Raw genomic sequence first — 990,000 nt, forward strand, 5'->3', positions numbered from 1 at the left:
GAGACCTATTGGCAACACCAGTGCTTGTTTATAGATGGGGATAAAGTACAGCATGTGAATAGTTTTTGCTACCTGGGGGTAACTTTCACTAGTGATGGCAGCTGGGGGCAAGAACTAACGAATGTTCGAACTAAAATGAGCAAAAGTTCTTATGGCATTTTTAAATTCGCGTCTAAGCTGGGGGATAGGCGAATCAAGGATATGATGGAAATCTACAAGGCACGTAGTGTATCCATTGCCCTCTATGGGGCGGGCTCTGGGGTTACTGCAATATTGAACGTTTGCAGATAGAAGAAAATAACTTCCTTAAGAAATTATTGTGCCTCCCTAAATCTGCCCCAACAGAGTTGATTCACAAAGAGGTTGGGGTCTCTTACCTGAGCGAACTTGCTTTACTTAGGCCTCTGTTGCTTTACCGAGCCATTTGGCTCAAGGAAGAGACGGAGTTCAACCAACTTGTAATTAGGGACTGCCTTGGATTAGACAATTGTTTGCAGATACCATGGCTTAAATATGTTATAGATTGTTACAAAAGTATCTTTGGTATTAATTTGTTGCTAGATCACTGTCCCCCTAGAGGTCTCGCCAAACAGGACATGAACAACTCTTTTAAGTCTTACAGAGCCCATAAACGCTCAGCTGTGAGTAATTCTCTCGTTACTGTTAACGCTTATAATAAATATATTGTTACTGAGGGATTCCAGAATTACCTGAGCGTGGTAACTAGGCCTGCGCATAGATTTGTACTGACTAGACTAAGAGTTGGAACTGCTCATGTACTGGTGGCCTTCCCACATCCAAAAAGCATCCGGTTGGCCCCTGCCCCTGCAATGGGCATTCGAAACAAAGCACAATGCACTTTATGCTCATTTGCACCCTGTTCAAGAACGTTAGGATATCCTTTTTGAAACCAATATTTCTTAAGTATGGTGTTTTTAATGTGGAGGATGCAATGTGTTGTACAATTTGGACTGCCCTGACATATGTTTTTATACTGCCAGTTTTATTTGTAAATCCATGACTTTTAGGAAAAGTATGATCTTTTAATCATTGCTTGTATTTTTCTTCTGTTGCATGTTGTTGTGCTTTTATGGTCATTATTCTTTATGAACCGAATAAAGCTTCATGAACTGAACTGAGTGATGAAGTCAACCTACAAGTACATGTAGGTTTCTTGGATTTTGCTTTGAATTGTTTTCCGAGACAAAATCTCTAGAGACGTGTTCGACCTTCTGTAGGCACGAGCGTTCTATTCATCTTTTCTTTTATAATATCTTCAGTCATAGCATGGCCAGCTGTTGGAGTTCAGTTGCTTCTCAATTGAAAGACTTCAACTGACCTTAACCAGTGGATATTAACCTCTGTGTACACAGGCTTGATTTTGTGTGTTCAAATTCTTAACCATTTTTGGCAGCTAATAGTTCTCCATAAATTGATACCATCTACGTGTTTTCCAGGCGTGCCAGTGTTCTTCTATTTTCTCATGTTGTTGAGTGAATAAGCTGCGCTGACTTTGATTCTTTACAAGTTTAATTGCTCTTACATTTTCGTTATTTCCTTTATCTCAGGTGATAGTAATGGGAGACACTAACCGCCCACAGGATCTTGACACCGCTATCATGAGACGAACGCCATCGCAGTTCCATGTCAACCAGCCTGTAAGTAGTTCCTTATTCCAGCATTGGGCACATCGACGTCCTCTACTGGTTCTGGGGCTCTTCAAACTAGCCAGATTTTTATGAGAGAGATGTTTTCTATATAATGAAATATTAGAAATGGAAAAAACATAGCTTTTCCTCAGTTTTAGTTGTCATTGTGTCTTACTCTGAAGCTATGGTAACTGACTCCATAGTTCCCACCTGTTTATCCCTGTCTTTGTTTCATGTCCAATATGTTGCCACCCCTCATTTGCCATGGTCCTTTCAAGAGTCTTTGACCTTGTATCACAGGGTTCTGTTCGCATAGGGGTGCTCTCTTGGTGAGAAAAGTAATTTAATAAGCAAACTCTTCTTCCTAATGTACTGAATGTGAACGTAAAGGGCGCGTGATATGAAGCGCTAGAGCTGTATTCAAAGCGCTTCATTTCCAATCTATGTCTATGGTAAAGAAAATAATCATTCTAGAATTGCTCCTTATTACAACCTGCTAAATATCAGAATTCACAACAAAATAATTGATCTCCATTGATTCCTCCACCATTTGTGATGTTGGTTGAACCATGGAAGACATGGCTGGGAGGCCATATATATAGGAATCTCTGAAAATGCACATCTTTAGAGTGTCAGGAACTAAACAAATCTACATTAGAACAATGCTATACCGCCAAACCAGTGATGTGCCTAAACTTCAGTAGGTCATCTTGCTAATGGGAGATTTTAATGTTTCGTTTCGCACAGCAGAGTAGAGTATCAGGCCTGCTTGAGGATTTGAAATTGACGGCTTTCATCATTAATGGGCTCCTCACGTCAAAACAAAAAATGTAAAGGTGTAACCACAGTTGTGGCAGATCATGTGCCCACCTCGTTGGAACACTTAAACATTAAATACTGCACATGTTCTCTGACCCACTAAATGAGCCTCTTAAGGTTAGAAAGGTGACCTTGAAAAGGGTAAGACAGATATGTTTACACTTGTATATATAGTCTAAAGCAAACCACTAAAAGCGGCAAAAATCAAAGCTCGTCAGAGACAAAATCACAGAAAGGGCAATAAATGGACCACCCTAGGAGTGCATGGTGCACCACAGACCCCTTCTTGATGCCATTCCGGCTCAGGTAGCCAAGAGCTGCATCAACACCAGAGAAGCTGTCCTCCTCTCCTGATGCAAACATCAAGACCATTGATGCTGCTTGAACTCGCAGCATCCTGTGACAAGGAAGAACATTCATGTTTACTTGAAGAAGAGGTGGAAATCATGGCCATGGCTCTTGAGTGGGCAGAGTCCTTCTCCAGCATGAGATCGTCAGTAACATTTGTCAAATAAGTATCTTCCACAAGTGTGAAATTCCAGAACATCTTTTTAATAGAAAGTGATAGCTCTATAAAACTGCTTCATTTCTGGTTATCTAGGAGTACAACAAAGGTCTCTGAAAACCGAGGAGGCAGCTGAAAGCCCATAGATCAGCACTGCTTCTTCTTTCTATTAAAAGTAAATGAATGAAAGAAAACTGTTTTCATACACATAGTCTGACTGATTCAATATTTCACAACGATGACTCTCCACAGTGGTATTTAGTTCCTAAGTTTGTTCTCGCATTCTAGAAAAGGAGGTCGCATGACGCAAACTCGTTTGTTCCATTCTAGTGACTCTATTTTGGAGGATCCTCTATTGTTTTTTAATGTAATGGCAGAGAGCTGATAGTACAGGTCAGCAATTATATTGATCTCCATCATGGCTTGTCCGTGCCAACCTGAGATAAAGAAGACTGCTCTCTTCCAAATGAGCTCTAAGGAATGTAAGTTCGAGACCTGGATACAAATTGCATGAGCACCTCATGTTTTTGCAGACAAAACTGAGATCCTTGAAAGCTAGCTTTCGAACTGAGCTTCGGAAGCAATAATGTGACTGCATGAAAAATAGAGGTCGTTGTACAAGCCGGTGGCTGTCTGCGCAGGCAGCATTTCTGATGACCGGTGCCCACTGGGCATGCCTGTGCTTTGGGCACATCCACCCAAGAGTTCTGCAGTCTGATTCTTTTCTGGATTCGCATGCTGTGCATTATTCTGCCGTCTAGCGGTTGTGTCCGTCATACTCTTGTGATGCTGCAGCATATGTGTGCTGGGCATGGGACTGCAGACCTACTGCAGGGGGTCTGCCTTGCAGTGCAGCTGCTGCCCACTGTGTGTACCATTGCCAAGATGCTGAGGTGGCCGGAGCAGATGAGCCTGTGCCTGGAGGGGGACCCATCTACTATTTTAACCCCATCCTGGGCCACCACTCATTAGACATGCCTGTCATCAAGTTACCTTCTCTGTCTACAACAGCAATCCTGCCATTTCTGAGACTGTTAGTAAGAGAATCCATTTGAATAAAAACTGAGTAGGCCCATGACTTGAGAGCAATGGCTTCCTGTGTTAGATGTACTAAATTCCAATTCAAATTGGAGCAAATATATTGAACTCGTTCTTTTGTTGGGTCGCCAAGTGGGTTAGAGATATGGAGAGACTATTTCCACATGTGTACTAACAAAAAAAAACTCAACCCATGGAAGTAGAGCACGAAATGTGATACAGTTTGGTTTCACCTGATTATGATTGAGACACAGTGTGTAGAAATGACCGGTTCAAAAATGTATGTAACAGAGTTCTACCGGATTAAATGGCTTTTGCAAAACAGCTCACTCCCACAGGACTATCCTGGCACGAATGCTTCAACCAAAGAAGGTGCCGTATGACTGAAACCTTAAAATAACCATGATTTTTAGCAATTTTGAGAAAGTTACAAAATTATTTCAGGAACAAGTTTGCGCTGGCAACATATTCAAGCGATGCAGAGCCAGATGGGAAAAAGAGCCCTCCTGCGAAGTGTTGTTCTAATGCAATGGGAAGAACCTAACCAGGTGATAAAACCTTAGTCTGGAATGGCCATTCGAAGGACCTTCCCTGTGCAAAGCTGTGTGCGTGAAACGACTGCGGCGCTTACTAATAGGGAATCAATGTAGAGATCGGATCCTGAGGTCGAATCTGAAGGGAACCGAGAGGAAGCCCGCATCCCAGGCCGGCCTCTGTGCTCTGAACCACCAACAGACTTGACAAGAGGGACTCATTAGTGGCAACCGCTAGAGCATTCCCTTTGTCGAATCAACTAGTTCTAATGGCTTGAGTGAGGGGAACCCAAGGGAATACTTTTCCTATGAGGTGCTTATGCAGCGCTTTCTAAAACCATCTCACCTTTACCTGGAGTATCAAATCACGCACTTACTCATCAGTGGGGCCCATAACACTGCAAGTTTCTCACAAATCACCTAACCCTCCTCCATGGATCGGTGACATTCAAAGGAGAGCTGCTGTATCATGGCGGAGGATCTAAACCAAACTAAATATTTATATTATTTACACCTGCAGTTTAAATGAGTTTTATCATGGTTTTATTAACACAACATTTTATTCAGACACACCACCATAAGGGTCTATGGATCTGCTAGTAAGAAAAATAGGCGTAGGAAAATACAAGACCAGCTTAATTCTCGAATTTATCTATTTTTTATTAAAAGAAAACTTTAGCATGTCTGACATTTTATTGGCTTTATTTTATTTCTTTATTCAGAGTAACTCTTAAGAGGAAAAATACTTTATTTCAAATAGTCATTTCCATTTATTTTAAAAGATTCAGAAATATACATTATTATTGGGGGGCGTGGCTAGCAGCCGATCATGGTGGCTGCATAGTAAAGGGGCTCCGTGAGTGAGGCGGCCCGTTCCGAAGATCCGCACATTGATCCGACACATTAGATCCTCTGCAGGCAGATCCCGAGGTCCGGGACCGGGCAGCACCGACCGGTGCAACTCCAACAAGAAACCGAGGCCGGGAAGCGGAAGAGGTGACCAAGCTCCGACGGCGGCCTACATATAGGCTAGCAGCACCGACCTGCAGTGCCCTTCTCGGCCTGAGCGGAAGTGGAGGCGAGACGGGCGTAAAGAACCCGAAGCCCGCCCTGACGTCACTGGCATGGGTCAACACCGGAAAATTATGGTCCTCAATGTCGCAAACTGAAGGGCACGATCGGGACCCACAGCGCTCCGGAGCACCTAAATAACACAGCGGGACCTGCAGACGGTGGACTCAAATACAGTGCCCCAGTGCCATCACCATTGTTGCGAGACTGAGAGCCGGGGTGACGCGCTACTCATAACCCCTCCTGTGATCATACCACTTGCATACAGTTGTTCCCCCCCCCCACCCCTGGAAGACCGTCCGCGGCAGAGTGCCGCAGCGCGATACTCTGTCACCGCGCAAACGAGCAACTGGACCTACAGGCAGTAGGAGGGGGCCAGAGGACGTGATTGACCAACAGCACCAGCCGGATTGGGCCCGCTCCTCGCCACTAGATCACGGAGGGAGTGCCAGACAACCGGGAGACTGGCAGGTTGGTGGAGCAAACTTGAGGTGCGCCGTAGTGGGGGCTCATAGACGGCATCAGCAAGGGGAGCCCAGGCGGATTAGCAGAACTTTGACTCTGGGGCTGCTCGTATCACTCGGCCTCTACCTGCAGGCTAATAACCCCTGGACATAGACTATTCCGGAACTGCAGCGTTTGAAGGAGCGCTCTTCCCGCTGACAGACCCGCATCGTCTACTCATTGCGACATCGGGACGAGGCCACACCCGAGGGTCCTGGACACAGTAGCAACACATGATACAGAAGCGTTGCTACACCTACTTGAGTGGTGCCCTCGCACTGAGAAAATAACAGCGAATCGAATCTGAGCCGCTACACGACGTCACCACCGACTACCGACGTATTGATAAGACCTGTGATTATTTCAATTGAGGTGGGTCCAGCTACAGAGAGACCAGTAGAGTGGACGACATAGCGGGCAGAGGGCCGAAGACTAACACGACACGGGCGAGGCTGGACAAATACGCCTATGATAAGAGCAATCCGCCACCGGCAGAAGGACGCGTGTCCACTGGGAAAAATCCGGACGGGGACGGGGCAAAAAAAGTGACACTGGAAGACATAATGAAAGCACTGTCACATGTGCAGACCACAGTGGGGACGATCTCCACAGATGTTACTCTACTGAGAGCGGACTTTCACAAAATGACAGAACGGATCAAAGAGGTGGAGGTGGTAACGAAAGCCCTTGTGGAGGACACCTCGGAACTACAATTAGCAATGGAACGGATGGAGGCCGCGAATAAACAACTTAAAGAGAAGCTGGATGACCAGGAAGGGCACTCGAGAAGAAATAATGTAAGAATTCTGGGAGTTCTGGAGTCAGAAGGCAAACAAGCGATGGATCTATATGTTGAGGACCTGATCAAGACCAGACTGCAGCCCAAGGGATTATCACAATTGTTTTCAGTGGAAAGAGCGCACAGAGTTCCCGGAGGCAAGCCGAAACGGGAGCGGCACCGAGACCAGTACTGGCCAGACTCTTCAACTTTAGAGATAGGGATGCGATCCTTCAGATGGCAAGAATCTCACCACCGATAAAGATGCACAACTCCACGGTAGCCTTCTTTCCAGACTACACAGCTGAAGTGTCCCGTCGCAGAAAAACTTTCTTGGAAGTGAAAAAGGCCTTGCAATATTCGATGTTGTTCCCGGCACGACTAAGAGTAGTAGCCGATAACAAGACATGGTTTTTTGACACGCCGGAGGCAGTACAGGACTGGCTGGAGGGCTGGAGACAAGTGGGGGCGACTCTCCGCCCGAACAGGAATAATCGGAACCAGCGCGGAGAAGATTACGCCGGATCACAGGCATCGGGTCGGGACAATCCGGACCGCTCACCAGAGACAGGATCGCTGGACAGCGAACAAAGACCGGACTCTTGAATACCCAGTTCTCGCAAAAGTGACGGCTATCATTTACTATGGTGGTCGGGCTGTCATTGGACACTGGACTGGGAGACGCTGAAGAGGGCAGGAGGGGCCGCTACCTCCATGGGACCTTCTACCCCAGCAAGCAAGTACAATGGTTTGGGGATAGGGCAAGCACTCTGCTGTGTTTGGGGGGGGGGGGGCGGTTCTATGTCCTTTAAGCAGGGAGGTGGGGTGGGGAGGGGGGTTCAGTTATTGTTTTTAGGGTTCTACACGTTAAGGCAAGCTACAACAGAACATACACGCACACTACACAACTGGGAGGCAGAGACACCACACTGACAAGGGAGACAGTTGGCAGTTTTTGTAATTGCTCACCACTCGTTGGTGGTAAGGCTCATGGGAAAGCGCAGCAAGTACGAGGCAGACTTTTGGCTCGGGCGACATGACACACACTAGAGATCTGGCTTTATCGCACACACGAAGAGCATTGTTTACACGCTTCCTTGGGTTCTAATTGCACCTATTCGGTGCAGCACCTATTTACACCCCAGAGAATGGGATACCACTTACAGTCAAGCACTGCACATGGCGTCAAGCTCTTTACCCGATAGCCTAGGAGACATGACCCAGGAAGCATCGGTGCACCCCCTAAAAATTCTAACGTGGAACGTCAGAGGGCTGGAGGACAAGATATAGAGGGGATTGATATTACACGCTCTGAAGCGTCATGGCTCACAATTGGCACTCCTCCAGGAAACGCACCTCACAGGGTCGGCATGCAAAGCTTTAGATAGATGGGGATACAAGATGATAGCACACTCCGAATTTTCCTCTGGGTCCAGGGGAACCGGCATCCTAATCAGATGACATCGCCATTCATGGTCATGCAGACTAAAGTTGACGATCAGGGTCGATTCGCAGCAATACAGGGCCAATGGGAGGGCAGACTATTAAATATAGTATCAGTGTACATCCCCCCAGCGCTTCATTCGATAGCCATACCGGCACTTGGCGAATTCCTACTCACGTTACCAGAGGGGGATCTCATCTTAGGTGGGGATTTTAACACCACAATAGACGCAGCGTAAGACAGATATTCCGCACGAGCGCACACACCTGGGCCCTCACGATTTCAAGGATTCATAGAAGCCATGGGCCTCATAGACATATGGAGACACACACATCCAAATATGTCTCAATACACATATCACTCCATGGCACATAACAGTCTCTCCAGGATAGATTATTTTCTGTTATTGGGCATCAGCCTTCAAATGGTTAAAGAGGTGGATATAAAGCCGAGAGGCATTTCGGACCACTCCCCGGTTATGTTGACACTCACATGTCAAGAAAAGGCGCGTCGGCGCCTGTACCCCATTTATCCAGGTTACCTTAAGGTTCCTGCCATCAAGAAAGAACTCCGCACAACGACCAAACACTATTTTGAGGAGAACACTGAATCGGTGGATTCTGCTATAACATTATGGGAAGCATACAAAACGGTGCTTAGGGGGCCAGGCCATTGCATCCATCACAGGGCACAAGCGGCTGCAACAAAGGGAGCTGACTGAACTGGAACTGGCGCTTTCGGAAGCGGATAAAGCTTATACACTACATCCAACACAAGAGGCAGCACACATCCTGAAACTCCGCCAAGGACAGTACAAAAATCACCTAGAAAAGCAGACCTTGTCTAACATTACAATGACTAAACCTAAAATGTATGATATAGGAAACCAGGCAGGTAAAATGCTGGCGTGGCTAGACAAGAAAGGGGAGGGCACGAAGGGCATACAACAACTAAGATCACGGGAGGGATTTCTAAGCTCCTTTCCGGAAGAAATAGTGCAATTACTAGCTGAACACTTCAGAGAGGTATACACTCCAACTACCGCACTGACGGAGGAGGAGGTGCAAGGCGCACTTGAGCATCTCGAGTTGCCAACTCTGGCACCGGAGACTGCATTGGAACTGGACAGTGAGCTAACTCTTGAGGAATTGCTAGCCGCAATTAATGCGGTGAAATCGGGAAAGGCACTGGGACCCAATGGGATACCCCTAGAATGGTTTAAACAAATGCCAGAAACGTTGTGCCCACCCCTGTTAGCGATGTATAAAGAAAGTTTAGAGAAAGGCGAACATCCACTGGACCAACGTATCGCGACTATAGTGGCAATCCCCAAACCTGGGAAACCACCGGTAGAATGTACGTCAAACCGCCCGATCTCCTTATTAAACGCAGGGGCAAAAGTTCTAGCGAAATTATTAGCGAACAGAATGATGGTCCACCTACCACAATTAATACACCCGGACCAGTCCGGTTTTCTACCTCACAGACAGCGCTTAATTTGAGGCGTGTACAAGAGGTATTAGCAAGATAATATTTATTTTCTTGCTACCTTGAGGGGCAGTATTTGTCTTAGTGGATGGGAATAATAAAAGTAAAATGTGAAGTTAAAAAGTAATATAATGAGTTACGTATTATTTATTCCAGCAGTCTCCTTGATCATAGCCCCCACACACCCCAATACCCTGGAAGTGGAGCATTAATAAACCATTTATATTTCTGTTCACATTTTCAGCATGGTGAAGGCTGCCAGTTTACCCTAAATGTCCTGTTCGAGGCATGTGGGCTGCTGAATTCATATCTGTGCATAGATCGCCGCCTAGTGTTGGGTCCGGATGATTGCACATTGTTGTCCTGGAGAAGTCTTCGAAGTATCACTGGATAGGTGGCTCCTCCCCTGGACTACAGTGCGCATGGGCATCTTCTCCATCCTCAGATTGTTTTTTTCGGCCATTGGGTTCGGATGTTATAATCTTAGCTCAAGTTAGAAAACTTTTTTCTCGAAGCCAAAAGGCTTCCGCGAGCGTCGGTATTGTTTCGTTCGGTATCGACGACCTTTCTTTTAGGACATCGACTTCTGGAAGGCCTTTTTTTCCCTCTCGCATCGAGTTCTTCGACGATGGAGAGTCGAGGCCTTTTCAAACGGTGTCCGCTTTGTAATGCTAAATATGCACACAACGACGTACACCCCGTGTGCAATAAATGCTTGTCACCGGACCACGATGAAGACCAATGTATGGCCTGTGCCCGGTTCAGATCGAAGAAGACTCTTCAGACCCGACGCGCGGCTCGATTGGAATCGAGGAGGCCTGCGCCAGAACCAGATAATATCTTCGAGGCCGGAGACGATGACGTCGTCGAGATTCCCGACCAAGATGATCCGTCGGCGCTGGGATCCGAGGAGGGATCCGACTATGATGCCGATGGAGAACAGTATCTGGGGGACGAAGACTATGATGAAGGCGTCGACGAGGTAGGAGACGTCGACGCTCAGGCCCTTGGGGCCGAGGAAGATAGCTCCGAGGAGTTAGGCTCTGCCGTCGAAACGGGAGCCGATGGACATAATATAGATACGGCTCAGGTCGAGGGATCGCCACTCGGCCTTACCCAAGATCTACCTTCAAGTTCCACAGCCCCGCATCAAGGCCCGGCTTTGGACATTATAGTTGAGCCATCAGTTTCGAAACCAACTTTGGTCGATCTCGGTAAAACGAAACCGACGCCAGCACAGACGAAATCGAAACCGAAAGTGAAACTGGCTTTAGTCGGCGCCAAGGCCTCAAAGCCCTCGGGGTCGTCGAAACAGATGAGGGACTTCGATGCTGGAAGTTTCCAGAAGGCCCTCGACTCCGGTGTCGGGGCACCGAAGACCACGGTGAAGGCCGTCGAGTCGATGTTATCGGCGCCGAAGAGAGTCATTGCGCAGCTCGACTCGGAACGGAGCTCCGCTCCTCGATCAACGATGGGACAGGAGACTGACGTCGGTCCGCGATCGGATGCCGATGCGGCACATGAAGCGCATAAGGCTCTAGTCATGGCCATACATGTCGGCGAGTCCCTTCAGAGGATCAAAGACAAGGTTTCGTCGGCGGGACCGAAGACTGTTCCTAAAACTAAGTTGGCTTCTACTAAGGTCACGTCGGTGCCGATCAAATTCGGCCTCCCACCGCCTAAGCCACTAAAGATGTTCGAGCCGAAAAACAGCGCCGACTCTAACAAGCGACCTCCATTGACCCCGCAGCATGCCAAGGTCACCGAGGATCCAGACGAACAACAGTTCATCGACTTCGCTACGGGGAGACTGTCGATCCGCAAGAGGAAGATAGTCCCAGAGACGCCGATGGAGTCTTTCAGGATTTCTCTTAAGAAGAAGAGAGGTTCACCTGCATCGCCAGTGATGGTTGAACACGTCCAAGGTTATGGACACCTGCCTCAATCCTATTCCCCTACATATTCTGATGCAGGGGTTGGGGACGATAATTTTGACGGTGATGACGAAGTCATGGACACTGATTATGATGATCAAAGCCATCCATGGGTAGACCCTGCTGACTCAGGAAACCTAAGACATGACCCTGATACCACAGTGTATAATGTCAAGACATCACCCACTGAAGATACTACGGCCTTCAATGCCCTGATTGAAAGAGCTGCGTTGAATCATGATGTAGACCTACATAGTGATAATGTGGAGGTGGATTTCCTTGTGGACACATTCTCTACTTCTGAAAGAAGTGTAAAGACTCTGCCTATGCTCATGGGTGTTCTTAAGCACGCCAAAGACATTTTCAAAGACAATACTACAGCTAGGGTGATTAACCCAAGGATAGAGAAAAAATATAGGCCGGCTCCAGTCGACCCCACCTATATTAAAGGACAACTACCTTTGGACTCTATTGTAGTTGCAAATGCAAGAAAGAGGGCAAATTCGCAAACAACTGGAGATGCGCCTCCGCCTGATAAGGAATCCAAGATACTAGAGACATCTGGCAAGAGAGTGGCAGCACAGGCTGCAAACATTTGGCGCATTGCCAGCACTCAGGCGCTTCTGGCACGTTATGATAGGTCACACTATGACACTTTAGAGACATTATTACAACACCTCCCAGACCAATACAAGGAAGGAGCTGAGTTGTTAATTCAAGAAGGGAAGCTTATCTCCAACGCTTCCATCAAGTGTGCACTAGACACAGCCGACACGGCAGCTAGGGCTATAAGCACTAGCGACATGCTTCGACGACACGCATGGTTGAGGATTTCCGGCTTTAAGCCCGAAATACAGACTGCAATTCTTAATCAGCCAATTAACACTGATTTTTTGTTTGGCCCTGACGTGGATGCCACCCTTGAAAAAATAAAAAAGGACACGGAGACTGCGAAATCCATGGGAGCTCTGCAGTCGCAGCAGTTTCGGGGTGGTTCCTTTCATCGCTCCAATAGCAGAGGACCCTCCAGAGGCCAAAACACACAGCAGACGCAGTGTAGTAGGGGTGGTACACAGTCCACCTACAACAGAAATCCCAGAGGTGGATATAGAGGAAACAACGTCAAGGGCAGAGGAAGAGGAAATAATAGTTCCAGATCCTCTGCCAATACCAAACAGTGACGCCTGGTCACTGCCCCCGACCACCTAACACCTGTCGGGGGGAGACTACAACAGCTCCTGTCTGTATGGAAGTCCATCACCACAGACAGGTGGGTAAGAGATATTGTACAGTACGGTTATTGTCTGGAGCTTACAGCCACTCCACCCAACATTCACCAAGACACCGTCCTATGTCCGCAGAGCACTTGCAGTTATTGCAGCAAGAGGTCCTCAGTATGCTGCAAAAAGGAGCCATAGAGCTCGTGCCTCTAGCGGAGCAAGGATCAGGAGTGTACTCTCTGTACTTCCTGGTTTCCAAAAAAGGACGGGTCCCTCAGGCCCATACTTGACCTAAGACCCCTGAATCAATACATTCTGTCGGAGCATTTTCACATGCTCACTTTACAGCAAGTCCTACCGCTTTTAAGTCAGGGAGATTTCCTCGCAACCTTGGATCTCAAAGATGCGTACTTCCACATTCCCATGCACCCTTCCCACAGAAAGTATCTCAGGTTCACCATTCAGGGTCAACACTACCAATTCAAAGTTCTCCCCTTCGGAGTGACTACGGCACCCAGAGTATTCACCAAGGAGCTGGCGACAGTGGCGGCACACCTAAGGAGACAGCACATACACGTCTATCCTTATCTGGACGACTGGCTTGTTCAAGCAAAGACAGCCCAGCAGTGTTCCAGCCACATGTCCCACACCATTCACCTCCTTCACGATCTGGGATTCTCACTGAATTACCCAAAGTCACATCTGCAACCTGCCCACGTACGGCAGTACCTGGGCGCAACTATCGACACTCTGGCAGCCAAAGCTCAGCCAAATTCAGTGGGGATACGCAGCATGCAACTGCTGATTCAAAAATTCAGACCTCAACACTCGCTTCAGGCACGGGTGTTCATGCAGTTGATAGGCATGATGGCTTCCTGCATCTTCATAGTCCCGCACGCGAGACTACATATGCGTCCGCTTCAGGAGTGCTTGGCACGTCAGTGGAACCAGGCTCAAGGACAGTTGAAAGACCTAGTGTTGGTGAGCGGTCGGGCATACAACTCTCTGCATTGGTGGAATCCACAAAACCTGTGCAAGGGCCGACCGTTCCAGGAGCCTGTACCACAGATAATACTGACAACGGACGCGTCTCTCCAGGGATGGGGAGCTCATGTACTCCATTACACAGTGCAGGGACTATGGACGACACAGCAAAAGAAGATGCACATCAACCTTCTAGAGCTGATGGCGATCTTCATGGCAATGAAAGCTTTCAAAGTACATCTGTGCAACAAAGTCGTGTTGATCCGGACGGACAACATGACCGCCATGTACTACATACAGAAGCAGGGAGGAACACACTCTCCACAGTTGTCTCACTTGGCTCAGAGCATGTGGAAGTGGGCCATTCAGAGGAACATGTTCCTCATGGCGGAACACCTCCCAGGCAAGGACAACCAGATGGCGGACCTGCTCAGCAGGCACAGCCATCAGATGCACGAGTGGGAGATACATCCATCGGTACTCCAGCCGTACTTCCAACAGTGGGGTCATCCAGAGATAGACCTATTCGCCACAAGGGAAAACGCAAAAGGCCAACGCTTCGCCGCCAGGTTCCCACATCCGCAGTCACAGGGCAATGCGATATGGATGAACTGGTCAGGCAAGTTTGCGTACGCTTTTCCCCCAGCGCCTTTGATTCCGCTAGTGGCACGCAAACTGAGGCAACACTCGATGACACTCATCCTGGTTGCTCCGACGTGGGCACGCCAACCATGGTACACCACACTCGTAGAACTGTCCGTGGTACCGCATCAAAGACTGCGGCTAACATCCAGGCTTTTGACGCAGAGCCATGGCGAAATTCAGCACCCAGATCCGCAACAGCTCAACCTGGCGATCTGGCTCCTGAGGTCATAGAGTTTGGATACCTCAACTTACCTCCAGACTGTATGAATATCATAAAGGAGGCAAGAAGACCCATGACTAGAGCATGCTATGCGGCGAAATGGAAAAGGTTTGTCATTTACTGCAACAATAATGACATTAACCCCCTCAACGCGTCCATTCAAAACATTATTTGTTACCTGTTGCATCTCTACCGATGTAATCTGGCTTACAGTTCCATCCGCATACATTTATCCGCAATAGCAGCCTACCTGCAGAACAGGCAACACCTGTCTCTGTTCAGGGTACCCGCAATTAAAGCTTTTCTTGAGGGACTCAAAAGAGTCATTCCTCCAAGACTTCCACCTTCACCAGTCTGGAACCTCAATCTGGTTCTCACAAGACTCATGGGGCCGCCCTTTGAACCTCTGCATTCATGCGAGATTCAATTTTTAACCTGGAAAGTGGCTTTCCTGGTAGCCATTACCTCTCTTAGAGTTAGTGAACTTCAAGCACTAACCATTCAAGAGCCATTCATACAGGTTCATCCAAACAGAGTTGTTTTACGTACCAACCCCACCTTTATGCCTAAGGTGATTTCGCAGTTCCATATGAACCAAACCATAGAACTGCCAGTTTTTTACCCAAATCCAGAAAATGTTGCGGAGAGATGCCTACACACTCTAGATGTGAAAAGGGCCCTTTTGTATTATATAGACAGAACAAAGGAATTCAGAAAAACGAAACAACTGTTTGTTGCCTTTGCTCCACAGCATAAAGGCAATCCCATTTAAAAATAAGGAATAGCCAGATGGATCGTTAAGTGTATACAAATTTGTTATGAAAAGGCTAAACGCACCTTAACGATCCCTCCACGTGCACACTCCACACGCAAGTTAGGAGCATCCATGGCTTTTCTGGGGAACATTCCACTAGAGGAAATATGTAAAGCAGCCACATGGTCCACTACTCATACATTTACAACACACTACTGCGTAGATGTACACGCTAGACAGCAGGCAGCTGTAGGACAGGCTGTTCTAAAAACTCTTTTTCAGACTGCTGCAGCTGGCACGGGCAGCCGCCGCTAACAGGAGGAACTGCTATGCAATCTATGCACAGATATGAATTCAGCAGCCCACATGCCTTGAACCGAATATGCTACTTACCAGTATGCATCTGTTCTTGGCATATAGGGCTGCTGACATTCATATCGCCCGCCCTCCTCCCCGGCGCCTGCTGCAGCTGTAGCATTCAGAATTTTCTATTTAGCATGGACATCTCTCACTGTATTACACTCCATCTTTGCCACAATGGCTAAAAACAATCTGAGGATGGAGAGGATGCCCATGCACACTGTAGTCCAGGGGAGGAGCCACCTATCCAGTGATACTTCGAAGACTTCTCCAGGACAACAATGTGCAATCATCCGGACCCAACACTAGGCGGCGATCTATGCACAGATATGAATGGCAGCAGCCCTACATGCCAAGAACAGATGCACACTGGTAAGTAGCATATTCGATACTATCTATAAAATGTGCCTTATATTGTTCCTTTGCTTGCTTCTGTCTGCAGGATCTCCTTTTTTCCACTAGGACATTTTCCGTTTAATCAGTGGTAGGTGTTGTCTAGGGCTTTATTGCCATGAACAAACGTTCAGGATAAAACATTTTATGGTCAAATGTAATTCATTTCTGTTTTTGAAACTTTTATGAATCCTGTATTTGTCTTGAAATTGATAAAGATGCATTATATCTATTTTTTTGCAGTCCTTGCGACAGAGAGAGGCAATCTTGAAACTTATTTTGAGGAATGAGAATGTAAGTAAATCAAAATGTTGCTCTCTGCATATCTTTCTATGTAACTGCACTATAGCACCAAAAATGTTAGAGAGCGAAGCATAAATGGCATTGTTAAGTAATTCACAGAGTTGACCGTGGTGGGACTAACCATCTGTGAAACCCACTCCTTAGATAAGTGGTACCATTTAAAGGTTGTTGTTTGCAGGCCATACTCATTCTTCATCTGCACCATTTGAAAGTGGGTGAAGCACCAGTTTTTTACCGGGGAGCCTCAATTGACTTTTTAACTGTCAGCCCACCCGTCATGAGGTTATTCGTCAGTGTATGTCAGAAGATTCACCCTATTTATAGCAGTCCTTCCGTAGTCCTGTTTTTTTCTTGTTGGGAACTGTCCTGGAAAGTCTGGCAGTTCCAAACAGCAAATAGAAGTGTCTGCAGCATATTTGACGAAAACTCCATTACAGCAGGGCAATTGTTTTTTGCTGAAATAAATGTTTGTTTCTACAAAATAAAAATAAAATGCTGATCATCCTCCATGGAAGGCACCCAGCAGCATTTCAATTTTTCCGAAATGGCTTCTACCACAGTGGCAGAAGCACTTTAAACAAAATGATCCACCCTGTGTTGGTGGGCGTCTTGTAGTTTAGTTGTAGGTCTTCCTCCCCGAATGCAGAGGCATTGGCCTCCACCAGCCTGGCAGTGAAAATAATTGTTTATGAAGTAAGTATCATTTAGGAAACTGTCTCTTATGTGATATGTCAGTAATATGATATATCGTGTAATGAGTCTAGGAGTTCCCTTACTAGTGGACAGGGCTTGCTGTGCAATCCCAAAGCGCTCTTTTAGGGAGTACTGTGGCCGAGCAGCCTTAGTTTTAACACAGACATTTGCAAATACACACAATGATTAATAAATTACTTCACAAATCAAGGAGATCCACACCAATTTATAAAAATAGCATGTATCTTTATATATGTTTAAGCATCTGAGAAAAATCGTTCAAGTAAGCATTTTTTAAATATAAATTCTTTTCACTTTAAAAAGTGGACAATTTCAGAGTTCTACAATGTTATCCTATGGAACTAAGAACAAGGTCTGCAAACAGGTACAGTCCATCAACTTACAGGACCAATCTCCAGGAGTTAAGGTGAGTGGTGGCAGCACCAACTGTACACCACCAGCGGCAGATAAAGGGTACGCATCCGCATGGGAATCCCAATGCTTTTCAATGGTGATCGGTCTCTAAACAGAGGCTGCAGGCTCTAGCTAGGAAGCCAGTTGAACTGAACCAGCAAGTGGGCTCAGGTCTTGCAAAGCTCGGGGAAGGGACATCTTTGGTCCTCTAATCCAGGGGCGACTGGCGAGAAGTTGTCTTTCGGCGTCAGGTTTTCTCTTACCGATTTATTTGTTTTGTGGGGGAAGGAGGTGATAGAGGAGATGGGGAAGGGTTAGTACCAACATATTTCTTTCTAAGAGGAATGTGATAATTGTCCTCTGGCTCTGGTTTGCGTTTAAGTGGCAATTTGGTTTAAATATGTCCAGTTTTAGGGTTATGATCCATGGACTGACGTGGCTAGGCCCGACGGCCTTCCACGAATTTCCGATCGAAAATTGTTTTATAAACCGATATGATCTGCAAAGAATGGGATATGCGATCGAAAACAATACCATTTAGGGTAAGTGGATGCGCACCGAGGGGAACCCGAGGAACTGTTTCGAACCGGACCGCAACAATACACGTCCGAACCCGATGGCAGAAAAAAACTGTCTAACAATGGAGTCGATGTCCATGCGCACTATCACCGAAAGGAGGAGTCACCTTACCTCATGACTGGAAAGACTTCTTTGAAGAAAAATAACTTGAAAACATCCGGACCCAACACTAGATGGCAGGAGTATGCAAAGCATGCAAATCTGCAGCTCTACATGCCAAGAACAGATGCTTCCTGAGTAAGTAACATTTTCCTTCTCATTCCATAGGTGCCATTCTTGGAATGCTATTGAATAGTTTGCCCTTGCACGTCTTTGTTTTCTCTATTTCATTTATTCTTTGCCCCTGATAAAGCCTCGCAACATGAAGCATTAGTTCAACAAGTTCCCTCGATGTTGCCTAAGAACTCCTGCATCTAATTATATCTTTTGAGTAGGCGCTCAAATATAATCTGGTCTTTTTTGCAAAGTACTCTGACTGTCTGAAATATATTTGCCTTTGCAGACTTTCTCTCTTTATATCTGTCTCTGTAACTTTCCCATGGTCTACCCCAGATGGTTCACAATCCTCCCATGGCCAGTGGCCTTCTCTGTATTCAGAACTCTGGGTTACACGCGGCAGGAGAGGTTAGCAGTGAGACATTCCCAACCTAGAGTTCCAACTAAGCATGCTGATATATTTGCTTAACCGCATCGCTGCGGTGGCTTTTCCCGCTGTGTGCGGCATTTTAGTAAATACCGCGTTACATGTCGAGCTCAACTCGTCATCAGCACACGGCAGGTAACGCTGATGACGAGCTGAGCTCGTCTTCAGCATCAAAGGGGTTAAATATGCATCTTGGGCTGTTATTGACCCTCTTTGCCTTTTGTTCCAACTGTGAAAATATTGACAGGAAGGTTGTTTGCTTCTGCAAGTAAGCTGTTGGACGTTTATGTGCTGTGGGAACCACCCATAAACATGAAGTAGAAACATTTTGACTTTGTTAAACAATCTGCTTGTTGGAACTTGAAATGTTTACTTAGACTTAAACACTTTGCTCTTATTACCTCCCCTTTTCTTGTTCACGTCCCCTTCCTTCATCATCTCATTCCACAACTCGCATCTCAATAATATTTGTTTGGATTGGTAATTATTGACACAAACTAAGGAAGTTCCATTTAAAAAATAATAATGATGTACTAATTTGAAAAATATATTTATGATCTGGTATTCATTCAATTTTTTATTTTTTAGGTTCCCAGTAATTCATACCAGAACAATATTACCTAAATAAATGAGGCTTTTGCAGCCCGCCCTCATCAGACATGTGTCCAGATGAGATCCCAAGGATATTAGGGTTCACTGCCCAGATGTATGTGTTTATTTTGTTATATGCAGGAGAAGAACAGGTCATTAGATAGTCTTGTTTAGCTTGGTGATAGGGTAAACAATCAGCTGTTAGTGGGGTTCTTTGGAGCAAAGCAAGACCGAGTACTGCAGAAAAAGACTTTATCCGAATGGATGGTCCTCTGCATCTGCTACGAGTTAGCCAAGAAGCAGCCCTTTGATGAATTGAGGGCTCAATCCCCAGAGCCACTGCTGCTGCCACAATGCTGGCATGCCTGTCCTAATATTTATCAGGCATAAGTGCGCATGTTCACGAAACATTAGTGCCTTGACAGCCAGGTGGGATGTGAAGGTCATTTTGGCCATTTGGCCCTGCAGGGCTTTTTGGTCTGAGTCGTTCTGCAGGCCCCCCGCTAGGGTAGGTACTTCATTGGTCTCTATTCTAAAGGTAGGAATCTGCAATTGGATGTATCCATTGGAAGAGCAAGTTACTTAACCCTTTGTGATTCTCTTTCTGGTGAATACTCTATCCAACGGCAGATTCCGCACCACCCTTTCAACTGCCCCTTGTGTGGAACGGGCTCATTTCCCATCAAAAAAGGACCCAATTTAGAGATCTGCCCACTAGTATGAATAGCTGATTTTTTGGGCTCCACGTCAGAGGGCACAGACTTTGTCCAGAAAGAAACTGATGCCAGTGTGGTGCCTATATGCGGTTCCAGCCATCACTTCCCGAGCGGAGTCAACTAGGAACTGCACGACGCCACCTACTGGCCTGCAGGGAATATGCTGAAAAATCTCATGAATCCAGTTTGCCACCTGGAGATATTCTAAAGGTGAGGAATCTATGGTTAATTAGAGTATCCATTCAACAACACAACCTGACCCTAATCCGTGTAGGCAGTACTTTCTAACATCACCTGTCTACTGATGTGTGTGGATTTACTTAAATCTAACACTCACTATATTTCTTTCGACGGCGTGTGCCTTTTTTTGATATCTTCTAAAACCTGTGTGTGTCTCTACATGTGTCTGCATGGCTATCATCCAGGCAATCTACTACATGTCCATAGAAAAATGTGTGTAAGGAAGGAAGGAACCTCACGGGAGCAACCACCAGGGAACTGCTGACTGGTACTCGTCAGTTTGTTCCACTTATCATCATTGGCTCCTTCCAACCAGAAATGAAAAGAATTACAAAAATGATGTAAAAGGGAAATTAATAATAAACAACTCAAAAAGGTGTTTCTAGCTAGTTACATTCATGTGCACCTACCCCCCTGGGTACAAAAAAACGCTACTCGGTGTTATACCCTGTCTAAAAGTGGGTTTGATATCTGTAGCTATATGATATACTTTATTCTGTGCTGGGTATCTACTCCTATTAAAACCTACACTCTACAGTTGAGCTTCGTTTTAATCTATAAGAAGCCAACATGTTTTGTTGCCGATCTGTCTTGGTCGTCAACTTCTTCAGGGCTGGGGGTTTTCTTTGCCACACATTACTGGATACTTCCAGTGCTTAAATCTGCAGAAACATAGACACACAACAACAAAGATAAAAACATAGAGTGACACTGATGGGTTAATTGCCCATATTCCAAACGGTTGTTTAATATGCCAACTGTATCAAGGACATGCAGTGTTTACCTTCACAAGGGTACCTGCCGGCATACCTGTGGTTCCTCATATGCCAGTTTTATGTTAATCGCCCTTCGTGTGATGCGGTCGCTGTATGTCAACCTAAAAACATGTTGTATATTGGGTTAGTTTTTGTTCTAGTCCCAATTATTTGCGGTCTCCCCTAACTGACATGTCTACACTCAGCGCTTTGGATAATTGCCAAGTGTCACCAATTACCCGGGTGCCATTGTGCCCACACTGACTGGTTATGTAGCGCGTGAAGTTTTCCACACACGTATCATTTCCATGGCTTAACACTCATACCATCGCGGCATACGCAAGCCTGCCCCTGCATCGTTTCCACATTGGAGCCGCTAAGCTTGCATATTACGCGATCAACTCAAACAATGCCTCTTACCGTCATCTCAGTCGGTCTTCACTCGTATCGGGCTCGCGTTCCCGCTGCACTAGGCTGTATTCCCACTGGTTGGTCTAAAGCAGACGTTCCAGCGTGCCGCGTCATCACGAACGTCTGCGCGTCACGTGACCATATCCCTATTGGCGGCCATCTTAGAGTGGTTAAAGATCGCTAATACCACTGATATGCTGGCATAGTTATCAAGATACGTCTGTTATGGCTCGTTTAAATTAGTAATGTTTCTATGTAAATGACTTACTACATAAGCCATAGTCTCGTAGAATCGCACATTAACATGCAGGCGAAGTTTGCCTACAATTCAGATTCAGATTAGCTTTATTCGATTTTTAGTCATATAAAATCATAAAAGCAAACAATACTTGTTTCCCTCTATGCTGCACTAGTATTTGATTTTCCCCACATGTCAAGAGATTCCGGTGTGGTACTATAGCAATTATATATATTCTAAAACCCTTTGCTCGTAGGGAATAGTGTAGCTCAATGATTTCTCATCGCAGAGTTTCTGTAATGTTGCATTGCCCCTATCATGGCCATATAGACCTCCATGAGTGTCCATGTGTATTATGCCTGCACTCAAAGGTATGCTGGGCGTATGTATAGATTGTTTCTGGTTGATCAAAACAATTAACTCAGGAGAGCCCTCCTGGTATAACCTCATCACCGTGAGATTACCTTATTCCATTCAATAAGGCCATTCACGCCTCTTCTGTCCGCTTGTTCCTGGTAAATCCAACGCGCTTCTTTAGTTATCAGCCTGGTCTCAATGTTGGTAGGGACTCCCCGGATTTTTTCTAGGACTACCCATCGGATTTCACTGGGTTGATGCTTCAACTCCTTGTAATGCTCGACCAGTCTAGTCGTCAGTGCTCAAATGTTCTTGTATGCGGATCTTCACCTTTCTCGTTGTTAGGCCAATATAGTGTAGACCACATGGGTACGACAAGCGATAAATAACATTTGCCGTGTTGCAATTAGTTAGGCTGTTCAAATGCCAAGTCCTTCCATTCACAAGTTGGACACTCTTGGTTTTTTTGGTTAGCCCACACACGGAGCATCCTCCACACGGGTAGTGTCCAGCTAGTGTGTCTAAAGCTGGTGCCGTCTGTCTAGTCTGTGAGTGTACCAGTCTATCTTTCAAATTTTGAGATCTCTTGAATGTGAACCGTGGAGGAGGCATCTTGAAATTGCTAGTGCTTAGTAAATGGCAATGTTTTCTAAGGATCTGTCGGATCCTAGATGATAATGGGTCAAACGTGGTGACCACAGGTAAGCATTCTCCTCTGTCCTTAGTAGTTCTTTCGAGTAGGGCTTCCCTCGGTGTATTGAGTGCTCTCTTCCATGCTGACTTCACCATTATTTTGGGGTATCCACGGTTTTCCAGTTTCTTCACCAGATCACTGGCTACTTTCACGTATTTCTCTCTGGTACTGCAATTCCTCCGATAACGGAGGAATTGTCCTACCGGTAAATTATCCCGGAGCGCACGAGGGTGGAATGATTCATAATGAAGCAGAGAGTTCTTATCCGTAGGTTTCTTATGGACATGTGTGGTTAGTTGATGATTTTGGGCAACGATATCAAGGTCCAAATAGACTGCTGTGTCCCTGCTGTAGTGCCAGGTGAATTTAAGACACGGATCCAGATCGTTGAGCCATGTGAAAAACATTTGTAGCTCTGTTTCTGTGCCTTCCCATACACATAAAACATCGTCAATAAACCTTTTCCAGAGACAAATGTTTTTCTGGTAAGGATTTGATGGATGGTCGATGTAATGTGTTTCGAATTGTCCCACATAAGTAAAGCAAGACTGGGGGCAAATGTAGCCCCCATCGAAGTTCCAGATATCTGTAAGTACAGCTGTTCTTTGTACTGGAAGTAGTTGCGAGTGAGGGCAAGCTCAATACATTGGAGGACAAAGGATTGCGGTGTGTCATAGAACCATTCACTTGCCACCAGTGCCCGCGCTGCTGCCACCAGCGTGGCTTCCTGGGGTATGCTGGTATATAACGACTCGATGTCGATTGTTACCAGAAATTGTTGGTTGGGGTCATATTCCAGAGTTTCTAGTATGTTTAAGACATCAGTTGTGTCCTGCACATACGATGTTTGGGTGATGACACACTCTCGTAAGAAGAAGTCTGTGAATTGGGATAATGGTTCCAGTACTGACTGGATACCGGAAACTATAGGACGTCCCGGAGGTGGAGACTGGGCCTTATGGATCTTGGGCACAATGTAAAATGCCGGGGTCCTGGGTTTGGAATTAATTAGAAAATCAATTTTCTTCGCCGTGATCCATTTCTTTTCCTTGGCGTCTGTCACCAGTTCAGTGATCATGGTAAGAAGTTCAGCAGTTGGGTCATGCACTAATGGTTGGTAGATAGAGTATCCACCAGAAAGAGCGTTACTGAAGGTACGCAACTTGTTTATCTAGGCAGTGATTTTCAGGACAGAACAACTTCTGGACTCCTTACAGGGAGTCATTGTAAAAATTCCTCTAGGTGAATGCTTATTTCTTTGGGCATCGTTTTTCATATTCATTGTGTGAGGTTCTAAATTGTATTTTCAATTAAATGTACATCACAGTGCTTATGTTTGATTCTCCTTTTGGCTGTCCTTGAGGGAAAAAATTGAAAACTTTACCTCTGATAGTCATGGTTACCATGAGGGATTATTTACAGATATTAAATTGTGTTTTCTGGTGTCCTGTGCCTAGGCAGACATGGAGTTTATGAATTTGAAGAAAGTAACCATAATCATTATCATCTTCTTCATAACCAAGCATGTATTTAGAGTAAAAAGACTGAAAAAAAAAACTGTTTCATTAAAACAGAATTATACTTTTGTGTTGTCAATAATTGCTAATTCCTAATAACCAAGAAAAATTGTTCAGTTAAAACGGATTGTTTGAGGCATGCGTGTTGTAGATACACTCACTTTGCATACTCCTGCTATCTAGTGTTGAGTCTGAATGTTTGCAAGTTGTTTTTCATCGAAGAAGTCTTTTCCAGTTACGAGGTAAGGTGAATCCTCCATTGGGCGATAGTGCGCATGGGCATCGACTCCATTGTTAGATTTTTTTTTCCCCGCCATTGGGTTTGGACGTGTATTGCTGTGCTCCGATTCGAAACCGTCAATTGGGATTCCTTAGTTTCGCAATTCACTCTACCCTAGGGGGTATTGTTTTCGATCGCGTTACCGTATTCTGTGTGTCGAAGAACTTTGAAAACGTTCATTATCCATAAAAACTGACCGTGGCCTTCGTGCCTAGATCTTCTTCGGTTTCCACTCTAAGATCCTGCATCCCGTCTTCTGCCGATGGAACAGACGCCATTCCATTTCTGTCCTAGGTGCCATTCCTAAATACACACACACCGATCTTCATAAGGTATGTAACCTTTGTCTCTCCCCGGAGAATAACAAGGAAGACTGCGATGTGTGTTGGCTGTTTCATTCAAAAAAGACTCTCATAGACCGACGCAGAGACATGCAGCGACAGTCGATCGAAGAAACTCCTGATATCTTCGGCGAAGAGGGCGAGCAAGAAGAGATGGAGGCGACTTAAGAGGAAGAGGCCTTTTCCATTCAGGACTCTGATTTGGAATTGGAGATCGAACTCTAGTCCCACGACGTTCCATTTAGACAGGGTGCAGTGAGTAGCCCCTTTGCCCACAAAACCCACTCCAATCACGCCAAAGGCTTCTGGGCCACGACTGCCATCAGGCCATGGTAGGTACTGATACTCTGATTCAAACGCCCGCCTTCTAGCTCCGCACCAAAAGAGAAAGTCGAGCCTTCCGGTTCGGGCTCGAAGCAACATGACACCCCCTTAATGCTGCCACATTCGGCATCAAAAAATAGAAAGACAAATCCAGCTCTGCAACAAAAAGTTCAGCAACAAAAGACAAAGATGCTACTTTAAAGCCACCGGAGCGGATTCTGGAGAAAATGCAGCACTAGCTGGATCTCAAACAGAAGATAATCCACATTAACCCTAAAGCTGGACACATGGCCACTGCACCAGCGATACCACCTCCAAGAAGGAAGATCGACACTGAGCATAGAATACTACACCAGTGATACCACCTCCAAAAAGGAAGATAGACACTGAGCATAGAACACCTCTGAAGAAGAAAAATAGCCTCGTGATTAGTCCTATTAATATTCTACCAACCGCTTCATTCTCTCCACCACCATCAGACACATTACACCTACAGGATCTCCAGACACAAATCCCAAAATAGCTGATAATGAAGACCATGATGATCAGCTACCGGACACCTGGGATGACTATACCCTTGATCCACCAGGAGACACAGATCCTGATCTGTATCCAGCCAAACCTACCCCTCCTGATTATAATAACACATATCAAGAGGTCATTGCCAGAGCAGTCGCTTATCGTGGGGTCACTTAAAGAAGACCTGCAAGATTTCCTTTTTGAAACTTTAGGAAGTACACGCCGAATATCTCACTCTTGGCCATGTTAAAGGGCACGATGAGGCATGCAGACACCATCTTTAAAGATCCTGTTAGGTCACGTATCCTCACACCTACAGTAGATAAATACAAAACTCCTCCATCTGGCCCTGTATTTATTAAGGGTCAGTTGCCTTTGCATTCCTTGGTAGTTTCAAATGCACATAAAGGAGCCACTTCACAAAGCTCAGGAGAAGCACCTCCTCCTGATATCGATGCCTCTGGAAGGAGAGCAGCTGCTCCATCAGCCAATCATTGGAGAATAGCCAACACTCAAGGGCGGTTAGCTAGGTATGATAGGGCACATTGGGATGAAATGGAAGAAGGATTACAATATCCGACAGAAGAACACAAGAAAAAAAGACCAAGAAGAAGGCAAGCTTCTTTCTAATTCATTTATTTGCTGTGCTTTAGCTGCTGCAGATGCTGCAGCTAGAGCACCTTATACCAGCATTTTACTCAAGAGGCGTGCATGGCTCGGTATTTCTGGTTTTAAACCAGCGGTTCAATTGACTATTCTTAATGCACCATTCGACAAAGTACACCTTTTTGGACCTCCAATAGACCAATCGCTAGAAAAGATGAAAAAGGACACCGAATGATGAAATGAAGAGGTGCCCTTCAGTCTCTGTCAAATAGAGGTTCCTTTCATCGCTCCTTCTACAGTGGGGGCTCCAAAAATAATACCACAGAGGCCTTCACATCTTTATCCAAAACACAGGCACAGTCTCCTTCCTCTAGAGGATTTTATAAAGGTGGATACAGAGGTAACAACTTCAAAGGCAGAGGTAGAGGTACACCGTCACATACCCCACCCATTCAAAACACCAGTGACTTGATATCAGTGCCCCCGAACATTCATCGCCTGTCTAGGGAAGACTATATCAGTTTCTACCCATTTGGCAGTCAGTAACAACAGACAAATGGGTGTTGGATATTATCCAACATTGTTACTGCCTGGAACTCGCAAGCAAATCTCCCCCTCCCCCTCGTATTTACAAACTCTTTAGAACACAAACATCTACTCAAACAGGAAGTACAAGCTCTTCTGACAAAAAGAGCTATAGAACTCGTCCCATTACAACAACAAGCAACAGGAGTATATTCACTGTACTTCCTAATTCCCAAAAAGCCGGTTTGTTAAGACCAATATTGGATCTCAGATGCTCAATTTATACATATTGTCAGAACACTCCACATGGTCACTCTGCAATAAGTACTTACACTTTTGCTACAAGGCGACTTTATGTCAACGCTAGACCTAAAGGACGCATACTTTTATAGACCTATTCACCCAGTACACCACAAATACCTCAGATTTGTGATAGGGTAAAATCAGTATCAGTTCAGAGTGCTTCCGTTTTGAGTAACAACTGCACCCAGAGTGTTCACAAAGTGCTTATCAGTAGTAGCAGCACATCTGAGACGACAACACATACATGTCTTCCCATACTTAGACTATTGGCTTATAAAAGCCAACTCTCATCTCAAATGTGTGCATTGCACTCAGATTACCTTAAATCTTCTACATCAGTTGGGATTCATAGGCAATATACAAATATCGCATCTTCAACCCAATCGGACACACCCATATCTAGGAGCCATTCTAAACACTCACATGGCTCTAGCATATCCCAACGCAGCCAGGGTTCAGACTTTTCAAACGCTGTTCCAACAGTTTCAAGTCAACCAGTATCTCTCAGCCAGAACATTCATGCCGTTACTAGGGATGCGATGGCGCCATGCATCTCGATAGTGCCTCATGCACGGCTAAACATGCAGCCTCAAGTAGAATGCTTAGCACATCAGTTGAATCCAGCACACGTTCAGCGGACAGATCAACTGTTGGTAGACAGCCGCACTCATCGCTCTCTGCAGTGGTGGAAAACACAAAATGTATCAAAAGGCTACTAGACTCATCTCTCACAGGGTGAGGGGCACACTTACAACCGTTGACAGTTCAGGGTCTCTGGAACTGCAAACAGGAGAACTATCACGTCAACTACCTAGAGCTGCAAGCCGTTCAAATGGCGTTGAAAGCATTTCTACCTCACCTGGTAAATCATCTTGTCTTAATCAGAACGGACAATATGACAACAATGTATTTTATAGAAAACAGGGGGGCACACACTCTCTACAACTGTCACGCCACTCTCAGACCATTTGGCGTTGGGCAATTCATCACAAAATCTATGTACTAGCAGCGCACGTTCCAGGCACAGACAACATTTTTGCCGATCCTCTCAGCAGAAAGAAACAACGAATACACATATGGGAACTTCACCTACAAGTTCTCCTTATGTACTTTCATGAATAGGGATTTCCACAAATAGACCTCTTTGCCACAGCACAGAACTCAAAATGCCCAGACTTCGCCTCCAGGTTCCCACACCCTCTATCCAAAGGCAATGCCCTATGGATGAATTGGTCAGGGATATTTGCTTACGCTTTTCTGCCTCTCCCTCTCCTTCCATTTCTAGTTCAGAAGCTCAGGCAGATATCTCTCACACTGATTCTCGTAGCTCCCACATGGGCTCGTCAACCTTAGTTCACCACACTGTTCGAACAGTCAGTGGTTCCACATCAGAAGCTTCACCTAACATCAAATTTTCTCATACAGAACCGTGGAGAAATCGGACATCCAAATTCCGAAGACCTCAACCTTGCAATTTGGCTCCTGAAGTCATAGAGTTTGGTTATCTAAACCCACCACCAGACTGTATCACAATTCCTAAAGAAGACCTACCACTAGAGCATGTTATGCAGCAAAATGAAAAAGATTTGTCATATATTGTAATAATAATTCATTTGATCCGCTAGATGCATCTATACAAAACTTTATTTGTTATCTTTTGCATCTGGAAACGCTCCGGTTTAGCCTACACATCTAACGAACTACACCTTGTAGATGTAGCAGCAAATCTTCAGAACCGGCAACATTTATCTTTATTTAAAGAACCTGCGATCAAAGCTTTTATGGAAAGCCTTAAAAGAATAATAACACCCAGAGTACCACCGGCACCTGTCTGGAACCTTAACAATGTTCTTACAAGAGTTATGGGTCTTCCGTTAATTCAATTGTTCACTGCAATTTCTTTCATTGAAATTTGCCTTCTTAATAGCTATTACTTCACTAAGATGAGTTAGTAAGTTACAGGCATTAACCTTCGAAGAACCCTTCTTTCAACTGCATAAAGATAGGCTTGTTTTTCGTGCAAATTCAACATTTCTTCCAAAGGTCGTGTCTGCATTTCACATCAGCCAATCAGTTGAGTTACCTATATTCTTTTCCCAACCTGATTCCGTAGTAGAGAGAGCTCTATACACACTTGATGTCAAAAGAGCATTATTGTACTACATTGATAGGACAAAAGATTTTCGCAAAACGAAACAACTTTTTGTTGCTTTTGCTCCACCTCGCAAAGGGAAGCCCATCGGAAAATCTGGCATTTCGAGATGGATTGTCAAATGTATTCCAGCTTGCTATATTAAAGCTAAACAACTTTAACAGTACCTTCTATTGCACATTCTACTTGCAAAATAGGAGTTTCTATGGCCTTTTTAGGTAACATTCCCACAGCTGACATATGTAAGGAAGCTTCATGGTCTACACCACACACATTTACAAAACATTATTGTGTAGATGTGTTAGCTCATCAACAGGCTAATGTCGGACAGGCAGTGCTTAATGTGCTCTTTCAAACGAATGCAACACCCACTGGTTAGCCACCGCTTTTGGAGGGTACTGCTATGCAGTCTATGCAAAGCATGTGTATCTACAGCACATGACTCGAACGGATTATGTTACTTACCCGGGCAGTATCTGTTCTTGGCATGTAGAGCTGTAGATTCACATGCGCCCTCCTTCCTCCCCGGACACCTCGGGCTGTTGTAGTTATTATTATTCACATTATATACGCATGGACATCTCTATACTGCACTTACTTACTCCATTCTCACCCTCTTGTGGGAAAACAATCTTAACAATGGAGTTGATGGCCATGAGCACTATCCCCCAAAGGAGGAGTCACCTTACCTCATGGCTGGAAAAGACTTCTTCGAAGAAAAACAACTTGCAAACATCCGGACCCAACACTTGCTGGCAGGAGTATGTAAAGCGTGTGAATCTACAGCTCTACATGCCAGGAACAGATGCTTACAGGGTAAGTACCATAATCCTTACTGCAGTATCTAATTCATTGAAATTAAATGATGTACAAGAAAAATGTGTTAAAACAATTGGCGTCATAAATTTTACATAAACCTATAAATATGATCGAAGAAAGCAAAGTGCACGAGCTCCATAAAGTTTTGGTGACTGGGAAGATAAAAAAAAGATAGCCAAACATCCAAGTTCATAGGTTTTCTAGCAACGTCTCCATAACAACTGTTGTTGTAACCCTGCGTGGCTGCACGTACACTGCTCAGATTGACATGATAGCCAACTAAGTCCTACAGAAGAATTTTATGGACCAGATGCATGACGCCATAAACTGTTTGATCAAAGTAGGGTGGTTAAACAATCAATGTCATGAATTTATCTTGCAGTGCCTTTACACTGCATACATTATATAAAATACTGGTGTCCGCGTACACATCTTGTGATCTGCATGCCTACTGTCTGAATATGAGCAGTAACTAACTATTTGGTAGATGAATGATGTGAACAAAATATAAGAAAAGTATTAATGCCCATAAAGTAGAACAAAGATTGCCAGTAACTTTTCTATCCCTCAAAGCCCATGGAATTTAACCCCTTCCATGCTGGTGACGAACCCCAGCCGTCACGCTCCACGGTGCTCGTGTGCTGATGATGGCTGGGGTTCATCACGGCCCCGCCCTGTTCGGGCGGCGGCCGCACACGGGGGAAATCGCGGCCGCACGGAAGGGGTTAAAAGTTTTGATGACTTTGCATGATAGCACACAAAATGAATCAACGAGGGCCATTGAATCTCCCAAACTAAGAACGTGACCGCAGCCATGATACGATCTTGCATTATGAAGTCTTTACTAAGATTGTTTTCCTGCAGCAGGGTGAAACCCCTGTGATTAACATAGCAATGTATGCCCACAGCATTCGTGCAGACACAGATGTCAATCTTATTGGCTCTCATGCCTTTAATGGCACAACATAGGATGGAGCTAGTGATAAAAATCGGTGTTGTAGGGTGCTATCCTTGCATATGGTTCACTGGTCAGACCCACAGATAACGATGCCACGATACCACATGTCACCACGAACCATACCCACACAGTCGGTGCCTCCTGCGCCACCCTCATAGTGACCGACATATCACAAGTTCACCCCCTCACTGACACCGTTTGACAGACTTACATGAACGGGACGGCTCCCCCTGGGGTGGTGCACACGCTCTGGTGGGAGGCCACGTGGTACGCGCTACTGAGTGCACGGATAATGGCGGTCGACAGACAACAGACCCCGAACTGAGAAGTGCCGCAAAGTGACTATTTCTAAAACTGTATTTCTATGGTCCCATTTTGCAATGCTCGTCTACCTTTTTGATTACTGTCATATTGTTTATGTAATGCAACCTAAAACCCAATAAACAAATTTAAGCAAAAAAAAAATAAAAATAGGCTGGAGCTAATGTGCATTCTGGCTTCAGTCAACTACAACCTGCCCTCTTAAATCGAAACAAGCTACAAATCTGTCTTGGACAGCCTGCTTTTAATAGTTACACGAAAAGGATACCTACAGTTCCATGTGACCAAATGAAGGTGAAATGGCAGAAACGCAGTGTTTGTTTGTAAAAACCTAGACTGAAAAACACTCTTGCATGCAAAAATAGCAGCACAGAGAAATGTTGAATTTTTCTAAACTACTAAATCCACTTGTTTTATCTGCGTTTGATATAATATTCTGTCACTAGGGTGGTTTGTTTAGTTTTATTGTATTGCATGATTTATATAGCACTTACTGCCTCTAAGTGGGGCCCTGAAGCGCTTGCCTGCATGGGTAGCACACTACACCATGTAGGGTGTGTTTTTGGAAGGATACCGTCTTTGTTTTGATCCAGTGTGGGAAGTGTTTTTATGTCGTGTGTGGTGACCGACGGGGTGCGGTTATCGTGTTCTGGGACGCAGTGTATTGAATGATGAAGTATGCGAGACGTGCGTTTCTTTGGTTTTCGGTATGGTGGTGTCTTTCAACAGCTCTGCAAGTCCCTTTATGGTATTTCATATGATATAGTCTACTTAGCTGGCTACTGCACTGGGTTATCCAATCTGAGATCTTGTATATAGCTGTGGTCCTGCGCTGACATGGGTGGAAGGAGGAGAAGCGGAGAGATCTGTTGGGATGGGCATTTTTATTATCATCCCATCCCAGAGTGTCATTGTGAGATGTAAAGAAGCGGTCACATTGTATAGACCTTTAGGCCCTGCAGTGGTGGACTCTATTAAAGTGCTCCAAATTGTCTAGCAATGTGGGACCGGTCTCTTCCCGTTATTCCGTGTCTGTTCATTTAGCGATGTCTGTTTCTTTGTGATGGCACAGTGCTGTTGACGGACAACCTTCATAGCTGATATGTCTTGTGTGAATTTAAGAGATATAAGTTATAATTTGTTGCTGACCTCTTCATATTATGGTTTTAGTATTATTGTGGGCTGTAACAGTTACGCATGTGAGTACATAACGATATAATGACACAGCGAACCATGGGTCGGCCCTTCTTGGCTTACCTGCATTCAAAAGCAGTTTGCTGAGTTGTTTGCAATTTGTGGGTTGTAAGCAGAGGATTGCACAACAGGGTGCAACTGTTTTCTGGGCTCTGTTGCCAGGATGTGAGTGGTGTAATTATCTAGGAAATATCCATGCTTTCAACTGTCGTTCGAAGTGTATATGCTCCTGGGCGCTTCTAATTTTGGCTGGTAGTGAATTGCAGAGCTTGGCGGCTTGTACTGGGAAAGCAGGGCTTCCAGTGGATTTCTTATGGTAAGGTTGTTTAACCCCTTCCGCGCTAATGACAAAGCCAGCTCGTCATGGGCGTTACCTGCGCTACGCGGATGACGAGCTGGCTTTGTCACAAACCGCGCGTTTTTCAAAAATCAGCGCACAGCGGGAAAACCCGCGAGCGAGCATGCGGTTAAGTGATGCAAGCCTAGAGCGCAGTGGTCTGTTTGCTTTGCATGAGTTACATTTGGCTTGTAGGCCTAGCAGTCTTTTCCTTGGAAGGCTCTGTGGGCGATGCAGAATGCCTTGAACATTGCCCTTCTAGCTCTAGGTAGCCAGTGGACTGATTGCAGACCTGGAGTCATGGGTTCTCCCAGGTGAAGGCAGCGAAGAAGCCTTGCCGCAGCACTTTGGATCAGTGCGTGCCACAATGTGTGTAGGAATACAGTTATGTCTGGTAGATGTTTTAACAGTAACTTTTTAAGAATCCCTCTGTCTGTCTGTTTTTTTGTTGTCTTTTTCATTCTGTTGAGAGTCCCAAAAGAACGTATCTGATTATTACGAACTCTAGAAAGTTGTGATATAGTGAGACGATTGCAACAAAAGACGTATTCTGGAATTCCCCAAGGCTTCCTTACCCCAAACAGAGACAGATGTTCTAAGTATGGGCCTCTATGAAAGATAATCACGCTGGAGAGCTTGTGTAACAAGATAGGTAACATGTTGTTGGTAGTCATTTCCACAGTTTCCAGTGTAGATCACAACTTAAACCTGCTCACCATTTATTGTGGAAGCGCCGCGTGAGCCAGAAGGTATATTAACCCAAAACGTAAGCATGTCCTATAATGGAAGCAGAACCACCAGTAAAAGCCTTGCAAGCCAGAAAGTGCTAAAGTATAGTGGTGGTGTGGTGTGGCTCAATGGTTAGAGGCGGCAGACCCGGAAGCAGAGGTCGGCCCGGGACCAGGGTTCAATTCCCGACGCGGCAGGGTACGAAACCAATGTCAGCGGGCTCGATAAATCTCGCCTCGGTGCCTCTCTAACCATGGGTCCCACGCTGCAACTCTGGGCAATAGCTTGCTTAATCTCCACAACGGCCCCCTCGCTGCCGGGGATGCCTGGCTTCACCTTGGGATGCCCTATAGGGACCATCTCACAGGGAAAGCCAGGATGGGTTCCCCAGCGGTACACAGCGCCAAGAAACCCTGGGGTGAACGTGTGCTCTACAAATTCATACTAACATAACATAACATGTTAGTGCACAATATCAAATTACTGCTCTTCTGTGTGTCACAGCTGCCACTTACAAAGTGCTCTGAAAGGTGTAGATGAGCGTACAATACCTGCACTGCGTATGCATACACATGGTAGATGAACCCAATACCCTCGTGCGCTTGAGCCACTGTGATATGAAAAAAGGGCATGCTGAAAGATCGACAGATCTTGACCACTGGAGACCGCCAGACTGTTGTATCCACTTGTTCACCATGAGTTCTACAGCACGTCAAAAGGTGGCCATCGGCCATCCTAAGGTCTTTCATGTTTTTTGGTTTTAGTTTTGCCATAAACACAATGAGGAGCACAGGGGGAAAACAGGGCACAGGTCGCCCTCCACTCATAAAGTCAACAAGGACCTGGTCCATTTTAGGCAGTGTTTTATACTTTCTCAACAAGTGTAGAACACAAAGGTATTGTCCAGAATCCAATAGATTATTTCTGGAGCTTGGTTCCTTGAATTTAGGCGTTTTTATAGTTAATGCACATTAACTATAAACACACAACTAGCACAAGAAGGTGGGGGGAACATTAGGGTTCACACTGTTAGAGAATTTGTAACTCCAAGCAAATAATTGGGATGCAAAAGTGAATGTTTGTGACGAAAGGTGTTCCTGGGAGATTCCAAGGGATCTGTTTCTTGTATTAATTATATAACCACAAACCACATGCCAACATGTTTCATTGCCTTGTATACTTTAGGCAATTTCTTCAGGGCATTAATTTTCTTGCCATTGCATCAATGCTGGACACACCATTCTTCACGACTGTCAAGAGAACACAAATACATAGCTTCTTTACAAATTGCCCATAAAACCTGAAATCAATTAGACACCTCAACTGTACAGAAAAAAGCACAAGCCTTCTCATATGTACCCCTACGATGCCAAGGTGACTCCTACCGGCCGTAAGGATAGAGTTAAAACATAGGCACAACCCCTCCTGTGAGTCGTCCCAAGTCTCCTGACTGCAAAAGACATATGAAAATCATTTCCTTTAGGTACATACCTTCGAGGCATGAGAGTGTGTCGGCAATGCTACATGCCGCTGTCCCGCCAATGCCAAAAATCCATCGGGATTGCACTAAAAAGCCCCCTCTCCGTACCGATATTGAGAGACCCTTGCGTGTTTTCTCCGCCTGTTTGTCAGCGTTATGCTAGCGCTGTTCTTAAAACGCTGCCTCCATTCGAAATCCCGTTGGGGACGCGCCTACTCTCGCGAGCGGAGGCGTCTGCCATCTTAGATAGAGATTCTCCTCATTGCTGGCAATTGCCCATACCGGACGCGCCCGCTCTCGCGAGAGGGCGTGTCCATGATCCTAAAGCCTGCAATAATTCACTCAATAATGAATCTTTATCGAGCGCGCAATTCCTTAACAAAATGTGAAATGCAAGTGACAATGATGTTCACTTATATCAGGGTCTCATTATTTATTTATTGACGCTATCACAGCGCGCCCACATTTCAAACTCTGCATAGCTCTTAATATTTATTAAACGCGGGTGCAACTCATGCTCCTGTTATTATCTTAATGCTTATTTTCACCTATTGAGGAATTGCAAGGCCAAACCACACGGTGGCCTACAAGTGTATCGTGGCGGCCATCTTAGACTGTGTTTGGGTTCCCCCACCCCAGGGCCAGCTTGTTACCTATAAGAGGCAGGTTCTTGACACATATACAAGCTGGTATTCTGAAACCAAAAGTATAGTTTGTTGTCATAAATGTTATAATCCAGCTGATGTCCTTGGCGTCAGCAATCCGCTATTGTGGGGTCTTGCCCCAAATGTCCACAGGACGCATGGGGGAAAAACCAAAGAATGGATCCTGCGGGGGCTACCAAGGAAATAAGTATTGCATTTTACACCGTCACCAATACCAATAATGAAATGCCAGTTTGTGGTGTTGCAAAGGCATAGCAGATTTTTAACATAGAGTTCATACGGGTAATCATAGAAATATGTCATCATTAATGCACTTTGTTCCATTCCAAGAGTTCCTTTAATCCCAACTGTCTTCATTAAGTTGCCCTTCACATTTTTTTAAAATATGTCTCATGGGTACACACCCCTTGTTAGCCATAAGACTCTCTCGGGTTACTGCCCGGTCTTTTTTTCAGAAGCTTTACTTTTAAGGGCAAAGTCACATTTCTTCAGTATTTAGAATAGAGAATCCCTTGAGAGGTGTTTGAATCGGTCATTTCTGGGGTCCGATTTCCTTGCACTCTGCACAATGTCTGCACAGTTCTAGGGTGTGTAAACAATGTCATTGTGGGGGCGCTGTGGAAAGGCCATCGAGTAGATTGACTTTGCTGAGGCTGCCTACCAGGACGGCACACTTCATATTTGTAAGTCCAATGAAGCGCGTTTGCTGAAAGCCTCCGAGCACCATTGGAAACCATAGAGAGCAGCCATTGCACAAACACCGGAAGTGTTGGAGCCGCAGGCGCCTGAACCTGGCTCTGCCTGTTGGATACGTGTGTCTGTACAGCACACAGGAAGGGCTGCAAGGTTCCTGAAAGAAGCGGGAAGGGCGTGTGGCTTCAGACAGCAGCGACTAGTGAATGAGCCACTAAATGGTTGACTCTTTTGCGTATGGAATACGTACCTGTCGCTCCGCCACTATACAAACCCTGAGTGCAGCGGATCCACAATTCATCTGCAGATTCATTAAATTTGTCATGAAGTCGAAATGCAAAAGGGGTGTCAATGCACAAAACTGAAAACTAAGAATAGATCTTACTCCGTGTAGCCATGCAAGAAGTTGCATCTACCATTCTCCCCAGCCAGTCAATGGATACAGTGGATGAATTTGATTTTAACTCACCACCCCACAACTAGTTAACGGACAATGTATAAATAAATTGACTTGGCACTGGACACTTTTGACTCAATTTTCCTCTCTAATGTTGTTAAGTTCAATCAGGAATGTATACTGATTAGTTTTTAACCAATGTTTTTATTCTTTTGTAATGGTTTTTATTAACTATACAATAAAATCTCTTCTTCATTCTAAATGGTTGACTCTGTATGAAGTGGGCCATTTTAGGCGAAGTTTTTGTGAGCAGACCCATCCACTTCAAGAAAGGTGCTGAGCTGCTCGAGAGTCAGGCTGCCTTCTGCTGGAGAAGACTTTTGCCTGGAAACTCCAGAATGGGCCCCTCATTGAAGAAAAAGGGTGCAGCTCTGTTTCCCTGTCCTTAGGCGGATGATTGAAATGAATCATCTTGACTGTCACCCTCTAAATGTACCACACTTGTATTGCTGCCAAAGATTGACAGCTGGTCTGTGTAAACCATCAGTCTTACAGTCCAAAAGGGTCTCAAACCTAGAAGCAGGAATGTGAGCAGGGCCAACCATCGAGATGTGAGGCCGGACATCTATCCACGAATTGTAAAAAACACGGGAAGAGGTGAGCAAAGGAAACCGGGTCTTCTGAACCTTCTTGTGGTGGCTTCAAATGTATGGGAGACCTTAGGTGGTCAGACCCAGACGCGGCAACAGAATGGATTCTTTTGATTATGAAAAAAAGAAAAGTTTCACAATATCCTCCAGTAAGAGCAAAGGTCTGACTGCAGCGGCAGCGAGAGCTCGTGCGATGATGGAACCTGTAGGTAGGTGGCTCAGGGTTTGTGCTTTCCAAAGGTCTTTCCAGCCACTGAGTATAAACAGAAAGTAAATGAAGGTGAGAGGGACTCCAGCTCACATTATGTTCATAGGGAGGTATTAATGATCAGCATAGTACTAACCATGTACTCTCTGGAGTGGCGGGAACACAAAAGAAATTTATATCACTCGAGCAGTGGAAAAACCCAAAATAGTTCATGGAATTTATCCCGCTTTAGGAATGGCAGCTGGCTTGTTGCCAGAAATGTTTTAGGGGTTTTTAGATCTGCATTGTGGAAGGGCACTATCCCTTCTATAGCAGTGTGTGCGTATATAGGGCTGGGTTAATTAGCATACGTAAGCTGCGGCAGGGATTTCTGATGCTTCTACCCTCAGATTGCTTACCTTGTAAATACCCCCAGAGAGCCAGGATCCAATCAATTGCGATGCTTTTTTTTTTCTTTTAAAGTAACTGCTCCTGCACGATCCAACTCTGCGGCGACCCCATACTCACCCGGAGGTGATGGTGCAGTCCTACGCTAGGACTTCAGTTCCTTTTTTCCACGCCACTAATGAAGATCCGAACTCCACTCCCCACTTTGTATGTTTCCACAGATGCCAAAATTGCATTTTCAGATCGTGCACTAGGGAAATGCTTCTCGAAAATCTACAAGCTTCAGCCCGTTCTTCGACTGCAGGGAGCAAACGTCAGTCACAGATACATATAATGCTGGCCTATAGCGCTTCGAGTCTGCGCATAACTCAAAGTAGCGGGTCGAAAGTTCTCTGGCGCACTTTAAGACTTTGAGGGAGCATAAGGCGATGCTCTGCCATTTTAAACAAGAAGGGAGGTCGGTTGCTCTTCAAACAGTGACATGTTCCAAAGTGCTGGTCTGCTCTTGCTCCAGGTTCTGCTCGAAGTCTCCTTCCTCAGGTAAGTCTGAAATCTAGTTCCACAACAAGAACTACCACCAGAAGTGAAGGAAGCCCAAGGGAGATTCATCCCCATCCTGCTTTCTCTGTTCCAGCATGAATTGGCCTCGTCTGCACTCCAGAGCACCGATTCAGAGGCTGATTCCGCTGCACCCTGATATCCTGACAAACATCAACCACACCGCAAACAGATGCCTTTCCCATCCGTCTACTTGTCAGCACCAGCCACGCCTCCTCAGTACTGCCAGAGGACTCAGCGCTAAGCCAGACTCTAATGGCACCCAGACGGGATCTTATCCCAAGGCTAGTTTTTACTCAAATCTTGCCCTGCAGCATGTCAATGTCCCACTATGAAATGACCATCAAATGACAGAGGCGGCCAGCTCCGCTTCAGACTCCCCTGTGTTGGAGGAACACCAGCGTCTTCATCAGCACCGATATTATTGCAAACTGGAAGCCCTGTTTGGTTCAGATTCTGCTGCTGTTCAAGACTCCAACATGAATTGGATGATGATGAAGAGGCCAACTTGATCCCACTCACTGCAATGATGCTGGCTTTACCTAGATCTACAGAATGCTAGTGGCCTGGACATTACACCTGGAACAGAATTGGACTCCACTGAAGAGAAGGCCTCCTTCACTGTAGTCGTCCACAGAGCAGCAGACAAGTTGAATGCTCAACTACCTACCATTGTGTGAGAAGTTGGCCTGATGTGCAGTGCTCACTATTCTAGTGATCACTATATATCAGTCCAAACAACCCTTATTGATGATTGGTTGTAAGTCAACCTTATAGACCAGCTATCCTAGTAGCATGGATACGAGCAGTCTAAGGCTAAGACTCTAGAGGGCGTGTTAAGCCAGCTGTTTTACCATCACATTACCCCTTGAACACCCAGTGAAAGGACACCACACAAGTTGTTATGAAAATAAACAGTGTATTTATTTATAACAAGACTACCCTGGCTCTTTATGAGACAGGGAGCTAAGCACACAACAAAACTCTTACGAAAATACTTAAGTTAGCACGTTATACACAAATGCCCGAGGGGCACGAAAAACCATATACTTAAAAAGTGGAATGCGAATTACTAGCAGGTAAGTAACAGTTCTAATAGGCTTTGGAATCGCTAGGACTGGACTCTTGAATCGTTAGATTACTACTAGGAGGCCCAGGGGACTCGGGTGCAGAGTGTGCACTCTCACGCGGGATGCGGGACAAAGTCTATGGAAGCTAGTAAAGGCAAAGTTAGTGTTCACGGGCGAACCCGACCTGGTAGGGAGAAAACGACAGTGGATCCTGACCCTTGGATAGTGAGGCTATGCTGGGACACCGGAGTGCCGAAGTTACCTAGCCCAGGGGCTGCAGCTGCATAGGTCTGAAAAGACGTCGGGGATCTCGTTGCCGGACCAGGAGCCTGGAAGGAAGAAGTTGCTGGCAGGCGACCAGTGAAGGAAAGTTCGATGGATCCAAGCCTGGATCAAGGAAGAAGAAAACCTGAAAGCAGAGGGGACCAAGTTCTTGAATCACTAGCCAGTGATTAAGTGGGCACCAGGATGGCACCGGGCGAAGTCACCGCAGTCAGGTGAGTGGGCGCTGCTGGGCTCTGCAGTCTCTCGGACCAGGAGGCGTTGTCGGCGACCAGGATGGAGGTGCGAGCTGTCCCACGAAGGTTCTTGCTGTCGACGTCGCTGGACCCAGGATTGGGCAACAAGTCTTGGCAAATGCAAGGCCCACGCGGTGGACCTAAAATGGCGTCTTGGCCGGACCAGGAGGGTCCAGGGTACTTCTCCGATGGAGGGAAGCAAGGGCCAGTCTGGAGCAACCAGACCAGCAGCAGAAATGTCGTCGGGCGTCGTCAGGAAGGCCACAAGCCAGCGGGCTAGTAGCCAAACAACGCGGTGAGCAGTAAAAAGCAGAATGGCCCCACGCAGATCGTGGAGATGCTGGGGGGCTGCTCTTCGGTGCTGGAGCTGCTCAGGGTGGGGGCTTCTCGGACCCCAAAGCACTCACCAGGAATTCACTCGGCGGGCTTGTTGTTCAGAAGTCGTGCAGTCTTGAAGATGGCCGGTCCCTCGAGGTCTCGTCACACCCACGAATCTCAGCGTGACTGATGATGTAGGTAGAGGTCAGAGGTGCCAGGGAAGCCGGTTCTCGTCGAGCTGGGCAGTCGGATTCCGGAGGAAGGACTTGCAGCAGACCGCAGTGTTCTTAAGATGGTGCCTGCGGATGCAGGGTGACTACTCCTTAGTCACAAGGGAGAAATCTTAGGAAGAAGTCTTGAGTTCCTTTCGTGGAAAGTAGTTTCAGGATTCAAAGATGATCTGATTTGGAAGGGGGCCAGTCTCTACCTTTATCTGGGAAAAGGGGGCTGGCACGCGACTAAGTCCTGCCCTATGGGTGGGACCAGGAGGGGGGTGGTTACACCCACTTCCTTGGCGGGCTTTTCCCCAGCACAGGGTCTGGAGTGACCCTGGAACTGGTTCCAGCCAGCCTATGCACAGTGAGCACCGGGGTGCCACGTGCAGTCACCTTCCTCTAAAGCCCTGCCTACCTACAATACACAAAACCCTGTCTGGGACGGTGCTGGCACCGCCCCTGGCAGGAAACCCTTTGTCCTTATCTCCTGCTCTGGGAGGACTCCCAGCAGCAGGAGGGCAGACTTGTGTCTCGGTGGCAGCATCCATTTTGTGGATGCTAAGGCTCTGTCTGACTTTTAACCGGGTTATAGGTTACATGCATGTCGTGTCCCTCTAGAAGGGTGGAATGCTAACCCCGTCGCCAGAATTGGCGAGGGGTTAGTATTCCAATTCGTATGACACCTTACTCGACATGTTTTGATAAAGCGATACCAGAGTTGGCATTTAACCGCGAGGATTATAATGCACTTAAGAGTATATGGTATGCGATATCATGGAAACGGCTAAGGGATGGATCCCGAAAGCCGCAGACAGGCTCAGCTCATGCCAGAGCACCATCTCACACGATTCCAAGCACTCTGCCTTCAGGATTGTCAAGGCCTGCCATAGGAGTGACTGATAGGAGATCTGTGTGTCCATTTTAGGGTTAGATATAGGTATACTATATCTAAAGCAAAGGGTGAGTACACCACCTTGCCCCAGCTGTCAAGCAGCCAGTTGTGTCAGATTTGGATGGCCAGCCAGGGGTGGCATAATACATGCTGCAGCCCCTGGTAGGCCCTGGGTACACCTATGCCCTGGGTACCTAAGGTACACTGTACAGGGACTGATAAGGTGACTCAGTATCCAATTTAGATATGTACCTAAGGTACATGGAATCCATTTTACAGAGAGAGCAGTAGGCCTGGGGTCCTGAACAGCAGGGCCTCAGGTCAACTAAGTCAGAAAACCAGCAAACACCAGGCAAAAAGTTGGGGGCAACCATAGTCAGGGATCTACCTTCCTACATAACCCCCCCCCAAACGAAAGGAGATAAGGCTATCCTTGTCCAGGTAAGCCTATATTGCCTAAGTGGCCATATAAGGAAGTACCAGCACTGGCATGGTTACCCCCTATCTCATGGTCCACTAAGCAATCCCTCACCCTAAGGGTGTCTGAGGGTCTCCACCATAGGGAATCTCTACCTGTGGTGTGTTTTGGCAAAGTAAAAGGCTGGTGCTGAAATGGAGTACTGAAGTGAGGCTCCACTAATTTTGGGCTCAGCTTCCTCCAATCATGATCCACCATAGAGGCCTTTCTTTCCAAGACTGAGTTGTTTTGGGCTCTCAGGGTCAACCTCTGGCTACCTACAGCTGGAGGTTGGGTCCCTCTGTTTGGCTTACTGGAGGGACAGGTCAGGTCTGGGGCCCTCAGGTCCCAAGTTTGGCTGTGCCCAACAGTGTCCATCTGTGGGAGGTCCCTAACTAATTTTAAGGGGGATCCCTCAGGAGTGTTGTTTATTTTCACTTGGCTAGGACTACTAGCTTCAGTGCCCTTAATCTGCTGATTGGGGAATTCTTTTGGACAGGGGGCCCCTTGGGGTCCAACACTGGCCTCCCTGACCTCTACAGCCATGGGCTGACTGAGGCAGGGTAGAGAGGGGCAGGTTACCTGCTCCAGACTGGGTCCCACCTTGGAAGGGTCCACTGACATCAGGGGTTCTGCCAGGCTAGGCCTGACTACCTCTGTGGCAGTTTCTTCACAAGGGGTCAGATCAGTTCCCTGAGGAGGCTGATCCTTTCCTAAAGTCTGGTGGGAGGGAGATTTCTCTTCCTCCTCAATACTCTCTGTCTGAGTGGAGTGATCCATAGTTTCAGGCTTCACAACACTGTCATCTGTCTGAGTTTGAGCTGTGGCCATCACAACTCTCCCAACCTTTTCAGGAGGGGGCTCAGTTTGGGTGTGGGCTGTGACCATCACAGCCTTGACAACCTGTTCTGGGAAGGAAGTTGTCTGAGATTGGGTTGTGACTGGCACAACCCTCCTGACCTGTTCAGGGAGGATATCTTGGACTGGGGCTGTGGCTACCACTGCCCCACTACCCTTACCATGGATGTTCACCATTTTAGAATGGGTTTCTTGTTCTACTTCAGCCCAGGCTGAGAGCTCTAAATCATTCCCCAGTAGGCAATCTACAGGCAAGTTTGGTGACACTGCCACTCTCTTGTGGCCAGTGACACCTCCCCAGCTGAGATTGACCACTGCCATGGGATGATCTCTCTGTACTCCATCAATATTGGTCACCTGGTATGTGGCACCAGGTAAAAGTTGCCTTGAGGGGACTAGACTCTCAGTCACCATAGTGATGCTAGCCCCTGTATCTCTATAGGCCTCAACTTTTATACCATTGATGAGGGGCTCCTGTCTGTACTTGCCCAAAGTGTGGGGACAAGTTGTGAAGTTGGCAAACCCCATGCCAGTCTCACAGACAAGAGTATCTAAGTTTGGGGACCTGGTTAGGCCAGAGTCCCCAGGAACTCCCAAAGTAAATGCACCCAAATTCTTGGGGGCACTCCCACCACCTGGGGGATTACTACTAGTAGTAACAGGAGGTTTGGGAATGTTACTTGGGGGTATGTTTTCCTTATTGTTATTCTTTGGGCAACTGCTGTCAGTTTTTAAATGACCCACCTGTTTACAGGGATAACAATAAGGTTTCTTCTGGTTATTGGAAGGATTCTGGGACCCACCCCCCTCAGAGGATTTTTGGGGCCCTGATGTGGTTTGATCTGTAGATTTATTCCCACCCTTCTCTTGAGGCTTGGTTGATTCCTTTTTCTGGTCACCACCTTGGTTCTTGGGCCTAATCCTGGTTCTGACCCACTTGTCTGCCCTCTTACCCAATTCTTGTGGAGAGGTCAGATCAGAGTCTACCAGGTGCTGGTGTAATAACTGGTTCTGACAATTATTTAAGACTTGCTCTCTCATAATTAGATTATACAATCCCTTGAAATCAGTAACCTTACTACCCAGTAGCCAGCCTTCCAAAGCCTTAGTGGCACAATCAACAAAGTCAGACCAGTCCTGAGACTGAGTTTTCTGGGTGTCTCTGAACAGCAACCTGTACTGCTCAGTGGTTAAACCAAACCCATCAACCAGTGCATTTTTCAGGACCTGGTAATTGTTAGCATCCTCAACTCTAGTAGTGAGGAGCTTATCTCTACCTTTACCATCAAAGGAGAGCCACAGTATAGCTGCCCACTGACTCTGGGGAATGCCCTGCACAGTGCAGGCCCTCTCCAAAGCAGCCATCCATTTCTGGATGTCATCCCCTTGCTTAAAGGGGGGCACTATTTTAGTCAGGTGTTTAGTATCTAAACCCTTCTCTCTATCTCTTGGGAGATTGCTGCCACCAGTGGGAGCTAACCCACACATCTGCTGCTCTCTAGCAAAGGCAAGCTTCTCTTTGGCCAGGGCAAGTTCTTCCCTTTCAATCCTCAGTTTAGCTTGTCTCATCCTTGCTTCATGCTCTCTTCTCTGAGGGGAAGTCAATCTCCTCTGGGGAGAGTTCCTTCTCCCCTGAGAAGAGGCATTAGAGTGCAGAGATCTAATGGAGTCCCTAGAAAGAGATCTATCTCTCCTAACTCCAAGGTTAGGCCTCATTAGGGTCAGTACTGGGGGTCCCCCAGATCCTTGCCCAAGCAAGTCTAAGTTGGCCCTGGTTAGCCTTCTGACTACCTCAAGACCTTTGTCTACCTCATCCCCAGAGAGTTCCTCTTGATCCTCCTCCTCAACTGCTGTAGCAGTGTTGGGGAGGTCTGGATCCCCAGAGGTTCCCTCTAAGGCTGGCATGTTCTCATGTAACTAAGAAAGCTTTCTGGCATCATATGTCTCTAAGAGACCTATCAGAAAGGGAGTGGTGGGGTTAGACCCCTGCTTCAGTTTTCTGGAGACACAGATCTGTCTCATCTCCTGGAAACTGAGAGCTGCATATCTTGAAGTGACCTGTGGAGGGTCAACACTGACCAGGGGAGTCTCAGTAGAGTCCCCCTGAGTCGACATGCTTTTCTAGTGAGGTGTAAGTGGTGCACTTACCTACACTATATGTTTGCCTACTGATCCCTTGCTAGAGTTGTAGTTTAGGGTGTGCTAGGCCCTAGGAGCTACAACAGCTGGTTCAGTAGAACTCAGAGTATTCTAAGCTAAGTTATATGTACCTTTAGTACTTATGTGATCTTTCACAAGATATTCTTAGGGCATGTGTGGTAAAACAACAGCAAGCTCAAATCCCAACCGCTGCTCACCAATGTGAGAAGTTGGCCTGATGTGCAGTGTTCACTATTCTAGTGATCACTATATATCAGTCCAAACAACCCTTATTGATGATTGGTTGTAAGTCAACCTTATAGACCAGCTATCCTAGTAGCATGGATACGAGCAGTCTAAGGCTAAGACTCTAGAGGGCGTGTTAAGCCAGCTGTTTTACCATCACATTACCCCTTGAACACCCAGTGAAGGACACCACACAAGTTGTTATGAAAATAAACAGTGTATTTATTTATAACAAGACTACCCTGGCTCTTTATGAGACAGGGAGCTAAGCACACAACAAAACTCTTACGAAAATACTTAAGTTAGCACGTTATACACAAATGCCCGAGGGGCACGAAAAACCATATACTTAAAAAGTGGAATGCGAATTACTAGCAGGTAAGTAACAGTTCTAATAGGCTTTGGAATCGCTAGGACTGGACTAGGGAATCGTTAGATTACTACTAGGAGGCCCAGGGGACTCGGGTGCAGAGTGTGCACTCTCACGCGGGATGCGGGACAAAGTCTATGGAAGCTAGTAAAGGCAAAGTTAGTGTTCACGGGCGAACCCGACCTGGTAGGGAGAAAACGACAGTGGATCCTGACCCTTGGATAGTGAGGCTATGCTGGGACACCGGAGTGCCGAAGTTACCTAGCCCAGGGGCTGCAGCTGCATAGGTCTGAAAAGACGTCGGGGATCTCGTTGCCGGACCAGGAGCCTGGAAGGAAGAAGTTGCTGGCAGGCGACCAGTGAAGGAAAGTTCGATGGATCCAAGCCTGGATCAAGGAAGAAGAAAACCTGAAAGCAGAGGGGACCAAGTTCTTGAATCACTAGCCAGTGATTAAGTGGGCACCAGGATGGCACCGGGCGAAGTCACCGCAGTCAGGTGAGTGGGCGCTGCTGGGCTCTGCAGTCTCTCGGACCAGGAGGCGTTGTCGGCGACCAGGATGGAGGTGCGAGCTGTCCCACGAAGGTTCTTGCTGTCGACGTCGCTGGACCCAGGATTGGGCAACAAGTCTTGGCAAATGCAAGGCCCACGCGGTGGACCTAAAATGGCGTCTTGGCCGGACCAGGAGGGTCCAGTGTACTTCTCCGATGGAGGGAAGCAAGGGCCAGTCTGGAGCAACCAGACCAGCAGCAGAAATGTCGTCGGGCGTCGTCAGGAAGGCCACAAGCCAGCGGGCTAGTAGCCAAACAACGCGGTGAGCAGTAAAAAGCAGAAGGGCCCCACGCAGATCGTGGAGATGCTGGTGGGCTGCTCTTCGGTGCTGGAGCTGCTCAGGGTGGGGGCTTCTCGGACCCCAAAGCACTCACCAGGAATTCACTCGGCGGGCTTGTTGTTCAGAAGTCGTGCAGTCTTGAAGATGGCCGGTCCCTCGAGGTCTCGTCACACCCACGAATCTCAGCGTGACTGATGATGTAGGTAGAGGTCAGAGGTGCCAGGGAAGCCGGTTCTCGTCGAGCTGGGCAGTCGGATTCCGGAGGAAGGACTTGCAGCAGACCGCAGTGTTCTGTAGATGGTGCCTGCGGATGCAGGGTGACTACTCCTTAGTCACAAGGGAGAAATCTTAGGAAGAAGTCTTGAGTTCCTTTCGTGGAAAGTAGTTTCAGGATTCAAAGATGATCTGATTTGGAAGGGGGCCAGTCTCTACCTTTATCTGGGAAAAGGGGGCTGGCACGCGACTAAGTCCTGCCCTATGGGTGGGACTAGGAGGGGGGTGGTTACACCCACTTCCTTGGCGGGCTTTTCCCCAGTTAAACAACAACAAGATCCCTGTACCTGGGGTGATTGTTACATTACCAAGACATGAGTACACATCACTCAGGTTGTATTCTTTATTTACATACCGGGGTGGACTCCTGCTATCTATCGCAGTGAGGTATCACTCCTCTAATATCTCATAATCCCCATCCACTTTATGGTTCCAAACAGTTAATCAAATACTATTGTCTCAATTCACATAGTGTCCAGTGTGATGTTCAACAGATGTCTGCCATCTATACTGACAACACATCTAACCACACTCCACCACTTGTGCGCACACTTTGAAAGGAAAAAAGTGTGGTGGAAAGGAAGGCACCTCACGGGCGAACACCCTCGGGGATGTTGGCAGATGTTACCAACTCAATGCCCCTTTCTCATCATCGGTTGCCTTCCAATCCAGACAAAACAAACTAGAAATACCACATAAACTGAAATGTGTGTAAAGGTGCAACATAAAGAGTATAACAACATTAACTCATACAAGACAGAGTGACATAAAATCCCCAGCCACACCCACTCAATAACTTTATTCTTCGTATCAGTGTGAGCTGTAGAGTTAAAACAAAGGTTGGTAGCTTAGTGTCGCCTACCAGTACCTGATACCGACATGTTTCACTGCCCCATTGATTTCGGCAGATTCATCAGGGTATTTACACAATCGTACACTTGGAAACCGGGACTGTATCTCATCCCAGGAACCATAGGAGATACAGTCCCGGTTTCCAAGTGTACGATTGCTACTTCAATCGTTTTTAAACGAGTCAAAGTGTGATTCGGCCAGCCGGTATGAGCGGTCCATGCTGGTCAGGGTGTCCAGAAAGGATGTGCAAACAATTGGTGCAGTGACCGAGTGTGTAAATACCCTGATGAATCTGCCGAAATCAATGGGGCAGTGAAACATGTCGGTATCAGGTACTGGTAGGCGACACTAAGCTACCAACCTTTGTTTTAACTCTACAGCTCACACTGATACGAAGAATAAAGTTATTGAGTGGGTGTGGCTGGGGATTTTATGTCACTCTGTCTTGTATGAGTTAATGTTGTTATACTCTTTATGTTGCACCTTTACACACATTTCAGTTTATGTGGTATTTCTAGTTTGTTTTGTCTGGATTGGAAGGCAACCGATGATGAGAAAGGGGCATTGAGTTGGTAACATCTGCCAACATCCCCGAGGGTGTTCGCCCGTGAGGTGCCTTCCTTTCCACCACACTTTTTTCCTTTCAAAGTGTGCGCACAAGTGGTGGAGTGTGGTTAGATGTGTTGTCAGTATAGATGGCAGACATCTGTTGAACATCACACTGGACACTATGTGAATTGAGACAATAGTATTTGATTAACTGTTTGGAACCATAAAGTGGATGGGGATTATGAGATATTAGAGGAGTGATACCTCACTGCGATAGATAGCAGGAGTCCACCCCGGTATGTAAATAAAGAATACAACCTGAGTGATGTGTACTCATGTCTTGGTAATGTAACAATCACCCCAGGTACAGGGATCTTGTTGTTGTTTAACTGTTCAGAGTGGAGGGCGATCCCTGGTATACCTTTCCATATCCCTCTTGGCTCCTTGTGGCAGTGTGGGCTTTTCCCCAGCACAGGGTCTGGAGTGACCCTGGAACTGGTTCCAGCCAGCCTATGCACAGTGAGCACCGGGGTGCCACGTGCAGTCACCTTCCTCTAAAGCCCTGCCTACCTACAATACACAAAACCCTGTCTGGGACGGTGCTGGCACCGCCCCTGGCAGGAAACCCTTTGTCCTTATCTCCTGCTCTGGGAGGACTCCCAGCAGCAGGAGGGCAGACTTGTGTCTCGGTGGCAGCATCCATTTTGTGGATGCTAAGGCTCTGTCTGACTTTTAACCGGGTTATAGGTTACATGCATGTCGTGTCCCTCTAGAAGGGTGGAATGCTAACCCCGTCGCCAGAATTGGCGAGGGGTTAGTATTCCAATTCGTATGACACCTTACTCGACATGTTTTGATAAAGCGATACCAGAGTTGGCATTTAACCGCGAGGATTATAATGCACTTAAGAGTATATGGTATGCGATATCATGGAAACGGCTAAGGGATGGATCCCGAAAGCCGCAGACAGGCTCAGCTCATGCCAGAGCACCATCTCACACGATTCCAAGCACTCTGCCTTCAGGATTGTTAAGGCCTGCCATAGGAGTGACTGATAGGAGATCTGTGTGTCCATTTTAGGGTTAGATATAGGTATACTATATCTAAAGCAAAGGGTGAGTACACCACCTTGCCCCAGCTGTCAAGCAGCCAGTTGTGTCAGATTTGGATGGCCAGCCAGGGGTGGCATAATACATGCTGCAGCCCCTGGTAGGCCCTGGGTACACCTATGCCCTGGGTACCTAAGGTACACTGTACAGGGACTGATAAGGTGACTCAGTATCCAATTTAGATATGTACCTAAGGTACATGGAATCCATTTTACAGAGAGAGCAGTAGGCCTGGGGTCCTGAACAGCAGGGCCTCAGGTCAACTAAGTCAGAAAACCAGCAAACACCAGGCAAAAAGTTGGGGGCAACCATAGTCAGGGATCTACCTTCCTACACATTGGGACTAAAGCCAGCCTATTGACTGAGATTCAGAAGCCTGGACCTGCTAATCCAGAGCCCTAACTGCCCTTTAGTGGACCCTGACAGCCACCTTGATGACAACATGGACTAAGCTGTATTTGGGCCCCCCATTGGTTGACCTGTGGCTTGGTGTCATAGGCCTGCCCCTAGAAACCTCTCCTTTTTGAATCCGCACGCTACCTCTGAGAGTTTGGTCATCCAAGCTTCTGCAAGCAAGGTCAACCTCAAAGCATTCCAGCGGCACTGCTGGACGGGGAATCAAAACTCATCGATGCCTTTGGGAAGAAAGTATTTTCGAGAAGAGTCTTTCCTTCCACCAGCTGGTCCCTGAGGTCCTTGAATGGTGTCTATCTTCTGAGTCTGGAAGCTCGTGCTCTTTGGGACATGGCCAGTGAGGTCGTACTGGCCCTCCCTTGATTACTCAGGAACACCTTTGACCAGACAATCCAAGATTAGCAGGAGGCAGCAAAACATGTCAGACTGTTGGTGTTGGTCAGTTGTAACTAGTTTCTTGATTAGGCTTCATGCCTGGATGCATGCAGCAGGATTCTACCCATGATGTGCAGGCATCCCCTATAGATATGCCATTTGACGTTTTAAGGTGAGCTCTGCTCTGGAGCACTTTACGGAGATCATGGTTAGTCCCTGTTCATTAGGTTCACTTTACCTGGCCCATGAACTCCTCCTACAGTCCTGACAATTCATGGGAAGCTCTCAGGGTCTCGCGGACCAATAAAGGCAGCCCTCATGACCAGTGCGACCGCAAACGCAGCCTCCCTTTTCGTGGCTCAAGAGGACTCCGCATGTCAATGGATGCCATCAAAGGAAGCCATTTTCTTTTGCTCTTCACCTACTGTAGCTGTGGTCAAGCTGATTTGATTTACACTTCCATAGTGGAGAAGTGTGGCTCACCGATTAGAGGAGGCAGACCCGGACGCAGAGGTCAGACCCGGGACCAAGGTTCAATTCCCGACGTGGCAGGGTCTTGATCTCAAAATGTCCATGGATTCGATAATTCTCGCCTCGGCGCCTACTCGAATCATGGGTTCACACTCTGCAACTCTGGGCAATAGCTTGCTTAATCTCCACAACGGCCCCACCGCGATGAGATGCCTGGCTTTCACCTTGGGGATGCCCAGTTAGGGGTTATCTCGCTTGGAAAATCCAGGATGGGTTCCCAAAGCAAGCGCCTTGAGACCTTACGGTGAAAGGCGCTATATAAGAACGTATGATTTACTATAGTAATGGTAGGGGACAGTATCTGATTTTCCTTCCCAGGCTGGCATGCTGTTACTTCAGACCGTATTCCAACTATTTCAGTTCACACTTCAGTAAAGCAGAATTCCATTCTTGCACAGGAATTCTAGTCATTACTGGCCAAAGGGGCCATCGATAAGGTCTTTGAATGCTACGCACACAATTTCCTTGGGGGTATGGGGTGGGGGGGGCTGTGGAGAATCGAAAAAAGACAGCAACTTTAGGCCAGTTCTAAACCTCTAGCTCCTGAACTTATTCCTTTGGAAGGACCGGTTCAAGATGTTACCTTTAGCCCAGGATCTTTCTGCCTTGAATCTAGTGGACTGGTTGGTATCCTTCGACTTGCCGGGAGCGTATACAGATTTGGTGTTCTATCCTTTAGCCTCACCTCAGCCCTTTCAAGTAATGGTAGTGGTTGCAGTCAGGTCAGAATACACCTATTCCCTTACATCAACAATTTGCTGGTGAAGGTGGAGTTTTAGTAAGTGATGGACCACCTGCAGATGACTGTTGCCCCTCTCTCATCTCTGGGGTTCTCGATCAAAGAGCCTCGATTGCGCCTGTAATACTCAGAACATCGTCTTTATAGGTGCCATCCTGAAAACTGGTATTCTAAGCCTTTGCAACCCTGCCCAGAGAGTCCAGGACATTAGGAATATGATCCCAACGCTTTTTTTATACTCATTCCTGGGTTCCGGCGCGGACGGTTCTGAGGCTCCTTGGCCTATTAGCCTTGTTTATTGCTCTGATCCCAAGTGCTCTTTGGCACGTGTGGGTCTTGCAGGGTGAATTTTCGTCTGCCATGGGCTAATTTTCCAAGGTAGCATTCCAGATTAGTGAAGGATGCATGATCTCTGGGTTGGGTTAGTTATCTGTGAGCGGTGGAGGTCGGAGGGGTCTAGTCCCTCTTTGTGCCTTCCAGTTCTGGTGATGAAAGACTAACTGTAGGAAAGTGCCCCTTTTTGACATGGTCACCCCCACTTTTTACCTGGTAATTGATGTAATTTTGACAGAAGTGCACTGGGTTCCTGCCATCCAGGTCCCCAGAGCCAGAACTCTTTCCCTACAACTGTACAATTTCCCCCTCAATTGGTAATACCTTTAGCACCCTTGCAAGTATCTAGTAAATGGTACCCCAGGTGCATAGGGCATAAGTACTAAAGAGGGTCCCTAAGGGCTGCAGCAGGTATGGTGCCACCCTCAGGGACCACTCGCCACATTCATGCAAGCTGCCATTTCAGCCTGCATGTCATGGTGCAGACAAAAGTGAAGACTCTACATGGCACACCTTCTGTGTGCCACGCCCACAGATGCTGCATACGATGTATGCAAGTCACCCCTTCAGCAGGCCTTGCAGCCCATAGGCAGGGTGTAGTATATTACACGTGAGTACTTGCTCTGCATGAGCAGATACACCCCTTTGGTGTCCGTGTTTATTTCTTGGACATTGCCAGTGAACAGGGAAGCCATCTTGAGCATATGTGTACTGGGCACTGGTGATCACGAGCTCCCCAGCTACATGATGGCTTCACTGAAACCGGAGATGTTTGGTCTCAAACATCCTGCATTAACCACCCCACACTGATTCCAGTGATTGATTTATTAAAACATGCAGCCAGAGGGTACCTTAGAGATGCCCCCCTGAAAATCTACCAACATTTTCTGTTCTGGCTGACTTGTGCCACCACAGACAGGTTTCTGACCCCCTGCAGGTGAGAGCCCCGTTCTGAGCACAGAAACAACGCTTTCTCTCCCTAGAAGGATGGCTAAATAATAAGTATATCCAGGCAGAAGGCTTCAAAGGCCTCTCCCGTCTTTTATATGCCACCCAGGTGGCTACCTGATGTGAACACGAAAACTATTATTCCTCCATCTTTGTTTTTTGTGAATTTAGGTTCTCTGGGTCACGGTAGTGCCCACTTCCCACAGGCAGTGGTCATATAGGGGGTGTAGTCACCCTAAAGTGGTGTACTACCTGGCACTCGCCTTAACGTCCCATAATTGATTATTTAGGTAGCACCTTCGATGGCAGGAACTCAGATTTGACGGGCTCAGAAGAAGATGATAAAGAAGAGGCTCAAAAACGAGAGCTGAAGACTTGCTGTGGACTTTTGGCACCAAACCCTGCCTGCCAGCACCAGTTTTGACAATCGTGAAGAAAATGATTTGTCCTACAGCTGAGTCTTTACCAAAAATCCCGCTAGACTGCGAGCCCTTCACAAATTTCAAGCAATCTCCCTTGGAGTAAAGGATCTACTCACCTCCAGTCTGCAGGCAACAAAGCAGCAGAGTCCAGTTTACAGTGCTGCCCCAGTCGTAACGATGCAGCATCTGCATAGGAATAGGTCACCGTGCTCCAGGAGGTCAGACTCATCTCCCCCACCAAGTGAGAAGGCACCAGGATCAACCGGAGCCCCATTGCCCCAATACCCGAGGTACCGGACCCCTTGCAGAAACCAAAGCCTGTTTGAATCTAATCCGGACTCCAGCAACACGGAGGCCGAGCAACCTACATGGGTTGTCCTGCACTGCAGAGACCCACTTCCAGAGTTGTCCAGCTGTCCTGATTTTTGCTCCCTCAACCAGTGAGACCGTCAACCACAAGGCCCTGTGCCGCACCAAGCCAACCGACCTATCCCCTCTGCACCCAAGCACCCCAGCCTGGGTTGGTGAGAACAGACTGTGCTGCCATACCCCCAGGACCCTTGTGCGCCAAGCCCCCCCCCACGTTGGGAGCTCCCAGACTTGTCCCCAAGTCCCCCTCTGCAGCCTATTTTTCAGTGCCCCCCCCTTTGATGTATTGTGTAAGGCTACCAAACCGACCAGCACATCTGCACCCACACGCCTCAGTATGTAAACAAAGTGGTCCCAGAGAAAAGGAACAACTAAACATAATACAAAAGAATCTAAAAGACCATATTAGACAGTCACAGTGTTTATTAATCACAGTGTGACTAGTTGCAAGAAATCAGAACATTCAATGTACAATAAATATACGTGCCGGAAAAAGGAGGGGAGTGAGTGATGGAAGTGTGGTAGAACTTAGTGACAAATAGAAAAGTCAAAGAACCATATATACAATAAAAAATATATTTATAGAATATAAATATTCACAGGGGCTAATATATAATGCCCAACAAATGTATCAAATACACAAAGGAAAAATCAAGTATCACCATGCACCTATTAACACAAATCAATCAAGTATATGGGCTAGGGCTGGCTGTGTGTAGTAATGTCGACGTTTCGACCCCAAGGTGGGAGGAAATATCTGTACACTCTCAAAACGGGGTCTTCCTCAGGACAGAAAGAGGGGAGCAGGAAGGAAGGGGCACGGACCTAAGGACAAGATAAAACAGTGTAAGCTGGTAGTGCAGCATTACTCGTTTTTTCATAGTGCCATAATGTCTAAAATTCATACCGAGTGTAATGGTGGATATCAGGGCGCCTATCGTAGTTGGAAGTGCGTCCCTCATTCAACTTGGAGCAGAAAGAGTTAATCGTCTCTCCAGTTACAGCAGCTGAAAGTATAGTGATATATTACATTTTACTATTTGCTTCTAAAACTTAGTTGCAGCTAACAATGGTTAAATGGAAAGGGACTTACATAGTCTGTATCAATCATGCCATTATCACGTAGTGGATGGAGCATCGAAGAGGATTGCCACACGGGGAAACAAATCAGCCCTACAAGACAACCATTAAGGGGTCTCTATTCTCAATCTTCACTTCGACAATCAAGGACCTTCTGCTTGCCCCTTCTTCACATACCGGCAAGCCTCCTGGACTCCGTGTCACGTGATCACGTGTCCGTTAATGACTCGTCTATATCAAGCCACTAATGCCGCATCCCTCTGCCGCTTCCGACGATCCTCGAGTGTTACGTCCGTGAGGCACTCTCTCTGCTCTCTCACACTTTTTCTGCATGTTGTGAGGGGTGACCTGTGCATACATGGTTGTTTTTTGTGAACACGACATTTTGGCCTGTGGAATAGTGGTAAGAGACATACCTTGGGTACCAAGAAAGGATATTGGACCCCCATCCTCATGGCCAATAAAGTGATGTCCCAGGACTAGGTAGGGCTCTATTGTTGATAGTATTGTGAGCGGGGGGCTGTCCTACCGTCCTTCCTCCCCCTTCATCCCCATAGATTGATGATTGAATGGATAATACCTGGCACCATCAAGATACCAGTAACAACATTCCAGTTTCAATATTACCTAAAGCATATACCAGCGGGCCTGTATGAAAGGTTGGGTAAAGGGTACATTAAGTCGACCTGGAATTTACCTTACACACATTGATGTTGGAGTGGGGGGGGGGGAAGAGGTATTTCTTAGTGGTAACAATTGTAAATACTCACTAAGTGGTACACTTCTGTGTCAAGGAATTAATTTACATGGAGCCTGTGAGAGTTCTTCAAATGACCTTTCTTGCCACCTGCACGGCTCCCCAGCTTCCCAGATAGAACCTGTTTTCAGGCAGCTTTCCAATGGCAGTTACGTTATGCTCAATGACCGCAGCTGTTGTGGCATGTTGCCAGGAAGGGCGTATCTCGTGAGTGTTTCGTCCAGGGTCACTTGTTGTATGCAAGTATTGTATCTAAAAAGCAAGACAGACAAGGAGGCGGCAATATGGCCTTCACTGAACATCTCTTCTATACGAATTGATACTTTAAGCAGAATGAAAGCCATTTTCTTGCAAAAAACTGTGCCTTTGACCTCGTGTAGAGAAACGTATGATCTGCAAGTCACAAGGACTTCTGCAGAGATACATGCATTATTATCAACAAACTGCCACGTACATTTCGTAGAAATGTTAGTTCAAATCTTAAACATGTCTGATACCAGTGGCATCGCACATGTATTTAAGACAATTTTGTCGGGACTGTTAGCACTATTTGAAGCAGTCCCAAGCATTTTTCCAAATTTCGTGCGCTCTGTGTTCGGCGGCCTGCCACTAATTTTGGGACTTGTAGCAGGAATTATTTTTTTGTTCCTTCTGCTCCGATATGGCAAGTCCAGTCACCAGCGATACCCAGATTACCATGGAACAAGCGCTCCTGGCAATGCGGTACCGTGATAGGATTACACAGATACTCGGCTTGGCTCGTTTAAGAGATCTGAATACCACATGGTTTCTATCATTCAGACCAATCTGGCAAGATTGCATCTTACCTGTTCTACGATGCCTGCTCTGCGGAGAAGAATGCATGTTAGACATCTGTCTCACACTTCCATCAGCAGTACCGATGGATATCGATGCTTTGCTTGGTTCGGTAACGGCTCATGCAACGTGTTGTCCCCAGCGGCTACCAATTCTGATGACGGCATTCGTTGAGACCTCACAGACACAACATGCTGGTAGTGAGGTACGAGATTAAATCGGCACACAGGTACTACCTTCTGTGAACATTGCTAATGCGGACAACGCTGACGGCGATGCATCTCACATATGCACTATTGATAATTTTTCTGACATAGTCCAACTTTCACCTACTGTGGTAGACGAATTCTTTGCCAGCCTGCCTGATTTAATGTTTTCTCCTAACAACGAGAATAACTTTTGAAGCAAGCACACAGCGTTCTCTGAACTCTGAAATTCGACCTTCAATTTTTCAAAACAAAACTTTTTGAAATTTGGAATTGTATTTGATCAAAACGAAATTATTTTTTCTCACTTCCAAAAATATTGGATTTTTTTTTGGGCACAGAGTAATCTGCTTAAAGTAGAACTATTCTTAGAGAACAAGATTTCTTTTGAAAACACTGCCTAGAGACAATATTTGACCTGATCATCTAGCGCAAGCACTATATTATAAATCTGTGATAAAATGGTCTCGACCTTCTCTTCTGTATTAACACCTTCGCTGCTAAGGCAATTCCCGCTGGGTGCTGAAATTTCCAAGATCCCATTCTACATGACGAGTTGACCTTGTCATGAGCACAGCTCCAGTGTGCCTCATGACGAGTTCACCTTGTCATTAGCATGGAAAAGGTTAAGAGCCATTTTATAAATGTAATTTCATGATTCATTCAGTCAGCATTTCAAATGTCATTCTATATGCTTTGAATGATACCACTGCTTAGAAAACGTACAGTACAATACTCATTTTTCGTGTACAAACCATTTCAAATGCATTTCATGTATTTTTGGGGTGCGATTGTAAACACATGCTTAGATATGTTATAATGCTTAGTATTTAGTAAAGATGGACATTCTACGTGGAGTGGGTGTTGTAGACAAATCTAGGACTCTAGTTTAATTTTCCCGATTCATGCCCGAATATAGGTATAACTCTTCATATCCTTATATAGGAGTAAGAATCATAACCTTATTTAGACATAGCCAATGCCGTCCAAATACGGCATGGCTACTTCCACAAGTTCCTAGAATCCACAACGAGTTCTTGGAAAAACTAACCTTCAGCAGTCCGGGACTTCCCCCTGCTCAAGTATTCATTTGTCCAAGAACTCATGGAGTTTTCAAAGAACTGGGAGTTCTTAGCGACGTTATTATGTCCAACCTTACGCCAAACTCAGCACCTTCCAGGTATAAATATACCCACATCTGCCCTACCAAACACACAGTGGTTTGGAGCAGATCAACTAACTACTTGCCTGACGCCCTGCTGTAGCGAGTGCCGAAGGAAGCCGACCCTCCAGCTGACGCACTGAGAGAGACGCTGTCTTTTCTCCAGCCGAGAAATCCAGCTCCAGTGTTTCCCTGCTACCCTTGCAGGTTACTGGGAGATCGAGTCCTGAGAGAGAGATACAAGACCTCCTTCATTCTAGAAACCAAGGTACGGAGCTGATTAGACTCTTAGAGAAATCTTGGATAGATTCTTGGCAAAAAATACTGAACTCAAGCTACACCTCACTTCTTCCCTCGTACTAGACTTAGGTTAGGAACACCGGGGTAGGCGTATTTTAGACGCACCAGTTGAGTACTTTTAGTCATTTTTTATCGTTGTATGTATTTTATCCATTTTATGTATCTTATGGCTTAGAAACCATATCATGATTTTACAGTATTATTTCATAATACTCTTTTATCTGTTCGCACTTTACTTCATTGCAAGTATTGGGATTGTAGCAATTCACTTCTCTTGCATGAGAAAGAAGACTGCTCAATAAATAACCTTTTTATTGAAAACGCCCGTCTCACTATTTCTTTGCAAACACTGGTGAGACGAAGAATGCACGAATGACTGAGTGAAATAGCAATCTATTGTTTCCGCGACTCTAAAGATATTTATCTTGTACTTGGGGAACAAAGTTGTCATGTTTATGCGGTTGTCAGAAACTAATCCCTTCTTGTTTATTCGAGAAAGTTTCTAGTGACCTCTGAGCTAGCTGGCATTCACAATTAAGTCTAACATATTCAATAGAGACCTAGTCGACTTCAGTCCTACGTCTAAACTATAGTTTGTTATTCCAATGCGCAGAGCCTATTGAGAATCTAGGAACTACACTACAGTATGACAACCAAAGGATCTCCCTCTATCTGGACTATACCAACATAGTCCAGAAGCAACGCTCCTCGTACATGGAGGTGAAGAGGTAGCTACAAAAGACTAAGCTTAAGTACGCTCCCCTCTTCCCTGCCCGTCTGAAGATCATCCATGGCAGGAAGACACACTTCTTCCTGAGAGAGAGAGAGAGAGAGAACACAACCTCACACAACCTCACTGGGACGGTGGGTGGGTCCTCTTGGGATGTCTGTAGACAGCGAATGTAAATCAATTTTTTTGCAGTTTTGCCCCCGGGGACGGTGTACCGTTGAGCCAGCAGTACCCAGTAGGAATGACAAGATGACTAGATTAGTGCTAGGCCACTCCCTCAAAGGCGAATGCACTGGTGTTAGGGATATTTTGTTCCTTGTTCTAATATTGTGCCCATCATTGTTGCCCTGCTGCGCCGTATTTGTTCAGTTCTTACAATGGGAATTAAGGTGGGTAGTCTCGGGGCCGTGGCTAGCAGCCGGAGGGAATGGTCGCTGGTTAACGCGGCTCCCGGCCCTCGCCTGATTATCCGACTCAATTATCCACTAGCCGACTGGGGACTCCTCTGTAATCGGGAGGTCCCCATCACGAACTTCTAGTGCACGTCTGGAAACTGTGCTGGCCCGGCGGGAGACGCCTGAGGGAGAGCGTACCTGCCAAAGTGCGATCCCCGTCGCTCACAAGATGGCGCCCGCTTCGGAGCTCCGGCTCGGATGCTGGATGACCCTCGCTGCCTGAAAGGCGATCAGGCCCACGGACGTGAAGCTTGCCCCACTGCCATCAATTGGAGCTGAGCGGATGCCTTCCGCGGCTGCCGGAGACCCGCTGCATCGCCTGGGGACCCGGGTGAGACACACCGGAGGAACTGCAGTCCGCCGCCCACCCACCGGAGCAACATTAACGCAACACCCCGGCTTTTGGGCCTGAGCACTCCGGAGGCCCCGCAACTATATCCTTCCGCCCCTGACACTGAAGACGGCTCTTCCGCCTCAAACCCCCGAAAGTCACCCGCCGTATTGAGGGGTAAGTGGCCGGACTGAGAACTTGACATTGGCTGGCAGACTCCAGGCCTCGTAGAACTAGACCCTCGGCACACCACCTCAACTACGCAACGAGTCTCAGCTGAGACTCACATCCCACGACCGGGTCTTGTGCCTCTCTGCGAGACAGGAGCCCCGGTGGCGATTCTGACTGTATTGGCCCCTCTGTCTAGTGGTTTTGCCCCGGTGCTGGTAGCGACTGGTGACCTTGGCCTGTGGCGACCTGTGGGCCCGGTCCGCCCACGTTCCCCCATATCTACACGCACAGAAGAACCTGGGCTTTGACAACCCGAGCCCCGCACAGTGCATACCCAGGTGGAAATTGGAATCCCCGTACTCCCCTAACTCGTAGGCAGCTCACTACACTTGGACAAGCGCCCGCATCGAGGATCTCGCGTGGAGCTGGGGCAGAGGAGGCTGGTTGGGCGCTTAGCTCGAACTTTGGCAGGACCAAGTGGCAGGCCCAGGGGACTGTACAGCTCTCCCTCATGGACTCCTCTTGGTGATTCAGCTGGCAAGCCAAGTGAAAGACGGCCGCGGTCGGAGGTAGGGAAAGCTCCCCTCATTGCGAATTACAACACTCAGTGCCAACTGCTACAACGACCTAGGGCTAGAACTCCAGATGGCGTTAAATAAGGGGACCAAGCCATCAAACCAGCGGCAGAATAACAAACACTCCTGGGGCTCCAAAGTGGACAACAAGGATGCAACCTCATCCGGGGACCCGAAGCCTACGTCCCCCTCGCCAGGAGCGAAGTCCCTCATCCTAGAGGACGTCATGGAGGCGATTGCTGGGGTCCGGTCCTCCCTCGGAACCTGTATTGACTCAGTCAACGTAGAGGTAACCCTACTAAGAGCGGACCTTCGTAAAATGGACTCAGAGGGCAAAGAGGTCGAGGTCAAAACCGCAGCCCTCATAGAAGACACCTCTACCCTCCAGCAACAAGTCACCCAACTTCAAAAACATCAGAAACAAATGGGTGACCTACTGGACGACTATGAAGGGAGGGCGAGACGGAACAACATCCGCATCCTCAGAGTTCCGGAGCGGATGGAGGATTTGGCAGCAGACCTTTATGTCGAGGACCTAGTTACAAACACCTTCAGCCGAAACACCTCACCAGTTATTTCTCAATTGAACGGGCACACAGAGTCCCGGGAGTAAAACCGAAGGCGGGGGCCCCTCCCCACCCCATCATCGCCAGGGTCTTCAATTTTCGGGACCGGGACACCATCCTCCAAACGGCTCGCTCGGGACCGCCTTTACTCCCGGAGAACACCAGGATCACGATGTTCCCGGACTTTACAATGAAGGTACAGGCACGGCGACGCAGCTTCCTAGAAGTTAAGAAAGCCCTGTGAGATAAACACATAAAGTATTCTATGCTCTTTCCTGCAAAGCTACAGATAGAAGCGGACGGTAAGGCCTCGTTCTTCCTGTCACCGGACGAAGTATGGGACTGGCTAGAGGGCTGGCATCGGGTCGGGAGGTCGCCGAAGAATCGTGATTTCCCGGAAGACCGTCCAAGGGATGGCCAACTGCCAGGAAGCCAGGAACTGTTTACTGGAACCAACAACGACGAGGAATGAGGTCTCTTCACCACGCTGGGATCACTATGAGACACAGTTCAGACCTTGTTTATTTGGATTTACACCCTTTGTGCCGCTGCTGCTGTGGGGAGCCAGCGGCCACCTGACACAGGTCGCATCTCCCGATGGACTCTTCCTTCGATCCGGACCAGGCTGTAACGGCAGACTGAAAAGTATCTTTGTAATATGTGGATGTGCACTGAGGTATATTTTTGTGATGATCCTTACATATCAGTCTTAACACTGCTGGCATCAGGCGAGAGGCATCAATGGCTCACCAGGTACCCCTGCAATGGTTGGGAGGGCGACAGGCACTCTGCCTAGTTGGGGTGTGGATAGTTTCAAATCCGCGGGCAGGGAAGCAGGGAGGGGGGATGGGACGGGGGAGGGGGCACTAATACGCTTTGTTATTGTTTTGTTGGGTTTCTTTGGCATTCACAGCAGAGTCTTTCTTTGTCACAAGTTATTTATCCTATAGGGTCCGACCATGGAGTATCGACTCCTTCGGGTATCACCTACTCCCCGAGATGTCCAGGCGCCCCCTGACATTGCGCTCCTACTACTGTGGCCACTCTGCAACACACGTTGCCGTTCCCCGGGTGACCCATACAGACCCCACACTAACCACCACCATGCCACAGACCACCTCTAGGACCATCACGAACATGTCGTGGAACGTTAACGGCTTAGGACACAAAATAAAACAGAGTATAGTCCTTCAATACTTATGGCGACACTCCCCTGACATAGTATTATTGCAGGAGACGCACCTGGTGGGCAACACGTGTCAGGCACTCCAGAGAGGAGGGTACAGACTACTAATACACGCAGGGTTCACATCTGGCTCCCGTGGCACGGGTAATCTTGTTAAAAAGAGTCTAGCCCTGACCTACACAACGACATAGGCCGACCCCCTAGGCCGCTTTGCATTAGTTGAGGCTGCCTGGGAAGGGCGCCCCCTGAATCTTGCATCAGAATACCTCCCACCGACCCTAGGCCGAGACTCCCTTAAGGAGCTGGGCAACCGACTGCTAGGCCTCCCTACCGGCACACTTCTTGTAGGAGGGGACTTTAACACAACAATGAATGACGAGTTGGACCGACACCCTAGGCGCATTTTGCACAGGCATAGCTCTGACCTTTCAGACTTTGCACAGGCAATGGGGCTTGAAGATATATGGCGAACCTACTACCCCGACACGCCTTACTTTACGCACTATTCTAATGCACACAGTAGTATGTCCCATTTTGACTACTTTTTCATCCCTGCAAGTGACATGGATTTCTTCACACGGCCTAAGGGCCTCCCACGGGGTATTTCTGATCACTCTCCTATCCATCTGACGTACCACCGCCAATACACCTGAGGTCCCATCATAATTAATCCTTGGCTTCTCCAGATCCCAGACATTAAAGATAGCCTAATAGAACAAACCGACTTCTATTTCAAAGAGAATGTAGGTTCAGTGAGTTCCGCAGTCACAATCTGGGAGGCATACCTAGCGGTTATTAAGGGTGAGACACTAGCGCTGAAAATGGGATATATACAGAAACACAATGAACAGATCCACTAGGCTGAATCTGAACTTCTTAGTCTTGAAACATCACATAATGCAGCTCCTTCGACCGAGACGGCTCGCCGTCTCAGAGCCCAACAAATAGTTTATAAAGCTTTGGCACAGGAGAAAGCGCAGGAGATAGTGCAGGAAAGATGCTGGGGTGGCTAGAGCGGCGTGAACAGGGAACTAGGTGGGTTTCATCCATAGTGAGGCCGGACGGGTCCACAGTTATGGATCCACAGGCCATAGCAAAGGCATTCGCCGACCACCTGGAACTTGTCTACACCGCTTGTGAGAAGTTGGCCTGGTAGGGGATGTTTCCAATTCTGGAACCACCTACTACCTGACCAAACAATCCCCTTATGGTGTCTGGTTGTAAGTCAACCTTATTAGACAAGCTATCCTAGTGGTAGCATGGACTAAGCAGCCTAAAGGCTTAACTTAAGAGGTCGTGTTAAGCGAGCTGTTTTACCACATACAATCCTGTAATACCAAATGAAAGGACACCACACAAGTATATATTATAAAAATATATGTGTTTATTACTAAAAACAATCCCCAGTATTCTTTATGGATAAAGGGGCACAAGCGTTAAATCAAAAGCACTGTTTAAACATACAAAGTTGCACAATTATGGATGAGGGCAGGGGGCCACTCAAACCATATACTAAACAAGTGGTATAAGAGAGGCCACTCGAACAGTGGTTAGGCCTAGGGCCTAGGGAATCGCTGGGAGCAGTCAGGACAAGCAATGCTGAAGTCGGGAATGGCCCTCGGGATTCGGGAGATGTGCGGAAAGCGCACGCATGCACCAATGTTAACCAATGGTGCGTAAAAGTCAAATAGTTAAAGTTTAAGGACACTTCCGCTGAACCTAGAGGAACAAAACTTAACACACAGACCCTAGAGGTGTGCACCAGTGTGGGAACACCGGCGGAGCAAAGTTACCTCACCCACAGGAAGTGGGTGCACAGGGTCGAAGTGGCGTCGGGTTTTGACACGCAGGCTCTTGGTGCTTGAAGCTGAAAGGGCTGCAGGCAGGGTGAAGACGAAGTGTCCGGTGGAGTCCAAGGGTGGACTCAAGTTGTAGAGTACCTGAAAGCAGAGGGGACAGAGTCTGGGTCACTCAGCAGTGACCAGGGTGGAACCAGGACGGAACCAGGCAATGTCGGGCGCAATCAGGTGGTCGTCGAGGCGCTTCTCTTCGCTGTCACGTGGGCTCTGGGGCATCTGCGACGTCCAGGAGCAGGTCACGATCTGTCCCACGCAGGCTCTCACCGTCGGTGCAGTCGGTTTCCGGTTTGGAGCAAACAAGCCTTGGTAAGAGCAATCCACGCGGGATTGGAAGATGGCGTCTTACTCGGACCAGGAAGGTCAGAGTCGGGGCTCCCTTTCAGGGGAGCTGGTGTGGATCTGGAGCAACCAGAATCACGAGTCTTCTTTTGTAGTTCGTCGGCACAGGGACCACAAGCCAGCTGGCAAGTGACCGGGCCAACGCGTTGAGCCAAATCGTGCCAAAGGGCCCCACGCAGCACTCGTCGAGTGTGGAGGGCTGAACTTCGGCTCAGGAGTAGCTCAGGGTGGGGGCTTCTCAAACCCCGGTGTACAGCTTCGAGGGTCACTCGTGGGCTGCACGGTCAGCGTCTCGTGGTCACTTCAAGATGGCGTGCCCCACGCTTCCGGTCGCCTCCACGGGTCTCAGCTTTGCAGGGACTGTGGATCGGGCTGTTAGAAGCTGGGCAGGCTTGATCTCGTCGATCTCAGTCGCTCGAGTTCCGGCGGGAACTGCAACTAAGTAGACGTCGAGGGCTGGATGGTGCCTGCTGCTGCAGGGTGGTCACTCCTTGACCACAAGGGAGATTCTTCGGGCTTCCACGTTGAGATGGAGGGCGAAGGGTCCAGAATATCGTTTCAAATGTTTCTTCCAGGAAATCTGATGTGCATTGGCACTGCTCCCACTCTTATTCGAATCTGGTGGGCGTGATTACCTGCTAGGTCCCCTCCTATGGGTGGGACCCAGGAAGTGGGTGGATACACCCCCTTCCTTTGATCCAGGCCGCCCTGGCACGAGGGCTGGAGTGCCCCAGAACCGGTTTGGCCGGATTATGCAAGGGGCAGCCTTGTGCGCCCCAGGCAGTGTCTGGTTTCTTTCAAACCTCCCTGCTACAATACACTATCTCCTGTCTGGAGGGCGGTGACACCCTCCTGTGACAGGAAACCCTTTGTCCAGGACCCCCTTGACTGGGTTTCGGTCAGCTCCAGGGGTCCAGACATTTGTCTGTGGCAGAGGCATCCATTTTGTGGATCTTAAGGCCTTTGGAGAAATCAACCGCATTAAAGTGAAGTAACATGTCTTACCCCTCTAGAGGGGTGGAATGCCATCCCCGTCGCCAGAACTGGCGAGGGGATGGTATTCCAAAGCGTATGACACCTTACACGACATGTTTTGATAAAGCCAAACCAGAGTTGCTAAATAACCGCGAGGATTATAAGGCACTTAATAGTATATGGTATGGCATTATCCTGAAACAGCTTAGGGATTTGTTCCCGACGGCTGCAGACAGGCTCAGCTCATGCTAGAGCTCCATCTCACATAAAAACCAAGCACCCAGCCTCCAGGATTGGTGAGGCCTGTCTATAGGAGTGGCTCACAGGTTTACATGTGTCCAGATATAGGTTTAGACATAGGTATACTATATCTAAGCAAGGGGTGTGTACACCACCTTACCCCAGCTGAGTGATCAGCCAGTTGTGTCAATTTAAGAACCAGCCAGGGGTGGCAAAAGATATGCTGCAGCCCCTGGTAGGCCTTAGTGGCTCCTGTGCCCTGTGCACCTATAGTGCATTCTACAGGGGCTGACAAGGAGTCCATTTCCAATTGGTATGTACCTAGGGTACATGGAATCCATTTTACAGAGAGAGCAGATGGCCTGGGGCCCTGATTAGCAGGGAACCAGGTCAACTAAGTCAAAAAACCAGCTAAACACAGGCAAAAAATCTGGGGTAACCATAGTCAGGTAGCCACCTTCCTACATAACCCCCCCCCAAACGAAAGGAGATAAGGCTATCCTTGGCCAGGTAAGCCTATATTGCCTGAGTGGCCATATAAGGAAGTACCTGCACTAGCATGGGTACCCCCTGTCTCATGGTCCACTAAGCAGTCCCTCACCCTTTGGGTATTAGAGGGTCTCCACCATAGGGAATCACTACCTTGGGTGTGTTTATGCAAAGTTAAAGGCTGGTTTGGATATGGAGTATTGAAGTGAGGCTCTACTAAATTAGGGCTTAGCTTCCTCCAATTATCTTCCACCAGGGGTGCCTTTCTTTCTTTAACTGAGTTGCACTGTGCTCTCAGGGTCAACCTCTGGCTACCTAAAGCTGGAGGCTGGGTCCCTCTGTTTGGCTTGCTGGAGGGACAGTTCAGGTTTGGGCCCTTTGGGTCCCAGGTTTGGCTGTGCCCAACAGAATCCATCTGGGGGAGGTCCCTAACTGTTTTTAAGGGGGCTCCCTCAGGAGTTTTTAAAGTTTTCACCTTACTAGGGCTACTAGTTTTGGTGCACCTAATCTTTTGATGGGGGTGCTTTATTTGACAGGGGGCCCTCTGGGTCTCACTGTCCTTCTTGTCCTCTGCAGCCCTGGGCTGGCTAAGGCAAGGGAGAGAGGGGCAGGTTACCTGCTCCAGACTGGGTCCCACCTGAGAAGGGTCCACTGACATCAGAGGTTCTGTCAGGCTAGGCCCAACCACCTCTGGGGCAGTTCCTTCATCAGGGGTAAGATCAGTTCCCTGAGGAGGCTGATCCTGTCCTAAAGTCTGGTGAGGGGGAGATTTCTCTTCCTCCTCCATGCTCTCAGTTTGTGTGGAGTTATCCATCATTTCAGGTTTCACAACACACGTGTCAGTTTGAGTTTGGGCTGTGGCCATCACAGCCCCACCAACCTTTTCAGGAGGAGACTCAGTTTGGGTTTCTGCTGTTATCATAACAGCTTTGCTATTCTGTTCAGGAAGAGCTTTTGCTAAAGATGGGGCAGGGAGTATCTCCGCCCTACCAACCTTTTCAGGAAGGACATCTTGAATTGGGGCTGTAGCCATTACAGCCCCACTAACCTTTCCATTGGAATTTACCATTCTAGAATGGATTTCCTGTTCAACCCCAGCCCAGGCTGAGATTTCTAAATCATTACCCAGTAGACAGTCTACAGGCAAGTTTGGGGACACTGCCACTCTCTTTGGGCCAGTGACACCTCCCCAGCTGAGACTTACTACTGCCATGGGATGATTTGTTTGGATGCCATCAATGTTTATTACCTGGTATGTGGCACCAGGTAAAAGTTGCTTAGAGGGGACTATGCCATCAGCCACCATGGTGATGCTAGCCCCTGTGTCTCTAAAAGCTTCAACTCTTAAACCATTGATGATGGGTTCTTGTCTATACTTGCTCAAAGTATTTGGGCAAGCAGAGAAGTTGGCAAACCCCATGCCAGCCTCATAAACAAGATCATTGGGTGATGGGGACCTGGATAGGCCAGGGTCCACCTGATTTCCAAAAGTAAACCCACCCAGATTCCTGGGTGTGCTTCCACTTCCTGGGGGATTACTGCTGACAGTAACAGGAGGTGTTGAAGCTGGCTTTGGAGGTATATTTTCTTTATTGTTATTCTTGGGACAACAGCTGTCTGTTTTGTAATGCCCCACCTGTTTACAGGGATAACAATAGGGTTTTTTCTCAGTTGAAGAAGTGTCTTGGGACCCACCCCCATCCTTGGAGTTTTGGGGCCCTGGGGAAGTCTTTTCTTTACTTTTATCCCCACCCTTATCTTGAGGCTTGGTAGACTCCTTCTTCTGGTTACTGTCCTGATTCTTAGGCCTAATCCTGGTTCTGACCCATTTGTCTGCCTTCTTTCCCAATTCTTGGGGAGAGGTCAGATCAGAGTCTACCAGGTGCTGGTGTAAGAGCTGGTTCTGACAATTACTTAGGATCTGCTCCCTCATAATCAAATTATACAATCCTGTAAAGTCATGTACTTTGCTGCCATGTAGCCAACCCTCCAGAGCCTTAGTAGCACAATCTACAAAATCAGTCCAATCCTGAGTCTGTGTCTTCTGGGTATCTCTGAACTTCAACCTGTACTGTTCAGTGGTTAAGCCAAACCCATCTATCAGAACACTCTTCAGGACTTTGTAATTGTTTGCATCCTCATGTCTAACAGTGAGGAGCTTGTCTCTCCCTTTCTCTGAAAAGGAGTACCATAAGATTGCTGCCCACTGTTCCTCAGGAACCTGCTGTACCATGCAGGCTCTCTCAAGAGCAGTCATCCATTTGTGGATGTCATCCCCTTCTTTGAAGGGGGGCACAATCTTTGTCAGGTTTCTACTATCATAGGACCTGGGTTTCTCTTTAGGAATATTGCTGCCACCAGTGGCATCTAAGCCACACAATTTCTGCTCTCTTGCCAAGGCAAGTTTAGCTTGGGCCATGGTAAGTTTAGCTTGAGCCAAGGCTACCTCCTCCCTCTCTATTTGGAGTTCGACAGCCCTCATTCTGGCCCTATGCTCAGCTTTCTGAGAAGCAGTCATGCCTCTCTCTGATTCTTTGGAGGCACTAGAAATATGAGAGTCCCCTGAGGGAGATCTCACTCTTCTGTTGCCTGGGAGAATCACATGTTGGGTTCTGGGGAGGTGCTGGCCCTCTCCATTCCCCAGTAGGTCCAAGTTGGCCTGGCTAAGCCTACCAACTGGAACCTGGCTACCCTGATCCTGTACTCCTAAGTCCTCAACATCTGAGTCCTCATCCAAGTCATCATCATCCTCCTCTTCAAGGGGATCAACTGCAGGGGGGTTCCCTTCAGTTCCTGTATCTAGGGAAGCTGCTTTTGCCTTCTCTAAGTCATCCTGTTCTAGGATTTCTACCAGGATTAGGCAGGTGGGGCTTCTGCCCCTTTTTAACCCTCTTGCTTTGCACAAGGCAATCAAGTCTCTGCGGGTTAGTTTGTCATATCCAAAAGTTGCCTGGGTAGGGTCAACTGTCACAGGACTAGACCCTGAGGCCTTTCCTGTGTCAGACATGGTTACTAGTGAGGTGTAAGTGGTGCACTTACCTACACTAAGTGTTTTCCTACTGGACCTTGCTAGTGAGTTGTAGTCAGGGGTGTGCTACTCCCTTCAACCTACAACTACTAAGTTCAGTAGAACTTAATATGCTAAGCTTTTGATTTTATATGTACCTAGAGGTACTTGATGTGATCTTTCAATTTGATATAAAGATTGCAATGGTAAAACAACAGCAAGCTCAAATCCGCACCGCTGCTCACCAATGTGAGAAGTTGGCCTGGTAGGGGATGTTTCCAATTCTGGAACCACCTACTACCTGACCAAACAATCCCCTTATGGTGTCTGGTTGTAAGTCAACCTTATTAGACAAGCTATCCTAGTGGTAGCATGGACTAAGCAGCCTAAAGGCTTAACTTAAGAGGTCGTGTTAAGCGAGCTGTTTTACCACATACAATCCTGTAATACCAAATGAAAGGACACCACACAAGTATATATTATAAAAATATATGTGTTTATTACTAAAAACAATCCCCAGTATTCTTTATGGATAAAGGGGCACAAGCGTTAAATCAAAAGCACTGTTTAAACATACAAAGTTGCACAATTATGGATGAGGGCAGGGGGCCACTCAAACCATATACTAAACAAGTGGTATAAGAGAGGCCACTCGAACAGTGGTTAGGCCTAGGGCCTAGGGAATCGCTGGGAGCAGTCAGGACAAGCAATGCTGAAGTCGGGAATGGCCCTCGGGATTCGGGAGATGTGCGGAAAGCGCACGCATGCACCAATGTTAACCAATGGTGCGTAAAAGTCAAATAGTTAAAGTTTAAGGACACTTCCGCTGAACCTAGAGGAACAAAACTTAACACACAGACCCTAGAGGTGTGCACCAGTGTGGGAACACCGGCGGAGCAAAGTTACCTCACCCACAGGAAGTGGGTGCACAGGGTCGAAGTGGCGTCGGGTTTTGACACGCAGGCTCTTGGTGCTTGAAGCTGAAAGGGCTGCAGGCAGGGTGAAGACGAAGTGTCCGGTGGAGTCCAAGGGTGGACTCAAGTTGTAGAGTACCTGAAAGCAGAGGGGACAGAGTCTGGGTCACTCAGCAGTGACCAGGGTGGAACCAGGACGGAACCAGGCAATGTCGGGCGCAATCAGGTGGTCGTCGAGGCGCTTCTCTTCGCTGTCACGTGGGCTCTGGGGCATCTGCGACGTCCAGGAGCAGGTCACGATCTGTCCCACGCAGGCTCTCACCGTCGGTGCAGTCGGCTTCCGGTTTGGAGCAAACAAGCCTTGGTAAGAGCAATCCACGCGGGATTGGAAGATGGCGTCTTACTCGGACCAGGAAGGTCAGAGTCGGGGCTCCCTTTCAGGGGAGCTGGTGTGGATCTGGAGCAACCAGAATCACGAGTCTTCTTTTGTAGTTCGTCGGCACAGGGACCACAAGCCAGCTGGCAAGTGACCGGGCCAACGCGTTGAGCCAAATCGTGCCAAAGGGCCCCACGCAGCACTCGTCGAGTGTGGAGGGCTGAACTTCGGCTCAGGAGTAGCTCAGGGTGGGGGCTTCTCAAACCCCGGTGTACAGCTTCGAGGGTCACTCGTGGGCTGCACGGTCAGCGTCTCGTGGTCACTTCAAGATGGCGTGCCCCACGCTTCCGGTCGCCTCCACGGGTCTCAGCTTTGCAGGGACTGTGGATCGGGCTGTTAGAAGCTGGGCAGGCTTGATCTCGTCGATCTCAGTCGCTCGAGTTCCGGCGGGAACTGCAACTAAGTAGACGTCGAGGGCTGGATGGTGCCTGCTGCTGCAGGGTGGTCACTCCTTGACCACAAGGGAGATTCTTCGGGCTTCCACGTTGAGATGGAGGGCGAAGGGTCCAGAATATCGTTTCAAATGTTTCTTCCAGGAAATCTGATGTGCATTGGCACTGCTCCCACTCTTATTCGAATCTGGTGGGCGTGATTACCTGCTAGGTCCCCTCCTATGGGTGGGACCCAGGAAGTGGGTGGATACACCCCCTTCCTTTGATCCAGGCCGCCCTGGCACGAGGGCTGGAGTGCCCCAGAACCGGTTTGGCCGGATTATGCAAGGGGCAGCCTTGTGCGCCCCAGGCAGTGTCTGGTTTCTTTCAAACCTCCCTGCTACAATACACTATCTCCTGTCTGGAGGGCGGTGACACCCTCCTGTGACAGGAAACCCTTTGTCCAGGACCCCCTTGACTGGGTTTCGGTCAGCTCCAGGGGTCCAGACATTTGTCTGTGGCAGAGGCATCCATTTTGTGGATCTTAAGGCCTTTGGAGAAATCAACCGCATTAAAGTGAAGTAACATGTCTTACCCCTCTAGAGGGGTGGAATGCCATCCCCGTCGCCAGAACTGGCGAGGGGATGGTATTCCAAAGCGTATGACACCTTACACGACATGTTTTGATAAAGCCAAACCAGAGTTGCTAAATAACCGCGAGGATTATAAGGCACTTAATAGTATATGGTATGGCATTATCCTGAAACAGCTTAGGGATTTGTTCCCGACGGCTGCAGACAGGCTCAGCTCATGCTAGAGCTCCATCTCACATAAAAACCAAGCACCCAGCCTCCAGGATTGGTGAGGCCTGTCTATAGGAGTGGCTCACAGGTTTACATGTGTCCAGATATAGGTTTAGACATAGGTATACTATATCTAAGCAAGGGGTGTGTACACCACCTTACCCCAGCTGAGTGATCAGCCAGTTGTGTCAATTTAAGAACCAGCCAGGGGTGGCAAAAGATATGCTGCAGCCCCTGGTAGGCCTTAGTGGCTCCTGTGCCCTGTGCACCTATAGTGCATTCTACAGGGGCTGACAAGGAGTCCATTTCCAATTGGTATGTACCTAGGGTACATGGAATCCATTTTACAGAGAGAGCAGATGGCCTGGGGCCCTGATTAGCAGGGAACCAGGTCAACTAAGTCAAAAAACCAGCTAAACACAGGCAAAAAATCTGGGGTAACCATAGTCAGGTAGCCACCTTCCTACACCGCTAGAGCGCATTACACCTCGGAAGACTCCAGACAACTGTTGGAGGAAATGCGCCTACCCACCCTTTCAGAGACAGATAAACGAACTCTGGGCGCTGACATAACGGTGGACGAGCTCACTGTGACTATCTTTAGCGTTAATTCCGGCAAGGTCATGGGTCCAAATGGCGTCCCCATTGAGTTCCTGAAGTCTATGACTCCCGGTATTGTCCCCCATTTAAAGAATATGTTTGAAGAGGGTAGAGATAACGGGGTCCTGCCTCTCGCCCAAAGACTGGCCTCCATAGCGGTCATCCTCAAGCCGAATAAATCGCCTACAGATTGAGGGTCTTATAGACCAATCTCTCTTAATAGTGCGGAGGCCAAGATCCTGGCCATGCTCTTAGCTACTCGCCTACTCCTCGTGCTTCCTTCCCTAATTCACGACGATCAATCGGGCTTCCACACATGGCGTAATACGGCCCTTAATCTGCGAAGAGTCAACAACGTCCTGAGCCGGCAATCTATTATACAACAAGATGCCGTCATTCTGTCCCTTGACGTTACAATGGCGTTTGACTCGATCGAGTGGTCTTATCTCTTTGAGGTCCTTCGTAGATTTGGCTTCGGACCCAAATTTATTCAATGGGTGCAACTCCTGTACACTTATTTAATAGGCCAGGTGCGGGTCAACAACCATACATCTCTCCAATTCCGATTACACAGAGGGACCCATCAAGGTTGGCCCCTGTCACCATTATTGTTTGCCCTCACCTTGGAACCCTTGGTCCACTGGGTTCCTACAGACGTGTCCCATCAGGGGCCTCCAGTGGAACGACGAGATAACAGACAAGATATCTCTTCATGCCGATGACATCCTGGTGTACGTAGCCTCCCCCCGGTCCTCCATTAGCCTATTCCACGTCCTCACTAACTTCGGAAAATACTCTGGCTACTCGATCAATTGGTCTAAATAGGCACTATATATGCTGTACGGCCCTCCACCCAAGCTGCCCCGAGGATCTTGCATCACAGTGGTCCCTGATGGATTTAGATACCTGGGTGTCTTTATCACATCAGATCCAGTGATGTTCCATGATCGGAACCTACTGGGTCCTCTGCGGAGATTACACAGCGACGTGGCACACTGGCGTTCTCTCCCACTATCCCTTCCAGGCAGGGCTGCCCTATTTAAAATGCTGGCGCTCCCACGTTTCTTATACGCCCTTCAAAACTGTCCCTTTCCGATCCCTGACTCCTATTTTAGTGCTGTGGAGAGTGACTTACGTCAACTGTTGTTGGACAGGGGGCAGCCCGCATAGCCCTCCATAAACTCACCCAAAGCTGGTACGACGGAGGCATTGCCCTGCCTAACCTGCGCCTTTACTATTGGTCATCGCAACTAGTGGCTATTAATCATTGGATTCACGGCTCCCCCCTAAATCCGGCCTTCCTCCTTGACAGAAGTCAGACCGGGCGGGAGGGCTACCTGGGAGCCCTCTACAGCAAACCAACCAGGAAAAGATATGTCGGGCCCATGGCACACACGGTTGCAATATGGCATAGAGCCAACAAGAGTATGGGATGGTCGAACAAAATTACCACAGCGACTCCGCTATGGTCGTCGCAACAACTAGGCTCCCTCTGTTTCCTCCAGGGTTTCGATAAATGGGACACGATGGGGCTTTCCACTGTGGGCGACTTAGTGCATAGGGGTAAGCTATTGACATTCGAGGACCTACAAACCAAACATTCCCTGGCACCGACAGAACAGTTTCGATATCTTCAAATCAAACATGCCATCCTCACTGCCATCCCTGACCTCATACCTGAGAGCTCCCCCCTAGAAGATAGGCTGTTGTCGGAACCCCTCCCTGAGAAGGCCATCTCTTACACCTATCGTAAGCTCTGTAACAACCTCCCAGACTCTTTCCAACCCTTGCGAGATAAATGGGAGGCAGACCTGGGTCTCCTAGAAGAGGAGGAATGGCAGGCAGCCCTAATGTCTCCTAGGGAGACAGCAATCAACCATCGTTTCCGCCTAATTGAACTGAAGGTTATACATAGAGCCTATATGTCTGCCCTCACACTGGCCAGAATTGGAAGGCGCTCTGACTCGTTATGTCTCAGAGGGTGTGGCCTGCCAGGTACCTTTTATCATGTCCTGTGGGACTGCCCGAAGGTGCAGCAATTTTGGGAGGGAGTAATACGTAAAATGAGGAATTCCTTGGGTAAGCCAATCCCGTTCTCGCCAAAATAGAGTGTCCTTAATGTGTGGGGGGCTACGGACCTGAATGAATTGGAACTACAGTGGGCGGCATTGGCCTTACTACTGGCTAAGCGCTCCATTGCTATGAAGTGGGGCTCCCCAGAGAGGCCGTTGGTGGTGGGCTGGATGGCTGAGATGGACCGCTGCATGCTCGCCGAAAAAACAGTGTACAAAATTAGAGGTTGCCCTACGAAGTGGGATAAGAAATGGGGACACTGGAATAAATTCCGGGGTGAACTATGTGACTCTCCAACCCTTGAATTGGCAATGACCCGGGCAGGACCCACCTTGCAAAATGTGTGATAATGTATCATTCTGTTTGCTCTGTAATATGACTCTGCTGTATATCTCTACCTGTGACGGTTTTATTGACTGCTTTTTCTTTAATAAAATCTTATGTTAAAAAAAAAGGGGGGTAGTCTCCTGGTGGTTAGTATGTAGGGATCATGTCAAGGGCCTCCGGCCACTCCTGAGTTTGACTACGAATGAGTATGGCTGACACCGTAGGATCTTATAGGTTTACTACCTGGAATGTGCGTGGACTTGGGGCAATACAGAACCGACATCGGATACGTTCCTTGCTACTTAGTCACCACACGCAGGTCGCTTTCCTCCAGGAATCCCACCTCACAGCGTCGGAAGCTCTAAAGTCGAGGAAAAAATGGAGGGGTACTATTTACTCTACGACATACTCTGCCTTTTCCAGAGGGGCGACTATTTGGGTCAGACATGGTACACCATTTGAAGAGCTAGAGAGAAAGGTGGATGAGCAGGGCCGATTCATATTGGTGAAGGGCACCCTAGATGGTGCACTGATAGTAATAGGCTTTATCTATGCCCTTTTGATCAGGATAAATTCTTAACTTCGGTAGGCTTGGCGCTCGCAGATTGGGCGGGAATCCCCTGGGTCTTAGGTGGCGACAGGAACATGGTTCTGGACTTGGGCCGAGACAGATCACACCCTCCCCTACAAATGGCCGGAGTCTCCCGACTGAGGTGTTCCTGACATGGGCGGAAGGTTGGGGCCTGATAGATGTATGGCGTGCCCTACACCCGGAACTAAAGGAATATTCTTATTATTCACACTTACACTCGTTGCACACTAGGATTGACAGATTCATGTGTTCCAGTTCATTGGTCTCAAAGGTAGGGAACCCGGAGTATTTGGCCAAAACCTTTTCAGATCACAGACCTCTGTCGTTCAGTCTCCTCTGGGGCGAGTCCCAACCCCAGTTCCTACCTGGCGGTTAAACCCGCTCCTTCTGGAGGACGGCCCCTTCCGGGCGAACTTGTCTAATACACTGAGTAAATACTTTATAGAAAAATGTGACTCCCAACCTCCAATCAGGTCGTGTGGGATGCCATGAAAGTTGTAGTGCGGGGAGCGGCCATAGGCCAGCTGGTGGGAGCCAGACAGGAAATCCACCAAAAGCTTTGTGAAATAGAGGATCGGTTAAAGATACTTGAAAGGGAAGCGAGTGAGGATCTCTAGAAGAGAGGGGAGTTACAAAAAGGGAATATAGATCATGCCAATACATTGGAAACGTTGAGGGTCATAGACCACAAAGTATACCTACGCCGACAGCATACGGAGGCGGACAGATCGGGGGCTTTATTGGCCCGTCTAGTGCGAGACCAACCCGACCCTCCGGTGATAACCCAAATACGTACCCGGTCGGGTGACCTGGTTCGCGCACAATTTGACATCAACAGAGCATTTCATGACCATCTGAAAGTGTTGTACACCCCCTCGGGCCGAGAAGATCCGGACCGAGTGTCCGAGTTCCTACGCGTCCTTCCATTCTCGGCTTTGACGGTTGACGTCCGGCGGGAACTAGAAGGGCCCATCACACAGCGTGAAATACGGACTGCCATTAAATCCCTGAACCGCAACAAGACACCGGTTATGGACGGGCTCCCCGTGGAGTTTTACACGACCTACTCTGACACCCTGGTGCCTGTTCTGGAAAAAGTATACCGGACTGCGCTTGAGGAGGGACACTTACCTGAATCGACGATGCAGGCACTGGTTATCTCTATACCTAAACCTGGCAGAGATACCTTGGACATGACGAACTATAGACCCCTGTCTGCTCTCCACGGAGTATAAAATACTTAGCAAGGCAATAGCCTTAGGATTACAACCTGTCTTCCTACCCTTGTCCACCGTGACCAGTGTGGGTTTCTCCCTGGACGGAGCACCTCCATGAATACACGGAGGTTGCACGCACTCATGACGACCACACCGCGGGAATACCCCAGGGCTGGCTGTGTAGCGCTGGATCTTAGACAGGCATTTGACTCCTTGTCTTGGTCATTTATATTTGCAACCCTGAAGAGATTTGGGCTTCCGGATTCCTTCCTGGCATGGATCAGATTGCTTTACACAGTTCCTTCGGCTAGGGCACGCACAGGACGGCACGTCTCTGACAGCTACTCAGTACACCGAGGCACCCGGCAGGTCTGCCCCCTGTCCCCACTCTTTTTTGTCCTCGCCCTCGAGCTTCTAGCTATAGCCTTACGTGCCCCTGGAGAGCAGATGGGCATCCCGATTCGGGGAACACATAACTTGATATCGATCTACGCTGATGATATCTTATTGTACTTCAACGACCTAGAGGCGGATCACACTGCCATATACGATATCTTTAACCACTTTGAGGAGATTTCGGGTCTGGCTATTAACCCAGAAAAATCGCACAGCTTTTATTTCAGGGAAACACCAGGTCCTGTTTCCATTCCTTTTGGATCTTACCTGATCCTGGTGGCCCAAATCACATTTAATTGCCTGGGGATCCAAGTGTATAGGTCGCCGGAAGACCAAATTGATGGGAATATTAAACGAGCTATCACGCGTCTTCGCAATACTGTGGGCTTCTGGACTTCTTTGCCCATGTCCGTCATGGGCAGAATTACAGTATCTAAGATGGTTATGCTTCCCCGCATGCTGTATTTTTTGGTCAATCTCCCTGTAATTCTACCTCAACAAGTGTTTGATACACTCAATGCCCTCTTAATCTGCCTCATTTGGGGTGTCAGTAGGAGGCGATTAGCCTGCGTAAGCTGCAACTGGGGACCAGATCGGGGGACCTAGGAGCACCAGACTTCCGGGGCTATTATTATGCTAGTCAACTCCAATGGCTATCCTACTGGACGGCAGGTAGGAATCTCCACGAGATTGACTACACACCGGAGAGACTTGGACGGGGAGAGCTACACGCCCTGCTGCTCCAGAGGAGTCGAATTCCCACAGACTGTCACCCGCTTCTGCGCACGGCTCTGATGTGCTGGAGGAGAGCCGGGATAACAGGAGTGGGCGCCTTTTTTGGAGACTGTAACCTATTAGATCATGACACCTTCTTGCAGGCTATGAGCGCCCCCCCCCTGACTCTATCTGTTACACGCCACAGTCATGCATTACATTAGAACCATTTGGGTGCCACAACGACTCCAACCTGCGCAGAATGAACTGGTTCATTTATTATACTACATGGGAACAGGGGGACACTTAGTCCGTTGGCTGTACACAGGAGTCAGAACACACGCATCATCTCGATCATGACACTTAGGGACACCTGGGTTCAAAACAACGGCACAATGCTAACAGATAAGGAGTGGCAGATGATCCTGGAACACCCTAGGCGGGTTTCACGAAACGTTAAGTTCAGATTTATACAGGGGATGATCTTGCACAGAGCCTATTTGACCCCCAAAAGGCTACACAAAATGTTTCCGAACTCCCCCCCCACTGTTGCCCACGATGTGGAGAGGACGAGGCTGGGTTCCTCCATATGGTCTGGGCCTGCACACACATACAGGGGTATTGGTCGGAGGTATGCCAAGTGCTACGGACGGTCACTCATTTGCCAGTACCCGAAGAAGCACTGCCCTGCCTAGTGGGGTCTCGTAGGCGATCTAAGACACGGAAGGCCCAGCTGAAATTCCTTGATCTGGCACTCCTACTGCCAGTTAGAGCATTAACGATGAGGTGGAAATCCCCCAGACCACCGGGGACACCACTGTGGCAGATAGAAGTAGTGCAGTGGGGACGAGCAGAGGGGACAGCTCTCCGACGGGAGGAGGTGCGAGGTCAGAGGAAATATCCTAAATCACAAGACTAGGAGATTATGCTAATGACTCTGGAGGAAATGGACCTAGTCCCGGCAACTGGGGATGAAGCGTAGGGACAGTACACATTAAGGAGGTCACTCTGGCGAGATCTGTTAGTGCCCGTGAAAGCGCACAACTTATCAGGACTCATTACTTGACAGCGTACATATTAGATATATTTGGCTGGAGTTAGCTCAAGGAGGATTCCGTTACCACCAGGAGGAGGGAGGGTTAGAGTATGGGAGGGTTATTAGAGGAGGGGGAGGGATGTTGGATGTTTTATTTTGTTCTCTTCCTATCGTATTACAGGACACTGTAGCAGATATACTGCTGATCCGCACTAGAGCCGGAAATGAGTAATATGTCAGAGACATTCAGGGACGTTACCCTGAGATTAAGGGAAGACATGGTTGGGGAGAAAAACGGAAAAGATGGTTGTTGCATGCATATGTCGAAATGTAACTGCTTTCTTATGTTCTGCACAGCTATGAATAAAGTGTGTGAAAAAAAACAAAAAACATACTGAAGTGTCATCTCTGTATTGGTTTGTCAACAGAAAAGTCATTACTTGTTTATGTTTTGCTAATTCTTGGCTTTGTCTGTACCTTAGGTGAGTTCCTTTAAGGCTGCTGTTCTAGTATGGTGATGGAATGAAAGGTGCATTTGAATGCTGCAAAGTCACCTATATTCACCTCTCATTTTGCTGGACCATTAAACTAAGGCTTTGGGCCAGATAATATAAGCTTATCTCTATAGCTGGAATAGTACTCTCCTCAGTCCTGTCCTCTGCTCACCCCTTCCCCTCTGAACCTACAATTGCTCATTCCTGCTGTACACCCAGATGTACTTGTATCTGGTATTCTCATTTTTAGGTCTTGGCTAGCGTAGGCTGCGCACATGCGCAGTCTCGCTGGCGAGATTTAATGAGTTAGGGTAAGTTTCACTAGTGAGGTTAAGCCCCGCCCCTCTTTTCAATCAATCAATCCATCGTAACATCTGTAGAGCGCGCTACTCACCCAGGAGGGTCTCAAGCCGCTGGGAGGGAGTCATTGGCTGGCGTCACTGTTCATGCTAAACGGCGGCCAGCCATTGGAAAAGAGGTGTTAGTGACGTACTCTTTTCTCTTTTGAAGCCGTCCCACTTGGACTGGCTTCCTTGACTTACGTTTATGGTAAAAGCTTTTTTATCTTCTTTATGGGGCGAAACAGATGGGCCCCTAAAGAAGATACGAAAGCTTTAACCAGACACGTAAGTCAAGCCAAGCCCGTCCAAGTGGGAGGGCTCAAAAGCTGTGGTGACTGCCAGCGGGTGCCCACCACGTGCTTTTGCAGCCTCTGGTGTGCGTTTCTCGCAGCGGGTGCCTACCCTGCATATTGGCAGTGTTTAAATACCCCTAGCGGGTGCCTACCCTGCATATTGGCAGTGTTTACATACACCTTGCTAGGGACTTTGCCGCTCTTTTAAAACCCCTAGCGGGTGCCCACCCCACCAGGGACCTTGTGCCAGTTACAACGGGTACCCACCCCGCATCACCGCCGCGGCCCGAGACAGCTGAGCAGCGCCACCGCAACCCAGGAAATCCAGGAAGTCAGGCAACCTCGGGATAGACGTGGGCGGGCCTGCCGATGAACACGAGAGCCTCGCTGGCTCCATTTCCGCCCCCCTCCGCTCCCATGGCCGGAGGAGAGCTGCTTCAATTTATCCGGGTGTCTCCCATGGTGAAGGGAGAGGCCCGCATGTGTCCTGCTGCCTCGGAGTCTGCCAGAGTGACCGGTGGCCCACCAGAGAAGACCAGGAGGCGGGCTGACAAAGGCACACTGCCGGTGCCCTCCCCCCCGCTACAACGTTGTGACCGGAGGAGCCCTGGTGAAGGGGAGCTCCCATCCGCATTACGGGGGCCAGGAGCGGCCCCAAAGTAGAGGAGAGGAGAGGAGAGGGAGTCGGTGCGTCTAAGGCCCGGGTGAGTGTGGTTAAGAGGGAGCCTGCTTTTAGTGTGCGAGCCCTTGGGGCCCGCCCGCACATGGTTGGGTGCCCGCTTAGGGGCACATCGTCGGTGCTCGCAGCTGCCCCGCTTGTCAGAGGGCAGCTGCTCCAACGGCATCTGTCTTTAAGGCAATGGGGATACTGGTGTAAGCTTGAGGGCCCGCGTGAGTGGCATTGAGAGATGAGGGCTTTGGTCTTGAGCACACAGCAGAATGTACACTGTTATGCACCATGCATGCTTTGAGACGAAGGCATTAATACTGCACATTCACAATAATACTTGTCAGTCTTATTTATCTATGACGTCTCAATCCTAACATGATCCTATACTTTGTTCTTCCTATGACGACTAGATCATGGGTGTGTGTGTGTGTGGCTGGCTCTGTGTGTGGGGCTGGCTCTGTGTGTGTGTGTGGCTCTGTGTGTGGCTCTGTGTGTGTGTGGCTCTGTGTGTGTGTGTGGCTCTGTGTGTGTGTGTGGCTCTGTGTGTGTGTGGCTCTGTGTGTGTGTGGCTCTGTGTTTGTGTGGCTCTGTGTGCCTGTGTGTGGGTCTGTGTGCCTGTGTGTGGGTCTGTGTGCGTGTGTGTGGGTCTGTGTCCGTGTGTGTGGGTCTGTGTGTGGCTTTGTGTGTGTGTGGCTCTGTGTGTTGTGTGACTGTGTGTGTGTGTCTGTGTGTTGTGTGTGTGTGTCTCTGTGTGTGTGTGTGTCTTTGCGGCACTGTGTGTGTGTGTATGTGGCTCTGTGTGTGTGTGTGTGGCTATGTGTGTGTGTGTGTGTGGCTCTGTGTGTCTGTGGCTCTGTGTGTGTGGCTCTGTGTGTGTGTGTGCGCGCAAATACAATAGGTCTCGCATTTGCGAGAGATTAAGCTATTGGCATTGTAAATGACAATGCCATTTATTTATCTGTTTTCAAAACCAACCCATAAATAAAAAGTTTGTCATTTACAATGCCAATAGCTCTAACTTTTTCGAAGGCGAGACATATTGCATTGTAAATGCTTGTTTCATTCAGTGTGCAGTGTAAAGCTGGGAACAAGGCATAAAGTGCTATTGGCTCCTCCTGAATGAAGTTAACCTGCTAGGACCTATATTACCTTCACTCGATTCTCGCTTCTCACTCCTCGCTTGCTTCTCACTCTCTTACTTTCTTTTCACTCTTTTACAGGAATGCTGAGTTCCAACAACAGTGGAACAACATGTGTTTTGGTAGTTCCACTCGTGCAATCGTAAACATCTGTGTATATATCCTCTCAAGTTACCAAATGGAAGAACATTAAACATGACCCAGATGATTCTGGATCAGCGGGGAATCCACTTTTGCCATTTAGGGATTCATGTTAACATACACTTCAGTCTACTGTAGATTAACTACAAAGTCAAAAACCATTTGGTCGGTCTGTATGACAGTTGATCTACTAATAACATGCTACCAAAAAAAACCAAGCGAGGGCACTGATCCAAGAGTAAAGCTGTTCTTGATTAGACCGTAGTAACAACTGCAAACATGAAAACGTGTTACACAAGATTTCTTGCATCGTGAAGGCCATCAAGTGTATTTGCCAATCACTTCCAAAAATCCAATTAGTATAACTTAATAAGGATGGTCTCGTTTCTTAGTTTTCTTTTTTCCTATAGGACATTGACCTCTGGAGGGTATTATGCCAGTTTAACACATTGAACCAAAGATTAAGTATTTATCTTTTCAAGTAACAGCATTGTCCTTTGAATAACCCTAACTATCCGCTTTCGTGCCCCTGCGGTCCCAGCCACAACTACACACTGACCAAGTTAGCAGACGCCCTGGTCTGATTTAAAGTGAACCTGACACACAGCCATTACAGTAGCAAGCATAACCAAGAACACATTATGCTGGTGTAGAATGAGTTCTGGGGTGGAAGCCATTTTAACCGCATGCGCGCTAGCGGGTTTTCCCGCTGTGCGCTGAAATTTGAAAAAGCCGCGGTTCATGACAAAGCCAGCTCGTCATCCGCGTAGCGCAGGTAACGCGCATGACGAGCTGGCTTTGTCATTAGCGTCGAAGGGGTTAAGGCACATTAGCCATGCATTGGTTTCTGGAGGTTGTTTATCTCCATTTCCCTCATACCCAAACATAATTCTCGAGTTTTACATATTCCACTGGATTACTCCCCCATAACATCACTTTTGGTGCCTCTACTGTCACCCACCATTACAAACAATGGGGAGACCCAAAAACAATCCGTAGGATCTGGCTAGTATATATAAAGAGACACAGGTGGTCCTAGCGGAGAACAATAATTCTTCAAGAGAGACTTTTACTTTTTCTCGAAACTTTTTAAACCCAAGCAAAAACAAAAATACATGCCACTAGGAATAGATTTAAATTTTTCATTTGATATATTAGCAGTTTGTTTTTCAATTGGTACATTTAAGCATAAACGTAAAAAGCAAATAGAACAAATTGAACAGTTGCTCCAAGGTAAGTGCAAGGGGATAAGTGGTGGATACAGTGCTCGTCAATTAGATGGGGTTAGAAAGGGTAAGAATACAAAGAACAAATTAGAAACAATTATCTAAATTTCTCTAAGACTAGAACCTGTCTGAAAATTATTGACACATTTTATATAATCCACATTGAGTTATAGACTCCAAATTATTGTCTACACATAGGACCTAATTCCAGTACAGGTTAGTGTGGTAGAAATGTCTCCCCTGGTTTGGAGCCTGCGGGCCCTTCTCTCCGTTGCTATTTGCACTGAGTTCTGTACACGTTCTAGAGGTTGCTCCCATCTCCGTCCTGAAAAACACCCCTCTCTAAGGAACAATTGGCCTTCATCATAGACTCGGGTCGAAACGTCAACATTTCTACCACACTAACCTAGAGTGTGAAGTTCAGATTTTCACAGTGAAAGCTGTTCCTCCATTTCACGACAGACAAAGTGGCATTGCATACACATACACATTTATTTTATTTATTTATTTTAAAGGTTTTATATAGCGCTGGCTAAGTATCAGAGCGCTTTACATGAGTATCAGGTCATAGTTACAAGTTAAATCGCTTACAAAGGTTACACAGTTATAAGAGCATGGCAACATAGTGACTTGTAAGGTCGAGATAACCAATAAGCACAAATTTGTAAGGGGAAAAGCAAGCAAGGGGAGAGATTCAGGGGAGGGGGGAAGGAGCAGGGGAAGTAGAGAGATAATGAAGGCGGGAAAGAGGAGGGGAGGGTGAGAGACACCATATGGAAAGAGGAGGGGAAGGGCTATGGGGACACAAACCGGTAGACGAGTCAAAGCAACGTACAAAGTCCAGTCAGGTGTGATCCCAGGGGAAGTGGTATCACTTCCCTATCTCTATTGCAAGAGGCTCCCTAAGCACAGTGGACTCTCTCAGAAGGGTCACTGAGACTCCAAGGTTTACACACTGAATCCTTCCCCAAAAAGGGGAGAGGGAGTGCTTTGGCAAGGGGTGCAATACCATACCTCAGCTGTGAGTGGCTCCCTTGGCGCAGTGGACTCCCTCAGCGGGTTCGTTGAGACTCCAGAGTTTAAATATTGGATCTGTCCCCAACAAGGGGAGAAGGAGTGCTTAGTCAAAGGGCACAAAGGACAGGGGCTAGGCAGAGTAGCAGGCAATGGGAGAGATTCAGGGGAGAGGGGCTAGGAGCTAGGGAAGTAGACAAAGAGGGAAAGAGTACTAAATGGGAACACATTTAATTCATGAGTTATTATATAGCGCTGGCTAGACCCGACTGAATCAGAGCGCTTTACATGAGGTGTGGAGCAAGGAAGGGTAAAGGATAGGGTAATGAGGTAGGAGGATGATAGGACGTAGAGACGAGGGGATAATCTGCCCAAGGTCCGGCCGGGTAGGTGACGGCAGTGGGGTGGAGACCACAACCCATCTCCTCTGATAGAACCACCCTCAAACCCCTTCCGTCACAGTCTTTATGCGATTCCTTGAATACCTATTTCTTGGATAAAATCGCAAACATTAAAGCCAACATCCCTCCCCCTTCTCCATGTTTCGTTAATCCCTCCTGTCCCCCCCCCCTAGCGGCTCGGTTAGACTCACTCCCTCTCCTAACAGAAGAATCCTTCCTGTCCCTTCTTCCTTTGGTCAAATCAGGGTCCCCGCTTGACCCATGTCCCGCTCACATCCTCAGGCACATTTTCACGACCTGTGCACTACCCCCGCTCACCTTTCTTAACAGCTCCCTCTCTCAGGGCGTTGTTACCCCAACTCTCAAAACAGCATTAATCCTTCCCATTCTTAAGAAACCTGGCGCCGACCCCTCAGCTCCCCTCAATTATCGCCCCATCTCTTTACTCCCCTTCCTAGGGAAAGTACTGGAGCGACACGTGGAAAAGAACCGAGTATTAGCCCCTCGTCAGGCCGGTTTTCGCCCCTCTCACTCCACTGAGGCTGTTGTGTTGTCGGTCCTCGACAACCTCAGAGAAGGCTTGGACACCAACCTTCCCCAAGCCCTGGTCCTCCTCAACCTCTCCACCGCCTTTGACACGGTGGACCATTCCATCTTACTTTCCCGTGTCGGGGCGGCTGGGGTCGGCGGCTCGGCCTTGGTCTGGTTGTCCTCCTTTGTAAGCGATCGCACCCAAGCGGTGCGCCTGGGCGACTTCTCGGCCAAACCACGGAAGGTCCTTTGCGGGGTCCCTCAGGGCTCTTCTCTTTCCCCACTACTTTTCAATCTGTATATAGCCCCCCTCATATTTGCTCTGCAGAAAATGGAGGTTTCCGTATATAATTATGCGGGCGACCTCCAGCTCATCTTCTCCCTTTCACCATCTTCTGACTCTAAGTCCAACTTCCAATCCACCATGATATTCATCCGGGACTGGATGAATTACAACCACCTGAAACTAAATCCAGATAAAACCGAACTGGTCCTGACAGGTGGTTGTACCAGTCCTTGGTCACCCCTCTTTTGGCCCTCTTCCCTTGGTCCCCCCCCCCCCCCCACCCTCATCCTCCGTTAAAACCCTTGGTATCAAGCTCAACGATCAACTCACTTTGCACTCCCAGGTGAGCTCAGTGGTGTCCTCATCCTTTCTCTCACTCCGCACTATCCGCAAGGTCTCCCGCTTCTTCTCCTTCACTGCCCTAAAAATTATTGTATTAGCCTTGGTCGTCTCCCGCTTAGACTATGGAAATGCCCTATACTGTGGCATGCCTGCCTATAGCGTACGACGACTACAGCTGGTCCAGAACCAAGCCGCCCGCCTGGTTTTTAACTTAGCCAAATCACATCATGTCACCCCTCTTTTAAAATCATTGCATTGGCTCCCCATCCGTGAACGTTCCCAGTTCAAGATGGGCTGCATCACCTTCTAGGCCCAGCTAGGTTCCGCCCCCGCTTTTATCTCGTCGGAGATTAATGCCTACACCCCCGCTAGGGAACTGCGCTCTTCCTCTCAACACCTGTTGACAATTCCCCGTTTTCGTCGCAAAAAATGGCGAGGCTCCAAATTTTCCACGCTAGCTCCTACATTTTGGAATTCTCTTCCGGATCACCTCAGATCCTTAACCCAATATTCTCTCTTCAGAAGGGCACTAAAAACCTTCCTATTCCAACAAGCCTTCCCACAATAACTCCCCTCTATTCCCCCCCCCCTTCCCGCCCTCTGAGGTATCAGCAAACTGTAGCGCCATGAAACCGCCAGGTGTACGCGCGCTTTAGAAATAATTTAAAACTCAAACTCTTTAGCTATCTGGTAGCTCCACCGGGCATCAGCCAAATCGCTTCGTCTCCACAGTCTGGGGTAAGTTCTGCAGGTTCCAAGTCCTGATGTGTAAGCTGGTTAGGGGATAGGTTCAAGGTATGGTAAATGTCCAATTGTTGTCTCAGGGAATAAAAACGACATGTAGGGTACCACTATGGAAGCCATCTTGGGTTCAGGTAGGGGACTGTACTGTACACTGGTAGACATCCTAAGGTCAGGCAACAGGTAGTTAGTGTCAGTATCCAGGACATCGGCCGCCAGAGAATAATAGTCCCAGTCATGAAAGGAACACATGGTAAGGGGTGCCCAGCCTAGCATAGCTCCTGTGACCCCAAAGATGCAGTGACAGGACCAAGAAGAAGACGGCTCCAGAGGTACTGTCCAACATCCATTTCAGTAAAGAAGTTGTTTCTAAAACCCTTCAGATGCAGCAGAGGGTTGTGCATTCGCTTGGTGTGCAGCGGTGCATTTAGTTTTACTTGAACAGAATAAAATACTTCTGGCAAGCTGTTAGTGTCCTTATCAGATCCTCTGAAAGGCCTTCTGTCCAAGGAAGGGATGGGTGGCAGCAGGCATCACATTCTGCCATATGAAGCTTGAAGATCACTGATGCAGACAGTTACTGCACACTGTACGAGGAGTCTGGTAGTCTCACCCCAAGCTGCACCTGAAAAATCAGCACCACATCCCATACCAGAAGCGCTGCCAGCACTTGGCTTTACCAAATGTCTGAAGGTGAGGGCGGGCCTTCACTGGCATTATGCAGACCATTCACAACTTTGCCGCCAGAATCACTCTTATCCTCCCATGCGGCACTCGCATCGCACCACACATAAAGGAGCTCCACTGACTCACCATATACAAACGAGCACAATTCAGTCTTCTCATCCAAACTTTCAAGGCCCTACAAAACACTGGCCCTGCATACCTGAACAATTGCACCTGCTCTCACAAACCTTCCAGACACATCCACTCATCCAGACTCCCACTTGCACCAATCACAAGCATACAGAAAACTAGGTCTGGCGGTCAAGCCTTCTCAGACATCACTCTAAAGCACGGAATGACCTACTGCTACACATAAGAGCCTCATTCCTACCTCTTGAATTCCCCAAAAAGCTGAAAGCCTGGCTTTTAGAGTAGTCCCACTGGGCCCTAGGTGTGACTAAACTCATACGTGCTTAGAGCCAGGATACCCTCCTGAGTAGTGCGCTCTACAAATCTCCGAGCCAGGATACTCTCTCGGGTAGTGCACTCTACTAATCTGCATAGCATTACTATGTACACTCTGCACCAGTTCCACTGGTGATGGTTAGGGATACAATGGCAAACAGTTTATCATCATCTCTGGGTGGCACACTTGAGTATCTCAGGAAGTAGCCACTTCCAGTGTTGAGCCTGTGAGGGGGTTTGCAGAATGAAGCATGCATTTCAATGTCAGTAGAACACAGAACTATTTAACATGATCAGATGTTGGATACTTGCTTGGGAATAATAATAATACATATATGCCTGAATTACTGATATTTTATTAAGTATGATTTTCAGGCCGTGTTTATGTAAGGGCACGATCCAGATGCAGACAGTTAACTACATGATAAACACTTTTGAAAGTTCTTTAGTAATCATGCTAAAGTATAAATTAAACAAAAAGGATTGTGGACACAGCCCTGGTAAACCTCTTTTGACCCTGCTAAGAAATGCAATAGAATGAGCTTGATACCATATGAGGCCATGGCTGCATTATGTAAGTACAGCTCCTTAACTGTATTTACCAAGGTTTTCCCACAAGAAACATTTTTCATAACACTGATGATACTAGAGATTACTTCAGGCTATTAATGATCCTTATAAATTATTGAGGTCCACTTTTGTTATCAGAAGTACAAGCTGAATTCATATTCAATTACTTCAATCCCTTGTCTGAACTCTGCATCGATGTGTTGGATAGCTTATTTTCATTCGCCCAGGTTGAGTAACATTTCCCCATCTCCTTCAAGAAGTAAATAGAGTCAGTATGCCTCTGGATTTCTATTTTACCTGTGTTGTACTTTCCCTCCTATTTCATTTAGCATTGTAGCTTTATACTGTATTAGCGTGTCATATGTTCATTCCAGGTTTTGTCATGTAGAATGTTGATGGTTGTCTGGATGCTCTGTTACTGGGTTCTCTGTATTTTGAAATGATCCGGAGAGTGGTTGGAGCTGGATGTGTACCACTGGCTCTCCTGTCCGCTGTGTAGCTGTTTCCTAATAAACTTCAGCTGAACCCTCCTGGCGTCTACTGAGTTTGTCACTACAATTTTGTGGCGACGATTCTTGCTACACAGCCACACGCTGGACCCTGCGTGCACCTTTTCACTCGTTCGTGTGGTGAGAACAGAAGGTTGAAGGCTCTTAATCTAGCAATAAGACTGTTCTTTGTTAATCTAGTAGTAAGACTGTTCTTTGTTTAACTGTCTATCGGACTTGTCAGACTGCACACCGCTCTACCGTATTAATTACCAACTCTCCGTACGCCTCTTTCGAAGTCCCTATGGGTGTATAAATACTTTCATGGACTTACCATCTTCGCGTCTAAGCTCCTCAAGTGCGTTCTCATCTACAATTTGAAAGTTTCAAAGTGTTGTTGCGGACTCACAGTCTCGCGCAGGCTTAGACATTGGGCCTTTCCTCTCCGGCCTGGTCTAGTTAACGCACATGCACTCTCTTGCCTGATCTACCTGACGCTTGCCTCATCACGCATCACGCCACGTTGTCGACGCACGTCACAGTCATCATCACCTTAGCAACCAAACCAAGTGTTGCTTAGCGACGTTTCTAAACAAAGCATCGCTGCCTAGTCTCTGCTGATCGCAACGATTGGCTTGTTTTGGTTTCATGAAATCGCAAGGTTTGTGATCATCACTATGAACACAAAAGCGGATTACATGGCGGTGATCCGCAGACCAGTGCACCTTCAATAATAACCATTTCCAACTCCTGTGAATATTTTCTACAATTAATCTCATTACATTTCAAATCTTATGATCATGTCCACGAATAGAAAGGCGGATTGTGTGACGGTGATCGGCACACCAGTGCATTTTAATAACCATCTCCTATTTCTGTGGCTACTTTTACAATTAATTCTTTCTTCTGTGACGGATTCTTTCACGGTGATTCGCACACCTGGTTTATATTTCCTTTTGACAAGTTTCTTGCTACAGCAACTCAGTGACTTGCACACTTGTTATTTGTGAGCACATCTGCTGTGATTTTGCACACCTGTCACGTATTTCTTGGGAATTTCATTTTTCCGTCTATCTGTGGATGTTTGCTTGCTCTGTAATTCTGTATAGTCATGCAATCTGTAACTCCTCCACCCGCTTTTCTTGAATCTCCAGGAAAACCTCCTGTTCTATGGGAAATTTGGTCTGATGCCTTTTAAACATATCTGGGAGCTATTGGTGCTTCTAGGTTCAGTAACGAACGAAAGAAATATCTCCTCCATTCTCTGGAAAATCTTCAAGCACCTCCCTGAAATTGTTAATCTTCCCGAGGATGATGTTGATGACTACCAGGACACCATAACAAAACTTAAAACAAGGTTTGATAAACAACCCAGTTTGATGGTCCTGCGACACAAATTTTTCAAGAGGCAGCAAAATGAAAGCGAGGATGTTGACTCCTATATATATACCTTACGCAAACTGGCGTCTGTATGTCAATTCGAGACATTCACATACCAATTGATAAGGGATAAATTCGCGTGCCACTGTAAAGACAAACCGATCCGTCAGAAGCTTCTATCTTTAGCCAATCCTACTCTTGAGGAAACAATTAAAATAGCTAAAACCATTGAGACTTCTCGGGTGTCTTTGAAGGAACTGGAGAATAAACATGTTGATCCAGTCAATGTTGTCACTAGTAGCTCTAAGAGAAAACAATGCGACTTTCGGCAATCTTCAACTAGTAATTCGACACCCAGAAACTCTGTCCCAGGGAGAAGTGTCTCAGACTTCCACAGTATGAAACAAATGTGTTATTGGTGTGGAAATACTCCTCACCAAAAGGGAGTGAATTGTACTGGTGCCAATGTAGTATGTAGCTATTGTAAGAAAATAGTGCATTTTGCGAAGGTTTGCTTAAAAAATACAACAACCAGAAAAGGTCTGTTGCATGTGTATTGGAATCAGATCAAGAATCTGATTCTGAAATTATCTCAATAATTACTGAATCTAATGATCATGTCTCAAATGTTAGTAATCCAGCTGAATGCATTGACCCTATTGTCGAGATTTGTATAGGAGGTAAACCACTAAACTTGTTGGTTGACTCAGGTGCCAGAATCACTATGTTAACGCAAAAGTAGTTCTTTGAGACGTGGGGAGACAGATTGCTTCAACCTCCTGATCGCTCTCCCTTCTCATATGAAGGTCGGAAAATTGATCTTCTGGGGTACTTTGGGGACGAGTTAATTTTCAAAGATAGAAAAATTAGTGGGAAGATTTACGTTGCTGTCAAAGGATTAAACAGCCTGGGTTGGTACCATCAAGGATTATTTGGAATGATCCTCAAACCCTCCTCATCTGAACAAGTCCTTGTAGTCTCAGAAGATCAAGATTTTGGCAAGTGGAAAGAACGCTTTCCATCAGTTTTTTGTGGGGGACATGGAACTATACGTGGTTTCAGACATAGAAATGTTGTTAAAGATGGAGCTCTTCCAATTAAACATAAGTTAAGGGGTATACCTTTCAGTGTGAGAGACGATCTCGAGACCATACTCAAGTCCCTGTGCGATCAAGGGATTATCAAGCCAACAGAGTCCTCCCTTTGGCTTTCGCCCTTGGTTGTTGCACGCAAGAAATGCGGTAAGTTGTGTGTTTGCGTGGACTTGAGGTCGCTCAATAAGGAAATCTGGATCCACTCTCACCCACTACCTAAAATTGGTGATCTGTTTTCCAGTGTCAGGGGGTCACTCTACTTCTCAAAGCTTGATCTGGCCAGCGCATACTATCAAATAGAGCTGGACCCAGAGTCATGCCCACTCGCTGCATTTGTATCACCCATAGGTACTTTTCAATATAAACGAATGCCCTTCGGGCTTGCCTCTGCAGCTTCCGTTTTTCAACGGGTCATGCAAAACATGTTAGGTGGGATCAGCGGAGTTCTTGTGTTTCAAGACGACGTGCTCATTCACACTAAAGATATTCCATCACATAACTCTCTGTTAAAAAGGGTTCTGAAGATTTTTAAGGATCGTGGGGTGGTAGTCAAGTCAGAAAAGTGCAAATTCCTCTTTCATGAGATTGAGTACTTGGGTCAACTCATTTATGGAGAAGGAATTAGACCCAGACTAGGACTGTTAGATGCCATTACTTATGCCCCTGCTCCTTTGGACAAGACTGGAGTCAAGTCTTTACTTGGCCTCCAGGAATATTATTCAAAGTTTATTCCCAACTATGCCTCCCTAGTGCGACCAATTAGTTCTCTTCTCAGGAAAGGTGTTGTTTTTTCTTGGTCAGATCAATGTGCATCTGCTCTGAGTTGTGTTAAAGATATTGTCTCCAACAGTGGAGCCCTTAAACCTTATGATCCAGTTACCCTGCTGTATTACGGTTGATGCAAGTCAGGTAGGACCCTGGGGCGGTGTTGACCCAAGATGCCCGCAGTGGGGAGAATACGGTCGCTTTTGCCTCTAGAGTCCTGAGGAATGGGGAACTTTAGTACTCGGTTATAGAGAAGGAACGTTTGTCTTGTCTATGGGCCATTGAAAAGTTCCGTCCCTACGTCTGGGGAAGACGTTTCTTGTTGAGGACAGAACATAAATCCCTCATCAATATACTAGGTGCTGGCACCAGTAAATGCTGTTCTCCGAGAATTCTCCGCATGGTGTCTCGCCTTATTCAGTACCAGTTTGATGTTGTCTATGTCTCTGGGGTAGAAATGTCAGGGCGGATTTTTTGTCCCGGTTCCCCATGGATGATGGCGGAAGGGAGTCTGATGTCACAGATTGTGGGGATGAAGATTCTGATGATTTTTTTATTGCTTCAGTTGATTTACCTGAGCAAGGTCTGGGCACCGAAGTAAGTTGGGTGAAGGCTCTTACCAGTGATGAAGTTCTGCAACAAGTGAGTGAGTTTGTCAGATCGGGTGGCCCGGAGAACGTGTTCTCCCACAATATTTTTAACCTTTCTGGAAAGTTGAATCAGAAATTTCTCTGGAGGGTCGGGTTTTGTTACGAGCTGACCGACGCATTCCCCCACAGAGTCTTAGAAGAGATAATATCGCTAAGGCTCATGAGGGCCATTTGGGGTCAACTCTCACTAAGCGAAGAGTTTGTGACTGTTTTGGTGGCCCTCCATGGACATCGAAGTTAATGACATGGTTGACATGTGTTCTATCTGCCAGTCAGCATACAAAGGGTTGAAGGTAGCCACTCCACCACTTCTCCCTATTGAATGCCCTTCTGTAGCTTGGTCTAAGGTGGGATTAGACATCATAGAGATTTTACCTGGAGGCTGTAGTTTTGTTATAGTGCTCATTGTTGATTACGCATCTAAATGGCCTGAGTTAAGACTTGTGAAAGAAGTCTCCTCTACCAATGTTATTTCCTTCCTCAAGGATGTTTTTATGAGCGAGGGTTTCCTGAAACATTGGTGACAGATAATAGCACACAATTTACCAGTGCTGTTTTTGAATCCTTTTTACAGTCATGCAATGTCAAACATGTGAAGAGTTCTCTTTACCATCCCCAGTCCAATGGACTTGTGGAGCGGATGACCAGGGTCGTGGGGGACTGTAATTAGGTGGGCCAAGTCTTCTAATTGTGATATCTCCAACTCCATAAATAGTATGCTTTGGTTCTTCAGAACCACCCCCCACTCCACAACCAAAATTTCTTCATTCGAGTTATTAAGGGTAAGGAAGGCAAACACTAGTTTTAAGCCCGCATGGATGAACAAATGGATTAGGTCTGTTCCTGATGTTGACAGTCTTGAAAGTGAAAGTGGTAAGAGAGATTGTTTCTATCTCCCAACACAAACAAAGGTCTTGGTTTAATAACAGGAAGCTGGAAAAACTGTGCCTGTTGTTGTGGGAGACCTTGTACGTGTGAAATCTCCTATACATGTGAAGAAGGGTGAGAGCAAGTTTGGTCCACCCATTCTTGTCACAAGGGTGGGAAGGAATGTTGTACAGGTTGAAGGAGGTAGTTGGTGTAATGTTGGTAAAATTGTAAAAGTTAGAAATGTCGCTCCATCTACCTCAGCTTTACCTGCTTCTCGCGAGGCTGTTGGACCTTATCAAGTTTCTTTTAGGAGGAGCACAAGATCAAGAGTGGTTCCCAAAAGATACCGACTGTGAAGTGTTGCTGGTTACTGTTCACCTTATTTTATCTTTTACTGTTTTATTCGCTTTGTTTTATTTTTTTAATTATTTTTGTTTTATTGAGAAAAGAGGATATGTTGTACTTTCTTTCCTATTTCATGTAGCATTGCAGCTTTATACTGTATTAGCGTGTCATATGTTCATTCCAGGCTTTGTCATGTAGAATGTTGATGGTTGCCTGGATGCTCTGTTACTGGGTTCTCTGTATTTTGAAATGATCCTGAGAGCGGTTGGAGCTGGATGTGTACCACTGACTCTCCTGTCCGCTGTGTAGCTGTTTCCAAATAAACTTCAGCTGAGCCTTCCCGGCGTCTACGGAGTTTGTCGCTACAACCTGGAATAATCTAGAGCCTGACAATGTTTTTTGCAGTTTGCTAGTGGCAGTGACAGCATGGAAGATGGCAGCCAAACATTTTGCCTATATAATCTAATATGCTACTATATACATGGATAGTTGCACTGTACCTGACTTTATTTTTTACATCAAATCCCATTTGTTCCTGATACAGTTAATATGGTAAGAATATTGTCACATGTTTTCGCATTGCTGTGTTCTACAAACATGTTGGATCTAAGCCACCTTTACACTGGCAACAATCTTAGAAATGTGCCTTACGACACACATCAAGCGGGAACTTGCCTGAAGGAAGTCCCACACGCAAAGCAGAAGCCAGCAGGTCATTACACCACATTATTTGAAATGTTTCCTTGCAATTCATTCTTTATAGGCCGTTCTTAAGGTTGAGTCATTAATGACCTTGCATTTAACCGTGCCAGAAGTGTAGCTATGAAGCAAGATGCTTGCCTCCGCCCCCAATATTGTTTGCATCTTAGTTTCCATGTTATAAGTTGTTCACAGTGCTTCATAAAATCATGTGGTGCTCTTTAGATGCTTTCTGGGTTCCTGTTTGCACTTATTTTCAAGCTTTTGAGAGTAATGGCTACTGCCTCAGCAGAAGGTAATGTCAGATCTACATTTACTATCAAAGACTGTGCTCTTTTTTAGCTCAATGTGCATATAGTTTGATTTAGTAATGGAAGGAGTTGTGACCGAATTCGTGATTACCACTTTTGCTAATTTGTATTACCTTTAAACTCTGGATCCTATAGCAGGCTTTTATTTGATAAAAACGTAGTCCGTCCGTGACTTATAGGATCACTGGAATGTCTTTGGTGTGTTTTAAGGTAACTGCAGATCCTCGGTTATGAGTAAAGGCTGCAGCGTGAATCCTGGGACTCCTCGTCTGCGCTGGGGTCGTCCATACGTGAGCTCTAGATTTCAAATTCTTACTAGGAGGGCTCACTTCATATGTCACTTCCAGAAGGGCTCACCTGGCAGATCTTCATTTATAGCAGTTTCTCCACCAGGCCTAGTGTTCTCAAGTCAGAAGCTCTAAACTTGCTCAAGTTATAGAAGGTATTAAGGCAATGTCCCTAGTTGTTCTTTTTTTGCCAAGCCATTGATGGATCCATGGTTTACGCTGGACGGTCTCAAATCATTGGAGTTCATGCATTACTTAGACAGCAACACTGCAAGCGTGTCAACTTTCCCAGCCTCCTCGCCTCAGTGGAAAAGATGATTATACTATGTTCCTCTACACCGCTGTTATCACACCTTCTACATTCCCTTGCAACTAATACTGCCTCTTTCTTTTCTAGTCATTTTTCATTCCTTCTCTGTTTGTTGTTAATTTTGAAGAATTGTTCTTGAGCAGTCACCCCCAATAAGTTGACTTCTGTGCACCTACATTGAAGGGACAGGACAGTAGGCCAATACCCCAGGTTAAATCATCTGTTCTAGTGAATCTTTGGCCCTCTCAAGCAAACACAATATGTTGTGATGCAGTGAGCGCCGGTGGGGGTATCTTACTAATGTGCCCACCACCCCTAAGCGTTCCCTTGCTTCTTGTTACAGTATGGACATCACAAGTAGAAACCCCCTTCAATATTACATCATTCATGGTCCTGGAGGCAGATATAAAACTGTTTCTTTTTACACTTTACAAAATTGCCCATGTCTCCTTGGTCGCCACCGAATTTCAGAAAACTGGACCCCAGAAAGGCACTCTCGACTTCACCCCTCTCCGTTAGAACTATGTGCCTGTCGAGATGTGCAATCTTATACTGAACACACAAAGTGTTGGTGTCTGTTCATCTGCTCTATCAGTTGGAAACTCGTGTGTTTGGAGGGTTTTGACTCCTTTTTAGGCCTCACCTAGGCAGTGCGTGCGCTGTGTCCTCGAGCCATGCTGTATCCACTCTGTGGGCTTACATCCCATCGCTTTAGCTTTTTCTCCGCAGGTCCTTCCCAAAAGCTTTTTCTCTGCGGGTAATCTGTGGTTTTTGACACTCTTTCTTGTGTCTTGCTCCTTCCCACGGAGCAGTCTCCTGTTACTTGCATCCTTTCTCTTTTGTCTATTTCAGGTTGTGTATGTGCACATTTTTTTTCGTTTCTTTCAGCCCTTGTTTTGGGTTGGTTCCCTTTTGTTTCTGTAATGTTGATGCCCCAAGAGCTGTTTCGGTAAACAGCCCTGTAAATCTTGTCACATTTACTGTTTTCCGAGGGGGCCTATTCTGTCCACCCACCCCCCTCATCGCAGCATGCCCCCTAAGTCGTCGAACGCTTTTTCCGTCCCGGCCCCTCGTTAAAACTGCTTCCAATAGGGAGCTATAAGGGACATGTGAAACCAGCCATCATCACACAGAGGCACAATGCATTAACAATAATGATCTCAACCATATATGCAAACTTAAAACTTTAGAGCTATGTACTTCATGAGGAGCCACCTATCTCGTGATACTTCGAAGACTCTTCCAGGACAACGAGGTGCAATCATCCGGACCCAACACCAGGCGGCGATCTATGCACAGATATGAATGTCAGCAGCCCTAGATGCCAAGAACAGATGCATACTGGTAAGTAGCATATTCATTAGTGCAGAGTCTTTCAGCTACCCAGTGAGTTCCAAAAGTTCATGTTCAGGAGCAAGGAAAGCAGTTGTGCAAGCAGTCTTCTTCATCGTCTTCTCGTTGCGTCACATGGTTTAAGTTTGCTGACGGGTTGCGCAAAGATCCGGCCAGAGGTGATTAATGTACAGACAGTGTTTCACATTTTTACGTCAAACTGAATCAGCAATACTCCACAAACCTGCTACCACGTCTATCCTATGTTGTGAAGGCTCTGCCTTGGCAATATAAAGAGCTCTGCTCCCTTTCAATTAGCTTTATTTATAAATCCAACTTCTGTTTTGAATGGAGGCTAAAATAAGAACCTCTCTCCTACTGAAGGAACCAAACCTCTGTTTGCTGTGCTAAAATGATGTAACAAAAGCATGTACTACAGCTCGCTGAACGCATGCCAAACCAAGCTGATGTCATTTGCAATAATACTTTCCAATGCCATTGAGGCAGTGCAGGGGATTCATGCTTCAGCTGGCGAACGTCGACAAAAGAAATCTGCAAAGCCAATAGGTCTAATGAGACGGACAAAATATCCAACTTGCATCACTTAATCAGCAAAGCATTAACAACTATTTAATTGACACAATCTACACTTACTATCCACACAACTACGGTAGCATAGAGAAAACAAAAATAGAACCTCTCACAAAGGTGAGACCAACTGGCTTTGCCAATGCTTGTTTGTTTCCCTGCTTTTTCTGCTCTTCGTGGCTTTAACTTTGGAACACCTGCCAGTCTCCAGCTAGGAATATGGCAATAATCCAGCTGGTTAGCAATAGCCTGGTTAATTTATAATCTAGTGTACAATGGGATTTTCCTGTTGGAAGCTGAAAGTAGCTCTAATGTGGTACCGCGGTACCAGCATGCATCTCTGCTCTAATGTGGTACCGCGATACCAGCATGCATCTCTGCTCTAATGTGGTACCGCGGTACCAGCATGCATCTCTGCTCTAATGTGGTACCGCGATACCAGCATGCATCTCTGCTCTAATGTGGTACTGCGATAACCGCATGCGTCTCGTTCTAAAGTATAAATGTCACTTGCTATGTCGATTCCCCCCGTGTGCGGCCGCCGACGAACAGGGCAGGCCGTGACGAACCCCAGCCATCCTCAGCACACGAGCACTGTGGAGCGTGACGGCTGGGGTTCGTCACCAGCATGGAAGGGGTTAAGGGAACATGGTGCTCTCTGAAACACTCCTTTTAGTGAGTGGATACTTAGATGTCTCAGTGTGGGCGTACTTGCTGAGAGACTTTAGCAGAGCAAAGAGTTGGTATTAGATGAAATTTAGAGATTTGGACAATGACTTTTTTAAGTCCCCTGTAGTCTGCCCCTGTAAGGATGTGTTGGCAGAGCACAGGAAACTGAGATTCACACATGCCTTGAAGCAACTAGTCTTCCAATCAGTAGTATTAATCCTAGAATAACTGCACAGTTAGTAAAATATATGAACGTTTGTTTTAAAATCTTTTAATATTCTCTACTTTTCTTTATTCTGTTGATGGCCAGCTAGCATCCAATCAGAATGGCTCTCCTGAATGGAGTCTCTTGCTTTGGTGGGAGGCTGCCGCTCTAACTTAATTATTTAATAGCTTAAATTTCCTGCTACTGTCCCTAGTAGAGATTCCAGGAGGTTGTGCTTTTGGTTGTGTCGTTAACCGGTATGTATCTTTGGTTACCTGTGGGTTTACTAGACATGGCTTATTAATTGCTATCCGGATTTGTCGTATCCGCCTCAGTATCGGATCCTTGCTTCCAAATTCAACAGTTGTCTTGCAAATTAACACCTGTTTTCCAGAGAAGAAACTGCAAAATTAAAGAACGAAGAGTAGCCTTGTGTGCTTCGGTGATCAGTCCCCAGGATTGGGCATTCCTTGAGATTTCAAATTGTGCTTTTCTCTTGACAATTCAATAATGCAGGACTGATCAACTGTGGCTTTCCTCTCTTCCTATCAGTAATTGCATAGGGAATCATATATTCTTTTCCTGTTATATACCTGGCACAGTAAACTTTTTTTTCCTACATTTTGTTTTCCCATCCTTGCTTACTATGTTTCTTTTTCACACTCCCACAAAGTAAGCGTTTGTGAGACAATGTGGAATCCATCAAACGTATTTATGGCCATAGAGCAGCAGCAAACTGGTCACCAGAACAAATCATTTTATTAAGGAGAGCTCTGCTTTGGAGACAGGCTAATATTATAAATTGCCTACCTTACTTGTTTTTTTTTTTCTTGCATGGTGAACGTCTCTGACGTTTTGAGGATGACCATTTTGTAGCGATTATAAAGGTTAGTTAAGAATCATATCTATGTACACAGTTGGCCAAATATCAGTAATCCAACACAGACTATTGAGTATTGTCCTAATTAAAGCTGCTAAAAAATGCACTTCCCATATAAATACTAATATAATCAATATCTCCCAGAATGGTATCCTTCAGTGATATAGCTACAAAATACTACCAGTTTAATGAGCAGATCAAATTAAAACAGTATCCCGTTCCTCACAACAAATGTGGAGACCCAGTGTTTATTGGGAATGCCTGATTTGAGGCCTCACTGCTGTGGATGTACTTGTAAAGCGCACTGCGACTCCAAGGAGTATCCTGGCGCTGAAGACCGCTGGGGAACCCGTCCTGGCTTTCCCTGTGAGATGGTCCCTTTCTGGGTATCTCCAAGGTGAAACCAGGCATCCCCGGCGTCTGTGGGGGGCCGTTGTAGAGATGAGGCAAGCTTAATGCCCAGAGTTGCCGAGTGTGACCCCAGGTTAGAGTAGGCACCGAGGCGAGAATTATCGAGTCCGCTGACCCTGGTCCACGACCCTGCCGCGTCGGGAATTGAACCCTGGTCCCGGGCCGTCCTCTGCTTATGGGTCTGCCACCTCTAACCAGTGAGCCACACCACTCCTGCGACTCGGAGCCCAGTTCAAAAGCAATGAAAGCCCCTATGTACGCAATGTGCACAGTATTGTAAGACTATATACAGCTCTCTGCCACGGAACTTGCAGCCCAGCAACAATGTAGGTTGTTCACTTTATGAATTGATTGCACCTCTGTAAATTTTCTGTGACGAGCTTTCACTATGACAGTCCTGCTGTTCAAACAGCGTGTTAGATTTCTAATCATTAAAACTCATGCTATATAATAGATTCAAAGTCGGCAGAGATTTAATCGCGATCCATTTCAAGTAATAAACCCAGTGGTAGGTCTGTAAAACTGATGTTCAGTCCCTCGCTTCCCTTCAAAGGTCCCCTTCCATTAACCCTGTTAACCCCTTCCATGCTCATGACGAGCTCAGCTCGTCATGTAACGCGGAAAAACGAAAAAAGCCGCTTAGCGCGAAAATGACCGCAGCACGCATGCGGTTAATAAAACCGTGCATCTTCTCATAGGTCCAGCGGGCTGTCTTCTTGTAACATGTAAGCTGGCGAGTAGATTGAATTAAGGTGGGTATTTGGTTCTAAGGTGCCGATCAAAAAAATGGAGCATCAAAATGCGAAGCATTTGCTTACGACGTTAGTTCGTTGTAGGTTATGGTTGGTCCTTGATGCCACAGTTTTTGTTTTTTTAAACCTTTATTGGTTTTTAAAAACATGAAGGAAATGGTACAGTGTAGTATGATGAAAGCATTATACACACGTAAGTTGCAGCATAGCTTATAGGTTCAACGGGTAAGTACAGTAAAAGCTATGTGCTATACAACATATGCTTGTGTAGATTAAATGAAATGAATACGCACTTGTATAGCGCACGACTACCCGTAGGCATCTTGGCGCTTGTACGAATACCGCCGAGGAACCCTTCCTGGCCTTTCCCTGTGAGGAGCCCACTCCTGGGCACCCCCACGGTGAAGCCAGGCATCCTCAGCGTTGTTGGGGCCGTTGTGGAGATTAAGCAAGCTATTACCCAGAGGTGCAGAGTGGGACTCATGATTAGAATAGGCACCGAGGCGAGAATTATCATTTCCAAGGAAATTGAGCCCGAGACCCGCCAAAGCGGGAATTGAACCCTGGTCCCGGGCCGGACCTCTGCATCAGGGTCTGCCGCTCTAATCATTGAGCCACACTTCTCTAGATGTAGAAGGATTTGTCAAGTGTACACAACAATAGGGGAAATTTACAATCTCAGGTAGTTAGGGATAAGATAGGGTGGGTGTAGGGTTGTGGCAGGTTCCATATCAGCGAAGCCATCCGAGAAAAAGTTACAGTGGCTGTGTGGGCAGGACCCGTCAGAGGAGAGTAAGGGACACAACGCGTTATGAATGAGCGAAGATACATGGGGTTACAATAGGCAGTAACTGGTGTGGGTGAAGCGCAGTGGCCGCTACGGAGAGATATCATCGATTCTAGTTTGTTGCAGAATCTGCGAAAGAATGGTGGTCCAGTGAGGGGATATGGGTTGCTTACGGAGGCCCTCAGACCTCCATATCGGAGGGCATCTTGCTCCGCTGCGCCCCTCATGCAGACCGCACCATATCAGGCAGCCACAGAAGGACATGCCGGCGTGCACCAGTGCAGGATGAGGGTACGTTTGGCAAGGAGGAGCGCCAGGGAGGTGAAGCGAGTTTGCACCTTGTAAGGTATGTGCCATATAAAAATACCCAGCATACACACCTCCCATGTGTGGACATCAGTGAGCTCTGTGACTTGGCATAGTGTGACATGTGGAGAAGTGTGGCTCAATGGTTAGAGCGGCAGACCCTGATGCAGAGGTCTAGCCCGGGACCAGGGTTCAATTCCCCGCCTCGGTGGGTCTTGAGCTAAAAAATTCCACAGACCTGATAATTCTCGCCTCGGTGCCTATTCCAATCATGGAGTCCCACTCTGCAACTCTGGGCAATAGCTGCTTAATCTCCACAACGGCCTCCACCTTGGGGGTGCCCAGGAGTGGACACCTCACAAGGAAAGCCAGGATGGGTTCCACAGCGGTATTCGTACAAGCTCCTTGAGACCCTTGCGGTGAGTAGTGCGCTATACAAGTATCAATTTACATTTAACAATTTACATGTACTCTTTTACAAAAATGGTGTAAGGCTGGGCAGGACCATATCATGTGTCGCAACTCTGCACCTAGAGCTTGACAGCGTGGGCAATGTGCATCTGCTTGTGGAAAGAAACCGTTAATTTTGGCCGGGGTGAAGTAGACTCAATGCAGCGCGCAGAGTTGCAGGGTTTCAAAACATGAGTTACGGGATACCTTTTGCAGGAATTTTAGGGCAGTTTTCCACTCCTTATTGTGCAATGCATGCACAAACTCCTCCTCCTTTCATTTTTATTGTAAGGTGTCTCGGAGAAGCATTGTCAGTTTGTGAGTGGCTTTATACAGCCAAGTACTAAGGTGATGGCAAAGGGTCCATCATAAGGGTCATTTGCAACATATAGTGCGTTGTTGGTTCTGATTCGGCAGCGTTCCATAGGGTCCAACATGTGTGAGTGTGTTATCGATAAAGAAAGATTTGCTGTGGGGGTCGATCATAGTTTGCTACTAGCTGGTCAAACTTAACGAGCTGACCGTTAAGGAAAGAGGTTCACAGCTGTGAAAACGGAGTGCTCCATCCAGGGGACTAGGTTGCGGCGAGTGAAGGTCTTAGTAAATTTAGGGAGACCGACTGGGGTGATGTAGAAGCGTATACCCGGGTTGTCGGGGACATGTGATGTGTTCTAGTCATGCAAGCCCGAGCCACAGCCACCTGTTGTGGCGGGCACTGTTTTTGGAAGGAGGAGGCAGTGTATTGCCGGAGAGGGCAGGCCACTGCCTATGCCACCGGTTTCTCCCAACATACCTCCCAGCCATCCAGCGTGACATCCATTGTAGCTGTGCTGCCAGAAAATATGCTTCAAACGACGGGACGCCCAACCCTCCCTGGTCTGTTGGGAGCTGCAGTTCGCGAAGCGCCACTCTGCATCGTCCGTTGCCCCCGATAAGATCTCCCAGTAATGAGTTGAGCTCCCGGATGAATATGCAAGGTGGGATTATGGGAAGATTAGTAAAGTGGTTGAGCAGGCAGGGTAGGATCACCATTATCGTTAGCGCAATTTTACCTATTGGGGCTATGGGCAGAGAACGCCGGAATTACATTTGCGCCTGAAAGCCCAGTAGTGCCACCCGAAGTTCAAATCAAATATATCCGGTGGGGTGTGGTTGAGACAGATACCTAGATAGCAAGTAGCTACTGATTGCCAGCGAAGACGGGTAGTGCCTAAACATATTTATTGTGGCTGCTGGTCAGGGTGCAGTGGATGTATGACCAAGTTATCCCAGTTTAACCAAAGTCGTGGCCCAACTCCTAATTGGGGCAAGACCTGGAAGAGGTAGGGTCATGGCAGTGAATCTCATGCCTTCTCCAGGTCTAATACTAGGCATGCCACATGTGGGTAACGTCCCCTGACACGGTCCTGTATAGAAAACAGCCGGAAAACATTCTGAGAGGTGTTGTGTCCTGGGACTAATCCGTTGTGCTGTATGAGAATGAGATCGGGGAGCACCCAGGCATAACGATCTGCCAGTATTTCGCCCCAATTTTTATAATCTGCCCCTAGGATGGCAGTGGGTCGATATGATGATGGTTGGGATGGGTTTCTACCTGGCTTCAGAATGGAAAACGGAAGTGATTCCCGAAGAGAATGCGGGAGCTTGCCCATTGTCCATGCCACTTCAAACATCTCAGTCAATTTGGGTGCAAGGTGCAAAGAGAAAGTACTGTAGTATTCAAGTGGTAGGCCATCCAGTCCTGGGGTTTTATTGCAGGTTACGTCTCTGACAACCTGCACTACGTGTTCTGTTATTTTGGCATCAAAAGCGAGTGTAGTCCCAGTGGGAGTGCAGGGCCGAGTGATGTCCGTAAGAAAAGCCTGATAATAGTACTCAGATTTGTCAGATGGGGCCGGGTACAATATAGAGTAAAAGGTGTGAAAGAGTTGCAGAATGTCCTCTTGGGCATAGATGGATGTACCTGTGGGTAGGACCAATTCGGTTATGGGATGTGTGGGTTGGTGTCTTGTCATGCTAGCCAGCCCAAGAGCCGGCCGGGTTAGTCCTCTTCCCTAAGAAATTTAGCTGTGTGAACTGTGAAATTAAAACGACTGGGGCACTCCAAGAATTGTGTGTATGAAGTCTTCCCGATGGCTAGCTGTAGCTTCTTGGGGTCTTGGTCTGACGCCTTACTCAACTGTGCTAGGATGGTCGCTGCGTCTTTGATTTCACCATCTAGGGTTCTGCGCATACCCACCACCGGTCTTATGCAGCAGCCCTGCGTCACTGCTTTAAATGCGTCCCATTCCACCATCCTCGTGTAGGCTATGCCATGGTTCTCCATAAATTAATGGCGAATATGGTTTCCCTGTTCCTCCTGGAAGACTGCGTTTTCAAGGAAGTCGACGGGTAGGTATCAGTGGTTTAGGGGATGCCCGACAAAGATCTATGTAGTGCGTATCATGATCTGAAATCTCGCGGGCTAAATAATCTGAGGCGGTGCAAGAGAGGAGCTTATGAGGTCGAACATAGAAAGCGATCAAGGTGCACATAAAGCCTGTTGGGCACAGAATAAAACTAGTACATTTTATGGGTAGGGTTAAGTGCCCACCAAGTGTCCACCAAAGACCATTTCTGTACCCAACAGCTTAGTTGCGCTGTTTCTGCATGTGGGGAGAACACGAAAGGGGAGGATGAGACCTGTCTGGATGGATATCTAAAGCACAGTTATAATCTCCGCCAAGTATCCAGGGAGATGCCGTTTTATGGGCAAGGATAGAGGAGAGGGCATCCAAAAAGTTCCCTGACCAGAATTGGAAGCATAAATGCTACCAAGGAGCAGGGGGCGACTATCGAGGCGGCCCTACAGCAAAACATAACGGCCTCAAGTGTCAATCGTAGTGCCCAAAACCTAGTAAGGTACACCAGGACTGACCCAGATCAGGACTCCACGTGCTTCCTGCCTTTTGACATAAGAATATATGGCATATCTCTTGCAAGCAGTTTGCCTACCCCGCACATTCAGTGTCGGAAGACGAATTGTGTCATGTGAAGTCTGCATAATGAGTTAGTAATATAGGAAATTGCAAGGAGGGGGGATCTTCGCTCATTCATTTTGATTGTGAATCTACCAGCTTCGCATAGTTTGGATGAGTGCTGAGAATACACTGTGTTGTGGGTGGGGTGTAGGACTGGGACAGGATCTGGGATCAGCAGAATCTTGGTGAGTTTAGCAGGTGGGGCCTACTGTAACTAGAGTACGCCCAAACAGAATCAAGAAACATTCGGAAGAAGTGGGGGTGTCATGCAGTTACAGGGTATGGTGCCAAAAATGGGAGTGCCCTTGTTACAAAAGTATGTGGGCAAGCAGGGGGTCGCAGCAGCCGCCAGGGTGAAAAGGGGGAGGATCAGAGAATGCCTACAGTTGGAGCGTGGTGTTTTGGATAGTGTAGTGTCAGTATACATTTGGTACGCTGCAACAATCCCAGCATGACATAGAAGTAAACAACTCCACGACTGATGCAGACGAAATTGTCCGATGTCGAATCTCGAACTGACGCGGGGAGCTCTTTCGAGAGTCATCAGAGAGAAGCCTGTCATCATCAGTTGTAAAAAGGTGGGGGCTCTTTTTGTCATCAGTGGCAATGTTGTTAGGGGCAATGTCCATAGCAGCATGCAGGCCTGCTGCCCATCCGCGATGATCTATTCTACGTTTGGGGGTTCAGCTGTGGATGAACTCTAGGTACCTCGAATGTGGGATCAAGTATGCTTCTTTTGTCTTGATTTGGGTAAGGAGGAGGAAGTCCTTTTGAGTTCTGGCGCGGCAGGACCATATTTTTGCTCTGCCCAGTCCCATGCCTCCTTGAGATCGGTGAAAAGGGAGTAGTTTCATTTACAGTGATCTTGGGGGGGCTGGAAAGAGGAGTGAGTACTGGACCCCTTCCAGGCGCAGTCAACACTTAACCCCACAGAAGGATGATCTTCGTTGTTGGACCACTTTGAGGTAAACCGGGAACAGCATGATCACCTTGTCCTCCACCGTGAGCGGACACGCTTGGCGAGTCTCCCTGAGGATAGTGTCCTGGTCCTTGAAGTAAAGGAGCTTAGCTAACATAGGACTGGGTGAGGATCCTGAGAGACGGTTGCGTGAAGCTACACGATGCGCTCTCTCCTGCGTGAGTTCTGATGCTGGGGTGAAGGATTTGAACCAGGTCGCAAGGTATTGGATGGGGTAACGACCTTCAACCCCCTCCGGCAGGCCCCAGATGCACACATTGCTCCTACTTGATCTACCTGCAATGTCTTCAGCCCTGTCCTGTGATCTGGTCTTGTAGTTCAGATCATCACAATAGTTTAGGGTGGCCAAACAGTGATTGTTGCGAAGAAAACTGAGATCTGTGGTCAGAGCGTTGATGCGCATTTCCATAGTGACTCACCAGTGTTCTATGGCAGCTAGCACTTGGCCCAATTTAGTCAATGGTAAGTGCTGGGTGAGAAGAGTCGCCTGGGAGGGTGTCGGGGATGACATTTGGGCCAGGGGTCAAATGTTTGAGCCGTTCAGCCGTGGCCGATCGGAGCTGCTCATGCCGTGGGACGTCAGTGTAGGTTGCCGCCTCAGGGGCATGTAGGTGAGTGGGAGTCTGAGGTAGTCTGCAAGGTCAGGAGGATAATGTTGATCCATGGAGATGAAGGCAGGATAATTGTCCCCGGAGGTCAAGTCAGTGATTGTCAGGCCAGAATTGTGGGCTGGGGAGTCTCCAGGGACGGCCTAGGCCAGTAGGAGGTGCTGGAGGGAGGACGGTGCTGAACGGGCACTCAGCCTACAAAGCTACAGCGCCTCACCCGACATTTGTGGGGCCTCACTGGAGCTCTGCTTTACAGGTCGTCGTTATGGGCCCTGGCAGTGCATCTATCAGGGGGATTGCAACATGTCCACCCCTAGGTAGGCGCGCCGCGCAGGAGCAGGATATACCATTTAGCAGCATCCTCAGCCGAGGTCCAGACCCCGGACTAAAAAGCCCCACCGTAGATGGAGTCCGGCTGCCACCAGGCCCAGCCGTGCTGGGCGTGGAGGTAGTGGCAGACCCCCAGCTGGGGCACCCACCAGGAGCTGGGGAGGGGTATATTAAAGCCCCCAGCGGTTGCTACTGAGGTCCCCAGGCCAGGAGAATTGACTATATACGGGCTGGCGGACGAATCGATAGTAGTTCACGTCCGCCATCTTGCCTGGCTCGGCCACACCCCCCTCCATCCCACAACTTGACCACAAAAGTCAATTTATTACGCAACAGTTGTCCACCTTTTTTTTTTTGTACCCCCAGCAATCCAAACAAGGGGTTACATCTTCCAACCAAAAGGAATGACTGTTCTTGCACGCGCCTTTCCTTGTAATAGAAGTGCCCGGCCTTTACCGGACTGCTGTTGGCCATGTGCTTCAAGGCGGCTTCCAAGGTTCACTGTTGGCAGGGTTGAACATGTTCCACCAGTCCTGCTTCTCAAGGAAGAGGATACTACCGTACAATCTCTTTGAATCCAATGCGCATTGCCTGGAGGCACCCTCCAGATGCTCGGAATGTGTGGTTTTTCTCATCTTTTTCCTCACAGCTTCGAGGCAAGTCCACGACATATGCTGTATGGAGTTAACTTGCTAAGAGAATCTAAGCACAATACTGTTACCAAACCGCTGCAACTAAGAGTTACTGGGCTGAGGAGGAAAGAGTGCGTTGAAGGATACTGTATACCCCTTCCCTACCCCGCCCCCCTCAAAAAGAATTAAAAACTCGTGTGTCTCCAGCACCACCAAGAATAGGGACAAGGTGGAATCTTTTTTTCCATGTTGTGCTATTAAGTAATGCTTTTTTAAGGAATCTTTTATTATCACAGAGTGTAAGGAACTTGAGGAATTTTACTTTCTAATCTGTTGCTTTCAATGTGCTATGTTTGGCAAGCATGTTTTGCAATTTCGCAATAATTCCCAGAAAGTAAAAACACAATTTATTGTGCAATTTCTTAATAAAAACAGAAAGTTGAAGGACGTGCATTTATTTCTTGTCGCCACTTGCATGGAGCCAAATAACTGCTCGTTGTTCATCTTCTCTGAAACCAAAAGATTGTTCTGTGAAAAGAAATTGAAAATTAAATTGTGTCTGCATATGTTTTGCTGTTTTTTTTGCCTGCATTGTTGTTGTGTGTCCTAAAACTGAAGCCGTCTGCAGCCATTTAAGTGTTCTGTAGGAATGCTTTGCCATTTACCTCTTCACAGTGACAGTCACTCATTAGATCTGTGAAGTGAGGCATCCTGCTGAAGTGACCTATGAGACTGTTTCCACCATTGAGCGCTTACTTGGCGAACACTCACTCAGCGACTCGCCTGAGTGGCCACTGATTGAAAGGTGTTGATCTCCATGTTGAATACATGTAATATTCATTACACCATATTAAGAGCAGAATTTGACACAAGAACTGGCTGGAAATCAACTTTGCTGATTGTTGCTTTGTCCTGACACCTGTGAGTCCCCCATGTCTGTTGTTGTTTTCATTGCAGTGTGCACCGGTTACTGTTTTGGTCTTCAGGTATAAATTGGTGGAAACGGCATCTTTTCCGTCCTGGGTTCCTGAGTCCAAATCACCCCGCACGTGTGCGGGATTGTGGAGCATTTCTACAATATATATATCCTTTTGGTTAAGAAATTTAAATTGGGAAGGAGATTGGTTCAGTTTTTTTTTATTTGATGCTTCTGAGTGTCCATTGTGGCTCTATTAACCCCTTCGATGCTCATGACGGAACGGTTCCGTCATGAGCCGGTGGGCTCATTAGAACCTTCAGCACAGCGCAGGAATCAGACATTGGTATATTGGTACATTGAATATTTGACATTGCTCTAGTTAGTTAGAACGCCAGTGGCTTTCCCTTGAGTGTCCATTGTGGCTCTATTAACCCCTTCGATGCTCATGACGGAACGGTTCCGTCATGAGCCGGTGGGCTCATTAGAACCTTCAGCACAGCGCAGGAATGTGACATTGGTATATTGGTACATTGAATATTTGACATTGCTCTAGTTAGTTAGAAAGCCAGTGGCTTTCCCTTGAGTGTCCATTGTGGCTCTATTAACCCCTTCGATGCTCATGACGGAACGGTTCCGTCATGAGCCGGTGGGCTCATTAGAACCTTCAGCACAGCGCAGGAATCAGACATTGGTATATTGGTACATTGAATATTTGACATTGCTCCAGTTAGTTAGAACGCCAGTGGCTTTCCCTTGAGTGTCCATTGTGGCTCTATTCAATTCTGCATATGGGGGTATACTCTGTGGCATATTTACAAATTTGATGGGACTGCTGTCAATCATAGTTTTTTTTTAATTACTCAAAACAACTTTGCATTTTATTTGCTCCTGTTAGCAAGGCTTGACCTTTTTGTAAACCAGCCCTTTACAGGAGCCGCAGTTTAAATAATGTCACGCGTCTTACGTCTGGATGTGTGTTTTGACCGGTTTACTCTCATCAAGCAAATTAACACTGGTTCATTTATAAATAAATGTATATATTTTTGAAAAAGTTTTGTTGTGTTTACTAGCAAAGTGTACATTTTTAAATCTCATACATGGATCTTTTGTTCTACGATAGTTTTATCAATTTATAGCGTGTGTTGTCCTTTAAACAGGATCTTCTGTCATCAGACTGTCCATTCCCAAACTATTATACATATAAATGCCTTGAAGGGTTTTTATTTTATCTTGCTAATGAATAACCAGTAATCAGTATCTCCCTCACTTGATTTTTTTTCTCCCGAAAATGGTCATTGGTGCAGGATGTCAATGAAAAGCCGCCTCCACTGGACTCTGTGCTGTGAAACTCAGGGTTTAACCCCTCAAATGCTCGTGATGGAACCGTTCCGTCACGAGCCTCAGGTGGGCTGTGCTGGTGACGGAACGGTTCCGTCACGGCGCCGCCGCCGCGCCTGCGCGGCGCGTTCTATTGAGCGGGCGGGGCCGTGACGGAACCATTCCGTCACAAGCACAGCTCACCCGCGTACCGTGACAGAGCGGTTCCGTCACGAGCACCGGACCACCGTGCCGCCGCCCTGCCCCCTTAGCGCTGCGGCAGAATAGCCGCCGCAGCGAAGGGGTTAATATCACACTATCTGCCATCAAACCCCTTGGATGATAGCCATGAAAACTGACTGTCATTTTGAGGGATTTAATTCTGCTATTAAACGCATGCACTGTGCATAAGCCATGCTTGTGTAGGAGATGGAACACAGACCAAGACACAGGTTTGGAGAAGGTTTATCATGGTGATCTCTGGAGCATCCAAAGAGTCCACTGCCAAGGACTTGTGGTCTTTTACTTTCCAGCATTGTTTACTTCTTTGTATGGGCGTATACGATGTGAATATTCCCCTAAATCCGGTTGTGATTTCATAATGCATTTTTTGTTTCCGTGGAACCCTAATAGAAAACTGCTCACAGCATAGCATGTGTTCAGTGTGGATAGAAAAACATTTATTTTCTAAGATGTCTCTTAACTGCGTTTATCCTGATCATGGCACGCAAGAACGCGCTTTGCCAAGGCTTTTACTCCAACTCTAGGAAAACAAGCTTGAAGGTGATGTACTTTGAATAGGTGCAAGTCGGAAAAAAAATTGTAAAGTAGAATTCTGAAACCATGCCGCTTGCAAAAGCACCAGATCTTATTCCCCCTCAGATTGTAGAAAGTTGATACCAAGTCTGCCCTTGGCTGTGTTGACATGAATTCCTTGTTACTTGTTCTCTCTGCCATAGAGAGGGCCTTCAGCGGCGGACATCATGCGTGTCCCATCACATTGTTAGTTATATAACTGTACATCATGGGTCCTCCTGAGACGTTGGGTGCCCATACACTAGCTTTGCCATCAACCACTGAATTCATTGACGCTAATTGTGGTACCAGGAGCAATTATGTATTTATCGTCATTTCTTATTTGATGTCACATCCTTGGACGCTGGACACTTGGTACCATGCTGCACGTCGGCTTCCACTTTGAGGAAAACTTCAGTGGAGGAGATGGAGAGGGCAGCAGAAAGGTAAAGGAACTGATTTAGGAAAGGGCCCCTTTCTGACATGGTCACCCCCTCTTTTTGCCTGGCATTCCATGCAATTTTGACAGAAGTGCACTGGGGTACTGCTGTCCAAGTCTCCAGTGTTTGATCTCATTGCCTAAAACTGTACAATTGTTTTTACAATTGGCAATACCTTTTGCGCCCCCTGTAAGTCCCTAGTAAATGGTATCCCCAATACCCAGGGCAAAGAGGTTAAATGGTGTCTCTAAGAGCTACAGCTGGTATTTTTCCTCCCTAAGGGACCCCTCAGCAACCACATTCAAACCGCCATTGCAGGCTGCCTGAAATGTCACAGAAAAAAGTGAAGACCCGACCTGGCACACCTCATGTGTCGTGCCTGCAGACACTGCGTGCATTATAGGTAGGTCCCGCCTACACCTGGCCTTGGAGCCCGAAGGCAGGGTGCACTATACTGCATGTGTGGACATATCTGCATGAGCAGATATAACCCTGTGATGTCCACGTCGATTCTTGGAAATTACAAGTGAGCATGAGCAGATATAACCCTGTTTGAGTGTTTGTACCCTGCACACTCACTATCACTCTGCAGTCATTCTGCACTCACTCTCACTCTGCTCTCACTCTGCACTCACTCTGCTCTCACTCTGCTCTCACTCTGCTCTCACTCTGCACTCACTCTGCTCTCACTCTGCACTCACTCTGCACTCATTCTGCACTCACTCTGCACTCATTCTGCACTCACTCTCACTCTGCACTCACTCTCACTCTGCACTCACTCTGCACTCAGCACTCACTCTGCACTCTCTCTCACTCTGCACTCTCTCTCACTCTGCGCTCTCTCTCACTCTGCGCTCTCTCACTCTGCACTCTCTCACTCTGCACTCTCTCTCACTCTGCACTCTCTCACTCTGCACTCTCTCGCTCTGCACTCTCTCTCACTCTGCACTCTCTCTCACTCTGCACTCTCTCTCACTCTGCACTCACTCTGCAAGCACTCTGCACTCACTCTGCACTCACTCTCTGCACTCACTCTGCACTCTCTCACTCTGCACTCACTCTCATTCTGCACTCACTCTGCACTCTGCACTCTCTGCACTCTGCACTCATTCTGCACTCACTCTGCACTCTGCAATCATTCTGCACTCACTCTGCACTCATTCTGCACTCACTCTCACTCTGCACTCACTCTTCACTCACTCTCACTCTGCACTCACTGCACTCACTGCACTCACTGCACTCTCTCTCACTCTGCACTCACTCTCACTCTGCAATCATTCTGCACTCACTCTGCACTCTGCACTCACTCTGCACTCTCTCTCACTCTGCACTCTCTCTCACTCTGCACTCTCTCTCACTCTGCACTCTCTCTCACTCCGCACTCACTCTCATTCTGCACTCACTCTGCACTCACTCTGCACTCTGCACTCACTCTCATTCTGCACTCACTCTGCACTCACTCTGCAATCACTCTCACTCTGCAATCATTCTGCAATCATTCTGCACTCTGCACTCACTCTGCACTCACTCTGCACTCATTCTGCACTCACTCTGCACTCTCTCACTCTGCACTCTCTCTGCACTCTCTCTCACTCTGCACTCTCTCTCACTCTGCACTCTCTCTCACTCTGCACTCCCTCTGCACTCACTCTCATTTTGCACTCACTCTCACATCATTCTGCACTCACTCTGCACTCACTCTGCACTCACTCTGCACTCACTCTGCTCTCACTGTGCTCTCACTGTGCTCTCACTCTGCACTCACTCTGCACTCACTCTGCTCTCACTCTGCACTCACTCTGCTCTCACTCTGCACTCACTCTGCTGTGCACTCTCTCACTCTGCTCTGCACTCTCTCTCACTCTGCACTCTCTCTCACTCTGCACTCTCTCTCACTCTCTCACCCTGCACTCTCTCTCAATCTGCACTCTCCCTCATTCTGCACTCACTCTGCACTCACTTTGCACCCACTCTCACTCTGCACTCATTCTGCACTCACTCTGTTCTCACTCTGCAATCACTCTGCACTCACTCTCATTCTGCACTCACTCTGCACTCATTCTGCACTCACAATCTGCACTCACTCACACTCTGCTCTCACTCTCCCTCACTTGCAGAGCGTGTTATTCAGACTTCTTGGAGGACTATCACTAAATACCGAACCTTTGTTTAGAACTAGAATATTTACATATTCTGAAATCATTTGATTGTACTAGATGTGTACTTAAAGTCATGTAGGTAAAGCGGTGGTCCTTAACCTGTGGTCCGAATACCCCCAAGAGGTTCGCAAGGCCTACTCAGGGAGTCCATCATTGTTTAATAAAAATAAATATTAATACAATCAATACATTTAAAATTATTAAATTATATATAATTAAGAAGCACTTTTGAAAATGTTGTAAACTTGCTATATTTGTTTGTGAATTAAACAAAATATTTCAATATTTGAGCTTTTGTTTGGTTTATACTTGTTTTTGTATTTTTTGTGTATTGTTTTGCGGTTCAAATCATAGAAATTAATTAGGCCAGGTGTCCCTGGCTTCCAATAATGACTCCGTGGGAGTCCCCGGTTTTAAGTAATAAATAAGGAGGGGGGCCACAGAAGTCAAAAGGTTAAGCACCACTGAGGTAGAGCATTTGTACAATTCATTGTGCAATGATTGTTTTTTTTGTTGCATTTTGTCTTCTTTAAAATCATATAAAATATTTTCAGCTGAAAAAATACCATCTAATTGCAGGTAAATAACTTTACAGAAAAGCAAGTCAATAAAAATCATCTGAAAATAAACACGAGAGATCGCCTTTGAATCACATAAAAACTGCCGGCTCCTTAGCTCCAGAATAAAAGGCCGCGTTGAACTGGGTTGAAAAGTACAAGAGCCCGTTGGGCGTTGAAGTGGGTCAGATAGTTACAGCCCTCTGCCAAGGGCATTAATAATACTGAATGATAACTTACCTATACCAATCCTGGTAGGGCAAAGATCAGACATTCCTTTATCGATCTTCCCAGGGTCGATACAACCTTAAATGTTAATGTGGGGGATATTCCCAGCTGCTGTTCAAAGCGGTACTAAATGGCTTGGAGAGGTGTTATATGAACACCTCAGTTACTTTAAATAAACCGGTTCGCGTTAAGGATGCACGGTGTTATACAAAATGACCCCTGGCCCCAGGAGTGGAAGTTTCAGCCCCCACTCGGAGTAGGGCCAGTTCCCGAAGTAAACAATTCACTTTCTATTAACGTTTTCAATATAAGCTGGCAGGGTTCAAGGGTGGAGAACTTGGGGAATATTTGTGAAGTGAGCTCAGGAAACACACTTCTGTTCTATAAACGCTGACCCAGTCCGCCGTCCTTCCCCAAAAAATGTATTTCTGTGAAAAGCCGGGGCATGTGCCGATTCGGAGGGCGCCTAGAGTTCCGACGCGCAACACGAGGCGCTCGAGCCCCGACAAGCCGCGCCAGGGAGGGGCAGAGCCAGTGGGAAATATAAAATGTTGGTGTAGCACGGTTACAACGAATTTTTTACAACGCACTACCATTACATCGCAACTTTTACCACGCAAACCATTACAACGCAATGCGCTGGGGGGCGCTCTAGGATAGGGAATGTATTTAATATACTATCCAACACCTTCCCTGCTATCCACGGGGACTGGAGTTGGAATAGTAAATTAAATAATTCACTATCCAGCGCCCCAAAGCACTATGCGTTGTAATGGACTGCGTGGTAAAAACCGCGTTGTAAAGGCATGCGTGGTAAAAGCATGCGTTGTAGTGACACCAATCCTAAAATGTTTGGGCCCCTCCCTGCAGAATGTAACGAGAGGCCCCTGAACCCCCACTTCTCACAGATATTCATCGGCCTCGGGCTGAGGTGAGGCCTGCTGGGGGTCCCTTTAAGTGGCGAGGCGAGCCCCTGCACTTCAGGGCTCCTACATCTGCCCGAACCTGGACACAGAGAGCCTGTATTTCACCTCAGCCCGGAGCTTCGGGGACCGGCTCACTTAAAGCGCGGAGTCGAAGAGGCTGCACGTCCAGGCATAGGGGCCCGAGAGCAGAATCATGGGGTCTCTTGAGGGGAGGGGGCGCCCGGATTCAGCGTACACACCACAACTGTGGGAGCCTAGACTTCCGAGAAGGTAGTAAAGCGCCCTCCACCCGCAAAAACAAATGCAGATGCCCATCAATGGAGACGAACTGGCGAAAATCTCACAGTGCCCGGTGCCCCCTGTCCTTTCCCACACACACGAGTGATGAACGCGGATATTGCTTCCAACCCGGACACTCGATCAAGTCGATTACTTTTTAGATGGATGCAATTCATTCTGATCGAGGAGCCTTTGGAACAAAAACAACGAATCCTATAGTAACCGCGGCCGTGGCGGCCAAGCTTGCAGTGGTGCGCACACTCGCGCCACTGCGAGCATATGTTGAATTATCTGTCAAGCCGTGATAATTCAAAACATATTGCCTTCTGGTGCGCATAACAGACACCAATAGGCCATAGGCGGAGCTACGCGACCGCCTATGGCCTATTGCGTGTTCTGTTTCTAAAGCACACGCACGCAAAGGCCAATAGCAATGCACCTAGGAAAAAACACGCACGAGCAGCGTGGAATTCCTAGGTGCATTCTGAGAAGCCCTCAGAAAAGGACTCTGGGCTATTCAAAACAACTTCTCGACCCCAGAGACAGCACCCTATAAAACATGAAGCGGGGGTTCTGGTGTAGAGCTACACCAGGGGCCTCATTTATGAAAAGTGACGCATCGCTGCATGAAAACAGCGCTGCGTCACTTTTTACTGCACACTCCTTGCGACACCAATGATGTGTCATATTTACAGTATGACGCATCATGTCGCAAGGAGTTACAGATGCGTCAGTATTTCTGACGTATCTGTAAGCGCAAAAGTCACGCATTGCTGGAGTGTGACACAAAAGTGACGCAACTCCAGCAATGCGTCCGTTCACATGGGGAAAGCCCCTTGTGAAAGGGCTTGCGTCAGTCTTACGCCTGCTGTGAGGCAGGCGCAAGATTTTGACGCAACAGCGTCCTAAAAGTGACGCAGTGAAATCTCATAGATTTCACTGCGTCACTATTACGAGGCTTTATGCGGGGGAACGCCCCCTCTGCATACTTCATACCTGACGCATGTATAATGTGGCGCAGGGGTTTACAAAGTGACGCATCTACCTAGATGCGTCACTTTTTAAATATGGCGCAACAAGGCGCATGTTTTACGCCGCCGATGCGTCACAAAAAGTGACGCATCAGCAGTGCAAAACTGGCGCAAGGCCTCATCAATGAGACCCCAGAACCCCCGACGACGCCGGCTAACTAAAAATTGTCTGTTCTTTTCAATTGTGCAGGCCATAATTGATTGCGTTTTCATTCATTTTATGTGGAGTAGAAAGACTAGATTAGCTAGGTTTTTCTGTGATTATGTGTTTTTAATCAATGGAAGTTTAATAAATGCATTTTTTACTTTGAGCACATTTGTGTGTGTACAATTTTACATTGTTTCTGTGCATGGTTAAATTTATCGGTATCTAGTTGTTGCAACTCTCAAGGGAATCCTCTTACCCTAGGTGTGTTACCTCAATTCCCTTGACTTAGTTAAGGGGTACCTCTCATTTACATATATATGTCACCTCCAAATTAGCCAGACAGCTTCACCTTGTGGCAGCTGTCACAAGCGCTGGTTTTAAGCATTAAGTGCCGGTTGAGGGCATGTGTTATATCCTGGTGCACCCAGAGTTTTGGCGCTCTCTGAATGATCTCATCTATTTCCCCTAATCACATGCCTCGTTCCCCGCTTCAGGGATTTAGTTTCCCAGTTGGCAATTGCTTTTAAAATACTCTCTGCAGTACTCAGCCGCCCCAAGCTTGTACTTCACCCAATTTTTCCCTCTTTTTTGTCCGAAGCGAAAGAAAGGCGTCGGGGAGAGGGAAAGTTTTAGCAAGGAAGCATTCTATAGAGAAATAAGTGCTGGTGCTTAGCACCAGAAAGCACCTGCACAAATTAAGCACTTTTCTCCTGCAATACCTGGATGCTTTTGGGGGATCTGACTGGTCTTAAAATTAACCATGGTAAATCATTGGTATTCCCTTTGGGTGCTTTGCCTGCTCTGTCCTTGTGTTGGGGAAACTGACCAGTTTCGTTATCTGGGGATTATGATGGCGCACCCCACAAAAGTGAAATAATATACACAGGATCACAGAGGGACTGTGTGCGTCCATCCAGTTTTGGAATACCCTCCCCCTATTCCTGATGAGCAAAGTGGTCATGGGTAAGAAGGTGTCTTTGCCACGATGCCTGTATACTCTGCGTCATTCGTTTGAATCCCTTCCCTGGGTGGTCTTTCAGAGATTCCACGCTCTCCTTACTACTCTGATATGGACAGGTGGCAGAAGTCGGATAGCACAAGATTTTTTGTTTCAGCTCTCAGGAGGGCTGGATGTTTCTTACCTGGAACTGTACTTTTTGGCCTCAGCTTTGGAAAAATGGACAAGTAGCACCGGGTTCCGTGCATATTATTATAAAACAAACCATACGTTGAACACTTCTGATTATAAATTGAATTAAACAAAGAAATAGAAAAATATTCTTTTTATTAAATACTCTTTTTCTATAATTTCGCTTTTTTTTAATTATACATTTGTTTCTTATATCATTTGGCAATGAATCCCATTTATATCTTTTAGCAACAAAGGTCAATTGATCCTAATTACACAATGATTATTTTATCTTGTAAATTATTAACAATATAGAGATGAAGGGGTTACGATTGCGATGATCTTTGATGATGATACACAGAACCAATCAACGCGTTTCAGCTACTGCCTTCTTCAGGGGTTCTGTATAACTCTATAACAATTGCAGATCTTGAGGTTACTTGATCTTTTTTTCCCTTTCTTCCTTTTTTCCCCTCTGGATTACAATTCCATATGTATGACGATATCTCGTAGTGCTAATAAGGAGTGGTGTGGCTCACTGGTTAGAGGCGGCAGACCCGGGAGCAGAAGGCGGCAGACCCGGGACCAGGGTTCAATTCCCAACGCGGCAGGGTCGTGGACCAGGGTCAGCGGACTCGACAATTCTCGCCTCGGTGCCTACTCTAACCAGGGATCACACTCGGCAACTCTGGGCATTAAGCTTGCCTCATCTCTACAACAGCCCCCACAGACGCCGGGGATGCCTGGTTTCACCTTGGAGATACCCAGAAAGGGACCATCTCACAGGGAAAGCCAGGACGGGTTCCCCAGCGGTCTTCAGTGCTGGGACGCTCACGGGCAGCTGTGCGCTTTACGAGTCCAACACATTTACATTACATTTGCATTTAACCTGGGTTTAAAGTTTAGATGGTGTCGCGTGTCCGAATATATGGCGTGGACAGCCCGCTCACTCCCCTTGCTTTAAGTGGCTAGATACACGTTCTGCCGTATCTATATTGTTCTCTGGATTCAAGGTCGGGATCACGTGTCAAGCAGTGATTTGCGATAGATGGCCCATGTTGTTTGAGATAACACTCTTCTTGGAGGTCAGCTCCGGTTTTGCAGACCCCGTAATCCGGATAAACCTCATCTTGGCGCTGCACGTTTATTTGGCCTCAGCTCCAGCATGCTGTGCATTGGTTGTCATACAGATGGACTGGGAGAAATCGCTGTTTGCCGACGGGACACATAATTCCTGTCTTACACAATTACTGATGTCGGGGGCGAGAGGGCTGACGTGCCTTATTAGACATACAGCTTACCTTTGGGAAAGAACTGCTAGTGTGGCGTGGGTAGGGTCCTCTTTGCTAGAAAGCTTTCCTTCTTGGACCTCCTGGCAGACCGTACCTTTGCTGAATCGGCCAATGTCCAAGCTTGGAAGGGGAGCAGCTGTGAGGCACTGGGAGTTTATCACCTCTGGGGGGCGCAAGAGACCTTCATTCTGAGGCATGGGCTAGCATCGCAGTCATATTCAGAGAAACATGGCCCACATACCCTGCCGCCCTGCCCACATCGCTCTTTTTCGGGGAGTTTTTAGAACTGGAGGGGGCAGTCACTTGGCTTCTCATCTCTATAGAGCCATGGCAGCTGATTGAGCAAGGTTCATAAGGCTGACCTCCTGTTAAAGATACAGGGATACAAACTACATGAGGCCTTTTCTTGCAACTGCCCAGCTCACCAGTGGCACCTGCGCTGGACTCTCCTGTTAGACTCTGCCTGCCACCCTGTCAATATCTAAATGCCTCCCCTGAGCTCCTGGAGGGAGGGGAGGACTTCAGATATGCACTGCTGAGATGGATTGGGACTTACCAGACAAAGCCAGAATGTAAAACCTTTTGCCCAGGTCGAATCAGGTTGGTGTATGCGCCTGGCGCCCCATCAGTTTCGGCATCAATTGATACAAGTGGTTCTGTTCTCTTGCGACCGTGGACTGTCATTTGCACCTTGTGCTTCTTGGCACTAGTCCTACTTAAAACTTTAAAAATTCAAATCTCCAGTTCTGATTATTAGATTTTGGTCAGTTTGGTGTAATTTTATTTATTCATTTTTACTTTATTATTCTCATTTATTTTGAGATCTCTGTTGTTTTGCATTTCAACTTCATTGTTGTTTTAGCCTTGCATATATTCTTTACACATTGCTTCTAAGCTAGGCATGTCTGCTCCATACCATAGCTACCAGGGTCTTGAGCTCAGGTTTATTTAGGGGTTCACCCTGACAAGGACTGTGATTATTACTTGAGGTGGGTATTTACCCCACTTAACTAATAACCGAGGAGCATATTACCAAGCAATAGCGATAATTATCGCTATTGCTTGGTTAGAGACAAAAATTTACCGCTGAGCTGCAGCGATTTTTATCGCAAATAAACCTTGGTATTACCAAGGTTTATCGCGAATGCGATAAAAATCGCTGCAATGCATGAATATCGCTGAAAAGTCAGCGATATTCATGCATTACCGAGCTAATGCTCTTAGCCATGTTATCCACCTCCCATTGGATAACATGGCTAAGAACTGCTCAGGGCAGGTGTTAGTTTTTGGAGATATTCGCGCTTAGCGCGAATATCTCCAAAAGTTGGTAATAGGAGATAGCGATGTTAGCGACTGTTTCCAGTCGCTAACATCTTGGCACGCCCACTTTGCATGTCATTAGTGATAAATATCACTGACATGCAAAGCGGGGCCCAAGATGGTCGCTATCTCCTACTAGCTGTCGCTAACTGGTGTTAGCGACAGCTAGGTAATAGGGAGATAATTTTATCTCCGCTTTCTTGGCTTTTAAAGCCAAAAAAGCGGAGATAAACCCCGTTGATGATATGCCCCCCAGTTTCTTACACTTATTAGATGGTCAGGGATTTTTTTTTGTATAAAAAATCCAAATTGCTCAGGGTGTATAAATTGACAGTAGGGGAAGCAAGCAGTTTTCCAGAATTTTTGCTTCCATCTTATGAAGCAAGATAGATCTGTATATGAGGCATTTTTCTTTTGATTTCCTATTTTGTATATTAGAACAATAATGACAGGACCTGTATCTTTGCACATAGTAACTTCCTTCCTAGTAGCATTTAATAGTTATAAAACTCAACCGGCAAACCATTCAGACCTGGAACTTTCCTGCATTGTGGCTGATCTTCACCTGCCTCTATCACCTCAGCTATGAGTTCTTGTTCAAGCTGTACTTTCTGGTCTATTGTCCGAGGCGTTACACCTAGGGCCCGATTCACAGAATGAACTTAAGACTCAATCCTAAACTTACTACTATTTTGGTATTCACAGAATGCACTTACTACTTTTGGCATTCACAGAATGCACTTACTACTTTTGGCATTCACAGAATGAACTTACTACTTTTGGTATTCACAGAAGTTAGGATTTTGTCTTAAGTCTGTCTTAAGTTTGTCTTAAGTTTGTCTTAAGACAGACTTAAGACAAAATTCTAACTTCTGTGAATGCCAAAAGTAGTGAGTGCATTCTGTGAATACCAAAATAGTAGTAAGTTTAGGATTGAGTCTTAAGTTCATTCTGTGAATCGGGCCCCTATTGTCCACAGGAATCTTTCTAGGAGTGTGTGCAGGACCTATAGAAAGCTTCGTAGTAGATCTAAATACATTAGACGTTTCTTCATCTGTAGATCATTTTTGCCCTTGCTTATAAGTAATTGGGTCCACCTCTTCTATAGCCCCACCTCTCCTGCCAAGCCACGCTAGCCATGCCCCAGCCTGTTTTTCTGACTGCTAAATGTTCCTCTTAACCAACCAACAGAATGCCTTCACCAACCACAGGCCCGTAACTAGAAGCACGCCCTTTTGGAGGGGTTGGTATGGCCCAGTGTGACATCACTATAAAAAGGCAGTGCGCTGAAGGAAGGGGTTTCATGCGGAACCTAATCAATTACTATACGATGCCCTTTCAATGTATTTTTGGTTTCTGTCCATTAGAAGCGTTGAGATGTTTGAGAAACTTACCTATAAATGGCCAGGGAAAAGGAATGTTAAATGTTGCTTTTTAAAACAAAGAAACACAATTTGATATTAATACCACGTTTGTAGAATGTATATACTATTATCCAATTGGTTTCAGGGCTCTCTCCATGGGAATGTTGGGGAAATTAGCTGCCAAGTTATGCACCATAAATCACATTGGTGAAAATTGGATGTCGCATAATGAGTTTTGAATGGTCAAACGGTTCATTTTAGGGGCATCTGAACAGAAGCATCGAGGAAACCTGAAAGGTTTTGAATACAGTATTTAAGACAAAAGGTCACAAACCGAATACACAGACATGAACTCATTGAAATAGGCATGCCCCCCTGCCCGACTCAATGACAGACAGTGGTTCATGGGCAGAACCAGAGGAGGCCAGAATCATCCAGCCAGCATCATGACGCGTTGTCCGCGATAATGGGACGGGCCAAGGTAGACTGTGGCCTGGTTGATGATGTTGGTTCCCTCTCCGTCTCCAGTAAAGTGGAGTGGTGTGGCTCACTGGTTAGAGGTGGCAGACCCGGAAGCAGAGGACGGCCCGGGACCAGGGTTCAATTCCCGACGCGGCAGGGTCTTGGACCAGGGTCAACGGACTCGATAATTCTCGCCTCGGTGCCTACTCTAACCAGGGATCACACTCGGCAACACTGGGCATTAGCTTGCCTCATCTCTACAACGGCCCCCCACAGACGCCGGGGATGCCTGGTTTCACCTTGGAGATACCCAGTAGGGACCATCTCACAGGGAAAGCCAGGACGGGTTCCCCAGCGGTCTCCAGCGCCAGGACGCTTACGGGCAGCCGTGCGCTTTACAAGTCCCACACATTTACAAGTCCAACACATAAAGGATTAGGAACTAGCAAGGCAGCAGCTCTTATTTTATTCAGTGCCCTAGTTCCTGTATCCCTGGCAGGGAATGACAACCCTCCTAAGCTGTCCTTGGTTGTCAAGCTCTGAGGAATATTATCTTGAAGTCAACTGAAATTATTTGTGAGGGCATTCATCCGGTTTTCTTTCTTTTTCCAGTGAATGTTGATTGTTTTTATATATTCAATGATTCTTTCCTCTCCCTCGTGCTTGTCATGTATTGGTCCAACAACGCTCTCAAAGGCGGGAACGTCAGTTTCTGTATTCCATCTTAGGCTGGACGTACCTTTGTCAGTGAGACTCGAGGGGTGCGGATTTACAAAACCAGTGACCTTCAGGGGAGAGAGGAAAGCAAGGCTCGGGGTGGACCCACCTGAGGGCCCCCACCCCCAACTACCAAGCCAACAATGCATTTTTTTTGGGGGGGGGGGAGTCACACCCCAATTCCCCCACCCCACCAAAACTAACGTTCTCTCCCTCCCCCTAAGCTATGCCCTTGGCTAGATGTGTTCCATATAGTTTGTGGGCACATTTTATTTATTTATTTATAAAGTTTTATATAGCGCGAATACATACCTGTAAATGCAAACAAGGAAGCTTGCTGGACAGTTGTGCTGGTGAAATAGAGCTAGAAGCAGCAGGGCAGAGCGGGGGAGAATATGAAGGAAATATTGGGATCGTGGAGAAGGGGGGCTAGTGATGCCTTTCCCCCTCCTCTCCCACCTGTATCAGGCAAAGCCTTGAATCTAAACGGACTCTTTAGATAATGGAGTGCAGGAGGTCACCAGGGCTGGGGTCGCCTCCCCGAGACTCTCTCGGTCCTATGGACAAGCGGCGATCTTGTCTGAGGCTGAGGTGATGCTGCTACGGCGCCGGCGGCTGCTGGCCCTGGCGGCACCACAGGGGTTGGTGGACCCCCCTCTTCCCATCATGGGTCGAGGGTGGTGGGGAACCCCTCGTCCCTCCCCGGGCCCCTCTCGTCCGTCCAGGCAGGCGGCTACCTTGTCGGAGGTCGAGTCGGCCTTGGTGGCGCCACTGGGATCAGCGGGCCACTCTCGCCCTCCCATGGGTCGAGGTTGGCGGGGGGACACCTTGTTACTCCCCGGGCCCCTCTCGTCCCTCCACGCAGGCTGCTGCCACGTCACAGGTCGAGTCGGTGCCGTTCCAGCGCCGTCCCTTAGCCGCCTCAGCTCCGGCCTGGCCTCGGTCTCCGGCGCCATGTGGTGTGGAGGAGACCTGTCCGGTGTCTCCCTTGGCGCTAGCCGACAATGACGTCCTGCCTCAGGTTGCGGAGTCTACGGCACCAGACAGGCGTCGGGTCGTTGACTCGTCTTCGGACATCCCTCTTCCCCAGAGGTTGGGCCCCTGCTGGTGTCGTCCTCGCCGGAGACGGGCCACTGTGTTGTGGCCTTTTTCCCGGCATCCTCAAAGGATAGCTCTTCGCCGTTGCAGCAGCCGCGGTTTTTGCCGGAGGAGCCACAGGTCCCCTACTCCTCGGCCCATGTTCTCCTTTCCGTACCTGGCCTTTCCCCACTCCGATTGGCCTAGGAGACGGCTGCCTTAGCTTGCAGCCGTTGCCTACGGAGGAGCTGCTTTCTCCACCACGGGGCCCTACGGAGGCGGGTGTGGCCTTCGCTCGCGCTGTTTCCACGGCTGTGGGTATTTTGCGCATGGGTGATCTGGCTGCCCATTTCCCTGCGGATCATCTTCTGGAAGTTCTTCACCAGGGCTCTGGTGGGAGGGAGCTGCTGCTTCCCTTTGAGGGTTCGCTCCATTCTTCTCTAACGAAACTTTGGGGCGCCCCCCACGGGGGATCCGGTGCCCCAACATCTCCTGCACCAGCACCTTCCAGCACCGCGTGACCCGGTGTGTCTTTCTCTCCACCCCTCTGCCTCAAGCCCTCTTTTGCGGGAACGGCTGGTAGATCTTCTCGGCCATCCGGAGGTTCTTGACAGGGCTTAGGCCGTCTCCTCCTCCTCCTCCTCCTTCTTCTCCCCCTCAGTGACCTGTGAGGTGATCTGGTCTTTGGGTGCTGGTCTTTCATTGGGGTGGGTCTCCCCGGTTGGGTGATCTATGTGTTTCGTGGCCCTTTGAGTCCTCCTTGTTGGGACTGGTGTTCTGTTGGCTGCTGGCCGGCCCTTTGTGACTGTGTGTTTTTGCTTTGATTTTCTACACCATGCTGGCCCTGAGAACTGGGCCTTCTGTGTTCTCCTCTTTGGCTGCTTGAAGAGCCTTCTGCTGGGTTTTTCCGCGGGTCTTTTCTGTTGTCCTCTACTGTGGAAGTTTTTTCCTAAGTGGTTCCCATGTCTTGGGACGTGACATGCCCTATGTGGGGTAGTGGTGGCTGCTATAAAGCTTGTTCTGTGCTCGGGAGTTGTGGTCGCCTTGGACCTCTGCTCTCCACAGGGTTTGTGTACGTTGCAGGTGCAATTCCCTTATTGCTGGATTGGAATGCCTTGGTGGCGCCCCAGGGGTGTCCTTCTACGGGGTCGCTGCACTGTTCGCCAGGTCTGCCCTACTGTGCGGCCTGGCGCCGTAATTCTGGTTCTGCTTCTTTTTGGGTCGGGTGTGCAGACCCCTCTCTGAGGTGTGTCCGGGCCCTTCTTTGCCTTTCTGTTCCCTGTCCTGGGTCTATTGACTTCCAGCTGTGGTGGGATCACCTGCCCTCTTCACAGGGTGTGTTCCCGGTGGGAGGGATTGCCTTCTTTTTCCCTCATCTCCTTGGAGCCTCTCTGTTGCTCTTCTCCTATTCCTTGCCTTGAACTTGGATGGTGGTGCGGTTGCCTTGTAGGGCCGTGGGGCGCTTCGGCCTCCCCTTGCCTTACCCTTGTTTCCTCTGCTGAGTGAGGACGGGCTACCTCTTCTCTTGTTTCTTCTGCATCCCCTTTGGGTTTGGTGGTCTTCTGCTTGCGGGGGGTCCCCTTGCCTGGGGCTCCTCGTCCTGTCTTTGGGACTAGTTCCCTATGGGACCCTCTGTTATGACCAGGCTGGTGGGGTCCTCTTGAGGTTCCGTGAATTCTGAACCTGGGTTATAAAGGTCGTGGTTCTGTTACGATTTTGGTAACAGCGAACCGTAAACAGTGAGTTCGACAAGTATGAGTGTTTTCGTCATGTTACACCGATGGATTCACTGTATATTTGAAGATTTCGTTCTGAACCCTCGGGTTCCGTTTTGTGCATGGCAGCCATTTTGTGGTTGCCCTCACATAGGCCGATGACTGTGGCCGAACGAGTCTTTAGGACACGTACACCTTAGTTTGAGTTTGTGCTGACTTTTGCTTGACCTGAGTGAACTGACCCTGTTGCCTGAAGCCGACCTTGCCAAACCAGTTCTTGCCCTTTAGCTGATCAAGATTAAGAATCAGAGCACAGGACATCGTAAAGTTTTACTGCACACAAACATGCCTTATCCTACTTCTATCTGTTTCTGTTTCTTCTTTTATGGTCTATTTATGATGTGGGTTGTGGTCACTTTATTATGGGTTTGTCCGGCTTGTCTAAAGAAGAATGTAATGATTGATTATGGGCCGGACAACTGTAAAATGGGTTTGTCGTCATGCGATACTTTTGTTGTGGAAACATGTGATTGGTGAAACTGTAAATAAGGAATGTTTGCCTGAAGCACAATTTTTGGCATAAAAAGGGATGACTTGCTTTGTAAAGTTGAGCAGTCTCCTGAGAACCTACACCGTGTGGTACTTCTAGGACTTCTGTTACTGGCTGCAGCCAATAAAATCAATCTTTGACGTCACCAAGAAGTATCCCGTGTCTCTGTATTCTAAGACAGGCGAACCCGAAGACTTTGGGCGTGCCCCTGGCGCTGCTGGGTTCTAAACGTGGGGCGACTTCAGCGGTACCGGTCCAAGCCCAAAGATCGTGAGGAGCTTCGTGAGGAAATTCCAGAAGAGGGCCCCCACTCCGTCGACCCCTGCATGTCGCAAAAGTGGACTGAAGGTTTTTGCTGCGAGGCTTCCCGCTTTCCAGACGGCTACGAAGGACCGCTGCCCTGACTGTCTTGGACCCCCCTTTGTGAAGCTTTGTAAGGCGAGACGATAAACGGGTCTTCTGGTGGCGTGACAGACAATTCAGTTAAGTATAAGTGGGTCGCTCTCAGTCCTTAGTTCTCTGGTTCTTTGAGTCCTTTGTTATTTGGTTCTTGGTCCTTTGTTTGGTTCTTAGTTTTGCTTGGTCCTTAGTTTGGTTCTTAGTTTTGGTCCTTAGTTTTGATTTGAGAATTGCAATTCCCAAAGCCGAGGGTCTTGTATATTTACGAGTGTATCGATAGAGATAGCCCCATGAAGTTTGAAGCTCGATTAGTGAGCGAAGATGCCTAATCGTAGCAAATTTGGTACTTGGTTTGGTTGTTGTGGTTGCAACAGGGATTCCCGATTGGAGGATTCGTGCCCGATACCTCCGGTTGGAACTCCGACTTATGAGCTCTATTCTAAACACGACGTGGGCCCCATCACGTTTAATCACGTATGGGTCCGCTATATTAGGAAAGATGGTGTCTCACGATGGCCCCAACATGGTAGCTTTGATACAGAGATTTTAGACAATTTGGAAGCAAAATTATTTAGGAAGAAAGCCCGGTCGGCAATGTTTGACTCCTTTCGCCTTTGGCGTAAAGAAGCCAGACGAGAAATTAAACAAGCTAAAAGAGATAAAAGAGAAAAGGGTGTATTGATAATGCAAGCTGCTAGGCAGTTTAAAGAAAACGAAGAAGATCAAGCTATTGAGGTGTCCGATAGACAACATAACATGGCCATTGATAAATGTTATCCAGCTTTGCCACCTCTTCTTGAGAAGGCAACGAAGGACCTTGAGAAGGATCCTTTGATGTCACATTTGTTGAGATTACCACCCCCTTATGCACAGAATGCTACGGCACCTCCGCAACCTCTAGTTGCACAACCTCTTGCTCAACCGCCAACTCCTCTTCAGCTGGTTCTTGTATTGCGACTTATATAGCGCACGTATCACCCGAAGGTATCAAGGCGCTTGCTTAGGGAACCCGTCCTGGTATTCCCCTGTGAGATACCCCGGCAGGGTATCCACAAGGTGAAAGCCAGGCATCCCGCCGCGAGGGGCCATAGTGGAGATTAAGCAAGCTATTGCCCAGAGTCGCAGAGTGTGACCCCGTGAGTCGAGTAGGCACCGGAGCGAGAATTGTCGAGTCCGTGGAATTTTTGAGCCCGAGACCCGCCGAGGCGGGGAATCGAACCCTGGTCCACGGCCGATCTCAGGTTCCGGGTCTGCCGCCTCTAACCACTGAGCCACGCTTCTCCCTCCTACGACGCAGCCTCCTCTGGGGCCGCCGCCTTTGCTATCAGTTTTGCCTGGACCTACTTTGCCTTACTCTCCTTTACCTTTGACTTCTGCTACTTCGCCTCAAAATACTTTGTCTCCTGTCCTTATGACAGCTTCTCCTTCTGCTCGACAACGAATGACTGAAACTGTCACTGGTCTTTTGTTGCCTTTCTTTGGGTCATTGGGTATGACCCCTGTTTCTGCGCGTAAACAACTGCGTAGTCCGTTACCTGGCCCCGAAGAGCGGGCAGTGTTGGATCTTCTGGCTCGCAGATGGGTTTCGAATGTTTCAAGGTATAATTTAGAGTCAGTTATGGATGTTTTCCAGCAGTGGGAAGCACCCAAGCAAAGATATGTGTTTGATGAAGTGTGTACTTTCCTCCGTTAGGAATGGGAAGATAATGATTTGGGTTCAGTCCCAGTGAAGTTGTTAAATGTACAGTCCAAGTTTGCGAAAGGGACGATAGTGGGTCCCGGAATTGAGAAAGCAGTTGCGATGGTACTCGCGTTTAGGAGCGATTTTCCTTCTCAGTCGTTGTTTGAGCCTGATCCTTCTGTTAGGAGGAAAGTGAAGCAGTATCCTATGCGAGAAGTTCCTCCAGTATGGCGCGAAGCAGTAGCTGCTGGTGTGAATAATGTTCCTCCGGCTGTACCAGCACATTTTCAGAGAGTATGGGTACATGTTCCATGGAAAAGATCAGAGGTTTTGGCCCTTAAACAGGCTTTACCTGACCCCCGTAAGAATCCAGCTGGCTATTACAAGGAGTTGTCCCAGACAGTTGACGCATGTATAATGAATTTAGCTGACATAGATATGTTGTTGGGTAACGTGGTTCCTCAGCCTATATGGGCGAAGATTCGTCATGAGAATCATGCAGAGTTAGGTGATACATGGGCTAATATTGTTGCTGCGGATGCTAGACAAGATGGTGGAGCTAAGCCTGAGCCTTTGCTTGCAGACTTTCCTGGCAGAATCATAAATCTTATGAAAACGATGATGCCGGCGTTACGAGTGAATTGGGATAAGTTAGCAGCATGCAAGCAGAAGAAGGATGAAAGTGTGTCTGATTTCTTCACCAGGTTTGAAGAGACATTTATAGATCACAGTGGTCAGGACATGAGCACGGAAGGTGGCCAAAGATTGTTCGTAGATAAGTTTGTCTTTAATTTACTTCCTGAACTATGTAATAAGTTGAAAGATTCTGAGAGTTCATGGGCTGTTTTGTCGCCAGCTCAGATATTGGCGACTGCACAGTACTATGAGAATAGGGATAAGGATGAGAAAGATAGAGTAGAGAAAAAGACGAAAGATTTGAAGATGAAGGTTCTTCTACAGCAGGCGTATCCGCCTCGCTCGAATCAGCAAGAGTCACAGCAACGTCCACAGTTTCAGCAACCGCCACCGTTTCAGAGAATATCACAGAAGCCTGAGTATTTTGCTCCAAGGCCTCCGTTAGGTTTAAATCAGTGCGCGTATTGTAGAGAGGAAGGTCATTACAAGAATGAGTGCCCCATTTTGCGACAACGTATGAGTGGTATGTCGGCTCCCAGAGGTCGTGGTAGTTTTCAGCAAGTGTCTAGGGGTAGAGGACGTGGTGCGTTTCCTCAGAATGAACGTTCTTTTCCCCCGCAGAATTCAATGATCTATTTTGATCAGCAGAATGTACAGACTGGTAGATCTCCGCAATATTTTGCTGATGATTACTATGTCGAGAGTGAGAGTGCTTGTTATAATGATTGCTAGGACAGCCAAGGACAAAGAGAGGGAGTACTGTCAGTTCCAGTAGACCAGAATGGACCTTATGTTGCAGTAGTTACATCAGGTGTGGTAGAGCCTTTTCTCTTGGATACTGGTGCAGCAAAGAGTTCTATCATGCACTCTAAACTCCCTGGCGCACCTTTGTCTGCCTTAACGAATGTCTCGGTAGGATTATCTGGCGCCCCAGTTCATAACACAGTTTCTAGTCCCTTGTCTCTTTCGATAGGGCCTTGTGAGTTGGAAGCACCTCTCATTTTAACGACAGGTTGTGGTGAGAATTTTTTGGGTTTGGATTTATCGAAAAGGTTGAATGCAACATTGCATTGTTCTCCTTCAAGAGTACAGCTTACATTGGGTAAGAAAGTGATCTCTCGATGTATTTGTCTAAAGATCGGCTTCCACCGGAATTGTGTTCTCTCCCTGATAGTCTTTTGGCTACTGGTCCTAATGATGTGGGTCTTTTGGAGATTCCACCTTACGTTGTAACGCTTAAAGTGAATGCTAAATTGCCACGCATCCCCTAATATAGGATTTCTAGCGATGGTGAAAGAGCACTTTTAGCAATCATTTATGATTTATTTGGGAAAGGTGTGATTGAAGAAACGAGAGGTAATGTGTGTAACAGTCCCGTTTTGCCTGTCCTGAAGCGCCCTGACTCTTCTCAGCCACCTGTCTACAGGTTTGTGATCGACCTTCGAGAGGTTAATAAGATTGTTGTGCCACAGTTTCCTGTTGTTCCGGACATTACTGCTTTGTTGACTATGATTCCTGCTTCAGCTGCCTGGTTTTCGATTATAGATCTGAAGAATGCTTTCTTCAGCATTCCAATTGCCGAGGAGAGTAGAGATATTTTTGGCTTCTCTTTAGGAGGCCGAAGCTTCCGGTTCAAGCGTGCTCCTCAAGGCTATTGCGAAAGTCCTTCCATTTATAGCCAGGCTTTGAAAACTCAGCTTGATACTCTTGTGTTGCCTGCTGATACTGCTCTTATTCAGTATGTGGACGATTTATTAGTGGCTGCTGATGATGAGGAAACCTGTAAAGAAGCTACTCTTTCTTTGTTACGACATTTGTCTGACTTGCATCATAAAGTGTCACCTTCAAAGTTGCAGTATTGTCGCCAAGAGGTGACCTACTTAGGTCATCTCTTGTTGAAGGAGGGAAGAAGGTTGACCCCAGAACGAATTCAAGCGATTGCTCGAATGACTGTGCCAAATACGCAGAGAGAGGTACGTGCTTTTCTAGGTATCACGTCATATTGTAGACAGTGGATTCCGAACTTTTCTTTATTGGCAAAACCTCTGTTGGCATTGACTTGTAAGGATAGACCGAACCCTCTTCCTTGGTCTGACGATTGTCAGAAAAGTTTTTCTGAGTTGCGTGATGCGTTGTGTTCTGCTCCAGTGTTGTGTACTCCTGACTACAGTAAGCCTTTCACACTCTATGTCCATGAGAGAGAGGGTTGTGCATTGTCAGTTTTGACGCAACAATTCGGTGATGAGCAGCGTCCATGTGCGTATTTCTCGTCGACTTTAGATCCGGTAGCTAGAGCATTGCCAAGTTGCTTAAGAGCTACAGCGACAGCGGCTGTTTCTATCCGACAGTCTGCTGGATTGGGGATGGATAACACGTTGGTTGTGATGGTTCCACATGCAGTGGATACTTTGTTAAATAGAACTAAGACTCAGCACCTTACTAGTGCGAGATTGTCGGGCTATGAGTTGACGCTTTTGGCTAGTCATGTGCACATCAAGCGGTGTAATATATTGAATCCAGCGACATTGTTGCCGATTTAGGTGGATACAGATGGTCAGGAACAGCATGATTGTTTTCTTAGGACGGAAGAGGAAACGAAGGGTAGAGTCAATTTGAAAGATACTCCTCTTTCGAATCCTGATGGTACGCTATGGGTTGATGGGTCATGCTACAAGCTCCCAAATGGCGATACGACCGCGGCATATGCCGTGACGACATTATGTACAATCGTTGAAACTGCACGAGTGAGCTATAATTCTGCGCAAGCAGCAGAGTTGATTGCATTAACAAGAGCGTGTACTTTATCTGAGGGAAGAGAGTGAATGTGTATACCGATAGTCAGCATGCGTTTGGTGTAGCACACAGTTTGGGACGCTTGTGGAAAGAAAGAGGATTTCTCACATTGCAATGGGACTAAGATCTAACATGGGCAGTTGGTGAATGAGCTTCTTGAGTCACTTATTTTGCCGAAGCAAGTTGCGATTGTGAAGTGTAGCGCTCATCGGAAGGTTGCGGATGATGTTGGTCGTGGTAATGCGTTTGCGGATGAAGTTGAGAAAGAAACTGCGAGAAATGTGATGAGTCGAATGTACGTTGCAGGCCCTGCGAGATGGATTGGTGCAGCTGGAATGTGTGAAGACACGATTGAGAGTGTGAAATCAATCCAGGCTGAAGCTACTGAAAATGAAAAGAGTGTGTGGAGAGAAACTACGGGTAGATTGGATTCGACTGGTTGTTGGGTTGAGTTATCAGAACACCAAAGATGGATGTTGCCAGATGCATACGTGCTTGCGGTAGTTAGGATGGCACACGGGTTGTCTCACATTAGTGCGAAAGGAATTTGTAAGTTGTTGGCTCCAGTGTGGGAGAACGGTGGGATTCCCAAATGTGCGGAGAATGTGGTCAAGAATTGTATGGTGTGTTTGATGTATAATCCAGGTAAGGGAACTCCAACTCCAGCTGGTCACTTTGCGCCTCCGACGTATCCGTTCGAGGTTCTGCAATTGGATTTTATCCACATGGAAAGATGCAACAATTTGAAATACGTCCTTGTAGTTGTTTGTGCCTTTTCTAGATGGGTAGAGGCATACCCCCTAAAAGATAATACCGCCTCGTCCACAGCTAAAGTCTTGCTCAAAGAATATTTCCCTAGGTGTGGGTTGCCAAGGATGGTGTGGAGTGATAACGGAAGTGAGTTCGTGGGGAGGATCATGAAGAGAGTGTGTGAGGGTTTAGGCATAAAACAAAAGTTCCATGCTGCGAATCATCCCCAATCAGCTGGATTAGTTGAATGTTACAATGGCACTTTGAAGCTGAAGTTAGCCAAAATGCAGGCGAGTTCTGGTCTCCAATGGCCGATGCTTTGTCGTTGGCACTTTTGTCAACTAGAACTACAGTGCATTCCCGAATCGGACTTAGTCCTTATGAAATTGTTTTTGGTCGACCGGCAAATGTGTGGGGAGTGCCGAGACCAATAAAATTTAGTGATATTGACTATCCTGTGTTGGTGGACTATTTGTATGACCTGATGGCTAAATTGAGTGTCTTGCATCAACAGGTTCACGATAACCTGCCACCAGCTTCTGTGGATCCAGGTCACACCATCAATCCTGGTGACTGGGTTCTCGTGAACAATTTTCAACGGACCAAAAACGACCAGCCCCGCTGGACGGGCCCTCATCAGGTGTTGCTGTCTACTAGAACATCTGTAACGGTCTTTGGGAAGAAAAATTGGATCCACGGCGTACACTGTAAGAGGGTACCTTTACCTCTGCCATACGACCTGTGGATCCTTGAAGGTATTGCAGACACCGAGACTGAAAGGTTGCCAAGGTTCACACCGTTCAGCGACGCTGAGTTGGTATGGAGAGGGACTGAGAAAGAAGAAGATGATGTCTTACAAGCAGCTGTGCCTTAATCTTTGAGATTGGACACCACCGAGCCTGAACTGTTATTTCAAAACCAGACAGAGCTTGGTAAAAACCGTTATAATCTACGACCGAGAAATAATGGACTAATAAAGAACAAATAATCTATTTTTTTGATTTTAGAACTGCACTCTCTCAGCCAAAAAACTTTTTTGATCTTTTTTTTCCTTTTTCCAACTGCCATCCGGGTTCAGCTGTAGGGTCGCGGTGTAAAGACTTGGGATTGCAGCCGTGTACACACAAGGTCGACGGTTCTGGTTGGTCTTAGGGCGTTCCCTGGACTAACAGACGCACTCCTCAGCAGAAGAAAACCAACCGCCGCGAACAGCCCAGTTAGAGGATGGAGTTTTTTGAGATCGAGAGAGCTGCTGAGAAAATGAACTTTAAGATGAAACCATGTAGAATAATGAATAGCAAATATTTTCTGATTACATGTATTCTGATGTTTTTTAGCATGACGTTAACTTTGGTGGGTTGGATTGTTTTTTCTACTCAATTGACTTCTGTACCCATTTCCCAACGTACGACCTTTCCTACTACTACTTCTTTGCATTCTTTTCATATCTTACCCGAACACGAGCAGATTAGAGGTCAGAATTTGTACATAACACATTGGTACAGCTACTGCATCAACATCAGTTGGTAGTGAACATTACTAATTGTTGGGTGTGTGGTCTTATGCCACATACTACAGATAGAGTTGTTCCCTATCTGATCTTACCGTTTAGTCAGAATGGGTCGTTATCGGCTTTTCAGACGATGTTCATTTATGCCCTGAAAGTCTATCCTCTGCATTCCATGAGAGATAACTTGAGTAATCAAGCCTTGGTGAAGGGAGTTATGAATATGAGCAGGGATATCAATACGTACAGGACTATTCCCAAGGAAGAGTTATCGGCTTATGTTGGATGGAACACGACCGGATACAGTGTTAGTCTGAGTGAAAAGCAGAAACGAAAGAGGTCACCTCCGATTTGGGTCATACCCCACCGAGGTCATTTTTGTCTGCAAGGTAATGGCAAAAATCCGAAAGCTCAGCCGTTTTTGGCAGCTAAGGGCACGTATTTTGTTTGTTACAACAGAGCATATACATGGTTGCCCCCTGATTTTTCAGGAACGTGTTATGTTGGATACTTGTTGCCTCCTACGTATACTGCCGCTGCAGATTACCACAAGACAAGAGTTGTTAGAGGTGTCTTCGATCGGGAAGATACCGCTGGACAGGAAGTGGGAGACTTCTTTAAGGGTTTCTTACCGTTTTGGGGACCTATGGCTAACAGTAGAGGCTTACGGCAATTGAGGGGAGTGGTTGAATCCACCATAAACGAAACTGCTGCGGCCCTTAGTAATCTGACAGCTGAGCTTCAAGCGGATCGCCTTATGACGTTACAGAATCGTATGGTTTTAGACGTCATACTCGCAGATCGAGGTGGAGTATGTAAAGTCATCCAATCGAGTTGCTGCGTTTTTATCCCAGATAATGCTCCGACGGTATACAAGGCCATTTCCAAGTTACATAAGATTTCCGAGTCTATACATGGGGACGAAGGAGATTGGTCGTTAACTGGATGGTTTTGGGGACTGTTATCCGTTTGGGGATGGAAGCTTCTGATGATCATTGGTGCAGCTCTAGCGGTTCTTTTCTCATGTTGTCTTTGTGTACAGTGCGGTCCTGCCATATGTGGCCTTTGTGCTACTACGTGTGTCAGGAGACCGCCTGTCTCGAGAGATGCACAGAGAAACAAGATAATGCTTCAACAGCACCTTGATGATCTGATGAAAATTGACATCGACTCAGATATAGACTGAGTAATTGCCTATGTAAGGACAAAAAGAGGGTCTGAGGTTCAGTGAATTCTGAACCCGTGTTTTAAATGTCTTGGTTCCGTTACGATTTTGGTAACAAGGAACCGTAACTAATGAGTTCGACAAGTACGAGTGTTTTCGCCATGTTACACACAAGGATTCACAGTGTATTTCAAGATTCCGTTCCGAACCATAGTTTTCATCTTGTGTAAGGCAGCCATTTTGTGGTTGCCCTCACATAGGCCGATGACTGTGGCTGACTGGGTCTTTAAGATCCATGCCCTTTAGCTAGGGTTTGTACTGACTTCTACATTACCCGAAGTGAAGCCGACCTTGCTGAGCCAGTTCTTGCCCGTTAGTTGATCAAAACTAAAAGCAGAGCGCAGGACATCGTAAAGTTTTACTACACTCAAATATGCCTTATCCTACCTTCACCTGTTTCTGTTTCTCTCTTTTATGGTCTATTTATGATATGGGTCGTGGCCTTTTTATTATGGGTTCGTTCGGCCTGTCTAAAGAAGAATGTTGGGTTTGACCGATGATTGATCATGGGCCGGACAACTGAAAAGTGGGTTTTACCGTCATGTGATACTTTTGGTGTGGATACATGTGATTGGACAGTTCGTAAATATTAGGTGTTTGTCTGGAATGTGATTTTTGGCATAAAAAGGGATGACTTGCTTTGTAAGAGTGAGCAGTCTCCTGAGAACTCATACCGCGATGACTTCTAGGACTTCTGTTACTGGCTGCAGTCAATAAATTCGATCTTTGACGTCACCACGAAGAGTCCCGTGTCTCTGTATTCTAAGACAGGTGAACCCGAAGACTTTGGGCGTGCCCCTGGTGCCGCCGGGTTCTAAATAACCCGATTCTTCACCTTCTTCACTAATAAAGTCTCTAAAATTGATTAAATTGATCAATCCTTCCTACTAACTGCTAACCCTCCTTCCCCCTTAACCTGCCTCCCTTTAACCTCCCTTGACCACTCAGAAGCTCTTAACAAGGACAATCAGACCTACCTCCAGCTAAAAAACAATGCGCATTGGTCCAACTTTGAGCTAATGTCAGTAAGATAATTTCTAATCTAAAACCTTCCTCCCTCACTAGGGACCCCTCCCTTCTTCAATTATAAAATAACTCAACCACGCCATTTCCCCTTTCTGGACAAAAATCATCAACGCCTCTCTCACCTTAGGCTGTGCCCCTGACTCCCTTCAACTAGGACAAATCACACCCATTCTCAAGAATCCTGGGGCTGACCCTAATGATCTTAACAACCTCAGACCTATCTCTAACCTCCTATTCCTTGCAAAAACATTGGAGAAACGGGTTCTCCACCAACTCAATAAACACATTGATGAGTTCAACCTCATTGACGCCTTTCAATATGGTTCCAGAAAAGGCTGTAGCACGGAAACAGCTATGCTCAACGTCTCCGACTACATTCACAAGGCCCTAGACGAAGGTGATGCCTCCCTACTCATCCTTATTGACCTTTCTGCGGCATTCGACACAGTAAACCTACCAGCCCTTATGGGGACCCTGTCGAAATGTTCCGGCATAAATGGCACAGTTCTAAAAGGGTTCACCTCCTTCCTTCAACACCGCTCGCAACAAATTAAAATTAACTCCTGTCTCTCAAAGCCAACTAAAGTCACACTTGGGGTCCCGCAAGGCTGGATCCTCTCCCCGTCCCTCTTCAATCTCCTCATGGAGCCCCTCACAAGCATCTTGATAAAAGCCGGAGTGAACTACCACCTTTACACGGACGACACGCAAATCTATTTCAGGATCAAGTATCCCAGTGACATTCTACTCCTCAAAACCACCCTAACCGAGAGCCAAACTTGGTTCTATGTTAACCACTTAAAGCTCAACCCAGACAAAACGGAACTAATCCGATTCTCTCCTAAAAGTAACCATCGTCCAATCCAAGAGTGGCTCAAAAATCTGGGTGCCCTAAACTGCCCCCTCATTCTATCCGACTCAGTTAAGTCTCTAGGCATCACCCGTGACAATATAATAAGCTTTATTGTTTAGTTAATTAAAACCATAACAAAACCAAAAGTGAAAGAAAATTGTCCATTACAATAAAATCGATCAGAATCTTCATAATACATTTTACAACACAAAATCTAAAATGATGCTGGTAGGAGCTTTATCACGCTTGACAACTTATCAATGGAGGTTCACTTCAAAAACTCGGCAAAAAGTGCTCTTTTCTCTCCTCAAAAAATGTAAAACCTTTTCTACCCCACGATGACCTCAAGACAGTAGTCCAATCCCTTGTTCTCTCTAAGATCGACGACGGGAAAGCCATCCTTACAGGGACTCCAAAAGCTCACCTAGCCCCTCTAAGGGCAGTGCTGAACATGTCCGCTTGACTCGTATCTGGAGTTAAAAGATTTGAACACATCACTCCAGCTCTCAACTGCCTCAATTGGCTCCCCATGGATGGGAGATGTATTTACAAGCTGGCCGGCATCACACAAAAAACTCTTCACTCTCCTGCCGCCAACTACCTAAATAACAAACTGATAAGAGCAGGTCAACCCAGAACACTGAGAAGCTCCAACTCACTCCTTCTTATTCCTCCGAAACTGAAAAAGAAAACCACCCAATCCCGATCGTTCTCTGGCAACGCTCCCAGGATATGGAACGCTCTCCCTGGAGTCCTCAGATGTAACCCCTCCTTTTCCTGTTTCAAAAGGGACCTGAAACTCCATCTTCTAAACAAATACTTTCATGACCAACGGCAACTAACCTAGACTTCTATATCTGAGTTATCTCCTTTCTCTCTGGACATTCAAGGATAGTGGGTGACCGGACTATGTCATTCGCACCTTTTTCTTTTTATTGCTCTCTCCCCCTCCGCTGCACTGCATATTTATTTTCCATGCTGTAATTTTTTCTTGGTTTGCTTCCTTACTGCCGGCCTACTATGTAATGTAATGTCCTTTCTGCTGTTTTCTGTGTGTATGTAAAGCGCTCTGATACCTATGGGCCAAGCTAGCGCTATATAAAACTTTAAAAATATATATTTTTTAAATACAGTGTCCATCTCTGCTGCCATTTTTTTTTTGAGAGGGTTTAAATCTGTTCCGTCCCCCACTCACCCTCCCACCATGCACCCTCCCTTAACCCCTTCTTCCCTTTTGCTTCTCAGCACCCCCCTCCCCCGCCCCCCTCGTGAGCACACGGGGAGGGTGTTATCTTGGTTACACAGCAGTGTAGGGCAAGCGGTTTCACTTTATATTTAAAGAGCCTCACGTTAAGTCTCTTTTCCAGAGCCCCTCCCTTCCACCCCTCACAACATTCACCCACCACAAATTAAAGGAGGTAAAGTTTAGCTGCTATCTGCTCAGCCCGTATTTTAGGAATGGTCGCCTTTGCTCTCTATTACCACTATTTTTAGGTCTCGCTATTATATCCCGCAGGGATTAATAGCAAGTATATAGTAGGCGAAACAAACTCTTGACCAAGCGCGGATTACGTGCAGTTCATGTGATCCAGTCGTGTGAGACGCGCGTGCACGTCAACCCCATCAGCCTCGCACCAAACACCATCTGGCTCGTATCCGACTTCAGAGGAATCCGCTCTCAAGCCTCTCCCGCCATCAGACTTCAAAGAAAAGCGCTCCAGCTGCCCCGCCCCCTCCCCCAGCAATGCCGACAATGTTTACATTGTGTTACGCACGACTATCTGCTTTTAAACTTTCGATGCGCTTTCGTTTATATTTACTCATTATGACCACAAAAGGGCAGTTATAATACACGATACTCCACTGCAGGACTAATCTGGGCCAGTGAGAACCGCTTTAGTTACCCAGCCATACCTCCTGCAGAGCATGCTTTCCGGATTTTCATAACTTGCTTACAGGACCATGCACTTTTGGGAGTGCAACTTTGTCTGCAACCTGACATCAAGTCCATTATCACATTCAATCAACTACTCCAAGGTAAGTAGAATAATTGTGTTTAATTCTTTCAACTTTTACATTTGCATTCAGACGTTAATCTATGGCCACAGTGTTTTTCACTCTTTCTCTCCGTCTTCCCATGTGTACTTGTTCCTTTGTTCTCTCTATCTCTCCCTTTCCCTATCTCTCCCTCTGTGCTGGTTCCCGCTCCCATGGCAAACAAAGCTGTGCCATAAAATATAGTGCGCTTTCATTTCGTGGTGTGAGGAATCTGTATGCAGAACCCACGAGATAAACCAAGCACTCCATATAGGCGGTGATATACAAATATAAGAATAGTGGCACTACCATCAAATGCCTGATTTGTGATTTGAGCAATTGTAACAGGTCCTGCACCGGTACTGGCTTATTTAGTTACATGATATCATTATATTTGTTTGGCTCAACACCAGGGCTCATAAAAAGGAAGTGAGAATTACATTCACCTAAATGCACTTAAAAATAAGTACATGTATTATCTCGGTGACTACAGGATGTATTCACCTACTTAGTGTTTGTTAACAAAAAAAAATTTTGTCTATGGGGTTGGTCTATGCCAAGTACAGCGGACAGAGATTATCTTATAAAAATACAGTGAAACTGTAGTTGCATGTGTTTAGATCAGGCAGAAATATCTTCAAATGCCTAAAACAATGGATTAATAATCACTCTCATACATGGCCTATGGATGTTTGCCATAGTACAAACTCATATGACCATTTCACTGGCTGAGATGAATTCACATTGTGAGGGGTATTTTTTCTTTGTTTTATATGGAAAAATGACTTTGTTTCTCGAGCTCTCAAAGCATTTTTAGCAATAGAGGCATTCCAAATGCACCTCTGGTGCCAGGGGGGCTAGGGTGACAAGTCAACCAAATGTGAGACACACCTGTCTGGCAGTTTAGTGGAGCAGATTTATTCATGTCACTTGCTATTCTGCAGTACCTACCGTCATAATCCAGGTGAACCTTTGAAAGAGCAGCGGAGATGAAACAGCCTGGGAACATATCAGGGACGCACACATATAAAAATTCAGTGGGGCTTGGACATATACAATCGCACCCGACTTTCACCTTTGGCAGGTTAATTGGGGTTAGCAAGTCAGTTACATGTTAGCCATAGTTCTGACATGCTGGTAGCTTAGAGAAGGTCACATGTCAAATACACTTTTTAACAACAGGACATTTTTAGGCTATAAATGTTTCTACCCTCTGTGTATCTCTCTTCTCTGCTATCTTTAGTGCCTGAAAGCCTCCGCTTGCCGTTAATACCTACTGTCACTGCAGTCTCTATCTAGATTCTAAATGTCTTTACTACTAGTTTCTTATCACTGGACTGTCTTTGCTACCGCTCTATAATGCCTGACTCTCACTACTTCAGCATCTTTGCTCCCCTGTTTAACCTCTGACTGCTTCTTCAGTTAGCCTTTTGCTCTGTCTCACGTGCACAATTACAGCCCCGTGAAGCCGTAGTCCGTGTCTCTGCTGACCGTCTCTAGCCCTTACTATCTCTAGCCCCTGACTCACTGCTCTGCAGGTTTTAATGGAAACTGGTAGTCGTGGGATAGTAACCCTGCTTATTTATGTTGTGGCTTGTTTATTTTTTGGGCCAAAGCCTTGTAACCCTTGACATCCCTTTATGCCCCACAGTGCTACGGTCCCTATTTTTAGTTCTGTTCTATCCTCTAGTTTGTTTGCTTCCTCCACAGTTTGTTGACTGATGTTAAGAAGCAGTGCCCAGTCCCTGCTCCCCTATGCATCTTTTAACTCTGTGTGACCTTGAAGTGATAACGGTGATAAATTATCGGGCAAACAGGATCAGAAGGGTGTAGCCTGGGTCAGCTACCCCCCCCCCCGTGCTGGTCCTTGAGACTACCAGAAGCCACTGCAGAGCCCTCCTCCCCTCCTCCCCTTCTCCACACTCACGCGGACAAATGACTTACAACTTGCTTTCTCTTTATACAAACTCAATATCTGTGTTGCTTTATTTTTAGATGCTTTTAGTATTACTGTCACACACACAACCACTCACACAACCACACACACAACCACAACCACACACACAACCCCCCACAAACACAACCACACATACACACACAACCACACATACACACACAACCACACATACACACAACCACAACCACACATACACACAACCACAACCACACACATCCACAACCACACACACAACCACACACACACAACCACACACACAACCACAACCACACACACAACCACACACACAACCACATCCACACACACAACCACACACAACCCCACACACACAACCACACACCCCCACACAACCACACACCCGCACACACCCCCACACACAACCACACACACACCCCCAAACACAACCACACACACAACCACACACACAACCACACACACACAACCACACACACAACTGCACACACACAACCACACACACGCCCACAACCGCACACACACAACCACACATGCAATCCCACATGCAACCCCACACACATGCAACCCCACACAACCCCACACAACCAACCATAACCACACACAACCACAGCCACACACACACCCACAAACACACAACCACACACACTCAACCACACACACAACCACACACCACCACACACACACACCACCACACACACACAACCACACACACAGCCACACCATCAGTACACACTTTCACTGGCACAGACACCATCAGTCGTCAGTGCACAATTTCACTGGGCACAAACATCAACAGCCGTCAGTGCACGCTTCCACCAGGCACACACCACCAGACGTCAGTGCACGCTTTCACCAGGTACACACACTCACCACCAGCCTTCAGTGCACGCTTTCACCAGGCTCACACACACACCACCAGCCGTCAGTGCACACTTACACCAAGCACACACACACCACAAACCGTCAGTGCGTGCTCTCACCAGGCACACACACACCACCAGCTGTCAGTGCGTGCTTTCACCAGGCACACACACACCACCAGCCGTCAGTGCACGCTTTCACTAGCCACACACCACCAGACGTCAGTGCGCGCTTTCACCAGGCACACACACCACCAGCCGGCAGTGCACACTTCCACCAGACACACACACCACCAGCCATCAGTGCAAAGATCTATTGTTAACGCATCCACAATTAACTATTGTAGCACTCGCAGTATGGCACACTTTACTTTTAGAATGAGAAGTATCCACAGCAGCCTGTGGTATGGGAAGCACTATGCACTCGTTCACAATAACGTGATTGGTATTTTCGTGTTATTCATCCATATGTACAATTCAACATAAACATAAATTAAACAGCCTCTGTTTTATCAAAACTTCAAAGGTTCAAAACTGAATGTATTCACAGTCTTTTTGTTCAAACGTGAATCGTATTTCTTTTCTTCAGAGATGATTTTATTCTTCTTGTTCATCAATGAATGCGATAATATATTCTTCAAACAACTCTCCAAAAGTCAACAAATGATGTCATATCCCAATGCATTTCGGTATGCTCCGCGTTATTCTGTGCGTGATTCTCTCCTACCGCTTTCCCGGTAGGAGAGAATCACGCACAGAATAACGCGGAGCGATCAGAAACAGATTGAGATTACGATATCGACTTGGTTGAAATACAGCCTGAGTGCTAAAATAGCGTCGCAGTGATTCAAAGTTGGGGTCTTCGTGACCAAAGGAATAATACGGACCCCGATGGTGGTCACCCTTTTTTTGCTTGATCGGTTTAACAAAGTGCATTCCCCTGACGAAGGTGCATACCGAAATGCATTGGGATATGACATCATTTGTTGACTTTTGGAGAGTTGTTTGAAGAATATATTATCGCATTCATTGATGAACAAGAAGAATAAAATCATCTCTGAAGAAAAGAAATACGATTATTGTTTCATAAGTATTTACTTTGAATGGGTTAAGGCTTTCACGTTTGAACAAAAAGACTGTGAATACATTCAGTTTTGAACCTTTGAAGTTTTGATAAAACAGAGGCTGTTTAATTTATGATGTTTATGTTGAATTGTACATATGGATGAATAACACGAAAATACCAATCACGTTATTGTGAACGAGTGCATAGTGCTTCCCATACCACAGGCTGCTGTGGATACTTCTCATTTTTATCAACTTGACTAGGAGCTAGTCAAGATATGGGTCAGCACCAGATATAATTTGTTTAAAGAGTTAAAGAGTTAAATTGTTAAAAAATAGGAGTGCATATCGCTATACATTGCTGTAAATATTGTAACACTTTACTTTTAAACATATACATCTAAGGCGCAGCATGCCACCAGTGCTACAAAAATAAATACACATTTTCTTGGCCTATAATTTATAGACTTTTGTTGCAATTGGTGTTGCAGTATTTAGCAATGCCAATAGCTCAAGCTTAATTAATGCGAGACCTATTGCATTGCAAATGCTTGTTTGTTCTTGTTCTGTTTTAACCTCTCTCCATCGCCGACTTTCCCCTCCTCTTTCATTCTTTCTTCACTCCTCCTTCTCATACAATTCTTTCACCTTTGCCTCTCCAACCCTCTCTCACTGACACTTTATCTTCTCGCATTTCCTACCCAGGAGCCCCGGCTCCCTCCACCATCTTTTCTGCACCCCCTGCTCCGCTTTCCCTCTCCTAGTTCGCCCCCACCCCATCTCTTCCTCGTGTTTTTCTAAAACCTCATACATTTGCTGATGTGTGCGGCAATGGCTCTTTCTCATAATATGCACCCCCAATCCTGTCTGACTCAGCCCCCTCCCTTCCAGACACTCCCCTACTGATCATTCAATTAGGCAAAAAAGTCCATGTGATAGCTCCCGTCAGTCATATATATTGTAGGTGTGTTGCAAAGCGCCTGATGGACCAGAACAGTAGCTTCTGAGCACGGATATCTACACTTTTATTTCTGTTTTGCCTGTAAACAGTTGCATAGCAAGGAAAATTTCTCCCACTGCAAGTGTCCTAGTCCTAAAACAGGCCTGATTAGGGTGCAGTGGTCTCCTCACACGCCATCGCCCCGGTGCCACTGCACATGCTGCACAAGTGACCGCCCCAGTTTGTTCACTCTTCTGAATGGTTCTGTCGCTCTAGTGGGGTTTCGTGATCTGTGACTTGACAGGTCGTGGGTACAGGAGACCCTGCGGTGGGATGCCAGGCTTGGGTGTGGCTTAACAGTCACAACAGCGGCCGTGAGCAGCCAGAACTGCCTGTGACTCGACTGAGCAGTCATGATGGACAGGTGTGTGGGCACGCGCTTCATGTTGAACATGCACCTTTCACCAAATCATCACTGTCACAAAAAAGACACCTCCAATCAACATTCAGCCAGCTCTGGTAGCGGGACATTCCCTGGAGCGTTGGCACTGACCTCATCTCTGCAGTACTCACTTCACCCTTGAGTCTGATCATATATATCTTTAAGCTTCCCTGGTATTGCTCCCACACACCTCTCAGTCTGCCTGCAGCTGGGGAAATGACTTCCACTTTCATTTCTTCCGGAGGGAATGTTGACTTTTCCAACTACGTGTCAGTCACAAGAAAGAAGTGCTGTGTTCGACCGTCTGTGTTCAAAGTTGTTCAGAGCCAAATGCGAGGCCGAATCACACGCTCAGATCTTCTAAGGACTTATGACTCCCAGAGGCCAGGTAACTGTCACTTTCGTTGTGTGAAACATAATATAAAAAAACTACGGAAAAGGCGTCCCTAAAGTAAACTTGTCCCCATGCTTCATTTACAACGCCAATACTCTAACTCAAGCAAATTTGAGACATATTGCATTTCCAATGCTTGATTTAGGACTTGTGCCCTGCATGTGCCCCTATATTCTTTATTAGGTCTCGCCTGGGGAAAGCAGCGCATGCGCTGCTCCCGCCATGGAGAGCACCTTTTGGAATCAATTCTCCCAGTGGGCACATGCACGCGTCTGCATGGACAAAGATGGCTGTCTCGCCATCTGTCCAAAGCAGACAGCATGCGCATGTCCGCGCAGTCTGTGGACAGTCCGACGCCATCTTGCTCTAAATAGCAGGTTCACCACGCTGTCGAGCTCACCCCCGCCCCTCTCTACTGCAGCATTTCCTGACTGTAACGGTGGGAAGATAAAACAGATGTCAACGATCAACGAGAACACAAGCAACTAACTTGGCTTTCCTGTGCAAGCAACTCCACCACCATGAGCTAAAGAGACGTTACCCTTATGTATCCAAAGCGCACCACCTACAACTGGACTGCTTCCACAGCACTTCATTGCACCCTTCTGGCATGTGTAAGCGCTACAAAGGGTTAGTTTTGTTAAGCTTCACAGATGGTCACTGCCAGTCCGCTAGTTACAGAGGAAATCTTGTTGGAAATTTTTGTTTTAAATAAAGAAATTGTTATTCAATAAAATATTACTTGTATTTTTTTTTTAAAGCCTCACTTTGTTTACAGAAACATACCCGGAGAGGGAAGCCTACACGTGCCCGCCGGGGGTTCTGGCACCCTAGTCACCACAAATAGCAGCAGGGTTTCAAAATGTGCCCTCGGCGTGCCTAGCAGGTCCCGGCGCAGCCCTGTGCAGGGCTCGAAGGCAGGGGGTGCTGATTTTTTAAAATCTCACTTCGAGTGATAGGCCGTGGTTACCGGGAAAGAAGACAAAGAAAAGGAGATCAGATGGAAAGGCGAAAATGCACCTCGGGAAGAGTGAAAGAATAAAGTAGCAATGGAGAAAAGTAAATATTAAAGTAATAACAATAGTAATTATAATAATACTATTAATCATACTACTAACAACTAACAATAATAAAAACAAAAATGCTAATAATAATACATCAGAGAAAACGAGAGAAAGAATGTAAAAGAAGAAAGAAAAATGAAAACGGGAAGTAGAAAAGAACAATCATAGAAAGAAATATGAAATATAAACTAAAATAAAAACCCAGAAAAATAAAGAAACCAACGGAATCAAAGGAAAAAATAGAAATAATAAACTAACAAGCAAGACATAATTGAGAAGTGGAAGGGAACGAGAACGTGAGGAGGGAAGGAGAGTGAGAGATTGAGAAACATATTTATTTATGTTTTATTTATTTAATGCATTTTTATAAAGTGCTGACTTTACCCGAAGGTGTCAGAGCGCTGTACAATAGATCCAGTTACGTTACATGAGAGAAGTGTTACAGGAATGGAACAAAACAAAAGTAGCAGGACATTGAATCAAAACGACGCAGGCAAAAGGAACACAATCGCCAACACAGCAAGCACAGAATGTACGAACTAAAATATGAATATATATGACAAATTTACAAGGACTAAAGAGCTTCCTGGCGGGGTCTGAGAAGGAGGGAATTAGTTCTGAAAGTGTCTTTGGAATAGAAGAGATTTGAGGTCCGCTTTGAAGATCTGGATGGAGGGGATGGCACGGAGCGAAGGAGGAGGCGAGTTCTAGATTCTCACCGCATTACTTGAGAACGATTGTGCCAACAATTTTTCCCTTTTGAAGGAGGGGGATTCAAGAAGGAACTTTTCCATACTCCGAGACGGTCTTGAGCCTCCAGACAGTTTGAGTTTATTCGCCAGATAGCGAGGGGAGGAAGAGTGCAAAGCTTTGTGGGTGATGCACGCTGTTTTGTAGATATACAAACTTATATAAATATATAAACATAGATGAGAAGGGAGAGTATGCAAAAAAAGTAAACATATTCAGTACAAATAAACATAGCACAGCACTTAGTGAAGCAGGTATACTGCATTTATCTGAGTGAAGATATCACTGTACCGCTAGGGGTCTCAGCAAACAGATTCACAACGAAAGAGAAGAGGAAGCTGAAAACGCCTTCAAGATGATTGCAGAGTATGAAGTTAAGTTAGTTAGTTAAGTTAGAAAATTTGTATAGCGCACTACTCACCCAGAGGGTCTCAAGGCGCTTGAGGGAGGGGGGGGGTACGTTACTTATCGAATATCCAGGTTGTTTTTCTATTTATATTTAGTTGTTTTCTGAAGGAGAAGTGGTTCTGTGTAAGGCGGAGGTGGGACGGGAGAGAATTCCAGGTTTTGGCCGCTCAGTAGGAGAAGGATCTTCCCCCTATGGTGGATCTTTGGATGCGTGGGATCGTGGCGAGGGCTTGATTGGACGATCGTAGTTGGCGGGTGGGGGTGTAAAAGGTCAGGCGCGTGTTGAGGTATTCGGGTCCTAGGTCGTAAAGGGCTTTGTGTGCGTGGGTGAGGAGACGGAACATTATTCTCTTGTTGACGGGGAGCCAGTGGAGGTTTTTCAGGTGACCGGAAATGTGAGTTTGGCGGGGGATGTCTAGTATGAGTCTGGCTGAGGCGTTCTGGATACGTTGGAGTTTTTTCTGTAGTTTGGCTGTGGTTCCGGCGTACAGGGTGTTTCCGTAGTCCAGTCGGCTTGTGACTAGTGCATGGGTGACCGTCTTTCTTGTTTCGGTGGGGATCCAACGAAAGATTTTTTTGAGCATCCGTAGGATGTTGAAGCATGATGATGAGACGGCGTTGACTTGTCTGGTCATCGAGAGGGAGGAGTCCAGGATGAAGCCCAGGTTGCGTGCGTGGTCCGTTGGTTTGGGTGCGTTTCCCAGGGCCGGTGGCCACCAAGAGTCATCCCAGGCGGAGGGGGATGATCCTAAGATGAGGACTTTCGTTTTGTCCGAGTTCAGTTTTAAACGGCTGTTCTTCATCCACTCGGCTACTTCTTTCATCCCGTCGTGTAGGTTGGTTTTGGCAGAGTTTGGGTCTTTGGTGAGGGAGAGGATCAGCTCGGTGTCGTCTGCGTAGGAGATGATGTTGAAGTTGTGTTGGCGCGCGATGGATGCGAGGGGACTCATGTATACGTTGAAGAGGGTGGAACTGAGTGATGAACCTTGTGGAATGCCGCAGATTACTTCAGTGGCTTCCGATTTGAAGGGGGGGGGAGGTGGACTCTCTGGGTACTTCCGGCGAGGAACGAGATGATCCAGTCCAATGCTTTTCCTTGTATTCCGACGTTGCTGAGGCGTTGTATAAGGGTGCTGTGACAGACTGTGTCGAAGGCTGCGGAGAGGTCAAGTAGGATGAGGGCAACTGTTTCTCCGTTGTCCAGTAGAGTTTGAATGTCGTCAGTTGCTGCGATGAGGGCGGTCTCGGTGCTGTGTTTGGCTCGGAAGCCGGACTGTGATGGGTCGAGGGAGCCATTGGATTCGAAGAAGGTGGCGAGCTGACTGTTGAAGGTTTTCTAAATGACTTTGGCAGGGAAAGGGAGGAGCAAAATGGGGCGGTAGTTCTTAAGTTCAGTGGGGTCAGCTGTGGGTTTCTTCAGGAGGGCGCTGAGTTCAGCATGTTTCCAGCTTTCCGGGAAGGTAGCGGAGTTGAGGGAGCAGTTGATGACATCTCGGAGATGGGGTGCGATAATGGAGTCTGCCTTGTTGAAAATGTGGTGGGGGCATGGGTCGGTTGGCGATCCTGAGTGGATGGAGTTCATCAAGCGGATGGTGTCTTCAGTGGTGATTGGGTTCCAGGCGCAAAGGTTGTTGGTGGGGGGTTTATGTCCGGAGGTGGGTGGGGTGGATTGGTCACCAAAGCTGTTATGTATGTCAGCGATCTTGTTGTGGAAGAACGAGGCTAGAGAGTAGCAGAGGTCTTGAGAGGGAGTGATGTTGTTGGTGCCGGCAGTGGGGTTGGTAAACTCTTTGACGATGTTGAATAGTTCCTTGCTGTTGTGGGCGTTGTTGTCGAGTCGATCCTTGAATGCTGATTTCTTGGTGGTTCTGATCAGTTGGTGGTGTTTGCGGGTGGCGTTCTTGAAGGTGGTCAAGTTGTCAGAGGTTGGGTTTTTTCGCCATGCTTTCTCGAGGGTGCGACAGATCTTTTTGGATTTCTTAAGGTCGTCATTGAACCAGGGGGCTTTTTTGCTACCTTGCTTGATTTGATGGTTTTTCAAGGGTGCTAATTCGTCTGCTCTGTGAGTGATCCATTGTGTGAAGGTTGGTGGCTGCTTGGTTTGGGTCCGATGATTTTGCAGGAGGGTTTTGGTGAAGCGATGTGAAGAGTTGGTCGGAGGTAATTTTGTTCCTGTTTCTCCGTGGAATTGGTTGTGGGTAGTTGTGGGTCGTAGTCTTTTTGAAGTTGAAGTGAACGCAGCTGTGGTCCGACCAATGGAGAGCTGTGGTGTGATTGAAGGAGATGTGCTTGCTGGAGGTGAAGATTGGGTCGAGCGTGTGTCCGGCATAGTGGGTGGGGGTGTCTACAAGTTGTTTGAGTCCGAGATTGGCGAGGTTATCCAGAAGGGTGGTGGTGTTGCTGTCGTTGTTCTTTTCCAGGTGGAAGTTGAGGTCTCCCAGTAGAATGTAGTCCTCGGAGGGGAGGGTGGGTGGGCTGATGAAGTCAGTGATGTCTTCGCTGAATTGTGTGCGGGGGCCAGGTGGTCTGTAGATGAGGGTGCCTCTGAGTGTGGTCTTGGGGTTGATGTGAATCTGGAAGTGAAGGTGTTCGGCAGTTGCGAGGGTGTCGTCAGAGCTGGTCGTGATGCGGATGGTGTTCTTATGGACGATGGCGATGCCTCCACCTGTTTGGTTGAGGCGATCCTTTCGTAGGATCTTGTAGTCGTTTGGGATGGCTATGGCGATGTCGGGCGCTGATGAGGCGTTCATCCAGGTTTCTGTAAGAAAGGCAACGTCCGGCGATGTGGTGTCTAGTAGGTTCCAAAGTTCAGTAGCGTGTTTGTGAACCGAGCGGGTATTGAGCAGGATACATTGCAGGTGGTTAGTTACGGGGTTCTGTTTGTAGTTTGTGGATTTGGTGTGGATCCTGATGCTGTCGAACTTGCAGGAGTGGCAGGTGAAGGGTCCGTGGGTGTGTCCTGGGGCGGCTTGGTAGCAGTGTGGGAGACGGCCGGGGTTTAGTGCTGAGAGGGTGGTGGCGTCGTACGTTATGCGGGTGGGGTGGATTATGCGGGGGCCAGGGGGTTTGGCGTTGGGCGCGGTCCAGGTGCGGACGGGCGTAGATGGGCTTACCTTTGGTGCACCTTCAGCGCGCATGCGGCGCGCCCGCTGCGCGTATGTTGCTCTGACATGAGTGGATAGTGGGGGGGGGGGCGGGTGAGTGAGGAGCAGCTGGGAGGCGGGAGCGGGGTGGAGAGCCGGGCTGGGAGGCACAACAACAAACAACAAAATGGCAGCAGAATCAAAAGCGAAAGAGGATGAGATTGGGGCACAACCTTATTATTCGCTATTAAATGGGTAGTGGCAGCGGCACAATCGGGCACAAATAAATAAAGCAGGCAAAGCGAGCAATGCAGAGATGAATAATAATTGAGGAGCAGTCAAGCAGAAAGCGCTACGATATCGATATGATCAGGCACAATTAATTGCAGTAAGCAGTGCGCAATTGAAATCAATGGCAATGAGCAGTCTGGCAGTAAGCGCTACGATACCAATTAGTGAGCAGGGAGCAGCGTGAGGAGCGGCCGCTTCTGAGCAAGTCAGGACGGCCATGAACTGTTGGAGCTTTCGTAGGAGTGAAATGGATTCTAGTGTCACAAGATCTCTTAATTGGAAGTTGATTTAGCCAAGGCCATCTGATCTAGACAGTTAACCAACACGCATAAGACCAGCGCAGCTGCAGAGCAGGGCTGCCCATGGCACCTGTGCACTCATGAGTCCGAGCGCGCTCTCAGGACTGCACAAGCCTGCTGACTGTCCTATGCCCAGGCGTCCTGCCTTTTAATGTTCTTGGTCCTTACTCTGTAGTTTGTTTCAGCACGACACGTCCCCCTGTCCCTGGCAGCTGTTTCTTGGAGGGTGTTAAGTGTCAACCATGAGCCACTAGGACAAGTGATGGACCGTCTTGCACCTTGGGGTGTCCTTGCCACCAGACACCCCTGGAGTGCAGCTCCACGCCAGATGGTTGTTGCGTTGGACTTACTTCAGCTGCATTCGCTGCACATCCCAGGCTGTTCCCTCGTTCTGCTGTTATCCAAGTGCGAAATCAGCCACGGCAATCTTTACAACTGATTAAAGGAGCTATTTGCAAAGGTCCCAGAGGCGAGACCGATTGGCTCTGCCAGTGCTTGTTCAGTTTGTCCTGCTCGAGTCACGAGGACGTGCTTTCTTTACTTCAGCGGCTGTGAGCGCTTCCACTTTCGAAGCTGCCGGGATGTTGATACGTGGCCAGAAAGTGTGTGGGCATTCCTCGAAGGGCAGGTGGCACCCCTAAACGGACTGCGCTGGGATTGGGAAGCTTTGGCACTGGCTTGGCTTCAGGAAGAGTGATTGTACCCAGGGGGTGGCCCAGCACCCCTGCAATTAAAGCTGCGCTTTTCACCCCCACAGCAGAGGAAACGTGGCGGCATCTTCCTCCTCTGCTCCGGGTTCAAAGGCGGTGCATGGGGCCCGATGGAGTGAGAGAGGGGGCCCCTTGCTTTGAATGACATCCTACCCCCCCCCCTCTTACACTTGTAGTATATAGGACGCCCTTTGGCGGCGCAGGAAATGCCTCTCCCTCCCCTCTCGTCCCCTCCCCTCCCCCGCCTCTTCCAGATGTGGGCGCGGCTGTGGCTGCAGCTCCCGCTCTCTCAAGGCGCCTTGAGGCGGCTCTGCGGGGCTGTGTGGGCGCTGTCATCGAAGGATTCTTTGACGGACACCCCTCGTCCGTCCCTTGACCGCCGGTGAGTGACACCTTTCATTTTACAATCGCGGCCTTTGTTAAACTTAAACAAAAGTGCGCGGAGTTTCCTGACTCCGGACCCCCCCCCCCCCCCGCGTTTCATTAAGTTTGACAGCTGCCGTGACCCCCCCAGACCGGACCTCAGTCTCCGGGGAGAGTCTGAGGGGGGTCGCGGCATCTGTAAGAGTTAAAGAAGCGTGGGAGGGGAGAGGCCGGCGTTTCAAGCCCCCTCGCCCCCCGGCCTCTCTCCCCTCCAGACTCGGCCCCTCCCCGTCACCGCAGACACTTCCTCTGCCGGGGGCCGGTGATTTAAGGAACAACACTTTACAAAACACCATTGGAAAGAAGGTTCGGTGCCGCTTTTATTTGCATATTTCAGCGTCTGTGTTTTATTTTGGATTCTTAAATGTATAATCGGATGTTTATAAAATACTGTGGGCGCAGCTAAAGAGCCAGCAGTGACCGAGGGGCGCGTCCTATGACAGGCAGGTGCCTCCGGCCTCCGCCTCCTAAAACACCGCTTAGATTTAGGATTTTCATTCCAAGACTGTTTTATTGTCTTCAACAGCAACATCTCTGGAGCCGTCTTTATTCATTCCCTAACTAAACAAGCTTTATTTCACTTCCAGACTTGAAGTGACGTGTCTGTAGTTACACGCACTTTACTTATCTCTTCCCTTTTGGAATACACTCCAGGAAGCCCCCCCTACTCCCCCCCACTCTCAGTCTCCTTCTCTCCTCCCACATTGGAGTTTTACAAACGCCGCGGCTCCCCTTCAGACTATGTATCGGTGATCAGATCCGCCTAAAAACAGTGGACTCTCCGCTCACAGTGTTATGTTGCGTTGTGGGGTACGTGCATTGTAGTATCTCAGAGGGTCCCCCAATGATCACGGGACACTCGGTATCTTCTATCAGGTATCTTTTATTGTTTATCTCGTTACAGCCTCACAAGTATGCGTCCTTCCTCTGCCCCGCTCCCAGCGCTCTGCCCCTTGCCCTCTTGACCGGATGTGGTGTCCGGTGTCTGTCCCCAGAGTCTGCGACCCGTGGGTCCTAGTGCCCAGCTGTCTGGTCACGACATGCATGATATGTTAAACTCCTCGTGCTGTCGCCGCGGTTATCATCGGTCCTCTTACTTCCGTCACGGTCAGCGGGTCTTTCGAGAATGTGCTATCTGATTTCCTCTGTTGCCGTTGCCGCACTACCACTCTGTCACCTTCCTTCATTTTTGGTTTGGCAGCATGCCTCCTTTGATACGCGTAGACCTTCATTTTTGCCTTCGCTTCTCCATCTTTGATGGCTATGTCGCTTCTGTCTGCTTCTATCGGTGCTTCCATTTGTGGTAGCCTGGTCTTACTCGAGCGTCCTAGAACTAATTCAGCCGGGCAGCGGCCTGTGGAACTGTGAGGGCTGTTCCGGTAGTCCCTCAGTATTTGGCACAGTGCCTGTCCTATTGATATTTGTGTCAATTTTGCACTTTGAACGGCCTTCTTGATGATCCCCATAAATCGTTCTGCCATTCCGTTTGCTTGTGGCCACAGGGGCGTTATCTTCCGGTGTCGGATTCCAAGGTATTCCATACATTTTCGTAATTCCTCTCCTGAAAATAGTGGGCCATTGTCAGTCTTCAGTGTTTGCGGAGAGCCCCATGCGGCGAACACGTCATCCATTAATGGTAGCGTTGCATTTGCTGATGTTGATGCTACCTGTCTCACTATTGGGAACCGGAAGAATTCATCAATAATCATTAGTAGGTAGTTTCCTGTCTCTAGTGGTCCATAGAAATCTGCCGCCAATTCGGTCCACACTGCCTTTGGTAGTTCTGACATTTGAAGAGGCTCCGGTTTTGGTGGTAGTCCATCACCTGGCAGATGTGGCAGTGCGTGACAATCGCTTCAACCATGCTGTCTAGCCCCGGGAACCACACTTTTTCTCTCAGCATTTTCTTGGTTGCCACTATTCCTCTACGTGACTCGTGCGCCAGTTCAATTGTTTGCTTTCTCAGCGTGCGGGGCATCACTATCCTTGTGCCTCTCATCAGGATGCCATTCTCGGTCTCTGACAGTTCCTCATTTATTTTCTTAAATGCTAGCAGTTCATCCTTTGCCACCCCTTCCTCCAGAATACTGTTGTTGTTTATGTGCCTCCACCTATTGTAGTCTGGTTACCTTCTTGATGGCTTGCATGGTGAGGTCTCGTTTTGTCTCTTGTTCCAGCTCCGACATTGTTATTGAGGCTGGTGTGTTGTTCTTCAAGATGAAGTTTAGGTACTCCTCTGCCATTGTCGTGGCTTCTGCTTTGTGTGGCAATGGATGTCTGGACATGTAGTCAGCTGGGTTGTGTTCTTTGCCAGGCTTGTGTATTATTTTGAAGTTATAGTCCATTACCCTTATTCCCCACCTCTCTAATCTTTTTTTTTTTTTTTTTTTTTTTTTCCAAAACCTTTATTTGAGTAAGCAGAAAAAGGTACAAGGATGGGCCTACAACCGCACGGGCTGGCCGCTAATAAAGGCACAAGGCAGCAAAAGACATATACCCGTTGACAGGCACGAATCGAGCACACAGCCTTACTCCAACTAAACACAGAGCATTTCGAATTTTATTTTATAGAAAAGAACAACACACAACCAAGGCAAGTACATCGTAAGGAAGGTCATCCCAGAGGGTGGAGGGAAAGTACAGTAGCAGGAGAATGGAATCCGAGCCCTAGGGCTCCAGGAAAGTCGGGGGGGGGGGAGGGGAGAATTGGAAATACTAAGAAACCCTTATAAGGAAGGTTTCGGGAACGCTCACCTAGGGAGACAGATCAACCTCGGCCGTGCCCACAGGGGGGGGGGTACAAATGTCGCCACGGTACTCATTCCATTGACCCCAAATTTTCGTCCATGCCCTGGGCCTGCCCCTGGCCACATAAACCGTCTTCTCACGAAACATGGCCCAGTCCATGTTATCTTCCCATTTCGAAACCTCCGGTGGCCTAGAGGCACCCCAGAGTTGCGCCACATCCCTTTTCGCAACCATGTAACCCAGGGTGGCCCATCTGGTCTGGGCCACAGAGTAGTCAGTGGGTTCCCATACATTCAGGAGACATCGACGGGGTTCCGGCCGCAGAGGCACACCAGTCACAGCAGTCATCACCCCAAGCACATCAGACCAGTAAGCCGCCACAACCGGGCATTCCCAAAGAATATGCAAAAAAGTAGCACTCAACCCACAACCACGCTTACACAACCCATCCGAGGAAAATCCCATCATCACCAGACGCGGACCCGAAACATACACCCGATGAAGGATCTTAAGTTGGACCAAGCGGAGACGGGCAGGAATGGCCACCTCTTTAGGAGAAGAGAGTGCCGACTGCCAATCCTCATCATCCAGTTCCAAGCCATCGCCCACCCAAGCTTCCCGAAGCCGGACCAGTAAGTCCGCCCGATTATTGATCAATTTTTTATAAATCAGGGAAATGGTGCAATCAGGAAGATGTCCGTCAAGGACACGATCCTCAAGGGGGGAGGACTCAGGCGGGGTCTCGTCAGGAGTCAACACCGAGGTGAGGGCATGCCGGACCTGCAGATAACGAAAGAATTCCCGACCATTCAAACCATATTCCACTTGGAGGGATTGGAACGCTTTCACACCACCGCTAGCATACACATCACCCACCTTAAAAATCCCAATCATATCCCAGCGGTCGAAACCCTTGGAGGACCAGAGACTGCCCAGACGTTCCGAAGCATAAAGCGGCGTCGCCAGCGTCAGTCGGTCCTCCCAACCCAAACTCACAGTCGCGGCACGCCATACAGTCACTGCAGTCTTAGTCGGGCCCACAAGATGGCGCCCGGCCGAGCGAGAGTAAAGCACTCTATTAAAGTCACCCCCCGGAAGCTGGAGCTTATCCAACTCAAATGCGGGATTACGACCCGGTGAAAACATAGCGTGGTTAATGGCCGACAGCTGGGAAGCCCAATAATAACGTTTGATATCGGGGAGCGCCATGCCCCCGTCATACCAAGGGATGGTGAGTTTCGCAAGTGCAATACGCGGACGCCCATCCCAAATCAATTGCCTTTGAAGACTCTCGATCTCTCGGAAATAGGATTGGGGGATAGTGTCGAAGGAATTCTGAAGAGCGTAAAGGAATCGCGGCAAGGACATCCACCTCTCTAATCTTGGTGGTATCTTGGCGTTTGGGTTTCCATAGATTGTTATTAGAGCTTGGTGATCTGTTACTATCGTGAAAGGTTTCCCATATATGAACATGTGATAATGTTCGCAGGCCCACACAACTGCCAGGCTTTCTTTCTCCGGTTGAGAGTAAGCTCTCTCGATGTCTGACAGGCTCTTGCTCCCATAGGCTACTACACATCTTGGCGAGTCCTTTCCTGGTCTGTGTTGCGCCAATATTGCCCCCAATCCTACTGGGCTTGCGTCTACTGTTAGTTCTGTACACAGCAGTGGGTCAAAATATGCTAGATGATCCACAGCAGTCACTGCTTCTCTTATTTCTTCAAAGGCTTTGCCGCACTCTTTTGTCCATGCAAAAACCTGTCCTTGTTTCGTCAGTTCCCGCAGTGGTGAACTTACTGTCGCAAAGTCTTTGATATATCTTGCACAGTAACTGGCAAGACCAAGGAACGGCCAGACTTCAGCTACATCGCTTGGTGGCTTTGCTTTTTCCAATGTGTGTACCTTGCTGCGATCTGGCCTCATTCCCTTTTTTGAAAAAATATGTCCAAAGAACACAACTTCATCTCGCCGAAGTTCACACTTGTCTTCATTTGGTGTGAGGCCAGCCTGTTCTAGTTGGGAGCATACTTCCCGCAATGCCTTGTCGTGCTCTTCATCTGTCTTGCCAAATACTAGGATGTCGTCGCTGTAGTTTAGACTGTTTTTTACTGGCCTTATCACTTGTCTGATGGTTTCCTAAAATATTTCTGCTGCTGACGATATCCCAAAGCTTAGACGTTTGTAGCGGAACAGACCGAGGTGTGTCGAGAATGTTGTTATGTATCTCGATTGTGGATCCAGCTCTAGCTGGTGGTATCCCTTGCATAAATCTAGTTTCGAGAATCGTCTCGTTCCTGTCAGGCAGCTGATCATGTCATCAAGGTGCGGTCCAGGGTGTCTTTTTTCTTTCAATTGCCATGTTTGGTATCCTCATGTCAACACGATCCTAATCTTTGATGTATTTTTCTTTGGTACGGCCACTATTGGCGACATGTTAGGTAATTGAGAGGGACCCCTTCACACACCAGGGGAATAGGATACTCGTAAACAGTAAAAAATCAGAGAAATCCCTTGGCGGACAGAACTAAACCCTTAGCCCATGTATTAGCAAAGGTTTTCACATCAAATATAAGAACACATTTTTTTTGTTGTTGTTAAAAACAGGGGAAGTTTTTCACTTTTTATTTGTGTTAAAAACACATTAAATGTTATACTTCAACAGATTATAATTTCATAAAAACATATACAGTGCTCTCACCACCATATTCAACTAAAATGCATAAGTATACAATTAATACACAATAATATAAACATAAAAATTATCGTCATGTGCAGCAAATAAAATGAATTTGAAAGGAGAGGAAAAGAGGAGAGACAAACACAGACAGTACTTTTTGTCATAAGATTGCACATCTAACCAGACCAATTTAGAGCTATATCCTGGGCCTATTTGATTAATCTTGTCTGCAGGATAAGCTTAGTCCCGTGATTGTGCTGATATGGGTGTCGACGCGTTTCGATGGCTTTTAACAGTAATGTGCCATCTTTTTCAAGACTGTTTGATGGGTCTCTCTTAGAAAAAGGTACTGGTTGGTTACCAATTTGATCAAGTCCTGTGGACAAACATATTGCCATCAGTATCAAATAAGGAAGCCATGTTCAATTCATCCTATACATGGGATACCTGAGCATTGATAGGACATACTATCAGTAATTTGCATCTCATTCACATATTTTTTTAGGTTCAATAGCTGTCCATAATTCGCTGTCAAGGAGATCTATACAGAGTTTTGCTTCTCACATATTTCGTTCAATGCAAAACAAACATTAGTCATTTAACATATCTGTATATTGATAACGGTTTGTTCCTCCAGTTCTAATATATGGGCTAGTGGGCTATATCTAGTTGCTAGATCATCCCATGTTCTGGTCCCAATTGTCCCATATCAACATGTGCTCAGGGTGTTACTTCCTAGGTTTAATCGCAGTCTGTGGGCATTTCCCCAAATGTATGATTGGCATATATCCCCCAGGGTCTATACAGGCAAATTTGATAAATTGTTTACCCAGGGCGTTGGCCCTTCTGCCGGCTCTATGATGTCCTGTTTCAGTAGTGCTTCTATTTCTTCTTCCACCTGAGGTTGCAGGTGTATTGGTACTCGCCGGTGATGCTGAGCTACTGGTTTCTTTGTCGATATGTAGCGTAATTTGTCGCCCTTTTAGCTTTCCTAGTCCTTTCAGTAGCTTTGGATATTCTTTTAAGATGCTTCCCTTTTCTGACATGTTGTATGTCATCTCGATCAGGCCCATCACTTGTGCTGTGACATTACTCAGTAGGCATGGTGCTGGAATGTCTCCTCTCAGCGCGTGAATTTCTTCTCTTAGCGTTTGGTTCTTGTATGTTATGTTTTCTGTGATCTTCCCTAGGTTCGTTACTGGTTTCCTTGAACCCCAAGTGAACACTTCAACTCTTGATGGTTGTAGCGCCGGTTTTATTTCCATCGTTTCATATTCTGACGCACACATGATGTTGCATGTGGCGCCGCTGTCAAGCACGAACCGTGCCTTGTGTGGTCCGACATCTATTGTCACAGATTCTGTCTTTTTAATTGCCTTCTTATCCACCAGGCGAATGTTTTCCTCCATTGTGCCTTCATCTGTGGACATGAGGTATAGTCGTTGCACTTTCTCTTCTCTTCCTCGTCTCCTGACTCTACTGATGAACTCCTGTTTGCTGTTTCGATGTGCCTGACATGCCTGCTTGTCGCCATCCGCGGCCTTCCTGGTTTTCCTCTTTCATTCCTAAACTGTATTCCTTGGCACACACTGGTGAAGTGGTTGCTCCTGTTACATTTTCGGCAAGTTTGACCAAACGCCGGGCATGCGCCTTTATGTGGAAATTTTAAACCGCATCGGTAACACTGTGACTCTTGTTGTTTCCTTGTTGTATGTACGTTTTGTCCTTTCTTCCAGTTGCCGGCAAGGCTGTTGTCTGTCATGCGGTGTTCAATTCGCCTTTCCATTTGCTTTGATTGTAGTTTCGCTCTTGCTTCTGCTCTTGCTAGCGACAGGATGTTTTCTAGCGATGTTGGTTCCTTCAGTATTCGTGTGCGGAAATCGGTGTCACAACACCCTTCGATGATCCATGGATCATCGTTCGTGTTCATACTTGTCGAACTCGCAGTGCGTCACTAACTTCCTTAGTCGCGTTGCAAAGTCATCAAGCGACTCATCTGTGTGTTGGAAAGCTATGGTGAAGGTGTATCTTTCTAAATCGATGTTTCTTTGAGGGTCAAATTTCTCTGTCAGGCACTTGATGAGCTTTTTGTAGCTTGATGTCTCACTTGCTGGTAATGTTACTATTAGTTCATCCACGTCATCACCCACTAAGTTTAAAAACAGGCCCTGTTTCTTGGCTTCTACTACGTCGGTGGCCTCCATGTATCTTTCAAACCTTGCGATCCATCGTTCCCATCTTATTCCTACTTGTGGTTCTGATAAATTGAATGGTAGTGGTCTGCGATATTGGGCGCTTGTTCTTGGTTCTGCCATATTTGTATTTATGTCTTTTTCTTAGGTACTTTCTCGTTATGCTCTTTGTGGCACTTTTTCTTTTGGGGCTCTTTCTGGCACTTTGTCCCCTTTTTTTTGTTCTCCAGAGTTCTTTCTTTATTCTTTATTTTGTATTTTGCTTCCTTTGCCACCTTTTTCCTTTCTTTTGGGCTCTTTCTGGCCCTTTTACAAGCTTTTTCGCCTTTGCCTGACTTCAAAATGGCTGCCGGATTTTCTGTCTTCCTATTGGCTCCTTCGCCTGACCTCAAAATGGCCGCTGAGATTCTCGCGAGAGGTCGCGCCAATTTCGTTTCTTTCGTGCTCTTTCATACAGCGCTTACCGGGCATAGGTGATCTTGTTATTACAGCGGTCGGGGTGGGCTCCCGCATCGCTGCTCCTCTTCACTGCTCCCAGACAGCTTCACTTTCAGTTTGATGGACGCAATCCAGGGTGGGCTCCTGGTCTGATCTCAATGTGGGCGATCCGACACGCGCGGCTTCTGCAAAAACCTTCGTCGCCAGTTGTAGTATCTCACAGGGTCCCCCAATGATCTCGATATCTTCTATCGGGTATCTTTTATTGTTTATCTCATTACAGCCTCACAAGTATGCGTCCTTCCTCTGCCCCGCTCCCAGCGCTCTGCCCCATGCCCTCTTGACCGGATGTGGTGTCCGGTGTCTGTCCCCAGAGTCTGCGACCCGTGGGTCCTAGTGCCCAGCTGTCTGGTCACGACATGCATGATATGTTAAACTCCCTCGTGCTGTCTGTGCAGATGTGTGAGGTGTCCTGACTCCCTTGCCCTGTCTGTACAGATGTGTGAGGTGTCCTGACTCCCTCGCCCTGTCTGTGCAGTTGTGTGAGGTGTCCTGACTCCCTCGCGCTGTCTGTGCAGATGTGTGAGCTGTCATGACTCCCTCGCCCTGTCTGTGCAGATGTGAGGTGTATCGGCTCCCTCGCCCTATCTGTGCAGATGTGTGAGGTGTCCTGACTCCCTTGCTCTGTCTGTGCAGATGTGTGAGGTGTCCTGACTCCCTCGTCCTCTGTCCAGATGTGTTAGGTATCCTGACTCCCTCGCGCTGTCTGTGCAGATGTGGGGTGTCCTGACTCCCTCGCTCTGTTTGTGCAGATGTGTGAGGTGTCCCAGCTCCCTCGCCCTATCTGTGCAGATGTGTGAGGTGTTCTTACTCCCTTGTCCTTACTGTGCAGATGTGTGAGGTGTCCTGACTCCCTTGTCCTGTCTGTGCAGATGTGTGAGGTGTCCTGATTCCCTCGTCCTCTCTGTGCAGATGTGTGAGGTATCCTGACTCCCTCGCGCTGTCTGTGCAGATGTGAGGTGTCCTGACTCCCTCGCTCTGTTTGTGCAGATGTGTGAGGTGTCCCAGCTCCCTCGCCCTATCTGTGCTGATGTGTGAGGTGTCCTGACTCCCTTGTCCTGTCTGTGCAGATGTGTGAGGTGTCCTGACTCCCTTGCCCTCTCTGTGCTGATGTGTGAGGTGTCCTGACTCCCTTGTCCTGTCTGTGCAGATGTGGGGTGTCCTGCCGCCCTCGCACTGTCTGTGCAGATGTGAGGTGTCCCGGCTCCCTCGCCTTGTCTGTGCAGATGTGTGGTGTCCTGACTCCCTTGCCCTGGCTGTGCAGATGTGTGAGGTGTCCTGACTCCCTTGCCCTCTCTGTGCTGATGTGTGAGGTGTCCTGACTCCCTTGTCCTGTCTGTGCAGATGTGGGGTGTCCTGCCGCCCTCGCACTGTCTGTGCAGATGTGAGGTGTCCCGGCTCCCTCGCCTTGTCTGTGCAGATGTGTGGTGTCCTGACTCCCTCGCGCTGTCACTGCCCGCGTGCTGCTGTTTGGAGCTCAGCTGATAGGTGAGAGATGCTTTTATTTCTATTCCCCATGACAGAGCTAAAAGTCCTTCAAATAATTGGTAATCTTAAACCGTCCTCCCGCACAAAGACCCCTTACCCTCTAAGCATATCCCTGCCCTTAAGCACATCATTACCCCATACTGGACCATAATCATCAACAACTCTCTCTCCACTGGATGTGTCCCCACTTCCCTTCAACTCGGACAAATCTCTCACTTAATAAAGAACCGCAATGACCTAAATAATCTACGGCACATCACTAACCTCCCCCTTCTCTCAAAAGTCCTTGGAAAATGTGTCCTCCTACAACTAGACAAACACATCGAAAACTTCAACCTACTCAACCCTTTCAATCAGGCTTCAGGAAAAGCTGCAGCACCGAAACGGCAATGCTCAATGTTATCGATGACATCCACCACTCACTCGATAATGGCGAGACTTGCCTTCTTATCCTCCTTGATCTCTCTGCAGCATTCAATATAATCAACGATTCAGCCATCCTTAACATGCTTAGGACCTGTTTCGGCCTTAATGGTACTGCCTATAAATGGTTTGTCTCCTACCTACAACACTCAGCAAATCAAAATTCAAAACTGTCTTTCTAACCCAACTCCTGTCTCCCTTGGAGTTCCCCAAGGTTCTATTCTCTCTCCCTCCCTCTTTAAGCTCTTCATGGAACCCCTCACCCTCATTCTCAAACAAGCAGGCATCAACTACCACCCCTACGCCGACGACACCCAAATCTATTACAAGATCAAAAATCACGCTGACATTCACACCTGAACAACACCCTCACCAAGATCCAAACCTGGTTTAATTCCAATCATCTCAAACTTAATCCTAATAAAACCAAAATCATTCTCTTCTCCCCTAAAAATAACCCCCTCCCCGTTCAAGCCTAGATCTCTGACCTTAACGCACTCAACTGCTCACTCACCTTGTCCAACTCCATCAAATCTCTTGGTATTTCTATTGACAACACCCTAACCCTCAACGTCCACATCAAAAACACTGCTAAAGGAGCCCTCTGCAATCTCCGTCACCTCAAAATCAAACCGGTGACTTTAAACTTGTATTTCAGTCACTTGTTCTCTCACGTATTGATTATGGTAACACCATCCTCAACGGAATCCCCAAGTTCCACCTTGCTCCAATCAAAGCTGTGCTCAACCTTGCAGCCAGGCTCATCACAAACTGCAAACGTTTCGATCATATATCCCCGGCTCTCAAATCTCTAAAATGGCTTCCTATTGAAGGCACATCTGCCTACAAAACTGCCTGCATTACTCATAAAGCCCTCCACCAAAACACTCCGCAGTACCTCTCAAAGAAACTCCTCATTGCGGGTACCACTCGATCTCTGAGAAGCACCAACACTCTCCTCCTAATTCCACCTCTGCATAAAAAGAAAGCCACACAATCTCGCTCCTTCTCTGGTAATGCCCCTATCATCTGGAATGCCCTTCCAAAAAACCTGCACTGTAACGCCTCCCATTCCAGCTTCAAAAAAGACCTCAACATCCACCTCCTCAATCATTACTGGGGATACAAACCTGTGACCTGCCCCTGATCTCCAATCTCCATGTTATATTTGGCCAGTAAAACCTGTCCATTTACCTATCGGATTTGTATATCCCGCATGCTGTCTTCATTATTCCTTATCTACTTGTTTACCATGTTGGCCCAATTATTATTGGGGGTCCTAACCAGTGACCTGCACTTGACCCCAATCACCATGTTATATTTGTCTAGTTATATGTCCATTTCCCACCTAATGACTTGAAGTATTTTTCTCTTGCACCTATTTATCTATTATGCTTTGTATACTTAGCTTGTTGTTTCATTATCTTTTATCTACTTGTATGCCATGTTTATATTATCTTACTCATGTAAAGCGCTCTGATACCTCTGGGTCTTGCCAGCGCTATATAAAACTTTTTTAAATAAATAGTGTTGTCAAGGAAAGCTTTTACTATGTTTTGTTACTTTAAGGGGTCAATGCATTTATTGTTGGTAACAGAATAATGACACACTGTTTACATTAATCAAAAAGAACAAGGTGCTCCAAAATATTAATGCGCAGTGAAAGTGACTCTAGTGATAAAGCGAGTGCGCTAGTGCTCGATGCAGACATACAAACATGTGTCTGATTGGGATAATATGGTGTGGTACGTGACACTCACGCTGAGAGTGTCAAAACCTCAATCATGGTTAAAAATCAGTACACATCTATTGTTGTCGATGTTTCGACCCTTTGGCACAATAACTTATAGCAGGTCATCATCAGGACTAAAGTTAAAAAGGGAGACACCAGGGGCAAAGGTGCTGCAGAGACCCTCACCCATCGATGTGTCTGTCTTATGTACGTGGCAAGCATCTGCTAACTGGAAGGAAGGAGCCAGATACAGGGTATATGGACCCTCAGTCAGAGGTGTATCTGTCTTATGTACGCAGACAGGCATCTGGTAACCGTGAGCAAGGAGCCAGATATAGGGTATATGGACACTCAATCGAAGGTGTATCTGTCTTATGTACGGGACAAGCATCTGCTAACTGTAAGCAAGGAGCCAGATATAGGGTATATGGACACCCAGTCGGAGGTGTATCTGTCTTATGTATGGGGCAAGCATCTGCTAACTGTAAGCAAGGAGCCAGATATAGGGTATATGGACCCTCAGTCGGAGGTGTATCTGTCTTATGTACGGAGGCAGGCATCTGCTAACTGTAAGCATGGAGCCAGATACAGGGTATATGGACCCTCAGTCGGAGGTGTATCTGTCTTGTGTACGGGGCAGGCATCTGCTAACTGTAAGCATGTAGCCAGATACTGGGTATATGGACCCTCAGTCGGCGGTGTATCTGTCTTATGTACGGGACAATCATCTGCTAACTGTAAGCATGTAGCCAGATACAGGGTATATGGACCCTCAGTCGGAGGTGTATCTGTCTTATGTACGGGCCAGGCATCTGCTAACTGTAAGCAAGGAGCCAGATATAGGGTATATGGACCCTCAGTCATAGGTGTATCAATAAAGATACTTCAGAAAGCCTCAGAGGGTAGAGAGCAAATGTCGGGAAGGGTGCAGGAATCCAGAAAACAGATATGTGTATAACCAGGTCCCTCAGGAGAACCACAGCAGACTGGGGGAAGAAGCTACCGAGGATTACTGGCAGGGCTGGGATAGGCCTTCCAACACTGGGTATCCCTGTATCCTGAACCACTGTAAGGGTGGAGACAGGTCCGGCCTGCATGCTCTGTGCGGTTACTGACCAGTCCAATTAGTTTGGAATTGAGCCTGGTTACGCCTGTAGACATATGATTCATGCATGAAGAGGGGTGACGGAGTGAATACCTCTTATTACACATGTCCCGGGGAGTACCATGGCCACCGACCAGAATCCTACAAATCAGTACAGGGGCTCGTACTGTCATGAATCCAATCGGACCACCATAACTATGACTGTGTGACAGATCTCAGCTGAATTCACCTGAATGATGCATTTTTCTTGCAGGCACTGATGCTCATGCTGTATAATGGCTCATGGAAGCAGCCCAAAGACCGCCAGGGATGTGATCCATCGTTGTTTACTAGAACTGACTGAACAAGAGTTCAAGGAATTCAAAGTTCGGCTACGAGACTGCGCGGTTGAACCTGGACAGGTAAAGATCCCAAGATCACGACTCGAAAATGCGGATCACTTGGATACCGCGAACACTATGATCGAACATTACGGTGACCGAAGGGCCCTCGAGATAACACAACATGTACTAGAGAGAATTCCCAGAAAGGACCTTGTGGAAGAACTTGAACCTGCAGCACAGAGATGTGAGTACCCGGATGTTGTACTGTGGAGCTTGGAGCTGAGCGATGCATTCTTGTTCAACTTTGACTAATAAAATGTGAATTTGAGTTGCAGGGTTTGTAAAACTCTGTGCTCAGGGGGACTTTGGGTCTGTGGACTCACTGCAGTTCTTAGCAGCAGTTCTTTTATTTGTCCTATATGCAAATTAGAGCTGCAGAAAAAGACCCGAAAAGGACTGCTCACCTGTCATGATTGTGGTTGTGATATATTATGCACTGTTTTATTGTTTCATCTATTTGTGTACCCTCTGTTTGTAACTCCTCACCTATAGAGTGATGACCCTTTTGAAAAGGTTATGGGTCACCTCACAAGAGCACAACATTTCAATGGGAGGAGAAGATATATGGAGAGTGAAGAAGGGGGGTTGTTTTGTTGGTCACTAGGGTGACATTTTGCTGTTAATTAGCCATTGAGCCGGTTAGTAGCAAAGGATGTCATTATAGCAGAGATTATGTACTATTCGGCCAATGACTGGACAGTCAAAAAATACACACCACTGCTTACCTGAAACAGTACAGTATTCAGTAAAATATAAAGCATTTCTTTCATATCAGGGTTAATAGTTTTGTTAGTTTATCCCTCCTCATTGAAGGATAACAGCAAAGGCCTCGGAAGGGCCTACAAACATTTAAGCTGTTGTTTCTGCTGTTAGTAGATGCACCTTCCGCATGTTCATCCTTCTGGGCTACCTTCAGCCCACACGTGTTTCGCCCCTGTATGGCTCTTCACCTGAAGCTTCCTCAGGATGAGGTCCAGTCGTTAACGTGAAGTGAACAGAGTATCAGAAATAGAATCCATCTGTCTGTATGGATGTCTGTCAACAGACTGAGGTAGAAGGACACACCTTTCTTAATCCCAATTAACCAGAGAGTGGGAATCTACAGAGGAAGGACTATAACTTATCATGACAGGAATAACGTATGCAGACTGTACTGCAAGGTTGTTACTAATTGGAGAAGGTGTCTGGTGGCTCAGTGGACTAATGCGTCCACTGCAGGGGCCTGTATTCAACCTCATGGTCACAGGTTCAAAATCCCGGCTGGTTCACTCAGCCTCTTATCCATCTGAGGCCGATAAAATGAGTACCATTGAGTTGGGTAACAAAAAACATCTGGTATTCAGTGCCAAGATACCGAAGGGTAAACATGCGCTTTACAAATACACATGTTATGTTACATACAGTGCACCGGTGAGTAGGGTGAAATGAGGGGTGGAAACTGATGGACGTCTCTTTGTGAAGGTTTCGATGGGGCAGAAGCCCTCAGGCGACATGTATCTTGGGACCCCGGACACGTATGTCTAAAGGCATGCAGTGTTATAGGTCTTGCTGCATCAGCCCCTGTGGTGGATCAACCTGGCCATAATCCTTTGGAGGTTGTTCATGGTATAAAACTCCATTTACCCGGCTCTCTGCATCTCAAAGCCCGATACTTGCATGGAACAGATTGCTAGAGCGCCCGCCCAGGTGGGAAACAACCTTAAGAACACATTTTTGACAACGAGTAGCCTGAACAACGAATCCTAAACAACGACTTGGACCTTTCATACCTGTTCTATTGTATTACCCTCCATGGTGCAATTGTCCTGGATTCTGCGATTATCCTGTTTTTTTATATTGTTTACCCCTACTATGACTATTGTGTATTTATGTCCTTCCTTCCATCTCATTGTAAAGCGCACAGATATCCCTTGAGATCTTGTTCACACTATATAAAACTTTATTAATAAAAATAAATAAGTAACTAAATATAATAAATTAACTTCGACCTCCTTAACCACAACTTCATTTACAACGAACTACGGTTTTCAAAGGTAAGTTTAATTAACATATAATTATTTTTTTGACTAGTTTTGATTAGTATTGTTTAATATAATCAATTGTCACCGCGTGAGGAAGCGTGTTACATAGGGACGCGAGGCACAAGTTTTGTTTAATATAATTAATTGTTGCTGTGTGAGGAAGAGTGTCACCATGGACGCAAGGCACAAGTATTGTTTAATAAAATTAATTGATGGTGTGTGAGGAAGCGTGTTACATAGGGACGCGAGGCACAAGTTGTGTTTAATAAAATTAATTGACGACGTGTGAGGAAGCGTGTTACATAGGGACGAGAGGCACGAGTTTTGTTTAATATAATTAACTGGCGCCGTGTGAGGAAGCGTGTTACATAGGGACGCGAGGCACAGGTTTTGTTTAATATAATTAATTGTTCCTGTGTGAGGAAGCGTGTCACGATGGATGCAAGGCACAAGTTTTGTTTAATAAAATTAATTGACGACGTGTGAGGAAGCATGTTACATAGGGACGAGAGGCACGAGTTTTGTTTAATATAATTAACTGGCGCCGTGTGAGGAAGCATGTTACATAGGGACGCGAGGCACAAGTTTTGTTTAATATAATTGATTGTCACCATGTGAGGAAGCGTGTTACATAGGGACGCTAGGCACAAGTTTTGTTTAATATAATTGTCGCCGTGTGAGGAAGCATGTTACATAGGGACGCGAGGCACAAGTTTTGTTTAATATAAAATAATTGTCGCCGGGTGAGGAAGCATGTTACATAGAGACGCGAGGCACACGTTTTGTTTAATATAATTAACTAGCAGCCCGCCCCGACGTTGTCCGGGTATGAATTGCTGCCGGCCAGTAGTATATTGTTTTGGAGGATTTCGATTTGATAGCATTTCTTATCTGTGACAGGCCTGTGAAACGCTCCGATTCGCAGTGCACTGCTGATGCACTTAAGAGTGCGCGTTCAGTAGTGTGTGAACTCGAGTTTCACTACTTTATTTTTCCTTTCAATATTATATAGCTCGAACTCGACAACATGGCATGAGCACAATTTACGTTACAGAAGAACATATTCATTTGTGGTAGGCACGGGGAGACAAAGCGATTTGCCTGGAATCACAGGAGGTTGAGCTGATGCCGAGATTCGAACGTAGCTCCCCAGCTCTAAGGTTCACAATTCTAGAACTTGTGGCGGGAGGTGTGTCTAAAAGTGTATGTCGGTGCTGGCCATCAATGAGAGAGACCTGTGCATTTTTCAAATGGGTGGTGAAAAAATATGAGTATGTTGCTGGAGATGTGGGCCGCCGTGCCACCAATGTACTTACCGGGGGAGGGTAAACACCCATTATTCCGCAACTTTCTTTCCGCATACCATCACTCCGCATACTTTCATTACGAAAGTACCATGACTCCGCAATGCCATTATAACGCATGGCATTACATTTTATATGCTTTTACCACGCATACATTTACAACGAAATTCTTTGTAAATGCATGAATGGTAAAAGCATGTTTTTTTTTAAATGTTTGGATAAGGTAAGTATGGGTATAGGGGTATATGTTTTGGGGTACTGAGGTATATGTTTTGAGGTGTTTGGGTATTTTAAGGGTTCAGATATAGTTTTGGGTTATAGGGTACAGGGGTAGTTTTAGGGTTTAGAGATAGGTATGGGTTTTGGGGTACAGGGGTATTTTTAGGGTTCAGGGCTAGGTTTGGGTTTTGGGGTACAGGGGTATTTTTAGGGTTCAGGGCTAGGTTTGGGTTTTGGGGTACAGGGGTATTTTAGGGTTCAGGGGTAGGTTTGCGTTTTGGGGTACAGGGTAATTTTTAGGGATCAGGGCTAGGTTTGGGTTTTGGGGTACAGTGGTATTTTAAGGGTTCAGGGCTAGGTTTGGGGGTACAGGGGTATTTTAGGGTTCAGGGGTGGTTTTGGGGTACAGTGGTATTTTTAGGGTTCAGGGCTAGGTTTGGGTTTTGGGGTACAGGAGTATTTTTAGGGTTCAGGGCTAGGTTTGGGTTTTGAGGTACAGGGATATTTTTAGGGATTAGGGATAGGTTTGGGTTTTGGGGTACAGGCTATATTTATAGGGTTAAGATGGGTTAGTGTTTAAGGGTGTTGGGGTATTTTAAGGAGTATGGGTGGGTTATGATTATGGGGTGCAGGTGTATTTAAAGGGAGCAGGGTGGGAGTAGCACACGATATGAAGGGCGGAACGTACCACACCCCCCCCAGCGTTTGTCACATCCCCAGCACACGCCCACAGCACAACACAGACTCGCCCACAAGGGACTACTTTGCTGGCACTGTTCTTTTACCTTTTAAATGTATATGGTGGGCGTCTGCATAGCCTATGTCCTTCTGCTGCAACTGCCCTTTCCAACGCTGTATTGGGTGTTGTGATCGGTGCTGTGGTTCCTGAGATTACCCGCCTCAAAGGTTTGGGCTCTCTCTTTATTAGTATAGATTGTCGCCGTTTGAGGAAGTGTGTTACATAGGGACGCGAGGCATACGTTTTGTTTAATATAATTAATTGATCCTGTGTGAGGAAGCGTGTTACATAGGGGCGCGAGTCACAAGTTTTGCTTAGTAAAAGTAATTAATGCCGTGTGAGGAAGCGTGTTACCATGGACGAGAGACACAATATGACGCATCCATGTGCTTTACAATATGGATGAGCCCCGGAGTCTGTGTTAGTTAAACAAAGAGCTACTTGGCACTTGAAGCTATGTGAATTGTCTAAGGTGAGCGTTTTTTAAGCAGGAGATCTCCACTTTGTTTTTAAAATGTTGAGGTCTGCCCGGTACTTTGTAAAATCAGTGGTGAGTACATTTTAAAAATAGCACAAACATGCATCTGAACTGCTTACCTCAAGCCTTAGGAGCCGTGTAGGCGGCTGGATTCTTCTCTTTTCTTCTGTGTGATGTTCAGTTGTGAATGTTGTGACATTTCCTCCTGTTTTCAACTGACATGCGCAGAAAGCAGGTTGCTCACGGTATGTTCTGTTTTGAACATAGTGGTAGATTTGGGTTATATCTAAATTAGATATTTTTCGTGGTTCAGGAAGTCGTGGTTCAATACATTAGCGGTTTGCCTTTGAACGTTGTTTAGCCTTCGTGCTTTAGACACTCGTGATTTTCAAGGTAGTTGTTTGATCGTATAACCCCGCTCAGATATTAGAGCAGCAGTCATGACCGGATCGAACACTGGACCTGGTTAAGGCAGGGGATGGGGGTTAGGATGGGAGAGCAGAGAATTGATCCTTTGGCAACAGTAGAAGCCATCACTGCGGCTTTCTACATTGGTGAATCTAAACTCATAACTATGTCCACCTGCAGGTTGTAGTAGGTTGCCCCGTGGCTGAGTATTTTTTTTTCTTGGTTTGTCCTCATATAACCTCCATAATATTGTATAAGCATCCTCTCGGTACTAGCAGCCCAATTGCTTATATCTTGAGGTCTGACCTCAGCTGATGTACTATGGGACCAGGCCCACATTACACATCGTAGGCTGACCAAGAGGTGTATTCATTGGACAGACCTTACCAGCAATACCAGTTACTCTGAATCTAGTAATTTCCAAAATAGGCCAAGTTCATTCCTATTATTGTGGGAATTAACCATTTGATCCAACTCTTTAAAATATCTGACGGAATTCCACCATTCCCTCCAATATGGAGGGCCAGCCTGACTCTATTTTATTTTACATATTTCTCGTCTTGCTAAGAGTTAAATAAAACAAAAGTTTACGCTGTTCCCCCATACAGTCCGCCTCCCCCTCTAAGAGCTGTGCTTTGCCAAAAAACCATGCTTACCTCTTTTTTTACCCAGTACTTCTGACAAGGTCTCACCCACATTGTCCCAGTATTCCTTCAACACTCGGCAGGGGATAAACATATGGGTATTGTCCGCCTTGTGGGTACGACATCTTGTACATCTGGCATCTCCTCCTCCCCTCATTTTGGATTTCTTAAGTGGAGACCAATATATTCTATGAAGTGTAAAAGGTGGTTCTTTCTTAGTGCAGCAGATTTAATTTTATTTAAAGGGTATAATATATACAAAGATACTTGCCATAAGGTTTGCAGCTCTTCATCTGGCAAGCACGTCTCCCAGGACATGTAAGGGGGATCCAGCTTTCTGTCTGCTGCATCCAGGAGATAATTGTACTAGATGTAGGAGAGTAGGGTCTGCTTCCTGTGGTCACCCCCACTTTTTGCTGTGATTCTCTGGTTTTTCGACTGTAGTGTGGCTGTGGGCCTGCTAATCAGACCCACAGCCCAGCTGTTCTCTCTCTAAATGGATACCATGTACTTTAGGTACATACCTGATTTGGTATTGGGTCACCTCTGTGAGCCCCTGTATAGTGTACCATAGGTACCCAGGACATAGGTGCATCCAATGCCTACCAGGGGCCGAAGCATGTATTATGCCACCCCTGGCTGGCCATCCAAACTGACACCACAGGCTGATCACTCAGCTTGGGTAAGATGGTGTAATCACCCCTTGCTTAGATATAGTATACCTATATCTAACCCTATATATAGACACACAGACACCTATAAGTCAGTCACTCCTATGGTAGGCCTCGACAATCCTGGAGGCAGAGTGCTTGGTTTTATGTGAGAGGGTGCCCTAGCATGAGCTGAGCCCCTCTGAAGCTATCGAAACCATGTCCTTATAGCTGTTCTATGATATAGCCATACCATATACTCTTAAGTGCATTATAATCCTTGCGGTTAATGCTAACTTTGGTTTGGCTTTATCAAAACATGTCGTGTAAGGTGTAAAACACTTTGGAATACTACCCCCCCCGCCAATCCTGGCGGCGGGGGTAGCGTTCCACCCTTCTAGAGGGAGAAGACATGTAGTTACTGCTTTACCCGTTTAAAGTTGAACAGAGCCTCAGCATCACAAAATGGATGCTTCTGCCACATACACGAGTCTGACCTCCTGCAGCTGGAGGAAACTCCGGCAGGGGAAGCCTGGACAATAGGTTTCCTGTCGAGGGAGGTGCTAGCACCTCCCCAGACAGCCTGTAGTGTATTGGGGCAGGGTGGGTTGAATGGAAAGATGCTTTTCCAGACACTGCCTGGGGCACACAAGGTGCTCCATGCATAGCCCGGTTCAAACCAGTTGCTGGGGCACTCCAGCCCCGCTCTGGTGCGAAACTGGACAAAGGGAAAGGGGTGTAACCACCTCCTTCTCAGGGTCCACCCATAGGTGGGACCTAGTTGGTAATCCAGCCCGTAAAATCAGATAGGAGCTGTGTCTAGAGACATTAGATTATCCTGGACTGAAACTCTGAAATGAAATTCTTGGATCTTCGACGTTCTATACCGACTCAAAGACTGAAGACATCTCCCTTGTGGTCAAGGAGTGACCACCCTGTGCAAACAGGCACCACCAGTAACTTGCTGGTTTGCTTTGTCGATGCTCCTGCCGGAACCGGAAGACTCATTGACTCAGGATCTGGACTTCCAGACTTCTCCGACTCTGATCCACAGCAAAGCTGAGACCCGTGGCGGACACGAGAGACGTGGGACCGGACACCCTGGACTACCTGCACTTTGCTAACAGTGCAACTACCGAGGCACCCTCGCAGTTGTGCATTGGGGATTGCGAAGCCCCAGACCTGAGCGCCATTTGCACAGAAGCTCAGCCCTCCACACTCCACACTCCACGAGTGCCGCGCGGGGCCTGCCCTTGCATTTCAGCTCGATGCCTCTTCCTGGTTGCTAGCCCATTGGCTAGTCAGCCCTCCGAAGACTTCCTTTTGAAACTACACCGCTTTCCTGGTTGCTCCAGGCTTGCTTCAGCTTCCCTGCAAAGGAGAAGCTCCCCAGACCTTGCTGGTCTGAACTGAAGCCCATCGTCCCTTCCTGCGTGGATTGCATTTGCCAAGGCTTGTTGGGTCCAATCCGGATACCGACATCGCAATCAACTAGATCCTTCGAGGGACAGCTAAAATCCAGCTCCTGGTCATCGCCGACGCCTCCTGGTCCTCGTGGCTGCAGAGACAAGCTTCACCTTCTTCACCTGAAACACTCGACATCGCCTCGTTCCTTCCTGGTCACTGGCAAGTGACCCAGACTCTGTCCCCTCTGCTTTCAGGTTCTTCATATCTTCGCTTCGATCCACCCTTGGATCCACCCTGACACTTTTCTCCTGGTCGCCTGCAGCACTTCTTTGCAGCTCTCCATAGGAAACAGCGGCGAAACCCGACACGAAAAGACACCTATGCACCCGGCCTACCTGGGTGAGGTAACTCGAGTACTCCGGTGTCAACACCCACCTTTTTTGTTTCCATTATAACTCTATGGTAACTCGCGACTGTGTTCCCACACTGCACGCGTCTCCCGTGGGCCTCCTACTTCCTAACCTTTGGTTCTGTAGTGTAGCCCCAACGATTCCCTAGGCCCTAGGCCTATTCACTATTCCTGAAGTGGTCCTTATACCACTTACTTAGTATATGGTTCGTGAGGCCCCTAGGGCATAACTGTATTTGTGCAACTTATAGTATGCTTAAAGAGTAAATTGTGATGTATTTCAATCTCTGACCTCATAAAGAGTTCAGAGGGGTTGTGTTAGAAATAAATACATATATATTTGATATATACCTTGTGTGGTGTCCTTTCATTTGGTATTCAAGGGATTATATATGGTAAAACAGCTGGCTTCACATGCTCTCTGAAGTTTTAGCCTAAGACTGCGGGTCCATGCTATCACTAGGATAGCTGGTCTATAAGGTTGACTTTACAACCACCATCAATAAGGGTTGTTTAGACTGGTGCAAGGTGCCCACTAGAATAGTTGACATCATATGCCAGGCTAACTTCTCATATTGGTGTGCAGCGGATGGGATAAGAGCTTGCTGTTGTTTTACCAGATAATCCTAAAATATTAGTTGAAAGATCACATTAAGGTACCTGAAGGTACATATAAATCAAGTTCTTAAAATGCTTAAGTTCTACTGAACTTAGTTGTTGTAGAGGAAAGGGCTTCGCACACCCTGACTGCAACTCCTAGAGAGGTTCTAGTAGATAACACTTAGTGTAGGTAGGTGCACACACCACACCTCACTAGAAAATGTCCTTAAGAGGAGAGCCTAGTGTGTCTCTCCTCACAGAGGTTGTGCCTCCCAGGGCACCTTCTAACTATGACACATTTACTTTTAATGAACTTAGAAGTTTATGTTCACTCAGGGGACTCAGAGAAGGACAGAGTCCAACCTTGAGACACCTAATAGATCTGTTAGTGGAGTATGATGCAGAAAAGGCAGCAACCCCAGATCAGACAGATAGTGGGGGGGGGCATCCCTCATCAAAAGATTCCCATGATGGGATGACAATCCAGGGGGGTCTGGTGATGATGAGGATGATGATCAGGTCCAAGTTGGAGAACTGAACCAGGTCAACTTAAGGCTACATGGGGCTGGAGGGGAGAGAATCCAATCCAGACCCCCAATTAGGCTTAACACTGAGCACAGAAGGGGGAGATGACTTTCCAGTGAATCCAACCACTCTTGTGACTCAATAGGGTCAGATGCCTCAGCTCTAGGGAGAATTACTTCCCCTCAGAGAAGAGAGCATAAAGCTAGGATGAAGGAAGTGAATCTTAGGATTAAGAGGTAATAAATTGCCCTTGCCAAAGAGACCCTGGCTCTTGCAAGAGAGCAAAAGTTGAATGGGTTAGAACCCACCGGTGGCAGCAACATCCCTAGAGATAGGGAAAGGCCAAATGACCATAGAAACCTAAGTAAGATTGTCCCTCCCTACCAGAGTGGGGATGACATCCACAAGTGGATACCTGCTTTGGAGAGGGCCTGCAAAGTACAACAGGTACCCCAGAGTCAGTGGGCAGCAATCTTATGGCTCTCCTTTTCAGAAAAAGGTAGAGACAAGCTCCTCGCAGTTAGTGATAAGGATGCTAACAACTACACTGTCCTGAAGAGTGCTCTTATTGAAGGGTTTGGCCTAACCACTGAGCAGTACAGGTTGCTGTTCAGAGACACCCAGAAGACACAGACTCAGGACTGGACTGGCTTTGTAGATTGTGCCACTAAGGCGCTGAAAGGCTGGTTAGTGGGCAGTAAGGTCAAAGTCTATACAGGATTGTATAATTTGATTATGAGAGAACAAATTCTTAATAATTTTCAGAACCAGTTGTTGCACCAACACCTGATTGACTCTGATCTGACCTCTCTTCAAGAATTGGGAAAGAAGGCAGACAAATGGGTCAGAACCAGGTGAAGCAGAAGGTACAGAACCAAGGTGGTGATCAGAAGAAGCAAGACCAAAAGGGTGGGGAGAAAGCAAAAGACCAGAAGTCTGCACCAGGTCCCATAAAGCTTCTACTGAGGGGGGTTCCAAGAAACCCAAAAAGAAAGAAGGTCCAAAGAAACCGTGGTGTAATTTTTGTAAAAGTAATACTCACTGGACCAGTGATTGCACCAAGAAGGAGGCAGCTCCAGCCACCATTGCCCCTAAGGCAACTGTTCCCCCTAGTACAGCTAATAGTGGTGGTTCTGAACAGAAGGGTGTAGTAGGGTTAATCCTAGGAACGTAGATGGATTCTGGCCTAGTCAGAATACCAACTCAAGCTGTTCTTGTCTGTGATGTGGACATGGCTATGTCCTCTACTGTGAGTCACAGTAACTTGGGCAAGTACAGACAGACTCTTTTAATTAACAATAACATGTCTCAGGCCTACAGAGACACATGTGCCAGTGTCACCATGGTGACACCTAACTTTGTGGACCCTGAACAGATGATACTAGGTGAGAATTACCTAGTGATCAATGTAAGCAATGTCACTACCACCCATAATATGGCAATTGTTAATTTCTCCTGGTGAGGGGGTAACTGACCTCAAAAGAGTTGTTGTTAGTTCAGACCTCCCTGTAGAATGTCTGCTTGGCAATGACCTAGAAACTTCAGTCTGGTCTGAAGTGGAGTATAGGACCCATGCAGAAATGCTGGGAATATCAGCACATGTCCTAGCTGTGACCAGGTCACAGGCCAAAAAGTGCAACACTGAACAGGCCCTGGATCCTGAAATAATGGACCAGTTGCCTACCAAGAGAATGAGCAGCAGGGTTAAGGCAGTGCCTTCCCCCTTGCCTCAGGATGAGGATCAGCCTTCCAAGGAAGCTGACTATGAGACCCAAGAAAGAACTGTCCTAGAAGAGCTTGAGCCTGATCAGGTTGAGTTTCTTGGGACAGAGGGTCCTTCAAGGGCAGATCTGAGGCAGGCGCAGTTGGACTGCCCCTCTCTTGAACCGCTCAGACAGCAAGCTGCTGCTGAGGCTGCTGGGAATGCTACACGTACCCATAACGTGTATTTGGATGAAGGGCTCCTTTATTCAGAGGCTAAAGACCCCAAACCTGGTGCTTCCAGGAGGTTGGTCATACTTTTGGCATTCAGGGGCTTCCTTCTCACACTAGCCCATGATATACCCCTTGCAGGACATCGTGGCCAGAACAAAACTTGGAACAGACTTGTCCCTCACTTTCACTGGCCTCATATGTCGGAGGATACCAAGGAGTTTTTTCGTTCCTGTGTCACTTGCCAAGCCAGTAGCAAATCAGATGGCACCGCAAAGGCCCCCCTAATACCACTACCTATAGTGGGGGTTCCGTTTGAACATGTATGGATTGACATTGTTGGACCAATGGATCCCCAAACAGCATCTGGGCACAGGTTTATTCTGGTGGTAGTGGATCATGCCACTAGATTCCCAGAAGCTATTCCACTTAGGATCACAACAGCACCTGTAGCGGCAAGAGCCCTCCTGGGAGTTTTCTCAAGAGTGGGCTTTACTAAGGAGGTTGTCTCAGATAGAGGTGCAAACGTTATGTCTGGATACCTAACTGCTATGTGTCAAGAGTGTGGAGTGAACTACAAGTTCACGACACCCTATTATCCACAGTGCAATGGTCTAGTTGAAAGATTTAACAAGACCTTAAAGGGCATGATTAAGGGTCTCCCTGAAAAGCTTAGGCGGAGATGGGACATCCTGCTGCCCTGCCTTTTGTTTGCTTACAGACAGGTCCCACAGAAGGGGGTTGGCTACAGCCCCTTTGAGCTTCTGTTTGGGCACCCTGTAAGAGGACCCCTTTGTCTGGTGAAGGATGGATGGGAGTTACCTCTCAAACCTCCCAAACAAGACATTGTGGACTATGTACTTGGTCTCCGCTCCAGGATGGCCGAGTACATGAAAAAGGCATCCAAAAAACTTGAGGCTGGTTAGGAATTGCAAAAGGCCTGGCATGACCATAAGGCTATGCTGACTGTTTACCAGCCAGGACAGAAAGTGTGGGTGTTGGAGCCCGTGGCCCCAGCAGCCCTCCAAGACCAGTGAAGTAGACCCCACACTATTTGGTTGACCTTTGAACTCACAGGAGCCCCCTCAGGGTGCTTCATGTCAACAGATAGAAACCATATGTTGACAGGGCAGACATTATATAGCAGAGTACCCCTTCCTGGTACTTTTTGTTAAACAGCAATGCTACAATACAGCAGAATTGGAGAATGAATCCTAAATAACAAACAGAAATTCAAACTATATCCATTTCATAGATACTTAATATTAAACATGGTTTAAAAGTGCTTATGTTGGCTAAAAACAAAAGATATTCTTAAACCTTTCACATATATTAACATACATATATATCAAACAACAAGTAAGTAAAAGACATCTAAATTGATCATATTAAAACTAAAGCATATTATTAACATGAATCACGGTGTCTACTTAGTGAAAAAATGATATCGGTTGTCACCTGAAAATCCGCACTTCAGACCTTCTCCATCAATGAGACAAACCAAACAATGGGGCCAAGGAGTAGATCTGGAGGAAAAAGAGCGATAATCACGACTAGTTTCTTAAACCATTCACCACCACGAGACCAAAAGAGAAGGGAGAGGGCATACCTGAATTACGAATTTGTATGGTATACCGCTACTTGCAAAACCTCTACGGTAGGACGCCAAATGAAATCTGTAGCAGTGTGAAAAAGGGGATCGGTGTCAAGTAAATTGTAAATGTAAAAAGTTGCAACATGATTTAAGGTGATGCACAATCGCAGTAGTTTTAAATCATTGTGTGGCCAAAAAATCTGCCAAAGTCAGAGAGTTAAATGCGTGAATCTAGAAGAGAACAGACTCTGTGTGACACACGTTCTGGGACAGCAAAACCTCATCGTAGAATGCTACACTAATTGCAAACAGCCAAACACGAAAAGTCAAAAACAGCGCATTCATCGTTACTTACTGGATTTCGACTGGTTCAGCGTTTTGAAGTGTAACAGCCGGCACCGGGTAGAGTTTGTAAAATGTGTTGGTAAACGCGCGGCTTTTAAAGCTCAACTCCGGCGAGCTACTCAAAAAATGGACAAGGGACTAATTTCCTGACATGCCCTGAGTTCAAAATGAAAACATGTGGCAGATATCTTGGAGAGGGGAGAAATCCTAACTTCAAAGGTATCTACAATGGCTAATGGAGTCAGATGGAGGGACAATTTTGGCAAATAACGAGAGTGATGCACAAAATAACCTTTCTAAATACTCATAATATAAACGTGTTCATACATGTTTATAACTACATTATACCAAATCGATCGAGCACACAGCAGAAACTGCCATATTGAAAAATGTGTGTTCGTATAAAATATGGGAAGATATTAGATTCCTGAAGATAGCTTTTTTATTACAAATGCTATACCATTATTTAGGATCTGCTTCAAACAAATATGCTAAAATTGGGGTATAGACAGAAAAATTTCCTAAAACGAAAAATAAGGCAAATACAGCCAATGTGTAAAGCCAGATGGACACTGCACAGTAAAAGAATATGCAGTCTGAAATTATAATGCGGTTATCCCAGACAGAAGTGAAAGAAATTAGAGGTGACAAGCTAGTATCTTTAGTCATAAACAGCAGTAAGTTGGACTTATTACATACAGCTATGTCCATTATATACAAAGCATAGTTACACAGTTGGACTTATATTATTGACCCTTTAGGCAAGTTTATTTGAAAAGAAAAGAGAGGCCTATGTTAGGCATGCCAACGCATGCCATTCTGTGCTAGAGTTCAGCCCCCATTTGACTGACTCAGCTAGGCAGATCCAACGCTGTTCCTTGAGAGTTAGTAAATGATCAACGTTGGGTTGTCTAATTGTGGGTTTCACAACCTCCACTACCCACCAAACTAGGTCATTTTCACTGTGTTGTTTGATGGAATAATGGTCAACCAATGGGGCATTTTCAACCCGACAGCGAATCCTGGATTGATGTTGGAGGATTCGTTTTTTCATAGGCTGTGATGTTTTACCAAAATATCTGAGGCCACATGGGCACTCAATGCAGTACACAACATTTGTTGTATTACAGTTGGAGAAAGTTTTCAGAACAATGTTTTTGTAGTTCAAGGTGAATTGTTTGGTGTTCTTAGTGGTGTTGCAAGCTGTACAGTGATTACATTTATAGTGACCCACTAGTGGGCTCAGTTGGCTCATGCCATCCACTAGGTGAGTTTCCTTGTTCTTATAGGCATGTACCAGCCTATCTCTCAGGTTTCTCCCCCTCCTGAAGGCAAACAGGGGTTTGTCGACAAGTTCGGGGAGGTCTGAGAGCAAGGACCAGTGTTTGGAGATAGATTTTTTTATAGAGTTGCTAAATGTGCCAAATGTAGTCACACATACAAGTTTTGGATCATTAGTTCTGTCTTTAACTTGCAATAATGATTCACGGTCATTATACCATGCTCGTTTCAACGAGCGTTTTAACAGTCTATTAGGGTAACCACGAGCGAGCAATTTCATTTTGAGATTATTTGCTTCTCGGAAATAGTCAATTTGTCTGGAACAGTTTCTACGTAAGCGTAGAAACTGTCCAAACGGAAGACCACCCCGTAGCGCTTGTGGGTGACAGCTGTTGTACTTCAACAGAGTGTTTTTAGCAGTAGGTTTGGTAAATAACGTGGTGTACAAGGTTTTGTCTTCATTGACTTTGATTGAGATGTCAAGGAAGTCCATGCTGTATTTATTGTAGACCATGGTAAATTGCAAGTTATTGTTCCTCGAATTAATCCAATTGTAAAATTCATTGAGTTCTTCAAAGTTACCATGCCAGATAAAGAAAATATCGTCTATACAACGCAGCCAACATCGAAGATGGGCTGCGAAGGGATTATTAATATTATAGACGTATTTCTCTTCAAAGTTAGCGACATAGATATTGGCAATGTCTGGTGCAAAAATTGCGCCCATTAAGAGCAGACCCAGACCTCATCCAGTCCCTTCTGAGTTTATTATTGATTGCATTCGCATTCCATTATGCGAGAATTTCTTTATTTATGACAAAGCCTTCTTTCAACAACTGAAAGGCGTTGCCATGGGCGCAATTTTTGCACCAGACATTGCCAATATCTATGTCGCTGACTTTGAAGAGAAATACGTCTATAATATTAATAATCCCTTAGAAGCCCATCTTCGATGTTGGCTGCGTTATATAGACGATATTTTCTTTATCTGGCATGGTAACTTTGAAGAACTCAATGAATTTTACAATAGGATTAATTCGAGGAACAATAACTTGCAATTTACCATGGTCTACAATAAATACAGCATGGACTTCCTTGACATCTCAATCAATGATAGCCAGCAATATTTATTTTGATACACGTAATATTTTAATATTGATGAGATATTTTAATCTGTATAAATAATGTATGATCTACTGTCTTATACTCAGGGGGTATTTTCACCAGCAATGAATTGTTTGGTCCTGATGATGGTCTACATGACGGCAGCATCATAGACTGAAACGTCGACATCCTCATCATCTCCATCAACGCTGCTTTGGCACGAGCACACAACCATTGTTGATTTATAAAGCTGGTTGTTTGTCTTAACTGTCAGGAGTTGATGCTTAGTTCTGAACTGAAGTGTTTAAGTTGCTTTTACCTCTGTTCACAACTTTTTTGCTCAAATTCATTGGTTCATTTGTCTCCCTATATGTCTATCGGCAAATTGCATTATCAAAATCTATAAAATCTCTTATAAATACATCTTCATTTTTTCCGTGTATCTTTTCCTTCCAATGATTTATTCAATTGTGTGATATTTTGTTGATACACTGGAGTGCGATTATCTTAACACGTCTCCTAACTGAGTAGATCTGTGTAATGGAATCAAGGCCCTTGTAGCACCTTCTGACTTTAATTCCCCTGGTCGGTCGGCAGATGACACCATTCGAACGCTGGCTGGTGTCGAAGGACTCGGATAAGCACCTTATCTCAGACCTCTACAAGATGTTATCCCCCGAGGCCGACCCGGTTAAGACGGCGGGACTGAAACGCTGGGAATCGGAACTCGGAAGGACACTTTCGCCCAAAGAATGGGGTTTCTTACACTACAGAGCTGCACACTCCACTCGCAATGCTAGTGCCAGGGAATCGGCGGTGAAATTGGCCATCTACTGGCATCTCACCCCAGCAAGACTCAACCAGGGCAACCCTCTTCGAAGCGCGCTGTGTTGGAGGGGCTGGACAACAACTGAGCGATATTTTCCTTAAATTTCTAGATGACGAGTAAAAAACGAAGATAAGGTAGGGTCTTTATTTTTCAACACACCGATGTTTTGAAGGTCCCATTATAAAACCGGTGATCTCATTAGATATATGTTTGTTATTACAGCCACGAAAGAGAAAGACAAGCAGGTATGTCTTTTCACAGACATAAGTGCTTTCAGTTGACAGTTTCGAATTAATAAATAGGCACAGAATAAGCCTTTACTATTATTTTCTCACATAGCATAATAGTGATCTAAGCGACTACACAAGTATACCGACATCGATCAACAGTTGACTTCAGGTATGTCATTTACTAATTAAAAGAACGCCCCCATGCTCAATCAAACATTAGACACTCACACTGAGTACCCTTTATTTTGCAGAGTTTCCCCTGATGAAGGCACCAACCGGGTGCCGAAATGCATTGGGCCTATCGACAAATGTTTGAAAAGAAAATGTCATCCTTATAATTTCAAAGCAATAATGGTTCACATGTATTTGTATATATGTATGGAAATTGTTATGACTAATGAAAATAACAAATGTAAAAATGGTTTAAAAGTATAATTGAAAAGTTGAAAATAAATGTGAAAATAATTGAAAGTATAAAGTTTAAAGAGTGGTGACAAAAACAAAAGCAATTAAGGTGCGGTAGCACCAAGTGAACAGTGCATGATTAGGTGAGCTAAAACTCACCATAACTACAGTTCAATAACCAGGAGTGACTCTCCTGATTAATCACAGCACCATTGGATAATCTTAAAGGATTCGGATATACCTTGGAGTGCTCCCCACGACCCCAATAGTTAATAAAACAGATGGGCATTGCCATGCAAGCAGCGTCACAACACGTCCTGTCACTATGGTGATCGACCACCTTACCCACCCACACTGGCTGGCTACACAAATTGTGGTTCACATTAGGCATGGAACGTATCCAGGCCACGCTCACACACACTGCTGACTCATTCCAGAAAACCTGGCAACCGCTCCTGTCACTCCTGTCCAGAGAATTTCACGAAATCACGTGCCCGAAATATCTCCGCATTCTGCGGCTTACGGAACACCCACGAGACCCGACACGAACCTGTGCACCTTGATGCAAATCAACCTGTAAGTGCTATGATGGAGACTCTGGACATCTGGCATACTGGTCGGGGAGGGAGGGGGGTTGGCGTTGGGTCTTGGGATCTTCGTATTGTTTTGTTCGATCACCGCTCTTACATGGCACCTTTAAGGAACTGTAGGCAACGCTTCTCGATATGGGCATGATTTACCTGCATTTTTATCGATTCGTAGAGAAGACATGTATGTCTGTCTCGCTCACCATATATGCCTATTGTATATCTATTGCATTGCATTGCCTGTCTTCTTTGCTCTTAAACTTAATAAAAACACATTTGAAATTAAAAAACGAGGAAAGTTTCTCGCACCAGGCTGCCGAGGGTGGCACAGTTCGTTGCTCGGCACATATAGACACATATACACCTATAAGCCACTCCTATGGTAGGCCTCGACAATCCTGAAGGCAGAGTGCTTGGTTTTATGTGAGAGGGTGCCCTGGCATAAGCTGATCCCCTCTGCAGCTTTCGGAAGCATCTCCTTATAGCTTTTCTATGATATAGCCATACCATATACTCTTAAGTGCATTATAATCCTCGCGGTTAATGCTAACTTTGGTTTGGCTTTATCAAAACATGTTGTGTAAGGTGTCAAACCCTTTGGAATACTACCCCCACCAATTCTGGCGGCAGGGGTAGCATTCCACCCTTCTAGAGGGAAAAGACTTGTAGTTACTGGTTTACCCGGTTAAAGTTAAATAGAGCCTCAGCATCACAAAATGGATGCTGCTGCCACAGACACGAGTCTGAGCTCCTGTTGCTGGACGAAACTCCAGCAGGGGAGGCCTGGACAATAGGTTTCCTGTCCAGGGAGGTGCTGGCACCTCCCCAGACGGGTTTTGTGTATTGGGGCAGGGAGAGCTGCATTCAGTGAATGCTTCTAGACACTGCCTGGGGCATACAGCCACAGCTCTGGTGTTAAACTTGACAAAGGGAAAGGGGTGTAACCACCCCCTTCTCAGGTCCACCGATAGGAGGGACCTAGTCAGGTAATCCAGCCCCCATTCTTATTATAAGTATAGGAGCTGTGTCCCCAGGACTTTAAATTATTCTGGACGACTCTTTGAAAGACATATCTTTGCCCTTCGACATTCCATTCTGACTGGAAGACGGAAGACATCTCCCTTGTGGTCAGGGAGTGACCACCCTGTGCAAACAGGCACCAACACCAACTTTGCTGGTCTGCAGTTTCAAGGCTCCCGTCGGAACCCGAAGTCTCTGCGACACAAGAGCTGGACTTTCAAACTTCTCTGACCCCGACTCACATCCACAGCAAAGCTGAGACACATGGCGGACTCGAGAGACATGGGACCGGACATCGTGGTCATCCTGCATTTTGCTATCTTCACTCCTTTCTTGAAGCCTCAGTAAGTTGTGCATTGGGGTACAAGAAGCCCCAGCCCCAAGCACCATTTGCTCCAGAGCTCAGGCCCCCACCCTCTGCGAGTGTCCCGTGGGCCCCACCTTGGCATTTGAGCTTGACGCGTCTTCCCGGTTCCTTGCCCGTTGGCTTGTGAGCCCCCTGAAGACCTTCCTTTGAATTTAACTTGCTTTCCTGGTTTCTCTGGGCTTGCTCCAGCTTCCCTGAAAAGGAGAAGCGCCACAGACCTTGCTGGTCTGCAACAGAGCCAGTCTCAACATCCTGTGTGGGTTGCGGTTGCCAAGGCTTGTTGGGTCCAATCCGGATTACGACACCGCAGTCATGTTGATCCATCATGGCATAGCTAGAATCCAGCGCCGTCATCAGCCCACATGCCCTCACCTCTTCAGACTACATCCACCTAGGGGACCTGAACTTCCACCTGGAGAACAACAATGACAACAACGCTACCACCCTGCTCGAAAACCTCGCCAACCTCGCACTCAAGCAACTGGTGAACACCCCCACCCACCACACCAGCCACACGCTCAACCCCATCTTCTCAGCCACTTTGCTTTCAGCCACTCCACCGGACTACACTGGACCGACCACAGCTGCATCCACTTCACCTTTAAGAGACCACATCCCACCACTGCCTGCAACAGATCCCCCGTAGATGCTGGAGCAAAGTCACCACAGACCAGCTAACCACATCATTGAGCCAGAACCCACCAATCAACACTACTGACACCAATGACGCAGCCCGCAACCTCACACAGTGGATCATCAACTGCGCCGACACCCTTGCACCACTGAAGAACCCTCCCGGCAAGCCCGGCAACCGGAAAACAACATGGTTCACCGACTACCTCAAAGAATCGAAGAAATCCTGCCGAACCCTCGAGAAAACCTGGGGCCACGAACAGACGACAGAAAACATGACAGCCCTCAAGAACGCCACCCGCAAACACCACCAGCTGCACCGCACCACCAAAAATACATTGTTCAAAGAACGGCTGAACAACAACACACACAACAGCAAGGAACTTTTCAGCATCGTAAAAGAGCTCTCCAATCCCAGCGCCAACAGCAATGACATCACACCGTCGCAAGACCTCTGCAACTCCCTCGCCACGTTCTTTCACCGCAAGATCGCCGATATCCACGACAGCATCGGCGCCGCCCAGACTCCGCCCCCAGCCACCGAACCAACGCCCGCGACAACCACCCTCAACGCTTGGATTCCCATCAGAACCGAAGACACCGCCCATGCTATGAACACCATCCACTCCGGCTCTCCTTCCGACCCATGCCCTCATCACATGTTCAATAAAGCCGACACCATCATCGCTCCCCACCTACGGAACGTCATAAACAACTCCCTCGCGTCTGCCACCTTCCCAAAGAGCTGGAAGCACGCAGAGATCAACGCCGTACTGAAGAAACCCATACTGGACCCTAAAGACCTCAAAAACATCCGCCCCATCTCTCTTCTTCTATTCCCTGCAAAAGTTATCGAGAAGATCGTCAAACAGCTGACCACATTCCTTGAGGCCAATGGATACCGCGACCCATCCCTGTGCGGATTTTGAGCCAACCACAGCACCGAGACCACCCTCATCGCAGCCACCGATGACATCAGGACCCTACTTGACAATGGGGAAACAACCGCCCTCATCCTCCTAAACCTCTCAGCCGCCTTTGATACATTCAGCCTTCGTACCCTAATAACCTGCCTCCACAACGCCGGGATCCAAGGTAAAGCCCTGGACTGGATCACCTCGTTCCTCTCCGACGGAACCCAGAGAGTCCGCCTCCCTCCCTTCCGCTCTTTGGCCACTGAGATCATCGGTGGCGTACCCCAAGGCTCATCGCTCAGCCCAACCCTCTTCAATATCTACATGAGCTCCCTCGCCACCATCGCACTCAAACACAACCTCAACATCATCTCATACGCCAACGACACCCATCTGATACTCTCCCTCACCAAAGACCCAGCCACCGCCAAACTCAACCTCCAGGAAGGAATGAAAAACTTCACTGAATGGATGAAACTCAGCCGTCAGAAACTGAGCTCGGACAAGACAGAGGTCCTCATCCTCGGCCGATCCCCGTCCACTTGGGACGACTCCTAGTGGCCCACAGAACTGGGCACCGCAACGACACCCACTGACCACGCACGCAACCTGGGATTCATCCTGGACTCCTCTCTCACGATGACCAAGCAAGTCAATGCCATCTCATCATCATGCTTCAACACCCTGCGCAGGCTCCGTAAGATCTTCCGGTGGATCCCTATCGGAACCAGAAAGACGGTCACCCAGGCCCTCGTCACCAGCCGACTAGACTATGAGAACGCCCTATACGCAGGAACCACAGTCAAACTTCAGAAAAGACTCCAACGCATACAGAACGCATCTGCATGACTCATCCTTGATATCCCTCGCCACAGCCACATATCAGCCCACCTGAGAGACATGCACTGGCTCCCCGTCAACAAAAGGATCACGTTCAGGCTCCTCACCCACTCACACAAAGCGCTCCACGACATAGGTCCCGAATAACTCAACAACAGCCTCACGTTCTACACTCCAACACGCAAACTCCGCTCCGCCAGCCTCGCCCTCGCCACCGTACCACGGTCCACAGAACCACTGCCGGAGGAAGATCATTCTCCTACCTGGCGGCCAAGACATGGAACTCCCTCCCCGACCACCTACGACTGACCCAGGACTACCTCACATTCAAGAAACTCCTCAAGACCTGGCTCTTCGAACTGTAGCGGCACTCCCCCCTCCCCCAGCACCTTGAGACCCCTACGGGTGATTAGCGCACTCTACAAATGTATTCATTGATTGATTGATTAATTGGTCATTGTCAAGGCCTCTTGGACCTAATGGCTGAAGAGACAAACTCACCTTCTTCACCTTCAAGCACCCGACATCGCCTGGTTCCTTCCTGGTACCTTCCTGGTCACTGGCTAGTGACCCAAACTCCGTTCCCTCTGCTTTCAGGTTCTTCACATCTCCGATCCACCCTTGGATCCACCCTTACACCTTTCCTCTGGTCACCTGCAGCACTTCTTTGCAGCTCTCCATTGAAAACAATGACGAAACCCGACACGAAAAGACACCTATGCACCCTGCTTCCCTGGGTGAGATAACACGAGTACTCCAGTGCTCCCGTGGGTCTTGACTCTTGAAGTGTCCTAGTTTGAAAGGGTTCCATCCTAGTCCTTCCAGAAGTGTCCTTAAATTGTATATTTGTAACTTCTTCGTTTCCCATAGAAAGTCAGTGGGATCCTGCGGTTGTGTTTAGACCTTGCACGCGTCTCCCGTGGGCCTCCTACTTCTTAACCTTTGGTTGTTTAGTGTAGCCCCAGCGATTCCACAGGCCCCAGGCCTGCTTTCTAACTCTCACATGGTACTTATACCACTTTCTTAGAATATGGTTTGTGAGGCCCCTAGGGTATAACGTATACTGTGCAATTTATCGTATATTAATAGTGTGACTTGTATTCTATTTTTACCTCTGACCTCATAAAGAGTACAGAGGGGTTGTGCTTAGATCAAATGCATATATATATATTTGTTATATACCTTGTGTGGTGTCCTTTCATTTGATACTCAAGGGATTATATATATGGTAAAACAACTTGCTTAACTCGCCTACTGAAGTCTTAGCCTGAAGACTTCTGGTTCATGCTACCACTAGGATAGCTTTCTCTAAGGTTGACTTTACAACCACCATCAATAAGGGTCGATTAGACTGGCGCAGGGTGCCCACTAGAACTAGTGGACATCATATGCCAGGCTAACTTCTCACACTGAGGTTTTGTGCGTGGTCCGTTGGGGTGGGGGATTTCATAGGGCAGAGGGCCACTAGGAGTCGTACCATGCAGCAGGGAAGGAGCCAAGGATGAGAGCCTCTGTCTTTTCTGAGTTGAGTTTCAGGCAGCTGTTCTTCATTCAAGTGGTGACAGCTTTCCTCCCTTCTTGGAAGTTGTGTCTGTTGAGTTTGTTGGTGAGGGAGCGGAGCAGCTGGGTGTCAGCGGCATATGAGACGATATTGAGTCTGTGGTTGCAAGGGGGCCCATGTAGAAGTTGAAGAGGGTGGGGCTGAGGGAGGAGCCCTGGGGCACACCACAGTTGGACGGTGTTGAATTCAATGGAGTGGTCCTGATGCAAGGCATGTAGGAGGAGGAAGATGTTCAAGGATGCTGGCGTTGCAGAGTCTGGTGGCTCGGGTGCAGTGGGAGACCGTGTTGAATTCAATGGAGTGGTCCTGATGCAAGGCCTGTAGGAGGAGGAAGATGTTCAAGGATGCTGGCGTCGCAGTCTGGTGGCTCGGGTGCTGTGGGAGACGGTGTTGAATTCAATAGAGTGGTCCTGATGCAAGGCATGGAGGAGGAGGATGCTGCAGACACCGGCGTGTGGAGTCTGGTGGCTCGGGTGCAGTGGGAGACGGTGTTGAATTCAATAGAGTGGTCCTGATGCAAGGCATGTAGGAGGAGGAAGATGCAGACACCGGCGTGTGGAGTCTGGTGGCTCAGGTGCTGTGGGAGACAGTGTTGAATTCAATAGAGTGGTCCTGATGCAAGGCATGTAGGAGGAGGAAGATGTTCAAGGATGCTGGCGTCGCAGAGTCTGGTGGCTCAGGTGCTGTGGGAGACAGTGTTGAATTCAATAGAGTGGTCCTGATGCAAGGCCTCTAGGAGGAGGAAGATGTTCAAGGATGCTGGCGTCGCAGTCTGGTGGCTCGGGTGCTGTGGGAGACGGTGTTGAATTCAATAGAGTGGTCCTGATGCAAGGCATGTAGGAGGAGGATGCTGCAGACACCGGCGTGTGGAGTCTGGTGGCTCAGGTGCTGTGGGAGACAGTGTTGAATTCAATAGAGTGGTCCTGATGCAAGGCATGTAGGAGGAGGATGCTGCAGACACCGGCGTGTGGAGTCTGGTGGCTCGGGTGCAGTGGGAGACGGTGTTGAATTCAATGGAGTGGTCCTGATGCAAGGCATGTAGGAGGAGGAAGATGTTCAAGGATGCTGGCGTCGCAGTCTGGTGGCTCGGGTGCTGTGGGAGACGGTGTTGAATTCAATAGAGTGGTCCTGATGCAAGGCATGGAGGAGGAGGATGCTGCAGACACCGGCGTGTGGAGTCTGGTGGCTCGGGTGCAGTGGGAGACGGTGTTGAATTCAATAGAGTGGTCCTGATGCAAGGCATGTAGGAGAAGGAAGATGTTCAAGGATGCTGGCGTGTGGAGTCTGGTGGCTCAGGTGCAGTGGGAGACGGTGTTGAATTCAATAGAGTGGTCCTGATGCAAGGCATGTAGGAGGAGGAAGATGTTCAAGGATGCTGGCGTGTGGAGTCTGGTGGCTCGGGTGCAGTGGGAGACGGTGTTGAATTCAATAGAGTGGTCCTGATGCAAGGCATGTAGGAGGAGGAAGATGTTCAAGGATGCTGGAGTGTGGAGTCTGGTGGCTCGAGTCCAGTGGGAGACGGTGTTGAATTCAATGGAGTGGTCCTGATGCAATTCATGTAGGAGGAGGATGCTGCAGACAACGGCGTGTGGAGTCTGGTGGCTCGGGTGCAGTGGGAGACGGTGTTGAATTCAATGGAGTGGTCCTGATGCAAGGCATGTAGGAGAAGGAAGATGTTCAAGGATGCTGGCGTCGCAGAGTCTGGTGGCTCGGGTGCAGTGGGAGACAGTGTTGAATTCAATGGAGTGGTCCTGATGCAAGGCATGTAGGAGGAGGAAGATGTTCAAGGATGCTGGCGTCGCAGAGTCTGGTGGCTCGGGTGCAGTGGGAGACCGTGCTGAATTCAATGGAGTGGTCCTGATGCAAGGCCTGTAGGAGGAGGATGCTGCAGACACTGGCGTGTGGAGTCTGGTGGCTCGGGTGCAGTGGGAGACGGTGTTGAATTCAATGGAGTGGTCCTGATGCAAGGCATGTAGGAGGAGGATGCTGCAGACACCGGCGTGTGGAGTCTGGTGGCTCGGGTGCAGTGGGAGACCGTGCTGAATTCAATGGAGTGGTCCTGATGCAAGGCATGTAGGAGGAGGATGCTGCAGACACCGGCGTGTGGAGTCCGGTGGCTCGGGTGCAGTGGGAGACGGTGTTGAATTCAATGGAGTGGCCCCGATGCAAGGCATGTAGGAGGAGGATGCTGCAGACACCGGCGTGTGGAGTCTGGTGGCTCGGGTGCAGTGGGAGACGGTGTTGAATTCAATGGAGTGGCCCCGATGCAAGGCATGTAGGAGGAGGATGCTGCAGACACCGGCGTGTGGAGTCCGGTGGCTCGGGTGCAGTGGGAGACGGTGTTGAATTCAATGGAGTGGCCCCGATGCAAGGCATGTGGGAGGAGGATGCTGCAGACACCGGCGTGTGGAGTCTGGTGGCTCGGGTGCAGTGGGAGACGGTGTTGAATTCAATGGAGTGGTCCTGATGCAAGGCATGTAGGAGGAGGATGCTGCAGACACCGGCGTGTGGAGTCTGGTGGCTCGGGTGCAGTGGGAGACGGTGTTGAATTGAATGGAGTGGTCCTGATGCAAGGCATGTAGGAGGAGGAAGATGCTCAAGGATGCTGGCGTCGCAGAGTCTGGTGGCTCGGGTGCAGTGGGAGACGGTGTTGAATTCAATGGAGTGGTCCTGATGCAAGGCATGTATGAGAAGGAAGATGTTCAAGGATGCTGGCGTCGCAGAGTCTGGTGGCTCGGGTGTAGTGGGAGACGGTGTTGAATTCAATGGAGTAGTCCTGATGCAAGGCCTGTAGGAGGAGGATGCTGCAGACACCGGCGTGTGGAGTCTGGTGGCTCGGGTGCAGTGGGAGACCGTGTTGAATTCAATGGAGTGGTCCTGATGCAAGGCATGTAGGAGGAGGAAGATGTTCAAGGATGCTGGCGTCGCAGAGTCTGGTGGCTCGGGTGCAGTGGGAGACGGTGTTTAATTCAATGGAGTGGTCCTGATGCAAGGCATGTAGGAGGAGGAAGATGTTCAAGGATGCTGGCGTCGCAGAGTCTGGTGGCTCGAGTCCAGTGGGAGACGGTGTTGAATTCAATGGAGTGGTCCTGATGCAAGGCATGTAGGAGGAGGATGCTGCAGACAACGGCGTGTGGAGTCTGGTGGCTCGGGTGCAGTGGGAGACGGTGTTGAATTCAATGGAGTGGTCCTGATGCAATTCATGTAGGAGGAGGAAGATGTTCAAGGATGCTGGCGTCGCAGAGTCTGGTGGCTCGAGTCCAGTGGGAGACGGTGTTGAATTCAATGGAGTGGTCCTGATGCAATTCATGTAGGAGGAGGATGCTGCAGACAACGGCGTGTGGAGTCTGGTGGCTCGGGTGCAGTGGGAGACGGTGTTGAATTCAATGGAGTGGTCCTGATGCAAGGCATGTAGGAGAAGGAAGATGTTCAAGGATGCTGGCGTCGCAGAGTCTGGTGGCTCGGGTGTAGTGGGAGACAGTGTTGAATTCAATAGAGTGGTCCTGATGCAAGGCATGTAGGAGGAGGAAGATGTTCAAGGATGCTGGCGTCGCAGAGTCTGGTGGCTCGGGTGCTGTGGGAGACAGTGTTGAATTCAATAGAGTGGTCCTGATGCAAGGCATGTAGGAGGAGGATGCTGCAGACACCGGCGTGTGGAGTCTGGTGGCTCGGGTGCAGTGGGAGACGGTGTTGAATTCAATGGAGTGGTCCTGATGCAAGGCATGTAGGAGAAGGAAGATGTTCAAGGATGCTGGCGTCGCAGAGTCTGGTGGCTCGGGTGCTGTGGGAGACAGTGTTGAATTCAATAGAGTGGTCCTGATGCAAGGCATGTAGGAGGAGGATGCTGCAGACACCGGCGTGTGGAGTCTGGTGGCTCGGGTGCTGTGGGAGACGGTGTTGAATTCAATAGAGTGGTCCTGATGCAAGGCATGTAGGAGGAGGATGCTGCAGACACCGGCGTGTGGAGTCTGGTGGCTCGGGTGTAGTGGGAGACAGTGTTGAATTCAATAGAGTGGTCCTGATGCAAGGCCTGTAGGAGGAGGATGCTGCAGACACCGGCGTGTGGAGTCTGGTGGCTCGGGTGCAGTGGGAGACGGTGTTGAATTCAATGGAGTGGTCCTGATGCAAGGCATGTAGGAGAAGGAAGATGTTCAAGGATGCTGGCGTGTGGAGTCTGGTGGCTCGGGTGCAGTGGGAGACCGTGCTGAATTCAATGGAGTGGTCCTGATGCAAGGCATGTAGGAGGAGGAAGATGTTCAAGGATGCTGGCGTGTGGAGTCTGGTGGCTCGGGTGCAGTGGGAGACGGTGTTGAATTCAATGGAGTGGTCCTGATGCAAGGCATGTAGGAGGAGGAAGATGTTCAAGGATGCTGGCGTCGCAGAGTCTGGTGGCTCGGGTGCTGTGGGAGACAGTGTTGAATTCAATAGAGTGGTCCTGATGCAAGGCATGTAGGAGGAGGATGCTGCAGACACCGGCGTGTGGAGTCTGGTGGCTCGGGTGCTGTGGGAGACGGTGTTGAATTCAATAGAGTGGTCCTGATGCAAGGCATGTAGGAGGAGGATGCTGCAGACACCGGCGTGTGGAGTCTGGTGGCTCGGGTGCAGTGGGAGACGGTGTTGAATTCAATGGAGTGGTCCTGATGCAAGGCATGTAGGAGGAGGAAGATGTTCAAGGATGCTGGCGTGTGGAGTCTGGTGGCTCGGGTGCAGTGGGAGACGGTGTTGAATTCAATGGAGTGGTCCTGATGCAAGGCATGTAGGATGAGGAAGATGTTCAAGGATGCTGGAGTGTGGAGTCTGGTGGCTCGGGTGCAGTGGGAGACGGTGTTGAATTCAATGGAGTGGTCCTGATGCAAGGCATGTATGAGAAGGAAGATGTTCAAGGATGCTGGCGTTGCAGAGTCTGGTGGCTCGGGTGTAGTGTGAGACGGTGTTGAATTCAATGGAGTAGTCCTGATGCAAGGCCTGTAGGAGGAGGATGCTGCAGACACCGGCGTGTGGAGTCTGGTGGCTCGGGTGCAGTGGGAGACGGTGTTGAATTCAATGGAGTGGTCCTGATGCAAGGCATGTAGGAGGAGGATGCTGCAGACACCGGCGTGTGGAGTCTGGTGGCTCGGGTGCAGTGGGAGACGGTGTTGAATTCAATGGAGTGGTCCTGATGCAAGGCATGTAGGAGGAGGATGCCGCAGACACCGGCGTGTGAAGTCTGGTGGCTCGGGTGTAGTGGGAGACAGTGTTGAATTCAATAGAGTGGTCCTGATGCAAGGCATGTAGGAGGAGGAAGATGTTCAAGGATGCTGGCGTCGCAGAGTCTGGTGGCTCGAGTCCAGTGGGAGACGGTGTTGAATTCAATGGAGTGGTCCTGATGCAATTCATGTAGGAGGAGGATGCTGCAGACAACGGCGTGTGGAGTCTGGTGGCTCGGGTGCAGTGGGAGACAGTGTTGAATTCAATGGAGTGGTCCTGATGCAAGGCATGTAGGAGGAGGAAGATGTTCAAGGATGCTGGCGTTGCAGAGTCTGGTGGCTCGAGTCCAGTGGGAGACGGTGTTGAATTCAATGGAGTGGTCCTGATGCAATTCATGTAGGAGGAGGATGCTGCAGACAACGGCGTGTGGAGTCTGGTGGCTCGGGTGCAGTGGGAGACGGTGTTGAATTCAATGGAGTGGTCCTGATGCAAGGCATGTAGGAGAAGGAAGATGTTCAAGGATGCTGGCGTCGCAGAGTCTGGTGGCTCGGGTGTAGTGGGAGACAGTGTTGAATTCAATAGAGTGGTCCTGATGCAAGGCATGTAGGAGGAGGATGCTGCAGACACCGGCGTGTGGAGTCTGGTGGCTCGGGTGCTGTGGGAGACGGTGTTGAATTCAATAGAGTGGTCCTGATGCAAGGCATGTAGGAGGAGGATGCTGCAGACACCGGCGTGTGGAGTCTGGTGGCTCGGGTGCTGTGGGAGACGGTGTTGAATTCAATGGAGTGGTCCTGATGCAAGGCATGTAGGAGAAGGAAGATGTTCAAGGATGCTGGCGTCGCAGAGTCTGGTGGCTCGGGTGCTGTGGGAGACAGTGTTGAATTCAATAGAGTGGTCCTGATGCAAGGCATGTAGGAGGAGGATGCTGCAGACACCGGCGTGTGGAGTCTGGTGGCTCGGGTGCAGTGGGAGACGGTGTTGAATTCAATGGAGTGGTCCTGATGCAAGGCATGTAGGAGAAGGAAGATGTTCAAGGATGCTGGCGTCGCAGAGTCTGGTGGCTCGGGTGCTGTGGGAGACAGTGTTGAATTCAATAGAGTGGTCCTGATGCAAGGCATGTAGGAGGAGGATGCTGCAGACACCGGCGTGTGGAGTCTGGTGGCTCGGGTGTAGTGGGAGACAGTGTTGAATTCAATAGAGTGGTCCTGATGCAAGGCCTGTAGGAGGAGGATGCTGCAGACACCGGCGTGTGGAGTCTGGTGGCTCGGGTGCAGTGGGAGACGGTGTTGAATTCAATGGAGTGGTCCTGATGCAAGGCATGTAGGAGAAGGAAGATGTTCAAGGATGCTGGCGTGTGGAGTCTGGTGGCTCGGGTGCAGTGGGAGACCGTGCTGAATTCAATGGAGTGGTCCTGATGCAAGGCATGTAGGAGGAGGAAGATGTTCAAGGATGCTGGCGTGTGGAGTCTGGTGGCTCGGGTGCAGTGGGAGACGGTGTTGAATTCAATGGAGTGGTCCTGATGCAAGGCATGTAGGAGGAGGAAGATGTTCAAGGATGCTGGCGTCGCAGAGTCTGGTGGCTCGGGTGCTGTGGGAGACAGTGTTGAATTCAATAGAGTGGTCCTGATGCAAGGCATGTAGGAGGAGGATGCTGCAGACACCGGCGTGTGGAGTCTGGTGGCTTGGGTGCTGTGGGAGACGGTGTTGAATTCAATAGAGTGGTCCTGATGCAAGGCATGTAGGAGGAGGATGCTGCAGACACCGGCGTGTGGAGTCTGGTGGCTCGGGTGCAGTGGGAGACGGTGTTGAATTCAATGGAGTGGTCCTGATGCAAGGCATGTAGGAGGAGGAAGATGTTCAAGGATGCTGGCGTGTGGAGTCTGGTGGCTCGGGTGCAGTGGGAGACGGTGTTGAATTCAATGGAGTGGTCCTGATGCAAGGCATGTATGAGAAGGAAGATGTTCAAGGATGCTGGCGTTGCAGAGTCTGGTGGCTCGGGTGTAGTGTGAGACGGTGTTGAATTCAATGGAGTAGTCCTGATGCAAGGCCTGTAGGAGGAGGATGCTGCAGACACCGGCGTGTGGAGTCTGGTGGCTCGGGTGCAGTGGGAGACGGTGTTGAATTCAATGGAGTGGTCCTGATGCAAGGCATGTAGGAGGAGGATGCTGCAGACACCGGCGTGTGGAGTCTGGTGGCTCGGGTGCAGTGGGAGACGGTGTTGAATTCAATGGAGTGGTCCTGATGCAAGGCATGTAGGAGGAGGATGCCGCAGACACCGGCGTGTGAAGTCTGGTGGCTCGGGTGTAGTGGGAGACAGTGTTGAATTCAATAGAGTGGTCCTGATGCAAGGCATGTAGGAGGAGGAAGATGTTCAAGGATGCTGGCGTCGCAGAGTCTGGTGGCTCGAGTCCAGTGGGAGACGGTGTTGAATTCAATGGAGTGGTCCTGATGCAATTCATGTAGGAGGAGGATGCTGCAGACAACGGCGTGTGGAGTCTGGTGGCTCGGGTGCAGTGGGAGACAGTGTTGAATTCAATGGAGTGGTCCTGATGCAAGGCATGTAGGAGGAGGAAGATGTTCAAGGATGCTGGCGTTGCAGAGTCTGGTGGCTCGAGTCCAGTGGGAGACGGTGTTGAATTCAATGGAGTGGTCCTGATGCAATTCATGTAGGAGGAGGATGCTGCAGACAACGGCGTGTGGAGTCTGGTGGCTCGGGTGCAGTGGGAGACGGTGTTGAATTCAATGGAGTGGTCCTGATGCAAGGCATGTAGGAGAAGGAAGATGTTCAAGGATGCTGGCGTCGCAGAGTCTGGTGGCTCGGGTGTAGTGGGAGACAGTGTTGAATTCAATAGAGTGGTCCTGATGCAAGGCATGTAGGAGGAGGATGCTGCAGACACCGGCGTGTGGAGTCTGGTGGCTCGGGTGCTGTGGGAGACGGTGTTGAATTCAATAGAGTGGTCCTGATGCAAGGCATGTAGGAGGAGGATGCTGCAGACACCGGCGTGTGGAGTCTGGTGGCTCGGGTGCTGTGGGAGACGGTGTTGAATTCAATGGAGTGGTCCTGATGCAAGGCATGTAGGAGAAGGAAGATGTTCAAGGATGCTGGCGTCGCAGAGTCTGGTGGCTCGGGTGCTGTGGGAGACAGTGTTGAATTCAATAGAGTGGTCCTGATGCAAGGCATGTAGGAGGAGGATGCTGCAGACACCGGCGTGTGGAGTCTGGTGGCTCGGGTGCAGTGGGAGACGGTGTTGAATTCAATGGAGTGGTCCTGATGCAAGGCATGTAGGAGAAGGAAGATGTTCAAGGATGCTGGCGTCGCAGAGTCTGGTGGCTCGGGTGCTGTGGGAGACAGTGTTGAATTCAATAGAGTGGTCCTGATGCAAGGCATGTAGGAGGAGGATGCTGCAGACACCGGCGTGTGGAGTCTGGTGGCTCGGGTGCTGTGGGAGACGGTGTTGAATTCAATAGAGTGGTCCTGATGCAAGGCATGTAGGAGGAGGATGCTGCAGACACCGGCGTGTGGAGTCTGGTGGCTCGGGTGTAGTGGGAGACAGTGTTGAATTCAATAGAGTGGTCCTGATGCAAGGCCTGTAGGAGGAGGATGCTGCAGACACCGGCGTGTGGAGTCTGGTGGCTCGGGTGCAGTGGGAGACCGTGCTGAATTCAATGGAGTGGTCCTGATGCAAGGCATGTAGGAGCAGGAAGATGTTCAAGGATGCTGGCGTGTGGAGTCTGGTGGCTCGGGTGCAGTGGGAGACAGTGTTGAATTCAATGGAGTGGTCCTGATGCAAGGCATGTAGGAGGAGGAAGATGTTCAAGGATGCTGGAGTGTGGAGTCTGGTGGCTCGGGTGCAGTGGGAGACGGTGTTGAATTCAATGGAGTGGTCCTGATGCAAGGCATGTAGGAGGAGGAAGATGTTCAAGGATGCTGGCGTCGCAGAGTCTGGTGGCTCGGGTGCAGTGGGAGACAGTGTTGAATTCAATGGAGTGGTCCTGGTGCAAGGCCTGTAGGAGGAGGATGCTGCAGACACCGGCGTGTGGAGTCTGGTGGCTCGGGTGCAGTGGGAGACGGTGTTGAATTCAATGGCGTGGTCCTGATGCAAGGCCTGTAGGAGGAGGATGCTGCAGACACCGGCGTGTGGAGTCTGGTGGCTCGGGTGCAGTGGGAGACGGTGTTGAATTCAATGGAGTGGTCCTGATGCAAGGCATGTAGGAGGAGGATGCTGCAGACACCGGCGTGTGGAGTCTGGTGGCTCGGGTGCAGTGGGAGACAGTGTTGAATTCAATGGCGTGGTCCTGATGCAAGGCATGTCGGAGGAGGATGCTGCAGACACCGGCGTGTGGAGTCTGGTGGCTCGGGTGCAGTGGGAGACGGTGTTGAATTCAATGGAGTGGTCCTGATGCAAGGCATGTAGGAGGAGGATGCTGCAGACACCGGCGTGTGGAGTCTGGTGGCTCGGGTGCAGTGGGAGACCGTGTTGAATTCAATGGAGTGGTCCTGATGCAAGGCATGTTGGAGGAGGAAGATGTTCAAGGATGCTGCAGACACTGGCGTCGCAGAGTCTGGTGCCTCGGGCGCAGTGGGAGACAGTGTGGAATTCAATGGAGTGGTCCTGATGCAAGGCCTGTAGGAGGAGGAAGATGTTCAAGGATGCTGGCGTGTGGAGTCTGGTGGCTCGGGTGCAGTGGGAGACGGTGTTGAATTCAATAGAGTGGTCCTGATGCAAGGCATGTAGGAGGAGGAAGATGTTCAAGGATGCTGGCGTCGCAGAGTCTGGTGGCTCGGGTGTAGTGGGAGACAGTGTTGAATTCAATGGAGTGGTCCTGATGCAAGGCATGTAGGAGGAGAAAGATGTTCAAGGATGCTGGAGTGTGGAGTCTGGTGGCTCGGGTGCAGTGGGAGACGGTGTTGAATTCAATGAAGTGGTCCTGATGCAAGGCATGTATGAGAAGGAAGATGTTCAAGGATGCTGGCGTCGCAGAGTCTGGTGGCTCGGGTGTAGTGGGAGACAGTGTTGAATTCAATGGCGTGGTCCTGATGCAAGGCATGTCGGAGGAGGATGCTGCAGACACCGGCGTGTGGAGTCTGGTGGCTCGGGTGCAGTGGGAGACGGTGTTGAATTCAATGGCGTGGTCCTGATGCAAGGCATGTAGGAGGAGGATGCTGCAGACACCGGCGTGTGGAGTCTGGTGGCTCGGGTGCAGTGGGAGACAGTGTTGAATTCAATGGAGTGGTCCTGATGCAAGGCATGTAGGAGGAGGAAGATGTTCAAGGATGCTGGCGTGTGGAGTCTGGTGGCTCGGGTGCAGTGGGAGACGGTGTTGAATTCAATGGAGTGGTCCTGATGCAAGGCATGTATGAGAAGGAAGATGTTCAAGGATGCTGGCGTCGCAGAGTCTGGTGGCTCGGGTGTAGTGGGAGACAGTGTTGAATTCAATGGAGTGGTCCTGATGCAAGGCATGTAGGAGGAGGATGCTGCAGACACCGGCGTGTGGAGTCTGGTGGCTCGGGTGCAGTGGGAGACAGTGTTGAATTCAATGGCGTGGTCCTGATGCAAGGCCTGTAGGAGGAGGATGCTGCAGACACCGGCGTGTGGAGTCTGGTGGCTCGGGTGCAGTGGGAGACGGTGTTGAATTCAATGGAGTGGTCCTGATGCAAGGCATGTAGGAGGAGGATGCTGCAGACACCGGCGTGTGGAGTCTGGTGGCTCGGGTGCAGTGGGAGACCGTGCTGAATTCAATGGAGTGGTCCTGATGCAAGGCCTGTAGGAGGAGGATGCTGCAGACACCGGCGTGTGGAGTCTGGTGGCTCGGGTGCAGTGGGAGACGGTGTTGAATTCAATGGAGTGGTCCTGATGCAAGGCATGTAGGAGGAGGATGCTGCAGACACCGGCGTGTGGAGTCCGGTGGCTCGAGTGCAGTGGGAGACGGTGTTGAATTCAATGGAGTGGCCCCGATGCAAGGCATGTAGGAGGAGGATGCTGCAGACACCGGCGTGTGGAGTCTGGTGGCTCGGGTGCAGTGGGAGACGGTGTTGAATTCAATGGAGTGGCCCCGATGCAAGGCATGTAGGAGGAGGATGCTGCAGACACCGGCGTGTGGAGTCCGGTGGCTCGGGTGCAGTGGGAGACGGTGTTGAATTCAATGGAGTGGCCCCGATGCAAGGCATGTGGGAGGAGGATGCTGCAGACACCGGCGTGTGGAGTCTGGTGGCTCAGGTGCAGTGGGAGACGGTGTTGAATTCAATGGAGTGGTCCTGATGCAAGGCATGTAGGAGGAGGATGCTGCAGACACCGGCGTGTGGAGTCTGGTGGCTCGGGTGCAGTGGGAGACAGTATTGAATTCAACGGAGTGGTCCTGATGCAAGGCATGTAGGAGGAGGAAGATGCTCAAGGATGCTGGCGTCGCAGAGTCTGGTGGCTCGGGTGCAGTGGGAGACAGTGTTGAATTCAACGGAGTGGTCCTGATGCAAGGCATGTAGGAGAAGGAAGATGCTCAAGGATGCTGGAGTGTGGAGTCTGGTGGCTCGGGTGCAGTGGGAGACGGTGTTGAATTCAATGGAGTGGTCCTGATGCAAGGCATGTATGAGAAGGAAGATGTTCAAGGATGCTGGCGTCGCAGAGTCTGGTGGCTCGGGTGTAGTGGGAGACGGTGCTGAATTCAATGGAGTAGTCCTGATGCAAGGCCTGTAGGAGGAGGATGCTGCAGACACCGGCGTGTGGAGTCTGGTGGCTCGGGTGCAGTGGGAGACGGTGTTGAATTCAATGGAGTGGTCCTGATGCAAGGCATGTAGGAGGAGGAAGATGTTCAAGGATGCTGCAGTTGTTGGTCCGGTGACAAGGGGCCCTCAAGAGGTCGTTGTCCCTCAAAGTCCTGATGGAGCCCAGCCAAAAACCAGTAACAACTGGTCTCTAGTGGCAATTAAACCAGGATTCCCTTCTTCTGGCAATAACTTTCCATCTGGGAGGCCAAATTGTTCTCCAACAGGCTCCCGGGTCCAGCAGACTCAGCTGTAACTTTTGAGCACTGGGGCTCCGTTTCCAAGGCTGCACTTCAGAGGTGAGCAATGATCCAGTGCTCCGGGCTACCAACTCCCCAAGGAAGGTTTCTCCAGCTTTGGTGCTGCAACTAGAAGTCAGCTGTTAGACCTGACAGGCATTGGCTGGTCTTTCCCCAAACATTGTACCCTCACCCCTCCTATCAATGCTGATTTGTTTTGTGGGCCTTAGTACGATGCACTTTGACAAAATCTTGTTGCACTCTCCATTAAACATGTTATAATGGCTTATACCATATTGGCAAATTTAATTTACCAATAAGTCTCTAGTAAAATGGTATACCATGTACCCAGGATGGGTTAATTAAATGCTACTAGTGGGCCTGCAGGTGGTTGTGCCATCCAATTAAGTAATGCCTTAAAACATTTTGCAGGCCTGCCATTGCCGCCTGTTGGCAGCCTTTGGTTGCCTTGTCAACTTGGCAATTTAACCCCCTTGCCAAGCCTTAAAATCACCTTTTATTAGATATGTCACCACTAAGATATGCCCTATAGTAGCCCAGAGGGCAGGGTGCATTGTAATTAAGGATGGACATATACATTTAGGGGCATATTTACAAAGAACTGGTGTAGGGCAGCGCTGTAAGTAATTTCCTTTAGCTGCCTTATGCCAATTCGAAAGGAAAGAAATGCATCCCATCTACAAGATACCTTGCATTCCTGTCCTTTCAGCCAGCATAGGCACATGTATTGCAGCCTTGGCCCTAAAGCAAGCTCCCTTTGCAACATGATGAACGGGTGTTTGTGTTGTTGGCATGGTTGTCACAAGAGGTGTTTTCCTTTGTTTGTGTGCTACAGAATGCAGCATATGTGGAAAGAGGAAAAACAAGGAGAAATGTAAACACTTCTCCTCGTTACACCTGGTCTGGGTAGTTTTTAACGATACCCCAGATTTGTGCTATGTTACAAACCAGGGGTAGTGTCAAAATCCATGGGTGTTGGGTGGGAACACCCACAGCAGCACCCATGGCACACCTCCCTGCCGCAATATAATGCAACGCAGCGACTTGCGCTGCATGGCCATACACCCATCTATAACACCATGAAAAGCCACGCAGGGTGACCTTGCATGGCTTCATAGATATGGGTCTGTACTGAACTCTACAAGAGCCTTAAAAAACACTGGCACTCCTGTGGCACAAGGGGCTTGTAAATATGCTCCTTAGGTTTGACATGCCCTGGCAGTAAAAAACATAGGATAGGATTGGAGTTACCTTATTACATTTCCTACACTGTAATTTCCAATTGGTAGGAGGTCCACAGTACATATTTGGTGTCTACAAAATTGTAATGAAAAATCCTCTGTAGTAAAAAAGGCCTGATTTTTTTTATTACAATTTTGGAAATGCCATTCTCAGAAAGTTCACCACTTACTGCAGGGGTTGGGCCCTAACTTGTCAGCAAGACTCAAAATCCCAAAATGATGCCAATAGTGACAATGTATTTACAAATACTTGGTTTCTTTCATGACCACTCTATTCAATAACAGTGATGACAGTTTATTTTTCAATGATTACTCATATCACTTTGAAATTAATCATACAAAGAAACATAATACGCGCATTCATAAATAAACAATACATTGAACCCACTCTTCATACATTATCAAGAACATTGGAGACAAATATAAATTTACAAATAAGATAAAACAATACAAAAAATGAAAAAAATTAAAACACATCAGTCATTTCTGAATTAAAATTGCCCAAGCAGGAAATATTACTAACTTCACAACAGTAATAAAATTCATTTTGCACTCGTTCTTCAATGGGCATAGCCACCTAACAATGCTCTGCTACTGTAACCAGGAGTATTGTATCAACATGTTTCATTCTCTTCTACTCTGATTACAGTGTTACTTTGTAGTGCTTGTTGGTTGCACATATGTCGATACGTCTCAAGCCCATAAATATATTTTTGGAATTATCTCAGGACTCGGAACTGTTATGCACTACAAAGGAAAAACACCAAATCTATATCACTACACTGCAACTCATTGAGGTGGTCATAAAGGTTATATCTCCGTGCATTCTGTTACCAGAAGCTTTACCTCAGGTTCATATGATTTTTTTATAAATAATTGAAAGGCAAGGCACCCGGACCCCTCTGGTGAATATACCTAAAACATAAACATTGGCTATTGTCTTCTAACTTATTCTGATTAATACAATGTTATTTCCACAAATACTCAGATTGGATCACAAGGAGCCCCTACTCAAGCCATGGCCCCTGCTTCATGGCTATATCTCACTTGCTTCAGACAAAGCTCCATCTGAAATGGAAAAAAATTGATGTAAATAAAATAGGTGCGTGTAAGAACATCTGGCTCAGTGACAACCAAACAAGCGGTCTTCAAGTACTTGACCCAACCTCAGTATACCCGTTCAAAATCAGGTGAGTTTTAGCCGTCACTTCGAACAACTACGAAAGCCTCTCTTTAGACCTAGGTGTGTGCGTTCGATGTGACTAGCGAGCAACATACGAGTCAACAGGCAGCAGTCTCCACACACTTAACTCGACCTCATGATTCCGTTCTAATCCATGTTATGTAACCATCACTGCGACGAACTTCGGAGGAGCTCTCTATATAAAAGTACTTGATGTAACTGGCATGAAAAATCCAAAACCATCGTACAATGACACATGAAGCGTGTATGGAGCAAAACACTTACTTTAGTGTGTCACTTTCAGAAATTAAGCTGAGATCGATGTGTACTTATAATGCTTATTGTACTCGCTATACCTTTTTGGAAGCTTCGAACTCACAGGGCAGAATCTATTTCCTTTTGAAAACACTGCCTGATGCTCGTTCGTAGATGCTTCCTTCAGGGGATACCCCAAAAGAAATACTGGGTAATGTAGTTTGTCAATGCACCTCTGGGAGCGAAGAGGGATAGACGGCCAAAAGCGAGTCAAAGAAAGACAAGAAATGCATTTAAGGCTAAAATGTATGATAAGGGCTACTCTGGGTTTATGACACCTCGGTCATTTCATTAAGTCTATAAGTGACCATGTTCAAATGCAAAATAAGATAAGCTTCTTTTTGGGTTAATTTCATGTCTACATCCCCTGCTTAAGTTAGTTTTTTATCCATCCAGTGATTTACCAGTGGTTCTGACATCACCTTATGAGTATTCTTGACTTACGCTGCGTGATCCTTTGACGGATCGCCTGATTGGTTATGCTAATATATAGTTTTTCACAAGGGCATCCCACTGCATAAACTACATTTATATTTTTACAGTTTGTAAATTTTTTGTGCTTCCTTTTGATGTTTTTGTGCTGGAACAGTAAACTTTCAATGGTTTGATTACATCATACACTCGTGCAGCGCTTGAAATGTCCTTCCAATGGTACCACATTCCACAGTTGTTGCAAATTGTTTTCATTGATGCTTGTGGTGTGTGGCCTGGACCAATTGACTGCCTAAAGTTCACTCCTTCTGTAAAGGAAATAATTATGAATAATTTATCATATTTTTTGATCAAGTACAAAGTTTATCTGATAATACTTTTGAATTGACTTGTATTTGGACATTGTCGAGACGCACACCAAGCTTTCTGTCCTAAGTTTCTCTTTTTTCTCAGAGAGAGTCTCTCCTGCAGACCAGCAAGCTCATTTCATAGAATCCCTAACCATTTTTTTGTGTATACTCTTTCTTTGAGTTTTTCCTTCACTGCTTTGGCGTGGAAAATTATTCACTTTTTCCTGCATAGTTTCTCTTGACTCTAAGCAGTTGTCCGTAGAGCAAACTAACAAGGAGACTTGAGGGGTCAAGCTTGCCGCAGCAAAAGACGGCCACGTGAAAGATGAGCTCCGCGAGCCATTCACACTATGCATTAAATATCCTCACATCCTTAATCACGATCACCTCATGAACGAGGAAAAACACCAGAGTATGGTGAGGGCTGTTCTCCGATGCCACCATTGAGGCAGTAGACTGCACAGACCATGACAGCGGCCTCTGCTTCTGACGATCGCACTGAGCTGCAGCCCAGGTGGATTTCCTCAGCTGGCAGCAGGCTCTGCCTGATGCATACTGCGGACCCAACAGGAGGCCCCTGCCCTGTGGCACCACATTGTGTTCTGCAGACCCTGCCACTGGCAGCTACTCCCCATGGTGTCTCTCCCAGGCAAGAGCCCCTTTCTGAACATGCCTAGTGTCGCCAGTGAGCCGGACCTAACAGGCGATGGACCTACAACAGCGCACACTTCCCGTGCGGCCTGGTGTGCCGCTCCATCTCCTTCAGTAAGGTGAGGTGGTGAGCATGACCCGCTAAGCCCCGCAAGCTGGGCACTCGATCGAGCTGTGCTTCGACGACACAACTGCAGGCGGGGCCTGAACGGAGGGTTGCGTTCATGATCGTGGCCCTCGCAGCGATTGACCCCGCAGTGCAGCAGGCCTGATAGACTTCTGTAGCTAACCGTGAGTTCTACTTGAGGCGGATTGCTGACCCCACCGGAGCCTCTGAGCCACAGCGATTAGCTGCCTTCCTGTGAGGAACGACTTGCACCTGAGGAGCCTTGTTGTGACTCTGCTGCTGGTGGCTGCATTCCTCATTGCGTCTACCAGACCTGAGCCTCGCCTGATGGGCCTGAAGCCGACTGTGTGTCAGTCTCAGCTGTGAGGCTACGCAACACATTTCCCTTAAGGGTAGTCACAGCCTCATCCAATTTAAATTTCTTAACAGAATATATCATACCCCAGTCAGGTTACATAGCTGTGGTCTGCGTTAAACTGACAAATGCAAAAGATGCGGAGGAGGCAGCTGACTTCTTACACTTAGCATCGTTATGCCCCTTAATTGCTAACTTTTGGATACAAATATTTTCCAAGCTAAGTGAGATTACAGGAGAACATATTAGACCGGAGCCACTGCTAGTCTTACTGGTCTTCACCAAGCTGGTCCGGACAGATAATAGGCGCCTAATTGACATTAGCCTCCTGATAGCAAAATGAGTGGTGGCAATGCACTGGGTGCGTGGTCCCCCACCTACCCTGACTCAATGGTCTAGAGATATGCTGTTCTGCAATTCGCAAACTGAATCATACAGTGAATTTCTTCCCCCTAGGAGTCATCCTAAAAACTTCTGGAGCTTGTATAAAAGCTACTTAGAAGGCCAGAAATGAAGGAGCTTAATAGCTGGTACCCTAGATTGATTTGAAGTATATACAGATGTCTCCTATATTCTTTTACCAGTGTTAATGCAATGCCTTCCCAGTATGAAAAGTGATGCACATTCATGATCGATGTGACTGTTTTTCGTTGTAAGCTTCTTTTTTTGTCTTTTTGGATTGAAATGTATGTATTGTATCTCTCTTTTTTTATCATAAAAACCAATAAAGAAAAATAACAAAAACTGTTAAGGAGACTCCGATGACTGGTTTAATATAGTGCATTGTTTTGCTCCGTTGGTTTAGAAAACAGCATAGTTTGAAGCTGTCTATTATTTTCAACTAATGCAACAACCAAAAATGTAATAGTGGAGCTGTTGCTGGTTATACTGACCTTGATATCAGAAGACATGTGGTTTAATCACCCAAAAAACAGATTCAGAGTGTAATCTTGTCGATTCAACACACAAAAGATGTCATCCATGAACTTACCCATTTTTCAATATGATGAATAAAAGGATTGTTCTGATAAATACATTGTTCCTTGAGTTTGGCATAAACAATATGGCCAACTCTGGAGCAAAAGGGCAACCCATGGCTGTTCCTTTAATTTGAACAAAGTACTCATCACCAAACTTAACATATTTTTTTCTCAATGCAAATTGTGCACCTTCTAGAATAAAGCTAGTAGGAAGGTGATGTGGCCTTGGTCTTTCTTCCAAAAAGTATTCAATTGCTACCAGTCCATCGTCTTGCAATATTTGTGTGTAGAGGGATGTAACATCTAATGTAAACAATCTGAGTCAAGGGATTCAATTCCAAATGTTCAATCTTTTTTATGAAATCCATGGTATCCCTTAAATATGACAGCACTTGATGTACCAGGGGCTCAAAAATACTTTGATGCATTAAGCAATAGGTTCCAAAATGGAATCACAGCCTGAAACTATCAGGCACCCTGGCGAAGCAGCTGGGTCTTTATGCAATCTATCTATAGCTAAAGAACTGGAATTCTTGAATTCACCTTTTTCGAAAATGCATATTCAAGTCATCCAATATAACCTTCATCAAATGCTTGTTTGACAATCTCTTCAATTTCACTTTGGATCTCTTTTGTGGAGTCACCAGGAATTTTACAGTAGCATTCTTCATTGTGCGCTTGTCTGTCTCCTTCCTTTTTGGGTTTCGCCTGCCGAAGGCTGCGCTCTGCGCAGCTTTTCAGCGCAGGTGAAATCCTATGTCTACAATAAGCACTTCGGGAACGTCCCCCGGCTCTCATTGGCTAGCTCCATAAATGGAGGCTAGCCATTGAGTGCCGGATCTGTCCGTCAAGGCCGGACCAGATTCGGGGGCGTTCCCGAGATTTTTTCCCAGGGCGGAGTTACGCTTTTCCCCGTTCCCTCCCCTTTCACTGAAAGTGAATTCAGATGCGCTGTCCATTCCCGCCCCCTCCGTGTGCCTCCCCGCCCCTCCCTCGCTGTCCTGTGCACGTTTCCCGCCGTCCGTGTCCTCTCCCGCCCCCTCCCGCCGTCCGTGTCCTCTCCCGCCCCCCTCCCGCCGTCCGTGTCCTCTCCCGCCCCCCTCCTGCCGTTCGTGTCCTCTCCCGCCCCCCTCCCGCCGTTCGTGTCCTCTCCCGCCCTCCTCCCGCCGTCCGTGTCCTCCCCCGCCCCCTGTGTCTTCGTAGGTGCTTGTTTTCCCATAGCTGCCGCCGGAATCATGTTTGGAGAGAGAGACTTCGTGGGAGCTGCCGGACGTCCCTTCGCACTCGCATCTGCAGGGGCAGCCGCCTTAGGCTCAGCTTCTGTGTTCACCCGAGCCGAGGCGCGGGCTTTCAACGCTGCACCAGCCGCCTTTGTTTGGGGCTTCGGAGGCATGTTGTCGAGCGAGGTGCCTTGCTCGCAACAGGAATCACTTCCTCGGGTCTGTGGAGTTGTGGAGTTGTGTGGGTGTCGACCCAGGTGTGCGGAGATAGAAGCGAGGAGCCGCCCGCCACACCCAGAGCAGCTTAACGGTGAGTCCCAATCTCACGTAGTTCAATCGGCAGATAAGCGCCATAAAGTACAGAAAACTCTATTAGCAGGTTCTTTTGGCACACATATTATCCTTTAAAGTGCTCAGGGAAAGGAATATTGAAATTGAGCTAGGAGGATAGTCACGGACCAGAGGAGTCAAACACCAGCTTACACGGCTGACATCACGGCCGCCATCGATTGACGAACTTACTGTGGTTTCTTATGCACATTTTAGCTGAGTAGCCAGCATATCTTTGTTAATGCGAGTTAAATAGGACAAAATCAGCAAAAGGGGGTATTTTTCACTTTCAAATGTCAACTTAAAGTAGAAAATTTGTGAGAAACCACTTTAAATGTATTTTAGAGAAAGTGCGTGCGTGCGTGCGTGTGTGTGTGCGTGCATGTGCGTGTGGGTGTGGGTGTGTGTGTGCATGTGTGCATGGGTGTGTGTTTGTGTGTGTGTGCGTGTGCATGTGTGGATTCTCATTGACCAAGATATTGCACTGACAATGCTACTTCAGTCTCTTTTTAAATCACGTTATTACTTACTGTTTCTATTCATTCTTTGCTTTATTTTCCTACCCTCCACTCTCTTTTCCTTATTTCCTTTCTCTTTTCCCTCTCTCTGTGGATGCCGGCAGTTCCACATCATAGGCATTTATTATGCTTTGTATGCAAGGGAGTTCGCACTTGAGTAACTGTTCTGTGTCTGAATAAGTGTGCACTTCTGCCTGCCATTCCTGTGCTGCCCAAATTGTACGCATTCGGCTTTTTATAAACTATTTCTGTACAATCTTGAGCTGCTGCTATCACCACCTGCCTTTTACCTGTTTGTGCTGCCCTTATTTTGCATGTTAGTTAAGCTTACTGAAAACCTTCTCAGTATAGAGGAATCAAAATGATTGACATTGGCAATGCTTGGCAAGTCCCATAAACTTAAAAGTTTGTATGGGAGTTAAGAATTTAACAAGGGTGTTAAAAGCTAAGCCTGGGCAAAATTGAAATCCCTATGGCGAAATTCCTGAATTTTGCATTACGCGAAATAGGCAAAACTTCTCAATTTTGCATTATGCCATTTTGCGTCATTTTCACATACAGGAGACAATTGTGACCCAAAAATGTATCGCAGAGACATTTTCTTTCCTGGCCACTCTTTTGCTTTTGGTATGTTGCATAGCAGTTATGTAGGCGGTATGACTTGGTGTTAAAATAGCAAAAAAAAGTGGTTTGCCGTATCTTGCTTGACTAATAGTAATTTAGACCCCAGAGAGTTGTACTTATTAGACCTTGTTCATCCATTCATGCTCTCACCCACTAGTCCAGCAGCCCATCTATCCCCTCACTTTTCCATCTTTGCGCTCAGTCACTCACCCAGCACTCACTTGGCACGTGTTTAATCCCGGGGCCCTCAGGATTGCTGTTGGCAATCAAGCGAGTTGTAGTGTTTTCTGTATTTTGTTGCCAGTGGTAGTGTTTCCTCTATTTACGTGCAAGTGGTAGTGTTTTCTGTTCAGAGTCAAATGGTAGGGTTTTCGGTTTAGCCGCAATTGGCAGTATTTATTTTGTTTACGTTCTGGTGGTTGTGTGTTTTCTGTTTTACATTCTGGTGGTTGTGTGTTTTCTGTTTTACATTCTGGTGGTTGTGTGTTTTCTGTTCACAATCAAGTGGTGTGTGTTCTGGTTAAATACAAGCTGTAGTGTGTGCTCTGTTTACGTATAAGTGGAAGTGTGCTGTATTAGCGTGTATGTTTTCTATTTGCATGCAAGGGGGGTGGTGTATTTTCTGTTTAAATTGGAGCGTTGGTTTTTTTTTGTTTACTAGAATTGGTAGTGTCCTCCTCATATATTAGTAGTAGCGAGTTTTCTGTTTAGGTGGTAATGCAACTTTTTTTTTTGTTCATTTTTTTTTTATATCGGGAACTTGACCCAAAAGCATTAAAGCCCTTTATATCGTATCAGATTTTTTTTTTTAAACCTGGGGAGCCGGGATGAGCTGGAAACAACCCACACCTTCAGTGTGAGAGACATTGTGTATGAGAGACAGCAGTGTCTGTAAGAAAGACAGCAGTGTGTGTGAGAGAGACAGCAGTGGGTGTGTTCAAGGCAGAGTCAGCAGTGTGAGAGAGACAGCAGTGTGAGACCTTTTATTTATGTTTTGGTTTTTGAAACATAAATAAAACGAATTATTTGCAATGTCAATAGCATAAACTTGCTTAAATACGTGACCTATTGCATTGAAAATGCAATACAAATCGCATTTGCGAGAGATTAAGCTATTGCCATTGTAAATGACAATGCCATTTATTTATCTGTTTTCAAAACAAACACATAAATAAAAAGTTTGTAATTCACAATGCCGATAGCTCAAACTTTTCCAAAGGCGAAACCGTTGCATTGTAAATGCTTGTTATATTCTTCTGCTGCCCAAATTACAACTGTGCCACCTTTGTCTGCCTGCTTAATCACAATTGTTTCATCCACTTTTAACTGTGTCAATGCAATTCTCTGATCTTTCGTGATGTTGTTTTTAATGTATTCCTTTTTAGTTCTCAACTCATCAATAACTGATAAAACTGTTTGCTCAAAGGTGAGAATTTCTTTAGGAATCCGATTAGGATAGGGACAAAAGGGGGACTTATTTCTTAATTCAGAAGCTTCCTCAGGTTGTGAAAAATCCTGATTTATAAAGAAGGCCTTGCAGCGTATTTTACAACAAAATTCCCAAGCTTCAGTTTTTAACCTGACAAAGTTATGTTTCACAGGGATGAAAGACAGACCCTTCTTGAGAATAGTGTCTTCAATTTTTGTCAAAGCTCTGGTGGAAAGGTTGAAAAGGGGAGATCTCATTGGTTATAATTCATCCACGCAGTAGTTTTCTTAGGTGTTCGTCTTTATTCTTTATTCTGAGTGAATAAAGAACAAACACGAACACCTAGGAAAACTACTTTGTGGATGAATTAATGTTGAAAATTACATGACCGTGGCTCAGAAAATTGACTGTGTATCCAGTTATAAGTGTGTGGACTTTTGTTTACACTAATTGACAACATTGGGTGGGCATTGTATAGTTTCCTTTGAGCACTGTTTGATAACTTATAGTTTCTAATCACGTTTTCACATAACCATGTGCAGTCTATAGCCTACTACCCTCCTTTCACAAATTGGTTCTTGGAGAACTATTGACGAGTTGTCATTTCTCATGGCTGGTTCTGATATGTTTCTCGTTCTACCTCTTTTACGGCCTCTTCCTAAAAATGTCTGTTGTTGATTTCTTAACTGGATTTTGATTGGAAGGTCCTTCTCCAGAGTCTGAATCAACCGTGGAGGATGATGAAGTATCCAAAAAAGAAATTAATTTTCTTTTGGATCTTGTTTGGTACTCAAGTAAAAATCTTTGTGAGTCTGGGCGTGAATAAAACCTGTTTCGTAAGTAAGGGTAGACTGTTTCTACATTAAATACTTTTTTATCCGTCTCAAATTTTGTATTTTTGTGATAAATCATGAATTCTGCGATCTCTTTATCAATTTTTACCAACAATGCCTTGGCATCCAAATTTTTTGATTATCTTTTATTAGAAAGTAGGCATTTACTTGTCTAAGCCATCTATGTCTGCAGGCAGTCTCTGGGTCACATGGCTGGGTCAAGTTGTCAGTTAGACTTTGTTTATTCCTGCCAGACAGCCACACACATTAGAGAGCATAGATGTTACTGGATGGGCCATCAACTGGCAGGATAGGGGTGGACCTGGGTACAGCCCCACTTGCAACTGAATAGGCTCTGTCCTATCTGTACACAAAGGGCTGCATACCCCCTGTAGTTACTCTGGAACCAGAGCAATGGAGGCAGGAAACCTGTGCACTTTTAAGGGAATGTCTAAAAACTCCTCCCCACTTCAAAGAAGGACGCCAGGTATACAGATTGAACCCAGACACCAACATTTCAGTACACTGATGGATCTGTGGAAACTCTGCTAGGTTGAAGAACTGCTGTGCTGCTGAAAGAACTGCTGCCCTGTTGGACTGCTACCTTGCTGGATTGCTGCCCTTCTTCCTGAATCATGGGGATTTCAACCTGCTCCTGAACTAAGGATAAGGGGTGGGAGATAACTTTCACTCCTCCAGCTCCAGCTGAGTTTTGCAAACTCCAAGTAATAATGCAGAGTTCCAGCAAAACTCCACCAACCGCCCTGCGGCGGAGTTTTTTCCTGTTGCCGGTTCACCAGTGTTAAGTTGGTGAGCATGAGTGTGTATTGGCATGCCTTGGTGTGATTTGCAGGTGCTGGGATGGCACCTAGCAAACTTTTCTCAATGTGGTCTGTTGTGGGCCGTTCATAAAACGAAAGCTGCTGCTGGAGTAGAAAGTCGCCCTAAGCCACAGGAAAGAAGCAGCGCCCTCTGGCGCTAAACAAGTTCCTGGTGTTAGAAATCATTGCAGCGTGTCAATTTTGTCCACTCGTTGTATAACAGAATTCTGCAGAGTGAAACCATACTAGTGCCACTCACCCATTCAAAGGACTCCCAGAGTCGCTCCATGGGCCAGTCTGCTGGCCTCCTTTTCCGAACCACAGAGATAGAACAGGCTCCCTACCACCTGACCCAGCACCCATATCCAGCTGACTGTTTTTGTGCCAAGCTACCTGAGGGTTAAGCACAGGTTAAGTTGAGGTTATTATGACTTTACCCTAACGGAGAATTGTGGTTGCTGCTTGAGTAGGGCTTCACCCTCCTTCAACCAGTAACCCAATGTCTTGCAGCCAACTGGCTCTTGGAATCTCTTCTTCTGTGTGGGGCTCAGGGGCCACCTTTCTTCGAGCAGAGTACCACAGGCACAGTCCTCTCTCTGATAGCCCAAGGGCAGCCGGGGCAGACCATCTTCAGTGCAGGCTCTCTTTGCCAAGCCCAAGCAAGCAGTCCTTCTTCCGTCCTCTTCTCCACTACAGGCAAGATCTGAGGTCTGGGGGCCAGGTGTGCCTTGTTTATGCCCAGAAAGTGCCTTAAGGGGAAGGGTGACACCCAGCTATCTAAGAATGCTGTGTTCTGCCCCCTCACAATATGGCAGGTTCCCTCTCTTAGCTTTTGGTGTTGGTAGCCACCCCAGGGGTGTTGCTAACTGTGGCTATCCATGCACTGGAAAACTGGTCCGACCACTGTCCTCCCCTCCCTTTCCCTGACAACATTCTGTCTGGTGAAACTAAATGAGTAGCCCCTCTTGTGTGTGCAGACATCTGCCCTTCAAAGGTGGCTTCCCCTTTGAAGTTTATCTTTTGGGCTCACACCCTGTTGGATTTTTTGCCAAGAAGAGATAACACATCCTTCCCGGCAGTCCCTTGATGTCCCTTTCCGGGGTTCATTCACACCTCTCCCCCAAGGCTGTCTTGGAAGACAATCTTTGTGCGCAGTCAAAGGAGGGCACTCGAGAACCTTGGACGACAAAGTGGCAACTTATTAAAGCTGCAGTTTGAACCACTGGTGACATTAAATTTGATGTAACCACTAAATTGGATTTAATACACCGATTATTTTGATACCTTGAAGTACCAGTCTTAGTAGTCTAATTCAGAAGTTAGCCTGGCTGAAATGTCAGCATGTAACTCTGAACTCTCCAATAAAGTTAAACAAAATGAAAATAAATGTATAGAGCGCACTAGTACCCACACGCCCTTGATGCAGCAAAGAAGGAAAGCTCAGCCTACAACTAACTATAAATAGCCAGGGTTTCGCCACTTGCCTAAATTGCAAGTGGCTCTGTCATTTTAATATTTGGGGAACATCATAGTGCCCACACCGTCATCCGCTCCCCCTTGCATTTTATACACTTGCCCATATAATGATTACCAGGACACATTGTTATGGGTAAAGAACTGCTGCAGGTTTATTTTCATACAACAAAAAAGTATGACGTTTTAGTGGGTTATCTTACGGGCGATCCAGGGCCGGCAGCCCCTCGCTGCCCCGCCCGCCTTATGAGCCAGCCAGCACGGTGAGTCGACGCCCGGACAGTGCAGCCTTTGCTGATCCCCTTACGGATCACGTGATCATGTCTTATACTCACCGCCCCTTTCAGGGCGGAGCGTGGTATGGCACCCCCCGGTTGGTTAGGCCCCCCAACCGCCCGAAGGACTAACGGGGCGCCGTCGCGTTTTTCTGGAACCTCCCTGTGGCTCCAGGTCTTTGGCTCAGGCACCTTTACTGTGCCATGCAGAGGTACCCTTACTGTACCCGTCTGCCGCAGAGGTACCCTTACTGTACCAGTCTGCCTCCAGATCGCCCTGTAACTCCGCCTGCAATGCAAAAAGAAAACATTAGGACATCCAAATCAGCATGCCACCTGCCCCACTGCTGGGTACGAGGATAGGGTGGGTGCAGCGAGGCAGGCAGGCGCAGGGCGACCGGTACAGGGGCCGGACAGGAAGCCGCCGGGAGGGCAGACGACCGACAAAGAGGTCGCATACAGGGCGGCGGGGGCCTAAATACCCGGCCTGCCCCCTACGCGCCCTCCCCCGGATGCAAGACACTGGTGCACCTGGCCAGGGGAGGGGCTGGTGGACTGCCCGAGCCTCCCCCTCTACGAGGACTGAAGGAGGGGGGGCTCCAACTAATGGGCACTAAGGGGGCTGCCCTGCTGATGTCCCCCTGTGGGGGACGCGGGCAGTGGCATAGTTCCCACACTGTCATCCGCTCCCCCTTGCATTTTATACACTTGCCCATATAATGATTACCAGGACACATTGTTATGGGTAAAGAACTGCTGCAGGTTTATTATCCCTGACGGGTGACATCTCCATCACCATTTATAGGAACGGCACCATTCTTATCCAGGCGAAAGAGGAGAACCTAGAGTTCTTCGACTCTCTCTTCCCCACTCTTAGGATGGCTACGTCCCATTACCCACTCAAAACTCCCCCCGCCCAACCTTCCGGCTCCGCTCAAACCCTGATTCCCCAGAACTCACCACCCCAGCACCCTGCCACTACACTACCCAGTCCCTCCTCCAGCCAGCCGCTCCCGACAGCCCTAACCCCCCATACCTCACAACTCTCGCCCACCGTCCGTCACACCCAACGCCCCCCCACTGAGCCCCCCTCACCACCCCAGTGTCCTTCCACTACACTACCCAATCCCTCCTCCACCCAGCCGCTCCCGACAGCCCTAACACCCCATACCTCACTACTCTTGCCCCCTGTCCGCTACACCCAACATCCCCCCACTGAGCCCCCCTCGCTCCCCCTAAGGACCCTCAACTCACCCCTCCCCAGCCCCCGTAACTCCCCCTACTCTCAGTCCTACGCCCTCATTGAGCCGCGCCAGCGTTGCCTCCCGTCCCTATCCCTTCATCCTGTCGATATCTCGTCCGCACCAGTCCCAGCTCCCCCTTTCTCCCTAGCCCCGCCCCCCCATTGCTCCCAATCTCATCCCCAAAGGACCCCAATCCTCCTCCTCCCCAGCCCACAAAGTTCCACCAACTCCCAGACTCCCCCCCTTGTGATCCTAGACCATTCCCTAGCCCCAGAAGCACCACCCGCTCTCTGCCTCCCCCCTCAATGATCCCAGACCCCTCATCTACACCATCGCTCAATCCACCCCCACTAATACCCACTCCCCTTGTTCACCTGGTTCCCTCTAACGAAGTAAACACGCACCCCCGTTTGGACAGTAATCCATCCCACCCTCTAACCCTCCCTCAATTGATATATAGCCCTGACAACCCCAATACTCAACGTCCTAACCTGCCATCCCTCTCTCCTCTATCTCTCACTTCCCCCTCCTCTGAAGCTATCCCCCTCCCCCGTAGGGTCCACAACTCCCCACCCTCAACAGCCCTCCCACAACCAATCCCTAATACAGATCCTGCCTCCTCCCATCCTCTGATCCCCCCCACTGGAAACGCGCCCATTAGCTATTCACACCCAGGACCCAGTTCCACTGACCCTCCCCTCTCCCCTCACTCGAGCTAGCGCTCCGCCTCGACCTTGTTGAAGCACAGATCTCGACCCTGATCCTTGGACTGAAGGAAACCCTCTTTGCCCTTGGGAATCTCCAGCTACCCCCCCTCCCCCTCCGCCCCTCTCCACATCCCCCCGCCTCCCCCTAGGAATGACTTTCCCCGTGCCGTCCAGGCTCATACCCTCCCTGGTTCCCTGCCCCCTCTCACGAAAGTCCCGACGAAGTCACGAGCAGCCACTCCCAGCAGAAACTCTACCTCCCTCGCCCCGCTAGAAGTGAGCGCACTCGTCACTTCACACGAACTCCCCCCGAACCAGCCTGCCCTGGCCCCTCCCGTGACTTCGACCCTCTCCTCCTCGATCCAAGTCATCACCGGAATAGGTAGGGACCTGCCCACTCGTAGAACTGTCAGACCCCCTCTTTATCTGTCCCCCATTCCCAGAGCCATCCCTGACTATTTGAAAGCAAAAGAAGACCCCCCCCCACTTGAACTGCATGCTTATCAACAGCCGGTCCGCAGTCAAACATGCAACGGAAATTGCTGAATCCATCCTCACCCATGACCTGGATGTGGCCTTCCTTACTGAAACGTGGCTTAACTCCCTATCCCACCCCATTCTGGATATGCTGGTGCCTCCCGGCTTCTCAATTATCCGTAAAGACAGGCCCATTCACAAAGGCGGCGGCATAGCGATCATCTACAAAAGCAACCTCGCAATCTCGGAAGCTCCCTCCTACCTGCATAGCTCCTTCGAATGCCTGTCGGTCAACATCAAATCGCACGGGCATAGCTCTCGTCAGTGCCATCTCCTCTACCATCCCCCAGGCAATGCCAACGAATTTAAAGCTCAGTTATCGGATCTGATCACCCAATCCGCACTTAATGGCGACGACAATCTAATTATGGGCGACCTCAACTTAAGAAGGAACGACCACAAAAACCCGCTGATTCAATCTCTCAACACCATGCTACAAGACAACGATTTGGTCCAACATTGCTCAGAAGCAACACACTACAGAGGAGTGACCCTGGATGCCATCATTGCGAACAAAACTGCAGTCTCGATTGACCACATCATCCCGGTGGACTGGTCAGACCGCCACATCATTTTATTTCATATCATCCAGCCGGCCGTGTCACTCCCACCCACTCAAGCCCCCCCTAACTGGGTCAGGAACACCTCCAGAGTTCCCCTAGACAAGCTTGAGGAAGGACTAAACAAGCTCCTCCCGAACACGGTGGAGCCCCTCTCTACCTCGGAACTCACCTCGCTCTACCATTCCAATCTAGAGCTTGTCCTAGATCAGCTGGCACCTCTGAAATTAAAAAAACCCAGAAGCATCCCCTCCAGATCTTGGTTCTCTACTGACATTAATGAGGAAAGAAGACACCTTAGATCCGTGGAAAGAACTTGGAGAAACAACCCCTCTCCCTTGCATCGGGACCAATTGAAGGCAGCCCGAAAATTATACTATACTCACATCAAAAGTAAGAAGACTTCCTTCTTCAGTTCTGCATTAGACAATGCCAGAAACCGCCCCAAGGATCTCTTCGACATCATTAGAAACCAAACCTCCATTCCCAAGGCAGTCAACTTAACTGCCTCCAAAACTCAATGCGACAACTTCGCAAGCTTCTTCAATGAAAAAATCGCCAAAATCGATCGCTCCTTCAGCCAGAGCCCTGCAGTCATCCACTACCCCCCAGTAACCTCCTCTCTCCGCTGGTCTTCTTTCCAGCCGATCGAGGTTGAAATGATATGCAATCTTATCGACGCAGCGAAACCCTCCTCTCACTCTCTCGATCTACTTCCCGCGAGACTGACCAAGGACCTGAAGCTCACCCTAGCCCCAATCTGGGGCAAGATCATCAACAGCTCCTTAAGTGAGGGCCTCATCCCTGACTGCCTTAAACTAGGACGTCACCCCTCTGCTCAAAAAACCCGGCCTTGATCTCACAGACATGAACAACTTCAGACCAGTCTCGAATCTTCCGTTCCTAGCCAAAATTCTGGAAAAATGTGTGCTGTCACAATTAAACCAACACTTGGAGAACTCTAACCTACTGGATCCTCTCCAATCAGGGTTCAGAAAGGGCTGCAGTACGGAAACCGCTATTCTAAATGTCCTTGATGACCTGCACATGTCACTCGACTCCAACCAATGTAGCCTCCTCATTCTCCTTGACCTCTCGGCTGCATTTGACACGGTCGACCACTCCCTCCTTCTTAATGTCCTCCGAGAAAGAGCGGGCATCGAAAACACAGTCCTAAAATGGTTCGCCTCCTTTCTGAACAACCGCTCTCAAAGAATAAAGATCAACAGGTTCGAGTCAGACCCCCTCCCCATCAACAGAGGTGTTCCACAAGGATCAGTACTCTCCCCACAACTTTTCAACATCTACATGGAACCCCTCACCTCTCTCCTAAGGAAATCTAACATCCCCTTCCACCTGTACGCGGATGACACTCAACTCTACTTGGAAACCACCTCGATCGCTGACATTCACAGACTTAATGCCACACTCATGGAGGTCCAACACTGGCTCTCAGCCAACCACCTCAAACTAAACGAAGAAAAAACGGAAGTTCTCCTAATTTCGAACAAAGATGAAAACCCACAAATAATGGAATGGCTCGAAGCCTTAAATGCTCTCAATGTCTCTCTTACTCCAACGGACTCAGCAAAATCACTAGGAATCACTCTCGACCCCAAAACTGGACATGAAGAAGCACATCTCAAAAACAGCCAAAAGCGCGTTCATGAACTTGAAACTTCTCTACAAAATTAAACCCTTCCTCCCCCCCCCAAAGATCTGAAACATGCCACCCAGGCACTTGTGCTCTCAAGAATTGACTATGGCATTGCTGTACTGACTGGAACAACCAAATCACACCTGGGACCCCTCAACTCCACCCTCAACGCTGCCGCAAGAATGGTCACAGGAACAAAGAAATTTGACCACATCTCACCGGCGCTCAAAGAACTCAAATGGCTTCCGATTGACCAACGAGCCAACTTCCGCACAGCCTGCCTCACACATAAAGCCTTACATACAGGCAAACCAGAATACCTGGCCTCTAAACTCAAAAGGGCTGGACAATCCAGGAACCTCAGAAGCTCCAACACACTCCTGCTCATCCCGCTGAAATCACAGAAACGCAAGACCTCTAATAAATCCTTTGCGGGGAACGCTCCCAGGATTTGGAACTCCATCCCCCCACATATCAGAACGACCGCCTCCTTCCCACAATTCAAAACGCTACTCAAAGCCCTCTTCCTTGAACGCTCCGGTGCTTAGCGAGAAGCCCATCTCCCAACAGCAGAAATCTGATATCCCTTGCGGAACTCAAATCTATCCGATTTGCCCCCAATATCAGTCTCGTATTGCGTTATTATTGCTGTTGTTTTGCTGGTGTACAGGCTTTATTCCCCTCCTATCGTTTCCGATTTTTGTATTCTATGCTTATTACCTTGATTGCTCTTCTCTATTTGCTGTGAAGCGCTCTGATACCCCCCCGGGTCCAGCTAGCGCTATACAAAACTTCAATAAATAAATATGACGTTTTAGTGGGTTATCTTACGGGCGATCCAGGGCCGGCAGTCCCTCGCTGCCTCGCCCGCCTTATGAGCTAGCCGGCACGGTGGGTCGACGCCCGGACAGTGCAGCCTTCGCTGATCCCCTTACGGATCACGTGATCATGTCTTATACTCCCGCCCCTTTCAGGCCGGAGCGTGGTATGGCACACCCCCGGTTGGTCAGGCCCCCCAACCGCCCGAAGGACTAACGGGGCGCCGTCGCGGTTTTCCTGGAACCTCCCTGCGGCTCCAGGTCTTTGGCTCAGGCACCCTTACTGTGCCATGCAGAGGTACCCTTACTGTACCCGTCTGCCGCAGAGGTACCCTTACTGTACCAGTCTGCCTCCAGATCACCCTGTAACTCCGCCACAGCTCTGGAGGAGGCTGCCGTCGATGACAGAGCCCCCCCACCTCAGAGTTCCCCACTTACATCCTGCAGCTTCCAGTGCCTCCCGCTGGTCAAGGAGAAACATATCCATCCCGTCTTTGCCACATTGACCAGACACTTTCATTGTTACGTTCAAATTGTCCCTGGCGCCCCTAACAATGGTGTCACAACAGGAATGAAGTAATAGTGCAAGGTGTCCCATAAGACATTGCACATTTCGTGAAGCCAACCTACAGATGGTTGGACCCTGTTATCCACCTGTGACCCTGGATACTTAAACCAGTACTGGTGTCGAACTACCACATGGTGGGTCACATCTCTAGCTATAGCCCTTCCATGGTGGATTTGCCGGGGACCCATCTATGTCCCTGCCAAAGCTGTTTCACCCACTTCGGACCTATCAGCCCTAGGCCGTCCCTTAAAGACACCTCACCGCCTGCTATCTCCCACTGCTTTGTGATAGGGTTTTGGGCCAGCACCCCGTCTATGGTCCTAACCTTTATCCCCCTTACAGGCCCCATAGTGTAAGCGGCTGTCCCTGACCTGGCGAGGCGCATCAATGGCCATCTTCCACCTTGGGGACTATCCTGCCATTCTGGATCTGACGCAGGTGCTATTATCTGACTTGGGTTATCTTACGGGCGATGGGCTTGAGCATCCATTCCTTGGTGCATGCTTGCAACCATAATGTAATCACCTTAGTTGTGTAAGGCCCTGCCTGGCAGCAAGCTTAGCTAGGCCCCTGTTGAAATCACCTGCCTGTGCACGCCAACCAAACTATCTCCCTAGGCATCCTGCCCTTAGCTACAAGGCTTACCTCTCTAGGTATGTCACTAATTGCCCCCATCATGCGTTGAAGGCTCCTTTGAGATCTACTTGGCCTATCTCCCTTCCCGTACCCCGTGCAGAGTAACTGTTGTGTCCATCTCTTGACCAGTCACCCTATTAGGCATTCGTTGGATCCCAGGCGGCTGTTTGACAAGCACCCTGTTCAGATGTAAAAACCAGTTGGGCAACTTGGGACATTATTACTTTCTCACTATGCACTTACGGGCATGTAAATATCGCCTAAGATCTCCCCACCCTAACCTGAATAAACAGGGGCCGGACAGGAAGCCGCCGGGAGGGCAGACGACCTTCAAAGAGGTCGTATACAGGGCGGCGGGGCCTAAATACCCGGCCCGGCCCGGCCCCAACGCGCCCTCCCCCGGATGCATGACACTGGAGCACCTGGCCAGGGGCTGGTGGACTGCCCGAGCCTCCCCCTCTACGAGGACTGAAGGATGGGGGCTCCGACTAATGGGCACTAAGGGGGCTGGCCTGCTGATGTCCCCCTGTGGGGGACGCGGGCAGTGGCATTCCACAGCTTTGAGGAGGCACAGGTAATACGTCTACCACCCCAGGAGGAAAGTTTCACTCTGGGACCCCCACGCAGCCAACGATGAGCTGAGATTTCCAGTAGAAACACACCACTGGTCTTTAGATCTGATGCACTCTGGCCTAGCCGTGCACACAGCTTTATGAGATAGACATAGCGCTTTGAAGATGATCCGCTTTAGTGTTCTTAAGATATAGAAGCAGGAAGAAGTTACCTGACTTATTTGATGACAAAAGTAACTTTTTCATCCAAGCGCACTACCAGAGTCCTTGTTTTGTTAGTAGGGACAGGAAGAGTGCCGACTACCTGTAGGAGGCGTTGCTGCCAAACAGTAAAACCTCTGCTTTCTCAGCATTACATTTTAAAGAATTGCTTTCCATTCACCCTCCGGTTTCCAAGATATTTGTGAACCATCGGTTCTGATGAAGCGTTTAAAAAAAAATAACTTAAAACTTGACTAATTCGGGTCCCTGACTCCCTCTGCATCTCACTAATCTAACTCCGTGCACGGCGCCAGGATGCTCTCTTTTGTGAGATAGTTGTTGCTTTACAAATAACAAATAACATTCATCATATGAACTGGTTATAAACCAGCCCCATGGAGTAGCTCCTGAACTTCATTTGTTGATGTTGGGACTGTCCCACAGGAATCCACAGCGCCAATGAACACGCTGTAGTCTTTGAAGTGTCCCAAAGTGTGGTCTGTGTCCTCTCCAAAGAGGAGAATTTGTGATGCTTGCGCGTCACAGAAAATCCTCTGGATCCCAAGCTGGCACACCTCCGAAGAAGAATGCTTGTACCAACTCCCCTGGCAAGCTGTAAAGTATTTGTCCAACCTACATACACACACAAACACACGCACACACAAACACACGCACACGTACACGCACGCACACACACACACACACACACACAAGAAAAGCACCACAAAAATACTCCACACATAGACAGAAAAATAGATTATTTTTGTCTGAGTAAAATGAGATCACCTCAAAAATTCAATAAGTATAACCGGAGTTATGACTTTTCAAATATTCAAACAAAATATAGTGCTTAGGGTCATGGAGAGCCAACCAGGGACATCTGATAGTGCTAGACCGGGGCAAATCCGAAGTTCAGGCTGACCGTGATAGAGCGCAGGCCAGCTACAGGGCTCACGCAGGTCCTGCTGAAAAGGTACCTTGGATGGAGGAAGCGTCAACGTACCTGTCTGGAGTGTGATACTTATGAAGGTCCTCGGTACTTCTCCTTCACTGCTGGAAATAGAGACAATGATCTGAGTATCATCTGGAAGAGGTGTGGCGCCGCGGCCAGGGCGACTGACGCTGGAATCTGGGGATCAGGGCTCGCTGAGCCCCACATTGTTTAATGTTTATATGGCACCATTAGAGGATGTGGTGGCGCCACTGGGTATCAAAATCATCAGCTATGCTGATGATACTCAGCTGGTAGTGGCCCTCTCCCAATTGGGAGACCATTCGGACTGCCTGCACTCCTGCTTGTCAAAGGTCTATGCTTGGATGGGCAACTCAGCATTAAAATTGAATGGCTCCAAAACAGAGTTGATGTTATTGGGGCATTCGGGGCCTTCTTTGCCGCCAGGTAGCTGGCCGAGTTGCCTTGGTGACTCTCCAACTCCCAAAAAAGAGATCAAAAGCTTAGGCGTGTGGCTTGATCAAGATTTGTCTTTCAAGACCCATGCAAAGAAAACTGCTGGAGTCTGCTTTGCTTTGCTGCGATCAGCCCACAAGATACTACCTTTGCTCCCGGCGACCTCTAGGAAACTCCTCATCCAGGGGTTGATTGTTGCGAGGTTAGATTACAGCAACGCGCTTTTTGTGGGCGCGCCGGAGGCAACCCTCAACAAACTTCAGCTGGTGCAGAACGCAGCAGCAAGGCTGCTACAGAATGTGTCCAGGAGACAGTCAGCAGTACCAGCACTAAGAGCTTTGCATTGGCTCCCTGTGAGGGAGAGGATAAAATTTAAATCCCTTTGTACAGCCCATAAAATCCTGAGTGGGAGAGGTCCTCCCATCTTGGAGAACTTGGTGCTCCCCTATAAGGCTACTAGAGCACTACGCTCTGACCACAAATTCCTGGTGCAAGTGGCCAGAGTAAAAAGAGCCCGGACGGGCGGAAGAAGATTCTCTGTGAATGTGACTAAGTTATGGAATGCGTTCCCATGAATCTACGGACAGAAACCAGCATTATGCAATTTCGAAAGCTGCTTAAAACTCATTTATTCCCCGCCTAAGGTTGTTTTTTTCTCCCCTCTGCCTCTGAGTTATGTACGAGCGCTGGGATGCCCTAGGGTAACCACGCGCTATATAAGATTCCATAATAATAATAATAATAATAATCCCCGGCACCGGCGGCAGGTTAGCCCAGCACCATGTGACTCTGGGCAATAGCTTGCTTAATCTTCCCGACGGCCCCCAGCGCCTAGAGACCCTTACGGGTGATTGTGCGCTTTACAAATGTGGATATTATTATTATTATTATTATCTGCATAGGATACTACCGGAAAACCAAAAGACCCAATGAGCTTGGCCAACGGCGTGACACACACATTAAACAAGGCGGGCTGAGGGAAGATCCCTGCGGGACACCGCGCAGGAGAGAAGAGGTCTTACACGTAAAATCATTCAAGGCAACGGATTGTTCTCTGTCCAAAAGGAGCTTAAAAAGGCCAGTGCTGCTTCTTTAATCCTAGCTGCTTAAGACGGTGTAGTATGCGTTCTGTGCCTGCGCACAGCCTTTGTCATTCTCTTAGAAGGTTCACATTTGAAAGTTCAGTTACCCGACCATTCTTGTTGGAAGCTGCGGGAGATGTACCTTACATACACTGTAGTTCTCTTCCACTCACCTGTGTTCAAGTGATCACTACTAAATTGGCGATGATTTGTACATCCTCACCCTCGCGTTCACTCTCCTCCTGGGCATGTCTTCTCCCCGATGCATCAACACAAGCCTGGTTCGTCCGATTCCTCCTCCTGTGGACTTCTGGCACCTCTCAACCTTTAACTGCGGCTGCCCTAGTGTTCCAGTCATACTACAGAGTCCCTGGTTCTCCTAAACTGTGAAAAATCCTAACTGTAAGACTATATTATTGTTTATGTGAAAGTCCACTGGAGAGGAATCAATTGTGCATCTTGCACTAGTACTGTTCTTGCATTCTCGTCTTACTTAATGTTGCACCAATAACTGCATCTGTTGTGAACATAAGTTTGCATATAAATTGTTTTTATTTTTTTTGTCAGAACATATATACATACTGTTCTATAATTTCACAGTCACTGATTTACCTGATTCTCTGTTTTTGTGTATTTCCATAGTTACTTACAGGGTGGTTGCGAGGCATTGTCACTTTACCGTATTTATGGACAACTAGCAGCCCGTCCCGACGTTGTCCGGGTACAAAAAATGAATGTCTTAAATGGTTAGAATAGGCAAGGCAAAGTCTTTTTAAAAGTTCATGGCATAGTACTTTGATTGTTTGATGCGACTTGCCTGTGCGGCTGCTCAGAACCCCTCTTTCTGTTGCGCGGAAGGTGAGCGTGTGCTCGGCGGTTTGTTGTCCTTTCCACAGAATGCAAACTTGTGTGCCCGCTCCTGCCGACGCCCCTGACAAGTCCTGGCATGCACACTGAGGGCGTGTGTCTTAGTAGGTTCACGCACTCCCCAAAGACTTGCTTGGTGCACTTAGACGCCCCACATAGCGTCACTGCCAAACGCCACAACTCCAAGGACGCTATTCCCCCTCTCCGCAATGCTTCGGGCGTCTCTGAAGGCACACGCCCACAACACTGGTAAACAACACGCCCACTTCAAGGACGCTTTTCTCACACAGAACGCTTTTCGCAAGGATTGCAGCACACCCACGCCCACAACAGACTACTTTGTCCCAAAACGGTCTTTTTCACTTGTAATGTATATATTGGGCTGGTGTATAACCTATGTCCATCTGCTTATACTCACCTTTCCAATGCTGTATTGGGTGTTCTGATTGGCGCTGTAGTTCCGGAGCTTACCCGCCTCAAAGGTTTGGGCTCTCTCTTTATAATATTAGTATAGATATAGATATGCAGAGTGTGCAACTTCCACCCCCTTTTTTGCAGCTTCCAGGAGACCCACCGGTCAGGTGAAAAGTATGGTACAGAGCTTTCACTAAGTATTTAGGTGCAGTGGGAGGGACTAGTTTTAGTGCTGAATGGAAAAGATTTATTCTTGAACACAATTTGGGATTTGAGGATCAAGTTGTTCTCGAACACTTACCCCTGTTGGAATACAATGATGGTGAGGAAGCATTAGACGAATTTGAGGAGGCCATAGCCACATTCGAGAAACAATTTTATGTGGAAGGAAGTTTAGTGGTGGCTAGACATAAGTTTTTTTTACAAGGAAACAAGAATCTGATGAAAGTATTGTCTCATATGTTGCGGCACTACTCATCCTGGCATCAGAATGCGACTTTGAAAATTTCACTACCCAATTGTTACGAGGCCAAATAGTGGTACGATGCAGGGACAAAAAAGTTCAAGAAAAACTCCTTGCGTTAAAAAATCCATCATTACAGGAAACTATCAGCATAGTGAAAAGCATATCCCTTTCTCAAAAGCCGTCTAGGGAGTTAGTAAAGACCAACAAGGTGGATGTAGCAGTGTTTAAGGAACACAAAGAATGTGGGGAAAAAGCAAAGTAGTAAACATCCTGTCATGGTTAAAGCTGAAAGGAAAAATATTGCTCAATAAAAATCTGTGTGCAAAATGTGGATTTCCCTCTCATTTCCCTCATAGCCGTTTTTGTCCTGCCAGAAATGCAGCTTTATGCCAATGTGGCAATCAAAGACATTTTGCTAAGTTGAGTATCTCTAAAGAAAAATTAAACATTGTGTATGTGGACAATACATATTTTGCTGAACTCTATGAATGATTTGGTTCCAGTGGTTAAAGATGAATCGGATGCATGTGTAGACCCGTATGTGAATATCATTGCAGATGGTAAATTGTTGAGGCTATTGGTTGATTCAGGAGCGCGCATGACAATGATAACTGAAGACTTGTTTAGGCAAAATTGGAAAAATAAATCCCTTGAACCTCTGGATAGGAGTCCCGTTTCCTATGAGGCAAAAGAATAGAAGTGTTTTTTTTTTTACATAAGCCACCCACCCAGACACTCGCCCTCCCAAGCCAGGAATTTTCCATAAAATTAATTGCTTGTGGATCGAACCGCCTGAATATTCCTTCTTTTGTAGCATTCAGTATCCTTTAATTGAGCTAGTGCCTCATGTATGTACTCCATTTTTGGCCAGATGACTATGTTTCCACCTTTGTCCGAGTTTCTGATCACTATCTGATGATTATTGTGTAACTTGGAGATCAGTTGAAGATATTGCCACTTCTGACTACTGTATTTGTGTCGAGTTCTTTATAGATGATGACTAATTTTATTGATCTGTGCCACAACCTGCTCATTAAAAATGTCTACAGAATCGCGGGCATGATGGGGTTAAACCTAGATTTGGGCTTGAATGGCGTATTGGTTCTTGCAAATGTCTCCACAGTGGATGATGGGATTATGGTGGTGTGCCTTATAATCTCCTCTTTTGTGTAAGATTCACCATTATTTTTGTCCTACAAATCTTGATGGTCCTTAAGTAATGGCATGTCACTTGACATTAACTTCATGGTTTCTGAGACACTATTCTCGACCTGTCAAGAGCCCATGTTGTTGATAACCTTGCGTAGGAGATATTTTCGCCCCTTTAGTTCAATCAATCAATCAGAGTACTTGTAAAGCGTGCTACTCACCCGTGAGGGTCTCAAGGCGCTGAGGGGCGGGGTGTGACACCACTGCTCAAAGATCCAGGTCTTGAGGAGTATTCTGAAGGCGAGTAGGTCTTGGGTCTGCCGTAGGTGGGTAGGGAGGGTGTTCCAGGTCTTGGCGGCGAGGTAGGAGAAGGATCTGCCACCGGAGGTCGTTTGTTGGATGCGGGGGACAGCGGCGAGTGCGAGGCTGGCGGAGGGGAGCTGACGGGTGGGGGTGTATAAGCTGAGTCTGCTGTTCAGGTAGGCTGGTCCGGCGTTGTGGAGTGCTTTGTGTGCGTGGGTGAGGAGCTTTAAGGTGATCCTCTTGTCGACAGGGAGCCAGTGTAGGTCTCTCAGGTAGGAGGTGATGTGGCTGCAGCGGGGGACATTGATAATCAGTCGGGCGGAGGCATTTTGGATGCGTTGTAGTCGTCGTAGGTGTTTGGCTGGGATTCCTGCGTAGAGGGAGTTGCTGTAGTCCAGTCTGCTGCTGACGAGGGCCTGTGTCACTGTTCTTCTTGTTTCGGTCGGGATACACTTGTAGATCCTGCGGAGCATGCGGAGGGTGTTGTAGCAGGAGGAAACAGCGTTGACCTGCTTAGACATGGAGAGGGAAGAGTCGAGGATGAATCCTAGGTTGCGTGCATGGTCGGTGGGTGTCGGTGCTGTTCCCAGTGTGGTCGGCCAGAGTCATCCCAGGCTGAGGGGGTGGTCAGAGGATGAGGACCTCCGTCTTGTCCGAGTTCAGTTTCAGACGGCTGCTCCTCATCCAGTCGTCGATGGCCTTCATTCCCTCGTGGAGGTTTGTTTTGGCGGTGTGTGGGACCTTGGTGAGGGAGAGGATGAGCTGGGTGTCGTCGGTTTAGGAGATGATGTTGAGGTCATGATGGCGGGCCTCTTGTGCGAGGGGGGCCATGTAGACATTGAACAGCGTCGGGCTGATGGATGAGCCCTGGGGGACACCGCAGTTGATGTCGGTGGCTTCGGATGGGAAGGGTGGGAGTCGGATGCTCTGGGTTCTGCTGGAGAGGAAGGACGTGGTCCAGTCAAGGGCCTTTTCTTGGATTCCGTCTTCTAGGAGGCATGTCTTTAGAGTGCGATTGCAGACCTTGTCGAAGGCGGCTGACAGGTCCAGGAGGATGAGGGCTGATGTTACGCCGTTGTCTAGTTGGCGCCTGATGTTGTCTGTGGCGGCGATGAGGGCAGTCTCGGTGCTGTGGTTTTGTCTGAATCCGGACTGGGATGGGTCCAAGATGTTGTTGTCTTCGAGGTGGCGGGCCAATTGCATATTGACGATTTTCTCGATGACCTTCGCCGGGAACGGGAGCAGGGAGATGAGCCGGAAGTTCTTGAGGTCCTTGGGGTCCGCCTTGGGCTTCTTGAGGAGGCCTTTGATTTCGGCGTGCTTCCAGCTTTCCAGGAATGTCGCTGTTTCGAAGGAGATGTTGATGACCTTCCGTAGTTGAGGTGTGATGGCTGCGTCTGCTTTGTTGAATACGTGGTGTGGGCACGGGTCTGACGGAGATCCTGAGTGGATGAAGTTCATGACCTTGCGTGTCTCGTCATCGTTGACATAGGACCAGGAGGTCAGGCGGTTGGCGCTGGTGGCGTTCGCAGGAGAGGCAGAGTCTGGCGTAGTCAGGGCGGTCGTGGTGTTGAAGCTGTCGTGGATGTCAGCGATCTTGCGGTGGAAGATGATGGCCATTGAGTCGCACAGTTCTTGTGAGGGCGGGATGTCGTTGGCGTTGGCGCTTGGTTCTTTTACGATGCTGAAGAGCTCTTTGCTGTTGTGTGCGTTGTTAACCAGGCGGTCTTTGAAGGAGAATCTCATGGCTAATCTGATGAGGTGGTGATATCTGCGGGTGGCGTGCTTGTGAGCTGCGTGGTTGTCCGGTGTGCGTTCGTGGAGCCATTTCTTCTCCAGTTTCCGGCATGCACGTTTGGAGGTCTGGAGCTCGTCGGTGAACCAGGTGGCTCTCTTGCTGGCGTGGCTGCTGGAGAGTTTCTTGAGTGGGGTGAGGGTGTTGGCGCAGTCGCCGATCCAGTGTATGAGGTTGCGGGCTGCGGCGTCTGAGTTGGTGTGGTCGGTGGGTGGTTTCTGGGCAAGGGTGGTGATCAGCTGGTCTTCGGTGCCTTTGCTCCAGCAGCGGCAAGGCAGCTGTTGGGTGCGGTGATGCGTGGTTGGTTTCTTGAAGGTGAAATGGATGCAGCGGTGGTCGATCCAGTGGAGTTCGGTGGTGTGGTGGAAGGCTTCGTGGGTGCTTGTGTAGAAGATGGGGTCCAGCGTGTGGCCAGCGGCGTGGGTGGGTGTGGTGACGAGTTGTCTGAGTCTGAGGTTGGCGAGGTTGTCGGTCAGCGTGGCGGAGTTGGCGTCGTCATTGTTCTCGAGGTGGAAGTTCAGGTCCCCGAGGAGGATGTAGTCCATGAAGGCGAGTGCGTGGGTGCTGGCGAGGTCGGCGATGGAGTTGCTGAACTAAGCCCGGGGTCTGTAGACGAGTGTTCCTCTGAGGGTGGTGTTGGGGTCGGTGTGGATACAGAAGTGTAGGTATTTGGCGGTGCTGAGGGTGTCATCTGCGTGGGTGGCGACCTTGAGGGTGGACTTGTGGACGATGGCTATTCCTCCTCCGATTCCGTTGGTGCGATCCCTGCGGGTGATCTTGTAGCCGTCTAGGATGGCTATGGCGATGTCGGGCGCCGAGGAGTCGTTCCAGCAGGTCTCGGTTAGGAAGGCCACGTCTGGGACGTAGGTGTCGAGCAAATCCCAGAGCTCAACAGCGTGTTTGCGTGTGGAGCGGGTGTTGAGTATGCAGCGGAGGTGGTTGGGTCCAGTCCTTGGAGGTTTGATGGCTCTGTCTCAGGTGAAGCTGCAGGTGCGGCAGGAGAAGGGTCCGTAGGTCTGTTTCGGGGCGGCCTGGAAGCAGGTGTGGTTTCGACCGGCGTTGAGTGCGTGTAGGGTACTGGCGTCGTAGCGGAGTCTGGTGTTGCGGCGTTTGCGGGGTCCAGGGGTTCTGGCTCAGGGCACCGTCCAGGCTCAGACGGGCTTGACTTAGGCGCACCTTTGGTGCGCCAGCGGCACAGACGCGCAGCGTTCAGCATATATGGGGAGGTGGGAGGGTGGAGCAGCTGGGAGGCGGGAGGTGGGAGCAGTGAGTGGGCAGGGGGGCGGGGAAAAAGTGGGACAGAAGCAGAATGGGGCGCAAAGAGGGGGAAAACAGTGGCACAGAGGTCAGAAAACGGTGCACAACAGAGGGGAAAAAACGATTGGCACAGAAGCAAAAACGGGGCACACAGAGGGGGAAAAACAGTGGCACAGAGGTAAAAAACGTGGCACAACAGAGGGGAAAAACGAGTGGCACAGAAGCAAAAACGGGGCACACAGAAGGGGGAAAAACAGTGGCACAGAGGGCACAAATGGCGCACAGAAACGGGGGTAGAGCACACTTACCATCGGGTATTCGGCGGCGGCAGCAGGGGCACACAGACGGAGCTGCGTGGAGGGGGAGCGACCTACCAGGAGGGTCAGGGGTCCTGGCTCTGGGGATGAGGTTCTGCTGAGGCATATATATATTAATTACCTACTGTCGGTCGCTAGTAGGTAGTTATGGTTAGGACCTAGCTTCCATAGGAATTTTTTTGGGGGCTTGGCTATAACTTTGATATCGCTTGACCAATCTTCATGAAATGTTCCCCCCAAAAAGTGTCAAAGTAGGTTCTGATTGTCATGGAAAGTTTGGGGGTAATCGTTGCAGTGGGGACCGAGAACTAGGGGTACGTGAAGAGGGTTCGTTTTTAATGTTAATTACCATAGGAACGCGTTGTCGAAACTAAAGCTTGCGCCGCTAGACGGAATTACAACACAATTGGCAGAAAGATAGATGTTTTTAGGCAGATTGTGCTTTTTGTTATTTGGTGTAAATCTGTCCAGTAGTTTTTGAGAAATTTAAGCTGAAAATTATAGATATATCTCTGCCTGTGGATATTTTGCCCTGGTTTTGTGATTTATCGCGGAAGTGCGAACTAACAGGAATGCTCTGATTGGCTGGGCGCAACCTGAATTAAAAATTGCGGCCGCCATTTTATTGATCGGGAATGTTTTATATAAGGGGTCAGAGTGGAGGTACTCTGAGTCCATGTTTGAGAAATGGGGATGTTGGTGACACAAGTTATGTGTCAAAAATTGTTTTTTTTCATCACGTGCGATGTTCTTGATGAGGCTGTGATTGCCAGCACGGCCCCCGTGTACCATTGCATGGACATCACGACTATCGCACACATCACAAACATCAGAGAAAATATATAAAAATATATATATATTTGTATACATTCACTAGTCAATATCACACACTCGTGTATGCACTCACAAACACATTCTGACACTTATACACCTCTTCAGAAACCCACTCACACACTTATACATCCAGTCATAAACCAACTCAGATGCTCATGCACACACTCACATACCCATTCAGGTACTTACGCACCCACTTACAGACACACTCAGAGACTCATGCACTGACTTAGAGACCCACTCATAGACTCATGCATACAGTGTCATACACACTTAGAGACTTAAACCCACTCACAAACCCACCTGGGCACTCATGCACCCACTCAACCTGAGGCGAAGCTGTGTTCAATGCTCGCCAGGTTGGTGTTTTAAAAAATATCCTGTTGTTTTGCTCGAGAAATTGTGCACTTTTATGCTGTTTGTATAATTTGGAGGGGGTCTGCTGTGTTAAGGCACGGTGCACGCATTATGTACCTTATTGTCGGCACCCTGCGCTGCTCGTCACTCGGGGCCAGATCCAGGAAGCTGGGAGCCTGGTTGGCACGCCGCCATCTTGGGCGGTTAGCATTCCAGCCTTTGGGAGACATTTGGGGAGGCTATAAATGCTCACGCTGACGCGACCGGGTGCAGCGGGCGTGCCGCTGGCGCCGCTGGCGCCGAAGGAGCGTCAAAGGCCCAGGGCCTGTTCCCCTGGCCAAAAACCGATTGCTACACGAACCTATTCAAGAGACCAGCTCTTAACTTGGGGCCTCACGGGAGGAAGGGACTGCTGTCCTAAGCTTAATCCACTTGCTTTTCAGGAAGCAAAGGCTACTCGTTGTGCCAACTGTGGCTCATTGCTTTCCTGTCCACTTGCTAACTCTGATGGTGGCAGAACGCTGGGCCATAGGCCCACCCATGTTAACTACCCCCCCTCAACTGTGTTTTGCTCAATGCTAGGTCTCTTATTAAACATAGCTCTGAATGTGCTATGTTTTAGAAGAACATGACATCAAATTGGCCTGCATAACTGAGTCCTGGTCGGATGATGCTTCAGGGCCCGAGCTGGTTAAAGCCACGCCGCCAGGATATTTCTGTTTCACACAGGACAGACCCCATAAAAGAGGTGGAGGGTTGGAAGTAATTTACCATCACTCTTTAAAGCCCTCTTTTACTATTTATGTATTTATTTATTTATGTCATTTCTAAAGCGCGCTGCAACCCTACGGGCATCCTGGCGCTGTGAAAGTGCGACTAAGAACTGAGCATCATAGGGCAGAATGGGGGAATGAGCACATTGCTCTTGGGGCAGTTAGACTTTGGGGAAGACCAATGTCTTTACCTTTTTGCGGAAAAGCATCAGTTTGCTTGTTTTCCTAATTGCAATAGGGAGGCTATTCCAGAGATGGGCTGCCGCTATGCTAAAGGCTCTGCCACCGTGAGTAGCTTTCGTGATCCTAGGTATCCTAATGAGATTAGTGGATGTGGACCGAAGGGTCCGTGTGGGCTCATACCATTTGAATTTGTTTTGTAGAGGTTTGGGACCCAGACCATGTGCTGCCTTGAAGACAGTGCATAGAGATTTGAAAAGGATCCTCTGATGCACGGGCAGCCAGTGTAGCTCGGCCAGTGCTAGAGTGGTGGAGGATCGTCGTCCTCGAGAGAGTACCATTTTCTCTGCTGCCGCCTGGATGCTCTGAAGTCTGGAAATCAAATATGCAGGAGATTCCAGTAGCAGAGCGTTACAGTAATCCAGGCGGCTAAGAATAGTGCTCCTGACTACGGTAGCTCTAGTCTGTGCTGGAAGGAGAGGCAGCAGCTTTCGGAGGCCCCGCATTAGGCCGAAGCAACTGCTCACCTGTCTAGTACTGGTACCCCCACTGATAGAACTTGCACCTGGTTTGGCGCTCTTCTGGGGGAAAGTTGTACCTGGGCTTCCCCTGGCTCTCTCGCCTCCGAAGGGCTGGCCTCTCCCTAAAAAATTGGGGTTGTGGGACGAGGTGCTGTGGCCTGCGCCGGGGTTAGAATTGTCAGACTCCACAGATGAGTCCAAAATGTCACTGGTTGTCTGTTTCTAAAACAACCCAGGTACCAGCAGGGTTCCTTTGTTGTTCTAGAGTAGTTGAGGTAAAATAATCGTCCTGGAGGTACGGGAAGGTTCTCTCCTTATTGTAATTTTTTATATCTTTAGTAACCTTGGTCGATTTTTTATGGTGTTCATAACTTTGGAAATCAATATGGTTTGTTCTAGTTTCTCTAAGGCAGACTTCGCGTCTGCTAGGCTATCTAGTTCTAAAATTGCTTCCTCGAGTTCCAAGTTCTCCTCCAACTCTTTATTGCTGTGTTCTAGTGCTGTATCTATGCCTAGCACCATCCAATGATGGGAACATGTTGTGCCAATGTGTGATAAACCTGTCTTGAATCTTTTGTCTTGTAAAAAGATAGCTGGAATATTGCGTACGGGAAGCCGAACAGGAATAAAATCTGCTTTGAGGAACTCCGTTAGCATGCGCGCTTGGAGTTCCGTGCGTATATGCTTCTTTTTTAATCTTTCTAGAGCTGTAAGTTTCTCACTGGCCAAATCAGGTGGGGTAATGCTAGTGGGCCCAGGTGTGTTAAAAAGAGAGGGGCCGCTAAGCATCTTAGCAATGTATTCCTCAGTGTAAGTAGGAATGAGTGGTGTAGACGTTCTTTGTTAGTCTAGTACATGGGTAGCTAGGGGTAAAGCTAGTTTGTCTTCTGAGTGGTTAAGTATGCATACATAGTTTGAAACAATAATTAATATAACCACTTGTAAAAAGTGGAACCCTTGCATTACAGTCACTGCGCGTAACAAGAGGTAAGAAAAACAAGGGAACCCCGAAACATGAACCTGGGGTGGATTAATGTTTTTAGGAGAACAATGGTTCTAGTGTGGTCACAAAGGGTCCAAAAGGCAGGTAAAGCTTCCCCGAAGGAGACACTAAGATAGAATTTAAGAAGATATGTAATGTCTTAGGGAGCAATATGTAATTATATAAAGGGACATGAAAGTCTGTTAAAGGCTGCAATTTATTATGCAAAGAGGAACAATAGTATTCAGGTGCTCTCATCATAAAGTGACAATGTGCGAGATGTGACAAAGTGAGGGTGGATTAAAAACAAAGACATTGCTTTGACAACACTTGTGGAAACTCCTCAATAGTTTACAGAATGTAAGGAGTTCCTGTTGTAAGGTGTCGACAGCGTTTCGATCTCATAAAATCGAGATCGTCTTCAGGACATACATAGTGTGAGCAATCTGAATCTAAAGAGAGGGATAATGAATATGTATCAGCATAGTCCCTTAATTAGTCTATATATACATTCTAATTGACTATTTCATTAGTGAAAGAACGGTGCTCCCAGTGGTCCTGAAAATATTTATCGACTACGTCATCATGATCTGGGCTGGCGCTTGTAATGAATTAAAAGACTTCTGCACCTGGCTCAACAATATCCCGCCAAATTGACTGCCTAGATGTCACCATAAAAACCTGGGATGGCGGTCTCTACACCACATTATTCAGGAAACTGACTGAATGGAACACTCTCCTTCAGTATAACAGCTCACACCCCAGGGCACTCAGAGACGGATTGCCTTTTGGACAATTCCTACAAATTTGCAGGAACTGTAAATTTAAAGAGGATTTCTTCCAAGAGGCAGAAATACTCTGAAACAAATTTACCAACAGAGGGTACCCAGACGCCTAGTTAAATGGTCTATGAAAAGAGCCTGGGACTCACACCGTGAGCACGTACTATAGCAGAAAGAAAAAACCTCACTATCCCAAATTATGTGCGTCACCGCATACTGCCCTGTGAGCAACAAACTCACAAAAATGATTAAAAAATGCTGGAGAGTATGTGCGCCCCTAGACTTAGCAATAGGGTCCCCACTGTTCTCTTTAAAAAGAGGCCGCAACATTAGGGACCACCTAGTCAGGGCTCCCCAACCCACCCTTAAAGACAACTCTATCCACTCCTTCCTTAACCTCCCACGTCCACATGGTCATTACAAATGTAATCATTGCATGGCTTGTGACTCAAATGAAAAAAACAAAATGTTTGAATTTGGAGACTCCAAACATACCTCTAAAAGCATTTTCCTACTGCAACTCACAACATGTCATCTATTGTATCAAGTGCCCTTGCAAACTACAGTATATTGGTCAGACTAGCCAAAAGATGAAAGCCAGAATCGCTCAACACTGGAGTAGGATCCGATGCAAGATCCTTACAGCACCATTTGTGGAACATTTTCTTCAAAAAGGACTCCAAAATGGACTTCACTTGGCAGGTGATTGAAGCCTTCACCTGAACTGCAGAGTGGGACCCAACAATTGCTTCTCATCAAACTTGAATGCAAGTGGATTTTTAAATGCCGAACAATAGAGCTTGGACTTAACTCCTTGGAAGAATGGAACTCCATTCAGTAGACACTAAGGGCCAGATGTAGGTAGGCTTTTACCGGTCGGTAACGGCCGATTTCGGCCGTTACCGACCGGTAAATGGATTTTGAGATGTAGGGGGCATATTTTTACAGAATCGGTAAATTTACCGATGCGGTAAATTTACCGATTCTGTAAAATACCGAATCGGTATTTTTACCAATTCGGTACATCTGAGATGTAGGTGGGACTCTGTAGAACTTGGTAATTTTTGCTCCCAGGAATACTTACTAATTATAACAAGAACTTGGCACAGACTCTGAAAATATGAAAAATACATCTTTATTAAACACAATTGTGAGGCTACGTCACCCAATTGCCTTAGCAATTGAAGGAGGCAGTCTGCTGAATGGTCTGAGCACAGACCCTTTATACCATTTATTATGCCCTAGGCACACATTTTCTCTTTGAAGTACATTATTGTTGGTCATTCCCAGGACGTGCACACAGATGCAAACCCACTTTCAAGATAAGTCCAGACCATAAACAATGTCCACATAATGCATACATTCTCTAGCTGACAAGGCCGGATAAACCCAAAACAGTAAGATCACAGCCCATGTCATAAATAGCTCGTGGAGGCAGGAACAGGAACAGATGGAAGTAAGATAGGCAGGGTGTGTGTGCGATGAAAAGGTTTATGGCATGTTGTGCCTTGATGCTATCTTGCTCGGCCACTGGGAGAGGAACTGACCAAACAGGTTCGGCCTGGGGCAATGGTTCCAACTTGCCCAGGTCAGAGAAAAGTCAATCAAGGTGTACGTGGCTTTTGCAATCGAATTTAGCTGTATTATAGCCTATGTAAAGGGCAACTCACAAAATGGCTGCTGTACACAAAATGGAAGCCAAGGGTTCAGAACGAAAATGACGATTTCGAGGTGAAATTGTTACTGGAATATGACGAAAATGCTTGTACATAGTGTACTAGCCATTCTCGGTCTTTTGATATAAAAATCGTCATGCTACAACAAAGTTTATTACACGAGTCCAGAATTTTCAGTACCACAGACGCTCCTTTTGCCCTTACATAGGCAATAACCTATACTCACGCTAGTCTGAGTCCAGGTCTATATTTTATAAAAATCCTCAAGATGTTGCTGAAGCATAATCCTATTACTTAGCGACTCTCTCGGGACAGGTCTCCTTGCACATGCAGTAGCACGAAGGCCATATATGGCAGGACCAAATAGGGAATGCCTCTATCTGTAGTATGTGGTATAAGACCAATGCCCAACAATCAGTGATGTTCAACTACTAATTGGTGTTGATGCAGAAACTGTACAAAAGGAATTATCAGTAAACTCTGATCTCCTAACTATCCATGTTCAGGTAAAATCTGGACAGGATGCAAAGAAGTAGAAGTAGGAAGAGACATATGTTGGGAGGTGGGTACAGATGTGAATTGGGCAGCAAAAAAAAAAAACAATCCCGCCCAAAAAGACAATGCCATGTTTAAATAAACACTAGAAAACACGTCATTAAGAACATATAGACAAAGTAGTGACCGCTAGTACAAATGAATCATAATTTTCCACAACCCTAAGCAAAAAGTGAATCCTAAAATTATCTAGTACATGATGTCGGCTAACCAACTTAAATTAAATGGGGAGAAAACAGAGATCCTCCTCCTAGGGAACAGTAAAGATCTCTGGAGCGACCCCCACTGGCCGATGTCCTTGGGCAAGCTCCCGCCACCAGCCACTCAGGTCAGAAACCTTGGGGTCATCATAGATGACAGTCTATCCATGACACAGCAAGCCAACAAAGTGGCAGGCATATGCTTCACTGTCCTCAGATGGCTACGTAAAATTGTCTGGATGTTGCCACCTACCACCCAGAAGACCGTAGTCAATGCCTTAGTGACATCTAGGCTTGACTACAGTAACATCTTGTACCTGGGTGCAAACAAAGCAGTAATAAGACGCTTGCAACTGGTACAAAACGCTGCGGCCAGACTGCTTTGCAGAATCCCCAGATACGCCAGGATCACTAAACATCTTAGGGACCTGCACTGGCTCAGGGTTGAAAACCTGATTCGCTTTAAAGCCCTGAGCTACCTGTTTAAAATCAAAGCTGGGACTGCTCCCAAGTATCTTCAAGACCTTGCCAAGCCTTACCTTCCCAATCGCAATCTTCGTTCAGCTACATCAGCGAATTTTGCGGTACCTAGGTATAAACGGGCTAGAATGGGCGAGAGATCCTTTTCATACCTGGGTCCAACTCTTTGGAACACAATGCCCATTCATTTACGCAAAGAAGAAAATTACAGAAGCTTCAGGAAAAGCGTAAAAACTTGGCTGTTCGACAAATAATTGCCTTCTGATTTATTCTCTCTCTAGCTGTGTCCTGTGTTTTGCTAATTCGGCGCCGGGAAACCCTTTGTGGGTAGCGGTGCGCCTTATAAATGCTATAAAATAAATAAATAAATAAATAGGTCTTCCTATGCATTTCTGTAATTCATTATATGTTCAAGTGAAACAGTGGTGACCCTCATTAATGCTCTGAGGTGAAAAGGGGATACTCTTTCACAGAAAATGGACTTTATTCTGCTTTTACTAAACAGAATACTACTTTAAAATAATGCCAGCAGAACAATAAAATCATTCTCCTAATACGTAGTCTATACAATCACACGGAAACCTCTTGTGCAACCAACTATGCCCAACCAACTATGCCCAGAGTCTGTTCAAAAAGCCTCTCTGGCAGACTTCTATTGTCCATCAAATCCGCTTCCAGTGTCTTCTTCCGCGTTGGGCCTCTCGATTTCAGGCCTTTTCATGAGAAAAAGTACTGCTTAGTTGGAGTGCCCTCCTGGCAAACACCCACAGCTCACTTGAAAGTCTCAATGTCTCAAAACAATGCATCAGTGTCTCTTCTTTGTGGCAGACACTACAAATGATGTGCTCTTCATTCCCCGGAAGCTTGTTTCCTTCCCAGTATAAGAATTGGCTTGGTAGTTTGGTCTGCCCTGTTCCCATGATGCACTGGGCCAGGGTCAGACTAATTTGCATGTAGCCGGGTTCTGAGCTGGGATGGTGCAGTGAGCTAAAAAACGGTGATGGATCAAGCCCTGATCTTTGGACTGGGTAAGAGTGGTCTGCTTAATTCAGACACTCTGTTCATCACCACCCCCTTTTCTGAATCGTTTTTGTCCACCATAAGCGTGGAAGGGTATACTCAGATGTGAGTCCCTTGCTCATTGCACCATCATGATTCAAGCAAGCCGGGCCGAAGACGGCTGAAATGCCAGAAACCGGTCCCCGGAAGCTTGTTTCCTTCCCAGTATAAGAATTGGCTTGGTAGTTTGGTCTGCCCTGTTCCCATGATGCACTGGTCCAGGGTCAGACTAATTTGCATGTAGCCGCGTTCTGAGCTGGGATGGTGCAGTGAGCTAAAAAACGGTGATGGATCAAGCCCTGATCTTTGGACTGGGTAAGAGTGGTCTGCTTAATTCAGACACTCTGTTCATCACCACCCCCTTTTCTGAATCCTTCATTGATCATGGGCACAAAACATCTCGTGCAGATCCAAGCACTACTGAGAAACAACCTCTCAAGATCAGCAGCATTTTCAAACTCCAACACTCATTATTTAGTGTCAGAGGACGCTCAAGCTGCTCTCTCATGGGCACCAGAATGTAGTGCCTTTTTCCAAACGTGGATCCTTGGGTGCACTGCCTTTCCGCTGGAGCAAACGGAAAAGAGGTGCATGTGTGGGGCCAAAACTCGGGCCAAGGGCTCAAGGGACTGTACACTGTCAGAGGTTTTCCAGCACATAACAGGTACAAAGCTCAAACAAACAGAAACTCTCATTCTGTGGCAAACAAGGAACCAGCTCCTCTTTTCCTCTGCAACGCCTTCCGATGAAGCAAATGCTTTGCTTGGGAGGTACCATTGACGGCACGCTGATAATTGCTGTTCAGCCTCGCGACTTTCTGGTTGCAGAAATTGTAGAGCCAAGAAATCTGTCATTCATCTGTAGCGGTCACTGATGGGGAGTGGGCTTAGTCTCGATTACAGGTCTGCAGGGTATCACTCTTCCTTTGATTCTGGAAGATCCCGCAGAACCTAGTGATATAGGAAATGTAACACAATTGTTAGTTTCCTTCAAATCAAGCACAAAAACAGTGCATGGGTTTTAACAAGGGGACTGCAAGCAGGTGGCCTGCAATCTGCAAGGGAGTGGCCACACGCCATGGGACAATGTTAGTCTAGAATACACTGTCAGTTTCAAAAAGTAATTCAAACATAAAGGCAGTAGGCAAAACAGTGTCTCTAGGCTTTTCAATTGGGTTTTTGTGTGAGAGCATATCCTTCATCATCTAAGGGTAAATAACTACATGAAAATTATATCTAAATGGATGTCTTCACATATGGTGGCATTGTCTAATGGTGCAAATACATATTTTCCTCAATGATTAAGCCTAGGTATTCCTTAATTCCTTATCTAGAACATCTCAAATAGAGAAATGACATAATACAGATTATCAAGGACATGAAGAAAAGTCCCTTTAAAAATTGTGCATTAAGTGCACTATGCAATACAAAGGCTAATGATCAAATGTGCAGACAAAAGGACAAGAACTAGAGAGTCCCTGGTATTTGCATGATTAAAACACATCTGATCCCACCAAAAATTAAAGCAGCAGGAACAAAAGAGAACTGAAAAATTAAAAATAGACATTGAAAATTTGTCATGTTCAAAAGGTGAACTTAAGATATCTCCTATTGAGATGGAAAATGTGTCTTACTATAATATTGGGTCAGTTAACCAGCCTATCACTACCCCGACAGTCAGTCTGAAAAAAAACATTTTACATAACATGGGGGGGTCCCTGATACATCACTTTAGTCTAGAAGTGTGCACATAAACAATACACCCATAATAATAAATGGGCTGACTGGTGAAAGGAATATGGAAAAGGGAAATGGAACTAGGACACAACTAAAATCCCCAATAACTAAGCATGATGCGACATCGGTCAGGGGAGAAGCAACAAAAGAAAAATCTATAGGAAGAACAAGAGATTGCTTGGGTGCCTCAGGCATGTGACACAGCACCAATAGTACGGGGGATACAAAAAGACCAAAGTTACACAAATTTTAACTCTACCGCTGGCAACTACACCATATACGGTAATCCTAACTAATGTTCCTGCTCTCTCTTCCGGGAGAGAAAAAAATGAAACCTGGTTTCCTTTCAAGGGACAAAGCCATATGCTATTTGGGAAACAGAACATGATTAAGTAATGCAATATAGAAATTAGGCCACCTTGAGTCACAGATCTATAATTCCATCCTTAGGTCCAATCAAGGATACATAAATGTAGGGCTGCCTGTTCCTTTAAGGGAATGTGCAGTAAGTGACTAAGAGCAGATGACACACTTTGATTCTGTATATCTTTTTAGTTTTCTTCAATATCACTATAGCCAAATTTAGGCATGCACTGGTAAAAGTGCTGCCTGTGTTCCTCACAGTATGAAAACCATATCTGTGAAATTTATCATTATACCAAATCCATCCAACTGTTGTGCAACAATACGTATCGTCATACGGATCCCTTCGCGACACTGGGGAACTTGTAATAGTAACAACATAAAACAAAACATACACAAAATAATGCACATGTGTGGACAAGCAGTGACACACAGCAACATGGCACATGTACTTTATGCACTATAAACCTGCAGCCCAAAACCCAATATTTGGGCCTGTCTAAATTTGTCAGGTCTAAAATCCCTACCCTCCTTTTGACAGTAGATCACCATGCAGTGTGAGTCTGCTGTCAGATATAACTTTGAACCAACTAAAATATTTCACGACAGGGCCAAATACACAAACGAAAACATGAACATTTTTTTTTGTTAAGAAATTGCGCAAAAACACATCTTCTTTTCAATTAACCAAACTCACTTGTCTTGTCAGCCTTAAAACAATCCATGAATAATCTGCAAGCAGAAGCAGAAAAATACACAACACAAAAAAAAACACATTTTAACATATACAAAAATAAATTTTCATTACTTAACTGTTACTCTCTTGTAAGTTCACCTCGCAACATCAAGCCACCTTATTTTTACCATTCTAAAAGAAATGGTTACACTGACACTCCATATTAATTTGGGACCTATAATTTCAACTGAAAGAAATAATTCCTAATTAGAAAATCATTTTTTTCACATAGGCCTGTAGCCTGTAGCCTTCAAAATTTTGGAAAAGGGCTGTATCTTATTTTTTTATCTAAGACTTAATGCAACATTTCGGTTATTTTTTGTGTGAAATAAACGCAACTAGCAAACATTATTTTACTTAGCGTGGAGGCACAAATGTATCAGTTCTGCAGAGCATTTAACACGATGTTTTGGGACTTTTCAAAGAAACCCCTTTTTATTTTCCCTCTTAAATTAAGTTCTTTCATTTTATTGATGTTCTCACGGAGAAACCAGAAACCCTACCTTTAGAGGCCCGTTCAGAGAGGTCATTCTGCATTCCTCGGAGGCAAAGTCCTAATTAAAGGTCACAAATGTCAGCCTTCTCCATTATTTACAGGGAAACTAAAAGATAACATCTAAGCAGCGCGGCTCGAGCCAGCCTCTGCAATCCTCTCAGCCCTCAGCTTTTGCCAGACTGACGCTGTCAAAGCCAGAAGGCCTAACTAATTCCTAATTCAGTCTATTTTGAAAAATAATTTCTCTTTTTTAGGCGCTAAAATTATCTCTATTCCCAGATTATTAAACCACATTTATTGTGAATAATTCACAAAACCTAATGACCCACATACCAGTTTTTTTTGTTTTAGTAAATGCTTGTTGCAATCCTATGGTACACACTTCATCAGTCTTAAATGAACAAACTTTTCCGTAGGCCTAGCTGAAGCTAGAACCTTCAACCCTGATATTTAAAACAAGCCTTTGTACTGGCACATTAACCCACTGACTCATAAGAAGGCACAACCTGCAAATATATATATATCAAAACCTAAATGTATGCATTTACTTAAGCCTGAGACACTTTAAAAAGTACTCTAAATGAAAGCAAAATGCAGTTTAAACAGTGTTTTTACTCAAAATCGACTTTTATATTTTGGGCATTAAAAAACGAATATCCTACAATTTTCTTGCATAATATGCATTACTAGAATGTCTATTGCATAACCCATGAGTCAGGCATTTGAAAATAATAACTTATATTTTATAAAAATGAGCTTGCTTGCGCCTATGCCAAGGGAAAATTATACACACGAATGCCTGTCATTTTAGTGATGCAACATAACTTAAATCAAATTGTAATGCTAGGAGGTCATAGTATGAGTGTTAAGCTTGATAAATATTAAAAAACGATTTTTGTAGCACTTTTTTTAATAATTATTTTTCATAATTAATATTTTTTTTCTTCAAATAAAACCAATTATTCCTTTTTGTAATTGTTCTACATATAAGAGCCCGCTGCATCCCTTGTCTATCATTTAGATGCATTAACTCACAAACCTAAGCGCATATGCCTAACTTAAAACGTGTCACATTTCTGCGCCACATTTATTTAAAAGGACGGTTATGCAAAATTCCACCCATGTTTAATTGGAAAAGTGCTGGCTGAACGAACATTCCTATCAAATATACTGCAGCTGAGATGTTTGCCTGTGACCATCTAATACAGTGCATCTAAGGAAAATGCTGTAAATTTATTTATTTTTGCAAAAAAAAATAGACAATTTCGTTTTTTTTCTTTTGGGGCTTTATTTATATCTATTGAATGTTTTTCCTAATTTTATCCTTTAAGCGTGTAACGGCAGTTTTGTATATGTGCACAATTGCTCATTCTACAAACTAAAGAGCAACACATACCCATCTTAGCACATTACATGTTTCATTTCTGTATCTTTTACTCAAGTTTCTACTCAACATTAACCAATCAGCATTTTACTTAACAGACTAAAAACATCAAGAAAACCACAAACACATTGAGCTCATTGCAAACATAAAGATAAAGGATTTAAACAGGACACACAATACAGTGCTGTAGCAATTGTTTTAATAAATTGCCATTGCAATTCACATACTGAAGTTACACCAATGAGAAACCCACATAGACATTGAAACACACATTGAAACACACATTGAACCCACAAATCGACACTCAGGACGAAAATAAAGCCATTTGTAAATACTAGCTAAGTCATATTTACAAGAAACACGTCTCAATAGGGTTCGAAAAGACTGCAAAAAACACAGGGCACGAAGCCACAATACACTTAATTCACTAACTTTGGCTGGCAGAACACCAAAATCGTTCTGCATATATCTCATTCATAAAAAGCGTAGAACAAAGTATTCTTGTTTTGTATTATGTCATATTTTAATTCCCTGGGGATACAAAATCACCAAGGAAGAAATATGTTTGTATATCTAACCTATTTAGATATTCCCTTTAGGGGAAGCCGGCTAATCCAAACGTATACAAAGTTGGCCAACACAAATCTTCAAATTTGCTAAGATCAGGCATCTTATAGCTCACTAATCTAGCTTCAAACTTCAAGGGGCTATCTCTATCAATACACTCGCAAATGTACGAAACCCTCTGTCTTTGAATATTGCAATGTTCAAATAAACTAAGGACCAAATAACTAAGAACTAAGGACTGGGAGCGACCCACTTCACTAAAGCAGATGGAGAAAAGTCTCTTCATTATCTGCCTACACAAATTGCAATTCGCATATACAAACCTATCAAAGCTATGCCAAACAAATAGTTGTCCAAATTCTAACTGCCAAGTTCTAACTGCAAAAAAAACACTTACGCCAAAAAAAGGTTCCTCAGTCAGGAGTGACATCTTTTGGAGAGTTTAAGTCAGAAAAATCAAAAATATACTGGGCCGCAGAGCAGATACAAAGAATCCCCCAGAACCTCTGTGCACAGAGTACCTCTTTTAGTAGATTTCTGTCTTGCCTGCCCCAGTAGACTTCTGTCCTCTGACAGGATTACTCCTCCAGATAGTCACTTCTTGATGAGGCCCTCGTTGGTGCGCCATCTGTAGAACTTGGTAATTTTTGCTCTCAGGAATACTTACTAATTATAACAAGAACTTCGCACAGACTCTGAAAATATGAAAAATACATCTTTATTAAACACAATTGTGAGGCTACATCACCCAACTGCCTTAGCAATTGAATGAGGCAGTCTGCTGAATGGTCTGAGCACAGACCCTTTATACCATTTATTATGCCCTAGGCACACATTTTCTCTTTGAAGTACATTATTGTTGGTCATTCCCAGGACGTGCACACAGATGCAAACCCACTTTCAAGATAAGTCCAGGCCATAAACAATAATATATAACATAATGCATACATTCTCTAGCTGACAAGGCCGGATAAACCCAAAACAGTAAGATCACAGCCCATGTCATAAATAGCTTGTGGAGGCAGGAACAGGAACAGATGGAAGTAAGATAGGCAGGGTGTGTGTGCGATGAAAAGGTTTATGGCATGTTGTGCCTTGATGCTATCTTGCTCGGCCACTGGGAGAGGAACTGACCAAACAGGTTTGGCCTGGGGCAATGGTTCCAACTTGCCCAGGTCAGAGAAAAGTCAATCAAGGTGTACGTAGCCTTTGGAATCAAATTTAGCTGTATTATAGCCTATGTAAAGGGCAACTCACAAAATGGCTGCTGTACACAAAATGGAAGCCAAGGGTTCAGAACGAAAATGACGATTTCGAGGTGAAATTGTTACTGGAATATGACGAAAATGCTTGTACATAGTGTACTAGCCATTCTCGGTCTTATGATATAAAAATCGTCATGCTACGACAAAGTTTATTACACGAGTCCAGAATTTTCAGTACCACAACTCTTCAGAGTCCCAAAGGCCCTACAAATTCGGTATTTTACCACCCAATCCAATTGGGTGTTAAAATACAGAATTCAGGTGTGCATGCACATGTGTGCATGCACACCAATGCCATGTGACAGACAGACATGCCCTTAGGGGATGTCTGTGTGCCACATGGCGCACCTGTCAATTTTCGGGGTGCCAGAGGGTGTCAAAGTGACACCCCCTGCACCCTTGCAGAATTCGGTATTTACCGATTCAGTAATTACCGAATCGGTATTTCCCATTGATTCCTATGGGCTGTGAAGCCCATAGGGATCAATAGGAAATAGCGATTCGGTATTTACCGAATCGATAAATACCGAATATTACCGAATCGGTAATTGAACATCTGGATTTTCCTACATCTCCCCCCTTCATATTTACCGACTCTTAAATACTGAATCGGTAAAATTCGGTATTTAAGAGTCGGTAAATATGATTTACCTACATCTAGCCCTAGGTGCCCTCTTGACCGCGTGGCTCCCTCTTTGGTCTCAATACCTGTGTCTCTTCTGGATCAGTGGAGTGTTACTGTACATCTGCTTGGATATGACCACGTGGCCTCCCATGCTACGTAGGCGCAATGATGGTATTTAATTGCTATTTACTGCCATGTGTATGATTTCGTCTTTTTCAATTGTTTTTTTCAATTATTACTGTCTCCAATTGGTTGCAAATATCACATTTCATGCTGAGCTCAACTCTTGTAATGTTTTCCTAAAATCAACACACTAATGAATCGTGTTTCACTGTCCAGTCTCCAGCAATATCTAATTGACAAATCGGTGCATCCTTGTGGCCTCGGCTCCCACTTTGACGCTTCAGCTCAGCGTGTTCCTTTAACACATATGCTGCGCCTTATAAACAATGTAACTCTATAGAACAGTAACTTGCTGCCAGCAGCAGAACTTTCTGGCTGAATTAACTAACTCTGGTTCCCTCCATGGCTCCGACCCACCCACTTGTTGTAACTAATTAAACCCCCACCCTGAGGCTCCTCACACAGCTGACTCACTCCCCGCCCTGTAGGTTTCAGCTCGCTGAGCTGCCAGCACTCAGCGAGATTGCTGGAGAAGCAGGGCCCGCTCTGCTCTCCCTTTCCAGGAGCCGGATCTCGTCCCAGGGCCACTGGAGAAGCAGGGCCCGCTCTGCTCGCCCTTTCCAGGAGCCGGATCTCGTCCCAGGGCCACTGGAGAAGCAGGGCCCGCTCTGCTCGCCCTTTCCAGGAGCCGGATCTCGTCCCAGGGCCGCTGGAGAAGCAGGGCCCCCTCTGCTCGCCCTTTCCAGGAGCCGGATCTTGTCCCAGGGCCGCTGGAGAAGCAGGGCCCGCTCTGCTCGCCCTTTCCAGGAGCCGGATCTCGTCCCAGGGCCGCTGGAGAAGCAGGGCCCGCTCTGCTTGCCCTTTCCAGGAGCCGGATCTCGTCCCAAGGCCGCTGGAGAAGCAGGGCCTGCTCTGCTCGCCCTTTCCAGGAGCCGGATCTCGTCCCAGGGCCGCTGGAGAAGCAGGGCCCGCTCTGCTCGCCCTTTCCAGGAGCCGGATCTCGTCCCAAGGCCGCTGGAGAAGCAGGGCCCGCTCTGCTCGCCCTTTCCAGGAGCCGGATCTCGTCCCAGGACCGCTGGAGAAGCAGGGCCCGCTCTGCTCGCCCTTTCCAGGAGCCGGATCTCGTCCCCGGGCTGCTGGAGAAGCAGGGCCCGCTCTTTCCAGGAGCCAGATCTCGTCCCAGGGCTTCTGGAAAAGCAGGGCCCGCTCTGCTCGCCCTTTCCAGGAGCCGGATCTCGTCCCAGGGCCGCTGGAGAAGCAGGGCCCGCTCTGCTCGCCCTTTCCAGGAGCCGGATCTCGTCCCAGGGCCGCTGGAGAAGCAGGGCCCGCTCTGCTCGCCCTTTCCAGGAGCCGGATCTCGTCCCAGGGCCGCTGGAGAAGCAGGGCCCGCTCTGCTCTCCCTTTCCAGGAGCCGGATCTCGTCCCAGGGCCGCTGGAGAAGCAGGGCCCGCTCTGCTCGCCCTTTCCAGGAGCCGGATCTCGTCCCAGGGCCGCTGGAGAAGCAGGGCCTGCTCTTTCCAGGAGCCGGATCTCGTCCCAGGGCCGCTGGAGAAGCAGGGCCCGCTCTGCTCGCCCTTTCCAGGAGCCGGATCTCGTCCCAGGGCCGCTGGAGAAGCAGGGCCCACTCTTTCCAGGAGCCGGATCTCGTCCCAGGGCTGCTGGAGAAGCAGGGCCCACTCTGCCCGCCCTTTCCAGGAGCCGGATATCGTCCCAGGGCCACTGGAGAAGCAGGGCCCGCTCTGCTTGCCCTTTCCATGAGCCGGATCTCGTCCCAGGGCCGCTGGAGAAGCAGGGCCCGCTCTTTCCAGGAGCCGGATCTCGTCCCAGGGCTGCTGGAGAAGCATGGCCCGCTCTGCCCGCCCTTTCCAGGAGCCGGATCTCGTCCCAGGGCCGCTGGGTATTAAGTATGTGGTTGGCGTCCCCACACGGCTACTAGTTGCTCCATGCTCGTTCTTCCTGTTAATTGACCCAGCACCCTTCACTCTAGGTAACCGGCCATGCTTGTGATGTCCCTCGTCCTCCTGATTTCAACCTACCCGTAAGTGCCGGGCTGTTTTTCCTCTCCCAGCGTTCTTAATTACAACCCACGGCCCGCATGATGAAGCTGCGTGTTCATTTTAGATCCACGGCCCATTAATGGCCCGGTCGACCTGCCCTTGGGGCTCCACCCGATCTATTCCTTCAGCGGCATTAAGTGAGGGTATATATCTACCATCCCCAGGAGGCTTACCCCTCCCTCTCAGGTAGAACTCCCTTTGAATCTTCCCTCCCTCGCCACAGCTCACCTTTTAAAGGGCTCCAGCGCGTCATCAAGGAGCTAGCCGCTACTCCTACTACCCTGCCTACAATTATTAGAGTAAGTCAGTACGATATATCCCTTAATCCCCGCTCCTGCGCCGCTCAGGCCTCATTCAGTGCAGTCACTTCTTTTGCTTCCCCCTTGTGTACATAGTTCCAGTGGACGGTGTTATGAAGTAATACTACCGCCGCGCCCCCGGCTCCCACCCCAGAATTGCATCTCTTCAATCTCACCCCGGATTTGAATCTCTTCATCAATTTCCCGGCCCTGTCTGGTGTGAGTAAGTGATATTTCCTCCACTTGCTACTGAGTCTCAAATGCGAGTCCCTTGAGCAGGCTAATTCCTGTCTCTCACCAGGTGCGCCCTTCCCAATCTTTTCTCTGGATGATACAGACACCAGTTTTTAATGCTTAATTAGTTTATTTTTGCCCACACGTGAACTACAGATTGAATGTGTTAATATTTAACTTACCACTGGGAGCACCGTTCTTTCACTAATGAAATAGTCTACTAGAATGTATATATAGACTAATTAAAGGACTACGCTAATACATATTCATCCTCCCTCTCTATAGATTCAACTTCCTCACACCGGGCCCTATTCACAGAACTAACTTAAGACAAAATCCTGAACTTACTACTTTTGGTATTCACAGAAGGCATTTAGTAGTAGTAAAGGATTTTTTCTTAAGTTTGTCTTAACTTAAGACAGACTTAAGACAGACTTAAGACAGACTTAAGACAGACTTAGAACCGACTTAGAACCGACTTAAGACCGACTTAAGACCGACTTAAGGCAGACTTAAGGCAGACTTAAGGCAGACTTAAGGCAGACTTAAGGCAGACTTAAGGCAGACTTAAGGCAGACTTAAGACAGACTCATCAGGAGCGCCACAGCAATTACGGAGAATAGAGGACGATCGGGCGCTGGAAGCGGAAGACGAGAAACCGTCCATGCGGTCCGGGTAAGGTCGTGTAACACGACGAATTGCGAATTGATTGTTTGATTGTTTGAAAATACTAGTATTACTCATTTGATTGTTTCTGAGAGATTCTCTATTTGCAAACAAGCACAGAGTCGCAATACTCTGTTTAGTCTTTGCAGATAGTGAAGGGTAGGTAACGCAGGCTTTTGTCCCCATTGTAATCCGTCGTGCCTGCTTCCCTCTCCATTTGATTGATTGTTATCCAAGCATTTACTGTTTTGGAATTGGTTCTCTTTGGATCATTCTCTATTTGCAAACAAGCACAGAGTCGCAATACTCTGTTTAGTCTTTGCAGATAGTGAAGGATAGGTAACGCAGGCTTTTGCCCCCGTTGTAATCCGTCGTGCCTATTTTTATCCCTCATTTGATTGATTGTTTATCCGAACATTGATCGTTCGGAATTGGTTCTCTTTGGGTCATTCTCTATTCACAAATAAGCACAGAGTCGCAATACTCTGTTTAGTCTTTGCGGATAGTGAAGGATAGGTAGTGCAGACTTTTGTCCCCTTTGTAACCCGTCATGCCTATCTTCGCCCCGTTTGTTGGTAGTTGGTTCAGCCCGGACCGCTTATTAGAGGTGAACCATCCGGCTCCACTGGAGGGCACCCGACATGTTTACTAAATATGGACTAGTCGCCGTGGCTTATAGTAAGCTATGGCATAAATACACAAGAAAGGATCGGGAAAATCAGTGGCCACTGATAGGATCCTTTGATAACGATAAAATAAACGCGCTGGGAACAGCCCTTTATAACAATAAGACAACACCCACTATGCTCGATAGCTTCGGCATGTGGCGCAAAGAAACAGAACAGCGGAAAAAAAGAAATGAGGTCAGGTTAGAAAAGGAATTACGCAAAGCAGCTCACCTAGCCGCTAACAAATTAAAGGAAGAAATAAAAGAAAGAGAGGAAACCAAGCTAAAACAAGATTCCGAATCATCGGGCCAGTGTCCCGTCAGGACACCCTCTACACTTTACCCCGAGCTACCTTCGAAACAGCGAACGAACGATGATTAACTACTAGGTCCCCCGATCAACTACATGCCCCCTCCATATGCCCCTTCCCAACCCTTAGCGCAGCACCCGCAACCCCCAACGACAGGCGAGAGTAGTGCCGGAGCCTCGGTCCTCATGGCCTCTGCGCCGACCGAACCCCTCGCACTCAGCGCAGCGCGAGCAGCGACTTCAGATGATCCCGAAGCTGGGAGGAAAGACCCTGCGAGATCGAATAGATTAAATAAGGATGAACGAGCTGGGATCGATAAGATTGTAAAGACACTGGTGGTGCGAAAGGAAAGTGAGGATTATGTAACGGATATGGACAATACATATGCCAATAGCCACAGACGACACTTTGTCGTACGCCTTTGTTACCACACCCTTAATGCCTACGAAGACTGGTACCAAGGAAAAGGCCCTAAAAACCTAACGACTCTGTATAGGAAAGTTGATGTCGGAGATGGGGGTGAGTGTGATGTGACGAATCTCTTCACGCGTACGCTTGAAGTTTTCCGCCATCTCACGGAACTGAAACCAGAGACTAACACCACGACTCCTGCAGCGACTGAAGCCAGAGTAGAAAATATTGACACTATGATGCCCATAAAGGAGGCCGCTCCTTATTGGGTCCCCCCACGAGGACAGGGAACACACGACGATATTAACCACCAAGATGCGAGAGGGAGGGTCGTTTACAACTGGGTTTACTAACCATGGGATCGGCAAGACATCCTGACTTTCCGAAAGTCCTTGCCTGATCTGCGAAAGAACCCCACAGCCTTCTATACAGAATTAGCCACCGCTTTGGGTTCGACGATTATGACCCTAGCGGATATCGATTTGTTTTTCGGGTTATGTCTGCCAGCCGATGTGTGGAAGCAAATCCGGAAAGTCGACCACCTTGAGCTGTTCGGACATACCTGGATACAACTCGGTGATGTAGACAAACAGCGAGGGCCGGGACAGAAACCTTTGAAAGCCATTCTAGACCTACCAGATAAGATCGTGCAGAAATTAAAAACCCTAGTCCCAGAAAGGAAGGTGGACTGGTCGATAGTAACGGCCTGTCGCCAGAAACCCCAGGAAGACGTATCAGAATACTTCTCCCGGTTTGAAACGGTGTTCTCCGATTACAGCGGCCAGGACATGACCACTGCAACCGGACATCACTTGTTTGTCCAGAACTATGTGAAAGGCCTGACACCAGAAGTCTCGCAGAAACTACAGACTAGCGAGAGTAGTTGGGCGGCCTCCAAGCCTGCAGCTATCCTTCAGATGGCTCAATACTATGAGCGATAAAAGAACGAGAACGATCGAGCGACTGAGAAAAAGAAAAAGGACTTGAAAGAGAGGGTGATGATTGCTCAGTTGCAAGGGGTGACTATAGGAAGGGAACAGTATAGAGGGAACTACCAGTCGAATGCTCCTAGAAATCCACCCCCTAGAGACCGCACACCCGCACCCGGCGCTCCACGAACCGACCTCGATGAGAACCAGTGTGCGTTTTGCAAAGGATTTGGCCATTGGAAGTCTCAATGTCCAGCTCTGCAAGAAGCACTCAGAAATAAAGACACGAGAGACGTAGCGGGCGGGCCGAGAAATAGAGGACAGGGACGAGGGCACACAACCGACACCAACAATGACAGACCTGGCAGACCGAACACGTTTGACCGTCCCCGACAGAATCAGTACCAACAGTCTGACTTCGAGAATGCCCACGACTTTGCATAGGACTGCCAAGGGCAAGGAAGGGATCCAGTCGAGCTCTATGTTGACCAGCAAGGTCCTTATGTCACCGCTAAGGTCCTAGGTACGAAGTCTCCATTTCTGGTAGATACTGGTGCAACACATAGTGCGTTGTCTAAACGATTGATTCCCAGGGCACCCTTGTCTGGCTCACATGTGACATCAATAGGTTTTGATGGAACGCCCTCCACTAATCCCTTGTCCACACCGATCTCTTTTAACTTGGACAATAACACCACTGACACAATTTTTTTGCTCTCCTCCAACACCCCCGACGCCATTATGGGACTTGACTTGTTGAAACATTTTTGAGCTACTATTAGGTGTTAACAAGACGGAGTTCGAGTCATTTTGTACGACAACCCAACGCTGCTCAGATCTTGTCACACACAACGCATGTTTTCCATCACTGTCGCTGACTTGTCCTTACTCGACACCCTACCTCTGTACCTATGGGCAAAGACTGACTCGGACGTTGGACGCATGATGATAGACCCTGTACACATAACTGTTCCACAGGACGCAGTGCTCCCAAAACTCCCACAGTATCGGATATCGCCGGAAGGCGAGAAGGCATTGGTAAAAATCATCCAGTCCCTGGTAGACGCAGGAGTGGTAGAAGAAGTAGTTAGCAATGTTTGCAACAGCCCTATCCTACCCATTGTGAAGAAGCAGGGTGAGGGAGATGAAAAAGCGTACCGCTTCATCATCGACCTACGAGAAGTCAACAAAGTAGTCGTACCTCAGTACCCTGTAGTCTCTGACATCACCACCATTCTGACCCTGATTCCTTCCACTGCCACCACCTTCACGGTAATCGATCTCAAGAACGCATTTTTCTCCATCCCCATCCACTCAGACAGCCGCTACCTTTCGGCTTCACTTTAAAATCCCGCTCATATAGATTTGGTAGAGCACCCCAGGGCTACACTGAAAGTCCAAGCATCTACAGCCAGGCCCTCAAGAGACAGCTGGATGCAGTCCAGTTACCGGACGGAGTGGTGTTGATACAGTATGTCGATGATATCCTTTTGGCGGCCGACACCACTCCACTTGCAGTCACAGCCACCATCCAACTCCTGCACTTCCTCGCGGAAAACGGCCACAAGGTCTCCAAGAAGAAGTTGCAATTCTGCCAACCTCAAGTCACTTACCTAGGCCACCTCTTGTCCAAAGATGGGAGAAAACTCACACCCGATCGAATTCAGGCTATTCTTGAGACCCCTATCCCTAGAACCCCGAAGCAAGTCCGCTCTTTGGTAGGCCTCACCTCCTTCTGTCGACAATGGTTGCCAAATTTCAGCCTCATTGTGAAACCACTACTTTCCCTACAGGCTAAAGATGTCCCCTTCCCGCTCCCTTGGACCCCTGAATGCCAATCCTCCTTCAAGGAACTACGAGACGCCCTTTGTTCAGCACCAGTCCTAGGAACCCCTGATTATACAAAACCCTTCCCTCTCTACACCCACGAAAGGGAGGGATGCGCTTTGTCTGTCCTGACCCAAACCATCGGCCCCAAACAACGACCATGTGCCTATTTCTCTGCCACTCTTGACCCTGTAGCGAGAGCTGTGCCTGCCTGCCTTCGAGCGGTAGCTGCTGCTGCTGTCTCTATCCGACAAAGTGAGGGGATCGTACTCTCGAATTCCCTCACGGTACTAGTGCCCCATGCTGTTGACACCCTCCTAACTGACTGGGTACGAACTGACACTGCTCGCACCTCACGTCACGTTGAAATGATGCACCACACTGAACCCAGCCACCTTGTTGCCTCTGCCTGAGAATGATCCCGATGTGCCCCCTATACATGACTGCGTGACCCTCACGGACGAACAGACTAGGAGTAGAGTGGACCTTCGAGACATAGCTTTCCCAGATCCTGACGGAGAGCTATGGGTGGATGGCTCTTGCATCAAACTCACCGATGGCACCACCTCAGCTGCGTATGCAGTCACCACAGCCTGAACGGTAGTTGAGACCGCCCGCATCACACAGAAATCTGCACAGGCAGCAGAACTGATTGCCCTCACACGAGCTTGTATCCTAGCAGCAGGGACAACAGCAAACATTTACACGGACAGCCAGTATGCCTTCGGGGTGGTGCATCATTTCGGACTCCTTTGGAAGGAAAGGGGATTCCTGACCTCACAAGGCACCCCCATCCTACACGGAGATCTAGTCTCCGCTCTGACTGAAGCAGTTCTCCTTCCCAAACGACTTGCTGTGATCAAATGTCAGGCACACAAAAGGGTGACAGATATCGTCGGACAGGGGAATGCATTGGCGGACCTCACCGCCCGGACGACAGCAGAGAATAGGACGACAACACGCATATACGTGACCAGGTCACAAACAGAAAAATGGAAGGACGCTAGGGAGACCATTAGGGACATCCAGATAGCTAGTGCACCACACGAATTGACTGAATGGGCACGGGTGGGACTGAAGGACGATGAAGGCTGCTGGCGGAAAAAAGACACGAACAAATGGTTGCTACCCAATTCATACTTGATCCCTATACTGACCATGGCTCACTCCCCTGCACACATAGGAGCAGCCCCTATGGCTGAACTTGTCTCCCGAGTGTGGCATAATGACAAAATTACAGACTCAGCCAAACGCCTTGTCCAACAATGCCTAGTTTGTCTGCAACACAACCCTGGGAAAGGAACTGTCGTGCCCCGAGGAGGATTTGGGGTCCCCAACCACCCATTTGAAGTCTTACAGATGGACTATATTCAGTTAGAGATATGTCAAGGACTGAAGTATGTATTTGATGTTGTATGCGCTTTTAGCAAATGGGTGGAAGCCTACCCGACGCGTGACAACACTGCCATTGCCACTGCAAAAGTACTACTGAAAGAGTTCTTCCCTCGCTACGGCCTTTGCCGTATTTTATGGAGTGACAATGGCCCCCATTTCATAGCCGAGGTTATTCAGCTTATCCTGAAAGGATTGGGGGTACGACAGAAATTCCACGCAGTTTTTCACCCCCAATCTGCTGGACTGGTCGAGCGGCACAATGCCACATTAAAACTAAAGCTGGCGAAAATAGTGGCTACCACAGGACTAAAATGGCCAGACGCTCTTCCCCTGGCATTGCTGTCAATGCGTTCCACCCCCACCAAACACCACTTGACCCCTTACGAGGTCGTTTTCGGCCGGCCCATGAGTATCTGGTCTGCATCCAAACCGACATCTATTCACGACGTCCCGGACGTCCTAATGTCTGACTATCTGCATAACCTAACTAAAACACTGTCTGTTATTCATCATCAGGTGCTGCAGGCCATCCCCGATGCTTCCAGGGGCCCCGGACTTACCATCCAGCCTGGAGATTTCGTCCTAATTCGGAACTTCCAGCGGGAGAAGAGTCTGGAACCCCGCTGGACGGGCCCCTGGCAAGTCTTGATCACCACCCGAACAGCTCTTCGAGTGGAGGGGAAGCGAAATTGGCTGCAGGCACATCATTGCAAGAAAATCTCTCCGACCCTGACGTCGACCGAAGACGTGACCACCCAAGAAGAGCTCCTGAACAAATACCGACCATCCCTGAGCTGCTACCCTGAGACAGAGACACTCGAATTGGCGAAATTCCCTGATCCCACTGTGCCATCCAGAGAAGGATATAACCTGCGACGAAAGAAGGGAGCTTCGGCTAAGCAGACCACTGACTAAGTTACAATTCTCAGACTGGTGGCCTAACACTACTAAGGTTGCCAGGAGAGAAGCCCAACGAAGTTTGTGGTTCTGCCCACTACCGAGCACCTTGAAGATGATGGAAGCGCCCGATACGAAGATAATGGAAGCAACCGAACATCCGAATACCGACTACAGAAACCCGAAAACTGACAGGTTGCACAGCTCAAAGACTATTGCTCTTCTTATCGCTCTTCTCTTTTGCCTCCTCCTCCTCATGACCACCTTCTGGATCGTGGAAGAGAACGCACCGGCTCATAAGACATTTCTAACGACTGCACAGCCTACCACCATGAAAGAACACTACCTGGTCTCTCTTTCACCTCAAATCTAAGAAAGGCGTAAGGAGTTCTGGAACAACTCCTTCGTACAGTTGCTGCACCAACACAACCTTGCTGCCAATGCCACGAATTGTTGGATCTGTGGGTTGATACCACATGCCACCGGACATTCCATCCCCTTCATCCCTTCACCTTTCTCTGTTCATGGTTCCTGCCTCCTGCCTTGCTTGGCTGATCCTCTTGCAAGAGAGCTACAGAGACAGTGCCACTTCCAGCGGAACTATGTCACACTTTTATCATGGGGTCTGGTTGAACAAAACCGGAAGAACTGCTGCTCCCTTCTGCCCTCTATCCTCCAACGCTTCTGTTCACAGGGACATCCCCGCCAAAGAAAGGGTGGAGATGCAAGTATTCAACAATCCAGCCAGACCCACCTTCTCCTACCTCCGGAAACGAACGGCTGCCACCCTGACTGTGGCCCTATCTGTCGTCAATGTCTCGGGCCTTGTATGCATCACAGGCCATGGGACACAACTGGTGGGCCACAGCGCTTGCCGCATCACCAGAACTTTGGACTCGACCGACCCACCCTCTTTTGTCACCTCTCCAAACATGTACTTCGTCTGTGATACAAAAGCCTACACCTGGCTCCCAAAGGGCTGGGGAGGTACCTGCTACATTGCCTTCATCCTTCCTCCGACCTATGTGGCTCCGGCAAAAACGAGCAAAGGACATTGAGCAGGCCGACTCCACTGGAGCACAATTCTTGGATGCAATAAAGGGACTTGTTCCACTTTGGGGTCCGATGGCGAACAGTCGTGCCATTCGGCATTTGTCCCAGGCAGTCGAAACCACGATGAACATTACAGCTGGTATCCTCACAAACAATACAGCCGAGCTTCAGGCGGTCCGTCTGGTGGCTCTTCAAAATCGCCTTGTTCTAGATGTGGTTCTGGCGGACCGTGGAGGAGCATGCCGTATCATCGGGTCCAGCTGTTGTACCTACATACCACACAATTCACCCTCAGTCTACAAAGCCATTGAACACCTCCACAGACTCTCCTCAGAAGTTCATCAGGAACAAGACGGATGGTCACTTGGGAGTTGGTTCTGGAGTGCTGTAAAGGACTGGGGATGGAGGTTGTTCATGATCGTACTGATACCAATCGTCGTAATATGTGGACTCTGCCTGGGTATTCAATGCTTGCCGCCTCTGTGCTCACTGTTTGCTAACTGTATTTGCCCTAAGACTCCGAAATTCAAAGCTGAACGTATGAAAGCTTTGTATGATATCGAAATACGTAATATAATGGGGATAGACATAAATTGACAAGCTGGCTAGATATGTTGAAAAGGGAGGACTGTTAAAATCTGGATTGTGGCGTAAACATTATCGGCGCCATCTTGTCCGTTTCAGATCCATACGTGCGCGTAAGCAGCAACCATTTTGATTGCCATGGCCTCTCTGCCCATCCCGATAGCCAGCGTCTCTCTCTCCCCCTCACTCCCCGGCCTCGCAAGCATCCCCGACAGCCCCCGGTCTCTCCTGCTTGGGTCATAAACGCACCTCCAGCGCGACCCTGTCTCCGAGCCACATCCCGTGCTGAACACCCTCACTCTTTCATCTCATTCATAGAACAGGCCCTTTTGATAACCTCTTCCTCCCTGCCCGATTGTCCGGCCTGACCCCAGGCCATCACCTAGCTCAACAGATGCAGTTTATTGCCCCCTACAGTAGGACCTCGCCCCACATCAAAGGAGCGGGGATTAATCAATGCCTTCACACCCCTAGATTCGAACGATCGCCCACATTCCTGTTCCCAGCGGAATGTCCAGCTGCGCGATAGCCATCATGCTGAGATTTGGGTGGGGACCTCTACTGTAGATATGTGTGAGAACGGGCCTGAACTGGGGATTCCAAAGATGCCTTTTTGAACTTCAAAGCAATAACACGGATGTCATAAATGTAATAAAGCCATAAACCTGTGTATAAGAGGCCAGGCCTCAGAGATGCGGTTAGAGCACCTCGAGAAGATACCCTGTTGTCTGATTTGACGTGTTCTGCTCCGTCGGAATAAACTCCTGTTTCTTGCCTTCCTGTCGCCAGCGCCTGCCTCTTTGTTTGGTAATATCGGATGGTATGAGAGGCGGCTAACGCTGGGCAAACACTGAAGGTTCCTGGTCGACAGCGGCCCTACCTTTTCTCAACTTTACTACTGCTAAATGCCTTCTGTGAATACCAAAAGTACTAAGTTTAGGATTTTGTCTTAAGTTAGCTCTGTGAATTGGGCCCACTATGTATGTCCTGAAGAGGATCTCGATTTTATGAATCGAAACACCATCGACCCCTTACAACAGGAACTCCTTACATTCTGTACACTATAGAGGAGTTTCCACAAGTGTTGTCAAAGCGATGTCTTTGTTTTTAAACCACCCTCACTTTGTCACATCGCGCACATTGTCACTTTATTATGTGAGCACCTGAATACTATTGTTCCTCTTTGCATAATAAATTGCAGCCTTTAACTGACTTACATGTCCCTTTATATAATTACAAACTGCTCCCTAAGATATTACATATCTTCTTAAATTCTATCTTAGTGTCTTCTACGGGGACACTTTGTGTGCCTTTTGAACCCTTTGTGGCCACCCCAGAACCATTGTTCTCCGAAAAACAGTAATCCACCCCAGGTTCACATATCAGGGTTCCCTTGTTTTTCTTGCCTCCTGATAGTTTATCAGGTATGACTAATAGGTCATTGTGACGGGGTGGTGTAGGACAGATCCGAGACTAACCTGAATACGACCACTAAACATGCGAACAGTACCATCTCCCCTCTTTTCACACAGCAAGCTGAGAACTGGAGGCGTTCTGACCCAGCGGTGTTTTTGCCCGACCAGGAAGGCAAACACTGTTTCTTTAACTGGGCTGAGTTCGAGCAAAGCCCCACTCCCTGTCGTGACATGGAGGAGGATGACGCGGTAAATAGTAGAAGAGAAGACACACCAGTGTATTGTACACCCGGAGGAAACGAAGGCATGAGCGGAGGTGAGAGAGCAGAGGATAGCGTGGAGAGAAGGTGCAGAGAAGTATCGGCAGAGGAGGCGTCCCGACGAGCAGCGGAGCCAGGAGGCCCAGTGGCGGTGCGTCCGTTGGGGGCGTTGGGGCGTTGCTCCCCCGCCCGCACCCGCGGCTCCCTCTGCGTACTTCTCTGAACTGAAGTAAACTCTCAGTTTACTTAAGTTCAAATTGAAAGACGCCGAGGGACAATGCCTGTCAGTCAGCATGATGCAGCACCGCCCACCCCCTTCAGAGTCTGAAGGGGGTGGGCGGTCCTGTGTCATGTTGACTGACAGGCAATGTCAGGGGCAGGCAGCAGCACAGGTGCGCATGAGTGGGGACGGAGGGCACATTTTTCAGCCTTGCCCACTCATGCGCACTTGTGCCTGCTCGGTTGGCGCATGCCCATTAGAAGAGCGAAACCTTGCTCTCCTAATGGGTAGGCGGGCAGAAAGCAACCATGCCCTGTGTCAATCCTGGCGCTGCTCCAGCACCAGGATTGGCTGAGGACGGTTTCCGCTCCAGTGAAGGCGCCGAGGTACCAGAAGATGCGGCCCTGACCGGCGGTCTACCTTCTTTATTCTAATTCCCCGGTCCCCAAACCCCTGCCCCACCCTCCCACCCTCCCCGCGCGACCCCCCCACCAGTACAGACATCACAAACCATGTGCTTCAAAAAGGAGCCTATAGCCTACGTAGCAGAAAAATTTAGTCCCGGCGGGCGATGGAAGAAAGGGAACAGCAAAGCAAAGAAACTATTCCTAGCGAGAGACCTCTACAAGTTTTGTTTTTTTACGTTTGTTTGGCATTTTAAACAACGCTTACATAAATTAACATAGCTTCAGCATTACTAGGAGGCAGGAGGGGAGGAAGGGCAGTCGGAACATATTCAGCGCTTACCAGTTGACATAACAGGGAGAATTACATAAAGTTGAATACAGAAAGGTATACATTAACAGTACAATCATGGTCGGCAATCAGAAAGTCTCAATTATGACAGTCAGATTAGAGGTCCGGATGCATGTCCAACGTCCCGAATAATATTTCCAGAGTTATGAATTAGGGTTACTTTACAATACTGCCTCACATTATATGACACCTTCTGCAGTACAAACGGGTGTTCCCCAGTTCAGATCGACATGTTTCTAGGGTGGGGGTGGGGGCGTGTCACGTGATCTTAGATACATTAAAAACGGTTCGCAGATGTCTTTTGGATGAGCTTGCATAGGCATCAGCTTCCAATAGGTGGCCTATTGTTCTTTGCAATATGTGGCTTCTTGTAGCCACAGTGCAGCCCAAGGGCCGCTCTCCTCCCCCAATGTTTAGCTAGTTGGCGCTAAGCTAATGTGAAGAGCATTGCAAATAAGCGACGAGAAGTCAGTGGCAAATTTTTAACAAAGCCAAGGAGACTGACTAGCGGAGTTAAAGTAATCTGATGCCCAGTAATTCGCTGAAGTATAGAGATTATCTCGCGCCAGTAGTCTGCGTTTTAGGACATTCCCAGGCCAAATGTAGAAACGAGGCCTAAGGTGCTAAGCATTTTTAACATCGTGCCTCCTCCCTCAACCCCATGCGCTGCAGTTGTAGGGGTGTACAGTATAGTCTATGTAGAAATGTAGAGTGTATGAGGTGCAGTCTGTAGTTAGGTGATGAAGCAAACAGCGATTGTATGCATGCTTCTGTCCGTGTGCCTCCCAATGTTTTTATGGCTGATGACAACGAGGGGCAAATGTTAAGGCAAAAGCTTACAATATTCCATATACAATACACAACGTTTGTGTCCTTCATGCGCCAAAAAAAGGAAGAGTTTTACATATTTGTGATTTCCTTCTAACAGTATATACTTTTGTGTATTTATTCTGTTCACGTGTTTGCTTTTCTCAGATGGTGCAGAGAGATGTGTCTTTATGGGTATGCTGTGCTGTAATTTCACAGTGTGAATTTGATTCTGTGACTTGAATTCACGGTGCGTTGTTTATGCTGTTCTGCCATGATTTTACTGCTGATTGTTTCTGTACACGTTTGCAGCGCTTGCACACTGATATGGTATATTTTTGTGCTGTGGGGTCACAGTGAGCTATTACTGTTGGTTTCCTACATTATATGTCTGTGTCTGTAAAATCATGTTTCTGTAGGTTCACTCATACCTATGGAGTTTCTACATAAGGCTGGCCACGGGCAACAGTAGAAGTGTAGGGCATTCCTTGGCGCTTCTGGCAAAGATTGTCCTCTAGAGCTCATAAAAATTGGCAATTTCTTAAATGACAAATAATTCAATTGTATTGCTTTATTAACCTTCCTGCTTTCTCAAATTTGCTTAAAAATGCACTATTTGTCCAGTCTTTTTCAATTTGTTCTCCCCAGAGGCCCCGGAGGTTGTACGGGCTCACTTGCTACGCTCGCTTGCCGCCATGCGGGCTGGCAATAATTTGCCGCCCAACCACTTTCAAATGTCACCAACCGCCACTGCAGGAGGCCAACGTCAAGGCGCATCGCCCAGTTTCCCAGGTACGTTTACATATCGCAGACTGGTTAGGTAGAAAGGTTTTTAAACCATTCTGAAACACCTCTCGATCGGACCTGTCACTCCCTTCCCCGAGCACATTCGGCACTACGTTACAGCATTCTTTTGCTTTAGTAATTTGTGCACAACATAACATTTGTTTGATACTAAATGTATATTCGAAATCCTATATCACCACTTCGTTATATACAACGATGTAATCAGTATTATGACATCAATGCCGGATTCTTGAATTGTACTGGTAAGAGTCCGTCAACGCGTTTCGATGGATACAGCAGTTTTATACCATCTTTATCAAGACTTGTGAATATTCTGTCATGTCAAGGGGAGTCAATTGAAAGTTCACACCCCTTGTTAGCGTTGCTGTCTACCGTAATATAAGTAATTGATTAAAAGGAGGCTTTGGTAGATGGCAATAGGTCTTGGTTATTTGCGAATACCTCACGATTTTGTAAAAAGCTTAAAAACTAAAGTTGAAAACGTATAAACTGTCCCGTGTTCCAAAGTGGAAAAATACTGGTCATATGATCCACTTCGTTGTGGTCTGTACAAGGTATTCAATAGATACCAAGATCTCAAAGACGGCAGGAAGCTTAATAGCAATACCCGTAATGTACGTGGTAAAGCAAGCCGGGCTGGGGATTTCACTGAAGGCTGCTTACTCTGTAGTTCTCTTCAGTGTTGTCCGTAACTTGGACCCCCAGTTACGACCCCTAAATATGCGAACAGTACCATCTCCCCTCTTTTCACACAGCAAGCTGAGAACTGGAGGCGTTCTGACCCAGCAGTGTTTTTGCCCGACCAGGAAGGCTAACACTGTTTCTTTAACTGGGCTGAGTTCGAGCAAAGCCCCACCCCCGGTCGTAACGTGGAGGAGGATGACGGGGTAAATACCGGAAGAAAAGACACACCGGTGTGTTGTACACCTAGAGGAAACAAAGGCGTGAGCGGAGGTGAGAGAGCAGAGGATAGCGTGGAGAGAAGGTGCGGAGAAGTATCGGCAGAGGAGGCGTCCCGACGAGCAGCGGAGACAGGAGGCCAATGTCAAGGCGCATCGCCCAGCCACGCTTCAGGGGAAGCGTGGCTTTCCCAGGTACGTTTACGTATCGCAGACTGGGCGGATAGAAAGGTTTTTAAACCACGCTGAAACACCTCTCGATCGGACCTGTCACTCCCTTCCCTGAGCACATTCGGCACTACGTTACAGCATTCGTTTCCTTTAGTAATTTGTGCACCTGTGTGAATTCCTCACCCCCTTTTCCCTGGCACTGTTAATATATCGGGCACCTGACTGAAGCAATACTATTTTCTTTTCTTGGATGTAACGATGTCCGACCGGCGCCTAAATCCCCACAAGGACTCTGGAGAGGAGAAGAAGAGGACTGGATCTCTGGAAGGAATGTCTTTCCCCAGAAAAGGAGGACACTGAAACCCCTCTCCCATACTACAGAAGCGTTGTGCGCTGAAGGTGATTACTAAAACCAATAAAACCCAATTTACCTTCCTTTCGTGTCCCCTCGAGTCATTCCAGTCTGCCACAGTCATACTATATTTGAGTTCAGTCCCTCTATCTCCTGGACTAACATTTGGCTGCTTGCGAGCAGCCATTGCTGTCAATTATAAGTATGCGTCAATACTAAACATTTACACATTTGTGGCAAGGGGTGAAGCAACCCACCAAAGCAGATGGTGCCCATCATTGATGAGTACCTTTACTGTGTACGTAACATGTGCTGGATACAGCAAAAAATATTGTTTGTGGAGTGTGAATAAACACATCACATTTGAAAAAATCATTTTGGCTCATCAGCTTCATTTCTTACCTAAAACTAGTTTTGTGTGATCTCAGTCCTTCTCTGATGTCCAGCAGGTGCCCCGACTCCTGCTGCTGCCCTGCCAGGGGGAGGTGGGCAACAGTCATCCAAAGTGTCTGTGTCACTCACATCAATTGTGGTGCCTTTCCTCACAGCCATGTTATGGAGCATTGCGCAGCTTGCCACGATTTTACAGCATGTCTCAGGGCTGTATTGCAGTGCCCCTCCACTTTTATGTAGGCATCTGAACTGGCTCTTTAGTATTCCAAAGGTACGCTCTATGGCGCTGTGTGTAGATCTGCGTGCCCTGTTGTACCTCCTCTCCCTTGCATTTGCTGGATCCAGATACAGGGTCAGGATGGAGTCTGGCACTGCATAGGCACTATCACCTGCAGGGATACAAATCATAGGTAAGTCAATGTTCCCCACGTAAAAGATGTAGTGGATGTATGTATGTGTGCCATTGATTCACCTAGCAGGTATCCCTCTCCAAACTCTCCAGCACTCAGAAGTCTGTGTATCCCTCTATGTCTGAAGATGAAGGAGTCATGTGTGCTGCCAGGGTATTTTGATACAATGTTGTTGATAATGTGCTTAGCATTGCACACAATCTTTACATTCAGGGAATGGTAGCATTTGCGGTTCCTGAGCACATATTCTGTTGCTGCTGGGGGTGTGAGGGCCACATGGGTCCCATCTATGCAGCCAATCACATGGGGGAAACGTGCAATTTGGTAAAAGTCAAGTTTGGTTTGCTGTAATGCCTGTTGGGTGCTGGGGAAGAATACATGATGTGATAGCCTCTGTAGCATTCCATCCAAAAAGGCATGGAAAAAGCGAGATAGTGCACTCTGTGACACCCCGCCAACCTCTGCTATGACTCCTTGAAAACTCCCTGAGGCCAGGAGGTGCAGTGAGCACAGGACGTGCACATCGGTGGGAATTGTTTGTGTCCTGCATGTTGGATGTTCCAAAAAGGGTTTCAGCTCCTCAATCGGGTCCAAGAAGGTGTGTGGGTGCAGCCTGTACTTCTCATGGATGTCCTCTTCAGTCTGCTGGAACAGCGTGATGCGGAGCCTGAAAATACGTTCCTGTCTCAATCTCCTCTGTGCAAGGGCACTCCTTGCTATCACATATAGTGCTGCCATTGTGGAAGTGTGGGATGGATGGGCGGAAATAGAAACTAGGAGGCTTTAGTGGCTTGTCAATTGTGAGGTTTATTGAAGAAAATCATGATGGGGGTGACGATTTTGGATCCTTGGATAGGTGAAGAGCTGCCTTCTTCTTCCAGGTGGCTTGTGCGATCTTATCTCTGCCAACCCCAGGATGCTCGAAGAAAGGAAAAAGAGGACGGTAAGTACTCTTCTGAGGCTCTCTGAATTACATGGAGTAAACCTTCACCACACCCGGTGCAGAACTTTAGGGACTATAACGGTTCAATAAACGTCTGAGCTTCCTCTTGGAGGAGGCTCTAATGACCCGGTTATTCAAGGCCAGTGTGCAGGAAAAGGGTGGTGGGGACAGTTGAGCTTAGGGACTTGTGCAAAGAATGGTAGGCGACAGCAGTGTGGGGAGCGCTATTTACAGTGCCCTTTTCCCCTTCTCCCGCCTCCCTGTCTTTCCCCGCTATGCCCCGTGTACGGGGTCATTCACCGTCCAAGCCGAAACTCTCCGGAGTTATGGCGGCGGTTGCGCCCTCCTGGGGGGGAGTCGGTGTCCACCAGTCCTCCGACCACTGCTCCGAGTCTTCGACCTCCTCGGCGTTTTCCTACGTTTCGGCGTCTTCGTTCTCCCTTGTTGTGGCATCCCGGCTTGTTTCCGCTTCAGTCTTCTCCTCCTGCCGTACCTCCTCTCGACGACTTCCGGACCCTGTGACGACACGATGTTCTACGTTGGTATCCTCCCTTTCTCCTTGTCCAATGCGTTGTGATTGGTTCCCTCTGTAAGTCCCGCCTCCTCTTCCTGCTTCCTGAAACACAGAGGTTCCGGACCAAGCGCTATCTATGTTATGGCGGAATGGGTCCCTGTCCCATGTGATCCCCTCCGTAGGCGAAGGTAAGAGGTTCGGCACTGCGTCCCCTTGGCGTCCCTCCTGACAAAAAGTTTCAGTTGCATTGTGGGCTGCTTTTTATAACTTGCACCTGGTTACCACCTGCATGCACTTGGTGGTAATTGCGATTTCTTAAATTGAGATTTTCTCAAATTCGCAATTTACAATTTTGTTACATTTCATTAAGATTTCTTATTTTGCGAAACCTGTTTGCGACTTTCGTTAACAGAGAAAATTGCAAACTAGGAAATTGCAAGGATATTCGCAGATTTCATGTTTTCGCAACATAAGAAATCGCTAATTCTGTGATTTCTTATTTTGTAATGCGATTGTGCCTCATACATCTGAAATAGCAAATTTTTAATCGCAAACGTTGTTTTTTGCGAATCGCAGCGTTTGTGACTAAAATTCGGTTGATTCATATGCCCCAAACTGAGAACAATTATTCAAAGCAGAGAAGGGCTTTATTACAGACCCCTCTGCCTCGGCAGGTGATACAACAGGACGGTTTGAGGCAGCGTGATAAAAGGTTGGTCAGTAAGATTGGGGGGTGAGATTCAGATTTTCCAACCATCATATAATGTTAAAACACATTTTACGTCAAGCTGGGCTCATGAGAGGGGCTTTTAAGGGGCTGTGGAAAGGGAGAGGAATGAGGATTGGTAGGGGTCATAAGGAAGAGAAACACAATATTTTGTGATGAGGGCAGCGACTGCTCCTGCGTCCTGTATCATAAGAAGTGCGTTCATGTCTGCCACCAGAGCCCCCTCAGTCCATGCAACAAATGAAACATCACCTGCTCATCCTCAAAGTTGGAGCTTGTGTGCAGAAAGCTGATTAGTGGTTAATCATCCTCATTTTTTGCATTTTTAGCTATAAACCGTAACAAAAAAATCAGTTGAAAATTACCACGGATCTTGGGGTTGGCACTGGGCTTTATTAAAAGCAGGACTGCAATGGTTTGTTCCCAGTTGGGAAACTTTAACAGGGAGCCAGGACCGTCACAGCCATAAGGAAAACTTTAACAGGGAGTCGGGACCGTCACAGCCACAAGGAAAACTTTAACAGGGACCCGGGTTCGTCGTAGCCATAAGGAAATCTTAACAGGGAGCCAAGACTTTTGCAGCCATATGGAAAACTTTAACTGGGAGCAGGGACCGTCGCAGCCATATGGAAAACTTTAACTGGGAGCAGGGACCGTCGCAGCCATATGGAAAACTTTAACTGGGAGCAGGGACCGTTGCAGCCATATGGAAAACTTTAGCTGGGAGCAGGGACCGTTGCAGCCATATGGAAAACTTTAGCTGGGAGCAGGGACCGTCGCACCAATATGGAAAATTTAGCCGGGACAGTCGCAGCCATAAGAAAAACTTTACCTGGGAGCATGGACCGTTGCAGCCATATGGAAAACTTTAACTGGGAGCAAGGACCATTGCAGCCATGTGGAAAACTTTAACTGGGAGCAGGGACCTTCGAAGCCATATGGAAAACTTTAACTGGGAGCAGGGACCGTCGCAGCCATATGGAAAACTTTAACTGGGAGCAGGGACCGTTGCAGCCATATGGAAAACTTTAGCTGGGAGCAGGGACCGTTGCAGCCATATGGAAAACTTTAACTGGGAGCAGGGACTGTCGCACCAATATGGAAAATTTAGCCGGGACAGTCGCAGCCATAAGAAAAACTTTAACTGGGAGCATGGACTGTTGCAGCCATATGGAAAACTTTAACTGGGAGCATGGACCGTTGCGGCCATATGGAAACGTTAACTGGGAGCAGGGACCTTCGCAGCCATAAGGAAAACTTTAACAGGGAGCCGCGACCTTCCCAGCCATATGGAACACTTTAACAGGGATCCGGGACATTTGCAGTCATGTGGAACACTTTAACTGGGAGCCGGGACCTTCGCAGCCATATGGAAAACTTCAACTGGGAGCGGGGACCGTCGCAGCCATAAGGAAAACTTCAACTGGGAGCGGGGACCGTCGCAGCCATAAGGAAAACTTCAACCGGGAGCGGGGACCGTCACAGCCATAAGGAAAACTTTAACTGGGAGCCTGGATCTTTGCAGCCATAAGGAAAACTTTAACTGGGAGCAGGAACCGTTGCAGCCATAAGTAAAACTTTAACAGGGAGCCGGGACGTTCGCAGCCATATGGAAAACTTAAATGGAGAGCCGGGACCTTCGCAGCCATATGGAAAACTTTAACTGGGAGCAGGGACCATCTCAGCCATAAGGAAAACTTTAACTGGGAGCTGATGCCTCATGCATCCATGGTCCAGTTGTAAATAACAAATCACAATACACATCTAAAATGAGCTCATAAATTTCCGTCTTATATTTAGATATAGAGCTATCATTAAAAAGATCTGCATTAAAAACCAAGTAGTGTTTATAGGGCTTCCTACCCTTTTTTAGTAAAGTAGTTTTAGCCTCAAGGGAAAGGGCTGTGTGAGGTATAGTAACCGAAGAACTCACCTCTACTAGTTCAGAAGAAGAATAGCAGTTTCCATGACTAGAGAGGAAAGCTGGTTGGTAGTTGGCAACTTGTGGAAACTGCAGCCTTCTTGGTGGTGACATAATATTCTGAAAATCCTTTCTGCTATCCTTGATTTATTGAAGTTCCAAAGATAAGTGGTAGTCAGTTTATCAATGAAAGAAAGGAAGTTGCTCAACAGTCTGAATGGCAGCCTGCCAGCCGTGGAGCTGTTGACGGGAGTAATCTTAATTATCAAATCTTCCCCACAATTATATATATTTAGATGACCAAGAGTCCACAGCCTTTGGTGTTGGCAATGGTGTTTTGTTTGTTGCATCTAACAGATTCCTTTTTATCAAATTAAGTCAGCAAATATCTTTTTAGAGATTTATCTTAGTAGAGCTTACATCTTGGCATGTTTTCATCAAGGGGATGAATGGAAGCATGAATTTAACACCAGATATGGACACTTGAATATTTGGTAATGTCCTTTGGGTTAGGTAATGCTCCCGCAGCCTTTCAACATTTTGAGAATTATATATTCAGCTATTGATTAGACACATGCATTATTATCTACAGTGATCCTATTTATATATTTTCTTAGTTGTTATAAGAACATTGCTGACATGTCAAAGAGGCACTAAGACACTTAAGGAAACATTCACTCTTGTCAATGTAGAAAAATGTTTATTAGACATACCAGAGGGTGTCTTCCTGGTGTTTCAGATTTCAGAAGAAGGAATGCTGAATTTCTTGTCCGCGGGCCTGCTGCAGACAAACTCTGATACCCTTTGGGAAAGGCTCCCATGTGGTTTTCTCTGCCTACTCCTGAGGTGTTGTCTGACACCGGCTTCCTCAGATGTTTTGAAAGTTTGTCTCAGTTTCCTTACTCCTGTGGGGACACGGATACAAAAAGCATTTACCAACAGCTGACTGATCTTCTAATTTGATAAGATGAATTCATATAAATAATTTTCAATATAGTTTATCATCCTGCATTTACATTCTACAATTTTATTTCTTGATATAAACCTTTTTTATTCTTCAAAAGAAGTAAAGACTGCGAACAAATTTCTTCGTATATTATAGTCATTTTTGGAGTGAAGTAAATCCTGTTCTATGTTGCTCCTGAATGGTCCCTCCATTTTGTTTAGGTATTACTGGGCTTATTTTGGGATTAGCTGAATTAGAATATTGAGGAGTGAAAGTAATTATTGGTATTCAATAATACTTTCATTCATGGGATTACATTGCATGGATTGGGTTCCTGCCACTAAAATAAAAGTGGAAAATGGAAGGTCGTAGGTAAGAAAGACATATATCAGCAATTAAACCATTCTGAGTGATTCAAGCATAAGTGGTAAAGTCTTAGAACATCTGATCTACTTGTTTCCAGACACATGATGTACTAAGAATACTGAAGGAACCACTTGAGTCATGTTGTGACGCAGTTACCTTGAAGGGACCCCTGAACGCCATCTTGTATTTTCTCCACTTCCCCTTTCCCCTGGGCACTATTGTCACTTAGAGGATCTTTTTCAGTTCTCCGGTGATTGCGGGCACTAGATGGCTAGGGTTTTGGCTTTGAGAATTCGTGTCTCACTCCCAGAAGATTTAGCACCACCAATTCTTCCCAATGGTTGTGCTCAGTAATTACAATATCAACATGCATAAAATCAAACCTGTAGAGGAGACGCCAGTGCCGAGAACTGTCAAGTAGACCCATAGGTTGTTACGGGTTTATAAATATTTTCCGCAAGACTTTATAGAGATTGTGTGTCCCGTCTCTTGGCTAGGCTTGGGTCTCTACAAAGTGGCCAAAGAACTCTGCCACGCTGCACAGAGTTCCACAAGCAGTGAAGTGCATTGTATTATGCCGTTTACGCTAATTTTTAGCGCTGTGTGTTTGTTGTGCCCTCTAAAATCAGTGCAAACGGCACCATGTGCAGCACAAGAGGGCGTTGCTTCTTTCTGCTGCTTAAGTAGACAGGTTCCTCGAGCGGCTGCTTCCTCAACAAGAACGGAAGGTTTCTCAAAACGAGCAGTAGCGACCATCCGCGACCGTCTGCGTTGAGAAATCCTGCTGGGAGGTGGCCTGAAGTCAGATTTACCTTGCTTTCACACGACAATTTAACGTTGATAGTAACGGGTGAGAAAAAAACTCTATTCTACTATGCTCCACGGAGTTTTTCGGAACTCTGCGTGCTACGCGGAGCGCAGAGTGAGGAAAACTCCACCAGCAGAGTGGAATTTCACGCCCAGTCATTCTCTGGGCTGACACAAAAAGAAGTTCCCTTTCATTGGGATAAAGAACAAGAAGAATCATTTGAAACTGCTTCAGAAAGCACCTATGAATGCCCCTATCTTAAAGCATCCTGACAGTAGTCAGATGCGTCATCTTTTACTATTGAAGCTATTCTGTCCTAGGAAGACCCACAAGCAATGGGATTGATCCAGTTGCTTATTATTCCTGAACTCTTATATTATCGGAAGTTAACGACACCCTTTAGAACTGGGGGTCTCTAGTTGGCAGAGGTAGGTACCTTTGACCAAATAGGGATGCTTGCTTCTAAGTCAGGGAAAGAGGATGACACTACTGGATGCTCCCCTCCATTGGTAGCTTGGCATGACCAGGCAACCTTATCTCAGGGGCAGTGTGTTAAGCATGTGTGAACACATACAGTAATCCAGTGAAAACACTACAAATGGACACTACACAGGTTGACTAAAAATAAGTATGCTTCATATTTACTTAAAACAAGACCACAAACGACAAAAACCCACAATACTGTACTCAAAATAACCTTAAGGATGGTAGAAGTCACTTAGTTCAAGTTGATGATAAATGCGACACAGTTCTCACAAAATTACCTGGATGCGTAACACAAACAAACAAAAGGCTTGCACGGATGGAGATGATTCAGATCCTTAGTTCGGGGGAGACGATGCGCCGCGCCTCAATGTTTGCTCAGGGAAGGATATGTGTCTTGGTTCTTACCGGAGAGGAGGTGATGCGTTGATTCTCGTACTGCGTTCCGGTTGCAATGCAACAAGATGGCGCCTCGATGCGATGCGACAATCTGGTGCAAAGTGATAAGATTGCGCCCTTGATGCAATGATGTGAAGACGATGTGTGCATGCCCGGAGGCCGTGCGGCGAACAATGCGGCGAACAGGCCCTGCGACACGCTTCTCCGGTTAAGCGACGGCAACCTCTGCGGCGCCGAACGCTTGTCCGGTGATACATCAGGAAAAAGCTTTGATGAAGGCACGCTTCTCTGGTGATGCGGCAGAGACTACTGCGGCAGCAACACACTTCTCTGGCGATGCGACGGCAACAGCTGCCACTACGACACGCTTCTTCTCGTTGAGTCGCAGTTCCATATCCCAGCGACGCGCTGGCTTCTGCAGACAGAATTCCCAGCAAGGAAATTCAGAGGGGAGCTGGTGGTGAAGTCTTTTCTCCCTGAGACTTCAGCAGGGGGAAAGCACAAGTTCAAGCCCTTGGAGTAATATTCTGCAAGATGATGAAAGTTCTTTGAAAGTTCCTCCTCTCCTTGGCACTTGAAGACACCACTGTAGGCCAACCCAGCAACACAGCACACTGACATGGGAAGCGGTCCAACTCCTACAGCTTCCTTGGTTCTTCTCCTTGGCAGAGGTTTGTCTTGTTGTTCCAGAAGTGATCTAAAGCCTTAGGGTCTGGGTCCCCATATTTATACTACTAAATAATTTGTCCTCTGAAGGAAGAGGGGCCTGTACCTAGTCCAAACCAGTTCTGTGCAGTCCTGGAGCACTTTGTTTACAGGACCCCTTATTTGCTTTGACAGTGTGGGCCAGGGACATCAGACACACCACAGGAGGTAGAGGCAGCATTGAGGAAGGCAGGAACAGCTCTATTCAGACCCAGGTGCTACTCCTACCACCACTCTACATGCAGATAGGTCTATTCAGCCCTGTGCTGACTCACCCTGTCTCCTGGAATCCCCCAGCCCGTCACTCAAACTCCAGACACACAACACACAAGCTAGCTGAGACAGGCTGGATGGTTAGGTAAGAAAATACCTACTTACTAAAAGTGGTATTTTCTAACACGGAATGTTAAAACCAACTTCACTAAAAGATGTATTTTATCATTCTGAGCTCTGGCATACTAAACTGGAATTTCTACCATGTTGTTGGGTCAGTTAGGATTATAAGAGGTTATAATTAAACTGCCCATTCTGGCCTATGGGAACTGGTAGCCTTGCAATAGCCTTGCAATATAGAACACGAAAATGGCTGTAACTCACTATTAGGACATGCCACACACACCAGGGCATGTCCTACCTTATACTTGCAATGCCCCCTGCCCTTGGGCCTACCTTAGGCGTGTCTGATATGAAGAAAATGGAAGGTTTAGTGACTGGCAAGTGGGTGCACTTACCCAGTCAGCATGGCAGTACCAGACTGCACGCAGGCTCTGCAATGGCAGGCCTTAGACAAACTTTACAAGCTGCTTCTGTGGGTGGCACAACCAGTGCTGCAAGTCCACCAGCAGCATTTGGATGTACAAGCCCTGGGCACACGCAGTGCACTGTACTAGGGTCTGACAAGTAAATCAAATAAGCCAATCATGGAGTAACTAATCCATACTTCAATTTAACATAAGGAGCAGTTGCACTGTGGCACTGAATAGCAGGGGCACAGTGCCCAAAGCATATAAACCAGCAAAACATATTAAAAACAAAGGAGGCAATCAGCAAAAAAGAGAAGGGAGACTGACGCCAATGGTACCAGGTCTATCATACACAATCTATGACAGGGAGCTATGGGTGGTAAAAGAAGCCTTGTCTCATTTGGGGCATCATCTTGAAGGCGTTCAGTGCAGAATAAACATTTGGTGAAATTACCCATTATTAAGCTACTTTAAGCCCGTGACCCTTTTGATCCTCGACATGACGGTGGTCCTTGTTCGTTGTCAGGTTTGCCTTTGACATGAGTTATAGAATGTTATCAAGACTTACCTCAGACATATTGTTCTCTTGTATGTTTTATTTTGTATACAAAGTTGATAAAGTTGTGCGACTGATTTTGACTTTTCTTTTTTCAGTCCTCAATAATAAAGGTGAACAGCGTGTAGCAAATGTGGAAGGTAAGATAGATACATTATTTAGATTCAACCTTCTTGCATTCTTAAGGATGCCCTAAAAATAATTTAGACTATTTAATGATTGACTGATCTAAACCGTTCTGTTAGGTGCCTAGGTATTGTTATTTCCTGGTAAAGAAGATTCTATTCATCCAACTACCAGCTAAATGACCCACCTTTCACACTATTTACTGATTTAGACTTTTTTGTTTAAGTTATTTTAGGAGATATGTTTAGCCTACATCTGTAATGATTTGTTGAGATTTGATTGTTGAATATCTGTGGCTTTTAATGCTGTTTTATATTTTAGCTATATATAATGTCTGCTGACTTTTATGGTTTTATTTTCAGAAACCGAATAAAGAAATAGATGATGAATGTTTGGATTATTTCATTATGTAACAACAAATACTGAAATGTATGGTTGAAATTATTATAATTTATTTTTTTTAAACTGTCATTTTTAAATTAAAATGTTATAATTTGCTAATTATTTAGTTATGCACAATTTTATAAACACATTTTATAAACAGTAAATTATATTTATAACATTTTTTGACAAGTCTAGATAAGTTAGTTAAATTTACATTTATTTCCTATGGAACTTTATTTTAAGTCCGTGCCTCAATTGTTTTCTGTGAGAGGGTTTGAAGTACTAGTGGCTGGCAATGTATTGTGCTGGAGTTACATTAAGACGTGGGTGAAGGTCTCCCTATGGGAATGTACTGGGAAAAGTTTATCAAAGTTTAAATAATAAAACATAACAATATTTCATTTAAAATATTAATGTTAAATATTGTTACTTGATAAATGAAAGACAAAGTAGAAGAAAATGTTCCAGAATGTAACTTATATTTAAATTAAATATTGAAAATAATGTCAAAATAGTAATAACACACTTAATAAAAGTTTGTATTACATTATTATGTATTAAAATCAACTAAAAGGTGTATTTAGGATTTGTTTGTAATTATTTTAATTAATGTATTAAATATGACTCTAACTAAAATATGTGTACTACATTAATAGTTATTAATTAAGTTTTATATAATTTTTTGAGGTAAGAAGAGTGTGCAGTTCCTTAATCAGAGACAAGAACAAAATGTTATTCAGGTTCCAGCAGAAGGGCTGTGTTCCATTTGGAGCAAGAGCCCTCACACACCCGGATGGGTGTCATGCTTCAGCATTGGGCCAACTCCTTGTCCGGCCGACTCTGCAATTCCCCATTGGGCACACCCAGGGAGCCCTTTGCCGGAGATCTTTTTCTTAGCTGTTTGATGAAGTGAGGGTGTGTGGACTCGAGTGGTGTGAATAGAGTGGTGAAACAATTGGGGTAAAATCGGTTAAGAAATGCTCAGGGCTAGGCTATTTAATGATTGAGCACGCTCACCTAGTTAAAAAGATGTGGCGCAAATTAAGGATATAATGGTCCTCATAAGCTTCGTGGAAGAATTGTTCTAAAAGAGGATGAACATGTTTCTCGCCTCTGTATGCCAGCCAGTGATAATGTGGCAATTGTTCAGAACCGCAATAAAGAACCTAGTCTCCAGTTGACTAGTTCCGGTTAAAAGCCTTTCTTGGGAAAACCTGAACAAGAAACAACAGATTCCGGCCTACAAAATCCTTCTACATTCATTCCCAACTCCAGCATGATCCCCAATGACTTATTAACATTCAAACAAGCAGTTCTCAAGGAGGTCGAAAAGAGTTGCAGAACCACCACTTTTCATAATCTATCCAATAGAGAGTCAAAAGCCATTCAATCCCTATCAAAAGACACAACCATCACAATAAAGCAGGCTGATAAAGGGGGTGCCATTGTGATCAAGTCATCCATCAACTATTAAGGAGAATGCCTTTGCCAGCTATCAGATCAACAGTACTATACACCAATGGCCAAAGACCCAACCAACTGCCTTCAGACTCATATCACGAGTATTGTAGCTCAGATAAAAAACAAGAGTGGTTGTTTAAGAATGATGTGAGCTCCTAGTGAACAAAAACCAAAAAACACTTATTTTTAAATCCTTTCCAAAATTCATTAGGTAGTTCTGCCCCCTCCTGGCAGGCCCATCATATCTAGGGTAGGTTATTTATTAGAACCTCTATCTATGTTCTGCGACCACTTTCTAAAACCGCTGGTTCAAAGACACAAAGGTCATTCTGAACATACTAGAATTTACTAAGAGTGAAAGACCTCACATTGATCTTCTAGTCACTCTCAATGTGGAAGCTTTGTATACAAATATCCCCCAAGCCGCTATCCTAGAGGTGGTTGAAAATATCTTACATTCTACAGACTGGACCTCACCCACACCAATAAGCTTCATCATGGAGTGTGCATCCCCGGCCCTCACAGAAAACGCCTTTCAATATAAGGACACGTTTTTCATTAAACTCAGGGGACTTCGATGGGCAGTACCTTTGCCCCAAGTCTGGCCTCTTTATAAATGACCCATTTTGAAAAGGGTGGAAAAAGCGGTACAAAAGGGGGTGGTGATGGACGGAGCATCTGAACCAAGCAAACACTCACACCCAGTCAAAAGATCTGGGTTTAATCCATCACCGTTCTTTAGCCCACTCAATCAATCAATCAGGAGTTTGTTAAAGCGCGGCTACTCACCCGTAAGGGTCTCAAGGCGCTAGGGGTGGGTGGGTTGGGGGTGGTGCAGGTTCCATTCCATCAAGGAGGGGGTCTGTCGAAGAGCCAGGTTTTGAGGTTTCTTGCGAAGATGGGGAGCAATGTTGTCTGTCTGAGGTGGAGCGGAAGGGCGTTCCATGCTTTGGCCGCGAGGAAGGAGAAGGAGCGGCCTCCCGATCTGGTCTTTCTGGTGCGGGGGCCCACTCTGCCACCCCAGTTCAGACATTGCCATATGCAAATCAGTCTGACCCTGTGCTTCATGGGAACAGTCCAGCCCGAACTGCCAAGCCATGCCTTCCCTGGACCGGATTCAAGCTTCCTAGGATCGGTTTCTGGCATTACAGCCGTCTTCAGCCAGGCTTGCTTGAATCCAGTGGCAAAGTTCAAGTTCAAGTTCAAGAATTTATATAGCGCACTACTCACCCAGAGGGTCTCAAGGCGCTTGGGGAGGGGATTCATTATTTATCGAATAGCCAGGTTTTAATTTCTTTTCTGAAGGAGATGTGGTTCTGTGTAAGGCGGAGGTGAGGGGGGAGTGAGTTCCAGGTCTTGGCCGCCAAGTAGGAGAAGGATCTGCCTCCCATGGTGGATCTTTGGATACGCGGAACTGCGGCGAGGGCTTGATTGGCGGATCTTAGTTGGTGGGAGGGAGTGTAGAAGGACATTCGGGTGTTGAGGCATTCGGGTCCTAGTTTGTAGAGGGCCTTGTGAGCGTGAGTGAGGAGAGGGAACGTTATTCTCTTGTTGACGGGGAGCCAGTGAAGGTCTTTCAGGTGGCCGGTAATGTGATCTTGGTGAGGGATGTCCAAAATGAGCCTCGCTGATGCGTTTTGGATGCGTTGGAGTTTTTTCTGTAATTTGGCTGTAATTCCGGCGTAGAGGGTGTTTCCGTAGTCCAGTCGACTCGTGACCAGTGCTTGGGTGACGGTTTTTCTTGTTTCGGAGGGGATCCAGCAGAAGATTTCTTTAAGCATACGAAGTACGTTGAAGCAGGAGGATGAGACGGCGTTGACTTGCCTGGTCATCGAGATTGAGGAGTCTAGGATGAAGCCAAGGTTACGTGCGTGGTCTGTGGGTATGGGTTCAGTGCCCAGAGCCGAAGGCCACCATGAGTCGTCCCAGGCCGAGGGGGATGAACCTAGGATGAGCACCTCTGTTTTGTCTGAGTTAAGTTTTAGGCGACTGTTTTTCATCCATTCGGCTACTTCTTTCATGCCTTCGTGAAGATTGATTTTGGTGGTGATAGGGTTTTTGGTGAGGGAAAGGATCAGCTGGGTGTCGTCAGCGTAGGAGATGATGTTAAGGTTGTGTTGACGCGCGATGGATGCGAGTGGACTCATGTAAACATTGAAGAGGGTGGGACTGAGTGGTGATCCTTGTGGTAGACCGCAGATGACTTCGGTGGCATATGATTTGAATGGGGGAAGTCGGACTCTCTGAGTTCTTCCAGTTAGGAACGAGATGATCCAATCCAAGGCTTTTCCTTGTATGCCGATGTTGCTGAGGCGTTGAATGAGGGTGCTGTGACAGACTGTGTCGAAGGCGGCGGAGAGGTCGAGTAGAATGAGGGCTACTGTTTCTCCGTTGTCCAGTAGTGTTCGGATGTCGTCTGTAGCTGCGATGAGGGCGGTCTCGGTGCTGTGTTTGCCTCGAAAGCCGGACTGTGAGGGATCGAGGGAGTTGTTGGATTCAAGGAAGGCGGCGAGCTGGCTATTGACGGCTTTCTCAATGACTTTGGCAGGGAATAGGAGGAGGGATATGGGGCGGTAATTTTTATACCCTGCCAAACTTATGGCGAACAAAGCGGTACAAAAGGGGGTGGTGATGGACGGAGCATCTGAACCAATCAAACATTCACACCCAGTCAACAGATCTGGGTATGATCCATCACCGTTCTTTAGCCCACTCTGCCACCCCAGTTCAGACATGGCCATATGCAAATCAGTCTAAACCCTGTGCCTCATGGGAACAGTCCAGCCCCAACTGCCAAGCCATGCCTTCCCTGGACCGGATTCAAGCTTCCTAGGACCAGTTTCTGCCATTACAGCTGTCTTCAGCCAGGCTTGCTTGAATCCAGTGGCAAAGTGAGCAAGGGACTCACGTCTAAGCATACCCTGCCAAACCTATGGCGAACAAAGCTATGCAAAAGGGGGTGGTGATGGACGGACCATCTGAACCAATCAAACACTCGCACCCAGTCAACAGATCTGGGTTTGATCCATCACCGTCTTTAGCCCAATCTGCCACCCAAGTTCAGACATGGCCATATGCAAATCAGTCTGACACTGTGCCTCATGGGAACAGTCCAGCCCGAACTGCCAAGCCATGCCTTCCCTGGACCAGATTCAAGCTTCCTAGGACCGGTTTCTGGCATTACAGCTGTTTTCAGCCAGGCTTGCTTGAATCCAGTGGCAAAGTGAGCAAGGAACTCACGTCTGAGCATACCCTGCCAAACTTATGGCAAACAAAGCGGTACAAAACGGGGTGGTGATGGACGGAGCATCTGAACCAATCAAACACTCGCACCCAGTCAACAGATCTGGGTTTGATCCATCACCGTCTTTAGCCCAATCTGCCACCCCAGTTCAGACATGGCCATATGCAAATCAGTCTGACACTGTGCCTCATGGGAACAGTCCAGCCCGAACTGCCAAGCCATGCCTTCCCTGGACCGGATTCAAGCTTCCTAGGACCGGTTTCTGGCTATCAGCCGTCTTCAGCCCGGCTTGCTTGAATCCAGTGGCAAAGTGAGCAAGGGACTCAAGTCTGAGCATACCCTGCCACACTTATGGCGAACAAAGCAGTACAAAAGGGGGTGGCTTGGCATTTCGAGCTGGACTGTTCCCATGGTCAGACTGATTTGTATATGGCCATGTCTGAACTGAGGTGGCAGAGTGGGCTAAAGAACGGTGATGGATTAAACCCAGATCTGTTGACTGGGTGTGAGTGTTTGATTGGTTCAGATGCTCCGTCCATCACCACCCCCTTTTGTACCATTTTGAAAAGGAGCAAATACTATGCACCACCAATCCTTACTTCGAAAATACTCTGTCTTGGCATTGATACATCAATGACATTTTGATTTTTTGGAAAGGAGGTAAAGACATGTGTACCCTCTTTATCGAGTGGATTAATACACTGAACCAATTAATGCACTTTAACCCCTCGCATACTGGTGACGAACCCCAGCCGTCACGCTCTGCGGTGCTCGTGTGTGGATGACGGCTGGGGTTCATCACGGCCCCGCCCTGTTCGTTTGTTTACCGCACAGCGGCAGAAACGGGCCAGCAGCGAAGGGGTTAAAGCCAATATTTGAGAAACCTGACTACTTTTTTTGGCCCTGATGATCAAATTGACAGATGGTAGGCTATACAATAAGACTTAAAAAAAACCCTGATAGTGATAGCTTGCTCCTCTATGGAAGTCACCACCCTATGGCCCTTGTGGATAATTTACCCTACGGGCAGTTTCTGAGACTCGCTGTAACTGTAGTGAGACTAGAGATTACACAGAGCAAGTAAAAGAGCTAGCAGACCATTTGGAGAAATGTGATTACCCAGTAAAGTGCACAAAAACGTGCATAGAAAACAACAGGGAGGCGCTACTTGAACCACAAAGGAGACCCCAATCAGATATACTGGCCTGCGTCATGATTTTCACTCCAGAATCCAACACGGTGCAGAAAATTATCAGAAAACACTGGGCTATACCGCAAATAGGAAACGTCACTGTACCCCCTCCAAGGTGTGCGTTCAAAAGAACAGCAAACCTGAAAGACATACTTATCCATATAAGACCCCAAAAATTCACATCCACATAACAAAAACCAACGATATAACGAGCTCCCACAGATTGCCGCTCCAAGTTAGAAACTTGGAGCGGCAATCTGTGGGACCTCGTTATATCGTCACGGAGGATTACAAATGATATCCGTGTTCCTGAGAGGCTTCTAAATATAAAGATGACATAGGACTGACAGATATTCATAATAAGACGATTTATCGTTTTGAGAAATATTATCAGCACGTTTGCCCTCCATTGTATATCTGGGAAACTGTGAGATGTATCGGACATGGGGCACTACAAAGATATGATACGTGACAACAACCAGAATTAGGGGATAGACAGAGAGTCAGAACTGGTGATCCGGCTGGACTCCAGGATTGGATACGATACATGTATCACTCCATTCTTATGGAAAGTTGATGCACATTATTTGATTTAATTCCGTGGTCATTTTAAATTGGGAGCTGATATCAGGATAGGTCCTGAGGAAGGTGGCTCGAACATCTTTTACCTCACCGAAACTCGCGTCGACCTTGCGTGTAACCCTGTATTTTTTACTGTGGTTTCTTATTGTGGCAGCATTCTTCCTGACCATAATTTATACTCAATTGTGTACCGATATGGTGTGTCTGTGTTTTGTTTGAAAGTGTTTGAATGATTGTAGTATGGGTGTATTTATGACATTGTGAACCAGGGCTGTGTAGATTTTTGTCTTCAAAAATACTTACACTGTAATGCTTCTGTATATATTTGAGAAAAATATTTGCTATGAATTTGAATTATTATTTATGAATATGAGCTGTTCATGTAGAATGTGTTTTTGAAAAACGTTTTAAAAAAAGAGAAGAAAACAAATATATGTGTTTTTTTGATAAATAAAAAGAATAATGAGATACTGACAAATGTCACTGTTGTACTTTGCTGACAATCTAAAGGAATATAAACAATGTTGAAAGGAAAGTATATATAGGCTGTGAGGGAAACACTTTATATGGTTTAATCAGGCAACCGAGCAAGAGCAAGATCCCCAAGAGACACTAATGGCAGAATTAGAGGTGTTAAAGGCCCGGGTGGAAAATATAATTAAAACAAGAATTTCTAACAGGTGGGAGGTGAGCAAGCTTGCTCACTTTGAATATGGAGAGGGGGCTGGAAGGCTATTAGCTTGGAAAGCTAAAATAGACAGAGTCAGGAATCAAATTAAACAAATAGAGGATGAAGACTTGAACGTATTAATAAGCGAAGAAGAGGAGATGGGAGAGATGAACATAAGTTACTTACCTGTAAACTGTGGTTCTCCAGTATTGGTGTCTTTCATGATTTCACATGCTTGAATATTCCCCGTCGTCGAAGTGGGAGTCCCATGGTACATAAAATAGCAGTAATATATGCATATATAAGTAAAATTAAACATATACATATAATACAGCAAATATCCAGAAAACTCAAAAGTACCATAGAACAGAATAGGCCTATAGAAAGCCTTAGGGAGACACTCAACTTGGCAACATATCAGTGTCATTATGTTTTGGTCCAAATTCCAGTCAATCAGGCTGTAGCTCCCTCTAGAACCTTCTCCTCAGAAGCCCAAGACCTCAGATTTTCGTAGCACAGAGTAACCAAAAGTGCCTGAGGAGAAGAGAGCCTCTGAGGGGAGGATGGGAGGGTCGCATGTGAATCTATGAAAGACACAAGTACTGGAGAACCACAGTTTACAGGTAAGTAACTTATGTTCTTCTCTAGTATTAGGGGTGTCTTTCATAGATTCACATGCTTGAATAAGAGTAGAAAGCAGTGACCATCATATAAGTCATAAAGGTAACAGTAAGTTCAAGCATATAATAAACATATCATATTAAAGTGAAAAAACCTTTATGACTGGAGGCGGGTAGCAACAGAGGCTCACCTTTAATGGAAAAGATTCTGCAGCACCGCTTGTCCTACAGCTGCATCTGCGGCGTCTGTTGACTGCAGACAGTAGTGCTTCGTAAAAGTATGGCTGCTCGACCACGTAGTAGCTCTGCAAATGTGTCGCAGAGGTACCCCCGCAAAGAGGGCAGTAGAAGCTGACACAGCTCTAGTTGAATGAGCACGTACTGGAGCTGGAAGAGGCTTGCCAGCCCGTTGATGACAAAAGGTAATGGTGGAAGAAATCCACCTAGTAATAGTTTGTTTGGTAATGGGTTGTCCTTTGCAGATCGGGCCATAGGCCACGAACAGTTGATCAGATTTCCTGAAGGATGCAGTGCGCTGAATGTAAAACTTGAGACAACGTTTCATATCCAGGGAATGTAATGAACGTTCCGCAGGAGTTTGTGGATCAGGAAAGAAAGTTTTTAAAATGACTGGTTCATTGAGAAGAAAATCACTGAGAACTTTCGGAATAAATTTAGGATTAGTACGTAGTGTAAGAGCCTCTTTTGAGAACTTGAGAAAAGGAGGCTGAATTGTGATTGCCTGAATGTCACTGACACGCCTAGATGACGTCAAGGCGAGCAATAGGGCAACTTTCCACGTGAGGAATTTTAAGCTTGCTGAATGGATGGGTTCAAAAGGAAGTAAGAGGAGCTGAGACAAAACCAGGTTTAGGCGCCAAGCAGGCGGAGGACGCCGAATGGGTGGAAACATTTGGAAGAGGCCTTTGAAAAACTGTTGAATGATTCTAGACGAATACAGTGAGGTAGAACCATCATGACGGAAACGGGAGAGAGCCGCCAGAAATACCTTCAGAGTGGAGTGAGAAAGTCCTGACTTTGCAAGGGATAGGAAGAAAGGCAGGATCTGTTCTGGTTTGGCGGTCATTGGATCTAAAGCTTTGGTGTGGCACCAGACACAGAAATGCTTCCACTTCAACTGATAGGTTTTAATGGTGGAAGGAGCACGGGCGTGCGCTAACACCTCTCTACAGTCAGCGTCGATGGTCAGACGCGCAAATTCATGGTGTTCAGGTTCCAGGCATGGAGCTGGAGGTATGCTGGATCCGGATGGCAAATGTGCCCTTGCTGCATCGTAAGGAGGTGAGGCAGCGGACGAAGCGGAATTGGCTCGTTCTGGAAGAACAAGAGCAGGTCCGAGAACCATGGGCACCGTGGCCACTTGGGTGCGATCAGGATGATATGGCAGGGTTGAAGCCTCATCCAGTGCAACAAGCGCGGAATCAGCAGAAGCGGAGGGAAAGTGTAGCTGAATGCGTTCAACCAGCTGATCAAAAATGCATTTCCGCTCGACTCTCTGTGGGGATGAAGACTTGCAAAGTGTCGGCATTTCCTGTTGGTGATAGTGGCAAAAAGATCCATCTGCGGCTGGCCCCGCTGCCGGAAAATGAACTCGAGAGTCGGTTGACTGAGTTCCCACTCGTGGTTGTTGGAGAAAGACCTGCTGAGTGAATCCGCCAGAACATTGGAAACACCCGGCACATGGATGGCTGTGAGATGAATTTGATGATGAATCGTCCATTTCCATGTCTCCTGTGCTTGTTGGGAAAGCAAAAGGGACCTTGTGCCGCCCTGTTTGTTTAGGTAATGCATGCTGGTGGTGTTGTCTGTCCTCACCAGCAGAGATTGGCCTTGAACGATCCGTTGAAAAGACTTCAGGGCAAGGAAGATCGCCAGAAGCTCAAGGCGGTTTATATGCCAAGTGCGTTGGACCGCAGTCCATTTCCCTTGTACTGACAGACCTTCGAGATGCGCTCCCCAGCCCTCCAGGGATGCATCGGTGGTAAGCGTCAGAGTTGGAGCAGCGTCTTGGAAAGACCGACCTTTTGAAATGTTCGGAGGGTGAGCCCACCACTCCAGAGCCTCTTGAATTCGGGGCGTGAGAAGGATCCTGTTGTTGAATGATCCTGAAATCTGTTTCCACTGCTTGTCTAACTCCTCTTGGACGACCCTCATATGTAGTCTGCAGTGGGGAATCAACTGTATGGCAGAGGAAGCCATGCCGAGGAATGATTTCAACATCCGGACTGAAACGCACAGTTTTGACTGCAGGGATCGTACCATCTGGAGCATACAGTCTCGTCTTTCCTGGGAGACAAAAACCATTGCCAGCTGAGAATCTAGTGAGGCTCCTAGAAAATCTCGCCGCTGAGACGGGCGAAAGTGTGACTTCTGGCAATTGATGGAAAGACCCAAGTCCTGAAACGGGGAGATGCAAGACTGAGTATGCTGGATTGCCAGTTGGAGGTTCGGAGCCTTTATGAGACAATCGTCCAGGTATGGATAAAACTGTATGCCTTGTAGGCGCAGAAAAGCAGCTACCGGGGCCATGACCTTGGTAAAGACCCTCGGTGCTGAACGGAGGCCGAACGGCAGGACTCTTAATTGGAAGTGTAGGTGTCCGACTGTAAAACGAAGATATTTTCTATGCCTGGGATGGATCGGAACATGAAAATAAGCGTCCTGGAGGTCAATCGTGGAGAAGAACTCTCCAGGATTGAGGTAATGTAGAATCTGCAGCAGGGTCAACATTTGAAAAGTTTTGGACGTGATGAATTTGTTTAAAGCTCGTAGATCCAAAATTGGGCGCCATTCCCCCGATTTTTTTCTTGACTAGAAAAAAGTGGGAGTAAAATCCTTTGCCCTGCTGCCCTTGTGGTACTACCTTGATAGCCCCCTTCCTGATCATTAATTTGACTTGAGTTAAAAGGTCTTTGAAATGGGGAGGAGGTGGGCCAGTAGGAGGGCGAGGAAATTTTGTGAATTCCAAGGTGTGTCCCTTTGAAATCAGATCCAGGACCCACTGATCGGAAGCAATGTTGGACCAGTTCAAGATGTAATCTGAGATTCGACCTCCAATTTTTACAGTCGGTTGAGAAAAAGTGGTGGGACTGTCACTGTTTCTTTGCATTTGAACCACCTCTAGAGGTAGTTTTTCTTTGGTATGGTCTGGAGGAGGTCTGACGACTCTGGGACTGGTCCCAGATGGCTCATAGGAATAAATGGGGAATACCGAATATTTACCGAATTTTACCGATTCGGTAAAATTTACTGAATCATTAGCTACATATCATTTACCGATTCTAAAATACCGAATCGGTAACATTTGGTATTTTAGAATCGGTAAAATATATTTACCTCCATCTGGCCCTAAATCCTTTGTCCTCTGAAGGAAGAGGGGGCTGTACCTAGTCCAAACCAGTTATGTGCAGTCTTGGAGCACTTTGTTTACAGGACTCCTTCTTTGCTTTGACAGTGTGGGCCAGGGACATCAGACACACCACAGGAGGTGGAGCCAGTATTGTGGAAGGCAGGCACAGCCCTATTCAAGCCCAGGTGCTACTCCTCCCACCACTCTACATGCAGATAGGTCTATTTAGCCCAGTGCTGACTCACAACTGTCTCCTGGAATCCCCCGGCCCCTGTCACTCAAGGTACAGACACACAATACACAAGCTAGCAGAGGCAGGCTGGATGGTTAGGTAGGAAAATACCTACTTTCTAAAAGTGGTATTTTTGAAACACAGAATGTTAAAACCAACTTCACTAACAGATGCATTTTATCATTCTGCGCTCTGGCATACTAAACTGGAATTTCTACCATGTTTCCTGGGTCAGTTAGGATTATAAGAGGTTATAATCAAACTGTCCATTCTGGCCTATGGGGACTGGTAGCCTTGCAATAGCCTTGCAATAGTGAAAAACGAAAATGGCTCTAACTCACTATTAGGACATGCCACACACACCAGGTGATGTCCTGCTTTATACTTGCAATGCGCCCTGCCCTTGGGCCTACCTTAGGGGTGTCTGATATGAAGAAAATAGAAGGTTTAGTGACTGGCAAGTGGGTGCACTTACCCAGTCAGCATGGCAGTACCAGACTGCACGCAGGCTCTGCAATGGCAGGCCTTAGACACACTTTACAAGCCGCTTCTGTGGGTGGCACAACCAATGCTGCAAGTCCACCAGCAGCATTTGGATATACAAGCCCTGGGCACACGGAGTGCACTGTACTAGGGTCTGACAAGTAAATCAAATAAGCCAATCATGGAGTTACTAATCCATAATTCAATTTAACATAAGGAGCAGTTGCACTGCGGCACTGAATAGCAGGGGCACAGTGCCCAAAGCATATAAACCAGCAAAACATATTAAAAACAGAGGAGGCAATCAATAAAAAAGGGAAGGGAGACTCACGCCAATGGTACCAGGTCTATCACACACAATCTATGACAGGGAGCTATGGGTGGTAAAAGAAGCGTTGTCTCATTTGGGGCATCATCTTGAAGGAGCTCAGTGCAGAATAAACATTTGGTGAAATTACCCCATATTAAACTACTTTAAGCCCGTGACCTGTTTGATCCTCGACATGGCAGTGGTCCTTGTTCGTTATCAGGTTTGCCTTTGACATGAGTTATAGAATGTTATCAAGACTTACCTCAGACATATTGTTCTCTTGTATGTTTTATGTTGTATACAAAGTTGATAAAGTTGTGCGACTGATTTTGACTTTTCTTTTTTCAGTCTTCGATAATAAAGGTGAACAGTGTGTAGCAAATGTGGAAGGTAAGATCGATACATTATTTAAATTCAACCTTCTTGCATTCTTAAGGATGCCATAAACATAATTTAGACTATTTAATGATTGACTGATCTGAACCATCCTGTTAGGTGTCTAGGTATTGTTATCTGGTTTGCCTTTGACATGAGTTATCAGCTATCCTGGCTGAAGACGGGTGATAGCCAGAAACCGGGCCGAGGAGGCTTAATTCCAGTACAGGGAAGGCATGGCTTGGCAGTTTGGGCTGGACTGTTCCCATGAGGCACAGGGTCAAGACTGATTTGCATATGGCCATGTCTGAACCTGGGTGGTTTGTGAGCAAAATAACTATGGATTAAACCCAGATCTGTGACTGGGGTTGAATGTTTTGCCATTGTACAACATTCCGTCCATCATCTTTTTTGTTTTACTGAATAGCAGTGGCACAGTGCCCAAAGCATCTTAACCAGCAAAACATATTAAAAACAGAGGAGGCAATCAGTAAACAAGCATTTACAATGCAATGGTCTCGGCATTGTTAAAGTTCGAGCTATTGGCATTGCTCATGACATTATTTTTATATATGTTTTTGTTTTTAAAACATATAAATACATGACATTGTCATATACAATGCCAATAGCTAAATTCTCGCAATTGCGAGACCATTTGCATTTGCACCCACACACAGAGCCACACACACAAAGCAACCCACACACACATACAGAGCCACCCACACAGAGCCACCCACAGTCATTCACATAGAGCCCCACACACACACAGAGCCTCCCCCTCAACTTCTTCCTAGACAGTCTCACATCACATTTATACAGCTCAAGATACAGTGTAACATCTCATATATACATATGCATCTGTAGAGACAAACGTACATGTTATCCATAAATTATCCATATACAGACTAGCCTATCTCCCTCACAGCTCCAAAGTGCTTCACTTCTCCATAGACCGCATCAGAGTCAGTCGCACAGCTCATCTATTCAGCTCTACAGACACTCACATCTCATCTGCCTGCAGCTCTAAAACCACTCCCACAACACTTTTGTATAAGCTCTAGACAGTCTCACATCTCGGTTATAATCGGCTAAAGAGACAATCTCACATCACCTGTAAACAGCACTGGAAACCGTCCAACAATTATTCAATTTAGAGCTCTAGACAGTGACATCTCTGCATAGAAAGCGCTAGAGACATGATTGCATATAATCTGTATACATTTCTAGAAACAGTCTCACAAATATTTTACTTTGAGCTCCAGTCCATCTCACATCTCTTCTGTATACATCTCTAGAGGCAGTCACGCAATATTGCATCGACAGCTCTAAACAATAAACAATCTCATCTGCATACAGCTCTGGAAACAGTCGTATTCCATACAGAGCTCTAGACGGTCTGGCATCTCATCTAGCGACAGTTCCTAACAGTCACATCACATCTGTCTACATTGCTAAAGACAGTCATGTAATGTTGCATGCACAGCTCTAAAGAATCCTACATCTCATCTGCATACATCTCTAGAAACAGTCTTAGAAGTTTTCCATGCAGAGCTTGAGCCTGGACAGTCTGGCACATCTCATCTATAGACAGCTCCTGAGAGTTGCATCTCATCTGCACAGCTCTAAAGTCACAGATCCCCAGATATGCGTCACATATCGGGGCTCGTCCTGTCTCAATCTTGGCCCTGTTCCTTGCAGGACCAAGAGCCATCCAAAGATGCCTGTGTAGAACTGGACCGAGCAGGCCCCGGGGTGTGCGGTCCTTCGTCTTCCGCGGGGGATTCTAGCTTTGCATCCTTGGACTTGTAGTTTGCTCCCGCCCCTCACACTTGACATGGAAAATGTGTGATCTCTGGGAACGAAAGCGATGAGAGATGGGGAGAGTGACGGGGAGACACACAAAGAAGAATGGGGAGGAGAGCGAAGGCGGAGAGGATTGATGGACGGGGAGGGGAAGGAGCGAGGGGCAGAGCTGAACGAGAAAGGAGGAGGGAGCGGGGAAATGTTCGTATTATATTGAATTGAGCGGGGGGGACGGTGGAGGATGGAGATGAATGGGAGAGGAGCAGCTCGCTGAGGGACGAGAGAGGGTGGTGTAGGGGGAGGGAGGATGCAGACTTGACTGGGGAAAGGAAGGGGACATGGAGACGAGGGGCAGAGTGCTAGGGGATAAAGATACACAGGGGCGTATCTATCAATGGTGCAGTGGCACCGGAGACCACACGTGAACCCGGATTATTTCTGTATTTTAGTACCCAGCCAGCAGACAGCGCCCATTTTTCTAGCAAGCTCAGCAGCCCGTGGTGCCCTTGTTACCACCGCAGTTAGAAATGAGAGAAGGGCCGCGTTAGAGCATCTGGCATCGGCGCGGGAACAGAGACATGGACAGCGGGAGGGGGGCAGGATACACAACCACGCGGGACTGGGACGCGGGGTCTTCAGAGGGGACCGGGAGCGCAACACTACGTCCATCCCGGCAACAGAGACGTTAGCAATGACGAAAAACATCCCTGTAAAAAAAAAAAAAGTCAACGCCCAGAATGGCCCACCTCTGAATGACTGAAAAAAGAAGCGGGGCTTGAAAAAAGCAAGAAACGCCCACGAATCTGCTCAAGCCGGGGACAGAACTGAGTGACACACATCTCTTTAAATGGCTAGCCTTCATTTATGACTGAGACTGACGCCAATGGTATCAGGTCTATCATACACCATCCATGACAGGGAGCTATGGGTGGTAAAAGAAGCTTTGTCTCATTTGGGGCATCATCTTGAAGGCGTTCTGTGCAGAATAAACATTTGGTGAAATTACCCAATATTAAGCTACTTTAAGCCCGTGACCTGTTTGATCCTCGACATGGCCGTGGTCCTTGTTCGTTATCAGGTTTGCCTTTGACATGAGTTATAGAATGTTATCAAGACTTACCTCTGACATATTGTTCTCTTGTATGTTTTATGTTGTAAACAAAGTTGATAAAGTTGTGCGACTGATTGTGACTTTTCTTTTTTCAGTCTTCGATAATAAAGGTGAACAGCGTGTAGCAAATGTGGAAGGTAAGGTAGATACATTATTTAAAATCAACCTTCTTGCATTCTTAAGGATGCCCTAAAAATAATGTAGACTATTTAATGATTGACTGATCTAAACCATCCTGTTAGGTGCCTGGGTGTTGTTATTACCTGGTAAAGAAGATTCTCTTCACCCAACTACCAGCTAAATGACCCACCTTTCACACTATTTACTGATTTAGACTTTTTTGTTTAAGTTATTTTAGGAGATATGATTAGGCTACATCTGTAATGATTTTTTGAGATTTGATTGTTGAATATCTGTGGCTTTTAATACTGTTTTGTATTTTAGCTATATATAATGTCCGCTGACTTTTATGGTTTTATTTTCAGAAACCGAATAAAGAAATAGATGATGAATGTTTGAAATATTTCATTATGTAACAAAAAATACTTAAATGTATGGTTGAAATTATTATAATTTTTTTTTTTTAAACTGTCATTTTTAAATTAAAATGTTATAATCTGGATTCCGTGCCAATATTAGCACGGAAACAGCGCTGCCGGAAGTAACGAGGCAATTAAGGAGGTCCTGGACTTGGGGGGTAAGGCGATGTTGGTGATGTTGGACTTGTCGGCGGCCTTCGACACCGTCCCCCACAGCGGTCTCCTCTCAAGACTCAGTGAGGTCGGTCTGCGGGGGGCGGTGTTCAGCTGCTTTAAGTCTTTTCTAGGGGGCTGGCGTCAAACGGTCTGGGCCCCTCCGCTCTCTGCCGTGGTGCTGCCATTAGAGGTAGGAGTCCCTCAGGGCTCTATTTTGAGCCCTACCCTTTTCAACATATATATGGCCCCCTTGGCGGCACTGGCGGAGTCGTTTGGTGCCCAGATCGTGTCTTACGCTGGCGACACCCAGCTCTTTTTTACTTGCGGAAAGGGGTCTGACTTCAACGAGGATCAGAAGCTGCCTTGGGGCTGTGTTTGATTGGTTCCAGCGTAATAGCCTCAAGTGCAACTGTGATAAATCCGAGGTACTCTTCTTTGGCTGTCCTTCTGACCCTAGGTGGCAGTCCTGGTGGCCATCGGCCATGTTTCCTCCCTCGGCTGCTTCATCTATGGCCAAGAACCTTGGTGTAAAGATCAACAACAGCCTCTCTTTGAAGTCTCAGATTCTCGGCCTAGCAGGCAAATGCTTTGGCCTCCTCAAGATGCTTAGGAAATTTCTTTCTTTGCTTTCCCAGGTCCATAGAAAAATGACTGTGCAGGCACTTATAGGCTCTCGCTTGGACTATGCCAACGTGCTGTACCTTGGACTTTCAGAATATCTTTTAACACACTTGCAAATAGTCCAAAATTTGGCCGCCCGAGCCATCTTTGGCCTCCATTGGAGAACCAGAGCCTCTGATCTTTTGAAAACACTTCATTGGATCCCAATTCGGAAACAAATTATTTTCAAGGCGCTCAAACTTGCCTTCAAAGCCCTGCACGACATTGGCGCTAAATATATCAGAAGGCGGCTGGCTTTTTACCAGCCTTCCAGATCACTTCGGTCAGCTTCACTGGCCCTGGCATCTGTCCCTGGTATTAGGAAAGCGCGCATTGGAGGCCGTTCTTTCAGACGCCTGGTGCCACAGTTGTGGAACACCTTGCCAGTGTCTTTGAGAAGGAATGTTAATCTGCTAGCCTTTAGGAAAGATCTTAAATCTTGGCTGTTTGTTCAGTAGTTCTGTCATCCATTGCCTTCCCCTTTTCCGTTTTTCAGGTCTGAAGCGCCGGGACACTCCTCGGAGTAGCTGAGCGCTATATAAAACTCAGCCTAACATAACATAACATAACATAACATAACATAATTTGCTAATTATTTAGTTATGCACAATTTTATAAACACATTTTATAAACAGTAAATTAAATTCGTATAATTTTTTGACAAGTCTAGATAAGTCAGTTAAATTTGCATTTATTTCCTATGGAACTTTATTTTAAGTCCGTGCCTCAATTGTTTTCTAGGAGAGGGTTTGAAGTACTAGTGGCTGGCAATGTATTGTGCTAGAGTTACATTAAGACGCGGGTGAAGGTCTCCCTATGGGAATGTACTGGGAAAAGCTTATCAAAGTTTAAAACAATAAAACACAAAAAGTATTTCATTTAAAATATTAATGTTAAATATTGTTACTTGATAAATGAAAGACAAAGTAGAAGAAAATGTTCCAGAATGTTTAACTTATATTTAAATTAAATATTGAAAATAATGTAAAAATAGTAATAACACACCTAATACTTAAAGTTCGTATTACATTATTATGTATTAAAATCAACTAAAATGTGTATTTAGGATTTGTTTGTAATTATTTTAATTAATGTATTAAATATGACACTAACTAAAATATGTGTAATACATTAATAGTTATTAATTAAGTTTTATATAATTTTTTGAGGTAAGAAGAGTGTGCAGTTCCTTAAACAGAGACAACAACAAAATGTGATTCAGGTTCCAGCAGCAGGGCTGTGTTCCATTTGGAGCAAGAGCCCTCACACACCTGGATGAGTGTCATGCTTCATCATTGGGCTAGCTCCTCGTCGGACCGACTCTGCAGTTCCCCATTGGGCACACCCAGGGAGCCCTTTGCCGGAGATCTTTTTCTTAGCTGTTTGATGAAGTGAGGGTGTGTGGACTCGAGTGGTGTGAATAGAGTGGTGAAACAATTGGGGTAAAATAGGTTAAGAAATGCTCAGGGCTAGGCTATTTAATGATTGAGCACGCTCACCTAGTTAAAAAGATGTGGCGCAAATTAAGGATATAATGGTCCTCATAAGCTTCGTGGAAGAATTGTTCTAAAAGAGGATGAACATGTTTCTCGCCTCTGTATGCCAGCCAGTGATAATGTGGCAATTGTTCAGAACCGCAATAAAGAACCTACTCTCCAGTTGACTAGTTCCGGTTAAAAGCCTTTCTTGGGAAAACCTGAACAAGAAACAACAGATTCCGGCCTACAAAATCCTTCTACATTCATTCCCAACTCCAGCATGATCCCCAATGACTTATTAACATTCAAACAAGCAGTTCTCAAGGAGGTCGAAAAGAGTTGCAGAACCACCACTTTTCATAATCTATCCAATAGAGAGTCAAAAGCCATTCAATCCCTATCAAAAGACACAACCATCACAATAAAGCAGGCTGATAAAGGGGGTGCCATTGTGATCAAGTCATCCATCAACTATTAAGGAGAATGCCTTTGCCAGCTATCAGATCAACAGTACTATACACCAATTGCCAAAGACCCAACCAACTGCCTTCAGACTCATCTCACGAGTATTGTAGCTCAGATAAAAAACAAGAGTGGTTGTTTAAGAATGATGTGAGCTCCTAGTGAACAAAAACCAAAAAACCCTTATTTTTAAATCCTTACCAAAATTCATTAGGTAGTTCTGCCCCCTCCTGGCAGGCCCATCATATCTAGGGTAGGTTATTTATTAGAACCTCTATCTATGTTCTGCGACCACTTTCTAAAACCGCTGGTTCAAAGACACAAAGGTCATTCTGAACATACTAGAATTTACTAAGAGTGAAAGACCTCACATTGATCTTCTAGTCACTCTCAATGTGGAAGCTTTGTATACAAATATCCCCCAAGCCGCTATCCTAGAGGTGGTTGAAAATATCTTACATTCTACAGACTGGACCTCACCCACACCAATAAGCTTCATCATGGAGTGTGCATCCCCGGCCCTCACAGAAAACGCCTATCAATATAAGGACACGTTTTTCATTAAACTCAGGGGACTTCGATGGGCAGTACCTTTGCCCCAAGTCTGGCCTCTTTATAAATGACCCATTTTGAAAAGGGTGGAAAAAGCGGTACAAAAGGGGGTGGTGATGGACGGAGCATCTGAACCAATCAAACACTCACACCCAGTCAAAAGATCTGGGTTTAATCCATCACCGTTCTTTAGCCCACTCAATCAATCAATCAGGAGTTTGGTAAAGCGCGGCTACTCACCCGTAAGGGTCTCAAGGCGCTAGGGGTGGGGGGGTTGGGGGTGGTGTAGGTTCCATTCCATCAAGGAGGGGGTCTGTCGAAGAGCCAGGTTTTGAGGTTTCTTGCGAAGATGGGGAGCAATGTTGTCTGTCTGAGGTGGAGCGGAAGGGCGTTCCATGCTTTGGCCGCGAGGAAGGAGAAGGAGCGGCCTCCTGATCTGGTCTTTCTGGTGCGGGGGCCCACTCTGCCACCCCAGTTCAGACATTGCCATATGCAAATCAGTCTGACCCTCTGCTTCATGGGAACAGTCCAGCCCGAACTGCCAAGCCATGCCTTCCCTGGACCGGATTCAAGCTTCCTAGGATCGGTTTCTGGCATTACAGCCGTCTTCAGCCAGGCTTGCTTGAATCCAGTGGCAAAGTTCAAGTTCAAGTTCAAGAATTTATATAGCGCACTACTCACCCAGAGGGTCTCAAGGCGCTTGGGGAGGGGATTCATTATTTATCGAATAGCCAGGTTTTAAGTTCTTTTCTGAAGGAGATGTGGTTCTGTGTAAGGCGGAGGTGAGGGGGGAGTGAGTTCCAGGTCTTGGCCGCCAAGTAGGAGAAGGATCTGCCTCCCATGGTGGATCTTTGGATACGCGGAACTGCGGCGAGGGCTTGATTGGTGGATCTTAGTTGGTGGGAGGGAGTGTAGAAGGACATTCGGGTGTTGAGGCATTCGGGTCCTAGTTTGTACAGGGCCTTGTGAGCGTGGGTGAGGAGAGGGAACGTTATTCTCTTGTTGACGGGGAGCCAGTGAAGGTCTTTCAGGTGGCCGGTAATGTGATCTTGGCGAGGGATGTCCAAAATGAGCATCGCTGATGCGTTTTGGATACGTTGGAGTTTTTTCTGTAATTTGGCTGTGATTCCGGCGTAGAGGGTGTTTCCGTAGTCCAGTCGACTCGTGACCAGTGCGTGGGTGACGTTTTTTCTTGTTTCGGAGGGGATCCAGCGGAAGATTTCTTTAAGCATACGAAGTACGTTGAAGCAGGAGGATGAGACGGCGTTGACTTGTCTGGTCATCAAGATTGAGGAGTCTAGGATGAAGCCAAGGTTACGTGCGTGGTCTGTGGGTATGGGTTCAGTGCCCAGAGCCGAAGGCCACCATGAGTCGTCCCAGGCCGAGGGGGATGAACCTAGGATGAGCACCTCTGTTTTGTCTGAGTTAAGTTTTAGGCGACTGTTTTTCATCCATTCGGCTACTTCTTTCATGCCTTCGTGAAGATTGATTTTGGCGGTGATAGGGTTTTTGGTGAGGGAAAGGATCAGCTGGGGGTCGTCAGCGTAGGAGATGATGTTAAGGTTGTGTTGACGCGCGATGGATGCGAGTGGACTCATGTAAACATTGAAGAGGGTGGGACTGAGTGATGATCCTTGTGGTAGACCGCAGATGACTTCGGTGGCCTCTGATTTGAATGGGGGAAGTCGGACTCTCTGAGTTCTTCCAGTTAGGAACGAGATGATCCAATCCAAGGCTTTTCCTTGTATGCCGATGTTGCTGAGGCGTTGAATGAGGGTGCTGTGACAGACTGTGTCGAAGGCGGCGGAGAGGTCGAGTAGAATGAGGGCTACTGTTTCTCCGTTGTCCAGTAGTGTTCGGATGTCGTCTGTAGCTGCGATGAGGGCGGTCTCGGTGCTGTGTTTGCCTCGAAAGCCGGACTGTGAGGGATCGAGGGAGTTGTTGGATTCAAGGAAGGCGGCGAGCTGGCTATTGACGGCTTTCTCAATGACTTTGGCAGGGAATAGGAGGAGGGATATGGGGCGGTAGTTTTTATACCCTGCCAAACTTATGGCGAACAAAGCGGTACAAAAGGGGGTGGTGATGGACGGAGCATCTGAACCAATCAAACATTCACACCCAGTCAACATATCTGGGTTTGATCCATCACCGTCTTTAGCCCAATCTGCCACCCCAGTTCAGACATGGCCATATGCAAATCAGTCTGACACTGTGCCTCATGGGAACAGTCCAGCCCGAACTGCCAAGCCATGCCTTCCCTGGACCAGATTCAAGCTTCCTAGGACCGGTTTCTGGCATTACAGCTGTCTTCAGCCAGGCTTGCTTGAATCCAGGGGCAAAGTGAGCAAGGAACTCACGTCTGAGCATACCCTGCCAAACTTATGGCAAACAAAGCGGTACAAAACGGGGTGGTGATGGACGGAGCATCTGAACCAATCAAATACTCGCACCCAGTCAACAGATCTGGGTTTGATCCATCACCGTCTTTAGCCCAATCTGCCACCCCAGTTCAGACATGGCCATATGCAAATCAGTCTGACACTGTGCCTCATGGGAACAGTCCAGCCCGAACTGCCAAGCCATGCCTTCCCTGGACCGGATTCAAGCTTCCTAGGACCGGTTTCTGGCTATCAGCCGTCTTCAGCCCGGCTTGCTTGAATCCAGTGGCAAAGTGAGCAAGGGACTCAAGTCTGAGCATACCCTGCCACACTTATAGCGAACAAAGCGGTACAAAAGGGGGTGGCTTGGCAGTTCGAGCTGGACTGTTCCCATGGTCAGACTGATTTGTATATGGCCATGTCTGAACTGAGGTGGCAGAGTGGGCTAAAGAACGGTGATGGATTAAACCCAGATCTGTTGACTGGGTGTGAGTGTTTGATTGGTTCAGATGCTCCGTCCATCACCACCCCTTTTTGTACCATTTTGAAAAGGAGCACATACTATGCACCACCAATCCTTACTTTGAAAATACTCTGTCTTGGCATTGATACATCAATGACATTTTGATTTTTTGGAAAGGAGGTAAAGACATGTGTACCCTCTTTATCGAGTGGATTAATACACTGAACCAATTAATGCACTTTAACCCCTCGCATACTGGTGACGAACCCCAGCCGTCACGCTCCGCGGTGCTCGTGTGTGGATGACGGCTGGGGTTCATCACGGCCCCGCCCTGTTCGTTTGTTTACCGCACAGCGGCAGAAACGGGCCAGCAGCGAAGGGGTTAAAGCCAATATTTAAGAAACCTGACTACCTTTTTTGGCCCTGATGATCAAATTGACAGATGGTAGGCTATACACTAAGACTTAAAAAAAACCCTGATAGTGATAGCTTGCTCCTCTATGGAAGTCACCACCCTATGGCCCTTGTGGATAATTTACCCTACGGGCAGTTTCTGAGACTCGCTGTAACTGTAGTGAGACTAGAGATTACACAGAGCAAGTAAAAGAGCTAGCAGACCATTTGGAGAAATGTGATTACCCAGTAAAGTGCACAAAAACGTGCATAGAAAACAACAGGGAGGCGCTACTTGAACCACAAAGGAGACCCCAATCAGATATACTGGCCTGCGTCATGATTTTCACTCCAGAATCCAACACGGTGCAGAAAATTATCAGAAAACACTGGGCTATACCGCAAATAGGAAACGTCACTGTACCCCCTCCAAGGTGTGCGTTCAAAAGAACAGCGAACCTGAAAGACATACTTATCCATATAAGACCCCAAAAATTCACATCCACATAACAAAAACCAACGATATAACGAGGTCCCACAGATTGCCGCTCCAAGTTAGAAACTTGTAGCGGCAATCTGTGGGACCTCGTTATATCGTCACGGAGGATTACAAATGATATCCGTGTTCCTGAGAGGCTTCTAAATATAAAGATGACATAGGACTGACAGATATTCATAATAAGACGATTTATCGTTTTGAGAAATAATATCAGCACGTTTGCCCTCCATTGAATATCTGGGAAACTGTGAGATGTATCGGACATGGGGCACTACTAAGATATGATACGTGACAACAACCAGAATTAGGGGATAGACAGAGAGTCAGAACTGGTGATCCGGCTGGACTCCAGGATTGGATACGATACATGTATCACTCCATTCTTATGGAAAGTTGATGCACATTATTTGATTTAATTCCGTGGTCATTTTAAATTGGGAGCTGATATCAGGATAGGTCCTGAGGAAGGTGGCTCGAACATCTTTTACCTCACCGAAACTCGCGTCGACCTTGCGTGTAACCCTGTATTTTTTACTGTGGTTTCTTATTGTGGCAGCATTCTTCCTGACCATAATTTATACTCAATTGTGTACAGATATGGTGTGTCTGTGTTTTGTTTGAAAGTGTTTGAATGATTGTAGTATGGGTGTATTTATGACATTGTGAACCAGGGCTGTGTAGATTTTTGTCTTCAAAAATACTTACACTGTAATGCTTCTGTATATATTTGAGAAAAATATTTGCTATGAATTTGAATTATTATTTATGAATATGAGCTGTTCATGTAGAATGTGTTTTTGAAAAACGTTTTAAAAAAAGAGAAGAAAACAAATATATGTGTTTTTTTGATAAATAAAAAGAATAATGAGATACTGCCAAATGTCACTGTTGTACTTTGCTGACAATCTAAAGGAATATAAACAATGTTGAAAGGAAAGTATATATAGGCTGTGAGGGAAACACTTTATATGGTTTAATCAGGCAACCGAGCAAGAGCAAGATCCCCAAGAGACACTAATTGCAGAATTAGAGGAGTTAAAGGCCCGGGTGGAAAATATAATTAAAACAAGAATTTCTAACAGGTGGGAGGTGAGCAAGCTTGCTCACTTTGAATATGGAGAGGGGGCTGGAAGGCTATTAGCTTGGAAAGCTAAAATAGACAGAGTCAGGAATCAAATTAAACAAATAGAGGATGAAGACTCGAACGTATTAATAAGCGAAGAAGAGGAGATGGGAGAGATGAACATAAGTTACTTACCTGTAAACTGTGGTTCTCCAGTATTGGTGTCTTTCATGATTTCACATGCTTGAATATTCCCCGTCGTCGAAGTGGGAGTCCCATGGTACATAAAATAGCAGTAATATATGCATATATAAGTAAAATTAAACATATACATATAATACAGCAAATATCCAGAAAACTCAAAAGTACCATAGAACAGAATAGGCCCATAGAAAGCCTTAGGGAGAAACTCAACTTGGCAACATATCAGTGTCATTATGTTTTGGTCCAAATTCCAGTCAATCAGGCTGTAGCTCCCTCTAGAACCTTCTCCTCAGAAGCCCAAGACCTCAGATTTTCGTAGCACAGAGTAACCAAAAGTGCCTGAGGAGAAGAGAGCCTCTGAGGGGAGGAGGGTGGGTCGCATGTGAATCTATGAAAGACACAAATACTGGAGAACCACAGTTTACAGGTAAGTAACTTATGTTCTTCTCCAGTATTAGGGGTGTCTTTCATAGATTCACACGCTTGAATAAGAGTAGAAAGCAGTGACCATCATATAAGTCATAAAGGTAACAGTAAGTTCAAGCATATAATAAACATATCATATTAAAGTGAAAAAACCTTTATGACTGGAGGCGGGTAGCAACAGAGGCTCACCTTTAATGGAAAAGATTCTGCAGCACCGCTTGTCCTACAGCTGCATCTGCGGCGTCTGTTGACTGCAGACAGTAGTGCTTCGTAAAAGTATGGCTGCTCGACCACGTAGTAGCTCTGCAAATGTGTCGCAGAGGTACCCCCGCAAAGAGGGCAGTAGAAGCTGACACAGCTCTAGTTGAATGAGCACGTACTGCAGCTGGAAGAGGCTTGCCAGCCCGTTGATGACAAAAGGTAATGGTGGAAGAAATCCACCTAGTAATAGTTTGTTTGGTAATGGGTTGTCCTTTGCAGATCGGGCCATAGGCCACGAACAGTTGATCAGATTTCCTGAAGGATGCAGTGCGCTGAATGTAAAACTTGAGACAACGTTTCATATCCAGGGAATGTAATGAACGTTCCGCAGGAGTTTGTGGATCAGGAAAGAAAGTTTTTAAAATGACTGGTTCATTGAGATGAAAATCACTGAGAACTTTCGGAATAAATTTAGGATTAGTACGTAGTGTAAGAGCCTCTTTTGAGAACTTGAGAAAAGGAGGCTGAATTGTGATTGCCTGAATGTCACTGACACGCCTAGATGACATCAAGGCGAGCAATAGGGCAACTTTCCACGTGAGGAATTTTAAGCTTGCTGAATGGATGGGTTCAAAAGGAAGTAGGAGGAGCTGAGACAAAACCAGGTTTAGGCGCCAAGCAGGCGGAGGACGCCGAATGGGTGGAAACATTTGGAAGAGGCCTTTGAAAAACTGTTGAATGATTCTAGACGAATACAGTGAGGTAGAACCATCATGACGGAAACGGGAGAGAGCCGCCAGAAATACCTTCAGAGTGGAGTGAGAAAGTCCTGACTTTGCAAGGGATAGGAAGAAAGGCAGGATCTGTTCTGGTTTGGCGGTCATTGGATCTAAAGCTTTGGTGTGGCACCAGACACAGAAATGCTTCCACTTCAACTGATAGGTTTTAATGGTGGAAGGAGCACGGGCGTGCGCTAACACCTCTCTACAGTCAGCGTCGATGGTCAGACGCGCAAATTCATGGTGTTCAGGTTCCAGGCATGGAGCTGGAGGTATGCTGGATCCGGATGGCAAATGTGCCCTTGCTGCATCGTGAGGAGGTGAGGCAGCGGACGAAGCGGAATTGGCTCATTCTGGAAGAACAAGAGCAGGTCCGAGAACCATGGGCACCGTGGCCACTTGGGTGCGATCAGGATGATATGGCAGGGTTGAAGCCTCATCCAGTGCAACAAGCGCGGAATCAGCAGAAGCGGAGGGAAAGTGTAGCTGAATGCGTTCAACCAGCTGATCGAAAATGCATTTCCGCTCGACTCTCTGTGGGGATGAAGACTTGCAAAGTGTCGGCATTTCCTGTTGGTGATAGTCGCAAAAAGATCCATCTGCGGCTGGCCCCACTGGCGGAAAATGAACTCGAGAGTCGGTTGATTGAGTTCCCACTCGTGGTTGTTGGAGAAAGACCTGCTGAGTGAATCCGCCAGAACATTGGAAACACCCGGCACATGGATGGCTGTGAGAAGAATTTGATGACGAATCGTCCATTTCCATATCTCCTGTGCTTGTTGGGAAAGCAAAAGGGACCTTGTGCCGCCCTGTTTGTTTAGGTAATGCATGCTGGTGGTGTTGTCTGTCCTCACCAGCAGAGATTGGCCTTGAACGATCCGTTGAAAAGACTTCAGGGCAAGGAAGATCGCCAGAAGCTCTAGGCGGTTTATATGCCAAGTGCGTTGGACTGCAGTCCATTTCCCTTGTACTGACAGACCTTCGAGATGCGCTCCCCAGCCCTGTTTCCACTGCTTGTCTAACTCCTCTTGGACAACCATCATATGTAGTCTGCAGTGGGGAATCAACTGTATGGCAGAGGAAGCCATGCCGAGGAATGATTTCAACATCCGGACTGAAACGCACAGTTTTGACTGCAGGGATCGTACCATCTGGAGCATACGGTCTTGTCTTTCCTGGGAGACAAAAACCATTGCCAGCTGAGAATCTAGTGAGGCTCCTAGAAAATCTCGCCGCTGAGACGGGCGAAAGTGTGACTTCTGGCAATTGATGTAAAGACCCAAGTCCTGAAACGGGGAGATGCAAGACTGAGTATGCTGGATTGCCAGTTGGAGGTTCGGAGCCTTTATGAGACAATCGTCCAGGTATGGATAAAACTGTATGCCTTGTAGGCGCAGAAAAGCAGCTACCGGGGCCATGACCTTGGTAAAGACCCTCGGTGCTGAACGGAGGCCGAACGGCAGGACTGTAAAACGAAGATATTTTCTATGCCTGGGATGGATCGGAACATGAAAATAAGCGTCCTGGAGGTCAATCGTGGAGAAGAACTCTCCGGGATTGAGGTAATGTAGAATCTGCAGCAGGGTCAACATTTGAAAAGTTTTGGACGTGATGAATTTGTTTAAAGCTCGTAGATCCAAAATTGGGCGCCATTCCCCCGATTTTTTCTTGACTAGAAAAAAGCGGGAGTAAAATCCTTTGCCCTGCTGGCCTTGTGGTACTACCTTGATAGCCCCCTTCCTGATCATTAATTTGACTTGAGTCAAAAGGTCTTTGAAATGGGGAGGAGGTGGGCCAGTAGGAGGGCGAGGTGGAGGAAATTTTGTGAATTCCAAGGTGTGTCCCTTTGAAATCAGATCCAGGACCCACTGATCGGAAGTAATGTTGGACCAGTTCAAGATGTAATCTGAGATTCGACCTCCAATTTTTACAGTCGGTGGAGAAAAAGTGGTGGGACTGTCACTGTTTCTTTGCATTTGAACCACCTCTATAGGTAGTTTTTCTTTGGTATGGTCTGGAGGAGGTCTGACGACTCTGGGACTGGTAAGTTTGTCTTTGCCGGTTATCATTGTAGGAGCGATATTGGTTTGATCCACGAAAAGTGGAAAAGTTGCCTCCTCTACCACGTGCTCCTCGAAAAGGGCGTTTCTTATATTGGAGAGACCCCAACGCCTTGGCAGTATCAGTGTCTTTTTTTGATTGATTCGAGGACCTTGTCGACATGCTTTCCGAAAAGCGATTCCCCATCATAAGGAAGATCGAGGACTTTAGCTTGGACTTCAGGGCGAAATGCTGTTGATTTTAACCAGCCTTGACGCCGTAAAACAGCAGCTCCCGCCAACTGTCTAAACCCAGTAGAGGAGATATCAATGGCGCAGTCAATGATCTCCGAGGAGATTTTTTCACCCTCCAGAATGATGGTTTGTACCTCTGCGCGAATAGCATCCGGAAGTTGTGGAAGCAATGCTGCAATCTCGGACCACATTTGGCTTTCATACCGTCCAAGAATGGCCAAGGAATTAGCTGCCCTTACAGTGGTGGCTGCCATGGTAGTAAATCAGGCAGGGCATGCACCGGTGATCGTCACGGAACTGGTGCAGAGGCTTGTGTTTGCGGAGGAGGTTGCGGGACTGGAGAAACAGGCCGAGATGGAGGAAATCTGCGGTTATAATCATCCAACATGTGTTGCAGATTCCTTACCAAAGATAGTGGTATCTGTGTCGTTTGGTCTGACATAAGTGCTTCCGACCTATCTACTGGAAAAAGTTCTGTCCCATCTTCGACGTACTCATCCTCCTCCTCATCATAATCTTGGCACTTAATGTGCAGCTCGGATGGACTATTCGCTTGACCAAAGGCATTATCGTGCTCCGAATCATCATTGGAGTCCTCCTCCGCAGACTGAAATAACTTGTCAGGAAGTGTAGAACCACTCTTAATTGGACTCAGTTGAATCAGAGGTACGCGTCGCAGCGTAGAAGCAGTAACCACAGTGAAGGTTGTAGCTGTGGCTAAAGAATGGTGCAGCGTCGACGAGCCCGTCGACGTGGCGATGGAAGAGTCAACAGCCGGTTTAGGCATCTGCACTGTGTCCACAGGCAAGGATTCCATCGACAGAAGTGTCTTAGACTTCGTCGACAAAGATTCCTTCGCCGTCGACGGCGCCGTCGACGAGGCAATGGACTTGCTCGTCGACGAAGATGGTCTCGTCGACGAAGGGTGGACCGTCGACGAAGCCGTCGTCGATGGTAAGGCAGTCGTCGACGAGGAAGCTGTCGACGAAGCAGGTCACGTCGACTGGCGACGACCCGTCGACGATGAAGTAGTCTTGGTCGACTACAAGGAGTGCGTCGACGAAAGGCGCATCGACTGTTGAATCTTCGTCGACGAGGTGGATTTAGCAGCCGTCGACGAGATCTTCAAAACAGAGGTAATAGGCCTCATCTCATGTGATGTCGTCGACGAGGTGGACGTCGTCGACGTAGTCCTCGAGGACATAGAGCATGTCGTCGACGACGTGGAGACAGCATCCACGGATTTCGTCGTCGCCGATGTCGTCGACGGACGCATCGACAAATCCGTCGACGAGCCAGTGCCCATTTTAGAGGACGAAGGCATGGCTTTGGACAATGACGCCAGAGAACCAGGTCCCGTAGTCGCATGTGGAGGTAAATCCTGTGGGGGGACAACCTTAGAAACTTCAGCAAGTCTCTTTTTCTTCAGAAAAGGAGAAGGTATCTCAGTCTCCCACCCACGTTTCTGAGAGGTCTTTGAGTTGAAAGAAGAGACACTCTCATCCTCCGAGACCACAGCGTCCGTTGTCTTCAACTTCTGAAGCCACAGAAGGAGACGGGCCTCTCTGTCTCTTAAAGTTTTAGGAGGAAAAGTACGACAGTACTTACAGGTTTTCACTTCATGGTCCGGGTAGAGACAGTAAATACATTTACTGTGTGGATCTTCATGAAAGAGACGCAGTTTTCCACAGGATGGACAAGATCTGAACAAAGATTTCCTTGAAAAAGACATGTTGAGTAGAAAAAACAGCTAAGTAAGTTGAAAAACTGAGGAGAGCTCAGGGAGACTCCCTTCACACGACGTGCGGTAGAAAATCTGAGGTCTTGGGCTTCTGAGGAGAAGGTTCTAGAGGGAGCTACATCCTGATTGGCTGGAATTTGGACCAAAACATAATGACACTGATATGTTGCCAAGTTGAGTTTCTCCCTTGGGCTTTCTATGGGCTTATTCTGTTCTATGGTACTTTTGAGTTTTCTGGATATTTGCTGTATTATACGTATATGTTTACATATTTATATAATTATGATAATTTTACTTATATATGCATATATTACTGCTATTTTATGTACCGTGGGACTCCCACTTCGACGATGGGGAATATTCAAGCATGTGAATCTATGAAAGACACCCCTAATACTGGAGAACTTCCATGCTTATTTTAAAGGGCTATATAAAGATGAAAGTGACTCTGATCTAACATCTATCCAAGGCTGGCTAAATGCCATCGAACTACCTTCATTGAGCATAACACATCGGGAAAGCCTGGAGGTAGAAATATCGCACCAAGATGTAAGGAAGGCTCTTCTGGATTGTAAAAAGGGCAAAGCTACAGGGCCAGATGACCTCCCTGCGGAATTATACAAGGAATTGAGCGAGGCAGTAATCCCCGTTTTGATTGAGGTGTTTAACAAAATCTTGTTAGAAGGAGCTCAGCCTCCCGCTACTTGGGGGGAAGCAAATATTATCTTAATCCTTAAACCAGGTAAACCCTCTACAAAATGTAGTTCATATAGGCCAATATCCTTGTTAAACTCTGATTACAAGATTTTCTCCAAAATATTGGCAGATAGACTAGGGAGCATAGCAGGTGAGCTGTTGCATACTCACCAGAAGGGATTTATTAAGGGTAGGAACGTCTTTCATCCCACACACGATTTCATTGGCGCAATAGATATTGCATCCACTTTTTCTCTCCCCTTGGCAGCAATGACATTGGATGCAACCAAAGCTTTTGATAGGGTGGATTGGAAATTTCTTGGGGCAATTTTGGAAAAGTTGAAATTTGGGCCAAAATGTTGCCGCACCATCCGCCTTAGATATAGTGAGCCATCCGCCAGGCTGGTGTTAAATGGTAAAACCATCAGACCATTCAAAATTGAAAGGGGAACTAGACCGGACTACCCCCTCTCCCCTCTCCTTTTTGACCTTTATATGGAGCCGTTTGCTCAGTGCCTTAGGGCGGAGCCTGCTATTACACCATTTAAGAGCGGCTCATGGGAGAGGAAGGTAGCCCTGTATGCCGATGATATTCTCATTTTGGCGTCAGATCTGGATTCCTCCTTCCCCCGAGTGATTCAATTAGCTAGGGAGTTCTGCCGGGTCTCTGGCTATGAGGTTAATGAGAACAAAACCGAGATAATGACTTGAAATTTGCTAGTGTCCCGATACCAAACCAAAAAAGAGTTGTGCTATTTAGGCGTAAAGATTGTTCCAGAGATAGACCAAATACCAAAAGTTAATCATATTAATATTTTGAAGGAATCTCAAGTTCTTATGAAATCTTGGATACATCTACCACTGTCTATTTTGGGCAGAGTAAATCTTATAAAGATGTCTATCTTGCGGAAAATGACATTCCTGTTTAATACCATCCCTTTGAACTTCAAGAAAGCACTAATCGATAAATTTCAGAAATCCATTAAATTCATTTGTTTGGGCATCAAAAGCTGCTGGAATATCATGGAAGAAGCTAAGACGCAGGAGGGAAAAAGGAGGTCTGGCTCTTCCTGATATTCAATATTATGCTTGGGCCTTTCAGTTATCGTATTCTAGAATGCTGCTAAAATGCCCAGACTCTTCAGGGAGTGGCAAAATGTTTTTGGCCATGTTGGAACAACTGGGGCTTTCTCGAGAAGGCTTTATGTTTAAATATGGGGACAACATTTTTTTTAAGAATGTCAGACTGAAAGTCCTTAATGGTACGGCTCAAAACTGGGCCAGGAAAAAAAACTAATAGGTCTTGAATACTACTCAAGGCTTTCCCCCATGTGGGACAGCCAAGGAACCTCCAGTTGCCTAAAGGATCAGTTGGCAGCCCCTTTGAAAACATCGGGAGTAGCAGTATGGAGGGACGTTGCGGTAGATGGATCTCTTTTGCCATGGGCCACGTTAAATGACAAGCTGGAGGGTGGTATGTCTAGGTTTAAGTATCTGCAGCTACTAAGCTGGTCTCAGAATTCGAAGATCCCATTAGGCTGAGGGAACCCCCTGGAAGATCATCTGGTTAATAAACCAGTAAGGAAGAAAGAAATGTCCTTTTTCTATTGGGCTGTTGAAGATGCCATCGACGGCGAATTCAAGCTGGCCGAGCAGTTATGGGGGGAAAGCTATTCCGCATACCGATTGGGAGGACTTGTGGCAGACTTCTTACAATATCCTCTTTTCAGTAGTGAAGCCAGCTTGGTTGAGGAGGAACCACTATTTTACAACACATAGGGCTCACTTCTCCCCGGCGAGGCTCTCTAAAATGTCCAAAGGCCCACCGGCAAAGTGTAAAAAATTTAATCTGGAAAGCGATCCGGACATTCACATGTTCTTGGCCTGTCCATCTCTTGTGGAATTCTGGAGAGAAGTCGGGGATTCCTTAACATCAATTTTGAGCTATACAATACAAATTTCCCTCGAATCCATTATTTTTTGTATATGGAGCGATATCACCGGCCCAGATAGAGATTTTCTATTTTTTGCAATTCTTTAAGCTAGACGTGAAATATGTAAGAGATGGGCTCCCACACATTTGGAGTGGCTATCTTCTTTATATAAAATCTCTAAAACAGATTTGGCTCGATTAAAACATTCTAAGAAGGAAAACATTTAGAATAAGCTACTAAATTGGACTTCAGTCTGAGGGGCCCTCTTTTTTTTTTTTTTTAGTTTTTGTCCTATGATTAAGCCTCAAGGAAACTCTCAGACTGTGTCTAAGCTAAGGATGGCCATCGATACTAGTCTCGGTTTATCCCTGAAGAGAGTGCAATCAACTTCCCCCATAACAACGGGAGGGCAGCAACTAGAATGAAGTGGGTATGCTGCTGGTAGTTCTGAAGGGCGGAAACGACTTGTAGGGCCTACTTCTCCTTCTGGAGTAACAGGGGCAACCTATGGATTTCATGTTAACTGAGGTTGGAGGCGAATGAGGAAAAAAAAAAAAGAAAACAGAAAAGTTGATGCTGCATTTCGGTGAGTTGGTGATTGTTCACTTTCTTCAGGACAGTTTTCTAAACAACAAAAACATTTTATTATTATCAGTCTCATGTGTTGCTGACATCATCTTATTCGACCAACACAGACTACAAGGTTTTATGTCTGTAATTAACTCTTACAAGACATATGTATTTAATTTGATATTCTTACACAAAGCCACAGAGTGGCGATACTTTACTATACACAACAATCTAACTTCAAATGACACTTTAAGCACTACCCATGATCCTTTTAAATCAAAGAAAATAGAGACATTTTTTAAGACATACCTAAAAATTATGAAATTGCTAAGATGCAATTTCACTAGGCATTTGAAGAAGCAATATGCTAAGAATGAGGGGTTGAGAATGTCCCACCTATGAAAAACCTTTGGAGTAAAGAGAAACAAATCAATAATAACTCTTCTCATTGGTAACTCCAAAACATATATGTTCTTAAAAATACACCCACAATACTTCTACTTACCTTTGAATAAGAAACCAAATAATATTGGTTGTTTTTTCGTTGGTGCCACCGTTATATTATTGTTCCTCAATTGAGAACAAAGTCTGTAAGGGAAATATAAGGAGAGTATTACACCAAACTTGTTTTTGTGCAGATTACCCAAGTGTAATTACCATCATCAGCGGGTTTACCAGCAATAAATAAATTGACTGGTATATCAGTAGCAACAGCTGATGAGCGAGAGAAAAATAACATACTCACTTTGTGTCTTTTTAAAAAAATGCTCATTATTCGAGAGTGTTTTCATTTCAGCAACAACCACTCTGTAGTGAAGCAGACGCAGGCGCCAGGTAGGGAACTGCAAAGTTTATTTGATCCACTGAGCCATCCTTGGCAGAGCTCAGTCAACGTTTAAAGTTCAACTGACCAAAACCCTAATGCTTGGTACAGAACCCTCGCACAGTGAAGTTGCTTATCGAGCAATATTCTAAGTTCTTTAAATCAATTACTACTACATGGGTCTTTCCTTAAAATACAAAAACGAAGCAAAAGGAAACCAAACCTAGGAGAAAGAGTAAACAAAAAGAAGAAAAAAGCACAAGAAATATAACAACACAGTAAACATAATATGAGAAGAGGAAAGATACAAAGTAAATACAGCAGTACCTGTAAAGAAAAAAACATTAAAAGAAGGATGCATAAGTCCCTGTAATGGAAGAACACACCAGTCCCTGTAATGGAAATTGAGATTCCTCACCCTAGAACTGTGTCTCAATCCAAAGTGATTCAACTGAGAACGTCTCCTTTCATTATCCACACTGCAACCACCAAACCATTCATCAACAACACCGAATGTAACCAACCAACACTTGTTCCACCACTGGCCGTTCACAAGCTTCACAGAACCACCATTAACCTTCACAACCTTGGTAGAAGGCCCGAACTTAGAACAACCTTTCCTCACATGGACAGGTTTTTTCACACAAACAGAATCACCCACAGGCAACTCAATCTCTTGGACATTCTTCCTGTAATCAAAGTACCTATTCTGTTTCTCTTGGGTCAAGTTCACACAACTCCTCACACTGACATCAGACCACTGCCCACCTTTGACCCATTTACCCATCCAACTGGGACAAAAGCTGGTTGTAGCTCTGCGTCCTTGTAACAGCTCAAAATGCGAAACCCAAGTGGTCGAACCAGGGGTAGTGCAATAGAACTAAAGTATGGTCTTGACAGAGTTTGCTATCCCACAGTTATTAGCAAGAGCCTACGGTAGACATTCCCCCAACACCCTGTTCATAAGTCTACCAAACCATTGGTTTGAGAGTGATACAGTGAACTCTTGAGGTGTTTAATGCCATTGGTCTATAGAAATGAAACACTTCAACTTCACTGGCGACACATTATGTACCATTGTCTGTGACGAGAGTTTCAGAGAAAACCTCCTTCGGGAAAACACCTTTCAGGAATTCAACAACAGTCTTGGAGGTCACCTCTCTCGTGAATCTGACCTCAGGCCATCTAGAATAGTAGTCCATCATGACCAACGCAAACCTTAAAGACGCGTCAAGAGCCTCGAAGTGTCCTACTATATCAAGCCCTAACTTCACCCATGGTGCAGACAGCAGCTCAATGGGAGAAAGTGGAGGAGTGCGCAATTCAACAGATTTATCACAGCTAGAGCATATGACACACTCTTTGACCCTCTCATCCCCCTCCCTATCCATGGAAGGCCGCCAAAAGGACAGTCTGGCTCTTTTTGTTTTGTCATCGTGGCTCCCAATTGCCCCTCATGAGCACGCAAAATGATGCCAGCTCTCAAACTCACAGGAGAAACCAACTTGTCAGCTCTCATCAATAAACCATCCTCAATGGATAAAGCATCTGCCACCTCAACATACGTTTTGAATTCAAAACTAAGGTTCTTCTCCCTTGGCCAACCCATTTCCACATATCTCATGACTGTCATCATGGAAACGTCATTGTTAAGTACCTGGCACCACACATTGTCAGAAATCGCACACAACTGTGGGATATCAACAGCAGCCACAGTTAATTCTTCCTGGTCTTCTTCGCCCACAGCAGAAAAATGGTCAACAGTATCAGATGACCGTGATAGGTAGTCTGCACAGCCATTCTTGCTTCCAGGAATGTACTCAGGTAAAAAATCAAACTGCAACAATTTTGAGGACAGGCGAGCAATACTAGGGGTGAAACCTCTAACATTTTTCCCACTCAAAATGAAAATTAAAGGCTTGTGATCTGTTCGAAGGCAAAATTTCCTCCCCCAAATGAAATTGTGTAACTTCATCACAGTCCACCAACAAGCTAATAACTCTTTTTCGATGACAGAATATTTTTTCTCTGTCGACACAGAACTCTCAAGGCAAAACCATTGATCCTTACCTCACCACCTTTAGTTTGACTCAGCACAGCCCCCACCCCAAAATTGCTTGCATCGACAGTCAAAGCGCATTGAATTCAAGATCATAATGCTTTAACCCTTTGAGTGATGTGAACAGTTGATTGACCCAATTAAACACTTCTTGGCATTCAGCACTTGATTGAAACGCAACCCCCTTCATAAGCATCTGCGACAGAGGCCTCAACTTGGTGGCAAAATCTTGGACAAAATGCAAATAAAAGTGGAAAAGCCCTAAAAAGGACTTGAGGCTAGCCTTGTCAGAAGGGTCCTTTGACTTTGAAATAGAATCCACAAGACTCTACTTGGGAAGAATACCTTGGTCAGTAACCAAATGAGCCTAATACTTAACCTCCTTCGTCAAGAAAAGACGGTTGTTTCTTCGCAGCACCACACCATTTGAGAACTTTTTGAAGCGTGGCATCATGGGTAGCCCTATTAGGAAAAAATACTAAAACGTCATCTTGGAAAACAGACAATGATTCGATCCCCTTGAGCATGTTATTCATCAAACGCTGGAAGACGGATGCCGCTGACGCTAGGCTAAACGACTTACGGTCATATTGGTCAGTATCAAAAGGAGAAACGAAGGCAGTAAGATGTTTAGACTCAGGAGCCAACTCAACCTGGTGGTAAGGAGAGGCTAAGTCTAACTTTGATAAAACCTTGGCGTCCTTCTGCCCTTCTAAAAGTTTGTTGATGTTGTGAAGTGGACGGGAATCTACCCAAATCTCTTTGTTTACACAGCTGAGGTCAACACAGACCCTCAACTCTCTATTCTGTTTGCAGGCAACCACCAAAGGAGAAAACCACAAGGACGAGTCAACAGGTTCAATTATTCCCTTAATGCACAGAGCATTAAGGGGCAGATTTATGAGGCCCTTGCGCCACGTTTACGCCGCTGCTGCGTCACGCAAGGCGGCGTAAACGTGGCGCATCCCTACGAACGATTTACAACGTGACGCATCTAGGCAGATGCGTCACGTTGTAAAGCCCTGCGCCGCTTGTGGGCGTTCCGGCGCAGGGGGGGCGTTCCGGGGCAGGTGCGCCTCGCAAAAGTGGCTGAGTGAAATCTATGAGATTTCACTCAGTCACTTCTAGGCCAATGCTGCGTCAAAAGCCTGCGCCTGCTTGAAGCAGGCGTAAGGCTTGACGCAGCATTGTTAAGATGGGCACCCCGAGCCTTGCTGGAACTGCGTCGCGCTTGCGACACAACTCCAGCAATGCGCCACCTTTACGGCACAGATGCGTCACGCATCTGTGCCGTTTTTGCCCCATGGTGCGCCGCATCATAAATGCGGCGCACCATGGGTGGCGGAGCAGTGGCGCACTGTGGCGCATGTTAACTGGCGCATCCCTGAGGATGCGCCAGTTAACATAAATCTGCCCCAAAGTTCTTTCTCCAAATCTCCTCTTATGCTAAAAAGGACGTTTCTAAGCTTATGCTTAATGGTCCTTGCACCATCCTCCACAATGATTCTATGTTGGTAGTCCTTGACCTTCCCTAACTCACCTGAAAACAAGATCTAAATTATCCCTCACAATCAGCATTTGCTTTCTGGTCCCAGGTCTGAGTACCATAACAAATAATCCCTGGTGGAACCAACCCAACATTTTTAAACCTTTATGTGCTCCGTACACTTTACCAGCAATCTTCCTACCTCTAACCTCCATAATGTCTTCGATATACCCTGACAAATTGATTTCACGAGCTTCATAGGAGACCGCCTTACGATCAGGGGGTAAGAGTGTTCTACAATGCCAAGTTGTGTCATAAAGTTCTTGTGTGATCATGGAGATTCGAATACCAGAATCTACTAATAGTCTCACACTTGTATCTCCAACCAAAACTTCAGCATAAGGATCAACACATAGGTTTGGATTACCCATATGACCTCCTCATTCTGCACCACCACAACCATGTCCCTGATGTCTTTAGTGATGGATTCATCACCTTCATAAGATAGATTTTCATCAGAAACACATTTGACAACTGTTTGCCTCTGTCAGATTGACAAACTTTGGCAAAGTGACCCGGTCTACTACAAATTCTACAGGTCGCAAACTTAGCCGAGCACTTACCACCCTTCCTATATGCTTGGTACACACATCTGAAACAAATATTTTCTTAGGAAAAAAATGAATTTTGTTTATCAACATAACCAAAGCGTGACCTGTCAAAAGGTTTGCTGTCTTTAGTCTATTTAGTATCCATGACTTTGACAACAGAAACCAGCTTACTGTTCTCGTCTTCTAATTCCTTAGCTGACAATTGAGATGTTTCAATGCTCTTGGTCATTTTAATAGTGTCCTCCAACGTTGGATTTCCCATTGACAGTAGCTTCTGCTTGATTATCTTGTCAGTACAATGACATATGAATTGGTCTCTTACTGATTGGTCTGTAAAATGATCAAACTGGCACACAGAAATTAACCTTCTCAAAGAGGTTATATAAGTATGAACATCTTAATAAGCATTCTGAACTAGTCACAACAAAACCAAACTTGGTTGAACATCAAACCAGGTCTGAAGTCTTTTCACAGTATCTTGATACTCATCAAGAATGTCTGCTCCATCAAAAACAGGGGGAGACAAATGTTTCAAAATAGCCCTGCCTTTGAATCCTAACAAATGAAGCAGAAGGCATTTCCTTCTTTCAGCCCTGAAACGATTAGCACCAATTGCACCTAAATATGTCTCAAACCCATCAACCCATTGTTTCCACTTAATGGGAGGGTCACCTGGTGTTTCCGAAAATGCAGGTGGAGGTGCAACTGCTTGCATATTTCTTCACAACACCACCCAAAGTCTTGGGATAAAGCAGTGAGAAAATGTCTTTTATATAAGGCACGGAGGATAGAAGAAAAAAAAAAAGACTGATAAATATGGAATGTCACATGTTTGTTTTTAGTGGTAAGTTAATGCCCACACAGAGAACAAGCCGGTATCAGAAGAGGAACAAACAAACATCCTTCTCACAAAACAAAGATGTAGCAAAAATATGACTCTTTAACCCATTCCGTGCTGATGACGGAACCGCTCCGTCATCAGCTGCGGTGGTGCTGTGCTCATGACGGAGCGGTTCCGTCATGGCCCTGCCGCCGCGTCTCCGCGGCGCTGATTTCGCGCCTGCGCGGCGCGTTCTATTGAGCGAGCGGGGCCATGACGGAACTGCTCCGTCATGAGCACAGCTCAACCGCTTCTGGTGACGGAGCGGTTCCGTCACCAGCACGGCCCCGCCGCGCGGCCACCCCGCCCCCCTTAGCACTGCGGCGGAATAGCCGCCGCAGTGAAGGGGTTAAAAGACAATGTGCATAGTTAAAATTTGACACCCAGCAGCACAAACCGTACCGGAATAAGCTTTGGGCCTTAAGGTCAATGCACTTACAGTACCAGAAAAACAGCAGGGCTCCAACCAAACTCGTAATTCTCCTCATGAATAGCGCTACCACACACGACCTGTGAGGCACACCGTGAAGCAACTTTTCGGAGCAGATCAACAAAAACCCCCCAGAGATGAGCCTTTGTGAAGTAGACTCTCCTGCCACTGAACTCCTCCGTAGACTGGAACGTACCGCAACTCTGCGTTCCACTACTAGTTAGATACATGCTTTGTCAAGCCGTAGACACGTCATTGGAGAATTTCTTGAGCGCAGCATCCTCCTTGTGTTCCAAACTCAGAGGAAACGTGCTCCGTCAGCGCGCCTTAACGCCTTCCTGATTCTGTCGTCACCTTGTCGTGGTGAAACCCAGTGCCCTCCCTGCATTCCGGCCCACTCCTCTAAATCCACGCTCTACCCACTGTATGTCGACTCTTCTCAGCTTGCTTGAGAAGAACACTGCAACTCACCGGCACCCTGCACAAACTCTGGAAGGACCATCTATTGTCGAAGATCCACAGGAGCAGCAGAAATCATCCGAAAAGCAGGGAGACCACACTGGAAGGTCCATGTAGATGGCCCAGCATTCGTCACCACAAAACAATGTAGTGAGGGAGACGAAGGAGCCAGGTAAGGAATCGCAAAGTATATTTGGTCTGCTGAGCCATCTCAGGCAGAGCTCAGACAGCGTCCAAAGTTCAATTGACCAAAACCCTAACGCTCTGTAGGGAACCCCCACACAGTGAAGGTCCTAATAGAGCAACATTCTAAGTACTTTAAAGCAATAACTACTATACACTCCCACATCAATACATTGACCTGTATCGTACCCGCTTTATCACAAAGTTTTCTATTCCAAGATGGCACCTGAGATCGATGGTCTAGTGCACCTCCCTCAGTCGTGTTCCTGACGTGTTCACGATAGGGCACGTCTGAAACAACTCCCGCCTTCCGGTCTCGCTGACACCGAAGAGACACAGCTAGGGTAGGTCTCATGGAGGAAGCTATTACGCATCCAAGTAAGTCACTAACAGCATCAGTGTTACCTTTCCGTGGCCACTGTAAGACGCTTCCAATATTCAAAAAGCCGTGTGCTTTTCCTTCCCCACAGGGAGCTCAATCAGGTGCTTCATATGTCCGCTCCTCATGGTGTTTTTGTGATACCCTAATTGAGTAAGTTTCAGTTTATAATCAAAGTTAGCCTCAGTCTATGCTATTCCAGGATGTAGCTCATTGCACCACAAGATGCTTGTTGGTACGCTTTTATGCTATCTGCATCAGTAGGGGCATACAATCAAAGGAATTGGTAAATGCCTGAGGGTAGCATATTGTTTACTGTATTATGATGTTTGTGATAAGATTTGTCATTTTACGTTCCAGTAATTCTTTTACTCCAGGTTAAGGTACACCATTACTTTTTGACCTGTTGTGAGACTGATCACTACGTCATGATTTGGATCTAGTCAATTGTAGAGTAGGTTCTTTATTACGGTCCTGAAGAATCGCCACACGATTACTGACTGACATACAGAGGCGAGAAACACGCTGACCCCTTTTTTGCATAATAGCAACAAGAGGTTTGGCCCTATGCGGCTGATGGACCTTAGTGAACTAAGAAAAAAAGGGGGGTGTCCTAGCCGTCAGATTGAAATGCTGCTAAACCAAATTAACTGACTAGAGGCCATCAATTCAATTGATATAATATCAATCTTATGTCATAAAGGGGAAACCATAGAAGAGGGAGCTCCTAAAATTAATAGTGATATAATAAAAGGGTAAAGAGGTTGTGTGTCCTGTTTATGGCAAAAAGAGACATTTCTGAGGAAGAGAACCCTCACTCACCTAAAGGTGACATGCTTCATCATAGGGTTCCTTCTTCACACCTGGGCCGTAAGGTCACTGGTGTGGGCTACAACTCTTCCAAACTAGAAGTGGAGCGTAGGTGTTTTATAGTGGGGGACCAAAAATATGATGAGGGAAGGGCAGAGTCCAAAAAGAAATTTCAAAAGGTGTTCAAACTGTCTCCACGGGACCAAATATCTTTATTGTGCGGTGCCCTTGGACAGAAATAAAAACGAAGAGGACTAGGGGCCAGATGTAGGTGGCCACTTACCGGCCGGTAACGGCCGATTTCGGCCATTACCGACAGGTAAATGGGTTTTTGGGATGTAGGTGGCCAATTTTAACGATTCGGTAAATTTACCGAATCGGTAAATTTACCGAATCGGTAAAATACAGATTCGATATTTTTACCGATTCGGTAACTCCTAGATGTAGGTGGGACTCTTCTGAGTCCCAAAGGCCTTTCAAATTCTGTATTTTACCACCCAATCCAATTGGGTGGTAAAATACCGAATCCAGGTGTACATGCACATGTGTGCATGCACACCTATGCCATGTGACAGACAGACATGCCCTTAGGGCATGTCTGTGTGCCACATGGCACACATGCCTGTATTTGGGGTGCTAGAGGGTGTCAAAGTGACACCCCCTGCACACTTGCTGGAATCGGTATTTACCGAATCTGTAAATACCGATTCGGTAATGCCCATTGATTCCTATGGGCTTCAATGCCCATAGGAATCAATGGGCATTACCGAATCGGTATATACAGAATCGGTAAATACCGAATCTTAACGATTCGGTATTTATCGATTCTGTAATACCTACATCCCCCCCCTCTATTTTACCACTTCTTAAATACCGAATCAGTAAAATTCGGTATTTAAGAAGTGGTAAAATAAAATTACCTACATCTAGGCCTAGATGTTATCAACAAATATACCCCTGATTGAGGTCAGCATGTTTCTGCCCTTCAAAGACATCAGTCAGGGCATTCTTCAGGACCAAAAATAATTAAGTCACTCTGCATACCAATAATGAGACTAATATTAAACAAATGTGTATACTGGCTGTTGAGTATTTGTAGCCTGTATATATGACTGATGTGTAACACAGCATCTCATCTGGAAGATACAAACAAAAAACACATACACAAGAGGTTAGTGATCTGGCTATCAATCGTACACAAAGAGACAACATATGAAGGTCTGCAGGAAATAAAATGTTACCTGATCATTGGTATTATTATTTTTTTTTTTTTATACTTTATTCGATAAACTTTTATCATAAAAGTAGATACAATTTCATTATAAAATAATAAAGTTCATATTGATCATATTTCATAATACAGGAGGAATAAAAATATGTTAAAATACAAGGTCAATATATACATTTAAAGGGTCATAGGACATAAAGTGCAGTGATAATCTTTCCATAATCAGCCAGATTAATTAGTCTTAGTTTACTAGCTCGTTTTCGACTGGATAAGCTTTGAACGTATCTTCCAGGCTCTCCCCAAATACTTTGCTACTCCACAGATGACCATCATAGATGTTGTGTCCGTTGTCAAAATTCGGAGGGCCATCATACAGTGCCTCACTCCTAATTCCCTGCATACAGGTTTCAGCCATCTTTTCCTGACCCCCCTATAGGTGCTGCAAGCAAACAGAAAGTGTGCTAGGGACTCGGTGGGGTTTGCACATCCTGGACAAGTAGCTTGGTGGGACAAGGGAGGTTTCCAGCGTTTAGTAAATTAATTCAAGGGAAGTGTCCCGTACCTCAATTTTAGATAAAGAGTTCTGTCTCTAGGTATTTTAATGAAATCTAAAAAGGGTTCCAGCTTCCTCTCCGGTTTGTGCTCTAGGAACTGGTCAGTTAGAGTGCCCCAATTGGTGTCTTTTAGATCCTTATCTTGCACCCAGTTCCAGTAGATTTTCTTAACCGTTTCTTTCGGGGGGAAAACTGGGATAGCCACGCTTCACTCATCCCTAGATTGTTAACCAACTCCCTCAATGTATTCAGCCATACGATCTTCTTTTAACTATTCAATTTAATTAGCTCATCAAAGACTGCTGCATAGCTTGCCAACTCTGGGGTCCTTCTTAGACGCACCCAATATAGTAATGGGCGGGGGTAAACTATGTCTTTGATTGATCGTCGACCCATATCATGAAGAAGTGGTTTTAAGGGGGTAGAGAGTGGGAGGCCGACTAGATCTCTTAGAAACTTATTCTCAGCTTTAACTAGATCTGCAGTCTTGTCGAAACCCCATAATTCCGACCCATAGACTGCAGCGGCCAATTCCTTCCCATCATAGACGGCTAAAGCAGGGGCGATAGGTCTGCTGTAGGAGGCTCGGTGATCTCTTGAAATAGCCCCTGACACTCTTTTTAGATTTAAAAGCATTTTGGCCACATGGGTGTCCCGTTTCATTCTATGATTGACCCTTACTCCCAGGTAGTCAAAAGCATCCACCTCCTCTAGCCTAGTTCCATTGAGGGCAACATTGATCTTTCTGGGTTTTTTGGTCTGGGATAGTACCATCAATTTGGTTTTAGTTGTGTTGATGGTTAGACCATGTTCTTCACAGAACAAGTTAAACCTGTCGAAGTGTTTCTGAAGGCCAGAGGGAGTTTTGGACATCAGGAGGGTGTCGTCCACGAAGAGGAGGGTCGGTATCTTTTCGCCCGCCAGGGTTGGGGCATCGGCTGGGTCCTCTCTCAAATGGTCTGCCACCCCATTTACAAAGAGAGAGAACAGAGTTGGGGCCATCGCACAACCCTGACAGACCCCCCTGTTCACTGGTATCCTCCTGGTCAGTTCGCCCTGGCCTCCCCATCTGATTCTTGCGTAGGTGCCATCATGTAGTCTTTTTATCAACTCTAGGAGGTATCGTGGGAGACCCATGTTCTGAAGTACTTCCCATAGTTTGGCACGGGGCACAAGGTCGAAGACGGTTTTGAGATCTATAAAGGCCAGATATAATGAGCCTTTCCCGACGGGCACGGTTTTCCAGTATGTCGCAGCAAATCTGAAAACCTGGTCCATCGTGCCCACCTTCCGCCTGAACCCTGCTTGTAAGTGTGTTAGGATATTTCCCTCCTCTAACCAGGATACCATTCTAGAGATAAGGACCCTGCCAACCACTTTCTGAATTACATCAATCAGACTTATAGGTCTGTAGTTGGCAGGGTCCTCTTTGGCCCCCTTCTTGTATATTGTGACCACTTCTGCCCCTTTCCATGACTCGGGGACTGAGTGGCCTTGGACGAGAAGGTTCATCAAAAGAAGGATGAAATTAGCCCATAGAGTGGGATCATGTAGAAGTAAATTGCCTGGCAGGCCATCCGGGCCAGCAGCCTACCCAGGCGCTATATTTGTAATGGCCAATTGGACCTCTGTTAGTGTAAAAGGATCTACTGAGTTAATACATGCATGCTCTAGTTCTAATTCTGTTTCGGCATCTGGTGGTTGCTCTGAGTCAGCCTCGTAGCAATAGAGATGTAAAAAATGGGAATACCATTGCTGTTCGGTTATGTGATTTGGGACAGACTCTATTCCCCTTCTATTGAGTTTATTTATTAGGTCCCAAAATAGAGTAGAATCCTTTTCAGAAGCCGCCCTTTTGAGTTCCTGCCAGTGGTCTTCCTCCCATGCACGTTTTGCTAGTTCTATGGTTCTATTGTAATCTTTTCTGGCCATCCTTACTGCTATAGGATCTTTTTTTGTGAAGAGCCAGTGAGATGGCCTTTCTCTTTTCCCTGCAGTTGGCTGTAAACCATAAATTACCACTTTTAACTCATTTATTTTTGTGTCCTCTGGCAGCTTTAACCTTAAAATATGAACCTATATTTAGTATTAAATCCCCATAAATTCCACTGAGATCTAATTCAAATCCTTCATCCTGCACAGTAAAGAGCGTTGATAGTTCCGCGCTCTTTGATGTAACCAAGTCGCCTATACTGGTCAGGATATTCTCTTGGCAAGCCATCTTATCCCATTTTAACCTGCGGTTAGAGTTTGATGGAACTACTTCTTTGGTGAATAGTGGATCACTTATCTTCCTCTTGCAGTCCCATCTAATTTCCATGCAGAGGGGGGTATGGTCGCTGTTCGGCATCTGCTTAACCTCCATATCGACCACATTCCCCCATAATTTTGTGTCCAGGAGGATGTAATCAATACGCGAGGGGCCATTGAGTCTGTTAAAGGTCATGGCCCCATCTGGGTCCGAGGGTGTTCTACCATTTAGTGCACGTAAGTTGTATTCCAATGTTAGAGCATTAATTTGTAGTGCCCTTTCTGACCATCTCTTAATTGGTCTTAGAGTCAATACAGGAATAGAGTGTTTCAGATCTTGTTCATTAGACCCCAGTAGATCTTCCTCACTTAAGGGTTCATACGTGCAATTCAGGTCACCTCCCATAATTATGTTAGATCGAGGGGGGATACCTGTTAAGGCCAGTTCTAGTGATGCTATTGTGGCAGAGTTTTTAGACCCCGGGGATCGTCTAGCATATACATTGAACAGCTCTACTCTATTGCCATTCAAAGGTCCTTTAAAGGATAGATGTAGAATATCTTCAGAGTTGGTCTTGTGAACAGTGAAATCCCAGTTCAATGAAACCTTGTGTAGCAATTTGCGGGGTTTTTGCCCTATCGGTGTTATCCTTCTGGGATAATACTTCCAACTTTTTTTTTATAGAAAGCATGTCCCTCTCTAAATTCTCTAATTTCTTTAAAAGAGCTCTATTAGAGGTTGAACATTTTGGGCAACCCCCATAAGCAACAGCACTTGTCTCATTTGCCTTAGCACCCCTCTCAATTGTTTGAGCAATCACATCCAGGGCGTCTCCTGATTCCCCTTCTAGAACAGAAAATCTGTTAACACAGTTAATGACTATCTCCCCTGTATTCTCTTGTGTCTCATAAGCGGTGAATTCTGGGGTAGCACTGAGTAAATTAATCTCCTTAGACGCCTCTAACTGGGCCAACTTGGCAGGGCCTTCTAATGGATTGTGTACTTCGCAAATTGGAGGGATATATGTTTTTTTTTGTTAAATAGCTGGGATCACTTTCCCTCGCTGCTTTTTAATACTTCTGAAAGTGGGTCAGGGTTTTGCTCCTGGTGGGTACTAGAATTTCCTGTCAGAATCTCCTCAAAATCACTGACGATAGTTTCGATTCTTGTCAAAGTACAATTGGATCCAGGATGCATAACCTTTTTTGTTTTTTTCCCCTTCTTGGGATGGGACGACTGTACTCCACCTTCCATAGTTTTTCTCTTGCCCATTGCTTAATCTAATAGGTTACTAAAGACAGCCTCAGTCTGTTATTTACAGATAATTAGTCTCTGCAGGACAAGTCAACACAGGGACGCGTCTTTTGATTTACTTTTACTTTTAGTAGCCCCCTTTTCCCCACAGTACCTTTTAGTTCTTGGTGTGGAATCCTCAAAGTCCAGATGTTAAGGGGGTAGCCCTGCCTGCCTCTTCCGGTCTGGTGCCCTCCTGCAGCGTCACTGACTCTGCGCCCCCGCAAAGCCCTCTGGGAACTGTAGTCCCGGGTCCGCTGTTCACCTTGCGGTCGCGCTGGTAGGGTCAGCAATGCAGCCTCTGCGGCTCTGCAGCGGTGGCGTTTGGCCCAGGGACGGGAGGCTCTCTCTGTTCCCCCCGAGCTTCTTCCAGGTGAGATGGTGTTGACTGTTCCCTTCACGGCAGAATCAAGGCGTCATTGGTATTCAATTTTCAACCAAATGGGTACCCCACTTAAAACACAGCTGAAAGAAAGACACAGAAACATGGCAGAGGAAGGGAGGCAGAAAACCCATTCAATATTTAAGGCTGAATAGATACATCATGTCAGCTGATGTCAAGGCAAATAAAAATCCTAAATTCAAGAAAGGGGTGTGGGTTTTGCTTAAGGGCTCATTATCCTCTAATTTCACATGCGGTCTCTTTTCTACCTGATAAAGTCAATGTCGGCTTGATATATGCAACTCGATTCTTGTGGCTAAATAGGACTTAGTCTCAGTCTTCTATCTGAAGAGTTGGAGGAGTCTACGTTCCAGTGGTGAACTGAAAGAATTAGCTTTAGTTTGTAACAAGGAGGCTTGTCTGCCTCCCAATATGGGGATCACGAAAGATTAGGTTTAGGTTTAGGGATTTATTGAGCGCATGGCTACCCACAGGCATCCCAGCTCTAGAACAGGTGAAGGAGACTATCTTGTGTAAAAATTAGGGGAACAGCCATGTTTTAAGCTTTCTTTAAAGGACTGTTCATTTCTAATCAATCGCAGCTCTGGGTCCATACTGTTCCAGAGTTTGGGCACCAGGTGTGAGAGCGATCACTCACTCGACCTAGATCTCTTGATTCTAGTAGTGTTCATCCAAAAATTCAACCCTGATCTGAGACGTCGGGCGGGTGAATAGAGGGAGATCAGAGTTTGTAACATGGCAGGACCTCTGCTATACATGGCTCTGTGGCACAGGCAGAGGGACTTGAATTTAATCCTGGCCTGAACCGGAAGCCAATATAGCTCCCTCAAGGACTCTCTTACTGACTGGTGCCAGGGTATCCTGAGAAGCAGTCTAGCTGCTGCATTCTGTACTACTTGTAACCTATCAGTAACATATTTGGGGCAGCCAAGGTATAACGAGTTGCCATAGTTGAGTCTCAAATCTACCAAGGTTTGCAACATCATCCTTCTTGAGTTCTCTGGGAGTAAACTCAGAATTTCCCTAATCATCCGGAGTATCCCAAAACAGGTCCTCGCCAATTTTTTTGCTTGCGTCTCCACGGTTAAGTTCTGATCGAGCCACATCCCCAGATTTGTTACGGAAGTTTTAGGGTGGGGGGGGGGGCAGTTTACTGACATGGGGATCTATGAGCATGGGCTAAAGCTACTGCCCAAATCCTAAACTCGGATTTATCCTTATTCAGCTTGAGACTACAGTCGGCCATCCATGTTCCTATTTTTTCCAGGCAAGGGGTTAGTTACCTATGGTCTGAATTAAAGGTGTCTGCTATCGAAACCACTAGTTGGGTGCCATCGGCATATGACAAAATGGAGAGTCCAAGCTCCTGTACTATATGAACCAGTGGGCTCAGATAAATAATAAAAGGGTAGGGCTCAGGGAGAATCCCTGAATTACTCCCCAAGGAGCTGAGAAGGTGTCTGACAGAATGCCGGCCTCCATACACTGAAAGGATCTGTCGCTCAGGAACGAGGCCACCCATTGATTGGCTGTACCTCTAATCCCAATATCTTTAAGCCTGTTGACAAGGATTTTGTGGTCTATCATGTCGAAGGCTGCACTTAGATCTAATAGCACAATAGCCGCCGCTCTTCCCTGATCTAGTATGCGTTTAATTTTTCGGTGACAATAAGTAGTGCTGACTCCGTACTATGTTCCGGTCGGAATCCCATCTGGGTCTGGTGTAAGATGCCATTATCTCCCAGAAAATATGAGATAACATGTTCACGTATTTCTCCGCAATCTTTCCCAGAATGGGCTGCAGTGAGATCGGCCGGTCGATTGCCACAAAGGCTAGCTCCAGTTGGTGTTTTTTCAACAGCGGTTCTACAATGGCATGCTTCCAATCTTTGGGTACTACGCCTTTTTCGAGAGACAGAGTTGAAACTAGTAAGTTGGGTTAAGATGCAGTTCCCCCCTTGAGCGAGGGTGTGAGGTGGAGCCGGGTCTATAGGAGACCCTGATTTAATGTTCCGTAAAAAGGGAGCCAACCTGTTCTTCACTTAGTTTGGGATATCTAAACAGAGCCAGGGAAAGGGAGGTTACTAACTGCTCTGTGCTAATGGGGAGTTCAGGAGGGCTCATAGAAACTTTGGTTGCCACTGCCATCTGGCTTGTGTTTGGATGAGGGGAGTTGTAAATGTTTTCCACCTAACTCTTGAAAATCGTGGCTAACCCATTACATCTCTCTTTTGAACATTGAGAAAGGTGGGTGCCTGATTCAACTGTTGTCTGAGATTTTACATTCTTAAACAGCTCCTTTGAAGAATTAGAGGACTTTGATATTTTTTCTGAAAAAAATGCTGCTTTTCTAATGTTTTTGTGATATTGCTGAGTACCTACTTTATATGCTATTCTGAGCTCAGGGGCATACGTTTTCCTCCAACTCCTTTCTAGCTTTTTACAGCTTTTCTTTTGAGCGACCAACTGAGGGCTGAACCAGGAAGATCTGTTGGGATTTTTTGCCTTCATTGGACCTGGTTTCCTAAAGTTTAGATCCACGGATCGATTCATCCAGGTTAACCAATTTTTATGGGCTTCCTCTGTATCTCTTATATCTTTTGGAGAGGTCGCCTCAAGGTCTGTAAGCCAGGCTTCAGGGGCCAGCCTTGGTCATTTGCGTCTGAGCACTGAGCAGACATCTTCGGGTTTAGCTATAGGGAGGTTTCTCCCGTCGAGAGTCATTGCAAAACAAAGGGTCCAAAGTCTGGCCCTTTTCATGAGTGGCCTAATGCATCAATTGTGTTAGTTGTAAGGCATCAAGGTCAGCTAAGCATCTCTTGGTCGATGGATTGGTATGATTGTCCAGATGAACATTAAAGCCGCCTTTTCACTATAATCATGCTGGCCAAGATGTCCGGGATAGCCTCTAAGAAAGGTGCACACGTCCTGGGGGCCTATGATGAAGACTTCCTGAAAAGGAAGAGGTTGGGTGAGGGACAATCTAATGGCAACAGCCTCACAATTGACAATACTAAGGGGGTAATGACACAGGCCAGATGTGATTTGCAAATGATGCCAATGCCGCCTCCTGCTACACCCACTCTATTGAGTCGGTATATCTCAAAACCCTAGGGGGGGTACTTACAATCTCTGGGATGTGGCTTTCTCGAAGTCCAGTTTCAGTGAGGAATAGTACCTCCAGGTCTTTCTCCTCAATCAGTAAACTGATCTCGGTTGAATGTTTTGGAAGGGATCTACAGTTAATAAGCCCCATCTTCCAGTGTTTGTGTGGTCAATCCCCTTCCCTTTGCAGCTTCCTTGCTGCGCAAAGATCCCTGATGCAAAGCCGCAGATATGGCAGCTCAGGAGATCGTTAAGGAACTAATGAACATTTATAATTGGTATTTATCAAAGGGCATGTCACACCGTCACATACACCCAGTATGACACCGCTGATTCACAAGAATTGCGTTCAAGGCGTCATGCACAAACCTGAAGTCCAATATATCATAAAACAAAATAAATATCTATCCGTATCTAGTGAGGGCACTGCATTTAGAATGTCAGAATCCTAGACTCCTCCGTGTAGCAGTCCGACTTCCTCATGATTGGATGGGGTCCCGGCAAGAGAAACAAACACCGCCGAAGGAAATGACTGCAAGTGTCCCATGCGTAAGGCACCTAACAGGATCATGGCCTTAGACATGAGGTGGAAGTGTACACCAACTCACTGTATGGCACTGAACAAACTCAAGTCCCATCCACAGAGCTGATCCCCAGTGTTAAATATTGGGTTAATGATTGACTGGGGTGAAAACCCTGTGCAACCAACAACCACCATCCTAGTCAGGGCACCCCACAAGCAAATCCCAAATGAGCCTGTGCCCAGCCCCCTAGGAGCTTGACACAGAGCAGTCAGGCTTAACTCAGAGGCAATGTGTACATTACTTGTGCCACACTTCAAATAGTAAAACTGTGAAAATACCAAACAAAAAGTATCCCACACTTTTTTTTTTTTTAACCTTTATTGGTAGCAGATACGATTACAAGGATGGGCCTACAACCATCACGGCCGGCCGCTAGAAAAATCAAAACATTGCAAGCATTACGTATAGTGGCAACAGTTCAGAGCGTAGGATAATACCAAAACAGTACAGAAGTTGGAAGCGGACACGGCAGCTCGAGTCAGGATGAAAAAGGTTAATTTTTAAATAAAGAACTAAGAAGAAGTGTCGCACAATCACACCCAGTCTCGCGATAGTGTACGAATCAGGATATTAAGAACAGTGACAATACGGGGGGGGCATCAGGGGATAAAATACAAATGGCAGGAGAAGTAGAAACACAACCCCATCATGCAACGAGTCTAAACCCCGCCCTTCCACTCCAAACACCCCGCAAGGAACATGGGCAACGACGACACTAAAAGAGAAGAAAGACTAAAGGGCCATAGAAACAAATACTAATCTAACACCCAACCCGCAACCCCCCACCCTGCACACCCGCAGAAGGCCATGGCCTACCCCCCAGCCGCGTGCCTGTCGCCCTAATAGAACCCGAAATATGGAAAGATAGGAAAGGGAAGAAGAAAAATAAAATAAAATATAAGCGGAGGAGGGCCCCCATCGCGCCGCCCGGCCCCGCCCATTACCCCAACACTACAAAAATCCCAAGAAGGAAGCAATACCACAAGGAAGAATAGCAAATCCCGAGCATAAAAACAATGAAATATCAATTGAAGATACCCACTGCATCGTCTATCAGTAATAAAGCAGATAAGTCGAAAACCATCTCATCCCTGACCCTGTCTGGCAGTAATACCGCCCGAAGTCCTCTCAGTAGTCAATGTGAAGCACAGTCTTGAGGGTCCAACCAGAATGATTGGGCCCGGAAGGGGCGAAGCCATAAAAGAGCATAATAATCCAAATCCATCCAAATATAGATAGTGAAGATCAGGCAATAACAACGCTGGCCCCATGAACTTCCCAAAGCTGGCAAGGAATAGCAACATCCAGGAGAGGAAAGTCAAACAGTCCGGCCACCGCCGCTACACATCCAGGCCAGTCCAAGGAGGAAAGCAGCGCTCCATCCCCAGCCGCCAGCCGGAGATGTGTCCCAGGGATACAGCCATACAAGCAGTCAGGACGGGTCGCACGGGCACAGGATCCCAGTCTTCAAACGGCCCAGGGGGCACGCGAGGATCCAAGACCTCCTCCATGGAGGCAGTAGCAAGTTCATCGGCCGACCCCTGGAGTAGAACCGCGGCCTCTATAGACAGCGAAACAGCAATGGCGTCCAGCCTTGCACCTAGATCGTGGGCGTGACAGTCAATGGTTTCGTGCAAAACTGTTAAGGTAGCCAACACATCCCGGGGTGTGAACTCCGTAGCGCGTTGCAATCATCCCGGCTCCATCTCTGCAACAGCCGCTCGGCCTGGACGTGAGCCGCGAAGAAGGGCACCAGCCGCCATCTTAATTCAATCGGCGCCGTCCCTCCTCACATATTCAGGGACCAGGCCTCACTGCAAGGGCACCGCAAGATGCGTCCCCAGGTCAAACGAACTGTCGGGCAGGGTCCAGAAAGGAGAGCCACCAAAAGGCTAAGGGTCCCGCCGGACCCCGGGAGCCGCCCGCCTATGTCGGGGGCAATCTCTGGCTATGCCCGGGCAACAAAGCTGGGGAGGGGGCAGGAGTCAAGCACCCCCTCCGATCCCACGCCACCACACTGCCCCTCGGGGGCCTCCGTCAAGCGGCTCGAGGCTTCACCGCAGGCAGCGGTCCTTCATATCAGCGGCCCCAACCGGCAAGGCTCCCCTCCGCCATCAACGGTCGTTGGCGCTGCAGTTGCGGCCGGAGGCCCCGCCTAATCAACGCCCCGGTCTCACCATCGCGTGGGCCGCAAAGCAGTCGGGGAGAATTCCCAGGATCGGCGGCATGTAGGAGCTCCGGGAGCAAACGGTAGGTGCTCGATTTCTTTCCTTATTCAAAGTATGCCTCCGTGGGCCAGGATATGCGGCAGGATAAACGTGTGGGGAGAAAGGGCTCGCGGAGCCGAGCGACTATGCGGCCATTTCGGATGCCTGCTTGGCTCCTCCCCCAAGTATCCCACACTTGATTAGAAAAAATCCAATCAGTCGAACCGAAGTTATGAATTTTTAAAGACTAAACTGCAATTTAGTGCCTAAAAAGCATAAGGTCTGTGGCTATCTGCTTGATCTGGACCACCTCAAAACATAAGTTTAAGTTGACCGTGATGGAGCATGAGCCGGTTAGAGTCCCAGAATAGTCCAGCTGAAGTTTTGCCTTCTCAAGTTTTGTGCCAAGAGTCCCGTTTGTGTTGGAGGGGGTAGCAAGGAGCAAGGAGAATGTTGCGAGCAGTGAGCGGCGAGGCGCAATGAACAGGCCGGGCATTGTGGATGGGCGGGCTGGTGCTTTGTGATGCGGTCCTCCGCGAATGGTCAATGATGCTGTGCAAAGAGATCAGCTGGTGGTGGCCCGTGCTAACCGAGCAGTGAAGGAGCCTGTTCACAGTTGTGAAGGGCCCAATAGCTTAATTTTGAGAGCTCAGAGCCACACTAAGGGTCCAGGACCTGACAGGCACCTCTAGGTCTGAAAACAGGTCCAGGAGCTGTTGGGGAGCTTTTTAAGTCCCGGAGGCAGTGATCAGTAGGCCAGCATACAAGCCCTTTGAGTCACTCTGGGTCCAGTGTTCAAGATGGTGTTTCAGGCCCTGTCCTTTTTTGCCAGCAAAAGGGCAGCAGGCAGCAGATTAGCACAGCAGGGCAGCAACTCATCCAGAGCAGCAGTCCAGCAGAATGACAGTCATTGTAGCAGCATAGCAGTCCTTCTTCCAGGCAGAGTGTCCACAGGTCCAGAAGCGTCCTGAAAAGTTGGAAAGAAGCCCTATTTGTATACCCTGGTGGCATTATCTTAAAATGTGAGAAAAGATTCTGGAAAGTTTTTTTTAGACTGCATTGGATTTACTGACTCCCCTGCTTTGGTTCCAATCTGGCTGCAGTGGCAATACAGGGTGATAAGGCCCTTTGTGTGAAGGCAGAGCACAGGCTATTCAGTTGTAAGTGGGGCTGTACTCAGCTTCACACCCCATTCTGCCAGCAGATGATCCATCCAGACACACCTATCTTTCTATTGTGTCTATCTGGGAGAAATTCACAAAGTCTACCTTTCAGCTACACCAAGTCATGTGATCCAAGACAGGCTGCAGGCACAAAGGGCAAGAAAACACATACTTTCTAATAGTGGCATTTTCACAATTAGAATGAAAAATTCAACTTTACCATGAAAGAGGGTTTATCATTACTATTTAATTGGTACCAAACATGAGATATATATCTCATCTCAATTATGAATGACAGCTTACTAAATGTCATAGGGAATCCCCAATGTTATCATATGGGAGAGGTGGACCTCACAGTACTGAAAAATGAGCCAAGACGTGTAAAACTTAAATGTGCATATGCAATTTTTAAATTACAAAACACCCGACCCTATGGGCTATGTAGGGCCTACCTTAGGAGTGACTTATATGTAATAAAACAGGAGTTCAAGGCTTGCTAAGGGGATTTTAAGGTCAAGTTGACATGGCAGTGCAACACTGCATTTAGGCTGCAATGGCAGGCCTAGTACATGTTTTAGGGTGCTACTTAAAGTGGTTGGCTTAAGAAGTGCTACAGGCCCACTTGTAGCATTTAATGCACTGGCCCTGGGTATATGGTATACCACTCTACAAGTGATTTATGAGTACATTAAATCTGCCACTTAGGTTTATGCCAACCAAATCATGTTTAGGGGTGTAAGTACAAGCACATTAGCACTGGTTACCAGTAGTAAAGTACAAAGAAACCTAAGGCCAATAGAAGCAAAACAAAATCCAGCAAACATTGGAGGTGAGTAGGTACAATGTTTGAGTGAGGATCACCCTAAGGCCAACAGGGCTAACACCTGCTGTCAAGTCACCGTGGCACTCAGGAGAGTGGGAACTGGAGAGACACTCAGCTCCAGCCATGCTCACCAGGGAGCGTGGTTCAGTCAGGTGAGACTGAGAACCCGTCTGTGGGAATCGAGGATGCTGGCTAACAAGGGTGTGGCGGGCAGGAATTCTCCTTAATACCCGGTGTGGGATAAAAACATCCCCTTCTTTTTTAATTTAGTTAGGAGTGAGAGAAACTCCATGGTATGGGGGCCCAACAAAGTGGCTGGTTCATTTGTGTTTTACTAAAAAAGGGAGAGACGCTTGGCAAAAGAAGAGTGGGACTTCCCTTATGTTTATGTTTTTTTATGTTTACATTTCTGGTTTGGGGTGTAGTCCTAACAGGGAAAGGAAGACAGGTTGAGAGAATATACCCAGAGAACCATGTAAGTGACAGAAAAACAGGAAAAGACAGGATGAATAGAAGAAACGTGAAAGAAAAGCACAAGGAATTAGATCGGAAAGGCATAGAAGAGAAACTTTCCTGGCCTTGTTTCTTTTCCGAGGGTCTCCAGTCCCACGTAGGAGAGAATCCTAGAAATAAAGGAAGAAAAGGAAGCCTGAACAAGAACCTTACAAGATAAGAAGATGCAAGATATAAACATAAAACGTCTGCAGCATTCAGGACAAATATATTCTGACAAAATACCTATTACAGTTACCATGACTCCCCTCCAAAATGTTGGCTTTTGTATGATATATGTTGTAAATCACCCTGATAAATTTACAACCGGTTATTACTTTTCTTTTTTCAGACTCCATTAATAAAGGCAAACCATGTAGAGCAAATGTGGATGGTAAGATAAATACATTATTAAGTTCCACTTCCGTTGTATTCCTAAGGATACAAGGAAAAAGATTTTTTTTGTAAATGATTGACTGTCATAAACCATCTGTTAGGGGCCATGCCATTGTAATTACCTGGTAAAGAAGATTCTGTCACCCACCTGCCAGCTCAATGACCCACCTCTCGCACTATTTACCACCATCTGTTTATACATCGGGTGACCACCAGGTCTTGTGACCGCCTGTGCACGATTCTCCTCCTCCCACCTTATGATTCCAAGAATTAAAACTGAGAAAATGCAGGGCGGAAAACTATGGAGAGAGAACGGTGAGATGGACAGACTGGGTAGAACTGGTAGAGCAGGGTTAGGGTGAGCAGACAGAAGGGAAAGAGGCTAGAACTAGGCAGTTGAGAAGGGGAAGATTGGAGGTAAGAGGGCAACTGGGATAAGGAAGATATACTGCAATAAATTGGCCAGCCTACGAAAAATAGGTTCAGAGTCAGAGGAGAAATAGGTAGACTGGAGAAAAGTTAGCAAGGCTAAGTGGGCAGAATGGGGAGAAGGCTTGGGTTATTTACCAGTAATCTTCATGACTCTGATTCCTTATTCCTTGCCCCATTACTTACAAATTGTTGTTATCCCCTCTATCTAGGTTATTTGAGGATTGTATTGATCAAAAGCTTGGCCGGGAATTTATTCCTAAATTGAGCTCCATCTTTCCCAGGTCACATGATTTCTTTCTTCTCTTTTTCCCTATAACTCTGAATCTCTTTTGAATGCAGTAAGAGCAGTTACAATGTATTTTTCCGGATCTACTGGATTTAGAATGAATGTGTTCCTTTTTAGGTCGAAACCTAGCATAAGACTGCGCACATGCGCAGTCTGCTGGAGAGATTTAGTGTTATTGGGGAGATTCACTAGCGGTCTTTAAGCCCAGCCCCTCTTTTCCATTGGCTGGCATCACCATTCATGCTAAAGGGTGGCCAGCCATTGGAGAAAAGCTTCCAGTGATGTACACTTTACTATTTTAGAGCCGTCCCACTTGGACTGGCTCCCCTGACTTCCTGCTGGCGTAAAAGGTTTGTTATCTTCTTTATGGGTCCAAACAGATGGCCCCATAAAGATAATAAACCTTTTACGGCAGCAGGAAGTCCGGCCGAGCCCATCCAAGAGGGACGGCAGAAATAGAGAAATGTGTTAGTCATCGCGATTATACCAAAATGAAAGAAATAGATGTTTTTTCTATTTCTCGACTTTTGGTATAATCACGGCACCAGCGCTTACTTATAACATTTTAAAAGTAAAGCTTGGGTGCCGCGATTATACCAAAAGTAAAGAAATAGAAAAAACATCTATTTCTTTCATTTTAGTATAATCGCGGCACCCAAGCTTTACTTTTAAAATGTTCTAAGTAAAGCGCGGGTGTCGCGGTTGCCTGGCGAGCGCTTGTTCCCCATCCCATTTAGTAAACTGACTGTCACCTCCTGACACCCTGGTCATAGACTACTGATATGCCCACTTCCATGCATCTCCCAGACCTGACAACAACATGACTCATACTCAGCTACAATGCTGACACCATCGCCCAAGTGTCCTCTCCAGGCAGCTTACAAGCCGCTGTCGGGCTACAGTTGTTCTTTGTCTGCTGGCTGCTTTTGTCTTTCTTCAATACATAAACTTCCACACGCCTGTGCCAGTGTACGGCTTTTGGCAGTACCATACTGTCTGAGATTCACCTCAATCAAAAGCGAAAATATAAATCACAATCGGAAGAAGCTCAGTTCTAGAATACCGACCCAAACAGGACAGAAAAATCCCTTCCGGGTAACATCAAGTGACCTTTTCCGAGACAGAGTGGTCCGTTTCTTTCGGGTCGAGTGAGATGTCTTTTCCGGGGCCGGTCCCGATTTCAACCAATTGCAAGACTTATAGTGCGATACAGTCTTGAGCCCCCTCCTAGATTCGTAGCATGTCAACAGTATGTAACAAGATTCTTACTGCTGTCGTGTATTGAGCCGCTAAGAGCTGAAAGCGAGACAGCGGATTTTTAAAGATCCTCCGTCTGGAGGCGGGAGGTAAGTCCCAGGTCTTGGACTCTCCCGCCTCATTCGGGTGGGTTGGTTTGTGTGCATAATCTCGTCGATATTTAGAATGTTTAACATCTGTGGTGAGATGGACAGTAATCAAATAAAATGCTTTCTTTGGTTCCTATCAGTAAAATGTGTTTATCATTGTGTGATTGCGGTCCTGAAAATAGCCATCCAAAGTTTTGTTTATAGATTTACTAGATGTATGAACTTTATCACAATACATGTTTCCACCTTGTTTAACTCAGTAGAGCATTTTCTTTGCTATTCTGAATCTGTGTTATTCTTTTTTCTATATAAATTCAGAGAATTAAACCACCCAAATGAGGACTTTTAATGTAGCAGGCTTAAATGGGTTCACAGTCGTTCAAAATGTTATCATACACACCATTCCATTTTATTAATCTCCTTCGACTCTGTTCAGGCTGACGTCTTACATTTATATACAGCCGAAGAATAGCCTTCATTTTTGCCGGGCACTTTTGAGTTGCAGCGCTAGCCTTCATGGGCTTCAGCATATTGCCAACATCTTAGAACAGGAAAGTGGGAGATTTGAGAGAAAAAATGATCGGGATATGCATTTTCTCAATTGACTTCTATAGAAGCACATGCAATTTCGGTGGGAAGCAGTTAAAACGATGTTGGCTTTAAACAAGTAAGTCGCCTCCCGCTTGAATCCGGTCTGTTGGCATGAATGCATCAGTGAAACCTCAAACGTTGCGTCCATGCAGGGCCCTCTCGTCTCACTCTTCCCAGATTCCTCACCTGTAGACTGACCAGGATTGTTGAACCTCCCCTCCTTACACGTTAGTAGCATCTAATTCGTTGTTACCTCGCCTCTTAATCTTAGTCGAGACTGCACTGCATTCTTCTGCAGTCTCGTTCAGGCATAGTTACCCAAGTGGAGTATCACACGTTCGCCACCTCGGATTTCCTGGGTACAAATGGCTTTGGTCCATCAGTTTCCTGACTTCTGTCATCATCCTGTGCTTGATGTTTCTGGGGCACGCAGAAGAGAAACGTTCAAGTCCATGGCGTCACTAGGGTTGGTGTCACCCGGTGCGGGTAACTCATGGTGTCACCCCCTCACGACTTACCGCATGGACCTCCTCCGCTCCGAGTCCGGCAGTGGACACAGATGGCAAATATATATATGTTCATACAGTTTCTCTTTACTGCGGCATGTGATGAAATCACAGAACCATATTTTCATCTTGTGATTGACTGTCTCTTTTACTTTAAAATCTGGTTCCTCTCTTCTCTTTCTGGGCACTTGAAAGGCGCAGCATGAATGCTCTATTTTCTAATTGGTAACCCCATAACGCCGATTTTACCTCCAACAGACCAGAAACCCAAAGAGAAATGGCACAGCCAGTGTACCCAGAGAAGCAGGGCCCCAACTGAGGGAATGGGTGCACAGACATAATATCGACTCCAAAATATCGTTTGGACAGAATATCGAGTCTAAAATATCGTTTGGACAAAATATCGACAGGACAGAATATAGACAGCCAAAATATCGTTTTTAAGGTAAGTGAAGTAATATCGACTGTAAATAATATAGAAAGTGAAAATATGTAAGTATATCATATAGATAGTAAAAAAATTCGTTTTCATTTTTAGGGTTCAGGGTCAGTTTTGGGTTTTTGGGTAAAGGGGTATTTTTAGGGTTCAGGGTCAGTTTTGGGTTTTTGGGTAAAGGGGTGTTTTTAGGGTTCAGGGTCAGTTTTCAGTTTTTGGGTAAAGGGGTATTTTTAGGGTTCAGGGTCAGTTTTCAGTTTTTGGGTAAAGGGGTATTTTTAGGGTTCAGGGTCAGTTTTCAGTTTTTGGGTAAAGGGGTATTTTTAGGGTTCAGGGTCAGTTTTGGGTTTTTGGGTAAAGGGGTATTTTTAGGGTTCAGGGTCAGTTTTGGGTTTTTGGGTAAAGGGATATTTTTAGGGTTCTGGGTCAGTTTTCAGTTTTTGGGTATTATTTTATTATATTTTGTTACTATATATATATGTTTTAATAAATATGAAATAAAAAAATATTTATTTAACTTTCATTAATTATTTAATTATTATAAGTTAATTTAAGTAATTTTAAGTATATTTTAGTAATTAATTATTATTAATTAAATTTAACACTGTTTTTAGTAAATACGATATTTTTTACAACTATATTTTTGTAAACGATATTTTTAACTCGATATTTTTGTACTTACCTGTTTGTAGATAGAAACTCGATATTTTGACTGTCGATATTTTGTCAACGATATTTTTGATGGTCGATATTCTGTCCCTCGATATTATTTCAGTGATCCGAGGGAATGACCAAAATAACAAATTACAAGTCAGCAGAAACACAAATCCACAGCCAAAAGCACAGGGACATAAAAGCTGCCACTGCCAGGATGGACAATAAGGCAGCAGGACGAAGACCGGCCAGCAAAGCAGGCATATTTCAGCCAAAGCAGTTCACTTCATAGTATACGTGTGAAGTGAACTAACTGTGAAGCGAACCAGATGCAAGTGAAGTGACAAGTTTAAGGAAAGGCCTGGCCTGCTCCCTGCCTTGAGCAATGAATCATGCAGCCGGCCGTGTGCAACTGCAAGCACAATGCACCGCTCTGGTCAAGACTAGCCTAGGAGGCTGGAAGGGCGGGGCCGGACAGGGTCTTCTATTTATTTATGCGTTTTTATATAGCGCAAACTTTACCCAAAGGCGTCAGAGCGCTTCACAATAGGAACAGTAATGAAACATGAGGATAAAATTACAAGTGAACAAATTACAAAAGCAAACGTTAAGTTACAAGAGGCAAAAGTGACAATTGTGAGCACACAAAATACATGAGGTTGCAAATGGTGCATTACAGGAGGAAAAAGTGACGTGTGTGCAGGTTACAAGTGCTTAAAAGAAACTATGACTGAAGGCAGGTTTTGAAATTTCCAATCCCTGAATGTAAGAGCTTCACATCCACTGTCTGAATGCCAGATCATTATCTACATGATTTTAAACTAATAACAGTGTATAAAAACAATTTACTAATGCGTCTTCATTACTAAAGGAACACTTTTGTGAAAAATTTGAATAATGAAATACTGAGCAAAAAAAGCACGATTTCTAAACTTATACCTTGCAGTTAGCATGCAGTTCCTTAAAGATGGTTCATAATTCATTAAGGTATATTACAAGGATGGTAACCTGAGACCTATCTCACTCAAGAATGTCTGCAATGAAAGCAGTAACTCGCTGAGCTTCCTACGTAAAATACAAATCTGTGACCTGCATGGTGCATGCTTCACTTTGCAGCTGGGACATCACATTAACTCTTTATACTTTGTATGAGTCAGGCCGGCCTGTAACTAGACTGCACACAGATCTCGCCAGCAAGTGTATTCACCACCAAAGTTATCTTACAGCTACAATGCTTTGGAATTTGTTGGGTAAACAAAGATCTCTGCACCAGGTGTCTACAGTAGTCTAATCCCAATAAACTATTTTAAAGTGAAGTCTGCTCGAGAGAAAACAAAGTAGGTATAATACTGCAATATATGGTAGACAGTGACACTCAAGTGGCACAGTCGAGTGGCAGATTGAGTTACTTTTGCTATGCTAGTTGGCCGCGCCCCACTAACGGAAGCAGAGCGTGTGTCGACAGGTAGGCGTGGTAGGCGGCGGGCGAGCGAGCGAGCGAGCGTGTGAGCTGTTTGGAAGCGGAGAGCTGAGAGCCGGGGTCCCACGGGGCTGCGAAGGCCATGGCCGGGGTGATCTGCCCCATTATTGGCTTCTGGGTTCTGAGTGCTGAGGCCGGAGGTGGAGACAGAGCGGAGCGGAGTGGGCACTCACCGGTAAGTCGGCGCAGACGGCAACTGAGCAATTGTGTCTGAGTCTGAGCCTGCGTTGGGGGTGCGGGCTGAGAGGCGCTGCCTGCTGCTTCTTTTGTTGTTGCGGGACGCTCCCTCTCTTTCCCCCCTCCATATTGCATTCCGTTGTTGCCCGGGGCCGCACGTTGTGAGTCCCACCACCGCAAGTCATCTGACCCCTCCTGGCCTCACCTGTCCTCACCTGTTAACTCCGGTGTTGCTCTCGCTCTCACCGGCCCGCACCGGCTCGCTCTCCTCATTCTCCCTGCTGTCCCTGCTCGCCAGCCTGGTCGGCTGACCATCTTTTCCAGCTCTGGGGCTGCTCCCCCCACCTCCTCTCCCTGTGCCTGCCCAGACCCAGCCCAGCGGTGGCCAGCCCCGCTGCCCCCTCTGACCATTTGGTTGAGTGAGCCTGGTTGTGCTACCATAATTGTGCGGCCACTTGTTGACCCCCGGATAGGGAGTGACGGGAGTGGTGTGTGAGGGCTGCTGCGGGTCGGTGTTCTGGGCGGGTGGGTACAGTTGAGCAGGGGGGTGCCTTTTGATCTAGCACTGGCACACATTGGGGCGTGGGGGGTAAAGCTATGACACGCCACAGAAATTCCTAAGTTCTCTATCCTTAATGATAAGAGGAAGCCTGTTCGCCAACCAGTCTGCCAGCCAGCCTGCCAGCTTGCCAGCCAGCCAGCCAGCCATTCAGCCAGCCAACCAACCACCCAGCTACAGATCATCCGACAACCCCTTGTTCTTCCTTGGGGACAGGACAATTTAAAACTCTATCACCCCTGGCAGTGCTCCGTATTTGGAGTTCGCGTAGTACTAGTTCTATTTCTACCAGCTGGAACCATGAGATCAGGAAAAGTAGGAAAGTTTGCAGCTGTTCTCAAACGGAGTAAATATAAACTTTCCCGCCTGGACTTTTCTAACTCCCTCTAATATGGTCTCCCACAATCCCTGCTACATCGCCTCCAGGTGGTCCAGAACCAAGCGGCCCGCCTAATTCATAAAACCCCCAGATGGCAATCGGCCGAACCTCTACTCCACAGCCTGCACTGGATCCCAATAGGCCAAAGGTGCCTGCCTCACATTCAAAGCCCTCCAGTGCTCCGGCCCCGCGTTTCTCAAATCTCTAATTACTCCTCACCGTCCAACGCGCAAACTCCGATCAGCCCACCGTCATCTGCTAGTCACTCCTAAGGCTAAAACCAAGAAATTCGCCGCTTCTCCCACCTGGCTCCCGGGCTTTGGAATCTCCTTCCTCTCTGCATCAAATCCTGAACTTCAGAAAATCGCTTAAAACCCACCTCTTCCCTCCCCTTGGTTAAAACTCCGCTTCCTCCCTCACTCACTCTGTCCTAAAGCGCCAGGAAGCCTCCGGTGTCAGCGCGCTCTATAAATTGCACTTAAGATAAGCCTGTTCTGGGCAGTCAAAAACTGCCTAGAACCCCTCAAAACACAGCAAAAGCGGCAATACCTCCATTGACCAACGACAGTGACTTACACAAAGATAGTACTACGGACAGGTCAAAAGCTCTAAAACCCTTGAGTTTGCTGAATTATTTTAAAAAAGATCCAACAATGAGCAATTCGTCATTTCAGCGGCAGCCCCAGCCTTCGGAGGCAATGAGGGTCAGAGCCTCGGTTGAACCAGCTGAATTAAGTGCTTCCTTCCGGCAACTGATATCTTCCCAACCGTGGCCATCTGAAATCAAAAAGTCGGCCCAACCCTCAGGAGTCTATATCTTTGGATCATCACTCAGCGATCAGCCCATGGACCATGGGGGCGACGCAACTCTTAATCAAAACCTTAATGTCAATCCTCAAGTTCAGCCGCCACTGGGTCAGTTGCCCACATTTCCAACAGTGGACATAGAAGTATCAGGCCAATTGCAACCCCAGTTGGTGGGCCCACAGCCCGAATTAAGCCCCCCCTTTGATTCAACACAGCCGCCAGAAACCCAACTAACACTCACTAAACAAAATTTGGTGACGCTAATGGATCCCTTAAAGGTTTTTCCTCGTCAACTAACCTACGTGCAAATCCACGGGCAAAACAATAACGTATGTAGAAATAACAGTCAATTGCCTGACTCACCTAAAAACATAACTACTCTAAAGGAGCAGTTAGCTGCGCAAAGCTCCGAGGACATTTCATTTTCTTCACCCGGAGCAATTACGATTTCACCTCAAAAACAGCCAAAATCTCCTGACCCAAGTGAGCAGCTTTTAGCGGACTTATCACTCTTTTTTAAAAACACCCAAAACTCTCCCAATTCAACGCCCAATAAAAAACTTCACAGAGAAGAGCATACAGCAAGTAGTGTTTGGCCACAACTTCTTCAGACTTTTCAACAAACAGTCGCTGCTCTAAATTACCATTCGGAAAAGCTGGAGGTCCAGGTTGACCTTTTAAACACTCTAGCGCTATTTACGTCAGGGATTGACAGCAAACTTAATAAACTGAATAACTTAATATTAGGGGCGCAAGCATCCACAAAGTTCGTACAATCGGTTTGTTGTTGCTCCCCAATTATTGACTCTCTCTCTTCACTCCCAGAGCTTCTATCTAGCATCATAATGGAAGTTAAGTGTATGAAGGGAGTCAATCCATCTACAAAATCCAGCTTGCAATATCAAAATCAGTCTGCCCTGTCCCATCACCCCGCCAATTCTTGGCCCATCATAAACGAAGAAACAGAGTCATCAGATGGAACATCTCCCTGCACAATCCAACACAATGGGCAGGTGAATAGCGGGCAATCACAAATCTTGCAGATAAGCGCTGTTCAAACTAAACCGGCGATCGAAAACGGCGGGGCTCCGTGCGGGCGCATAGTTAGCCCGGACCATTCAGTCATAGGGCTGAAGGCTAGTTTAGCGCCTTTGAATGGGCCCATACTGGAAGAACCACCAGTCCTCCCTCCACTGTGCAGTAAGAGAGAACGTAAACTTCAGCGCAAAAACAGAAATAAAACTAGGGCAACCGCCAACACGGCTCACCGGACGTTTTTTCCTCTCTTTGAGAAAACGGCAAATAACAAGTCCTTAAGTGAGACGGGTGCCCCATCACCCTCGACGAATCCTCAAGAAGAAACATCAGGGTCCGACATCCAACAGTGCGTGACGAGTGTCCCTGACTCAAGCGAACCAATCATGGAAATAGTAACAGATGAGCCCAGCACAGCTATAGAAATCCTAAGGATGAAAACCAACGAAACTAACGAGGCTAATCCAATGAGGCCGATGATGAAACAAAGAAAAATTAATCCAGCGTCGGCCCTAACCCCGCTTGGAGTGGACAATGTTACACCAAGAATGACTTATAAAAAAACAATTTACAATAAACATGTAAACTCACCCAGTCTCACACAACAATCGCTGATGGGCTCCCATCGGCCAACGCAACAGAAGCACAAATCAGATGTAGGCCAGCTACCCAATGAAATAAACAAGTTTGAGCATGCGAATAAAAACGACACGCTACATCATCAGCTCCTACTGGTCCCAGAATACAAACAAAGGGCCGCCAAGATATCCTTAATAGATCAAACATACTAAAACTAATGGTGGGCATCCCGGGGCTTGAAGGGTTGGCCTCGGAGTACATTGAATCTATAGAGTTCCTCCCTCCCAGAGGCACCCAACCGTCTGAGGCAACCTTGGTGTCATTTAAGTCAGCCACCCTTACTCAACGCCAGGGTATCCAATCACGCTGCTATCAGGAGCAACTAAATCCAACAAGCCAGCCTTCATTAAAAAGTACGGGAGGCCGTTCTCTGTTTTAAAAAACGCCTCAGGGCCGGACACAGAACTTAAATGCCCTGAAACAGCGGCGAGAAACAATGAACCAGACCATGCCTGGGGATGGCTGCCAGTAGCACTGGCCACAAAAAGCAGAAACTGACCACCTGCCACAGGCCCATCAGCAAAAACATACAATTCAACAAAACCACTCCCTCCGTCAGGGATACAGCAGCACAGTGTGGCCAGTGGCAAGGGGGAGCCACTTTTCTCACTGTGCTCATGGAATATCTGTGGGCTACACCAAAAAATCCTAAACAAAGACACTATGTCTTTCCTGGGGGAACATGTGGCAGTCGCCCTGCAGGAAACCTGGGAGCTTGAGGGTCGCCCCATTGAAGGATTCATTGAATATCGGAAGCAGGCACTGAGGGACAGCCGCTTCGGCCACCCCAAAGGCGGGCTCTCCATATAAGTATCCAACAATCTAAAAGGGGAACTGAGCCAACTTAACTTGAAGGAAGACTGGCTATTGGGGGTTAAAATCAAACTGCGGAATAGACAGCGATTGCTCCTACTTATAAATGTGTATATCAATCCCAACACCCGCACAAAAAAGGACCACCTGGCCAGATTTTGCGAAACAATGAACGATATAGCCATAGAATACCCCAACTCGGACCGTATCATCACTGGGGATTTTAACACAAACCTTTTCCAGGGGAATATAGCAGACTCAGAAGGACCCAATTTGACCAGCATTATTGAGGATGTCCCCCAATCTAGACCCCCCAAGCAAATTTCCAACACACTAGGCGAGGTCACCGTGTTGAGGCTTTACAACGCAGGGTATCTGGTGGTGAATGGAAGATCAGCAAGCGACTCCCCCCCCCAAATTGGACCTGGTCAAATGGAAGAACAAAATCCTACCTGGATTTCGCTATCTGTAATTCGGAATTCCTGTCCAATCTGGCCAGTTTCTCCGTCCTGCCAAGACTAGAGAGCGACCACAGGCCATTGGTCGTTTCCTTTGCTATAAATTTAGTTCTCCATAAAAAGGCACCATCTACATACAAAGGAATATATTCCGACAACCTAAAATGCTGAAATGGAGTGAGGCTAACGGACAGTGCATCCTAAAAACCAGCAAGGATCTTATCACGTGTGCTCTAGACCAAATGGCCTCCCCAACAGCAACATGGTCGCAGTTATGCACACATTTGATCAGAATGTATCCAGCCCAACCAGGGCCCAAACCGCACCCCACCAGTAGGAGCAACAGCACTCCCCATGATAAAAACATTAAAAAGAATGAGAAATAACGCACTGAGGTTGCTTTTAAAATCTCCAGAGAACAGCAGCCTCCTCGACACATATCGTCATGCCCAAAAGGCATTTAGGAGGGCAGTCACCCAAGAGAGAAAGGACCAGGAATCTCGATTCTGTGTTAAACTAGTATGGGAAAGCAAACAACAAAATTCAAAGACATTCTGGTCTCTTATCAACAATATCGATCGAAATACAACATCCTTCGGATCAGCGAACATCCAGGAAGCAGACTGGATCTCGTACCTAACAGAGCATTTCCAGGCACAAGATAACCCTGACTGCCCTGGATTAACATGGCTCTCTGACACTGGCACGAATACAACATCGAATTCTCCACTTGATCAAATGCAGGGGCCTTCCTTATTCGCGGAACTGTCTGAAGAAAGATTAGTCAATGCACTGACTAAAGGGAGACAAGATGGAGCACCAGGCCCGAATGGCCTGCCACAGAGGCTATTCAAGTCCGACGTCCCTTTCTGGTCCAAAGTGCTATTAAGTCTTTTTAACTACACCCTGACCTACCAAACCATTCCGGATTCCTGGAGAGGTGCTATTATCCATCACATCTACAAAGCCGGACCACGAGGCAACCCGAACAACTACAGATTAATTGCCTTGTTGGACATAGAGGCAAAACATTTTGCAGGCCTCATTTTGGAGGATCTCAGACAATGGGCAAAGGATAAAAATCTGATTCCTTTTAATCAGACAGGGTTTGTTGCCAAGTCAGGAACAATGACAAACGTATTGGCAACCTCCACCATCATTGATAAACCCTCACAAATTCCAGGTCGGTCTTTTGCTGCTTTGTTGACTTCAAAGCAGCATTCGACAGGGTGCCCAGGGCAGCGCTGTGGCAAAAGCTGAAGCAGTGGGGAATCCCAGACAACATCTTGAATCCTATTATCCTGCTGTACTCCAACACATGGGTCCGAGTGAAGCTAGGGTCTGGCGCGCATCTCTCCCGGAAAATCTGGACCTCTCGTGGAGTCAAACAGGGATGCGTGCTGGCTCCCCTTCTCTCCAATCTATTCATTGCGGACCTATCAAGCACTCTAGAGGAAGTAATTAGTCATCCACCAAAAGTAGGAGGCACGGAATTATGCAATCTTCTATATGCCGACGACTTGGCACTGTTCAGTCTCACCAGAGTGGGGCTACAGAGACTTCTGGACGCCTTAATGCAATATACGGCCAACAACCAGTTAGAAATTAACATGAAAAAAACAATGGTTGTCCCGTTTGGCAAAAAACGCTACAACGGTGGAGGCTGGACAATAAACAAAGAAAGCATTTCAATCGGCCAATCGTACAAATACCTAGGGGTCCACTTGGACTCCAGGGGCAATTTCACCAAACAGAGCACTGTGATTGCAGCCAAGGCAACAGCGCTAATGATATCCCTGGCTAAGCTATCAAGGAGACTCTCAGGCCCCACAGTTCTGCCCTTACTGGAAGTGCTTAGAGCAAAGATCGGGCCCACACTTTCGTATGGCATAGAGATCTTTAAGGGAAAAATGAACAAATCCCTAAACAAACTGACAACCAAACTCTATAAGAAATTGCTTCACCTGCCAAGTTCCTCCTCGCCAGCACAGGTCAGACTAGAGCTGGGCTTAACTAACTATGAATCCTCCAATGTTGGCTCATATCTTAATCTGATCCACAAACTAAGGAAGGCAGAAGCTGGCACCTTGGAACTCTTGGTCTGGAATGAAATTAGTATGAGCAATCCGGGAGGAACATACGGCCGCCTCCTAAATAACTACATCCAACAAACGTCTGCTGCGGATCTCTGGGCCCTCAACCCAAGTCAGATTGCCTTCAAAAACACAATTAAAAAAGTTATAAGACTGAAATCCCTGACTATGGACAAAGCTCTCCTTGCGAAACGCAGCCATGCTTGGGCAGTAGCCAACTCCTATAAACGACTTTACCCGGCAAATTATCTTTCGATAACATTCTCCTACCATCTAAAGCGATGCCTGATCGCCCTAAGACTGGGAGACTGGCGCTTCCTACAAAATCTCTCTGTATGGCGGCAAAAAAGGGCTGATCAAACTTGTAGAGGGTGTGGGTCAGTAAGCGAAACTTTTTTGCATGTGCTTTGTATATGCCCCTTCTTCATTTCCCAACGCAGACGCCTACTCAGGCCGGAATGGAACTGGCTGGGAGTTCGGACTTGCAGACACGCCATTACTGCTGCTCTGTCCTTAAAAAACACTGTCTTAAACATAAAATTGGCCAAATTCGTTCAGTATGCCTACAGGCTTCTAGAAAAATTGGACTACTGTGCAGCATAATGTGTACCTAACCCCACCTGCATTGTCCGGGAGTGCTACTTCTAAATTGATACGTTGCAGTAAGCACTGATAAGAAAGCCACATTTTATTCTGTTTTTATTTTCTTCATTTTTAATCTCTTTTAAGCTGTAAGATTGTATTAATGTGTTGGAAGAATCTTTTAAAGATATGTTTTTTATATCTAAATAAAGAAAATTAATCACTAAGTCGGCGAGCTGGGTGGGAGCCTTCCTGGACCATAAGACCAACTTGCGAAACTGGGGCATCAGAGTTTATCCATACTCCATCCCTGGCTACCCTATCTCCTTGCTAACTCAATCGCCACCACTCCAACAAGCCGCGAGTACCAGACTGGCTGCTAATGTCAGACCATATTCGATCTTAACAAATGCATCAGGACCATTAGATCATTGTAAAACTCCACAAACAGAGGTCTCTGATGCTGACTTTAGTCAAGGCTGGGGGTGGCTTCCAGTGATTTTGTCAACTAAAAGTACAGAATGAATACCAGCGGCAAGGCTTTCGGTCACGATAAACAAACTTTTGGGCGTGCCAATCCGGTCAGCAGCTTTTCCAATTACAGACGAACACCAAGGGCATGCCACATCTCCTGGGTGACCCCGCTATCTCCAGGGATCTCAGACTGGTTGCGAGCTATGAGATTCACAGCTAAAATGGATACTTTGGGTCAGACAAAAGTTAAATGTAAATTTTGGACATTATTTTTGGCACACTTTGGGTGAAGAGTGTTTTTTAGTGTAAGGGGATAGGTGGATCTGTAAATAATTTAGTCCAATGATTAAGGTCTTGACCTATCTCGCCGGTGGTGTTTTCAACGTGACGGTGGAGTTCACCTATGCACCAACCTCTTACAAAGGGTGGCATATATAGAGAGGTGGTCGTGGGGTGGCACTACTAGTGTGGTTGTTAACGGTCTCGGTATATGAGATAAAAAACCCATGGGCGGTATCGTTTGCTTAGAAATGGGTGGCGTAAAGGCTAATGAGGACAAAAAAAACAACAAAAAAAACAAGGGCATGCCACATTCTCAATGTGCTCCTGGAACATCAGTGGGCTTCACCAAAAAATCGAGATCCAAGAAACCTTTTCTTTCCTATGTGAGCACACAGCAATAGCTCTGCAGGAAACCTGGGCAACCGACGGCCACTCTATTATTGGGTTTATTGAATTTTGGAATCCAGCCCTTAGGGATAGCCCCCATGGACATGCTAAAGGTGGCCTGTCAACTTACATATCCACCAATTTAAAAGGCACAGTTAAACAACTACCCATCAAAGAAGACTGGATATTAGGGGTTAAAATCAATCGGTGGCGAAATCTGCGTTCACTTTTTCTTTTAAATGTGTATATTAATCCAAGCTCTCGCACCAAAAAAGTCCATCTGGCCCGCCTAATAGAAATCATGAGCAATATAGCCGCTGAGCACCAAAATTCTGATTGTATCGCTACGGGGGACTTTAACATTAATCTATTCCAGGGAAAAACAGCGGATACTGAAGAGCCTTTCTTGTTCAACATCATTGAGGCCATAATCCAAACTAGACCGCTTAATCAAGTCCATAGCAACTGGGAGAGCTCTGCGTGTCGAGACTCTATAGTGCGGGTTACCTGGTAATGAATGGTAGGTCTGCAGGTGATACTCCACCAAATTGGTCCTGGTCAAACGGTAGCAAACATTCCCATCTGGACTATACCATCTGCAACGCTGACCTACTTTACTATCTAGACACCTTTAGCATTCTTCCACCTACCGAAAGTGACCACAGGCCCCAGGTTATCTCTCTCAATACAAGGCCAGGGACTCATAAATCAGCACCCCCAACCTGCCAGGGAATATACAGCGAAAATCTAAAGCGCCTGAAGTGGAGCATCGACACCGACCCTAAAATTCTACAGGTGTGCATGGATTTTATAAAAGGCGGTAACAATCTAGACGCCTCACCGATTGCTACATGGACGATGCTTTGCTCCCACCTGACCAGCTGTTTTCCAGCTAAAACGCAGGTTCATAGCCGAACCCAGTCTCGCTAGTTTACAGCATCCTTAAAAACAAAAACACTCAAAAAGGCAAGAAACAACGCGCTACGGCTACTCGTTAAATTCCCTGGGGACAGTGAAATCCTAAATACATATCACAGAACCCAAAAGGCTTTCAGGCTGGCGATTACCAAGGACAAGCGGACATACAAAAACCAATTCTGGTGCAAACTGGTGTGGGAGAGTAAGAGTAAAAACTCAAGGAAATTTTGGGCCCTAATTAATCATTCAAACCCGAGTTTTTCAAGCTTTGGAACTGCAAATATTCAAGAAGCAGAATGGGTAATATACCTTACGGATCACTTTAAGTCACAGTCCACCCAGATCCTGTAGGACACGGATCGCCAGGAGAAACGGGCACCGGTTCGGAATCAAAGGGAGTACTCTCATTGAGCCAACACACCTGTCTGACGAGGCTTACCAGGTGCCCGAAGACAGGGTCTTCACTGCAGTGACAAAGGCTAGACAAGACAGAGCACCCGGTCCCAACGGCCTCCCACAAAACCTGTTTAAATCGGACATAGCCTTCTGGTCTGGATTGTTAACAAATCTTTTTAACTATGCATTGAGAACTGCAACAATTCCAGACTTGTGGCGGAGTGCAATAATTCACCCAATTTATGAATCAGGTTCGCGTGCTGTCCCCAATAACTACAGACTCATAGCCCTTTTGGATACTGAGGCGAAACACTACAAAGGGCTCCTTTTGGAGGACTTGAGGCATTGGGAAAATGATCACAATCGGGTAACAATGAACCAAACTGGGTTCACTGCCAACTTGGGGACCATGACCAACCTATTAGTGGTGTCATCCATCGTCGACAAAGCCCTTATTACATCTAGGTTTGTGTTTTGTTGCTTTGTCGACTTCAAAGCCGCCTTCGATAGGGTCCCCAGGGAGGCCCTATGGGAAAAGCTGAGGAAGTGGGGAATCCCTGACAAATTATTGAATGCAATTATCCAACTGCACTCACGTACCTGGGTTCGAGTGAAGTTAGGGTCCGGCACGCATCTCTCGCGAAAAATTCTAACAACGAGAGGCGTTAAGCAGGGATGCGTGCTGGCCCCTCTCCTTTTCAACTTGTTTATAGCTGACCTATCTAGTACCCTGGATGATGTAAATAGCCACCCGCCAAAGGTAGGAGGTACGGCATTAAGTAATCTTCTATATGCCGACGATCTGGTTCTGTTTAGCCTCACCAGGGTGGGGTTGCAAAGGCTTCTTGACACACTGCTGCAATACACGACCAAGAACCAATTAGAAGTTAATATGAAGAAAACCCAGGTTGTCCCGTTTGGGAAGAAACGATATGCGGGTGGCGGATGGTCTTTTAATAACATTGGCCTCGACATAGGCAAGTCGTATAAATATCTGGGGGTCCACCTAGACTCCGGGGGCAACCTTATAAAGCAGTGTAATGAGATTGCGGTCAAAGCACCGACGCTTGCGGTGTCATTGACTAAGCTTTCGAAAAACCTTTCAGGCCCCACTCTGTCACCCCTTCTGAAAGTCATAAAAGCAAAAATTGGCCCTATCCTGTCGTATGGTATAGGGATATTCAAGGGCAAACTGAACATTGCTTTAAATGAGCACACAATTAAAATTTATAAAAAGGTTCTTCATTTGCCTTATTCTGCATCCCCTCCACAGATCAGACTAGAGCTGGGGTTATTGAATTATGATGCTTCCAGTATTGGGGTGTTTCTTAATCTCTGCCACAAATTAAGACAATCTAACCCAGGCACACTAGAGTCCCTAGTTTGGCAAGAAATGACTGAGAAAAACCCAGGAGGAACATTTGGCCGTCTTTTTAAGGATTATATCCAACAAATGTCAGCAGACGGCCTCTGGGCCCTCAATCCCAGTCAGCCTGTATTTAAGCTCGCAATCAAAAAATGTGTAAGAATGAGATCACTCATTACTAACAAAGCACTGTTTTCAAAACGAAGTCACTCGTGGGCAGTTATTAATTCCTACAATCGGCTAATCCCTGCCACTTACCTCTCCAGCCCTTATTCACTGTATTTAAAACGCAGTTTCATAACTATTAGAATGGGCGACTGGCGATTTTTGCTAAATTTACCCCCTGGCGTCGCACGGAGGAGGACAGAACTTGCAGAGGGTGCGGGGAAGTAGCATAAACGCTACTGCATGTGGTTTGCATTTGCCCCGCCTTCGACCTCCAACGTAGGCTTAAGCTGAGGGGGGAATGGAATCGGCTGGGTGTTCGGACCTGTAGGCAAGACATTATTGCGGCATTGAGCCCAGATTACACAGATCTAAACATAAGACTGACAAACCTGATCCAGTATGCATATCGCAATTTTAAACAAAAGCGGTCTGCCACTGCTTTACCCCTACCTGTTTTAAATTAATTCATGCATTTTAAAAATCTCAAACCATTAGGCAATTAGTGATAAGAATAGTTTAAATAATATCTTGCGAACATGGGTTGTTTTATGTATGTAATTACAGCTTACGGGAGCAGTTTTAAAAATGTTTGTAACTAGGAGACCGAGGAGATGATTATTTATATTCTCGCAGTCCAATTGACTGTTTGTACTGTTTTTACTATTTGTAAATAATATGAACCGGAAATTCTCTTTTAAAGATATTTGTTTATATCTAAATAAAGACTTTTTGATTTGATTTGATTTGATGTGACACTCAAGCACAACAACAAACGTTACATAGGCAATGGTGGCACTTGTGCAAGTATCTAAAGCAAACAAAATGTAGGAGGTTTCAAACAGTGTGTTACAACAAGAGAAAAGTGAGGTGTGCATCATCATGTTACAAAGGAGTACTAAACGCAGGTAGAAGGATAATACTGCAATGGCAGACACTCAAACACAAGAACAAACGTTACGTTCGTAGGCAATGGTGGCACTTGTGCAATGATTGATGACGTGCAATTATCAAAGCAAACAAAATGTCATTACCGCGCAGTCCCCAAGCCTTTCGTGACTGCCCAAGCCTAGGAAGGAAGCAAGCTTAGCCTGGTGCACCGTGCACCCGCCCGAAGAGGGCCGTGTTTTCGTTTGTGCCAGTGAAAAATCAAATGTACAGAATATGAGTTCATTTGTGTGCCACTGCACTGCCACATTAACTTACTTAGTTCATAAGTATTCATATCATATTATAAATAAATCAATAAATGATATTATTTCAAATTCTCAGTCTCACTGTCTCACCGTCCCAAATTTGAGGAGAGAGACCACCGACCACGACGGCGCTCGGCTCGTGAATCGCGATATCAGACAGAAGATGGTGGTGCAGATGATGTTGTCGTATTTTAATTCACCACTGCGCACCACGCACGCACTCTCCCTCGTCTCTCCGACCTCCAGGGCGGGCGCGTGACCGCGTTGTGACGCGTCAGCAGGTCAGTGCGCACAGCGCGCGGGGGCTGTCCCAGGGCCGTCATTGGTAGAGCTAAGATTGACGGCTCTGGGACCAAAGTGCTGGCATGGGGTAGTGGTACGCCGCGCGCATCCGCATCGCACAACCAGTGACGAACATCCATGGTGCGGTGCGTGCGTGGCGCGGTGGCGTGCGCTTGCACTAAAGGCTAAAAGCAGTGAGTGAGTCACTGTCAGTGCACTACTACACTACACTAGTGGCCAGGCACTCAGGCAGGCAGTTGAGCGCTAACTAACACTAACTAGACTAACTAGATTGGTCTCACCCCCCAGAGGGGGTGACACCCGGTGCGGTCCGCACCGTCCGCACCCCTCTAGTGACGCCACTGGTTCAAGTTTTCCAAAACACTTTGTGGTGTCAAACCAGCACCCACAGCCAGAGTTTTCGTTCAACTACCTCCTGGAATCTTGTAACACACACACACATTATTCACATTCTATATTCTCCTATCGTTTATGTCCCTGCATTCCTAAACCCTTCAATCACTTGAAAAACGCTTTGTGAACTCTCACAGAAGCCTGTATTTTTAACACCCCTCCACCTTTCCCTCTCGTTTGTTGCTCCCCTCTTATCAAGTCCACTTTTCTTCTCCTGGCACTTTTCTTCTCCTTGCACTTTTCTTCTCTTGGCACTTTTCTTCTCCTGGCACTTTTCTTCTCTCTTGCTTCACTCCTCTTCCATGGATACCTTTATTTTTCCTTTATACCATTCAGCCTGGAGATAGACTCCTATCTGTTTCTACCCTACATAACTCAAATGGTGAATGTCTTATTGTAGAATTTGAACTCGTCATGTAAGGTACCTACCTTTTCTTCAATTCTTCCTTCCCTAGTAATCCATTCACCCTTTCCATTTCAGAACATTCTTTGATCGTCTTGTTAAAGAGCTCAACAACATTCTTAGTTTCCAGGTGAAGTAAAGTACATATTAATCACCAATATGTAACCCCATACCAAAATCAGTTAGCATTTGTCTAAATGTACTTCTGCCATTCCTAACCTTGTGCCGAAAGTTACAATTCAAACAAACATTTGCAATGCAATAGGTCTTGCATTATTAAAAGTTTGAGCTATTGTGATTGCAAATAACAATGCAACGGCAATAGCTAAAACTTTCATTAATGCAAGGAGTGGGGGCTCCCACTGGTGACTGCAGAGGTGATAACCTGGGAGGTGGCCGGGCCAGGGCACTGAAACAGCGATGGTGACGGCGGTCGAGTAGGCCAGGAAGATCATGGATGCAGGAGTATCAGTGGCAGTGATCCTCCTGGACCTGAGCGCGGCCTTCGACACGGTCAACCACCAGATCCTGGCCCAGCGACTTAGTGATCTGGGGATCACAGGCATCGCCTTATCGTGGGTGAAATATTTTCTTCAGGACCGCTCGTTCCAGGTTATAGAGGACAATTATACATCTAAAGAGAACCCCATACGTTGCGGAGTGCCACAGGGCTCTTCGCTGAGCCCCACGCTCTTCAACGTATATATATCCCCCCTGGAAAAAATAGTCATCCCACACGGGATCAAACTCCTGACGTACGCAGATGACATGCAGCTGGTTGTCTCTCTCACTCAGCAGGAAAATCCCACCACCAATCTTCACTCGTGCTTGAGTGATATAGCCAGGTGGATGGACAGATCTCACTTGAAGCTTAATAGCGACAAGACGGAGATTCTGGTGATGGGGAATCAGGCCCTCTTTCACCCTGACTCTTTCTGGCCCCTTTCCATGGGCAAGCCCCCTACTCCCAAACCCGAGATTCAAAGCCTTGGTCTGTGGCTAGACCAAAATCTCACCATGCAAACCCAAGCAAGGAAAACGGCGGGAGTCTGCTTCGGTCTTATGCGCTCTACCCGGAAAATCCTACCCTTACTTCCCTTCCAATCAAGGAAACTTTTGATCCAGGGCCTCATTCAGTCGAGGTTGGATTACGGAAACGCACTGTACCTGGGCGCACCACGAAAAGTTATAGCTAAATTACAGGTAGTGCAGAACGCGGCTGCTAGGATTCTGACCAACACCAAGAGCCGCTGCTCGGCCAAACCAGCCATTAGAGCGCTGCACTGGCTACCCGTCATGGAAAGAGTGCACTTTAAGGCGCTCTGTTTAACACACAAAATCCTCAACGGAAAAGCCCCACCCATCCTTAAAGACCTGGTGACTCCATACACCACCTCCAGACCCCTTAGATCCTCCAATGCCCATCTCACACGGCCACCTAAGATCAAGAGAGCACGTTCAGGAGGTCGACGTTTCTCGTACAATGCCTCCAAGTTATGGAACTCCCTCCCCTTGGATCTCCGTGCACAACCCAACCTTTTGACATTTCGAAAGACCCTGAAGACTTGGCTGTTCCCGTGAGCCTCCCCCCAATTTCACCTGTACATGTTCAGCGCTGGGACGCTCACGGGCAGCTATGCGCTTTAGAAATCTGGTAACATTAACATTAACAGGTGGTGGAGCCTGTGAAGGAGATGGAAAAGGAGGAAGAATTGGAACAAGGGAGAACGATGCTCCGGTTACTTACCGGTAATCTTCATTACTCCGAGTATAGTCTTCCTCGCCACATGACTAACAAAGTGAGCTTCAGCTCCACACCAGAACCCTCCAAAGCAAAATAAGTCAGCCTCCCATCCCTTCTCAATATGGCCGACCCTATACACCCTTGACCTCTAGAAGAGGCGGTCCGGCCCAACCCTGCAGCCTGTTTTTTTAATTCTGCACCTATGATGTTTATTATTCATGTGGCAAGGAAGACTAACGAGGAGGTAATGCTGTGCCTATCCTTGTGCTTTAGGATTAGGAGCAGGAGACTGCTCCAATGGCAGCTGCTTTGAAAAAGTCCGTTTTTTATTTCTGAGACAAAATCTCCAGCCCGGAGCCGGGACCAGCGTCAGTTCTATAGCTGTTCGGAGCGGACTGTAACCCGAAAATGGTGAAGCCCCTTAGTCTGTGTGGTGGTGGGAAGACTGGTTGCCTGACCCGTTTGTTGGCGGCGCAATGCCTGTGTCTGAGCCCTTCTCCGAGGCTGGGCATGGGTGTCGACCATACTCCTGACCCCTTTGTTCAAGGCCCGGAGATTGTCAAGGTGAGGAGACTACTTGTTCCTCTTCCTACTGGTCACAGTCGGGGAACACACCGCCTCTAGGCAGGCTGGGTGGTGTCTGAATCGGTGGAACGCCCTTGGGTCCAGAGTCCTCACCTTCTTCAACGTCGAGCTGGGTCTCTACTCTGAAGAGGTGATTGGTGTGGTCATAGGCTTGCACCCCCATCTTCTGGTCGGCCCACCTTTGTTATCAGATAACAGGTGGTCTTTTTCGGGCACATGGTGAGGGAGGCGTGGCACATAGTATCGTCTTAGCCAGTTGTAGATGCAGAGATAGGACACTTACTGGTGATCAGACCACTGGTATCTACCGTGGTTCTGTGGGACAGTTTTAGAATGGAGTCCGTTCTATCACCCTGAGTCCATTCTTTGTGGAGAAGCAGTCGAAAGTGCAGGCACATGGCCCTGTAGAGGGCCTCAGGCCCTTGTGTCAGAAGTCAAGGTTTAAGTTAGTTTCCAGAGGTTGTTGCTGAGGAGAACGCAGACAAATGGAATCGAGTTTCACTGCGTCGGCACAACAGAAGCATGAAGAATGTGATGAACTTGCAGTCCTGGTAATCCATGTTTGAATCAGATGGAGGTGAAAAAAAATAACATGGAGTTGGTGCCTATGTCTACTGCCATTAGATTCTGTTCTAGCAGATGTGATCTGATCTTCCAACAAGGAATTCTTTGAGCAAGTGCCAGTCAAAGACCCACCCTGCTTAGAACCCGTGATCGAGGCGCTGCCATGTTTGAAGAGGACACCTCCACATAAAACATGCTCACGGCCAAGCTGAACAAAACGTTTGAGCCTCAAGTTGAGGTATTCACACCAAGTTATTGCACTCCCAGTCACAACAAGCATTGGAAATGCAATAGGTCTCGCGTTTGGGAGAGTTAAAGCTATTGATCTTGTAAATGGCAATGTCTTTTACCCATATGTTTTTGTTTGGAGTGGATGGATGCATGTGGTGCGGACTGGAGTGGAATTATGTGGGTTGAATTGGTTTTGTTATTTGTGGAATTGTGTGGTGTGGATTTGTGGGTTGGAATTATGTGGCATGGTATGCAGTGGAATTATGTAGATAGTAATTATGTGGCATTGAGCCTAATAGAATTAGATGGAGTGGGATTGTGCGTCATGAAGTGGAATTAAGTGGAATGGTATTTTGTGTGTGAAGTGATATGTAGTGGAATTTAATTATGTGGTGTGTTGAATTTTGTGACTTGATGTCAAATTCTGTGGTATGGATTGGATATATGTGGTGTGTTACTGTGTTTTTGAGTTGAAGGATGTGATTTGGTGTCCAGTTATGTGGTGCAAAATGTAATTGTGTGGAGTTGAATTGTGTGGCGTGAAACTGTGTGGCGTTGAATGGAATTATGTGGCATAGTCTGTAGTATCTATCTGGATTGTTGCTATGTGACAGTGGTTTTATGTGGGGTGTATTTATGTGTTATTTTCAAAGGTTTTATTGAGTTTCCTAACAAAGACTCATGGCACAATCTGCCCATAATCCCTCGCAGGGGAAATCTTGGCATAAATCAAGCGATTAAACTTAAAAGGAGGAACCCCAGAGCTCAGAACAATGTACCCCAGTCCCAATCTGCAGCTCAACTTAAAGGACACAGATTTTCAAAGTTATGGGTACTACAGCGAAAACCTGCTCAGTGGAGTTGGCAATAAGAGTTCACGTTAGCTCTGTCAACTTTTCTGCAAGAGTCATTGCCCTTCACGGGGCCCTCCTTGGGTATGGTCCAGATTGTACGAATACAGAGGAATGTTCCCTCAAGGCAAAAAAGAAGCCAAAGGTGTAAAGCGTACAAAGAGATAAATCATGTAAACAGAACAACCCCCCCATCCCCCTCAAAATCCCCCCTCCTTCCCCCCCTGGTGGTGGTGTGTTATATCCTGATCTAGTGTCACCAACGTGGAGTCGTCTCAGAGCTGGAAAAGATGTAGGGCCCGAACTGTAGGGGGACATACTGCAGACGGCAACCCCCGAGAGAGAACGGAAACCAGCGGTCCCCATCTAAATTAGAAATTCTTAAAGTCTTCCTGGAAAATGTCCGACATGCGTTCCAGACTAAGCAAACTCCAGAGGCGGGAATGCCATAGAGACATCGCCGGTGCCTCTCTCTTCTTCCACGCCGCCGCTATAGTGATCTTGGCTGCCCCTATGCACAGCCACATGATTCTCTTGTCCGCCTTAGTTTGATGTTCTAGCATAGGATCACGGACGCCCAGAAGTATCTCAGCCATGGCTGTTGGGACAGGGTACCCCAATAGGTCTTTCACCTGAGCCAAGATTTCCTCCCAAAACGGTCTAATGGATGGGCAATCCCACCAAATGTGTTGGAAGTCTCCAAGCAGTCCGCACCCTCGCCAGCACCTATCCGGCGCACCCGGGAAGATCCGGGCCAGCTTGTACGGGTACAAGCACCAGTCCATCATTGTTTTCAAGTGTGCCTCTCGTAGATCTGTGGATTGATTAAATGTAAAGATGTCGGACCACAAATGGGCCCATTCTTCATCTGAAATGTCCCGCTGGCCCAATCCCTCCCACAGAGTCATGTACCTCGGCCGGGGTGAGGGTGCTGTGGATAGCAGGAGTTTGTATAGTGAGGAAATTGTGCCCTTCATGGATGAAGATTTAACAAGTGAGGATTCAAACTTAGTGAGGGGTCGGGTAGCCCCCTCTCGGACCTGGGGACCAAGAGCCCAATGCAACAACTGGACGTGGTGGTATCGCTCCGAGTCCCCAACCCCGTAATCTCTTTTACAATTGTCAAACCCTTTGTCCGATTCTCATCAGGACCAGACAGAGAATCAGAAAGAGGAAACACAAATTTCCTTTATAATTGGCAAAACTTTTTTATAAAGGAGAACAAAGCGACCATCAACGTGCAGAGCTGCCTACCTGAGTGTTCAAGGCTTTTCAAAGCTGTTAATTCTCAAGAGAAAGGAGAGGTAGTCTGTAAACAAAGGTGGACCCAGGGTTAGTTGACAAATTACCCTTTCAGATTCTCTGTCTGGTCCTGATGAGAATCGGACAAAGGGTCCGGTTTGAAACGCGTCGACCTTGTTTGTTTGGGTTTCTGTCAAAATAATTGTATATATTAGTGTTCAAAAAACTGTTATATATTAAGTATTCAGAGAAACAGTTTTTCTTTCATGTTTTTTGAACAGTCTTTGGATTAAGTCATTGACTATTCTGTTTCCCATGTTGTCTATTGTGTTATATGTTTGGTATGTTGTAAGCTGAAAGGAGTGTAAGTATGACTGGAAGACGGATGTTTTTCAAGAGAGGGTGAATATATGTTTCAATTGTCTATTTTATGGAGTGTATGTCTTATCCCCAAATTTTTCTTTTTCGATTGTTCTTTATACATATATATATTGAAAGTTTTTCATTGTGGTTGTGTTGATAAAAAAAATTCTATAAAAGAAATAAATGTTGATGGATAAATTCCATTATATGGCTAATAATTGATTGTTTGTTAGCCTTAGAAACAAAAAGGTCTGTTCGGAATTGCACTCAGTATTGGCATCTTCTTTGTTGATTATAAGATAAAGCGTAGGATCATTGCCTTCACACACCTAAAGAAGTCCTTCTCCAGGTCTATGGGAAGCGCCTGGAATAAGTACAACAACTTAGGAAGAAGGGGGTAATCTTTATGGCGTGGATACGACCTAACCAGGATAGAAAGAGCGGCCTCACCTTGTCAGCTCTGCCTGAATGCGAGCGATAGTCGGGGGAAAATTGGCCGCGTATAGTTGTCCCTTCGTCGGAGTCAATTGCACACCCAAGTATTGTATGGAAGAGGGAGCCCATGCTAGAGGCATTAGCGATTGAAGGCAAAGGGCCTCCGTTTGTGAGAGAGTGAGTTTGAGTATATAAGATTTATCTAGATTAACCTTAAAGCCTGCCGCTTTTTCAAAGCGATCGAGCTCCTTCTGTAGGTGTGGGAGAGACACTGTCGGGTTGGATAGGGACAAGAGGACGTCGTCTGCAAAGAGGGAGTTCTTATGGGATTCTCCTGTGAAGGGGAGACCCTCAATCCCCGGGTGCTCCCTGATAGCTATGGCTAATGGTTCTATACTGAGGGCAAACAACAGAGGAGACAAGGGGCATTCCTGTCTAGTTCCCCTGGAGTGGGTAAAGGGAGCGGACTGAACGCCATTCACCGAGACCTTAGACCGTGGGTGCCTATAGTTGGCCTGAAGTATATTTATGAATTGAGGAGAAAAGCCAAACGCCGAGAGTGTGGCTAGGAGGAACTTCCAGTCGACGCGGTCAAACGCCTTTTCAGCGTCAAGCCCAACCAGGACTGCAGGAATCTTTAATTTGTTTGCCTTCTCAATTAAGTGGACAATGCGGCGGGTGTTGTCGTGGGTTTGGCGCCCCGCAAAAAAGCCAGATTGGTCTGGGTGGATAAGGAGCGGCATGAGACCATTCAGTCTCTTAGCCAGAATAGAGGAGTACAGCTTCGCGTCAATGTTTAAGAGGGCGATAGGCCTGTAGGAGGCACATTGTGTGGGATCCTTCCCTGACTTGAGATCACTGCTTCGGCCATGGAGTCAGTCGTGTCCCCATCCACGGCCATTTGGTTAAAAAGCCGAACTAAGTGGTGACTGATATAGGCTGCAAATGTTTTGTAAAAGATCGCTGTGTAACCGTCAGTGCCTGGTGCTTTGTGGGGTTTCAGCGCTTTGATAGCCGAGAGCACCTCGTCAAGTGTGATTGGAGCTATAAGCTCCTCATTCCATACAGGAAAAACCTGTGGGATGGGCAAATCCCTAAGAAAGTCCTGTTGTTTGTCAGTGTCAAACGCGTCCGCTGTATAGAGTATAGAGTCTTATAAAACTCCCCAAAGAGGTCCGCCTTGTCCTCGTCTCTATGAGTAACCACTCCCGATGAATCTTGAATACCCCCTATATACTCCCGCTCTCTTTTACCTTTCAGTTGCCTTGCAAAATGTTTTCCTACTTTATTGCCCTGAGTATAGGACAGACTACGTAGCTTGAGAAGAGTGAATTCAGCTCTATTGTTATAAATAGCTCGAAGTTTGCCCCTGATTGCCGTGAGTTTGCGTAATGTCTGTCTGGTGGGTGTAAGTTTGTGGGTTTGTTCAACAGCCACTACCTCCTCATCCAGGAGTTTCCTGTCTTTTTCCTGTTGTCTGCTCAGGACTGAGTTAAGCGCTATACACTTCCCCCGCAGCACGGCTTTGAAGGAGTCCCACGTGACATACTCAGAGGTGTCCTCAGGTCTATTAAGGGTGAAACATTCCTTGATAGTCTCCCGCAATTGGGCACACGATTCCTTATCCCTCGCCAAGGACGCCGGGAAGTACCACCGAGCAGGCGAGGGGGCATTGCCCAACCAGGAAAGACATACTGAGTAGAGACCGTGGTCTGACACTGATATGGGGAACATCTTGGCTTCCTGGAGATTGCCCTGTAGGGCCTGACTGGCAAAGATGTAGTCTAGCCTGGAATAGGAGTGGTGGACGTGGGAGAAGAAGAAATAATCCCGGGTGTGGGGATATAGAGCGTGCCATGTGTCCATAAGGCCCATGTCCTGAATATGCCTCTGCATGTCAATGGGGAAGGAGCCCAAGTCAGAGCGGTGAGTATGTGTGCTGTCAAGTTCTGGGTGCCAAACTAAATTGAAGTCCCCCATAAGAAACAAAGGACCCTCGGCATAGTCTGTCACTTTACCCAGGAGCGTATGCAGGAAACCTTTTTGCCCTCTGTTGGGGGCGTAAACTGCCACGAAGGTACATAGCTTCCCTTTTAGTCACCCCTTAACCATCACCCATCGTCCGTCTTTATCACTCTGGATGCCTAGGGGTTGGAACTGAGTGGTGGATCGAAAAAGAAGTGCCACCCCCCTATGCTTAGTAGAGGCGGAGGATTTATAAATGAGTGGGTATTGTTTGTGTTTTAGACGGAAGTCTTCAGATTGCAGTAAGTGTGTTTCCTGGAGTGCCACTATAACCAGATGATGGTCCAGGATGTACTTCCAGACCTTCTGATGCTTCTGAGGGGAGTTGAGCCCCTTAACGTTCCACTTACCTACTGTGATTGGCATTGTGGTGTAGAACCTGGGCGACCCTGTATTAACAGACTATCCAGCCCTTTACCCTCGTATATCGTGTCACTTCCCGATACGCTCCCCCATGGACGGCTGTTAGGCTCCGAGCGCGTTAGCATGTGTTAGAATTCTATCCTATGGCATGGCTTGGGTCGCTCTCTCTTTTCACCTCCCCCGGTCCCCCCCAGATGATTCCACTCAGAAGACTCTGCAATTAAGAACAAAACAGAACTACTACCACCATCCTCCCCCCAACCCTCCAAAAACTCAACAAAATAGAAACCCAAAACAACAATTGAAAACATTTGTTTTGTCGCTGCGCAAGGCAAGTCTGCCCGCGCAGACTGGTGGGGACTATAGGTCCTGGGACCCAGTCCGCTCAGCGCGTCAGCGTCATCCTAATAAGGGATCAGTGGAGCAAAAGTCGTTCAGAACGTGCCTCAATCATTGCGGAGCGCGACACCCGCCCCAGCATTTAGGTCCTTGGGTGGCATGGCGTGGACCAAACTAGAATCAAGGTGGGCTTGCTATCTCTTTAGCGAGAGGGAACTATTTGTAGTCACCACAGCTCCCCAAACAATAGAATATATCCTCACCCATCGTCGTCTTCAGCGGTTCTTCTTGTTTGTGTTCTGGGAACAGGTCAAGTTGGAGGCCGTACCTCCCGAAGGATTGCCCGATGCACCCGATGAGGGGTCGCTCTCCTCCGCTGGTAGACCCAGAAGGTGTAGACCCTCTCTCAAGGTGGTGAGATGGTGTCTCTTGTTGTGAAGTTCGAAGCTAAGGCCAAAAGGGTACGTCCAGCGATATTTAATCCCGTCTTCCTGAAGTTTGGCAGTAACAGGTCGCAGAGTTTGTCTGTGGGCTAGTGTAGATGGGGCAACATCCTGAAAAATGGCACAGGAGAACTTCTGGAAGGAAACTGAGTCCTTGGCCCTGGCCACTTGCAAGACCGCCTCCTTGACTTTATAAGAGTGAAATTTTGCCAGGATGTCCCGAGGCTTCCGTCGTTCACCCCTCGGGGGAGGGCCCACCCTGTGTACCCTGTCAAGCTTTATTTTTAGCACTGTGGGGCTTAAGATCTCCGCAAAGAGGCCTTCCATAAAAGCCTCCAGATCGGGCCCCTCTGCTCCCTCTTCCAGGTCTTTGACGCGGATGTTCTCCCGTCGAGCGCGGTTTTCCAGATCCTCGGCCTTCAGTTGCGTTAGCTGGAGTTGTTCCTTCAAAGAACGGACATCTTCCTGGCACTCACCAATCGCTTGCTTGTGTTCTTGGTGTTGCGATTCTAGGTCAAGAACTCTGGTGCCCACCGAGTCCACATCGCGTTGAAGAGAGGCCACGCATTACGAGATATCCGAACGTAGCTGGTCAACAGACGTTTTAATGTCCTGGCCTAGTTCATTACGCAACTCGGACTTGAAGTCCTTAAGCATGGACTGGAAATCCGCCTTGGATAGGGCCATGGTCATCTTCTCTGAGTTGCCTCGAAGAGCCGGTTGACCGTCCGCAGCAGCGAAGAAATCCGTTACTTTTCCAGTCCCTTTATTTGTGCCTTTCTTCAGAGGCATAAGTAAGTGGGCAGTCGTCCGGAGCTTGTCGGGGGAGCTCTTGATATCACCAGTGGAGAGCCAGGGACGGAAAGCAGCAAATTACAGTCCACCAGCAGTTATATAGGGCGTTCCGTTAGTCCCGCCACCTCAGTGTCGGCCCATGTGTCCTCACTCCCACTCAGGAGCTCGAGGAGGAGAACGCGCTAAGTGTAGAGCTGCCCGGTCACAGTAGCCTTGTCCCCCTCCAGATCTCTCACTTTGCAGGAGTCATCCGGTAATGCTGTGGCGCTGGCCTCTGCCACCCATTAGTGCTCCTGCCGTCTGTGGCTCATAGAGTGCCTCTCTCATGCTGCAAGATCCAGCCAGGCCATGCTCAGGACCGCCGGTGTACTGTGGAGCCCCACGAGGCTCGGCTTTGTCTCAAGGCATCCTCGCGGCTGCCATTTTAGAGTCAGGCATTCGGGTCTGCTGCCTCCGGAGTGTGCAGTAAACAGGGAGGAGTCGGCCGACCTTCAGGCCTCAACTCTCGGACCTCCAACTCCTCATCGGAACGGACGATCTCCTCAGGTGCCTAAGCCTGCGCCGATCGCGGCTCCCGGTGTTCGCGCTGATTCACGCGTCTGCCGCCATCTTGTATTCGGAGCCCTGCTCCGACTCGGGACACGGAGGAATGAGAGCGCCTGGGGCTTCGTGGTCCGCTCAAACTTCCACCGCCGTGTGCTGCATTGGTTCTGCCGTCTGAGGGCGAGTCGCAGTGTCCATTCACGCCTCAGGTCCCGCCGATAATGCTCGTCGTTCGCTGCGCGGACCGGGAGCCGAAGCAGTTCACGTCTGCTCAGCCATCTTGCCCGGCCCCGCCCCCCTTATTTGTTATTGAGAAGAGTGTCATTATGTGCAGTTGAATGATGTTGCGTGTAGTGGATGATGCGGTGTTATTTATTTCATGCTATAACCTCACTTTAGGTTAGGTGATGTCACACTGTTATTGAAGCCACCTTGTCATATATATTACCTGGTCACAGCCTCCAAGTTGAGGCCACCACTGGAATGAACACCTGGGACAAAACACTGACAGCTCTGCAGATTAATGTGCTTTTCATGTAACCTACCACTGAGCTTTGGAGTTCTGGACTTTTTGGTTCCGTCCAGAGGTGTCAGGGATAACACCCGAAGACCCCGGAGTTCCACCTGCCTTGGTGCACAAACGAACAGAAACACGGGCTTCTCGATGGTGGCGTCAAAGACCAAAGGTTTATTACTGCAGGGACACAGTAGTCACAGAAACTGCACATGGGCAGTATCCAGGAGCCTGTTCAATTTGTACAAAGAGGGTTGTTCCTTATATACTGAATATTGGGCTTCAGGCAAATTCTTTACATGTTAGCACATTCCAAAACCTTTGTATCTAAAACAATAAATATTTGCCGTTGCACAGGAATCGTCAACAATATCTGATGTCAAAACATTACGAACGAGGGGTTCCCACTATTCCATCATAATCCCATGTCAACTTTTCATTCAAGACCCGGACCGCCTCATCGTAAATTTCGTTACCTCCCCCTAATAAAGGCCCAGAAGGAAAGGAGCAGAGCCAGGTGCAGAAGATAGAACAGTAGGATAAGAGATGTTTGTGGGTCATAAATGGGCAAGGCTACTAGCTTCGGCCGCCTAATCATGATCAGGCCAACGGACACAAGAACCAGTATAGCAGGACTGGCCTCAGGCTGGGGAGGCAGCTCTTGCCGAGTCATGTTGCCACAGTGTTGTTGGTCTAAAGTGCACGTGTCACTAGCAAGGTGAATCGCCGGCTAAAGCCTACGTGTCCTTAAATGAAAGAGGTCATTGCGTGTCCATTGACTATGTGAGGGCAAGGAAAACAAAATGGCTTCCGTGTTCTAAGATGGATGCCATGGGTGGATCAGAAATGTAACAGGAGTGCTCTTGCTCATAGCATAGCGAAAACACCAGGATATACTAAATGGATCATTTGCGGTTCACTGATACCAAAATTATGTCTTTGCGACAATGTTACAAACACGGGTTCAAATCGTCACGGAACCTCAGACCCTCCTTTTGCCCTTACATAGGCAATTACTCAGTCTATGTCAGAGTCTAACTCTATGCTCATTAGGTCAGTGACATGTTGTTGCATCATCATCTTGTCTCGTACCTTCTCTCCAAATGCAGGTGGTTTTCTAAAACAGGTTGCAGCACAGAGACTACACAGAGCGGGACCACATTGGATAATAAGGCAGCACGAGAACAGAAATACTAGGATGACACCAATGACCATCAGAACCTTCCATCCCCACGCTGATACCAGAGTCCAAAACCACTCCATGAAGGACCAGTTTCCCTTGTCTACGTGTATAGAGTCGGAAATCTTGTGTAGCTTAGAGATCGCTTCATAGACGGTTGGAGCATTATTGGGAATAAAAACACAGCAGCTCGATTGGATCATTCTGCATACCCCACCTCGATCTGCAAGTATTACGTCTAGAACCATTCGGTTCTGCAACGTCATGAGACGATCCGCCTGAAGCTCAGCTGTTAAGTTACTAAGGGCACCTGCAGTTTCTGTAATAGTAGATTCAACTACCCGTGTTAGTTGACGTAGATTTCTACTATTGGCCATAGGCCCCCAAAACGGAAGGAAACCTTTGAAGAAGTCTCCAGCTTCCTGACCAGCGGTATCTTCCTTGCTGAAGACACCTCTTGGTACTCTGGTCTTATGATAATCTGAAGAAGCAGTGTATGTCGGAGGTAATAATCGAGCAATATAACATGAACCTGAGAAGTCAGCAGGCAGCCATGTATATGCTCTGTCTTGACAGATGAAGTAAGTACCCCTAGCAGTAAGGAAGGCAGGGGAGGAGTTAGACGGAAATACGTAAGTCTCAACGCACTCACTCCTCCCTAGCTGAGCTGTCAGATTTCTCCCATTTCCTTGCAAACAGACCTGACCTCGGTGAGGCACGACCCAAACTGAAGTGGAGCTTTTACGCTTGCTTTCTCCCAAACTAAGGCGATACTCTGTAGAGTTCCAACTCAAATACACCCGTAATTCATCTCTAGGGTATGATGGAGTATTATTGACGTCTTTAATCATGTCAATAATTCCCTGGACTAAAGCTTTGTTGGCTGAGTTGTATTTAGTGGACCGTGGTGGACGCGGAGGATAGGTCTCAAGGGCATATGAAAAAATGGTCTGAAAGGCCTGAAATGATCCATTATAGCTAAAAGGCAGGACTAGATAGGGAATGCCTTTATCCATAGTGTGAGGTATCAAGCCACACACCCAGCAGTCTGTAGTATTAACTACCAATTGGTGTTGATGCAAGAGCTGTACAAATGTATTGTTAATAAATTCTGAGCGTCGAGCTTGTTCGTGTTCAGGAAATGAGTGAAATGAATGCATAGAAGAAACAGTAGAAGAAACAGGATTAAGGGGAGGTACTGTAGTTACCGGCATAAAAATTAAATGCACACCAAAGATGATTCCACCCACCAACGTTATCAAAACAATTAAAAACGTAACTGCACATTGCATTAGAAAGCATTTGCTGTGAAGTATTCTGTACAGTCTATTTCTGCGCACATAAATTACATTTTTTCGTTGCAGCTCAGGAAGCTCCATCTTCTACAATCCGCTCGTGACCACTGATGATGTGTACGTAGATGAAAATGCCTCTATCAGCCCTGGGAGTTCCCAGAACTAACAGAAAGATCGACCTTGTGTCTGACCCCCGCAGATTTAACTAGGCACACAGCCACGACCCTATGGCTACCCAGACGGCAAGGCAAAATTTAAAACAACAAAATAATAGCAAACTTCCTGGCTGGAAACAATGTATCAGAAAATTCAAATGTGAAAATAGGCAGTTTCCTGCTTTATTTGTCCATTTTGCGAGGTCGCAAATTGTATCTCAGTTTTGCAGGAGCTGTCTGATCTGGAAACAATGTATTTTCAGCTGACGTTGCAATGTTCACGTTTGCAGATGGCAAATGTTCTTTTGGTGCAGATGGTAAATGTTCAGGGTTCAAAAGAGCAGTTTCAGGTGGAGAGTCAGAGTTTGATGTATCAGTGATCAGTTCTGCATCACTGAAGGGTATGAATCTGGGGACTTGTTCTGTTTCAGAGGTTCCGATTCCTTTCTTTACCCAGTTGTCGTAAGGAAATGGCAGAGGCACACCTTTGACATGTGTCGTATGGATCCAGTTCTTCCGTCCGGCCACACGAATAGCAGTTCTCGTTGCCAATAAGACTTGGAAAGGGCCAATGAATCTGGGCTGAAGATTTTTCGTTCTTGCAAAGTTTCTAATGACTACTTGGTCTCCAGGTTTCAGCTGATGACCTGGACTCTCCGGTGGCTTTGGCAATGCATCGAAAACCTGTTGGTGAATAAGGCTCAATTTAGCAGTCAAGTCGAAAAGGTAATCAATTAACATTGGGTATTCCAGCTGCTTAAATTCTTTCGGTCTAGGTACCCCCCAAACATTTGCAGGACGACCAAAAATTATTTCATATGGACTAAGCCCTACTCTAGAATGTACAGTTGCTCTTGTTGATAACAAAGCCAAAGGCAATGCGTCTGGCCAGGGCAAACCCGTGGACGCTTGTATCTTAGCAAGTTTCAGTTTAAGGGTGCCATTGTAACCCTCAACTAAACCCGCGGACTGGGGATGATTCGCACTATGAAACTTCTGTCTAATCCCTAGGCCGGCACACACACTCTGCATAACTTTCCCTACGAACTCACTTCCGTTATCTGACCATACAATCCGTGGCATTCCGAATCTGGGGAAGTATTCTTTAAGAAGGATTTTGGCAGTGGACAAAGCAGTATTGTCCTTTAGCGGGTATGCTTCGATCCATCTGGAGAAAGCACAAACTACCACTAAGACGTACTTTAGATTATTACAACGATCCATGTGAATGAAGTCCAGCTGGATCACTTCGAAGGGGCAGGAAGGAGGAGCGAAATGACCTGCAGGTGTGGGGATTCCCTTGCCAGGATTATGCATCAAGCATACCATACAATTTCTCACCACTCTCTCTGCACACTTACTAATCCCATCATTCTTCCAGACTGGAGCCAACATCTTACAAATCCCTTTAGAACTGATGTGTGCTGCTCCATGTGTCATTGTTACTACTGCAAGCACATACGCATCAGGCAACATCCAACGCTGTTGTTCTGACAAGTCAATCCAACACCCACTCGAGTCCATTTTACCCGTGCTCTCTTTCCATGCAAGTTTTTCCTCCTCAGTCGCCTCTTTCTGAATTTCTTTCACGCTTTCCACTGTGTCTTCACACATTCCAGACTCAGAAATCCATCTTGCAGACGTTGCAACATACATTCTACTCATCATATTTCTAGCTGTCTGTTTTGCAGTCTCATCGGCAAAAGCATTCCCACGACCAACATCATCCGTGATTGCTTTATGAGCACTGCATTTCACAATCGCAACTTCAGTCGGCAAGGTTAGAGATTCCAACAAGTCATTAACTAGCTGACCATGTTGGATCTTAGTCCCATGGGACGTAATGAAACCTCTCTCTTTCCACAAACGGCCAAAACTATGGGCCACGCCGAACGCGTACTGACTATCTGTGAACACATTCACTCTCTTTCCCTTAGCTAAAACACACGCTCTTGTTAGCGCGATCAATTCTGCAGCCTGGGCAGAATTCTGACTCACTCTCGCGGTTTCCACAATCGTGCTCAAGGTCGTTACTGCATAGGCAGCAGTCACGTCACCATTCTCCAATTTGAAGCAAGACCCATCAACATACAACGTGCCATCTGGATCTGATAACGGAGTGTCTTTTAAATCAATTCGTCCTTTTGTTTCTTCTTCAGTTCTGAAACAACAGTCATGTGGTTCGGAATCACTCGACTCTTGACTAGTCGGCAAGAATGTTGCTGGATTCAATACATTGCATCTTTTGATCTGAATATGACTCGCTAGCAGTGTCAGTTCGTAACCTGATAATCTAGCACTGGTAAGGTGCTGCGTCTTGGTTCGGTTCATGAGTGTATCCACAGCATGAGGAACCATAACCACTAGCATGTTGTTTATTACTAAACCAGCAGATTGTCGAATGGAGGCTGCAGCTGCGGCTGTAGCTCTCAAGCAACTAGGCAACGCTCTAGCTACCGGATCTAACGTTGATGAAAAATACGCACAAGGGCGTTGTTTATCACCAAATTTCTGTGTCAAAACACTCAGGGGCAGATTTATGAGGCAGATGCGCCACGTTTACGCCGCTGTTGCGTCACGCAAGGCGGCGTAAACGTGGCGCATCCCTACGAACGATTTACAACGTGACGCATCTAGGCAGATGCGTCACGTTGTAAAGCCCTGCGCCGCTTGTGGGCGTTCCGGCGCAGGGTGGGCGTTCCGGGGCAGGTGCGCCTCGCAAAAGTGGCTGAGTGAAATCTATAAGATTTCACTCAGTCACTTTCAGGCCAATGCTGCGTCAAAAGCCTGCGCCTGCTTGAAGCAGGCGTAGGTCTTGACGCAGCATTGTTCAGATGGGGCACCCCCGAGCCTTGCTGGAGCTGCGTCGCGCTTGCGACGCAACTCCGGCAATGCGTCACCTTTACGGCACAGATGCGTCACGCATCTGTGCCGTTTTTGCCCCATGGTGCACCGCATTATAAATGCGGCGCACCATGGGTGGCGGAGCTGTGGCGCACTGTGGCGCACATTAACTGGCGCGTCCCTGGGGATGCGCCAGTTAACATAAATCTGCCCCTCAATGCACAACCTTCTCTCTCATGGACATAGAGCGTGAAGGGCTTACTGTAATCGGGTGTACCCAATACAGGAGCTGAACACAGTGCATTTCGTAACTCGGAAAAACTCTGCTGACATTCAGCGGACCATGGCACTGGACTCGAAACATTTTTCCCAGTCAAAGCTACCAATGGTTTTGCCAAAAGAGAAAAATTTGGGATCCATTGCCTACAATATGAGGTAATGCCTAAAAAGGCACGTACTTCTCTCTGCGTGCTAGGAACATTCATCTGTGTAATTGCTTTTATTCTCTCTGGGGTCAACTTCCTTCCCTCCTTTGACAAGAGATGACCTAGGTAGGTCACCTCTTGGCAACAGTATTGCATTTTTGAAGGTGACACTTTGTGGTTCAAATTTGACAAATGATGCAATAAAGAAATTGTAGCTGTCTTGCAAGTTTCCTTGTCATCGGCAGCCACTAGAAGATCATCGACATATTGTACTAAAGCAGAACCAGGAGGAAGTACAAAGGAATCTAACTGGCTTTTTAATGCTTGGCTGTAGATGGATGGGCTTTCACAATAACCTTGTGGAGCGCGTTTAAACCTGAAACTTCGTCCTCCTAGAGAGAAACCGAAGATATCTCTGCTTTCCTCGGCTATTGGAATGCTGAAAAAGGCATTTTTCAGGTCGACAACCGAAAACCATGCTGCTGTAGCAGGAATCAACGTTAACAATGCAGTAATGTCTGGAACCACAGGAAACTGTGGAATCACAATTTTATTAACCTCTCTAAGATCAATTACAAACCTATATACTGGAGGTTTTGTTGGGTCAGTTCGTTTCAGAATAGGCAGTACAGGACTATTACAGACATTACCTCTAGTCTCTTCTACAACGTCTTTCTTGATTAGATCTTGTACTATCAGTAGGAGCGCACGCTCACCTTCACTAGAGATTCTGTATTGTGGAATTCGTGGAAATTTTACATTCGCTTTCAAAGTTACTACATATGGTGGGATTTCTAAAAGACCTACATCATTAGGACCAGTTGCCCAAAGAGTATTAGGGAGTGAACGCAGCTCTGGTGGGAGTGCATCCATCGACAAGTACATTGGAGAGATGATTCTTTTACCCAACGTAAGCTGTACTCCTTCTGGAGAACAGTACAATGTCGCATATAGGCGTTTTAACAAGTCTAAACCAAGCAGATTTTCATTACAACCTGTCGTCAAAATCAGGGGTGCTTTCAAGTGGCAGGGTCCAACAGAAATAGACAAAGGACCAGAAACAGGATTGTGAACAGGGGCGCCTGAAAAACCTACTGAAACGTTTGTTGAGCCAGACAAAGGTGCGCCAGGGAGTTTCGCATGTATGATAGAACTTTTTGCTGCACCAGTATCCAACAGAAACGGTTCGACTATTCCCGATGTTGCTACTGCGACATAAGGCCCACTCTGATCTACTGGAACTGATACTACTCCCTCTCTTTGTCCATGGCTGTCCTAGTACTCCCTTGGCTGAATTTCCTCACTAGCTTCATAGTAGTCTTCAACATGATACTGTGGAGACCTATTCTGTCGAGCAGATTGTCCATTTCGTTGGTCGAAATAATTAGAAGGGCGATCATTTGTCTGTGGTGGTATAGCACCTCTTCCTCGACCTCTAGAATTCTGTATATAACCACCACGACCTCTCTGAGCTGCTGCAGCATTATTTTGTGCCCGTACCGGACACTCAGTCTTATAATGGCCTTCCATTTTGCAATAAGCACACTGATTCCATTGGTATTGTGGCCTCTGAGAATTATAATCCGTTCTTTGATATGACCCTTGCTGTGTTTGAGAATTATTCGTGCGAGGCGGATATGCTTGTTGTAAAAGAACTTTAGTTTTTAAATCTTTCGTCTTTTTATCTGATTTTTCTTTCTCCTCTTTATCCCTATTTTCATAGTACTGGGCAGTTGCAAGTATTTGCGCAGTCGTAGAGACAGCCCACGCACTTTCAGAATTCTTTAATTTACCACTAAGTTCTGGCAACAGATTGTGCACAAATGTATCAACAAATAATCTCTGGCCTCCTTCTGTGCTCATATCCTGACCACTATGATCCACGAAAGTCTCCTCAAATCTTGTGAAAAAGTCAGAGACGCTTTCGTCTTTCTTCTGTTTACACGCGGACAATTTGTCCCAGTTAACGCGTAATGCTGGCATTAGGGTTTTCATTAAGTCGATTATTCTACCGGGCAAATTAGCAATTAAGGGTTCAGGTTTAGAACCACCTATTTGTTGACCATCCGCTGCAATTATAGCTGCCCAATCACCACCTAGGGCAACTGGATGATTCTCTTTACGAATTTTAGCCCAAATTGGTTGCGGTACTACATTACCAAATAGCAGATCTATGTCAGCAAGATTCAATACACAAGCGTCAACTGTTTGAGCCAACTCTTTGTAGTACCCTGCAGGATTTTTACGCGGATCTGGCAAGGCCTGTTTCACTGCTAATACTTCAGCTCGCTTCCATGGAATATGTATCCATACTCTCTGGAATTGTGCTGGAGCGGCTGCAATACCAAGGTTTGCATCAGCTTGTACAGCTTCACGCCAAATTGGTGGAACCTCTCTCATTGGGTATTGACGACTTTGTTTCGTACTACGTTTCCCTAACTCCCTCGATGAACGAAGGGATGGGTCATTCCTATAACTTAAAATCAGTTCCATCACTTCTTTTATATTTTGACCAACTATCATACCTGCAGCAAATTCTTTCTGAACATTAATTAATTCTTCTAGATTTGATTCAGGGTCATCCTCTTCCAATTCCTCACGTAGAAGGAAGCACATTTCATCAAACACATATCGTTGTGTCGGTTCATTCCATTGCATAAATGTATCTAGTACATCTTGTACATTATATCTTCCAACTTTCGAAACCCATCTAAGAGCAGTGGAATCTAATATTCCTCTTTCTTCAGTACTGGGAAGCTGACTACGTCTCTGCACAGAGTCAGAGGTAGGAGTCTTAATCAGAGTTTTATAGAAGGGAGATAGAATATTAGAGACAGAATCAGTGATTCTCCGACGAACAGAAAGTGGAGTCATAATATTAGCAGAAGCAGTAAATATAGTAGCAGTTGGAACAGATAGATCAGGAACAGTAGGAGTAGCGGGCAAAACAGCTTGTGAACTAGCAGGTGTGAGCGACACAGGCATAGGTAAAGAAGCCGGCAACCCTGGGAGAGGGGGTGCCGAAGGAACATTAATATTGACCATAGGAGGTACAGGAACCTGATTCAGAGGAGCAGGAACACCAGGTTGTCCAGCAACCGGTAATTGAACATTCGGTATAGGTGGAGCCGTAGCACCCTGTGCATACGGTGGGGGTGATCGTAACAAGTAAGACAACAGGGGATCCTTTTCAGGGTCCTCTACTATCTTAGCTGTACTCGATGGCAAAGCAGGATAGCACTTGTCTATCGCTAAATTATGCTCTCTATTGGCCACCTCCATTGCCTTCTCAGACTCGTTGAGTTGCAGCTGCTTAGCAGACTGTTCTAAAGTCAACTCTTGCTCTTTTTGTTCTTTCTTCAACTTTTTAATTTCTCTCTGTTTAGATTCTTTTCGCCAATAACGGAAAGAATCAAACATTGCCGGCCGGGCTTTCTTCTTGAATAATTTTGTTTCTAAATTATCAAGAACTTGAGGTTCAAAACTACCATGCAATGGCCAACTAAGGACACCATCTTTCTCTGTGTAGTGGATCCATACCTCGTTATAAGAGATAGGGCCCACACCAAATTTGCAATATAAATCATAAAGGGGAGTTCCAATCGGAGGAACCAAACACGAGTCCTCCAACTGGGAATCACTGTTGCAACTAAAACAAGACAACATACAATTTTTCCGACTTACCATTTTATAATCCGGAACACAAAACAGATAAACACAAACCAAAAGAAAAGGTGCGCACTCGAACCAAGAACTTAGGCCTACCAGAACAGACAAACGTATCGATACCCGAACTGAACTGAATGATTATCGTAACCAGAATAACCAGCGATAATCTTATGAAACCGAACCGAAAACAAGAACTAAAAGGATTATCGAAACAGAAACAACCCTCACGAAGTAATCAACTATCAACCACTTAATACTTAACTGAGGCACTGAAGACGTCACCAAGGAGAAACCCGTCACGTTTCGCCGTACTAAGGACTGCACCTCGGGTCCAAGACAGGGCGACGGTCAGGGCAACGAACCACTGCAGCCGTCTGAACGGGAACCCTCGTGGAAGAGAACGTCGGGCCACTTTTGCGATATGCCGGGATCGATGAAGTGGGGCGCCTCCCTCTGAAATCTCCACACGAAGCTTCTCGAACTCTTCAGGCTTTTGGACCGGTACCGAATGACGTCGCCCCACGTTGGGCGCCAATTGGAGTTCTGGACTTTTTGGTTCCGTCCAGAGGTGTCAGGGATAACACCCGAAGACCCCGGAGTTCCACCTGCCTTGGTGCACAAACAAACAGAAACACGGTCTTCTCGATGGTGGCGTCAAAGACCAAAGGTTTATTACTGCAGGGACACAGTAGTCACAGAAACTGCACATGGGCAGTATCCAGGAGCCTGTTCAATCTGTACAAAGAGGGTTGTTCCTTATATACTGAATATTGGGCTTCAGGCAAATTCTTTACATGTTAGCACATTCCAAAACCTTTGTATCTAAAACAATAAATATTTGGCGTTGCACAGGAATCGTCAACAATATCTGATGTCAAAACATTACGAACGAGGGGTTCCCACTATTCCATCATAATCCCATGTCAACTTTTCATTCAAGACCCGGACCGCCTCATCGTAAATTTCGTTACCTCCCCCTAATAAAGGCCCAGAAGGAAAGGAGCAGAGCCAGGTGCAGAAGATAGAACAGTAGGATAAGAGATGTTTGTGGGTCATAAATGGGCAAGGCTACTAGCTTCGGCCGCCTAATCATGATCAGGCCAACGGACACAAGAACCAGTATAGCAGGACTGGCCTCAGGCTGGGGAGGCAGCTCTTGCCGAGTCATGTTGCCACAGTGTTGTTGGTCTAAAGTGCACGTGTCACTAGCAAGGTGAATCGCCGGCTAAAGCCTACGTGTCCTTAAATGAAAGAGGTCATTGCGTGTCCATTGACTATGTGAGGGCAAGGAAAACAAAATGGCTTCCGTGTTCTAAGATGGATGCCATGGGTGGATCAGAAATGTGTTTGTAACAGGAGTGCTCTTGCTCATAGCATAGCGAAAACACCAGGATATACTAAATGGATCATTTGCGGTTCACTGATACCAAAATTATGTCTTTGCGACAATGTTACAAACACGGGTTCAAATCGTCACGGAACCTCAGCTTGTCAACGCTGTACACATAACTCTGCTAAATAGGGACACAAACCAGCGCAGAAAAAATGTACCCCTCATGCCTAATAAATAACCTCTACCCGTACTTCGGTCTCCGGAGAGTACCATTTAATTGTGAAGCACTTATTAGGTAAAGTTTTCCCATGTAACTTTTAAACTATAAAAAAACAAATAAACAAATCCTTTCCTACAGTCTATTTATGTGGCGTTTAACAGTGGCGTAGGAGTGCTTCAAAGTCCATCTATTTGTCGCAGGTAGTGGACACGAGGCTCAAGGAAATGTAGTGATCTGTCCAGTACCGCACATTTGAGTGAATTGAGTAAATGTGGTGCAGAGTAAAACAAGGTATTGTTACTGAAGACCTGGAGGCTAAACATGAGTTCAGTACGTACACAACTTGTGTGACCCTAGGCATATTGCTGTTTGTCTAGCAGCCGATCTAGGTGTATATGGGGTCCCAAACAGGTTACGTGACAGTATGGGTGGCGCGGTGTACATGCCCAGCCCTCCTGGAGTTAACACATTCATTAGTGCTTTATTAATCGAAGTTTAGGTGCAACTTTCAGGAATGCGCCAAAGGTGGGTGTGCGGCTTTCGCTGTGTGACGCACTTCTCTCTGTAGGACCACATGCATCAAAGTGGTCAAGAATAGACCACAGCACCCGTTTGATTCACGCCTCCATGCAATTGCCAGCTCTCCATGTGAGGAGGACAAAATACTCCAATTCTGATCTTTTTTTTTTGCAGATCAGGGAATTCTGGGACTTTCAGTGCTTGATTTGATTTCCCTGTACACAAATCACCAAGGCCATCAGATGCCTCTGTCTTAGAACAAGAGCAGGAACAGCATTAAACCCCAAAAATGTGTGCCGGTAATTAAAAAAACAAATGCAAAGCAGATAGAATGCCAAATACGGAGCAGAGCTAGAAACACAAGAATTTCCTCAAAAATAAGGCCTTTGATGACCGAAAACATGTAAGTAAGCTTGGGACATGAGCAGGAAACAAATTAAACATGACTAAGAGTCCCCCCCCCACCTCCCATGTCTCCATCCCTCTGGAGCACACCAGCCTCTTTTTTGGCGCCCAAAACACATTATCACTCTCTCTCTTAAAGCGATGTCAACCCAAGGATCTTTTGTGCCCAGTCAAAAATATGTTTTGAGCCCTCCTGTTAGAGCAACTATGAATTGTATTATTGATTTTCTGCCAATTCATTCATGCATGATGGCAAACAGTATTGACTTCAAGCTTACATGTTCAGAAAAGGTGTCATACAAAACCAACCAAAAGAATGCTTCTCACGGGCCCTTCAGAACGCATTAGGATGAGAGAAAGTCAAAGGTATAGGAAAGCAGAAGGGGGACGAAAGGGAACGGTAGAGAAATGGACAGAGGTAAGATGAACAGATCAGTTTCGGGGGCAGGGGGGTCTTGATAAGTTGCGGCACTGGGGAACAGCCCACTTTACCCATCCATGCCTTAACACAACTCTGACCTAAAGGGGGCGCTGTTTCGTCTTCTGAGCCTGTCCTGTGATCATGGGCGGCGCATACATTTTTCCAGGGGGGGGGGGGCAAAATTTTACTTCATCACCATCCTCCGACATGATTAAGCACAAGTATCACAAACACACAATGCGCCTCCTCTCAAGTTTTGCCCAACCAACTGAAACCGTGACCCCTAATACATAGCATAGCATTCCTCTATGTACCTATATTTCACAGAGCCCGAGATGTACTTAAACAAAAATAGGCATCTTCCCCAATTAAATTAACGATTTATCATACCGACACTTTGAGGATACCAAAAATAAGCAAAACATGCTGAAATCTGACTGCTATTTTAAGCAACATTTTGTATCTAAAAGGTGTAAACCAACTCCAAAAAGCAAGAACGTCAATGTCCATTGCTTAAATCCCTACAAAACATAAGGAGTATGGTTTTAAAAGACCATATTCATGAACATAAAGCTGCAGTACACATTTTATAAACTAATATAAGGAAAACAGTTGATAAGGATCACATTTTTTCTCTCCCTAGTTCTGCCACTCTTACACTGCTCTTGGCCCTAATACCTCCATGCTCTACTCTTTACCTCTCACCTTCCCACCTTTCCTCTCATAATTGCTTGCTGATTCTGCCCCTCTTACATTCACATCTCTCTTCCCTGCCCTAGTCTTCCCCTCTCAACTCTCCGCCCAGTCTTCATCTTCTCTGTTGGTTATGCCATCCTAAATACAGCTATGCCTTTTCCTTCTCCCCTTTCCTTTTATCTTCTCTTGCTGTTCCTGCCCCATTACATACATGTCTCCCCTTCCGCCTTCCCTCTCCTCTTGCTGATTCTGCCCTTCTCACATCAAACTCTACCTCCCTGATCTAATCTTCATCTCTACTCTCTCACCAAGCCTTTAGCGTTCTCTTGCTGGTTCTGCAAATCTTACATCCACCTTCTCCTCGTCTTTCCCTCTTCATCCAACCTCTTAATATCTCTTGATGGTTCTTCTCTCCTCCATCCACTTCTCTCTCCTGCCACTCTGCCTATGTGCTCTTGCTGGTTATGTCTCTCTTAAAGCCATGACTCCTATCCATGCACTACCTTCACGGCTCATCTCTCCCCCAGCCTTATAACTTTTTTCACTGGCTCTGCCCCATTTACATCTTCTCTACATGTTCGTCCTCCTGAACACTCTATTAGTTTCTCACTGATTTTGCCACTTACACCACCTATTTCCATTCATCCTCTACTCTTATTCTCGTCTCTTCCTCAAACCTTATTTTGTGGATTGTGCCCTTTAACATCAAACTCTCTGCTTATCCCAACTTTGTTGCTTCTCTTTCTCATTATGTCCCTCTTATATCCACCTTTCTCTTCCATGATGTATGCCTCGTCTCTCCCCCTGCCTCTTACCTTTCTCACTGATTCTGGCCTTCTGCATCCACCTCTCACCATTTCCTCTCTCTTCTCTGTGTAAGGTTTCTCGATTGTTCCACCTCTCTTAGATTTACATGTCCCATGCATGTACTGCCATTCACTTCTCATTTCTTCCTCCAGCCTCCTAGTGTTTTTTGCTGGTCTACCCCCTTTACACCCACCTCTTCTCTTATACCTCCCTGCCTCTTACCTTGTCTCACTGTTTCTGCCTCTCTTATATCCGCATCTCCCTTCCACACTCGACACTTCACTTTATCTCTACTACTGTCTCGTTCCTTTCTCAGTAATTCTGCCTCTATTACACTCACCTCTTACCTATTACTGAACCTTTCAACTCTCATCTCGTCACAGCCTCTAACGTTCTCTCACTGGTTCTACCTCTCTATATTCTACCTCACCCTGCCTCTCTCCCCCTGCCTCTTACCTGCTCTTGGTTGTCCTGCCCTCTTACATCCATCACTCACCATACCCTCTCCATGACTCTTAGGTTCTCCTGATGGCTCTGCTTCTCTTATATCTACCTCTCCTATCCAAGCACATCCTTTCACCTTTCATCTTTCTCTCCAGCCTCAACTTTGTTCACTGGTTCTGCCCCCTTTATGTCCACCTCTCCCTTCCATGCTCAACTCATGTTTTATTTCCTCTCAGCTCTACCCTCAATTTACTGTTTCTGTCCCTCAAGCTTCCACCTCTGCCCTACACACACTGCTATTTACCACTCTTCTCCTCGGCCTCTTACCTTGCTTCACCTCTTGACTCAATACAGGCCCCTGCAGCAAAGATGGTCCCACAACACTTCAGAAGGCCCCCAACCCATCACGGGGCTCCCATTCAGCCCAGGGCCAATGAATATCTGTGAGATGTGGGAGACTCAAGGGGCCCATTATCACATTATGCGGAGAGGGACCCCATCATTTTGGGTTACGCCACTGCTCTTGTTTTATTTACGATTCAGAAAAGGGGGTGGTGATGAACAGAGTGTCTGAATTAAGCAGACCACTCTTACCCAGTCCAAAGATCAGGGCTTGAACCATCACCGTTTTTTAGCTCACTGCACCATCCCAGCTCAGAACCTGGCTATATGCAAATTAGTCTGTCCCTGGCCCAGTGCATCATGGGAACAGGGCAGACCAAACTACCAAGCCAATTCTTTACTGGAAAGGAAACAAGCTTCCGCGGACCGGTTTCTGGCATTGCAGCCGTCGTCGGCCCGGCTTGCTTGAATCCTGATGGTGCAGTGAGCAAGGGACTCATGTCTGAGTATACCCTGCCACACCTATAGTGGCCAAAAACGATTCAGAAAAGGGGGTGGTGATGAACAGAGTGTCTGAATTAAGCAGACCACTCTTACCCAGTCAAAAGATCAGGGCTTGATCCATCACCGTTATTTAGCTCACTGCACCATCCCAGCTCAGAACCTGGCTATATGCAAATTAGTCTGTCCCTGGCCCAGTGCATCATGGGAACAGGGCAGACCAAACTACCAAGCCAATTCTTCACCAGAAAGGAGACAAGCTTCCAGGGACCGGTTTCTGGCATTTCAGCCGTGGGGTCACCCCTCCTTCCCTCCTACCAACTCAATGTTATCATCTCCACTATTCTTTTACCGACCCAATTTTTCATTATTCCTTTTTTTATGTAAATTACATCTGCGGCATCGCAAGCCCTTTGGCTGCGCCTTGCTGCAGAACTTTCAGAGCACAGGAATGAGACATATCTACAATGATATGTCGCATTCCTGTGCTCTCCCCTGGACTGGCGCAGAAACAGCTGCCATGCGCGGCGCAGGCACCCTTGTTGCAAGGATGCCTGCGACATGGGGAGATTGCTTTTGTGAAGGAAGGGGCCCCTTCCTGCACAAAAGCAATCACTGCAGGCATTTTCCTCTTTCAATGTGTGCTGTAGAATGCAGCACACATTGAAAGAGGAAAAGACAAGGAGAAATGAAAAAATGTCTCCTCTATTCTCTTGGCTACGTCACCCCTATGGTGGAGCAGCAAACTGATGCATTTCCAGGTTTATGATTTCTCGTAAATCTGGAAATGCCTCAGTGGACATGGGTGTTGCGTGGGAAGACCCACAGCAACCCCCATGTCCCGCCCCTAACACGCAAAGTGTTGCGTGAACAGGGGCAATATTTACAAGCACAGGTTAAGTCACGCAGGGTGACTTTACCTGTGCTTGCAAATATCCCTTAGCAGGCTGCGCCATCGATGCGTCATGCAACGTGATGCACCGGCGGCGCATGGGGCTTGTAAATGGATGTATGATGCTACATCGCAAACGTTTTCATCGCAAACATTCACATCGCCGTCTTTACATCGCACACACATTCACAACGCAGGCTGTCACAACGCAACCCATTACTTCTCTCCATTATTGAAATGCATACAAAACACAATCACTCTGCACACAAACACCCCGCATGCTTTAACATTGCATTTTTTTCCCGAAATAACACGCACCACCGAAATACCACCCCCAGCACGATCGCACCCCTTCGGAGGGCAGTGGCCCTGGTGCTGGTCGCGACCAGTGGAGAGCCCCTAAGGAACCCTTGCGCGGAACTACCAGGTCCCGGAGGAGGCCCCGCTAGCCAGCTTGCAAGAAGAGTGTGCAGCAAGGTGTTTTGGCCTGGGTCCGCTGTGGCGCAGGGCCCGGATCACACTCACGCCGGGCCAGCTCCAGGAGCTTCTACAGCTCATTTGTCAGTGCAGTACTCCCGGAGTGTCCTGGTTAATCTACACACCACACAGTGTCCCCCTCATTGGCTTGATTATTGGCATGGCGGCACTTCAGTGGTAGGGAGCCTTTTTATTCTGCTCTGTGGTGGGCTTCAACTGTGACCTTGAGATCAGTGTAGTTTACATCGGCGTCACTCAGCTGCCTCACTATCACCCAGTTGGAGTCTGCGACACATACACTTGCACCCAGGAGCGCTGGCTACTGACAACGAGTAGAGAAGTTGAACAATTGTCCCCTGGCTCACTTTAATGACAGGAAGGGTCATCTTCCCACATTCACAAGTATCACATTGTGGTTTCTCTTTTAAGACTAATATAAAACCAGCTACATGCCAGCAGTCTCGACAACATCAAGTAATACTTGATGGTTGCAACCAGCCTGAAGTTGCCATCCATTGCAGAAGCGGTACAAAAGGGGGTGGTAAAAAAGGGGGTGGTGATGGACGGAGCATCTGAACCAATCAAACACTCACACCCAGCCAAAAGATCTGGGTTTGATCCATCACCATTCTTTAGCCCACTCTGCCACCCCAGTTCAGACATGGCTATATGCATATCAGTCTGACCCTGTGCCTCATGGGAACAGTCTAGCCTGAACTGCCAAGCCATGCCTTCCCTGGACCGGAAACAAGCTTCCGAGGACCGGTTTCTGGCATTACAGCTGTCTTCAGCCCGGCTTGCTTGAATCCAGTGGCAAAGTGAGCAAGGGACTCACATCTGAGCATACCCTGCCACACTTATGGCAGCCAAAAGCGGTACAAAAGGGGGGGTGATGGACGGAGCATCTGAACCAATCAAACACTCACACCCAGTCAAAAGATCTGGGTTTGATCCATCACCGTTCTTTAGTCCACTCTGCCACCCCAGTTCAGACATGGCTATATGCAAATCAGTCTGATCCCGTGCCTCATGGGAACAGTCTAGCCCGAACTGCCAAGCCATGCCTTCCCTGGACCGGAAACAAGCTTCCGAGGACCGGTTTCTGGCATTACAGCCGTCTTCAGCCCGGCTTGCTTGAATCCAGTGGCAAAGTGAGCAAGGGACTCACGTCTGAGCATACCCTGCCACACTTATGGCGGCCAAAAGCGGTACAAAAGGGGGTGGTGATGGACGGAGCATCTGAACCAATCAAACACTCACACCCAGTCAAAAGATCTGGGTTTGATCCATCACCGTTCTTTAGCCCACTCTGCCACCCCAATTCAGACATGGCTATATGCAAATCAGTCTGACCCCGTGCCTCATGGGAACAGTCCAGCCCAAACTGCCAAGCCATGCCTTCCCTGGACCGGAAACAAGCTTTCGAGGACCGGTTTCTGGCATTACAGCCGTCTTCAGCCCGGCTTGCTTGAATCCAGTGGCAAAGTGAGCAAGGGACTCACGTCTGAGCATACCCTGCCACACTTATGGTGGCCAAAAGTGGTACAAAAGGGGGTGGTTATGGATGGATTGAAGAAGCACAAAAGAGCCAGCAGCGGTGGCAGGATTATCAACTCTTCATGTAAAATAACATTTTGCCCTTGGAGCGCTCCCCCAAACACTAATTTTACAATGCCAATTCCTTTCCTTTTCGTTTGATTTGAAGCCACGGTCTGGTTGTGGTCTGGAGCATCAGTTGTACCCTGCCTTATGGAAATACTGGGGTCAGTCAAGGCAAAACTACAGACCTCTGGTTTATGTAGAGGTCCAGAAACAATGGTACAGTATAGGAACTATTCTGGGCATTTCAGTAGCCAGAGAACATCTACCCCGCCCCTGAATCATAAATTGTTTTAGATTCCATCATAGCTTTGTTTCAGTGTAAATGTTCACCCACTTGCTATGCACTTGTGTTGTGTAAATGGTTTCTGACCAATGCATTTTGGGCCCTTCTGGCCCTTCTTCGGGGGCTGTATCTCAATCCTGTTGGTGCTTGTTCAATTGGAATCGCTGCGAAGTGCATTGCTTTGAACCCGATGCGAAACAAGAACCTCTCAACAGTTTCACAACACTAGCTGCTCCACTACCGAAAGAGTTTTCTGTAATAATAACAGATTAAATGATGTTATCTAGAGTGACTGTGTCCATGAGATTTTTTGTTAATCAAATGCACAGATAAGAGTTTTACAAGGAAAAAGTTTGTATTGTGTAATTAAGTTGTGTGATGTTTAAAACCGCGATGTTTAAATGGTAACATTGTTGTGCGATGCGATGGTTCAAACACTTGCGTAGTGTAAATGGTAAATTATCATGCGCGGTTGAAAAACGATGCGATGGCGATGTAACACTATGGCGATGCAATGTGATGCGATGTAACGGTTGTCGTGATGTAAAATGTGCTCTGTAATGCACCCGCGACGTTGTCTCATCGTTGTACTGGGTTTTCGCCCTTGTAGATCTGCCCCCAAGTGCTTATATTCAACTGATGTCACTATTTATTTTTAACTCTATTTCTCTATTTCTGTTTCTTTTGGATGCACATGCTTGTTTGAAAAAAAAACAAGAAAAGAGTTGCGAAAAATAGAAACGAATAGCCTCTCTCTCCATTTTCTGCTCTTCTCCTTTTCCCTTCATTGAAACTGTGCAGCGCCGATTGTGACACTAAGGTCACTCGATTTATTTTTGTTGTGAGCCCTGCAGGATGCTCTGCCTTTCATTAATTAAGGGCCACGGCTCTCTTCACACTTAAGGCCAGTTCAAGCATCTGCAATTATCATGCAGATGCAGCGATTAGGAGTAGAGAGAGTTGCTGATCAAGGCCACAAAACCATCCCTGCCCAGTCTGCCACAGCTGAAAGGAATCTGGGGGTCATATTACACTTTCAGCCCATGGCAGCATGGCCCAGGAGAGGGGGGCCCGCCTCGGGGCTTGCAGCTGCACCTCGACTGAACACCCCAAGGGAGGGCGCTGCCCACCGGATGGACTTGTGATCCAGGGGGGCAAGCGCCCCTCCTTGCCCCCCCCCTGCGGACGCCCATGCCTGTGATGGTGGTTGATTTCTGGGGCCTCTGCCAGTCAGGGGCACTCGAGGTCATGGCGGAAGTCCGTGCCAGTGTCTTCCGATGTGTCGCCTCTTTAAGGCCAGGCGCCACCTGGACTCCCTTCATCTTGTTCACGAGGGGAGATGACGGGGCAATTGGTGTTTCTCTAGTCCGGGTGCAAGTAGGCGGTTAGCAAAGCTTACATTTCTTCCCTCTCCTTCAAACCTTCTGCCTAGCGGCTGTCCCTAGATTGCACACTGTTCGCAAACCTCCCTGTCGCTGCTTTGCCGCAGGACTATGTCACATTGCACTAAATTCAAGACATACACCGTAGCGGATAGGCTCTTTCGGGGAGGGCGGCCGGTGTAGAGTTGGGGAGAGGGTGGGGGGTGGGGTGCGTGCTCAAGAGGTATGACAGCACGAGGGACCTCTTGTAACATTCACCTTAGACACGGGTGGGCGCCCTGGCTCGCACTGCATGGTAGTTATGGACTAGAAGGCACACAAGAGGCTGGAGCAGGAAGTGTAAAGAAGACTAGAAGGGCACAGCAGTTTTTTCGCTCACTGTGAATCTGCTTACATTGAGAGTGAAGTGATGTTTAGCTCCTTTGAAGCAGGCCTTTCACTCCCTTCCCTTCATCCACCCTCTGATGTACGATGCTCACTGCGCTTGCTACTGCACCGAATTTTGCCAAAATGTCGAGTTTTTTTTAATTCTTTCCCTATGCCTTGAACAAATCAAATGTTGAGATAGAGAGCACCTAGATAGCTCACTACACGTAAACCGCCTCTAGGCGCTGTTCGAGGGGCTGTACTACCAAACGGCTGCAATATGAAAATGCACAATGAAGCAACATGATTCACTGGGAAAGCAAATAGGATTCACATATGCACCGTCTCTGCAGTATAGTACAAATCTCACACACACAGCTTTCTATTTCTAAATGAGGTCTGCTGGCCAGGGCAGTATCTCACACAAATCTAAAGTGGTGGAAAGGAGGCGCATTGTCTTGTTACAAAGCACCCACATAATAAGTAAACAAATAAATGAAGACCTTGTTTGCACAACTGTCAGGCCTATCAGCAAATGCATCTCATGACTCCTGACCCAGCCTTGAATAATGCAAATACCCTAAAAAACGTTTTTGCCATTTTCCAAGAGGATGCTGAAAAGCAGCCATCGTTGTGTGTGGGCGGATGGCGGTGGACACCCCTCTCTCATCCTCAGCTTTTGCTATTGAATTTGTGCATCAAGGCTGAAGTAGTTAAAAAACTCGGAACTCAACTGGAAGTCACAGGTTAACTCACAGAGGGAGGGGAGTGAATGCCACTGAAGAACACGAGACGAGGCTGAAGCGGATAATTACATCCGCAGCCCTCCAGAACAAGGTCGCGTGGCAGCAGGGGGAGGAGGGGGGCTGCGCGATTCATTTGCGGGAGCGCGCGGCTGGCGCCGTGATAAGTGCTACCATATGGTGCCAGTCCCGTGCTCCCGTAAGTGGATCGCCACACGGGCATGCGTTGCCGTTGATGGCAATTGAACGCATGCACGTTCTTGGTGAAAAGCCAAAGCGATCGGAAAAGGGCTTTTTCAATGCCGCGCATGTGCGCTGCATAGGCGAGACCTAAAAAAGGGGTTCCTCGTAAGTACTAGGCTACTCCATTACTGACGGTTAAAGGCCATGTAGATCTGTTCATCAATGAATGGATAGGCTTCTAAAAAATTCCTTTTCTACCCAAAGGCAATATCATCACAGACCTCTGCTCTGTAAACTACAAAGGTATGTACCATTTAGTTCTCATTGATTATTAATAGGGCATAACAAAGCTATATCAACTCACTGCACCCACCTAGTAAACCGCCATGTTCAGATGAAATTCCGGAGTATGTGTAAAATCACAGCGAATAACCAAACAAGCATTAAAAATGCAATAGGTCTCACATTTTATTAAGTGAAAGCCCTTTGCTTTGCTATACAATACCATTAGCAAAGCAAATGGCTTTAACTTAATCAAAGGCGAGACCTATTGCATTTTCAATGGTTGTTTGTTATTTTCAGCAAGACCAACAGAGAGAAACACTTCTCTTTCCATGTTGTCTGTTGGATCAAGGAGGTAATCTCGTTTTCATACAGAAGAGCTCTGGTTCCTTTCAGGGATCTTCAGCCACGGGGGTGGCTCCTCTAGGGCTGGGGGTTGGGGCCCCTCCTCTGTTTGTGCTGCAGCGGTTCCTCTAGGGCTGGGGGGGTGGGGCCCCCCCTCTGTTTGTGCTGCAGCGGTTCCTCTAGGGCTGGGGGTGGGGCCCCCTCCTCTGTTTGTGCTGCAGCGGTTCCTCTAGGGCTGGGGGGGGGTGGGGCCCCCTCCACTGATGTTTGTGCTGAAGCGGCTCCTCTAGGGCTGGGGGGGTGGGGCCCCCCCTCTGTTTGTGCTGAAGCGGCTCCTCTAGGTCTAGGGGGGTGGGGCCCCCTCCTCTGTTTGTGCTGCAGCGGCTCCTCTAGGGCTGGGGGGTGGGGCCCCCCCCTCTGTTTGTGCTGCGGTGGCTCCTCTAGGGCTGGGGGGTGGGGCCCCGTCCTCTGTTTGTGCTGCAGCGGCTCCTCTAGGGCTGGGAGGGTGGGGCCCCCTCCTCCTCTGTTTGTGCTGCAGCGGCTCCTCTAGGGCTGGGGGGTGCCCCCGCCCCTCTGTTTGTGCTGCAGCGGCTCCTCTAGGGCTGGGGGGTGGGCCCCCCTCCTCTGTTTGTGCTGCAGCGGCTCCTCTAGGGCTGGGGGGGTGGGGCCCCCTCCTCTGTTTGTTCTGCAGCGGCTCCTCTAGGGCTGGGGGTGGGGCCCCCCCCTCTGTTTGTGCTGCAGCGGCTCCTCTAGGGCTGGGGGGTGGGGCCCCGTCCTCTGTTTGTGCTGCAGCGGCTCCTCTAGGGCTGGGGGGGTGGGGCCCCCTCCTCTGTTTGTGCTGCAGCGGCTCCTCTAGGGCTGGGGGGTGGGCCCCCCCCTCTGTTTGTGCTGCAGCGGCTCCTCTAGGGCTGGGGGGGTGGGGCCCCCTCCTCTGATGTTTGTGCTGCAGCAGCTCCTCTAGGGCTGGGGGGTGGGGCCCCGTCCTCTGTTTGTGCTGCAGCGGCTCCTCTAGGGCTGGGGGGGTGGGGCCCCCTCCTCTGTTTGTGCTGCAGCGGCTCCTCTAGGGCTGGGGGGTGGGCCCCCCCCCTCTGTTTGTGCTGCAGCGGCTCCTCTAGGGCTGGGGGGTGGGCCCCCCTCCTCTGTTTGTGCTGCAGCGGCTCCTCTAGGGCTGGGGGTGGGGCCCCCTCCTCTGTTTGTGCTGCAGCGGCTTCTCTAGGGCTGGGGGGGTGGGGCCCCCTCCTCCTCTGTTTGTGCTGCAGCGGCTCCTCTAGGGCTGGGGGGTGGGCCCCCCTCCTCTGTTTGTGCTGCAGGGGCTCCTCTAGGGCTGGGGGGGTGGGGCCCCCTCCTCTGTTTGTGCTGCAGCGGCTCCTCTAGGGCTGGGGGTGGGGCCCCCTCCTCTGTTTGTGCTGCAGCGGCTCCTCTAGGGCTGGTGGGTGCCCCCCCCCCTCTGTTTGTGCTGCAGCGGCTCCTCTAGGGCTGGGGTGGGGCCCCCTCCTCTGTTTGTGCTGCAGCGGCTCCTCTAGGGCTGGGGGGGTGGGGCCCCCTCCTCTGATGTTTGTGCTGCGGTGGCTCCTCTAGGGCTGGGGGGTGGGGCCCCGTCCTCTGTTTGTGCTGCAGCGGCTCCTCTAGGGCTGGGGGGGTGGGGCCCCCTCCTCTGTTTGTTCTGCAGCGGCTCCTCTAGGGCTGGGGGGTGCCCCCCCCTCTGTTTGTTCTGCAGCGGCTCCTCTAGGGCTGGGGGGGTGGGGCCCCCTCCTCTGTTTGTTCTGCAGCGGCTCCTCTAGGGCTGGGGGGTGGGCCCCCCCCCCCTCTGTTTGTTCTGCAGCGGCTCCTCTAGGGCTGGGGGGTGGGGCCCCCCCCTCTGTTTGTGCTGCAGCGGCTCCTCTAGGGCTGGGGGGTGGGGCCTCCTCCTCTGTTTGTGCTGCAGCGGCTCCTCTAGGGCTGGGGGGTGGGGCCTCCTCCTCTGTTTGTGCTGCAGCGGCTCCTCTAGGGCTGGGGGGTGGGGCCCCCTCCTCCTCTGATGTTTGTGCTGCAGCGGCTCCTCTAGGGCTGGGGGGTGGGGCCTCCTCCTCTGTTTGTGCTGCAGCGGCTCCTCTAGGGCTGGGGGGTGGGGCCCCCTCCTCCTCTGATGTTTGTGCTGCAGCGGCTCCTCTAGGGCGGGGGGGGTGGGGCCCCCTCCTCTGTTTGTGCTGCAGCGGCTCCTCTAGGGCTGGGGGTGGGGCCCCCCTCTGTTTGTGCTGCAGCGGCTCCTCTAGGGCTGGGGGGTGGGGCCCCCTCCTCCTCTGTTTGTGCTGCAGCGGCTCCTCTAGGGCTGGAGGGTGGGGCCCCCTCTGAAGTTTGTGCTGCAGCGGCTCCTCTAGGGCTGGGGCTGGGGCCCCCCCTCTGTTTGTGCTGCAGCGGCTCCTCTAGGGCTGGGGGTGGGACCCCTCCTCTGTGCTGCAGCGGCTCCACTAGGGCTGAGGGGGGTGGGGCCCCCTCTGAAGTTTGTGCTGCAGCGGCTCCTCTAGGGCTGGGGGTGGGACCCCTCCTCTGTTTGTGCTGCAGCGGCTTCTCTAGGGCTGGGGGTGGGGCCCCCTCCTCTGTGCTGCAGCGGCTCCTCTAGGGCTGGGGGTGGGGCCCCCCTCTGTTTGTGCTGCAGTGGCTCCTCTAGGGCTGGGGGGTAGGGCCCCCTCCTCCTCTGTTTGTGCTGCAGCGGCTCCTCTAGGGCTGGGGGCCCCCCTCTGTTTTTGCTGCAGCGGCTCCTCTAGGGCTGGGAGGTGGGGCCCCCCCCTCTGTTTGTGCTGCAGCGGCTCCTCTAGGGCTGGGGGGGTGGGGCCTCCTCCTCCTTTGTTTGTGCTGCAGCGGCTCCTCTAGGGCTGGGGGTGGGCCCCCCCCCTCTGTGCTGCAGCGGCTCCTCTAGGGCTGGGGGTGGGCCCCCCCTCTGTTTGTGCTGCAGTGGCTCCTCTAGGGCTGGGGGGTGGGGCCCCCTCCTCTGTGATGCAGCGGCTCCTCTAGGGCTGGGGGTGGGGCCCCCCTCCTCTGTTTGTGCTGCAGCGGCTCCTCTAGGGCTGGGGGCTGGGGCCTCCTCCTCTGTTTGTGCTGCAGCGGCTCCTCTAAGGCTGGGCCCCCCCCCTCCTCTGTTTGTGCTGCAGTGGCTCCTCCAGGGCTGGGGGGTGGCCCCCCCCCTCTGTTTGTGCTGCAGCGGCTCCTCTAGGGCTGGGGGGTGGGCCCCCTCCTCTGTTTGTGCTGCAGCGGCTCCTCTAGGGCTGGGCCCCCCCTCCTCTCTTTGGGCTGCAGCGGCTCCTCTAGGGCTGGGGGCCCCCCTCTGTTTGTGCCTCAGCGGCTCCTCTAGGGCTGGGGGGGTGGGGCCTCCTCCTCTGTTTGTGCTGCAGCGGCTCCTCTAGGGCTGGGGGGTGGGGCCCCCTCCTCTGTGCTGCAGCGGCTCCTCTAGGGCTGGGGGGTGGGGCCCCCTCCTCTGTTTGTGCTGCAGCGGCTCCTCTAGGGCTGGGGGGTGGGGCCCCCTCCTCTGTTTGTGCTGCAGCGGCTCCTCTAGGGCTGGGGGGTGGGCCCCCCCCTCTGTTTGTGCTGCAGCGGCTCCTCTAGGGCTGGGGGGGTGGGGCCTCCTCCTCCTTTGTTTGTGCTGCAGCGGCTCCTCTAGGGCTGGGGATGGGCCCCCCTCCTCTGTGCTGCAGCGGCTCCTCTAGGGCTGGGGGTGGGGCCCCTCCTCTATTTGTGCTGCAGCGGCTCCTCTAGGGCTGGGGGGTGGGGCCCCCTCCTCCTCTGTTTGTGCTGCAGCGGCTCCTCTAGGGCTGGGGGTGGGGCCCCCTCCTCTGTTTGTGCTGCAGCGGCTCCTCTAGGGCTGGGGGGGTGGGGCCCCCTCCTCTGATGTTTGTGCTGCAGCGGCTCCTCTAGGGCTGGGGGGTGGGGCCTCCTCCTCTGTTTGTGCTGCAGCGGCTCCTCTAGGGCTGGGGGGTGGGGCCCCCCCTCTGTTTGTGCTGCAGCGGCTCCTCTAGGGCTGGGGGGTGGGGCCCCCCTCTGTTTGTGCTGCAGCGGCTCCTCTAGGGCTGGGGGGGTGGGGCCCCCTCCTCTGATGTTTGTGCTGCAGCGGCTCCTCTAGGGCTGGGGGGTGGGGCCTCCTCCTCTGTTTGTGCTGCAGCGGCTCCTCTAGGGCTGGGGGGTGGGGCCCCCTCCTCTGTGCTGCAGCGGCTCCTCTAGGGCTGGGGGGTGGGGCCCCCTCCTCTGTTTGTGCTGCAGCGGCTCCTCTAGGGCTGGGGGGTGGGGCCCCCTCCTCTGTTTGTGCTGCAGCGGCTCCTCTAGGGCTGGGGGGTGGGCCCCCCCCTCTGTTTGTGCTGCAGCGGCTCCTCTAGGGCTGGGGGTGTGGGGCCTCCTCCTCCTTTGTTTGTGCTGCAGCGGCTCCTCTAGGGCTGGGGATGGGCCCCCCTCCTCTGTGCTGCAGCGGCTCCTCTAGGGCTGGGGGTGGGGCCCCTCCTCTATTTGTGCTGCAGCGGCTCCTCTAGGGCTGGGGGGTGGGGCCCCCTCCTCCTCTGTTTGTGCTGCAGCGGCTCCTCTAGGGCTGGGGGTGGGGCCCCCTCCTCTGTTTGTGCTGCAGCGGCTCCTCTAGGGCTGGGCCCCCCCTCTGTTTGTGCTGCAGCGGCTCCTCTAGGGCTGGGGGGTGGGGCCCCCCCCCTCTGTTTGTGCTGCAGCGGCTCCTCTAGGGCTGGGGGGTGGGGCCCCCCTCTGTTTGTGCTGCAGCGGCTCCTCTAGGGCTGGGGGCTGGGGCCTCCTCCTCTGTTTGTGCTGCAGCGGCTCCTCTAAGGCTGGGCCCCCCCTCCTCTGTTTGTGCTGCAGTGGCTCCTCCAGGGCTGGGGGGTGCCCCCCCCCTCTGTTTGTGCTGCAGCGGCTCCTCTAGGGCTGGGGGGTGGGCCCCCTCCTCTGTTTGTGCTGCAGCGGCTCCTCTAGGGCTGGGTCCCCCTTCCTCTCTTTGGGCTGCAGCGGCTCCTCTAGGGCTGGGGGCCCCCCTCTGTTTGTGCCTCAGCGGCTCCTCTAGGGCTGGGGGGGTGGGGCCCCCTCCTCTGTTTGTGCTGCAGCGGCTCCTCTAGGGCTGGGGGGTGGGGCCCCCTCCTCTGTTTGTGCTGCAGCGGCTCCTCTAGGGCTGGGGGGTGGGCCCCCCCCTCTGTTTGTGCTGCAGCGGCTCCTCTAGGGCTGGGGGGGTGGGGCCTCCTCCTCCTTTGTTTGTGCTGCAGCGGCTCCTCTAGGGCTGGGGATGGGCCCCCCTCCTCTGTGCTGCAGCGGCTCCTCTAGGGCTGGGGGTGGGGCCCCTCCTCTATTTGTGCTGCAGCGGCTCCTCTAGGGCTGGGGGGTGGGGCCCCCTCCTCCTCTGTTTGTGCTGCAGCGGCTCCTCTAGGGCTGGGGTGGGGCCCCCTCCTCTGTTTGTGCTGCAGCGGCTCCTCTAGGGCTGGGCCCCCCCTCTGTTTGTGCTGCAGCGGCTCCTCTAGGGCTGGGGGGTGGGCCCCCCCCCCTCTGTTTGTGCTGCAGCGGCTCCTCTAGGGCTGGGGGGTGGGGCCCCCCTCTGTTTGTGCTGCAGCGGCTCCTCTAGGGCTGGGGGCTGGGGCCTCCTCCTCTGTTTGTGCTGCAGCGGCTCCTCTAAGGCTGGGCCCCCCCTCCTCTGTTTGTGCTGCAGTGGCTCCTCCAGGGCTGGGGGGTGGCCCCCCCCCTCTGTTTGTGCTGCAGCGGCTCCTCTAGGGCTGGGGGGTGGGCCCCCTCCTCTGTTTGTGCTGCAGCGGCTCCTCTAGGGCTGGGTCCCCCCTCCTCTCTTTGGGCTGCAGCGGCTCCTCTAGGGCTGGGGGCCCCCCTCTGTTTGTGCCTCAGCGGCTCCTCTAGGGCTGGGGGGGTGGGGCCCCCTCCTCTGTTTGTGCTGCAGCGGCTCCTCTAGGGCTGGGGGGTGGGGCTCCCCCTCTGTTTGTGCTGCAGCGGCTCCTCTAGGGCTGGGGGGTGGGGCCCCCTCCTCTGTTTGTGCTGCAGCGGCTCCTCTAGGGCCGGGGGATGGGGCCCCCCCTCTGTTTGTGCAGCAGCGGCTCCTCTAGGGCTGGGGGGTGGGGCCCCCCTCTGTTTGTGCTGCAGCGGCTCCTCTAGGGCTGGGGGGGTGGGGCCCCCTCCTCTGATGTTTGTGCTGCAGCGGCTCCTCTAGGGCTGGGGGGTGGGGCCTCCTCCTCTGTTTGTGCAGCAGCGGCTCCTCTAGGGCTGGGGGGTGGGGCCCCCTCCTCTGTGCTGCAGCGGCTCCTCTAGGGCTGGGGGGTGGGGCCCCCTCCTCCTCTGTTTGTGCTGCAGCGGCTCCTCTAGGGCTGGGGGGTGGGGCCCCCTCCTCTGTTTGTGCTGCAGCGGCTCCTCTAGGGCTGGGGGGTGCCCCCCCCCCTCTGTTTGTGCTGCAGCGGCTCCTCTAGGGCTGGGGGGGTGGGGCCTCCTCCTTTGTTTGTGCTGCAGCGGCTCCTCTAGGGCTGGGGGTGGGCCCCCCTCCTCTGTGCTGCAGCGGCTCCTCTAGGGCTGGGAGTGGGGCCCCCCCTCTGTTTGTGCTGCAGCGGCTCCTCTAGGGCTGGGGGTGGGGCCCCTCCTCTGTTTGTGCTGCAGCGGCTCCTCTAGGGCTGGGGGTGGGGCCCCTCCTCTGTTTGTGCTGCAGCGGCTCCTCTAGGGCTGGGGGGTGGGGCCCCCTCCTCTGTTTGTGCTGCAGCGGCTCCTCTAGGGCTGGGGGGTGCCCCCCCCCTCTGTTTGTGCTGCAGCGGCTCCTCTAGGGCTGGGGGGGTGGGGCCTCCTCCTCCTTTGTTTGTGCTGCAGCGGCTCCTCTAGGGCTGGGGGGGTGGGGCCTCCTCCTCCTTTGTTTGTGCTGCAGCGGCTCCTCTAGGGCTGGGGGTGGGCCCCCCTCCTCTGTGCTGCAGCGGCTCCTCTAGGGCTGGGAGTGGGGCCCCCCCTCTGTTTGTGCTGCAGTGGCTCCTCTAGGGCTGGGGGGTGGGGCCCCCTCCTCTGTGATGCAGCGGCTCCTCTAGGGCTGGGGGTTGGTGCCCCCTCCTCCTCTGTTTGTGCTGCAGCGGCTCCTCTAGGGCTGGGGGTGGGGCCCCCTCCTCTGTTTGTGCTGCAGCGGCTCCTCTAGGGCTGGGGCCCCCCTCTGTTTGTGCTGCAGCGGCTCCTCTAGGGCTGGGGGGTGGGGCCCCCCCCTCTGTTTGTGCTGCAGTGGCTCCTCTAGGGCTGGGGGGTGGGGCCCCCCTCTGTTTGTGCTGCAGCGGCTCCTCTAGGGCTGGGGGCTGGGGCCTCCTCCTCTGTTTGTGCTGCAGCGGCTCCTCTAAGGCTGGGCCCCCCCCCCTCCTCTGTTTGTGCTGCAGTGGCTCCTCCAGGGCTGGGGGGTGGCCCCCCCCTCTGTTTGTGCTGCAGCGGCTGCTCTAGGGCTGGGGGGTGGGCCCCCTCCTCTGTTTGTGCTGCAGCGGCTCCTCTAGGGCTGGGCCCCCCCTCCTCTCTTTGGGCTGCAGCGGCTCCTCTAGGGCTGGGGGCCCCCTCTGTTTGTGCCTCAGCGGCTCCTCTAGGGCTGGGGGGGTGGGGCCCCCTCCTCTGTTTGTGCTGCAGCGGCTCCTCTAGGGCTGGGGGGTGGGGCCCCCTCCTCTGATGTTTGTGCTGCTACGGCTCCTCTAGGGCTGGGGGGTGGGGCCCCCTCCTCTGTGATGCAGCGGCTCCTCTAGGGCTGGTGGGTGGGGCCCCCTCCTCTGTGATGCAGCAGCTCCTCTAGGGCTGGGGGGTGGGGCCCCCTCCTCTGTGATGCAGCGGCTCCTCTAGGGCTGGGGGTGGGGCCCCCTCCTCTGTTTGTGCTGCAGCGGCTCTTCTAGGGCTGGGGGGTGGGGCCCCCTCCTCTGTTTGTGCTGCAGCGGCTCCTCTAGGGCTGGGGGGTGGGGCCCCGTCCTCTGTTAGTGCTGCAGCGGCTCCTCTAGGGCTGGGGGGGTGGGGCCCCCTCCTCTGATGTTTGTGCTGCAGCGGCTCCTCTAGGGCTGGGGGGTGGCCCCCCCCCCTCTGTTTGTGCTGCAGCGGCTCCTCTAGGGCTGGGGGGTGGGCCCCCCCTCTGTTTGTGCTGCAGCGGCTCCTCTAGGGCTGGGGGTGGCCCCCCCGTGGGCCCCCCCCCCTCTGTTTGTGCTGCAGCGGCTCCTCTAGGGCTGGGGGGTGGGGCCCCCTCCTCTGTTTGTGCTGCAGCGGCTCCTCTAGGGCTGGGGGGTGGGGCCCCCCCTCTGTTTGTGCTGCAGCGGCTCCTCTAGGGCTGGGGGGTGGGGCCTCCCTCTGTTTGTGCTGCAGCGGCTCCTCTAGGGCTGGGGGGGTGGGCCCCCTCCTCTGATGTTTGTGCTGCAGCGGCTCCTCTAGGGCTGGGGGGTGGGGCCTCCTCCTCTGTTTGTGCTGCAGCGGCTCCTCTAGGGCTGGGGGGTGGGGCCCCCTCCTCTGTGATGCAGCGGCTCCTCTAGGGCTGGTGGGTGGGGCCCCCTCCTCTGATGTTTGTGCTGCAACCGCTCCTCTAGGGCTGGGGGTGGGGCCCCCTCCTCTGATGTTTGTGCTGCTGCGGCTCCTCTAGGGCTGGGGCCCCCTCCTCTGTGATGCAGCGGCTCCTCTAGGGCTGGTGGGTGGGGCCCCCTCCTCTGTGATGCAGCTGCTCCTCTAGGGCTGGGGGGTGGGGCCCCCTCCTCTGTGATGCAGCGGCTCCTCTAGGGCTGGGGGTGGGGCCCCCTCCTCTGTTTGTGCTGCAGCGGCTCTTCTAGGGCTGGGGGTGGGGCCCCTCCTCTGTTTGTGCTGCAGCGGCTCCTCTAGGGATGGGGGTGGGGCCCCTCCTCTGTTTGTGCTGCTGCGGCTCCTCTAGGGCTGGTGGGTGGGGCCCCCTCCTCTGTGATGCAGCGGCTCCTCTAGGGCTGGTGGGTGGGGCCCCCTCCTCTGTGATGCAGCTGCTCCTCTAGGGCTGGGGGGGTGAGGCCCCCTCCTCTGTGATGCAGCGGCTCCTCTAGGGCTGGGGGTGGGGCCCCCTCCTCTGTTTGTGCTGCAGCGGCTCTTCTAGGGCTGGGGGGTGGGGCCCCCCCCTCTGTTTGTGCTGCAGGGGCTCTTCTAGGGCTGGGGGTGGGGCCCCTCCTCTGTTTGTGCTGCAGCGGCTCCTCTAGGGCTGGGGGTGGGGCCCCCTCCTCTGATGTTTGTGCTGCAGCGGCTCCTCTAGGGCTTGGGGGTGGGGCCCCCTCCTCTGATGTTTGTGCTGCAGCAGCCTGGCCTCTCATTCCACTGTTGTTGATGATCACACACAGAGCTTGTCTCAGGGGTCAGCATTGGATGTGGAGCTGCCATTCTTAAATCTAAACCTGGATAGAGCTGATATCCCCCTGCCTGGCAGATGCATGCATGTGTTCACTCATCAAAATTGTTGTTGCATGAATTCCCTGTTATGCGTCGGTATTCCTACAACTAGTAATGAGTGGACGAGGAGGTAATGCCTGGTTGCCCACGACCCTTCCTTGCTGTTTTAGCTTTGTTACACTGACATTGAATTAAGAGCCATTTTACAGAAGAAAAAGATAAACAATTCAGGTGTGTCACATGACCCAGAAATAGACTGTAAATGACGCTTATGCTTGAAGGAAGCAGACCAAACCGAGGAGCGGTGCGGACCACAGCTTCTGGTGCGGAATGAGGGGGAGGCACTGTTACCACCTTTTAGGAGTGATTACAGTGAACAGAAAACAGTGACTCTTTCCTTGTACCTACGAGTACTTCCCCTTTAACGTACACGTGGTAATGGAAGGAAGGGAGGTGGTATATAAGTCCCTCCCTTCTGCTGAGCTGGTGCTTGGCTTTGTAGCTAGTATCCCAGTTCCAGGCCTGTTCCCGTATCCCTTCCTTGCCTCCCAGTTTGCTTTCCCTTCTAATCCTGGTTGCTATCCTTTTTGAACCTCAAGAGTGTATTCCGCTTGGGTTCTGGCACCGGAATACACCGAGCCTTTCATTTGGTAATTATTCCCTCATTCCGCGGCAGGAGTGGCTCTAGGATGTCCCAATGCAACGGCTGTTGCCGTTTGGGAGGGAGGGGTGAGGGGGGGTGAAGCAGACCACTACAAGGAATATGTGGAAAAGGCCGCTTTTATTGGAACAGGTGCGCATCACAAATTAAATCAACCTTGGCAAAAAGCCTTCCAAAAGTAAACCTCACTAAATACGTAACATCCCTAACCCCACCCGCCCCTAAAAGTTCATGACCCCTCCCACGCCCATACAATACATTTCCACATTACAAAAACATAACATCACCATATCAACCATTATAACCTATAAATACAAGCCCTCTGTTAACCAACTCCCATGCCTGCCCCTTCACATCTGTCAATCCCCCAAAACGTGTAATCCAAACTAAAAATGACCAACCTATCCTTTCCCTGTCGATAACACAACTTGCCCATTAATCAACAAACCTCTGCCAAAACTGCCCAAAAACAACTAGACCCCGCCACCCAGAAAGGCGGGGGAGGAAACTACCCCCCTTTCTGCCCCCCCAGTAGGAAATGTTCTAAAAAACCTCACTGCCGAACATGTAGGCATCTGAACCAAACTCCCTGAACTCAGCCAGTAAAGAACCACTCCAAGCCTGGATAAATGCACACCATCAACCCGGAAGAATTCAACTGAGTAAAACGGATATCCCTGTGTGGCATTCTCCCGAAACCCAACTAACGGCAAAACCTAGAAATCTCTAAGTGCACCTCCTTCCGAGCCCTGTCAATCTCTGTGGGGTTCACCGCCCCGCCCCCTACACTGCGAGGCACTAATTCAGTCCATAGCACATGGCAACCAGACGATTGTTCCTTAAGTAAAGTCAAGTCCCTCTCCATAGACCACAGCAGAACCCCACCTATAACACCACAAAGATCGTTCTCACCCAAGTGTATCAATAAAATATCCGGACATATGCCTATCACCAACGTCTTATTCAACATGTAATGAGTTCTTTCCAAAGCATACCCCCTTTTCCCTTCCACACAATAGTAAAACATTTGGTCATTAAAACCCAACATTTTTCAAACAGAACTTTGGGCTGCCTGAACCTGGGCCCATTTGATGAACGAATGCCCCATTATCCAAACCGACACTTCTTAGACTGGGGCCCAGCCACAGAACCTGTAACGAGAAAAAGACAATGAATCTCAAAGCAAAGAGGATGACGCATGCGCCTCCCCCGCGTTGCCCGCACGTAACGCTGAAAACAATTCGACGTCCAATGCCCTAACCGCATGATTTCCCTTTGATACTAACCCTTAATATGCGCTGCAGTCGCTGCTCCAATCCTAAAAGAATAAGTTCCATATTACACCACTCCCAACCCAAACTTCTGCAAAGCCTTTGGCAACACCATGCGTAGTTGGTATGGTATTATTGGCGCCCCATTAATGTACTGAAAAAACGGATCGCACTCGAACCCCTCCGCAATGGCTTCCAGGACGAGCCAAACGCAATAGACACGTAACCTTAGGAGTCCTTCCTTCTAACCAAACCCCTTTCCTCATCCTTTTCAGATCAGTTTTAGAACCAAACAGCCAAATGTTCACACCTTTTTCTGAGAAAAACACATCTAGCCAAGAAATCCCCTTTTTGCTTGGATACCTAATAACTCCGAGACTCGAAAAGATGCCATCAGAGCAGCAAACAAACAAGCTTCACAGTCACCCCTGCAAACCAAGAGTAAAACGTCTAACAAATGAGTAAAATTCTGCCCCGTGAGGGGAGAACGAGACAAATGAAAACCTCCACGCTCCCTGGCCCAACCGTCAAGCATTCTCTTCCCGACCTCGCCAGCGGAAGGAGAATAGAGCCAAAAGAGTGTCCCCATAAAAGATACACCTGTTAGCTTCCCTGAAATGGTCACTCGAGACAGGCCTCTCTCTATCAGATCCAAAATGAACTGTACTACATCTTCCGAACGACACCAGACTTCAACTCGCCTACATGCCCCAGGCGCTCAAAAGTCCTTCCATGCCAAGGAATATGCATCTTGCGTAGACATAAACAAAGAACCTACCACCAGTTGTAATACCCCACGGCGCCTACATACCACAAGTGTTCCTGCATTGGGGTCGCTGTCCTGTCCACCTCCCTGGCCAGCCCACGGAATCTCCCCACTGTTCTGCACACCACCTGCCTCGCCAATAAAGGCCAAAATCGTCACTGCCCGCTGCATCCGAAAACATTTGCCCAACACACTGCACATCGTCCTCCCTGACCAAGGGCATACCATTAAATGAAGTAAGAAAAAAGGACCACATACGCAAATCCTCTTTCACTCCTGCTGGCAAGCAGACACGGTGGTGAGGCAAATGCTGACCAGCCAAAACTCTGCCCAATCTCCTACAGAAATACGTTCCTGCCCTGACCACCCTGCAAGCGAAGTTAGGATGTCCCAGCAACACCTGAATCTCCTTCAACTTCACCTTTTATTTTGACAGCATCCCACCCAGCAATTCTAGCATTTGCAATTTTTTTTTTTTTTTTTTTTTATTTTTATTTTATTTTAGGAACCAAGGGAACACCCATATCCTCCATGAGCTCATGGAAAGTGTCCAGCGCTGACTCGCACTCCGCGGAGCCCTGGGAACCAACAAGAAAAAATTATCCAAATAGTGTGTTACCAAGGTATGACCTGTTTGGTGCGTGAAATGCCACTGCAAAAAAGGTGCTGAAACTTTCAAATGAAGCACATGACATGGAGCAACCCATCGGTAATGCTTTGTCCACGTACCATTTACCCTTGAAATGGATACTCAGAAGATCCCAATCATCTGGATGGACTGGAAGCAACCGAAACGCAGACTTAATATCACCTTTTGCCATCTCTGCAGTTGCGCCCGCGGTCACCACCAGTGACAGGGCCACGTCAACTGAGGAATATGAAACCGAGGCAGCCTACTCATCAAATGAAATCATTCCCCGAAGACCCCCTTCAGACCACAACAAATGCTGAATTAGCCCGTACTGCCCTTGCCCTTTCTTGGGCACCACTCCAATAAGTGATATTATCAAGTTCTGGATCGGCCAATCATCAAAAAGGGCCTGCCATCCTTCCTCCATGCACTTCTTTGCTCAGTTTTCTCGCACCACCCTACTATGTTCGGGCGCTGACTTCCAGTTATCTGCCCACCTTCTCTGCCTTGGCCCCAGATAACCTAAATGAAATCCATATTGAAAAACCTTCAAAAAGCTACTGTCTCACTCCTACCTTCTCCTACCCTTGAAGTGCCTGTTCAAGCTTTGACAGCCCAACAGGCGTAGGAGCCATTTGCCCCAGATCCCTGCGCCCCTCTACCTCCCTGAACCCCTGGAAGCTGCTGTGGGGTGCCAGATATTCCTGTACCTGTCTGATTCCCTTGCTGACTACATTGCGATTTAGGCCCTCAACATTTAACCAGGGGATGTGGCTTACTACAGTTGGAGCATTCATGTCTGTACCTGCAATACTCCCTAGTGCATAATCCTTAATTGAAGTCCCAACATGTGCCCATTCCAGACTGTGTAGCCGCTCCGCTGCCCACCCCACACGGGTGGGCTTCCCCTGAAAATGGGCCAGTAAATTAAAGGCAATCCGCTAGCTGTAAAAATGATCTTGCCGCCTGCAGTCGCTCCTATATTATGCTGCCATAAGTCTGTATCTAACTCCCCCCACTTTGCTTCTGGGTCCCATGCCACCCGAGCCCTAAACTCCTCATCGTATTGAGCCCATGCCATAACCTCCTCCAGTAATCTGCGCTTTCCGCATCACATCCATATATGCAAAGATAGACACGCTGCGCTCCGGGAAGTTCTCACAACAAACACTCGCGTCTATTAAAAACGCTGCTGCCCAACTTTCAATAGTCAACGGCACCTTATGGCGTTTAGCCAATTCATACTCATCCTCCTTAGACCTTCCTTAGACCTGGCCTCTCTGTGCAAAGAGTTTCAATATCTCAACATATTCACCCTTCCATATACACACCTTGGTTGCCAACATTAAATGAGCACCCAATGGCTTAATTACCCCCCATGTAAGGCAGCCTTTAATTGTCAAACTTTTACTATCAAGTGGCTCATTAACCCCTTTGCTTTATCCGTAGTAGTCCCGCTCACCACCTTAGTGTCCAAGGCCACATTTAAATCCTCAGTGCCCACTCCTGTGTCCGTGACATATTTACCTTTCAGCAATCTACCCACCAACTCCCCCCCGACCCCCACCTCCCCAGTCCCCACAGACACCATTTTCCGTTGGGCCTGTGTATGAGCTTCCTCACCTGGCTCTAAAAAGGCTGGTCTAGCTGACTCCGACCGCCGTGATTCCACTTTTTCCCTTGTCCGAGGGGCCCTCACCAAGGAGCCGCGCTCTCGTCTGTTCCTTGGCTGCTGTGCCACTCCTGCAACCTGTAAAACACTATGAGAAGCGTGAGAGGGCCCTCCCCCCTCCATAACCTGCAAATCCCCCTCCTCAGGGCTGTCTTCATCATAAACAAGCAAACTCGGCTCCACCACCTGAAGCCCCTCATTATCAAATGCAACCTCACGGGTGCTACCAAAGCCCGCATCAACAATGCTGTCCTTCATGTACACTTGAAGTTACTTTGGCGAGGGAGCCGACTGTACCTGCAGGTACTCCCCCAAGCAATGACTCTGAAGCTCCATAGCCAACGGTAAGGTAGACCACCTATACCTGCTATTCGTTGGGGTCAGAGAGGTCACGCCGGACCTTCGTGCGCTGACCGCGACAGGGTCCTTCGGCGGTACGGAAAGTGCCGCGCAAGGCTCTGTTCTCCCTTCACCTCGGCGCAGCTGGGCCGAACCGTACCCTACCGAGTCTGCTGCGCCGTGCTGGTCTGAATCCTGAAACGAAAAAGTTTGGACTGATGTGCTGGGACCCCTAATAGAAAAACTGAAACCATCCTCTGCCAACTAGACATCACCGGGCCCGCTGACCGCCTTCTTACACGCCCTGACTGCACCGTCATGTCCGTAAGCGCCACAGGTAGATATGATCCCCCTTCATCAACATCACTCTGATCCAACCAAGATCCCAATGCCGCTGAATCCTGACCGAAACTCCTGCCCACACAAGCAATAACACTCTCCCCTTGCTGCCTCCCAACTGGCCCACTATCACAAGAAAAAATTCCCCTCAACCTGCCCTGCACCAACATCAGAAAAAAACCCTTCCTGAAACAACCCTCCCCCCTCCCCTTGAGCCCATTCACCATCTCCCCTGGAGCTTCCCCCCACTGAGTTCACTCCTCCCCTCAAAGAAGCCAGTGTAAAGAATAGCAAGGGACTGCCCATGTGCCCTACAACAACCAAATTCCCACCATCCTCCACCTCAAAATGCTGCTCAACGTCTATATAATCACCAGGAGAGGCAAATACCATATTAACCCACCACCCCTCGCGGGCCAATAGATGCATTCCCTGTCAAATTATCCAACAAACTAGAGCCACTGCCAACAGGAGCTGCGAGAAATTATTTCCAAGTTCTCCTCCCCTCCCCAGCTCAGTAACACCCACGCGCACGCTCGCGAGACCAGCGCTGCCTCCAGGAACCAACAAACTCCGCGCTGCACCCGCCAAAGAGGAACGCTTCCTGGTTCCCCGCCAGCCCCCACGCTTCACCATTACCGTAAATGCTGCGCCCGCCCCTTCACTCTGCACATGGGGCAGGGCCGCATCTAACACCGGCTGCTCATTCGGCAAACTCTGGGCGACGCCTCCCTGTCCCGCGCGCGAGGAACCGACAAACACCTCAGAGGCTTCCCCGATCCCACCACGGACTGCACACAGCGGGGCCGACTTCCGAGTACGGGAGCAGCCCTGCTCACTTACTGAAGATGAACAACGCCGCTTCGAGAAGGTGCACGCAGCCAACACAGCTGCGCCCCCCGCCGAGGCCCGTCGCAATGGGCGCGCTGACCCACGACGAGGTCCTTCCTCCCAGCCTCGCTCGACAAGCGAAGCGCTTTCAGGACCTTAAAATCTACCACAATTCAGGTAACAATTTATACGAATTAATACTTAGCTGACAACGAAAATAGCGCAACTATAAAAGCTACAGAAAAACGCACTAAATAATCCTCAAAAAATTCCTGCCTAAGCTCCCAGCCACCAGGTCACCAAACCTAAAATGTTGGCTGGGAGCAGGAGACCAAAGCATTTATGCTTGGGCTCCTTTTGGGCTACAAACTAGAAAAAGCCCAAACCCTAGAATGGCCGATGCTCCTGCCTCTAAACCCCCCCCCCCACAGCCCCTCCCTGCGGTCGGCTGCCCCCCCCCCCCCCCCCAAGCTCCCCTTATAGAACTTACACGGCTGAAGCCGCTACTGGTCATTAACGCAGCAGGAGCCGCCTTGTGGTTCAGTGAACGCGGCCCGCTCAGGACCCTGAAATCCCCAAGCCTTTTTTGTAGCAATTCAGTACTCGTTCCACGGCAGGAGCCGCTCCAGAACATACCACGGTAGCTGAAGTTGCCACTGACAGAATTATCGCGGCTGAAGCCGCTACTGGTCATTAACGCAGCAGGAGCCACCTTGCGGACATTTGGCGAACGCCGCCCAAGTAGTGGAAGAGTTTCTGCAAAACAGCAGTGCGTGAGTACGTTCAACCCTATTTGACGCCTTTAAACTTTTTACTCTCAAAGTAGAGACGACATATCTGAGAATCCCCATTCCAGGAAAACCTAAGGGGAGGTATATTCTTTTTGGGGACAAAGTTAGTTTGTTTTCAAAATTTCTTATATTAGCGCTTAAGACTGGGTGAGCTATACATCACCTTGGTGCGTGACTGTTTATCATTGACACAAAAGAAGCTTAGAGGAAACACATTCCTACGGCGGAGTCCGCAAGCTGGGGAGAAATAAGACACCCAGGCAGTTTCTCATGAGGCGCACGGCAGGAGCTGGCAGCACCGCCTCCAATGTTTCTTTTTTTTACTTAATCAATCTTGAGTTCGAAAGAAGTGCATAGAGGCGCACGGCAGGAGCCGGCAGCATCGCCTCCCGCGTTCCTGAGGTCCATCAGACGCAAAGCGGAGCTTCCACTTTGGGGATCCTGGGGCATATTATCAAGGGGGTTTATCTCCGCTTTTTTGGCTTTAAAAGCCAAGAAAGCGGAGATAAAATTATCTCCCTATTACCTAGCTGTCGCTACCACCAATTAGCGACAGCTAGTAGGAGATAGCGACCATCTTGGGCCCCACTTTGCATGTCAGTGATATTTATCACTAATGACATGCAAAGTGAGCGTGCCAAGATGTTAGCGACTGGAAACAGTCGCTAACATCGCTATCTCCCATTACCAACTTTTGGAGATATTCGCGCTAAGCGCGAATATCTCCAAAAGCTAACACCTGCCCTGAGCAGTTCTTAGCCATGTTATCCAATGGTAGGTGGATAACATGACTAAGAGCATTAGCTCGGTAGTGCATGAATATCGCTGACTTTTCAGCGATATTCATGCATTTTGGCCGATTTTTATCGCTTAGGAGATAAACCTTGATAATAGCAAGGTTCCTAAGCGATAAAAATCGCCGCAGCTCGGCGATAACAATATCCCCGCTAATATCGCTAGTTGTAGGTAATATGCCCCCCTGTGTGGGATTTTCCTGGGCAATGGTTTCCCCCTCATCCTAAGCTTTCCTTCTGTCCTTCAAGGGTAAGAGAAAGACGAGTGAGCTGCGTCTTACATAGAGCTGAATACTGTTCTTAGACGGCATTAACCACGGATATTGTGCATTAAGGAGGTTGGTTATCTTTTTGTTGTTTTCTCCATGCCCGACAGAATTGCACTCCCGAGAATCCCTGCACTATCTTGAATCCCATTCCTGCTTCCACATCCTACCTTCAATTACCCTTCCCTACTGAAGACACCTCTCTTCTTGGAGGTGTATTCTTCCCCTTCCCGTGGAGAGCAATCGCCCTATCAGTGTTTGACCTGTGTGGAGGATTGCTCTGTGGGGGAGACACTCATCGTTCCTGTGGTGCCTGGTATTCAGGTGAGTGAGGTCGGTACGGGCACTGTGGGTCTTGTAGGAACGAGCCAGGGAGCAGAGGAGCTGCAGTCTTCTGCTCATTGAATGAGAAGCAGACGTTAAAGGGGTTAACTTCTATTTTTAAACAGGACCGGGTGAACGAAGTCAACACAGTGCCGCCCCATCATTCTGCACCGGAAGTTGTGGTCCGCACCGCTCCTCGGTTGTATGGCTTGTGATAGGCAGATTTTCCCACGAATAATCAGGGCCCGTCCACGTCTATGAGACTCATTTACATTCAGATTCAGAAGCAAACTCCTGCTTGCAAACATCGGAATAAAATTAGTCCAGCTACTGTGCATCCTTCAAGTTAGTGCTTGCGTAATTTGCACTCAGAGGTGGGCGACCACTGAAAGCTTGAACCTGAGGCTGGCGCTGCTCGAGCTTCTGTATGAACCAGAGGCTGGCGCCGCTCGAGGTTCCGTTTGAACCTGAGGCTGGCGCCGCTCGAGCTTCTGTATGAACCAGAGGCTGGCGCCGCTCGAGGTTCCGTTTGAACCTGAGGCTGGCGCCGCTCGAGCTTCTGTATGAACCTGAGGCTGGCGCCGCTTGAGCTTCTGTATGAACCTGAGGCTGGCGCCGCTCGAGCTTCTGTATGAACCTGAGGCTGGCGCCGCTTGAGCTTCTGTATGAACCTGAGGCTGGCGCCGCTCGAGCTTCTGTATGAACCAGAGGCTGGCGCCGCTCGAGGTTCCGTTTGAACCTGAGGCTGGCGCCGCTCGAGCTTCTGTATGAACCTGAGGCTGGCGCCGCTCGAGCTTCTGTTTGAACCTGAGACTGGAGCCGCTCGAGCTTCTGTTTGAATCTGAGGCTGGCGCCGCTCGAGGTTCCGTTTGAACCTGAGGCTGGCGCCGCTCGAGCTTCTGTATGAACCAGAGGCTGGCGCCGCTCGAGGTTCCGTTTGAACCTGAGGCTGGCGCCGCTCGAGCTTCTGTATGAACCTGAGGCTGGCGCCGCTCGAGCTTCTGTATGAACCAGAGGCTGGCGCCGCTTGAGCTTCTGTATGAACCTGAGGCTGGCGCCGCTCGAGCTTCTGTATGAACCTGAGGCTGGCGTCGCTCGAGCTTCTGTATGAACCTGAGGCTGGCGCCGCTCGAGCTTCTGTTTGAACCTCAGACTGGCGCCGCTCGAGCTTCTGTTTGAACCTGAGACTGGAGCCGCTCGAGCTTCTGTTTGAATCTGAGGCTGGCGCCGCTCGAGGTTCTGTTTGAATCTGAGGCTGGCGCCGCTCGAGGTTCCGTTTGAACCTGAGGCTGGCGCCGCTCGAGCTTCTGTATGAACCAGAGGCTGGCGCCGCTCGAGGTTCCGTTTGAACCTGAGGCTGGCGCCGCTCGAGCTTCTGTATGAACCTGAGGCTGGCGCCGCTTGAGCTTCTGTATGAACCTGAGGCTGGCGCCGCTCGAGCTTCTGTATGAACCTGAGGCTGGCGTCGCTCGAGCTTCTGTATGAACCTGAGGCTGGCGCCGCTCGAGGTTCCGTTTGAACCTGAGGCTGGCGCCGCTCGAGCTTCTGTATGAACCAGAGGCTGGCGCCGCTCGAGGTTCCGTTTGAACCTGAGGCTGGCGCCGCTCGAGCTTCTGTATGAACCTGAGGCTGGCGCCGCTTGAGCTTCTGTATGAACCTGAGGCTGGCGCCGCTCGAGCTTCTGTATGAACCTGAGGCTGGCGCCGCTCGAGCTTCTGTATGAACCTGAGGCTGGCGTCGCTCGAGCTTCTGTATGAACCTGAGGCTGGCGCCGCTCGAGCTTCTGTTTGAACCTCAGACTGGCGCCGCTCGAGCTTCTGTTTGAACCTGAGACTGGAGCCGCTCGAGCTTCTGTTTGAATCTGAGGCTGGCGCCGCTCGAGGTTCTGTTTGAATCTGAGGCTGGCGCCGCTCGAGGTTCTGTTTGAATCTGAGGCTGGCGCCGCTCGAGGTTCTGTTGGAACCTGGAGTCCAGATTTGAATGTGGCTTCCGCCTGCACCATCGCTCATCTACCTTCATACACAAAGAGGTCAATCAAAGCACTAATATTTGAGTTACAAAGGAGACACAAATAAATATCTGTTTAGTGGCTGGTTTGTACAAAGTGAAACCAGAAAACCTGCATTAAACATGCATTCCCTGCTTGACAAAATTGAGTGATTGTAGGCAAAGACTTTTATTGCTCCTCCTTTTTCTTCACTATAGAAAATAAAAGAACCTTCCAAATCCCATGTTACAAATATAAGCTGAACAAAAATATACTGTGTTTGATATAAAAAGACTATAATGTTCCATTATCTACAAGAATCTCTGCCACATACAGGGTGCACGTGACAACTGTTTTGCTTTGTGGTTCACTGATGGCGCTTTCACCGGGGTGTTGGTGGGGGCAGAAAGGTTCTAACTTTATGCCTAAAAACTATCATGCACACAACAACACACATGCCAGTACTGACATTTAGTCACTCATCACGTGATACTAGATGATTTTATTTCTTTCTATTTAAGAGTTCAATTTCTAATAGAGTTCTGCTTTTTGAGGGTTTGAACGGTTTACACATGGACAACATATCAGATAATTTTTCAACCGGCCACACGCTTGTTTTGACTGATATTACATATATTTAACATCATCATTAGAACATTGGGCAAAACCTGGACATGACACAGACAACAAATTCAACATTACAAATGTATAAGCATCGAGTTCAGTGCTTCAAAAAGAGTGAACACATTGAAAAATAGAAAAATTATAGATAAATATATGAAACAAAAAGATAGAGCCCAAACAGGTTGAGAATGTTTTTACTGGTTCTTTAACAACCTTGATATGGGCAACGACCAGACATTGTACTATTCAGGGTACCCAACGGAAATGTTCCTTCACAAATATTTAAAAAAAGAGGGGGTTGGCCTGATAGTGTATTTTCACACACTTGTTTGGTCACATAGTGGTCAACACGTTTCAAACCCAAATATAAGTTAATAGGGTTCTCCTCAGGACCTAGAACTTATAGACAGCTCGTATCGAGATTAGCCGATCTCTGTCGTAAATTACTTCTAAGTCCGTCTTGGTAATTTAGTCCAGATATTGTGTGAGGAGAAGCGATTTTTGGGTTGTCTTTTCTGGGCGAAATGCCTGCTTTGTCTTTGGCAATTGGCTTGGTTGTTCCTCTAATTGTAGTGTGCCAAAGCGAAGGGAGCCGCTTGTATGTTGATCCTTTAAGGACTTTATTGGTGAGCTTTTTGAAAGGGTAGGCACATCTTTTCAATCTTGTGTTACACCTCTGTTTAACTGCGGCGCCCGGAACAGTTCGGTTGTCCTCCTCACTTTTTTTAATACGCATCTCTCAGTGCACTGCTTTAACCCCTTGACCACGGTGCTAGGTTTTTAATGAGTGGGCGGGGTTCAGACTTTCGGGGGGCGTCCTCCACACATGCCCACCGTGACACATGATGGCTCCCAGCCATCACGTGCACGAAAGGGGTTAAAGGACATATTAATGTCAAAGGTTCCACATGTGAAAGAAAGCCACTTTTCTGACTGTGATTTGACTTAATCATATTTTATCTGATGTATGTTTTATGGTTTACAGAGCAAACATTTTCATGGCTCAACTTGCACAGTGGCTCAAAAAGCCAAGCCAGAACCTTAGCTCAGCTGTGGCTCAGCTCGCCCTGTTAATTTGCTGACTCACCCACCTCTGTTTGAACCATATACAATACAGTATAAATGCATGCAGGCAAACTGCTTAGTTCCTGAGTTTGAGCATCTCCAAAATGTGTGTGGAGGGAGGCATGGGCAATTATCACATCATACGTATTTAGAGGTCTGAAACTCGCACACCCGTATACAGTGCATACCCGACTAACACTACTGTCCATGGTATCAGCATTTACCTGGTGTGCAATTTGCAAATCAAATATGGGCCACTTGTATTAAAGGCCATAAATGTCCAGGTTTCTTTGATTGCTACGTGCACAATAGCCTGCTGTTTCAGCCTCTCGGCCAATGGTAGTATTATCTCAGGACTGCAGGTCAAAATAATTGGGTCTGCTGGTGCTCATCTCACTTATTGACTTGATGGACTTATATTTACATCTTTGCACGAATGATGGCCAGAAATTGTTTCTCAAAAGATATCTATATGTCTCTCTGAGTGTGGAAAATGGGAACCCCACAGCTGATGGCTGCCCCACCTCTACTCCAAAATCTATCCACATAATTCTATAGCACACCATGCCACATAATTCCACAACACAAATCCACTCCACAACACAGCACACAAATCCAAACCACACAATTCCACAATTAACTAATCCAATTCAACCCTTAAAAATTCCACTACATACCACATACATACACGCCATAACACATAGTAAAATACATTGTCATTTACAATGCCAATAGCTCTAACTCTAAAAAATGAGAGACCTATTGCATTTCCAATGCTTGTTTATTTCTGAGCATTTATAGAGGCTTGTTAAATCAGAATGGGTGTTAAGTCCATCCTCCTTTTAAAGCGGGAGGAAGTTATTTTTAAAAAAGACAGTTCGATAAGCTTGGTAGGGATGACCTTGGGGAGGTCTCTCACCATAATACCAACTCGTAAGGAACAGGATGAGGAATGGATGAGGAGGTGATGTAAAGACTGCGGAGTGCAGATTGATGGTAATGAAGGGTGTATTGTGTCTGTTACTTACCGGTAATCTTCATTACTCCGAGTCATAGTCTTCCTCACCACAGTCCTTGCTGTCAAATTGTTATGTAGCGTTTTAGGACCCTAGTGTAATTTTCCCGATTCATGCCCATATATAGGTATAAATCACCCTATCCTTATATAGGCATAGAAATCATAACCATATTTAGGCTTAGCCTATGCAGTCCAAATATGGCATGGCTACTTCCACTAGTTCCGAAAATCCACAACGATTTCTTGGAAAAACCCACCTTCAGCAGTCAAGGACTTCCCCCTGCTTAAGTATTGATTCATCCAAGAACTCAAGGAGTTTTCAAAGAACTGAGCCTTTGATGACGTTATTATGTTCAACCTTACATCAATCTCGGCACCTTCAAGGTATAAATATGCCTACATTTGCCCAGACAAACACACAGTGGTTTGGAGCAGTTCGACTATCTACTTGTCCGATGCCGAAGGAAGCTGACCCTGCAGCTGACGCACTGAGAGAGACGCTGTCTTTTTTCCTGCTGAGAAATCCAGCTCCAGTGTTTCCAGGCTACCCTTGTGGGTTGCTGGAAGTTCGAGTCCTGAGAGGGAGATACAAGACCTCCTTCATTCTAAACCAAGGTACGGAGCTGATTAGACCTCTAGAGAGTTCTTGGATAGATCCTCGGCAGAGAAATACTAAACTTAAGCTACACCTCACTTACTTCTTCTCTTGTACTAGTCCTAGGTTAGGTACACCGGGGTAGGCGTATTTTAGAAGCACCAGTTGAGTACTTTTAGTCATTATTTATCACTGTATGTATTTTATCTGTTTTATGTTCTTTATGGCTTAGAAACCATCGTATCATGCTTTTACATTATTATTTTATAATACTCTTCATACTGTACGCATTGTACTTTATAACCAGTATTACGATTGTAGCAGTTCATTTCTTATGCTTGAGAAAGAAGACTGTTCAATGAATACCCTTTTATTGAAAACGCCTGTCTCTCTATTTCTCAGCACCTCTGGTGAAACAAAGCATGCACGATTGACTCAGTAAAATAGCTATCTATTGTTTCCGTGACTCTAGAGATTGATTTCTCATTCTTGGGAAACAAAGTTGTCATGTTTATGCGGTTGTCAGAAACTAATCCCTTCTTGTTTATTCGAGAAAGTTTCTAGTGACCTCTGAATTAGATGGCACTCACAATTAAGTTTAATATATTCGATAGAGACCTAGTCGACCTCAGTCCTACGTCTAAACTATAGTATATATTATTCCAATGCACAGAGCCTATTGGGAATATAGGAACTACACTACATGGCGCCCAACGTTTGGTAAGGCGATAATTTAACGCTAGATACTAGAGTAACTCAGTTGTGCTTTTCGCACAGACCCCTTTTTCCTGTAAAATAATTCAATAGACGTCTGAAGTGGGTAAAAGATTAATATCCACCACAACTGAGTAGGACGAAAAATCCTATGTTTTAGTTTTTGGTTTTGTTCAACGTTGAAGGATACAGTGTTCCAACATATTGTGCACCTAATCTTTGTTTCCTTGAAACTTGTTCTGCAAACTTTCGGTCAACAAAATGACGGAAAGTGACGACGAGAAGAATAGAGCAGCAGCAGCAGCTCAAGCAGTTTTAGACAACACAAGTCTCCAACAAAATGATGATGTTATAATCATCCCGGCAAATGTAAGAAAAACTATAACTAAAAAACGTATAGAAAATGGCCTATCACCCAGAGGTGGTAGAGTTATATTTGTCATAGAGGCAAATGAATAACGGCAGACAGAGGTATTCTATTCATGGATTACTTTTCCACAAGCAAATCCAATAACACACGAGTTCCACTACTACAAAGAAGAGGAACCGCCAGTGGAATACATTCCTTACGAGGACGTTGAAATTCCACTAACTTACCAAGAGCATCAGCTCTGGTTTAAAGGCGTCCTATAACATCAAAATTACATTACCAGGCTCGGTCCACTAGGTAGACCGGGAGTAACATGGCCGGTACTAGCCAGCTATATACCACATCCTGACATTGAAAGCATGACAGGTCTAGAACTGTTAGCAAAGCTAAAACAGTGAAATGAAGATAAATTCAAGGAAATTAAGGTTGATGCTTTATTCAATCGAAGAGCACAGTACAAGTAATCCAGCAAGATCAGCATCAGGGAATAACTGTCCTTTACAAAGGATGCACATCAACATGACATGTATAACATTCCACATTCAGTAATGACATAACTAGAATGTGTATGATTAAAGGAACAGTACAATAAGTAAGCAACACAACACATCCCCCTTTCTAATAATAAAATAAAAATAAAAGAAAACAAAGGAAAACATACATTAAGTGGATCAAAACGTTTCCAAATATATGCTATAAAAAAAAGAAACTACTACCTATTGTTTGTGATATAACCCTTAACTATTGTTTGTGATATAATCTTTAAGCCACAGAGGAACCACCCTCTTCCTTGAGGAATGGCGGAGTAAAGATGGATCCTCGCCAGCAACAACAGAACTTCCTTCCATAGGAATGACAACTGAATCTTCAGAGATATTGCTAGAAGACTCTAAACTATCATTCTCAGAAACAACCACATTAGAACTAGGAATCTCACTTGAACTAGGACAGCTAACAACTCCAGAACTGTCAATCAAATTATTATTACCACTAGAATTATCAACATCCAAATCTTCTGGTTTCCAAAGAGTGTTAGGAATATCAGGTCTAGAAAGACAACTCGGATTACACCTTGCAACCCTACTCAAATTCCAAACTTTTCCATTGCTAAGTTTAACAGAATTCTTTAAAACTTCCATCACTTGGAAGGGTTCAGAAAAAGTAGATTCACCTTTCTGCACCTTAAAAGGTTTTTTAATTCTAATCCAAACGCCAACATTTATCTTGACTTCCTTAGATCCATGTTTCAAATCATGATATTTTTTACTTTTGTCATGGACCTGTACCAACCGTGCCTTTACTAAGTCCTTAGAATAAGGTTCAACTTCACCTGAAAATAACCATCAACCTTAATTTCCTTGAATTTATCTTCATTTCACTGGCGACGGGATTCGAAGAGCAGAACCTACGTGGGATACTTACTTTAACCTGATTTTGATATTTTTTTCTGTTTTATCTTAAATGGACTGGAATGGACGTTAAAGAACTCTGATGACATTTATCTACCTTGGTAAATATACCATCTTTTTTATTGACTATTTACTCTTGGATTAACCTTAAGGTGCTTGAGCATATTTGAACCTTTTCATAGCGCTGTTCATTTTGAAATTGCAAGCGTTTTAAATATCGAGCTATATCAAGCTTATTCAAAGGATTTACATTAACTCTTGCGCTTTTGGATTTAACTTGGAATTCTAGTGGAATTGAAATTTTGGCGTGACTAATTAAATTTAAGAAAAGAAGCGCTTTACCGTTTTTGTTGCCATTAGCGCGTCACAGCTTGCACCACAGCTCGCTCCAAGGCTCGCACCATATTCAAAGGTACATACATTCACCTTTCTGATCCCATCCTCGTCGCCAGTGAAATGAAGATAAATTCAAGGAAATTAAGGTTGATGCTTTATTCAATCGAAGAGCACAGTACAAGTAATCCAGCAAGATCAGCATCAGGGAATAACTGTCCTTTACAAAGGATGCACATCAACATGACATGTATAACATTCCACATTCAGTAATGACATAACTAGAATCTGTATGATTAAAGGAACAGTACAATAAGTAAGCAACACAACAAACAGTTAATTAAAATACACAGACAATTGGTTCAATATGTCATGCAGACCTTAACAGTCCAACCAGCTGTAAGGATTCCACAGTACACCCCTCATCAGGGGAACACAAACAAAATAACACCACAGACTACACAATCAGTCAACGGTAAATTGCCCGCAAAGAGGGAACAAATTCCTTTTTGGTTAGCGCAAAAAATGACTCAAATAGAGGCAGTATTTCCTGATAGTACACCTCATGAGAAACACAGAATTCTGACAATCTTTTTACCAATAGGGATAGCACCACATGTGGAGGACTGTGACACTTGGGGTACAGTCTTTGCTTCAATCTACACAAAAACACATGGTGTTCCGTCTATGGCGGTAATACCAGACGTTCTAAGACAGATTCAAAATGAATACGGTCCAGAACCTGCTTTAAATCTTGGTATGAAATTACTAAAAGATTTCAAACAGGTCTCGGCTATACTATTGGCCAACATTAAAGGTGAAGCAGCATCAGTGGCAATCCACCAAAAGTTAAAAGAAACTGATATAGCAGAGCAACCATATGAGCCTGAAAGAATTATTGAAAAATCATATGAGGAACTAGGTGGAGATAGTTTCGGTGGGAAACCATTAAAACCCCAACTAACAGAAAATCCTGAAAAAGGTTTTATTAAAAATAATCTCACCACTCCTAAGAAGAGGTGGGAAAACACAAAACAAATGCTTCCTAGAGAGAAGCGCTCTCAGTCCAGAGGAAGATCTCCCCAAAGGGGAGGTAGGTCCCCCCAACGGGAGCCCTCTGAACAGAGGTATAACCTCAGAAATAGGGATAATTTGAGAAAACCTGATAGATATCAAGATACTGATTTATGTTCCTCTCGTACCTTTCAGACTTCCTCGCAGAAATCCGAGAGAAGAGGACAATCAGAGCAAAAAGAAGAATGCGTGAAGTCCAAAGATGAACAGCACGGTCCAAAAAATAAGAAAACTCAATTTACCAAGAAGAAGGGAGCAAGCATAAAGATCAGACATGCCGACGATCTTGAGGACACAACTCAAGAACGGGGAGTGGGCCCAGACAATGCTAGACAGCGCAGCAGAAGTGACCCTAGCTCGCAAGATCTTGAAGGATCATCTGGAGACAGTGGACGTGAATGGATGCATTCAAGTGGAAACTGCCGACACCAGGGTTAGTGTACCTCACAAGTTATATGAAGTAACACTCCGGATGGAGGGGAACATACATAGGAAAATAAAAGCACTCTTTTGGGAGAAGCTTTCAAAGGGTTATGACATTCTTCTAGCTGAACAAGACTGGCCACCTGAATTTGTAAGGGAGTGCCCACATGGCGAAGAGATAATTATGCCAGCCTTCTCAAATCACATTCCAATTCATAAAAAATACACCTATGCGAGAAAATGGGCTGTAGCCCAAGCTCCAGCATTATATAAAAATCACGCAGGATGGGATGAGGATTCTCCTCACCATAAAATCCAGTTACAAAATCAACCAACAATGCAAAGGCAATATCCTGTAATACAGGAATCTAAAAAACAGGTCAGGGAGATTTTAAATCAACTTGAATACCAAGGGGTGATTGAAACATGCATCTCATCAATGAACAATCCTTTGTTTCCTGTCTCCAAGCCAGAGAATACATATCATCTACTTTTGGACTACAGTCGCCTAAACTCTTGTTGCAAAACTTTTGCAGTACAAAATGCACACAGTGCAGCACTGATGAATAACATCATGACAAAAAATATAACACCACATTTGACATTTCAAATGGGTTTTTCTGTCAAAATATTGCACCAGAAAGCAGGTACTTGACCGCTTTCTCAATTATGGAGACATAGCGACAATTTTGCCGTCTCCCCTAGGGATTCAAGAATAGCCCAGGGTTATTTTCAGCAAGAGTAACAGAGTTACTACAAACATATGATGATGAGATATTATATTACGTCGATGACATCTATCTTACAGATGACGACTTGGATGTGCACTTGAAAACAGTGAACACCATAATACTTGGGTTCGCTTCTAAAGGGTACAAATTCAATGTTAAAAAATCACGAATTGCCCACCTCAACGTCCTATTCTTAGGATACGAGTTATCAACTGAAGGCAAAAGCCTGGAAGCCAACTTTCTAGAGAAATGTGCGCTGCTCCAACCTCCAAAGACGCTGAAAAACGTAGTCAATTCTAGGTTTCCAGAATTTTTGAAGAACTTATGTTCTGAATTACGCAGAAAGTGTTAAACCTCTCTACGAATTAATCAAACCTGATTTCAAACCAATTAATTGGACTCAAGAACACACAGAAATTTTGCGTTCTGTGCAAACAGACATGTTAGCAAACACACAATTACAAACACGCGACAACGTGCACAATCTTGTAATCCGAATCAACCCAGGGAGATGCGGATTCACATACCTAACCTTTAATGAAGGTGAAAAGGTACCAATAGCATACAAATCACACTTGTACACACAAGCAGAAATGAAATTCACTTCTACGGAAAAAATTCTGACAGCGGTTCAAACTGCAGTAGCAAAAGAGAGAGCTCTGGCGCAGGGTAAACGCATAATGATCGTTACACCTGTACCTGCCTTAGAGGCAGTGACGAAAGCAAGCATTCCAAATGTAAAAGCTTTACATCCGAGATGGATACAATGAGTTAACTCTCTTGCTGCAACAGACATTGAATACGTCTTTGACCCCTACTTGCAAATACAAGAATTTCTCCAATAAGAACAGGAATGTCCTCTGCCGACCGAGATTCTGCCTCTTGAACATTGTGGCTGTATAGTATATACAGACGGATCAGCACAGCCCGCGATTGGGGGTAAACAAGCCTATAGTGCTGTGTGCCCGATTGTTGAAGGTCGCTGGCGCGAAGGTAAATTTAGACCGAAATTCACTAAAACTCAATCACTCTGAGACTGTACAGCTCAGAGAGCTAAACTACAGGCTTTCAAGATGGCGCTTGAAAATACCGATCGCGAATTCCCCACACTCATAGTGTGCGATTCGTATTACTGCGTCCAGTCTTAAAATGAATATCTGCAGAACTGGGTTCAAAATGGGTTCAAAGACGCTAAAGGTGGCACAATTAAGCATAAAATGCTTTGGGAACAAGTAGTTCTTTTGCAGAAAGAACTACAAAAGACTCACGTGATTCATACACTGAGTCATCAGCGGGATGGCGTTCAGGTTGCGGGGAATTCATTGGCTGATGAAGCCGCGAAGGCAGCTGTGCCAATGGCTTCCGTGCTGCAATCACTCGTTCAAAAAGAGTAATTGACGATGAAACATTGCTAGCAGTAAAAGCCTCAATGAAAGGTAGCTATTGAGGTTCTGTGACGATTTTAACTCGTGTTTTTAACATTGTCGCAAATACGTAATTTTGGTATCAGTGAACCGCAAATGATCCATTTAGTATATCCTGGTGTTTTCGCTATGCTACGAGCAAGAGCACTCCTGTTACAAACACATTTCTGTTCTACCCATGGCATCCATCTTAGAACAAGGAAGCCATTTTGTATTCCTTGCCCTCACATAGTCAATGGACACGCAATGACCTCTTTCATTTAAGGACACGTAGGCTTTAGCCGGCGATTCACCTTGCTAGTGACACATGCACCTTAGGCAAGCAACGCTGTGGCAGCATGACTCAGCAAGAGCTGCCTCCCCAGCTTGAGGCCAGTCCTGCTATACTGGTTCTTGTGTCCGTTGGCCTGATCATGATTAGGCGGCCGAAGCTAGTAGCCTTGCCCATTTATGACCCACAAACATCTCTTATCCTACTGTTCTATCTTCTGCACCTGGCTCTGCTCCTTTCCTTCTGGGCCTTTATTAGGGGGAGGTAACGAAATTTACGATGAGGCGGTCCGGGTCTTGAATGAAAAGTTGACATGGGATTATGATGGAATAGTGGGAACCCCTCGTTCGTAATGTTTTGACATCAGATATTGTTGACGATTCCTGTGCAACGCCAAATATTTATTGTTTAAGATACAAAGGTTTCGGAATGTGCTAACATGTAAAGAATTTGCCTGAAGCCCAATATTCAGTATATAAGGAACAACCCTCTTTGTACAAATCGAACAGGCTCCTAGATACTGCCCATGTGTAGTTTCTGTGACTTCTGTATCCCTGCAGTAATAAACCTTTGGTCTTTGACGCCACCATCGAGAAGCCCGTGTTTCTGTTTGTTTGTGCACCGAGGCAGGTTGAACTCCGGGGTCTTCGGGTGTTATCCCTGACACCTCTGGACGGAACCAAAAAGTCCAGAACTCCAATTGGCGCCCAACGTGGGGCGACGTCATTCGGTACCGGTCCAAAAGCCTGAAGAGTTCGAGAAGCTTTGTGTGAAGATTTCAGAGGGAGGCGCCCCACTTCATCGATCCCGGCATATCTCAAAAGTGGCCCGACGTTCTCTTCCACGAGGGTTCCCGTTCAGACGGCTACAGTGGTTCGTTGCCTTGACCGTCGCCCTGTCTTGGACCCGAGGTGCAGTCCTTAGTACGGCGAGACGTGACGGGTTTCTCCTTGGTGACGTCTTCACTGCCTCAGTTAAGTATTAAGTGGTTGATAGTTGATTACTTCGTGAGGGTTGTTTCTGTCTCGATAATCCATTTAGTTCTTGGTTTCGGTTCGGTTTCATAAGATTATCGCTGGTTATTCTGGTTACGATAATCATTCAGTTCAGTTCGGGTATCGATACGTTTGTCTGTTCTGGTAGGCCTAAGTTCTTGGTTCGAGTGCGCACCTTTCTTTTGGTTTGTGTTTTATCTGTTTTGTGTTCCGGATTATAAAATGGTAAGTCGGAAAAATTGTATGTTATCTTGTTTTAGTTGCAACAGTGATTCCCAGTTGGAGGACTCGTGTTCGGTTCCTCCGATTGGAACTCCCCTTTATGATCTATATTGCAAATTTGGTGTGGGCCCTATCTCTTATAACGAGGTATGGATCCACTACACAGAGAAAGATGGTGTCCTTAGTTGGCCATTACATGGTAGTTTCGAACCTCAAGTTCTTGATAATTTAGAAACAAATTATTCAAGAAGAAAGCCCGGCCGGCAATGTTTGATTCTTTCCGTTATTGGCGAAAAGAATCTAAACAGAGAGAAATTAAGAAGTTGAAGAAAGAACAGAAAGAGCAAGAGTTGACTTTAGAACAGTCTGCTAAGCAGCTGCAACTCAACGAGTCTGAGAAGGCAATGGAGGTGGCCAATAGAGAGCGTAATTTAGCGATAGACAAGTGCTATCCTGCTTTGCCATCGAGTACAGCTAAGATAGTAGAGGACCCTGAAAAGGATCCCCTGTTGTCTTACTTGTTACGATCACCCCCACCGTATGCACAGGGTGCTACGGCTCCACCTATGCCGAATGTTCAATTACCGGTTGCTGGACAACCTGGTGTTCCTGCTTCTCTGAATCAAGTTCCTGTACCTCCTATAGTCAATATTAATGCTCCTTCGGCACCCCCTCTTCCAGGGTTGCCGGCTTCTTTACCTATACCTATATCGCTCACACCTGCTAGTTCACAAGCTGTTTTGCCCGCTACTCCTACTGTTCCTGATCTATCTGTTCCAACTGCTACTCTATTTACTGCTTCTGCTAATATTATGACTCCACTTTCTGTTCGTCGGAGAATCACTGATTCTGTCTCTAATATTCTATCTCCCTTCTATAAAACTCTGATTAAGACTCCTACCTCTGACTCTGTGCAGAGACGTAGTCAGCTTCCCAGTACTGAAGAAAGAGGAATATTAGATTCCACTGCTCTTAGATGGGTTTCGAAAGTTGGAAGATATAATGTACAAGATGTACTAGATACATTTATGCAATGGAACGAACCGACACAACGATATGTGTTTGATGAAATGTGCTTCCTTCTACGTGAGGAATTGGAAGAAGATGACCCTGAATCAAATCTAGAAGAATTAATTAATGTTCAGAAAGAATTTGCTGCAGGTATGATAGTTGGTCAAAATATAAAAGAAGCGATGGAACTGATTTTAAGTTATAGGAATGACCCATCCCTTCGTTCATCGAGGGAGTTAGAGAAACGTAGTACGAAACAAAATCGTCAATACCCAATGAGAGAGGTTCCACCAATTTGGCGAGAAGCTGTGCAAGCTAATGTAAACCTTGGTATTGCAGCCGCTCCAGCCCAATTCCAGAGAGTATGGATACATATTCCATGGAAGCGAGCTGAAGTATTAGCAGTGAAACAGGCCTTGCCAGATCCGCGTAAAAATCCTGCAGGGTACTACAAAGAGTTGGCTCAAACAGTTGACGCTTGTGTATTGAATCTTGCTGACATAGATCTGCTATTTGGTAATATAGTACCGCAACCAATTTGGGCTAAAATTCGTAAAGAGAATCATCCAGTTGCCCTAGGTGGTGATTGGGCAGCTATAATTGCAGCGGATGGTCAACAAATAGGTGGTTCTAAACCTGAACCCTTAATTGCTAATTTGCCCGGTAGAATAATCGACTTAATGAAAACCCTAATGCCAGCATTGCGCGTTAACTGGGACAAATTGTCCGCGTGTAAACAGAAGAAAGACGAAAGCGTCTCTGACTTTTTCACAAGATTCGAGGAGACTTTCGTGGATCATAGTGGTCAGGATATGAGCACAGAAGGAGGCCAGAGATTATTTGTTGATAAATTTGTGCACAATTTGTTGCCAGAACTTAGTGGTAAATTAAAGAATTCTGAAAGTGCGTGGGCTGTCTCTACGACTGCGCAAATACTTGCAACTGCCCAGTACTATGAAAATAGGGATAAAGAGGAGAAAGAAAAATCAGATAAAAAGACGAAAGATTTAAAAACTAAAGTTCTTTTACAGCAAGCATATCCGCCTCGCACGAATAATTCTCATACACAGCAAGGGTCATATCAAAGAACGGATTATAATTCTCAGAGGCCACAATACCAATGGAATCAGTGTGCTTATTGCAAAATGGAAGGCCATTATAAGACTGAGTGTCCGGTACGGGCACAAAATAATGCTGCAGCAGCTCAGAGAGGTCGTGGTAGTTCTATGCAAAACTCTAGAGGTCGAGGACGAGGTGCTATGCCTCCACAGACAAGTGATCGCCCCTCTAATTATTTCGACCAACGAAATGGACAATCTGCCCAACAGAATAGGTCTCAACAGTATCATGTTGAAGATTACTATGAAGCTAGTGAGGAGTTTCAGCAAAGGGAATACTAGGACAGCCATGGACAAAGAGAGGGAGTGGTATCAGTTCCAGTAGATCAGAGTGGGCCTTATGTCGCAGTAGCAACATCGGGAATAGTCGAACCGTTTCTGTTGGATACTGGTGCAGCAAAAAGTTCTATCATACATGCGAAACTCCCTGGCGCACCTTTGTCTGGCTCAACAAACGTTTCAGTAGGTTTTTCAGGCGCCCCTGTTCACAACCCTGTTTCTGGTCCTTTGTGTATTTCTGTTGGACCCTGCCACTTGAAAGCTCCCCTGATTTTGACGACAGGTTGTAATGAAAATCTGCTTGGTTTAGACTTGTTAAAACGCCTATACGCGACATTGTACTGTTCTCCGGCAGGAGTACAGCTTACGTTGGGTAAAAGAATAATTTCTCCGATGTACTTGTCGATGGATGCGCTCCCACCAGAGCTGCGTTCTCTCCCTGATACTCTTTGGGCGACTGGTCCTAATGATGTAGGTCTTCTAGAAATTCCACCCTATGTAGTAACTTTGAAAGCAAATGCCAAACTTCCACGAATACCACAATACAAGATCTCGAGTGAAGGTGAGCGTGCGCTCCTACTGATAGTACAAGATCTGATCAAGAAAGACGTTGTAGAAGAAACTAGAGGTAATGTCTGAAATAGTCCTGTACTGCCTATTCTGAAACGAACTGACCCAACAAAACCTCCAGTATATAGGTTTGTAATTGATCTTAGAGAGGTTAATAAAATTGTGATTCCACAGTTTCCTGTGGTTCCAGACATTACTGCATTGTTAACGTTAATTCCTGCTACAGCAGCATGGTTTTCGGTTGTTGACCTGAAAAATGCCTTTTTCAGCATTCCGATAGCCAAGGAAAGCAGAGATATCTTCGGTTTCTCTCTAGGAGGACGAAGCTTCAGGTTTAAACGTGCTCCACAAGGTTATTGTGAAAGCCCATCCATTTACAGTCAAGCATTAAAAGGCCAGTTAGATTCCTTTGTACTTCCTCCTGGTTCTGCTTTAGTACAATATGTCGATGATCTTCTAGTGGCTGCCGATGACAAGGAAACTTGCAAAACAGCTACAATTTCTTTATTGTGTCACTTGTCAAATTTGAATCACAAAGTGTCACCTTCAAAAATGCAATACTGTTGCCAAGAAGTGACCTACCTAGGTCATCTCTTGTCAAAGGAGGGAAGGAAGTTGACCCCAGAGAGAATAAAAGCAATTACACAGATGAATGTTCCTAGCACGCAGAGAGAAGTACGTGCCTTTTTAGGTATTACCTCATATTGTAGGCAATGGATCCCAAATTTTTCTCTTTTGGCGAAACCGTTGGTAGCTTTGACTGAGAAAAATGTGCCGAGTCCAGTGCCATGGTCTGCCGAATGTCAGGAGAGTTTTTCTGAGTTACGAAATGCACTGTGTTCAGCTCCTGTATTGGGTACACCCGATTACAGTAAGCCATTCACGCTCTATGTCCATGAGAGAGAAGGTTGTGCATTGAGTGTTCTGACACAGAAATTTGGTGATAAACAACGCCCTTGTGCGTATTTTTCATCAACATTAGATCCAGTAGCTAGAGCGTTGCCTAGTTGCTTGAGAGCTACAGCCGCAGCTGCAGCCTCCATTCGACAATCTGCTGGTTTAGTAATGAACAACATGCTAGTGGTTATGGTTCCTCATGCTGTGGATACACTCATGAACCGAACCAAGACGCAGCACCTTACCAGTGCTAGATTATCAGGTTACGAACTGACATTGCTAGCGAGTCATATTCAGATCAAAAGATGCAATGTATTGAATCCAGCAACATTGTTGCCGACTAGTCAAGAGTCGAGTGATTCCGAACCACACGACTGTTGTTTCAGAACTGAGGAAGAAACAAAAGGACGAATTGATTTAAAAGACACTCCGTTATCAGATCCAGATGGCACGTTGTATGTTGATGGGTCTTGCTTCAAATTAGAGAATGGTGATGTGACTGCTGCCTATGCAGTAACGACCTTGAGTACGATTGTGGAAACTGCGAGAGTGAGTCAGAATTCTGCCCAGGCTGCAGAATTGATCGCGCTAACAAGAGCGTGCGTTTTAGCTAAGGGAAAGAGAGTGAATGTGTTCACAGATAGTCAGTACGCGTTCGGCGTGGCCCATAGTTTTGGCCGTTTGTGGAAAGAGAGAGGTTTCATTACGTCCCATGGGACTAAGATCCAACATGGTCAGCTAGTTAATGACTTGTTGGAATCTCTAACCTTGCCGACTGAAGTTGCGATTGTGAAATGCAGTGCTCATAAAGCAATCACGGATGATGTTGGTCGTGGGAATGATTTTGCCGATGAGACTGCAAAACAGACAGCTAGAAATATGATGAGTAGAATGTATGTTGCAACGTCTGCAAGATGGATTTCTGAGTCTGGAATGTGTGAAGACACAGTGGAAAGCGTGAAAGAAATTCAGAAAGAGGCGACTGAGGAGGAAAAGCTTGCATGGAAAGAGAGCACGGGTAGATTGGACTCGAGTGGGTGTTGGATTGACTTGTCGGAACAACAGCGTTGGATGTTGCCTGATGCGTATGTGCTTGCAGTAGTAACGATGGCACATGGAGCAGCGCACATCAGCTCTAAAGGGATTTGTAAAATGTTGGCTCCGATTTGGAAGAATGATGGGATTGGTAAGTGTGCAGAGAGAGTGGTGAGAAATTGTATGGTATGCTTGATGCATAATCCTGGCAAGGGAATCCCCACACCTGCAGGTCATTTCGCTCCTCCTTCCTGCCCCTTCGAAGTGATCCAGCTAGACTTCATTCACATGGATCGTTGTAATAATCTAAAGTACGTCCTAGTGGTAGTCTGTGCTTTCTCCAGATGGATCGAAGCATACCCACTGAAGGACAATACTGCTTTGTCCACTGCCAAAATCCTTCTTAAAGAATACTTCCCCAGATTCGGAATGCCACGGATTGTATGGTCAGATAACGGAAGTGAGTTCGTAGGGAAAGTTATGCAGAGTGTGTGTGCCGGCCTAGGGATTAGACAAAAGTTTCATAGTGCGAATCATCCCCAGTCCGCGGGTTTAGTTGAGGGTTACAATGGCACCCTTAAACTGAAACCTGCTAAGATACAAGCGTCCACGGGTTTGCCCTGGCCAGACGCACTGCCTTTGGCTTTGTTATCAACAAGAGCAACTGTACATTCTAGAGTAGGGCTTAGTCCATATGAAATAATTTTTGGTCGTCCTGCAAATGTTTGGGGGGTACCTAGACCGAAAGAATTTAAGCAGCTGGAATACCTAATGTTAATTGATTACCTTTTCGACTTGACTGCTAAATTGAGCCTTATTCACCAACAGGTTTTCGATGCATTGCCAAAGCCACTGGAGAGTCCAGGTCATCAGCTGAAACCTGGGGATCAAGTAGTTATTAGAAATTTTGCAAGAACGAAAAATCTTCAGCCCAGATTCGTTGGCCCCTTCCAAGTCTTATTGGCGACGAGAACTGCTATTCGTGTGGCCGGACGGAAGAATTGGATCCATACGACACACGTCAAACGTGTGCCTTTGCCACTTCCTTACGACAACTGGGTAAAGAAAGGAATCGGTACCTCTGAAACAGAACAAGTCCCCAGGTTCATACCTTTCAGTGATGCAGAACTGATCACTGATACATCAAACTCTGACTCTCCTCCTGAAACTGCTCTTTTGAACCCTGAACATTTGCCATCTGCACCAAAAGAACATTTGCCATCTATAAACGTGAACATTGCAACGTTGGCTGAAAATACATTGTTTCCAGATCAGACAGCTCCTGCAAAACTGAGATACAATTTGCGGCCTCGCAATATGGACAAATAAAGCAGGAAACTGCCTATTTTCACATTTTGAATTTTTGGTACCTTGCCTCCAGCCAGGAAGTTTGCTATTATTTTGTTGTTTTAAATTTTGCCTTGCCGTCTGGGTAGCCGTAGGGTCGTGGCTGTGTGCTTAGTTGAATCTGCGGGGGTCAGACACAAGGTCGATCTTTCTGTTAGTTCTGGGAACTCCCAGGGCTGATAGAGGCATTTTCATCTACGTACACATCATCAGTGGTCACGAGCGGATTGTAGAAGATGGAGCTTCCTGAGCTGCAACGAAAAAATGTAATTTATGTGCGCAGAAATAGACTGTACAGAATACTTCACAGCAAATGCTTTCTAATGCAATGTGCAGTTACATTTTTAATTGTTTTGATAACGTTGGTGGGTGGAATCATCTTTGGTGTGCATTTAATTTTTATGCCGGTAACTACAGTACCTCCCCTTGATCCTACTACTTCCACGGTTTCTTCTATGCATTCTTTTCACTCATTTCCTGAACACGAACAAGCTCGACGCTCAGAATTTATTAACAATACATTTGTACAGCTCTTGCATCAACACCAACTGGTAGTTAATACTACAATCTGCTGGGTGTGTGGCTTGATACCTCACACTATGGATAAAGGCATTCCCTATCTAGTCTTGCCTTTTAGCTATAATGGATCATTTCAGGCCTTTCAGACCATTTTTTCCTATGCCCTTGAGACCTATCCTCCGCGTCCACCACGGTCCACTAAATACAACTCAGCCAACAAAGCTTTAGTCCAGGGAATTATTGACATGATTAAAGACGTCAATAATACTCCATCATACCCTAGAGATGAATTACGGGTGTATTTGAGTTGGAACTCTACAGAGTATCGCCTTAGTTTGGGAGAAAGCAAGCGTAAAAGCTCCACTTCAGTTTGGGTCGTGCCTCACCGAGGTCAGGTCTGTTTGCAAGGAAATGGGAGAAATCTGAGAGCTCAGCTAGGGAGGAGTGAGTGCGTTGAGACTTACGTATTTCCGTCTAACTCCTCCCCTGCCTTCCTTACTGCTAGGGGTACTTACTTCATCTGTCAAGACAGAGCGTATACATGGCTGCCTGCTGACTTCTCAGGATCATGTTATATTGCTCGATTGTTACCTCCGACATACACTGCTTCTTCAGATTATCATAAGACCAGAGTAGCAAGAGGTGTCTTCAGCAAGGAAGATACCGCTGGTCAGGAAGCTGGAGACTTCTTCAAAGGTTTCCTTCCGTTTTGGGGGCCTATGGCCAATAGTAGAAATCTATGTCAACTAACACGGGTAGTTGAATCTACTATTACAGAAACTGCTGGTGCCCTTAGTAACTTAACAGCTGAGCTTCAGGCGGATCGTCTCATGACGTTGCAGAACCGTATGGTTCTAGACGTAATACTTGCAGATCGAGGTGGGGTATGCAGAATGATCCAATCGAGCTGCTGTGTCTTTATTCCCAATAATGCTCCAACCGTCTATGAAGCGATCTCTAAGCTACACAAGATTTCCGACTCTATACACGTAGACAAGGGAAACTGGTCCTTCATGGAGTGGTTTTGGACTCTGGTATCAGCGTGGGGATGGAAGATTCTGATGGTCATTGGTGTCATCCTAGTATTTCTGTTCTCGTGCTGCCTTATTATCCAATGTGGTCCCGCTTTGTGTAGTCTCTGTGCTGCAACCTGTTTCAGAAAACCACCTGCATTTGGAGAGAAGGTACGAGACAAGATGATGATGCAACAACATGTCACTGACCTAATGAGCATAGAGTTAGATTCTGATATAGACTGAATAATTGCCTATGTAAGGGAAAAAAGGAGGGTCTGAGGTTTCCGTGACGATTTTAACTCGTGTTTTTAACATTGTCGCAAATACGTAATTTTGGTATCAGTGAACCGCAAATGATCCGTTTAGTATATCCTGGTGTTTTCGCTATGCTACGAGCAAGAGCACTCCTGTTACAAACACATTTCTGTTCTACCCATGGCATCCATCTTAGAACAAGGAAGCCATTTTGTATTCCTTGCCCTCACATAGTCAATGGACACGCAATGACCTCTTTCATTTAAGGACACGTAGGCTTTAGCCGGCGATTCACCTTGCTAGTGACACGTGCACCTTAGGCAAGCAACGCTGTGGCAGCATGACTCAGCAAGAGCTGCCTCCCCAGCTTGAGGCCAGTCCTGCTATACTGGTTCTTGTGTCCGTTGGCCTGATCATGATTAGGCGGCCGAAGCTAGTAGCCTTGCCCATTTATGACCCACAAACATCTCTTATCCTACTGTTCTATCTTCTGCACCTGGCTCTGCTCCTTTCCTTCTGGGCCTTTATTAGGGGGAGGTAACGAAATTTACGATGAGGCGGTCCGGGTCTTGAATGAAAAGTTGACATGGGATTATGATGGAATAGTGGGAACCCCTCGTTCGTAATGTTTTGACATCAGATATTGTTGACGATTCCTGTGCAACGCCAAATATTTATTGTTTAAGATACAAAGGTTTCGGAATGTGCTAACATGTAAAGAATTTGCCTGAAGCCCAATATTCAGTATATAAGGAACAACCCTCTTTGTACAAATCGAACAGGCTCCTAGATACTGCCCATGTGTAGTTTCTGTGACTTCTGTATCCCTGCAGTAATAAACCTTTGGTCTTTGACGCCACCATCGAGAAGCCCGTGTTTCTGTTTGTTTGTGCACCGAGGCAGGTTGAACTCCGGGGTCTTCGGGTGTTATCCCTGACACCTCTGGACGGAACCAAAAAGTCCAGAACTCCACTATGCAGCATTACCTCTTAACTATCCACTCAACTATACATACATAATTGATGCAAACTCCGTTCCTTTTCCTCGAATCCCTGGAATAGGGGGACAGAGTGATTCCAAACAGGAACCGGAGAGGTGCTTTGGTTCAAGAAGTACATATGGGAGAGGGTCTGACACATCAAGAGATCCTAAAATCTATAATAAAATTAGAAGAAATTTACTGGTGGCTGGGAATGAGCGTCCAAGTTTACAAATTTGGAATCAACTGTGATACCTGTTACAGATATCATAGCTTTGATAACCACCAAATACCTGACTACAGTGTAGCCAGCCAGTTCAGACACCATTGTTAGACAGCATTAGACTATCTACAAGCAAACGTCACCATGGACGAATGCGGTCCCACAACTATTAGGACAAGATTCATTTGGATGTGGTCCCAGCACTCGGCTGACGCCCGAACTGTTATAAAAGATTTGCGAGTCTTTATCGGCACATACGCAATCGGCACGCTACATTCTGACTAGGGTCCTGCGTTTATCTCTCGAGCTTACAAAGAGGCCATGGCTAGCTTGGGCGTTGCATTTCGGTATTCTAATCCCTTCCATCCTGAGGGTAATGCGGTAGTGGAAAGAAAAAACTGTGACATAAAGCAATCTATAACAGCTAGGGTATTAGGTTCGGGTGATGGGTGGGTCAAACATCTAATAAGTGTCCAATGTAGTCTTAACAATCTGCCAAGAAATTCTCTGGGTGGAATCACTCCATATGAATTACTGTTTGGTACTAGAATGATAATCGAAGACCTTGATTGTCAAACTTCAGTGGTAGAACAAAAACCTTATGATGTCAAAGATCGTTTTGCTATTTTACAGGACTTAAATGAAACAAGAAGAAGTCTGAATAACACGATACAGAAGCCAATGACCACTGAAGAAAAAACACCTGTCCCAGCAAGACCTGTCTGGATTCCAAAGATTGGGGATCTAGTCAGGGAAAAGATAGCGGTGAAGAAGGAATTTGTGCCTTCTTACAGAAAAGCAGTACCTGTCTTAGCAATCCACGGAACAAGATCAGTAGTACTACCGCCCGTTGCTGGTAAAAAGGAGGACCGAGTCGTATCCATCGACCTGGTAAAACCGCATCATGTGGGCAATAATAAGTAGTAGGCCCAGTGGACTCCCAAGATGTAGCAGACGACCAAACCTTGCTACAATCCAAGAGGTTCAGACTGAAAGACTTATCACCTTTGATAAACCTGCAGTAAGAAAAGAAGGACTATGCCACAAAGCCATGGAACTTGTGCCTCTGGATACCCAAATAACAGTTCGTCAAGAAACTCCTGTCCACAATGATGTAGCCTCTGACTATACAAATATGACAAAGGAAGAAACAGCTCCAACGATTACAAACAATCCTGATGCTATTCCAACAATTGACAGAACTGCCTCTGGCTATTTCATCAACGTTGATACATTTTCCGAGGATCCCAGTGAACCTGAAAATATGCCAGCAAATAAAACTTTCAAAAATAACAGAACTCTTTCATCAACTTGAGAAAACATATCTGATTTCACTATGGGTTGAATTTTGGATTGTGTACTTTTTCTCCTGCTCTGGCTCATTCTTGTTTTAAGTTTGGGAAGGATGATAGATGGAAAATACAGTACAATGGACACAGCAAGTAAGAACAACAACTTGCTCCTGAAACCTCACAAATCATCTCACCGTGAGCGATGAGACCTGTCATCAGTGAACATCACAGCCGTTCCTATACCTGGTGGTATAGCATGGGACGCTACAGATTATGACATCTATGGCCCGGTGGAACTGCTGAAGTTTCCACACCAGTTTAATGTTTCTTTAAGTGACTTTGTCTCACCCGGCATGGTTTCTGATGATTGGGACTTTGAAACTATTAATAATATGATGTCCGAGTTAGAAATGTCTGCTAAATTTACAGAACATGACTATTTCGAAGGTTCATCAGATTATGATCAAATGTATTGTTTCAATCATTATGGTCTCCATTATTTGCATACATCTGCAAACCCTAGAAATGTTTTTTCTTATAATCAATGGGAACATTGTCCAACGCCATCAAAAGGTAGCTCAAAAACATTTTAAGAAAAGTTTCCATACTTCTCAGGTTTTAAAGTCACAGATCCAGAAACATTTTATTTAAAAAATGTAAATAAGACAGGAAGGAAAAACATGTTGACCAACTCTAAACAAATGTATTCTGCGAACTTTTATGCTCAACTGTCTACATTAGGTTTTAACTTTTGGAAAGACAACATTCAGACAAAAACTGTCTGGGGCACAAAAGATTGTCAGGTGCAAGGTTTAGAAGCCTTATTCAGAGCCTGCATTATCCCAGGGCAAATAATGTTTTTAAATGACACTGTTCAACAAACATCTTGTCTTGGCTTAGCTAAGATAAAAGATTTCAACAAACCGTCCATACCAAAGCCGATACCTGACAGAAATAACACTGCAAATGTAAATGTACAGGAATTTATATAGCGCAAATCACCGAGCGGTTTCTAAGCGCTTGCTTAGGGAACCCGTCCTGGTATTCCCCGTGAGATAACCCCAGCAGGGTATCCACAAGGTGAAAGCCAGGCATCTCGCTGCGAGGAGCCGGTGTGGAGATTAAGCAAGCTATTGCCCAGAGTCGCAGAGTGTGAACCTGTGAATCAAGTAGGCACCAGAGCGAGAATTGTCGAGTCCATGGACATTTTTTTTAGGACTCAAGAACCCGCCGAGCCGGGAATTGAACCCTGGTCCCGGGCTGACCTCTGCTTCCAGGTCTGCCTCCTCTAACCAGTGAGCCACACTTCTCCACAAATGTATGGGATATAGACGTATCCCATATTTTAAAACACAACCGAACTAATCCTGATTGGAAAAAATAGTTAATCTGGCCCACAGACACTAGTAACTGTCAAGATAGATTCCTGAACAAAACACAGGGGTTCAAAATGAACAGGCCAGATCCGAGATATTATATTTGAGAACCAATTGTTATGCCACTTTTTAAATTCTGATTTTTTTTAAAAAATGTTGTTCTATGTATTCTTGAATTTATAATTATTCTTTGATATTTTCTCATTTGATAATTACTATGAATTTTTTATGATTGTTGGTTTTTTTAAATAAGGTTTTCAATAATTTTTGTGTACAGACCTACCCCTTCTTCTTTTTTATTATCTAATTATTTGCATTGTAATTTTAGTTCAAGTGCCATGGTTGTTATTTCACGGGGGGGCGTGGCTTGGACGCCGATCGGGATGGCGGCGTGAGCTCGTAGTTCCGCGCAGGATCCCGCTAATTCTCCTGTTTTCGGAACCCTGGGCGGCCCGGAGACGACTCTCCTGCCCTCTGAAGTGTGAGGGGACAGCTGGGTGCACTTGATGAACTGCTGGGGGACTGCCGCCCCCGAGGAGACCGTGCTGAAGCAGCGGCTGAGGTGTTGCCGAGGGTGCGAAGAAAATGGCGGCGGGGAGGTCGGAAGGCCCCGAACTTCAGCCCTGAGCCGAGTTGTCGCCGACTGGCGAGGGATCCTGGCGAGAGATCCTGCAAGCCGCTGACTGGGGCGCTAGGGTCGGCGGGACTGTGATCTGAGGCCGTGGTGCGCTGCCTTGGCTCGTCCGGAGCTTGGGGACCCTAGCTGGATACCGTCTTGGGACTTCTCCTCTTCCCCTCAGGCTCCCGTGGGGGCGGCCGAGTGGAGTGGGCGTCGCAGGCCGTGGCTCTTGCGCCTGTGAGTGTCGGTGGAGACATTGCATTGCCGGCGACCGGTGCTGCCCACGGGCGCTGACGGTAACCGAGCTCCTGGACTTGTGACGCAGCACCCTGGAATGGCGGCGACGAGTGGGTCGATGGCCGCGGGATGCACTGAGGGGGACTCGGCAACCTCCACCCAGCTGGGCGAGAGTCCCTCCTCGGAGCTCGATCGAGACCAACGGCTGAACCAGCGACTAGATGCCATACTTGATGCGATCGCCTCGACTAAGGACGTGTTGCACCAAGACATCGCCCAAGTGGCCGTGGGCCTGGGGCTGCTGCGCGCAGATCACGCGAAGCTAGCGGACAAAGTTAAGGACCATGACCAACTATTGCTGGACCTGAAACCGTCGGTGGTGGCCGCGGAACATAAGATCACTGATATGTTGGCCCGGTTGGACGCGTTGGAACGGAGGGCGGAGGATGCAGAAGGCCGCAATAGGCGGAACAACGTGCGGGTCGTCGGCCTTCCGGAACGGATTGAGGGGGAGGATGCAGTGGCCTATATGGAGAACTGGTTCCGCACTGTGGTGGCGACGGAGGGGCTCACTCCTTTCTTTACGCTAGAGAGGGCCCACCGGGTACCTGCTCGCCTACCGGGGCTTGGTCGCCCCCCCCGCCCGATGGTGGTGAGACTCCTCCACTACAAAGACCGGGATCTTCTCATTCAGCGGGCCAGGATGTCGGGCCCCTATGACGTGGAGAATAGTAGGGTTACGATCTTCCCGGACTACACCCAAATGGTCCAGAAAAACCGGGCGTCGTTCCTGGCAGTGAAAAAGGAGCTCAGGGAGGAAAGCATTCAGTACTCCTTGCTCTACCCAGCTAAGTTGCGGATCATGTTGGATGGGTCTACGCACTTTTTTCAGACTCCGGACGAGGTTTGGCAATGGCTGGAGTTGTACAGGGCGGGTACGGACAGATCGCATAAAAGCAGGCGAGATGAGCCCAAGCAGCCCCGGGTGAGACAATCGCAACGCATCCGATCCCGCAACAGGCGCCAACGGGAGGGGCGGGAGGCCCAAATGGCGGCAGAAAAGAGGGATGCACTCGCAGCGACGGCGGCCATTACAGGGTCGCAACAGAACAGTGAACGTGCGGACACTGACTCGGGAGGAGAAGGCGGCAGGTCGGGAGAGGAACTTTCAGAAGCGGACAGTTCGAAGGGGCCGGAGGTGACCCCACAGACCTCGGATGGTATCTTTTGCGGCTGACATTGGGTTGGATTGAGCTAGATCGGGACTTCATGGTGGGGTGGTATCCTGTTGATAGGGGGCCGGGACGCCGGGAGGGGGGGATCTGTGCTTCAAGAGGGATGGAGGCGCGGGGCGTGGGCTCCGCTCGCTGAGGTCGGCGGTGACTCACCCCCCTTGGGCCCTTAAGGCCGCCTGTGGTGGAGACCACAGGGTTATGAGTGTGAGAAGTTGTTTCAAGGTTTGGATGGGGGCGGACATTGGGTTTGTGTGCTCTGTCCTGGGGAGCGGGGTTTGGGAAGTTTTTCTGTTTTGGGTGTGTTTGGGGGGGGGCAACTGCACTGGGGGGGTTATGAACATTCGTTATTTGATTTGGACTGTACGAAGTTGGAATGGGGACATTACCTAATCTGAAATGCCTAACGTGGAATGTCCGGGGGCTGCGAACTATGGTGAAGCGTCATAAGGTCCATGCATATCTTGTACGCAGGGGGGTTCAGATTGCTATGCTTCAGGAGACTCATCTCACTAAGAAGGAATGTACTGCCTTGCAGAAAAGATGGCGGGGCCAGGTGTTTGGCACCACCTACTCAGCGTATGCCAGGGGGGTGCTGATCTGGGTGAGGGCGGGGATACCCTTTCAATTGCTGAATCAAGTAGTGGATCCGGATGGCCGGTTTGTGGCGGTGGAGGGGAGGTTATATGGCCGGGATGTGGTTTTCTGCTGTGTGTATGCGCCAAACACTGATCAAGCTCGATATCTTGATAGCCTCTCAGGGGCGTTAGCCTCCTTCCTGGCGGGCCCGATAGTGCTAGGGGGGGACTTTAATTCGATTACTGATGTGGCTCTGGATAGGTCCCATCCCCCTCTGGTGGACTCCCCGGTGCGCAGGCTGACCGCGCACAGGAAGGACTGGCAGGATAGGTGGGGGCTGCTGGATGTCTGGAGGGAGCGGCACAGGGAGACCAGGGATTACTCCTTTTACTCTGCGCTTCATGACCTGCATGTCAGGATTGACTCGGTGCTCTGTGGTGGCTCCCTAGCTCCGTTGGTCTCCCATGCGGAGTACTTAGCTAGGACTATCTCAGATCATAATCCCCTATTGGTGCACATTCAGTGGCAGAGGGAGCGCTCAGTTATACCAACGTGGCGGCTTCGGCCGGAGACACTTGAGGATCCTGTCTTCCAAGACGTGGTTCGGCAAGGCATTGATAGCTATTTCGGAATGAATGCGGGCACGGCCACGAGTAGGTCCATTGAATGGGATGCAATGAAAGTGGTGGCGAGGGGAGTGTGTCTGGGCAGGTTCTCGAATGCTCGCACGGCTGTGTTGAATGACCTCGTGACAGCGGAAGATAGGTTGAGGGACCTGGAGCGCCGCAGGCCGGCTAGACCGGACTTACAAGCCCAGCTATTAGAAGCGAGGGAGGTGGTTGCCACTGAGACGGAACGTTTGCGATGCTATGACTATAAGCAGTATATCGTCAGGGCGCATGCGGAAAGGGACAAGGTGGGTACCCTCTTGGCCAGACTGGCCAACCCGGAACTTAGGGGCTCCCCGATCCTCGGCATTCGCACTGCGCAGGGGGAGATGGTGTACAACCAGGCAGCGATATTGGAGTGCTTTAGGGGGTACTATGAGGAACTGTACCAGAGTCAGCTGGAGGTGGGGGTCCAGGACATTGTGGAATACTTGGGGGAGAGGCAGCTTCCGGTCCTTGCTGAGGAGGACTCGAAGGAACTGGGCGGCCCGGTAACGCTCACGGAAATACGGGCGGCCATAAAGCATATGGCCCGCAACAAAACGCCCGGGGTGGACGGATTACCGATTGAATTTTATCAGCTGTATGCGGATATTTTGACACCCAGATTGCTGACGGTGTATGCTGAAGCATTCGAGGCTGGGGCGCTGCCCGGATCCATGCGGGAGGCCTTGATTGTGCCGCTCCTGAAGCCAGGCCGGGACGCAGCGGACGTGCGGTCTTACCGCCCGCTGTCCATGCTGACGGTGGACTATAAGATCCTGAGCCGGATACTGGCCACCAGGCTGGCCCCGTATATGACGGGCCTGGTACATAGGGACCAGGCCGGGTTCATACCCACGAGGAGCACGGCGCTGAATGTTCGCCGACTGGTGGGGATAATGGACGCCATCTTGGACGGGGAGGGTGCCCCTGCGGTCCTATCTGTAGACATCGAGAAGGCCTTTGATAGTTTGGAATGGCCGTTCCTGGACGGAGTTTTGGAGAGGTTTGGTATGGGCGAGGGGTTCCGCAGGTGGACAAGGGTCTTGTATGCATCGGCGACGGCGAGAGTACGTTTGGGCGGCCTGGTGTCTGCGGCGTACCCGGTGGGCAGGGGCACGCGGCAGGGGTGCTCTCTGTCTCCCCTGTTGTTTGCTCTGGCAATGGAACCTTTAGCGGTCCATGCGAGGTCGGGTGTCGTGTACTTGGGGATAGCCAGGGGCGAGCAGTGGCATTATATATCGCTTTATGCGGATGACTTGCTCCTGTACCTGGCTGACACCTCCCGGGCGTTGGCCGGTGCTATGGAGCTGCTGTCGGAGTTCGGCCGGCTGTCGGGCCTTAAGGTCAATTGGGCGAAGACTTGTGTGTTCCCGCTGCGAGCGGGTTCACCTGCTCCTGACGGAGACTTGGACGTGGTGTGGGAACCATCTTGTTTCACCTATCTGGGTGTTCGCATTTACCACGCTACCGCAGACCTATTGGAGGGCAACATTGGTCGTTGTGTCCGGGCACTGCGGGGCAGCTTGTCTTTCTGGTCGACCCTCCCGCTGACGGTTCTAGGCAGGATTGCCCTTCTGAAGATGGTGGCACTCCCCCGCTTTCTCTATTATTTCCGGACGCTGCCCATATGGATTCCCCAAGGGGTCTTCAGAGACCTGAGGTCGCTGATTATTGGCTTTCTGTGGGGGCATGGCCGCCGTAGAGTGGCCCTGACCACGCTCCTCCGCCCGAAGATGGAAGGGGGTATGGCTGTGCCTGACTTTGAGCTGTATTACCTAGCGGCACAGCTGCAGGTTCTAACACAGAACGTGGCTAGGGTGTTCAGGGGTCCGGAGGAGGACCGGGATCGGGGGATGCAACGCCATGTGTTGTCCTATATTATCATGCAGCAGAGGCTTGAGTTGCGGGCCCTCACCGTGGAGGAAAGGACGCTCCGTTTGTGTTGGCAGAGGAGCCTTCGGAGAGCGAGGGCTTCGCGGCCTTATGCACCGGAGATTCCGATCGGCATGCTGACGGCCTTGCCGCACGGGGGTGATTGGTCCCCGTTGCTGGCTTGGGAAGAGATGGGATTGCAGGTGGTGGGCGACCTGTACATAGATGGGGCGTTGGCACCGTTTGAGGTGCTCCGGGACCAGTTTGGGCTGCCTGACGGGGGGTTCCTCCTACACGCGGCAGTGGTGGCTGCCGTACAGAAGCACTGGAAAGGGGGGCTCGTAGAACCAACGACGACTATGGCGTGCCAATATGTGGTGATGGCAGCTGGTACGGTTAAGGCTGTGACGTGCCTCCATAATAGGATGCTGCATGAGGGTCTGGAGCCGCTCCTGGGGCTCAAGTCTAAATGGGAGGAGAGTGTGGGCCGCCCCATACCGGATACGGCGTGGGGACACATCCTGCGGCGTACGTGGAAGGGCACGAGAAATGCGCGCTTTCAACAAGTGCATTTCTATGTGCTTTATAGGGCCTATTTAACCCCGGAGAAATTACAGCGGTACTTCCGGGTGCCGGATGCCCGATGCCCACGGTGTTCGTCTTTGGGTGCGGACATGGATCATTTGTTTTGGGGGTGCCCGCAATTGGGGACCTACTGGGCAGAGGTAGGGGAACTCCTGAATGAAGTGTCTGCCAGGGAGGTGGACTTTGATATGGCGGCGTGCCTGTTGCTCTGGTTCCCGCACACCAAACGCACCAAGGTGACGAGCAAATTTATTGACCTGGGTCTGATACTGGCGCAGAGGGAGATATCGTGGCACTGAAAGTCCAGGGGGGGGCCCTCGCTGCGTAGGTGGAGGAATGAATTGCTGCGGTGGTCTGCTTGCGAGAGTGTGCTCCGGATGAAACAGGCTGTTAAGTTGGGGAATGAGAGGGTTCTGGACGCGGCGCGTGCATGGGAGCAGGTGGTGCAGGCCTTGCGTGACTCTATGGTGGATGACGGGGATGGAGAGAACTGAGCCGGTGGACTCCACGGGGCGCACACAGAAGAGCTAATTTCCGCGCTGTGGTAGATCCATCCAACTCGACAGGGCGAGGGGTACTCCTAGCAGTTGCCAGGGGGGGGGGCCTTGGGGGGGACTGGTTTATGGGACTTGGGGTGGGACGGAAGCCATTAGGGGGTGGCTAGCCTGGGTGCCTAGGCTCTATTAGGGAGGTTGCGTGCTGTGGCAGTGGGGGAGGGCTGGGGGAGCGGCCAGGCGAGTTGGGGCGGGGGCACTTAGGGGGAGCCCCGAAGCGCGGGATGTTACTGCATTAGTTTTGGGATGGCTGACGGAGATTTTGTTGTGGGGGGGGGGGTAAAAAGCAGATACGTACGATGGCTTTTCGACCATGGTCCCTGTGGGACTTGCACTGTGATTTTCTCCTATTGCTTGGATCAACATGCCGCCCGGCCTCCGGGATGCGGGCTGAATGGCTGTGTACAGTTTGGATTTATTATTGGACAGTGGGGTGTCGCGGGGGCACGGGTTGATTGTTTGTATCCTGTGGTTTCTAACTCTGCAATAAAAATATGTTTAAAAAAAAAATGGTTGTTATTTCACACGCTATTAATCCCTGACCTAGGACTTGTAGTATCCACGTTTTCAGGGGGTCCTTGTTTTTCACACATAACAGATCTGAGATATTCCCAGAGACAACAACCAGGGATAGTAACAACATACAGCGTAGGAAAATTATGCCTTGAGTGGCTACAGAAATCCACACTTCCAGAAATTAAACAACACTTATCTTTACTTAAAGAAGGCGTTGATTTGCGAGACTTCTTACTTGTACCCTTTGAAAGCTTCTCGCAAACAGCGTCAAAAACATTTCATATACGCCGGTATATTCGCTGCTTACAATGAAGCTTGGAAAATCACGCAAATGAAAACTGCAGAATAAATACGAGAAATTGATCGTATTAATTTAGAGAAAGCTCTCTCTGTAGTGTACAATGGGTTAACAACTCTGTCCTCCAGAATTTATTCTTTGGACAGCATTGTATCATCTGCAATTGATATAATTGAACAGGATTTGCTAATGTTACAACACGGCCAGTCTCAATTACGTTCTATAATACAGCTAGGCTGGACGTTACAAAATCTCCGTTCAGGCTACGTGCCATGGCGTCTAATCAACACCACGTCATTGTTTTCTGTATTCAACCTTACAGATAAACAAATCTCTTTGGCACAAAGAGGAGCAGACTATACGGTGCTGAGCATTGAAAAACTGGAAAGATTACCATTAACAGTTTCTGAGAAGCCTGTCATTGAATGGATAATACATGGCACCATCACAATACCAGTGAAGATTTTTCAGTTTCAATATTGCTTAAGACATATACCAGCGGGCCTGTATGAAAGGTTGGGTAAAGGATACATTAAGTCGACCTGGAATCTATCTTACACACACAGATGTTGGAATGGGGGAAAGGAGGTATTTCTTAGTGGTAAAAATTGTAAGAACTCGCTAAGTGATACACTTTTGTGTCAAGGTATTAATTTACACAGAGCCTGTGAAGGTTCCTCAAACAACCTTTCTTGCCACCTGCACGGTTCACCAGCAACCATGATAGAAACAGTTTTCAGGCAGCTTTCCAATGGCAGCTACGTTATGCACAATGATCACAGCTGTTGTGGCATGTTGCCAGGAAGAGCGCATCTAGTTAGTGTGTCGGCCACGGTCACTTGTTGTATGCAAGTATTATATCAAAAAAGCAAGACAGACAGGGAGACGGCGTTATGGCCTTCACTGAATATCTCTTCTATACGAATTGATACTTTAAGCAGAATGAAAGCCATTCTCGTTGCAAAAAACTATGCCACTGACCTCATCTAGAGAAACGTATGATCTGCAAGTTGCAAGGACTTCTGCAGAGATATATGCATTATTATCAACAAACTGCCCAGTACATTTCGCAGAAATGTTAGGTCAAATCTTAAACATGTCTGATACCAGCGGCATCACACATGTATTTAAGACGATTTTTTCAGGACTGTTAGCACCTTTTGAAGCAGTCCTCGATATGTTTTCAAATTTCGTGCACTCTGTGTTCGGCGGCCTGCCTCTCATTTTGGGACTCGTAGCAGGAATTCTATTTTTAATCCTTCTGCTCTGATATGGCAAGTCCAGTCACCAGCGATACCCAGACTACCATGGAACAAGCCCTCCTAGCCATGCGGTATCGTAAAAGGATTAAACAGATTCTTGGCTTGGCTCGTTAAAGAGATCTGAATACCACTTGGTTCCTTTCATTCAGACCAATCTGGCAAGATTGCATCTTACCTATTCTACAATGCCTGCTTTGCGGAGAATAATGCGTGTTGGACATTTGTCTTACACTTCCATCAGTACTGCCATCGGATGTTGACGCCTTGCTAGGTCCGGTAAAGACTCATGCATCGTATTGCCCCCAACGGCTACCAATCCTGATGATGGCATTCATTGAGGTCTCACAACAAGCACACAGGTACCATCTGATATGAACATTTTTAACGCGGCACCTGGCGCTGACGGCGATGCTTCTCATCTGTGCACATTTGATCTACTTGATGAAGTAGTTCCACTCTCGCCTACTATGGTAGACGGTTTCTTTGCCAGCCTAGACGATCTGATGTTTTCTTCTGACACCGAGAATAACTTTTGAATCTTGAACACAGCGTTCTCTGAACTCTGAAATCAGACCTTCACTTTTTCAAAACAAACTTTCTAAATTGGGAACTCTATTTTTCTACGATTCAATTTGAACTTTTTCCAAAACATTGAACTTTTTTGGCACAAAGTAATCTGCTTAAAGTAGAACTATTCTTAGAGAACAAGAAATTCTTTCTGAACACTTCCTAGAGAAAATATTTGGCCTTGTCCTCAAAAATAATACAGTTTATATATTATGCTATGGAATGGTCTCAACCTTTTCTTCTGTATTTAAGAGCCATTTTCATAAATGTATTTACATGATTCATTCAGTTTGCATTTCAGATATCATACTTTATGCTTAGAATTACATCATTTCCTTAAATGTGTACTTAGAAATGCAAATTTTCGTATACAACCATTTCAAGTGCATTTCATGTATTTTGGGGTGGGATTGTAAACGCATGCATTAGATATGTTTAGTAATGTTGAACATATTAAAGTGGAGTGGGTGTTATGTAGCGTTTTAGGACCCTAGTGTAATTTTCCCAATTCATGGCCATATATAGGTATAAATCACCCTATCCTTATATAGGCATAGAAATCATAACCATATATAGGCTTAGCCTATGCAGCCAAAATACGGCATGGCTACTTCCACTAGTTCCGAAAATCCGCAGCGATTTCTTGGAAAAACCCGCCTTCAGCAGTCAAGGACTTCCCCCTGCTTAAGTATTGATTTATCCAAGAACTCAAGGAGTTTTCAAAGAACTGAGTCTTTGATGTCGTTATTATGTCCAACCTTACGTCAGTCTCGGTACCTTCAAGGTATAAATATGCCTACATTTGACCAGACAAACACATAGTGGTTTGGAGAAGTTCGACTATCTACGTGCCCGATGCCCTGCTGTAGCAAGTGGCGAAGGAAGCCGATCCTCCAGCTGACGCACTGAGAGTGACGCTGTCTTTTCTCCTGCTGAGAAATCCAGCTCCAGTGTTTCCAGGCTACCCTTGCGGGTTGCTGGTAAACCGAGTCCTGAGAGAGAGATACAAGACCTCCTTCATTCTAAACCAAGGTACGGAGCTGATTAGACCCTTAGAGAATTCTTGGAATAGATTCTTGGCAAAGAATACTAAACTTAAGCTATACCGCACTTACTTCTTCCCTTGTACTAGACTTAGGTTAGGTACACTGGGGTAGGCATATTTTAGAAGCACCAGTTGAGTACTTTTAGTCATTATTTATCACTGTACGTATTTTATCTGTTTTATGTATTTTATGGCTTAGAAACCACATCATGCTTTTACAGTATTATTTTATAATACTCTTCATATTGTAGCAGTTAATTTCTTATGCTTGAGAAAGAAGACTGTTTAATAAATACCCTTTTATTGAAAACGCCCGTCTCTCTATTTCTCAGCACCTCTGGTGAAACGAAGCATGCACGATTGACTGAGTAAAATAACTATCTATTGTTCCCAGGACTCTAGAGATTGATTTCTTATTCTTGGGAAAAGAAGTTGTCATGTTTATGCGGTTGTCAGAAACTAATCCCTTCTTTTTTATTCGAGAAAGTTTCTAGTGACCTCTGAGCTAGCTGGCACTCACAATTAAGTTTAATATATTCGATAGAGACCTAGTCGACCTCAGTCCTACGTCTAAACTATAGTATATATTATTCCACTGCGCAGAGCCTAATGGGAATATAGGAACTACACTACAGAATATGACTTGTTACAACGCGAGTCATTATATTGTGTGGCATTACAACGCGCTCATTACAATGATCGCGTTTTTACCACGAAATGCCATTACTACGCAAGTCATTACATCGACTTGCAGTAGATGGCGCGCTGACATTAGAAATGAATAATTTACTATTCAAACTCCAGCCATCGTAACAGTAGGGAAAGTGTTGGAATAGTAAGATATACTATTCCTAATGTTAGCGCGCCATCTACTGCAAGTTGATGTAATGACTTGCGTAGTAATGGCTTTGCATGGTAACAACTCATTAACAACCGCGTTGTAATGGCATCGCGGTGTTATGACAGCGATGTAAAGGTTGTCTCTCTTGCTGTCTCATGATTCGTGCAAAGCAGTCGCCCATAAAAATGCAAAAAACTATTACTGTAATGCCCACACCAAAATTGCCCCCATAGGATGTACCGTGAATCTGGGGACAAATAGGCGCAGGCAAGGCAGAACCCTTCCTGCATTACCCAAGTGTAAAGTCTACCACCATTTCTTTCCCACACCCTCAGGGATGGAGGGAGGGAGCTAATGCAGGACTGTGGCAAAGAAGGCTATAACTCAGAGTAATGAAGTTTACCCGTAAGTGACCAAGTCAATATCTCCCTCGTCCAGCTTCCTCACCACAGTCCTTACGTTATGAGCGTACACCCAAGCCATAATGAAAAAATACTCAGGGCCTGAGTCACAAAGATAAACTACAACTTTGTTGTAAGATTATGACTATTTACTATTCACAATGGTTTTACAAGTAGTATCTTAATGACTGCATACTCTCTCCACATAAAAAAGATCTATCTTTTCATGTAGGTATAAGTTTACATTTGTGAATCAGGCCCACTGTGTTATTCCAAACACCAATACCAACAAAAAAACATATTCCACTGCCGAAAGCACATCTGAACCAAAGTAAGTGGGGTAAACTTCACCCAATCGTAATTTGTAATGAGAAATGAAAGTATGATGGTCCGCTCAAGTGGCTGCTGTGCAAATATCTTTGTGCGAAGCTCCCTTAAAAGCTGCCCATGAGGAAGAGACCACCCCAGTGGAATGTCCCTGAACCTGAGAAAGAAGGAACTGCGGAATGAACCACAGGCATTCTGAGATGAAAACTCTTAAAAATCAGCTAAAGGGTAAAAAGTGCCAAGGAAGGGCCAGAATAGCCTTGATTGCTGCCCACTGACTGAAAAGAAATTTAGCAATTTATTTAGACAAGTTAAATTCAAGCATTGTATTTAGTACATATTAAAAAGAATGAAAGTCAAGAAAGAAATATTACCCAGCTGTCACAAACGAATGATAGAGTCGCACAGGTTCCCAAAACTGTCTCGCTATTCTCCTCGATGCCTCCCTTCCAAAATAAAAACTCTGCAATCGATCATCTTCTTTGCTGCATCAAAAATTAAAGTACAAAAATATGTCAAAGTCTCTAGCACTATAAAATTGTCCGAACCAACAGCATGTCGTGGTGAAAAATAAAAACCAGTGGAGCAACTTTTTTCTCCTTTTTGAACAGACTCTTTTATACCCTTTTTCTCTAACTATCTAACTTAAAATTGAAACTTTTAGGGTCCACAGTCCTTTCTGATTGGTCCATTAGAGAGGTGTTGATGATCACCTCAAGTATTCCTTGTTCAAACCAGTTTGCATTTTAGAAATGTCATCCTCCTTGCATTCCCATAGCATTATCCAAAAGTTTATTTGTCACTCGAATCATGTATCTCTTTTTGAATTTAGGCTTTCTTTCCCACGTTACTAGAAGAAAGCATCCTTTGGCATACTTCCTCATCCCAGGCCAAGCTGACCTTGACATCTTTCACTCCGTGTACAGGCCATTCTACTCGCACAATTTATCAAACGCTCATGCGTGGAGGCCCTCTTTCTCAAAGTGATGTCAATGCTTCAGTCAACAGCCAATTTCCACAGACAGGCCGCGTAGGCCTCAATAAGAACTAATGCGAAAACAAACACAACAAAAATTAGATTTAGAATTATAGCCCTTCTGTTTACCTCCCTCCATTCTAATTTCCCAGTTAATTGTTACCTAGCATAAGCAAACATATAGCATCATTTTACTTACCAAAGGTATTTTTCTCTTGCCAAGAAATAATTTTTACTACTTTTAAGCACAAATACACACTTATTTGATTAAAAATATATTATTGCAGCTCTATAGTAGTATGACTCGCTTACAATTATAAGTATATTATTTAGCCCATAGCAATTAGTTTCCCACGTGTAATGTAAAAAGTTTAAATGCATTTTGTTGATAAGTTTACATGCTTCATTCCGTTAGTATTGGTAAGGTTATGAGAGATTGACTTTACAAGGGGTATACACAAAAATGTTTGTATCTCCCCTGCTCCATCAACTCCCCATTTGGTGATTTTATCACCACACAAATCATCCCACCTAAATTTTCTAAAAACATGTTTCAGGTTCTTCAGTTTAGACTGTAGTATCTTTCATAATTTGTCCTCTTGAATTTTCATACATTTTATCTTTTAGCTCTTCTAGCTCAATTTCACCCATTTTAGGTTTTCTTTGCTTATTCTTTTCTATATTTATTCAGTTTTTCTTCTCTTAATACGGACACATCCTAATCTCAACATTAATGCTACCATTATTACTATTGTTACTGGTATTAGTATTTTTCCAACCAATGAGCTACCTATTTCTGCAAACCATTTCTTTACAATAGAAAAACTTACCAAGTTTCTCTAAAACACCATCAACCTCCAATGGGATATTTTCTTTGTACAATTCAGTAATATTTTTAATATACCTTTGAATATTCTGACTTTTATCAGGAATATAAATACAACAATGTTGCACTTTCAATATTCCACAGACTCCTCCTTCTTTTGCCAATAAAATATCAAGAGCAAGTCTATTTTGCATCACCATAGCTCTCATAGCAACCATTTCAGTATTATTCATTAAAAATCCTCCAGCTGCACTTGTTGATAAACGATCTACTATCATTGACAATTTTTGAATTTTGTTTGCATTAAATGATATACCCACTGCTGGTATCAGTGCTCCAAAAATATCTCCTACTATTTCTAGAAAAGTTTCCCTTCTCCTACGTGTTAATGGTTTACCTATCTCCCTGTGAGGTGTCCACTCCTGGGCACCCACAAGGTAGAGACCAGGCATCTTTAGCGTTGTGGAGATTAAGCAAGCTATTGCCCGGAGTTGCAGAGTGGGACTCCATGATTGGACTAGGCACCGAGGCGAGAATTATCAGGTCCGTGGAATTTTGAGCCCATGACCCGCCCAGGCGGGGAATTGAACCCTGGTTCCAGGCTAGACCTCTGCATCAGGGTCTGTCGCTCTAACCATTGAGCCACACTTCTCCACTGGCTCCCACAAAATATTATCATACACTGTATTATCTAGTCGAATACGCAATTTTCCTTGTTGGGTAAAATCTATTCCAAATATAACATTAGTATCACTTTTAACATCATTTTCTTCATCAAAATTAAATGAGGATGGTTTCATGTTACTTGCAGTAGCTTTTCTTTGATAAAGTAATCTCCTGTCTTCTGACATTTCTAAAAATGCTTTCTCTGCTTTCTTTAATTTACATGTTGAGTTATTCTTAAATGCATATTCTATAGTTAATTCATTTATTTCTAAGAAAAATTCACCTAAAACTTTAGCAGGTTTCACTTTGTTCATTCTATGTACTACAGGAACTTTAGCAAAAATCTCATCAACATCAGAATAGTAATATTCTAATTTACCAGTTTTGTAAAATAAACTAGCTAATAAACTACAAGTCATTCCATATGTCAAAGGACGGTGGTGATAGGTTACCCCCTCTGATACAGACGCAGGTAACTGCATACAGATGTAGCAGTCTTGGACATCCATAGTTTTTACATACTCTCTCAACAGTCTAGAAAAAACATTCTTTGAAAAATCATTAATAGATCTATCTCTGTGTAGTTCAGTTTTATCTACCTATTATATATTATTCTTTACATCATGTATCTTTTGACTTTTATTATCACCTAGATTTTTAAGAATGCTCAAAACTTGAATGAAACGGAATTAATATTGCTAAAATGATCCATATAAGCATTAATAAATGAGTGCAAATTAACCACATTCTACACCATTTACGTAACATCCCACATCCGGACATATCATTTGCAGGCATTTTTTATTTTAAATTTGTACTTTATATAATTGATCTTTTTTTATAATGTCTCTTCACTACTTTGAACACAAAAATATGTGTTCTTTAAATCCGTTATTTGATTATGTCTCTTTATTTTTTGCTTTGTTTGTCTTTTTCTTTCAATTTGCCATCCTTCATTTCTTAATTTAAACACCGTTTCTTTTCCTTTCTTTGCCTTTTTCCACTCACCAGGGTCACTTTGGTTTTCTTGACTACTTTCAACTTCTTGTATATCAGGCAGTGAAATGTAAATCCACTCAAGTGATGTATACTTCTGATTTGGTCTCCTCACTCTTTTAGATCTTTGCAAAATGTCTTTATTTCCTTCTTTTTGACCTTCTTGGCCTGTTATTTTGTTCTTTTAGTTCTCTATTTAAATTTATCAGTTTAAATTTCAGTCTTTTAATTTCTGTAGGCCAGTTGTCCCCCTTTTTGGGCTTTTTAATCTCAGGCTCTGTTATTTCACATTCAACTTTCCAAGCCCTCTTTCTAGTACTCTTTCTCAAAGTTGTTTCTCCTTCACTTTCATCAGACTCAGTCTCAGACTTCTTTTCACGTCCTCTTATTTTTAACTTTATGATTTGTGGTTCTGCTTCGGAGTTTTTTTTTCTCTTGTCAGTTCAGTTCTTTTACAAGGAATTTCTCCATAACTGGTACTTGGAATCTCATCCTTAATGTGGGCTACTTCCTTTTCTCCAGTTTTAAGATCATTATTCCTTTTCTCTGAACTCTCTGCTTGATTTTCAAGTTGTCCACTTTTACCAGTTCTATCCTGCTCTATTTCAGTGTCCAAACTGTTTTTTGCTGTTTCCAGATGTCGACTTACAAGTCGATCATAAAGATCTGAAATTTCAATTATTTCGGTCTCTGTTTCTGATGCTGAACTTGTGTCTGATAGTTCCAGATGTCGCCTCAGAGGTCGATCTTTCTTATCTGGAGCTTTGTCTGTTGTCTCTTCCGCATCAGAATTTGAACTTGTATCTACTTCTTCCAAATGTTGATTCTCAGGTTCTGGTATTCAGATGGTGTGGCTTGCATGAACCCACCTTTTCATACCTGCACATTTTACTGCAGTAGTGCTGACCAGAATTACTTGTCTTGGTTTATCCAAGCGAGGAACCAAGCAATTTCTCCTTCTGTGTACTTTTATTCGGACCCAGTCTCCATGACTCAAGTCATGAGTTGGATGCTTTTCCTGAGTACACACATCAGTTCCAACCTGGTGATACACAGAAGCTTGGCTTTTCCCTTGCACTCCATTGTTTTCTCTAGCACACTCCGTAGCGCTGGGACGCCTCCGGGTAGCCATGCACTTTATAAATCTTTTTTCATTTCATTCATTTCAAGTGATGGTGTCAGACAGCCCCTTACAGTAATCCAATATGATATCATCATTTATAGCTAGCAGTTTGTTGACAAGGTACAAATGCTTGTCTCATTATTCGTCCCATCAGTATCTCATGAGGACTTAGCTCTGTTTTTCTGTCTGGAATGCTTCTTAAGGTCATTAGAACAAGTGGCAAAGCATCAGGCCATTTTAGTCCAGTGGCCAAACACATTTTCCAAGTCTGTTTCTAATTGTTCTATTAACTTGCTAAACTACCCCAGACGACTCTGGTCTGTAAGCACAACGCAATGCTTGACTAATATCCAGTGCTTCACAAATCAACTGCATCAGTTAATTTTGGAAATGACTTCCTGTGTCTGTTTCGATTGTTACTGGAAATCTAAAACGTGGAATCACTTCTATCAACAGGTGTTTTGCTACAGTTACTCCATCATTTCTCCTTGTTGGGAATGGCTCTACCCAATGTGAAAACAAACAAATGATCACTAGGACGTATTGCAGTTTGTTGCATGGTGGCATCTCAATAAAGCCCAACTACATTCGGGTAAAAGTTCCCTCCCGTTCTATGTTTCCCAAACTTACAACAGTTTTTCTTTCTGGATTCAATTGTTGACATGTCAGACATCGCACACGAACTCGCTGCAATTACACAAAACTTTGGATTATACCAAGTCTGCCTGAATAGTCTAATCATTGCATTCCTGCCTATGTGTGCTTGTCCATGATACATTCTGGCAATATTTGAGATCATTCTATCAGGCATAACTGGTCTTTCATCTTTGTATACCCAGATTTCATCTTCTTCTCTTTGCCTGCAACCTGATTTGATCCATCTATATTTTTCCTCATCACTTGCCTCTTCCTGCAACTGTTTCACTTCCTGCCAAGTCTCAGCTATGTTAGTAAGCATTAAAGGACATGTAACATGTTCTTTTTCTCTGTCCCGATTGATTGAAGCTAAGTTTCTGGCACAATATTGGGCTATCGCGTCCACAAATATATTACCTTCAGTGACCTAATCATCTCCATTTTTATGGGCAGCACACTTCACCACTGCAATGCTCTTGGGCAGCTGTATCGCCTCAAGAAGCATTTTTACAAACTCACAATTTCTGATGGGTGATCCTGCAGAGGTCATATAGCCTCTGTGGGACCACAGTTGTCCATAGTCGTGGACCACTCAGAATCCATACTATCAGTCACTATGTTAACTCGGATATGTTTACCCAATTTGCATGCTTGAATCAAAGCAATCAGCTCAGCCACTTGGGCGGAATGTATTCCTTTCAGACAAGATACTCCAATGACATCTGCTACTGTACATACAGCATATGCAGCACTCAAAGTTCCTTCATTTGTTCTTAAACGGGAACCATCCACAAACAGCACATAATCTGATTCCTCCAAAGGTTCATCTTTAATGTCAGGTCTTGGTGTGGTACAGTATTCAAGCACATCCTAACATTTGTGATCAATATCATCTTTCACCTCCACATCCAAAGTATCAGGTAACAAAGTAGAAGGATTCACATTGACACATCTTACAATTGTCACATTGTCTGCACCCAAAATAACTTTTTCATACATAGTCAAACGATTATTGGTCATTGATTGTGTCTTAGTCCAGGTAAGGAGTATTTCCACGGAATGTGGTGCGTACACCTTAACCTGATAACCCATCAAAATACCTTCACTCTATTCCAAACTCACACTTGTAGCAGTCACCCAGGCAATGCTCTTGCTACTGGATCCAACACGGCTGAAAAATATGCAATGGGTCTTCTCATTCTTCCATGTCTTTGAATAAGAACTGATGATACACACCCTTCTCTCTCGCTGCAATACAGTTAAAATTGTTTTTCATAATCAGGCATGCCTAGCACTGGTGCTTCAAATAGATTGTTTTTCAATTGTTCAAATGTTTCCATTTCTTTTTCATTCAGCACTATAGGGTCTTTTACATCTCCTTTGGTCAATCTCTCCGAAGGTTTTGCAATTAGTGAAAATCCACGTATCCATTGTCGACAGTAACCAATCATTCCCAAAAACATTCTCACTTGCTTTTGTGTCTTTCTGAGGTCACTTTTCTCACTCCCTTTCCAATCTTATGACCTAGATACTGTACTTCTTGTTGACAAAACTGCAATTTTGATGGAGACACCTTATGTCCTCCTTCTGCCAAATGGTTCAATAGTGCAATAGTATCTGAAATACAACCTTCTTTGGTCTTTGACCCCACTAACAGGTCATCAATATATTGCACCAATACTGACTTTTCGGGCATGTTCAAACTCTCTAATTACTTCTTCAGTATTTGATTGAAAATTGAGGGACTCTCAGCATACCCTTGAGGAATTCGGCAACATGCCAAAATACGCTCACCAAAATCGAAAGCAAAAATTGGCTGGCTGTCAGGGTGTAATGGAACTGTAAAGAATGCATTACACAAATCAATGACAGTATACCATTCTGCATCCTGTGGAATTTGATATAATATCACTGCTGGATTTGCTACAATTGGACACCATGGGACAACTATTTTTCAGGCCCATAATTGGTGAATTACATGGACTGCTCATGATGTCTTTCAGAATTCCTTGCTCTATCATTTTGTTAATCACTGGTGTTACTCCTTCAACTATTTCTGGTGTCAATTTATATTGTGGGACATTTGGGTATATGGCGTCTTCTTTTACAGTGATTTTTACTGGACTTTCATTAGCCCTATTTCTTCTCCTGTGAAGTCCCACACCTCCTCTTTAACTGTTTCTTTTAATTCAATTGGGATCTTTTCTCTGTCAAACACTGGGAATGTGTTTCTGAATCAGTTATTGACATGGTCATTTTATACAGACTATAGTCATCTGCTCTTTGGAAAGCTACGCCATCTGGTGAAAAATAAATGGCACAATTCATTTTGCACAGTATATCGCGTCCAAGTAAATTCAACAGATTGCTGTCACATACCACAAAATGATGCATTTCTTTGAATGTACTAATCTCCACTTCTACAGGTTGTGTTAGTGGAGTTGTAATCTGTCTGTTTGTTACACCTACAACTAATATTACGTCTCCAGAGAGAGGAAGGTTTTGAATTTCTACTGATCTAACTGTAGAACGGGTAGCACCTGTGTCCACTAGGAAAGTAAAATTTACACCATTCACCTTTCCATTCACAAAAGGACCAGATAGATCTGCCTCCAGAGTTGCCCCAAGCATGCACTCCACTTCCTCTCCTAGGCACCGTCAGAAGCTCTCATCAGATTAATTTCCATCCGATCTTAGCCAATACTGCCGAACAGCAGTCACACGTGGTGATATTTTTACCTGCTCTCCTGTCTCTGCACTGTATTTCTGAAGATTAACACTCTGTAGAAGAGGTGGTAGAGGCACCTAATTTTGCTGTCTGACTACCTGTTGCTGTGGTGGAGACTGTTGATTTACCTCATTCTGCACCTGTGGATTCAATTATTTATTTTCCGGATTAACTTTTGGTGGCAATTTACACTTGTTCCTCCAATGCCCTATCTTTCCACAATTATGACATGGCGGTTTCTTTTTAGCCTCTTCTATATTCATTTGTCCTTTACCCTTACTCATATTATTTTTACATCTCGCCTGACTTCCATCATTAATCTGATTAGTAATGATTAATAATTTGTGCTTCTTGATGTTCTGCGACTTTGACTTGTGCCCACATTGCCTTTTCTTTCAACTTATGCTGCCTAGCTTCAATATCATCCCTGCAGTATTTTGCATATCTCAAAACATCATCCACTGAGCTGGGGTGCCAGCACATCATATGGTGCCTTATCATATCTCCTATTTCAGGTCTCAACCCAAACACAAATCTATATAAAAAATGACTCATGACTCATATATTTTTCACTTAGGTTTTCATATCCACTATATTGTTTGAAAACTAGCAGCAATCGCTCATAATACGCATTTACTGATTCTTTGGACTCTTGTATATTTCTATCGATTTTGAACCAATCCATCTCTTTCGGCGAAATTTTAATTTTCAAGAAGGTAATAACTTGGTCATATTTTCTCATTACTTCTGGGCCTGGAGCTCCTGTTTTTGCATCTCTTGGATATTCTTATTTTGGCTAGTCAATCGTAATTTTACATTCAGTCCATAAATCTGCTGGTACAACTATGTCAAATAATCCATCTAAATCTTCCCACAACACTTTTGAAACCTTTACGAACCTGTCCACTTGCCTGTACCATTCTACTAGTTTTACTCGCAATCTTGGAAAATCCTTTGTAAATGACAATATATCCTGTCTACTCCAGGGCACATGTACATATCCTCCTCCTGGTATATCTCTCGTAGGGTATTCTGTTGCTACTACTGGTTCTTTTTCTTTAACAGGGAAAGCTAAAGACATTTTATCATTGGATTGGCTTCTTCCTTTTTCTTTGTCCACCTACTTCTCGATGGATCTACATCTCCCCGTTTTCTCAGCAATACAATTAATTCTTTTATTTGGGTCAATCTTCCTGCTGTGTTCAAATTATCTATATCTTTCTCAGTGAAATCTACTATGTATGGTTTCTGCAACATTTTTATTTTCGCAATTTCTATCTCTAATTAATTTGCAAGTTCTTCCAGTCTGTCATGTAGATTTTTAGCTCTCCATGTTATACTTTTACTCAAGAAAATCAATTCTTCATCTATGTATGTTTTACTGTACCTATTGTCCCAATTATTAATTCTTCTATATCTATTTTTAGTCTAACCACATCTAAAAGTTTAGGTTCTGAATCTTTCTGCTGTAGTGTTTTAATCGAATCAGCTGATGGTCCTACTGGAGTTTTGGTCAAATCAATATGAATTAAACTTTTCTCAGGAGTTTGTTGCTGACTCCGCTCCCATAGGTATCCTATATATTGGACTTTGATTCATAGTTAAATTTGGTGGTGTCGTTCTAATGGTATTCTGAGTATCATTCAGATCTGGGTAATTCTTTCTCTTTTTGCATACTCGAGTTTAAAGGAATAGTTAATGAACGCTCATCTATTTTCTGGGTTTCAAAAAGTGGTATTACAGGACCTATAGTTACTGGTACCGTTACAGCGTCTACATTTTTAGTTAATTCCTTAATTTTCTCAGCCAATTCTTTTGTTGTTCTGTCTAATTCTGAGGTACTCGCTTTCCCAATCTGTACTAATTCCTGCTTTTCAGAGGGATGTTTTACTTCTAATTGTCTTTTTGGGGTTTCTCTTACATCAATTTCCATTGCCGGTGCGTTTGGAGTCACCACTACAGAAGTTGACTTATATGGCGGGATTCTTCTATTCAGAATACTTTCCAGCACATCGTCCTCTGTATCAATCATTCCACATCCATTCCTTTCTGAAACCTGATTATTTCTCTTCTCTGTGCATTTTCTTCCTACAGTCTCATTTACTGTAAGTACTGGATACATACCTTCCCACTTATCAGCACACCTCCATCTTTTCATTCTACTCTCATGCGTAGTTCCCCAATATCCTTGTCTTTCATTCACATTTCTGAACCTTTCTTCCTCCCTTGCATGCATCTTGTCTTCCCATTCTATCAGAGCTTCAAACTGAGTTGGTCTAGGTCTCGGTTCAAGTCTCATAATCTTTTCTCTCAAATTACGTAACACTGCTGTGACCCTGTTTTCAGGCCAGGTCGCTCCCCCAAAGCGGTGGCACACCCGGCTCCTGCCGTGTCCCTGAGCCCTGCTGCCTGACGGTTCGATCCCTGGTGGCCCAGTGGTGAGTCTCCTTCACTGGTACCTGTTGTTTCTCTGTGCCTCTTCTCCCTAATTTCTGTATTTCTTTTTGCTGTCTTGATTTCTATCTTTCTTTGCTTTTCTCACTGTTTTTATTTCCTGACTTGTATTGCCTTGTCTGTGCCGTTTTTTTACCCACTGTTGTATCCCATTATTCTGTATTGCCTTGTCTTTGCAGCTCATTCCCCTTGCCCCCAACCCGCGTCTGCCCCGCATCTGTTTCCCGCCACTGCCTCCCCTGCGGCCCCGCCACCGAGCCCCGATTCGCTCCCGCTCCCCCCTCCCTCCCTCCCAGCTGCTCCTCCATCCCTTGACCCCTCATAATGCAGGCCGCGCCGCTGGCATGCCGGAGGTACGCCTAAGGCAAGCCCGTCTGCGCCCGTCCACGCCTGGACCGCACCCAGCACAATAACCCCTGGCCCCCACAGAGCCATACAACCAGACTGAGCTACGACACCGCCACCCTCCACGCACTCAACACCGGCCGATCATCCACCTGCTACCGAGCCACCCCGAAACGCTCCCACATACCCATCTCCTGCCGAACGTGCAACTTCACCTGCCTCCGCTCTGCCCCCCCGCCCCCCTGGACCATGCAACAACAACCACCTCAAGTGCATCCTTCTCAACACCCGCTCTGTCCACAAACACGCCATCAAACTCTGGGACCTCCTTGACACAACTGCACCGGATGTCGCCTTCCTCACGGAAACCTGGATGAATGCCTACTTAGCCTCGACATCGCCATAGCCATCCCGAATGGCTACAAGATCACCCGGAAGGACCGCATCAACCAAACCGGAGGAGGAATCGCCATCATCCAAAGTAACTCTATCAGCGTCACGACTAACACCGAAGATGCCCTCCCCTCCGCCGAACATCTACACTTCCAGATCCACAACGACCCCAAGACCACTCTCAGAGGAACCCTCGTCTACAGACCCCCGGGACCACGCACAAAATTCAGCGAAGCCATCGCCGATTTCATCAGTGAGCATGCCCTCACCACCCCAGACTGCATTCTCCTGGGCGACCTGAACTTCCACCTGGAGACCAACAACGACAAGAACACCACCTCCCTACTTGAAAACCTCGCCAACCTCGGACTCAAGCAACTGGTGACCACCCCCACCCACCTCGCTGGTCACACGCTGGACCCCATTTTCTCCGCCAGCAACAACGTCTCCTTCAGCCACACCACCGGCCTACACTGGACAGACCACAGCTGCATCCACTTCACCTTCCAGAAGACCACATCCCACCACCGCCCACAACAGATCCCCCGCAGATGCTGGAGCAAAGTCACCACAGACCAGCTGACCACATCACTGAGCCAGAACCCACCAAACGACACAACTGACGCCAACGCCGCCGCAGGCAACCTCACACAGTGGAACAGTGACTGCGCCAACGCCCTCGCACCACTAAAAAAACCTCCGGAAAGCCTAGCAACAAGAAAGCCACCTGGTTCACTGACGTCCTCAAGAACACAAAGAAATCATGCCGAACCCTCGAGAAGACCTGGCGCCATGACCAAACAACAGAGAACCTCACAGCTCTCAAGAATGCCACCCGTAAACACCACCAACTGATCCGCATCACCAAAAGGACCGCTTTCAAAGAATGCCTAGACAACAACGCGCACAACAGCAAGGAGCTCTTCAGCATCGTGAAAGAACTCTCCAACCCCAGCTCCAACCTCAACGACATCCCACCCTCGCAAGACCTCTGCGACTCCCTCGCCACCTACTTCCACCGCAAGATCGCGACATACACGACAGCTTCAATACCCAGACCCCACTACTAGCCACCAAGCCAAAGCCCCCCACCGACACTGTCAGCACCTGTACACCCGTCAGCATTGAGGACACCACCCACGTCATGAACACCATCCACTCCGGCTCACCATCAGAACCCTGCCCTCACCACATATTCAACAAAGCAGACGCCGTCATCGCACCCCACCTCCGGAACGTCATGAACAACTCCTTCTTGTGCGCCACCTTCCCAGAGAGCTGGAAGCATACCCAGATCAACGCCCTACTGAAAAAACCCACAGCGGACCCAAAGAATCCCAAGAACATCCGGCCCATCTCCCTCCTTCCCTTCCCAGTGAAGGTCATCGAGAAGACGGTCAACAAACAGCTGACCACCTTCCTCAAGGCAAATGGCTCCTTTGACCCTTCCCAGTCCGGCTTCCGCGCCAACCACAGCACGAGACCGCCCTCATTGCAGCCACCGACGACATCAGGACCATACTCGACAACGGAGAAACCGCCGCCCTCATCCTTCTAGATTTCTCTCTACCGCCTTCGATACCATCTGCCACAGAACTCTAAGATCCCGCCACCACAACGCAGGGATCCAAGGAAAGGCCCTGGAATGGATCACCTAATTTCTCTCCGACAGTACCCAAAGAGTCTGCCTCCCTCACTTCCGGTCCGCGGCAACCAAAATCATCTGCGGCGTACCCCAAGGCTCCTCACTCAGCCCGACCCTCTTCAATGTCTACATGAGCCCCCTCGCCGCCATCGTATGCAAACACAACCTCAACATTATCACCTACGCCGACGACATCCAGCTGATCCTCTCCCTCACCAAAGACCCAGCCACCGCCAAAATCAACCTCCAGGAAGGAATGAAAGACATCGCGGAATGGATGAAATACAGCCGCCTAAAGCTGAACTCAGAAAAAACGGAGGTCCTCATCCTGGGAACATCACAATCTGCCTGGAACGACTCCTGGTGGCCCACCGTGCTGGGCTCCCCACCGACACCCACGGACCACGCACGCAACCTAGGATTCATCTTGGACTGCTCGCTCACCATGTCCAAACAAGTCAACGCCATCTCGTCCTCATGCTTCAACACCCTGCGCTTGCTTTGAAAGATCTACAGGTGGATCCCCACTAAAACGAGAAGGACGGTCACCCAAGCCCTCATCACCAGCCGATTGGACTACGGAAACGCCCTATACACAGGAACCACAGCAAAACTTCAGAACAGACTCCAGCGCATACAGAACGCATCCCCACGCCTCATCCTGGACATCCCCCGACACAGCCACATAACCGCCCACCTGAGACGCCTGCATTGGCTCCCCATCAACAAAAGAATGACGTTCAAGTTCCTCACCCACGCAAACAAAGCACTCCACAACGCCGGACCTGAATACCTCAACAGACGCTTCACGTTCTATACTCCAACCCGCCACCACCGCTCCGCCACCCTCGGCCTTGCCGCCATCCCACGGATCCGCAGAACCACCACAGGAGGAAGATTGTTCTCCTACCTGGCCGCCAAGACATGGAAATCCCTCCACGCCCACCTACGTCTGACCCAGGAACACATCACCTTCAGGAGACACCTCAAGACCTGGCTGTTCGAGCAGTAGCAGCACAGTCCCCCCTCCCCTCAGCGCCTTGAGACCCCCACGAGTGAGTAGTACATTTCTTGATTGATTAAATGTACCTGTTTCTGGAAAATGCCAATATGCTGTCATTTTTGGTGTACTTCGCCCAATTTTCCAACCATATGCAAGTATGATAGCCATATTTTGTCATCATGCATGATGCAGGCATTTTCGGAGGAGGAAGCAATTTCCCTCTCTCGTGACTATTTCCTTGTCCTTTTTAAACAGATTCTTGATTTTCTTAAACCCTGAAGGTTTCTCCCTGTCTTTTTCGTAATAATAATCAATTTTCAAAGATTTTCTCTCTCAATACGATCGTTTACTTCCTTCAAATCCCAGCGCGTCTCACACTAATGCACCAGTCAGCGCAACCTATGTCACACAATTTCTGACCTATTCCAGCGCATCTCACACTAACGCACCAATCAGAACAGTCTATGTCACAGTCATGTGAACCTATCCCAACGCGACTCTTGTTGATGTCAGCTCTACTCCTGCTTCTGCTGACCCCTCTTTACAAAATTGATCAGCACAATATTTATATATTTTACAATACGTAAACTTGTTATTTACTACATTAACACATTTCCATTGTCTGTTTCACTAAAAACAAAGAGATAGATCATACAAACTCACATTCTTAATTTCCAGTAGGCAGCGCTTATCTCTTCCCTACCACAGAATATAGTTTCGCCGATAAAGCAGCACTTCCCTCTACTTTACCCTTCTAACGAGCTTAGGGGAAAAACCTGCTACTCGCCTAGGGATAAGCGTAATCAGAGTACATATGACTCCAGTTCTTACGGCTGAGATTTTACAGGTGGCCTTCACTATTCATTCACCACTTTCATACGGAAAATGTCCCTAATGATAACACACGACGATGTTACCCCTTTGAAATCAGACAATTTAGAGTGCGACTTCTCTTGCCACACTATTCCCCCTGCCTACATACAGGACAACCAACTTCCTACTTCCTGGAAGCTTCAAAATTCCAACTACATATAACAAGTCCTTGACGTTTGACCATCAGGCCGTTGTACTATATGCCACCTGTTTTGGCCTCATTAGAATGTTGAGGAAGATTCTTCCGTTGTTACCTTTTGAGGCGAGTCAAATTGTGGTCCAAGGACTGATTCTCTCGAGGTTAGATTTCGGGAATGCGCTTTACCTTGGGGCCCCAGATTTCACACTAAAGAAGCTACAAGTGATTCAAAACTGCGCGGCTCGGACCCTGCTCCAAATCCCCCGTAGGACCTCTGTGAAAGCTGAACTAACAAGACTACACTGGCTCTCGGTGAAGGACAGGATCAGTTTCAAATCTCTCTGTGTCGCCCACCAATCCTTTTGGGAAACTGGTCCAGTGATCAGTCGCCCTTTAATTACTCCTTACCTTCCTAGCAGACAGCTTCGGTCTACCAACGCCTTACTTGCTGTTGTGCCAAAGGTTAAACGGTCTAGATCAGGAGGTCGCTCTTTCTCCCTGAATGAGGCCAAACTGTGGAACAGTTTACCTTTTCACCTAAGGTCCAACTCGGACCTTACCTCTTTTAGGAAACACCTGAAAACTTTTCTGTTCAATAAATAGTGTGTTTTTGTTTTGCATTGCAGCCCAACTGAGAACACTTGTTAGCATTCAGCGCTGGGACGCCCCCGGGCAGCTATATGCGCTCTACAAAACCCATTTTCATTTCATTCAATACAAACTCAACATATACTGTTAAAACATAAAACATCAAATAATCTCCAAACTTACATATAGCAACCAGACCTCTGCTACTAAGAAATCTGATCCAGCTGAGCTCTCCAACAACCCTCAATACTCATCTCACTTAACCCAGGAGTGACTTACTTCTTCTCATCGGTGTGGCCTATAGCAAAGTGAGTCACACATTTACACACCACACTACTCCCAAATCAGTGAAAACGAAAGTAAGCTGCTGGATAGCGGGGTACCTAGAATTGACACTTTATACATTATATACATTTATAAACTTTTGATATCATGCTAACCTGTTCAATAGGAATACAATACATCAAGGTACTCAGCTATTTTTGGTCGATGGACCAACTAGTAGAAGTCAGTTGATGGTGATTAAGACCAGCTCAATCACAGTAATCCTATATCTTTTAACATTTTATTCTGTCATGACATTTATCTAAAATGTATCTAAAATAAATGAATTAAACAGACTTGAGTTTAAATTTTAAAATAGTTTATCTACTTCATTTGAGAAAGGAAATTTAGCAATTTATTTAGACGAGCAAATTTCAAGCGTTTTATTTAGTACATGTTGAAAGGAATGACAGAGTCGCACAGGTTCCCAAAGCTGCCTCTCTATTCTCCTCAATGCGTCCCTTCCAAAGTAAAAACTCTGCAATTGATCATCTTCTTTGCTCCATCAAAAGTTAAAGTCCAAAAATATTTCAAAGTCTCTAGCACCATAAAATTGTCCAAACCGACAGCATGTCGTGGTGCAAAATAAAAATCCGTGGAGCAACTTTTTTCTCCCTTTCGAACAGACTGTTTAATACCCTTTTTCTCTAACTATCTAACTTAAAATTGAAACTTTTAGGGTCCACAGTTCTTTCTGATTGGTCCATTAGAGGGGTGGTGATGATCACCTCATGCATTCCTTGTTCAAACCAGTTTGCATTTTAGCAATGGCATCCTCCTTGCATTCTCACAGCATCATCAAAAAGTTTATTTGTCGCTTGAATCATGTATCTCTTTTTGAATTTAGGCTAGGTAAGGCACTCATTTAATGCTAGATACGAGAGTAACTCAGTCGTGCTTTTCACAGAGACCCCTTTTTTCCCATAAAATACCGCAATAGACGTCTGGAGTGGGTGAAAGTATAAAATCCGCCATAACTGAGTAGGACGAAAATCCTATGTATTAGTTTTTGTTTTTTGTTCAACGTTGAAGGATACAGTGTTCCAAAATATTGTGCACCTAATCTTAGTTTCTGTGAAACTTGCTCTGCAACTTTCATTAAACAATGTCGCTTAACGAGACAATAACGCAACCGGTGGAGCTGCAGTAAATGCAAACCAACCAGACTTTAATGTTACAGGTTTTAATGAAGACGACGCGGATGCTATAATCATCCCGGAAAACTTAAGGAAAACCATCACTATAAAGCGTATAACAAAAGGCTTATCATTGAGAGGTGGTAGAGTGATATTTGTCATAGAGGCACATGAATATCGGCAGGCAGATGTATTCTATTCATGGATTATCTTACCAGAAGCAAATCCAACAACACATATGTTCCACTACTACAAGATAGAGGAGACTCCAGCGGAATACACTCCTTTCTGGGACATTGAAATACCATTAACATACCAAGAGCATGTGCTCTGGTTTAAAGGCGCCCTACAACATCAAAATCACATTACCAGGCTCGGTCCACTAGGTAGACCAGGAGCAACATGGCCAGTACTAGCCAGCTATACACCACATCCTGACATTGAAAGAATGACAAATGTAGAACTATTAGCTCAGCTAAAACAGTTAATTAAAATACATAGACAATTGGTTCAATATGTCATGCAGACTCTAACAGTCGAACCTGCTATAAGGATTCCACAGCAAACCCCTCATCAGGGGAACACAAACAAAATTTCACCACAGACTATACAATCGGTCATTGGTAAATTACCCGCAAAAAGGAAACAGATTCCATTCTGGTTTGCTTAAAAAATTACTCAAATCGAGGCAGTATTTCCCGATAGTACACCTCATGAGAAACAGAGGATTCTAACAATCTGTTTACCAATGGGGATAGCACCACACCTGGAGGACTGTGACAATTGGGGTACAGTCTTTGCTGCAATCTACACAAAAACACATGGTGTTCCGTCTATGGCGGTCATACCAGACGTCCTGAAACAGATTCAAAATGAATACGGGGCAGAGCCTGCTTTGAATCTAGGTATAAAATTACTTAAAGATTTCAAACAGGTCTCAGCTATAATATTTGCTAATATTAAAGGTGAAGCAGCATCCGTGGCAATCCACCAAAAACGAAAAGAACTTTATGTAACTGAGCATCCGTATGAATTGGCCAGAATAATTGAAAAATCCTATGAAGAACTAGGTAGAGATAGTTTGGGTGGTAAACCAGTAAAGCCCCAACTAACAGAAAATCCCGAAAAGGTTTTTATTAAAAACACTCTCACTACTCCTAAGAAGAAGTGGGAAAGCACTAAACAGACACTTCCTAAAGAGAAGCGTTCTCAATCCAGAGGTAGGTCTCCTCAAAAGGAGCCCTCTGAAAAGAGGTATAACCTCAGAAATAGGGATAATTTGAAAAAACCTGATAGATATCAAGATACTGATACACATTCCTCTCGTACCTTTCAGACTTCCTCACAGAAATCCGAAAGAAGAGGACGATCAGAACACAAGGAAGAATGTGTGAAGTGCAAAGACGATCAACACACTCCAAAGAATAAGAAAACCCAATTCTTTAAAAAGAAGGTAGCAGGTCTAAAAATCAGACATACCGAGGATCTTGAGGACACAACTCAAGAACGGGGAGTGGGCCCAGACAATGCTGGACAGCCCAGCAGAAGTTACCATAGCTCGCAAGATTCTGAAGGAGCATCTGGAGACAGTGGACTTGAATGAATACATTCAAGTTGAAACTGCCGATACTAGGGTTAGTGTACCCCATAATTTAAATGAAATAATGCTTAGGATAGAGGGGGCCATAACTAGGAAAATAAGAGCACTCTTTTGGGAAAAAACTCTCAAAGGGTTATGACATTCTTCTGGCTGAACAAGACTGGCCACCTGAATTTGTCAGGGAGTGCCCACATGGTGAAGAAATCATTATGCCAGCCTTCTCAAATCACATTCATATTCATAACAAATACACCTATGCCAGAAAATGGTCTGTAGCCCAGGCTCCAGCATTGTATAAAAATCATGTGGGATGGGATGAGTATACTCCTCACCATAAGATCCAGTTAAAAAATCAACCAACTGCTCAGAGGCAGTAGCCAGTTAACCTCTTCAATGCTAATGACAAGGGTAACTCGTCATGCACTGCCCATTCATTTCAATGGAAATCTCATTATATGAGTCTAATTCCAATAGCATCCAAGTGGTTAAGCAATAAGCTAAAAAACAGGTCAGGGAGATCTTAGATCAACTTGAATACCAAGGGGTGATTGAAACATGCACCTCATCCACGAAAAATCCTTTGTTTCCTGTCTCCAAACCAGACAATACATATCATCTAGTTTTGGACTACAGACATTTAAACTCATGTTGCACTGATGAATAACATCGTATGCAAAAAATATAAAAGCCACATTAGATATTTCAAACGGTTTCTTCTGTCAAAATATCGCACCTGAAAGCAGGTATTTGACCGCTTTCTCAATCATGGGGACGGAGAGTCATTTCTGTCGTCTCCCACAGGGATTCAAAAATAGTCCAGGGTTATTTCCAGCCAGAGTAACAGAGTTACTACAAACGTATGATGATGAGGAATTATCTTATGTCGATTACATCTATCCTACAGACGATGTCTTGGATAGGCACTTGAACAGAGTGAACACCATAATACTTGGCTTCGCATCCAAAGGGTATAAATTCAACTTTAAGAAATCGCCAATTGCCCACCTCAATGTCCTATTCTTAGGATACGAACTTTCAAGTGACGGCAAAAGCCTGACAGCAAACTTTTTAGAAAAGTATGCGCTGCTCCAACCTCCAAAAACACCAAAGAACTTACAGTCAATTCTAGGTTTCCTGAATTTCAGAAGAACTTACATTCTAAATTACGCAGAAAGGGCTAAACCTTTCTACAAACTAATCAAACCTGATTTTAAAACAACTAATTGGACACAAAAACACACAGAAATTTTGCGTTCAGTGCAAACAGACATGTTAGCAACAACACATTTACAAACACGCGTAAAAAGTACGCAACCTTGTAATCCAAATCATCCCAGGGAGATGCAGATTCACGTACTTAACCTTTAATGAAGGTGAAAAGGTACCAATAGCTTATAAATCACACTTGTTACACACAAGTTGAAATGAAATTCACTTCTAACAAACAAATTCTGACAGCGGTTCAAACTGCAGTAGCAAAAGAGAGAGCACTTGCACAGGGAAAACGCATAATGGTCATTACACCTGTACCAGCCTTAGAGGCACTGACAAAAGCAAGCATTCCGAATGCAAGGGCTTTACATCCGAGATGGATACAATGGGTTAATTCTCTTGCTGTAATAGACATTGAATATGTTTTAACCCTTACTTGAAAACTCAAGAATTTTTACAATACAAACAAGAATGTCCTCTGCCTACTAAGATTCTGCCTCTAGAACATTACAAATGTATAATTTATACAGATGGATCAGCACAGCCCGCAATTGGGGGTAAACAAGCTTATAGTGCTGTGTGCGCGATTGTTAAAGGTCGCTGGTGCGTTGGTAAATTCTGACCTATGGTCATAAAAACTCAATCCCTAGGAGATTGTACAGCTCAGCGAGCTGAGCTACAGGCATTAAAGATGGCGCTTAAAAATAGTGATTGCGAATTCCCCACACTCATGGTGTGCGATTCGTATTACTGCCTCCAATCCTACAATGAATAATTGCAGAACTGGGTTCAAAACGGTTTCAAAGATGCAAACGGTGGCACAATTAAGCATAACTTGCTTTGGGAACAAGTAGTTATATTACAGAAAGAACTAAAAAAGTCTCATGTGATCCATACACTGAGTCATCAGCGTGATGGGGTTCACGTTGCAGGGAATTCATCGGCTGATGAAGCCGCGAAGGCAGCTGTGCAAATAGCTTCCGTAGCTGCAATCACTCATTCAAAAACAAAAATAGATGGCAAAACAATGCTAGCTGTCAATGCCATAAGCAAAGGCAGCGGTGCAGCATTACCTATTAACTATCCACTAGAATATTCATACATAATTGATGAAAACTCTGTTCCTTTTGCTCGAATCCCTGGAGTGGGGGATAGAGTGATTCCAAACAGGGAACATATAGGTGCTTTAATACAAGAAGCACATATGGGAGAGGGTCTGATACATCAAGGGATCTCAAAATCTCTAATAGAATTAAAAGAGACGTACCGGTAGCCAGGGATGAATGCCCATATTTATAAATTTTCAATTAATTGCAATCACTGCTACAGAGATCATAGCATAGAAAGCTGACAGATACCTGACTACAGTGTAGCCAGCCCAGTACAGACACCATTGTTAGACTGCATTAGACTTTCTATATGCAGACGTCACCATGGACGAATGCGGTCCCACAACTATAAGGACAAGATTCATTTGGATGTGGCCTCAGCGCTCGGCTGACGCCCGAACTGTTATAAAAGATTTGCGAGTCTTTATCGGCACATACGCAATCGGCACGCTACATTCTGACCAGGGTCCTGCGTTTAACTCTCGAACTTACAAAGAGGCCATGGCCAGTTTGGGTGTTGCATTGCGGTACTCAAGTCCATTCCATCCTGAGAGAAATTCGGTAGTGGAAAGAAAAAACCGGGACATAAAGCAATCTATAACAGCTAGGGTATTAGGCTCGGGTGACGGGTGGGTCAAACATCTAATAAGTGTCCAACATAGTCTAAATAATCTGCCAAGAAATTCTCTGAGTAGAATCACTCCATATAAAATCCTTTTTGGTACTAGAATGATTGTTGAAGACCTCGATCGTCATACATCAGTGGTAGAACAAAAATCCTTTGATATCAAAGGCCGTTTGGCTGTTTTGCAGGAGTTAAATGAAACAAGACGAAGTCTAAGCAACACATTACAGAAGCCAATGACCACTGAAGAAAAACCACCTGTCCCAGCAAGACCTGTCTGGGCTCCAAAGATTGGGGATCTGATCAGAGAAAAAATAGCAGATAAGAAGGAATTTGGGCCTTCTTACAGAAAACCAGTACCTGTGCTAGCAATCCACGGATCAAGAACAGTGTTACTGCCGCCCCTTGATGGAAGAAAGGAGAACCGGTTCGTATCGATCGACCTGGTGAAACCACACCTTGTGGCTGATAATAAGTAGTAGGCCCAGTGGATGCCAAAGATGTAGCAGAAGACCAAATCTTGCTACAATCCAAGAGGTTCAAACAGAGAGACTCATCACCTTTGAAGAATCTGCAGTGCGAAATGAAGGATTATGTAATAAAGCCATGGAACTTGTGCCTCTTGAAACCCAAATAACAGTTTGTCAAGACACTCCTGTCTAAAATGATGTAGCATCTGACTATACTAATGTGACAAGGGATCAAGTTGCTCCAGGGATTTCAAGTAATCCTGATGCAATCCCAACAATTGACAGAACTGCCTCTGTCTATTTCATCAACTTTGATATGTTTTCTGAGGATCCCAGTGAGCCCGAAACAACGCCAGCAAATAAAACTTTCAAGGAACAAGTAACAGAACTTTTTCACCGGCTTACAAATGGGTTGAATTTTGGATTGTGTTAGGTGTACTTTTTCTCCTACTTTGGCTAATCCTTGTATTAAGTTTGGGAAAGCTGATAGATGTAAAATTTAGTAAAATGGACACAGCAAGTAAGAACATCAACTTGCTCTTGAAGCCACACAAATCATCTCATCGTGAACAAAGAGACCTGTCATCAGTGAACATCACAGCTGTTCTTCTACCTGGCGGTATAGGATGGGACAGAACTGATTATGACATTTATGGTCCTGTAGAGCTGTTGAAGATTCCACACCAATTTAAGGTTTCCTTGAGTGACTTTGTTTCACCCAGCACATTTTCTGATGATTGGGACTTTGAGACTGTTAATAACATGATGGCAGACTTAGAAATGTCAGCCAAATGATTTACAAAACATGAATACTTAGAATGTTCATCAGATTATGAACAAATGTGTTGTTTTAATCATTATGGTCATCATTATTTGCACAAATCTGCAAACCCTAGAAATGTTTTTACTTATAATCAATGGGAACATTGTACAACACCACCAAAGGGTAACTCAAAAAAGTTTTATGAAAAATGTCCATACTTCTCAGGTTTTAATGTCACAAATCCAGAAACATTTTACTTTAAAAATGTTTATACAACAAGAATGAAAAGTATGTTGACTAATACAAATCAAATTTATTCTGCGGCCTTTTATGCTCAAATTGTCCACATTAGGTTTTGACATTTGAAAGACAACATTGAGACAAAAACTGTCTGGGGCACAAAAGACTGGCAGATACAAGGTTTAAAAGCCTTATTCAGAGCCTGCATCATCCCAGAACAAATAATTTTTTTAAATTACACTGTTCAACAGACATCTTGTCTTGGCCTGGCTAAGATAAAAGATTTAAACAAAGCGTCCATACCTAAACCCACACCTGATAGTAATAACACTACAGATGAGGAGGTAGACGTAAATACATTTTATAAACCCACACCTGATAGTAATAACACTACAGATGAGGAGGTAGACGTAAATACATTTTACAACAGAACAGAACGAATCCTGATTCAAAAAAATGGTTACTCAGGCCCACAGACAAGAATAACTGTCAAGATAGATTCATGAACAAGACACAAGGGTTTACAGTAACTAGGCCAGATCAAAGATATGTCCAGAGACAACATCCAGGGATAATACAGTGTAGGAAAACTGTGCCTTGAGTAGCTATACAAATCTGCACTCCCAGATATAAAACAACACTTAACTTTACTTAAAGATGGCGTTGATTTGAGAGACTTTTTACAAGGACCTCATAAACCAGGTCATAAAAGTTTCATATACGCCGGTATATATGCTGCTTATAATGAAGCATGGAAAATCACGCAAATGGAAACTGCAGACCGAATACGAGAAATGTATCTATAAATTTAGAGAAAGCTCTCTCTGTAGCTCTCTCTGTAGTTGACAACGGGTTTACGACTCTGTCATCCAGAATTTATTCTATGGACAGTATTGTATCCTCTGCCATAGACATAATGAAACAGGACTTGCTCATGTGACAACATGGACAGTCTCAATTACATTCTGTAATGCTTCTAGGCTGGACGTTACAAAATCTTCCTTCAGGCTATATGCCTTGGCGTCTAATCAACACCACATCATTGTTTACTGGATTTAACCTTACAGATAAACAAATCTCTTTGGCACAGAGGGGAGTAGACTATACGGTGCTGAGCATAGAAAAACTGGAAAGATTACCATTAACCGTTTCTGAGAAACCAGCCGTAGAATGGATAATACATAGCACCATTACGTTGCCAGTGACGATTTTCCAGTTTCAGTATTGCTTGAAACACATACCAGCAGGCCTGTATGAAAGGTTGGGTAAAGAGTACTTAAAGTCGACCTGGGATTTACCATACACACACACGAATGTTGGAGTGGGGAAAAGAAGGTATTTCTTAGTGGTAAAAATTGCAAAAGCACACAGAGCGGTACACTTTTATGTCAGGGTATTAATTTACATGGAGCCTACGATGGTTCTTCGATCAACTTAGCCTGAACCTGCTGGAATCCCCGGCAGCAGTATAAATCCAATTTTTAGGCAGCTTTCCAATGGGAGCTACATAATGTTGAATGATCACAGCTATTGTGGAATGATGCCAGGAATAGCCTATCACATTAGTGTCAGCCAGGGTCACTTGTTGTATGCAAGTATTGTTTCCTAAAACTAAGACAGACGGTGAGTTGCCACTATGGCCTTCAATAAACATCTCTTCTATTTGAATTGATACTTTAAGCAAAATAAAAGCCATTCTTTTACAAAAAACGGTGCCACTAAACTCGTCCAAAGAGACGTATGATCTACAAGTTGCAAGGTCCTCTGCAGGGATACATGCCCTAGTATCAACAAACTGACCCGTACATTTCGCAGAAATGTTAGGTCGTATCTTAAACATGTCTGATACCAGTGGTATTGTACATGTATTTAAGACAATTTTTTCGGGACTGTTAGCACCCTTCTGCTCGGATATGGCAAGTCCAGTCACCAGCGATACCCAGATTACCATGGAGAACACACTTCTGGCAATGCAGTATCGTGAGTGCATAATACAGATTCTTGGCTTGGCTCGTTTGAGAGATCTAAATACCACATTGTTCTTATCATTCAGAATACTCTGGCAAGATTGCATCTTACCTGTTCTACGATGCCTGCTTTATGAAGAGGAATGCGTGTTGGATATTTGTCTGACACTTCCATCAGCACTGCCAACGGATGTTGATGCTTTGCTTGGTTCGGTAACGGCTCATGCATTGTGTTGTCCCCAACGGCTACCAATCCTGATGACGGCATTCATTGAGGATTCACCAACAAATCCAGCTGGGGGTGAGATACGTGGACCAACAGGCACACAGGTGCTATCTACTGCGAACATTGCTAATGCAACTGACGCTGACAGCTATGCTTCTCATCTGTGTACGATTGATCTACTTAATGAAGTGGTTCAAGTCTCACCTACTGTGGTAGACGATTTCTTTGCCAGCCTAGGAAGATTTAATGTTTTCTCCTGACACCGAGAATAACTTCTGAAATTAGCACACAGCTTTCTATGAACTCTAAATACGAACTTCGCTTTTTCAAAACAAAACTTCTAACTTTGGAACTCTATTTTCTACGATTTTGATTTGACTTTTTTTCAAAATGGAACTTTTTTCGGGGCGGCACAAAGTAATCTGCTTAAAGTAGAACTATTCTTAGAGAACAAGAATTCTTTGAATACTTCCTAGAGACAATATTTGACCTTTTTCCGCAAACCAAAACAGTTTATATATTCTGCTATGGGATGGTCTTGACTTTTTCTTCTGTTTAACCCCTTGGGCACGGCTGCGATTCTGCGCCTGTGCGGCACATTCCAATCGCGGGTGCGCTCATGACGGCCGGGAGCTGTCATCAGCACACGAGCACTGTGTGCCATGACGGCTCCCGGCCGTCATCAGCATGGAAGGGGTTAAGAGCCATTTCATCTATGTAATTTTCATGATTTATTCAGTTAGCGTACAGTACAAATGCTCATTTTCGTGTACAACCATTTTTAAAATGCATTTGTGTATTTTTGGGTGGGATTGTATACACATGCTTTAGATATGTTTTAACTGCTTAGAAGTTAGTAATGTCGAACATAATAAAGTGGAGTGGGTGTTGTATAGCATTTTAGGACCCTAGTGTAATTTTCCCGATTCATGCCCTTATATAGGTATAAATCACCTTGTCCTTATATAGGCATATAAATCATAACCATATTTAGACAAAGCCCATGCAGTCCAAATACAGGCATGGATACTTCCACTAGTTCCGAAAAGCCACAACGATTTCTTAGAAAAGTAGGCTTCAGCGGTCAGGGACTTCCCCTTGCTTAAATATTGATTTGTCCAAGAACTCATGGAGTTTTCAATGAACTGCGATACTTTGATGACGTTATTATGTCCAACTTTACGTCAAACTTTGCACTTTCAAGGTATAAATATGCCCACACTTGCCCAAGCAGACACACGGTGGTTTGGAGCAGTTCCACAATCTACTTGCCCGATGCAGCTTGCTACAGCAAGTGCCGAAGGAAGCCGACCCTCCAGTTGACGCATTGAGAGAGACACTGTCTTTTCTCTTGCCGAGAAATCCAGCTCCAGTATTTCCAAGCTCCACTTGCGGGGAGTTGGGAAATTGAGTCCCGAGACCGAGAGATACCAGACCTTCTTCATTCTAATCCAAGGTACGGAACTGATTGAACCCTAAGAGAAATCTTGGATAGATTCTTGGCAAAGAATACTAAACTTATGCTACACCACACTTACTTCTTTCCTCGTACTAGACTTAGGTTAGGTACACTGGGGTAGGCGTATTTTAGAGGCACCAGTTGAGTACTTTTAGTCTTTATTTATTTATGTATGTATTTTATGGCTTAGAAACCATACCATGCTTTTCACGTATTATTTTATAAAACTCTTCTTGTTGTACGCATTGTACTTTACATACAGTATTACGATTGTAGCAGTTCATTTCTTCTGCATGAGAAAGAAGACTTTTCAATAAATACTTTTATTGAAAACGCCCGTCTCTCTATTTATCTGCACCTTCGTTGAAAAGAAGCATGCATGATTGACTAAGTGAAATATCTATCTATTGTTTCCACGACTCTGAAGATACGTTTTATCTTGGGGAAACAAAGTTGTCATGTTTATGCGGTTGTCAGAAACTAATCCCTTCTTGTTTATTCGAGAAAGTTTCTAGTGACCTCTGAGCTAGCTGGCACTCACAATTAAGTCTAATATATTTGATAGAGACCTAGTCGACCTAAGTCCTACGTCACATCTATAGGATATATTATTCCAATGCGCAGAGCCTATTGGGAATATAGGAACTACATTAACCTGTCAGTGCGCTCACGCTCTGTGAGCCCTGACAGTGAGATGCTGGGTATCGTAGCAGACCATCTGCATGGGAAGGGCTGCTGAGGGGTAACTCAGACTATAAGTGTCAGTGAGCTCTGTGTCTGGGATCTCAGTGAAATATTGGTATCGTAGCAGACTGTCTGCATGAAAAGGGCTACTGAGGGGTGACTCAAAGCTCTTTCTCTGGTATCTCAGTGCTGGTGTCATAGCAGTCCAACGGGATGAGAAGGGCTACTGAGCAGCCACTGAGTGGATGTAAGAGATAATGTTATCATGGTAGACCGACATGATGAAAACAGAGATTAAGGAGCTATAAGGGTCAGTGTGCTCTGTGTCTCAGATCCTACTGAGATGCTGGTATCGTAGCGGACTGTATGCACCAGAAGGGTTACAGAGGGGTGACTGAGAGAGTATAAGGTTCAGGGAGCTCTGCGTCTAGGATCTCGGTGGTATAGTGGTATTACAGCAGACAGTCTGCTATAATGATTCCATAAGCTCTGTGTCCGGGGTCTCAATGAGATACTGGTATCATGTCACACTGTCAGATCAATATGTTTGTGCTGTGGCTCTGCAGACACGATGTGGACCCGGCCCCTCATGCTCTACTTTTGTTACCCATGAATGTCCAAATCAAGAATGAAGACTCTAGGGAAGAGGGTCTTGTTTGTCATGGTCTTCTGAGTCCCTGAATGAGCTGCCGGCGAAACTTGAAGGCTGTGATAGTCCCAACTAACTTCCTAACCTTTTTCTCACAATTATCTACCTGTGATCTGCTCGTGTATGTTGGATGACGCTTGTGAAGGGTCTGGCGAAGACGTCAGGTTATCCTCAGTGATCCTTCTATAGGGTTTGGCTTTACAGACTGATCTCCAACACAATCATTATTTAATTACAATTAGTTAGAACGGATTTAATCTACATCATGTAATTGCTATACATTTTTATTTGTCAACTTACACAATTTGGAGTGTAGTTTTAAGGTTTCCAATTTTCTCTCTGGTGTTTCTTTCACATCAAAGAGTCTGCAACAATATATTGTCTCTATGTTTCTAGAGGTTTTGTGAAGAATTCTTTTTTGATAACTGATTTTGTACTCTGGTTTTCTGGAACTCAGTGATAAGAACTACAAATTTGCAAAGGTGAATGAGTTATTGTTCTCTCAAATCTTGTCTTTTTTAATGCATATCTATTTGTAACTAAGAAAAAATATATAATCTTGATTTTCCATTGAAGATAAGTGTGCCTACCCTCTTTCTTTTCTTTGCAGGAACTTCTGTTGTTGACCAGAGCATGAATCAGACACTGAAAACGAAGAATGAATCAGGCTCCCGAACAAGGTGGTGCTGTTGCTGGATGAAGATATGTGAGTGGGTGATGATGAGCAGGACCTCCTGCTCTGAAGTTCTGGAGGCAAAGCACATGAAGCCTGGGGGTGGTTGTAATATATTGACTGTGACCAAGATGGCCACAAGACTTCATCAAATCCCGCTGTAGAATTACTTTTTCCAAAACAAATCAAGGTGCTCCACATTAACAGGGTGTAGGTCTTGATAACAATAAACCAATCGACAGTGGTGTGCAATCGACAGGGGAGACTGAGGCGCTCTGAGGGTCAAAGAATTCTGTGTCTGGGGTCTCAGTGGGATCTCGGTATGATGATTGACCTAGAGGATGAGAAGGGCTACTGAGTGGTGTAAGAGACTGGGGTATTGGTTAACCCTTTCCATGCTCATGACGGCTCCACGCCGTCATGAGCCACGGGCAGCGTGTGCTCATGACGATGTGGAGCCGTCATCAACTGCCACTATGCCCACGCTCCGACTAGGCGGCACTAATTCCCCGCCTGTACGGGCGAATTAGTGAGCGGGTGGGGACATGACGGCTGCAAGCCATCATGAGCACTCACCACCCGTGACTAATGATGGCGTAGAGCCGTCATGAGTAAGGGAGCGCCATACCCACTCCCTAGCCTCACCCGCGCCGCGGCTGAATTCGCACCGCGGCCTAATTCGCACCGCCGTGAAAATGTTAAGGGGGTGACATCCTATTGAAGCGACAACCACAATCCTTGTGAGGGTGAACCACAAAAAGCACTTATCATGTTCTTAACTCTCTGGTAGTTTGTCAGAAAAACAGGCCGGCTTATCTTAGGGGCAATCTGTAAAGTATTTATGAAGCTCTTAAACAGTGACAACATGAAAACACAAGTGTTAAAGGGGGGGGGGGCACCCTGTTGAACTTGGCCCTTTTTGCAGGGTCATCACTAAACTTTTTGCCTTTCTCCTACCCTTTTCTCTGACATGGTGTTGGTGATTTTAGGACTCTGGGCACTTTAGCACTGCTGTCCAGTGTAAAGTGTGTGTGCTCTCTGTGTTATATATGGTAAGATTGGTCTACACCTGTTTGGCATATTTGATTTACCTGTCAGTCCCCTGTAAAGTGGTATCTCCTATACCAAGGGCTGGTAGATTAGATGCTTCTGGTGGGCTTGCAGCGCTGATTGCGCCACCCACCAAAGTAGCCTTTCAAACCTGTCTCAGGCCTCTGCCATTGCAGGGCCTGTGCGCACAGTGTTACTGCTGCTGTGATGTGGCACCTAAAGTGTGTGCCATGTCTCTGACCCCCCTTTTACTACACGTAAGTCACCCCTAAGTTAGGCTCTAGCTAGCCCTATGGGCAGGGTGCATTGTAGGTAGAAGATAGGAAATATCCCTTAAGTGTGTGTCATGTCCTAGTAGTGACAACCAGCCATTTTTGTTTCTCACTACTGTGGGGCTGGCCTCCCATGGGAATCCATTGGGGATTCCCTAATAAGTGTTTCAGTGGTAATTCCTGATATAAGAGGAGCAGTGTGCTCAAGTTCAGTATATTTGGAATTATCATAATAAATGCTGTGCAATGGTGTGCGCAGCTTTATTATAACTATTTTAGAAATGACACTTTTAGAAGCTGGCATTTTTGTGTGCTATATGTCTGCCTGCCTGATGTGAATTGCATGTCTGGCTTTTGAGTGACAGGGGCTCGGAGGTGTGTGTGGCTCCAGGAGAGGCAGGGTGAGTCAGCACTAACCCTGGACGGGCGGCTACGTTCCGTGCACGGAGTGTGCGTAGTGCCGGCTTCTACGCATTTTGCGTAGCAGGCGTAGAATCCGGCACTATGCACGCTCCGCAGACGGAGCGTAGCTGGCCGCCACCCGCCTCCCTCCCGCCCTCCCTAAATACATTAAATTAAAAGCGGAAAAGAATTAAAAGGCACTTACCTTGCCCGCCGCTGCCCGCCGCGTCCCCGGGGCTCGCTATCTTCATGGCTTCCGTCTTGTGTATCTAATGCGCATGCGCGAGCGGCCGCGCATGCGCATTTCTCGTGAGAAATGCGCATGCGCGGTCGCCCGCGCATGCGCATTAGATACACAAGACGGAAGCCATGAAGATAGCGAGCCCCGGGGACGCGGCGGGCAGCGGCGGGCAAGGTAAGTGCCTTTTAATTCTTTTCCGCTTTTAATTTAAAGTATTTAGGGAGGGCGGGAGGGAGGCCTGCGGTGCGTGTTGGGGCTACGCGGAGTGCGGAGGTGGGCGTAGTTTCTCGCCCACTTCACGTAGCTCCACGAAGCCCCACTACGCCCAGGGTTAGTCAGCACTAGGCTGAACGGACGTCTGCATTGGAAGTAGAGGGTGGAGTAATCCCCGGACCCTAAATAGGTCTTTGCCTAGCCTGTACAATGCTGGCTCTGCCCCCTGTGGTGTGTCTGATCACTGAGCCCCCACTTCACAAAGGGGAAGAGGAGGCTTGTAAACAAAGTGCTCCAATTCCTCCCTGAACCAGTTTTTGCTGGTACCTCCAAGCCCTGTGCCACTGCAGACAAAGGAATGTCTAATATAAATACAGGGGCTGTGACCCCATGATTGTGTGCTGTTTCTGGATTTGCTGGAGGATTGATGCTGCTGGGGGGCTTACCTCCCTGATGGAGGGCCCTGCTTGCCTCCCTGGGCCCAGCTATGCCCCATGGACCTGAGGACTATATCGCCTGGAGAGCGCTCACTCTTTATTTTTATCCTGAAAAGAAGCACTGCATCTTTATTTTTAATGCTACAAGATTAGAGGACATTTCTTTTTGCAGCCCTGGGCTGTGACAATCTTCGTGGGGGGTCCCCCCATTTTGTGCAACTAGTGGGTGCCTTTGGATCTTTGGGGGTGCCCACCCCGTGTTTTATGCGACTAAGATCGGGTGCCCACCCCGCTTTCTGCATATTGAAATGGCAGGTGCTCACCCCGCATTTCTGCCACTGGTAGTCTTGGCGGGCGGGTGACCACCCCGCAATTACTTTTGGTCAAAGCGGGTGCCCACCCCGCATGGCCCTGCCGAGAGAAGTCACCGCCGCAGCCTGATCCTCCAAACAGGAAGCCAAGCAGCCTTGCCTGACTGAGGGCGGGGCTTAGTGAGCGACCGACGAACAGAGAGAGGAAGTCCCGCCCATCGAAGAAGCCATCCGGAGCCTCGCGGGCTCCTCCGACAGGCGGAGTGAGGAGAAGATTAGAGTGTAGTGTAGTTCCTATATTCCCAATAGGCTCTGTGCATTGGAATAATATATACTATAGTTTAGACGTAGGACTGAGGTCGACTAGGTCTCTATCGAATATATTAAACTTAATTGAGCTAGCTCAGAGGTCACTAGAAAGTTTCTCGAATTCACAAGAAGGGATTCGTTTCTGACAACCGCATAAACATGACAACTTTGTTTCCCAAGAATAAGAAACGTGTCTCTAGAGTCGCGGAAACAATAGATAGCTATTTCACATAGTCAATCGTGCATGCTTCGTTTCACCAGAGTTGCAGAGAAATAGAGAGACGGGCGTTTTCAATAAAAGTATTTATTGAACAGTCTTCTTTCTCATGCAGAAGAAATGACCTGCTACAATCGTAATGCTGGTTGCAAAGTACAATGCGTACAGTATGAAGAGTATTAGAAAATAATACTGTAAAAGCATGGCATGGTTTCTAAGCCATATAAAATAACATAAAATACATGCATTCAAAAATAATGACTAAAAGTACTCAACTGGTGCTTCTAAAATACGCCTACCCCGGTGTACCTAACCTAGGTCTAGAAGGAGGGAAGAAGTAAGTGAGGTGTAACTTAAGTTTAGTATTCTTTGCCAAGAATCTATTCAAGAATTCTCTAAGGGTCTAATCAGCTCCGTACCTTGGTTTCAGAATGAAGGAGGTCTTGTATCTCTCTCTCAGGACTCGATTTCCCAGCAACCTGCAAGGGTAGCTTGGAAACACCGGAGCTGGATTTCTCAGCAGGAGAAAGGACAGCGTCTCTCTCAGTGCATCTGCTGGAGGGTCGGCTTCCTTCGGCACTTGCTGCGGTGAGCTGTGTCGTGTAGGTAGATAGTTGAACTGCTCCAAACCACTGTGTGTTTGCCTGGGCAAGTGTGGGCATATTTATACCTTAAAGGTGCTGAGATTGACGTAAGGTTGGACATAATAACGTCATCAAAGACTCAGTTCTTTGAAAACTCTATGATTTCTTGGATAAATTAATATTCAAGCAAAGGGAAGTCCCTAACAGAGAAGGCGGGTTTTTCCAAGAAATCGTTGGGGATTTTCGGAACTAGTGGAAGTAGCCTTGCCGTATTTGGACTGCATAGGCTAAGTCTAAATATGGTTATGATTTCTATGCCTATATAAGGGTCGAGTGATTTATACTTATATATGGGCATGAATCGGGAAAATTACACTAGGGTCCTAAAACGCTACCCAACAAGAGGAGTAGAGAGCCCCCCAGGCATGGGGGCTCTCCTGATGCACTCGGCAAGAAGAGGAGAAGAGGAGCCCGATCCAAGCCCTGGTGAGTGGGGCGGAGGCCGTTCTCTTTGCAGTGGGGCTCACGAGGCACCAGGGCAGTGCCTGGTTTCCTGAGTGGACTAGCAGGAGACCGGGCCGTCCAACGATGGGCACATTATTTCCAGGGCACCGTGGTGCTCGTGTCTTCTCCTTTGATTCATTTTTCACAGCTGCCCCGCCTGATAGAAGGCAGCTGCATCGATGGGGGCAGTTTATTTAGAGAGCCCCAGAGCAGGGCCTCTATGTTTAATCCTCAGTTGCGCTGCCATAGCAAGCAACTGCAATGTGGGTCACATTTGTTTTACTGAGTCCCAATGTAGACCCACCCAGAGGGCACAGTAAGTGCCCATGCCCACATTTTGTTTCACAGCTGCACAGCAATTATTGGCAGCTGCAACGTTTAGGCCTGCGCAATTGCGCACTTGTGGATTCTGCTGCATTGGCAGCGTGCCCTCACTTTATGGACATAGAGCATTTGAGCCCTCTGAGAAGGCCAGTTTGCGCCAGGGGGTCAGTAGGTTGGTAGGGCACCAGGCCCTAATGTGATTTATGTGCTAATATGCTAGAGGTGTTTTATGCACCATGATTTATGCCTCTAATGTGATTTTTAATGATGTGGTTATCTGCATACTCTGTTTATGCTTGGGAGGTTATTCTCTAATCTCTGGTTTATGCTTGTCAGGTTATTCTCTAATGTGATTTATGATTAGGAGGTTATGGTCTAATATGTTAAGGCTTATGAGGTTGGCGCAGAATATATTTTACGCCTAATGTGATGCTGATTGCATACTATGATTTATGTTGCAGGTTATAAGGCTGAGTACAGTATTTCGCCAGTCATTACTGGTTGTGTTCTACATTTATTATTTGTGCTTGTGATGGTCCTTACAGTGGCCCAATTGGCCCTGTCATGTGTATATAATCCCCTGTAAATATTGCCCAGTGCCAATTGGCACAGTGTATATTGTGTTATTACTATTCTAATGTGTTTTATGATAATACAAAGGCTATTTTTATATATAACCTTGTGTGGAGTTCATTTTGTGGTGTGCTCAGTGTGTTGCTGCTGTGTGTGTGTTGCACAAACACTGAACACATTGCCTCTGGGATAAGCCTAATTGCTCGTGCCAAGCTATCAAGGGGGTGAGTAGGGGTCATCTTTAACATGTACCTTCCTTGCCCTGACTAGAGTGGGGGTTTCTGCCTGGCGTAGGCACAAGCCCTAGACAACCAGAAATCCCATTTCTAACACCCCCTACTGAAGCAACAGCCACAATCCTTGTGTGGGTGAACCACAAAAGGCACCTATCCTGTGCTTAACCATCTGGTAGTTTGGCAAAAAAAACTGTCAGGCTTAACTTAGGGACAATCTATAAAGTATTTATGCAGCACTTAAACAGTGATTAAATGAAAACACAACAGAAGAAAAATCTCAAACCAGTTTAGAAAAACAGGATACATTCTAATAAATACAGTTACACCAAAATTAATTAAATCCAATCTGTGGAACCAGATCTATGAAGTTTTAAAGTTTTTATTTTTAAGAAGAAACACCAGCCATGGGTATCCAGGCATGCAGGAGTAGGACAAGGTCCAAGGTTAGGGTTGACTACGATGGAGCACGGGTCTAATACACAAGGTGATTGGTCCCGGTCTCAGCCTACCTTCAGAGTTAAAAATTATTGCAAAGAAAGTCCGGGGAAAGATAGAATTTAGCAGGGCAAGGTGGCAGGCTGTGGCTGAGGAGTCCTTATCGCCGGGGAACGCTGGCCAAAGTCTCGGTGAAGTTGTCTATGATGGCGGGAAAATGCTGAGAGCAGGAAAACCAGATCTCAAGGCCAAGGAGACTGCCATCTTCAATGCGGAGCCGGAAGCCGTCGAGCCCTGTGAAGATTTTTACCTGCAGACTTAGACATTTTTTGGGAAGTTAAAAAACTTTCAGTGGAAGAAGCTGCAGGCTGTAGCCAAGAAGAGCTCCATGAGGTGGATACTGTCGCACAGATGTCCCTTTCAACAGGATTTGCTGCTGCGGAGAAGAATGTAGTGTGAGGTGCCGTGTAGTCAGACCAACCGGCGATGCACCCTGGGCGTATCAGCAAGCAGGTAGGTCCAGGTCTTCTGTCTGTTTGTCAGGGAGTATTTGGTGAAAAGTTTTCTAAGTCCCAACTTTAAAGGTTAGGCAGGAGCAGCACCTCTAACAACACTTCCAATGGTCCAGGACTGGAGGGCACCCCTTAGAGGCAAAGACTCACTCAAGCACAGGCCCGGTGCAGGGTTTAAGGTCTAGTAGTCCTGGGTTTAAAGTGATGGTCCACTTCTCCTGCGATGCAGCAGGTCAGGCCTCAGGCAGCAGGGCAGGCCTCAAGCAGCAGGGCAGGCCTCAGGCAGCAGGGCAGGCCTCAAGCAGCAGGGCAGTCCTCAGGCAGCAGGGCAGGCCTCAAGCAGCAGGGCAGGCCTCAAGCAGCAGGGCAGGCCTCATGCAGCAGGGCAGGCCTCAAGCAGCAGGGCAGGCCCCAGGCATCAGGGCAGGCCTCCGGCATCAGGGCAGGCCTCAGGGAGCAGGGCAGGCCTCAGGGAGCAGGGCAGGCCTCAAGCAGCAGGGCAGGCCTCAAGCATTAGGGCAGGCCTCAAGCAGCAGGGTGGGCCTCAGGGAGCAGGGCAGGCCTCAGGCAGCAGGGCAGGCCTTAAGCAGCAGGGGGGCCTCAAGCAGCAGAGCAGGCCTCAGGCAGCAGGGCAGGCCCCAGGCAGCATGGCAGGCCTCATGCAGCAGGGCAGGCCTCAGGCAGCAGGGCAGGCCCCAGGCAGCATGGCAGGCCTCATGCAGCAGGGCAGGCCTCAGGGAGCAGGGCAGGCCTCATGCAGCAGGGCAGGCCCCAGGCAGCAGGGCAGGCCTCATGCAGCAGGGCAGGCCTCAAGCAGCAGGGCAGGCCTCAGGCAGCAGGGCAGTCCTCAGGCAGCAGGGCAGGCCTCAAGCACCAGGGCAGGCCTCAGGGAGCAGGGCAGGCCTCAAGCAGCAGGGTAGGCCTCAGGGAGCAGGGCAGGCCTCAGGCAGCAGGACAGGTCTCAGACAGCAGGGCAGGCCTCAGGCAGCAGGGCAGGCCTCAGGCAGCAGGGCAGGCCTCAATCTGCGGGACAGTCCTCAGGCAGCAGGGCAGGCCTCAAGCAGCAGGGCAGGCCTCAGGCAGCAGGGCAGGCCTCAGACAGCAGGGCAGGCCTCAGGCAGCAGGGCAGGCCTCAGACAGCAGGGCAGGCCTCAGGCAGCAGGGCAGGCCTCATGCAGCAGGGTAGGCCTCGGGCAGCAGGGCAGGCCTCAGGCAGCAGGGCAGGCCACAGGCAGCAGGGCAGGCCTCGGGCAGCAGGGCAGGCCTCAAGTAGCAGGACAGGCCTCAGGGAGCAGGGCAGGCCTCAGGCAGCAGGGCAGGCCTCAAGTAGCAGGACAGGCCTCAGGGAGCAGGGCAGGCCTCAGGCAGCAGGGCAGGCCTCAGGGAGCAGGGCAGGCCTCAGGCAGCAGGGCAGGCCTCCGGCAGCAGGGCATGCCTCAGGCAGCAGGGCAGGCCCCAGGCACCAGGGCAGGCCTCAAGCAGCAGGGCAGGCCACAGGGAGCAGGGCAGGCCTCATGCAGCAGGGCAGGCCTCAAGCAGCAGGGCAGGCCTCATGCAGCAGGGTAGGCCTCGGGCAGCAGGGCAGGCCTCAGGCATCAGGGCAGGCCTCAGGCATCAGGGCAGGCCTCAGGCAGCAGGGCAGGCCACAAGCAGCAGGGCAGGCCTGAGGCAGCAGGGCAGGCCTCATGCAGCAGGGCAGGCCACAAGCAGCAGGGCAGGCCTCAGACAGCAGGGCAGGCCTCATGCATCAGGGCAGGCCTCAGGCAGCAGGGCAGTCCTCAGGCAGCAGGGCAGGCCTCAGGCAGCAGGGCGGGCCTCAAGCAGCAGGGCAGGCCTCAGGCATCAGGGAAGGCCTCAGGGAGCAGGGCAGGCCTCAAGCAGCAGGGCAGGCATCGGCAGCAGGGCAGGCCTCAGGCAGCAGGACGGGCCTCAGGCAGCAGGGCAGGCCCCAAGCAGCAGGTCAGGCCTCAAGCAGCAGGGCGGACCTCAGGCAGCAGGGCAGGCCCCAGGCAGCAGGGCAGGCCTCAAGCAGCAGGGCAGGCCTCAAACAGCAGGGCAGGCCTCAGGCAGCAGGGCAGGCCTCAGGGAGCAGGGCAGGCCTCATGCAGCAGGGCAGGCCTCAAACAGCAGGGCAGGCCTCAGGCAGCAGGGCAGGCCTCAAGCAGCAGGGCAGGCCTCATGCAGCAGGGCAGGCCTCAGGCAGCTGGGCAGGCCTCAGGCAGCAGAGCAGGCCTCAAGCAGCAGGGCAGGCCTCAAGCAACAGGGCGGACCTCAGGCAGCAGGGCAGGCCTCATGCAGCAGGGCAGGCATCGGCAGCAGGGCAGGCCTCAGGCAGCAGGGCAGGCCTCAGGCTGAAGGGCAGGCCTCAAGCAGCAGGGCAGGCCTCAAGAAGCAGGGCAGGCCTCAAGCAGCAGTGCAGGCCTCAGGCAGCAGGGCAGGCCTCAAGCAGCAGGGCAGGCCTCAGGCAGCAGGGCAGGCCCCAGGCAGCAGGGCAGGCCTCAAGCAGCAGGGCAGGCCTCAGGCAGCAGGGCAGGCCCCAGGCAGCAGGGCAGGCCTCAAGCAGCAGGGCAGGCCTCAGGCAGCAGGGCAGGCCTCAAGCAGCAGGGCAGGCCCCAGGCAGCAGGGCAGGCCTCAGGGAGCAGGGCAGGCCTCAAGCAGCAGGGCAGGCCTCAGGCAGCAGGGCAGGCCGCAGGCAGCAGGGCAGGCCTCAGGCTGAAGGGCAGGCCTCAAGCAACAGGGCAGGCCTCAGGCAGCAGAGCAGGCCTCAGGCAGCAGGGCAGGCCTCAAGCAGCAGGGCAGGCCTCAAGAAGCAGGGCAGGCCTCAAGCAGCAGGGCAGGCCACAGGCAGCAGGGCAGGCCTCAAGAAGCAGGGCAGGCCTCAAGCTGCAGGGCAGGCCTCAAGCAGCAGGGCAGGCCTCAAGCAGCAGGGCAGGCCTCAAGCAGCAGGGCAGGCCTCAAGCAGCAGGGCAGGCCTCAAGCAACAGGGCAGGCCTCAGGCAGCAGGGCAGGCCTCAGGCAGCAGGGCAGGCCTCAAGCACCAGGGCAGGCCTCAGGCAGCAGGGCAGGCCTCAAGCACCAGGGCAGGCCTCAAGCATTAGGGCAGGCCTCAAGCACCAGGGCAGGCCTCAAGCATTAGGGCAGGCCCCAGGCACCAGGGCAGGCCTCAGGGAGCAGGGCAGGCCTCAAGCACCAGGGCAGGCCTCAGGCAGCAGGGCAGGCCTCAGGCAGCAGGGCAGGCCTCAAGCAGCAGGGCAGGCCTCAAGCAGCAGGGCAGGCCTCAGGCAGCAGGGCAGGCCTCAAGCAGCAGGGCAGGCCCCAGGCAGCAGGGCAGGCCTCAGGCAGCTGGGCAGGCCTCAGGCAGCAGGGCAGGCCTCAGGCTGAAGCGCAGGCCTCAAGCAGCAGGGCAGGCCTCAAGAAGCAGGGCAGGCCTCAAGCAGCAGGGCAGGCCACAGGCAGCAGGGCAGGCCTCAAGAAGCAGGGCAGGCCTCAAGCTGCAGGGCAGGCCTCAAGCAGCAGGGCAGGCCTCAAGCAGCAGGGCAGGCCTCAAGCAGCAGGGCAGGCCTCAAGCAGCAGGGCAGGCCTCAGGCAGCAGGGCAGGCCTCAGGTAGCAGGGCAGGCCGCAAGCAGCAGGGCAGGCCTCAAGCAACAGGGCAGGCCTCAGGCAGCAGGGCAGGCCTCTAGCAGCAGGGCAGGCCTCAAGCAGCAGGGCAGGCCTCAAGCAACAGGACAGGCCTCAGGCAGCAGGGCAGGCCTCAGGCAGCAGGGCAGGCCTCAAGCACCAGGGCAGGCCTCAGGCAGCAGGGCAGGCCTCAAGCACCAGGGCAGGCCTCAAGCATTAGGGCAGGCCTCAAGCAGCAGGGCAGGCCCCAGGTATCAGGGCAGGCCTCAGGGAGCAGGGCAGGCCTCAGGCAGCAGGGCAGGCCTCAAGCACCAGGGCAGGCCTCAAGCATTAGGGCAGGCCTCAAGCAGCAGGGCAGGCCCCAGGCATCAGGGCAGGCCTCAGGGAGCAGAGCAGGCCTCAAGCAGCAGGGCAGGCCTCAGGCAGCAGGGCAGGCCTCAGGGAGCAGAGCAGGCCTCAGGCAGCAGGGCAGGCCTCAAGCAGCAGAGCAGGCCTCAAGCAGCAGGGCAGGGCTCAGGCAGCAGGGCAGGCCTCAAGCAGCAGGGCAGGCCTCAGGCAGCAGGGCAGGCCTCAGGCAGCAGGGCAGGCCTCAGGCAGCAGGGCAGGCCTCAGGCAGCAGGGCAGGCCTCAGGGAGCAGGGCAGGCCTCAGGCAGCAGGGCAGGCCTCAGGGAGCAGGGCAGGCCACAAGCAGCAGGGCAGGCCTCAGGCATCAGGGCAGGCCTCAGGGAGCAGGGCAGGCCTCAAGCAGCAGGGCAGGCCTTAAGCAGCAGGGCAGGCCTCAAGCAGCAGGGCAGGCCTCAGGGAGCAGGGCAGGCCTCAGGCAGCAGGGCAGTCCTCAAGAAGCAGGGCAGGCCTCAGGCAGCAGGGCAGGCCTCAAGTAGCAGGACTGGCCTCAGGGAGCAGGGCAGGTCTCAGGCAGCAGGGCAGGCCTCAAGCAGCAGGGCAGGCCTCAAGCTGCAGGGCAGGCCTCAAGCAGCAGGGCAGGCCTCAAGCAGCAGGGCGGGCCTCAGGCAGCAGGGCAGGCCTCAAGCAGCAGGGCAGGCCTCAAGCAGCAGGGCAGGCCTCAAGCAGCAGGGCAGGCCTCGAGCAACAGGGCAGGCCTCAGGCAGCAGGGCAGGCCTCAAGCAGCAGGGCAGGCCTCAAGCAACAGGGCAGGCCTCAGGCAGCAGGGCAGGCCTCAGGCAGCAGGGCAGGCCTCAAGCACCAGGGCAGGCCTCAGGCAGCAGGGCAGGCCTCAAGCACCAGGGCAGGCCTCAAGCATTAGGGCAGGCCTCAAGCAGCAGGGCAGGCCTCAAGCAGCAGGGCAGGCCTCAAGCTGCAGGGTAGGCCTCAGGCAGCAGGGCAGGCCTCAAACAGCAGGGCAGGCCTCAGGCAGCAGGGCAGGCCCCAGGCATCAGGGCAGGCCTCAGGGAGCAGGGCAGGCCTCAAGCATTAGGGCAGGCCTCAAGCATTAGGGCAGGCCTCAAGCAGCAGGGCAGGCCCCAGGCATCAGGGCAGGCCTCAGGGAGCAGAGCAGGCCTCAAGCAGCAGGGCAGGCCTCAGGCAGCAGGGCAGGCCTCATGGAGCAGGGCAGGCCTCAAGCAGCAGGGCAGGCCTCAGGCAGCAGGGCAGGCCTCAGGCAGCAGGGCAGGCCTCAGGGAGCAGGGCAGGCCTCAGGCAGCAGGGCAGGCCTCAGGCAGCAGGGCAGGCCTCAGGGAGCAGGGCAGGCCACAAGCAGCAGGGCAGGCCTCAGACATCAGGGCAGGCCCCAGGGAGCAGGGCAGGCCTCAAGCAGCAGGGCAGGCCTCAAGCAGCAGGGCAGGCCCCAAGCAGCAGGGCAGGCCTCAAGCAGCAGGGCAGGCCCCAAGCAGCAGGGCAGGCCTCAAGCAGCAGGGCAGGCCCCAGGCAGCAGGGCAGGCCTCAAGCAGCAGGGCAGGCCTCAAGCAGCAGGGCAGTCCTCAAGCAGCAGGGCAGGCCTCAAGCAGCAGGGCAGGCCCCAAGCAGCAGGGCAGGCCTCAAGCAGCAGGGCAGGCCTCAAGCAGCAGGGCAGGCCCCAAGCAGCAGGGCAGGCCTCAAGCAGCAGGGCAGGCCCCAGGCAGCAGGGCAGGCCTCAAGCAGCAGGGCAGGCCCCAAGCAGCAGGGCAGGCCTCAAGCAGCAGGGCAGGCCTCAGGCAGCAGGGCAGGCCTCAAGCAGCAGGGCAGGCCTCCAGCAGCAGGGCAGGCCTCAAGCAGCAGGGTAGGCCTCAAGCAGCAGGGCAGGCCCCAGGGAGCAGGGCAGGCCTCAAGCAGCAGGGCAGGCCTCAAGCAGCAGGGCAGGCCTCAAGCAGCAGGGCAGCCCCCAAGCAGCAGGGCAGGCCTCAAACAGCAGGGCAGGCCTCAAGCAGCAGGGCAGGCCCCAAGCAGCAGGGCAGGCCTCAAGCAGCATGGCAGGCCCCAGGCAGCAGGGCAGGCCCCAGGCAGCAGTGCAGGCCTCAAGCAGCAGGGCAGGCCTCAAGCTGCAGGGCAGGCCTCAAGCAGCAGGGCAGGCCTCAAGCAGCAGGGCAGGCCCCAAGCAGCAGGGCAGGCCTCAAGCAGCAGGGCAGGCCTCAAGCAGCAGGGCAGGCCCCAAGCAGCAGGGCAGGCCTCAAGCAGCAGGGCAGGCCCCAGGCAGCAGGGCAGGCCCCAAGCAGCAGGGCAGGCCCCAAGCAGCAGGGCAGGCCTCAAGCAGCAGGGCAGGCCTCAGGCAGCAGGGCAGGCCTCAAGCAGCAGGGCAGGCCTCAAGCAGCAGGGCAGTCCTCAGGCTGCAGGGCAGGCCCCAAGCAGCAGGGCAGGCCTCAAGCAGCAGGGCAGTCCTCAGGCAGCAGGGCAGGCCTCAAGCAGCAGGGCAGGCCTCAAGCAGCAGGGCAGTCCTCAGGCTGCAGGGCAGGCCCCAAGCAGCAGGGCAGGCCTCAAGCAGCAGGGCAGGCCCCAGGCAGCAGGGCAGGCCTCAAGCAGCAGGGCAGGCCCCAAGCAGCAGGGCAGGCCCCAGGCAGCAGGGCAGGCCTCAAGCTGCAGGGCAGGCCCCAAGCAGCAGGGCAGGCCTCAAGCAGCAGGGCAGTCCTCAGGCAGCAGGGCAGGCCTCAAGCAGCAGGGCAGGCCTCAAGCAGCAGGGCAGGCCTCAGGCAGCAGGGCAGGCCTCAAGCAGCAGGGCAGGCCTCAAGCAGCAGGGCAGTCCTCAGGCTGCAGGGCAGGCCCCAAGCAGCAGGGCAGGCCTCAAGCAGCAGGGCAGGCCCCAGGCAGCAGGGCAGGCCTCAAGCAGCAGGGCAGGCCCCAAGCAGCAGGGCAGGCCTCAAGCAGCAGGGCAGGCCTCAGGCAGCAGGGCAGGCCTCAAGCAGCAGGGCAGGCCTCAGGCAGCAGGGCAGGCCTCAAGCAGCAGGGCAGGCCTCAAGCAGCAGGGCAGTCCTCAGGCAGCAGGGCAGGCCTCAAGCAGCAGGGCAGGCCTCAAGCAGCAGGGCAGTCCTCAGGCTGCAGGGCAGGCCCCAAGCAGCAGGGCAGGCCTCAAGCAGCAGGGCAGGCCCCAGGCAGCAGGGCAGGCCTCAAGCAGCAGGGCAGGCCCCAAGCAGCAGGGCAGGCCTCAAGCAGCAGGGCAGGCCTCAGGCAGCAGGGCAGGCCTCAAGCAGCAGGGCAGGCCTCAAGCAGCAGGGCAGTCCTCAGGCTGCAGGGCAGGCCCCAAGCAGCAGGGCAGGCCTCAAGCAGCAGGGCAGTCCTCAGGCAGCAGGGCAGGCCTCAAGCAGCAGGGCAGGCCTCAAGCAGCAGGGCAGTCCTCAGGCTGCAGGGCAGGCCCCAAGCAGCAGGGCAGGCCTCAAGCAGCAGGGCAGGCCCCAGGCAGCAGGGCAGGCCTCAAGCAGCAGGGCAGGCCCCAAGCAGCAGGGCAGGCCTCAAGCAGCAGGGCAGGCCTCAGGCAGCAGGGCAGGCCTCAAGCAGCAGGGCAGGCCTCAGGCAGCAGGGCAGGCCTCAAGCAGCAGGGCAGGCCTCAAGCAGCAGGGCAGTCCTCAGGCAGCAGGGCAGGCCTCAAGCAGCAGGGCAGGCCTCAAGCAGCAGGGCAGTCCTCAGGCTGCAGGGCAGGCCCCAAGCAGCAGGGCAGGCCTCAAGCAGCAGGGCAGGCCCCAGGCAGCAGGGCAGGCCTCAAGCAGCAGGGCAGGCCCCAAGCAGCAGGGCAGGCCTCAGGCAGCAGGGCAGGCCTCAAGCAGCAGGGCAGGCCTCAGGCAGCAGGGCAGGCCTCAAGCAGCAGGGCAGGCCTCAAGCAGCAGGGCAGTCCTCAGGCAGCAGGGCAGGCCTCAAGCAGCAGGGCAGGCCTCAAGCAGCAGGGCAGTCCTCAGGCTGCAGGGCAGGCCCCAAGCAGCAGGGCAGGCCTCAAGCAGCAGGGCAGGCCCCAGGCAGCAGGGCAGGCCTCAAGCAGCAGGGCAGGCCCCAAGCAGCAGGGCAGGCCTCAAGCAGCAGGGCAGGCCTCAGGCAGCAGGGCAGGCCTCAAGCAGCAGGGCAGGCCTCAAGCAGCAGGGCAGTCCTCAGGCTGCAGGGCAGGCCCCAAGCAGCAGGGCAGGCCTCAAGCAGCAGGGCAGTCCTCAGGCAGCAGGGCAGGCCTCAAGCAGCAGGGCAGGCCTCAAGCAGCAGGGCAGTCCTCAGGCTGCAGGGCAGGCCCCAAGCAGCAGGGCAGGCCTCAAGCAGCAGGGCAGGCCCCAGGCAGCAGGGCAGGCCTCAAGCAGCAGGGCAGGCCCCAAGCAGCAGGGCAGGCCTCAAGCAGCAGGGCAGGCCTCAGGCAGCAGGGCAGGCCTCAAGCAGCAGGGCAGGCCTCAGGCAGCAGGGCAGGCCTCAAGCAGCAGGGCAGGCCTCAAGCAGCAGGGCAGTCCTCAGGCTGCAGGGCAGGCCCCAAGCAGCAGGGCAGGCCTCAAGCAGCAGGGCAGGCCCCAGGCAGCAGGGCAGGCCTCAAGCAGCAGGGCAGGCCCCAAGCAGCAGGGCAGGCCTCAAGCAGCAGGGCAGGCCTCAGGCAGCAGGGCAGGCCTCAGGCAGCAGGGCAGGCCTCAAGCAGCAGGGCAGGCCTCAGGCAGCAGGGCAGGCCTCAAGCAGCAGGGCAGGCCTCAAGCAGCAGGGCAGTCCTCAGGCAGCAGGGCAGGCCTCAAGCAGCAGGGCAGTCCTCAGGCTGCAGGGCAGGCCCGTAGTTGGGAAGTTTTCAGATTTCCTATGTGACATTTCCATGATTTCTGTGCACTAAAGAGCAACATTTAAGTGCCACATGAATGACACTCAAAGTGACATGTACTCGCAAATAAAACCAAAAAAGCAATCAAGCCCCTGGAAAGAGATACGTACCAGAAACTATGCCTTTTCACGCTCTAAAAAGATTTAACAAGGTCCTAAAACTGCTTCAGATCCCTGGTCACTACCCCATGGCCCCTTTCTAAGATGATCATTCTTTTTAATTAAGAAATACTGTTGACAATCATTAAATGTGAACAGTAGGGTCCAAGTGGGAAGTGTTTTAAGGGTAGAAGTGGTGACTTTTCTGTTTTCATAATGCTTTTCTATCTTTGGCATTCACAAAAAAAGAAAATATTTTTTTTAAAGTACTGTTAGGTTATATTGGCCTGTGATACCTGATCAGCAGATGAATACCGCCTCATTGGGAAGGAGGCCTCTGTAGGCCACTGGAATTATGAGGCAGGTGAAGGACAAATTATAAGTCAGGATTGAAAAAATATGCAGCAAGCAGAAGCAAATTAATGGAAACATGACCCGTCAACCTTTGCTAAGAAGGAGGTTCATCAGGCTGAAGCAGTGCTTGTAGCTGACGAGGAGCAGGGTTACTACTGATTGTAGCTGACGAGGAGCAGGGTTACTGCTGATTATAGTTGATGAAGAGCAGGCTTACTGCTGATTGTAGTTGAGGAGGAGCAGGCTTACTGCTGATTGAGGTTGATGATGAGCAGGCTTACTACTGATTGTAGTTGACAAGGAGCAGGCTTACTACTGATTGTAGTTGACAAGGAGCAGGCTTTCTACTGTTAGTAGTTGACGAGGAGCAGGCTTACTACTGATTGTAGCTGACGAGGAGCAGGCTTACTGCTGATTGTAGCTGACGAGGAGCAGACGTACTGCTGATTGTAGCTGACGAGGAGCAGACGTACTGCTGATTGTAGCTGACGAGGAGCAGACGTACTGCTGATTGTAGTTGATGAGGAGCAGGCTTACTGCTGATTGTGGTAGATGAGGAGCAGGCTTACTGCTGATTATGGCTGATGAGGAGCAGGTACTGCTGATTGTAGTTGATGAGGAACAGGCTTTCTGCTGATTGTAGTCAATGAGGAGCAGGCTCACTGCAGAGTGTAGTTGATGAGGAACAGGCTCACTGCTGATTGTAGTTGATGAGGAGCAGGTTCACTGCGGATTGTAGTTGATGCGGAGCAGGCTTACTGCTGATTATGGCTGATGAGGAACAATGTTAGAAAGGCGACCCCGGGGGAGGCAGAAGATGTCTGACTGTCCACCCCTAGGTCCACCTCTCCGTTGAGAAGTAGCCGAGCGTTATCGAGGGGCCTCCTGGGTGATGGTCCCCTCCTAGGATCGTACAGCAGAGTAACCACAACACTACAGACGGACACCACACAAGAGGATAAGTTCTTAGGCTTTATCAAGAATAAAGGGTTACTTGTTCTTAGCGTTATGTACAAGCAGATCGAGGGATCTGGAAAGTCTCGTAAATCAGGGACAGGGTAGCGGGACAGTCTCAGTACGGGAGCAGGAAGGGATACCCTATCCGCAGCTCTCAATCCTCGAGCAGGGGGGTTCCGAGGAATCGAGCCGCGGCAGCGCCAGCAGGCTCTCAAGATGGTTCAGCGAGGATAGGCCGCGGCAGCGCCAGCAGGCTCTCAAGATGGTTCAGCGAGGATAGGCCGCGGCAGCGCCAGCAGGCTCTCAAGATGGTTCAGCGAGGATAGGCCGCGGCAGCGCCAGCAGGCTCTCAAGATGGTTCAGCGAGGATAGGCCGCGCAGTGCCAGCAGGCTCTCAGGGTACTTCGGGTTACAGGAAATGAGTTCTTCTGGTGTCGGCCGCGACAGCGTCAGCAGGGCTTCCAGTCCAGGATACAACTGGTGTCCTACTCCGGGGCTGGCCCAGATATAGGACTGGAGTCCTTTGATGTCCGGACCCTCGCGCCTGGGGGCCAGAGGGGCCGGGAAGATGGTGTGCAGACACCCAGCAGGGGGGTGGAGCCAGTGCCCAGGGAGGCCGGAGGGTGATCGATACCAGGCGTCCGGGGACGACTGTAGGGCCATCGAAACTCCCCTCCTCTTGGATCGGTTGAGTGGCCACTCGACCACCTGGGCGGATCTTGGTGCCTCGATGTCTGGCTTCGCTGGGGCCTGGGCCGAGGCCGAGGCCACGTGTTCGTGACGTGGTGTGTCCAAGATGGCGTCGGGCGCGGCCTCGTTTTTAAGCCGTGGTTCGTGGTGGTGGTCCGGGATGGTAGCCGTGTGGTAAATAAATAATTAAATACCGGGTCTATTTTTGACAAGATATACTAATAACAGATAGCTCAATAAATAAGAGTCAAGATTCGAGGTAGCTGGAGTTTGCAGGTTTTAATCAGGCATAAAGGACAGCAACAGGACAACCTGCACGGGAATAGGATGGCAGCTGCCTGGGGGCAGGATCTGGAGCATAAGGGTAACTTTAATAACAATGTACAACATATATATACTAAAACAATTGCATTGCAGTAGATACAGTAGGCGTAGCAGTGGGAGGGGTTTGTAGCAGTCGCGAAAGATAAGGCATAAAGTAGGTGTGACAAGAGGCGTGTACAGGGCGTATACATAGACATGTGATGCAAACGTAACAGAATATGTCATGAATGGGGCAGAAACATGGAGGGGGCTACCTAAGGAGCCGGGACCTCTGACCTAGTGGTCCGCGCAAGCTAGCAATGACGTGTTACCAGGGAGAAGCTGGGGGCTATGACTTCTGTACTAGAAGAGGAGACGAAAGTCTGGAGAGTCAGAGCGACATGTACCTAAACACTATCTAGTATCTGATGTTTAGAGAACATGTTGATAGAATCCAAAAGTTATCAGGGCAAAGGCTAACAGACACTAAGACTGGTGCATGCATTATTCTACATGTAGTGCGTGTTGAGGAATATTAAATGACCATTAATACAGCATTTCTCTTACATGGAGACGTAAAGGCTAGACGATGACTGAAACTATTGATGCGATTCAGTAGCTTTAGGAATGCAGAGAAGGAGGGCTGGACTGATAACTAGAATCATAACATACTCTTGGCAGACTGGCAGGCAGAGCCAGGCCGTGCCAGGCACTGTGAGGCAGGAAGTAAGTGAAGGGTCAGGAATGCAGGTGGGGGCTGTATCGCTCCTCAGCGAGGGTTCAGGAGACAGGAGCTGAATCTGGTGTCCGGGCCCTTTTGAGGCCTAGAAACGGGGACTTTTACTGAATTAACGTGCACACTGTGAAAACGTGGCAACATAACTTTACATAGGCCTAATACTCGTAGCTTTCACGAGAACTGGAAACTGGCATACTAGAGTTGGACACAACTAGAATTGCGTCTTTAATCGATCATAAGGGAATACATATGCATATCGATCATGCACATATAACTTAAGATGGGGAACACGTAGGGACACAGAACATGGCAAAATTTACTTTTCCACATTCCCTCCTTGTCACTACGTTTCCATCAGGAAACATCAATATTCATGATACCATCTATCATTTCATACAGTATCATTTGCTCGTCTCGAATTGTCTTGGAACGGGATCTAGAGCGGGGCTTAGGACTAGGACTTAGACTGGGAATACAGGATGTAGCACAAATGCCGCAAATCGCAGGGCCACATTGTAAACAGAGGCAGCAACTGAAAATAATCATTACTGCTATACCTAGGAATGACAATACTTTCCATCCCCAGGCAGAAATTATACTCCAGAGCCAACCGGACCATGTCCAGGTGCCTGGATTCTGGTGTAACTGATGGGCAATTTTATGAAGTCTGGTTATAGCTGAATAAACAGACGGCGCGTTATTAGGAATGAAAATGCAGCAACTAGATCCGATGACTCTACATGCTCCTCCTCTATCGGCCAGTATGACGTCAAGGACGAGACGATTTTGCAAAACGACAAATCTCATAGCAGATTGCTCTTCGGTTAAGTTACCTAGAGCAGAAGTAGTCTCATTCACTACTGCTTCAAGGGTTCTGGTTAACCTACGGATTAGCTTACTATTCTGGACGGGGCCTATAAAGAAGAAGAATCCTTTATTGAAATCTTGATACTGTTCTAGAGCAGTTTCAGTTTGATCGACAATTGGGGACTCGATCTCCCTTCTATGTCTAATGTGTACTAGATGTGTGTTTCTATGATAATCGGATGGGGCTAGGAAAACTGGTGGCAGTAGGAAGGCAATGTAACAGGTTCCATCCCAATCGAGGGGCAGACGAACATATGCAGGCTGACCACAAACAAAATATGAATGACGTGAGGCTTTGAAAATAGATTCCCTACTGTCACTATACTTGACAATAGTAGTACAATCACTATGTCCTACATGTGCAGAACCATTCTTTCGGACACATAATTCGCCTTTGACTGGTAGTACTGAAATTGCAGGTAAATCTGGAGTAGTATCAGACTGAACATTCAGGACCATAAAATTCGAAGAATAATATCCTAAATTATAAACTTCATTCTCTAGATCTAACCCGGTTCTATGGGTGAGACCTTGCTTGTCTGGAAAACATGTACTGTTTAGAAGGGACATATCAGTTGAGGATGACGTTAACGTGGACCATGCTCCACACGAACCATTATGTGAAAACGGATAAGGAAAGAGTGGCAGAACTCCCTTCGGTGTCTGAAAAGGGGGAAGTCGACCACACACCCAACAATTAGTGGCATTGCTGGTCTGGTGTGAATAATGCAACATTCTTATAAATGTATTATTTCTCATAGCAAGACGATAGGATAGCTCGTGAGGAGGCAGATCACTAAAGGTGTGCTCTACTGTAGTATTAGAAAACTTATTTACATGAGAAATTGGAAAACATAAATGCAATGCATAACTTGTGCAGGTAACCATCAAACTCAAAAATAAAAGAAAACATAGAATAACGATACATCGGATAGAGTTTTGACTAACTCTCTCACTATGGGGGTCTATCTTATACATGTCAGAAACCTGTCTAACCGTTTCACCTAGGGGAGGACTTAGACAATAAAACTGGCTGACTTATTTTACTAGACCGGAGCTTCAACTTATACTCCTGCTGCGGAGTTTTCTCTAACAGGGAAGGTTTGATATCAATGTCTTTAGCGGGACAGTCCTTGAGAATAGTATTTTGGCAGTCTTTAGGTAAAATGCAGTCCTTGGCAAAAGTTTTAGGTTTGATTCCATGGAACTTCTTGACGTGGGACAGATGGACCCACCCCTTACGGCCCTCCAACTTCACGGCCGTACGGGTGGTCAGAAGGACTTGCTTCGGCTCCTTCCAGCGAGGCTCCAGCGGACTTGAACGATCAAAATTGCGGACGAGGACCAGGTCGCCTGGTATGACCTCATGTGATTTCACCTCGGTATTGTCTGGAAATGCGGCGGCAACCTGTGAACGACAAGAGTGTAGGGCAGACATCAAGGAAGCTAGGTAATCTGTCAGCATATTACTGGAAACATCTGTAATACTTCGGGGTCTAGGTGTACCCCACATATTAGGGGGCGGCCGAATACGACCTCGTAAGGGGACAGACCTGATCTGGAATGTGCGACCATGCGCATATAGAATAGGGCGACTGGCAGAGCTTCGAGCCAGTCTACACCTTTCTCTTTACAGACTTTGGCGATACGGATTTTCAGGGTCTGATTATGTCTCTCTACGAGACCTGCTGCTTCAGGATGGCGTACACAATGAAACTTCCACTGGTACCCTAACAGAAGGGAAACGTGCTTCATTATCTCTGATGAGAATGGCTGGCCGTTGTCTGAATACACGACCCTTGGGAGTCCATAACGGGGGAAAAATTCACGAACCAGCTGCTTGGCAGTGGTCGCGGCTGTGTAATCTGGAACTGGATATGCCTCTGTCCACCTGGACAAAGCGCATACAACTACAAGGACATACTTGAAACCTCGACATCGCTCCATCTGAATATAATCCATCTGGAGGACTTCAAAAGGGTGGTCAGGAGGCTGGAATCCCCCTTGTTCCACCGGGACACTTTTACCTGGATTGAACTGACAACATATCATACAGGTACGGACTTTCTGCTTGGCTGCAGCTCGTAAATGCTTGTTGAACCAAATGTTCTGGATACTGTCTAACATGGCTTTTTCTCCTAAGTGTGCAGGACTATGTGCGGTATTAATAATGATTTGAACCATTGAGTCGGGGAGAAACCATGTGGCTTTTCCCTTCGTCAACCATCCCTGATCTGTCTGGACCCCTCCTTGTTCGGACCATTTCTTGATTTCATCGGGAGTAGCATGTGACTGGATATCTATGACATCTTGAGTGGGGTCCTTAACTGTCATACATGTAGTCGGATCTGGAGTGTGTGTCATGTTAACTGGAATGTCTGGAGTCTGGGCTGTAAGCTTGGCTGTTTGATCTGCTAGATCGTTACCTCGGGAAATAATGTCGGTGACTTTCGTATGTGCTTTGCACTTCATGATATCGATAGCTGTCGGTAAATGTATTGCATCTAACAGAGCTTGAATAAGGAGACCATGCTGAATCTTGGTTCCATGAGAAGTCATAAAACCTCTTTCTTGCCAGAGCACTCCAAAGTCGTGTACGACTCCGAATGCATAACGTGAATCTGTGTATATGTTAACTTTCAGGTTCTTGGCACGTATGCAGGCTTGGGTCAGAGCGACTAGCTCTGCTGCTTGAGCAGACAGGTTGTAAATACGGTGTGTCTCTATAACTTCAGTGTCAGTAGTCACTGCATACGCGGCTACTAGATCTCCTGTACTTGTTCTCATACATGAACCATCCACATAAAGTGTCAGGTCAGGATCTGGTAATGGGATATCTGTCAGGTCTTGTCTTGGCTTTGTCATGGTGTTAACTACTTCCACACAGTCATGTGTGGCAGGATTTGAAGTAACTGACGGTAACAGTGTAGCAGGATTTAGAACGTTGCAGCGTCTGATTTCTATGTGTGGCTGGAACAGTGTCAATTCATAACCTGTTAAACGTGCAATTGTCAAGTGCTGAGTCTGTGTTCGGTTTAAAAGAACTTCCACGGAATGTGGAACTTGTACTGTCAGGGAGTGTCCTAATACTATGGAATCACTTTGTCTGATAGCTAGTGCTGTGGCTGCAACTGACTTGAGGCACGCAGGCAGAGCCTGGGCTACTGGATCTAATGTGCTAGAAAAATAAGCACAAGGCTTGTATTGTCCTGCTTGATCTTGTGTGAGAACAGATAATGCTGTACCTTCACGTTCAGTAACAAAAAGTGTAAAAAGCTTACTGTAGTTCGGTGTTGCTAGAACAGGTGCTTGACATAAGGCTTTCTTTAATTCATTAAAAGCAAGTGTATGTTCGGACGTCCAAGGGAGGACAGTCGATACGGCTGCCTCCTGTGTCGTTAACTGTATCAGTGGCTTGGCTAGAAATGCATACTGGGGAATCCATTGTCGGCAATAAGAAGTGAGGCCGATAAAAGCTCGTACCTCCTTCTGGGTCTTGGGCTGAGGAAGACTCGCTATTAACTGGATACGGTCAGGTGTCAACTGCCTACCCCTCCTGGACAGTAAGTGGCCTAAATAGATCACTTGCTGGACACAGAATTGAAGCTTCGAAGGGGACACCTTGTGCCCCATCTCGGCTAGGAAATACAGAACTGTAAGTGACGCTCGCTCGCAGTCACGTTCAGAACGGGCTGTGATCAGTAGATCATCGACATACTGGAGCAGGGCAGTGTCAGTTGGCATGTGAATATTGTCTAGTTGTCTTTTAAGTGCTTGACTGTAAATACTAGGACTTTCTGTGAAACCTTGAGGAGCTCGTGTGAATTTATAGCTCCTTCCATTTAAACAGAATCCGAAAAGGAACTGGCTGTCTGGATGAATGGGGACACTGAAAAATGCATTTTTAAGGTCTATGACTGTGAAAAACGTTGCTTCAGCATCAATGGCTGTCAATAGGGAAGAAATATCTGGAACAACTGGGTACTGGGGTATGATACATTTATTAAGTTCTCGAAGGTCAATCACTAATCGATATACTGGAGGTGCATTTGGATCAGTACGTTTCATGACTGGAATGATAGGAGAATTACATACATTGGAGTCAGTTTCTACAACCACTCCTTGAGCAATGAGCTCGTCAATAATTTTGGATAAGGCTGCTACAGCCTCAGGTGGCAATCTGTACTGTCGGATTCGTGGTAACACTACACCTGGCTTAAGAGTCACACGATGGGGTGTGATTTGCATAAAACCAACATCAGTTGGACCTTGTGCCCATAGATGCTGCGGGACATTCAATAATCTTGGATCAAAATCACGTAATACATAGTGACCCTTGAAGTCACGTAAAAACAAACGTATTCCTTCTGGAGAGCAACAAATAACTGCACCTAATTCTTTCAGTGTCTTAATACCTAACAAATTTTCTGGACATGACTTCGTAAGTAACAGATCAGTAGTTCGGGACAATGGACCTACTTCTAGAGTAACTGGTTTAGAAATCTCATTTACAATAGGCTTTCCTGAAAATCCAAGGGAAACATTTCTAGAGCCTGAGAGCGGAGCCCCTGGAACCTCGTCATGACTTATAGTCGTCCTACTTGCCCCTGTATCAATCAGAAACTTTCTGTCTTTCCCTAATACTTGACTGTGAAAATAGGGACCCTCTTGATCTACAGGTATCTCGATGAGAGGCAAGCCTACCTCCCTCTCTAGGCTGTTTCATGAATACTGCTGGTACTCTGGATACTCAGACTGTGCATACTGGTACATTTGCTGTGTAACATGCTGTGTTGCAGCTATAGGCTGCGGTGCTGGAACTGTCTGTTGTGCATTCTGTGGTAACTGAGAAGTCTGTGAAACTTGTTCTTGTCTAGGCGGACGTGGTCTTTCTTTAGTCTTACCGGTAGCTATGTTGTGTTTCAGAACTGCACACTCGTTTATAAAATGACCTGGCTGTTTACAATAATTGCAGGTCCCTTTAACAGGAACTGCAGGGTGACTGACTTGATTCGTACCCCTCTTCTGACTGTCTTGTGGAACAGATTGTGCAACTAATACTTTCATTTTCGTGTCTTTCATACGTTTCCTTTCGTGTTCTTGCTCTTCTCTGATTCTGTTCTGGTGGTACTGAAGCATCTGTAACATTTGGGACGGAGTATTAGCTTGCCATGTACTTTCGACTTTCAAAACTCGATTTTTAACTTGTGGACTTGAATTCTCGACTAGTTTAGTAACAAAAAGATGAGGGTATGACTCACTACTCGTCTTGAGACCACTGTTAATGCTAAAGCATTTCTCAAATCTAGAATAAAAATCACTAGTATCTTCGTCTGGTTTCTGTTTACAGGCTGAGATTGCATCCCAGTCTTCCTTTTTCGTGGCTAGTAACCTTGGCAAAACTTGTATTAATAGTTCGGGTAATTCTTTACATTTACCTCCTAGACCGGTACCTGGTACACGTGTATTTTCTTCAGCTTCTAGAGCTGCCCAATCTATCTTTTTCTCGCCCACCTCCCATTCTTTTTCTTTGAGTTTTTCATATGTGCCCGCAGGCAACAGAACCTTTAACATTTTAATTATATCTGGATACGTGTATTCTCCCATACGGAGCATGTCTTTTAATTCTCTATGGAACCCTGCTGGATCTTTGTCGTGACAGGGAATTAATTTCTTCATCTCTAAGAGTTCTATCTTTGTAATCGGGGTGTAAACAAATACTCGTTGCATTTCACCAGCTGGTGTCCTAACTGGGTGTACTTCTCGTAACGGATGCTGTCTATCTATGTAAAACGGTTTACTTTCTGGGGGTGAGACGTGAACAAAATGCGGGTTCAGAAACGTTCTATATTTGTGGCGCTGTTCTAGAATGATACTAATTAAATCGGTACCTAGACCTTTCCATCTATACTGGAGTAGCTCGTTCAGAACATCATGTAACGGACCTGGATCAGAATGCTGACCCTCATACAATGTAATGAGGTGCTGGATCATATACATACCCACCAGTCGCTGCTCGGCTGGGGGCAGTTTCAGAAACATTTGTGCCACTACTTCGTCTGGAAAAGTGGTAGAATCAGTAGCCCATCGGACTGCTGATCGGGCTAGTTCTTGTTCATGCATAGTACTAAGTTCACTATAACCGATTCGTGATTTCAGAATGTGATCGGTAGCTTGAAATACTTGCTCTAGAGAACCTTGTTCTGGTGCTGGAGGAGGAACAGTCTTCTTGTAGTCTAGACGTGGATGTCGGTCGGAAAGTCTAGTTCTACCTACATACGCTATTCTAGTGGGATTCTCGTCTTCTGCTTCCTCAGTATCAGAGTTACTTTCTTTCTCGCTGACTTGTGCTTCTTTGCGTTGTTCGTGTAACCTTATTATTTCCTTACGTATTTTCTTGTACATACTCTCTATACTACTGATAGTCCTGTGTTTACCCTCGGCTATATTATCACTCCACCTTGTCAGAACTTTCATTTCGATCGGATCTTTAGTCGGAGAATCTTGTTCCCTTATTAAACAATTAATCAGAAACTTTAATAGTATGAGCTGGGTCTCAGCTTTCCTTAGAGAAAAAACTTCGCCAACACTTTCTGAATCTGTTCCTGTACGAATGAAACGATATATTCTGTCTAGATCTTCTTTCATATTCGGTAGGGTGTCCAAATACTCGGTCACCCGTCTTACACGCAATGAATATAGAACCATACTATCATCACCTGGAACTGGATCATAACGGCATTCGGTAAGAGCTCGCCTGATATCTGCAACGGACTGGTGTTTGGGCGTACGCTGTAACGCACGTTCATGTAACTCGGCTAATATTACACGCTTGTGTGGCGGCGGGGTACCCGGGGGACCTCCTCCCGTGGCCCCTAAACTGGAATCGTCTACTGATACTCTTCGTGCCTGCAGAGTGACCAGTGTAGCGGGTACTTGTAATGTAGGCTGGACCGGGGGTACCGTAACAGGTGCTGTAACAGGTGCCCCGGTGACTGAAGGAGCAAGAATTACATTATTTACAGGAGCTGGCGGAACAGGATTAGCGTATTCTGGGACTGTGTCGTCCAAGTAGGACGAGAGAAAAATATCAGCTGCGGTCGGTTTGTGATGTAGCTTGGTCGGAACTAATGGTGGCGGAAAATTACTGGATGCCTCCGGGGTTGCTTTTGGCAAGCCCTCGGCAAGAAGAGGGTACATACCCTTAATAAGGGCATTCCTCTGTCTGTCTGACTGTTCGGTTTTAACTCGTTCACCTATTTCAATTAATTCCCTTTCTTGGGCTCTTTCTGAGGATTCTCTACTTAATTCTGACTTTCTGATTTCTTTTTCTGTTCTTTTATGAGATTCTTTGCGCCATAACTCGATGGCATCTTTCTGTGACTGTCTGGCTTTCTTTTTCCATAATACTTCTTCTACTCGCATGATGCACTCGGCATCCCATGTGCCTGATACAGGCCATCTATACTTTTCTTCTAATTCCTTGGTATACTCGACCCATAAATCTAGATACAATATGGCACTTATGCCATGCTTTTGATACATAAAATGACCTGGACTGTCCCTAGGCGGGACAGGAACTGCTTCCTCGAGCAGACCTTTTCTAGTTTTTAACTGACGTAACTTGGAGAACAGAGGCATGGCTGAACTAGAGTCTAGACACAATACAATACACAATGAACACGATGATTACTGGAAAACAACACATTCATACCACGACATTGAAAACACATTGAAATAACATTAAAATAACAGTTCGGACAAAAACATTACCTGGAATACTTGAGAACAGAAACACATGAATTTCTCGAGAACAGAACTGACTAGAATTACTAGATGCACTGCTGAAACAGTACGAAACTTACCGGTCTCATAAAGAGACACGTCAGGATCCGCACCCACCTAAGTGGACACTTCGTGTTGGATCTGTGTACCCAAACCCACGGACCAGAGACAATTAAATTGACCCTGTCTAGATACTACCCCAGCAACGGTACTCACCGGGCAGCAAGAACGGAAGGCCTCGGACTGGACTGGACTGCTACGACGACGGACGGACGAACTTCGGACTTCAGTTACGGGTGGGCCTCCGGATACCTCGGACCTTGGACTCTCGGCTTGGGCTCTGGTCGGGACTCGCCGCGTTCCTCAACCGCCTCGTCTGGATGCTGGACCGCAACCTCCGTCTCCTCCGTGGGCCTGAGGGATACTTGAAGCAGAAATATCTGCACGTGCACGGTATGGTTCCGTCACGGCTGCAGAGGGTCAGGGGGCTGGCGTGGCTTCTCCGGCGCGTGGGGAAAGGGCAAGTCCCTATTCGGGCGCCATTATGTGGTAAATAAATAATTAAATACCGGGTCTATTTTTGACAAGATATACTAATAACAGATAGCTCAATAAATAAGAGTCAAGATTCGAGGTAGCTGGAGTTTGCAGGTTTTAATCAGGCATAAAGGACAGCAACAGGACAACCTGCACGGGAATAGGATGGCAGCTGCCTGGGGGCAGGATCTGGAGCATAAGGGTAACTTTAATAACAATGTACAACATATATATACTAAAACAATTGCATTGCAGTAGATACGAATGTCTGACAAAATATCGAAATCAAAAATATCGAAATACAAAAATATCGGGACAAAAATATCGAAGTCAAAAATATAGGAATCCTATCCCTAACAAGGTAAGTACAAAAATATCGAAAAAATAATATCGTAGTACAAAAATATCGAAATTAAAAAATGTCGTTTTTTAAAATGTATTAATAATAATGTAAAAATAATTATAAAATACATATAATGTTACAAATATTAAATACAAATATTAAAACATAATTAAAAAATTAAAACTAATACATATACATTTAAAATAAATTAAAAACTTAATAATTTAATGTAATTTTATATTTAATTGATTTAATTTAAATTTATTTTATTTTTACCCTGTACGACTGTACCCCAAAAACCCAAAACTGACCCTGAACCCTAAAAATACCCCTTTACCCAAAAACCCAAAACTGACCCTGAACCCTAAAAATACCCCTTCACCCATGAACTGAAAACTGACCCTGAACCCTAAAAATACCCCTTTACCCAAAAACTGAAAACTGATCCTGACTCCTCCCACCCCGGCGTCATCGCCTATTTAGGCTCCGCCCACTTCTCCCTCGCGAGGAACCGAAGCTCTGTGGCAGAGGGCAGAGGTTTTGCGCGTTGAGCGCTGTGAAGCTGTATTAATCTTTTAAGAACTTTCTTTTGTTGGCCTCTCTGCTGCTGAGTGCTAGCAGCCCTAATTCCATTGCTCCCGCTGACTACAAGCGGTGAGTGGCACTTTTGTTGTTTTAAACTCCTAACCCACCCCGCCCTCCTGACTCCTCCCACCCCGGCGTCATCGCCTATTTAGACGGGCCTCATGCGTCAGCGCAGCGGACGAGCGCAGCGGGCGCGACGGAGGCGCGCCGGAGTCGCACCAGAGTCAAGCCCGTCTGCGCCCGTCCGCGACAGGACGGGCACAGGGCTCAGTCCTGACGCCCTAAACGGTGTCACGTACTCCCGATCTGCTTTACTGCGGCTGCGGGGACCCCCCTGTACTTCACACCTTGTATTTAATTGTCATAATGCTCCTTCCTCCTGTCCCTCCTGTAATATTTTATTGGACTCTTGTCCCTCGCGGTTAGACTCTCTGTCCTCGACCTTTTGGAACCCTGCCCCCGTGTGCGGTTCCTCCCCTTCTAATTTTCCCAGCTCCGGCCCCTTTCTCAAACTTATCAGTTGTAATTGTCGTTCCCTCGCAAAACATAAAAGAGACATTTTTGATCTTTTACAGACCGTTAGTCCAGCTGCCATGTTCCTAACGGAAACATGGTTAAATGATAGCTCTGGCCCTGACATCGCCATGGCCCTCCCCAATGATTACACCTACGTTGGGCGAAACCGGCCTCTTAAAGAGGGTGGGGGAATTGCCATCATTTTTAGGAGAGAATTCTCCTGTAAATGGGAAGATCTTGAGTTCCCCAATTGTGAAGCTGGCCTATTTAAGCTATCATTTACCCCACATTTTACTCTCACTGGCACATTGATTTATCGCCCCCCTGGCGCTGCGAGTAACTGGGCTTCCTCCCTCCCAGATCTTGTTGCTCCACTCTTGGCACAATCTAATAATTTTATGGTCATTGGAGACCTTAACATTCATTTCAACTCTGCTTCATGTGCCATTTCCACACGTCTTTTACAGGATCTGGCAGCTTTAGATCTTCATCTCCACAACTCTGACCCTACCCATAAGGCCGGCAACCTTTTAGACCCCATTATTTCCAACTTATCGACCATTTCGTATCAATCTTCATTACCGGTCCCTTGGTCGGACCATTTTATTGTAAATTTTTCTATCGAAATGGCCTCTTCTAACCCCTTCATGCCTATTCCCCCCTTCAAAGACAGTAAGAATTGGAAACGCCTTGATGCAGACAAACTTAATCTGTGTCTTTCTAATTCCAAGCCTCCCCTGTCTTTGAATCTGTCTACAGAGGAGCTTCCTTCTATTAAACGCTGGCTGACTAATGCTTTGGACTCTTGTCTCCCTATGCAAAAGAACAAACGACATATTCTCCATCCACCGGCTCCCTGGTTTACTGACGCACTCCGCCTAGAAAAATCTAAATGCAAAAAACTGGAACGCACTTGGCGCTCCAATTATGATGCGGGTCAGAAAGCAGAATATAAGGCCGCTCTTAAAATCTACCATATGTCTTGTGATAGTGCGAGAGCTTCCTTTGCGAATACCAGGCTTCTTACGGCACAGAACAGACCTCAGGTTCTGTTCAAAATCGTGAAGGAGCTGTCAGGGGCTTCCGCTGCACCCAAGGCCCCCATTCTTGATACCCTCCAGTGTGAAGTTCTGGCCAACTTCTTCGTCGAAAAGATCGAGAAGATCTATGATACTTTCGACTCCTCTCCTGTTGTGTCCACTCAGGTTGTCCTACCTGTAGATACCCCTCCAGTTGTTACGTCCTTCTGTAGTACTCCCATGCCTCCCAAACTTCTTGCCTGGGAGCCCATTTCCCTTCCGCTTTTAAAAAAGTATTTACAGGACATAAAATCTGGGTCTCCGCTCGACCCGATGCCCCCTCAAATCCTGAGTTTTTTGGATCCCTCCTTACTCCTTATTATTTTGAAAGTCTTGAACGCCTCCCTTTCTGAAGCGATCGTGCCCGACGAATGGAAGCACGCAATGGTGGTCCCATTATTAAAAAAGACCAACCTAGACCCTAACAACCCCTCTAACTTCCGCCCCATTTCATTACTTTCATGTTTCTCTAAAATCTTGGAGAAACATGTCAACTCTTTGCTTAATCATCACGTGGATTCCTCTAACTTTCTTCATGGTTCACAATCCGGGTTCAGGGCTGGCTTCTCGACTGAAACCACTCTCCTTGGTGTGTCGGAATCCATCAGGCAGAAAGTGGACAACGGGGAGACGGTGGCACTCATTTTGCTTGACTTGAGTGCTGCATTCGACACCGTCTCCCATTCCATCTTGTTGTCCACCCTGAGAGAGGTGGGTGTCGATGGTACTGCCCTGGCCTGGATCTCCAACTTTTTATCTAATCGCACGTTTCAAGTCTTTTCCTCTACTTCCGTCTCCTCCATTTTTCCTTCTAATCACGGTGTTCCCCAGGGATCTATTCTTAGCCCTCTTTTTTTTAATTTATATGTGAGACCCCTTGCTTTTTTGGCGGAACAGGCAGGTCTCTCTATTTACTCCTACGCTGATGACACTCAAGTCATCTATTCTCTTTCCACCAATAAACATCTCCCTTTCTCTTCTCTTCAAACTGGACTAAAACAGATTGCGGCATGGATGTTGGAGCACAAACTAAAACTAAACGGGGAGAAAACTGAACTGCTCCTGTTTGGCTCCGACACCTCGCTCTGGGGCCCACAACATTGGCCTCCGGAGATGGGCCCTCTTCCTATTCCAACCTCGTCTGCCCGTAACCTTGGTGTCCTCCTGGACAATCAACTGTCCTTCAGGCAGCACGTCGTGAAAGTCTCTGCCACCTGTACTACCATCATCAGGTGGCTTAGGAAAATCTCATGGATGCTGCCGGCTGACACCTTGAAATCTGTAGTCCAGGCTCTTGTCATCTCACGCCTGGACTACGGCAACAGCTTACTTCTAGGTGCCTGTAAGGAGGTCACTAATAAGTACCAGGTAGTGCAAAATATGGCGGTCCGCCTGATTTGTAATCTACCCGCCAGATCCTCAGCCTCCTCCCACTTGCGCAATCTACACTGGCTTCGGATCGAGAGCAGGGTTAAATTCAAGGCTTTATGTTTCATGCATAAAATCCTGACCGGAAAAGCTCCTCTCTATCTATCTGTTTTGGTGCAGCAATATCTTCCACCTCGCACACTTAGGTCCTCCACTCAGAATAAGCTCAAGATCCCACGCATCAAGAGAGCAAAAATGGGAGGTCGCTCTTTTGCTCTGCTGGCGCCCTCTCTTTGGAACTCTCTTCCCCCCCCTCTGCGCTCTGAAAGGTGCTTCCTTACCTTCCGTAAGGGAATCAAAACCTGGCTTTTTAATTTGTAAGTTCGCTGACTCCTTTTCCTTTCTCACTTCAATATTGTTTCACACCCATAGCGCCGGGAAACCTACGGGTAGCTGAGCGCTCAAGAAATGTAATAATAATAATAATAATAATAATAATAATAATAACCCTAAAAATACCCCTTTACCCATGAACTGAAAACTGACCCATAACCCTAAAAATACCCCTTTAACCAAAAACTGAAAACTGACCCTGAACCCTAAAAATACCCCTTTACCCAAAAACTGAAAACTGACCCTAAACCCTAAAAATACACCTTTACCCAAAAACTGAAAACTGACCCTGAACCCTAAAAATACCCCTTTACCCATGAACTGAAAACTGACCCTGAACCCTAAAAATACCCCTTTACCCAAAAACTGAAAACTGACCCTAAACCCTAAAAATACACCTTTACCCAAAAACTGAAAACTGACCCTGAACCCTAAAAATACCCCTTTACCCATGAACTGAAAACTGACCCAGAACCCTAAAAATACCCCTTTACCCAAAAACTGAAAACTGACCCTGAACCCTAAAAATACCCCTTTACCCAAAAACTAAAAACTGACCCTGAACCCTAAAAATACCCCTTTACCCATGAACTAAAAACTGACCCTGAACCCTCAAAATACCCCTGTACCCATGAACTGAAAACTGACCCTGAACCCTAAAAATACCCCTGTACCCAAAATTAATTAATATTATTTAATTACCAATTAATTATTAATTAACAATAACAATAAAGTAAATATATTAGCCCATTTGCTGTAATTAATTTAATTTAATAATTAATATTATTTTGCACAATTAATTAATTAAGAATAACAATAAATTATATATAAAAAAATTACTATAATTAATGTAATTAAATAATTAATAATAATTAATTACCAACTAATTAATAATTATAAATATGTAAAAAATTATAATAATTAATTAACTAATTAATAGAAATTAATTACCAATTAATTATTAATTAAAATATGTACAAACATATATCAATTAATTAATTATTATTAAATTACTTCCCACCCTATTCCCCTATAAACCCATAACCCGCTACAGAACATATTTATCTATTAATAAATTAATTAAAAATAATTAAAAATTAATTATCAATTAATTAATTAATAATTCCTACTAATTAATAATTAATTTAACATAATTAAATTACTTCCCACCCTATTCCCCTATAAACCCACAACCCCCTACAGTAGTAAAAGACAATATTTAATAAAATAACATTAAAAATAAATAATAAAACATAATAAATACAATATAATATACACTAAATTTATTTAAAAATTTATATTAGTAACATCAAAGTTATTAATTTCGATATTATTAACATCGATATTTACAACTTCGATATTACTGATATCATGCCAATATCGATATTTAGACTGTCGATATTACTTACCTTCGATATTTTTGTATATCGATATTTAAACTTCGATATTTTTGCATCTCGATATTTAAAAATCGATATTTTGTCTGTGTACCGTAGATACAGAAGGCGTAGCAGTGGGAGGGGTTTGTAGCAGTCGCGAAAGATAAGGCATAAAGTAGGTGTGACAAGAGGCGTGTACAGGGCGTATACATAGACATGTGATGCAAACGTAACAGAATATGTCATGAATGGGGCGGAAACATGGAGGGGGCTACCTAAGGAGCCGGGACCTCTGACCTAGTGGTGCGCGCAAGCTGGCAATGACGTGTTACCAGGGAGAAGCTGGGGGCTATGACTTCTGTACTAGAAGAGGAGACGAAAGTCTGGAGAGTCAGAGCGACATGTACCTAAACACTATCTAGTATCTGATGTTTAGAGAACATGTTGATAGAATCCAAAAGTTATCAGGGCAAAGGCTAACAGACACTAAGACTGGTGCATGCATTATTCTACATGTAGTGCGTGTTGAGGAATATTAAATGACCATTAATACAGCATTTCTCTTACATGGAGACGTAAAGGCTAGACGATGACTGAAACTATTGATGCAATTCAGTAGCTTTAGGAATGCAGAGAAGGAGGGCTGGACTGATAACTAGAATCATAACATACTCTTGGCAGACTGGCAGGCAGAGCCAGGCCGTGCCAGGCACTGTGAGGCAGGAAGTAAGTGAAGGGTCAGGAATGCAGGTGGGGGCTGTATCGCTCCTCGGAGAGGGTTCAGGAGACAGGAGCTGAATCTGGTGTCCGGGCCCTTTTGAGGCCTAGAAACGGGGACTTTTACTGAATTAACGTGCACACTGTGAAAACGTGGCAACATAACTTTACATAGGCCTAATACTCGTAGCTTTCACGAGAACTGGAAACTGGCATACTAGAGTTGGACACAACTAGAATTGCGTCTTTAATCGATCATAAGGGAATACATATGCATATCGATCATGCACATACAACTTAAGATGGGGAACACGTAGGGACACAGAACATGGCAAAATTTACTTTTCCACAGCCGGACCGACAGTGATGGGGCGTGTAGGGTCGGGCAAAAGGGCTGCCCGTGGCTGGGTGGAGGGCCGATGTCGTTCGGGCCCCACCATGCGGGAGGGGTAGGACCACGACATGAGGCCGGGTCCAACAAAAAGGCTTACTGCTGATTGTAGTTGATGAGGAACAGGCTCACTGCTGATTGCAGTTGATGAGGAACAGGCTTAATGCTGATTATGGCTGATGAGGAAAAGGCTTAATGCTGATTGTAGTTGATGAGGAGCAGGTTTACTGCTGATTATGGCTGATGAGGAACAGGCTTACTGCTGATTGCAGTAGACGAGGAGCAGGCTTTCTGCAGTTTGTAGCTGACAAGGAGCAGGCTCACTACGGATTGTAGTTGATGAGGAGCAGGCTTACTGCTGATTGTAGTTGATGAGGAGTAGGCTTACTGCTGATTGCAGCTGACGAGGAGCAGGCTTATTGCTGATTGTAGCTGATGAGGAGCAGGCTTACTGCTGATTGTAGTCAATGAGGAGAAGGCTTTCTGCTGATTGTAGTCGACGAGGAGCCGGCTTACTGCTGTTTCTAGTTGATGATGAGCAGGCTTTCTGCTGATTATGGCTGATGAGGAGCAGGTACTGTTGATTGTAGTTGATGAAGAGCAGGCTTACTGCTGATTGTGGCTGACGAGGAACAGGCTTACTGCTGTTTATAGTTGATGAGGAGCAGGTACTGCTGATTGAAGTCGACGAGTAGCAGGCGTACTGCTGATTGTAGTTAATGAGGAGCAGGCTTACTGCTGATTGTAACTGATGAGGAACAGGCTTAATGCTGATCTTAGCTGATGAGGAACAGGGTTACTGCTCTTCATAGTTGATGAGGAGCAGGTATTGCTGATTGTAGTTGATGAGGAACAAGCTTTCTGCTGATTATAGTCAACGAGGAGCAGGCTACTGCTGTTTCTAGTTGATGAGAAGCAGACTTTCTGCTGATTGTAGTTGACGAGGCCCAGGCTTACTGCTGTTTCTAGTTGATGAGCAGGCTTACTGCTGATTGTAGTTGATGATGAGCAGGCTTAATGCTGATTATAGTTGATGAGGAGCAGGCTTACTGCTGATTGTAGTTGAGGAGTTGCAGGCTTACTGTTGATTGTAGTTATTGAGGAGCAGGCTTACTGCTAATTATGGCTGACGAGGAGCAGATACTGCTGATTGTAGTTGATGAGGAGCAGGCTTTCTGCTGATTGTAGTCAACGAGGAGCAGGGTTATTGCTGTTTGTAGCTGACAGGGGGCAGGCTCACTGCGGATTGTAGTTGATGAGGAGCAGGCTTACTGCAGATTGTAGTTGATGAGTAACAGGCTTACTGCTGATTATTGCTGATGAGGAACAGGCTTACTGCTGATTGTAGTTGACGAGGAGCAGGCTTTCTGTTTTTTGTAGCCGACGAGGAGCAGGCTTACTGCGGATTGTAGTTGATGAGGACCGGGCTTACTGCTGATTGTAGATAACGAGGAGCAGGCTTACTGCAGATTGTAGTTGATGAGGAGCAGGCTTACTGCTGTTCGTAGTTGATGAGGAGCAGGCTTACTACTGATTATGGCTGATGAGGAGCAGGTACTGCTGATTGTAGTTGATGAAGAGCAGGCTCACTGCGGATTGCAGTTGATGAGGAGCAGGCTTACTGCTGATTGTAGCTGACGAGGAACAGGCTTACTGCTGATTGTAGTTGATGAGGAGCAGGCTTACTGCTGATTGTAGCTAACGAGGAGCAGGCTTACTGCTGATTGTAGCTGATTAGGAGCATACTCACTGCGGATTGTAGTTGATGAGTAGCAGGTACTGCTGATTGAAGTGGACGAGGAGCAGGCTTATTGTTGATTGTAGTCAATGAGGAGCAGGCTTACTGCTGATTGTAACTGATGAGGAACAGGCTTACTGCTGATTGTAGCTGATGAGGAACAGGGTTACTGCTGTTCATAGTTGATGAGGAACAGGTATTGCTGATTGTAGTTGATGAGGAGCAGGCTTTCTGCTGATTGTAATTGACGAGGAGCAGGCTTACTGCTGTTTCTAGTTGATGAGGAGCAGGCTTACTGCTGATTTTAGCTGATAAGGAACAGGCTTTCTGCTGATTGTAGTCGACGAGGAGCAGACTCACTGCTGATTGTAGCTGATGAGGCGCAGGCTTCCTGCAGATTGTTGTTGTTGAGGAGCAGGCTTACTGCTGCTCATAGTTGATGAGGAGCAGGCTACTGCTGTTTCTAGTTGATGAGGAGCAGGCTTACTGCTGTTTCTAAATGATGAGCACGCTTACTGCTGATTGTAGTTGAGGAGGTGCAGTCTTACTGCTGATTGTAGTTGATGAGGAGCAAGTTTTCTGCTGATTATAGTCAACGAGCAGCAGGCTACTGCTGTTTCTAGTTGCTTAGGAGCAGGCTTACTGCTGATTGTAGTTGATGACGAGCAGGCTTAATGCTGATTACAGTTGATGAGGAGCAGGCTTACTGCTGATTGTAGTTGAGGAGCTGCAGGCTTATGGCTGATCGTGGTAGATGAGGAGCAGGCTTACTGCTGATTGTAGCTGATTAGGAGCATACTCACTGCGGATTGTAGTTGATGAGTAGCAGGTACTGCTGATTGTAGTTGATGAGGAGCAGGCTTTGTGCTGATTGTAGTCAATGAGGAGCAGGCTTACTGCTGATTGTGATTGATGAGAAGCAGGCTTACTGCTGTTTCTGGTTGATGAGGAGCAGGCTTACTGCTGATTTTAGTTAATGAGGAGCAGGTTTACTGCTGTTTCTAGTTGATGATGAGCAGGCCTACTGCTGATTGTAGTTGATGAGGAGCAGGCTTTCTGCTGATTGTTGGCGAAGAGGAGCAGGCGTACTGCTGATTGTAGTTAATGAGGAGCAGGCTTTCTGCTGATTGTAGTTGATGAGGAGCAGGCTTACTGCTGATTGATGTTGATGAGGAGCAGGCTTACTGATGTTCATAGTTGATGAGGAGCAGGCTTACTGCTGATTATGGCTGACGAGGAGCAGGCTTACTGCTGATTGTAGTTGGTGAGGAGCAGGCTTTCTGCTGTTTGTAGCCGACGAGGAGCAGGCTCACTGCGGATTGTAGTTGACCAGGAGCAGACTTACTGCTGATTGTAGCTGACGAGGAGCAGGCTTAGTGCTGATTGTAGCTGACGAGAAGCAGGCTCACTGCGGATTGTAGTTGATGAGGAGCAGGCTTACTGCTGATTGTAGTTGATGAGGAACAGGCTTTCTGCTGATTGTAGTCGACAAGGAGCAGGCTTACTGCTGATTGTAGCTGACGAGGAGCAGGCTTATTGTTGATTGTAGCTGATGAGGAGCAGGCTTATTCTTGATTGTAGTTGATGAGGAGCAGGCTAACTGCAGATTGTAGTTGAAGAGGAGCAGGCTTGCTGCTGTTTCTAGTTGATGATGAGCAGGTTTACTGCTGATTGAAGTTGAAAAGGAGAAGGCTTACGGCTGATTATGGCTGATGTGGAGCAGGTACAGCTGATTGTAGCTGATGAGGAACAGGCTACTGCTGTTTCTAGTTGATGAGGAGCAGGCTTACTGCTGTTTCTAAATGATGAGCAGGCTTACTGCTGATTGTAGTTGAGGAGGTGCAGGCTTACTGCTGATTGTAGTTGATGAGGAGCAGGTTTTCTGCTGATTATAGTCAACGAGCAGCAGGCTTACTGCTAATTATACTTGATGAGGAGCAGGCTTATTGTTGATTGTAGTTGATGAGGAGCAGGCTCACTGCAGATTGTAGTTGAAGAGGAGCAGGTTTGCTGCTGTTCATGGTTGATGAGGAGCAGGTACTGCTGATTGTAGTTGATGAGGAGCAGGCTTTCTGCTGATTGTAGTCAATGAGGAGCAGGCTTACTGCTGATTGCAGTTGATGAGGAGCAGGCATTCTGATGATTGTAGTCGACGAGGAGCCGGCTTACTGCTGTTTCTAGTTGATGATGAGCAGGTTTACTGCATATTGAAGTTGAAAAGGAGCAGGCTTACTGCTGATTATGGCTGCTGTGGAGCAGGTACAGCTGATTGTAGCTGATGAGGAACAGGCTTACTGCTGTTTATAGTTGATGAGGAGCAGGTACTGCTGATTGAAGTGGACGAGGAGCAGGCTTATTGTTGATTGTAGTCAATGAGGAGCAGGCTTACTGCTGATTGTAACTGATGAGGAACAGGCTTACTGCTGATTGTAGCTGATGAGGAACAGGGTTACTGCTGTTCATAGTTGATGAGGAACAGGTATTGCTGATTGTAGTTGATGAGGAGCAGGCTTACTGCTGATTATAGTCAATGTGGAGCAGGCTTTCTGCTGATTGTAATTGACGAGGAGCAGGCTTACTGCTGTTTCTAGTTGATGAGGAGCAGGCTTACTGCTGATTTTAGCTGATAAGGAACAGGCTTTCTGCTGATTGTAGTCGACGAGGAGCAGACTCACTGCTGATTGTAGCTGATGAGGCGCAGGCTTCCTGCAGATTGTTGTTGTTGAGGAGCAGGCTTACTGCTGCTCATAGTTGATGAGGAGCAGGCTACTGCTGTTTCTAGTTGATGAGGAGCAGGCTTACTGCTGTTTCTAAATGATGAGCACGCTTACTGCTGATTGTAGTTGAGGAGGTGCAGTCTTACTGCTGATTGTAGTTGATGAGGAGCAAGTTTTCTGCTGATTATAGTCAACGAGCAGCAGGCTACTGCTGTTTCTAGTTGCTTAGGAGCAGGCTTACTGCTGATTGTAGTTGATGACGAGCAGGCTTAATGCTGATTACAGTTGATGAGGAGCAGGCTTACTGCTGATTGTAGTTGAGGAGCTGCAGGCTTATGGCTGATCGTGGTAGATGAGGAGCAGGCTTACTGCTGATTATGGCTGACGAGGAGCAGGTACTGCTGATTGTTTTTGATGAGGAGCAGGCTCACTGCAGAGTGTAGTTGATGATCAACAGGCTCACTGCTGATTGTAGTTGATGAGGAACAGGCTTTCTGCTGATTGTAGTCAATGAGGAGCAGGCTCACTGCAGAGTGTAGTTGATGAGGAGCAGGCTTACTGCGGATTGTAGTTGATGAGGAGCAGACTTACTGCTGATTATGGCTGATGAGGAACAGGCTTACTGCTGATTGTAGTTGATGAGGAACAGGCTCACTTCTGATTGTAGTTGATGAGGAACAGGCTCACTGCTGATTGTAGTTGATGAGGAGCAGGCTTAATGCTGATTGTAGTTGATGAGGAGCAGACTTACTGCTGATTATGGCTGATGAGGAACAGGCTTACTGCTGATTGTAGTAGACGAGGAGCAGGCTTTATGGTGTTTGTAGCTGACAAGGAGCAGGCTCACTACGGATTGTAGGTGATGAGGAACAGGCTTACTGCTGATTGTAGTTGATGAGGAGCAGGCTTACTGCTGATTGTAGCTGACGAGGAGCAGGCTTATTGCTGATTGTAGCTGATGAGGAGCAGGCTTACTGCTGATTGTAGTCAATGAGGGGAAAGCTTTCTGCTGATTGTAGTCGACGAGGAGCCGGCTTACTGCTGTTTCTAGTTGATGATGAGCAGATTTACTGATGATTAAAGTTGATAAGAAGCAGGCCCACTGCTGTTCGTAGTTGATGAGGAGCAGGCTTACTGCTGATTATGGCTGATGAGGAGCAGGTACTGCTGATTGTAGTTGATGAAGAGCAGCCTAACTGCTGATTGTAGCTGACGAGGAACAGGCTTACTGCTGTTTATAGTTGATGAGGAGCAGGTACTGCTGATTGAAGTCGACGAGTAGCAGGCTTACTGCTGATTGTAGTCAATGAGGAGCAGGCTTACTGCTGATTGTAACTGATGAGGAACAGGCTTAATGCTGATTTTAGCTGATGAGAAACAGGGTTACTGCTCTTTATAGTTGATGAGGAGCAGGTATTGCTGATTGTAGTTGATGAGGAACAAGCTTTCTGCTGATTATAGTCAACGAGGAGCAGGCTACTGCTGTTTCTAGTTGATGAGAAGCAGGCTTTCTGCTGATTGTAGTTGACGAGGCCCAGGCTTACTGCTGTTTCTAGTTGATGAGCAGGCTTACTGCTGATTGTAGTTGATGATGAGCAGGTTTAATGCTGATTATAGTTGATGAGGAGCAGGCTTACTGCTGATTGTAGTTGAGGAGTTGCAGGCTTACTGTTGATTGTAGTTGATGAGGAGCAGGCTTACTGCTAATTATGGCTGACGAGGAGCAGGTACTGCTAATTGTAGTTGATGAGGAGCAGGCTTTCTGCTGATTGTAGTCAACGAGGAGCAGGGTTATTGCTGTTTGTAGCTGACGGGGGCAGGCTCACTGCAGATTGTAATTGATGAGGAGCAGGCTTACTGCAGATTGTAGTTGATGAGTAACAGGCTTACTGCTGATTACGGCTGATGAGGAACAGGCTTACTGCTGATTGTAGTTGACGAGGAGCAGGCTTTCTGTTTTTTGTAGCCGACGAGGAGCAGGCTCACTGCGGATTGTCGTTGACGAGGAGCAGGCTTACTGCTGATTGTAGCTAACGAGGAGCAGGCTTACTGCAGATTGTAGTTGATGAGGAGCAGGCTTACTGCTGTTCGTAGCTGATGAGGAGCAGGCTTACTACTGAATATGGCTGATGAGGAGCAGGTACTGCTGATTGTAGTTGATGAAGATCAGGCTCAATGCGGATTGCAGTTGATGAGGAGCAGGCTTACTGCTGATTGTAGCTGACGAGGAACAGGCTTACTGCTGATTGTAGTTGATGAGGACCGGGCTTACTGCTGTTTCTGGTTGATGAGGAGCAGGCTTACTGCTGATTGTAGTTGATGAGGTGAAGGCATACTGCTGACTGTAGTTGATGAGTATCAGGCTTACTGCTGATTCTAGTTGATGAGGAGCAGGCTTTCTGCTGATTGTAGTCAATGAGGAGCAGGCTTACTGCTGATTGTGATTGATGAGGAGCAGGCTTACTGCTGTTTCTGGTTGATGAGGAGCAGGCTTACTGCTGATTGTAGTTAATGAGGAGCAGGCTTACTGCTGTTTCTAGTTGATGATGAGCAGGCCTACTGCTGATTGTAGTTGATGAGGAGCAGGCTTTCTGCTGATTGTTGGCGAAGAAGAGCAGGCTTACTGCTGATTGAAGTTAATGAGGAGCAGGCTTTCTGCTGATTGTAGTTGATGAGGAGCAGGCTTACTGCTGATTGATGTTGATGAGGAGCAGGCTTACTGATGTTCATAGTTGATTAGGAGCAGGCTTACTGCTGATTATGGCTGATGAGGAGCAGGCTTACTGTTGATTGTAGTTGATGAGGAGCAGGCTTTCTGCTGTTTATAGCTGACGAGGAACAGGCTCACTGCGGATTGTAGTTGATGAGGAGCAGGCTTACTGCTGATTGTAGTCGACAAGGAGCAGGCATTCTGCTGTTTGTAGCTGACGAGGAGCAGGCTCACTGCGGATTGTAGTTGAAGAGGAACAGGCTTACTGAGGATTGTAGTTGATGAGGAGCAGGCTTACTGCTGATTGTAGTTGATGAGGAACAGGCTTACTGCTGATTGTAGCTGACGAGGAGCAGGCTTATTGTTGATTGTAGCTGATGAGGAGCAGGCTTATTGTTGATTGTAGTTGATGAGGAGCAGGCTCACTGCAGATTGTAGTTGGAGAGGAGCAGGCTTGCTGCTTTTCGTAGTTGATGAGGAGCAGGTACTGCTGATTGTAGTTGATGAGGAGCAGGCTTACTGCGGATTGTAGTTGATGAGGAGCAGGCTTACTGCTGATTATGGCTGATGAGGAACAGGCTTACTGCTGATTGTAGTTGATGAGGAACAGGCTCACTGCTGATTGTAGTTGATGAGGAACAGGCTCACTGCTGATTGTAGTTCATGAAGAGCAGGCTCACTGCGGATTGCAGTTGATGAGGAGCAGGCTTACTGCTGATTGTAGCTGACGAGGAACAGGCTTACTGCTGATTGTAGTTGATGAGGACCTGGCTTACTGCTGATTGTAGTTGATGAGGACCGGGCTTACTGCTGTTTCTGGTTGATGAGGAGCAGGCTTACTGCTGATTGTAGTTGATGAGGTGAAGGCATACTGCTGACTGTAGTTGATGAGGATCAGGCTTACTGCTGATTGTAGTTGATGAGGAGCAGGGTTTCTGCTGATTGTAGTCAATGAGGAGCAGGCTTACTGCTGATTGTGATTGATGAGGAGCAGGCTTACTGCTGATTCTGGTTGATGAGGAGCAGGCTTACTGCTGATTGTAGTTAATGAGGAGCAGGCTTACTGCTGTTTCTAGTTGATGATGAGCAGGCCTACTGCTGATTGTAGTTGATGAGGAGCAGGCTTTCTGCTGATTGTTGGCGAAGAGGAGCAGGCTTACTGCTGATTGTAGTTAATGAGGAGCAGGCTTTCTGCTGATTGTAGTTGATGAGGAGCAGGCTTACTGCTGAATGATGTTGATGAGGAGCAGGCTTACTGATGTTCATAGTTAATGAGGAGCAGGCTTACTGCTGATTATGGCTGATGAGGAGCAGGCTTACTGATGATTGTAGTTGATGAGGAGCAGGCTTTCTGCTGTTTATAGCTGACGAGGAACAGGCTCACTGCGGATTGTAGTTGATGAGGAGCAGGCTTACTGCTGATTTTAGCTGATGAGGAACAGGCTTTCTGCTGATTGTAGTCGACAAGGAGCAGGCATTCTGCTGTTTGTAGCTGACGAGGAGCAGGCTCACTGCGGATTGTAGTTGAAGAGGAACAGGCTTACTGAGGATTGTAGTTGATGAGGAGCAGGCTTACTGCTGATTGTAGTTGATGAGGAACAGGCTTACTTCTGATTGTAGCTGACGAGGAGCAGGCTTATTGTTGATTGTAGCTGATGAGGAGCAGGCTTATTGTTGATTGTAGTTGATGAGGAGCAGACTCACTGCAGATTGTAGTTGGAGAGGAGCAGGCTTGCTGCTGTTCATAGTTGATGAGGAGCAGGTACTGCTGATTGTAGTTGATGAGGAGCAAGCTTTCTGCTGATTGTAGTCAATGAGGAGCAGGCTTACTGCTGATTGTAGTTGATGAGGAGCAGGCATTCTGATGATTGTAGTCGACGAGGATCCGGCTTACTGCTGTTTCTAGTTGATGATGAGCAGGTTTACTGCTGATTAAAGTTGAAAAGGAGCAGGCTTACTGCTGATTATGGCTGATGTGGAGCAGGTACAGCTGATTGTAGCTGATGAGGAACAGGCTTACTGCTGTTTATAGTTTATGAGGAGCAGGTACTGCTGATTGAAGTGGACGAGGAGCAGGCTTATTGTTGATTCTAGTCAATGAGGAGCAGGCTTACTGCTGATTGTAACTGATGAGGAACAGGCTTACTGCTGATTGTAGCTGATGAGGAACAGGGTTACTGCTGTTCATAGTTGATGAAGAACAGGTATTGCTGATTGTAGTTGATGAGGAGAAGGCTTACTGATGATTGTAACTGATGAGGAACAGGCTTACTGCTGATTGTAGCTGCTGAGGAACGGGGTTACTGCTGTTCATAGTTGATGAGGAACAGGTATTGCTGATTGTAGTTGATGAGGAGCAGGCTTACTGCTGATTATAGTCAACGAGGAGCAGGCTTTCTGCTGATTGTAATTGACGAGGAGCAGGCTTACTGCTGTTTCTAGTTGATGAGGAGCAGGCTTACTGCTGATTTTAGCTGATGAGGAACAGGCTTTCTGCTGATTGTAGTCAACAAGGAGCAGGCATTCTGCTGTTTGTAGCTGACGAGGAGCAGACTCACTGCTGATTGTAGCTGATGAGGAGCAGGATTACAGCTGATTGTAGCTGATGCGGAGCAGGCTTACTGCTGATTGTTGTTGTTGAGGAGCAGGCTTACTGCTGATTGTAACTGATGAGGAACAGGGTTACTGCTGCTCATAGTTGATAAGGAGCAGGCTACTGCTGTTTCTAGTTGATGAGGAGCAGGCTTACTGCTGTTTCTAAATGATGAGCAGGCTTACTGCTGATTGTAGTTGAGGAGGTGCAGGCTTACTGCTGATTGTAGTTGATGAGGAGCAGGTTTTCTGCTGATTATAGTCAACGAGCAGCAGGCTACTGCTGTTTCTAATTGATTAGGAGCAGGCTTACTGCTGATTGTAGTTGATGAGGAGCAGGCTTACTGCTGATTGTAGTTGAGGAGCTGCAGGCTTACTGCTGATTGTGGTAGATGAGGATCAGGCTTACTGCTGATTATGGCTGACGAGGAGAAGGTACTGCTGATTGTAGTTGATGAGGAGCAGGCTTTCTGCTGATTTTAGTCGATGAGGAGCAGGCTCACTGCAGAGTGTAGTTGATGAGGAACAGGCTCACTGCTGATTGTAGTTGATGAGGAACAGGCTCACTGCTGATTATGGCTGATGAGGAGCAGGTACTGCTGATTGTAGTTGATGAAGAGCAGGCTTACTGCTGATTGTAGCTGACGAGGAACAGGCTTACTGCTGTTTATAGTTGATGAGGAGCAGGTACTGCTGATTGAAGTCGACGAGTAGCAGGCTTACTGCTGATTGTAGTCAATGAGGAGCAGGCTTACTGCTGATTGTAACTGATGAGGAACAGGCTTAATGCTGATTTTAGGTGATGAGGAACAGGGTTACTGCTCTTCATAGTTGATGAGGAACAGGTATTGCTGATTGTAGTGGATGAGGAACAAGCTTTCTGCTGATTATAGTCAACGAGGAGCAGGCTACTGCTGTTTCTAGTTGATGAGAAGCAGGCTTTCTGCTGATTGTAGTTGACGAGGCGCAGGCTTACTGCTGTTTCTAGTTGATGAGCAGGCTTACTGCTGATTGTAGTTGATGATGAGCAGGTTTAATGCTGATTATAGTTGATGAGGAGCAGGCTTACTGCTGATTGTAGTTGAGGAGTTGCAGGCTTACTGTTGATTGTAGTTGATGAGAAGCAGGCTTACTGCTAATTATGGCTGATGAGGAGCAGGTACTGCTAATCGTAGTTGATGAGGAGCAGGCTTTCTGCTGATTGTAGTCAACGAGGAGCAGGGTTATTGCTGTTTGTAGCTGACGGGGGGCAGGCTCACTGCAGATTGTAGTTGATGAGGAGCAGGCTTACTGCAGATTGTAGTTGATGAGTAACAGGCTTACTGCTGATTACGGCTGATGAGGAACAGGCTTACTGCTGATTGTAGTTGACGAGGAGCAGGCTTTCTGTTTTTTGTAGCCGACGAGGAGCAAGCTCACTGCGGATTGTCGTTGACGAGGAGCAGGCAAACTGCTGATTGTAGCTAACGAGCAGCAGGCTTACTGCAGATTGTAGTTGATGAGGAGCAGGCTTACTGCTGTTTGTAGTTGATGAGGAGCAGGCTTACTACTGATTATGGCTGATGAGGAGCAGGTACTGCTGATTGTAGTTGATGAAGAGCAGGCTCACTGCGGATTGCAGTTGATGAGGAGCAGGCTTACTGCTGATTGTAGCTGACGAGGAACAGGCTTACTGCTGATTGTAGTTGATGAGGACCGGGCTTACTGCTGATTGTAGTTGATGAGGACCGGGATTACTGCTGTTTCTGGTTGATGAGGAGCAGGCTTACTGCTGATTGTAGTTGATGAGGTGCAGGCATACTGCTGACTGTAGTTGATGAGGATCAGGCTTACTGCTGATTGTAGTTGATGAGGAGCAGGCTTTCTGCTGATTGTAGTCAATGAGGAGCAGGCTTACTGCTGATTGTGATTGATGAGGAGCAGGCTTACTGCTGTTTCTGGTTGATGAGGAGCAGGCTTACTGCTGATTGTAGTTAATGAGGAGCAGGCTTACTGCTGTTTCTAGTTGATGATGAGCAGGCCTACTGCTGATTGTAGTTGATGAGGAGCAGGCTTTCTGCTGATTGTTGGCGAAGAGGAGCAGGCTTACTGCTGATTGTAGTTAATGAGGAGCAGGCTTTCTGCTGATTGTAGTTGATGAGGAGCAGGCTTACTGCTGATTGATGTTGATGAGGAGCAGGCTTACTGATGTTCATAGTTGATGAGGAGCAGGCTTACTGCTGATTATGGCTGATGAGGAGCAGGCTTACTGCTGATTGTAGTTGATGAGGAGCAGGCTTTCTGCTGTTTATAGCTGACGAGGAACAGGCTCACTGCGGATTGTAGTTGATGAGGAGCAGGCTTACTGCTGATTTTAGCTGATGAGGAACAGGCTTTCTGCTGATTGTAGTCGACAAGGAGCAGGCATTCTGCTGTTTGTAGCTGACGAGGAGCAGGCTCACTGCGGATTGTAGTTGAAGAGGAACAGGATTACTGAGGATTGTAGTTGATGAGGAGCAGGCTTACTGCTGATTGTAGTTGATGAGGAACAGGCTTACTGCTGATTGTAGCTGACGAGGAGCAGGCTTATTGTTGATTGTAGCTGATGAGGAGCAGGCTTATTGTTGATTGTAGTTGATGAGGAGCAGGCTCACTGCAGATTGTAGTTGAAGAGGAGCAGGCTTGCTGCTGTTCATAGTTGATGAGGAGCAGGTACTGCTGATTGTAGTTGATGAGGAGCAAGCTTTCTGCTGATTGTAGTCAATGAGGAGCAGGCTTACTGCTGATTGTAGTTGATGAGGAGCAGGCATTCTGATGATTGTAGTCGACGAGGAGCCGGCTTACTGCTGTTTCTAGTTGATGATGAGCAGGTTTACTGCTGATTAAAGTTGAAAAGGAGCAGGCTTACTGCTGATTATGGCTGATGTGGAGCAGGTACAGCTGATTGTAGCTGATGAGGAACAGGCTTACTGCTGTTTATAGTTGATGAGGAGCAGGTACTGCTGATTGAAGTGGACGAGGAGCAGGCTTATTGTTGATTGTAGTCAATGAGGAGCAGGTTTACTGCTGATTGTAACTGATGAGGAACAGGCTTACTGCTGATTGTAGCTGATGAGGAACAGGGTTACTGCTGTTCATAGTTGATGAGGAACAGGTATTGCTGATTGTAGTGGATGAGGAACAAGCTTTCTGCTGATTATAGTCAACGAGGAGCAGGCTACTGCTGTTTCTAGTTGATGAGAAGCAGGCTTTCTGCTGATTGTAGTTGACGAGGTGCAGGCTTACTGCTGTTTCTAGTTGATGAGCAGGCTTACTGCTGATTGTAGTTGATGATGAGCAGGTTTAATGCTGATTATAGTTGATGAGGAGCAGGCTTACTGCTGATTGTAGTTGAGGAGTTGCAGGCTTACTGTTGATTGTAGTTGATGAGAAGCAGGCTTACTGCTAATTATGGCTGACGAGGAGCAGGTACTGCTAATCGTAGTTGATGAGGAGCAGGCTTACTGCTGATTGTAGTCAACGAGGAGCAGGGTTATTGCTGTTTGTAGCTGACGGGGGCAGGCTCACTGCAGATTGTAGTTGATGAGGAGCAGGCTTACTGCAGATTGTAGTTGATGAGTAACAGGCTTACTGCTGATTACGGCTGATGAGGAACAGGCTTACTGCTGATTGTAGTTGACGAGGAGCAGGCTTTCTGTTTTTTGTAGCCGACGAGGAGCAGGCTCACTGCGTATTGTCGTTGACGAGGAGCAGGCAAACTGCTGATTGTAGCTAACGAGGAGCAGGCTTACTGCAGATTGTAGTTGATGAGGAGCAGGCTTACTGCTGTTCATAGTTGATGAGGAGCAGGCTTACTACTGATTATGGCTGATGAGGAACAGGGTTACTGCTGATTGTAGCTGATGAGGAACAGGCTTACTGCTGTTTATAGTTGATGAGGAGCAGGTACTGCTGATTGAAGTGGACGAGGAGCAGGCTTATTGTTGATTGTAGTCAATGAGGAGCAGGTTTACTGCTGATTGTAACTGATGAGGAACAGGCTTACTGCTGATTGTAGCTGATGAGGAACAGGGTTACTGCTGTTCATAGTTGATGAGGAACAGGTATTGCTGATTGTAGTTGATGAGGAGCAGGCTTACTGCTGATTATAGTCAACGAGGAGCAGGCTTTCTGCTGATTGTAATTGACGAGGAGCAGGCTTACTGCTGTTTTTAGTTGATGAGGAGCAGGCTTACTGCTGATTTTAGCTGATGAGGAACAGGCTTTCTGCTGATTGTAGTCAACAAGGAGCAGACATTCTGCTGTTTGTAGCTGACGAGGAGCAGACTCACTGCTGATTGTAGCTGATGAGGAGCAGGATTACAGCTGATTGTAGCTGATGAGGAGCAGGCTTACTGCTGATTGTTGTTGTTGAGGAGCAGGCTTACTGCTGATTGTAACTGATGAGGAACAGGGTTACTGCTGCTCAAAGTTGATAATTAGCAGGCTACTGCTGTTTCTAGTTGATGAGGAGCAGGCTTACTGCTGTTTCTAAATGATGAGCAGGCTTACTGCTGATTGTAGTTGAGGAGGTGCAGGCGTACTGCTGATTGTAGTTGATGAGGAGCAGGTTTTCTGCTGATTATAGTCAACGAGCAGCAGGCTACTGCTGCTTCTAATTGATTAGGAGCAGGCTTACTGCTGATTGTAGTTGATGAGGAGCAGGCTTACTGCTGATTGTAGTTGAGGAGCTGCAGGCTTACTGCTGATTATGGCTGACGAGGAGAAGGTACTGCTGATTGTAGTTGATGAGGAGCAGGCTTTCTGCTGATTTTAGTCGATGAGGAGCAGGCTCACTGCAGAGTGTAGTTGATGAGGAACAGGCTCACTGCTGATTGTAGTTGATGAGGAACAGGCTCACTGCTGATTGTAGTTGATGAAGAGCAGGCTTACTGCGGATTGTAGTTGATGAGGAGCAGGCTTACTGCTGATTATGGCTGATGAGGAACAGACTTACTGCTGATTGTAGTTGATGAGGAACAGGCTCACTGCTGATTGTAGTTGAGGAGTTGCAGGCTTACTGTTGATTGTAGTTGATGAGGAGCAGGCTTACTGCTAATTATGGCTGACGAGGAGCAGGTACTGCTAATTGTAGTTGATGAGGAGCAGGCTTTCTGCTGATTGTAGTCAACGAGGAGCAGGGTTATTGCTGTTTGTAGCTGACGGGGGCAGGCTCACTGCACATTGTATTCGATGAGGAGCAGGCTTACTGCAGATTGTAGTTGATGAGTAACAGGCTTACTGCTGATTATGGCTGATGAGGAACAGGCTTACTGCTGATTGTAGTTGACGAGGAGCAGGCTTTCTGTTTTTTGTAGCCAACGAGGAGCAGGCTCACTGCGGATTGTCGTTGACGAGGAGCAGGCTTACTGCTGATTGTAGCTAACAAGGAGCAGGCTTACTGCAGATTGTAGTTGATGAGGAGCAGGCTTACTGCTGTTCGTAGTTGATGAGGAGCAGGCTTACTACTGATTATGGCTGATGAGGAGCAGGTACTGCTGATTGTAGTTGATGAAGAGCAGGCTCACTGCGGATTGCAGTTGATGAGGAGCAGGCTTACTGCTGATTGTAGCTGACGAGGAACAGGCTTACTGCTGATTGTAGTTGACGAGGACCGGGCTTACTGCTGATTGTAGTTGATGAGGACCGGGCTTACTGCTGATTGTAGCTAACGAGGAGCAGGCTTACTGCTGATTGTAGTTGATGAGGTGCAGGCATACTGCTGACTGTAGTTGATGAGGATCAGGCTTACTGCTGATTGTAGTTGATGAGGAGCAGGCTTTCTGCTGATTGTAGTCAATGAGGAGCAGGCTTTCTGCTGATTGTGATTGATGAGGAGCAGGCTTACTGCTGTTTCTGGTTGATGAGGAGCAGGCTTACTGCTGATTGTAGTTAATGAGGAGCAGGCTTACTGCTGTTTCAAGTTGATGATGAGCAGGCCTACTGCTGATTGTAGTTGATGAGGAGCAAGCTTTCTGCTGATTGTTGGCGAAGAGGAGCAGGCTTACTGCTGATTGTAGTTAATGAGGAGCAGGCTTTCTGCTGATTGTAGTTGATGAGGAGCAGGCTTACTGCTGATTGATGTTGATGAGGAGCAGGCTTACTGATGTTCATAGTTGATGAGGAGCAGGCTTACTGCTGATTATGGCTAATGAGGAGCAGGCTTACTGCTGATTGTAGTTGGTGAGGAGCAGGCTTTCTGCTGTTTGTAGCTGACGAGGAGCAGGCTGACTGCGGATTGTAGTTGATGAGGAGCAGGCTTACTGCAGATTTTTTTTTTTTTTTTTTTTTTATTGAACATGATCTGTAGTATTAAAAAAAAAGCATTTTCTTTACAGAAAGGAATACATTCTTAATACAGCAATAATACATCCAAAAAATTATTAAGAACAAGATACATACATAAGAAAAATAGGAGAAAAAAAAAAAAAAAAAAAAAGGAGAAGGACAATTATAATTTACACAGTTTGCCTCGTCTTTACCATGTCAGCCCATGTCGGCCCTTCTCATATCAGGGGGGGGGATCTTACATTGGAATACCAATTCGAAATTGGGGCCCAAATCTGGGTGCCCCGGGCTCTAGTTTTCCTACCCCTTGTGCGATATATAGCTATCTCCTGCTTATAAGTGGCAAGAAATCGACAAAGCCACATCTGAAAGGTGGGTACATTGGGATCTTTCCAGCATGCCGCAAGAATAATACGAAAGACGGCAGTACCCAAAAAGACAATCCTCTGTTCCTCTAAGCTGTATCCTAAGGATTCGTCATGACCTAGAAGATATAGAGTAGCGGAGGATCTGAGATTCCGCCCGAAAACTTGAGTCCAAAATCCTCCAATCATTGTTTGTAGGTTATCTAGTTTCGGACATTCGGCAAACATGTGAATTAAATTTGCTTGTCCATGTCTACATCTGGAGCAGCAGTCATCTACTCGCATACCCCAGGTGAAGAGTTTAGCCGGAGTAAAATAAAGGTTGTAAATAGTTTTAAAGTATTGCGCTTTAAGGTTAGGTGCTAAAAATAATGTTGTGTAAAGAGTTATAGAATGATTAATATCTACATCTGGGTTGCCAAGTTTTTGTGCCCAAGATCTCTCAACATTATCTAAATCATCATTAAAAGATTGGAAAAATAAATCATATAAAGTACCTATTCTAGTAGCTCGTTTCCCTATAATAGAAAAAAAATAAAAACGATCTAAATTAATAGTAAATTTAGAATTACAAATGTTGGTATATACTTGAAAATATTTTAAATAATCTGTAGTTGGTATATCAGATCTTTGTTGTAATCCCTCAAAAGATGGGGCAACATTCTGCCCGAAAAAGTGACCAAGTGTATATATGCCTGAATTCTCCCATCTCCTGGAGACAGTGTCTATTAGAGATGATGATATGATCTTGCTGTGCCAGAGAGAGGTATACCTTGTTATTTTCGGTATGCCTAGTTGTTTGGAGGCAAGTTTCCAGACTTTCCATGCATCTTCGATTACCTTGAACTTCGTCTTTTTATAATATGATGCTTCGAGCTGTTTCAAAAATAGCCCTCGGCATTTATCTCCTAGTCCAAGTTCGAAGATAAAGGGGATATAAGAATCTATGATGGGTAAGTTGGAAGGTTTCACTTTGAAGAGCAGGCCCATTTGTTGTAGTAATGTCGCCCAGAGATAGAATGTCAAATTCGGGATACCTAAACCACCTCTATGTAGGGGAAGAGTTAAAGCTGGTAATGCTCTCCTTATTTTACCGTAATTCCAAATAAATTTAGATATGGTTGAGTCCAAAATTTTAACAGTGGTACCTTCAGCCATCAATGGAATAGCCCGGAATAGATAAAGTATTCTAGGAAATATACTCATTTTAATATAATTTGCTCTCCCTATTATAGAAAGGTGCAAGTTATCCACCCTCTTCAAATCTGTTTTTATTGAATTAATTAGAGGATCATAATTAAGCCGGTTAATTTCTTTTATCTCAGGAGAGATGTTTACACCCAGATATATTGCGTTTTTAACTTTATAGGGGCTGTCGTATATGATGTTGCTTGTACATAAAACCATGGTTTTATCTCTGTTGAGTGAATAGCAAGAGTGGAGTCCGAAATTTTGAGTTATTTGCTCTATTTCAGCTACTGCGTCTGCTGGTTTGGTTGTGAGCACAGCAATATTGTCGGCGTATGCCAATATTTTAGTAGAATACGGACCCACCTTAACTGGTCGAATTTGAGGGGAGGTAAGAAGCTTTAAAATTAAAGGATTAATTACTAGGGCAAATAATATCGGGGAACAGGGACATCCCTGCCTAGTACCTCTTTGTACCTCTACAAACTCTGACTCAAAACCCTCAATGGATAATTTAGCCCTAGGGTTGATATATAGAGCTTTCATGGCTTTAATAAAGCCAGGGCCGAAGTTGTTACATTTCAAAATTTCCCATAAAAATCGCCAAGACACTCGATCAAATGCCTTTTCGGCATCGAGTAGGACCATCGACATCTCTCCCCCCGTGGCACCCGTGATGTCAAATAAGGCAATGACTCTGCGAGTATGATCAGTCGTTCCCCTCCCTGGGATAAAGCCGTGTTGCCATGGGGATATGAGATGTTCGATGACCCCCCTTAGACGGTTTGCAAGTATCTTCGAGTAAAGCTTTGAGTCAGAGTTTATGAGCGATATAGGTCTATATGAAGAGGGAAGCTGGGGTGGTTTTCCTTTTTTAGGAAATATCGCTATATTGGTGTGCTTCCATGACTCTGGTGTAGCTGAGTGATGTTGTACCCCTAGAAATAGATCCAATAAGTAGGGTAGTATCTGTTTACCCAACAATTTATATAGTTCTAATGGGATCTTGTCGGGCCCAGCCACCTTCCCATTAGCTAGATCTGATAGCGCATTTTCTAGTTCTTCCATTGTGATTTCTTTCTCCAGTTCTTCTCTATCAACTCGATCGAGTATTCTAGACATCCCTGGTTCCGGTAACCACTCTCTGAGAAAGATTTTCATATCTCTTGTAGATAGGTGTTCATTCTCATTTTGATATAGTTTTTGATAGTATTTTCGAAACACTTCTACAATATCTTGAGGAGAGGTATGTTGTTGACCCTCATATTCGATATTCTTTATCCTATTATATGTTTGCTTTTGTCTAGTTTTGAGAGCTAATTGCTTCCCTACTTTTTCCCCTGCTTCATAGATTCTAGATCTGTTCGCTTGATATATTTCTGCTGCTTTTTGGGTTAGCGAGCTATTTATTTCTGTTTTCAGGATCAGTAATTTTTGTAGTGTATCGGCGGTTGATATTCCTTGCTGGATTTGTTTGGCATGCACTATTTCCAAATTGGTAAGTTCTACGTTTAGTTGTTTATTAATACTATCTTGAGTTTTCTTTTGGTTTGCTACAAACGCTATAGTCTCTCCCCTGATTACTGCCTTAAAACAGTCCCATACACTGAATCTGGGTGCACTGTATTGGTTATTATCGAAGAAAGATTGAGCGTATTGTGTAATATAATTAATGTAATCTGGGTTAGTGAGAAGCTTTCGGTCGAATGACCATTGGATATTAGGTCTGTTGAAACTATCCAATTCAAAAGTTAGTGTTAGTGCGTTGTGGTCAGAGATGGTTTTGGGGGATTTAATTATATCTATTAAGGCTGTCTTGTGTAATGATGTCATAATGTAGTCTAACCGAACATACTTGTTGTGGGGATAAGAATAATAAGTAAAGGCATTTGCATTATGCTTCAACATATCCCAAACGTCAAATAAGTCGTGACTGTCCATCAGATGGGATACTGCCTTATAAACTTTGGGTTTACGGCCACTATAATTCTGCGGGAGTCGATTAGTTACTAATTTTTCGATATTTATATTAAAATCCCCACACAGAATTAGTGGGCCGACCCAGGAAGCCAATTCCAGTTCTAGTTCAATAAAGAGTTGTGGGTCATCCAAATTAGAACCATAGAGTGAACAAATGGTTATATCTGATTCTAATTGAACCACAGCCCACCTGCCATGCTTGTCGACAAGTTGGCGTCTAGGACCCCCCATTCCGGGTCTTGCTAGGATGGCGACCCCCCGTGTTTTAGACGTTTGTGTTGTTGCTGCTAACAAGTTAAACCCAGGAATTTTTAACAGATTTTTATCACTGCCAGCTATGTGGGTCTCCTGAATACAGAGGATGTCTACAGGGTCTTGACGTAACAGTTGAAAGAGTTGGGCCCTTTTTCTCCCATCATTAAGACCTGCTATATTCCAACATCGCAATTTTACTCTCCCCATTCAAATTTGTTTCCAATTGAACCAGTACCATCTCTATAATATATTTTGTACCTGTACCACGACCACCGTCCTACTTTAAGTTCATTATGCAAATTAACATTCCTCTCCCTGTTTAGGTTACTCAAAATACATGGTAAAATACTCCAGTTATTTAAAGAAATTAGAATCGCCAAAACTTCTTTGAAATTTCTTATACTACAGATCACACTCATTTTTACAGTTTTTTCTCCCCCCCTTTTACCCTCCCCCTCCCCCTCCCACTCCCTCCAAACCCCTGCGACCCACCCCCCACCCTCCCCCACCCGCAATGTGAGGCAATTAGACTCTATGAGAGTCTTTGGTGATGGAGAGACACTCCCAAGCCAGGCCCAAACTAAAAATGAACACCAAAAAGAAGAAGGGAAAAAACAAAAAAAAAAGAAGAAGGATGGGAGTGAAAAAGTTTTTAGGAAAATATAGAGAGACATATAGAGGCAAATTATTCTAGTATATCCATATGGAGTTTCAGTACTGCCCAATACGCTCTCTATGTTCATCTAGACTAACTGAAATCCCGTATCCGAATTCTCTGTTTTCTCTCTTTCTCATCCAATGGCTACTAGAAAAAAAAGCCATTTATTCTAATTTTATCACTAGTGAATCGTTAAGTGAGACTATCTAAAAATTCTTTCGCTTTGATTTCAGAGGTAAAAAATTTAGTCTGGCCATTGTGTATCACTTTCAGTTTGGCTGGATTATTTAAGTAGACTTGTGCTTTCTTCTCCATAAAGGGTTTAATAAGTTGCCGCAAACGCCACCTCCTTTCCACCGTCGTGTGGCAGAAATCAGGTCTTACAAAATAGGAAATGGAGTCCCTGGTCCTGCGTGCTTCTGGCCTAGCTTTTTCTGAAATGGCTTGCCGGAGAAGAAAGTTTCCAAAAAATACGAGGACTGCTCGTGGATAACCCCCCTGCTTTCCAGTATTTTTCAAAGTAATTGGAGTTCTATGCACTCGTTGCACTTCAAGCTCCCAATTCCATGAAGAGAGCTCTGGAAGGGTGTCTTTAAAGAGCTGGATGATGAAGGCTCGGATATCGGAGCCCTCAATATTTTCTGGTATTCCAAGGACACGCAAGTTATTACGCCGTAGGCGATTTTCCATCTCCTCGAGCTTCCATCTGACATCGCTTAGTTCTGCTTCATGAGATTCTACTTTTTTCTGTGTGGCTGTGGCCTCCGCCTCGTTAATGACTATTCGTTCTTCCATCTCTGTCATTCTAGTGTTGAAGGTATTAACAGATCTTGACAATTTACGCACTACACCCTGAACCTTATGCAGCGCTAATTGTGCTTTGCGTCCATCCCGTGATGTCTCTTCTCGATGTGAGGCGATAGCCTGGAGGACTGTATCCATTACCGTGGAGAGCGTGGCATCCTGTTGGTGTATAGAACTCCGTTGAGTTGGACGAGGGCCGGTGGCATGTTCTTGAGACCCCAATGCGATCGAAGGGGAATAATCCCACGTCAGCCCCTGGGACCTTTTCTTCCGTAAAATAGTCCTTTTATTTTCCCTGGATTCTACCGTTCTCGTCTCTTGGTCACTTTCCGTCTCGGAGCCAGTGTTAGTTTCGATTTCCAGTTCAGAGTCATCTGACCATCTTGCATCTTCTATCCCTTCTGATAATGAATAAAAGTCTGATGGATCCATATCAGTATCGGTCGGGTCTGTAGGGTCAGAAGTTATCGCATATCTGTCACTCCTCTCCTTGCCATCAGTGATCTCCAGCAAGTTGCCCAGATTTTTTGTGATATCTCTAAAATCTGATGTCCCGAGCTCACTATCTAGAGCATTGCTTGATGATTGATTTTGCAGTATTTCCTGCACAACTACAGTCTTTGGGGCTTCATGGGCTGTTGATATAATTTCTAGTCCTGTTTCTGTTACTGGCGCTGATGCTGATACGCCTGCTGGACTGGTCTGTGTCACTGAAGTTAAAGAGGTTAGCGTAACAGTAGAAAAATCAGGAGCTTCACACAAGGAAAGATTTTCCACACCTTGTATTTCTGCATCTGAATCTGCCCCAGTCTTAGGATCTAATACTCCTGCCACCACGGCTGTAGGCTCCATACATTTCACTGAAGAATCCCTCCTGTAGTTAATGGAATATTTACACTAATATTCCTATTCTCTTTTTCCTTGGTTATGCCGTTCTCTCTTTGCCCACTAGATGCCACTGTAGCCTCGGTTATCGGCAGAACTGATGGATTTTGTGGTGTAGGAACCAGGATCGGGGCCGTAGCAGACGTTGAAGCGGGAGTTTTCGGGAGCAAATCAATCACAGAAGGACCAGCAATAGGTGTGCTCGGCTGTTGTCTCGAAGCTTTTGTCGATTTACCAGCTCCTACTCCCGCATTGAGGTCGATAAGGTCACTGCTGCCCTCCAGACGTATACCGCCTCGTTTTGTAATTAGCTCCCTGTCCCGAAGAAGAGCCTGCTTTGCTGCCCTCGTCTTGGCTGCAGCAGCGGCTACAGCAGCGGCGTTTTTCGGCGCCATACCGCAGGAGATGCAGGAGAGACCCCGTAGATGTGGAGCTGTGACCGTGAGCCGAGCCGGCTGTTTTAACTCCGGGGGCCCGTCCCGTCTCACTTGTGTAGCTCGCTCAGCTCTACACTGCTCTGCAGGCGGGCTATGAATCGCAGAACAAGCACACCGATCAAGGAAGCGCAGAAAGAAAAACGCCGCTGTATTGCCCTTGGGTCCAGCTGATCCTCAACTCCGATCTCGGACATCACGCCAAGTTCGCCATCTGGGCATTAACAACCACAACTGCAGCAAGAAATAGGGTAAGTGCCTCACTTTTCATTGTTACTCATTATTAGCGAGGCATTTTTCAATTCTCCTTCTCTATACTGCTTTTTTGAAGTGCTGGCTTGGGAGCTGCCTCACAGCGTCTAACAAGCCGCCGCCATCTTCACTTTTTCTGCAGCTTACTGCTGATTTTAGCTGATGAGGAACAGGCTTTCTGCTGATTGTAGTCGACAAGGAGCAGGCATTCTGCTGTTTGTAGCTGACGAGGAGCAGGCTCACTGCGGATTGTAGTTGAAGAGGAACAGGCTTACTGAGGATTGTAGTTGATGAGGAGCAGGCTTACTGCTGATTGTAGTTGATGAGGAGCAGGCTTACTGCTGATTGTAGCTGACGAGGAGCAGGCTTATTGTTGATTGTAGCTGATGAGGAGCAGGCTTATTGTTGATTGTAGTTGATGAGGAGCAGGCTCACTGCAGATTGTAGTTGAAGAGGAGCAGGCTTGCTGCTGTTCATAGTTGATGGGGAGCAGGTACTGCTGATTGTAGTTGATGAGGAGCAAGCTTTCTGCTGATTGTAGTCAATGAGGAGCAGGCTTACTGCTGATTGTAGTTGATGAGGAGCAGGCATTCTGATGATTGTAGTCGACGAGGAGCCGGCTTACTGCTGTTTCTAGTTGATGATGAGCAGGTTTACTGCTGATTAAAGTTGAAAAGGAGCAGGCTTACTGCTGATTATGGCTGATGTGGAGCAGGTACAGCTGATTGTAGCTGATGAGGAACAGGCTTACTGCTGTATATAGTTGATGAGGAACAGGTATTGCTGATTGTAGTTGATGAGGAGCAGGCTTACTGCTGATTATAGTCAACAAGGAGCAGGCTTTCTGCTGATTGTAATTGATGAGGAGCAGGCTTACTGCTGTTTCTAGTTGATGATGAGCAGGCTTACTGATGATTTTAGCTGATGAGGAACAGGCATTCTGCTGTTTGTAGCTGACGAGGAGCAGGCTCACTGCGGATTGTAGTTGAAGAGGAACAGGCTTACTGCTGATTATTGCTAATGAGGAACAGGCTTACTGCTGATTGTAGTCGACGAGGAGCAGGCTTTCTGCTTTTTGTAACTGACGAGGAGCAGGCTCACTGCGGATTGTCGTTGATGAGGAACAGGCTTACTGCTGATTATTGCTGATGAGGAACAGGCTTACTGCTGATTGTAGTCCACGAGGAGCAGGCTTTCTGCTTTTTGTAACTGACGAGGAGCAGGCTCACTGTGGATTGTCGTTGATGAGGAATAGGCTTACTGCTGATAATAGTTGATGAGGAGCAGGCTTACTGCTAATTGTAGCTAACGAGGAGCAGGCTTACTGCTGATTGTAGCTGATTAGGAGCAGGTTCACTGCGGATTGTAGTTGATGAGGAGCAGGCTTACTGCTGATTGTAGTCAACGAGGAGCAGGCTTACTGCTGATTGTAGTTGAGGAGCAGGCTTACTGCTGTTTCTAGTTGATGATGAGCAGGCTTACTGCTGATTGATGTCGATGAGGAGCAGGCATTCTGATGATTGTAGTCGACGAGGAGCCGGCTTACTGCTGTTTCTAGTTGATGATGAGCAGGTTTACTGCAGATTGAAGTTGAAAAGGAGCAGGCTTACTGCTGATTATGGCTGATGTGGAGCAGGTACAGCTGATTGTAGCTGATGAGGAACAGGCTTACTGCTGTTTATAGTTGATGAGGAGCAGGTACTGCTGATTGAAGTGGACAAGGAGCAGGCTTATTGTTGATTGTAGTCAATGAGGAGCAGGCTTACTGCTGATTGTAACTGATGAGGAACAGGCTTACTGCTGATTGTAGCTGATGAGGAACAGGGTTACTGCTGTTCATAGTTGATGAGGAACAGGTATTGCTGATTGTAGTTGATGAGGAGCAGGCTTACTGCTGATTATAGTCAATGTGGAGCAGGCTTTCTGCTGATTGTAATTGATGAGGAGCAGGCTTACTGCTGTTTCTAGTTGATGAGGAGCAGGCTTACTGCTGATTTTAGCTGATGAGGAACAGGCTTTCTGCTGATTGTTGTCAACGAGGAGCAGACTCACTGCTGATTGTAGCTGATGAGGAGCAGGCTTCCTGCTGATTGTTGTTGTTGAGGAGCAGGCTTACTGCTGCTCATAGTTGATGAGGAGCAGGCTACTGCTGTTTCTAGTTGATGAGCAGGCTTACTGCTGATTGTAGCTGATGAGGAGCAGGCTTACTGCTGATTGTAGTCAATGAGGAGAAGGCTTTCTGCTGATTGTAGTCGACGAGGAGCCGGCTTACTGCTGTTTCTAGTTGATGATGAGCAGGCTTTCTGCTGATTATGGCTGATGAGGAGCAGGTACTGCTGATTGTAGTTGATGAAGAGCAGGCTTACTGCTGATTGTAGCTGACGAGGAACAGGCTTACTGCTGTTTATAGTTGATGAGGAGCAGGTACTGCTGATTGAAGTCGACGAGTAGCAGGCTTACTGCTGATTGTAGTCAATGAGGAGCAGGCTTACTGCTGATTGTAACTGATGAGGAACAGGCTTAATGCTGATCTTAGCTGATGAGGAACAGGGTTACTGCTCTTCATAGTTGATGAGGAGCAGGTATTGCTGATTGTAGTTGATGAGGAACAAGCTTTCTGCTGATTATAGTCAACGAGGAGCAGGCTACTGCTGTTTCTAGTTGATGAGCAGGCTTACTGCTGATTGTAGTTGATGATGAGCAGGCTTAATGCTGATTATAGTTGATGAGGAGCAGGCTTACTGCTGATTGTAGTTGAGGAGTTGCAGGCTTACTGTTGATTGTAGTTGATGAGGAGCAGGCTTACTGCTAATCATGGCTGACGAGGAGCAGATACTGCTGATTGTAGTTGATGAGGAGCAAGCTTTCTGCTGATTGTAGTCAACGAGGAGCAGGGTTATTGCTGTTTGTAGCTGACAGGGGGCAGGCTCACTGCGGATTGTAGTTGATGAGGAGCAGGCTTACTGCAGATTGTAGTTGATGAGTAACAGGCTTACTGCTGATTATGGCTGATGAGGAACAGGCTTACTGCTGATTGTAGTTGACGAGGAGCAGGCTTTCTGTTTTTTGTAGCCGACGAGGAGCAGGCTTACTGCTGATTGTAGTTGATGAGGACCGGGCTTACTGCTGATTGTAGATAACGAGGAGCAGGCTTACTGCAGATTGTAGTTGATGAGGAGCAGGCTTACTGCTGTTCATAGTTGATGAGGAGCAGGCTTACTACTGATTATGGCTGATGAGGAGCAGGTACTGCTGATTGTAGTTGATGAAGAGCAGGCTCACTGCGGATTGCAGTTGATGAGGAGCAGGCTTACTGCTGATTGTAGCTGACGAGGAACAGGCTTACTGCTGATTGTAGTTGATGAGGAGCAGGCTTACTGCTGATTGTAGCTAACAAGGAGCAGGCTTACTGCTGATTGTAGCTGATTAGGAGCATACTCACTGCGGATTGTAGTTGATGAGTAGCAGGTACTGCTGATTGTAGTTGATGAGGAGCAGGCTTTCTGCTGATTGTAGTCAATGAGGAGCAGGCTTACTGCTGATTGTGATTGATGAGGAGCAGGCTTACTGCTGTTTCTGGTTGATGAGGAGCAGGCTTACTGCTGATTGTAGTTAATGAGGAGCAGGCTTACTGCTGTTTCTAGTTGATGATGAGCAGGCCTACTGCTGATTGTAGTTGATGAGGAGCAGGCTTTCTGCTGATTGTTGGCAAAGAGGAGCAGGCTTACTGCTGATTGTAGTTAATGAGGAGCAGGCTTTCTGCTGATTGTAGTTGATGAGGAGCAGGCTTACTGCTGATTGATGTTGATGAGGAGCAGGCTTACTGATGTTCATAGTTGATGAGGAGCAGGCTTACTGCTGATTATGGCTGACGAGGAGCAGGCTTACTGCTGATTGTAGTTGATGAGGAGCAGGCTTTCTGCTGTTTGTAGCCGACGAGGAGCAGGCTCACTGCGGATTGTAGTTGATGAGGAGCATGCTTACTGCTGATTTTAGCTGATGAGGAACAGGCTTTCTGCTGATTGTAGTCGACAAGGAGCAGGCATTCTGCTGTTTGTAGCTGATGAGGAGCCGGCTCACTGCGGATTGTAGTTGAAGAGGAACAGGCTTACTGAGGATTGTAGTTGATGAGGAGCAGGATTACTGCTGATTGTAGTTGATGAGGAGCAGGCTTACTGCTGATTGTAGCTGACGAGGAGCAGGCTTATTGTTGATTGTAGCTGATGAGGAGCAGGCTTATTGTTGATTGTAGTTGATGAGGAGCAGGCTCACTGCAGATTGTAGTTGAAGAGGAGCAGGCTTGCTGCTGTTCATAGTTGATGAGGAGCAGGTACTGCTGATTGTAGTTGATGAGGAGCAAGCTTTCTGCTGATTGTAGTCAATGAGGAGCAGGCTTACTGCTGATTGTAGTTGATGAGGAGCAGGCAGTCTGATGATTGTAGTCGACGAGGAGCCGGATTACTGCTGTTTCTAGTTGATGATGAGCAGGTTTACTGCTGATTGAAGTTGAAAAGGAGAAGGCTTACTGCTGATTATGGCTGATGTGGAGCAGGTACAGCTGATTGTAGCTGATGAGGAACAGGCTACTGCTGTTTCTAGTTGATGAGGAGCAGGCTTACTGCTGTTTCTAAATGATGAGTAGGCTTACTGCTGATTGTAGTTGAGGAGGTGCAGGCTTACTGCTGATTGTAGTTGATGAGGAGCAGGTTTTCTGCTGATTATAGGCAACGAGCAGCAGGCTTACTGCTAATTATACTTGATGAGGAGCAGGCTTATTGTTGATTGTAGTTGATGAGGAGCAGGCTCACTGCAGATTGTAGTTGAAGAGGAGCAGGTTTGCTGCTGTTCATGGTTGATGAGGAGCAGGTACTGCTGATTGTAGTTGATGAGGAGCAGGCTTTCTGCTGATTGTAGTCAATGAGGAGCAGGCTTACTGCTGATTGCAGTTGATGAGGAGCAGGCTTACTGCTGTTTATAGTTGATGAGGAGCAGGTACTGCTGATTGAAGTGGACGAGGAGCAGGCTTATTGTTGATTGTAGTCAATGAGGAGCAGGCTTACTGCTGATTGTAACTGATGAGGAACAGGCTTACTGCTGATTGTAGCTGATGAGGAACAGGGTTACTGCTGTTCATAGTTGATGAGGAACAGGTATTGCTGATTGTAGTTGATGAGGAGCAGGCTTACTGCTGATTATAGTCAATGTGGAGCAGGCTTTCTGCTGATTGTAATTGACGAGGAGCAGGCTTACTGCTGTTTCTAGTTGATGAGGAGCAGGCTTACTGCTGATTTTAGCTGATGAGGAACAGGCTTTCTGCTGATTGTAGTCGACGAGGAGCAGACTCACTGCTGATTGTAGCTGATGAGGAGCAGGCTTCCTGCGGATTGTTGTTGTTAAGGAGCAGGCTTACTGCTGCTCATAGTTGATGAGGAGCAGGCTACTGCTGTTTCTAGTTGATGAGGAGCAGGCTTACTGCTGTTTCTAAATGATGAGCAGGCTTACTGCTGATTGTAGTTGAGGAGGTGCAGGCTTACTGCTGATTGTAGTTGATGAGGAGCAGGTTTTCTGCTGATTATAGTCAACGAGCAGCAGGCTACTGCTATTTCTAGTTGCTTAGGAGCAGGCTTACTGCTGATTGTAGTTGATGACGAGCAGGCTTAATGCTGATTATAGTTGATGAGGAGCAGGCTTACTGCTGATTGTAGTTGAGGAGCTGCAGGCTTACGGCTGATTGTGGTAGATGAGGAGCAGGCTTACTGCTGATTATGGCTGACGAGGATCAGGTACTGCTGATTGTTTTTGATGAGGAGCAGGCTCACTACAGAGTGTAGTTGATGATCAACAGGCTCACTGCTGATTGTAGTTGATGAGGAACAGGCTTTCTGCTGATTGTAGTCAATGAGGAGCAGGCTCACTGCAGAGTGTAGTTGATGAGGAACAGGCTCACTGCTGATTGTAGTTGATGAGGAGCAGGCTTACTGCGGATTGTAGTTGATGAGGAGCAGGCTTACTGCTGATTATGGCTGATGAGGAACAGGCTTACTGCTGATTGTAGTTGATGAGGAACAGGCTCACTGCTGATTGTAGTTGATGAGGAACAGGCTCACTGCTGATTGTAGTTGATGAGGAGCAGGCTTAATGCTGATTGTAGTTGATGAGGAGCAGGCTTACTGCTGATTATGGCTGATGAGGAACAGGCTTACTGCTGATTGTAGTAGACGAGGAGCAGGCTTTCTGCTGTTTGTAGCTGACAAGGAGCAGGCTCACTACGGATTGTAGCTGATGAGGAACAGGCTTACTGCTGATTGTAGTTGATGAGGAGCAGGCTTACTGCTGATTGTAGCTGACGAGGAGCAGGCTTATTGCTGATTGTAGCTGATGAGGAGCAGGCTTACTGCTGATTGTAGTCAATGAGGGGAAGGCTTTCTGCTGATTGTAGTCGACGAGGAGCCGGCTTACTGCTGTTTCTAGTTGATGATGAGCAGATTTACTGATGATTAAAGTTGATAAGAAGCAGGCCCACTGCTGTTCGTAGTTGATGAGGAGCAGGCTTACTGCTGATTATGGCTGATGAGGAGCAGGTACTGCTGATTGTAGTTGATGAAGAGCAGGCTTACTGCTGATTGTAGCTGACGAGGAACAGGCTTACTGCTGTTTATTGTTGATGAGGAGCAGGTACTGCTGATTGAAGTCGACGAGTAGCAGGCTTACTGCTGATTGTAGTCAATGAGGAGCAGGCTTACTGCTGATTGTAACTGATGAGGAACAGGCTTAATGCTGATTTTAGCTGATGAGGAACAGGGTCACTGCTCTTTATAGTTGATGAGGAGCAGGTATTGCTGATTGTAGTTGATGAGGAACAAGCTTTCTGCTGATTATAGTCAACGAGGAGCAGGCTACTGCTGTTTCTAGTTGATGAGAAGCAGGCTTTCTGCTGATTGTAGTTGACGAGGCGCAGGCTTACTGCTGTTTCTAGTTGATGAGGAGCAGGCGTACTGCTAATTATGGCTGACGAGGAGCAGGTACTGCTAATTGTAGTTGATGAGGAGCAGGCTTTCTGCTGATTGTAGTCAACGAGGAGCAGGGTTATTGCTATTTGTAGCTGACGAGGGCAGGCTCACTGCAGATTGTAGTTGATGAGGAGCAGGCTCACTGCAGATTGTAGTTGATGAGTAACAGGCTTACTGCTGATTACGGCTGATGAGGAACAGGCTTACTGCTGATTGTAGTTGACGAGGAGCAGGCTTTCTGTTTTTTGTAGCCGACGAGGAGCAGGCTCACTGCGGATTGTCGTTGACGAGGAGCAGGCTTACTGCTGATTGTAGCTAACGAGGAGCAGGCTTACTGCAGATTGTAGTTGATGAGGAGCAGGCTTACTGCAGATTGTAGTTGATGAGGAGCAGGCTTACTGCTGTTCGTAGTTGATGAGGAGCAGGCTTACTACTAAATATGGCTGATGAGGAGCAGGTACTGCTGATTGTAGTTGATGAAGAGCAGGCTTACTGTTGATTGTAGCTGACGAGGAACAGGATTACTGCTGATTGTAGTTGATGAGGACCTGGCATACTGCTGATTGTAGTTGATGAGGACCGGGCTTACTGCTGTTTCTGGTTGATGAGGATCAGGCTCACTGCTGATTGCAGTTGATGAGGAGCAGGCTTACTGTTGATTGTAGCTGACGAGGAACAGGCTTACTGCTGATTGTAGTTGATGAGGACCTGGCATACTGCTGATTGTAGTTGATGAGGACCGGGCTTACTGCTGTTTCTGGTTGATGAGGATCAGGCTTACTGCTGATTGTAGTTGATGAGGAGCAGGCTTTCTGCTGATTGTAGTCAATGAGGAGCAGGCTTACTGCTGATTGTGATTGATGAGGAGCAGGCTTACTGCTATTTCTGGTTGATGAGGAGCAGGCTTACTGCTGATTGTAGTTAATGAGGAGCAGGCTTACTGCTGTTTCTAGTTGATGATGAGCAGGCCTACTGCTGATTGTAGTTGATGAGGAGCAGGCTTTCTGCTGATTGTTGGCGAAGAGGAGCAGGCTTACTGCTGATTGTAGTTAATGAGGAGCAGGCTTTCTGCTGATTGTAGTTGATGAGGAGCAGGCTTACTGCTGATTGATGTTGATGAGGAGCAGGCTTACTGATGTTCATAGTTGATGAGGAGCAGGCTTACTGCTGATTATGGCTGATGAGGAGCAGGCTTACTGATGATTGTAGTTGATGAGGAGCAGGCTTTATGCTGTTTATAGCTGACGAGGAACAGGCTCACTGCGGATTGTAGTTGATGAGGAGCAGGCTTACTGCTGATTTTAGCTGATGAGGAACAGGCTTTCTGCTGATTGTAGTCGACAAGGAGCAGGCCCTCAGCTCTTCACTTACACTGATAGAGATTGAGGAAGCCTTAGGGAAGGGAGCACGGCTAAAAGCTCCAGGCCCAGACGCTGTCCCCTTGGACCTTTTTAAATCCAATGTTAGTTTGTGGGCACCCATATTATTAAATGTCTTTAAGGCTGTTGTGGTTGGGCCCATCCCAAGTACATGGGAGGAGGCAACTGTAGTGCCGATTTTTAAGAAGGGCGATAGGTGCGATCCACGTTGCTATCGCCCGATTTCCTTATTAGATGCCTCATGTAAAATCTTGGGCAGGGTAATCCTGGCGAGACTAGAAAGTTGGGCAGACTCCACAGGACTTATAGTTGACTCTCAATACGGTTTTAGGCGTGGAAAAGGGACTAACGAGCAGTGCCTAAATCTGGCATTAATTTTAGGCAAGTATATGAAGGCAAAAAAATCCTCAGTGCATCTTGCCTTCATGGACTTGACAAGTGCATTTGACACTGTTTGCAGACATAAGTTGTGGCGGATGATGGATGATATGGGCTTTGAGGAACCTTTGGTCACATTACTCCGCAGGTTACATGCAGCAACAACTGTATCAATCAGATTTGGTCCTGGAGGTGAAATAACTAAACCAATGCCTTCTACTGAGGGCGTGCGTCAAGGATGCATTTTGGCGCCTTTTCTCTTTCTCATTTATACAAATGGGCTAGAAAAGTATCTATTAAATCAGGGTTGCGATTTCCCAAAAATTAATGGTAAAAGTATCCCTATCCTTTCTTATGCAGACGATACTGTCCTAATGACATTAACTGGAAATAGCATGCAAGTATGTTTAGACGCCTTTAATACATTCATGCTTGACCTCGATTTAAAGGTGAATTTTGATAAATCCTTTGTAATGTCTTGTGGGCCCAAAGGGTCAAATATTAGGAAGTTTGTGGTAAATAACCGCATAATTGGAAAGGTGGAAAACTTTAATTACCTTGGTAACCTGTTTAATAACAGATTAAGCTGGACGCCGGTTATGAAGGTTCGTGCCCAGAACATGTCAAGGGCCATCGAGGGTATTTTCCGTTTTTGTAGTAAACTAGGGCAAAAACATGTTAAACATCTCAAAACCCTCTATACCTCAAAATGTCTATCTGTGGCCACTTATGGAGCAGGGGTGTGGGGGACTGAAATACCATCTGCGATACAGGTGGTGGAAAATAATTTTATAAAACGGGTTTTATCAGTCCCAAAAGGTTGTTTGAACACTTTCTGCCACAAAGAAATTGGGATGGTCAGTGTTTCTGATACGATTCGCCTGTCCCCTCTATTGTTATGGGGTAAAGTTTGGAATTCTGAAGACCTGCAACTTACTAAAGACATTATCATTGATTGCATGGCTTCAGAAAACTCAAAACAGATTCCCTGGTTGTCTTATGTTTGTAATATGTTAAACAAGATTGGATTGGGATCTTATTACGACAACCCCGGAAAGATAGAGGGTAACTATAAGGCGGATATAAAGGCGATGTATCGGAAATCATTAAACCCACCACCTTTGAATCCACTGCCTTTGGACGATGTTACTGTTTATGCCTGTAAACCCCAACCTCAGTTTTACTTAACATTTACCCTCAATGTACACTGGCGATTCCTACTAACAAGGTTTAGACTGGATATTTTGCACTTTTTGCTTGCATTCCCGAAACAAGGGGGTTGGTGTGAGAGGCTGCCCCCTTGTCCATGTAACAATAGGGATAGTCAAAGCACTATACATCTGGTCCTTTTTTGTTCCTTATATCAAGAACCAATACTTCAGTTTATTAGACCAATACTGAAGGGGAGGCAACCTTGTACCTATAAAGAAGGGTATGATTATCTGCTAGCATTATCCTCTGTAGAAACCTGCTGTGCCATGTTAACCTTTATTAGAATTTCGTTAAAAATCAGGAAAGCCTACGGCTAGTACTACACTGTATAGAATATTCCCTGGTTAAATCATCTTTTATATGTATTTTATGGTCATTATCATGCCTTTACAAATTGGGAAATTGTGTTTTTAACAAAGAATTTTTTATCATATGAGGTATTATGAATTGTATGTCAGAACTTTTATGATCCATTTTATGAATCGAATAAAGTTTTTGAAACGAAACGAAACGACAAGGAGCAGGCATTCTGCTGTTTGTAGCTGACGAGGAACAGGCTTACTGAGGATTGCAGTTGATGAGGAGCAGGTTTACTGCTGATTGTAACTGATGAGGAACAGGCTTACTGCTGATTGAAGCTAATGAGGAACGGGGTTACTGCTGTTCATAGTTGATGAGGAACAGGTATTGCTGATTGTAGTTGATGAGGAGCAGGCTTACTGCTGATTATAGTCAACGAGGAGCAGGCTTTCTGCTGATTGTAATTGACAATGAGCAGGCTTACTGCTGTTTCTAGTTGATGAGGAGCAGGCTTACTGCTGATTTTAGCTGATGAGGAACAGGCTTGCTGCTGAGTGTAGTCAACAAGGAGCAGGCATTCTGCTGTTTGTAGCTGACGAGGAGCAGACTCACTGCTGATTGTAGCTGATGAGGAGCAGGATTACAGCTGATTGTAGCTGATGAGGAGCAGGCTTACTGCTGATTGTTGTTGTTGAGGAGCAGGCTTACTGCTGATTGTAACTGATGAGGAACAGGGTTACTGCTGTTCATAGTTGAAAAGGAGCAGGCTACTACTGTTTTTAGGTGATGAGGAGCAGGCTTACTGCTGTTTCTAAATGATGAGCAGGCTTACTGCTGATTGTAGTTGAGGAGGTGCAGGCTTACTGCTGATTGTAGTTGATGAGGAGCAGGTTTTCTGCTGATTATAGTCAACGAGCAGCAGGCTACTGCTGTTTCTAATTGATTAGGAGCAGGCTTACTGCTGATTGTAGTTGATGAGGAGCAGGCTTACTGCTGATTGTAGTTGAGGAGCTGCAGGCTTACTGCTGATTGTGGTAGATGAGGAGCAGGCTTACTGCTGATTATGGCTGTCGAGGAGAAGGTACTGCTGATTGTAGTTGATGAGGAGCAGGCTTTCTGCTGATTTTAGTCGATGAGGATCAGGCTCACTGCAGAGTGTAGTTGATGAGGAACAGGCTCACTGCTGATTGTAGTTGATGAGGAACAGGCTCATTGCTGATTATGGCTGATGAGGAGCAGGTACTGCTGATTGTAGTTGATGAAGAGCAGGCTTACTGCTGATTGTAGCTGACGAGGGACAGGCTTACTGCTGTTTATAGTTGATGAGGAGCAGGTACTGCTGATTGAAGTCGACGAGTAGCAGGCTTACTGCTGATTGTAGTCAATGAGGAGCAGGCTTACTGCTGATTGTAACTGATGAGGAACAGGCTTAATGCTGATTTTAGCTGATGAGGAACAGGGTTACTGCTCTTCATAGTTGATGAGGAGCAGGTATTGCTGATTGTAGTTGATGAGGAACAAGCTTTCTGCTGATTATAGTCAACGAGGAGCAGGCTACTGCTGTTTCTAGTTGATGAGAAGCAGGCTTTCTGCTGATTGTAGTTGACGAGGCGCAGGCTTACTGCTGTTTCTAGTTGATGAGCAGGCTTACTGCTGATTGTAGTTGATGATGAGCAGGTTTAATGCTGATTATAGTTGATGAGGAGCAGGCTTACTGCTGATTGTAGTTGAGGAGTTGCAGGCTTACTGTTGATTGTAGTTGATGAGAAGCAGGCTTACTGCTAATTATGGCTGACGAGGAGCAGGTACTGCTAATTGTAGTTGATGAGGAGCAGGCTTTCTGCTGATTGTAGTCAACGAGGAGAAGGGTTATTGCTGTTTGTAGCTGACGGGGGGCAGGCTCACTGCAGATTGTAGTTGATGAGGAGCAGGCTTACTGCAGATTGTAGTTGAGGAGTAACAGGCTTACTGCTGATTACGGCTGATGAGGAACAGACTTACTGCTGATTGTAGTTGACGAGGAGCAGGCTTTCTGTTTTTTGTAGCCGACGAGGAGCAGGCTCACTGCGGATTGTCGTTGACGAGGAGCAGGCAAACTGCTGATTGTAGCTAACGAGGAGCAGGCTTACTGCAGATTGTAGTTGATGAGGAGCAGGCTTACTGCTGTTCGTAGTTGATGAGGAGCAGGCTTACTACTGATTATGGCTGATGAGGAGCAGGTACTGATGATTGTAGTTGATGAAGAGCAGGCTCACTGCGGATTGCAGTTGATGACGAGCAGGCTTACTGCTGATTGTAGCTGACGAGGAACAGGCTTACTGCTGATTGTAGTTGATGAGGACCGGGCTTACTGCTGATTGTAGTTGATGAGGACCGGGCTTACTGCTGTTTCTGGTTGATGAGGAGCAGGCTTACTGCTGATTGTAGTTAATGAGGAGCAGGCTTACTGCTGTTTCTAGTTGATGATGAGCAGGCCTACTGCTGATTGTAGTTGATAAGGTGCAGGCATACTGCTGACTGTAGTTGATGAGGATTAGGCTTACTGCTGATTGTAGTTGATGAGGAGCAGGCTTTCTGCTGATTGTAGTCAATGAGGAGCAGGCTTACTGCTGATTGTGATTGATGAGGAGCAGGCTTACTGCTGTTTCTGGTTGATGAGGAGCAGGCTTACTGCTGATTGTAGTTAATGAGGAGCAGGCTTACTGCTGTTTCTAGTTGATGATGAGCAGGCCTACTGCTGAATGTAGTTGATGAGGAGCAGGCTTTCTGCTGATTGTTGGCGAAGAGGAGCAGGCTTACTGCTGATTGTAGTTAATGAGGAGCAGGCTTTCTGCTGATTGTAGTTGATGAGGAGCAGGCTTACTGCTGATTGATGTTGATGAGGAGCAGGCTTACTGATGTTCATAGTTGATGAGGAGCAGGCTTACTGCTGATTATGGCTGATGAGGAGCAGGCTTACTGCTGATTGTAGTTGATGAGGATCAGGCTTTCTGCTGTTACTTAGCTGACGAGGAACAGGCTCACTGCGGATTGGAGTTGATGAGGAGCAGGCTTACTGCTGATTTTAGCTGATGAGGAACAGGCTTTCTGTTGATTGTAATCGACAAGGAGCAGGCATTCTGCTGTTTGTAGCTGACGAGGAGCAGGCTCACTGCGGATTGTAGTTGAAGAGGAACAGGATTACTGAGGATTGTAGTTGATGAGGAGCAGGATTACTGCAGATTGTAGCTGACGAGGAGCAGGCTTATTGTTGATTGTAGCTGATGAGGAGCAGGCTTATTGTTGATTGTAGCTGATGAGGAGCAGGCTTATTGTTGATTGTAGTTGATGAGGAGCAGGCTTACTGCTGATTGTAGCTGACAAGGAGCAGGCTTCCTGCTGTTCATAGTTGATGAGGAGCAGGTACTGCTGATTGTAGTTGATGAGGAGCAAGCTTTCTGCTGAGTGTAGTCAATGAGGAGCAGGCTTACTGCTGATTGTAGTTGATGAGGAGCAGGCATTCTGATGATTGTAGTCGACGAGGAGCCGGCTTACTGCTGTTTCTAGTTGATGATGAGCAGGTTTACTGCTGATTAAAGTTGAAAAGGAGCAGGCTTACTGCTGATTATGGCTGATGTGGAGCAGGTACAGCTGATTGTAGCTGATGAGGAACAGGCTTACTGCTGTTTATAGTTGATGAGGAGCAGGTACTGCTGATTGAAGTGGACGAGGAGCAGGCTTATTGTTGATTGTAGTCAATGAGGAGCAGGTTTACTGCTGATTGTAACTGATGAGGAACAGGCTTACTGCTGATTGTAGCTGATGAGGAACAGGGTTACTGCTGTTCATAGTTGATGAGGAACAGGTATTGCTGATTGTAGTTGATGAGGAGCAGGCTTACTGCTGATTGTAACTGATGAGGAACAGGCTTACTGCTGATTGTAGTTGATGAGGAACGGGGTTACTGCTGTTCATAGTTGATGAGGAACAGGTATTGCTGATTGTAGTTGATGAGGAGCAGGCTTACTGCTGATTATAGTCAACGAGGAGCAGGCTTTCTGCTGATTGTAATTGACGAGGAGCAGGCTTACTGCTGTTTCTAGTTGATGAGGAGCAGGCTTACTGCTGATTTTAGCTGATGAGGAACAGGCTTTCTGCTGATTGTAGTCAACAAGGAGCAGGCATTCTGCTGTTTGTAGCTGACGAGGAGCAGACTCACTGCTGATTGTAGCTGATGAGGAGCAGGATTACAGCTGATTGTAGCTGATGAGGAGCAGGCTTACTGCTGATTGTTGTTGTTGAGGAGCAGGCTTACTGCTGATTGTAACTGATGAGGAACAGGGTTACTGCTGCTCATAGTTGATAAGGAGCAGGCTACTGCTGTTTCTAGTTGATGAGGAGCAGGCTTACTGCTGTTTCTAAATGATGAGCAGGCTTACTGCTGATTGTAGTTGAGGAGGTGCAGGCTTACTGCTGATTGTAGTTGATGAGGAGCAGGTTTTCTGCTGATTATAGTCAACGAGCAGCAGGCTACTGCTGTTTCTAATTGATTAGGAGCAGGCTTACTGCTGATTGTAGTTGATGAGGAGCAGGCTTACTGCTGATTGTAGTTGAGGAGCTGCAGGCTTACTGCTGATTGTGGTAGATGAGGAGCAGGCTTACTGCTGATTATGGCTGACGAGGAGAAGGTACTGCTGATTGTAGTTGATGAGGAGCAGGCTTTCTGCTGATTTTAGTCGATGAGGAGCAGGCTCACTGCAGAGTGTAGTTGATGAGGAACAGGCTCACTGCTGATTGTAGTTGATGAGGAACAGGCTCACTGCTGATTGTAGTTGATGAGGAGCAGGCTTACTGCGGATTGTAGTTGATGAGGAGCAGGCTTACTGCTGATTATGGCTGATGAGGAACAGGCTTACTGCTGATTGTAGTTGATGAGGAACAGGCTCACTGCTGATTGTAGTTGAGGAGTTGCAGGCTTACTGTTGATTGTAGTTGATGAGGAGCAGGCTTACTGCTCATTATGGCTGACGAGGAGCAGGTACTGCTAATTGTAGTTGATGAGGAGCACGCTTTCTGCTGATTGTAGTCAACGAGGAGCAGGGTTATTGCTATTTGTAGCTGACGGGGCGCAGGCTCACTGCAGATTGTTTTCGATGAGGAGCAGGCTTACTGCAGATTGTAGTTGATGAGTAACAGGCTTACTGCTGATTATGGCTGATGAGGAACAGGCTTACTGCTGATTGTAGTTGACGAGGAGCAGGCTTTCTGTTTTTTGTAGCCAACGAGGAGCAGGCTCACTGCGGATTGTCGTTGACGAGGAGCAGGCTTACTGCTGATTGTAGCTAACGAGGAGCAGGCTTACTGCAGATTGTAGTTGATGAGGAGCAGGCTTACTGCTGTTCGTAGTTGATGAGGAGCAGGCTTACTACTGATTATGGCTGATGACGAGCAGGTACTGCTGATTGTAGTTGATGAAGAGCAGGCTCACTGCAGATTGCAGTTGATGAGGAGCAGGCTTACTTCTGATTGTAGCTGACGAGGAACAGGCTTACTTCTGATTGTAGTTGACGAGGACCGGGCTTACTGCTGATTGTAGTTGATGAGGACCGGGCTTACTGCTGATTGTAGCTAACGAGGAGCAGGCTTACTGCTGGTTGTAGTTGATGAGGTGCAGGCATACTGCTGTTTCTAGTTGATGATGAGCAGGCCCACTGCTGATTGTAGTCAATGAGGAGCAGACTTTCTGCTGATTGTGATTGATGAGGATCAGGCTTACTGCTTTTCTGGTTGATGAGGAGCAGGCTTACTGCTGATTGTAGTTAATGAGGAGCAGGCTTACTGCTGTTTCTAGTTGATGATGAGCAGGCCCACTGCTGATTGTAGTTGATGAGGAGCAGGCTTTCTGCTGATTGTTGGCGAAGAGGAGCAGGCTTACTGCTGATTGTAGTTAATGAGTAGCAGGCTTTCTGCTGATTGTAGTTGATGAGGAGCAGGCTTACTGATGATTGATGTTGATGAGGAGCAGGCTTACTGATGTTCATAGTTGATGAGGAGCAGGCTTACTGCTGATTATGGCTGATGAGGAGCAGGCTTACTGCTGATTGTAGTTGATGAGGAGCAGGCTTTCTGCTGTTTGTAGCTGACGAGGAGCAGGCTCACTGCGGATTGTAGTTGATGAGGAGCAGGCTTACTGCTGATTTTAGCTGATGAGGAACAGGCTTTCTGCTGATTGTAGTCGACAAGGAGCAGGCATTCTGCTGTTTGTAGCTGACGAGGAGCAGGCTCACTGCGGATTGTAGTTGAAGAGGAACAGGCTTACTGAGGATTGTAGTTGATGAGGAGCAGGCTTACTGCTGATTGTAGTTGATGAGGAGCAGGCTTACTGCTGATTGTAGCTGACGAGGAGCAGGCTTATTGTTGATTGTAGCTGATGAGGAGCAGGCTTATTGTTGATTGTGGTTGATGAGGAGCAGGCTCACTGCAGATTGTAGTTGAAGAGGAGCAGGCTTGCTGCTGTTCATAGTTGATGAGGAGCAGGTACTCCTGATTGTAGTTGATGAGGAGCAAGCTTTCTGCTGATTGTAGTCAATGAGGAGCAGGCTTACTGCTGATTGTACTTGATGAGGAGCAGGCATTCTGATGATTGTAGTCGACGAGGAGCCGGCTTACTGCTGTTTCTAGTTGATGATGAGCAGGTTTACTGCTGATTAAAGTTGAAAAGGAGCAGGCTTACTGCTGATTATGGCTGATGTGGAGCAGGTACAGCTGATTGTAGCTGATGAGGAACGGGCTTACTGCTGTTTATAGTTGATGAGGAACAGGTATTGCTGATTGTAGTTGATGAGGAGCAGGCTTACTGCTGATTATAGTCAACAAGGAGCAGGCTTTCTGCTGATTGTAATTGACGAGGAGCAGGCTTACTGCTGTTTCTAGTTGATGAGGAGCAGGCTTACTGCTGATTTTAGCTGATGAGGAACAGGCATTCTGCTGTTTGTAGCTGACGAGGAGCAGGCTCACTGCGGATTGTAGTTGAAGAGGAACAGGCTTACTGCTGATTATTGCTAATGAGGAACAGGCTTACTGCTGATTGTAGTCAACGAGGAGCAGGCTTTCTGCTTTTTGTAACTGACGAGGAGCAGGCTCACTGCGGATTGTCGTTGATGAGGAACAGGCTTACTGCTGATTATTGCTGATGAGGAACAGGCTTACTGCTGATTGTAGTCGACGAGGAGCAGGCTTTCTGCTTTTTGTAACTGACGAGGAGCAGGCTCACTGCGGATTGTCGTTGATGAGGAACAGGCTTACTGCTGATAATAGTTGATGAGGAGCAGGCTTACTGCTAATTGTAGCTAACGAGGAGCAGGCTTACTGCTGATTGTAGCTGATTAGGAGCAGGCTCACTGCGGATTGTAGTTGATGAGGAGCAGGCTTACTGCTGATTGTAGTCGACGAGGAGCAGACTTACTGCTGATTGTAGTTGATAAGGAGCAGGCTTACTGCTGATTGTAGTTTAGGAGCAGGCTTACTGCTGTTTCTAGTTGATGATGAGCAGGCTTACTGCTGATTGATGTCGATGAGGAGCAGGCTTACTGCTGATTATGGCTGACGAGGAGCAGGTACTGTTGATTGTACTCGACGAGGAGCAGGTTCTCTGCTGTTTGTAGCTGATGAGGAGCAGGCTTACTGTTGTTTATAGTTGATGAGGAGCAGTTACTGCTGATTGAAGCTGATGAGGAACAGGCTTACTGCTGTTTATAGTTGATGAGGAGCAGGTACTGCTGATTGAAGCTGATGAGGAGCAGGCTCATTGTTGATTGTAGTCGACGAGGAGCAGGTCTACTGCTGATTGTAGTTGATGAGGAGCAGGCTTTCTGCTGATTGTTGGCGAAGAGGAGCAGGCTTACTGCTGATTGTAGTTAATGAGGAGCAGGCTTTCTGCTGATTGTAGTCGACGAGGAGCAGGCTTACTGCTGTTTCTAGTTGATGATGAGCAGGCTTACTGCTGATTGTAGTTAATGAGGAGCAGGCTCTCTGCTGGTTGTAGTCGACGAGGAGCAGGCTTTCTGCTTTTTGTAACTGACAAGGAGCAGGCTCACTGCGGATTGTCGTTGATGAGGAACAGGCTTACTGCTGATTATTGCTGATGAGGAACAGGCTTACTGCTGATTGTAGTCGACGAGGAGCAGGCTTTCTGCTTTTTGTAACTGACGAGGAGCAGGCTCACTGCGGATTGTCGTTGATGAGGAACAGGCTTACTGCTGATAATAGTTGATGAGGAGCAGGCTTACTGCTAATTGTAGCTAACGAGGAGCAGGCTAATTGCTGATTGTAGCTGATTAGGAGCAGGCTCACTGCGGATTGTAGTTGATGAAGAGCAGCCTTACTGCAGATTGATGTCGATGAGGAGCAGGCTTACTGATGTTCATAGTTGATGAGGAGCAGGCTTACTGCTGATTATGGCTGATGAGGAGCAGGCTTACTGCTGATTGTAGTTGATGAGGAGCAGGCTTTCTGCTGTTTGTAGCTGACGAGGAGCAGGCTCATTGCGGATTGTAGTTGATGAGGAGCAGGCTTACTGCTGATTTTAGCTGATGAGGAACAGGCTTTCTGCTGATTGTAGTCGACAAGGAGCAGGCATTCTGCTGTTTGTAGCTGACGAGGAGCAGGCTCACTGCGGATTGTAGTTGAAGAGGAACAGGCTTACTGAGGATTGTAGTTGATGAGGAGCAGGCTTACTGCTGATTGTAGTCGACGAGGAGCAGACTTACTGCTGATTGTAGTTGATAAGGAGCAGGCTTACTGCTGATTGTAGTTTAGGAGCAGGCTTACTGCTGTTTCTAGTTGATGATGAGCAGGCTTACTGCTGATTGATGTCGATGAGGAGCAGGCTTACTGCTGATTATGGCTGACGAGGAGCAGGTACTGTTGATTGTACTCGACGAGGAGCAGGTTCTCTGCTGTTTGTAGCTGATGAGGAGCAGGCTTACTGTTGTTTATAGTTGATGAGGAGCAGTTACTGCTGATTGAAGCTGATGAGGAACAGGCTTACTGCTGTTTATAGTTGATGAGGAGCAGGTACTGCTGATTGAAGCTGATGAGGAGCAGGCTCATTGTTGATTGTAGTCGACGAGGAGCAGGTCTACTGCTGATTGTAGTTGATGAGGAGCAGGCTTTCTGCTGATTGTTGGCGAAGAGGAGCAGGCTTACTGCTGATTGTAGTTAATGAGGAGCAGGCTTTCTGCTGATTGTAGTCGACGAGGAGCAGGCTTACTGCTGTTTCTAGTTGATGATGAGCAGGCTTACTGCTGATTGTAGTTAATGAGGAGCAGGCTCTCTGCTGGTTGTAGTCGACGAGGAGCAGGCTTTCTGCTTTTTGTAACTGACAAGGAGCAGGCTCACTGCGGATTGTCGTTGATGAGGAACAGGCTTACTGCTGATTATTGCTGATGAGGAACAGGCTTACTGCTGATTGTAGTCGACGAGGAGCAGGCTTTCTGCTTTTTGTAACTGACGAGGAGCAGGCTCACTGCGGATTGTCGTTGATGAGGAACAGGCTTACTGCTGATAATAGTTGATGAGGAGCAGGCTTACTGCTAATTGTAGCTAACGAGGAGCAGGCTAATTGCTGATTGTAGCTGATTAGGAGCAGGCTCACTGCGGATTGTAGTTGATGAAGAGCAGCCTTACTGCAGATTGATGTCGATGAGGAGCAGGCTTACTGATGTTCATAGTTGATGAGGAGCAGGCTTACTGCTGATTATGGCTGATGAGGAGCAGGCTTACTGCTGATTGTAGTTGATGAGGAGCAGGCTTTCTGCTGTTTGTAGCTGACGAGGAGCAGGCTCATTGCGGATTGTAGTTGATGAGGAGCAGGCTTACTGCTGATTTTAGCTGATGAGGAACAGGCTTTCTGCTGATTGTAGTCGACAAGGAGCAGGCATTCTGCTGTTTGTAGCTGACGAGGAGCAGGCTCACTGCGGATTGTAGTTGAAGAGGAACAGGCTTACTGAGGATTGTAGTTGATGAGGAGCAGGCTTACTGCTAATTGTAGTTGATGAGGAGCAGGCTTACTGCTGATTGTAGCTGACGAGGAGCAGGCTTATTGTTGATTGTAGCTGATGAGGAGCAGGCTTATTGTTGATTGTGGTTGATGAGGAGCAGGCTCACTGCAGATTGTAGTTGAAGAGGAGCAGGCTTGCTGCTGTTCATAGTTGATGAGGAGCAGGTACTGCTGATTGTAGTTGATGAGGAGCAAGCTTTCTGCTGATTTTAGTCAATGAGGAGCAGGCTTACTGCTGATTGTAGTTGATGAGGAGCAGGCATTCTGATGATTGTAGTCGACGAGGAGCCGGCTTACTGCTGTTTCTAGTTGATGATGAGCAGGTTTACTGCTGATTAAAGTTGAAAAGGAGCAGGCTTACTGCTGATTATGGCTGATGTGGAGCAGGTACAGCTGATTGTAGCTGATGAGGAACAGGCTTACTGCTGTTTATAGTTGATGAGGAACAGGTATTGATGATTGTAGTTGATGAGGAGCAGGCTTACTGCTGATTATAGTCAACAAGGAGCAGGCTTTCTGCTGATTGTAATTGACGAGGAGCAGGCTTACTGCTGTTTCTAGTTGATGAGGAGCAGGCTTACTGCTGATTTTAGCTGATGAGGAACAGGCATTCTGCTGTTTGTAGTTGAAGAGGAACAGGCTTACTGCTGATTATTGCTAATGAGGAACAGGCTTACTGCTGATTGTAGTCGACGAGGAGCAGGCTTTCTGCTTTTTGTAACTGACGAGGAGCAGGCTCACTGCGGATTGTCGTTGATGAGGAACAGGCTTACTGCTGATTATTGCTGATGAGGAACAGGCTTACTGCTGATTGTAGTCGACGAGGAGCAGGCTTTCTGCTTTTTGTAACTGACGAGGAGCAGGCTCACTGCGGATTGTCGTAGATGAGGAACAGGCTTACTGCTGATAATAGTTGATGAGGAGCAGGCTTACTGCTAATTGTAGCTAACGAGGAGCAGGCTTACTGCTGATTGTAGCTGATTAGGAGCAGGCTCACCGCGGATTGTAGTTGATGAGGAGCAGGCTTACTGCTGATTGTAGTCGACGAGGAGCAGGCTTACTGCTGATTGTAGTTGATAAGGAGCAGGCTTACTGCTGATTGTAGTTTAGGAGCAGGCTTACTGCTGTTTCTAGTTGATGATGAGCAGGCTTACTGCTGATTGATGTCGATGAGGAGCAGGCTTACTGCTGATTATGGCTGACGAGGAGCAGGTACTGTTGATTGTACTCGACGAGGAGCAGGTTCTCTGCTGTTTGTAGCTGATGAGGAGCAGGCTTACTGTTGTTTATAGTTGATGAGGAGCAGGTACTGCTGATTGAAGCTGATGAGGAACAGGCTTACTGCTGTTTATAGTTGATGAGGAGCAGGTACTGCTGATTGAAGCTGATGAGGAGCAGGCTCACTGTTGATTGTAGTCGACGAGGAGCAGGTCTACTGCTGATTGTAGTTGATGAGGAGCAGGCTTTCTGCTGATTGTTGGCGAAGAGGAGCAGGCTTACTGCTGATTGTAGTTAATGAGGAGCAGGCTTTCTGCTGATTGTAGTCGACGAGGAGCAGGCTTACTGCTGTTTCTAGTTGATGATGAGCAGGCTTACTGCTGATTGTAGTTAATGAGGAGCAGGCTCTCTGCTGGTTGTAGTCGACGAGGAGCAGGCTTTCTGCTTTTTGTAACTGACAAGGAGCAGGCTCACTGCGGATTGTCGTTGATGAGGAACAGGCTTACTGCTGATTATTGCTGATGAGGAACAGGCTTACTGCTGATTGTAGTCGACGAGGAGCAGGCTTTCTGCTTTTTGTAATTGACGAGGAGCAGGCTCACTGCGGATTGTCGTTGATGAGGAACAGGCTTACTTCTGATAATAGTTGATGAGGAGCAGGCTTACTGCTAATTGTAGCTAACGAGGAGCAGGCTAATTGCTGATTGTAGCTGATTAGGAGCAGGCTCACTGCGGATTGTAGTTGATGAAGAGCAGGCTTACTTCTGATTGATGTCGATGAGGAGCAGGCTTACTGCTGTTCATAGTTGATGAGGAGCAGGCTTACTGCTGATTATGGCTGACGAGGAGTAGGTACTGTTGGTTGTACTCGACGAGGAGCAGGCTCTCTGCTGTCTGTAGCTGATGAGGAGCAGGCTTACTGCTGTTTATAGTTGATGAGGAGCAGGTACTGCTGATTGAAGCTGATGAGGAACAGGCTTACTGCTGTTTATAGTTGAGGAGGAGCAGGTACTGCTGATTGAAGCTGATGAGGAGCAGGCTCACTGTTGATTGTAGTCGACGAGGAGCAGGCCTACTGCTGATTGTAGTTGATGCGGAGCAGGCTTTCTGCTGATTGTAGTCGACGAGGAGCAGGCTTACTGCTGTTTCTAGTTGATGATGAGCAGGCTTACTGCTGATTGATGTTGATGAGGAGCAGGCTTGCTGATGTTCATAGCTGATGAGGAGCAGGCTTACTGCTGATTATGGCTGACGAGGAGCAGGGTTACTGCTGATTGTAGTTGCTGAGGAACCAGCTTTCTGATGATTGCAGTCGACAAGGAGCAGGCATTCTGCTGATTGTAGTTGATGAGGAGCAGGTACTGCTGATTGTAGTTGATGAGGAGCAAGCTTTCTGCTGATTGTAGTTGATGAGGAGCAGGCTTACTGCTGATTATGGCTGATGAGGCGCAGGTAGTGATGATTGTAGCTGATGAGGAGCAGGCTTACTGCTGATTGTAGTCAATGAGGAGCAGGCTTTTTTTTTTTTTTTTTTTAGTCCTCATCAAGCTAAAAGATTATAGAGTATGGAGGAGTCAGAGGCCTCTCTTCCTTGATTCCTTCGGCCCTTGGTTATTCGAGATGTTCTGTTTACCTTATCCTTCAGGGGCCTCCTTTTGTCCATCTCTTAGCACATGATTTTCGGAGGGAGGGGAGCTAGTCATTTTTACTACTCAATTCAAGACTACCTTGAAATCAGTGGTGCCTTTGCTTTAATCATTGGACCCCCTTTCAGTTCCCAATATATATTTTTCCCAAATGTTCCAGAACCTATTCTTATTCTTGCTCTGCCTTCCCTGTTTATCCACCTTATGTTCCCTTAAGATGGAATTTAACCAATCTGAGTGACTTGGTGGTGAATTTTTCACCCATTTTATACATATTTCCCTCCTGGCTAAAAGGATTAGTAAGAATAGGATATTTTCTTGCCCCTTAGACAGTATAATATTATGTGTATATTTACAAATCCCAAAAATAATTAGTTCATCGCTTACCTCAATAGGATGTTCTATGACCTCGGAAAGCGTCTTACCAATAAGGTCCCAATATTTTGCCAGCAGTGGACGTTCTCGGAACATGTGCAGATCATCCGCTCTTTCCATATCACATTTAGGACATTTCTTTACTGTGCTGTTTTTAAATTTTAACAGTTCTTTTGGAGTCCAATAGGCTCTATGTATTGTGAACAGATGGTTCTTCTTGAGAGCAGCAGATTTTATCACTCTAGCTGCTATAGTATTCGAGTCTTTCCAAAGGTTCCCAATTGGACGATTTAGCATGGAGTTACCCCAGATGTTTTGCGGGACTTTATATTCTTCTTCTCCAGCTCTTATCAAGGCCCAGTACCAAAATGATATCTCCTTCTTAAAGGGTGCTGTATTAAGAGTCTTTTGTTCAATATCTTCATCCCTTTGAACAATTTCTTTCACTCCTTTAAGCCAACATGTTAATTGGTAATACTTGAATCTTGATAGCTTCCCCTTGGTCTCTCTGTCAAGGGTCTCCCACTCTGTAATCTTATTTCCTTTTATCAACTGGCCCCAGTATATTATGTTGGCTTCTTTTAGTGGGTTAATAAGGCTATCTTTTAGACACTCTGGTGTTCCTGGAGAGTCCCAAATTGGGGAGTATTTGCTATAGTACGGTATTCCCAAAGTAGTTCTCATTTCGTACCATATTCTTACTGCTGATCTTATCGTCTTCAACTTGATTTTTTTAAAGAATTTGAGATGACCAAATTTGTATAGGTAATGATCATTTCCTGGTCCAATTATTACTTTCCAAAACTCAGGCCATTCATCACTTCTGCCTAGTAAAAATCTTATATTTTTAAATTGGAACTCTTTACAATATTCCAATAAATCCGGGCTAGCTATTCCTCCTTGTAGCTTGTGTCTTCTCAGTTTTTTCCAACTGATTCTTACTCCTTTTGCCCCCCATATGAAACTAGATATTTCCCCTTGTAGTTTTTTTATCTCTGCTTTTTTAAACTCCAATGGAAGAGAATTAAATAGATATGTGCACTTCGGTACTACTGTAATTTTTACTAGGTTTGATTTTCCTAGGAAAGATAAGCGTAGACCTGACCAGGCCTTTAGAAGTCTGCTGATTTCCTTGTGTACTCTTTTGAAGTTTAAGCTTGCTATTTCTTCAATATTCTTACTATATTCAACTCCAAGATACTTTAATTTGCTCTTCACTAAAGGATTTCCAGACATGATGTTCCATTCCAATATTTCTGATTTAGACTTATTTACTTGGTACCCTGAAACTTCTCCAAAGTCACTTATAATCTTCTCTATTTTTGGAAGGGAGTTATTTAAGTCCCCGGTGAATAGCATCAGGTCATCCCCGAATAGTGCAACTTTTTTATCCCATCCTTGAAATGTAAAGGGTATAATCTCCTCTTCCCGTCTTAGGAGGCTTGCTATCGGTTCTATGTAAAAATTAAATAATAATGGGGACAGGGGACATCCTTGCCTAGTTCCTCTCTCAATGTGCACGATATCAGTAAGTGTCTCATTAACCAATATTTTAGCCGTTGGACTCTTGTAGATGTTTTTACAGCTGTCTCGAAGTTATTTCCCAGGTTAAATTTTGCTATTGTGGTGCTAAGAAAGGGCCAGCTGACCCGATTAAACGCTTTGGCAGCATCGAATGTTATAACTGCCAAAGGTATGTGATTTTGGGTTGCAATATCTATGGTGGCGATAAATTCGTGAGACAACTCTGTGATCTGTCTGCCCTTAATAAAACCCTTTTGGTTCGGGTGAATTAGGGACCCTGTTACTGCCCCCAACCTTTTTGCTAATATTTGCGTGCATATTTTGTAGTCGTTGTTTAGAAGGGATATGGGTCTATAGGACTCACATTTAGTGGGGTCCTTTCCTGGTTTTAACAATATACTCACTATCGCTTCATTCCATGATTTAGGAAGTTCTCCATTATTCAAGAAAATTTCATTTAGAAGGTTTGTAAAAGGGGTCAGAACATTCTCTTGGAGTACCTGATATAGTTCATTTGGTAAAGAATCTGGGCCGGCCGCCTCCCCTCTTTTTAGTGATTTTATTGCATCTGCAACTTCCTTCTCACTTATGTTTAGATTCAGTTGACTTCTTTGTTCCGGGGATGCTTCAGGAATCTCTACCATTTTGAGCAGACTTTGTATCTGATCTTCATCACAAGTATTTTCTTCCTTGTATAACTCTGAAAAAAAAATCTGCAAATTCCTTTCTTATTTCCTTGTTCTCAGAGACACATCCAGTTTGACCCTCTCTATGTATTTTGTTAACGTGATTCCTAGTTCGCACTGTTCTTGCTTTCCAGGCGAGAATTTTCCCACATCCTTCACCATATTCGTAATTGGAAAGTTTGCTGACCTCCCATCTTTCTTTTACTATTGTTTCCAGATACTCAGATATTTCCAATTTCTTTATCCTTGCTCTTTCTCTTAGTTCTTCACTTTCGTGATCATTCGTGGCCTTTTTTAATTCTCTATTTGGATCCAGTAAGTCCCTTTCGATATTTTGTATAAAGACTCTTTTTTCTCTATTTTTATGAGCCATTATGCTCGTGATATTCCCCCTCATATAGGCTTTAAAAGCATCCCACGTTACTTGTTTGGAGGTTCCTTCTTTATTCAGATCAAAAAATTGCTGTGTTTCCTCTACTAGTTTAGCCACACTTGCTTCGTCTAAGAATATTCTCTTATCCACGGTCCATCTTTGTTGCGTTTGAACCTCCGATATCACCAAATTTAATTTCACTGCGGAATGGTCAGACAGATGTTCTGGGATATGTTTCACCTTACTTGTATATTCCGCAAGATTATAACTAAAAAGAAAAAAGTTGATTCTTGATTCGTGTCCTAGCCTCTTATTCTTAAAGGTGAATTTATGTTCTTTATCCCCCTTCACTTTCCAAATATCTATTATCTCTAGATCTTTCATGCAGATTCCTACCCACTCTCTCATTTTCGGAGTTGATGGTAACTTCCCTATCGGGTATCTGTCCTCATTTGGATTTAATAGGATATTGAAATCACCTCCCATTATTATAGGAGTATTTACTACCAGTAGGTGGGCATATAAATCTTGTATTGATTCAGGATCATCTAAATTTGGACCATAATATCCCACTATTGTATATTGATTATTAAGTACTTTAGCCGTCACACTTGCCCATCTCCCTTTCTTATCTACTTCTGTTCTCTCTATTATTACTTTAAGGGATTTCTTGAATATAATCGCCACTCCTTCAACGTTGCAATTTTGATTTGTGCAGATGCAATAATTTTTTTTTTTTTATTGCCATCGTGAGATCAAACCAAAAAGATGCAAGATACATTTCACAAAATCCAATAAGAAAAGAATAAAGCCAAACATAAAAAGCATTTTTTACAAATAGGTGATTGATTCCAGCATATTAGTTCGTTACAAAATACGTAAATAAATAATAAAAAATTCGAATTCTCTATGTAATCTTTAAGTACACCCCATATCGATATACCAATCCTTTTTTTCCTTGTCCCTTTTAGAGCATATAAATTCCATTCTAATTCATATATGTTCAATAATTTCCTTTTCCAAAATTCAAAAGCAGGTGCTTCAGGTTGTAACCATTCAACTATCATTGCTACAAATAAAAAGTATTTATATTTAGACAAGTCTGTATTGTCATTAATACATTGAGTCCTTCCAATTAACATCAATGCCGGAGATATTTTTATAGGATAGTGAATAATTTCTGACATGAAATTTTCTATATTTAAGATAAAGGGACTCAATTTAGAGCATTCATAGAAGATATGAAGTAAATCTGCTTCATCTCCTCCACACCTGAAGCATTTTCCATCATATTGTGGGCCCCATGAAGACATTCGTTTAGGTGTGTAATATAGTCTAAATACAGTTTTATATACTTGTGCCTTCATGTTGGCTGAAATACAAACATCTTTAGTCATGAGAATGGTATCTACAATATTCAATTCATTGTCTTCCAACTGATTTTGCCAATATATATTATATTTATGCAAGTCAACCTGTTTATACTCCAATAATAATTGATATATCTGCCCTACCTTTCTCTTTGTTTGTATCGCCTCTATTAGAATATTAGATGTCGGATTAGTTACTTTCTTTAAAGAAAAATCCCTAATTTGTATATACTTAAAGAAACTAGAATGCTGAATATGATATTTATTAGTCAATTCGGAAAAAGCTTTAAAGGTTCCATCCTTCTGATATAAGTCTCCAATTCTTACCATCCCTTGCATACTCCATACCTTAGCAACCTGATCCCTAAAAATTGATGGAAGAATTTTCTCTGCTGAAAATGGAGTGTAAAAAATAATTTTATCTAATTTCAAAATATTTTTGACTTTCCTCCAAACTTTATATGCTGCATCAATCACCTTAAACTGGGTATGTTTATAGTAATTGCCTTCCAGCTCTTTCAATAAACAGCCCTTTGAGTATTCTCCCAGTAATAAATAAAATATTGAGGGAGACTCTGCCGGATCCTCTATTTGTTCTCCAGTCAGAAGAATTCGCATTCTCTGTAGAAAGCATACATAATAATAAAACAAGAAATCCGGGATCCCCCGCCCCCCTCTCTCTTCCGGCAAAGTTAGCCATTTCATTGCTCTTCTGGTTTTCCTAGGTGCCCAAAAAAATTTCGTACATAGTGTTTGTATTTTATTTATATAGTTTTGAGGAATTTCTAGAGGAATACTACGGTAAATATATAATATTTTAGGTAGTATATTCATCTTAATAATGTTGCCTCTTCCAATTAAGGAAAGTTGAAGTCTCCCCCATCTATCTAGTGATTGTTGAATTTGTGATGTTATCCTAATCAAGTTAGCTGCCACTATCTCCTGTGTATGTGATTTTATGGTTATTCCTAAATATGTAACTTCTGAGACTACCCTATTATCATTATATTGAAGATTATCTGTACAAAGTACCTGCGTTTTTGCGGCATTAAGTTTATAACCCGAGCTGTGTCCGAAGTTGATAGCTAACTGTTCGATCTCTATGATTGCTTGTCTGGGATCTGTGGTGATAATAGCTATGTCGTCCGCATATGCAAATATTGGAAAAGGTATATTAGATACGATAAGTGGTTTGATACATAATGATTCCTGTAACTTAGTTAAAAAAGGATTAATAAATAACTCAAAAAGAAGTGGAGAACAAGGGCATCCCTGTCGGGTACCTCTCGTAATAATTATCCTATCTGATTTTTGCCCCATAACTACAATTCTCGCATTTGGTGATCGATATAGTACCTTAATAGCTGTTAAGAATTTATTACCGAATCCCATCCTATCCATAACTTCCCATAAGTAATCCCATTCTACGCGATCAAACGCCTTCTCGGCGTCCAATAATATCAGCGCCAAATCTCTCTTCTCAGTTTCCGCTATATCAATTAGAGTGATCACTTTATTAATATGAGATACAGTTCCTCTTTTGGGAATGAAACCATGTTGGTTTAATGATACTAAGGGTGTTATAATCTTAGAAATGCGATTAGCTAACATCTTTGAATAAATCTTGCTATCGCAATTTAACAAAGATATAGGTCTGTATGAGGCAGGCTCTTCTGGGGGTTTCCCTTTTTTGGCAAAAATAGCTATTGAGGCATCATCCCAAGATTGTGGGGCTTTTCCTATTTGCGCTCTTATGAATGTCTCTAACATAAGATTCTTTAGAGGATCGAAAAAGCATTTATAAACCTCACTTGGGATGAGGTCAGGACCGGCTGCCTTGCCATCGGACATATTTTTTATTGCACCCTCCAACTCTTCCATTGTGAAAGGTTGGTCTAACACATCTTTCTCTGATTCACTAAGTTTATTGAGTATCGCTTCATGCAAAAACAAATCAATATCTAAATTAGCTTGTTTCGTATATAATTCTGTGTAGAATTGATAAAATATTTCCAACATTGTTTGTGGATCTTCGGAAATTAGACCATTTTTATCTTTTAATCTAGCAATTTGGCGAGAGGATTCTTTCATTTTTAATTTTAATGTCAAAGCCCTTCCTACAGCTTCCCCATATTCATGCATATAACTCCTATATACTAAGTATTTCCGAGCAATCTCCGGAGACCAGATTCCTGTAATGTTCGCTCGGCATTTAGCTATAAGACCCTCAAATTCCTGAATTTTGGTTGTATTATTAAGTCCCTCCTTAATTTCCATGGTTAGCTTTTCTTCTGCTTTGGCAAGCTGATCATAAAGATCTCGCATTTTACCCCGTTGTAAATTTTGAGCATAAAAACCATAGCTCGTTGTTTCTCCTCTGAAACATGCCTTCCATGTATCCCATATTACATCAACATCAGCCGATCCCATATTGTTCTGTATAAATTCTGTAATCCATTTCACCATAGCCTCTCTATATTGTGGATCTAAACATAACTTCCTATCAAATGTGAAATTCCTATTCTGCTTTGCTTCTCCTATATGGGCGATCTCAATAAGCAGTGGTGAATGATCCGATGTTACTCTCGGAAATATCTGGATTTTTGTATTAGATTGTATACTAATTGAGGTAAAAAAATAATCCAAACGGACTAGTTTCTTATGCGGGGAGGAGTAAAAGGTATATCCTGGGGCAGTAGGGTGATTCTTACACCAAGTGTCAACCATTGCGTGATCCTTCACTAGATTGTATAGAGCTTTAAAGACCCGAGGTTTTCTCCCCTTATAATTCTCTATACCGGCGTCTAATTCGCCTGCCTTCAAGTTGATATTAAAATCTCCACATAACACTAAAGGGGTTCTCCAGTTAGCCAGTTCAAGATTTAAATATTCAAATATTTCTCCCTCGTCCAAGTTGGATCCATAAAGTGAACATATTGTTAGGTACATAGTTCCTATACTTAGCGTAACTATCATCCATCTGCCCCATTTATCCGTTAGACTATTTACTAACGTACCTAATCGTGGTTTGATCAAAATCATTACCCCTCTAATCGTGCTTGTTTGCCGGGATGTTGCCAATAAAGTGTATCCTAAATCGGATGCAAGACCTCTTTTCTCCCATGGTAAATGTGTTTCTTGGAGACACAATATATCCGGTTTCAAGAAGTGAATTTCTGCTGCAATCTTCTTTCTTTTATTTATATTATTAAGGCCAGAAACATTAAAAGAACATATTTTCATTTTCTTAACCATTCTAGCTTTCCCCAATCATATTTCTATCTCTGTAGTTAACAATAAGGTATGCTATCTTGATCCTAACATTTCCTTTAATACTGACTCCATTCCTCTTAATTAGTTCTGCAAAATCGTTTGACCTCCACGTGGCATTTTTCCCCTTTAACCCCCGTGACCCCCTCCACCACCCAACCCGCTGCCCAGTAGCACTCCCCCTCCCCCCCTCCTTTACCGAGGCTTTCGGACTCCTGGTCCTGGTGATGGAGCTGAACTCAATCTCTCCCCCTTCCCTGCCTCACAGGTTTAGCAGTTCATTCATCATTATATAAGATTGTATCCAAACTTTCATATTTTCAATACATATACCAGTGAATACTACCCAGTATTAAATTCCCATCTGGAAAAAATATTTTTCAAGTATTTTTAAATCAAGTAAACGAAAAGACAAAAAGCTATATCCTTAAGCAGTAACAACTGTGTAAATCCACCATCAGAGGATCTAAGAGTCTTTTAAATCATGTAGGTATCCTTTAGCAGATGCAACATTGGTAAAGAACCGAGTGTTCTCTTTATAAATAACTTTCAACTTAGCCGGGTTCATAATATAAGCTTGTGCGCCTTTTTTTTAAGCCCACTCACTAATTGTCTTAGCTGCCATCGGGTGTCCATAGTGTATTTACTATAGTCAGGTATTGCAAAGAAGGTAAACCCTTCCTCCCTGCTTTTACTATTTGGTCTTGTGTTCATATATACATCTTCTCTCGCCCGATAACTGTTAAAAGCTACCAAAATCGGTCTAGGTTTTCTGACGTCTTCCCCAATTCTAAGTTGGATATTAAATGGATATCTATGGGCTCATTCAACCTCTCGTTCCCAATCCCATCTCTTCAACTCCGGAAATGCCCTTTGAAACAGTTCAACAATTAATTTGCGTGGGTCTTGTCCTTCTTTGCCCTCAGGATTTTGCATTAATCTTAGATTATTACGTCGAGAGCGATTTTCAAAATCGGCCATTTTCCAGAGTAGATCCTCTTTATTGGCATTCAAATTTTCTGTGACAGTTTTTTGTTTTACTAATTCGTCTTCAATATTAGACACTCTTGTCTCAACCTCAGTGAATCTTTCCCCAAAGTCAGAGTGTGACTTCGCCAATCTGCGAATAGAGCTCTGCAGCTTTTGACACGAATTTTGGATTTTTTGACTATCTCTCTCCGTTTTGTCCATATGACTTAGAATAGTCTGGTAGATGGTCGCTAAGGTGATGTTATCATTTGGTTCTTCTTGGCGAGCTCCTGTAGCTCCTTCCATTATCAGGGAATCTCCATTGCCTCTCACTGTGTTAGGGCTGTCTTCAACATATTCCTCGGGTTCATCTTCATCATCTATTTCGCTCTCACCTTCCTCTAAACGCATTTGTTTTGAGTACTGAGCAGCTAGATCCTCACATGAAGACGCAGAATTTTCCGACTCTGAGTAAAAATCCAGTGACTCTGCCTCATTGATTGATTTTGTATCTATATTTGTATTTATCAGATTAAGCCCTTCCAGAGAATCTGCAATGATCACCCCGTCTTGGCCAGAAGTGGGTCAATCTCCCAAAGGGGTAGTAACTACATCTACATTTGCAGGTAGAACAGCTGCTGGTGTAATAACAATTTGAGGCGCATCAGTAACTAACTGTTCAGTTTGCTGCTTTTCTCCTTCCCCTGTTACAACTAGTGTATTAAGTTCTCTATTGACACTGTTAGCTGCTTGTGAAGCTGCCAGGGGACTACATAGGGCTTCCTTCCGTTTTTTCTCTTCTACCGCCTTAAACAATGTAGAGATTGTTTGTTTAGCTACATTTGTTACGTTCGTTGCGTTTGTTACATTAGTTGCATTAGAGTTCTCTGCAAGTGTCACTCCCCCCGTTTTCTTTTGTAATGTCGTGGGCAAGTCTTTCTCCAGACCGTTTGTACTAACGGTTGTGTTGGTCTCTAAGTCTCATTTTTTCGCGTTTCTTTGGGAGCCATGCTGATTCTCCTAGCAGTTCCTTTCTCTTCCCAGTCTCCTGGAAAGCGGCGCTGCGAAAAGCTGCAAAGCTGCAAAGCTCGAAACGTATGTAACTCGGCGTTCAGAGCACAGCTAATTCAAAGTATTCCCAGCACCTGTGAGGGAAAAAACGCCCTCAGCACTCCCACGGAATCTGCCACCAGCACCAGTGCTGCCGTCAATTTCCGAAACTCAGCGTTTTTCCCTATTGCTTCACTTTTTGATTGTCCCGGGGCCTTCAGCGAGTGAGCGACCAGTTCAGCGAGGTCTCGTCACCGCATCACCGCCGTGGCATCTCACCAACACCGGACCCCGTGGTCAGTGCCCAGCACTCAGCAGCTAAACGGTCTCAACGGTCTCAGCAGCCTCGGGGTCAGTGTCCTCCAACGTCCGGCACAGCTTCCAGCTTAGCCGATATTCAGGTACGGCGAAATACCGCTCACGATTCTGATTAATTACTTCCTCGCCTTGTTGTACCTTTCATTCGATAACCGGGTATTGCACTGGATACTCGGATAGGAGAAAAAAAACCTGTGAGCAGAAGGAGAGTAGAGCTCACACGTCCGACGCGACTTGGCGTTCGGGCGCCATCTTGCCTCTGTCAAAATGTCTCCTGGATCCCATTCTTCTTTTGTTACATGCGTTTCTTGAATTATCAGTATCTCACAATCAATATTTTTTAAATACTCCAAAATTCTTGCTCTTTGATTACTTAATCGCAGCCCATTTACATTCCAGGTCAAGATATTGAGTTTTTTCTCCTTCCCTCTTATATTTGTTCTTCTCATTTTTAACCATGGTTTTGAAGGCCTCTGAATTCTCTCTTGGCTTGTTATAAGGACTTTGTTTTTTTTGTTTTTTTACCCCAGTTTGCTCCCCACCCAGTGAAACTTCTGTTTTTTTTAATTTTATTTTTTGTGCGTATTTCCCAGGTGCTTGTCCCCCCCCTGGAGAAGCCTCCCTCTTCTTTCTTCCTTTGGGCTCAATTGCCCTTGCTTCGAGCTCCCCCTCTCAACTTGTATACTTTGAGTTAATGCTCCTTTTACTTCCCACCCTTAGTTATTATTATGCCACCATCGAGTGTCTTTTAGTCTCCATTTTATTTTAGAGTGAACCAAAACTATTTGTGAGTACTAGCATGGGCATCTTCTTCCTGCTGGGTCTTTATTTGTTCTATTAGTCTTTCCACCTCCTTTGGGTCCTTAACATTAAACATCTTGTTCCGCCACATGATCCTCATAGAGGCTGGAAAACGCATTTGAACATTTGCACCAAGCGATTTAAGCTGTGGCATAAATTGGCCCAGCTCCCATTGTCTGTCTTGTGTGGCTTTTGAGATGTCCGATCTAATTCTACAAGTTCAATCGTCTTTGGAGAATGATGTTGCTTTTAGACTTTCACTCAAGATTTTCTCCTTAAGCGCGTACGTCAGGAAATTGATCAATATTTTCTTTGGATTTTTCCTTTGGTTACTTTTCCTGAAGGGATCGCGAAGGATCCTTTGTATGTCATCAGCTAGGTTTACTGTTTTGGTCCAGGGTATCAGTTATTCCAGGAGCCTAATAGTGAACCCTTTTATATCGTTCCCTTCCAAACCTTCTGGAATGTGTCAAATGTTAAGGTTATTTCTTCGGGCGTGGTTCTCTAAAGACTCCATTCTCTCACTTATCTCTGATTCTTTGATTTTCAATTTGGTTATCTCTTTACGATTGTCTTCTGTTTTTTTCTTTAGACCTTCTACTTCCCCTTCCACATGCGTTACTCTTTCTATCAAAGTGTTTATTTTGTGGTCTAGCGTTTCACATGTCTCCTGTATCTTGATCTGATTCCGTTCAGAGGTCGCAAATTTGTCCCTTAGCTCCCTCATCATCTCTCCCATCTCCCCTAAGATTTTTTCTGTTTGAGACCCTCCTGTGTCCTCTAGATTTTTGCTTTTTTCCTTTGATTTAGTAGATTCCGGTTCTGGGACGGTGCTGGGGGGGGTGTTTGAGCCTGAATTTGCATATTTTTTGATAGCTGGTCTCTCCCTGTAGTCTCCTGTTTATCAAAGTTCTCCAAAATCTGGTACTGATTGCTTACTGGGACTCCATAGCTTTCTATACTTGATTTTTCTGCCATCTTTACCTCCTTTTGTGTGGTATCTTTACTTTGAGAGTCTCCAGATCTCTTTTCACACCCCTCACTCAGACCCTTCTTCTCTTGTAATTTAAAATACAGACGTAGGGAGGGGGTGATTTTTTGCAAACTTTTCCCACCTGGCTTAGTCAAGCTGAGCCCTGCTGCGTTTGACAGTGATACAATGTTTTTTTTCTTCCTTTAGCTGTCTTTGGTGTTTTGCAAGGCTTACTTTTACCTCTGCCTGCGTCCTTATTTTCTTCCTTGGATATATCTGCTGGTTTCAGGTCTTTAGCTTTGGTTATATCTTTAACTTTAACCCCCTGATGGCCACCCTTCAGACTTCTCAGACTGTAACCTCCTCCTGTGGACCTTTCTTCCCTTAGGGTAATTTTTGCTGGGGGGGACACCTTGAGTTTATCCAGTTTGCTTTTGGGAGATGCTCTATGCAGCTTTCCTTCTCTGCTTTCAGGCTTACTACACGCTGCCTCTGCCTTAAGGCCCCCTTCCGTACCTCTGGACCTCAAAATAATATAAGAGAAAGTATTTTCTGGAGTCTTTATTTGGTGCACTGTTTTCCTGGAACCCTCTTTTAGATTGTTTTGTGTAATGACTATACTGTAGTCCAAAATTATGCCTCCTTCTCCTCTGACTAAACATGTTGTGGGACACGGTGTGCAGTTTTAATGCTTATTACTCGAGCATGAGCCGCTTTCGCCCACATTAAAGGTGAATCCCTTCAGAAACTGACCCCCTTGTTGGTTTGGTCAGGGTGTTTGCTCTCAGTTCCCTCCAGTGCTACACCCGCAGGCTCCTTCCTCTGACCATGGCGCTGTGACGAGTTTCTCTCTGGGATCCAGCCACCTCGCCTCCCCCGCTCCACAAACCCCACGTCTCTATCCCCAGAAATTGCTCCAGAGTCTCCACGCCGATCTTCCAACTCGACTCGGCAACCTGCCTACCCCTGTGCACCGTGCTCGGCGTACGGCGCTCCGCACTGCCACAGAGAGAGACACCAGACCCCGAAACCTCAAGAATAAGGGGGAGAGAGGAAGCGGCGAGGAGACCGCAGCAAACCCGCAACAGCACCCGTAAGTAATTTCACAGTCGAATCATCCCCGTACAAAGTCGTTTCTAATGTCCAGTCCCTTTAATGCCACATCATGCAGACCCGCTCATCATGCCTGCATACCTGATACTACATTGATGGCCGCTTTTCCAATCGATATTCTCTTGAATGCTCGGTATATCCAAATCACCGCATATTTTACACAATCTCCTTTTTCACTCGGCCTGGTTTGTTGGTTCTATTAGGTTCCGCCTCGGTAGTATTACATTAGAGATGCTGAGAGACGGGGGAGCTCGCGACTAGACTGCTTAGTCAGCCGCCATCTTCTCTGAGGAGCAGGCTTACTGCTGATTGTAACTGATGAGGAACAGGCTTACTGCTGATTGTAGCTGATGAGGAACAGGCTTACTGCTGATTGTAGCTGATGAGGAACAGGCTTACTGCTGATTGTAGCTGATGAGGAACAGGGTTACTGCTGTTCATAGTTGATGAGGAACAGGTATTGCTGATTGTAGTTGATGAGGAGCAAGCTTTCTGCTGATTATAGTCAACGAAGAGCAGGCTTTCTGCTGATTGTAATTGACGAAGAGCAGGCTTACTGCTGTTTCTAGTTGATGAGGAGCAGGCTTACTGCTGATTGTAGTCGACGAGGAGCAGCCTTACTGCTGATTGTAGTTGAGGAGTTGCAGGCTTACTGCTGATTGTAGTTGTTGAGGAGCAGGCTTACTGCTGATTATGGATGACTAGGAGCAGGTACTGCTGATTTTAGTTGATGAGGAGTAGGCTTTCTGCTGTTTGTAGCTGACGAGGAGCAGGCTCACTCGGATTGTAGTTGATGAGGAGCAGGCTTATTGCTGATTGTAGTTGATGAGTAGCAGGCTTACTGCTGATTATTGCTGATTAGGAACAGGCTTACTGCTGATTGTAGTCGATGAGGAGCAGGCTCACTGCGGATTGTAGTTGATGAAGAGCAGGCTTACTGCTGATTGTAGTCCATGAGGAGCAGGCTTACTGCTGATTGTAGTCGATGAGTCAAGTCAAGTCAAGTCATGATGAGGAGCAGGCTTACTGCTGTTTCTAGTTGATGATGAGCAGGCTTACTGCTGATAGATGTCGATGAGGAGCAGGCTTACTGCTGATTGTACTCGACGAGGAGCAGGCTCTCTGCTCTTTGTAGCTGATGAGGAGCTGGTACTGCTGATTGAAGCTGACGAGGAACAGGCTTACTGCTGTTTATAGTTGATGAGGAGCTGGTACTGCTGATTGAAGCTGACGAGGAACAGGCTTACTGCTGATTGTAGTTGATAAGGAGCAGGCTCACTGTTGATTGTAGTCGACGAGGAGCAGGCTTTCTGCTGTTTCTAGTTGATGAGGAGCAGGCTTACTGCTGATTGAAGCTGAGGAACAGGCTTACTGCTGATTGTAGTTGATAAGGAGCAGGCTTACTGCTGTTTATAGTTGATGAGGAACAGGCTTACTGCTGAATGTAGTTTATGAGGTACGGGCTTAAAGCTGATTATAGTTGATGAGGAGTAGGCTTACTGCTGATTGTAGTTGATGAGGAGCAGGCTTACTGCTGTTTATAGTTGATGAGTAACAGGCTTACTGCTGATTGTAGTTGATGAGGAGCAGGCTCACTGTTGATTGTAGTCGACGAGGAGCAGGCTTACTGCTGATTGTAGTTGATGAGGATCAGGCTTACTGCTGATTGTAGTTGATGAGGATCAGGCGTTCTGCTGATTGTTGGCGAAGAGGAGCAGGCTTACTGCTGTTTCTAGTTGATGAGGAGCAGGCTTTCTGCTGTTTATAGTTGATGAGGAGCAGGTACTGCTGATTGAAGCTGATGAGGAACAGGCTTACTGCTGATTGTAGTTGATAAGGAGCAGGCTCACTGTTGATTGTAGTCGACGAGGAGCAGGCTTACTGCTGATTGTAGTTGATGAGGAGCAGGCGTTCTGCTGATTGTAGTCGACGAGGAGCAGGGTTACTGCTGTTTCTAGTTGATGAGGAGCAGGCACTGCTGATTGTAGTTGATGAGGAGCACGCTTACTGCTGATTGTAGTTGATGAGGAGCAGATACTGCTGAATGTAGTTTATGAGAAGCAGGCTTACTGCTGATTGTAGTCGATGAGTCAAGTCAAGTCAAGTCATGATGAGGAGCAGGCTTACTGCTGTTTCTAGTTGATGATGAGCAGGCTTACTGCTGATTGTGGCTGACGAGGAGCAGGTACTGCTGATTGTACTCGACGAGGAGCAGGCTCTCTGCTGATTGTAGTTGATGAGGAGCAGGCTTACTGCTGATTGTAGTTGATAAGGAGCAGGCTCACTGTTGATTGTAGTCGACGAGGAGCAGGCTTACTGCTGATTGTAGTTGATGAGGAGCAGGCTTACTGCTGATTGTAGTTGATGAGGAGCAGGCTTACTGCTGTTTATAGTTGATGAGGAGCAGGTACTGCTGATTGAAGCTGATGAGGAACAGGCTTACTGCTGATTGTAGTTGATAAGGAGCAGATACTGCTGAATGTAGTTTATGAGGTACGGGCTTAAAGCTGATTATAGTTGATGAGGAGTAGGCTACTGCTGATTGTAGTTGATGAGGAGCAGGCTCACTGCTGATTGTAGTTAATGAGGAGTAGGCTTACTGCTGATTGTAGTTGATGAGGAACTGGCTTACTGCTGATTGTAGTTACCAAGAAGTCCCCTTTTCTCCTGCAGTTGGGTGTCCACTAGTTTACTCAGAGCGAGGGAGGACGGTTTGTATCGGTGTATCTGCCTAATTGAAGGGTAAAGTCTTAATCTGGCTAGTGGTAGGGGGCTTTAGATAGAATGTCCATCTCACCCACATCATCTAGACCAATGGGCAGGAGGATTAGGTGAGTCACTCTCAAATCATTAAGTCCGGGGGTTCAGGCGCAGAGAAAGCCATTTTATTGCTCAGTCTCACCGTCTGCAAACATACTATGCTACGCGGTGTCGCGCATGATGACACACACACACCCTGCATTTGTCATGGTGGTTTGGTAAAATAAATAAAAATGAACCCACTCCATAGAGGGTACCTGCCACTAGTAATAATGACACCTGTGGCCTGTAAAGGAACAACTGAAGGCTCCACTGGATCCACGTGAGCCTGGCTGCGCCCAGCAGTGCTTGATGTTATATTTTAGTGTAGAAGAGCTGTCTGTCACTGTGAGTCACTGAATTTGCAGCCGGATTCACGAGTCATGTTCCAGAGAAGCAAGGACTTGCAGAGCAGATTTGAATTTCTTTTGAATGCTGTGCAAGTTGTGGAAACAATATATCAATCCCAGAACATATTAGTGTGCTCACCACAGCAATGTGAATGAGTCCAGCCCACAGCTTCAGTAAGTGTGCGTAAATAAATTGCTTTGAGTAAGCAGCAGCAAAGCAAGCAGTTGAAGAGCACCTGGGCTACTTTTGTTGATAATTCCTGTAGCACATCACTGCACTTTAATGAATCCAGAGAATGCATTCTAGTGTAGCGAAGTGAACAACAGCACTTAAATGCATTAATCTAACCCCTGATATGTTGTAGTTGCAAGGGCTGCAGTCCTCTGGGGAGCAAGGCAGTCCCAATGCAGCAGGGCAGGACTGCCCTCTGAGGAACAAGGCAGTCCTTCTGTTGACCGGGTCTCGTTGCTTAGCGTAGATTGTAGGAGTCGGTTTTCGGCCTCATGGTTACTGGTTCAAATCCCGGGAGGTCCATTCCATTCAGCCTTTGCTCCCTAAAATGAGTACCACTGAGTTAGGTAACAAAACATCTGTTATTCAACGCCAAACTACCCTTCTGGGTGAACATGCGCTTTACAAATATTTATGTCATGTTACACACATATGTTATGTTCCACCGGTCTAAGAGTGTACTGATGAGTAACTCTGGAGGACCAATATTTATACCTGGTGCGTGCTTTGAAGTGGGGGAATCTTCCATTCTACTCTCACATCTGGTTCTGGAAAGTATCTTCCACTTCTTACCAAAGCTCCAAGCAGTCTGGAGTAAGAAAAGGCTTGTGTGAGGTACCTTTGTGCATGTGGTGGAGGCAACCCCTTTGAAGTGCAAGTGGGTCAGGGAACAGCTCTGGCCCAAACTATTCTGGTAAGATGGCCAATCCTGCCAAGACTAGGTCCCCTTTAGTCTCACTGTCTGAGGGAAAACACAAAGCCCAACCACCAAGCTATTTGCAGTCATGTGACCCAGGAGACTGGCAACAGGCACCACATGGTTAAAGAAGAAAATACCAACTTTAAAAAAAACTGCCATTTTTAGACTTGTGACTTAAAATCTGGCTTTGCCATTAAGTACGATTTTAATTTACAATTCATTTGAGTCCAAACTTGACATACCTATGTGTTCAAATCAAATGTTAACACTTATTAAATATAATAGGGTAACTCAATGTTATCCAATTGGAGAGATAGGCCTTATAGTAGTGAAAAAGGAATTTTTAAATTGTTTACTAGCAAGACGCGTAAAATGTTAAAACCACATGTCCTACCTTTTAAAAGTAGGGACTGTTTAGTGCTGTAAAGAAATGTCTTTTTGCATGATCATCCTTAAAGATTTGGAAAAATCCTCCTGGTTTTTCAACTCTGAGAGTGCATTGAGGCCTGCTAACCAGACCTCAGTGCTGGGTCTCTAACCCCTTTAAAAGGTATGTTTTATTGGCCTATATCTGATTAGCTCAAATTAACTTACTTATATGTAGGCCTGGGCAGTTAACTCCACTCCGTTCGAGGAGTTTACAGTTCTCTGCACTCCGCAGAGTTCGTGGAGTGCAGAAAACTCCACTTCACATAGTGCAGCTGAGTTTTTACCCTGCTCGGGCTCGCGAATGGTAAGTTCGCGAGTGCGAGCGGCCTCTCGGGTAGAATTTTACCCAAGCGTCAGGAAGACCTACGCAAACGGCAGTTCACGCTACACTCCACCACTTGCAGAACTTCGCAATTTTTTTTGTCACTACGTTGAGTTCCGCGTAGCTAAACTGTGCGATCTACGTCCAGACCTTCTTATACCAAGGGCCTGTGAGTTAGAGAAACACTTCTTCCTACTCATTTTGCTTTCTTAACTTAGGGAATTGTTACAAATCTTGCAGTGCGGGATCTTAAATTTTGGTTCGGTAAGTGCCTGAAAAAAGACTGCGAAAAGTATGCAGGACCTTCACTGTACAAGGCCTTATGACTGATGCAGAGGGTTTTAAATTTGACCCGTTCGGTTACTGTTAACCAACAAAGGTTGCAAATGCTATTGAAAATTGAATTAAACTTGGGAATCCTGAGGATTAAGCGAGCAGCCGCTTTCTGGAGTGAATGAAGTTTCAGCTGCAACTTTTTCTGTAAATAAAGGGCTTTGCAAAAGTCTATTCTTGATAGAACTAATGTGACAATGACCAACTTCTGCAATTCCACTGGAATAAAAGGAAACATCTTCCTCAGAACCCTAAGAAGGTGAAAACAGGAAGATGTATTTTTGTTTATTTGAAAAGCAAAGCTCTTCATCAAACCACATTTCGGGATTTTTTTCTTTCAGAACAGTACAGGGGGTTACCGAACGAAGAAGGCCACCAGGAAGTGTTCCAGAAAGAGTGGTTGGAGCTAAGAGGATTACCGTTGTTTTTTCGGAATTGAATTTTAAATAATTATCTTGCATCTAGGAGACCATGTTGAGCAGACGTTCCTTAAATCTAGTGGCTATCACATCAGCATCAGAAGAAATGGACACACAATTTTTGTGTCATCTGCGTATGACACAACTGCAAAGCCATAAGATCTAATACGTTTTGTCAATGGAACAAAGTATATATTGAAAAATGTAAGTGATAGTGTGGAGCTTTGGGGCACCCCACGTGACACAGAAAAAGGATCTGAAATAAAATCACTAAAAGCCACTCCACGTTCTCCTCCTGTAAGAATCGAGCTCAGGATGGCAAGGGCTGCGCCTCTATCCCCGATGTGCTCAAGCCGTCTGATTAACAGCGAATTATTCACTGTATCAAATGCGGTTGAGAGGTCAAGGAGAATCAGCGCAGCCCTATCACCTGAACCCACCTGTCTGCGGATCTCCTCTGAAGCATCCAGCAATGCAGACTCAGTGCGGTGACAAGGCCCAAACCCTTGTTGAAAAGAATCCTACATGTTACGGATATCAATGAAGGCCATAAGTTCTGTATTAACTGCTTTGTCCAAAACTTTGGCTAGCAGAGGTAGTGTTGATAAAGGTCTATAGTTTTATGTATCACCGGGATCCAAGGTAGATTTTTTTCTACAATGGGCAGATAGATGCCAGCCTCCAATACATTGGAAAATAACCTGATGTCAGAACTGAAAACAAGGGTCTAGTGGGGACCCTTATGTAATGGTCTCAAGAAGACCCAAAGTCCTATCCTCTGAAAAATCTGTGAATTGATCCAGCAGAGACTGACCTGGTTTAATGCCATTTGTAAATTCCTGATAAGGGGAAGAGGGTCTTCTTGCCATATCTGAACAGGAACCTTCAGATAGGAAAAAAATCATTGTAGACCCCTGACACCTTGGACTGAAAACAACCCATTTCAGAACTCTTGCAAGGGTAAAATAAGTTGTGAACTATTATAGTTAGAGAGGGAAGTGACTGTCTTAAATAGTTTTTTAGTAGAAGCCTTAGCCAAACATATTTTATCAGTAAATTATTTGGATTTCTCTAACATGATAAACTTTTTATACTTCTGTATTGCTGCCTTATATTACACTTTTTTCTCCTCTTTATAATCAGTTCTCCATCTTCTTTCAAAAGTCCTACATTTTTACTAAAGCTTCTCCGCTCAGGGGAATACCATGGGGCGGTGGAGGCTTTCGAAAACATTTAAAAGTTAATAAAGGCGCCTGGTTCATGTATGGTTGACTCTGTGCGCAGGATGGTTCACTGTTTGAAGCAGTTCAAAACCCTAAGGCAGTCAAGCAGATGAGCTGTGCCTGGGCTATCATTCTTTTCTAGATGAAAATTAAAATCTCCTAATAATGTGAAATTAGAAAACTCAATACTGGGCTCCATAAAGGTCTGAACAGCCATGACAACACTCTCTTGAAGTGGGCGGGCGATAGACTAATGCACAATTAAATGAGGAGACCTCCTTAAAACTAAAAGTGAATATCAAGGCCTCTTTGCATAAGCGTGAAGCCAAACTATAAAGGGACTTAAAATGACTGCAGTAAACCACTGCTATTCCCCCTTCCAGTTTAACTTGTCTATCTACACAGAATATTTTATATACATCAAGTATAGCACTTATCAAGTCCAGATCAGAAGAGAGGCACGTTTCCATAAGGAATACAAGATTGGGTTGATGAGAACAAATAAAATCTGCAAAATCCTGAATATTGTTTGCTCGGGATCTAACATTCAATAGTACACAACTGAGAAGGTCACCTGAGCTCCCTATCGGTTGTGTCCCTTCACTGAAGGATGTCATGTCTGCTTGATATGTGCTATTGTTGAGAGCCGGTTCAAGAAGGAAACCGAATTGACGACATCTACACAAACAGACAGTCATATTTCATTTATGGGTTTCACGGACACTATACTTACATCAAGCGGCGGCTCCTCCGCTAGGGCGGAGTAGCATCCCCCCACACCCCAAAAAATCTTCCAGAAAGGAAAAATGAAACAACACTCATTTTATTTTCCTTTCTTGCTGAGTCTTGGGGGTGGGGCCAGGGGGTGGTAGTGCACTCCCTTCACTGCACATGACAGTAAACCCTAACGCTCAGTTAAACTCTCCCCAACTCCAGCACATTGCTGCGGTTGGAGAAAGCAGGCGCAGACTCATTCAAGAGCAGCTTCAGGATTGGCCTCGGGCGGGCTGGGAACCTGTGCCTGAAGAACAGAAGCCCGACGCGGGACGCGGATGGCTGAAGGTAAGTTTTATATATTTAAATTATTTTCATTTTCATTTTTCCCCCTCCCTTCGTGACCCCTATGCCCCCTCACCCCTGTGCCCACCTGCCCTGCCCCTCGTAGCAAACACTGGCCACTACTGCTTACATTTCAAACCACTATCCAATGGTTCCTTCCTAGTATATGGGGCAAACAACCAGGAGTTCTGGAACTCTGTCAGCAAATGGGTGCAGCTAGGTTTGCCTTTGGTTTCCCTTTGGCACACCAGCGGTGCGCCCACTGCGTACAGATGTGCTAGTCATCCCCCTAAGCAGGCCGGCATACGGGATGTGGCTGTGGACGAGGCCCTCCTACACGAATGCCGGAACGCCTGAAAGGCGGCAAAACACAGTACAGAACTGGGTTCCTGCAACCCCCACCTCAACCCTGCAAGCTCCCCTACATGTGAGGCTACTGCTAGCATAAAACAAAAATAACTGAAGAGTGAAAAAATAAAAAGCATAAAATCAGTAAAATTGGCAGATTACACCCAGTATATGGCGCAGTGTAAAAGGGAGCCAGGCACCTCCCGATAATTGCTCCTGCACGGTGTCTACAAGGAAATCAAAAGGGGCAGTTGGGCACTCTAGCAATGATTTGCAGCACAGTGAATGCTAGGGCGCTATATATCAAAAAGTAGAACATGTATTTTTATATGGCCTAACAGTTAAACACCCAACATTGTTTTACTTTGGAAGGTTAGTAACCCCATTGCCACTCAGAGAAGCATCCTGCCATGTTGGGAGTGGGCAGAACAATGCATTCTTGGATAGCTAGTTGCCACACAGTGCAGGAAGTCATCATCAGGCTGGAAGGGATCTAGTAGCCCAGTTACTAGTTACTGCTGTATCCCCCTAAGGTACTTTCTGGACATAAATCTGGCAAACTTAGCACCAAGACCTCAGATCACATCTGGACTGGAGAGAGGGCAGCCCTACTGCTCCCTAGACCTGGCAAGAGAGGCTGCACCAAAGGCTGGGCTGGATCCTTTGACCTTGGGCTACCAAAACAAGAGCTGTCCCTGTGGTGCCTGGCTCAGGAAAAAGTTTCTCATGAGCCTCACACAGAAGAGATGAACTTCAGATTCAGGTGGCTAACTTCCTGTTACAATTCCAGAGCCACACACACTGACAGGATGAAAGACCACTCATACCACCAATGCCACCATTACCACCAATACCACCAATACCACCAACAGTACTACCACATACCAAAGAGCTCCCACCACCACCAATACCATTAACATCAATACCACTGCCAATACCACCACCACTGATACCACCACCACCACCAATACCACCACCACCACCAATACCACCACCACCACCAATAACACCTCCACCAATAACACCACCAACAATATCACCAACACCACCACCAGCAATAACACCAACACCACCACCAGCAATAACACCAATACCACTATCAATACCACCACCAATACAATCACAAATACCACCAATATCATCACAAATATAATCAATAGCACCACCACCACAAATACCACCACGAACAATACCACCACTACCAATGCGACCAATACCACCACTAATACCACCACTACCCATACCACCACCACCAGTACCACCACCACCAATACCACCACCAATACCAACAATACCATTCCAAATTCCACCAATCACCACCAATACCACCAATACTACCACCAATGCCAGCACCACCACCAATACAGCCACCAATACCACCACCAATATCACCAGCTATACCACCACCACCGATACCACCACCACTAATAATACCACCAATACTAATACCACCAACACCAATACCACCAATACCACAACCAATGTCACCAAAACCACCACCAATACCACCACCAATACCACAATATCACCAACGCCACCAATACCACCACCACCAATAGCACCACCACCAATACCACCACTACCACCACCAATGCCACCACTACCGCCACCAACACCACCAAGACCATAACCACCAACACCACCACCAATACCACAACAAATACCACCACCAATACCATAACCAATACCACTACCATCAATACCACCACCTCCAATACAACCACCACCACCAATACCACCACCACCAATACAACCAATACCACCACCAATACCATCACTACCAATACCAATACCATCACCACCAATACCACCACCACCAATACCACCAGCATCAATACCAGCAATACCAATACCAGTGACACCACCACCAATAATACCCCACCATCAATACCACCACCAATACCCCCACCACTAATACCACCATCACCAATACCACCACCAATATCATCACCAATACCAACACCAATGCTAATACCACCAACATCACCACCACCAGTACCACCACCAATACCACAATACCAGCATAAATACCACAGACACCATCACAAATACCACCCATAGCACCATCACCAATACCAACACCACCACCAATACTAATACCAATACCACCACCATCAATACCCCCACCACCAATACCACTACCGCCTATACCACCTATACCACCGCCACCAATACCAATACCACCAATACCACCACCACTAATACCACAACCACCACCAATACCCCACCATCAATACCACCAATACCACCACCAATCGCACCACTAATACCACCACCAATTGTACCACCAGCAATATTACCACCACCCCCAATACCACCACCACCAATACCACTATCATCAACACCAATACCACCACCACCACCAATACCACCACCAATACCCCACCATCAATTCCACCAATACCACCACCAAAAGCACCACCAATTGCACCACCACCAATATCACCATCATCCCCAATACCACCACTACCAATACCACAACCTCCAATACTACCAATACCACCACCAATACCACGACAAATACCACCACCACTACCATCAAAAATACCATCAATACCACCACCACCACCACCAATACCACTACCACCAATATCACCACCAATACCCCTAATCCCAATACCACCACCACCAATAGCAATACCACCACCACCAATACCACCACCAATACCCCTAATACCAATAGAGCTCTGACCCTGCTCTCAGGCTAGGTCGCTCCTAGGCCGCTGCTGCCTGCCAGTCTCTTGGTTCCCTGCCTGCCTGCCTCACCCGGGACAGTCCCAACCGCTGCTGAGCCGTCCATCCTCGCCCCACTTTCCCGCCGTTGCCTCCCTGCGGCCCCGCCCCCACCAAGCCAATTCGCCGCCCCGCTCCAGCCACACAGCTGCTCCTCCCTCTCAGTTTCCCTCCTATGGAGACTGAGAAGCGACCGCGCAGCGGACGCGCTCAGCGGGCGCGCCGCTGGCGCGCAGAAGGCAAGCCCGTCTGCGCCCATCCGTGCCTGGACCGCGCCCAGTGCCAGAACCCCTGGCCCCAGCTGATGCCAGGGCACCCGACTGAGATATGACACCGCCACCCTCATCGCACTCAACACAGGACGACCTGCTGCCTGCCACCAAGCCACCCCGAGGCGCACCCACGGACCCTTCACCTGCCAATCATGCAAATTCACCTGCCTCCGAACCTTCACCCCGCCCACCGAACACAGCAACGACAACAACAACCACCTCAAGGGCATCCTCCTCAACACCCGCTCCATCCACAAACACGCCGTCAAACTCTGGGAACTCCTTGATACAACAGCACCAGACGTCGCCTTCCTCGCGGAAACCTGGATGAACACCTCCCCGGCCCCCGACATCACCATAGCCATCCCGGACAGCTACAAGATCACCCGCAAGGACCGCGTCAACCAAACCGGAGGAGGAATCGCCATCATCTACAGGAACACCATCAGCGTCACAACCAACGCCGAAGACACACTCACTGCTGCCGAACACCTACATTTCCAGATCCACACCGACCCCCAAACCACCCTCAGAGGCACACTCAACTACAGACCCCCGGGCCCACGGACACAATTCAGCAAAACCATTGCCGACTTCATCAGCCCGCACGCCTCAGCCTCACCAGAGTACATCCTCCTAGGGGACTTGAACTTCCGCCTGGAGAAAAACAACGGCAACAACAGACTCAAGCAACTGGTTGACACGCCCACCCACCTCGCCGGCCACACACTCGACCCCATCTTCTCCGCCAGCAACCACGTCTCCTACAGCCACTCCACCGGATTACACTGGACCGCCCACAGCTGCATCCACTTCACCTTCAAGAAAACCACCTCCCACCACCAGACGCTACAGATCTCCCGCAGATGCTGGAGCAAAGTCACCACAGACCAGCTAACCACATCGCTGAGCCAGAACCCACCTGTCGACACCCCTGACACCAACAACGCAGCAAACAATCTCGCACAGTGGATCACCAACTGCCCCGACGACCTCGCTCCACTGAAGAAACCCCCAGGCAAGACTACCAACAGAAAAACCTCATGGTTCACAGACGCCCTCAAAACCGCAAAGAAATCTTACCGAACCTTTGAAAAAGACTGGCGCCACAAACGGACATCAGAAAACATGACAGCCCTCAAGAGCGCCACCCGCGAATACCACCAGATGATCCGCACCACCAAAAGGACATCGTTCAAAGAGCGGCTGGACAACAACACCCACAACAGCAAGGAACTCTTCAGCATCGTCAAAGACCTCTCCAACCCCAGCGCCAGCAACAATGACATCACACCGTCGCAAGACCTCTGCAACTCCCTCACCACATTCTTTCACCGCAAGATCGCAGATATACACGACAGCTTCGGACCCCAGATTCCGCCTCCAGCCACAAAACCAATGACCCCCACCACCAGCCTCAGGGCATGGACCCCATCAGCACTGAAGACACCACCCGCGTCTTCAACACCATCCACTCCAGCTCCCCCTCCGACCCATGCCCTCATCATATCTTCAACAAAGCCGACATCATCATCGCACCCCACCTCCGAAATGTCATTAACAGCCACCTTCCCTGGAAGCTGGAAACACGCAGAAATCAACGCCCTTCTGAAGAAACCAACAGCGGACCCCAAAGACCTCAAGAACTTCCACCCAATCTCCCTGCTCACCTTCCCGGCTAAAGTCATCGAGAAGACCGTCAATAAACAGCTGACTGCATTCCTCGAAGAAAACAACTCGCTCGACCCATCCCAATCCGGATTCCGAGCCAACCACAGCACCGAGACCGCCCTCATCAAAGCCACCGATGACATCAGGACCCTGATGGACAACGGAGAGACAGCCGCTCTCATCCTCCTGGACCTCTCGGCAGCCTTTGACACCGTCTGCCACCGCACCCTAATAACCCGCCTCTATAACACTGGGATCCAAGGAAAGGCCCTTGACTGGATCACATCGTTCCTCTCCGAAGGAACCCAGAGAGTCAGCCTACCTCCCTTCCACTCAGAGGCCACCAAAATCATCTGCGGCGTACCCCAGGGCTCCTCACTCAGCCCAACCCTCTTCAATATCTAAATGAGCCCCCTCGCCGCCATCGCACGCAAACACATCAACATCAACATCAACATCATCTCCTACGCCGACGACACCCAACTGATACTCTCCCTCACACTCTCACCGCCACAACCAACTTCCAGGATGGAATAAAAGAGGTCGCAGAATGGATGAAGCACAGCCGCCTGAAGCTAAACTCGGACAGGACGGAGGTCCTCATCCTCGGACAATCCCCATCGCCTGGAACGACTCCTGGTGGCCCACGACACTGGGCACCGCACCGACACCCACGGACCACGCACGCAACCTGGGATTCATCCTGGACTCCTCCCTCACGATGACCAAGCAAGTCAACGCAGTCTTGTCCTCATGTTTCAGCACCCTGCGCATGCTCCGAAAGATCTTCCGGTGGATCCCCACCGAAACCAGAAAGACGGTCATCCAGGCCCTCATCACCAGCCGACTGGACTATGGGAACGCCCTATACGCAGGAACCACAGCCAAACTTCAGAAACGCCTTCAACGCATACAGAACGCCTCCGCACGACTCATCCTCGACAACCCCCGCCACAGCCACATATCCGCCCACCTGAGAAATCTGCACTGGCTCCCCGTCAGCAAGAGGATCTCGTTCAGGCTGCTCACCCACGCACACAAAGCGCTCCACAACATGGGGCACCGAATACCTCAACAACCGCCTCTCGTTCTACACCCCCACCCGCCAGCTCCACTCCACCAGCCTCGCCCTCGCCACCGTCCCACGGATTCGCAGAACCACCACCGGAGGGAGATCATTCTCCTACCTGGCGGCCAAAACATTGAACTCCCTCGCCGCACACCTACGACTGACCCAGGACCATCTCACCTTCAGGCAACACCTCAAGACCTGGTTATTCGAGCAATAGCGGCACCCCCCCTCTCTCCCTTCAGCGCCTTGAGACCCTCACGGGTGAGTAGCGCGCTCTACAAATGTATTGATTGATTGTTTGAATACCACCACCAATACCCCTAATACCAATACCACCACCACTACCACCACCAATATCACCAATACCACCATCACCAATGCCACCACCAACAATACCACCACCACCAATACCACCCCCACCAATGCCACCCCACCACCATTACTACCAATACCACCAACACCACCACCAATACCAAGACAAATTCCACCACCAATACCATCAAAAATACCACCAATCCCACCATCACCACCACCCCACCAATACCACCACCAATAGCACAACCGCCTATACCACCTATACCATCACCACCAATACCACTAGTACCACCACCACCAATGTCACAACCACCACCAATACCGCCATCAATATCCCCCCATCAATACCAACAATACCACCACAAATAGCACCACTAATACCACCACTAATTGCACCACCACCAATATTACCACCATCCCCAATACCATCACGAATACCATCACCACCAATACCACCAATACCACCACCACCAATACCACCACCAATACCACCACCAATACCCCACTATCAATGCCACCAATACCACCACCATTAGCACCACTAATACCACCACCAATTGCACCACTACCAATATCACCACCACCCCCATACCACCACCACCAATACCACCACCACCACCAATACCACTACCGCCAATACCACCGCCACCAATACCACCACCAATACCACAACAAATACCACCACCACTACCATCAAAAATAACACCAATACCACCATCACCACAACTACCAATACCACCAACAACACCACCACCCCAATACCACCACCACCACCACCGATACCCCTAATCCCAATACCACCATCACCAATGCCACCACCAATAGCAATACCACCACCACCAATACCCCTAATACCTATACCACCACCACCACCAATACCACCACCACCAATACCACCACCACCAATACCACCCCCACCGCCAATACTACCAATACCACCAATACCACGACAAATACCACCACTAATACCATCAAAATACCACCAATACCATCACCACCACCAATACTACCACCACCAATACCACCACCCCAATACCATCACCACCAATTCCACCACCACTAATACCACCTAAACCACCACCAATGCCACCTCTAATACCACCAATACCACCACCAATATCACCACCAGTACCACCAGCAATATTACCAATACTACCACCACCAATACCTCCACCATCAATTACACCACAAATACCAATATCACCAACACCAATACCACCACCACCACCAATGCCTCCACCACCAATACCACCACCACCAATTCCAGCACTTTCACCACCAATGCCACCAATACCACCACCACCATTACCACCAAGACCAATACCACCACCAATATCACCAATACTACCAACACCACCAATACCAGCACCACCAATACCACCACCAATACCCCTAATCCCAATAACACCACACAAATACCACCACCAATAGCAAAACCACCACCACCAATACCACCACCAATACCCCTAATACCAATAACACCACCACCAATACCACCATCACCAATACCACCACCAACAATACCACCAACATCAATACCACCATCAACAATGCCACTACCACCAAACTCCACCACCACCAATACTACCACCAATTCCACCATCTCCAATACCACCACCACATATACCACCAATACCACCACCACCGATACCACTCCCCCTATACCACCTATACCACCACCACTAATACCACCACCACCAATACCACCACCAATACCCCTAATCCCAATACCACCAGCACCAATACCACCACCAATAGCAATATCACCACCACCAATACCCCTAATATCAACACCACCACCACCAATACCACCTAAACCACCACCAATACCCCCACCATCATTACCACCACCACCAATACCACCTCCAATCGCACCAATACCACCAACAATATCACCACCAATACTACCACCAATATCACCAATACTACCACCATCAATACCACCACAAATACCAATATCACCAACACCAATACCACCACCACCAATGCCTCCACCACCAATACCACTACCATCAGTACCACCACCTCCAATACCACCACTATCACCACCAATACCACCACCACCACCAATACCACCACCACCATTACCACCTTCAACAATACCATCACCACCAATACCCCCACCATCAATATCAACACCAATACTACCACCACCAATACCACCTACAATCACACCAATACCACCACCAATATCACCACCAATATCACCAATACTACCACCACCAATACCACCACCACAAATACCAATATCACCAACACCAATACAACCACCACCACCAATGCCTCCACCACCAATACCACCACCATCAGTACCACCACCACCAATACCATCACTATCACCGCCAATGCTACCACCACCAATACCACCACCACCATTACCACCTTCAACAATACCACCACCACCAATACCCCACCATCAATACCACCACCAATACTACAACCACCAATACCACCTCCAATCACTCCAATACCACCTTTAATATCACCACCAATACCACCACCAATATCACCAATACTACCACCACCAATTCCACCACCACCAATACCACCACCACCATTACCACCTTCAACAATACCATCATCAACAATACCACCAATGCCACCACCACCAAACTCCACCACCACCAATACTATCACCAATACCATGATCTCCAATACCACCACCACATATACCACCTATACCAATACCACCACCACCAATACCACCACCACCACCAATACCACCAATACCACCACCTCAGCACCTCTTGCTCACTAGTAAAAGCAGGGGCACTGTTTGAGGCCGGACCTGCAGCCGAGACCATTCCTCCCTCCCTCCCTCCATGCCTGTCTTAAAGCACAGCCCACCCTGAACCAGGATGTGAAACCAGGGCCCTACTACAGCTGGAGTGTTTTTTATTAGGCCAAAGTAAGCAATGACATTATGCAATGCCACACTGCCCACTCAAATCACAGATATTGCAGGAAATAACCGTTTCCGCCTCCCCCTCTTCCTCCTGAGCCGCGACAGTGTAATCACAGAGCGAAAGGTCTTGGAGCGCTTTGTTAGTGTTTATAGCTCGGATCATATGTAGCTCTCACTTCACTCTTTGTGTCTGTGTAATATACCACACTTACACATCTTCTTCACTGCACTATTTATCACTACTTTGAAGACATCGCAGGGCGGTCTCTTCCTCTGATATTTACAATCAAACATGCAGGTGAGAAGGCCCTTTATTGCAATGCAATAAAGCTGTCATTTGCGAGTGTTTAAGCTATTAGTATTGTAAATGACAATGCCTTTCATTTATGTTTTAAAACCCAAAGAAAAATAAAAGGCACTACACCCTCCCTTATTGGTAATCTGCCCCACACCCACCCTTCATGGTAATCTGCACCACACCCACCCTTACTGGTAATCAGCACTACAACCAACCCTTACGGGAATCAGCATTTTACCCACCCTTATTTGTAATCTGCACTACACCCACCCACACTGGTAATGTGCACTACACCCACCCATACTGGTTATCTGCACTACGGTACACAGACATAATTTCGACTCCACAAATATCGACATACACAAATATCGAGTCAAAAATATAGACTAGACATAATATCGACCAGACATAATATCGACTACAAAAATATCGATTACTATCGATATTAATAGCAAAAATATCGAATCAAAAATATAGACTAGACATAATATCGAGTAGATAGAATATAGACAACAAAAATAAGTCAAATTAGGTGTTTTATAATTTGTAATAATTGTGTAATATAAATCTGTAGCGGGTTGTGGGTTTATAGGGGAATAGGGTGGGAAGTAATTTAAATATAATTATATAAATATGTAATACAATAGTAATTGATAATTAATTAATAATTGATAATTAATTAAATTATAATTGGTAATTAATAATAATTGAATAATTGATAAATCATTACTTTTTACTATATATTTTTTTTAGCGGGTTGTAGGTTTATAGGGAAATAGGGTGGGAAGTAATTTAAATATAATTATATAAATATGTATTATAATAGTAATTGATAATTAATTAATAATTAATAATTAATTAAATTATAATTGGTAAATAATAATAATTGAATAATTGATAAATCATTACTTATTACTATATATATTTTTTAAGCGGGTTGTGGGTTTATAGGGGAATAGGGTGGGAAGTAATTTAAATTTAATTAATTAAATATGTAAATTAATAATAATTGTTAATTAATTATTATTTGGTAAAAAATTTAAATATAATTGGTAATTATAAATATTTAAAGAATAAATAAATAATAATTAGTAAATTAATTTCTGTAGTGGGTTGTGAGTTTATAGGGGGATAGGGTGGGGAGTAATTCAATAATAACTAATTAAATATGTTAATTAATGAAATTTGTTAATTAATTAATAATTGACCATTAAATAAAATTTACTCCGTAAATAAAAGTAATTGGTTTTGGAAATTAAATTTAAGTTTTGGGTTTTTGGGTGAAGGGGTATTGTTAGGGTTCAGGGTCAGTTTTTAGTTTTTGGATAAAGGGGTATTTTTAGGGTTCAGGGTCAGTTTTGGGTTTTTGGGTAAAGGGGTATTTTTAGGGTTCAGGGTCAGTTTTGGGTTTTTGGGTAAAGGGGTATTGTTAGGGTTCAGGGTCAGTTTTTAGTTTTTGGGTAAAGGGGTATTTTTAGGGTTCAGGGTCAGTTTTTAGTTTTTGGGTAAAGGGGTAGTTTTTGGGGTTCAGGGTCAGTTTTTAGTTTTTGGGTAAAGGGGTATTTTTAGAGTTCAGGGTCAGTTTTTAGTTTTTGGGTAAAGGGGTATTTTTAGGGTTCAGGGTCAGTTTTTAGTTTTTGGGTAAAGGGGTATTTTTAGGGTTCAGGGTCAGTTTTTAGTTTTTGGATAAAGGGGTATTTTTAGGGTTCAGGGTCAGTTTTTAGTTTTTGGGTAAAGGGGCTATTTTTAGGGTTCAGGGTCAGTTTTGGGTTTTTGGGGTACAGGGGTACAGTCTAAAAATAAAGTAAAATTAAATTTAAATTAAATTAATTAAATTAAATTAAATTATATTATATTAATATGTTTATTTAATAATATGTTTTTATATATATATATATATATATATATGTATTATTTTTGGTGATATAATTTTTTTATTTATATTAATTATTTATTAATATTACATGTATTTGATAATTATTTCTAAGTTTATATTAAATATATTTATATATATTATTTTTAACTTAATTTTAAGACATTTAAAAAAATCGATATTTTTACAGTCTATATTTTTGTAAGTCGATATTTTGGAGTCGATATTTTGGTACTTACCTGTTTGAAGATAGGCTGTCGATATTTTGTACTTCGATATTTTTGACTCGATATTTTTGTATGTCGATTTTTTTGATTTCGATATTCTGTCAGTGATCCCTGCACTACACCCATCCTTAATGGTAATCTGCACTACACCGACCCTGACTAGTAATCAATACTACACCAACCTTGACTGGTAATCTACCAGTAAGGGTGGGTGCATTGTTGATTAACAGTAAGGGCCGGTGTAGTGCTGATGAGCTCAGGAATAGGATCAGGATAGGACTTTATTGCTCTCCACTTGCAAAGTTTCAGGTTTGTGTCATTATGATGCTTAGAAGGCTTGTGGCTGATACCAACCATATTAAATAAGATTCGGCTGTGGTCAGACCAGGACTGAGTGACGGGGTCCTTAACAGAAAGTTCAGGAAGGTTGGTGAAAATCCCATCCAGGGTATGGCCTACAGCATGGGTGAGAGCGGTTACCATTTTGTGAAAGCCCCAGTATCATAAGGGTGACTGACAGATTAATGACATCAGGACTGAAGGGGTCATTAAGATGGAAATTAGAGTCTCCAAGGACAAAAAATATATCATATTGAATTAAGGAGGAAGCAAAAGCTTCTCCTACAGTGGAAAGAAATGACGTTCCGGAGCCCGGAGGTGATAAAGTAGGCATCCTGCCATTTATTGGGAGGGGCTGATGTTAAAGCAGAAACCAAGGGGCATATTTACAAGCCCCTAGTGCCACTGGAGCGTCACTTTTTTATGCTCCGGTGGTGTTGCATGCTGACCCATATTTACAGGACCAGGCAAAGCCACTTTGCTTGGCTTTACACGGCCTTGTAAATAGGGCCCTTTTTTACGCAATACTCTGCTTCAAAGGGGCGTGTCACTAACACTCTTTAGTAATTTGTCTTTCATAGCCTCTAATTTTGAAGTATCTGTGGCTACATGTGCTCACTAGAGTCGCTTGTTATTATTAGTCGGGACTACCTCCTTGGTGGAAAAACTTGTATGTGGATGGCCAAAGTTTTTATCCCACAGAGGTGACATTTCAAGCTCAGAGGATTGTGGTAGCTATTTGTAGTTGACCCAAATACCATATCCAACAGTCCGTGCCATTGGTAGCTCTGAGCCCATACTCAAGGGTTACAGCATGTAGCTGTAATGCTGTCCGGGTCCATTTTTTAGTCTTGTCCCCCTTATCACTGTCAGTTACATCTTGGGAGTCCTGGAGTTCAAAGGTGGTATTAAAGTCCCCTACCACCATTACTGGTGACTGTTGGTCCCTCTCCTCACTGGTTAGAGGAGGCAGACCCAGACGCTGAGATCAGACCTGGGACCAGGGTTCAATTCCTGACGCGGCAGGGTCTTGAGCCCAAAATGTACACGGACTCGATAATTCTCGCTTCGGTGCCTACTCGAATCACAGGTTCACACTCTGCAACTCTGGGCAATAGCTTGCTTAATCTCCACTACGGCCCCCCACGGCGGGATGCCTGGCTTTCACCTTGGGGATACCCAGTAGGGGCTATCTCACAGGGAAAAACCAGGACGGGTTCCCAATGCAAAGCGCTTTGAGACCTGGCGGTGATATTGCGCTATATAAAAACCTATCCATCCATCCATCCTCTCCTCTAGACAATTTTCCAGAACCAGAATGGTGGGAGAACTGCAACCAACCTTGGCACGCTGGGCATATACATGGAAGCGGTCAAGTCCAGTGCCGTTCCTGTCCCAGATAGGAAGGGCTAGGATGTCAGGGCTTTTGATCTTAAGTTCTCGGGTGGTACATTGAAGATTGATTTTTACTCAGATCAACAGTCCCCCTGCAGGTCGCCTTGATATACTGGCTACTGCTGGGCAGCAATAAGTGACATAACCAGGGATGAAGAAAGGGGTAATGGACCAAGTTTCCTGCAGATAAATATCACATTGCTCAATATACTGGGACCAATGTGGTAGTGCCAGCTTGTGCCGCGCTCTGGCAACGTGCCTCTGCCCCTTGGTTCACCGAAGCGCTGACGGGGTTACGTCGACAATGCAAGGTAGCGGAGAGAGTATGGCGCGTGAAATATGACCCGACGGCTAAATTAGCTTACAGGTCCTTGGTGAAAATGTATCATCGAGACATCCTCTCCGAGAAGAAGGGATATTTCGCGAGAAAAATTTAAGCTGCCTCTAACTCTTGCAAGGAGCTTTTTGCCATTGTGCGGGAGTTTACGATGTCGCGCGTTGTATCGACTCAGACCCCCCCCCTTGAATCTTGGTCAGCGCAATTGCTGACTTTTTCACCTCTAAGATCCGACTGATCCATGATTCTCTCCCTGTGCAGGAGTCCGAGGTGCCTGACCTGGCGGAGAATGTTTCGGCTATCCCGTCCAGTGCAGGCTCGGTTCTGGCAGTTTTTCCCCTTCTTTCTATGGCCTCTTCGCTGGATTTGATGGCATGTCTAAAATCAGGCTCCCCGCGGGATGCCTGTCCCGCCAAGTTTGTGGCGAAAATGGCAGCAGCCATTAATCCATATGTGAACCCCCTGCTGAACTGCTCTCTTGTACAGGGTGTGGTTCCTCAGTCATGGAAGCAGGCGATGATTATTCCCCTGCTTAAAAAGCCCGGACTTGATGCGGAGATGCTGGCGAACTACAGGCCTATTTCGCTTTTGCCTGCTTTCGCTAAGATTATTGAAAAACATGTGCATAAGGTGCTTGCCGATTATCTGGAGTCCCATGATCTACTGCACCCCACTCAGTCTGGATTCCGCTCTAATCTCAGCACCGAAACAGCACTCCTGGAAGTTTCAGAGGCTATTAAGGAGGTGCTGGATCCAGGTGGTAGGGCGATGCTGGTGATGTTAGATCTGTCGGCGGCCTTTGACACCGTCCCCCACGAGGGTCTCCTCGTAAGACTTTTTGAGATCGGTCTGAGGGGGACGGTGCTCAATTGGTTTCGTTCGTTCTTGACGGACCGTCGACAAACGGTCTGGGCCTCTGCTTGCTCCGCCGAGATGTCGCCATTGGGTGTCGGAGTCCCCCAGGGCTCAGTTTTGAGCCCGACTCTATTTAACATCTTTATGACCCCTCTGGCGGCTCTGGCGGAGTCTTTCGGGGCTCAGATCGTTTCCTACGCGGATGACACCCAGCTCCTCTTCACCTGTGAGAGTGGTGCGGACTTTGATGGAGGGAAGATCCGGGGTTGCCTTGAGGCTGTTTTTCAGTGGTTCCAACATAACGGCCTCAAGTGCAACTCGGATAAATCTGAGGTCCTCTTCTTCGGGTGCAGTTCAGATCCGGACTGGAAGGTGTGGTGGCCTGAGAACATGTTTCCACCAGTAAGCTCGTCCCAGGTGGCTAAAAACCTAGGGATTAAAATTGACAACGACCTAACATTACGTTCTCAGATAATCGGCCTCACTGGCACCTGTTTTGGTTTGCTCCGGATGCTGCGTAAGTTTCTCCCTTTACTATCGGAGGAGCATAGGAAGATCACAGTGCAGGCGATAATTGGCTCGAGAATTGACTATTCGAACATTCTCTATCTCGGCCTGCCAGAATATCTGCTTCAACGGTTGCAGGTGGTCCAGAACTCGGCAGCACGGGCAATCTTTGGACTACCTCGCCGTGCCAGAGCCTCGGCCCTCCTGCAGGCACTGCACTGGCTTCCCGTTCGGAAGCGGATTATCTTTAAGACCTTGACTCTGGCGCATAAAGCTCTGCATGCCTCCGGAGCAAAATACCTTCAAAAAAGGTTGGCCTTTTACCATCCAGCCAGGCCCCTGAGGTCAGGATCCTTGTTCCTTGCCGTAGTCCCCCGGGTCAAAAGGGCGCGTATTGGAGGCCGCTCTTTTAGATTGCTGGCCCCCCAGCTCTGGAATGCGCTGCCAGTGACCTTGCGTAGTACTTCAAACCTACTGGCCTTCAGGAAGGGGCTCAAAACTTGGCTTTTTACTTCTTAGCTGCATCTTCGGGTTCTTTTTCCCCTCTGTCTGGATTTCTTCTTTGTTTTATGTTGTTATGTTGTGAGACAGGTGTGCAAACTAAAGCGCCGGGACACTCTTTGAGTAGCCGTGCGCTATACAAAACCAAGTATAACATAACATAACATAACATGATAGTATACAAAGGTTGGGAGGTGTTCCCCCTTGTGCTGGGTGGGAGGATTGGATCTCATTCAGTCTGTAGCCTGATCCTTGGACAGCGATATATCGGGCCGAGTTGGAGCCTCCTCTCTCGGGGTATCGGTAATACGCTGTTGAAAAACAGGCAGCCCCAAAGTACTGGGCTTTGGAGGTGGTAGTGTTGTATCTATACAGTGGCTCAGTTTAGTTTCTGGGTGCTCAACCTTTCTAGTAGAAGGGACTGATGGGTAAAGTGGACTGGTTTGACTTGCCAGTCAATCATTGGTGGCTAAAGGTGGATTAGAACCTAGAGGTTGTAAACTGCTGTGAGTTGCTAAAGGGATTTCATTTTAGTCTAATACCCATTTGGGTGGGAGAACATGATCTTGCATCTAGGGCTATGAGGTTATGGACTAGGTTTGCATCCCTTAGATATAGTTCTATAGAATCGATTAGGGAGTTGTGATGCGATAGCCTCTCTGCCCATACAAAGATCTACACCCTCTCACCTTGCGTATCCAATGTATGGATTTATTTATCAGGGAATCTTTTCCCTCGTTTTTCATATGTGGGGCAATTTTAGGTATATTTGTCATAAAGATGGACGTAGCACAACCTTGGGCCTGATCGTTCCTATAGCTTGGTTGGCAACCACTACCTTCATTTGTGCAGCCTCTACTTTGGATTACGTCAGATCATTTCTTAATGGTCAAAGTTGTCGGGGGAAAGGTGGAAATGGACATTAAAGGGACTATACTAGTCGGTGCACAGACATAATATCGACTCCAAAATATCGTTTGGACAGAATATCGAGTTTAAAATATCGTTTGGACAAAATATCGACAGGACAGAATATAGACAGCCAAAATATTGTTTTTAAGGTAAGTGAAGTAATATCGACTGTAAATAATATAGAAAGTGAAAATATGTAAGTATATAATATAGATAGTAAAAAAATTCGTTTTTATTTTTAGGGCTCAGGGTCAGTTTTGGGTTTTTGGGTAAAGGGGTATTTTTAGGGTTCAGGGTCAGTTTTCAGTTTTTGGGTAAAGGGGTATTTTTAGGGTTCAGGGTCAGTTTTCAGTTTTTGGGTAAAGGGTTATTTTTAGGGTTCAGGGTCAGTTTTGGGTTTTTGGGTAAAGGGGTATTTTTAGGGTTCAGGGTCAGTTTTCAGTTTTTGGGTATTATTTTATTATATTTTGTTACTATATATATATATTTTAATAAATATGAAATAAAAAAATATTTATTTAACTTTCATTAATTATTTAATTATTATAAGTTAATTTAAGCAATTTTAAGTATATTTTAGTAATTAATTATTAATATTAATTTAATTGAACACTGTTTTTAGTAAATACGATATTTTTTACAACTATATTTTTGTAAACGATATTTTTAACTCGATATTTTTGTACTTACCTGTTTGTAGATAGAAACTCGATATTTTGTCTCTCGATATTTTGTCAACGATATTTTTGATGGTCGATATTCTGTCCCTCGATATTATTTCAGTGATCCATACTAGTCAAAGTGTGTGACGGCTCCTGTGTAGGTTCCTTGTCTGTGCTTGGCAACGTTAATCAGAAGTGCCTCTATCTATCAAAAGTTTAACTTGACCATTAAGTGGTATAATTAGTGTTCAAGTGAGGTTATTTCTGCCCTCAGATCTAAGATAATCCTGGCGGTATCCTCGCTCTGCGAGGATGTCACCACAGGAAGGCTCCCAGCCCAGTCCACCCTTGAATCTTTCTCTAAAGGTTCTGTAGTCACCCTTGTCAAGGAAGGATCTGTCTCTTGCTCCTGCACTTCCCCCTCTTGGGAGCTGGACTGATCTTGGAGAGGTAGAAACCTGTTTGAGAAGACAATGTGGGTGGAAGTGTCGGGCAGTGTTAGTCAGGGATTTTTCTACATCTACAATGGGAAGTTGGAGTGAAACTACCTCCAAAATACCAGTGCTGTCTATAGAATATGTAGCAGTGGTGTTACGGGGAGGCAACATTTTTCTACTCCTCGTTTTAGTCAACATTGTGGGAATATGCTGTGCAGGGTTAGGAGTGGGACTATGGGTAGATCGCTTAGGTGTGGACGTTGCTATCAAAGTCTCAAGTTCTCAGAAACCCAATGTTAATGGAGGGAATGAGGTGGCAGTCGTGGCTCTAGCCAAAGGCCAAGAGACAGTCTCCTAGCAATCAGCTATGCCATATAGACTGTTCAGACAAGATGATAAGTAGACAGGAAAAGCTGGCAGTGAAAAGTAGCCTAGTACAGTTCTGCTTTTCCTTGTGCTTGGCAAAGGCTGTTGCGACTATAAGCCCGCTATAGTAGCGCGCAGTGCGGGCTTGGGATAAGTCCACTTTGTTACCGAGATGCAGAAAAGAGAAAAAATACTCAATGACCCCAGCCCTGAAGACTACTGCAAATTATGGCTAATCTGCACTAAGGAGAGCAAGCAAACTCTCCCAACACGTCGAAGTAGGAGTCCTCAGGAAAAATCAGATGGAAGAGTGGGGGCCAGCACAGCCTCTTTCGGACTCTGACTGGTGTGGAAAGGCCCGCCCTTGGCCCGAGCTTTGCCCTGGCTCTTCCACGCGTGTCCCGCGCTCGTTGCTTGGAATCGGCTCCCTTGTCCCGTGGAGCTCTGGTGAATGTAGTCTGGGCCACCCCCAGCAAAGCAGCAAAGGTGGAGCAGGAGTAAAGGTGTCCCCAATTAACAACAAGTACGTTCAGGCGGTGGTTCACTGAAAGCTAAAAAGCGACACAATAAATATATCTGGGCTGAAGATACGGTGCTAAGGATGGTGGCAGAGAGCAAGCCTAACACCTGGGCAGTGGGGTCAACTTCAGCTGGAAATTACAGAGTGCCTCGCACGAGCACCCGTGCTCTAAGGAAGTTGGGAATTGCACTACTACTACTACTACTAGTACTACTATTACTAGTATTACTACTACTAGATCCTCCTTCCTTGCCCTCATCACCCTCGAAAGAGGAGGAAAGGCTCCTTCGGTTGGACCCCAAGAGAGCATGGAACTTTGATTTAGATTGTACCAAGGATCATCGAGTGGATGATCAACTTTCTGTGGGGTTCTCTGGGAAAAGAGTGGGACGGCTGAGCAGAGGAGAACCTTGTCCAGGTGAATAGTCTCATATATCAAGATCTACTACACATCAGGGTAGTAGTGCCCTGTGCACCCCTGTTTGTTGCATTACTGGGGAGACTTGTGTCGGTGGGAGGAGATCGCCGTTCCGCCCCCTCTGCCCCGTGGGCGCCATCTTCCTGGCATGGAGCCGGAAGTGTGGCGGAGCCTGTCCTGCGGTGCTGCCCGGGGCAGGATTGATGCCCCTGATGCCAGCGGAGTGTGGCTCTCCCATCTGCCGCCGGCAAGATCAGGCCCTGGGTGAATGGATCGAGCAATGCTCTGGGGAACCGAGGTCGAACCACGAACCCGGACGGTGAGTGATCCTGCAAATACCCTTCTCCCTCCATCCACGTGGGATTTGCCTAGCCGAGAGACCAACCTTGGAGCACTGGTGCCCCTGAGCACCTCGATGGCAGACTTTAATTGCCTGGGTGTACACTCCGTGGAGACGGGCCCCTGATTATCATGCTTGGATTCCCGGGGACAAATTGACTGTAGGCAGGGCTGATCTGAGCTGACCTCACTGCCTAGCCCGTACTGCCTGGGGGACCTCCCCGAGTGGGCTGTGATCTATGCTGCGGAGCTGCAGAGTGCCTGCATCTGGCTGGGGTTCGCAGCCCTGCTGGCACCCCCCATGTAGGGGCTCCCCTGTCAACCGACCCTGACTACTCAGCCTGACCCTCTGTCCATGCCCGGTGCTTTACCAGGAGCTGTGCCGCTTCGGCCCCTGTCATCTGTGTCCTGCTTGTCGAGGCGGATGTTGGCCCGGTTGGTGTGGGCTCCTCGTCCCTATGCCAGTTGCATGGCCCAGGGTCTTACCTCCAGATGGGCAAGGGCAGACCGGGTGGGGTCGGCCCCAAGCAGGGCACCAGTAACCAGTTCACTATGGCTACCGGGAGCACTGCGAGCAGGGATGGGAGCGGCTCGACTCTGGACAACGCAGCCCTCCTGGAGGCGATCAACAGTGCCCGTGATACGCTGGATGCAAAACTAGGCGCGGTGGGGTCCGAAGTCTCCTTTTTGAATGAATGAATGAATGAATGAAAATATTTGTAAAGCGCGCGATGGCCAAACGGCTTCCTGGCGCTGAGAGCTCTGAAGAACCGGACAGACAGGGCCAGGAGGTTTAGCGGGGGTAGGCCTGAGCAAAGAGGAAAGTTTTTAGCGCTTTACGGAAATGAGAAAAGATGGGAATCGAACGCATAGAAAGAGGGAGGGAGTTCCAGAACCGGGGAGCAAGAACAGAAAAACGGGTTCCACCAGTGCGAGATTTGCGAAAGCGGGGAACAGTGAGGAGGGCAGAAGATGATGAACGGAGAGTGCGGGCAGGGGTGTGAAGGGAAATCAGAGAATTGATGAAAGCCGGTCCAGAGTGATCAAGGGCCCGGTAAACAAGGCACCCCAATTTGAACAGGGATCTCTGCAAGATGGGCAACCAGTGAAGGGATTTGAGGACGGGGGTTTTTGCGCCAAGACCTCCGCAAGGCAGTGGACCGGATCACCAAGGCCGAAACAAGAGTCTCAGCGGTGGAAGATTCCATGACTTCCCTTCAAAAGAAAGTGAAGGGTCGTCACGCAAGAACTGGCCTCTAGAGTGGAGGATGCGCAAGGCCACGCTCAACGGAACAACCTACGCTTTATGAGCCTGCCTGAGGGCTGCAAAGGGGTCTCAATGATGAATTTCATCACTAAGTGGCTCATGGCTATCCTGTTAACGATCTTCTATCCTGGGCCTTTGTTGTAGAGTGGGTGCACAGGACCCTGATGCACAAGCCCCCATGGGCGCGGCCCCAATGCCTGTCATCATAAAGATCATGAACTATGCTGACCGTGATGCCATTCTGCGATTCGCCAGGTCACATAAAGACAGTTTTGTACATTAATCCCGCTCTATGATGATATTTCCGGACTATACGTGCCTGGTTCAACAACACCACCAATCCTTCATGGCTGCGAAGCGCAGACTGAGAGAATTGAATATACAGTATATGCTGCTGTATCCAGCCCGGATGTGCGTAATATATAACTCTAAGTCTTACTTTTTTGACATCCCTGAGACGGATGAGCGCCCACAGCTCTGAGCGTATTCTCCATCGTCCTTCGACTCAGACTCCTCTCGAGGCTCCCGGAGTCAGCGGCCATGATTCAACAAGTCTTAGAAGCGGCAAGGGTCGGGTTCGAACAGGGCATCAGCAAGTCCTGAGCGACCGCCCTGAAAGATTCGGATTATCCTACAGCCCACATGGCAATTTGTAAGACACTGTCAATATTTGAATCCAAATTAGTAATGTTATTCTCTGAGGGGTTGTGGGAGCTTGACTATGGGCTGCTAAGCTTAGGACCTTTTGTACCCCCCTTTTTCTTAGAGTGATAGGGTGGGGTGGGAACCTTAGGTGCAATATTTGGGGGCCCCCGGTTAGGGGTCCGCTATTCTCTGCACCGTGACAGATGCTCCTTGTTCCTGATAGTGTGGGGTGGGGGGAAGGGGTGTTTCCTTTCGGATTGTAGTTTTACAGTGTTTATATGTTTTAGGTTGTAGAACTGTAAGTACCCACATATGGGGTCTCGGTGGCGGGAGGACCGCCCAAGTCTACCATACCCTCCTTATGTAGTAAAAAATGGAGACACAGGAGCCTTCGTCTGCAGAAGGTACCAAGTTTATTTAGTATAGCCGGGGCTATGGAACAGAGTCCCAAGCTCGTCAGCGACAAGACAGAGGAGGCTGCTGATTCACTCTGCAGCGTACACGCCTTATATACACATTTTCCCCACAAACATACTTAGCTTCGACATGCCAGTCTTGCTTCAGAAAAGAGGATGTTGAAACAGGTGGCGTAACCAAGTCTTGCAAAACAGGATGGGTGCGTGCAGGAGTCCGGTCCGAGGGTGGTGAGGCCAATTCTTTGTTCCCTTTTTTGAAATTCACTCAACCACAAGGAGCAGGAAGGGCAGGGTGGTCGTGACAGTTAGAATTTCGTCAGACATCAGCAGAAATGACCAGGATGGTCGTGCGGAGATTTTTGACACGAAATGGCAATGCAAAAACAATGCAGTCCTGACACAAAATGGATGCCAACAAGAAGGACACTTTTCCTCAAGGTACATGCAGACAGTGGGTTATTTTCCACGTTTTCTTCTATGCAGATCTTGCTTCATCCAACCCCTCCCTGGAACATAATAATGCCCGATGAAGTAGACCCCCTCGGAGACCTAACAGTGGTCTCATGGAATGTTCGGATTACTGAATAAAGTGCAACGAGGCACAGTCCTACGACAGGCAGAGAGGTATGGGGCAGAAATCCTGCTCTTACAAGAGACCCATTTACTGGGACAAAGGTCCCATGCCTCTCCCACTTCTGCTTTTATCACATTTACCATGCAGGGTTCACAAGGCACTCCAGGGGGGTTGCTGTCCTTATCCATCGTAGGGTTCAGTTTCAATATATAGCACATAGGGATTATCCCAGGGTCCGCTTCCTCTTCATCAGGGGTAAGATATATGGAGGACAGATCACCATTGGCAGTATCTATGCTCCCCCTCCAGTAGGAGCTACTTTTATTGAAAAACTTTTGGGGCTATATGGATCCATTCCACGGGTTTGACCCTGATCGGGGGTAACTGAAACAACACTATGGGGCCTTTAGACCGACAGCGCAACTGAAATTCCCATCAACCATCGGGCCCAACTAAACTTTATACACTGGCATCAACATTGGACTGGGCTGATATATGGAGCAAATGCCATGCTACAGAGCGGGATTACACATACCTTTCGACGGTCCATGGGTCACCGTCCCGATTAGATTATTTTTTGTCCCTTTGGTGTTTCTCCACACATGTTCACAAATACAGCATCAACCCAGCGGTTTGTCCGATCATTCCCCCATAGCAATGCGATTTCACACATGGTCACGCAGGCCCCCATTCTGTTGGAGAATGTCCCCTCGGCACCTCCGTAGTCCAGCCTATCAAGACATGCTCAATGCAATGATCTCTACCTACTTGGCAGACAACGGCCCCTCCGCCCCCTCATGTACCACTCTCTGGGAAGCCATTAAACCGACCTTCAGGGTTTCTGAAATTAGCTATCGCACAAAAGAGATATGTACACACCGTGAACAGCTTGATAACCTCGAGGTGTACCAGGCAACCCTGTCTTCCCAGCTCAGCTCCAATCCCAGTCCCATCCTATGCCGCAATCTGATCCTCGCACAACATGAGTTGTGTCAATACCTATTAAATGAAGCCAAGGAGATGTGAGTGGCATCACAGCATCCGATATATCAGTGGGGTGATAAATCCAGTAAACTCCTCCACAGACTGTGTCAAGCACATGGTGCACCGGCCATTACACCTACTATATGTGGTTCGGATGGGTCCCTTTACACGACACCGGAGGGGGTTGAGCAGGAATCTGCGAGGCATTTCACATCCCTGTACGCCCGGCAGGAGCAGATCTCTGCTGAACTCATTGCGAAATTGCTAGTGGACCTACTGCCTCGCCGGCTCCCCGACTCCGTCCGGGAACGGCAGGAGACCCCAATCACACTAGTTGAATTGACCGGCGCCCTCAATGCACTACAGCCGGTCATGCCCCGCCTCCCAACGGGTACCCCATGGAATTTCGCCGATCTCACATGCCTCTTCTAGGGCCTCATTTATTGGTGACCATCGCGGGAGCTACGGACGTGGCAACTCTATGGAGGGACTGGCGACAAGCGGAGATTGTGCTTTCCCTCAAGCCTGGTCGACCTCCAGAAGACCTGTCTTCTTATTGCCCCATTTCCTTTATCAATTTTGAACCTAAATTACTAGGGAAATTCCTGGCAGATCACCTTAGTTGGTGTATCACGGACCTGGCCCACCCTGATCCGTCGGGCTTTATGCCACAGAGAGCCACTAGACACAATATCAGACGAATCCATAACGCAATCGCTGCTGCCCCTACCCTTGGCTGACCCGCTGCCCTATTGTTAGCCGATATTGACAAAGCATTCGATTCGCTGAGCTGGGCCTATCTTTTTCAATTGCTGAGGCAATTAACTTTGGACCCCGCTTCCTAACATATAAATGCCTGTTGTATACAGATTTGACGGCATCAGTTTGGATTGCGGGACACTTCTTCTCGCCCTTTTCTGATTCAGTGGGGTACTCTTCAGGGCCGCCCACAATCCCCATTGTTGTTTGCCCTAGCAGTCGAGCCTCCTGTGGCCTGGGTCAGAAGTGTCCTGGTGCTCAGGGAGTTTGATTGGTCCCGAACATGGTCAGATCGTATAGCATTATACGCTGATGATGTTCTCCTTTTCATGTCAGACCCATGGTACTCTGGACCCCGCATACTGGAAATTCTTAGGGTGTTTGGTGGCACCAGCGGCCTCCACTCCAATCCCGCTAAATCCATCCTCTTCCCAGTGTGTGGACACCAAGCCCGTGAATCATGGGCCACACAGCTCTCACGGGCCACAGATGGGTTCAAATATTTGGGGATCTACATCTCCCCCTGTCCCAAGATTTCATGGACACACAATATTACCCCATTGTTAATCAGTCTCAAGAATGAAACAATAATATTGTCCGCTCTCCCTCTATCCCTCTATGTGCGTTCAGCCACCTTTAAGATGGTTTCTCTGCCTCGGATTCTATATCGCCTCCAATAATTTCCTTATCTTCTCCCTCACACTAGGTTTGCACAGGTAAATGCAATACAAAACAATTTCCTCTGGGGTGGTGGAGCCGTTTGCGTGGCGCTCCGCACCTGTGCACAATCTACATATTGTGGGGGGATAGCAGCAGCTGATATTTATTCATACTATGTTACGTCTCACATGCTTGTAATTAACGATTGGTGGTATAATTCTCCGACTGCTCCGGCATATACTATTGAGCACTCTCCAATGAAACAAGTCCCTCTGCTCCACTTGTTATATAGCTCACATGGCACGACCATCTACCACCGGCCGGTAGAGTAGCCGTACATTTATGGCGGGCCAAGACCAGACAAATGGGTTGGAAAGGGAAACTTACTCAACAACCCCCCCTGGTACACACCTCAGAACAGCTACCACATTGAGTGGGTTCCGGGGATGGGACCTGGTGGGGTTTTCGACCCTTGGGGACGTATTGGGAGGCACTATCTTGAAATCATTTCAACAATTGCAGACAGACTTTGACCTCCACAAGTCACAATTTTGTTTTAATTTTTACAGCACTCTCCCCCTGGATCCGAAATATAGAGGCTCTCCCCGAGTTCCAGCCCTTGGAAGGCCGCCTGCTTGTGGGGGTCCTTGGACTACACAAAATCAGATAAATATATCAAACACTAACGACGCACACTCCCATCACTCTCGACAAAACCCGACTGGCCTGGTAGGCAGACATTCCTGAATTAACGGATGACGATTGAGCTGAAGCAATATCCAGCCCGAGGGGCGCGGAAGTCTCCATCTAGTTCAAATATTTACGTAGAATATATTACACTAGTTTACGACTGTTGCGTATGGGTGTCATCCAGTCCCCGGTGTGTTTAAGGTTCAGCAGGCAGGATGGGTCCTTCCTACATATGGCATGGGCCTGCACGGCCCTGCAGCCCTTTTGGAAAAGGGTTTGGTGAGGTCTTGATGAGGTGCTGGGGTGGGTGCTTCCACTTGACCAACGGCTGTTTTTATTGCACTCCACTGACGACATCCAGGGGAACTGCTATAAACAGGATTCGCTGTTACTTGCCCTTACGATCGCCAAGAGGGACATCGCACAGGGGTGGAAGCGTCATCTCCCCACACTATGAGCAAATGGAAGAACGAATTAGATAAATGTATGGGAGCTGAGATTGCAGTCTTTGAGTCCCTGGGTTGCCCCAGTAAACATCACAAGATTTGGACATGATGGGTGACATTTCACAGATTTAACCTATAGCCCTACCCGAGGAAGACCCATGAGTGGCACTCACCGATCCCTGACGAGTATCACCCCATGCTATATCGTCTGATTGTCTTATTGCCTTGTTGGAATGTATAATGTGAATCTGAGGCCTCATGTGCTATATCGTAGAGATTGACCACTGTCTGCATATTGTTTGTATTATTGTTTTACCTGCATGTTTGGCCCATAATGTTTATCATCATGAAAATGGTTATTGATGCAAAAATAATCCCTCTGCTCATGCGTGTTATTGTAGGGCTACACCCATTATACGGCAAAATAACCAAATAAAATGTGTTATAAAAAAAAAGAACACGTTATTTACCTTTTGTAATCCTCTTTCTGGTGCATACTCTGTCTAACCGCAGATTCCCCCTGCCTTCCCACCTCTCCGTTTTGTGGCCTGGTCTCTTTTTAATTTTTAAGGAAACAGTGGTCCAAAGCAGTGCAAGAATAAAATAAAAATATTTAAGGAAAGCCGTGATAAGCCGCCTATATTTATCCAAGTCCAGCCGGACAAGGAATTTTATTTTCACAATGTAAGAATAATTGTAAGCCAAGTTACAAAGAATACAAGAGCACAATCCTGTGCTTTACCACAAAACAGAAAAGTTTAGGGAGAGTTTAGAAGTAAGGAGAGGTTTTACAGGCAAGCGAGAGCAAACTGGACACTTTTTTAAAATCAAAAATGCAAGTGTTTTGCCAGAGTAGTATGTACAACGAATGATACACATTATGTTATACCGTACAACTACTGTAAAGGGTCGACGTTTCGATCCCCCGCTCTAAGATACATGGGGATCATCATCAGGACTTATTGCAACCCGGCAATTCCTTGGAGTCTCAAAGGACCCAACTTTACCAGCTTCCCGACGCGTGAAAGTGGCCACGGCCACCAGCGTCGCTTGCCGACTTTGCGCGCTCATCTAGGCAGCACCACCCGGCAAGACAGCTGGTTAACGACCACAGCCTCAACAATTGCACCTCTTCCCCTCAAGAGGCGTATATAATTTTTCCCCACAGGCAACACAACCAATAAGTCCTGATGATGATCCCCATGTATCTTAGAGCGGGGGATCGAAACGTCGACCCTTTACAGTAGTTGTACGGTATAACATAATGTGTATCATTCGCTGTACATACTACTCTGGCAAAACACTTGCATTTTTTATTTTAAAAAAGTGTCCAGTTTGCTCTCTCTTGCCTGTAAAACCTCTCCTTACTTCTAAACTCTCCATAAACTTTTCTGTTTTGTGGTAAAGCACAGGATTGTGCTCTTGTATTCTTTGTAACTTGTCTTACAATTATTCTTACATTGTGAAAATAAAATTCCTTGTCCGGCTGGACTTGGATAAATATAGGCGGCTTATCACGGCTTTCCGTAAATATTTTTCTTTTATTCTTGCACTGCTTTGGACCACTGTTTGCTTAAAAATTGTTACTAACCCTTGGTCCACAGCCAATTATAGGGTCCCCCTTGTTTCCTAAAAAACTGGTCTCTTTTTAATACTCCACCTCTGAGGGTGCAGAAAGGGTGACTTATGCGGCACGGCTTCATCACTTCTGGGGCGGTATGAATCGGTGTGGACGACCTTGCAGCCTATATGTGTTGGTCCCAGCCATGTGTTTGAGACGAGCACTGATTATTTCTGTAATCTCCTATAGCAGTGGGCATGAAAATCTGGGAGTAATCCCTCAACAATGGCTTTAATTATGAATTTAGGTTTTTGTTGGAAATACCGCACCCCGCAACTTCCCCCTGACTGATTTCCCATGGATGATCCTGTCAAACGTTTTCAGGGAATAATGAGTGGTAAAAATGCCACATACATCGAAAGAGGAGCAGAAAACAGTGATTCTGCCTGTAATTCCCCATTTTCACATGGAAACTCATATTAGCAGGTATATACGGTTTCTGATTAATAGCTCAGCCTGGGGTAATGGTAGTTACTGGGATCAGCGCACACCTCACTCATTGCCAGGGCACTTGTAGTTTTTCATTTACCTTGACATTGGTGGTGTGTGTGAGATCCACTCCTGGACTGTGGCCCCCGCGGCTCCTCGTGTGATCCTCACTCGCCATCAGTGATGTTGATTCTCTCGATGAATGTAGAGTCTTCCACACGACTTCTTCAGGGGTTTGATTTCCATTACTGACATTGTAGAGAAGGACGCGGCATTTACAGGGTGGCCGCACGTGGACTGGAGGGCTGTGGACATCGGTGGAAGGGAGACACTGAACCGCTTACTTTGTTGTTTTTCTTAAGTATTTTGGATCCTTGTTTGATGAACCTCTGATGTTTTTCTTTTTTTGCTGATAGAAGTTTTCAGGAAATAAATGTAGTTATGACTGAGCCTCCATTTCCTATATTAGTGTTCTTTCTAGGGGTAATGTCCTTGATCGACATGCACTGTTTATTTCAATCCAAAGTCTGTCATTTCATAACAACAAAGAATCCCCGATGCTAAGATCTCGCAGAGTAATGTCTTATTCTCTTCAATATCACCAAACAAGAACCTTCCGTAGCGGCAACTATAAATAAATCAGAAGTGTTTCATGCTCATTGTGACTGTGCAGTTATATTAAACTGTAAAGCAGTTAACTCACATTTTGTTCCTAAGTACATTTTTCATATGTTGTCTCTATTTTTAAACAGATCACAAGAGGAAGTACAAGCAGTATATTAAAGAGGAATTCAGACAAATGAAAGATAATGACAGTAGATTCGGTGAAACTGTGACTTTAGAAGGAAGGTATACAAAGCTCCTCATCTTAAAGAACTATCGTGATAAGAAAGATAAAGAACATGAAATAATGTCATGTGGGAAGAGACATCTACAGCTTATGGAGGAAAGAGCTGCAGATTCATACTCTACCATTGAAAACATTTTTCCCCCTAAAAAGGCTGGACACATCCCCAGAACTGTGGTGCTCCAGGGAGTAGCTGGGATCGGAAAGACCATGACTGCCCGAAAGATCATGTTCGACTGGGCATCGGGCAAACTCTTCCGGGGCAGATTTGAGTATGTTTTTTACATCCACTGCAGAGAATATAACCAGCTGAGTGCACAGAGGCCGATCGCTGACCTCATCTTACCGAGCATTGAAGGGGGGCCGCGCCTGTCAATGAGTGAGATCGAAGCCAACCCCGAAAGGATGCTCTTCATCATCGACGGCTTCGATGAACTTAAAATCAATGAAGATTTGCTGTCCGATGATCGTGATAAAAAGTCTCAAGAGGGTAAAACAATCTTCAGTTTATTAAGGAATAGGTATATAAAGGATTCATATAAAATAATCACCACCAGGCCAACGGCTTTGGACGCCCTTGAAAAGTGCGCGAAGGATGGACGCTTCGCAGAGATACTTGGATTTTCTGAAGCTGGGAGGAAAGAATATTTTACAAAGTTCTTTGGAGATGAAATACAAGCTTCACACGCTATCAGAATTGTAAAAGAAAATGAAATCCTCTACACCATGTGTTTTGTGCCCATCGTGTGCTGGATTGTCTGCACTGTCATCAAGGAGCAGATGGAAGATGAGGAGGATTCTTTGCGTGATTTGAGAACAATTACTTCCGTCTACTTGCTCTTCCTTTTCAATTTATTGAAGCAGCAGAGTTTAGACCCTGTGCAGCAAGACATTACCAATAACTTGAAGAGTCTGTGTGCCTTGGCTGAGGAAGGCGTCTATCAGCAGAAAATCCTATTTGAAGAACATGACATAGTTAATCATGGTGTAGACATCCCGGCCCTACAATCCCTCTTCCTGAGCAATCATATTTTTAAACAATGTACTGATAAGCTCAGCCTCTACAGCTTCATCCACTTGAGCTTCCAGGAGTTTTTTGCTGCGCTCTTTTACATACTCGACGGTAAGGATGCAGCCGCAGAGACCACAGGGGCTCAGCAGCGAGCCGTGACCCGCTTACTGAGGGATTACACAGACTTGGGAAACAATCACTTGATGCTGACTGTGCGCTTTCTGTTCGGCCTTCTCAGTAAAGAGAGACTGGAGAAGATAAGTAGTAAATTCCAATGGAAGATTTCACCAGAAATCAAACTTGTGCTACAGGCGTGGATAACGGAAAAACTAAAACAAGAAGGAGACAAGATCACTGGTCACATGGTGGACTTATTCCAATATTTGTACGAGACCCAAGATGAAGAGTTTGTGACAACAGAACCTGTATGTGTGAAACACATAAGTATAACAAAACGTACGATGAGGCGAGAGATGACTTCCATGGATTTCAGAGCCCTCGCATTCTGTTTGAAGTATTCAGTAGTCGAGAGCATCGATCTAGAGGAGATTACAATGAGTCCTGAGGCTGTCAGAGCGCTGAAGCCGCTTTTAATCAAATGTCCCAGTCTTCGGTAAGTTTCTCAATTTCGTATATTTCACCACATCTGTGTCTTAGAGTAAAAATTCTAAAAAACAGGTAGCATGGGACTTCCTGTCAGGGATGCACAGTATAAAACACAGGAAATTACATTTGAACTTTAGCAGAGCGTTGAGTTTGTGGGCTGTGCTTGGCTTTATCTTGTGTTTTACATCACTGAGCCTTGCTAGGCATTTTGTTTCATGGTACTTCTGCGGCTGCTAGTAATTTTGTCATCACCCGTGTGCTTCTGTGCGTAAAGGGCACAGCTAACCATCTGTTGAGCAAATTCATATTTCACAAAGGGCCAGATGTAGGAACCCTAATACCGGTCGGTAATGGCTGAAATTACCGAATGTCGGTCGTTACCGACCGGTATTAGGCATTTGGGATGTAGGTGGCTACATTTCAGATTCGGTAATTTACCGAATCGGTATTTAAGAATTCGGTAAATTACCGAATTCTTAAATACCGATCCGGTAAATTACCGGCTCTGAAATGTAGGAAGCACTCAAGTGAGTGCTTTTCACCTATAAGGATTCGTTATTTACCACCAACTGTAAGTTGGTGGTAAATAACGAAAACCGTTAAAAAAGCAATTATGTGCTTTTTTAACAGTGCCATGTGGCAGACATACATGCCCTTAGGGCATGTATGTGTGCCACATGTGCACCCATGCACTATTCAGGGGTGCAACAGGGTGTCAATGTGACACCCTGCCATCCTTGTAGGTTTTCCCCCCTTACCGATTCGGTATTTACCGAATCGGTATTCCCCATTCATTCCTATGGGCCTGGAGGCCCGTAGGAATCAATGGGGAATACCGATTTGGTAAATACCGAATCTGTATTTACCGAATTTTACAGATTCAGTAAAAATTACCGAATTATTACCTACATACCATTTACCCATTCTAAAATACCGAATAGGTAATATTCGGTATTTTAGAAATGGTAAATGGTATTTACCTACATCTGGCCCAAAGTGTTTTGTTACCAGTATAAAGTAATTCCTTAAAGAAATTTGCTGTGTCCAGATTTAGTGCTAGTGGGTGGCATTCCCTCATGGGATTCCTGCTATCATGAGTCAATCCCCATAGAATATGAAATTACAGTGCATGCTGGAATTAGACGTGACATTCCCTCGTGGGATTCCTGCTGTCATGAGTCGATCCCCAGGGAATAGGGAATTACAGTGCAGTGTAATTACACATGGCATTCCCTCATGGGATTCCTGCTAACATGAGTCAATCCCCATAGAATATGAAATTACAGTGTGGACTGGAATTACTCGTGGCATTCCCTCGTGGGATTCCTGCTGTCATGAGTCAATCCCTAGGGAATAGGGAATTACAGTGCGGACTGGAGTTACAAGTGGCATTCCCTTTTGGGATTCCTGCTATCATGAGTGAATCCCCATAGAATATGGAATTACAGTGTGGACTGGAATTACACGTGGCATTCCCTCGTGGGATTCCTGCTATCATGAGTCAATCCCAAAAGAATAAGAAATTACAGTGTGGGCTGGAATTACACAAGGCATTCCCTCATGGGATTCCTGCTGTCATGAGTCAATCCCCAGAAAAGAGGGAATTACAGTGTGGACTGGAATTACTAGTGACATTCCCTCATGGGATTCCTGCTATCATGAGTCAATCCACATGGAATAGGGAATTACAGAGCGGACAGGAATTACATGTGGCATTCCCTCATGGGATTCCTTCTATCATGAGTTAATCCCCAGAAAAGAGGGAATTACAGTGTGGACTGGAATTACACGTGGCATTCCCTCATGGGATTCCTGCTATCATGAGTAAATCCACATGGAATCGGAATTTCAGTGCGGGCTGGAATTAGACAAGGCATTCCCTCATGGTATTCCTGCTATCATGATTTAATCCCCAGGAAACAGAGAATTACAGGGCAGACTGGAATTACATGTGGCATTCCCTCGTGGGATTCCTGCTATCATGAGTCAATCCCAAAAGAATAAGAAATTACAGTGTGGGCTGGAATTACACAAGGCATTCCCTCATGGGATTCCTGCTGTCATGAGTCAATCCCCAGAAAAGAGGGAATTACAGTGTGGACTGGAATTACTAGTGACATTCCCTCATGGGATTCCTGCTATCATGAGTCAATCCACATGGAATAGGGAATTACAGAGCGGACAGGAATTACATGTAGCATTCCCTCATGGGATTCCTTCTATCATGAGTTAATCCCCAGAAAAGAGGGAATTACAGTGTGGACTGGAATTACTAGTGACATTCCCTCATGGGATTCCTGCTCTCATAAGTCAATCCACATGGAATCGGAAATTACAGTGCGGGCTAGAATTACATGTGGCATTTCCTCATGAGATTCCTGCTATCATGAGTCAATCCACATGGAATCAGGAATTACAGTGCGGGCTGGAATTACATGTGGCATTTCCTCATGGGATTCCTGCTGTCATGAGTCAATACCCAGAAAAGAGTGAATTACAGTGCAGATGGGAATCCTACTATCATGAGTTAATCCCCATGGAATGGGGAATTACAGTGCGGACTGGAATTACACGTGGCATTCCCCCATGGGCTTCCTGCTATCATGAGTCAATCCCCATGGAATAGGAAATTGCAGTGCGGACTGGAATTACACAAGGCATTCCCTCATCGGATTACTGCTTTCATTAGTCAATCCCCAGGGAATAGGGAATTACAGTGCGGACTGGAATTACACGTGATATTACCTCGTGGGATTCCTGCTGTCATGAGTCAATTGCAAGGGAATAAGGAATTACAGTGCGGACTGGAATTACACGTGGCATTCCCTGTGGGATTCCTGCTGTCATGAGTCAATCCCCAGGGAATAGGGAATTACGTTGCGGTGGAATTACATGTGGCATTCCCTCGTGGGATTCCTGCTGTCATGAGTCAATCCCAGGGAATAGGAAATTACTGTGCGGACTGGAATTACACAAGGCATTCCCTCATCGGATTACTGCTTTCATTAGTCAATCCCCAGGGAATAGGGAATTACAGTGCGGACTGGAATTACACGTGATATTACCTCGTGGGATTCCTGCTGTCATGAGTCAATCGCAAGGGAATAAGGAATTACAGTGCGGACTGGAATTACATGTGGCATTCCCTGTGGGATTCCTGCTGTCATGAGTCAATCCCCAGGGAATAGGGAATTACGTTGCGGTGGAATTACATGTAGCATTCCCTCGTGGGATTCCTGCTGTCATGAGTCAATCCCCATGGAAGAGGGAATGACAGTGTGGACTAGAATTACATGTGGCATTCCCTTGTAGGATTCCTGCTGTCATGATTCAATCCCCATGGAATAGGGAATTACAGTGGGGACCGGAATTACATGTGACATTCCCTCATGGGATTCCTTCTATCAGGAATTAATCACCAGGGAAGAGAGAATTACAGTGCAGACTGGAATTACATGTGGAATTTTCTCATGGGATTCCTGCTATTATGAGTTAATCCCCAAGGAAGAGAGAATTACAGTGCAGACTGGAAATACATGTGACATTCCCTTCTGGGATTCCTGCTATCATGAGTCAACCCTCATGGAATCGGGAATAACAGTGCAGACTGGAATTACACAAGGCATTCCCTTGTGGGATTCCTGCTGTCATGAGTCAATCCCCAGGGAATAGGGAATTACGTTGCGGTGGAATTACACGTGGCAGTCCCTCATGGGATTCCTGCTGTCATGAGTCAATCCCCAGAAAAGAGGGAATTACAGTGTGGACTGGAATTACAGGTGACATTCCCTCATGGGATTTCTGCTATCATGAGTCAATCCCCATGGAAGAGGGAATGACAGTGTGGACTAGAATTACATGTGGCATTCCCTTGTAGGATTCCTGCTGTCATGATTCAATCCCCATGGAATAGGGAATTACAGTGTGGACCGGAATTACATGTGGCATTCCCTCATGGGATTTCTGCTGTCATGATTCAATCCCCATGGAATAGGGAATTACAGTGGGGACCGGAATTACATGTGACATTCCCTCATGGGATTCCTTCTATCAGGAATTAATCACCAGGGAAGAGAGAATTACAGTGCAGACTGGAATTATATGTGGAATTTTCTCATGGGATACCTGCTATTATGAGTTAATCCCCAAGGAAGAGAGAATTACAGTGCAGACTGGAAATACATGTGGCATTCCCTTCTGGGATTCCTGCTATCATGAGTTAATCACCATGGAATAGGGAATTACAGTGCGGACTGGAAATGCACGCGGCATTCCCCCATGGGATTCCTGCTATCATGAGTCAATCCACATGGAATCAGGAATTTTCTCATGGGCTTCCTGCAATCATGAGTCAATCCCCATGGAATAGGGAATGACAGTGTGGACTGGAATTACATGTGGCATTCCCTCATAGGATTCCTGCTGTCATGAGTCAATCCACATGGAATCAGGAATTACAGTGTGGACTGGAATTAACCAGTTCTGTCTGAAATAATGCGCACATTTACTATTTTCTCTAGGCATGCGTTAAATGTGAGTGGTAGGGGGCCCGCAGCAGGGGTGGGGAGGACAGTTGAATGGATAGTGGAAGGAAATGAAAGTCAAGTTATAGTAGGATTTTGTGAATAGCCAAAAAGTAGTACATTTACTCAAAAGTGTAAATTACTCAAAAGTGTGAGTTACTTTTGTGAATCAGGACCTTGCTTTTTTATTCCATGCATCAGCAGAGCCTTGTAAGGCGGCCGGACGTTTGTCTACTTCACATCGTCTGTTTAGAATGTCAAACCCAGCTTCCCACGTGACACTATCCATAGGAAGCTGAATCTCTATATATAGTGCACTAAAGCAAAGTACACTATGTAGAGTCCAGGCCTCCCTTATTGATCTACAGATGCAAAAAGGTAACATTCAATTCTCTCTTTTGTGGTCATGTGGGAGAGGAGTTTAGACTTATCAGAGGGTGATGCTAACCAGTTGTTGTACTCAGAGGCAATACATGAGACACACACTCAAGAATAAATCTGAGTCCAAATAAAAAAAATAAGTTGTATATTTATATAAAATTTGATACCAAGAGCTTTGTAAACTAGTAATTAGTTTTGAGATATTGAATGTCACAGGTAAATAAAATGTTCTCTTAAATGCATCTTTAAGTGTAATGCTTTCCTATGGGAGAAAAAGACATATACAGGTATTTGCAGTTGGTTTCCGGTTGTCCCCTTCAAGTCCAAAGTACTATCAGCAGTTAGTGTTCCTGCCCTGTGAAGTCGGGGTGCAGAGGTGGTCAGGTTGGTGGCCTTTTGTGCTACACCGAAGGAGAGGGGGGGGCACCTAAAGACAGGCTGTAGGGTCAAGTCTGAGAGCTCCCGATAAGAGCCTTGGTTCACTAGGGTCTTGGGAGCAAGGCAGCACAGTTGGTCCTTGAGAACCTGGGCCGGCGCCCTCGCGTGCAGCGGGGTAAGGTCGGCTGGTCTGGGGCATCCCAGGTGCTTGCTATTGTCCGTTTCGCCAGCTGAGGATGCAAAAACCAGGACAGCTGGGCCACTCTGGAAGTTGGTCTCTGTGGTGCCGCTGTCCCTCAATGGCTGCTCAGTCTCAGTGTTTTGGATCCCCGACTGGACTCAAACAGGCTTTGGTTGCTGCAAGTGGTCCAGTATTCCGAGTATTGGTGATGTGCGGCTCTGAATCGTCCTGGCATCTTCTCACTTTGTGGGGAGACGGATCTGACCTCCTAGAGCATGGGACCCGACTCTGCTGTTTTTGTGCCCGTGGACCACAGGGGAGTAGCTCCTCTACTCCAAGGGAGATTGCTGGCAAAGTGCAAAGGGCTGGCAGTCCACCCAGTTCTTGGTAGAGGCTCAGCTGCAGGATAAATTGTTTTCTTTAAATTGAGCTGCTGCAGGCAGGCAGGGTTTGGCACTAAAAAGTCCACAGCAAGTTTTCAGTTCTTGTTTTTGCGGCTCTTCTTTGTCGTCTTCTTCTGGGTCCATCGAATCTGAGTTCCTGGCATCAGGGGTGCCCCCTAAATACTCAATTTAGGGACATTAAGGGGAGTGTCAGGTAGTAGCCAATGGGCTAGTCCCCTCCTGTGGGAAGTGGGCATAAGCCTAACCACCAAAAACCACGGTAGTGAAATTCTAGTTTGCGGTTCACATCAGGTAGTCCACCTAACTAGCCAATTTTCCCCCCTGTCCTTCTTCCAAATGGGCCCTGGGCAGGGGTAGTCAGTTTGCCTGTTTGGGAGAAGCATGGGTGGCATATCAAAGGCAGCAGAGGCCTTTGAAGCCTCCTACCTTGATATGCTGATCACCCAGCCTTCCTATTTGAAGGACAACACATCCTGCCGGAGCAGGCTTAGTTTCTGCCCTGGGAGAGCACAGGCTCTCACCTGCACGGGAATAGAAACCTGTCTGTGGTGGCAGGCTGTTCTACACCAGTTAGCCAGCACACTAGAGGTTTGGAGGTTTTCAGGGAGCGTCTCTAAGGTGCCCTCTGGGAGCATGTATTAACAAATTCACCACTGGAATCAGTGTGGGTTTATTAATACGAGATGTTTGATACCAAACATCTTTAACTTTCAGTGAATCCATCATGTAGCTGGGGAGCTCGTAATCACCAGTGCCTGGTACCTATACTCATGATGGCTTCCCTGTTCACTGGCAGTGTCCAGGAATTAACCTGGACACCACAGGGGCATATCTGTTCATGGAGGTATATGTCCTCTCATGTAATATAATGCACCCAGTCTTAGGGCTGTAAGTCCTACTGTAGGGGGGACTTACATCTATTACATGCAGTGTCTACAGACATGGCACACAGGGAGGGTGACATGTAGTGTCTTCACTTTTGTGTGCACCATGTCACGTAGGCTGCAATTTTGCATGAGTGTGGTGAGGAGTCTCTTAGGGTGGCACAATACATGCTGCAGCCCTTAGGTGCCCGCCTTAGTACCCATGCCCTAGCTATCAGGGGTACCATTTACTAGGGGCTTAAAGGGGTGCTAACCTTATTGGAACAACAAGAAAACCTGGGGGTCTTTGCAGGAAAGTATCATGGAAATTCCTATTTAACCCGACGTCTAGCAAAGTACATCTGGTTAGAGTCAAGACTAAATAGTTCTGACAGGACACAAAAAACCTAAAACGGGGGCCACCAGTGATTGTAGATCAAAAAAACCTTTTCTAGGATTCACATCAAAGACTTGTGATGATCAATATTATCATTTGGTCGTCCTTAGGGTCGTATGTCTCTGGATCATTGAGACAAAGATCGTACCCTGTGGTGGATAAGGGTTCCGACCCGCAATCACTGTTGGACCATGTGGTATTGATCTGATGGGATCTGGTGCAGTGCAGAAAGTAAAAAGTGGTGAGTTAAAATAGGATAGAGAACCTAGAGAGGAAACATTTTTAATAGGGACGGTCTCTTCCTGTTAAAAACAAGAACAGCGCAATATCATAGCAGTTTAACCAAATATCTGCAAGGGGGCCAACATGTTTCAGCCTAATCGGAAAAGGGACCCAGGCTTTCTTCAGGGCCTCTGTTCTCAAAAATAATGCTACTGCATAGAGTGCAAATAAAGTGCCAAAGCAAAAATGTCAAAAACTAATCGTGAGTGTCATTCTATAACAGCAAAGGATATATTTCCGACGTCTGTTAATTCTCCTCAGTGACACCTGGTGTATTAGTTACATCTACAACTTTTTACCATTAATCTTTACACTGGGGTTACTGTTTTATTTTTTAAGAGCAGGGAGTGGCTGTGGTCAGTGCCCGTCACAAAGGGGAAAGGGTCCCCTTGGACCCATTCTAGTTTTGCGAGTGGCTTGCCACCCATTTGAAATGGTTGATAAATTGTGAGTGTTTTGCAGCCGCTATTGCGGCCAAAAAACAATGAGTCGCTATTAGGAAAGAACGCCCTTGACACGTCCCTTCATAATAGTGAGTCGCAAACCCTATAGGTACCGACTCACAAAATAGGGTTTGTAAATAGGGCTGATTTCCCATGTATGACCGCAAAAAATTATCATATATCTGGCCCATAGTTAAGTAATGTGTGGATTTGGGTTGTGTTAGTGATTAGTGGATTGGTTAGTGGTATAGGACAGAGTTGTATATTGTTTGTAAGTAATGAGACAAATGCATGGTGGCTGGGATAGAAGGGTGTATAGGTTTGATTTCTGGGGTTTTGTTGTGGGTGTTGAGACATTGAACTTTGTTTAGGGTTAGTTTGTAGTGAATGAGTAGAGCACATGTGCTTTGAGTCTGGAAATCTGGTTGTGGATGAGGTAGGGTGGGTACTGGTGTATGTGTATTTGGGCAGCATTTCTAGCCGTAGTCCTGACCAGTCTTGAACAGGCTCAAACCTTGGCCAATGGGAACCCTAGCTCCAACCCTAAGCAATCACAACACTAGCCCTAAACCCTAGAACCAAGAGGACTCTAGCCTCTTACAGTCAATCACAGCCCTAGTCCCAGGAGCAAACCAGAAACCAAACCCTCAACCCTAGGTTCAATAGAAACCCTAGCCCCAGCCCTAGTCCCAACAGACAATCAAACATGAAACCCTAAGCCCTACATCCAATAAAAACGCTAGCACCAGCTCTAGTTCCAGCAGACAGTCAGTCACAAAAACCTAAGCTCTACGTCCAATGGAAACCCTAACCCCAGTAACCAACCAGAAATCCTATACCTATCCACCAATCAGATCACTAACCCTAAGCCCTACATCCAATAGAATCACTGACCCAGGAACCAATCAGAACCCTCAAATTATCAACCAATAAGAACACTAACCCTAATCCAATAGAAACACCAGATACAGCCACCAATCAGTGCATAGATGTAGCATCCAAGAGAAGCTAATATAAGGTGCCTGCGACATCCGGCACAGTTTGCTGGGCAGGGGAGCAGAAAGCTGCTCCTCAATTCAGAATCTTGTAGCAGACAGAGGAGAAACAAATGCTCAAGTTAAAAAATCTCCCCTCCGCCATTGCACTACTATCTTAGAATGATGATTTGTGATGTAATCTTTCATCTTTCATATAGCTTAATAGCGGAAAGTTAAACAATTAATGTTCACATTGTGAGTCTACAGCTCTCCACAAACAGTGAAATCTGTAATATCTGAAATAGCAAGAACACAACGCTAAAGGAGTATTTAATTTTGAAACCATATACTTTCCTGGTGTGTCCTGTCCCTGGTGTTGAGGGGGCTTCCCGAGATCTCTCGGGGGAGGGAGGCAGGGGGGTGTAGGCAAGTGTGCCCATAAGGACGCTACTGCCCTTAAATGTGGGTAAGGAAGGGTGCGGGTTTCACACAAGCATATTGATGCCCTTGCAAGAGGGTGCACTAGCATGTATATTATGTTGGTGACTCTGGCCAGTTATTATTATTTTTTTGCAGTTTTTTTTATAGTGCAACATGGTCACCAGTTGCATGACAGACGGACATATTCATTTTTTTAGGCACAGGGAGATTAAATGATTTGCCCAGAACCCCAGGATGTTTGAGCCTCCCGCCAGACTCCAACCTGGTTTCCAAGCCCAGAAGTTGGCCGCATTGCGGTTAAGCCACGCCATGTGTGTTAGCGAGTGGGTCTGGCCCAAGATGTCTATACACAAGTTCGTTGGCGCTGTCATCATGTCTGCAAAAAGTTTTGCTGGCACCCGCAGAGCAGTTGAAGCTACAGAACAACTTTACAGGCAGAAGGGACTGATGTCTACAGAGTCTGGGCACCAGGGTGCTCTTCGTGAGTGCCCCGTTGGTGATTACAAACAGGTCTCTGGTGGACAACGCTGATAGGGCACAAATAAAAATAGAAATAAAATAAAGTAAACGGGTTTGTTTACCGAGCAGTGCCACACTTGTACAAAAACAATAAACAAAGCTGAAGGCCTCACCAGTCCTCAGCAGAGCTTTTATAAATGCAGCGGGAGACAGAGGTTGGAGCAGCGTGTAGGTTTGCAGTCTGTTGGGCGTACGTAACAACACTGTGCAGGCAAAATATCATTTTAAAAAGTCAGTTTTAAAATAAAGGAATGTGTCCCTTTCAGTACCAATGTCGTCCAGCAAACCAAAAGTGCCTGCGCTTCCTTTACAGGAGATAACATATACAATGGGACCCCCTCAAATAAGCGGATGTGGCCAAGGGACAGAGGGGAGGAACAAAATAAACTAGAAATGGAAAGAGTCCCTTCAACGGCCATATACTTCAATTATGTAAATGCATCAATAAATATCAAAGAACAGTGACAGAAAAAAGTTTATACTAAACAAAAATCATTCAAAAATTGTATTTATTATTTCTCTTTTTTGTAAATATAAATTCATATAAATATTGTTATAAATCAGACAATTCTATAGAAAACACATCTATTGATTACACAAATTCATAAGAAACACAATAGAATCATAAAAATAAGCAGCAAATAAATATATATACCCCATGGTACCAATCATACAAACCAACTTGCTCTCGTGCTACCAATCATACTACAGTCAAACCTCATACATTGATGGAAGAAGGAACTGGTTTACAATTAGCTAGGTCACAAAGCTATAATTGTTCAAGGGCTCCAGAAAAGAAATAACGGCCCTTGTAGCAGGTCTACGCGCGTTTCGGTGGTTCAAGCCACCTTCATCAGGACCTTGTTCATCATTATGTGCAGAACCAGGGGATCAAACAGGACAGAATAGCCTGAAAAGGAAAATAAATCTGTCACTCAGACATCCAAAAGTGAAATTTAATAAAAAGGCATAAGGTATTCACTATTAAGTTAAGCTATGGGGGCTCATCAACGTGACTATAGTAAGATCCTGTATTTAATGAATGGAAATAGGAACATGATTTGACTAGCTTCATAACAGCAAGAGAGAGAAACCTATTTAGCCGAGAATACCTATTCACTCTCAAAGCATATTAACGGCCAGATTTTGAACAACAAATTAAAAAAGACACACAAGTTCACTGTTTACATAGAAGCCCAATCTTTAGAAAAGAGTTTAGACTCACAGTAGCACAACTTGTCATTACATATACTTACAAAATAGCACAGTGGGTACTTCTTATTTGTAAGTGCGATTATACAGGTCAAGTGAAAGACCAGTTCAATTAACCAGCATCTACAAAGGAATCAACGGAGGCTGTCAGATGAAATATAGTGGCGCCTAGCTGAAACTCTTGTTTTTCCCAGATTTAATAGGGCTTACCAATAGCGTCGTTCACGATGGGAACGAAAAAGGCATATGAGATTCAAAACTTCATCTAATGCATTAGGTAGTCGTTTTGTTCCGTATTGATGGCTACAAGGAGAATGATAAATGCCACAATGTCATAATTCATATACAAATAATAAGAGATGCATGACATGTGTATGCATACTGCCACACCCATCCTTATTTAGCACTGTGGGTAACCTACCGAAGTGGTCGCAGTGTGTCCTTATTTAGTAAATCTTCACAAAATGCACCTATGTGTAGTGTTAAAAGAAGAGGGTCTCAACTTAATTGGAGCAGACGGCGAGGGGACTGAGTTCTGTTGCTTCCTGATCTGTACAAAAAATGAAAAAATTAACAAGAAGGTCCTAAAAGGACTGAAGCACTACCCATGATATGCATGTCCAAGATAACAATGAAAAGGACAAAAATTAAGCCATAAAGAGAAGAATGTGGGCTTACTTCTATACACAGTGGCGATACAATCCATTGGTAAACTGCTATATTATGCACCAGCAACCCTGAGCAGGAAAAAAGAAGCAAGCGTTACAAGCTTTTAAAATTTAGGTAACGTCTGCCAAGGAATAATGCGCGTTAATCGCTGTCTATTAATCTAAACCGGCTACATATCTTAAAAATGTGCAAACGTCCGTATCTCAGTAGAGGATAATAGCTACGAACTTTTAATATTGCCAAACACATAGGTATGGAGAACCGACTGGCAACGAGAGTCTCGGTATAGCGTTAGCTCATTAGGCTTGACCTCACGCGTTGGCAGATAGGGGAGCCCTCTACTATAGCTCGGACTAGCAAAAACGAATATTGCAGCCTATTCCTAGAGTGACCGACAATCCTAAATTAGTACGATACATTTATAATAACTTCTCATGCTATAATCAAGTGCACCGGCAATTAGAGAGGCCCTATCCTATCACTGAAAACGGCGGAAGCGGTCATTACAAATTCCTCCAGCACGACTCCGTGACTCAATCGTCTACCTTAAGGTCCGTGGCAAAGCGCCGTAATCCCTCTCCGTCGCTGCGACCCTTAGTAAGAGGACGCTGGGACCCGCCATGGTTTATACATCTTCAAAGGCGTTCAAATCCCGCGGGAAGTGAACGTCAGATTGCGGAGGTCTCCATGTATAAACACAAACATAGGACTGCGGAATGGCGTGCATCTTGCTAGTATCGAACATTAGGGACTGTTTCAAATACAAACGTGGAATGGGAAAGGCATATATAAACACTGAACCATGCAACTATAGTTTAGGTCAGATTAAGATCGTATGCAGCCTAAGTTTTTCATATTTGCATGTACCGTAAAAAAATGAGGAAGTGCATATTTAAAGCAAGTTGCAATAAGGTGCGACTTCAATGACTACGACAGTGCAATTGTCTGTACTTGTAATGCCAAAAATCAAGGCATGATGGATTACGCCGTTTTCCAGAGACTAAATTTCAACGCAATAATGCGTGACAAATAGAGGGAGACTACCAACAGAACCGTGAATAGCAGAATAGGGTCCATCTACCTAATACCGCAGTAAACGAGGTGGTCCAGCCAACAAAGAATACAGAAGCATGTATTATAACTAAATCATCGATACCAAAAATGTATATATTGTTGTAAAGACAACAGGAGTGTATGTATATATCCAACAAATACCAAAGTTTTTTTAAAGTGGAAAAATAATCAGAAATATTAAACAAAAATTCTGATATAGGACAGAATTTACTCAACCGGAGCTACACTTAGGCTACCCGAAGGGAGCGATAAGAGACAAGTTTTCTAGAGTTTCATAACAAATTGCTGAGATGGCACAAACTGAGGGTTACTGCGTCAAAGAGATAATATTTTACTTGGTCACATACCAAGATAGTTCTTCGTTAAGTCCTCGCTTCACACTGTCCAACAGGTAAATCCAGAAGGTTTCACGTTTTTTACGCGTGATTTCACTCGGTTGTCCCATTTTAGATGTCTTGCTCTCTGTTCTCATGATTGATTGTTATATTGTTTTTGTTATGTGGGAGCGGGACATAAATGACGGGGGAGTGAAGGTTGGAAAACAGTAATTGAGTCAGAACATGAGTAGTGGACGTACACTATGGGAGAATCAACAGATGCCGGATTTCGAAGGCAGACTGACGTGATGCTCAGGTGATGCTTAGGTATGCCTTAGTCTACTTGCTGTAACTGGTGATCGTTCAGGGCATGTCAGGGAACCATGTATCCAGGCAGGCCATTCCATAGACGTTGTCTTCCTTCACAGTGTAAATGCCCCTCCTTGAAAAGCTTCTGCAATACCCTCTCCAGGAGTCCGCTCCTAAGGAACACCTGCACATGTCTATCTGCACTTTCTTTCTTTCAATCTTTATTCGGTTTAAAAAAACCTTGTAAGATACAGACATTCAATCATAATACATCATGTTGCAATATAATACATAATGAAACAGTAGCAGTGGGTAAAAATATCAACACATTTCATTTGCATAAAATACCTAAAAATCAGTTCATTTTTCAAGCCATCCACTTAATTGACTAGATCGTGATTGGCCCCTCTAGTATACAGAACACTAAATATTCAAATTTGATAAAAAAATAAGTTAAACATCTGTTTTATTAAAAAAAAAGAATACACATCAGGACAGTAAAGCAAGCAACATTTAGCAGCTGACCAATAACACAAAAAACATGGTGAAGTAGCCTATTTCATTAGGTTTTTAGGTTTTTCATCCTCCTAATCAAGGCTACACATAGGAGAAAACGACTTAGGCTGAACACAATCGGTTGTGCAGTGTCACCCTTAAAAATTGTAAGTCCCACCTTAATTTGTCTGAAGCCTAGCCTTTTACAGATTGGCTTAAGCCATTTTTCCCTGGCTCGTAGGTATGCTGGGCATATGAATAAAACATGGGACTCATCCTCTTTCAACCTCATCTCGCATAGCTCACATATATTAGAGCCAGCGGCCCCGGCCAACCCCTTATTACAGTTCCAGCTGGTTGTCCTTTCTTTTAATTGTAAAATACCATACCGGAACTTTAAATATAGGCTTTTGGCCAGTGGAGGGTGAATTTCATCCATAAGGGGCTCTAAATGCATAGTCATTTTAATTTCGAAAAATTTCGAAGTTAGAGTCCCTGTTCTGGGGTTTAATAACACTGAGTCTCTAATGTAATCCCAGTACCTTTGCTTCAAAATCTTTTTTGAACTATTTGTGAGGGAATCAGGATCAAACCAAAAATCACTTAGCCCTAATTTTTTAAACCATTTCTTGACGTACTCTAACCATGGCAAATGCGTACTATTCCTTATGGCCAATATCTCTTTCAATGCTTCTCTATAATCTGTCAGCTCCTCAACGGACCATAAACGGATCCAATAAAGGAGCGGACGAAGAGAAGCATAGTCATCTGTACGTCGAAAGTTAGGATCCCATAATACGGGTGTCAGTGGTGTTGACCCAGGTATCCCTAAAAGTTGCCTAATGAAGGAATTTTCCCTCACTCGAAAAGTATCCTTTGAGGCATAGGCCCAAAGGTCCGCACCATAAAGTGAGGATGATTGTACTTTATATTTGAATAATTCAATGGCTGGTGAGACTGCTTTAAAATGGCTATTCTTGTGCCTCTTTAAAATCGGACACTGATTTTGGGTCAGCCTTAGTTTTGAGTTCTCCAATTGTGTCTTCCATGTAACGTGGCTGTCTAAAATAATGCCCAGGTATTTAAAATTGGGGACTTCTTCAATAGGTTCATTATTTATCTTAAAAACCTTATTAAAACCTTTATGAGGGTTGATTGTCATAACTTTTGTTTTTGAGGAATTAATTTCTAATCCCTTGTCATGACAATACAAACTAAAAGTATTTAAAAGGTTTTGGAGCCCCCTGGGTGTCTGAGAAATTAAAATCGTGTCATCTGCAAACAACAGTGCCGGAACGGCTTGCCCGCTCAATTTGGGAGAGTCATGCTCGCAGCCCAAAAGAGTATCGGGAATGTCATTAACGTACAAGGAGAATAAGGTAGGTGCCATTACACACCCCTGCCTTACCCCTTTTGCTATTTTTATTTTCTCGCTAACTTCACCATTAGGTCCCCATCTGACTCGTGCATAATTATTCTCATGGAGTCTAATTAAAATTTGAAGGATATTCGCAGGGACGCCCATCTTACTTAGTGTCTTCCATAGGGCTGCCCTTGGAACCATGTCAAAAGCTGCCTTCAAATCTACAAAAGCCACGTATATATGGGAATTTCTTATAATCGTGTATTTCCAGACTAAACATAAAAATCTAAAAACCTGGTCTATAGTGCTTATCTTTGATCTAAAACCTGCCTGGTATTTTGTATAGATAAAATGTTCTTCAATACAAGAGGAGAGCCGACCAAGAACTTGTGGGGCAAAAATTTTTTGCAACACCTCAATTAGGCTGATAGGCCGATAATGTGAGGGATTAGACCTGTCACCCTTTTTGAACAGTGTTACAATCTCAGCCCCCTTCCAGGTTTCTGGAACAGGAGCTCCACAAACAATTTCATTGGATAATAAATTGATGTAGGGAGCCCAAATATAATTTTCGTGTTTCCAAAGATCACCTGGTATTTTATCAGGGCCTGGGGCTTTCCCTGTCTTAACTGCCTTGATTGCTAGAATTGTTTCTGTCAAAGAAAAGACAAGAGGTATATCATGGGCTACAAAAGGAGCCTGCAAACTATCCCAGCTTTCAATCTCACTTTGGCTTTCGCAAGAATATAGCAAGGTAAAATGCTCGACCCATGTTTTCTCCTCTAGAAATTTATCTTTGCATTCCGTAGCCCCCCTGGTGCCTCTAGCAATGAGGCTCCAGAAGGAGGTCTGGTCTCTGCACTTACATGCGTCCAGCAGATCTGACCAAACCCTTTCATCCCACTCTTTTTTGGCCATTTGCAAGGTTCTTTTATACTGAGCTCTCTTAGTTCTCACAATATTCACTGAATCCCCCCTAACCGCTGTGATTAGATCTGTCTTAGCTTTCCGGCATTTCTGGTTATACCAGGTAATCCCGGCTTGTTTACTCTTTCGGGCGTTTTGTGATCTTTTTACCGCCCTGCTCAAGATCTCACCAAGTTGGTTAATTAGATGTTCATGGGATTCTACCAAACGTGGATTTTGGATGGCAGTACTGTTCCCTAAGAGGGCAGACATGTGCCTCACAAATACATTGTAGATTTGACTAATGATTTTTGTATTGTCTAATACCACTGGCCACTTCAGGGATCTACGGTTGTTTGCCACTAGAGGGTCCTGTGGCAAGGATACTATGCTACTGACACTTTTATCGAGGGTTATGAAAATCTGGGTCTGGACAGATAAAATCAGGGGATAATGATCACTCTCTGTACGGTCATCCACCATTAAATCGATGCACTTTCAAGCAGCACTTTCCTCAGTGCCGCCTACTGTGCATCGTTCTATCTAGGGTGCTGTTCTAAAATGCAACGCGCTTATAACCAATTGGGCTGAGTGTGCTCTTTATGAAGGCAATATGAAGAAATTTAACATTAAACCTATTGATGCTTGGCTATAGTAATACGTTAAGTGCCATATGTTCTGCTTGTGCTAACTCTGCTCAATGAATGTGTCAGTCTTCCAGGGAAGATGAATCCTGGCACACAATATGTCTGATCATCTACTTCATCCAGGTGGTCAGACATCACACCCCACCTTGCACATTATGTATAGCCAGCCTCAATCTATTCCAAGGCCCAAATCTTTAGAGGTCTTTTTGAAGCGTCATTGTTTCTCAGTTGTTTTTTTATTGTATTTATTTGTGTGTCTTCTTACAAAATACAAACTCCACCTAACCAGATTTCAGAGTGATGGACCAGAGGACAGGAATCAAAACACCACACAGGATGTCAACCATGCATTAACTGCTGACATAGAAGAACGTAAATCTACACATACATAAGCTTTAGCGATTTCTGTTATGAGTGAACACAAGTCCCTTGCTGTGTATTGAAGACAGGACCCTTGTAGTGTATTGAAGACAGGACCCTTGTAGTGTATTGAAGACAGGACCCTTGAAGACAGGACCCTTGTAGTGTGTTGAAGACAGGACCCTTGTAGTGTATTGAAGACAGAACCCTTGAAGACAGGACCCTTGTAGTGTATTGAAGACAGGACCCTTGAAGACAGGACCCTTGTAGTGTATTGAAGACAGGACCCTTGTAGTGTATTGAAGACAGGACCCTTGTAGTGTATTGAAGACAGGACCCTTGTAGTGTATTGAAGACAGGACCCTTGAAGACAGGACCCTTGTAGTGTGTTGAAGACAGAACCCTTGAAGACAGGACCCTTGTAGTGTATTGAAGACAGGACCCTTGAAGACAGGACCCTTGAAGACAGGACCCTTGTAGTGTATTGAAGACAGGACCCTTGTAGTGTATTGAAGACAGGACCCTTGTAGTGTATTGAAGACCGGACCCTTGTAGTGTATTGAAGACAGGACCCTTGAAGACAGGACCCTTGTAGCGTATTGAAGACAGGACCCTTGTAGTGTATTGAAGACAGGACCCTTGAAGACAGGACCCTTGTAGTGTATTGAAGACAGGTCCCTTGAAGACAGGACCCTTGTAGACAGGTCCCTTGTAGTGTATTGAAAACAGGACCCTTGTACTGTATTGAAGACAGGACCCTTGAAGACAGGACCCTTGTAGTGTATTGAAGACAGGACCCTTGAAGACAGGACCCTTGTAGTGTATTGAAGACAGGACCCTTGTAGTGTATTGAAGACAGGTCCCTTGTAGTGTATTGAAAACAGGACCCTTGTAGTGTATTGAAGACAGGACCCTTGTAGTGTATTGAAGACAGGTCCCTTGTAGTGTATTGAAGACAGGTCCCTTGTAGTGTATTGAAAACAGGACCCTTGTAGTGTATTGAAGACAGGACCCTTGTAGTGTGTTGAAGACAGGACCCTTGAAGACAGGACCCTTGTAGTGTATTGAAGGCAGGACCCTTGTAGTGTATTGAAGACAGGACCCTTGTAGTGTATTGAAGACATGTCCCTTGTAGTGTATTCAAGACAGGACCCTTGAAGACAGGTCCCTTGTAGTGTATTGAAGACAGGACCCTTGTAGTGTATTGAAGACAGGACCCTTGAAGACAGGACCCTTGTAGTGTATTGAAAACAGGACCCTTGTAGCGTATTGAAGACCGAACCCTTGAAGACAGGACCCTTGTAGTGTATTGAAAACAGGACCCTTGAAGACAGGTCCCTTGTAGTGTATTGAAGACAGGACCATTGAAGACAGGTCCCTTGTAGTGTATTGAAAACAGGACCCTTGAAGACAGGACCCTTGAAGACAGGACCCTTGTAGTGTATTGAAGACAGGACCCTTGTAGTGTATTGAAGACAGGACCCTTGTAGTGTATTGAAGACAGGACCATTGAAGACAGGACCCTTGTAGTGTATTGAAGACAGGACCCTTGTAGTGTATTGAAGACAGGACCCTTTTAGTGTATTGAAGACAGGACCCTTGTAGTATATTGAAGACAGGACCCTTGAAGACAGGTCCCTTGTAGTGTATTGAAGACAGGTCCCTTGTAGTGTATTGAAGACAGGTCCCTTGTAGTGTATTGAAGACAGGACCCTTGTAGTGTATTGAAGACAGGACCCTTGTAGTGTATTGAAGACAGGACCCTTGAAGACAGGACCCTTGAATACAGGACCCTTGTAGTGTATTGAAGACAGGACCCTTGTAGTGTATTGAAGACAGGACCCTTGAAGACAGGACCCTTGTAGTGTATTTAAGACAGGACCCTTGAAGACAGGACCCTTGTAGTGTATTGAAAACAGGACCCTTGTAGCGTATTGAAGACAGGACCCTTGAAGACAGGACCCTTGTAGTGTATTGAAGACAGGACCCTTGAAGACAGGACCCTTGTAGTGTATTGAAGACAGGACCCTTGAAGACAGGACCCTTGTAGTGTATTGAAGACAGGACCCTTGTAGTGTATTGAAGACAGGACCCTTGAAGACAGGACCCTTGAAGACAGGACCCTTGTAGTGTATTGAAGACAGGACCCTTGTAGTGTATTGAAGACAGGTCCCTTGTAGTGTATTGAAAACAGGACCCTTGTAGTGTATTGAAGACAGGGCCCTTGTAGTGTATTGAAGACAGGTCCCTTGTAGTGTATTGAAGACAGGTCCCTTGTAGTGTATTGAAGACAGGACCCTTGTAGTGTATTGAAGACAGGACCCTTGTAGTGTATTGAAGACAGGACCCTTGTAGTGTATTGAAGACAGGACCCTTGAAGACAGGACCCTTGTAGTATATTGAAGACAGGACCCTTGAAGACAGGACCCTTGTAGTGTATTGAAAACAGGACCCTTGTAGCGTATTGAAGACAGGACCCTTGAAGACAGGACCCTTGTAGTGTATTGAAGACAGGACCCTTGAAGACAGGACCCTTGTAGTGTATTCAAGACAGGACCCTTGTAGTGTATTGAAGACAGGTCCCTTGTAGTGTATTGAAGACAGGACCCTTGTAGTGTATTGAAGACAGGACCATTGAAGACAGGTCCCTTGTAGTGTATTGAAAACAGGACCCTTGAAGACAGGACCCTTGAAGACAGGACCCTTGTAGTGTATTGAAGACAGGACCCTTGTAGTGTATTGAAGACAGGACCCTTGTAGTGTATTGAAGACAGGACCATTGAAGACAGGACCCTTGTAGTGTATTGAAGACAGGACCCTTGTAGTGTATTGAAGACAGGACCCTTTTAGTGTATTGAAGACAGGACCCTTGTAGTATATTGAAGACAGGACCCTTGAAGACAGGTCCCTTGTAGTGTATTGAAAACAGGACCCTTGTAGTGTATTGAAGACAGGTCCCTTGTAGTGTATTGAAGACAGGACCCTTGTAGTGTATTGAAGACAGGACCCTTGTAGTGTATTGAAGACAGGACCCTTGAAGACAGGACCCTTGAATACAGGACCCTTGTAGTGTATTGAAGACAGGACCCTTGTAGTGTATTGAAGACAGGACCCTTGAAGACAGGACCCTTGTAGTGTATTGAAGACAGGACCCTTGAAGACAGGACCCTTGTAGTGTATTGAAAACAGGACCCTTGTAGCGTATTGAAGACAGGACCCTTGAAGACAGGACCCTTGTAGTGTATTGAAGACAGGACCCTTGAAGACAGGACCCTTGTAGTGTATTGAAGACAGGACCCTTGAAGACAGGACCCTTGTAGTGTATTGAAGACAGGACCCTTGTAGTGTATTGAAGACAGGACCCTTGAAGACAGGACCCTTGAAGACAGGACCCTTGTAGTGTATTGAAGACAGGACCCTTGTAGTGTATTGAAGACAGGTCCCTTGTAGTGTATTGAAAACAGGACCCTTGTAGTGTATTGAAGACAGGACCCTTGTAGTGTATTGAAGACAGGTCCCTTGTAGTGTATTGAAGACAGGTCCCTTGTAGTGTATTGAAGACAGGACCCTTGTAGTGTATTGAAGACAGGACCCTTGTAGTGTATTGAAGACAGGACCCTTGTAGTGTATTGAAGACAGGACCCTTGAAGACAGGACCCTTGTAGTATATTGAAGACAGGACCCTTGAAGACAGGACCCTTGTAGTGTATTGAAAACAGGACCCTTGTAGCGTATTGAAGACAGGACCCTTGAAGACAGGACCCTTGTAGTGTATTGAAGACAGGACCCTTGAAGACAGGACCCTTGTAGTGTATTCAAGACAGGACCCTTGTAGTGTATTGAAGACAGGTCCCTTGTAGTGTATTGAAGACAGGACCCTTGTAGTGTATTAAGGACAGGACCCTTGAAGACAGGACCCTTGAAGACAGGACCCATGTAGTGTATTGAAGACAGGACCCTTGTAGTGTATTGAAGACAGGACCCTTGTAGTGTATTGAAGACAGGACCCTTGTAGTATATTGAAGACAGGACCCTTGAAGACAGGACCCTTGTAGTGTATTGAAGACAGGACCCTTGAAGACAGGACCCTTGTAGTGTATTGAAAACAGGACCCTTGTAGCGTATTGAAGACAGGACCCTTGAAGACCGGACCCTTGTAGTGTATTGAAGACAGGACCCTTGAAGACAGGACCCTTGTAGTGTATTGAAGACAGGACCCTTGAAGACAGGACCCTTGTAGTGTATTGAAGACAGGACCCTTGTAGTGTATTGAAGACAGGACCCTTGAAGACTGGTGACTGGTGACTCGCTCTTCGCTTTGGCCGGAGTGGTCGCTCCCAGTGCCCCTGGCGTGTACTGGTATCGTTGGATAGCGCTTTTGGTCGATTTCATCTCCTTATTACTGCCTACAGATCTGCCTGGCTGCCGCTTTGCTTCTTATGCGCTTTGGCTTTGTGATAGTAAATTAATCTGCTGTGTTAGCGCGTTCTCCCCAAGCGCTCTGTTGTGCTCCCCCCTCCTCCATTTTGTTTGTTGTTGTCGTCTTGTGGAACCCGCCCCGCCTCCCAGCTGAGCCGCCCTCGCCCCTCCCCCTCCACCTTCCACTTATGACAGTAGCTCCCGCGCGCAGCGTTTACGCGCAGCGACCGCGCCCAATCCGCGCCGAAGGTGCGCCAAAGGTAAGCCCGTCTACGCCCGTCCGCGCCTGGACCGCGCCCAGCGCCAGACCCCCTGTCCCTCGCGCTGCCCAACCCTCCCGCATTACCTACGATGCCGCCACCCTCCTAGCCCTTAACCCCGGTCGCGCCCCCAACTGCGTCCAAGCCGCTCCTGGACACACCCATGGACCTTTCTCTTGCTACTCCTGCAAATTCATCGGCACTGACAACATCTCCTCAACGACCACACCACAGATTCCCTACCCCAATCACCTACAATGCATCCTTCTTAACACCCGATCGGTCCACAGACACGCCATTGACCTATGGAATCTACTAGACACCATCTCTCCAGACGTCGCCTTCCTAACAGAAACATGGATGAACGCTTCCTCCGCCCCAGACATCACTATTGCCATTCCTGAAGATTATAAGATCACACGCAAGGACCGTACCGGCCACACAGGAGGAGGAATCGCTATCGTCCATAAAAAATCAATCCACATCTCAACCAGCTCTGACGTCAACCTCGCCAACTCTGAACACCTTCACTTCCAGATCCACATCGACCCCAAGACCACACTCAGAGGCACCCTCCTCTACAGACCACCAGGACCCCGCGCAAAATTCAGTGAAGACATCACGGACTTCATCACTCCACACGCGCTCCCCTCCAAAGATTACATCCTTCTGGGAGACCTCAACTTTCACCTTGAAAAGAACAACGACCGCAACACCACCACCCTCTTGGACAACCTCGCCTACCTCGGACTTAAACAACTGGTCACTTCCCCCACCCACATCGCAGGCCACACACTCGACCCCATCTTCACCTCCAGCAATCATGTCTCCTTCAGCCATACTACGGATCTCCTCTGGACTGACCACAGCTGCGTTCACTTCACCTACAACAAGCCGAAACCCATCAACCACCTCCAACCAACTCTGCAAAGAAACTGGAACAAAATCACCATCGACCAGATCTCCTCATCGCTCCTTCTAAACACCCCAGCCTACTCTTCTAACCCAGACCAAGCCGCCGCCAACTTCACCCTATGGTTATCCAACACCGCCGACACCTTAGCACCACTGAAAAAACGTCAAAGCAAACCTGGCAGCAAGAAGGCCTCATGGTTCAACGATGATCTTAAGAAGTCCAAGAAACTCTGCCGCTCCCTTGAAAAGGCCTGGAAAAAAGACCCAACCACTAGCACCAAGGACGCCTTCAAAAACGCCACCCGCTCACACCACCAACTAATCCGAAAAGCCAAGAAAACAGCATTCAAGGATCAACTAGACAACAATGCCCACAACAGCAAGGAACTTTTCAACATCGTCAAGGAATTTACCAATCCCTCGGCCAATTCCAACGACATCACCCCCTCTCAAGCCCTCTGCGACTCCCTAGCCTCATTCTTCCACAACAAAATTGCAGACATCCACAACAGCTTCGACAACCAACCCGGATACCAACCCACCCAACCATATGATGAACATTCTCCCCCCTTGAACACCCTTAACGACTGGAAACCAATCTCCACTGAGGACACCATCCGCCTGATGAACTCCATCCACTCAGGATCCCCCACAGACCCATGTCCTCACCACATCTTCAACAAAGCAGACTCCGTCATAGCACCGCACCTCCGAGACGTCATCAACTGCTCCTTCAACTCCGCCACCTTCCCGGAAAGCTGGAAACACGCTGAACTCACCGCCCTTCTGAAAAAACCCACAGCGGACCCCACCGAACTCAAAAATTACCGCCCCATATCACTCCTTCCTTTCCCGGCCAAAGTCATCGAGAAAGCTGTCAACAACCAGCTCGCCGCTTTCCTCGAAGCCAACAAATCCCTCGACTCCTCACAATCTGGCTTCCGAGCAAAACACAGCACTGAGACCGCCCTCATCGCAGCAACAGACAACATTCGAACTCTACTGGACAATGGAGACACAGTCGCCCTCATCCTCCTCGACCTCTCTGCAGCCTTCGACACAGTCTGCCACAGCACCCTTTTACAACGCCTCAGAAACATCGGAATACAAGGAAAAGCACTTGAATGGATCACCTCGTTCCTCACCGGAAGAACCCAGAGAGTCCGCCTTCCACCATTCAAGTCCGAGGCCACTGAAGTCATCTGTGGCGTACCACAAGGATCCTCACTCAGTCCCACCCTCTTCAACGTATACATGAGCCCCCTCGCGGCCATCGCACGCCAACACAACCTCAACATCATCTCTTACGCGGATGACACTCAACTGATCCTTTCTCTCACCAATGACCCCAGCACCGCCAAATCTAACCTACACGAAGGAATGAAAGAAGTTGCCGAATGGATGAAACACAGCCGTCTGAAACTGAACTCAGATAAAACAGAAGTCCTCATCTTAGGTACATCCCCCTCTGCATGGGACGACTCTTGGTGGCCGGAAGCCCTTGGAAAAGCACCAATCCCGACAGACCACGCACGGAACCTAGGCGTTATCCTGGATTCTTCACTTTCAATGAACAGACAAGTCAGCGCCGTATCCTCATCCTGCTTCAACATTCTTCGCATGCTCAAAAAAACATTTCGCTGGATCCCCACCGAAACCAGAAAAACAGTCACCCACGCTCTGGTCACGAGCCGACTGGACTACGGAAACACCCTCTACGCAGGTACTACCGCTAAACTCCAGAAGAAACTCCAACGAATCCAAAACGCCTCAGCCAGGATCATATTAGACATCCCGCGTAACGAACACATCTCTGGTCACCTGAAAGACCTCCACTGGCTACCCGTCAATAAGAGGATCACTTTCCGACTGCTAACCCACGCACACAAATCACTCTACGACATCGGACCAGAATGCCTCAACTCACGACTGTCCTTCTATACCCCCCCCGCCAACTACGTTCTTCCGGCCAAGCCCTCGCCGCTGTACCTCGCATCAACAAGACAACCATGGGAGGAAGATCCTTCTCATACCTGGCTGCTAAAACATGGAACTCACTCCCCACTTACCTTCGCCTTACCCAGAACCACCTAGCATTCAGAAAGCAACTTAAAACGTGGATATTTGACAAGTAATCCTCTTCCCCTCCCTAAGCGCCTTGAGACCCTCTGGGTATGTAGTGCGCTATATAAATTCTTTGACTTTGACTTTGACTTTGACTTTGAAGACAGGACCCTTGAAGACAGGACCCTTGTAGTGTATTGAAAACAGGACCCTTGTAGCGTATTGAAGACAGGACCCTTGAAGACAGGACCCTTGTAGTGTATTGAAGACAGGACCCTTGTAGTGTATTGAAGACAGGACCCTTGTAGTGTATGGAAGACAGGACCCTTGTAGTGTATTGAATACAGGACCCTTGAAGACAGGACCCTTGTAGTGTATTGAAGACAGGACCCTTGAAGACAGGACCCTTGTAGTGTATTGAAAACAGGACCCTTGTAGCGTATTGAAGACAGGACCCTTGAAGACAGGACCCTTGTAGTGTATTGAAGACAGGACCCTTGAAGACAGGACCCTTGTAGTGTATTGAAGACAGGACCCTTGAAGACAGGACCCTTGTAGTGTATTGAAGACAGGACCCTTGTAGTGTATTGAAGACAGGTCCCTTGTAGTGTATTGAAGACAGGACCCTTGTAGTGTATTGAAGACAGGACCCTTGAAGACAGGACCCTTGAAGACAGGACCCTTGAAGACAGGACCCTTGAAGACAGGACCCATGTAGTGTATTGAAGACAGGACCCTTGTAGTGTATTGAAGACAGGACCCTTGTAGTGTATTGAAGACAGGACCCTTGTAGTGTATTGAAGACACGACCCTTGTAGTATATTGAAGACAGGACCCTTGAAGACAGGACCCTTGTAGTGTATTGAAGACAGGACCCTTGAAGACAGGACCCTTGTAGTGTATTGACAACAGGACCCTTGTAGCGTATTGAAGACAGGACCCTTGAAGACAGGACCCTTGTAGTGTATTGAAGACAGGACCCTTGAAGACAGGACCCTTGTAGTGTATTGAAGACAGGACCCTTGAAGACAGGACCCTTGTAGTGTATTGAAGACAGGACCCTTGTAGTGTATTGAAGACAGGACCCTTGAAGACAGGACCCTTGAAGACAGGACCCTTGTAGTGTATTGAAAACAGGACCCTTGTAGCGTATTGAAGACAGGACCCTTGAAGACAGGACCCTTGAAGACAGGTCCCTTGTAGTGTATTGAAGACAGGACCCTTGTAGTGTATTGAAGACAGGACCCTTGTAGTGTATTGAAGACAGGACCCTTGTAGTGTATTGAAGACAGGACCCTTGAAGACAGGACCCTTGTAGTGTATTGAAGACAGGACCCTTGAAGACAGGACCCTTGTAGTGTATTGAAAACAGGACCCTTGTAGCGTATTGAAGACAGGACCCTTGAAGACAGGACCCTTGTAGTGTATTGAAGACAGGACCCTTGTAGTGTATTGAAGACAGGACCCTTGTAGTGTATTGAAGACAGGACCCTTGAAGACAGGACCCTTGTAGTGTATTGAAGACAGGACCCTTGAAGACAGGACCCTTGAAGACAGGTCCCTTGAAGACAGGACCCATGTAGTGTATTGAAGACAGGACCCTTGTAGTGTATTGAAGACAGGACCCTTGTAGTGTATTGAAGACAGGACCCTTGTAGTGTATTGAAGACAGGACCCTTGTAGTATATTGAAGACAGGACCCTTGAAGACAGGACCCTTGTAGTGTATTGAAGACAGGACCCTTGAAGACAGGACCCTTGTAGTGTATTGAAAACAGGACCCTTGTAGCGTAGTGAAGACAGGACCCTTGAAGACAGGACCCTTGTAGTGTATTGAAGACAGGACCCTTGAAGACAGGACCCTTGTAGTGTATTGAAGACAGGACCCTTGAAGACAGGACCCTTGTAGTGTATTGAAGACAGGACCCTTGTAGTGTATTGAAGACAGGACCCTTGAAGACAGGACCCTTGAACACAGGACCCTTGTAGTGTATTGAAAACAGGACCCTTGTAGCGTATTGAAGACAGGACCCTTGAAGACAGGACCCTTGTAGTGTATTGAAGACAGGACCCTTGTAGTGTATTGAAGACAGGACCCTTGAAGACAGGACCCTTGTAGTGTATTGAAGACAGGATCCTTGTAGTGTATTGAAGACAGGACCCTTGTAGTGTATTGAAGACAGGACCCTTGAAGACAGGACCCTTGTAGTGTATTGAAGGCAGGACCCTTGTAGTGTATTGAAGACAGGACCCTTGTAGTGTATTGAACACAGGACCCTTGTAGCGTATTGAAGACAGAACCCTTGAAAACAGGACCCTTGTAGTGTATTGAAAACAGGACCCTTGAAGACAGGTCCCTTGTAGTGTATTGAAGACAGGACCCTTGAAGACAGGTCCCTTGTAGTGTATTGAAAACAGGACCCTTGAAGACAGGACCCTTGAAGACAGGACCCTTGTAGTGTATTGAAGACAGGACCCTTGTAGTGTATTGAAGACAGGACCCTTGTAGTGTATTGAAGACAGGACCCTTCTAGTATATTGAAGACAGGACCCTTGAAGACAGGACCCTTGTAGTGTATTGAAGACAGGACCCTTGTAGTGTATTGAAGACAGGACCCTTGTAGTGTATTGAAGACAGGACCCTTGTAGTGTATTGAAGACAGGACCCTTTTAGTGTATTGAAGACAGGACCCTTGAAGACAGGACCCTTGTAGTGTATTGAAGACAGGACCCTTGAAGACAGGACCCTTGTAGTGTATTGAAAACAGGACCCTTGTAGCGTATTGAAGACAGGACCCTTGAAGACAGGACCCTTGTAGTGTATTGAAGACAGGACCCTTGAAGACAGGACCCTTGTAGTGTATTGAAGACAGGACCCTTGAAGACAGGACCCTTGTAGTGTATTCAAGACAGGACCCTTGTAGTGTATTGAAGAAAGGTCCCTTGTAGTGTATTGAAGACAGGACCCTTGTAGTGTATTGAAGACAGGACCCTTGAAGACAGGACCCTTGAAGACAGGACCCATGTAGTGTATTGAAGACAGGACCCTTGTAGTGTATTGAAGACAGGACCCTTGTAGTGTATTGAAGACAGGACCCTTGTAGTATATTGAAGACAGGACCCTTGAAGACAGGACCCTTGTAGTGTATTGAAGACAGGACCCTTGAAGACAGGACCCTTGTAGTGTATTGAAAACAGGACCCTTGTAGCGTATTGAAGACAGGACCCTTGAAGACCGGACCCTTGTAGTGTATTGAAGACAGGACCCTTGAAGACAGGACCCTTGAAGACAGGACCCATGTAGTGTATTGAAGACAGGACCCTTGTAGTGTATTGAAGACAGGACCCTTGTGGTGTATTGAAGACAGGACCCTTGCAGTGTATTGAAGACAGGACCCTTAAAGACAGGTCCCTTATAGTGTATTGAAAACAGGACCCTTGTAGTGTATTGAAGACAGGACCCTTGAAGACAGGACCCTTGTAGTGTATTGAAGACAGGACCCTTGTAGCGTATTGAAGACAGGACCCTTGTAGTGTATTGAAGACAGGACCCTTGTAGTGTATTGAAGGCAGGACCCTTGTAGTGTATTGAAGACAGGACCCTTGAAGACAGGACCCTTGTAGTGTATTGAAGACAGGACCCTTGAAGACAGGACCCTTGTAGTCTATTGAAGACAGGACCCTTGTAGTGTATTGAAGACAGGACCCTTGTAGTGTATTGAAGACAAGGGTGAAGACAGGACCCTTGAAGTGTATTGAAGACAGGACCCTTGTAGTGTATTGAAGACAAGGGTGAAGACAGGACCCTTGCAGTGTATTGAAGACAGGACCCTTGAAGACAGTACCCTTGTAGTGTATTGAAGACAGGACCCTTGAAGACAGGACCCTTGTAGTGTATTGAAAACAGGACCCTTGTAGTGTATTGAAGACAGGACCCTTGAAGACAGGACCCTTGTAGTGTATTGAAGACAGGACCCTTGAAGACAGGACCCTTGTAGTGTATTGAAAACAGGACCCTTGTAGCGTATTGAAGACAGGACCCTTGAAGACAGGACCCTTGTAGTGTATTGAAGACAGGACCCTTGTAGCGTATTGAAGACAGGACCCTTGTAGTGTATTGAAGACAGGACCCTTGTAGTGTATTGAAGGCAGGACCCTTGTAGTGTATTGAAGACAGGACCCTTGAAGACAGGACCCTTGTAGTGTATTGAAGACAGGACCCTTGAAGACAGGACCCTTGTAGTCTATTGAAGACAGGACCCTTGTAGTGTATTGAAGACAGGACCCTTGTAGTGTATTGAAGACAAGGGTGAAGACAGGACCCTTGAAGTGTATTGAAGACAGGACCCTTGTAGTGTATTGAAGACAAGGGTGAAGACAGGACCCTTGCAGTGTATTGAAGACAGGACCCTTGAAGACAGTACCCTTGTAGTGTATTGAAGACAGGACCCTTGAAGACAGGACCCTTGTAGTGTATTGAAAACAGGACCCTTGTAGTGTATTGAAGACAGGACCCTTGAAGACAGGACCCTTGTAGTGTATTGAAGACAGGACCCTTGAAGACAGGACCCTTGTAGTGTATTGAAAACAGGACCCTTGTAGTGTATTGAAGACAGGACCCTTGAAGACAGGACCCTTGTAGTGTATTGAAGACAGGACCTTTGTAGTGTATTGAAGACAAGACCCTTGAAGACAGGACCCTTGAAGACAGGACCCTTGTAGTGTATTGAAGACAGGACCCTTGTAGTGTATTGAAGGCAGGACCCTTGAAGACAGGACCCTTGAAGTGTATTGAAGACAGGATCCTTGAAGACAGGACCCTTGTAGTGTATTGAAAACAGGACCCTTGTAGTGTATTGAAGACAGGACCCTTGAAGACAGGACCCTTGTAGTGAATTGAAGACAGGACCTTTGTAGTGTATTGAAGACAAGACCCTTGAAGACAGGACCCTTGTAGTGTATTGAAGACAGGACCCTTGTAGTGTATTGAAGACAGGACCCTTGAAGACAGGACCCTTGAAGTGTATTGAAGACAGGACCCTTGTAGTGTATTGAAGACAGGACCCTTGTAGTGTATTGAAGACAGGACCCTTGAAGACAGGACCCTTGAAGACAGGACCCTTGTAGCGTATTGAAGACAGGACCCATGTAGTGTATTGAAGACAGGACCCTTGTAGTGTATTGAAGACAGGACCCTTGAAGACAGGACCCTTGAAGACAGGACCCTTGTAGTGTATTGAAGACAGGACCCTTGTAGTGTATTGAAGACAGGACCCTTGAAGACAGGACCCTTGAAGACAGGACCCTTGTAGCGTATTGAAGACAGGACCCTTGTAGTGTATTGAAGACAGGACCCTTGAAGACAGGACCCTTGAAGACAGGACCCTTGAAGACAGGACCCTTGTAGACAGGACCCTTGTAGTGTATTGAAGACAGGACCCTTGTAGTGTATTGAAGACAGGACCCTTGAAGACAGGACCCTTGTAGACAGGACCCTTGTAGTGTATTGAAGACAGGACCCTTGTAGTGTATTGAAGACAGGACCCTTGAAGACAGGACCCTTGAAGTGTATTGAAGACAGGACCCTTGTAGTGTATTGAAGACAGGACCCTTGTAGCGTATTGTAGACAGGACCCTTGAAGTGTATTGAAGACAGGACCCTTGAAGACAGGACCCTTGTAGACAGGACCCTTGTAGCGTATTGAAGACAGGACCCTTGTAGTGTATTGAAGACAGGACCCTTGAAGACAGGACCCTTGTAGACAGGACCCTTGTAGTGTATTGAAGACAGGACCCTTGTAGTGTATTGAAGACAGGACCCTTGAAGACAGACCCTTGAAGTGTATTGAAGACAGGACCCTTGTAGTGTATTGAAGACAGGACCCTTGTAGCGTATTGAAGACAGGACCCTTGAAGTGTATTGAAGACAAGACCCTTGAAGACAGGACCCGTGTAGTTTATTGAAGACAGGACCCTTGAAGACAGGACCCTTGCAGTGTTGTGAAGACAGGACCCTTGAAGACAGGACCCTTGTAGTGTATTGAAGACAGGACCCTTGAAGACAGGACCCTTGAAGACAGGACCCTTGTAGTGTATTGAAGACAGGACCCTTGTAGCGTATTGAAGACAGGACCCTTGAAGACAGGACCCTTGTAGTGTATTGAAGACAGGACCCTTGAAGACAGGACCCTTGCAGTGTATTGAAGACAGGACCCTTGAAGACAGGACCCTTGTAGTGTATTGAAGACAGGACCCTTGAAGACAGGACCCTTGAAGACAGGACCCTTGCAGTGTATTGAAGACAGGACCCTTGAAGACAGGACCCTTGTAGTGTATTGAAGACAGGACCCTTGTAGTATATTGAAGACAGGACCCTTGTAGTTTATTGAAGACAGGACCCTTGTAGTATATTGAAGACAGGACCCTTGAAGACAGGACCCTTGTAGTGTATTGAAGACAGGACTCTTGTAGCGTATTGAAGACAGGACCCTTGAAGACAGGACCCTTGTAGTGTATTGAAGACAGGACCCTTGAAGACAGGACCCTTGCAGTGTATTGAAGACAGGACCCTTGAAGACAGGACCCTTGTAGTGTATTGAAGACAGGACCCTTGTAGTATATTGAAGTCAGGACCCTTGTAGTGTATTGAAGTCAGGACCCTTGTAGTGTATTGAAGACAGGACCCTTGAAGACAGGACCCTTGTAGTATATTGAAGACAGGACCCTTGTAGTTTATTGAAGACAGGACCCTTGTAGTGTATTGAAGACAGGACCCTTGTGGTGTATTGAAGACAGGACCCTTGTGGTGTATTGAAGACAGGACCCTTAAAGTGTATTGAAGACAGGACCCTTGAAGACAGGACCCTTGTTGTGTAATGAAGACATGTCCCTTGTAGTGTATTGAAGACAGGACCCTTGTAGTGTATTGAAGACAGGACCCTTGTAGCGTATTGAAGACAGGACCCTTGAAGACAGGACCCTTGTAGTGTATTGAAGACAGGACCCTTGAAGACAGGACCCTTGTAGTGTATTGAAGACAGGACCCTTGTAGTATATTGAAGTCAGGACCCTTGTAGTGTATTGAAGACAGGACCCTTGAAGACAGGACCCTTGTAGTATATTGAAGACAGGACCCTTGTAGTTTATTGAAGACAGGACCCTTGTAGTGTATTGAAGACAGGACCCTTGTAGTGTATTGAAGACAGGACCCTTGTAGTGTATTGAAGACAGGACCCTTGTAGTGTATTGAAGACAGGACCCTTAAAGTGTATTGAAGACAGGACCCTTGAAGACAGGACCCTTGTTGTGTAATGAAGACATGTCCCTTGTAGTGTATTGAAGACAGGACCCTTGTAGTGTATTGAAGACAGGACCCTTGTAGCGTATTGAAGACAGGACCCTTGAAGACAGGACCCTTGTAGTGTATTGAAGACAGGACCCTTGAAGACAGGACCCTTGCAGTGTATTGAAGACAGGACCCTTGAAGACAGGACCCTTGTAGTATATTGAAGACAGGACCCTTGTAGTGTATTGAAGACAGGACCCTTGTAGTGTATTGAAGACAGGACCCTTGTGGTGTATTGAAGACAGGACCCTTGTGGTGTATTGAAGACAGGACCCTTGTAGTGTATTGAAGACAGGACCCTTAAAGTGTATTGAAGACAGGACCCTTGAAGACAGGACCCTTGTAGTGTAATGAAGACATGTCCCTTGTAGTGTATTGAAGACAGGACCCTTGTAGTGTATTGAAGACAGGACCCTTGTAGTGTATTGAAGACAGGACCCTTGTAGTGTATTGAAGACAGGACCCTTGTAGTGTATTGAAGACAGGACCCTTGTAGTGTATTGAAGACAGGACCCTTGTAGTGTATTGAAGACAGGACCCTTGAAGACAGGACCCTTGAAGTGTATTGAAGACAGGACCCTTGCAGTGTATTGAAGACAGGACCCTTGAAGACAGGACCCTTGTAGTGTATTGAAGACAGGACCCTTGAAGACAGGACCATTGCAGTGTATTGAAGACCGGACCCTTGAAGACAGGACCCTTGTAGTGTATTGAAGACAGGACCCTTGAAGACAGGACCCTTGTAGTATATTGAAGACAGGACCCTTGTAGTGTATTGAAGACAGGACCCTTGTAGTGTATTGAAGACAGGACCCTTGTAGTGTATTGAAGACAGGACCCTTGTGGTGTATTGAAGACAGGACCCTTGTGGTGTATTGAAGACAGGACCCTTGTAGTGTATTGAAGACAGGACCCTTGGAGTGTATTGAAGACAGGACCCTTGCAGTGTATTGAAGACAGGACCCTTGAAGACAGGACCCTTGTAGTGTATTGAAGACAGGACCCTTGAAGACAGGTCCCTTGTAGTGTATTGAAGACAGGACCCTTGTAGTGTATTGAAGACAGGACCCTTGAAGACAGGACCCTTGTAGTGTATTGAAGACAGAACCCTTGAAGACAGGACCCTTGAAGTGTATTGAAGACAGGACCCTTGAAGACAGGTCCCTTGTAGTGTATTGAAGACAGGACCCTTGTAGCGTATTGAAGACAGGACCCTTGTAGCGTATTGAAGACAGGACCCTTGTAGAGTATTGAAGACAGGACCCTTGAAGACAGGACCCTTGTAGAGTATTGAAGACCGGTCCCTTGTAGTGTATTGAAGACAGGACCCTTGAAGTGTATTGAAGACAGGACCCTTGAAGTGTATTGAAGACAGGACCCTTGTAGTGTATTGAAGACAGGACCCTTGTAGTGTATTGAAGACAGGACCCTTGTAGTGTATTGAAGACAGGACCCTTGTAGTGTATTGAAGACAGGACCCTTGTAGTGTATTGAAGACAGGACCCTTGTAGTGTATTGAAGACAGGACCCTTGTAGTGTATTGAAGACAGGACCCTTGAAGACAGGACCCTTGTAGAGTATTGAAGACCGGTCCCTTGTAGTGTATTGAAGACAGGACCCTTGAAGTGTATTGAAGACAGGACCCTTGTAGTGTATTGAAGACAGGACCCTTGTAGTGTATTGAAGACAGGACCCTTGTAGTGTATTGAAGACAGGACCCTTGTAGTGTATTGAAGACAGGACCCTTGAAGTGTATTGAAGACAGGACCCTTGTAGTGTATTGAAGACAGGACCCTTGTAGTGTATTGAAGACAGGACCCTTGTAGTGTATTGAAGACAGGACCCTTGTAGTGTATTGAAGACAGGACCCTTGAAGACAGGACCCTTGAAGTGTATTGAAGACAGAACCCTTGAAGACAGGACCCTTGAAGTGTATTGAAGACAGGACCCTTGTAGTGTATTGAAGACAGGACCCTTATAGTGTATTGAAGACAGGACCCTTGAAGACAGGACCCTTGAAGACAGGACCCTTGTAGCTTATTGAAGACAGGACCCTTGTAGCGTATTGAAGACAGGACCCTTGAAGACAGGACCCTTGAAGTGTATTGAAGACCGGTCCCTTGTAGTGTATTGAAGACAAGACCCTTGAAGACAGGACCCTTGAAGATAGGACCCTTGTAGTGTATTGAAGACAGGACCCTTGTAGCGTATTGAAGACAGGACCCTTGAAGACATGACCCTTGTAGTGTATTGAAGACAGGACCCTTGAAAACAGGACCCTTGTAGTGTATTGAAGACAGGACCCTTGAAGACAGGACCCTTGTAGTGTATTGAAGGCAGGACCCTTGTAGTGTATTGAAGACAGGACCCTTGAAGACAAAACCCTTGTAGTGTATTGAAAACAGGACCCTTGTAGTGTATTGAAGACAGGACCCTTGAAGACAGGTCCCTTGAAGTGTATTGAAAACAGGACCCTTGTAGTGTATTGAAGGCAGGACCCTTGAAGACAGGACCCTTGTAGTGTATTGAAGACAGGACCTTTGTAGTGTATTGAATGCAAGACCCTTGAAGACAGGACCCTTGAAGACAGGACCCTTGTAGTGTATTGAAGACAGGACCCTTGTAGTGTATTGAAGACAGGACCCTTGAAGACAGGACCCTTGAAGTGTATTGAAGACAGGACCCTTGTAGTGTATTGAAGACAGGACCCTTGTAGCGTATTGAAGACAGGACCCTTGTAGTGTATTGAAGACAGGACCCTTGAAGACAGGACCCTTGTAGCTTATTGAAGACAAGACCCTTGTAGTGTATTGAAGACAGGACCCTTGTAGCGTATTGAAGACAGGACCCTTGTAGTGTATTGAAGACAGGACCCTTGAAGACAGGACCCTTGAAGACAGGACCCTTGTAGTGTATTGAAGACAGGACCCTTGTAGCATATTGAAGACAGGACCCTTGTAGCATATTGAAGACAGGACCCTTGAAGACAGGACCCTTGAAGACAGGACCCTTGTAGTGTATTGAAGACAGGACCCTTGTAGAGTATTGAAGACCGGTCCCTTGAAGTGTATTGAAGACAGGACCCTTGAAGTGTATTGAAGACAGGACCCTTGCAGTGTATTGAAGACAGGACCCTTGTAGTGTATTGAAGACAGGACCCTTGAAGACAGGACCCTTGAAGTGTAGTGAAGACAGGACCCTTGAAGACGGGACCCTTGTAGTGTATTGAAGAAAGGACTCTTGTAGTGTATTGAAGACAGGACCCTTGAAGACAGGACCCTTGTAGTGTATTGAAGACAGGCCCCGTGTAGCGTATTGAAGACAGGACCCTTGAAGACAGGACCCTTGTAGTGTATTGAAGACAGGACCCTTGAAGACAGGACCCTTGTAGTGTATTGAAGACAGGACCCTTGTAGTGTATTGAAGACAGGACCCTTGTAGTGTATTGAAGACAGGACCCTTGAAGACAGGACCCTTGTAGTGTATTGAAGACAGGACCCTTGTAGTGTATTGAAGACAGGACCCTTGAAGACAGGACCCTTGTAGAGTATTGAAGACAGGACCCTTGAAGACAGGACCCTTGTAGAGTATTGAAGACCGGTCCCTTGTAGTGTATTGAAGACAGGACCCTTGAAGTGTATTGAAGACAGGACCCTTGTAGTGTATTGAAGACAGGACCCTTGTAGTGTATTGAAGACAGGACCCTTGTAGTGTATTGAAGACAGGACCCTTGTAGTGTATTGAAGACAGGACCCTTGTAGTGTATTGAAGACAGGACCCTTGTAGTGTATTGAAGACAGGACCCTTGAAGACAGGACCCTTGAAGTGTAGTGAAGACAGGACCCTTGAAGACGGGACCCTTGTAGTGTATTGAAGAAAGGACTCTTGTAGTGTATTGAAGACAGGACCCTTGAAGACAGGACCCTTGTAGTGTATTGAAGACAGGCCCCGTGTAGCGTATTGAAGACAGGACCCTTGAAGACAGGACCCTTGTAGTGTATTGAAGACAGGACCCTTGAAGACAGGACCCTTGTAGTGTATTGAAGACAGGACCCTTGTAGTGTATTGAAGACAGGACCCTTGTAGTGTATTGAAGACAGGACCCTTGAAGACAGGACCCTTGTAGTGTATTGAAGACAGGACCCTTGTAGTGTATTGAAGACAGGACCCTTGAAGACAGGACCCTTGTAGAGTATTGAAGACAGGACCCTTGAAGACAGGACCCTTGTAGAGTATTGAAGACCGGTCCCTTGTAGTGTATTGAAGACAGGACCCTTGAAGTGTATTGAAGACAGGACCCTTGTAGTGTATTGAAGACAGGACCCTTGTAGTGTATTGAAGACAGGACCCTTGTAGTGTATTGAAGACAGGACCCTTGTAGTGTATTGAAGACAGGACCCTTGTAGTGTATTGAAGACAGGACCCTTGTAGTGTATTGAAGACAGGACCCTTGTAGTGTATTGAAGACAGGACCCTTGAAGACAGGACCCTTGTAGAGTATTGAAGACCGGTCCCTTGTAGTGTATTGAAGACAGGACCCTTGAAGTGTATTGAAGACAGGACCCTTGTAGTGTATTGAACACAGGACCCTTGTAGTGTATTGAACACAGGACCCTTGTAGTGTATTGAAGACAGGACCCTTGAAGTGTATTGAAGACAGGACCCTTGTAGTGTATTGAAGACAGGACCCTTGTAGTGTATTGAAGACAGGACCCTTGAAGACACGACCCTTGAAGTGTATTGAAGACAGAACCCTTGAAGACAGGACCCTTGCAGTGTATTGAAGACAGGACCCTTGTAGTGTATTGAAGACAGGACCCTTGTAGTGTATTGAAGACAGGACCCTTGAAGACAGGACCCTTGAAGACAGGACCCTTGAAGACAGGACCCTTGTAGCGTATTGAAGACAGGACCCTTGTAGCATATTGAAGACAGGACCCTTGAAGACAGGACCCTTGTAGTGTATTGAAGACAGGACCCTTGAAGACAGGACCCTTGAAGTGTATTGAAGACAGGACCCTTGCAGTGTATTGAAGACAGGACCCTTGAAGACAGGACCCTTGTAGTGTATTGAAGACAGGACCCTTGAAGACAGGACCCTTGTAGTATATTGAAGACAGGACCCTTGTAGTGTATTGAAGACAGGACCCTTGTAGTGTATTGAAGACAGGACCCTTGTGGTGTATTGAAGACAGGACCCTTGTAGTGTATTGAAGACAGGACCCTTGTAGTGTATTGAAGACAGGACCCTTGCAGTGTATTGAAGACAGGACCCTTGAAGACAGGTCCCTTGTAGTGTATTGAAGACAGGACCCTTGTAGTGTATTGAAGACAGGACCCTTGAAGACAGGACCCTTGTAGTGTATTGAAGACAGGACCCTTGAAGACAGGACCCTTGAAGTGTATTGAAGACAGGACCCTTGAAGACAGGTCCCTTGTAGTGTATTGAAGACAGGACCCTTGTAGCGTATTGAAGACAGGACCCTTGAAGACAGGACCCTTGAAGTGTATTGAAGACAGAACCCTTGAAGACAGGACCCTTGTAGTGTATTGAAGACAGGACCCTTGTAGAGTATTGAAGACAGGACCCTTGAAGACAGGACCCTTGTAGAGTATTGAAGACCGGTCCCTTGTAGTGTATTGAAGACAGGACCCTTGTAGTGTATTGAAGACAGGACCCTTGTAGTGTATTGAAGACAGGACCCTTGTAGTGTATTGAAGACAGGACCCTTGTAGTGTATTGAAGACAGGACCCTTGTAGTGTATTGAAGACAGGACCCTTGTAGTGTATTGAAGACAGGACCCTTGAAGACAGGACCCTTGTAGAGTATTGAAGACCGGTCCCTTGTAGTGTATTGAAGACAGGACCCTTGAAGTGTATTGAAGACAGGACCCTTGTAGTGTATTGAAGACAGGACCCTTGTAGTGTATTGAAGACAGGACCCTTGTAGTGTATTGAAGACAGGACCCTTGTAGTGTATTGAAGACAGGACCCTTGTAGTGTATTGAAGACAGGACCCTTGAAGTGTATTGAAGACAGGACCCTTGTAGTGTATTGAAGACAGGACCCTTGTAGTGTATTGAAGACAGGACCCTTGAAGACAGGACCCTTGAAGTGTATTGAAGACAGAACCCTTGAAGACAGGACCCTTGTAGTGTATTGAAGACAGGACCCTTGTAGTGTATTGAAGACAGGACCCTTGTAGTGTATTGAAGACAGGACCCTTATAGTGTATTGAAGACAGGACCCTTGAAGACAGGACCCTTGAAGTGTAGTGAAGACAGGACCCTTGAAGACGGGACCCTTGTAGTGTATTGAAGAAAGAACTCTTGTAGTGAATTGAAGACAGGACCCTTGAAGACAGAACCCTTGAAGACAGGACCCTTGTAGTGTATTGAAGACAGGCCCCGTGTAGCGTATTGAAGACAGGACCCTTGAAGACAGGACCCTTGTAGTGTATTGAAGACAGGACCCTTGAAGACAGGACCCTTGTAGTGTATTGAAGACAGGACCCTTGTAGTGTATTGAAGACAGGACCCTTGTAGTGTATTGAAGACAGGACCCTTGTAGTGTATTGAAGACAGGACCCTTGTAGCGTATTGAAGACAGGACCCTTGTAGCGTATTGAAGACAGGACCCTTGAAGACAGGACCCTTGTAGTGTATTGAAGACAGGACCCTTGAAGACAGGACCCTTGAAGTGTATTGAAGACAGGACCCTTGCAGTGTATTGAAGACAGGACCCTTGAAGACAGGACCCTTGTAGTGTATTGAAGACAGGACCCTTGAAGACAGGACCCTTGTAGTATATTGAAGACAGGACCCTTGTAGTGTATTGAAGACAGGACCCTTGTAGTGTATTGAAGACAGGACCCTTGTAGTGTATTGATGACAGGACCCTTGAAGACAGGACCCTTGTAGAGTATTGAAGACAGGACCCTTGAAGACAGGACCCTTGTAGAGTATTGAAGACCGGTCCCTTGTAGTGTATTGAAGACAGGACCCTTGAAGTGTATTGAAGACAGGACCCTTGTAGTGTATTGAAGACAGGACCCTTGTAGTGTATTGAAGACAGGACCCTTGTAGTGTATTGAAGACAGGACCCTTGTAGTGTATTGAAGACAGGACCCTTGTAGTGTATTGAAGACAGGACCCTTGTAGTGTATTGAAGACAGGACCCTTGAAGACAGGACCCTTGTAGAGTATTGAAGACCGGTCCCTTGTAGTGTATTGAAGACAGGACCCTTGAAGTGTATTGAAGACAGGACCCTTGTAGTGTATTGAACACAGGACCCTTGTAGTGTATTGAAGACAGGACCCTTGAAGTGTATTGAAGACAGGACCCTTGTAGTGTATTGAAGACAGGACCCTTGTAGTGTATTGAAGACAGGACCCTTGAAGACACGACCCTTGAAGTGTATTGAAGACAGAACCCTTGAAGACAGGACCCTTGCAGTGTATTGAAGACAGGACCCTTGTAGTGTATTGAAGACAGGACCCTTGTAGTGCATTGAAGACAGGACCCTTGAAGACAGGACCCTTGAAGACAGGACCCTTGTAGCGTATTGAAGACAGGACCCTTGTAGCGTATTGAAGACAGGACCCTTGAAGACAGGACCCTTGTAGTGTATTGAAGACAGGACCCTTGAAGACAGGACCCTTGAAGTGTATTGAAGACAGGACCCTTGCAGTGTATTGAAGACAGGACCCTTGAAGACAGGACCCTTGTAGTGTATTGAAGACAGGACCCTTGAAGACAGGACCCTTGTAGTATATTGAAGACAGGACCCTTGTAGTGTATTGAAGACAGGACCCTTGTAGTGTATTGAAGACAGGACCCTTGTGGTGTATTGAAGACAGGACCCTTGTAGTGTATTGAAGACAGGACCCTTGTAGTGTATTGAAGACAGGACCCTTGTAGTGTATTGAAGACAGGACCCTTGTAGTGTATTGAAGACAGGACCCTTGCAGTGTATTGAAGACAGGACCCTTGAAGACAGGTCCCTTGTAGTGTATTGAAGACAGGACCCTTGTAGTGTATTGAAGACAGGACCCTTGAAGACAGGACCCTTGTAGTGTATTGAAGACAGGACCCTTGAAGACAGGACCCTTGAAGTGTATTGAAGACAGGACCCTTGAAGACAGGTCCCTTGTAGTGTATTGAAGACAGGACCCTTGTAGCGTATTGAAGACAGGACCCTTGAAGACAGGACCCTTGAAGTGTATTGAAGACAGAACCCTTGAAGACAGGACCCTTGTAGTGTATTGAAGACAGGACCCTTGTAGAGTATTGAAGACAGGACCCTTGAAGACAGGACCCTTGTAGAGTATTGAAGACCGGTCCCTTGTAGTGTATTGAAGACAGGACCCTTGTAGTGTATTGAAGACAGGACCCTTGTAGTGTATTGAAGACAGGACCCTTGTAGTGTATTGAAGACAGGACCCTTGTAGTGTATTGAAGACAGGACCCTTGTAGTGTATTGAAGACAGGACCCTTGAAGACAGGACCCTTGTAGAGTATTGAAGACCGGTCCCTTGAAGTGTATTAAAGACAGGACCCTTGAAGTGTATTGAAGACAGGACCCTTGTAGTGTATTGAAGACAGGACCCTTGTAGTGTATTGAAGACAGGACCCTTGTAGTGTATTGAAGACAGGACCCTTGTAGTGTATTGAAGACAGGACCCTTGTAGTGTATTGAAGACAGGACCCTTGAAGTGTATTGAAGACAGGACCCTTGTAGTGTATTGAAGACAGGACCCTTGTAGTGTATTGAAGAAAGGACCCTTGAATACAGGACCCTTGAAGTGTATTGAAGACAGAACCCTTGAAGACAGGACCCTTGTAGTGTATCGAAGACAGGACCCTTGTAGTGTATTGAAGACAGGACCCTTGTAGTGTATTGAAGACAGGACCCTTATAGTGTATTGAAGACAGGACCCTTGAAGACAGGACCCTTGAAGACAGGACCCTTGTAGCGTATTGAAGACAGGACCCTTGTAGCGTATTGAAGACAGGACCCTTGAAGACAGGACCCTTGAAGTGTATTGAAGACCGGTCCCTTGTAGTGTATTGAAGACAAGACCCTTGAAGACAGGACCCTTGAAGACAGGACCCTTGTAGTGTATTGAAGACAGGACCCTTGTAGCGTATTGAAGACAGGACCCTTGAAGACAGGACCCTTGTAGTGTATTGAAGACAGGACCCTTGAAGACAGGACCCTTGTAGTGTATTGAAGACAGGACCCTTGAAGACAGGACCCTTGTAGTGTATTGAAGGCAGGACCCTTGTAGTGTATTGAAGACAGGACCCTTGAAGACAGAACCCTTGTAGTGTATTGAAAACAGGAGCCTTGTAGTGTATTGAAGACAGGACCCTTGAAGACAGGTCCCTTGTAGTGTATTGAAGACAGGACCCTTGTAGTGTATTGAAGACAGGACCCTTGAAGACAGGTCCCTTGTAGTGTATTGAAGACAGGACACTTGAAGACAGGTCCCTTGTAGTGTATTGAAAACAGGACCCTTGTAGTGTATTGAAGGCAGGACCCTAGAAGACAGGACCCTTGTAGTGTATTGAAGACCGGACCTTTGTAGTGTATTGAAGACAGGACCCTTGAAGACAGGACCCTTGAAGACAGAACCCTTGTAGTGTATTGAAGACAGGACCCTTGTAGTGTATTGAAGACAGGACCCTTGAAGACAGGACCCTTGAAGTGTATTGAAGACAGGACCCTTGTAGTGTATTGAAGACAGGACCCTTGTAGCGTATTGAAGACAGGACCCTTGTAGTGTATTGAAGACAGGACCCTTGAAGACAGGACCCTTGTAGCGTATTGAAGACAGGACCCTTGTAGTGTATTGAAGACAGGACCCTTGTAGCGTATTAAAGACAGGACCCTTGTAGTGTATTGAAGACAGGACCCTTGTAGTGTATTGAAGACAGGACCCTTGTAGTGTATTGAAGACAGGACCCTTGTAGCGTATTGAAGACAGGACCCTTGAAGCGTATTGAAGACAGGACCCTTGAAGACAGGACCCTTGTAGTGTATTGAAGACAGGACCCTTGTAGTGTATTGAAGACAGGACCCTTGAAGACAGGACCCTTGTAGAGTATTGAAGACCGGTCCCTTGTAGTGTATTGAAGACAGGACCCTTGAAGTGTATTGAAGACAGGACCCTTGTAGTGTATTGAAGACAGGACCCTTGTAGTGTATTGAAGACAGGACCCTTGTAGTGTATTGAAGACAGGACCCTTGTAGTGTATTGAAGACAGGACCCTTGTAGTGTATTGAAGACAGGACCCTTGAAGACAGGACCCTTGTAGAGTATTGAAGACCGGTTCCTTGTAGTGTATTGAAGACAGGACCCTTGAAGTGTATTGAAGACAGGACCCTTGTAGTGTATTGAACACAGGACCCTTGTAGTGTATTGAAGACAGGACCCTTGTAGTGTATTGAAGACAGGACCCTTGAAGACAGGACCCTTGAAGTGTAGTGAAGACAGGACCCTTGAAGACGGGACCCTTGTAGTGTATTGAAGACAGGACTCTTGTAGTGTATTGAAGACAGGACCCTTGAAGACAGGACCCTTGTAGTGTATTGAAGACAGGACCCTTGTAGCGTATTGAAGACAGGACCCTTGTAGTGTATTGAAGACAGGACCCTTGTAGTGTATTGAAGACAGGACCCTTGTAGTGTATTGAAGACAGGACCTTTGAAGACAGGACCCTTGTAGTGTATTGAAGACAGGACCCTTGTAGTGTATTGAAGACAGGACCCTTGAAGACAGGACCCTTGTAGAGTATTGAAGACAGGACCCTTGAAGACAGGACCCTTGTAGAGTATTGAAGACCGGTCCCTTGTAGTGTATTGAAGACAGGACCCTTGAAGTGTATTGAAGACAGGACCCTTGTAGTGTATTGAAGACAGGACCCTTGTAGTGTATTGAAGACAGGACCCTTGTAGTGTATTGAAGACAGGACCCTTGTAGTGTATTGAAGACAGGACCCTTGTAGTGTATTGAAGACAGGACCCTTGAAGACAGGACCCTTGTAGAGTATTGAAGACCGGTCCCTTGTAGTGTATTGAAGACAGGACCCTTGAAGTGTATTGAAGACAGGACCCTTGTAGTGTATTGAACACAGGACCCTTGTAGTGTATTGAAGACAGGACCCTTGTAGTGTATTGAAGACAGGACCCTTGAAGACAGGACCCTTGAAGTGTATTGAAGACAGGACCCTTGTAGTGTATTGAAGACAGGACCCTTGTAGTGTATTGAAGACAGGACCCTTGAAGACAGGACCCTTGAAGTGTATTGAAGACAGAACCCTTGAAGACAGGACCCTTGAAGTGTATTGAAGACAGGACCCTTGTAGTGTATTGAAGACAGGACCCTTGTAGTGTATTGAAGACAGGACCCTTGAAGACAGGACCCTTGAAGACAGGACCCTTGTAGCGTATTGAAGACAGGACCCTTGTAGCGTATTGAAGACAGGACCCTTGAAGACAGGACCCTTGTAGTGTATTGAAGACAAGACCCTTGAAGACAGAACCCTTGAAGACAGGACCCTTGTAGTGTATTGAAGACAGGACCCTTGTAGCGTATTGAAGACAGGACCCTTGAAGACAGGACCCTTGTAGTGTATTGAAGACAGGACCCTTGAAGACAGGACCCTTGTAGTGTATTGAAGACAGGACCCTTGAAGACAGGACCCTTGTAGTGTATTGAAGACAGGACCCTTGTAGTGTATTGAAGACAGGACCCTTGTAGTGTATTGAAGACAGGACCCTTGTGGTGTATTGAAGACAGGACCCTTGTAGTGTATTGAAGACAGGACCCTTGTAGTGTATTGAAGACAGGACCCTTGCAGTGTATTGAAGACAGGACCCTTAAAGACAGGACCCTTGTAGTGTATTGAAGACAGGACCCTTGAAGACAGGTCCCTTGTAGTGTATTGAAGACAGGACCCTTGTAGTGTATTGAAGACAGGACCCTTGAAGACAGGACCCTTGTAGTGTATTGAAGACAGGATCCTTGAAGACAGGACCCTTGAAGTGTATTGAAGACAGGACCCTTGAAGACAGGTCCCTTGTAGTGTATTGAAGACAGGACCCTTGTAGCGTATTGAAGACAGGACCCTTGAAGACAGGACCCTTGAAGTGTATTGAAGACAGAACCCTTGAAGACAGGACCCTTGTAGTGTATTGAAGACAGGACCCTTGTAGAGTATTGAAGACAGGACCCTTGAAGACAGGACCCTTGTAGAGTATTGAAGACCGGTCCCTTGTAGTGTATTGAAGACAGGACCCTTGTAGTGTATTGAAGACAGGACCCTTGTAGTGTATTGAAGACAGGACCCTTGTAGTGTATTGAAGACAGGACCCTTGTAGTGTATTGAAGACAGGACCCTTGTAGTGTATTGAAGACAGGACCCTTGAAGTGTATTGAAGACAGGACCCTTGTAGTGTATTGAAGACAGGACCCTTGTAGTGTATTGAAGACAGGACCCTTGTAGTGTATTGAAGACAGGACCCTTGTAGTGTATTGAAGACAGGACCCTTGAAGTGTATTGAAGACAGGACCCTTGTAGTGTATTGAAGACAGGACCCTTGTAGTGTATTGAAGACAGGACCCTTGAAGACAGGACCCTTGAAGTGTATTGAAGACAGAACCCTTGAAGACAGGACCCTTGAAGTGTATTGAAGACAGGACCCTTGTAGTGTATTGAAGACAGGACCCTTATAGTGTATTGAAGACAGGACCCTTGAAGACAGGACCCTTGAAGACAGGACCCTTGTAGCGTATTGAAGACAGGACCCTTGTAGCGTATTGAAGACAGGACCCTTGAAGACAGGACCCTTGAAGTGTATTGAAGACCGGTCCCTTGTAGTGTATTGAAGACAAGACCCTTGAAGACAGGACCCTTGAAGACAGGACCCTTGTAGTGTATTGAAGACAGGACACTTGTAGCGTATTGAAGACAGGACCCTTGAAGACAGGACCCTTGTAGTGTATTGAAGACAGGACCCTTGAAGACAGGACCCTTGTAGTGTATTGAAGACAGGACCCTTGAAGACAGGACCCTTGTAGTGTATTGAAGGCAGGACCCTTGTAGTGTATTGAAGACAGGACCCTTGAAGACAGAACCCTTGTAGTGTATTGAAAACAGGACCCTTGTAGTGTATTGAAGACAGGACCCTTGAAGACAGGTCCCTTGTAGTGTATTGAAGACAGGACCCTTGTAGTGTATTGAAGACAGGACCCTTGAAGACAGGTCCCTTGTAGTGTATTGAAGACAGGACACTTGAAGACAGGTCCCTTGTAGTGTATTGAAAACAGGACCCTTGTAGTGTATTGAAGGCAGGACCCTAGAAGACAGGACCCTTGTAGTGTATTGAAGACCGGACCTTTGTAGTGTATTGAAGACAGGACCCTTGAAGACAGGACCCTTGAAGTGTATTGAAGACAGGACCCTTGTAGTGTATTGAAGACAGGACCCTTGTAGCGTATTGAAGACAGGACCCTTGTAGTGTATTGAAGACAGGACCCTTGAAGACAGGACCCTTGTAGCGTATAGAAGACAGGACCCTTGTAGTGTATTGAAGACAGGACCCTTGTAGTGTATTGAAGACAGGACCCTTGTAGTGTATTGAAGACAGGACCCTTGTAGCGTATTGAAGACAGGACCCTTGAAGACAGGACCCTTGTAGTGTATTGAAGACAGGACCCTTGTAGTGTATTGAAGACAGGACCCTTGAAGACAGGACCCTTGTAGAGTATTGAAGACAGGACCCTTGAAGACAGGACCCTTGTAGAGTATTGAAGACAGGACCCTTGTAGTGTATTGACGACAGGACCCTTGTAGTGTATTGAAGACAGGACCCTTGTAGTGTATTGAAGACAGGACCCTTGAAGTGTATTGAAGACAGGACCCTTGTAGTGTATTGACGACAGGACCCTTGTAGTGTATTGAAGACAGGACCCTTGTAGTGTATTGAAGACAGGACCCTTGTAGTGTATTGAAGACAGGACCCTTGTAGTGTATTGAAGACAGGACCCTTGTAGTGTATTGAAGACAGGACCCTTGAAGACAGGACCCTTGTAGAGTATTGAAGACCGGTCCCTTGTAGTGTATTGAAGACAGGACCCTTGAAGTGTATTGAAGACAGGACCCTTGTAGTGTATTGAAGACAGGACCCTTGAAGACAGGACCCTTGAAGTGTAGTGAAGACAGGACCCTTGAAGACGGGACCCTTGTAGTGTATTGAAGACAGGACTCTTGTAGTGTATTGAAGACAGGACCCTTGAAGACAGGACCCTTGTAGTGTATTGAAGACAGGACCCTTGTAGCGTATTGAAGACAGGACCCTTGTAGTGTATTGAAGACAGGACCCTTGTAGTGTATTGAAGACAGGACCCTTGAAGACAGGACCCTTGTAGTGTATTGAAGACAGGACCCTTGTAGTGTATTGAAGACAGGACCCTTGAAGACAGGACCCTTGTAGAGTATTGAAGACAGGACCCTTGAAGATAGGACCCTTGTAGAGTATTGAAGACCGGTCCCTTGTAGTGTATTGAAGACAGGACCCTTGAAGTGTATTGAAGACAGGACCCTTGTAGTGTATTGAAGACAGGACCCTTGTAGTGTATTCAAGACAGGACCCTTGTAGTGTATTGAAGACAGGACCCTTGTAGTGTATTGAAGACAGGACCCTTGTAGTGTATTGAAGACAGGACCCTTGTAGTGTATTGAAGACAGGACCCTTGAAGAGTATTGAAGACCGGTCCCTTGTAGTGTATTGAAGACAGGACCCTTGAAGTGTATTGAAGACAGGACCCTTGTAGTGTATTGAACACAGGACCCTTGTAGTGTATTGAAGACAGGACCCTTGTAGTGTATTGAAGACATGACCCTTGAAGACAGGACCCTTGAAGTGTATTGAAGACAGGACCCTTGTAGTGTATTGAAGACAGGACCCTTGTAGTGTATTGAAGACAGGACCCTTGAAGACAGGACCCTTGAAGTGTATTGAAGACGGAACTCTTGAAGACAGGACCCTTGAAGTGTATTGAAGACAGGACCCTTGTAGTGTATTGAAGACAGGACCCTTGTAGTGTATTGAAGACAGGACCCTTGAAGACAGGACCCTTGAAGACAGGACCCTTGTAGCGTATTGAAGACAGGACCCTTGTAGCGTATTGAAGACAGGACCCTTGAAGACAGGACCCTTGTAGTGTATTGAAGACAAGACCCTTGAAGACAGAACCCTTGAAGACAGGACCCTTGTAGTGTATTGAAGACAGGACCCTTGTAGCGTATTGAAGACAGGACCCTTGAAGACAGGACCCTTGTAGTGTATTGAAGACAGGACCCTTGAAGACAGGACCCTTGTAGTGTATTGAAGACAGGACCCTTGAAGACAGGACCCTTGTAGTGTATTGAAGGCAGGACCCTTGTAGTGTATTGAAGACAGGACCCTTGAAGACAGAACCCTTGTAGTATATTGAAAACAGGACCCTTGTAGTGTATTGAAGACAGGACCCTTGAAGACAGGTCCCTTGTAGTGTATTGAAGACAGGACCCTTGTAGTGTATTGAAGACAGGACCCTTGAAGACAAGTCCCTTGTAGTGTATTGAAAACAGGACCCTTGTAGTGTATTGAAGACAGGACCCTTGAAGACAGGACCCTTGTAGTGTATTGAAGACAGGACCCTTGTAGCGTATTGAATACAGGACCCTTGAAGACAGGACCCTTGTAGTGTATTGAAGGCAGGACCCTTGTAGTGTATTGAAGACAGGACCCTTGAAGACAGGACCCTTGAAGTGTATTGAAGACAGAACCCTTGAAGACAGGACCCTTGCAGTGTATTGAAGACAGGACCCTTGAAGACAGGACCCTTGTAGTGTATTGAAGACAGGACCCTTGAAGACAGGACCCTTGTAGCGTATTGAAGACAGGACCCTTGTAGCGTATTGAAGACAGGACCCTTGAAGACAGGACCCTTGTAGTGTATTGAAGACAAGACCCTTGAAGACAGAACCCTTGAAGACAGGACCCTTGTAGTGTATTGAAGACAGGACCCTTGTAGCGTATTGAAGACAGGACCCTTGAAGACAGGACCCTTGTAGTGTATTGAAGACAGGACCCTTGAAGACAGGACCCTTGTAGTGTATTGAAGACAGGACCCTTGAAGACAGGACCCTTGTAGTGTATTGAAGGCAGGACCCTTGTAGTGTATTGAAGACAGGACCCTTGAAGACAGAACCCTTGTAGTGTATTGAAAACAGGACCCTTGTAGTGTATTGAAGACAGGACCCTTGAAGACAGGTCCCTTGTAGTGTATTGAAGACAGGACCCTTGTAGTGTATTGAAGACAGGACCCTTGTAGTGTATTGAAAACAGGACCCTTGTAGTGTATTGAGGACAGGACCCTTGAAGACAGGACCCTTGTAGTGTATTGAAGACAGGACCCTTGTAGTGTATTGAAGACAGGACCCTTGAAGACAGAACCCTTGTAGTGTATTGAAGACAGGACCCTTGTAGTGTATTGAAGCCAGGACCCTTGAAGACAGAACCCTTGTAGTGTATTGAAGACAGGACCCTTGTGGTGTATTGAAGACCGGACCCTTGTAGTGTATCGAAGACAGGACCCTTGTAGTGTATTGAAGACAGGACCCTTGTAGTGTATTGAAGACAGGACCCTTGTAGTGTATTGAAGACAGGACCCTTGTAGTGTATTGAAGACAGGACCCTTGAAGACAGGACCCTTGTAGCGTATTGAAGACAGGACCCTTGTAGTGTATTGAAGACAGGACCCTTGAAGACAGGACCCTTGAAGTGTATTGAAGACGGAACTCTTGAAGACAGGACCCTTGAAGTGTATTGAAGACAGGACCCTTGTAGTGTATTGAAGACAGGACCCTTGTAGTGTATTGAAGACAGGACCCTTGAAGACAGGACCCTTGAAGACAGGACCCTTGTAGCGTATTGAAGACAGGACCCTTGTAGCGTATTGAAGACAGGACCCTTGAAGACAGGACCCTTGTAGTGTATTGAAGACAAGACCCTTGAAGACAGAACCCTTGAAGACAGGACCCTTGTAGTGTATTGAAGACAGGACCCTTGTAGCGTATTGAAGACAGGACCCTTGAAGACAGGACCCTTGTAGTGTATTGAAGACAGGACCCTTGAAGACAGGACCCTTGTAGTGTATTGAAGACAGGACCCTTGAAGACAGGACCCTTGTAGTGTATTGAAGGCAGGACCCTTGTAGTGTATTGAAGACAGGACCCTTGAAGACAGAACCCTTGTAGTGTATTGAAAACAGGACCCTTGTAGTGTATTGAAGACAGGACCCTTGAAGACAGGTCTCTTGTAGTGTATTGAAGACAGGACCCTTGTAGTGTATTGAAGACAGGACCCTTGAAGACAAGTCCCTTGTAGTGTATTGAAAACAGGACCCTTGTAGTGTATTGAAGACAGGACCCTTGAAGACAGGACCCTTGTAGTGTATTGAAGACAGGACCCTTGTAGCGTATTGAATACAGGACCCTTGAAGACAGGACCCTTGTAGTGTATTGAAGGCAGGACCCTTGTAGTGTATTGAGGACAGGACCCTTGAAGACAGGACCCTTGTACTGTATTGAAGACAGGACCCTTGAAGACAGGACCCTTGAAGTGTATTGAAGACAGAACCCTTGAAGACAGGACCCTTGCAGTGTATTGAAGACAGGACCCTTGAAGACAGGACCCTTGTAGTGTATTGAAGACAGGACCCTTGAAGACAGGACCCTTGAAGACAGGACCCTTGTAGCGTATTGAAGACAGGACCCTTGTAGCGTATTGAAGACAGGACCCTTGAAGACAGGACCCTTGTAGTGTATTGAAGACAAGACCCTTGAAGACAGAACCCTTGAAGACAGGACCCTTGTAGTGTATTGAAGACAGGACCCTTGTAGCGTATTGAAGACAGGACCCTTGAAGACAGGACCCTTGTAGTGTATTGAAGACAGGACCCTTGAAGACAGGACCCTTGTAGTGTATTGAAGACAGGACCCTTGAAGACAGGACCCTTGTAGTGTATTGAAGGCAGGACCCTTGTAGTGTTTTGAAGACAGGACCCTTGAAGACAGAACCCTTGTAGTGTATTGAAAACAGGACCCTTGTAGTGTATTGAAGACAGGACCCTTGAAGACAGGTCCCTTGTAGTGTATTGAAGACAGGACCCTTGTAGTGTATTGAAGACAGGACCCTTGTAGTGTATTGAAAACAGGACCCTTGTAGTGTATTGAGGACAGGACCCTTGAAGACAGGACCCTTGTAGTGTATTGAAGACAGGACCCTTGTAGTGTATTGAAGACAGGACCCTTGAAGACAGAACCCTTGTAGTGTATTGAAGACAGGACCCTTGTAGTGTATTGAAGCCAGGACCCTTGAAGACAGAACCCTTGTAGTGTATTGAAGACAGGACCCTTGTGGTGTATTGAAGACCGGACCCTTGTAGTGTATCGAAGACAGGACCCTTGTAGTGTATTGAAGACAGGACCCTTGTAGTGTATTGAAGACAGGACCCTTGTAGTGTATTGAAGACAGGACCCTTGTGGTGTATTGAAGACAGGACCCTTGTAGTGTATTGAAGACAGGACCCTTAAAGTGTATTGAAGACAGGACCCTTGAAGACAGGACCTTTGTTGTGTAATGAAGACATGTCCCTTGTAGTGTATTGAAGACAGGACCCTTGTAGTGTATTGAAGACAGGACCCTTGTAGCGTATTGAAGACAGGACCCTTGAAGACAGGACCCTTGTAGTGTATTGAAGACAGGACCCTTGAAGACAGGACCCTTGAAGTGTATTGAAGACAGAACCCTTGAAGACAGGACCCTTGTAGTGTATCGAAGACAGGACCCTTGTAGTGTATTGAAGACAGGACCCTTGTAGTGTATTGAAGACAGGACCCTTATAGTGTATTGAAGACAGGACCCTTGAAGACAGGACCCTTGAAGACAGGACCCTTGTAGCGTATTGAAGACAGGACCCTTGTAGCGTATTGAAGACAGGACCCTTGAAGACAGGACCCTTGAAGTGTATTGAAGACCGGTCCCTTGTAGTGTATTGAAGACAAGACCCTTGAAGACAGGACCCTTGAAGACAGGACCCTTGTAGTGTATTGAAGACAGGACCCTTGTAGCGTATTGAAGACAGGACCCTTGAAGACAGGACCCTTGTAGTGTATTGAAGACAGGACCCTTGAAGACAGGACCCTTGTAGTGTATTGAAGACAGGACCCTTGAAGACAGGACCCTTGTAGTGTATTGAAGGCAGGACCCTTGTAGTGTATTGAAGACAGGACCCTTGAAGACAGAACCCTTGTAGTGTATTGAAAACAGGAGCCTTGTAGTGTATTGAAGACAGGACCCTTGAAGACAGGTCCCTTGTAGTGTATTGAAGACAGGACCCTTGTAGTGTATTGAAGACAGGACCCTTGAAGACAGGTCCCTTGTAGTGTATTGAAGACAGGACACTTGAAGACAGGTCCCTTGTAGTGTATTGAAAACAGGACCCTTGTAGTGTATTGAAGGCAGGACCCTAGAAGACAGGACCCTTGTAGTGTATTGAAGACCGGACCTTTGTAGTGTATTGAAGACAGGACCCTTGAAGACAGGACCCTTGAAGACAGAACCCTTGTAGTGTATTGAAGACAGGACCCTTGTAGTGTATTGAAGACAGGACCCTTGAAGACAGGACCCTTGAAGTGTATTGAAGACAGGACCCTTGTAGTGTATTGAAGACAGGACCCTTGTAGCGTATTGAAGACAGGACCCTTGTAGTGTATTGAAGACAGGACCCTTGAAGACAGGACCCTTGTAGCGTATTGAAGACAGGACCCTTGTAGTGTATTGAAGACAGGACCCTTGTAGCGTATTAAAGACAGGACCCTTGTAGTGTATTGAAGACAGGACCCTTGTAGTGTATTGAAGACAGGACCCTTGTAGTGTATTGAAGACAGGACCCTTGTAGCGTATTGAAGACAGGACCCTTGAAGACAGGACCCTTGTAGTGTATTGAAGACAGGACCCTTGTAGTGTATTGAAGACAGGACCCTTGAAGACAGGACCCTTGTAGAGTATTGAAGAAAGGACCCTTGAAGACAGGACCCTTGTAGAGTATTGAAGACCGGTCCCTTGTAGTGTATTGAAGACAGGACCCTTGAAGTGTATTGAAGACAGGACCCTTGTAGTGTATTGAAGACAGGACCCTTGTAGTGTATTGAAGACAGGACCCTTGTAGTGTATTGAAGACAGGACCCTTGTAGTGTATTGAAGACAGGACCCTTGTAGTGTATTGAAGACAGGACCCTTGAAGACAGGACCCTTGTAGAGTATTGAAGACCGGTTCCTTGTAGTGTATTGAAGACAGGACCCTTGAAGTGTATTGAAGACAGGACCCTTGTAGTGTATTGAACACAGGACCCTTGTAGTGTATTGAAGACAGGACCCTTGTAGTGTATTGAAGACAGGACCCTTGAAGACAGGACCCTTGAAGTGTAGTGAAGACAGGACCCTTGAAGACGGGACCCTTGTAGTGTATTGAAGACGGGACCCTTGTAGTGTATTGAAGACAGGACTCTTGTAGTGTATTGAAGACAGGACCCTTGAAGACAGGACCCTTGTAGTGTATTGAAGACAGGACCCTTGTAGTGTATTGAAGACAGGACCCTTGTAGCGTATTGAAGACAGGACCCTTGTAGTGTATTGAAGACAGGACCCTTGTAGTGTATTGAAGACAGGACCCTTGTAGTGTATTGAAGACAGGACCTTTGAAGACAGGACCCTTGTAGTGTATTGAAGTGTGGTATATAAATAAATAATACCGGATCTATTTTTTGAATGAATGAATGAATAACAGATAGCTCAATAAAATAAGAGTCAAGATTCGAGGTAGTAGGAGTTTCTGCAGGTTTATTACAGCATAAGGACAGGATCAGGACAACCTGCATAGAACAGAGGTGACAGGGCCCAGCAGGACAACTGGGGCCCAGCACCTGCCGGGGCTTGATCTGGGATGAGCGCGCTAACTTTTAATAACAATACATGGACTTATATACATAGCGCAAACACATAGCATTACATTGCAGTAGGCGTAACAGTGGGTGGAGCAGAAGGCGTGACGCGTAGCAGTCGCGAGAGATAACAGTAAAAGTAGGTGTAACTGGGAGTATACATAGGCATGTGATGAAAACGTAACAGAATATGTCATGAATGGGCGGAAACATTGGAGGGGGCTACCTAAGGAGCCGGGACCTCTAACCTGGTGGTGCGCGAAAACTGGCAATGACGTGTTACTAGGAGAAGCTGGGGGCTATGAACTCTGTGCTAGGAGCAGAGACTAGAGTCTGGAGGGTCGGAGCGACATGTACCTAAACCCTATCTGGTATCTGGTGTTTAGGGAACATGTTGATATAAACTAGAAGTCATGAGGGGAAAAGCTAACTTGATTCTAAGACTGGACCATGCATTATTCTACATGTAGTGCGTGATGAAGAATATTAAATGACCATTTAAATACAGTATTTCTCTAACGTGGAGCCGAATAGGCTAGACAATGACGGAAACTATTGATGCAGTTCAGTAGCTTAGGAATGCAGAGAAGGAGGACTGAACTGATAGCTGGAACTATAACATACTTTTGGCAGACTCAGAGGCAGAGCCGGGCTGCACCGGGCACTGCGAGGCAGGAAGTAAGTGAAGGGTCGAGGATACAGGTGGGGGCTGTATCGCTCCTCAGCGAGGCTTTCAGGAGACAGGAGCTGAATCTGATGTCCGGGCCCTTTTGAGGCCTGGAAACGGGGACTTTATAATGGAATAACGTGCACACTGAGAAACGTGGCAACATTACTTTACATAGGCCTGATATTCGTAGTATTCACGAGGACTGGAAAATGACATACCAGAGGTGGACACAACTGTAATTGCGTCATCAATCGGACATGGGGAATAACATATGCATATTGGTCATGCACACATAACATATGATGGATGAGGCGTAGGGACACAGAACATGGCAAAATTTACTTTTCCACATTCCCTCCTTGTCACTACGTTTCCATCAGGAAACATCAATTTTCATGATACCATCTATCATTTCATACAGTACCATTTGCTCGTCTCGAATTGTCTTGGAACGGGATTTAGAACGGGGCTTGGGACTAGGAATACAAGAGGTAGCACAAATACCGCAAATCGCAGGGCCACATTGTATACAGAGGCAGCAGCTAAATATGATCGCTACTGCAATACCTAGAAAGGACAGGACTTTCCATCCCCATGCGGAAATTATATTCCAGAACCAACCGGACCATGTCCAGGTGCCTGGATCTTGGTGTAACAGATGGGCAATTTTATGGAGTCTGGTTATAGCTGAATAAACAGACGGCGCGTTATTTGGAATGAAAATACAGCAACTAGATCCGATGACTCTACAGGCCCCGCCCCTATCGGCCAGTATGACGTCAAGGACGAGACGATTTTGCAAAACGACAAATCTCATAGCAGATTGTTCTTCGGTTAAGTTACCTAGAGCAGAGGCAGTCTCATTTACTACAGCTTCAAGGGTTCTTGTTAACCTACGGATCAGTTTACTATTCTGGACAGGTCCTACAAAGAAGAAGAAACCTTTATTGAAATCTGTATACTGTTCTAGAGTAGTTTCAGTATAATCGACAATTGGGGACTCCCTTCTATGTCTAATGTGTACTAGATGTGTGTTTCTGTGATAATCAGATGGGGCTAGGAAAACAGGTGGCAGTAGGAAGGCAATGTAACAGGTTCCCTCCCAATCGAGGGGCAGACGAACATATGCGGTTTGACCACAAATAAAATAAGAATGACGTGAAGCTTTGAAAACAGATTTCCCACTGTCACTATACTGGATAACAGTAGTACATTCACTATGACCTACATGTATGGAACCATAACTACGGACACATAATTCGCCTTTGACAGGTAGTACTGAAATAGCAGGTAAGTCTGGAGTAGTATCAGACTGAACATTCAGGACCATGAAATTCGACGAATAATTACCTAAATTATATACTTCATTTTCTAGATCTAAACCAGGTCTGTGGGGGAGACCTTTCTTGTCTGGAAAACATGTACTGTTAAGAAAAGACATATCTGTTGAGGATGACGTTAACGTGGACCATGCTCCACACGAACCATTGTGTGAGAATGGATAAGGAAAGAGTGGCAGAACTCCCTTCGGTGTCTGGAAAGGGGGGAGTCGACCACACACCCAACAATTAGTGACATTGCTGGTCTGGTGTGAGTAATGTAACATACGGATAAATGAGTTGTTGCGCATAGCGAGGCGGTATGAATATTCGTGAGGAGGCAGATCACTAAACGTGTGCTCTACTGTAGCATTAGCAGACATATTTACATGAGGAACTGGAAAATACAGATAGAACGCATAGCTGGTGCAGGAAATCAAAATGCTGATGAATAATACGAAACTCAGAAAAACGATACATTGAATTGAACTTCGACTGACTCTCTCACTATGGGGGTCTATTTTATACATGTCAGAAACAGTCTAACCGTTTCACCTAGGGGAGGACTTATACAATCAAACTGACTGACTTATTTTACTAGACCTGAGCTTTAACTTATACTCCTGCTGCGGAGTTTTCTCTAACCAGGGAGGGGTTGTAATAATGTCTTTTGCGGGACAGTCCTTTAAAACAATGTTTTGACAGTTTTTAAAATCCTGGGAATCCTGGGAAATGTTTTTAGAAACGGGTTTCAATCCATTGAAAAGTTTAATATGAGAAAGATGGACCCATCCTTTTCTGCCTTCCAACTTGACGGCAGTACGGGTGGTCAAGAGGACCTGACGGGGCTCCTTCCAACGTGGTTCCAGCGGACTTGATCTGTCGAAATTCCGGACCATCACTAGGGAACCTGGAACGATTTCATGCGGTGCCACCTCGGTATTGTCTGGAAATGCGGCAGCAACCTGTGAACGACATGAAGCTAGGTAATCTGTCAGCATATTACATGAAACATCGGTAATACTTCGGGGTCTAGGAGTACCCCACATATTAGGGGGGCGTCCGAATACGACCTCGTACGGGGACAGACCTGATCTGGAATGTGCAACCATGCGCATATAAAACAAAGCAACTGGCAGAGCTACTAGCCAGTCCACACCTTTTTCTTTACATACTTTGGCTATGCGGATTTTCAGAGTCTGATTATGTCTCTCGACTAGACCGGCTGCTTCAGGATGGCGTACACAATGGAACTTCCACTGGTACCCTAACAAAAGGGAAACGTGCTTCATTAACTCTGAGGAGAATGGCTGACCGTTATCAGAATATACGACTCTAGGGAGTCCATATCTAGGGAAAAATTCACGAACCAACTGCTTGGCAGTGGTCGCGGCTGTGTAATCTGGGACTGGATATGCTTCTGTCCACCTGGACAAAGCGCATACAACTACAAGGACATACTTGAAACCTCGACATCGCTCCATCTGAATATAATCCATCTGGAGGACCTCAAAAGGGTGGTCAGGGGGCTGGAAACCACCTTGTTCCACCGGAACACTTTTACCTGGATTAAACTGACAACATATCATACAGGTACGGACTTTCTGCTTGGCTGCAGCTCGTAAATGCTTGTTGAACCAAATGTTCTGGATACTGTCTAACATAGCTTTTTCTCCTAAATGTGCTGGACTATGTGCGGTATTGATAATGACTTGAACCATAGAATCGGGGAGAAACCATGTGGCTCTACCCTTCGTTAACCATCCTTGATCTGTCTGGACCCCTCCTTGTTCAGACCATTTCTTGATTTCTTCGGAAGTAGCATGTAACTGGATATCTATGACATCTTGAGTAGGGTCCTTAACTGTCATGCATGTAATCGGATCTGGAGTATGTGTCATGTTAACTGGAATGTCTGGAGTCTGTGCTGTAAGCTTGGCTGTGCGGTCTGCTAGATCATTACCTTGGGAAATAATGTCAGTAACTTTCGTATGTGCTTTGCATTTCATGATGGCAATAGATGTCGGTAAATGTATGGCATCTAACAGGGCTTGAATAAGGAGACCATGCTGAATCTTGGTTCCATGAGAAGTCATGAAACCTCTCTCCTGCCAGAGCACTCCGAAGTCGTGTACAACTCCGAATGCGTAACGTGAATCTGTGTAAACATTAACTTTCAGGTTCTTGGCGTGTATACAGGCTTGTGTCAGAGCGACTAGCTCTGCTGCTTGAGCGGACAGAGTATCAATACGGTGTGTCTCGATAACTTCAGTGTCAGTAGTCACTGCATACGCGGCGACTAGTTCTCCTGTACTAGTTCTCATACATGAACCATCCACATAAAGTGTCAGGTCGGGATCTGGTAACGGAATATCTGTCAGGTCTTGTCTTGGCTTTGTCGTAATGTTGACTACTTCCACACAATCATGTGGGTCTGGATTTGAATTAACTGATGGTAACAGTGTAGCAGGATTCAGAACGTTGCAGCGTCTAATTTCTATGTGTGGCTGGAACAGTGTCAATTCATAACCTGTTAAACGTGCAATTGTCAAGTGCTGTGTTTGTGTTCGGTTTAAAAGAACTTCTACTGAATGTGGGACTTGTACTGTCAGGGAATGCCCTAAAACTATGGAATCACTTTGTCTGATTGCTAGTGCTGTGGCTGCAACTGACTTGAGGCACGCAGGCAACGCCTGGGCGACTGGATCTAATGTGCTCGAAAAATAAGCACAGGGCTTGTATTGTCCTGCTTGATCTTGTGTGAGAACAGATAATGCTGTACCTTCACGTTCAGTAACGAAAAGTGTAAAAGGCTTACTGTAGTTCGGTGTAGCTAGAACTGGAGCTTGGCATAGGGCTTTCTTTAACTCGTTGAAACTAAGTGTATGTTCAGATGTCCAAGGGAGGACAGTCGATACGGCTGCCTCCTGTGTCGTTAACTGTATCAGTGGCTTGGCTAGAAATGCATACTGGGGAATCCATTGTCTACAATAAGAAGTAAGGCCGATAAAGGCACGTACCTCCTTCTGGGTTCTGGGCTGGGGAAGACTCGCTATTAACTGGATACGGTCTGGTGTCAACTGCCTACCCCTCTTGGACAGCAAGTGCCCTAAGTATACCACTTGCTGGACACAGAATTGAAGCTTCGAAGGTGACACCTTGTGCCCCATCTCGGCTAGAAAATACAGGACTGTAAGTGATGCTCGCTCGCAAGCACGTTCAGAACGGGCTGTGATCAGGAGATCATCGACATACTGGAGCAGGGCAGTGTCAGTTGGCATGTGAATGTTGTCTAGTTGTCTCTTAAGTGCTTGACTGTAAATACTAGGGCTTTCTGTGAAACCTTGAGGAGCGCGTGTAAACATATAGCTCCTTCCATTTAAACAGAATCCGAAAAGAAACTGGCTGTCTGGATGAATAGGAACACTAAAAAATGCATTCTTGAGGTCTATGACAGTGAAGAACATGGCTTCGGAATCAATGGCTGTTAACAGGGAAGAAATGTCTGGAACAACTGGGTACTGAGGAATAATGCATTTATTAAGCTCTCGTAAATCAATCACTAATCGATATACTGGGGGTGCATTTGGATCAGTACGTTTCATGACTGGAATGATCGGAGAATTGCATACATTGGAGTCAGTTTCTACAACTACTCCTTGAGCCATGAGCTCGTCAATAATTTTGGATAAGGCTGCTACAGCCTCAGGTGGCAATCTGTACTGTCTGATTCGGGGTAACACTACACCTGGTTTGAGAGTCACACGATGGGGTGTGATTTGCATGTAACCTACATCAGTTGGACCTTGCGCCCATAAATGCTGCGGGACATTAGACAATCTCGAATCAAAATCTCGTAATACATAGTGACCCTTAAAGTCACGTAGGAACAGACGTATTCCCTCTGGGGAACAGCAAATAACTGCACCTAACTCTTTCAGTGTCTTAATGCCTAATAGGTTTTCTGGACATGACTTAGTAAGTAACAGATCAGTAGTGCGGGACAATGGACCTACTTCTAGAGTAACTGGCTTTGATATCTCATTAACTATTGGCTTTCCTGAAAATCCAAGGGAAACATTTCTTGAGCCTGAGAGCGGAGCCCCTGGAACTTCGGCATGACTAATTGTGGTCCTACTTGCCCCTGTATCGATCAAAAACTTTCTGTCTTTCCCTAATACTTGACTATGAACATAGGGACCTTCTTGATCTACAGGTATCTCGATGAGAGGCAAGCCTACCTCCCTCTCTAGGCTGTTTCATGAATATGGCTGGTACTCTGGATACTCAGACTGTGCATACTGGTACATCTGCGATGTAACGTGCTGTGTTGCAGCAATGGGCTGCGGTACTGTAACTGTCTGTTGTGCATTCTGTGACTGAGGAATCTGTGAAACTTGTTCTTGTCTAGGCGGACGTGGTCTTTCTTTAGTCTTACCAGTAGCTATGTTATGTTTCAGAACTGCACACTCGTTTATAAAATGACCTGGCTGTTTACAATAATTGCAGTTCCCTTTAACGGGAGCTGTAGGATGACTGGCTTGATTTGGTCCCCTCTTCTGACTGTCTTGAGGAACAGATTGTGCAACTAGCACTTTCATTTTCGTGTCTTTCATACGTTTTCTTTCGTGTTCTTGCTCTTCTCTGATTCTATTCTGGTGATACTGGAGCATCTGGAGCATTTGGGACGGAGTATTTGCTTGCCAGGTGCTTTCGACTTTCAAAACTCGGTTTTTAATTTGTGGACTTGAATTCTCGACTAATTTAGAAACAAAAAGATGAGGGTATGACTCACTACTTGTCTTGAGACCACTGTTGATACTGAAACATTTTTCAAATCTAGAATAAAAATCACTAATATCTTCATCTTGTTTCTGTTTACAGGCTGAGATTGCATCCCAGTCTTCTTTTCTTGTTGTCAATAATCTGGGTAAAACTTGAATCAATAATTCTGGTAATTCTTTACATTTATCTCCAAGACCGGTACCTGGTACTCGTGCCTTGTCTTCAGCTTCTAGAGCTGCCCAATCGATCTTTTTCTCTCCCACCTCCCATTCTTTTTCCTTCAACTTTTCATACACCCCTGCGGGTAACAGAACCTTTAACATTTTAATGATATCTGGGTAAGTGTATTCTCCCATACGGAGCATGTCTTTTAATTCTCTATGGAACCCTGCTGGATCTTTGTCATGACAAGGAATTAATTTCTTCATTTCAAGGAGTTCCATCTTGGAAATCGGAGTGTATACAAACACTCGTTGCATTACGCCACCCGCCCCTTGGACTGAGTGGACTTCTCGTAACGGATTCTGTCTGTCTATGTAGAATGATTTACTTTCTGGGGGTGAGACATGAACAAAATGCGGGTTCAGGAACGTTCTATATTTGTGGCGCTGTTCTAGAATGACACTAATTAAATCGGTACCTAGACCTCTCCATCTATACTGGAGTAACTCGTTCAGGATATCGTGTAACGGACCTGGATCAGAATGTTGATCCTCATACAGAGTAATGAGGTGCTGGATCATATACATACCCACCAGTCGTTGCTCGGCTGGGGGCAGTTTCAGAAACATTTGTGCCACTATTTCGTCTGGAAAAGTGGTAGAATCAGTAATCCATCGGACTGCTGATCGGGCTAGTTCTTGTTCATGCATGGTACTTAACTCACTATAACCGATTCGTGATTTCAGAATGTGATCGGTAGCTTGAAATACTTGTTCTAGAGAACCTTGTTCTGGTGCTGGATGATGAAAAATAGACTTGGGTTCTAGGCGTAAATGGCGATCCGGAAATCTAGATTTTCCTACATACGCTATTCTGGCGGAATTCTCGTTCTCTTCCTCTTCAGGATCAGAGATACTTTCTTTCTCGCTTACTTGTGCTGCTTTACGCTGTTCGTGTATCTTTATTATTTCTTTACGGATTTTCTTGTACATACTCTCCATGGCACCGACGGTCTTGTGCTTACCCTCGGCTATATTATCACTCCACCTTGTCAGGATTCTCATTTCGGCGGGATCTTTAGACGGGTAATCTTGTTCTCTTATTAGACAATTGATCAGGAACTTTAATATCATGAGCTGGATCTCGGCTTTCCTTTGAGACATAATCTCGCCAATACTTTCTGGATCATCCCCTGTACGGATGAAACGATATATTCTGTCTAGATCTTCTTTCATATTCGGTAAGGTGACTAGATACTCGGTCACTCTCCTTACACGTAAGGAATATAAAACCATATTATATTCGCCTGGAACTGGATCATAGACACATTCGTTAAGGGTTTGTCTGATTTCTGTAACAGACTGATGTTTGGGCGTGCGCTGTAACGCTTGAGCATGTAATTCGAGTAATGTTAAACGCTTGTGTGGCGGCGCGGTTTGAGGAAGACCTCCTCCTGCGGCCCCTAAACTGGAATCGTCGATTGACATTCTTCGTCCTGGCAGGGTCGGTAATTGTAACGTGGGCTGGACTTGTATGGCGGACTGGACCGGGGGAGCTGTTAAGGGCACCCCGGTGTCTGGAGGAGCGGGAAGTGCCTGATTTACAGGGACTGGCGGAGCGCGAACAGGATTTGCATATTCTGGGACTGTGTCGTCCAAGTAGGACGAAATAAAAATATCAGCTGCGGTCGGTTTATGACGTAGCTTGGTCGGAACTAATGGTGGCGGGAAATTACTGGATGCCTCTGGGGTCGCTTTTGGCAAACCTTCGGCAAGGAGAGGATACATACCCTTAATAAGGGCATGCCTCTGTCTGTCTGACTGTTCGGTTTTGACTCGTTCACCTATCTCGATTAATTCTCTTTCTTGGGCTCGTTCCTGGGATTCTCTACTTAACTCTGACTTTCTGACTTCTTTCTCGGTCCTTCTATGAGCTTCCTTACGCCATAACTCGATGGCATCTTTCTGTGACTGTCTGGCTTTCTTTTTCCATAATGCTTCTTCTACTCGCATGATACATTCGGCATCCCATGTACCCGATACGGGCCATCTATACTTTTCTTCTAACTGTTTGGTATACTCTACCCATAAATCTAGATACATTATGGCGCTTATGCCATGTTTCTGATACATAAAGTGACCTGGACTGTCCCTAGGCGGGACAGGAACTGCTTCTTCTAATAAACCCTTTCTAGTTTTTAACTGACGTAACTTGGAAAAGAGCGGCATGACTGAACTGTAATCTGGACACAATACAATACACAATGAAAACACGAAATCACGTCGCACTCATACCACAACAGTAAAATACATAAAGAACATTATAAATAACAGTTCGAACAGAATATTACCTGAAATACTGAGAACAGAAACAGAACAGAATTTCTCGAGAACGGAACAGACTAGAATTACTGGATGCACTGCTGTAACAGTACGGAACATACCGGTCCCATAAAGGAACGCATCAAGACCCGTATCCACCTAGGTGAACACTTCGTATGTGAGTCTGGGTACCACCAACCCACGGACCAGGAGTCAATTTAGATTGGTCCTGTCTAGATACTACCCCAGCAATGGTACTCACCGGGCAGTACGGAACGGAAGGCCTCGGACTGGACTGGACGACGGACGACGAACTTCGGACTTCAGTTACAGGTGGGCCTCCGGATACCTCGGACCTTGGACTCTCGGCTTGGGCTCTGGTCGGGACTCGCCGCGTTCCTCCACCGTCTCGTTCGGATGCTGGACCGCCTCCTCCGTCTCCTCCGTGGGCCTGAGGGATACTTGGAGCAGAAATATCTGCCAGTGCACGGTATGGTTCCGTCACGACTGCAGAGGGTCAGGGGGTCGGCGTGGCTTCACCGACGCGTGGGGAAAGGGCAAGTCCCTATTCGGGCGCCATTATGTGGTATATAAATAAATAATACCGGATCTATTTTTTGAATGAATGAATGAATAACAGATAGCTCAATAAAATAAGAGTCAAGATTCGAGGTAGTAGGAGTTTCTGCAGGTTTATTACAGCATAAGGACAGGATCAGGACAACCTGCATAGAACAGAGGTGACAGGGCCCAGCAGGACAACTGGGGCCCAGCACCTGCCGGGGCTTGATCTGGGATGAGCGCGCTAACTTTTAATAACAATACATGGACTTATATACATAGCGCAAACACATAGCATTACATTGCAGTAGGCGTAACAGTGGGTGGAGCAGAAGGCGTGACGCGTAGCAGTCGCGAGAGATAACAGTAAAAGTAGGTGTAACTGGGAGTATACATAGGCATGTGATGAAAACGTAACAGAATATGTCATGAATGGGCGGAAACATTGGAGGGGGCTACCTAAGGAGCCGGGACCTCTAACCTGGTGGTGCGCGAAAACTGGCAATGACGTGTTACTAGGAGAAGCTGGGGGCTATGAACTCTGTGCTAGGAGCAGAGACTAGAGTCTGGAGGGTCGGAGCGACATGTACCTAAACCCTATCTGGTATCTGGTGTTTAGGGAACATGTTGATATAAACTAGAAGTCATGAGGGGAAAAGCTAACTTGATTCTAAGACTGGACCATGCATTATTCTACATGTAGTGCGTGATGAAGAATATTAAATGACCATTTAAATACAGTATTTCTCTAACGTGGAGCCGAATAGGCTAGACAATGACGGAAACTATTGATGCAGTTCAGTAGCTTAGGAATGCAGAGAAGGAGGACTGAACTGATAGCTGGAACTATAACATACTTTTGGCAGACTCAGAGGCAGAGCCGGGCTGCACCGGGCACTGCGAGGCAGGAAGTAAGTGAAGGGTCGAGGATACAGGTGGGGGCTGTATCGCTCCTCAGCGAGGCTTTCAGGAGACAGGAGCTGAATCTGATGTCCGGGCCCTTTTGAGGCCTGGAAACGGGGACTTTATAATGGAATAACGTGCACACTGAGAAACGTGGCAACATTACTTTACATAGGCCTGATATTCGTAGTATTCACGAGGACTGGAAAATGACATACCAGAGGTGGACACAACTGTAATTGCGTCATCAATCGGACATGGGGAATAACATATGCATATTGGTCATGCACACATAACATATGATGGATGAGGCGTAGGGACACAGAACATGGCAAAATTTACTTTTCCACAGAAGACAGGACCCTTGTAGTGTATTGAAGACAGGACCCTTGAAGACAGGACCCTTGTAGTGTATTGAAGGCAGGACCCTTGTAGTGTATTGAAGACAGGACCCTTGAAGACAGAACCCTTGTAGTGTATTGAAAACCGGACCCTTGTAGTGTATTGAAGACAGGACCCTTGAAGACAGGTCCCTTGTAGTGTATTGAAGACAGGACCCTTGTAGTGTATTGAAGACAGGACCCTTGAAGACAAGTCCCTTGTAGTGTATTGAAAACAGGACCCTTGTAGTGTATTGAAGACAGGACCCTTGAAGACAGGACCCTTGTAGTGTATTGAAGACAGGACCCTTGTAGCGTATTGAATACAGGACCCTTGAAGACAGGACCCTTGTAGTGTATTGAAGGCAGGACCCTTGTAGTGTATTGAGGACAGGACCCTTGAAGACAGGACCCTTGTAGTGTATTGAAGACAGGACCCTTGAAGACAGGACCCTTGAAGTGTATTGAAGACAGAACCCTTGAAGACAGGACCCTTGCAGTGTATTGAAGACAGGACCCTTGAAGACAGGACCCTTGTAGTGTATTGAAGACAGGACCCTTGAAGACAGGACCCTTGAAGACAGGACCCTTGTAGCGTATTGAAGACAGGACCCTTGTAGCGTATTGAAGACAGGACCCTTGAAGACAGGACCCTTGTAGTGTATTGAAGACAAGACCCTTGAAGACAGAACCCTTGAAGACAGGACCCTTGTAGTGTATTGAAGACAGGACCCTTGTAGCGTATTGAAGACAGGACCCTTGAAGACAGGACCCTTGTAGTGTATTGAAGACAGGACCCTTGAAGACAGGACCCTTGTAGTGTATTGAAGACAGGACCCTTGAAGACAGGACCCTTGTAGTGTATTGAAGGCAGGACCCTTGTAGTGTATTGAAGACAGGACCCTTGAAGACAGAACCCTTGTAGTGTATTGAAAACAGGACCCTTGTAGTGTATTGAAGACAGGACCCTTGAAGACAGGTCCCTTGTAGTGTATTGAAGACAGGACCCTTGTAGTGTATTGAAGACAGGACCCTTGTAGTGTATTGAAAACAGGACCCTTGTAGTGTATTGAGGACAGGACCCTTGAAGACAGGACCCTTGTAGTGTATTGAAGACAGGACCCTTGTAGTGTATTGAAGACAGGACCCTTGAAGACAGAACCCTTGTAGTGTATTGAAGACAGGACCCTTGTAGTGTATTGAAGCCAGGACCCTTGAAGACAGAACCCTTGTAGTGTATTGAAGACAGGACCCTTGTGGTGTATTGAAGACCGGACCCTTGTAGTGTATCGAAGACAGGACCCTTGTAGTGTATTGAAGACAGGACCCTTGTAGTGTATTGAAGACAGGACCCTTGTAGTGTATTGAAGACAGGACTCTTGTAGTGTATTGAAGACAGGACCCTTGTGGTGTATTGAAGACAGGACCCTTGTAGTGTATTGAAGACAGGACCCTTAAAGTGTATTGAAGACAGGACCCTTGAAGACAGGACCTTTGTTGTGTAATGAAGACATGTCCCTTGTAGTGTATTGAAGACAGGACCCTTGTAGTGTATTGAAGACAGGACCCTTGTAGCGTATTGAAGACAGGACCCTTGAAGACAGGACCCTTGTAGTGTATTGAAGACAGGACCCTTGAAGACAGGACCCTTGTAGTGTATTGAAGACAGGACCCTTGTAGTATATTGAAGTCAGGACCCTTGTAGTGTATTGAAGACAGGACCCTTGAAGACAGGACCCTTGTAGTATATTGAAGACAGGACCCTTGTAGTGTATTGAAGACAGGACCCTTGTAGTGTATTGAAGACAGGACCCTTGTAGTGTATTGAAGACAGGACCCTTAAAGTGTATTGAAGACAGGACCCTTGAAGACAGGACCCTTGTTGTGTAATGAAGACATGTCCCTTGTAGTGTATTGAAGACAGGACCCTTGTAGTGTATTGAAGACAGGACCCTTGTAGCGTATTGAAGACAGGACCCTTGAAGACAGGACCCTTGTAGTGTATTGAAGACAGGACCCTTGAAGACAGGACCCTTGCAGTGTATTGAAGACAGGACCCTTGAAGACAGGACCCTTGTAGTATATTGAAGACAGGACCCTTGTAGTGTATTGAAGACAGGACCCTTGTAGTGTATTGAAGACAGGACCCTTGTAGTGTATTGAAGACAGGACCCTTGTGGTGTATTGAAGACAGGACCCTTGTAGTGTATTGAAGACAGGACCCTTGTAGTGTATTGAAGACAGGACCCTTAAAGTGTATTGAAGACAGGACCCTTGAAGACAGGACCCTTGTAGTGTAATGAAGACATGTCCCTTGTAGTGTATTGAAGACAGGACCCTTGTAGTGTATTGAAGACAGGACCCTTGTAGTGTATTGAAGACAGGACCCTTGTAGTGTATTGAAGACAGGACCCTTGTAGTGTATTGAAGACAGGACTCTTGTAGTGTATTGAAGACAGGACCCTTGCAGTGTATTGAAGACAGGACCCTTGAAGACAGGACCCTTGTAGTGTATTGAAGACAGGACCCTTGTAGTGTATTGAAGACAGGACCCTTGTAGTGTATTGAAGACCGGTCCCTTGTAGTGTATTGAAGACAGGACCCTTGAAGTGTATTGAAGACAGGACCCTTGCAGTGTATTGAAGACAGGACCCTTGAAGACAGGACCCTTGTAGTGTATTGAAGACAGGACCCTTGAAGACAGGACCATTGCAGTGTATTGAAGACCGGACCCTTGAAGACAGGACCCTTGTAGTGTATTGAAGACAGGACCCTTGAAGACAGGACCCTTGTAGTATATTGAAGACAGGACCCTTGTAGTGTATTGAAGACAGGACCCTTGTAGTGTATTGAAGACAGGACCCTTGTAGTGTATTGAAGACAGGACCCTTGTGGTGTATTGAAGACAGGACCCTTGTAGTGTATTGAAGACAGGACCCTTGGAGTGTATTGAAGACAGGACCCTTGCAGTGTATTGAAGACAGGACCCTTGAAGACAGGACCCTTGTAGTGTATTGAAGACAGGACCCTTGAAGACAGGTCCCTTGTAGTGTATTGAAGACAGGACCCTTGTAGTGTATTGAAGACAGGACCCTTGAAGACAGGACCCTTGTAGTGTATTGAAGACAGGACCCTTGAAGACAGGACCCTTGAAGTGTATTGAAGACAGGACCCTTGAAGACAGGTCCCTTGTAGTGTATTGAAGACAGGACCCTTGTAGCGTATTGAAGACAGGACCCTTGTAGCGTATTGAAGACAGGACCCTTGTAGAGTATTGAAGACAGGACCCTTGAAGACAGGACCCTTGTAGAGTATTGAAGACCGGTCCCTTGTAGTGTATTGAAGACAGGACCCTTGAAGTGTATTGAAGACAGGACCCTTGAAGTGTATTGAAGACAGGACCCTTGTAGTGTATTGAAGACAGGACCCTTGTAGTGTATTGAAGACAGGACCCTTGTAGTGTATTGAAGACAGGACCCTTGTAGTGTATTGAAGACAGGACCCTTGTAGTGTATTGAAGACAGGACCCTTGTAGTGTATTGAAGACAGGACCCTTGAAGACAGGACCCTTGTAGAGTATTGAAGACCGGTCCCTTGTAGTGTATTGAAGACAGGACCCTTGAAGTGTATTGAAGACAGGACCCTTGTAGTGTATTGAAGACAGGACCCTTGTAGTGTATTGAAGACAGGACCCTTGTAGTGTATTGAAGACAGGACCCTTGTAGTGTATTGAAGACAGGACCCTTGAAGTGTATTGAAGACAGGACCCTTGTAGTGTATTGAAGACAGGAGCCTTGTAGTGTATTGAAGACAGGACCCTTGAAGACAGGACCCTTGAAGTGTATTGAAGACAGAACCCTTGAAGACAGGACCCTTGAAGTGTATTGAAGACAGGACCCTTGTAGTGTATTGAAGACAGGACCCTTATAGTGTATTGAAGACAGGACCCTTGAAGACAGGACCCTTGAAGACAGGACCCTTGTAGCGTATTGAAGACAGGACCCTTGTAGCGTATTGAAGACAGGACCCTTGAAGACAGGACCCTTGAAGTGTATTGAAGACCGGTCCCTTGTAGTGTATTGAAGACAAGACCCTTGAAGACAGGACCCTTGAAGATAGGACCCTTGTAGTGTATTGAAGACAGGACCCTTGTAGCGTATTGAAGACAGGACCCTTGAAGACAGGACCCTTGTAGTGTATTGAAGACAGGACCCTTGAAAACAGGACCCTTGTAGTGTATTGAAGACAGGACCCTTGAAGACAGGACCCTTGTAGTGTATTGAAGGCAGGACCCTTGTAGTGTATTGAAGACAGGACCCTTGAAGACAAAACCCTTGTAGTGTATTGAAAACAGGACCCTTGTAGTGTATTGAAGACAGGACCCTTGAAGACAGGTCCCTTGTAGTGTATTGAAAACAGGACCCTTGTAGTGTATTGAAGGCAGGACCCTTGAAGACAGGACCCTTGTAGTGTATTGAAGACAGGACCTTTGTAGTGTATTGAATGCAAGACCCTTGAAGACAGGACCCTTGAAGACAGGACCCTTGTAGTGTATTGAAGACAGGACCCTTGTAGTGTATTGAAGACAGGACCCTTGAAGACAGGACCCTTGAAGTGTATTGAAGACAGGACCCTTGTAGTGTATTGAAGACAGGACCCTTGTAGCGTATTGAAGACAGGACCCTTGTAGTGTATTGAAGACAGGACCCTTGAAGACAGGACCCTTGTAGCTTATTGAAGACAAGACCCTTGTAGTGTATTGAAGACAGGACCCTTGTAGCGTATTGAAGACAGGACCCTTGTAGTGTATTGAAGACAGGACCCTTGAAGACAGGACCCTTGAAGACAGGACCCTTGTAGTGTATTGAAGACAGGACCCTTGTAGCATATTGAAGACACGACCCTTGTAGCATATTGAAGACAGGACCCTTGAAGACAGGACCCTTGAAGACAGGACCCTTGAAGACAGGACCCTTGTAGTGTATTGAAGACAGGACCCTTGTAGAGTATTGAAGACCGGTCCCTTGTAGTGTATTGAAGACAGGACCCTTGAAGTGTATTGAAGACAGGACCCTTGCAGTGTATTGAAGACAGGACCCTTGTAGTGTATTGAAGACAGGACCCTTGAAGACAGGACCCTTGAAGTGTAGTGAAGACAGGACCCTTGAAGACGGGACCCTTGTAGTGTATTGAAGAAAGGACTCTTGTAGTGTATTGAAGACAGGACCCTTGAAGACAGGACCCTTGTAGTGTATTGAAGACAGGCCCCGTGTAGTGTATTGAAGACAGGACCCTTGTAGTGTATTGAAGACAGGACCCTTGAAGACAGGACCCTTGTAGTGTATTGAAGACAGGACCCTTGTAGTGTATTGAAGACAGGACCCTTGAAGACAGGACCCTTGTAGAGTATTGAAGACAGGACCCTTGAAGACAGGACCCTTGTAGAGTATTGAAGACCGGTCCCTTGTAGTGTATTGAAGACAGGACCCTTGAAGTGTATTGAAGACAGGACCCTTGTAGTGTATTGAAGACAGGACCCTTGTAGTGTATTGAAGACAGGACCCTTGTAGTGTATTGAAGACAGGACCCTTGTAGTGTATTGAAGACAGGACCCTTGTAGTGTATTGAAGACAGGACCCTTGTAGTGTATTGAAGACAGGACCCTTGTAGTGTATTGAAGACAGGACCCTTGAAGACAGGACCCTTGTAGAGTATTGAAGACCGGTCCCTTGTAGTGTATTGAAGACAGGACCCTTGAAGTGTATTGAAGACAGGACCCTTGTAGTGTATTGAACACAGGACCCTTGTAGTGTATTGAACACAGGACCCTTGTAGTGTATTGAAGACAGGACCCTTGAAGTGTATTGAAGACAGGACCCTTGTAGTGTATTGAAGACAGGACCCTTGTAGTGTATTGAAGACAGGACCCTTGAAGACACGACCCTTGAAGTGTATTGAAGACAGAACCCTTGAAGACAGGACCCTTGCAGTGTATTGAAGACAGGACCCTTGTAGTGTATTGAAGACAGGACCCTTGTAGTGTATTGAAGACAGGACCCTTGAAGACAGGACCCTTGAAGACAGGACCCTTGAAGACAGGACCCTTGTAGCGTATTGAAGACAGGACCCTTGTAGCGTATTGAAGACAGGACCCTTGAAGACAGGACCCTTGTAGTGTATTGAAGACAGGACCCTTGAAGACAGGACCCTTGAAGTGTATTGAAGACAGGACCCTTGCAGTGTATTGAAGACAGGACCCTTGAAGACAGGACCCTTGTAGTGTATTGAAGACAGGACCCTTGAAGACAGGACCCTTGTAGTATATTGAAGACAGGACCCTTGTAGTGTATTGAAGACAGGACCCTTGAAGACAGGACCCTTGTAGTATATTGAAGACAGGACCCTTGTAGTGTATTGAAGACAGGACCCTTGTAGTGTATTGAAGACAGGACCCTTGTGGTGTATTGAAGACAGGACCCTTGTAGTGTATTGAAGACAGGACCCTTGTAGTGTATTGAAGACAGGACCCTTGCAGTGTATTGAAGACAGGACCCTTGAAGACAGGTCCCTTGTAGTGTATTGAAGACAGGTCCCTTGTAGTGTATTGAAGACAGGACCCTTGTAGTGTATTGAAGACAGGACCCTTGAAGACAGGACCCTTGTAGTGTATTGAAGACAGGACCCTTGAAGACAGGACCCTTGAAGTGTATTGAAGACAGGACCCTTGAAGACAGGTCCCTTGTAGTGTATTGAAGACAGGACCCTTGTAGCGTATTGAAGACAGGACCCTTGAAGACAGGACCCTTGAAGTGTATTGAAGACAGAACCCTTGAAGACAGGACCCTTGTAGTGTATTGAAGACAGGACCCTTGTAGAGTATTGAAGACAGGACCCTTGAAGACAGGACCCTTGTAGAGTATTGAAGACCGGTCCCTTGTAGTGTATTGAAGACAGGACCCTTGTAGTGTATTGAAGACAGGACCCTTGTAGTGTATTGAAGACAGGACCCTTGTAGTGTATTGAAGACAGGACCCTTGTAGTGTATTGAAGACAGGACCCTTGTAGTGTATTGAAGACAGGACCCTTGTAGTGTATTGAAGACAGGACCCTTGTAGTGTATTGAAGACAGGACCCTTGAAGACAGGACCCTTGTAGAGTATTGAAGACCGGTCCCTTGTAGTGTATTGAAGACAGGACCCTTGAAGTGTATTGAAGACAGGACCCTTGTAGTGTATTGAAGACAGGACCCTTGTAGTGTATTGAAGACAGGACCCTTGTAGTGTATTGAAGACAGGACCCTTGTAGTGTATTGAAGACAGGACCCTTGAAGTGTATTGAAGACAGGACCCTTGAAGTGTATTGAAGACAGGACCCTTGTAGTGTATTGAAGACAGGACCCTTGTAGTGTATTGAAGACAGGACCCTTGAAGACAGGACCCTTGAAGTGTATTGAAGACAGAACCCTTGAAGACAGGACCCTTGTAGTGTATTGAAGACAGGACCCTTGTAGTGTATTGAAGACAGGACCCTTGTAGTGTATTGAAGACAGGACCCTTATAGTGTATTGAAGACAGGACCCTTGAAGACAGGACCCTTGAAGTGTAGTGAAGACAGGACCCTTGAAGACGGGACCCTTGTAGTGTATTGAAGAAAGGACTCTTGTAGTGTATTGAAGACAGGACCCTTGAAGACAGGACCCTTGTAGTGTATTGAAGACAGGCCCCGTGTAGCGTATTGAAGACAGGACCCTTGAAGACAGGACCCTTGTAGTGTATTGAAGACAGGACCCTTGAAGACAGGACCCTTGTAGTGTATTGAAGACAGGACCCTTGTAGTGTATTGAAGACAGGACCCTTGTAGTGTATTGAAGACAGGACCCTTGTAGTGTATTGAAGACAGGACCCTTGAAGACAGGACCCTTGAAGACAGGACCCTTGTAGCGTATTGAAGACAGGACCCTTGTAGCGTATTGAAGACAGGACCCTTGAAGACAGGACCCTTGTAGTGTATTGAAGACAGGACCCTTGAAGACAGGACCCTTGAAGTGTATTGAAGACAGGACCCTTGCAGTGTATTGAAGACAGGACCCTTGAAGACAGGACCCTTGAAGTGTATTGAAGACAGGACCCTTGAAGACAGGACCCTTGTAGTGTATTGAAGACAGGACCCTTGTAGTGTATTGAAGACAGGACCCTTGTAGTGTATTGAAGACAGGACCCTTGTAGTGTATTGATGACAGGACCCTTGAAGACAGGACCCTTGTAGAGTATTGAAGACAGGACCCTTGAAGACAGGACCCTTGTAGAGTATTGAAGACCGGTCCCTTGTAGTGTATTGAAGACAGGACCCTTGAAGTGTATTGAAGACAGGACCCTTGTAGTGTATTGAAGACAGGACCCTTGTAGTGTATTGAAGACAGGACCCTTGTAGTGTATTGAAGACAGGACCCTTGTAGTGTATTGAAGACAGGACCCTTGTAGTGTATTGAAGACAGGACCCTTGTAGTGTATTGAAGACAGGACCCTTGAAGACAGGACCCTTGTAGAGTATTGAAGACCGGTCCCTTGTAGTGTATTGAAGACAGGACCCTTGAAGCTTATTGAAGACAGGACCCTTGTAGTGTATTGAACACAGGACCCTTGTAGTGTATTGAAGACAGGACCCTTGAAGTGTATTGAAGACAGGACCCTTGTAGTGTATTGAAGACAGGACCCTTGTAGTGTATTGAACACAGGACCCTTGAAGACACGACCCTTGAAGTGTATTGAAGACAGAACCCTTGAAGACAGGACCCTTGCAGTGTATTGAAGACAGGACCCTTGTAGTGTATTGAAGACAGGACCCTTGTAGTGTATTGAAGACAGGACCCTTGAAGACAGGACCCTTGTAGCGTATTGAAGACAGGACCCTTGTAGCGTATTGAAGACAGGACCCTTGAAGACAGGACCCTTGTAGTGTATTGAAGACAGGACCCTTGAAGACAGGACCCTTGAAGTGTATTGAAGACAGGACCCTTGCAGTGTATTGAAGACAGGACCCTTGAAGACAGGACCCTTGTAGTGTATTGAAGACAGGACCCTTGAAGACAGGACCCTTGTAGTATATTGAAGACAGGACCCTTGTAGTGTATTGAAGACAGGACCCTTGTAGTGTATTGAAGACAGGACCCTTGTGGTGTATTGAAGACAGGACCCTTGTAGTGTATTGAAGACAGGACCCTTGTAGTGTATTGAAGACAGGACCCTTGCAGTGTATTGAAGACAGGACCCTTGAAGACAGGTCCCTTGTAGTGTATTGAAGACAGGACCCTTGTAGTGTATTGAAGACAGGACCCTTGAAGACAGGACCCTTGTAGTGTATTGAAGACAGGACCCTTGAAGACAGGACCCTTGAAGTGTATTGAAGACAGGACCCTTGAAGACAGGTCCCTTGTAGTGTATTGAAGACATGACCCTTGTAGCGTATTGAAGACAGGACCCTTGAAGACAGGACCCTTGAAGTGTATTGAAGACAGAACCCTTGAAGACAGGACCCTTGTAGTGTATTGAAGACAGGACCCTTGTAGAGTATTGAAGACAGGACCCTTGAAGACAGGACCCTTGTAGAGTATTGAAGACCGGTCCCTTGTAGTGTATTGAAGACAGGACCCTTGTAGTGTATTGAAGACAGGACCCTTGTAGTGTATTGAAGACAGGACCCTTGTAGTGTATTGAAGACAGGACCCTTGTAGTGTATTGAAGACAGGACCCTTGTAGTTTATTGAAGACAGGACCCTTGAAGACAGGACCCTTGTAGAGTATTGAAGACCGGTCCCTTGAAGTGTATTGAAGACAGGACCCTTGAAGTGTATTGAAGACAGGACCCTTGTAGTGTATTGAAGACAGGACCCTTGTAGTGTATTGAAGACAGGACCCTTGTAGTGTATTGAAGACAGGACCCTTGTAGTGTATTGAAGACAGGACCCTTGTAGTGTATTGAAGACAGGACCCTTGAAGTGTATTGAAGACAGGACCCTTGTAGTGTATTGAAGACAGGACCCTTGTAGTGTATTGAAGACAGGACCCTTGAAGACAGGACCCTTGAAGTGTATTGAAGACAGAACCCTTGAAGACAGGACCCTTGTAGTGTATCGAAGACAGGACCCTTGTAGTGTATTGAAGACAGGACCCTTGAAGACAGGACCCTTGAAGACAGGACCCTTGTAGTGTATTGAAGACAGGACCCTTATAGTGTATTGAAGACAGGACCCTTGAAGACAGGACCCTTGAAGACAGGACCCTTGTAGCGTATTGAAGACAGGACCCTTGTAGCGTATTGAAGACAGGACCCTTGTAGCGTATTGAAGACAGGACCCTTGAAGACAGGACCCTTGAAGTGTATTGAAGACCGGTCCCTTGTAGTGTATTGAAGACAAGACCCTTGAAGACAGGACCCTTGAAGACAGGACCCTTGTAGTGTATTGAAGACAGGACCCTTGTAGCGTATTGAAGACAGGACCCTTGAAGACAGGACCCTTGTAGTGTATTGAAGACAGGACCCTTGAAGACAGGACCCTTGTAGTGTATTGAAGACAGGACCCTTGAAGACAGGACCCTTGTAGTGTATTGAAGGCAGGACCCTTGTAGTGTATTGAAGACAGGACCCTTGAAGACAGAACCCTTGTAGTGTATTGAAAACAGGAGCCTTGTAGTGTATTGAAGACAGGACCCTTGAAGACAGGTCCCTTGTAGTGTATTGAAGACAGGACCCTTGTAGTGTATTGAAGACAGGACCCTTGAAGACAGGTCCCTTGTAGTGTATTGAAGACAGGACACTTGAAGACAGGTCCCTTGTAGTGTATTGAAAACAGGACCCTTGTAGTGTATTGAAGGCAGGACCCTAGAAGACAGGACCCTTGTAGTGTATTGAAGACCGGACCTTTGTAGTGTATTGAAGACAAGACCCTTGAAGACAGAACCCTTGTAGTGTATTGAAGACAGGACCCTTGTAGTGTATTGATGACAGGACCCTTGAAGACAGGACCCTTGAAGTGTATTGAAGACAGGACCCTTGTAGTGTATTGAAGACAGGACCCTTGTAGCGTATTGAAGACAGGACCCTTGTAGTGTATTGAAGACAGGACCCTTGAAGACAGGACCCTTGTAGCGTATTGAAGACAGGACCCTTGTAGTGTATTGAAGACAGGACCCTTGTAGCGTATTAAAGACAGGACCCTTGTAGTGTATTGAAGACAGGACCCTTGTAGTGTATTGAAGACAGGACCCTTGTAGTGTATTGAAGACAGGACCCTTGTAGCGTATTGAAGACAGGACCCTTGAAGACAGGACCCTTGTAGTGTATTGAAGACAGGACCCTTGTAGTGTATTGAAGACAGGACCCTTGAAGACCGGACCCTTGTAGAGTATTGAAGACAGGACCCTTGAAGACAGGACCCTTGTAGAGTATTGAAGACCGGTCCCTTGTAGTGTATTGAAGACAGGACCCTTGAAGTGTATTGAAGACAGGACCCTTGTAGTGTATTGAAGACAGGACCCTTGTAGTGTATTGAAGACAGGACCCTTGTAGTGTATTGAAGACAGGACCCTTGTAGTGTATTGAAGACAGGACCCTTGAAGACAGGACCCTTGTAGAGTATTGAAGACCGGTTCCTTGTAGTGTATTGAAGACAGGACCCTTGAAGTGTATTGAAGACAGGACCCTTGTAGTGTATTGAACACAGGACCCTTGTAGTGTATTGAAGACAGGACCCTTGTAGTGTATTGAAGACAGGACCCTTGAAGACAGGACCCTTGAAGTGTAGTGAAGACAGGACCCTTGAAGACGGGACCCTTGTAGTGTATTGAAGACAGGACCCTTGTAGTGTATTGAAGACAGGACCCTTGTAGTGTATTGAAGACAGGACCCTTGAAGACAGGACCCTTGTAGTGTATTGAAGACAGGACCCTTGTAGCGTATTGAAGACAGGACCCTTGTAGTGTATTGAAGACAGGACCCTTGTAGTGTATTGAAGACAGGACCCTTGTAGTGTATTGAAGACAGGACCTTTGAAGACAGGACCCTTGTAGTGTATTGAAGACAGGACCCTTGTAGTGTATTGAAGACAGGACCCTTGAAGACAGGACCCTTGTAGAGTATTGAAGACAGGACCCTTGAAGACAGGACCCTTGTAGAGTATTGAAGACCGGTCCCTTGTAGTGTATTGAAGACAGGACCCTTGAAGTGTTTTGAAGACAGGACCCTTGTAGTGTATTGAAGACAGGACCCTTGTAGTGTATTGAAGACAGGACCCTTGTAGTGTATTGAAGACAGGACCCTTGTAGTGTATTGAAGACAGGACCCTTGTAGTGTATTGAAGACAGGACCCTTGAAGACAGGACCCTTGTAGAGTATTGAAGACCGGTCCCTTGTAGTGTATTGAAGACAGGACCCTTGAAGTGTATTGAAGACAGGACCCTTGTAGTGTATTGAACACAGGACCCTTGTAGTGTATTGAAGACAGGACCCTTGTAGTGTATTGAAGACAGGACCCTTGAAGACAGGACCCTTGAAGTGTATTGAAGACAGGACCCTTGTAGTGTATTGAAGACAGGACCCTTGTAGTGTATTGAAGACAGGACCCTTGAAGACAGGACCCTTGAAGTGTATTGAAGACAGAACCCTTGAAGACAGGACCCTTGTAGTGTATTGAAGACAGGACCCTTGTAGTGTATTGAAGACAGGACCCTTGTAGTGTATTGAAGACAGGACCCTTGAAGACAGGACCCTTGAAGACAGGACCCTTGTAGCGTATTGAAGACAGGACCCTTGTAGCGTATTGAAGACAGGACCCTTGAAGACAGGACCCTTGTAGTGTATTGAAGACAAGACCCTTGAAGACAGAACCCTTGAAGACAGGACCCTTGTAGTCTATTGAAGACAGGACCCTTGTAGCGTATTGAAGACAGGACCCTTGAAGACAGGACCCTTGTAGTGTATTGAAGACAGGACCCTTGAAGACAGGACCCTTGTAGTGTATTGAAGACAGGACCCTTGAAGACAGGACCCTTGTAGTGTATTGAAGACAGGACCCTTGTAGTGTATTGAAGACAGGACCCTTGTAGTGTATTGAAGACAGGACCCTTGTGGTGTATTGAAGACAGGACCCTTGTAGTGTATTGAAGACAGGACCCTTGTAGTGTATTGAAGACAGGACCCTTGCAGTGTATTGAAGACAGGACCCTTAAAGACAGGACCCTTGTAGTGTATTGAAGACAGGTCCCTTGTAGTGTATTGAAGACAGGACCCTTGTAGTGTATTGAAGACAGGACCCTTGAAGACAGGACCCTTGTAGTGTATTGAAGACAGGACCCTTGAAGACAGGACCCTTGAAGTGTATTGAAGACAGGACCCTTGAAGACAGGTCCCTTGTAGTGTATTGAAGACAGGACCCTTGTAGCGTATTGAAGACAGGACCCTTGAAGACAGGACCCTTGAAGTGTATTGAAGACAGAACCCTTGAAGACAGGACCCTTGTAGTGTATTGAAGACAGGACCCTTGTAGAGTATTGAAGACAGGACCCTTGAAGACAGGACCCTTGTAGAGTATTGAAGACCGGTCCCTTGTAGTGTATTGAAGACAGGACCCTTGTAGTGTATTGAAGACAGGACCCTTGTAGTGTATTGAAGACAGGACCCTTGTAGTGTATTGAAGACAGGACCCTTGTAGTGTATTGAAGACAGGACCCTTGTAGTGTATTGAAGACAGGACCCTTGAAGTGTATTGAAGACAGGACCCTTGTAGTGTATTGAAGACAGGACCCTTGTAGTGTATTGAAGACAGGACCCTTGTAGTGTATTGAAGACAGGACCCTTGTAGTGTATTGAAGACAGGACCCTTGTAGTGTATTGAAGACAGGACCCTTGTAGTGTATTGAAGACAGGACCCTTGAAGTGTATTGAAGACAGGACCCTTGTAGTGTATTGAAGACAGGACCCTTGTAGTGTATTGAAGACAGGACCCTTGAAGACAGGACCCTTGAAGTGTATTGAAGACAGAACCCTTGAAGACAGGACCCTTGAAGTGTATTGAAGACAGGACCCTTGTAGTGTATTGAAGACAGGACCCTTATAGTGTATTGAAGACAGGACCCTTGAAGACAGGACCCTTGAAGACAGGACCCTTGTAGCGTATTGAAGACAGGACCCTTGTAGCGTATTGAAGACAGGACCCTTGAAGACAGGACCCTTGAAGTGTATTGAAGACCGGTCCCTTGTAGTGTATTGAAGACAAGACCCTTGAAGACAGGACCCTTGAAGACAGGACCCTTGTAGTGTATTGAAGACAGGACACTTGTAGCGTATTGAAGACAGGACCCTTGAAGACAGGACCCTTGTAGTGTATTGAAGACAGGACCCTTGAAGACAGGACCCTTGTAGTGTATTGAAGACAGGACCCTTGAAGACAGGACCCTTGTAGTGTATTGAAGGCAGGACCCTTGTAGTGTATTGAAGACAGGACCCTTGAAGACAGAACCCTTGTAGTGTATTGAAAACAGGACCCTTGTAGTGTATTGAAGACAGGACCCTTGAAGACAGGTCCCTTGTAGTGTATTGAAGACAGGACCCTTGTAGTGTATTGAAGACAGGACCCTTGAAGACAGGTCCCTTGTAGTGTATTGAAGACAGGACACTTGAAGACAGGTCCCTTGTAGTGTATTGAAAACAGGACCCTTGTAGTGTATTGAAGGCAGGACCCTAGAAGACAGGACCCTTGTAGTGTATTGAAGACCGGACCTTTGTAGTGTATTGAAGACAGGACCCTTGAAGACAGGACCCTTGAAGTGTATTGAAGACAGGACCCTTGTAGTGTATTGAAGACAGGACCCTTGTAGCGTATTGAAGACAGGACCCTTGTGGTGTATTGAAGACAGGACCCTTGTAGTGTATTGAAGACAGGACCCTTGTAGTGTATTGAAGACAGGACCCTTGCAGTGTATTGAAGACAGGACCCTTGAAGACAGGTCCCTTGTAGTGTATTGAAGACAGGACCCTTGTAGTGTATTGAAGACAGGACCCTTGAAGACAGGACCCTTGTAGTGTATTGAAGACAGGACCCTTGAAGACAGGACCCTTGAAGTGTATTGAAGACAGGACCCTTGAAGACAGGTCCCTTGTAGTGTATTGAAGACAGGACCCTTGTAGCGTATTGAAGACAGGACCCTTGAAGACAGGACCCTTGAAGTGTATTGAAGACAGAACCCTTGAAGACAGGACCCTTGTAGTGTATTGAAGACAGGACCCTTGTAGAGTATTGAAGACAGGACCCTTGAAGACAGGACCCTTGTAGAGTATTGAAGACCGGTCCCTTGTAGTGTATTGAAGACAGGACCCTTGTAGTGTATTGAAGACAGGACCCTTGTAGTGTATTGAAGACAGGACCCTTGTAGTGTATTGAAGACAGGACCCTTGTAGTGTATTGAAGACAGGACCCTTGTAGTTTATTGAAGACAGGACCCTTGAAGACAGGACCCTTGTAGAGTATTGAAGACCGGTCCCTTGAAGTGTATTGAAGACAGGACCCTTGAAGTGTATTGAAGACAGGACCCTTGTAGTGTATTGAAGACAGGACCCTTGTAGTGTATTGAAGACAGGACCCTTGTAGTGTATTGAAGACAGGACCCTTGTAGTGTATTGAAGACAGGACCCTTGTAGTGTATTGAAGACAGGACCCTTGAAGTGTATTGAAGACAGGACCCTTGTAGTGTATTGAAGACAGGACCCTTGTAGTGTATTGAAGACAGGACCCTTGAAGACAGGACCCTTGAAGTGTATTGAAGACAGAACCCTTGAAGACAGGACCCTTGTAGTGTATCGAAGACAGGACCCTTGTAGTGTATTGAAGACAGGACCCTTGAAGACAGGACCCTTGAAGACAGGACCCTTGTAGTGTATTGAAGACAGGACCCTTATAGTGTATTGAAGACAGGACCCTTGAAGACAGGACCCTTGAAGACAGGACCCTTGTAGCGTATTGAAGACAGGACCCTTGTAGCGTATTGAAGACAGGACCCTTGTAGCGTATTGAAGACAGGACCCTTGAAGACAGGACCCTTGAAGTGTATTGAAGACCGGTCCCTTGTAGTGTATTGAAGACAAGACCCTTGAAGACAGGACCCTTGAAGACAGGACCCTTGTAGTGTATTGAAGACAGGACCCTTGTAGCGTATTGAAGACAGGACCCTTGAAGACAGGACCCTTGTAGTGTATTGAAGACAGGACCCTTGAAGACAGGACCCTTGTAGTGTATTGAAGACAGGACCCTTGAAGACAGGACCCTTGTAGTGTATTGAAGGCAGGACCCTTGTAGTGTATTGAAGACAGGACCCTTGAAGACAGAACCCTTGTAGTGTATTGAAAACAGGAGCCTTGTAGTGTATTGAAGACAGGACCCTTGAAGACAGGTCCCTTGTAGTGTATTGAAGACAGGACCCTTGTAGTGTATTGAAGACAGGACCCTTGAAGACAGGTCCCTTGTAGTGTATTGAAGACAGGACACTTGAAGACAGGTCCCTTGTAGTGTATTGAAAACAGGACCCTTGTAGTGTATTGAAGGCAGGACCCTAGAAGACAGGACCCTTGTAGTGTATTGAAGACCGGACCTTTGTAGTGTATTGAAGACAAGACCCTTGAAGACAGAACCCTTGTAGTGTATTGAAGACAGGACCCTTGTAGTGTATTGAAGACAGGACCCTTGAAGACAGGACCCTTGAAGTGTATTGAAGACAGGACCCTTGTAGTGTATTGAAGACAGGACCCTTGTAGCGTATTGAAGACAGGACCCTTGTAGTGTATTGAAGACAGGACCCTTGAAGACAGGACCCTTGTAGCGTATTGAAGACAGGACCCTTGTAGTGTATTGAAGACAGGACCCTTGTAGCGTATTAAAGACAGGACCCTTGTAGTGTATTGAAGACAGGACCCTTGTAGTGTATTGAAGACAGGACCCTTGTAGTGTATTGAAGACAGGACCCTTGTAGCGTATTGAAGACAGGACCCTTGAAGACAGGACCCTTGTAGTGTATTGAAGACAGGACCCTTGTAGTGTATTGAAGACAGGACCCTTGAAGACCGGACCCTTGTAGAGTATTGAAGACAGGACCCTTGAAGACAGGACCCTTGTAGAGTATTGAAGACCGGTCCCTTGTAGTGTATTGAAGACAGGACCCTTGAAGTGTATTGAAGACAGGACCCTTGTAGTGTATTGAAGACAGGACCCTTGTAGTGTATTGAAGACAGGACCCTTGTAGTGTATTGAAGACAGGACCCTTGTAGTGTATTGAAGACAGGACCCTTGTAGTGTATTGAAGACAGGACCCTTGAAGACAGGACCCTTGTAGAGTATTGAAGACCGGTTCCTTGTAGTGTATTGAAGACAGGACCCTTGAAGTGTATTGAAGACAGGACCCTTGTAGTGTATTGAACACAGGACCCTTGTAGTGTATTGAAGACAGGACCCTTGTAGTGTATTGAAGACAGGACCCTTGAAGACAGGACCCTTGAAGTGTAGTGAAGACAGGACCCTTGAAGACGGGACCCTTGTAGTGTATTGAAGACAGGACCCTTGTAGTGTATTGAAGACAGGACCCTTGTAGTGTATTGAAGACAGGACCCTTGAAGACAGGACCCTTGTAGTGTATTGAAGACAGGACCCTTGTAGCGTATTGAAGACAGGACCCTTGTAGTGTATTGAAGACAGGACCCTTGTAGTGTATTGAAGACAGGACCCTTGTAGTGTATTGAAGACAGGACCTTTGAAGACAGGACCCTTGTAGTGTATTGAAGACAGGACCCTTGTAGTGTATTGAAGACAGGACCCTTGAAGACAGGACCCTTGTAGAGTATTGAAGACAGGACCCTTGAAGACAGGACCCTTGTAGAGTATTGAAGACCGGTCCCTTGTAGTGTATTGAAGACAGGACCCTTGAAGTGTTTTGAAGACAGGACCCTTGTAGTGTATTGAAGACAGGACCCTTGTAGTGTATTGAAGACAGGACCCTTGTAGTGTATTGAAGACAGGACCCTTGTAGTGTATTGAAGACAGGACCCTTGTAGTGTATTGAAGACAGGACCCTTGAAGACAGGACCCTTGTAGAGTATTGAAGACCGGTCCCTTGTAGTGTATTGAAGACAGGACCCTTGAAGTGTATTGAAGACAGGACCCTTGTAGTGTATTGAACACAGGACCCTTGTAGTGTATTGAAGACAGGACCCTTGTAGTGTATTGAAGACAGGACCCTTGAAGACAGGACCCTTGAAGTGTATTGAAGACAGGACCCTTGTAGTGTATTGAAGACAGGACCCTTGTAGTGTATTGAAGACAGGACCCTTGAAGACAGGACCCTTGAAGTGTATTGAAGACAGAACCCTTGAAGACAGGACCCTTGTAGTGTATTGAAGACAGGACCCTTGTAGTGTATTGAAGACAGGACCCTTGTAGTGTATTGAAGACAGGACCCTTGAAGACAGGACCCTTGAAGACAGGACCCTTGTAGCGTATTGAAGACAGGACCCTTGTAGCGTATTGAAGACAGGACCCTTGAAGACAGGACCCTTGTAGTGTATTGAAGACAAGACCCTTGAAGACAGAACCCTTGAAGACAGGACCCTTGTAGTCTATTGAAGACAGGACCCTTGTAGCGTATTGAAGACAGGACCCTTGAAGACAGGACCCTTGTAGTGTATTGAAGACAGGACCCTTGAAGACAGGACCCTTGTAGTGTATTGAAGACAGGACCCTTGAAGACAGGACCCTTGTAGTGTATTGAAGACAGGACCCTTGTAGTGTATTGAAGACAGGACCCTTGTAGTGTATTGAAGACAGGACCCTTGTGGTGTATTGAAGACAGGACCCTTGTAGTGTATTGAAGACAGGACCCTTGTAGTGTATTGAAGACAGGACCCTTGCAGTGTATTGAAGACAGGACCCTTAAAGACAGGACCCTTGTAGTGTATTGAAGACAGGTCCCTTGTAGTGTATTGAAGACAGGACCCTTGTAGTGTATTGAAGACAGGACCCTTGAAGACAGGACCCTTGTAGTGTATTGAAGACAGGACCCTTGAAGACAGGACCCTTGAAGTGTATTGAAGACAGGACCCTTGAAGACAGGTCCCTTGTAGTGTATTGAAGACAGGACCCTTGTAGCGTATTGAAGACAGGACCCTTGAAGACAGGACCCTTGAAGTGTATTGAAGACAGAACCCTTGAAGACAGGACCCTTGTAGTGTATTGAAGACAGGACCCTTGTAGAGTATTGAAGACAGGACCCTTGAAGACAGGACCCTTGTAGAGTATTGAAGACCGGTCCCTTGTAGTGTATTGAAGACAGGACCCTTGTAGTGTATTGAAGACAGGACCCTTGTAGTGTATTGAAGACAGGACCCTTGTAGTGTATTGAAGACAGGACCCTTGTAGTGTATTGAAGACAGGACCCTTGTAGTGTATTGAAGACAGGACCCTTGAAGTGTATTGAAGACAGGACCCTTGTAGTGTATTGAAGACAGGACCCTTGTAGTGTATTGAAGACAGGACCCTTGTAGTGTATTGAAGACAGGACCCTTGTAGTGTATTGAAGACAGGACCCTTGTAGTGTATTGAAGACAGGACCCTTGTAGTGTATTGAAGACAGGACCCTTGAAGTGTATTGAAGACAGGACCCTTGTAGTGTATTGAAGACAGGACCCTTGTAGTGTATTGAAGACAGGACCCTTGAAGACAGGACCCTTGAAGTGTATTGAAGACAGAACCCTTGAAGACAGGACCCTTGAAGTGTATTGAAGACAGGACCCTTGTAGTGTATTGAAGACAGGACCCTTATAGTGTATTGAAGACAGGACCCTTGAAGACAGGACCCTTGAAGACAGGACCCTTGTAGCGTATTGAAGACAGGACCCTTGTAGCGTATTGAAGACAGGACCCTTGAAGACAGGACCCTTGAAGTGTATTGAAGACCGGTCCCTTGTAGTGTATTGAAGACAAGACCCTTGAAGACAGGACCCTTGAAGACAGGACCCTTGTAGTGTATTGAAGACAGGACACTTGTAGCGTATTGAAGACAGGACCCTTGAAGACAGGACCCTTGTAGTGTATTGAAGACAGGACCCTTGAAGACAGGACCCTTGTAGTGTATTGAAGACAGGACCCTTGAAGACAGGACCCTTGTAGTGTATTGAAGGCAGGACCCTTGTAGTGTATTGAAGACAGGACCCTTGAAGACAGAACCCTTGTAGTGTATTGAAAACAGGACCCTTGTAGTGTATTGAAGACAGGACCCTTGAAGACAGGTCCCTTGTAGTGTATTGAAGACAGGACCCTTGTAGTGTATTGAAGACAGGACCCTTGAAGACAGGTCCCTTGTAGTGTATTGAAGACAGGACACTTGAAGACAGGTCCCTTGTAGTGTATTGAAAACAGGACCCTTGTAGTGTATTGAAGGCAGGACCCTAGAAGACAGGACCCTTGTAGTGTATTGAAGACCGGACCTTTGTAGTGTATTGAAGACAGGACCCTTGAAGACAGGACCCTTGAAGTGTATTGAAGACAGGACCCTTGTAGTGTATTGAAGACAGGACCCTTGTAGCGTATTGAAGACAGGACCCTTGTAGTGTATTGAAGACAGGACCCTTGAAGACAGGACCCTTGTAGCGTATAGAAGACAGGACCCTTGTAGTGTATTGAAGACAGGACCCTTGAAGACAGGACCCTTGTAGTGTATTGAAGACAGGACCCTTGTAGTGTATTGAAGACAGGACCCTTGTAGCGTATTGAAGACAGGACCCTTGAAGACAGGACCCTTGTAGTGTATTGAAGACAGGACCCTTGTAGTGTATTGAAGACAGGACCCTTGAAGACAGGACCCTTGTAGAGTATTGAAGACAGGACCCTTGAAGACAGGACCCTTGTAGAGTATTGAAGACAGGACCCTTGTAGTGTATTGACGACAGGACCCTTGTAGTGTATTGAAGACAGGACCCTTGTAGTGTATTGAAGACAGGACCCTTGAAGTGTATTGAAGACAGGACCCTTGTAGTGTATTGACGACAGGACGCTTGTAGTGTATTGAAGACAGGACCCTTGTAGTGTATTGAAGACAGGACCCTTGTAGTGTATTGAAGACAGGACCCTTGTAGTGTATTGAAGACAGGACCCTTGTAGTGTATTGAAGACAGGACCCTTGTAGTGTATTGAAGACAGGACCCTTGAAGACAGGACCCTTGTAGAGTATTGAAGACCGGTCCCTTGTAGTGTATTGAAGACAGGACCCTTGAAGTGTATTGAAGACAGGACCCTTGTAGTGTATTGAAGACAGGACCCTTGAAGACAGGACCCTTGAAGTGTAGTGAAGACAGGACCCTTGAAGACGGGACCCTTGTAGTGTATTGAAGACAGGACTCTTGTAGTGTATTGAAGACAGGACCCTTGAAGACAGGACCCTTGTAGTGTATTGAAGACAGGACCCTTGTAGCGTATTGAAGACAGGACCCTTGTAGTGTATTGAAGACAGGACCCTTGTAGTGTATTGAAGACAGGACCCTTGTAGTGTATTGAAGACAGGACCCTTGAAGACAGGACCCTTGTAGTGTATTGAAGACAGGACCCTTGTAGTGTATTGAAGACAGGACCCTTGAAGACAGGACCCTTGTAGAGTATTGAAGACAGGACCCTTGAAGATAGGACCCTTGTAGAGTATTGAAGACCGGTCCCTTGTAGTGTATTGAAGACAGGACCCTTGAAGTGTATTGAAGACAGGACCCTTGTAGTGTATTGAAGACAGGACCCTTGTAGTGTATTCAAGACAGGACCCTTGTAGTGTATTGAAGACAGGACCCTTGTAGTGTATTGAAGACAGGACCCTTGTAGTGTATTGAAGACAGGACCCTTGTAGTGTATTGAAGACAGGACCCTTGAAGACAGGACCCTTGTAGAGTATTGAAGACCGGTCCCTTGTAGTGTATTGAAGACAGGACCCTTGAAGTGTATTGAAGACAGGACCCTTGTAGTGTATTGAACACAGGACCCTTGTAGTGTATTGAAGACAGGACCCTTGTAGTGTATTGAAGACATGACCCTTGAAGACAGGACCCTTGAAGTGTATTGAAGACAGGACCCTTGTAGTGTATTGAAGACAGGACCCTTGTAGTGTATTGAAGACAGGACCCTTGAAGACAGGACCCTTGAAGTGTATTGAAGACAGGACCCTTGTAGTGTATTGAAGACAGGACCCTTGTAGTGTATTGAAGACAGGACCCTTGAAGACAGGACCCTTGAAGACAGGACCCTTGTAGCGTATTGAAGACAGGACCCTTGTAGCGTATTGAAGACAGGACCCTTCAAGACAGGACCCTTGTAGTGTATTGAAGACAAGACCCTTGAAGACAGAACCCTTGAAGACAGGACCCTTGTAGTGTATTGAAGACAGGACCCTTGTAGCGTATTGAAGACAGGACCCTTGAAGACAGGACCCTTGTAGTGTATTGAAGACAGGACCCTTGAAGACAGGACCCTTGTAGTGTATTGAAGACAGGACCCTTGAAGACAGGACCCTTGTAGTGTATTGAAGGCAGGACCCTTGTAGTGTATTGAAGACAGGACCCTTGAAGACAGAACCCTTGTAGTGTATTGAAAACAGGACCCTTGTAGTGTATTGAAGACAGGACCCTTGAAGACAGGTCCCTTGTAGTGTATTGAAGACAGGACCCTTGTAGTGTATTGAAGACAGGACCCTTGAAGACAAGTCCCTTGTAGTGTATTGAAAACAGGACCCTTGTAGTGTATTGAAGACAGGACCCTTGAAGACAGGACCCTTGTAGTGTATTGAAGACAGGACCCTTGTAGCGTATTGAATACAGGACCCTTGAAGACAGGACCCTTGTAGTGTATTGAAGGCAGGACCCTTGTAGTGTATTGAAGACAGGACCCTTGAAGACAGGACCCTTGAAGTGTATTGAAGACAGAACCCTTGAAGACAGGACCCTTGCAGTGTATTGAAGACAGGACCCTTGAAGACAGGACCCTTGTAGTGTATTGAAGACAGGACCCTTGAAGACAGGACCCTTGAAGACAGGACCCTTGTAGCGTATTGAAGACAGGACCCTTGTAGCGTATTGAAGACAGGACCCTTGAAGACAGGACCCTTGTAGTGTATTGAAGACAAGACCCTTGAAGACAGAACCCTTGAAGACAGGACCCTTGTAGTGTATTGAAGACAGGACCCTTGTAGCGTATTGAATACAGGACCCTTGAAGACAGGACCCTTGTAGTGTATTGAAGACAGGACCCTTGAAGACAGGACCCTTGTAGTGTATTGAAGACAGGACCCTTGAAGACAGGACCCTTGTAGTGTATTGAAGGCAGGACCCTTGTAGTGTATTGAAGACAGGACCCTTGAAGACAGAACCCTTGTAGTGTATTGAAAACAGGACCCTTGTAGTGTATTGAAGACAGGACCCTTGAAGACAGGTCCCTTGTAGTTTATTGAAGACAGGACCCTTGTAGTGTATTGAAGACAGGACCCTTGTAGTGTATTGAAAACAGGACCCTTGTAGTGTATTGAGGACAGGACCCTTGAAGACAGGACCCTTGTAGTGTATTGAAGACAGGACCCTTGAAGACAGAACCCTTGTAGTGTATTGAAGACAGGACCCTTGTAGTGTATTGAAGCCAGGACCCTTGAAGACAGAACCCTTGTAGTGTATTGAAGACAGGACCCTTGTGGTGTATTGAAGACCGGACCCTTGTAGTGTATCGAAGACAGGACCCTTAAAGACAGGACCCTTGTAGTGTATTGAAGACAGGTCCCTTGTAGTGTATTGAAGACAGGACCCTTGTAGTGTATTGAAGACAGGACCCTTGAAGACAGGACCCTTGTAGTGTATTGAAGACAGGACCCTTGAAGACAGGACCCTTGAAGTGTATTGAAGACAGGACCCTTGAAGACAGGTCCCTTGTAGTGTATTGAAGACAGGACCCTTGTAGCGTATTGAAGACAGGACCCTTGAAGACAGGACCCTTGAAGTGTATTGAAGACAGAACCCTTGAAGACAGGACCCTTGTAGTGTATTGAAGACAGGACCCTTGTAGAGTATTGAAGACAGGACCCTTGAAGACAGGACCCTTGTAGAGTATTGAAGACCGGTCCCTTGTAGTGTATTGAAGACAGGACCCTTGTAGTGTATTGAAGACAGGACCCTTGTAGTGTATTGAAGACAGGACCCTTGTAGTGTATTGAAGACAGGACCCTTGTAGTGTATTGAAGACAGGACCCTTGTAGTGTATTGAAGACAGGACCCTTGAAGTGTATTGAAGACAGGACCCTTGTAGTGTATTGAAGACAGGACCCTTGTAGTGTATTGAAGACAGGACCCTTGTAGTGTATTGAAGACAGGACCCTTGTAGTGTATTGAAGACAGGACCCTTGTAGTGTATTGAAGACAGGACCCTTGTAGTGTATTGAAGACAGGACCCTTGAAGTGTATTGAAGACAGGACCCTTGTAGTGTATTGAAGACAGGACCCTTGTAGTGTATTGAAGACAGGACCCTTGAAGACAGGACCCTTGAAGTGTATTGAAGACAGAACCCTTGAAGACAGGACCCTTGAAGTGTATTGAAGACAGGACCCTTGTAGTGTATTGAAGACAGGACCCTTATAGTGTATTGAAGACAGGACCCTTGAAGACAGGACCCTTGAAGACAGGACCCTTGTAGCGTATTGAAGACAGGACCCTTGTAGCGTATTGAAGACAGGACCCTTGAAGACAGGACCCTTGAAGTGTATTGAAGACCGGTCCCTTGTAGTGTATTGAAGACAAGACCCTTGAAGACAGGACCCTTGAAGACAGGACCCTTGTAGTGTATTGAAGACAGGACACTTGTAGCGTATTGAAGACAGGACCCTTGAAGACAGGACCCTTGTAGTGTATTGAAGACAGGACCCTTGAAGACAGGACCCTTGTAGTGTATTGAAGACAGGACCCTTGAAGACAGGACCCTTGTAGTGTATTGAAGGCAGGACCCTTGTAGTGTATTGAAGACAGGACCCTTGAAGACAGAACCCTTGTAGTGTATTGAAAACAGGACCCTTGTAGTGTATTGAAGACAGGACCCTTGAAGACAGGTCCCTTGTAGTGTATTGAAGACAGGACCCTTGTAGTGTATTGAAGACAGGACCCTTGAAGACAGGTCCCTTGTAGTGTATTGAAGACAGGACACTTGAAGACAGGTCCCTTGTAGTGTATTGAAAACAGGACCCTTGTAGTGTATTGAAGGCAGGACCCTAGAAGACAGGACCCTTGTAGTGTATTGAAGACCGGACCTTTGTAGTGTATTGAAGACAGGACCCTTGAAGACAGGACCCTTGAAGTGTATTGAAGACAGGACCCTTGTAGTGTATTGAAGACAGGACCCTTGTAGCGTATTGAAGACAGGACCCTTGTAGTGTATTGAAGACAGGACCCTTGAAGACAGGACCCTTGTAGCGTATAGAAGACAGGACCCTTGTAGTGTATTGAAGACAGGACCCTTGAAGACAGGACCCTTGTAGTGTATTGAAGACAGGACCCTTGTAGTGTATTGAAGACAGGACCCTTGTAGCGTATTGAAGACAGGACCCTTGAAGACAGGACCCTTGTAGTGTATTGAAGACAGGACCCTTGTAGTGTATTGAAGACAGGACCCTTGAAGACAGGACCCTTGTAGAGTATTGAAGACAGGACCCTTGAAGACAGGACCCTTGTAGAGTATTGAAGACAGGACCCTTGTAGTGTATTGACGACAGGACCCTTGTAGTGTATTGAAGACAGGACCCTTGTAGTGTATTGAAGACAGGACCCTTGAAGTGTATTGAAGACAGGACCCTTGTAGTGTATTGACGACAGGACGCTTGTAGTGTATTGAAGACAGGACCCTTGTAGTGTATTGAAGACAGGACCCTTGTAGTGTATTGAAGACAGGACCCTTGTAGTGTATTGAAGACAGGACCCTTGTAGTGTATTGAAGACAGGACCCTTGTAGTGTATTGAAGACAGGACCCTTGAAGACAGGACCCTTGTAGAGTATTGAAGACCGGTCCCTTGTAGTGTATTGAAGACAGGACCCTTGAAGTGTATTGAAGACAGGACCCTTGTAGTGTATTGAAGACAGGACCCTTGAAGACAGGACCCTTGAAGTGTAGTGAAGACAGGACCCTTGAAGACGGGACCCTTGTAGTGTATTGAAGACAGGACTCTTGTAGTGTATTGAAGACAGGACCCTTGAAGACAGGACCCTTGTAGTGTATTGAAGACAGGACCCTTGTAGCGTATTGAAGACAGGACCCTTGTAGTGTATTGAAGACAGGACCCTTGTAGTGTATTGAAGACAGGACCCTTGTAGTGTATTGAAGACAGGACCCTTGAAGACAGGACCCTTGTAGTGTATTGAAGACAGGACCCTTGTAGTGTATTGAAGACAGGACCCTTGAAGACAGGACCCTTGTAGAGTATTGAAGACAGGACCCTTGAAGATAGGACCCTTGTAGAGTATTGAAGACCGGTCCCTTGTAGTGTATTGAAGACAGGACCCTTGAAGTGTATTGAAGACAGGACCCTTGTAGTGTATTGAAGACAGGACCCTTGTAGTGTATTCAAGACAGGACCCTTGTAGTGTATTGAAGACAGGACCCTTGTAGTGTATTGAAGACAGGACCCTTGTAGTGTATTGAAGACAGGACCCTTGTAGTGTATTGAAGACAGGACCCTTGAAGACAGGACCCTTGTAGAGTATTGAAGACCGGTCCCTTGTAGTGTATTGAAGACAGGACCCTTGAAGTGTATTGAAGACAGGACCCTTGTAGTGTATTGAACACAGGACCCTTGTAGTGTATTGAAGACAGGACCCTTGTAGTGTATTGAAGACATGACCCTTGAAGACAGGACCCTTGAAGTGTATTGAAGACAGGACCCTTGTAGTGTATTGAAGACAGGACCCTTGTAGTGTATTGAAGACAGGACCCTTGAAGACAGGACCCTTGAAGTGTATTGAAGACAGGACCCTTGTAGTGTATTGAAGACAGGACCCTTGTAGTGTATTGAAGACAGGACCCTTGAAGACAGGACCCTTGAAGACAGGACCCTTGTAGCGTATTGAAGACAGGACCCTTGTAGCGTATTGAAGACAGGACCCTTCAAGACAGGACCCTTGTAGTGTATTGAAGACAAGACCCTTGAAGACAGAACCCTTGAAGACAGGACCCTTGTAGTGTATTGAAGACAGGACCCTTGTAGCGTATTGAAGACAGGACCCTTGAAGACAGGACCCTTGTAGTGTATTGAAGACAGGACCCTTGAAGACAGGACCCTTGTAGTGTATTGAAGACAGGACCCTTGAAGACAGGACCCTTGTAGTGTATTGAAGGCAGGACCCTTGTAGTGTATTGAAGACAGGACCCTTGAAGACAGAACCCTTGTAGTGTATTGAAAACAGGACCCTTGTAGTGTATTGAAGACAGGACCCTTGAAGACAGGTCCCTTGTAGTGTATTGAAGACAGGACCCTTGTAGTGTATTGAAGACAGGACCCTTGAAGACAAGTCCCTTGTAGTGTATTGAAAACAGGACCCTTGTAGTGTATTGAAGACAGGACCCTTGAAGACAGGACCCTTGTAGTGTATTGAAGACAGGACCCTTGTAGCGTATTGAATACAGGACCCTTGAAGACAGGACCCTTGTAGTGTATTGAAGGCAGGACCCTTGTAGTGTATTGAAGACAGGACCCTTGAAGACAGGACCCTTGAAGTGTATTGAAGACAGAACCCTTGAAGACAGGACCCTTGCAGTGTATTGAAGACAGGACCCTTGAAGACAGGACCCTTGTAGTGTATTGAAGACAGGACCCTTGAAGACAGGACCCTTGAAGACAGGACCCTTGTAGCGTATTGAAGACAGGACCCTTGTAGCGTATTGAAGACAGGACCCTTGAAGACAGGACCCTTGTAGTGTATTGAAGACAAGACCCTTGAAGACAGAACCCTTGAAGACAGGACCCTTGTAGTGTATTGAAGACAGGACCCTTGTAGCGTATTGAATACAGGACCCTTGAAGACAGGACCCTTGTAGTGTATTGAAGACAGGACCCTTGAAGACAGGACCCTTGTAGTGTATTGAAGACAGGACCCTTGAAGACAGGACCCTTGTAGTGTATTGAAGGCAGGACCCTTGTAGTGTATTGAAGACAGGACCCTTGAAGACAGAACCCTTGTAGTGTATTGAAAACAGGACCCTTGTAGTGTATTGAAGACAGGACCCTTGAAGACAGGTCCCTTGTAGTTTATTGAAGACAGGACCCTTGTAGTGTATTGAAGACAGGACCCTTGTAGTGTATTGAAAACAGGACCCTTGTAGTGTATTGAGGACAGGACCCTTGAAGACAGGACCCTTGTAGTGTATTGAAGACAGGACCCTTGAAGACAGAACCCTTGTAGTGTATTGAAGACAGGACCCTTGTAGTGTATTGAAGCCAGGACCCTTGAAGACAGAACCCTTGTAGTGTATTGAAGACAGGACCCTTGTGGTGTATTGAAGACCGGACCCTTGTAGTGTATCGAAGACAGGACCCTTGTAGTGTATTGAAGACAGGACCCTTGTAGTGTATTGAAGACAGGACCCTTGTAGTGTATTGAAGACAGGACCCTTGTAGTGTATTGAAGACAAGACCCTTGAAGACAGAACCCTTGAAGACAGGACCCTTGTAGTGTATTGAAGACAGGACCCTTGTAGCGTATTGAAGACAGGACCCTTGAAGACAGGACCCTTGTAGTGTATTGAAGACAGGACCCTTGAAGACAGGACCCTTGTAGTGTATTGAAGACAGGACCCTTGAAGACAGGACCCTTGTAGTGTATTGAAGGCAGGACCCTTGTAGTGTATTGAAGACAGGACCCTTGAAGACAGAACCCTTGTAGTGTATTGAAAACAGGACCCTTGTAGTGTATTGAAGACAGGACCCTTGAAGACAGGTCCCTTGTAGTGTATTGAAGACAGGACCCTTGTAGTGTATTGAAGACAGGACCCTTGAAGACAAGTCCCTTGTAGTGTATTGAAAACAGGACCCTTGTAGTGTATTGAAGACAGGACCCTTGAAGACAGGACCCTTGTAGTGTATTGAAGACAGGACCCTTGTAGCGTATTGAATACAGGACCCTTGAAGACAGGACCCTTGTAGTGTATTGAAGGCAGGACCCTTGTAGTGTATTGAAGACAGGACCCTTGAAGACAGGACCCTTGAAGTGTATTGAAGACAGAACCCTTGAAGACAGGACCCTTGCAGTGTATTGAAGACAGGACCCTTGAAGACAGGACCCTTGTAGTGTATTGAAGACAGGACCCTTGAAGACAGGACCCTTGAAGACAGGACCCTTGTAGCGTATTGAAGACAGGACCCTTGTAGCGTATTGAAGACAGGACCCTTGAAGACAGGACCCTTGTAGTGTATTGAAGACAAGACCCTTGAAGACAGAACCCTTGAAGACAGGACCCTTGTAGTGTATTGAAGACAGGACCCTTGTAGCGTATTGAAGACAGGACCCTTGAAGACAGGACCCTTGTAGTGTATTGAAGACAGGACCCTTGAAGACAGGACCCTTGTAGTGTATTGAAGACAGGACCCTTGAAGACAGGACCCTTGTAGTGTATTGAAGGCAGGACCCTTGTAGTGTATTGAAGACAGGACCCTTGAAGACAGAACCCTTGTAGTGTATTGAAAACAGGACCCTTGTAGTGTATTGAAGACAGGACCCTTGAAGACAGGTCCCTTGTAGTGTATTGAAGACAGGACCCTTGTAGTGTATTGAAGACAGGACCCTTGTAGTGTATTGAAAACAGGACCCTTGTAGTGTATTGAGGACAGGACCCTTGAAAACAGGACCCTTGTAGTGTATTGAAGACAGGACCCTTGAAGACAGAACCCTTGTAGTGTATTGAAGACAGGACCCTTGTAGTGTATTGAAGCCAGGACCCTTGAAGACAGAACCCTTGTAGTGTATTGAAGACAGGACCCTTGTGGTGTATTGAAGACCGGACCCTTGTAGTGTATCGAAGACAGGACCCTTGTAGTGTATTGAAGACAGGACCCTTGTAGTGTATTGAAGACAGGACCCTTGTAGTGTATTGAAGACAGGACCCTTGTAGTGTATTGAAGACAGGACCCTTGAAGACAGGACCCTTGTAGTGTATTGAAGACAGGACCCTTGTAGTGTATTGAAGACAGGACCCTTGAAGACAGGACCCTTGAAGTGTATTGAAGACGGAACTCTTGAAGACAGGACCCTTGAAGTGTATTGAAGACAGGACCCTTGTAGTGTATTGAAGACAGGACCCTTGTAGTGTATTGAAGACAGGACCCTTGAAGACAGGACCCTTGAAGACAGGACCCTTGAAGACAGGACCCTTGAAGACAGGACCCTTGTAGCGTATTGAAGACAGGACCCTTGTAGCGTATTGAAGACAGGACCCTTGAAGACAGGACCCTTGTAGTGTATTGAAGACAAGACCCTTGAAGACAGAACCCTTGAAGACAGGACCCTTGTAGTGTATTGAAGACAGGACCCTTGTAGCGTATTGAAGACAGGACCCTTGAAGACAGGACCCTTGTAGTGTATTGAAGACAGGACCCTTGAAGACAGGACCCTTGTAGTGTATTGAAGACAGGACCCTTGAAGACAGGACCCTTGTAGTGTATTGAAGGCAGGACCCTTGTAGTGTATTGAAGACAGGACCCTTGAAGACAGAACCCTTGTAGTGTATTGAAAACAGGACCCTTGTAGTGTATTGAAGACAGGACCCTTGAAGACAGGTCCCTTGTAGTGTATTGAAGACAGGACCCTTGTAGTGTATTGAAGACAGGACCCTTGAAGACAAGTCCCTTGTAGTGTATTGAAAACAGGACCCTTGTAGTGTATTGAAGACAGGACCCTTGAAGACAGGACCCTTGTAGTGTATTGAAGACAGGACCCTTGTAGCGTACTGAATACAGGACCCTTGAAGACAGGACCCTTGTAGTGTATTGAAGGCAGGACCCTTGTAGTGTATTGAGGACAGGACCCTTGAAGACAGGACCCTTGAAGTGTATTGAAGACAGAACCCTTGAAGACAGGACCCTTGCAGTGTATTGAAGACAGGACCCTTGAAGACAGGACCCTTGTAGTGTATTGAAGACAGGACCCTTGAAGACAGGACCCTTGAAGACAGGACCCTTGTAGCGTATTGAAGACAGGACCCTTGTAGCGTATTGAAGACAGGACCCTTGAAGACAGGACCCTTGTAGTGTATTGAAGACAAGACCCTTGAAGACAGAACCCTTGAAGACAGGACCCTTGTAGTGTATTGAAGACAGGACCCTTGTAGCGTATTGAAGACAGGACCCTTGAAGACAGGACCCTTGTAGTGTATTGAAGACAGGACCCTTGAAGACAGGACCCTTGTAGTGTATTGAAGACAGGACCCTTGAAGACAGGACCCTTGTAGTGTATTGAAGGCAGGACCCTTGTAGTGTATTGAAGACAGGACCCTTGAAGACAGGTCCCTTGTAGTGTATTGAAGACAGGACCCTTGTAGTGTATTGAAGACAGGACCCTTGTAGTGTATTGAAAACAGGACCCTTGTAGTGTATTGAAAACAGGACCCTTGTAGTGTATTGAGGACAGGACCCTTGAAGACAGGACCCTTGTAGTGTATTGAAGACAGGACCCTTGTAGTGTATTGAAGACAGGACCCTTGAAGACAGAACCCTTGTAGTGTATTGAAGACAGGACCCTTGTAGTGTATTGAAGCCAGGACCCTTGAAGACAGAACCCTTGTAGTGTATTGAAGACAGGACCCTTGTGGTGTATTGAAGACCGGACCCTTGTAGTGTATCGAAGACAGGACCCTTGTAGTGTATTGAAGACAGGACCCTTGTAGTGTATTGAAGACAGGACCCTTGTAGTGTATTGAAGACAGGACCCTTGTGGTGTATTGAAGACAGGACCCTTGTGGTGTATTGAAGATAGGTCCCTTGTAGTGTATTGAAGACAGGACCCTTGTAGTGTATTGAAGACAGGACCCTTGTAGTGTATTGAAGACAGGACCCTTGTAGTGTATTGAAGACAGGACCCTTGTGGTGTATTGAAGACAGGACCCTTGTGGTGTATTGAAGATAGGTCCCTTGTAGTGTATTGAAGACAGGACCCTTGTAGTGTATTGAAGACAGGACCCTTGTAGTGTATTGAAGACAGGACCCTTGTAGTGTATTGAAGACAGGACCCCTGTAGCGTATTGAAAACAGGACCATTGAAGACAGGACCCTTGTAGCGTATTGAAGAAAGGACCCTTGTAGTGTATTGAAGACAGGGCCCTTGAAGACAGGACCCTTGTAGCGTATTGAAGACAGGACCCTTGTAGCGTATTGAAGACCGGTCCCTTGTAGTGTATTGAAGACAAGACCCTTGAAGACAGGACCCTTGTAGTGTATTGAAGACAGGACCCTTGTAGCGTATTGAAGACAGGACCCTTGAAGACAGGACCCTTGATTACAGGACCCTTGAAGTGTATTGAAGACCGGTCCCTTGTAGTGTATTGAAGACAAGACCCTTGAAGACAGGACCCTTGTAGTGTATTGAAGACAGGACCCTTGTAGCGTATTGAAGACAGGACCCTTGAAGACAGGACCCTTGTAGTGTATTGAAGACAGGACCCTTGAAGACAGGACCCTTGTAGTGTATTGAAGACAGGACCCTTGAAGACAGGACCCTTGTAGAGTATTGAAGACAGGACCCTTGAAGACAGGACCCTTGCAGTGTATTGAAGACAGGACCCTTGAAGACAGGACCCTTGTAGTGTATTGAAGACAGGACCCTTGAAGACAGGACCCTTGTAGAGTATTGAAGACCGGTCCCTTGTAGTGTATTGAAGACAGGACCCTTGAAGTGTATTGAAGACAGGACCCTTGAAGACAGGACCCTTGTAGTGTATTGAAGACAGGACCCTTGAAGACAGGACCCTTGTAGCGTATTAAATACAGGACCCTTGAAGACAGGACCCTTGTAGTGTATTGAAGGCAGGACCCTTGTAGTGTATTGAAGACAGGACCCTTGAAGACAGGACCCTTGAAGTGTATTGAAGACAGAACCCTTGAAGACAGGACCCTTGCAGTGTATTGAAGACAGGACCCTTGAAGACAGGACCCTTGTAGTGTATTGAAGACAGGACCCTTGAAGACAGGACCCTTGAAGACAGGACCCTTGTAGCGTATTGAAGACAGGACCCTTGTAGCGTATTGAAGACAGGACCCTTGAAGACAGGACCCTTGTAGTGTATTGAAGACAAGACCCTTGAAGACAGAACCCTTGAAGACAGGACCCTTGTAGTGTATTGAAGACAGGACCCTTGTAGCGTATTGAATACAGGACCCTTGAAGACAGGACCCTTGTAGTGTATTGAAGACAGGACCCTTGAAGACAGGACCCTTGTAGTGTATTGAAGACAGGACCCTTGAAGACAGGACCCTTGTAGTGTATTGAAGGCAGGACCCTTGTAGTGTATTGAAGACAGGACCCTTGAAGACAGAACCCTTGTAGTGTATTGAAAACAGGACCCTTGTAGTGTATTGAAGACAGGACCCTTGAAGACAGGTCCCTTGTAGTTTATTGAAGACAGGACCCTTGTAGTGTATTGAAGACAGGACCCTTGTAGTGTATTGAAAACAGGACCCTTGTAGTGTATTGAGGACAGGACCCTTGAAGACAGGACCCTTGTAGTGTATTGAAGACAGGACCCTTGAAGACAGAACCCTTGTAGTGTATTGAAGACAGGACCCTTGTAGTGTATTGAAGCCAGGACCCTTGAAGACAGAACCCTTGTAGTGTATTGAAGACAGGACCCTTGTGGTGTATTGAAGACCGGACCCTTGTAGTGTATCGAAGACAGGACCCTTGTAGTGTATTGAAGACAGGACCCTTGTAGTGTATTGAAGACAGGACCCTTGTAGTGTATTGAAGACAGGACCCTTGTAGTGTATTGAAGACAAGACCCTTGAAGACAGAACCCTTGAAGACAGGACCCTTGTAGTGTATTGAAGACAGGACCCTTGTAGCGTATTGAAGACAGGACCCTTGAAGACAGGACCCTTGTAGTGTATTGAAGACAGGACCCTTGAAGACAGGACCCTTGTAGTGTATTGAAGACAGGACCCTTGAAGACAGGACCCTTGTAGTGTATTGAAGGCAGGACCCTTGTAGTGTATTGAAGACAGGACCCTTGAAGACAGAACCCTTGTAGTGTATTGAAAACAGGACCCTTGTAGTGTATTGAAGACAGGACCCTTGAAGACAGGTCCCTTGTAGTGTATTGAAGACAGGACCCTTGTAGTGTATTGAAGACAGGACCCTTGAAGACAAGTCCCTTGTAGTGTATTGAAAACAGGACCCTTGTAGTGTATTGAAGACAGGACCCTTGAAGACAGGACCCTTGTAGTGTATTGAAGACAGGACCCTTGTAGCGTATTGAATACAGGACCCTTGAAGACAGGACCCTTGTAGTGTATTGAAGGCAGGACCCTTGTAGTGTATTGAAGACAGGACCCTTGAAGACAGGACCCTTGAAGTGTATTGAAGACAGAACCCTTGAAGACAGGACCCTTGCAGTGTATTGAAGACAGGACCCTTGAAGACAGGACCCTTGTAGTGTATTGAAGACAGGACCCTTGAAGACAGGACCCTTGAAGACAGGACCCTTGTAGCGTATTGAAGACAGGACCCTTGTAGCGTATTGAAGACAGGACCCTTGAAGACAGGACCCTTGTAGTGTATTGAAGACAAGACCCTTGAAGACAGAACCCTTGAAGACAGGACCCTTGTAGTGTATTGAAGACAGGACCCTTGTAGCGTATTGAAGACAGGACCCTTGAAGACAGGACCCTTGTAGTGTATTGAAGACAGGACCCTTGAAGACAGGACCCTTGTAGTGTATTGAAGACAGGACCCTTGAAGACAGGACCCTTGTAGTGTATTGAAGGCAGGACCCTTGTAGTGTATTGAAGACAGGACCCTTGAAGACAGAACCCTTGTAGTGTATTGAAAACAGGACCCTTGTAGTGTATTGAAGACAGGACCCTTGAAGACAGGTCCCTTGTAGTGTATTGAAGACAGGACCCTTGTAGTGTATTGAAGACAGGACCCTTGTAGTGTATTGAAAACAGGACCCTTGTAGTGTATTGAGGACAGGACCCTTGAAAACAGGACCCTTGTAGTGTATTGAAGACAGGACCCTTGAAGACAGAACCCTTGTAGTGTATTGAAGACAGGACCCTTGTAGTGTATTGAAGCCAGGACCCTTGAAGACAGAACCCTTGTAGTGTATTGAAGACAGGACCCTTGTGGTGTATTGAAGACCGGACCCTTGTAGTGTATCGAAGACAGGACCCTTGTAGTGTATTGAAGACAGGACCCTTGTAGTGTATTGAAGACAGGACCCTTGTAGTGTATTGAAGACAGGACCCTTGTAGTGTATTGAAGACAGGACCCTTGAAGACAGGACCCTTGTAGTGTATTGAAGACAGGACCCTTGTAGTGTATTGAAGACAGGACCCTTGAAGACAGGACCCTTGAAGTGTATTGAAGACGGAACTCTTGAAGACAGGACCCTTGAAGTGTATTGAAGACAGGACCCTTGTAGTGTATTGAAGACAGGACCCTTGTAGTGTATTGAAGACAGGACCCTTGAAGACAGGACCCTTGAAGACAGGACCCTTGAAGACAGGACCCTTGAAGACAGGACCCTTGTAGCGTATTGAAGACAGGACCCTTGTAGCGTATTGAAGACAGGACCCTTGAAGACAGGACCCTTGTAGTGTATTGAAGACAAGACCCTTGAAGACAGAACCCTTGAAGACAGGACCCTTGTAGTGTATTGAAGACAGGACCCTTGTAGCGTATTGAAGACAGGACCCTTGAAGACAGGACCCTTGTAGTGTATTGAAGACAGGACCCTTGAAGACAGGACCCTTGTAGTGTATTGAAGACAGGACCCTTGAAGACAGGACCCTTGTAGTGTATTGAAGGCAGGACCCTTGTAGTGTATTGAAGACAGGACCCTTGAAGACAGAACCCTTGTAGTGTATTGAAAACAGGACCCTTGTAGTGTATTGAAGACAGGACCCTTGAAGACAGGTCCCTTGTAGTGTATTGAAGACAGGACCCTTGTAGTGTATTGAAGACAGGACCCTTGAAGACAAGTCCCTTGTAGTGTATTGAAAACAGGACCCTTGTAGTGTATTGAAGACAGGACCCTTGAAGACAGGACCCTTGTAGTGTATTGAAGACAGGACCCTTGTAGCGTACTGAATACAGGACCCTTGAAGACAGGACCCTTGTAGTGTATTGAAGGCAGGACCCTTGTAGTGTATTGAGGACAGGACCCTTGAAGACAGGACCCTTGAAGTGTATTGAAGACAGAACCCTTGAAGACAGGACCCTTGCAGTGTATTGAAGACAGGACCCTTGAAGACAGGACCCTTGTAGTGTATTGAAGACAGGACCCTTGAAGACAGGACCCTTGAAGACAGGACCCTTGTAGCGTATTGAAGACAGGACCCTTGTAGCGTATTGAAGACAGGACCCTTGAAGACAGGACCCTTGTAGTGTATTGAAGACAAGACCCTTGAAGACAGAACCCTTGAAGACAGGACCCTTGTAGTGTATTGAAGACAGGACCCTTGTAGCGTATTGAAGACAGGACCCTTGAAGACAGGACCCTTGTAGTGTATTGAAGACAGGACCCTTGAAGACAGGACCCTTGTAGTGTATTGAAGACAGGACCCTTGAAGACAGGACCCTTGTAGTGTATTGAAGGCAGGACCCTTGTAGTGTATTGAAGACAGGACCCTTGAAGACAGGTCCCTTGTAGTGTATTGAAGACAGGACCCTTGTAGTGTATTGAAGACAGGACCCTTGTAGTGTATTGAAAACAGGACCCTTGTAGTGTATTGAAAACAGGACCCTTGTAGTGTATTGAGGACAGGACCCTTGAAGACAGGACCCTTGTAGTGTATTGAAGACAGGACCCTTGTAGTGTATTGAAGACAGGACCCTTGAAGACAGAACCCTTGTAGTGTATTGAAGACAGGACCCTTGTAGTGTATTGAAGCCAGGACCCTTGAAGACAGAACCCTTGTAGTGTATTGAAGACAGGACCCTTGTGGTGTATTGAAGACCGGACCCTTGTAGTGTATCGAAGACAGGACCCTTGTAGTGTATTGAAGACAGGACCCTTGTAGTGTATTGAAGACAGGACCCTTGTAGTGTATTGAAGACAGGACCCTTGTGGTGTATTGAAGACAGGACCCTTGTGGTGTATTGAAGATAGGTCCCTTGTAGTGTATTGAAGACAGGACCCTTGTAGTGTATTGAAGACAGGACCCTTGTAGTGTATTGAAGACAGGACCCTTGTAGTGTATTGAAGACAGGACCCTTGTGGTGTATTGAAGACAGGACCCTTGTGGTGTATTGAAGATAGGTCCCTTGTAGTGTATTGAAGACAGGACCCTTGTAGTGTATTGAAGACAGGACCCTTGTAGTGTATTGAAGACAGGACCCTTGTAGTGTATTGAAGACAGGACCCCTGTAGCGTATTGAAAACAGGACCATTGAAGACAGGACCCTTGTAGCGTATTGAAGAAAGGACCCTTGTAGTGTATTGAAGACAGGGCCCTTGAAGACAGGACCCTTGTAGCGTATTGAAGACAGGACCCTTGTAGCGTATTGAAGACCGGTCCCTTGTAGTGTATTGAAGACAAGACCCTTGAAGACAGGACCCTTGTAGTGTATTGAAGACAGGACCCTTGTAGCGTATTGAAGACAGGACCCTTGAAGACAGGACCCTTGATTACAGGACCCTTGAAGTGTATTGAAGACCGGTCCCTTGTAGTGTATTGAAGACAAGACCCTTGAAGACAGGACCCTTGTAGTGTATTGAAGACAGGACCCTTGTAGCGTATTGAAGACAGGACCCTTGAAGACAGGACCCTTGTAGTGTATTGAAGACAGGACCCTTGAAGACAGGACCCTTGTAGTGTATTTCAAGACAGGACCCTTGAAGACAGGACCCTTGTAGAGTATTGAAGACAGGACCCTTGAAGACAGGACCCTTGCAGTGTATTGAAGACAGGACCCTTGAAGACAGGACCCTTGTAGTGTATTGAAGACAGGACCCTTGAAGACAGGACCCTTGTAGAGTATTGAAGACCGGTCCCTTGTAGTGTATTGAAGACAGGACCCTTGAAGTGTATTGAAGACAGGACCCTTGAAGACAGGACCCTTGTAGTGTATTGAAGACAGGACCCTTGAAGACAGGACCCTTGTAGTGTATTGAAGACAGGACCCTTGAAGACAGGACCCTTGTAGTGTATTGAAGACAGGACCCTTGAAGACAGGACCCTTGTAGTGTATTGAAGACAGGACCCTTGAAGTGTATTGAAGACAGGACCCTTGAAGACAGGACCCTTGTAGTGTATTGAAGACAGGACCCTTGAAGACAGGACCCTTGTAGTGTATTGAAGACAGGACCCTTGAAGACAGGACCCTTGTAGTGTATTGAAGACAGGACCCTTGTAGTGTATTGAAGACAGGACCCTTGAAGACAGGACCCTTATAGTGGGATAAAGGGATTACCAGAGAAGCTCAGGCGGAAATGGGACATTCTTTTACCTTGCCTGCTCTTTGCTTACAGAGAGGTCCCACAGAAGGGGGTTGGCTACAGCCCTTTTGAACTTTTGTTTGGCCACCCTGTAAGGGGTCCATTGTGTTTGGTGAAGGAAGGATGGGAGTTACCTCTCAAAAAGCCCAAGCTAGACATAGTGGACTATGTACTTGGTCTCCGCTCAAGGATGGCTGAATACATGGAGAGAGCATCCAAAAACCTGGAGGCCAGCCAAGAATTACAAAAAGCTTGGCATGACCAAACGGCTGTACTGGTAGAGTTCCAACCAGGAGAGAAGGTGTGGGTACTGGAGCCAGTGGCCCCAGCAGCACTCCAGGACAAATGGAGTGGACCCTATCCTATCATTGAGAAAAAGGGAGAAGTCACCTACTTGGTTGACTTTGGAACCCCTAGGAGCCCTCACAGGGTAATCCATGTGAATCGTTTGAAAGCATTTGTGGACAGGGAGGACATGAGCTTGCTCATGGCCACAGATGGGGATCAGGAGGAAGAGAGTGACCCTCTCCCAGACCTGCTTTCTCAGAACCCTGATGATGGTTCAGTTGATGGAGTAGCCTTGGCAGGCAGCCTCACTGACCAGCAACAGATGGACTGCAGACAAGTTTTGCAGGCCCACAGGCATTTGTTTTCACTCACACCCAGCCAGACTGACTGTTGTACCCATGTGGTGGACACTGGTGACAGTCTGCCTGTGAAGAATAAGATCTACAGGCAACCTGACCATGTCAGGGATTGCATCAAGGCTGAGGTGCAAAAGATGTTAGAGCTTGGAGTGATTGAGCCATCAGAGAGCCCATGGGCCAGCCCAGTAGTCCTTGTGCCAAAACCTCATACCCAAGATGGAAAGAGAGAAATGAGATTTTGCGTGGACTACAGGGGTCTCAATGCTGTCACTAGGACAGATGCTCACCCCATTCCAAGAGCAGATGAGCTCATTGACAGATTGGCTTCTGCCAAGTTTCTGAGCACATTTGATCTGACAGCTGGCTACTGGCAAATCAGACTAGCTGAGGAGTCAAAAGCCAAAACAGCATTCTCTACCCCTAGTGGACATTATCAGTTTGTGGTAATGCCCTTTGGTTTGAAGAATGCACCTGCCACTTTACAAAGGTTGGTGAACCAAGTCCTTGCTGGGTTGGATGACTTTTGTGCAGCATATCTAGATGATATTGCTGTCTTTAGCTCCACCTGGGAGGATCACCTGATCCACCTGAAGAAAGTTTTGGAGGCTCTGCAAAAGGCAGGCCTAACTATCAAGGCTACTAAGTGCCAGATAGGGCAGAGTAAGGTTGTATACCTGGGCCACCTAGTAGGTGGAGGTCAGGTTCAGCCACTGGAGAGCAAAATCCAGACCATACAGGACTGGGCTCCTCCAGTTACCCAGACACAAGTCAGAGCCTTCTTGGGCCTGACTGGGTATTACAGAAAGTTTGTGAAAAACTATGGGTCTATAGTGACACCATTAAATGACTTGACATCCAAGAAGATGCCAAAAAAGGTTCAGTGGACAGTTAGCTGTCAAAAGGCATTTGAAGACCTGAAGAAGGCCATGTGCTCTGCACCTATCCTGAAGAGTCCTGACTACTCCAAACAGTTCATTGTACAGACAGATGCTTCTGAGTTGGGGGTGGGAGCTGTGCTCTCACAACTTAATCAAGATGGTCAAGACCAGCCCATTGCTTTCATTAGCAGGAGGCTGACTCCCAGAGAGAAACGTTGGTCAGCCATTGAGAGGGAGGCCTTTGCTGTGGTTTGGGCCCTGAAGAAGTTGAGGTCCTACTTGTTTGGAACTCACTTCCTAGTTCAGACAGACCATAAGCCCCTCTTGTGGCTCAATCAGATGAAGGGTGAAAATCCCAAACTGCTCAGGTGGTCCATTTCCCTACAGGGGATGGACTTTACAGTGGAGCACCGCCCAGGGACTGACTATGGTAATGCAGATGGTCTCTCCAGGTACTTCCACTTAGAACATGAAGACTTATCTGGTCAAGGTTAGTTTAATGTCCCTGCGTTTGGGGGGGGGGGGGGTTGTGTAGGAGAGTAGGGTCTGCTATCCTATGGTCACCCCAAATTTTTGCTTTTTGCTTCACTGGTTTTCGACTACTGAGGCTGTGGGCCTGCTGATCAGACCCCCAGCCTGCTGTTCTCTCACTAAATTAATAATACATGTGCTATAGGCACATACCACAATTGGAAATGTACTCCTTGTCAGCCCCTGTATAATGCACTATAGGTGCCCAGGGCATAGGGGCCACCAAGGCCTACCAGAGGCTGCAGCATATCTTTTGCCACCCCTGGCTGGTTCTTAAATTGACACAACTGGCTGATCACTCAGCTGGGGTAAGGTGGTGTAATCACTCCTTACTTAGATATAGTATACCTATATCTAAACCTATATCTGGACACATATAAACCTGTGAGCCACTCCTATGGAAGGCCTCATCAATCCTGGAGGCAGAGTGCGTGGTTTAATGTGAGATGGAGCTCTAGCATGAGCTGAGCCTGTCTGCAGCTGTCGGGAACAACTCCCTAAGCTGTTTCAGGATAATGCCATACCATATACTCTTAAGTGCATTATAATCCTCGCGGTTATATAGCAACTCTGGTTTGGCTTTATCAAAACATGTCGTGTAAGGTGTCATACGATTTGGAATACTATCCCCTCGCCAGTTCTGGCGACGGGAATAGCATTCCACCCCTCTAGAGGGGTAAGACATGTTACTTTACTTAAATGCGGTTAATTTCTAAAAGGACCTTGGATCCACAAAATGGATGCCTCTGCCACAGACACAGGTCTGACCCCCTGCAGCTGACCGAAACTCAGCCAAGGGGGCCTGGACAAAGGGTTTCCTGTCACAGGGAGGTGTCACGCACCCCCAGACAGGAGATAGTGGATTGTAGCAGGGAGGTTTGAAAGAAACCAGACACTGCCTGGGGCGCACAAGGCTGCCCCTTGCATAATCCGGCCAAACCGGTTCTGGGGCACTCCAGCCCTCGTGCCAGGGCGGCCTGGATCAAAGGAAGGGGGTGTATCCACCCACTTCCTGGGTCCCACCCATAGGAGGGGACCTAGCAGGTAATGCAGCCCCCTAAATTAGTATAAGACTGGGAGCAGTGCCAATGCACTTCAGATTATCCTGAAGAAACACAAGAAACGAATTCTGGACCCTTCGACATCCTACTCGACGTAGAAGCCCGAAGAATCTCCCTTGTGGTCAAGGGGTGACCACCCTGTGCAAACAGGCACCATCCAGCTATCGACGTCTACTTTGTTGCAGTTCCCACCGGAACTCGAGCGACAGAGATCGACGAGATCAAGCCTGCCTGCTTTCCAACAGCCCGATCCACAGTCCCTGCAGAGCTGAAACCCGTGGAGGCGAACGGAAGCGTGGGGCACGCCATCTTGAATTGACCACGAGACGCTGACCGTGCAGCCCACGAGTGACCCTCGAAGCTGTACACCGGGGTTTGAGAAGCCCCAACCCTGAGCCACTCTTGCACCGAAGCTCACCCCTCTACACTCATCGAGTGCTGCGTGGGGCCCTTCTGCTACTTTTGGCTCAACGCGTTCGCCAGGTCACTTGCCAGCCAGCTAGTGGCCCCTGTGCCAAAGAAAACTTGAAATCGACCTGCGAATCTGGTTGCTCCAGATCTGCACCAGCTCCCCTGAAAAGGAGCCCCCCCTCTGACCCTCCTGGTTCGAGTGAGAAGCAATCTCCCGGTTCCGCGTGGATTGCTTTTGCCAAGTGTTGTTTGCTCCAATCTTGAAGCCGACAGCGCCGACGGCGAGAGCCTGCGTGGGACAGATCGTGACCAGCTCCTGGACATCGTAGATGCCCCAGAGCCCACGTGACAGCGGAAGCGGAGAGAAGCTCCTCGACAGCGACCTGATTGCGCCCGACATTGCCTGGTTCCGTCCTGGTTCCACCCTGGTCACTGCTGAGTGACCCAGACTCTGTCCCCTCTGCTTTCAGGTACTTTTTGACTCAAGTCCACCCTTGAACTCCACCGGACACTTCTCTTTCACCCCGCCTGCAGCCCTTTCAGCTTCAAGCACCAAGAGCCTGCGTGACGAAACCCGACTCAACTTCGACCCTGTGCACCCGCTTCCTGTGGGTGAGGTAACTTTGCTCCGCCGGTGTTCCCACACTGGTACACATCTCTAGGGTCTGTGTCTTAAGTTTTGTTCCTCTAGGTTCAGCGGAAGTGTCCTTAAACTTTAACTTTACAACTTTTACGCACCATTGGTTAACATTGGTGCATGCGTGCGCTTTCCGCACTGCTCCCGAATCCCGTGGGCCTTTCCCGACTTCAGCACTGCTTGTCTTGACTGCTCCCAGCGATTCCCTAGGCCCTAGGCCTAACCACTGTTCGATTGGTATCTCTTATACCACTTGTTTAGTATATGGTTTGAGTGGCCACCCGCCCTCATCCATAATTGTCGCAACTTGTATGTTTAAACTGTGCTTTTGATTTAACGCTTGTGCCCCTTTATTCATAAAGAATACTGGGGATTGTTTTTAGTAATAAACACATATATTTTTATAATATATACTTGTGTGGTGTCCTTTCATTTGATATTACAGGATTGTATGTGGTAAAACAGCTCGCTTAACACGACCTCTTAAGTTAAGCCTTTAGGCTGCTTAGTCCATGCTACCCCTAGGATAGCTTGTCTAACAAGGTTGACTTACAACCTGACACCATAAGGGATTGTTTGGTCTGATAATAGGTGGTTCCAGAATTGGAAACATCACCTATCAGGCCAACTTCTCACATCAGAGCTCTGCACCTCTCTGTTCTACGTAGGCTGAGAGATAGCTCTGCTGTCAGAGCTCCGCACCTCTCTGTTCTATGTAGGCTGAGAGATAGCTCTGCTGTCAGAGCTCTGCACCTTCTCTGTTCTACGTAGGTCGAGAGATAGCTCTGCTCTTTGAGCGTTGTACCTCTCTGTTCTACGTAGGCCGAGAGATAGCTCTGCTGTCAGAGCTCTGCACCTCTCTGTTCTACGTAGGCTAGAGATAGCTCTTCTCTCAGAGCTTTGCACCTCTCTGTTCTACGTAGGCTGAGAGATAGCTCTGCTGTCAGAGTTCTGCACCTCTCTATTGTTCTTAGGCTGAGAGATAGCTCTCCTGTCAGTGCTACGTACCTCTATGTTCTACGTAGGCTGAGAGATAGCTCTGCTGTCAGAGCTCCGCACCTCACTGTTCTACAAAGGCTGAGAGATAGCTCTGCTGTAAGTACTCTTCACCTCTCTGTTCTACGTAGGCTGAGAGATAGCTCTGCTGTCAGAGCTCCGCACCTCTATGTTCTGCGTAGGCTGAGAGATAGCTCTGCTGTAAGAGCTCTGTGGTTCTGAAAATTCTGGACTCGTGTAATAAACTTAATCGTAGTATGACGATTTTGGTATCAAGAGACCGAGAATGGCTAGTACACTATGTACAAGCATTTTAGTCATATTCGAGTGACGATTTCACCTCTAAATCGTAAATTGCGTCCTGAACCCTCGGCTTCCATTTTGTGAATGGCAGCCATTTTGTGAGTTGCCCTCACATAGGCCAATGATTAAAACCAAACATGATTCCAAAGGACACGTACACCTTGGTTGACTTCTCTGCGACCTGGGCAAGCTGGAACCATCGCCCCAGGCCGAACCTGCCCGGCCAGTTCCTTTCCCAGTGGCCGAGCAAGATAGCATCAAGGCACAGCCTGACATAAACCTTTTCATCACACACACACCCTGCCTAATCTTGCTCACACCTGTCTCTGTTTCTTTCTCTACGACTTGCTTTACGAGGAGGAGGTGCCCATTTTTATTGGGGGTCCACCGAAATCTGATGAAAATGTTGGGCCTTGCCGGGTAATTTGTTGTGGGCTGGACGAACTGAAATGTGGGTTTGTCATCATGACTCAGCTTTTTCTTTGTAGTGAAAATATGTGAATGGTCTACTTTAAATCTAAGAATGTTTGCCTGAAGCATAATATTTTGTATAAAAAGAGAAGACTGGCTTTGTAAGTTTGTTCAGTCTCATGAGAATATACATCGTGATGTACTTCTAGGACACCTGTTACTTGGTTGCAGCCAATAAATTTGATCCTTTACTTCACCTAGAAGACTCTGAGTTTCTGTGTCTGAATCAGGAAAGTACTCAAGGTCTTAGGGTGTACCCTGACACCACTGGGTTCCGAAAAACCCAGTACCTCAGCTGGCGCCCAACATGGGGCGATACCAACGGTACCGGTCCAAGCCAGAGGTTCTCGAGGAGCTTTGTGTGAAAATTCTGGAGGAAAGCCGCCACTTCATCGATCCCTGCATTTCGACGTGGTCCAAAAGTCTTTGCTGCGAGGTTCCCCGCTTCCCGGCGGCTACGAAGGACTGCTGCCCTGGCTATCGCCCTGATTTGGACCGTTGATGTTTGGTAGAGCGAAACCATAGACGAGTCTTCTGGTGACGTCATCGATACCTCAGTTAAGTATAAGTGGAGCGTCTCTCAGTCCTTAGTTGGTTCTTAGTTTTTGGGTATTCCCTTTGGGATCTTTGATTTGGAACTTGCAAGTACCAAAGCCGAAGGACTCGTGTATTCACGAGACTATCGTAATCGTTAATCCTTTGAAGTTTGAAGCTAGACTAGAGAGGGAAGATGCCTGGTCTTAGCAGACTTGGACATTTGTTTTGTTGTGGTAGTAATAGGGATTCCCGATTGGAGGACTCGTGTCCGGTTCCTCCGATTGGAACTCCGACCTATGAACTGTATGTGAAACATGGCATAGGCCCCATCACATATAATGAAGTGTGGATCAAATACACCAGAAAAGATGGTGTTTTAAAATGGCCCCAATATGGTAGCTTTGACACGGAAATCTTAGATAACCTCGAAGTTAAACTTTATAAGAAGAAAGCCCGGCCGGCGATGTTTAACTCTTTCCGCCTATGGCGTAAGGAAGCCAAACAGATGGAAATTAAATTAGCGAAGAAAAATAAGAGAGAAAGGGGTATCTCGATAATGCAAGCTGCTATGCAGTTCAAAGATAACGAAGAAGAACAGATGAGTGAGCAGTTGCACAGGCAACATAAAATGGTGATCGATAAATGTTATCCAGTTTTGCCGCCTCTTCAGCAAGATGCAGCAAAAGACCTTGAACGAGATCCCCTAATGTCGCATTTGTTAAGTTCGCCACCCCCTTATGCGCAGAGTGCTACGACACCTCCGCAACCTTTAGTTGCGCAACCTTTGGTTGTATTGCCTCCTGCTCCTCCACAACCACCAGCTGCTCTCCAGTTGGCTCCTATTCCTCCGGTGCAGCCTCCTCAAGAGCCACCAGCTTTGACATCTGCTCTACCTTTACTTCCTACAACTTTGACTACTATATCGACTCCCACTTCTGGTACTCCTCCTGACACTGCCTCTGCATCTGCCTTGCCTCACTCTGCTTTTCCGCCTGTCTTTTCATCGACTTCTCCTTCTGTGTGACAAAGAGTGGCTAGTACTGTTACTAGTCTTCTATACCCTCTCTTTGGAGCGACAAGTCCGACTCCTGTCACAGAGCGTAAACAGTTGCGTAGCCAACTGCCTGATTCTAGGGAGAAGGAAACGTTGAATTATTTAGCACATAAATGGGTTACCGACCCGACGAGGTACGGGCTAGAGTCTGTTATGGATGTCTTCCATCAGTGGGAAGCATTGAAGCAGAGTTACGTTTTTGAGAAAATGTGTACTTTCCTTAGTGACGATTTAGAAGAGAATGATTTGGAGCCTAACCTGCCTGAGTTGTGTCGTGTACGGTTCGAGTTTGGGAAAGGCGCAATTGTGGGTTCAGATGTTAAGAAAGCAGTTGCGACTGAAGGTGTTTCTCGGTTATTGTTTGAGTCTGATTCCTCTGCCAAAAAGAAGGTAAGACAATACCCAATGAGAGAAGTTCCCCCACAATGGAGGGAAGGAGACCCAAATGCTAATCCGGTTATTCTGCCACACTTTCAGCGTGTTTGGGTACATGTTCCATGGAAGCGAGCTGAAGTTTTAGCCCTTAAGCAGACATTGCCTGATCCCCGTAAAAATCCTGCAGGGTATTACAAGGAATTGTCACAGACTGCAGGTTCATGCATCATGAATTTAGCCGACATAGACATGTTGTTTGGGAATGTTGTTCCACAGCCTTTATGGGGAAAAATTCGTCATGCAGATCATGATCAAGAGTTAGGTGACTCATGGGCTAATATTGCTGCTGCAGATGCCCGACAAGTTGGTGGTGCTAAACCTGAGCCTTTAGTAGCAGACCTCCCTGGTAGGATCATTAATTACATGAAAACTTTAATGCCTGCGATGCGTGTGAATTGGGATAAATTGTCTGCGTGTAAGCAGAAGAAAGATGAAACGGTGTCAGATTTCTTCACCCGGTTTGAGGAAACGTTTGTCGACCACAGTGGTCAGGATATGAGTACAGAAGGTGGCCAACGGTTGTTCGTCAATAAATTTGTGCATAATTTGCTTCCCGAGTTGTGTAAGAAGTTAAAGGATTCAGAGAGTTCTTGGGCAGTTTCCTCTTCAGCACAAATACTGGCTACTGCACAGTATTATGAAAATAGAGAGAAAGATGAGAAAGATAGAGCAGAGAAGAAAACTAAAGAGTTAAAAACGAAGGTTCTGTTACAGCAAGTGTGTCCGCCATGTGGTGGTCAAAATAGTGGTGGTCAGAGTAACTATCAAAATAACTATCAGCAACCTCAACAGTTTCAGAGGAACTCGCAAAGAGTCGAGTATACTCAACCACGTGTCCCTGTAGGTCCCAATCAGTGTTCATATTGTAAGGAAGAGGGTCATTTCAAGTATAGTTGTCCTATTTTATTACAGCGTATGAATGGTGTTTCTGGTGCACGAGGTCGAGGTGTTCAGCAGGCTCCCAGAGGTAGAGGACGTGGAAATTTCCCCCAGAATGCACGTTCCTCTCCGCCTCAAAATACAATGAATAGTTTTGATCAGCAGAATAACGCGTCTGGTAGGACAGCTCAGTACTATGCTGATGACTACTATGCAGAAGATGAGCATATGGAAGGTGATGATTGCTAGGACAGCCGTAGACAAAGAGAGGGAGTTGTTTCAGTTCCAGTAGATCAGAGTGGACCTTACGTTGAGGTGATTACATCAGGTGTGTCAGAGCCTTTTCTGTTGGATACTGGTGCTACAAAGAGTTCTATTATGCACTCAAAACTCCCTGGCGCACCTTTGTCTGGCGAAATGAATGTATCAGTAGGTTTTTCTGGCGCCCCAGTTAGAAACCCGATTTCTGACCATTTGTCCCTTTCTGTTGGACCTTGCGAATTTGAAGCACCCCTTATTCTAACGACAGGTTGTGGTGAAAACTTGTTGGGATTGGATATGTTAAAAAGATTGTATGCGACTTTGTACTGTTCTCCTTCGGGGGTACAACTTACACTGGGTAAGAAAGTGGTTTCTCCAATGTATTTGTCGAGGGACAAACTTCCGACAGAATTGTCATTTCTTCCTAAAATTCTTTGGGCTACTGGTCCTAATGATGTAGGTCTTTTGGAAATACCGCCATATGTTGTGACATTGAAAGCCAGTGTTAAAATGCCACGCATTCCCCAATACAAAATTTCTACTGAAGGTGAAAAAGCTTTGCTAGCGATCATTTACGATTTGATTGAAAAAGATGTGATTGAAGAAACAAGAGGCAACGTTTGCAATAGTCCTGTTCTGCCTGTTTTGAAACGAGCTGACCCTTCCCAGCCACCTGTTTACAGATTTGTGATCGATCTTAGAGAGGTCAATAAAATAGTTGTGCCACAATTTCCAGTCGTTCCTGATATCACTGCCCTGTTGACTACGATTCCAGCTTCAGCGACCTGGTTCTTGGTGATTGACTTGAAGAATGCTTTCTTCAGCATCCCGATTGCCGAGGAGAGTAGGGATATTTTCGGCTTCAGTTTAGGAGGTCGAAGCTTCCGCTTCAAACACGCTCCCCAGGGCTACTGTGAAAGTCCATCAATATATAGTCAAGCTTTAAAAGGACAGTTTGATACGATTGTTTTACCTGATGGCGCTACCCTCATTCAGTATGTTGATGATTTGCTTGTTGCTGCAGATACTGAGGAAATCTGTAAAGAAGCCACGTTGTCATTGTTGCGTCATTTGTGTGATTTACATCACAAAGTGTCTCTCTCAAAATTGCAATATTGTCGACAAGAAGTGACCTACTTAGGTCATCTCTTATCGAAGGAGGGAAGGAAACTGACCCCAGAAAGAATTCAGGCAATAGCGAAATTGAGTGTGCCAAGAACACAGAGAGAAGTGCGTGCTTTCTTGGGCATTACATCGTATTGCAGACAATGGATACCAAATTTTTCCTTGCTGGACAAACCTTTGGTGGCATTAACCTGTAAAGATACACCGAATCCCGTCTCATGGTCTGAAGAGTGTCAGAAAAGTTTTTCTGAATTGCGTGATGCATTATGTTCGGCTCCTGTGTTGGGTACCCCCGACTACAGTAAGCCCTTTACATTGTATGTCCACGAGAAAGAAGGTTGTGCATTGTCAGTGTTGACACAGTTGTTTTGAGACAAACAGCGTCCATGCGCGTATTTTTCGTCGACTTTGGACCCGGTAGCTAAAGCATTGCCGAGTTGTTTAAGAGCAACAGCGGCAGCAGCTGTTTCTATTCGGCAGTCTGCTGGTTTAGTGATGAATAACACGTTAATTGTAATGGTCCCACATGCAGTGGACACGTTGTTAAACAGGACCAAGACACAGTACTTAACTAGTGCTCGATTGTCAGGTTACGAGTTGACATTGTTAGCGAGTCATGTGCACATAAAAAGATGCAACATACTAAACCCAGCTACGTTGTTGCCGATTGTAGCAGAGACAGATGCTTCTGAACGGCATGATTGTTTTCTCAGAACAGAAGAAGAAAGGAAAGGGAGGATAGACCTCCAAGATACTCCTCTTGTAAAGTGTGATGGTACCTTATGGGTGGATGGTTCATGCTTCAAGCTTCCGAATGGTGATACGACTGCAGCATATGCTGTCACGACTTTGCATACCATTGTTGAAGCTGCACGTATCCTACATAATGCAGCTCAAGCATCAGAGTTGATTGCACTTACAAGAGCGTGTGTGTTGTCGAAAGGAATGAAAGTGACCATATATACCGACAGCCAGTATGCATTTGGTGTGGCTCACAGTTTTGGACGATTGTGGAAAGAACGTGGGTTCCTGACCTCGCATGGAGCTAAGATACAGCATGGTCAGTTGGTGAATGAGCTTCTCGAGTCACTTACTTTGCCGTTGCAAGTTGCGATTGTGAACTGTAGCGCACACAAGAAGGTGACTGATGATGTTGGTCGTGGAAATGCATTTGCAGACGAAATCGCAAAAGAAACAGCGAGGGATGTGATGAGCCGAATGTATGTTGCGGGCCCTGCAAGATGGATTGGTGACGTTGGAATGTGTGAAGACACAATAGTGTGAAGTCTATTCAAGCTGAAGCTACAGAGAAAGAGTTGAGTGCGTGGAGAGAAAGTACGGGTAAAATGGATGCCAATGGTTGTTGGATCGAATTGTCAGAACATCAGAGATGGTTGTTACCCGATGCGTATGTGCTTGCAGTGGTTACAATGGCCCATGGAATGGCTCATATCAGTGTGAAAGGGATTTGCAAGTTGTTGGCTCCGGTATGGCAAAATGCTGGAATTCACAAGTGTGCAGAGAATGTGGTCAAGAATTGCATGGTGTGTCTGAAATACAATCCTGGTAGGGGAACCCCAACTCCAGCTGGTCATTTTGCGCCTCCTACGTATCCGTTCGAGGTTTTGCAGTTCGATTTCATCCACATGGAAAGGTGCAACAATTTAAAATACGTACTCGTTGTTTGTGCCTTTTCAAGATGGATAGAAGCCTACCCCCTAAAGGACAATACTGACTTATACACAGCTAAAGCCCTTGTGAAAGAGTTTTTCCCTAGATTTGGAATGCCGAGAATGGTCTGGAGTGACAATGGGAGTGAATTTGTGGGTCGAGTGATGAAGAAAGTATGTGAAGGGCTAGGCATCCACCAGAAATTTCACGCTGCAAATCACCCTCAATCAGCTGGACTCGTAGAATGCTATAATGGCACGCTTAAGCTTAAATTGGCCAAAATTCAAGCGAGCTCTGGTCTTAAATGGCCTGACGCTCTGCCCTTAGCACTCCTATCGACCAGAATGACTGTGCATTCGGAAGTGGGACTTAGTCCATACGAGATAGTTTTTGGCCGCCCGGCCAACATATGGGGAGTGCCAAGGCCCACAAAATTTAGTGAAATCGAACACCCTGTTTTGCTTGACTATCTGCACGAATTGACGGCTAAATAGCGTGTTTTACACCAACAGGTTCACGATACTCTGCCTCAAGCCTCTGAAGCTCCAGGTCATCAGATCGACCCTGGATCCTGGGTGCTGGTGAAGAACGTTCAGCGAACAAAGAACGACCAGCAACGGTGGACCGGACCACACCTCGTCCTTCTGTCAACGAGATCAGCTGTTCGTGTAGAAGGAAAGAAACACTGGATCCACGGTGTACATTGTAAGAGGGTGCCTTTGCCTCTGCCGTACGACCAGTGGGTCCAGGAGGGTGTCGCCGACTCAGAGACTGAAACCGTGCCTCGTTTTTCACCTTTCAGTGATGCACGTATAAAAGGAACAATTTCTGAGAAAGAAAGTGACAATCTCTTGCAAGCAGCTGTGCCGCCGTCAATTCGATTGGACACTACAGAACCTGAACTCCTTTTCCGAGACCAGACAATACCTGGAAAACAAAGATATAATCTGAGGCCGAGAACTATGAACTAATAAAATGACATTCCTTTTTTATTGCTATTTTTGAAAGTGCAGCTCTCCCATCTGAGAAACATTTTTATTTTTGTTTTTCGAACCACCATCCGGGTTCCACTGTAGGGTCGCGGTTGCCCAAAGTCTTTGGGGTGCAGCTGAAGACGTTAGGTCGACAGTTCTGGTTGGTCTAAGGGAGTTGCCCTGGACTGACAGAAGCATTCCTTAGCATAGAACACCCAACCATCGTGAGCAGCATATTAGAGAGGATGGAGTTTTTCGAGATGGAGAGACCTGCCAAAGAAATTAACTTCAAAAGCAGAATATGTAAAATGATGACCAAGAAAAGCTTTTTATAATATGCATTTTCATGTTATTTAGTGTAATGATATTTTTAATAGGATATGTTTTATTCTCTTTTCGAGTGACATTTGCACCCACTGCACAGCCCATACCTCCTCCTTCTACTGTTTCCCCACACTCTTTTCAACCCCTTCCTGAACTTGAATCCGCTAGGAGATTAGAGTTTATTAATAACTCCTTCGTTCAGCTTTTGCACCAACACCAACTAGTAATGAACATGACTAACTGTTGGGTGTGTGGTCTTATGCCTCACACAACGGATAAAGGTATCCCTTATCTGGTCCTGCCATTAAGCCACAATGGTTCTGTGTGGGCATACAGAACAATGTTTATCTACGCACATGAAGTCTACCCCCTACGTTCTGTAACAGACAATCCTAAGAATAGTGCTCTAGTTAAGGGTATAGTAGATATGATTAAGGAAGATATTTCCTACGAGACTATCCCGAGAGATGAGACACTAGTATATATAGGATGGAACGTGACTGGATATGGAGCTACTCTGAGTGAGAAACAGCAAGCTGAGAGATCTTCCCCGATTTGGATTGTGCCCCATCCGGGTCACCTGTGTCTGCAAGGTACTGGCAAGAATCCCAGAGCTCAGCTAGGGAAGAGTATCTGTACTGAAACGTATGTTTTTGCATCCCAGACTTCCCCTTCGTTCTTAGCAGCTAAGGGTACCTATTTCATCTGCCACAATAGAGCCTATACATGGTTGCCCCATAACTTCTCGGGCACATGTTTTGTTTCGTTCCTGTTGCCTCCCACCTACACAGTGGCGGCAGATTACCACAAGACAAAGGATAGTTAGAGGTGTCTTCAGCAAAAAAGACACAGCAGGACAAGAATTTGGGGACTTCGTAAAGGGTTTTCTGCCGTTCTGGGGACCAATGGTTAACAGCAGGAACATAAGGCAATTGACAAGGGTGGTTGAATCTACCGTGGTTGAAACTGCCGGTGCCCTTAGTAATTTGACTGCTGAGCTCCAGTCGGATCGTCTCATGACCCTTCAGAACAGGGTCGCATTAGACGTCATACTTGCAGACCGAGGTGGGGTATGTAAATTGATCCAATCGAGTTGCTGTGTTTTCATTCCAGATAACGCTCCAACAGTGTACCAGGCCATCTCCAAACTGCATAAGATTTCCGAATCTATTCATGTGGATAAAGGAGATTGGTCGTTAATGGGTTGGTTCTGGGAACTGATATCCGCCTGGGGATGGAAAATTCTGATGGTCATTGGGATGGTCTTAGCCATTCTTTTCCTGTTCTGTCTGTGCGTGCGGTGTGCTCCTGCAATATGTGGCCTCTATGCTACATCATGTGTAAGGAAACCTGTATCAAGAGACGAGCTAAGTACTAGGATGATGTTACAGCAACATCTCAATGACTTTAGGAATATAGACCTGGACTCAGATTAGCATGAGATAGGTTAATTGCCTATGTAAGGGCAAAAGGAGGGTTTGTGGTTCTGAAAATTCTGAACTCGTGTAATAAACTTTGTCGTAGTATGACGATTTTGGTATCAAGAGACCGAGAATGGCTAGTACACTATGTACAAGCATTTTCGTCATATTCGAGTGACGATTTCACCTTGAAATCGTAAATTGCGTCCTGAACCCTCGGCTTCCATTTTGTGAACGGCAGCCATTTTGTGAGTTGCCCTCACATAGGCCAATGATTAAAACCAAACATGATTCCAAAGGACACATACACCTTGGTTGACTTCTCTGCGACCTGGGCAAGCTGGAACCATCGCCCAGGCCGAACCTGCCCGGCCAGTTCCTTTCCCAGTGGCCGAGCAAGATAGCATCAAGGCACAGCCTGACATAAACCTTTTCATCACACACACACCCTGCCTAATCTTGCTCACACCTGTCTCTGTTTCTTTCTCTACGACTTGCTTTACGAGGAGGAGGTGCCCGTTTTTATTGGGGTCCACCGATATCTGATGAAAATGTTGGGCCTTGCCGGGTAATTTGTTGTGGGATGGACAAACTGAAATGTGGGTTTGTCATCATGACTCTGCTTTTTCTTTGTAGTGAAAATATATGAATGGTCAAATGTAAATCTAAGAATGATTGCCTGAAGCATAATATTTTGTATAAAAAGAGAAGACTGGCTTTGTAAGATTGAGCAGTCTCCTGAGAATATACATCGTGATGTACTTCTAGGACGCCTGTTACTTGGTTGCAGCCAATAAATTCGATCCTTGACTTCACCTAGAAGACTCTGAGTTTCTGTGTCTGAATCAGGAAAGTACCCGAGGTCTTAGGGTGTACCCTGACACCACTGGGTTCCGAAAAACCCAGTACCTCAGCTCTGCACCTCTCTATTCTACTTAGGCTGAGAGATAGCTCTGCTCTCTGAGCTCTGCACCTCTCTATTCTACTTAGGCTGAGAGATAGCTCTGCTGTCAGTTCTCTGCTCCGCTCTGTTCTAGGTAGGCTCAGAGATAGCTCTGCTGTTAGAGCTCTGCACCTCTCTGTTCTACGTAGGCTGAGAGATAGCTCTGCTGTCAGAGCTCTGCACCTCTCTATTCTACTTAGGCTGAGAGATAGCTCTGCTGTCAGAGCTCTGCACCTCTCTATTCTACTTAGGCTGAGAGATAGCTCTGCTGTCAGTTCTCTGCACCTCTCTGTTCTCGGTAGGCTGAGAGATAGCTCTGCTGTCAGAGCTCTACACCTCTCTGTTCTACGTAGGCTGAGAGATAGCTCTGCTGTCAGAGCTCTGCACCTCTCTGTTCTCGGTAGGCTGAGAGATAGCTCTGCTGTCAGAGCTCTGCACCTCCATGTTTTACGTAGACCGAAAGATAGCTCTGCTGTTCTCAGAGCTCTGCACCTCTCTGTTCTACGTAGGCCGAGAGATAGCTCTGCTCTCAGAGCTCTGTACCTCTCTGTTCTACGTAGGCCGAGAGATAGCTCTTGTTGGACCCGGCCTAGTGGCGTGGTCCCACTCCTCCCCCATGGCGGGCCCTGGACAGCAGCGACCCCTGTACTCCCCGACGAAACTACCTCTCCAACCCTCAACGAGAGCCGCCCCTCCTGGCGACCCCCGGCACTCCCCCTCAGGAACACTGCGACAGCTACTCGCCCCACTCTGCTGGTCCGACCCCTATTCCGGGACGCCATCTCAGGCCCCGACTCCATCTTGTACCCTCCACGTCCTGACCACGTGGCCCCGGCCCGACCTCGGCCGCGGGCCCAGCGAAGCCCCGACATCGAGGCACCAAGATCCGACCAGGTGGAAAAGCGGCTACTTGACGGATCAAGGAGGAGGGGAGTTTCGATGGCCCTCCAGCCGTCCCCGGACGCCTGGTTTCGATCACCCTCCGGCCTCCCTGGGCTGCCACGGCCCGACCTTGCGGAACCCCCCAGCTCGAGGATTGAGAGCTGTGCGTAGGGTGTCCCCATACCAGGCTGGTACTAAGACTGTCCCGCTACCCCTTTCCCTCAGTTACCGAGACTTTAAGGATCCCTCGATCCGTTTGTACATATGGCCGAAAGAACCAATCGTTATTGCTGATAAAGATTCTGAGAAACTATCCTCTTGTGTGGTGTCCCTTTGTAGTGGTGTGATTGCTCTGCTGTTACGATTCTAGGAGAGGAGCCTCACCCAGGAGGCCTCTCAACGGCGCTTGGCCAACTCCATACGGAGAGGTGGGTCTTGGGGTGGTCAGTCAGACATCTTCTGCCTCCCCAGGGACTGCCTTTCTAACATTGGTGGCAGGCGATGCGATCCGAGCCGACGCAAATCGTACAGAGAGTGACTCACCCGCTACTGACAGAAACACACCACAACCATGACTACCAAAGAAACCAGACCAACCGCGGAGTTCCAGAAAGAACGGTTGGAAGATTACAACCACAAAGAACTGAAACAATCCTGCAAGGACCTGGGCATCACTACCACTGGTCTAAACACCAAGGAGGATTTCAAGCAGGCCCTACAAACACGGGTGGAGGCAGGAGTGACGCCACCCCAGAGCGAAGACAACACAGTTCCGAACATGCACCCGGAGACCGACGCAACCCCGGCGGAGGAAAGACCTACAAACCTAGACACGGGCCTCTCCCACGAAGACGCCCGAGAGCGAGAAAGGAGCCGGCTCCACGAATTGGAGCTCGCCCGACTCCGTCTGGACGGAGAGCTACAGCTGGCCAAGAAAAAGATAGCCCTTGAGCAACTACGGCTGCAAGGAGACCTGGAGGAGAAACGAAGGCAGAGAGACTTAGAGGAGAAGAAGCTCACGTTCGAGCACAAACGTGTCTTAAAAGAACTTGAAATCAAGGCCAAAAATGGTGAGGCCAGCGCCTCCGTGAACCGGAGCCCACCTCCTCCTGCGGACACGAAGGTCCATATCCCCAAAGATGTCGTCAAAGAATACTACAAAAACGACGACATCCAACAATGGTTTAAGGCCTACGAGGTAGCCATGGCCTCTCATCGAGTACAACAAAAAGACTGGGGCGCCGGCTTGTGGGGGAAGTTCATCAAAGAAGGGAGAGACGCCCTGCTAGAACTCCCAGATGCCGAGATGACCTCGTACGAACACATGAAAGCCGCCCTCCTTACTCGCTATGGACTCACCCCCGAGATGTACCGGCAGCGATTCCGAGACTGTAAGAAACTCCCCAGTACTACATGGGTGGAGTACGTGAACTTCTATAGTAGAGCCCTAGAGGGGTGGATCAAAGGCAGCCAGGTCACCACCTACGAGCAGCTGTTCAACCTCATTGTATGGGCGCACCTCTCCAACAACTGTTTTATCGAACTCAGGCAGCATCTCCTAGACAGCAAGCTGACCGAGCCACGTAAACTCGCCGTCGAGGCCGATCGATGGGTGAGCACCCGGGTCCCCCGGAGCCCGATGGGCGACTACGGCCGAGGTTCCCCGGGGAACCACTGGCAGCAAGGTGGCGGAGGAGGCCAGAACAGGAACCGAGACTCCCCCGCGGGGCTGCCCCCGACCCCCACTTCGCCATCCCTGGCCAGACGAGGGACCCCCCCAGCACGGCTGGGGTCCCGCCCGAACGTTACCTGCCACAGATGCCAGCGGCCCGGTCACAATGCCAATGACCCCCTCTGCCCGATGAACCAACGACCCGGCACCACCTGTCCTCCAAACCGCCAGATCGCTGCCGCCGCCCAGGGAGAAGAAAGGGGCGAAGAAGAGAACTATGACCACGAGCAGACGGAGTGGGAGCCCGCCGCTATGTCCTGGGTATGTCTAGGCGAAAGAGACATGATCCCCCGGGCCCCGATCCCGGGCAACACTCAGAAGTACCGCCAATGGGTCACCATTAATGGGCACCGGGCCGAAGCCCTCCGCGACACTGGAGCCAGCGTGACGGCCGTCCGTTGCCACTTGGTGACCCCCGACCAAATCCTGCCCAATGTGCTGTGCCCAGTACGGTCGGCGGACAATTCCGAGAGCCTGTGCCAGATGGCCCGTATCCCCTTCGCGTGGGGAGGGGTGTCGGGCATGCTGAAATTGACCGTCCGGGACGATGCCTCCGTGGACTGCCTCCTCGGGAACGACCTAGAAAGTTCCCCCTGGTCCCACATCGAGCGGAGAGAGCATCTGGGAATGCTAGGCCCTCACGAGTGGGTCTGTGCGACCACCCGATCCATGGCCGCCCGGGGCACCGCCCCGACGGAAGACGGCCCGACGGAAGACCCAGAGTGTCCCGCACCTCCGCCGCCCGCGGTATCCGAAGACACCGACCCATAGCCCGACCCACTGGGGCCCAACAGTGAAGAAATTGCTGAGCTCGGCAAACTCCCGGAACTAGCCTATTGGCGCCAAGAAGGTGGCCCCACACGAGAACAGTTCCGGCAAGAACAGAAACCTGTCTCTCCCTCGAGGGAATCCGACAGCAAGCCGCCACTCAAGCCGCCGGAGACTCATCGGGGTCCCACTGGGTCTATTGGGACTACGATCTCCTCTACAGCGAACAAAAGATTGCCAAACTGGGGGCCGGCTGGGTGCTGGTGGTCCCCCTCCGATTCAGAGACTTCCTCCTGAACCTGGCACACGATGTGCCCCTCGCCGGGCACCTGGGGCAGGACAAGCCATACAGCCGCCTGGTGACCCATTTCTACTGGCCGAAAATGAGAAACGATGTGAACAATCACTGCCGGACTTGCCCCACATGCCAAGCCAGCGGGAAGAGTGGAGGGAAGCATAAGGCCCCCCTCCAACCCTTCCCCGTCGTCAACACCCCATTCAAGCGGGTGGGAATCGACATTGTGGGGCCTCTGGAGCCCCGCACCTCCCAAGGACACCGTTTTATTCTCGTCCTGGTGGACCATGCCACCCGCTGTCCTGAAGCCATCCCTCTCTGGACTGTGACGGCCCCCGTGGTGGGCCAGGCGCTGATGGGGATCTTCTCCCGGGTGGGCTTCGCTCGAGAAGTCGTCAGTGACCGGGGTACGAACTTCATTTCCCGATACATGAATTACCTGTGGCAACAGTGCGGGGTCACGTATAAGTTTACGACCCCCTACCATCCCAAAGGGAATGGGTTGGTAGAACGTTTAAATCGAACTCTCAAAGGAATGATCATGGGCCTGGAGGAGCCCTTGCGACGCCAATGGGACGTGCTGCTGCCCTGCCTCCTCTTCGCCTGGCGGGTGGTCCCTACGAAATCCCTGGGATTCAGCCCCTTCGAACTCTTGTACGGACACCTCGTCCGGGGTCCCCTCAGCCTGGTCAAAGAGGGCTGGGAGGCTGCAGTCCAGGATGCTCCCCCCAACGTCTACCGGTACCTCCTGACCCTCCAAAATCAGACCCGGAAGTTCCGGGAACTTGCCGAAGCCAACCTCGAGGCCAGCCAGGAGGAGATGAAATGCTGGTATGACCAAAACGCCTCTTCCATTGAGTTCGAGCCGGGCCAACAGGTCTGGGTCATGTCTCCGGTCGAACCCTGTGCCCTCCAGGACAAATGGGCTGGGCCGTTCAAAGTGGTGGAGTGCAAGAGCCCTGTCACTTACCTGGTGGACATGGAGTCCCCCAGGAACCTCCTCCGGGTCTTCCACACCAACCGGCTCAAACCTCACTTCGTCCGAACGGAACTTAGCCTGCTGATGGCTACCGACGGCGGGGCCGAAGACGACTCCGAGCCCCTACCGGACCTCCTGAGCACCTCCGAGAAGGACGGCTCCGTCGAGGGTGTCACCCTCTCCTCCGCCCTGATCCCAGAACAGCGCCAGGACTGCCAAAAGCTGTTGGGTCAATTCACAGACTTGTTTTCGCTCACCCCCGGAGTCACCCAGTGGTGCGTCCACGATGTCGACACCGGGGACAGCCTGCCTGTGCGACACCGGGCCTACAGAGTTCCCGACCGAGTTCGGACCTGCATCCAATCGGAGGTCTCCAAGATGCTGGCCCTGGGGGTAGTCGAACCCTCTGACAGTGCATGGGCCAGTCCCATCATCCTGGTCCCAAAAGCCACTGCCCTGGCGCCACTCCCGAACTGCGATTTTGTGTAGACTACCGGGGGTTGAACGCCGTCACCCGGACCGATACATACCCCATTCCCCGGGCCGATGAGCTTATCGACCGCCTGGGGGCGGCCCGCTACCTGAGCACATTCGACCTAACGTCCGGCTACTGGCAGATCGGACTCACCCCTGGCGCCCAAGAGCGCTCCGCTTTCTCAACCCCCGATGGCCACTACCACTTCAGGGTGTTGCCCTTCGGGATGAAAAACGCCCCCGCCATGTTCCAGAGGCTGGTGAATAAGGTGCTGGCTGGGCTAGAAGAGTTCAGCGCCGCCTACCTGGACGATATTGCGGTGTACAGCCTCCACTGGGCCGAGCACCTCAAGCACCTCTGGGAGGTCCTGACGGCCCTCCGACGGGCCGGACTAACTATCAAAGCAGGCAAATGCCAGATAGGCCAAGGTTCCGTAACCTATCTGGGACACCAAGTAGGGAGCGGCCATGTGGCTCCCCTTCAACCCAAGATCGACGCCATCATGGCCTGGGAACCCCTGGTCACCCAGACAGCAGTCAGAGCCTTCCTAGGGCTCACTGGGTATTACCGGCGCTTCGTTAAGAATCATGGGAGCATTGTTTGCCCCCTCACCGAACTCACTTCCAAGAAGCAACCACAGAAGGTGCACTGGACACCCGAGTGTCAGGCCGCCTTTGAGACACTGAAAACAGCGATGTGCACTGCCCCCGTGCTCCAACCCCCCGACTACAGCCGGGAATTCATATTCCAAACCGATGCCTCGGAGCACGGTGTCGGGCGGTCACAAATCAACCCCGAAGGAATTGATCAACCGGTGGCCTTCATCAGCCGACGTCTGCTGGCCCGAGAGCAACGATGGAGCACCATTGAACGAGAGGCCTTTGCCGTGGTGTGAGCCCTCAAGAAACTCCGGCCCTACCTCTTCAGAAAACTGACCACCGGCCCTTGCGGTGGTTGATGCAAATGGGAAGGAAAATCCCAAAGTTGCTGCGATGGTCCATCTCCCTCCAAGGAATGGACTTCACTGTGGAACATCGCCCCGGCAACGACCACGCCAACGCCGACGGCCTGTCCCTTTTCTTCCGCCTCGACGAGGAGAACAACCAAGAAGATGGGTGACTCTCCCCGCCTTCAGCTGGGGGGGACCCGGCCTCGTGGCGTGGTCCCACTCCTCCCCCATGGCGGGCCCTGGACAGCAGCGACCCCTGTCCTCCCCAACGAAACTACCTCTCCAACCCTCAACGAGAGCCGACCCTCCTGGCGACCCCCGCCTCTCTCCCTCAAGAACACGGCGACCCCTGCTCGCTGGTCCGATCCCTATCCCGGGCCGCCATCTCAGGCCCCGACTCCATCTTGGACCCTCCACGTCCTGACCACGTGGCCCCGGCCCGAACTCGGCCGCGGCCCCAGCGAAGCCCCGACATCGAGGCACCAAGATCCGACCAGGTGGTAAAGCGGCCACTTGACGGATCAAGGAGGAGGGGAGTTTCGATGGCCCTCCAGCTGTCCCCGGACGCCTGGTTTCGATCGCCCTCTGGCCTCCCTGGGCGCTGGCTCCACCCCCCTGCTGGGTGTCTGGACACTCTCATCCCGGACCCTCTGACCCCCAAGCGCGAGGGTCCGGACATCAAAGGACTCCAGATCTATATCTGGGGCAGCTCTGGAATGGGTCGGCAGTTGTATCCTGGAGTCGAGAGCCCTGCTGACGCTGTAGCGGCTGACCCCGAGAAGAACTCACTACCTTGAACCTCGACCCTCTTGGGAGCCTGCTGGCGCTGCCGCGGCCCAACCTCACTGAAACCATCTTCGGAGTCCTGCTGGCGCTGCCGCGGCCCGACCTCGCTGAAACCCCCTTTGGAGCCCTGCTGGCGCTGCCACGGCCCGACCTTGCGGAACCCCCCAGCTCGAGGATTGAGAGCTGTGCGTAGGGTGTCCCCGTACCAGGCTGGTACTAAGACTGTCCCGCTACCCCTTTCCCTCAGTTACCGAGACTTTAAGGATCCCTCGATCCGTTTGTACATATGGCCGAAAGAACCAATCGTTATTGCTGATAAAGATTCTGAGAAACTATCCTCTTGCGTGGTGTCCCTTTGTAGTGGTGTGATTGCTCTGCTGTTACGATTCTAGGAGAGGAGCCTCACCCAGGAGGCCTCTCGACGGCGCTCGGGCAACTCCATACGGAGAGGTGGGTCTCGGAGTGGTCAGTCAGACATCTTCGGCCTCCCCAGGGACCGCCTTTCTAACAGCTCTGCTGTCAGAGCTCTGCACCTCTCTGTTCTGCATAGGCTGAGAGATAGCTCTGCTCTCAGAGCTCTGCTCCTCTCTGTTCTATGTAGGCTGAGAGATAGCTCTGCCGTCAGAGCTCCGCACCTCTCAATTCTACGTAGGTCGAGAGATAGCTCTGCTCTCAGAGCTCCGCACCTCTCTGTTCTACGTAGGTCGAGAGATAGCTCTGCTCTCAGAGCTCTGCACCTCTTTGTCTGTTCTACGTAGGCTGAGAGATAGCTCTGCTCTCAGAGCTCCGCACCTCACTGTTCTACGTAGGTCGAGAGATAGCTCTGCTCTCAGAGCTCCGCACCTCTCTGTCTGTTCTACGTAGGCTGAGAGATAGCTCTGCTGTCAGAGCTCCGCACTTCTCTATTCTACGTAGGCTGAGAGATAGCTCTGCTGTCAGCGCTCCGCACCCCTCTGTTCTACGTAGGCCGAGAGATAGCTCTGCTCTCAGAGCTCTGCACCTCTCTGTCTGTTCTACGTAGGCTGAGAGATAGCTCTGCTCTCAGAGCTCCGCACCTCACTGTTCTACGTAGGTCGAGAGATAGCTCTGCTCTCAGAGCTCCGCACCTCTCTGTCTGTTCTACGTAGGCTGAGAGATAGCTCTGCTCTCAGAGCTCCGCACCTCACTGTTCTACGTAGGTCGAGAGATAGCTCTGCTCTCAGAGCTCCGCACCTCTCTGTCTGTTCTACGTAGGCTGAGAGATAGCTCTGCTGTCAGAGCTCCGCACTTCTCTATTCTACGTAGGCTGAGAGATAGCTCTGCTGTCAGAGCTCCGCACCCCTCTGTTCTACGTAGGCCGAGAGATAGCTCTTTTTTTTTTAGTACAAAACATTACGTTTTCACCTAACATCACTTTAACCTTTGTTTTTTTCAGTGAATTTCTGGCCTTGTCAGGCTGTGCGGATGTTAATTCGCTCTTTATGGCAGGCATAACTCATTACAAATTTAAAAATTTAAATCATTACTGATGTGCTATTTTACCAATAATGGTTTTAAAAACAAGCCTTTCATTTATGCTCTGGATTTTATTATTATTGTTATTGATGAAGGAGATGAGAATACATGTTTATCTAACCGACATTACAAGCAGTGTATTAAAGGCAGGTCGCCGCAAGTTGTGAGTTCACTATTCACACCGCAGCAGAGTGTCCAGCATGAAACACACATTAATATATTTATAAATATGTGAATTTAGCTCCGCCTCTGCTCGTCTGAGATCTCCCCCTTGAGGTTCCTCTATAAACAGGGCGTGGTTGGATGTGTAAGGTGGGATGTGTCCCTAGAGGGGAGTAAGTCAAGGACGGGAAGGAAATGAAGATGAAACTGAAGCTGTGACGCCCCTGTCTGTGCTCTGCTTTACTCCTCTCCGTGTCTCTTCTCTCCTGCAGGTTGGGGAACTGCTCCCTCACCGGTTCATGCTGCGGAGACCTCGCCTCTGTCCTGGAAACAAACACATCCCTCATAAAGCTCAACCTGGGCTGGAATCAAGAGCTGCGAGACGCTGGAGTGAAGAAGTTGTGTGAAGGCCTCAAACATCCAAACTGCAAACTACAGAGACTGAGGTACAGAGCTGTGCAGTTCTTATCATATCATTGATTTCTAATATACGTCGTAGGTGGGGCTCACACATATTTTAAAAATGCATTTAAATGTTTACATGATTGCCTCTTTTCTGTTAATGTCGTGATAAAGGCACCCATTAATAACATTTGTGAATTAAGTCAGGTTTGTGAAGTGGGGGTACCCACGCCCCAATCCATGGTCATGAAAGAAGCCCCTGCCATGGAGCCGAGGGGCACTTTTTAAAGCCTGTTTCTCTGGTATTTGGGCTCAAATGGAAGAGGTCTTAACTAGAGGGCAGGTCTGTTCCTTCCCGTGAGAGCACCTCCCCCACCAGTCTCTCTGCTGTTAACAGACCGGCTGCTGGATACGAGGCCGAGGAATGTCAGTGAGACATGGGGGGCTCCGTGGCCCTCTTTATTCTCTGCGGGGGCTCCGAGGCCCTCTTCATTCTCTGGAGGGGCTCTGAGGCCCTCTTCATTCTCTGCGGGGGGGCTCCGAGGCCCTCTTCATTCTCTGCGGGGGGCTCCGACACCCTCTTAATTCTCTGCGGGGCGCTCCGAGGCCCTCTTCATTCTCTGTGGGGGGTCCGAGGCCCTCTTCATTTTCTGCGGGGGGCTCCGTGGCCCTCTTTATTCTCTGGGTAGCTCCGAGGCCCTCTTCATTCTCTGCGGGGGGCTCCGAGGCCCTCTTCATTCTCTGCGGGGGGCTCCGAGGCCCTCTTCATTCTCTGTGGGGGGGCTCCGAGGCCCTCTTCATTCTCTGCGGGGGGCTCCGAGGCCCTCTTCATTCTCTGTGGGGGGTCCGAGGCCCTCTTCATTTTCTGTGGGGGGCTCCGTGGCCCTCTTCATTCTCTGCGGGGGGCTCAGAGGCCTTCTTCATTCTCTGCGGGGGGCTCTGAGGCCCTCTTCATTCTCTGCGGGGGGCTCTGAGGCTCTCTTCATTCTCTGCGGGGGGCTCCGATGCCCTCTTCATTCTCTGCGGGGGGCTCGGAGGCCCTCTTCATTCTCTGTGGGGGGCTCTGAGGCGCTCTTCATTCTCTGTGGGGGGGGGGCTATGAGGCCCTTTTCATTCTCTGTGGGGGGGGCTCCGAGGCCCTCTTCATTCTCTGCAGGGGCTCCTAGGCCCTCTTCATTCTCTGGGGGGTCCGAAGCCCTCTTCATTCTCTGTGGGGGGCTCCGAGGCCCTCTTCATTCTCTGTGGGGGGCTCCGAGGCCCTCTTCATTCTCTGGGGGGGCTCCAAGGCCCTCTTCATTCTCTGGGGGGGTCCGAGGCCCTCTTCATTCTATGTGGGGGGGCTCCGAGGCCATCTTCATTCTCTATGGGGGGGGCTCCGAGGCCCTCTTCATTCTCTGTTGGGGGCTCCGAGGCCCTCTTCATTTTCTTTGGGGGGCTCCGAGGGAACTAGGACCTCACTAGCACCACCTGTACTAGTAAGAACAACCACCTAAGTATCACAATACAAGTAGGGGTATAAGCACATAACACATAATGCATAACATACATTCAGATGTGCAGGGAAGGAAAACAAATGCAGGCACATGCATCAACGATAATTGCATTCGCAAACGGTGCGAATCGCAATTTTTGGCCGTTTGCGAATGCAATTATCAAAATTGCAATGCATCATGTATTTCGCAATTTTAGGAATCGCAATCATGTTGCGATTTCTAAAATTGTGATTACATTAAAGAAATCGCGATTTACGATTTCTTAAATGCAATGCATGATCATTTTTAAATTGCGAATTGGCAATTTGGAAGTGGTAAATTAGCATGAGGTTGAACCTCGTGCTAATTTACCGAAAACCTTCAAACATGCACAAAAATGCATTTTTTAAAGTTGCATTTTACACACACACACATGTCATTGGGACATGTGTGTGTGTACATTGCACTTAAGTTTAATTTCAGGGGTGCAGGGTGGGGTTCTTTGGACCCCCCTGCACCCTTGAAATAGCATTTTCAATTTGCGATTCGCAAATTGAAAATTGCAAATTGTAAATGCATTCCCATTGATTCCTATGGGCCTCTTGGCCCATAGGAATCAGCGGGAAGGGTTTTCCTTAATTGCGATTCGCAAATTGTGAATCGCAATTAAGGAAAAATAAGAAATCGCTAAAATAAAATGCGAATTATTCATGCATTGCCGTTTGCAAATTCTTAATTGCGATTCCTTAATTTTCGCAATTAAGGATTCGCAAACGGCAATATTGATGCAAGTGGCCGATGATACCTAAAAACATTCAGAGGTGTATCAAAGAACACAATTGCGCAAAAATCACATTAGTCACCACCTGTGACTGTCCCTAGGCCAACTGGCCTCCCTGGGGCTAGGACGCCCTGTGTCCCAAATTCAGGGGCCTAAACGGAGCAGCTGGCCACAAAGTGCTGGGCAGCTGTGACAAGGATGATGGGGCCAACGTTGGAGCCTCGGGGCTCTGCACAACAAAATGCCCCCTCTGAGCTTCTCAGGGCTCTAAACAAATGGGGCGCCGTGAGCCTCTCAGGCTCGAGGAACAATCACTTATGTCCCTGTGGGCCTCGTGGACTCGGGAATTGTGCCCTGTGTGGGGGTAGCGGCCCGCTGCCTGTCGGGGCCGCTCTACCTCCAAAAATGCACAAACTCGAACTTGCACAGATGCCCCCGAGCCCCTCTGGGCTCTACACAAGAATGCGGCCGTCGCTGGAGCCTCTCTGGGCTCTAAGAAATGCCACTGAGCCTCTGCGGCTCGAGATAACCAAAAATGCCCCCGGAGCCCTCTCAGGGTTTTAAAACAATATTGCGGGCAGGGAGCCTCTAGGGGCTCTCAGATCCAATGGCGCCTTCGTTGGAGTACCCCTCCTGGGGACTCAACAGACAATGGCCCCCGTGACTTGTGAGCCTCCTAGGCTCAAGGAAGGAATGCCCCTGGGGCCCCCACTCACTGGCTTCCTGTTGCGGGGGCTCCTCCTTGCAGTGGGCAGGACTCCTTGGGCCTCCTCCGGTGCTGCGGGACTCTCCCTGCCTTGCTCGTGGCTCCGACGGCGTTGTCTCTGCTCGGGAAGAGAGCAGTGTGTCTCCTCACTCTGCGGCGGGGGCAGGTACCGGCAATGTGCCTCAGGCCCCCTCCGCCTCACTTCCACCACTGCTTCCGGGCACGGGGCTCTCTCCGTGTCCAGCCGGCTCTTCTCTCTCTCCCCGGCCGTCCTGCGAGGCGGGGTAGGCTTCCGTCCTCGCTTTCTCCTACCACTTCCTCTTGTCCCGCTCGTCCCACCCCTGGCCTGCATGACTTCCGGTTCGGCCGGGCGGCGACGGGGACAATCTCGGCCACAATCCGGGTCGTACTGGCAGCGGCCCGGCAACGTCTACTTGGGGCGGCGAGTTTGAGGGGTAGGCTCCCTCGGTACACAGCGCTCCTTGCGCTCAATGAAATTTAAAGCGCTCCCTGCGCTAAAACAAAATAAAGCGCTCCTAAGCGCTATGGGCAAAGATAAAGTGCTCCTAAGCGCTAGCAGCAGAAATAAGCGCTCCCAAGCGCTAGGGCACAAAATACAGCGCTTCCAAGCGCTTGAAGGGTGAAAAAAAGTCCAGCAACCAGGTCCTTCTTGCAGAGCAAGGCAGGGGGGGCAAGGCTGGGCCAGGGGCCAGCTCACTGGGCCCTCCAGGCAGGAAGGCAGTCCCAAGTGGCGGTTCCTCCTGGCGCCAGCAGCAGCAGCAGCCCCCCTCAGTAAGATCAGCAAAGAACAAATTGTAAGGGGACACAGCCCCTTCTTATACTTGAAATCCCTTTGTCTGTAGGTGCAGGGTGGGGGAGAAACCAGTCACAGCTGGTTTTGGAGCACCCTTGATGTGCTCAACCACCCTTTCTATTCACTAGGGAGGCTAGGGTCATTAGACCCACCACAGGGGGTGGAGCCAGCATTGTGTGGGGAAAGCCCAGCCCTATTCGGGAACCAGGTGCACTCCTCCCCAGCCATCAGCATGCTAATCTCCACACTTACCACCGGGCAGACCCATCAGGACTCCTGGAGCCAGGCTCCCCAGCCAGCTTCAGCCAATTACACGCCAGCACGCTCACAGCACACGCACAGCCATGTCTAGAAGTGGCACTTCCACACTAGACACATACACGCCATACATCATTTCGCAGCATTCAATCACACGAGTCCGCACATACCAGACTCGAGCCTGTACACCCCACGCATCAGGAACTACCAGGGACACATACATTCCCCATGCATTCCTATGGGAGGGCAGGCCTATCTCACTACACACACTCAGAGTGCGCACGCACTTTCCACTGGGACACAGTGAAAGTGCGCAGGAGCCAAAAATCCCCATCACCAGGTCACCAGTAAAAGCAAAAAGTTTAGGGGTGAACCTGCCAGAAGGGCCAAGTCCAACAAGTGCATCTTCTCTCTCTGCCGTTGGACAGATATCCTCAGGTGCAGAGGATCACAGGTCGGTATTGCACTGAGTTCTTGTCTTCAGTGCATCTTCTCTCTTCTGCTGTTGGACAGATCTCCTCAGGTGCAGAGGATCACAGGTGTGTATTGCACTCAGTTCTTGTCTTCAGTGCATCTTCTCTCTTCGCTGTTGGTCAGATCACCTCGGGTGCAGAGAATCACAGGTGTGTATTGCACTCTGTTCTTGTCTTCAGTGCGTCTTCTCTCTTCTGCTGTTGGACAGATCTCCTCAGGTGCAGAGGATCACAGATGTGTATTGCACTCAGTTCTAGTCTTCAGTGCATCTTCTCTCGTCTGCTGGTGGGCAGATCTCCTCAGGTGCAGAGGATCACAGGTGTGTATTGCACTCAGTTCTTGTCTTCGGTGCATCTTCTCTCTTCTGCTGGTGGACAGATCTCCTCAGGTGCAGAGGATCACAGGTGTGTATTGCACTCAGTTCTTGTCTTTGGTGCATCTTCTCTATCTGCTGTTGGACAGATCTCCTCGGGTGCAGAGGATCACAGGTGTGTATTGCACTCAGTTCTTGTCTTCAGTGCATCTTCTCTCTTCTGCTGTTGGACAGATCTCCTCAGGTGCAGAGGATCACAGGTGTGTATTGCACTCAGTTCTTGTCTTCAGTGCATCTTCTCTCTTCTGCTGGTGGACAGATCTCCTCAGGTGCAGAGGATCACAGGTGTGTATTGCACTCAGTTCTTGTCTTTGGTGCATCTTCTCTATCCGCTGTTGGACAGATCTCCTCGGGTGCAGAGGATCACAGGTGTGTATTGCACTCAGTTCTTGTCTTCAGTGCATCTTCTCTCTTCTGCTAGTGGACAGATCTCCTCAGGTGCAGAGGATCACAGGTGTGTATTGCACTCAGTTCTTGTCTTTGGTGCATCTTCTCTCTTCTGCTGTTGGACATATCTCAGGTGCAGAGGATCGCAGGTGTGTATTGCACTCAGTTCTAGTCTTCAGTGCATCTTCTCTCTCTGCTGTTGGACAGATCTCCTTGGGTACAGAGGATCACAGGTGTGTATTGCACTCAGTTCTAGTCTTCAGTGCATCTTCTCTCTTCTGCTGTTGGACAGATCTCCTCGGGTGCAGAGGATCACAGGTGTGTATTGCACTCAGTTCTTGTCCTCGGTGCATCTTCTCTCTCTGCTGTTGGACAGATCTCCTCAGGTGCTGGAGATCACAGGTGTGTATTTGTTGGACTTGGCCCTTTTCACAGAATTCTTTTGCTTTTTGCTTCCCCTAATTCTGGAAGTCCCCCCTTATAATGTAATTGTATAGGCCCTGTGAGGTTGTAATGCCCTGGGTAATATTAAAACCCATGCTAGGTGCAGGTGCCCTCTACCCTCAACATTGCTGCCACTGACCCCAGTTCCTACATTGGTGCCGAGCAGTGGGATTCAGGACCTGTGACTATACAGCACCCTCCAGTGAGACGGAGTGTGCCGCAATTAGACTGGACACCTTTCGTGCCTGCAAGCATAGGTAATTGCCCCCACTGTCTAGCCTGTGTGTAGAGACCTGTTTGACCCAGAATTGTTACCCACGTCCTAGGATCTTTCCTTGATTTTTATCTGGGTCCCCACCTGGCAAAATGGAGTTCCAGCTGGCCAACCTGCCATGGGAATTTACTTAGTCAGGGGATGGGGGTGCCGGTTGGGCGGAGAACCGCAAAGGGAAAACTCCGTACCGCCTTGAGGGCAGGGGTAAGGGCCCACCCAGAGGGGAGAGGGGATGGGGAACAGGAGGGGCAGGTCACACCAGGGCAGGCGGGCGCTCCAGAAGGACTAGACCTACTGAACACTGTGATGAGTGGAAATGTGTCGTCAGAAAGACGTTCCAAGACAGGCAGTAGTGTATCTAGTAGGAGTGCGTCGTCCAAGGTGTATGAGGACAGGAGGGAGGAGAGGCGATTGAGATGGGAGCTTGCCAAGCTAAAGCACGAGAGGGAGAGAGAAAGGGAAGATAAGCAGTTTGCTATGGAGGAAAGGAAGTTGGCACACGGGCTCCAGCTTAAAGAAATGGAGCCGAGAGCCTTACAATTAGGTGCGCCAAGAAATTCTAATGGTGGCAGCGTACCCGAGGTTCGGGGGAGTGATCCTGAAGGGAATGGTGCAGGGATCTTCCGACCCATTGAGGCGGGAGAGGTGAGGAGTAGCCCAGGTAGGTCCCAGGATAGTGAGAGTGTTGTAGGGCCTCACATCCCATCTACAGGAGAGAGTAAGACGGGGAGGTGTCCCGAGGTGCCCCAACCGCAGTCACAGAGCCTGGAGAGTTCCATAGGGGACCCCAGGTTGGGAGCCTATGCTGTCCTGTTGTGCCTTCCAGTATAAGGGATCCCCTTGTGTCAGGAGAACCTGGAGCATCAGTAATCGGAGCTCCAGTGGTTCAGGGGTCTGACCAGTCACAGGGTTTAGATCCTGGACTGGGGTTCCAGGTTCAGGGGTTGCCTGACCTGGAGGGTGGGTACCTGTAATTCAGGTCCCTACCGGTTTGACTCCCAGGGGTACTTCTCCCGGTGGGAGGGTGCGGAACTCTGGGAGGGGGTGCAGAGGGAGGAAGGACTCTCCTCTGTCACCGGCTCAGCCACAGGGCGCAGATCCCGGGTTGGGTGGCCAGGGACAGGGGTTGCCGGACCTGGCGGGTGGGACATCTGTGATCAGTGTCCCCCCGGATTTGACTCTCAGGGGTATTTCTCCGGTTAGGAGGGTGTGGAACTCTGGGAGGGGATGCAGTGGGAGGGAAGACTCGCCCCTGTCACCAGTTCAACCTAAGGGTCTAGACTCTAGGTTGGGGAGAGAGTGGTGTGCTGAGGGTGTCCCGCTTAGGAGAAATGGGCGGAACCCCAGAAGGAAAGGTAGGGGGAGGAGAGCCTCGCCCCTGGTGGCTGGTCAGCCTGAGGGTTCGGACTCCCGGTGGGATGACCAGTGGCCGTTTGGAGCTAGGAGAAGGAGAGAGGTCAAATGGTACTATGGGCCTGAGGCTACTGCCTCCCACTCTGCGAGAGAGCTAGGGCCAGAGACTTTCGGACTGTCTAGAGGCCAGTCCTGGCCACATCCCACTAGGGAACACCAGTGGGGTGGTTTTGTTGGTGAAGGGAGGGTTGCGAGAGAGAACCGTTGGGTTCCACGGTGGAGAAGAGACTGCAGGTGCTCCTGTAGTTGCCGGCCTGCGTCCACCTTTTTCGGCCCCAAGCAGGGAAGCCCATCAAGGTGATGATTGGTCTACCCTGGCTTTTGGCTGGGGGGAGTTGTGTTGGACGTGGCCCTTTTCACGGAAATGTTTCGCTTTTTGCTTCCCCTAATTCTGGAAGTCCACCCTTGTAATGTAGTTGTATAGGCCCTGTGAGGTTAAAATGCCCGGGGTAATGTTAGAATCTATGCTAAGGTGCAGGTGCTCTACCTTCAACATGGCTGCCACAGGCCCCTGCAACTGCAGCGTGGTCTTGTTAAGGCGCATTCTAGCTGCCAGGAGCTGGCTGGGACTCCAAACACTGTTGCCATTCCAGCCTGCCTTGCCTGCCCACAGTTAGAGTAGGGAAGCTCCTGGCACCTTCTAGAATAGGGGCGGAGCTTAGTTTTGCCGCCTTAGAGGGTGGTCACCTGACCTGGGCCTATATAAGCAAGGGAGGGAAACTTTCCAGTCAGTTGGGGCATCACTGACCCGGGGAACCCATGCAGGAGATTTAGGCGGTAGGGCCTAGTCAGAGATTTATGCCACTGAGAGTGACAGGGCTTAGGTGCTGCCTCTTAAGTTGAGTGAGGTACCCTGAACTAGCCCACTGATCTGGCCCGGCGGGAGGGGAACCCAGGGACCATCTACAGTGACCTGCAGAGGAATCCTGCCTGCAGCCCCCAACTCACCCCCCTTCAAGTAACAAGAAACAAGAAACTGATATTTACAAGGGCGCAAGAGCCATCAAGCGCCAAGATGAAAACCTAACGACCACAGGACTACTGGGGGAACAACCAGGTATTGGCACTGTGTCACCCACTGCACTCCCTGACTCCACCTGGACCCCCTTTGCTGAGCTGCCACCGTCATGTGGCCTGTCCTGCCTTGCTTGGACTGCTAAACTGCCTTCCCACCGCTCTTCTGCGGTGCCCCTGTGAAGCGCTGGGTCTTTAGAGACAGTTGCTGTATTGCCCTGAAGTGCTATACTCTTGAAGCGCCACGAAGTTCCTGGGCGCTATTCCTGCCTGAAGCGCTTTTGCCCTGATGAGCGCTGTTGTGGAGTCTGCCCCAGCGCTGACTCTGCCTGGGACTGCTAATGTGCCTTCTAGTGCTGTGCCCCTGCCGCCTGCTGAAGCGCTGTATCGCCAGAGACCCCTGTCGAGCCTGGAAGCGCTGTATCAAGGGAAGCGCTGCATACCTGTGCCCCCGCAGCGCCGTGAAGTCCGAGCCCTGTAGAGCGCCCCAGCGCCGCTGCCATTGCCGTGGGCCTGGAACATCGGAGGGCCTTCTCGCCGTGCCCGGTGTTGTCGCGTCGGCCCTCAGTGTCAGAAGAGGGCCGTCGAAGGGCGAAGTAGGCCGTACTAGGCCTGAAGAGGCCTGACGCCGGAGTCCCGCATCACGTGACGGGGGCGCGTCACAGCCCCCGCCCCGTCGCCCTCCTATTGGTCCTGGCTGCCGCCCCCCTCCACCCCCCCCTCAGGCCGCATTGCCATTGGCGGCTGCGGGACGGGAAGCCTCTGGAGGCCCGGGACCTGTGGTGAGACCTGGACGAAGGAGACCCGGAAGACCGGAGCAACATCGGGGCTGCGGGGAGGCCCCGAAAAAAAGCGCCGGAGTAGTGCGGGCCCCCCTAGACCGGCCATTCACCCCCCAGCGCCAGAAACTCCACGCAAGGGCTCCAGTGTGAGCCGAAGACTTCAGGTAAAGCCCGGTGGGGAGGGCGTAGAGCCGTCACAGAAGCGGGACCTCCTAGGAGCAAGGAGGAGTCCCTGGAGCCGCCCCTCTCCCGGGGAACACTGCCGAAGGGCCCCGTTGGCCCTAATTATTCACAGAAGGCCCCTCAGAACTGGGCAGTAGCCCTTAGTGACTGGGTCAGAACCCCCAAGTTCATCATTTAGTGACTGGGCCCCAGTGGCCCCCATTAGCCCCACAAGAGGAGTTGTTTAGTCTCAATGAAATGATTTACATTTGATGGAAGGTGTTACTCCGACGTTGGGAAGTGTTTAACCCCTGCTTTCACGGTAATCTGCTGGGGCCTGCCTAATGAAAGGTTGTAGTCCTATCTAATAAGATGTTGCCTGGATACTAATGACCCGTTTGCTCCTTACTTTACTGAAATGGTTTGTAGCCAAATTTATATGTTTAATGAAAGGCTCTACCTATGGTAAATGAAATGGTTATTCCTGCCTGACGCAGTGTTCCACCTTTACTTAGTGAGAAGTTGCCTGATTCTTCCTGAAACGTTTATTCCTGCCGAGTGAAAGGCTTAATCCGACCTAATTTGCTCGCCCTAGCCTTACACATTGTTTACTCTGGCCAGATGAAAGGTTTTGTTCATTCCTGTTACTTGGTTACCCCAGGTGAAGCGCCCTTGACTAATGTCATGGTTGTCCTTGCTCTAGAGAATGTTTACTGCTGAGCGATGCAACGTTGTTCCTCTAGTGAAATGCTTGAATGAGGAATATGGATGTCTAGTGTATCTATGCTTCTTTCGCCTTAGGCACTGCTTAGTCTTGCCTTACTGAAATTCTCCCCAGATGGTAACGGACAGGGTTATCGCATTATGCTGTGTGATTAAAGGATCACCCCTTTACTCCTGCAGGGGAACGAGTACTGAAAGGTTCTTCCAAGTCAAGGAAATGGGCACCCTGGTGTAAAGCAGTGTTATATGTTCCTGCCTAATGCAATGGTACATGAAATGGTGGTTGAGGCCTAATGGAATGTTATTGCTGAGTAAGGCACTGCTTATTCAGGCACCAGGTAATGTGATGGTATTTAATGCCTAATGAAATGGTTTACATTTAATGAAATGTTTTATCCCCCAGTTAATGCACAACTTATTCCTGCTGAAGGAAATGTTTTACTCTTGCAAAGGAGTTTAAGGAACGGTTCACCCTTGCTTGGTGAGAGGTTAATTGCTTTACCTACTGAACAGGTTACTTACCGGAACACCTAAGGACACTTTCTATAGGATTGCTCATCCTTGCCTGATGAGCTGAATGACCAAGCTAAGACGTTCATGAAATGTTCACTGTTAACTGATGAAATGCTAATTATTTCATGAAATGTCTTGCAATATGCTACATTGATTATTGAACTGCTCCCTTTTCTCCCCTCCTAAGGAAATGCTTTGATGAGCAATTGATACTGTTATTTTCCACTCCTGAACCTTAATCTTATATAAAAGTTCTTTGATTTTTAATCAAACACACTGGAGTGGCATCAGTCATTGCATGCCTTTTATTGTCTCAGTGGATGCGTGTGCTGTGTAGTCACTTAATACCTAAGCTTTCGGGTGCCTACCTGCTCGTGCCAGGCTACCCCCGGGGAACTGGTGACCCCAGTTCCTACAGTATTGCACTCAGTTCTAGTCTTCATTGCATCTTCTCTCACTCTGCTGTTGGACAGATCTCCTCAGGTGCAGAGGATCACAGGTGTGTATTTTACTCAGTTCTAGTCTTCAGTGCATCTTCTCTCTCTGCTGTTGGACAGATCTCCTCAGGTGCAGAGGATCACAGGTGTGTATTTCACTCAGTTCTTGTCTTCACTGCATCTTCTCTCTTCTACTGTTGGGCAGATCTCCTCAGATGCAGAGGATCACAGGTGTGTATTTCACTCAGTTCTAGTCTTCAGTGCATCTTCTCTCTCTGCTGTAGGACAGATCTCCTCAGGTGCAGAGGATCACAGGTGTGTATTACACCCAGTTCTTGTCTTCAGTGCATCTTCTCTCACTCTGCTGTTAGACAGATCTCCACGGTGCCGAGGATCACAGGTGTGTTTTGCACTTAGTTCTTGTCTTCGGTGCATCTTCTCTCTCCTGCTGTAGGACAGATCTCCTCAGGTCCAGAGGATCACAGGTGTGTTTTGCACTCAGTTCTTGTCTTCAGTGCATCTTCTCTCACTCTGCTGTTAGACAGATCTCAGGTGCAGAGGATCACAGGTGTGTATTGCACTCAGTTCTATTCTTCAGTGCATCTTCTCTCTTCTGTTGTTGGACAGATCTCCTCAGGTGCAGAGGATCACAGGTGTGTATTGCACTCAGTTCTAGTCTTCAGTGCATCTTCTCTCTTCTGCTGTTGGACAGATCTCAGGTGCAAAGGATCACAGGCGTGTATTGCTCTCAATTCTTGTCTTCAGTGCATCTTCGCACTCTGCTGTTGGACAGATCTCCTCGGGTGCAGAGGATCACAGGTGTGTATTGGGTGCAGAGGATCACAGGTGTGTATTGCACTCAGTTCTAGTCTTCAGTTGATCACTCTCTCTCTGCTGTTGGACAGATCTCGCCGGGTGTAGATAACTAATATGATTCAATACAATCTGCCAACTACTTACCCTCGCCCTTTGCCAAGGCTTGTTGTACAGTGCCCTGGTCACAGTTGCTGGACTGTGATTGTCCCTCAAAGCTCGGTCTTGCTTAAAGAGGTCGAAGGTTAGTGTCCTGAGCTCTGTTCAAACAGCTGATCTGATAGATAGCTGAGAGATAGCTCTGCTATCAGAGCTCCGCACCTCTCTGTTCTACTTAGGCTGAGAGATAGCTCTGCTGTCAGAGCTTTGCACCTCTCTGTTCTACTTAGGCTGAGAGATAGCTCTGCTGTCAGAGCTCCGCACCTCTCTGTTCTACTTAGGCTGAGAGATAGCTCTGCTGTCAGAGCTTTGCACCTCTCTGTTCTACTTAGGCTGAGAGATAGCTCTGCTGTCAGAGCTCCGCACCTCTCTGTTCTACTTAGGCTGAGAGATAGCTCTGCTGTCAGAGCTCCGCACCTCTCTGTTCTACGTAGGCTGAGATATAGCTCTGCTGTCAGAGCTCTACACATCTCTGTTCTACTTAGGCTGAGAGATAGCTCTGCTGTCAGAGCTCCGCACCTCTCTATTCTACGTAGGCTGAGAGATAGCTCTGCTGTCAGAGCTCTGCACCTCTCTGTTCTACGTAGGCTGAGAGATAGCTCTGCTGTCAGAACTCTGCACCTCTCTGGTCTATGTAGGCCGAGAGATAGCTCTGCTGTGAGCGCTCTGCACCTCTCTGCTCTGCGTAGGCTGAGAGATAGCTCTGCTGTCAGAGCTCTGCATCTCTCTGTTCTACGTAGGCCGAGAGATAGCTCTGCTGTGAGCGCTCTGCACCTCTCTGTTCTACGTAGGCTGAGAGATAGCTCTGCTGTGAGCGCTCTGCACCTCTCTGTTCTACGTAGGCCGAGAGATAGCTCTGCTGTTCTCAGAGCTCTGCATCTCTCTGTTCTACGTAGGCTGAGAGATATATCTGCTGTCAGAGCTCCGCACCTCTCTGTTCTACGTAGGCTGAGAGATAGCTCTGCTGTCAGAGCTCCGCACCTCTCTGTTCTACGTAGGCTGAGAGATAGCTCTGCTGTCAGAGCTCTGCACCTCTCTGTTCTACGTAGGCTGAGAGATAGCTCTGCTGTTCTCAGAGCTCTGCATCTCTCTGTTCTACGTAGGCCGAGAGATAGCTCTGCTATCAGAGATCTGCACCTCTCTATTCTACGTAGGCCGAGAGATAGCTCTGCTGTCACAGCTCCACACCTCTCTGTTCTACGTAGGCTGAGAGATAGCTCTGCTGTCGGAGCTCTGCACCTCTCTATTCTACTTACCAGGAGAAAACTGGAATAATCCCTGGGACGCCGCGAAGGATAACTAGCTGACCTGCTCCATACCTGTCCTGTTCTGACGCCGCTCCTCGCCGCTCCCGCTTCGCGGGAGCCGCTTCGTGGGAGGTCCGCCCACCAACGCTGATCACCAACGCTGCTTGCTTGCCCAGTGCTTGCTGGACACCGGAGGCTGAGAGGCTGCAGGGGAGTTGCGCGGCAGGGACTCACTTTCCCAGGAGTCCCTGCGAGACCAAAGAACATCCGGTCAGCGCCCCCTACGTGCCCCGCCTTCAGCCGCCCTCCCACCCATAAAATCAGGTGAAGGGCCGACTCGCGGGACGCCGGGCGAAGCCCGGGCAAAGGGCGGGCCCTCTGTGGCCCTCAGGGGACCGAAGAGGCCGGGACGGGCCACCCCCTTAACATCTACTCACTTGCCATCCTGGGAACAAGGTACTTCATGAGCTAGGTTTGTAGTATATAATAATATATCCATACTACAAGAATGAACCAAACAAGGAATACCCCGGTGGCGACAAGATCTACTACAAGATTAAAACCTGTCAGCACACCACTACCCACCATAACTGCCATAGACCATATGCTACAAAAAACTATTGGCATAGTGGTGGATGCCATACAGGATACAGAGAGACGACTCTCTCTGACCCCGGATTTGTGCTTCCCAGACTTATCTCTACACACTAGCGGCAATATACATATAATGGATGCCACAAATAATTCCCAAGAATCTTTGTTAATGCAGTCATTCACAGACTTGCCAGGTTCACACATTAAAGACAATACCCCGAGAGCACTGTCTATATGTCAGACTGGGAACCTCACGGAGAGCAGTCCTCTGGTGACAATCAGTCTTGACAACAACACAAGCTGCCTGCTTACTTCATCTCCTCACTCAGCGATACAGACAGTGGAGGACCCAATACCTGCCACCCAACTTATATCAGGTATAACTCAAGATCCATCTAGGGCGACTCAGCAACACAGAAAAAAACGTAAGACCAAGCGCCCTTCAAGGAAAATCCACGGCTCAATGAATAAACCACAACATTCAATTAAAGACATTTGGTCAAAACTTAGACAGACAAAACTTTCCAAGAAAAATACGACCGGGATTTCCTCAACATCTATCCAGGATCCAGATATAATCTTATGTGAGAAACCCATAGAAAGTAATCCGGTTAAAGACCAGATTAGTCAATCGGATCACTCGTCTACACTGAAAATACCCCTCTTGAGCGAAATAGAGTCAATGGTCAAATCTCTTTTACAGCCCATCAGTTATCGAATCATTAACATAGAGAAGGCTTTAGGAAAATTCGAGAGATCACAAAATGAAGTCTCCTCCAACATGCTTAAAATACTACAAACGCCCACTTCCATTTTTGTCCCAGCAAGTAAAACACTTAACGAAAATAACAGCAAAACCGCGAAAGCGATTAAAGACCCTACAACTAGTGTCACTAAACAGCCTTCGCACCAGCGACAGGGACTTTCAGTTACCCCAAACGTAGCAACCACTGCACAAGTAGCCCTTAATTTACCACCCCCAGTAGCTACGCCTATAGGCAATATACAGGTAACTGATGTACCTGATGATAGTGAATGGGCCGCTGAGGGTAGCTCCTTAGATCTAGCTATAACAAATACAGAGCTGATGCAAAACCCGACCCCATCAATCTCGAATATTCCCATCAAAACAGCAGGGGCTAATCAGTTTAAATCCATGACAGCAAAAAAACCTATCTATCTAAATCTTCCACCTGAATCGAATGCCTACACCATTGTCATGATTGGGGTTCCCATACTGACCGATAACAAGGGAGAGACCTATACGGAACTAAAAAATAAGGTAATGCAGTGGTTAACTTTAAACAGACCACTCCCCTCTCATATAAGTGGGCAGATTTGTCATGTGAAGAGAGTAGACTGGGTGGGCCCTAGATTCAAATCAACAGAGGGAGACTGCATTGTAGTTAACCTTAGAGACAGACAAGTAGCAAACTTTATCACTAGCTGGAGGAGTCCCCTAACAAATAGTCTGATTCGTACGAAGGGTTTAAGCTACTTTTACCCTTCTAATACAAAAGGGCAAAATAAAAATGCCCAGACCTCTTACCATCAGGAAGGCTTGTTGGAGCCCTTAATTCATGATCAACCATGGGCGCCACATTTTGCCCCTAGTCAGGTGATGATTTCAGACTTTGAACAAAGAGGATATGCGCAACCTCGTGAAGACAGACCATATAATCATCACCTATCAACATTTGAGAGAAGGGAACCTGTTTCACATGTATATAAACGAGACCAGGTACACCCCTATCTGTTTCAAAACCAATACGGAGTTCCGACCTCAAATAGATATGATGTTTTTTATGATCATGGCCAATTGGATGAGGTGGATTGACAGTCATTTGCCCTGTCCCCCAACGCCTCTCTAGGCCTTCTGAACTGGGCGGAACAATCTAATATAATGAGCACTGACAACAACTTAGTCCCCTCAAGAGTGGCATCCACTATCAACACTATAGAGCCTCTAATAAATCCTCCCGAGAATCTCTTTCTACAAGCGGCATCTGTCCCTTCCACCCATGTTTTCTGCAGCTCTCCTCCTATTATAGCCCCTAACTCACCACCTAGTACTGGAAATCAATCAACAGTCATAACAGATCGACATAACCAAGACTTGCATCTGCCCACTGGTTTAACCGAAGAGTCAATGGCCGAGCACGATGTTCTTAAGACTATAAAATTCCTGTCATGGAACATAGCAGGACTGGCTGTAAAAACAAAGGATCACACGTGGGTGAAATTTGTAAGGAACTTTGCTATATTGTGTTTCCAGGAAACGTGGCTCGTAGATAATAATGTTTTTATCGAGGGCTTTCAGAGCTTCTTCGTGCCAGCTACTCCATCGCCCAGTGGCAGACCAAAGGGGGGTCTGGCAATATTCATCAGCTCCCTGGGGTGTGAAAACAGGGCAGGCCTTCATTTTGCTCACTGCTTACGAGGTACCCACGCCAACAATTTAATTGACGATCTGAACTTGAGCATCGCTATGTCTCTGAAAGATGATTCTTTTATCTTTGAAGTACCAACTTATAAAGGCTTCGAGCATGGCTCTTTTATCGACCATATCTTCCTTTCTGTTGACCTGGCAAATCTAGCCTCAAGCTTTAAAATACATGAAAGCTGTTGTTGTTGTATAGCTTTATTTCGAAATATTTCATTTCATAAAAGCGTTACAGTAAAAAACGAATGCAAGAATAAAAACAGTTGTACAATTTGGCCATCAAAACTGATAGATCTCTAAAAGACAATATAAAATATACAACAATGGTAAATAGCATCCATCTAAAACCATTTATACAAACACGTAATTATCATCCTTGAGGAAGGAAGAGGGACACAACAATAAACAGCGGGGCCGATGGAGTGTGGATTGGTACCTGTTATGTTGTCTTACATCTCTCTTATGTGGTGCTAACTTCACTTGTTTAGAATAGGAATTGACTCCATCATTTAATTCATACAAAATATACCACAGTACCCTTACTGGAGGATCATTCTCCTCGCGGATCTTATCCTCCAAGCCCACCCCAAGAATTTTGCCAGGCCACAAGCAAGCAGTGGGTGAGGGTCTGATCTTAACAACTGTAAGGCCTCCAAGTGTGACCGGGTGCCCAGCCTCGAACAGAGCGGTTTCAACCATCTGCGGCGAGGAGCAGCATATGCAGGACATTCAAACATTAGATGGGGAATGGATTCATCCCTATTCGCACAAAAAGGGCAAGTTGCTATAGTTTGCCAAGGTGGTTTCCAATTTGCTGTCCTTGTGCCAAGAGGCAGAACCCCAACCCTGAATTTAAAATACAACGCCCTGTCTGTTGGGTTCGAGATCACGTCAAGGTAGGGTTCTCTGGAAGGACGGCATTTAGTAACCAAAAACTCCACAGCAGATCTACACAAATTGGAGTGGTTCGCTCTCTCATTATCCACCCACGACCAGAATATTTTCTTTAACAACTGTTTGGGTGGTGAAGATCTATTGGCCCAAGCGTCATCCAGACCTAGTTCACAAAGAAGGCGCTTTACTTCCAGGAGCCAACCGATCTTACACCAACCCGGGGTTGAGAGAAGTTCGCGTAATGCATCCGCGTAACTTGAAAGTTCAGGGACATTCCATATGCGGGCCCACAAAAGAAGGGGACGTAGCTTGGCCTGCTCGGCTATTTATCGTGTACCTGTATCAAGTAAGAGAGGGATAGTGGGAGAGCTATGAGGGAGCCTCATTAAATCTTTGTGGAACTTGTTCTCAAGGTGGAATAGAGTGTCAAATTTCTGGGTACCCCACAACTCAGCCCCATACAGTGCCGCACTCACAGCTTTTGCCCTATAGATATCTAATATCACCCCGATAGGTTTAAGGGGTGAGGCACGATGTTCTTTTAGTAGGGCGCCCGTGACCCTCCTATGAGTCAGGATGATTTTTTGGTGATGCGCCTTTCAACCCATGGAGTCACAGAGTCGGATTCCTAAGTAATCAAATTCCCTAACCCTTTCTAATGGCACTGAGTCCAGGGATGGTGGGTGGACTGTCTTCCTGGGGGGATTCAGCACCAGGAACTTGGTTTTGCTAATGTTGATAGCCAAGCCCCTGGCGTCACAAAAGCCCTGGAACCTCGTTAGCAGGGTTTGGAGGCCCATCGGGGATTTCGAAATCAACAGGGTATCATCTGCAAACAGGAGAGTTGGTATCTTCCTGCCCGCCAGGGAGGGAGCATCTGCTGGTAGTTGGAGAAGGTGCTCCACCACTCCGTTTAGATATAATGAAAACAGAGTGGGGGCTAGCACACACCCCTGGCGGACGCCCCTGTCTACAGGAATGCGAGATGTTTTTTGTCCCTGCGCACCCCATCTGATTTGGGCGAAATTGCTTTCATGGAATTTAATGGTTAATGCCAACAGATACGCGGGCATGCCCATACCCTCAAGTACAGCCCACAATTAGTTGCGTGGGACTAGGTCAAAGGCAGTCCGCAAGTCAATAAAAGCGAGATACAGACTGCCTTTGCCCAGTTTGACCACTTTCCAATAGAGCATTAGGAAACGGAATGTCTGCTCAATCGTGCCAGTTCCTGGTCTGAAACCGGCCTGAAAGTCAGACAAGACCTGCATTTCCTCAGCCCACTGTAGAATCCTCCCTAGAACTACCTTCCCTGCTACCTTCTGGGTGGAATCAAGCAGACTTATAGGTCGGTAGTTAGCAGGGTCGTCCCTACACCCTTTTTTAAAAACAGGGACGACTTCCGCACCCCTCCAAGAATCCGGGAAGCCATCGCCCTCCAAGGCCTCGTTCAGGAGTTTGGCAATGAATAAGCTCCACACCTCTATATTACTCCGAAGCAAGTCACCGGGGACTCCATCTGGGCCTGCCGCCTTGTTGGGCACGATACACCTGATTGCTATTTCAACCTCCATAGGTGAAAAAGTGGGGTCTAGGTGTGGGCTATTGTCTGGTGCTATATAACTGGGACCCCTACTTGGACCCAAGGCCCCCAAGGAGTTGGAATAAAGTTTTGAAAAATGGGCCAACCAGGCATCCCCTGTGATGTTACATGTTAGCAGTGAATCGACAGGCCTGTCCCGGCCTCTAAGCAGGGCCCAGAAAGCCCTTGAATCCTTTCTGGAGCCAGCCTCCATTAGTTCGCTCCAGAAATTGGTTTCATGCGTGTCCCTTGCCACAGCTTGGGTCTTTTTATATTTTTTCCTAGCTAATGAGATCAAAGCCGGGTCTTTCATACTGACCGCCCGGATAAGGTCACTTTTAGCCAGGCGGCAGGCGGGGGAGTACCATTGGTCTCTACCCCTAGTCACAGTTCTCCGCTTGGCCCTGCCCCTCCCCTGAGGAACTAAGAACAGGTTGCTAAGCGATGGTCTCCGCAAATGTCATAAGAATGGCAGTATCGGAATCCAGCGCACCCACGAGATGCTTAGCTTCCATCATTATGGTCCTTACTTGGGCCAATCTTGATTCGTCAGAAGCAACCTTAGCCCATTTCAAGCGCCTCCCGCAATTAGATGGAACAACTTCATGGGATGATTTCCAAATGGGCCGGGGTGATACTGGATCCCCTGTCTCCCACGGGAGGGCAAGTGATAGGACCAAGGGATTATGGTCACTATCCGTGGTTTGTTGGACATCCATATCAAGGAGATATTCCCACAGGTTGTAATTTAGCAATATATAATCAATTCTGGAGGTGTGGCCGACCCTATTAAATGTGTGCACACCCCTAGTGTCTGACTTGGAACGGCCATTTGTGGCTCTAAGGGCATGTTTGTTGGACAGGCCGCATGATCGGGCTGCCCCCCTCCCCGCAATGGGACCGGGACCCTGGCTCTCCTGCATCCCCAGCCAGAGTCCCCCACCGACCACCCGAAGTACCCTGCAATCCCTCCACTACAAGACACCAGCGCCGGACCCAGCTGTCCCGGGTCACCATCCACACCACGACATCGACCCGGCCGCCATCTTGGGGCACTGCAGCACGAGGCCGCGTGGCCTCCACTCGACCCTAACCCTGGGCCCGGCCGGGCCCGACATCGAGGCACCAACCTCCCCCCAGGAGGCAGAGTGACCACTTGGCGAGTCAATGGGAGAAGGAATCGTCAACGGCTCTCCTCCGCCAGGTGTCGATCACCCCAGGCCGCCCTGGGCGCTGGCTCCACCCCCCTGCTGGGTGTCTGGACTCCCTCATCCCGGACCTCCCGGCCCCCACAGGCGCGAGGGTCCGGACATCAAAGGGGACCAGACCTATAACTGGGGCAGGGCCAGACCCGGACGCCAGTTGTATCCTGGAGTCGAGAGACCCGAGAAGAACTCATCCGTAACTGGCCTGCTGGCGCTGCCGCGGCCCTCTGCCTCGTGAAACCTTCGTCTTGGCCTGCTGGCGCTGCCGCGGCCCTCTGCCTCGTGAAACCATCGACTTGGCCTGCTGGCGCTGCCGCGGCCCTCTGCCTCGTGAAACCTTCGTCTTGGCCTGCTGGCGCTGCCGCGGCCCTCTGCCTCGTGAAACCATCGACTTGGCCTGCTGGCGCTGCCGCGGCCCTCTGCCTCGTGAAACCATCGACTTGGCCTGCTGGCGCTGCCGCGGCCCTCTGCCTCGTGAAACCATCGACTTGGCCTGCTGGCGCTGCCGCGGCCCTCTGCTTTGTGAGACTACCATCTTGGCCTGCTGGCGCTGCCGCGGCCCGATCCACCGACACTCCAGCTCGAGGATTGTGAGCTCGCCTCTTACCACCACCTGTACCGATCCGGTACCAAGACTGTCCCGCTACCCCCTTTTCCCTACAGAGACTAGAAGTGAGAGGACCCCCGGGTCCGAGATATCCTGTATCGCTAATATCCTTGCCTTACGAACCTTATATAAAGCATTGAACTCGACTTGGTGTGGTGCCTGTTTGTGGGGAGGGAGGTAACTTGTCTGTACGATCGCCGGAGACGGTCCCCCTCGGGGATCTCTCCCTCAGTGTCCGGCCGACCCTCAGGGTCCCCGTCTAACATTGGTGGCAGCGGTGGGATCCGAACCTACGCATAATCGTACAGAAAGTCACCCGACCCACGACACACGACCACCATGACAACAGAGAGCGGAACAACGGAGAAATTCCAGATGGAAAAATTGGAAGACTACAACCACCGAGAACTGAAGCAATATTGCATGGAACTTGGTCTCCCAACCACGGGTCTGAGTACGGCCCCCACAGGCGCGAGGGTCCGGACATCAAAGGGGACCAGACCTATAACTGGGGCAGGGCCAGACCCGGACGCCAGTTGTATCCTGGAGTCGAGAGACCCGAGAAGAACTCATCCGTAACTGGCCTGCTGGCGCTGCCGCGGCCCTCTGCCTCGTGAAACCTTCGTCTTGGCCTGCTGGCGCTGCCGCGGCCCTCTGCCTCGTGAAACCATCGACTTGGCCTGCTGGCGCTGCCGCGGCCCTCTGCCTCGTGAAACCTTCGTCTTGGCCTGCTGGCGCTGCCGCGGCCCTCTGCCTCGTGAAACCATCGACTTGGCCTGCTGGCGCTGCCGCGGCCCTCTGCCTCGTGAAACCATCGACTTGGCCTGCTGGCGCTGCCGCGGCCCTCTGCCTCGTGAAACCATCGACTTGGCCTGCTGGCGCTGCCGCGGCCCTCTGCTTTGTGAGACTACCATCTTGGCCTGCTGGCGCTGCCGCGGCCCGATCCACCGACACTCCAGCTCGAGGATTGTGAGCTCGCCTCTTACCACCACCTGTACCGATCCGGTACCAAGACTGTCCCGCTACCCCCTTTTCCCTACAGAGACTAGAAGTGAGAGCACCCCCGGGTCCGAGATATCCTGTATCGCTAATATCCTTGCCTTACGAACCTTATATAAAGCATTGAACTCGACTTGGTGTGGTGCCTGTTTGTGGGGAGGGAGGTAACTTGTCTGTACGATCGCCGGAGACGGTCCCCCTCGGGGATCTCTCCCTCAGTGTCCGGCCGACCCTCAGGGTCCCCGTCTAACAATGTTCCAAGCAGAGAGCGTTGATATCAATGGCATTCTGTGTCCATTTTTTGATGGGGTCAAGAGCGAGCAAGGGGATGCCTCTCTTAACATCATCCTCCCAGATGTCCAAAATGTCTTCGCTGGCCAGCGGTTCGAAACAGCAATTAAAATCCCCAGCCAAGACAATAAGGGAGTCAATGTTGCAGCCACTAAGCTCCTCTTCAACTCCAATTGAGGACAGGGGGGAGGAGTTCCCCACCCTGGCCCCCCTGAGGTACAGTTTGAAAAGTTCTAGAGTCTTGCCCCCCGGACACTGGATAGTGAGTCTCAAAAGATCTGGGGATTGGGTATTTATGTGTTTTACAGTAAACCCCAGAGATATACTGACCCAGATAAGAAGGCCACCAGAAGGGCGGCCTTTACTGCCTTTGGACCTGGAGGCTGGCACAGAGTACGTCGTGAAACCAACCCTGTGCAAAGGCTCCAAGCACCAGGTTTCTTGTAGGAGGCAGATCCCAAAAGGCTCCACGAAGAAATTCCAGTCTGGTTTGTCAAAATTTCGAGCAAGCCCTGCCACGTTCCAGCTTAGGATCTTGAGCTGGGAAATGCCTGCCGAGATTTCGCCGGACTGGGGGGCAGAAGCTGGGGAAGCAGCGTGAATGCCGCCAAGCCGGAAAGACTGGAGAGGAGCTATAGATGGCGACAAATCAAGGGCTATCATGCTTGCGACTGTGGGAATGCTGGTAGTACAGTCAGGTGTGGGAAGGTGCAACAGGCCCTGTGGAGAGGAGACCTGGGTTATAGGCTGGATCGAAAGGGCAGTACTAGTCACGCCCAAAGTAGTCAACAAAGGGGAGATCCCAGCTTCCAGCGGAGAGGTATTAGATTTAATTAGTAATACTGGTGCTGGAGACGTTAGGAGTCAGTCAACATCCTCAAGGGTGCCAAACCTATTTGAAGTTGTGATACCGAGCCACCCTCTAGTTGGATTATGCTCCTTTAAAGGGTACCCCCAACTGGGCTGTTGGGGGACCATAGACCAATTACCCCCCTGTGGGCATGCAGCACGAGGTGGATAGAAGAATGACAAAGGCCTCGGGGCGATAGAAGACCCCCATCTTGACTCACCCAGGAACAGATATGATTGGCCGTCAAGACATCGTCAAAGGTTACGACTATACAGTCGCCGGGGGTCAGTTTCCTTGTAGTTCCCACCCACGGAACTCTACGTACCATTGTAACTCTGCTCCTCCTACCATTGGGAATAGGTCTGTAGGTATTGAGCCAATGCATGACCTTGTTGTGTAGGGAATGCTGGTGTTCGTAATGGCCATTCTCTATTTCCGGGACACCCGTCAAAACCACCACATAATCATTGGCTTCAGGAGGAAGATCAATATATCCTCCTCGGAAATTACTCCTGGTACGAGGACCCCCAGAAGAACGAATAGGGAATTTATTCTGAGAGACCTGGGCAGGGCGGAGGCTAGAGCCAATGGGATTCTGTGCTCTTGGGGCAGCCAACTTGGTGCGAATATGTGGTTGAATGGTGGGAGCGCTTGAGGTATTAGCACTGGGCTGAGGGGCCGGGTTTGCAGTAATAACTCTCTTAGTACGAGGTTTAGGGATGGGCTGGGTAGACCAAGGCACAATAGGGTTAGGCGGCAAGCCAGGCATAACTATAGGAGAGGGGGTAGGAACCTGGGGAGCCATGTTATTGTCTATCAAACCCTGGCGTTCAAGGCCTCTCAGGCCAAGAGTGGCCAGGGCAATAATGCTTTTCTCCATCTCTAGGAGGTTGTTCTCTATTCGAGAGAGCCTTAAATCCAGGGGAGATAGAAGATTTTTTAAAGAGTCCCAAACCACTCCTATGAATTCCCTTTCCCTCCCTTCCTGGTCATTCCAGACCGGGTCTATTCTCTCAGTTGTTAGAGTGCTTCCAGCTGCCACAGGGGCTTTCCCCACATTATTATCGCGGCAAAGAGCCAGTGAGGAAGTATAGGGCATTTCGGAGCTACCATCAGCTGTTGTGTTGCTAACAATAGACAAATTACCCCCCTGGGTTGTGATCTTTTTCTGTGAAGAAGTTGTACTGGGGGAACGCTTTCTCTTACAGGGATTTGCCGGAATACTATCTAGCCCGCCATATGAAGTGGAAGCAAGAGAAATATCAAAGGAATGTGAAGTAGAAATGGGGGGATCGGGAGGGCTACCTACAGTAATGGGCAGGCCCTCAGGGTGAACGAGTGAACACAAAGGTGTGGAGGGGATGAACGAAGCTGGAATATCGTGAACATCAGCCAACGTTAGAACTCCCTCAGGTTTGTAAGCACGATTAGGGGTAATAGCAGAAGCTATATGTCCAAGGGAGGATTTCTTGCGGGTAGCAAATTCGAGTGACAGCTTCCTAGCAGCTTCCAAGTCAAGGGACACTCTAGTTTGCAATTTGTTGATTTCTTGATTTATGGCAATGTTCGTCCGTGTGATGAAATCATCCATAGGCCCATTTTGGGCCAACCCCCCCTTGGCCGCCCTATTGCGAGTTACACGAGTACACATGTGAGCTAACGATAGCTAGCAGCCGGGGCAACAATAATGGGCAGTCACAAATACCAGGTTGCGGGGTGAGGGCAGAAGAGGGGGGGCCCAGACCAGACCGCTCAGACCTCGAACGGCCTCAAACGGCCCAGTCTTTGCCCTGTCTTTGCCCGGGCTGCGTCCCGCGCTGCGGGAGTACAGTGTTATTAAGTAAGGGGCGTAAAGGGCAGGGGGCGGGCCAGCAGGGAGAGCGGACCGGAAGCTCTCCGTCGGTCTCGCAGGGACTTCTGGGAAATGAAGTCCCCGCACGCTCGCAGCCCCGCTGGTTCCTCGCGCCCCTTACCGCCTTGCCGTCTGAGTCCTGGTGTGCTCTTCCTCGATGTTACTGCCACCAGTGCCCACCAACGAAGCGGCAAGGAGTGGGCTGATGGACTCGTGCGCTGCTGTGATAGTGCGCTGATGCACTACAATGCCTCGTCAATGGAGCCTGGAACCGCCGTTCAAAAAGTGAATAAGTAAGTGTCCCCATGAAATGAATACATGAAAGCATCTTCAGCGACCACAACCCAATCTCAATTGTATTAGGAGTGGGACTTTTTGACTAACAGAAAAACCATAAAGACATGGGTGCTCTAAAGTTAATCAATGGAAACCGTCGATTGAAATGGTCCAGGATAAATAGTGACACTTTGTATGAGTCTGTCAATAAAAGTTGCAACCAGGAATTTAACCTCTGTGTTTCTGAGTCAACACCACCTGAAACGATCTTATCTGCCTTTGCTGCTGTGACTCATAAAATTGGTCAATTGCTATGTGTACCAATAAAGGGCACAACCTTTTACCAGCCAAGATGGTTTGACAACGCTTGTTGAGTAGCTAGTCGGAAACTGAAAATGTCCCTCAAGAAAAAACCAAGGGACTCCGCACATATTAAAATCCTGCGATCCGAATACAAATCTACTGTGGCATCCCGGAAAAAGGAAATAAAAGCCCACATCTGGGAGACTCTGCTTGATCCATCTACCCTGAGTAATAGCTCCAAATTCTGGAGCATAATCAATAAGCCTATGTTTGATGATCTTAATGCTTGCAGCCTTGGAACCAACATACCTGAGGATGAGTGGATATCCCATTACAGTCTAATCTTTAAGAGCGATGAACCCCAGGCAGTATATGAACCTAAAATCTCAGAAGAAGCTCCTCTGCACTTCACAGTAGAAGAAATAGAGAAGGGGATTCATGGCCTGACTAGTAACAAGGCCCTGGGCCCAGACATCCTTCCACCAGACCTATATAAATCAAACATCACCTTATGGCCCCAATTCTCACTGCGGTTGTTAACGCTGGAGTCGCAACTGGGAGCCCAAAGTCCTGGGGTACCTCAACTATAGTACCCGTCTACAAGAAGGGTGACAGCAACAATGCGACATGTTATAGGCCCATCTCCCTGATAAACTCAGTTGCAAAAGTAGTGGGAGGAATAATTTTAAACAGGCTGACTACGTGGGCCAAAATCAACAACGTAATATCCCCCGTTCAGTATGGGTTCAGACCAGGGCACTCAACAATAACTCAATGCCTGAACCTATACCTAATTAGCGGCAAGTATACCATGGCCAGAAAAGGAACTATGTACATGGCCTTTATGGACTTATCATCGGCGTTTGATTGTGTTGATAGAGGCAGGCTCTGGGACATTTTGCTCCCAATGGGGGTTGAGAAGAATTTGATTAATTTTTTAGCTGACCTCCATAGCGATACTCGAGCAAATGTCCGCTATAGAAAGGATTTGAAAGTCACCAGAGAATTCAGGATAAATCGGGGGGTTAGACAGGGCTGTATTTTAGCGCCATTTCTTTTTAATTTGTATATTAATGGACTTGTGGAGCATCTTTTAAACACAAACACTGATTACCCATACATAGGGAGAAAGGGCGTGCCTGTTCTGCTCTATGCAGACGATGCCGTCCTTATCTCCAGAACTGCAATGGGCCTTCAAACACTACTTGACTCTTTTTATTCCTTTATGAAATCACGGGGCCTAAGTATCAACAATACAAAATCATTCGCTATGAAGATAGGCTGTGGCTCAAAAAAGTCCTACCCCTTTTTTGTTAACGGGGAAAAAATACCAATAACAAAGACCTTTTCATACCTTGGTGTATTATTTGATCATAAACTCGCTTGGGGACCTGCGGTAGTGAAAAAAAGGGGAGAGACAACAAGGACAAATGCCGCAATAATGGACTTTGCACGCAAAATGGGAAACACACCAGTGGTTGCTTTGTTGAAACTGTACCAAGCTAAAAGCACCGCCGTGGCCTGTTATGGGAGTGAAATCTGGGGTTTTGTCCCGGTGGCTGACCTCACAACAACTGAAAACAATTTCCTAAAGCAAGTACTAAGTCTTCCTAAAAGTACAGCCAATTTCTCCATTCACGAAGAACTTGGTATGCCCTACCTAGGAGATAAAATAGCTGTAAACCCTCTGTTGTGCTGGCTAAACTGTTGGACAAATAATGATATACCGTTCACCCAAAACATCCTTCTTGACGCACTTACCTGGGAAGGGAAATACAAGATACCATGGTTCAAATACATCAGAAACTGTCTCCATGAAATGGGTCGGCTGGAACTTTTTTTAATATCACAGCAAGTTTCAAAACAAGATGTAATTCACGTGAAAGACACTTTTCTGTTGAACAGGCAGCTAGCTAGGGAAGAGTCTGAGCTTAAGAAAAGCAGTGTGAGGAAGCATGTTTTAACAAAAACCTGTGTGCAAATTGAACCCTATCTATCCTGGCCTATCTCTAGATATGATCGCTTTTTGATGACCAGATTTCGCTTCGATTTGTACCACTTGTTGTTAGCCGTACCGAGCGGGGCCCATAGGGGACAAGTGTTGCCAGCTTGCGGCTGCGACAATAAGTCTCCGCAAGATCTGGCCCACTTTTTATTTATATGCTCCTATTACATGATACCACGAAAACTGTTTTTAAAACCACTTTTTAAACAAGTGAACTTTGTACAAATAAGGCCTGCATTATTTTATCTTCAAATGCTACATTGTGAAAGTACACTGTTTTTATGTAACTTTTTAAAAACAGCCCTGAAATTCAGAAAAAGTATGGAAGGTTAATTCCTCCAGGAAATATGCCTCCCCCAGCAAGATGTTTCTTAGTTTATTCACATTCTTTTTATCAAGAAATGGTCTCTTTTTGCTCTTTGTAATTTCTCGCTACTGATAAACTGTCTTTTTAATATCGTTTTGAATGTATATGTTGCTTTTATTGTACTTTTATGACTGCATTTTATACAGTCGAATAAAGGAATTTTGAATTGATTGAATTGAATATTCTACTTAGGCTGAGAGATAGCTCTGCTGTCAGAGCTCTGCACCTCTCTGTTCTACGTAGGCCGAGAGATAGCTCTGCTGTCAGAGCTCCACACCTCTCTGTTCTACGTAGGCCGAGATATAGCTCTGATGTCAGAACTCTGCACCTCTCTATTCTGCGTAGGCCGAGAGATAGCTCTGCTGTCAGAGCTCCGCACCTCTCTGTTCTATGTAGGCTGAGAGATAGCTCTGCTGTCAGAGCTCTGCACCTCTCTGTTCTACGTAGGTCGAGAGATAGCTCTGCTCTCAGAGCGTTGTACCTCTCTGTTCTACGTAGGCCGAGAGATAGCTCTGCTGTCAGAGCTCTGCACCTCTCTGTTCTACGTAAGCTGAGAGATAGCTCTGCTGTCAGAGCTCTGTACCTTTCTGTTCTACGCAGGCTGAGAGATAGCTCTGCTGTCAGAGCTCCGCACCTCACTGTTCTACAAAGGCTGAGAGATAGCTCTGCTGTAAGAGCTCTTCACCTCTCTGTTCTACGTAGGCTGAGAGATAGCTCTGCTGTCAGAGCTCCGCACCTCTATGTTCTGCGTAGGCTGAGAGATAGCTCTGCTGTAAGAGCTCTGTGGTTCTGAAAATTCTGGACTCGTGTAATAAACTTTGTCGTAGTATGACGATTTTGGTATCAAGAGACCGAGAATGGCTAGTACACTATGTACAAGCATTTTAGTCATATTCGAGTGACAATTTCACCTCTAAATCGTAAATTGCGTCCTGAACCCTCGGCTTCCATTTTGTGAACGGCAGCCATTTTGTGAGTTGCCCTCACATAGGCCAATGATTAAAACCAAACATGATTCCAAAGGACACGTACACCTTGGTTGACTTCTCTGCGACCTGGGCAAGCTGGAACCATCGCCCCAGGCCGAACCTGCCCGGCCAGTTCCTTACCCAGTGGCCGAGCAAGATAGCATCAAGGCACAGCCTACCAGAAACCTTTTCATCACACACACACCCTGCCTAATCTTGCTCACACCTGTCTCTGTTTCTTTCTCTACGACTTGCTTTACGAGGAGGAGGTGCCCATTTTTATTGGGGGTCCACCGATATCTGATGAAAATGTTGGGCCTTGCCGGGTAATTTGTTGTGGGCTGGACGAACTGAAATGTGGGTTTGTCATCATGACTCAGCTTTTTCTTTGTAGTGAAAATATGTGAATGGTCTACTTTAAATCTAAGAATGTTTGCCTGAAGCATAATATTTTGTATAAAAAGAGAAGACTGGCTTTGTAAGTTTGTTCAGTCTCATGAGAATATACATCGTGATGTACTTCTAGGACACCTGTTACTTGGTTGCAGCCAATAAATTCGATCCTTTACTTCACCTAGAAGACTCTGAGTTTCTGTGTCTGAATCAGGAAAGTACTCGAGGTCTTAGGGTGTACCCTGACACCACTGGGTTCCGAAAAACCCAGTACCTCAGCTGGCGCCCAACGTGGGGCGATACCAACGGTACCGGTCCAAGCCAGAGGTTCGTGAGGAGCTTCGTGTGAAAATTCTGGAGGAAAGCCGCCACTTCATCGATCCCTGCATTTCGACGTGGTCCAAAAGTCTTTGCTGCGAGGTTCCCCGCTTCCCGACGGCTACGAAGGACTGCTGCCCTGGCTATCGCCTTGATTTGGACCGTTGATGTTTGGTAGAGCGAAACCATAGACGAGTCTTCTGGTGACGTCATCGATACCTCAGTTAAGTATAAGTGGAGCGTCTCTCAGTCCTTAGTTGGTTCTTAGTTTTTGGGTATTCCCTTTGGGATCTTTGATTTGGAACTTGCAAGTACCAAAGCCGAAGGACTCGTGTATTCACGAGACTATCGTAATCGTTAATCCTTTGAAGTTTGAAGCTAGACTAGAGAGGGAAGATGCCTGGTCTTAGCAGACTTGGAAATTTGTTTTGTTGTGGTAGTAATAGGGATTCCCGATTGGAGGACTCGTGTCCGGTTCCTCCGATTGGAACTCCAACCTATGAATTGTATGTGAAACATGGAGTAGGTCCCATCACATATAATGAAGTATGGATCCGATACACCAGAAAAGATGGTGTTTTAAAATGGCCCCAATATGGTAGCTTTGACACGGAAATCTTAGATAACCTCGAAGTTAAACTTTTCAAGAAGAAAGCCCGGCCGGCGATGTTTAACTCTTTCCGCCTATGGCGTAAGGAAGCCAAACAGATGGAAATTAAATTAGCGAAGAAAAATAAGAGAGAAAGGGGTATCTCGATAATGCAAGCTGCTATGCAGTTCAAAGATAACGAAGAAGAACAGATGAGTGAGCAGTTGCACAGGCAACATAAAATGGTGATCGATAAATGTTATCCAGTTTTGCCGCCTCTTCAGCAAGATGCAGCAAAAGACCTTGAACAAGACCCCCTAATGTCGCATTTGTTAAGTTCGCCACCCCCTTATGCGCAGAGTGCTACGGCACCTCCGCAACCTTTAGTTGCGCAACCTTTGGTTGTATTGCCTCCTGCTCCTCCACAACCGCCAGCTGCTCTTCAGTTGGCTCCTATTCCTCCGGTGCAGCCTCCTCAAGAGCCACCAGCTTTGACATCTGCTCTACCTTTACTTCCTACAACTTTGACTACTATAACGACTACCACTCCTGGTACTCCTCCTGACACTGCCTCTGCGTCTGCCTTGCCTCTGTGGTAAATAAATAATTAATTACCGGTTCTATTTTTCAGGATACTCATATAAACAGATTCATGCATGCATATCGATCATGCACATATAACAGAAGATGGGAAACACGTAGGCACATATAACATGGCAAAATTTACTTTTCCACACCTCACTCTGCTTTTCCGCCTGTCTTTTCATCGACTTCTCCTTCTGTGCGACAAAGAGTGGCTAGTACTGTTACTAGTCTTCTATACCCTCTCTTTGGAGCGACAAGTCCGACTCCTGTCACAGAGCGTAAACAGTTGCGTAGCCAACTGCCTGATTCTAGGGAGAAGGAAACGTTGAATTATTTAGCACATAAATGGGTTACCGACCCGACGAGGTACGGGCTAGAGTCTTTTATGGATGTCTTCCATCAGTGGGAAGCATTGAAGCAGAGTTACGTTTTTGAGAAAATGTGTACTTTCCTTAGTGACGATTTAGAAGAGAATGATTTGGAGCCTAACCCGCCTGAGTTGTGTCGTGTACGGTTCGAGTTTGGGAAAGGCGCAATTGTGGGTTCAGATGTTAAGAAAGCAGTTGCGACTGAAGGTGTTTCTCGGTTATTGTTTGAGTCTGATTCCTCTGCCAAAAAGAAGGTAAGACAATACCCAATGAGAGAAGTTCCCCCACAATGGAGGGAAGGAGACCCAAATGCTAATCCGGTTATTCTGCCACACTTTCAGCGTGTTTGGGTACTTGTTCCATGGAAGCGAGCTGAAGTTTTGGCCCTTAAGCAGACATTGCCTGATCCCCGTAAAAATCCTGCAGGGTATTACAAGGAGCTATCGCAGACTGCAGGTTCATGCATCATGAATTTAGCCGACATAGACATGTTGTTTGGGAATGTTGTTCCACAGCCTTTATGGGGAAAAATTTGTCATGCAGATCATGATCAAGAGTTAGGTGACTCATGGGCTAATATTGCTGCTGCAGATGCCCGACAAGTTGGTGGTGCTAAACCCGAGCCTTTAGTAACAGACCTTCCTGGTAGGATCATTAATTACATGAAAACTTTAATGCCTGCGATGCGTGTGAATTGGGATAAATTGTCTGCGTGTAAGCAGAAGAAAGATGAAACAGTGTCAGATTTCTTCACCCGGTTTGAGGAAACGTTTGTCGACCACAGTGGTCAGGATATGAGTACAGAAGGTGGCCAACGGTTGTTCGTCAATAAATTTGTGCATAATTTGCTTCCCGAGTTGTGTAAGAAGTTAAAGGATTCAGAGAGTTCTTGGGCAGTTTCCTCTTCAGCACAAATACTGGCTACTGCACAGTATTATGAAAATAGAGACAAAGATGAGAAAGATAGAGCAGAGAAGAAAACTAAAGAGTTAAAAACGAAGGTTCTGTTACAGCAAGCGTGTCCGCCATGTGGTGGTCATAATAGTGGTGGTCAGAGTAACTATCAAAATAACTATCAGCAACCTCAACAGTTTCAGAGGAACTCGCAAAGAGTCGAGTATACTCAACCACGTGTCCCTGTAGGTCCCAATCAGTGTTCATATTGTAAGGAAGAGGGTCATTTCAAGTATAGTTGTCCTATTTTATTACAGCGTATGAATGGTGTTTCTGGTGCACGAGTTCGAGGTGTTCAGCAGGCTCCCAGAGGTAGAGGACGTGGAAATTTCCCCCAGAACGCACGTTCCTCTCCGCCTCAAAATACAATGAATAGTTTTGATCAGCAGAATAACGCGTCTGGTAGGACAGCTCAGTACTATGCTGATGACTACTATGCAGAAGATGAGCATATGGAAGGTGATGATTGCTAGGACAGCCGTAGACAAAGAGAGGGAGTTGTTTCAGTTCCAGTAGATCAGAGTGGACCTTACGTTGAGGTGATTTCATCAGGTGTGTCAGAGCCTTTTCTGTTGGATACTGGTGCTACAAAGAGTTCTATTATGCACTCTAAACTCCCTGGCGCACCTTTGTCTGGCGAAATGAATGTATCAGTAGTTTTTTCTGGCGCCCCAGTTAGAAACCCGATTTCTGACCCTTTGTCCCTTTCTGTTGGACCTTGCGAATTTGAAGCACCCCTTATTCTAACGACAGGTTGTGGTGAAAACTTGTTGGGATTGGATATGTTAAAAAGATTGTATGCGACTTTGTACTGTTCTCCTTCGGGAGTACAACTTACACTGGGTAAGAAAGTGGTTTCTCCAATGTATTTGTCGAGGGACAAACTTCCAACAGAATTGTCATTTCTTCCTAAAATTCTTTGGGCTACTGGTCCTAATCATGTAGGTCTTTTGGAAATACCGCCATATGTTGTGACATTGAAAGCCAGTGTTAAAATGCCACGCATTCCCCAATACAAAATTTCTAGTGAAGGTGAAAAAGCTTTGCTAGCGATCATTTACGATTTGATTGAAAAAGATGTGATTGAAGAAACAAGAGGCAACGTTTGCAATAGTCCTGTTCTGCCTGTTTTGAAACGAACTGACCCTTCCCAGCCACCTGTTTACAGATTTGTGATCGATCTTAGAGAGGTCAATAAAATAGTTGTGCCACAATTTCCAGTCGTTCCTGATATCACTGCCCTGTTGACTACGATTCCAGCTTCAGCGACCTGGTACTTGGTGATTGACTTGAAGAATGCTTTCTTCAGCATCCCGATTGCCGAGGAGAGTAGGGATATTTTCGGCTTCAGTTTAGGAGGTCGAAGCTTCCGCTTCAAACGCGCTCCCCAGGGCTACTGTGAAAGTCCATCAATATATAGTCAAGCTTTAAAGCACAGCTTGATACGATTGTTTTACCTGATGGCGCTACCCTCATTCAGTATGTTGATGATTTGCTTGTTGCTGCAGATACTGAGGAAATCTGTAAAGAAGCCACGTTGTCATTGTTGCGTCATTTGTGTGATTTACATCACAAAGTGTCTCTCTCAAAATTGCAATATTGTCGACAAGAAGTGACCTACTTAGGTCATCTCTTTTTGAAGGAGGGAAGGAAACTGACCCCAGAAAGAATTCAGGCAATAGCGAAATTGAGTGTGCCAAGAACACAGAGAGAAGTGCGTGCTTTCTTGGGCATTACATCGTATTGCAGACAATGGATACCAAATTTTTCCTTGCTGGACAAACCTTTGGTGGCATTAACCTGTAAAGATACACCGAATCCCGTCTCATGGTCTGAAGAGTGTCAGAAAAGTTTTTCTGAATTGCGTGATGCATTATGTTCGGCTCCTGTGTTGGGTACCCCCGACTACAGTAAGCCCTTTACATTGTATGTCCACGAGAAAGAAGGTTGTGCATTGTCAGTGTTGACACAGTTGTTTTGAGACAAACAGCGTCCATGCGCGTATTTTTCGTCGACTTTGGACCCGGTAGCTAAAGCATTGCCGAGTTGTTTAAGAGCAACAGCGGCAGCAGCTGTTTCTATTCGGCAGTCTGCTGGTTTAGTGATGAATAACACGTTAATTGTAATGGTCCCACATGCAGTGGACACGTTGTTAAACAGGACCAAGACACAGTACTTAACTAGTGCTCGATTGTCAGGTTACGAGTTGACATTGTTAGCGAGTCATGTGCACATAAAAAGATGCAACATACTAAACCCAGCTACGTTGTTGCCGATTGTAGCAGAGACAGATGCTTCTGAACGGCATGATTGTTTTCTCAGAACAGAAGAAGAAAGGAAAGGGAGGATAGACCTCCAAGATACTCCTCTTGTAAAGTGTGATGGTACCTTATGGGTGGATGGTTCATGCTTCAAGCTTCCGAATGGTGATACGACTGCAGCATATGCTGTCACGACTTTGCATACCATTGTTGAAGCTGCACGTATCCTACATAATGCAGCTCAAGCATCAGAGTTGATTGCACTTACAAGAGCGTGTGTGTTGTCGAAAGGAATGAAAGTGACCATATATACCGACAGCCAGTATGCATTTGGTGTGGCTCACAGTTTTGGACGATTGTGGAAAGAACGTGGGTTCCTGACCTCGCATGGAGCTAAGATACAGCATGGTCAGTTGGTGAATGAGCTTCTCGAGTCACTTACTTTGCCGTTGCAAGTTGCGATTGTGAACTGTAGCGCACACAAGAAGGTGACTGATGATGTTGGTCGTGGAAATGCATTTGCAGACGAAATCGCAAAAGAAACAGCGAGGGATGTGATGAGCCGAATGTATGTTGCGGGCCCTGCAAGATGGATTGGTGACGTTGGAATGTGTGAAGACACAATAGTGTGAAGTCTATTCAAGCTGAAGCTACAGAGAAAGAGTTGAGTGCGTGGAGAGAAAGTACGGGTAAAATGGATGCCAATGGTTGTTGGATCGAATTGTCAGAACATCAGAGATGGTTGTTACCCGATGCGTATGTGCTTGCAGTGGTTACAATGGCCCATGGAATGGCTCATATCAGTGTGAAAGGGATTTGCAAGTTGTTGGCTCCGGTATGGCAAAATGCTGGAATTCCCAAGTGTGCAGAGAATGTGGTCAAGAATTGCATGGTGTGTCTGAAATACAATCCTGGTAGGGGAACCCCAACTCCAGCTAGTCATTTTGCGCCTCCTACGTATCCGTTCGAGGTTTTGCAGCTAGATTTCATCCACATGGAAAGGTGCAACAATTTAAAATACGTACTCGTTGTTTGTGCCTTTTCAAGATGGATAGAAGCCTACCCCCTAAAGGACAATACTGCCTTATCCACAGCTAAAGCCCTTGTGAAAGAGTTTTTCCCTAGGTTTGGAATGCCGAGAATGGTCTGGAGTGACAATGGGAGTGAATTTGTGGGTCGAGTGATGAAGAAAGTATGTGAAGGGCTAGGCATCCACCAGAAATTTCACGCTGCAAATCACCCTCAATCAGCTGGACTCGTAGAATGCTATAATGGCACGCTTAAGCTTAAATTGGCCAAAATTCAAGCGAGCTCTGGTCTTAAATGGCCTGACGCTCTGCCCTTAGCACTCCTATCGACCAGAATGACTGTGCATTCGCGAGTGGGACTTAGTCCATACGAGATAGTTTTTGGCCGCCCGGCCAACATATGGGGAGTGCCAAGGCCCACAAAATTTAGTGAAATCGAACACCCTGTTTTGCTTGACTATCTGCACGAATTGACGGCTAAATTGCGTGTTTTACACCAACAGGTTCACGATACTCTGCCTCAAGCCTCTGAAGCTCCAGGTCATCAGATCGACCCTGGATCCTGGGTGCTGGTGAAGAACGTTCAGCGAACAAAGAACGACCAGCCACGGTGGACCGGACCACACCTCGTCCTTCTGTCAACGAGATCAGCTGTTCGTGTAGAAGGAAAGAAACACTGGATCCACGGTGTACATTGTAAGAGGGTGCCTTTGCCTCTGCCGTACAACCAGTGGGTCCAGGAGGGTGTCGCCGACTCAGAGACTGAAACCGTGCCTCGTTTTTCACCTTTCAGTGATGCACGTATAAAAGGAACAATTTCTGAGAAAGAAAGTGACAATCTCTTGCAAGCAGCTGTGCCGCCGTCAATTCGATTGGACACTACAGAACCTGAACTCCTTTTCCGAGACCAGACAATACCTGGAAAACAAAGATATAATCTGAGGCCGAGAACTATGAACTAATAAAATGACATTCCTTTTTTATTGCTATTTTTGAAAGTGCAGCTCTCCCATCTGAGAAACATTTTTATTTTTGCTTTTCGAACCACCATCCGGGTTCCGCTGTAGGGTCGCGGTTGCCCAAAGTCTTTGGGGTGCAACTGAAGACGTTAGGTCGACAGTTCTGGTTGGTCTAAGGGAGTTGCCCTGGACTGATCAATCAATCAATCAATCAGTGACACTTATAAAGCGCGCTACATACCCGTAGGGTCTCAAGGCGCTGGGGGGGGGGGAGCCGCTACTGCTCGAACAGCCAGGTCTTCAGCTTCTTCCTGAAGGAGAGGTGGTCTTGGGTCAGGCGCAGGTCGGGCGGGAGGGAGTTCCAGGTCTTGGCGGCCAGGTAGGAGAAGGACCTTCCTCCTGTAGTCGCTCTTCGGATGCAGGGGACGGCGGCGAGGGCGTGGTTGGCTGATCGGAGGTGGCGTTTGGGAGTGTAGAAGTTGACTCGGCTGTTGAGGTAGCTCGGGCCTTGGTCGTGTAGGGCTTTGTGTGCGTGGGTGAGGAGGCGGAAGGTGATTCTTTTGTTGACGGGGAGCCAGTGAAGGTCTCTCAGATGTCCGGAGATGTGGCTGGTTCGTGGGATGTCGAGGATGAGTCTGGCTGAGGCGTTCTGGATCCGCTGGAGTCTCTTCTGGAGCTTGGCGGTGGTGCCGGCGTAGAGGGCGTTGCCGTAGTCCAGTCGGCTGGTGACGAGGGCCTGGGTGACGGTCTTCCTGGTCTCGGTGGGGATCCACCAGAAGATCTTCCGTAGCATGCGTAGGATGTTGAAGCATGCCGAGGAGACGTTGTTGACTTGCCTGGTCATGGAGAGGGAGGAGTCCAGGATGAAGCCCAGGTTGCGTGCATGGTCTGTCGGTTTGGGTGCGGTGCCCAGGGCGGGAGGCCACCAGGAGTCGTCCCAGGCGGAGGGAGAGGAGCCCAGGATGAGGACCTCCGTCTTGTCCGAGTTCAGTTTCAGGCGGCTGGTCGTCATCCACTCGGCTACCTCTTTCATCCCTTCGTGCAGGTTGGCTCTGGCGGCGGCGGGGTCGTTGGTCAGGGAGAGGATCAGCTGGGTGTCGTCGGCGTAGGAGATTATGCTGAGGTTGTGTTTGCGTACGATGGCCGCGAGGGGGCTCATGTAGACGTTGAAGAGGGTGGGGCTCAGAGATGATCCCTGGGGGACGCCGCAGATGACTTCGGTGGCCTCTGACTTGTACGGTGGTAGGCGGACTCTCTGTGTTCTCCCGTCGAGGAAGGAGATGATCCATTCCAGCGCCTTGTCCTGGATTCCGACGTTGCTGAGGCGCCGTACTAGGGTGCGGTGGCAGACCGTGTCGAATGCCGCGGAGAGGTCTAGGAGGATGAGGGCCGCTGTTTCTCCGTTGTCCATCAGGGCTCGGATGTCATCGGTGGCGGCGATGAGGGCGGTCTCGGTGCTGTGGTTGGCTCGGAAGCCGGACTGTGAGGGGTCGAGGGATCCGTTCGTCTCGAGGAAGGCGGCCATCTGCTTGTTGACGGTCTTCTCGATGACTTTGGCTGGAAACGGGAGGAGCGAGATGGGGCGGTAATTCTTGAGGTCGGTGGGGTCCGCTGTTGGTTTCTTGAGTAGAGCGCTGAGTTCGGCGTGTTTCCAGCTCTCGGGGAAGATGGTGGTGTCGAAGGATGTGTTGATGATGTCTCGCAGGTGGGGTGCGATGACAGCGTCGGCCTTGTTGAAGACGTGGTGAGGGCAGGGGTCGGTCGGTGATCCGGAGTGGATGGAGTTCATCGTGCGGATGGTGTCTTCGGTGCTGATCGGGGTCCAGGCGTGGAGGGTGGTGGTGGGGGGTGGTTGTTCGGTCATGGTGTGCGTTGGTTGGTTGTTGAAGCTGATGTGTATGTCCGCGATCTTGTTGTGGAAGTATGAAGCCAGGGAGTTGCAGAGGTCTTGTGATGGGGTGATGTCGTTGTTTCCTGCGCTGGGGTTGGAGAGCTCTTTGACGATGTTGAAGAGTTCCTTGCAGTTGTGTGCGTTGTTGTCCAACCGGTCCTTGAATGCTGTTTTCTTGGCGGCGCGGATCAGCTGGTGGTGTTTCCGGGTGGCAAGTTTGATGGAGGTCCTGTTGTCCGGTGTCGGTTCCCATCTCCAGACTTTCTCGAGGGCTCGGCAGTTCTTCTTGGAGCTCTTGAGTTCGTCGGTGAACCATGGGGCTTTCTTGCTGCCGGGTCTGCTGGGCGGGGTCCTCAGTGGGGCGAGTTCGTCCGCGCAGTTGCTGATCCACTTCGTGAGGTTGTCGGCGGCCTGGCTGGGGTTCGCTGAGCTGGCAGGAGGGTGCTGGCTCAGGGACGTGGCGAGCTGGTCTGCTGTGATCTTGTTCCAGCTTCTGCGGGCGGCCTGTTGCTGGTGGTGGTGGGTCGTCGTTTTCTTGAAGGTGAAGTGGACGCAGCTGTGGTCCGTCCATTGAAGCTCTGTGGCGTGGCTGAAGTCGATGTCTTTGCTGGGTGAGAAGACAGCGTCGAGTGTGTGTCCGGCGAGGTGGGTTGGGGTGGACACCAGTTGCTTGAGTCCCAGGTTGGCGAGGTTGTCGAGCAGGGTGCTGGTGTTGCGGTCGTTGTTGTTCTCCAGATGGAAGTTGAGGTCTCCCAGGAGGATGTAGTCAGCGGAGGGGAGGGCATGTGGGCTGACGAAGTCGGCTATGTCCTCGCTGAATTGTGTGCGTGGTCCCGGGGGTCGGTAGATCAGGGTGCCTCTGAGGGTGGTGTTCGGGTTGGTGTGGATCTGGAAATGCAGGTGTTCGGCGGTGGTCAGGGAGTTGTCGGTGCTGGTCGTGAGACGGATGGTGCTCCTGTGGATGATGGCGATGCCTCCTCCCATCTGGTTGGCGTTTCGGTCCCTTCGGACGATCTTGTAGCCTTCTGGGATGGTGATGGCGATGTCGGGAGCTGAAGAGGCGTTCATCCAGGTCTCCGTGAGGAAGGCAACGTCTGGAGCTGTGGTGTCGAGGAGGTTCCAGAGTTCGATGGCATGTCTGTGGACGGAGCGGGTGTTGAGCAGGATGCACTTGAGGTGGGTGCTGCTGGTGTTCGACTTGGCGGGTGTTGGTGCGAGGCAGGTCCGGATGCAGGAGAACTTGCAGGCGTGGCAGCTGAAGGGTCCCTGGGTGCGTCGTGGTGTGGCTTGGTGGCACTCTGGGCGTCGGCCGGTGTTGAGTGCGCTGAGGGTGGCGGTTGAGTACGTCCTGCGGGTCGGTCGGGGTCTTCGTGGGCCAGGGGTCCTGGCGCTGGGCGCGGTCCGGTCGCGGACGGGCGCAGACGGGCTTACCTTTGGCGCGCCTTCGGCGCACAATCGGTGCGCCCGCTGCGCGTAACCGCTGCGCGTTCGCACGGTCGCCATTTAAGGCGAAGTGCGCGGGTGGGCGGAGCAGCTGGGAGGCGGGAGCGGGGAGGGTACAGAATAGAAAAAGGGGCGGGGAAAAGCGGCGGTGGCGGGAAGGGAGGGCGGAGGGCGGCGAAGGTAGGCGGACAACAAGGAAGGAAACCACAACACGGGGGAAGTAAAAATTAAACAGAACGGGCACAAATTCTCAACAAAACAAGGAAAACAAGGAAAAAAAACAAAGTTATATAAAACAGGCACAAATGTTAGACAAAACAAGGGCAAAACAACCGCAGCGGCGCCCGCCGGCAATCGGCAAAACGAGGCAGCAGCGAGGCAGGGGCAGGCAAGGGGCACACGCAGCAGCTGGTGGCCGTGCGGCGCGGGGGTGTCCCACAAGTGGGTCACACTCACCTGCGTCGCACGGTCGCCATTTAAGGCCAAGTGCGCGGGTGGGCGGAGCAGCTGGGAGGCGGGAGCGGGGAGGGTACAGAATAGAAAAAGGGGCGGGGAAAAGCGGCGGTGGCGGGAAGGGAGGGCGGAGGGCGGCGAAGGTAGGCGGACAACAAGGAAGGAAACCACAACACGGGGGAAATAAAAATTAAACAGAACGGGCACAAATTCTCAACAAAACAAGGAAAACAAGGAAAAAAAACAAAGTTATATAAAACAGGCACAAATGTTAGACAAAACAAGGGCAAAACAACCGCAGCGGCGCCCGCCGGCAATCGGCAAAACGAGGCAGCAGCGAGGCAGGGGCAGGCAAGGGGCACACGCAGCAGCTGGTGGCCGTGCGGCGCGGGGGTGTCCCACTGACAGAAGCATTCCTTAGCATAGAACACCCAACCATCGTGAGCAGCATATTAGAGAGGATGGAGTTTTTCGAGATGGAGAGACCTGCCAAAGAAATTAACTTCTAAAGCAGAATATGTAAAATGATGACCAAGAAAAGCTTTTTATAATATGCATTTTCATGTTATTTAGTGTAATGATATTTTTAATAGGATATGTTTTATTCTCTTTTCGAGTGACATTTGCACCCACTGCACAGCCCATACCTCCTCCTTCTACTGTTTCCCCACACTCTTTTCAACCCCTTCCTGAACTTGAATCCGCTAGGAGATTAGAGTTTATTAATAACTCCTTCGTTCAGCTTTTGCACCAACACCAACTAGTAATGAACATGACTTACTGTTGGGTGTGTGGTCTTATGCCTCACACAACGGATAAAGGTATCCCTTATCTGGTCCTGCCATTAAGCCACAATGGTTCTGTGTGGGCATACAGAACAATGTTTATCTACGCACATGAAGTCTACCCCCTACGTTCTGTAACAGACAATCCTAAGAATAGTGCTCTAGTTAAGGGTATAGTAGATATGATTAAGGAAGATATTTCCTACGAGACTATCCCGAGAGATGAGACACTAGTATATATAGGATGGAACGTGACTGGATATGAAGCTACTCTGAGTGAGAAACAGCAAGCTGAGAGATCTTCCCCGATTTGGATTGTACCCCATCCGGGTCACCTGTGTCTGCAAGGTACTGGCAAGAATCCCAGAGCTCAGCTAGGGAAGAGTATCTGTACTGAAACGTATGTTTTTGCATCCCAGACTTCCCCTTCGTTCTAAGCAGCTAAGGGTACCTATTTCATCTGCCACAATAGAGCCTATACATGGTTGCCCCATGACTTCTCGGGCACATGTTTTGTTTCGTTCCTGTTGCCTCCCACCTACACAGCGGCGGCAGATTACCACAAGACAAGGATAGTTAGAGGTGTCTTCAGCAAAAAAGACACAGCAGGACAAGAATTTGGGGACTTCGTAAAGGGTTTTCTGCCGTTCTGGGGACCAATGGTTAACAGCAGGAACATAAGGCAATTGACAAGGGTGGTTGAATCTACCGTGGTTGAAACTGCCGGTGCCCTTAGTAATTTGACTGCTGAGCTCCAGTCGGATCGTCTCATGACCCTTCAGAACAGGGTCGCATTAGACGTCATACTTGCAGACAGAGGTGGGGTATGTAAATTGATCCAATCGAGTTGCTGTGTTTTCATTCCAGATAACGGTCCAACAGTGTACCAGGCCATCTCCAAACTGCATAAGATTTCCGAATCTATTCATGTGGATAAAGGAGATTGGTCGTTAATGGGTTGGTTCTGGGAACTGATATCCGCCTGGGGACGGAAAATTCTGATGGTCATTGGGATGGTCTTAGCCTTTCTTTTCCTGTTCTGTCTGTGCGTGCAGTGTGCTCCTGCAATATGTGGCCTCTATGCTACATCATGTGTAAGGAAACCTGTATCAAGAGATGAGCTAAGTACTAGGATGATGTTACAGCAACATCTCAATGACTTTAGGAATATAGACCTGGACTCAGGTTAGCATGAGATAGGTTAATTGCCTATGTAAGGGCAAAAGGAGAGTTTGTGGTTCTGAAAATTCTGAACTCGTGTAATAAACTTTGTCGTAGTATGACGATTTTGGTATCAAGAGACCGAGAATGGCTAGTACACTATGTACAAGCATTTTCGTCATATTCGAGTGACGATTTCACCTCGAAATCGTAAATTGCGTCCTGAACCCTCGGCTTCCATTTTGTGAATGGCAGCCATTTTGTGAGTTGCCCTCACATAGGCCAATGATTAAAACCAAACATGATTCCAAAGGACACATACACCTTGGTTGACTTCTCTGCGACCTGGGCAAGCTGGAACCATCGCCCCAGGCCGAACCTGCCCGGCCAGTTCCTTTCCCAGTGGCCGAGCAAGATAGCATCAAGGCACAGCCTGACATAAACCTTTTCATCACACACACACCCTGCCTAATCTTGCTCACACCTGTCTCTGTTTCTTTCTCTATGACTTGCTTTACGAGGAGGAGGTGCCCGTTTTTATTGGGGTCCACCGATATCTGATGAAAATGTTGGGCCTTGCCGGGTAATTTGTTGTGGGATGGACGAACTGAAATGTGGGTTTGTCATCATGACTCTGCTTTTTCTTTGTAGTGAAAATATATGAATGGTCAAATGTAAATCTAAGAATGATTGCCTGAAGCATAATATTTTGTATAAAAAGAGAAGACTGGCTTTGTAAGATTGAGCAGTCTCCTGAGAATATACATCGTGATGTACTTCTAGGACGCCTGTTACTTGGTTGCAGCCAATAAATTCGATCCTTGACTTCACCTAGAAGACTCTGAGTTTCTGTGTCTGAATCAGGAAAGTACCCGAGGTCTTAGGGTGTACCCTGACACCACTGGGTTCCGAAAAACCCAGTACCTCAGCTCTGCACCTCTCTATTCTACTTAGGCTGAGAGATAGCTCTGCTCTCTGAGCTCTGCACCTCTCTATTCTACTTAGGCTGAGAGATAGCTCTGCTGTCAGTTCTCTGCTCCGCTCTGTTCTAGGTAGGCTGAGAGATAGCTCTGCTGTTAGAGCTCTGCAACTCTCTGTTCTACGTAGGCTGAGAGATAGCTCTGCTGTCAGAGCTCTGCACCTCTCTATTCTACTTAGGCTGAGAGATAGCTCTGCTGTCAGAGCTCTGCACCTCTCTATTCTACTTAGGCTGAGAGATAGCTCTGCTGTCAGTTCTCTGCACCTCTCTGTTCTCGGTAGGCTGAGAGATAGCTCTGCTGTCAGAGCTCTACACCTCTCTGTTCTACGTAGGCTGAGAGATAGCTCTGCTGTCAGAGCTCTGCACCTCTCTGTTCTCGGTAGGCTGAGAGATAGCTCTGCTGTCAGAGCTCTGCACCTCCATGTTTTACGTAGACCGAAAGATAGCTCTGCTGTTCTCAGAGCTCTGCACCTCTCTGTTCTATGTAGGCTGAGAGATAGCTCTGCTGTCAGAGCTCTGCACCTCTCTGTTCTCGGTAGGCTGAGAGATAGCTCTGCTGTCAGAGCTCTGCACCTCCATGTTTTACGTAGACCGAAAGATAGCTCTGCTGTTCTCAGAGCTCTGCACCTCTCTGTTCTACGTAGGCCGAGAGATAGCTCTTTTTGGACCCGGCCTAGTGGCGTGGTCCCACTCCTCCCCCATGGCGGGCCCTGGACAGCAGCGACCCCTGTACTCCCCGACGAAACTACCTCTCCAACCCTCAACGAGAGCCGCCCCTCCTGGCGACCCCCGGCTCTCCCCCTCAGGAACACTGCGACCCCTACTCGCCCCACTCTGCTGGTCCGACCCCTATTCCGGGACGCCATCTCAGGCCCCGACTCCATCTTGTACCCTCCACGTCCTGAGCACGTGGCCCCGGCCCGACCTCGGCCGTGGGCCCAGCGAAGCCCCGACATCGAGGCACCAAGATCCGAACAGGTGGAAAAGCGGCCACTTGACGGATCAAGGAGGAGGGGAGTTTCGATGGCCCTCCAGCCGTCCCCGGACGCCTGGTTTCGATCGCCCTCCGGCCTCACTGGGCGCTGGCTCCACCCCCCTGCAGGGTGTCTGGACACCCTCATCCCGGCCCCTCTGGCCCCCCAGGCGCGAGGGTCCGGACATCAAAGGACTCCAGACCTATATCTGGGGCAGCTCTGGAATGGGTCGGCAGTTGTGTCCTGGAGTCGAGAGCCCTGCTGACGCTGTAGCGGCTGACCCTGAGAAGAACTCACTACCTTGAACCTCGACCCTCTTGGGAGCTTGCTGGCGCTGCCGCGGCCCAACCTCACTGAAACCATCTTCGGAGTCCTGCTGGCGCTGCCGCGGCCCGACCTCGCTGAAACCCCCTTTGGAGCCCTGCTGGCGCTGCCACGGCCCGACCTTGCGGAACCCCCCAGCTCGAGGATTGAGAGCTGTGCGTAGGGTGTCCCCGTACCAGGCTGGTACTAAGACTGTCCCGCTACCCCTTTCCCTCAGTTACCGAGACTTTAAGGATCCCTCGATCCGTTTGTACATATGGCCGAAAGAACCAATCGTTATTGCTGATAAAGATTCTGAGAAACTATCCTCTTGTGTGGTGTTCCTTTGTAGTGGTGTGATTGCTCTGCTGTTACGATTCTAGGAGAGGAGCCTCACCCAGGAGGCCTCTCAACGGCGCTTGGCCAACTCCATACGGAGAGGTGGGTCTTGGGGTGGTCAGTCAGACATCTTCTGCCTCCCCAGGGACCGCCTTTCTAACATTGGTGGCAGGCGATGCGATCCGAGCCGACGCAAATCGTACAGAGAGTGACTCACCCGCTACTGACAGAAACACACCACAACCATGACTACCAAAGAAACCAGACCAACCGCGGAGTTCCAGAAAGAATGGTTGGAAGATTACAACCACAAAGAACTGAAACAATTCTGCAAGGACCTGGGCATCACTACCACTGGTCTAAACACCAAGGAGGATTTCAAGCAGGCCCTACAAACACGGGTGGAGGCAGGAGTGACGCCCCCCCAGAGCGAAGACAACACAGTTCCGAACATGCACCCGGAGACCGGCGCAACCCCGGCGGAGGAAAGACCTACAAACCTAGACACGGGCCTCTCCCACGAAGACGCCCGAGAGCGAGAAAGGAGCCGGCTCCACGAATTGGAGCTCGCCCGACTCCGTCTGGACGGAGAGCTACAGCTGGCCAAGAAAAAGATAGCCCTTGAGCAACTACGGCTGCAAGGAGACCTGGAGGAGAAACGAAGGCAGAGAGACTTAGAGGAGAAGAAGCTCACGTTCGAGCACGAACGTGTCTTAAAAGAACTTGAAATCAAGGCCAAAAATGGTGAGGCCAGCGCCTCCGTGAACCAGAGCCCACCTCCTCCTGCGGACACGAAGGTCCATATCCCCAAAGATGTCGTCAAAGAATACTACAAAAACGACGACATCAAACAATGGTTTAAGGCCTACGAGGTAGCCATGGCCTCTCATCGAGTACCCCAAAAAGACTGGGGCGCCGGCTTGTGGGGGAAGTTCATCAAAGAAGGGAGAGACGCCCTGCTAGAACTCCCAGATGCCGAGATGACCTCGTACGAACACATGAAAGCCGCCCTCCTTACTCGCTATGGACTCACCCCCGAGATGTACCGGCAGCGATTCCGAGACTGTAAGAAACTCCCCAGTACTACATGGGTGGAGTACGTGAACTTCTATAGTAGAGCCCTAGAGGGGTGGATCAAAGGCAGCCAGGTCACCACCTACGAGCAGCTGTTCAACCTCATTGTATGGGCGCACCTCTCCAACAACTGTTTTATCGAACTCAGGCAGCATCTCCTCGACAGCAAGCTGACCGAGCCACGTAAACTCGCCGTCGAGGCCGATCGATGGGGGAGCACCCGGGTCCCCCGGAGCCCAATGGGCGACTACGGCCGAGGTTCCCCGGGGAACCACTGGCAGCAAGGTGGCGGAGGAGGCCAGAACAGGAACCGAGACTCCCCCGCGGGGCTGCCCCCGACCCCCACTTCGCCATCCCTGGCCAGACGAGGGACCCCCCCAGCACGGATGGGGTCACGCCCGAACGTTACCTGCCACAGATGCCAGCGGCCCGGTCACAATGCCAATGACCCCCTCTGCCCGATGAACCAACGACCCAGCACCACCTGTCCTCCAAACCGCCAGATCGCTGCCGCCGCCCAGGGAGAAGAAAGGGGCGAAGAAGAGAACTATGACCACGAGCAGACGGAGTGGGAGCCCGCCGCTATGTCCTTGGTATGTCTAGGCGAAAGAGACATGATCCCCCGGGCCCCGATCCCGGGCAACACTCAGAAGTACCGCCAATGGGTCACCATTAATGGGCACCGGGCCGAAGCCCTCCGCGACACTGGAGCCAGCGTGACGGCCGTCCGTTGCCACTTGGTGACCCCCGACCAAATCCTGCCCAATGTGCTGTGCCCAGTACGGTCGGCGGACAATTCCGAGAGCTTGTGCCAGATGGCCCGTATCCCCTTCGCGTGGGGAGGGGTGTCGGGCATGCTGAAATTGACCGTCCGGGACGATGCCCCCGTGGACTGCCTCCTCGGGAACGACCTAGAAAGTTCCCCCTGGTCCCACATCGAGCGGAGAGAGCATCTGGGAATGTAAGGCCCTCACGAGTGGGTCTGTGCGACCACCCGATCCATGGCCGCCCGGGCCACCGCCCCGACGGAAGACGGCCCGACGGAAGAACCAGAGTGGCCCGCACCTCCGCCGCCCGCGGTATCCGAAGACACCGACCCAGAGCCCGACCCACTGGGGCCCAACAGTGAAGAAATTGCTGAGCTCGGCAAACTCCCGGAACTAGCCTATTGGCGCCAAGAAGGTGGCCCCACACGAGAACAGTTCCGGCAAGAACAGAAACCTGTCTCTCCCTCGAGGGAATCCGACAGCAAGCCGCCACTCAAGCCGCCGGAGACCCATCGGGGTCCCACTGGGTCTATTGGGACTACGATCTCCTCTACAGCGAACAAAAGATTGCCAAACTGGGGGCCGGCTGGGTGCTGGTGGTCCCCCTCCGATTCAGAGACTTCCTCCTGAACCTGGCACACGATGTGCCCCTCGCCGGGCACCTGGGGCAGGACAAGCCATACAGCCGCCTGGTGACCCATTTCTACTGGCCGAAAATGAGAAACGATGTGAACAATCACTGCCGGACTTGCCCCACATGCCAAGCCAGCGGGAAGAGTGGAGGGAAGCATAAGGCCCCCCTCCAACCCTTCCCCGTCGTCAACACCCCATTCAAGCGGGTGGGAATCGACATTGTGGGGCCTCTGCAGCCCCGCACCTCCCAAGGACACCGTTTTATTCTTGTCCTGGTGGACCATGCCACCCGCTATCCTGAAGCCATCCCTCTCTGGACTGTGACGGCCCCCGTGGTGGGCCAGGCGCTGATGGGGATGTTCTCCCGGGTGGGCTTCCCTCGAGAAGTCGTCAGTGACCGGGGTACGAACTTCATTTCCCGATACATGAATTACCTGTGGCAACAGTGCGGGGTCACGTATAAGTTTACAACCCCCTACCATCCCAAAGGGAATGGGTTGGTAGAACGTTTAAATCGAACTCTCAAAGGAATGATCATGGGCCTGGAGGAGCCCTTGCGACACCAATGGGACGTGCTGCTGCCCTGCCTCCTCTTCGCCTATCGGGTGGTCCCTCCGAAATCCCTGGGATTCAGCCCCTTCGAACTCTTGTACGGACACCCCGTCCGGGGTCCCCTCAGCCTGGTCAAAGAGGGCTGGGAGGCTGCAGTCCAGGATGCTCCCCCCAACGTCTACCGGTACCTCCTGACCCTCCAAAATCAGACCCGGAAGTTCCGGGAACTTGCCGAAGCCAACCTCGAGGCCAGCCAGGAGGAGATGAAATGCTGGTATGACCAAAACGCCTCTTCCATTGAGTTCGAGCCGGGCCAACAGGTCTGGGTGATGTCTCCGGTCGAACCCTGTGCCCTCCAGGACAAATGGACTGGGCCGTTCAAAGTGGTGGAGCGCAAGAGCCCTGTCACTTACCTGGTGGACATGGAGTCCCCCAGGAACCCCCTCCGGGTCCTCCACACCAACCGGCTCAAACCTCACTTTGTCGGAACGGAACTTAGCCTGCTGATGGCTACCGACGGCGGGGCCGAAGACAACTCCGAGCCCCTACAGACCTCCTGAGCACCTCCGAGAAGGACGGCTCCGTCGAGGGTGTCACCCTCTCCTCCGCCCTGATCCCCGAACAGCGCCAGGACTGCCAAAAGCTGTTGGGTCAATTCACAGACTTGTTTTCGCTCACCCCCGGAGTCACCCAGTGGTGCGTCCACGATGTCGACACCGGGGACAGCCCGCCGGTGCGACACCGGGCCTACAGAGTTCCCGACCGAGTTCAGACCTGCATCCAATCGGAGGTCTCCAAGATGCTGGCCCTGGGGGTAGTCGAACCCTCTGACAGTGCATGGGCCAGTCCCGTCATCCTGGTCCCAAAAGCCACCGCCCTGGCGCCACTCCCGAACTGCGATTTTGTGTAGACTACCGGGGGTTGAACGCCGTCACCCGGACCAATACATGCCCCATTCCCCGGGCCGATGAGCTGATCGACCGCCTGGGGGCGGCCCGCTACCTGAGCACATTCGACCTAACGTCCGGCTACTGGCAGATCGGACTCACCCCTGGCGCCCAAGAGCGCTCCGCTTTCTCAACCCCCGATGGCCACTACCACTTGAGGGTGTTGCCCTTCGGGATGAAAAACGCCCCCGCCATGTTCCAGAGGCTGGTGAATAAGGTGCTGGCTGGGCTAGAAGAGTTCAGCGCCGCCTACCGGGACGATATTGCGGTGTACAGCCTCCACTGGGCCGAGCACCTCAAGCACCTCTGGGAGGTCCTGACGGCCCTCCGACGGGCCGGACTAACTATCAAAGCAGGCAAATGCCAGATAGGCCAAGGTTCCGTAACCTATCTGGGACACCAAGTAGGGAGCGGCCATGTGGCTCCCCTTCAACCCAAGATCGACGCCATCATGGCCTGGGAACCCCTGGTCACCCAGACAGCAGTCAGAGCCTTCCTAGGGCTCACTGGGTATTACCGGCGCTTCGTGAAGAATTATGGGAGAATTGTTTGCCCCCTCACCGAACTCACTTCCAAGAAGCAACCACAGAAGGTGCACTGGACACCCGAGTGTCAGGCCGCCTTTGAGACACTGAAAACAGCGATGTGCACTGCCCCCGTGCTCCAAGCCCCCGACTACAGACGGGAATTCATAGTCCAAACCGATGCCTCGGAGCACGGTGTCGGGCGGTCCTTTCACAAATCAACCCCGAAGGAATTGATCAACCGGTGGCCTTCATCAGCCGCGTCTGCTGGCCCGAGAGCAACAATGGAGCACCATTGAACGAGAGGCCTTTGCCGTGGTGTGAGCCCTCAAGAAACTCCGGCCCTACCTCTTCGGCACCCACTTCCGGGTGAAAACTGACCACCGGCCCTTGCGGTGGTTGATGCAAATGGGAAGGAAAAACCCAAAGTTGCTGCGATGGTCCATCTCCCTCCAAGGAATGGACTTCACTGTGGAACATCGCCCCGGCAACGACCACGCCAACGCCGACGGCCTGTCCCTTTTCTTCCGCCTCGACGAGGAGAACAACCAAGAAGATGGGTGACTCTCCCCGCCTTCAGCTGGGGGGGACCCGGCCTCGTGGCGTGGTCCCACTCCTCCCCCATGGCGGGCCCTGGACAGCAGCGACCCCTGTCCTCCCCAACGAAACTACCTCTCCAACCCTCAACGAGAGCCGACCCTCCTGGCGACCCCCCGCTCTCCCCCTCAAGAACACGGCGACCCCTGCTCGCTGGTCCGATCCCTACCCCGGGCCGCCATCTCAGGCCCCGACTCCATCTTGGACCCTCCACGTCCTGACCACGTGGCCCCGGCCCGAACTCGGCCGCGGCCCCAGCGAAGCCCCGACATCGAGGCACCAAGATCCGACCAGGTGGTAAAGCGGCCACTTGACGGATCAAGGAGGAGGGGAGTTTCGATGCCCCTCCAGCTGTCCCCGGACACCTGGTTTCGATCGCCTTCTGGCATCCCTGGGCGCTGGCTCCACCCCCCTGCTGGGTGTCTGGACACTCTCATCCCGGACCCTCTGACCCCCAAGCGCGAGGGTCCGGACATCAAAGGACTCCAGATCTATATCTGGGGCAGCTCTGGAATGGGTCGGCAGTTGTATCCTGGAGTCGAGAGCCCTGCTGACGCTGTAGCGGCTGACCCCGAGAAGAACTCACTACCTTGAACCTCGACCCTCTTGGGAGCCAGCTGGCGCTGCCGCGGCCCAACCTCACTGAAACCATCTTCGGAGTCCTGCTGGCGCTGCCGCGGCCCGACCTCGCTGAAACCCCCTTTGGAGCCCTGCTGGCGCTGCCACGGCCCGACCTTGCGGAACCCCCAGCTCGAGGATTGAGAGCTGTGCATAGGGTGTCCCCGTACCAGGCTGGTACTAAGACTGTCCCGCTACCCCTTTCCCTCAGTTACCGAGACTTTAAGGATCCCTCGATCCGTTTGTACATATGGCCGAAAGAACCAATCGTTATTGCTGATAAAGATTCTGAGAAACTATCCTCTTGCGTGGTGTCCCTTTGTAGTGGTGTGATTGCTCTGCTGTTACGATTCTAGGAGAGGAGCCTCACCCAGGAGGCCTCTCGATGGCGCTCGGCCAACTCCATACGGAGAGGTGGGTCTCGGGGTGGTCAGTCAGACATCTTCGGCCTCCCCAGGGACCGCCTTTCTCACAGCTCTGCTGTCAGAGCTCTGCACCTCTCTGTTCTGCATAGGCTGAGAGATAGCTCTGCTCTCAGAGCTCCGCCCCTCTCAATTCTACGTAGGCTGAGAGATAGCTCTGCTCTCAGAGCTCCGCACCTCTCAATTCTACGTAGGTCGAGAGATAGCTCTGCTCTCAGAGCTCCGCACCTCTCTGTTCTACGTAGGCTGAGAGATAGCTCTGCTGTCAGAGCTCCGCACTTCACTATTCTACGTAGGCTGAGAGATAGCTCTGCTGTCAGAGCTCCGCACCTCTCTGTTCTACGTAGGCTGAGAGATAGCTCTGCTGTCAGCGCTCTGCACCTCTCTGTTCTACGTAGGCTGAGAGATAGCTCTGCTGTCAGAGCTCTGCACCTCTCTGTTCTACGTAGGCTGAGAGATAGCTCTGCTGTCAGCGCTCTGCACCTCTCTGTTCTACGTAGGCTGAGAGATAGCTCTGCTGTCAGCGCTCTGCACCTCTCTGTTCTACGTAGGCTGAGAGATAGCTCTGCTGTCAGCGCTCTGCACCTCTCTGTTCTACGTAGGCTGAGAGATAGCTCTGCTGTCAGAGCTCCGCACCTCTCTGTTCTACGTAGGCTGAGAGATAGCTCTGCTGTCAGAGCTCCGCACTTCACTATTCTACGTAGGCTGAGAGATAGCTCTGCTGTCAGAGCTCCGCACCTCTCTGTTCTACGTAGGCTGAGAGATAGCTCTGCTGTCAGCGCTCTGCACCTCTCTGTTCTACGTAGGCTGAGAGATAGCTCTGCTGTCAGAGCTCCGCACTTCTCTATTCTACGTAGGCTGAGTGATAGCTCTGCTCTCAGGAGCTCTGCACCTCTCTGTTCTACGTAGGCTGAGAGATAGCTCTGCTGTCAGAGTGCTGCACTTCTCTGTTCTATGTAGGCTGAGAGATAGCTCTGCTGTCAGAGCTCTGCTCCTCTCTGTTCTAAGTAGGCCGAGAGATAGCTCTGCTGTCAGAGCTCTGCACCTCTCTGTTTTACGTAGGCCGAGAGATAGTTCTGCTGTTCTCAGAGCTCCGCACCTCTCTGTTCTATGTAGGCTGAGAGATAGCTCTGCTGTCCGAGCTCTGCACCTCTCTCTTCTATGTAGGCTGAGAGATGGTTCTGCTGTTCTCAGAGCTCCGCACCTCTCTGTTCAATGTCCGGAGTCTGTCCCTGCATTTACCTGAGAAATCGTCCCACCAGAGAGAGCCCTGGTGCTGTTTGGGTTCCCTTCTCCTGATGGCGGCTCTCTCAAAAGCAGTAAAACATTTGGTGATGTCATCAGCCTCTGCATATTTAGGGACGACTCCTTTGTGGAGTTTAGGGTCTCGCTGGGTGTTATTATATTGCTGCCACCAGAGACAGGTCCTGGGCCCGTCTCTTTTCTCTGTTTCTCCATGTCCAGATGTTGAGCTTATTAGTTCCACGTCTTGGCCTCTCTTTCTCAAGGCGTCCTCCTTCTCCATGGGAGCTTCTTCTGAGCGATGGGACCCTGTTCCCTCCTCCGCCTCTTCTACTCCAGTCATGTGAGCCTCAGCGGACACATCTTCATCCACTGGATGATCCCTCTCATGTTCTGCCAAATGCCTTCTAAGCGTATCTTTGGAAGCTTGAGGGTCCGTTTTCACACCGTAACCTTTAACCCCTGCAGAAGGTCCATACCTGGGAGTATCACAACTCCATGTAGGTGTCAGGTCGAGCTCCTGAACTTGCCTCTCTGGGTTATGCATTATTTCACTTAAGTTGGGATCTTTCTGTAAAGTAAAAACCATAACACTTTTCTTTTGTCCTAACTGAAGTAAGAATTTTAAATTATAGTAACTTTTTTTCAGGGACTTAACCAAGGGCCTAACAAATACTTAACATTTTTTGGAAACATCGTAGACTGATGCTGAGGGGGGGTCTGCCTCTAGAGTGTGCCTCGTCCCTCAGTGGTAACTGGCTTCAGCCCCCACAAGGCTCTCGGAGGTCTTACCACTGCTGGCATCTATTTGATTATATAGGGCTTGAGTCACCAACCCTTTACTGCGCGTTCTTACAGCAGAAGTAAGATGGACTCATGCAAGAAGCTTAGTGAACGGGCCCACAGCAGAACAGCTCGTTGTATCTTGTGCCACTGGAGCTACTCAACCCTTTACACTGAGGGGCTTATGTATGAGTTGTTTGCATCTCGTTTGCACCACACAATGTGGAACACCCGTGACGCAGCCTCTATGTCAGATTCATGGTGTTTGAGGCCAGAAGGCTGACTTGAGGACAGACCTCTGTGCAGCACTGGAAACCATGGAAACAAAGTGGCAAATTCTAAAGTTGTATAGAACGTGGCACCCCAGGGGTGGCGTCCCCCAACTGCACAGCGTAGTATCCAATCAGAGGTGTGAGAGATGAATCAATTCTCAAAGAATGCATTTATTGGATCTTCATAAATGACACTTTATGAATAATAAAGTTTGTTCCATTCAAGTCTTCACAGCCAGAAAACTTTAATGAGGCAACTTAGCAATCCTCATGGGAACAGTCCAGCCCGAACTGCCAACTGGACCGAAAACAAGCATCCTGGGACCGGTTTCGGGTTCATAACCCTCATCAGCCGGGCTATCTTGAATCCCCTGTGGTATATTGAGGAGGGAACCAAATGATGAAGCCACCCTCTGGGGGAGGAGGGTTCTCGTCCTTTAATGTTAGCATGTTCAGAGAAAGCCAAGTTCTTCAAGATACTCAACGTCTGTTTCAAAATGAATGCTCCACTACAGACAGCTTTTATCTGCATCAAACCCCTCACCGTCATCATTTTATATTAAGAGAATACGTTGATACGAGTGGAAGAGTGGGTAGTAACTGGTGAATTTCTTTGTTTTTTTTTTATAGTACAAAACATTACGTTTTCACCTAACATCACTTTAACCTTTGTTTTTTTCAGTGAATTTCCAAGGTTTTTTTATTATTAAAAAAATACTTTTACCATATCTAACTACTACTTAATTTGGGGGTTTTTTTCCAGTGAATTTCTAGGTTTAAAAAAAAATGTAAAATAACATCTTTTTTACGAAACACATTACAGCCCAGGAACCAAGAATAGTTAGAGCTCAGTTAAACAAAATGGAACAGGGTAAAAGGTTTGCTGGCTGGCGCTGCTACATGTCCCGTTCTCTTAAAATTCATCAGCTTTGTTCCATTATGCTCTCACTTATTTAAAGATTCAAATATTTTTCATATGTACACTATATATTCATTAATAATACAGTTAGAAATATTTTAGCATAGAGCAACTCTTAGTTCTCAAACAAGGAATTTCTGCTAAAGTTTCAGACCTGCTTTGGCTCTTATAAAATGTATAGCTAACAAAAACCTGGTAATACCAAAGATAGTGACCTGACTGGTATCAGTCTTTAGAATCCTTCCTGCCTCTTTATATGATCTTACACCTCTTTATAAGTGGTGAGGTCTGATCCATCTTTTTCTGGGGGCCGCATAAGCCAAATAAAAGAACAAAATGTGCAAATCATCGTCCTTCGCTTCGCCTGAGCATAGAGTGCATAGGTCATCACTATCATTTGTCCACTTTGCTACACTTGTATTTATCTTCAAGATACCATATCTGTATGTCATAGATAGTGTCTTAGCGAGTGGTGGATATACTTTATCTAAGAAACATTCATAACGAGCACTATCCTGAAACATAAGGAAGTTGCTCGTTAATGATCCATTCACTCCTTCATTTAACATGCTATGTTCCATGTATGCCCAAAATAAGGATTTTAACATTTTTCTCGAGTTTCGAGTTAATATTAACAGATCATCCCAGAAATGTGCTAGACCAATCTTGCTTAGCCAAGTTCTAACATGTTTAAGCCATGCGATGCTGTTACAGTAATCCAATTCTATTATTTCTTTTAGACCATCCTTGTAATCTAACAACTCGGGGGTCTAACCCAGAGCATCAACGGTCTCAGAATCGCAAGGTAGTCGGTACGTTTCATGTTCAGGTCTAAAATGAGTGGTATTAGTGGTGTCCAAACTGGTAGTTTTAGTACCGCTCTATAGAATTTATTTTCACCAACATCAAAAACTTTTTTGCACATGGGTCCCCATAGTTCAGCTCCGTATAATGCTGCTGATTGTGCTTTAAACTTAAAAACCTCTAATGCTGGCGAAACTGCTTTGATAAGACTATTTCCATGCCTTTTCATGATTGGTAACATGTTTTGCGTTAATATTATTTTACTTTTTTCTATCTGTGTTTTCCATGATAGATCAGAATCCAGGGAAACACCCAAATAGCTAAAGTTCTGAACATGTTGCAATTTTTGGCCATTTAGAGTCAAGTTTTCCTTAAAGGTCTTATGTGGGTTTATTGCCATGTACTTCGTTTTATTGGTGTTAATCTCAAGGCCTTGTTTGCTGCTGTATGTTTGGAATGTATTTATTAGACATTGTAGGCCCTTGGGTGTTTGCGATATGAGTATGGTGTCGTCATCGAAGAGGAGGGCTGGGACCCTTTCGCCCCCCAATATTGGAGCATCATTATTACAGCCTTCCAAAAAAGATGGTATATCGTTGACAAACAATGAGAACAGTGTGGGTGCCAAAACACATCCTTGATAGACCCCCGTCTTTATAGTTATTTGTATTGTTAGCTCCCCTCCTGGGCCCCACCTAACCTTAACATCATTATTTTCATGCAGCTTTATAATCTGCTCTAAAAGGTTGGATGGAAGCCCTTGGCGGCTAAGTGTCTCCCATAGCAGTTTTCGTGGGATTAAATGAAACGCGGCCCGAAGGTCTACAAAGGCTACATATAAATGACCCTTTCTTATATTTACATACTTCCAACACAAGCAGCAAAACCTAAGGACCTGATCTATAGTACTTATTTTGGCTCTAAACCTTGCTTGGAACATTGAGAGCACTGCTTTTTCCTCCATCCAGATGTTTATGAGATTTAAAATATGCCTTCCATAAATCTTTTTTAAAATATCAATTAAACTAATTGGACGATAATTCACAGGATCGCTCCTGTTGCCCTTTGTAATGATTTCCGCCCCCTCGATGTCTCCGGAAAATCTGCTCCTGCAGCTTCAGCATTACTTAAGCAATTAATATAGGGGCCCCAGACACTGATTTCATGTTTATATAAATCGCCCGAAATTTTGTCTAATCCAGGGGCCTTCCCATTTTTAACTAAATTAATAGCCAGCTCAGTTTCCTGTATGTCAAAATCTAATTTATTTTCACTTGGGTTCAGCAAAAACTCAGCCTCAGGAACAAAACAATCTTCCTCGGGAGCTGAGTAAAATGCTCGATCCAAGTGGTCTCATCAAGGAAGACCTCCCTGGATCCTTTTTTGTTCCCTTTAGCCACTAGTTTCCAAAATAACATTTGGTCACTGTTCTTGGCAGCGGTTAGCATATTGGCCCAAAGCTCTTCGTCCCAAGAGGCTTTCGCCTTCCCTTGTGTTCTCCTGTATTTTAGCCTAGCCTCTTTAACTATCAACATATTGTTATTTTTTATTGCATGAACTAAGTCGGCCTTTGCAATGCGACATTCCTTGTTATACCAAGATTTCTCTGCCAACTGGGGATTGCCATCTCTAGCAGTCTTCTTTGGTTAATTTGTTACCAACGGGATAAGTTCTTGGAAAACCCCTTGTGTAAGTCTAAGAATGTGCTTCTTTCAACTTGTGCGACCTCATATGTGCCAAAGATTTTGGCAAAAGTACTATAAACACTTGCCAACAATTCATCATGCTCCAACATGTACGCCCACTTGACTGAACAAAGATTATCACTAACTATAATATCATCCGTGCAAGTATGAACTGTACTTGTACTCTCGGTTGGGCTATGCAGTAAACTGCTATGAAAGAGAAGCTCAAGCGGACGATGATCACTTTTTGTTCTTGGCCTATTCTCTAAGTCTACTGCATACGGCCAAATATCAAAGGATACAATTATATAATCAATTTTACTCTGGCACTTGCTTCTAAAAAAAGTTGAGGCCTTTGGGATATCAGATGTAAACGTCCATTACATGCTCTCAGACCGTGACCAACCATTACTCTCATAATTTGGAGTGCTAGGGTAGTACATGGAACCATCTTGCTATTATTCATTATGGGAATCTTATTAGCACTATCTTCATCGGTTCATAAATACAATTAAGATCCCCACCTGTTACTATGCTTATGCTGGTATCTAGTGCTTTTAAAATGGAATCCATTTTTTCTGTTTTTGGTGACTCTCTATGGGCTGGGCAGGGTCTGTTGTAAATATTATATAAATGTAGGACTCTTCTATCTTCGGTTACTATTTTAATTCCAAGAATATCTAGTGAGTCCATACATAGTTGCGTGACACTGATGTTAAGGGTCACTTTTACCCCTATTACAAGCCCCCCAGAGGGCCTTCCTCTCACAGATGGGACTGCAGCTATTTGGAAGGTTTAGTACCCTACCCTATGTGAAGTCTTTATAGCCCAGGTCTCCTGTAGAATGCAAATATTGCTTGTTTCGATGTAATTTTTCCATTCAGGGTCACTAACGTTCCTACCTACCCCGCTATGTTCCATGATATCAATTTTAATTCTACAGTGCGCTCAGGACATATGGCTCTCAAGGACTCATCTATTAGCCTGTTTTCTATGTCATTATCTCCCCTAACCTGTGTAGTCTCACAAGTTTCACTGGCTATTGGGATAGAACATACAGTTTCACAATCATATTGCTCATCCCCTACCGCCGTTTCTTCACAATAATTGTTAATTTGTACCTTTTTTCCCCTCTAGTTCATACTCTGCAAGTACTTCCTGGGTTTCTTTTGCCATTACATTCATCGATTGCGGTCAATCAACCGCCTCCAAAGAAGCTCATTCTTGGAAGCTATTAAATTTTTTGGGAAAAGAAAAATGACCAAGGTGGTGGTTTGGTCCTATTTCAGCAGGTTTGTAGAAATAACCTAACGGTAGGGCATGAAGGCTCGAGCTCTGGGTTGACCTCTCCTCAGGCGCTTTCAATAACTTGCGAACAGTATGAGGATACCTAAATCTTACGACAATGCAATCTCCTTGTATGTCTTTTAATGGATCCCCACCCACCTTACCCTACGCACCATCAGGATTTCATTCAACTTATGGATGTTAAACTTTTTATACTTAGAAACTCCATCTACAACTGTATTTCTAAGGTTGTGCCAGGATACCTTCTGGTCTCTTCTCAAGACTGGCTCACCCGCTAGTACTAGGACACAGGGACATGTGGCCGGGGGTAGTTTCAGGTCCTCAGAATTAGGGATCAGGTCAGTCCCCTTTGGACCGTACATTGCTGCCCTCGCGCCATCTTTTTCTAAATAGTTTGTTCTATTATCAGGTCGAGCGGCAGTCTTACTCAGAGACACACTATCCCCCAGTCCCTCTGATCTTCTCCCTGACCTAGCAATGTTTACTCATTCGAGTCTGGGTTGTTTTGGGGTTTGTCCATCATCACTGGCCTTTTCAGTTTCTTTTTGTCTTGTCCTCGGATCCGTTAGTAAGCAGGACCCTTCTTTGATTATTCTATTACCATCTTTATTCATTGTACCCAACGGAGCTATGGTGATGTTTCATTGATTGATTTTACTATCTGAAGCCTTCATTTGTGTGTCCAAACATTCATTTATTTGGATCTGTATTGCATCTAGGGCATTTTTTTAAATATCCACCACAGTACGTTCTTCTCCTCCGTCCGCCTTATTCTGTTTGCCTTGATTTAAGTAATGATCAACATCCGTTCTACACAAACCCTCTTCGTATTCCTGCACATTAGTGTCCCCTTTGTTTGTTCTCGCTGTTACCCCTGAATTCCCTTTCTTTTCACCACCACTGTTTTTTGTGCTCGTAGTCGTGTAGACATCCCGGCAGTCCCCAATTCATTTGTGTTTAGTGACCCCTCTTTGACTTGCGTTAATTCTATCACAGAGTTATTCAGAGTAAGTTGGGAGATTTGGGTGCAACTGTCCTCATCCAAGTGTGAAGCAGTAGCCGCACATGTATGCTAGATTGCCTATAAGTTGGAAGGTTAGAAGGTTCAAGTGATAACCTTCTCTGTGCCAATTCAATTTCATGGCATAATACTGATTCGGCTCTTATTATGAAGTCGTTAACCCTTCCGTTTGCTCATGATTCGTTTTTTATTTTCTTTTTTTTTTGTGATTGATTAATGAGCCCAAATATCCTAAAAACAAGTTTTTTGTAAAGAAAAACGTATGTGGGCTGCTACAATCACAGCGTTTTTAAGTCTAAACACAGCAGGATTTAAATAAATGAATAAATAAAACAACTCAAGATCAAGGTTAAAGTCAAGAAGGGTCAACAAAGGGATCAGCAACACTTTCAACAGTTTTGCAACAGAGGATCTCACGGCCTGTGCCTTGTTCAGGAAGGCAGGGGGCCAAGGGGGGTGGCCCAGCCCAGCCTCCTTCGGCCTCTGACGGCCTAAGACGGCCCTGCCCTTGTCCCGGGCCTCTCCCGGGACACCTCCCGCGCGCGTCCCGCGGGACGAGGATCCGTGCATCCTTTTAAGCACCTCCTGGTGCGTGTTAACCACGTCAGCAGCGTCCTCGCCGCAAGCGGTACTGGGAGTGGTGGTCCGGTGGTGCCAACAAAGTAGTTCCCGATGGGGCTGAATACAGCGCGCAGCCTGGTAAGTGCCAGAGAAACAGAGTTTATCAAACGCGTGAATTAAATTGAGCTCCCTTAGGTGTGGCAAGCATGTGTTATATGCCACATTGACCCTACAACACACACTTCACGGGCACCCTACTTTGCATTAATAATTAACCACATACATATGGGAAATCCTCATTGCGCACGCCGTTCAATATGTATACGACTGTTCAAAGAAAGCCAAGTTCTTCAAGATACTCAACGTCTGTTCCAAAATTAATGTCCTTCAACGGACAGCTTTCATCTGCATCGAACCCCTCACAGTCACCGTTATATATTAAGGAATTAAGTTGATACGAGTGGAAGAGTGGGTAGTAACTGGTGAATTTATTTGTTTTTTTTAGTGCAAAACATTACATTGTCGCTGACATTTTCACCTTTGTTTATTTCAGCAGGGGGGGGGCATCTGAAAGTAGAGGGGGGGAGAGAGAGCACCGGGGGAGGAGGGGGACAATAGGAAAACTGAAAAATTGAGAGAAAGGCAGGAATCACTTGCGCTTCCATGGTGTGCTTCAAGAACAATAAAACAAGCACTGACAAAGCCAACGGGTCTGGCCTTGTCAGGCTGTGCGGATGTTAATTCGCTCTTTATGGCAGGCATAACTCATTACAAATTTAAAAATTTAAATCATTACTGATGTGCTATTTTACCAATAATGGTTTTAAAAACAAGCCTTTTATTTATGATATGGATTTTATTATTATTACTATTGATGAAGGAGATGAGAATACATGTTTATCTAACCGACATTACAAGCAGTGTATTAACAGGCAGGTCACCGCAACAACTACCAAAGTTGTGAGTTCACTATTCACACCTCAGCAGAGGGTCTCCAGCATAAAACACACATTAATATATTTATAAATATGTGAATTTAGCTCCGCCTCTGCCAGTCTGAGATCTCCCCCTTGAGGTTCCTCTATAAACAGGGCGTGGTTGGATGTGTAAGGTGGGATGTGTCTCTAGAGGGGAGTAAGGCAAGGAGGGGAAGGAAATGAAGATAAAACTGAAGTTGTGACGCTCCTGTCTGTGCTCTGCTTTACTCCTCTCCGTGTCTCTTCTCTCCTGCAGGTTGGTTGGCTGCTCCCTCACCGGTTCATGCTGCGAAGCCCTCGCCTCTGTCCTGGAAACAAACACATCTCTCACAGAGCTCCACCTGGGAGACAATAAGCTGAGAGACGCTGGAGTGAAGAAGTTGTGTGAAGGCCTAAAACATCCAAACTGCAAACTACAGACGCTGAGGTACAGAGCTGAGCAGATCTCATCACGTCATTGATATCTAATATACATCGTGGGTGGGGCTCATACATATATATTAAAAATGCATTTAAATGTTTACATGATTGTCTCTTTTCTGTTAATGTCGTGATAAAGGCACCCATTAATAACATTTGTGAATTACGTCAGGTTTGTGAAGTGGGCGCACCCAAGCCCCAATCCATGGTCATGAAAGAAGCCCCTGCCATGGAGCCGAGGGGCACTTTTTAAAGCCTGTTTCTCTGGTATTTGGGCTCAAATGGAAGAGGTCTTAACTAGAGGGCAGGTCTGTTCCTTCCAGTGAGGGCGCCGACCTCACCAGTCTCCCTGCTGTTAACAGACCGACTGCTGGATACGAGGCCAAGGAATGTCAGTGAGACACGGGGGGCTCCGAGGCCCTCTTCATTCTCTGCGGGGGGCTCTGAGGCCCTCTTCATTCTCTGCAGGGGCTCTGAGGCCCTCTTCATTCTCTGGGGGGGCTCCGAGGCCCTCTTCATTCTCTGTGGGGGGTCCGAGGCCCTCTTCATTCTCTGGGTAGCTCCGACACCCTCTTCATTCTCTGCGGGGGGCTCTGACACCCTCTTCATTCTCTGCGGGGGGCTCCGAGGCCCTCTTCATTCTCTGCGGGGGGCTCTGAGGCCCTCTTCATTCTCTGCGGGGGGCTCCGAGGCCCTCTTCATTCTCTGGGTAGCTCCGACACCCTCTTCATTCTCTGCGGGGGGCTCTGACACCCTCTTCATTCTCTGTGGGGGGCTCCGAGGCCCTCTTCATTCTCTGCGGGGGGCTCCAAGGCCCTCTTCATTCTCTGTGGGGGGTCCGAGGCCCTCTTCATTCTCTGGGTAGCTCCGACACCCTCTTCATTCTCTGGGGGGGCTCCTAGGCCCTCTTCATTCTCTGGGGGGGTCCGAGGCCCTCTTCATTCTCTGGGGGGGCTCCAAGGCCCTCTTCATTCTCTGCAGGGGGCTCCGAGGCGCTCTTCATTCTCTGTGGGGGCTCCGAGGCCCTCTTCATTCTCTTCGGGGGGCTCTGAGGCGCTATTCACTCTCTGCGGGGGCTCCGAGGCCCTCTTCATTCTCTGGGGGGGCTCTGAGGCGCTCTTCATTCTCTGGGGGGGGCTCCAAGGCCCTCTTCATTCTCTGGGGGGGTCCGAGGCCCTCTTCATTCTCTGGGGGGGGCTCCAAGGCCCTCTTCATTCTCTGGGTAGCTCCGACACCCTCTTCATTCTCTGGGGGGGCTCCTAGGCCCTCTTCATTCTCTGGGGGGGTCCGAGGCCCTCTTCATTCTCTGGGGGGGGCTCCAAGGCCCTCTTCATTCTCTGCAGGGGGCTCCGAGGCCCTCTTCATTCTCTGGGGGGGCTCCAAGGCCCTCTTCATTCTCTGGGGGGGCTCCGAGGCCCTCTTCATTCTCTGGGGGGGGCTCCAAGGCCCTCTTCATTCTCTGGGGGGGTCCGAGGCCCTCTTCATTCTATGTGGCGGGGCTCCGAGGCCCTCTTCATTCTCTGGGGGGGGCTCCGAGGCCCTCTTCATTCTCTGTTGGGGGCTCCGAGGCCCTCTTCATTCTCTTTGGGGGGCTCCGAGGGAACTAGGACCTCACTAGCACCACCTGTACTAGCAAGAACAACCACCTAAGTATCACAATACAAGTAGGGGTATAAGCACATAACACATAATGCATAACATACATTCAGAGGTGCAGGGAAGGAAAACAAATGCAGGCACATGCATCAACGATAATTGCATTCGCAAACGGTGCGAATCGCAATTTTTGGCCGTTTGCGAATGCAATTATCAAAATTGCAATGCATCATGTATTTCGCAATTTTAGGAATCGCAATCATGTTGCGATTTCTAAAATTGTGATTACATTAAAGAAATCGCGATTTACGATTTCTTAAATGCAATGCATGATCATTTTTAAATTGCGAATTGGCAATTTGGAAGTGGTAAATTAGCATGAGGTTGAACCTCGTGCTAATTTACCGAAAACCTTCAAACATGCACAAAAATACATTTTTTAAAGTTGCATTTTACACACACACATGTCCTTGGGACATGTGTGTGTGTACATTGCACTTAAGTTTAATTTCAGGGGTGCAGGGTGGGGTTCTTTGGACCCCCCTGCACCCTTGAAATTGCATTTTCAATTTGCGATTCGCAAATTGAAAATTGCAAATTGTAAATGCATTCCCATTGATTCCTATGGGCCTCTTGGCCCATAGGAATCAGCGGGAAGGGTTTTCCTTAATTGCGATTCGCAAATTGTGAATCGCAATTAAGGAAAAATAAGAAATCGCTAAAATAAAATGCGAATTATTCATGCATTGCCGTTTGCAAATTCTTAATTGCGATTCCTTAATTTTCGCAATTAAGGATTCGCAAACGGCAATATTGATGCAAGTGGCCGATGATACCTAAAAACATTCAGAGGTGTATCAAAGAACACAATTGCGCAAAAATCACATTAGTCACCACCTGTGACTGTCCCTAGGCCAACTGGCCTCCCTGGGGCTAGGACGCCCTGTGTCCCAAATTCAGGGGCCTAAACGGAGCAGCTGGCCACAAAGTGCTGGGCAGCTGTGACAAGGATGATGGGGCCAACGTTGGAGCCTCGGGGCTCTGCACAACAAAATGCCCCCTCTGAGCTTCTCAGGGCTCTAAACAAATGGGGCGCCGTGAGCCTCTCAGGCTCGAGGAACAATCACTTATGTCCCTGTGGGCCTCGTGGACTCGGGAATTGTGCCCTGTGTGGGGGTAGCGGCCCGCTGCCTGTCGGGGCCGCTCTACCTCCAAAAATGCACAAACTCGAACTTGCACAGATGCCCCCAAGCCCCTCTGGGCTCTACACAAGAATGCGGCCGTCGCTGGAGCCTCTCTGGGCTCTAAGAAATGCCACTGAGCCTCTGCGGCTCGAGATAACCAAAAATGCCCCCGGAGCCCTCTCAGGGTTTTAAAACAATATTGCGGGCAGGGAGCCTCTAGGGGCTCTCAGATCCAATGGCGCCTTCGTTGGAGTACCCCTCCTGGGGACTCAACAGACAATGGCCCCCGTGACTTGTGAGCCTCCTAGGCTCAAGGAAGGAATGCCCCTGGGGCCCCCACTCACTGGCTTCCTGTTGCGGGGGCTCCTCCTTGCAGTGGGCAGGACTCCTTGGGCCTCCTCCGGTGCTGCGGGACTCTCCCTGCCTTGCTCGTGGCTCCGACGGCGTTGTCTCTGCTCGGGAAGAGAGCAGTGTGTCTCCTCACTCTGCGGCGGGGGCAGGTACCGGCAATGTGCCTCAGGCCCCCTCCGCCTCACTTCCACCACTGCTTCCGGGCACGGGGCTCTCTCCGTGTCCAGCCGGCTCTTCTCTCTCTCCCCGGCCGTCCTGCGAGGCGGGGTAGGCTTCCGTCCTCGCTTTCTCCTACCACTTCCTCTTGTCCCGCTCGTCCCACCCCTGGCCTGCATGACTTCCGGTTCGGCCGGGCGGCGACGGGGACAATCTCGGCCACAATCCGGGTCGTACTGGCAGCGGCCCGGCAACGTCTACTTGGGGCGGCGAGTTTGAGGGGTAGGCTCCCTCGGTACACAGCGCTCCTTGCGCTCAATGAAATTTAAAGCGCTCCCTGCGCTAAAACAAAATAAAGCGCTCCTAAGCGCTATGGGCAAAGATAAAGTGCTCCTAAGCGCTAGCAGCAGAAATAAGCGCTCCCAAGCGCTAGGGCACAAAATACAGCGCTTCCAAGCGCTTGAAGGGTGAAAAAAAGTCCAGCAACCAGGTCCTTCTTGCAGAGCAAGGCAGGGGGGGCAAGGCTGGGCCAGGGGCCAGCTCACTGGGCCCTCCAGGCAGGAAGGCAGTCCCAAGTGGCGGTTCCTCCTGGCGCCAGCAGCAGCAGCAGCCTCCCTCAGTAAGATCAGCAAAGAACAAATTGTAAGGGGACACAGCCCCTTCTTATACTTGAAATCCCTTTGTCTGTAGGTGCAGGGTGGGGGAGAAACCAGTCACAGCTGGTTTTGGAGCACCCTTGATGTGCTCAACCACCCTTTCTATTCACTAGGGAGGCTAGGGTCATTAGACCCACCACAGGGCGTGGAGCCAGCATTGTGTGGGGAAAGCCCAGCCCTATTCGGGAACCAGGTGCACTCCTCCCCAGCCATCAGCATGCTAATCTCCACACTTACCACCGGGCAAACCCATCAGGACTCCTGGAGCCAGGCTCCCCAGCCAGCTTCAGCCAATTACACGCCAGCACGCTCACAGCACACGCACAGCCATGTCTAGAAGTGGCACTTCCACACTAGACACATACACGCCGCATACATCATTTCGCAGCATTCAATCACACGAGTCCGCACATACCAGACTCGAGCCTGTACACCCCATGCATCAGGAACTACCAGGGACACATACATTCCCCATGCATTCCTATGGGAGGGCAGGCCTATCTCACTACACACACTCAGAGTGCGCACGCACTTTCCACTGGGACACAGTGAAAGTGCGCAGGAGCCAAAAATCCCCATCACCAGGTCACCAGTAAAAGCAAAAAGTTTAGGGGTGAACCTGCCAGAAGGGCCAAGTCCAACAAGTGCATCTTCTCTCTCTGCCGTTGGACAGATATCCTCAGGTGCAGAGGATCACAGGTCGGTATTGCACTGAGTTCTTGTCTTCAGTGCATCTTCTCTCTTCTGCTGTTGGACAGATCTCCTCAGGTGCAGAGGATCACAGGTGTGTATTGCACTCAGTTCTTGTCTTCAGTGCATCTACTCTCTTCTGCTGTTGGTCAGATCACCTCGGGTGCAGAGGATCACAGGTGTGTATTGCACTCTGTTCTTGTCTTCAGTGCGTCTTCTCTCTTCTGCTGTTGGACAGATCTCCTCAGGTGCAGAGGATCACAGATGTGTATTGCACTCAGTTCTAGTCTTCAGTGCATCTCCTCTCATCTGCTGGTGGACAGATCTCCTCAGGTGCAGAGGATCACAGGTGTGTATTGCACTCAGTTCTTGTCTTCGGTGCATCTTCTCTCTCTGCTGTTGGACAGATCTCCTCAGGTGCAGAGGATCACAGGTGTGTATTGCACTCAGTTCTAGTCTTCAGTGCATCTTGTCTCTTCTGCTGGTGGACAGATCTCCTCAGGTGCAGAGGATCACAGGTGTGTATTGCACTCAGTTCTTGTCTTTGGTGCATCTTCTCTATCTGCTGTTGGACAGATCTCCTCTGGTGCAGAGGATCACAGGTGTGTATAGCACTCAGTTCTGTCTTCAGTGCATCTTCTCTCTTCTGCTGTTGGACAGATCTCCTCAGGTGCAGAGGATCACAGGTGTGTATTGCACTCAGTTCTTGTCTTCAGTGCATCTTCTCTCTTCTGCTGGTGGACAGATCTCCTCAGGTGCAGAGGATCACAGGTGTGTATTGCACTCAGTTCTTGTCTTTGGTGCATCTTCTCTATCTGCTGTTGGACAGATCTCCTCTGGTGCAGAGGATCACAGGTGTGTATAGCACTCAGTTCTGTCTTCAGTGCATCTTCTCTCTTCTGCTGTTGGACAGATCTCCTCAGGTGCAGAGGATCACAGGTGTGTATTGCACTCAGTTCTTGTCTTCAGTGCATCTTCTCTCTTCTGCTGGTGGACAGATCTCCTCAGGTGCAGAGGATCACAGGTGTGTATTGCACTCAGTTCTTGCCTTTGGTGCATCTTCTCTATCTGCTGTTGGACAGATCTCCTCGGGTGCAGAGGATCACAGGTGTGTATTGCACTCAGTTCTTGTCTTCAGTGCAACTTCTCTCTCTGCTGTTGGACAGATCTCCTTGGGTACAGAGGATCACAGGTGTGTATTGCACTCAGTTCTAGTCTTCAGTGCATCTTCTCTCACTGCTGTTGGACAGATCTCCTCAGGTGCAGAGGTTCACAGGTGTGTATTGCACTCAGTTCTTGTCTTCAGTGCATCTTCTCTATCTGCTGTTGGACAGTTCTCCTCAGGTGCAGAGGATCACAGGTGTGTATTGCACTCAGTTCTTGTCTTCAGTGCATCTTCTCTATCTGCTGTTGGACAGATCTCCTCGGGTGCAGAGGATCACAGGTGTGTATTGCACTCAGTTCTTGTCTTCAGTGCATATTCTCTCTTCTGCTGTTGGATAGATCTCCTCAGGTGCAGAGGATCACAGGTGTGTATTGCACTCAGTTCTTGTCTTCAGTGCATCTTCTCTATCTGCTGTTGGACAGATCTCCTCGGGTGCAGAGGATCACAGGTGTGTATTGCACTCAGTTCTTGTCTTCGGTGCATCTTCTCTATCTGCTGTTGGACAGATCTCCTTGGGTGCAGAGGATCACAGGTGTGTATTGCACTCAGTTCTTGTCTTCAGTGCATCTTCTCTCACTGCTGTCGCACAGATCTCCTCGGTTACAGAGGATCACAGGTGTGTATTGCACTCAGTTCTTGTCTTCAGTGCATTTTCTCTATCTGCTGTTGGACAGATCTCCTCGGGTGCAGAGGATCACAGGTGTGTATTGCACTCAGTTCTTGTCTTCGGTGCATCTTCTCTCTCTGCTGTTGGACAGATCTCCTCAGGTGCTGGAGATCACAGGTGTGTATTTGTTGGACTTGGCCCTTTTCACAGAATTTTTTTGCTTTTTGCTTCCCCTAATTCTGGAAGTCCCCCCTTATAATGTAATTGTATAGGCCCTGTGAGGTTGTAATGCCCTGGGTAATATTAAAACCCATGCTAGGTGCAGGTGCCCTCTACCTTCAACATTGCTGCCACTGACCCCAGTTCCGACATTGGTGCCAAGCAGTGGGATTCAGGACCTGTGACTATACAGCACCCTCCAGTGAGACGGAGTGTGCCGCAATTAGACTGGACACCTTTCGTGCCTGCAAGCATAGGTAATTGCCCCCACTGTCTAGCCTGTGTGTAGAGACCTGTTTGACCAAGAATTGTTACCCACGTCCTTGGATCTTTCCTTGATTTTTATCTGGGTCCCCACCTGGCAAAATGGAGTTCCAGCTGGCCAACCTGCCATGGGAATTTAGTCAGGGGATGGGGGTGCCGGTTGGGCGGAGAACCGCAAAGGGAAAACTCCGTACCGCCTTGAGGGCAGGGGTAAGGGCCCACCCAGAGGGGAGAGGGGATGGGGAACAGGAGGGGCAGTTCACACCAGGGCAGGCGGGCGCTCCAGAAGGACTAGACCTACTGAACACTGTGATGAGTGGAAATGTGTCGTCAGAAAGACGTTCCAAGACAGGCAGTAGTGTATCTAGTAGGAGTGCGTCGTCCAAGGTGTATGAGGACAGGAGGGAGGAGAGGCGATTGAGATGGGAGCTTGCCAAGCTAAAGCACGAGAGGGAGAGAGAAAGGGAAGATAAGCAGTTTGCTATGGAGGAAAGGAAGTTGGCACACGGGCTCCAGCTTAAAGAAATGGAGCCGAGAGCCTTACAATTAGGTGTGCCAAGAAATTCTAATGGTGGCAGCGTACCCGAGGTTCGGGGGAGTGATCCTGAAGGGAATGGTGCAGGGATCTTCCGACCCATTGAGGCGGGAGAGGTGAGGAGTAGCCCAGCTAGGTCCCAGGATAGTGAGAGGGTTGTAGGGCCTCACATCGCATCTACAGGAGGGAGTGAGACGGGGAGGTGTCCCGAGGTGCCCCAACCGCAGTCACAGAGCCTGGAGAGTTCCATAAGGGGACCCCAGGTTGGGATCCTATGCTGTCCTCTTGTGCCTTCCAGTAAAAGGGATCCCCTTGTGCCAGAAGAACCCGGAGCATCAGTAATCGGAGCTCCAGTGGTTCAGGGGTCTGACCAGTCACAGGGTTTAGATCCTGGACTGGGGGTTCAGGTTCAGGGGTTGCCTGACCTGGAGGGTGGGGTACCTGTAATCAAGGTCCCTACCAGTTTGACTTCCAGGGGTACTTCTCCCGGTGGGGGGTGCGGAACTCTGGGAGGGGGTGCAGAGGGAGGAAGGTCTCTCCTCTGTCACCGGCTCAGCCACAGGGCGCAGACCCCGGGTCGGGTGGCCAGGTTGAGGGTTTGCCGGACCTGGCGGGTGGGACATCTGTGATCAGTGTCCCCCCGGATTTGACTCTCGGGGGTACTTCTCTGGGTAGGAGGGTGTGGAACTCTGGGAGGGGATGCAGGGGGAGGGAAGACTCGCCCCTGTCACCAGTTCAACCTAGAGGGTCTAGACTCTAGGTTGGGGAGAGAGTGGTGTGCTGAGGGTGTCCCGCTTAGGAGAAATGGGCGGAACCCCAGAAGGAAAGGTAGGGGGAGGAGAGCCTCGCCCCTGGTGGCTGGTCAGCCTGAGGGTTCGGACTCCCGGTGGGATGACCAGTGGCCATTTGGAGCTAGGAGAAGGAGAGTGGTCAATTGGTACTATGGGCCTGAGGCTACTGCCTCCCACTCTGCGAGAGAGCTAGGGCCAGAGACTTTCGGACTGTCTAGAGGCCAGTCCTGGCCACATCCCACTAGGGAACACCAGTGGGGTGGTTTTGTTGGTGAAGGGAGGGTTGCGAGAGAGAACCGTTGGGTTCCACGGTGGAGAAGAGACTGCAGGTGCTCCTGTAGTTGCCGGCCTGCGTCCACCTTTTTCGGCCCCAAGCAGGGAAGCCCATCAAGGTGATGATTGGTCTACCCTGGCTTTTGGCTGGGGGGAGTTGTGTTGGACGTGGCCCTTTTCACGGAAATTTTTCGCTTTTTGCTTCCCCTATTTCTGGAAGTCCACCCTTGTAATGTAGTTGTATAGGCCCTGTGAGGTTAAAATGCCCGGGGTAATGTTAGAATCTATGCTAAGGTGCAGGTGCTCTACCTTCAACATGGCTGCCACAGGCCCCTGTTACTGCAGCGTAGAATTAAGGCGCATTCTAGTTGCCAGGAGCTGGCTGGGACTCCAAACACTGTTGCCATTCCAGCCTGCCCACAGTTAGAGTAGGGAAGCTCCTGGCACCTTCTAGAATAGGGGCGGAGCTTAGTTTTGCCGCCTTAGAGGGTGGTCACCTGACCTGGGCCTATATGTAAATGTAAATGTAAATGTAGGTGTACTTATATAGCGCAAACCTGTCACCCAAAGGGCATCCTGGCGCTTGCTTAGGGAACCCGTCCTGGTATTCCCCTGTGAGAAACCCCGGCAGGGTGTCCACAAGGTGAAAGCCAGGCATCCCGCCGCGAGGGGCCGTAGTGGAGATTAAGCAAGCTATTGCCCAGAGTTGCAGCGTGTGACCCCGTGATTCGAGTAGGCACCGGAGCGAGAATTGTCGAGTCTGTGGAATTTTTGAGCCCGAGACCCGCCGAGGCGGGGAATCAAACCATGGTCCGCTGTCGATCTCAGCTTCCGGGTCTGCCGCCTCTAACCACTGAGCCACGCTTCTCCACGATTACCACGTCCATATTAGCAAGGGAGGGAAACTTTCCAGTCAGTTGGGGCATCACTGACCCGGGGAACCCATGCAGGAGATTTAGGCGGTAGGGCCTAGTCAGGGATTTATGCCACTGAGAGTGACAGGGCTTAGGTGCTGCCTCTTAAGTTGAGTGAGGTACCCTGAACTAGCCCACTGGTCTGGCCCGGCGGGAGGGGAACCCAGGGACCATCTACAGTGACCTGCAGAGGAATCCTGCCTGCAGCCCCCAACTCACCCCCCTTCAAGTAACAAGAAACTGATATTTACAAGGGCGCAAGAGCCATCAAGCGCCAAGATGAAAACCTAACTACCACAGGACTACTGGGGGAACAACCAGGTATTGGCACTGTGTCACCCACTGCGCTCCCTGACTCCACCTGGACCCCCTTTGATGAGCTGCCACTGTCATGTGGCCTGTCCTGCCTTGCTTGGACTGCTAAACTGCCTTCCCAGCGCTCTTCTGCGGTGCCCCTGTGAAGCGCTGGGTATTTAGAGACAGTTGCTGTATTGCCCTGAAGTGCTATACTCTTGAAGCGCCACGAAGTTCCTGGGCGCTATTCCTGCCTGAAGCGCTTTTGCCCTGATGAGCGCTGTTGTGGAGTCTGCCCCAGCGCTGACTCTGCCTGGGACTGCTATTGTGCCTTCTAGTGCTGTGCCCCTGCCGCCTGCTGAAGCGCTGTATCGCCAGAGACCCCTGTCGAGCCTGGAAGCGCTGTATCAAGGGAAGCGCTGCATACCTGTGCCCCCGCAGCGCCGTGAAGTCCGAGAACGCTGCTGACCTCACCGCCGCAGCCCCGTAGAGCGCCCCAGTGCCGCTGCCATTGCCGTGGGCCTGGAACATCGGAGGGCCTTCTCGCCGTGCCCGGTGTTGTCGCGTCGGCCCTCAGTGTCAGAAGAGGGCCGTCGAAGGGCGAAGTAGGCCGTACTAGGCCTGAAGAGGCCTGACGCCGGAGTCCCGCATCACGTGACGGGGGCGCGTCACAGCCCCCGCCCCCGTCACCCTCCTATTGGTCCTGGCTGCCGCCCCCCCCGACCCCCCCCGCAGGCCGCATTGCCATTGGCGGCTGCGGGACGGGAAGCCTCTGGAGGCCCGGGACCTCTGGTGAGACCTGGACGAAGGAGACCCGGAAGACCGGAGCAACATCGGGGCTGCGGGGAGGCCCCGAAAAAAAGCGCCGGAGTAGTGCGGGCCCCCCCTGACCGGCCCATCACCCCCCAGCGCCAGAAACTCCACGCAAGGGCTCCAGTGTGAGCCGAAGACTTCAGGTAAAGCGCGGTGGGGAGGGCGTAGAGCCGTCACAGAAGCGGGACCTCCTAGGAGCAAGGAGGAGTCCCTGGAGCCGCCCCTCCCCCGGGGAACACTGCAGCAGGGCCCCGTTGGCCCTAATTATTCACAGAAGGCCCCTCAGAACTGGGCAGTAGCCCTTTTTGACTGGGTCAGAACCCCCAAGTTCATCATTTAGTGACTGGGCCCCAGTGGCCCCCATTAGCCCCACAAGAGGAGTTGTTTAGTCTCAATGAAATGATTTACCTTTGATGGAAGGTGTTACTCCGACGTTGGGAAGTGTTTAACCCCTGCTTTCACGGTAATCTGCTGGGGCCTGCCTAATGAAAGGATGAGAGATAGCTCCGCTGTCAGAGCATTGTACCTCTCTGTTCTACGTAGGCTTAGTGATAGCTCTGCTGTCAGAGCTCTGCACCTCTCTGTTCTGCGTGGGCTGAGAGATAGCTCTGCTGTCAGAGCTCCGCACCTCTCTATTCTACGTAGGCCGAGAGATAGCTCTGCTGTCAGATCTCTGCACCTCTCTGTTCTACGTAGGCTGAGAGATAGCTCTGCTCTCAGAGCTCTGCACCTTTCTGTTCTGCGTAGGCTGAGAGATAGCTCTGCTGTCAGAGCTCCGCACCCCTCTGTTCTACGTAGGCTGAGAGATAGCTCTGCTGTCAGAGATCTGCACCTCTCTGTTCTACGTAGGCTGAGAGATAGCTCTGCTGTTGGAGCTCTGCACCTCTCTATTCTACTTACCAGGAGAAAACTGGAATAATCCCTGGGACGCCGCGAAGGATAACTAGCTGACCTGCTCCATACCTGTCCTGTTCTGACGCCGCTCCTCGCCGCTCCCGCTTCGCGGGAGCCGCTTCGTGGGAGGTCCGCCCAGCAACGCTGATCACCAACGCTGCTTGCTTGCCCAGTGCTTGCTGGACACCGGAGGCTGAGAGGCTGCAGGGGAGTTGCGCGGCAGGGACTCACTTTCCCAGGAGTCCCTGCGAGACCAAAGAACATCCGGTCAGCGCCCCCTACGTGCCCCGCCTTCAGCCGCCCTCCCACCCATAAAATCAGGTGAAGGGCCGACTCGCGGGACGCCGGGCGAAGCCCGGGCAAAGGGCGGGCCCTCTGTGGCCCTCAGGGGACCGAAGAGGCCGGGACGGGCCACCCCCTTAACATCTACTCACTTGCCATCCTGGGAACAAGGTACTTCATGAGCTAGGTTTGTAGTATATAATAATATATCCATACTACAAGAATGAACCAAACAAGGAATACCCCGGTGGCGACAAGATCTACTACAAGATTAAAACCTGTCAGCACACCACTACCCACCATAACTGCCATAGACCTTATGCTACAAAAAACTATTGGCATAGTGGTGGATGCCATACAGGATACAGAGAGACGACTCTCTCTGACCCCGGATTTGTGCTTCCCAGACTTATCTCTACACACTAGCGGCAATATACATATAATGGATGCCACAATTAATTCCCAAGAATCTTTGTTAATGCAGTCATTCACAGACTTGCCAGGTTCACACATTAAAGACAATACCCGAGAGCACTGTCTATATGTCAGACTGGGAACCTCACGGAGAGCAGTCCTCTGGTGACAATCAGTCTTGACAACAACACAAGCTGCCTGCTTACTTCATCTCCTCACTCAGCGATACAAACAGTGGAGGACCCAATACCTGCCACCCAACTTATATCAGGTATAACTCAAGATCCATCTAGGGCGACTCAGCAACACAGAAAAAAACGTAAGACCAAGCGCCCTTCAAGGAAAATCCACGGCTCAATGAATAAACCACAACATTCAATTAAAGACATTTGGTCAAAACTTAGACAGACAAAACTTTCCATGAAAAATACGACCGGGATTTCCTCAACATCTATCCAGGATCCAGATATAATCTTATGTGAGAAACCCATAGAAAGTAATCCGGTTAAAGACCAGATTAGTCAATCGGATCACTCGTCTACACTGAAAATACCCCTCTTGAGCGAAATAGAGTCAATGGTCAAATCTCTTTTACAGCCCATCAGTAATCGAATCATTAACATAGAGAAGGCTTTAGGAAAATTGGAGAGAGCACAAAATGAAGTCTCCTCCAACATGCTTAAAATACTACAAACGCCCACTTCCATTTTTGTCCCAGCAAGTAAAACACTTAACGAAAATAACAGCAAAACCGCGAAAGCGATTAAAGACCCTACAACTAGTGTCACTAAACAGCCTTCGCACCAGCGACAGGGACTTTCAGTTACCCCAAACGTAGCAACCACTGCACAAGTAGCCCTTAATTTACCACCCCCAGTAGCTACGCCTATAGGCAATATACAGGTAACTGATGTACCTGATGATAGTGAATGGGCCGCTGAGGGTAGCTCCTTAGATCTAGCTATAACAAATACAGAGCTGATGCAAAACCCGACCCCATCAATCTCGAATATTCCCATCAAAACAGCAGGGGCTAATCAGTTTAAATCCATGACAGCAAAAAAACCTATCTATCTAAATCTTCCACCTGAATCGAATGCCTACACCATTGTCATGATTGGGGTTCCCATACTGACCGATAACAAGGGAGAGACCTATACGGAACTAAAAAATAAGGTAATGCAGTGGTTAACTTTACACAGACCACTCCCCTCTCATATAAGTGGGCAGATTTGTCATGTGAAGAGAGTAGACTGGGTGGGCCCTAGATTCAAATCAACAGAGGGGGACTGCATTGTAGTTAACCTTAGAGACAGATGAGTAGCAAACTTTATCACTAGCTGGAGGAGTCCCCTAACAAATAGTCTGATTCGTACGAAGGGTTTAAGCTACTTTTACCCTTCTAATACAAAAGGGCAAAATAAAAATGCCCAGACCTCTTACCATCAGGAAGGCTTGTTGGAGCCCTTAATTCATGATCAACCATGGGCGCCACATTTTGCCCCTAGTCAGGTGATGATTTGAGACTTTGAACAAAGAGGATATGCGCAACCTCGTGAAGGCAGACCATATAATCATCACCTATCAACATTTGAGAGAAGGGAACCTGTTTCACATGTATATAAACGAGACCAGGTACACCCCTATCTGTTTCAAAACCAATACGGAGTTCCGACCTGTGAGAAGTTGGCCTGATAGGTGATGTTTCCAATTCTGGAACCACCTGTTATCAGACCAAACAATCCCTTATGGTGTCTGGTTGTAAGTCAACCTTATTAGACAAGCTATCCTAGGGGTAGCATGGACTAAGCAGCCTAAAGGCTTAACTTAAGAGGTCGTGTTAAGCGAGCTGTTTTACCACATACAATCCTGTAATACCAAATGAAAGGACACCACACAAGTATATATTATAAAAATATATGTGTTTATTACTAAAAACAATCCCCAGTATTCTTTATGAATAAAGGGGCACAAGCGTTAAATCAAAAGCACAGTTTAAACATACAAAGTTGCACAATTATGGATGAGGGCGGGGGGCCACTCAAACCATATACTAAACAAGTGGTATAAGAGATACCAATCGAACAGTGGTTAGGCCTAGGGCCTAGGGAATCGCTGGGAGCAGTCGGGACAAGCAATGCTGAAGTCGGGAGAGGCCCACGGGATTCGGGAGCAGTGCGGGAAGCGCACGCATGCACCAACGTTAACCAATGGTGCGTAAAAGTTGTAAAGTTAAAGTTTAAGGACACTTCCGCTGAACCTAGAGGACCAAAACTTAAGACACAGACCCTAGAGATGTGTACCAGTGTGGGAACACCGGCGGAGCAAAGTTACCTCACCCACAGGAAGCGGGTGCACAGGGTCGAAGTGGCGTCGGGTTTCGTCACGCAGGCTCTTGGTGCTTGAAGCTGAAAGGGCTGCAGGCGGGGTGAAAGAGGAGTGTCCGGTGGAGTCCAAGGGTGGACTCAAGTCGAAAAGTACCTGAAAGCAGATGGGACAGAGTCTGGGTCACTCAGCAGTGACCAGGGTGGAACCAGGACGGAACCAGGCAATGTCGGGCGCAATCAGGTGGTCGTTGAGGAGCTTCTCTCCACTGTCACGTGGGCTCTGGGGCATCTGCGACGTTTAGGAGCGGGTCACGATCTGTCCCACAAGGGCTCTCACCGTTGGCGCAGTCGGCTTCAAGTTTGGAGCAAACAACACTTGGCAAGAGCAATCCACGCGGAACCGGGAGATTGCTTCTCACTTGAACCAGGAGGGTCAGAGTGGGGGCTCCTTTTCAGGGGAGCCGGTGCAGATCTGGAGCAACCAGATTTGCAGGTCGAATTTCAAAGTTCGTCGGTACAGGGGCCACTAGCCGGCTGGCAAGTGACCGGGCCAACGCATTGAGCCAAATGGAGCAGAAGGGCCCCACGCAGCACTCGTCGAGTGTGGAGGGCTGAACTTCGGTGCAAGAGTGGCTCAGGGTTGGGGCTTCTCAAACCCCGGTGTGCAGCTGCGAGGGTCACTCGTGGGCTGCACGGTCAGCGTCTCGTGGTCAATTCAAGATGGCGTGCCCCACGCTTCCGGTCGCCTCCACGGGTCTCAGCTCTGCAGGGACTGTGGATCGGGCTGTTGGAAGGCAGGCAAGCTTGATGTTGTCGATCTCTGTCGCTCGAGTTCCGGCGGGAACTGCGACAAAGCAGACGTCAATGGCTGGATGGTGCCTGTTTGCACAGGGTGGTCACTCCTTGACCACAAGGGAGATTCTTCGGGCTTCCACGTTGAGTAGGATGTCGAAGGGTCCAGAGTTTCGTTTCTTATGTTTCGTCAGGAAATCTGAAGTGCATTGGCACTGCTCCCAGGGCCAGATGTAGGTAAATTTTATTTTCCGACCTCTTAAATACCGAGTCATACCGACTCGGTATTTCAGAGGTGGTAAAATAAAAATACCGAGATGTAGGTAAATGCAGATGTGCAATTACCGAATCGGAAACAGTCGGTATTTTCCGATGCGGTAAATACCGACCAGTTAATGCCCATTCATTCCTATGGGCTTTGAAGCCCATAGGATTGATTGGGCATTTACCGGTCGGTATTTACCGCATCGGAAAATACCGACTGTCACAAGGGTGCAGGGGGTGTCACTTTGACACCCTCTGGCACCCCCAAAAGAGGCTCGGGTGCCATGTGGCAGGTATACCTGCCCTAAGGGCAGGTCTGCCTGTCATATGGCATAGGTGTGCATGCACACATGTGCATGCACACCAGAATCGGTATTTTACCATCAAGTAGTATTTGATGGTAAAATACTGATTTTGTACTGCTTGTGGGACTCAGAAGAGTCCCACCTACATACCAATTTACCGGAATCCGTAATGATACCGACTCGGTATTTTACAGACTCGGTAAATTTACCTATCGGTAAATTTACCGAGTCTGTAAAATACAGCTACCTACATGTCAAATTGCTTTTACCGGTCGGTAACGGCCGAATTCGGCCGTTACCACCCGGTAAACGCCTACCTACATCTGGCCCCCAGTCTTATACTAATTTTGGGGGCTGGATTACCTGCTAGGTCCCCTCCTATGGGTGGGACCCAGGAAGTGGGTGGATACACCCCCTTCCTTTGATCCAGGCCGCCCTGGCACGAGGGCTGGAGTGCCCCAGAACCGGTTTGGCCGGATTATGCAAGGGGCAGCCTTGTGCGCCCCAAGCAGTGTCTGGTTTCTTTCAAACCTCCCTGCTACAATACACTATCTCCTGTCTGGAGGGTGGTAACACCACCCTGCGACAGGAAACCCTTTGTCCAGGCCCCATTTGGCTGAGTTTCGGTCAGCTGCAGGGGGCCAGACTCTTGTCTGTGGCAGAGGCATCCATTTTGTGGATCTAAGGTCCTTTTAGAAATTAACCGCATTTAAGTAAAGTAACATGTCTTACCCCTCTAGAGGGGTGGAATGCTATCCCCGTCGCCAGAACTGGCGAGGGGATAGTATTCCAAATCGTATGACACCTTACACAACATGTTTTGATAAAGCCAAACTAGAGTTGCTATATAACCGCGAGGATTATAAGGCACTTAAGAGTATATGGTATGGCATTATCCTGAAACAGCTTAGGGAGTTGTTCCCGACAGCTTCAGACAGGCTCAGCTCATGCTAGAGCTCCATCTCACATTAAACCACGCACTCTGCCTCCAGGATTGATGAGGCCGCCCATAGGAGTGGCTCACAGGTTTATATGTGTCCAGATATAGGTTTAGATATAGGTATACTATATCTAAGTAAGGGGTAGTTACACCACCTTACCCCAGCTGAGTGATCAGCCAGTTGTGTCAATTTAAGAACCAGCCAGGGGTGGCAAAAGATATGCTGCAGCCCCTGGTAGGCCTTGGTGGCCCCTATGCCCTGGGCACCTATAGTGCATTATACAGGGGCTGACAAGGAGTCCATTTCCAATTGTGGTATGTACCTAGGGTACATGGAATCCATTTTACAGACAGAGCAGATGGCCTGGGGCCCTGATTAGCAGGGAACCAGGTCAACTAAGTCAAAAAACCAGCTAAACACAGGCAAAAAATCTGGGGTAACCATAGTCAGGTAGCCACCTTCCTACACGACCTCAAATAGATATGATGTTTTTTATGATCATGGCCAATTGGATGAGGTGGATTGACAGTCATTTGCCCTGTCCCCCAACGCCTCTCTAGGCCTTCTGAACTGGGCGGAACAATCTAATATAATGAGCACTGACAACAACTTAGTCCCCTCAAGAGTGGCATCCACTATCAACACTATAGAGCCTCTAATAAATCCTCCCGAGAATCTCTTTCTACAAGCGGCATCTGTCCCTTCCACCCATGTTTTCTGCAGCTCTCCTCCTATTATAGCCCCTAACTCACCACTTAGTACTGGAAATCAATCAACAGTCATAACAGATCGACATAACCAAGACTTGCATCTGCCCACTGGTTTAACCGAAGAGTCAATGGCCGAGCATGATGTTCTTAAGACTATAAAATTCCTGTCATGGAACATAGCAGGACTGGCTGTAAAAACAAAGGATCACACGTGGGTGAAATTTGTAAGGAACTTTGCTATATTGTGTTTCCAGGAAACGTGGCTCGTAGATAATAATGTTTTTATCGAGGGCTTTCAGAGCTTCTTCGTGCCAGCTACTCCATCGCCCAGTGGCAGACCAAAGGGGGGTCTGGCAATATTCATCAGCTCCCTGGGGTGTGAAAACAGGGCAGGCCTTCATTTTGCTCACTGCTTACGAGGTACCCACGCCAACAATTTAATTGACGATCTGAACTTGAGCATCGCTATGTCTCTGAAAGATGATTCTTTTATCTTTGAAGTACCAACTTATAAAGGCTCCGAGCATGGCTCTTTTATCGACCATATCTTCCTTTCTGTTGACCTGGCAAATCTAGCCTCAAGCTTTAAAATACATGAAAGCATCTTCAGCGACCACAACCCAATCTCAATTGTATTAGGAGTGGGACTTTTTGACTCACAGAAAAACCATAAAGACATGGGTGCTCTAAAGTTAATCAATGGAAACCGTCGATTGAAATGGTCCAGGATAAATAGTGACACTTTGTATGAGTCTGTTAATAGAAGTTGCAACCAGGAATTTAACCTCTGTGTTTCTGAGTCAACACCACCTGAAACGATCTTATCTGCCTTTGCTGCTGTGACTCATAAAATTGGTCAATTGCTATCTGTACCAATAAAGGGCATAACCTTTTACCAGCCAAGATGGTTTGACAACGCTTGTTCAGTAGCTAGTCGGAAACTGAAAATGTCCCTCAAGAAAAAACCAAGGGACTCCGCACATATTAAAATCCTGCGATCCGAATACAAATCTACTATGGCATCCCGGAAAAAGGGAATAAAAGCCCACATCTGGGAGACTCTGCTTGATCCATCTACCCTGGGTAATAGCTCCAAATTCTGGAGCATAATCAATAAGCCTATGTTTGATGATCTTAATGCTTGCAGCCTTGGAACCAACATACCTGAGGATGAGTGGATATCCCATTACAGTCTAATCTTTAAGAGCGATGAACCCCAGGCAGTATATGAACCTAAAATCTCAGAAGAAGCTCCTCTGCACTTCACAGTAGAAGAAATAGAGAAGGGGATTCGTGGCCTGACTAGTAACAAGGCCCTGGGCCCAGACGTCCTTCCACCAGACCTATATAAATCAAACATCACCTTATGGGCCCCAATTCTCACTGCGGTTGTTAACGCTGGAGTCGCAACTGGGAGCCCAAAGTCCTGGGGTACCTCAACTATAGTACCCGTCTACAAGAAGGGTGACAGAAACAATGCGACATGTTATAGGCCCATCTCCCTGATAAACTCAGTTGCAAAAGTAGTGGGAGGAATAATTTTAAACAGGCTGACTACGTGGGCCAAAATCAACAACGTAATATCCCCCGTTCAGTATGGGTTCAGACCAGGGCACTCAAAAATAACTCAATGCCTGAACCTATACCTAATTAGCGGCAAGTATACCATGGCCAGAAAAGGAACTATGTACATGGCCTTTATGGACTTATCATCGGCGTTTGATTGTGTTGATAGAGGCAGGCTCTGGGACGTTTTGCTCCAAATGGGGGTTGAGAAGAATTTGATTAATTTTTTAGCTGACCTCCATAGCGATACTCGAGCAAATGTCCGCTATAGAAAGGATTTGAAAGTCACCAGAGAATTCAGGATAAATCGGGGGGTTAGACAGGGCTGTATTTTAGCGCCATTTCTTTTTAATTTGTATATTAATGGACTTGAGGAGCATCTTTTAAACACAAACACTGATTACCCATACATAGGGAGAAAGGGCGTGCCTGTTCTGCTCTATGCAGACGATGCCGTCCTTATCTCCAGAACTGCAATGGGCCTTCAAACACTACTTGACTCTTTTTATTCCTTTATGAAATCACGGGGCCTAAGTATCAACAATACAAAATCATTTGCTATGAAGATAGGCTGTGGCTCAAAAAAGTCCTACCCCTTTTTTGTTAACGGGGAAAAAATACCAATAACAAAGACCTTTTCATACCTTGGTGTATTATTTGATCATAAACTCGCTTGGGGACCTGCGGTAGTGAAAAAAAAGGGAGAGACAACAAGGACAAATGCCGCAATAATGGACTTTGCACGCAAAATGGGAAACACACCAGTGGTTGCTTTGTTGAAACTGTACCAAGCTAAAAGCACCGCCGTGGCCTGTTATGGGAGTGAAATCTGGGGTTTTGTCCCGGTGGCTGACCTCACAACAACTGAAAACAATTTCCTAAAGCAAGTACTAAGTCTTCCTAAAAGTACAGCCAATTTCTCCATTCACGAAGAACTTGGTATGCCCTACCTAGGAGATACAATAGCTGTAAACCCTCTGTTGTGCTGGCTAAACTGTTGGACAAATAATGATATACCGTTCACCCAAAACATCCTTCTTGACGCACTTACCTGGGAAGGGAAATACAAGATACCATGGTTCAAATACATCAGAAACTGTCTCCATGAAATGGGTCGGCTGGAACTTTTTTTAATACCACAGCAAGTTTCAAAACAAGATGTAATTCACGTGAAAGACACTTTTCTGTTGAACAGGCAGCTAGCTAGGGAAGAGTCTGAGCTTAAGAAAAGCAGTGTGAGGAAGCATGTTTTAACAAAAACCTGTGTGCAAATTGAACCCTATCTATCCTGGCCTATCTCTAGATATGATCGCTTTTTGATGAGCAGATTTCGCTTCGATTTGTACCACTTGTTGTTAGCTGTACCGAGCGGGGCCCATAGGGGACAAGTGTTGCCAGCTTGCGGCTGCAACAATAAGTCTCGCAAGATCTGGCCCACTTTTTATTTATATGCTCCTATTACATGATACCACGAAAACTGTTTTTAAAACCACTTTTTAAACAAGTGAACTTTGTACAAATAAGGCCTGCATTATTTTATCTTCAAATGCTACATTGTGAAAGTACACTGTTTTTATGTAACTTTTTAAAAACAGCCCTGAAATTCAGAAAAAGCATGGAAGGTTAATTCCCCCCGGAAATATGCCTCCCCCAACAATGATGTTTCTTAGTTTATTCACATTCTTTTTATCAAGAAATGGTCTCTTTTTGCTCTTTGTAATTTCTCGCTACTGATAAACTGTCTTTTTAATATCGTTTTGAATGTATATGTTGCTTTTATTGTACTTTTATGACTGCATTTTATACAGTCGAATAAAGGAATTTTGAATTGATTGAATTGAATATTCTACGTAGGCTGAGAGATAGCTCTGCTGTCAGAGCTCCGCACCTCTCTGTTCTACGTAGGCCGAGAGATAGCTCTGCTGTCAGAGCTCTGCACCTCTCTGTTTTACATAGGCTGAGAGATAGCTCTGCTGTCAGCGCTCTGCGCCTCTCTGTTCTACGTAGGCTGAGAGATAGCTCTGCTGTCAGAGCTCTGCACCTCTCTGTTTTACATAGGCCGAGAGATAGCTCTGCTGTAAGAGCTCTGCGCCTCTCTGTTCTACGTAGGCCGAGAGATAGCTCTGCTGTGAGCGCTCTGCACCTCTCTGGTCTACGTAGGCTGAGAGATAGCTCTGCTGTCAGAGCTCCGCACCTCTCTGTTCTACGTAGGCTGAGAGATAGCTCTGCTGTGAGCGCTCTGCACCTCTCTGGTCTACGTAGGCTGAGAGATAGCTCTGCTGTCAGAGCTCTGCACCTCTCTGTTCTACGTAGGCTGAGAGATAGCTCTGCTGTCAGAGCTCCACACCTCTCTACTCTACGTAGGCCGAGAGATAGCTCTGCTGTCAGAGCTCTGCACCTCTCTGCTCTACGTAGGCTGAGAGATAGCTCTGCTGTTCTCAGAGCTCTGTACCTTTCTGTTCTACGTAGGCTGAGAGATAGCTCTGCTGTCAGAGCTCCACACCTCTCTACTCTACGTAGGCTGAGAGATAGCTCTGCTGTCAGAGCTCCGCACCTCTCTGTTCTACGTAGGCTGAGAGATAGCTCTGCTGTCAGAGCTCCGCACCTCTCTGTTCTACGTAGGCTGAGAGATAGCTCTGCTGTCAGAGCTCCGTACCTCTCTGTTCTACGTAGGCTGAGAGATAGCTCTGCTGTTAGAGCTCTGCACCTCTCTGTTCTACGTAGGCTGAGAGATAGCTCTGCTGTCAGCGCTCTGCACCTCTCTCTTCTGCGTAGGCTGAGAGGTAGCTCTGCTGTCAGAGCTCTGCACCTCGCTCTTCTACGTAGGCTGAGAGATAGCTCTGCTGTCAGAGCTCCACACCTCTCTACTCTACGTAGGCTGAGAGATAGCTCTGCTGTCAGAGCTCCGCACCTCTCTGTTCTACGTAGGCTGAGAGATAGCTCTGCTGTCAGAGCTCCGCACCTCTCTGTTCTACGTAGGCTGAGAGATAGCTCTGCTGTCAGAGCTCCGTACCTCTCTGTTCTACGTAGGCTGAGAGATAGCTCTGCTGTTAGAGCTCTGCACCTCTCTGTTCTACGTAGGCTGAGAGATAGCTCTGCTGTCAGCGCTCTGCACCTCTCTCTTCTGCGTAGGCTGAGAGGTAGCTCTGCTGTCAGAGCTCTGCACCTCGCTCTTCTACGTAGGCTGAGAGATAGCTCTGATGTCGGAGCTCCGCACCTCTCTGTTCTACGTAGGCTGAGAGATAGCTCTGCTGTCAGAGCTCTGCACCCCGCTCTTCTATGTAGGCTGAGAGATAGCTCTGCTGTCATCGCTCTGCACCTCTCTCTTCTGCGTAGGCTGAGAGGTAGCTCTGCTGTCAGAGCTCTGCACCTCTCTGCTCTACAGAGGCTGAGAGATAGCTCTGCTGTCAGAGCTCCGCACCTCTCAGTTCTGCGTAGGCTGAGGGATAGCTCTGCTGTCAGAGCTCTGCACCGCTCTGTTCTACGTAGGCCGAGAGATAGCTCTGCTGTCACAGCTCTGCACCTCTCTGGTCTATGTAGGCCGAGAGATAGCTCTGCTGTCAGCGCTCTGCACCTCTCTGTTCTACGTAGGCTGAGAGATAGCTCTGCTGTCAGAGCTCTGCACCTCTCTGTTCTAAGTAGGCTGAGAGATAGCTCTGCTGTCACAGCTCTGCACCTCTCTGTTCTACGTAGGCTGAGAGATAGCTCTGCTGTCAGAGCTCTGCACCTCTCTTTTCTACATAGGCTGAGTGATAGCTCTGCTCTCAGAGCTCTGCACCTCTCTGTTCTACGTAGACTGAGAGATAGCTCTGCTGTCAGAGCTCTGCACCTCTCTGTTCTACGTAGGCCGAGAGATAGCTCTTCTGTCAGAGCTCTGCACCTCTCTGTTCTACGTAGGCCGAGAGATAGTTCTGCTGTTCTCAGAGCTCCGCACCTCTCTGTTCAATGTCCGGAGTCTGTCCCTGCATTTACCTGAGAAATGTTCCCACCAGAGAGAGCCCTGGTGCTGTTTGGGTTCCCTTCCCCTGATGGCGGCTCTCTCAAAAGCAGTAAAACATTTGGTGATGTCATCGCCCTCTGCATATTTAGGGACGACTCCTTTGTGGAGTTTAGGGTCTCGCTGGGTGTTATTATATTGCTGCCACCAGAGACAGGTCCTGGGCCCGTCTCTTTTCTCTGTTTCTCCATGTCCAGATGTTGAGCTTATTAGTTCCACCTCCTGGCCTTTCTTCCTCGAGGCGTCCTCCTTCTCCATGGGAGCTTCTTCTGAGCGATGGGACCCTGTTCCCTGCTCCGCCTCTTCTACTCCAGTCATGTGAGCCTCAGCGGACACATCTTCATCCACTGGATGATCCCTCTCATGTTCTGCCAAATGCCTTCTAAGCGTATCTTTGGAAGCTTGAGGGTCCGTTTTCACACCGTAACCTTTAACCCCTGCAGAAGGTCCATACCTGGGAGTATCACAACTCCATGTAGGTGTCAGGTTGAGCTCCTGAACTTGCCTCTCTGGGTTATGCATTATTTCACTTAAGTTGGGATCTTTTTGTAAAGTAAAAAACCATAACTCTTTTCTTTTGTCCTAACTGAAGTAAGAATTTTAAATTCTAGTAACTGGTTTCAGGGACCTAACCAAGGGCCTAACAAATACTTAACATTTTTGGAAACATCGTAGACTGATGCTGAGGGGGGGGGGGCGCTGACTCTAGAGTGTGCCGCGACTCTCAGTGAAAACTGGCTTCAGCCCCCACAAGGCCCCCAGAAGTCTCACCCCTGCTGGAATCTATTGGATTATAAAGGGCTTGAGTCACCAAACCTTTACTGCGCGTTCTTACAGCAGAAGTAAGATGGACTCATGCAAAAAGCTCAGTGAACGGGCCCACAGCAGAACAGCTCGTTGTATCTTGTGCCACTGGAGCTACTCAACCCTTTACACTGAGGGGCTTATGTATGAGTTGTTTGCATCTCGTTTGCACCACACAATGTGGAACACGCGTGACGCAGCCTCTGTCAGATTCATGCTGTTTGACGCATTCACAGATTTACAAGGACTTTTAAACCTGGGATTGTGCCAGAGTCTTCCATCGCCCCATGTGAGGTGTAAGGAGGAGATTTAACTTCATTTCTCCTCGTTTTTGCCTCCTGCGTTCTGCACGACACAGAAAGAAGAACACACCTCTGAGGATTTCATTCGTGCAGAAAGGTGGCCCTCCCTGCACAGAAACAACCCTCCCTGCGACACAGGCACCCTTGAACCATGGGGCGACCCTCCCTGCATCACAGGCACCCTTGCACCATGGAGCAACCCTCCCTGCAACACAGGCACCCTTGAACCATGGAGCAACCCTGCCTGCAACACAGGCACCCTTGAACCATGGGGCGACCCTCCCTGCAACACGGGGACCCTTGAACCATGGAGCGACCCTCCCTGCAACACAGGCACCCTTGAACCATGGAGCAACCCTCCCTGCAACACAGGCACCCTTGAACCATGGGGCAACCCTCCCTGCAACACAGGCACCCTTGCACCATGGTGCAACCCTCCCTGCAACACAGGCACCCTTGCACCATGGGGCAACCCTCCCTGCAACACAGGCACCCTTGAACCATGGAGCAACCCTCCCTACAACACAGGCACCCTTGCACCATGGTGCAACCCTCCCTGCAACACAGGCACCCTTGAACCATGGTGCAACCCTCCCTGGAACACAGGCACCCTTGAACCATGGAGCAGCCCTCCCTACAACACAGGCACCCTTGCACCATGGTGCAACCCTCCCTGCAACACAGGCACCCTTGAACCATGGTGCAACCCTCCCTGCAACACAGGCACCTTTGAACCATGGTGCAACCCTCCCTGCAACACAGGCACCATTGAACCATGGATCAACCCTCTCTGCAACACAGGCACCCTTGAACCATGGGGCAACCCTCCCTGCAACACATGCACCCTTGAACCATGGAACAACCCTCCCTGCAACACAGGCACCCTTGAACCATGGTGCAACCCTCCCTGCAACACAGGCACCCTTGAACCATGGTGCAACGCTCCCTGCAACACAGGCATCCTTGCACCATGGGGCGACCCTCCCTGCAACACAGGCACCCTTGAACCATGGGGCGACCCTCCCTACAACACAGGCACCCTTGAACCAAGGAGCGACCCTCCCTGCAACACAGGCACCCTTGAACCATGGAACAACCCGCCCTGCAACACAGGCACCCTTGAACCATGGAGCAACCCTCCCTGCAACACAGGCACCATTGAACCATGGAGCAACCCGCCCTGCAACACAGGCACCCTTGAACCATGGGGCAACCCTCCCTGCAACACAGGCACCATTGAAGCATGGAGCAACCCTCTCTGCAACACAGGCACCCTTGAACCATGGGGCAACCCTCCCTGCAACACAGACACCCTGGAACCATGGTGCAACCCTCCCTGCAGCACAGGCACCCTTGAACCATGGAACAACCCTCCCTGCAGCACAAGCACCCTTGAACCATGGGGCGACCCTCCCTGCAACACATGCACCCTTGAACCATGGGGCGACCCTCCCTGCAACACAGGCACCCTTGAACCATGGAGCAACCCTCCCTGCAACACAGGCACCCTTGAACCATGGAGCAACCCTCCCTGCAACACAGGCACCCTTGCACCATGGTGCTGTTAGAAAGGCGACCCGGGGGAGGCAGAAGATGTCTGACTGACCACCCCTAGGTCCGCCCCTCCGTCGAGAAGTAGACGAGCGTTACCGAGAGGCCTCCTGAATGAGGGCCCTCTCCTAGGATCGTACAGCAGAGTAATCACAACACTACAAACGGACACCACACAGGAGGTCAAGTTCTCAAGCTTTTATAAGTAATTACGGTTGCGGGTTCTTGGCAGTATATACAGCTGGATCGAGGGATCCGTAAAGTCTCGGACAAGGAGGGTAAGGTAGCGGGACAGTCTTACTCTGGGCGGAGGAAGGGATACCCTACGCACAGCTCTCAATCCTCGAGCTGGGGGGTTCCGAGAGATTCGAGCCGCGGCAGCGCCAGCAGGCTTGCAAGGTGGTTCAGCACGGTAGGCCGCGGCAGCGCCAGCAGGCTCTCAGATGGTTCAGCAAGGTAGGCCGCGGCAGCGCCAGCAGGCTCTCAGATGGTTCAGCAAGGTAGGCTGTGGCAGCGCCAGCAGGCTCTCAGATGGTTCAGCAAGGTAGGCCGCGGCAGCGCCAGCAGGCTCTCAGATGGTTCAGCAAGGTAGGCCGCGGCAGCGCCAGCAGGCTCTCAGATGGTTCAGCAAGGTAGGCCGCGGCAGCGCCAGCAGGCTCTCAGATGGTTCAGCACGGTAGGCCGCGGCAGCGCCAGCAGGCTCTCAGATGGTTCAGCAAGGTAGGCCGCGGCAGCACCAGCAGGCTCTCAGATGGCTTCGGGTTACAGGAAGGAGGAGTTCGTCTGGTGTCGGCCGTGACAGCGTCAGCAGGGCTTCCAGTCCAGGATACAACTGGCGTCCTACTCCGGGGCTGGCCCAGATATAGGACGGAGGTCCTTTGATGTCCGGACCCTCACGCCTGGGGGCCAGAGGGGCTGGGATGATGGTGTCCAGACACCCAGCAGGGGGGCGGAGCCAGCGCCCAGGGAGGCCGGAGGGCGATCGATACCAGGCGTCCGGGGACGGCTGGAGGGCCATCGAAACTTCTCTTCCTCCGGGATCTGTCGAGTGGCCACTCGACCACCTGGGTGGATCTTGGTGCCCCGATGTCTGGGCTTCGCTGGGGCCGAGGCTGGGGCCGAGGCCACGTGGTCGTGACGTGGTGGGCCCAAGATGGAGTCGGGCACGGCCTCGTGCTTAGGTCGTGATGGGCCTCCGCTGGGGCCAGGCCGATGATGGGGATCCGGGATGGTAGCCGGATCTGTGGTGGTGAGGTGTGCAGGGTCGGGCCGAAGGGGCCGCCCGAGGTCCGGAGGAGGGCTGATGTCGTCCTGGGCCCACCATGCGGGAGGGGTAGGACCACGCCATGAGGCCGGGTCCAACACGCGTCCCCCCCAGCTGAAGGCAGGGGAGAGTCACCCATTTTCTTGGGGATTCTCCTCGCCGAGGCGGAAGAATCTGGACAGGCCGTCGGCATTGGCGTGGTCGTTGCCGGGGCGATGCTCCACAGTGAAATCCATCCCCTGCAGAGAAATGGACCAGCGCAGCAGTTTTGGGTTTTCTCCCCGCATCTGCATCAACCAACGCAGGGGCTGGTGGTCGGTCTGGACTCGGAAGTGGGTGCCGAAGAGGTAGGGCCGGAGCTACTTGAGTGCCCACACCACGGCAAAGGCTTCCCTCTCGATGGTGCTCCACCGCTGTTCTCTTGCCAGGAGGCGTCGGCTGATGAAGGCCACAGGCCGGTCGATTCCTTCGGGGTTAACTTGGGACAGGACCGCCCCGATGCCGTGCTCCGAGGCGTCCGTTTGGACTACAAACTCTCTGCTGTAGTCGGGGGCCTGGAGCACAGGGGCGGTGCACATGGCAGTCTTTAAAGTCTCAAAGGCTGTCTGGCACGCAGGGGTCCAGTGCACCTTCTGGGGTAATTTCTTTGAGGTCAGTTCGGTGAGGGGCCCCACAATGCTCCCGTAGTCTTTTATAAATCGCCAATAGTATCCGGTGAGCCCCAGGAAGGCTCGGACGGCGTTCTGGGTGACCGGGGGCTCCCAGGCCCGGATGGCGTCTACCTTTGGTTGGAGGGGAGCTACTTGACCGCTCCCTACTTGGTGTCCTAGATAGGTCACGGACCCTTGGCCTATCTGGCATTTGCTGTCTTTGATGGTTAGTCCGGCCCGCCGAAGGGCCGTCAGGACTTCCCAGAGGTGGGACAGGTGCTCATCCCAGTGAAGGCTGTACACCGCAATGTCATCTAGATAGGCGGCGCTGTATTCTTCTAGTCCGGCCAGCACCTGATTCACTAGCCTCTGGAAGGTGGCCGGCGCATTTTTCATGCCGAAGGGCATCACTTTGAAGTGATAGTGGCCATCTGGCGTCGAGAAGGCCGATCACTCTTGTGCGCCCGGAGTAAGGCCGATCTGCCAATACCCCGCCGTGAGATCGAAGGTGCTGAGGTATCTGGCGGCCCCTAGGCGATCGATAAGTTCATCCGCCCTGGGGATGGGATGTGCGTCGGTCCTGGTGACTGCATTCAGTCCCCGGTAGTCAACACAGAACCGGAGCTCGGGCGCTGTTCCGGGGGAAGCGGCTTTCGGGACCAGGACAACGGGACTGGCCCAGGGACTGTTGGAGGGTTCGACTACCCCCAGGGCCAACATCTTGGCCACCTCGGATTGGATGCAGGCCCGAACCCGGTCGGGCACTCGAAAAGCTCGTTGTTTCACAGGGGGGCTGTCTCCGGTGTCCACATCGTGGACACACCACCGGGTGACCCCCGGCGTGAGGGAAAACAGATCCGCAAACTACCCCAGCAGCTTCCGGCAGTCTTGTTGCTGCTCTGCGGTCAGGGTAGAGGAGAGCCGGACCCCTCCGAAGGAACCGTCTTTCTCGGTGGTGCTGAGGAGATCTGGTAGTGGCTCGGAGTCGTCTTCAGCTCCGTCATCGGTCGCCAGCAGCAGACTCAGTTCAGTGCGTGCAAAGTGCGGCTTGAGCCGGTTAGCGTGTAGAACCCGGAGGGGGTTCCTGGGGGACTCCATGTCTACCAGGTAGGTGACGGGGCTCTTGCGCTCCACCACCTTGAAGGGCCCCGTCCATTTGTCCTGGAGGGCACACGGTTCAACCGGGGACATGACCCACACTTGCTGGCCCGGCTCGAACTCGATGGACGAGGCGTTCTGGTCATACCAGCGTTTCATCTCCTCCTGACTGGCCTCCAGGTTGGCCTCGGCAAGTTCCCTGAACTTCCGAGTCTGATTGCGGAGTGTCAGGAGGTACCAGTAGACATCCGGTGGGGCATCTCGAACTGCTGTCTCCCAGCCCTCCTTGACCAGGCTAAGGGGGCCTCGAACCGGGTGTCCGTACAAGAGTTCGAATGGGCTGAACCCCAGGGATTTCTGGGGTACCTCTCGGTAGGCGAACAGGAGGCAGGGCAGCAGGACATCCCATTTGCGCCGGAGAGGCTCTTCTAGGCCCTTGATCATTCCCTTCAGTGTCCTGTTAAAGCGTTCCACTAGTCCATTTCCCTGGGGATGATATGGGGTGGTGAACTTATATGCGACCCCGCACTGTTGCCATAGGGACCGCATATGCTTCGAGATGAAGTTGGACCCCCGATCACTCACGACTTCTCGGGGGAAGCCGACTCGGGAGAAGATGCTCATGAGGGCTCGGCCCACCACGGGGGCCGTGATGGTTCGGAGAGGGATGGCCTCAGGATAGCGGGTGGCATGGTCCACCGGGACGAGGATGAAGCGGTGCCCCTGTAAGGTGCGAGGGTCCAGGGGCCCTACGATGTCTATTCCCACTCGCTCGAAGGGGGTGGTTACCACAGGGAACGGCTGGAGCGGGGCTTTGTCTTTCCCCTCGCTCTTCCCGCTGGCTTGGCAGGTTGGGCAGGTCCTGCAGTGGTTCTGTACATCAGTGCGCATTTTTGGCCAGTAGAAATGGGTCACCAGGCGGCTGTAAGTTTTGTCCTGCCCCAGGTGCCCGGCAAGGGGCACATCATGTGCTAAGTTCAGGAGGAAGTCTCTGAACCGGAGGGGTACAACCAGCACCCGGCCGGCCCCTAGCTCGGCAATCTTCTGCTCACTGTAAAGGAGGTCGTTGTCCCAGTAGACCCAGTGAGACCCCGCGGGGTCTCCAACGGCTTGCGTAGCGGCTTGCTGTCGCATCCCCTCGAGGGAGGGGCAGGTTTTCTGTTCCTGCCGGAACTGTTCGCGGGTGGGGCCACCTTCTTGGCGCCATTGAGCGAGTTCTGGGAGGTGGTTGAGCTCGGTGAGATCTTCTTGGTCGGGCCCTTGGGGGCCGGGCTCGGTGTCGGCGTCCTCGGGGACGACGGGTGGCGGAGGTGCGGGCCATTCTGGCTCCTCTGTTGGAGCTTCCCCCGCTGGGGCGGAGGCTCGGGCGGACATGGAGCGGGTGGTCGCACAGACCCACTCGGGAAGGCCTAGCATCCCCAGGTGCTCTCTTCGTTCGACGCCAGCCCATGGGGAACTTTCCAGGTCGTTCCCAAGGAGGCAGTCCACGGGGGCATCGTCGCGGACAGTCACTTTCAGCACGCCCGACACTCCCCCCCCACTCAAAGGGGATGCGGGCCATCTGACACAAAGTTTCGGAGTTATCTGCGGATCGGACTGGGCACAGGACGTTAGGAAGGATCTGTTCCGGGGTCACCAGATGGCAGCGGACTGCTGTCACGCTGGCCCCCGTGTCACGGAGGGCTTCGGTCCGGCGACCATTGATGGTGACCCACTGGCGGTACTTCTGGGTGTTGCCGGGGATCGGCCCTCGTGGGATCATGTCGTGAGTACCCAGGCAGGCTAAGGTCATGGCGGCGGGCTCCCACTCGGCCTGCTCGTGGTCGTCGTCCTCTTCCTCACTTCTTTCTTCACCTATGGCAGCTGCCGCGATCTGGCGGGCTGGGGGCCCGGGGGTGCCGGGTCGCTGGTTCATCGGGCAGAGGGGGTCATTCGCATAATGACCCTGTCGCTGGCATCTGTGGCACGTAACGTTCGGGCGGGGCCCCGGCCTGGCTGGGGGGCCCCCTCTCCGGCCCAGGGATGGCGACGTGGAGGTAGGGGATGACCCCTGGGGGGCGTCTCGATCCCGGCTCTGGCCTACTCCACCACCTCGTGGTCGGTGGTTCCCCGGGGACCCCCGGCCGTAATCTCCCATCGTGTTCCGGGGAACTCGGGTGCTGGCCCATCGGTCTGCCTCGACAGCGAGTTTTCGTGGCTCGGTCAATTTGCTGTCGAGGAGGTGCTGCCGGAGTTCGACAAAACAGTTATTGGACAGGTGTTCCCATAGAATGAGTTCGACCAACTGCTGGTAGGTGGTGACCTGGCAGCCCCGAGTCCACCCCTCGAAGGCTCTACTGTAATAGTTCACGTATTCCACCCACGTGGTACCGGGGATTTTTTTGCAGTCTCAGAATCGCTGCCGGTACATCTCGGGGGTGAGTCCGTAGCGAGTGAGGAGGGCGGTCTTCATGTGCTCGTACGAGGTCCTCTCGGTATCAGGGAGCTCCAGCAGGGCGTCTCTCCCTTCGTTGATAAACTTCCCCCACAGGCCGGCACCCCAGTCCCTGAGGGGTACTCGATGGGCGGCCATGGAGACCTCGTAAGCTTTGAACCACTGCTGGATGTCGTCGTTCTTATAGTACTCTTTGACGACATCCTTGGGTATGTGCACCTTCGTGTCCACCGGGGGAGGTGAGATCTTACCCCCGGAGGTGGCAGTTTCGCTTGCCTTGGCTTTAAATTCTAGTTCTTTGAGGACGCGCTCGTGCTCGAGCATGAGTTTCTTCTCCTCGAGGTCTCTTTGTCTTTGCTTTTCTTCTAGGTCTCCTTCTAGCCATAGCTGCTCGAGGGCTAGCTTCCTTTCTGCCAGTTGGATCTCTCCTTCTTGTTTGAGTCGAGCAAGCTCCAACTCGTGGAGCCGGTTCCTCTCTCGTTCTCGGGCGTCTTCGTGGGAGAGGCCCGTGTTTGGGTTTGCGGGTCTCTCTCCCGCTGGGTTCAGCTGAGCCTCCGGGCCTCCGTTCGGGCCCGGGTTATCTTCACTCGGAGGTGGCGCCTCCCCGGCGTCCACCCAGGCCTGCAGGGCCGATTTGAAATCTTCTTTGGTGCTCAAGCCAGTGGTAGCGATGCCTAGATCTTTGCAGAATTGCTTCAGCTCCTTGTGACTGTAGTCTTCCATTTTCTCCTTCTGGAATTCTGTGCTCATGGTCGCAGTGGGTTTTTCTGGGTAGCGAGTGAATCACTCTCTGTACGATCTGCGTGGGCTCGGATCCCAGCGCTTGCCACCAGTGTTAGAAAGGCGACCCGGGGGAGGCAGTAGATGTCTGACTGACCACCCCTAGGTCCGCCCCTCCGTCGAGAAGTAGCCGAGCGTTACCGAGAGGCCTCCTGAATGAGCGCCCTCTCCTAGGATCGTACAGCAGAGTAATCACAACACTACAAACGGACACCACACAGGAGGTCAAGTTCTCAAGCTTTTATAAGTAATAACGGTTGCGGGTTCTTGGCAGTATATACAGCTGGATCGAGGGATCCGTAAAGTCTCGGACAAGGGGGGTAAGGTAGCGGGACAGTCTTACTCTGGGCGGAGGAATGGATACCCTACGCACAGCTCTCAATCCTCGAGCTGGGGGGTTCCGAGAGGTTCGAGCCGCGGCGGCGCCAGCAGGCTAACAAGATGGTTGAGCAAGGTAGGCCGCGGCAGCGCCAGCAGGCTCTCAGATGGTTCAGCAAGGTAGGCCGCGGCAGCGCCAGCAGGCTCTCAGATGGTTCAGCAAGGTAGGCCGCGGCAGCGCCAGCAGGCTCTCAGATGGTTCAGCAAGGTAGGCCGCGGCAGCGCCAGCAGGCTCTTAGAGGGTTCTGCAAGGTAGGCCGCGGCAGCGCCAGCAGGCTCTCAGTTGGACGTCGGGTTACAGGAAGGATGAGTTCGTCTGGTGTCGGCCGTGACAGCGTCAGCAGGGCTTCCAGTCCAGGATACAACTGGCGTCCTACTCCGGGGCTGGCCCAGATATAGGACGGAGGTCCTTTGATGTCCGGACCCTCGCGCCTGGGGGCCAGAGGGGCCGGGATGATGGTGTCCAGACACCCAGCAGGGGGGTGGAGCCAGCGCCCAGGGAGGCCGGAGGGCGATTGATACCAGGCGTCCGGGGACGGCTGGAGGGCCATCGAAACTCCTCTCCCTCCGGGATCTGTCGAGTGGCCACTCGACCACCTGGGTGGATCTTGGTGCCTCGATGTCTGGGCTTCGCTGGGGCCGTCGCTGGGGCCGAGGCCACGTGGTCGTGACGTGGTGGGCCCAAGATGGAGTCGGGCACGGCCTCGTGCTTAGGTCGTGATGGGCCTACGCTGGGGCCAGGCCGATGAGGGGGATCCAGGATGGTAGCCGGGTCTGTGGTGTTGGGGCGTGCAGGGTCGGGCAGATGGGGCCGCCCGAGGTCCGGAGGAGGGCTGATGTCGTCCTGGGCCCGCCATGCGGGAGGGGTAGGACCACGCCATGAGGCCGGGTCCAACAGGTGCAACCCTCCCTGCAACACAGGCACCCTTGAATCATGGAGCAACCCTCCCTGCAACACAGGCACCCTTGAACCATGGTGCAATTGTAAAACCTACGGTCGGGGACAATCGATATTTGCCCGGCGGTATTGCCTCTGTAACCCACGAATTATTTAACAAATGAAGAGGCAGGCGCTGGAGACTGGAAGGCAGGAAACAAGGTTTTATTTTCTCCGGAGGAGAACACAACAAAACAGACAGCAGGTATCGTCATGAGGTGCTCTAACTCCTCTCTGAGGCCTTGCCCCTTATATACAAGTTTCATGGCTTTTATTACAGTTTACATATTCATGGCAATGCTTTGATGTACGGAAAGACATTCCCGGGATCTCCCCTTCGGGCCCGTTCCCACACACATTTACAGTAGAAGTCCCCACCCCGGTCACAACAGGTGCTGATTATCGCGCAGCTGGATATTCCGTCGATTCATGGAATGTGGGGTTCGGTCGGATCTCATGGGGTGGGGGGCTTTGATCAGCCCGGGGGTCCTTTGATGAGGGAAGCTTTCTACTGTACGGGGAGGGGCAAGGAATAGTATCGGCAGAGCTGGGTGTTGGCCTGGGAACGAGGAAGACAAACGGGCACACGGGGAAAAAGGGGGTTTGCATCAAAGGGCCGGGGATCATGAAAGGAATGAAGGGAGGTGTTGCGCTGGGAACAGGATGGGGTTCTGAGACAGCGCTGCGCTGCAGAGGGGTTTATGACCTAAAGCATGTGCGAGCGGGGGGTTGATCAGCGTGCAGGCTTTGCGAGGGTGATGGGCTATGCTGGGGGCCAGTGGCGTGCAGAGGGAGGTTCTGGTCGAGGCACGTAAAATGGCGGGTGCGCACGACGAAAGTGTGGCATCCGGGGAAAAGGCAAGATGGCGCAGGTAATGTTTACCAAAATCGTACTAATTTTCCACAGTCCCCCCTTTAACATATCCAAGACATCTTGCTGGCCTATTTCCTATTCATGTCTAATTGTGGCGGTCATAAGTAGAAAGTAGGAACCCAGGTGAAGGAGCTATAAACAGTACATTTAACATTTTCATCTTGGGAGGCGGGCCTATTGATAAACTTTGATAAATTTGTTAGCAGGAAAGTCATAGTAATACAATACAAAAGCGAGAGCAGTGAGTACATTTCATAATGTGAACTGATAGGTTATTACATATATCAGATTTGGATTGGAGCATAATCAATACAATGGTGGCTGGGAGAGAAATGAGGCGTAGCAGAAACGATGATTGAGGGTGTCAAATGTTCGAAGTTAACGAGTTCTTAGTATTCTTTGTTGTCTTTCGTTGGCGCTGTGGAGCACCGGCGGTGGAGCTACGGGTCCAGCTCTATTCTAGGTCCCGCGTTGCAGGGCACGACCTTTCCCTCGCATTCCTGATCAGAAAGGTCCTTTTCACCCTGTGTCCTTTGAGGTGATTGTCAAAAAGTTCAGATGGAAGAAGGGCGCGCGTGAGCAGTCCTTTAGGGTAGGTCGGAGAAAAAGGGGGATGGAGCAGGGCCGGATCGGGTACAGACTAGGGGGACGGAGAATTTCAGATAGGCAGGCTCATGACCGAGTTCAGAGAGCGGGGACTTGTCGGCAAACACTGGACATCGAGCAGGGGCATCAGGTCGGCCCTTTCTTCTCATTTTGTCGAAAACAGTGCCTCGTCCTGCAGCTCTTTTCTGTCGCGGTCTCGCCTTGGCCAATGTCGCAGGGGTTCCATAGTCCACAGTCAGGCCTCGTGCTCCCACATCCGGTCCTTCTTTTCTCCCGACAGCCGTACCCTTAAACGAGTTTGAAAAGACAGTCTTTAGAGAATTTGCAGAGGAAGGTAATCACAAAAGTCTATTTCTCTCCCAGCTCCAAGCAAAAATGAAAACGTCCGTTATATTAGGGTTCACAACTAACATATAAATGACCGATGATGGGCCTGTTGGATTTACTATGGCTTTCCTTCACAATTATTTATTAGCATTTCGACAGTTCATCTGATGGAGACCCACCTTCGTAATACAAGCCTGACAAAGCTATACCGTTCTCTAGGGGTTTATATTTAGAAAGGGTGTTGTGAGCTATCAACATGGTACTAATAGGTATCTCGCTGAGGGACGAACATAGGCTAAACATCTTTCATTTTATCAATGCATCCTGCCTTTTAACTAAACATTTTCCGCTTTCCACAAGATTCATTGCAAAGATTTTCTTCGTTTCGGTCTAATCTTTAACTTTGTAAACCATCATTCTGGTTCCTATGCAGTCTCTCACGGCCTGGGAAGATGGGAAGGTTTCGATTACCTTTATGGTTTTGGGGATTGCGACAATTCGGAACGGGGAAGGTCGCGTCATCTGAGACATTTTATTTCATCATAGGGGCCGCTGACATGTAGTTCCCTTATTACGGGTCAGATTAGGGAACCTCAGTCGTCTTACCTGTCCTTTCCTTTATGGCCAAATCTCGGTTTCATCGAAATATTTTTTCGGAAAGGAGAGGTGGTGACACAGCGTTAGGGTGATTGCATTAAAGACAAGTTTTGAGCAAATACTGGCGGTATTTGAAGCCAATTGGGTGGTGTGCTAGCGGTGGCGGTTTGCCAATTTAGGTGCTAGTCGTTCGGAAGAGTGAGAGTGTGGAGGAGAGAGAGAGAGAGAGAGAGAGAGAGAGAGAGAGAGAGAGAGAGAGAGAGAGAGAGAGAGAGAGAGAGAGAGAGAGAGAGATGTGTAACAATAGGCTAGATAGTACACGTGCAACATAGGGAGCGGCCGTGTATTTAAGATAGATTATTCAGCGCATTACTCGATACAAGACATCGTAGGTCTGTGTTAGTATTTTGTAAGCATGCGGTTCAGGACGGGCGAGCATTAGGTCGGGTACGGGGGACATGCGTTGAGAAAAAGGAAAAGGGGGCACCATCGTGTCGCCCTCCTTGCATTCTTGGTCCTTTGACCAGTTGAGTCAGCGCTTCAGTCACACACAAACGTTCTCTCATAGTTTCATTCACACGCGACATGTGTCCATTCACGCATCATGGATTAAGGGTGATCATTTTTCATCGAGTCATACTATTTGCTGGTTTGTCTGTTACATTAGTAGTTCGTGGGTGTGCTTAGGTGCCACCTTGCGGCGTTAGTCTGCTTCGTGTATCAGACATGGCAAGGCTTCAGATCTTCGCCACACCTCGGCTGTGATCTCTGATGTAACCTGCAGAGGGGGGGGGGGGGGGGGGGGGGAAGAGGGGAAGGGAGGGGGACAACATTCGCGCATATCAAATACATGGATTCAAGGGTCCTTTACTTACCTCATACCCGTCTTATCTCCTCGGGATAGAATCCCTGAGGTTGTGGTTTCTGGAGCCGGGGGGGGTGGGGGCAGTGTGTCCTTATGGGCTGAGAGTAGGAAAACGTTAGAGAATCAGAAGTACTTAGCGCGAAGTTTCTAGTTGGCAGGTGTATTTAACTATCGGGGTCCTTAAATCTCTTTCAACGCTGTGACGTTCTAAGGTTCTTCAGTTCTTTGGTCCGCTCTGTTCCCTAATACCTTTGAGCGTCGTACCTTATAACATTTACATCGTTTTATTTTACCCTATTTTTACATTCCATCATTTATACCGTTTCGTTTTACCCATCCTCAGAAGTCGAGGTCTTTCTCCACGCGAGAGTTCATGAGTCAGTCGCGTACCTTGAAGGCAGAGTATCGAGTCGTAGATCCGATTCTTCCTCCGGGGCTGGGCAACCATCTTCTAATAACCTTAAAGAGAGAGCAGAGTAGGGTGCACAGAAAAGAACTCTCCCGCCGATCCCATATTTCAAATAAAGCATGCAATACCCGTTCATAGTTTCGAAAACCTTTATTTTTGCAAAATCATCTCAGTACGTAGATTATGAGGGTGTGGTCGTGTTTGGCCGGACACGGAAATGGCTAAAGTGCGTACAGCGGGGGGGGGGGTTGTTTTGCAGCAATAAAAACATTAGAAAGGTTTATTCACTCATTTGTAGGAAATCAAAACGTCTATCAATTGACTGGGGGAATCAGGGGCATTTATTTCACGATTTAGTAGCATAGTCAGACTAGTTGAAACCAGATTTCCTATATGCATACCGTGTGTGTGCGTCATAAGCGAGGTTGTACATCAGCTATATAAAAAAAATATAATACATCGTACATTTTGTAATCAACATTTTTAACGGGATCCCTTTACATGTTCATCGAGTGAGCTCTCCCTTTTGCTTCTTGTCACGTGTACAAAGGATCACATATATATGTCTTGGAACATTCAAGTTTGTATTAGTGCGAAGGAACACCACGAGGTGTTCGTAAGTTCCTATTGATACCGGCGCCATTTTGAGCGGGGCCGGTTCAGTCCGGAAGTAGCATCGGGGGGAAATGTTTCCTACAACTGGCAGTTGGACCAGAGTCCTTTTTGGCAGTTCAAGAATTCATGCTAACAGAAGGAGCGGCAATGTCATGCCTGTTTCGTTAGTGATCAAGGCAGTCGTCCCTTACCGGAAGCCTGCAGGGGCCGAGGGCTCCTCCGGGGACTTGTGTAGAATCTTCAAGGCTGTGGAGATGCTGTCGGAGGTGGGGGCTCGTGGCCCGGAGGGCAAGCGTCCGAGTCATATTGCTGTCCAAAGTTACTCTGGTGGCCTAGACCCGCCTTCCAGGGGCTCGGACGCCATTTTGAGGCCCTGCAGGGGTCACCCTTCGCCGAGTCTGCAAGAGTGGAAGAGGCCCTTCGGAGTGAAAGGAAAGGAGCTCTGTGTTGTGGAAGCGGGACGTTCGGCTGGGGTGCAGCTGTGATGCCCTCACCTGGGAGCGAGGGAGACTCGTTCGCGCCGTCTCCTTCTCCCGGTGCACTCCACGCTGCTCTTTTTCATCGGCCTGCACGAAGGTCTCCCCACACCCTGTGCTCCACAAGGCTCATGCCCAGTGCTGCGGAGGTATGGCCGCCTGCGGCGCACATTCGGTGCTGCACAAGTATCGGTGCAGCCATTGCATATTCGGTGCTCCGAAAATATGGGCACCGTTGTATGTTCGGTGCTGCGCAAGTATCGGCACCGCCGCTTGGCTGGAGGAGTTCGGCGTTGGGCCGGGGCTGGGAAGCCTCCTATCGGTGGAGGTGGGAGAGGCTCGTCCGCGTCGCCTCTCCCTCCCAGCCCGACCAGGACAAATTTTTGTGGAGGTACGTACAGGACATTCCTCCCTCCCCAGAGTCGTCGCAGCCATTGTTCATGACAGTAGTGGCGCCTGGCGTGTTGCTGCGGCCATCACGGAAGGGAAAAGAAAGAAGTGTCCCGTCCTTCTCTGGGCCGGGCCTCCTTAGGTTATCGGCTGCAGCCGGACTCAGTTGGCCCCGGTCCCTGGCCATTGGTGGCCGGACCGGGAGGACATGTGGCGGGACTACCTGAAACTCCCATGCACCACCAAGGCCGGGCCGGGAAGGCATGTGGCGGGACTGCCTGCAACTATCCAGGGCCGCTGCGGCCGGACTCCGCTGGCCCCTGCCTCTCCTCCGGCTCCCCCATACGTTAAGATTTCCTGACCAAGTGTTGGCAGCAGGGCCTGCCTTATATGGGTTGCCGTCGGTTGGGCGTAGCCGTAACCCTGCCCTACTTTGGAAGGTTCCAGAATGGGGGGGGGGGCGAATGTTCTGTTGGCTTTCATTTTCTACAGTTTACCGTTCTTGTTTCTAGCGTTATTGTTTCTTGCTTGTTATGTTAAAATAAAAGTTCGTGTTCATCAGTGGCTTACTGATTTCGTTTCCCATTCCTTTCTTTCCAGGTTGTTTCAAGCTAAATTTCTGTTAACAGAGTTTATGTAACACGAAAGCACGTGTAGAGGGATGACGCAGATTCATACATTACGTACACACAAACTCAGACGGGGAGACAGTAAAAGTATGACATACAAGATCCAAAGACAAGCATAAAAACAGTTATTGGCCATAATTATCTTTTTCCGTCTGTTAATTTAGGGCTAGGCTGGGTTCCCGTCTTTACATTGTCCGACCTAGGAAAACTCGAACATGTCGCTGAAATTGTTCTGGCGAAATCTGTGCCATCGGGCATAATCGAACGTGGTGGTTCTATCTGGTCTGTCCATGTGAGTCTGATTCTTCTTTGTCTCGCGCCTTTTCCCTTTCTGTCGGCCTGTTACTCCTGTCGGCCCTCTGTCCCTACTCACGCTCAGTAGAGTCGGGCATTGGGCTTTCCAGTGTCCGACATATCTACAAAAAGCACATTGGTCTGGCCCTAAGTCTGGCAGTCCTGTGCGTAGTGTCGGGGGATAACCTTCGGGTCGTGGTGTCCAGGGGTTGTCCTGTTGATATGTTCCTCTACCTGTTCTGTCCTCGTCTTTTTTCTGTCGTTGCATTGCCTCTTTTCGCCACATACCGAGACTGTCGAGCATAATAGGCGTTGTCTTATTATTACGAAGGGCTATTTCTAACGTTTCTATTTTATCAAGGTCGAAGGATCCTACCAGTGGCCACTGTTTGTCTTGACTTTCTTTGGTATACCTGTGCCACAATTTATTATAGGCTATGGTAACTGTTAGACCTGGCACCTTGGCGTGAGTTTCCCTTCCACTTTTTGCTGTTGTGCCTCCAATGTTTTGATGGTGTCTGCTACTCAGGGCACTGCGCCACGGCCAACCCGTGCCGCAGTGCAAGTGCTCCCTACTGTAAAGTGTACATATGATTGATGTCCATGATTGGTTCATTGGATTCACTGTTAGTCCCTAGTAAAGTGCACCAGGAGTGCCAGGGCTTGTGAATGCCAATACTGCTAGTGGGCCTGCAGCGCTGGTTGCGCCACCCACAGAAGCAGCCTTAAAATGTGTCTAGGGTCTGCCATTGCAGAACCTGCGTGCAGTCTGGTACTGTCACCCTGGCTGGGCAAGTGCACACACTTGCCAGCCCCTAAACCTTCCCTTAACCTTCATATTAGTCACCCCTATGGTAGGCCAGAGGGCAGGGTGCATTGTAAGTGTGAGGTAGAACATGCCCTGATGTGTGTGGCATGTTCTAATAGTGAATTACTGCCAAAGTCGTTTTTCACTATTGTAAGGCTACCTGTTCCCTTCTAGGCCAGATGGGCTGCTGGAATTATTACACTCTATAATCCCAGCAGGCTCAGGGAACATGGTAGAAATTCGTGTTTAGTATGCCTGAACTCAGAATAATAAAATACTTCTTTTAGTAAAGTTTATTTTAATATCCTGTGTTTGCAAATGCTACTTTTAGAAAGTTAGCATTTGCTTGCCTAACCATTTCAGCCCGCCTCTGCTTGGATGTGGATCTGACTGTCTGGTGTGTGTGAGTGACAGGGCTGGGAGTTGACAGGTAGTGATTAGCAGGAGGACCCCTTAATGGGTGGTGGGAGTTTCCCCTGAATGATGCATCAGGCTGTGCCCCTGCCACCACAATGCTGGCTCCGCCCTCCTGGGGAGCGACTGATGACTCAGCCTGCACCTGGCCCAGGAAGGACCGAAGCTTGTAAACAAAGTGCTCAGGCCACTCCTGCCCTCTCAATGCCGGCTCCGCCCCCCTGGGGAGCGGCTGATGTGCCTGCCCTCACACTGAATGCAGAAGTCATAAGTACCCACAACAAGTACTCAGAGACTGGAGCAGTTATGCAGAGGCCCCCCTGGCTTGCTAGAACAAAAGAAACTGGGTATAAAAGTAGGAGCCCTGCTCCTTGTAAATTAGATCCTGTTTGTGCTACAAGAGAAACTCTGCCCGAAGAGAAGGACCTGGAAGGACTACAAGGAGGAGTGCTGACTCTGGCCTGTGTCTGGTGCCTTGCTGCCAAAGGAGAGGAAGAGAAAAAGACTACAAGAGACTTTTGCTTTATTTTGAACTTTGTGCCAAACTCTGCTAAAAGATCTCCAAGGGCTTGCTGCTGAACTTGCCCCCTGACCAGCGCTCCAGGAACAGTGAGCGCTACCCCCTGACAGAGGAACCACTACAAGACGCTGATTTCCTTTGGCGAGCCTCTCCAGGAAAAGCAGAGCGCGCTCTGACAATCGCGCTTTCTAGCACCACTCTGGGAGCTGCCCTCGCTCTAAACAAAGTGACTGCCGCCTGCCTGGCCCAGAAGCAACGTGACGACCAGCCCAGCTGATCCTAACACCGTGACTGGCCCCCAGCTGCAGCTCGCATCGTGAAGAGGAGGCCGTGCCCGGTGCCTGCTTGCCCCCCTTCGTGTCTTGTGCCCCTAAACGCGCCGCCGCTGTCTGAGAAACAGCTGCTGCGTGGGGTGCCTGAGCGTCGCCTGGATTGACAGAGGCTTGCGCTGAGGATCACTGCCCTCTGCGTGTGTCCCCCCTTCTGTGAGGAAACCCCGAGGCGTTTTCATCAGCCTGACCCGGCCCGCGCCGCAACGCCAACCCCCGAGCCAGAGCCGAGCCGCCGCTCGCTCTACCGTCGGAAGGAAGACACCGCGACGCGGATCGCCGCGCTGACAGACGCCCAGCTGCTTCAACGAAAAGGTACTGTTTCCTGCCCCGCGGTGCGAGTCCTTGCCATCCTCGCTCGCACCGCCCTCTGCCTCGCCCAGCCCTCGGAGCCGCGTGGAGAGCGCTCCCTGAGCCCCCGCTCTCTCCCCCGCCAGCCGCACACAGCCGTGCAGCTAGCAGAGAGAGGCGGACGCTGACTCCCCGGCCGCCGCTCCCGCCAGAAGCGTGAGAGTGGGCAGACCGGGCCCGCTTTTCCTACGCGGAGGAGCCCAGGGGCGCAGAGAGGCCCACGGACAGAGAAAGTACATTGAAGAGCCTGAACCCCTTTCCTGAATGAGAAAGAACTGTGACATTGATAAAAGAGTAACTGGAACCTGCTTTTAAAAAGTAACCAAGACTGTATTTACAAGCCTGCTTGAGATTTATATAAAGAGATATATTTTCACAAATACAGTTTGGTGTCATTGTGTGGTGGGTTGGTTGTGATGGTGTAATATTGCAAATGTTTAACCCTACATGCCCCAGAGATTAGCCTAAGACTGCTTAAGCCACACTACCTAGAGGGTAAGCAGAGGTTGTCTTGAAGGTAACCCTCAGCCCTGACGAGGAAGAGAGAGGCCCTGCTTGTCGCCAGTGTTGCACTGCGCCAACCAGAGACTCCCCCTTCCTACATTGGACGCAGCGGTGAGGATTCGCGAATTTACATTTGCAGTGTTTTACCTTAGCTACTGACCATTGCATAGTGATTACAGTCCAGTAACTTAGCCACAGACTTTTTGATTTTTTAATTTTGCTAAAGAAGAAGATCCCTAGTGTTGCAAACATGCCTGGCACAAACAGCATTGATGGAGGAGAGTCCATAGCCTCTAGTGCGCAGGGACTAGAATGGGACGCATCAAAGCTGGATGACTACACAAAGAAGCAGTTGAGTTATTTTTGCAGGAAACTCAAGGTTCCACACGCAGGATGCAGAAACAAACCTGAGTTCTACAAGGCCATGAGAGCCTGGATTGAATCTAGGAAGGCACCTGAGGATCAGAATGCACCTGTGGATCCTGTGGGTCTGGAAAAACCAGACAGCGTTCTTAGCTTTGGCAGAGGCCTGTCGCCAGAGGAGCTGGCAGACAGACAGGCAACCAGGGATCATGAGATCAAGATGGCAGAATTGAATTTGAAGGGCCAAATGGAGCTTGAAAGCAAAAAAATGGCTCTAGAAGAAAGAAAACTCCAGTTTGAGTATGATATGAAAATGAGGGAGATGAGTCTAAAAGAGAAAGCCTTGGATCATCCTCCCTCTGGTGGCAGCACAACGCCGGTGCAGGTAGAGTCAAGAGTGCACATCCCCAAAGATGTAGTTAAAGAGTTCTTTAAGGGGGATGACATAGGACAGTGGTTTAGGGCATATGAGGTAGCCATGCTTTCCCACCGGGTCCCTGAGAAGGATTGGGGAGCGGGGTTATGGGGAAGGTTCCTTAGCGAAGGAAGGGACACCCTGCTAGATTTGCCCACTGAAGACCAGAGATCCTATCCCCATATGAAAGAAGCTTTAATGACCAGGTATGGGCTTACCCCTGAAATGTATAGGCAGAAGTTTAGGGGGTGTAATAAGCGGCCTGGGAATACGTATGTGGAGTTTGTGACTTTTTTTTGCAGAGCACTGGATGGTTGGGTGAAGGGTAACAAAGTGAATGATTTTCAAGGTCTCTTTGATTTAATTGCATGGGAGCACTTGTCTGATCAATGTTTTCCTGAGTTACGCCAGCACCTGATTGATAGCAAGTTGTCCAACCCGAGGAAACTTGCTGAGGAGGCGGACCGCTGGCTCAGCACCAGGGTCCACAAGGGTCCAGTGGGAGACTCCGCCAAGGGTGGGCAGGGTCCCCAGCAGAAGAGTGGGGGGGACAAGGGAAAACAGAAAGGGTTCCAAAAAGGCCCCCAAAGTAATCCCCAAGGGGACCAGCAGAAAGGTTCTCAGCCTCCCCCACCCCCTAAGCAGAATGGGGCCCCGACAGGTCGACCTGTTCCAAAGGGGCCCTTCAATTGTTACAAATGTGGTGACCCGGGGCACATAGCCAGTGACCCCAAGTGTCGCCTGTTTGGAAAACCAGCACCCACTGGTGCTCCGCCCCGACAAGTGACCGGTGTTCACTTAGGAGAAGAAGTGATGGTCCCGGGGGGTGGAGATCCTGTTCAGATGACCCTAGTCTCACTAGGAGACAGTGAGATGGTCCCTACAAGCTACCTGCCCTCTAACACTAAAAAATATGGGCAGGTGGTTACCATCAATGGTAAGAAAGCTGAGGCTCTTAGAGACACAGGAGCCAGTGTGACTGCAGTGAGGCATCACCTGGTGTCTCAAGAGCAGGTTGTACCCCATGCCTACTGTAGGGTTGTCAACGCTGACAATTCAGAGAGTCAGTGTCCGATGGCTCAAGTTCCCTTCGAGTGGGGGGGGGTCTCTGGTACTCTGCAGGTCTGTGTGAGGAAAGCCATGCCTGTTGACTGTTTGCTAGGGAACGACTTGGAGGACTCCCCTTGGGAAAAGGTGGAGAAAACGACTCACCTGAAGATGGTGGGTCTACCTGACTGGGCGTGCGTGACCACCCGGTCAATGGCAGCCAGTAGGGGTGATCAAGAGGTCCTGGGGCCTGACGGAGAGGCCCAGGAACCGGCCTTAGGGAGAAGGCGCAGGGCGCGCGGGAAACCGGCCCCTGAAGTTCCCACGGTCCAGGAGGAAGCAGACCTTGAGGGGGATGCCCTGGAGCCTACTGGGGAACAGATTGCCGAACTGGGGGACCTGCCTGAGCTGACCCATTGGCAGCAAGAAGGAGGCCCCTCCAGGGAGGAATTCTGCAGGGAGCAGAAAGAATGCCCTTCTCTCGTGGGTATGCGGCAGCAGGCTGCAGACCAGGCCAATGGTGTTCAGGCCAAAACACATTATGTGTACTGGGAGAATGACCTCCTGTACTCAGAGCCTAAGGCTGCTGAACCTGGGTCAGCCCGTGTGCTGGTGGTACCCCAGAAGTTCAGAGCCTTCCTACTGGGACTGGCTCATGATGTGCCTTTAGCAGGACATTTGGGGATGGACAAGACCTATGACAGGCTTGTCACCCACTTCTACTGGCCCCAAATGCACAAGAGCTCAGATGCTCATTGTAGGACCTGTCCAACTTGCCAGGCAAGTGGGAAGAGCGGAGGGAAGAACAAGGCTCCCCTCCAACCCTTCCCTGTGGTCAGTACGCCATTCCAACGAGTGGGTATTGATATTGTTGGGCCTCTGGACCCCAAGACAGCCATGGGCAACAGGTTCATCCTGGTCTTGGTGGATCATGCCACCCGGTACCCTGAAGCCATCCCTCTGAGGACAGTGACGGCCCCCGTGGTGGGGCGTGCACTAATGGGAATTTTCTCCAGAGTGGGGTTCCCTCTAGAGGTGGTGAGCGACAGGGGGACCAACTTTATATCCAAGTATATGAAGTCCCTTTGGCAAGAGTGTGGTGTAACCTACAAGTTCACCACACCTTACCATTCACAAGGAAATGGGTTGGTTGAAAGATTCAACCGAACCCTGAAGGGCATGATCATGGGCCTGGAAGGTCCAATGAGGCGTAAGTGGGACGTCCTCTTACCATGCCTGCTCTTTGCATACCGCGAGGTGCCACAGAAGTCTCTAGGGTTCAGCCCCTTTGAGCTGCTGTATGGCCACCCCGTGAGAGGACCACTGAGTTTGGTAAAGGAAGGCTGGGAGCAATCTCCCAGGAAACCTCCCCAGAATGTATATAGCTACATGCTGGCCTTCAGAAACCAAACCAGGCGCTTCAGACAACTTGCTGAGGCAAATCTGGAAGCAAGCCAGGAGGAGATGAAGCGGTGGTACGACCAGAATGCCACTCTGGTAGAGCTTCAGCCTGGACAGGAGGTGTATGTCTTGGCCCCAGTGGAACCCTGTGCACTTCAGGATAAGTGGACAGGCCCATTTGAGGTTGTGGAGCGCAAGAGCTCAGTGACATACTTGGTGGACATGAAGACGCCCAGGAATCCTTTAAGGGTCTTACATGTCAACCGCCTCAAGCCCCACTTGAAAAGGTCCGAAGTGGGCATGCTGTTGGCCACTGATGATGGAATGGAAGAGGAGTCTGAGCCTCTTCCTGACCTCTTAGTGGCCTGTGAGAAAGATGGGTCAGTGGATGGAGTTAACCTCTCACCCACCCTGACCCCTGAGCAACAGGAAGACTGCCGCCAGTTGCTGGGGCAGTTTCCAGACCTGTTCTCCCTGGTTCCTAGTGTCACAGATTGGTGCGTCCATGATGTGGACACGGGAGACAGCTTACCTGTGAAGCATAAGGCTTACAGGGTAACTGACAGGGTCCGGGCCTGCATCAAGGAGGAGGTCTCCAAGATGCTTGCTCTTAGGGTGGTTGAGTCTTCCAGCAGTCCTTGGTCCAGCCCCGTGGTCTTGGTCCCAAAGGCTGCTGCGCCGGGAGCCACACCTGAACTCCGGTTCTGTGTGGACTACAGAGGACTCAATTCAGTCACCAAGACTGACGCGCACCCTATCCCCAGAGCTGATGAGCTCATTGATCGGCTAGGGGCTGCCCGGTTCCTCAGCACGTTTGATTTAACGTCTGGGTACTGGCAGATCGCCTTGACCGATGGGGCAAAGGAGAGGTCAGCATTCTCCACACCAGATGGGCATTTCCAGTTCCGGGTTATGCCATTTGGGATGAAGAATGCCCCTGCCACCTTTCAGAGGTTGGTCAACCAGGTGTTGGTCGGGCTGGATGAGTTCAGTGCCGCCTACCTGGATGACATCGCAGTGTTCAGTGGCACCTGGCCAGAACACCTGCGGCACCTCTGGGAAGTGTTGATGGCGCTGCGCAAGGCAGGCCTCACAATCAAGGCAAGCAAGTGCCAGATTGGGCAGGGTTCAGTGGTGTACTTGGGACACCAAGTGGGGAGTGGCAAGGTGGCACCCTTGCAACCCAAAATTGAGACCATCCTGGCTTGGGAACCCCCCAAGACCCAGACTGCAGTGAGAGCCTTCCTGGGGCTCACTGGGTATTACAGGAGGTTTGTCAAGGGCTATGGCACTATTGTGACCCCCTTGACAGAACTGACTTCTAAGAAGCAGCCCAGGAATGTGATTTGGACTGACACCTGTCAGAAGGCTTTTGACACCCTGAAGACTGCCATGTGCACGGCGCCCGTGCTCCTGGCTCCTGATTTCTCCAAGGAATTCATAGTGCAAACAGACGCTTCAGAGCATGGTGTAGGGGCTGTTCTCTCACAGATGACTGAGGAGGGCTGGGACCAACCCGTAGCCTTCATCAGTAGGAGGTTACTTCCACGGGAAAGTAGGTGGAGTGCAATAGAGCGAGAAGCATTTGCTGTGGTCTGGGCGCTGAAGAAGCTAAGACCCTACTTGTTTGGGTCTCACTTCCGGGTTCAGACGGACCACAGGCCCCTCAGATGGTTGATGCAAATGAGGGGTGAGAACCCAAAACTGTTGAGGTGGTCCATCTCCCTACAGGGTATGGACTTCACGGTGGAACACCGCCCTGGCACAGATCACGCCAACGCTGATGGTCTGTCCAGATTTTTCCGCCTTAGTGATGAGGAACTCCCTGGGGAAGGGTAGTTCTCCCCACATTTCAGCTGGAGGGGACACGTGTTAGACCTGGCACCTTGGCGTGAGTTTCCCTTCCACTTTTTGCTGTTGTGCCTCCAATGTTTTGATGGTGTCTGCTACTCAGGGCACTGCGCCACGGCCAACCCGTGCCGCAGTGCAAGTGCTCCCTACTGTAAAGTGTACATATGATTGATGTCCATGATTGGTTCATTGGATTCACTGTTAGTCCCTAGTAAAGTGCACCAGGAGTGCCAGGGCTTGTGAATGCCAATACTGCTAGTGGGCCTGCAGCGCTGGTTGCGCCACCCACAGAAGCAGCCTTAAAATGTGTCTAGGGTCTGCCATTGCAGAACCTGCGTGCAGTCTGGTACTGTCACCCTGGCTGGGCAAGTGCACACACTTGCCAGCCCCTAAACCTTCCCTTAACCTTCATATTAGTCACCCCTATGGTAGGCCAGAGGGCAGGGTGCATTGTAAGTGTGAGGTAGAACATGCCCTGATGTGTGTGGCATGTTCTAATAGTGAATTACTGCCAAAGTCGTTTTTCACTATTGTAAGGCTACCTGTTCCCTTCTAGGCCAGATGGGCTGCTGGAATTATTACACTCTATAATCCCAGCAGGCTCAGGGAACATGGTAGAAATTCGTGTTTAGTATGCCTGAACTCAGAATAATAAAATACTTCTTTTAGTAAAGTTTATTTTAATATCCTGTGTTTGCAAATGCTACTTTTAGAAAGTTAGCATTTGCTTGCCTAACCATTTCAGCCCGCCTCTGCTTGGATGTGGATCTGACTGTCTGGTGTGTGTGAGTGACAGGGCTGGGAGTTGACAGGTAGTGATTAGCAGGAGGACCCCTTAATGGGTGGTGGGAGTTTCCCCTGAATGATGCATCAGGCTGTGCCCCTGCCACCACAATGCTGGCTCCGCCCTCCTGGGGAGCGACTGATGACTCAGCCTGCACCTGGCCCAGGAAGGACCGAAGCTTGTAAACAAAGTGCTCAGGCCACTCCTGCCCTCTCAATGCCGGCTCCGCCCCCCTGGGGAGCGGCTGATGTGCCTGCCCTCACACTGAATGCAGAAGTCATAAGTACCCACAACAAGTACTCAGAGACTGGAGCAGTTATGCAGAGGCCCCCCTGGCTTGCTAGAACAAAAGAAACTGGGTATAAAAGTAGGAGCCCTGCTCCTTGTAAATTAGATCCTGTTTGTGCTACAAGAGAAACTCTGCCCGAAGAGAAGGACCTGGAAGGACTACAAGGAGGAGTGCTGACTCTGGCCTGTGTCTGGTGCCTTGCTGCCAAAGGAGAGGAAGAGAAAAAGACTACAAGAGACTTTTGCTTTATTTTGAACTTTGTGCCAAACTCTGCTAAAAGATCTCCAAGGGCTTGCTGCTGAACTTGCCCCCTGACCAGCGCTCCAGGAACAGTGAGCGCTACCCCCTGACAGAGGAACCACTACAAGACGCTGATTTCCTTTGGCGAGCCTCTCCAGGAAAAGCAGAGCGCGCTCTGACAATCGCGCTTTCTAGCACCACTCTGGGAGCTGCCCTCGCTCTAAACAAAGTGACTGCCGCCTGCCTGGCCCAGAAGCAACGTGACGACCAGCCCAGCTGATCCTAACACCGTGACTGGCCCCCAGCTGCAGCTCGCATCGTGAAGAGGAGGCCGTGCCCGGTGCCTGCTTGCCCCCCTTCGTGTCTTGTGCCCCTAAACGCGCCGCCGCTGTCTGAGAAACAGCTGCTGCGTGGGGTGCCTGAGCGTCGCCTGGATTGACAGAGGCTTGCGCTGAGGATCACTGCCCTCTGCGTGTGTCCCCCCTTCTGTGAGGAAACCCCGAGGCGTTTTCATCAGCCTGACCCGGCCCGCGCCGCAACGCCAACCCCCGAGCCAGAGCCGAGCCGCCGCTCGCTCTACCGTCGGAAGGAAGACACCGCGACGCGGATCGCCGCGCTGACAGACGCCCAGCTGCTTCAACGAAAAGGTACTGTTTCCTGCCCCGCGGTGCGAGTCCTTGCCATCCTCGCTCGCACCGCCCTCTGCCTCGCCCAGCCCTCGGAGCCGCGTGGAGAGCGCTCCCTGAGCCCCCGCTCTCTCCCCCGCCAGCCGCACACAGCCGTGCAGCTAGCAGAGAGAGGCGGACGCTGACTCCCCGGCCGCCGCTCCCGCCAGAAGCGTGAGAGTGGGCAGACCGGGCCCGCTTTTCCTACGCGGAGGAGCCCAGGGGCGCAGAGAGGCCCACGGACAGAGAAAGTACATTGAAGAGCCTGAACCCCTTTCCTGAATGAGAAAGAACTGTGACATTGATAAAAGAGTAACTGGAACCTGCTTTTAAAAAGTAACCAAGACTGTATTTACAAGCCTGCTTGAGATTTATATAAAGAGATATATTTTCACAAATACAGTTTGGTGTCATTGTGTGGTGGGTTGGTTGTGATGGTGTAATATTGCAAATGTTTAACCCTACATGCCCCAGAGATTAGCCTAAGACTGCTTAAGCCACACTACCTAGAGGGTAAGCAGAGGTTGTCTTGAAGGTAACCCTCAGCCCTGACGAGGAAGAGAGAGGCCCTGCTTGTCGCCAGTGTTGCACTGCGCCAACCAGAGACTCCCCCTTCCTACAGTAACTAATCCATAGTTTATGAACATGTCCTTATTAGGGGTGCCTTCCAGCGGAGCTAGATGATCCACCTCTAACAAACGGTCCGGGCTGAACCAATTATCAATCAGTGGGGAGAAGACAGACATGACGGCTCGCAACGAGGGACAAAAAGTCAGCACTGCCTATCTTATCACTGTGCGCAAAGACTAGACAGAATATTTCTATTCTACGTTGTTTGCAGGCAGTGAATACCTCATGAACCAATAACAAAGAATAACCAATAACAAAGAACAACCTATAATAAAGAATAACCAATAATAAATAACTAGAATAAAATCAATGGGGAGAGTAAGCAGGGGCGCAAAAGTCTGCGTCCTCTACCCTTTCACTATCCGTAAAGAGGAATCTGTTATTTCCTGTTTGCAGACAGAGAATCTCCAGAAGACAATCCGTGAACAGTAGTTCGGGGTCAAAGAACCCAGTTAATCAGTGTGGGAGAGGGAATCTCCTGAGAACCGTTAATAAATAATAGAATCAGTGGGGGAGAAAAATAGGCACGACGGCTGCGTTACCTATCCTTCACTGTTTGAAAAAGGGAAAGAGCCTACTGTTTCTCCGTGTGCAGACAGTGAATCTCCAAATAGGTCAAATAAAGAGTAATACTAGTATTTTCTAAACAATCAAAATAATTATTTCGCTATTCGTCGTGTTTACACGACCTTACCCGGACCATATGGACAGTTTCTTGTCTTCCGAATCCAGCGCCCGATCGTCCTCTTTTTCTCGTATTCCTCGCAGCACTCCTAATGGTTCCCAGTCAGGACCGTAGATCACTCGAGAGAGGTCTGTTCGGAACTAGTGAAGTTCGGATGATCGGCTGCCAGACGAGGGTCTATTGGGCAAGAGCTCTCCCGATCGTTGCAGTCGTTCACTCTGTCGTCGGGACCTCTCCCACTGGATCCACGAGTCGCTGATGGGCCCCACGCTTGGGACGCCAATTGTAAAACCTACGGTCGGGGACAATCGATATTTGCCCGGCGGTATTGCCTCTGTAACCCACGAATTATTTAACAAATGAAGAGGCAGGCGCTGGAGACTGGAAGGCAGGAAACAAGGTTTTATTTTCTCCGGAGGAGAACACAACAAAACAGACAGCAGGTATCGTCATGAGGTGCTCTAACTCCTCTCTGAGGCCTGGCCCCTTATATACAAGTTTCATGGCTTTTATTACAGTTTACATATTCATGGCAATGCTTTGATGTACGGAAAGACATTCCCGGGATCTCCCCTTCGGGCCCGTTCCCACACACATTTACAGTAGAAGTCCCCACCCCGGTCACAACAGGTGCTGATTATCGCGCAGCTGGATATTCCGTCGATTCATGGAATGTGGGGTTCGGTCGGATCTCATGGGGTGGGGGGCTTTGATCAGCCCGGGGGTCCTTTGATGAGGGAAGCTTTCTACTGTACGGGGAGGGGCAAGGAATAGTATCGGCAGAGCTGGGTGTTGGCCTGGGAACGAGGAAGACAAACGGGCACACGGGGAAAAAGGGGGTTTGCATCAAAGGGCCGGGGATCATGAAAGGAATGAAGGGAGGTGTTGCGCTGGGAACAGGATGGGGTTCTGAGACAGCGCTGCGCTGCAGAGGGGTTTATGACCTAAAGCATGTGCGAGCGGGGGGTTGATCAGCGTGCAGGCTTTGCGAGGGTGATGGGCTATGCTGGGGGCCAGTGGCGTGCAGAGGGAGGTTCTGGTCGAGGCACGTAAAATGGCGGGTGCGCACGACGAAAGTGTGGCATCCGGGGAAAAGGCAAGATGGCGCAGGTAATGTTTACCAAAATCGTACTAATTTTCCACACAACCCTCCCTGCAACACAGGCGCCCTTGCACCATGGAACAACCCTCCCTGCAACACACGCTCCCTTGAACCATGGGGCAACCCGCCCTGCAACACGGGCACCCTTGAACCATGGAGCAACTCTCCCTGCAACACAGGCACCCTTGCACCATGGAGCAACCCTCCCTGCAACACAGGCACCCTTGAACCATGGGGCAAGACTGCCTGCAACACAGGCACCCTTGAACCATGGGGCAACCCTGCCTGCAACACAGGCACCCTTGAACCATGGAGCAACCCTCCCTGCAACACAGGCACCCTTGAACCATGGAGCAACCCTCCCTGCAACACAGGCACCCTTGAACCATGGAACAACCCTCCCTGCAACATGGGCACCCTTGAACCATGGAGCAACCCTCCCTACAACACAGGCACCCTTGAACCATGGAGCAACCCTCACTGCAACACAGGCACCCTTGCACCATGGTGCAACCCTCCCTACAACACAGGCACCCTTGAACCATGGAGCAACCCTCCCTGCAACACAGGCACCCTTGAACCATGGTGCAACCCTCCCTGCAACACAGGCACCCTTGCACCAAGGTGCAACCCTCCCTGCAACACCGGCACCCTTGAACCATGGAACAACCCTCCCTACAACACAGGCACCCTTGAACCATGGAGCAGCCCTCCCTGCAACACGGGTACCCTTGAACCAAGGGGCAACCCTCCCTGCAACACAGGCACCCTTGAACCATGGAGCAACCCTCCCTGCAACACAGGCCCCCTTGAACCATGGAACAACCCTCCCTGCAACACAGGCACCCTTGAACCATGGTGCAACCCTCCCTACAACACAGGCACCCTTGCACCATGGTGCAACCCTCCCTACAACACAGGCACCCTTGCACCATGGTGCAACCCTCCCTACAACACAGGCACCCTTGAACCATGGAGCAACCCTCCCTGCAACACAGGCACCCTTGAACCATGGTGCAACCCTCCCTGCAACACAGGCACCCTTGCACCAAGGTGCAACCCTCCCTGCAACACCGGCACCCTTGAACCATGGAACAACCCTCCCTGCAACACAGGCACCCTTGAACCATGGAGCAACCTTCCCTGCGACACAGGCACCCTTGACCCATGGTGCAACCCTCCATGCAACACAGGCACCCTTGACCCATGGTGCAACCCTCCCTGCAACACAGGCACCCTTGACCCATGGTGCAACCCTCCCTGCAACACAGGCACCCTTGACCCATGGTGCAACCCTCCCTGCAACACAGGCACCCTTGAACCATGGGGAAACCCTCCCTGCAACACGGGCCCCCTTGAACCATGGAACAACCCTCCCTGCAACACAGGCACCCTTGAACCATGGAACAACCCTCCCTGCAACACAGGCACCCTTGAACCATGGGGCAACCCTCCCTGCAACACAGGCACCCTTGAACCATGGGGCAACCCTCCCTGCAACACAGGCACCCTTGAACCATGGGGCAACCCTCCCTGCAACACAGGCACCCTTGAACCATGGGGCAACCCTCCCTGCAACACAGGCACCCTTGAACCATGGGGCGACCCTCCCTGCAACACAGGCACCCTTGAACCATGGGGCGACCCTCCCTGCAACACAGGCGCCCTTGCACCATGGAGCAACCCTCCCTGCAACACAGGCACCCTTGAACCATGGTGCAACCCTCCCTGCAACACAGGCACCCTTGAACCATGGGGCGACCCTCCCTGCAACACAGGCACCCTTGCACCATGGGGTGACCCTCCCTGCAACACAGGCGCCCTTGCACCAAGGTGCAACCCTCCCTGCAACACCGGCACCCTTGAACCATGGAACAACCCTCCCTGCAACACAGGCACCCTTGAACCATGGAGCAACCTTCCCTGCGACACAGGCACCCTTGAACCATGGTGCAACCCTCCCTGCGACACAGGCACCCTTGAACCATGGTGCAACCCTCCCTGAAACACAGGGACCCTTGAACCATGGGGCAACCCTCCCTGCAACACAGGCACCCTTGAACCATGGAGCAACCCTCCCTACAACACAGGCACCCTTGAACCATGGAGCAACCCTGCCTGCAACACAGGCACCCTTGAACCATGGAGCAACCCTCCATGCAACACAGGCACCCTTGAACCATGGGGCGACCCTCCCTGCAACACAGGCACCTTTGCACCATGGGGGAAACCCTCCCTGCAACACAGGCACCCTTGCACCATGGTGCAACCCTCCCTGCAGCACAAGCACCCTTGAACCATGGGGCGACCCTCCCTGCAACACAGGCTCCCTTGAACCATGGGGCGACCCTCCCTGCAAAACAGGCACCCTTGAACCCTGGTGCAACCATCCCTGCAACACAGGCACCCTTGAACCATGGTGCAACCCTCCCTGCAACACAGGCACCCTTGAACCATGGAGCAACCCTCCCTACAACACAGACACCCTTGAACCATGGAGCAACCCTCCCTGCAACACAGGCACCCTTGCACCATGGTGCAGCCCTCCCTGCAACACAGGCACCCTTGAACCATGGAGCAACCCTCCCTGCAACACAGGCACCCTTGCACCATGGTGCAACCCTCCCTGCAACACAGGCACCCTTGAACCATGGAGCAACCCTCCCTGCAACACAGGCACCCTTGAACCATGGAACAACCCTCCCTGCAACACGGGTACCCTTGAACCATGGTGCAACGCTCCCTGCAACACGGGCTCCCTTGAACAATGGTGCAACGCTCCCTGCAACACGGGCACCCTTGAACCATGGGGCAACCCTCCCTGCAAAACAGGCACCCTTGAACCCTGGTGCAACCCTCCCTGCAACACAGGCACCCTTGAACCACGGTGCAACCCTCCCTGCAACACAAGCACCCTTGCACCATGGAGCAACCCTCCCTGCAACACAGGCACCCTTGAACCATGGAGCAACCCTCCCTACAACACAGGCACCCTTGAACCATGGAGAAACCCTCCCTGCAACACAGGCACCCTTGCACCATGGTGCAACCCTCCCTGCAACACAGGCACCCTTGAACCATGGAGCAACCCTCCCTGCAACACAGGCACCCTTGCACCATGGTGCAACCCTCCCTGCAACACAGGCACCCTTGAACCATGGAGCAACCCTCCTTGCAACACAGGCACCCTTGAACCATGGAACAACCCTCCCTGCAACACGGGCACCCTTGAATCATGGTGCAACGCTCCCTGCAACACGGGCTCCCTTGAACAATGGTGCAACGCTCCCTGCAACACGGGCACCCTTGAAGCATGGGGCAACCCCCCCTGCAACACAAGCACCTCTGCACCAAGGTGCAACCCTCCCTGCAACACAGGCACCCTTGAACCATGGAGCAACCCTCCCTGCAAGACAGGCACCCTTGAACCACAGAGCAACCCTCCCTGCAACACAGGCACCCTTGAACCATGGTGAAACCCTCCCTGCAACACAGGCACCCTTGAACCAAGGTGCAACCCTCCCTGCAACACAGGCACCCTTGAACCATGGAGCAACCTTTCCTGCAACACAGGCACCCTTGAACCAAGGTGCAACCCTCCCTGCAACACGGGCACAATTGAACCATGGGGCGACCCTCCCTGCAACACAGGCACCCTTGAACCATGGAACAACCCTCCCTGCAACACAGGCACCCTTGACCCATGCTGCAACCCTCCATGCAACACAGGCACCCTTGACCCATGGTGCAACCCTCCCTGCAACACAGGCACCCTTGACCCATGGTGCAACCCTCCCTGCAACACAGGCACCCTTGACCCATGGTGCAACCCTCCCCGCAACACAGGCACCCTTGAACCATGGGGAAACCCTCCCTGCAACACGGGCACCCTTGAACCATGGAACAACCCTCCCTGCAACACAGGCACCCTTGAACCATGGGGCAACCCTCCCTGCAACACGGGCACCCTTGAACCATGGGGAAACCCTCCCTGCAACACATGCACCCTTGAACCATGGGGCAACCCTCCCTGCAACACAGGCACCCTTGAACCATGGGGCAACCCTCCCTGCAACACAGGCACCCTTGAACCATGGGGCGACCCTCCCTGCAACACAGGCACCCTTGAACCATGGGGCGACCCTGCCTGCAACACAGGCGCCCTTGCACCATGGAGCAACCCTCCCTGCAACACAGGCACCCTTGAACCATGGTGCAACCCTCCCTGCAACACAGGCACCCTTGAACCATGGGGCGACCCTCCCTGCAACACAGGCACCATTGAACCATGGAGCAACCCTCCCTGCAACACAGGCACCCTTGCACCATGGGGCGAATCTCCCTGCAACACAGGCGCCCTTGCACCATGGAGCAACCCTCCCTGCAACACAGGCACCCTTGAACCATGGTGCAACCCTCCCTGCAACACAGGCACCCTTGAACCATGGGGCGACCCTCCCTGCAACACAGGCACCATTGAACCATGGAGCAACCCTCCCTGCAACACAGGCACCCTTGCACCATGGAATAACCCTCCCTGCAACACAGGCACCCTTGAACCATGGAGCAACCCTCCCTGCAACACAGGCTCCCTTGAACCATGGAGCAACCCTCCCTGCAACACAGGCACCCTTGAACCATGGAGCAACCCTCCCTGCAACACAGGTACCCTTGAACCATGGAGCAACCCTACCTGCAACACAGGCTCCCTTGAACCATGGGGCAACCCTCCCTGCAACACAGGCACCCTTGAACCATGGGGCAACCCTCCCTGCAACACAGGCACCCTTGAACCATGGACCAACCCTCCCTGCAACACAGGCACCCTTGAACCATGGTGCAACCCTCCCTGCAACACAGGCACCCTTGAACCATGGTGCAACGCTCCTTACAACACGGGCACCCTTGCACCATGGAGCAACCCTCCCTGCAACACAGGCACCCTTTAACCATGAAGCAACCCTCCCTGCAACACAGGCTCCCTTGAACCATGGGGCGACCCTCCCTGCAACACAGGCACCCTTGAACCATGGAGCAACCCTCCCTGCAACACAGGCACCCTTGCAACCAAGGTGCAACCCTCCCTGCAACACAGGCACCCTTGAACCAGGGTGCAACCCTCCCTGCAACACAGGCCCCCTTGAACCATGGGGCAACCCTCCCTACAACACAGGCACCCTTGAACAATGGGGCGACCCTCCCTACAACACAGGCACCCTTGAACCATGGAGAGACCCTCCCTGCAACACAGGCACCCTTGAACCATGGAACAACCCTCCCTGCAACACAGGCACCCTTGAACCATGGAGCAACCCTCCCTGCAACACAGGCCCCCTTGAACCATGGAACAACCCTCCCTGCAACACAGGCACCCTTGAACCATGGGGCAACCCTCCCTGCAACATAGGCACCCTTGAACCATGGAGCAACCCTCCCTGCAACACAGGCACCCTTGAACCATGGTGCAACCCTCCCTGCAACACAGGCACCCTTGCACCATGGGGCAACCCTCCCTGCAACACAGGCACCCTTGAACCATGGAGCAACCCTCCCTGCAACACAGGCACCCTTGCACCATGGAACAACCCACCCTGCAACACAGGCACCCTTGAACCATGGTGCAACCCTCCCTGCAACACAGGCACCCTTGCACCATGGGGCAACCCTCCCTGCAACACAGGCACCCTTGAACCATGGTGCAACCCTCCCTGCAACACAGGCACCCTTGAACCATGGAGAGACCCTCCCTGCAACACAGGCACCCTTGAACCATGGAACAACCCTCCCTGCAACACAGGCACCCTTGAACCATGGAGCAACCCTCCCTGCAACACAGGCACCCTTGAACCATGGTGCAACCCTCCCTGCAACACAGGCACCCTTGAACCATGGTGCAACCCTCCCTGCAACACAGGCACCCTTGAACCATGGAGCAACCCTCCCTGCAACACAGGCACCCTTGCACCATGAAACAACCCTCTCTGCAACACGGGCACCCTTGAACCATGGGGCAACCCTCCCTGCAACACAGGTACCCTTGAACCATGGGGCGATCCTCCCTACAACACAGGCACCCTTGAACCATGGAGCAACCATCCCTGCAACACAGGCACCCTTGCACCATGAAGCAACCCTCCCTGCAACACGGGCACCCTTGAACCATGGGGCAACCCTCCCTGCAACACAGGTACCCTTGAACCATGGGGCGATCCTCCCTACAACACAGGCACCCTTGAACCATGGAGCAACCCTCCCTGCAACACAGGCACCCTTGCACCAAGGGGCGACCCTCCCTGCAACACAGGCACCCTTGAACCATGGTGCAAACCTCCCTGCAACACAGGCACCCTTGAACCATGGAGCAACCCTCCCTGCAACACAGGCACCCTTGAACCATGGAGCAACCCTCCCTGCAACACAGGCACCCTTGAACCATGGAACAACCCGCCCTGCAACACAGGCACCATTAAACCATGGAGCAACCCTCCCTACAACACAGGCACCCTTGCACCATGAAACAACCCTCCCTGCAACACAGGCACCCTTGAACCATGGAACAACCCTCCCTGCAACACGGGCAGCCTTGAACCATGGAGAGACCCTTCCTGCAACACAGGCACCCTTGAACCATGGTGCAACCCTCCCTGTAACACAGGCACCCTTGCACCATGGTGCAACCCTCCCTACAACACGGGCACCCTTGAACCATGGAGAGACCCTCCCTGCAACACAGGCACCCTTGAACCATGGGGCGACCCTCCCTGCAACACAGGCACCCTTGAACCATGGAGAGACCCTCCCTGCAACACAGGCACCCTAGAACCATGGGGCAACCCTCCCTGCAACACAGGCACCATTGAACCATGGAGCAACCCTCCCTGCAACACAGGCACCCTTGCACCATGGAGCAACCCTCCCTGCAACACAGGCACCCTTGAACCATGGAACAACCCTCCCTGCAACACAGGCACCCTTGAACCATGGAGCAACCCTCCCTACAACACAGGCACCCTTGAACCATGGGGCGACCCTCCCTGCAACACAGGCACCCTTGAACCATGGTGCAACCCTCCCTGCAACACAGGCACCCTTGAACCATGGGGCGACCCTCCCTGCAACACAGGCACCCTTGAACCATGGAGCAACCCTCCCTACAACACAGGCACCCTTGAACCATGGGGCGACCCTCCCTGCAACACAGGCACCCTTGAACCATGGTGCAACCCTCCCTGCAACACAGGCACCCTTGAACCATGGGGCGACCCTCCCTGCAACACAGGCACCCTTGAACCATGGGGCGACCCTCCCTGCAACACAGGCACCATTGAACCATGGAGCAACCCTCCCTGCAACACAGGCACCCTTGAACCATGGAGCAACCCTCCCTGCAACACAGGCACCCTTGCACCATGGAGCAACCCTCCCTGCAACACAGGCACCATTGAACCATGGAGCAACCCTCCCTGCAACACAGGCACCCTTGAACCATGGAGCAACCCTCCCTACAACACAGGCACCCTTGAACCATGGAGCAACCCTCCCTACAACACAGGCACCCTTGAACCATGGAGCAACCCTCCCTGCAGCACAAGCACCCTTGAACCATGGTGCAACCCTCCCTGCAACACAGGCACCCTTGAACCATGGTGCAACCCTCCCTGCAACACAGGCACCCTTGAACCATGGGGCGACCCTCCCTGCAACACAGGCACCCTTGAACCATGGGGCGACCCTCCCTGCAACACAGGCACCATTGAACCATGGAGCAACCCTCCCTGCAACACAGGCACCCTTGAAGCATGGAGCAACCCTCCCTGCAACACAGGCACCCTTGCACCATGGAGCAACCCTCCCTGCAACACAGGCACCCTTGAACCATGGAGCAACCCTCCCTGCAACACAGGCACCCTTGAACCATGGGGCGACCCTCCCTACAACACAGGCACCCTTGAACCATGGAGCAACCCTCCCTGAAACACAGGCACCCTTGAACCATGGAGCGACCCTCCCTGCAACACAGGCACCCTTGAACCATGGAGCAACCCTCCCTGCAACACAGGCACCCTTGAACTATGGAGCAACCCTCCCTGCAACACAGGCACCCTTGCACCATGGAGCAACCCTCCCTGCAACACAGGCACCCTTGAGCCATGGAGCAACCCTCCCTGCAACACAGGCACCCTTGAACCATGGGGCGACCCTCCCTGCAACACAGGCACCCTTGAACCATGGGGCGACCCTCCCTACAACACAGGCACCCTTGAACCATGGGGCAACCCTCCCTGCAACACAGGCACCATTGAACCATGGGGCAACCCTCCCTGCAACACAGGCACCCTTGAACCATGGAACAACCCTCCCTACAACACAGGCACCCTTGAACCATGGGGCGACCCTCCCTGCAACACAGGCACCCTTGAACCATGGAGCAACCCTCCCTACAACACATGCACCCTTGAACCATGGAACAACCCTCCCTACAACACAGGCACCCTTGAACCATGGGGCGACACTCCCTGCAACACATGCACCCTTGAACCATGGAACAACCCTCCCTACAACACAGGCACCCTTGAACCATGGGGCGACCCTCCCTGCAACACAGGCACACTTGGAACCATGGAGCAACCCTCCCTGCAACACAGGCACCCTTGCACCATGGGGCAACCCTCCCTGCAACACAGGCGCCCTTGAACCGAGGTGCGACCCTCCCTACAACACAGGCACCCTTGAACCATGGAACAACCCTCCCTGCAACACAGGCACCCTTGAACCATGGGGCAACCCTCCCTACAACACAGGCACCCTTGAACCATTGAACAACCCGCCCTGCAACACAGGCACCCTTGAACCATGGAGCAACCCTCCCTGCAACACAGGCACCCTTGAACCATGGGGCAACCCTCCCTGCAACACAGATACCCTGGAACCATGGTGCAACCCTCCCTGCAGCACAGGCACCCTTGAACCATGGAACAACCCTCCCTGCAGCACAAGCACCCTTGAACCATGGGGCGACCCTCCCTACAACACAGGCACCCTTGAACCATGGGGCGACCCTCCCTGCAACACAGGCACCCTTGAACCATGGGGCGACCCTCCCTGCAACACAGGCACCCTTGAACCATGGGGCGACCCTCCCTGCAGCACAGGCACCCTTGAACCATGGAACAACCCTCCTTGCAGCACAAGCACCCTTGAACCATGGGGCGACCCTCCCTACAACACAGGCACCCTTGAACCATGGGGCGACCCTCCCTGCAACACAGGCACCCTTGAACCATGGGGCGACCCTCCCTGCAACACAGGCACCCTTGAACCATGGAGCAACCCTCCCTGCAACACAGGCACCCTTGAACCATGGGGCAACCCTCCCTGCAACACAGGCACCCTTGAACCATGGGGCAACCCTCCCTGCAACACAGGCACCCTTGAACCATGGGGCGACCCTCCCTGCAACACAGGCACCCTTGAACCATGGGGCGACCCTCCCTGCAACACAGGCACCCTTGCACCATGGAACAACCCTCCCTACAACACAGGCACCCTTGAACCATGGGGCGACTGTGAGAAGTTGGCCTGATAGGTGATGTTTCCAATTCTGGAACCACCTATTATCAGACCAAACAATCCCTTATGGTGTCTGGTTGTAAGTCAACCTTATTAGACAAGCTATCCTAGGGGTAGCATGGACTAAGCAGCCTAAAGGCTTAACTTAAGAGGTCGTGTTAAGCGAGCTGTTTTACCACATACAATCCTGTAATATCAAATGAAAGGACACCACACAAGTATATATTATAAAAATATATGTATTTATTACTAAAAACAATCCCCAGTATTCTTTATGAATAAAGGGGCACAAGCGTTAAATCAAAAGCACTGTTTAAACATACAAGTTGCACAATTATGGATGAGGGCAGGGGGCCACTCAAACCATATACTAAACAAGTGGTATAAGAGATGCCACTCGAGCAGTGGTTAGGCCTAGGGCCTAGGGAATCGCTGGGAGCAGTCAGGACAAGCAATGCTGAAGTCGGGAATGGCCCTCGGGATTCGGGAGCAGTGCGGAAAGCGCACGCATGCACCAATGTTAACCAATGGTGCGTAAAAAGTGTAAAGTTAGAGTTTAAGGACACTTCCGCTGAACCTAGAGGAACAAAACTTAACACACAGACCCTAGAGATGTGCACCAGTGTGGGAACACCGGCGGAGCAAAGTTACCTCACCCACAGGAAGTGGGTGCACAGGGTCGAAGTGGCGTCGGGTTTTGACACGCAGGCTCTTGGTGCTTGAAGCTGAAAGGGATGCAGGCGGGTTGAAGATGAAGTGTCCGGTGGAGTCCAAGGGTGGACTCAAGTCGAAGGGTACCTGAAAGCAGAGGGGACAGAGTCTGGGTCACTCAGCAGTGACCAGGGTGGAACCAGGACGGAACCAGGCAATGTCGGGCGCAATCAGGTGGTCGTCAAGGAGCTTCTCTCCGCTGTCACGTGGGCTCTGGGGCATCTGCGACGTCCAGGAGCAGGTCACGATCTGTCCCACGCAGGCTCTCACCGTCGGCGCTGTCGGCTTCAAGTTTGGAGCAAACAACACTTGGCAAGAGCAATCCACGCGGAACCGGGAGATTGCTTCTCACTCAAACTGTGCTAAATAAATAAATAATACCCTATTTTTGACTAGACTTATAGCATAACAGACAGCTCAATAAATAAGAGTCAAGATTCGAGGTAGTAGGAGTTTCTGCAGGTTTATTACAGCATAAGGACAGGATCAGGACAACCTGCATAGAACGGGGGTAACAGGGCCCAGCAGGACAACTGAGGCCCAGCAGCTGCTGGGGCTTGGTCTGGGATGAGCGCGCTAACTTTTAATAACAATACATCAACTTATATACATAGCGCAAACACATAGCATTACATTGCAGTAGGCGTAGCAGTGGGTGGAGCAGAAGGCGTGACGCGTAGCAGTCGCGAAAGATAACAGTAAAAAGAGGTGTAACTGGGCGTATACATAGACATGTGGTGCAAACGTAACAGAATATGTCATGAATGGGGCGGAAACATAGGAGGGGGCTACCTAAGGAGCCGGGACCTCTAACCTGGTGGTGCGCGAAAACTGGCAATGACGTATTACTAGGAGAAGCTGGGGGCTATGAACTCTGTGCTAGGAGCAGAGACTAGAGTCTGGAGGGTCGGAGCGACATGTACCTAAACCCTATCTGGTATCTGATGTTTAGGGAACATGTTGATATAAACTAGAAGTCATGAGGGGAAAGGCTAACTTGATTCTAAGACTGGACCATGCATTATTCTACATGTAGTGCGTGATGAAGAATATTAAATGACCATTAATACAGTATTTCTCTAACGTGGAGACGTGAAGGCTAGACAATGACGGAAACTATTGATGCAGTTCAGTAGCTTAGGAATGCAGAGGAGGAGGACTGAACTGATAGCTGGAATCATAACATACTTTTGGCAGACTCAGAGGCAGAGCCGGGCTGCACCGGGCACTGCGAGGCAGGAAGTAAGTGAAAGGTCGAGGATACAGGTGGGGGCTGTATCGCTCCTCAGCGAGGCTTTCAGGAGACAGGAGCTGAATCTGTGGTCCGGGCCCTTTTGAGGCCTGGAAACGGGGACTTTATAATGGAATAACGTGCACACTGAGAAACGTGGCAACGTAGCTTTACATAGGCCTGGTATTCGTAGTATTCACGAGAACTGGGAACTGGCATACTAGAGGTGGACACAACTGGAATTGCGTCATTAATCGGACATGGGGAATAACATATGCATATTGGTCATGCACACATAACATATGATGGATGAGGCGTAGGGACACAGAACATGGCAAAATTTACTTTTCCACAAAACCAGGAAGGTCAGAGTGGGGGCTCCTTTTCAGGGGAGCTGGTGTGGATCTGGAGCAACCAGATTCACGAGTCTTCTTTGTAGTTTCGTCGGCACAGGGACCACTAGCCAGCTGGCAAGTGACCGGGCCAACGCGTTGAGCCAAATGGAGCAGAAGGGCCCCACGCAGCACTCGTCGAGTGTGGAGGGCTGAACTTCGGCTCCAGAGTAGCTCAGGGTGGGGGCTTCTCAAACCCCGGTGCACAGCTTCGAGGGTCACTCGTGGGCTGCACGGTCAGCGACTCGTGGTCAATTCAAGGTGGCGTGCCCCACGCTTCCGGTCGCCTCCACGGGTCTCAGCTTTGCAGGGACTGTGGATCGGGCTGTTGGAAGGCAGGCAAGCTTGATCTCGTCGATCTCAGTCGCTCGAGTTCCGGCGGGAACTGCAACTAAGTAGACGTCGAGGGCTGGATGGTGCCTGCTGCTGCAGGGTGGTCACTCCTTGACCACAAGGGAGATTCTTCGGGCTTCCACGTTGAGATGGAGGTCCAAGGGTCCAGAGTTTCGTTTCTAATGTTTCTTCCAGGAAATCTAATGTGCATGGGCACTGCTCCCACTCTTATTCGAATCTGGTGGGCGTGATTACCTGCTAGGTCCCCCCCTATGGGTGGGACCCAGGAAGTGGGTGGATACACCCCCTTCCTTTGATCCAGGCCGCCCTGGCACGAGGGCTGGAGTGCCCCAGAACCGGTTTGGCCGGATTATGCAAGGGGCAGCCTTGTGCGCCCCAAGCAGTGTCTGGTTTCTTTCAAACCTCCCTGCTACAATCCACTATCTCCTGTCTGGAGGGCGGTGACACCCTCCTGTGACAGGAAACCCTTTGTCCAGGACCCATTTGGCTGAGTTTCGGTCAGCTGCAGGGGTCCAGACATTTGTCTGTGGCAGAGGCATCCATTTTGTGGATCTAAGGTCTTTGGAGAAATTAACCGCATTTAAGTAAAGCAACATGTCCTACCCCTCTAGAGGGGTGGAATGCTATCCCCGTCGCCAGAACTGGCGAGGGGATAGTATTCCAAATCGTATGACACCTTACACGACATGTTTTGATAAAGCCAAACCAAAGTTGCTATTTAACCGCGAGGATTATAAGGCACTTAAGAGTATATGGTATGGCATTATCCTGAAACAGCTTAGGGAGTTGTTCCCGACAGCTGCAGACAGGCTCAGCTCATGCTAGAGCTCCATCTCACATAAAACCACGCACTCTGCCTCCAGGATTGATGAGGACTTCTATAGGAGTGGCTCACAGGTTTACATGTGTCCAGATATAGGTTTAGATATAGGTATACTATATCTAAGCAAGGGGTGATTACACCACCTTACCCCAGCTGAGTGATCAGCCAGTTGTGTCAATTTAAGAACCAGCCAGGGGTGGCAAAAGATATGCTGCAGCCCCTGGTAGGCCTTGGTGGCCCCTATGCCCTGGGCACCTATAGTGCATTATACAGGGGCTGACAAGGAGTCCATTTCCAATTGGTATGTGCCTATAGCACATGTGTCAGTAATTTAGTGAGAGAACAGCAGGCTGGGGGTCTGATCAGCAGGCCCACAGCCTCAGTAGTCGAAAACCAGTGAAGCAAAAAGCAAAAATTTGGGGTGACCATAGGATAGCAGACCCTACTCTCCTACACAACCCCCCCCCCCCCAAACGCAGGGACATTAAACTAACCTTGACCAGATAAGTCTTCATGTTCTAAGTGGAAGTACCGGGAGAGGCCATCTGCATTACCATGGTCAGTCCCTGGGCGGTGCTCCACTGTAAAGTCCATCCCCTGTAGGGAAATGGACCACCTGAGCAGTTTGGGATTTTCACCCTTCATCTGATTAAGCCATAAGAGGGGCTTATGGTCTGTCTGAACCAGGAAGTGAGTTCCAAACAAGTAGGACCTCCACTTCTTCAGTGCCCAAACACCAGCAAAGGCCTCCCTCTCAATGGCTGACCAACGTTTCTCTCTAGGGGTCAGCCTTCTGCTAATGAAAGCAATGGGCTGGTCTTGACCATCTTGATTAAGTTGTGAGAGCACAGCTCCCACCCCCAACTCAGAAGCATCTGTCTGTACAATGAACTGTTTGGAGTAGTCAGGACTCTTCAGGATAGGTGCAGAGCACATGGCCTTCTTCAGGTCATCAAATGCCTTCTGACAGCTAACTGTCCACTGAAACTTTTTTGGCATCTTCTTGGATGTCAAGTCATTTAATGGTGTCACTATAGACCCATAGTTCTTCACAAACTTCCTGTAATACCCAGTCAGGCCCAAGAAGGCTCTGACTTGTGTCTGGGTAACTGGAGGAGCCCAGTCCTGTATGGCCTGGATTTTGCTCTCCAGTGGCTGAACCTGGCCTCCACCCACTAGGTGGCCCAGGTACACAACCTTACTCTGCCCTATCTGGCACTTAGTGGCCTTGATAGTTAGGCCTGCCTTTTGCAGGGCCTCCAAAACTCTCTTCAGGTGGATCAGGTGATCCTCCCAGGTGGAGCTAAAGACAGCTATATCATCTAGATATGCTGCGCAAAAGTCATCCAACCCAGTAAGGACTTGGTTCACCAACCTTTGGAAAGTGGCAGGTGCATTCTTCAAACCAAAGGGCATTACCACAAACTGATAATGTCCACTAGGGGTAGAGAATGCTGTTTTGGCTTTTGACTCCTCAGCTAGTCTGATTTGCCAGTAGCCAGCTGTCAGATCGAATGTGCTCAGAAACTTGGCAGAAGCCAATCTGTCAATGAGCTCATCTGCTCTTGGAATGGGGTGAGCATCTGTCCTAGTGACAGCATTGAGACCCCCGTAGTCCACGCAAAACCTCATTTCTCTCTTTCCATCTTGGGTATGAGGTTTTGGCACCAGGACTACTGGGCTGGCCCATGGGCTCTCTGATGGCTCAATCACTCCAAGCTCCAACATCTTTTGCACCTCAGCCTTTATGCAATCCCTGACATGGTCAGGTTGCCTGTAGATCTTATTCTTCACAGGCAGACTGTCACCAGTGTCCACTACATGGGTACACCAGTCAGTCTGGCTGGGTGTGAGTGAAAACAAATGCCTGTGGGCCTGCAAAACTTGTCTGCAGTTCATCTGTTGCTGGTCAGTGAGGCTGCCTGCCAAGGCTACTCCATCAACTGAACCATCATCAGGGTTCTGAGAAAGCAGGTCTGGGAGAGGGTCACTCTCTTCCTCCTGATCCCCATCTGTGGCCATGAGCAAGCTCATGTCCTCCCTGTCCACAAATGCTTTCAAGCGATTCACATGGATTACCCTGTGAGGGCTCCTGGGTGTTCCAAAGTCTACCAAGTAGGTGACTTCTCCCTTCTTTTCAATAATAGGATAGGGTCCACTCCATTTGTCCTGGAGTGCTGCTGGAGCCACTGGCTCCAGTACCCACACCTTCTGTCCTGGTTGGAACTCTACCAGTACAGCCTTTTGGTCATGCCAAGCTTTCTGTAATTCTTGCCTGGCCTCCAGGTTTTTGGATGCTTTTTCCATGTATTCAGCCATCCTGGAGCGGAGACCAAGTACATAGTCCACTATGTCTAGTTTGGGTTGTTTGAGAGGTAACTCCCATCCTTCCTTCACCAAACACAATGGACCCCTCACAGGGTGGCCTAACAAAAGTTCAAAAGGGCTGTAGCCAACCCCCTTCTGTGGGACCTCTCTGTAAGCAAAGAGCAGGCAGGGTAAAAGAATGTCCCATTTCCGCCTGAGCTTCTCTGGTAATCCTTTTATCATGCCTTTAAGGGTCTTGTTAAATCTCTCCACAAGCCCATTGCACTGTGGATGGTATGGGGTGGTAAACTTTTAGTTTACTCCACACTCCTTCCACATTGCTTTCAGATAGCTAGACATAAAATTCGTGCCTCTATCTGATAGTACCTCCTTTGGAAAGCCCACTCTTGAGAAAACTGCAATGAGGGCTTTTGCCACCACAGGTGCTGTGGTGGTCCTTAGGGGAATAGCCTCTGGATACCTGGTGGCATGATCCACTACCACCAGTATAAATCTGTTCCCAGATGCTGTTTGGGGGTCCATTGGACCCACAATATCAATTCCAACTCTTTCAAAGCGAACCCCCACCACAGGTAGTGGTATCAGGGGGGCCTTTGTTGTGCCACCTGACTTACCACTGCCTTGGCAAGTGACACAGGAGCGACAAAACTCCTTGACATTTTCTGACATGTGAGGCCAGTGAAAGTGTGAAACAAGCCTGTCCCACGTCTTGTTCTGGCCTAAGTGTCCTGCAAGGGGAATATCATGGGCCAAGGTAAGAAGGAACCCCCTAAACTGCAGAGGTATGACCAACCTCCTGGTCATGCCAGGCTTGGGGTCTCTAGCCTCTGAGTAAAGGAGTCCATCATCCCAATACACAGTATGGGTACCTTGGGCATCCCCAGCAGCCTCAGCAGCAGCCTGCTGTCTGAGGGGTTCAAGGGAAGGGCAATCTAATTGAGCCTGCCTCAGGTCTGCCCTTGAGGGTCCCCCTGTCCCCAGAAACTCAACCTGGTCAGGTTCAAGTTCCTCAGAGACAGTCTCCTCTTGGACTGCAGAATCAGTTTCCTCTGAAACTTGATCCTCAACCTGGGGCAAGGTGGAAGGCTCAGCCTTTCCTCTCTTGCTCCTTCTCTTGGGTTGTGGTTGGTCTATTGTTCCAAGATCCACCACTGGTTCAGGAAGGCACTTCTTAGCCTGAGCCCTTGTCATGGCAAGGACATGCTCTGAAATCCCTAGCATTTCTGCATGAGTCCTGTACTCCACTTCTGACCACGCTGAGCTTTCAAGATCATTGCCTAACAGACAGTCTACTGGAAGGTCTGCACTCACAACAACTTTCTTTAGGCCATTTACCCCTCCCCAGGAGAAGTTCACAACTGCTACACTATGGGAAGTAGTGCAGTTGCTTGCATTGGTCACTAGGTAACTCTCACCTAGTACAATCTGTCCAGGGTCCACAAAGTCAGGTGTCACCATTGTGACACTGGCACATGTGTCCCTGTAGGCCTGAGCCAGTTTCTCATTAATTAAGGGAGTCTGCCTGTATTTGCCCAGGTTACTGGGGCTTACTGCAGTGGGCAACTCTATGTCCACATCATACAGGAGAACTGCCTGTGTAGGGATTCTGACTAGGCCAGATCCTACTTCAATACCCAGGGTCAACCCAGCTACACCCTTGGACTGTGTTCCACCACTGCTTACTGTACTTGGGGTTGCAGTTGCTTTAGGAGCTGGAGTGGTGGGGACTGGATTTGCCTTGGTGCACTCACTGCCCCAGTGTGAAACTGATTTGCAGGTATTACACCAAGGTGTCTTTGGACCTTTGTTCTTCTTCTTCTTGTTTCCATTTTGGGAACCACCCTCCTTACTATTAGTTTGGGGGCCTGAAGACTTCTGGTCTTTTTCTTTATCTTTCTGATTACCACCCTTCTGGTCTGTTTTCTTCTGGTCACCACCTTGGTTCTGGGGCTTCTGCTTAATCCTTGTTCTGACCCATTTGTCCGCCTTCTTTCCCAATTCTTGGGGAGAGGTCAGATCAGAGTCAATAAGGTATTGATGCAACAGCTGGTTTGTACAGTTATTAAGGATCTGTTCTCTCATCATAAGATTGTACAATCCTGTATAGTCTGAAACTTTACTTCCCTGCAACCAACCCTCCAAAGCCTTAGTGGCACACTCAACGAAATCAGTCCAGTCTTGAGTCTGTGCTTTTTGGGTGTCTCTGAACAACAACCTGTATTGCTCAGTGGTTAGGCCAAACCCTTCAATAAGAGCACTCTTCAAGACAGTGTAGTTTTTGGCATCCTCAGGTCTAACTGTGAGGAGCCTGTCCCTCCCTTTCTCAGAAAAGGAGTACCATAAAATTGCAGCCCACTGATCCTGAGGAACCTGCTGTACCATGCAGGCTCTCTCAAGAGCAGTCATCCATTTGTGGATGTCATCCCCTTCTTTAAAGGGGGGCACAATTTTTGTCAGGTTTCTATTGTCATAACCCCTGTCTTTTTCTCTTGGAAAATTGCTGCCACCAGTGGCATCTAAGCCACTTAATTTCTGCTCTCTTGCCAAGGCAAGTCTAGCTTGAGCCAAGGCTACCTCCTCCCTCTCTATCTGGAGTTTGACAGCCCTCATTCTGGCCCTATGCTCTAGCTTTTGAGAAGCAGTCATGCCTCTCTGTGATTCTCTGGAGGCACTAGAAATATGAGAGTCCCCTGAGGGAGATCTCACTCTTCTGTTGCCTGGGAGAATAACATGGTGGGATCTGGGGAGGTGCTGGCCCTCTCCATTCCCCAGTAGGTCTAAGTTGGCCTGGCTAAGCCTGGCAACTGGGACCTGGCTACCCCTCTGATCCTGATCTTCTGGGTCCTCAACTTCTGAGTCCTCCTCCTCCTCTTCTTCTTCCTCATCTTCCTCCTGAGGGGGATCAGTTACAGGGGGGTTCCCTCCATTTCCTGTTTCTAGGGAAGCTTCCTTTGCCCTTTCTAAGTCATCCTGCTCTAGGATGTCCACCAGGATTTGGCAGGTGGGGCTTCTGCCCCTCTTTAACCCTCTTGATTTGCACAAGGCAACCAAGTCCTTTCGGGTTAGCTTGTCATAGCTGGAAGTTGCCTGGGTAAGGTCAACTGTCACAGGAGTAGACCCTGAGGCTTTTCCTGTGTCAGACATGACTCTAGTGTGGTGTAAGTGATGCACCTACCTACACTAAGTGTTTTCCTACTGTACCTTACTAGTGAGTTGTAGTCAGGGTGTGCTAATCCCTTTAACCTACAACTACTAAGTTCAGTAGAACTTAATATGCTAAGCTTTTGATTTATATGTACCTAGAGGTACTTGATGTGATCTTTCAATTTGATACAAAGATTGCAATGGTAAAACAACAGCAAGCTCAAATCCGCACCGCTGCGCACCAATGTGAGAAGTTGGCCTGATAGGTGATGTTTCCAATTCTGGAACCACCTGTTATCAGACCAAACAATCCCTTATGGTGTCTGGTTGTAAGTCAACCTTATTAGACAAGCTATCCTAGGGGTAGCATGGACTAAGCAGCCTAAAGGCTTAACTTAAGAGGTCGTGTTAAGCGAGCTGTTTTACCACATACAATCCTGTAATATCAAATGAAAGGACACCACACAAGTATATATTATAAAAATATATGTATTTATTACTAAAAACAATCCCCAGTATTCTTTATGAATAAAGGGGCACAAGCGTTAAATCAAAAGCACTGTTTAAACATACAAGTTGCACAATTATGGATGAGGGCAGGGGGCCACTCAAACCATATACTAAACAAGTGGTATAAGAGATGCCACTCGAGCAGTGGTTAGGCCTAGGGCCTAGGGAATCGCTGGGAGCAGTCAGGACAAGCAATGCTGAAGTCGGGAATGGCCCTCGGGATTCGGGAGCAGTGCGGAAAGCGCACGCATGCACCAATGTTAACCAATGGTGCGTAAAAAGTGTAAAGTTTGAGTTTAAGGACACTTCCGCTGAACCTAGAGGAACAAAACTTAACACACAGACCCTAGAGATGTGCACCAGTGTGGGAACACCGGCGGAGCAAAGTTACCTCACCCACAGGAAGTGGGTGCACAGGGTCGAAGTGGCGTCGGGTTTTGACACGCAGGCTCTTGGTGCTTGAAGCTGAAAGGGCTGCAGGCGGGTTGAAGATGAAGTGTCCGGTGGAGTCCAAGGGTGGACTCAAGTCGAAGGGTACCTGAAAGCAGAGGGGACAGAGTCTGGGTCACTCAGCAGTGACCAGGGTGGAACCAGGACAGAACCAGGCAATGTCGGGCGCAATCAGGTGGTCGTCGAGGAGCTTCTCTCCACTGTCACGTGGGCTCTGGGGCATCTGCGACGTCCAGGAGCAGGTCACGATCTGTCCCACGCAGGCTCTCACCGTCGGCGCTGTCGGCTTCAAGTTTGGAGCAAACAACACTTGGCAAGAGCAATCCACGCGGAACCGGGAGATTGCTTCTCACTCGAACCAGGAAGGTCAGAGTGGGGGATCCTTTTCAGGGGAGCTGGTGTGGATCTGGAGCAACCAGATTCACGAGTCTTCTTCGTAGTTTCGTCGGCACAGGGACCACTAGCCAGCTGGCAAGTGACCGGGCCAACGCGTTGAGCCAAATGGAGCAGAAGGGCCCCACGCAGCACTCGTCGAGTGTGGAGGGCTGAACTTCGGCTCAAGAGTAGCTCAGGGTGGGGGCTTCTCAAACCCCGGTGCACAGCTTCGAGGGTCACTCATGGGCTGCACGGTCAGCGTCTCGTGGTCAATTCAAGATGGCGTGCCCCACGCTTCCGGTCGCCTCCACGGGTCTCAGCTTTGCAGGGACTGTGGATCGGGCTGTTGGAAGGCAGGCAAGCTTGATCTCGTCGATCTCAGTCGCTCGAGTTCCGGCGGGAACTGCAACTAAGTAGACGTCGAGGGCTGGATGGTGCCTGCTGCTGCAGGGTGGTCACTCCTTGACCACAAGGGAGATTCTTCGGGCTTCCACGTTGAGATGGAGGTCCAAGGGTCCAGAGTTTCATTTCTAATGTTTCTTCCAGGAAATCTGATGTGCATGGGCACTGCTCCCACTCTTATTCGAATCTGGTGGGCGTGATTACCTGCTAGGTCCCCCCCTATGGGTGGGACCCAGGAAGTGGGTGGATACACCCCCTTCCTTTGATCCAGGCCGCCCTGGCATGAGGGCTGGAGTGCCCCAGAACCGGTTTGGCCGGATTATGCAAGGGGCAGCCTTGTGCGCCCCAAGCAGTGTCTGGTTTCTTTCAAACCTCCCTGCTACAATCCACTATCTCCTGTCTGGAGGGCGGTGACACCCTCCTGTGACAGGAAACCCCTTTGTCCAGGACCCATTTGGCCGAGTTTCGGTCAGCTGCAGGGGTCCAGACATTTGTCTGTGGCAGAGGTATCCATTTTGTGGATCTAAGGTCTTTGGAGAAATTAACCGCATTTAAGTAAAGCAACATGTCCTACCCCTCTAGAGGGGTGGAATGCTATCCCCGTCGCCAGAACTGGCGAGGGGATAGTATTCCAAATCGTATGACACCTTACACGACATGTTTTGATAAAGCCAAACCAAAGTTGCTATTTAACCGCGAGGATTATAAGGCACTTAAGAGTATATGGTATGGCATTATCCTGAAACAGCTTAGGGAGTTGTTCCCGACAGCTGCAGACAGGCTCAGCTCATGCTAGAGCTCCATCTCACATAAAACCACGCACTCTGCCTCCAGGATTGATGAGGACTTCTATAGGAGTGGCTCACAGGTTTACATGTGTCCAGATATAGGTTTAGATATAGGTATACTATATCTAAGCAAGGGGTGATTACACCACCTTACCCCAGCTGAGTGATCAGCCAGTTGTGTCAATTTAAGAACCAGCCAGGGGTGGCAAAAGATATGCTGCAGCCCCTGGTAGGCCTTGGTGGCCCCTATGCCCTGGGCACCTATAGTGCATTATACAGGGGCTGACAAGGAGTCCATTTCCAATTGGTATGTGCCTATAGCACATGTGTCAGTAATTTAGTGAGAGAACAGCAGGCTGGGGGTCTGATCAGCAGGCCCACAGCCTCAGTAGTCGAAAACCAGTGAAGCAAAAAGCAAAAATTTGGGGTGACCATAGGATAGCAGACCCTACTCTCCTACAGCGACCCTCCCTGCAACACAGGCACCCTTGCACCATGGAACAACCCTCCCTACAACACAGGCACCCTTGAACCATGGAGCAACCCTCCCTGCAACACAGGCACCCTTAAACCATGGAGCAACCCTCCCTGCAACACAGGCACCCTTGAACCATGGAGCCACCCTCCCTGCAACACAGGCACCCTTGCACCAAGGTGCAACCCTCCCTGCGACACAGGCCCCCTTGAACCATGGGGCGACCCTCCCTGCAACACAGGCACCCTTGAACCATGGGGCGACCCTCCCTGCAACACAGGCCCCCTTGAACCATGGTGCAACCCTCCCTACAACACAGGCACCCTTGAACCATGGGGCAACCCGCCCTGCAACACGGGCACCCTTGAACCATGGAGTAACCCTCCCTGCAACACAGGCTCCCTTGAACCATGGAGCAACCCTCCCTGCAACACAGGCACCCTTGAACCATGGGGCAACCCTGCCTGCAACACAGGCACCCTTGAACCATGGGGCAACCCTGCCTGCAACACAGGCACCCTTGAACCATGGAGCAACCCTCCCTGCAACACAGGCATCCTTGAACCATGGAGCAACCCTCCCTGCAACACAGGCACCCTTGAACCATGGGGCAACCCTCCCTGCAACACAGGCACCCTTGAACCATGGAGCAACCCTCCCTGCAACACAGGCACCCTTGAACCATGGGGCAACCCTGCCTGCAACACAGGCACCATTGAACCATGGTGCAACCCTCCCTGCAACACAGGCACCCTTGAACCATGGAGCAACCCTCCCTGCAACACAAGCACCCTTGAACCATGGGGCAACCCTGCCTGCAACACAGGCACCCTTGAACCATGGAGCAACCCTCCCTGCAACACAGGCACCCTTGAACCATGGGGCGACCCTCCCTGCAACACAGGCACCATTGAACCATGGAGCAACCCTCCCTGCAACACAGGCACCCTTGAACCATGGGGCGACCCTCCCTGCAACACAGGCACCATTGAACCATGGGGCAACCCTCCCTGCAACACAGGCACCCTTGAACCATGGAGCAACCCTCCCTGCAACACAGGCACCCTTGAACCATGGTGCAACCCTCCCTGCAACACAGGCACCCTTGAACCAAGGTGCAACCCACCCTGCAACACAGGCACCCTTGTACCATCGGGCAACCCTCCCTGCAACACAGGCACCTTGAACCAAGGTGCAACCCTCCCTGCAACACAGGCACCCTTGAACCATGGGGCAACCCTCCCTGCAACAGAGGCACCCTTGAACCATGGGGCAACCCTCCCTGCAACACAGGCACACTTGAACCACGGTGCAACCCTCCCTGCAACACAGGCACCCTTGAACCATGGAGCAACCCTCCCTGCAACACAGGCACCCTTGAACCATGGTGCAACCCTCCCTGCAACACAGGCGCCCTTGCACCATGGAACAACCCTCCCTGCAACACACGCTCCCTTGAACCATGGGGCGACCTTCCCTGCAACACAGGCACCCTTGAACCATGGAGCAACCCTCCCTGCAACACAGGCACCCTTGCACCATGGAGCAACCCTCCCTGCAACACAGGCACCCTTGAACCATGGAACAACCCTCCCTTCAACACAGGCATCCTTGAACCAGGGGGCAACCCTCCCTGCAACACAGGCACCCTTGAACCATGGGGCAACCCTCCCTGCAACACAGGCGCCCTTGAACCAGGGGGAAACCCTCCCTGCAACACAGGCACCCTTGAACCATGGAACAACCCTCCCTGCAACACACGCTCCCTTGAACCATGGGGCAACCCTCCCTCCAACACAGGCACCCTTGAACCATGGGGCAACCCTCCCTGCAACACAGGCCCCCTTGAACCATGGAGCAACCCTCCCTGCAACACAGGCACCCTTGAACCATGGGGCGACCCTCCCTGCGACACAGGCACCCTTGAACCATGGGGCAACCCTGCCTGCAACACAGGCCCCCTTGAACCATGGAACAACCCTCCCTGCAACCCAGGCACCCTTGCACCATGGTGCAACCCTCCCTGCAACACAGGCACCCTTGAACCATGGGGCAACCCTCCCTGCAACACAGGCACCCTTGCACCATGGGGCAACCCTCCCTGCAACACAGGCACCCTTGAACCATGGTGCAACCCTCCATGCAACACAGGCCCCCTTGAACCATGGGGCGACCCTCCCTGCAACATGGGCACCCTTGAACCATGGAGCAACCCTCCCTGCAACACAGGCACCCTTGAACCAAGGTGCGACCCTCCCTGCAACACAGGCACCCTTGAACCATGGAGCAACCCTCCCTGCAAAACGGGCACCCTTGAACCATGGGGCAACCCTCCCTGCAACACAGGCACCCTTGAACCATGGTGCAAGGCTGCCTGCATCGGTGCCCGGCTGCCAAAACGGCACCAGCGTAGGAGGAAAGGAAAGGAATACGCCATATTGGATACATATATACGGTGCATTCTGCCCTTTTCTTGTGATGCAGGGCAGTGCAGCAAGGTGGCTTCCTGCGCTGCGCGGCACCACAATTTTCATAAATATGGCCCTAAGTTCAGTTTAGAATAAGTTCGCTTTAAAATCAATTCACCCGTCCATAATTGTGCAAATCAAATCTATAGAAATAATTGGAGCCTTTGACTTCCTGAGAGTGTTTTGTGTGTTTGCCTCACATGGTGTGTGTGTGGAGTCAAGCGTTGTGTGAATTGTGTCCTCTACAAGAACACAGTGAATGTAACACAAGATGGAGCTTCAATGCATGGAGGTCGAGGCCTTGAAGCAGCCCCCGAGACCTGCACCTCCGACACCCTCTTATCTGTCTTGTATCTGGCTGAAATATACCTCAGACCAGGGTGTGTCCAGAGCCAGCACCTAAAGAGACCTCGAGTTGAGATGTCTGGGATCAGCCTCTCAGTCCTTCTGATCCTCTCTGGCTCCCCCTTCCCTCGAGTTGAGATGTCTGGGATAAGTCTCTGAGTCCTTCTGATCCTCTCTGGCTCCCCCTTCCCTCGAGTTGAGATGTCTGGGATAAGTCTCTGAGTCCTCTGCCTTCTGATCCTCTCTGGCTCCTCCTTCCCTCGAGTTGAGATGTCTGGGATAAGCCTCTGAGTCCTCCCCCTTCTGATCCTCTCTGGCTCCTCCTTCTCTCGAGTTGAGATGTCTGGATAAGTCTCTGAGTCCTTCTGATCCTCTCTGACTCCTTCCCTCGAGTTGAGATGTCTGAGATAAGTCTCTGAGTCCTTCTGATCCTCTCTGACTCCTCCTTCTCTCGAGTTGAGATGTCTGCATAAGTCTCTGAGTCCTTTTGATCCTCTCTGGCTCCTCCTTCCCTCGAGTTGAGATGTCTGAGATAAGTCTCTGAGTCCTTCTGATCCTCTCTGGCTCCTCCTTCCCTCGAGTTGAGATGTCTGGGATAAGTCTCTGAGTCCTTCTTATCCTCTCTGGCTCCTCCTTCCCTCGAGTTGAGATGTCTCGGATAAGCCTCTGAGTCCTCCCCCTTCTGATCCTCTCTGGCTCCTCGTTCCCTCGAGTGGAGATGTCTGAGATAAGCCTCTGAGTCCTCCCCCTTCTGATCCTCTCTGGCTCCTCGTTCCCTCGAGTTGAGATGTCTGGGATCAGTCTCTGAGTCCTTCTGATCCTCTCTGGCTCCTCCTTCCCTGGAGTTGAGATGTCTGGGATCAGTCTCTGAGTCCTTCTGATCCTCTCTGGCTCCTCCTTCCTTCGAGTTGAGATGTCTGGGATAAGTCTCTGAGTCCTTCTGATCCTCTCTGGCTCCTCCTTCCCTCGAGTTGAGATGTCTGGGATAAGTCTCTGAGTCCAGACCCCTCTGATCCTCTCTGGCTCCTCCTTCCCACGGTGCCTCCGTCGGGAAGTATTCTAGTCAGTGACATCAGCGCGTTGAGGACATCAGCGCGCAAGTGAGATCAGTGCGCATTTCCACGTATTACGTTACGTTTTGGCCACCATCTTGTGTTTATGCTCATCACCTAGCAACGCCAGTACGGAACAACATTTCAATCGGGCAACACCAGCATCGTTTCTTCGCTATCGAAGGAGACTTGGTTTCCACATATTGGAAGTTATTCAAGACATATCTTTATTCTCTTATCGTTATTGTCAAGTGAGAGTACTACTTATTATTTTTTTTTCTCAACATCTAGACTCAAACTTTAACTTTGAAAACATCTTTATTTCAACTGCATGGACATCGGTGACAACTTTTATTATTTTAAATTATTGTTTTAATATAAAATGTATTGTATTGCGTATATTTACCAAATTATTTGTTCAAGGTTACTTGCCATATGTCATTCAATAAGTCCAATATCATCACTCTTCCACATTTCCTACCAGTGGCAGGTGAACCCAAAAATGGAATGGGACCTATGGTACTGAGGTAACGGGTTTTTAGGAACCCGTTGGTGCCAGGGGATAACACCCGAAGACCTCTGAGTTCTCCCTTTGTTCCGGACCACAGAAACACGGAGTCTTCTAGTCGCAGTCAGAGATCAAGTTTTATTGGCAGCTACCAAGTAACATGTGTCCCAGAAGTACACCACACGGGGAGTATATTCTCGGGAGACTGTTCGTTTTTACAGAACCAGCCGTCTCCTTATATACAAAAATAATAGCTGCAAGCAAGAATTCTTGAGTTTATGATATGGCTATACACATATTTCTACAATAATACAAAAGAGCGAAGTCATGTAGGCAAGCCCATATTTTAGACGTCTAACTCGTGATAGATTACCCGGCCAGGCCCGGAACTCCCATCAGATATCGATGAAACCCCAATAAAAAAGGAACCTCCTAGTCATAAAACTGGCCATAAACAAGGAATATGGACAGGTGCATGTTTGTAGAAAACATGGTCTGTATGTAGTGAATGGTTTGTGGAATGTTATGCATTGATGCTATCGTATTCGGCCATTGGGCGAGGAGCTGCCCAAACAGGTTTGGCTGGAGGCAATGGAGTCAGTTGGGACAGGTCAGGGGGAAGTCAGGGAAAGGTGGACGTGTCCTTTTAGATCAGACTCGACCTTACTTAATTGATTTATCATGAGGGCAAGACACAAGATGGATACCGTTTACAAAATGGAGTCTAAGGGGTCGGAACGGAAACTACGATTTAGGGGTGTTGGCATCCCTCGATCATGACGCAAATGCATAGGAATGATGTCCTAATCATTATCGGTTCGTCGACACCAAATTCGTCATGGTACGTTGATATTTTGGGACACGGGTATTGGACCGCGATACCGGAACAACAACAGGGTCCAGAATTTCAGAACCACAGACCCTCCTTTTGCCCTCATATAAGGCAATAACTCATGTTAGTCTGAGTCTAAATCTGTATGGAGGAATTCGTGGAGATGTTGCTGTAACATCATTCTGTTGCTCACTTCGTCCCTGTACACAGGCTTCCGTACACATGAGGTAGCACAGAGGCCACATAGTGCAGGAGCGCACTGTACACACAGGCAGAACATAAACAGAAGCGCTAAGATCATCCCAATGAAGATCGGTGTTTTCCATCCCGAGGCAGTGATCAGTTCCCAGAACCACCCTAGCAAGGACCAATCCCCTTTTTCTACGTGAAGGGAACCAGATATTTCGTGTAGCTTATAGATGGCCTGGTACACTGTTGGTGCATTATCAGGGATGAAAATGCAGCAACTGGATTGGATCACTCTACATACACCACCACGAGCGGCGAGTATGATGTCTAGGGCAACTCGGTTCTGAAGGGTCATAAGTCGATCCGACTGAAGCTCGGTCGTCAAATTGCCAAGGGCTCCGGCCGTTGTAATCACGGTGGATTCAACTATCCTCGATAACTGGCGAATATTCCTGCTGTTCACCATAGGCCCCCAAAATGGCAGAAAACCCTTCGCGAAATCAGCGAATTCCTGACCCGCGGTGTCGTCTTTACTCACGACACCCCTAGCTGTCCTTGTCCGATGGTAATCTGCTCTGGCCGTGTAGGTGGGAGGCAGCAGAAATGAAATAAAACATGTGCCTGAGAAGTCAGGGGGCAACCATGTGTAGGCTTGGTCGTGGCAGACGAAATACGTGCCTTTGGCTGCTAAAAGTATAGGGGAAGTTCGGGAAGCGAACACATATGTTTCCGTGCATATGCTCTGTCCTAATTGTGCTTTGGGATCCCTACCGATACCTTGTAAACATAAGTGACCTCGGTGGGGTACTATCCAAACTGGGCGGGATTTCTTTGCTGTCTGGCTCTTACTCAGGTAGACCCCATATTTAGTTACGTTCCAACGGGTGTACTGAGTGAGTTCATCTTTGGGAATCTTTAGATATGTGTCGAACTCCCTACTCATATTTCTTATCCCTGCTACTAGTGCCTTGTTACTGGAATCGCTCTCAGTGGAACGGGTCGGGTATGGTTCTAGGGCGAATAGGAACATGGTCTGGAAAGCCCACAGAGAACCATAATAACTGAATGGCAGGATGAAGTATGGGATACCCTTATCAGTCGTGTGTGGCATGAGTCCACATATCCAACAGTTTGATGTGTTCATTATGGATTGGTGTTGGTGTAGGAGTTGAATGAATGAGTTATTTATAAATTCGAGTCTTCTGGCAGACTCGTGTTCAGGTAGAGGGTGAAAGGAGTGCGGAGAGAGAGTGGGAGGAGGCGTTGGCAGAGTGTCATTTGAAAACAAGGAAACTTGAAATACGAATAGAGTGTAACAAGTCAAGAACATTGCTATGCTACACAACATTAAAATACATATTATCAAAAACCTTCTCCTGGCCAGTATCGTGCACAATTGTCTTTCAAGGTTCGTGAATCTGGCAGGTCTCTCTACCCTTGGAAACTCCATCCTCTACTTGCTGCCCGCGGTGGTAGGTTGATTCTGCCAGGGAGTGCGCTCTGTTCAGTCCGGGGTAACTCCCTTGGACCAACCAGAACCGTTGACCTAAACGTCCCCAGTTGCACTCCCCAGACTTCAACCGCGACCGTAGCAGCAGAACCGGATGGCGGTTCGAAAATCAAAAATGAGCAAGTTCCCTGGGCGAGAGAGCTGAAAAAATCAAAAATAGTTCTTAGGGGAAAAGAAAATCACATTAGTTTGCCTTTTATTAGTCTCTTTGTCTAGACCTTAGGTTGTATCGTCGTTTCCCAGGTACGGTGTGGTCTTCAAACAATGTCTCAGGTTCGGTAGTGTCCAACTGCATAGACGGTGGCACAAGTCCTTGTAAAATATGATCACTCTCCTTTTCGGTACCAGTTTCTTTCAAACGTGCATCGCTGAAAGGCATGAAACGAGGTATGGATTCTGTCTCAGAGTCGGCAAGTCCTTCATTGACCCACCGGTTGTATGGAAGGGGTAGAGGGACCCGTTTACAATGGGTCCCATGCACCCAGTTCTTCTTGCCTTCCACCCGAACGGCTGCCCTCGTGGAAAGAAGTACCAGGTACAGTCCGGTCCACCTCGGCTGTCCGTTGTTTGTGCGCTGGAAATTCCGCACCAAGACCCACGTGCCGGGTTCGATGGAGTGACCTGGATCGTCAGAGGCTGGCGGAGAGGAACTGTGAACCTGTTGGTGTAAAACACGCAATTTAGTCGTTAATTCGCACAAGTAGTCAAGCAGTACGGGGTGGTCTATTTCGCTGAGTTTCTTTGGCCTTGGCACGCCCCAGACGTTGGCTGGGCGGCCAAACACTATCTCATGGGGGCTAAGTCCTAATCTGGAATGGACGGTCATTCTGGTTGACAGGAGTGCTAGAGGCAAGGCGTCAGGCCATTTAAGACCTGTACAAGCTTGGATCTTGGCTAATTTGAGCTTTAGCGTGCCATTGTAGCACTCTACTAATCCAGCTGATTGGGGGTGGTTTGCAGAGTGGAACTTTTGGTGTATGCCTAGACACTCACACACTCTCTTCATCACGCGTCCTACGAATTCACTTCCATTATCACTCCAGACGACTCTAGGCATACCGAATCTAGGGAAGAACTCTTTGACAAGGGCTTTGGCAGTTGACAAAGCGGTATTGTCCTTAAGGGGGTACGCTTCCACCCACCTGGAGAAAGCGCAAACAACAACGAGCACATACTTTAGATTGTTGCACCTCTCCATGTGGATGAAATCGAGCTGCAAAACCTCGAACAGATACGTTGGAGGCGCAAAATGACCAGCTGGAGTTGGGGTTCCCCTACCGGGATTGTACTTCAAACACACCATACAGTTTCTGACCACATTCTCTGCATATTTTGGGATATTACTATTTTGCCATACTGGGGCCAATAGTTTACATATTCCTCTCGAACTGATGTGCGCAATTCCATGAGCCATTGTTACTACTGCAAGTACATATGCGTTAGGTAATAGCCATCGCTGGTGTTCTGATAGTTCGACCCAACAACCATTCGCATCTACTCTACCTTTACTTTCTCTCCATTCATTCACCTCTTTCTCAGTGGCCTTGGCTTGTATAGATTTCACGCTTTCAATGGTGTCCTCACACATTCCCACATCAGTAATCCATCTAGCGGGACCTACAACATACATCCGACTCATCGTGTTCCTTGCAGTCTCTTTCGCAACCTCGTCTGCAAATGCATTCCCGCGGCCAACATCATCTTGAATCTTTTTGTGTGCACTGCATTTTACAATTGCAACTTGTAGTGGCAAGGTCAGTGACTCGAGGAGCTTATTAACTAGCTGACCATGTTGTATCTTTGCACCATGTGACGTAAGGAACCCACGTTCACGCCACAATCTCCCAAAACTGTGAGCCACGCCAAAGGCGTATTGGCTGTCAGTGTACACATTCACTCGCTTTCCTTTCGCTAACACACATGCTCTGGTAAGTGCAATCAGTTCTGCGGCTTGTGCAGAATTTTGGGAAATACGCGCGGTCTCTATAATGGTGTGTAATGTTGTTACGGCATATGCTGCAGTCGTATCACCATTCGGCAACTTGAAACATGAACCATCAACCCATAAAGTATCATTGCATTCAGGAAGGGGAGTGTCCTGTAAGTCTACTCTCCCTTTTGTCTCATCTTCTGTCCTAAAGCAGCAGTCATGGTTATCAATCTTGTCTGTTTCTGTCGGAATGGGTAATAGCGTAGCGGGGTTGAGTGTATCACACCTCTTTCTGTGGATGTGATTCGCTAGCAGTGAAAGTTCGTAACTGGATAGTCGAGCGCTAGTAAGATGTTGTGTCTTCGTCCTGTTTAGCAAAATGTCTACTGCATGCGGGACCATAACGATCAGAGTATTATTCATGACTAACCCAGCGGACTGTCGAATGCAGACAGCTGCTGCGGCGGTGGCCCTCAGACAACTTGGTAGTGCCTTAGCCACAGGATCCAGAGTTGCCGAAAAATACGCGCATGGGCGCTGTTTGTCCCCAAAGTGTTGCGTTAAGACTGATAATGCACAACCTTCCTTCTCATGGACATATAATGTAAAAGGCTTACTGTAGTTGGGGTTTCCCAACACAGTAGCCGAACACAATGCATCACGCAACTCGTGGAAACTCGTCTGGCAATTTTCAGACCAGGGCATAGGATTTGGCGTGTCTTTGCAGAGTAGTGCCAGCAAGGGTTTAGCTAGTAGTGAGAAATTCGGTATCCATTGTCTACAGTACGATGTAATGCCCAAGAAGGCCCGAACCTCTCTCTGTGTCCGTGGGGCACTCAGTTCTGCCATTGCCTGTATTCTTTCCGGTGTCAGTTTCCTTCCCTCCTTCGATAAGATGTGACCTAGGTAGGTTACTTCTTGTCGACAAAATTGTAGTTTGGAAAGAGAGACTTTGTGCTTCATGTCACATAAGTGACGCAATAATGACAACGTAGCTTTCTTGCAAATTTCTTCAGTGTCCGCAGCGATCAGCAGATCGTCTACATACTGAATCAGAGTTGAACCATCTGGTAGAATAACCGTGTCCAGTTGTGTTTTCAGGGCCTGACTGAATATTGATGGGCTTTCGCAGTAGCCTTTAGGAGCGCTCTTGAAGCGGAAGCTTCATCCTCCTAAATTGAAGCCAAAGATGTCTCTACTCTCCTCAGCAATCGGGATGCTGAAGAAAGCGTTCTTCAGGTCAATCACCGAGAACCAAGCTGCTGAAGCTGGAACCATTGTCAATAAAGCAGTAATGTCGGGGACAACTGGAAACTGTGGTATACCTACCTTATTCACTTCTCTGAGGTCAATCACGAACCTGTACACAGGCGGTTGGGAAGGATCAGTACGCTTTAAGACGGGCAAAACTGGACTGTTACAAATATTACCTGTCGTTTCTTCGATGACATCTTTATCGATCAAATCATAAACAATCGTCAACAATGCTTTTTCGCATTCGCTAGATATTTTGTATTGGGGAATACGTGGCAACCTAACGTTGGCTTTCAAAGTTATGACATACGGTGCTATCTCCAAACGACCTACATCATTAGAACCGTTAGCCCAGAGTATATCAGGAAGTGATGACAATTCAGTTGGAATATTTTCCTTTGACAAATACATTGGAGAAATGACTTTCTTTCCTAAAGTAAGTTGTACTCCCAAGGGGGAACAGTACAAAGTCGCATATAACCTCTTTAGCAAATCCAAACCTAACAAATTTTCACCGCAACCTGTTGTAAGAATGAGGGGTGCTTCTAATTCGCATGGGCCAACAGAAAGGGATATAGGACTAGAGATCGGGTTTCTAACAGGGGCGCCAGAGAAACCTACTGAAACATTCATTTCGCCAGACAAAGGTGCGCCAGGAAGTTTTGAGTGCATAATAGAACTTTTTGTAGCACCAGTATCCAGCAGAAATGGCTCTGACACTCCTGAGGTAATTACCTCGACATAAGGTCCATTCTGATCTACTGGAACTGAAACGACTCCCTCTCTTTGTCCATGGCTGTCCTAGCAATCGTTACCCTCATTTACGTGTTCGTTGTAATAGTCGTCAGCATAGTACTGAGCTGACCTAGACGATGCATTATTCTGTTGGTCAAAGCTGTTCATCGAATTCTGAGGCGGAAAAGAAGTTGTATTCTGGGTGACATTTCCACGGCCCCTACCTCTATGGGCATGTTGAACACCTCTTCCCCTTACACCTGAAGAACCGTTTAAACGTCGCGCAAGAGCCGGACAATTACCTTTAAAATGACCCTCTTCCTTGCAATACGCACATTGATTCGGGCCATAAGGAAGACGCTGATGGGAAAACTCGTTTCCTTGCGTGTTTCTCAAATACGGCTGTTGTTGTTGATAATTGGGCTGACTAGCCATACGGGGCGGATAGGCCTGCTGGAGAAGAACTTTAGTTTTTAAATCTTTCGTCTTTTTGTCTGCCTTATCTAGCTCGTCTTTGCGCCTATTTTCATAGTAGTGGGCTGTAGCTAAAATTTGCGCTGACGTAGAGACAGCCCAAGCACTCTCTGAATCTTTCAGTTTATTACACAGTTCTGGAAGCAAATTATGTACGAATTTGTCTACAAACAATCTTTGACCACCCTCGGTAGCCATATCCTGACCACTATGATCGGTGAAAGTCTCCTCAAATCTCGTGAAAAAGTCAGATACATTCTCATCTTTCTTTTGCTTGCACGCAGACAGCTTGTCCCAGTTTACGTGTACTTCAGGCATTATTGTTTTCATGTACGCTATAATCCTACCGGGAAGTTCAGCTATTAACGGCTCAGGTTTGAAACCACCGATTTGTCTAGCATCTGTAGTCGCAATGTTCGCCCATGAGTCACCTAGTTCCTGGTCATGATCCGTATGGCGTATTTTGCTCCATAAAGGATGTGGAACAACGTTCCCAAACAACATGTCTACATCTGCTAAATTCATTATACATGAGCTTGCAGTCTGTGATAACTCCTTATAATACCCAGTCGGGTTTTTACGGGGATCAGGCAGTGTCTGCTTGAGTGCTAGAACTTCGGATCTTTTCCAGGGGACATGTACCCATACACGCTGGAAATGAGGCGGAATTGGCGGTACTGCATTTGCATCGCGTTCCCTCCAAACCGGAGGAACCTCTCTCATGGGGTACTGTCTCGCTCTTTTCCTACTAGATGTACCACATTCAGATGATGACCCAGAATTACCACCCGTACTTCGATATGATAATAATATCTCAACTGCTTTTTCGACATCGGGACCTACGATCATGCCCTCCCCAAATTTAAATTGTACATTACACAACTCTTGCGTGTTGCTCTCCTGACCATTATCTTCCAAATCCTCACACAGAAAAACACACATCTGCTCAAAAACATATCTCTGCGTCGGTGCATCCCATTGACCAAAAACGTCCATGACAGACTCTACATCATATCTCGCGGTATCCATAGCCCAATTCCGTGCTAACTTATTCAATTACTCTCTCTCCTGATAATCAGGCATTTGGCTTCGTAATTGTCTTCGTCCCGTATTAGGGGTCGTTTTAGGCGACCGAAAAAGTGGTGAAGGAATGTTAGTAACAATGCTGGCCATTTTATGCCAAACGGAAGGTGAAAGCGGAGGAATAACTGGCGGCAGAACAGAGTCACGCAAAGCAGAAACAGAAGCATTCGTAGAACGAGCATCAGAAGAAATAGAAGGTGCGCTAGGCGAAGTTGTAGAAGGAACAGTAGGAGAAGTAGATGTGATCGGTGAGCCTTGAGGAGGCTGCACCAGAGAAACAGAAGCCAGCTGAAGAGCAGCTGGTGAGTGCTGTAAAGGAGCCGGCATAACAGCTACCATAGGTGCAACTAAAGGTTGCGGAGGTGCATAGGGTGGTGGCGAATTTAGCAAATGTGCCATTAATGGATCTTTTTCACGCTCTTTTGCTGTCTCTCGCTGAAGAGATGGTAAAACAGGATAGCATTTATCTATCGCCATTTTACGTTGCCTGTGCAACTGCTCACTTATTTGATCTTCTTCATTGTCTTTAAATTTTATCGCGGCTTGCATTTCTGAAATACCCCTTTCTCTCTTATTTTTCTTTTCTAATTTAATTTCCTTTTGTTTGGCCTCTTTACGCCATAAGCGGAAAGAGTCAAACATCGCCGGCCGGGCTTTCTTTTTGAACAGTTTGACCTCAAGATTATCTAGAATTTCTGCGTCAAAACTACCGTATTGGGGCCATTTTAAAACACCATCCTTGCGGGTGTATTTTATCCACACTTCATTATATGTGATAGGACCTACGCCGTGTTTTACGTATAACTCATATGTTGGAGTTCCAATCGGAGGAACCGGACAAGATTCCTCTAATCGGGAGCCCTTACTATAACCAAGACAAAACAAGTTTCCAAGTCTGCTAAAACCAGGCATCTTCGCTCACTAGTCTAGCTTCAAACTTCAAAGGATTATCTGTTATGATATTTCTCGTGAATACACGAGTCCTTCGGCTTTGGGGCTTGCAAGTACCAAATCAAAGCGTATCTCAAGGATACCAAAAACTAAGGACAAACTAAGGACTGGGAGACGCTCCACTTATACTCAACTGAAGTATTTGAAGATCGCTGACGTCGCTAAAAGACTCGTCTATCGTTTCGCTCTACCAAGGATCACTGGGTCCAAAACAAGGCGATAGTCAGGGCAGCAGTCCTTCGTAGCCGTCGGGACGCGGGGAACCTCGCAGCAAAGACCTTCGGAACCACGTCGACATACAGGGGTCGCTGAAGTGGCTGGCCGTCCTCTGGAATTTTCACACGAAGCTCCTCACGAACATCTGGCTTGGACCGTCGCCGCTTGATACCGCCCCGAGTTGGGAGCCAACTGAGGTAACGGGTTTTTAGGAACCCGTTGGTGCCAGGGGATAACACCCGAAGACCTCTGAGTTCTCCCTTTGTTCCGGACCACAGAAACACGGAGTCTTCTAGTCGCAGTCAGAGATCAAGTTTTATTGGCAGCTACCAAGTAACATGTGTCCCAGAAGTACACCACACGGGGAGTATATTCTCGGTAGACTGTTCGTTTTTACAGAACCAGCCTTCTCCTTATATACAAAAATAATAGCTGCAAGCAAGAATTCTTGAGTTTATGATATGGCTATACACATATTTCTACAATAATACAAAAGAGCGAAGTCATGTAGGCAAGCCCATATTTTAGACGTCTAACTCGTGATGGATTACCCGGCCAGGCCCGGAACTCCCATCAGATATCGATGAAACCCCAATAAAAAAGGAACCTCCTAGTCATAAAACTGGCCATAAACAAGGAATATGGACAGGTGCATGTTTGTAGAAAACATGGTCTGTATGTAGTGAATGGTTTGTGGAATGTTATGCATTGATGCTATCGTATTCGGCCATTGGGCGAGGAGCTGCCCAAACAGGTTTGGCTGAAGGCAATGGAGTCAGTTGGGACAGGTCAGGGGGAAGTCAGGGAAAGGTGGACGTGTCCTTTTAGATCAGACTCGACCTTACTTAATTGATTTATCATGAGGGCAAGACACAAGATGGATACCGTTTACAAAATGGAGTCTAAGGGGTCGGGACGGAAACTACGATTTAGGGGTGTTGGCATCCCTCGATCATGACGCAAATGCATAGGAATGATGTCCTAATCATTATCGGTTCGTCGACACCAAATTCGTCATGGTACGTTGATATTTTGGGACACGGGTATTGGACCGCGATACCGGAACAACAACAGGGTCCAGAATTTCAGAACCACAGTACCCAATGTTCTTAGCTTATGTTGATGTAATGGAGGAGGATGGTTGTTTTCCTAAGGGAAAACTTGCACTTTTGAGGAATTGTTTAGGTGGGGCAGGTTTGAAAGAATTAGCCAATTTACCTCCTATAGAAAGTGCTGGTGACATTAATGTTTTTGAGGTGACTGTCAAACAAATGAGTATTAGATTTGGTAGAAAGATTAATACAGTCATGGAGAGATTTAAATGTTATTCTCGAGCACAGAAAGTGGATGAATCTATTGAAGATTATGTAGCTGTATTGCGCACTTTGGCTCGATCGTGTGCTTTTGAAACGATAAATTTTGAATAAGTCTTAAGGGATCAGATAATGATGAGTCACAGCTCCTGGCTGTGGTGCCACGTGTGAAAAGAGCCCGTATCGGAGGTCGTTCCTTTGGACTGTTGGCACCACAGCTGTGGAATTCTTTGCCGCAGACACTTCGGGGCGCCACTAGCCTGCTTGCCTTCAGGAAGGGTCTAAAGACCTGGTTATTCACTTTATAGGCCTCTTTCCCCTCTTCACTCTGCATTTCCCCCCTTTTTTTATTTCCGTGTTGTGTTATCTTACTGTAGGTCTCGCTGCTAAAGCGCCGGGATACTCTTTTTGAGTCGCCGCGCGCTAAACAAAAACATATTTAACATAACATAACATAACATAACATGAAGGAAAAAAGTAAGAAAATTCAAGAACGTTTATGGATGGCAACAGAATCTTCCTTAAGTGCTGTACTAAACATAGCTAAAGGTATTGAGCAATCAGAAATTTTTGTTAGTGAAATTAAGGGCCAAACTGTTTAAAGTAAGGAAGTAATCCCTGAAATGGCGGTAGTAAAAGACCACACTAATTTTAAGAAATCTTCTTTCATTCCCACTAAGAAAGAGAATTTTGGAAAAGATAAAAGTTTTTGGGGAAAAAAAGCTCAAGTAGTTTGTTATAGGTGTGGTGGTAAGGACCATGTAGGAAGTTATAGAGGATGTCCTGCATGGAACAAAATATGCATTAAATGCAAGAGACCAGGACATTTTAGCAAGATGTGTAGATCTTCACAAAAAGTTAATTTAGTTTCATTTGAAGAAAGTGAGAATCCTGAACCAATGACAGAAATCTATAGCTTACTATGTATTGGAGATACCAAGTATAAAAGTTTTCCGAGTGATAATATTTCTATAAATGGTAAAGATATTTCCATGCTAATTGATTCATGTGCTTTGTACACGATTATAGGTAGGGATGTATTTAACAAATTTTGGAATTCTACAAAACTATTACCACCTGATGTTCAACCAGGGGGTTATTCAGGTCACTAAATTGACCTTGATGGGTTTATGTGGGCTGATCTTAAGTTCAAGGATAGGACAACCAGAGGGAAAGTTGAGGTAGCAACCAAAGGGGTATCCATCCTTGGTTGGGCCCATCAACAAGAAATGGGGATTAAGCTTGATCCCAACGCTTTTCCACCTGTATATGTTGTGCCTCCTGAGAATGATGAGTTCACGAGTACTATAAGAAATACATTTCCCTCGATCTTCACTGACAAATTAGGTGAATTTGTTAATTTTCAACACAAAATTGTTCTCAAGGAAGGTGCAGTTCCAGTCCGACATAGTCAGAAATGTACCATTGGCTTATCGGGAAAAACTAAAGTTGATTTTGTCTGATTTAGTATCTAAAAAAATTATTGAACCTACAGAATCTTCTCCTTGGGTTTCTCCAGTGGTTTTATCCCTTAAGAGCAATGACGAACTTCGCTTATGTGTTGACCTTCGTAGTTTAAATAAAGAAATTTGGATTGACAGGCATCCCTTACCCCACATCCACAAATTAATTTCCACACTTTCTGGTGCTTGTGTCTTTTCCACAATAGATCTTGCTAGCGCATATCACCAGGTGGTTCTACATGAAGAATCAACAATTTTAACTACTTTTATCACTCCTGAAGGTATGTTTCACTATCGCCGCAAGCCATTTGGCTTGGCTAGTGCAGCCTCTGTTTTCCAAAGACTTATGAAGGAAGTTCTTGAGGGGTGTGCTGGTGCTATCGCTTTTCAAGACAATATCTTAATCTTTGGAAAAGACTATGAAGACCATGATAAAAATTTGGATAGAGTATTACAGTGTGTACAAGAAAAAGGTCTGACCTTAAAATTTTCTAAGTGTAAATTCAGGCAAAGTAAAGTAGAATATTTGGGCCATGAGGTTTCTTCCCAAGGTATTAAGCCCAAATTAAATCACATTCAGAGTATTTCATTGTCCCCTGCTCCATCAACAAAGAAACAACTCGTATCATTTCTAGGTCTCACTGAATTCTATAGCAAATTTGTACAAGATTACTCTTCCAAACTTCATCCATTGAGATCTTTGCTAAAGAAAAATGTAAAATTTGTATGGAACAATGAACAACAGCTTGCTTTTGAACTTCTTAAAAAAGAAATTGTAAATGCTCCTTTTCTACGACCATTCGAAATTGGTAAAGATTGTATTTTATGTGTTGATGCTAGTAATGTTGGATTAGGTTCTGTACTAATGCAAAGAAATATGGGTGAAGAATATGTGGTTTCCTATGCATCAAGAACTCTTCGAGGTGCTGAATATAATTACTCCACTATCGAAAAGGAACTATTATTAGCATGTACATGGGCTGTGCAACATGTTAGGCAATTTTTATGGGGCACCAAGTTTAATTTACGAACGGATCACAAACCACTAATTAATATGCTAGCAGCTGGAGGTGGTAGAACTTTGACTGCTCGCTTAGCACTTTTAGCTGCCAAATTGCAAGAATTTCAGTGTGTGATCGAATATGTTCCTGGACGCCTAAACGTACATGCCGATTGTATGTCTCGGTTACCGTCATCTGACACTCTGGATATTGCTAATATTGGTATAGATTTTGATGTAACATTTTCTATTGAAGATGTTAATAGTGAGAATTCCAAAGTTTTGTCTGACGTTATTTCCGAAAATGAGTGGAAAGCTGCCATGTGTCAAGACAGTGATTTGTCTGATATTGTAAAATTCATGAAACTAGGTTGGCCTGAGGAACGCAAATTATCTGGTGATCTCTTATCCTTTTGTAAAATAAAGGATGAACTTATGTTCGATCATGGATATGTAACCAGAGGTGATAAAATTGTCCCCCCAAAAAGGTTAAGCGAGAAAATAATTTTAATGGCTCATGAAGGCCATATGGGCATGTCCAGTACAAAAAGGCGTATAAGAGAATTTTATTGGTGGCCAGGAGTAGATGGTATGGTTGACAAATGGGTTAGATTATGTCCTCTGTGTGCTAAGAGTGACAAATCTGTCAAACCTTTGGCTGTTGATGTGTCTCCCGTTGAGTTTGTTACGAGTCCGTGGAAGAAAGTTGGTATTGACATTATTGGTCCTCTTAATTTGTCTACCAACAAGGGTGTATTTGTTTTAGTGTTAATTGATTATTTTTCTAAATGGCCTGAGTTGAAAGTGGTTGATAAAATTGGTTCAGCGCAAGTGATTGAATTTTTGGATGAAGTTTTTTGTAGGGAAGGTATTCCAGAAGAAATTGTTTCAGACAATGGTCCCCAGTTCATCAGCAAAGAGTTTGGGTTGTTTCTTGATAGAAGCGGGATAGTACATAAAAGAGTTTCTAATTACAACCCTCAAGCCAATGGTCAAATAGAACGCTTTAATAGAGTTATTAAAGAATCTATTAAATTAGCAGTTAGGAGTGATTTAGAGTGGAAAAAAGCTTTGCGTGCGACTTTATTGTCATACCGTACCTCTCCTAATTCTGTTACAGGTTTTTCCCCTTTTGAGCTGTTAAGTGGTAGAAAGCCTGGTTCCAAACTTTTACCTTGGTGGATGAAGATTAAAATTCCTGGTGATTCTTCTTTTGATTTTTTTCAAGTTAGAGATAAAGTTTTGAAGTATCAGGACAAGATGAGAAGTAATTCGCTGAGTGTATCTACTCGTAGATCAAAAATTAAGGTTGGAGATTTTGTGCGCGTTAAATTTGGTGGTTTTCACGGCAATAGGTGGTCTAAATGGTCTGACCCATGCAGAGTGTTGGAAGTGTTTAGCAAGGCTGTAAGGGTTGAGGGTGGAAAAATTTGGAATTTTACACGCATTTCTTTATGCAAGATGGAAAATTCCAAGGTGATCTCCCAACAATCTTGTTCATCCAAGTCTGGTGACAATATTGAAAGTTATTCTGCCATGTTGGATACAATTGAGGGTGATGTACCTATTTTTGATACTGATTCTAAATGCTAGGGACAAATATAGGAAAACTCAGATCCAGGCAAAAAAGCGGTGGGATGAGAACCTTTGGCTAGATCTGAAGAAAGCATGTGCTGATAAACACCAGAAAGAGTTTTGGGCCATATTAAAGTGGGGCTCAGGGGGCATAGTAGATTGTCCAAAAAATCATGTAGCAAAGGAGTCCTGGGTGGCCTTTTTCAAACCCCAATATGCAGACAACTCAGGTTCGCATACTGATTTCCCTTTAGAAAGGGTATTTTTTATGTTGGACATGGGATCCCCGGCTGGCCAGGGCTTTCGCCAAAGTCAGTCAGAGACCACCACACCCAAGTCAGGGCAAGGGAGTTACACGCCAAGATAACCCCTACTCACCCTCTAGGTAACGTGGCGCGAGCAGCAAGGCTAAACTTGGAGGCGATGTAGGCTAAGTATTTGCGCACGCACCCCAGCAACAACAACCAAAGGCCCACCACAAAGGAAACTCCACACAAGGTTATATAAAAATAGCCTTTGTATTACACCAAAACACATTAGATAAAACACACACTTTACAATGTGCCAGAGGCACGGGCAGAATTTACAGGGGGGATATTTACAAGACAGGGCCACCTGGACCACTGTCAGGAATCAGAAGTAGCACTTTCAGAAATAGCACTTAGTACATAGAATGTAGCACAAAATAGCACACAACCAGTAATCACTGGTAACCAGGACCTCACTAGCACCACCTGTACTAGGGAGAAAACAACCACCTATGTATCACAATACCTGTAGGGGTGTAAGAGGAAAACACATGATGCAATGCATAACATTCATTCAGAGGTGTAAGGGAGGAAAACACATGATGCATCACAATACATTCAGAGGTGCATAGAAAAGTACAATTGCGCCAAACTCACGTAAGTCACCACCTGTGACTGTCCCTAGGCCCTCTGGCCTTGTTGGGGCTAGGACGCCCTGTGTCCAGTGTCAGGGTCCTAAACGTAGCAGTTGCCCACAAAGTGCTGGGCAACTGGTGCAATTGAGGTTTGAGCCTTCCAGGGCTCAAGAACAACAAGGGGGCCAATGTGGGAACCTCGCTGGGCTCTCAGAACACTGGTGGGGCGAAAGGAAATGCCCCCTGGAGCCTCCTCTGGGCTCTAAACACACATGGCACCCAAAGAGCCTCACTGGGCTCTAAACACACATGGCACCCAAAGAGCCTCACTGGGCTCTAAACATGGACTGCCCCCTTGAGCCTCGCAGGCTCTGAACACCGGAGGGGGGGGGGGGGCGCGAGCACCGACAATGTGCCCCGACAAGGTAGAGCCTCTCTGGCTCTAAACAAATGACGGGCCCCTCTGAGCCTCTCAGGGCTCTTTGCCAACAATTGCCCCCTGAGCCCTCCTGGGCTCTCTGCAATGAAAGGCCCCCACTGGTTGGAGCGGCCCCTGGCAACCGGGGCCGCTCTGTGCACAGCAAAGCGGAACTGTCCCGTCCTCGGGGAGAGAGCACTGGGGGGGGCGGGCACCGGCACGGCAATGTGCCCCGACGCCTCCCCCCTTCTCTGGGCAACACTGCACTCACCTCCTCGGAGGCTGCGGGGACGCTGGCAGTCTCCTCTTCTTGGGCGGCGGGGCTCTCCTTCCGGCACCGGAGCCCCGCCTGCCTCTGCAGCTGCCCGGCTCCTCTCGCAGCACTTCCTGGGACCGGAGCGCAGGGTAGGCTCCTGTCGACTTCCGGCTGTCCCGCCTGTTCCGCCTGACTTCCGGTTCGGGGCCGCCAATGGCAGCGCGGCCCTGATGGTGTAAAGGCGGGACTTCCGGGTCGCCGTAGGCAGCGCGGCGGCCCGGCAGGGTTCCTGGGCTGCGGCGGTGACTTCCACACGGGGTGAGCTCCCGATGAAATAAATCCCGCAAATATGCGGCGTGGGCAGCCGCTAGAGCAGCAAAAATGCAGGGTGGGCACCTGCCTTACGAAAGCGCTCCCAAGCGCCTCGGGGTCAATATAAAGCGCTCTCAAGCGCTAGTGGGCACAAACCACAGCGCTCCCAGCGCTAGGACGAAACAAAGCGCTCTCAAGCGCTAGAGGGAAAAGCCAAGCGCTCCTAGCGCTATAAATCAGGAAAGGACCCAGCAAAGTCCTTGTAGGCAGGCAAGGGGCAAGGCTGGGCCCAGAGCCAGCACACTGGGTCTCCAGGCAGGGAGACACCCCAAGTGGCGGTCCTCTGGCCCAGCAGCAGCAACAGCCCCCTCAGGATCCTGGAAGAGAACAACTTCAGTGGGGACACAGCCCCATTTTTATACAGTGCATTCCTTTGTCTGAGGGTGCAGAGTGGGGGCGGAACCAGTCGCAGCTGGTTCTTGAGTACTCTGTTTACCACAACCACCCTCTCTATTCACTGGCAGGGCTTGGGTCATTAGACACACCACAGGGGGGCGGAGCCAGCATTGTGTGGGGAAAACCCAGCCCATCCAGGACACAGGTACACTCCTCCCACACATTACTCATGCAAATCTCCCACTCACCACCGGGCAGACCCATCCAGACTTCCTGGAGCCTGGCATGCCAGCCAGCTCCAGCCAATCACACGCCAGCACCCTCACAGCACACGTACAGCCATGTCTAGAAATGGCGCTTCCCTACTAGACACATACATGCTGCATACACCGTTGCGCAGCATTCACTCACACGAGTTCACACATACCAGACTCAAGCCTGTACACCCCACGCATCAGGAACTACCAGGGACACATACATTCCCCATGCATTCCTATGGGCGGGCAGGCCTAGCTCAGCACATGCACTCAGAGTGCGCCCGCACTTTCCACTGGGACACAGTGAAAGTGCGCAGAATCCCAAAATCACCATTTCAAGCAAAAAGTCTAGGGGTGAACCTGCCCTAAGGGCCAAAGTCCAACATTTTACTAACAAATTATTCTAATTGAAAGATGTACACGAGGCAATGGATGGAGTGACCAGAGGTAGGGCGCCAGGTATTGATGGAATACCGGCGGATGTTTTCTTAGCGGACAGAAAAAGCTGGTGTAAATACTTTGTATGGCTTGGAAATGCCATTGCACAAGGGGCAAAGATACCAGCAACATGGAAAGGTGCGGAAATAATACCAGTCCACAAAAAAGGGGATAAGGCTCTACCAAGTAACTATAGGCCCATCAGCCTCATTGATTGCGCTCAAAAACTGATGGGCAGGATGGTACAAAATAAGATACAAGCCTGGATAGTTGATAAGGACATCCTCTCCCCTTATCAAGCTGGTTTTCGCCCCCTAACTTCCTCTGTCGACCAGGTATTCCACTTCTTAACTATATATTGGAAAAATGTAACCCTGCTAAAAGGTCCCCTTTTTGCTGTTTTCGTCGACTTAAAGTCAGCTTTTGACCTAGTCCCCCGGCAAAAACTTTGGACTGTCTTAAGGGAACTAGGAATAAGTCCTGAACTATTGACTTTGCTTGTAAGGCTGCATGAGAACAACTATGCCCGGATTAGGTGGGGTGCCCAGGGTGATGTCACGGAATCCTTCCCTGTGGAGAGAGGCGTGAGACAGGGCTGCGTCCTGGCCCCCACCTTATTCTCTCTCTACATCAATGGCATAGTTGATTTCTTGAAGCAATCTCCGACGGATGCTCCACTATTAGACGGGAAACGAGTACCAGTACTAATGTTTGCAGACGACACCTTGCTGGTCTCGCGGACCCCTAGTGGTCTACAAAAGACATTAAACGCCTTTGGTGAGTTCTGTCGGATTCGGGGCTTGGAAATAAATACACCTAAGACTAAATTTATGAATTTGAACCCCTCCATGAAATTCAAGGGGAAAATGGTCTACAATGGGGCTTTTTTGGAAGAAGTGGATGCTTTTATATATCTAGGCATCTCATTAAATGCTAATATGAACTGGAGATCTCATATGGACTCTGTAGTGCTAAAATTTGATCAGCTGGCAGGGGCAATAGCCCAAAAACACAAATCTTCATTCACAAAACCAATCCAGCCCATAATGGAGATTTATGGCATGAAAGTCCTGGGTGCATGCCTTTATGGTTCAGAATTATGGGGGTTTTCCAACTTGAACACCTTAGCAGTTGCAGAAAATAAATTTCTAAGGCGCTTAATTGGTGTTCCACAGAGTACTCCCTCGACCCCACTCCACTACGATCTTGGGAGGAAAAGGATCGAGGATATGGTCAGACTGCGTCCCCTCCTATATTGGAGGCGCATACAAACTACTCCTGAGTTGAGCCATTACGCAGCTGCCCTTTTGGATGTTGATAACTCTGATACTTTACACAAAGTACTTTGGCTTAAAGAAGTGAGGAAATTACTCCAAAAATTGCACCTTGAACAGTTATGGTCTGCAGTAGACCCAGATGATTTTCCATCTAAGATTACATTGAAAAAATTGTACTGGGACATGATAAATAATGCTGCATTGACTTCTGATCAACCATCTGCCCTGACATCCCAGTTTCTGGAAGTTAAAACAATCCCAAAATTTGAACAGTTTTGGGACTTGATCTCCAAGCCTCTAGATAGGAAACTGTATTTTCAGCTTTGAAATTGGCAGAATTGGCTCTTTACCCTTAAATGCTTTCACGGTCAAATGGTCTCCTGATAATGTAAATACTTGCTTTTATTGTAAAATTCATGTAGAAGATATCCCACATTTTCTATTTGTATGCCCCTTATATGCTGCCCCAAGGAATAGATGGTTGAAGCCTGCTTGCAGAAATTAGGGCACAAGGAAATGTTTGGATGCCTTAAGGGTTTTAAGATCGAATTGTGCCCCTAATCTTGCAATTGCAGTGGCTAAATACATGGGGTGGGCATGGATAATACACACGCGCACTTTAAAACTCCTATGAATTAATGAATTACCAGACCCTGTGCCTTAAACTTTGTGCTGTGTCGCTATTTTAAATGATCATCCTATTGTCTTATTCGCCAACAAAGTATAAACTGCTTAGAATTTAATATTTTTTTATTTTTAGATTAGTATTTATATTTGTATAGTTTAGGGATATGCTTTTATGACAATGTTGTCGAATAAAGTATTTAAACTTGAAACTTGAACTTGTAAAGGGAACAGAAGCTAGGACCACGTGGAAGGTTCAAGTAACCACAGACGTTGTATAGCACTTCCTGTCTGCAAATTCATGATACTGCAGTGTCTGATTCCATGACTCCTAGCAATCTTCAAGATCCTGTTTCTCGTTTATCTTGTGAGAATGACAAACATGTGGATAATGTTATTTTGGAACCTAGTAATGTGATTGATGCAAGGAAAAGTTTTCGGATCAAACATACTTCTATCAAATTGCGAGATTTTGTTCATTAGTTTTCTTCCTTTTGTTATTATTATTATTATTATTATTATTATTATTATTATTATTTTTGGGGGGGGGGTTTTAGGGGGGAAGGTGTGTAGTATTCCCAGTTGTACATTCTTTTAGAATTGTTATGTTTCTTCTGTGCCTGAACATTCTGAATCTAGGAGTTGGACAGTGAGAGAGAGAGACTCTTGAGCTCTGTGGATGTACAAACTGTTTCTTGGAAATAAACAACTTCTTTACTTCAACTCTGTCTACCAGATTACTTCACTCACCCTTCTGATCATCTGCTGGCTCCTCCTTCCCTCGAGTTGAGATGTCTGGGATAAGCCTCTGAGTCCTCGTCCTTCTGATCCTCTCTGGCTCCTCCTTCCCTTGAGTTGAGATGTCTGGGATAAGCCTCTGAGCCCTTCTGATCCTCTCTGGCTCCTCCTTCCCTCGAGTTGAGATGTCTGGGATAAGTCTCTGAGTCCTCGTCCTTCTGATCCTCTCTGGCTCCTCCTTCTCTTGAGTTGAGATGTCTGGGATAAGCCTCTGAGCCCTTCTGATCATCTGCTGGCTCCTCCTTCCCTCGAGTTGAGATGTCTGGGATAAGCCTCTGAGTCCTCGTCCTTCTGATCCTCTCTGGCTCCTCCTTCCCTTGAGTTGAGATGTCTGGGATAAGCCTCTGAGCCCTTCTGATCCTCTCTGGCTCCTCCTTCCCTTGAGTTGAGATGTCTGGGATAAGCCTCTGAGCCCTTCTGATCATCTGCTGGCTCCTCCTTCCCTCGAGTTGAGATGTCTGGGATAAGCCTCTGAGTCCTCGTCCTTCGGATCCTCTCTGGCTCCTCCTTTCCTCGAGTTGAGATGTCTGGGATAAGTCTCTGAGTCCTTCTGATCCTCTCTGGCTCCTCCTTCCCTCGAGTTGAGATGTCTGGGATAAGTCTCTGAGTCCTTCTGATCCTCTCTGGCTCCTCCTTCCCTCGAGTTGAGATGTCTGGGATAAGCCTCTGAGTCCTTCTGATCCTCTCTGGCTCCTCTTTCCCTTGAGTTGAGATCTCTGGGATAAGTCTCTGAGTCCTCGTCCTTCTGATCCTCTCTGGCTCCTCGTTCCCTCGAGTTGAGATGTCTGGGATAAGTCTCTGAGTCCTCGTCCTTCTGATCCTCTCTGGCTCCTCCTTCCCTCGAGTTGAGATGTCTGGGATAAGTCTCCGAGTCCTCCCCCTTCTGATCCTCTCTGGCTCCTCCTTCCCTCGAGTTGAGATGTCTGGGATAAGCCTCTGAGTCCTCGTCCTTCTGATCCTCTGCTGGCTCCTCCTTCCCTCGAGTTGAGATGTCTGGGATAAGTCTCTGAGCCCTTCTGATCCTCTCTGGCTCCTCCTTTCCTCGAGTTGAGATGTCTGGGATAAGCCTCTGAGTCCTCGCCCTTCTGATCCTCTCTGGCTCCTCCTTCCCTCGAGTTGAGATGTCTGGGATAAGCCTCTGAGTCCTCGTCCTTCTGATCCTCTGCTGGCTCCTCCTTTCCTCGAGTTGAGATGTCTGGGATAAGTCTCTGAGCCCTTCTGATCCTCTCTGGCTCCTCCTTTCCTCGAGTTGAGATGTCTGGGATAAGCCTCTGAGTCCTCGCCCTTCTGATCCTCTCTGGCTCTTCTTTCCCTCGAGTTGAGATGTCTGGGATAAGTCTCTGAGTCCTTCTGATCCTCTCTGGCTCCTCCTTCCCTCGAGTTGAGATGGCTGGGTTAAGTCTCTGAGTCCTTGTCCTTCTGACCCTCTCTCGCTCCTCCTTCCCTCGAGTTGAGATGTCTGGGATAAGTCTCTGAGTCCTTCTGATCCTCTCTGGCTCCTCCTTCCCTCTAGTTGAGATGTCTGGGATAAGTCTCTGAGTCCTTCTGATCCTCTCTGGCTCCTTCTTCCCTCGAGTTGAGATGTCTGGGATAAGTCTCTGAGTCCTTCTGATCCTCTCTGGCTCCTTCTTCCCTCGAGTTGAGATGTCTGGGATAAGTCTCCGAGTCCTCCCCCTTCTGATCCTCTCTGGCTCCTCCTTCCCTCGAGTTGAGATGTCTGGGATAAGCCTCTGAGTCCTCGTCCTTCTGATCCTCTGCTGGCTCCTCCTTCCCTCGAGTTGAGATGTCTGGGATAAGTCTCTGAGTCCTTCTGATCCTCTCTGGCTCCTCCTTCCCTCGAGTTGAGATGTCTGGGATAAGCCTCTGAGTCCTTCTGATCCTCTGCTGGCTCCCTGTTCCCTCGAGTTGAGATGTCTGGGATAAGTCTCTGAGTCCTCCCCCTTCTGATCATTGCTGGCTCCTCCTTCTCTCGAGTTGAGATGTCTGGGATAAGCCTCTGAGTCCTCCCCTTCTGATCCCCCCTGGCTCCTCCTTCCCTCGAGTTGAGATGTCTGGGATAAGTCTCTGAGTCCTTCTGATCCTCTCTGGGTCCTCCTTCCCTCCAGTTGAGATGTCTGGGATAAGTCTCTGAGTCCTTCTGATCCTCTCTGGCTCCTCCTTCCCTCGAGTTGAGATGTCTGGGATAAGTCTCTGAGCCCTTCTGATCCTCTCTGGCTCCTCCTTTCCTTGAGTTGAGATGTCTGGGATAAGCCTCTGAGTCCTCGTCCTTCTGATCCTCTCTGGCTCTTCCTTCGCTCGAGTTGAGATGTCTGGGATAAGTCTCTGAGTCCTTCTGATCCTCTCTGGCTCCTCCTTCCCTCGAGTTGAGATGTCTGGGATAAGCCTCTGAGTCCTCGTCCTTCTGATCCTCTCTGGCTCTTCCTTCGCTCGAGTTGAGATGTCTGGGATAAGTCTCCGAGTCCTTCTGATCCTCTCTGGCTCCTCCTTCCCTCGAGTTGAGATGTCTGGGATAAGTCTCCGAGTCCTTCTGATCCTCTCTGGCTCCTGCTTCCCTTGAGTTGAGATGTCAGGGATAAGTCTCTGAGTCCTTCTGATCCTCTCTGGCTCCTCCTTCCCTCGAGTTGAGATGTCTGGGATAAGTCTCTGAGTCCTTCTGATCCTCTCTGGCTCCTCCTTCCCTCGAGTTGAGATGTCTGGGATAAGCCTCTGAGTCCTCACCTTCTGATCCTTTCTGGCTCCACTTTCCCTCGAGTTGAGATGTCTGGGATAAGCCTCTGAGTCCTCTCCCTTCTGATCCTCTCTGGCTGCTCCTTCCCTCGAGTTGAGATGTCTGGGATAAGCCTCCGAGTCCTTCTGATCCTCTCTGGCTCCTGCTTCCCTTGAGTTGAGATGTCTGGGATGAGTCTCTGAGTCCTTCTGATCCTCTGCTGGCTCCTTCTTCCCTCGAGTTGAGATATCTGGGATAAGTCTCTGAGTCCTTCTGATCCTCTCTGGCTCCTTCTTCCCTCGAGTTGAGATATCTGGGATAAGTCTCTGAGTCCTTCTGATCCTCTCTGGCTCCTCCTTCCCTTGAGTTGAGATGTCTGGGATGAGTCTCTGAGTCCTTTGGATCCTCTCTGGCTCCTCCTTCCCTGGAGTTGAGATGTCTGGGATAAGTCTCTGAGTCCTCCCCCTTCTGTTCCTCTCTGGCTCCTCCTTCCCTCGAGTTGAGATGGCTGGGATAAGTCTCTGAGTCCTTGTCCTTCTGATCCTCTCTGGCTCCTCCTTCCCTCGAGTTGAGATGTCTGGGATAAGTCTCCGAGTCCTTCTGATCCTCTCTGGCTCCTGCTTCCCTTGAGTTGAGATGTCAGGGATAAGTCTCTGAGTCCTTCTGATCCTCTCTGGCTCCTCCTTCCCTCGAGTTGAGATGTCTGGGATAAGTCTCTGAGTCCTTCTGATCCTCTCTGGCTCCTCCTTCCCTCGAGTTGAGATGTCTGGGATAAGCCTCTGAGTCCTCACCTTCTGATCCTTTCTGGCTCCACTTTCCCTCGAGTTGAGATGTCTGGGATAAGCCTCTGAGTCCTCTCCCTTCTGATCCTCTCTGGCTGCTCCTTCCCTCGAGTTGAGATGTCTGGGATAAGCCTCTGAGTCCTTCTGATCCTCTCTGGCTCCTCCTTTCATCGAGTTGAGATGTCTGGGATAAGTCTCAGAGTCCTTCTGATCCTCTCTGGCTCCTCCTTCCCTCGAGTTGAGATGTCTGGGATAAGTCTCTGAGTCCTTCTGATCCTCTCTGGCTCCTCCTTCCCTCGAGTTGAGATGTCTGGGATAAGTCTCAGAGTCCTTCTGATCCTCTCTGGCTCCTCCTTCCCTCGAGTTGAGATGTCTGGGATAAGTCTCAGAGTCCTTCTGATCCTCTCTGGCTCCTCCTTCCCTCGAGTTGAGATGTCTGGGATAAGCCTCTGAGTCCTCTCCCTTCTGATCCTCTCTGGCTCCTCCTTCCCTCGAGTTGAGATGTCTGGGATAAGCCTCTGAGTCCTTCTGATCCTCTCTGGCTCCTCCTTTCATCGAGTTGAGATGTCTGGGATAAGTCTCAGAGTCCTTCTGATCCTCTCTGGCTCCTCCTTCCCTCGAGTTGAGATGTCTGGGATAAGTCTCTGAGTCCTTCTGATCCTCTCTGGCTCCTCCTTTCATCGAGTTGAGATGTCTGGGATCAGTCTCTGAGTCCTCCCCCTTCTGATCCTCTCTGGCTCCTCCTTCCCTCGAGTTGAGATATCTGGGATAAGTCTCTGAGTCCTTCTGATCCTCTGTGGCTCCTCCTTCCCTCGAGTTGAGATATCTGGGATAAGTCTCTGAGTCCTTCTGATCCTCTCTGGCTCCTCCTTCCCTCGAGTTGAGATGTCTGGGATAAGTCTCTGAGTCCTCACCCTTCTGATCCTCTCTGGCTCCTCCTTCCCTCGAGTTGAGATGTCTGGGATAAGCCTCTGAGTCCTCCCCCTTCTGATCCTCTCTGGCTCCTCCTTCCCTCGAGTTGAGATATCTGGGATAAGTCTCTGAGTCCTTCTGATCCTCTCTGGCTCCTCCTTCCCTCGAGTTGAGATGTCTGGGATAAGTCTCTGAGTCCTCACCCTTCTGATCCTCTCTGGCTCCTCCTTCCCTTGAGTTGAGATGTCTGGGATAAGCCTCTGAGTCCTTCTGATCCTCTGCTGGCTCCTCCTTCCCTCGAGTTGAGATGTCTGGGATAAGTCTCTGAGTTCTTCTGATCCACTCTGGCTCCTCCTTCCCTCAAGTTGAGATGTCTGGGATAAGTCTCTGAGTCCTTCTGATCCTCTCTGGCTCCTCCTTCCCTCAAGTTGAGATGTCTGGGATAAGTCTCTGAGTCCTTCTGATCCTCTCTGGCTCCTCCTTCTCTCGAGTTGAGATGTCTGGGATCAGTCTCTGAGTCCTCCCCCTTCTGATCCTCTCTGGCTCCTCCTTCCCTCGAGTTGAGATGTCTGGGATAAGTCTCTGAGTCCTTCTGATCCTCTCTGGCTCCTCCTTCCCTCGAGTTGAGATGTCTGGGATAAGTCTTTGAGTCCTCCCCCTTCTGATCCTCTCTGGCTCCTCCTTCCCTCGAGTTGAGATGTCTGGGATAAGCCTCTGAGTCCTCCCCCTTCTGATCCTCTCTGGCTCCTCCTTCCCTCGAGTTGAGATATCTGGGATAAGTCTCTGAGTCCTTCTGATCCTCTCTGGCTCCTCCTTCCCTCGAGTTGAGATATCTGGGATAAGTCTCTGAGTCCTTCTGATCCTCTCTGGCTCCTCCTTCCCTCGAGTTGAGATGTCTCGGATAAGTCTCCGAGTCCTTTTGATCCTCTCTGGCTCCTCCTTCCCTCGAGTTGAGATGTCTGGGATAAGTCTCTGAGTCCTCCTCCTTCTGATCCTCTCTGGCTCCTCCTTCCCTCGAGTTGAGATGTCTGGGATAAGTCTCTGAGTCCACCCCCTTCTGATCCTCTCTGGCTCCTCCTTCCCTCGAGTTGAGATGTCTGGGATCAGTCTCTGAGTCCTTCTGATCCTCTCTGGCTCCTCCTTTCCTCGAGTTGAGATGTCTGGGATAAGTCTCTGAGTCCTCCCCCTTCTGATCCTCTCTGGCTCCTCCTTCCCTCGAGTTGAGATGTCTGGGATAAGCCTCCGAGTCCTTCTGATCCTCTCTGGCTCCTCCTTTCCTCGAGTTGAGATGTCTGGGATCAGTCTCTGAGTCCTCCCCCTTATGATCCTCTCTGGCTCCTCCTTCCCTCGAGTTGAGATGTCTGGGATAAGTCTCTGAGTTCTTCTGATCCACTCTGGCTCCTCCTTCCCTCGAGTTGAGATGTCTGGGATAAGTCTCTGAGTTCTTCTGATCCACTCTGGCTCCTCCTTCCCTCGAGTTGAGATGTCTGGGATAAGTCTCTGAGTCCTCCTGATCCTCTCTGGCTCCTCCTTCCCTCGAGTTGAGATGTCTGGGATAAGTCTCTGAGTTCTTCTGATCCACTCTGGCTCCTCCTTCCCTCGAGTTGAGATGTCTGGGATAAGTCTCTGAGTCCTCCCCCTTCTGATCCTCTCTGGCTCCTCCTTCCCTCGAGTTGAGATGTCTGGGATAAGTCTCTGAGTCCTCCCCCTTCTGATCCTCTCTGGCTCCTCCTTCCCTCGAGTTGAGATGTCTGGGATAAGTCTCTGAGTCCTCCTCCTTCTGATCCTCTCTGGCTCCTCCTTCCCTCGAGTTGAGATGTCTGGGATAAGTCTCTGAGTCCTCTCCCTTCTGATCCTCTCTGGCTCTTCCTTCCCTTGAGTTGAGATGTCTGGGATAAGTCTCTGAGTCCTCCCCCTTCTGATCCTCTCTGTCTCTTCCTTCCCTTGAGTTGAGATGTCTGGGATCAGTCTCCGAGTCCTTCTGATCCTCTCTGGCTCCTCCTTCCCTCGAGTTGAGATGTCTGGGATCAGTCTCTGAGTCCTCGTCCTTCTGATCCTCTCTGGCTCCTCCTTCCCTCGAGTTGAGATGTCTGGGATAAGTCTCTGAGCCCTTCTGATCCTTTCTGGCTCCTCCTTTCCTCGAGTTGAGATGTCTGGGATAAGCCTCTGAGTCCTTCTGATGTTCTCTGGCTCCTCCTTCCCTCGAGTTGAGATGTCTGGAATAAGCCTCTGAATCCTTCTGATCCTCTCTGGCTCCTCCTTCCCTGGAGTTCAGATGTCTGGGATAAGTCTCTGAGTCCTTCTGATCCTCTCTGTCTCCTCCTTCCCTTGAGTTGAGATGTCTGGGATAAGTCTCTGAGTCCTTCTGATCCTCTCTGGCTCCTCCTTCCCTCGAGTTGAGATGTCTGGAATAAGCCTCTGAATCCTTCTGATCCTCTCTGGCTCCTCCTTCCCTGGAGTTGAGATGTCTGGGATAAGTCTCTGAGTCCTTGTCCTTCTGATCCTCTCTGTCTCCTCCTTCCCTTGAGTTGAGATGTCTGGGATAAGTCTCTGAGTCCTTCTGATCTTCTCTGGCTCCTCCTTTCCTCGAGTTGAGATGTCTGGGATAAGTCTCTGAGTCCTTCTGATCCTCTCTGGCTCCTCCTTCCCTCGAGTTGAGATGTCTGGGATAAGCCTCTGAGTCCTTCTGATCCTCTCTGGCTCCTCCTTCCCTCGAGTTGAGATGTCTGGGATCAGTCTCTGAGTCCTCGTCCTTCTGATCCTCTCTGGCTCCTCCTTCCCTCGAGTTGAGATGTCTGGGATCAGTCTCTGAGTCCTCGTCCTTCTGATCCTCTCTGGCTCCTCCTTCCCTCGAGTTGAGATGTCTGGGATAAGTCTCTGAGCCCTTCTGATCCTTTCTGGCTCCTCCTTTCCTCGAGTTGAGATGTCTGGGATAAGCCTCTGAGTCCTTCTGATGTTCTCTGGCTCCTCCTTCCCTCGAGTTGAGATGTCTGGGATAAGCCTCTGAGTCCTCGTCCTTCTGATCCTCTCTGGCTCTTCCTTCGCTCGAGTTGAGATGTCTGGGATAAGTCTCTGAGTTCTTCTGATCCACTCTGGCTCCTCCTTCCCTCGAGTTGAGATGTCTGGGATAAGTCTCTGAGTCCTCCCCCTTCTGATCCTCTCTGGCTCCTCCTTCCCTCGAGTTGAGATGTCTGGGATAAGTCTCTGAGTCCTCCCCCTTCTGATCCTCTCTGGCTCCTCCTTCCCTCGAGTTGAGATGTCTGGGATAAGTCTCTGAGTCCTCCTCCTTCTGATCCTCTCTGGCTCCTCCTTCCCTCGAGTTGAGATGTCTGGGATAAGTCTCTGAGTCCTCTCCCTTCTGATCCTCTCTGGCTCTTCCTTCCCTTGAGTTGAGATGTCTGGGATAAGTCTCTGAGTCCTCCCCCTTCTGATCCTCTCTGTCTCTTCCTTCCCTTGAGTTGAGATGTCTGGGATCAGTCTCCGAGTCCTTCTGATCCTCTCTGGCTCCTCCTTCCCTCGAGTTGAGATGTCTGGGATCAGTCTCTGAGTCCTCGTCCTTCTGATCCTCTCTGGCTCCTCCTTCCCTCGAGTTGAGATGTCTGGGATAAGTCTCTGAGCCCTTCTGATCCTTTCTGGCTCCTCCTTTCCTCGAGTTGAGATGTCTGGGATAAGCCTCTGAGTCCTTCTGATGTTCTCTGGCTCCTCCTTCCCTCGAGTTGAGATGTCTGGAATAAGCCTCTGAATCCTTCTGATCCTCTCTGGCTCCTCCTTCCCTGGAGTTCAGATGTCTGGGATAAGTCTCTGAGTCCTTCTGATCCTCTCTGTCTCCTCCTTCCCTTGAGTTGAGATGTCTGGGATAAGTCTCTGAGTCCTTCTGATCCTCTCTGGCTCCTCCTTCCCTCGAGTTGAGATGTCTGGAATAAGCCTCTGAATCCTTCTGATCCTCTCTGGCTCCTCCTTCCCTGGAGTTGAGATGTCTGGGATAAGTCTCTGAGTCCTTGTCCTTCTGATCCTCTCTGTCTCCTCCTTCCCTTGAGTTGAGATGTCTGGGATAAGTCTCTGAGTCCTTCTGATCTTCTCTGGCTCCTCCTTTCCTCGAGTTGAGATGTCTGGGATAAGTCTCTGAGTCCTTCTGATCCTCTCTGGCTCCTCCTTCCCTCGAGTTGAGATGTCTGGGATAAGCCTCTGAGTCCTTCTGATCCTCTCTGGCTCCTCCTTCCCTCGAGTTGAGATGTCTGGGATCAGTCTCTGAGTCCTCGTCCTTCTGATCCTCTCTGGCTCCTCCTTCCCTCGAGTTGAGATGTCTGGGATCAGTCTCTGAGTCCTCGTCCTTCTGATCCTCTCTGGCTCCTCCTTCCCTCGAGTTGAGATGTCTGGGATAAGTCTCTGAGCCCTTCTGATCCTTTCTGGCTCCTCCTTTCCTCGAGTTGAGATGTCTGGGATAAGCCTCTGAGTCCTTCTGATGTTCTCTGGCTCCTCCTTCCCTCGAGTTGAGATGTCTGGGATAAGCCTCTGAGTCCTCGTCCTTCTGATCCTCTCTGGCTCTTCCTTCGCTCGAGTTGAGATGTCTGGGATAAGTCTCTGAGTCCTTCTGATCCTCTCTGGCTCCTCCTTCCCTCGAGTTGAGATGTCTGGGATAAGTCTCCGAGTCCTTCTGATCCTCTCTGGCTCCTGCTTCCCTTGAGTTGAGATGTCAGGGATAAGTCTCTGAGTCCTTCTGATCCTCTCTGGCTCCTCCTTCCCTCGAGTTGAGATGTCTGGGATAAGTCTCTGAGTCCTTCTGATCCTCTCTGGCTCCTCCTTCCCTCGAGTTGAGATGTCTGGGATAAGCCTCTGAGTCCTCACCTTCTGATCCTTTCTGGCTCCACTTTCCCTCGAGTTGAGATGTCTGGGATAAGCCTCTGAGTCCTCTCCCTTCTGATCCTCTCTGGCTGCTCCTTCCCTCGAGTTGAGATGTCTGGGATAAGCCTCCGAGTCCTTCTGATCCTCTCTGGCTCCTTCTTCCCTCGAGTTGAGATGTCTGGGATAAGTCTCTGAGTCCTTCTGATCCTCTCTGTCTCCTCCTTCCCTTGAGTTGAGATGTCTGGGATAAGTCTCTGAGTCCTTCTGATCCTCTCTGGCTCCTCCTTCCCTCGAGTTGAGATGTCTGGAATAAGCCTCTGAATCCTTCTGATCCTCTCTGGCTCCTCCTTCCCTGGAGTTGAGATGTCTGGGATAAGTCTCTGAGTCCTTGTCCTTCTGATCCTCTCTGTCTCCTCCTTCCCTTGAGTTGAGATGTCTGGGATAAGTCTCTGAGTCCTTCTGATCTTCTCTGGCTCCTCCTTTCCTCGAGTTGAGATGTCTGGGATAAGTCTCTGAGTCCTTCTGATCCTCTCTGGCTCCTCCTTCCCTCGAGTTGAGATGTCTGGGATAAGCCTCTGAGTCCTTCTGATCCTCTCTGGCTCCTCCTTCCCTCGAGTTGAGATGTCTGGGATCAGTCTCTGAGTCCTCGTCCTTCTGATCCTCTCTGGCTCCTCCTTCCCTCGAGTTGAGATGTCTGGGATCAGTCTCTGAGTCCTCGTCCTTCTGATCCTCTCTGGCTCCTCCTTCCCTCGAGTTGAGATGTCTGGGATAAGTCTCTGAGCCCTTCTGATCCTTTCTGGCTCCTCCTTTCCTCGAGTTGAGATGTCTGGGATAAGCCTCTGAGTCCTTCTGATGTTCTCTGGCTCCTCCTTCCCTCGAGTTGAGATGTCTGGGATAAGCCTCTGAGTCCTCGTCCTTCTGATCCTCTCTGGCTCTTCCTTCGCTCGAGTTGAGATGTCTGGGATAAGTCTCTGAGTTCTTCTGATCCACTCTGGCTCCTCCTTCCCTCGAGTTGAGATGTCTGGGATAAGTCTCTGAGTCCTCCCCCTTCTGATCCTCTCTGGCTCCTCCTTCCCTCGAGTTGAGATGTCTGGGATAAGTCTCTGAGTCCTCCCCCTTCTGATCCTCTCTGGCTCCTCCTTCCCTCGAGTTGAGATGTCTGGGATAAGTCTCTGAGTCCTCCTCCTTCTGATCCTCTCTGGCTCCTCCTTCCCTCGAGTTGAGATGTCTGGGATAAGTCTCTGAGTCCTCTCCCTTCTGATCCTCTCTGGCTCTTCCTTCCCTTGAGTTGAGATGTCTGGGATAAGTCTCTGAGTCCTCCCCCTTCTGATCCTCTCTGTCTCTTCCTTCCCTTGAGTTGAGATGTCTGGGATCAGTCTCCGAGTCCTTCTGATCCTCTCTGGCTCCTCCTTCCCTCGAGTTGAGATGTCTGGGATCAGTCTCTGAGTCCTCGTCCTTCTGATCCTCTCTGGCTCCTCCTTCCCTCGAGTTGAGATGTCTGGGATAAGTCTCTGAGCCCTTCTGATCCTTTCTGGCTCCTCCTTTCCTCGAGTTGAGATGTCTGGGATAAGCCTCTGAGTCCTTCTGATGTTCTCTGGCTCCTCCTTCCCTCGAGTTGAGATGTCTGGAATAAGCCTCTGAATCCTTCTGATCCTCTCTGGCTCCTCCTTCCCTGGAGTTCAGATGTCTGGGATAAGTCTCTGAGTCCTTCTGATCCTCTCTGTCTCCTCCTTCCCTTGAGTTGAGATGTCTGGGATAAGTCTCTGAGTCCTTCTGATCCTCTCTGGCTCCTCCTTCCCTCGAGTTGAGATGTCTGGAATAAGCCTCTGAATCCTTCTGATCCTCTCTGGCTCCTCCTTCCCTGGAGTTGAGATGTCTGGGATAAGTCTCTGAGTCCTTGTCCTTCTGATCCTCTCTGTCTCCTCCTTCCCTTGAGTTGAGATGTCTGGGATAAGTCTCTGAGTCCTTCTGATCTTCTCTGGCTCCTCCTTTCCTCGAGTTGAGATGTCTGGGATAAGTCTCTGAGTCCTTCTGATCCTCTCTGGCTCCTCCTTCCCTCGAGTTGAGATGTCTGGGATAAGCCTCTGAGTCCTTCTGATCCTCTCTGGCTCCTCCTTCCCTCGAGTTGAGATGTCTGGGATCAGTCTCTGAGTCCTCGTCCTTCTGATCCTCTCTGGCTCCTCCTTCCCTCGAGTTGAGATGTCTGGGATAAGTCTCTGAGCCCTTCTGATCCTTTCTGGCTCCTCCTTTCCTCGAGTTGAGATGTCTGGGATAAGCCTCTGAGTCCTTCTGATGTTCTCTGGCTCCTCCTTCCCTCGAGTTGAGATGTCTGGGATAAGCCTCTGAGTCCTCGTCCTTCTGATCCTCTCTGGCTCTTCCTTCGCTCGAGTTGAGATGTCTGGGATAAGTCTCTGAGTCCTTCTGATCCTCTCTGGCTCCTCCTTCCCTCGAGTTGAGATGTCTGGGATAAGTCTCCGAGTCCTTCTGATCCTCTCTGGCTCCTGCTTCCCTTGAGTTGAGATGTCAGGGATAAGTCTCTGAGTCCTTCTGATCCTCTCTGGCTCCTCCTTCCCTCGAGTTGAGATGTCTGGGATAAGTCTCTGAGTCCTTCTGATCCTCTCTGGCTCCTCCTTCCCTCGAGTTGAGATGTCTGGGATAAGCCTCTGAGTCCTCACCTTCTGATCCTTTCTGGCTCCACTTTCCCTCGAGTTGAGATGTCTGGGATAAGCCTCTGAGTCCTCTCCCTTCTGATCCTCTCTGGCTGCTCCTTCCCTCGAGTTGAGATGTCTGGGATAAGCCTCCGAGTCCTTCTGATCCTCTCTGGCTCCTGCTTCCCTTGAGTTGAGATGTCTGGGATGAGTCTCTGAGTCCTTCTGATCCTCTGCTGGCTCCTTCTTCCCTCGAGTTGAGATATCTGGGATAAGTCTCTGAGTCCTTCTGATCCTCTCTGGCTCCTCCTTCCCTTGAGTTGAGATGTCTGGGATGAGTCTCTGAGTCCTTTGGATCCTCTCTGGCTCCTCCTTCCCTGGAGTTGAGATGTCTGGGATAAGTCTCTGAGTCCTCCCCCTTCTGTTCCTCTCTGGCTCCTCCTTCCCTCGAGTTGAGATGTCTGGGATAAGTCTCTGAGTCCTTGTCCTTCTGATCCTCTCTGGCCCCTCCTTTGCTCGAGTTGAGTTGTCTGGGATAAGTCTCAGAGTCCTTCTGATCCTCTCTGGCTCCTCCTTCCCTCGAGTTGAGATGTCTGGGATAAGTCTCAGAGTCCTTCTGATCCTCTCTGGCTCCTCCTTTCATCGAGTTGAGATGTCTGGGATAAGTCTCAGAGTCCTTCTGATCCTCTCTGGCTCCTCCTTCCCTCGAGTTGAGATGTCTGGGATAAGTCTCTGAGTCCTTCTGATCCTCTCTGGCTCCTCCTTCCCTTGAGTTGAGATGTCTGGGATAAGTCTCTGAGTCCTTCTGATCCTCTGTGGCTCCTCCTTCCCTCGAGTTGAGATATCTGGGATAAGTCTCTGAGTCCTTCTGATCCTCTGCTGGCTCCTCCTTCCCTCGAGTTGAGATGTCTGGGATAAGTCTCTGAGTTCTTCTGATCCACTCTGGCTCCTCCTTCCCTCGAGTTGAGATGTCTGGGATAAGTCTCTGAGTTCTTCTGATCCACTCTGGCTCCTCCTTCCCTCGAGTTGAGATGTCTGGGATAAGTCTTTGAGTCCTCCCCCTTCTGATCCTCTCTGGCTCCTCCTTCCCTCGAGTTGAGATGTCTGGGATAAGTCTCTGAGTCCTCGTCCTTCTGATCCTCTCTGGCTCCTCCTTCCCTCGAGTTGAGATGTCTGGGATAAGTCTCTGAGTCCTTCTGATCCTCTCTGGCTCCTCCTTCCCTCGAGTTGAGATGTCTGGGATCAGTCTCCGAGTCCTTCTGATCCTCTCTGGCTCCTCCTTCCCTTGAGTTGAGATGTCTGGGATAAGCCTCCGAGTCCTTCTGATCCTCTGCTGGCTCCTCCTTTCCTCGAGTTGAGATGTCTGGGATCAGTCTCTGAGTCCTTCTGATCCTCTCTGGCTCCTCCTTCCCTCGAGTTGAGATGTCTGGGATAAGTCTCTGAGTCCAGACCCCTCTGATCCTCTCTGGCTCCTCCTTCCCTTGAGTTGAGATGTCTGGAATAAGTCTCAGAGCCCTCCCCTTCTGATCCTCTCTGGCTCCTCCTTCCCTCGAGTTGAGATGTCTGGGATAAGTCTCTGAGTCCTTCTGATCCTCTCTGGCTCCTCCTTCCCTCGAGTTGAGATGTCTGGGATAAGTCTCTGAGTCCAGACCCCTCTGATCCTCTCTGGCTCCTCCTTCCCTTGAGTTGAGATGTCTGGAATAAGTCTCAGAGCCCTCCCCTTCTGATCCTCTCTGGCTCCTCCTTCCCTCGAGTTGAGATGTCTGGGATAAGTCTCTGAGTCCTTCTGATCCTCTCTGGCTCCTCCTTCCCTCGAGTTGAGATGTCTGGGATAAGTCTCTGAGTCCTCCTCCTTCTGATCCTCTCTGGCTCCTCCTTCCCTCGAGTTGAGATGTCTGGGATAAGTCTCTGAGTCCTCATCCTTCTGATCCTCTCTGGCTCCTCCTTCCCTCGAGTTGAGATGTCTGGGATAAGTCTCTGAGTCCTCCCCCTTCTGATCCTCTCTGGCTCCTCCTTCCCTTGAGTTGAGATGTCTGGGATAAGTCTCTGAGTCCTTCTGATCCTCTCTGGCTCCTCCTTCTCTCGAGTTGAGGTGTCTGGGATAAGTCTCTGAGTCCTCCCCCTTCTGATCCTCTCTGGCTCCTTCTTCCCTCGAGTTGAGATGTCTGGGATGAGTCTCTGAGTCCTTCTGATCCTCTCTGGCTCCTCCTTCCCTCGAGTTGGGATGTCGGGATCAGTCTCCGAGTCCTCCCCCTTCTGATCCTCTCTGGCTCCTCCTTCCCTCGAGTTGAGATGTCTGGGATAAGTCTCTGAGTCCTTCTGATCCTCTCTGGCTCCTCCTTCCCTCGAGTTGAGATGTCTGGGATCAGTCTCTGAGTCCTCGTCCTTCTGATCCTCTCTGGCTCCTCCTTCCCTCGAGTTGAGATGTCTGGGATAAGTCTCTGAGCCCTTCTGATCCTTTCTGGCTCCTCCTTTCCTCGAGTTGAGATGTCTGGGATAAGCCTCTGAGTCCTTCTGATGTTCTCTGGCTCCTCCTTCCCTCGAGTTGAGATGTCTGGGATAAGCCTCTGAGTCCTTCTGATCCTCTCTGGCTCCTCCTTCCCTCGAGTTGAGATGTCTGGGATGAGTCTCTGAGTCCTTCTGATCCTCTCTGGCTCCTCCTTCCCTCGAGTTGGGATGTCTTGGATAAGTCTCTGAGTCCTTCTGATCCTCTCTGGCTCCTTCTTCCCTCGAGTTGAGATGTCGGGATCAGTCTCCGAGTCCTCCCCCTTCTGATCCTCTCTGGCTCCTCCTTCCCTCGAGTTGAGATGTCTGGGATAAGCCTCTGAGTCCTTCTGATCCTCTCTGGCTCCTCCTTCCCTTGAGTTGGGATGTCGGGATCAGTCTCCGAGTCCTCCCCCTTCTGATCCTCTCTGGCTCCTCCTTCCCTCGAGTTGAGATGTCTGGGATAAGTCTCTGAGTCCTTCTGATCCTCTCTGGCTCCTCCTTCCCTCGAGTTGAGATGTCTGGGATCAGTCTCTGAGTCCTCGTCCTTCTGATCCTCTCTGGCTCCTCCTTCCCTCGAGTTGAGATGTCTGGGATAAGTCTCTGAGCCCTTCTGATCCTTTCTGGCTCCTCCTTTCCTCGAGTTGAGATGTCTGGGATAAGCCTCTGAGTCCTTCTGATGTTCTCTGGCTCCTCCTTCCCTCGAGTTGAGATGTCTGGGATAAGCCTCTGAGTCCTTCTGATCCTCTCTGGCTCCTCCTTCCCTCGAGTTGAGATGTCTGGGATAAGTCTCTGAGCCCTTCTGATCCTTTCTGGCTCCTCCTTTCCTCGAGTTGAGATGTCTGGGATAAGCCTCTGAGTCCTTCTGATCCTCTCTGGCTCCTCCTTCCCTCGAGTTAAGATGTCTGGGATAAGTCTCTGAGCCCTTCTGATCCTCTCTGGCTCCTCCTTCCCTCGAGTTGAGATGTCTGGGATCAGTCTCTGAGTCCTCGTCCTTCTGATCCTCTCTGGCTCCTCCTTCCCTCGAGTTGAGATGTCTGGGATAAGTCTCTGAGCCCTTCTGATCCTTTCTGGCTCCTCCTTTCCTCGAGTTGAGATGTCTGGAATAAGCCTCTGAATCCTTCTGATCCTCTCTGGCTCCTCCTTCCCTGGAGTTCAGATGTCTGGGATAAGTCTCTGAGTCCTTCTGATCCTCTCTGTCTCCTCCTTCCCTTGAGTTGAGATGTCTGGGATAAGTCTCTGAGTCCTTCTGATCCTCTCTGTCTCCTCCTTCCCTTGAGTTGAGATGTCTGGGATAAGTCTCTGAGTCCTTCTGATCCTCTCTGGCTCCTCCTTTCCTCGAGTTGAGATGTCTGGGATAAGTCTCTGAGTCCTTCTGATCCTCTCTGGCTCCTCCTTCCCTCGAGTTGAGATGTCTGGGATCAGTCTCTGAGTCCTCGTCCTTCTGATCCTCTCTGGCTCCTCCTTCCCTCGAGTTGAGATGTCTGGGATAAGTCTCTGAGCCCTTCTGATCCTTTCTGGCTCCTCCTTTCCTCGAGTTGAGATGTCTGGGATAAGCCTCTGAGTCCTTCTGATGTTCTCTGGCTCCTCCTTCCCTCGAGTTGAGATGTCTGGAATAAGCCTCTGAATCCTTCTGATCCTCTCTGGCTCCTCCTTCCCTGGAGTTCAGATGTCTGGGATAAGTCTCTGAGTCCTTCTGATCCTCTCTGGCCCCTCCTTTGCTCGAGTTGAGATGTCTGGGATAAGTCTCTGAGTCCTTCTGATCCTCTCTGTTTCCTCCTTCCCTTGAGTTGAGATGTCTGGGATGAGTCTCTGAGTCCTTCTGATCCTCTCTGGCTCCTCCTTCCCTGGAGTTGAGATGTCTGGGATAAGTCTCTGAGTCCTTGTCCTTCTGATCCTCTCTGGCTCCTCCTTCCCTCGAGTTGAGATGTCTGGGATAAGTCTCTGAGTCCTTCTGATCTTCTCTGGCTCCTCCTTTCCTCGAGTTGAGATGTCTGGGATAAGTCTCTGAGTCCTTCTGATCCTCTCTGGCTCCTCCTTCTCTCGAGTTGAGGTGTCTGGGATAAGTCTCTGAGTCCTCCCCCTTCTGATCCTCTCTAGCTCCTCCTTCCCTCGAGTTGAGATGTCTGGGATAAGTCTCTGAGTCCTCCTCCTTCTGATCCTCTCTGGCTCCTTCTTCCCTCGAGTGAGATGTCTGGGATGAGTCTCTGAGTCCTTCTGATCCTCTCTGGCTCCTCCTTCCCTCGAGTTGGGATGTCGGGATCAGTCTCTGAGTCCTCCCCCTTCTGATCCTCTCTGGCTCCTCCTTCCCTTGAGTTGAGATGTCTGGGATCAGTCTCTGAGTCCTCCCCCTTCTGATCCTCTCTGGCTCCTCCTTCCCTCGAGTTGAGATGTCTGGGATAAGCCTCTGAGTCCTTCTGATCCTCTCTGGCTCCTCCTTCCCTCGAGTTGAGATGTCTGGGATCAGTCTCTGAGTCCTCGTCCTTCTGATCCTCTCTGGCTCCTCCTTCCCTCGAGTTGAGATGTCTGGGATAAGTCTCCGAGTCCTTCTGATCCTTTCTGGCTCCTCCTTTCCTCGAGTTGAGATGTCTGGGATAAGTCTCTGAGCCCTTCTGATCCTTTCTGGCTCCTCCTTTCCTCGAGTTGAGATGTCTGGGATAAGTCTCCGAGTCCTTCTGATCCTTTCTGGCTCCTCCTTTCATCGAGTTGAGATGTCTGGGATAAGCCTCTGAGTCCTTCTGATGTTCTCTGGCTCCTCCTTCCCTCGAGTTGAGATGTCTGGGATAAGCCTCTGAGTCCTTCTGATCCTCTCTGGCTCCTCCTTCCCTCGAGTTGAGATGTCTGGGATGAGTCTCTGAGTCCTTCTGATCCTCTCTGGCTCCTCCTTCCCTCGAGTTGGGATGTCTTGGATAAGTCTCTGAGTCCTTCTGATCCTCTCTGGCTCCTTCTTCCCTCGAGTTGAGATGTCGGGATCAGTCTCCGAGTCCTCCCCCTTCTGATCCTCTCTGGCTCCTCCTTCCCTCGAGTTGAGATGTCTGGGATAAGCCTCTGAGTCCTTCTGATCCTCTCTGGCTCCTCCTTCCCTCGAGTTGAGATGTCTGGGATCAGTCTCTGAGTCCTCGTCCTTCTGATCCTCTCTGGCTCCTCCTTCCCTCGAGTTGAGATGTCTGGGATAAGTCTCTGAGCCCTTCTGATCCTTTCTGGCTCCTCCTTTCCTCGAGTTGAGATGTCTGGGATAAGCCTCTGAGTCCTTCTGATGTTCTCTGGCTCCTCCTTCCCTAGAGTTGAGATGTCTGGGATAAGCCTCTGAGTCCTTCTGATCCTCTCTGGCTCCTCCTTCCCTCGAGTTGAGATGTCTGGGATAAGTCTCTGAGCCCTTCTGATCCTTTCTGGCTCCTCCTTTCCTCGAGTTGAGATGTCTGGGATAAGCCTCTGAGTCCTTCTGATCCTCTCTGGCTCCTCCTTCCCTCGAGTTAAGATGTCTGGGATAAGTCTCTGAGCCCTTCTGATCCTCTCTGGCTCCTCCTTCCCTCGAGTTGAGATGTCTGGGATCAGTCTCTGAGTCCTCGTCCTTCTGATCCTCTCTGGCTCCTCCTTCCCTCGAGTTGAGATGTCTGGGATAAGTCTCTGAGCCCTTCTGATCCTTTCTGGCTCCTCCTTTCCTCGAGTTGAGATGTCTGGAATAAGCCTCTGAATCCTTCTGATCCTCTCTGGCTCCTCCTTCCCTGGAGTTCAGATGTCTGGGATAAGTCTCTGAGTCCTTCTGATCCTCTCTGTCTCCTCCTTCCCTTGAGTTGAGATGTCTGGGATAAGTCTCTGAGTCCTTCTGATCCTCTCTGTCTCCTCCTTCCCTTGAGTTGAGATGTCTGGGATAAGTCTCTGAGTCCTTCTGATCCTCTCTGGCTCCTCCTTTCTTCGAGTTGAGATGTCTGGGATAAGTCTCTGAGTCCTTCTGATCCTCTCTGGCTCCTCCTTCCCTCGAGTTGAGATGTCTGGGATCAGTCTCTGAGTCCTCGTCCTTCTGATCCTCTCTGGCTCCTCCTTCCCTCGAGTTGAGATGTCTGGGATAAGTCTCTGAGCCCTTCTGATCCTTTCTGGCTCCTCCTTTCCTCGAGTTGAGATGTCTGGGATAAGCCTCTGAGTCCTTCTGATGTTCTCTGGCTCCTCCTTCCCTCGAGTTGAGATGTCTGGAATAAGCCTCTGAATCCTTCTGATCCTCTCTGGCTCCTCCTTCCCTGGAGTTCAGATGTCTGGGATAAGTCTCTGAGTCCTTCTGATCCTCTCTGGCCCCTCCTTTGCTCGAGTTGAGATGTCTGGGATAAGTCTCTGAGTCCTTCTGATCCTCTCTGTCTCCTCCTTCCCTTGAGTTGAGATGTCTGGGATGAGTCTCTGAGTCCTTCTGATCCTCTCTGGCTCCTCCTTCCCTGGAGTTGAGATGTCTGGGATAAGTCTCTGAGTCCTTGTCCTTCTGATCCTCTCTGGCTCCTCCTTCCCTCGAGTTGAGATGTCTGGGATAAGCCTCTGAGTCCTTCTGATCTTCTCTGGCTCCTCCTTTCCTCGAGTTGAGATGTCTGGGATAAGTCTCTGAGTCCTTCTGATCCTCTCTGGCTCCTCCTTCCCTCGAGTTGAGATATCTGGGATAAGTCTCTGAGTCCTTCTGATCTTCTCTGGCTCCTCCTTTCCTCGAGTTGAGATGTCTGGGATAAGTCTCTGAGTCCTTCTGATCCTCTCTGGCTCCTCCTTCCCTCGAGTTGAGATGTCTGGGATAAGCCTCTGAGTCCTTCTGATCCTCTCTGGCTCTTCCTTCCCTCGAGTTGAGATGTCTGGGATAAGCCTCTGAGTCCTTCTGATCCTCTCTGGCTCCTCCTTCCCTCGAGTTGAGATGTCTGGAATAAGCCTCTGAATCCTTCTGATCCTCTCTGGCTCCTCCTTCCCTGGAGTTGAGATGTCTGGGATAAGTCTCTGAGTCCTTGTCCTTCTGATCCTCTCTGTCTCCTCCTTCCCTTGAGTTGAGATGTCTGGGATAAGTCTCTGAGTCCTTCTGATCTTCTGTGGCTCCTCCTTTCCTCGAGTTGAGATGTCTGGGATAAGTCTCTGAGTCCTTCTGATCCTCTCTGGCTCCTCCTTCCCTCGAGTTGAGATGTCTGGGATAAGCCTCTGAGTCCTTCTGATCCTCTCTGGCTCCTCCTTCCCTCGAGTTGAGATGTCTGGGATCAGTCTCCGAGTCCTCCCCCTTCTGATCCTCTCTGGCTCCTCCTTCCCTCGAGTTGAGATGTCTGGGATAAGTCTCCGAGTCCTTCTGATCCTCTCTGGCTCCTCCTTCCCTCGAGTTGTGACGTCTGGGATCAGTCTCCGAGTCCTCCCCCTTCTGATCCTCTCTGGCTCCTCCTTCCCTTGAGTTGAGATGTCTGGGATAAGTCTCTGAGTCCTTCTGATCCTCTCTGGCTCCTCCTTCCCTCGAGTTCAGGAAACATGGAAAATGTCTGCAAGAATGGTCTCTGCTCTAGGGGTGTGGCTTCCTGGGGGCTTCACATCCCTGGGAATACCAGGCTGACCAGTGGTATCCCTCGCTGTCCCCGGCAACCTTCTGCCTGCCTCCTCTTGTGTGCATGCTATTTCCCTTCAAAGCCGGCTGCCTCTTGAAGATCACCTTCTGGGTTCAGCCCCCCTGTGGCTTTTCTTTCCTCGAGGAGATACGTCTCTTCAACTGGCCCTTGGACCGCCGTCCTGGGAGTTGTTTACACTCTCCCCCGGATGCCAGTTCGGGCTGGACTGTTCCCATGATGCACAGGGTCGGACTGATTTGCATATGGCCATGTCTGAACTGGGGTGGTGGAGTGAGCTAAAGATTGATGATGGATTAAACCCAGATCAGTTGACTGGGGGTGAGTGTTTGATTTGCTCAAACGCTCCGTCCATCATCCCCTTTGGTATCGCTATTCTAGTGGGCTCCTTGCACCAGTCAAAACGACCCTCATTGATGGTAGGTTTAAGAAAACCTTTATAGAAACTATCCTAGTGGTAGCTGTGGAGAGCGGCCTTCGGGCTAAGTCTTGAAGGAATGTAAAGCAGCTTGTTTTACCAGTCTATAACCACATGAATGATCAAATGAAAGGAGAACCACACCAGGTGTTGGACTTGGCCCTCTTGGCAGGGTCATCCCTGAACTTTTTGCCTTCCTCCAATAATCTCTCTGACCTGTTTTTGTTGGTTTAATGACTCTGGGCAGTTTACCACTGCTGACCAGTGCTAAAGTGCATATGCTCTCCCTGTACAAAATGTATTTGTGATTGATGTCATGATTGGTTTATGGGATTTACTGTCAGTCCCCAGTAAAGTGCACCAGGAGTGCCAGGGCTTGTGAATACCCATACTGCTAGTGGGCCTGCAGCACTGGTTGCGCCACCCACAGAAGCAGCCTTTTAAAATGTGTCTACGTCTGCCATTGCAGAACCTGCGTGCAGTCTGGTACTGTCGTGCTGGCTGGGCAAGTGCACACACTTGCCAGCCTCCAAACCTTCCCTTGACTTCATGTGAGTCACCCCTATAGTAGGCCCTAGGGCAGGGTGCATTGTAAGTCCAGAAAGAATTCTCGGTCTACAACGCCAGCACATAACACAAGATGGAAGACAATTACCTGGAAAGAATAGGCATGAACGCTTACAATATACAATATCCTACAAATCTGTCCAAAAATGCAGCCAAAAAACGTAAGCATAACATAATGAGGAGAAACCCGGACACATTGATCTCTGACACTTCCTATTGCATGGATAAAGGGATCATCATGAAAGATTTGATTTTCTTCACCAGAAGAAGGGCGAAATTGCGCAATACCTTCACAAACCTGTTGCATATTAAAGCCACCACCAACATCTCACATGGAACGAAATTCTTGACCAGAGCATCTTCTAAACTTAGAGCGGATATTTGCATAACTATCTTTAAGAATGGAATAGTGTTGATCCAAGCCGCTAACGACCATCTGGAAAAATTTGACAACATCTTCCCTACCCTAAAAAGAATTGTGGAGAAATCGAGCCCACTCCCCCACCAGAGTAGCCCTGAAGAAGAAGAAGACAACCCCGGCCCACCTGACAATTCCACTACAGGTAGCTCAACAGCTAGAGAGCACCAGGAACTGAATCAAGCCACAAAAAGAAAAGACACTAGGCCACCAGACAATTCCACTACTAGTAGCTCTTCAGTAAGAGACTACCAGGAAATGAAACAAGCCACACAAATAAAAGCCACTAGGCCACCACAATGCCAGAAGCTGTCGTCAGACTACCCAGGCTCATCTGACAACAACCATAGAAATACTGGCATAACCAAAGTCCGACTAGAACTGGATCAAGCTAGGCAGAGAGAAGGCAACGGGTCAATACAACCCCAGGACACGCCAACAGACAACATAAGCATAGCCGAATCCGACACGATAAATATTACTCTAACCAGAGAACAACAGGAACCTGTACAAAAGAATAACCCATCGAATAACCCACGGGAACAAGGCCCTCAACCAGGAGCCATAGACGTAATTGGGAACTCATCAATCGAGAATAATTCAGAGAGAAGACAAAATACTCAGAACAACAATTATAAAAATGGTACAACAATACCTGACAGAACGGCTAACCCAGAAATCAAGGAGAGAGATAATTATTGGCCGAAGGGAAGGAGCAAAAAATCAATGATACACGAATCAAAACGAAAAATCAGGAACAGAAATAAAGAAAATAGGAACCTACAGAGGATTATTCACACTACGGCACCCAAGGTCATGAGAAAAACCCGCCGATCCAAACACAAATCAGCAACTTAGCACAAGATTTACAAAACTCCACGAAAGGGATTGTAAAACTATGTGATATCACAAAGAAGACTCAGAATGAAGTAGAACTCATCGTAAAGCTAGTAAATACTTCCATAGCGATAAACAATAAGAGATCTCTCCCACTGACAGACAGACATAACAGACCAGATAGGAACCAAAATCATCTAACCGATGAAGACATAACATCACTTCTCCAGGAATATGAATCATCAAACCCCATGATTACTCAGGAAATCAAAAGAGTAGCGATAGACATAAACAGAACATCTACAAGGAAGGAAAATAAAGTAAACTTCAACAACTTACAACAAATCCAAATATCCACAGATCCGTTAACCATGACCACAGACAGAACGGAGAAATCTCTAAAATGTCTGCTGCTCAACTGTCGTTCTGCGGCAAAACATGCATCGGACATAGCCGACATCATCATCAATCAAGAAATAGACATAACAATCCTGACGGAAACCTGGTTATCTGAATCCTCATCACCAGTCATGGACCTTCTGGTACCACCGCAATACAACATATTAAAACTAGACAGGCAGATAAGGACAGGGGGAGGAATTGCCTGTATCCATAAATCGACTTTTGAAGTTGGCCAATTTCAATCAGATCCCCTAGAATCATGCGAATACCTAGGGCTCAACGTAAGATCGGCTAACAAACATATCTGCAACCTACACACCCTATACCACCCACCAGGAAACAATATGAATTTCATTGACCAAATGATGGAGATCATCACTGCCAACGCCAACGCTGACATCAACAATATATTTTTAGTGTAATTTCAATCTTCATTGGAACGACAACAACGACAAACAGGTCAACGCCTTCAAAGAATTTTTAAATGACCTAAAACTATACCAAGCTTGTCATCAACCAACGCACTCAAAAGGAGCTACACTGGACTGGATTATCTCGAAGAACAAGGACATCTCAATCCTCTCCATTGAAAAGTGTGACTGGTCAGATCACCACGCCATAACCTTCCGAATACCATCACAGGAGAAAATAAAAACGACACCAAATACCAAAATGAAAAAATGGATCCGAGATACCAGAGACGCTAATATGGATTTGCTGAAAGCTGCAAGAGAGACTTGTACCCGCCCGACAATCTGATAAATGTGAACGACCTAACGAACCACTACAATTCCACAGTAACAAAAATAGTCAATGACACCATACCACTCAAATTAAAAAGAGTAACGGAAAAGAATAAAAATCCATGGTTCAATGGAATATTGAATGAAGAAAGACGAAATTTGAGACGAGCGGAAAGAATATGGAGACAACACCCTTCCTCCCCTACACTGAAATCACTCAGAAAAATCAGAAATTAATATAACAAGAAGATTACTAACACTAAAAAGGAATTTATCAGAACTGAAATGGATAACGCCAAAAATAGACCTCGTAAATTATTCGAAATCATAAAACAACAATCTAACAAACTGGCAAAATCTGTCCATGAGGTTACTAAAACACAACTAAGCTGCGATGAATTTTCTACCTTTATTAACAAATCCAATAAGTTGGAAGAAGAGCTTAAGACCGCTGCAGATAATATCAAAGACAACACTAATACATTACTTTCTGTTCCGAATTTTGAGAACATGACGACTAAAAACAATACCCACTGGAACACCTTCGAACCATTAGACCAGACTGAAATTGCCAAAATAATTGCAACCACGAAACCCAACAACCATTATAACGACCCACTACCATCAAAATGCCTGAAAGCAATTAGCCATAATATGACTCCAATATGGACTGACATCATAAACGCCTCACTCACACAGGGGTGCCTGCCTGAAAGCCTGAAGACGGGACAAGTAGTCCCGATCATCAAAAAACCCACAGCGGACCCAACAGATCCAAACAATTATCGCCCAGTGACCAACATCCCTTTTCTCGCCAAACTCATAGAGAAATGTGTACAGAATCAGCTGAATAAGCATATCGACACCTACTCCTTACTAGATGACTACCAATCGGGATTCAGAGCTAACCACAGCACGGAAACAGCAATCCTACACATTGTCGATGATGCACTTCAAGCGCTAGATAGAAATCAATCTTGTCTACTCATCCTCCTAGACTTGTCAGCAGCATTTGACACAGTCAATCACGAAAAATTACTGAACAGACTCCATGTTAGGATGGGAATGTCAGGCACGGTACTGAAATGGTTCGAATCATTTTTTAAAGAACAGAACTCAGAGATTCCTAGTAAACCAAGCACTATCGCCTTCCTGCCCAAACACTCTCGGAGTGCCGCAAGGATCCACCTTATCTCCTTCTCTGTTTAATTTATATATCGAACTTCTTACAGAAATTCTACGGAAGTCAAAAATATCCTACCACATGTATGCAGATGACACGCAATTGTACATCAAGATTGCTAGCTTGGAAGACAAAACCACAATGAACGATGCCCTCAATCTATCGATGAAGTGGTTAACGAACAATAATCTCAAGCTTAACGCTAACAAAACAGAATTCTTGCTCATCTCGCCACTTAAAAATCAATCCTTAGTGAAAGAATGGTCCAAAATGATTACAGCTTAAAATTGCATCCCAACCCTAGTGGACTCGGCGAAATCTCTCGGAATCACTCTGGATGAGAACCTGGATATGAAAACGCACATTAACTCCATGGCAAAAAACGCTCGTTTCCACTTGAACTATCTGAGAAAGATGAAATCTTTTTTAACGGAGACAGATCTGAAACTAGCGGTGCATTCACTGGTTATCTCCAGGATCGAATACGGCTGTTCTACACTGGCTGGTCTACCAAAAATTTCAACTGCACCCTTAAAAGCCTGCCTCAATGCAGCGGCAAGGCTAATTACAAGCTCGAGGAAATTTGACCACATAAAACCTCACTTGAAGGCCTTAAATTGGTTACCATTTGAAGCCAGAGTGCAGATGAAAATGGCTTGTATAACCCATAAAGCGATTCATCACAACACACCTAAATATCTCGCCCACAAAATAGAAATCACAGGAAGAAACAGACTTGTCAGGAATGCCAATTATCTGCTCCTGAAACCTCCTATCTTTAAGAAGAAAAAAACATATGAAAGGACTTTCTCAGGCGTAGCTCCCAGGATTTGTAACTCCCTCCCTGCAAACATTAGAAAAATTAGAAACACAACAACATTCAAAAAAGAAATAAACATCTTTCTTATGAGCAAGTTCCTCCCATAAACAAGATAATCGAAACCGAAGACTTATCATGGATTTTATGACCTTAGGATCTGATTTAACCTCAAAAAACTCTACCTCAGAATTTTATTAACTCAGGTCTTGAATCAATACCTTACATGTTGCTTATCAAGATGTTAACCTATAGTAATTACTATGTCCAAATCGCCATTTACTAAGTCAGCATGTTTTTCTGCTCCTTTTACACTGCATATGTATTCTATACCACATGATGTTAAGCGCTCTGATACCCAATGGTCACGTACGCGCTATATAAAACTGTTAATAAATAAATAAATAAGTATAAGGTAGGACATGCCCTGATGTGTGTGGCATGTCCTAATAGTGAATTACAGCCATTTTCGTTTTTCACTATTGCAAGGCTACCTGTTCTCATAGGGCAGAATGGGCTGCTGGAATTATTACACTCTATAATCTCAGCAGGCTCAGGGAACATGGTATAAAAATAAGTTTAGCATGCCTGAACTCAGAATAATAAAATACTTCTTTTAGTAAAGTTCATTTTAATATCCTGTGTTTGTAAATACTACTTTTAGAAAGTTAGTATTTCCTTGCCTAACCATTTCAGCCCGCCTCTGCTGTGTGTGTGTTTCTGCTGTCTGGGTTCTGTGAGTGGCAGGGCTGGGGATGACAGGTGATGAATAGAGGGATTGCCCCAGGATGGGTGCGGGGAGTGCCCCTTGACTCTGAATAGGGCTGTGCTCTGCCACCACAATGCTGGCTCCACCCCCTGGGGAGCGACTGATGACTCAGCCGGCACCTGGCCCAGGAAGGGTGAAGCACTGTCAACAAGGTACTCCTGTCTGCCCCTGTCCACACAATGCTGGCTCCACCTCCTGTGGAGCGTCTGATGTGCCTGCCCCTCACACTGAAAGAAACAGCCAAGAACAGCCCCTCAGTGTGCTCCACCACTGAAAGGGATTATGCAAAGGCCCCCTTGGCCTGTAAAGACAAAAGGAAATGAGTATAAGTATAGGAACCCAGCTCCAAAGAAGGTAGATCCTGTTTCCCACAACAAACCTCTGCCCAAATAGAAGGACTAAGAAGAAGCTGGAAGGACTGGCCTGCTGTCTGCCTTGCCGAGGAAGGAGAGGAGAAGACCAAAGAGGACTTTGCAGAATTGTGCTGAGACTTTCTCCAAGGGCTTGACTGAGCTTGCCCCCTGAACGGAACCCCAGAACCAGTGGGTTCCTTGTGCCTTCGCTCGCCTTGTACTGCGAGTCGTGTGTGCCTCCCGCCTCTATTGTGCACACCACGGGCTCGGGCCCGCAACGTTTTATTTCCCCGTAGTGCTAAACTGTGTGCTTCTGATGGTTTAAAGAAAGTATACGCTGAGGATTGTAGGTAACGCTGTACGCTTCCCCGTGTCCCTCACGAAGCGCATTGTCAATCTGAAGCGCATTTGAAACTGAAGCACGTTACCTTCACAGTACGCTGAAATCACCCCGCAGGACGAGCCGCACAAGCTGGGCACGGCTCGTACCATTGTTTTTCATTGCCCTAGGCGTACGCTTGCTCACGCTGGATGCGTGAGAGTTGGTAGGGCCTTCGGTACGCGTCTCACGCGCAATGCGTGAGACTTGGTAGGGTGCTGTGATTCCTCCCGTTTTAGGTGTCCAGAAGCGCTACGAAGCATCCAGCAGGCCTAAAGAAGAAGCAGCTTAAAGTGAACTAAGGACTACAAGAGAATATTGCCTATTTTTACACCCTGTGGTCCCCATTTAAAGAACTGTGGCATTATCCTTTCTGATGAAAGTAACTGGAACTGTTCTAAAGATAAAAAGAACTGTAGGGAAGCAACTTAAAGTGACTGAAGACTTCCTACGGACAACTGCCATATTGAAATCTGGTGGCCCCCATTCGAAAAAACGTTATAAAAGGTCTTGTGTTATCTGCCTGCATATACACATATATGTTTACATAAAGGAACCGCATTTTTATATAAATACCTGCCTGGTGCCCATTTGTGGGGGATTGATGTATTTACTGTATGTGATAATAAATGCTTAATTCCATGAACGCCCTGAAGATTAGCCTTGACTGCTCGCGGTACGCAACCTAGAGGGTGAGCAGGGGTTATTCTAAGGAGTAAGTCCCTTACCCTGACTAGAGTGGTGGTTTCGGCCTTACTTTGGAGCAAGCCTCAGCCAACCGGAAATCCCATTTCTAACACCAGCTATATATATAAAATATATGTATTTATTCTAAACATACCGCTCTAGTTTCTTTATGAGGCTAGAGGCAAAAGTACACAAGTTATACTTAATTAGCACACAGTAAATTAGCATAGTATACGTTTTGCCCTAGGGGCCTCACAAACCATATACTAAGAAAGTGGTATAAGTACCGCTGTGAACATAGAGACAAGGCCTAGGGCCTGTAGAACCGCTGGGGCAACCAGGAACCTCCCAAGGTAGGGACGCAGGAGACCCACGGGGGACGCGTGCAGTGTCTAAACACAGCCGTGAATCACCATTGACTTCTATGGAGAAAGTTATTGTTAGATTTTTAAAGAATAAGGACACTTAGGAGTGGACTGCGAACAAACCCCTTCAGTATTGGACACTTCGAGAGTCAAGACCCATGGGAGCACCGAAGTACTCGTGTTACCTCGCCCAGGGAAGCCGGGTGCGTAGGTGTCTTTTCGTCGTCGTTTCCTATGGAGAGCTGCAAAGAAGTGCTGCAGGCGTCCAGGAGAAAAGTGTCTGGGTGGATCCAAGGGAGGGTCGGAGATGTGAAGAACCTGAAAGCAGAGGGGACAGAGTCTGGGTCACTAAAAACACATTTTAATCAAGTGCTTCCAGTGGATAGGATTAAAGGAAACGTAAAAGGAGGTTTGGAAAACATATTCCCCTTAGATGGTCAACATGTTTCTTCGTTTTTCATGACCCCGCTCTTGGTTCTTAGGCATTCGTCAGGACCAATTCTAACAGTCACTCTGTGATAATAACAAAAAACTTACAGGAGACACCGTCCCAGAATCATATTCTCGGCGAGGTGCACAGGCGTACCATAGCATAAGGAAACCACAAATTCCAGCATTACCCACACAACACAATAAGAGGAACATGTAGTGTCTTGTTTAAGTGGAAGTATCTGCGTGTCCGTGCCCTCCAGCAATGGACACTCGAGTGAAGAGGAATAAGATATGAGCGCTCTAACCCTCCATGAGTCCTGCTCTCTCTCAAGCCTCATTAGGCTGCCTCGATCCCGGAGCGATGTTAATACGGTTCCAATAGAGATCTCACGTCAATCAGCCGACGCCTTCTTGTTGTCCCAGAGTTTATAGAGCTGAAGGCGGAGGCCGTTCACCCATCTCACTCTGAAACCCAGGAACTCACTACCCACCAGCCTGAGACTAGATGACAACTTAATGAGCTTCAGAAAACAATTGAAAACTTATAGTTATGCCTAAACATCTATCACTCCGGCGAGGACCGGTAGCGCTGGGAAGCCTGCGTTGGGTCGCCATGCGCTTTACAAGACATGTCAATTCAACGGAACTCCTTTAGGTGTAGAATGCATGTGTTATATGCAACATTATTTGACCCTACAACACACACTTCACGGGCACCCTACGTCAGATTAACAACCAACCACATACATATGGAAATCCTCATTGCGCTCGCCGTTCAATATGTACACGACTGTTCAGAGAAAGCCAAGTTCTTCAAGATACTCAACGTCTGTTCCAAAATTAATGCCCTTCTACGGACAGCTTTTATCTGTTTCAAACCCCTCACAGTCACCGTTATATATTAAGGAATTAAGTTGATACGAGTAGAAGAGTGGGTAGTAACTGGTGAATTTCTTTCTTTTTTTTAGTACAAAACATTACGTTGTCACTTACATCACTTTTACTTTTGTTTTTTCCAGTGAATTTCATTCGTTAAAAAAAAGTAAAATAACATCTTTTTTACTAAACATATTACAGTCCAGGAACCAAGAATAGTCAGTGCTCAGTGAAACAAAATGGAACAGGGTAAAAGGAACGCCGGCTGCTGCATGTCCCGTCCTCTTAATATTCATCAGCTTTGTAACGTTACGCTCGCTCTTAAAACAGATATATTGATGGTTTCTTAACTTTGTGTTGAGAACTCTTGCAAAAGTTCTGCAAGAAGCCTGCAGGAGGCGCCAGAGAGCGAGTAAATAGGATAACTGAGAGATTGGACGAAAGGCAGGAATCCCTTGCGCTTCCATGGTGTGCTTCAAGTACAATAAAAAAGCACTGACAAAGCCAATAGGTCTGGCCTTGGCAGGCTGTGCGGATGTTAATTCGCTTTTTATGACAGGCATAGGTCATTACAAATTAAAAAATATAAATCATTACTGATGTGGTATTTTACCAATGATGGTTTTAAAAACAAGCCTTTCATTTATGCTCTGGATTTTATTATTATTGTTATTGATGAAGGAGATGAGAATACACGTTTATCTCACCGACATTACAAGCAGTGTATTAATAGGCAGGTCGCCGCAAGTTGTGAGTTCACTATTCACACCTCAGCAGAGGGTCTCCAGCATAAAACACGCATTAATTAATTTATCTCCAGTCCGCTCCGCCTCTGCTCGTCTGAGGTCTCCCCCCTTGAGGTTCCTCTATAAACAGGGCGTGGTCGGATGTGTAAGGTGGGATGTGTCCCTAGAGGGGAGTAAGTCAAGGACGGGAAGGAAATGAAGATAAAACTGAAGCTGTGACGCCCCTGTCTGTGCTCCGATTTACTCCTCTCCGTGTCTCTTCTCTCCTGCAGGTTGTATCGCTGCTCCATCACCGATTCATGCTGCAAAGACCTCGCCTCTGTCCTGGAAACAAACTCATCTCTCACAGAGCTCGGCCTGAGCTGCAATAAAGAGCTGCGAGACGCTGGAGTGAAGAAGTTGTGTGAAGGCCTCAAACATCCAAACTGCAAACTACAGACACTGAGGTACAGAGCTGAGCAGTTCCGAGGCCCTCTTCATTCTCTGCGGGGGGCTCCGAGGCCCTCTTCATTCTCTGCGGGGGGCTCCGAGGCCCTCTTCATTCTCTGGGGGGGTCCGAGGCCCTCTTCATTCTCTGGGGGGGGTCCGAGGCCCTCTTCATTCTCTGCGGGGGGCTCCGAGGCCCTCTTCATTCTCTGGGGGGGTCCGAGGCCCTCTTCATTCTCTGGGGGGGGTCCGAGGCCCTCTTCATTCTCTGCGGGGGGCTCTGAGGCCCTCTTCATTCTCTGCAGGGGGTTCCAAGGCCCTCTTCATTCTCTGGGGGGCTCCGAGGCCCTCTTCATTCTCTGGGGGGCTCCGAGGCCCTCTTCATTCTCTGTGGGGGGGGCTCCGAGGCCCTCTTCATTCTCTGGGGGGGGCTCCGATGCCCTCTTCATTCTCTGTGGGGGGTTCCGAGGCCCTCTTCATTCTCTGTGGGGGGCTCCGAGGCCCTCTTCATTCTCTGCCGGGGGCTCCGACACCCTCTTCATTCTCTACGGGGGGCTCCGAGGCCCTCTTCATTCTCTGCGGGGGGCTCCGAGGCCCTCTTCATTCTCTGGGGGGGTCCGAGGCCCTCTTCATTCTCTGGGGGGGGGTCCGAGGCCCTCTTCATTCTCTGCGGGGGGGGTCCGAGGCCCTTTTCATTCTCTGCAGGGGGTTCCAAGGCCCTCTTCATTCTCTGGGGGGCTCCGAGGCCCTCTTCATTCTCTGGGGGGCTCCGAGGCCCTCTTCATTCTCTGCGGGGGGGGCTCCGATGCCCTCTTCATTCTCTGTGGGGGGTTCCGAGGCCCTCTTCATTCTCTGTGGGGGGCTCCGAGGCCCTCTTCATTCTCTGGGGGGCTCCGAGGCCCTCTTCATTCTCTGCGGGGGGCTCCGAGGCCCTCTTCATTCTCTGGGGGGGGCTCCGAGGCCCTCTTCATTCTCTGCGGGGGGCTCTGAGGCCCTCTTCATTCTCTGCGGGGGGCTCCGAGGCCTTCTTCATTCTCTGCGGGAGGGCTCCGAGGCCCTCTTCATTCTCTGCGGGGGGGCTCCGATGCCCTCTTCATTCTCTGGGGGGCTCTGAGGCCCTCTTCATTCTCTGCGGGGGGGCTCCAAGGCCCTCTTCATTCTCTGGGGGGGCTCCGAGGCCCTCTTCATTCTCTGGGGGGCTCCAAGGCCCACTTCATTCTCTGTGGGGGGGTACAGCGAGGCAGTCTGCAGAGTAAGAAGCAGGACACAGCAGCAGGCAGTCCTCTGAGAGTACTTCTGCAGGTCCAGAAACGGAGCTGAAGAGTGGGGCTGAGGGCCCTATTTTTTATACCTGGTTCTCTTCCTCTGGAAGGTGGGAGGAGCTTTTAGAAAGTTTCTTATAAGTGCACAGAACTTCCTGACTCTCCTGCCCTGGGTCTAAGATGGCTGCAATGACAATGTGGAGGTGATATGTCAGTTGTTTGACGACAGAGCACAGCCTTTTCATCTGCAAGTGGGGCTGTCCTAAAGAGAAGAGTCTGTCTATAGAGAGGAGTCTGTCCATAGAGAGGAGTCTGTCCATAGAGAGGAGTCTGTTCATAGAGAGGGGTCTCTCCATAGAGAGGGGTCTCTCCATAGAGAGGGATCTGTCCGTAGTGAGGAGTCTGTCCGTAGAGGATATGTTATAGAGTGATATAAGTGCCAACAATATTTGTTCCTGATATTTTTGTACTCACCGTTATAAGTATAGGATATTTTTGAATCAATATTTATGTCACAATATTTTATATTTCAATATTCAATTCAATATTTTTGTATCACGATATTTCCAGAGGCGATATTTGGTCAGCGATGGAACTCGAGTGTGTTTCTTGTGTTTGATGGACTCAGCATACGTCACTAACAGATATTTTTTATCTCTTAGGAGACACCTGTGCATGCGGGGGGATGGGACACTGTGCAAACTTTCACCAATCGAGCGCGATATCTGTCCGCGGTCACATCCTGCGCCATTTCACAGCTCCTGGGAAATGAAATGAACTGAAATACCAGTATTTGTAAAGCGCACAGCTACCTCTGGAGAGGTGTATCGCGCTGGGGGCCCTCGGGAAGATTAAGCGAGCTATTGCCCAGAGTCACACGGTGCTGGGCTGACCTGCAGCCGGCGCCGGGGATCAAACCGTGAACCCCGTAGTCCGGAGTCAGGCACCCTAGCCGCTGCGCCACACCTCTTCCTTGGAGAGCAAGACGTCCTACAGAGGCGCGATAAGTTCATGCTACCGTTCACCAGGCAGCCAGCAATGCCCCCCCATGTGAGCCACTGCTCCCTGCATCTGCAGCACAGCGCCACCACTGTCCTCCTGCCCCCTGCATCCGCAGCACAGGTCCACCACTGTCCTCCTGCCAACACTGCATCCGCAGCACAGGTCCACCACTGTCCTCCTGCCAACACTGCATCCGCAGCACAGGTCCACCACTGTCCTCCTGCCCCCTGCATCCGCAGCACAGGTCCACCACTGTCCTCCTGCCAACACTGCATCCGCAGCACAGGTCCACCACTGTCCTCCTGCCCCCTGCATCCGCAGCACAGGTCCACCACTGTCCTCCTGCCAACACTGCATCCGCAGCACAGGTCCACCACTGTCCTCCTGCCCCCTGCATCCGCAGCACAGGTCCACCACTGTCCTCCTGCCCCCTGCATCCGCAGCACAGGTCCACCACTGTCCTCCTGCCAACACTGCATCCGCAGCACAGCGCCACCACAGTCCTCCTGCCAACACTGCATTCGCAGCTCAGCGCCACCACTGTCCTCCTGCCAACACTGCATCCACAGCACAGCTCCACCACTGTCCTCCTGCAAACACTCCATCCGCAGCACAGCGCCACCACTGTCATCCTGCCAACACTGCATCCGCAGCACAGCACAAGCACTGTCCTCCTGCCAACACTGCATCCGCAGCACAGCGCCACCACTGTCCTCCTGCAAACACTGCATCCGCAGCACAGTGCCACCACTGTCCTCCTGACAACACTGCATCCGCAGCACAGCGCCACCACTGTCCTCCTGCCAACACTGCATCCGCAGCACAACACCACCACTGTCCTCCTGTCAACACTGCATCCGCAGCACAGCACCAGCACTGTCCTCCTGCCAACACTGCATCCACAGCACAGCACCACCACTGTCCTCCTGCCAACACTGCATCCGCAACACAGCACCAGCACTGTCCTCCTGCCAACACTGCATCCGCAGCACAGCGCCACCACTGTCCTCCCGCCAACACTGCATCCACAGCACAACGCCACCACTGTCCTCCTGTCAACACTGCATCAGCAGCACAGCACCAGCACTGTCCTCCTGACAAAACTGCATCCGCAGCACAGCGCCACCACTGTCCTCCTGTCAACACTGCATCAGCAGCACAGCGCCACCACTGTCCTCCTGCAAACACTGCATCCGTAGCACAGCGCCACCACTGTCCTCCTGCCAACACTGCATCCGCAGCACAGTGCCACCACTGTCCTCCTGCCAACACTGCATCCGCAGCACAGCGCCACCACTGTCCTCCCGCCAACACTGCATCCGCAGCACAGTGCCACCACTGTCCTCCTGCCAACACTGCATCCGCAGCACAGCGCCACCACTGTCCTCCTGCCAACACTGCATCAGCAGCACAACACCACCACTGTCCTCCTGTCAACACTGCATCCGCAGCACAGCACCAGCACTGTCCTTCTGCCAACACTGCATCCACAGCACAGCACCACCACTGTCCTCCTGCCAACACTGCATCCGCAGCACAGCGCCACCACTGTCCTCCCGCCAACACTGCATCCACAGCACAACGCCACCACTGTCCTCCTGTCAACACTGCATCAGCAGCACAGCACCAGCACTGTCCTCCTGACAAAACTGCATCCGCAGCACAGCGCCACCACTGTCCTCCTGTCAACACTGCATCAGCAGCACAGCGCCACCACTGTCCTCCTGCCAACACTGCATCCGCAGCACAGCGCCACCACTGTCCTCCCGCCAACACTGCATCCGGAGCACAGTGCCACCACTATCCTCCTGCCAACACTGCATCCCCAGCACAGCGCCACCACTGTCCTCCTGCCAACACTGCATCCGCAGCACAACAGCACCACTGTCCTCCTGTCAACACTGCATCCGCAGCACAGCGCCACCACTGTCCTCCTGTCAACACTGCATCAGCAGCACAGCACCAGCACTGTCCTCCTGACAAAACTGCATCCGCAGCACAGCACCACCACTGTCCTCCTGTCAACACTGCATCAGCAGCAGAGCGCCAACACTGTCCTCCTGCCAACACTGCATCCGCAGCACAGTGCCACCACTGTCCTCCTGCCAACACTGCATCCGTAGCACAGCGCCACCACTGTCCTCCTGCCCCCACTGCATCCGAAGCACAGCGCCACCACTGTCCTCCTGCCAACACTGCATCCGCAGCACAGCGCCACCACTGTCCTCCCGCCAACACTGCATCCGCAGCACAGTGCCACCACTGTCCTCCTGCCAACACTGCATCCGCAGCACAGCGCCACCACTGTCCTCCTGCCAACACTGCATCCGCAGCACAGCACCAGCACTGTCCTTCTGCCAACACTGCATCCGCAGCACAGCGCCACCACTGTCCTCCCGCCAACACTGCATCCGCAGCACAGTGCCACCACTGTCCTCCTGCCAACACTGCATCCGCAGCACAGCACCACCACTGTCCTCCTGTCAACACTGCATCCGCAGCACAGCGCCACCACTGTCCTCCTGTCAACACTGCATCAGCAGCACAGCACCAGCACTGTCCTCCTGACAAAACTGCATCCGCAGCACAGCGCCACCACTGTCCTCCTGTCAACACTGCATCAGCAGCACAGCGCCACCACTGTCCTCCTGCCAACACTGCATCCGCAGCACAGTGCCACCACTGTCCTCCTGCCAACACTGCATCCGTAGCACAGCGCCACCACTGTCCTCCTGCCCTCACTGCATCCGTAGCACAGCGCCACCACTGTCATCCTGCCAACACTGCATCCGCAGCACAGCGCCACCACTGTCCTCCCGCCAACACTGCATCCGCAGCACAGTGCCACCACTGTCCTCCTGCCAACACTGCATCCGCAGCACAGCGCCACCACTGTCCTCCTGCCAACACTGCACCCACAGCACAGCGCCACCACTGTCCTCCTGCCAACACTGCATCCGCAGCACAGGTCCACCACTGTCCTCCCACCAACACTGCACCCACAGCACAGCGCCACCACTGTCCTCCCGCCAACACTGCATCCGCAGCACAGGTCCACCACTGTCCTCCTGCCAACACTGCATCCGCAGCACAGCGCCACCACTGTCCTCCCACCAACACTGCATCCACAGCACAACGCCACCACTGTCCTCCTGTCAACACTGCATCAGCAGCACAGCACCAGCACTGTCCTCCTGACAAAACTGCATCCGCAGCACAGCGCCACCACTGTCCTCCTGCCAACACTGCACCCACAGCACAGCGCCACCACTGTCCTCCTGCCAACACTGCATCCGCAGCACAGGTCCACCACTGTCCTCCCACCAACACTGCACCCACAGCACAGCGCCACCACTGTCCTCCCGCCAACACTGCATCCGCAGCACAGGTCCACCACTGTCCTCCTGCCAACACTGCATCCGCAGCACAGCGCCACCACTGTCCTCCCACCAACACTGCATCCACAGCACAACGCCACCACTGTCCTCCTGTCAACACTGCATCAGCAGCACAGCACCAGCACTGTCCTCCTGACAAAACTGCATCCGCAGCACAGCGCCACCACTGTCCTCCTGCCAACACTGCATCCGCAGCACAACACCACCACTGTCCTCCTGTCAACACTGCATCCGCAGCACAGCACCAGCACTGTCCTCCTGCCAACACTGCATCCACAGCACAGCACCACCACTGTCCTCCTGCCAACACTGCATCCGCAACACAGCACCAGCACTGTCCTCCTGCCAACACTGCATCCGCAGCACTGCGCCACCACTGTCCTCCCGCCAACACTGTATCCACAGCACAACGCCACCACTGTCCTCCTGTCAACACTGCATCAGCAGCACAGCACCAGCACTGTCCTCCTGACAAAACTGCATCCGCAGCACAGCGCCACCACTGTCCTCCTGTCAACACTGCATCAGCAGCACAGCGCCACCACTGTCCTCCTGCCAACACTGCATCCGCAGCACAGCGCCACCACTGTCCTCCCGCCAACACTGCATCCGCAGCACAGTGCCACCACTGTCCTCCTGCCAACACTGCATCCGCAGCACAGCACCACCACTGTCCTCCTGTCAACACTGCATCCGCAGCACAGCGCCACCACTGTCCTCCTGTCAACACTGCATCAGCAGCACAGCACCAGCACTGTCCTCCTGACAAAACTGCATCCGCAGCACAGCGCCACCACTGTCCTCCTGTCAACACTGCATCAGCAGCACAGCGCCACCACTGTCCTCCTGCCAACACTGCATCCGCAGCACAGTGCCACCACTGTCCTCCTGCCAACACTGCATCCGTAGCACAGCGCCACCACTGTCCTCCTGCCCTCACTGCATCCGTAGCACAGCGCCACCACTGTCATCCTGCCAAAACTGCATCCGCAGCACAGCGCCACCACTGTCCTCCCGCCAACACTGCATCCGCAGCACAGTGCCACCACTGTCCTCCTGCCAACACTGCATCCGCAGCACAGCGCCACCACTGTCCTCCTGTCACCACTGCATCCGCAGCACAGCACCACCACTGTCCTCCTGCCCCCACTGCATCCGCAGCACAGCACCACCACTGTCCTCCTGCAAGCACTGCATCCGTAGCACAGCGCCACCACTGTCCTCCGTCAAGCACTGCATCCGTAGCACAGCGCCACCACTGTCCTCCTGCCAACACTGCATCCACAGCACAGCGCCACCACTGTCCTCCTGCCCCCACTGCATCCGCAGCACAGCGCCACCACTGTCTTCCTGCAAGCACTGCATCCGTAGCACAGCGCCACCACTGTCCTTCTGCCAGCACTGCATCCGCAGCACAGCGCCACGACTGTCCTTCTGCCAGCATTGCATCCGCAGCACAGCGCCAGCACTGTCCTCCTGCCAACACTGCATCCGCAGCACAGCACCAGCACTGTCCTCCTGCCAACACTGCATCCGAAGCACAGCACCACCACTGTCCTCCTGCCCCCACTGCATCCGCAGCACAGCACCACCACTGTCCTTCTGCCAGCACTGCATCCGCAGCACAGCGCCAGCACTGTCCTCCTGCCAACACTGCATCCGCAGCACTGCGCCACCACTGTCCCCTGCATCCACAGCACCACCACTGTCCTCCTGCCAACACTGCATCCGCAGCACAGCGTCAGCACTGTCCTCCTGCCAACACGGTATCCGCAGCACAGCGCCACCACTGTCCTCCTGTCACCACTGCATCCACAGCACAGCGCCACCACTGTCCTCCTGCCCCCACTGCATCCGCAGCACAGCGCCACCACTGTCCTCCTGCAAGCACTGCATCCGTAGCACAGCGCCACCACTGTCCTTCTGCCAGCACTGCATCTGCAGCACACCGCCACGACTGTCCTTCTGCCAGCATTGCATCCGCAGCACAGCGCCAGCACTGTCCTCCTGCCAACACTGCATCCGCAGCACAGCACCAGCACTGTCCTCCTGCCAACACTGCATCCGCAGCACAGCACCACCACTGTCCTCCTGCCCCCACTGCATCCGCAGCACAGCGCCACCACTGTCCTTCTGCCAGCACTGCATCCGCAGCACAGAGCCAGCACTGTCCTCATGCCAACACTGCATCAGCAGCACAGCGCCACCTCTGTCCTCCCGCCAACACTGCACCCACAGCACAGGTCCACCACTGTCCTCCCGCCAACACTGCACCCACAGCACAGCGCCACCACTGTCCTCCCGCCAACACTGCATCTGCAGCACAGCACCAGCACTGTCCTCCTTCCCCCACTGCATCCGCAGCACAGCGCCATCACTGTCCTCCCGCCAATTCTGCATCCGCAGCACAGCGCCACCACTGTCCTCCTGCCCCCTGCATCCGCAGCACAGCACCAGCACTGTCCTCCTGCAAGCACTGCATCCACAGCACAGCGCCACCACTGTCCTCCTGCCAACACTGCATCCACAGCACAGCGCCACCACTGTCCTCCTGCCAACACTGCACCCACAGTACAGCGCCACCACTGTCCTCCTGCCAACACTGCATCAGCAGCACAGGTCCACCACTGTCCTCCCGCCAACACTGCACCCACAGCACAGCGCCACCACTGTCCTCCCGCCAACACTGCATCTGCAGCACAGCGCCAGCACTGTCCTCCTTCCCCCACTGTATCCGCGGCACAGCACCACCACTGTCCTCCTGCCAACACTGCATCCACAGCACAGCGCCACCACTGTCCTCCCGCCAATACTGCATCCGCAGCACAGCGCCGCCACTGTCCTCCTGCCCCCTGCATCCGCAGCACAGCACCAGCACTGTCCTCCTGCAAGCACTGCATCCACAGCACAGCGCCCCCACTGTCTTCCTGCCAACACTGCATCCGCAGCACAGCGCCACCACTGTCCTCCTGCCAACACTGCACCCACAGTACAGCGCCACCACTGTCTTCCTGCCAACACTGCATCCGTAGCACAGCGCCACCACTGTCCTCCTGCCCCCTGCATCCGCAGCACAGCGCCACCACTGTCCTCCTGCCAGCACTGCACCCACAGCACAGCGCCAGGACTGTCCTCCTGCCAATACTGCATCCGCAGCACAGCGCCACCACTGTCCTCCCGCCAATACTGCATCCGCAGCACAGCGCCACCACTGTCCTCCTGCCCCCTGCATCCGCAGCACAGCACCAGCACTGTCCTCCTGACAACACTGCATCCACAGCACAGCGCCACCACTGTCTTCCTGCCAACACTGCATCCGCAGCACAGCGCCACCACTGTCCTCCTGCCAACACTGCACCCACAGTACAGCGCCACCACTGTCTTCCTGCCAACACTGCATCCGTAGCACAGCGCCACCACTGTCCTCCTGCCCCCTGCATCCGCAGCACAGCGCCACCACTGTCCTCCTGCCAACACTGCATCCGCAGCACAGCGCCACCACTGTCCTCCCGCCAACACTGCACCCACAGCACAGCGCCACCACTGTCCTCCCGCCAACACTGCATCCGCAGCACAGGTCCACCACTGTCGTCCCACCAACACTGCACCCACAGCACAGCGCCACCACTGTCCTCCTGCCCCCTGCATCCGCAGCACAGCGCCACCACTGTCCTCCTGCCAACACTGCATCCGCAGCACAGCGCCACCACTGTCCTCCCGCCAACACTGCACCCACAGCACAGCGCCACCACTGTCCTCCCGCCAACACTGCATCCGCAGCACAGGTCCACCACTGTCGTCCCACCAACACTGCATCCGCAGCACAGCGCCACCACTGTCCTCCTGCCAACACTGCACCCACAGTACAGCGCCACCACTGTCTTCCTGCCAACACTGCATCCGTAGCACAGCGCCACCACTGTCCTCCTGCCCCCTGCATCCGCAGCACAGCGCCACCACTGTCCTCCTTCCAACACTGCATCTACAGCACAGCGCCACCACTGTCCTCCCGCCAACACTGCATCCGCAGTCTCTCTCAGCACCCTGTCAGCACAGCTGACCTACATTAGAGGACACCCCCTGAACACTACAACTCCTGCTGTCTGCCACCTCTCCCCCCTGCATCTGCAGCACTGCCCCCGCACTGCTCTCCTGTCCTCCATCCTCATTCCAGAAGCCTCCCTGCCCCACTTCACACGGCAGTCACACTGCACCCTGCCCACTGCACTGTAAACTAACACCCCCCCCCCCCCCCTCAGGCAGTTCTGTGCATCTCTGATGGAGGGTGCAGGGTGACAGGGAGACCCCCTCCCTGGACCCTCGGCTGCTCGTGGCCCCTCATTGCAGCTGAGGGGCTGATGCTTCTTTTCTGTAGAACTGCATCGCAGAGCCCGTAGGGGGGACAGATGTGCGCAAGAGCACCCAGGCATCAGAGGAAGCGCTGGGAATAATTCCTTGTCCACACTCCTCTGCCTGTTGGGCCCCTCCATGGCTGCAGGGCCACTGAAAACACACAGCGTTGAAATGAATGGCTGCAGGTTACCCAAAGAACTCGGACATGTGCATTACCGACTGAGCTACCTCACATGGTTTCCATCCTGAATGTTGCACTTGAATCTCAGCAGCAGGTGGGAACAGTTTGCACCCGCACCTCCTGGAAGGGTCATAACATCACATCACATGGGTATTTGTAAAGCGCACGTATCACCCAAGGGTCTCAAGGCGCTGAAAAACAGATGTATATTGTTACCCACCTCAATGGTACTCATTTTATCGACCTCAGACGGATGAAAGGTTGAGTGTACCCTCTGTGATTAGAACCTGTGACCATGAGGTCGAACCCAGGCCCCTGCAGTGGATGCATCAGTCCACTGCGCCACCAGACCCGGACACAGGTGACCACGAGCCAGGGTCGCACTTACATTCTGAGGATCACGGTCAAAGGAGGAGGGATATTATTTTTGTGTCGAAGGAACCTGCTGAAAGCTCTGACGGGGTCATTTGCGTCGAGTCTCTTCTCAAGAACAACTTCCTCCCGTTACGACCTGTCCCCCTCGAGCCTCCCGGCCTCACTCACTTGTATTTAACTGTAACGAGATATCAGGAACCGGGCCAATGATACGTCTTCCATTAGAAGCCTCCACTCGGTAGAACAAACCTCGCTCGCATCTTCCGACACTGAAATTAAAGCTGAGAACGAGAGGGTCTGTCTCAAATGTAGCGCCTTGAAGCGCTGAACAGATGGGAGTGAAGAGGAGCAGGAAACATGGCCTAAATAGATGGAGGCAGCAAACGCACCATCCTGGGTAACATTTCAAGAGAGAATTTGTTGTTTCTCAAAACTGATCAGATCTTTCTTTATAATCTGAACTTTTTGTCTCTGGAGATAAGTTCACCCTTTGCTGAATGAATCACAAACCCAGAAACGGATTATCTGAGTCAGACTCATAGACTTAGGCCTGATTTAAATGTTGGCGATGAGCATACTCTGTTGTGACGAGGAGTTCTCACCGCCGACATTATGGCTGAACGCTGAATTTGAAAGCAGGTCATCCATAGCTGGACCGCGGTGGAGACGTGTCTGTCTCCACCCTGGATGAACACACTTCTCTGACAGCCCCACAGATGCCTGCGTGTAGATCGGGCAGGAATACACATTAAAAAGACAAATACTGTGTTTATTACCAAATATCAACGTCTCAAGTGACATGTACAAGCATCAAGACAGGCAAGAGAAACAATATCCGTGACAGGAACTTTGGTGGAAAAATGTTAAATTCCAACAAAACAACATTTCATAGTAATTCCATAACAATCCCGAGGTCGGGTGATTGTAAGAAAACAGAACCCACCTGAGGGGGAACAGCAGTAAGCCCTTGACCCCAAATTCGCTATTTTGGGTCAGAAGTTTATCAGCACAGCCGAGCTACGGAAAGCACCTCTATAGGGTAAGACCTAGTGGAGATCAATGAATACTTACCCAGGAGCCAACATTACGAGTTAAACATTGACAATGAGGAGTGCTTTTGTAATCTAATTACATGTCTAAAGAGGGATTATTCGCCCCATCCTGGCAAATTCACACTTGTGCCGTCTATCCCTTATCTTATGTCGGCACTCCAAAATATGAACACCTGAAAAGTACCCAATATGAGATGTTGGTCTATTCTTCAATATACTATTTTATTTTGTGAATAAACACCTCGTCCCACAAGGGTACTGACTGTGCTGTGGGTCCTGGCCAGTAGCATTGATAGAGATCGCAGGTCACCCGACCAATAATTTCACCACTTGGTTTCGGGCCCATATACTTTAATTCTCCATCTACATTAATCAGGTGACCTTACAATCTACTACCAATAACCATGAGTCCTTTCGATTGTTTCAAGTGTACCCGACTTACCATCCACCGTTACGGGTACCTAATGACACGATGAATCAGGGAGCTAGCTGTAAAGAAAGGCAGGCAAAATACAAACCCAACTTTATAAACCTTGATATTTCATAAAATGACCACGGACAACTGGGAAGTTTTAAGATTTTTATCTAGAATTCGTCTTCTAAGAGCATTAGGCTTACAGTTAAAAGGCAGTCGATAATCAAGATAACAAAAATCATATAACCATAAAGGAACAACGTAAGGGCAACCATTTGGGTTTTTCTAAATAATAGTGAACAGGGAACATGCTAAGTAGAGTAAAAAAATGTAATTCAAGAACGGACATCTATAAATGGGCAAACTTATGCAAGTACTAGAGTTACACTATTGGGAAATACTTAAAGTTGGAGTAAACTCAGTGATCCTATACATTGATAGGAAGGAATGATAAAGGGAACACGCTATAAATCTAGAAAATTACTTTAGTCAGTTTTATAAGAGAAAATTATAGACCACATCAGAAGATTGCAAACTGCAATGGAGAAAATGATTTCTAAAAGGTAGGGTAACATAGGAACACGCTAGGAAATATAATGCAACTGACTTTATGATATGCAATGGTTGCGGAAAGCATGGAAAATTATCGTATGCAAAGGTATGTCTTTATTGAAGCAAATAGAAAGGTGCAGTTTAGAGTTTCAGTGAGATATTTACCTAGACTGGTGTGAAGACCAACCCTGGCCACGGGTCAGTTAAGGACAGGAAATACCCCAAGGAAGGATACTCATCAATGGGACAGCAGGTGCAGAATGGACACCCCAGGACAGGACAGGAAAACCAGATTAGAATCAGGACAGGACCACCAGGACACGACCAGCACCCGCAGTTCAGAAGCAACGCCTGCGCTCCCCCTCTCTGCAGCTACCGGTCAGAACCCCGATTGGGTTAGCGAACTTTCCAGCAAAGTGCTCCGCCAGCACTTAAGGTTCAGTAAAACCTTTGAGTCTATGGTCAAATTCGGACAGAGTGCTCCGCAGCGCTCTGTAAATTCGGTCACCTATTGAGTGCGTTGGGTCAGTGACAGGTCAGCTAATTCAGACAAGTCGGACAAATTCCCTAGGTGAACCTAGGCTAGTTATACTGTTTTCGGGTCAGTGCACCACCCCCAATGTTGCAAAGTGTCAGAATCCCCAATTTCGATTGGTTCTAAGGTAGGATGGGTTAACACACCAATCAGAACAGACTTTTCTAAGACCTAATTTACATTCTAGGGTACCGCCTAACAAGATTGGGGTTCTCATGAGACAAATCTTTGGAATACAATGAAATATTAACAAATGTTTCAACTTGGGTACAGCCAACTCCGTCCTGCTGGGTCGCAGGTCATTTTCTCAGGAGCATCTTGACTGTGGCTGCCAGCTGGCTGAGTTCCACTGCTCAAGGCTACATCTCTCCCGGGCTGCGTGAGCATGCGTGGAAGGGACCTTCAAGATGGCTCTTGGTACATTCAGACCCCCATTTCCCGCGATACATGAAAAGTAAGCGAAAACAAATTAAAACATAGAAATGAATGAATGTACCATATATCATGAATAACTACTTTATATTTCTTCATCATAAAAATATACTATGCAATTAAGGGTAAGTGCAACAGACAATAACACAAGAGCAGCGGTGCAAGCTTCACCACGTTATTACAATGACAGCCATTTTATGGCTATTACGCATGCGCACCCTTTCCCTCCAGAACTGCAACTACGTCACATCACGTGAGTGTGTCTAACGCATGCGCAGAAGCAAAATTCAAGCAGCGGCCATTATTATATACAAGGGTTATTCATATTAATGAAACACATAGGCAAGCATCACTACGATACACACGCATATTCAAAAATACGTAAAATTAGTAAAACGAACAAATTGGATTATAGGATTATAAAAGATTCGAGGTTCTTGACTCGAGCAAGTCGCGATGCGAATTCTTGCTCTATCAGTATAACAAGGGTACTGACTGTGTTGTGAGCCCTGGCCAGTAGTATAACAAGGATACTGGCTGTGTTGTGGGTCAGGGGCCGTAGTATAACAAGTGTACTGACTGTGTCGTGAGTCCTGGCCAGTAGTATAACAAGTGTACTGACTGTGTTGTGGGCCCTGACCAAGAGTATAACAAGGGTAATGACTGTGTCGTGGGTCCTGGCCAATAGTATAACAAGGGTACTGACTGTGTTGTGGGCCCTGGCCAGTAGTATAGCAAGGGTACTGACTGTGTCGTGGGTCCTGGCCAGTAGTATAACAAGTGTACTGACTGTGTTATGGGCCCTGGCCAGTAGTATAGCAAGGGTACTGACTGTGCTGTGGGCCCTGGCCAGTAGTATAACAAGGGTACTGACTGTGTCGTGGGTCCTGGCCAGTAGTATAACAAGTGTACTGACTGTGTCGTGGGTCCTGGCCAGTAGTATAACAAGTGTACTGACTGTGTTGTGGGCCCTGGCCAGTAGTATAACAAGGGTACTGACTGTGTTGTGGGCCCTGGGCAGTAGTATAACAAGTGTACTGACTGTGTCATGGGTCCTGGCCAGTAGCATAACAAGGGTACTGACTGTGTCGTGGGTCCTGGCCAGTAGCATAACAAGGGTACTGACTGTGTTGTGGGCCCTGGCCAGTAGTATAACAAGGGTACTGACTGTGTCGTGGGTCCTGGCCAGTAGTATAACAAGGGTACTGACTGTGTTGTGGGCCCTGGCCAGTAGTATAACAAGTGTACTGACTGTGTCGTGGGTCCTGGCCAGTAGCATAACAAGGGTACTGACTGTGTTGTGGGCCCTGGCCAGTAGTATAACAAGGGTACTGACTGTATTGTGGGCCCTGGCCAGTAGTATAACAAGGGTACTGACTGTGTTGTGGGTCCTGGCCAGTAGTATAGCAAGGGTACTGACTGTGCTGTGGGCCCTGGCCAGTAGTATAACAAGGGTACTGACTGTGTCGTGGGTCCTGGCCAGTAGTATAACAAGGGTACTGACTGTGTTGTGGGTCCTGGCCAGTAGTATAACAAGTGTACTGACTGTGTCGTGGGTCCTGGCCAGTAGTATAACAAGTGTACTGACTGTGTTGTGGGCCCTGGCCAGTAGTATAACAAGGGTACTGACTGTGTTGTGGGCCCTGGCCAGTAGTATAACAAGTGTACTGACTGTGTCATGGGTCCTGGCCAGTAGCATAACAAGGGTACTGACTGTGTCGTGGGTCCTGGCCAGTAGCATAACAAGGGTACTGACTGTGTTGTGGGCCCTGGCCAGTAGTATAACAAGGGTACTGACTGTGTCGTGGGTCCTGGCCAGTAGTATAACAAGGGTACTGACTGTGTTGTGGGCCCTGGCCAGTAGTATAACAAGTGTACTGACTGTGTCGTGGGTCCTGGCCAGTAGCATAACAAGGGTACTGAGTGTGTTGTGGGCCCTGGCCAGTAGTATAACAAGGGTACTGACTGTATTGTGGGCCCTGGCCAGTAGTATAACAAGGGTACTGACTGTGTTGTGGGTCCTGGCCAGTAGTATAGCAAGGGTACTGACTGTGCTGTGGGCCCTGGCCAGTAGTATAACAAGGGTACTGACTGTGTCGTGGGTCCTGGCCAGTAGTATAACAAGGGTACTGACTGTGTTGTGGGCCCTGGCCAGTAGTATAACAAGTGTACTGACTGTGTCGTGGGTCCTGGCCAGTAGCATAACAAGGGTACTGACTGTGTTGTGGGCCCTGGCCAGTAGTATAACAAGGGTACTGACTGTATTGTGGGCCCTGGCCAGTAGTATAACAAGGGTACTGACTGTGTTGTGGGTCCTGGCCAGTAGTATAGCAAGGGTACTGACTGTGCTGTGGGCCCTGGCCAGTAGTATAACAAGGGTACTGACTGTGTCGTGGGTCCTGGCCAGTAGTATAAAAAGGGTACTGACTGTGTTGTGGGCCCTGGCCAGTAGTATAACAAGGGTACTGACTGTGTTGTGGGCCCTGGGCAGTAGTATAACAAGGGTACTGACTGTGTTGTGGGCCCTGGGCAGTAGTATAACAAGGGTACTGACTGTGTTGTGGGCCCTGGCCAGTAGTGTAGCAAGGGTACTGACTGTGCTGGGGGCCCTGGCCAGTAGTATATCAAGGGTACTGACTGTGTCGTGGGTCCTGGCCAGTAGTATAACAAGTGTACTGACTGTGTCATGGGTCCTGGCCAGTAGTATAACAAGTGTACTGACTGTGTCGTGGGTCCTGGCCAGTAGTATAACAAGGGTACTGACTGTACTGTGGGCCCTGGCCAGTAGTATAACAAGGGTACTGACTGTGTTGTGGGCCCTGGCCAGGAGTATAACAAGGGTACTGACTGTGTTGTGGGCCCTTTTCAGTAGTATAACAAGGGTACTGACTGTGTTGTGGGTCCTGAGCAGTAGTTCCCCATTAATGAAACCCACACCTGCAAGCAATGGACTAATAATGTCCTTTATGCACGCGAGACGCCGTGGACGGCGCATCACAGGAGGAGGAGATTTCTCAATACACAAATGGCGTTTCTCTCACGGAGCTTCGCTCTAGTTTCTACATATGAAGATTTATGTGGCAATAAATATACATTCCTTACTACTTTGTGGTAACGTGATGCTGTTATTTCTGTTGAGCCCTGACGCGCTAATAAAGAAACCGCTCCTAGGTGTGTCCCTAGAGGGGAGTAAGTCAAGGACGGGAAGGAAATGAAGATAAAACTGAAGTTGTGATGCCCCTGTCTGTGCTCTGCTTTACTCCTCTCCGTGTCTCTTCTCTCCTGCAGGTTGGAGAGCTGCTCCCTCACCGATTCATGCTGCGGAGACCTCGCATCTGTCCTGGAAACAAACACATCTCTCACAGAGCTCGAGCTGAGTGACAATGAGCTGGGAGACGCTGGAGTGAAGAAGTTGTGTGAAGGCCTCAAACATCCAATCTGCAAACTACAGACACTGAGGTACAGAGCTGAGCAGTTCATATCACGTCATTGATTTCTAAATATACATTATAGGTGGGGCTCACACATATATTTAAAAATGTATTTAAATGTTTACATGATTGCCTCTTTTCTGTTAATGTCGTGATAAAGGCACCCATTGATAACATTTGTGAATTACGTCAGGTTTGGGAAGTGGGGGTACCCGAGCCCCAATCCATGGTCATGAAAGAAGCCCCTGTCATGGTGCAGAGGGGCACTTTTAAAGCCGGTTTCTCAGGTATTTGGGCTCAAATGGAATAGTTCATAACCAGAGGGCAGGTCTTTTCCTTCAAGTGATGGTGCCTACCCCACCAGTCTCCCTGCTGTTACCAGACCGGCTGCTGGATACGAGGCAGAGGAATGTCAGTGAGACACGGGGGGGGGCTCCGAGGCCCTCTTCACATTCTGAAGGAGGGAGCTGTAAGATGAAAGGTAGAGTAGGCAGCAGAGAGGGGCAACAGTAAGATGAAAGGTAGAGCAGGCTACAAAGAAGGCAGCGGTAAGATGAAAGGCAGAGCAGGCTGCAGAGAGGGGGAACTGTAAGATGAAAGGTAGAGCAAGCTACAAAGAAGGCAGCTGTAAGATGAAAGGTAGAGCAGGCTGCAGAGAGAGCCAGCTGTAAGGTGAAAGGTAGAGCAGGCTGCAGAGAGGGTCAGCTGTAAGATGAAAGGTAGAGCAGGCTGCAGAGAGGGGGAACTGTACGATGAAAGGTAGAGCAAGCTACAAAGAAGGCAGCTGTAAGATGAAAGGTAGAGCAGGCTGCAGAGAGGGCCAGCTGTAAGGTGAAAGGTAGAGCAGGCTGCAGAGAGGGTCAGCTATAAGATGAAAGGTAGAGCAGGCTGCAGAGAGCGGTAGCTGAAAGATGAAAGGTAGAACAGGCTGCAGAGAGGGGCAGCTGTAAAATGAAAGGAGGAGCAGACTGCAGAGAGGGGCAGCTGTAAGCGTCCGAACAAAAGAACCACAGCCGTTTAGCCACTGTCCGTGAACTGAAAATAGTCTGCAAAGCAGCAATTACCAAAAAGAAGAAGCGGGTGGCGGGGGGGTGTTGGCGGTAGGGATAAGAACGGTAACACAGTGGAACAAAACAAACACGCAAACACTAGCAACAAATAGAACAAATGCTGCATAATCCAACTTTTAAAACGTGCACCAATGTCCTCGGCACCAAGAATAACACACCTTTTACAACTTGTAGGATCGCACAGTGTGCGGCCATGTGGCAAGCCTTTGCAATGCAACAGAGTTAGAGTTATTGGCATAGCAACAATAATATGTGACATGATTATGTGTGCAGCAGATAATTAGCTGCTGTCAATGTACTGGACTAAGTATGTTGATTGTGAAGTGTCATTATTTATTAGTGCTTGTGGCAAGAGCGGTAGGTAGCAGTATTGTGCATTGTTTGTGTAGTTGTCGGCATGAGGCAGAGGATCATCTGTGAGATGAAAGGCAGAGCTGGCTGCAGAAATCGGCAGCTGTGGTTCACTCTGTGCCAAGACAGCACAGCTGCTGAGGTTCACGGTGTGCTTGGACAGCACAGCTGCTGAGGTTCAGGCTGTGCTTAGACAGCAGAGCTGCTGAGGTTCACGCTGTGCTTAAACAGCAGAGCTGCTGAGGTTCACGGTGTGCTTAGACAGCAGCACTGCTGAGGTTCACGGTGTGCTTAGACAGCAGAGCTGCTGAGGTTCACGCTGTGCTTAGACAGCAGAGATGCTGAGGTTCATGGTGTGCTTAGACAGCAGCACTGCTGAGGTTCATGGTGTGCTTAGACAGCAGAGCTGCTGAGGTTTACAGTGTGCTTAGACAGTAGAGCTGCTGAGGTTCACAGTGTGCGTAGACAGCAGAGCTGCTGAGGTTCATGGTGTGCTTACAGAGCAGAGCTGCTGAGGTTCACGGTGTGCTTAGACAGTAGAACTACTGAGGTTCTTGGTGTGTGTAGACAGTAGAGCTGCTGAGGTTCACGGTGTGCTCAGACAGTAGAGCTGCTGAGGTTCACTCTGTGCTTAGACAGCAGAGCTGCTGAGGTTCACGGTGTGCTTAGACAGCAGTGCTGCTGAGGTTCACTCTTTGCTTAGACAGCAGAGCTGCTGAGGTTCACGGTGTGCTTAGACAGTAGAGCTGCTGAGGTTCACTCTGTGCTTAGACAGCAGAGCTGCTGAGGTTCACGGTGTGCTTAGACAGCAGAGCTGCTGAGGTTCATGGTGTGCTTAGACAGCAGAGCTGCTGAGGTTCTTGGTGTGTGTAGACAGCAGAGCTGCTGAGGTTCACAGTGTGCGTAGACAGTAGAGCTGCTGAGGTTCATGGTGTGTGTAGACAGTAGAGCTGCTGAGGTTCATGGTGTGTGTAGACAGCAGAGCTCCTGAGGTTCACAGTGTGCTTAGAGAGCAGAGCTGCTGAGGTTCACAGTGTGCTCAAACAGCAGAGCTGCTGAGGTTCACTGTGTGCTTAGAGAGTAGCGCTGCTGAGGTTCATGGTGTGCTTAGACTGCAGAGCTGCTGAGGTTCACAGTGTGCTTAGAGAGCAGAGCTGCTGTGGTTCACTCTGTGCTTAGACAGTAGAGCTGCTGAGGTTCACAGTGTGCTTAGACAGCAGAGCTGCTGAGGTTTATGGTGTGTGCTTAGACAGCAGAGCTGCTGAGGTTCACAGTGTGCTTAGACAGCAGAGCTGCTGAGGTTTATGGTGTGTGCTTAGACAGCAGAGCTGCTGAGGTTCACAGTGTGCTTAGACAGCAGAGCTGCTGAGGTTTATGGTGTGTGCTTAGACAGCAGAGCTGCTGAGGTTCACAGTGTGCTTAGACAGCAGAGCTGCTGAGGTTCACTTTGTGCTTAGACAGCAGAGCTGCTGAGGTTCATGGTGTGCTTAGACAGCAGAGCTGCTGAGGTTCATGGTGTGCTTAGACAGCAGAGCTACTGAGGTTCACGGTGTGCTTAGACAGCAGAGCTGCTGAGGTTCACAGTGTGCTCAAACAGCAGAGCTGCTGAGGTTCACTGTGTGCTTAGAGAGTAGCGCTGCTGAGGTTCATGGTGTGCTTAGAGAGCAGAGCTGCTGAGGTTCACAGTGTGCTCAAACAGCAGAGCTGCTGAGGTTCACTGTGTGCTTAGAGAGTAGCGCTGCTGAGGTTCATGGTGTGCTTAGACTGCAGAGCTGCTGAGGTTCACAGTGTGCTTAGAGAGCAGAGCTGCTGAGGTTCATGGTGTGCTTAGACTGCAGAGCTGCTGAGGTTCACAGTGTGCTTAGACAGCAGAGCTGCTGAGGTTTATGGTGTGTGCTTAGACAGCAGAGCTGCTGAGGTTCACAGTGTGCTTAGACAGCAGAGCTGCTGAGGTTCACTTTGTGCTTAGACAGCAGAGCTGCTGAGGTTCATGGTGTGCTTAGACAGCAGAGCTGCTGAGGTTCATGGTGTGCTTAGACAGTAGAGCTACTGAGGTTCTTGGTGTGTGTAGACAGTAGAGCTGCTGAGGTTCATGGTGTGCTTAGACAGCAAAGCTGCTGAGGTTCATGGTGTGCTTAGACAGCAGAGGTGCTGAGGTTCATGGTGTGCTTAGACAGCAAAGCTGCTGAGGTTCACTCTGTGCTTAGACAGCAGAGCTGCTGAGGTTCATAGTGTGCTTAGACAGCAGAGCTGCTGAGGTTCATAGTGTGCTTAGACAGCAGAGCTGCTGAGGTTCATGGTGTGCTTAGACAGCAGAGCTGCTGAGGTTCATGGTGTGCTTAGACTGCAGAGCTGCTGAGGTTCACAGTGTGCTTAGACAGCAGAGCTGCTGAGGTTCACAGTGTGCTTAGACAGCAGAGCTGCTGAGGTTTATGGTGTGTGCTTAGACAGCAGCGCTGCTGAGATTAGCACATAGGACAGGAGGCATCTTTGTATATTCTCTCCTTAGCTGACCTATTATCACTCAATGTAATTCCTTGAAACAGGAAGATGCACCCCAGCCAATGCTTCTCTTCACCTGGAGGCGACAAAGATAAACACAGAAGAAGGACCACTCAACCACGTCCTGGTTCGGCGTCATATCATGCTTGGAGTTTAATGTATCAGGACTAGACTCGGACCTCATCAAAAATAGGAATAACTGGAATTATTTGCCCTCCCATGCAAGGCTTAAAAGAAAATGAAAAGGCACAGGCAGGGTCGATAGGTCTGGCCTCGGATGGTATTGCAATAGTAATTTTCTTTTGCCATAATTTGGCATTGCATTTATTTATTTTTTAAATCATTCAGAGATGTAGCTGTTTTACTAATGCTGTTTTTTAAATAGCAGGCATTTATTTTGGGAAACAGAGTTCACACCGCAACCGTTACAACGCATGCCTCTACCCTGCATGCCGTTGCAATGAAAAGTTGTATAGCAGTGGGGAGAAGGTGTTAGATTTAACTCCAACACCTTCCCTACTGTTGCACACACTGGAGTTGGAATAGAAAATTAATCTATTCCAACTTCCGTGATTCCCTGACAGCAAGTCGCAGTAAGGTTTGGCGTTGCAACGGCATGAGGTGTAATGGCATGCGTTGTAACGTCAAATAACCATTTAATTTATGTCATGAATTTCAATATTATTGGTGAATGAGACAAGATTACATCCCCATCTAACCAAGCACTCCAAGAAAAATCAGCTGCAATGTCATTTAACACTTTTTATCTTGAAAATAAATCATCATCTAACTGGGCAACCAGGGCCCAGGAAAAAAGAAATAACCAGTCTTTAAGATTAATATGAAAATAAAGAACACATTTTAAATCCGGTTTGTCACTGAAGATCAGGGAACTATTTTTAGGCGGAGGTGGACAATGTGCACAGGCCTTTGAGTGCCCTGCTGTCTGCTGCGGAGGGCGGAGGCAAAGTGTGAACAATGTTTTAACAGACCAATGGGTGATGATTTCTTATCAGAAGCCCGTCTATGCATTCATAACAAGCAGTGTATTAATAGGCGGGTCACTGCAACAACTGCTAAAGTTGTGACTTTACCATTTACACCACAGCAGCGTGTCCAGCATAAAACAAATATTAATATATTTATGTCCATTTATATCCGCCTCTGCCAGTCTGAGAACCCCCCCATGAGATTCCTTTATAAACAGGCCGTGGTCGGATGTGTGAGGTGGGATGTGTCACTAGAGGGAGTAACTCAAGGACGTGAAGGAAATGAAGATAAAACTGAGGTTGTGACGCCCCTGTCTGTGCTCTGCTTTACTCCTCTCCTTGTCTCTTCTCTCCTGCAGGTTGGTTCTCTGCTCCCTCACCGATTCATGCTGCGAAGCCCTCGCCTCTGCCCTGGAAACAAACTCATCTCTCACAGAGCTCGACCTGAGCAGCAATGAAGAGCTGGGAGACACTGGAGTGAAGAAGTTGTGTGAAGGCCTAAAACATCCAAACTGCAAACTACAGACACTTAGGTACAGAGCTGAGCAGTTCTTATCACGTCATTGATTTCTAAATATACATCGTGGGTGGGGCTCGCACTTATATTTTAAAAATGCCTTGAAATGTTTACATGATTGCCTCTTTTCTGTTAATGTTGTGAGAAAAGCTCCCATTAATAACATTTGTGAACTAAGTCAGGTTTGTGAAGTGGGGGTACCCAAACCCCAAAGATGGTGCCGAGGGGCACTTTTTAAAGTCTGTTTCTCGGGTATTTGGGATAAAATGAAAGAGGCCTTAACCAGAGGGCAGGTCTGTTCCTTCCAGTGAGGGCGCCTACCCACCAGTCTCCCTGCTGTTAACAGACCTGCTGCTGGATACGAGGCCAAGGAATTGCAGCTATAAGATAAAAGGCAGAGCAGGCTGCACAATGGGGCAACTGTAAGATGAAAGGTAGAGTGGGCTACAGAGAGGGGCTAGTGTAAGATGAAAAGTAGAGCAGGCTACAGAGAAGGCAGCTGTAAGATGAAATGTAGAGCAGGCTGCTGTGAAGGGCAGCTGTAAGATAAAATGCAGAGCAGGCTACCGGGAGGGACAACTGTAAGATGAAAGGTAGAGCAGTCTACAACAAAGGCAGCTTTAAGATGAAATGTAGAGCAGGCTGCTGTGAAGGGCAGCTGTAAGATGAAAGGTAGAGCAGACTACAAAGAAGGCAGCTGTAAGATGAAAGAAGAAACAGACTGCGGAGAGGGCAGTTGTAAGATGAAAGGTAGAGCAGGCTACAACAAAGGCAGCTGTAAGATGAAATGTAGAGCAGGCTGCTGTGAAGGGCAGCTGTAAGATGAAAGGTAGAGCAGACTACAAAGAAGGCGGCTGTAAGATGAAAGAAGAAACAGACTGCAGAGAGCAACAGCTTTAAAATGAAAGGTAGAGCGGGCTGCAGAGAGGTGGAGCTGTACAATGAAAGGAGGAGCAGACTGCAGAGAGGTGCAGCTGTAAAATGAAAGGTAGAGCGGGCTGAAGAGAGGGGAAACTGTGAGATGAAAGGTAGAGCAGGCTACAGAGAAGGTAACTGTAAGATGAAAGGTAGAGCAGGCTACAGAGAAGGTAACTGTAAGATGAAAGGTAGAGCAGGCTGCATGCAGGGGCAGCTGTAAAATGAAGAGTAGAGCAGGCTGCAGAGAGAGGCAGCTATAAGATGAATGGTAGAACAGGCTGCGGAGAGGATTATCTGTGAGATGAAAGACGTAGCAGGCTGTAGAAAGTGGTTCACAGTATGCCTAGCCAGCAGAGCTGGTGAGGTTCACGGTGTGCTTAGACAGCAGAGCTGCTGAGGTTCATGGTGTGCTTAGACAGCAGAGCTGCTGAGTTTCATGGTGTGCTTAGACAGCAGAGCTGCTGAGGTTCATAGTGTGCTTAGACAGCAGAGCTGCTGAGTTTCATGGTGTGCTTAGACAGCAGAGCTGCTGAGATTCATGGTGAGCTTAGACAGAAGAGATGCTGAGGTTCATGGTGTGCTTAGACAGCGGAGCTGCTGAGGTTCACTCTGTGCTTAGACAGCAGAGCTGCTGAGGTTCATGGTGTGCTTAGACAGCAGAGCTGCTGAGGTTCAAGGTGTGCTTAGACATCAGTGCTGCTGAGGTTCACTCTGTGCTTAGACAGCAGAGCTGCTGAGGTTCACTCTGTGATTAGCCTGCAGAGCTGCTGAGGTTCATGGTCTGCATGGACAGCACAGCTGCTGAGGTTCACGCTGTGATTAGCCTGCAGAGCTGCTGAGGTTCATGGTATGCTTAGACAGCAGAGCTGCTGAGGTCCATTGGGTGCTTAGACTGCAGAGCTGCTGAGGTTCACTCTGTGCTTAGACAGCAGAGCTGCTGAGGTTCACTCTGTGCTTAGACAGCAGAGCTGCTGAGGTTCACTCTGTGCTTAGACAGCAGAGCTGCTGAGGTTTACGGTGCGCTTAGAGTGTAGAGCTGCTGAGGTTCACAGTGTGCTTAGACAGCAGAGCTGCTGAGGTTCACTCTGTGCTTAGACAGCAGAGCTGCTGAGGTTTACGGTGTGCTCAGACAGCAGAGCTGCTGAGGTTCATGGTGTGCTTAGACAGCAGAGCTGCTGAGGTTCATGGTGTGCTTAGACGGAAGAGCTGCTGAGGTTCATGGTGTGCTTAGACAGCAGAGCTCCTGAGGTTTACTGTATGCTAAGACTGCAGAGATGCTGAGGTTCACAGTGTGCTTAGCCAGCAGAGCTGCTGAGATTCATAGAATGCTTTGTCAGCAGAGCTGCTGAGGTTCATGGTGTGCTTAGACAGCAGAGCTGCTGAGGTTCACGGTCTGCTTAGACAGCAGAGCTGCTGAGGTTCACGGTCTGCTTAGACAGCAGAGCTGCTGAGGTTCATGGTGTGCTTAGACAGTAGAGCTGCTGAGGTTCATGGTGTGCTTAGACAGCAGAGCTGCTGAGGTTCACGGTGTGCTTGGACAGCAGAGCTGCTGAGGTTCATGGTGTGCTTAGACAGTAGAGCTGCTGAGGTTCATGGTGTGCTTAGACAGTAGAGCTGCTGAGGTCCATGGTGTGCTTAGACAGCAGAGCTGCTGAGGTTCACTCTGTGCTTAGACAGCAGAGCTGCTGAGGTTCACAGTGTGCTTAGACAGCAGAGCTGCTGAGGTTCACGGTGAGCTTAGACAGCAGAGCTACTGATGTTCACTCTGTGCTTAGACAGCAGAGCTGCTGAGGTTCACAGTGTGCTCAGACAGCAGAGCTGCTGAGGTTCATGGTGTGTGCTTAGACAGCAGAGCTGCTGAGGTTCACGGTGTGCTTAGACAGCAGAGCTGCTGAGGTTCACGGTGTGCTTAGACAGCAGAGCTGCTGAGGTTCACTGTGTGCTTAGACAGCAGAGCTGCTGAGGTTCACGGTGTGCGTAGACAGCAGAGCTGCTGAGGTTCACTGTGTGATTAGACAGCAGAGCTGCTGAGGTTCACTGTGTGCTTAGACAGCAGAGCTGCTGAGGTTCACAGTGTGCTTAGACAGCAGAGCTGCTGAGGTTCACTCTGTGCTTAGACAGCAGAGCTGCTGAGGTTCACTCTGTGCTTAGACAGCAGAGTTGCTGAGGTTTACGGTATGCTTAGACAGCAGCGCTGCTGAGGTTCACGGTGTGCTTAGACAGCAGAGCTGCTGAGGTTCATGGTGTGCTTAGACAGCAGAGCTGCTGAGGTTCACAGTGTGCTTAGACAGCAGAGCTGCTGAGGTTCATGGTGTGCTTAGACAGCAGAGCTGCTGAGGTTCACTCTGTGCTTAGACAGCAGAGCTGCTGAGGTTCATAGTGTGCTTAGACAGCAGCGCTGCTGAGATTAGCACATAGGACAGGAGGCATCTTTGTATATTCTCTCGTTAGCTGACCTATTATCCCTCAATGTAATTCCTTTAAAGAGGAAGAAGCACCCCTGCCAATGCTTCTCTTCACCTGGAGGCGACAAAGATAAACACAGAAGAAGGACCACTCAACCACGTCCTGGTACGGCATCATATCATGCTTGGAGTTTAATGTATCAGGACTAGACTCGGACCTCATCAAAAATAGGAATAATTGGAATTATTTGCCCTCCCATGCAAGGCTTAAAAGAAAATGAAAAGGCACAGGGAGGGTCAATAGGTCTGGCCTCGGATTGCAATAGTAATTTTCTTTTGCCATAATTTGGCATTGCATTTATTTATTTTTTAAAACCTTCAGAGATGTAGCTGTTTTACTAATGATGTTTTTTAAATAGCAGGCATTTATTTTGGGAAACAGAGTTCACACCGCAACCGTTACAACGCATGCATTTACCCCGCATTCTATTGCAATGAAAAAGTTGTGAAGCAGTGGGGAGAAGGTGTTAGATTTAACTCCAACACCTTCCCTACTGTTGCACACACTGGAGGTGGAATAGAAAATTAATCTATTCCAACTTCCGTGCTCCCCCGACAGCAAGTCGCAGTAAGGTTTGGCGTTGTAACGGCTTGCGGAGTAACGTCACATAACCATTTAATTTATGTCATGAATTTCAATATTATTGGTGAATGAGACAAGATTACATCGCCATCTCATCTCTTCAGTCTCTGTCGGGGGGGGCTCCGAGGCCCTCTTCATTCTCTGAGGGGGCTCGGTGGCCCTCTTCCTTCTCTGCGAGGGGCTCCGGGCCCTCTTCATTCCCCGGGGGGGCTCTGAGGCCCTCTTCATTCTCTGGGGGGCTCCGAGGCCCCCTTCATTCTCTGCGGGGGGCGCCGAGGCCCTCTTTATTCTCTGGGGGTGGTCTGGGGGGAACGCATCATAGTGAAGGGACACGTACACATTTTTTTCAGTGCATCTTCTCTCTCTGCTGTTGGACAGATCTCCTCAGGAGCAGAGGATCACAGGTGTGTATTGCACTCAGTTCTTGTCTTCAGTGCATCTTTTCTCTTCTACTGTTGGACAGATCTCCTCGGGTGCAGAGGATCACAGGTGTGTATTGCACTCAGTTCTTGTCTTCGGTGCATCTTCTCTCACTGCTGTTGGGCAGATCTCCTCGGTGCAGAGGATCACAGGTGTGTATTGCACTCAGTTCTTGTCTTCAGTTCATCTTCTCTCTTCTGCTGTGGAACAGATCTTCTCAGGTGCAGAGGATCACAGGTGTGTATTGCACTCAGTTATAGTCTTCAGTGCATCTTCTCCCACTCTGCTGTTGGATAGATCTCCTCAGGTGCAGAGCATCACAGGTGTGTATTGCACTCAGTTCTTGTCTTCAGTGCATCTTCTCTCTTCTGCTGTTGGACAGATCTCCTCGGTGCAGAGGATCACAGGTGTGTATTGCACTCAGTTCTAGTCTTCAGTGCATCTTCACTCTTCTGCTGTTGGACAGATCTCCTCAGGTGCAGAGCATCACAGGTGTGTATTGCACTCAGTTCTTGTCTTCAGTGCATCTTCTCTCTCTGCTGTTCGACAGATCTCCTCAGGTGCAGAGGATCACAGGTGTGTATTGCCCTCAGTTTTTGTCTTCAGTGCATCTTCTCTCTCTCTGCTGTTGGCTAGATCTTCTCAGGTTCAGAGGATCACAGGTGTGTATTGCACTCAGTTCTTGTCTTCAGTGCATCTTCTCTTCTGCTGTTGGACAGATCTCCTCAGGTGCAGAGGATCAAAGGTGTGTATTGCACTCAGTTCTAGTCTTCAGTGCTCCATCTCTCTCTTCTGCTGTTGAATAGATCTCCTCAGGTGCAGAGGATCACAGGTGTGTATTGCACTCAGTTCTTGTCTTCAGTGCATCTCCTCTCACTCTGCTGTTGGACAGATCTCCTCGGTGCAGAGGATCACAGGTGTGTATTGCACTCAGTTCTAGTCTTCAGTCCATCTTCTCTCTTCTGCTGTTGGACAGATCTCCTCAGGTGCAGAGCATCACAGGTGTGTATTGCACTGAGTTCTTGTCTTTAGTGCATCTTCTCTCACTGCTGTTGGACTGATCTCCTCAGGTGCAGAGGATCACAGGTGTGTATTGCACTCAGTTCTTGTCTTTAGTGTATCTTCTCTCACTGCTGTTGTACTGATCTCCTCAGGTGCAGAGGATCACAGGTGTGTATTGCACTCAGTTCTAGTCTTCAGTGCATCTTCTCTCTGCTGTTGGACAGATCTCCTCAGGTGCAGAGGATCACAGGTGTGTATTGCACTCAGTTCTTGTCTTTAGTGCATCTTCTCTCACTGCTGTTGGACTGATCTCCTCAGGTGCATAGGATCACAGGTGTGTATTGCACTCAGTTCTAGTCTTCACTGCATCTTCTCTCTGCTGTTGGACAGATCTCCTCAGGTGCAGAGGATCACAGGTGTGTATTGCACTCAGTTCTTGTCTTCAGTACATCTTCTTTCTTCGGCTGTTGAACAGATCTCCTCAGGTGCAGAGGATCACAGGTGTGTATTGCACTCAGTTCTTGTCTTTAGTGTATCTTCTCTCACTCTGCTGTTGAACAGATCTCCTCAGGTGCAGAGGATCACAGGTGTGTATTGCACTCAGTTCTTGTCTTCGGTGCATCTTCTCTCTTCAGCTGTTGGACAGATCTCCTCAGGTGCAGAGGATCACAGGTGTGTATTGCACTCAGTTCTTGTCTTTGGTGCATCTTCTCTCTTCTGTTGTTGGACAGATCTCCTCAGGTGCAGAGGATCACGGGTGTGTTTTGCACTCAGTTCTTGTCTTCAGTGCATCTTCTCTCTTCTGTTGGACAGATCTCCTCAGGTGCAGAGGATCACAGGTGTGTATTGCACTCAGTTCTTGTCCTTAGTGCATCTTTTCTCTTCTGCTGTTGGACAGATCTCAGGTGCAGAGGATCACAGGTGTGTATTGCACCCAGTTCTTGTCTTCAGTACATCTTCTCTCTTCTGCTGTTGGACAGATCTCCTCAGGTGCAGAGGATCACAGGTGTGTATTGCACTCAGTTCTAGTCTTCAGTGCATCTTCTCTTCTGCTGTTGGGCTGATCTCCTCAGGTGCAGAGGATCACAGGTGTGTATTGCACTCAGTTCTAGTCTTCAGTGCATCTTCTCTCATCTGCTGTTGGACAGATCTCCCCAGGTTCAGAGGATCACAGGAGTGTATTGCACTCAGTTCTTGTCTTCAGTGCATCTCCTCTCTTCTGCTGTTGGACAGATCTCCTCAGGTGCAGAGGATCACAGGAGTGTATTGCACTCAGTTCTTGTCTTCAGTGCATCTTCTCTCTTCTGCTGTTGGACAGATCTCCTCGGGTGTAGAGGATCACAGGTGTGTATTGCACTCAGTTCTAGTCTTCAGTGCATCTTCTCTCATCTGCTGTTGGACAGATCTCCCCAGGTTCAGAGGATCACAGGAGTGTATTGCACTCAGTTCTTGTCTTCAGTGCATCTCCTCTCTTCTGCTGTTGGACAGATCTCCTCAGGTGCAGAGGATCACAGGAGTGTATTGCACTCAGTTCTTGTCTTCAGTGCATCTCCTCTCTTCTGCTGTTGGACAGATCTCCTCAGGTGCAGAGGATCACAGGAGTGTATTGCACTCAGTTCTTGTCTTCAGTGCATCTTCTCTCTTTTGCTGTTGGACAGATCTCCTCAGGTGCAGAGGATCACAGGTGTGTATTGCACTCAGTTCTAGTCTTCAGTGCATCTTCTCTCATCTGCTGTTGGACAGATCTCCCCAGGTTCAGAGGATCACAGGAGTGTATTGCACTCAGTTCTTGTCTTCAGTGCATCTCCTCTCTTCTGCTGTTGGACAGATCTCCTCAGGTGCAGAGGATCACAGGAGTGTATTGCACTCAGTTCTTGTCTTCAGTGCATCTCCTCTATTCTGCTGTTGGACAGATCTCCTCGGGTGCAGAGGATCACAGGTGTGTATTGCACTCAGTTCTAGTCTTCAGTGCATCTTCTCTCTTCTGCTGTTGGACAGATCTCCTCGGGTGCAGAGGATCACAGGTGTGTATTGCACTCAGTTCTAGTCTTCAGTGCATCTTCTCTCTTCTGCTGTTGGACAGATCTCCTCAGGTGCAGAGGATCACAGGTGTGTATTGCACTCAGTTCTAGTCTTCAGTGCATCTTCTCTCTTCTGCTGTTGGACAGATCTCCTCAGGTGCAGAGGATCACAGATGTGTATTGCACTCAGTTCTAGTCTTCAGTGCATCTTCTCTTCTGCTGTTGGACAGATCTCAGGTGCAGATGATCACAGGTGTGTATTGCACTCAGTTCTAGTCTTCAGTGCATCTTCTCTTCTGCTGTTGGGCTGATCTCCTCAGGTGCAGAGGATCACAGGTGTGTATTGCACTCAGTTCTAGTCTTCAGTGCATCTTCTCTCATCTGCTGTTGGACAGATCTCCCCAGGTGCAGAGGATCACAGGTGTGTATTGTACTCAGTTCTTGTCTTCAGTGCATCTTCTCTCTTCTGCTGTTGGACAGATCTCCTCGGGTGCAGAGGATCACAGGTGTGTATTGCACTCAGTTCTAGTCTTCAGTGCATCTTCTCTCTTCTGCTGTTGGACAGATCTCCTCGGGTGCAGAGGATCACAGGTGTGTATTGCACTCAGTTCTTGTCTTCAGTGCATCTTCTCTCACTCTGCTGTTGGACAGATCTCCCCAGGTGCAGAGGATCACAGGTGTGTATTGGACTCAGTTCTTGTCTTCAGTGCATCTTCTCTCACTGCTGTTGGACAGATCTCCTCAGGTGCAGAGGATCACAGGTGTGTATTGCTCTCAGTTCTAGTCTTCAGTGCACCTTCTCTCTCTGCTGTTGGACAGATCTCAGGTGCAGAGGATCACAGGTGTGTATTGCACTCAGATCTAGTCTTCAGTGCATCTACTCTCTCTGCTGTTCCGATCTCCTCAGGTGCAGAGGATCACAGGTGTGGATTGCACTCAGTTCTAGTCTTCAGTGCATCTTCTCTCATCTGCTGTTGGACAGATCTCCCCAGGTGCAGAGGATCACAGGTGTGTATTGCTCTCAGTTCTAGTCTTCAGTGCACCTTCTCTCTCTGCTGTTGGACAGATCTCAGGTGCAGAGGATCACAGGTGTGTATTGCACTCAGTTCTTGTCTTCAGTGCATCTCCTCTCTTCTGCTGTTGGACAGATCTCCTTGGGTGCAGAGGATCACAGGTGTGTATTGCACTCAGTTCTTGTCTTCAGTGCATCTTCTCTCTGCTGTTGGACAGATCTCCTCAGGTGCAGAGGATCACAGGTGTGTATTGCACTCAGTTCTTGTCTTCAGTGCATCTTCTCTCTGCTGTTGGACAGATCTCCTCAGGTGCAGAGGATCACAGGTGTGTATTGCACTCAGTTCTTGTCTTCAGTGCATCTTCTCTCTGCTGTTGGACAGATCTCCTTGGGTGCAGAGGATCACAGGTGTGTATTGCACTCAGTTCTTGTCTTCAGTGCACCTTCTCTCTCTGCTGTTGGACAGATCTCAGGTGCAGAGGATCACAGGTGTGTATTGCACTCAGTTCTTGTCTTCAGTGCATCTTCTCTCTGCTGTTGGACAGATCTCCTCGGGTTCAGAGGATCACAGGTGTGTATTGCACTCAGTTCTTGTCTTCAGTGCATCTTCTCTCTGCTGTTGGACAGATCTCCTCAGGTGCAGAGGATCACAGGTGTGTATTGCACTCAGTTCTAGTCTTCAGTGCATCTTCTCTCTGCTGTTGGACAGATCTCCTTGGGTGCAGAGGATCACAGGTGTGTATTGCACTCAGTTCTTGTCTTCAGTGCATCTTCTCTCACTCCGCTGTTGGACAGATCTCCTCAGGTGCAGAGGATCACAGGTGTGTATTGCACTCAGTTCTAGTCTTCAGTGCATCTTCTCTCTGCTGTTGGACAGATCTCCTCAGGTGCAGAGGATCACAGGTGTGTATTGCACTCAGTTCTAGTCTTCAGTGCATCTTCTCTCTGCTGTTCGACAGATCTCCTCAGGTGCAGAGGATCACAGGTGTGTATTGCACTCAGTTCTTGTCTTCAGTGCATCTTCTCTCTTCTGCTGTTGGACAGATCTCCTCAGGTGCAGAGGATCACAGGTGTGTATTGCACTCAGTTCTAGTCTTCAGTGCATCTTATCTCTTCTGCTATTGGACAGATCTCCTCAGGTGCAGAGGATCACAGGTGTGTATTGCACTCAGTTCTAGTCTTCAGTGCATCTTCTCTCTGCTGTTCGACAGATCTCCTTCGGGTGCAGAGGATTACAGGTGTGTATTGCACTCAGTTCATGTCTTCAGTGCTTCTTCTCTCACTCTGCTGTTGGACAGATCTCCTCGGGTGCAGAGGATCACAGGTGTGTATTGCACTCAGTTCTAGTCTTCCGTGCTTCTTCTCTCACTGCTGTTGGACAGATCTCGGGTACAGAGGATCACAGGTGTGTATTGCACTCAGTTCTTGTCTTCAGTGCATCTTCTCTCTTCTGCTGTTGGACAGATCTCCTCAGGTGCAGAGGATCACAGGTGTGTATTGCACTCAGTTCTTGTCTTCAGTGCATCTTCTCTCTTCGGCTGTTGGACAGATCTCCTCAGGTGCAGAGGATCACAGGTGTGTATTACACTCAGTTCTAGTCTTCAGTGCATCTTCTCTCTTCTGCTGTTGGACAGATCTCCTCATGTGCAGAGGATCACAGGTGTGTGTTGCACTCAGTTCTTGTCTTCAGTGCATCTTCTCTCTGCTGTTGGACAGATCTCCTCAGGTGCAGAGGATCACAGGTGTGTATTGCACTCAGTTCTTGTCTTCAGTGCATCTTCTCTCTGCTGTTGGACAGATCTCCTCGGGTGCAGAGGATCACAGATGTGTATTGCACTCAGTTCTTGTCTTTATTGCATCTTCTCTCTCTCTGCTGTTGGACAGATCTCCTCGGGTGCAGAGGATCACAGGTGTGTATTGCACTCAGTTCTTGTCTTTATTGCATCTTCTCTCTCTCTGCTGTTGGACAGATCTCCTCGGGTGCAGAGGATCACAGGTGTGTATTGCACTCAGTTCATGTCTTCAGTGCATCTTCTCTCTTCTGCTGTTGGACAGATCTCCTCGGTGCAGTGGATCACAGGTGTGTATTGCACTCAGTTCTAGTCTTCAGTGCATCTTCTCTCTCTGCTGTTGGACAGATCTCAGGTGCAGAGGATCACAGGTGTGTATTGCACTCAGTTCTTGTCTTTATTGCATCTTCTCTCTTCTGCTGTTGGACAGATCTCCTCAGGTGAAGAGGATCACAGGTGTGTATTGCACTCAGTTCTAGTCTTCAGTGTATCTTCTCTCTTCTGATGTTGGACAGATCACCTCAGGTGCAGAGGATCACAGGTGTGTATTGCACTCAGTTCTTGTCTTCAGTGCTTCTTCTCTCTGCTGTTGGACAGATCTCCTCGGTGCAGAGGATCAAAGGTGTCTATTGCACTGTGTTCTTGTCTTCAGTGCGTCTTCTCTCTTCTGCTGTTGGACAGATCTCCCCAGGTGCAGAGGATCACAGATGTGTATTGCACTCAGTTCTTGTCTTCAGTGCATCTTCTCTCTTCTGTTGTTGGACAGATCTCCTCAGGTGCAGAGGATCACAGGTGTGTATTGAACTCAGTTCTAGTCTTCAGTGCATCTTCTCTCTCTGCTGTTGGACAGATCTAAGGTGCAGAGGATCACAGGTGTGTATTGCACTCAGTTCTTGTCTTCAGTACATCTTCTCTCTCTGCTGTCGGGCAGATCTCACCAGGTGCAGAGGATCACAGGTGTGTATTGAACTCATTTCTAGTCTTCAGTGCATCTTCTCTCACTCTGCTGTTGGACAGTTCTCCTTGGGTGCAGAGGATCACAGGTGTGTATTACACTCAGTTCTAGTCTTCAGTGCATCTTCTCTCACTCTGCTGTTGGACAGATCTCCTCGGGTGCAGAGGATCACAGGTGTGTATTGCACTCAGTTCTTGTCTTTATTGCATCTTCTCTCTTCTGCTGTTGGACAGATCTCCTCAGGTGCAGAGGATCACAGGTGTGTATTGCACCCAGTTCTAGTCTTCAGTGCATCTTCTCTCTCTGCTGTTGGACAGATCTCCTCAGGTGCAGAGGATCACAGGTTTGTATTGCCCTCAATTCTAGTCTTCAGTGCATCTTCTCTCTTCTGCTGTTGGACAGATCTCCTCGGGTGCAGAGGATCACAGGTGTGTATTGCACTCAGTTCTAGTCTTCAGTGCATCTTCTCTCTTCTGCTGTTGGACAGATCTAAGGTGCAGAGGATCACAGGTGTGTATTGCACTCAGTTCCAGTCTTCAGTGCATCTTATCTCTTCTGCTATTGGACAGATCTCCTCGGGTGCAGAGGACCACAAGTGTGTATTGCACTCAGTTCTAGTCTTCAGTGCATCTTATCTCTTCTGCTATTGGACAGATCTCCTCGGGTGCAGAGGACCACAGGTGTGTATTGCACTCAGTTCTAGTCTTCAGTGCATCTTATCTCTTCTGCTATTGGACAGATCTCCTCAGTGCAGAGGATCCCAGGTGTGTATTGCACTCAGTTCTAGTCTTCAGTGCATCTTCTCTCTTCTGCTGTCGGACAGATCTCTTCAGGTGCAGAGGATCACAGGTGTGTATTGCACTCAGTTCTTGTCTTCAATGCATCTTCTCTCTTCTGCTGTTGGACAGATCTTCTCGGGTGCAGAGGATCACAGGTGTGTATTCCACTCAGTTCTTGTCTTCAGTGCATCTTCTCTCACTCTGCTGTTGGACAGATCTCCTCGGGTGCAGAGGATCACAGGTTTGTATTGCACTCAGTTCTAGTCTTTAGTGCATCTTCTCTCTTCTGCTGTTGGACAGATCTCCTCAGGTGCAGAGGATCACAGGTGTGTATTGCACTCAGTTCTTGTCTTCAGTGCATCTTCTCTCTTCTGCTGTTGGACACATCTCCTCGGGTGCAGAGGATCACAGGTGTGTACTGCACTCAGTTCTTGTCTTCAGTACATCTTCTCTCACTCTGCTGTTGGACAGATCTCCTCAGGTGCAGAGGATCACAGGTGTGTATTGCACTCAGTTCTTGTCTTCAGTGCATCTTCTCTCTTCTGCTGTTGGACAGATCTCCTCGGGTGCAGAGGATCATAGGTGTGTATTGGCCTAGTCTTCAGTGGATCTTCTCTCTCTGCTGTTGGACAGATCTCCTCAGGTGCAGAGGATCACAGGTGTGTATTGCTCTCAGTTCTAGTCTTCAGTGCATCTTCTCTCTTCTGCTGTTGGACAGATCTCCTCGGGTGCAGAGGATCACAGTTGTGTATTGCCCTCAGTTCATGTCTTCAGTGCATCTTCTCTCTTCTGCTGTTGGACAGATCTCCTCGGGTGCAGAGGATCACAGGTGTGTATTGGCCTAGTCTTCAGTGAATCTTCTCTCTCTGCTGTTGGACAGATCTCCTCAGGTGCAGAGGATCACAGGTGTGTATTGCTCTCAGTTCTAGTCTTCAGTGCATCTTCTCTCACTCTGTTGTTGGACAGATCTCCTCAGGTGCAGAGGATCACAGGTGTGTATTGCACTCAGTTCTTGTCTTCAGTGCATCTTCTCTCACTTCTGTTGGACAGATCTCCTCAGGTGCCGAGGATCACCGGTGTGTATTGCACTCAGTTCTAGTCTTCAGTGCATCTTCTCTCACTCTGCTGTTGGACAGATCTCCTAAGGTGCAGAGGATCACAGGTGTGTATTGCACTCAGTTCTTGTCTTCAGTGCATCTTCTCTCACTTCTGTTGGACAGATCTCCTCAGGTGCCGAGGATCACCGGTGTGTATTGCACTCAGTTCTAGTCTTCAGTGCATCTTCTCTCACTCTGCTGTTGGACAGATCTCCTCGGGTGCAGAGGATCACACGTGTGTATTGCACTCAGTTCTTGTCTTCAGTGCATCTTCTCTCTTCTGCTGTTGGACAGATCTCCTCAGGTGCAGAGGATCACAGGTGTGTATTGTACTCAGTTCTTGTCTTCAGTGCATCTTCTCTCTTCTGCTGTTGGACAGATCTCCTCGGGTGCAGAGGATCACACGTGTGTATTGCACTCAGTTCTTGTCTTCAGTGCATCTTCTCTCTTCGGCTGTTGGACAGATCTCCTCGGGTGCAGAGGATCACACGTGTGTATTGCACTCAGTTCTTGTCTTCAGTGCATCTTCTCTTCTGCTGTTGGACAGATCTCCTCGGGTGCAGAGGATCACAGGTGTGTATTGCTCTCAGTTCTAGTCTTCAGTGCATATTCTCTCACTCTGCTGTCGGACAGATCTCCTCAGGTGCAGAGGATCACAGGTGTGTATTGCCCTCGGTTCTTGTCTTCGGTGCATCTTCTCTCACTCTGCTGTTGGACAGATCTCCTCGGGTGCAGAGGATCCCAGGTGTGTATTGCCCTCGGTTCTTGTCTTCGGTGCATCTTCGCTCACTCTGCTGTTGGACAGATCTCCTCGGGTGCAGAGGATCACAGGTGTGTATAGCACTCAGTTCATTTGTTCAGTTCATCTTCCCTCTTCTGCTGTTGGACAGATCTCCTCAGGTGCAGAGGATCACAGGTGTGTATTGCACTCAGTTTTTGTCTTCAGTGCATCTTCTCTCTTCTGCTGTTGGACAGATCTCCTTGGGTGCAGATGATCACAGGTGTGTATTGCACTCAGTTCTTGTCTTCAGTGCATCTTCTCTCTTCTGCTGTTGGACAGATCTCCTTGGGTGCACAGGATCACAGGTGTGTATTGCACTCAGTTCTAGCCTTCAGTGGATCTACTCTCTCTGCTGTTGGACAGATCTCCTCAGGTGCAGAGGATCACAGGTGTGTATTGCCTTCAGTTCTAGTCTTCAGTGCATCTTCTCTCTTCGGCTGTTGGACAGATCTCCTCAGGTGCAGAGGATCACAGGTGTGTATAGCACTCAGTTCATTTGTTCAGTTCATCTTCGCTCTTCTGCTGTTGGACAGATCTCCTCAGGTGCAGAGGATCACAGGTGTGTATTGCACTCAGTTCTTGTCTTCAGTGCATCTTCTCTCTTCTGCTGTTGGACAGATCTCCTCGGGTGCAGAGGTGTGTATTGCAGTCAGTTCTAGTCCTCAATGCATCTTCTCTCTGCTGTTGGACAGATCTCCTCAGGTGCAGAGGATCACAGGTGTGTATTGCACTCAGTTCTTGTCTTCAGTGCATCATCTCTCTTCTGCTGTTGGACAGATCTCCTCAGGTGCAGAGGATCACAGGTGTGTATTGCAGTCAGTTCTAGTGTTCAATGCATCTTCTCTCTGCTGTTGGACAGATCTCCTCGGGTGCAGAGGATCACAGGTGTGTATTGCAGTCAGTTCTAGTCTTCAATGCATCTTCTCTCTGCTGTTGGACAGATCTCCTCGGGTGCAGAGGATCACAGGTGTGTATTGCACTCAGTTCTAGTCTTCAGTGCATCTTCTCTCTTCTGCTGTTGGACAGATCTCCTCGGGTGCAGAGGATCACAGGTGTGTATTGCACTCAGTTCTAGTCTTCAGTGCATCTTCTCTCTTCTGCTGTTGGACAGATCTCCTCAGGTGCAGAGGATCACAGGTGTGTATTGCAGTCAGTTCTAGTCTTCAGTGCATCTTCTCTCTGCTGTTGGACAGATCTCCTCGGGTGCAGAGGATCACAGGTGCGTATTGTACTCAGTTCTAGTCTTCAGTGCATCTTCTCTCTTCTGCTGTTGGACAGATCTCCTCGGGTGCAGAGGATCACAGGTGTGTATTGCACTCAGTTCTTGTCTTCAGTGCATCTTCTCTCCTCTGCTGTTGGACAGATCTCCTCGGGTGCAGAGGATCACAGGTGTGTATTGCACTCAGTTCTAGTCTTCCGTGCTTCTTCTCTCTTCTGCTGTTGGACAGATCTCCTCAGGTGCAGAGGATCACAGGTGTGTATTGCACTCAGTTCTTGTCTTCAGTGCATCTTCTCTCTTCTGCTGTTGGACAGATCTCCTCGGGTGCAGAGGATCACAGGTGTGTATTGCACTCAGTTCTAGTCTTCCGTGCTTCTTCTCTCTTCTGCTGTTGGACAGATCTCCTCGGGTGCAGAGGATCACAGGTGTGTATTGCACTCAGTTCTTGTCTTCAGTGCATCTTCTCTCTTCTGCTGTTGGACAGATCTCCTCGGGTGCAGAGGATCACAGGTGTGTATTGCTCTCAGTTCTTGTCTTCAGTGGATCTTCTCTCACTCTGCTTTTAGACAGATCTCCCCAGGTGCAGAGGATCAAAGGTGTGTATTGTACTCAGTTCTTGTCTTCAGTGCATCTTCGCTCTTCTGCTGTCGGACATATCTCGGGTGCAGAGGATCACAGGTGTGTATTGCACTCAGTACTTGTCTTCAGTGCATCTTCTCTCTTCTGCTGTTGGACAGAACTCCTCAGGTGCAGAGGATCACAGGTGTGTATTGCACTCAGTTCTAGTCTTCAGTGCATCTTCTCTCTTCTGCTGTTGGACAGATCTCCCCAGGTGCAGAGGATCACAGGTATGTATTGCACTCAGTTCTAGTCTTCAGTGCATCTTCTCTTACTGCTGTTGGACAGATCTCCTCGGGTGCAGATAATCACAGGTGTGTATTGCACTCAGTACTTGTCTTCAGTGCATCTTCTCTCTTCTGCTGTTGGACAGAACTCCTCAGGTGCAGAGGATCACAGGTGTGTATTGCACTCAGTTCTAGTCTTCAGTGCATCTTCTCTCTTCTGCTGTTGGACAGATCTCCCCAGGTGCAGAGGATCACAGGTATGTATTGCACTCAGTTCTAGTCTTCAGTGCATCTTCTCTTACTGCTGTTGGACAGATCTCCCCAGGTGCAGAGGATCACAGGTATGTATTGCACTCAGTTCTTGTCTTCAGTGCATCTTCTCTCATCTGCTGTTGGACAGATCTCCTCAGGTGCAGAGGATCACAGGTATGTATTGCACTCAGTTCTAGTCTTCAGTGCATCTTCTCTCTTCTACTGTTGGACAGATCTCCTCGGGTGCAGAGGATCACAGGTGTGTATTGCACTCAGTGCTAGTCTTCAGTGCATCTTCTCTTACTGCTGTTGGACAGATCTCCTCGGGTGCAGAGGATCACAGGTGTGTATTGCACTCAGTTCTTGTCTTCAATGCATCTTCTCTCTTCTGCTGTTGGACAGATCTCCTCGGGTGCAGAGGATCACAGGTGTGTATTACACTCAGTTCTTTTCTTCAGTGCATCTTCTCTCACTCTGCTGTTGGACAGATCTCCCCAGGTGCAGAGGATCACAGGTGTGTATTGCACTCAGGTCTAGTCTTCAATGCATCTTCTCTCTGCTGTTGGACAGATCTCCTCGGGTGCAGAGGATCACAGGTGTGTATTGCACTCAGTTCTTTTCTTCAGTGCATCTTCTCTCAGTCTGCTGTTCGACAAATCTCCTTCGGGTGCAGAGGATTACAGGTGTGTATTGCACTCAGTTCTAGTCTTCAGTGCATCTTCTCTCACTCTGCTGTGGGACAGATCTCAGGTGCAGAGGATCACAGGTGTGTATTGAACTCAGTTCTTGTCTTCAGTGCATCTTCTCTCTTCTGCTGTTGGACAGATCTCCTCAGGTGCAGAGGATCACAGGTGTGTATTGCTCTCAGTTCTTGTCTTCAGTGCATCTTCTCTCTCTGCTGTTGGACACATCTCCTCGGGTGCAGAGGATCACAGGTGTGTATTGCACTCAGTTCTTGTCTTCAGTGCATCTTCTCTCTGCTGTTGGACAGATCTCCTTGGGTGCAGAGGATCACAGGTGTGTATTGCACTCAGTTCTTGTCTTCAGTGCATCTTCTCTCTGCTGTTGGACAGATCTCCTTGGGTGCAGAGGATCACAGGTGTGTATTGCACTCAGTTCTAGTCTTCAGTGCATCTTCTCTCTCTGCTGTTGGACAGATCTCCTCAGGTGCAGAGGATCACAGGTGTGTATTGCACTCAGTTCTTGTCTTCAGTGCATCTTCTCTCACTCTGCTGTTGGACAGATCTCCTCGGGTGCAGAGGATCACAGGTGTGTATTGCACTCAGTTCTTGTCTTCAGTGCATCTTCTCTCTTCTGCTGTTGGACAGATCTCCTCAGGTGCAGAGGATCACAGGTGTGTTTTGCACTCAGTTCTTGTCTTCAGTGCATCTTCTCTCTTCTGTTGGACAGATCTCCTCGGGTGCAGAGGATCACAGGTGTGTATTGCACTCAGTTCTTGTCTTCAATGCATCTTCTCACTCTGCTGTTGGACAGATCTCCTCGGGTGCAGAGGATCACAGGTGTGTATTGTACTCAGTTCTAGTCTTCAGTGCATCTTCTCTCACTCTGCTGTTGGACAGATCTCCTCGGTGCAGAGGATCACAGGTGTGTATTGCACTCATTTCTTGTCTTCAGTGCATCTTCTCTCTGCTGTTGGACAGATCTCCTCGGGTGCAGAGGATCACAGGTGTGTATTGCACTCAGTTCTTGTCTTCAGTGCATCTTCTCTCTTCTGCTGCTGGACAGATCTCCTCAGGTGCAGAGGATCACAGGTGTATTGCACTCAGTTCTAGTCTTCAGTGCATCTTCTCTCTCTGCTGTTGGACAGATCTCCTCGGTGCAGAGGATCACAGGTGTGTATTGCACTCAGTTCTTGTCTTCACTGCATCTTCTCTCTTCTGCTGTTGGACAGATCTCCTCAGGTGCAGAGGATCACAGGTGTGTATTACACTTAGTTCTTGTCTTCAATGCATCTTCTCACTCTGCTGTTGGACAGATCTCCTCGGGTGCAGAGGATCACAGGTGTGTATTGTACTCATTTCTTGTCTTCAGTGCATCTTCTCTCTGCTGTTGGACAGATCTCCTCAGGTGCAGAGGATCACAGGTGTGTATTGCACTCAGTTCTAGTCTTCAGTGCATCTTCTCTCTGCTGTTGGACAGATCTCCTCGGGTGCAGAGTATCACAGGTGTGTATTGTACTCAGTTCTAGTCTTCAGTGCATCTTCTCTCACTCTGCTGTTGGACAGATCTCCTCAGGTGCAGAGGATCACAGGTGTGTATTGCACTCAGTTCTAGTCTTCAGTGCATCTTCTCTCTCTCTGCTGTTGGACAGATCTCCCCAGATGCAGAGGATCACAGGTGTGTATTGCACTCAGTTCTAGTCTTCAGGGCATCTTCTCTCACTCTGCTGTTGGACAGATCTCCTCAGGTGCAGTGGATCACAGGTGTGTATTGCACTCAGTTCATAATTTACACTGTGCCACTGGCATGGGCAGAATTTACAGGGGATTATGTACATAGGACAGGGCGACATTGGCTACTGTCAGGAATAAGCACTTGGTAGAACTAGCACTTAAAACATATAATACTTGTAGCACCAAATAGCAAATGTAGCACACAACCAGCAACCACTGGTAAAAGGTAAGTACCTCCTACGCAATCCTAACCACTTTAGGCATATGTCACGCAGGGAACCATGAACTCACTAGTATAACCCATACTAGATAAAACAACCACCTAAGCATAAACCATATCTAGAGGTATCAGAACACAGGGTGCACAAAACATACTACACACAGTACATTTCCTAACACCGAAAGCATTAGCACATGAATCATAATAGGGTCCATGCTCCACCACTGCACCTAAACGTAGCGGCTGCCCACTACTTGCTGGGCAGCTGAGGTACAAGAACAGGGCCTCAAAAGCTGCAGCTGGCACTAAGTGCTGCGCAGCTGTGGAAGGCAAAAGTAGGGGCGAAGGAGTGCGACTCACTCCTGAGTCCAAAGTACATGTCCCTAGAAAGAAAACCTAAACGGTGCAGCAGCCCACTACTTGCTGGCCAGCTGTGAAGCAAACTGTGACCGGGGCCCTCACGGGCCCTTAGGACTGAACTGTTCCACAGGTTTGGAAGCCTCTAGGCTCTAAAAACACATAGGGGCCCTGGGGCAAAACTGTGCCAACTGATGTGGCCCCGTGAGCTCGAAAGAAATGAACAACTGTGTCCCCTGGAGCCTCTCAGGCTCTACATACAAAAATGACAGTGGGACAACGTGGGAGCAAAAACAAATGCCCCCGTGTGCGTGGAGCCTCGTGGGCTCTAGAAATATACTGCCCCCTTTGAGCCTCGTGGGCTTGAGAAACAATGCTGCCCGCTGGGGGCGGGGGAGCGGCCCGCTGCAACCTGGGGCCGCTCTACCCTCTTAGACACCCCGAAATTAAGCTAGCACCACTGGGGGACGGGGGGGTGGGCAGGGCACCGGCAATGTGCCCCGATGCCCAAAGGAACACAGGGGCCATCGGTGGAGCCTTCGTGGCTCTAAAACTATGGGGAACGAACATTGGAGCGGCCCACTGCCAGACGGGGCCGCTCGGACCTGGCACCTTGCTCCCTCCAGAGCGGCAGCGCTTCTCTCTTCCTTGGTGGCGGCCCCGGGGCTCTCCATAACTCACCGGAGCCCCGGGCCGCGAGAGGCCATCTCTCGGCAGGCTGCTTCTTCCTCCGGCCAGAGCGGGACCCTTAGCCAATCCCAGCTCGGCGGCGAGTTGGACTTCCCTCCAAAAACGGAAGTCCCACCCCGCGTCAGGCACTCCGACAGGATTCGATGTAAAACACCGAATGCGCCTCTTGTGGACCGTTTCATCGAAAAGATCATACCAAAATGGATCTTCAATCGACAATCATTGACGCAATAAAAGTCCCACCAAGGGGCGGAGATCTCAACAGACTCATGAACAAGGAAGAGCTCAAATGGATACTTAAGACTAAAAGCAACCACAATGGTCTCGACCGTCTCGAAGGTTGGACTTCTTTGCGATGACCATGCAATTTCTTCTGGATTAATTGAATATGACACTGCTACACCATCATAGTCCTGTATAACTCTATATGTATGGAATTTAATTGTTTTATTGGTAGTGGTTGGATGAGTCACTAATTTGTTGGACTTATTCATGCCTTAAACAACACCTTCCAAAATGGCCACCTCATTAGTTTACCTCTCCCTATGCAGAAGCATGAGACCTTCACTTCGCACCCTTCTAAAATGGCAGACTCATTAGCTCACTTCTCCTAGCCTAAGAGCTATTGACCTTCACCCAGTCACATGGTCACTGTCACATGATCGGCCCAAACTTAATGGAGTTTCAGTTCCAAGCCGCGTACAGTCACTCTGAGCATCGTCTCGACTGTCGGCTTGGACCCCATTCTAGGACCACTGCTCATCAACCACACGGTAAGAGTACTGGTTGTTTCCATCTGCCCTAGTTTATGAATTATGACGGCCGTACCGGCTCCTCATTCCCCCTTGTTTCTCTCTCCTTAGGCTAAATTCTGCCACCTTAACAAGAGTTTACAGATTCTAAGGTAAGCGGCACGTAGGACACCAAAATGCATGCCTCAGTACGGTCCCATTCCATTCCATTCCCTAACTCTAATTCCCCCTCCCCAGCTACCGGATTCTCATCGCAAACCTGCATCGAGAACGCAGCGCGCCGTTGTATGACGGTAAGGACACCACCAGCCACTGCTGCTTGCACGATGTTCCATGTAGCGTCTTAATCACTATGGGGCATATTTACAATAAGTGTCGCATCCCTGCATATCAGCAGGGATGCGCCACTTATTGTGCACCACGCCTCCGCCACCATGGATGCGCCGCATTTACTATGCGGGGCACCATGGGGCAAAACTGGCACAGATGCGTCACGCAACTGTGCCGAAAAGTGACGTATTGCTGGAGTTGCATCGCAAGCGCGACGCAGCTCCAACAATGCTCTAGGGTGCCCTATCTTGTTAATGCTGCTTCAATCCTTACGCCTGCTTCAAGCAGGCGCAGGGTTTTGACGCAGCATGGGCCCCAAAGTGACTGAGTGAAATCTTGTAGATTTCACTCAGCCACTTTTAGGAGGTGTTCCTGCTCCGGAACACCCCCCTGCTTTACAACGTGACGCATCTCCCAGATGCGTCACGTTGTAAATACCCCGCACCATGGCGCATCTTTTGCGCCGCTGTTATGTCACAAAAGTGACGCAACGGCGGCGTTAAAGAGGCGCAAGGGGCTTGTAAATCTGCCCCTATATGCCTCTTTCACTTGCAGAATAAATGTTTTTTTTTAAACTTAACCGGCTATCTCCACATACGACTATTGTCACTCCGGCATTTTCGTAGGTTAGCGCCATGATCCGCCTTGTTGCACCGCACTCCTTGATACTTTTCGGCATTGTTAATTTCACCCGCGCCCGCACTTTTTAGATTTTTCACAGTTCTTCGGCCATGTACAATTCCTAAGGTACTGGCCTTGGCTACGATTTATCGCATCATAGCAGCGCAGGTCCGGTAGCACCAACGGGCATTCTTCTCAGGTGCGTGCCATGTGTGAATCTATTTAAACGGGACTTCCCACACCTGCTGAAATGTCCCTCATACCATATCGTTCCTCCACGGAGAAATTCGTCCAACCCTCTTGTAATGTAATTTATTCCACATGTATTGTAAATTATGTTGATATTAGGGCACCCTGTCACATGGATCGGTATTATGATACTCACTGGTCACACATGCCTGTCTTAATTATGTACATTATGTTTATATCATTTTTATACCTCTTTTCTCCCGATATTTCTTCCCCCTTTTCCCCAATTGTCAATCCATGTTGATGTATTGTCTATGTGATATGTTTTAAATTTCTATCTGGGCTTGAAGTAGATAAGGAAATTTAACACAGGTATGAATTACAATGTCCTGAGGATGATCCCCTCATCTCAGCATAGGGATCGAAACATCGTCGACACCATATACACTATGGACAGACTGCTGTCTACGGACAGAGTCTTCAGTCCTTCCATAGAGAGTGGTTCGTCCATAGAGAGGAGTCTCAGCATAGAAAGGGGTCTGTCCGTAGAGAGGAGTCTGTCCATAACGAGGGTCTGTCTGTAGGTGGGAGTCTGTCCATAGTGAGGAGTCTGTCCGTAGAGGATATTGTATACAGTGATATAAATGCCAACAATATTTGTTCCTGATATTTTTGTATTCACCATTATAAGTATAGGATATTGTTTACATCGATATTCATGTCACAATATTTTATATATCAATATTCCATTCAATATTTTTGTATCACGATATTTCCAGAGGCGATATCTGGTCAGCGATGGAACGCCAGTGTGTTGCTTGTATTTCATGGACACGGCATACGTCACTAACAGATATTTTTTATCTCTTAGGAGACACCTGTGCATGCGGGGGGATGGGACACTGTGCAAACTTTCACCAAACGAGCGCGATATCTGTCCACGGTCACATCCTGCGCCATTTCACAGCTCCTGGGAAATGAAATGAACTGAAATACCAGTATTTGGAAAGCGCACAGCTACCTCTGGAGAGGTGTATCGCGCTGGGGGCCCTCGGGAAGATTAAGCGAGCTATTGCCCAGAGTCACACGGTGCTGGGCTGACCTGCAGCCGGCGCCGGGGATCAAACCGTGAACCCCGTAGTCCGGAGTCAGGCACCCTAGCCGCTGCGCCACACCTCTTCCTTGGAGAGCAAGATGTCCTACAGAGGCGCGATAAGTTCATGCTACCGTTCACCGGGCAGCCAGCAATGCCCCCCCATGTGAGCCACTGCTCCCTGCATCCGCAGCACAGCGCCACCACTGTCCTCCTGCCCCCTGCATCCGCAGCACAGCGCCACCACTGTCCTCCTGCCAACACTGCATCCGCAGCACAGCGCCACCACTGTCCTCCTGCCAACACTGCATCCACAGCACAGCGCCACCACTGTCCTCCTTCCCCCACTGCATCCGCAGCACAGGTCCACCACTGTCCTCCTGCCCCCTGCATCCACAGCACAGCACCACCACTGTCCTCCTGCCAACACTGCATCCGTAGCACAGCACCACCACTGTCCGCCAACACTGCATCCACAGCACAGCGCCACCACTGTCCTCCTGCCCCCTGCATCCGCAGCACAGCGCCACCACTGTCCTCCTGCCCCCTGCATCCGCAGCACAGGTCCACCACTGTCCTCCTGCCAACACTGCATCCGCAGCTCAGCGCCACCACTGTCCTCCTGCCAACACTGTATCCGCAGCACAGCGCCACCACTGTCCTCCTGCCAACACTGCATCCGCAGCACAGGTCCACCACTGTCCTCCTGCCAACACTGCATCCACAGCACAGCGCCACCACTGTCCTCCTGCCAACACTGCATCCGCAGCACAGGTCCACCACTGTCCTCCTGCCAACACTGCATCCGCAGCTCAGCGCCACCACTGTCCTCCTGCCAACACTGTATCCACAGTACACCACCAGCACTGTCCTCCTGTCCTGCCAGCACTGCATCCGCAGCACAGCGCCACCACTGTTCTCCTGCCAGCACTGCATCCGCAGCACAGGTCCACCACTGTCCTCCTGCCAACACTGCATCCATAGCACAGCACCACCACTGTCCTCCTGTCCTACCAGCACTGCATCCGCAGCTCAGCGCCACCACTGTCCTCCTGCCAACACTGTATCCACAGTACACCACCAGCACTGTCCTCCTGTCCTGCCAGCACTGCATCCGCAGCACAGGTCCAGCACTGTCCTCCTGCCAACACTGTATCCACAGTACACCACCAGCACTGTCCTCCTGTCCTGCCAGCACTGCATCCGCAGTACAGCGCCACCACTGTTCTCCTGCCAGCACTGCATCCGCAGCACAGCGCCACCACTGTCCTCCTGACAACACTGTATCCACAGTACACCACCAGCACTGTCCTCCTGTCCTGCCAGCACTGCATCCGCAGTACAGCGCCACCACTGTTCTCCTGCCAGCACTGCATCCGCAGCACAGGTCCACCACTGTCCTCCTGCCAACACTGCATCCATAGCACAGCACCACCACTGTCCTCCTGTCCTACCAGCACTGCATCCGCAGCTCAGCGCCACCACTGTCCTCCTGCCAACACTGTATCCACAGTACACCACCAGCACTGTCCTCCTGTCCTGCCAGCACTGCATCCGCAGCACAGGTCCAGCACTGTCCTCCCGCCAACACTGCATCCGCAGCACAGCGCCACCACTGTCCTCCTTCCAACACTGCATCTACAGCACAGTGCCACCACTGTCCTCCCGCCAACACTGCACCCACAGCACAGCGCCACCACTGTCCTCCCGCCAACACTGCATCCGCAGCACAGGTCCACCACTGTCGTCCCACCAACACTGCACCCACAGCACAGCGCCACCACTGTCCTCCCGCCAACACTGCATCCGCAGTCTCTCTCAGCACCCTGTCAGCACAGCTGACCTACATTAGAGGACACCCCCTGAACACTACAACTCCTGCTGTCTGCCACCTCTCCCCCCTGCATCTGCAGCACTGCCCCCTCACTGCTCTTCTGCCCTCCATCCTCATTCCAGAAGCCTCCCTGCCCCACTTCACACGGCAGTCACACTGCACCCTGCCCACTGCACTGTAAACTAACACCCCCCCCCTCAGGCAGTTCTGTGCATCTCTGATGGAGGGTGCAGGGTGACGGGGAGACCCCCTCCCTGGACCCTCGGCTGCTCGTGGCCCCTCATTGCAGCTGAGAAGCTGATGCTTCTTTTCTGTAGAACTGCATCGCAGAGCCCGTAGGGGGGACAGATGTGCGCAAGAGCACCCAGGCATCAGAGGAAGCGCTGGGAATAATTCCTTGTCCACACTCCTCTGCCTGTTGGGCCCCTCCCATGGCTGCAGGGCCACTGAAAACACACAGCGTTGAAATGAATGGCTGCAGGTTACCCAAAGAACTCGGACATGTGCATTACCGACTGAGCTATCTCACATGGTTTCCATCCTGAATGTTGCACTTGAATCTCAGCAGCAGGTGGGAACAGTTTGCACCCGCACCTCCTGGAAGGGTCATAACATCACATCACATGTGTATTTGTAAAGCTCACGTATCACCCAAGGGTCTCAAGGCGCTGAAAAACAGATGTATATTGTTACCCACCTCAATGGTACTCATTTTATCGACCTCAGACGGATGAAAGGTTGAGTGTACCCTCTGTGATTAGAACCTGTGACCATGAGGTCGAACCCAGGCCCCTGCAGTGGATGCATGAGTCCACTGCGCCACCAGACCCGGACACAGGTGCCCACGAGCCAGGGTCGCACTTACATTCTGAGGATCACAGTCAAAGGAGGAGGGATATTATTTTTGTGTCGAAGGAACCTGCTGAAAGCTCTGACGGGGTCATTTGCGTCGAGTCTCTTCTCAAGAACAACTTCCTCCCGTTACGACCTGTCCCCCTCGAGCCTCCGGCCTCACTCGCTTGTATTTAACTGTAACGAGATATCAGGAACCGGGCCAATAATACGTCTTCCATTAGAAGCCTCCACTCGGTAGAACAAACCTCGCTCGCATCTTCCGACACTGAAATTAAAGCTGAGTCCGAGAGGGTCTGTCTCAAATGTAGCGCCTTGAAACGCTCAACAGATGGGAGTGAAGAGGGGCAGGAAACATGGCTCAATGGTTAGAGCGGCAGACCCTGATGCAGAGGTCTGGCCCGGGACCAGGGTTCGATTCCCGCCTCGGCGGGTTCTCGGGCTCAATTTCCTCGGACCTGTTAATTCTCGCCTCGGTGCCTATTCTAAACACCGGCCCCAACAGCGCTAAGGATGCCTGGCTTCACCCTGGGGGAGCCCAGGAGTGGACACTTCACAGGGAAAGCCAGGAGGGGTTCCACAGCATTCCATAGGCGACATTTACATTTACATTTACATTTAAATAGATGGAGGCAACAAACGCACTATCACGGGTAACATTTGAAGAGAGAATTTGTTGTTTCTCAAAACTGATCAGATCTTTCTTTATAATCTGAACTTTTTGTCTCTGGAGATAAGTTCACCCTTTGCTGAATGAACCACAAACCCAGAAACGGATTATCTGAGTCAGACTCATAGACTTAGGCCTGATTTAAATGTTGGCGATGAGCATACTCTGTTGTGACGAGGAGTTCTTACCGCCAACATTATGGCTGAACGCTGAATTTGAAAGCAGGCCGACCATAGCTTGACCGCGGTGGAGACGTGTCTGTCTCCACCCTGGATGAACACACTTCTCTGACAGCCCCACAGATGCCTGCGTGTAGATCGGGCAGGAATACACATTAAAAAGACAAATACTGTGTTTATTACCAAATATCAGCGTCTCAAGTGACGTGTACAAGCATCAAGACAGGCAAGAGAAACAATATCCGTGACAGGAACTTTGGTGAAAAATGTTAACTTCCAACAAAACAACATTTCATAGTAATTCCATAACAATCCCGAGGTCGGGTGATTGTAAGAAAACAGAACCCACCTGCAGGTGAACAGCAGTAAGCCCTTGACCCCAAATTCGCTATTTTGGGTCAGAAGTTTATCAGCACAGCCGAGCTACGGAAAGCACCACTATAGGGTGAGACCTAGTGGAGATAAATGAATACTTACCCAGGAGCCAACATTAAGAGTTAAACATTGACAATGAGGAGTGCTTTTGTAATCTAATTACATATATAAAGAGGGATTACTCACACCGTCCTGGGAAATTCACACTTGTGCCGTGTATCCCTTATCTTATGTCCGCACTTCAAAATATGAACACCTGAAAAGTACCCAATATGTGATGTTGGTCTATTTTTCAATATACTATTTTATTTTGTGAATAAACACCTCGTCCCACAAGGGTACTGACTGTGCTGTGGGTCCTGGCCAGTAGTATTGATAGAGATCGCAGGTCACCCGACCAATAATTTCACCACTTGGTTTTGGGCCCATATACTTTAATTCTCCATCTGCATTAATCAGGTGACCTTACAATCTACTACCAATAACCATGAGTCCGTTCGATTGTTTCAGGTGTACCCGACTTACCATCCACCGTTACGGGTACCTAATGACACGATGAATCAGGGAGCTAGCTGTAAAGAAAGGCAGGCAAAATACAAACCCAACTTTATAAACCTTGATATTTCATAAAATGACCACGGACAACTGGGAAGTTTTAAGATTTTTATCTAGAATTCGTCTTCTAAGAGCATTAGGCTTACAGTTAAAAGGCAGTCGATAATCAAGATAACAAAAATCATATAACCATAAAGGAACAATGTAAGGGCAATCATTTGGGTTTTTCTAAATAATAGTGAACAGGGAACATGCTAAGTAGAGTAAAAAAATGTAATTCAAGAATGGACCTCTATAAATGGGCAAACTTATGCAAGTACTAGAGTTACACTATTGGGAAATACTTAAAGTTGGAGTAAACTCAGTGATCCTATACATTGATAGGAAGGAATGATAAAGGGAACACGCTATAAATCTAGAAAATTACTTTAGTCAGTTTTATAAGAGAAAATTATAGACCACATCAGAAGATTGCAAACTGCAATGGAGAAAATGATTTCTAAAAGGTAGGGTAACATAGGAACACGCTATGAAATTAAATGCAACTGACTTTATGATATGCAATGGTTGCGGAAAGCATGGAAAATTATCGTATGCAAAGGTATGTCTTTATTGAAGCAAAGACAGAAAAATAGAAAGGTGCAGTTTAGCGTTTCAGTGAGATATTTACCTAGACTGGTGTGAAGACCAACCCTGGCCACGGGTCAGTTAAGGACAGGAAATACCCCAAGGAAGGATAGTCATCAATGGGACAGCAGGTGCAGAATGGACACCACAGGACAGGACAGGAAAACCAGATTAGGATCAGGACCGGACCACCAGGACACGACCAGCACCCGCAGTTCAGAAGCAACGCCTGCGCTCCCCCTCTCTGCAGCTACCGGTCAGAACCCCGATTGGGTTAGCGAACTTTCCAGCAAAGTGCTCCGCCAGCACTTAAGGTTTAGTAAAACCTTTGAGTCTATGGTCAAATTCGGACAGAGTGCTCCGCAGCGCTCCGTAAATTCGGTCACCTATTGAGTGCGTTGGGTCAGTGACAGGTCAGCTAATTCAGACAAGTCGGACAAATTCCCTAGGTGAACCTAGGCTAGTTATACTGTTTTCGGGTCAGTGCGCCACCCCCCAATGTTACAAAGTGTCAGAATCCCCAATTTCGATTGGTTCTAAGGTAGGATGGGTTAACACACCAATCAGAACAGACTTTTCTAAGACCTAATTTACATTCTAGGGTACCGCCTAACAAGATTGGGGTACTCATGAGACAAATCTTTGGAATACAATGAAATATTAACAAATGTTTCAACTTGGGTACAGCCAACTCCGTCCTGCTGGGTCGCAGGTCATTTTCTCAGGAGCATCTTGACTGTGGCTGCCAGCTGGCTGAGTTCCACTGCTCAAGGCTACATCTCTCCCGGGCTGCGTGAGCATGCGGGGAAGGGACCTTCAAGATGGCTCTTGGTACATTCAGACCCCCATTTCCCGCGATACATGAAAAGTAAGCGAAAACAAATTAAAACATAGAAATGAATGAATGTACCATATATCATGAATAACTACTTTATATTTCTTACTTATAAAAATATACTATGCAATTAAGGGTAAGTGCAACAGACAATAACACAAGAGCAGCGGTGCAAGCTTCACCACGTTATTACAATGACAGCCATTTTATGGCTATTACGCATGCGCACCCTTTCCCTCCAGAACTGCAACTACGTCACATCACGTGAGTGTGTCTAACGCATGCGCAGAAGCAAAATTCAAGCAGCGGCCATTATTATATACAAGGGTTATTCATATTAATGAAACACATAGGCAAGCATCACTATGATACACACGCATATTCAAAAATACGTAAAATTAGTAAAACGAACAAATTGGATTATAGGATTATAAAAGATTCGAGGTTCTTGACTCGAGCAAGTCGCGATGCAAATTCTTGCTCTATCAGTATAACAAGGGTACTGACTGTGTTGTGGGTCAGGGGCCGTAGTATAACAAGGGTACTGACTGTGTTGTGGGCCCTGGTCAGTAGTATAACAAGTGTACTGACTGTGTCGTGGGTCCTGGCCAGTAGTATAACAAGTGTACTGACTGTGTTGTGGGCCCTGACCAAGAGTATAACAAGGGTACTGACTGTGTCGTGGGTCCTGGCCAATAGTATAACAAGGGTACTGACTGTGTTGTGGGCCCTGGCCAGTAGTATAGCAAGGGTACTGACTGTGTCGTGGGTCCTGGCCAGTAGTATAACAAGGGTACTGGCTGTGTTGTGGGTCAGGGGCCGTAGTATAACAAGGGTACTGACTGTGTTGTGGGCCCTGGTCAGTAGTATAACAAGTGTACTGACTGTGTCGTGGGTCCTGGCCAGTAGTATAACAAGTGTACTGACTGTGTTGTGGGCCCTGACCAAGAGTATAACAAGGGTACTGACTGTGTCGTGGGTCCTGGCCAATAGTATAACAAGGGTACTGACTGTTTTGTGGGCCCTGGCCAGTAGTATAGCAAGGGTACTGACTGTGTCGTGGGTCCTGGCCAGTAGTATAACAAGTGTACTGACTGTGTCGTGGGTCCTGGCCAGTAGTATATCAAGGGTACTGACTGTGTCGTGCGTCCTGGCCAGTAGTATAACAAGGGTACTGACTGTGTTGTGGGCCCTGGCCAGTAGTATAACAAGTGTACTGACTGTGTCGTGGGTTCTGGCCAGTAGCATAACAAGGGTACTGACTGTGTTGTGGGCCCTGGCCAGTAGTATAACAAGTGTACTGACTGTGTTGTGGGCCCTGGCCAGTAGTATAACAAGTGTACTGACTGTGTTGTGGGTCCTGGCCAGTAGTATAACAAGTGTACTGACTGTGTCATGGGTCCTGGCCAATAGTATAACAAGGGTACTGACTGTGTTGTGGGCCCTGGCCAGTAGTATAGCAAGGGTACTGACTGTGCTGTGGGCCCTGGCCAGTAGTATAACAAAGGTACTGACTGTATCGTGGGTCCTGGCCAGTAGTATAACAAGGGTACTGACTGTGTTGTGGGCCCTGGCCAGTAGTATAACAAGTGTACTGACTGTGTCGTGGGTCCTGGCCAGTAGTATAACAAGTGTACTGACTGTGTCGTGGGTCCTGGCCAGTAGTATAACAAGGGTACTGACTGTGTTGTGGGCCCTGGCCAGTAGTTAAACAAGGGTACTGACTGTGTCGTGGGCCGTGGCCAGTAGTATAGCAAGGGTACTGACTGTGCTGTGGGCCCTGGCCAGTAGTATAACAAGTGTACTGACTGTGTCGTGGGTCCTGGCCAGTAGTATAACAAGGGAACTGACTGTGTTGTGGGCCCTGGCCAGTAGTATAAAAAGTGTACTGACTGTGTTGTGGGCCCTGGCCAGTAGTATAACAAGTGTACTGACTGTGTCGTGGGTCCAGGCCAATAGTATAACAAGGGTACTGACTGTGTTATGGGCCCTGGCCAGTAGTATAGCAAGGGTACTGACTGTGCTGTGGGCCCTGGCCAGTAGTATAACAAGGGTACTGACTGTGTCGTGGGTCCTGGCCAGTAGTATAACAAGGGTCCTGACTGTGTTGTGGTCCTGGGCAGTAGTATAACAAGGGTACTGACTGTGTTGTGGGCCCTGGCCAGTAGTATAGCAAGGGTACTGACTATGCTGTGGGCCCTGGCGAGTAGTATATCAAGGGTACTGACTGTGCTGTGGGCCCTGGCCAGTAGTATAACAAGGGTACTGACTGTACTGTGGGCCCTGGCCAGTAGTATAACAAGGGTACTGACTGTGCTGTGGGCCCTGGCCAGTAGTATAACAAGGGTAATGACTGTGTTGTGGGCCCTGGCCAGGAGTATAACAAGGGTACTGACTGTGTTGTGGGCCCTGGCCTGTAGTATAACAAGGGTACTGACTGTGTTGTGGGCCCTGGCCAGTAGTATAACAAGGGTACTGACTGTGTTGTGGTCCTGGTCAGTAGTATAACAAGGGTACTGACTGTTGTGGGCCCTGGCCAGGAGTATAACAAGGGTACTGACTGTGTTGTGGGCCTTGGCTAGGAGTATAACAAGGGTACTGACTGTGTTGTGGGTCCTGGGCAGTAGTATAACAAGGGTACTGACTGTGTTGTGGTCCTGGGCAGTAGTATAACAAGGGTACTGACTGTGTTGTGGGTCCTGGGCAGTAGTATAACAAGGGTACTGACTGTGTTGTGGGCCCTGGCCAGTAGTATAACAAGGGTACTGACTGTGTTGTGGTCCTGGGCAGTAGTATAACAAGGGTACTGACTGTGTTGTGGGCCCTGGCCAGGAGTATAACAAGGGTACTGACTGTGTTGTGGGCCCTGGTCAGTAGTATAACAAGGGTACTGACTGTGTTGTGGGCCCTGGGCTGTAGTATAAAAAGGGTACTGACTGTGTTGTGGGCCCTGGCCAGGAGTATAACAAGGGTACTGACTGTGTTGTGGGCCCTGGCCAGTAGTATAACAAGGGTACTAAGGTGTTGTGGGCCCTGGCCAGTAGTATAACAAGTGTACTGACTGTGTTGTGGGCCCTGGCCAGTAGTGTAACAAGTGTACTGACTGTGTCGTGGGTCCTGGCCAATAGTATAACAAGGGTACTGACTGTGTTATGGGCCCTGGCCAGTAGTATAGCAAGGGTACTGACTGTGCTGTGGGCCCTGGCCAGTAGTATAACAAGGGTACTGACTGTGTCGTGGGTCCTGGGCAGTAGTATAACAAGGGTACTGACTGTGTTGTGGGCCCTGGCCAGTAGTATAACAAGGGTACTGACTGTGTTGTGGGCCCTGGGCAGTTGTATAACAAGGGTACTGACTGTGTTGTGGGCCCTGGCCAGTAGTATAGCAAGGGTACTGACTGTGCTGTGGGCCCTGGCCAGTAGTATATCAAGGGTACTGACTGTACTGTGGGCCCTGGCCAGTAGTATAACAAGGGTACTGACTGTGCTGTGGGCCCTGGCCAGTAGTATAACAAGGGTACTGACTGTGTTGTGGGCCCTGGCCAGGAGTATAACAAGGGTACTGACTGTGTTGTGGACCCTGGCCTGTAGTATAGCAAGGGTACTGACTGTGCTGTGGGCCCTGGCCAGTAGTATATCAAGGGTACTGACTGTACTGTGGGCCCTGGCCAGCAGTATAACAAGGGTACTGACTGTGTTGTGGGCCCTGGCCTGTAGTATAACAAGGGTACTGACTGTGTTGTGGGTCCTGGGCAGTAGTTTAACAAGGGTACTGACTGTGTTGTGGGCCCTGGCCAGTAGTATAACAAGGGTACTGACTGTGCTGTGGGCCCTGGACAGTAGTATAACAAGGGTACTGACTGTGTTGTGGTCCTGGGCAGTAGTATAACAAGGGTACTGACTGTGTTGTGGGCCCTGGCCAGGAGTATAACAAGGGTACTGACTGTGTTGTGGGCCCTGGCTAGGAGTATAACAAGGGTACTGACTGTGTTGTGGGTCCTGGGCAGTAGTATAACAAGGGTACTGACTGTGTTGTGGGTCCTGGGCAGTAGTATAACAAGGGTACTGACTGTGTTGTGGGCCCTGGCCAGTAGTATAACAAGGGTACTGACTGTGTTGTGGGCCCTGGCCAGTAGTATAACAAGGGTACTGACTGTGTTGTGGGCCCTGGGCTGTAGTATAAAAAGGGTACTGACTGTGTTGTGGGCCCTGGCCAGGAGTATAACAAGGGTACTGACTGTATTGTGGGCCCTGGCCAGTAGTATAACAAGGGTACTGACTGTGTTGTGGGCCCTGGCCAGGAGTATAACAAGGGTACTGACTGTGTTGTGGGCCCTGGCCAGGAGTATAACAAGGGTACTGACTGTGTTGTGGGCCCTTTTCAGTAGTATAACAAGGGTACTGACTGTGTTGTGGGTCCTGAGCAGTAGTTCCCCATTAATGAAACCCACACCTGCAAGCACGGGACTAATAATGGCCTTTATGCACGCGAGACGCCGTGCACGGCGCATCACAGGAGGCGGAGAGTTTTCAACACACAAATGGCGTTTTTCTTACGGAGCTTCGCTCTAGTTTCTATCTACATATGTGGCAATAAATATACATTCCTTACTACTTTGTGGTAACGTGATGGCTGTTATTTCTATTGAGCCCTGACGCGCTAATAAAGAAACCGCCCCTGGGTGTGTCGCTAGAGGGGAGTAAGTCAAGGACAGGAAGGAAATGAAGATGAAACTGAAGCTGTGACGCCCCTGTCTGTGCTCTGCTTTACTCCTCTCCATATCTCTTGTCTCCTGCAGGTTGTGGAGCTGCTCCCTCACCGGTTCATGCTGCGGAGACCTCGCCTCTGCCCTGGAAACAAACACATCTCTCACAGAGCTCGACCTGCGCGGCAATGATGAGCTGGGAGACGCTGGAGTGAAGAAGTTGTGTGAAGGCCTCAGACATCCAAACTGCAAACTACAGACACTGAGGTACAGAGCTGAGCAGTTCTTATCACGTCACTGATTTCTAAATATACATCGTAGGTGGGGCTCACACATATATATTTTATAATGTGAAAAACGCACATCCGTTCCATGACAATACAAGGTGTGCAATAAGTGAGGGTTGTGAAGGGGGGGACCCAAGTCCGAGAGAGAAGTGAGTGTGGAACAAGCCCCTCTAATGGTGCAGAAGGGCAGACTTTAAAGCTTGTTTTTCAGGTATTTGGAGTAAAATGTCAACAACGGCGCAGATCTGCCCATAAGTAGTATATGGTCAGGGGCGTAACTTGAAGGGGGTGTGAGGCGGGGGAAGACCCTTAATGGTTCCTTAAAGTCCGGTCTCATCCTCTTGACAGCCCAATGACAGCTGCTCGTCACTGTCATGACATCACTGCTGGAAGTGTGAGATTCCCCCTAGTGTGTGCGTCTGTGCGTCTGTGTGTACCTGTGTGTGCTTCTGTGTCTGTGAGGCTGTGTGTCTGTCTGTGCGTCTGTGTGTACCTGTGTGTGCTTCTGTGTCTGTGAGGCTGTGTGTCTGTCTGTGAGCGGGTGGCATGTAGGCAGCAAGCGCAGCGGTTGAGCCATTAATTTGCCAGCTGGTGCAGCGGGCCCCTGACAGTCAGTGTGTAGATTTGTGAGTCAGAATGTAAGTAGGTCTGTTAGACAGAAAGCAGACAGATCTGTGAGACAGAATGTCTGTTGGCTTTTGAGACGGAATAAAAACATATAACGTTCACTCCCAGCTTTCCTGCGTGAGCAGATTGTGTGATCCTGAGCGATAATGTCAATGCTCCATTAGTGAGGTGACACTAACAATGGGTTCATTATCTTTAGGATACTACATTGGAGATTAATTGAAGAAAGCATATCTTTGTAAAGGTGCAAAGCGATTAAAAATATGTCTGCACACCTGGAATTTCTCTGTTAAAAGACATTTTGGTGAGACTCCATATGTTTCACTTTCTTTAGATTGAACTAAAACTAAATATATAGACCAAGGGTCTCTAAGTGACTTTCCACCCGGTCTCCACAGACTTTTTACATTTTACTTTCTGATTAAAAGCAGAAATATAGTGACTTAGGTTTCTAATTGATTATGAACCTTGGCCTCACTGAATATTAATCAATGTATCCTGATGTGAGAGTGAGCACTGAACCAAGAGAGTCTGTGTTTACAAACAATTCTTTTAAAAAATTCATTGTATATTATCCATTGCTTTTAGATGTATGCAATGAAAATGATTTTGTTCAAATAGCCTTGTTAGACATCGAGCATTGGGTCGTGTGACCTGGTTCAGTGTATCCTACTCGAGGTCAGCGGCACAAAAGGGAATCTTGTTCTTTGTGAGCTATAACCGCCCGGTCCCTTTTGGCTTAACTGGGGTAACGCTCTCTTTCTTGTGGGGTGCGATCCTAAGTGACGCCTTTCTTGCACTGAGTCTCCTGTTCTTTCATCATCACATCTAAGAGCGCCTTGAAGCGCATCAGTCCAGGGTGTGCGCTGCACCAAGGCTCCTGCGTGTGGTTTCATAGACTCCGGTGCGGCTCCAGACATGGGTTTGATTGGGCGGCGCGTCCTGGGTGGGGTCTGGACATGACAGACGGACACAGGGGCTCCTCTGCAGGGCGTGTGCCAGAGGCGGCCCTCAGGGAGGGGGGGCTTAGAGTTTGAATGAAATCCCTGTGGGTGAGTTACCCCGGGTCCGACTGACGCACCTGCTTTTGCTCCACAGCCTGGGGGTTGAGAAGCTCTCACGTGAGACCCCTGCAGACCTGAGAGAAGCTCTTCTGGAGAAGCTGTCACGGGGGGAACTCAAGCTCAACCCACACTGAGAAGCTTCAGCGACTGAGGTCTCTACAACTGAACACCAAGGTGAGATCCCTGAGTCTGTCCAGGGAGAGGGGTCTATGGTTCTCATGAGTTTACAGTTCACGTCAGACCCAGAGGAAATTCAACAATAAAGGAATTCATATGTTCTACTCACAACTCAAAATAAATGTTTTAAGATTACGCTATCATATATTAAATTACAGAGATTGTGAGTAGCTTGTGTTCAAAACTGTGCATTCTGTCCATAGAGAGCAGTCTGTCCATAGAGAGCAGTCTGTCCATATAGAGGAGTCTGTCCATAGAGAGGAGTCTGTTCATAGAAAGGAGTCTGTCCATAGGGAGGAGTCTGTCCATAGAGAGGAGTCTGTCCATAGAGAGGGGTCTGTCCATAGGGAGGAGTCTGTCCATAGAGAGGAGTCTGTCTAGAGAGAGTAGTCTGTCCATAGAGAGGAGTCTGTCTATAGAGAGGAGTCTGTCCATAGAGAGGAGTCTGTCCATAGAGAGGAGTCTGTAGAGAGGAGTCTGTCTGTAGAGAGGAGTCTGTCCATATAGAGGGGTCTGTCCATAGAGAGGGGTCTGTCCATAGAGAGGGGTCTGTCCATAGAGAGGAGTCTGTCCATAGAGAGGAGTCTGTCTGTAGAGAGGAGTCTGTCCATAGAGAGGAGTCTGTCCATAGAGAGGAGTCTGTCCATAGAGAGGGGTCTGTCCATAGAGAAGAGTCTGTCCATAGAGAGGAGTCTGTCCATAGAGAGGAGTCTGTCTAGAGAGAGTAGTCTGTCCATAGAGAGGAGTCTGTCTATAGAGAGGAGTCTGTCCATAGAGAGGAGTCTGTCCATAGAGAGGAGTCTATCCATAGAGAGGAGTCTGTCCATAGAGAAGAGTCTGTCCATAGAGAGGGGTCTGTTGTTAGAGAGGAGTCTGTCCATAGAGAGGAGTCTATCCATAGAGAGGAGTCTGTCCATAGAGAGGAGTCTGTCCTTAGAGAGGAGTCTGTCCATAGAGAGGAGTCTGTCCATAGAGAGGAGTCTGTCCATAGAGAGGAGTCTGTCCATAAAGAGGAGTCTGTCCATAGAGAGGGATCTGTCCATAGAGAGGAGTCTGTCCATAGAGAGGAGTCTGTCCATAGAGAAGAGTCTGTCCATAGAGAGGAGTCTGTCCATAAAGAGGAGTCTGTCCAGAGAGAGGTGTCTGACATAGAGAGGAGTCTGTCCATAGAGAGGTGTCTGTCCATTGAGAGGAGTCTGTCCATAGAGAGGAGTCTATCCATAGAGAGGAGTCTGTCCATAGAGAAGAGTCTGTCCATAGAGAGGAGTCTGTCCATAGAGAGGAGTCTGTCCATAGAGAAGAGTCTGTCCATAGAGAGGGGTCTGTTGTTAGAGAGGAGTCTGTCCATAGAGAGGAGTCTGTCCATAGAGAGGGGTCTGTTGTTAGAGAGGAGTCTGTCCATAGAGAGGAGTCTATCCATAGAGAGGAGTCTGTCCATAGAGAGGAGTCTGTCCTTAGAGAGGAGTCTGTCCATAGAGAGGAGTCTGTCCATAGAGAGGAGTCTGTCCATAGAGAGGAGTCTGTCCATAAAGAGGAGTCTGTCCATAGAGAGGGATCTGTCCATAGAGAGGAGTCTGTCCATAGAGAGGAGTCTGTCCATAGAGAAGAGTCTGTCCATAGAGAGGAGTCTGTCCATAAAGAGGAGTCTGTCCAGAGAGAGGTGTCTGACATAGAGAGGAGTCTGTCCATAGAGAGGTGTCTGTCCATTGAGAGGAGTCTGTCCATAGAGAGGAGTCTATCCATAGAGAGGAGTCTGTCCATAGAGAAGAGTCTGTCCATAGAGAGGAGTCTGTCCATAGAGAGGAGTCTGTCCATAGAGAAGAGTCTGTCCATAGAGAGGAGTCTGTCCATAGAGAGGAGTCTGTCCTTAGAGAGGAGTCTGTCCATAGAGAGGAGTCTGTCCATAGAGAGGAGTCTGTCCATAGAGAGGAGTCTGTCCATAGAGAGGAGTCTGTCCATAGAGAGGGATCTGTCCATAGAGAGGAGTCTGTAAATAGAGAGGAGTCTGTCCATAGAGAAGAGTCTGTCCATAGAGAAGAGTCTGTCCATAGAGAGGAGTCTGTCCATTAAGAGGAGTCTGTCCATAGAGAGGAGTCTGTCCACAGAGAGGAGTCTGTCCATAGAGAGGAGTCTCTCGGTTGAGATGAATAGTAATGCTAATAAATGTGTGTGTGGTTTCCAGACTCCGGGCAATGTCTCATTAACGAAGCAGAGAAGTGACTGTCTCTGCTCCCTTGAAGCTCGGGCTCCGTGCAGGGTTCACAGTATAACGCTATCCTGTCTTGAACAGAGCCGACTTGGATGAAGCAAGAAGAGAGATATTTGCTAACCTTCCTCCACTTGTGCAGAAAGAGCATTGACCATGTTTTGAAGGGTCAAAGCAAGCCCTATGCAGGGGGGGGCCCCTCCATCATGATCGGGAATCATTGAGACGGTGGTATAGATGGACGCTGGAATCAGGGAGGGGCCGCACAGACGTATGCCGGAGAATCATTGGAGAGTGGTATAGATGGACGCTGGAATCAGGGAGGGGACGCACAGACGTATGCCGGAGAATCATTGGAGAGTGGTATAGATGGACGCTGGAATCAGGGAGGGGACACACAGACCTATGCAGGAGAATGATTGGAGAGTGGTATAGATGGACGCTAGAATCAGGGAGGGACCACACAGACCTATGCAGGAGAATCATTGGAGAGTGGTTAGATGGACGCTGGAATCAGGGAGGGGCCGCACAGACGTATGCCGGAGAATCATTGGAGAGTGGTATAGATGGATGCTAGAATCAGGGAGGGGCCGCACAGACCTATGCGGGAGAATCATTGGAGAGTGGTATAGATGGACGCTAGAATCAGGGAGGGGCCACACAGACCTATGCAGGAGAATCATTGGAGAGTGGTATAGATGGACACTAGAATCAGGGAGGGGCCACACAGACCTATGCAGGAGAATCATTGGAGAGTGGTATAGATGGACGCTGGAATCAGGGAGGGGCCGCACAGACGTATGCCGGAGAATCATTGGAGAGTGGTATAGATGGACGCTAGAATCAGGGAGGGGCCACACAGACCTATGCAGGAGAATGATTGGAGAGTGGTATAGATGGACGCTAGAATCAGGGAGGGGCCGCACAGACCTATGCAGGAGAATCATTGGGGAGTGGTATAGATGGACGCTAGAATCAGGGAGGGGCCGCACAGACCTATGCAGGAGAATCATTGGAGAGTGGTATAGATGGACGCTAGAATCAGGGAGGGGCCAAACAGACCTATGCAGGAGAATCATTGGAGAGTGGTATAGATGGACGCTAGAATCAGGGAGGGGCCACACAGACCTATGCAGGAGAATGATTGGAGAGTGGTATAGATGGACGCTAGAATCAGGGAGGGGCCACACAGACCTATGCAGGAGAATGATTGGAGAGTGGTATAGATGGACGCTAGAATCAGGGAGGGGCCACACAGACCTATGCAGGAGAATCATTGGAGAGTGGTATAGATGGACGCTAGAATCAGGGAGGGGCCACACAGACCTAGGCAGGAGAATCATTGGAGAGTGGTATAGATGGACGCTAGAATCAGGGAGGGGCCACACAGACCTAGGCAGGAGAATCATTGGAGAGTGGTGTAGATGGACGCTAGAATCAAGGAGGGGCCTGTGAGAAGTTGGCCTGATATGTAATGCTCACTAATTCTAGTGATCACCTTGTACCATGCCAAGCAACCCTTATGATGATTGGTTGTAAGTCAACCTTATAGACCAGTTATCTTAGTGGTAACGTGGACAAAGCAGTCTTAGGCTAAACTCTGAAAGGCATGTGAAGCCAGCTGTATTACCATACACAACCCCCTTGAATACCACATGAAAGGACACCACACAGATATATATTGAAAATACATATATATTTATTAACTACAAATATCCCCTGAACTCTTTATGAGCACAGAAGCACAAGCGTTAAACAAAACACAGTTTAAAATACACAAAAGTTGCACAATATGGATGAGCCCTAGGGGCCACCTAAACCATATACTAAGAAAGTGGTATAAGAGATACCAATCAAAAAGGAAACAGGCCTAGGGCCTTGGGAATCGCTGGAGCTGATCGGGACTAGCAGTGACTAAGTCGGAAAGGCTCGGGGGACTCGGGTGCAGTGTTTAAAGTCCACGCACTCACCAATACAATGTCTATGGTGCGTAAAAGTTATAAAGTTAGTTAGTTAGGAACCTTCCGAGTGACCTAGAAAGCTGAAACTTAAGACACAGGCCCTAGAGGTGTGTACCAGTGTGTGAACACCGGCGTTGCTGAGTTACCTCACCCACAGGACGCGGGTGCATAGGGTCGAAGTAGTGTCGGGGTTCGTCACGCTGGTCGATGGTGCTTGGAGCTGAAGATGCTGCAGGCGGCTCGATGTGAAGAGTTCCGGTGGATCCAAGGGTGGATTTGAAGTTGTGAAGACCTGAAAGCAGAGGGGACAATGTTCAAAGTCACTAGCCAGTGACTACCGTGGAACCAGATTGGAACCAGGCGATGTCGGGTGCAAACAGGCGTTGAGGTGTAGCTTCTCTCTGCAGCCACGTAGACACCGGGGGTCGAGGACGTCCAGAAGTCGGTCACGAGCTGTCCCACGCAGGCTTCTCGCTGTTGGCGGTGTCGGCAACTTGATTGGAGCAAACAGGCCTTGGCTAATGCAAGCCATGCAGGAATCGAAAAAGGCTTATCACTCGGACCAGCAAGGTCAGAGCGGGTGCTCCCTTTTACAGGAGCGAGGGCAAATCTGGAGCAACCAGACCCGCAGTGTAGTTTGTCGGTTTCGTCGCCAAGATGGCCGCTGACCACGTGGCTGGTGGCCGGGATGGCGCGTCGAGTGGCACGATGCAAAAGAGCCCCACGCAGATCGTGGAGATGCTGGGGGGCTGATCTTCGGTGCAAGGGCTGCTCGGTGGTGGGGGTTCTCAGTCCCCAAAGCACAATGTCGAGGGTGCCTCTGATGCTGCGCAGTCAGCTTTTCGAGTGTCTTCCACGGGTAACTTCTTTGCAGGGACTGTGGATCGGGCTGTGAGAAGTCTGGGAGTCTGGGTCTTGTCAGGCTCTGGGCTCGGGCTCCGGCGGGAGGTGGCGGCAAAGCAGACGTCGAGTTGCTGGTTGGTACCTGTGTTCACAGGGTGGCCACTCCTAGGCCACAAGGGAGATACTCTTCAGTCTTCTGAGCAGCAGAATGTCGAAGTCCAGTCGTCTTCTTAGTTTCAAGTTGATTCAGGATGATCTGAGGTGCTATGGCACTGCTCCCACTCTTATTCCCAATCTGAGGGGTGGATCACCTGCTAGGTCCCTCCTCTGGGTGGGACCAGGAAGGGGGGCGGTTACACCCCCTTTCCTTTGTCCAGCTCCTCGCCAGGCCTGGGTCTGGAAAGTCCCAGGACCGGTTTGGACTGGCTTATGCACGGGGACACCTTGTGTGCCCCGGGCATGTCTCAATCTATTCAGCCCTGTCCTATCCAATACACAAAATCCTATCTGGGGTGGTGCTCGCACCTCCCAAGGCAGGAAACCCTTTGTCCAAGCCTCCCTAATTGGAAGGACTCCCAGCAGCAGGAGGTCAGACTTGTGTCTGTGGTGGCAGCGTCCATTTTGTGACGCTGAGGCTCTGGTTAACTTTAACCGGGGTTAAGGCTACACACATGTCGTGTCCCTCTAGAAGGGTGGAATGCTATCCCCGTCGACAAAACTGTCGAGGGGATAGTATTCCAAATCGTATGACACCTTACTCGACATGTTTTGATAAAGCCAAACCAAAGTTAGCATATAACCGCGAGGATTATAATGCACTTAAGAGTATATGGTATGGCAATATCCCGGAACAGCTAAGGGAGTGGTTCCCGACAGCTGCAGACAGGCTCAGCCCATGCTAGAGCACCATCTCACATATTTCTAAGCACTCTGCCTTCAGGATTGATGAGGCCTTCCATAGGAGTGGCTGATAGGAACATATGTGTCCAGTTAAGGTTAGATATAGGGATACTATATCTAAGTAAGAGGTGATTACACCAACTTACCCCAGCTGAGTGATCAGCCAGTTGTGTCAAATATGGAGGCCAGGCCTGGGGTGGCACAATACATGCTGCAGCCCCTGGTAGGCCTTGGAAACACCTATGCCCTGGGTACCTATGGTACACTGTTACAGGGGCCTATAAGGTGAACCAGTTCCAATTCGTAATGCACCTAGAACCAGATCCTTCCCTTAGTTACAAGAGTCTGATGCAGTATTGAAGGACTGAGCTAATTAAGGCCCAGCGGTGCCAGGGAACAACACCTATAACCTTCGTGGGATACCTGTTTCGGCGCACTAAAGACAGAGACACGGGAGACTTCCTTCGGCGTCAAAGATCAGAGTTTATTACTGCAGGGAGGCAAAAGTCACTAGAAGTACAACAGCGTGTAGGTTCTACGAGTCTGCTTCAAATTGCATATGTGAGTCGCTCTCTTTTATACAAGGTTTTGCCTTTGCACAACATGTGAACAAAAGGTTACATCCCAGTTCCCACAATAAACTTCAGAAAGGGTCGCTTTCATGTTTTCAGAACCCCGGAACATAATCACAGTAACATTACCGGTTCCCAACTGTAAAAGCACATCTTCCCATCGTTAGGCACATTCCACTTGAGTTGTAAATGAGCAAGAGACAAGAGACAAGAACAGCTGCTAGGAAGTCAGGCACACCTAGAGAAAAGAGTGTGGGGGTAATATTGGAAACATGATCATAGGATCAAAGAGCTTGATCCCAGCACATGCACGGCTGAAACAATAGGCCGGCACGGCAAGATTACCCTCAAGCTGAGCCATTTGCCTCTGCAGTGTCATTCCTCCGGTCATAAAGACGCATGAAAGGAATATGCGTCTTCCGTATGGCTTGGGAACTAAAAGGGTCATGAGGCGAACAGTTGCCTGCTCGCTGACTACGTGAGGGCAAGAAACAAAATGGATGCCGTATCTAAAATGGAACCCGAGGGTTCAGGTAAGAAACACGTAATTCAGGCGAACCGTGTCAAGTAGTGTAGCGAAAACGCGTACACTTACCGAACTCGCCATTTACGGTTCATAGATACCAAACTCGCCCATATTCGGCAATGCCCAAAACACCGTAACGATTTTCACGGAACCTCAGATGCTCCTTTTGCCCTCATGTAGGCAAGCACTAGTCGAAATCAGAGTCGATCTCGATATTCATCAGATCGTTCAGGTGTTGCTGGAACATTATTCTATCCATCAATGCCTCTCTGGAAACAGATGGCCTTCTTATACACGTTGTAGCACAAAGGCCACATAAGGCAGGACCACACTGTACACAAAGACAACACGTGAACAGGAACGTCACAACAACCCCTATAATCATCAGAATCTTCCAACCCCCGGTCGACATCAGGCCCCAAAACCATCCTAGAAGCGTCCAATCTCCCTCGTCCACGTGTATGGACTCCGAGATTTTGTGCAACTTGGAGATGGCTTGATAAACCGTTGGAGCGGTATCAGGTATGAATATGCAGCAGCTCGAATGGATGACCTTACACACACCTCCTCTATCTGCTAGAACAATGTCTAGAACCATACGGTTCTGTAACGTCATAAGCCTATCCGCTTGAAGCTCTGCTGTCAAATTACCAAGGGCACTTGCGGTTATGTTAGCAGTTGATTTTACTACACGAGTTAACTGTCTCAGATTTCTGCTATTGACCATAGGGCCCCAAAAAGGTAGGAACCCCTTAAAGAAGTCTCCTGCCTCTTGACCGGCAGTATCTTCTCTGCTAATAACACCTCTCTCAACTCTAGTTCTGTGATAATCTGAAGCAACAGTGAAAGTCGGAGGCAAGAGATTTGCAATATAGCAGGTACCCGAGAAGTCATGAGGTAACCATGTATATGCTCGATCATAACATACAAAATAGGTACCCTTGGCAGTTAGGAAGACAGGGGAAGAGAGCATCGATAGAACGTAAGTATCCACACAAGCGCTCTTCCCAAGCTGGGCTCTTGGATTTCGGCCACGACCTTGCAGACAAAAGTGGCCTAGGTGAGGTACAATCCAGATTGGAGATGAGCTTTTAAGCTGCCTATCACCCACTGATATACTATACTCAGCCTCACTAAGGTACTTATAGGCCTGCACTTCCTCCTCTGGGATAAGTGAAGTATCGAAAATGTCTCTATCTAGACCAGCAATCGCTGTCGCCAGAGACTTATGGTATGGGCCTGGACCAAAGCTTGCTGAGCGTGGCTCTCGGTGGGAGTAGGAATCTAGTGCACTATGGAACATGATTTGGAATGCCCGAACTGACCCTTGGGGGCTGTACGGAAGAACAAAATACGGGATACCCCTGTCCATGGTATGTGGCATTAGCCCACACACCCAACAATTTGTAGTATTTACCACCAACTGATGCTGATGCAAAAGTTGCACAAAAGAATTGCTTCTAAATTCCGCACGTCTGACTTGCTCATGTTGGGGCAGTATGTGAAAAGAATGTGGAGAAACAGTAGAGACGAAATTTAGATCAAGAGAAGGAGAGGTAGGTGTTGGAAATGGGATCCCTGGCTGGCCAGGGCTTTCGCCAAAGTCAGTCAGAGACCACCACTCCCAAGTCAGGGCAAGGGAGTTACACACCAAGATAACCCCTACACACCCTCTAGGTAACGTGGCGCGAGCAGCAAGGCTAAACTTGGAGGCGATGTAAGTTAAGTATTTGCGCACGCACCCCAGCAACAACAACCAAAGGCCCACCACAAAGGAAACTCCACACAAGGTTATATAAAAATAGCCTTTGTATTACACCAAAACACATTAGATAAAACACACACTTTACAATGTGCCAGGGGCACGGGCAGAATTTACAGGGGATATGTACAAGACAGGGCCACCTGGACCACTGTCAGGAATCAGAAGTAGCACTTTCAGAAATAGCACTTAGTACATAGAATATAGCACAAAATAGCACACAACCAGTAACTACTGGTAACAGGATCTCACTAGCACCACCTGTACTAGGGAGAAAACAACCACCTATGTATCACAATACCTGTAGGGGTGTAAGCACATAACACATGATGCAATGCATAACATTCATTCAGAGGTGTAAGGAGGAAAACACATGATGCATCACAATACATTCAGAGGTGTAAGCAAAATGAACAATTACGCCAACTCACGTAAGTCACCACCTGTGACTGTCCCTAGGCCAACTGGCCTCTCTGGGGCTAGGACGCCCTGTGTCCAAAGTCCAGGGGGGCCTAAACGGAGCAGTTGCCCACAAAGTGCTGGGCAACTGTGTGGCAATTGATGGGGCCAACGTGGGAGCCTCTCTAGGCTCTGCCCCACTGACTGTCTCCTGAGCCTCTCTGGGCTCGTGAAATAAATGGCCCCTGAGCCTCTCTGGCTCGCAAACCAATCTGGCACCTCCAGCCTTCTCTCCGGGCTCACAACAAGGTGGGGGCAAGGTGGGGCCTTCTGGGGCCACTCCCCCACAGACACCAAATGCCCTCTGAGCCTCTGGGGCTCGCGAATACAACTTGCCTCTGAGCCTCGCAGGCTCCAACAAACAAATGTCGCCTTCACGAGCCTCTCGGGGCTCTGAACCAATGGGGGCACTGTAAGCGGGAGTCCCCCTCCCGGGGACTCCCGAGGCAATAGTGCGCCCTGAGCCTCTGGGCTCAAAACACAAAGCGCGAGGACGCGCTACCGAGGGGGGGGGGGGGCGGACACCGACAATGTGTCCCGGCGCCCCTCCCGTGTCTGGTGACTCACCGGCTTCCGGTGCAGGTCCGGGGCTCCTCTCCAGCTCGGGGAGCCTCGGGCGGCCCCCGCAGGCAGCGCCTTCCTTCACTCCACCAATCAGAGCACAGGTCACCCGGCGAGCCTCCCGCAGCCACAACCAATGGCAGCGCGGCTCCCGGGTGACGTCAGCAGCTGCTCCGTGGCTTCTCCTCGGCTCGGGGAAAGGCGGGGCTGCTTCCTCCGGGGTAAAGGCGGTGTGGGCAGCCGCTCGAATGTTCCAAACCAGCGAGGTGGGCACTCGCTTTAAAAGGTCGATAAGGCGCTCCCAAGCGTCAGGGGGCAATCACAGCGCTCCCAAGCGCTACAATTCAAAATAAAGCGCTCTCAGCGCTGGGGTGAAGGCACAGCGCTCCCAAGCGCTACAAGCCAAATAAAGCGCTCTTAAGCGCTATAAGTAAAATAAAGCGCTCCCAGGTGCCCTCAGCAAGCAGGGCAGAGTCCCAGCAGTCCTTGGGCAGGCAGGGGGGACAAGGCTGGGCCCAGAGCCAGCACACTGGGTCTCCAGGCAGGGAGACACCCCAATTTGCGGTCCTCTGGCCCAGCAGCAGCAACAGCCCCCTCTGGATCCTGGAAAAGAACAACTTCAGTGGGGACACAGCCCCATTTTTATACAGTGCATTCCTTTGTCTGAGGGTGCAGAGTGGGGGCGGAACCAGTCGCAGCTGGTTCTTGAGTACTCTGTTTACCTCAACCACCCTCTCTATTCACTGGCAGGGCTTGGGTCATTAGACACACCAAAGGGGGGCACCCAGCCCATCCAGGACACAGGTACACTCCTCCCACACATGACTCATGCTAATCTCCCACTCACCATCGGGCAGACCCATCCAGACTTCCTGGAGCCTGGCATGCCAGCCAGCTCCAGCCAATCACACGCCAGCACCCTCACAGCACACATACAGCCATGTCTAGAAATGGCGCTTCCCTACTAGACACATACATGCTGCATACACCATCTCGCAGCATTCACTCTCACGAGTTCACACATACCAGACTCAAGCCTGTACACCCCACGCATCAGGAACTACCAGGGACACATACATTCCCCATGCATTCCTATGGGCGGGCAGGCCTAGCTCAGCACATGCACGTAGAGCGCGCACGCACTTTCCACTGGGACACAGTGAAAGTGCGCAGAATCCCTAAATCACCATCTCCAGGTCACCATCTCAAGCAAAAAGTCTAGGGGTGAACCTGCCCTAAGGGCCAAAGTCCAACAGTAGGTAAGGCAGAAGGCAGTAATGATTGAAAACCAAAATATACTCCACCCACCAGCAGCATAGAAACAGTTAGGAACAACATGAAAACCTGTAGCAAGAAACATTTTGTACGCAACACCTTATCTAATGCAGATCTTTGCGCCGACATTTTCTCTCTTTTCGACAGCTTAGAAAATTCCATCCTCTAACGACCGTCCGCGACGTTCTTGACGCACTCCGTTCTGTGTAGCGATTATCAATTCCCAGGAGTTCCCAGAAATTGACAAAAGAAACCGACCTAGTGTCGATAACTGCTAAACAGAAGAAAGTACCCGCACGGCCCTACGGCCAACCCGGATGATAGGTTCTAGATAAATTGAACATTTAATTTACTATAAGGTTCTTGGCTGCACGGAAAAGGGAAAAAGGTACACCATATAAAATGTCCACAATGTTCAGGGTAAATGTGGGATCCAAAAATAACAAAAAATTATTTTATTAGTCTTTTGTGCGTGGGCGAAGAAAGTATCGGCTGCTCCCAGGGCGAGTCTGATCTTCAAATAGTGAATTGGATGGCAAATGAGTGTTCGATTGTTCAGACAATTGTTCAGCACTTGAAGTTTTCAAGGTTGATGGAAAAGAAATTGTTTGAGGGGAATCAACAAGGGTGTCAGATATGGGCTGAGCTTCGCTGAACGGGACAAAGCGTTGTGGAGCGTCGGTCTCGGACGAGGAAAAGCCCTTTCTTATCCTAGTATCCGCCGGCAAAGGAAACAGGACTTTCTTGGTATGGGTGGCATGCACCCAATGCTTCCGTCCCTCCAGCCGAACCGCCGTCCTTGTTGCCAGTAGCACCTGGAAGGGTCCCACAAACCTCGGCTCAAGGTTTCGTTTTCGTCCGAAGTTACGGGTGAGGACCCAGTCCCCTGGTTGCAGCCGATGACCAGAACCCTCTGTTTGTGACGGCAGAGCCTCAAAGACCTGTTGATGAATCAAACTCAATTTAGCAGTCAGATCATGGAGATAATCAATCAGCATGGGATATTCAATTCTACCAAATTCTTTAGGCCTCGGGACTCCCCAAATATTAGCAGGACGGCCGAACACAATCTCATATAGGCTAAGCCCTACTCGAGAGTGCACAGTTGCCCTGGTCGATAAGAGAGCTAGAGGCAAAGCATCTGGCCATGATAAACCAGTTGTTGCCTGAATTTTTGCAAGTTTCAGTTTCAGGGTGCCATTGTATCCTTCCACCAAACCCGCTGACTGAGGATGATTAGCACTATGAAATTTCTGTGCTATACCTAAACCACGACACACACTCTTCATCACACTTCCCACAAACTCACTTCCGTTGTCCGACCATACAATCCGAGGCATGCCGTATCTGGGGAAATACTCTTTGAGCAAAATTTTTGCTGTGGATAGGGCAGTATTATCCTTAAGGGGGTAAGCCTCAATCCATCTGGAGAACGCACATACTACAACCAAAACATACTTCAAATTGTTGCATCTCTCCTTATGGATGAAGTCCAACTGGATAACTTCGAAAGGGTATTTAGGAGGGGCAAAATGACCAGGTGGAGTGAGAGTGCCCTTCCCGGGATTATACATCAAACACACCATACAATTCTTAACCACTCTCACTGCACATTTAGTAATACCGTCATTCTTCCATACAGGAGACAACAACTTGCATATGCCTTTTGCGCTTATGTGTGCTGTACCATGAGCCATTGTAACAACAGCGAGCACATATGCATCCGGTAACATCCATCTCTGTTTTTCTGACAAATCAACCCAACATCCATTCTCATCCAACTTCCCCGTGCTCTCTTTCCATTTAGTCTTTTCCGTCTCAGTGGCCTCATTCTGTATTCCCTTCACACTCTCAACTGTGTCTTCACACATACTAGTCTCCGTTGGCCATCTCACTGAACTCGTAACATACATTCGATTTGTCAGATCTTTAGCTGTCTCCTTAGCAATCTCGTCTGCAAACGCATTACCACGACCAACATCATCCGTCACTTTCCGATGCGCACTACATTTGATTATAGCCACCTGCTTAGGCAATGTAAGTGCATCTAGAAGGTCGTTCACAAGCTGTCCATGCTGAATCTTTGTGCCATGCGACGTTAAGAATCCTCTTTCTCTCCACAATCGCCCAAAACTGTGCGCCACACCAAAAGCATACTGGCTGTCGGTAAACACATTCACCCATTTTCCTCTGGACAACACACACGCTCTCGTCAAGGCGATCAGCTCAGCAGCCTGAGCCGAATTCTGACTCAATCTTGCAGTTTCTACAACCGTACTCAATGTCACTACAGCATACGCGGTCGTCACATCACCATTCGGCAACTTAAAACAGTAACCATCCACATATAAAGTACCATCGGGATCTACCAATGGAGTATCTTTCAGGTCAATACGACCCTTTGTTTCCTCCTCAGTTCTCAGACAACAGTCATGTGGTGCTTCACCACTTGACTCCATGTTGATCGGTAACAATGTTGCTGGGTTCAACACATTACATCGTTTTATGCGTATGTGACTAGCCAGTAACGTCAACTCATACCCAGACAACCTTGCGCTCGTCAAATGTTGAGTTTTCGTTCGGTTCAAGAGAGTGTCAACTGCATGCGGAACCATCACCGTAAGCATATTATCCATGACCAGACCTGCGCACTGTCGAATGGACGCCGCGGCTGCCGCTGTTGCTCTTAAACAACTCGGCAAAGCTCTAGCTACTGGGTCTAAGGTCGAAGAAAAATATGCGCATGGGCGCTGTTTGTCACCAAATTGTTGCGCCAGAACACTCAACGCACAACCATCCCTCTCGTGAACGTACAGTGTGAACGGCTTACTGTAATCAGGAGTACCTAACACAGGAGCCGAACACAACGCATCACGTAATTCAGAGAAACTTTTCTGACACTCTTCAGTCCATGGCAAAGGAGTCGGAACATCCTTGCACGTGAGAGCTAACAATGGTTTCGCCAATAGTGAAATATTTGGGATCCATTGTCTGCAGTATGACGTAATACCTAGAAAGGCACGTACATCTCTCTGAGTTTTTGGCACAGTCATTCGAGAAATCGCTGCAATTCTCTGTGGGGTCAACCTTCTCCCTTCTTTTGACAATAAGTGACCTAAGTAGGTTACTTCTTGGCAACAATATTGCAGCTTGGAAGGTGACACCTTGTGATGTAAGTCATGTAGATAGCGCAATAGTAATACTGTAGCCGTTTTGCGAATAGCCTCCGTATCAGCTGCCACTAATAGGTCGTCAACGTATTGAATGAAAGCCGCACCCGTCGGTAACACAAATGCATCCAGTTGACTTTTAAGTGCCTGGCTATAGATCGACGGACTTTCACAATAGCCTTGTGGTGCGCGTTTTAGTCTGAAACTGCGACCACCTAATGAAAATCCGAATAGGTCTCTGCTTTGCTCAGCGATCGGGATACTAAAGAAAGCATTCTTTAGGTCGATCACCGTGAACCAGGAGGCAGAAGCTGGAATCAGGGTCAACAAAGCCGTTATATCAGGGACCACGGGAAACTGTGGGATCACGATTTTATTCACTTCTCTCAAATCAATTATGAAACGATACACAGGAGGTTTAGATGGATCAGTGCGTTTTAAAATTGGTAGTACAGGACTATTACACACATTTCCTCGAGTTTCTTCAACGACATCCTTTTTGATCAGGTCGTGTACAATCGCTAATAGCGCCTGTTCTCCCTCAATGGAGATACGATACTGTGGTATACGTGGCAGTCGCACATTTGGTTTCAGCTTGATCATATAAGGTGGGATGTCCAAGAGACCCACGTCATTGGGACCTGTGGCCCATAGAGACGCAGGAAGGGAGCTCAATTCCGGTGGGAATTTATCGATCGACAAGTACATAGGAGAGATTACTCTCCGACCTAATGTAAGCTCCACCCCTTCAGGGGAGCAATACAAAGTCGCATATAACCGTTTTAACAAATCCAAGCCCAAAAGATTCTCACCACAACCAGTAGATAGAATCAATGGAGCCTCCAGCTCACGAGGGCCAATCATAAGTGGCAAAGGGCTGGAAACAGGATTGTTAACAGGGGCGCCAGAGAATCCAACGGAAACATTTGTTAAGCCAGACAAAGGTGCGCCAGGGAGTTTCGAATGCATGATGGAACTTTTCGTCGCACCAGTGTCTAACAGAAAAGGCTCAACTACGCCAGAAGTAGCTACTGTGACGTAAGGCCCATTCTGATCAACCGGAACTGATACTACTCCCTCTCTTTGTCGGTGGCTGTCCTAGTAATGATCGTTTGCAACAGTCTCATGTTCAACGTAGTAATCGTCCACATGATATTGTGTAGATCTAACTGACCCCGCATTTCGCTGGTTAAAACAATTATTCGTATCTGATGAATTCTGAGGGCGATCATTCTGATTGTGAATGGTACCGTGGCCTCTACCTCGAGATGCCTGCTGAGGACCACCACGGCTTCCTCGTGACGATACACCATTAAGACGGTCACGCAAAGCGGGACAGTCGTATTTTATGTGACCCTCCCTTGTACAATACGCACACTGATTATACCCAAGTGTAGATCTATAGTCAGAGGAGTCAGAACGTGGCTGTGTTCTGGAGGACTGTGATTGTGGTCTATATTGCTGTTGCGACTCATTTTGATTCGAACGTGGAGGATACGCTTGCTGCAACAAAACCTTCGTTTTGAGCTCCTTCGTTTTCTTATCTGCACGATCACTTTCTTCCTTTTCCCTATTCTCATAGTATTGAGCCGTGGCTAATATCTGTGCGGTGGTTGAAACAGCCCATGCACTTTCTGAATTCTTCAATTTGTTGCATAGTTCAGGCAACAAATTCAACACAAACTTATCGACAAATAACCGCTGACCTCCCTCGGAGCCCATGTCCTGACCACTGTGGTCGACAAACGCTTCCTCAAACCTCGTAAAGAAATCCGAGACACTCTCGTCTTTCTTTTGCTTACAGGTTGATAATTTATCCCAGTTCACCTTCATCGCCGGCATGAGAGTTTTCATAAGTGTAATGATTTTCTGAGGTAAATCTAAAATTAACTGATCAGGCTTAGCCCCCCCAACCTGTAATCCATCAGCCGCTAATAGTGCTGCCCAATCACCACCTAACTCGTTTGCATGATTTGCTTGGCGAATTTTTGCCCAAACCGGTTGTGGTACGACATTACCAAACAGCATGTCGATGTCGGCAAGGTTCATAACAGAAGCGTCCACCAATTGGGATAACTCCTTATAGTAACCAGCCGGGTTCTTACGCGGATCAGGCAAAGATTGCTTCACTTGCAAAACTTCGGATCGTTTCCATGGGAGGTGTATCCAAACTCTTCGGAAATGCGGTAAAACCGGAGGGTGAGCTTGTGGATCACCTGGCACCCAAAGTGGCGGAACCTCTCGCATAGGATACTGACCAGCGTTCGTTTTCGTTTTGTCGGTGTCATCATTAAATAATACACGAGAAGGCACTGAGGATCTATCGGCTAACAGTCGCTCTAGTGCACGCCGTACATCTCCACCCACAACCATACCGTTCGAGAATTGACTCTGAAGCTCAGTCACATCGGGCGGTACATTATCTAAATCATCATTATACCATTCTTCCCTCAAAAAGTTACACATTTCTTCGAACACGAATCTCTGTGTAGGCTCATTAAACTGAGAAAACGTCTCGAAGACCATGCGTGGAGGGTAGTTAGCAGGGTGTCTTATCCATCTACGTGCCATTGTCACTAACGTCTCTTTTTCCCTTCCACTAGGGATCTGACTCCGTCTCTGGGGAGTTTCAGAAAGATCAAGTGGAAATAACTGACCAGTAAGCGGTGAATAAAGGGTGGCAACAGCATTAGGGATGCGATTACGAACAGAAGGAGAAGAAGAAAGAAGAACAGGAGCAACAATATTAGAAGTGAAGGTAGGCGTAGTAGAAGCAGGCAAGGTAGTCGGGGTAGCAGGGATAAGAGGCTGAGGAGGTACAAGCACAGGAGCAGTAGGAATAGAGACAGGTGGTGGGACAAACGTAGGACCAACAACGGGCTGACCCGCAGCCGCTGGAGTAACAGGAGGGACAACAGGAGGAATTACAGGCGGTACCACAGGAGGAACTACAGGGGCTGTAGCACCCTGTGCATAAGGAGGTGGCGAGTTCATGAAATACGTTAACAGGGGATCCTCCTTCGGATCCTCCTCTTTCTTATCAGGACTAGTTGGTAAAACCGGATAACATTTGTCTATCCTCATGTGATGTAATCTAGTAGAAACTTCTATTTCTTTTTCTTCTTTATCTCGCTGACATTGTTGTACAACTTGCATTATCGGAACGAACCCTTCTCTTCGATCCTTTTTAAGCTGTTTGATTTCTTTCTGCTTGGCCTCTTTACGCCACAACCGAAAAGAATCAAACATAGCTGGCCTAGCTTTCTTTTTAAATAATTTAGCTTCAAGATTATCTAAAATCGTAAGTTCAAAACTTCCATGCGGTGGCCAACTAAGGACACCATCTCTTTTCGTGTAACGGACCCAATATTTATTATAAATAATAGGACCCACACCATGTCGACTATAGAGCTCATATATCGGGGTTCCAACTGGAGATATCGGACACGAGTCCTCCAACCGGGAATCCTTGTTGCAACATTTAAGAAAACCAAGAAATCCACTATGGCTAGGCATCGTGCACACTAACCTAGTATCAAACTTCAAGGGTTACCGAAGCACTAATTCTTCGTGGAAGACAAAACTCTCGGTTTTTGGCAATTGCAATTGTCAAATAACAACTAAGGACCAACAACTAAGAACCACAAATGCAATGGAACCATGCATACAACAAAGCTTAAAAAAAGCTCGACAACAACTAAGGACTGGGAGCGACCCACAAATACTTAACTGAGAACTTCAATGGCGTCACCAGAAAGGCCCGTCTATCGTCTCGCCGTACGAAAGGTCGACGCCGGGCGTCGAAAACAGGTCGACAGTCAGGGCATCGGTCCGTCGCAGCCGTCAGGAGGCGGGAATCTTCGCGGGAAAAATCTTCGGACCACTTATTTCGACAACAGGATCGATGAAGCGGGGTGCACCTTTTCCTCGGAGATTTCACACGAAGTTCCTCACAATCGTCAGGCTTTGGACCGGTACCGCCGATGTCGCCCCACGTTGGGCGCCAACTGAAGGGCTGAGCTAATTAAGGCCCAGCGGTGCCAGGGAACAACACCTATAACCCTCGTGGGATACCTGTTTCGGCACACTAAAGACAGAGACACGGGAGACTTCCTTCGGCGTCAAAGAACAGTTTATTACTGCAGGGAGGCAAAAGTCACTAGAAGTACAACAGCGTGTAGGTTCTACGAGTCTGCTTCAAATTGCATATGTGAGTCGCTCTCTTTTATACAAGGTTTTGCCTTTGCACAACATGTGAACAAAAGGTTACATCCCAGTTCCCACAATAAACTTCAGAAAGGGTCGCTTTCATGTTTTAAGAACCCCGGAACATAATCACAGTAACATTACCGGTTCCCAACTGTAAAAGCACATCTTCCCATCGTTAGGCACATTCCACTTGAGTTGTAAATGAGCAAGAGACAAGAGACAAGAACAGCTGCTAGGAAGTCAGGCACACCTAGAGAAAAGAGTGTGGGGGTAATATTGGAAACATGATCATAGGATCAAAGAGCTTGATCCCAGCACATGCACGGCTGAAACAATAGGCCGGCACGGCAAGATTACCCTCAAGCTGAGCCATTTGCCTCTGCAGTGTCATTCCTCCGGTCATAAAGACGCATGAAAGGAATATGCGTCTTCCGTATGGCTTGGGAACTAAAAGGGTCATGAGGCGAACAGTTGCCTGCTCGCTGACTACGTGAGGGCAAGAAACAAAATGGATGCCGTATCTAAAATGGAACCCGAGGGTTCAGGTAAGAAACACGTAATTTAGGCGAACCGTGTCAAGTAGTGTAGCGAAAACGCGTACACTTACCGAACTCGCCATTTACGGTTCATAGATACCAAACTCGCCCATATTCGGCAATGCCCAAAACACCGTAACGATTTTCACGGAACCTCAGTATCTGGAGTCTCACTTGTTCTGTTGTGTTCTTGCTCCTCACTATATGAGCTGTTGATAAATATACTCCTAAGCCACCTTTCTATCCGCCATGTTTTGGGTTTTAGGTGGCCAGGACCGAGGAATGAGCAAATCCTGGCATTAATAAATACCGGAATTGATATTTTTTCTGGTGGCCAGGTTTCCTGGAGCGCTACGATTGAGAATGTGTGGAGATAACTCCGTGTTTCGGGGTCACTGATCTTGTCCTTCAGACCAAGGATATTCCACGAGCAGAGTCTTAAGTTGTCCTTAAACCTCTTACTGATAACATCCTTTTCTCTTCTATCCCGCCTGTTGATAAATGTGAACTCTAAGACATCCAAGATATGTTTTCAAGCAAGCTCCCTGTGTCCTTGAAACTGACCTGGGAATGTCAACAGTGTTAACCAGGTTGGGGTTTGTATATTAGATCAGATATTCTTGAGTGGACAGCGGAGTTTACTTTTAATGTGTTTGACCCACTGCTCAATATCAAATGCTTATTTGTATGTGTTAAAAGTCACAATTTTGTCAGTCAAAAATGTACACAATATGATGTTTCTGCCACTGTGGATCTTTCGGTGTTTAGTCTAATAATCTCCTAAAAAGGACTTCAAACAATGAGCAGGTTTTGCTAATTTTTATGTTTCCTGTCACATGTTATTGTGAGTGTATTCGTAAAGCGCACTCTCACCCACGAGGGATCCTGGCACTAAATAGTCGTGTGTGCCAAGCCCTACCCAGGGTAGGTTGGTGTACTGACATGGTTTTTGGCTCTATTTCTGAGTGATGGTGACTTTAAGCTTGCTACCATCTTGAATCTCTATTCTTGCTTTGTTTTGGTCCTTTTAAGGCATTTTTCCAGACCTAGATGCATAAACTAGAGGATAGCTGCTTTATATGATGATAGATCCCTTATTCTTGACTCGAATCCATCTATTGCCTATTGGCTTTGACATAATTATGTGTTCTTTCATCATCCTACCTATAGTAGAGGGTAGATCCTGTAGTCCTGACTTGATATTACCTATTGGTATGGTTTGTGTATGTACTCTGATAGAGCTAAGTGTTATTTCATCCTTCTCAGGCCTACAAGGCCCAGAACTAGAGAGACTCCATTTTGCTTTCTGTCCCTGCAGAACTGAGATGCTTGCAGGGTAAAGGTGATGTTTTAGTTATAAGGTGTTGTTCGCCCTAAGGGAACTGGAGAGAACCGGCCAGAGCTGAATCTAATCAGGAAGTGTCTCTGGGCTCAGGTCTCTAGACGAAACAAGCAGCTGGTCACTGTGGGAGCGTCTAGCGGAAGGAGCCTGGTACATGGAATCGGTGGGAGGAGGCTGCTGGCTGGAACTTTCCATGAGGAGACAGCATTCCATATTAGTGAAGTGCAGAGGTGGAGTGAGTTAGTTGAGTTGGATTGGAGCAGAGGAGAGGAGTGCGGTTGCAGAAGGAGTGGAGAAAGAGAAAGAGTTTGAGTTGGAAGGAGTTCAGTCGATGATTGGAGCAGAAAGAGTTGAGTGCAGAAGGAGTGGAGAAGGAGAGGAGTTGGAGCAGAGGAGAAGAGACAGTGGATGCTTGGAACAGAGAGAAGACAGACAGACAGTCAGTGAGCTGGAACCAGAGAGAGAAGCCAGAAGCAGTTGTGAGCAGATGGTGTTTTGAACAGA

General features: G+C 48.0%; 1 protein-coding gene and 1 long non-coding RNA gene across 2 annotated transcripts; one reads left to right on the forward strand and one right to left on the reverse strand.

Moving 5' to 3' along the window:
* The first annotated feature begins 150,411 nt into the window (after positions 1–150,411).
* On the forward strand, positions 150,412–967,320 carry LOC144774147 (NACHT, LRR and PYD domains-containing protein 12-like). The gene is made up of 11 exons (XM_078659166.1): positions 150,412–150,907; positions 164,065–164,378; positions 275,526–275,544; positions 580,116–580,138; positions 593,399–595,118; positions 722,500–722,673; positions 782,857–783,027; positions 911,012–911,185; positions 928,011–928,181; positions 933,425–933,598; positions 967,113–967,320. Exons 2-11 carry the CDS (start codon positions 164,087–164,089, stop codon positions 967,318–967,320), a joined length of 3,126 nt encoding a protein of 1,041 aa, XP_078515292.1. The 5' UTR covers positions 150,412–150,907; positions 164,065–164,086.
* On the reverse strand, positions 605,632–606,416 carry LOC144773659 (uncharacterized). The gene is made up of 3 exons (XR_013600045.1): positions 606,323–606,416; positions 606,157–606,235; positions 605,632–605,810 (listed from the first exon to the last, which is right to left on the reverse strand). It is a non-coding gene; the product is annotated as an uncharacterized LOC144773659 (long non-coding RNA).
* Positions 967,321–990,000: the final 22,680 nt, after the last annotated feature.

Source organism: Lissotriton helveticus, chromosome 8 (genome assembly GCF_964261635.1).
Source record: "Lissotriton helveticus chromosome 8, aLisHel1.1, whole genome shotgun sequence".
Taxonomy (NCBI): Eukaryota; Metazoa; Chordata; class Amphibia; order Caudata; family Salamandridae; genus Lissotriton; species Lissotriton helveticus.

What these genes read in the sequence shown, in the direction of transcription:
- LOC144774147 (XM_078659166.1), top strand. Translation starts at nt 164,087, where the DNA reads ATGGCTCATGGAAGCAGCCCAAAGACCGCCAGGGATGTGATCCATCGT. An exon ending in ATCTGCTTCAACGGTTGCAG is followed by an intron (nt 580,139 to 593,398) that starts GTGGTCCAGAAC and finishes ATTTTTAAACAG; the next exon opens with ATCACAAGAGGAAGTACAAG. An exon ending in TGCAAACTACAGACGCTGAG is followed by an intron (nt 783,028 to 911,011) that starts GTACAGAGCTGA and finishes TCTCTCCTGCAG; the next exon opens with GTTGTATCGCTGCTCCATCA.